Source organism: Coturnix japonica, chromosome 4 (assembly GCF_054131305.1).
Source record: "Coturnix japonica strain WE chromosome 4, WE-NBRP24, whole genome shotgun sequence".
Lineage (NCBI taxonomy): Eukaryota > Metazoa > Chordata > Aves > Galliformes > Phasianidae > Coturnix > Coturnix japonica.
In genome coordinates this window covers 52,725,419-53,817,054 of record NC_140666.1, presented here as the reverse complement: position 1 = coordinate 53,817,054, position 1,091,636 = coordinate 52,725,419, and the positions used below count along the sequence as shown (strand labels likewise).

Genomic DNA, 1,091,636 nt, shown 5'->3' with positions numbered 1-1,091,636 from the left:
GTGGATGGACTCTGCATTGACTGGCTTATTTCTTAATTTAGATGTCATCAGTTGATATTCACGTGGTTCACGTCACAGTCTTTGTAACAGTCTTCATACATGATTTCCTCAAACAGCAAAGTAAGCTGGGTTATTAACTGTCTTGCTGCATTAGGTTTGGAATTAGGAGGACGAGTTTATAGTTTCTTGTGAATGTCTGTTGAGTGACAACATTGTCAGCCATTTTTATGTGTCAGTGTAATTATATGTAGATAGACATTTCTTATAGGGATATAATCTGTGTTTATGTGTAGCCTTGCTCTGCATACATTTTAAGTCAGCAGCTGTACATTGTGATGAAACTTAAGCCCCTTTGCACAAAAGTTTGAGCAAGTGATCTCCTCAAAGGTAATTTATCATCTGTCAGAAGCAGAATTTGGGGTAGAAGGCTTTTTTTTAATGCCATGTGGTTCTCATACCAAAAAAGATGATGATTCATGATGTAATTGTTAAAGTCCATGCTGAATAATCCTTGGTAAGTGGAAGCTAATGTTAAAATAACTGCGGTTATTTGCGTGTGTTTGTGGGGTTTTGTTTGTTTGTTTTGTTTACTCTTTTGTGTTGCTTTTTGTTTGGTTGGTTGCCTTTTATATTGGTTGGTTGTTTTAAGATGGGGGCATAAAGTGCCCTGAGGACAACTGTTCTGCCCACTAAAGGCAGATGTAAAGAAGGCATTGAGGGCCTCAGCCTTCCTCCTCCCCTCAGTGGTTACATTCCCCGCTGCATCAAGTAAGGGGTGGACATTTTCCTTGTTTCTTCTCTTACCATTGATAGATTTGTAAAAAGATTTTATATTCTCTTTTACTGTTGTGGTCAATCTAAATTCGTGCTGGGCTTTAGCCTTCCTAACTTTAGATTAGTAATGTAATCCTTTGTCATAAGCTTACTTTCTCAAGAAGATATTTCTTTCCCTTAGGAGGTTTCAGTCAGAGGTTGCACTGTTGTTTGCAAGCATGTATGCAATTCTTGTATACTGGAAAATAGATTTCTTATGATAGCAAGGAGCTGCCTTTGCAAAATTTTGGCATTTTGTGTCATTTCAAATGTTGGGGAATGATTAATTTAACAGTTTTGCTGTCAGATGTGGCTGGGTGCAAAAACAGTGAAGGTTACTTTTGATTTTTGCTCATAGATTTATAGAAAAGGTTACTGTATACATCATGGCCTCAAATAGCATCACGGGATTTAGAGAGTGTATTTATGGCTCCTGCTAAAGCCAGAGGGAAGGTTTTCCTCATCTGAAACTGTAACTGGGTAAGACCTGGTGGGCACAGCTGATAGATTTCTTGTGCTGGGTGCCATTTAATTTAGGGTAGCATGAATAGGCCCTTCTTACTCCATAATGGTTTTATAATTGTTTCACCTTAGATCTCTGTGAAGGTAGTGAAAAGTGTGTCATTTCCTTTCAGTGATATCATGGAACTGAGGTGACAAAATCCAGCCTCTCAATGTAGCTCTGTTTAGAAAAGTTCCTAACTGTAGTTGCAGTTTACACATGCCTTTTGTAGATGTAAATTGAGAGTGAGCTTCTGCATTTGGTGTGAAGAAAAAGCAAAAATGCCGTCATTTGTTTTTTTCAGAACATTGGTTAAATATAAAAACCAAGTATGGTTACAGGTTGATAAATCACACAGCCAGCACCTTTCAGGAAGAAAACAGTAAGATTAAGGAAATCTTGTTTATTTCATTATCAGACACACACAGAGGAACCGTTCTTCTTTGCCTATTCCAAGCATCCAGAAATATCATATTTCTGGTCTACCACCATTTTGTCTCTGTCAGAAATGCTAGCGATTTTGGGGTAAGGAGTATTTTGTTGTTGTAGAAAGGAAAACAATGAGTAAAAGAAACAGTTGGGGTTTGTTTGTTTGTTCTTGTTTGCTTGGTTTTTAAAGCATTTTCATTCCACTTGGTTCTTGATTCTACAGGTACATACACAATCCACCACAATACATGAATGCTGTGAAGAAGAACTGCATGAGGGCATCCTGCACAGCAGTTGTCCTTTCATTGCTCAGCAGGGCAGCAGGTTAGGGGAAATTAGAATGGTTTTGTTTGTGAAGCAGACAGAAGTGGTGTTAACTACAGAATGGGAATTGTATTTCTCCCAGTAAAGAAAGCGCTGACAACTGCCTGGTATTTTTATTTCTGAATTATGTAGCATTAGTTCAGGCATAAAGGAGGTTGGTTTGGTGCTTCAGCCCTAACTACAGACTAGTTGCTCATGTCTGAACACACCCTTGCATTATGGTTGCTACTGTACTTCATTTACATTGTTCTCATTGAAGAAGTGTCTTGGCCTTTCAGTTGATCACTGGAGCAAAGAGTGACTGAGATCTCAAATTTCTACATTTCAGCAAGTAACAGTGTCTGTCAAAGTACACCCTAACAGTAAGCTCCCTGTGCAGTACAAACACAGCTTCTAATTTACATATAGACTTGATATTAAGTTAGTAGATTCTGTTCCACAAATTCTTTAAATTCTTTCAAGATAATCAAAAGCACTGGAACTTCTAAATTGTTTTTCCTAGCGTTGCCAAAAAAAACCTCAGCCCTCTGAAAAGCAGAAGCAAGTTCCGTGAATCCCGGGATTCTCTTAACATGAAGCTGACCTTTAAACAGTCACACAAATAAATAAAGTTTGGTCACTGTTTCTACTTCAACACAATGAATGAATATATGGAAAAGGGGATTATAGATGGCATCATAGCTGTGAAAGATTTTTGTGCTTCAGCCACAAAACTGTCTGAAAGCTGTTGAATGAAAAAGATGGGGCTAGCTGTAAAATCAACTCAAGGCAGGAAGTGATTCCACTATGAGCTGAAGAGAGTCAATGTGCCTCAGGTATCAATCTTGAGTGCTGATACTGACAAGCACATGGTAAGCAGGAGGCAAGGCAGGAAAAGGGGAAGAATATTTGTTGTTTAGTGCATGTGTACCTTTGTATGTGCATTTGTCTACACACTCAACTTTCTTTTACACTTTGTTCAAAACTCTCTGATTTTTAGAGAGTGGTTTTGTTCGCTGTGACTTTTCAGATTACAAGCAGTGGCAGTTTAGCAACCTGAATTCAAATTAGAAACTACTTAAGCTGTCAGAGTGCTCTTCTGTCAGGTACCTTTTGAGTTTTGGTGAGTACTCATGCTGTGTGCTGAGCGATCATGCTTAGAGCCTTAGAGGAAGCCATGATTTTTGTTCCGGCATTATTAAACAGACCAAAAATTGAGTCTGTGTTCTGTATAAGTGGTGTTGAATTTTACGGAATCTTAGAAAGGCCTGGGTTAAAAAGTACCACAATGAACTACATAGTTTCAACCCCCCTGCGATGTGCAGGGTCACCAACCACCAGACCAGGCTGCCCAGAGCTACATTCAGCCTGGCCTTGAATGCCTCCAGGGATGGGGCATCCACAATCTCCCTGGGCAACCTGTTCCAGTGCATCACCACCCTCTGTGTGAAAAATTTCCTCCTAATCTCTAACCTAAACCTCCTCTGTCTCAGTCTAAAAACATTCTCCCTTGTCCTGTCACTATCAGCTCTTGTAAACACCCCTTCCCCCTCCTGTTTATACACTCCCTTCAAGTTCTGGAAGGCCGCAATGAGGTCTTCCCAGAGCCTTCTCCAAGCTAAATAAGCCCCGTTCCCTCAACCTTTCTCCATAGCAGAGCTGCTCCAGCCCTCTGATCATTTTAGTGGCCCTCCTCTGGACTCTTTCCAAGAGCTCTGCATCTTTCTCTGTAGCTGTAGGGACTGTATACTGACCAGCCTAAAACAGAAAGTTGAGATTATCTTGTAAATCATTAAGTTACAAGTACGTTACCTTGCTTTGCAGGCACCAGACTAGTTGTTTTACATAGATTACAGTCTGAAAGGTGTGAGCTTGGTATTAGTTATACATAGGTGGTCATGTCTTTGATCCTCCTTTTCCTGTGATTTATAAATACCTGTTTTTCTTGATTTGCTTACTGGGTGGAAGAGCTTACTCTAATACACGTGTCCTGTATTAATCTATACAATTGTATGCATTGTTTCGGTATAACTGTATGTCTGCATTGAAATTAAGCAGGTTAACAACCTGTTTTAACAAGGGATTTTGACTAAGTCCTTGTGTACCCTTCCTTTCCACCCTGAAGGCTGCCATGTCAGCATGCTAAGGGACAGGATTGTGAAACAATGAAAAATGTGTGCTTTGTATCAATATTTGGGTTTGAATTTTTCTTTGTGACAATAAAAGGTAAGAAACCATCTATTATAAAATTAATTTTTTTAAGCTAAAAATCCTTTAAATTTCAAAGGATTTTCTCCTTTAGAAGTTAAGATTATTGCTTAATCACTTAATATTATACAATACAGTGATAACTTGGTAATATAAGGATTTGGAAGGCTCAGGCATGGGACAGTTACTTGCTGTAGATGTGCACGTGTCCATAGTTGGAAATTAAGATGCTATTTTGTTGAGATTAGCACGCTGTGCATTATGTCTGGATTTGGGGGTATTAACATTTCTTATGGACACGTTGGTTTTCAGTACGTGTTCCATGTATGTGCATTCAGGTAATTCTTGACCTGCACTAAGAAGATTCTGCTTGTTGGAAAGTTCCATGCTGCTTCATTGATGTAAAGTGATGGGAGCAAACATTTTAGCACAACATCTGAAGCACTTACCTGGATTGCAATGATTCGTAAGATGTGTACGTGCTGCCATGATTTTAGCCTTTTAAAACTGATGGCACTATATACTTACAAATCCTGTTAATTGCATGGTTTAATCTTGCCACTATTTTCCTTGATCACTCATTTAACCACTGGCTTCATAATGAAATTGTAGAGCCCTATTTCTACTACAGTTGCATTTTGGCACCTTGTTAAATATATTCAAGCTTTCTAAAGTGTATCAAAAATCAATTTCCATATGGGGACATTTGTTTTCTAATTGGCATCTCTGACACTGTTTTGCAGTAGCTGATAATGCCGTACTTCATAGATTAACATTCACAGGATTGCAGCTTTGCAGGTACAGTTCCTGACTGACAGAAGCAATTTTGGAGAAAGAGCAAAGTTAGATGCCATCGTATTGATCGTACTGTGCTTCTACAGATTGGACTCTTGGAATTACTTCTACTATCTAGTTGTGAATCACAGCACATAATTGATACAGCTACATCCATATGTGGCCAGGATGTTCTCCAAGAACTTGTGGGGAAACTGAAGGTCAACCAAGGCAATGAAAGCATTGTGTCTGATCAGGAAATAGCTTGAATGCGTCTGTAATGCAGGTGTTTGTTTCAGAAATTTTTGGGGATTTGCTGACAAGACTGGTGCATTTTTCCGCATTCCGGAGTCTAAAGCCAAGTTCATGTGCTCATTCTTACAGCAGCATAAGCTGAAAGCAGCTCAGTGCTGCCAGTGTATGTAATTTCTTGTCCAAAAGACCCCAGTTAAAAGAAGGAAAGGATGGTTGTGGCTCAAAAATAGAAGAGAAACAGTTTCTTCAGGACAGAAAAACAGCTCTTAGCAAGTATAGGAATGTGGCAAACAGCTCAAAAGCCACAGGTAAGGGGGTCATGGTATGGGGTCAGAATTGATATAATAAAGCTCTTTCCAGGACTGCATCAGATGTGGGAAATTGTTTCTAAGTAATTAGAAAGCAGTACGGAGCTTCCCGAACGTTGTCATTCTGTCTCTGCTGAAGTTACCGTTGCCAAACATGAATTTTGACTGGTAAACAGGCAGTAGGGGGAGCTGGTACGCTGTGAAGCTCGAGAGCGATTCCCTTCCTGCCCCTGTGCCATCCCTTCAGCTTCCTTAGCTTTCTTTATCTGAAACGGGATCCTTGTTTCCAGCTTGGGAACAGAGTCTGCTGAAGCTTCTGGGCAGGACTTTAAACCAGGAGGAAAAAAAAATAATATGATCTCTTGGAAAGTGTACAGAGAGCCTTGAAAAAGACGGCTGAGAAATACCTCACACAGATTAACACCTCTGTGAGAACACCAGGAGTTTACTAAGTAACAACACTGACCGTGCAAAGTTCTTTAATGTGTTTTTGAAAGTCTGCTACTTTTGAGGATTTGTGTCACCCTCGAGTTTGGTGAAGAAATATTTATATTTTTTCCTTGGGATTATATCTGTGTATTTTCAGTGCTGTTTTGCTTAAAGCAGTGTGGGTGCAGCAGCTAGATAATCTAGATGCTCAATTCTCCATTTATTTGTATATTATTCACACCATTTGCATTCTGCTTTTATTATAGAATCACATCCAAGGTCCATTTCTGCAAGTTAAAAGAGAATCTAATCCCTCTGAATGTACATGCAGGTGCATTTCTATTATTTTAGATGAAACTTGAATCTGGAAGAAGATAGTTGAAATAATGCAGCTACACAGAAAAGAGGCTGGAGTTGTGAAACTGAAACCAGCCCAATCAAATTCAGCATAGTTTTAAGTTTCTTGGATGAGTTCTATTGTGATAGAGCTGAAAGGATCTGGTGCAGGTCGTGTATGGAGTGTAAGTTGGAGCCTTCATTGTCCATATGGGCTCTCTATTCCGAAGCCTCAGTCCAGGGCGTGCATGTCATATTATTTTAATAATGGGATAAATCATTCTAATTTGCCTGTTTCTTTACTTATTCTGTATGCTTCCTATCTTGACTTTACTAAAAACAGTGAAAGGTAAATATAGCCAAGCCCCATAACTTGGAATAGCAAGAGAGAATGCTGCTTTGGGTTTCTTAGTAATAAAATGGATGATATTTTGAGAGAGATTTTCCTTTGTAGCAATTCTATACATTTTAGCTTGAAATACTGCAAAGAAGATGAGGTTGTCAGTGTCACATTTGAGATGCAAGTATAAGTAAAATATAACACCTTTTACACTGGAGGAAAGTGATGTTGCCTGCCAGAGAATCTGAGACTGTTTGCCAGCCGACCTAGTTGGTCTTGGTAGATGCTTTAATAGTGAATCCAAATTCTAAATCCAAAATTGAGTTTCTAGGGTGGATTCTTTGAAGCGGAGAGAATTTTTTGCAAGGCAGGCTGGTCTGTTACTGGCAGGTTCCATGATTTCAGAAAATCATAACATGCCTGAGCGTTTTATAATCTGCTGCTGTACACACGGGGGTGCTCTAACTATAGTTAATGCTGTCGGTCGTTGGGCTACCAGAGCTGTAAAATCTGGGGCAAGCAGGCAGGCCTCAGATCAAAACATTTTTCTTCTGTCTTTCATCTTGGATGCTGTTTCAGAACTTAATCAGCCCATCCCTTTGCAGCATTCATTGCTTTTCCACCTCGTTGCCGTGTCCCTTTGAAGTAACCCAGTGATTAACATTGCTAATCTTTAAAATAATGGAACAAACTTGCTAGCTGATCTCTCCTTCTGGACTGAGGGTGCCAAATGGAAATTGGCAGGTGTTAGTACAATCCCTCTTACTGCCTAGTTGACTTTGCAAAGCCACCTGTATTTTGCAGCCATGTGGCCAGCTGGGAGGAGAACATCTTTGCTTTTATTGTATGATAATATTGGACTACCTGTATTTAATTGACCTGACTTATTTCTAATGGTAAATAAAACGATCTTAGTTCCTTTGAAGCTCAGCATAGCACAGCAGCTGCTGTTCTTGTAAGTGAGGCTTGTTCCTCTTTTTTTAAAGTCTGAGGGATCACAACATTTTCTTAAAACAAAAGAGAAGAGAGCAGGCCAATGGGGAATTGCACCACATGAAAGTTGTCTGAGGGAATGTGCTTAATCCCATTTTTTCTCTCTCTCTCTACTTTGTATTTAGGACTAGTTTAGGCCATGATTTCATAATATTAGAGCTAGATATTGCTGGATCTCTCAGCAATGCAAGTGCGGTCTAGATTAAGCCAGACTATGCAATTGCAATTGTTTCAAATTAGAGGACACAATTACAGAGTTTTTGCTGATGTTAGGGTTTTTCTTGCCAGTGCCATGCCAACTGCAGCAGGATGAAGCACACTGGATCTAGCAAGAGCTTAGGCACAGAAATAGGAGGTGCTATGAGCCTGAAGCTACAAAGTTGACCTGCCATAAAGTTCTAAACATCTCTAAGTTGGCAAAATGAAACAACTGTTTCTGCAGTTATCCATGTGGATTCACTTGTAATTGTTTAAATGTGTATGTTCCTAGAGAGTCGATTTAAGTCTGGATCTGGGTTCTCTGATTCAGTTCAGCTGTATCTCTTTGTAAATATAATGAAGATAGGCATGCATCACTGTTCTTCCACTAGGACCGTGTGATTAGTTTTTTGGGAAAAGTTCAAAGGTAGTACAGTAATAACTTGAAATGAAGGGGTAGAATCCACTGGCAGACAGCAATTTCGCTCATCTGAAATGTTAAGGTATAGTTCTTACCAGCATCTTTTCTGTGCTGAAGATTATCTCTCTCCTTCTTCAGTGTTCTCCACTCGTAAGACACTATGTTGGAATGACACCTTCTTGTGGAAGTATTTCTGGAAATGTATGAGATGTTCCTCTCATCTCAGCTTCCAGGGAATCAAAAATAGAATGCACTCTCTTGAATGGCATTGTATTTCAGCTGGAATTGGAGAAAAGTAACCTCTACTTCCCTCTGCTCAGAAAGGCAAAAATGTCTCACCATACTGGTGAATTAATATAATTGTTTTCAAAGATATCAGTTTTGCATCCACACATGAGCAGTAAAAAAAAGATGTTTTTGAAACTTGTTTTTAGAGTACAGCTGGGAAATTGTGATACAATCATAAGCTTGATTTTTGCTTTGTAAGTCCAAGTCTTAAATATGTTAAATGGAAGAGCCAGGAAGATTGGAAAGCTGTTTGGAATGTTGATGTGTGCCACACATGTTGCAACAGGAATATGTTGTTAATTAGAAACAAATGCCAGCCTTCAGCATCAGCCAGTTTTGAGCAAAAGGCCTTGTCAGATGGGCCTCATTTTGTTTATCTTGTATTTGCCTGGGGACCGTTTCTCACTGTTGATCGAAAGTGGCTTGTAGTTGTTTCATAGAAGGCAGAATGCAGAACTGTGGTAAATGATTGATCCTTGAAAGTTCAAGAGGCTGAGTAGAGGTCTTTGAATTGTATTCCAAGTATGTTCTTGCAGTTAGAACAAGCCAAGAAATTGCTCCTCCAGTCTGGTCTATAAAGATGAATTGTTTTGCTTTACGCTGAGATGGGCTGGGAGACTTCAGACAGAGATGTGGTAACATTAGAACCACTAGAACTTGTGTGGTAGAGCTCATTGGACTTATTTCAATCTTCATTCGTAGCCGAGTACTAGAACGGATAGCCATCGCAACTACATTTTTGAAAAGCTGAATTGAATTTAAAGGGCCTACTTGAGGTATCACCACACCCAAATCCGCTACAGCACTTCAGTTTGAACAGATAACTAAATATTATTATGACAGATGCTGCTGTTGGAGGTTTTTCAAATATGAGTAGCATGTGTAAGGACAAGGGGGCCTTTGAATCTGAAGCATTCTTGTTCAAAATGGTAGTTGCAGAGTAGGTTTGTTTGGGCAGACTGTTACAAGGATTCACAGGTCCTTTTCTTTCCATGCAAGTTCCCAAACAAACAGTTCCTATGAAAAGGGCTTGCCTCTTCTAGTCCTGTTCTAAACTGGTAATCGTTTGGGGAGGTGGGAATATTCCCAGAGCTATAGGGAGACACATCTCTGAGTTTATTACACATCTGTGCCACTCTAAATTAGGTAGATTTGTGTTGGCTATGCAAGTGGAGATTTATAAGCTGTGAAAACAGTGTTATCTTGACCTGGTCAAAGCGTCCTGCTACGTGTCAATTGTAAGAAAGAGTATTATTTGACAGTACTTGGGGAGATGGATGGCAGTGGAGGCTCTCTTGAGTATGATTTCTTAAACTCATGATCTGTTAAAAGCTGTTAGCTTCAGTGCATTAAGGCCTTATGTAGTCAGAGGGGAGAAGGCTCTAGCCAGAGATGGTTGAGTGTTCATTAGAATAGTAATGTGGTTACAAGCTGAAGATAAGTTTTTAATGATGTTTTCCTAGGTTTTCAGCATATGATGTAGCATCATTATTAGCTTATAATTTATTATACTTGGGATCGTTTTCATTAGTTGTCATTATTTTAACAGTGAAGGCAGCGAGGAAGAACTCAGATGCAAATACAGTCTTGTCCTTAGTGGTGTAGTTGTAACTCCAGATCCCTAGCTGTGTTGCCACTTTGCAAGATAAAGCTGTTGCTGGTTTATACTACAGCAATTTGCTTTGATTGGTTGAGTTTCTTAAATGTGCCTCTGAGAATACAATCTCTGAAAAGTGAGTGCATGGAGATAGTTTGGGTTCTCACCCTAATGATTAATAGTTCCTCCCTTTTGGGAGACGGGATGCATTCCCTCATAGGATAGTGGGTTATGACTTGTGGTCAAGAACATGCATGTCTAAAGAGATCTGGTTTGCAATCTGCACACCTGGCTTTCTCTGCTAATAGCTTTTCATTTTGGTTTCTTTTTCTGAAGCTCGCCGACTACCACCTCTCTCACTGTTTCTTGCCAGGATTCTTTGTCATCTAAGTTGATTTCTTTTCTAGACTCAAGGAAAGAGGAAATGATTGTATGCATTCCAGTATAAACATGGATTTGATGGTACTGGATGGGTATATGTGTCTTGCTGGTTTTAAAACAAAGCATGTCACTAGAAGTGTCTGGTTGATAAAATGTATGAGAGAAAATAATTCCTTTAATGCCAAGGAACTTTTCCTGCAGCTTCAAGCATTGCACTGGGAAAGGTTAGTTCCAGGACAGGAGACGAGAAAATGAGCAAGAATGTGTGCTATCAGTCTGGAAGTGTATGTGTAAAAGCTTTTGTGTATTTCTCTTTCCTATAAAGATGTTGCACATTTAATAAAATGACTTTAGATTAGGTTAAAAAAAAAGAAGACAAACTAGGTTACTTTCTAGAGCAGCAATGGGGCACATTCCCTGGCATTGGTTGTCATGACCTTTTCTTAGAGGAGACAGGTTGTCTTAGTAGCAAGCCTGTACCACAGCAGCTGGTCCTGCCAACCTGTTCTTTCCTGAACAAATCTGATGACCGCTATTTGAGCTTCAAGCCCACTGTCATGCTGCTTATTGGTGTGCAAAGAAAGGAGTCATAAAAAGAGATCTTTCCAAAAGCCAGAAAACATTGTTTTCACATCTTTAGTGGGGGGGCATAGCCATGAATAGCTAGGAGAGAACTGCAGATTAAGAAACTCGAGTCTTTATCATTTCACTGAAGGAAGGTGGAATGAAATTTATTGAATGCTGAGGATGGTAGAACGCATTTCAGACTGGCACAGTGTTAAAATTATTATCTTTACAATTGCTGAGTGCAAATGTGCTAGTTTCCTTTTATCCTTGACCCCAGTTCAACTTCCAGTGAAAGGTGGGTGTTTGGTTGTTCTTTTTAACAACACTGTGCAGTATTATTTTCATTGTTTAATGAGACAGAGGGATTAGAATCAGGTTTTTAACAGGTGCAGCACCACTGTATGTGTCAGTACCCCTTTCAAAATTTGAGCTGCAGTGATTCACGCTGTAATGTAAAATGCAGAAGCTGTCAGAAGCCAACTGCAGCAACATTTACAGGTAGTCACATCCTACTTTTTTTCCTGTTTGTGTTTGTTGTTTCAACACTAAAATAACTTCATTTAATTCAGATATTGGAGCCTAGAGTGTTCAGAGGATGGATTTGCAGAAACAAAGGAACGTTGAGTTCTCAGTTGTAGTTTGGACATCAAAAAGGGAGTGTTTGTATATTGGTTATAAATGGTTAGAAGGGCTCAAAGGAAGTACTTGGCAGAACTAGGAGAGGAAATGAGTTTTTTCCACACTTGGATTGTAACAAAATCCATACCCTTCTTACATGATGCACACCTACATCTTTTGTACTGCCTTAAATTTCCCTTGTTCGTTATGAAGTAGTTGTGTGTTCAGATGATACCCTGGAAAATACGAATTTTGGTACTATCACTTAATAAACTGAACAAAGACATTTTTCAATCAGAATTTGGATTTACAGACATGCAGGCCTAGTTTTTAAATAGCTGAGCCATCTTTCAGTAATCATAGGATGCTTTTAGAATTGTGACCCAAAGGATCTGTTTCCATGGTTTGATTCTCAAGAGTCTTTTTACTGCCAGTAGTACCTCTGTTAAATAATACCTTACGTCTTGCAGATGATTATGTGATTTTAACTTTGATAAACCTGGGTGAAGTTGAAATATTGATACGCAAGTTAATTGTTTCCAAAGTCTCTTTGCAAAGGTAAACAGCTGCCTCTTGGATATTTTCTTGAAATGGATTGTGGGTGGAACAGGGAAAGTAGGAGGAACAATGCTGTTCTAGTTTTACATACAGTTTGGAAATGTCTGAGTTCTGCTGTTTATATAGTCACTTCCACTACTGTGTGGTGTGTCTAGCAAATAGACCTGGCAAACAGTATTGTTCCTTAAGTGCATCTCCAAATCCTTGTGAAGCTACTACCTAGCAAATGGATGCAGGCTATTTTTTCCACCTGATTCTGTACTAAGTATCTCAAGTGAAGTGCAGTTATTTGCCCTAGGTTGTGTATTGCCAGCAGTTGTAAACTCTTTTGGTACAGCAGCAGAGTGTAGCAGTGGCCATGGGTGGTGGGTGTGACATGTGGAGCTAACAGTTTGTGTGTCTAGATTTGTTGGAATGAAACAGAGAGCCTAGTGGGTTGTGAGTTGTATTCATAGGCAAGTACAAATTATGGGCAGTAGTTTGCCTTGGGGGCCCAGGCATAGGCAGGAATTGCAGAAGCAGGAGTAGGTTTGTCACTTTAAAGGCTCAGAAGGTATTGCAGACACGCAAGAGCACCCAGCACCATTTAAAGTGAGTGACTAGGAAACATTTGCAGATAGTGCAACCCACTGTTCCATGGTATAATACATATAATTTGTTTTCTTGAGTGTGAATGTACATTTTGGTAGAGTGTGCCATTCGAGGTAAGACTCAAGTGGCTTGAATTGAGCAAACCTAGCAGGAAGGTAACAATGATCAATCACAGTAAATGCTATTTAAGTGTTTGAAATCGTGAGGATAGGACTATGATGGATTCTGTGATATTTCCAGCAGTCACATTTATGGCAGAGTTATGTAGACTTGGTTCGTAGCAGAGCATCCTGCTTTAGGCTGAACGTACATTTTATGTTACAGGGAATAATTTGGTAATTTGAGCCTTGCATTTTGTGGCTTTTAACATTTGGGTTCTGAATAGGTTCTGTGTCAACAGAGTGAGACTGACTGGCTTCATGAACTGCTTGGAATTTCTGTGCTTGTAACTAAAAGAGATGCTGAGGTGTGATTTCCAGCCTGCTGCCTCAGAGAAAGGAAAGGACTTGCTGGTTTATGGGTCCCCTTATCTTCAACACCTGTGGAAATCACAACTGGATTAAAAAAAAAGCCAAAACAGCTGTATTCAAATGGGAACCCAGTTGGAAGGAAGCAGAGATGCAGGAATTCAGTTTTAAATAATAGACGTAATTGCCCTTAAGGGTTCAAATTAAAACTGAGGCCCTTTTTTTGGTTTACATACTTGACATAAGCAGATGGAAATCATATTGAGTGTAACTGCAGATTAATGTAAGTCAGGAAACATACTTTTTTAAGGAAGTGAGAGTCAGAGAGACTGCACTGTAAAAAATGCAATGTGGTCTAACCTTGGTCGGCTAATAATGTACTTTAATGGGAGTTGCTGCAGGCAGATAAAATTCTCTTCTGCATTAATTTCTGAACAGTTAGGGTAGGAAGGGAAAGAGAAACATGGAACTTGAACTCTCTTTATGGCTTAGAACTTGAGCCCCTTTTGTCTAGAAATAATTAAAGGAGAAAATCTTTTACAAGGACCAAGTCAGTTGCTTATAAACGTATCTAATAAAATTCAAATAGTGGCAGTGCTCTTTAGGCACATTATTTCTATTTTGAGAGTTGGCAGAGAAGAATTTTAATTTAGGGAATTTGTATTGAAGTAGTCTAAAACTTGTGGGTATGGCTGAAGGGATTTACAGTTTTGAGTGCTCAAGTTTTGTGCATTTATCTTTCCTTTTTATTTTTAGCCCAGCTGACCAGTCTGTGTAATGAAACAAGATTTTTTTAAGGCCTGTCATGCAGAGGAATTCAAAACTACAGATGGCTTCTGAAAATGTTTTCATTCATCCCTAAACATGATGCTGCTATTCATACTTGAGAACCATTCAGAGTCAAAAGAGGTGTACCTATGCTATCTTCCTCACTAGTGCCTCCTTATGCCATTTCTCTTCTTTTTATTTAATTTTATTTTTTTTACAGAAAGCCAGCAAGCCTTAGCACATCTTTCTAATCTGAAACACAATAAAATCTGTCTCTCATTTTTGCTGTTGAGTGTTCAAGCCCCAGGAATTGTGCTTTTTAATCTGTTCTGTACATATTCCTGTGGTTCACATTTTTGTGCTAATTAAAATACTGCGTACTTGTTTCACTCATCTGATGAGAAACATTTGTACGCCGTATTTCCAGGAATTTTTTAATACTTTCTAGAATTACAGCTGAGACACCATGTCCTTATCAGCTTTAGTAAATGGAGGAGATCTGTGGGAGCAGATGGCTAAGTTAGAAGGAAATTGGTGAGTGAAGCAGGTCCATTGATTCCAGAGCTGTAATATTTGCAGAGCAGCACTGTTTTTCATCTGTAAATGTTCTGCAGTTTATGTTTTTTATTTAGTTACTGCCTGTATAATTCTTGAACCACTGAGTGCAGCTAATACTTTTATTTTACAAAATAAGCAACCTCAGATTAATTGGATAATAAAAGCTTTGCTATGCTTGCATTTTTCTCCTTTGATTGCTATTACTGGAATACTGAGAGATAAGCTTTATTTGTTTGGAGATATCTATAGTAATGGTTTCAACAATAAGCCCTCAAAGATCAAATATGCATGTCTGCAATTTTTTTTATGTAGTATATGGTGATCTTTCCCCCTTGAGATCCAGATTATCTAGGATAACAGTTGTGGAAATCAGGAGATGATTGAAGCAGTGATGCTTTAGAACACAGTAATACAGCATATACTTCCTTTTTAATAGGGAGTCCTGCAGGTATTTCTGCTTCTCTTTGCTGCAGCGTATTAATAGTGATATGAATGGGTCAAAATAGAACAGAATGCAGCTGACAGATTAGAAAGAGCTTGAAGCTTTTGCATATTTACTTTTCCAATGCAGTCAATCAATCCGCTTGAGGAATGGAACTGAAATAAGAACAGTCTGGCTCTGAACTGACTATATATCATGTTGTTGCTGTCACAAGCTATTTGCTCTTGTGACAGTTCAAAGTTTGAACTGAAGGCCTCTGTGGAAAATCAGCCTGAAGTCTGGAGGGTGTTGAAATGCAGAAGTGAGGACTGGACCACAATATAGTCTTTTAAAAATCCCCATGGTAGTTTTTATGAAGATAGGGAAAACTAATTCTGATGGTCTAGTTAAGCTCAAATTTGCTTGATGCTTTGAGCTTTTATAGTATTCCAGATTCTACAATACAAGGTTTTATTTTTAAGGTCTTAAGTACAGGTTTATGGTGCAGACCTAAGCAAAGGAGTTCTTGTGTTACTGTGTTGTCCTTATAGTGGCTGTCAGCATCTCTGGGTTTGTAATGGTTTCTTATTTTTCTTGATTGCCATTTGGATACATACCACTGTGACCTACTTTACAGTGTCATAGTCAAACAGGATTTCTAGTCTCCGTGATTAAACTTTCGTGGTCTCTTCTTAATAAATTAATTGCTTGTGCTTTCTTTTTGTTCTCCATTTGTTTTCTGACCTGGAAAGTGAAAGCACATTTCCATGTTTTTATCTTCCATTGGAAATTGAGTATTTTCACCCAGTCTGAAATCCCTGGGTAAAGAAGATTCTGGCTAAAGGGTAAGAGTTCCCCAATCTCGTTGTTGTTATGAAGTAAGTAGAATTTGGCACAACCTATAGTTTAGGGTTCTAACTGTGGATTTAGCTTACTAGCTAAGAGTCAGAGGCTCCCACTGTGATTATGTAAGAGGAGATATGCTGGCACTTGCTTAGGGGCAGTATCCTGGCCAAGAAATTAATAAAGCCACTTGGGGTTTTCAGTCACTTGGAAACTGCTCCTTTGTGTTGCAGAATGATTTTGGTAATGATTTTTGTGTAATCTTTTTGGGTGTTGAAGATACATGCATGGTGTAAAGTGCAGATTCAGAACATGAAGGCCCAGTTGTGCAAATTAATTCTGTCTTGCCCAGCTCATAGCTATGTTTATTACTCTCACAGATGGCTCCTGAATATCTTATCTTAAAAAGTTTCCTGAGGTAGTTATGTGTACCATGCTGAAGTGCAATGTTGCTTTGGAACTCTGCAGGCTTCCCTCCTGCTAGATTAAAACTGGGGGAAAAAAGACCTTGGAAATAACTCCTCCATCAATGATACCCTTTGCTGGCCACCATACCATAGAGTGAGCTCAGGAGCCTGCATGGTAGGTTTTGTATTAATTTTTCCTGTGTCAGCATGTAACTATTTAATGTAGGACAGAGTGACTGTAAAGTGTTGCTACTAACAGTACTGCATTGTGGCCATCAGTGTTCAAGTCTAAAACCATCTCTTTTGTGAATCGTCTATTGAATTTCTTGATGGTCAGCTTTCAGTGACCATGCAAATGCACAAGTTCGGCAGGGTATTTCCTGTTAAAACTGGATAAATACAAAGTGTTTTTATGTATGTAGACACATATGCAGGCAGAAATACAAACACGTGCAATATCACATTAGGAAATTGTCTTACATTTGCAAAAGCAGGATTCTATAGTGCTTTTATGTTTTGTAGATTAGCTTACATAGATACCATCTTACATATGTCAGGAAGACAACACAGCCTTTAAGTTTGAAATATAGGTAAAGGGTAAGAAGAATAAATGTTGCAGATGAGCAACTTCAATCTCTGGTGTGGCAGTATCTGCCGACAGATTTGGGCAAACATAAAAATAGAGCAACACGAACCTTGACACGAACATCTCCTGCAATCCCCATTTCTGCAGACATCATCTCGAGAGTAGACATTCCCAAAATGTGAGATCTGCCTAAAATAAGCTGTAGGCTTTTAATCATAGATAAACTTCATGTGATGTAGCTAATATTTTGGCCTCGTGGAGTATATCTTCCATAGCTTGAATGACATTTTAAATGGAGAGAGAGCTATCATGATGGGCAGGTCATTTGCTTAATTTCCCTTCCTAAAAAAGGAATATTTAAACAGAACCTGCAAGATAGGATTCTAGCAAAAGTGCTGATGTGCTTAGCCAGTAAGCTTGCACAATGGAGAAAAATATGTGTTTGTTGCTACATTGTTTCAATGCCTTTTGCAGTCACTATGCAGATACCAAGTGAGTTGTTTCTTTTCTTTCTTTCTTTATTTTCAATATACTTTTGCCATTATCTTTTGATCAAAATGAAAAAGTAAACCTTTGCATTATTCTAGAGCTTAAGTTTCTGCATCCATCCTGCTCACCTACCATTAGTTCTGCTTCTGCGTGATGAACTTCATAGTACCAATAAGAATTTATATATATATTATATATATATATATAGGTTTAATATTCATCTCCAAATAAAACAGTTCATGTGCTTTATTATGAGCTTATCTTAACTAGTAATTACATGCTGCCTCCTACCCAGTATTATCATTTCAAATATCAATCTTCAGCCTTAGACAACGCTCTGCAGATAATTCTCTTTTCCCTTTACATTCATCTGTATTATACTGGCAGTGGTGATAGTATTATTCCTTGCTGTGTTACTACTTCCTGCAGAGATCTAAAGTCTAAACAATGACACAAGGTGTTAGGTCCTTGTTTTTACGTTTTGTTGGTAAAGCGAGTGATGATCCAATTAATGAGGTTCACTCAGAAATGGGTATGTTCATGTATCTGTTAAAGAACCTCTTTAAATGCAATGAGACTACACATTGGAGTGACCAGTGCACGTTGTGGAATGTGTATTCAGCAATTACTGATTATCTTTCAAGTGTTACACCTCGTGTTTGCTGGATTTGTATGTAAGGGTAGGGCTTCGTGCCAGATTCTCCAAGTTAACAGCTGTACTTAGTCTCCAGACCCGTCTCCATTCAGCAGCTGTTGTTACAGGAGAACTCTGCTCTTTGTTCATTCACATCCCTGCATGGCCAAGTTGTGGAAAAGTGAGTAATTTTTGACCTTCACTTGATAAAGTTTATAGAGGTTTTCTGGAGGAGGTAGTGGGAATTGAGTTAACATGATGCACAAACTCAGGGTCAAAATATCGAACTGTTCAATTGCATAAAAGAGGAGTTCATAGAAGGCTTTTGCATAGCTTTGCATTCCCCAACACTTTGTTACTCTTTTGTGCTAAGGGTAACTTTTATCTTCTCTTTAGCTGAACAGTATTATTGGTAGTAACCACCAGCCAGACATAGCACTGCTGCTCTCTGTTTATAAACAACTGTCTTGTGTGTATATGGTCCTTTTTCCAAGTTACTGTGAAAGCAGATGCATTTCTGGTTAGTTCAGAGCTATAACAAAATACTATTAATCAGCAGATATTAATTAAAGAGACTCGGCTTCTAATTCTAAGGGGAGCTCAATTGCAACAGTAGATCAGTAGATTCTGTGTACTGACTGTCCTTCTGAGGAAAATCAACGCTTTGTGTGCACCAAAAGCATACCAACATCTTAGAAGGGTTTGAGTCAGTGGCTGGGTTGCAAAGCCAGGTTCCTACAACAACTGCTGAATGGACACGGACAAACAGAAGGGACTCAACATTTTGGTAGTCAGCATTGCATCCTGAATACTTCATAGCTTATGTGAATGACCAAATGTTGTATTTATCTTCCAGTTGCTGTGTACCTCTACCCTTCAGGTCTATGTAATTATCGTCTCCCTTTTAAAATGGAACCTCTCCTGACACTTTCTTTCCCTGCCCTGTGTTTTTTTCTGGCAGTCACACCAGCTGAATCCTTTCTCCTCCTGTAGGTAAGAGCAGCAGGACCCCCAGACTGTATGGAAACACCAGGAAGTTGCTAATGTAAATTTAGTTGCTCATGGGCCTGACAGGGCTGGGCATCAATGTTGAGTGAAATTTAAGAAAATGAAGGACATATCCTGGCTCCTACTTTTACATTCGTGTCCTGTGTTCCAGAGTTGTCAAATGGGAGATTCTTGGCACGAGAGAAGTTCGTGCCATCAGGTTGCAGTCCCATCCCTGAACACTACAGAAGAGCTTTGGGAAGAGAGTAACTACATCCAAGAGCAACTTTTCCCCTGGCTTGCCTCACTGGTGAGTATCCGTGACCCCTTAATTCAGGTACAGGTAAGAGTGCTGCTTTCTTTGCATTTAGTTTTAGTGTGGCATGAAATTTCTGATGAAATGAGGGCATTGTTTCCTGCTTCTGAGAAGAGAGGCAGCGACTAATTGCTAGTCTGCTTGCAAGAACTGTACTCCTCTAAAAGCAGCTTTCTGTGAATGTGGGAGAAATCTTCCATATACTAACTACTGAAAGCAATGTTCATTGGCTGCCTTGCCAAAGTGCTTAGCTTTGTGCTTGTGGCAAGGACACCAAGCATGCTCTGTGCTTTGTTAATCCACATTTCTGTGATTTCTGCATAAGAAGAATGCTTTCTTTACCAAAAACAGCAGCTGGTACAGTGCATGAGACTAATGGTGCCAGGCACCAAAACACTTTGAATCCTGTCCCACAGGTATCATGTAAAACTTTCAATGATTGCCAATACTCAATTGTAAGAAAGCAGCAAATGTAGCAATTGGTCACGGTAATGTTCTTCCCCTAATACTGTCAAAGTTCAGGCAAACAGGAGAACTCTGGCGCTGAGGTTAAGAGTCTGTGGACTAGAAGCTAAGAAAGCAAAGCTTATTCTTGTAACTCTTCCTCTATTTATTTTCTTATTGATCATTTTAACTTACATCTTAGATTATACATCACATTTTAAGTTTTTCATGGTGGACATCACCTTCCATCATGTATATGTGCTTCATTTACTGTGGAGTATCTCTGACCTATGCTAAACTTCTAAGGCAAATGCTAGAATATGAACAATAATTCAGATTGATCTTCTGTGCTGAGATAAGCTTCAAAATTTATTGTAGGTAATGGCACGCATGTGAGCTATTGTGTACTGTGTTTCAATTTAGACTGGAAGACTGCAAAATTTCATGTTTGTATATGTGGTATTTTTAAGAAGTTTCATGCAGTGATGCATATTAGTCCCTAAAGTGAAAGGAAAGAAATGTGAAAAATTTTCATCATGTCAGATTGATAATGGTGTGTGTATTTTGAGTATGAATGTATGCAAATGTCTGTATTGAATAAGAAATAATGAAGGTTTGGACTTGTGAGAAGTAATGTAATTGCATGTACTTATAGCTGGGAGACCTTCACTCTGTAGCTTCCTGCTGTGTGACCTTCAGCAGCCAATTCACAAAGTTCAACAGTCACTCTGTTTTGGGGTTTCTGCTTTCCTTCTTTTTCCTTTCTCTGTCTTACTTTGCTTGTAAAGTTTCCTAACTAGGGACTTCTCTGCACCTGCGCTTTGCTTTGACCACATAACACATATTAAATATAAATTTAATTGTTCATTGTGGGATTTCAATACAGCTTGGTTAATAGCTTGAAATACTCAGTTTTTCCAGATATTAACACTTCCAGGTGTATAATCCTAACAGATTTAATCAAGCTGTGAATAAAAGATTTGACTTGGTAGGAACTCACAAATCAGCAGTTTTGCATTGTCCCTGTCCCACTCTGCTACGATCTTATTTACAGTTCTGAGAAATAAAGGCAGTTCAAGGGTCTTAACTTGAAAATCAGAGTGTAATATGAAATAGTGTCTTGAAAAAAGATAGAAGCACCATGTCACAGTAGTTGTGTGCATATAGTCAGCATTTCCTTTGGAATATTTCTTCAAGTATTTGACATGCAGCTCATATTCCTGCAAAAGATAGAATAAATACACTGATGACCTTCCAGCTGGGAACTACATACTCCAGTTCACATGAGCCATGTGTGTAATTTTTCAGTTATTGCTTTCTAATATACCTCTTCAAATTGGCTGCACATGTTCAGTCATTTATCCCTCCAGTTATTTGGTTCTATTGATGCTTAACCCTTCCTGTGAAGAAATGCATTACAAAACTCATCTTTAAACTTCCTCAGGTCCGTAAAGCAATACCTCTGACTATATGTCCCAGACAGCAGATAAGAGAGAACAAGCAAAGCTATTTGAAGCCTACTGCTGTACAGCCTTTTGATACCAAGACCTTTTCTGGCTGTAACCATGAGCATGTTTCCATGCTTGTCAGCGATGATGGCTGCTTGGCTCACTGTAGCATTTTGATCTGTGGGCAAATTTGCACTCTCATGAATCTCCTGTTTCTGCCTAGCTGAATCATGAAAGATTATTGCTGTCTCTGATGGGGTATCCTCCAACAGTTCTTCACCTTCTTCAAATCTTCTGGTGGATAAAACATGTTTTGGTGCAGTTTTTCATTTCAGAAAACTATAGGAGTGGAAGGAACTAGTAATAAAATTTGATTTGGCAATTATTTTTGCTGTAGTGGGTAGAATCTGTTTTTGTCTTGAAAATCCATGTAGATGTCAATGTGAGGTTTGGCTCTCATTCAGATTTTGTATGAGTCTTCCAGGCATGGGTTGTGTGTGTGTTTGTATTGCTATTTTTTAAACAAAAGTATAATATTCACTGGAGACAATGTTAAAGTGGTATAAAGCTTCCTTAGCTTCTTTTAGCTTTTTCCTCTTCCCAAACTCTCTCAAGATCTTTTGGCAAAAGTTCAGTACTATATCATTGCTACTCTCTCCTCATTCTGGCTGACTGGAGGTTTGCTGATAGAATTGCAGCATGTGTTAAATGATGAACTTCTGCATCTAAGCAGTGACTGAGGCTGTCAGTCCGGTATGCAATAAAAGAAACTTAAGTGATTCTAGTTACATAAAAATCTCCCTCTCAGTATAACCTACTCTTGTTTTGCTAGCACTGTACTATTAAAGGAAAAAGAAGTGATCTTTTTCTTTAATAGACTATGATAAATTGGTCCTTATTCAGGACCTGAAAAGGGAATGCAGTATAATGATAGGCATGTATTTGCCAAAAACAGTCAAACAAAAAATCACATACACAAAAAAGAACCCCACACCTAATCAATTTGCAAAGTTAAGTATTTAAATTACAAAATTAAAGTTGTCTCCATTTTCTTTATCCTTGTGTATACTTCTGTTGTCATACAATGTTAAACAGCCACAAGCTCTTTTACTTTTGGTATATCTGCCTCAGTGCACCAGGTTAATTTATGTTCTGCATGAAAGTCTTGGACAGACTTTGAATGAAGTTGGAATGAGCACGATGAGTAGGCCAGGACGTTAGAGAACAAAGTTAGAGAACAAAAAGTATGGTGTCTGAATGGTGCCCTGACTTGGCTGTTATTCTTCTGTTGGCCATTCAGAGGGTACTTAGGACAGGAATCACTAGGAAGATTGATACCTGTGTAACACGCTAGTAACATGTGTTAGAGGGCATGCTTGATCCAAGGGAAGAGGTATCGTATATGCTCTCTTTTCTCATGCTCTCTGACTTGCTAGAGGAGTGATAGGCTGTGTTCCGTACCCGTCTTAAAACTGCTCCTGCATCATTAACTAAGCCTTGTCCATATGTAGTACTTAACAGTTAAATTTTGATTCAGATCTGTGGACTTGATGGCAGTTAAGTGTGTGATTGGAGTCATACAAATCTACATGACTTCACAGTATTTAGGCCTTGATCTTGAGCATGCCTGTCTTCAGTAGTATCTGTTGTTGCTGCTAATATGTGAGTGAGGCTTAGCTGAAGACAATAGAGATTGCTCTTGTGTCCAGAGTTCTGCTGTTCTTTTTTCTTGTCTTTTCTATCTCTGTTCAGAATCCATTAGGCTACAACATATGCCAATAACTTCATCAAGACAAAGAAGGACCTATCCATCCTTATTGCTAGGCAAAGTGGTACTGTGTTTTGTTGCCCAGCAGTGAAAGAACTCAGGACTCAGTATGGTGTATGCCAATTCTAATACATAGATACTGGTGTCTACTCACCTCAAGTCTATTGGACTCATTTAGATCAAACAGGAAATGCTAGCTTGCCATTCTTGGTCTTGGAGTTTCCTTTGTGCTATAGAGAGAAAAAAATCTGATCCACTGGGCTAAATGTTTTATTTGCTATGGGAATTTGCTTTGCTTAATGCGGTTTTTAAGACCTGTTGGTTCATTCAGAGGTCAAGGAACTCTTATGCAAGAGTCTTCAATAACATTCCTTTAACTTGGCAAGTTGAAAAAGCCCTGCACCTCTTCTGAGTATTAAAACTGCATAGATCCTTGTGACTTCCAGTGGGAAAATTTCTTTTAAAAACTTAATACAGCATCAAGTAAAGTCAGGGTCATGCGTTATGAATTAGCTTCCACTGATTTTCCCCTACCTGCCTATTAATGAGTGTTAGCCCAAAATCCAGCGCTCTATGTAATAGTTTTCAATTGAAATGGTATACAAAGGTAAGACTTGTCTAAGATAACTGTAGTCTAGCTATGTTTTCCAAATATTTTGGAGATAGATATGAGAGAGGGCACCGTATTCCATGTGTAGAGCTGCTTCTCTTCACTGAAAAATGCTTAATGTATATTTTTTCTATAGGAAGCTCATAGTTGTAGTTGCCATCTGTACAGATGCTCAACAAATTTCCCTCCTCTTAAGCAAAATGAAACAATAACAAAGAACAAAAATCCAACCAACCAACCAAAAAAAAAAAAAAAAAAAAGCCATTCCTGGGTAAATTCCGGATTAAAAGCATCAGGTTAGGAAAGATTTAAACTGAAATCTTCCCTTGAATGGCAGACACTTCTACCACATGTAGCAAAGTGGGTTGAGCAGTGATTTACCTGAGTTTCCTCATGTGACCTCAAGGAATAGAAAATGCAAATATCACTCCACGGAATCTTTTACATATCAGATATTCCTCATCGTTCTTCTGTATGCATATATTGTATTTTTAAAAACAGAATGACTGAAAATTCAGCATATGTTGCTGAGAAGCAGAATGAGATTCCAAGCCACCTCATTTGCTGCTACTTACCAGAAGGAATTCAGATGTTGGAAGCGTGTGAAAGAAATCTACTTGAAATTTTCTGTCACCTTTTTGCTTTTTACCTTGAGGCAGAATTCTGTTTGTGCTTTTATTATCCCATTGTCTTGATGGATCCCATGCTTTTCAAATATTAATTTTGAGTTAAAAAAAGAAAAACAACAGAAAATAAAAATAGTTCTCATTTTAGAATGATATGCCTGCATGGTTTCTTTTTTAAAGAACAATATTATTTGAAACTAGGGTTTAAAATAGTAGTAACCCAGTTCCAACATGCAAGCACCTGTTTACACGTCTGGCCCATAGGGTAGATACCACTTGAAAAGTTAGCAGATTTGCCATATCTTATCTGAAGTGAAACTCAGAAAGCCAGCTCTGAAACAGGCTTCAATTTCAGCTGGAGATGTAACACCCTTTGACTGATTCTTGATGGCTAAATAAAATGCACCAGGTACTTTTCTCTCACTCAAAGTCTGGATGTCACTACTTAGTTTGCATCTGTCTAGCTTGTAGCTAAACTCTTCTTCCCATTTTCATCAAAACTGTTTTGATAGGTTTGACTTCCTGGACCTTGTTATTTTTCTACTTTTGCTATGTTTTTCAGGAGAATGGTAGATGACATGGGCAAAAATTGTGCTAGGGAATAAAGAAAATGAAACAAGATGGATGGTCACATGTTCATATTTGTGTCAGAGCCTTGTCTCTATTTTATTTGTAGGCGCAGTGGAAATTATAAAGAACTGAATCTCTTCTATCTGTTTATATTGTCTCCTTTACCAGCTGATATTGCTTACTGAGGCTGTACATACTGTTGTATACATGAATCAGACGCCAAAATGATGGAGTAGGAGGGAATCTGATTTAATAAATAAATAAATAAAAATTGAGATTCCTTGATTTAAGAGGTGAATTCTTGGACTTCATTATAAAAGAGTCTCCTCAGTCCTTTGGTTTTTGCTACATCTTCCTAACGAGAGTGAGTTTTTAAGCCATGAGCGATTTTTGGTGATCTACAGTAGTGAGAATCAGCCTCCTGAGTATTTAAGGCGTTGTTAGTAGCTTAGCCATTTCCACTTCTGAAAGTCGAAGCAGCAGTGATGACTGCTTAACTTTGCCACTAATCGAAAAAACTGCTGGCTCCATCTTTATCCTAGTAGAATTAATTTGTGAAATGGGGAAAAATTTGTACTTATCTGAAGATGCAAATTATGGCATGGAATAGTTGTACTAGTCAAAAGCCTGTAGGCAACCTGGGAAATAAATGCCTTTTCATTCTTTGGGCTGCAGCATAGCATTTTAGTTGATTTTTGTGTTATTATGCTTATTATGTTGTGTTGTTTTGGTTTGGTTTGGTTTTTTTTGCTATGACTGGCTAAACATCATGTAGAGCTTTAGCTAATTTTTTATTTGCCTTACTGTTGCTTTGCCAAACCTCTGATGTCGTGTGCAAATAGAAACAGATGAAGAGTTACAACTGTGTATTCATACCTGAGGCAGAAGATGCCTCGAAGGAAAAAAGTCACAAAGTCAGACTTGAGTAGCCACAGCCATTTATATGCAGGAGCACAAAGTTCAGTTACATCTGACATTTACTTCTCATGGAGTCCATATCAGGGTTTCACTCCTCTGGGTCAGCAGTAACAATTTACCAGGTTTCAGTTATTTTTCTGAATAATCTTTTCCAACCAGCTTGCTACAAGTGCTTCCTTTGTTATTCCCAGTGCTTATGTGTGTAGTGTGCTGGTTTTTTACAGTCATTTATTCCAGCTATCTTCTCTTTTTACTTGTCATGTAGCTGTGTACATTGTACCTTGTAGCTGTAAGAGCTTTAACCCCTGAATTTTGCAGTTGTTTGTCTTCAAAAATAAAAGAAAAAGTCGGCAAATGAGGTATATTTATGGGAGATAAACACTTGTTACAGTAGAAGCTGTAAAACTGAGAAAATCCTTGTTGACCTTGAAATATATTTGTCTTTGTTATTTTTTTAAATTACAGTTCTTGCTATTAGGCCTAGTGTGAATTATAATCTCATGATTAGTTACATCTGGCTGCTCAGGAAGATGAGCATCATCCAGTTGACTGAACATTCTAATATTCCTTTTATGCAAAGATATGTAGCTATTTTTAATAGTACCTCCTAAGAGGTGGCTGATATTTCTCCTTGCTGAGAAAGACATAATTTTGGCTTTAAATGAAATGTAAAAATACCAGAGTACTAAGAGAGAATATTCTACTGCCCAAATAGGTGCATGTTGATAGACACTGCTACATCTATGGCTTCCTTTGCTCTCTACCTTCTTTTGGAATTACAAAAGTTCTCATTCACAGTTTGTTTCCAGACCTATTGATGCCCATTTGTGTTTCGTGTACCTTACACACACAAATGGTAATGTGTTCTGTTAAAAGCTGAGCATTTCCATTTTTAAGAAGGGCGCTGTCTTCTGCTGCAGTAATGCATTGTTGTAGGAAAGAGCAAGCTCTGGGGAAACTGATATTTGGCTAATTTTTGGAAATGCTTTACAGTTTCACATACATAATTAGAACATGTGAATTCTCTGTTGTAATCTAAACCCATAGGCATGGACCTTAAGCTGGTATGAACTGGGAGAGCTTTTTAAATCTCTGCATGCTCGCATGCTTCCTGCACCTTCTCTGTGCAGTGCATATGTGCCAGATAGAATAGAGCTGTTGTGGTTAGTATGCTTGAGATGCACTGAACTAGTGTGGCCATAGTGTGTACGTATGTTATATTCTAGTTGTTCTGCTTCTGCCTGTTCTCCATTTCCTCCCATGTTTGCACTGATCTCTGTGCTGCAAATAGGGAATTTAGCAGATCTATTTGAGTACATCAAGCCAAAATCAAAGAGAAACAAGATCACATACTGTAAGACTTTTCAAATAAGGATAATTTAAAAGTGGACAAGTGGAAGGGATGTAGTTTATTCTGACTCTTCCATACATTGTATTGCCTTTCTGTAGGATGGAAATGCTAGGCAAATCTATTGAGTGCTCTAGCTTGAGGCAACATAAACATTTGCCCACTGGACACTCAGAGCCTTATTTTTCTTGTGTATGGAAGCTTGATTCTGATTTTCAGCATGAATTTTATTCTCTCTGTCTCTTCATTCTTTTCTCATCATCCCGCTAACAGTTTTTCTTCTTCCTCTGATACTTCCTTTGTCTTGTTTTTAAAGAAATGGTGCTCCAAAAGGATATCTAAATCCACATGTGGATTACTCAGATGGCATCTTAGTCATCTATTAAAGTAATTCCTCCAAATTATCAATTTGTTGTATTTGAGTGTAGCAGTGATCAAAATTCAATGCCCATAGAATTGATTGAAAAAATTATTAGAGTATTAAGTGCCTTTGTCATGAGAGGATAGAGAATAAAAGGCATTTAACCGTAGAGAGACCACTACAGAATATTTTGTGCACAGCATGTATAGAAGTCGGTAAACTGCTGAGCTGTTCTCCACTCTGTTGTCTGAAGGATTGTTATGAAATGTGTTAGTTCTTATGGAAAAAGATTCTGGTGTTTGTTGGTTGCCCTAAACATGTTCTAAGAAAATCTGGGATTGTGATGCTGATCTGGTAGTGAATTCCTGTCTGTAAAAGGAAAGAATATATAATTTTTCTTTGTACTGTAATATAAATTCATGTTGATATTGGATGGGGCATTTGTTTGCAAATATTGCGTTATCTTGTAGAAGTTTAGCAGTGAATGTTAATAACCAAAATACCTGCCAGCTGTCTCTCCCAGCAGATCATTTCTGTGGTTTAGCTATGAGACTTTGAGCACATCTTCCATTACCAAGTTCACTTTTCTTTTCACTGTTCAGCTTAGCCGGGTTTTTACTTTATTAGTGACTGACACTTCCCTGCAATAGAAACACCCTCACAGAAGAAAAGGTTGCATCTCTTTTCCAGGGTGAGTCAGTTGATGAGTTCTATCTTTCTTGCATTTTCGGTGAGGGAACTTTGGCCATTGTAGGAAAAAAATAATAATGATTTAATGACTAAGTAAGGCACACAAACTTTCTAAACATCCTGCCTATAACCTTCACTGTCTGAGCAAATCAAAATAGCTACTGCTTGGTTTTCACTGCTGTTTTCACACACTCCAACTGATGGAACTTCTAGTGCAGGTATATTTGCAGATATTAACATTCACTCAACTGCCGCCATGAAGTTACATCTGTAGAGCTCAGTCAAGCTTACGGTATACTTCAAATTTAAGCAGATTTCCAAGTATTTTGTGGCAAACCAGCAAATCTTTTCTCAGAAATACTGATACTAATGTTTATTCAGGATGCTCGTGAGCCAGCTGCAAACTAAGTGTTTTTTTCCTAAAGCCTAATTTGTAGAAGGTTTTTGCAGATGATCAGTTTGAAGTCTAGAGCCAGTGCCCAGAAGAGGGCACCCCTGCCCAAGGGAGCATGAAGGTAGATATTCAGGTTGTAATTTAGAATCTGTTGATCTAGAAGCAATGTTCCTGATAACACTGGAAGGAATTAAAATAATAATAATATTAATTTTTTTTCCTGAAGAGACATTGAAAGATTTATTCTTTTTACCATTATATATATATATAGTATATATTTCTATGTATAGATAAATGAATGTCATTTAGAATTAAATACAAAATTGACTACTTCTGCAAAGGCTTGACTTTTCATCACTTTTCCTTGGTGTAAAATCAAACAGTGAAATCTGAGTAGAAATACTTGTAATATTTGTGTGATACATCTTAGCTGCAAAGTTTTCAAGAAATTCAATCTGGTGAATTGATGCAGGTCTCTGTCTTATCACCCAAAATAGAAACCTGCTAGTGGTATACCAGCTTTTAGATGATATTATTCTCCTTTGCAGGAGCAGGGAGAATACTTCCTTCATTTCAGTTATTCTGTTTATTTACTTTAGTGGAAAATGTGGTTCATTCACCAAGAGGGACCTTGCAAGATCTCTTTTCTAAGAGTAAAAACAAGCTGTGAAGTACCAATGTACTAATACAGTAACAAAAAGCATTTAGTTCACTGACTGCAGACAGCAGGTTAATAGATCATTGTTTCCCATTGCAAAACATAATTCAGAACATACATATTTTCAAATGTTTCACCTTCTTTTAACTAATACATTTAACTGCTTTTCCACATTATAGATTTTATTCTAATATACACTAAGGAGGAGCAGCTTGGATTGGCAGCAGTAAGTTTAAAGACTACTTTATTAAAAATAATAATTAATGACTCTTAATTGAAAATTAATATTAAATATATTTAGGACTTTATTAACTGATATAAAAATTGATGTATAATTCATTCTGGTAATTGAAAAATTCAGTTCAGAGGTTTTATTTGCATGTCTTACTGGCTATACAAGGTAAGTAAACCTGAAAGCAGGAAGACTTTACTAGCCATGTTCATAACCTTTCTGCAAATACCATCACCAAGGGTGTTGCTGAATTAAGTGAAGTAAGAAGAAACAGAGCTGAAGTATCAGAATTAAGTGTTTCATTTAAGTAAGCTTAGAACTACTGCCAATATCAAGCTAATTTACATCTGATCTGTTGCGTTACTGAATTATTTCACCTCTTAACGTTTAACATTCTCAGTGTGTTTTAGTATATATATTCATGAAAGATATGATCCACATTAAGTTGACAGTGTTCAAGAATAAAGTGACTGACCATTTTGGCATTTTGAAGGAGCAAAACTATTTGTTAAAAAGAACTGTCTTGTGTTTTTACTAAAGGAGTTGCAAACATAAGAGCTGCTTGCCTGCCTGGAGGGCTTTGTGTTGATGTTTTTTTAACTGATTCTTTTTTGAATATATTTTGCTAGGATTTTTAGTAGAAATGCACATATGAATGATGCTATTGTGATGCTTACAAAGAGTATACAGGTCAGTAACAGCACTGGTAGCAACATGCTGTTGACACATGTAGCATCCTGCAAGCCTAACTGCAGCTGTTGCTTCTACTGAGAAGCAATGTTGCATCTCACTTCCTCTACAATCTTTTAGATGTGCTGCATTGAAATAAGATCTTCATTAGGTATGTGTGATTCCCTGATATTAATCAGAACAACTTAGTAATAATACGCTAGTGTTTCCTAACCATGTTAAATGCCAACTCATGGAAATAACCTGACTTTAAAGCTACTATCATGGTTCTGGGAATGCTCTCTGTAAGTGTATAAAACTGTGTTGAAAATAAATTCCTACTAGGTAAATATCTACTTTTTCTCTGTTCATGTAGAAAATATACATCACCCATGAATAAGCAATGAGCAAATATCAAAAGATTTTTGTCATCACCACTTCAGATGGAATTAAATTTTCAGGTACTTAGCAAGTTGTCCACTTTATAACCCAGATCTCTTTAACCTTCCTGTTGAGGTGAGAACATGAGAACTGTCTCACTCCATAAAGATTCAGTAGTATCTGTGATTTAGCTGTGAATGTAGCACTGTGATTGATGGTCAATATTCTGAGCTATTTTGGTGTGTCCAAGATTGATGTCCTGTCTGAGTCACTTTGGAAAACCAGATAATTCAGTATATATTCTGACTGTCTCTAAAATGAAAATAAACTGTGCTGGCTGATATTTGTTCGAGTGGGAAAAGGGATAGACTAGAAGATACAAGAAAAGAAGGCAACAGGAGGAGTAGTTGTCTCAGGTGAAAGGGAGATCAACAACCAGGCAAAAAAATGAGCAGTGTAATATAAAATATTTAGAGAAGAAGCGCTTGCTATATGTTCCTTCTTCTTGTCTGTGTGACCAGTAATAGTATGAAAGGATCTGATAGGAAAGGGGGAAGTTCTACTCTGATTAATTTGCTCCACAGGACTCAGCTGTGCTAAACACTATCTTGGCTGATGCACTGACTAATGGAACAGCTGTGAGTCACCATTAAGAGTGACTTTGTTTCCATGGGCTTGAGATAGCTACCATAACTTACTCAGGCCTGAAGTAGGGGAACCTCTGTGAATCTCAATACTCAGTGCTGAGCTTTCTCTGTTGAGTACACCATTCATGGGTGTATGGGAAACCTTCTGCCAGGCTGTTTTTCAGCAGGGGCTGGATTTGGAGTGGTGGTTTCTGGATTTACTGTTACCATTATGGGAGTGGAGTTCAAGTGACAGGCTACACTAGAGCTAATGGTGAGTGTGCTTTTGAAGAGGTGGAGTTCCTCCTGGGGTGAATGATTTGTATTTTACCACAAAGCTGCTACAAGTAATGTAAGTGCAAGGTTTGCAAAGGTGAGGAATAGTTAGTTCCAGTGTGTCTGTCATCATCTCAATATTGTGTTTGAGCACCAACTACAAAAGCAGGGAACTTGGAAGATCCCTATAGTGGACCATGATGTCAATAAAGCGGGGATAAAAGTAATAATGGTCTTTAATTCCTCCCTGTTGCCTAGGTTTCTAGATGTTTCATTCTCTGGGGTACGGAAAAATCCTTGTAACTTTTCTTTCAAGATTTCTTTTCTGCCACTGAATATACATTAGTACATACTTGATAAGGCATATCTGGCTATGAATGATTCAATGAAATATGCTTCCACTTACTGCTTTGTGAGTTAGTAAACTTAAGCGTCGGTAATTCTAAATTGTAGGTTTTATTTCTAAACATTTCATGTTTAAATGTGAATACTTTTCTGACTGCCCTGAAGTGATTTGTTTTTACCTAATGTCTCAAACTCAGAGCAAAACTTTCAAGCCATTCCAAGCAATTTTCTGACTTCTGTTAGAACATTTAGCAAATGTAGTCTACAGATGCAGTTAACTCAGCCAGAAACGATATTTTCATCCTTCCACAGCACGGTGTTTTTACCACTGCAGAAGGAGCACAGCAACTACATTGCATTGCAAAGAAGCAGAAGTATCATGATCTAATATGCAGCCAAAATATTACCATTTAAACTAGTATTTCATCAGTAACAGTTACTTACAGCACCTATATTTTACTGTGAAGTGCTGTAATTCACTGGTCTTTATAAAACAAATTAATATATTTTAAATAAGAGTATGTCAGTTAATAAGGAAAGAGAAACTTGGCAATGAACTTCAGTCAGTATATTTCTCTGACTGCAGTCCATCAGGACGAAGCATCTGCCTGAGGGCTAGACCTATAGGTTATATGAGAAAATCTGTTGCCAGAGAAGGAGAAAAAACAAAGTAGGGGAAAAAAATGAAAGCTGGAAATAAGAGCAATGCTTTTGCGTATATTGAAAAGGAAGAGAACAGATCATGAGCAGATACAAGGTGCTTTGTATTTCTTCTTATATATGCTGATTTCTACAACTGAAAATGGCATGGAATATGGTTTGAGACTTAAAATTTTCATTAAAAATCAGTATCTGTTTCAGCGTTTTATTAATCTTCAGTTAGAATTTAAGAGGTACAGCAGCAGAGGTTGAAACTTCCCACCAGCATTCCATTACATGTTGTTGCTGTATCACAGATGGCAGCAGAGAGGGGCGTTCTGATAGAATGGTGACTGACATGGAAGTGGGTATTAAGCAAAGGGGTGTATTGAATTTCTCCATACAGAAACAATGGCACCCACTGACATCCATCAACACTTGCTGAATATTAGTGGAGACCAACCAAGTGGATGTGAGCACAGTGAGGCGGTGGGTGGTGCATTTCAGCAGTGGTGACAGTGTGTCTCATCCACTGCTTCTGATTTGTTCAAGAGCAGCATGCAGGCTCTTGTTCATCAGCGATGAAACTGCACAGTTAATGGTGGTGACTCTGTGGAAAAAAAGTAATGTTTTGTAGTTGAAAATTTGCTCTCACAATAGTATTACTGTGCTTTTAGTATCTGTTGTAGTTTCTGTTGAAATAAATAGGAGGCATTACTTTCAGAGCAGCCTACATATATAAACAATGGAACCAAGAATGTGGAGCCAGATTCTTTTATGTGGTGACAGTGTGACAGGAACCAAACTGTGACTCAAAGAGGTAGCATTTCTGTACTGGGCAGGTGACAGAGTACTGGCCCAGGCTGCCCAGAGGCTGTGGAGTTTCTTTAGACATGGTTCTGAGCAGCCTGCTCTGGGTGTCCCTCCTTGAACAGTGAGAGGACCTAATAGACTCAGAGGTCACTTCAAACCCAGGCTATTCTTTTGTTCATTTTTAAAACCAACCGTAATATATTCAACATATCAACAAGTGAATGCAGATGCCAGTGAGAAGTCAGGAATTTCCCCTTGTCGTAAATGAGTGAGATAATGTAGCAGAGAGAAGACTTGCCTTCAGAAATACAGGTGGTATGAAGTACAGTTATGTACTAGATCTGTCTGTGTTTAATCTGAACATGAAGACTTATGAGGGAACTGCCACTGATTTCCTGGCTGAAATTAGAACTATATTAAGTCTTTCTGTCTCTGTCCATGAGCAATTTCATACTTACATACAATGACCAGTAGTTCTGTCTGAAGTGCAACTGAGAGGCGTTTGTCAGATGACCTTTTCTTATATCTGTACTTTTCTACTGTTTTACTGGGTCCTCTGTTAGAATACACGAGGTTTCTTCTGTTGTATCAATTTACTAACTGATCATAGGTGAAGGCTTTTATCCTAGAATGTCTCCTTTCTTGATTCATTATTTTTTTCCCAGAATTAGGCTCTTTCTATTGCAAATCTTTCTGTTTTGGTAGGAATTTTGCCTCTGAAGGATCTGACCATTTGTCCATACCCTTCCCTGTCCACCCACCCCCGACCTGCTGAGGTAATAGAAGGTAGTTATTTAACCTTGTGTATGAGACCACACATAAAAGATTGACTGCAGCCCGGGGAGGAAATTTTCAAAGCCTAATGCAGATTAAGTGTCTACTGAGTTTTGGAAGGATTTGAGCACCTAAGTTTTGAAAAATTCAGTTTAAGCCTTTAAATTGAATTTTTTAGCTCAAAAGAGAAATGGTCCTTTGTATTGAAAATGCTCCCAATCCAAATCTGTTTCCTTAATACTAGAAACTGATCTGGGTCTGGCTAAATCCACCCAATGATGGGGTTTAAAGTCAGGAACTTGGGTCAGGCTCACAGTAATGCGTGTAAAATAGAAGTCCGCGTGGGCTATTTCACAGTAAGCATGATCATGATGAAAAGGAGGAAAACTTGCTCTTTCCATGGATTATCATGGCCCAGAGATGCTAGTAGTGTCATGGCATTTTGAAATAGGAATGTATACAGACTGACGTTGATGATTCTGTCAGCAGTCACAAGACCTTGAGCTTTATCTCTGTGCTAACAAATGGTGGTGTCAGTGAGTGAGCCCTCTGTGCTGGAGTTTTGGTAGCTTGTAGCTTTGTGGAAACCTTTTGTTTCAAGTGATGTCAAACACTGTGAAGTAGATGTGTAATAAGGCACCACAGAGGAGCATTCTGAAGTAATTCCTGTCCTTGTTCTGTGCAGCCAGTTGGGGAAGTTGTTATTGAGGGTGAGGGAACCAAAGATGACGTATATCACTGTGGCTGTATCATGAATGGAACAATACAAGTAAACATCAGCCAGGGACTTAAGGCAGTATCTGTAATAAACTGGGAAGCGGATAAGAGGGAGAATTCTTCTTTCCGCACTGGGGACTTTGATTGCTGGAGTCGGCATTCCACACTCTTGCCAAAGATAGCAGATGATTTTTAATGGCCACACCTACTTAGGATTGTTATTCTATGTCTCATCCAAAAAAAAGGATAGAGTAAATGTTCTGGTTCAGAAAAATACAACAGGCGTGATAAATGTTTCCAAAACTAACAAGTCTTCAGAAAAATAAGCATGTTCTGGGCAATAGCAGCCCCGAGCTCTTCGCTGGTCTAACACTAGCATAATGCTACTATTGTTAATGTCATTAGTACTTTCTGTGCTGACTCTGATTATAAGATGTGTATCATCTTCTTGTACTGTTGTGGTTTTTTAACTGTTTGTGGGGTTTTTTTGTATGGTGTTGTTTTTCGTAAGAACCAGATAGTATTTCTTCAAGGTAACTCTCAGGGAGAACCCTCTGAGAACAGGATGTGTGCTAGCCTTAGCTCTGCTCTCATGTGTTATAAGGCAACGTGGTTATCGTGTGATAACGGGTATGTGTTGCCAAGCTCAGCAGTGTGACGGCAGTTTCTTGTCTGTTATTGTACCTTGCATCTCGTGCTGCCTCTTTCCTAACTCCCCCTGCTTTTTCATCTTGCACACTTGCATAGGCTCAGTTTAAGCAAAGTTTATCCCATCCCTATTCTGTAAGATGTTATTGGAGGTCATTATGTTCCAGTGCCCTAGTAGTGCTATCCTAGTAGTAGATTAAGAGCCAATGGACTTGGCAGTATTTCTTGATTCTGTTATTCATTTATGTGCTTGATGAAAGAGCAACATAAAAGGAAATGCAAACAGTAGAGTTGAAATGAGTGCTTTGCTTCCCTTGAATAGAAAGTTTCATTTTTGGACAAGAGTAGTAGAAGCCTAAGAGGTAAAGAATGTAGTTCCTGGAAAAGGTGGTGCTTGTGCTGCTTCTGCTTTACATCCAAGTAGATATTAACTGGGCTGTTGTTTAAGAGAAGTGAGAACTGGGGCTTAGTCTCTACTTAGGTTCTCATACTTACTAGCCTTTTCTGCAGTTTACAAACAAGCATATTTTCTGAAGCACACAGGTATATTTAAGAAAAATAATTCACAAAGTGTCTGTTTGCTCATGGTCTTATGTGATTTTGACTGAAAAGCCCCTGCTCATCAGTGAAATAGTCTAATGCAAACAGTTTTATGCAGTATCTTTCAAGAATTTGTATTACTGCATAATTCAAAAAGTTTAGTATGTGATATGTTTTCACCGTTGCCGTGTTAACTTGTGACACTGAGTCTTCAAAAGTGGTTTGCGTCTATTGCTATGTAACTGCTGTCATTCCTGATAGGAGAGAGAGCCTGAAATCAAACTGGGACATGTGGTGTTAATAAAAGCATTCGTCATCTTTGAGGTATTTTTTGAAGAAGTTTCTGGTTTGCAATAGCCATCTTTATTTGCTAGGCATCCTATGGTCAGAGGCTTTTCACAGCCCTCACAAGAACAACCTCTAAATGGGCCAACTTACTGATTTTGATCCTACAGTATTATTACTGTCTCCAGTCTCCAGCCAGCATCGTAAAACCACAAGATTCAAGCAAACAATAGGATTTGTTTGGTAAAAAGGAATTTTTTCCTACCCCTGAAAGTTGTTATTTGGTGTACTTATGTGATTAATTGGAGCAGATTGGGGGGAGAATACCACTGCTTTGAGCCTAGTCTCAGTGAAACATGCCTTTTGTCCTGTGAAGAGAGATGGGATGGCTAACTGTTAACATATTAACGGTTAACATGATGTCTTTCCTGGTATTATATACATTTCTTAGTCTACCATAGACAGTATAGAACCCAGGACTGTTTGGAGGTTTCTAGAAGGACTAGGATCTCTTAATAAAAGTTCTGGATTACACGATATTGTCTGAATATTTAATAAGCAGTTTTCTGGTAGCATTTTATTTTTAAATAGATAGCGTGAAGCAGGTATTTATTTTGTGCAAAGTGAAAGAAACAAATGCAGTTTGAAGACTCCTGTCCCATTTCATACAAACTCAAAGGCAAACATAGTTGGGACTAAATCAGATGAATATTTGAATAAACTGGAATTAGGAATGTTAAAAAACAAACAAACAAACAAAAAAACCTATCAAACATAATTGTCATTGCAACTGAATGTCCAAGAAGAACTCAAGCAGTCAAAAGCAAACATCAATTTTAATGATTAGTTTTAACATGACAAAGTAAAACATGTACTTGATACTTTTAGTTGTCTGAACTTCATGCAGCATGATGGAAATAAGTGACTATTAGCAGTAACTTATGAGACAGTGCTTAGAAGAATAAACTATACCAGAGCTTTTATCTGTCTTAAAATGTCAATACTATATTTTTAAAGACATTTCTAATGTGTGATTGGATGTCATGGCTGCAGTTGGTTTCCTTATCATCCGGTGCAGATGAGCAATTGTAAGACTGTCAGCTCTATGTCTTTCTTTTCCACCAGGGTGACTTCTGTCTGTGCTCTCCCTTTGCAGTCTCTCTGTAGCCAATTGAACCATTGACATTTTCGCTACCATATCAGGCCTTTAATAGAGTCTTGCAACTAAAGTCATACAAGGTCTGAAGATCTTACACCCTAAACTACTTAACAATAATGGGAAAGCAATAACAGCAAATATTTCATAGTTGTAGACAAAATATCAGTGGTAAGATGTACTCTCTATGTTATAAAATCCCTAACATTTCAAAGTACCAGTAAAATCTTTAGAAGATAAAAAGAAAGGAAATAAAGAAGAGATTGGCACAGGAGTCTGGTGTGGAACCAACATTTTTTGGCTATGTACAAATTCTTTCAAAGAAACATTTGGAAGAGTTATTTGCAGCATTTTTATTGTATTTTTTTCTTCATCAGTTTTGTTGCCAAAATAATTTAATGTGGGCTGAGCTGAATACTTGCTCTCTCGTTCTCTTTAAGTTCTTTGACTTCATGAACTTCTCATTTCAAAAAACAACAAATAACAACAAAAAAGCTAACATTTCTGTTAGACAATTCAGCTCTTTCTTTGGAGCATTGGAACATAGATGCTGCAACTTTATTGTGCTGTAATCCAGACTGAATTTTCATACCAAGGGAAAATATCCTGTGGCTCAGCAGTCTTTTTACTACCTTGCTGTGGCAGACATAGATATTCACTAGTTAGGCAGTGGGGCTTGTTGAGGGTGACAGAAGAGATCTTGGCTTTGAAATATCCCAGAAGCTAGAGAGTAGAATTATACCGCTTAAATATCAATGGCTAAGGTGGTTAGTGATTCATTTGGCACCAACTCCCTGGAATTTCAGAATTTTTGTTGAACAACACTGTTTTTTTAAGAGTAGAAGACCTACCTTAGAACAGTCAATTGTCCATCTGGCCTAATAATTAATTTCTAATTGAGGCCATCACTGGATGCTATAAAGCAAGGTGTTAATCTTCTTTCCTTTACTTTTAATTATGTAATACTATATCCATAGCAGGGTCGGAGCAGAGTGGATTTCTTTCTGATCTCAGCTGGTAATCAGCTTATACCTTGATGATAGAAATTGATAGCCTGAATAATTTTTCTATTAACTGACCATAGTTTTTTTCTATTAATTTCCATAATGAAAATACTTGTGCAGATGGGGAGGAATGTTATAAATATTCCAACAGCTCTTTGAAATTTTCTATTTAGTTATTCTCACTAGTCCATTTCACTCCTCTGCAGGCCCTGTAAATTTGCCTAAACCACAGCTGAACTGATCCTCTCACATAGCAGTAAGATCTGAATCTTTTCATCCATAATGAAGTCCTATTATGTCTAACAAGATTGACCTCAGTCCTCCCACACATGACATATAACACTCCATCTGTAGAAACTTCATTATTTCCACTTCACTCTAGAAATTCTGTAATTCAAAGAGAGACAGAATTTTTTGTGTGCCAACTGAATTTTGTATGGTTAAAGTGCACGCTGAGCACAAGCGCGTCTTTATTTGCAGTCTCAGTTCAAGAAGAACACAGAACAGTTGTAATAGCACTTTGTTGGCCAACAGAGACTCAGGTGCTTCCTGATAGATGTCTTCCATGGGTCTAGCAGCATCATTGGGAGTTAGGATTAAACATTTTGGATTTCAAGGCTGCAATTTAGAGAAACAAGTTTGTGAATTTACTTATGCTTTCATTTCCTCCTGCTTATTCCTCCTCTAGTCTTAGTGGACAGCTGTAATCAAACATGCATCTTCTTTAAGCACATTGTGTGAAACATTTGTGTTGTATCTCTTTTTTAATATTCAAATGATCACAATAAGCTGTTCCAGAGTAATAGCCAGTATGTCTGGACATGGAATTTTTATGTGCTAGGATGCAAATGAACAAATGGAACCTGTGCTCTTCTCTTAACAGCGCCTTTGGCTGGAGCAGTTTTGCAGCTCCATCTGTATATTTTGAAAGTCAATGCCTTTCTTATCTCCAAGGGAATGTAGAGTTTGACAGGGCCAAATGTCACTGGAATCTAGTATTGCCTTGACTATTCAAGGGAAAAACAAGGTCAAAACATTGCTTGGGTGGCTTTGACAGCACCCTCTTCAAACTTGCTTTAGGATTTCAAGATCAAAAGAAGAAAGTCAGTGACAACCATATCTTAAGCATTGTTATGCTTCAAAGCCAGTCTTCCAGCTGTCTAAAGGTGGATCAAAGACATGAGAGAGAAATCTGGTTGTCCACATCTTGTAAACTCAACACAACTGATGTCATATGGCTACAGTGTCATTGAGCCGTCCATGTGGCACTTAATTATGCTGAATAAATGGAATCAAATTCATGTTAATGTTAGTGATGCTACAAACATACTTGGAGATGAACTGCATTGTATTATATATTTTGCTGTGATGTTTATTTCTGAATCAAGACGGCTAAATGAAGGAGGGTTATGGGGAAATACAGAGCTATCACTCAGAAGAAACAAAAGCCAGAACTCACAGCATGTACCTTCCTGCTCATCATAAGTGTAAAGTAGAGTGAGTTTACTTAAACCACATTCTGGGTAGTGAAGAGACTGTAAGGTGAATTTTTAGTTTTAGCTTACCTATTCTTTTCTCCTAAAGTTTACTTTTGTAGCAGTATGAGATTGTCCATATTAAGAATTACCTTGTTTCACCTGAGGGCAGTATCTTGTTAGGATGTCCCCATACAATTTCTACTAAATATGCATGAATCACTTCCTATTTGTCCGTGTATCGTTATGTACTTGATTCTGAATCAATTGTTGATTTCTTGCTTGCAAATAATGGCAAATGGATCTGGTTGTAATTCCTGTGAATGTTTACAGGCTCTTCTGACAGGCATCACTTGTCTTTATGATAGCAAACAAAACTTATCCTTTTCTTATACCTACTCCTTATTTCCTATAGTTAATTTTCATGTGTTGCTAATTCAGTCACAACCTGATTGAACTGTAAGTGGATTTCCATCAGGACCCAAGTCTGTGAAATAATGTAAATTAGATGTTCGGTAGCCTAGTCATATACTTTTAATCTCTGCAGGATGCTTGGTTTCTGAATCTTTTATCCATCTATTATCAAAATGGGAAAAATGGGAGCCATTATTTTTTCTATTGTTTTTCAGTTCTTTGCCTTCCCTTCTATCTCTTCAAACAAGAATAACATGGAAGACCTCTTGTTTTCTGTGTCAGAATTTGAGAAGGGAGAAAACATAAAGTTGTTTGCCTTCTCCAGCACATGTTGCATCCACAGACCATGAAGGAATCTGTGTCCTGCCAAGGCCACAATAACCATTGCCAGATTTTCAGTTGATGGACGAATTTTCATTTTCACTGTGGTGCTATTATCAGTCTGAAAAACAATCCTATATGCCAGACGTGGCCCTCACTCTGATTGCTACTAGGATTGGTAAACATTACAGGAATCTCATGTTCTGATTTAATTCCAGCATTCCCCAGTGATTCAGTTACTTCTCAGAAAAATATGTTCCATTTGAAATGAACCACTGGCTGCGGTAGTGAGCTTTTGTATAGCAACGCTTAACCTGAAAGATCCTAACTTACGTTCCCCACAGTATATCCTGGATCACGTCCTTATTGGCACTGCTGTTAAGGTGTGACCTGCGGTGCCCACTCTCAGCAACCAGTTTCTCAATGCAGATATTAGGGCTGGACCACAGCAGGAAAGTGAGACTACGCAGCACGTTAGGACAGGAAGTAGAAATCTTCTGCAGACAGATGGGGGAGTTGAAGGATGAACTCTCCCTCCCCTTCTGTTTGATGACTGCAAGATGTTCCTCAGCAATTAGGCATGATGAAAGCTGATGTTTTATCTCATCCTAAGTCAGCAGTTTTCCACTCCCTTTAATAGGATGCATGGCAATTTAAAGTGCTTTTAAAATAAAAACCCGAATTTCCTGAACTTTGTGTCCTCAAAAAGTGGAGTAAACGAGAAGTTCAAACTTTGTTGGAAATGTGACCTTTGAAGGATAGCTATAAAAGAATAAGTTATTCTTCTTTCGCAGTGAGTGGAGCCATTAGTGTGCTTTTTCAAAATCTCAGTTGCTCATTTTCCCACTTACTATTGTGGGAAGTCTGTGCTGGATTGTAAGGATTTTCTGGGAACATTTCTCATATTTACAACAACACGCTGTGCTGCCTTTGAATAGCAGTATGTACTAATACAGGTCATTGGTAAGTGGCTCCTGGATCAACAGACATAGGGGTTGTTACTTGTTTTAGTTGTTGTGTGTGTTATTGTCTTGATCAGAATTTTACCTTAAAGAATTTAAATTTTGTAGTACTTCATGGGTACGGCCAAGGTAGGGGTTAGGAAAAGTGTATAAAAATAAAATGAAAACCAAAACACAGTTCTCATGTGGATCTGATGGGAAGTTTGTTCCCTTTTTGTTTTGTTTTGTTTTTTTTTTTAGCGTTCAGACCATATTTCCATTTTATTTACTGATGCTTCTCAGCATGCTCACTTGACTTAGGTGGATGGAATAAGTTATGAAAGGCAGCTTAAAGGCACAGACTCATGCAAATAATACATCTGTGTTTATTTTTTAGTCGGTGTTCATGTAGGCCAGTAACAAACAGTATGCATTACAGGACTGATCTTTGTATTGATTCTTTGAGATATACAGGAGGAGTGTCAAATTCTTTGCACATCTTCAGCTTTTAAGACTACAGGTTCATGCAGATTACTTGTATGTTTAAGCATATTGATGCATACATTCATCCTGTGACTGGCTGCAATCCTGCAATCTTAGGTAAATAATTATAAGTTTTACAGCAAATATCGCCTTTCTTAGTTACTTAGTTAAATAGTCTTGCTCTCAATTGTGTAATTTGCAAGGATTGGCAATATAAAACCAAAGTGTAATTTGTTTTATGTGGAAACTTAGCTGCTCTTAGAATCAGCTATAGTAAAAATGGAAAATATGATAATGATATTTTCGTAGCGCAGCTTATGCAGGGCCAGCCCAGGTGGCACTTTCATATATAGTGTCCAGTAGCTGTTGCCAAATAGTACAGGGCTTGATCTTGTAGAAGAAAATTCATGGCAGAGCTCATTCCTGGTCTATTGATATCTCTGTATTCGATCCGTAAACACTGACACTGAGTCAAAGACAACTTTTTAGTTATAATCAGTTATGGAGCTAGATCAAAGCTATGAACTGGCAAGGACCTTAAAAAATGTTTCAAGACCAAAGGGAGATAATGTTGGTTGCTTTTTAGCATGCACACTCAGGTTTTATAAATCTTTAAACAGCCAACTGAGCTTGTTTACAAGTTAAAATATACAGTCTGTTTTTCTGCTGCTTAAGAAATTCAGCCAAAAAGCTTTGCAAGTTTCTACAGGGCTGAAGATCTTTATATTCTTTTCCAGTTTATTATTTTGATTGCTAATTTAGGTGAACTATGAAGAAAATAGAACTGATCTTTAGAACTACTATGCTCTACTATGGAGCAGTACAGTTAGAGCTTTCGGTCCATCTCTGTTTTTCTTTTGTGGAATGTTGAAAAGTGTTTAACAGTGCTTGTAGAAGACAAAGTGTCCTTTAAAGTTGGTCTCCTTGCCTTCATGTTGTGCAAGACCATCATATTAGATGTTACTTTTTCATAGAACATGATTATGAAGAAAGAATCCCAGAGGAGTTTGAACTATTTGGCCTACTCAGGCCAGAGGCCATGGACAAGTAATACGGTTTAGTTGAGTACACAACATTTTTCTTCTTCATGCATCTCTGAAACTACTGTATTTTTGTCACACAAGCCTTGTCACTGAATTTAAGTTGATCAGAGGTATCTGAAAACTTGAGCATTTGAAAGAACTGAGAGAAAGAAGCTTGTGCTAGAGCGATGCTGACAGTACAGTTTTCAAGTGGGATGGAAACTGCAGGCTCTTTGGATCATCTCCTTTGAGGACAGTGCTTAGTTAAGACCCAGATAGCTTTATCTCACGGCTGTTGAGACTAAGTTAAAAGGACATGAAGGGACATTTGATTTGTATCCATAGCTGCTGTGCTGGAGTGCAGCGGCTCTGCACTTTTGGCGTACAAGACCTCATTTAATGAAATTAAATAGTTTCAGATTCTGACATCTAGAATACGGGCTATTGTCAGCATCTGTCTAAAGATGAAGACTTCCAAATGAAGTTGATAGAAGGAAAATAATGGTGATAATGTATAGTTTACAAGGCTCTCAGGGCTACTTTCTCAGATATGAAATGGTAACTGTTAGTGGATGCTCTTGCTCCAATGTCAAAAGCCACCATGATAGCCTTTCTGGTATCTTTGGTTCTCAATACCAGCTGTGTGCTGTCTGTGAACTATTTGCTACCACAGAAAATTAAATGTCTCAAAAGTGAATCTGCCAGGGCAGGAAAGAAAGATCTCCAAGTCTTCTGAAAACAGACATTGCCTGTTTATTATTTTTTTTCTAGTTATTATTGCATCCTCTGTTAAATATACAACAGCTACAGCACTAGAGTGTGTGCTTTAGTCATTGATTCAGCACTGTCTTAGAACAAAAAGCTGCTTCTTCATTATCTTTGCAATTTGTATGCATAATTGCTTAGTATTTACTCATCAGCTGTGCTAGGTAGAGCATAAATCTCTAATATCAGATGTCTGAGAGCACTGTTTCCATCCCTGTGCATTTATGTGTTTTGGTGATGGATGAACCTAAAATCATGTGGGCTGACTCTTTGTGCTCAGGTCCCTGAAGTTTGGCTCCCTGTGCCAGTGACCTAAATGGAATACCTAAGGATCTGACTTTGATGTGTTTGTGGCGAGTCACTGAATGCTCTGCTGAGGTTTTTACACAGTTCTCTGAATCTTAGTGGCATACTGAGGTAGCACTTTTAACTTGATATCTGACATTGGAAGGAAAGGCTCAAGAGGAGAAAATCCTCCTTGCTAAAAGCTCAGCTTCTTAGCAAGTTAGTATTGAATGAATGTTCATGTTGTAACCCATTTAATATTTGGTTTCTCTGCTGCAGGGAGGTTTTGCTATAGGCAATTTAGGTAGAACTGTATTACTGGCAGATTAGCTCTTGCGCATAAGATTGTAGATTTTTAGGTGATTTCATCAAAAACAATGCAGAGCTACCATTTCTGAGTTCTTTTTTAAATGCATTAGAGCTATCTGCATCCTCCCCTGCACTGACAGTGGAACATTCCGTATTACATGAGGCAGAATCTCCTTTCAAAAGTGTTAGAATGTGTAGTCATTCCAGACATCTGAACTGCTGGAGGAAAAGAAAAAAATAAAAGTAGAAGGAATATGCTTTTTTTTCCTTTTTAATCTAAATGCTCTCAGTTTGGACTCTATGCAATAGGCAGCTCAATTGTAATTAATGAAAGATGTTAGTGCAGATTCTAGTAGAATGAAAGTACCAGCAAAAATGTTTTGACAGAGATGACAAGAACACATTACAACTCATACAAAAACTCCTGTGAAATACTGCAGTAAAAATCCTTTCCCTCGTGCTCTTGTTAGGTTGATACAATAGAATATCTTAAGACAGTGAAGTCTGGTTATTAAAACAGGATTAAATGATGCTCTAACTGGAAGACTGAAGACGTCTGCTTTGTTGGTTTTGTTTATATTTTTTGTGTTTGGTTTGTTGTTTTTTTTTTTATGAGACAGTCCCAGGATTTCAGGGTTAATTTTAAATGTCATATCTTGCCATCGTTCATTAATGACTGCAAATAGCTGTGTTTAAAAAAAGAAGGAAAAAAAAAAGGAACAAAAGAAGTTTCAGATGTCGCAGTCTGTATTCCAGGAAAGCCTGCCAAGTCTCCAGAAAACTGAACTTAGCAAGTAAAACTATTAAAATCATAAAGTTTTATAGAAATTTTATTTTATGATGCTTTCATCCTAAGTTATTTAATGGAACACGTGTTACACATAGCATGTCGTACGCTTTTCAGGCTTTATCTGCTTGGTCACTGTATAACCAAGAGCAATTTTTGCAGATCCTATTTTCAAGGTGCAGTAGTGTGGCTCACTAAAACATTCACTGTGCTATTTGGGCTTATATGATGTACACTAGGTCTAAGCAACTGTGTTTTCACCCTTTTAGGTCAGGAAAATACTGTGCTCTCAGAGATGGTCTTCATTCCACTAAATCTGGAGAGGGCAACAAATGAACTGGCTTCTTATGGGACTGCAGATAGAGCACACCACACGTTCTTTTAAGAGTAGTTAGATAAAAGGAACTATAGTGCTTTCCATAACATCGCTCTTGATCTGACTGCTAGGACTTCAATTAATGTTTTCCTTTTGTTGGACAACCAAGGATGCTGTCTCCTGGCATCAAGTAGACGTCACCTTTTAGCAGTTATCTCTGAAAGTTAAATGAACTGTTTCTCTTCCACAGTAAATTCAAAGGCAATGGGGCAATAAAAAGAGAGACGATAGCATTATAACCAAGGGAGAGATTCTGAGTGACTAGAGCAATTGGCAGAGTCCAAATTCTGTGAATAACGATAGTGGTTAGTAATTTAAACCAAATTGTGGGTCATCAGTACTAAAAGAGCTGGGAGAACACTAAGCTGTATTGTAACACCAGCCTTCCCAGGTCTTGCACCTTTTTGTCCTGCTTTATGGGATGTGAGAACTGATTATTGCGCACTCCCAGTGCAGAAGATTTCTATGACAAACTGTGTAATAAAAGCATAAATGAAGCTGGTTTGGGGCATATGGTTCCCTGCAGCACTGTGTTGATATAGCTATATGCCTCCAGAGCCAAAAATGACATTGACTGTTAGTTCTGAGCAAGCCCTGTATCACTAAGGCCAGGCAAATATTTGGGAGCGTCCCTAGGTATTGGAATCAGTGTGCCTGCTCATTCCTGTTCCTGCAGTCTCCTCCTTTTCCCTCTCAGAAATTCATGGAAAATACTTTAGCTGGACCAGCTCCTTGTTCAGATTTAACTTAAGGTTGCTTAGTAGCTGAATTGACATTGTGAAAAGGCTGAAAAAAAGAAGAAAAAAAAGTAAAAAAGAAAGAGAATCTGAACCATGGTAATTTGAGCTGCTTAATCTTGTGCTTCTGGAAAACCAGAAGCAGAACCACAATTTATGTCATGGCATTCAGGGCTGTATTCAACTTTTGCACAAGTGCTTTGGAAGAGGTGATCCTCATTAGCCTTGACATCGTGGCATGGCATGACTTTTTCCAGTTTCCCAAATGCCACTATCCTAAACAGTCTGGTAGACTGCAGCTGTGGCACACTGTAGCTTTTCCTTGTGGTGATGAGTGCCTCAAGTGAAGGGGTGACTTGCTTCCTACTCTGGACAATCCAGAAAATGTGGAACTCATTCCCTCTGGAGTTATGAAATGTGGACAGATTCCTCTTTTTTACAGTGGAAAAGCATGAAATCATAGCCACATTGGCTGGGGTTATTATTCATTTAACAGTTAAACTTCCATTATGTTTTACTGTTTGCTACATGCCATTTTTATGCGCTTCAGTTTTATGTATTTTGCAGTTAACCGTTTGAAAGGAGAAAGAAGTGATCTGCCAGGACTGTGCCTTTCTCTCTATTAATTTTGCGCTTTTCTTGTTACTATGATGATACTTGTTTCACGTTGCATGTAGGCGTGCACTAAAATACTATTGTATAAATAGTTTTGTATAAATTTTTACTGTCTGATTGTAAGAGACTCCTAAGGGTAGGGGAAAAAAAGGAAAAAAGGATTGTTCATATGTGGTGATATATCCCTTTGTGTGGGTATAGCCAGAGCTGCTGCTAAAAGTCGTGTTCCTTATTGATTTAGATCACAAATTACTGAGCCTTGTTGTGCCTCACTGTTACTGCTAAAAAATGCTTAAGGAATAGTGTTTGCTTTTTAAGTTAGTGACCACTTTATGTATTTGTTCAAAGAACTAAAAAAGGAAAGCAAACACAATTAAATAGGCTGGTTCTTGTCATTATCTGAATCATGATTAGCCTTTCTGTTAACCTCATTGGCCTGCGCTCGTTATCTTCTACATATTACTGTTCATTAGAAAATATTTCCTTAATGATGTTCACTTTGGTTTAACTGGAAAATTTCTTTTTTTTTTTTTTTTTTTTCAGTAGTTTTGTGCTACTTAGACAAGTTCTCTGCATGGCCCCTATACTGAAAGAAACCACATAAAAGCAGGTAGGTGAAGCACCATTGTTTTAAACATTAGCCTGAGTCTGTTATTTGGTCCAGTTGAACCTAAGCTCATGCTGAAGTGATGGAAGTCACCATGCAGGAAATCCTTGGCTCATCTGAAATTCATTCCAGAAGCCGTGGTTGCAGTAACTTAGCGTTAGGTAAATTAAGACTGCCTGAGGAACAGTACTAAGCAGGAAAAAAGTCATGGGGTATTTCTTCCTTAGCCCACCCATGCAGGTGCCAAATGTGGTGTGGATGGCTTTGTTCCCAGAACCCCCCAAACACTTGGAAGGGGAGACAGGTTCATGTGGTGGCTACTACCCAAGGGATGGGGGGAAATGTCTGGGTGGTGAGTGGTACATGGCTATGGACTTGCTCCCCCCTTTGCTTTTCAGGAACAAGCATGAAGCTGTTCACAGAGGAGAGATAGTGTAGTCTCTATGTGAGGTGTGGGTGAAATATATTGCAGTATTCCTCCACAGAGGCTGGAAACAGTTATTAGAGATATTTAAGACTGGGCTTTCGCTGGAATAGCACACTTTTAGCAAAGCAAAATTCCTGAATAGGTGCACGCCACCTTAATACATTCACAACTGGTGCAGTCCAGCTTACAGATCTCATTTATCTACACCTACAGAACTTTACTTAGATAACTGCAAAGTACCACAAAGTACAGAAGTGCCTATGCAGTTAATTCTAGAATACTGGAATTATTGCTTGTACTTATGCAGTTTTTCTCTGGTTAAAATGTAACTTTATTTATTATATTAATATCTTCTTAGTTAACATATGCTCCATTGTTATTATTGTATGTGACTAGAATGATTCTGAACAAGATGATGGAAACCCCGCTTGTATATATTTAAGTTAATGTCTGTAGCATAAGTTAAATTGAAATTAGTAGAAACCAGGATTTCAAAAAAGGTGCAAAACACCCTGTTATAAGGCCTCTCCTATATTATCTTTTAATAACAGCCGTCCCTGTTAAATGGCATGGGGTTCAGTTTCTGGAAAGAAAAAAGAGTGATGGTGGAATTCTATTTATTTATTATCAAATGACTAGCAGAATAATTCTGCTTGGCCAGAAGGCAAGGAAGTATTTGGTGTTCCAATGAAGGTTTCATCATACACACCTAGAAGTCTCAACAATTTTTGAGTATTTAGAGAGTGCAAGATTTGGCTAAAAGCTAAAAAGAAATCCAGACAAGAAAATGCATGCCTGGGCTTAAACTGTCCATATATATGAGGGTTCCAGTTATGGCTACCTTTGCTGTGAAGATGCACTTCAATAATAGAGTTTATCAGGATTTGTTTCATGGTCGATGCATGCAGAGCTCAAGTGTCTACATTGCGCTGGCGATGTTTCATCATGAACACTGTCAGGACTCGGTGTTTTATCTGCTAGCATGACGTAATTGCTCTAGTATTGCTGCTGAAATAGCAATACCAAGGTATGTATCTGAAACTGAGAGGGTGTATAGAATCCTCTCACCTGATGCTTCTGTGGAGGGTAAGGACCAAGTCTGCAGGGGGAAACATACAGCACTTTCAGTGCCAACTTTCTCAGTGAAAAAAACCCACAAAGCTGGAAGGTTTAGGTATTAGTGGCGTAAAGCAGTGCAACTTAGTCCAGCTTGTCATTCCTTATCAACCAGAGGAGTGCTGTAGCATACCTGTTGCGTCATGGTAGCAACACCTTTCCCCAGCAGGGAATTCTCTGAAGTTGCTGAGCTGGTTGTAGGTGCCTCATTCTCCTTAAGCTGTGGGGAAAATCATAGCTTGAAAAGTCTGCCATTGAGTTCCAGAATGATGGTTAGTACCATAACTGCATTATTTTAAAATACTCCCTCTGGAGTAGAAAAGCATCTCCCACCATTATCACCTTCTCTGTATGCTCCTGGATGCGGTATTTGTGTATCACACCAGATAGCTGCAGTTTCCAGTTCAAGATGATCCAAACTGTGGTGAAAAAATCCAGGGGAGACTGCGTGTCCTGGAGCACCACTAAGTAACATTGTTCGAAGGGCAATACGCCATTCATGCGCTGGGAAGGAAGGGAGGGAGCGGGAAGTCGGGCAGTTTTGATTTAAATGTCAGATTGTTTTGAAACGTAGCCTGTACAGTATGTAGGTCAGTGCTAAAGGGATAGACTGTATCTGCAAAGGTGCTGAGAATGATTAATTTCCCTGGACAGAATTCTGTTTTTATTTTCAGTGTGTGCTCAAGTAAAGCTGCACATTCTCATTCATGATGGGCTCAGATTTCAGACTGTCTGCCCAAAGGGGAAATTTATCCTGGCAACTGCTGAAAGGGGAACTCTTGTGGATTGGCACCAGTTTCTGCACAAAAAATAAAATAAAATAAAATAGAATAATGCTCTGTTTAGGGTACTTTTTCAAGGATATCTTTTTCAAGATATTTACATTTCCTTCTGCATTCTCTAACTATTTGTTTGCGTCACTGAGAGCTGATACCTTTGTGCTTTCTAGCAGCTGTCAGGCACCGAGTAAGATGTGCATTAGTCTCCTTTCACTGCCGTGAGCAAACAATACCTGTATTTCTGTAGAAAATTGCACCCTCAGTGCTGAGTGCTTACTTGTGAGTGGATAGACCTGCTAACAAGTTGATCTAAAGAGCCCCCATTGCTCAACAGAGACGATTTTTACCCGCCAGTCAAATTTATGCTGGTGATTTTGTTACCTTATAGCTGTGAAATCATGTGGGAGTGAAAGCTTCCTTTTGGAGTTTCTATGAGTTGAGAAGGCTGGGTCAGATCTTCTCTGAAGCACAAGGGGCAGATTATGTTTAATTGCTGTAGCAGTCCTGACCAGATTAAAACTCCAGAGCTGTGCCATGGCTTCAGGCAAGGCTTTTTCAGGAGGTTACACAATAATTATGCTATTATTATTGTTTGAAAAATAATGGAATCCAGTCTAATGGATCATTTAGGGAGTATTTAATATAATCTCATTAGAGTCCTTTAAATGAGCAGTCACTTTATTTCCTTTCTCTCACCTGATCCCAAGCAGTCCAAGCTTTTTCTGGGACTTTGCAATCTGAAACAAAACATTTAAACTGTGACTGATACAGAATTGTAAATGGCAGTGGAAAATAATAATTAAAAAAAAAATCTGTGAAAATTATTTCATATTATAAAAGCATTAATTTAAAATGTTAGTTTATTACTTTTGCTTTGCTACTTTGCTCACATTTGCAGGAACAGCTTTATTACATAGTCCATCTTCTCCTGCTTTGCAGAGAAATAGTGGTCCTCAAATAATAACTAAGGAATGTTTCTTGAGTGCTTAGGTTTTTAATGGGATTGCCAAGATGGCCAAATACAAGGCCTCCATTAGCTCCTATTCATTCTTTCCTGTCAAATATGCAAAAAGTCCCCAATAGATGAGAAGCAGGTGAAAGGGTTATGTACAGAGAAGACACTGAAATTATTCTATTCACTATGCTGCTAAGATTATTTTAAGATGGCTTTGCTCAGTAGTTATGTCAGCAATATTTTTTTTTGCCATTTGGCAAGTTCCTCCACATACTTCTCTTGGTACATGCACACATAACTTGTATGTGCTATGTATATTCAAAGAGTATAACCTCATAATTTAAATGGTTGCTTGCAAAAGGTGCTATTTACTGAGTAAAATGTGTTTTCCTGGAATTCTGATGGATTGATTTATTGCTTCTGCAGTTTTTTCTGTAAGCTACCACATCATGGAATTGTGCCTTCTGGGTAAGAGATGAAAGGAGCTGGCCAGTAAGTCTGTAGAACTGAAACAATTTTTTCCGAAGGTACAGTGAGATTTTAGCTGTTGTGTTGAAATGGACTGTTTTGCCTGGTCGGTAAAGACTAGTAATTCATATTTCTGCAGAAAAGAGAATATTTGGATCCTGTGTTGCAGGACATCTTTGATCGCTGCTGGATTTTTGAGGAGTTGGAGACAAAAAGTACTCTATTTTCCTATTAACTTCTTTTTCACAATCATGAAAAAAAGCGTGGTCTGGAATTCTGTTTATCTCTAAGTGTGCCCCAAAATGCTAAGGTGTTTGTCCTAATTTGTTCATTGGCTTGTCAAAACTGACTGATTATTAATCATATCAGACTGGCTTTGTCCTTGCTAAGTGGCTGAAATCATAAAGGAACAATAATGTGGATATCTTAACGTTAGGTGACCTGTGAACATTATGAATGTTATTAGAAATTCCTTTGGTAAGATGACTATTCCACAGAAGAATAAGCACTATCATTGGCTCTCCTTCTGCAGTATAAATTCATTATTAGAATGCTCAGGGTTGAAATCATACCCAAACTTGCAGTCTCTAGTAGATGAGAGAAATGGGTGAAGTAAATGCCCTGACATTAACCTCTCTGTGGTATAACTGTAGGAGATGATTTAGCTTCACTATTCAGTGCAGTACAGTGTCATCTCTAATTCATTTTTTGTCCTATCTCAGCAGTGTTAAGCACTGCCCTGGGGTGGAAAAGATATTGTAGGTTTCATCTGACTTTGTATAGTTTTTTCAAAGTATTGTCTGCTGGACTTGACTTAAGCAAAAAGTAGACATTCTTGTAAATGGAAGAGAGAGCAGAGAAAGAAGAAAATTTAATCATATCATCTTTGTACAAGGGAAGAATACAAACAAAAATCCTCATCTTTTAAAAATATCTGCCATTCTTTGGTAGCATTTATGTTGTATGTTGAAAACGTGATTAGTAGAAGCCAAAATGTGATAGTCGATACAGATCTGTATAGAAGACTAAGAAGATCTTGGTAGAAGATATGTATTAGGCTTTGAAATACTTTTTACAGATGACCCTGAATCCAGCTGTGACTGTAAACAGGTACCAGTACTATCTGCCCAGTTGCTAAGCTTGCGTATCTGAAACATAAAAGTCTTTGAGCTTGAAGGTAGGAATTTGTCATCCATAGTATCAGCTGAATTCTTGCTCTCATTGATTTTCTAATGCCCTATTGTTTTTAAATGACTGCACTAAAAATGAATGAGATGTGGGCACAGACACTTTGCTAGCTCTAAGTGATGCCATTGCTCTTGGTGGAAGGCACTGAACAGGCAAAACTGCCTGGTTTAGTTGTGGGTTGGCGAGTCAGTTTTGCTCTATGCATTTGACCATTAAAAAATCTTTTATGTCTCCTAATTCACTCGCAAATTTAACTCGGTAAGAGCAAAGCCAATTATTTTGCAGTTTTTCTTTCCTTTTACATTTTTTATTGGTGTATTTTTCATTGACACACATTAGCTGAAACAAAGGTGGTTATTTCAAATAAGTATCTTAACTAATTTTGCATATACTAGGTGTGTATTGCAGAATAACTCCTTCAAAGTCTTCGTTGTATCATTAAATTAGTTAAAAATAATTATTAGTTGATAGCCTAATATTTCTTTGTTCTTGCAGTCTGAAAGTGTCAACAAAAATAAAGTAAAACTAAAATCAAATTGCAGATAAAAACCATAGGAATATCCCTACACAATCTCTACTATATCTTCTGAAAAGATCTTCACTTTCAGAGATTTAAAAATGTGATACCGAGACAGCGGACTCTCTTAGAAGCCAGTGCTTTATGTTTGGACAAGATTAAGCTTATCTCTGTAGATGTAGTTCCAAATCCCAGTGCTATTCAACCTTCCTGCCTGCAACCTTCCTGCTGGGTCAGGAGGCAGAGGAAGGAGTTTGTAGGGCCAAAGGAGATATATGTGCACTTTGAAGTTGGAAGGCTCCTTATCATTTGACAAATGGATCTGAGAATGTTAAAGAGAAAGTGTAAGGACAGATTAGTGTCTGAAAGTGTATTTTTCCAGATGATTTGTAGCTTTCTGGTGTTCTGGTTTTAAAAAAAAAAAAAAAAAAAAAAAAAAAAAAAAGTATTAGCTATGAGAAAGTGAAGCAATCATGTGCAGTATGTGATCTAAGTCTTAGCTAAGGCTCAGCTGGCTCAAAATTTCAAGTATCTCAAAAATTCAAATATCAAAAATAAGGCTCAAAATTCAAATATCTCATACCAAATGAAAGAAAAAAGCCTATTTCACAGTGAATTCCACTTCTGTACAGAAAGTAAGTGTCTAATACCAAAAAGGGCTTACAATATCTATGTATAGAGCTCCTTCAGTGCATCACATTTCTCACATCAGCTTATATACAATACTTCTGTTGACTAGAAATCACTTCACACAAACTCTACATCTAAGCAGAAGGTAAGGACCATGAGGGCTTACATTTGACCAGTCTATCGTCTGCAGAGGATGTACAATAACTATACTATTGGAATTAAATATTTTAATGTGATAACATATTCTTTGGAAATCTTTTCTTCATCCTATATAGAATCATATTTCACAGATTTTATGTTTACAATTAAGAATACCTGAAGAAGTTTGACATTGAATGCTCTCAATTTATGTTAGACCTGCACTCAAAGAATTCTCATTCTACTGAAAGGTATTGGGGTCTGATTGTTTCCAGTGTGTTGAAAGTATTTATGGTGGGAACTAGCAGAGTTAAGATAAAGAAATGCTTCAGTCTTGAAGCATAGCTTGAAAGGAAAGAGATAGGGGCAGGAAAAAGTACTCTGTTTTATGTGTTTCTTGTCACCACTCAAATCACCCCCAAATCCAAGTGCTTTCTGATTTAAAAATCAGTATTTTAAAAAGTCTGCATATGCTTTTAAAATTCCAGATTTCAGCTGAAACTCAGACTATTAAAATAGAATGAAAGAATCTGTGCTGGAGAGATTTCCAGCCAGGTTGAAACAGAACCAGTACTGGAATTTTCACTTTAAAATCTGATCTGGCAAAACTGGTTTGTATATTTCCAGACGATTAAAGGCTGGACAACCCAAGATAAGCAACTAAATACTCCACGTATTTATTGCAGGTAAATCTTACTTGTAGGGACTCTCGCACCATGGACAAATCCTTTGTTTAGAGGCATGCACAGACCTGGGCTTTGCAGTGCTTGATCATGATTCCTGCATGTCACGTAATTCACAGAAATGTTTTTCCACAATCTTAATTGCCCCAAAGATGTTCTTTTAAATTATCATTGTCAGTCTTATGGAGCAGTTCTTGACTTCTGCAGAGCTTGATGGCTTGAACTGAGTGGATTATTCATATATATAAATGCACAAATGCTTTCAAGACTGAAGTAGAAAAAAATGAGAGTATGTTTCTATAATTGATTTTCTGCAGCTTGATAAAAAAGACATTTTTAATCTCTAGGAAACATTACTAATTTAGCTTAAACTGATCAAGCTTTGTTTTTTGTATGCATTCAGCCTGTGATTAATCTGATCTCCAACAGCAGCAATAAAAAAAGACTGAATTGTCTTAGAGGACTTAGTTTGCTTTCTAAATATTAGGTGATTATTATTTTTTTCTTAATTAAGGACTTAACTGTTCATCTATTTTTTCTGATGAGAGAATATATTTATTCTTAATGTTATCTATACATTAACAGGAATAATTTCTTTTTATTATTATTATTTTAGAAGTCAAAAACAGATGTTGCTTCGATAGTTTCAGAACCAGAAATCTGGAACAGGCTCATTTTTTCTGAACTTGAATATCCTCCTGTAATGGGAAGAATTCTAAAGTAGAGACATGCCCATGTGTGAAGCAGGATCGGAATTGTTTTGATTGTTATTGTATGTTTGTATGGATTCATTAAGCCTAGAAACTCTCAACTCTATACAGATAAGTACAGCAATAGTCTAATAGTGCAGGTGAGCATGTACACGTATAGTGTTTTTGTCCACACTGATTCTGTGTTCTTGACCCTTTTTCTCAAAAGCAATAGTGGCAGTTCCGCATGTGAATAATATTAGCACACACATAACTGCTATGGCTGTTCCTATCAAATGTGAGTATGTAGCATATTTTCTAGGTATTCTGTGATTAATATGAAGCTTGTTTTACTGCTTTTTGAAACTGGTCAATATTTTTCCTTCATCTCCTTCCATTGCCATGTGTTGAAGTTCTTGGAAAGGGTAGTGGAGGCATGGCTAGCAAACCTGAGTAGAATTGGTTTCATTTGTAAGTTCTTCCAATCTACCTTAGTACTGAAGCTTCAGAATTTTACAATTATGGAATATATTTGCCTGTCTTTAGGGTTTTGAATGGGAACATTCAGAATATCTTCTGAATGAACACAATGGCTTGGAATTGTCTCAGTTTTAGGGAGATGAGTGCTTCTGCAGGTAGGTGCTAGTATTTCTGTTTGTCGGCATTTATAACAGCATGTCCAACAGATTGAACCTGCTTCTTCTCTTTCTTAGAAATCAGAAGTCCTTTCTCTGAAATAAATCAAGATCTGCATAAATAGAGAATAAGTTGTTTTACTGAAGATTTGGTTAGTGCTGCTTCATATAGACTCATATATGAATCATAACCTGGCAGGGCAGGTCCCATGCTGAGCAGCTGTATCAGATTTGTTGAGTATAGCACTTAACAGATAACACTGATGAAAACATACAGTGAAATAGAGAAGTTCTGACTGCACCATAGTCTAGCACAGTGCTCTCATACTTAGTTGGCAACTGCAACGGCATACATAATGAATCCTCTCTTTTCTTCTTTAATGTTTACACAATTCTTGTTTTTTCCTTCAGTAATTCCAATTAATGTGCTACAGTGGCTATCTTGAATCATTACACAATTAACCAAGTTTACATGGAGAAGCAGCTCACAATGGTTTTGGTGTTTGGATTTTTTTGTTGTCTTTATGCTTGTTTTGCATTATCTGCTTCAGAAATATTAAAACTGAAAGTGGTGATGAAAGATAATCAAGTAAATTTGTTGTAGGCAAGAGTCTGCCTTTGAAGGAAACAAGTCAGAAAGCCCTAAGTTGCTATACTTAACAATAAAATTATTGAAGAGCTTCATTTAAAATGAAGATCAGCTTTAGAATATGAGATGTGAAATGTAACTGTACCTATCTCAGCCTTCCAGGTATCTCAGGTTCAGACGAAAGTATTTGTTATATTCATGCCATTTAAGTACAAACAATATGGTCACGTTTGTTAGTTTTCCTATGGGTTACCTCTGGAAGCTCCAGACAAGCGTATCTCTCCAACCCAATGGAGAATTGAGTTGTTACTCCTGTGGGGGTACTGTGAGAGTAATGGGATCATGGTGTTTATGTGGAGCTAAGAGTTGGACCCACCATTTGTTTTGTATTCAATGTGATTGTCTCAACTTGTAAGATACCCAATGACAGCCAATCCCCTACCTTTGATTAAGATGAAACAACCAGTTCAAAAGAAGAATGGGAACAGGAGTTTAGGCATACTAGGATCATGGCTACAAATGCTATTTCTTCTGGAAACAGGTTTAAAAATAATGCATGGTTATGAATCTCCTATTTAGGTTTAAAAAAAGAAGTACTGAAATTTTAACATGTGCTTGAGCACTCTTAGGAATAAGGATGGGCCGATATTAAAATAGTAAAGACTGAACATTTTTAATTAATCTTAGGCCCTTTTCTGGAACACAGGATAAATTAGGGATTCACTATTAGAAATGAGTTCTCTACAGGAACCATTTCTGAGCCATAAATGCATCCATTCTTCTCACTTTTTGCATCAAAGGAATAATGAGTATCCGGATTTTATCTCCACTGGCTTGTTGTAAATTAAATCCTCTTCCTGCAAGGAATCCATATGGCAAGCGTAAAATGTGTGAAATAAATTTTGAGTCGTTAGGAAACAAAACATAGCAGGTAGTTCTTGCTCTTTAGCGAGTAATTGGGCATGTTCTTCAAGGCTGAAGCAAAAGCATATGAAGAAACTGGGTTAGCGCTTAGTCGGATCATGGCAGTTTTGCAAGGGCTAGCGTTAAGTGATAGACATGGGTTAAGAAGCTTGATGATGAACAGAGGAAATCATGCCAATAATGAGGTTATTTAGTCCAACAGAGATTAAGTACTTTGTAGTCTTTTCTTTAAATTAAGCAAATTCAGTGTGAAAAATCTCATTTTGCATGGTGGATCCCACAGTCCTCAAAAGAATAACCACTTAAGTTTAGCAAGAAGAAAAATTAATTTTTCCTCCTAAAGGATTAGTTTCTTTAGATGCTCATCAATGAGTGCAGGAATATTATATCATTGGGAATAACTGTTTCAGTCTTTTCCTGCCCCATTCTGTAAAATGCTCTGGAGAATGAATGTTAAATGAAATCATGTTTTCTCTGGCCTCGTCCATGCAGAAGAACCCTGTAAACACAGAAGGTATTCAAACAGAATAGAGGAGAGAGCTCTATTTTTTATTAAAAAATATAAAATAAAATCCATGACGTGCTATTTACATGGCACTCAGAAATCTCATTTCTTATTATCAGCCAATTTATAAGTGGATTGATATTTATATTTCTGTAGTGCAAATAACATTAAAAAATGCTGGCACCCATGAGATAAGCAGTTAGCCATGCATTAGCAAACATAGTGTGTACAGTTGCAAAACTGTTTTTTAATGCTATCACTACACTGGTCCATAGTAGTTTAAGATTATTTTGTATGTTGCTTCGTTACATTTATTTACAAAGCAATAGCAGTGGGCTTCTTCGTCTGCTGGCTTCACATTTGTCATGGTAGCATCTCAAGCTTCTGCATCTGAGAATGTTTATTACATGGAATCTGGCACTAATTTTTAGAGGCACCATATGTCAAGTATCCATATGCATAGCAGATGGTGCTCATACAGATGGGAGCTTTATTTTTCGATACGTTGAATGAGATGCTTGGCTATAGGCTTCCTAGCAGTTTGACATTTCCACACCATCAAAGGCAAACCGAAAATCCTGCTGGCATGAAGCAGTTTATGGGGCCCTTTCTGTCAGGTTTATATAGATAATAGTGGAGTAGTCCATTAGAGAAGGGAGTGAGTGATTCCTGCTACTTCTTGTGCACCAATAGTTTGCTGTCCTTACTGAAATGTCTTGGTAACTGTTGGAGTAGTTTACTGTAAAGGTGATTTTTCTCTGCCTTGACAGTCTTTAGATTAAGATGTGCTCCATCTCTGACAAGTCTGCTGCTTGGATTCCTCTCACATAGGTAATAGGCAGCTCTGTTCAGCTGCTAAAATGGCATGGTCAAGATCTGTCTCCTAATGGAGTAATTATTGTATATCACAAGGATTAGTCATTTCAATCAGCCATCAATTCAGGAAGATGCAAATATGTGCTTCAATATGCAAAACTGTATATATACTAAAAATAATGTTGTTCGGATGCTGCATTTTGCATTTGTGTGTATGCACTGCCTTGGTGTTCATCACAAGAATCATCAGGAGTCTGCCACCTGCTCAAAATGGCCCAGAAACTTCAGCCCCTGCAAATACTTGAAATATATTGTGAAAGTTAATGACTATGGGGTGTGAGCCTGTCAACTGAAAGGAAGTTTGGAATCTGATTCACTGTTGCTGAATTCAGTGGGAAGCCCAAGCCCTTCATTCGCAGTGAATATTGTTGTTCTACCTGCAATAGTAGTTAGTGATGGATACTTGTGGTTTTGTGAATTCCGTTTGAAGCCTTAAGCCATTTTTCCTAATAACTGAGTGCCTACATCATGGAAATCACCCATTATATTTGGCAGTTGGAAGAGAGAGCCAGATGCAGATGACTGTGTTGGTAATGTTAGTTGTCCTCCCTCCCCATATCTTAGGGGGAGTGTAGGTAATGTGTAGCAGCAGCAACACTGACCAGTGCTATCACACTGGGAGGTGCCAGGTTTTAAAGATGTTTGTCTGCCAAGTTTTATGAGCATCAGCTTGAACTTAAGAGTGCCTTTAAGAAGTGAAGGACTAGCACCAAGTTCTGTCCTTAAAAGTGCAAATAAAGAACTGTTCTTTTGTTGGTGGTGAGCATCTCCAGACAGGTTTTTGTAGGATAGGTGTACTGAACCAACTGCCCTGTTGATACCAGAGATGTTAATGATGCCAAAGATGATATCTGTAGGGGCATTCTGCATCAAGGCTTTTTGAATAAATGTAAGCTGTGATACTGTTTATGTTGAAGTGTCATACCACAGGCTGCTTTACTTCAAATGACTTCTTGTTAATGTATACTCATGAATTAAAAGTACTTAGTAGGTATGAAACAAATACGGTCTTTTCTCCTGTGGTATCTTTATCATCTTGTGCTAGCAATGGATCTTACAGTAATACTGGGAGGAGGCTGCATTAGAAATCAAAGTTGTGATGTTTTACACAGCAGCAGAGTTTGATCAGCAACATGTCCTGGACTTCCAAATATATACTTAATATGTTGACTAAATCAGCTGGTTGCAGTTGGCACCGTAGAAAGAAAAGCTTTCCAAAACGTACTGAAAGGAAATGTAATGTGATCCAGAGCAGTCGTTCCTTCATGCAGCTATCCGTTGGGTGTCACTCTTCCCTCTGTTTAATTTATACCTTATAGAAGACATTAGAAAACCTGTCAGATTGCACCTTTTCAGCTGTTGCAAAGGTTGTTTCTTCATGGGTGCGTGCTGTCGCATAATGTTCAATTTAATTACTAGCACTGGAAGCAGTAAAAGAAATGAGAAATAATAGTGAAAGTAGAGGCAGATTTGATCAGCTATTGCTTTCCAGCAAACAACTCCATTAACCTTTCCAAGGACTGACTGAACCCTCACATCAATTGTTAATGAATTCTGCACTGGAAAATAAGATTAGATGTGCTATTTTGGGAAGCAATGATATGCCATGGCCGTGCAATTAGATCTGAATATTTAGACAAGTACTTTCAGTAGTTTATTTATTTGATTCTTTGACTATGGAATTATGGATCCTTTAATGTCATACTGGAGACACTATTCTCTGTTTAAAAAGCCAGGCTGCTGGAAGTCAAAAATAAAGTGTTTAAAGAGTTGGCTTATTTGGACAAATTAGGTCAAATTACAAGGACAGTGAGGGTCCTTGTAATCAACTTTGAACTAGGAGCAATACAACTCCAGTTTTCTTTTGTGTATGATATTCAAAATTATTGAAGATATAAGAAAGGATGTAGCATCTTTTAAAACAATGAAAGCCTTCATGAAACCTGGAGAAACAGCTGAAGAACTATACCATTCTGAAGAAGCGTCAGTGGAAAACAAACAGCAGCAAACAAATTATAGCATAGTCCCCATATTCTTAATTGTTGGCACAAAAAACTATCACTTATGAAGAACAGATAGCAGTGCTATTAGATGAACATTTACATTTAGCATTCAGTATGTTCCTAGAGTTATAGTCAGATAACAGTTTTTCATGAGGAAATTATGGTCCAAAAACATGAGAAGTTCATTACATACTTTCTCTGTTTCTCTACTGATAAGTCCCACTGAGATTTCTTACATGTATGTGCATACATGCTGAAAGCAGAAAACTGATAATATGACTCGTTATTCCTTGCGTCAATGCATAGATCCACCAGATCATGAAACCTCACTAAATAATATGTGACCAGTTTCAGTAAATCTTAAATTAAGTTTTTACGTGTTCCACAAAAATATCATTTATGTTGCTCTGGATGTTCACACTGTTCCATGGAAAATGGAATTCTGAAGCTTATGGTAAGTTTCAAACTATTTTTATTCTAGTTACAGATATTTTATAACGCTATAATTTAGGAATTCACTCTGGATTAAATTTGCATATGTCTGTTCAGTGAGAAGCCATGCTGGAAATTGCTGGCAAATGGGATTTTGAACAGCTCCTGGTTTTGACAGACTTGGAAGCGTAACAGGAGTAGCCTTTCTGTTTTCTTAAATTCCTTCTGGCTTTTTGTCATTTTGGTTTGGCTTTTTCAGGATGACATGAATTCCAGCTCTTAATTTATTTAAAATTTGTGTACATCCTCGGCATTGATTCAGTTGTAGAGATTTTGGAGGATTGATTTGAAAATTGATCTCCTTTTAACCTTTCCATATAGCGCTAATATTGAATATGATGTTTAAGCAGCACTCTCACTGAAGTCCCTTTGAGCTTGGTGGTCTCTCTGTGCATAGGTAGGTGAGGTACACAAGTTTAATGACCTGTCCAAGGTCATCCAGGTAGCCTTTAGTGAAGACAGTCTTGATTCCCTGCTCCAACTGCATCATGCACAAGATTAAGCATGTTGTTCCATGGGGTCTTTGCATTTATAAAGATTATCTGAAACTTATTTCTGTTATTATTGGGGGATTGGTCTCGATCTCTGGAAATCCCTTCCAAGCCCTACAATTCTGTGATTCTGTGATTCATAGAACTAAAACGTATAAGATTTTCTTTGAATGAATACTTGACTGTTTTGATACAGATCTGTGTTGTCATTATAATGGAAGCTAATGAATGTTTCCTCACAGGAGTAACATGTCAGTGAAAAACAGAGTTTAAAGAAGTATCTTCTGTGCATCTTCAGTGCTGTAAAATTGATGCCAATATATTTTTTTTTAAGTATGAACTTATTTGCACACAAATTCTAAGGGTGTCTGTATATGCATTTCTGAAACTAGGGAGAATGAGGGATTGCCCTGGACAAATGAAGAAAAGCATGAGGAAAAGGGGGGTTGCAGAGCTCCAGGGAAATTCCAGCTGGCCTCTGGCCTTCCCCTCATGGCCTTTCTATCTCCTTCTTGAAAGTGCAGTCTTCTCTGGTAGCCATGTGATGTAAAATATTATCTTCACAGTAAGTGGCATGGAAAGTTGGACAAAGCTGGTTTGCAGAGGAAGTGATGTAGGTAGTATTTTCTTTTTTGTTGCTTTTTTTGACAATGTAAGTCATTATATGTTGGTATGGTTTTTAGAGGCTTACGACAGTGTGTGGTGAGGAGGGTAGGCATAAGCAGAGGCCAGTGAATAGTGTTAGTACAAAAAAAGAAGGCAGAGCCTATCCTGAAAAATATGGTAACAACTGGTCTATAGAAGCTGTATACTCTGGCCCTGGGTAAGTGGATAAGGTATAAGTCTAAGTAAACTAAATATTGTTTCCTTAAGAAAGGTTGTTTAACTAATACATTTAATTTGACAATAGTTATCTTTAACTCAGAGTTACAATCCTTTGCCTGATTGATTCAAGATGTACTTCTGTTTTCCAGACAGGACTCCTAAATCCCAGGAGAATTCCTCTGAACATCTGTGCTGGCTTCAATAGAGATAGTGATGGGTGACTAATGTGATACTCTAATTAGAGATGGCTGCTTAGTTAACTGTGGTACCTCTGCATCCACCTGGTACCTTTTTTTTTTTTTTCTTTTTTTTCACGCGAGCTTTAAATGCATCCCATAAGCTAAATAAATGCATCCATTCAAAGTTCTGAAATTGGATTCAGGCTTGTTTTGCCTGCAAATTTTATAATTCATCAGAGTCTCACTTTAAAAAGCTTAGAATGGCATATGAGCATTGAACTGAAAACAGTCATATTTGGGGTGTACTTTGAGACAAAGCATATTGAGTCAATACTTTCCATGGTAGATACCATCACATGTTAAGAAAGTGATGCTTAAAAACAATGAAAATGGGTTCCATCAGAAAAATCTTCATTGTCTTACCGTAAAACTCTCTGGATGTATAGATTTCACTCATGTATAAGTAAGAATAACTTACTGACTGTTAAAAACCTACTGATACCTTAGTTTATGTTGTAACATTTAATTTTTTGTATGTAAAATCTTTGAAAATCACCACTGGTGGTATTTGTGGTTTTAAGTGCAATGACTTCACAGAATCACAGAATTGTAGGGGTTGGAAGGGACCTCTAGAGATCATCGAGTCCAACCCCCCTGCCAAAGCAGGCTCCCTACACCACGTCACACAGGTAGGCGTCCAGGCGGGTCTTGAATATCTCCAGAGAAGGAGACTCTACCACCTCCCTGGGCAGCCTGTTGAAGACTTACGTGCATCTAACACTACTCTTATTAAAACTGCCAGCCCACTTACTAGATATTTGAGCAATAGTCACTGTTTGTTAAATTGTGTGGCATTTTCTATTATTTCTTCTTTTTGTCTTTTTCAATCAGGTTCTGGCCATCACATTTTATGAAGTGCATGATCTTGCTGATGTGTAAGTCTCCAGTCTGGGATTATTTAGCACATTGGGTTCTTAGAATTTAAAGGAAAATTCATTTCCTGAGTCCCAGGAATGTATAGAAAAGAGTTTGATAGCAGCTCATCTCTGGGTATTTTGGCTGGCAGGTTTGGCTCTCAGAATCCTCAGTTCTACCAAAGTCCTTCGTTTCAAACTAATCCTGTATCTCAACCTATAGCCTAAATGTCTGTTCTCTTTTACCTGCCTGGTTGGTCTCAGTGGAAACAACAAAATGAGCTCTTGTAATAATGTCGTGTTGGACCTGTTCACAAATGACCTGTTAGATTTCCAGTGAACATGTAGGCATTTCAGTGGAGGCAGTTGTTTTTCTAGAAAACTCCTTGTTCCATACCTCCCACTGACTATCATTCCAGTACTTACATAGAACTGAGCACGCCTGAAGAATCTTCTGTGCTGGCTAGACCAGCACAGGGAAATATTATTTCTTCCTTTGCATTTGGGATGTGTTTTGAATATGAGTTTTACCAAAAGCTGCTTTTTGAAGCTACTCTTCATTTCTGCCTTCCAGCTGTCCTTTCTCTGCCCTCTCCTCTCTTTCAGGTTGTTTTGAATGCTTTTGGAAGAGTCAGCCAGGATGGCTTCATAATAAAAATGCAGGGAATGGATGACAAGATGATCTAATTCTTTATGTTTCTGTTTCTTTCATTCCTTAAGTTTATTTTAAGCGCCTGCATTAGCAAGAATTAAGTAGGAGGAATAAGTAAACATAGATGTTTCTTTTGTGAAAATGTGCTGATGGGCTTCTGCCACAGATTTCAGATCTGGACCAGAATCAACCTCTGGACTCTGCAAATTTTGGTGATCATTAAGGTGGACTTGGAATCATGTGGGAATGCACTGGAAAACTTAGAGCTGTGCCTGATATAATTCGAGCAGTGTGAGTAAGTAAACACTACCACAAATTCACGCATGATTGTCGCTTTTTTGCTTTGCTGGAAGAGTGTGCACAGCTCCCTGACTTAAATGGAAGTATGCTGTTTGTGCCAGATCATGTTTGCTAATGTCAAATTCTACTGTACAGAAAGAAATGATACTCCAGCTTTATCTCATTCTTGCTGTGGGTAGACATCAGGTTAAGGATGGCAACAAAAGAGTTCTTCTGTTGGGGATCTTTCCTGTTGAAGAGACTCCATTTATTCCTATATTTGAAAAAGGATGAAATTCTTAATTACTGGCTGAATCCTTTGCACAGGAAAGCTAGGTTGGTAGATGAAAGCACTGAATTAATATTCAGAGCATCTTAAGAAGATGTTAAATACACAGGAGGAGCCGTGACATGTGGGCTGTGTTCCACATTTTTAGAACACATTTCAGAATTAATTGTGCTGACAAAATTTTATAAAGAGCAGCTCCAGACTTTTCTTTTTGGCACCAGTTGCTTCTGGCTGCTGTCTAGCAGATGAACATGTTTTTCTGGTTTTATTACTTTGAGCTTGGCTCACAAGCTTACTGTACAGATGATTACAGGGAAGAATTACCTACTCTCATTAACCAGGCTTAAAATACTTGCAACAGTCAACAGCTTTTTACCGTGTTGCCCAGAGATCCCAGGGAGGCAGGAGAGAGAATAGCGATATGACTAGATAGGAAAAGTGAAGCCTGGAATAGGATTCAGGCTGTGTTGTCATTTGCAGTCAATATAGATGGCTGTCTGGGATCCAGAGGGCTGAGGTCTAGTCTGTGGAGAATTCCAGCATGGTTTAGTCTAGACTAAACATTTTTGGATGCATTGAGTCTATCAGTCTTGCTCAGACTCCTCTGCCAGGGACTAATTGGAGCTGATGATCACCTACCCATGAGAATTGTGAATTCCATTTGGAAGGTGCTTTTCTTTTTTTCATTCTTACATTTTTATTTTATTTTTAAGAGGTCTTGGCAGTAGGATATTTTTGGCTTTAGAAGTACAGAAATGCTTTCAGCATGGATCCAAGGCAAAATTCTAATAGTCTCCAGATTCTGTCATTTAAAAATGATACCATTCACAAACAAACAAAAATCGAAAATTCCTCCCAACTTGGTTAACCAAATTTATTTTATATTCATTTCTCTTCAGACTTAAAAAGCTTTTTCCTTCAATCACTGTAACGTGGAATGTATTCTGTTACTTTTGTTTTGATAGGCATTTTTTTATGTTTCTCCCACAAAATTCGCATGTCGTGGTAAAGCAATAGGGGTGGGATTTCCAAAGCACTCAACCACAGCCCAACGTTTCTCTCCTTCTGGAAGTGGGATCAGTGGGCTGATGTTTAAGTGCTTTTAAAATCTTACTCAGACAGTTTGTGTTTATTCATTCATTTCTTAAGATGCTCTTCACACGAATTGACCTTGAGTGTCTTAACTTCACGCAGATTTTTCAGTGTATGTCACCGAACTGTATGAACAAAAGGAAGGAAATATGTAGTGTAATATAATGAATTTTCTGTAGGCTTTCTCTCAGATTATTTCAGATCTAAAGTGTCTTCTCACCATATATTTCCACCTTATTGGGAAGGATTTAAGGAGAAGTTTGAGGGGCAGATATATTTTTTGGGTTGCCAAAAAATCAAAGGTTAATCTGGAGAAATCTTCATATATCAGCAGGCAAGCATTGTGAAAATATGTTTTGGTGTTGTTTTTTTAAAAGTTATTCTGTATGTGTTAATAATGAGAATTTATAAGCAATTATATCTTTTTAAAGCCACGTATATCTAATAAGGAAGTTTTAACCAATGTATATTTTCCAATCTTTTAAAAAAATAAAAACAGATTCAGAAGTCGTATCCTCGGAGTTGTAGAACTGGTCAACCCCAACAATTAGCAACTGTAGAAGTCTGCATATTCCATGAAAGTCTTCAGGCTGCTCCCTCAGGAGGTGGTATTTATAAGCATAAGCTAGCCTTGCTGTGTGGTTAGATATTTGTACTACAGTGGTACTAGAGATAATACTAAATCACTTGCAGTAAAAGAGAGGACAGGTAAATGTGATATGGTGTTTTGGACTTCGGCAGCTTTTGCATCTTATGAAGTCTGATGTTGCTCTTATAAATCTGAATAATTTTCTTTGCGATGATTAACCAGACTTCTCAAAATAAGGATCTCTCTGGTTGCAGAATTCTTCCTGAAGTTGAAAAAAGAAAAAGAAGAAACCAGTAATCACTGTTGTGTGTGTTGCTATAGAAATCAGAAAGTCATCATCTCTTATCTGTGTGGAGCGATTCAATTGAGTGCTGTTCCTAAAAGGTGTGGCTCAACTGTTCAAATGCGAAGAAGCTCAGATTTCAAGGAAAATTTGCTATTATTTGTGGTTCTTACTTTCCTACAGTAAAACCTATCTTGTTATTAATTAGTTTGTTCTGGATTCCATTTTGCTACAGCCATTTTATGACAGCTTTAAGCATGATTCATTTGTCCTTCTAACAGAAGTGAATGTTCCCAGTTAGACTGGCTCCCTTAGAGCACCATGAGCCAGGAGAACATGAGGTCCGCAAATGGGGCAGGGATTTTGTATCAATCTGGCAAGCTTTGCTAGTTTTTGTTCATATTCCTGCTCTGTTGCAGTGGGATCTGCAGACAAAACCCCTAATGCTGCCAGTCATTTTCAGAGAAAGAGGCTTATTTCTTCTGAGGAAATTTCAGTGGGCTTTGGTATTCATTTTGAATGAACTTTCAGGAGCAGTTTTAGTAAGACTTAAAATCACACAGAAGTGAAATGTCCTAGATTCCTTGTTGGACTTGGCTCCTCTTGACATTTTGAGATCTCCCATGCTCATTTCAGATCTGAAGGAGGAAGATATTTCTACAGCAATCTTTGGACTGTTCTAGTTCTTGCACAGAAATCTCCTGGAGGTAACGTTCCTGCTAACTCTTGCCTTAATTGTACCCTCATTTCTTGGAAAGACTTCTGAGAAAGTAGCAGCTGACCGACTCTAAAGGGATCAGCCATCCTTCAGTTCTGTAACCATCAGCCAGATGGGTTATTGAAAATCATTTGAGGGCAGGTAGATGAGGACTCGTGAGCAGTGCAGGATCCTTCTTGTAGTTGTTTGAGTCCTTTATGCTCCTTCTATACACAAGATAAATGATTACATGTTATTATACCCCCCAAAAAAGCAGTGAGATTTGATAATCTTTTCAAAACACATACAAACACACATATTAGCTCGTGTTTCTAGACTGTCTTGTCTGGGCTGCTGTCTATTAGTCCAGACAGCAGTTCCCCTTGTGTCAACACATATCTCAGCCTTGTGGTCTTTTGTCTCACTTTCTGTGGCCTGATTACAAATGCCTGCATGGAACGTGGAAGTCCTAGTAAATATCTGAGATTTCCCTGCAAGACTAAGTCCTCTACTTTCCTCTCCCTCTAGAAAATGCTGCTGTCTGCTCTGCATCTTACCTATGTCAACTGTTGTAATGTTATGTCTTCACTTCTGTTTAGGAAAACAGTTACATTATGGCCCCACAAATTATTGCGGCTTTCTTTTCCTGGGATTGTGGCAACAGAAAAGTTTTGTGTAGCACAAACTTAGGCTGCTTATTGTGAGGGAGGGCACCTGGCTGTTCGTCAATGCAACCTGGAGTAAAAGGCTTTTTCTTTCCTTCTTTTTTGGGGGGGGAAGTTCAAGTCTGGTCTTCACAACATATGCATTCTCTTTTAAGTGCTTGTGCCACTTGTATGCCCTCTAATTACATTAACCCAGGAACTGAGATGTTAGAAACAGCACCAGATATTACAAGAGATGCCAAGAGTGATTTCTTCCAAGCACTGATGCATAATCTTAGCTTGTGCTGCAGTCAGGTTGCATTTTAGAATAGATTCTTTCACTCTTAGCTGCAGTGCAGTTGTGTCCCTTTAACAGAGAAAGTGGAAAACTCTAGAGAAACAGCACGTTACAATACATAATGCTAGACTGAAAAATATCAAGTTCTTACATTTTTTCTAGAAATAAGAACAAAAGACAGAACAATAAGCCCATATTAATTTATTCACAAGTGACTGAATCAATGGCTTAAATAATCAGCTAACATGTATTAGAATCATTTTGCTTAAGTCCATGCATTTGTGTTGATTTATACTATCTATGTCTTAACATACATACACGTCACCAGTGTATTTTCAGCTGCACTGTGTTTTATGAAGAGATGTCTGCCTCTGAGCAATATTTGTGCTATGAAGTGACAGAGCAGGCAGTGAGGGGATAGAAGGAATGAAATAAAAAATGGAATTGTCAGGTGAAGGAATGAGATAGAGTAACTGTAAAGGATTGGCCTTTTTCTCCCTTAAAAAACAGCTGCCAAGTAGTTTCTTGGCTTAAATATTCCAAGAGGCCAGAATGAGACATTTGGGTATACCTGTACCTCAGTCCATGAGCTAGAGTTTGAGAACATAGATGTTCTCAGCAAATTGAAAACATGCTACTACACTTCCAAGACATTAATATATAAAATTGTGGAAGTTCTAATAAATGGACCACATTTTTCTTTGTTGCAGGGAAAATTATGAGGAATGTAGCTAGATGGATTGGGAGTGCAAAATCTTCTGCCTCAGGATATTACACTTACTGGTGGGAAGGGAAGAGTGTATGGAGAAGGAAGATGATAATACTGTGTGGTATGTAAGCTCACCATACTTATACTAGTAGACAACTTCAGAAACAGAAAAGAGAGCTGTAAGTCATGCTTGCTTGGTTTCCATAGTTCTGCCTCTTCTTGCCTAGCAAACAGAGGAGCTCTGGAGCTCTTAGCTGAATGTCTTGGATGTGATCAAGTTGGATACCATGGTTTTCATTTATTGGCATGGGTCAGCTCTAACTTTTTCTTCAGCATTTTCTGTGCTCTGCCTTGAATTATGTCTTTTTTTTTTTTTTTTTTTTTTTTGGTAATGTTTGTGCACAGTGCAATTATTTTATTTGCACTGAATTCATCTTTTATTTGGGTGATTTCTACTCTTACTCTTGTTCCCTTCTACCTCGCTATCCCAAGATTTGATTGCTCTCCTTGAAGCAATGCTATGGGGACATCAGCCATTCTCCTCTTGGATTAGAGGCTTCGAGCATCCCGAATCCAAAGTTCTCTTATTCTCTTCTTTGTTCTATCATTTAACATACTCTGAACATGAACATAATTTCCATGTACTGCTGCTTCCCTTCTCCATGGTTTAATTTACATAATGAGAGGGAAAACAGAGGAAGTAGGCACTACTGAAAGTACCATCTTATTTGGGCAGAAAGGTAATGTTCACTCTGGATTGCCTAAATGTGGAAGTGTTTCTGACTAGCTTTTAAGTAACTCAGATACCATGTATTTGGAAGTCTGATTTCCAGTTCAGGTAGGGTTTCAGCTAAGAGTATAACTGGAGCAACACAGGTTGAGAGGGGAATAATCTTATGGGAGAAGATAGCAACAGGGAGTAGAAGCAGAGAAGAGAGAAGAAAGAAAAAGCCTAGAAAAAATACATGTGGTGTGCAAAGGGAAGAGTGTAGGAACTGACAGAAGAACAGTGAGAATCAGATGCTGAAGAGAAAAAAAAAGAGGGGAAGGGAGAAGCACAAATGGATAAGCAAACAGTGCATTTCTAACAGTAAAAATTCTAGAAATGGTGTTTCTGAGAGATCTCTTACGGTATTTCTTACTGTCACAGGTTTATTCTCAGGTATAGCCTTCCACCTTTGTGTGCCCTTTGCTGTTTTGTTTTTTTATAAAGGCAGAATTGTAAAGAACTTTCCAAATCTAACAAGCTTAGTCCCATGTCTTAGCATAAATCAGGAGGCACGATCTCTTAAAAAACACTGAACACATTGATTGTTTAGAGGTGTCCCTTATTTTGTCTGTGTCTTAATTGCTAGAACACTGTTGGAGTTTTGCCCTGGCTTTTACTGGGAGAACAATTGGACCCAGTTCAATGAAAACAATATAAGTATATTTAAAAAAAGAAAAAAGAAAAAAAAAGACAAGCAGAAATTAGCCTCTTAGGAAAAGGAATTCCAATTAAAAATGCTAAGCTTCAGAATATCATTCCTTTAATTGGAAAGTTCTAATTTTAGACTGCTGCAATTGATGAAGATCCTGGCTCTGCCTCAAGTGATCAGCTCCCCGAGGTCTCCTTTTCATCCTTCCTTCCTGTTACTTTGTTAAACTGATTCCAAGGGGATACCTCAGTAAAACACCTCTCATACATTTATAGTTGGACTGCGTAATATTTTTCCAGAAAAAAAGCCTGATGATAATTAACAAACAACAACAGCGGGAGTCTGTTCAGGTTTTACAGAGCAATAACTCATTTCAGGAGCAGTCAGACTCTGGGGCTGATGATTGGATTACTGGGGTGGAAGAATGGAGGTGTCACTTCTGCTTTGCCTGTCAGACTAGGAGTGAAATTCCTTCATACTAACAGCAACTGGGACATGAGTTGTTTATATATTAATAGAGAAATAATATTTTCCTGTCTCCTTGTCCAGCTGTCAATAGCTACGTTTTGATGCTTAGACCACCCAGACTCTGAGATGATTATTGCAGCTGAAGTTTGAATTCACTTCCAGAGCGTGGCCAAGAGGAGTAGGAGTGACAGAATGAGTTACAAAATGAAAAAAAGCAATGAAATCTGTGGGGACTACTACTGTTCTGTATTTCTGGGACTGAGCCAGGAGGGCAGGATTCAGGAACACTGAGGGAGAGTGCATGAAGGAGAATTTAAACCTATAATTATCTACCTAGTCTGGAAAGGATAAAACCTAGATGGGATGTGAATGTTATATATAAAGCAATACATGCTTACTTTTTATTTCTTTCATCCTTTCTTAGGTGATGAGAACAAAGAGTTACCAAATACAGTAAAAGGGCAATGGGCTCTGAAGAGATGCTGATTAAAGATCTGTAGGATGTTAAGGAGCTGACTTTAAGTGTCACAGAATAAAGGGAAATGCTGAGGTTAGATCTACTAGCAGGCTGCACGTTTTTAAGACTACTGAAAACGTCTGTAACACTGTGATGTTGAGGATAGTTAAATCTCAGCTTTAAGGAATACCTATATTAATTCTAAGGTTTGTAGGCTTAAGAGTGGTTGCCTTCTTTGTCTGCAGTATGTTATGATAAGTATTACCAGCAGCCAACATGATCAGAGGACTAGGAAAATAGATTATCTATATGATTCTACTTGGCAAATTCTGATTTTGTGTTAATCAAGGACTAGTAGTTAGAAATTGTTAAATATATTTGATTTTGTGTTGGGTTGGGAGTTACAGTTGGGATATGGAAAATGTGCCTACAGCTACTGTACAGGAGGTGTAGAGAGATGGGACAGAAAGCCCTTTGCATGTCGTGTTGCAAAATATTTCTGTCATGTGTGGGACACTTAGAAGCTGTTAAGCTTTGTCCCTCTAACCTTCTTCAGGCTTCAACCAGTTTCTGCAAAGGGAAACTGCAGTTGGCAGCATCCCCAACTCTGTGCAGGAGTTGTTTTGTGTCTTTCCCCAGCAGGAAAAGAAAAATCAATTTTCTTGTTTATGCCTTTCTCCAGGGAAGAAGAAATGTGGCGGGACCATCACTTCTTTCTTTTGTTCTAAATTGGTGGAAGAATTAGGGCTTTTAAATAATTAACCTAAAAGAAGAAACTGTTGCTGGCCACAGACATGAGAGGAAATCAATACTGTGCCTTGTGTAAAGAGAGGAGGTAGAAACAGCAAAGCTGTCTCAGCAGCTCTACCTAAGGTTGATCTACAAGCACTATTGTATTGATTGTGCTGCCTTTGTTTTCTGACTGACTTGGGCTATCTTCCTTTGGTTTATGCTAGTAAATATGTTGTGTTGTGATATACAAAGTGATTTAGAAATGCTGTAGAGGATGCGTAGTAATAACAGAGATGGAGATCAGTAGATTTGAGGCAGGAGAGTAATAAGAAAAAAATCTAGAACTTACTGAAGTTAACGTGGATTGAGGCCATATTCAAGTATCAGAATATGTCAGAAATTAGGAGGGCCTTGGTAGGAAGAAAAAGGAAGGGATTTAGTGTATGGTAGAAGCAGACAGAAATCCATTCACTGATGATATAAAACCAAATTTGACAGAAGTTACTGTCTTTTTATGTGAGTTCTCTAGTACATTAACATGCAGCTCTGAGTGTGACTGCCGGTGAGCCTCTATGAGGGTTGCTTTCTGTTAGTTAAAGTGAATCACCCACAACACAAATACTGAAATCCTTTGTAGAAAAGGCCAAAACTTTTGCTGTTGTGTTAAAGCCTCAAATTGGCTTGTGATTTCAATCTTGCATAGTCAAGCCTTTTATTTCTAAAAGCTGTAGGGGTTCTTCATTAACAGAGACTGAGGCAATGTGGTAGATCTTTTTTTAAAGCAATGTACAATTAGAATGATGGGGAGTTTTCTTCAAATGTTCCATTCACTTTGCAGAAAGTTGCATCTAAACCCAAGAAGACATATGCCTAAGAATAAGTGAACCTTTTCCAGTCTTACAAGAATTAAGGAACTCCACTACTGATATATATAATGCACTATTTGAGTAGCCCGATACTACCACAATCAGATACTGAGAAAAATACCCTTTATTTTGGAGTTTTCAGGTGTCGCAGAGCAGTAATGATGAAGGTTGATTTGCCATCTCTAATGTTTCTTGGTCTGGAATTGCCGAGACATTGTGTTTTAGTGGAATCTGAATGAAGTCAGATGTTCAAGACAGTGAATGCAGTGCAGAGTGTGGTTCTTCAGTAAACTTGAATATATTCAGTTTTAATATTTCCAGTAGAAAATGTTTTGGATATATCACTTGTCACTGTCTCCATTTTGTGTCTGTTGGACTTTTTCTTTTCATCTTTTCATTTTGATTCTTCCTTTCTAATTAAATATCTCTGCCTTTTTGTATTTCAGTCCCTTTTTAGGTGTATCTGTTCCCTTTGATATTTTCTGCTCTTACATACACACCGAAGGGAAGAAAGAAAATCCAGATGTTAGTACTGGAATGATTTTTAGTACTGTTGGTTCAGATCTTAAACTTGCAGTTTTTCCTTGCTGCCCTGTCAAATCCTGTGTAAGAGCAGCTGCATTGATTTTCTGGACTGATCACAAGGTAACCAATTATTTCACATAACAGAGGAACTGAATATTTTATTTCCATTAATCTAGTCATAGCTGAACTGGACATGCCGCAAGCAACTGACTGTAGTTGATCTTGCTCTGATCAGGAAGCTGGACTAGCGAACTCCAGAGATCCCTTCCAGCCTCCACAATGCAGTGATTCTGAGATGACCTAATTTTCCACCCAACTTTTCAACCTACTAAGATAATTCTCCATTCTGAAAACTGATATTAAAAAACAGATTTCTCTGCCATGAGCCTCCACAAAAGTCAGCATTGAATACAAGCATTTTCTTCCAAACACATCCCACCTTAGCCAAATATTTCATGATATATCGTCAATTAAACCTTTGGTCAAATTCTTCCCTGAATACTTTTGGTCAACATGGATTCTTAATGTACCCAGTGTGAAATCCACAGTCTTGTCATTTCAGTACACCTTTCTGGTCATTCTAATGGAAATCAGCTGAAAGAGATGACAGGATACCAAATAAATAAATAAATAAATGAAAATCTATATTTGGACAATATATACCCCCCTTTCTCTTTTTCAGTGTATTGATTCAAGTTTTTCAGGTTGTTGTTCTAACAATTGGTTTGTGTTTTGTTTTGTTTTTTACTCTGAAGATTAATAAGCTGTATGGTGTGTTTGTTTAAAGTATTTTAAGATGTGAGACCCATACAGATCCAACTTGAGCCTCATTAAAAGAACTTAGCCAAAAGTGGGAAGCCCACAGAGGCCTATTACAGTGAATTATAGAAATTAAAAGCATGAGTACTGTCTAGCAGCTCAAGCTGCTTCAGTTAATCTGGAATTTTTCCCAAAGCCTACAAAAATTTAAGGGCCAACTTCTGTCCAGATAAAACACACTGTCTTGGCTAAACAATCAACATTGTTAATAAGTACTCCGGTTTCCTGCACAGCACCGCTTGTCAATAGCAGAAGTATCAGGTTAGTCCAACACTGTCTATGCTTCTGTAGATAGTGATCAGGAGAACAGACATAAAATAGTTCTGGATGTTTCAATGTCTTTCATTAACGCAACAGTAGCATCAAAGGACAAAACAACGATTCAGACTTCAGTCCTGCACACATGCAGGACTAAAATTCTTTGCCTGAATTCCACATGCCTTCTAACCAGGAGAGAGCAGAGGAGAGGTGGTGGGGTGAAGACAAAGGGTGTAATGGAACTTAAAAAGAGAAAAACAAAACACCTTCCTTCCTTATAGTGCTGTGCTGTCTCTGTAGCTGTATCTTCAGATAAACATTTAAAACAAAGTTCTTAGGGAATAGCAGAAGCTGTAATGGCTTTGCTTTAGTTCTGTATGTCTAAAGGAATGACTTGAATTCTAATTATCATCACTCACGGAAAAGAGCTGGTTAGCCTTGCAAGGCCTTTAGGAGCCACGTGTTTGTGATTTATATTTTTAGACAGCTCTCTTCTTGGGGACAGAAAGTCTAAGGATTTCTCCAAGAGGAACGGAACAGTACTCTTAGAAAAAAAGTTATTAAGTATACGAAAGCATAAACAAATAAGCTCAATGACCTGCACTAAATGCTTATCTTAGTTGTTATTAGTTGTTACTCTTCACAGAGGTCTAAGCAAGATACGGAAGAGTTTTTTGAAGATACAAGGGATGAAATTAAGCAGGTATAGTAGCTTTACATCCTCTCTGAAGAAAACATTTGTTTCTTCATCATATGTTTAGGCAAGCATTCTGTTTACTTGGTCTCTGCCTCTCCTATACAGCTTCTTCATGTCCCTTGGGAGCCTACTTTTCTCCCTTAGCTTCTTCTTGTTTCACTTATATATCTGGGAGATAACTAGCCTGGACTTATCTACTCCAGGTAGTTCTTAGGATTTTATGTCGAAATTAATGAAATAAATGGATTTAGAATTGTACTATGGCAGTTCTTCAGTGCGATAGATCTTTGTCTTCAGCTTGTCCTCCTCCTGCTGTTAGTGGAAGTTTTGTTAACAGTTCCAGACTACTCTGATTAGTTTAACCAGAAATTATATTATATATTACACATGAAAGCAATGAAGGATAATGGTTTCGGTGGAGTCTCTTCTTTCAGATTCTTATAATATGAATCAAAGATCATTAACAAAATTGCTGTGTTGTTCTCATCCTCTGGCCAAAACACCTTGTACTTGCTCCTTCTCTTTTCTGAGAAGATCTTCAGCAAAGGATGCTTGAAGATATAAGTAACAACTCTGCCATTATCTGATTTTCTGCAGAGTATCTGATTAAAAATAGAGTATCACGTTGGTCTTCATTTTCACACATTTAATTTGTTTTTTTTTTATTGGATTTTTAATTAACACATCTAGTTGTTTACATTAATTAAGACTCACTCTATTTCTATGTCTGTTTCCATGAAAGGATCAAGTTCCTTTTGGCTCTAATAGTAAGTGTGGCTCAGGAGAAGCTGTTTTGAGATTAAAGCAATATTTGGTAGACCTACAGACACATGACTAGCTAGGTTAATGAACAACATCAGAAAATGTTTCTGTTGTTTTATGTGGTTCATTTGAGAGGAGAAAGAAAAGAGAAGAATTTAATTTTTGTGCTTGGATGGTAGCAGATTCAACTTTGTGTCACTGGCATAAACAGCGGCATATGGCACATTCTGTCAGATCTTCTGAAGATCTTATGGCTACATTCTCAGGGACTTACCTGCTACATTTGGGGTCAGAGTTTTGAAGGTGCCATCTGCAAAGCCGCTTCAATGGCGAGAGTTCAGCTTTGCTTTTCTGAGTTCCCTTGGAGAGATGGCCCTTGCTGTGTTGCTGATGTTCTCTCAACTTTCAGCTGCAAAATGCAATTATCAGATATGTGAATCATTTCATCTCCTTCAGTAAATCAGCCTCTATGGACACGTACTCTCAAAACCTTTGGTCTCATCACTATTTCTGACAAATAACTTTTCTTCCTCTAATAATTTTGTACAGGAGAGCAGTGGGAATTTAAAATCATATCTTAGTCTTTCATGAACCATTCAGGATGATGAAAAGCATGGGAGTGAAGGTCCAAAGGAACATGCATTTTAATTTTGAATGTAATCTCCCTGGTGTTTCTTGCACAGGTTTTTAGATAAATGTTCACATAGCATATAGTCACACTGTATAATCTATGTATTGTTCACTTTGATTATGAAAGCATCGAGTGCCATTTCTTTCCCCATAAAATTCCCTAGCCTTATATTGCCAGATGTGGCAATAAATCATAGAGCTATAAATCAAACTAGATTTTTTCTTCCTAATGCTAAAAGTTGCAATCATGAAATGCTGTCATTGCTTACCCCTCAGAATTAGAAGATCTTGTTAGCAGAAAGATGTAATGGTATGTATTGTTCTTTCTCAACTTTTCTGAGACTGATAAGTATTTTGAAATGACAATGTATTGGCTTGCATGGCATTCACTTAGAAGTAGAATCACCTGGAATGGTGCCCTAGAAGTGGTTCCTGATGTACCAGGACCATGTCCCTTGCTGTACATATTAGTCTGGCCCTTTAGCCAGACTTGATGCATTGCAAAATTAGCTAGACTTTTGCATCTCTTTTTAATGATGTTTTACATACCACATCCATTGATTACATCCACATGTTGATTTATTGTGATTCTGAGACCAATAAAAGACTGGATATAAAAGCTGAAAAGGTAACTAATCCTTCTGAAACCCACTTGTAAATTCAAATGACTTCCCATTTAGCGTTGTTGGATAGAGGAATTTTTCATTCAAAACTTAACATGGAAGCTGCATTTCTTATTTCCTACGTAAGGTAGTTATCTTCTTGATGCAATCCCTTTGCTTGTTCTGTGCAGAATATGATTCTTACTTTTGAGTTGCTGGAATCTCCAGGGGGACATCTGACCCTTCATAAACATAAAAGTCGGGGAAAAAAACAGTATTTGCCTGAATGGTCTGTAGAGTTGGCAGTATTAAATTGTAAATATACTCCCAGTTTGTTTCCTAGAAAGAGCTGGTGATTAAATGACCTAGAGGAAAGGCTGGGAGATTTAGCTCGTACTCTGTTAGCAGAGAAATATGTCAAGAACAATTGCTCCTATTGATCGTGTGCATTGGGCTGAACTGTTGTCTTTTGGCCAACATGAAAACAAACCCAAGCTTTTTTATATCCAAATTATTAGTTTCTTGTGGTGGGAAACTATAGCAAACATTAGGCCCTCAACCAGTGCCCTTTTATCAAAGCAGACTGCAGAATGCTTGCTAATGAGTTAGTGGTATTTAAGTGTTTTCTTCTTTGCCTTCATATTCATTGGTATTAGCAGGCATTAGGGGAAAGTAAAAGGGAAAACTGATCATATCAAGTTCCGAGAGGTGTATTTTATGTATTAGCTTGAACTCACTGGTTCCCCCACACAGTCATTCACTCCATCTCTTCCTTCCCGGTAGGTTGGGGGAGAGAATCAGAAAAGAAAAAAAAAATAAAAATAAAAAAAAAATAAAAAAAAAATTAGGACGTGGGTTGAGGTAAAACTTTACTAAGACAGAGAAAAGGAGAAGGATAATAGTTATATGTATGTGTGTATGTATATATATATATATATATATGTATGTATGTATGTATGAATGTATATAAGTGATGCACAAATAATTGCTCACCATCCACAACCAATGCCCAGCTAGCCTCTTGAGCATCAGAAGAGAATGAGATCAACTCCCACCCCCTTCAAAACTCCTTCTGCATGATATCATATGGTAAGAAATATCCCTTTGGCCAGTTTAAATCCACTGTCCTGATCTGATTCCCTTACAGTTCCTTGAACCCTTCATTGCGAATGACCTTGGTTCTATACAGTGCTGCTTAGCAGCAACTATAAACATCAGTGTGCTATAAACATTGTTTTTCTCATGGCATCACACCAGACACTCTGAAGAAAATAATTCTGTCCCAGCTGAAACTAAGACAATATCCGCCCCTTACTCCCTACACCTATCATTTTTATATTTGTGTGTGTATACCTATATATATACTGGTATGTATTCACATATTATTTCCATTGTCCATGATATTCATTTGGTTAGGACGGATGTTATTTATTTAGGAGGGATGATTCACAGTGTTGGGTTACTGTGTGTAGAAGCTAGCACAGGTTACATCAGAGTTCATTCTTCTTTAACTTGGGTAGTTCTTACTCTAATGCTGTTAACAAAACATGTAAGAAACTAAGACACCCCCAGTTTATAAGAAAGACTATATTTAGTATCAATAGATACACACATGATCAAACAGCTGAGTGCTTAAATCCATTTCAGAGTAGACTCAGTCTGTCAAGGAGGCTGGAGTATTGAGGCATGCATTACTTAATGGAACTAGAGGAGTTCTTGTTCCACTGTGAACAGATGAATTCCTTCATCTGTGGGAGATTTAATCTGTATCATTGAATTCCACTGTAGCTTATTTCTTTGTCACGGTCTGCATGCTACGTTCTAATAATCTGCAAATACTGCTATGGTGTTTGCTTTGTCTGCATGTAGTAATAAAAATGGCAACTGTGTAAAGCTTTTTGTGTAGTAAAGAAAGAAAGATAAGACTGTAAGAGCATGAAACCACTCCAGATTTTCTGAAGTTTCGGGAATGATTTTGGTGTGTATCCTGTAGGTGGTTTAGATGCTACCTTGGAGTAAGGAGTACAGCTACAGATGATCTCTGGACGTTGCCTCTTTCTAAGACAACTTGTCCCAGCAATGAACCAATCAAAAACCTGAAAGTTGAAACCTGAACTTAAAAAAACAGTGGGCACAATATGTTCATATTGATAACTGTCCTGAATCTTATGGGGTTAAAGCTCTGTAAAATCACTAATGAGATCAGAATATAGTTTTAAACATATCAGGTTATGTGTGTTTTAAGTGATTGTCCTGAAATGTTTAAGAATGGGATTTTTTTTCCACTGTGCAATTGTTTGACAAAGTTTGACACGTTGTGTCTAGCTAGAAAAACCTGTTGGTTGTGTTTTCTGAACATAATGTTTTATACATTAACTGTATATTGGTGAAACCACACTGAGATAATGGAGGGATCTTCATACTGGAAACACGGTTCTAAAAATGCTGTCTCTTGCTAAGATTGAAAGAACTGATGTACAGAAATACGGGAAAGACAAAAGATGCAGGTAGTGGCTTTAAATTACTATGTTTAAGTGTAGCTTGCTGACAAGTAGGTTAAATAGCACTGTCTTTCAGTGAGAAAGCTGCTGAGCTGCTTGAAGCTGACAATTGTAGTGCTGTTGAGAAAGCAATGTCTGTTCATGATAAATGCTTTATGAACTATGGATCTCTTTTTATCTCATGCAGAACTAGTTTAGATTAAGTCTTTCCAGTTTGTATTGTTCAAATAATTATATTTAGGTGGAATTAGAATTTGGATAATGCATTCCTAGCCCTTAGGTTTATTAACTGGCTCCACAACCAGACCACAATGTCAAACAGCCTGTAGAGGTTTCCTTTTTACCCTGCATTTTGGCTATTTTCAGCTGTGCTGCTCTTTCCTGCTGCAGTCTAATCAATGTAGGCATCTGATAAGTGCTTCTCCACTATGCAACTCAACTCATTTGCTGCAGCTTTTCTTTCCAAACAGAAACATACGCTTAAAATGCAAAGCCTCCATTTAAGACTACATTCTTCAGGGTGAACCACTTCCTAGTTCCAAGTAGTAAACCACAATTAAAACAATAATGGAAAGATGGTGTACTCAGCAAGGATCAAATCTGAGAGCAACATCTGGGTTTGTTAGTGTGAGCAGTCAAAGTATGTTGAAGTGTTGCATTTAGTGCAGATTTTTATTTGTGTTTGGCATTGTGGTCACCCTGAGTACGTGATTCATCCCAAAAATTTTAATGGGAGGTCCAGGCAGAACAGGGTAGCACAGTAACAGAGCTGGAATCTGCTGTAGGGTTAGAATGAACATTTGCAAAGTTCAGTTCTTGCTATACCATAATCAGCACCTTGAAGCAACCTAGTACAGCTGCCTTGTTATTGTAGGCATGCTGCATGGAATGCCAGATAGTTTCAAGTTTGTCTACATGAGCCTACAGATTTATTAAGTCAAAAGTATGTCAGATACTTGAGGCTACAGGTAGCTTACTACCTTGAGAAAAAATGAAGCACATTAACTTGCTGTTAAAGGAGGAACTGATACAAAAGCTACTGCCTTTATGCGTAGTGCTCTTGATCCTGTGCTGTAATTTTGAGCTTCCAGTCCAGAATAAACACACACACATGCATATCCAATCGTGTTATTGGCAGCACCATCTGCGGATCAAGGTTTGTCCTTTCAGATCTTGCAAGTGCCAATTGTAGACACAGGTCTGGAATTCTGTTTATTTTGTTTGATCTCAAAACCAAAATTATATCCTTTATGAAAGCATCTTCTTAAGTGGTTAACTTTTGAACTATTTTCCTTACTTCCTATTTTTGTATGGAGTGATTCTGTATTTGGCATTGAATTCCAATGATGTGTACATGAACTAGGTTAGACCTGTCCCTACAAAGCACTGGAGAAGCTGAAAAAAATAAGAGCACTTAGACAAAAGTGTACATACATGAGGTTCTTCATGGACTCAAATATTTTTGCTGCAGCATAGGACCTAAGAGATGCCCAAGGAAAACCTCTGACAAACATCAGGTATAATCTTGTTTATCTACCTACAGTGAATACATGTAGCATATAATGCAGGTTTCTGCTCAGGCTTTTATTTAACATTTATCTGTGCAGTCAAGACTGAATCTCTGCAGTTTCCTTTTAGGAAGTGTTTTTGTGTACGTGATTTGCATTGTTGCTTCACTAAAATACGCAAAGTGCTTAGGTTAAACTGTATGATAGAAATGTTAAACATCTCTCCCAATATCATAAAAAGTGACTTCTGACTTTAGATGCCTATTTTGAAATACAGTCTATGGCGAAGTGCTTGTTTGTAAGCTTTCTTTCTAATGTCTGTGATTATGAATATTCATTTTTCATCATATCTTCAGAAACGGGGCCCTCCTTTGGGACACCTGTGTGCATCCCATTAGTGAACGCATTATTATGTCATGGTATGATACATAGGTTAGGTTCTTCAAGCCAGTGTTCTGAAGAATGGCATTTAATTTCCATTATTGCACTAGCCTTAAAAACAATGCCAAATCTACACTTCAATCATGCTGTTGATCTGTAAATTACAGCAAATTCCAAAAGTTTATTTTTTTTCCTGTATGGAATCTTCTAATGCTTATGGCATCACTGTAAATGACACCGACTTCCTACCTGTATATCCATCAAATTTTGAGTTGTCCATCAGAAATGATCATTTTAAAAACATTAGTCTCTTTGGAAAGGCTGTCTCCTAATATGGAGCAGGGTAAAAGTTCTGCATTCCAAATGCCAGCATTTCAAGTTCTTAGTTCAGTCTTTTTTACAACGCTAACCTTCACTGCTGTCTAATAAAATGAAATTAGAGTGAAAAGTTCAAATATTAGACTTTCCTGTGGAGCTGGTTTCATGGTAGCCTGACAGCCAACATCAACAGTATGATAGTAGGGAGTTCATGTTTCTGTCTAGTCTGTGGTGGCCTGCTGAGATGGCATATGCCTTGGAGTGAATAAAAACCCTAATGGGAAAACCTAACTTGTACCTCATGTAGACCTCTAGTGCAACGACTGAAGGAGATTTTTCTTTTCCTCTTCTGTATCATTCTGTAGGTATCATTTATATGGATGCATGAGGGAAGAATGGGAAGCATGTCATGGCTCAGAAAAATGTGTTTTAATTGGTTTAAAGAGTGAAGGAAACCTCAGGCTTGGATCCTGAATTCGGTTCTCAGATTCAGGCTGTTGCTGTAGAGTTGGAGAGAACAGAGAACAGAAGTTCACCCAGACGTGCATGAGTGAGAATCTCTTGGTTTTGCTGTGGCTGTTGTTAGGTTTTGTGTATCTGTGTATATTGGGGCAGTAAAAAAAAGAAAAGTCAAATTATTCTATTTCTTAAAACACGTAGATTTCTTCCATGGAAAAGCAACCACACTGGATACATTGGAGCTGATAAAATTGAATGTGGCTTGGCTGTGCTATCTGAATGAGAAGTAACTCAAACCAGCTCTGCAGAGGAGAGTGAAAAGAACAGAAATCCTTGTAGCAGCTTTCAATAAGAAAGCCTTCACCAGACCTGCCTTCCACCCCCCCTTTTTTTTTCCCTGTCTATGTTGTTGTTTAAAGGAGTTTAGCTTTATTTCACTTTGTCCGCTACAAAAACCTATGTCATCTTTCAGGAACAAACATGGGGGCTGAAGATCAGTAAAAAGCCAAACTTTATCTCCTTCTCTGAGCATTTGACTCCCATACTTGAGATGCTTGTATCTATTCTCTCTGTCATAAACAAGATATGGAACCACTGCCTCTGCTATGAATATTGTGTCTGTCTTTTGTTGACAGAACCTTATATGTGGGTTCTGTGAGAATGACAGTAAAGGAGAGTGCCTTCTCCTTTATTTTTGTGAGGTGGTAAACGCCAAAGTAATGCGAAGGAATGCAAATTCATCAGCAGTGTTCTGTGCATCACATATGGCGTGTGAGAGGTAGATTTGTACAGCGTTGTTCCTATTCACCAGCCTTCTCCCCTAGCAGTGGTGAGCTAAATTAAGTGGATAGTGACTTCTGTTATCTATTATTCAGCTATATATAGATGAAACACAGCTGTTCAGGAGAAAAGCAGACAGATAGCTCAGGAGGCAGCAGACACCTCTTTTCCAGTTCATTCCTGAGCTTTACAAATATGACTGTGGGAGATGGTTCCAGCTTTACACTGGGTTTAGTCTGGAATATAATATTAGTTGCTCATGCAGTACCTACATAGTAGGGAGGAATCGACTGTTCCTTTTTAACACCAGCAGAGAACTCTGATTATTGAAAGCACTGGAGTTATGTGCTTCATTCAGGATGTTCAAGAAAGCCCAGCACAATCCAAAACATGCAAAGTGTTACTTTTGTATTCCATTCTCTTGTGGTCTCCTGCATCTCCATTTTACAGATATCACAGAAATTCACTGAAATGAAGTCCTTTCCTGCAGTAACTAAAATCAAAATGTTAGCTTCTTACAGGAAAGATTAATCAGTTTCTATTTAGAAAACTGTGGTTAAGTTTTCTAACTTCCTATTGTAAACTACACTTTATGATCAAGGCATACAGGGAGTAAGGGATATAATACAGTAATACTTGAATATGCTAAAAATTAGCAGTGAATAAAGTCAGAGGGTTTCTAAAATCTGCATCTGAATTTACATTAAGCGGGAATACCGTATTTGTTTTTGCATTTCCTTTTCCTTAAAGTAGGTCATTCTTTTGCTCTGAGTGGAGGTTAAAAACAAGAACAAGAAAGGGAGATTTATGTTTATGTAAAAAGTAGGAATACAGTAAGTTCATCGTACTGTTTACCTTGAAGCACACTTTATATCATTCAGTGACATGCAACCAAATGCTTGAAGATGAATCACAACCACCGGAAAGCAAAATCACCAGCTGTCCTGTGAATTTATCATTAAATAAGCAGTTCTGCAGGAACCACAAGTCTAGTTCTCTAACAGATTTTTGTCTCACTGGTGACTGATTTTGGAGTCTAAGAAGATGTTTGAAGTGGAGCTTTTTCAGTGTATGGGATATTTTTAGGACTCCTTGCCCTATGAGACTGATGTCAAAGCTTTTCTTATAGGACATTTAGTCTTTCTACTTTACCTTAGTGCCTATGTTATGAAATTTGCAAAAGTTAATTGTCTTGGAGATAACTGTGCATCTTCCATATTTTGTTAGAATTGTACAGTGAGATAAAAATCTATTAAGAAAGCATATATATAAACACACAGTAATAAAATAAGTCTTGTTTCTGTAGTAAATAAGGGGGGAAATGGGCTTTTCAATTATTTAGCTTCCATTTGATCAATTTTCAAGAGGTCTCAGTGGCCCATTTGTGGAATTCCCCTAACACCTGGTGGCAGTTATGAAGATGAAGAACTTTAAAATCTACCTTATAGTAACGAATCTATAGTGTGCTATATTTGTGCAGGAGCTGTATAGGAGTTCCAGGTGTCTCAGTGACCTCTGCTAGCAAGCTTCAGGATTCTGTGTGATGTGAGTCTATCCTAATAGCTCAGATTGAGAGAAGATAATAAATACTTTTTAAAAAATTGTGTGGGCATTTTGTCCACATTTAACACCCATGCAAGAGCCAACATGAATGTTAAATGCAGTGAAAAAGAGGGCCGTGAGAAGGAATGAAGAATTAGCATTGGCAGTGATGTATGGAAAGAGATTAATAGGAATGCAGTAACACCCACCCTTAATGTGAGACAGAGACCTCTCTAATTCAAAACTGCAAGCAAAAAGTAAGTTACAAGATGTTGAAGGCAAAATTCATTAACTAAGACAAATGCTGGAGCTCAGAGGTTTTAGTACATATGTTTTGAAGTTTTCCAGTCACTAGGAGGTATTGGAAAATACTGTCCTAGATTTTAATATTGGCCTTGTTGTAAAATATATTCCTAGACTGGATATTCATTTCGGAAGATTATATCAAGTCTCTATTTATTTTAATTAAAAAAAAGAAAAAGAGCTTTTTTTTTCTATTAATGGCAGATGGTAGGTGAAATGTAAATCTGCATCCATAGGGGAGGCTGGAATCTGCTATTATGGTTTCAGAAAATGGGCTGTCTTCTAACCGGCAGGGAAAATCTACTCACTTGAAAAAGGTGGTGTTTTTGTTAAATAAGAGGTGAAACTTTCCTCATCTTAGGCCAAAAGGGTCACGATGTCTTAATAAGCAGTTGTGCCAATCAGCAAAAGGTTTTCCACATATTTGCTTTTTTAAAGGCCTGAGAGGTGTTATTTTCTACCATAGTCCTTTTCACTCAGTGCCTCTTCTCCTTTTGTTTCCCCCAACTCTAATAACATGCTGTTGTCTAGGATGCTGAAGATCTATTGTACCTTTAATGTACTTAGTCCTCGAGAAAGTCAGATATTCACCCAGAAAAAACTCATCATTTTCTAAGGAACTACACCAGTTTGTACTAAAAGTGTTTTAGTCTTTCTATATAATTGCATGAAAACTCTGTATGCTTTGGTAAATATTTAGTGGAATTAGTCTAAATAACAATGTTTATATTTGGAAAAGTAATCTGAAAAAGAGCAGTATGTAACAAACTGGTGAGCTGCTGACTCATCCAGGGCTGGCAGTTGCAGTTATGAAGTGCCAGCTGGATGCAGACAAAAGTGCAGATGGACATCGGTGAAAGCTTAGATAAGGAAGAAACGTTTAGATGTTGTACTGAGGAACATGATTTAATGGGAAATATTGGTGATAGGTGGATGGTTGGACTGGATGATCTTAGAGGTCTTTTCCAACCTTGGCGATGCTATGAGTCTATTAAAAAAATGCAAGGATGCTGGGCAGGGACAGGAGAAGGAGTTAATGATGGTACAGTACAAATAAAAATGAGAATCAAACAAGCAACTGAGCAAGTAAGTTGAAGTCCAGGCAGTAAACTGCCTCCTGTTGCGACTATCGTCCCTGGACTGGTCTCATCAAATAGATTAAGTTTGGTTTCCAGCAACTAGGTATAAAAGCAGCTCTTATTCTTCAGCTATTTTAGAGGCTATTTTGGGCAAGAAGACAAATATTTTATTGGACAGATGTGATTGTCAGTCCAGAATATTTCAGGATATTTTCAATGCTGGTTTCTTTTTTACTATAGCTGGTTGAAAGGATACTGTTTCTGCACACTGTCACAGTTTTTTTAAGTGTTCACCACTTATCTGGGTGCCAAACCATAACTTCATTTCTTTGGGGTTTTGACTGGCAGCCGAGTAATTTGCTGCAGCTGAACAGCGTAACTATGTGAAACGCAGGTGGAGACCAAACATGTCAAAGTAAGCAGTACAGTCAAATCCTCAGTGCTAGGGAAGGAACCGCAGGGCTCTCCTCTGAACCATTAAAATATATTTGCCTACGGGACAATTTGAGCGGTGGGAGGAAAATCAGTACTCCAAGAAGTGGAGAGAGAGGTGCTTTTCCAGGAAGATTTAAGGTAGAATTTAATTTTGCATGGAGCCTACCATACTTGAGGTATCTCAAAGTGTTTTATAGTCAAGATAAATATAGAACAGTGACTCGGTAGGCAAAACAGAGCAACCTCTAAATCAGTTCACAATGAAAGTCTTTAGTAGTAGCAGGGCTCTGATTCCAGACCTCTAGCAGCTTCTGATAGGGTGATTTTAAGAGGTTTACTGCTTTCCACTCTGCCACTTATCAGTGAGAGACAGCTCACTTCTAGCAAAGGAGACTGAGAAAGGTAACTTTTAAATCATTCCTACACACTTACTAGAGTTTTCAAGTTAGAGTTAGAGCTTTTGACTGTAGGAGCCACGTAAGAACCGAAACATCAAGAGAAGACATCGGCTCCTTTTGGAGATAAAATATAATGCTGGCTGAGTCAGGTCATTCAAAAGTTGCATTTGCATTGTTTTTACAGAGTTAGCTCCAGGGGGTATCTTGTTAAACATCTTGTATTGCTGCATCCTTAGCAAAACAGCCAAAATGTAAGGGTACAGAGTTGGTAAATTTGAGACTGCTTATCATAAAGAGAATGGCGGAGAGAGATATTATTGATGTAAAGATGCCTCATAGGCGGAAACAAGCTCTTTTCTGTGGTGACCAGTGACTGGAAAGGAAGCAATTGTCACAAAGTGGAATGTAGGGAATGTCTATCTGAACATCAGGAAACACTTTTTGACAGTGCAGATGACAGAGCACTGGCACAGGTTGACCAGCTTGCATAGTCTTCTTCCTTGGAGATGTTCAAATGCTGCCTGGATGTGGTCCAAGGCAACTTGCTCTGGGTACCCCTGCTTGAGCAGGAGGGCTGCACCAGGTGACTCCAGGGGTCCTACCTCAACTATTCTCTGACTCTGCTGATGGCCACATTATCTTGAAACTACAGGAATCTGTTAACTAGGGGACTGCTTTTTGTTGAAATTAAGGTGTCTGGTTTATGGCTCATCATTTATACAATGTATGTTTTGCATAGACATATGCCAAACTTGAATGTACACTAGTTGTATTTTTGTACCAGTCAGACGTTCTCTGATTCGATTTGATACAAAGATTGGCTGAGGAGTCTGTGTTACAATTGCAATCTTGTCTGCTTTTCAGAGTTCTTTGAACCTTTGTCTCTTCACATCCCTACAGAATCTGGTTTAAGTAAAATGAAACGTTATCCTGCACCGCTAGTTGGTATTAACTGGAGCTATACGAAATATTCACAATTAAACCACAAAATCATATATGCTTCATTCAGATTTCATTATGGTCTCAACTTAGTAAAGCTATTTCATAAACTTGGTCTCATTCTTAAAGACCTTTTGAATGACCTGAGCTGATGAGTGGTTTTGCTGTTTAAATCACGTGAAATAGGCAGCTTTGCACACGTGTAAAGAAAAATAGATAAAATCCTGCAGTTTTTATTATATTGTTTTTCAGGTGTAAGGTTCGGTGGAACCCGAGATTCAAATAAAACTTGAGGTATGCCAACCCACGTGGATCACCACCAGAAGTCATTTTTGCATGACTTTTGCACATTGTAGCAATCTGTAAAACATAAGGGGATGGTTAGTAGACTATTTCCCTAAACCACTGTAATAAGAAATTCCTTGTATGTCTAGAAGGGATTGCCTGTGCTGTGGTCAGAGAGTTGACTGCAAGGTATTGCAAAGATTCCTGAGCGAGTTTTAAGCTGGATAACTGCGATGCTGTGAGTAATCTCGACACCACAGTCTGACCTCAGCTCAGACTAATTTATCTAGTCTTTAAGTTGCAACAGCTGGGTTTTTAACTGAAGCTACCTTGGATGCTGCACTGCATTCATTCCAGTGCAAAGGAGGAGGCATCCTCCTGTTTTCAGTCAAAGACTGTGTGCTCTCAGGGATATCTGTAAATAAAAAAGAAACCAAAACTATTTCCTTTCAAAAAGGTGAGTGTTTGGAGGCATTGGGATTCACTTTCAGGAGAGGCATAGTTTGTTTCTCCAGAACTATGCATGTTTTTCATCTCAGACAGTTAGAAACTCCATGTCCTATGAGATTTGCCAGTACTGAAACATCTGATAGGTCTGTTTTTTGCTGTTTGGTATATATAATGGAAATGTTACAGCAACTGCTCTCTTTTTATTTCTGGTGCTGAATGAAAAGGATGCATCAGTGGTGGTTCTCTTTCACTTAGATGCAGTGACTCCAGTTGTTTTCCTGACCAGGCAAGGGTCTAACCTCACTGCTCTCAAGCAGAGTACTTATCTTTGCTTATCTTTTGCTTCCTTCTCCATGTACTTGGATGTCTGTAACATCTTCTTTCCTTACCCCGCCACTTCTTATTTCTTTCAAATACCCAAAATGGTAATCTCAAACCCGCTACAGCAGTTGGAGCTGGACAGTCTAGTTATCCGGATTTGTTATGACACTATCGCTTTGCAAGAACAGGAATGAAAGACTCAGATATTTGCCTGCTTTATCCTACTCAGTAGTTTGTATAAGTAATACATGAAAGGGAGTATCCTATTTTCTGATGCTGATAAAGTAAAGGAACATATTCCACTGCTAGCTGAAACAGTTGGGGGAATATTTAACATACTTTCTGATCTTTTCTTTTAGGGTTTGTGCTTGAGATTGTAAAGTTCTTAAGTCTGTATCTGTTTTGCTGGCTTCTACCCCCAGCCCCATCCCATTTTTGAGTTTTATTTCTGTTTGAATGAATGGGAATGCAACAAAAAGGGAAACTATTCCCTAGACACAGTAAACTTCAAAGACATTTGGCACTTTGTAACTCACTGCAGCAGCATTTGTTCTGTCTTGAATGTAGAAGCTGTCAGCTGTGAGCTGGCACTTTTAATTTGCCTTGTACACTGAATTCCCTCTTTCTCCTGTTCTGAATTCAAAGTTCTAGTAGTTGAGTGTAGAATGAAACCTATGAAACAACAGTGATAGCAGGTGTCTCTTCCAACAAAGCAACAAGGAACACAAAGAAAATAAAAGAAAAAGGATCAATGAACATGATGCAAGCTACCTGGAACTCTAGAAGAAGCATTACACGAGAACTTTCCTAAGGCATTTTGTATACAATACACTAAAAGAATTAAGCCCTATTTCTTCCTTTGAGATTTTAAATACATATTTTTCTTTAAGATGAAGTTCTCTGCTAATAAGAATCCAAACATTCAAATTCTGATTATTTAGATATTGTAATGGAGGACATGCTGCTTTGCAGGGGGATTGGACTCAAAGGACCTCACTGATGTCCTTTCCAACCCCTATAATTGTGCGATTCTGTGGTTATATGATTGTTCTGATAATGCTGAGGGAAAGACAGGTGAATGATGTCAGGAAGTGAAACAAATATGTGGTTACAGTTAATTATACTATAAATTCATCTTCAGTTTCCCTAGGTAATAAGCTTATCCATACAAGGCTGAACACGATGCTACAGGAGGAGTTCTGAACCACCTCCTGTAATTGGTCCTGAAGTCAAAACTTACTTTATTGAATGTGAAGCTAAAGGGAACCTGAAGAATGTAAACTAGAATTTCAGCTTAATGTAGGAAACTATGGTAAGGAACATCCAAGTAAGCAATTAACTGTAGCAGTATGATTTTATCATTCTTGCTTCATTATTACTTAAGTCTAGGGAGAACTGCAAAAAGTTTAGGCTCCTTTTGAGCTTATTCATTTTCCTCCACAATTCTTTAATTCATTGGCTGAACTCAATTGAATCTGTTAAATCCCACACAGGGAATGGAGTTTCAGTGTATGACACGGTATAAGGGAAAAGCTGCTGTGTGAATTCACATTATTGCACTGAAAGATCTGCCTGAAGATAGAGCCTTTCTACATTTCCAGTGAAAGGAAAAGCTGCAGTCAGTACTCACAAGTAAGCATGTGATGCAAACCTGCAGGAAATCAGGCTTGATTAGTTCCAGTGCTTGGGCAGTTGCTTTTCTTTCCATTCTTCTCTATTTCTCTCAGACTTCTTCAGCAGAGAAGAGAAATAATAACATTAGAAGACAGCTTCTGAGATTAGAGCTGCATTTAAAAGTGAGATCTCTTGTTTCTAGTCATTGTGATAGCTATTTGAACTTAAGCTGTAATGAAATAGAACTGCTAGGAAGAAATGCAGATAAAGTCTAATAGGTAGTAAGCCTAATGTACAGGCCTTTGGCATCAGGTGAAAATTATGCACTGTTTAGAGGCTGCAAAACGTACTGTGATTTCATTTGTGAAATACTTAAGAGCTGAATGAGATTTTATGGCGAATCCAGCAAGGTTTTTGTGTTTTAGCAACAGGTGCCGGCTTGTCATCTCCTGGTATTCCTCTCTACAGTAAGTCTCCCAGACTTTGTAATCAATTCCTGCTGTCTGAGTACTGCTTGGGGGGAAAAAAGTAACATGGAAAGGGGAGAGATTGATATCCCATAGTTACCCTGATCTCAATAGAATTATGTCCTATTAGAAATTCTGCTGGACATCAGTAGACCTTTCCTGAGAGCTTTCTTAGTCTTCAGATGTTTCACCATTTTTGATTGTGTTGTGTATTGTTGAGACACAGAGCGCTGTAGGGCATTTCCTGTAACCAGAGGCCAATAAAAGCAAGTATTCCAAACTGAGTAAAAGTGTGCAAAACAAATAAACTGAGTAAATCATTTTTTGTCCTTTTTCATGTATTTATTGTAAGGAAAGGAGTGTGCCACACTTTAAAAATCCAGAAAGAGTATGAAACCAAACTTGCATAAGCCTGTGTACAGCACACGGATCATTTGAGAAGGATGCCTCAGAATGTAACGGCATTACTTGGCTAAAGGCATAGTGCTTGTTTTGTGATATCTGGATTTGATGATGAAGGAGATACAAGAAAGAAGAATGACTTTCTTCCTCTCTATGGATGTGAGCTGAATTTCTACCTGCTATGAATATTATTCACTGTCTTGTTGCAGCCTAAGAGTTTTATTAGAGGTGAACTTTTCACCCTTGAAATTCAAAGCTCAGCTTTTAAGAATTATTTTACCTATTCTCCTTGTAACAATATTGTGTGCACATATGCATGTCCACCATAGCACTGATAGTCTTGCCTTATGGTCAGAAAATAGATGATAAGTAATTAGGAAAGTCTAAGTTAACACATATTTTTTCCATGCATTCTCATGTGTGTATGTGTATACCCATACGTAACTACACTGCAAACCTGACCTGAATTTTCACATACCATCATAGAATTTGTTGCAAATACACTGCAATTTAAGTGAAATCAATTCAGAATGGTCTTAAAACAACACTGTATATCGTGTTTTATTTTTTCATTGCAGATAACAGTATTCAGCTATTCCAAACTGTCCTGAGGATTTCCTGGAAAACGTGAGAGAAATTAAACACTGGTGTCATAGACTTTGTGCAGGAGCACAGCTCTGGAGAATGCTAAGGTGATGGCAAGCTCTGTCACACATTCAACTGCAAGCCTACAATGTAGTCTCATTTAAGTTCACTGGGATTTATATACTTGAAGCTGAACATATGTGTTTGTATACAGTTCCATCTGCTAGAGGCCTCCCTCTCCCTCCTTTCATCCCTGCTTCCTCTTTGGCACATGCAATTGAAACTTCTGCTAAAAGTTGCCTAGAAATTGAGCAGAAATACTGACTAGGGAATATGTTTGCACATGAGCTACTGACTTGCCTGTGACTGAGCGCTGTGCTTTCACCAGAGCACGGGTGCTATTCAAGTGGGCTTGTGAGGCAGATTCAGAATCACTGCTCTCTTTTTCCACTGCTATTCCTCAGCCATGCAGTTGGAAAAGCATTCTCAGTACAGTCTTGCTCCTTTTTTTCAGTCTTCCTTGGCTACTGGCTACTCACAGAGGCAAAATACTGGGCCAGATGGATTTTTGGTTCGATGTGTTTGACCACTCCTATATTGTTTTTTGTGTCTGTGTATTGAATTGCATCACCATCAGTGAACTGAATTTTGTATTTCTTTGTCATGACACCTCTTGGAAGAACTTTAAGGTTCTGAAAATTAAGTTTTACATGAAGCTCTCTTTTCTTTAGGAGCCCAGAAAGAGAGTTTCCCTTGAGCTCGTGATTTGCTGTAATTGTGGAAATCCTCAAGGGAATAAATATATGGATAAAATGTGAAGAAAATAAGTAAGTACAATTTCAGATCTTTGAAAACAGAATGCCACTGATGAAGGAAGAGATTTATCTTCTAAAAATAAAAAAAAGCTGCTTCTCTATTTCACTTGAGTGCTTCCCTAGTTTAAGTACCAGTAAGAACAGTGGAAGTCTTTTGCTTTCAATCTGTTAAATCCTTGCTTACAGCATTCAATCACAGCTAGATCTTTATTGGATATACTCTCTACTCTACCCAATGTAAATTCATGGTAAACAGATTGCTGTGGTCGTTTCCCCTCTCAAACAGTATACAAGTTAATGCTTCCTCTTGCAAACCCCTTCTCTTTCTTTTCCCAGCATCAGTGAGCAATTGTGTTGAATGGATTTCTCTACAAAGGTTATTTTACAGGTCAGAGGGTTAGCTTACTTTTGTCTTTTTAATTCATCTGTTTTAGAAGAAATCCTCTGTGTGTTCTCCTGAATCATAAAGGCTGGTAAGAATGAGAAGCCTAACTCATCATTAATCCACAGGCAAAGTACTATTCAAGCAGCTATAGCGAAGGCTCTCATACGCTGCCCTGGAAATAACCCCATCCTTGACGTGGTAAAATGACCCTAGGTAAGGTCAGAAGATCAGTTCTCGTTTTCATTTAAGCTTCTGTTTTTTAAACTGTGTTTGGAATTGTCTGTTGTGGTTTAGATGATTTCCTAAAGGAGATAGATCCTCATAGAGAGAAAGTGGAGTAAAGTTCAGAGAGGCTGAGGTGGATTTGAATGATCTGTTTACACAGTGTAAGAAATGGAAGCTCATGGCTGGGGTTTTCAGGAGGGCATAAGGAAGCTGGGTGTTTCTGTCCTGACGGCCTGAACGCTAACTAAGTATGGCACTTAAATGAGCCTTAGGTCAAACCTCTTTCAAAGTCTTTGAAAATCCTGCCTGTGCTAGCCTACCATGTGCACTGGGGTCAATGCGCAGTGCAGAATATGTACTAGAATTCAGTGGTTTTGTGTATAATCTGTCTGTTTGGATAAAATACATATCTAACGCAGTGTAAGAGTAAGTCTCTGTCTTCTCCATACAATCTTCATAATATACATAGTCCAGTGTGTAAACCATGACAGAAGCAACACAGATGGAAAACTTCACATGCAAAGCAGTATTTTCTTATCCTATTACAAGTCCAAGAGGGGAAAAACATGAAAGAAAAAAAAAATCAGCTAGCGGTATAGGCAGTACTTGTAGCATAAGGCCTGCTACTACTACCGCGTGTGGCATAGGGCCTGGTACTACTACAACGTGTGGCGTAAGGCCTGTTACTACTACAACGTGTGGCGTAAGGCCTGCTACTATTACAACATGAACACTCATTCCATACCTCAATCACGAGAATTCCTACAAAAATGAGCTTTAAAAAGAATTGTCCCCAACACAGATTTTAGAATAAAGCTCTCCAAAGTCCAAGATAACTAAACTTCAGTAATTCTAGCACATTCTTTAATAACAACATCTAGGAAGTATTAGTAGTATTATACTTGTGTGTGAGGCTTTCTAATGAAAAATTATTTATTTCCAATTTAGTCATGTGTTCAATTAAAAATAGGGCTTAGTGTCTTCTGACCGTTATAAGAGTTAACAAGGAAATGAACTACTTAGGTGTATCTGCAATATGTGTGTATCTTGAAAGAACACTAGCATCTAAACTTCTTGGATGCATCTTCCTGTAGTAATACAGAAGTTTCTCCTGTGCTGACAGTATTTCATAAGGACTTACTCTTATGTGCTGCTTCTAATTTGTACCTAATTTGTGTATGTCTGCTAGGAGTGGCCAGATGTGCTAACAACTGAAAACTTCCTGCTCGTTTTTGCTTTTGATGCAGTTTTGATCCAGGCTTTGTTCTTGTATGTGAAACCTATTGAATAGGTCAATATCGATTAGATTTATTGCAAGTATTTTGTCCTGTGGTTCTATCACATTTATTTGCACCAGAAAATGTTTCTGCTTACATCTAGAACTGGGATTGTCCGGGATAACAATGGCCATTCCACTTCTGCCATTGTATCCATAGCGACAGCTCTTTTATTTTGCATAGTCTTATCATGTAATCCCAGTTCAGCTGTTTACTCGTATTATTGATGTGAATATGCATGATGGCACAGGCGAGTGCTTTAGATCTGATACTGGACTGAAGGAAATTTTAATTCCTTATTATTTCAGTTATTCCTTCTGGAGAATCAAAGTTTAAATGTGTTCCACAGAAGAGAGTCACTTGTGCATGACCTTGTTGAGATGAGTGGTATATGCACCTGCAGTAACATGGCTCCTGCCTGTTGAAGATGGGAAATAAATGAGTGGTTCTTTAATGGAAAGAAACCTTAAGCATTTAAAGCATGTGAGGAGAAAGCTGTCTTTGTCCTGAGTATACCATTACAGACTTTCGTACCGGTCCAGATATCAGTGAAACAACACCTCCATCATGCAGTGAGTGGATGGATGTCTGAAAGCATGCAAGTCCTCCAGAGTTCCAGCAGCCCTCCCTGAACCATGCAGTACTGCATTCACTCCAGCTGAGTCCTTTGCATGCTGTGTCTCCATTAAGGTTGTTTTTTGCTTTGAATTATAGTTGTCCACCCTAACTGTGGGGACAACTAATGTAAGAGAGTTAAAACTGTCTTGGAGTTTAAATTCTTCTAATTTTCTTTTAACTTGTGAAAGAACAACTAAAATGTAAAATGTATTCAATGCAAAGATAGCAGCATAAACTGCTTGCCTCTTTTCTTTAGAAGCACTAACACAATGTAAAGTAAAGCTGATGGTTTGGAGGGTGGGAGATTGCCTGCAACTTCATATGGTCCTAGTTAAAATGCCCCTTGAGCCATTGGCAGTTTATAGGAACAGTGGTGTCTCTTGGGTTCCAACTGCAGTCATTATTACAATGCTCACAAAAGGAGGCACTATTGACAACCATCCTCAAGCTATTCCTTTTATTCCTAGGACACAAAACAATCTTTTGTAATGGGATCAAGGACATGGAAATAACAAAAACTACAGGCACAATTGACTTGCAGCATTCAGTAAGGTAAGAAGATAACGTCATAACACTTTGGAGCAGACAGCTTCAAATTGGAGCTAAACCAAATGTTCTCAGTGGCTTGCTTCAGGAACAATCTTCAAGCAGGATATTATTTGTCACTTCTGGTTTTAGAGTGAGAAGCCAAAAGATAGTTGATTCTTATCATGTCTCTGAAAGATAAGAGAATACATAAGTGCTCAGTGTTAGAAAAGAAATTAGAATCAAAATTATTCACTTCCTCTCTGTGCAGCCATCCTCGTCCCCAAAGGATTTCTATAAGGATGTGACTAAAACCAAAGCACTTACTGATAAATTACAAAGGAAGACTATCAAGTTGGTGAAGCCAATAGGAGGTGAACATGCAGTAGGGCAAGACGTTGCTCTGGCTCATGTTACTTTCTGGCTTAATCTCATTGCTTTATGGTTGTTACTTGTGAATCTAGCGGCTTGATGGGGGACATGGCCTTTATTGGAAGGCTTTGCAGTACTTCTGTTGTGAACCAACAGCTTGTCTAAACTGCCATAAGTTAAATGTGTGTAGCATGTGCTTTAGCACTGATTTGAAAATTGCACTGATGTGCACAAACAATAAGTAAAAAGTGTAAGAAAATGAGTCAGTGGTGGTATATGAGTATCTTTCTTCTTCACCAAGAACAGATACCTTATTGATTGCTAATAGTAAGAGGAGCACCAGCCCCGCATTCATCACACCTGCTTCAGATGAACACCAGCTTCTTGAAAGAGATGGTCATTTGAGGAGTTTGTTTATAATTGCCTTGACCAGAAGGAGATTTTAAACATCAGAGCATCTCTGTTCTGTGACGGGGAGGACACTACACTAAAAAACACATTTTCCAACATAACTTTCCTATACAGTAAATTGGAATGTTCCCCTTCTCCCCTTACAACAAGTTTATCTTTACCAGTGTGTACACTGAGAATATTTTTCCTGTTCTTTCCCATAGTTGCTTTATGCACCGTTTCTGTAAAATACAACTGATAACCTATGCTTACAAATTCTAGCATTCTCATATGTTCACATCTGTCTTGATGGGTGGATGTTGGCTACAGAAGTGTTACTGCCTAAATGCTTATCTTAGGACTACAACATTTGTCATACTTTTGTTACTTATGACCTTCATTGGTTACGAAGCCCTTGGAATTAAATGTTAGTGAAATCCAGTTCCTCAGTCTTGTTTCACTGCTGTAGCAGAAGGGCTTACTTTACAGTATCAGAAATTTAAACGTGCTGTCACAATTTCACTTAGAATAAATGGTGTGGATAGAATAGCCACTGTGGACATAGTAGCTATAGCATCTTTCACTTTTTGCATTACTGGGAGACTTCCATTTCAAAGAGTGGCAGCATTTTCCACGTTACTTCAGTCCTCAGACTGTGTACTTCCCAGTGGAGGGTGCTGTTCTGCCCAGTCAACTAAATATATAAAGGGGAAAGAGAAATAAAAAAAGCCTCTGGCAAATTTAGTCCTTGTTTAAGATCCCTGAGGAGTGATTCCCAGAAGCCAGTAACTGATCTTTCTTATGTTAGTGGGAGAATTACTGAGGGCTGTGTGAGCGGCCACCTCTGTGCATCCAGCATGTGCTCAGTCCTGGCTGCTGTCTGTACAGGTATATTGGGTGTATGTATCTATATGTACCATGAGATTGCACAGCACCCCACATTCCAGAAGGAGTATAAAAGTATAAATCAGGACTCCTACAACCAGAAAAATGCTAATAAAGGTAAGCATGGATAGCACACAAGTTTCTGTACCTCCAGTGCACGGGCATTATTTAAGTAAATCCCTTATGTGTAGACAGTTATCTAAGGTTTTAAGGCAAAGCATGTGCAAGCCACATATTAAATGCACCAACTATACAAGACGATACTTTATTTTCCACCCGTATTTTCATCTGAGGGCTTAAGTTAAGCAGAAGCATTTAATGGGCTTTTGGCCCTATCAGAGTGTGTGCTGCATGTGAAGGTCGCTGCCTCAGCACTTCCAGGAACCTCTTGCAACACAAGAACCACTGGTTTCTATATCGGTACCACAGAGTATTGAAAGTGTGGTCTTACTGGAACTTATTTTTAGAATGATTTATGGCCATTTGTTTATTCATTTCTTTTGAGAATTTGAGGTAGTTTTAATTGAATTGTGTTTGGCGCACATCATTTCAAAATTAACCACCTTAAAATTAGAACAGCTTTATGGAATTTATCTGTTATCCAAAGTTGTCACAAGCGCTGCCTCTTATATTTCTAGTACTACTTTATTTTTCATAACGCATTTTACAACTGTAATTTTCATGTCTCACATTTTTCTCTCCAGTTCCCTATGTACTGTGGTTAAATTTTGACCATAAATCTTACGCTGCTTTGTTAGAAATAATAGGTCTACTGTTTCTTCATTTAATGATCTGCTAGATTAATAGTGTCTTTAAAACAATTAAATATACTTGCGTGGTTTAATATTCCCAATTTTAGTGCACCATGAAGGAGAAACTATAGCTATTTTCATTTATAAAGTGCTTCAGTTTCAAGGCCTGTCTGGCAATTCTTGTCCAACATCCCAACTGAAATCCCTTCCTTATATTTCTGTGGTAAACAGATAAAAAGTCTAATATTCAGAGAAGTTTTTTGCAGTTTTGGGAACCTAAGTACAGAAGTGACTGGGATGGTAAATTAGGCTGTAACGTTAAACATGGCATCTCAGTAAAAAAAAGGGTATGAAACTGCGGGCTGCGTGATGAGAGCTGTCATAGTGAGGAGGCAGAGAGGAGGCAGCCTTTTGGATATTAACGTCAAGCACCCCTGTATGGTGGTAGCGGTGAGGTCTGGAGACACTCACGGCACCTTCGTTATCTGAATGACACTGACAAACTGCCAGCAGAGCAGAAAAGATGCTGCAACTGTGACCTTGCTGCGCGAGGACAGTTGTACAACTAATGGCACAAACGTGCGGCAGGGGATGGGTTCTCAGTTAAGAACATCACATTTGGTTCTTGTGTGTCCAGGCTTTTGGGGTCTGTCTTTCATGCAGTAGTACGACTACAGCCCCCAGACTGAAAGGTCTTTGTGCGTGGCCTTTTTATTATGTGCACTCACAATGCCTGCTACAATGGGGCTGCAGCCCATGAATAGGACCTCAGGCATTGCTGAAATGCAAATAGTAACGAATTTTAAAAATGAGACGCGGACCTTCTTTTCAGATGTATCCTGTGCTAAGAAACTGATTTGTGCTGCCTTAGCTTTAGAGGTTGTGCTGTAGGCCTCCTGCATCTCTAACTTGAAAAAGTAAAAGTAAGTTCTACTTTTCATTAAGCAATCTATTAGCAGACTGAAAACCTGACCGGCTTGTTATTGCACTTAGATTGGAGAAATCTATCCATGGGCACTCTGCTCCCATAGCAGCACGGTCCCACTCTCCCATCTCCCTGCCAGGGTGAGGACCATGCCCATTGGTTACATGAGATTAGGGCATGCCACACAGAAAATGAGAATCTTATGCCTGATGTGTCAGTCCTTAGAAGAAAGGAGATTTTGAAGGCAGAGCTGAATTTCAGCATAGCTTGGATCTAGACGTGAAGTACAAACTATTTCTAGCAGTATTCTATTTCTAACAGTAAGGTTGAAAAGAGTAAGTCCAAGTGTTGCATAAGAGATGTTGACCTTAAGTTTGCACAAGGTGACCAAGAAGGTAAGTGCATTAGTAACTACCTCCTCTGCATGGTTTTGTGCCTTTTTCTGAACCAGCCTGCAATGACTCTTGTTCAAGAAAGACATCCTCCATGGCCCAGTGCAGCTTGTTTTACCCCTGACTAGTTTTTAGTGATGTGTCTATCTCAGAATTAATGCTTTCCAAATTGGCCAGAAAGGGCATGAAATTACAGACTGGCAAAGAACGTTGTAAATCAGAAAGTCAGTAAATTATAATGTGGGACAATAACCTTATACCTAAGTATTAGGAAACATCACTGCAAAAATCTGTATCAAAAAACACCTGCACACATGATTGGTGAAGAGTATATGATCTGACTAGACTATGGATTTATTCATGGATGTTGTAGTCAAGTTTACTAGGGGCTTGTCTCAAAATATGTGAAAATATGTGAAGCTGGTGTTGAATAAGAGGGGAAAAACTCTGGTTAATTTCTCTGTTTTGTGTCGGGAATATTTTTCTTCAGCATCTCTCTGTGTTCTTGTTCCAGTTAGTGCTTCCTTTGAAACTGTTCTGTTGCAGGCTCTTCTGCTGTGAGGAAAAATGAGGCTTCATAGAAACCATGTCCCTGAGCCCTTTGGATCAGGTAATGTCACATCTAACATGCAGTATTGAGTGCTAGCTCCCATAAAATATTGTTCCTGCTACTTAAATACAGCTACACTCTTCACTCTACAGAACCTGGCCCCGTGCAAAACCTTTTAGACTTCAGCGTCTCTTTGCTTCAGGGCCCAACCTTGAGTTCATAAAATATTTGTAGCTGTCAGCCTAGTGCATCCACAGAAACTGCACAGATGCAGAACGCCTATCTGATGTAGTGTTAGTAAGAATAGCTTTAGAGCTGCAAATATTTAGCAGATTTTTAACAGATGCATATATATACACTTACATATGTAAATGCATACATATCAGACAAAGCATACATGAGAAAATCTGTGATTGCTTTGGTGATGGTACATCCAAACTTCTGTCTTCTGTATGTTTTTGGCTATTTGGAAAAGTGAAGCCACCTAGGAGCTAACACACAGCTTTATTGGAAGACTGTGGTTATGATCACAAAGCGCATGAGATTTGGTTCTTGGTACGCATTGCGTTGCTGTGTTCTGCACTTGGCTACTTGCTGTGCTGTTCAGAAGTGCCCATCCAGAGCCTGAAAGACAGGGGTAAATAAGGAAGAGCCTGGCCTGGAACTTGGGAGCGCTGTATTAAATGTGAGGAAGAGAGATCAAATCAGAATTGTTCTTGTAGCTAACCAATGTGAAGCACTGCCTAAGTGCAGAATACTGTTGGTCCATCATTTCCCATCCCATACTGCGGATAAACCCTCAAGGAAATCAACACAGTGGTTCTTGGGATTTGAATAATGTGCAGTAAATAAGGCCTGAGGTCACATAATGAAGGTCATTAAGGGAAATAAAACATGGAGTAGCTGCGTGTTAAGCTGACGGCACGTGTTCTGTGCGCTGCATGAGGAAAGAGTGTGTAAGAATGGTGTGTTATCAAGTGGCTGCAGCCAGTGCCTCAGTTCAGAAGCAGAGGAAAGATAGTGTCAGCTGGTGTTTCTGAACTGACAATTGCAACTGACAGTTCTAACGTATAATTATGTAGTTAGCCTTTACAGGACCTCAGCTCTTCTGATTCTGGCCTTTGCAAAACTTGGCTCATGTGCAGTGTGCCACTGCCCAGTGTTACAACGTAACACTGGTTGGAACAGGCTGCTTCATACTTGGTACAGAAATGATCTTAGTAATAACAGGTATTAGATTCAGGCATTTCTGCTTTCTTAGAGTTTTTTTCCTTCATTAGGAGACAAGCTGGCAGAGTTCAGGACCATGATTTACACAGTCAGGACTTCGCTACACTGAGGCTACAGCTCTCCCAAATGCTGCTGTGGGCACCTTGGCTTTACAAGAACCAATATTTTCTTTTTGACTTTGAGGTGATGGTTTCTGTCCAGCAGTTCCACTGAAAGTGGTGATGCTGTGGCATGGGCTGTGCGGGGAGGTGGTGCCGTCACCATCCCTGGATGTGTACGAGAGCCATGGAGATGTGGCTCTGAGGGATATGGTCAGTGGGGATGGGTTGGTGGATTGGATGTGGTGGTCTTTAAAGGTCTATTCCAACCTTAATGGTTCTGTGATTCTATGAGTATAGGCAGGCTTTCGAGGATTTGATCTGAAAGCTTCTGTATAGCAATGCTCTGCTTGTTTGTGCTTGGTGGAAGCTAACTGGGGCTCGTTTGGGCCGCTAAGGACAGCTTCACATGAGCACAGAAAGTAGGAGATTTAATACAGAATGTCCAACAGAACGGTGAGATTTCACCGTTCACTTTGGACGTTTCTGCATTCGGCACCTCAGGTTACACGGAATAATCCTCATCCCGGGGAAATTCAGTCGTCTTTTTGAGTACTGCTGCAGCACAGGAATGCGGGAGCGCTTTATCCCCCTGGATATTTGTTTACAAATAAAAATCATCCGTAAAGCTTTTCGCTCGCTTCTTCCCCTTGGGGATACCCCCTCTTGTGCCCGTTCGTAGCTTCTCATTGCTGAGCTTCAACGGCGTCACATCAGCTGGGCGAACGTACGGGACAGCGAGAGCTCCCTGCGGTGTTAGCGCGGCGCAGGCCGCCGTGAGGGGCTGCGGGCTTCCAGCCGGGCCGGGACGCGGCTCTTTGTGTCCTGAGGCGCTGCCGGGGCCTCGCGCTGCACCTGCCCCGCGCCCGCTGCCCTCTGCGCTGCGCTCTCCTTTGTCAGGGGGCGGCCGAGCCCCGGCCCGGCCCAGGTGCGGCTCCGGCGGCCGCGAGCGGCGGGTTGGCCCTGACGTCGGTGTGCCGAGCCGTGCCGAAGGCGGGGCCGCGCCCGGGGGCCGGTGCGGCTTTATTAGCGCCGCAGGTCGCGATGCGTGGCGCAGGCAGGGCGCAGCGAGCAACAGGAGGCGGCGCGGTCGCTCGCCGCCCCACCGCCGCCCGCGCCCAGCCCGCCCGGCCGCCGGCCCCGGGGCGCCGGCGCTAGCGGGGTGCTGCAGCCCGGGGACGGCCGAGACGGGGGCTCGGAGGGGGAGAGAGCCGGGGAAGAAGGCGAAAGGAGGACGAGAAGAAGAGCGCGGCCGGGGCCGGGAGCGTGCGGTCGCGCGGGGCAGCGGTCCGCGGGCGGCCGGCTCGTGATGGTGCTCCTGCCCCTGTGGGTAGTGGCAGCCGCGCTCCTGGGGGCCCGCGCTGCAGCCGGCCGGCAGGTGAGTGAGCGACACGGCGACACACCGGCACGGCGGCTCCGGAGCTCCCCTTCCCCACCTTCCCTCCCTCTCGCCCGCGAGTTCCCCCGGCCTCGGCCGGGGAGGCGGTGGAGCGGCGCAGTTCTCCCGCGGGGCGCAGCGCAGCCCCGGCCCCGCTGTGCTGGCTGCTGAGCTCAGCCTGCCGCCTCGACCCTGCTCCGTGGCGGAGCGGTGAAAGAGCGACCGCTCCGTGCTCCCCGGGGCTCGGCGCTCGGTCATTCGCACCCACCCGAGGGCCTTCATTTAGGCACCGCGCTCTTGCTTTTTCTGTGTGTCCCGATAGATAGAAGGGGTCCTTCTGAACCAGGATTTCCTAGCTCCTCGGTTTGTATTAAACTTGTTAAGGGCTCTCTCAGTTTATTGCCAGACGCAGCTGTTTGTTCGGCTGAGGAAAAATGCCAACCCTGGAAACCAAAAGCAGAGATGTAAAAAGTGGCGCGGTGCAAACCGAGGGATTTTTCAGCCTTCCTAGAAGGAAGCCTTTCTAAAACAGTCGGCTGTCACACGTTGCAAAGTAATGGCACCATTTACACCTCGTGCATGTGTTTCTTTTCTCTCCCGCAGGCTGGTGAAGAACAACAGATCCAAATAGGTAAGAGTCTCTTTAACTGTTATTTCAGCTGTCAAAGAAAGTAACAACAAACTAGTTTATTTTCTGGCAAATTGGTCTGTGCCCAGGCAAGCATTCCCCTGTGTCCCTCGCGCTGTTACCACCCAGAAGCGTTTGTGGTTTCACAGTGCTGTGGCATGACTTGGATTTGCATGGCCTCTCATTTCAAGCTCTTTCATCCCGTTAACTCTGTTCGTCCCTTTTTAAGAATAAAACAACAAAAGTTGGAAGGTGCCGTGTGCTTTAACCAGCCCTGTGGATGTCATGGCACATCTGCACTGGGTCAGATGCTTTGTGTTCATTTGTATGTCACTGAACCAAAGAGGAAATGCTTATGCTAGTTAGCCAGGGCAGGTCGTGTCTTCATACCACTTTCCTTCTGTCCTGAAAGTGTTCAGCCTTCTAGTTGGGAATGCTGTCTAATGCTGAAATCTCTACCTGTTTCCTTTATGGAAGGATGTGCTTGCTGCGTGCCCAGTGGATGTCCAGTGCTGCGTTGTAAACCAGTAGATCCACATCACAAAGTATAACGTGGCAAGATCAATGTCCATGATGAATGAGGGTGCTGAAATGCACCAGGGTATGTCATGCTGCAATCTGAAGCCTGACTTTTTCCTGAGAGGGATGGGAAGCTTCATATAATTAGGAGCATGTGCGCACAATCTAGTTGCTGTAGCTCTGCATTTATTTAAGCTGACAGACAATTTACTGCCACATGGGGTGGAAGAGTCTGTGGGAAGATTCAGAAGCCAGTGTCTTCTCTCCAGACCATCAGTGTGAGGCTGCCATCTTCCCTGCCCTGTGTTTCTGAGGGCAGCCCTGGAACCAGCTGACCCCAGTTGCTGTTGAACGCAATTGCCTTTATGGTGCACTGGAGTTTTTCAGTAAGGAATGATAGCACCTATGCTAGGTGCTCTAGGGGCCCTATACAGTTCTGTTTCCAGTTGCTATTAGAGCTCTGATTTTGAGGTTTAGGTCAGGTTTTGACCTGCAGTTTTGTTCAGAAAATAGTTTCAGGTATTTCTTTCAATTCTGGACCTCTTGTCTCAATTTCAGTCCTGGCGCTGTATTCTTAAAGGCTTAGGTTGATTTCCACTGTCATCAGTGAATAATGGGATTTGAGGCAGTTAGGTACATTTAAACCTAGCTGGCAAACATACTTCTTTTTTCCAGTGGCATTTCAGTGCTTTGTTTCCAGTTGTTTCCTTGAGAAATGGATTGTATTTCAATTTCAGAAGCCATAAGCTATACAGGAATGCGTCATTTAAATTACACAGTATGTCAGACAGTTTCTTGAACCTGGAGGAAAACTCTTTATCCTTTCAGTTTTTTCTTTCTTTTGTGGTCTCGGTGTTGGTGTAGCCTGGGAGGGTTTGAGGAATGCGAGATCCATGGGAGGGAGGTGACACACAGCGGAAGGTGAGTGAAGGTTCCTAAGCAAAGCCTCCCAGGACAGGTCTGCATGGCCCATGTGGGACAGGCTCTCTGCATGGCTTGTAGCCCAGCTGTTAGTAATTAAGGGAGCGAAGCACTGGAATAACTTGCCAGAGATGTGGTGGGTGCCCCGTCCTTGGAGATATTCAGGGTCAGGCTGTACCAAGCTCTGAGCAGCCTGATATAGCTGTAGGTGTCCTTGTTCCTCACAGGAGAGTTGGACTAGAGGACCTTTAAGGGTCCCCTCTAACTCAAGTGTTTCTATGGTCTCAGGGTGGAGATGGGCAGGCTATGAGCCGATGGTTCTGTTTGCTTGCGGGGTCACAGGACCATGTGTGCAGTGTCCCCTCGTGTGGTTCAGCAGCACACAACCCCTTGTCATGAGACTCAGCGTTGGTTTTGGTGCCTGGCAAAAATGAGCTTGTGTCTCCTTGGCACGAACACAGGGTGTCCTGGTGGTATTTTGTTCAGCCTGGCAAGACTGAGAGTTTGCTGTCTGACCAAAGCAGGCTGTCTGCGCTAAGCTCTGGCTTTTGAGGGATTGATAGTATTTCACTGAGAGAATCCTGTATTTTCAAAGGAAAAAATACCTAGTTAACACAGACTAGATTTGTCCGTTCTGTTTTTTAAAATGTTAATATTTCAAGTAATGTTTTATCCTGTAAGTTCTGCTTGGAAAAGGCATTGCCTACTCAGTTTAGAGCATTAATAACTACAGTAAAACTTGCATTAGGATTGCCTCCAAATGGGCTGGCCTACTTTTAAGTCCCTATTAAGTGTCACTTTGCATTGGTGTTGTATATTTTGATTTGGCCCAGGGCTGGCTGCTGTCAGCAGCTAATCTTTTTATTTATTTATTTATTTGGTAGCCTGGAAAGTCACTTAGGACAAATTAAAGCATACAGGATTTTTAATACTAATACAGAATGTACAGAATATATTATATAGTTAGGGACTTACCCTATCTTAAGTAACCACTTTAATGCGTAATATACTGCAAAACCTGGGAACTGTATAGAGGAAATCTTGCTGTTGCTTGTGAAATCCCGTAAGCCTGATGTTACTGGCACTCATGGTGGTGCTGCATCTTCACTATTCGTGCCTCTCATTGTCCACACAGCAGAACATCAGCATTTCGTGCTGTTAATGGGAGGAAGTTCTGACATCTAACCTGGGAAGAGCAGCATCAAGCTGCTACAGAGCCTGGATAAAACAAGCTCACCAGCATTATGCAAGGTGACTTTGCAGTTCAGGAAGGGCTGTGGAATCACAATCACATCACAAAATTTCTTGAGTTTCTTGTGTGCCTGGAACAAATGGACGGTGAGGTAAAGGATTGAGGACACTGAAGAGAGGTGTGCATATATACCTTGTGAGCCTGTATTCTTGCAGCCCCTTGCTTTTGCTCATCCAGCTTGCAGTGTCTAGCACTGAGGTATGCTGCACAGCCTCCTCCCTGCCTAGGTGCAAAGTTGTGTGGAAATCCTAGAAATCCAGCCCAATGTCCCCCCCCCCCCCCCCCCATTTGTTTCTTTGCACAGGGCCTGGTACAGCATCAACTTTGTAAAATCAGTCGGGCTGATGATAGAATTGTGTAGGTTTACACGTGGGTATTTTTAATTAGAATATGTGTCAGCAATCTGATGAGGTGAATGGTTACTGTGTGTAGGAGTTAATTCACATCTCATTGCCACAGCACAGAAAATGTCTGGAAAGAAATTGTGATGCCAGCACTTAGTGGATGTGATTTCACAGGTCATTGTAAAGGGTGAAGGAACTCCTGTGATCAAAATATTAATTAGTTTGGGGCTAGTTGTACTGTCTGCAGCCCAGAAGACTGGGATGTGGGAGGTCTAGTTATCAAAATTCACGTTGCTCTGAAAGTAATGCCTCTCATTTTCATGGAAACTAGAACAAATGCAAAGAGCACAATAGAGCTATTTGATAGAGCAAATTATCTGCTGCAAAACAGTGTTTTTCAATGTAGTCATCACCATTAGCTCTGCATTTTTTTTGTAGGCAATGAACAAGAGCCTGCATGCCACGTTCATTCAAATCTGTACCAGTAGAGGTGACCCACTGTTTCACAGCTGCTGTGACAGCATCACCACTAGGAAAACATCGCCCTCTCAGTCCATCTTTCATCTCTCTGAAGAGATGGAAGTCAGAAGGTGCCAAATCTGGACTATACAGTGGCTGTGGTAGGACATCTCAGTCAGGTTTGTCACTGTCTTGAAACTGGTGTGGGGCCTGGTGTTACTGTGCTGCAAGAGAAAGGCTGCCCTCTTCTTTGGCCTGCCTGGAAGTTTGAGCCTTCAGCTTAGTCAGCATTGCAATGCAGTAGTCAGAGTTGGTGGTTTGTCTGGATTCCGGGGAAGCCAGAAGGATCGGCCCTTTCCCATCCCACCAGACAGTGCACATCACTTTACTTGCTGAGGCCTTATGCTAATGCAGAGATGTGGATGTGACAGTCAAGTTGAGCAGCAGGGAGGATAGCCAAAGGAAAGTGAGAGAGCATCAGATGACCTGCCAACGCCTTCTATGCATTCCCTCCTGTGTAGGAATTATATCAGCACAGTGAACAGTCTGCTGGGGAGTGTAGTTTCTTCTCTTTGGTGTGCAGAACTGGGGCATTAACACTTCCCAATGCACTACATGACGTTATGATGTGGAATACCGATGACCATAAAACCATGACGTGTGCATACGGTGTCCTTTCTGCTCCTGTGTGAACATTTGTGGGACCTACCTGGAGCAAACTTTGTGGTATTCTTACATGGCTGCCATCATTTCCAATACATTGAAACTGATGTTTAGCTCTGTATGCAGTTCTCTGGTCGTAATCCAGCAATTTGTGTGAGTGAGATGACTGAAGTTTTCTTAACTTCATGGTGTGGTAGCCGTGCATGGCTGCCTGGAGTGCAGCTTGTCTTTCTCAGCACTGGTACCACTGCTGAAGTGCGCCACCCCCTGCCACTCCATGCTCACATCCACTGGTTGATCTCCATCAACATTCAGCCAGTGTCAATGAATGGCAGTGGCTGCCATTGTTTTGACATGGAGGATTTCAGTACCACCCCTTTGCTGCATGTGCACTTCCACATCATACACCATTCAGTCAGACTGCCCCTATGCTGCCATCTGTCACTCAGCAATAACACATAATGGAATATTGGTGGAAAAGTTCAACTTAGGCTGCTGTAGTTCCAACATCCCCCTCTGATGGGGGCTAATAGAATAAAATAGGAGGCATTGCTCTTGGAGCAGCTGTTATACATGCTATGTTAGCAAAAACCCCATCAGGATAATGAACACTAAATGGCATTTAAATAATTCCTAAGAAGAAAGCAGTGTGTTCAAACTTGTGTAGCTTGGTCTAGACATGGCAATAATTTTTCATGTATTTTCAGAAATTGCTGCCTTTTGCTATTTTTGCTGATTTCAGTTTAGACTACGCTTTTAAATCTTGTTCTTTAAAAGAATTCTTATGATTTTTAAAACAGTACTGCTGGCATCCAGATGGGCCATTTGTGATCGGTGTATTTCAAATATATATTTAGGAAAAAAGCTCTCCTAGGTGCTGTTGACTTTAACAAATAATAAGAAAGGTTTAGGGCTTTTAAACCTCAGTTGTAAACAGTTTTACAGTGCAGAGACTGCTACTGTGAGCCAGCAGTGTTCATTCTTCAGTTTAGTGTGTAATCTGGGTGGAGGGGGGGGAAAAAAAAGAAGAAATTAGAGCTAAGACTTTTGCAGAGGCATTTTCTAACTAATTATGTTTTGGCATGCAGTGAAAGAATGTGATATTCTTTCACAAGTGTTTCCTTTCAACTTAAATGTTGTGCAACTGGAAGAGCAGTTCAAAGCCAGATGCAAAAATGAAGAAAATTTGAGGTTAAGTGCCTTTTCTGTGTTCTTCTGTGGTCGTTACTGAAAGCTCTGAATTAGCAGAAAAGAGTGACTCTGGAATTTTAGCATAGGAAAGGGAACACCTACAGCTGGCGTAGCATTTCCTAAGAGCTGTGGAAAAAGGGTAATAGAAGTCAGTGGAGGAGTTTAGGTGTCCTCAGTTATGTCACATTTAATTTTAATTGCCTTTGGACAAAAGGCATTTCCTCTTCTAGCTCACAACTTAGAGACTCTGCAAAGGGCTTTTGCTGACTCAAAAATATGACAATTCTTATTTTCCATCCTTTATGCTTACCTTCTTGTGCCTCGTTGGCTATTCTTGTTCTTAACAAAAGTAACTTATTTTTTATTGCACTCGCAAGAAGGAATTTAGGATTTCTGCTGTGAGATGTACAAAGCAGTTTCTGAATTGTGCAGTGAATGCAGAATTTGATCACTGGAACTGTGGTCTCTGGCATTGTACAGCCTGCTTTAAGAATGGGGGTGCTGGAGAGGGATAAGAAAAGCTGTGAAGAGTGTCTGTGAGGTAAAAGGAGGAATATTATTCTGTGAATCAATTCTCATCACTGAAGCTTAGGGAGTTGTAGAGACCATAGAATTGTTTGAATTGGAAGGAACCCTTAAAAGTCATCTGGCCCAACTTCCCTGCAGTGGACAGGGACACCTACAGCTACATCAGGTTGCTCAGAGCCCTGTCCAGCCTGACCTTGAGTGTCTCTAGAGATGGAGCATCTACCACCTTTTTGGGCAATCTGTGCCAGTGCTTCTCTACCTTTTTTCTTATATCCAGTCTAAATCCTCCCCTCTTTTAGTTTGAAACTATTTCCCATTTTCCTATCACAACAGGCTATCATAAAGAGTCTGTTATTTTTTTCCTTGTAATCTCTCTTTAGATATTGAAAAGCTTCTTTCAGGCCTTCCCAGAGCCTTCCCTTCTCCAGGCTGAGCAGCCCCAGCACTCTCTGGAGGCACTCCCAACAGGTCCACGTCTCTCCTGTACTGCGGACTCCACATCTGGACACAGTACTCCAAGTGAGGCCTCACTGACACAGAGTAGAGGGGCACAATCACCTTGTTTGGCCTACTAGCTGCTCTTCTTTTGATGCAGCTCAGGATTTGGGTGGTTTTCTGGGCTGTGAGGGCACATAAGTAGCTCATGTTCAGCTTGCCATATACCAGTACCCCCAAGTCCTTTTTGACAAGGCTGTGCTGCATTCTCACTCACAAGCCTGAGATTGTATGGACACTAGAGGTTTCCACAACCCAGGTGCAAAGTCTTGGCTTTGTTGAACCTCATCAGGTTCACTTGGGTCCACTACTTGAGCCTGTTTAGGTCTCTCCTGATGGCATACCATTCCTTGGGTGTGTCAATCACACTACACAGCTTGATGTCATCTGCAGACTTGCTTAGGGTGCGCTCAGTCACACTGTTGATGTCATGTGAGAATCAAAGTTTATGCTTTTACTTATTTGGGATCTACGACCCAGGAGCTCTGTTTCCTGTTCTTGGCATGATGTCTAATTACATAAAGCTCTATGCTCATTTTTTTATTTTATTTTTTTTAGAACCTGAACTTGTAAGTGTATGGTGAAAAAGCCTATTAAGAAGCACAGTGATTAGTAGTGGGGGGACATGAATGAAGTTTTCAGATCAACAAAAGTTATAAGGAACTTTTCGCTTCCCTGACATATAGTAGCTATCTGTTTGTTGAGTAGCTGTATGTCGGTTCACAGAATGGCTTGGATTGGACGGGACCTCAAAGCTCACCCAGTTCCAACCCCCTGCCACGTGCCTCCAGCTAGATGAGGTTGCTCAAGGCCCCATCCAAACTGGATGTCATCTATGTGTTGCATTAAGATATTTATAGTGCAAGAACTTAAATGTAATTCTGTCTTCTGTTAGTGCTATGCGTTATTTTTCAGTCAGCCCCCTCAGTAACTGGAATAAAAGCAAACCAGAGGAAAAAAAACAGTTGTATGAAGCCCTAAGGAATGTTTTCCTACCAAATTTATTAGTTGAACTTGCAAGTCTCGTAAAACAAGCAGCCGCTGCTTCCAGGAAAAGGGTATTAGCTACTGAGCTTTTTATCTACGTATGAATTTTCAGTTCGAGTGCGATTCACCTTGAGAATGGGTAAAATTTTTCATTTAATTATGTTTATTTAAGGAATTCTCAGTGGCACTTAGTGGTACCATCTGAGCTACTCAACCCTGGAGGCCTTTAAATTGAAAGGAACAGTAATATCACTCTAATAGTGCTTTAGCCAGTTCTCTCTGGAAAAGAACTAGGGAATAATTCTGTCCTGAGTGTCTTTTTAACTGTCACGTAGGTAATAAGGCTTCAGAGTTGGTGCATTTCTTAGCAGTGTTTTGGCCTGGAGCATGACCTGACCTGGGAATGCGTCTCCTTCTCCTTTTACAGGATGGAAATCAGACACCGAATATCCTGATTACTCCCAGGTTGCAAGGGTCTTGCAGAAAAGATGAACTTGGTTGTACAGTGGTGTACAGTTACCTTAAGGCATGTGTGTGTCGTGATGAAGGGCTGAATGTGATAAGCAGAAAACCTTTCTCTGAGCAAAAGTCATGCTTTTCTCATCAGTGTCTAATAGTATCAGAGAGTGGAAAGGGAAAATAATTATTCTCTAGGGCTAAGAATGCTATTTTCAGAAGATCCAGGTAACCAACTACACAGAAAGATAGAAAGTTGCCTTTGGCCTTTATTTATTTATTTCCTAAGTGTTGCATTTGCATAGGTGAATTCAGAACCTAGTGGGTTCTGCTGTTTGGTTGGTGCTGAGCAATGGGTGCTCACCTGGGGCTGTGCTGAGCTGCATGCAACCAGCCTGTGGGCCATGAGTTGGACGTACCTGCTTTGGGCAGTGTGATCAATAATGGTTGTTTTGCTATAGTTACGACTTTTGCGTATTGCAGGAAGATGCGAGATTTAGATGGAAATCTGTAGCATAGGAAAAAGACAGCTAATCTGTTAATTCTGAATTCCATTATTCAAGTTCTGCAGAGGAAAGGCAATAGTGAGTTAACGGGTAAGAGGATTTATTAGATTTTTCCCTCCTGTAGAGGGAAGACCTGTTGCTTGTGCTACTGTCAGTGATGTGATATCCACTGGATTCTTGTCTTTTCTGTTTTTGGGGGGGGGGCTTCAGAAATTAGCATCTAAATTGCAGCTATATACCAAACTTGTCACTTGATTTTCAGTATCTTTGTGGAGACCTTGCCATGGGAGCAAACGATTCTGTTTAAGGCGTGTGACAGTGTTGGCGTTTCTTAGAGGAGAGTTAGAAAGGTTGCTGCCTCTTCTTTGGCTGTCAAGCAAACCTAAACCCCAGGGAACTCCCCAGATAAATATAAATGAATATTTCAGGGTTTGCTCTGCCAGCTTTATGAAAACAGAGTCATGAAAGACCTGCTTCTTGACAAATTTGGCACAAGGAGGATATTTTGCATGCGCCTAATGTGCATCCCAGCATCTGTGGTGTGTGTTTATTTGATGTGCATACCTGGGCACAGCTTGTTGTGTTCATGCTCCTTGGCATGCTCTGGGTGCTTTTCCTGTAGCTGAAATGTGTTTCCCATCTCATTATCTCTGTTTTGTTATAGCTTGTATAACATGATGATCTATAAATACACTTCTTTCTAACGTGCCCTCTCTGTGTTCATGTAATAATAGTACAAAGCATGTTTATGAGAACAGTTGATGTGATAAGAATACTGAAGGCCTTGCTGTGAGATACCCAGGTGAAGATCTGTAAGTTAGTGTACAGTAAAGAGAGCGTTTGGCCATGTCTTCTATCCAGACTAACTGCCTAACAGATAATTTAGCACATATTGATGCAGTGACTTTGTCCCTCGCCATTATAAAAACATTCACAGGTTGTTACTGTTCTTCAGCCAAACACATCAGCGGGGTGGTTTAGACTCTAGCAGGAATCTTAAACTGGGAATACCAGCGGTGGAGATGAGAGGCAAAGGGGTACAGCATGCATTGCATTTGACATAGGTCTGCAGGCACAGTAGTTCTGTGATGTATATCATATTGTGTTCAGCTGGAGCATTCTGTGCATGAATGTAGTCCATTACAGTCAGGCCAGTGGCTGGCTGCATCTTTGCATTACTGTTTCTTCTAGGGACACACGCTTCTGTAGTTCTGAATCTGTACTTAAGGTTTTGTTCTGTACTCTTGTTCTAATTTCAGTTTGTTTTGGGTTGTTTCTCTTGGCAGAATTACCAAAAAGCAGACCGAGACCGTATGGGTTAGTGATTCCAATTAGTACCAATGCAGACGGAAGCTATATCTCCAATATACTCTCTGCAAGCCATCAAAGAAGATCAACACGGGAGGTATCCCAGAACCCCAAACAGCTGTATTTTAACGTCACTGCATTTGGAAGGGAATTCCATCTCCGGCTGAAACCCAACACTCGTTTAGTGGCTCCTGAGGCAGTTGTGGAGTGGTACGAAGACTCTGTGGAAACTGGAAATGGAAATGATGCTGGTAACTCAAGTCAGACTAGAACTGCAGAGAGGTTGTGGAAAAGAGAGCCCCTGTGGACCAACTGCGCTTACGTGGGTGACATAACTGACATCCCTGGAGCTTCTGTTGCTATTAGCAATTGTGATGGTCTGGTAAGGCTTATTTAATGGCATTAATGACTGGTGTTTTGTCACTTTGTTCTCAGCTTTTGTTGCTTTTCACTGTACAGTACTAATGGTCTCACATAGAGAATCTTAGAAAAACTCAGTATACGTTTATGCATAGTCCTTTGATTTAATCCAGGATAATTCCTCTCAGTTTGATAAACAAAGTCCTTAATGTGATACAGAGGGGAATGAAAAAGGCTATTTGTTGGCTTTCTTTGTTACTTTCCTGAGGTGGTGTTACAAATGGGAAAATTAATAGTTCAGTTACTTCAACACTTAAATGAATGAGCCTAGAATTTGGCATGGAAATTTTCACTCTTTACTTTTTGGGTATCAAATTTTCAGGGTGCCCTGTTGTCCAAAAATGGCAAAAAAAAAAAAAAATAAATAAATTAAAATCTAAAGGATGTATTAAGGAAGTGGGCATTTTTTTCTTTTTTTGATGTGTAGTTCTATTTTATCTGAAGCTCTCATGTGAGAGTTGACTGATTCACATCTATAAATGATCTCAAAACTGTGCCAGTCTGGTTGCTGTGTTAGTTAAAACGCGTGATATTTCATTGTGGCTTCAACAGTTGCAGTGACTGGCCTGGTACACAAATCCCATATTGAAAGACTGGAATATATTGAGTACACATACCATTCGTTAATTCAATCATGCGGTAAAGAAAGCTAACAATACTTACCTTGTGCTCTATAAGTAGCAGGAGCAGTGGTGGAACATGGCTGCAACATCCAGGAAGATTAATGTAGTGGTTACTCTACTGCTATTCAGGGGAGGAATCATATGAACAAGTTTGCAACAAGAATCCCTTCTTGGAAATAGATTTCCCTCTTCCTGTCACATGCCAGAGATGTTAATGATTTGATTCCATTTTGTGATAAGTGCTGGCTAGCAAACCTCCCAGCTTCTGCAGCACGTAATTTATTTCAGGTAAAGCAGTCGCTGTGTGACTATCTGCATAAATGTCTGAAACTCCTCATTCAGTGCGTAGGACTGTGCACAACCAGAACTCCCTGACTTTCCTTACTAAAAGAAGGAAAACACTGATGATGTTTATATCTTAGGCTATCAACCTCTGTCAGTTTTTCTTCTTTTTTTTCCTTCTGTTTTTTTAGTGGGGTCTGTTGACTGTGTGTTGTGTTCACAGAGATCATGCAGACATCTCCCTAGGTAGGCAGAGCCTTGGATGTTACTTTGACAGTGAATTAGACTGTTAGGCTGAGAGCCATGTTTTATCAGTAATCCTGAATGAAGTTCTTGCGTTAAGTGCCAGAACACTTTAAGACAGTAAATTGGATTAAATGGAATTAGATTAAGGGGTACAGCAATATCAGCAGGGATCGCCATGTGGCTGACAAGCTTCTTGTGTTGTGTTTTCAGTTACTGAAATGAAGTAGTTTCTGTGTTCTCAAACCTCTGCATGTAGAAGAAGAAGCCAGCAGGTACCAGCAAGATCCTAAAGAACAGGAGGCTTCTGAGTTTTACATCATATTGCCACTGTTTTCTCACAGCACCCAGGAGAAGCCCCTTAGGTGCTTTCCACGGTCTTAGGGGCTGAACTAGAGGTAAATGCGCTTTTTGCTTAAGGAGAAGAGTGGGTAAATGCTCCTGAAGTCACTGTTGTCTCTGTTCATCTCAATGCAAGCTGTCCTGTGCAGTCTTTGAGGGGCTTCTTCAAGCCCCTGAGCCGCCTACCACGTGGCAGGATTGGAAGGCACCATCAGAGCACATGTGTGGTGTGAAGGGGTGAACTGGCTGACCCTCCTGCCAGCAGCAGATCTTAGTGGACGTTCTGGCCCCTGTGCTGCATTTTGCACTGCTGCTGAGGCACTCACAGACTGGCAAGGAGTTACAGCAACAGCTTTACTGCTCCCTGCTTTGTGCAGCTGTAATGACAACAGCTTGTGCTGAAAGGCAGCTTTTTGGAGCAATTCAGCTTGCTTACTTCACCTAGCTGTTGTAGTAGTCTTTGGGAGCTTTAAACAAATGAGTGTGAAATAATCTTGAAGATTGATGACATTTAAGTTGTTCTTCTCTCCCAGCAGCTCTTGGATTATCAGACGTTAGCATTGCTGTCTTCTCTGCTGCTGTAATGTGCTTCTCACAACCAAGCTAGAATACTTGATCCTCAGTGTATTCTAAATATGTGAAGGGTGAGATGATATGGCTTAACAAAAACTGGAACAACAGTGAGAAATTCTAGGGCCATATGTCTATTCAAAAGGCTTATTTTTGACTTCAAAGAAATATATGCACTTGTCAGTGTAGTTTCCTCAGGTTCTTATCTTCTGGGAAAAAGAAAAAGGAATCACTATGGTTACAATTCAATCGCTGTATAGCTTATAAAGTAAGCTTGATATGATCAATAACAGCAAAAAAACCCACAACACTTGGCTTCCACTGGTTGGCAAAAGACCTCAAAAAGTTTGTGTGAGGAGATTTTAGCTGTGACTCCTACGTCACCTGCTGTTAGGTGAGCCAAGTTATATATTGCATTAACCTTTACTTCATAATAGTATTCCATATTGTTCAGTGTTTGCTTTCAGTGTTTGGATGTATGAGGTTATGAGGAACATGATGGTGCTGAATTTTGATTACTTCATTGTAAGTATACAAAATTATTGACATTTACACTAGTAGAGCACGATTTTGTTTATGGGCTCTTCCTGAATCTGAGCTTACGTTTTAAAAAACAAAATACTTAAATACTTTTGTTATGAAACAGTTTACATATCTACTTTTGCTGGAATAGCCATCTGCGTGCCATAAGTTTTGCAAATTCCTATCTTCCCATCTGTTTAATATCCCTTGAAAATAACAGTTTGTTACAAAGATCCCATGCGTGTGCATGCACTTGTCGTTGCAAAAGAACACTTAATTTGTCATGGAGAAGCTGCCTGTTGTTTTCATTCCTGTGCTTAAATAATAATAATAATAAAAAAATAGCTTCAGTGAGTAACTGACAAATGCTAAGAGATGTGTCAGCTTATGATAATAATAAAATAAACCCTGGTTCATATTTTCCATATGTAAAACTCAGGACGAGTAGATTTGTAAGGTTAATTCTAACTTGGGCATTGTAAGACCATGCTGCATTTCAGAAAGCTGGGGTTTCCTTGGGTTTCTGTGCTGTATTTCTCTAGTTACTTTGATCCCAATGGCAGTATTTCTTGTCAAAATAATTATAGTTTGTCAAATACTTGACAGCGTTACAGCAAAACTTGTAACTGAGTTGCAGTCGTCAAGCAAAATCATCCTCTGAGTCTGGATAGCACATGGGGAGGCCCTCACTTGTCTCTCATTTCAGGAGGTGTGGTTTGTAGCTCACTGCTGAATTTAGTCTTCTATAGCTGATATTTACTGTAATTAATACTGGCTTTATCTCTTCTGTACGTCCATATTAGTGTGGCTCGCTCTGCCATGGCAGCTGTGTGGAGTTGATGCTGGTGCAGTGCAGTGTTGTTGATCCAGGACTGGGAAGGGATGAGTGCTGATGAGAGGAAAACCTGATGCTTTTTCTAGAAAGTTATCATTGTGTCATGCTTTCATTCATGAGCTGAAAATAACAGCATCCTTTGGCTCTGTGGGCTTCGGAAACTGAAGCCTGTAATCTCTTATCAGAGAAGGGTAGAAGGAGAAAAGCTCTCAGTGACTTTCATTTGCAGGTGATGAAATCAGTTTACAGACAACAGCCTAGATTTAAGTCCAGTTTGCCTTTTCTTTATTTGGTTTTGGTTTAGTAACTGTTCAGAAGTAGAATATGTGGCAGGGTTGGAGGATCATATCGTTGTATGAGCATGATGAGATCAGGAAGGAGGCTCAGTTTAACCAGGTGGTGCTTGCAAAGTCCGTGATCTTCCTTCACACACTCACAATTCTCCAGTTTTCATTCCCACTTCTTGTTTTGCTTCCTTTCTGTGTTTCCTTCTTGCTGGTGCCTGTACAGCAACATTTCACCTCAGCGTTCTTCAGCTGTTGATCTCATTAGGCATAGACTGACCAAAGGGAGTCAGCGTTACAAAGGGTTAGGGCAAGCATTCCTGCCTGACTTGCACCAGCCCCTTCCCTATTTAGATCTGAGTAGCAATTCCCTTCTGTTCTCCTCACAGAGGTTATGCAAGCAAACAATAACAAAAGGCCTTATGTTATAGAATCATTGAATGTTCCAAGTTGGAGGGGACCTGTGAAGATCACCAAGTTTAGCTTGTCAGGTGGTGTTAATGGTGCCTTCTCTTTTGGGTAACTGGGAACAAGTTTTGTGCCTCAATGTACTAAATGAAATGTTTTGTCTAATTCATATGCCTAACCAAGGCAGCTGAAGTTATTCTACTTCCAAGTGCATGTACAAGGGGCAGTATGTTAGTTCCTCACTTCTGTGGTTAAGTTTCCTATTCCAAGATGCTATAGTAGGTTTAATGGTTTTGAGGAGTTTACTGTTCAGAAATTACTAAAGCCTATCTGGCTTTGCAGTTTTGTTGCTAAGAGAGTGGATGTATGTTTCTAGATCAGCATATGGTTATAGAAAGCTGGGAAAACAATTACATGTTAAAGGTGGAGGAAGTCAGTCAATTCAAAGCAGAGCTCATAAGGAGGCATTTTTCAAAGATTGCCTGTGCCTGGCGCAGTGCTTTTCCTGCTTTGAAGACACAGAAAATGACTCACTTCAAGCAAACATTGCAGGTGTTTCAGGCTGTCAATAAAGAGAACACGGCAAACTTTACACTGGGAAATAACAAGGTAGAAGCTTTTGAATGAATCTCTGCTTTTGTTGTAAATAATTACTTTCTGTATTGTAAAAAAAGGAAAAAATACTTTCTCATGTAGCTTTCTTCCTTCTGCAACAAAACCCAAACAGATGTTGGTATGTGATGCATTAGACTGTACTTACTATGTCTCTGTAGGCATATGTCTCCTTGTTTGAGTTGTGATCTGTTTTATGGAATGCAAGAATGTGTGGATGTTGCCTTGCGTTTCATATCAGAGCATTAGGTGTTCTACCTTTAAATGCAAGCGCCAACCCCAATATGTTGTGTTTTCCATCTTTGACTTTAGCTGCCAAGAAAAACGTGACTTACTTTCCCCAACAGCCACTATCTTCAAGTTCAGTGCTGCAGACACTCATCTGGAAGAATGACTGTTTGCAAATGAGAGCCCTTCAGGAGGCTGCTTGGCTTTTCACATGCAGCTGTTGAACCAGCAGAATCCTCAAAGACAGGAAAGCTGTCAAGAATCTATCATTATTTGTGACAGATGATTCCTCACTTGTTTATTTTCATTTCTTTCTTCTAAGGATATCAAGACATGAAGAAACTTGTGTATGTCTTTGAAGCCATTACAGACAGTGCTGTTATGCACATTATGTTCAGCTGTTGGTATTTGGGGGGGTTTCTGCATATCCTGAGAGGTTTTTTTGTGATCATCTGACACTGCAGTTTCTTAGTACAGATCTCTTAAAAGCAGGGACTTTTCAAATGTTTGTCTGACTCTGTGTCTTAACTTCATGATAGAAGCTAATAAGAGTTGCCTGCTCTCAGTGGTTTTAGCATTCTTTTCATTACTGGCTGCAGAGCCCTTGAAGTGTTGAAATGGAAGGATGTGCAGAGATGTGCGCAGTTACTTTCCCTTGTGCAAATATGCTTGAGAAAGCCAGACTAGAGAAACTTGCATGAAGATTTAAGCCCTGATTCAGAAAGACCCTTAAAAATATGCTTAATTTAACAACATTCCTTAAGTGCGTACCTGCATCTAAACAGTTTTGAGGTGCCTTGATTAGTTTCAGATTCTTCTTATTACCCATTGTTCCACCAAGTCTTGAATAAAGGCAGGTTTCGTGTTCACGTATTGGCACTAATGTGTTGTTTCAGCATGATTTCATCCATGCTGGGTAGGTTACATTACTAAATGATGAAATAGCTTTCTAGGAGCTGGTGATCCTTTGCTCTCAGTTTTTAGTATTTTGGAGACGAACAGCTGGATTTCTGCTGAGCCTGTAGCATATGGGAATCTCTTCTAAAGATGAGTGTCACCAGGGATCCATCGTCAAGCAGGGCTATGCGTGCTGGGTGTGGGCTGCAGGAAGGGGATGGAAGCATCATGGCTTGTCAGCGGCCTCAGCAAATGTAGTGTGAGCCAGCTGTGATGGGCAGAGGTGTGGGTGTTCTCAGGGAGTATGAAACTTGTCCTGAGGCTGGAAATGGGGCTGTGACCCCATGAGCTCTCCTCCAGGTTGAGAATGGCGTGGGAAGCAGTGCACTTCCGCAGGCCGGGCTGTGGCTGAGCAGACATCTGTAATCTGGCACATTCTGGGAGCACAGAGAAGGCAGCTGTGGAGATATACGGGCATACTGACCGTGTGCTGCTCAGTGCAGATGGTAGCAGTATCTCAGACTGATTTAACATTTTTATATTTGCGCTACCTCCCGTGTTGCACGCTTCCCACAGTAATTATATCCTTGCAGTGAACTCCCTTGGCCTGCCATGCCTGTTCTTACCACTTGCATTTCACTGTTCTTGGCAGCCCTGCAGACTTATTAACTGGGCTTGATATGTTGCAGCTGCCTTTCTGAACTGACGGGCCTGGCCTGGGAACCTCGGTCAGTCTTCCTGACTCAACAGAGCATGCCGCTGGGTCAGTTGCCTTTGATTGCTATTAGTCTGGGCTTGGAGTTCATCCCTGTCACTGCTGTGGTACATAGCACTTCCCAGAGGCCGATGGAGACTTCTCAGGCATGGTAGCCCACAGTAAAGGGGATTTCTCTACATTCAAAAGCTTGGAAAAATGCAGTGTCATCATGTTATTCAAGATTTCCAGCTCCTTATGTAAGACGCTAAGAGTTGGGAGAAGCAAAATGTCAATACAGTGTAAAATGATTTAATGTGGAAGATGCTTTTATGTTTCTAGTTTGGTTCTTTGTGAGTTTGTCCCTCAAGGGAAGCTACTGCTTCATTCTCGGAGTGTGTAATGTAGTCAGTTTATGCCAATGTTTGCTCAAGCTCCATTTATTGCTTGCTTGATTTTATAAATTACTGCAGTGGGGCCGGATTTGGGCTCACAACAGATTTGCCTCTGCTTCAGAAGAAACCTGACTTTTAGCGGTTATGTGTCATTCTCTCCTCCTCTGTTACATCTGTCCCATTCTTGCTTAGAACAAATTCCCCTTGCCTGTGCAAGAACTTCCTTTTTTTTTTTTTTTTTGTCCTTTCAAAGCTCAGACCAAAACTCATTTTTTGTGAAACTTCCTCTGCTGCAGTAGAGCACCAAAGGATTTGTGCCTGTATTGTCCTGAGAAGACAGATACCTGAAGTAGATGGATGGGCCATTTGGAGACCTTTGCAAAAAGTGACATAACTAGCTGAGGAGAAGGAGAACCTCACATCTGCTCCCAAGTCCCAGCTCTGCTCTTAACCCTCTCTGTCTCCCCTCCCTGTTCTTCAGGACTGTCAGCTCAGCCCATTACCAAAGTAAAATGAAACCCAAGTGAAATGAAAGCTCTTTTTTCAGAAATGTGGGGTGAATCTCTTTGCTTCAGCAAATAGTTTTGGAAACTGCTGTTGTTCATCCTGACTTTCTGCCTACCCTCTTGAGGATGATGAACTGGGGAAACCTCCATGCTTCATGCTTACTGTTTGTAGTAAAAAGGACTGTGCTCAGAGTTTCCACTTAGTTATATGGTTCATGTTTTTGAGGCTGATTCACCCATTAAATCCTCTTCTGAAATGATAATTTTCCTATGGGTTGCAGTTCTGTCTCCGTGCTGTTCCAAGGATTGTGTGGTCATAGGAAAAAGTGAATAGACATGCAGTAGTATTACTATGGACTTAATGTAGATCGAGTTAGGCCAGGATGTAAGGAGCTGCACAAATACCTTTCATAGCATGGAAATGTACGATCAGTTTGAATAATAGGTTTTCCAAATGGAAAAAGTTGTCGTGCGTTTTAAAATGGAGTACAGCAATGAAAGGCCTTATGGTCTCATTGATGTGGAGAGAACCCACTAGCAAGAACTGTTTTTCTTCTCTGTGGAGAGATGCAGAGTCAACCCTGTGAGGAAAAAGGAAAAACTGGGACTGTGGGCTGATTAAGATGAAAAGACAGAAACTAAACTAACAACTAGAATGAAATACATCAAATATCCCTATGCCATGGTGCCTGTCTGCCCAACTGAGGATGAAGAGAGCAGCTCCTACCACAACAAAGAGCGGAGGGACTTTGCAAGTCACGAATCTCTTGGATTTGGAGTATGAACAAAGAGCTGAAAACACATTTCTTATGAGAAACTGGATCATAAATAAGTTTGTTTCCCTCTCCTGCAGCTTTCACTAAGTATTATTTCTCAGGAGAAGGTGAGAGAAAAGAACTAGGACCATTAGCAGATTTAAGGGTTTGGAGTCTACCTTTCAAGTAACTCAGTGTTTTCCCTCATTGCTTTGACTGCAGTAATTCACTGCTCCAAACTGGGACAAATGCTGGTTCCTCTAGAACCCAAAGTGGGGCCTGTGTGCCTTGCTGCTGTCATATGGGCACTGGAATTAGTCTGGGCACCTGTACTTGATACTGCAACTTTTTTTGTGTATTTTTCAAGAGTCTTGACAGGCTCCTATACAAACTGTCCAAAGATTAAACGCTTTAAGTTCCTTCTTCAAGCCATGGTGTGAGTGATGCTTGATCAGGAAATGGGGAAAAACCTTCTAAGCTTGCTTAAGAACAGCCAACTTTAAAAAGATGTCTGTTTTAACAGTGTTGAAGCTTATTTTCAATTGAGAAAAGAGCATTTTTGTACTTAAGAGCATGTCCGTTTGAAAAGGAATGTGTTTATGACATTTTCCATGTTTTTAGCCAGGTAACGTATGTATGAACACATGACTTAATGCTGTGTGTTTTTGGCTTTGGTGCAGTCCATTTAGCCGCTCAGTCAAATTCATGGTAACGCTACTCAGTGATATTTGTGTGTGCCTTAATTCTAGTGGAATGTCCCAGCTTCTGATGGGTTGATTAAAATCACTTTCTGTGTTAACAAAGCCCAGGATTTTGTCACATGTTTCTTACACTTCAATGAAAGTGAAGCATTGCCACCAGTCTATTTCATAGATCTCTGTTGTAGGAGAGAACTTCACATCTGTTGCTTTGTTGGAAAAGGTCCTATTTCCTTTCCGATAGTTTGATGCTTTAACCGTCATTTAGTTCCTTCCCCACTCAATTCTTTAGCTTATTCCAGTAAGGCTGTGGTGTCTGCTTTATGCCCTGTGCTTACCTTCTGGTTCTGTACATGATGTTGGAGGGTCAGTGTGTGCGCTCATGCTTGCATACAAACATAGAGAAAAAGCTCGTGTTTCTCAAGGGATGTAGCAGTTAAAGTAGAAAATCACCTTTATTAGCAAGTAGTTTATTTTTGAATATTTTGGTGTGGCATATTTTAAGGAAAGGAAATTTGTCTAAAATGTATTTTAATTCCACGTGTACTGAAGGTGTTGTGTGCGTGTGTTACAGAACAGAATGACTGTGTTCTTATCTCTTGGCTTACTCTTCATTTCCCTGATAGAGTGCCTTGCAGAGACGAGAAAGCAGTTAAGGTATGAAAGGGATGCTTGTTTATGACTATGAATATGTGAAAATAAACATCTCCCGTGCATAATTTGGTCAGTTTTGCATCTATGTTCCAAGAGTGTCCCTACAGAACATTCATGGTTTTACAGCCCTTCTTGAGCTAAACTTGAAGGAAAATAAATTTTGCTAAACTGCTCCTTCACTTTTACATTTAGAGTGTGCATACTGCAGCATTTTTGAGGTATGAGGGCTGTGCAGAGGGAAAAGAGAAAGTTACTCCTGTTTTTGCATACTTAAAAATTTTCTCCCTTCAGTTCACCCTCAAAGCAGTACTGAATCTGCTCGTGTCCATGTTTTCCCAGGCTGTGCAGAGCCCAGGAGGAGCAGGTGCAGGTGCTGAGCATTAGAAGCAGCGTGATGGGTTGTATTGTAGGATGCATTCCTGGGTAGATAGTTATGCCTAGCTTATACCATGCCACCTTCTGCTTTCTGTGATGGAGAGCAGAACCACAAGGACAGATCCTCCTGCTGCGGGGAGACTATAGTCAAATGACCTATGTGCAGTGAGAAGCTTTACGTGCAGGACTGTGCTGCTGTCATCTGAGGCACCACCATTAGGAACTGCCGCTACTTTGGTTGTATAAGCAAGGTCAAACTGAGGGTGTCTGTGCCTTCGTGTTTTGTGTGCAATTCAGGGTGTTGACAAAAAGTTTAAGAGGCAAGGATACTATGTGTGCATGTTCTCAGATGCTTTTGTATGCATGTAACATAGTACCTTCCTGGAAATAGTCCTGCCTTATGAGTACCTTTCAACCCGCCCTGTACTTTGGGGGTTGTCTTGTCCTGATGATGACTTTCTGGAGGTTCTGGGTTTTGGGATCTACTTGGTCACCTGTGATACTTCCATCCTGTGGGGTGTAAATAATTAATTGGTGCAACAGTCTAGTTCTGGAGCAATTGTCCTCAAATAACAGAAATGACCGACAAAGTACTTTTGGAACAGAATTGATAGTGAAGTTTAACAAATATCTAAAGTAGGTCAAAACAATAATTTTGTCTTTAGGTTTGCCTTAGGGCAGAAATGATCTGATGGCTTCTATATTGTTTTCAGAGTTTGATACAGAGGTCTGAGGACCAGGATGCTCTGAGGTTTGTCCCGTTCTTCTGAGGGCACTGGACTGAAGAAATGAACTCAAAAGTAAATTAGCCTTGGGAATATCTTGACGTGTTGGCCTGTTGCCTTCAAACTGTTCCTTCTCTGGAACTCGTTTCTTCAGTCCCAGGCGAAACTCAGAGCATTAGCAGGGATGGAAACTGTTCTTATGGGACATATATAGAGATGGCATATATGCCATCAGCCCACTGCTTCCCTTCACTTCCATCTATCTCAGAAAGAGCAGGGCAAGTGGAACTCGGGATTGAGTGCATTTAAAGCACAGTGGTGTACAAGGTATTCATGTGCTTTTTCCTAGGCAGGCTGAAAGGGTATTCTCCTCCTGGGAGTTCCTTCTACAGATGGATCCTTGCAGAATGAAATTAGATTGGACTGAATAAGGGAATAGTTTCCAGCAGACTACTCTTCATGCTACCAAAGTTTTGAGGTGTTTTGCCCAACCCAGCTGTTTCTGTCTGTCTTTATCTTTTGCAAGAATATGTTTTTCTTTCCATAAGCAACTGTGTCAAGTACAACTTCATCTAGGGAAAGAGCTTTTTCATTGGAATACCTTCCCAAAGCATTACGGAATGATTCTGTATCAGTAGGATTATTTCCATCCTTGTATTGCACAAGGAGTTAGGTGCACCAGCATTGCATAGATGGAGAGTGGCACTAAGAAAGTAAGAAATTAGAGACTAAGACAGCATATGAAACACATGTTGGGGGTCTGGGAAAAAATAAAGGGAAACGGACACAGAAAAACATTTGTGAATACATAGGGCTGTCTTTGTCACACTGCATCAGTCCCTTTCATTTATATTCATAACTGCTATTGCTACCTTTTCTCTTTTCAAAACCTCCAACAAATCCACGTAAATTGTAATAAATATCTTTCAAAAAGCTTTGACAGAATTGCTGAGCCCCTGCTCTGCTGTGGCTGACCTTAAAAAGAATTGCAAGCCTTCATTATCTGTTGGCACCTCAGAGGGGGACAACCCTATTTCCTGAAGCATGACTCCATTTAGCAAATGCTTAGGAGCTTAGCAAAGCAAATGTCTTTTTCACATGGTGAAGGATCGCTCAATCTCAACTGTTATTGGTACCAGCAATTTTGTAATAACTAAGGCAGAAACAAGATTTCCTTGGTTGTTAGCAGAGAGAGCCCTTCTTGTAGGCAAAATCTCTTCCAAATTTCACAAGATCAGTTTTGCAGTTGTTTTTGTCACCTGACTGAAGGCCTGCAATAGACTCTGGCAGGGCCAGTAAGCTTTTTTTCTACCAGAATGGGGAATTTTGATGCATAAGTACCTCATGCTGAAAGCTAACCTCCTGGCCTGTGTTAGGTTGGATGTTGGGGGGAAGTTCTTCACTAGGAGAGTGGTTAGGTCCTGGAACAGGCTGCCCAGGGATGCTGTGGATGCCCCATCCTTGGAGGTGTTCAAGACCAGGTTGGACGGGGCCCTGGGCAACCTGATCTAGTAAAGGTGTATGTTTGGTGGCCCTGCCAGGCAGGGGGGTTGGAACTACATGATCCTTGAGGTCCCTTCCAACCCAGGTCATTCTGTGATCTGTGGTCCTGGCTGCACTCAGGAACCAGAGGGTAAGTGTTTCTTCTCTGATGACACTGGGATGGGAGGTATTTCCCTGTTGCTGGATCCAGGAGGAAGGCTTTCTTTCATTATCTTGTGACTGCCATATCAGGTACTTGTGTAGGTTTTGGAGGAAATCATTTTCCATAGGTCTTTTGCAGTTTTCTCTCTTGAGCTATGACTGTTCAAGAAAGGTTAAGGTGGTTTAGTTGGATTTTTTTTTTTTTGGTTTTTGTTGTTTTTTTCTTTTTGGAATGTGCTCACAGGAAGCATCTGTCTGACACTTTTTGAAGACTGAAAAAAAGTTCTGATATTTTTCTTAAAACAAGTTCTCTATTCTGCTTTCAAGAGAGTGGCAGCAGGATTTTAAATTATTGAAAGCAAGGATGAAAGTGAAATCACTCTCTTCTGTTTCACTGTCCTGCATAATTCCTCATCCTTCAATTAAGGAGCGATGACTGCTGCCCACACCGTTACTGCCGTGTCTTTTACGCGGTGCTTCTACTACTCATTTTTTCTTAAGCTTTCTGTATGTCTTTGGCTGGAGCAGCAGCAATGAACATGATGTCCTGCCTGAAAGTGTGCTTGAAGAAAATGAAAATAACACCGTTTTATGATACCAAAGAAAAAAACAAAAAAGAAGGCAGGTTGGAAACTAGAAAAACAGCCTTGACTGGAATCCACAGAAAAGCATAATTGTTTAGCTGACTTTAAAGAATATTTCATCTGAACATAGAAAGTTGAAATTCCAGAAGACCTGTATGTAATGGACTGGCAGACCTCTGTCTGAATGAAGAGTTCATCACAAGCAAATGGTTGCATGGTCTGTAGCTGTACCAGTTGATGCAGCTCTTATCAAGGCCATGGGAGGTGCAGAAGGACCACAGGGAGTGTGTGTGCTGAGGTGCAAGGAGGGAAGGAGCTGCTGGCCTTCTTTTGAAAGGATTCAAAGCATCAGGTGGTATATGGTTGCCCAGAGAAGGTATGGATACCTCATCCCACCCCGGAAGGTGCCCAAGGCCTGAATGGGGCCCTGGGTCCCCCTGATCCAGTGGGTGGCAACCAGCCCATGGCAGGATATTGGAACCGGGTGGGCTTTTAAGTTCAAGCCATTTTATGGTTCTGATATATGGACCTGCTGTGTGTAAGTGCAATCAGTGCTCCTCATATTGTCCTATATCATAAGACTCAGAGCTGAAGCTGTAACTAGTTGAGCAGACAGAAGTCTGCTTTGAAGCAGAAAAATGGGAATTTATATATTACCCGTATTTGCATCTTCTCTGCTGATTTTTAGTATAGTAACTTCTTTAAATAGTAAAAAACTTTAAAAAACTTTAAACAGTAACTTCTATTTAAAAGTATGCAGACCTACTCAAAAGCCAACAAGGAGTAATAGCCAGTACTATTGCATTTGGCAGTGTGTGCATCCTCTATGCACATCTGGCATGTGGAAGATATGCTCATGTTTGGGGAGGTGGAGACACATCAGAGGGTGAATCTGAGCACAGTTAAATGATAGTGTTCTTAGTGAAGGTGGTTAAAAATGGCCCGAAGCAAATCTCTGTTGACTGGGAGCTGCTCTGGATATCTTATTTTGTAGCTGTTTCTGAATCACACCCTCCAGCCTTGCATATGTATTTTTACAAACCAGTGTTTTTAGGGCAGTTTGACAAATAATTTCCTTTCTGGATTTTTGCTTTTTGTTACCAAAGTAACATATGCTGCTTCAACTTTTTTATTCCTGGAGACTCGCAACTAACAGTTTATAAAATAGCCCAAGCTTATTAAAATTAGAAAGAACAACCCTTTTTTATAGTTTCAGTAATAAAAACCAGATTGTGTAACTTCTGTGGATGCTTGATAACATATATAGTCCACATGAATTGGGCGCTCATATGCATTCTGCCTTTACATATCATATGTAGTGAAGTATGTGTCTCAGTAAAAGCAAGTAAATAGATACTGAAATAGTCAATGTTCTCAAAACTTAATCCTTGTAACCTCTCTCAAAGCTCTTACTGACTGTAGTGTTTGTGCTGAATTTGAAACCGCATTTTGTAGCGTAGAGATACAGAAGCCATATTCAGTAATGCCTTTTTTCATGTTCCTTGTTTATTCAGCACCATACTTATTTGTATCTGGAATTTGACCTCAGAGCCAAATGGTCTGAGGTTTGCAAAGGAGCGAGAAACAAGACAGCTTAGAAGGTCTCGTGCAGCATTACTGAAATAAAAGGAAATAGCAGAAGGGAGTCAAGTTGGGCTTGTCTGCTGTAGAAACTGACCATCTGCATGCAGGTTCTTCCCTTATTCGGTGGGTCCAACAGAAGTTAATCATCGCTCTCTGATCCATGCTCTGAAAGAGTTATGGAAATAAGTTAGTCCCTTTGACCTCCTGACCTCATATTTCATCATGGATTTCTTGAAATGATAGATAAAGTTAAGGCACTGTTGTTGTTATTAATGGGCTAAAATATTTATTTCACTTAGATTTATAACTCATGCTTAGTTCATCCTTAGTTTTCATGGGCTGCTTTTGCATCTTGGTTGATAAATAAAATTGACTATTTTTTTTCTAAGCAGTAGCAGTGAAGCAATAAATTAACTTTCTAACCCCATGCAGATCACATTGTCATTTGCTTTTCTTGTTTATTACCTGAGTAACTTGCTAACGTTTAAAACTGCATTTCCTTTGAGGGATTTTCACGTGGTTTTGCCTAAAAAATATAGATCCAGTTGAAAAGAATGAGCCCATTGGAAATATTACTCACTTTGGCAGTTCAGTACTTTGAAATGGTGCATCCTAGCTTCTGAATGGAATAAAATACATCAGTTTTGTGTTTCTTTTCTCTGGCATTAAAAAACAAACAAAAAAAGCCACCAAAACCTGACAGTTTTCTGCTATCTTGGAAAGCTTTTTATGTAGGGAATGTCTGTGTTATCTGCATTGATAGCTCTGCCAGTAGCATTAAGACCTATATAGCAAAGGACCTCTGAGTACAGCACTTTTTGACTGTGGTGAAAGCCCAAGTGCCTTGCAAAGCTCATTTATTTGCTCTTTGCAATATAAATTAGCAAACCCTGGAAGCCGATACTTGTGGAAATGAAAACGGTAAAGATTGAGTCAAGTTGTCCAGTGTCTGTCCTGTTTCTCAGGAGCATGCAAGTAATCACATTTGATTATTTTCAGTCTATTCTAGAGCTGTGTAATTATTATTCTGTGTTTGTGAAAACGATCTGTAGAAGAAGCTCCATAGGCAGAGAAAGTAGAGTCAATGGTGCAGAAAGTAGCATCCTGGAAAGCCTCAGTATGAGCCTGCTAACCTCTAAAATCAGTGAAGATGGTGGATATAAACCCATCAGCTTCAACTTAATAAATGCAGTGTGGAAGAGTCAGAAGGAGTCTAAAAGATGACTCAAATTGCCCTTCTGGTGGAATTCAGTAGGTGCCATGTGGGAGGTACTGTCTCATGGATTTGAGCGTTAGGTACCTAATGCCCTAGAAGATGGGAGAGGTGTTGTCAGTGTTGGAGTACTTCAGATGGCTTTGTCTTCCGCAGTGCCGAATGCCGTCATATGATGTGTACTACATAACTTGGGATTCCTGATTGCTGCTAATGTGAGCACACGAATGTCACTGATGAGGGGATACATTCAGATTGCTGCGGTGCTGAAATGTAGACGTGCACTCAGTGTCAGGACAACCATGAAGCTTTTCGAAGAGAATTCAGTGGTGCTTCAGGGGGCCTTGGGATCTCTCTCCCCAGGGAGTCTGCATTGCAGTTCAGCCTTAAAAGAGGAGGCAGGGATTCCTTACCTTTCTTTCTTCACTCTCATTTCTCCTGAGCCTCCCTAGACAGAGCCATCAGGCATAGTTTTGGTGCATGGCTGTGGTGGTACATACACCTCTGGCTGCTTTCAGAGAAGTGAATTTCACTGCTGCGTATGTCTTTGCCATAACGTAGCCACTAGCACAGAGCCATATTCACCACAAAGATAGAACTCGTACTCAGTAAGTATTTCCATGGAGATATGCTGGGCTCAGTGAGACTCCTGCCTGCATTGACCGTGTTCCACACATACTTTTCAGTTTTTAATAACCGATATTTTAAAACCACAATTCCTTCTTTAAGGACAAAGCATTTTGCATGCCAGTTTTGAGCTGTTAAAATGAATCTCTGTGGGTTTTCCAAGGACAAAAAATAGAGACATATTTTTCCACATAAAATCAAAGTTTGTTATTTCTTTTTGCTTTCATGTAACTCTTAAGGGGTTCTATTGATTTTTCTTAGATTTTCTGAAAGGTAGAAAAAGGAGACCAACATTTGGATTAAAACCAAGCATGAGAAATTTTAGCATAAAGGAATTTTCCAATGTATGTTTGTAGAAGAGCATTAAAAGCTTAATTTTAGTGCAGCCCAATGGCCTGATAATGGAACTGTTATTTTCTTTTATTCTGTGCAAGTCAAACAGAATATTGGTTAGTTTTGTGACTCTTCTGAATGTCTTTTGCTTCTCTCTGCTGATTCATCAACCAGAGCTTGTGAGTGATTCTGTTCTCCAGAAATCCAAGCAGAGATTGTGGGAAGATTCTGTTCTTGCATGAGATGCCGATAGTAACATGGAGTAGTTTTAAGTCCTGTACATTTTCTGTGTTATTACTGACTTCTGTGGGAACATTAAGTCATTTTTACTATCCCTCCTGGAGTCCTGTTTATTGTAGGTGGTACAGCTCACTACCAGCCAAGGACTCCAACAGCACCATGCTTTTAGGGTGGCTCGATTCCAACCTACTGTTTTCATTATGTTCTTGGTTGATCGTTGCACTTAGTATCTAATCTTTAAAAACAGATATAAGAGATCTTTGTGGTTCTGATCCAAGTTCATATAGTAGAATTCTCCATCCTCTGTCTTTTCTTTGCTATTTTAATGGACCATTCAGAGATCATGATCTCTTCCTTGTGTTCTTAGTTCTTACCTTTCTATGTTGTGGAATGGTTATTTGTGCATGGCTTTTGTCTGCATTATATTTCACAGGATAGCGTCAAATTAGTGATCGTAAAAGAAAGCTGCTGACATTGTTCATATAACACAAAACATCCTAGAAAAGTTCTAAATACAAACATGCTTTTCATTCACAGAAAGAACTCTAGTTGAGGAAACAAGTGTACTGTTCCTGGTCAGTTTGATGTTGGTGATTTCAGTGCATCTTAGCTTCTTATTCTTAACTTGTGTCTGTAGTTTGGAAGAGGATATTAAACATTCCTCAGTTTTCATCCCGTTTCTGAGTGTTCCTCCTGGTATTCTGTCAAACAAGTAACATTTTTCCTTGTATCTGCAGAGGTTTTTTTGTTTTTAAAAAATCTGATGTTAAATGATCAGCTGAATAATTCAACTGGTTGTGAAACCTGAGCAGCGTGCACTGTTTCAGTATTCCAGTTCAAAACTCTCTGATATTTTTGAGTAACTCTAGGAGCTTCTTTAGCAAGAAAAGTCTTATGCTTCTCTTTGCTGTCTGTGTTTAATAGCCTTCAAGAAATTAGAGTAAAATGATTCAGGAGCTCTTGCTTTTATTTTGAAATGCACTGCAGTGAGTTCTACAACAGATAAGACTTGCTTTAACATTGATATTTTCATCACATTCATCTTCCAGAGAGGAAAAATTAACCACTGCACTCCGGCTTCCTATACTAGAAGCAGCTCAAACGCTGTTGGTGCTGAGGAAGCCAACAAGTGTGAGTGTTCTGCCTCAAAGCTGCCGTGTCTGCCTGGAGCCCAGGAAGGCCTGGAGGGGTCTGTGGGGATTGGAGGCCTGACTGTGATGGAGAAGGAATTTCATTTGCAAGCCTCCTCTCTCCCTCTGTAGGCACCCAGCAATTGTATCAATAACATCTGTTTCTCAAAATGTGCAGGTTACTGCCATATTGCTTTTTTCCAGCATTCTTCTAATGTGTAGTATTTTTTTATATGCCAAGTATGTCGAGGCCATAAATACTTTAACATGCAGAAGATGTGCAGCAAGAGAAGTATGTCCTTTTGGACAGCTTCCACCCTCTCCTGCCAGCCCTGAGAGACAGGCCTCAATAGGGATCTGGGTCCCTCCATGTGATGGAGGAGCAGAGCATGGGTGGCAGCCTGAGCACTGTGCCGCCCACTGTGAGTCCCACAGACAGCCAGTGCCATCACCAGGTTTGGAAACTGTCCAAGTTGTGGTGCTGCCTCTCTGAGGTTCGCCAGTTCCTTCTGTGTGTTTTCCTCTGCTAACGCCTTCACATGGTTGGGATCGTATTAGTTCTGGTGTCATCACAGTCTTCATTTGTCACATTTTCAGCTGCGTTAACAAGCAATGGAAAGACCTGTTTGATCAGCAGGGAAGACTGAAGCTGTGTATCAACGTCCAGTGTCCATTCTCGAGGCTTTTGCCTCTTTCCAGCCGCCTGTTGCACAGCCCAGGTCTTCACTTGTCTGTTTCATTTTTTGGCCCTTTTGTTTTTTGAAGCCTGCTCAGCGGTGGAAAGCTGTTCCTGCTGGTACCCTCTTTCTCAAGGTCGAGCTCCATGTGCTCCATGGCAGCGAGGAATCATGGTCCTTCTGGGACTGGTAGAGCCTAGCAGCTGCCCTCCATGCAATGTGCTAATAGGGATCAGTAAGGCTAAATTACTATGAAATATCATAAATGGAATGAAATGTGTGCTATTTGATTGCTTTCATTTATTTTGATTAATAACTATGTTGATCTATGCAAGCAATAACTTGAGAAAATAGAATCAAGAAAAACATAGGTGAGCATTAGAGGTATCCTAATATCATGAAGAACAGAAGGGGAACTCTATCTTGGTTTGCCAGATGTGTTTTGTATTTAAGTAATGCGAATTGTATGTATCTATTAAGTCACTTGACTCCAGCTATTCAAAGAAGTCTCACTGAACTGAGATTTTATGACTTGTTCTTTGAGGATATTAGAAGGTTGGCTGAGCTAATCATTTTTGGTATGAAGCACTGCTGTGAGCAATGACTACAAAATGATACTTAGGGAAGGAAAGGGAAAGAAGAGACTATAAAATGTTTTATCTAGCAGGATCTTCTTTGCCCAATGTTTGAAGTTGTGCCTATCTGCAGCAAAAGCTCAAAAATACACCAAAATAGATGTATTAATTGTGCATGAAGAAATTCTGGAAAATAACAGTTACAAACTGAAATGGCGCATCATGAAGTGAAGGGTTCAGCTTCAGAAACCACTAGAATATGCCACTCTTCTTACCTTGCATAAATGCTTTTAACGAAGAACCTGGAGGATCGGTTGATAGTTGACAAAGTATGGCTGCCGTGTGGCTTGAGGTGTATTATCCGAATAGTGCATTGAAGGCATAACCTTGGAGTGACATATGTAGGAAACTTAGAATCAATTTCCACCTACTGTAGCTCTGTTTTGGTGGAGGCAGGCAAAGCAAAATGTGCTGCTGGCAAAGCATCCTTCTTTGCTTTTATTTTTCTTCCAATCAAACAACCAGTGTTCAGTGTGGCTCCAAAAAGTTTTCATCTTTGGATTAAAAAAGCGAGCAGCAGGTAGCTGTGACGCAGGTTTTGCACAGTCATTGAACTGAACACACCTTAAACTAACAGAGAGGGTGAAAGGTAGTAGTGTTTTTGCCCTGAATCTGTGTTTTTAGACGAGGCAGCACCTTTTTTATAAAAGCATGTTTATATCGACTCCTTAAGAAGTTTAGACTGGAGGGCTGTCTCCAGAAACTGTCCCCCTCCCCTTTTGCCAAGTCCCATATGTTTGTCTTGGCAGGATTCAGAGTCTGCTTGGCTGGTGCTGGGATATTAAATTGAGGGAACACAGAGCTCTTGATGCTTTTCAATAGGGCTTCTATTTAGTTAGCGGTAGGATAGAGCTGTCAGCCACCTGCAATTGTCCAACTGGGAAAAAAAGAGAAATAAAAAGGGTGGAGGGAGAGCCTTGAATCCATTTTGCAATTTTATTGACGTGTGGACAGAATAAAGCATTTTCTGGGAGGCAGCAGCTTTGTGTCAGTTTGATTTTCATTTAGTTCCATGCGCACAACTGTGCTGAGTCCTTGTGCCGTGGTTCTGGCTCCATCAGCATCGGTGGAAGGTGAAATAAATGATGATGCAAGCTGAAACAACCCAGGTTGGCTCAAGCAACTTTCTCATTTAACTTATCACCTGTGGAGAATGCGTTAAGAGATTTTGTTAAGAGCTGGATAATTCATGGCTCAAAGATTTGTCGTATTTGTGTTACAAGACCATTGTTGGTACTCTTACAAGAGAATGGTGCTCGTCTTCTCTCTTCTGCTGCCATCAATTGCTTTGAGGAATGGAAGAAAAAATTGAAAGCTTTGGTGAAATCTCCAGGGGGAGCAGAAAAGATTTTTGCAAGCCTGAACATTGTGTTGCTAATTGCCCTGATTCACTCTCTGATTTGCTTTAGGTGATATTGTATTTCTTTATCATTCAATAAGAAGATATGTGAGAAGTCAGTTTTTGCAGAAGATTACAGTCACGAAGGTGAGGCAGGAGGACTGATACGCAGCACTGACTGGCAGCTTGTCTGAGAGGATGTGATTTTGTCATGTGAAAGAAGTGTCCTTCCTTCTTGTGAAGGACAGATGTCAGGGTGATGGGGGAACTGCTTTCTAAACAGGCTTGTCGGCTCTTTGAAGACAAGTTGCAAACTTATATAGCTGTCACACAGGCTCATAGAATGATGAAGTATCTATTTTCATAGACCTGTAAGTGTTTGACTACTGCTCTTCTGACCTTGCCTCTGTAGTCCCTTTGCTCCTGCTCAGATGACAATTGATCTGAACAGCTATGGGCTCCAGAGATCTTACCGTACATTTCACAGACAAAGCCTGTCAATGTGTTTCCCTATGTCCTCCCTACTGAATTGCAGCCATTGAATTTAGATCTTGTTCTTCTAATCAAGTAGAGTAATTACTCTCCTGAGCATGGTCTTTCCTGTAAAACAGGAGTGGCTTATTGCGCAGGAGGTTTTCCCCTTTCATACTGAATTCTTACCTGTCTTTGGGATGGAAAATAACTGTCCTGACTCTTTAACAGATGGCAGTTTGCACAGATGCTGTGGTGAAATCTACTACTGTCTTCTCATTTCCACTTCCTATGTGGAGTCCAGCTGCATCACTTGTTCTTACTGCTTAGAATTTACACTTGTAAGCTACTGAGGGGTCTAAAGTTGGAATATACTTCCAGAGCAAAGATGCTCTTTGCATCCTCAGATCCCTGTGGTTATTGCTCATCTTTCTCCATCTAGTCTGAGAGTTTCTCACTGAGGACTTGTTACTACAGACTTGATTAAGGCAACCTTTTTCAGCTCAGCAATTTCAGCCAGCTTTTTACTCCACTTTTTTTTGTTATTGACAACCCACTCTTACTCAGAGATGAAAGCAGAGCTTTATATGTGATGTTACATTTCAGTTTTGTAAGCTTTTAATGTCTCCTCTTTGAAATCTTCACACTAAAGATGCAGTATTTCTGAATTGCTCTTTATATCGCAGATGAGTCTAAGTATCCCAAGCCAGATAAAAGGTGTCTGTAATATGAACAAAGATTCTTATGTTCTTTATGTAGGAGAATGCAGTGAAGCTCTATCGATCATGTATCCCCTCATGGCACAGTGTAATCAATTATATATTGGATGACTGACTTTTTTAGATTGCAAAGTTTTATGCCTCGGGTGCAGATAAAGTAGGTCTGAAATGTGTATTCAGCTGGAGCAGTTACCATTTTGCTAAAAGCCTATATAATGGTTAGTTGCAAGAAAGCTACATCAAATAGGTGAACATTTGACTTTAGGATTCCACAAAGGACTTTATCTCCCTCTTCACTCTCTTCAGTGTACTGTCTTCATAAAAGCAACTGAAAGCAGATGAGGCATTTAATCTAAGAGGGTGAGCTCATACAAAGCTACTAAGCGTGGAATGTCATGTATTTGTATATTCGATATTGTCAGAAGAGAGTGCCATTTAATGTTTATCCATTTTAAGCACTGAGTGCAACATGGAGCAAGTATTTGCATCCTCCTCCAGAGAGCAAACTCTAACCCACCAGGCCTGATGTATCTCATACAACACAGTGCTGTTTGTCCTGTGTTTGCAAAAAGCTTTCATTAAAGATGTAATCCCAGTTAACTGCCTGGAAAGTATTTACATGATGATCCTTGTTGCTAGTTTGGAACAGAGAAAGGACAAATTAAAAAAGAAGAAAATGAAAGAAAAAGGAAAAAAAACAAGCAGAAGTGAGGGGTTTTAAATCTGGAACAAGTCTGCAAATGAAAGAATTGGTTAGAGAAGCCTGAATGGAGCATGAAGAACAGGTGTGGTGTGAGGAAGACTTCATTATTGAGGGAAGCATTTTAGAATGTGTTCTTTTCCTTGTCACCTAAGTGTGTATGTGTGATAGGAAAGAGGGGAGAGAGAATCCTGATGCAAGTACCCTTTAGAACCAGCTTGCCAATAGCACTGCTCTCTTTCTAGTCCACTGCCACATGAGCCACATCAATATGGGAGCAACCATGTCACAACCGGTAAATTCTTAGGTATTTTAGTTCTGATTCACTTAAGGCAATCTTACATGTTCAGTTCTCTCACCGTTTAAATCTGGTTTAGGAGAAGTAGCTGCTAATTAATGTCTCTCTTCCCCTGAGTATCATATCAAGATTTTAAAAATTCTTTCTGTGTAGTACAAGGGCACAAGGGGCATCTTAAGAACTTAATTGGTATATTCGCTTCTCTCTGGTAGATTCATTACGGCTTACTAAAATGCATGCAGCTCTAGGGTTTTCAAATTGGAGATGCCAACTGAAATCAAATATTGTGAAAGTAAGTGCATATGTAGATGAAGATGATAGTAAAACATGGGAAGGAAAAGCATTTTTCTCTGAAAATGGTCATCATACTGTATACTCACTATCTATAAAGTCAGTGGAAATATAGTTAAGCCTCTTAGAATTTCTCTATCGTTCAGTGTCAATCTACTTAAAAATATGAATTCTTTGAGATACAAAAATGAACTGCACAGAATTCTGTGAGCATGAAAGTAGAGCTGCTGGTGTGTGGGATAGATCATCAATGGAAGAGTAGAAAGGTCTCTGTCTTACTGTCTTTGGTTTCAAGTAGTCACTTGTTTACAAACCGTGTTGGGAAGTGCATTCTGAACCTTCACAGGCCGAGCTGAAAAATTGAGGGCTTCTCCCTTAATGCTCTTCAATATTCCTGTTTGTGTTTTTGTTTTTTGGTGGTTTTTTTCTCCCAGCTTTTGGCCCTTTTGATGGAAAGCTGAAGCTTGCTGGTTTAATGTCCTTCAGGAGTCAGCTGTCTCAGCTGAGTATTGCTTGATGGAAATGCCGCCAGTCGCTGAGCAGCATTAGGTGGGGATGTGCAGAGAAAAAGGGAAAGTGAACTCTTTCCCAGGAGGGATTTATGTGACACTTACTCACTGAAGTCACTGTCCATAATCTTTTCTTAGTGATTGATAGATTGATGTTTTTCTGATGGAATACTGGATGAGCTGCAGGGTTGCAGTCACCCTGCTCCTGTAAGTAATCCTTGCTGCTTAGATTAAGTGGTGTGGCCTCTCTAAGGAAATGAAGCTTGAATGAGCATTCACACAAGCCAGCAGTGCATAGCTGTGGTTGAGTTGGCCCTGCTGCTACCAGGGAAACACTCATCTTCTGCAGCACAGGGTATTGCACCAGTCTGGGCTCTTGCTTACAAAGCTCCTGAGCTGGAGCCAGGAAAGTGCCCTGGGGAGGAGTCACCACATTGTCTTGCTTTTTCTCCTCTTTCTTTTGGAGTTTACAGTGGCTGCTGTGGGATGTGATTAAAAAAAATAATAATAATAAAATCTGTGAATTGATGCTTGATTGTCCCAGAGCCTGACTCCTTGTTCTGATCTCCCCTTGTTTGCATTTACTGCACACCAAATGCTCCATACTTGCAGTTTCTTTAGCATCAGAGCTGTACATGCTGAGTCAGATAACTAGCAATAGGATGAGAGGGAATGGCCTTAAGTTACATCAGCAGTGCCTCAGGTTGGGTATTAGGAAAAATTTCTTCTCAGAAAGAGTGGTGAGGCAGTGGCACAGGCTGCCCAGGGAGGTGGTGCAGTCACCATCCCTGGAGGCGTTCATGAACCATAGAAATGGGGCACTGAAGGGCATGGTGGGGATGCACTGCTGGTTGGACCTGGTGATCTTAGAGGTCTTTGCCAGCTTTAGTGATTCTGTAAGATGCAATGGATACTACGCATACCTGGATCCACTGTAAACATGGACTCCTTGAGTCATTCTGATTCCATGTGATTCGTTGATCCCACTAAAGATTCCATGCTCTTTTCAGTTTTTCCTGTTGATGGTGTGCCTGGAATCTGTTTGGTGTAGATCAGCATCTACCGATGAGTCAAGTGTGCTGCCATACTAAGTGATGTAGCACTTGAAGGCAACCCCCACCAGGGAAAGCTTGCAGTGTTAGATGGGGGCTGCCAATGTGGGTTGAGCTGTAGGTAGGAACAATGAGATATTACTGTTGGGTACCATAGTTAGAGGTCTTAGCACTTCAGAAATGTAACTTTTGTCAGTGTTTTGCAAAGGAATTAGCGTGAGAAATTGCAGCTTTCATTTTTGAGGCAACAGTTTGTTCATTGTAAGAGAGGACAATACCTAGGAGAAAAACAAGTAAAAAGGAACTTGCAGATAGAGGAGGGCAGTGGAGATTGGCATCAAGCGGTGAGAGCATTAACTTACTTCTTAGCATGGTAGTTAGGATGGGAATACTTTGTAAAATAAGTGCGCTGTAGGCTACACCAACCCAAAGCATTTCCTTCCCTGGGGTAGTGTTCCGTGTCAGGTATTAGCAGCATTTGATTTGATAATGGCTGATACTGTGACTTTGCTGCCTTGCCAAACAAGCACTTTCACTTTCTGCCATTTGAGGGTGGGCTTTTCAAAACATACCTGAGAATTCAGTGACATGCCCTTGCTGCAGAGCACTAGAAATGGGGCATTTAACTTCCTAAAATACTTTTGAAAATCCCACCCATAATGTTTACTCAAATACTGAAGTTAAATGTATCCATTCTTAAGGGCCACTCCACAGCTCTCTGTTATATTCCACCAAATGAATAGTACTTCCCCCCAACTTTCAGCTGATGCCCTATGCATATTTATACAGAATCATGTTCCCCTTTAAACACTGTTGACTTTGGCTCAGTAAGGGACTCCTTATTTAACCTGCCCTTGTAGGCTATTTTCTCAAGGCTTTGTATCGTTTGTAATTCCTTTATTATTTGTTGTCTGTGTCTTTGTGTATTTGGGAAAAAAACTGGTCTTCAGGTTCTGTTTATCAGTGTATTATACAGTATGAGTACATGGTTTGCTGGCTCTGGGAAGTCCTTCTGGGTGAGCTGCCTGTGTCACACTACATTTAGCCTTGCTCCCAGTTACCTTACTCCCAGTTTTATTATGAACTTGGACAGAATCAGCTCTGCATCTATTTAATTTGGCTGAAAGGCTTTCCCTCAGTTGTCTCTGCATCACTGCTTCTGGGGAGGGTGGGAAGAATTGCAGGGATGACATGGGATAATGGTCACAAGTCATTTGGAGGCAAAATTATGGATACTATGCAGCAAGGTGGGTGTGGAGGTGTTAAATAAGAGCTTCAGCTTATTTCCTATATGGTACATTTCACTGAGGGGTGTTTGCTGCCCTTTCACTAATGGGAGAAGTACTTCTGTAGGAAAGCTGATCCACTTCCATTGAGTCTCGGTCAAGGTGGGAATAGTGCTGAGAGCAGGCAGGTTTATTCTGGGCCTTCTCAGTCATTGCCACAGAGGCTGCTTTTTGCTGTCGGTGGCTGTATTGTGTTTTTGTGTTCACGTTTTAAGACAAACGAGGGCAGTTCTTGATAAACTTCACAGAAGCACAGATTTCAAACTGCATCTTTCTGTTGGTGGAAACTTTGGACGTTATTAATTTGTAAGAAAAAAGTCCTAAAATTAATAGCATTCCAGGATTTCAGACTGTGCTTTCCTGTATTGCTCCATAAATGTGCTTTTGTGGAAAAAAAAAAAAAAAGAAAGAAAAAATTCCACTACATACTTCTTTCTTGAAAATCCACTGCGGTCTTTTTTCCAAGTGAGTCCTTAAAAATATGTGCTCTAAACACCTGCTTGCTTATCTGGCTGGTCGGGAAGAAAATGCTGTGTTGACAGTAGAGTTTACAATGAAGATTCACTCAGAAACGTAACACCTGTGTACAGCTCTCTTTCTGCATTCATTTGGAAAACTCTGAGCTCTTTTTATAGGTGAAATGTGGGAGAGAAAAGAAAGAAAAACCAAAAAACACAATGGAAAGAAAGCTGGGTTTTGCATTCACATTTGAGTGTGGGCTGTTAAAATGGACCTGAAGCGTTCCTGTTGATTCTTACATTTCTTTTTCCAATGAAAGGGATGAAAAGAAAATAAAGGCTATTTATAAAAAATATGTCTGTTGGAATATGCTTTGAAATGTAATAGCATTCTGGTAATTTTAAGTGCTATTTATCCAGTGTTGGAGCATGTTAATATTTATTTATTTTTTGCTGCAGCAGACAGTACAGATGAGTATTTCAGAAGCGAGCAAATTGCATATTCAAAACTAGATGAGAAATGTATTGAACCTTCACATAGGTGAGAGAAAACCGAACCTGCAAATGAAGCAGAGTGAAACAGGGCTGAAGAGTGCGGAAAGGGTGATGAAGAAAGTCAGTGAGATGCAATGATGAAAAAAAACCCAAATGTGTTCATGTTAATATAACAGATACTCCTTCTTCTGGTTTTAATCCGTGTTCGTTTTTTCCTTCATCAGCCCTTTAGGTTTGGCCCTTTGACTACAAAACCACAGTTGCGTGGTCTCCGTTGTAATTCTTCCTTTCTCTCGTGGGACTGCGGGGAGCATTGCTGTTCCAAAAAGCACATCGTGGCATGTGGTAAATGGTCTATGTGGGCTGCCTAAAGTCTGTGTGAGCCATTTGACTCTGTACTTTTAATTAACTTCTCCGCTGTGCCAGGGGGAGGTTGTGAGCCATACTGGAGGTCAGGTCATTGGCCTTACACTGGATCTGTGGGGGTCATCGTTCTCTAGGAGACCCACTTTGCTGACTAGCAGTTTGAACTCCAGCCTTTGGGCTCAGTTTGTAAACGCTGCAGGGAGACTGTGTTGTGTTTATTCACTGTTACCTGCCTGAACCTCCTCAAAACTGTTCCAGTCCACAGAACTTAGTGGAGTTATCTGCTTGCATAAAACTGAACCAGAGGTAGAGATGTGCATTGTGTCTGCATAAATAATCATCCCTAAAAACTGTTAAAAAAATAAAAATAAAAGTCAGCGTGCATTGCAGTGATTAGTTTAGCATGATTAGGTGGAACGGGTACGGCCCTTAATTAGTAAGTAGACTTGTAAAACAGTTAATGATTTTGTCTCATATTAATACAATAGGATTATCAGTGCGAAGTTAGGAGGAGTCTTTGGAGGAGCAGATAATGAGTTGCAGCTTAAGGGGGGTGGAATGTGTTAGGTCTGTCAGAGTGTTTTATGGAGAGCTGTAAAAATGGAAACTGTACTTGATGCTTGCAGATTATTCTTATGTTCCTTTCACAGGAAGGCACACCCATTCTCAAAAATATAATTGTGGGCTCTCTCTCTGCAGATTTAACACACACAAAAAGAGGCACACGCATTAAAGCTGGGAAATGGAGCCAAGGCTTCACTTCTGCGCTGAGCTCTGACTTTGGATAGAACTACTTTAAACTCATGACTTATAGGCGGTAGCTTCATAGAAGGCTCTTTTGTGTGTGTGTGTTGTTTTTTGTTATTCGATTTACAAATTTATTTATTAATTGGCAAAATAAGCCATTACCAGCAAATGGGATTTGTTAATTCTCTGTCTAATTATGTGTACTGGCCACATGATAAACTGATTTGTGATGATGGTCTAAGTTATTCCTACAAAAAATCTCACTCATAATTGCTATTCCTGCAATGAAAATACAGGAAAAAAGTAGTACTTAGATGTATGCAGTTTAGGTAAAATATGAAGAAATACTGAAGAAAAGAAGTGAAGAAAATAAAAATTGAAGAAATATACATATATGTAGATGTAAGAAAACTCATGGAGCAAGGAAAGCTTATGGTGCAATACCCTTCGTGCCATCTAGGATATTTGGATTAAAACATTCATCTTTATACTTTGTCAGAGACCTTCGTCATTCTGTCTACTCATATGTGATAGATTATCTATTTGTACCATACTAATCTCTGTTTATTGTAAAATAAAATCTGTTAGCTGTGTCGTAAATAAGTTTGGTGGCATTCAGAGCTGGAGTAGATGGCACTCAAACTGGAGGGAGCCCCTTAAGCAGTTTGTGTAACTGTCAGGGTTGCCCCATTCATTTTTATTTCGGGATGCATGCTTGCTTTTCTGTCCATTTGCCCCAGGAGTCATCAGGCAAATCATCCAGTGTTGGCAATTCCAGAGCTTGAGGTGGTGCAGAAATGCTTGCCATTGTTTTTTCTGCTACATTCTATATATATGTCCATGTTTTGTACATTAATGCCTTTGAGAATAGTTTGCAGATTCCTCAAAATATGTATCCCATTGGTGTGTTCCAACACCTTCGCATACTCTGTACCCGGTTTTCACTCTATGTCATGTTCCTCCTTTTACTGGCTCTGCCAGAAGGAACGATATCGTGCTGCTGCCTTTAAGAGCAGTTCAGAATGTAGGGCTTTTTCTAAGGATTTTCTGAGTGACTGTTTCCTCACGTGTGTTGCCAGATTTACAATTATTTGTTGTGATTTATATTCAAGTGTCAGCCGAGAAATTTTGCCTCCTGAGCTCAAATCTCTTTCCCCATGCACTAGAGTGAGACAGGTGTGACTGCAGCAAGTTTAACTGTGGCAGTCACCAGGTTGAATCTGCCTTCTCCCTCCACAGCTTCTACAGGTAAAAGATACAGAGAAAATGTTCTGAAGAATCATCAGTGGCTACATAGCTAGAGAATGGAGCTGTGAGTGCTTAAATAGGAAACAGCATGGCAGCAGCTGATTTTAATTAAGTGAAATGAAAAGCCTGAGTTTTGAGGGATTTAGGATATGTATTTGAGTTAGGGGATTGCAGGGCATTGCAGTACATAGTGCTTTCAGCATACTCTATGTAGATTACAAATTAACTGTGTATAACATACAAGTGATAAACTCCTATATGACTTTGGTGTTAGTTGTGTTTTTTTTGGTGGGGTGATGCATCTCATATGTATACTTGATTTCCTCGTACTACCTTTGAGTACTGGTCTCAGCTGAATGAACATCCTTAGAATGGAGAGGATATTACCTCTGGCTGGAAGTCTGTACATAGGAAACCCACTGGTAATGTGATACTTAAAATACAGTAATATGCTGAGTGTTTTATGTTTCACCTCTGTTGATATTTGTTTTTAAAGCCTCAGGCAAAGCCTTTAGGCTCACAGCTGATGTGTTTGTGCCATTTCTCTCTTCCTTACCAGGCTGGTATGATAAGAACTGATGAGGATGAATACTTCATTGAGCCTTTGGAAAGAGGAAAACAAATGGAGGAGGAAAAGGGAAGAATCCATATGGTGTACAGGCGATCAGCTATAGTGCAACATATCACTGATGTGCTTCCTGATGTCCACACTGAAGGTACAGTAAACCTGCGTGCTTGTTTACAAATCCCTTCCAGGTAACTGTAGCCTACTGTAGCTTTTGAAAGAGGCAGTTTTGACTGAGCTGTTGAAAAAGACAGTTTTCAAATATTTTGCTGAAATACATCAGTGTCATGTACACAGTTTCTCTGCCAAGAGCAGCACTTGTGAATGCATCTAGGAGACCAGAACCTAGCTGTGAGGTGTTAGAAATGTTGCAGAATTCGAGCTTGTTTCCTCCTTGTTTGTAGTGGAAACAATGGAAAAAAAAAGTCTGAGCTCTGCCTAATATGGTAAGATGTTGTGGGACATGTTAATAGAAATACTCATATGACTTTAATATTCTAAGTTGTTATTAAGGTTCGCCTGTCTATGCAACTTCTGTTTAAAATTTGGGTCTTATTTCTTTCCAAGTAATAGCTGAATTGTGCCAACAGCTGATACTGTTTTCCCCCTTCTATGAGTTGCAGTTAATGCAGTTTGAAAGCAATTGTCTTAATTGGGTATATGCTTTGACAAATCCCAGAGTTCCTCTCAGTCTTAAAGATAATCTGCTCTATCTGAGAATAATTATTGTGTAATTTTAATCCATTTCACCACATGTTCTTTTTCCCTTCTTTTAATACTAAAATAATGCTTACAAGCCAGCATATTGCATAGGGAATATTGAAGTTTTTTACTCTGTGGATTAAAGAACAGCTTCATTCCCCTTCTGCAGTCTGTTTTTTCAACATCTCTCAGCTTCTCAAATTCCTTTTGTACTTCCTTGTGTTCACTTGTTCTTGCAGCTTATAAGTGTTTGAAAAGAACAAGAAGTACAACACAGTACTAGAATTAGATACAAATATTAAGCAGTGAGAAGGAAGCTCTTCCTCATCACCAGTCCTCATGAACTTGAATTATTTGGTGTGGAAATGATCTATGCTGTACATAGCATAGCCCTTATTGGTGAGGGGAACTGAGAATCGCAGATGTGGATACCTTGAGCATATTCTGTGAAGAAGGAAAGTCATGAAATGAGGCAGAACTTGATCAAATGTAGGCATACTTCCTACACTAAGGGGAACTGTGTCACCAGATAACTCTGGAAAAGGCTGTTCTAAGTGGAAGTGGAGGATATGGGAAAAGTGCTTGTGTCTACCACATGCGTACAAGACTTGTCAGTCTTGTACTGAAACAGTTGAGTGCAGTGTGATGTTTCTGGGATTGCTGTAAGCCGGTTGGTGCAGTAGAGAGCTGAGCAGTACAGATCCCAGGTTACCGACCTGTTTGCTCCTAGCAATAATGAACAAGTAGAAATTTTTAGTTATGGTAGAGTCCAGCTGTCTGTGTTCATTGTATATTCAGTTAGGTGCTTTACTGATATACTACATAAATATTCATACAGATTGTTTGTATATGTCAATTTACCTGAGGCAGTGTTTTCTGATAAGGGAGCTCCATTGAAGCTGTCATTTTCTCATACTTTCTCTAACTGCATTTTTGTTGTCCAACCTTTTGGCTTGCCTGAGCTGTATTGAGCTGCACTTAGGCAGCAGTGTAATCTTATCCTTGAAGCAGCACACTGTGCTTTTTTCTATTTACCGTATCCATGGCTATGAATAGCCACTTCAGAGAATGACAGCGTATGGTGTGCGCAATATTGGTTTCATCATTTGCTTTGTGTAGAGATTGTTTTCAATTAACTGCATTAATTCATTGGTATAAAGAGCAGTGCTTATCTAGCATATGGCAGGCAGGGTTTTGTTGTTGTTGTTTTATCCTTACAAAATGCCCCGTCTGCTTACACCCTCACCCTGTGAGATCAGAGAAATATGGATAATTTCTCCATGTTTTGACAGTCTGGTGGCAGGAGCATTCATTTTTGTTTCATGGAGTGCTTGTTTTTATTACACAGATAATCATCTTGCTAATTCAGTTGATTTTATTCTACTCTGCTTCTCTGAAACTGATCTTTTCTTCTGTGAATGTGTGACAGTGAGAGGACCTACAAGTTAGTAGTATGTCCCCAGAAGTTAATGTTGAGTATTGAAAAAACAACCGTGAATTGATACTTGCAGTCTCCGTTGCACTGGGTGAGCTTGTTTGCTGCTTTGAAATGCCATGGTAGTTAACGCCAGTTAATTCTTTTGGACAGAGGAAGCTCTTCCTCTTCTGCAGGATGGTGACCAAGACCTCCCCTGGGAAATCCCTGCTATTGAAAACCACTTTAATGTAGTCGGATGTGACACTGCATCTGGAAACGTCGAACGAATTTCTCCCTTGGGAATGTAAAGCAGGCTTGGTTATTCTTTCCTGTGAAAAACTGGGTCAGATGAGTTACACAGAAAACCGTGTGAAAGCTGATCAGCTCATAATGTTTAATGTAGCCATGACCCAGAACAAGGATTTCCATACGCAAAAATACATGGACCATCCTAATTTTTGTTTGAATTTAAGAAAATTACTGAAAATTTCTCTCTGTGCTCAAAAGTGAAGTGGAATCGACCATCATGTGCCTGGTAGCAGAATACAAATGAATAGATAGATGCTTACAGCAAGTGACAGTGAGTTGAACCAGGCTGCTGAAATTACATAGGGCTTTCTCATCAGGCATAGTCGAACATGTGGATCTCTGGATTTCTTAGGAATTCCCAGCTAATGCAACATGCTTTTCTCTAATCTTTTGTAAGGAAGAAATACATCCAGTGGGACTTTATAGACAACAGTCTTAGTAAATCTTTTCAACTTTAGTAAAGGTGATAGATGAACAGAGAGAGGTATTTCCACAGCCAGCAGCTTGTGGCCATCCATTACTCTGGCAGGTTGAAAAGGGATAGCTGCTAGTTTGAATTGTGATGGCTTACCATCTTTAACTTACCTGTTACTGATAGGTAGAAATGAGTGAGCTGCATAGAGAGTAAAGCTACTATAGGCTATGTATACAAAGCTGAAAAAAAGGCCAGAAGAATATGAGAGTCTGTGATGTTAGAACATCATTTAAAGAAAACTTCAAGATTTTATCACTCTTCCAATTAGAAACAGAAAGAAATACTCTGTGGACAGGCCTGAGTTGGAAGAATTTGAAAGGATAATAATATAATTCTGTCTGGACAAGGTGAAAATAGTTTATTCTCTTTTGTTGGTGAGCTGACAAACATGACCAAGATGTGTGGTTATTAACCATATTCCTTGAAAGGAACAGGTGGAGATCTGGAGGACTAGAATCAAATTTGCACCCAGGAGGCCTTTTCAAGTTCTTTTGAATCAGGATCATGTGTATGGTAAAGTAAAATCTAAATCATATTTCTCCAAAATGTACAATCCTGATTTAAGTCCGGTTGAGCAAGTGAGACAACTCAGATATATGTCAGTGTGGTAACGAGGAAGGCTTTGAATTATATACTACTTGAGTTGATCACAATTCAATTTACCTTTCCTCCTGTTCATTCCTTTTTTATTTTTTGCATGCATTTTCCTTTCTTGTATGATAATACAAGAAACAACCTTTAGCTTGGAAGTTAGGCAGCACATTAATGAACTCAAACTTTTCCTATTTTATTTTTCCCTTCTCGATATAGTGTTTTTTAAACAAGACAACTTATTCACACAGAAAGCACTTCAGATTAAAGTATTTTTGTAATTACTTCCTAACAGTGGGAAACAAGAAATACGAGCCTTTATCTCCCAGCTTCCTTTCAAAATTTTCATTTTCCCTGAAGAACCAAAATGCTTTTGTGGCTGATGGAGTTGCCATGGCACTGGGTTCAAGTGTCTTTGTCTCAGGTGGGAAAAATGTAGGAGGAAGAAATGATTTGGGAATTGCTCATGGTTGCTGGGGAATGAAACCCTGGAATAGAAGGCAGAAGAATGGGATGACTATTGCTTGCTTCAGAGACCTCCCTGAGCACTTCCCCAGTCACATCGGTGTTTCTTAGAACTGTTGTTGTACCAGAAGGTGTCTGAAGGTTTTCTCAGCAGACTTTCTCATGACCTGTGTTCTGATGGAGGATATTTTAGGTACTGCACAGCATGTTGTGTAAGTCTGTAGTGCAGTAATAATGAGAAAGACAGAACTGATTTCTATGAGGACTTAGCACAACACATTTTGTGACATGATGAATTATGGTATAGTCTTCTCTTAAGTTGTATTGGTGCCAATAACCTGAAGACATATTTTCTCTTTATCTAGAACTGCTAGAGCTTTTGCTTATAAATCAACCTTCCATTTTGCTTATAAATCATATTCTGTCAAATTGAAACAGAATTGGGTACATCAAAGTTCTTGGTTAAATGGAGATTTGTTGGGTGAGATTTTAAGCTAACAGTTTGCTTAATCAAAGAGAAGGTAGTCAACAAAATTATTTTTCATACGGCATAGTACAAAGGAAAATGAGTATTGATAGATGAATTTACAGGGAAGACCTGTGGAGGAGGAAGACTGGGAGGGAAAATGGTGAAAAATGTGTCATGTACTTCTGGAAATAGAAGTAGACAAATGATGCCTTTGGCTGCAATGGAATTACAGCTGTCTCCAAGTCTATGAGTGGGCATGTTTGTACTGCAGACAGAAGTGTAGTTGCATCCAGGTTAGGAATAACTTGAATTAGATTTAACTTCCCTTATTTGGATACCAGTATCAGTACAAGTGTGGAGTCTATTGCTAACTACAAAATATAACCAATAAGCTGAGAGTATTGCTGGTGGGTTCTACAGTGCCATGCTTGCTTTGGTCTCAAACCAGAATGTCATCAGTGTACATGATACAGGATGTGTATCCTCTGTATGTGTTCACACTGAGGTCTAGACCATGATGAGGCTTCAGACTTGTGTACTTTGCCCTCAAAGTTCACAGCTGAGCTTGACCTACTTGTCCTCAGGTGGAATTTGGGATTGATATTGTTCTTGGGAGGTGACTCAAGAACGTTAACTGCTGCAATCAGGAGCTTTTTGGTAAAGCTAAGAATAGAAGCACATGCTACAAATACTTACCTTTCATTTTTAAAAGGTATGTTTGTAAGGAGTACTGAGCTGTACAGAAATAATAGTCCAGATGCATTCAAGAATTTATATTAGTTAAGCACACCACTTCAGGGCTATTGCACTCCTTGTCAGCAAGGCTATGATAAAGAGGTTAAGGCCCAGAGCAGCACACAGCTTGGGGAGAGTCCTTTCGTAGTAGCAAGATAATGAAGAAAATTATAAATAGATGAATGATCCCTGGTCTCTGTTCTGCAGGCTTTATCATGGTTGCCTTGAAATGTGTATAAGTGAAAGAGAAGACAGATTCACCACTGAAAATAGAAAAAAAGACTTTAACATGTTTTTAAGAAAGAAAAGTTGAGGAAGAATGGATCAAAAGGTGCTCGAAAGTGATTTGAATACTGTGTCTGTGTCATGGAGGTTATGCTTACCTCCCGATGATGGGATTAGAGGCATCCATCTGTTTAAGTCATCTTTAATTCTTGGCAATAACAAAGGAAAATTATTCTTAAATACAACCAAGGATAAATGCTTGATTCCCACTGCAGGCACCCAAAGCCAGAGTAGTAAAGCACACAGAGAAATCTATATGAGGGGAGGAGAAGAAAAAGATCAGTACATGCATTTTGCAGCCATTGCAAGGTGTACAAAACTTCCCAATAAAAGCTACTTAAAGCACCTTAATTACATAGGAAGAAAAACGATGTTTGATGAATAGCAATAATGGACAGCAGAGATGTTAAAATATTCTGGAAACAACCATTCCCATGTAGAAGGAGCCTATTAGGTTTGCAGATTGTATTCTTACAGTAATGTGTAAAGTGAGGACACAGCAAGGTAGGAACCACCCTTTGTGCTCTTCCACACAAATCCAACAGTGCGAACAATTCCAGTATAATGTTAGAGAGGGACATTGTACAGAACTTGCTGTTGGCTCTGTTTGAGAAATAGATTCTAAACAGTGAATGTGTTGCTGGCTTTTTCTATAGTAGCAAACACTAGCCCGCACTTGTGTCTTTCCTCTAGCACTATGTTCACTAGTGCTGTTTATGCCAGCTCTGAGTAGCTGCAAATGATGCTTTTCAGGGCAGTCTGATTCAGCAAATAGGATTCATGGAGCTAAGATATAGTGAAAGACAAAGTAACTCTTGCCAAGGTTTCCTCTTTTTTGCTAGTTTAATTTCTGTTGAGGTGAGAGGAGAAGCTTTGAAGAGAAGGGTGATATTAATATGGATGAACCAAAGCTGTGAAAGTGCTGGACAGCACTGTAGAACCAAGTTCCCTAGTTTAGATGAAAATAAGCTCACTTCTGTAGAGTTTGATAAGAAAAATACAGGTGAGATGGTTTAAATGCTTTGAAGTTGGCTGTTAATACAGCAATGAGAACAGGGAGACAAGGGTTGGTTGCGCACTAAAGTTCTGTGAGCTCAAGTCAGGCATCTGCCCTTCCCCAGCCCCTCTCACCTCAAGCTGTAAAACTGGATGAAAAGGAGGAGCTTTGCTGAACCTCAGAGAACGGGGACAGTCTTTGCCTGAGCACAGGCACTAATCAGAAGCAGAAGGACTGCCTTATGAAGATGAATTTATGTGAATTAGAGATCAGGAACATGAGGAAATGAATCCTCCTACAGCATGCGGGGGCTGATTCTTGTTTCTGTGTTTAACATGTGTGTTTTACAAATTTAGTACTGAAGTGTAATATTATGAAAATATCAAGACACTTTCCTTCCCACAAAGAAAAGATTCCTTTTCAATCAGTGTGTTCTGTGGGTTTTTTAGCCAATGTCTTCTATGTGAAAACTAATGAGAATATAGCAAAATGTATTGCAATACTGTGCTTTTTGTAACAAGTGACTGTTGCTGTTGTTTTTTTTTTTCCTTAAGTTAATGAATTTTGGCTTTTTTTTTTTTCATATTGTGAGACACCTTCTGCCACTTTGGTTTGTCTATGATAGCTAAGATGCAAAACTGATCTTGGGTTTACTTTGAGCAATTTGAATGATCCCAAGGACTGCCTGGCAGCCTGTCCTCTTTTTGGTAGAACTTTTCCTCTGTGGGACACATGAGGTTCATGCTTAGTAACTCTTATAGTACTGTGCTTTTAGTATCAAGATGCCCTGCGGAGTTCACTGCATCTTTTCCTTTGTTCTTCTAAAGCATTATGTAGATGATGAGTAAGAGTAAACTTGTCTTGTTTGTGCTGGGCAGGATGACCCAGTATTGGGCAACTGAAGCTGATTGGAATGCATATGGAAACAACTAACGTGAGAGAACCATCCTTGCAGTTAATTTTCCTCCCAGTGGATGGATTTTCTTCAGATCCATTTCTAGGTTACAGAAATAAGTAAATCTTTCCAAAATGTGGTATTAAAAACCAGAGTAACAGCATGACCCAGCTGTTGTTTGCAGTAAAAATAGCGGGGTTTTATTTTTTGTTGTTTTTTGCCAGAATGCCTTGCCTAATAATTCTTTTGAGTATTCTAATAACATGAGATAAGAATGTTGAGATAGTTAGGATTCTGGAGGCTATTAAAAGACATACAAGTCTGAGTCTGCAATTTGAGTTGGAAAAGAGAATTGCTATCTAAGAGAAGCTGGCTTGTACTGCTGTAGTGACCTGTGGGAAATCAGTGCGAGTCCTGTTAAATTTGGTGTGGTTTGCAAAGAAAACACAGTGAAGAAGAGGTTTATTGGCTTGTACCATTAGGGATGGCTTAAGAGAAGCTTTTTGTTTGTGTGTCTTTCTCTCTAGTATGATGGACAGCGCCATTTTTTAAAAAATGTTGCTTGGAAAAATGAGACCATTTCTATAGGAGATATCTAAGTAAAGGCTCTGGTATGTCTCAGTGGGTTTATTTGTGTCCTTTAACACTTCCTACATATTAAAAAAAGACAAAGTCCACTTCAGCTACAAAATTAGGGATAAACATGCGAGAGAGCAGGTTTATCCCAGAGCAGAGTAAAGCAGATAAATAACTCGTGAGACTAATAAAAGTCTCTTTCCTGACATTGCTTTTCTCATTGCCCTCTATGTGAATCAAGGAAGAGTGTTTGTGTGGGGTTCAGCATGTGACGCAGTTCAGAGGCCTTACTCATACACAGATATTTGGTTATGCATGACTTAAACATATAAGTGAAATCTCTCCTTTCTGTTGTTAATGACAAACAACTATGTGGGAAGAAACAGTAAGAGTTTCTTCCTCCCATGTTTCAGCATGGCCTATCTTGTCAACACAAGGACCTGGAGAAATTTGGATTAATGTGCTTATATTGTCTAGTGGGGACAGGGAATGGTTGCATGTGGGTAGAGACTGCAGTCAGGGACTCATTAACTGGGCCAGAGCAAAGAATCCAAGTACTGCTAGTCCAGCTTGATGTCTGCCCTGCTCTGAGTGTGGGGGAAATGTTAAGGATTTGGATGTGCTCCTCTGATGTGTGGTTTTCTGAGGTGGTATAAGCTGGGATAGGCATCCTGCTGAAAAAGAAGAAATCCTGCTCAGATGTTGAAAATGTCTTAATCTAACTCAGTCCTTTGTACACCATTACCTTCACTTTTTACAAGCACCCTTAAAATCTGGTTATCCAAGTGAGAACAGCTCTGTAGACCCACTGGTGAATTCAAGAGCCTGTGTCTGCTGTTTCTTCACTTTAATGCATGGACAGCTGCTCTGACTGTTTCTGCTTTCAAACTGGTCAGCTATTGCTAAAATTGGATGGATTCTGGCCTTTTAATTTACTGCAGGAATGGAATAGAATTAGAGATTATTCCTGATTTTTATTCTTGCTTTTATTGTAATAGATGGCAGAAGAAATTCTGCTCATGTCTTTCTAATGACTATCACTAGACAGTGAATCGTAGAGCAGCTAAGATAAAAAGGTTACCACTTGCTGAAATCTTGTGTTAATGATGAAGTGGTCTGAATTAGTGCCACTTCTATATTAAAAACCATTTGAGACATCAGTACAATCTGATTATTTGTTGCTTTAGTTGTAGAAGTAAGCATTAGAAAGTGCTCTCTTCCAAGAGGAAATTGAGATGGTACTTTTCTCTACTCGGCAATACGTGTGTTAGCAAAATTAAGGCAACAGGTTGTAACTCTGTCAGTTATTTTTGAAAGTCAGAGTGGTGTAGTAGTCAGCCACAGGTTTGTGGCTGTTTCCTACCCTGGAAAGTAGGAAGTAATTTTGTCCTATAGAAGATTTTTGGATATGTTATATGGCTATGTGTACAGACTATGCTGTGTTCCTGAAAATGGTATGCTCGGGCTGGCCAAGCCAGCCTGCGCACAGCCTGCTGTCCCTGGGGGCCCACCAGGCCTGGCCTGGGTACTGCCATCCCTGCTGCCTATGCAATCACTACCTGAGCAAGTGGTGTTTGAGAGCACCTACCGAGGTGGAACAGTTTTCAGGTTGAACTGTTCTGCCTCCTGGGCTTTCAAGAGTTAAACTCAACATTAATTTTTTCCATGTGTTCTCATAATGTTGAGTGAGTACATCAAGATTAACTTGAAATTCATGTTGTTGAACATTTCCGGATGCATCACGTCCAACATGCTTGGTCCTTTGCGCATATGCACTTGTGGGAGTCAAGTGTCATGCACTTGATTTTCTCCAGATTATAAATAACAAGTCTGTGTTGCTCAGTCTTTACACATGACCCTTTCCGTGTGGTTAGTACTGATGTTAGTACTCAGCTAATCCAGATTTCAAGTGTGAGATACAGCATGCTTGTAAATTTTCCTTGTGCATTTTCTTTCTCTCTTGGTATTTTCTCCTGATTGGTTTCCTGTTTTAAACTTAGAGAAATATTCGCCAGCTTTGGTGAATAACCTAACGTTGACCAGATACTTCTTGACTGAGCTTAATTTGAGGTATATCTGTTGCTTTAATTTGATCTGTGGCAACAGCTGTTTTGAAAATCCCTGGAAAATATCTTAGGAGGTTATCTTAGTATGCTCAATGGGTTGTAAGTCAAATGTAATTAATACCATCATGCATTCTGTTGATATTCAGAGAAAACTGTATTTCTTTCATAGAGCTGTTATAAAAGCAGAAGCCAAGTACATTAAAAAAAAAATGGTTTTTTTTTAACTAAAAACTCTGTTTAAACAAATGCTTAGTAAGTATCAAGGAACCATGGAATTAGTAAATAATATGTCCTTAACAAACCTTGGCTATACCAGATACAACTGGGTTCTTCTCAACTTCTTCCAAAACAAAACAAAAAAAAACCTTTTTTTGTCATTGTTGACTGCAAGTGAATTTGCAGACAGATGCATTTGTGTCTGTGCTTTGCTATTTTTATGGTATTTCTCAATTTGCTTTCACAGGGCTGATTCTTGATTTATTTCAAGTCCTCTTTCTTAATCAGTTTGCAGAGTTTCCCTGCCAAGAATAAGTAATGATATATTTTCATTACTTCCAGCACTTCAGAGATTCCAGATTTCTGATGTCCAGCACATTAACTACTAGACGAGAAAACAAGTCTTTCTTTAGTTAACAGCTGCTCTTCAACAGGGAGCACAAGGTGAGATAAATCAATTAAAAGAATCAGGTGTCTGAGTGATACTGAGTTCAGTTCTTTCAATGCCATACAACATTCCCATGGCTGATTATACACTGCATTAGTTGGATAAAAGCTGACAAAGCTTTGACCTCCTCAGATTTGCTTTGTTTGCTTTTTTTGTCAAACATGCTTTTTATTTTTACTGGCAAGACAGACTCCATCATTCATATTTATTTTTTACATCTGAAGTTTGTCAAGATGCTTGGAAAAATATGACAATGAAAGACATCTGGGCATCCCATCCACTTTCTATTTGGAAACATCTGCATCATTATTAGGAACTTCTTAGTAGTACTGCAGTGAGCAGATATATTCTCTTCTCCAGGCTAATTTAGAATTGCTGGTAGTGAAAGAAATTCAATAGGCACTAAAAAACAAGTATCTGTTTCTTGGCCAGGCTTTTTAATACCGCATAGTTAGGATGCCTTAATGTTTGTTCCTGAGTAAAGAATAAACTTGTGGAATTTGATGGGGAAAAACGAGAAAACAATGGAGGAGAGCCAGCAGTGTCTCCTTCAAATTGTTCATTAGTTTTATCTGTAGGACTTCAAAAGTTAAGCACTTGTATTCTTGAATCTTTGCTGAGCAGGTTGATGCACAGCTGTTCATCAGATGTTTGTTCCTTCTAAACACAGACTTCTCAGTGTCAAGCTGCCCTTCCTCCATTTTTAAAGCCTAAGAAATCTTCACTAAGAGAAAAAAAATCCTAGTCTTTCTTTTTTTCACATAATGTGGGAGAGCTGCTGAATTGTGTCGGCTACAACTGGAGAATAGTATTTGATGAATCATCAAATACAAGATTGTATGGGAAATTGGTAATCACAGCCTGAACCTCCGATTAATCAGCTCGGGTGAGTGTTGGGTCAGCTGTGGGAGCACAGGTGAGAGTAATTTAGCTGTGCTCCTGGAAGGGGTGGAACTTGACTCCACCTCCTCTAGACCTCATTTAAGGGCTGACCACCACTAAGGCAGCATCTCTTGGAGATTGCTCCTTGGTGAAGATTGCCTCAGCATTTCCTAGCAGACTGAAGTCTTCCATACAGGTGAGTTTTTCCTGTAAATAACTTTTTTGATGTTTACTACCATCTTTATGTTATTATCACTGTACAGATATTTACTACCATCTTTACATTATTGTCACTGTACACAAGATACATTAATCACATTACAAGATACAGACACTGAACCCTGTAGTTACCAGACGATAAGACTGTCCATTCTGAACTTCAGTGAATATTCAGTAACCTGTCTATAACACTGGCCAGGAACTGATGTGAAGAAAGCATTCAAATGAAGCTGTGTCCCCACATTCACCAGTGTTAGACTTCCCAGGGCACTTGCCAGCAACCTGTGGGTTTCTCCTACCTTTATATGTCTAATCCTTTTTGAGCTTTTCCCGAAACAATGATTAATAAAATTCAGTTAGGTGCTGTGGAGCAGTTCTGTTCGTTTTAATCCTGTTACCTGTCTCTTTTATTCAGTTCGCCCTACTCCCTGTGTTAGGAGAATATTACTATATTGTTTTTACTTACCCCTCCTCATTATTGCTTTTCCAGTCCAGAAGGAAATACTTGAACTTATCTCTCAGCCTGTAGGCAGTTCTTTCCTTGTGTTCTTTCTTGTCACTTCTCCATAGCTTTCTAACCTCTTAAAGTCCTTCTGGAGATGTCAATGTAGGTACCTGTGTGTGGCAGCCAGGATGTAGGCATGTTGTGTGTATGTGCAAGGACATCATGTTTGCTTCTGTGCCTTTTTTAACAATTTATTTTCAGCTTCTTGGTTGAGGAAAGTTATCTTTAGAGAACTCTGCATTTTATTTAACATTGCTTTTCTAAGGCACTATAGGTAATAACTCAGTGTATGTGCACATTTGATTGCATATTAGTTCTCTCATCTTTGGGCATTCTTTTGTTACTAGATGGTTGACCTATGATGAGTGCCTCTTAGTAAGATGGATGTTCTTTCTGAAAGGTTTACTTTTGAATGTTTGATAGTGACCCTGCTACCTGTTCATAGGCCCTGGAACCACTTTTTTGGCAAAAGGCTTGTAGTCTGTGCACCCGTAAACTGCCCACTTAGCACAGCCACGTCCACAGCTATGCCACGCGTCTGAGGAGCAGCTGTGCATTTCATGTGTAGGAGGTTTACCACAGTGACTGTGATGGGGTTTGTCACTGTCATGTTACCATGTGAGTTGTATTTAAATTAATGAAAGAAGAATGGCGGCTTAAAAATATCAACAGATAAAGTTGTTTTTAAAAATCCATAGTTTGATATTAAGTGTAGGTAGTGTGTTTTGTGGATGACGTCCCTCTGACCTAGAATGAACTTACTTTGTTCTTTCCATAGTAAGATGCTGAATTGGCAATGTGCTGATTTTCTGAAGTTGGGCTGTCTTTAGACTGCATGGAAAAGTTATAGTGATGCCACCCATTAAATCCATGAGTTTTAATTTAAAAATGTTTCAAATGCTGAAAGGTGGTTGAATATAGCATTGTAATGGTGAAAAGAAATCCTGCTTCAGGTATATAACATCAAAATGTGCCACAAACTGTAAACGGACATCTTTTTCCATTCTGTTTGGTATATTCTGAATGTAAACCATATCCCACTTCTTGATGTCACAGGTTAGGTGGACAACTGAAATAAACATAACACAAGCAGTATACTAAAGTATTCCATTCTGATGAATCAAAGCCATTTTTTCAGACCAGGATACTGCACACTGTAATCATGAGCACATACAAAGTCTAGTTACCAGAGAAGTTCCTTTGGGGACTTCATTGTGATCTCTGCTATTTATCATACTCATCAACTAGCTGCCTGATAGCAGAGAGTGCAGCTTCTGTAAATTCAGAGAGAACACACAATGGGGGAATCTTATTACTCTACTTGGGAAAGAGCTGCTAATAAGGGGGCCTCGGACTGGGTGGAAAATTGGGGTGCAACGAAGGCAAAACTTCCGTCTAAACCTGGCCAACCACACACACAGCACAGCCTACGCTGCCTGGATAGGAAACAGATTCGGAGAAGAGGACTTGGGGGTTGCTTACAGCAATCACCAAATGCAGAATTAAGACAGGAACAAATGGAAGTTTCTGTAACATCTCTATAAAAGAAGTACTGTATTTTCTCTTGTTCTTTAAAACACTTTGTTTTATAGTCAAAGTGTAATGTAAATTGTTATGTTCCTAGGACTAAAGATAGACTTCTGTGGACAAGGTTATCCAGATCATTGCTTGCTCTTTGGGTGAAGTTTTCAAGTTTCTGCTACTTCATGTTATCTTTAGCCTTTTTTAACTGTTACTTCTGTCCTTCATTAACTGTGCTAAGATAAATGAGCTATTGATTTGTGGAATTATTTCATTGCTTAAAGGTTAATCCTGGATTTGTTGGACGTTCAAATGATGTTTGTTATGGGATTGTCCACAAAGAGGGAAGATCAATAAGCAATTACATCTAGAAATAAGTTTGTCTTTGAGGGTTTGTAGGTGAGAATTACAAAGTGGTAATCTATTTCCAAATGAACACGGAGATTGCTTCCATTCATTTCTGCATTTAATGTGGTTACATTCAGCACTTGCCAGAAAACCTTCCTCTAACAGGACGCTACAGCATGGTACAAGGTTTGTCTTGATTCTCACAAAACAGTCACTTGATTTTCCTTTTAAATTTAAAATAGGTAATACTCAGTATGAAACAAAACAAAACCACAATGCTTGCAGATCCTCTAAGTTCTTGTTTTCGTTTTGTTTATTCTTCTGTCAAATAGTATGCAGTTACGTTTCCCCCCCCCCCCCCCCTTTTTAAATGACTTTTCACCAATCTTCTGCACCACAGTCTACACAGGCTGCAGTAATTTTAGAAACTGTGTGAGACAACTGAACCATTTAGAATGATTTTGGAAGCTCGTTTGTGTGACACTGAAAGTAGCAATTTTGCTGATTTACTTTATATGAGGAAAAAGGGAAACTACTTGTCAGATGTCTGAGTGGTCTGATCTTCCTTTTAAATAGTACTGATATTCTTAGTGCATTATCCTTCAGCCAGAAGCATTTGTGCTGACCTCAGGGGGTGGACATTTCTTCCCTTTTCGTTTTCTACCTAAGGATGACAGTTTCTAGATCCATTTCAAACTACTGCAAGGATAAAAGATAGGATTCTGGTTCTAGTGTGAGGGAAACTGAGTCCGCAGCTGTCTTTCCAAAGCAAGGAAAGCCACTTTCTTTGATGGACAGGGAGTTGCTTCAAGAAGGTGAAGATTTCAAATTTCAGTCATTTTTCTCATAGTAAGTGTACCTTCTTCCATCCAAGGTCTCTCTCTCTCTTAGTTTTGTTTTTGTTTTTAATAAAAGGAAACTCCATTTTCCGTTTTTACTTGGAAAAGTTGGACAAGAGCCTCTATGAAACCTGATAGTTGCTTGAGGCACAGTAAGCTGCTTTCAGCACCCCTTTTGAAGATTAATTTAAGATGGTTATAATATTTACAGCCGAAGTAAGATTTTTAAAGGCATTGCATATTATTACCCCGTCTCTAGAAGTGGGTAAGCCGATATCCAGGATTAGGAAGAGATTGCACCACAATCAGTGGCAGAGCTTAAAACCAAATCTGAAGTGCCACAGTTTCAAGTGAATGATGTCCTTCAGATTGCACTGCCTGTCTCAGTAATGGCTACTTTGAGTTTGAGCTGGTTGAACTGAGAGATGGTTTTGATATTGTTTGTTTTTCAGTTCAGAAAAGTAACAGATCTTTTTGCTTAGTTATTTTATTGAAGACTTTTTTTGTTGCTGTCTTGTGTAAACCCAGTACCTTGTTTGTGCGTATCAGCGTGTTTTGTTGGTGTACCCCTTTCCTCTCTTTATGTGGTGTTAGAGTATGGCTTCGTACATATTTTTGCCATTATCTTGGATAATATTGTGGTGCATATACTGCTTAGAAATAGCTTGGATTTGGTGACATTTGTTGGTCTTGGAATGCTAACTTACAATGCATTCATGGGAAAAAAAGCAGGAACCAGAGTTCAACAACATTCAGCAATACTTTATAGTTGGAACTTTTCCTTTATATTTATGGCAATGGAATTTTGAAAAATGGCTGAAATTCCATATGACAAGAAAGAGAGGCTTATTATCTGTGACTAACACCTAGACGTGGTTTTAAGTGTTGGTATTCTTATGCTACTTCTACTCGACTGCTACCTTCGATTATTGTGTTGTTTTATTGTTTTAAACAGCTTTGCTTCTAGCTTTGCGTTACTGTTGCATTACTCGTGCTGCCACCTTCCTCTGCAGATCTGGCCAGTGCACTGCACTATTGAATCGAAACCTAGAGTAGGGATAAGCTAGCCTTTGTGTTACTTACTGAATCCAAGTGAGAGTCTGGATTTTTGGATGACTGTAGTGAAATTATGTTAAATGAAATTATGTGAAGTCTTCAAAACAAAGGGCAGAAATACCATGTAGACCTTTTTATTTCATTGTCTGACTCATTCATGGTAGGCATTTTTCGAGATCAAGTATTCTCACGTTTTCAAGTGACTTTTAATTCTCAATACAAAAATTAGTCCCCTGAATGTAGAATCTCAGTTTGCTTTTAGATCTAACAGGACTAGGGGTAATAGGATGAAGCTATAGCATATAAAGTTCAGTGTGGAAGAACTTCTTTATGGCGAGGGTGACGGAGCACTGGAACAGGCTGCCCAGGGAGGTGGTGGAGTCTTCTTCTCTGGAGATATTCAAGACCCGCCTGGACGCCTACCTGTGCGATGTGGTGTAGGGAGCCTGCTTTGGCAGGGGGGTTGGACTCGATGATCTCTAGAGGTCCCTTCCAACCCCTACAATTCTGTGAAATGTAGGCCACCTTCATTGCAACAGCATGGATACTTGTTAGACTGGATAAAGAGCAGGGATAAGAATCTTGTTTTTGCAACGGTTCCTCTGCCTGACAAAGGCGTAAGTGCAGCTCGGCATTAGAGAATCCACAGCTGACTACTCAGAGATTGTTCTCAAGTACAATACAATGCTGCACACAACAGATTTGAAACTGGAAATACTTCAGTAGCAGAAGTTGTTATCAGCGCTGTGGATATTTGGAGTAGTGCTATTCATGTATCTGCTGCAGTGTCTGTCTCGAGTTAACTTAAGGGAGGGAGTGAGGACTGGGAAAGCACAAAAGCATTTGCAAACATTTTTCATCCATCTTTCTTTGCCTCTGTGAGATCCACAGCATGGGACCTCACCAACCTCACCACAGAGAGAGACTGCTAACTTGTCAGTTATTATTTGCAATACAGAGCCACTGAAGGCCTGAACCAGCATCTGACAGCATCTGACCTGCAGTAAGGGACTTTATTTCAGATGACTCCGCCTGTAGAGGCTACATGGCATAGCCCATGTCAGCTATTGGAGGGCAAGAGGGGAGGTTTGAAATGGTCAGCCATCATATTTTCATAAATCAGGTCCCCAGTTTCAACTATGAGTTGAAAGAGGCTGTGGTTGCATTAGCAGGCAGTGCTGCTGAATGGGTGAAGTGTTGCAGAAGGAAGTGGTGAGAGTCCAGCTTCTGTGCTCTGGGCAGTTACATCAAACCATCTATAGTTTGGTTGTGTGGACCAAATTCTTGGTGCTCAGGCTTCTTTTTGGCTGTGCATAAGTCAACCCTGTGCATATATGTATGCTTTGATTTTTTTTAATTTTTTTTTTTTTTTTTAATTTTCTCCTATAAGTTAGTTTGTGCTTAACAGAAGTGAATGCCATCTGCCAGTTTTTCCTAATTGATCTGTATTATGAAATCCCTCCGCAATTTCTGCAATTACTTTTACATGCAACTACTTTACTAACCGGGAAATGGGTCAGGACTTTCTGCTGTGCTATAAACCATATCCAATGCTGTAACACAGTCACACAAGCTATTAGAATTTTTTGCTGTGTGAAAAGAAAGCATCCTCTACACAACCTCATGTTTTCTTCTAACACCTGGTTCAGCTTTCTGTAAACCATACTGTTTATTTCTTTCGGTGGCTTGGACTGTCTGTAGCTCCTATTTGTGAACTAATTCTGTGTGGCTGTAATACAAATAATACTCTACTAACTCTTTTGTTTAAAAGTCATGAAAATTTCCTATATAACATGACCTGAGGAAGTCTTCTGAGGTCTTTAAAACTGACAGAATGAAGTCTAAAAACCAGGCAACAGAACTCACTGTAAGATGTTATCTAATCTGGATCTCCAGTTCCTGAGAGTCAGAGAGGATATCAGGAATTATAACTTTATATTGTTTGGACATCTTAGCCAGCCTCATTTGGTACAGGGCTGTTAGCCGGCTATCTGATAAGGTGAAACCTGTTGTATCCTTGGGCCTAGAGATCACTTCAGTACACTTTGAAACAGTTCCTGTAGTGTCTGGCCTCCTTTCTCTCCATTCTTCTCCCTTGCCTACTCCACAGCAGTGTGCACTCTGGAGCTGTTTTTCTCTTAGTGTTTAATCCACCTTTCATGGCAAGCTGTCCCTTCTTGTCATGCATTTAGTCGGACCCATTGTATATTCCATGGAAAATTCTTCTCCCATCTCAGGTTATTCTTTTTTTTTTTTATATATATATTATTATTTTTTTGCAGTTAGCTTTCCACCAGACTGGAGGGCTCATTAAAGCACACTGTACAGGAAATCAAGAGAGGCGCAAGAATCGGACCCTTCTTGCCAAATAGGGAAAGTTGGCAACACTCCTTTAATAGGGAAATTCCTTGGCTTCAAGGAACAGCTCCACAGAGCGAGTGCTGTTTAAAAACGTATACAGGGCAAGAACTTCTTGAAGTGCTGTTCCACATATGCATAAAATTGCATATTCTCACATATTATAGTGATATTCTATTAGTATTAATAAGAATATAATAGTTGGAAACCTATGGGGTTATCTGATAAGTCTTGAAATTGGACTGCAAGTGTCAGGATGCAGAAAATCAGTGCAGGGCATAAGGAATTTAACAACGTGTGTAGTAATCTCGTACAGAATGTATTTTCAGCGGACTTTGTCTCCATTCTCAGACAGCAGGCAAAGCACAGGCATTAATTTATCGGAAAAAAAAACCTCAGTTTCTGCTTTTTGAAGCTATTGTAGATGGCACCAACTTTCAAGCCAGAAAGGGATGGAGGTCAGGCAGGAGAATTTATGACTTTGTGCTATTTTGGATGGGATAGAAATGGGGGGAGGGGGGGGGGAGGAGAAGGAGAGGGAAATGATCAAAATATCTTGTATGGAAACACTGTGAGTTATATTCATAACACATCTGTGCGAGGTGCATTCAAGATTGGCTCACTAATAGGAATTTGGTGAGTTGGAAAGGGGAAAAAAAGTACCTTTTTGTATGAGTCTACATGAGAAAATTAAAGTATTGAAGGGTAATGAATCAATCATGAAATAACTTCTGTTGCAGCTACTGAGGTTGTGGTCTTGCAGAATATTTATCCGTTCCCTGAAAGGAAACAGGGAGGCTAATGTGGGATTCTCTTCTGTTTGTAAACCAATTCTGTGGTATGACAGCCACAATTAAATGTTGCTGCATATTTACTCTTTCTTCCCTGAAAATACTATGACATCAGTTATGCACATTATGTCAAAGTGCATGAATTTTAGAAGTACATTACTGTTGGGTCATAGTGTATGTAATTATAGTGAGAGCTGGGCAGGAGAGTTGTACTTCATTAGAAATAGTGAGATTTGAGAACTGGCTTCCAATTCAGGACAGCTACTTCCCACTTTTAACTCAGCTTTCAATTTCTCTCTTAAAGAAAATGAATCTCTTGGGAAGGCTTTGACTGACTTGCTGTGATTTCAGAAAACTTCTATGAGTTTTCTATGAGCCATTCTATGATTCTGTGATTCAGCTTGATAGAGGTTGACTAATGAAACTGCCCTCAAAACCTCAATTTTGTACACCTTAATATCTAAACATTATAATCCAACATATCTGTCCATATGTATAACATGTGTGTGTATACATTACATTATGCATTTTATAGAAGGATAACCTCCTTTATATAGTTTCTTTCTTACAGCGTGGTAATAATATGCAGCGTGGTAATAATGTGCTCTAGGTGTTGGTTCAGATGTTGAAATGTGTCACTTCACATCTTAAGTAGCCTCTGCATGTTTTGATCGGTGATCAGAACACAACAGGAATCTTTGGAAGTCACCAGGCTTTAGATTAGATCCCCAGTCTTTAATGTTTGCTCAGATCAGAGTTTGCTGGGGACTTTTGAATAGAACTTGCCACACTCCATCTGCTTCTAGGAAACCCTGGCCAAGATTGTCTTCAGTTGCTGTCTGTCAGGGTACATGCTCAGAGCAAAAAGCTTTGTGTCTTTCAGCAACCTGTCATGCGTGCAAACTTTTATCTAAACCCTGGCTCCTGATGCTGTCTGGCAGTTGGTTGCTAGTGGTGGAGGAACCCTGCCTTGGACTTGGGTTGGTATCGCTGCAGGTGCATGGGCTCAGCAAAAGCCAGTCTCCAAGAAACAGCTGCTGGGCTTTGTAATGTCAGAAGGCTGGAATCCACTTAGTGACAACTGAACAATTAAGGACAATTATGCTTTCAGCTACATTAACGAGTAACTCAGTACTAAGATACTGGAAGGAAATGACCCGTTGTTGAATGTTGGAGTAATTTGTGACTCATGGTATCGTTGGAAGGATGTTTGAAGTTCTTTTTGTTTTGGTAATATGGGCCTATAATATTTTCCCACATTTTTTTCCAGTTTTACACACTCAGTTATTCCTTTTATCCGACTGAATACTGTGAATTCCTGTCTTCTGTTTCTTTCAAGTGTTTGTCTCTGCATAAGCCATCTAACAGCTGAGTCTGCCCATTATGTTCACCTTTTTGGCTTTAAGTTGCAGTAACGGCCATGTGAGGAAAGCATGCTTGGAGTCTTGAAGGGGAGTGATGTTCCCTGAAATGTCCTCTGGAAAAATACTCTCTGGGGTGGGGTCACAGTTGGGAAAGCAGTGGCACGTCTTGCTTGGGATGAGGTTCAGTCCTGAGGCAGGGAGTACCCATCTGTGACCTGGAGCTTCCCAGCAGAATTATTATATGCCAAACACTGCATCAACGTTATTTATAGAATTAATTGAAATGCAAGGAAGAGGTATAAAAAGAATGGACAAGAGAGAAGCCTTTAATGTACTTTCCATGTCACCATTTTATAGTTCAGACCAAATGGGTGACATGTCTAAATCTGAAGTGTGATGGAAGTGAAGAATTATGGACAAACACAGTATTTTTTTTTCCTAATTTAAATGCGATATGATTAGTCCCACAGCTGCTGAATTGCTGTTGTAGGCTTCCTTATGGTTATCATGTATTTGACCTCATTCTTAGTGTGATATCACTTCTCTAAGTACCGATTTCTTAAAATGCCAATATTAAATATATCTTCTAAAACTAATAATAATGAACAGTGATATTGATTTTTTTTTTTCTGACCAAGGCTTTACATATATGATCTAATCTATCAAAGCTGCTGCTTTACAGGAAAAATCAGCCTTTCTGAAAGAAAGGAAGACAAGTGTCATGTCTGCTTCATAGGGTCAGTATCAGCTGATACCTAGATACATGCTAAAAAAAAAAATCCTCAGCACAGTGTCTGTTGTAGCCACATTAGAAGAGAGACTGAAGATGCTGAACAATAATATTCCCATTTATACATGCAAAGAGATTAATTTACTATAGAAAGGAAACAGGCCTAGGTATTTATTCTCAAACACACATTGTGTGGACAGACATGAATGTATGAGAGGTAAGAGGAAATGATTTCAGGCCTAAGAAGTTCAGAAGTCTTTTGTTTCTTCACATGGAAAGCTTCTTACTTTGGCATTTTGACAGTCTCATCTCTTTCCACTTTACGTTCAGATTTCAGATGTTTTATATCATTAAAGTCTTTGGCCTGTGTCCTCCAATTTTATTGCCCAGATTCCATAGCTCTGTACAGCTACGAAGGCTATTACAGCAGTAGAGAGTACAGAATGCTCAGTTCTAGCATGTCTTCTTTTAAAACCCACTGGTGGTGGTTTGTTCAGACTCTTGGGTTCAAGGGAGCTCTGTAAGTTGGTGAGAATTGTGTTTGGCCTGTGGCCTTTGATAGAAGAAAAGAAGTATCTTTTTGGGTTTTCCGGTTTATTGCCATATGAGATGTTCTTGTACTTTACATTTTTAAAGTAGCAGGTTACTGTGCTCTGCCTTTTCGCTACTGAAATATTTTCCTTGGCTTTTTACGATGTGTGTTCATTGTAGGTAATTATATTAATGGAAAAGCTTAGCTGCATCATCTTCATCGTTTCACAGCTCTCTTCTCCAGCTGGATAGCAGTTTTGGCTTTGACACTGTTTCTATGGCATAGCCACTTGAAGCGTTTTAGTGATGGAGCCATTCCTTCTGCTTCTGTGGGGGCAAGAGAATAGAAAAGGTGCCCTGGAAAAGGGCAAAGACGCTTTTCTGGTCTGATGAGAGAACTTTGTACTTGCAAGAGTCAGACTGACAGGCTCGTGTTACAGTGATTTGTGTCATTTGTGAACTTGATCACAGCACAGATTCTGTGATACTTATTTTCAGGTAGACAATTTAATTGAATGTTGGTAGAGTATAGAAGTCCTTCTACTCAGTTTCCAAGCTCCGCACCTTCCAGGAAGAAGAGCTAGGTTGTGTCATTTATATGTTTGTTACTTCTCTGCTTTTGGTAAGGCATTCCTCGTGATTCTAAATAACTGTGTGTCAAATGGAGCTGTTTTGATGTCTTGTTCTGTCGGGACAGTGTAGTAGGCTTTGCAGACTTCAGAGGCTTAAGGCAGATAAAGAGATGATTAGAGTGTAATTGTTGTTGACAGTAGACAGGGAGCTTCTCAGTACAGATAATGACTGTGGTTGGGAGTACAGATGAGCTCAGGCTATGCCAGGGTCCCGTTACACATTTACTGTTGCAATAACATGTTCCACATGTCTAAAAACAAATTCCTTTCACAGCATTTAAAACTAAGCAACTGTATATAAATGCATGACTCGCTTCATCGAAGCGAAATGAGCAGCCAGAGCAGTTAGATGACCAACAAAAGAAACAATATAAGAGCCACATTAATGATGGGGAAATGATACATAAGGAAAAATTATGAAGAAAGGCTTCTTGAAGAATTTTGATAGACTGTTACGATTATTAAATTGGCTCATTTGCTTCTTATTTTTGCTTTTCTTCTATTCCATGCCACCTGCAGCTATTTATGAATGCAGTTCACTACCTTTTTTGTTATTTGGTAGGGAAGTTTTTCTCTTGTTACTGGCTTCTTCTGTCACATCAGAGGTTTAAAGCTTCCACGGCCTGCAGTGACCTCAAGAGTGACCAGTGGGGGGGTCTAAAGTGGCAGTAGCTGTGAGTCTTGAAAGGACTACCTTGTGTCCTTCGTGTATGTGTCAGATTCGCTTCCAAAGTGAGTAAGTTTACAAGAAAACCAAACATTTCACAGTTGAAATAGAACAGAATATATGTCAGTTTGACTTTCACAGGTAGCATCAAGCAATCAGTAGCCAACTGTCACTGCTTCAAAGAGATTATAGTCCTATAATGTCCCCCGATCTGTCCAGATTGTGGAGGAAATTTTAAAATCCCTATGTACTAACTGTACATGTCCATGCTGATGTCACTTCTTACAGCAAAATAATCTGCAGAGCTAAGTACTGAGGAAAAACTAGATCAGGTTCGGGATGTGGAAATTGTTTTCTTCTGAGGCATGTGACGGTTACGACTTCCAGTCCTATCCAAACCTCAGAAGTTTTTGATCCCTCATACTGAGTGGTGTGTACATGTTTATTGAAACTGTTTTGAGTTGGATAATCATCTTGCAGTTGCTTGAGACCACAATAGACGGACCTTAGTGCTCTTGCTTTTTCCTTCCAGCCCATATTTTTTTTCCAAGTATGAAGCTTTGCTCTTTCTGAGTTTTTGAACAGCTGACAGAAGCTGGCTTGGATGCCTACGGGTAAGGGATCAAAACTATGACTGAAATAATTATGAAACCTTATTATGGCAACTTGGTTAATGAACACCAGAGGCTATATTGCTTTTAAAGCAACTTGTCAAGTCAAGTATTGAAAATTTGTAATAGTAGTCAGCTGCTGAGAATAGCACTCTAGGATTGTTAATGCAGAGCTCTTCAGTGTTCCTGTGAGAGTGTCTGAATTTGAAAGTCACCCGGTGTACTCTGTGCCCTCATTAGCTGAGAACTTTTTAAGTGTAGAACTCACAACTCTGAGCTGTACAAGCGAAGGGAATCCTTACGTGTCCAAACCTGCATTTAGTTCTAGTAGACCAGGTATCTGTGCATGCGTTTCAGTGGTGGGCAACTCTGCAAGTTGTTGTGGACTTAATCTTTCTCATCTGGAAACAAAGCACTAGAGCCTCTAAGGATGCCTTTTGCATCCTTTTATACACTGATATGTCTGATGACTGTTCAAAATGTGACTTTTTTTCTTGTTATTCTTCATCTACTGTTACAGTGCTGGTGACAAAAAATATAGCATTATGTGTAAATGCACAGACCTGATAGACTTCATTAGATTGTACCAGTAGCACGTCATGTTGTCTGCAGGTACACCACGAGCTGTCACTCTAATACATTGGTAGAAGATGTAAGTGTTGTGTGAAGTAGAAAGATAATATTTTTGCCTGTGTTGTGTATATACAACATGACCTGCAAAGTTCCGTTTTGATAGTGTCCCGTATTTGATTTTTACCACAAGCATAAGATAGCTGTGAGATCTCTTAAGCAGGTAGAGCCAACTGTTTCTGTCATGTTAAAATCTGAAACAATTTTCTTGTGGTATTTAAACGTTAATGACCAGAGGCGTAAATCCAACTTGCTCAACTAATATAGAAGAAAACGGTGTATTTATTTCTTATTGCCTTATTAACAATACCACAATTCTGGGAAAAAGACTCTGGTTATGCAAAGATGATATATCTATGATCCCCTTTTGCTAATGTCTAGTTTCGGGTCTGCCAGGTAATACCAACAGCCTGCTTGCCATAGTCCAGTGTGCACTGGATTCTAGCCAAAAAGCATTAATCAGCTCCAAAGTTTATCCAGCAAATCTACCAATACGTATTACCTCATTCTCTGAGGAAGAAAAGAATGAACTGCTCTTCTCTCTCCTAGGAACAATTGTTGCAAGGTTTTTTGATCGATATATGTCTTCTTTAGCCAGAGCTTCTTTTATTGAGAGCAGGAATTGGTTGTTAAGCTTTTAAATGGGAGAGCTACTTTTCTGGAAGGTGGCTGGAAGGAACCTACTTCAGGAAGGCAGGAGAACCGTCCTCCATCAGCAGTCTGTTCTGTAGCTTCTAAGCCTCTGTGACCAGGCACCATAGCTGCACTCCACTTTTAGGTTATTGTGATGGGCAAGCAGAGGAGTACACTTGTATGATTAAAAAGCAATTAAAATTTGTTGTTAGTATAATTAATGTATTAACAACCAGATAAAAATACAATGTTTTATATATACATATAAATATATATATATATGTATATAGCTTTTTGCTATATATATACATATCTCTTTATGACAATATTGAAAAGAGGAAGCTAAAGCTTTAAAAAAATAATTAAAAAAAAAGCATTAATCATCAGTCTAATGGACAACTTTGCTCTTGCTTTTAGATTAACCAGACAGTGGTCATCCGTTGATGGGCAATGCGTTGTTACAGCTAAAAATAAGGTCAGGAGCAGATGAGCTAGGGCAAGGCCAGGCAAGTCCTGAGTCCTGTGTTAAGCTTATGGAAAGCTATGATCTGGTATTAGTGGTAGTAAAGCAAGTTGCTAATATATTCCTTAGGCTGTGGATTTATACAGAAAGTAGGCTGTGGATTTTTTTCTTTGTTACTTCTTTCTTTGCTATAGTAGTAGATAAGGGGAGTGTATTTACTGTGCTTTTAAGCTTTCGATTGCCAAAGTAAAAGCCAATAGTCTTTGAGCAAAGACTGATAGCATGATGAAAATGAGTTCAGTTTGATTCTGAGACTTGTCATCTTTTTGACAGCAATTCATTAAACTTGGGATATCTGAGTAGACTTGTATTTCAGGTCTCAGTGCACCTGTGTTGCTTTTTTCTTTCTTTTTTTTTTTTTTAATTTTTTTCTTCCAAGTCTTGAGAACCTGAAAAGTACCTTGTGTGAATCTTTGTGGTATTTCTTACAGCAGATTCAGAGTGGTGACAGCTGTTTTTACTTAAAGCTGTAAAATGTATTGAAGGAGTTTCCAGCGTGCGTAAATACCAAACCAGTTTATATCATGTCAGGACTATGGAAGGAAGGTCTTTCGAGAAATGATCTCATAGTCATTCTTTGTTGTAGATCTGGCACATACCGTGGGCTTCATTCTTTTCTAAAAACAACTCCTGTCTTTAAAGTTGGCATGCCTCAGACGTGTGCCTTCTGCTTGCTTTATGTCAGCCAGACTCACTCTTGCTCAGGAAGTTAAAGACAGTAGATTTATGCAGGTATCTTTTGCGTCCAATTATTTATGATAGTGCTGTGCCTGCTAACGCTCCTCACCCAGATATACTTTCTAGCTGCATCAAATCTTGGTGTGATTGTATGTGTAACAACCTCAGGGTGATATTTTCATTTCCAGCAATGCTCATCTGTGCCTTCAGACTTCTAGGATATGGCAAGTTCAGGGCAAATCTAAAATTACTCTCAGCCAGAATCATTTGAACTGTTGCAGTGGGAACTAAGTATCCTGTTAGTGTATCAAGTGTAAACTTGCTCTGGGAGGCTTGTATTCTCCACTAGTGAGAGCTCTAGAACTGGATGTTGCTCTTTTGCTCTTAGTATTACCAGTTTCTATTCATTGACTGGAAAAGGAACAGTTAAAAATTGGCCCAAACTCAGACATACTTAAGTACAGTTTCCTTAATTCCTTTTAAATTCTGGCTTTGTTTTGCATACGTTTGCTGTCAGATAAGGATAACCTACATTTCTGGCAAACCCTCATGCTAGGTAGGGTGGTGTTGACAAGAAAATTGTGGAGTAAATTTCTAGCAGTGTGCACTGGAAAAGCTTATCCGAAGTTGGCTCTAAACGTATTCAATGTAGAGTTATGTCTTTGGTAGCTCTACATAATCTCCTAAGTGTGCTGCTGGCATCAGTCTGTCATGTAAACATTTTTGCTGATGATGCATGGAAGGGAAGAGTTCTTGTCACAAAGCAGTGCTGACTCTGCAGAGTTAACAAGTAATATACTGCAGGAAATCTTTCACCCTTCCCAGAATTATGTGACTGGATTTACTGTGGTACCAGAGAAGCAAATATTTTATTAATTCAATCAGCACTTAAAAATCCTTTCTCTAACAATAAAATAAGGTATTTTTTGTGTTTGTGGCCCACTGAGTTCATAAACTTAATGAATAATCCTGAAACTCTGAGATTGAAACTGGCCTTTAACTCACATTCATTTCTGTTTCCCTGAGCCACTGTCACTCTAAGGATCTGACTGAGAAGTTTATGTATAGAGCTGAGGCTCCAAGCTATAGTACGCTTACTCATCTAGAGAAGGTGAAAGATAACCAGAATGAATATGAATTCACAATATTCTTCTTTTTCTTTTTTCCTCTAAATCCTCAGTGCAGTTAATGAGCTATGAAAATGAAGTTGTGTCTAAACCTACTGGCTGCTGTTCTTATTCCACAGTATAGTTCCTCAGACAAGAGTCATTACTACCTTGCAAGCACAAGCAGTTCTGCTGCAGGCTAGGAGGTCCTTCTTCCATTTTTTATGGTGTTTCTTTTTCCTAGACTTCCCCTGCGCTGTCCTTACTGGATTACTAGAACTTTAACAGTAAATCAGTCACCAGATGATCATTTTTGGTCACATTTGCTGCTTCCTCCTTAGTCCATCTTTAACACCAGTCAGACACCTAATAAATAACCAGTACCAGCTTGGAAGAAAGCTCACTGACAATTGATGAAGAACGGAAACGTTATGGGGGATGTGGGAAGATATTTCTCCAAAAATCCTCATTTTATCCCCGATACTCAAAGTAAAACATTCATGCTCTCAGTGAGGTACTGGTTCAGCAGGACGTTTTAACCTTTCCCTGCCCAAATCCTTCTCCCACACCATCCTCAGTGTCCTAAGAGCTCTAGAATTATGTAATCATTCCATTTTCCTTAGAAAATGCTTCAGCATCTTTCTCTTTTTCTGATGTCTGCTCTCATCCACAGATGGAAATTCCATTTCCTGACACATAATCTGATTGATGTTAACTATCTCAGAGCAGTTTCCAGCATATACTTTCCTTCTGCTTCAAAAGGATAGAGTTGTGTTATTATTTTCCAGTTCCAGCTTGCTTTACTAGATGCGATGTCTAGAAACAAATATCACTTGTCCCATTCTTAGGCTTTCAAAGGTACAGCAGCGCATCAATATATGTATGATACGTAACATTCAGCAGAAAAAAAAATTGATGTATATTATTTTTTTTTCAATTTTGTTTTCCTATGCCTTCATTCTCTTGATATATCCTGGCCAACTTTACTTGTATTGAGGTTTTTTTTTCCTTAATTCTTTAATTCATAAATGTCTTTGACTAATATTTTAAACACTACATTGTTCAGTCTGTAAAAAGTTTGAGGTTTTCTGTGTTTTCAGACCTCTTCCATGTTTGTGTTGTGTGACTAGCTTGTCTTTTTCTTCCATCCCTTTCAGTACCCTCAGGTGTAGATCACTTTATGTAAACATATTTACAGTACCCCTTGGTTCTGTGAGCATTGGCATGCAAATAAGCTCATGTTCTTTTTAAGAAAGGAGTATTCTATAATCCTCAGAAGGAAATATAGAATATATTTAATCTAAAGCCAGTTAGAAACTACACTGTTATGTTCAAGTGATGCAAGCGTTCCCTTGCTCTCTGAAGTTATGTATGTGTATTTGATGATCTCTAAGGTCCCTTCCAACCTGCACGAGACTGTGATACTGTGTATTCATAATAATATGTAGGTTTGGATAAGCGAGGATTTGTCCCATCTTCCCCATCATGACACCAAACCTAATCACTACTCTTTTAGTTTAAAGCCATTCTTACTTGTGTGCAGATCTCCAGGTGTATCGCAGTACAAACAGTATAACTATGGACAGTTGCATGTTGAGCATTGCAAAACGTTTTCTACAAGTTGGCACCTTGGTGGTCCCACAGGAGCTCTGTTTTCTTCAGTATCCTTTACTATACATCTTGTTGCCTCTGAGACTCTGCATCTGTCATTCATGCATAAATCAACCTCCCATGAAGAAAAAGCCTAGTGTTCTTCCAAGGCTTTTCAGCACCTCTTCCCTCTCCTACCCACACTTGATGTGGTGCTGACAGCAGCTCTATGAATTAGGAAACACTCAAATCTCACCCATGTACCTTCTTAGCCTGAGGAACTGAGGGTGCCTAGCAATTATTAACACTTCATGTTAATTTGATAGCACTTTAAAAAGCAAGTACCTAGCTGCCACTGCAAGTCATTTTTGCTGCTTTTAAAAATCTGCCTGAATTGTATGATTCAGAACTAACTGAACACAACACCCGTTTTCCATTGACTTTGGTAGTGGACAAAGCAGCATAATGGGAAATCATACCCAAGTAATCTTTTGATAGCTTGGTTTTCTACTATGCTCTTTTTCTGGTCTTTTCCAATGAATTCACAATGACTTTCAGGAAAGAGGAGGAAAGACTTGTGATTTTTCCGTGGGTTTTGGGATATTGTTGGTTGCTTGGATTTTTTTGATGATCTAGCAATGTTTTTGTCTCTCTTGAGGAGAAGGTAAAATCTAATTCTCTGTTCTCTATACCTGCACTATGCTTCTGCAGTATTAGAACTGGCTTTGTTTGTGTTACAAAAATGTCATCTATAATTATTGTGACATATTCATAGAATCATCAAATGCTTCAGGGGGACCTTAAAGCCTGCCTAGCCCCAACCCCCTGCTGTGGGCTGGTTGTCACCCACTGGATCAAGCTGCCTGTGGCCCCATCCAGCCTGGCCTTGAGCACATCCAGGGATGGGGCATCCACAGTCTCTCTGGGCAGCCTGTGCCAGAGACTCATCACTTTCTGAGTGAAGACTTTTCTTCCTTACATCTAATCTAATCTCCACTCTTCTAGTTTAAAGCCATTTCCCTCTGTTCTGTCACTATGAGACCACATAAAAAGTTAGTCCCCGTCCAGCTTATTCTTCCGACTAATTCTTTACAGTTCACTCTTCATGTGCGTATTTCTCCAATTTAGAGACAAGAATGTCCATAGATACAAGGATGTTGCACAGAGACACCCTCTAGGGTGTGCATTGGCTTCTAGAAGCAGTAACTGTTAGTACCCATAACTACAGTGAAACATTTTTCACCTGAGTTTTTTGGTAAGGCTTGTTTCACATATAAACTTGTCCTTTTGCTCAGCCCCCAGAAACAAAGAATCAGAAACTGGCAACAGTTAAGCAGTGACGAGTAGCAACAAACTTGCATACACATTCCATCAAAAACAATAATAATATTAAGGGTTGGGCTCTTAGTCAAATTATGAAGTTCCAGAGTATGTGTTTGTGAGGGAGTCGGGGAAATTCAAGGCAGTGATGCTTAAGCAAAGAACAGGCTCTTTGCATGTGAAGTATATGGTTGTGGTCCTATTAGGAAGTCATTCTGATATTCCTGATATAATAGGCAATTTCATGAAATTGTTGAAGAAAAGGTAAGGGAGACTGATTAACTTCATGGGCTGTTTTGGAAGGACCTAATAAATTAAAGCACACAACTTTCAGCACATCCTAGAATCTAATGAGAACATCCTGTCATAATATTTTCCACATGACAGTCTGGGTGGTTTCTATTGCAAGCACTGATGCTTTCTACTTGGGCTGTAGCAGAGCTGCAGAAAGTTACATATACGTAGTTCCTGGGAAAATAAACTGGAAGACATAACAGGTTTTAGAATCTTCATTTGAACAAAATGATGATTCTTCTCTTCCCTGGACTTTTGAAGGGCATGCTCCATGATAAGCATTAACAGGCAGAAAATCGTGGGCTTCCGCAGATTTGCTGAAGTGCAGTTACTGAACTTTGTTATAATTATGCAGCCTACTGTGTTTCTCATAGTAGTTCATCAGCAAAAGCTCCAAAGGAGCCAACAAGTGTTCCTATATTCCTGCTGAAATCTGTGGTAGCCAGCTGCTGGAGCACTTGGCCATCAGCTCCCATAAGCCTCTTGTGATATATTCAAAGCGCCAGGTATCTGAAGCACATGCTGAGGTGTTAGGTAGTTCTTTCAAGATAACTGGTAAAGAATAAAGCAAGCAGCCAGCAATTTGTGTTATGGAACTGTTAAAAATCCACTGTAATACCTGGAACTCTTTTAAAGTGGAATGTGTCTTGTGTGCATTTAAATGAGAGCCAAGCTTTATATAAAGCATACTGATGAGGACAATTAATATACATTAAGCATAGATAAAATCTGGTTAGAGTATCATTCATTGATTTTAATATTCTTGAAACTACTGAGCAGCTTCTTCATGCCAACTTTTTAATATCTTGAGGACACTTATGTTTAAGTGCTATACAGCCTCTGATTTTCAGCTGGTTTCTTCAATGAACAGTTTTTACCCCTATCCTGTCTTCTTGGATGTGTTGGTCAAAGATGCTGAAGGTGTTCCCTTGCAGTCATCTGGGAACTGTAGGTGATTGACTTCTCTGCATGTGGTGCAAGCATATTGCACCATGGCCTGGTCCATGACAGACAGGAATTACAAAGCTTGGCTAGAAGACCTGCTGAATTGAATACCCTCATCAGTCATCCTGATGCAGCAGCTATCTCTGTGCAGATTGTTCTAGATGTGGTTTCTGTGTTGGATTCTATACTATGAAGAAAATATCTGAAAACGAGTGCACAACTATAGTAGAGACATGAGTTGGCGTGGTTTCCTTTCTTTGAAAATGGCATAATTGAAATTTGTAGTTATATGTTACCATTCCTGTTGACAAGAGGTATACACTGGTCTCAGTTTGTTGCAAACTGATTTGTCATTATGAATTTTTTTATTCATTTTATTCAATGATTTTATTATTATTTCTCATTCATTATAAATTTCTGGAGCCTCCCAGGCTGTCCTGCCACAGCAGTGTTTTCAGGAAGAGCTTAGATTAAACAATCAAATACAATCAGATGTTTATTTCTCCTAAGTTTGTCAGTTGGTTTTAATATTTTGCCATAAAGAAATTCAAGTTTATGGCTGACTCTGTGTCACTGCCCTGCTCCTAGAAAGTCTAAATGCGTGTCCCACGTAACCTGTGCAGCAGCATTTTATGTGCTGGGACACATTTCTCACAACAGGTGATGAGCTCCAGGCTCACAGCTGTATCTCTGTGCCCCAACATACACCTGTCCTCCTCTGGCACCACTACTGGGCCTTCCCTAAGCTGAGAACTTCATTTCCATGCCCACAGGTTTCTGACTCCTACATTCTGACTTAGATCATTTTTTCCTTTCTCTCCTTGGATCCAATCTCTGCTGATCACTATTTTCATTAATAGAGTCCTCACTGCAATGCAGGTTTTCTTCTCTATTCATTTTCTTTTCCTTGTAAGAGCATTGCTATTAATATGAGGCACTAAACTATGTGTAAGCGATGTAGGTCATTGTAAGTCATTACAGCCCTGCACCACTAAATCTGTCCAACTCAAGATGCAGAAGCATCAATACAGGAAGAAGCTGAGCCAGGCTTCTCTCCAGATAGCGGTCAGTGTTTGGGAGTGGAGTGTGAGTCACATCTTGCTCTGCCACTGTTACGAGACATTTTCCTTTTTGTGCACAAATGTAGTAGACCGCTTGTCTACTGGCTCAGACGTGTTGAGATGAGAGAAGTGCCTCCAAAGAGACAGGAAAATGCATAAATCACAGCACAACAGCAGCTGCTATATCAATTCCGCAGATTTAGATGAATGCAGAGCTCATCCCTGAGTCTAGTGTCCTGGAGAGGCGTTTATAGAGCCAGATGTGGGTTTGAGTAAATGAGGACCTTGATGGGCAGGTTCACTAATGCAGTTATACTGTATTAATCTCTGCCTTGCGCTTGCAGAGGAAATTCTTTGGGACTGCTTATTTTCTTACTTTTGCTGACTTTTCTTTGGCACAGGGAAAACAGTCAGGGACCAAGTGAGACTCCAGGTTGTAGCCACCTAATTGTGAAGGTAACTCTGTTCCTGCTGTTGAAGAGCACAGCACGTTCCCACCTTCTCTCCCTTGCCTCAACTAGCAAGCAAGTGGTCTCTAGTATGGATTCTGAATGAGTGCAGTGTTGATGTGTCACACTCAGCTCAATTTTGCCAGGTGAAATGTGCATGAAGAAAAGGTGCAAAACCCAGCAATACCTTTCTTCTCCTTAAGCAAATAGGTATATGTGAGGAACAGATGAACATAAATATATAAAATGAATGCTGCTGATTTCAGTAGCATTGCCAGGCAGTGCAAGCATCAGAAGAATCATCCCATGTATTTTAGTATGTAAAATGTTATAAGAATCTTCCAGGTGAGAAGTGCTTAGGGTTTTCTTTATGTATACAGACATTTAATTGATGACACCATTTACTAAGTTAGACTTGGGCAGATCACAGCTTTATTTGACATAAAAGGGAATGAGCTATAATTTCACTATTTTAAGTTATTCTCTAGGAAAAGAAAATAGATACTTCTTGTGACCCAGAAGGACATGCTTTTTTGTATAAGGAAGTATTCAGGAGGGTTACATTTATGCCTCGTTTTTTACATAGGTGTTAATGTTAAATGTTTGGTGTTTCTGAAGAAGGATTTGGAAAAGAGGCAGACCGTATTGGTTTGCAAAGGAGTTATGGCTTTCTGAATACACACATCTGGGTTCACAGGGAGGCTCTGTAGATATATGCGTACTTGACAGAAACATACTGTCTGATTCCAGCAGCGTGGTTTCAAGTCTCTAGAGGTGGCATAAGGGAAGGCTAGCAGCCATGGTTTTCAGCAAAATACGATGACAAAGCATGTGGGGGAGATTTCCTTCTGGTGTGTCTGTTCCATTTCCACTACTTCATTTGCTTCATGAGCAAAACTCCTCCTGCCTTTCCTTGGCAGAGGAACCCCAGCTGGACTGGAAGAAGATGTCATTCTTTGTTCTCTGTGTTTTTGCTACATGATGCATGAGACAGGCTGTGATGCATCCTGTGGAAAAAAATCAAATAAGAATACATGTCTGCACATGTGTCTACAATCTCATATGTTCTGTCCTGCTACCCACATGTTTACGTAGCCACTTCATTCAATGAAAGAGCATGGACTAATTTTTTCCCAGTAGGTAAAATCATGAAGTAAAAGATGCAGATGACTAGCAGAATAAAAAAAGGAAGAGATAACAAACCAGCTAATTCCAGAATGAGATTAGGGAGGATTAGTCTGTCGAGCACAAATCTGCAAACAAACAGGCTGATTTCCTCTGTGTGTAGCAAAGAATTACCATCCAACAACAGTTGTGTTTGCTGTGTTAGACAATGCCAGTAGCCTTTGTAGATCAGCCTGCAGAGGACCTTTGACTTCAAATCATTAATTTAAATAATTCATTTCACTAAGAATTCCTGCAATCTCTTCCCACTCACAGTAAGGGAGCATCAGCATGAAAAGATGACTATTTTGAATGCTGATTTTCCTTGTTGCTTATTACATACTGGTACACATAAACATGTACATTTCCTAACCATATCCTAGGGAGCACTAGAGGCTTAGCTGTGCTTTGCATCCTGAGTAAGAATGGTGTGTGGTGCTACCATTGGGTATTGCACATTTACTAATGCTACAGATATCTGTCATTCTCTAAAATTCAGCAAACTTGTGCAGATAAACTTGAGTGCAGAATTTGAGCTGAAGAAAACTATTTACACGTATCTTTTGCTTTTGGGGAAGAGGGAGAATAGGAATGTAAAAGATCAATTTTGCTATTTATTGCAGTATAGAGGGGAGTTCTGTGAAAGTTTTGCAGAACTACATTAAACAATCTTATTTATGCACTAAGAAAGGCTTTGTGCTGGAATTATTCAGACTGAACTCTGCCCTTAAATTACCAGTACCTATTAGTAGCTATAGAATTAATTGAGTGTAGAGTATTTCCTGGTTATAGCAATGAGATTGCGGTAAATAGTCTCCTGCTAAGATTTTTCCATGTGTCCTCTTCCTGCAGTTTCCATAATGACGCTTATATCACAGTCTTTGCAAGAAATGTGAATCATAGGGGTTGTGGCCTTCTGAGAAACGGAAGCTCTCAGCTGAACAGACACGGAAGATTATTTTCACTATATGAGAACTATTACAGAAATGTCATTAGTCTCTCTGGAAGCAATACAGTGCACAGACTGAATGTAAATGGCTTGGATCACCTTTTTGTTTTCTGTAGAGTGGTTTAGATGCAACTACCTAATGTGTTTCACTCTGTGTCCACATGCCTGGGAGTTTCCAAGTTACATGTTTATATTTTGTATGCTTAAGGCAGTGACAGCCCTCAGCTGAAAAGTCCTCATCTGAGGACTTTGCTACTCAGAAGGAATGTCCACTGATCCTCCTTCTCTGGGTTTCTGCTATTGTTTTTTAGAATTAGCTAATATTAATGATAATAAACTGTGGTAAAATGTTTCACGTTGATTCCTGGGAGAGGACATAGCAATTTATGGTGAGTGTTTAGGGAGAAGACTTACCACAGAATCATAGAACATCCCAAGGTGGAAGGGACTGATAAGGCTCTGTGCAGAACCACTCAGAATCCAAACCCTATGTCTAAGAGCAGTCCAAACCCTCCTTGAACTCCGCAATGACCACTGCCCTAGGAGGCCTGTTCTATGCCTACCATCCTCTGGTGAAGAGGTGGTTCCCAGCACAGACATGGAGAAAAGCAACTCAAAGAATGCTGTTAATTAATTATTGGCTAATAAGTAGCTCAGATCAGCCTTTAAATTAATACTTGTTTTCGTGTGTTAGCATTTCACAGTTAAGGAATGTTCTTATACTGGTGGCAGGAGTAGTAGACAAAAAGCTAAAAACCAGTTAGCGTACCAAAAAAAAAAAAAAAAAAAAAAAAATCTGTGAGTAAATGAATGGAAAATAGTGACATATTAAGTGTACCTTCTGTTTGCAGAAAGTGCCTACATATTAGAGAAGAGGGAAAAAAGAAGTCCTCTCTGACTGCTCCTGCCCACTCACATGCACACAGTGAAAGAGATTCTCCTCTTCTTTTGAACCACAAAACCACCTATTTAATAGGGGGAGTGACAGCCAAACCAAAGGTTCTACACAGAGCGGATAGTTGGTTCTTTCTGAACCAATCTCAAGCTATTCCATTCATGCCGTGGGTGTAGTGATACGATGACATTGCTGGTATATTTCCATTGGACAGTGTGCTCAGCAGCTTTGCCAGCTGTAGCAATTTTTAGAATTGGAGCTTGTCTATGAATTTCCCACTTGTGTGCTATCACAGGGTTTGCATTCTTGAGAGTGAGAGGACTTGCGGTCGAATTGTAAAGCTGCCTGCAGACCTGGTCTCTCAGCCACAGTGACAGGCTAAGCTTCTAAAAACAACTGGGGACAACCTTTCCATTTGATGTGGAGTTTGGGTAGAGTTATTTATGTGTTGCTGTGAACCACTGTGGTACCAAAGAGGGAGAGGTTTTCCAGTTACTTGAGCTGGTTGTTGAATCTGCTCTGGATGAATTACAGCATGGCCATCCAGCACATTTTGCAACATTGGCCCTGGTCCTACTGTTTTTCCATGAGCATAACTTACATCCAGTTTACTGTGAGTCCTCCCTAAAATATGCGAAGGACCAATTCATTTACTTGCAACCTTGGCTTTTATCAGCTCCCATGTAGATAAATAGGGCTTGAAATCTGTGCCATCATTTGAGGAAATGTACCTTTCTGATACAAGTCTTGGGCATTAGTGGTGAGCTAATACTGTACTCTTTTCTGTCCTTCTGAAGCTGGTTGCTTTTACTGGGTTCACAGAGCAGGAAAAGCTCTGTGTATTTGAGGACTGTATTGTCTATTTTTCCTGAATGGAAGAGTTAAGGAAATGGGCATGCTCCTGACTCTGTCACAGAGCCAGAGACTTCAGAGCAGTCCCATTCCTAGTGAGGACTCTAGTACTTAGCTGAAGATTTGCAGTGTAAGATGTTCCAAAAAGGCCTGTTCACTGTTGTTTATTGCTTAGAGCCTGTTGATGTGTTGGCTTGGATTTTGGAAGAATTAAATAGCCTACAGCTGTTACTTTTTCCTGTCAAAAGTCTATCATAATGTTTTGCTTTACTGTTCTAAGAGGAGGAGATGGTTTTTAAGTTATTTCAGATATGGGCTACTAAATACATCCTCTTAAAAGCCAATTCAAAATAGTTCATTATAACTTTGCCCATTGACCTATGTCGTCAAGGGATTCTTCCAGTATTTCATGATATTCATAGGGTAAGATATTCAAACATCTGAATTTTAAATAGAGAACTTTTATGAAATGTAGGAGGAATTGCCTAGCAGTTCCAGTGGTTGTGTACAAGGGCACTAAAGCCACAAGTTGAACATTGCACAGTATCCGCACAACCCATGTCTTTGGCACTCCACAACATATGCCTCGTGCTGTAAAAAGAAGGGAGGAAATTCTGGAAGAGAAATATTTGGTCTCACTTGTCCTTAAGGATGATTTTTATTCTGGAAATAAGAACCACATAGTAAAGTACAGAACCATATGGGGAATTATATTTTTCAGCGGGTATCTGATGATTTCCCCACTCTTATGCCTTTAGAATATCTAAGTCTGTTTTCTTGCTGGTTCCTGCTTTATTTTATCCAAAGAAGTGTTGACTATACAGGTGAAGATGTTGCGCGGGGGGATGTTTCTGAAGTGGAATTGAAGTAGATGTTTATATCTTACTATTTCATTGTAGAATCTCTTCTTGGGGGCCTTGGAGACCTGAGTTCCCTGTACAGCAGTGTAGAACAGCAACTGAATGAAACCCTGAGGCGACGCAGGCACGCAGGAGATGACGACTACAACATTGAGGTGCTGCTAGGTGTGGACGACTCTGTCGTCCGGTTCCATGGCAAAGAACATGTTCAAAACTACCTCCTCACCCTCATGAACATAGTGAGTATCTTCCATAGCATTGCGCTGTTTTGCTTTGAAAATATTAAAGGCTTCTGTAAACTCCTGCAGGACTACCTAGGAGATCATGCTCAATACAAATACAAAGATGATAATTTTCTCTGCTTTTGGATTTGCTTCTTTATTTTCAAGGTGCTCCTTCAGCCGATCTTTTTCATAATGGTATTCTAGGGCACATTCTAGGGTAATTCCAAGAATTTACTGCCCTTGATCCTCATTGAAAGTGCTGTTCTTCATTCATCTCACAGAGCTGCATAGAATAATTTTACTAGCCCATGTTCTTATGACTGTGTTCTTGCATGTGAGACTCTTGAAATTAAAGCCTGCTGGATGCTGTGAGACTGGGAAAGCAGAGGCTTTCTCACAAAGCACAAAGGAGGACGTGAGCTTCCACCAAGTGTCCTTTGGATGTGTAACGTGCTGTGTCAGGTTCTCCTTGTATGGTAAAATGTGATGATACAGAACTAAAGAGGACAGGATGGGGTTACTGAGAGTCCTGTTGATGCTTTGGGCAAATGAGGTTTATTTAAAAACAAAGAAGGGCCATTTTTTCCACAATCTGCCTTGTAGAAACAGAAACACACCTGTATTCCCCAATCTCAAATTCAAAAAACAGAAAAATGCCCAGATCGTTGAAAAATGCCAGTTGTTGTCCCTTATGTTCAAGGATGGAGTTGCTATTCCTGGTAAATGACTTTGGGTTGATAGACACTCTGTGGATTATGTGAAGTCATATAGGCTGAAGTTCCCCGTGTTTTTAAGTGCTCTTGGAAGTTATTCACGAAAGGGAGTGACCTGGTAGTCTCTTGGCTTCTATAGGCTTAGTTAACTACTGTGATAGTTGTGTTACATAAACACAAGCAGTGTTGATTGTTGCAAGACAGCAGAGTAGTAATGGAAGAGTCCTTTGTTTGTCTCTCAGTCAGTCTCTTTCCCTGCTACTTGGCTAAACAAGAAGCTGTATTTCCTATCACAACACAAGCTACAGATAGCAGCAGATAGCAAGATGTTTGTTCTGTAAATGAAATTCTATGGGAACAAGCCGGGCAGCTTTGTTAGGAGTGTTCAGCAACTCTGGGGAATTATATTTCTATTCCTTTTGCACAAGCAGAAGTAAGTGGGAGAAGTGGGGCAGTGACAGCATACATTTGTACTCCATTTCTTTAGGACGTGCCTTGGGGAGTGGAGCCTTGGTATCCTATTAGATTACCTTTTGGAGGGGGGTTTGCTGAGAGACACTATTAATGCAGGAAGATTATGCGAACTTTTTATTTAAAAAAAAAAAATCTACCACTAGGTATTTGCATAACACCTAAATAATAAAAGATGTTAAACTGATAAAATTGGAATGTGTCAGCTTACACAAATGACTGTGTTAACAGTGCAGTTGCTTCTGCCAATACAGTCAGTTCAAAAAGTAGCAGTGTAAACTTACAAAACTGTTTTGCAGATTTTGAAGTTCTTTTACCTTTAACTTTCCTGTTGACTCAAAGTCAGCAAAGCTAGAGCAAAAGTGTATTTCTCAGACAAGTTGCCCTTGGTTTCAAGGGAGTTTTGCCTGAAAGGCCTGAATGAGGACCTCAGGACAGGAGTCTGTTTCTACTTTCCTTATGTAGTGAGAGATTCTAGTTGAAAAACAATGGGAAGAAGTATGTAAACTTGATACATTCTTGATAGTTCCTAACTTCTGTTTTTAATGTAAAGGAATAAACACACAGAATGAAGAAGTGCCCTAAATCATAGAATCATGGAATGGTTTGGGCTGGAACAAACCTTTAAGATCATCTAGTTCCAGCTCCCCTGCTATAGCAAGCTCCCATTTAGTGCGCACTGTGCAATGATTGCATCACACTGGTACTCAGACCTGGAGAGCTGAGGCTGAAAATGTGACCCCTTGTGTCTCAGAATAAAAGTGAGTTGTAGTGTCTAGAGAATGTCTCTTGGCTTCCTTTGTCAGCTCCTCAGTTACCTAAGTAAACTGTCTCTTCATAATGAACGGTACTGCCAGCAATACAAATTCTGCATATATGACCAGAGGTACTGCTTAGATACAGAGAAGATCTATCAAATATTGGGAGGGAAGCATAGAGCTAGGATTGGAGTGTACCTACAGTTATAGTCTTTTTGTCTTAAGATGCCATTTACCTTTTAGATGCTTAGAGCCAAGTCCATTAAAAAAAATATCTCAGCACCTGTCACAATGCTGTCTCAGTTTTCCAAGTGCACAAACACCCGGACACGTTTGAAGACCTGTCTACGCATTGAGTTTCTAAAACGAGGACCAGCAATTGAAAAATGTACTCCACAGAATTCGGCTGGAAAAAAAAGATCTTGATATGAATTTAAACCAACTGATATCTTTTCCAGCATTGCTCTGTGTAAAATTATAACAACTCTGTATAGGATTATACTGCACTATAAATCTAGAATAAGAAACTCCAGACATAACACGCACATTGTAACAGAAAAACAGAATTCAGTCTGCTAAGTTTACAACCTGGAGCATTGTTCAGTCTTGTCACCTTTCCTACTGTTTCTGTAATTGGGAGCTTAAATATTTTAGTACTATTTCAGTATGCCTGGGGAGCTGCTCTTTAACGATAAGTGAATGGATGCTGTAGAATCTTGGTCTGATGAAAAGGATCTGTTGAGTAATGTCTGTGCCTTTGGTTTGGGAGCCCAAAGCATTTAATCATAACTTCCTCCATTCCTCTGACATTCACACAGAAGGCTTTTGACTCTGGTATATTAAGAAGTGGAGTGTGAAGATCTTGAGGAGAAACAAGCCGTTGAACCTGGACTGCTTTGTGGATCAGGGCTGAGACAGGAATGAATCAGCAGCAGGACTCTGATGGCTGGGAATGCATGTCTACTATTGTTGTTACTTGAAGTTTCTTTTTTAGACTGGAGGGAATTAGGAAGCACATGAGCAAGTAGTTGCTTATTCCTAGATCATCAACCATTGAGACTGCAGCTGTTGTTGGCAGCCTAATACACTGCTGACATCAGCACACATGGTTTGGCCTGGCTGAACTTGACCGATGCAGAAATGAACCTGGATTTAGGGTTCTTTTTCAGGTTTTGATCTACTGCTGCATAGATTCGAGATTTGAACTTAGCTCATCTCAGCTTGCATTTTTTCCTAAAAATGGGAGGAACCCTTGGTTACCCTACAGAAGTATAGTGGGAAACCACATAGAGCACAAACTGGCAGATGGAAATGGGTTGCTTTAGGACTGAGAAAATCCCAGCCTCTCCTTCCTTTCCTGCCTCTCTTCCTCTTTTCATTCTCCCATCCTGGTCGTGCTCCAGAGCCAGGCAGCCCTTCAGTAACCAAGTGGGTCTCTCAGGAGCTAGGCCCTGCCTTGTCACACGGCAGTGTGCCGCACTGCTGTTGAGATCAGGGAAGAGAAGAATCAGTTTTCACTATTTGTTTAATGTATTATGAGAATGTGGCACTGACAGTATATTGCATGCTTCACAGCTTGCTCTTTTGTGTTATGTTGTCTCTCACAACATGGTTTTCCTCTCCTCCATGCTACCTGAGAGAAACCTCTAACAACAACAACAAAAAAAAAGACATATTTAAAGCACTGCGTTTAGTTTAGAGGAAGTTTGATTTTTAGCTAACAAAAGAAGAGTGAAATATTCATGATCATTTTCAGCAAGTGGTAGCAAATGCACTTTGTAAAGCAGTCACTTTAAAAAACTCCATGTTTTCAACACTGTTTCCTTAGATTTGAGATACAGGGTCTCCTTTGTTAGGCTTGTGTCATTTGTTACTCGCTTGGTAGGTACGTAAGATGAAGTTTCCCTGGATTAAAGTAACTGAGATCAGGCAGACGGGCACATAGGATACCAGGTTGTAATGGGGGATTCTAAGCAAGTTTGGGCTTGTCAGTATTTATGTCTTTCTATTTTTTTTTTTCTTCTTGAGAATAAACCAAAATTAGCTAGTAGAGCGGTACTTCTGTGCATCATTCATTCTCACATTGCAGAGAGAATTCCACTTCTGGCAATCACGGTCAGCTGAGCACTGCAGCTTTGTGGATGTCACCTTTCTAAATAACAATTCTGCACTTTTGTCCATTAGTTTAGCACAGAAGAAAATGTCCACATTTAATTTTGTTTCTTGCACAAAAAAACATTTCAAGGAAGTGACTATTGAAGCTGCTTAGTGCTGAAGTTTGTGGAGCCTTCATGATTCACCTCGGTAGGAAAAGACGGTTCCAGAAATGTCAAAACCTTTATACCTGCAGCTCCTTATCTCCAATAAAACTTTATCTCCCTTAGGTTTTTTTATGACATGGATAGGACCACCATGAATTTTAGTGCCTCTCATTCACTCCAACTGGAAGTGCGTGGCAGGGCCAAAACACATTGAGATATCTGACTTTGTCTGTTTCTAACCTGATCACATGCTTAAATGTTACCAACATTGATAAAGGAGAAAAGGTAGATTGAGGCTCATTCTTCTGTGAGCTGTTCCACATGGAAATGAGAGCTAATGCTGGTGACTGCGTAGAGCATGCATAAATTAGCAGGTAATCTGCAACATTTTTCCATGTGGATCTGCTGGACTTTCCTTGCTAGCAGTATTTCAGAAATGTCAATTCCAGATTTTCCCTGAGCAGTAACTTATGACTGTGCTAAACTGCACAGATCATTGGTGTTACTGAATAACGTGAAGTAGGAGTTAAGGCAGTTTGGGCAAACATGGAAGCAAGAGAATATTCGAATGCAGAAGCTTTGAGAAGAAAAATAATGCCTTGATGGAAGACTTGCAAGGAGTTGTTTTCTTTTTATCACTTATGTTACTGAACATCAGCACAGACATGAGTTTTGAGCAGTCTTCTCTTTCTGTTGTCAAATAAGGACTCTTGAAATAAGCAGTCACTGAATGTTGTATTTAGAAGCTGCCATCTCCTCTGTGTCTTAATTAGCCCATGGATGTTGTGGAAGAATTAATAATGTGGGTTGTTATAAAGCATGTCTTTGTTCTTTGCGTCAATTAATGCATTGCATTGCTGGTAGGAAATGAACTCCAGAAAGCAATCTGTTGCATTATTTTTCCTTTCCAAAATAAATCTTCACTGAAGATTTTAGAATATTGGCTTTTTAGTCTTAAAAACATTTAGCTTTGCAAACAGCACAACTGAAACATGGTGGAGTTTTGTGTTTTCTTGAACATCAATGGCTCCATCTACTGGGAGTACATCCCCATGCAGTACTGGTGCAAGGTGAAAGACCTCATCCATCAGGAGCTATAGGTCAATTACAGTGAAGATTGCTACTTCTTTTAGATTTAATGTTATTTTATAACAACTAGGTTTTCCTGTCAAGATTTTAACAACTTAATAATTGCTACAAGACTTAAAGAACATGCAGTGGAAACAGGAGTCACAACTCTATTGCAGAGCTACTTGCAACTGCGTGCTGCAGTCTCACTGCAGACAACTGGGCTATGGGTTGTGTGTTCAGCTGGGAGAGGCAGCTTGTATTCTCTCACTTGAAACTTTGAATGGTCATATTTCCCAGCCTGGTTTTCTGTGAAAAGCAGGTATGCTTGAGTTTCATTTTCTCACATTCTCACATTTCCAGATCACAGTCAGCACCAAGGGATGTTCTTTATCAGTAAATAACCTATTCTGTAGGTACTGACAAAGATTGTAACTTACCTTGTTGTCTGTCAAGGTCATGGGTTCGGAGAGCTATTTCTATACTTTTTCCTATGTATTAGTTTGTCAGTTTTAATCTAATTTTGCCCTTAGCCTTTGCTAAAGACTAATGGCATATGAAGTTGTCACCAAAAGAGGTCATCTCACTCCTTGCTTTTTAATCTAGTATTTTGTTCCTGTGGATAGTCAGTAGATCAATAAGAGGCTGCATTTTCAAGCTATTCTATTTCCAGTAATGCAAAAAGTATATCGGATAATGTTATTAATCATTAGATTCTGAATTACTCAACTTTCCTGCTAATCAATGAACTGCATTTCCCCTTGCACAAGTCAGACACAGAAAAGTAAGTAATTTAATCAGGCCAGAAAGTCCTTGAGGCCGTATTGCCCCCCAAACCCAAGGGCAGTCAAATGAAGCATTTGATCTAAGCAGGGAGGAGCTTACTGTGACTGAGCAGAGGAAAACGTCAGCAGATTTCTTTGGATTAGCCTGAAGCCCCTGCCTGCACACCATGAAGGGAGGGAGGGTGGGCAACCACAAAAAGGAATTGCACAGTACCTGCACAAAAGCAGCCGTACATCATCATCTCTCTGACTGTCTCAAATTTGAAAGGCCAGCTACTAAGAGCACGTACTGCTAGAGGTGCTCAGAGGAATCATCCAACCTAACCTGGGAATGTGTGGTTGACTGTGCGCCAGTAGGCTGCAATTGCTGTGTCAAGTGAAAAGCCAGCTGACTTTCTTTTAGGGAGCAGTGTATAGCTTGAGGATGTCTTTGATTTCACCATTGCAGTTTACAAGTACATCAGTTTAGGAATGTGGGTTCACCCTTGGCATTCATACTGTGTAGACAGGTGAGTATCCATGGAAGCCCTGAAATCCCTTGATTTGTAGTTATCTCCCTTTTCCAACGCTTCTTACTTAGCTGTAGAGTTTACTGCCAGGGATATTTATGTTGTCTGTTTGAATAATTATCCATTCAGTAAGCAGATATTTCCCACTTTGTATGTGGAGTCTCCTAGTTGTCACCACTGTCCCAGGCGGAGCACTGATTTACTTCTTGTGTATATTACTATTGAATTCAGCCTAATCACTTTTTCCTTTTAAATGCTACACCAGAGTCCGTATGGCCAGCTGGACATCTGTGATATGTTTCCAAAGTTCAACTCAGACAAATCAAGCTTCCTGGGGTGTGATTTATATATGCATTTTGTACCAGTACCAGTATCTTGGAATGTCATTTGTTTTGCCAGTATAACCACAGCATAGATGCAATTACAGCAGTCTGAAAGCGCTACAGTCTACACCGACAGTTTTCAGCACTTATTTTGATTTGTGGCCTTCTAGCAAGGTTGCAGGTTTCCAAAATTTCCTGTGTCTAGATCATGAGAGCCTATATGGGCTCGCTCCTCATGGGAATCCTACCCATGAATGCATCGTTCCAAAGCGGTCCACAGAAAAAGGTTGTGGAGAAATTGCTGAGGAGGACTTGAAGCTTTCATTTGTTTCCAGAATCCTTTATGTCTCTTCGAAGGTCACTTGTGGGAAGTTTGTTGTTTCTTGGCACAACAGAAGTTGTGGACGTTTTTCTGAGATGAACTTTGGTGGAAGCAATACTATTGCATTGCTAAGGAGAAAATGGGAATAATTGAACTTTGGAATAATTGCTTCATGAGGCGAGCAGTCGAAGCTGTGTGCTCATTTCTTGTAAAACTGTCCTGCTGACAGTCTGTTCTCAGTTAGTCCTGAAAGGGATTGCATTTTTTAAAACCATGGACTGAAATCACTGTGCCAGGTCCCGCAAGCTGGACAACTCAGAACGACCTTTTTCCCTCAGGGGAAGGGGAAAGTTTTGTTTAGCCTAAGTTAAATAATAGTAATAATAAAAAATCTCTAAATATTGCTCAAATATACCAACCTTGCTCCAAACAGTGGTATTTACTTTTCACCGATTACCCATAATATAATATTTATTTTGTTTTGATGGGAATAATAACTTCATTGATGAGCTGCAGATGTTTTAGTTTCCTAATTTATAACCTAGTGAAAGGACATTTCTCACCTTACCAGGCACAAAGAAGGTCCTCAAGAAGAACAATTTCTAACCTATCATCTGCATGGTGTTTTTTTTTAAACTTAAATTCCACTAATACTCTATTTAGAATTATGTGGTTACTTTTGTACTAATATGACTTTAAAGCTCAGGGCAGCACTATTAGTTGCTTCTGAAATAAATTATTCAAAACTAAAACAACGGTGAAATATTTCAGTTGTTCAGAGAACGGTGGAACTGCCACGTTACCTCTGGATGTCTGTCATATGGCTGTGCTCTCTAATGGGATATAAGCTGCTCTCCTGTCAGGAGAGTGTTGGAAAGCTTCTGCGTGTGTGCCTACTCTGAGCTTCCCTTCCTGTGGGTAGTGGAGGATATTCAGCTTGCATGAGAGCAATAATATTGTTATTTCCAGTAAATTGTTTACTTTCCTCTAAGCTTCTAGATACTTGATTTCTTCAAGATCTTTATAGTTTTGCAAGTGTTGCTGGAAAGTGTTCAGCAGACCCCAAATGTATTGGGTCACTAGTGCTGACTGAAGGAGCAAGTATCTGATCTTTATTTCTTTTGGAAATCAAACTGAAAGCACTGAAATAAAAAATCTGTCTTTAAATGATATGCACAGACCTCTTTGGAGACCTCTACAAAGCCAGAACTCTTTTGTGAGGGCTCTTTGTGAGATTTTAGTTTTTCTCTTTCCTGTGTGTTTTCTACAGCCCTTGAGGATGAGAGTTTTGATGTCTCAAGATGATGTCTTATGTATGGGTGTTTTCTCAGGCTAGCGGTTGTTTTTAGTGTGCACAGTAAGTCTTTCCAGATCCTGTAAATGTTACATGCTTTCATGCAGTTGGTGAACTTTTAAAATGGAATGTGTTGACTTGCAGAAATCGAGTGTATTTGGAGATATCATTACTCTGTGAGGTATACTACAGAGTTTATGTCTCTGGCAATGCTGTTGACTGTAGAATTTTTAGATGAGAACATCCAAAGCATTTCTGGGATTTGGAAAGACTTTGCCCATTAATTTTAAGATTGATCTAAAAGCAGGAGTGTTATTCAGACCTTTAAGGCTGAACACATGCTTACATGTGTGCAGAAATGAAGTTGCGTTGATCGTGTCATTGTCTGAATATTCTGCCTTCCCAACCTAGAGCTTTAAAGTGCAGAAAGAGTGAAAGCTACTGGCAGAAGAATCTTTTACAGAATGAAAAATATGCGCTCCCTCTCCCCACTAAAATACTCATCCCATGTGTTTAAAATGATTGAAGTGAGACAAATGGTTGACAAAGCAAATAGGAGCAGAATCTGGAATTCATACACAGTTAGAGTGGCCAGATGGCAGAGCAGAAGTGGCCATGCGGGCTGAATGGTGATGGTTTTATCTGCTGTTAATGCAGATTCTTATCTGCTTTTAAATCCCTCAGTGAAGGTCACTCTACTGCCATAGTCTAGCTTTCAGAAATAACTTCATAACCCTCATTATGTTTATCGAACAAGTGAAATTAAGCATTCAGACAAGTATCTGCTGGGCTTGTAGTCCTTCTTTCCCCAAACAGTTTTTTTGTTGGCTTTGATCCAAAGGCCATTAAATTTGAGAGGAGTCTTGAAATGTGCTTCAGAAAGTTCTCAGTGAGGGAGTGTGTGATGACAGGAAGTATAGTCTACATTTCTAACTGCATGGAAATGATTTGAGACTTGAATTCTCCTATGAGAAAACTAGTGGTAGAAGCACTTGAAATAACAGATACATGGCCGTGGAAGTTCCCTTTGTATCATCCATGATTTCTTCCTTTTACGTTTTCTTTTTTATTTTCTCAGGTGAATGAAATTTACCATGATGAATCCTTGGGTGTTCACATAAATGTTGTGCTGGTCCGAATGATCATGCTGGGCTATGCAAAGGTAAGCAACCCTCCAAACCAGTTCTTTGCATTCATCATCGTTGTAATCATAGTTCATGGGACTGCAGGGCAGCCTGACTTTTTGCCCTTGTAAGTCCTCAGGGAAGCAAATTACTTTAGTAGTGGCAATCATCTTGACTGATCAACACAAGTTGCTGCTGCCCTGTCTTCACTCAGTCTTTATAGAAACTATTTCCTTTCCTCATTGTGTTGTACACTCCTTTTGCTGAGTTACAGCGTACTCTTCCACTTTCTGCCCCAGACTATGCTTGTGCCAACATGTTGATTTTGTTGGTATAATACATTCAGAGAGTTTTGAAACAAATACTTGTTACGTTGTTCAGGATGAGAGCATTGTAAGTGCTGTTTGACATTTGATGAAGGTCGTGTCCCTTCCATTTAACTCAGGCACTGAATTTGAGCAAATCAAAAGGCTGCTTTGAAGTTTGCCTTGTAATTAAATTTGATCACTTCCTTTTGAAGTATTGAGCTCGTAGACATACTGTAGCAAAAGTCTCACAGAACCAGATGGCTAATCTCTGTAAATCAGTACAGATTTACTGGTGCTATAGTGTTTTACACCAGTTGAGGCATTGTACTCTGTGTTTATGTTATTCACTTCCTCCACACAGGCTGTATGTTGTCACTCCACTGTCATTTAACTCAACTGAGTCACATTGTCTTCTGGCATTTATCCTACACACTACAGGCTTCATCTGGATATTATTCAAGCATGTTGCACAGAAGGGCTGTCATTTGTTATCATTTTAATAGATGCTGTAATTACTCGATACACTGTCCTTAAAAAAAAAATCTTAACGATGAGCTGTTACTTGTGCACACTCACTGTTACATACAATTGCATTGCTATAAACAGTAGCATTCTAATTTGGCTGCTCTTGAACGTTTCCTTGGCTCTGCCTGGGGATCTAGGACAAGAAAGCAAAGAGAGAATATCGGTCCTTTTTTATGGATCAGTCAGTGTCCTGTATACTCATTTTCTTTTCTCATATCAAAGAGGACTATTATGACTTAGAGTGATAGGGAAATAAGAGAAACAGGAATGTGGCTGGTTCTCCACGAAAATCAGAACCTGATGAAATTTCTTATCTTTAGTAGATCCTAGTTCTAATATATTGCTTTTTCAGTCCATTAGCTTGATTGAAAGGGGGAATCCCTCGAGAAGCCTGGAGAACGTTTGCCGCTGGGCTTACCAGCAGCAGAAGTCAGACCCCAATCACTCTGAGCACCATGATCATGCCATCTTCTTGACTAGGCAAGATTTTGGACCTGCTGGTATGCAAGGTAATGCATCTGACCCGGAGCAAAAGTATCGGGACTTTGGGGGTTTTGTGTGTGTGTGTGTGTAGTGTCTAATAGAAAACGAGAAAAAAATGAAAATTTCATTGTTGTGTGACCCAGAGAGATTAAGAAATGTAGGCACTGATTCAGAAAATACCTTAAGTGTTCAATTTTAAAGATAGACTGAAACCTGATCCTGTTCATGAAAGCATGTATGCTCATAATAACTTCCAGTTTCCTATTTGGCTCTAGAAAAGGCCCATATGGACAGCGTAAGCATGTACTTGTTATAGCACTGTGGAGAGAAAGTACTCACTCTATTTCATTTTACATGCTTTTTTAAAAAGCGGGTAGTCCTTGCCATTTATATCTAACTGGAACAGATTAAATCTTACCTTATAGTGTGTAAATTGCTGTTTCCTTTCTTCAGAGAAATATATTTCTGCATGTGCATGCAGGGCACATAAGGAATTCTCAGTGCACTTTGCATTCAACTTCACTTTAATTTTATTGCATCATTCACAACTTATTTTTTCTTACAACTGGCTTTTGAGCTCATTTGATATTTCCATTAGTCCTTATCATGCAAGGAACTAATGATAATGGAAAGTAAATCCACAAAGTATGATTTATATCAGTGCAGAAAAATAAGGGTCTGGGTGAGACTCCTGAAGCGTTACTGCTCTGTGCAGCATTGCAAACTAGTCTCATTTTTTATTTCTTTGGTTCTCATGTAATTGCGTTCAGAATATGCCCCTATAATCATTTACCCAGACCAAACTAGCGCTCATCTCCGATGCTGCGGTCTGTGGTAGGACTGAGGGTTCCTCTTAGCAGACACATTGTGGCTTTGTGTGCTTCTTATGTCTGCTTCCAGGTGGAAAAAAAGACTAGAAAACAGAGCAGTTTCTGAAACAGAGCTGTCCAACTAAATGTCGTCATCACTGCAATAAATCTAGTACTGTACAGTCAGAAATGTCCTCTACCTTCCGTGTCTCAGTTTCCTCAAGAACACTGCTTCCTCTCTGAATGTTCTCTATATCTGTTGCTGTAAAGATAAAATCCCTTAGCTCCTCCTGCTACCTGAGCCACACGCAGAGCTCTGGTGCTGCTCTGCAAGTGGTTCTTCGGCTTCATTCTCTCTGTCAGCCACCATAGTCTCTTCTAGTGCTATGCCCAGTTTCTTTGCCTTTGACACAAGTTCTGCAACTTTTCCTAGAAAAAAGGCCCCCATTCATTATCTAGTCATGGAAAAGCAGTCTAAGATACATGGTTTAGCATGGTGTCAGTAGTACATTCACTTCTGATGTCCAGAATTTACCGATTTTTGCTTAGTACAGAAATATTCTTTATCAAGGAGGCTTTTCAGATTTTATGCTGGTGAGCTCTTACTGGTTGAGGCATGAATCTGCTTCTCCACACAGCTTTTTGAAAAATGTGCCGTGTTCTATCCATCCGGCTAGAGATTTCATAGGTGTCTGTGTTCAATTTCTTCATCTTTCAGGGTGAGGCAAGAGTGCTGAGACCTCACTCATGCCTGGACTGGCATTTCAGGATGAGGTGTTAGGCAGTCTCCCCATTTCAGAAGGATTTTGGCTTTTGCTGAGACCAAGGCATGTAATATGTACCAAGCAGTGTTTAGGTGGTGGTATTAATATAAACACGTGCAAACAAATGAACAAGAAACAGCTTATTTTTGTCTGTAAATTTAATTGAATGGGAATCTTCTGCAGTTTCTTGTTGTTTTTTTTTTTTATGAGAGCATAAGTGCCTGATGTAGTCCAGATGTATGCAGAATCAAACCTAGTTTGTCAGAGCCATTAACACTGACAGAAATTACAAAGACAGGAGAAATTCACGATCAAAGAGAATCTTTGGTTCTTCTTGGGCAGTAAATTTGGTGGGGTGTCAAGCGGAACAGGCTGTCCAGAAAAGCTATGGATACCCCATCCCTGGAGGTGCTTAAGGCCTAGTTGGATGGGACCCTGGGCAGCCTGATCTGGTGGGTAGCAAACAGCTGGGTATTGGAACTGAGTGGGCTTTAATTTCTCTTCCAACCCAGGATGTTCTATGATTCTATGAAATGTAATGGGTAAAGCAGTCAGACATGATTTCTCTCAATAGGATATGCTCCTGTTACTGGCATGTGTCACCCGGTCCGAAGCTGTACTCTCAACCATGAGGATGGGTTTTCATCAGCTTTTGTTGTTGCTCATGAAACTGGTCACGTGTAAGTCTAACATAAAATTAGATTAACAACAACATATGGTGCTGCATCTCCTTTTTACTTAAAGTGATTTAATTTTAATGGCTATGTGACAGCCATCCAAATTATATTATCATCTTCTTGGAATGCATCAGTGGCTTCAGCAGTGAATAAGTGAGGGAAGAAGAGAAGGGAAAGAAAGGGCAGGAACTCGCTTTCTGTAGGGTGACGGTGAGATAATTATGAAAGAAACCTGGAAAGGCCAGGCAGTAGAGATGGTAGCTTACCAAGCATCCTTAAAATTCTTTCTTCTCATTGATTGAAAGTGCTGATTTATTAATTTGTTACTTCCTAAGGAGTGATAAAATGTTAGACTGAGAATAATAGATTCAAGAAAGATCTCTGTCAACTGGATGAATTAATGTCATCTTTAAGTAGCGCAGGCTTCTTGTTCAGCTCAGTAGACTCTATTGCTGGGTTGTTGTTTTTTTTGGCCAGAGTAATGCAGGAGTTTAGCCAGTTTTGAGATGACCATGTCACTTGCACAATAAAATACACCAGATGCATACATTTGGAAATCTAATATGCTAACATATTTAGGTCTTTGGATGTACAGCATTACAACCATGTTAGCTCTATGTATAAGTTGGTGCTTTTGATAAGTGAGTGTACTGTCATGAATAATTAAATGTCTGAATGAAATGCTCAGTGGTGAGCAGAATTGCCATTTTCTGTTATCGAAAGTAGTAACTGTCATCTAATTAGTTAGTTCCTAAAGAGTATTTAGAGAGTCCTTATATTTTGACATCAAAGATCTGTTTGAAATGCAGGTGATATCTGTAGCATGCAGAGAACAATTTCATCTTGAATTACTACATTTGCATGAGAAACTGTTTTCTTTACAGCAATTTTACCAGTTGAAAAGTAGAAACTGTGGAGGCTCTGATACCAATTCTTTGTTTCAGGCTGGGAATGGAGCACGATGGGCAAGGGAACAGATGTGGGGATGAGACAGCAATGGGGAGTGTTATGGCTCCCTTGGTGCAGGCTGCCTTTCATCGTTACCACTGGTCCAGATGCAGTGGCCAAGAACTCAAAAGATATATACAGTAAGAACTTGTTAGCACTCATTGATGATGGTTTTACTAAAGGAAACAGAAGTCTTTGCAGTTCCCTGAGATGTGGGGCCAATGGGCTGCCCTCCATCAGAGAGCAAAGAGGAGAAACAATCCGCAAGTGTCATAAATTGAACCCTTACCTGTGGAAGTCCCTTTTATAAACATGGTATAAAGAGGCATTCCAGTAGGCTTCTCTGTCCCTCACTGCAACAGCAGGGAGGAAGAGGTACCTCAGTTTCTGGCTTTCTCCAGTAATACAGTTTTATGATCCCTTTTGTTGCAGCATGTCTATATTAGAAAAGGAAAATCAGTAACACTGCATCCTCACTTAAACTTTTACACTACACTCATTGCATCTTCTGGGAATGGTAGTGGGTGTCTCTCTGGAAGACTTTATTTCAGTTGGTGTTTTTCCTAGATTTTTTATTTCTGTACTAGTTGTACTGTGAAACTGGAAAGGTGAAGCCCTAAGCTGAAAAGAACTAGCAAAAGTTGTGGAAGAGAGAAAATGCAACATGTGTGGGTCTGAATTAGGGAGAAAAGGGGAACAGAGAAAGTATAATGATATCCGCGTGTATGTATGTACATAGTGCCCCATGTAAATGCTTCCTCATCTAGTTCTTCTTTATTGCAAATAACTGGTTTTGCAAGTCAGAACTGAGTGAAAAATTAAATTGACCTACTATGGCCTGGATTCCAGTGAGAAGGAATCCCATTCATAACCTAAAGCATAAAACAGTAATTTTACATCAAGACCTTAGAGCTTAAGATAGAATTTATCCTTGTGAAGGAAGAGCAGCCCAACAAGAGTTTAACAGGAATGAGTAAAAAGCAGGCCTTATTCTTGCTCTTTGCATAACCTGTGTTTTGTCCCTGTGTATACAGTCGATTTCAGGTAAGAGGGGCTGTTCTCACACTACTGTCTGATTTCAAAGCTCCATAAAGTCAGTGGAAAGGCTTTCTATGACTGCATAAGGTGTTGTGTTAGTCCTTGTACTATAGGATTCATGTTATAGTTTGAAGTACATTGAAATGGTGCCCTTTGGAACTGAGAATTGAGAAGTGTTTGTTTTCTGCCTCTGGTAACAGGAAAACAAAGTGCAAATTCTATGCTTACCATTAGATCAGGGAAGGGCGGGAGATGTTTCTCCTCAGTCCCCAGCAAATACAGGGATTTTGCTGTAGGATCTTCCCATCCAGTGCTCAGTCACATTGCACTGGGCAGTGCTCCTAGAGAAGGAACCGTTAGTGCTTCAGGGAACAAAAACAGGTTTGAGAAAATGAATATTTTCAATGTTGGCATCTCAGAATAAAGACTTTGATTGTACTGATTAAAAAAAAACAATTACTACATTTTCTCATTATCTTTTTCTGTGCATCTTTCCACAGCTCTTACGACTGTCTTCTTGATGACCCTTTTGAACATGATTGGCCCAAGCTCCCTGAACTGCCAGGCATCAATTATTCCATGGATGAACAGTGCCGCTTTGATTTTGGTGTTGGCTATAAAATGTGCACAGCGGTAGGTCCAAGGCAGTCATTGCAAAGACAAACATTTGTTTCAGCAAGTTTGGTGTTTGGCCTTAATAGCTGCAGCATATTCATTTTCTCACAGTTAAAGAGCAGTTGATGGAGTAGTTTAAACAGATACATAAGGAAGGAGAGAGAGATTTATGGGTGAAAGCCAGCTATGAGTCACTTGGTTTAATGGTCAAGAGGACAGCAATGTGGTCTCCATGACACAGACTTGTGGCTGTAAGCCTGTGATCTCAAGGAAGTAGGGGAGAAAACTGATTTTCCTTCCACTTCTGGGCATCTCCTCCTTCCTTCAGGACCAGAGGATGCTGGGAGTAATCATTGCCCTTTTCTTTCTGAAGATACTTGACTTACTGGTGGCTGTGCTAGATTAACTGACTGGTTGGTCTGAATCCTTACCCAAGAAGTATCTATGATCTAATGTTATATTTCATCTCATAAATGTCTTGCATTTCAGTTCCGAACCTTTGACCCGTGCAAGCAGTTGTGGTGTAGCCATCCAGATAACCCATATTTCTGTAAGACTAAGAAAGGACCTCCACTCGATGGGACAGAATGTGCCCCTGGAAAAGTGAGTACTGTGTTTCCACTATGTGTTAAAAAGAAATACAGTCATATGCATTAATTTGGGTTGAAAAGCACACAGGATAATAGACAATTACACAGCATCACCCAGGTGGCACCAAAGAAAGGAAAAAGAGAGAGATTTCCCACTTTTTCTTCTTTGAAATGTACAAAGTTGGTTGACATATAAGCTAAATTTTGAAGGGTGAGGGTCTTAAAATTGTAGGTGAGGTGTAGGATACTCTCCTTTCCTTCTGTGTCCTTTTTGTTATGGTTTTTTTTTTTGTTTTGTTTTGTTTTGGTTTTGTTGTTTTTTTTTTTAAATATTATTCTCTCTTCTGCAAAGTGCCCTGAAAGTGTCATTAAGGATCCATGGTAGCAGATGACAAGATCACTGTAGGATGGGAGTACATAGCCTCAAACTCTTCTAAGTACTTGTGGTCCAGACATCCTGTGGCTAAATGTTTGCATAGGCTTAGGATTAGCTCTTTAATTTTGTCTTTAACATCCCCACTAGAGAATGCCCTGCTGCTAGTTCATTTTGATTATACAATTATACTCAAGCAAATGTTTATTTAACAAATTCCAAGTATTTTGAGCTACAGGAGAGCCACTTCTAATGTCTGGAAATGCCCTAACCAGTAGGCAAAAAACTTGCTGACTAGTAACTAGCCCACTGTTGCAGCTTGTTTGCATGAATATAATGTTTGACCATTATGAGGGGAAAAAAAAGAAGAAAAAAGCTACTAATCTTCAGCAAGGACCTTACCCGGTGGTACAGTAGTCAGAACATAAAAATTCATTGTAAAAAAATGGTAGGAATTAGGATTTGTGTGAGACAAAGGATGACTTAAATGAAGTCAGAAGAACATCAGAATATTGATCTTTGTGTTTCTGCCCATGGAAGGGTACACAATGAGATGTGGCATTGCTGCTTATCCATGGAACAGACATCCATGAAAGAGAGGGACTGGGCACTCCTGGTTCCAGAGTACAAAGACTGTCTTTGCTCCATGAGTTCACCTCTATGCACTTTTAAATTCACTGTGATTATATGTTTGGTTTGATTTTGTTTCTGCTGTCCTCTGCTTTGCATGCCTGTTTTCTCTCAGTGGTGCTACAAAGGTCACTGCATGTGGAAGAATGCCAACCAGCTGAAGCAGGATGGCAACTGGGGACCCTGGACAAAATTTGGCTCATGCTCCCGAACCTGTGGAACTGGAGTTCGCTTCCGAACACGTCAGTGCAACAATCCAATGTAGGTCTTCTACCTTGGTGGCAGTTTGAGTCAATTAGTAATCACTGCAGGTGTCAGCTGAAATGGCATTTATGTTTTGATATGGAATCTCCTAAAATTCACATTGTGTTCAAGCCCCTTGAAACATCACCTTTTGCAGGGAGCCAGAATCATTTTTAGTGAATCCAGTAATTTCCAGAGGAAAGCCTGTGGAACACCATCCTATGAAAAATTTAACTGATGTGTAAGACTGTGAAGAGATCATAGAGTGCAAGCTCAACAAGCTCTGGGATAAACTATTAGATGATCTCCAGTTGTACTTCAACTACTGGCAGCATAGATGTGAATATGTATTGTTTCTGCATGTTAACATATGCCTTTGGGATGCTTGAGTAAGCATAGAGGTTACACTGCAAGTGCATATCTGTGCAAGGTAACTGCTTTATTTCCAGTTCCATCAGTTCACACTCCTTTTTTGTAAAATTGTCTCTTTAGAATTGAGTGTGAAATTCCACTTAGGACTGATAACAAAATCCTAGGCCCAAAGTCTAGAGGGTTTTATAATCTCTCAGATGTTTTCTTTCCATAGGCCAATTAATGGAGGTGAAGACTGTGCTGGTGTCAATTTTGAGTTTCAACTCTGCAATACGGAAGAGTGTCCGAAGCACTTTGAGGACTTCAGAGCACAGCAATGTCAGCAGCGCAATTCCCACTTTGAGTATCAGAACAGCAAACACCACTGGCTGCCATATGAACACCCTGACTGTAAGTTCTGTTATTTGTGTTTATTACAAGTCAGTGCTGGAATCTCACAGATCTTATAGGGATCATGTTCCATTTGCCATGTAGAGACTACAGGGTGAGAACAAATGTAGGTATGACTAAAAAGCAGGAGAACAGGATGGACCAGGGTAAAGGAACAGGTGCAGCATAAGACAGTTGTGATTTCCCCAACCCTTGTCCAGCTGGTTACCTCTAACTTTCATCCTCTTCCTGGTGTGAGCAGGATGTAGCAAGAGACATAGAGGCTCTCAACTCCAGAGGGAATAGCTGGTGGGTGCTTTAGCAATCAATGCACTGCACTGTGAAGTTCTGGCTCTGCTTGTTGGGGCCAAGCGTGGAAAGCTGCTGCTCAGATCCTTAAGGACTCTTCTTGCCCTCTCTCCCATACAGCTGTTCATCTATATGAGTGCAAAGTATTAATGCTCAAAGAGGGCTGCTGCTAGGAAATTGCACTGGAAGTTGTAATAGTGTGTTTCCAGTGTCGCTGCCTGAGAAGTCCTATTTAGTATTTTCCCATTCTTAGATAGGTCCGTCTGCTTGAGCCTGACTCTTCACTCCTAACATTAATATAATCTATCGGTTATCTTGAGTAAAAAGGGACAGCTTCAAGCATAAATATTTGTTGCTTGCTGAAAGGGGCTTCAGAGTTGCTTTGAGTTGCTGGTATTTTTTCCTCAGGCGTCTTCTTTGAAACTCTTAATATGCATAGCTAGGGGATCAGATTCAGGTAGTGATAAGGAAATATTTGTTGAGCTGGGATTTTCCAAAAAGGCTAAAGGAATTTGAAATCCAAATCCTCTATTCTTTCTCGTGACGTGATTTCCTAAACTCAGCACTGTTGCAACAGAATCAAACTACTTGAAGTATAGTGGGGAACCCAGTTCTAGGAGCCTCTTCGGAAGCAAGCTGATTTCTGTGAGAGTATCTGTGATGGCGATAGGCCCATAATTCACACAAAAGCAAATTAGTTGCTTTTTCCCCCTAGGTGTCTGTTTAAGGTCCCTTCTATCTCTGCAATATTTTCTTTATGCCTTTAGTGAAATGTTTTTCTGAAGCTCATCTGGATTGCTTTTAACTTACGCAGTTATGTCTGTTTTCCTGCTATGCAGCTAATAAGAGATGCCACCTGTACTGCCAATCCAAAGAAACAGGAGATGTTGCTTATATGAAGCAATTGGCACATGATGGGACTCGCTGTTCATATAAAGATCCCTACAGCATTTGTGTTCGTGGAGAATGTGTGGTGAGTGACAGCTTCCCAAGCTCATTGCTGAGTTTGGACTGTGCTGTGTTAGACAACTGAGACAGACTTTGCAGATGCTTTGAAATATTTGCAGCATCATATCCCTCATAATTACTTCAGAATTATATTACATTGGAGCAATGACACAAGTCTGTTCTGTAGAAACACTTCATTTTTCTTCAACTGATAATTTCTTTTGCCATTTTTGCACTTAGTTTTGCATCTGATAGGAATTGTCCCTATTATTCTCTTTTCCATCTTTCCTAGTCTTGACGTACAGTGGATATAATCTGAGAATCAATTCCTGTTTTTCACCTGGCAACCATTACCCAGCAACAGGCTTTTCAAGTAATTTGTGTTTAAATGAAATAGATCAGTGCTGGGTGGTAATTTCCGCTATGCATTGATTTTGAGATTGCTTCCCTCTACAGCTAAACCTTACCGCTTATGATAAAACCGTGTTTCTTTTTGCTCTTCACTCTGCAGAAAGTGGGTTGTGACAAGGAAATTGGTTCGAATAAGGCCGAAGATAAGTGTGGTGTCTGTGGTGGAGATAACTCCCATTGCCGAACTGTGAAAGGAACCTTTACCCGCACTCCCAAAAAGCTTGGTAGGAATAGCATATTCATGCATCTGAGTATGGTTTCTATTATCTCACATGTTTCTGTCATGCTTATTGTTTTTGAAGACTGATCAGAAATGCGGCTTAATTCTAGGTAGCAAAACAAACATTTTAGCTTGATGTGCTGTAATAGTTTAGTGCTTGATAAAGAAATGAGATCCTTTAAAGCACTGTAATGTCACTGTCTTTTGAAGGACCTATTAGAAGAAAAACTCGCTTTGTGCAGTGTATCTAGAAATATTGCCCAGGCAGAGCATGTTTAGTTCTTTGTAAATGTTGAAGCCCACAGACAGTGTTTGCGCTACATGGGGATACAGAGTTCTGTCAAAAAAAAATTATCTATTGTCCTAACAGTGACAGTCAGAAGAAATCGAGGTGCTTTGCCTGATGCTAAGCGTAGCGTGCCTTTTTCTGTGGGAGGGGACTAGAAGAAATATTTTCCCTACCTTTTAAGTATAAGCTTTTCAGAAGTTTTTCTTCTTAAACCTAAACTCAAGGGTTGTAAGTTCTGAACTTCTTTTCATATGAACACTTGGATCCTCATGTCAAATCAGTCTTGTCACAGATTGTAGCCTTTCAGTCAAATAAATAAATGAAAAGTAAATTCAACTTAATTGTGAACAAAGGACAGAAACATTTTGGCAGAAGCATTCATTTCTCTTGCTAATTATATCCAATGAAACACATGACGTTAACCTGGTTAAAGTTTTCAGGCTGGACTGGGATACTCTGTAACGCACCTTTTATCAATAATAATTCAAGACCCCTTGGACTTCTCAGAAATCTCTTTCTGGTCAGTTGTTTGTTGAGCTAGGGTACCATAATCTTGTCTACATATATTTTTAAGAATACTGAGTATTTTAAGACTTCCCTATATTGCTTTTATTTCTGTCTGGGGAAGGTACTCGGGGATACGCATCTTCTGTATGACTGGTAGCAGCTATTCCAGGGACATCATTGATAGAACTAAATATTTTAAGATAGAGTGGAGAAAGACTTAGGGACAAATAACATGAATATCTGTGTTAACAGTTTAAAAACTGGTAATTGCTGCCATGAAGCAAGCTTTACTGCAGCATCGGTAATTACAATTGGACAGGAAGTGACCAACCAAACTAAACTTGGACAAAGATAATGTGCAGATGGAAAGAAAATATGTAAAGTATTCTGCTGAAAATATGTATTAATTACAAAGCGACTGGAGACATTTACTGCTTGTAGCTTTAAATGCCATTAGAGAACTTTTCTTAAGGTGATGAAAGCAACTGGTGGATTAGACATGAAATTACGCAAGAATTACTGTGATGTGGGGAGTAATGGAATTGAGACTATAATTTGAGCCTCTTATATAGGCCTGTGTGTTTCTTGAGCTGGCAGTTGCTTTGCTTTTCTGAAAACAAACAGAAAAAAACACACCACGGTAATCAGCAGAAATTAGTGCTCAGCCTTGTAAGCATATTTCTAACCTTTTTGACTAAAAGTAAAGTGGGGGCAGAGGGAATATTCATGTCACAATTCTGGATCCAGTCCAGTAAGGGTTTTTTTTTTCTGGTGTGTCTGGTTTCTGTATTCTAAAGCAGTAGTTTACAACTTATAACTTGCAGTTGGTGTATGGCCTGAGCTTGTGGTTTGGCTTACTCCATAGGAGATAACAAGGCCAATGAGAGGTCAACAGAGGGCAAAATCAAATAGTAACCCCATCATGTGGTGGCTCAGTATTTTTGCCTGGGAGCCACTAGGTAACTGCCTTGTCTTGTGAGGTGTCAGCATGTTAATGAGAGTTTTCACAGTGTTCTCAGTGTCTGGAAAGCACTACAGTTCTAAGTGATAGAGAGTACTAGAAATACAGTTCAGGAAATACTGCTATTAGTCAGCCATTTCCAAATGTTAATGAAAGTGTTTATGAAATATTTATTGTTTTACAGTATCTTTGGCAGTCTAGTCATTAAAAAGACTAATTGACCTCTTCCAACAGGAAAACATTTAAGCAAGAGGTGCCAAAAAGAATTCAAGTTTCTGGAAAATGAAATCTGCAAGTATCCAACTTAAAATCACCTACCTGAATTTTCACTGGTCTAAATTTCATTGACTATTAAAATTTGCTAGATGTGTCTAATGCTGCTTTAAGTGCATTTGAACGTATAATGTAAATCATACTTTCTATTTGTTAAGACCATCTGGCTGACAATGTAGTCAATGAAATAATGAGACTTGGCTCCGGTAACACTAATTATAGACATTCTATTTAAGGGAAGACGAGAGGAGCATTTACATTGCCCAAAGGAGCACGCAATATTTCCCTTTCTGAAACAAAGGAGTCTAAAAATACTCTGGGTAAGTTCAAGTGCTTGCAGAAAGAGGCATCCATGGCAACTGGAGAGTTCTTGCTGCAGTTCTCATCTCCAACAAGGCATGGACACATAAGACCAAATCAGGCAAAAGCTTTGTGTTTCATGTGCTCAAAAGATGGTCAACATCAAATGCTGTTTTTGCAGACTCTCATCAGCCAAGTCTGTGACATTATGCATATGTGGCTCTTCATTCTTTAGTAATGGATCCAAGGAGATTAGTCATAACTGAATATGCAGACATTAAAGGGAAAATACAGAAATATGAAAGTGTCATACACTCAGAGTTTTGCATCCTTATATCAAATTAATTAGATTCACTTCAGTGGTTGTGAAGCTCTTGTTTAAAACTTGTAATAGAAGTGACTGCTGACAGGTTCTCAAGATGGATTTTAGTCTTCCTGAATGAAGTACGACATGCTGAACATTACACTAAGTATTTAGATTGAAAAATAATTGAAATTTAAAATATGAACTACTGTCTTTGGGAACAGCTGTTTATTCTTAACTGTATAGAGTTGAATTCAGCCCTTTCATTTCATCTGTAATACTTGAATTAATGCATTTTACATATGTAGTTTTGAATTGTTTGGATTAACTTCCATGTAGACAAGCCCTTCCTTATGTGTAGTGGCAATACAATTTACTACATCCACCTTTCTCCAAAATCATTGATGTCTCAAAAGTAAACAAGCACACTGAAGAGACGTATGTATATCAGGACAGTAAGTAAACTCAAATCCTGTAGTCTGGCTGATGAGTGATTTGGAAAAAAATAATCGGGAAGAATCGTTATTCTCCCCTGTATACTTATAAACATTGGAAACAATTTTTTTTTTTGCCTGAATTGTTAATTAATGTGACCTATGGCAGTACAGCTAATGAAGAGACAAATAGATTTGTAACTGGTTTCTCTTTCCTTCTGGAAAGAGGAGAAACACAAGGAGGTCATGTCAAATTCGTTACAAAGCTATTTGATCGGTTCCTTTCTGACACTGCTTCTCAGTTGGTGGATGCCCCCTTCTGCAAGTAGAGGCTGGATAACGTAGAGCGCTCCTAACCATGGCTATTACTTTTTATTTCCTCCTCTGCTTTCTCCATTGACTACTACACATGCCAAAGGGTACCTTAAGATGTTTGACATCCCTCCTGGTGCTCGACATGTGTTTATCCAAGAAGACGAGGCTTCTCCTCATTTTCTTGGTAAGTTCCTCCCTCAGGTTTGGCTTTGAGGCATGATGAGAAGCATGGGCAGTCATGCAGAGGAACCTGAGAAATGAGAACCAAACTAAAGGAGTAAAGGTCAATTTCTGCATACAGAATCGCATGTTACAGACTGATGATGTAAGCTTATGAATCCCTCAAAATATTAGACTGATCCCAGTTTGCATGTTTACTAATAAAAGACTCTCATCACTCTTATTTAAATGATATTGTCAAGGTAAAAAAAAAAGATGTGTTCTAATAAGTTGATTCAGTATCTTCAATATCTTTAACAGTTTTATTTGCTGCAGATTGCAAGCAACAGCTTTTTTGATGAAAAGACTGGGAAACTTGTGGTATATTTTCAGTCCCTTTCATTTTGAATTTTTCTATTGTAGAAAAGATCATATTGTTGTTATATCAGTTTGTATCTTGCTACTTATCACTCTGTAATGCCAAAGGGATTTTTAGCTTACACTGGAGGAATGAGGTTCTACCATTGATTTTGGCGTATATTTAATCAGTTCTTTATATGCTATGGCAGTGTCTGAATTGTAAACTCTTTAGGCAGAATTACACCAGTTATTAAAAAGTTAGTAAGAATAAAAAAAGAAATTAAAAAAATAAATAAATACAGAAGGGAGGAAATAATTTTGGCTGTGATAATGTCCAAGAGAAAAACTCTTGGCTTTTTAGGTTTGAGGACTTCAATTTGGACCAAGCACAATGTGATAGTACCCCTGAGAGAATCATTTTGTTTTGGCGGAAAGTGGCTTCACCACATTTCTAACTAGGTCCACAGCAAAACTCTTCCATTTGGACTCCTATAACAATAGGAGCATGTGAGATGTCGGCATATTTTTAAATCGCATTTTATGGTGATATAGAAAAAGATGTACAGAAGAGAAAAATGAGTCTTTCTCTAGGTTTCTAATTTATTGGCTTGTAATCCTGATGTGTCCTGATTTTCAAAATGTGTGGCAGGGACTTCAAACAGTCCGTTTCCCAGAGGCTTGAATGCCTTGACTCTACCTATTGATTTTAGCATCTGGCACACACATATGTATGCCAAAGAAGCTGAAGTGTGGGGAAAAAGTGTCACTTTTATTAACTAAGGAATATAAGAAATGCGTTTGTAGTGTGCTGAGATGTCTGTTACACTGATGGACCTTCCCAGTAGTGTTGGGTTTGGTCTTCTGCAAGCAGGGAGGACAGGAGACTCTGAAGATTTGACCTGAGTTTCTTGCTACTACCTATACTTCTTGGGAACTATGCCAATATGGAAAAACATGCATATTGCATGTGAGGGGGTACTTTATGTACCTAATTCATATGGATAAGGTGGTACAAAGTTGAATCAAATATTCAGATGCACCTATCATCAGACTAGAATTTGGTGGCTATATGAGGTGGCCTTGGAGGGCCTTTTCCTGCACAAATGCATCTACAGCCCTTGTTGGTAGGATTTGTCCAAGAGGCTTTCTGTCATGTCTCCTGTCAAGTTTCACATAAGCCTCCATAGTTGGAGATGATATGAGAAAGAGGCACGACTGTCACTCCTTTCAATCCTTTCAGCAATTAAGAACCAGGCTACAGGACACTATATTCTGAATGGAAAAGGGGAGGAAGCCAGATCCCGATCTTTCATCGACCTGGGTGTGGAATGGGAATACAATATAGAAGACGACATAGAAACTCTGCACACTGATGGGCCTTTGCATGATGCAGTGGTTGTCCTGGTAGGTTGTATGTCAAACAGTGTGAACATGGTGATTTTGTCTTTTACCGAAGTATGTAGCCAGCATAGAGGTTGTGCCAGGATTAGACCTTGCTGTGTAATGCCTCTCTGAAAGACCTTTGCAGATGAGACAGCTGACGGGCTAAAGCCCTTTCCTCACTAGCTGTTACTCTCCTTGGTAAAATGGTGCCTGTTCATGCAGCAGTAATGTTCCAGTACTGTGTTCTCAAATGTCAGTGAGACACTTTGGACGAAAACAGGCATTATATGTCAAATGCTGTTTGCTCTCTTGCCAAGTATATCACTGAGCCACAGTATCATTTCACCCTGATAGAGGTGTCCTACTTGGCCAACTAATAACTCTAGCACTGGAAAGGCATCTCATTTTAAACAGCTCTGTTGATCTTATATTGTTGGTTATAGCTCTGAAGATGAAAAAGAAAAGTTTTTTTTTTCGCAATTAGTTAACCAGCAGTTAGCATGTTTCCTTAAGAGGCTGTGATTTCTTTACTCAGCAACAGAATAACTAATAGTTTTGGTTTTCTACCACTGTTTGCATTTGATTATTAATAGATCATTCCTCGGGAGAATGACACAAGATCTAGCCTGACTTACAAATACATCATTCACGAGGATTCAGTACCAACTATCAACAGCAACAACGTCCTACAGGAGGAAATAGATACTTTTGAGTGGGCGTTGAAAAGTTGGTCACAGTGCTCCAAACCCTGTGGTGGAGGTAAACAGATGATGTAGCACCCTCTAGTAATAAATGACAGATTACCAGAAGTGGAAGAGTAAGAGGTGGGGGAAGTGAATGCTTTAGAAATCTTGGGCTTCCATTTCAGAAACAGCTTGTTATTTTGGGTGCCTAAACTTAAAATATCTTAAGCGTTCGATTATTCAGAAGTGTCACACTTCCAGCCTAGAAAGAAAAAGTCTTCTTTAGATGTTTAATTTAGAACCTAAGGTCACTTTGAAAGTATGCACTCAGCCGTGTTTTGCTACTGACCATTCACTTTGCTTACAGTGTGTTATTCCTATGCAAATAATGGGTAAATTTCTAATTAACTCCTGTGTAGAGCAGTTGAGCAGGTAACTTGTTCGGGCAGCAAGAATGCTAAAATGACCCGGGTCTTGAGTTCATTCCCTGGTTAGTAAGTGACCTGCTGCTTGATACTAAGGGGGTAATTTCTCCCCTCTTCTGTACCATGATCTGTGTGTGCAGTGCAGAGGTTAAAAAGTCTCAGGAGTCCCTTCTGGCCTTATAAACCTACTATAGTGCCATGTTTTAAACAACATCAAAAGAGCACTCTGCAATAATATTATGCCTGTCAATGGAACAAATTGTGAGCACATTTTAATACCTTGTAAATATCTGTCATGTAAAACCATTTAATTGTACTTGAAAGTTATATTTAAACAAAAACAGTTCTAACTTCTTTTTCTGAATTTCTTTTCTAATTTCTTTTTCTGAAATATTTTCCAGGGTTCCAATATACCAAATATGGGTGCCGCAGGAAAAGTGATAACAAAATGGTTCATCGCAGCTTCTGTGAAGCCAGCAAAAAGCCAAAGCCCATTCGTAGAATGTGTAATCTTCAGGAATGCACACGGCCTCTGTAAGTTGGTCATGCATAGGTATACAAATGGTTGCTCCTTGTGGTAGGGGTGAAAATGAAGTCAAGCCAAATTTGGTAGGATGCTAATAGCTTTCTAGAGTGGAGATCTTATGTAATGGATGCGCTTTGGTTGTTGGTTTTTTGTTGTTGTTGTTTCAGTTTTATAAGATCTTGCTTATAAGTTGTATAAGATCCCTCCTACCCTTCCCACACCACCCACCCCACCCCCCAAAAAAAAAGCATGAAAAAACAACATACTAAGAACTGACTGAACTGACAGCAGTTTGGATAATGATAAAAGTTGTGATGGCACTTTATTTTTTTTTTTACTTTCAAGGTGGGCAGCAGATGAGTGGGAATACTGCACAAAAACCTGTGGGAATTCAGGCTACCAGATCCGCACTGTGCGCTGCATTCAGCCCCTTCATGATGGTGCAAACCGCTCTGTCCATTTCAAGTACTGTAGTGGAGATCGCCCTGAGAGTCGCAGGCCATGCAACCGAGTACCATGCCCTGCACAGTGGAAAGCTGGGCCCTGGTCTGAGGTAGGCAAGTAGCAGTTGTGAATGAGTAATGTACCTTTGGTAACACCTCACACCTCTGATGTTGGAGCTGTGCCTGTGGTGAACGTTCCTGCCTGCTCTGGTTGGAGATCTCCAAAACATGACAATCAGCAGTAGATAATGTCTTACTGGCTCTTTGGCTTCTGTAGCTCTCCCTAATTGTCTAGAAACACTGAAAATATCCACAGTGTCAAATACACAATTGTGCAGAACAAATGTAGCCATTTTGTTTTTGTCAACTTTCCAACTTTTCCCCAATTCTGAGGAAAGCATAATTTTTTATTTTTTTTTCTTTTTTTTCTTTTTCACACCAATGTGGACTTGCATTGGTGTCACAGTTTCTGTAAGTGTTAATATTCCTGTGATGTCCTAGGAACAAACACCTGAATGCTGCAGCTAACACAGTGAACACTGAGTTAGAATTCCATGCCTTTTTTGTTCCATTTCTGTTACACTGACAAGAAATAATTGGAAGACTAAGAAGAAAAATTGGTAATATACTCTAATAATAAATTTGATATTGCAGAAAGCAAGGACTGATGAAATTGCACTTCTCTTCCTTGACATATTTTTCCATAATGTCAGCCTTCACTAAAGCCTGCTCTCAAAATAAACTGCTGGAATATATAGCCTGATTTGAAACTAGCCCAGGGCTATTTTAGACACATTGACTATTGCACATCGCTGTGAAATACCCTGAGTTGTCTTGTGTCTGTCTCATAGTGTTCTGTGACCTGTGGGGAAGGAACCGAGACCCGGCAGATCATATGCCGCGCTGGTGACCATTGCAATGGAGAAAAGCCAGAATCAGTGAGGGTTTGTAAACTCCCTCCCTGTAATGGTAAGGAAACAAACTGATTGCAGCAAATTAGATGTAACTGTTCCTGTCTCAGCGCAGTGTGTCAGTACATAGTATGGTTCCAGGGTTAGAGACCTGGATTTCATACTTGAGCGAACTCTGATGAAAAATAATTCACTTTATTTAATCCTGCCTGAAGTTTCAGTTCTACCTGGTGAACCTACTGTGTTGTTATGGACTGGTTTCTAAGACAACTCAGAGCCTGTGCTTACGATCAGGTAGCGTATGTGCCACATTTGCACAGTGCTGTGTTTTAGAGATACTACACTGCCTGGTGTCAACCACACTTTATCTCTTGCATGCTAGAAAATATGTCATTCACTGGTGACCCTCCTGCTTCATTCCAGCTAACGGTGCCTTGTTTTTCAGTCCAGCACATTACTGATATTCTAGTTCAGGGTGATCTGTGTTGCTTACTGGGGCCCTCTCTTATAAACATGTTAAAATAGGGGGGTTGGAGTTGTTAACCTAAGTTGTATTTGCAAAAATTTGTGCTGGAGATGAAGGTCTGTTGTATCACTGGCTGGTGGGAAAAAAAAAGAAAAAAAACTTCTTAGCAATTGCAGTATGTTTTCCTAAAGACTGAATGTAACTGCTTGCCACAAGTCTAGTGAAAGTCTATGCGTTGCTCTTTTTTGTCTTCTGCTGTTGCCAGTGAAAGAACTCAAAGGAGAAAATGATTCTGGGAGCAGTGAACAGTTAAGAGATTCTGCATCCACTAGGTGGGAGCAAATCACTATCTGTGTCTTTATAAACAAGTAGCAGATTGAAAATTAGTTATTCATTATGGACTGATTTTTCAGTCTGTATTCACTGGTGATACAGAAATTTTGGAAATTTCTAAATAAGGTAGCTAAAATAAGGGCTACATCTTCACAAAATGATTCAGATAGATTTGATCTTGTGCTTTAAGCATCAGCTTAAAGAATCTCTATTTTAAGCATCAGCTGAGATATTCTTTAATGGCCAGTTTTAAATTCCAGTCTTTCAGAATTAGGCATCACACAGTCTTACTGTGTCTCTTTCAGTCATACTCAAAGCCAACTGCCACTGACTTGTAAGACTTAGGATATGCTAATATGGGAAATAAGCAATAGATGGCCTTGTACAGGTCCTTTTCAATCACATTGGTTAATACTCACTCTACTTTTTCATTCTTAGATGCTTAATACATACCCATCTTACTTGCCCCACTGAAAGATTTGTGAGGTCATGTCTAAGTCCTTCAGTTTCTTAGCACGGTTCTGAAATGCTAGATTCATTCCTTAAAGAAGGAGGATATATTACACCTTGCAGCAGCTTTAAAAAAAAAGAATTAAAGTAATGGCCAAGGAAATGTACTGATCCATCTGGCCTTGCTGCAGCAAACCTACAGCACAACCTGGTCTTAATAAAAATGCTGCTAAGTACAAGGGCCCAGGCAGCTGCATCAATCCAAGTCCCTCATTCTTCTGACACAACCACAGGGTACCTTGTGGATTCTGCTCCTCAGACACACTGTACCAGCCTCTTTGAGTGCAAACCTCTCTGTTCTACTCAGGAATTTGGGCCATAGCATTGGCCTTTTCTGCCTCCGCACTAGTAGCTGACAGTATTCTTTCAGACCAAATAGTCTGTCTTTTTCACCACACACTTCTAATGTGGTTTCTACCACACTCTATGTTTAGGGAGAATGTAGCTAAAATATTGATATTATTCAGTAATATTTGTGTAGGTAAGCTCTTTATGCATGGAAAGTGTGGTAATAGTTTATTTTTAAGTTTGTATAGCTTTGGTTACTATTTTGATTTCCAGGGCATTAGACATAGCAAAATATTTGTCTACAGCAGATGTTATTGACTAATGATTTATTGTATAAATGCAGAATTGCTGAGAATTCAATTCAGATGGAACTGTGATGAGCATTATCCTCGGTTAGTGTGATTCTTTTTGTAGTATGAGGCACATTAACCTTCGTCTTCCATTTCATTAGAAAACATTTGTCTGCATACAGGAGAAGAGCCACCACTTCTATCAGATGCCTCAGCAGAGATGACAAAAACTGATTTTATGGTACTTGCATAAACTGATGAACAGGTCTTTGGATAGACTTATTATGAGCTATCTCTGCTTTGCAATACGTGATTTAGAATGCAAAAAATCCACCTGTTGTTTCAGACGTTAGTGCCTAAATATCAGATTCCAGCTCAAAGCAAGATTTCTCAGTGGGATGCTCTCACCCAGCATCCCACTGGATGTACAACTACGGTGATCCTTTTGGTAAGAACTGTGTCACTTCTAAAATGCAATGTGAAATGTTTGAGTCAGTTTAAATTCCTAGCTTCACCTCTAAAGATTCGCTAGGGAACCGATGCACTTTCTTGTGTCTTCTACTCTTAGTTACCGTGAAGCAAGTAACAAATTGTGAGAAGGAGAACTTTTACCGAGAACATCAGCAGAAGGATACAAGCACTTCTGTACTGAATAGGAAATTGTTGACTAGGTTGTGCAGAATTAACCTAAAAAGTAAAAAAAGGGGATTATGTGAGTATGTAGCTCCAAGATTGTACTTATGGAACCTACTGGAAGTAGATAAGTACAAAACCAAATCTTTGCACTACCATTTGAGTCACAAAATCAAAGCTATTGCAAATCAATACCAGAAAAATCAGCCATTAGAAAACAGGACAAAATTAGATGCTCTGCCACTATGGAGTGGCAAAAATAATTATTTGCTTCTTTCTTTTTTGACTTTGTTCGCTATTTTAGGTCGTAACATTTGCTTTCACTTATACATAGATACAAATCACAGTGTGTTAATGACTGTCACAATTTTCCAGATCAAATGATCTCATTTACGTGGAAGCATAATTATTACTTTATATATGATGCAAAGATTTGTGTTTCAATATTAGCTTTACTAGTTTAGATGAATTGTGAATGTAGCCCTTGAATTTCCCATGCTCATTCCTGCTGAAAATAGTCTTATAGTGCTTTCATGGACTACATATATTCTCAGGCAAAGCTGCAGGTTTAACTCAGGTTTGTCAAGAACCAATAAACATCTATCCTAATCCATCAGGATTAGGAGCAAGGAAAAAATTTATATTATGTGCCAGAGTCATATAATTTGCTATTTATAAACAGCATCCCACAAGCCCTCTGATGCAAGTGTGCAATTTCACTGAATTCAGTGCAATTAAACTGATCTACACTGATTGAGGGGTTGGACTACAGTTAGCATTTTAAAAAAGGAACACTTGGTTGCCTAACATACTGTTGACATGCGGTAAGACAACATCTATACTAGTGAGAAAATATCACAGTACAGAAGGCTAATTTAATTTCAGAGCTTAGCAAGTGGCATTACGTGCCATCTGTTGCTCATTGAAATGTTGACTGAATAATTGCTAACTATGAATGGAAGACACATATGGAACAGATATTCTCAGTAGTCAGAGTTAGCTTTTGGCCATTTACATTATGGTTCTGCATACTTCTAATTTAAGTAAAATCCATCAGTACCATTTCAAATAAAATGTGGTATGTTAGGAAAAATCTGTTAATGGGTGTGTCCTGCTAGTCTCTTCCTAAAGTGTTTGAATAGTTACTGGATGCACCAAGCAATTATTTGTCCTCGTTGCTGGTTTTCTGCCCTGGGAAGTGTTATGTGTTTGTAATTTTTTCATCTGATTCTGCACTGCTGCTAAAGCCTTTGCACCTGATTTAGGTGGTGTAGGTAGTACAACAGATTGCAAGATTGGAAACATAAGCTCAATATTGCCACCAACTCTCAAGTGCTAGAAGCTCAATGTTTGTCCCAGCTCAAGTGACACTAAAACGTAGAACTTTGCCTTTGAATTCATGTGATGGATGACACTGAAGAAGCCTGGGTATGGATGTACTCTTAGCTCAGTATAAAAGTGTTATATTTCTTCAGACTCAGTGTGTTTTAAGGCTTTCCTCCCTACCTTTTTTGATCAGCGTGACTGCTTCTCTATCCGTGCAACACAATTATCCAGCAAATGCTCAAAAAAAGACTGATGTTTCTGAGATCTCAACCTTGACTTCTTTAAGAAGTCTTTTGCTTACTGAAAGGAATGCCTCGCATGATCTGAAGGCATCTTATATCTGACCTATCTGTTAGAAGCTTTCCATCAGTTCTCCATTTATGTTTGGGTCACTGAAAAACTAAGAAATGTTTCTAACATTTATTTTAAGAGATGATGTAAAAGGCATCTTTGAGAGTTTGTGGAATTGTAGAAAATTCCAAGCTGAAAGGGACCCACAGGGATCATTGAATCCAACTCGACCCAAAATTACTGCTTGGGATTTTTGTAAAGGAAGATGAATTTGTTTTTAATTTTATTGCTAGATAATATCCTCAGGCTAGATTTGAGGCAGGTAGAATGACTGGTACTGGCTGTCTGTAGACCTCCACAAACATGACTTTCCTCTGTTTGCTACTGGTCTGTACAGAAGCCAGCATTTTCAAAGTAACTGATTAATTCTGTTTTTTTGTTGTTGTTCTCAGAGCTGCCTCTTTAAAAGGGCTGGTTTGTTTTCTGGGGCTTGGTGAGTTTTTTCGTGGATTAAACATCTCAGACTAGCCCATCATTTTGAAAACAGGCATTATTTTATCAATGCCCATCTAAATGCAGTATGAATATTTCAGTGCTCTTCATTAGGTTTACAATCAGCATTGCATTTGTTTTGCAGATGAGCCCTGTATGGGAGACAAATCTATCTTCTGTCAGATGGAAGTTCTTGCACGTTACTGTTCCATCCCTGGCTACAACAAGCTGTGCTGTGAGTCCTGCAGCAAGCGCAGCAGCACTCTCCCACCACCATTCCTTACCGAAGCTGCTGAAACTGAGGAGGAAGTGATGTTTGGTCAAAGTGATTTGCCTAGAGCTTTGGTGATGCCAACGCCTTTAGTCGCCCATTATGCAGAGTTCCTGCCAGGGAGAAGGGGCCTGAGCAGGCTTCACTTCACAGAAGAGAATACAGACACACATGTCCCTCCATCAAACACAAAGTCCAAGGGTGCTGAGTTTCCACAATGGAGAGTTCCTCTGGCAAGCAAGACTTCCAAGCTATTTGCTTTGCTCCAACAGCCACCTGCCAACGGCAGCAGTCTTGGTCCTCCAAATGACCGTGCTCTGGTCACAGCTGTTCCTGTGGTGTCAGCTAATAACACCGCAGTGGGTGCTCCTTCTCCATCAAGAACCTCACAGAAGAGTGAGAAGCAAATTGACAAGAGATGGCCTTCGAGGTCCTCCACTGTGGAAAGATGAATGTGAATTCCACATGGAGAAGACTTGCAGAAAGAAGCTTTGGTTCACTTTGTGTTTCATTTCTTTACTTCTGGACACTACGGTGCATGCTGCTTTCCACGAGAAGGATGCTGCAGATCATCAATTAATTCTCCTTGTAAATACAAAGAACAAGAAGTGCTGGTTCACTTTTGAGTTGCTCCCATCCTCCTTCCATACTGTCATCTGCATAGCTTGAATGCATTGGAGGAAAGCACCAAAGAATATTCCTAACAGTGCACAAAAGTTGCCAAGGGCATCCGTCAAGCTCTAGTACAGGGAGAGTGGCCATGTCCTCAGTATTTTTGTTTTTAAACCCTCACATGTAGAAAACACCCCACTACAAGAAGTACCAAACGTTTACATGATACAAAATACTTTTGCAGTGGAACAACTGAATTAATGAGACTTGTTTTGCTAATTTATCTATATAAATGGATATTGTATGAGTAAATTTGCAGCTGTTGTGTAAATACTGTATATTGCAGAAAATCAGTATTATTTTTAAGAGTTTTGTGCTGTCAGACGACTGTTTACGTATGTTACATTCTGGACAATTGCAAGGTGCCTGCCATTGAGTACTGCCTTATTTACATTCCACAAGTTGATTTTTTAAGCAGCATTGTCATAAAAGGATAAGTTCCATTTTCATATGAATTACATCTACTGACACTAGGAAAGAGTTTGTTGTTTGATTGTTCTTTAATATCAACAATGTGATGCTTTCTTTTCAAATAGAGGAGGGGGGTTGGGGGGGGGAGTGGGAAGAAGTGTAATTCTAAAAGTATGAGTCTGCTTATTGCCACCTGCCCATTAAAAGTTGGTTTGGACATTTTAGTGTAATTCCAGTCACAGGTTGGAAAAATGCTTTTACGTGCCTGTGAAATGAACACTGACACCTGCAGCCTACACTGAGCAGGCATTGCTTTGGTTAGGAGTTGCAGTGCTGTCCCTTAAGTCTCCTCTTGCCTAAGAGGTCAGACCAGTGTAGGAAAGCATGTATATACTGTAAGTACTGTAACATTCACAAGTCAAAAATGAGTTGTGTTTTCCAGACGATCCAGTTGTTCTTTTATGAAGCTAAAAAAAAGCATCATAGTGGTAGCACCAAGAAGAAATAGCTGTGGCAAGACTTAAAAGAGATTTCTTTTTTTTCCTATTGGAAGCATTGGTTTAAAGGTGAGAGAGATATTTATTTTTCAGCATGGTTCACCTCAAAATCTCCACAAGCACAATGCATCTGACTGCAATAATGTACTAGTGATTTATGTCAATAACCATCTTGTTCACAGTCCACCCAATCACACTCTCTCCTGTGTGTTGCTGTAAAGTACTTGTATATAGGATTGAGAACTAAAGATATTTATTAAAAGTTGAATTCTTGATAGTATTTTATGTACTAAATATTTACACTAAGGGCAGTTGACTATCCTTTTTGCCAAGATAAAATAGATGTAACTAGACACTTGTACATGCTATGTCATATGGATAGAACAGAAATTTAAGCTAACTAAACTACTGTAGAGAAATTGTTGATCTTATTCTTAAAAATTATAATAAACAAAAAAACTATTTGACTTTTTTTTTTTTTTTTATTACAAGCATCTTTAATTTCTAAGTAGGATATTAAATATTCATGTGCAATTTTTGCTTCCCCATGAGAAGTCCTCATGATTGCCCTATTTGAAAGAACAGCAGATGTGTGCCTCTAACATACTATAAAACAGTAGGATTCTAAGTTAGGACTCCAAAGGTTAAATTCTGGAAAGAAACTTCTGAGGTGATTATGCATAATAACTGGATGACCAGGATAATTTAAGGGTGAAAACTGTCGTCAGAAGTCTTTTATTGTAAATGAAATTTAAGAAGATGAATCCTGTTGAAGGGAGTATGGGGTCACCACACATCTTACATCATGATGTGCATAATCTAACCCACTGTAGTACTGACTCGCCACCTCTAAAGAATTGCTGCTACCTTTCTGCAAGGCTTTTGAAGGTCAGAGACATTAGTATTAAATATATTGTGCAGACAAACCCTGAGCCTCAAACAGACAAATGGGGTGTGTTTTGTTACTTGGAAATTTCCAAAAGGTCGAATTCTCTGTCTTTATCTTCTACATACATACAGTGTGGGTGTAGATAATTGTTGTACCTTTTTGCTTTCTTTTCTACCAGGCTACTCTCTCTGTCATTAAAGTGTACACTACTGATCCTGTTCGTTGTATTGGGGAGCATGTAGCAATAAAATCTTTAAGACAATAAGGCTTTTTTTTCCTGGTTTGATCCAAGAGTTTCTTATTTTATCCTTTACAAAATGAAGGAATACGTACATCCCCAAACTTCACTCACTTGAAAAAAGCTCTTTTCCCGTCATATATATGTTGTATCTTCAAAACCTATGACAAAATTCTTGTAATTTAGGATTAACAAAACTGAGTGTGCAGAACAAGATTTTCTTTATGCAACATTTTTATATGCCATGCACTTCACAGAGTTCACATCAGTGTAGGTGGCTTGAGGGACTTCATAGCCCTCTGTGGAGGCCTATGCTTCTTTCTGAGGAAAAACAATTGCCTTCACTGCGTCTTTCTCTGGAAAACAGGTTTTAAATCACTTCCAGGTTCCTGTGACTTGTGGAAGGGGGTACTAATAAAAATCACTGGCAATAGGATATAAAAGCTGTTTTAAAACTGAAGAGTGGTTTCTGAGTCAAAGCAAGTGCATTTTGAAAGTTCCTGAGTGGTTTGCTTAATCCCCTGCACCACTCAGAGTAGATTAAACTCATTCAGATGTTTCCAGAGTCCTGATGCACTTACGAAGTGGAATGAATCATTAGTGAAGAGGGGCTAATAGCAAAGTAATTAAATCTCCCTTGTCAGATACACATACGCAACTCACCCAGACTTCTGGAGTCATATGCACACGTAACACCTTCTCACACCTGAAATATTAGAAACAGCACGTTTACAGAAGCCTCAGCCTTTGCTTTTAAAATGTTGCATGCTACAGGAAGAACTTGTTCAGCCATGTCTGTCTTTTGAGCGCTTCCTGTGACCTTCCAACACTTGGGAAGTTCCTCCTAACAAAAGTCTAACATCGATAGAAGTCTAACAAAAATTCTTCTCCAGGACACACATGCATAGATAGAATATAGGAACTATGACATTGTACTCCCTCTGAAGGTGGATAGCAAGGACTAAACAGAGTTGAGTATATGGCATTGTAGAGAAAGATATGCCAGCCCTTTCCTAGAAACAGGTGTTCACAGTGGGTGTGAAATTGAATATGGCATTGACAGAGCCGGAATACAAAAGGAAAGAAGGTGAAAGATAAAGGATTTGCTACTGGATGATTTCTCCTTTGAATCAATTCTAGGAACCCTGGAGTGCTCCTGTCACAGGGGCATATCTGAACCACAAGCTCCACCCCTTCCGGGAGCACAGCTGAATTACCCTCACCTGTGCTCCCACAGCTGACCCGACACTTGCCTCAGCTGGTTAATCAGAGGTTCAGGCTGTGATTACCAATTTCCCATACAGGAGGAAATAAAAATGGACTTTAAGTTCAACTTTTTCAAATTCTTTTTTATTACATAGTCTTAACTAGGGGAAGAAAATGGAAGTACCGAGGCATGGTATGACTCATTTTAATCAAATAGAGCTTCACAAGGAGGCTGCGATTCCCATTTCCCAGGCTGCTGGATTACACTGCCACTGCAGACTGATTTAATCTGTCATTCTAAGGTGTTTATTATCCTCTGCCAGTAGATGAAGCATCAATACCTTTGCACTGCATAGTTCTTTGGAAGCAGAGGTTATAGTGTCCTGATAAACAGCTAGATCTCACCTGCTGATGTGATAGTGTATGTGCTTGGTTTTTCATGCATGGAAGAAATGGTGCATGCAGGTGAAGGTAATTAGAAAATCAGCATGTAATTAGAGCAGCCTGTGATACTGGGAAGAGGTTCCCTTCCTAACTCAACAGCAAAATACAGTCACTCTGCATTATGTGTGTATTTCCTCACAAATGTGTAGTCGCTGAGCAAATACTGAGATACTGCTTGTAGGCTACTTGCTATTTCTAAATCCATAATTTACTTGTATAAAACACTCTTTAAAAGCACCTGAACTAAAAACGTTAGTAGTGGTGCCAAGTTACCGAGTAAAGGATCTGTTTCTTTCTCTAAATAAGTGGTTTAAAGAAGAACTGCTATTATCCTTGCTGAGTGTAGGTGTGAAGTGGTCTTTCTTGGGACTTTGCTGTATAAAGTGTGTCTGAAAGAGTTGCTTGTGAACATTCACTATAACTACTCACTACTGTAGCTATAGGAGAGCCTTTGAACAAAGACAGGCCACCTCCCCCACAGGTCTGAACAGCAAATTCAGGGCAAGCAATGACAGAGAAGGATTGTTAATACACACAAACCCCTCACGGTGCTTCCTCCAGCAGCCATGCCTTCCCTCCAAGACTCACCCCCTACAGCTGTTAGCAATGGCCCATCAGGTGCAGGAGGCACACCTGATGGCTCTGCCCACAGCTGTTCCTAACAGCCTCAGGTTATAACAGCCTGAGCCAGCTCCTCAGCAGCTCTTTGGACACTGCAGTACGTGTGGAGCTCTTCAGATGCAAGCAGCAGCAGATGGAGCACGGTGGCTGAGGTTAGTGGTGAGGGGAAGGAGTGGGTTCTGAGCTTTGGTCCCATCTTTGGGTTTCAGATGGGCTTTGTGCTTCTCCCTTGATAAGTGGAGGCTGAATCCTGCTTTCTTGGGGTTTGAAAGCAGGTTTGCTGTGCTGATCTGCAGGCTTGAAAGATGGGGGTAAGTGCTGTGCTTGTAGAACTTGGATTACCCTCACTTGGCTGGTTTGGGGGTTAGGAAATACTGGCTTCAAAAAGGCTCCTTTAACAGCTCACAACATGGATTAAGTAACGTGTTTTGGAAGCTCAGAACCTAGCTTGTTTGGTAGGTGTTGGGGCTCAAACTGCAGGCTGAGTTATGTGCTTTTCAGTCTTTATACTGAGTTCATTGGGTGCTGTAAATGAAGGTCGAGTGCTGTGTTTTTAGGGCTCAGAAGGTTCATTTGTCCAGTTTGGGGCTGAGGCGGAAACAAAAGCAAAGCCACACGTTAACAGCTTCGGGGCACTAGTAACATATGGGGGCGAGAAGGTCGAGCCCTCAAAATGGCCGCAGCGCTGGCTCACAACGCCGGCGCCACCTGGTGGCTGCTTTAGGAACTACAGCGCCGCGGATGCCTCGTGATTTTCTAGAAGCTTCGGAGGTAACAGCCAGCTTGTGGCAAGGCTTGGGCGTGAGGGTGGATGTGTGCTGGTCAATGAAGTACTATGTATGCTCTACTAAAAGCACTTAGGTAGGAAAATAGTTTTATTCTTTTGCATATGTCTGAGATGTGTTCCCAAGAAGTGAACATGAAAGAGGTGCTGGAGCTGTACCTGGAAAGGCCTGTGTTTCTCAGCATGGAGAGCAGCACGTAATAGAACTTTTCACGCTTGTATACATCAAAGGTCCAAAATGTTTTGACGTGTCAGTGTGTGAGTTTGCGATGTCTGTTTAACCTTGACTTAATGTAACTGTTCTTATAGCTGCCTCAGCATCTCAAACAGAATTGTGTTGGTGCTGTGGTGTGATTGCAGTGGTACCTGATGGTCGCTTACAGTCTTCTGACAAAAAATACAGCAGCTGCATCTTAAAGCAAATGTGAAACAGCCAAACAGCTTTCTCTTGAAAAGTCCCTTAATGAGCGCTATTTTTGTAAGCTGTGAAAAGACAATGGTGATAGAAATGCACACCATTTTTTGTGGTGTTTACTGAAGATAATTAATGCCAACTATCTCTGTTTTTTAACAACTTTTGGCTCTAAAACTGCTTAGAACAGAGGTGTTGAGACTCTTAAGTATGTCTGAGATCAAGGAGCACCTTGTGGGGTTTTGTTTTACCGAAGTAATTTTTCTAAAGAATTCAAAACAAAAAGTGGTGCCCAACTTGAGTTTCAATTGATGTCCATGTAGCTGAGGTCTTTATGGGGCTTCTCGTATAGTTTTTCAGACATCTAGATTCATAATGCATTATTTTCCATCTGCTTACTGCTTTGCTATGTTGGACAACGTGTTCAATGATGGTGCTTAAGTATGTTCAAAGGAATATAGATTCTTTTGAAGGCTTCTTGTAACTGAGGTGGAACAGCAGGTGGGATGAAACTGTGTATGATGCCCTGTGGTTTTACATCAATAATATTTGGTCTGTGTGATGCCAAGGTGGTAAACACTGAAGGCAGCTCTATTGAACTTGAGTGCTGCCTTAAATTAATTGACATTGGGTAAGTTTTACAGGTAGCTTTCTTTTTGACTTTATGTGAAGCAAATTGAGCATATCTCAAACTGTATCTGTGCTGTGCAGTTGGAAGTCAAGCTGAAAAATATACCTCATACTGGCATCTGTATTGCTCACCTGTTTATTTATACGAACAGATTATACTGAATCTTACTGTTTTCAGTGACTACTCCAAGGTTTCATTTATGAGAAGAACTGAACACTCAAAGCTCTTCCTTTAGATGTCTTGTGTTCTTAAAGATATGTCTGTGTATTGGCTGGAAGCCTGTGCTTATGCCATCTGCAGACCTGAGATGACTTTGGTAAGATATTTTTTGTATTACAAGTAATACTTGCTATTTTCACGGCCCAAAGCCAAGATTTTGCTGTGTCTCTAATGCAGCCTTGAGTGTGGTCATTATATTCCTGACACTCATTAAAAAATGCAGTTGGTGTATAGTGCCTTTTTCCCCATATGCAGACTCTTCTTTATTCAAAGTGATGGTTATAATACTGGGCTCTTATGGTCAATGGGGCTTAATTATCTCAGTACTTGTACTAATGTATGAGGTTGGTGTTCATCAGATAATTGCTCCCGTATCATACAGAAGTACTACTGCTGACACTCCTGAATTGCTGTGAATAAACATTGCTGAACAGGTTATTCTAAGAACAGTTCCTGGAAAAACTTCCTCTGACTGGTGGTTTCCTTTTTTGTAATTTCTTTCCTACTTCAGCTGTTTCAGAAACCTATAAATATTGGACCATTGACAGGCTTCTGAGCCCCTGGCAGTGTAAGTGTCCCTTCAGCTGCAGTTTGGCATTTGTAAGAGGCTGTGAATAGACACTTATAGCTGCAGTATCTGCAAAAGCTCTAGAAAATTGATGCTGAAGCAGCTGAAAACCAGGTGCTATTAGATATACCTAGGTGTTACAAATCTTGTTTCACTCCTTGGTACTGTTTACCCTGCATTTGGAAGGCCTGATTTTTGGATTGCATTGGTTTGTTCTGCAAGCTTATGAAGAGCTTGTGCTTCATGGTCGTCTTCTTAGTAGGTCAGTGGCTGTGTTGGCTTACAGTTGGTGTTGGTGAAGAGGAGGCATGTTGCTCAACCTTCTGGTATCTGGTGAGTGATGTCCAGTAGTGCATGAACTGCTGACAGGAGTGTTGTGGAGTTCAACCATGTCCATATCCTTGAATTTACTATTTGGTGTTGCCGTATCACATCGAGGCTATAGATAAAAGACTGAAGGCATGAACCTAAGTGATCCAAGTATGTGTTTTTGCTTACTGTGCTTGTATTCATTAAAAATGCTGAAATGGCAGGTAACAGGCTGCCTGTTTGTATTTGGTATTTGCAGAACTGGTTGTGGTAGGAGCATGTGCACGTTAATATCAGTAAGTAATGAACATAAAGAGGTTGAAAGTAAGTCCCAGATCTACAGAAATAAAATGAATTGACCTATTTCCGAAAACTTTGAAGTTCTTCTGCCTTAACAATTACTTTAAAAACTAGAGGTGGTAACTTTTAAGTTTTGAGGTGTTTACTCTGTACTGCTGTTTAAGCAGCTCTTAGATGAACAAGTGCCCCCTTTCTAAAGCTGTAAATGTCACAGTTTTCTTAGTGTACTGCAGGAGTTATGAGGAATAGTTTCCCAGTGTAACCTTGTAGCTGAGTTAAGGAGTTTGAAAAAACTGATATTCCTTCCTGTTTTGGCATTTAAATGTGGCTTCAAGATTTATAACAGTTTGCAATACGAGCACTTCCTTTGCTCTTTGTGCTCCAGGACCTTCCTCTGGGCCTGCAAGAGCTGTGCTGCTTTGCTGAGTGATGTTTTGGATTGACCTGACAAAGAAATACACTACAGTGTATGTCATGCAACTTGGTCTGTGCATAGAAGTGGAGGATCAGCGGTGGAAGGTTTGCTTTGCTATTTATTGTGTGACATAGGCAGCCCTCACTGAGAGGATCATTATCTTTTATTCTCCGGTTTGTTCTTGAGTGCTGAAAGGGCCTGTCTTGCTTTAGTCACCATCTACTTAATGGAAACGAAAGGTCAAGGAGTTTCTGGCTTCAGGAAGATGATTTAATAGTTACTTTCCATTGCGTGGTGCTCAAGTTAATATACAGCTTTCCGAAATCGTAGTAAATGGTCCAAGCTATGTGAAGTAAATTTTGGGTGGTAGCTAGGGAAAACTATAAGCTTTCTTCCAGAAGGGGAATAGGAGGTGTACAGGTAAGGGTTAGCACTTGAGAGCTCCTAGATTAGGACAGGAACAAGCAGTGTAGTGTGTTTGGAGGTAGAAGGGGGGGGCTCCAAAACTGGGCTTAGTGAGATCATCTTCTGCACAGAGTTTGAGATGGTTTTGTGTGATTACTGTTCATTCTGCTGCTTTTGGGACCAGTAAATAGGTATGTATGTTACTCAGGGTCTTGAGAGATCACAGCCTAAGTATGCTTTCAGTGTACTCTGACTTCACACAGTATTGTATCTAACAGTAGAATGCTATAACTTCAAGTACTAATAAAGCATCCATTTCTCTTCTGCTTTATGAATTTCTTAAAGTAAGAGTTATATGCAGCACACACACAACTGAGCACATCTCCCATCCTCCGCCTTCATGAAGTATCAATGGTGCTGCTGCTGCATGTGCAGAACATCATTATTTGTAATAGCTGGGTACTGAGAAATCCTTCTAGATGGTATCATTTAATACTTCATTTAGCCACTTGGAAGCAATAAGAGGCTTTAAGCTTTTGTTTGTGGCCAGTACTCAGGTTTTGTTTGTGCAATTATAGCTTAGTTGAAGAGCTGCATTTGGAAGTGCACTTATAGAGGAAAGCAAATAAATTTTGGTTTCAGAGGACAAATTTGATGTTAATAAATGACTTCAAGAGAATCATGAAACTGCTCGCTTTCAGTCCTTAAAATGGTTGTCCTGCCAGACTATAAGCATCCCTACGAGAATCTGTGGGGTGGCTGAGCAGTATCTTTTGGTCTGCTTACAACCAGTAACTAATTACTCTATATTCTAATATGCCCTATACTATGGGCCAATCAACCTAGGCCAGATTTTGTTGGATGTAGGGGTCTTATTCATAGGATTTGGGTGCCTGATAGGAAAATGATTGAAATCCTAGGAGTTAACATTTAGTAAAGAGTAGGTGCATCCACATGGTATTTTAGCGCAGAAATACTGTTAAACTTTAATCTATGGCCTTTCCTTGGTAGCTTCACCCAGATGACAAGTCCTGGGTTTTGAATAACAGTGCTCTTGAGGTTTTTTTGCTTGCATCTGGACTATTTCTAATAGTAAAATGTGCAATGAACTGGTGGCTTACATTGGAGTTAAATCTGCCAGATTCTGGCTATATGATGATGCTATAAAAGCTGAGATTATTATAGATTCTCAGCTTTCCTGCTGGTGTTGTTGAAGTTCTCCTCATTAAGCAGACTTGGTAGAGCAGCACAGTACCATATTGCTCTTTGAGACAGCAAATAAAAACTAGAGGTCTGGGATATCAAAATATCTGGTCAATTAAAGCTCATCTTCCTTGTGGAAGAACTAAGTGCCATTGGTTGGAAAGCTTTAGCATGATTGGTATCTGAAAAAAGTATTCACAATGCTAATAGAAAGCATAAATAAGTGTAAGTATCAGGATGTTGTTCATTGGAAAATCTTTCACCAATGCAAACTGCAAGCAGGTATTAATGGAAAAGATGCAGCCAGCTTTCAGTCTGTGACACAATTTTATAATAGCTCTTGGACAGTGAGACTCTCTGTTTTTGGTAAATATAATAGAAGCTTGCTGTACCTGTAAGTATGCTGAGCACAACAGTTCAAATTTAAGGATGCTCAGCCCTGACAGTTTGTCCAGTATGCTTAGCTGCTCTAGGGGTGATATTTGCCTTGGTAAAAAGTTCTGCTAATTAATACCCTAGAAAGAAAAAAGTTCTACCTCAGTTTACTCTGGGGAAACCAAGATAGCTGTGCTGTGTCTAAGGAGGAGAGAGCAGTAAAGGTTAATTAAAATTTCTAGCAAGCTTGACTTGTTTGCTCAAAATTTATGGCTTTTTCTTGCCAGAAAGCGTGAAACATGCTGCTCAAAAGTTTGAGGGTACGTGGATAGCAGAAGACTGCTGGTGTTGGTGGGGGGGGAAGTATACTGTGCTGGTTCATGCTTGTCTGTCTGTATGGGAATAATTAATAGTTTGTGGGTGCAGATAATCTCATGGATCGGAGAGCCTCAAGCCTGTTCTAGGTGTGCTTATTTGTCTTGTATCTTGAATCTTCTGCTGTGAGCCTGCAGTTCTTAGGTTTACCACTTAGTTTAGCAACCTGTTGTTATCTACAAGCAGATGCAGAGTTGTTCAGTAGATCCTCAATGTATATGTGACCTTTTAGTTCACTCCGTATCAAGTAAAGCATACGGAGAATGTTGTTTTTTGGATGGTTTTTTTTAAGTGAAAGGTGAAGGAGGGTTTAATGGTATTTTTTGGCTTGTACTATAGTTAAGGCCACATGGCTGTTTAATCTGTGTGAGGAAAGAAGCCATGCTGTGGTCACGTTCAATGCTGAATGAAGTTACAAGCTTACAGAAAAGGTGGGGCTTAGAAAGTGTTTGCCAGTTCTCTTAGTATTGTACAAAAAGCTAAAACTTGAGCTCCGCATTGCAAGCACTAAGGGAAGGCAAGTGTTTGGGGATTGAAGTGTTTTTCTTGCCAGCTGCTCCTTCTTCCTGGAGTACTTGTCTGTGCTGTTCTTTATTGGTATTATAACTAAGGCTTAATACCGAAACAGCAAGGAGCGTAAATAATCTTTGGGCTCATCTTCACTCCGTTTGTTGAAGCTGTTCACAGAACTGAATGCTTTTGCAGGACTGTATTCACAGCTTACATTGTTCTCCCACTGCTGTTATTTGGCTAATTCTGGAGGTGGTGGTTCATGCTTTGTTTTTTGTTTTGTTTTTTTTTTCCTCTTTAAAAGAATGGTGTGAAAGCTGCCCAGGTTTTCCAGTGAAAACCTCAGGCTCCTATTTCATTAGATATCATTTCAAATTCTGTGCTAGTTATGGCTCTAGTATGGTTGTTAGTGCCCAAATTAGAGATTTGTAGGTGCCTTTCCTTAGTATGTCATGCTTGATATTTGAGCGTAAAGAAAGAGTACAAGAAAGTTACTGAATGTTATTCCCAGATTGCTCTGTGTACGTGTTGTGTTTATTTGTTTTAAAAAGCAAGAATATACTTAGTCTCTCACTCGGTTAGCTAGGAGGTGTTAGATGTATCCAGGGCATGATCGTTGTCCCTGTTTTCATCATCTCCTTTGTTCATGGACCTTAAAACCATCATTCACTGTGAGAAGTGAAGAACTACTTCAAGTATAATAGCTAATTTAATCACAATGTGGTGATTAAATCTTGAATTCAATGTGAATGAAGAGTTCCAACTGTAGAGAAGTCCTCCGAGGAAGTAGATGCAGATAACTGGCCTGTTTTTACAGGCATTTCATTTAGTTATGTTAGCAGGTGGGTTGGAATGACACACACACAGCCCCTTGTTTAACCGCATCAATTTATATGATTTCTGGGAAGCTGATCATAAACACTGCTTCTCAAAATGGGAAGGTAGTTCCAATTTTGCATTGAAAAAGCATTGAAAACTTTGCATCCAGAATTAGCATCCTACTGTGGCTGTACAGCATTTACACTTGTTTGACATAGAGTTATCATAGACTAGCAAGACGTGACCTTATTTCTGTCTCCTGAAATGCCCTGAAACCTTTCTTTGTCATGCTTTTGAAGTATTTCTTTTCATGGTTTTCCTATTTTTGTCTTTTGCTAAGGAGAGCGCATGTGCATGGTAGAGTAAATTTGTGATTAATAGAATATAAGTAGTTATAAAGGAAAGTATGCTGAATTCATTGGGTTAATACTAATATAGTTGTATTAGTGATATATAGATATAGGGAGAGATTTCTGTGTTTCAGAAAGAGGGATCCACTTTGTTCCTGTTAGTAGTCATAACATTGTTATTTTAATGAAGTTGAGACCATTAATATGAGCTGATCAACCTCAAAGCATGTTCACTGGGTTGTTGCTACCACTCCAAGTGGCATTTCTCACCTCTTCCTTTAACTTTTATCTTTCATCACAGCTTCTGTTTTAAGTTCCTCAGCCTTTTTACTTCGCTGCCTACAGGCTGAGAATTGGGAGGGGAAAAAAGCCTAGAAATTGCTATAAAGCTAGTGGTATGGTACATTGTGTTACAAACTATTGCTTGGAATCTCATTTAGAGGCCTCAGAGCAGCATTGAAAGAAACCTGGTGGAGATACTGCAGAGTAATGAAATCACCTGCACTGTTCTTTGCATTTCAATAGAAAATGATTGCTTATGGATGAAGGATTTGGTGATAACAGAATTTGGACAGCAGTGTTTCTATCTAGATAATTCCTGTCTGAAGTGGAGTTTCACACTGAGTGGGAAAACTCAATGGCAAAATGACTTTAGAACTTTTAAAATATTTCATGCAAGATAAAAACTTAGGAGTTAAAGTTAAGTAACATTCACAGAGCTGTCTCTCCAATGCTTGTTTTTTTTGTAACAGCAGGAGTTTGCTTTCTCTTTGTGTATGCTTAATGTGCCTATTTTGGCAGCATTCCATATCTCTGTAGCTGTTTTTAATGGGGCTTTACCTACTAGGGCAAAGCAGAAATTTTACCTAATTCTTTTCCAGCTCTTCAGTTGTGTAGAGCCCTTTTGAGGCTGAGGCGGGGTCTGCTTTGCACCAATTTCACATAATTTATCTGGTTTCTTGGTGGGTTTTTGATAAAATTCAGCAGCGTAGGTCATGAGAGGGGTCATTGGAAGGGTCCTGCTAATACTAACTGTAGCTTGACACTACCTCCCTCCCCAGCGATGGTAGTTGCATCGTGTGATACCTTAAATCAGGTCAAAAGTTCTTACTTAGAATTAGGTACTGAGAGCCCTCTCTTTTCTTTGTTAGATTTGAGTCTTTCAGCCTTTCCCTGAAGTGTCCCTTATTAGCAGGTATACCCCACAGGTTGCTACCTGCTGTATTTTAAGTCCTCCAGCCTGACGTCTGTGAAAGGCAGACCTTGCTGGCTGAACCTTCAGATGTCCCATGCTGCTGGCAGGGGCATGTTGGTTTTGATGCAAGTACAAATATTGAGCAGCAGGGAAGGGGGAAAGCTGAGATTAGGGTTATGGTCTGATGGAGGTGGAACTTGCAAGGCATCCAGAGTAGACTGCAGGCCTGTTCAGGCAGGCATAACTGCCTTCTGATTAGCTGTGACAATCTGCATGGGTTGCTAATTACGTGTGAAAGAGCATCTGAGGGTTGGGTTGAGAGTTTATGACAGCAGGAGTCTAGGTTCTTTGCTTATTTTCAGGTCTTACAGGGATGACTCAAGAACAGTTGAGGGGGTTTAATCTGGACTTGATGCAAGCACCGGTAACTGGAAAACAGTTGGAGTTGAAGTTTGGTGAGGATTTGGGTTTTACCTCTGGGAAGAGGTGGGATAAAATAGTACTGTTATTTGTTGGACCACTGAAGAGTGACTGGAAGAAAATGAGTGCTTGGTTCTGGATGAAGTGATTGACTAGCGCTAATTTTAACACAGACCTATGAGTTAGTAAAGTCAGGTTAGACTTGGCTTTAGCAGCTATGTTCAGGGATGCTAGGTGTAGGGAACTCTATTCATCACTGTGCTTCCATGACACCAGGAAAAAAAAAAAGACAATCTGGTGACAGAACTGTGTCATATAGAGTGAGGTTTTCCTTTAAAGACACAAATTTTTGGGCTGTTGTTGAGGTTGCTGTGAAGTTCTTCAAGAGCAGTTGAGATAGTAGGGGAACTGTTAATACCAGGTGCTGAGTGATTGCCTTGTGTTAGTTTAGGCTCCGTCCATGAGAAATTGGACTTGGGCTGTGGAGGTAAGTGAAATTATTTTTAGTTATTTTGAATCTTCCCAAATGGAAGTGGTGCACTGTTTGGGTCCTCCCAAGAATCACTTGAGTACAACAGGTAGCTGAGTGCTGGTGGAGCTGTCTGAGTAATTTCAATACATGGGAGACTAAAATATTAATAATAATTCTGTGGATGCTTGGCTGCAAAAATTAGGTCCTACAGTTTGAGGCTTATGAGGAAAGAAAAGAACTAGAGAGAACAGAAGGAGAATGAAAATGAGTGCCCTGAAACTTTAAGAGATGTTGTGCAGTTGGGGCTCTAATAAGAAACAAAATAGCAAACTTAGCTATCTCATTAAAATCATCAATTACATCCCACCAGTCTCTTGGCACTGCTTTTCTATTTGCGATTGTTCCTACTGCTGACAGGAAGCAGATGGCAAAATTGCCTTTCCCTATCCTTCAGGGGTGGAGAAGGGAAGGAAGGATTTTGCATTAAGCCCTTTCTCTACTTTGCCTGATGTCGTGTCCTTCCTCCATCTGCACCAAAGTGTTCAGAAACAACCTGGGGAGCATTGCCCAACTCTGGTTTCATGGCAGTAGTCCCATGAATTCAGTGTAGTCAGTGATACTATGAAGTACTTCAGAGTTTGTTTCTTAAAATGTGTTGATCCTGAAACAGATTTTGTAAATGAGAAAGTCACAAATCATGAAGTTGGGAAGAGACTTTAATCACCTGGAAGAAAGAGAAGACTTTGCTTCTCATTTGGCATAGCAGTTGATAAATGTGCATCTCAGCTACTGTGGGCTCCAGCTCTGCAAGTTATCAGCAAGGTTCCCTTCTTTCTTTGGGGTGTTGTGCATTGTGGGCTTTCCATGGTATGCCTTAGAAGTCAGCTTGATGTTTATGCTCTTCCTGAACTTTAGGTTTTGTACAAATGTGTTTCTTCCCCTTTTTTTTTATTAAGTACAAGAATGGGAACTTTTCTTCCCCGCTGGATTCATCTGGGGATTGCTTTTTAATGGAGAAGCTGAGTCAAAAGATAGCCACGTTTTCTCATGTCTTGGGATTTTGTATCTCGACTTGAGATTTCCTGCAGATCTATAGCTGTTGCAGAGGTTAATGTTTGTGTTTAAGTGAACAGGATGCAGATCTGGATCTTGTGTGGGTGTTGCTGGTATTTTTCTGTTTTGTCATTTGTAGGCAATTTATTCTGGGGGGGAGAGGGAGGAGCTTACAGGAAGCTCTGCTGGAAAATAAAGAAGTTGAATAAAAACTATGGGGGAATAATAGTGTCAGGCATTTTCACAGGAAAATCAGGTCTATCTGAAATAAATACTTTCCCCTATGCAGTTTCCTTTAATATGATGCATCTGTGTGGGGGCAGAGCCATCTGACAGTGCCTTTGTCTACCACTGGAACCAGTGCTGACATAAGCAGTGATACAGTTGTGGTTAATCTCTCTTTGCATCCAAAGCTCCAGGTCTCTGTCACTTATTTGAGGGATGCTCTTCAACGCTTCTGCAGTAAAAGGAAGTAAAATATGCTGAGAAATACATATTTTGACCTCTGTTCCTGTGCCATTAGGGAGATTTTTGTCTGAGACTAGTAAGGTAGTGATAGTTGTTGAAAGGTAGCTGTTGCTGTGGTAGGGCGAAGGGTGGGAGTTAATATGGTAGATATCTGGTAGTCACATATCGGCTTTGGTCAGAGCTGGGGTGTAATGTGCATTTGTGTCTTAGAAGAAAATACTTCTTGCAATTTGTTTTCCTAGTAACTGTCAACAAAGATGCATTGAATCTCTGTACTTTTTCCCATATAACTTTCCAATTTTAATTGAGCAAGTAGAGAAGCTGTCAGATTCCTCTTAGCTTTTGCATTGTGCACTGAATGTCTGCTGTATGGGAATGAGCACAATGGATGCTGTGATGTTACTGCATCAGCTGAGGTACAACCTGAAGATACTGGGGCTTTTTTCTTCCTTTGGGTAGTAGAAAGTTCTGAAGCTGTCCCTAAAACAGCAAGGGGGGGAACAGTGAGAGTGTTCTGCAGGAACAAGAACAGTGTGCCTTGTCCTTACAGAAGGCAGAAGCTGATTGGGATGAAAAACATGGCCTTGCTGCATTCTGTGTCTGGTGTTGGGCAAGTTGGGCCAATTTTGCAGGTGTCCAGTGAAGACAGGTTGTATTTGCAACTGTGGGGGGCATCCAGTCAGAAGATGTGTGGATATGCTCTATCTGAACTGCTAAAGGAATAGTAATACATTCTCTAAAGGATAAAATAGACATTTTCCTCTGGAGGATAAAACAAGTGTCTGAATCTAATACTACTACCAACGTGCTTTGATAATAAAGTTTTGTTAATGTGAAACAATGAGTGTTTATGGGCCAGTAGGATGGGGTGTTCTCATGCTGTCAGGAAGCTGGCAAAAAAAATGAGTGTCAGTATTCAAAGAAGATTCTGTTACTGTGGACAGAAAAGTAAAAAATGACTTAGGAAAAGATTACGTTAAGGGGAATTACTCTGTGCTGTGAGTGTGACAGAGAACTGATTTGTGATAGTAAGAAGTGGCATATGTAAAGGAAGACCATGTTGAAGTACTAGGGATTGGCCTTAACAACTTTTGCTCATTTTTCTGACTTTAAATGATTCCATCAAAAGTGGGGGAAAGAACATCTTGTACTGAGTGCCTGTTAGATGTGAGCAGAGCTCCTACAAATAACGCCTTTTGCTTGGAGTGTGTGAAAATAGAAATCATAGAATCACCAGGGTTGGAAAAGACCTAAAAGATCATCCTGTCCACCTATTACCAACAGCTCCCACTAAGCCATGTCCCTCAACACAACATCCACTCGCTCCTTGAACACCCCCAGGGACAGTGACTCCACCACCTCCCTGGGCAAATGGTAATATACAGTCTGTAACGGGCATTGCTACAGATAGTGATGATGTTTCTACTCACAGACTTACTTACAAGTTAAAGGACTGTTTGTTGTTTAATTAATCTGTAGAGACTTTGTGTTTAAGTCCATGTGTCAGGAGAGAGAAGGCTTTGTAGTAGCCAGGTAATTAAGCTTATTTTCCCTTATTTCTAAATGAATCCAGGAAACCTTATTTTTGTTATGGGAGAGTTGCTCTTTGACAGTGACTTCCTCTGCTTATTGACAGAATATGCCAAAGTTCATCTCTGATGTTGAAATAAGCTTGAGGCTCAACCAGAAAACCTTCCCACTGTTAATCTGGGGGAGAAGGAAGCCTGACTTCTAGCATCTTAGATGCTATGAAATAGCAGTTGAATGTAGATCAGAGCTGTTAAGGGACAATAATACTTTAAAGGGAGGATGGGGAAATGTTTCTGTATCCCATTGAAGGAAAGTGTTAGCCTTGGGATTTTTGAATGTTTGAGTTCAAGATAAATTGGTCCTGAGATCTGTCATCTAGAGTTGCTGCAGCGACTCCTATTTTGGAGGTCATTGCTACTGGGCAGAATAGGGAAATGTCCTCCTGCAGCCTCCCATCTTAGTGTTCTCTCAAGTCTAGATACTCACCAGCCACTGCTGCCCAGGGTGAGATTTATAGACATAGTAATTTGCTGTTGAGTGTCATCATAGATTCTTCTGAGTAAAGCTATCTCTCATTAAGTTGTCTGAAAATCAGGCCTGCTAATGTTTCTTCCTTAAGCTCCTTAAGCTCTTACTTTAAGGTCTAATGTAGTACGTCATTAGGAAAATTGAAGTATTATACCCATCAGTCTGAAAAAGAGATCGTGAAGAGACTTTATTTCTTTAAAATGCTTTGTGCTGAAAAAGGAAAACAACATCACACTAATGTCTGAACCTTTGGGCTATATTGTGCCCAAAGGAGAACAAAAGCATTAGCATGCATTTGGAGCTGAGAAAAATTGTATAATTCAAAGTATAGACTTTCTGAGGCATCTTACTGAGATATTTACATCTTTTTTTTTCTTCCAAGAAAATAGCAAAAAGAACCTCAACAGAGTATGTATTTAATTTGCAGATCAAGGAAGCAGGCTTATTAAAACTGTGCTGATTTATATGCTTTCTTGTTCTCTGCAAATAAATTTGTCTGAAATGCCTGAGAAGGCACTACAGAAGGTATCAGTCCTGCTGCTCAACCCTGGCTGTCATTACAGAAACACCTGCAGATTACCTCTGTACAGTAGGGCAGTTGGCTGTGTTGCAGAAGCCACTTCCCTGGCAGTGGGAGGGTAATTATGTTTCCAGCTGAGATCAGTGCCCTTTTTTTTATATTCTTATATTTGAGAGACATTGTATAGGCACTGCATGTCTCATGTCCGTAGGCTTGAAAAGAGCCCCTATTCCATGGATCTGTCAGTTCAAAGAAATAAAGTGGGTTGATGTGTGAATTGTTGGCTCAGGTGGATGCAAGTAGCCTGAAGGGCTGGGAGTTGGAGTGGGTTGTTTCAGCTTGCCTGCCTGTCATGCTCCATCCTGTGATGATCAGGGGATTGTCACCTATGAGGGTGTCTCACATGCTATGGATTTTGCCATAAACAGGACAGGTGCAAGTCATACCCTTTATAGCTGACAGAAGGGGGCATATTTTCAGCTGTCTTCAGACTGTGTGGAGTTGAACCTTCTACGTGAGAGAGACCCCAAGAGCGAAATTGTATTGTGGGTCAAGACTTGTCAGCTCTGGCTAAGTTTTTCCATCAATAAAACTGAGGTGGTTATTTTTACTTATTCCAAGTTTGATTCTAAGGAACTTTGTTTCTTCTAGTGTACCTTGCAGGAGGCATTATTTTCTGGAGCAGGACTCATACATCCCTGGTCTGATTCACAGACTGAGCATTCTAGCTTAGCTCTCACTGCCTCTCATCAAGAACAGCGTAGCTCATGGGATGAGGGATATGACCCTGTGTGTCACGGTGCACGGTGTGTGGTGCACGGTGACTTGAGAGCTAGTTTTAGAGTTGGGTGGCACCTCCTCTTACCTGAGAAGAACACCACTATGTTTTGCCCACTTGTGTCTTATGTCCTTGTCCTCCTCCTTTTCTCCATGTTGTTTGGCAGTGCGGGGTTGTGCAACCACTGGTGAAACTCTAAAGCATTTTGAAGATCAATTGGAAACCATATCCAGCTTATCCATCTGTAAATATACCAGTGCATGAAGGCAGAAGGGAAAGACAGCATGTTTTTCTCCAGGTCTTAAGCCTGGCAAGGCAGTATCTTTTATTTCCTGTGCTGAGTCATGTAATCCTGTCTGTTAGGGACTTTGCCATGTAACAATAGAAACATGGGAATTGCAGCTCTTAGCAGAGAAATTTATCCTGATTTGCTAGGGAAGGATGTGTCTGAAACATGATTAAAAGCCTTTCCTAAAGCTCCATGTGGGAAGGCTTAACTGTTGGTTAGAAGCTTAGCATCTGCTGTTACATCTGGAGAGTAGCAAAGCATGTTGTATTTTGTGATTATTATTTATTTTTTACATAAGGCTGAAGGGTTTCTTTTTAATCAGTGATTATGTGAATCTTCCAAAAAACAACAACAAGGCAAAACTCCTTTTGCTAACTCTATTTTTGTCCTTGTGGGATGAACTGATATTTCTACTTATGTAGTGGATATAGTAAAATGTACAACTGTTGTTAATTGTGTATTTCTAAGCTGTTTATGAAAGTAGAAAGCTCGCTGCCTCCCAAAGGGAACTGGCCTGCTCTGCAATTCTCTTTCCAGATTGCTGCTGTATCAGAAATAGATGAACTTAATTTTAGGCTTCTAGATAACCTTAGCAACAAGGTGTTCAACTCTTCAGAAGTCTGTGTGGAATCTGTTTCTTACCTGGCATGACTTTTCCGATTCGTGTAGATTTAAGGCAGGAATTAGTTGGTCTCCAAGTGTTTTAATAGGAAGGGCAGCAGAATGATGATAAATTAGACACTGATAAAACATGCTAAAATATATTAATAACTATGGTATGTTCTTTTTTTTTTTTTTTTTTCCTGAAAAATGCTTCTGTCTTTTCCACTTTATTTCATAGGATTTTTGTTTCCTGGGTGTCAGTAGTGCAGTGTGATATGGGCAGTAAAGTCACAAGCATACAGTTTATGTGGAAGGAACTGGGATGCTTTACAGCCAGCTGGTAAGCTGCATGTATCCAGTCACAAGTCCAGCTTTGTGCATTCCTTCCATTGTGCCTGTACCAGGAGAAAAGCATAGGTCATATACAATTCTTTGTAATTGCAGAAGGGTATACAACACTATTCCCAAAGTGTCTTTGAACATGTTAGTATGCCATGTCTGGTTACCCTCACTGACACCATCAGGTCTGACTAGCTTGACCTACCATGGATGATCTTCTAGCACTCTGGAAAGTCAGAGATGGAACAGTTAAAGTGTTTTGTACTTCAGCAGTAGTTCAGAACAGGGGCAACGCTTGAAGTCTATGATCACTGCTCAAAATGAAAAAGCTTTATTTTTGCTGCAAGTATGCAGCAGAACAAGCATTATTGAAACTCCCTGTTTGTCCACTTTAAAAGTGTATGTAACTGATGAAGCTTTACTGTCTTGTAAAGAATGTTTATGCCTGAAAGTGCTTATTTAAACAAAGATGTTATCTTAAGACTTCTTAGATAAAACCCATACCTTTCTTAATTTTTCATTGCCTTGTGAATCTGCAATACCCAGACTGCTTCCAGAGCTGCTTTTTAACTTCTGATGAGGTGAATCGAGGTGGAAGAAAGATTCCCCTTTTCCCAGTTCTAGAGTCTGAATTTAAGAAGCTGACAAGTTAATTGTCAAGTTAAATTCTTGTGGATTAAGTGGGTGTACTTTGTTCACAGCCATTTAGTTCATTGCTCACACATACTTCTAAAAAGTGAAGGCAATGCTGTGTTATGCCTAGATTAAAACCATTTTAGTTAGGAACAATTAAACTGATTTGTTACTAAAATGAAGCTGTTCATGCTGCATTTCTACACCATGCCTTCACTTGTAATTGGGATCTACCTAGTGTTGTGCTAGCAAAACTTTCTGAAAATATAGCATTTTATTTCACAAGGAATATCATGGCATCTGTCTAGTGGTACCCATTTACTCAAATGACATTTTCTGTTTGCAAGTCTGGCTGTGGTTATAAAGAAGTGTAGCAGAAGAGTCCATAATTCATCTGGGATACTCTCATTTGAGGATAACAGTTAAGACCACAGAAAACTTAAATGCTCTCCGTGCTCTGTTCATGCTGCTTTAATACTTTCGCATTCAGAGATAAACTGAACCACTGTCACTGTGAAGGCTGTGAAATGTTTGGGCAATTGTTTTCTTCTTGCAGGTATTTACAGCCTAAATTACAAGCCTGTGTTTATTTCTTCTGTACAGTCTCTGAATGTTTTCTTAAAATATAAATATAGAATGCACCAACTGTGTGGGGAAAACCTTATTTTTCCAGGCAGGACTGAAGATTGTTGAAAGTTTAGTCTTGTTAGCCTAGAAGTCTGAATTGATCATCACTTGGGGGGTGGAGGGGGAAAGAATTAGTTTGTCAAATTCTGGTCCTTTTGTGTACCACTTCAGCCTTTGCTTTCTGTTTAGAGTTCTCACCTGTTTGTAATGCAGAGCTTATATTTCTAAAGTCAGCCCAACCTATCACAAAAATGAGTTCGTGAGTATTTGTTTTTTCAATCATACCAGCTTAATCTCCAAGCTGCCATTAGCTGTATCTTCATTTCTCTTTGGGAAAACCAAATAATACAGGCAGTTTGAAAAGGAGACCTTAGTTCTGTTTTGTGGAGTTAGTGCTGACAGATCAGCCTGTTTGCACACCCTAAGCATTGCAATGTCTGGATAGGCAACAAGAAGATGAGTCAAATATGATTAGAGGTTGCAATATTAATTCACAGAAAGAAATTTTCTGACTAAGAGATCAGTCACTGAATATCAGAGATGAGCTTCAGGGCTTTTCAGCTTTCTGATGGTTGTTTGGATTATTCTGAAAGTATAAATAGCTGGTTTTGTGTCTGAACTGGTATCTTAAATTTTTTTGTCAAGTGGGAAAAGAGGGAGAACTTTGTTGTCATTGCAGATATTCTTTTAAGATAATCAGATTGATAATGCAATCACAGATGAAGCTGATTTGAGGATATTTTCCACTTAGTAACAGCTTCTGAATTTTTGTAATCTGCTTCTGAATTGTGTTAGAAGAACAATTATTTTCAGTGTCTTAAGCTATGTCAAGATATCTGCCTTCACAGAAACCAGCCAGGCCAAACCACTCAGAAAATCAGCTTGACTGTCTTATCTAAAACTTCCCACACTTCTTATTTTGTTAAAGACAATAATTCCAAATACTGATGAATGTTTATGGTCATGGAAATTCTTTGGACCGTCCAGTCTGTCTTACTGTGGAAGTACACAGTCTGTGTAACTTAATTCATATTTTAGCCCCAGTGGTATCTGAGTGAGATTGGACATGGCCTGCCAGCTGTAGAGAAGCAGCCCTTCTGGAGCAGCTGAAGTAAGGCAGAGTGATTTTCTAAGTCTGTGTGTGATGCTGGGGAGGCAATCAGGTACTGGGTAACATTCCCCAGTGACTCTACTCCCAGTGTGAGGCCATGGCTACACAGATAGGCCTTTTGTCAGCTCCTTGTAAGAATTTTATTCATCATATTGGCTGGAAATGTTTGTTAATCAGAGCTAAATTCTGATACTGAAATTCAGTATGGCCTGTGTCCACTAATCATCGCTATAACAAAAATCAAAAGCAAGTGCTTTGCTTGAAAATACTTGAAGAATTCTCCTTTTTAAAAAATTCATTTATATAATGAAATTGCCCTTTTGCTTTCTGGAAGTGCCCTGTGTTCTTGCTGCACTTGGTTTTCAATGTGCTCAGCTGCAGTACTTAAAGCTACCCTCGGATGCTATGTTGTCTTGGGTGTGAGATGAGTTGCAGCTAAGAAAATTAATTGATGGCAGAGTACAACAAGTGGGATGCTCTATTTCTGATGATACCTTTCTCTCAGACATCTATTTGGGAAAAGAAGGGAGAGGAAGTGCTGACTGCTTCTTATAATAGCCAGTACTAGGTTGTTTTCAAGGGAAGGTTGTCTATATGCAGTACTGTACATGAGCTTATTGCTTTCATCACAAGTATCTGTGATGTGTAAGGTATTTTAATGTCAAGGTTTAAAACCAGCTTAACTAATAGCCAAAGGGCAATTGAGATCTGGGGCTAATAGCTCCAGCATCTTCTGAGCAGCTTCCTTGCCACATACAGCTGTTTCTTCTTGCTGTGTGACAGAAATATGCACAGGACAGGTGACACAATGAGCTGGCTTATTTGTGGTGCGGAGCCAGCTTTACCACCCCCATACTGCTGAAAAAGACAAAGCATTGCAAAGAGATGAATTCATTACTGCTTTGGTCCTCTTCTTGACCACTCAGGTGTCTGAGTAGCTGTTGGGTCAGTGCCAGCCAAAGGTATGTGGAGGTTTCTGTTACTGCGTAGACCAGTCTCTTCTTTCCTTGGTGGTGCAAGCAGTTCTCAGGCTTCCAAGAACCATTAGAGCTATAAAGTAATAAGAACATAAAAATTACTTGAAAAGCAAGAGGAAAATAAAAGAAATTTAAAATAGAATCAGGACCAAGGTAAGACCTGAACAAAATTGGCAGCCCTAGGCTTCATTTAAAGAGTAGATTTGCTGGCTAAGAGTGTGCGACAGAGATGTAGCTGAGCTAATTTAGAGAACAGTTTCTTGTAATGAGTTCAGAGTCTGTGCTGGAGCCTGTTGCTCTCTCAGTCCCTTTGTAGCTGCTGCCTTCCCAGCTCTAGCTGCCTACAGCATCGCTCCTCCTTCAAAGAGCTTTCTCAGGTACACTGTCCAAGCTGCTCAATTTCTGTGATGTGTGATCAAGCAGTGCCATTCTCAATTCAGAAAGTTTCACCTCTAAGACTTGTTAACATGAAGATCTGTTACTTTATGAGGAAAAGCTTTGGTAACTACCAGTTAATAATACCTTTCATTTGATGACTGGAAAGAATTTTTTCATCCTCAATTGGAATGTTTGTTGAATATTTTCCCTTCTCATGACAGATCTTCTGTTCCTACCTAGTATGGGACCTGAATCCTAGCTTAACTCCTACCCCCACTGCTTTTGAATTTGAAGGTATTTCCTTGTGTTGTCTGATTTCTGGCCTGAATTTCCATAGCTCCTACCTTGTGGTTTACATTAGTTGCCTTTGTTTTTCTTTTATTTGTTTAGTACATGTTACAGCAAGCCAATTATTTTAAGCCAGTCTGACTTTATTTCCTTAAAATGGAATCGTGTTTTTGGATAGCAAGGTCAGTATTTAGGTGATATAACATTCCTGTTTTATTTTTGAAACGTGTATAATAAGAGTTATAGCATATCTAGTCTGTCTGGGCATAGCATATAAAGCTCATACCTGTTTTGTCATATCTGCTTTTGGCAAAAAGTTCTTTAAGTCAAATATGGGTTAATTTCTCTAATAGTGCATAATGTACTATGTGTTTATTAGTAACCTCATATCACGGATGTAAGGCTTGCTGCCTTTTTGTTCTTTCTTTTTGAATGGCTTTGACTTACTGCTGCTGGGTATCTATTTGTTCCTATGGAAAAAGTCAGATCTTAAGGCAGCAAGAAAAATGAGTCAGAGCAGGTCTCAACAAACAGCTCATTAGTGTTTGGTTTTAGACCTACTCATGCAGTAACAGGATATAGCTGATTGTCTGTCCTGCTGAGCCTTTGCTTGTTGGCTGCTGAAATGAAGTGGCTGCAGAGATGACTAGTGCTGGTTAATGGTTCTTACTTGCAGTCAGAGCTGAAATGAGAAGATCTGTTTTGCATCAATGCAATGCTGTTTGCATGCGTACAAGTGAGATCCTCTTCTGGCAGGACATCTGTATTTGGCTTTGAGAACTTATTAGGTGTTTTTTAATAAAGGGTTTTAAAAATCAGTAGAGGCGATTTATGAAGCCAGGCTTCCATGGAATGTGCTTCTCTGTAGAAGTTAGAACCTTGTTGTGGTCTTTCAGTACTTGAAGGTAGCTTCAGAAATGGTGAAGGAAGGACTGGAGATACAAAGCTCAAAGCAGCACTTCAGCGTCGTCAGTCTTGATTGTGCAGAAGGAAGAAGTATTGAGAAATCCTCAGTTCTTCTTGGGGGGGGGGAAAGAAAAAAAGAAAAGAAACATTTAGGGTTTTTTTCTGCCTTTTGGATTTGGAGCTTTTAAACATCCATCCTCAACTAAACGTAGCTCTGGGACAAGCATAAAGAAAAATTTGGAGTTCTAGACATGCTGCATCATTCCTCAGTCCTTAATGTGCCATATCATGGATGATGTGATATTTGAGCTCAGATGAGTTTGTTGTCAGCCTCTCTGTCCCCAGATCAAATTACCACTTCAGTTGTAGGTTTTTCCACAGGTAATTTTTTTGTTGTTGTTTTTGACTGAATGCCCCAAACGTGCTTGCTTGATATATGGGAAATCCATGGTGTTACAATGTAGCAGCCTCTGCTACGTCTCTTGTTACAGTCTAGAGAGAAGAGAGCACCTGTCCTCATGGAGCAGTTCCCACTGCTAGTAAGGTGTTCAGCACCTCACTAAAACTTCACTGACATCTAGTTTACACTTGGAAACTGTTTCTGTGCTTAGAATCCTAGAACCTCAAGGTTGGAAAGAACCTACAAAATAATCTAGTCCAACCATCTTGCATCACCGTTGCCACCACAAGCCACTAAGCCATACCTTGTAGCTCCTCATCCAGACGCCTCTTGAACACCACCAGGGATGGTGATTCCAACCACCTCCCTGGGCAGCCATTCCAGTGCCTGACCACTCTGAGAGAAAAAGTTTTTCCTTATGTCTAATCTAAATTGTCAGGCAAAACAGACACTTCCTCCCTCTCTGGAGCACATCTTTCAAGCTGTGTTGTTTTTTTGGTGGTTTTGTTTTGTTTTGTTTTTGACTGAATGCTGATTCAAGTAGAACAAAAATGGAGACAGAATTCAGAGATACCTTGTAGGTTCTTCAGTCCTAAATTGCAGCTGTTAAAAACTGTGAGGAACAATCAGAGAATCCAGGATTTCTGAAAGAGTTTGCCTTTTATGAGCTGTTAGCAAGTCAATTCCTTTTCACCTTATGAAGTTTAGCCTCAGGTCCTAAAGAAATGGTGGAACAATGATAGTGAGGTTAATGTGTCAGAGGTTTTGATAAGCTCAAAAGGGCAGAATTTAATCTGCACTTAAACAGCACAGACAAATGCTGAATATCACTTTTATAACAAGGACTTAGATAGAAGAGGATACAAAGTGAATGTAAGTCCTTAGAAGAGAGCTGCTAATGTGGAGAGGGAAAAGAACAATTCCAGGCAGCTGACATCAGTGTTAAAGAAACAGCTCTAACCTAGAGGTCTGCAGTGAGAGAATGGGTAGTTGTCCTGATAGTCACAGTAGTTTCTGAGGCCTGGAAGTCACTGCAGACTGCAAAATCCTGAAATATAGGGTGTATGTAATATTTCAGTAATAGACAGTTTGGGGAACGTTTTTGCTAATAAGTGGCAAGAGAAAAAAAAATGGAGAAGAAAGCATTTAAGTATTGTTGGAAAAATGCCTGCTACAAAATGTAGGACCTTCATTGTTGTAGTTTTACTTTCTGTCCCTCTGTAGAGATGTCAGCTGTATGCTTGCTGCAATCTGTGCTTCTGTTTCTACTACCAATAAAAAGCTTCACAGAGGATTGGAAATAATTTATCCTCCTGCAAGTGTCCTGGTAGTTCCTTAAGATCTATAATCTGCCTTTCACATCTCTTCATGTTTTTTCACTTTTACTGTGGAACAGTGACGGTGCTGCTGAGTAAACAGATAAGCTGGCATACATAAAACAAGTGGCAAAGAGTATGTGGATTACCACCTGTGGTGTCTGCTGATGTCTGATGCTCTGGCAGTCCCCTGGGTGAAAGCAGTAGTCACTCTATCAGCAGGATTCTGCCATCAATCAGAGTACAACTGTACCTCTGAAGCTAAAGAAAGCCATCAGTACCAGCTTTGTGGGATTTTGTTTATTAGGCCTTCCTTGAAGGACAGGAGAGTATGGACTAGAAGAGCATTTCTAATACAGCATGAAACATTTACAAGTTAAAACTGATGAAAATGGCAGGGGGGGAATGCAGTCTGAACGTTTGGCTGAGCTGTGGAGTCCGGGTGCTGAGAGCTTTGGAAGCATATGCCCAAGGAGATGAAATATTTGTTGTTCCCTCTGTGTGTGGGGGGGTGGGGGTGGGGGGGAACATATCCCTGTGTGATACTAAAAGGAAGATTAGAGACTTATTTATGTTTGGCATCTCCTAGTCTAGTGTATGTGGATGAAGATATGATTTCTTATTCTAGTAGCCAGAAATGATTGGTAGCAGGTGCTGGGTTCTGAATACCTGTCTACTAGATAAGTGTAAAATTACTTTTCTGGAGACATTCCTCAATCCCTGGAAAAGGCTTTAAGCTTTTTAAATGTCTTGACCATGGCAGTCCCTGTCTGAAAATCTTGGAAGAGCGCTTGTTATAGAGCAACAATGTGGGAATAAGCAATGGGGAGGAGTCACAAGATTCTCCTCTAGTGAGCTTCCTGCTCCATCTGGCAATTGCAGAGCAGTCTACTTAAGTGCAAACAATTTGACTTGAACAGCTTAGGTAGTTTTCTATATGACAGGGGAGTCCTTGATGTTCTTGATGGGACTGAGTACTTCAGATGTGATTTATTCTACAACAACAAACTGTGCCCTCTGATCTGTGAAATTAGAAAGTAGTGTTATTTTGAGTTAGTGGATTGTGATCAATTAGGTTGGAACTAGCAAGTATGGTTTGGTCTTACTTAGTTTTTACTAATCAAAGCTAGCAGTTAATCTACCAGTTTCTCCTGTGGATGCTGAGGAACTCTAACGGCAAAATAAACCATTCTCAAAGATATGTGGGGGAGAAAAGAAATGCTGCAGATGGACTGATTTGAATCCTGAGTTATTGAGATTCATCAACACTGCTGAGGCTTTCATACTTGAATGGGAAACTAAAAAGATTTCGGCAGGATCTGTTTTCTTTAAAAACACTTTTACTTGCATAGAGCATTGAAAAATCCACCTTTTGTCTAGCTACCTTCATCTCATCTCCCCATTTGCCTGTGTTCTTTTTGAAGTCTTTTCTGGCTTTTCCACTTTTTTTTTTTGTATCCAAACCACTATTTCAGTGCATTAATGAGGGAGGCTGCAATGAGAGGCCCTATTACATATTTTTCACTACTTCAGTTTTCTTGATGCTTTCAGCTTCACCCATTGTGCCTTTTTTGTATTTTCAAGCTGTTTGTTTTGCCTCTTATAAATATCAACAACTGCTGAATGTCTTCCCTCTCCAAGAACATCTATCCCAGAAACAGTTCCTTTATGCTTAATGCCAGTCTCTTGGTGCTTGGTTACCTGTGTTATCTTCTGCATTATTTCTTGCTATTCATTCTTCACTCTATCTTCATTTTGCAGCTAATATCCCAGCAGAAATGAGTCACTGCCAGTAGGAGAGCTGTAATCTATCAGGTTAAAAAACATTGCTTCTCTCTTGGCAAACCAGGTTTGCCACCCTGTTCCTGCTTTCACTCACACGGGCTGGACATTAGAATCTAAGAATCTAATGTAGTATCTGCATTTATTTAGGTTTATCTAGGTTTTTGGCCTCTTATTTATCTCTGCCACCCAAAAAACTGCAAGATTTTCACAGATTTTAGAAGCTAAGATCTTTTTTTTTGACTGAAACTTTCCCCTCTGTGAAAGACATTTAACATTTTGTCTATTTTTGTGGAGTGAGAAAAGCATCTAATGTCACTCACTTTGAGGGATGGAAGAGATGCAGGAGCTGTGGGATATCTAAGGATCCAAAAGCTCTTTGTGATAGAGTTTTCAATTTGATGAGTAAGGATGCCTCCTAATCACTAGGGAATGACCCTACCTGGTAACTGGTTCCCAGAGACTCTCACAGGACAAGTGGTGATGCTCTGGTCTTGTAGCAGATCTGTGAAGGCTGATCTTTGTGCTAAATTGTGTGCCTTGTTAAACTTGGGAGCCTCTCTGAGATGCTTCCAGAATTGCTCTATGTAAGTGCTGAATGGGTCCTAAAGGTGTTATCTATTGCTGCTGTTAAGGTAGAGTCTTCTTGGATGATCTAGACACCAAAAAAGAAACCATCTAAGGAACAAAAAGAGCCACACCCAAATTGTTACCATAAGCCATTTTTTCATCCTTTATTTCACAAATATTCACTTTATTTTTTTGAACTCCAAGTACAATTGATATCACAGTATTAACAAGAAGGGAACAACCAGAAAAGGGAATGAAGAGAACATTATGAACAATGCTTACTTTGACCATTTGATAGGAAGTGATTGGCGTTCAAGATTACCTGGCAGAAGTACAAGTACATGAAGATCTACAAACTGGTGAGTTAAGTTCAGATGTTCAGACTGTATTTCCAGTATTTAAGAGGGTAACAGACTGATACATTCCAGAAACAAACTTATGCTTCACTTGAAACACCCAAAATTGTAGTACCAAGAGCCCATTGCTGAGCAGATCTGCAGTATGTTAATCATGACGTGAGTTTATTGGATTAGTCGGGCTTTTGGTAGAGGAATTTTATATAAATCTCATTTGCAGGTGTGTTGGTCTATAGATACATTTAGCTCTTAATGCAATAGAAAACTAAAATATCCAGACCAGATGATTCCCTTAGAATGCTGCAAGGGCTGGCTTCTCCCTATGAAAATGAGTGGTGTTGCAGAGCAAGCTCCTTACTAGCCAGGCTCCACCCTGCAGCCCCAGCGAGGGAATAGGGCTGGATGTGAAACCAGGTTTAGCTGTGGGTCTGTGACTGTCAGAGAAGTTTATGGTGATGAGTCAGGTCTGAGCTCAGTCAAGGATGTTGACCTGCTGATCAGACTTAGTGCCTGAAACCACAGGGCCTATAACCAGTGGAGGGAGGGACTGTGAGGCAGTAGGGACCCATCACTGGAGCATCATTGTAAAAGCAGTTGCCAGTATGTGCTGTGACATCCTCATAGTGCTGTCTGGGAATCTCTCTGGAATAACCAGTGGGAAGGGATACCTTCAGCATCATAGCTCAGAGCTGCCCTGAGTCTTGGCAGTCAAACCCCCTAGGAAGGAGCATGTGCACAGAGGGCCCTGGTGAGTTTCATGGTTCCCTTCTCTACCTGGCATGGTAGTCCAGATGGCCACTACAGACAGCTGTGTGACTTTTGTTGCCTGATATCAGAAGAAGACTGTAGATGTTAGTAATAACTAGCCTTAAATGCTGAATTGATACCATAGTTATTGTACACACAGCCCTGTTCCAGCTACTGCGAGAAATTGAGAAAAGCAAATGCATGTTGTCTCTATCAGTGTCAGGTATCGTTATATCAGGGTAAATAATCTTAGTTTTTCTCTTAATTCACAATGTAGGGAAGATAATCTCATTTTAATCAGGACTTTGCTCTAGACCAGTGCAGGAGCAGTGAGTCATCAACGACTTCAGAGTTTGTCCCTGGTTTAAGCTGGTGATAGAGAAGGATGAATTTTGCTTCTTCCTTGTGTCAAATGCTTAAATAATAAGTAAGTTGCATATCATTTCCTAAACAGAAACATCTCGACATTATTTCTATTTCTAAGAATAGAAATACCTTACAGAGCTTGAATTCCACAACCCAGTAAAGAAATTATGTTGGACAGAAGTCTTTTAGAGAGTTCATAACATGTTATGAACATGCTATAACATTACAGCAACATCCTGTTGTTGTTGTAAGGCTATTCAAGATCCTCCATCATCAAATCCTGCTGGTTATTCATCCAGTTTCCTTTCCTAACTGGCTTTCTCTCTGCTTTGACATTTTGACAAGCTTGATCCTGGGGTGTTTGGTAGTTGGCAGCTGGCAAAATGGCGTTACTTTGGCCTCGCTGTGAGTAGACCTCCCTGTGAATGATGTCCTTAGAGCAGAGCTGAAGTTTAAAGGCTGCCTGAAAGCCTCTGCGAAAGTTTTCATTAAAGAAACCGTAGATAATTGGGTTGATACTGCTGTTGAAAAAGGCCAGCCAGTGGGCAAAAGGATAGATATAAATGTTGATGATCTGCAGCTGGATATCTGACAGGTTGGCGTAGTCTGAAAGCATCATCAGAGTCCACAGTGGAAGCCAGGACAGGGTGAAAAGCAAAGCCACAATAATGAGCATTTTGATGACTTTTTGTTTCTTCTTGGACACAGTGTGTCGCTGCTCCTGGCTGTGCTTTCCCATTGTAGGCACTGCTGTATTGAAGAGAGCAATGCCTATCCTAGCATACATAATAACAATGAGTGACAAGGGGGCAAGATAGATATTGGCAAACAGAACCGTTGTATAGATCTTTCTCATTCCTGGGTTAGGCCAGTTCTCCCGGCACCAATATACAGGGCGGGTTTCATTGCCATAGCCAAGGATGACTCTTATATGCTTCTCTTCTTCCACCTGCAACATGACTGCTGAAGGACACATGATTGCAATGGCCAGAATCCAGATGACTGTTATAATGATGACAGCAGTTGAAGTGGTCAGCTTCTGCTTAAATGGATAAACGATGCATCGAAACCTGCAGCAGAGGCGTCCAGAATGTACGTGGAGAAGCCATTTAGAAAATACTTAGTGAGGCAAACATAAACACATACACGGGTATAAAATTGTGTACTATTAAAATTGTGCCTTCTTTTTAAAGGTACAGATGGAATTGTCTCATCTTGCATACACCAGTGGAGCTGTATGTAATCACTCCATTTAAGAACTGTGCTGAGGAAAATAATCTAAAAGAAAGTTGGTTAGTGTAAGAAATCTTTATCATCTGTCTGTATCGACCTGCTGCTGCTTCAGTTAACTGTGGCAAGCACCACTGCTTCTGTTTAGCTTAACTGGGGATCTAATCAACTCTTGGCAGTCAGGTACAGACCAGCTGTGTGATTTTTAAGAGATAGTGATAGAAGAGCAATTACTGTGGGTGCACTTCTGAGCTGGCTGTGTTTTAAGGGGGCAGCCTTATGAACTGTATCCATCTAATATGTTGTGGTGTGAATTAATCTGCCTCAATGTGGTCAGGTGAGGGAGATGAAAGTGACAGTTTATCATCCCTGCATCATCTTACCTGTCTACAGCAATTGCAACCAGAGTGAAGATGGAGGCAGAGACAGAGATTCCTTGGACCATCCCACTCATCTTGCAAACCATGCTCCCAAATGGCCATCCTGGAAGGAAACAGGGAATTGAAATTTCTTTAGTCTCATGGCAGTGCTATCGTCATATGTGTTTCCTCTTATGCATACTTTCTTTTTGCTCTGGCAGGTCACTGATGGGGTCAGGAAGGCACAGGTTATGTAAATAAATGCACTGCCAGTTGCCTGGGTGAGTTTCTGATGTTCCAGAAAGCAGCAAAGCCAGCATTTGTGGTTTTACATAACATTGAAGTGAGACCTTGCTCTCTGCATGTTGCTCTAAGTGTACACGCTTAGTCTTCCTGGGCATATAAAGTAGTACTGGGACAATCCCTTGTTTAAGATGCCAGATGTAGAAGTCAGCAAAGACAGCCCAAGTAAGAAGGTAGTTTAGAAGCTTGTCTTTCTCATCTGTGACTTGCACTGACTTGAAATACCTACAAAACTCCCTCATAAACAGCAGTGTGTAAATAGGACTATTGACCCAGTGCTCTATTAGGTGACTTTTGTGCACTGTCGCCATATGTGCTGCAAAGTGAACACCAACCCCTTCTGTCCAACATGCAAGATGAGGGTTCTGAATTTGCCCTCATCTTTCTCCCTGTAATTTGGATTCTGTAATCCAGTGACAGAGATTAAGAGTAGTATATGTGGGTCACTGTCAAGTGCAACCTACTTTCATGTTCCCCAGGGACACCAATACTCAGAAATACAGGTGAATGCCCATCAGGCTTTTTTTGCTGCACAGTGCAAACCAGCGTACCTGCAATGATGTTGTCCAGGAGTGTGGTGGGCATGCAGAAGATTCCCACCAGTAGATCGCTGACAGCCAGGTTTAAGATGAAAAGATTTGTGACTGTTCGCATATGCTTGCTCTTCAGAACAATGTAGCAGACTACTCCGTTGCCAACCATACAGAGCAGGAAGATGAGGAGGTAAGAGATGATGAAGACAGCTGCCACCGAGGGCTGATGATGGTAGTAGTCCACATAGGAGACATTGCCTTCTAAGTAGAGGTACTTGTATGTCTCATTATAACTTAGCAGATGAGACCAATCGAATGAAGAATTTGAGTCAGTTTCTTTACTCATGTTGTAATGTACCTTAAAAGATATTTTTAAAGGTCATGATAATGCAACTGAAATTCATTTGAATAAATGTGACTAGTTTGGTTATGCATTGTGCTGAGGTACATATGAGCTTGTGTGTACTCATCCCTCTATAGCTTATTCTAGTCGTCCATATTCTGCCCTCCTCCTCCCTTCCTCCCCCCGACCCCCCCATAGTGAAAAAGCAACAAATATCATTAGTTTGTTTCTACAACTTGGGTATATGAGTGACCAGTAAGACTGCTGAAGATTTTCTTCCTTCTGCAGTCTTTGTAAATGTTCTTCCCTTCCCAAATAAGAGGAAATCCAGACAGGATGTAAACAGATCTATTGTGATGTGTTAAGTGAAGAATACAGCAACTGAACTTTTTTTGGTGGGGACATGGGGGAGGTAGAAATCAGAATTCTTGAGAAATCTATTTACTCAACAGCTTGAGTAAACTAACTCTTAGGCCACAGTGGGGTTGTTGAGCCATTAAAAGCAGCAGTGAAAATAATCACAGAATCACAGAATTTTGCATTCAGAAGACATGGATCTTCACCTGAATGTATTTAAATCTAATAGCATTCACCTGAAATGAAAATATTTTTGTACAACTGATATCAGGCAATAACTGATTTTAGTTTCCTGTGTACAGTCTGCATAAATGAAAGAAGTTAGGAAATGATGACCTCTATATTTAAAATGTCTTGAAGTACAAAATAGCTGGATGTATTTTTCTAGTTCTTCTACTGATTCCTGTGTGATTTTGGGGAGTTTGTAGTCTTTGATGCTGCAATTTTCTTGTTATAAAGTGTGGGAAATACTTTTCCCGTGTGTATTCACACTGTAAAGGAATGGATGTTTTCTTAATTACAGTATTTTATTATAGCTGGGAGAAACTGATCGGTTTTCTTTCAGTCTTTTTTTTAAGTCAAAATGTACTTGATAATGATATAATCTGTTTCCAAGAATCTCATTTCTAGAATTTACATTCATCTAGAATCTACATTTTAAACTGTGTCATCTTTTGTGTTGCAGTAGCAATGCTTTCAGTTGCTGCAGGGTTTGAGAAAAGGATCTTTAATGCTTGAACAATTAACTTTCATACTTAACTTACTGGGCTTAACTTTGTAGGCTACAAGCTGTTTTCTTGCCCTGTAAAACTAATAGATATATATGGCTACAGATGGAAGCTTGCTGTGGCACACTTCTATCATGTGCAATAGATAAGGCATAGAAATTCCATCAGCCTCTGTAACAGGTTACACTGGCATCTTAGTGTTTACAGTGGACACCAGGTAACTGGTGCAGGGAGCATTCAAATACGTTATTCCATATTTATTTTATCTGCAAGATAGACTTTGAAACTTAAGTGAAAGAAATAGGAAAAATGATTGTATCTGTCTGCTGATGGCTTTTGGGTGGCAATAAAGTGAAATGGATTGAGGTTGTGAATGACGGAAGGAAAGCGCTGGCTCAGTTTCTTTACTTATGAAGGGGAACTGACTTTTTGTGTGTGTAACTGCAGTTTCAGCTACCTCTTCAGATTCCTGATGAAGGTATTTCCTATCTGTGAAATAATGGTGGAAGGTGTGATATTCTGCTGTCACCCTGCATAGGGTGCCCCTCTACTGAGAAAAAGGAGTATGAGGAAACAGTGCCAAAAGAACAGGTGTTTTTCCTCAGTCTTCTTGCTGCTTTACCTAAAAGGCTCGCTAATTAGCAAGCTTCTGTCTCTGCCTATTTTTCCCTGATCTATTTGCTCACATTTAGTTCTCAGGAAAGCACTGCAGTTTTTTATGTTTTGCTTGTTAATGAAATTCAGTAATGTCAAAAGCTTTGCAAGTGTTTTACTTCCAAGTAGTGCAGTAAAAATACGTTCTGGTATGCCCTGGGTTTGGAGCAAGAATAGTGGTGAAAATTATATAGATGTCTTGTATTTTCTGTTATGTTGGATGTCAGCAGCTATACAGTGCTTGCGGTGTGTTTGTATTTCTGCATTTTCTTTATGTATTTTAACAAAGCAATGTACTGACTACCCATAATGGGTGTGCATTCTCTGTTTGCCTTTATGCTGAAAAACTGTATTGGTTTACTTTGTTTTATTTAGAATATTTTCTCAATTATTGAATTGTTTTCATTCAGGTGTTTTGTGTTCCAAATGTTTTAATTATGTGGAGATCAGATTCAGTTGTTGCAGTAGGTGTTTTAGTAGCAGCTTTATTATTCACTGAACTATACAGTCACTGATGAGGCCGTGTGCAAACATGATGAACAGTGAGAACAGTAGTAAAAAAAAGACATTTGTCAGTAGTAGCTTATGCCATTCCTTTAATCACAGCTCTGGAGCTGTGTTTTGTAAATCCCAGGAAATGCTTTATCACTTAAACCTCATCTAATGCTTAGCATCTCTTCTGCTCCCTTTTGGCTTCTGTCAAGAAATTATTGCTCACTTGCCTCCTTTTCCCCCTGGCCAGCTTCTTGGGGTAGTTAAGAGCGAGAAGCCAGAAGCGAGAGCTTCCCCACAAAGAAAGGGCAGTGTCATGACCTTCCCACTTGACATAGTTATTCTAGGTGAGGAATGTAGCTCTAAGTCATTTATAATGCTGCCAATCCATGAGGTTAATTAAGTTAGAAATAGGAGTGTTCTTGTGTTCATCCATCTCTTTCTGATAGTTAGTGCTGAAACCAAATAGAGGCCTCTTTTTCTGATGGATTATTGTTAAGCTACCACTTTCAATCTTCTCTGTAAAGAACTTTGAAATAGTTTCCATTTGTAACTAATGAGCAAGAAATTACAAATGGGAGCTATCTCTGGCTTACAGCATCTGATCACACTTGCACACATGTCATTTTGTACCAGATATGGTGAACTTGCTACTTACTGTTGCTTACAAGAAATGGCAAAGTACACAAGTTTTTACTGTTTTGAGGTTAAGGGGGGCAGGATTGGCTGGAAGAAGAAACAAAGTGTAGTCCCTTGTGTTTTGATAAGTACAACAGACTGATAACTAATAGGGAGACACAGAGGATTAAAACATAACTCATCTAAGAAAGAGGGAAGTAATATAATGCATAAATATTACTGGATGATAAATGAGAGTAATTTGCTTCCACTTAGTAATTTGAGGGCATGGCTGCACTATGAAAAACTGCCTGCGTGTTGTTTCTAAATAGATTGATGCACTAGTGAAATATCTGTGACAGTATCCCTACACAAATAAGCAGCATTAAGTCTTACAGTGCAAGTAGGGTAATCTTGTGCCATTGGATATGGAAGATTAATTTACCTCCATAACAGTAACAGATCAAGGTAATTATGAAGCGAGTGCAGTTACTTTTATGTTGGCCACATGGAAGAATTCTGGCATTCACAGGAGCCAGACAGAACTACTTCATCCCTGTGCACTGCAATTTTTATCCATACTGTGTGTGTTAAATCTCACTGTGGAATCCTCCAAGGGCTTAGAAACAGAAACGAAGACATCAGAGATATGAAGAACAGAAGTGTTGCTGGGGAAAAAGGAAATGTTCTGCAGTAAGTGCTAAAAAGAGTCATCTTGTCCTTAGCTATACACTCAGTAATGGGTTAACTGCAGAAACTTCCTGGAGACTATGGAAAATGGTAGCACCTCTGTTCTGCACGGAAGTTAGAAAATTGTGCTAGCAAAATACAGCCACTGAGGGATGGAAAAACAGACAAAACCCCAAACTGCTGTGCTTATGTAGTAAGAGGAAGACACTTACGGAAGCAGTACCAGGGAACAAGTACCAATTACCTACCAGGCACTTTGTCTGCAAGTTAACGTTTCCTGTGGAAAGCAGCCTAAAATAAAAAAAGCTATTCAGCAAGAGCAGCTGGATAGCAATGTTTGGAGAAGCAAGGGGGTGGGGGATGTTTCTGTGGCAGTACTGTGGATGAGGATCTGAAATTTATACCAAGTTTCCAGCTGAAAGTGAAGAGCAGCTCAGCAAAACAAGTACGTAAGTAGGGCAATGGCTGACAAAATGCACAAGATAACTTCAGTGTTAATTACTTACAACTCATCTGGAATGTTGCATGCAGATTTGGATCAGATCAAAGAAGTCTAAAGGAAAGCTGAAGAAAAGATCAGAAAGCTCAAAAGAACAGCTTACAGAGGAACAGTAGAAGTTACAGGATCATTTCATTAAAAGAAATATGTTTTAAAGTATATTGCAACGTGTGCTTCCATTATATTCTAAGCTTCAGAAATACTTTATTTTACTATTGCACATTTCAAAATGTTGGCCAAAAAGGTTGTGTCTGCAGTGTACTGTAAAAAGGACTCATTTTTACTTTCAGTGGAAAGAAGATTTCACCAACAGCCAAATGGGCTCCAGAAGTGTGCAGTAGGCAGAAGAGGAGAAGCCATTCCTGATAAAACAGAGCACTGAGACTTGTCGTGTTAAACACTGTAAGCAAAAACAGTGTTTCTGTCAAAAAAAAAAAAAAGATTTGACTACAGAATACTGTTAAAATCTTGGAAGCATTTGTTAGGTGTGTTTTAACTTAGTTTTGCACTTAATCTGATCTTCCTGTATGAGCGGAAATGCTTGGCCTGTAGAAAACTTGAATTACAAAGTACAAACTCCAAGGATATTTAGGAATTATGAATGGAGTACTCTGGAATTGAATGTTTGATTTATCTTTTAATACATCATTATTTTATGGAGTACTTCATGAACCACCTGGGAGTGTCCTGTCTCACAGAAAATACTGAGTGTGTCACAGGTAAAGGACAGGCTTTCAGTTAAGAGGAAGCTGTAATAGAGACACTTAAGCATATCAAGTTAAAACTGAAAATATTTTATTCTCGTTGTATACTTCCATGAACTCGATCTATACACTGAGAAGCCAATTGTACATTAATGGATAATAGCACAAAGACATACCGTGCAAAACTAATGAATGGGCTTTGTGCTTTGGACATTTGTCTTCCCCTAACAGTCATCTGAGAAATCTGAGCGGAGTAGTGAAATGCAGTATTTTGTCAAAGGCTTCTTTAGTTTTGTGGGTTTTCTCTTGTTTTTAAGGACCTTCCACTTTTCCTGTCTTATTTGTAAAGAGCAGTGCTATCAGTAGGAATGCTGTAAGAGATGAAACAAGACTTAATTGTGGATTACTCATCCTCTTCAGGAAGAAATAAGACACCCTTTGCCAAAAAGCCAAAATACAAATATTATTCATAAGCTGCCATGAGATGAAGCTTTCACAGCATGTTTCTTTTTTTTTAGAATGTATAAAATTTTCACTCTGCTTTGTATTTTTGACATTCAAATAATATCACAGCTTAAATCAAATAGCTTTTATTCCCACACAGAGTGGAGAACCTTAATGCTGAAAATTTATTGTAGCAAAGCTTTGCTAAAGCTATTTTCTGCCATTTGCTATGATTTGACCTTAAGGTGCAGTGTGTTAGCACACATGTCTTTAGATGTATTTGTGACTTGTGTCGATTTGTTGAGAATGTTTCTACATTTGAAGCTTCTTGCTTGGCTGTAGATTGAGCACAGGGTGGAAATCTGCTTTTCTATCCATAGTGAAGATGTGTGATATGCCAGAGAGGAGACAACAAAAGAGTACTGAATAAGCAGGTAGTGGTAGGGTTTTAGTAGTTAGCTAAGAGGGTACTTGGTTACACAGTAAATGAAGATTCTTCTGCAGCAAAGCCAATTAGAAAAAAAATATTTTCTGTGTACATGTTATATTTAGGTGATTTTTAACTATTGTTTCAACAATAAAACCTGTTATAATAATGAGATTAACACTTAACATTTAACCTTCTGAGTATAGTTTCTCTGATGTGTCACAGGCTACTTTGTTTTAAGTAAAACCTCAGCCAGTTGTTCTCTGAAATAAGATTAAAGTAATATTCCACCACAGGTGGCCATCCATTTTACTAAGAAACCTAGCAAGTCATAGGATATGCATTAGCTCCCTTATACTTGCAAATGGCTTTTGTCATTTTTTCTCAACAACTCCCCCAAGATCACTTGCATCCCAAGCCTCAGAGTTTTGAATTTCCTTGTGGCATTTTTGCAGCTGAAATCAAAGGAGTCTTTTTATTCTTATTCCTGCCTGTCAGTAGCAGAATGAGAAACCAGGATGTTACTACCACTAATGTCAGCAGCACAGGAGGAGAGAAATTATTAGTTAAGCACTCATTAAGTAAACTGCAGGGAAGTTATAGAACCCGTTTGGTACAGAATTTAGCTTGCTTATGGCAAGAGAGCCTTTTGCCCATTCTGTAAATTAGTAGCAACTGAGTCAGGAAACCCAGCACCTATAGGAGAGAATCTATTTAGAAGATGCACAACGGCTAATTGAAAGCTATCCATTTTTTATTGAGGCAAAATGAGGTACTCACTTGACCTGGTGCTTGGTACACTTTTTGAGACATCTGTCACTTTGGGAGGTTACCCTTTTAGAGAGGTTCTCCACCAATCAATTGTTCTGCTGTTACTAATCTAACACTGTCAGGAGGAGTGTTGAGCTTGCTATGGGATGAATGATATACAAGCTGTGACAGAAAGCAAAGTATGCTCATTGCATACAGTGTTAGTCTTGTGTTCAATAGAGAAGTAATGAGATTGTTGTCAAACTCTGTGAATCTTCAGGGCTATTACCAGAAAGTGTTGCAGAAAATTACTAATAGTGTTCTTCCTGATCACTAGTGCATGCATGATCACCAAATGCAGCAAGCTTAGAAGTGTTTTGAAAGCAGCCTGTCAGGCCTTTCAGATTGCTCTCTTTTCCTTAGTTCAAGTTGGCTGATCAGAAAAATCTGCTGTTCCCGTGAGCCATACACCAAGCATCAAATGCTTGGTGCCCTCTGGTATTCCCTTGTACCTTGCTTGTATTTGTCTGTTCTTGAGCTTTTAATTAAACTCAGAAAAGGGGAAAATGAGTTCCTCAAATGCACTGATAGAGAAGCTTTAAATAGAATTAAACTATTTGAATTAAGTCCTCCTGAGATAAAATCTTCAAGTAGTGGCTTTACAGCCATGATGGAAAATTGACCAGGGACCCCAGTAAATGCGGTCTGAGCCTAGACAGCTGGAATAGTGCAAGTAGTTCAGGTCCTATAGCAGAGTGATTTGCAAAGAATGAGTGAGTGTGCCTTGGGTCAAGCACAGATAAGAGATGAAGCATTATTTTTGTTTTGGCAGTATTACTAAGAAATCGTTCCAATTTATGTTGTTTTGTGGCTAAGGTACAATCATACCTAAAAGGAACTACAGAAGCTTCTGTCAGAGGTACCAGCGTATGAATTTAAGGATGACAAGGCATGCCAGCAAAGTAGTAACTGGAAATAAAGTGGGAGCAGAGATTACAGTAGCCATCTCTCCAGGTGGAGTTAAACATTAATCTTAGCACATGTAGTGGGATAAACTGTTACTGATTGAAAGCTAATTGAAAAGTTCTTGATTAGGAGAGAGCTTCAATCTGCTCTCGATCCTCCTGCCTACCTCTTAAGCCCAACCAGCTCTTAGTTTCCTTGCACATGTCAGAAAGCTGGTGTTGCAATTGAAAGACAAGGGTATTGATTATGGAAATGCGAAGTGTCTGTTCATGTTATATCTGGTAATGTGGGGCTTAATGTGCCAGCATGGAGCATTCTTCCCTGTTACAAAATATACAGCTTGCTCTATTTGCTAGTATAGCTTATTAGGCTATATACTGGAGGAAAGTTTATTTTGCAGCAAAGTTTCGTTAGTTTGTATGATGATATAGCACTCAGATGGAAGCCCTTAAGTAGTACAGATTTTAACTACCTTGTGTAGGAAAATCGAGGACAGTGTTCTACAGATTACTCAGCTGGTAATGTCCTGTGCTGCCTTTTCCTGATGCATTTTTCTTCTGACATGTTCCAATAGGAAAGGAGAAAGCCTATGTTTCATTTGAGGACTAAGAAGTTCCTTTTGCTTGTTTCTAATGGTGTGTTTAAAAAACAAAATGACAGCATCAAGTCAAAAGCCTTAATTTTGTGCAAATAAAGGAAGCGGGGAGAGGGGGGGAGAAATGTCAAGGATGTTTGTGACAGCTTTCTGAAGTACTGTCTTGAGTCCAGTCATCAAGATACTAGTGTTTGAAGGATAATATTAAATGAACTTTAGTTTGGACAACAGGAGATCTGGAATGTATTCCTTTCTCTGTAGCTGAAAGACCCATCTAATTGCAATAATCATGCAGACAGTCTAATTCATCTCCATACAACAGAACACAATTTGTTTACAAATTGAGGTGGAAAGAATATAGGAAAAACAGTGGGAGCTACCTAATAGGCATCCATTTCTGGCAGTTATGAGACAGACACTGTCTGGTACTTGCTGTCATTTCACAGAAATATAGGTGTTAGTGTGACCTACCTTGCATTATTTCCCCCTCGTCACCTAAGCCCACTCAAGCCACAAGTAGAAGCAAGTCACAGAGCAACAGCTGCTAACCCTGTGTGTTTTCAGTTGAGGCTTGAGCAAATGCTGCTTTTAGGGTGAATTGCTGTCCCATGCAAAACATTCCTTACATTTAGTAGCTCAAGACTCTATCCTCTCTCCATCCTCTATTGTTATATGCTAGTTCAATCTCAGCCAGCTACATGTTCAGTGTGTGACTTACAAAAGATTCATCTATCTTGCATTTTACATCAGGGGTAACTACTTAGGCCTTATTATTATCAGACATATAGATTTTATGTATTCATATCTTCACTGCCCCTCAGCAATCTCAGAGACTCAGACTATTGGGTTTCATTTTTTTTGTCATAACATAAGCTATTCCTCACATACTCGTGTCTTTTGTGTTGTTCTGCAGGTGCATTGTGTCCTTAGAGATGAGACTGGCATGCAGCACTAGCGAGGAGAACACACCCAGCAGTTTTAGTGGCGAGGTAAGGTGTCCTGCTTTGTCATCACTGCTTTCCTAAGTCTTATCACTGATTAGGGTTGTTTCAGCAAGTTACAACAACTTACACTTCAATAAAGATAGCTGTCAGAAACCACCAACATGCATATCTTAGCCAAGTTAATCATGCAGGTGCCTTTGAGCTCTGAAAGTGTTTGTTTTGTAACTGTACTCTAAGGACTGTCAGAATTTACTTGAAACTGGACAAAGTCCTCTCCACCACTTAAAGCAATTCTGTTCAATGTGTGATAGCTGAAAGTGAAGTATGAAATATTGCTTCTGATTACACTCATTTCTGTATTCAAAGCAACTCATGCTGAGTAGTATTAGATTTGATGGACCATTAAACTGTCTTTGTCTGATAGGCTGATGATATACTTTAACTACCATAACCTGTGCTATATATATATATCATAATATTGTTGCAGCAGGCTGGGTTTATCCACTGGAAGGTAACACCAAAAGAAGCACTTTCTAACTCTGTTGGCTAGAGTCACATAATGGCTTTCATTTTAATGAAATCCTCAGTTTTGGGAAGTGTAGGAGCCAAACCATCAAGTAACTATGCCCTTGAAAAGGGGGAGTTAATTATATTTTTCCCCCCTAAAGACCATTTTCTGTACACCTATGCACACTTGATATTCTGTCAGTTCAAGTATGCTGCCAGCATTAACAGCAGTACAGCATGAACTGTTGCAGGTGGAACATCCAGAAGACTTGTTTTAAAACATTATACCAGGCATGCAGTAACTTTGTTCACACCCAGAAATACGGACCTCTAATTTGACTTATACTGATAGACTCAGACCCCTAGACTCAGAGCAACTGTTAGCTAGAGGCATTTGACAACTGCCTGGTGAAACAGCCCTTTAAAATTGACAGCTACTTATAGTCAGCTGGGGGAATAAAAAATAAATAGATCAAGGTACACAAAGGAGTCCAATTGTGGTCTTTGTGGGAACAGTCTTTTCTCTGTAAGAACCTAAAGCTTTGTGTAAAGATTAAAGAGCTGTCACATTGAGAAGGGCACTTCCAGCAGCAGCTGTGCAGATGCTCCCCCTGCCCAGCGATTCCTGCTGACGGTGATGTCACTCACATCACTTTTGAACTACAAAGCCATTTATACCAGGTGTACTGTCATGCCTTATTGCCCAGTATCCCAAAAGTGACCAGTACAAACTAGTCAGTAGGGCTGCAGTATACTCCCTTGGACTAACTTAAGCAGCATATAGAGAGTTGCTTACTAGATACTTGACAACACCAGGAGCCCCATGCAGGCAGTGTTATGTACCCACCTCAGAGCAGCAGGATTAGCGTTCCCCTCACACATACATGCACAGACACAAAGACCTGTTGCCAACAAAACACTTGCAGTTTCACCTCAGCTCCCTGCTATAGCAGAGTGGGGAGTAGCCCAGCCCAACTAAAAACCCTGCTGCTTGCATAGGTTATCCCCACTTACAGTTAAGAGTGCTCCGCAGCAACCACTGGTTCAGTGCAGAGAGGAGGAAGGCTGCAGTCCTGAGTGTAGCAGAGAGGGAATGGACCTCACCAGTGCCTGACAGATGCAGGGAGGAGGGAGGGAGGAAGAGAGAGAAGGAGGGACTGGAGGGAGCAGACCAAAGACATGATGCTGAACCCTGGGCTAGTGGGCTGTCACCTACAGCCCTCCCTACCCTGGGATAGAAGGGAATGAACATCACAGCTGTGTTTCTTGCCGGTATTTCTTTATAGACCCTCCTCTTTTTTTTTCTTTCTTTTTTTTTTTTTTTTTAAAGCCATCCCTTTGTCTTGGGAGGCTTGTTAGCAGAGTTGGAGTTAACACAGATACAGCTACCTCCCCAGGTATCAGCCCTCTAACAGACTCTCACCCACGCACTCCTGGTCATTACAGCTGAGAGAGGGCAGCAGTCCAGATACATCTCCAGTGTGCTGAGTGCTCCTCAGCACAGCATGCAATGCTCAGGCTCTTGTTCTACATGCTGTGCTCCAGCAATTAGATCAAACCTCTCCAGAGATAAGGCATGGTGAGCTTTTAAATCTGAATCAGGAACCTAGGGGAAAAAATAGTCTGTACAGTCCTTATCAGACTACTTGACACTTAGATTAAGGATTATAGTGTTTGTCTTGTCTCTTTTTGCATCCTCCCACCCCCTAAATGCAGAGCTTCCGAGTTTCTCACGAGTCAAAAGGAGGTTGGGAAGACCAAGAAGTACTCCAGTCCAACCTTCTCTTTTGCATACAGAGGCAGACAACTAGATCCAGGTGTCTACCCTGAGGTGAGAGCCCCTGCTCTGGTTCTAACTTTCAGAGAATTACTGGAGTGTCACTCCATGGGGGCAGGTAACAAAAGACACCTGTATTGCAGGCTAGGCTGAAACATGTAATAGAAATGTTGCAAGAAATCAAGAAAATGAGGAGTACTGCCACAAGCTCATTGTCCAAAAATAGAGAATTTCCAAGAATGAGATGATAAGAATGATCAGATGTACCTTGAAAAGGACATGTTCCAGCCTTATAAATCAACTGTCATAAGGAAAGAAGTATTCAGTGATGTACTTCAGCTAAATCAGATGGAGATAAAATACACTAAATCTGGTTTGTAGGGGAAGAAGAGAGAGGGGATATATACACATATAGATGTATACAGGAAAGCAAAGCTTAAGGCTAAAGACAGCTAGAAAACCTCTATCACTCATGGGCACAGTCCAAGGACTGAAGTCAGTCCGACAACATTGGCCAGATTGAAACAAGAAACAAACACAGCAACAAACAAGAGCACTCATTGCATACTCTACACTGAAGTAAGAAACCAGCTCCTTTGCTATAGCTTTAATACAATACTGAGGGCAAAAGGGGAGGCTGTGGAGGAACTGAAACCCAGCAGCTCTCATATCTCTACTGTGATCCTCATTGCTGGTATTCTGCAGGGCACAAGTGACACAAGTTGGCAGCATATTTCAGACTGAGAGATGAGACAGAAACAACATCCCAATTTAGGATGAGTCAAGCTGTACTTTTGTGAGATAATCGCTATAAATGACCTGGAAATGAAGGTACAGTATTGTTCACTGGAAATTAAGAATTAAGGTACAGCACTATTTACAGGGGTTCAATAGGAGAGTTCAGTTTGTATGCAAGGAATCCAGTCCGTGGCAGTTCCCTAGGCAACCTTAGGTGCTGATAACATAAGGAGAACTTGATTTGCTGATGCTAAGAGGAGATGTCATGGAGGATGGAGAAGAGTGGAGACTGGCCAGGTTCTAGGATAACATCACTGGGATGGGAGCTTGAGGGTACTATGGTAGTGATAAACTGTATACTTGCTACCCAACAGTTTGCTATCTCTTGACAAAATGCCATCCTCTGGGTGAACTTAGCTTATTATACACTCATTAAACGTTCATTATAATACCAAAGCACACCTCCACCCCAAAGGCTTCAAGGTGCAACTACTCCCCACTGAGCCTGTGCTCTGAATTTTTTAGCTTATAACTTTAGGAGTGAGGCAAGAGATTTTTACACTAATCCAATTTAACACTGATTTGCCTAACTTTCCCTCAAAGCATTCAACAGTTAAAATTAGAAGGGACAAATTAAAGTAATAAATGTGGGGTCAAATAGGCAAGGAAGATACTTTTTCATCTTTCTGAAGATCTCAGATCCTCCCCAAGCCTGTTAAGTGCAGGCTCTAGGCTGTCCTGATTTGCAGCCAGTGACGCAGTTGGCTTCTGTAGACATGAGAAGGTCTCCATGGAGTCTGTGTGGAAATAGGAGCATTGGTTTCACGCTCAAGTGTTCATCTTTCATTATACACCTCAGAATACGTCATAAGGCTTGTAACTGTTGAGTCCCATCTGGCCTGATGAAATAAGTAATTCCCCTAAAATTTGAAACACCTCATTCAAAAGAAGTTTGTTCTGCCAGGAAGAAATAGAAGTGTCCCTGATCAGCTGTAAACTGTTTTTCTGTGTGTGTGCATACACTCAGATAATGCTGCTGTCAGATTTGTGACATGGGTGAGTTGCTCGCTTGTGATGGTGTGAATATTTGCTTACACTTCTTCCGAGTGGCTCATAAAGAGCTGATGTGCTTGGGGCTACCTTGTGGTCTAGTCTCTTCTTTTAACTAGAAAGTCATTTAGTTGTAAGAGGAGTAGTTGCCATGCAGGACACAAAGTATGCCCAGATCTGCAGTTACAGGCATGGCTTTGTTCTTGTAGCTCCTAAAGAAGATTGTGATGTTGCTGTTGCATGGCATGTGGCTGTAGATTCACATGGTATCCGGTGAAGATAATTATCCTCTCTTCTCTATATACTAGAGCAAGTATTCCCAAAATGTATCCTGCCCAGGGTAAGTACTTCTCTTTCGTTCCTTCCTTCTTTTTTCAAGTAAAGGTCAATGGGTATATGGGCTGCAGCTGGACTTTTTTCTGTCTGCCACTAGACACATTAGAGGGAGTTACCTGTCCTCTCCAGCGTAGTGTCTCAGGCACGTTTATAATCATTATGTGCTGTGTGAGGAATGTCTGAGAGCCCAGGATGTCGCTGACAGATGAAATAGCAAAAATGGATACGAACTTCATATTAAGTGTAAAGTCATGATTTAAGTTACAACAATGATTTCTCACTTAAGTCTGGGAGTTCATCAGTAAGAAATGTCAGGGATTAAGGAAACTGAAATTATTAACCCAAGGAATGTATGAGTGATTTTAATAACTCAGCAGGATCAGCACAACATGGAGTGTTTCTGATGGAGGTGATGGCTTTGAAAGTTTCCTGGGTTATTTAGAAGACTTCACCTGGAACAGCCTTTGTTAGTTAAAGCCCATCCAGAAAGGTTGACTTAAAATAAAACAAATTAATAGAGGTAGTGCTGAAAGACTGAATGCGGGCATTCTTTGAAGGAGAGAAACTACAAAGAGTTCCCTGTTGTGTAGCCTGTTTGGCACGTGCTGAGACAAGATCTTATTTTCCTCTGTTCTGGTACCTCAAATAAGTGCTAGGAAATACACCCAAAATATTTAGTGACGAGAAGGTATTGGAAAAGTATGTGTTGGGTATAAGCTGGCAAAGTGCAAATTTAGGAAATTAGAAATCTTTTCTGTGGTTTCCCATAGAAGCAGAAGTCAGAAAGTATTCTTAAGATGGCATTTTCACCTGGAAAAAAAAGAGATGCTCCCTTGTGAATTCTGAACTCATGGTGAAGCCAGACACTTAAGAGACTGTCCTAGCATGAGGATATTTACTGGGTGTCAGTGGATACCCTCTGACCAGGGCAGGCAAGGAAGAGTGAATATTAAAAAAGGATTACTTGGTATTTCAAAAGCTCAAATAACCATAAACTTCAGTCTCTCCTTCCTCTCTGGATATTTATCCTTTTTTCTCCATTTTCTATTAGATGAGAATTTAAAAGGAAACTCTTTTTTAGCTAAAGTAACGTTCTGCAGCTGGTGGTGATATTTGTAACTGGTGATTTGTTTTCAGTCAGATGGGTTGCTCAGGGCTTGAGGAAAATAAGACTAGGATGCCTTTGTTGGTGTTGGGGGAGTAAGGACTGTTATAGGGGAGTTAGAAACGAAAGATATGTTACATAGAGAAATGAGTTCAGAAGTTGAGGGAAGCTCAGAAGTGTGTTCAAGATATAAGGTGTGTTTATTTCTAAGTAGAAGAGCATGATCCCAGAAACTTGAGACTTTCAGCATCTTACTTCATTGCCTTGCTGTGACATTACACTGGATAGACGACAACTGGATTTTGGCTGCAGACTACATGAGATGTGTGGGTAAGTCCTGGATGCTTCTAAGTGAATGTCAAAACATAACATGCCAACAGAAAAACAGTTTTTTTCAACTGTAAACAATAGCTTGATTGGTGCCCCTCACAGGACAGAGAGATGTGGCTGTTGTTTGCGATGTATGTGCTTTATTTTTATGCCTTCCTTGTTATTGGAAGAGAACTTCTGGGAAGAAACCTGCTGAGATATTGAGCAGGTTATACAGGGGAGGTTACACGTAGAAAGGTCTGGAGGTACTCAGGAAAGCTGCAAGTTTTGGCTCGGCGCTTGTAGTGTTGCTTTTTAAAAGGAAGGAAAAGGGCAAGGCTCAGGGAAAGGAAGGAGAAAGGGGAGGAAAGAGGAAAAGGAGAAAAGGGTCATGCGAGGCAAGATGAAAAGGGCAAGGCTCAGGGAAAGGAGGAAGGCAGGGGGAAATGGGAAGGCATAGGTGAAAGGGAGAGGATGAGGAAAAAGCAGAGAAAAGTAAGAAATAAGTGGGAAGAGGAATGTTGGAAGGAAAGGCTGGAAGTGGCATGTCTGTTGTTTTGGGTGTTGTTTGTTTGTTTGTTTGTTTTTTCCTTTGTAGTTATTATTTATTTGTTTCAATGAGCAAATGGAAAAGCAGAGGCTGGGGTTAGCATTGCTGCAAGGGGGCTGCCCTGGAGCTGTTGAGTCCGGGCTGATGTGAGCCCCAACCCATGGGTCACTGGGGAGCCATGCTTCATCTCTGCAATATCTCTGCCCTTCAAGTTCTGGCATAAACACAGGTGCATCTCCAGGTGATTCAAGGATAACTGCAGAAGTCCAGGTTCAGGGAAATGGCAGGGGTTTCCTTCAGACAGTTTCCAAGTGTGTGTGGTGTAGCACTGGCTTAAATTAATTAAAGAATAGATAAGAAATGGAACTCACTTCTGTGAGTCTGCTCACATTTTTCTTGTGATAAGTAAATAGAAACCTTTAAAGAAGCACTGGCTGATCCACTTTGAGGAAATAAAAAAAGACTAAAAATCAACCTTTCAGTTCAGGTAATGGCTGCTGTACAAATTAAGTGAAACAGTGCAGTAGGGATGAAGGGAGCCAAAGCATCCCATGGGAGAACATTGTTGGTAATGGTGGATTTTTTTATTTTTTTATTTTATTTTATTTTTTTTTTAAGAATCCTTTTAATAATATCAGGAGCTGATTTAAAGAATGCTGAAGTTATTTCTTAATATATGTGATTATTTTTCTTCATGTACCATTTATACCTATTGTTTTATTCAAATTCAACTTGTAATAATGCCATTATGAAATGCTGGAGTTAGAATAGCTGTCAGTCACAATGCCTTCTTTATTGCCTGTGTATTAGGGAAAAGGGGATTTAATCTAAAAATGAGGATGGCCTCAAGTTGCGCCAGGACAAGTTTAGGTTGGATATTAGGAAGAACTTCTTTACAGAAAGGGTAGTTAGGTACTGGAATAGGCTCCCCAGGGAGGTGGTTGAATTGCCATCCCTGGTTGTGTTCAAGAGCCGTTTGGATGTGGTACTCAAGGATATGATTTAGTGTAGGGTTTTTAGAGTTAGGGTTCTGGTTAGGCTGTGGTTGGACTTGATGATCTTCAAGGTCTTTTCCAACCTGGGTAATTCTATGATTCTATGATTTTTGCCCTCTGGACTCCATCTGTGATTGTGATGTGGCATAGAGTGAATCACAGAATCACAGAATGACCCGGGTTGGAAGGGACCTCAAGGATCATGTAGTTCCAACCCCCCTGCCTGGCAGGGCCACCAAACGTACACATTTACTAGATCAGGTTGCCCAGGGCCCCGTCCAACCTGGCCTTGAACACCTCCAAGGACGGGGCATCCACAACCTCCCTGGGCAGCCTGTTCCAGGGCCTAACCACTCTCCTAGTGAAGAACTTCCCCCTAACATCCAACTTAAATCTTCCCTCTTTTAACTTAAAACCATTTCCCCGTGTCCTGCTATTGTCAGCCCTTTTGAAGAGTTTACTCCCCTCCTGGGAGTAAGTTCCCTTCAGATATTGAAAGGCTGCAATGAGGTCACCCTGCAACCTTCTCTTCTCTAGGCTGAACAAGCCCAACTCCCTCAGCCTGTCCTCATAGGGGAGGTGCTCCAGCCCCCTGATCATCTTCATGGCCCTCCTCTGGACCCTTTCCAAAATCTCCATGTCTTTTTTGTACTGAGGGCTCCACACCTGGACACAGTACTCCAGATGGGGCCTCACAAGAGCAGAGTAGAGAGGGACAATCACCTCCCTATCCCTGCTGACCAACCCTCTCCTGATGGAGCCCAGGATCCCATTTGCTTTCCGGGCTGCCAGAGTGCACTGCTGGCTCATGTTAAGTTTTTCGTCCATCAGGACCCCCAGGTCCTTCTCTGCTGAGCTGCTCTCAAGGACCACTCCTCCCAGCCTGTACAGGTGCCTGGGGTTCTTCCGACCCAAGTGCAAAACCTTGCACTTTGCCATGTTGAACCTCATTAGGTTCACCCGAGCCCAGCTTTCCAGCCTGTCAAGGTCACTCTGAATGGTTTGGCTGGGGAGCCTTTTTTGTGGCTGCACATTGCTACAGTTGCATCCAATATCCCGCATCCATTATCCCACATCCCATATCTCATGTCCCAAATAACATCACAACATCACATTTTATCTGCATCTTAGGGAGTTTATTGGGAGGTGGTCTTTGTTGAGGCTGAGTGGACAGGTGAGGAGCTGCAGATGATGCTGATCTTGGTGTTGCGATGGGTCCTGTTCTTATGATGGTGTGAGGACTGGCTTGGTTTTTCCCAGCGGAGCATGGTGGTAGAAAGGCAGTCAGCAGCGTTCATCTCCTTTTCCAGTAGTAGTAGGTGACACAGACACGTTGATACCCTGCTTAGTGAGAAGCATTAAGCATGAAGATAGTTACAGTTACAATTTCACAGGTCAATATAATAAGCTCATTTGCTGTCACCTTTTCTCCTGGACAGTGGCGTGTTGTTATATCTACGATTCCTCCTGATCCTGCGGCTGGGGGGCACTCTGTATCGGCGTCTGGAGCGCCCCCTGCGCCGTCCGCTGCGCCCCCGCCGGGCCCTCACCATCCTTGCGCCCACTCAGCCCCACAGCTCCCTAGATACTGATGGGTCTGTTGGTCCCATCTGGAAAGATGCCTTGGAGAAGTTCCTTTGTTGAGCTCATAGTGGGGACTCTGTTACCCTGGTGATGAGGGGAGTCCTATGAGCTCACAAGGGCAGAGATGCTGGCAGCGTCTCCCTCAGCATCCCAAGTAGTAGATCAGCCACCCAAGCCCTTCCTATTCCCTCCATTATCACTCAGACCATGATCATGTTTTTCTTTATGCTTGTTGATGGAGAAGTACCTTTGGGATGAGCCTTTGGGAGAGGGAGCACTGAGACATCACATCCTGTCCAGTGGTAGCCGATGAGCAGGGAAGCTGCCAGTGTGCTGACAACCAAATTACTGGCCTGGCTTCTTACTTGGGGTTTTCTGCAGCACATATTTTTGGCCTGCAGGACGCAGCATTTCGAGCTCCCCTCGTTACCACGACGACCTCACTGCCACTGTTTCTCTGTTAGTAAACGTCATGGAATCATCAAAGTTGGAAAAGACTTCTAAGATCATTTAGTCCAACCACCCCCTTACCATAAGTACTTCCCACTAAACTTATGTCCCCAGGTGCTACATCTACCCTTTATGTAAACACCTCCCGGAATGGTGACTCCACCATCACCCTGGACAGTCTGTTTCAATGTATTACTACACTTTTGGAGAAGAAATTATTTCTAATTTCCAACCTGGACCTCCTGTGGCAAAACTTAAAGCCTTTATCTCTTGTCTTACTGATGTTACCTGGGAGAAAGGGCCAACCTCCACCTCAACACAACCTCCTTTCAGACAGCTGTTGAGAGTCATGTCATCTTGCGTGAGCCTTCTATTCTCCAGACTGAACAATCCCAGTTCCCTCAGCCATAAGATTTGTGCCCCAAAGCCTTCACAGGTTTAATGCCCTTCTCTGAACCCATTCCAGGACCTCAATGTATGTCTTTCTTGTAGTCAGGGGCCCTAAACAGCACAGTACTCAAGCTGCAGTCTCTGCAGAACTGAATTTAGGGAGATGATCACCTCTCTGGTTCTGCTGGGTACACAATTTCTGGTACAAACCAGGATGCCATTAGCCTTCTTGGCTACCTGGGCACCCTGCTGGCTCATAGTCAGCTGAGTTCCTACCAACACCCTCAGATCTTTTTTCCTCCACGCAGCTTATCAACACTTTGCTTGTGTACCATGCTTTTACCTGGCCACCTTATTTTTGAGTCTGCCTTTTGCTGTGTTCCTTGAAGCAATTGAATTTCCACCCCCCCCACCAGTGGCCACACTTGGGCTTCTGGACTTGCTTGTAACGTGCCATGTCGGCCTCCACTTCTGCACTTTCTGAAATGCACCCTCACTGTGCACTTGTGTGGTTGGTTCTAATGTGGTAGCATCAGGTAGTGATGCAGTGGGGTAGCTGTTGGTTTTTGCTACTCATATGTCCCTAAGGAAGCAAAATGAGAGGGTTTGCTTCAGTGTGCCACCAAATAGCTCATCCCAATGCTTCATCCAGAGTTTCATGCAGTATTTCCAATCAATTTCCTTTTCAAAGCACATTTCTAATGAAATAAATTACAATAAATAAATAAATTAAAAAATAAGTTGTTCAATAGAAACTTAATAGCTAGAATGTAGATGAGTTAGGAAGGTCTCTGGGTAATTTCCTAACTTGCTTTGGCTCCAAAAACAGTCCCCAAATGAGTGGACTGGAGCTACTGTTACTGCTTGTTGGATTCATTTATGGCTCTTTATGGGCAGAAGAATGTTCATCTTGCAGGTGTGGGGCTGGTCTGGGGTAGAGCTCAGCTGCTGACCACTTCTTCCCTGCTTAGCACCAGAGAGTAAACTGTGAAGCACCCCTGGTCAGCAGGGGTTCACAAGTAATTGTTCTAAAGCTATTTTTAGCAAATTTCCATGTTTTTCTTATTTTTTTCTTGACAACTGAGAGAATAGGTGGCAATTCAGCAGTGTGCCATGGGGAAATTACAGCCTGAATCACACAGGATAGTCACAGAAGAGACAGACTATCAGTGTTTATACCAAAATAGCCTATTATCCAGGTGTCTTCCACAGATAAATGGTAATCAAAACACTCCTCGGCTCTCTAAAGGTCACGAGTCCTTTTGAGTATCCAAGCTACATCACGTTTTGTTATGTTACTATTCTGCATATCTAAAAAGATTGTCACCATTCTACATAATATGTCAGCTGGCATATTTGCTTCCATGGAACATCTTACAGGGAAAAATGCTTTGCATTTTGTTGCATTTCCCAGCCACGGTGCAAGCCAGGTCTTCCCAGGGCTGACACCCACCAATCACGAATTTCCAGAAGAGCCACTTCTGTCCTCACAAAGACACTTATAGCGTGATCCTTAGTGCTTGTAGGGTCCGTGGGATGTTTTCCCTATGCATCTCCTTCTGCACTGATGTAGTGCAGGAAAATCCTATGTGGGGTCCTATAGCAATGTGCTACCGTTTTCCCTGAGTTAATTATTAAAATCAATCCCAAATTGGATGTGCTGGTGCATTGGGCCAAGGGTGCTTACCTCCTGCTCTTCAGCTGGGATTAATCATTCAACTGGTGACACACAGGAGCTCCATATAAATGCTGGGCTGGATTTCCAACTGCTGCTGATTTTGCACTGAGAGGAAAAGCAGTGGTGGTGACCACGCTCTGCTGTGGCTCCACCACACCATGAAGGCGGCTGTTACCTTCCTGCTGCTGCTTTTCGTAGCAACTCACGCCGAACACCGAGGTAAGGGTGCTTACTCTCAAAATCCTTGTACTGCTGTGACTGAAATGGATTTACTGCTACATAGGGTCTGTGATACTGTACATATTAATGTATTAATGATTTTGAGCTTCTAAAGAAGTTCAAAAATGAGGTTTACCATCATAGTTCTTTTTCTGTATGGAGCCAAGTGAACTGAACACCTAGCATTGTTCTCTTTGCTCAGAAACATAGGGAAGCATAGATCTACCCCAAAGACCTTGCCCAAATATATGTTTTCACTGCCAGATTATGGAAATAAAAAGGAATTCAAGACGCTCACACCTACAGCAGGTCAGACTGATGTTCATGTTAGGATATAGCCTGTGGGTGTCCTCTTCTTTCAGAGACCACTTACCCAGTAACAACAGCAACAAATGGCCTCTGATTTCATGGTGGTTTACTTTCTTATAAACCGTAGCCATTTTTTCTCTTTCCATTGCAACCTTGTAAAATTACTTTTTTTTCCTTCCCTCTTTCTGAAGCAGTTTGACCTTTGGCTGATATATCAGTATATAACCCCACAGCTTGGGTAAAATGACCCTACACTACACTGGTGGAGATGGGCTGACAGACTGCAAAAACACATTGATTTGCAGCAGCACAAGAGATATGGACAGGAGAATGCAGCTGTGACTGAAACCCCTGGGGGAACAAGGGAGATTGTTCTGATCCAAAAGCCCCATGAGAATCATGTTAAAGTTGCAGCAGAGAGGCCAGCAGGGTATCAGTGTTTACTCTGATGGTATCAAAGTCTAAAACGATGCCTTTTGAAGCAAAAAGTCAATACTATTTCCAAGGAATGCAAGAGTGTCTGGGGATGTGTTTGCTGCCACCTGCTTCTGACCTCTTCAGCTCCAGTTAAAAACCAACACTGCCTGTTTCACCCATACAGAGTGAGCAAGGGGCAAGTGTGCTTTTCCCACAGCTCTGCCAACTTTAGGGAGGATTTTTCCATCTCCCCCTTTCTCTGGATGCAAACTGCAGCAGCGCAGTCAGGGTACATCAGCTGCTTCCCTAATACGTGGTAGGTCTGACATTTGGGGAGAAGCTGTTGCAAAAGAGAAGACAACCCTCGAGCAAGGAATAGAGCAAGATTTACATTCTTAAATACAACTGTTGAGAAAGGAAATTAGAAGTGAGAATAAAATGTAGATGTGGAATAAACTTCTCTGGGTAAGTTTATGGGAGGAAGAGTAACACCGTCACAACTCCTCATCATAAAGTATTTAATAATAGTTTTGCCTTGCAAAAAGAGGACGTAAGTTATTTTCTGCAGTAGATTCAATGGAGCTGAGCAGTAAAAAAAGGTCACTGGGAAGGAGGCATCTGCTTAAGGAGAATCAGTGAGCTGACCCCAGGTCTTCCTTTTTCCATGTTTACAGGTAGACCATATGTTCGCGACAAAGTCTGCCAAGAGTTCAAGACCATGGGGAAGGATGACTACCGAACCATGTAAGCACCTCCTACAGTATTTACTCTCCTGAGAAACTTAGCACATAGATCTCTTCAGAATTAAACCTTAGAAACAGGCAAATTTATTTGCTCATTTATTTATTCAGTGCAGATGAGGGCTCCTATTGCTTTAGTGGGTCTTTGTACTGGAGAAAGGCTTCCTTTGTGGTTGAACTCTGCTAAACAGCTATGCGGTCAAACAGTGAAGAGCTAATGCACACCCAAGGCCTGCTCTAGGCAAAGACCAGCCATCTCCAGCCTGGCAGTGCTTTATTAGAATGGGCCACTGTTTTTTGAAGGACTAATGCTGATGCTTTCCAGATGGTTTTGTTAGACTGTGTTTCCTCAGGCTGATGTTGATGTAGGTTTTTAGGAAATGCAGTGAGTTCATCCCCTTGTCATTTTTGCTCCCAGGGCCCTCATTATGAACAGCAGGAAGTTCTCCAATGCTACCTTTGGGGAGATCAGCCACCTTGTGAACGAGATTGTCTCACTGGCGGAGACCTGCTGTGCTGATGGTGTTGACCCTTCCTGCTATGATGCTGGGGTATGTTGACCACAACCAGCCAGTGGTCCCTAAAACTGTGGGTGCATTTGATTCGGGGGAGTGTTCTCCAGCGCTGCAAGGATGCAAGCAGCATCCTCTCTTCCCACAGTCTTCAGCCCTATCAGCCAAGTCCTGCAGCCCTGACTCGCCTTTCCCTGCCCACCCGGGGATAGCTGCCTGCTGCCTCCACCAAGGCCTGGAGCAGAAGCTGTGCCTGGCTGCCCTAGAGCACCCACCACGCCAGCTGCCCCACTATGTTGAGCCTTCCAATGAGGAACTCTGCCAGGCATTCAAAAAGGACCCAAGGGACTTTGCTGACAGGTAAGGGCCAACAGGCTGAGCTGGGCTGGAAAAAGTGCTTAGTCTTGCTGTGATGCCAAGCCAGGGTGCAGACAAGCTGGCCAAAGTCTGGGAAACAGTTGATGAAAACTGGAAAGTAATCTGGAAGGGTTCTCCATGTTTATCTTAAAGCCTGTTCTTTTATTTCTGGGATGGAATGAGAAGGTGTGCACCTCCGTCAGTTAGGGCCACCAAGCTCTCTGCCAGGAGTAACCATGTCACTTTGCAAAAGTGCTTTGATAATAAAAGCACTGTATTAATTGCTGCAGCTATCTACAGGGGCAAGGAGGTGATAATGCCTGTAGCTCACACTACTACACATATCTCTCCACATCTTGTCCCTGTGCCACTGTCCAAAGCAGAAGCAGCAGCCTTGGCCAACCCCTTTCTGGGTCTACTGGTACATCCAAACAAAATGTTGGTGTATTTTGCATTTGTGCAGGCCCCAAGGATAGAATTATACAAAATGAATGAGAGATGGAGGTGGCCATGCAAGTGGTTAGAGAGGGGCTATCAGGTGGGTTGATGGATTGATACATTAAGCCAGCAGCACCAGAGGGTTCCTGCAGGGCTGACATCCACACTGTATTATAACATTCCCAAACAATGCATCTGCCACTGAGTCCCTGATCCTGGGGTATCTGAGTGTTGCCTCTGACACAGGTTCCTGCACGAGTACGTCAGTAGCTATGGCCAGGCTCCCTTGCCTGTGCTTTTGGGCTCTACCAGGAACTTCTTGTCCATGGTCTCCACCTGCTGCATATCCCCATCGCCCACTGTCTGCTTCCTGAAGGAGGTGAGTCTGCACCCCACAGCCTGCTTTCCCCTTTTGCTCATTTACCCTATGGATGCCCACAGCCAAGGGTGGCTCAGCTCTGGCCCCATTCATCTTTAGCCAAGCAGCATGAAGCTGCTGCTTATTTTCAGGAGGTTTTATTTTACTTTTGCTCTCAGCATTGGGGATTTTCAAGTTAAATTGCTGGTCACCACGTTGAATTTCCAGATACATGTGAAGTTGTTGGGAAATTCACCCAGATGGTGGGACAGTTTCATGAAACACTAATTAGCTCCAAAACCCAGCATGAGAAGAACTGCTGTTACCTTTTGCAGCCAGTAGTAAAAGGAGGCTAAGTTACAGGCCTTCTCACAGCATACCCAAGCAGCAACTCACCAAGTACAGTATTTTTTACCTTGCCTTTGGAGAGGTATCCATTTTTCCTGAAGGATATCTCCACCCTGCCATCCACTCTCTGCTGCTACATATTCTTCTTTTTGCAGAAACTGCAAAGAAAAACTCTTTCCCTACTCACTTTGATGTCGAACAGAGCTTGCTTGCGCTTAACAGGATATGGGAAGGACAAAATGAAGTTCAGGTAATAAGGGGATAAAGTGTTTTCTGCTTTTTAGATCAGGTTAGATGGGGAGTGCTTTTCTATTTCAGATGGCAGCTCCTTTCTGGTTTTCACCAAGATATATTCAGGCAAAGATGGAGGTTACCTCCACAAAATAAGGCTGGTTGTTCTGTGCTTGGATGCTGCACTTGTGGATGGCATGCTCAGTGTGTGGGAAAGGCAAAAGTACAGATACAGAAATACTAGATGTGCTTATGGTTTCTACTTAAGCTTGTGGAACAGGTGGGCTGAAATTCTTCAGTTCCCTCTATGCTTTGTGTCTGCACAGCTACCTGACCATGCTTGCCCAGAAGGTACCAAGTGCATCATTTGAGGACCTTTCTCCTCTGGCAGAGGATGCGGCTGAGGTGTTCTCGCAGTGCTGTGACTCACTGGCTGAAGACTGCATTCAGCAGAAGGTAGAACAGTCCTGAGGCACCTTAGGGTTGAGAGGCTCCGTGAACAGGACACCAAACTTTGTATTTCCTCTCTTCCTCCCTCTGCAGTTGTCGGAACACACCACAAAGATCTGCACCACACTGTCAGCCAAAGACGAAAGGTTTGCTGATTGCTGTGCAGGAAAAAACATTATGCAAAACTACTTCTGCATTTCTGCCTTGCAACCAGCTGTAGCCCCCAAACTGCCTGAGCTGCAGAAGCCAACCAACAAGCAATTGTGTGATGATAATGGGCCCCTCCAAACCAGAAGGTCCGTACTCCAGTTCCCACCACATCTTGTTTCCTTACTCCTTCTCTCTGTTAAATAATTTAATTATTATTAGAACTTTTCTCACAGTAGCCTAAAGAGACCCATGTGCTATGAGGAGAAGAGTATGGAAGTGCATTCTATACACTGCTGCTGCATCCAAGAGCTGGCAGCTTTGATGGCAACAGCCAGTGCTAAATATTAACTTGTTTTTCTTGCCATGCTGCAGGTACATGTTTGAGCTGGCACGGAGGCACACCAATGTCCCTGATGTCTTCCTTGGCAAGCTGTATGATGCCTCTGAAAATGTCATCAGGGAGTGCTGCTCTGCCAAGGATGCTTCCAAATGCCTTGACAGCAAGGTAGCTGGGAGGGGCGCCTTTTGTTTTACAGAACATAAACTACCTTGACATTGTCCACTGCCTCCCTCTCCAGCACCCATATCCCCCCAAAACCTGTTTGTATGGTCCTGTTTATAGAAATTGCCCTCTTTTGTGCCACACAGCGTCAGCAGATGGAAAAAGAGCTGCCTGCCTTCCTGGAAAAAACCAACCAGTTCTGTGGGCAGTACAATGAGCTGAATTTCCTTGACTTCAAGAAGAGGTAAAGGTTCCTCACCCTCTGCTGGTGCTCCTGGAAATGCACGCTTGATTTAGCCAAGCTTTGGCACCTGAAATTTGTCTGCATGAACTTAATTTCTCCCATGGCATCATAGAAACTTTCCCCGCAAACCATGTCACCCAATTTTGGCAGTGCACTGTGGTTTGGAGGTTAAATGCACCAGGGTCCTTGCAAAAGCCCCCACCCCACACTGACACATTCTCCTGTCTGTCCTTGAATTTCAGGCTGAAGGAGAGCATCAAGCAGATGAGGCCAGATGCAAGCCCTGAGCTGCTGACACAGCTGACAGATCAGAGAGCTGATTTTGCCTCCACGTGCTGCCCAGCGAACTCGCCACCACTTTACTGTGCTGCACAGGTAGGGCATCTCACCACCCAACACTATGCATGAGACAGTCACAAGCCCTGAGCTTGCCAAACTTCGGTTCTTTCTCCCCTCTTGCAGGTGACTGCAGAGTTGGCAAGTACGTGCAAGCAGGGCTCCTGCATGCTGGTCTAGGTGTGGAACAGTGAAAAACAAGGTGAGAGGTCCAGCTGGAGGATGCAAAATACTGCTGTTGTCTGGACCAGCTTGCAGTCCCCCAACTGATACATCACTGCAGCCACAATAAACATATTTTAAAAAACACTCTTGCCCTGGGGTGCGCACAAACCTTGCTTTCTGTGTGGTTGCACTGTATGCCAGGTTGCAAAGGTACTGCTCCCAGAAAGGTGGTAAAGGTCCCAGCTCTGGCTGTGGGAGTTCACGTTCTGAACAGTTAGGTAGGAAAGTCAAAATCACATGTCAAGTGCCCACAGAGATGGAGTTGCTTTCTGACTGTTTGGATATTGTCACTGTGGAAGACGTCAGTAACATCACAAGTTGGGCTGTCTGTCCGAAATAAAACAGCTCAAGTTTCAGCAGTTGCCAAGAGATGGCGCTTGTAACCCAGGGAAGTGAGGATTGTACCGTGTCTATGACATCTCCAGGCCTTGCTGCTTCCCAAAGTGGGCATGGTGATGCTGCTGCCAGTGCTCCCAAAAAGGGATCTGCACAAGGCTACCTTGACCACTCTCCAAATAAATCTCCATGTCAGAAGACTGGGAAAAGTAATGCCGTGTCCCTGTTGCCTGCATGGACTCTTAGAAGGAAGGGGCTCATTTTGATCCTGTTTTTGGCTGATGGTACCCTTTGCCACCTGTAAGGAACTTCCAAAATGAGAATTGAGCTCCAAGTGCAGACCTTGGCTATGTTGGATAGCATCAAGCCTCACAAGATACTGTAACAGCATCACAGAGCTGAGATTACTTGTGAAAATGAACATCTTTCTTGTCAAGGCTTAATGCTAGCAGATTTCCTATGAATTCAGAGAAACAAACCACATTAATGGCAGCCTTGTGGCAGCCATACATCAGGGTGACCAAGCTCTCCATACATGAAGATTATTCTCTTCTGCTGCATGCACATCCTTCCACAAACCTTTACTGAAGTGAGTTAAGAAGGCATTGTCCCATCCTTTTCAGCTCCAGCTTAGTATACCCTGGCTGCTATGGAGATTCTGACAAGTAAATCTATCACTAAACAGCCCCTCATTTTTGGTGCCCAAAAGGGATTTTGACAGTAGGTGATGGTTCTTCTTTCAAATACTAATTTTAAAGGTTTTAAACACAGCCTTAAGCGTCCAACTTTGCCAGACATCACATGAGCTCTGCTTACCTCTTCTCAGTCCTGTGTCTTCTTCATGAGGCCAGGCACCATCCCAGCTCACACCACAAGGAGCAGGGTGAAGGAGCTGCTGTGGGACAGCAAGGAGCACCAGTGCCTGCCCTTGTGATGGCAACACTTTGTGTTGGCCAGCAGATACTGTTTTGGGTCAGGGGCTATCCAAAGGTGGGGATGAATGGGATGGCGGTCATAAGTCACATTTTGTCCTCTCACCCACAATTTCAGTCATGTTACCTCATAGACTGAAGCCACCTTTCTGTGCCCTGTATTTGTGGACAGTTTGTGGGAAAGTGTTTTTGGGGTTGGGAAATATTATTGCTTTTTTTTTTTAGTGCTGCACAGATGCCATTTAAGAAGCAAAACCATCCGTTCATACTGACCTATAGTGTCATTCACGACCAACACTAACCCAGTGTGAGGTCAACACTTCTTTTATGGTGTTTGAAAATGGACATTTCTGTTTGGCATGACCATCCCATTCCATGGTGACCCCAGTCTGCCTTGTCTCTAGTGCCATGGAGTGTGTTTCCCCATGCAGCAAGGGGTGAGAGAGAGCAAAGTTATGCCAGAAAGGCTTTACCCCATTGCTTTCCCAAGCAAAATCACTTTTCTCTTCTGATTTATTTGTAGAAAAGCCACTACATTTGCTGTCCTGGAGCCACCACAGGGCTCAAAGCAGAGCTGTAGGAGTGGACATCACAGTGTGACCCCCAGAGCAATCCCAGGTGTTGCCAAGGTATGTTCATATTTGGGCTTTGTAAATACCATCTAGTCGAGATCCCTCCAGCCTCTTTGGCATCTCATGAGAGTCCTACCAGCACAGCAGCTGAAACCAGTTTACTTTTAGGTACCTTTGCAAGTGGGAAATTTCATCTCCTTATTACCTTATCCTTGCTGCAGCACCTGCCTGCTTCTTTATTCTGACTGGAAAAGTAAATAGCCTGAGAAGTAAATAGCATGGTTTTAATTGTAGTGACTAAGCTCTGTGCAGTGCTTCATATCCAAAATACATTTCTATATATTAATCTTGTTTGTAGTATTGTTGCCTAGGAAAAAAACAACACCACCTGTTGTTAATTTTAAGGAGAACTAGCATTTATTTCTGAGCAAGTGAAAGCTTTCCAAATGCCTTTTATATTTGCATAGTTAAAATCTGGATTAGATGCCTTTCTGTCCCAAGGCATTAGCTGAAAGGGTGGTTGTGGTAGAGATTTTTCTTTGCTTTTTTATTCCTTGTGGATACGGCAGAGTCAGATCCTACAGTAATTCTTTACTGTTGCAAAGTGACACAGTATTATGGCATGAGGAATTAAAGTGAGGAAAACCAATGTCAGTCCCTACTTTTGCACCAGGTATTGTAAGCGGTGACCTTCACAGGGTGTGAACTGACATAGTCACGCATCTTTTATTGATGAGCTTTGGCTGGAAGGGAAAGTTTATGTCAGAATCCAAATGCATATCAAACAGTCCTTGCAAAGAGCAGGGGCACTGTCTGCCGTTCCAGGAAGATAAAACTTTGCCAGTAACAAAACTCATGTTTCCAGGGAACCTTTGGTCTCTCAGTGTGAACTCACCTTAAAAAATACCGTACATTGGTCCTAATAGCCTCAAATTACAGAGACTGAAAGCTCACAACACTTCATCAGTCCCCAACAGACAGTACCCATCTAGACATAAAAGTCAGGCTGTTCATTTCCTCCCAGTGACCTTGAAGCAATTCTCTGACATCTGCTGGGTCCTCTTGTTTTGTTTTGCAGTAATCTTCCTTCGGCCTTTTCTGTTTAAAACTCAAAAGAAGGCTTCAAAATAAGAAGTGGCAGACTTCAGCAGCACCAGAGATCTTTCTGAGCTCTCCCTGGAGGTATCCCTACCTAATTGTCCCTGAGTAAAAACAAGTAGGTGAAATTCCTTCTCCTTAAGCTGCAGTGCAGGGACCCTTCTGCATTTCCATGGAAGTGAAAGCTGAGCCATTTCCTTTAATGTATCATCTAGCTAAGTTGGCTGCACAATAAATGGGCTGTGGTAAAGCCAGAAACTCCCTAACCATGAGGCTTTTCTCCTTCATGCGGAAGCATGATGCTTACCTGTCTCTCCCCATTATTTTTATATACATACATATGTATGTGTGTATGTTTTAAGTAATAATATAAAAGTCTGGGGGAAGTGCCAGTGGCGAACAGAGTGGGAAGGCAAAGGTGTCAGTGCTGGATCAAAGACCATACTAATGTGTTGTAATTACAAAATACTGCAACAAACAGAAAATCAGATGTTCTGGGTCAGCATGACATTACCAAAAAAAACCCAAAAAACAAAAAACAAAACGAAAAACCAAACAAACAATAAAAACCCCCACCACTCATTGTGGTAAATGGGATGTTCCTAAATGTGACAAGATTAAGCTGTCATCACTTTATTCTGTGCTGAGCCTAGAAAGGTTATGCTGACCCACTGGATGCAGTACAGAAGCCAAGTGTTTGGAGGTGACCCCTCCAGCTTCAGGGATGTATATCTCCACAGTGAGGAAATGAGGCACAAGATGTTTCTAATCCCACCATAGAATGAAATCATTATATTCTCTCAGATGGCTGTAGCGGTGGCTGCTGGGACACCAGTCAACAAGCAGGCATTTGATTCACAAGGTATAAAATATTCCCCTTCAGTATGGTATGGTAATACATGCCTATTGTGAAGAATTTCTTTTGCTCACGCAGGAGTTGATGTCTTGCCTCCATCTTCATTGAATACTGTAGTTCAATAAAATCAGGCCTTTGCCTATTTTTACCTATAGATTTGGCAACATGATACAAAATTGCTCCTGCTCTAAGTAGAGGTTTTCATTCATATTTGAATCAACTCCATTAAAATAATCTCTGGTGCTTTCAACTGCTACTAAATCTCTCCAAGGAGGAAAACATATTATTGTTATTACTGTTTCTGCACTTCATACGAGTAACTTTGTTTGAAAAGAAAATAGAGGGCAAAAACAATGCTGACTTAATGAGAATCATATCACCATTTTATTTTCTTTATTTTACGCAAGTGTTTTCATTCAGAAGTTTATTTATTACAAGCAGCAATAGAATTCTTGAACTAATATTCTCAGAAAAAAGTTGTTACAAGTATTTTAACAAGTATCAGGTGCCTCCTGGTTAAATAGAGAAGATACGAGACAAGAGTTTCATTGAAGGACAAACAAACAAGTATGCTAATCCCAGCTGTACAGCATGAGGAAGGACCAGCGTGCAACGTGAATAAAGGAGAGATGCTCAGAAAACAACAAAGTCAGAGAGGAGCTACACGATTTACAGCAAAACGCCTGGTTTAAAACATGGTGTTCTGAAGTTGTGAAGTGGCCTTATACTCTTGAACAACTGAAAATGAGATCCTTAACAGTGGAGAAATCTGTAGCCTGAGTGAAAATGAAAATCCCTGTCTACTGGAGGGAACTAAGAAAAGAGATACGCCTCCTTTTTTTCCTGAGAAAAGGCTGCCCATGTACATCCATGTGGTCTTGTACACACTTGTTACTGGCTGAGCAATGGCAGTGCAGAGGCACAGGAAAACCATTGTCTCTCATACCTACGTCCACAATTGTCAAATCCGTTAGATCATTAACACAAGCTTAGTTGTGGGATATTGTCCTGTGCGTACTTCATCAGAGATTTCTTATCCTTTGGAAACATGGAAACAACTTCACTTCCCGTCTCCAGCATCTGTCATTCACTGTATTTCCTGAAGCCGCACCGCCATGTTAAAAACAAAAAACCCAAAACTTTGGAATGCCTTTTTCCTATTTTAGCAACAAAACAGTAGACACTGCAGAGCCAGTGCAGTCCTGGTGGGTGTCTAATTGCCCTAATACCACAGAGCAGCTCTTCCTGACAGTGGGCTGACTGCTCCCCAAAGAGGCTCCATAAGGAGGCCTGCACTGACAGCTCAGCACAGGTACTGGGAGAAACAAGCTCCAGAGAAGAGAGAGAAGGCTTTGAGTGTCGAATCGGTACCTGTCAGCTGTGCCCTTTGAGCCATCACTGAGATCTCCTGTGCTTTGCTGAGGCCTTCTGGGCATCTCACCCATGAAACCTAATTTTTTCTGTTCAGGCTTGGACGACTCCTCTTATTTCACATGTCTGCACTTCTGCTGAGTCACAAGAAACCATTCAAGTGAATTTCAAAGCTGTCCTTTTCAGCTGGTCATCAGCTGATTGTATGAACACAGCCCAAAATGGAACAGAGTTGAGATGGATCATATGCTACTTGTATTGGATACCTCTGTCATTTGTAGGATGCTGGGTTTTCAGCTGTAGGGCATACATCAGAAGTGTTAAAAAGAAGTACTTATGTGACAGGGCAGTACCTGTGGGAAGAAACCCATTTTAAGACAGAAGGCAGCACGATTACTAGCATTATCCCATGAGACTCTAGAGCAGATTATTTTACTGACTTTTTAATGTCAAGTGTTACGAATTCTTTGGCAACCGGCCTACAGTTGTAAGGTGTTAAGATATTAGGTAAGTAAGTGTGGCAGGAAAATGTTCTGTTTTCTTTATTCACAAGTAAGGAGCACAGTGGATCATAATGATCCATTCAGTGATCTCAGAAGGAATCTTACCAGTGAGACAAAACGTCCGACACAGCGAAAGCAGCTCTTAAGATAGATAAGCCTTTCAGAAGATAGCAGGTCCTGTTAAAATACTTCAGACTTTTCTGATGCCAAACCATGCAGCTGGTCATGGCTTACTGTTAGTGTTGGAGAGTTGTATCGTACTCTTTTCACTCATGCACTTTCCACGTGGCTTTGGGCATTGTCCTGGTTGCAAGGCCACTGTCACACAGCCAGAACGGCAACAAAAATGAAAATAAAAGGGTCACAGCAAATGGCTTCAGGATGGAAGCAGCTGCAGGCCTTCACATGGGTTACTGCAGCCTGTACCTGCAAGCACAGCGACTGTTGGCTAAAGTAGAGCTGTTGCCACACTAACCTCAACCTACATGCCTTTTTCTTCCAGCCAATGGGAATTCCTGAAACATTTTCCAGTTGTTTATTGCAGTACAAGTTAATGTTTAACAGGCTCAAGTCTAGCCTTCAGTGGGGCATTGAACTGGCTTCACAAGGGAAAAATAGTGCAAGGGCCAGACTACTTAGATATGCTAAAGTGGAATAGGATGTTTAAAGGTGGTGAGAAATCTCTTGAGCCTTCAGTTTAACATGAGCACTTTTCACAGAGAGAAAATATTGTCACTGTGACCAACTGCGAGTAGCCAAAGTAGTTTAAGCGCAAGGAATATATGAAGAAAGAGGAGAGGAAGTCCCTTGGTGCCAGATACTGGACTTCTTTGCATGGTTGTTTTTTTTCAGATGGTTATTTGCTTTGTTTCCTTCACATGAAAGTCCCCACACAGTGGTTCTTCATCACAAAATATTGAAGACCTACTTGCTCATCTTTCCAAGTGAGTTTTCAGCTTGTGTAAAATAGGCTTACCGCTTTCTCTTTGGGGTTATGCATTCAAGAGGACTGAAATTTTGTTGAAAATCTGAAATGTTGAAATCAGAAATTAACATCTCTGCCTGAACCAGACAGACTGGCAGACACATAGCTGATATTAGCAAAAGAGGAGGAGAGTGAAAAGGAGATGGTCATACAATTGGTGCTGAAGACCAATTGTAAATTGCGTTAGTGCATTAGAGACATGCACCTCATGCATGTATCTGAGCTGAAAGGACAACATATCCTCTTGAAGCGTGCTGACAGCTCTGTTTTCATCAAAGTTGTCTAGGAAAGGGTGTATTTTTTTGTTTATTTGGTTGTTTATTTAAACCAAACACATTTCAAATCCTCTGAAGTCTTTATAAAACAGAAGAGTTTCCTTTAGATAGAGCGGTTAACCTAAGTAAATAATGCCTGCATAAACAAGACTTCCAGTGGAATAACAAGCTATTAAAAAAAAAGCCATAAAATCTGAGAAACATGGAAAAGATCCCTTCAAGCAGCATTTCAGCATTTCACTGGCCAGCTGCTGGCAGAACGCCATCTAGTACTTCTGCTGTTATGAGAAGCAGAGTCTCAGCTCCATCTAGAGACTCAGCCCAGCAGCTGCCTGCTTGAACAGGCACCAAATTCACACTATATTCAACCCACTATGGGAAGCAAGTTTGAACATTCAGGCGCTCTTGCAGATTTCATCAAGTACATCTCTGTGAGCACACGCTCTCGCATGCCCATGTCCTTCATGAGAAGATGTGCTCAGGTCAACATAAAAAGATTCCACAAATTAATTCTTTCAATCCAGCAAAACACTCATCTTTGAGGCATTATGAATAGCATGGTGTGGGGACCTGTTCAGATATGTCCTCATCTCTGGTAATTGTTTGCCTAAGAAATCTTACACATGAGCCTGTTGGTAGAAAATAATTTGAAGTGCTTATCTACCAGTCCTTTAAATTCTTCACTCTTTCTCTCCTTTTTTTTCTGATAGAGCATTTGATTTCAGTCCTTCTTCCTGCTGCGATGCTTCATCCTCTGCTCTTGTTTTTTTTCCTGCTCATTCTTCCACTCTCAGATGTACACAGATGAGGAAAGAGACCACTTTTTCATTATTTGAGTTTCTATTGGCTGATGGAAGGGCTAAGTAACTTTTGTTGCTCCTTCACTTCAGTTTTCCTTGAAGCAAAGAGAAGTTATTTGCTGCTCAGAAAGAAAGCAAGAACAACAGCATTAAACTCATATCCTCTACCTGAAACAAGTGCATTTTCCTTGTAGTCCTGCCCAGACAAGAAGTTTCCCACTAAGTGTGAGAAAGATGGGCAAGCAAGATTCTGATTCACCATTTTAGGTGTCCCACAGTCAGCGTGAGAGGAGATACCGAACAGTTCAGTTAACCTGCGCATCACCTATGACCCGTATCTGTAAGGTAAAGGTGTCGTATTTGTTTAGTATGTGGCTTTGCCTTTTTAATCCTCAGGGGTTTTTTTACTCTTCTAAACTTGGACGTGATGATGTCAGCAGAGAGAAAGGGGATACTGTTAGCCGTCTTTCTGCAAATGCCTTTGCCTCTCTCTTGAGAAAGCTAGGTTAATTGGCAAAGGCTAATTAGAAAATCATAAATGCTGTATTTGTTTGTTATTTCTAGGGCCAGGTTTCTTAATGTCAGTACCAAATATTTGTCTCATTCTGATGTTACATCTTGGGTTCGTGCAGAAGTACGAAGATTCAGAATCACTCTGAGACTATTACTGCACATATGGCGTCCTCATTTGGTATGTAAAACTTTTGTAGAGTAAAAGCTGGACAGCTTTGAGTCGTGTGACTAAAGCTAATGCTGCCTGCTCTCACACCTGGAAAACTGTGAGGCCAAGTGCATTTTATTTATACAGAGAGATCCATATCCATCATAATAACAACTTGTAGGCTTGCCTACAGTATTAAAAAAAAAAAAAAGGAAATTCATTGAAATAGCTGAGAGCACTGGAATACCTTTTCTGCTCTTCTGAGAAAAGGGAAATCAGGACACAGCAACTAGAGAAGTTTTATGAGTAAAGCTTTTTGCCTTAATTTGGGCTTGCTTGTTGATGAAATGGTAAAGGTGGGTATCAAAATGGGCTATTCAGAGGGGAACCTAATTCTCTGAAGAGTTTTTCTATAGGTAGTGACTCAGTAAATAAGACAAATTAATTTAATGCCATCACTGTGGGACAGGCCAGTGAAACTGAATTAAAACTATGAAAACGTTCTCTCTTAGTTATCTCTTAGTTTCAGTGAAGAACTTGATGTGTGTTGGAGGTGCATTGCCTATAATTGCTTGGTACAGTTTCAGGTTAACCAAGGTTTTTAGGATGTGTAGACCATCATACTGACCTGGGGAATAGAGGTGTCAAGAGCCTCTTTACATGCTGCCAAGAAGTAAACAAAGTGCCTGAGCCCATGATGTTGAGCCTTCATAATTGCTTGGCCCTTCAATGCTATTTATATAAAATTATCATTTAGGGAACACATCTATAAATACCACAGCTACCTTAGCAAGCACAATGTGAAAATAGAGCCTTGTGCATTTCAAGTTGGCCAAACAAGTATTTTCCAGCTTGTGAAACCTGTGAACATTCCAGCTAACTCTGTTGGCATGAAAACAACTACACTGCTTCATTCCCAGTTGAGGATTCAGCCCTGAAACATACAGTTACTGAGCTGACTAGGGGGAATGGTTTCAAGCTGCAGCAGGGGAGAATTAGGCTGGACATTAGGAAGTGTTACTTCTCAGAAAGTGTGGTCAGGCATTGGAATGAGCTGCCCAGGGAGGTGGTGGAGTCACCAACCCTGGGAGTGTTCAAGGAACGATTGGATGTTGTATTGAGGGATATGGTTTAGTGGGAGCTGTTGGTAATAGGTGAACGGTTGGACTGGATGATCTTTTAGGTCTTTTCCAACCATGGTGATTCCATGATTCTATGCCTTTTTCAGAAATCTTAGTGTCATTTCACCTACACTGCTCAGACTGCAGCGTTGCCTTCTGCTGACTACTTGAGTGAGTTGCCTGTGTGCTAAATTCTGCCTTGATGTCTAAGTTTCAAGTGGCTGGCACTAAAAAGGACAATCTGTGATATTTCCTAACCTAGAGGAGATGATAACAAAATGTTTGCTTCCAGTGTTTGAGCTGAAGACAAGTACCTGAAAAAACAATTCATCTCCTTGATTGACAGCCTGTACTTGCAGTTTTAGCATAAGATGATAGAATGAATCCATCACTCCTGTATTCATGGTTTTGGCTGGATTTGAGAAAACATTTTGATGCCATATTCCAGGTGGCAGAACTCAGAGGAGTCTTTCACATGCTTGACAAACTTTTCAACTGGGTCAAGCTTTGGACTGTGGAAACTATGACTGTGATGCTACCTTTGATCCTGATTCAGGAGCTGTGAAACCAGAGAGTAAACACTGCTCTGGCTGGCTTGCCCATTCTGAAGGGGGTGTTGAAATGCTAGATTTGGGGAGAGGTATTAAGTGGTGAGGAAAGAAATTAAATGACAACAAAGTCTTCATTCTTTGCTCAGTATCCTCTGCTTGCTGAGTGCTATTTATGGGTGAGGAAAGTTCTGTAAAATCAATTAAATGAAAAGCATTTGGTGGCTGACCATGAGGAGTGATCTCTCTTCAAGGATCAGGTTTGCAGTGACAAAGTACAGCTATTAGCATTGGTACAACTTGCATCCTCTTAATCTCAGAGGAGATTGTATATTTACAAGGACAAGAACTAATAAGTGGTTCGGGGTCACTCTGGGCTGTGCATGAAGCTGCTTTCCCCAGAGACTTGATGGTCTGCTCTGGGGAGGGCAAGCATGTGATGTGCCACTGCGCCTTCTCTGTGTCCTGCTTTCAGCCCAGGCAGTGCAGATTGGACATTACTGTGTGGTTGTTGTGAGTGATGGCTGGGGGAGATGAGAGAGGCAGAGCTGCTGCCCTGGTGGTGCAGAGCAGGGGGCAGCCACACAGCAGGCTCTGCTGTGCCATATGTAGCCTGCATGTGGCTGTGCATGGCTTTAGTAGGATAACATTGCACTAGGTGATGGAAGCTGAATTCTGAGATCATCAAAGCTCTAGGGAAGACTAGGGAAGATTAGAGCAGCCTTCTGTGTTTCCAAGAGAAAAAAAAAACCTGAGGAAATAAGATACAGTAAGCAAATTACGTGTCTTCTGCCTGTTTCAAGGAAACGTGCTGATTGGTAGATTAAAAAGAATAATGATTGATGCTTATTATCATTGCAGCTCTGAGGGTGAGAAGCGCTCACTAGAATATGCCGAGGGAATTATGAACTCCTCAGCAAACTGGCGGAGAACAAAGAGCCGACTTCATAGTCTCTCTGGGTGAGGTTGCATGAGTGATCTTTTGTATCACAAAACTATTGGCAGGGGATTTACTTTGTACATGAACAAAGTGTTTTTGGTGTTGGTATTACCTGTATCGTTTCCTGCTGTGATGTTACATCTTTTTGGCTCATGGGAACTTCTGAAGTCCTGTGAGTAATTAGGAGGTTAAACCAAAGAGAGCGGTTACATTTAGATGTTTGCTGTTCTCTCCAGAAAACATACCCATTCTACCCACCTCCTGAGCCAGCAGATATTCCATGTGACCAGCAGTGGTTATGAGGCTGATGAATCCCACAAGGTTGTACTGATGGTATCACAGGGACATCCTGATAAGCCCTGGGGGGAAGGCAAGGTTTAAAAATCATTCCTGGCTACCTTCTGGGACCTTGAGAATTCTCATTTCTGTATGTTCTTCAGCACAGTGGCCAGTGTGGTATTTTGGCCCTTATTTTCTCAAACTTGAAGACTTTCTGTAGTGTTTACCTGCAGAAACTCACCTAAGTTTGGTGTGTTTTCATTCATACAGAAAGTGCACAATTCAGGGGAACCAGGACTGCTTTGCTGGTGAATGGTACTAAATTCAGAATTCAGACTCAAATGGGAATTTCTGTCTGTACTGGAACAGGCTCCCCAGGGAGGTGGTTGAATCGCCATCCCTGGATGTGTTTAAGAGCCATTTGGATGTGGTGCTCAGGGATATGATTTAGCAGAGGGTTGTTAGAGTTAGGGTACTATGGTTAGGCTGTGGTTGGAATTGATGATGTTCAAGGTCTTTTCCAACCTGAGTAATTCTATGATTCTATGATCTGGAAAAACAAACCCACAAAACCAGACTTCTCAGTGCATCCGTGCTTGTTCAGCAAACAAGCTGCCATATTTTGCCACTGAAATACATGTGAGAAAACACTGCCCACTCTGACACAAGGCTTTGTTGAAGAACACTTGTGCTCTGCCCTCTGTATTTATTTACAGAGAACGTTTATTTGCATTGGTGTTTGGGCTTCCATTAGCTTTAATTATGTATGGAAAAGGCTAATTCTGCTACATATTCCTCCCTGAGGACTAATTAGGCAAGTGATTGTGGAAAGCCATTAGAGGGGTTGCATCCATTATTAAGAATTTCATTTTAGAAATGGACCAATTATCTGAAATACCTCTCAGGACCTTCCCTGAACATTCATCCAGGAGCCAAACAGTGCTTTGCCAGAGCTGGTAACACTTTTTCCAACGAGATGAATGGAGAAGGAAAAGCGTCCTCAGCTGCACAAAGCCAGCAACAAGCTGACTCATGACAGCAGTAGAGGTGAACACAAAACACCATTTTGCATCTCACAGAGTCTGTGTCCCATTGCAAACTCCTGCTGACTTTCCCAACTTCAGGACAGAGCCACAATCCTTCTGTGCCCCCAGGAGACCTTTCCTGCTCATTTGTGACATATTCCTTCCTCTTTTGAAATGTGATAAAGCACCCATTTCTCATAAAATCATTTCTCCCATCAGGTTTGCAACAAATGGATCCAAATCCTGATTTGCTCAGCACAGAGCAGCAGTCTCCAGCCCCACACCATTGTTTCTAAAAGTAAGCTGGTCCCTAATGTGCCACAACTCTATACACACAGCCTGCAAAATCCTGAGGATCCCCACCACAGTCTCAGTTCTCTCTGTAGAGTTTTGCAAGAAAGCAGCTTTTTCAGCAATAGTCTGTCCAGCACAATTCTTGCTCCCAAAACAAAGACCTGGGCTGGGGCTTGGCCCTGCCTCAAAAGAAATTCCAGTAGCTATTTGTAAGCCATATAGGTGTGCCTCGTGCAGGCTGTAATTGAGATCCATGTGATAAGTGGAAACGTTTTAATTAAGTGGCATAATCTCTCCCACCAGATAAAGAAGAGCTCAGGTAACTTCTCCAGCAGGAGGAATGCACATGACCCTGACACATGATCTGGTCTCCTCAAGATACCCCAAGTGCTACACAGCTGCCAGCCTCAACACGTTGCCCAGGACAACAGGTACAGCAGGAGCTATTGGGTAGAACACCTCCACCTCTGACACCAGATACTTTGAGATGCTGATTGTGGCCAAGTGGGAAATTACATCAGCTAATCCTATCACCAGATCTTTATGCTCTGCCCACATTTGCCAGCCTAACAGGTGAGAAAGAGCCTCACCTACCCGAGGCTGCTTTAATGTCTTTATTACTGTGTTCATGTGCCCACAGTGACAGCACTGATGTTGGCAAAGATGCTGAACTACAGTATTTAGATGCTGAGAAGTTTCTTGCACTGGTCAGTGTTCTTCTTGCAGCAGAGTCTCCTGTCCAGCCCTGTGTTACTGCCAAGTTTTTCCAGGTTAATTAGTTATGTACTGTTCTCTATGTAGTGAAGCTGGTCACAGTTACATGGGGAACTTCATCTACCAGTTTGTTGGTTGTTTTTCTTTTGATAGAGGAACAACAGGTTGCACCACATCAGCAACAAGGTCCGAGCCATCTCCCAAGGAACATGTCACAGCCCCCAGGAGACTGGCTGCCTGGTAAAAAACATTCATCAGGAGATAAATAAATATCAGGGAAGCCCCAAATCCCTGCACCACCTAAGGAAAACAAAACCTTTGCATGCAGCAGCCCCCATGAGCCACAGGCTGCATCCTAGGCCTGCTGCAGGGTGCCTGAGAAGGGCTCCTGGGAGGCACTGGCCTTGCACAAGGCGACCTCACTCTCAAAGCCACTGCAGCCATCACTGCTTACACAGGGGCCATCAGAGGAACTTCACTGCCTCCAGGCAGCCTCTTCCCTTTAAGTGGAGCAAGGCAAGCAGTGAGTGCTTTGAGACCAGGGCCAAGCCTGGCTCAGGCTTTTAAGGGGAAAAGAGAAAGAAGAATCATTTCTATTAAAAGAAGCAGAAAAAAAAAAAAAAAAGAGCAAAAAAGCTTCCTTAGTAAAACCAGTTGACTTCTGAGAAACCATGGGATGGTCAGGACATCCAGTAACAGCACTGGGCCTGCTGGCAGCTTGCTCTTAAATGACTTATCAGGGTTTATGCAAGCGGAGAGGATTTACTTGGCCTGCAGAACACCCCTGAGATATTAGTGCTCAACCTTTTGCCAGAGAGAGCAGAAAACACTTTCATTTTCTGCTTTGAGTTGGGGTGTTTGGTTGTTGGTTTTTTTGTTGTACAAACATGGAGAGATTGTGTTGTACAGCAGCTACAAGAGCAGCTCTTGTGGATAGGACATGTAGGGAGGTGAATGCGTAGTCAACAATTCCGGGGCATGAGGTGGCCTAGGGAGCCCCAGCAGTGGTGGTACCCAGCTTGATACTGCACAAGCCTCACCTCCTGGGGCTTCTCCCTCTCCCAGCACCCTCTATTACCTCATTTTGAGTCTCCTTTCTAGCTCCCTTGGTGCCATGATGGCCCATCACATGCAGCAGAGGACACAAGGTAACTTTTCCTCCTGCTTGGCTTTTTGCTTTGCTAATGACTAATTTTTCTAGTATTTAAAGCTGCAATTTGCTGCTCAGGCCAACTGCGTCCTTGCTGTAGTCCCACTGGCTCCAAGTGAAAAAACAGCAAATAACTGGGCTCACAATTCCTTCTAATTTTTATTCTTTTTATGTATTGTGTGCAGTGCTTGCCTAAAAGGAGCGGCGAATATTTTGCTTTGTGCAGTTTGTCTACAAACCCCATGCAAAGAAGGGCTCATCCACAACTTCTGGCAGGCTGGCAAGAGGTGGAGACATTTTTTGGAGGAGATCAGCTCATAGCCACCCTGTCCCCACACAGGGAGTTCAGGAGCAAGTAAATCATTTCCCTGGGCAATAATTCCCTGCAAAGGAAGCAGCACTGAGGTATGTTCACAGAGCGCTTTCCATAGTGACTGAATTAGAAGAACTCTGGGCAGTGCACAGCTTTTGGTCCCAGTTTGTGGAAAGCAAAAAGCCTGGTTGCTGTCTGGACCAAGACTGCCAGATATGTTACAGCAGCAGCAGAAAGAGACTTGCAGTTCGTTTAAGCATCATCGTTGTGTAAATGAGGTGTTCCTTACCTATGAGTGTAGCTTAAAGCACACATATATTTGTGTTTTAAGGGCAGCACCTCTTTTTGTGGCAGAAATTTATATAGAAGTCAGTGCTGCTTTACAGTTTCAAACCACTGAAATGGCTGCTTACTTCAGGTGCCTCCTCGTCCAGAGAGGGAACCAAATTTGATGTTTATTTACGATTTCCACTGTTCAGTGCGGGACATAAGACTTGCCAAACCAGTCACTGCAATTCTAACACTCCAGCTGCTTTACTAAAACTAAGCAGAATAATTCTGTACTCTCCCAGCCGTGTCAGCTGCCTGGGCCAAGACAATGGTGAGACAGAAGCAGCCCCATTGGGGCACTGCAGGAGAGTGGCCATGCTGGTAATGCTGTGAGAAGAAACCGGGACACAAAAGGGACTGGGGTAGGACTACCACTGACATGTTTATTTAATGTTTAACCAATGGGGTAATTTGTGCTCTCTACACCTATAGTTCTTTCCTGGCAGACCAACAGCATCCCTGCAGTATACATGTCCCAGCAACACGTGAGCAGTGCACTGTAAGCTGCTTTAGCCCAAAGCCATTACATAAAGTGAACCTGTGCAAGCTGTTTTCTATAAAAGGAACAAGTGGTATTTTTAGCAGGCTTTATGTAGTTGCTTGGCAAGGGGAAGAAACAGGAGATGTCTCAGTACCTGGAAAGGAGCCCCTGACACCATCAGTGACTGCAATAGCTGGGTTTGGGATGTGAGAGGGCACATCCCTGTTACTGGACCTGTTTACAGTCCTCTTTCCTAATGACAGTTTCTATTCAGTTTCATGTAACATTGAGTGCCTCTACAGCTTTTTCTGCATCCCTAACTGGCCTTAAGCAGAGAGCTCTACCTCCATCAGCACCTTGCTGACCATGCCCTGCATGTACCTCCTAGTGAGGAAGGACACCTCCCCACCCACACCTCCCCACACACACACACACACACACACGGGAAAAAAACCCACAACAACTTGTATTGTGCTGGCATTTGTAGCTGTTTTCCTTTTTGTTACTACCTAGAGTGCATGCAATTCTTCCCCATTTTCCTAACAGGAACACTGGGCTGACTCCTGCCTAGAATGCTCAGCTGGGTAAGTGCAAATTTCAAAAAGCTAAGACTCTATAAAGTGTATGTGCTTACAGAGCCACGTATCCCAAATCTCTTTGAGTTTATAAAGGCTGGTCCTGTGCTTCTCTACATGGGTCAGGACCTTTCTGAATGTCCTCTCCACCCAGAGACCTGCCAGACATTTGGCCTTAGCAATGGTAACATTGACAGCAGTGATCCAGGAATCTTCATTAGGTCAAACCAAACAGAATACATAAAAAAACCAAAACAAAACCACACAACGCTCCAATAAATGCATAAAGTTACTTTATTTTCAGTATACATTTAATTTTGAAAAATATAAATGCTAAAATATCTCATCATCTTCATCTTTTGATTCCATAAAAGTCACAATAGAAAGCTTCATAAAACTGTAAAATACTATGTTATAAGGAATTTCATGTTTTATATTAGTGGAAAAAAATTTAACATATTGAAATGTTTTCTGCTTTTGTCGGTTTTGTTCCACCATCTTGATCCGCTTCATTTTACGTTAATTCTTTATTCTTTCCTCCAAAGCAAATACAGACTTACTTAAGAGAATTAAAAACAATAAAAGTATCTGAAAGTGCGTATTGATTCCAAGGAAAAAAAAACAAAACAAAAAGTAATGCATACAAATATATGTCAACCTTGACGACAAATAAGTAGTGGCTACAGAGGCAGACAGTCACCGTTTTCATGGGTCTGGGACAAAGTCATCTGCAGTTGGCTTGTTTTCACTGGGTGACAGCAGCATTTCTGCCCTCAGTAGGTGCCTATTTTTGTAGGACTTCTAAGAGAAACTGTTTGGGGAGGTTCTTTTTTGTGTGATTTTTTTATGGACTCTTCTGATTTCAGAAGCCAGAAGTGCTTCCTCTGCCTTTTCTCACCAAATGTCCAATTCTGAACCGAAATTAGTTTTATTGTCACAAGGCCTACAAAAGTGCAGTGAAACTCACCTTGTGGTGACATCAGCCCATCAGATGCTATTAGGCAGCTGCTTTTCCGCTGCCTTCAGTCTCTTGATGCCAGCAGAGGCTTTTGCTCCCTGTCTTTATTTAATTTTGTTAAAGGAAACAAAATAGGACAGACAACCTCCCACAAAGGGCTGTTGTCAGGAAGCGGGAAATAAAAGATTTCCAGCTCCTGTCTCCATCTAGAGTTGTTTTTGACATGGAAAACTACAGAAATCTTTGTCCCAGCCTTTAAACAACGCTGCCCTCTGTACAACAGCTCACCTGTTAACATAAGAAATAAAAAAGAGACAGATGTAGATCAGCAGTCAATACAGTTCAAGTACATTTAACGCGGTTCAAAAGTGGAAGACCTCATTTTTGTGAAGACAAATCACCAGGTAAGAGCAGATGAAAGGATGTTTGTGTGTGTGCGTATATGCATGTGTGCAGTATGCTGCGTTCTGAGCATACTGTGGGCAGGGGGAGGGTTCTTTAGTCAGTGCTCTCTTAAGGAAATCTTTTTCTCTATATTAATCTACGCTGATCTTTCCTTATTTGGATTTCTACAAATAAAGTGTCTGGGCAAAACATAAGAGCTCACATGTACTGCGTACATGATGATATTTGAATCTGTTTCCCCTTTGGTAGTCTGTGACTTACTTTCACCAAGGAATTAAAACAGTTTTCTACACATTAGGATTGCACTTCCCAGGTTCTCTGTTCTCCAGCTAATCCTAGCAGGCAGCAGAAGGGATCACGCAGTGGCTGCTTTTCTGGCTGCCTTCAGATGGCTCCTCACCCTTTGTGAAACCGGTTTGGGCTGCATTTAGGGGATGCTGATATCTCAGGGGCAGCAAAGAAAGAGCAAAGCTCTCCCTTCCTTGTGCACTGCTTCCTCACAGTAAACAAAAATGTTAGGTAAGCAGGAATTGGGATTCCTTGGTAACCAGCTGGGGAATGTACGTGTGTGTGCATGTGTGTGTGCTGTGCCAATTCCTCTGCAACTCAATCATCTTTGTGCAGCAATGAGCACTAACACAAGATCGTGCAAATAGTAATAAAAAAAACCATAAAAAACAATAATAATATTACAGTCCATATAACTGCATCTTTTAACCAGAACCAGTATCTGGGGAAAAAAAGAGTTCTGGTTTGCAGCTCTGATTGTTGATGTGGTTATTACTTGTTTGTGGGTGCTAGAATTTGGCATATAAGGTCTCCCAGCACCGTGATGAAATCCTATTTCCTTAATCAACATGGACTTTGGTTTCTTCACAGCAAGTGTGGAAGCCATGAAGCTCTACCTTCCTATTCAGTATCTTTGCTACTTTAGGGAAAGAGAATGAAACAAAGCCATGTATTAGGCATTACAAAGCAGTTTCTGCAAGAGTGTTTTTAATGCCCAGCACTGGGGGCTTATTAAGGACTGTTCCCCCCCGTGAGCTGCTCTCACAGCTGCTTCAGCCCCTGTATGCTTCACTGCAGGGAGCTTCATTTTTAAAGTGAAACCTTTGCAGCATGTCATATGTAATCCTCACACTTGGAATAAATGTGTACCCACCGCAGAGAAAATAACGTGTCACAAGGTGATGCTTGCTGGGCTTAAAACCAAAGACCTGTGTTACTGTGCCTAGCTGATTTCCTACCGATACATCATCATGTATGGAAGGTTTGGTTTATCTGGCGGAGCGCCGAGCAGTCAAGGTGTAAGAGTAAATTCTGCAAGTGACAGAAAGCAGTGCCTGGGCACTGTCAGTTCTCAAGGAGGATCTGGATCTTGTGTCTCAACCACACGCAGGGTGTTTCCACTTGCACACATACACACACGTGCACACACAGATGTTTCACATGGACAAATTCTAACAATACTGCATAGGAAATCAACAAAATGAATACAATCAGCATCTGTCCACTGACACCGTTAACCGGTCAGTATTTCACTTACCAACAGTACACTTAAGACCCTTCCTAGATCACGAGAGATTTAAGTCATATCCCATCTCCTTCATAGTGAAGTTAGATCATTCGTAACAAATAAAATAACCCTAAGTAAAACAGAAGCTTTAGAGCAGAAGGTGTTAATAAAACTGATCCAGCCCTATGCCACGTCCTGGAGATTGTGTAGGTTTTTTGTTGTGTTTTTTTTTTCTCTTTTTTGTAAAAATCACATGAGATATGGTACAATACATCTTTACAGAAAGCCTGGCATCTAGAAATAAGAGGTAGAACTACTCCAAACTATACGTTTCCTGCTGCAGGAAAAAATTCATTTGTCTTTACAGTAATTAAAAAAAAGGTTAAAAAAAATTGTCAAAAAAAAAAAAAGAAGTCATAGGTTAGGCCCCCATAATTTAAACAAAATAATGTAGGAAAATAACACTCTTCAATGTACCTGACGGATTAAGTCCATTAAAGTGTTTCTTTAAAAAAAATTGCATAGGAAAGGGACGTTTGAAAACACATGCTACAACGATGGCAATAGTTTGTCTGTGCTGGGAGTGAAGTACCTTTCAGCTTTCCTTCCTGTGTTACTACGAGTACAGGCTTTAAGAGCAAGTTAGTATTAGCAGCACTTTCCAGCATCTTAGAGCAGTGTAATAAAGACATTGAATTAGCCTGGAGGTCAGTTTTGTTCTGCCAGACAACAAACAAACAAACAAACACTGATTCACAACTAAAGTAATGCCAGTTCCTCTGACATTTCACAAAAGTATTATATTATATCCTTAATACTTCTGCCCTCTGCTTGAAAATGAGATGCGTGCATGTCTAAGCAACAGAGAAGGCAAAAATGAGTCTTGGTCAAAGTGGAAAAATTGGCTGAGGATAAATAAGAGGAAATCTGCAGGGGGGATAAGGGCGGAGCGGGGAGCGCAGAACGTCTCGTTTACCTTTGCGGGTGGGGAGCAGAGAGCATTGTAATATTTGGCTAGTGACAAAATAAATTCCATATAAGACTTAACAGACAGACAAGTTACAAAGTAGTTTCTGTTCCCTTGCTCCTCCAGAAATAACCATTGTCTTCAGGCTCAAGTTCTATTCTAATTTGAGGCACAACTTTTACTGGAGTTCGTGGAGGGCTGCGAAGAAAAAGAAGGCAGGGTAGGTAAGTGTGTGGACTAATGTCATGTATTTTAGTAATGCTTAATGCACTCTGCAGCACTCGGCTGAATTCTGAACAGTACATTTTCTGAGGGATCAGATCCTTTAAAACTGTACAACTCCAAGAAAAAAGTATTTATGAACAAAACAGTGGTATTTACTGGGCACAGCACGGTGTCACATCTAGAAATGGGAAAAAGGCTCAACTCCCAGCACCAAGTGTTCCAGCACACACCAGTACAACAGAGCTTTCTGAAAATGGCAGCTTACCGGTACCAAATAAGTAACAGAGATGGGCACTGGCAATATAAAGCCCTCTTTGGTACCATAACTTACTGATAGGCCTGTGCATCATGTCATATTATTGTAATGAATTGGTCCAAACACTGCTCAAGTCAGGGAGTAAGCCTACTGATTTTGTTAACTGAGAAGCTCCACATACCCAGTAAGTACAACTAACTGCCTGTACAAGTTTATATATTTTTAAGTCATTTAATTTTTTCTCCTGTAGACATGTTTTTCTAGACTTTTCCCAGTTGTTCCACAACTTTTTGCTGGCTTGGACGCCAAAACAGGCATCAGTACAGTTTAACTGAGGCCAGCTGAGTACTTACGCAAGCTCCTCACTCTCTCCACATTGTAAGGCCATGCTGGGAACGAAGTTAGGATGCAACAACTGCACGTTAGGAATTCTTTCAAGGTGTTTTCTAAGGGTTTCCTTTTAGCAGATAGGAAATTTGCCTAGTAGAATTTCAGTACACTGTGGCACATACAAATTGCATTTTACAAGTACTTACCTTGGCATAGTGTGTGACCGAAGGAAAGGAATTTTATCAGCACGACGTATGGCGTTCAAGGAATGTTTGTGATTTTTCTTCTGTCAGGGAGGAGAGAAAAGATCTTATTTGTCATTGCATGCAGCATTGATGTTTTCATAAGCCCAGCAAACTCTCATGTGTTTAGCTGTGTTTTTAACTGGTGACTTCCTGCTGTATGAATTTCACAGCTTGTAAATGAAAATAATAAAGTTGTCTTCACCAAGATAACAAACCTGAACTGCTAAACAACCGTGATTCATTTGCAGGGGCTGCCGTGTGAGCTGCATTCTGCTGCATGCCTTTGCGCATGCAGACACGCAACTGCATACGCAGTTGTAGAGCCATGAGCAGTCACCCAGCTGCCACACAAGAGGCAGATTAGCTGCTCCAAGAAACAGCCTACGGGAAAACTCACTTTGTGCCCACCAGGCCTTCACCGCAGCCTGGCAAAGGGTCCCCAGCTCAAATATGCTTCCCAGAGGGAAGCCATGAGACACTGCAAAGCTGGTCTCAGCCCGGGAGCATTTCTGCATCTGATGCCTGGCAAAGAGGGGCTGGGAATCCCTCAATCAGGAATTTGGGCACACATTGCCTAGTTGGGAAATTCCAAAATTCCACCTCAGAAAAATTACTCCATTTCGTGGCCTCCTTTCAGCACCTTTACATCTTGATACTTACCTTCCATTTACTACTTTAGTTACCCTGTGTTCCTCACTGTAGCATCCAAACTCCTTGTGCAAAAACAGGTGGCTTGTTGCCTGTAACCACATTCATTTCCTGACCAGCGTGGTGAAATGTACTCTTTTTTAATAATAATCCTATTCTTGCTATTGCTGAAGGGAAGCTAAAGAGTAAAAAATGAATTCTGTGTTTGGATCAAGAAACAGCTGGAATCCACTTGTCTGCTTTAGAGGTTGAAGGGTGAATTGTTTGTCAAGCACTCTGAACATGCACAGTATGCTCAAGTACTGAATGCTATTAGTATTATTAGTAATACACTTTGAGTCTCAGAGCACTGTTATATTCTAGGGTGAGTAGGTGAGACCGTGGTGTTGGTGGATTCCAGATACTTTTTCCAGTACAAGAGCCTGTTTGTTTAGTTTTTTGTTGGTCTTTTTTTTTTTTTTAAATTGTTTCTAAATAAAAGCTGACAAATCGATTTCAGAATGATAATACTGGACACAAACAAACTGCTGCTTGGCCCATGGACATCTTATCCTTTGTTGTCTGAAAGGGCATTCCAACAAACAGGTTTGTGGCAGAAGTATTACCATTTCCCTAATTATTTCAGCCCTGATGATGCTGAGAACATTGTACCCAATCATAAGACCCTGTGCAACAACATTTAGGATGAACTTGCTTTAAGCATATCAGGGCATTTTCATAGAAAAACTAAGAAGAACTGTTGGGTTCAAGGTTGATGCACTGAGAGCATACAAATAGTAAAGTAATTGTCTTTGGCTTTGTTTTAGAATATTAATCTCTTAAGTGTTCATTTATCTAAAAACACAATGCAATGCTTAGGGTTACCAAATGCCACCAAAAGCCAAGATGGTTAGGGACCAGCTCCTAAACACAGATCCTACTTAAGGAATCTGAAGTTCAGTGTTTCTGGTCTTATTCCTAGAAATCTTATCACCAGTAATGCAGCAGTAGTGATCTACTGTTATCATTTGTGCTTCTTTGCTCCCATCTTGTGACAAATCAGCGTATTTATCTTAAGACTGAAACCATTGCTCATAACATTGACAGAAGTCGCTGCAAAGGCAAAAAAGCTCATGTCAGTTGTCCTCTCTTAAAAGGCTACAATATGAGAAGTGAAAGTGAAATAAAGGCATAGACTAGTTGAAGACCTCTAGCTAGCAGCGTTCCCCAGGCACCAGTATTGCATCTAGTACTCTCCTGGGTGTTTTTTGTGCAACCTACTGTAAGGGGACATGCTATTGTAGGGAGGTTAGACTAGATGATCTCTAGAGGTCACTTCCAAAGCCTACAACTCCTTGATTCCATGATATTAACCTAAGAAATGAAAAGACACAATAGCACAAAAGCAAGTCACCTAAGAAGGGAAATGTGTTAATGGTCAAATGATGTTAATGGTCAAATGGCTGCCTTGTCAGCTTAATGCATAGTGGGAATCAATGACATGCTTAATTATTCTTTTAAAGTGCTGAGTTTTGCAACTGCTTGGAACCTAAGGAAATAAACAGGCCAGAGATGCAGTTTAGATGTGCTGCAAATCCAGAGCAATAGACTCAGGGAAAATAAATGCAAACCATCAGCAAATTTAACACAAAATGGCAAAGGTCAGAAATGGACTGAGTGGATGGGGAAGTTACAGAGTGGAGGAGAAAGGAAGTTATCAAGAAACATAGCTGGACAAAAGCAGTTAAACTGGAGGCACCAAAAGTAATAACATGAATTTTGGGAAGAAAAAAAGAACATATAAAAACAAAGCCAAATACTGTCGTAAATCAGAGACCTGGAAATTAAAAACAAACAAAAACACCACACTTCTGAAATAATAGAAAAGCTCTAAAAAATATTAATTTATATATAGATATTGTACTGCACGTCAGAGTCACGCAGGCATGCAAGAGTTAGTTCTACTCACTGTCGGCAGGTTTGCTATCACTTAGGAAAGGTTCCTGCTCCATGATGTCCATTGGTATTTTAATACTTGGGACTTTTTCTGAGTAGGGGCAGTCAGACTGTGAAAGAAACGTGTAAAAGGTCTTAGAAAATTTTCACTGCTCTCTTATTGTCACCCATAAATTAATATCATCCTTCACATCATTTCTGTAGGGAAAAAAAAAACCAGGTAAAAAGGAATCCTGTAGCCCAGCTGGCAGCCTCCTGATTTTTAACTGGATCCCTCTTGCACCTCACTTTCCCTCTTTCTTCACACTAGGGAAGTAAAGCAGACTGAAAGAATAATCTTATCTAAGTGTTATCTTTTCCTCTCTCCACCGGTTCCTATGCTACCAGTTTGTGAGATGCCATCTGAGTCAGCGCAGGATTGGCTGCAGGAAATAAAAGTGGATTAAGCACTCATTTGTTGGCAGAAATGACAGGGCACTGCCTTCTGAGAAATGTCACTAAATGTTTTATCCCATTCTGATTTCTGCTAATTGTAGCAGGACCTCTATGTTTTTTTTTCTCCTTCCAAACTGCTTTACAAGGAAGAGTGTCAAGAGACAATATGGCAGATAATCTTTAACTTCCATTGCTTCAACTCTTCTTTTTATTTACTACTTAAATAAAGCCAGTCCCAATTGCTCCTCTGTTTGCAATAAGATATTTCATCAAATCCAGGGTCCTTTTAAGAATTGATGTAATCCCACCACACAGGAGATACGGCAGACTGTTCAAGAAGAGTTACGAGTGCAGAGAAAAGCTATACATTAGCAAGCCTTTCCCCACGTTAGCTCTCTGCTGAAGTCAGCAAGCTTTTGCTCAAATTATCAGCACACTGTAACCACTGAGTCCCCTGGAGTTTGATGATTATGCCCCACTAGTTCCAGTAATAACCCACTTGCTTGTGCTTAGGAGGTACTGAATTACTTGGCATTTAATTTTTTTATTTTTTATAAAACAGTTTAACGTGATCAAAGAAAGGCTGACACTGCTTGAGTTGGCAAAGGAATTAAGGTGATAGATGCCAGGTGATACATGCCAGAAATGTTAATATATCTTTGTTCCTGGAGAGAACTAGACACTGCATGAAGTATAACACTGCACTGGGGAGAGTCACACCTAAAAGCCAGAGTAGGAAAACACTACAGAAGCCAGAAAATCTCTTTCCCTGGGTTTTCTTTTTCATTTTCTGTTTTGTTTTTTTGTTTTAAATGTTACAGACACCCAGTGCAATACCATGTGTACTCCACTAGCAAAACGTTCCCTCAGACGTGTGCATATGCGTGTGCGTTAGTTATTTTTTACAAAGCTATATAAAAGAATAGCTCAAATACATCTTAAAAAGACATGGAGGCAATAAAGTCATACCAGAATTCCCAGCCATTTAGAGCTATGTTGTAAACGAGCAAAGAGTTGAGTAATCCATCCAACATTAGTACTGCTCTGGTGCTAAGAAATAAAAGATCTGTGGAATGGGAGTGCCGATGCTCCTTCTGCTTTAAACTTGACCATGTGAAATGAGCAAAGAGATAAAGAAAATGCCTGTGGTTGGCTAAAGTGCCCTAAAGAGAGTAGAGGCCATCACACATCGCTTCTGGCTCTTAAACTGAATTATAACATCCTGGTATATTTTTAAACATTGGCTGGCCCTTCTTGGGTCGTGCATTTTGGACATCAAATCTGAGACAAAATTCAGCTTTCCACTATGCACAAGCTTGGGCAAATCCATCAGTTAGTGGCTGTAATTTTTACTTGCTAAAACCAAGTTGTAGAAGTTGCTGAAAAACTTTCTTTGCAGTTCCTTTCTTGTTGTCCCTGACTGCTAGCAAATCCCCAGTGAGAACTAACAGTACATCTTAACTCCTGCTAGAGAGTGGTCTCTGTTAACACCAGGTTTTGCTGTGCTTGTTTACATAACACCACCTGAATTCGCAATGTCCAGCAATTCTCTTCACCCAGCTCTTATCGGTAGAATGCCTGCAAAACCCCACAGTACTAACTTTATGGAGGCATATTTCTGAAATGAAAAGGGTGAAAATAATCAAACCAATAACACCAAGTGCTTTACGTTCAGGAAGCTGGCAAAAGCAAGCGCTGGAAAAGAAAATAAGAACGGTTAATTAAGAACATTCTGCATAAATTCTGTTACCCACTTGATTGCATACTATACCTGAAAGCCTAGGAGGCTTAAAACACACCAGAAATACAGGAGACATGGCTCAGGATACTACGCTGCTGGATTCAGATCAGTCTTAATGAAGGAGCTGAGTCAAACCTTTGTTGACTGTTCAGTGCATACAGCAGAACATCTTCTTTCACTTGGAATCATACAAATCTATTTACTGAAGGAAGCCCTTGACCTTGGCTTTCCACATGCTGGAGGAGTGACAGCCATTGAAATGAAAAGGGAGCCTGTGCAAGGAACTGCTTTCTACATACAGTAGTACGTAAATGCACATATCCTGGGGCGAGGTAGCTTGCAGATGAAGGCACACTATTGAAACATAAGGGTCAGAATTTTTACATCCTGCTTCACTGATGAAGAAGAGAAAAAACATTTCTTATGTTGTCTCCCACAGTTGAGAGGAACAACGTGGGAATATGCACATGTGGTTTCCTGTTGATGTGACACTGATAACATACAAGTCTTGGTCTCATCAGCATGTTCTTAGGTGAGAGTTTTCCTGATGCTTGAAGCTTCTGCCTTCCCTATTAGTCATACAGACGTGCTGAAAGTCTCAGCAAAACCTGTACTGCTAACAATTGTGTTCTTGGGACTTCTTGATAGAAGTGTGCAGGAACAGAGTAGTCTAAAGGTCAGTGCCTGCTAGGAAGGAAGGGGAAGGGGAGCTTGATGTCTGAAATAAGGACTGATCTTCCCAGTTGAAATTCAGCCTGATTTAATGAGGAGTGGATCCAGGCTACCTCCTACATCGCTGCACCCTCGCTACAAAATTGCTAATTTTGACTCTTCTTGGGTATATTTCCTGCAATATAGAGCATATATTCACTGAAGAAAGGCCATTGTATATTTTCTCATTGGAATAGTCAGTCTTTGTTGCCTCTAACACAGCTGTCATGAAAGGGACTTGAGCTCTAGCATGTTCTCCACCTGGATAATGGTTGTGTTTTCTGTCCTGCTAACCTTGAGTAAGGCCAGGCATCAGAATGATCTGGAGGAACTCTTGGAGCTGCCATATTACACTTGAAGACACTAAACTTATTATCTAACCCACATGACTGCATAAATAGGGCCAGTGTGGCGATTCTGCTCAGTACAGGAAGAATACAGATGACACACAGTAGAAACAATAGAAGTGCTGCAGTACTGTGCTCTGCTGTACTGTCACAGCCTGGTGGCAGCAGTACTTCCCACAGCTGACCATGGCTTGCTTGCACTCTCCTTAAGGCTTCACTGCAAAAACACTTCCAGGAAATAACACTGACCCAGTAGCTACTTCTTCAGGAATTCCCTTTTCCCGAGGTTGCTGTTGCCCACTTTGCATCAACTAAAAAGGCCAGGGAGCAAACAGGCAAACAATTGATGCTGCTGTTTCTCTGTCGTACCTCACCAGACTTCAAAACTTGGGTATTCCTGGCTGCAGGTCAGTGAGTTAGATGTGAATGTGCAAGAGTGGTTCAGCTGACTTTTCCTCCCAAGGCATGATGCCTTCTCATTTATTTCTCCTGCTCTGTATAGATGTGTTATTTTCCAGCTTCAGGTTATCTTAATTTTCTCTAAATCACATGAAAAGCCTTTCTCCATTAACTCTGGAAATTATACAAGCAGAACTATTGATGCTATGTCAGTGTCCTCCGTGTAGCTCATAATTAATGAAGCTCAGCTCCCTCGGTACAGCCATCCAGCAAAAAAGACTCAGACTGAAGCAGCCAGCTCTCCAAAGGAAGATCGCGCTTTCGATATGAAGTGCTCTGTGATCAGTGTGTTTACCACTTTCATTTACATTTATAGAATTTGAGTTTGCATGAAGCCTGGGTAGGAAAATGTTTGAAGGCACAAGTCCTAAGATTCATCTTACTACATCTACGATAAGAAACACTTTCTAAGGCACATTTTTCTGGTCTAATCAGGTCACTGTGCTTAGTATTGCCATTAGCAAAGGTAAGTTAAACTATTACAGTTTCTATAGGTCTATATATGCTGCAACCTGAGATAGAAGCAAAGAGTAGAATACACTGCATAAAGGGTACGTATACTATTTGAATGTATTAACAACAGACAACAAAGCCTTTTCTGAAATGTGACAAATCTTAACTTTTTGTGCTTTTAAAAAGAGTTATTAGAAAACAGAACAAAACAAGCTGGTTTTGGAAGGTTTTTGCAAGCAGCTCTGATACTTTCTCCTCCTAAAAAATAAGAGACAATCAGGGCAGAAAGGCAAGGGAGGGAGGAGAAGATGAACATGACAGAATGATACAAGATATTCTAATAAAGGACATGACATAGCAACAGATATCTTGGGTGGAAGGTGCAATTGCATTTTTGGCAATGCAAGTTCCACCTACCACAGGCTGCTGATGCCTGGAAAAGGGAAGGCAGTGTTGAAAAGGTTTTGTTTGGAGCTCATTTGCTGCAACAGGTAAGGACTGTGCTGGTTTGCTTCAAAAGAGGATAGGGAAACCACCACCCCCAGAGCTGCTGAAGGCCACAGAGCCATCACCCAGGATTAGCCAGAAATAAGGAGTTTAAAAAAAAAAAAGGCAGAGAAGTTCCTTACATCCTCATTGTCACTGTCCAGGCTGCCCTTCTTCTTTTTCTTCTTCTTCTCATCCTCTTTCTTTTTCTTGTCTTTTTCTGGAATGACGTCATCAAGAAAACTTAAGTCATGCTGGGAGAAGAGGTAGTCCATGGCTTTTCTGACTGCTACAAGTGCCAAGATCTGAAAAGGCAGAGAGGGACTTCTCACTCACACACATTTTAGTTTTGATTGCATTACCTGTTCATGCTGCTTCTTAATCCCAAACACTTGAATTCTGGTTGTAGAAGAACATATAGAGAACAAGGTCATTAAGATATTCCAGTTGTTCAGCTTGAAAACCTAACAGCTGGAACTGAGTCAGGCCTCAAGCAGCAGCATTTCACATCAGATTAAACAGAAGCAACATACAGAAACAGTAATGTAATCACTTACTACTCTCGTAAAGACAAAAGTCATCTTTAACCTTCTGCAGACAACTATCAGGTCAAATAATGAACTAGAGAGGTCCCAAATGAGTATTTTCATCTATTTTGGGGATTCAACTTACACATACATGTTCACAAGAGCATCCTGAGTAATTTTCTTTGCTTTTTTCTCTCACCATTTCTCCAGGTATAATAATACTTCAAAAATTAGGCAGTGGCCCAGGTATGCCCTCAGATTTTACAGTATAACATTTGCTAGGATTCTGTCTGCAAGAAACTGTTTTTTTTTTTCTGGGTAAAACAGCAGTCTAAAGCACTGGGGGAAAAATAAGAGACATGTCTGAAATGGGTGTCTACATCTATGCTGAAATTTAGCATCACCAACAGATGCATACCAAGATTAAAGGCTGAACTGATTTTAAGACAGTTTGCTCCAAGCGATGAAGATCAATGACAGAAATTATTCCTCAAAATGGATCTCAAACTATGACTTGCATAATTTAAGTGGGATTACAGGAGTGAAAAATTACTTGGGGAGTGGAAAGATGCCGTGCAAACAGCCATGATTGTTTCACTGTAAACTGCTTCCTTATTAAAAGTACTTTCCCTACAAATAAGCAGGGGGCTGGCTGTTGGTCAGATCTTCACAGTCAGACTGGAAGCTAGTTGTCTTTCTGTTCACAAGTGTAAAAATGGAGGTTCTATCATTAGATCCAGTGACGTCTATCAGTGCACCTTCCCTGAGTTTGTGTCATTACAACAAAATTCAGCAAACTTAAGGATTCTCTTATGGACAAAGAGGAATTCTTCAGATCTTAAATTCAGCTTTTAGCGGTACAGTCAGCCATGAGAATGCAATGGAACAGCATGCCATTAGGAACTCCTTTAATATCTTTATCTATCTAACTGCATTGCAATTTTGTAACTGCACCCACAACTGAGATTTTACTCATTAGTAAACCTGAAATGAAGAGAGATTGGAGCCATATGTAACAAGGGAATTTCATACAGCGTTGTCTTTACAGCATTCTGACCCATTTCCAAGAGAGACAGTCTCTGGGCATGCAGCTATGGCCACATTGGATTCATTTGTGTGTAAGATTACATTGCTTCCAGTTGCATTAGCTGAGCCACAGGAGGGGCATGGAGGCAGAGAAGGGTCTGCTCTGTGCTCCCATATTATCGACATAAACTACTCCAGTCATCACTGGATCAGTGTAAATGGCTGCAAGTTTTGGAACTTGGTCTGGTTTGGAAGCCTCGTGCCAAGTGTATATGCAAATTCCCCTTACCACTTGTTTATTTCTTATTTGGCATGTGCACCTAACTGTGTCTCTAGGAATAGTAACAATCTAATTGCACAGACAGCTGTTTCACTGTCCCCTTCCTTGATGTAGAAACACCGTTATCAGACTGACTGCACAGAGTGTATTTATGAAATAATTGTGTGATGAATTATTTATAATGTTTTTAACATGACTCTGACATGCATCGTTAGAAAGACAACATGCATCCTACAGATATTCTTAGCAATCTCAGATATGAAACGTGAATCAACATTCTTGCCTTTTTACTCAAGTTCCAAGTACAAGAGAATCCCTTTCTCACTCCTGGTTGTGCAAATCCTTCCCTCCGCTTGGCATTTCTCTGAACAGTGAGATCAGCCCTACCACTTCATTTTTGTTTGTCAATTTGTGTTACTGAAAAGTAAGGGAGACATTTTCTGTACATCAATTTGTGCGGACTGAAAAAGGAAACTATGAACTCATTCATTCATGCAGCTCAAGGAGAAAACACAGCAAATCTAACCCTGGCAACCAGGAGCGGTCAAAACTAACTACACCTTTCTGGCAAAAAATTAACTTTCAAGGCTTGCTTTCCCCTCCAGAGGATTTATGTAAAAGCAGCCACAGCACCTGAGACAATGTGGGGAACATTCACCCTGGGTAATCTTACATCAGCACAATGAATGGAGACTGGAGTTCTAAAGTAGGGCTTTTACAGTGAGAGGATTTGATTTGCCTGTTTGTGGGAGTGTATGTCCATGTGTGGAAGACCCAGGCTACAGAACAGATGTGGCTGGAAAAGGCAAAGGAGAAGGTCACCTACCATGACAGGGAATATGATAGCGGCCACTGTTGACTTGAGAATCCAGAGTAGGGCTAAGCAAACCACCTGCAGAAACGTGAACAGATGGACCCTACGCAGCGGGACGTGACGCAGATAGATAAAATCAGGCTGGTGCTTCAGAGGCATCAAGAGCAGCTTCAGACGATCCATGAACTGTATGGAAAATGGAAAAGTAACATACATATAAATGAAATGCAGGGTAAACAACAAAGGGAGACAATTGCATAATTAAACTATGAAGTGAGACCTTGAATCAACTTGTTTTCCTTCCATAAAGGAAGCGCAGCAGAAAATGCAGCATGGTTCCCCTATCTTGAGTAACTACTGCTTAATGCAGTGGGCTATATATTTTAACTCAGTTATCTGAAGTTAAGCTCCCACATCTACATTTGGCACCTACACAGACACAGGTATTTCTCAAAGCAAATTTCTCAAAATTTCTCAAAGCATTTCTCAAAGCAAGGCCTTGAGGTGCCATTATTTTACGGAGCAGGACTCCATGCAATCTGAAGATTAATATTTAAACCAAAAAACTTAGGTGCCCGTGGAAACAACTCTGCTGGATTCAGAACAACTAGGCTGATCTGCTGCTGGAGACATGGGAAATTTTCTGTTGAAGAAAGCAGTTTATTACCCACAAGACTGAGAAAAAAGATGAATGTCCTGACTATGGTCAGCATTAATGCTTGGGTTACTTCTGCTAACTTCCCTGTTCTTGCCGGGGAATGCTATAAAGACATTTGGCATTTAAAAGTAGTGCCTTTGTCAAATTAACTGCGAGCAGAGGTCAGCAGAGGTGAGGGCAGACATCATGTTAACGGAGAATAGAATGCACCTAACTGAAGAGCAAGGAAGATGGGCAGCTTTTCAGACAGTGTCTCTTGCCCATGCTGGACTGGGTGGACTTGGAGTTAAACCAAAATGGAGAGCTCTCACTGAGTGAAAAACATCCTTGATCGGGGAAAATAAGTAAGCGCACAGTTCTGTGACCACCTGTGCCAGAAAGCAGGGGAAATCCCCTTCAGGAGAACCAGCCCAAGGGTGAATATTACAATCCCCCTGCTGTCTCTTGCCAGAACTTGGGCTTGCTGCCCACTTCTGAGACCACATTTATCTCAAACCAGTAAATAAAAGCCTGGGCCATTTTAAAGAATACCCAAATAAACTCTCATGGTGCTCACAGAACACAGAGTCTTTCCCCATTAGAGCACCACTAAGCACTAAAAAGAAAGGCTACAATTAATAGGGTGCCAGGAAGCAACAAAAACACTTCCAGCTTCCTAGCACCAATTAAAGATAGTGCACTGTGAGAAAGGCTCCTTACATAACGTTTCCTCAGTGGCAAAGAAAGGGGGCTTGGCTTCCCTTCCACAGCAAACAGCAATGTTCTCACTTGTTAACACTGCAGAATAATGCCACCATCATAAATCATGTACTCTTGTTTTTCTTCAGTCTGTAACAGATGTCCCAGCAGAGGACCCAAACTATCCCAGAAGTGAGCCTAGAGCCTTTGTAAGCACATGTCCTCTGTGTCAGTATGCTGAGGATGAAGAAGGATCCTGGGTCTTCACACAGGCCCCCCTCATTGCTTGTGGGGCCAAGACTTGGCCGCTCTCCTGCTGAGCAAATTTCTTTCATTAAGTGTCATTCTCAAGAACAGCCAGTGTGTGGCAATATTTGTAAACAGTTGCTGCACTGCCTGGGTTTCTTTGGAAACAGAAATAAGGTGGTGGAGAAAAGGAAGGCCGGAAAGTCCTAAGAGAGCCTTGTAGTAATTAGTGATTACCATCTTCTGGGCAGGGTCCTGTGGGGAGTCTGCTCACAGCTGCCAGAGCAGCACTGGGCACTGTGGAAACTTACCTGCACACCATTGAGGGATGCAACACCCATGTACAGGAAGACACCATAGAGTACAGGCATAGGAATGAACTGTGGGGAAAAAGAGCAGGAGAAACCAAGTTAATCACCTCCATATGTGACACAATGTTAGTGCTCAGGGAGGCATAATCCCTGACTCATGACAGATCTGAACTGTACTTTTGAATGGGTAATATACAGTAATAGACACGTGTTATCTTTCTGCTGTATTTTGAGAGTTGAAAGAACATCTGGATAGCAGGGCAGAGGCTGAGCGAGCCCTATTCTCTCCCATTTCAGCGCAAGTTGGAAGTCTCCCCAAGAAACAAAGGAAACAAAGACAGACAGTGCCAGCTAGCAATCAGATTTACGAAGAGGTTGGATAAAATGTATTCCATTAAACTCCAAATCACTTTTCACCTCATAGTTTCTAATGAGACTGGAAGCAGAAGGTAGAAAGGAAGAAAAGGCATCGTGGATCCTACTATATATCCAACTTAACGCACAATGGAAGTATTTCCAGAAGGGCTGATCCCTTGAGTCCCAGATGAGCAATTATAGACATGCAAAGTAAATCTCTAACTACTCGGTCTCTAACTCATGCAAATCTACTACAATCACTAAGTAATGGGCAACTAGTTACATTCTTCAGAGAGCAGAATGGGCTCTGCAGCAGTATGCTTAGGGCAAGGGAAACCTTCATGCAGTGACCTGCAGCTGCCACAGAATGGCAGACACAGCAAAACCAAAGTCTTCCTGCTCAGAGTGTCACCTGGACTAACATGGCAAAACTGTTTGTTTTCCAACCTGTGTATGTAACTCATTAAAGTGGCAAATAACCTCTGTTTATTGAATTCTCCACTACGTCATTAATCGTTTACTAGGTAATAAACACAGCACTATGCAAATTTCTGTGGAGGCCTTGATCCTGAATGCATGCATTTCACTTAACCAAAGTCATCAGGGCCATGTGTACAATGTCCTCAGAGATCAAAGCATCACTATCTGTGTTCCTTCCTTGCTACCCATCTCCTGCAGGCTCCTTGACTGCTTTATCTTTCTATTGCTGTTCTGTTTGTCTCTCCTGCTGGGGAGGGACGAGTCAGTGTGGGCTTCACAGAGCTATAAGTACCCACGGGATTCAACATCCTCACTGCATCTGAAGGATTACATAAGATGGCATCTCCTCCAGCAAGTCAAGAAGGAGGCTTTATGTGTTTGGCTTTCTAGTTCATTTACCTTGCTTTCTTTTTTCCCCACTCCTTCTCTTTTTCAAAAAAAAGAAAAAAGAAAAATGAAAAATGTCTAAATATTATTTCACCATTCCATTATAATTAATCCTGTAAATCATTCCCAAGTGAAACTTCAGCACATTATCCTGCAGAGTAGCAAGCAGTGCTTTCATTTTGGAAGATTATGTTTTGGCAAAGCATTCACTGGCTATGGGGTTGCTGGCATGAGCACTTGGAACAAACCTGCTGCTAGCCAACAGAATTAAGAATGTATTTGTAGGAAAGTGCCTGTCATTCTCCTAGCAGGGTAGAGGATGTTTTGGATGAGATCTGCCATAACTGAGCTGAAAGATGAGTGACATTCAAAAACAGCACAAACACAACACCCACAAAAAACAAGGATGGGATTATTCTGCGGATTCCCTGGTTTATTGAATTTGGGAGCAATAGCATTCAATGTGCCGCTGGCATGAGAAGACTCCAATGTTCTGCAATACGTTCTGCAAAGCGGTTCTTTGTAGCAGGAGACCCTACTGCTGGAGTTCGTTGAAGGTCCTGAAACACTGCCAGCTAATTCTTACTGGCACGTGGGCAAGGAGCGTGCCAGTTTATCCTCAGACATCCTCCTGCGAGGATCTTACCCACATGCATTCTTTGGAGAAGCTCAGAAGAACAATGAGGGAAGCAAGAGCAGGGGAAATAATGGAGCCTGCACAATAGAGGAAGAGAGATCCTGCAAGGAAAGGTTACATGAACTAACTGTGTGCCTGCACTCGGCACCACTTAAGCCGTCCCAGGAACAGACAGTTATCCTGCACAAAGAAGAGATAAGCACGTTTTCTAGTTTCAACCTCTGATTTGATGCACCGTGGAGGCACTTCTTTGTGGTTCTGTGCCAATAAATCACAGAATCACAGAATGATCCGAGTTGGAAGGCACCTCAAGGATCATGAAGCTCCAACCTCCCTGCTTGGCAGGGCCACCAAACTTCCATAAATCTCAGCTCTTGGAAAACAACTGCCTATCTGGATTAAATGGTACGTGAGCAGCACAAGTGTCCAAAGGCTTTGATAAAATCACATGAAGAAAAGATCAGGAAATTAAGAAACCACACTTTATTGCACTGCTTCCTACAGAAACATGTTTTCTGTACTGCTGAGCTGGGCATTGCTTCTGAGCAAGAAGAAGAGTGCTATTTTAGGATGATACAGCCTAAAAGAATGGAAATTTGTTGTGCTGGCTCTTCTTAAAAGCAAGGCAAGCTGCAGGAGCCTCACGCTGCTGAGGTGCGTGCCTTGGCAGCCCTAACAGGCAGGGCAAAGTTCCTGCTCCACAAAGGTAGTGGCAGCAGTCCCAAAGATTTCTGGCCAGAACTTTACCTGTGGAGTAATACTATCTGCTGTGGGCTATGCTCATTGCCATTTGTTCTGCATATTCTCTCTCATCGAAGTTACTTCCTTTCAATGGGCACACACGTGCCCCCCATAAGTAAGTACAAGACAAAGATTTTCATAATCCACATGTAGAAAATGCTGAAAATCTGGTTCTGACAACAGGACTTATTTCCTCCTCTAGGAACAGCTAGACTTCAGGGTGAATGAGAAAGTGAGAGGTATCTGCAGGCTGCTCCAAAAGTAGGAACTTCAGCCCAGTCCTTCCCTCTGACACACAATGTAGAAGCACACTTAATTCTCCACTTGAAAGCTTCTTCTGGAGCTATAAAGCAGAACTGTTCTAGGCTGCTGGAGGCCTCCCGGGAGTAAATGCATCCTGAAAGAAGGTGCTGCAAAGTTGCACTCCTGCACCTCGCAGCAGCTCAGCACACAGAGCTCTATGGAAATGGACAAAGCCAGTACATAAATGCCTTGGTTTGCATGTGCGTGTATGCAAATATACTTTTCTGGATTACATATTCATCTGTTAATCTGTCTTTCACACAGCAATTCTGCTTCACTGACACCATCCTTCCACGATGTCATCAGTAGGGCATCAAAGTTCACCTGCAATATGCTTTCCATACAACACAAGCACAGCAGGAGGATAACATCATTAAGGAAAACTTTACCATGCATACATATGGAAAAAAAAATCCTAAATTAAAAATAAAATCACAGCCCTCAAAACCAACAGCCCTGAACCTTGGTACTACTTATTTATCTAGAGCATACCACAAAGTGCTTTCATTAAATTGCAGAATTGCATCAGCAATTCTCTACTTTTCCATACTTCAGCAATGAGCTTTGTCAGAAGCACAGAAATGGTGTGACAGTTGTGGTCCTGGCCTCTTGCTTGCACTTGTGTGAGCAGAAGGAAGCAGAAAAGGTTATACGCTTACCTTCAAGATAGGAGCCATGAAGACAGACACACCAGTCAGAATGAAGACAATGACTCCAGTGACTCTCTGCTCCCTGAAAGAATAGCAGCAGGTTAGCAGTATGGTTTCAAGCTTTAATTCCAAATTTATTCCCGTCCAAGAGCATTCAAACCCTATGTAAAGTCTGGCAACTCATTTTTCGCAGCCACATTTTCCAAGCTGACTGACAATAACAAGCCAACACCTTCAGGCAGGCATCTTTATCATGACCAAGGCTCATACAGATCTTTTTTCAAACACCAAATCAGTTTTTGTATGTTTGCTTGTTTCCCTAGCTCCATTGTTTGTGGATCAGCAGAGTACTGCTACCAAGTAATGAGGAATGCGTTTAAATGTTAAACATTAGAAACTGTTAACCAGCAAACCAGATTCTCTGCATGGCAGCTTTCACAACATGCAAATAGGTAATAAATCATTAGCTCTCCACTCTTAAATTAGCAGCGTATTTCAAAGCTTGGTCACAGTATTCTGACGGTTAGATAAATGTCGTTTCTCACCGTACTGTACACTGCTCTGCACACCAGGTACAAAGGGAGTTCACAATCCCCTGGTCCAGGACTTCATGGGGTGCTGGACATTTGACTTAAGAGGCACCCACAACTGCTCCCTGCATCTGAAAATGCTTTTGCAAATAGTATTTCTGAGTACTTAAAGTTAGGCCATTAAGTTGCTATTATTTGCCTAACTAAGTGATTTCCAGGAGTGCTGCTGCTCCTGTTGAAAGCACTTCAGGCTACTTAATTAAGGCAACCAAATACAGAACAAATGGTTTGATTTAACAGAATAGATTGCTTTAGCCACAACAAGTTTAGATCTTTTACCACTATGTTTGCTAGGAAACGCCTGCCCAGTTTCCATGGATAAAGAAACGTGAAGTAAATACATCTTCTTTCTCAAACACTGGAAAACTTTATCTGATCTGGCTAAATAAACTTTAGAAAATGAAGATCTGCACTGCTGAATTTCATAGTCCGGTTGGGAAATACAAAGAAGGATGTAAGAGATTCTTCATGAAAACTCTGCAGTGCCCCTATGGCACCAGACCATGCAATGTAAAGCCTTGTGTAGTTAGAGGTAGCTTCAAGGTGTGTGCCCAAAGTAGACAAAAATTATCTCAACTCTGAAATTAAGTTCCCTTTTCTCCCTCCCTTCACTTGCCCTCACCCTGTACACAACACACACATGGTAGAATGGTTTTCTTCCTTTTCAAGAAAGAGTATCTGCAGAAGGACTATGCCAGATAAGCTTCAAACTGGATATATGCTCTGAGAACACGAAAAAAAAATAAAGCTGTAAGGAAGCACAGTGGATCTGAAGATTTACTGCAGATCTAAGAGCTATTCCCCCTTGAACCTCTACACACGTTCTGTTCAAAGCACGACCATTTATAGTACAAACTGATCTCTGCAGGCAAGCAAGGTAATAAAGGCCTATTTGGTTTGACATACCTCACTCCCAAAAACTTGGGTTGTTCTCCGGGGGCTGAAGTTTCAGTCTCCATCTTCAAGCTGTCAATATGAGCAATGGAGATCACAGTAGCAGCAACATACCAGGGCAGACCCATAAAGGAGCATATAATCATTAGAATGGCCACCCAGAACAAATCCAGATGATATCCAGCACCTTTCTGTGAAGGGAGACAGACATCCTTAGCTTTAATTATTCTAAATGCAGAAGGAATAGTCAAGGTTCTGACACTAGGCAGAAGCACACCAACCAAGCAGCATTTCCTTCAACTGTATCTTTCATGAACTGCTTGGCTCTTCTAATAGACAGAAGTTTTCACAAGCAATTAGCAGAGTGGGTCACACTGCTACATAAAGGATAAACTACTGCGTCAGCAGGGAAGGCAGGTATATGATACTTTTCTGGCAAAATATAACAGGTTTAAGCAATAAGTATAAGAACGCAGCAGACTTGCAAAAGACCAAGCACTGTGCAGTGTTTGGAGGTTGGGTTGGTGCAAGACAAGCCCTGCAGCCAGGTAAGTAGCTCAGTACAGTGGTACTCTTTACACAGCAGAATATGAGTTAAACACGACTGTAGCGAGGTTGTGTTGACTGAGAAGTATCAGGTGAGCTACATGTCTTATCTTGTAAACAGTATAAGCAAACTCTCAAAATATACATATATCTTGATTAAAAAGTTTACAGTATCCTGAAGGAGCTCAGTATTGCCTCTAAAATAGAAACACACACATAAAAAGGAACTGCACTATATATGCTATGTTTACAATTTTCCCAGACTTTTTTTACATGAAGTGACAAAGTGATGGGAAACCAAACACCCAACACTGTTCCAACTCCGTGCTGACTCTACTGAGTGTGTAAAACCAGCACAGCCCATTTTCACACACAGGACTTCTTTTGACATGGTGGAAAGCCAGAATTTTCACCAACTGTGCATTCATATGAGTCTAGCTTTCCACATGAACATCACTGTCAGAGTGGAGTCTGAACAACTAGTGATGATGGACAGGGAGCAATGCTGACCCAGGTACTGGTGCTAGGAGAGGGACAAGTCATTCCTGACTGTGCAAGGTGTGAAATCTCTGTCCAGCTGCTTTTGCTTTGCCCACTTCATTAGGTTTCTCTCTTCTTTTGTATCCTGATTTGCAAAGACACGGCACACAGTGTTTGCTATCTTCAGTTGCAATTGAGGTCCGCTTCTGAAAGTCAGAGAATTCTTCTGTACAACAGAGAACGAAGTTGTTCACAGTCCCTTTCTCCAGGTCCCCTGTTTTCCTCCAAGTACAACAGCTCCTTCCATTTCAAGAGCTATTTCATTTGGCATCAGGAACTACAACAGCACTTTTGTGTGCCAAGTCATCTCACATTTGTGTGAGTGACAGCATGGATATGTACAGAGCTTAAAACAGCCAATCCAACCCTTTCATAAAACCAGACAGAAGCCTTATTTTATGAGTCAGCTGTTGTAAAATAACTCGATGCAATGACTTAATGAAGCCTACCTGGATGTAATCTTAGAGATATACGGTGTCTGCCAGAAAGACAGCGCTTACCATCTCCTATCGGAGCAATATCTCAACTCCTTTATTTAGGATACAAAGCGACTACAGAAACTCAGTCAGGACTTCACAGTCAGTCTGAGCACTGCTCATTTTGCTGGGTACTGGAGCCCAACTAAGCTTTCAAGGGGACAGTGACAAGAGTGACATGGGACACATAACCCATCAGAATGAGAAAGCTGACCTCATTCTTTGATTCTTTTTAGATACCTTTGTTTTTCAGATTGATCTGAAGAGGAACTCCAGTGGAAACTGATGTTGTAAACAGAAGTTTCTGTCAGAGGCAGACAGCAGCACTTGCTAGCAAAACACTGGGTGAATTCACCCCTAAAAGCTTTCTCCAAGTCCAGTACACTCTTCCTATTATTAATCTGTGGGGCTTTTTTAATACTTCAGTGGACTAACACAGGAAATTCACCAGTCACAAATGCCAAGAGAAGAAGCAAAAAAACCAAACAAGACATCAAAGAATAGGATCTTAAGAAAAACACCAAAGAATTCTGTACAGTTTCATGTTTTAAAGATTAACCTTTTTTTAAACTTGTTCAATTTGATTTTATTGGAAAGAACAAATGAGGCAGACCTACATGGTGACCTAAGAGGGAAAGCAACCCAGCTCCTCTTGAATAATAGTCATTGTTTTCCTAATACATTCACTGCTTACTTTGGCTGGCCAGCAGCACCCAGACGGGTACTCGGTGCCACCTTGCCAATACTTTAACAGGGCAGAAGCAGGAAAAAAAAGTCCTCCTTTGGTGCTGCAGTAGATGTGTACTGATGTATATTTTGATGCAGAGCAGCAGGAGAGGATTGGAGAACCCCCATTTAAACAAAAGCGTGTTCTCACAACCGTAACAAAGGAAGCAGGAAACAAATTTTTATATTAAACAGTACCTTGTGGGAATGTTTATACTTTGTTGCTAAAAAAGTACACCCAGTGCTGATGACAGCATAACCATGTTCAGCTAGCCAGCGGCTCACAGCAAGAAGGCTGGGTGCCTCTGCCATAGAAAGTATTACCTGGGGGCTTCGGTCTGTTGTGGCCACAGAGGCCACGTCAATAAGAATAAAGCCACCATCACACGAGGAAATCAGACACCAGCAGAAAGCAAGTCTGTGCCAACTGCCCTGCCTGACAAGCTGGCAGACAGCTGTGCTGTACCTTGCCTCCATAAGCACCTTCAGCTAATGGTGTGCTTCAAGGACAGGGTAAAGATTAGCCTTCCCATGAGGAAGATGTGGGCGCAGCATTACCTTTATCTGTCCAGCTCCAGATGGCAAGTAGCAATGTTCTGAGGTTTATTTCAAACCAGCCCCGTGAGACAGAAGCTAGCCACCATTCCTCACACTGCACAACAAATCTTTCCTGTGCCCTTCTGGTCTTCCAAGTCAGTGTTAAATCACTCTGGCTGCCTAATGCCTATGAAGTGACCATATGGAACAGCCTCCTCTTTTTCAGGTCAGAGCTCAATGTACAGGAGAGCAACATTTCCAGCAGCTCTAGGTATAAAGGTTGAAGTGGCTATCAAAACTATCACCCAGAACTACCTGCACTGAGAGTGAGTCTTTGCTGTCATGAGTTAGAACACTTGAAATGTGTGTTGTTTGCAAAAAGGGAGAGATTTCTTTTACAGGAGTTTAATGTGTTTCAACAGAACTGACCATGCAGGGAAGGGAAAAACCCTACAGGCATGAAAACCTGCATAGCGCTGGTCTGGAAAGTTTATTTTAAAAACTACATCCTAGACTGCTACATGTCAGCAGATCTAAAGCTTTAAATAACATTCAATTGTGGTTATGCCTTTGACATACCTAAGACCTCTTCAGCTTATTTCTCATATTTTACTGTACCATAACACCAGTACAGCTGCCAAACATGGACCATCCTTTGCCATATCCATTAAAGGTGGGTTCCTGCAGTTACCTCAGCACTAGAAGTTCTTCTCTGAAGTAGCTGACAGCCATACTGATGCGCTATGCCTGCCCAGGGACAGCCATGACAGAGACTTTGTTCTGCTGACTGCTGGGAACACTGACCTGCAATTGCCTTACAATAAGCACAGTAACAGGAGCTTATCAGATCTAGGGAAGCTTTGCCTATTTTGATTAGATCAGAGAAGTTCTGGCCTGGAGACAATAACGCAGTGCTGTCCAAAGAAAAATCAGGTCATTGCTCAGGTTTAGAAGAGGACTTGTGAAGCACACAGGCTCTCCCAGTAGCAAACCCAAGCTGCCTATGACAAATGCACGCCAATTTATTTATCCTACAGTTAACTTTCGCTCTCTTCCCTCATAATGTGGTGACATAAGCAGATACTCAAGGGTATAAGGAGGGCAGGAGAATCCACCTGCCCAGCTTTTTCTACCTCTTCCAGTTATGGCTCATGCAGCTCCCTCAATTAGGCTGCTCTCTGAGTGAGATCTTTAGCTGGTCGATCTGCTGTGGCCACCTTCTTTTCCTTACATGCTAAACCACACTGTGTGCTGAACACTGCCACAGGCCCTCCTCCATCTCTAGCACAGAAAAATCATGGAATAGCTCTTAGCACACATGCAGACCACAGAGCACACACCCACCTTGAGCTTGTGTTCCTTCCTGTTGACAATGACGGCTGTGATTTGCTGGTCCATGAAGATGAGGATAGTCACCAGCAATGCAGGGATGGCTGCTGCCAGGTACACCCACCATGGGTTCCCTCCAAAGGGTGGGATAAACCAGCCCCTCTCAGGACTGGTTGGCTTTAAAGGACAAGGAAAGGCAAGCATGTATTAGAGCCACAATATAGCACAGACATCATCATGCCATAAATGCATAGGGCTTTTCCTTCCAACAAACAGCTAGTGATAAGGTTTGTGATAATTTAATTCTCCCTATCAAAAGCAACAAAAGGTTCTTTAAAATTAAGCACTGCTTACTGAAGGCCAGCTTTTGCAAGCTGATTAGCAGCAAAGTTACAAGAGGAGCTATGAGGAATGTGCCAGTAATGTGCCAGCTGCTCTGAGCAGCTTCTCTGAAATGCCTCCAGGAATCTGAGTAAGGGGAATGTCTCTGAGGTGGGTGTGCACATAACACCAGCTTGTGAGTCCTGGATATGAGAAACTACATCCAAAGGAGGTAGGAGAAGCTAGGCCTGTGTTCCAAGTACGGAGGTAGGATTTAGGAGATCAGCCAACGAAAACAATGCTCATTAAAAGGATAACAGTGAAGTTAAATGGTGCTGATTGCTTTCCTGTTTTGAGGGCAAGTAATTTTACACAGGGCAGTTGGGTGTAAAAGGGAACCTATTCCAAAAGCCACAAAATGAGTTGACAATTACATACCTTGAATTCACTTGGCACAATTAGTTTTGGTGTGGCCACACCTACCAGGGCATCTAATCCACAGAAGATCAAAATGGATAAGATAATGGCAAAGTCACTGATGAGCTTCCTGGCCTGAAACAGAAGTTGACACGGTATGGTCAGTTACCACTATGAAACACCACTTTATCCATGTCTTAGATACCACGTGATACTCTTTGGTAGGAACATAAAATAATCTATTCCGGGTAGAAACTCGGGTGTAGATTGTAATGTCTGATGCCATTTCCACCAAATGTGCCTTGCTACTTCATTTTTTTGTCTGAGAGACGAAGAATTGAACCTAAATGGAAATATGAAAACAAGCCTGAGGAAAAAGATTGCCTGTTCATTGCTTTGACAAGTCAAACTGCCAAAGTAATGTTGAGAACTATTTAACATCTTGAGAAGAATTCTGAGACAATTTAGCTTTGTTTCTTTTTCAAATAATCCAATAAGTTTTCATTCTGATCACCCTGATTACTGAGACTTCAAGGTCAGCTTCCAACATTAACAGATATTGAATATCTATAAATGAAACAAACAAACAAAAAAATTAGTGACATTTTTACACATTACTTAACATTATCTCCTATTTGCCTTCTGATTCTCATAATCATGTTTCTCCAGGGACAGAGGCTGTTTCTTTTATACAAGTTGAACTTCCCACATCATCTCAGGATTCCTAAGGTATGAAGGTTAGTATAAAATACTGTGCTATGCCCAGATACCATTCTTTTAATAGGACTGATTTTTTCAATACACATTTAGGGAAAAAGAAAAAAGTGAAAGGGAAGAAAAAAATTAAATGGAATTGACAATGGAAATAGTCCTGGACTTCCCTTTAGTAGATGAGAAAACAAATTTCCATGACAGATGTAATGTTCTGTGTGAACTGTAGTTCGAAATGGCATTGTCTTTTGTTCAAGTAGTAAATTAACCCCAAATTAACCTCAAATTAACCCAAACAGACAATAAGAGAAATGGAGTATCTTGGTTAACCCTCTGCATATTTTAAAGAATGCAACTCTAATGAAAACAATGGAATACAGCAACACGAAGCTGCCGTGGCTGGGCCCTGAAACTAAACTAGACTGGCCCCACTGTGCTTGTCTGTAACTCTGTGTGATTTTTTTGTACACGTTCCTTCTAGGCCTCCCAGGTTCACATGGCTACAGATAAATTGAGCTGCATTCCAGGCTGGATGGAATTCATTTCTTTTTTATTAAAAATAATAGAGGTTCAATTGTAACACAGCAGAACAGTAAAAATCCTTGCAAGATAAATCTCATTGTGTCAGAATGCCAAAAAGGGGGGACAAGTCTTACACAAACATGTCTTTTGGCCACAAGTGGAAACCTGCTGTCTCCTTTTAGAAGAAAACAGGTGAAACTGGAAAAGGCAGAATATCTTGGAGAGGGCAGAGCTGCTTGTCCACTATGTTTCAAGTGAACTCCTCACAGCTGAAAGGCCTGTTGTTCATTTTTTATCCACTGCCATTCTGTGTTTAACAATTGTCATGGTAAGTTCAGTTGCAAAGACAGAATAAGCAGATGTACCTGAGAGATGCACATAATTTGGCTGGAATCACAGAATCACAAGGTTGGTAGGGACCTGCAAGATCGTCTAGTCCAAGGAAGTCTGAGCAAAACCTCATTTAAATCAATTCAAAGGTTATTCCTATTTTGCATCTGATCCTAAGAGAAGAAATGGAATTCCTGTTTCAAGTCCCTACCATATCAGGTACACTAGATGTGGGTGTCACAGAGTTAAACATTTTTGCACTGATTTCTGACTATTTCAAAAGCTACTGGTAATGGGAAAGATGTGTCTGATCTCCTGTTCAATGCAGACAACCAGCTTACCCATTTTTATCTAGTAACAAAGCAAACACTCCCTCCTCTTGCTGCAAGCAGGGAAACTTTTTGACATTGATTAATTATCCCTTTTGGATCTATGATTTCTGTAAAGCATCCATACATTCTATAACAAAATCAGCACATACATTAAACTTTGTGTCTGGCACTGAAAACGGCCACTTGAAACTATATAGGTCCAAATTACTGTTGTGTGAGACTGATGAATCACGTTATTGCGCATCTTTGCTTGGAAGTGTTGTCTTCAATACTGTTAAAATCACTGCTACAGTCCAGTGACAGACTGTAGTTCTTCTAGATCTTAACTTGCCTGTGTCCTCCAGAAACACTGAGGAAAAAAAGGCTAGGCAATTCCATGATGTGCCTTGGTTAACCAATATAATGTTTCTATTGCAGCAAAAACAACCTGGTTTTCCTGGAAAGCATCTGCTCCCATGTGACAGCTATAACAAAAGGATGGCTCATCTTTGCAGTCTGAAAGAGTAAAGAAGCCAACTGCTAGTGTGAAAGGAGAGACTTACAGTGGTTGGAAAATAGCGACTAGTCTTGAATTTCTTCAGGGCCATGGAGCAGGTATAAGTGCCAAAAAAGAGGATGAAAGACATGAGGGTGATATCAGGGACATATCCACAGTTGTTGCCCACGAGGCGTCCTCCATATTTGAAGCACTCCTTCTTTGTCAGAGACGACCAGTCAATGCTGGTGTTGTACTGCAGAAAAAAGAACATTTCCATGAAGTCATGCTCACATAAACACTGCACACGTTAGAGCAGGCACAGAGACGGACCATCAGGAAGAAGGGACGGAAGAAAAAGGAAGCATGGAGCAGAACCTAAAAATCCCTGTGCTTATGGGAAAACAGGATGGATTTTAATCCAGAAAGAGGATGGTGCAACCTTTGAACTTAAGGCAGTCTAAGGCCTTGGACAGAAGACATAGATCTTTGGCTTAGGTAATAAATCCAAGGCAAAACCTAAGCTCTCTGTTGCAACTCTTTGCATAGCAAATTTATATACAAAGGATGGATGAAGCTCCTTTCCATCATACTTTCAGCCATGAGTGCTCACTGGACAGGCTGACCACCAAACCCAACCACTGCCAGCTGCTCTCCCACTATGGGGCTCCCAGCCCATCCTGATTTGAATAGTTTATTACCAATGATGATTTCTACTGCTCAGGTAGGGAGACACTACTTGCATTACATATTTCATCATGGAATCCAGAACTGCACAGGGCATGATAAATGATCATCTGTTTCCTAATGCTTATGGTGAAGCAGAGCCAAAGAAAGGGTCTTTACCTCCCCCTGCACCTGTATAATTCATAATAATGTCAGTGCAGTGATGAGAACAGAACAAATAGAAATGCACAAGAGAGCAAGAAGTTAAATGTGCATAAAGCACTGAGCTCACAAAGCTACTCCAGGTGTGCACAGAGTGCGTGGTCTTAAGGGAATTCAGAATATACATGCTTAACACCACAGAATGTTTAAAATAAATCCAAGTACCTTAAAAATTCTGCCTTTCTGAGAAGTTTTAGAATCACGTTGTTTCTACTGCTCTGTTTCTGCATGAAAACTCAGAGGAAGGAAATAACTGTCCCAAGAACCGTAAGATAGAAAATTACTATTTAAATTAAAACAACAACAACAAAATACCTCACAGTGAATAAATAGGGAGAAGACAGTCTTTCATTCCAAATTTTCAGCTAGGGAGCTGAGCAAAGTTACATTCCAAGTCTTCAAAATAGTTAAGGTTCTCATTGAAGACTAAAGCTTCATGGCCTCATGTCTTACCTATTAGCATCTTGCTCATATGGATGTACTGAAAAAATACATTGTGTATACCTCCAAATATGGATGGTAATCAACTGCTCTGAAGCTACGTGTAATAAACTACAATTTCGTCAGCAGATTCTGTGAACTCAGGGGGCTCTAGCTAAACTGAGACATGATTGTGCTGATGGTGATAGCAGCAGGAGGTGGAAGGGAGAAGAAAAAACAACAGAAAAAAAACAGCTATGCATTCTTATATTTGACAAAGTGATGATACATTTGCTCTTTCAGCATTGCGGCTTTCTGTGGCATGAAGCAGCAGCAACTTGTCCCACATCAGTAGGGTTTCTGTAGGCCTGCCCTGACTGTTAGTTTCTGGAGTGCAACAGAAGGTAGAGATGAGAAAACCCAAAGTTTGGGGGGCAAATTTTGTACACGATGCATCTGCACACATACCTCCTACCCCATACATACCTGGGGTAGGATCTCTTTCTGGAGATCCCTCCTTTGTGAAGCCAAGTTTTCCTTACAAACCTAGAATCTTATAATGCAGGCGATCAACATTCTTCCCTTCCTTTATAGCACCTTTCTGTTGTACCAGTCCTTCTGTCATCACACCTCTGCTGTAATGCCTTTCCCATCACACTGATCTGTCCTACTGCTACAGAGTCAAACCACTGTGACTTCCACTTTTCACGCTATAGAAATAAACCCCAAGGAGTGTTCAACAGTCAAAATTACTGTTTGGAATACCAAAATGCAAGAAGAACAGGGTATCCCTTTTCCCTCAAATCTACTACCTATATGGTATCAGTGGTCCCTCATGGAAAGGTTCACAGCCATTCAACCATTTGACTGGCAGCAGATTTGAGACTGCTGGCTGTACCAAAGGTAGAATGGAAACAAAGGGCCAACTGGCCGATGTAAAATAGCTGGAAACTCCAGGACTATGTGGGGCTCAGTTCCCCAACAGGGACTGGGGCTAAAGCAGGAGAGTTCAGCTGCTGTGGGGATAGCATGACCCCAAAGCACTTTGCAACGTCAGCCAAAGAGATACAATTGAGTCTGATGGGAGCTGCCCCTGGCCCTACTGGGTGGCAGGAACGGTGTCACAAAACAGGGCTCTGGGGGAGAAGGGCTAAGATGCCAAGATCACTGTTCCAGAAGAGGACAGTCTGAAAATGCAACTTGTTGAGTTCTTTTTTTTGTCTCCAGACCTGAGTTCAGTTCTTTGCCTTCCTCTAATGCATGCCTCCCATCTCCTGAGACTGACAATCAAATGCTAAATGCATAAATAACGTGAACAGTTTTTCTTGTTAATGAAACAGAAGTGGCAACTGGCACTCCCCTCTTGACAGGTGGATTTAGGCATCCTGACGGCTGGCATTGTGTCAGAGCTTGGGGCTGTTCATCACTTCCCCAAGTGTTATCTTGTGTGACGGGCAGCTGAACAATTAGGCCCTCACTTGCATCCCTTCCAGGAGCAGTGAACTCAGATGCTCAGGAAGCACAGCAAATTGACAGAGGTGGGGCAGTGAGGAAGGCAAGGAGCAGGAAAGGGCACATGAGGTGCAGCATGGCCATCAGAAAACCTTGCTTCTGTTTCCTCACTCTGCTGCCAGCCCGCTAGAGACCTTGGGGGATGCTCTTTCCTTCATGTTTGTGCCTCACTTCTATTGTCTGGAGAGCTCTGTACAGCATGTCCAGATCAGAAAGCTGCCGCCTCCTGCTGGGCCACCTGGTCCTGCACAGAGAGAGCAAAGTCCTACAAGAAATGCAGAAAGGAGGACCTGTGTTCTTCAGCACAAAGTTATTACTCTGCCTTTCAGCTTCCTACACATAAAACACAGAGATATCAGAACCCATCAAGACCTATTTCTTCCTCATTATCATCCAGAGCTTTCTACTTGAGGGAGCTCTGGAAAAGCCAGAAAAAATTACATTAGAAAAAAAAAGTGTTGGAAAACAGGGTCATCCAGAGGAATGGCTGGCTACAACTCTCCTACCATTACTACCCTGGCCACAGTCTGCACACAAGGACACTACGAATCCCTAGGAGAGCCATTCACTTCCTGACAACACACACAACTCCACCAGCAAGGAAGAGGCTGCCATTCCCAGTTACGCACATTGTATTCTGTATGCAATACTACAAAAAATCCCTGGAGGATGAAGTGCAGTAGAACTTTATTTTACAGTGTTTGAGGCAAAGTGGGAGTTCTGGTGTGAGGATGCAATCAATCACTGCTCTATTTGTATGGAACAGCAGAAACACATGGCCCTTACAGCCTTTAAAAACTGCACTGTCCCTGTCCTTGCAAAGCTGTATTTTGAGGCAGAGAAGTACAATGTGAAGTGGGGAAATGGAGCACATCAGGGAAACAGGCAGCAAATTTTCAGCCAGACTACAGAGAAGCCCACAGACTACACCTGCAAGCAATGTCACTGGAAGGAATAACTGAAATAAAACCAAGGTGTAAACCATTGGCTCTGTTGTACCACAGGGAGGAGAGCAGAGCTAGGAGCTGCCTGCAGTTTCAACTATGCAAGCTTTTTTTACGTCAACACACTGGAAGGTCACGGTCACAAACAGCCAGGTTACAGGAGGACATGTTCCCATCTGAAGGTTGGAACAGCACTGCTAGAATAAATACCTATTTTAATTTCCACCATTTTGGGATTAGTGGTTGATTCTGTTTAATTAAAAAAACAATAAATAGCAAGAGTTGCTGCTTCTGCTCTTGTGGCTGGCCTGCTGCTTAACTACTGTCGCTTTGTGGAGTGAAAGTATGAGCCATGGAGGGATGCCAGCCCCCATTTCTTTCACAGCCACCAAACCTCACAGCAATGTTTTCAAAGCCTGCCTTCCTGGAAGCCTCACTTACCATCTCAGTAGAGGAATAGAATGGCCCCTCAACTGACGGCACAGTCGTTCCGTTAAAAAGCAAGCTACTATCTGCAAAAGAGAACAGAAGGAATACTGAGAGCATGGTGCCAAAACAGCAACGAATAAAAACAAACAGGCTTGTCAGTTATGTCCTTCCTGTATTACTTAGGTTTTATAAGTATTTTTACGTCTGGTAACACTATAGAAGTTTCACTAAAATAACATACAGGGCACACTGATTTAACTGGAGAAAGAGTAAGTGCGTGTACCTTTTATACTTGAAATCGTAACCAGGCCTAGATAACTAGTAGAACACCACTAACCACAGGCAGCCTTTCTGGGCCTCTGTAGCATCTCATGATTCTTGGCAGACCATCAGCATTGCCATGCCTGTAAGCATTACCACAGATTTTGCTGCTGGCATCTTCCTTGCAATGGCACCAACAACTTTCAGTAAAGAAATGCCTGCACAGCCCAAGTGTTTTAACAGTGAGATCAACACCTGAGAGTAGAAGCTGAACCGAACTGTACGCCATGTTGCAAGAATGGAACTGAGCATGGAAATTGATGCACCCCTGTTCTGGAGACAGGAAGTCTGAGAAGAGGTAATTGCGTATTTTTTACAGTGTTTTGTTCTCTTTTTCTGACATCTTCAACTAAATCAAAACCCTCTCCATATTCTCTCCATCTCCAGCCCCTTTTATGTTCAAGCACACAGCCTTTACACTTTGCCAGATGCTCCAGCCTCAGAGGACCTCCCTGCCTCATTTTCTGCTGTATTCCTGCCTGGTACCACAGGAACACTCCTCTTTTGTCCTCCCCACTACCTTTTCAACACCTTCTCCTTTTCCTCTCCCTCCACAGAACACATCAGGAGTGCAGAGGATTTCTTTTGCTGCTTCTGACTTCTCTGCTGGCATACAGAGAAGCTTTCTATGCAGCTGTGATTCTTTCAACTCCAATCTAAATAGCTGCTATGTGGATTATAATGAGAAAGTGAATGGAGTGTAGTTCTGCATTTGGGTTTCTCCACTTGCATTGTAAAACAGTGCATGTTACTCAAAGACGCAGACTGGAGGTACAAGGATCACAGAGAAGTCTCTGTATGACACACTGTAATTCACAGAATCACAGAATTATCAAGGTTGGAAAAGACCTAGAAGATCATCTAGTCCAACCATTACCAATACTTCCCAGCTAAATTAATATTCATCAACACAACAGGAGGATGATTCTGAAATGCAGACGTTACTCATACTGTGAAAGTCTCTGTGCCTGTTGTACCACGCACCCACACAGGTCTATGCAGGAGAGGATGGTATGTCTGAAATGAAGTTCCAGATGGTTGCCTGGACAGACTGCTGACATTATACCCAGTATTTTGTGCTCACTCTGCCTATTCAAAGTTTATTCAGTGTTAGTTGAAAACCTAAGGAAGAAGCATATGAAGATGATGACAACTTCCACCCTCCTGATAAAACCCCAAATGATGCAGCCAGTGGGATCCATCTACTGTCTCAAGACCATCAAAGCATTTACTGATCCCTCTCTACCTTCCATGTCAGGACATCTCTGCCTCAGTTCACCTACTGGCCCAGCCCTGCCTAAAGTGAGTTAGACACACAGACATAAAGGTATGTGTTTATACGTGCACAGGTGCTCACAAAGTTGGACTTCCACGGTATGAAAATTCTGCTGGGACTGGAGTAGAAACATTAAGCAAGGCTTTGGGAATCATTTGATTTCAAATCATCTTTACCCTCTGAAACAACCATTTGGATAGGAGACAAAGAAGATGAAAAGAGAATCATGGCAGCAACGGTTTGTGAACCTTATCAAACAATGCATGCTAATCCTTCCCCCACTTGTTTATGAAGGTAGAGATTGGCATTGTGTTTCTGGGCACAAATCTCTTACAAAATGAAACAACACACTCCAGCTCTACCACCACATTTGCCCTGTGCAGTGGGTCTGTGCCCTAAGCATTTATCTGGAAATTTGAGACTTTTCAAGCATTGCATGGTTAGACAAAGACATAATCAGACTAACTGCTCAGCCACCAGGAGAGAAACCACTCTGCCCTTCAAACAGAAGCAGAATTAGACCAACACTGAAGTGCTTGCAGTGACCCTGCATTTAATAGCTAATGCTAGCGTCCAGTTTCCAACATCTTTTGCAAAGAGGCAGCTAGCAGCAGACAGATTATTTTCCTGTTTGACAGGTATGTTGAGATGATATTATGTTTACTTTGAGTACAAATCAAGTTACTTACTCAGTTCTCATTGGTGGGAGAACAGTCAGCATTACTTCTGTTTGGCATCTGTTTTGTAGCCTTTTGTTTCTGGTTGTATTACCAGACCTATACATATTTTGGCTACAGTTGCCTTGCAGCCCACACTCTAGTAATAGGCTGAACTGATGGATACACTTCCCTTCCACTCTATTGAGGACTTCTTCATGCTTTTCCACTCATATGCACAGCCAGGAAGTGCAAAACCACCCAAGTCTGGGCAATGCCCTGAATAAATCCAGCTCCTGTCCTTTGTCAAGACCACACAACAGATACCAGGATTGACTTCAGCACCACAGCAGTGCCCTTAACACCACTTCTAACTTTTTCCAGCCTTCTCAGAGAAACGCCATTCAGAATTAATGGCCACATGTTTGTGAGGAGACAGGTACACAGACTGCTTCTCCACTCATAACAGCACTCACATGAGGAGTGCCAGAAAGGCTGGCTAGAAGGTAATTCCAGTTGGCACACAGGTAAAATATGTCCTTCTGCTTGAAAATATTCAAGGCTAAGATAAGATATCAGAAGAAAACTGATAAAGAAGGATTAATCAACTGCTCTATTATCTGGGACACAGTGCAACTGATAAATAAGTGAATGAATGAATAAATAAAAGAAAATGAGATCTTGTGTTTGCAAATCTGAGGGCCAATAAAGTATTCTCTTACCTGGAAACTGTGGTTCACAGGCACAATAGTAACGTGTGATATAGTCCACGTTGAAATTGGGGTTGATAGGGTAATAATCTGCCAGCTTGATCATCTTCTTGAAAGCATCATAAATGAAGATGAAGCTAATAAGTGAGGAGAAACCTTCTTCGGTGAAACGTGTGAAGTACTTGACCAGGAAGCTGGCATCAGTAGCAACAAGAATGAGACACTGGAAGGCTGACCAAAGGCCGATCCAGAGACGAAACTCCAGGTAGTCAAAATCATTGTCTCTGCAACAAGACAGAAGTGGCAGGGAGGGAAAATATCAGGGATTAGAAAAATCCATACAGAACTAGCACTTTCTAGTGAGAAGTGGTGAATGTAAATGCTCTGGGACCAGGGCTTATTTTAGATTAAACAAAAGTGTGCCCAAGTGCTAAACTGTTTTCAGCCAGCCAACACCATAAAAGTGCATGATGCAGTTTAAGAGCAGAGGTAGCAGAAAAGCTTGCAAAAGTGATCATTCTTGCTTCTGCTTCCATTAATAAATGCTACCAATGAATTTGAGCTCTTTCTAGGCTTCAGAGTATAAATCTTCCCTTGGCAAACACACAGAGTTGTAAAGGGCCAAGCATCCAGCCACCCAGACCAAGAGCAGTTGGACAGCTTTCCACCAGCTGCAGATTTAACAACAGTTTACAAATCTCCTTTAGAAAAGCAATTTCCTGCCAAGCTTCTCACTCAGAAGCCTGCATTTCCATGTCTCATACCCTTCCGTTATCTGCAGAAAAGTAGCAGCAGCAGATAAAGAAATGCAGAGCTGAAGATGACAAACTTAGGTGCCAGGATGTGGCAGCCGTGGAGGAATGATGCGGTGAATCATATCACTCCTCCCTGGGAAGTTTGTTTGCTGCGGGAGTCTGCCATGCCCTAACTGCACTGAGTTCAAAGGGAGGCTTTTAGGACCAAAGAAATACAAAAATCAAAAAGCAGAGAATGTAAGACTCTGCCAAGGTAGACTGCTGTCCATTCTGGAAAAGGGAGTGGGGGGCAGCAGGGTCCCAGCCCCAGCTATTTCTCCATGGAAGCAGGTAGCCCTGCCCGGCTGGACTGTGATGATAAAGGAGGCCGAGCATTTTCACTGTAAAGTCTAAGAGCAAGGTCTCAGACAGCATCAGAAAGCTGTGAGGAGACTACAGAGTTCAGGAATCCCTTCCTTGTTTCCCCCAACTACATCAAGTCTGCTAAGAAAAATGAATGCTGCTCCCTGTGAATCTCCTTTAGGAAATATTTTAGAAGAAGCAAAAGTCCTCTTCAAGACACCTTAGGAATGCAGGCTGCACCAGATAACCACCCACAGCTCTGAAACATAACAGCACAAAAGGAACAAGACACTCTCAAAGGCATGAGGAAGCAGGAAATTGCTAAACTGCCCTGAAGACAGATCTGTTTGCATTGGGAAGTGCTGGTCAGCTCCAGGGAGCTGAACGTGCCTCAGGGATGGCTTAGCTCCTAGTATGAGGGGATGGTTTTAGATCAAACACCTGGCAGAGTAACCTGGTGAAACAGGATGTCCTCAGAGCTGGCAACAAGTTGGTCCCACCTTGTATTCTGGTCCCCACTGCAGGCGGACTCCCTCCAGCTTGGTGTGACAGAGAATCCTGTTCACACGCCTCTGCCCTTGCTCAGCATTTGCCCAGAGGCAGCAAACCACAGCAGCTCAGTGCCATGCTCCATGACTCCCCAGAGCACCTACCCTGCAATCTGGGGAATGCTGGCAGACAGAGGGGCTTGAAGACAGTCTTCTAGTGCACAGCACAAAACTGCAGAGATCCTGAACAGGAAGGATTACACCTAACCAGGGGGAACTACAACCTCACAGTTGTAAAATGGGAGAAAATGCTGAAAACTTGGCAATGCCCCAGTTAAAGGCTTACTACTGGGCAGCACCATGCATTCCTGTGAGCCTCCTGGGTCAGTGTCTTGTAGGCTCAGGCACTATCACACATCTGCATTCAAAACAAGCCTCTGCAATGCTTTTTCCTCCTTAGCACTCTGTAAAATGGGAGCAGCAGTCCCAGGCAACCCACCAGCTCAATACAGTGATTGCTGAAGGTGCATGAGTCCTCGTAATTCTTTAACATAATTGGTACCAAATTTAGGATAAATTTACATTCAAGTGTTTTATTATATGCTGTCAACAAAACTCTTCAGAGCAGAGTTGTAATGTTTGATTTGCTACAGCAAATGGAGGGAGGATGAAGAGAAAAAGGATCAGCTCTGCAAAAGAGGCTGATACAGAACTGCGCTGTGCTGCTAACGAAGACCCCAACCATGACGTATTTTGAATTTCTTTCAGGAAAGAAGCTGTCATTCAGTAGAAACTTTCTTAGGCATCTGCACGGATACAGACACACTCACTTTAAATGAATCAGTAGATGGCAAGGCTTTCTAATTTCGCTCCCAGCAGGGAACAGGGTGTTCTGAATATGAACAGCCACAAATGCATTATTGAAAATCACAGCACTTGATTCCAATTTCCTTGTGAGAAAGGCTCCCACAGAATCCTGCCCTTCTGCCCAAACAGGTTGTTAGGACAATTGCTTTTATAACCAAAATCTCCTCCTCTGGTTAAAAATAACCCCATCTTTCCCAAAACCATAGAAAATGTTTTTCCATATTGTTATTTTTAACTTCAACATACAGCACCCAGGCTTAGACCTGTAAGCTCCTGGTTTTATTCATTCTCTTCCTGATTTTATCCATTCATAGCCATCAAAGAAAGAAAAGAAAGGTGCTCTCCCTTCCTGACCCACTACAGATCTCACCAGCAGGCAGATTACAGTTTCCTTCTCCAGGCTTGTCTGATTTTTTTTTCCATTTTCTCATCCCTGCTCATCTCTGTACCAGCAAAGAGAAAAGAGAGGCTGCAAAGCCCATCTCCTCTGCTGCTGACTGGGAGAATCGTGCAAGCAGTGCCATGGAGAGCCACAGCCCTAGGGAAGGCAGGAAGAAACTGTACACCACTTTAAGGTGCAGCAAGTCTCTCCATGGCACCTGCAACTCCAAGATGAGCCTCTGCCTGTGTTGGCTCTGCTGAACAGGGATTGGAGAGCAGCACAATGCCAACCTGTCTTAAAATCCTACAAATATAGAGCTACCTTTGACAATATGAGATGAGAATCAGACCTGATCTCATCCTGAGTTGCAGGACCTTTGCAGACGAGGACCAGATTGATACAGGTATTATCAATTAAATTTGCTGAGCAAATGTTACCAAAGCAGTCCTGTGTACATGCGGTGATATACAAATATACTGTCTGCCTAGCGGAGGCTCTATGCCTCAGAAGACTCCTCCTACAGCTAGAGTACTCACAGGAAAGGCATGGTCATATTGCATCCGCTCAATTATTTCTGAGTAAGTACCTACACAGATTAAATGTAATGAAGGAGATACAATTAAAGAGACAAACATATACCATGTCTCCTGCCTTATTACAACCTGCAGCCATGTTTACCTTAATAATTCAATAGGTTCTTCTAAAAATAACTACAAATGGTAGAAAAGCTGTTCCATATCACAGGCAAGTGCTCTTGAAATAAAGCACAGCAACGCCTTAAAACCAAAAGCTCTCAATTTTTTTGTCCTGCCATAGAAATCTTGGCAACGCCGTCAACTCTCCTTATCTTCTTGATGTGGGGAACAAAGGCCACAAGAGATCCGGCATGTTTTCTGTACAACTTAAAGTTATCAATTTCTTAAACATCATCCAAAATATCAACAGTCCTGCATGTAAAATTATCAATGAATAATATGCAGATTTCTATGTGCACTCATTATATTTTGCCAGCTTTACTGACACTTCAAATGAATAATGACTTAGGAACAAAGTTTTGGTAATCTTGAGACCTTTGTTATGTGAGTTTGTTGCTTTCTTTGCTCCTTTGGGAAACACAGCAATCAGGAAAACACAGACAGCAGTCAGCAGGGAATAGTATGCTGAAAGGACTGCAGACTTCCCATTGAGCACAGGCTTGGCAAAGTATTTCTGAAAGGCTCAACCAAAACAGGCCCCCATACACTGGGTGGTGCTCTGGGCATACGTGCCTATGAAAATCCCAGACATGATTGCACTGCAGTCTCAACAAGGAACAAATGGATGCTTCATTTCATACACTAAATCCCCTCCTTCTCCTCCACAAACCATCTCATTCCCTAGCTAGCATTTTACTCATGCAAGACATTCCTCCCCTCCTCCCTCTATCCACCCTTTCACTTACTTGCTGAAATTAAAGAGAAGCCGTTCAAAGACAAGGACAGGTCCCGTGCTGCTTAAAATAGTGAGTGGCTGGCCAGCAAAAAGGCAAAATATCGCTCCGGTGACTGCTGTGCCCAGAAAACTCTCCAACACACCCTGCGGTAGAGACAGAAGAGATGTTAGTTCTGCTAATAACCCTTTCTGGTAGCGCTGTTGCAAGAAAATCAGTCACTTCAGTGGTGACTTGCAGGGTGCTGTATGTTGACACATCCAAGGTGGAGGGAAGAATATCCTTTGCCCTCTTCCGCAGCCACAAAGGAAGATTTATTCACCTCACATGATTTACAGTTATTTGGGATAACCAGCAAACCCTATAGTTTGCTAAACTCTGAGGCAGAGTTTAGACTCACTATATTGTATTTTGTCATTGACAAAGTGAGGAAACTGTTTTCAGATACCACCTAAAGGATATGATCTCTTAGATCATCTGCATCACACATCTGCAGAGCTCCCCAAACAGACAGGGCAGAGCATGGCTACACAACAGTCCTGACGTCCTCTAGAACATCACAGATTTTATGGTGTTTTTTTTTTTCACTCCTTCCTCCAACAGAGCAGATTCTCCTAGATAAACAAGATGCCAAGCTTTTACATTACTAAGTGAGACACGAACCAAACAAGGCTACTTCATCTAGCAGTCTTTTGCTGAAACCAAAGTTCAGCAGATGTCACCAGCAAGTCATAAATTTTGTATGTAATGGACTCTACAATTACCTTTGGCATGTGTGGCAAAACAGCTTCACTAGGGAATGATAAATGTATGTGCCTGATGTGTTCTTGGATTTTCATCAAAACTATAGCTGGGCAAAACCTATTTTTAAAACGCAAGCTGTTGATGCAATATAAATAGCATTTTTTTCTTGCCAGTAATATGATTATTGACAGAGCATCCATCATTAGACAAAAATGGCAGAAATAGGTGGACCTTACCTCATTTGCTCTTATCCAGACTAATCTGTTTGTACACAGACCTGGACTCTTTATTTAAGATGTGTTTGTCACCCTTACCTGAACTGACAACCCTTGCACAGCAATGAGGTAAAGATTTAAGCACAGACTTACGTGCCTTGTTGTGGCTGTGTCTGAATCAGCAGCCTGAACACTGCACATGCTGAGCAGTCACAATTAAAGGCACACACAGATTCTTCTTCCATCCACGACAAGCTGCAGGGTCAGGCTGCCATTTTTTTGACTTATGTGTGGTACAGAGAATTTGAGTTTTGTGCCTCCATTTCTTGGAAAGACCCAAGTTTCTGTTGACACTGTATGATGCTGTTACAAGTCAAACCAGTATGTCACAAAGTACCGAAGAAAAAAATCATCTACTGAATTACTCACAAGCTTTCAAAGAAGCAAGGAGGAACTATTTTTCTAGACACAAACATGATCTCAACATACCAGCATCAAGCTGGTGAACTAAAGTTGCAGCAGGACAGCTGTGATGAGTAGCAAAAGGCAAGGAAGGTTTAAAAGCTGTCTAGTTCCTGCCACACGTTAGTCACTTGTCAATCTAGGAAAACTACTGATGTGAAAGGATTGAACACAATCTACCTTGCCTCTGCATAAGATGCCATCCTTCATGTTTTCCATTTTTAAATTCTATCTGGAATGCCTGTCACTAACAGTCACAGCCCTTGCATGGATCGATGCAAGGGAAAACTCTCTGAGAAGCTCTACTCAGTGCGAAGCCCTGTAGTCCTCATACAAAGATTACGTAGTTTGTCTTACAGGGAATGCGGATAGAAGCCTATGAGCCTTCACTCGCTGCCTTTGGGGGACTTGTGAGGATGAGACAACTGCTCTCAACAAAAGGAATAGCATCTGCACAGCTGATCCCTCTTCGCTCCTCCTGCACTATTCACAGTGAAGGCCCTTGTGGCCGGTGTGCGGGCTGCAGTGCATCTGGAATCTCTTTTCCCCAGCATTCTTCCATGTGCCTGCAGCTAAGAATAGTGTCTTTTCTCAGAAACAGAAAACTATGAAGTGAGCTTTTAGAGAAATGTTGGCCATGTCAGGCACTCCAGGACAGACCGCATGCCCTGGGCAATTCGGAGTGCCTGATCCAGGGCTAGTCATGTAGCTGTTTATAAAATGCAAGAAGCACAAATACTTCAGTCTCTAGAACCCTGCTTTATATGAGGATAACACATCTGGGAGGAAAACCTTTGGAGGCTGCTCCTCAGTCATAGGAGCTGATGTAAACTAGGAGTTAATGCCAGTACAAAAACATCCTGGGAAGATGGCCTGTGACAAAGAGCTCTCTCACCCTCACTTCACAACACTGGGGCCTGTGGTGAGGGTCAGGTCTGGCCCTGCACTAGTTTCCCTCCTCTATGTTTTTAAGAATGAAGATCTCATGCAGCTCACACTGTTGGTATTCTTGCAAACCACACTTCTGAACTCTTTTCCACTACAGAAATACGAGTGGTTTGGACAACACTTGACCTGAACTTGGATTCTCATCCCTCTGAGCAGCTCCCTGCAAAAATAACTTGAACTCGTTGTCTTGGGATGTTTCACTCAGATTGATGGGACAGGTACACTTGAGCACAAGCATCACACCATTTTCTCTTCTGTTGAAAAGCAGCAGTCAAAACTGCTTCCAGGCTCCCACAGCAGTCTTTTATACCTAATGCCTTTTCAAAGAATGAAAGCGTTCAGCAGGACTTGAGTGCTTGCTTCTCCTTGAATTTGTGTCATAAATGACTGTACTGCATTAATATTTGCTCCAGAACTTCCCTGCTACCAAAGGAAGACTTTTAACTACAGAGTATCAATGGCTTCCCTTTTCAACATGGAGAATAAAACACTGGACTCAAAACAGGCTGTTCCTGCCTTTTTCTGAAGAGTGGGAAAACCTGTGCTGGGTTCTATCAGCTTCAAAGAAAGCTGTGGGCCTAGATGCAGAAATTCTCCCAAGGAAAGTGAGGCAGCTGCACTACCAAGGAAATCTGGCAGCATCACCAAGAAGATCCCTATGGAGAACATCTTTGCTTTTTACTTTGCTGCTGGAAAAACATGTGCCAAAGGTAGTGATTTCCTGCAGCTGCAGAACAAAAAGGAGTACATTTCTCTCTTCCATTGATTCAGCAGCCAAAACAAGAGAGCAAAATGCACCCGTACTATTTGAGCAATATAACCAACTGCAAGCAATAGGATTGTCTCTGCTTAACTCAGCAGTTATTTTACCATCTCTCAGATGAATGACATCTCCAGGTTCTTGTAACACAAGCTGTTTTGTTTTAATAATTAAATTGCTTGAGCTTTTACTACGTGAGCATTAAGAAACTATACTGTATGTTTGTTTCAGTGCAAAAAACATTTTTGCCAACTTGATAAATGTTCATACTGAATGCAAAGGTATCAAGAAGGATTTTTCACACAAATGATGGAATTATATACACTGAATTTGGAATCAGGTAACATTTTCCCTTCCTCCCCCTACTTTAAATATCGTTCCTTGTGCAGGTTCAGAGCAGGCAGGCTTTTCTCTGCTGCGCAGTGATAGAAGAGTGATAATCCCTGGTGGATCCTGGAGGCTTTTTCATTCTCTGCTTTCATTTGCTGTCATTACTTTTTAAGGTTGGGCGTCGTGCATCTGTTTTTTTGCACAACTGCTGCAGATTTGAGTTTTGGAAGTAGAAAACCATATTTACCCAAGGGGAGGGATGTTAGGCATTCCATCAGCCTTTGAATCTTACTCTTAGCCTGTAATCAATGATAGGGAAGTCAATAGCTCTGGATAGGTGTCCCCCTTTTCTATGTTTGCTTAAATTAAATTTACATAATTGAATAATCCAGTCACGGTCAATATAAGCTTAACTATTATTAGGACATTCAACTTGACTGTACTGAATCTATTTAAATAAAAATTCCTACATTTACTTCCTTGTTAAATGAACAAAAGAAATCCTAAGACATGTAACTCTGCCTCAATCAAACACAATCTAGAACAGTGCTGTGACAGAGTCCCTTTCTTCTACTCTTCTTGTGTAGCTAAGCCATGCCTTGAAGCCCCTACTTTTGTCTACTGCTGATCCAGTCGGTCTCTGGAAATACAGTACCCTCCCAGGCAGCTGATCTTCCATTATCATGGAATTCACCTTTCTAAAGAACTTCCACTTTTTTCCTCTACCACACCACCTGACTCACTGCTTTCCTTTCAATCTCGATGTTTTCTTCTTAGCAGAGAGGCAAAAGTCCAGAGATTGCTAAGAGTTGTACGAGTCATGCAGAGAATACAGCGCTATGCTCTGATGACATGGAAAGTTTGAATCAGACTTCGTAAACTTAATTTGACTGAAACAGTACAACCAAGACAAAACACAGAGAGTAATCCAAGGAACTTCTCTAAATAGGAGCAAGGATCCTCACTAAGTTTTTCTCTGTTGCCTGGCCATCTTTCAAACTCCATTTAAGGTAATGGTACAATTTTTCAACAGACAGCCATCCAACAGCAGAGAAAGAAAGCCAGCTTTCAGCGGAAGCGCACCATACCTCCATTAATTGTGCTTAGAGTTCAGTTCTGACTGTAGATAGCAAAAGGCAAGTCAGCTCTGATTTATTCGTTCTGTCTGAAAGCTATTGCTAACCTGCATGTTTTCCGTAGCATCACCAAGCAGTCCTCCGAAAGTGATAGCATTGGTCACTGTGGCCAGGTAGATGAAAAGAATAGCTGAAAGGGATTGAATATTTAAAGCATCATAGAAGTCACTGGCGAAGAAGGGTGCTTTCCTCTTTATATCTTTGATTAAGCCACCACAGAATCTGAAAAGACAAGCAAGAGGAGACTTGTGTAAAATGTTTTACAGCAAAAGTCACTAAGATAAGTAATTGGAAACAATGCCAGAAATGAAGGATGATCTGGAATGAATGAGGTCATCACATTACATAATAGCCTTATCACAGCTGCGTTGGGTCAGGGATATCACTGACAGCGTTGTAAGAAAGATAATATCTTTCATGATGCGATGCTGCTGGGAAGAGATCGATTTCAGAAACACAAGCTCTACTTCTGCTGAAACAGACCACAAAAGCTTGCAGTTCAGGAAGCTCACATGGCTTTCTTCCCCCTAGTTGTATTGGTTGAGCTAATAAAATCTATTAATTCCAGTCTAAATCCTTGCCTAAATTTCTCCACGTGGCAGACGCAATGAGTGGGTGAGCCAAACAATCTACTAAATGGAAAAAATGCTTCAAACTATTAACCACAAAAAGAACTGGAAATAAAAAATGCAAGCAAGTGAAATCATCTTGGAGAGCTCTGCTTGCAGACATATTCTTTTTGCACAGTCCAAACAAAACAATGTTTAACTCACAGGAATTCCACATAGCTCTGATTCTATCAACATGAAAAAAATTTTGTTTTGCCCCTCGTTCTCTTGCACGCAGTTCTCCACCAACAACTAACATCTATTTAATACATCACACTTCAGCTGCCTCCTGAGCTACACAGCAACTGGAAAGCCCCTCATCAGCGTCTCTGCAAGACTGTTCAGACCATACACAGAGCTATGGGGCAGGCAGGCACACATTACATTTGGATCCAGAATCACAGTTTATTAACTGTCCTGTACACACTAATGTGTAACTTCAGACTTTCAGATTTTTCCCTCATAATTTAAATATTCTTCTAAGAGCTAAAAAATAAAATAAAATACAGGAGGGAAGTTACAACAGCAACACAAAAATCTATGTATTGTATTGATCCTGCAATACTGAGCATGTTGTTTGGCAGCCTCCTGAACTGCATTACCGCTCTAGTGGACTTTTATGCAGCATGTAGAGCAATAAAGGAGAGAGAAAGCCCTCAGGCTCTGTTACCTTCCGTATTTATATCCTATAAAAGCCTTCATCTGTTCAACTGTACCGTAACAGGAACATCTTGAAAACAGAGCTTCTCCGCTTATGGCTAAAGCACTTCCAGCAATCTGAATGGAAAATGGAGCTGCACCTGTCACGTTTATACTCCTTCCCAATTTGTCTAAGTTCACAGGCATGCAGTGTGCCAGCAACTACTTTTCACTTTTGAGTGTCTTGTTTAAGACACTTCACAATTTGTCAAGACTAGGTTCAGAACCTTTCAGATAGTCTCAAGATGGGTGCTCAAAACCACAGTGTACAATTTGGGGTTACAGCTCAACCTGCATAAATTGAAACAGAATCTCAGGGTGGAAAGTTGAAAGGATGAGAATTTTTCTGAAAGGAAAACACTGTCATGCTGGCTGGATCACACCAGCTAACAACACACTGAGCAGTGCATTACTGACCTGCCAGTTCGCTGCAGCTCTTCACAGTCTCCATGGCCCCCACCTCCATGTCCTCCATCATGAGGTGTGTCTCCATTCATCTGCACATTTTCTCCACCAGAGTACATGTTTTTCCTAGGCAAGAACACAAGCCAATCTGAGGCTCACTGCATTACCTAATGGCTCCACAAAACTGAATCCACATAGTGTTCCGCTACAGAGGTATTAGCCGTTCTCAAAGCCATGCTGTATAAAGGAGGCTAGAAAGCTAACTACGGAAGCCAGTATGAAATGCAGCAAGTTAAAAAGCAGAAGAACATCAGAAGTGTCTGGATACCCAATATATATCATCATATCCATACACCACTGCCCCAAAGGGCACAAAATTGCAAGAACATCCACTTCCACAATCTATTAAGACATGAAAATATCTCCAGTGCTTTCTAGAGAAAGAGATGCAGGCACAGGTCTCCCTGCAGTTACTTGATAAACTTGGTGCACCCAAGCAGCAGCAATTCCTCTCACTTTTTCAGAACTGACACACGGGGGTAACCCAGCCCTGACACCTGCTGTTACCTTTTATCTGAAGATGGGAGAGACTTGGGGGGCTCTATCCTAATAGCTGGATCCCATTCCCCAGGGGGGAGCACAATAACTTCATCCAGAAACTCATCAATGCCAGCAATGAGGTCCTGCCAGTCCTTGGCTTTATAGGCAATGTCGTGGAATACCTGCAAGGAAAGGAGAGACTCCATACAGGAAAGCTTTGTATCTTCTATAACTCAAGTGCCAAAGGCAACTTCTAAGTTTTATTCTACAACACTACAGCACATCCAATAAGACTTGTGCAGCAATTATCTGGAGTGCATCTGTGGGTTACTGTGATTGTGGAATGTGCACGAATTCATGAGTTAACTCCAAATCTATTTGAATAAAAATGATTGCTAAGGAAGTGAAACCCAGGGGAACCTATTTCATAGAGGATATTAATAGAATACAATATAATAGGCGTTCTGTTGGAAGGGACCAACAAAAATCTAGTCATAAGGGCACCTACCTCATCAGACATGAGGGTAGCAATGGCTCGGCCAATCTCATGATATGACTTTGCTTTGCCTTTAGGTCCAAGTAGTATGAATAGAAACCTGTCAAAACACACCAATTGTTCCCATTTAGGACAGAAAAATAACTGCTTATTCCTTATACCAGATCTACACAGAAAGTCAACAAACAAACAGAACAACAAAGCTTTTGTCCTTTGTTAGAGAGGTCTGGAAGCCGCCAGTGGCCAGTCTCACTGACATGAAAGGTACAATTTCTATGACTCTAGACAATTTCTACCTGAGCCCATAAGACCATGTTTAGCTACATCACATGGCACTTTAATATTTAATTTCCCAACAAATCCCAGGGAAGAAGTACACGAAGCACCAGCAGTTGCAGGAGTGTCATTTATCACAGTTTTCAGAGCTGTCACTTCCCCTAGGTCAGTAGGAGTTACACAACTCCAACAGTCAGGCCTTGCATGCATAGGAGGCACTGTGGACAGGACTTGTATGGATTTCACATTTTCACTCTAACAATGTAAGTACTTTAGGTAACTTGGAGTACAGGTTGCACTCTACATCCTAATCATACCTGCTCTAGCAAGCAAGATAGTACTCAGATTTTTCCTCCCAAAAAGCATTAAAATCAGCCTTGAGAGCACTACAGCAGTACTACACAGAAGTAGATATCATCCAACAGTGAATGTACAGGAGAAAGAAAGGACATTCTTCTAATGCCCAGTATCCAGAAACAAACTGTATGCAAGAGATGCAGCTCCAGTGCAGGATGGTTCAGACTGCATGCTCTATGCACCACAGAAAATCTATCCACTTGCTAAAGATTTACTCAATCATATGTTATAGCTCTTTAAAACTCGTATAAAGCATCTGCACTAAATATTTTCCTATTGCTATTCCAGGGTCACCTAAGTGATGTTATCAGTGATGTAACTGCTGAAGAACAGGTAGGAGGGGACAGAAGATCTAAGTACAGCTTACTCTGCACAGCTTCACTCTGACCTGAGCATCCTCTCTGCACAAGAGATGGAACAAGCAGGGCAGCACAGTTCCAGATAGAGAGGTAAGCGCTCAGGCCAGCAAAAAGAACAAAGCTGGGGCAGCATGCTTTTAACTGTCCACGTTGCTTACCATAAATTACATCTCTCTCCAAACACTTATTTCCCAGAGCTATCAGACAGCAACCTGTCTGCTTACTGGTGCTCTGCTGGAGCTGAGATCTCTGAATGGTTCAGCACTTAAAGTAGTTACTCGCATGTGAAGGAGAAGCATCAGTCTAAATAGGGTATCAGCTATAAATAATGAAAGCTCAACTCATATGCCTTGAATTTCTACTCAAAGCATACAACACATACCAAAGACCCACAAACCCATCCGGTGGCTTTGCAGTCAAAGCTCAGTTCTTAAGGAGACAGCTTGATTTTTGAGGTGTAAGTCTATTCTTGGTGTAGATAAAATATGAGTTAACCAGAAGTACAAAATACTGGGAGTTAATTTCTTACACTGCAACTACTAACCGCTACAACAGTTAGGCTGTATTAACTCATGTTGGCTGTAGAAACACAGATTTCCTGAAATACTTTCTATTTGAATAGGGTTAGCTTCAACTTCTGGTCATGTATTTCCATTAGCTTTTACAGCTAGATTGAAGAACCTTTGATAATTAAATTCCTTTAAATATTCTCTCCAATTGATCCATTCACCCGCAGCCATCTGTCATTTTGGTGAAGTAGTTTGAGGGGTTTCTCCTCTCTTTAGTCACATAAGTTTTTCTGTGAACCTCCACTGAGGTACCAATGACTTCAACAGAGAAATAATCCAAGAGCTGGCAGTTCTGTCAGTATGAACACACAGATGAAATAACCTGTTGCTATTTGGAAACACCACGTTGGTGCTTTCCTGAGAAAATGATATTGTGTGCTCACAGCCACACCATCTACCCACCTTTCTGACCAGGGACCAAGTTCAAACATCACACAGACCCAGAGATACCAAATATAGAGTTTCTACAAGCTTTTGAAGAGCCAGTGGCTGCAAAGGTAAGGAGACCCAAATGGTAAGAGAAATTAAAAACCAGGTTTCACTGGTTCCAGCAATGATGGAATTATCAGCTGTTCCCTGGAGTGGCCCCAGCCATTCCACCCACAGCATCATCTAGAAAAACCTGGCACTGAGAGCACAGCTTCTCCACCCGTACTCTGTCAGCTGAGGTTGATATGGGGTCAAGTTAAAGAGGAGACCACTTTACTTTGGGCTACAGAGGCATCCTCTTACTTATGAGTCAGCCTTTATTGACAACGCATATATTTTCTCACAGAAATGCTAACAAATCATGAAACAGCAAGGCTGAGAGACACTTTGCAAGAAATACTGCTGCCCTTAAAAGGATTGTAGTATCATTTTAGTTTTCTAAATCACTGTCAGGTGCCAAGTCAAATGTCTAATCAAGTGTATTACATCCTAACAAGCATCTTCTATTAAAAACCTACAGTCCTACACAAAGACACTAAGTTACTATGAAAGGATCCATAAATATATATTAATTGGCATTACTAACTGTAACACTTCCCATCAAGTTCTGCATGAGGCTTTCAAGTGCTCAACTTAAGGGTCAACCAGATATGAGTAACCCATACACGCCTAGGTCATGTTCTTTGCTCTCCTCCCACTACCTGGAACTTGCCCTGAATTTCAAAGTTGTTATAAAACAATATTAAAGAGAAATTATTCCTCAGCCAACTCTTTAAGAAGTAAAAATCCTGAGTTGCAGGTTATCCAAATATATTAATTTTTCTTAAAAAGTTCACAACTTCAGAAGTTGCTGCTCAGCATTCTACAGACTTTCCAAGGAATTAAGTATTTTCATAACCATCTCCTGAATTAATTACATCAGTTGGCTCTTTACCAATGCAGAAACGTACCACCTTAATGTTCCTGCACTTTTGAAAACGTTCTTAATAAGCCAGGTTGTGAGACTTTCTAAGTTCTTCATCCCGACTGATTCAGCTCAGAATTGCTTTCAGCTTGTAGAACAAGATCTTTTAAGCACGTGTATACACATAAATACAAAAAACATTCCCGTACTTTAGTGGTATGGACTAGCCTGTGTTTACATGCATTTACCATCATTTAGTTAAGAATACATCTAGCTAAAAAAAGCCCTCACTTCTAATTTATCTGTTGGGTTGAAAGTCAACGCAGAAGTCTGCTGCACACAACAAATGCTGAGTTTTCAAATATTCCCTTCAGATACCTTGTAACTCTAAGGATATTGCAGGGCTAGAAACATGAGATTTCACTGCACATCACTTTTATCAGTCTCTCTGAAGCTGTAAGAAAACTCAGTTCCTTTCACAAGCTCTGAACAACAGCTAACAGAAATGGCAGATGGTCCTCACTCAAGATACCTCTATTGAACACTGTATGACAGCACACTCTGAGCACTCTTTTGCTTCCAAGCTGATAATGAGTCAGAAACTCACCAGTTTATTATTCTGTTCTCCCTCAGCCACTGTTCCTCCTGCCACTTTAGACACATCATCCTTAGCAGATAATGACCATTCATTGAGTATGATTTACCCTGTAAGCACATGATCCATGCCACCAAACCCAACATGAATAAGTTTATTCTCACAGACGAGCAGATTCTCTCCCAAGCAGACAAATGTGCACTGGCCCAGCATAGCACTAATATTTTCTATTTGATGCATAATTAGAAATCTGAGCTGCCCGTGATTTCATCAAATTCCAGTATGGGATAAAAGGGTTGTGGTGAAAAGAAGGCTTCACCATGGCCTCTTAGCAAGCTGACCACCAGTGCAGGAGACAAAACCCCTCAGCTACGTACAAAAAAGGAACAAGTAAAACAAGATTCAACTTTGGTCTGCTCACCTACATCCATTTCTCACACCTGGACGAAGAAAGAAATAACTGTAATTCCAGAAGTGCTAAAAGCACACACACAAAGGAAACTCAGTAAGGTCCCACAGAAGATGGTTTTATCAATGTCCTTCTGCTGTTGGACACCTTGTGAGATGCCTGCAAGTCACCAAGCATTCCCAATAGAGATGCGTGTTGATGGACCCAAGGGCACTGGACTCATTATCATCTTCTCCACCAAAATCTGAGGCTTGGAACTCTGCATAATGAAGGCGGCACACCTTAAGATTACGGTAGGGAAAGGAGCTCAAATGTCCGTATGTTTTCATACAAGTGTTCCTTCAAGTTGCAGGCATCTCACATGGTATCCAACACGTTAATGCAGACAAAAGTTTTATTTGTTTGCCAGAGCTCAGATGTCTCAAAGCAAGATCTTCTGTTGGAAGAGCTGCTGAAAGACACAGCCCTGAAGACTATTCCAGTGCTGCAATTAAGGAACAAGACAGTCATTTCATTCTTGCCTACCAAAAGAAAAGATGCCCTGGTAGTTAAAAGCTTAAGCTAGGAGGCAATGAGGATAATCTGACTCCTGGTTCTGCCACATGCTTTTTAAGCGACCTTGGGCAAGTTACTTCATTTCATTTTAGACTTGTAGACACAGGCAATTTCCCAGCACTACATATTAGACTGTGCAAGTCTGTGCAGCTTATCTCCAAAAAATCTTTCCCTTGCTCATTCTTTATCTTTTGCCCTCATCATCATTACATTAATGGAACAGACCTGAACACATAATTGTACATCCCTTTTATGAAAATAAAAGGCTACATCTGGTGCACCGTCAGAAGGTGAGGCAGCCACACCAAAGCAATGGGGAAAGTACAGTAACTAAGAGCTCACCAAAAAAAGAAGTTCACAGCACTGTAGAATTAAAATTGACAGGAGAAGATCAAAATCCATGAATGATTTTTGATCTGATCGGTAACGAGAAAATATAACAGAGAAAAAGGCAGGAAGTTCTCTACACCAAATTAAATTCCATGATTTTTATTACTAGGATTGACGAAAATGCCCTGCAGAGAAACCTTTCCTAGATAATTCATCAGGTCTTGGCAATTACTTTTAAGTAAGAATTTATTTTTAAGTAAAGGAAATAGTTAAAATACTTAGCAAGGAAGTGAGAAGGGAATCATATGCAGAAAAATTATTTATCCAGAGAAAAGCCATTTCTACACAGGAAATCTTATTTCTACAAAACACGCAGAACTCGGAAACCTTGAAGAAAAATCCAAGTTGAGGAATGTGTGGAGGAAAACAAAAATACTGGAAATAAGTAATCTAATTAACTGGAAGTTTACATGGAGAACAATACCTACCTTAAGCATACAAAGCAATGCTTTCCAGTTCTATAGTATTAAGTCAATATGAATATACCATATCAGAGCAGGGACAGCCTTTCGGCTCCACAGGGCTTGGTGTCTCATTTGCTTCTACATCAGGAGATTTTCTCAGTTTCTTACATACCCAGCTAATAGTTGCAGCTTTTTTACCACCTACTGCTGCCCCCTCCCTGCACACCTTGCCAGGCTAATGCTATGAAAAGCAAAGCAGTAAGATGACTTCATGCACTTCTGAAAGCTGGATGACATGACGTTTCTACTTGAAATGCTGTCACCTTTCTTCCAGCTCCTCAGGAAAGCCTTCCTGATCCTTCTGCCATTGAACCAATAAGCCCTGCAACTGTCATGGCTTTAGGATGGGGCACTTTGCAGGCTCCTGTGAAATATTCTTCTGCACATCTGTAGCTAAAAAGCATGACATTTCTTAACACAACACACCAGAAACATGAACTGAGTATCAGTGCACAGACTGGCATGCCTAAAGCTGTGCACTGAAACCCGTGTGCTGAACTCCTGCCTGCACCCTAGGGCCCCATATAAAAACTACCTGCATTCTAGAGACAGACAGATGCAGGTCACGCTGAGGTTATTCCTTGTATCTGCATCACAGCACTCCCATGAAGCAACCCACAGCACTGAAATGTTAACTCACATTTATTTTAGAACAACCCTCCAACTTCACACGGTTGTACATGGGCTAATTTTGATGGCATGGTTTAGATAATTTTACCAGCAACTTCATCATTTAGCAAAATAAAAATAGAAGCCTTTTAGGGAGAGGAAGGAGGAATACCGAAGGCTCCAGCTACAGCATCTTGCAGACACTGTGGGTTAAGTGCACATCTTCAACAGAAATGCCCACTGTGTAGGATGGCTGAATCTAAGGGCTGAGCAAGGAGACACTCGATCATAACTAGTCTGGGCCCTTATGGGATTTCCTTGATTGAATTTCACAGGATGCAGCCACTGCAAATGCCTCTTCATTACTCACAAAAACAATCTAATGAGCTTCCCTGCTTTGATTAGGGCTAACATTTGGTTTGGAGGACAACTAATGGATAATACTATTTCCTGCAAAAAAAAAAAAATGTTGGCATGGAAGGACATCTTGTCTTGGTTAATGCTACTGAATAATGAGGTCATTCAGCAATCCTAGATCCAGCTTCCTGGCTCCCACTACCAAAACAAACAATTCCTGATTTTACTTCTGCTGAACAGCATTTTGTGAAGTACTTAAAAGGAGCAAGTGGGTTAGACTTAGAAGTTGAAATACTGATGTATACGGAGCTCCATAATGCTGAGAAATGAGTAATTACCTTTTATAAAATTAAGCCATTTTCATTTCCCTATGCTCCCAAAAGAACATCCACTGTGAGCAACAGATGTTGATGTGGTTATTCCACAGAGCTGCTGAAACAGACTCCAAGAGATATGCCGGAGTAATGCCTTGCATTAATACAAGGCAGCTAAACAAAGGCCAAAACTACAGCAATTCTCTCCTGTGTAGATGAAAAGAAGGTTCAGATTATAACCAACCATGTAACTTCCATTCCATTACAATGGCTGTGATTCAAGTCAGTATTAGTAAGGCACAGTGATGTGCTTCTGCAGTGTTAGAATGTCCCTTCTCATGAAGCATTACTTCAATACAGCCTCTAGCCCTCTAGACACTATTCAAAATAGAACTTGTGCTCTGTACTAAAAGCCCCTGAAAACATTCACATAAAATATACATTTGCACATTAGTGATATGAAAGGTGCAATGTGAGCTTTGTAATTACAAGTAAAATGTAGGGCAAATCCTTTGTAAGTTGATACCTAAAGTGCACCAGAGCCCAGGTGCACAGCAGCAACAGGGTCCACACAATGCTGCCAAGTAACGAGGCACTGCAGAGACCCGCACACGGTTGAAATCAGACACTGCAAAACACCTGCAGTCTGTCCAGTTCAGCCTGTTGTCCTTCTCCCTGAAATACCCCTTTGGTTCATTCTTAGTTCATTTAATTATCTTTTAATGTTACTCAGTTTTACAGTTCTTACCTGCCTATATAACAAGCACATGCATTTAATTCAAACACCTAAGAAGATGAGTTAAGATATATTTATATCTGAGACCGCAGGTTAATTTGCAAAGTGAGTCACAATAAATAAAATATTTGCATGACATTTTTCTGAGCCACTGTGAAATACAAAGGAACATCTGTTGTGACGATCACAAGAGAGAATTTTATCCCCTAGTTTACCTGACATTTTTTCTTCCCCCCTCCAGCAGGTATGCACAACTTGTGTATGTGGTAGGAATCAGGAGGGGTAGAAAAATACCTAATTGTTAATGCGACTATTTAGTGTTTGTGCACAACACACAATTTATATTACGCAATTAAATTTAGAACTCAGAAATGATTAGCAGCCAAAGCAAGTTTTTGGTTCTTTTAAAAACAACAATCCTGAAAAAATACAATACTATACACAAGTCAAGTCCCATGATGGAAACCAAGAACTTCATTTTGTCTGGTGCTATTATTTTAGAAGGTGCAACTGCAGTTTCCAATTCATGCCCACTGCTAAGGGCAGGATTCTCTTACCGGGTAGGGACGGGGACTTCTGTCAGAGCACCCAACATAACTGCCTGCTGCAGCCGGACGAAGGCAATGAAAGGACTGTCCAGGAAGTCTACCTCCCCAACCAGCACATTGGAGGCCTCAGCATCGCGGGGTAATTTCTTCATAAATTTATTCTTCAGCTGCATTAGTAGAAGAGAAAGGAAAATAAAATGAAGGCTTGTTAGGCATGCAGACAGAAACATGCAGTGAAATTTATCCAACTTTCAGCCACATTTCCTCATTGGCCAAAAACAGATTCAGGTCCTATGACCAATGTGTCATCCTCATTTGGTCTACTAAGATACAGGCTTTGCTGCATATGATAGCCCTCTCCCTATCATAAATACAAAGTAGAAGTCAGGCCAGAGAAGCAGGTGGCCATACTTGCATTCATACCACTCTTTAAAAGCTGAATATCTCAGCTATGAAAATCATCACCTGAAGAATAATCCTGCTACAGGTGCCTGTAGCCAAGTCAGCACTAAGAATATCAGGCTTCCTGAAGGTTGTTTATGGATAGTATTAGTTTGGGCAGAAAAAGCTTTGCAGCACTGAGAAAGATGAGTAGATGTGGGTAGAGTTTCTGGAAAAAGTACTGCATCAACTTGTTGCCTGGTCATCTGGGCAGAGGGCATGCACTTTCCACAAGTGAAAGTGCAGTATCAGGCTCTGCAGCTGCTGCTACAGAAATGACTGGCCTGACAAGAACGAAGCCTGAAGGGTGGACGTCATTCCAGCTGACCATGCCAGGAGCTGGGCACATGCATTTTGCTGCGTACAAGTCTTTTCAAGTTCCAAGTGAAAGACTTAACTTAGTGCACACTTTTAGAAGCAAGTTTCCTATGTCTGTGGCTTCTGCCCCATAGATTTCCCAAAGCTGCTGCTCCCATTGCTGGTGCAGGCCAGCACAAGAGTAGCCACTGAGCAAATGGAGCAAGTATGCTGGTTTTGAAACAACACTAACAACCTCAGTCAATGTCTAGGTGAGAAACTGGCTTGTTACTATTTCCCACATCATCACCTGAGCCCACAGCCTTCACCACAGGTTTCTGTGGTCAGAAGGGGTACAGAGAAGAATGCACTGATGTTAGAGAACCCTGACCAGGAGAAACTCCTTTTTCCATCCTTGTAAGGTGATATGAAGGACAGATGCTACATCCCACATCTCCAGAAGATCTGAAAGGAAACAAAAGCCTTGGGAAGAAAAAAAAGTGAGAAAGGGTATCCACAGAGAAAAGGAAAATTAGAGTGAGTTTCAGAAAAAAAGAAAAGCATCAGGCCTGGAAGGAGGAGCCAGGGTAGACAGGAGAGAAATGAGAAGAGGATTATTGCACACACAAAACTCAAACGTATATAGACCCCAAATATGGAAAGGATTATGAAAAACTGAGAGTCACCATGCAACTAAAAGACCTCTCGCACTTCCACCATCAACCGAACACTCGTCGCTTCATGATCAAGTTACCGCAGCTGTTATTTTATCCTGCCACAGCAGCTCCTAACTTGATCTCACTCTTTTCTCTGTCTCGTAATACCTTTCTATCAGTGAGAGTTTTTGAAAGTCTTGCCCAGAAATAAAAGCACACATAGCACCACGTGAACTGCTGGAAAATCAGTGTGACCCACTGGTGAAGTACAAAAATCCACTTCAGCAGAGCCACCTGTAATTCACAGCAGCTCTCACAACATGGTTTGGCTTCACAACCGTTGTAAGCCCCAAAGTACATGCTGAGTGGTGGTTTCAATATTTATAAAGTAGAAAACTTTAAATACACATAAAAAAAAATAAGGCATGCGGTAATTCACCAATATAATCTCTGTAATTTTAAATTGATGCTGTCAATTACTCACCACTGGATAATGTATCCCATGGAAGAATGAGCAAATGACAAAACGCTCAGACAGTTTTCAGGTATGCACTCAGTAAAATCTGACAAGGAATCTTGGTAGTCACCAACTGAGAGCTTCTTTGTACAATTTGACAAGACCTTGATGAGCCAGGAATTGTCCGTGGGGTAAAAAAGCAAGTGTCCTCTCTAAATGACCACAGTATCCACCACCTTGGACATGCACTTAAATAAAGGCCTCTAGGAGAAAGCTCCAAGGCCCAGCAGCTGGGAAGGATGCTGTTCCTTAGCCCCCCTTCTCTAGACAGCATATTGAGGAGCAGCAGAGATTCACCCTCTCTCCCAGGCCATCAAAGCAAGATGCTTCTAAACAGCCTTTACCAACCTCAGTAGAAGCTTTTCCTGATGACTAGAATGTCTTCTCATTTTCCTGAGAGAGTCATGTTTGAAAGTACAGACAGAGCTACTTGCTGATTCTTTGAAATTTCCCTTTCATTTCTGGACTAGGACAAAATATGAGAGCAACATGGTGCTTTCCTGAGAGCAAGGGCCTGTGTGATCCATGCAGCACAAGAATAAAAGACTTAAGATCTCTACCTGCTTTGTTCAAGGCATAGAAAAGAACAAAACCAGCCAGCAGGCTTACTCTGATTAGTGGTTTATCCTCAGAGGCTCAGATTACCCTTTGGAAAGGACGGTGAAGGAATAAGCAAAATAAAAGATAAAAATCATCACAGGAAAAACACAGATTCTTCAGAAATACAAGCTGGTAATTAGAGAAGATAGCATATGATGAACTCACACAATTCAGTAACTATTTTGTTGCAGAATAAATTCAACTATAAGATCAAAATTACTTTCCAATCACCCTATTGATCTGTTTTACTCAGATTATTTCAACTTGTGCTTTCCGTGATGCCTTTCTAGCATTATTCTTTTATTTTTCAATAATCTTTGAATGCTCCTTTGTCCTCAGTAACACAAGCCCAAGTTATCTTGACCTCTTCTCATCTTTTCTCTTCTCCTCTTTCCCTTTCCTTCTCTTCCTGCCCAGACGAGCTTTTCGGAGGGAGTTACTTTATCTAGCCTTCTTTCACTCTCCCCCTCACACACATCAAACTAACAGAAAATTCTACTTATCCACCAATATCCACCAAATTATCTTTGCTAAATTCTTCCCTAACAACAACAACATAAGTGTCAGAAAAACGGCAAAAGGAGCTGGTGAATGCACCATAAGTAGAGAATGAGTGCAATTGCACTGCTCATCTTCAAGCTTTGTCATATTCAACATCTAGATATTATCCTATCAAAAAACGAAGCAGCTTCATGTCTTGATTTGGAAAAAATAAAAATATGATTATTTTCATCATATTTAGAGTTGAACTCTATTCCTAGCAAGCCCAATGTTAACTATGACCCCCACCTCTTCCAACACTGTTACCCTGGATAACAAAGTCATCATCAACACTGGGCCACCTAAAGCATCTTGTCAAGTTCAGCCTATTTGATTTAGAGGCATCTACTCTAGCCCCTCCACTAGGGTACGTGTGCAGCCATACTTGGAGAAAAAAGCTCTCTGACACTACAGATCTTCCTCTCCTTTCTCTATCAAAATATAGCTGAACATAAAACAGCTGTCATTTCCAGTCCCTGTATTAGGGAGTTATTGTGTGTGGATATTCCAGCTAGCAAATGAGATCGAAGAAAATACAATGAAGACATGTTTTCTGACTTGACAAGGGAGACCAAAAAGAATTTCTGCTCCATTATGTGAGAGTATTAAAGCAGGCTTCCAAAGTCTATCTGCTTCCTGCACGAGCAACAGAAAAGCCTCAATCCTGGGAGCAGCCCCGGAGGAGTTGACATGAGGTCAATCCACCAGTAAGGAAAGCAGCACTGGGACTTCAGTCACAACAGAAGCAGCACTTACAGAAATGCATCAAAGCACCTGCTTTGTTATTTAACAGTGAGGCTCAAAACAGTAAAAAAGTAAAAGTTTAGAAGATGAACTAAAAAGCTTTATTCATTTCCAGCAATCCTTCTCAAAGCATCCAAATGTCATATGAGGTCTAATTCTGCAGGATTAGGTCCAAGCACCAGAAGAAATCTACTGTTCGGCATTGCTCTCATCATCCAGAGTTGCTCTCATTTGTGTCTCTTCTCAAAATGTAGCTATAACTTCACACTAAAAATAGTTGTTCATAGCCTGAAGGTTATGCTCATCTCTGCACCTACATACTATAGCTGTGCCACAGTGGGCCTGAGCAAGCTCACAGTGTGCTGCAACATGCATCCCCTAGCTGACAGAACATTAACTAAGTCCAGCTGTGGAAAACTGTCATCAGCTGCTTATTTGATAATGGGCAAACACTGCACCAGCAGTATTTTAAACATCAGCCTCTCCTGGCTCTTTTCTGCTATCACCCTGGCACTTGAAACCTGGCCAGAGGCCACAGCCTGGCCTGAGCTTACCAGGAAAAGGGGATTTCTGAATGCGCTCAGCCCCAAGATGGCTTTGTTTGCAAGTGCCTGCTTCAACAACAGCAGAATTAATTTGAAGCTGAAGGCCTCTGAAAATCCTGCCCTTTGCTAGTTCCCCCAAAAGCCCAGGGTGATCTCCGGACATGCTGCTTGCCTGGCTAGCAGTGAATGGTACAGGTGGATGCACTGCCAGGAACACAGGCAGGGGGTAACATTAGGCTAGGCAATGAATCCCTAAGAAGCCTTGTGCTGGCCTTTGCCAAGAGACACAAGGAAGCAGGAAAATGCAAAAAGTCTCATGAAAAGGCATGAATTACTGATTCAGCAGGAAGAAGACTGCTGGAACAATTTTAACTCCTACATGCTTCAGTCAGGATTCCCACTAGAGAAAATATTAAACAAAGAAAGTGCTACCAGCTTCCCTATAAAAAACGGTTTGGGGGTAAAGTGGGGATGAAAGATACTGGGAAGGTGGCAATTGTACAATAAAGCACATATTCAACTTTGCTAATAGACTAGTTGCACTTTTGCATGTTTTCCTAAACAAAGTTTACCCAAACCTAGGCACCTTGCTGGACCTGAAATGATGAGAAGGATCCCACGTCCTGTGGCTGCTCAGTTCTCAAGGTATCAGCACCATCGGCCTCTCTGTCCAGCACATCACAACAGGATGACTAATTTGAGGAGAGATCATCACGGAGGTTTTTGTTCTAAAAGAGTTCTGCAGTACCACTCAACACTTGCTTAAATGATTTATCAAGTAGGTAATGGGAATGGTGTAGTCAGCACTTAATAACCATTCTGAACCATTCCCTGAAGAAGCTTCAGAGAAGATCTGAGTCTCAGTATCACCAAGGAGGAGCAGGAGCAAGGCCTGGCAGCTTGGAGCACTGTTCACTTTCCCAGCACTCTGCTAAATTGAACACTGTTCTAAGAAGACCACTAATGCTGTGTTAAAGGCAAAAAAAAAAAAACCTCCAGTGCTGTAGCTGCAAAAGGGCAGAGCAATCTCAAAAATCACCATTTACCCAAATATGTTTTAACAATATGTTATTATCAGCATCACTTAAGATTTATCGGAAATTAAAGCAATTAGTAAGTACACACTGCTTTTATTGCAACTGTTCATTTACTCCCAGTCATTTTATTGTACTGTATACCTATCTGCCTTATCTTCTCACAAACATCGCTTTCCATGCAGAACAGCTCATGAAGCAGCTCCAAACTGCTGCTGTTTCCAGTCTGAAATGCAGGTGTGAAGGACATGCAAGACAGACAGCTCACATGCAGGGGAGGCATTCAGGAGCAACTGCAGTCAACAGGGGCAGGAGGGAGCCAGGCAAGTTATGTACCCCTGGTCTTCTTTGCAAGATTTTCAGAAACAAATCAAGAAGCTAAATAGACTTATTTTTCTAGATCACTCAACAGAGTCATGTACTTTGTCAAGTGTGGAAAGGAACAGCCTTGCTTTGTTTGGGAGCTCCTAGCACAACCAAGCTGCCTAACAATCAGGTGAAAAAGAAAATGTGAAAAGCGGTGGTTGGCCAAACAAACACATGGCTCCTGTCCATGACCCCTGACACACTCAGCAAAGTTGTTTGTAGGCATGTCCATGGCAAAGAGAATACCCAAGGCAAGTGGAAACTCCATTAAGTGAGTCATTAGCTTAAGCATCACAAAAACAAAATGAACAACAACAAAAAGCAACCATGAAGCAGCATTAAAATTGTAACTAGAGAAGCCTTTTAGCTAGTTACATTACTGTAATGATGTTCCAGCCTTTGCAAAACAGCCTGAAACATGTAGGCACTAATCTTTGCAGAATCTGTCTGCATACATGTTTCATATTTGATCACCCCTAGCCTAAGGAAGAGTTACTGAACAGAAATCTCTGTCTGGGTGAGCTGAAGTTAAAGTAAAGCATGCCACCTGCTCAAGAACAGCTCCTTTTCAAGCTGAGGTTACCAGAGTATGAAAGCTTAAAATAAATTGCTCTTTGGGGACTGTGTTCTGCAGCGTGCCATATGGTGCCTATAACTAACTCTGTATTTGCATAGGACACCTCAGTGCACGGGGCATGTTGATCAATGCCTGCTGTTGACTTTAGCAACTTCACTGTTAGTATTGCTTGGATTTAAATGCCAGTTGCATGGGGAGAGTATTGCTGATTAATTGATGTGGGACAGAGTACGCTCACACAAATATATTCGTGTGTCACCTAATAGCTATTTTACTACCACATACAGCTTTTGCAGATAGGCACTGTTTGAAAAATCGGCTCTAAATGAATGGAAGGCTGGAGCAAAAGAGAATTTGTCAGTAAAGCAGAGGCCACGACTTGCTTGAGCTTTTCTGTTTTGTGGGAGAGCAGCTGCCTTTATGGGACACCACACTGTGCCCACTTGACAGAAGCTGCTGAGTTTGCAGTAGGGCAGCCTCAAACATCCTAACAGTGAAAAGGAAAAATAAAGTATTATTCATATCTAATTTAATTGCACAGGTACAGCAGAAATCTAATAAACCTCATCTCATCCTTACAATAACAATAAAACTAACTCAGAACTAAAGGGCCATACATTGACTTCACTCAATGAAGTTATACATAGATACTAACTTCATATTATAAAGGACCTGAAGCTCAAGCTTAAACTCTCTTTCCCAATTAGCATAATTTAGTTGCTGTCATCATTGGAACTCAATGACCAAAACAAACTCCACCAGCAAGAAAATTTGGGAATGTTGTGTCTGGCAAAAGTGAAAATTGCAGTATCTGAGCTTCTGCTTGAAAGCCCAAGGCAGCACATTTTAGAAGTGCCAGTCTGGAAAAAGCAGAGCTACCAGGGCTTCCCCATACAGGGAAGGAAACGCTCGGACCTCCTTGTTTATGTCCTTCATCATTTTACAAACCTCACTCTTCTTGTCTGAGTTGCACTTCATCAGGCAGAAGGACACCCAGGTCATATTTAGCACCTTGACCAGAGAATCCACTCCAAGCTGATCTTTTTCACCCAGCCACACAGCATTTATACATTCGCTATACCCTCCAGCACCACAGTATAGCCACAGTTCAATGTGGGGCCAAAAAGAAGGGGAGGAACCAATGTGAAGGTTAGGGTATGATTTTGCCACAGGCTCCCACTCCTGCATGGCTCATGGTGCAGCAGCGAGCCCAGACAGGTGTTGCATCTGGTGTCAGAGACAAGGAACAGTCTTGGTACAGGCAGAGGCTGGGGTTCCCCAGTGTGCTGTTCCCCATAACCTCAGGAGAGAGTTATAATTTGCCTCCTCTGTGCAAGGTAGGAGCTCTCTCACTCAACTCCACTAAGAGGAGCTCTTTCCTGCACCCAAAGCACAGCAAAATCTGAGCATTCAAAATCTGTACTGATGATACAGATTACCACAGAAAGCCTAATTGCATGCACAGTGCTTTGTAGAACTAAATGAAGGCTTAACGGTCCCTGATCACAGGGAAAAAGGATCCAGTTCCTCAAACTCCTGTTACATCAAAGCTGAGCGCAACATGAAGGATCTTCCAGTCTGCCAGGCAGCAATAGACCGCCTGAGAGCATGCAGAGATGAGGTCAACTGAACAAAGGCTCACTGGAACAAACCACTCCACAGTTACAGGGGAAAGAAATGGAAAAGAGGGAAGGGGTACATCATTTAACAGAGCCTGCTATTTAAAAGTTATTTAAAAGATTTACTGTACTTTCTGTTTACTGTATGCTCACCTACATAGTCATAGCATATTTCACTCATAAGGTGCCCATATCTGAGGATAGACACAGTGCTTTTGTACTTAGATTTAAAAAAACAAAAGGCAAATCCCCCAGGAATTTGTATCTGTCTCTTTTTCTCCCTTAATCCATCTACATATGTGTCTTTCTATGAATGCTTACCTAAAAGGATACCTTTAATGCTCTGTGTTTTGTCTATGTACAGAACTCCATCACCAAGGAATGCACGAAACGTGCTCTGCTGATACACTGTAGGGAAAAACTACGTAAGCAGAACTGTTCTATGCACGAAGACAAAAGGCCAAAGTAAATGAAATTCCAGTTAACTAAACTTCCTAGAAACATTTCCTGTCCTTTAAAAAAGGTGGCAGCAAACTATACCGGAAGATAGTTATTTTAATTTGAGCTCCATGGAGTGAAAGTAGGTCATCCAGGCTGACAGACGTAGAAATTAGCAATCTTTGCTTGCGACTGCGGAGATTAGGCAATGTTGTTCAAACAGGAAAAGCAATGAATTGCTCTCACCATTAATCAATGGACTTCATTCCAAACAGTAGGATCCCATCAGTCCCCCTAGGAAAGGCATGAAGATTTCTCTCAACAAGGCCAATTCCTTTTTTAACTTTAGAGCTGGCTTTGGCACAGATTTCCTGTTGATATGGAAACACCCGTTTGAATAAGCACTGCACACACCACAACAAATAAGAAGGGTTTTGCGTCTCTCTCTGACTAAATATTCCAACTGACCATATTCACTCAGAGTCAGTTTTTGTCCCCACATACAAACGCTTTGAAACTGGAGATAGCACCACGTCAGTAAACATCTCCTATATTAATATATTATTCATTTTGTTTATGCTATTGCATCAGCTCAGCAATAAAAGGTTCTGGATTAAAAAAAAGATTTTCTTTAAATGTTCCCTTTATTTTTCATCTTGAGCATTAAAAATATCCTCATGCTTCAACCATTCAGAGCTGCCAAGGACATTTTAACAAAGCATGACCAGAGGACTTCTCACAGGACAAGGAACAAAAGTGGTACCAGTACTGGGAACAGCACACCATCCCCAGCTTCCTATGGCAATGAAAGGGCTCAGAATGGCTCTGCCCTGACTTTTCTGAATAGCTTTAATTCACAGGTAACTGCCCTCTCAGTTGAAATACAAATAAGTATTTTCAATTTATTAAGACTACAGGAATCAAATGATAACTGACAAAGCTACATCATAGTGCCAAGGAAACATACTGCATCCTGGGTGTTACAAAAACCAAGAAAACCTTGTCCTCCTCAATAGCCTGCTTGACTGGAGATGCTCCTAGAGTGAGTAAGTGGGGACTGAGGAGATAAGAAAACCGTGCCCTGCTTCCCACATGAGCAACAAGCTAAACGCCTGCCTCTTCCTCCTCGCAACAAGACTGTGAGCCCCTGATCCAGATGGAGGCACCATGTGGTTTGAGAAGTCTCAAAGGGGATAAACTGAGGAAAAATTGAAGGTATGCTGCCAAGTGAGAGCCCATCCCAAGCATAGTTTAAGAAATACTAAACGTAAGCGAAGCCACTATTTCCATGGATTAATCATGTGGGGACACTCTTACAAACATTCTCCTGAAGCACTTGTTTGTGACTCGGACACTGCAGCTACAGGACCACGTGAGGGAAGGTGGTTGGAATCCAGCTAGAAAGCTGAAAACTGCACTGAAAATTCTATCAGTAGGTGTGCTGGAAATCGGAGAGAGGGAAGAGGAGTGCCAGTAAAATCCCACAGGGCAAGCAGACGTTGTTAGCTGTGCCAGGAGAGAAACAGTGCAACCGAACATATGGGCACTAAAACCAGGGCCAGAACAGAACAGACTTAACATTCTTATGGTGGCTGCCAAAGGTGCCACTAGGCTGATATGGATACCTGCTGTCACTGCTGTACAAGGGTAACTGACGCAACAAGGGATAACACAGATCTGAGCAAGGAGTTTCCCCAGAGCTGTATGGATCCCTTTGTGTGCACAGCACGCAGCAGCAGCAGGACTGCTTCTCACCAGAATGGCTCATCCAGTCAGGTAGCTGCAGCCAGGGTAGGCTTTGGTCTGCAAGGCAGGATTGCCAATATGGCATAATTACACTGGCAACCCTTTTAAGTGCAGACAGAGCTCTAATAAGCTCAGAGAGGAATGTGGGATGCCACCGGCTACAAAGAGGAGGTAGGCAGTTTGGGATGCCCCTGTGGAAGCCCTCACCTGATGCTGCTGGCAGGATTCAGCTGTCACAGACACACAAGCTCTTTGCTTGGAGCCCTATCTTTGACAAAAGGCTGTTTTGCAGGCTAACAGGACTTCAGACAACATCAATTAAAACTAGGAAATGGCTGAGAGGCATAAACATATTGGAAAGGCTTATTTGCATTTAGTTCATAGTATGTGTAACTTGGCTAGCATGCATACAAGACAGTAGAAGCATTAATATAAGCATGATGCTTTCTAACCACAGTTTCTTTAACAATCCAAGGCAAAAGGCAATCATTTTAAATTTATCTAAGCCTAATTTTCAAGGTATACTCTCAGCACTCCTGTCCCTTTTTCTGCACTAGGTAGTACAAACCTCCCCAGCACCTGGATCCGGAACAGTCAAGCTCACAGCTGCAGGCAAGATGCCAGTATCCAATCACAAACTAGCACAAGCAGTTAAGATATACATGTGCACATTCCCCCCTTGCTTTCCCCCAGTTGGATAACCCACCAGAAGCGCCTGCTCTAACTAGATCCAGCTCGCTCTGCTGTGGACCAGATCAAGGTAATTAGAATACAGAAAAGAAATTGTACATAAGCCCTGCTGCCTCTATTCACCTATCTATCTGAAAATGACCAGTACATTAGCTGCAGCCAACACCTCATAAAATAAGACAAATGAAGGCAAATCACCTCTCCACACTGCTACCTCAAGAAGTGCTTCACCAATACAAACCTAATGAAATGGACTACAGCTCCTCTTTCTTAGTTACCCTTATAAATTGCCAAAATATCAAGCAATCCTAAAAAAAGCACCATGATAAAATAGCAAAATCAAAATTCAGTGCCCTTTATTGAAGCTATTTACCATCAGAGCAGTCTGAGTCATGTCAACTTCTGAAAGACACTTCAGGATGCTGAACCAGTCCCTTTTGCAATCTAAATGTAACACAACAATGAATGAAGCCATCACTCCTACAGCAGAGAGGAGACAGTTCATGCAAATTACCGAACTTCAATTTTCATTAATAATACATTGCTAACTACACATAGCTGTCTGGGTGCTTAATACTGCCAACAGATTTTGTTTAGCCTTTTGTTTAGCTACAGGACAAGCTTCCCACACATGCTGGAGGAGGGAAGGGAAGACCTTCCTTGTGAGATCCCCTCTTTTTTCCAGTTGTTCTATGTGTTCTGCAACACAGCACATTTCCCAAATAACATTAAAAAGGGAATAAAAGCCTTTCTCTTTGCATCTGCCGCCATAAGCCTCCTAGTAGAGATCATTAAATATCCTGTTGTTATGGCTTTTATTCTGCAAGTTCAGCTGGAGACCTGACAGACCTGGCAAAAGGTCTGTTGTACTTTGATGATCACCAGTAGAGCTCAATGCCCTGAAATAACAGTGTAAGGCAAATTCAAGACTGAATGTGTGCGTGGTAACTGTTGAGTCATGGCCTGAACCACTGATTGAGCACCTGGGGAAAGGACCCAGTCAGCCCTGGGAGCACAGGTGAAGCAAATTCAGCTGTGTGACCAGAAGGGGTGAAGCCTGGCTGCACCTCTCTTAGACCACATCTAAGGGCTGACAGCCACTGTGGAAGGATCTCTGGTTGGAGATCCCTCCCTTGTGGAGTTTCCCTTGCAAGCCTAGATCTTCAGAGACAGGTGAGCACTTTTCCTCTGTAACACCTTTCCGTCATGCTAGACTTCTTTGTCCTTACACCTTCTTCATCACCATCCCATCACGTTGATCTTTCTGATTGTTACAATGTGCCTCAGAGAAAATGTCCGTACTTCTGCCCCTACCAGAAGGGATGACTGCCCACGGATGCCACCCTACCAGGTATTCAGTGCAGGTGGCCATAAAAAGGGAGCTGAGTGGTCTGCTTAAGTTTAAAATGAATAAAGTGGACAACAGTGTGCTTTTCCAGAAGAGTTACTTTCCCATTTTGCTGCATCTCACCCTTTTCCCATGGTTCACCTGTGAAAAAAACAAAGAATCCAAGACAGAGAAGAAGAAAAATCCAAAGAATCCAAAGAAGAAAAATCCAAAGAAGCCTGATGGTTTTCAGGCATGGTGCAAAGAAGCTTCGTTTGACATTAGCCCACATACGAACAACACAGCAGGGACAGCATAGTTCTCATGTCCACACACAACGCTGCAAGTCCATTCCTGACTCTGCACTACCAGAAACACTGGCACTCTTTTCCCTAGGCCACAAGCTGTGACTGCCAGTATTACCAAAGCAGCCCCTAGGTGTGCTGGAGTTCACTGGACACCATGTTCTGTCTGTCACAGACATGTGCAAGCTGAATTAATACCATCAATGGAACTTCAGTGACAAGCCATCCAATAGTTAAAGATTTTCTGAAACTCTGCATTTTGCTAAATAGTCCTTCCTTTTCTTGTTTCAGCTTTAAAATCATTGGCTTTTTGCAAATCAAAGGGGAAAAAAGAGTGTTGGGGTATTTAAAATGTCGTCGTTCAGCCCACATCATGTACTAAACTCTCCTTTCAGGCCAAGAGGTATGCAAACAGCTGCAACTGACAGAGAACAGTTAGGATAGCAGCCTTAAGAAAAGTTCAGCAATAGCACGACTGAGTTGATGCTGCTGATTTCAAAGCTAACAGCAAGGCTAGTGGTGAATCCTTTGTGGAAAAAAACAGCTGTAAGTAAAGCCTGTGTCTGCTCCTTCAATGCCTTTCAGCCAAGGAGCTTCTTTCCTCTCCTCTCTAGCTAATGGCTCCTTGCCCTGGCACTTAGGGAATGGGCAGCACTTGCTCAGCTGATCCTCTGAGAAGAGCCAGAGCATCCTTTCCTGACCGCATCCTTTTTCAAGGCAGATTCTAAGTTCATTTTCTTTGCCTCAGACAACAGCTTAATGGTTACCCCCAGTAAGATTAACTCTGGAAAGTGTATTAAGATGGCAAAGGCTATGAGAAAAGCAAAACAAAAATAAGATCAAAGTAAATCCAAAGTAAGCACACAACCATCCCTTCCCTAAGGGAAGAGGAACCAGCCTCACAAAGCTAACTGCAGGTAAATCTGAGTGCTATGTAGGATTTTAATTAAATCTTATCTCTTGTTATTTCTAGTTGCTGTACTCATGTCAGTGTGACCTGGGACCACTGTAAATATTTTCTTGCTATGCTCTTATCCTCAGTGCTGTCAGTCTTCAAATCCATCTTTGCAATCTGTGAGAAAGCCAGAGGGCTGAGCAGAACATCTAGCTGGATTCAGGATCAGCGCAGTAGAGTTTGACTTCTTGTTATAATAGAGGTGTCAGTGACAAGAAAGCAGTGGATTACTGTCTTCACTCACTTGCCTCGGACACTTACTGTTCTCTGTTCCTGGAGGAGTGCAGTCCAGCTGCTACAACCTCCACCGTGCATTTGCCTTTGAACATTGGTATCTTTCCTCGGGTCCCTGTAACAACTGTGCAGGGCAGGATGAATCTCAAGGAAGGCATCCTGATGGAGAATCCTCCAACAGATCTTCAAGGAAAACCTAAAAACTGTCCAGTGCTTCCTAGCACATCTCACGGCTGTTCCCTCAGCTAGAACCCCAGCAGCTGTAATACCTCTCTGTCTTGCTGTGACAGCACCTCGCCTGGGTGCTGTCATGGCACAGATCCATGAAGACATGAATGCATCTGTCCTAGCTCACACTGCTTAGCTGTTAGACGTCAGTGTTAGCAGAGCTGCTTCTGCAGGTAGGAAGGCAATTATACAAGAGGTAACCAGCCTACCTCAAACCTCAATTGACTCTGCAATCCCAGCTCTCCATAGAGACTGAAAAATAAGCTCAGGAGACCAGGATTAACAGCAGACACAGCCTTTGTTTGGAGGGGTCAATCTGGGCTTTTGCCTTTATAGGTGAGGTCCCACCTTTACTCAATTATCTTAAACAAAAACAATGAGAAAGCACCTGAAAGCAGCATTGCCCTGGTGACCACATTGAAGTACCACTGTCAATAATAGGCCAGCTCCAAGAGAAAAGATGTGATCAAGTACATTAGATAACATGCCAATGCATTCCACTCATCTGCAGAAAGTCCCCCCTGGCCCCTCCCAGTGTCCTCTCCTGACCTTTTGTTCACTTATTTTGTTCACTCCAACCTCAAAGGCTTCCACTGGAAATCCCCCATTATTAGGAACAAGGGGTTTAAATTGACAATTCAGTACTGAAAGCAGTCACATCCCCACTTCATAATCTCAAAGTTTATGGCAAAACTCACCCAACCTCGGCATTCACAGAGACTGCAGACTCACCCTTCACCTTCTCTCAACCTGGAAGGTCTCCACTGAAGACAAATGACCTACTGGTGGTGTGGCAACTGCACACTGTCACGAGAAATCTGCACCAGGATGGGCTCCATTGAGAAGGATCCCAAACAAATCACAAAGAAATATCGGGATCATACAACAGAAGACACTAAGTCTAAGTTTTCCACTTAGACCTTACAACACCTTGGGGAATGCAGCAGGTGGGTACCCAGGACCAGGCCGCTTTTCTAACAGCATGTGAATGAACTGCTGCCGAGTGGAGACAAAGCATCTCAATATGCACAAAGTTAAAGATGGCTGGAGCTGAAGACTGGAACTGAGTAAAAAGGTACTCTTACGTATGTCCACTTTAAGGTACTATAAGTGCTTTTAGCTAGGGAAGTACCAACTGGCAAGAGCAAGCAGGGCTCTACAGGGCAAGAACTGCTCCAAGGGATGGTCCGCATCCTTTTCCATGAAGTACTATGTGACAATCACAAAACCTGCTCTGTCAAACCTCATCAAGAGAGCGCTTTTGACCATAATGTAATTCCAAAGCACTTGTCACCAGCACTTCAAGTGGCAAAGGGCTCAGGGAGAAGAGAGATAGTTGGGTAACAGCATCTGAGGTGTACACTCTGCAGTTTCAAGAGACAGCATCCAGAACCCCCTACTTGAATTGTACCAAGGCATCTTTCTGCTTAGTAAGAACCTATAGAAACAGATAAAGAGGGGATTCTGATTTTAATATCGCTACTGTAAATTGCATCATTCCAATTAGTATTAAAGACTACAAAATTAAAAGTAAGGATGTAGGTAGGCAGGAAAATTACTGATGCTATATTGAAGTTTGTTCAAAGCTATTCTCTTCCTTTAAAACAAACAATACTCTCCTTTATATGTGCAAAAATAGACCTCTAGTCCCAATCTAACTCTGAGCTATTGTTATTAACAGACTTCAGTCTGTCACAGTTTAAAGACAAACTGATATCTAATACACACACGCAAATAAATAGAACACAGCACAGCTTCATTCTTTATTTCACTCATATCTCACTGTATGGCCTTATTAACTGTCAGGCTTCCAGATGGGATACCAGGATAATGAAAGCCAGTCACTCTAATGTCAAGGCAAAAATCTGTTCTTTCCAGCTCCTGTTGTCATAACACTGTGAATTATTCCCTCATGCCTGTACAGCATGCTAAGTTCCGCTCAAGAAATTTGCCAGGCATCATCACATCATCACAGTTTCAAAGATTTTATCAGGACAGGAGTTTCAGTCAATCAGTAATGAAAATTGAGAGCTAAGGTGATTTCTCAGGCCAGCTTCAACAAGCATACAGTACAAGGGTTCCATTGTGCAAAGTTCATCAGAAGGACATGAGCTAATTAACTAAGCGGCTTTTTGGAACTCATTAGTTTAACAATTTTCACTATAAGCAGTCTAGTATTATCTATACTGAAAGCTAAAAACTTTGGAGCACACTTCCAAATTGGATTTGTTAACAGAACTCAGTATTAGCCCCACCAAAACACCTATTTTAGTATACAATTCTAGACAAAAACTCTATTATCTGTACATGTCCACAGACATTTTAGCAGGAGGAACAATTGAGACCATTTGGACTAACGAAATCTAAGAAGCCCGCTGCAACATTCAGACCCAGTTTTCTGCCACTCTAAGACCCTAAATGTAGTCTAACCAGAAATGTAAAACAGCAGTCTTACCAGTGAAAAAGCTATTTTACAATTATTTTCTCCTTGTGTGTGGCTACATACATTAAAGGGAAAGTACTTTGGAGAAAAAAATAAATGCAGATGTATGTTACAACACTGAAAAACACGTTGCTTTTTTTTTTTTTTTTCCACTGAAGTACTTTCTGTATGTTAAAGCGGGTACTAGAGGGAATTTTTTTCATTGCTCTATTGCACAAACTCTGCACATTCAACATTATGGGGCTATTTGTCTTAAGTCTTATTTTTTCCCTTTGTGTGGATTTCTCAAATACTGAAGTGGAAGCTAACATACTTATAGTATTTAGTAACTGGAAATAACAGTAGCATAAATTGCATGCCAAGTGAGGAAGAAAGGAAGGAAGGACTGGAGAAAAATATAGTTATGCCACATTCAATTAAGAGGAATTACAACCAGGCATTATTTGAACTACCAGAGTTTGTCCTCAGCTGGTCAGCATATACTATCTTAGCCAAATAATTTCCTAGAGTAACTCTCATCCATGTTCAGAATAATCACAAAACTAGAGAGTGTTTAGATATGGAGGTTGGGGGGAGGGGCAGAGGGAGCAGGGAGGAAAGATTTGCCAAAATAAATGGTTGTGCTTTGAAAATAATCCCCTTTATAAACCAGGACCACTTTCTGAAATTTGTGGAGGCCTCATTCAGACCAGGTTTCAGAGAGCTCACAAAGAATCACTATACCCCTCACACACTTAAGCTTTAAGTAAGGACGAGAACACGCACAAAGTCTGTATGATAATACCATAAACATTACTCTAAGAAATTAGTCAGATTTTTTGGAGAGTGGTAAGAAAGAGTTCAGTAGGCAGGCACTAAAGGCCAGTTTTAACCTTATTATGCATCTATGCTTTGAAGCTGCTCTTCCGCACTTACCTTTTAGCATGGCTGTATTTCAGAAGCACCACAAAAGGTGAGGCAACACATTCTATTACAGCAGCTGCTGTAGTGGAGACACATGCCCTTCAATGCTTGCTCTACCCCATCCTGCCTGTGGATATAAGCCCTGGCGTTCTGCATGGCCTGAGCTATTGTGCCGTAAGACTTCTGCTGAAACCCCTGAAGAGCCTCTTTTCAGAAGGTAGCAGATCAGACACATCAAGATCAGGATGTCATCTGTTCCCTTCTCACAGACATCAGCGGGATGCCAGTCAGCTTCCATACACGGTGGTACTTGCTTCACACCTTGTGAGAGTTTAACAACGGCTGATGATGTGAAAGATCTGTCACAGGACTCGGAAATAAATGACTCACCTTGCTCACTCCTTCTTTGGATCTCTGGTACAACTATTTTTTCCTCAACACCCAGCTCCTAACCAAACACATCACCAAGTGAAATCCAAATCTGAAGCTTACCTGATCTTTCTCAGGCTTGTCAGAGATGTCATTCAGACTGGTGGAAGTCAGATTTCTGTGAGTCATGGCTGGACTGCCTGTAAGAACAATGCCAATACCAATTAAAGAACCTATTTAAATCCAGTCAGAAGAACACAGAGGCTCAGGCTACAGCAACACCCTTCCTTGCACGTGGGACATTGATGTGGGCAATTTAAGACCCTGATAGGCTGCTTTCTGTAACTTTACGTGGCACATGGGATAGAAAGATTCTAAACCTTGTTCATCTCTGACCCAAAGCAATCCTACAGCTTACAGGACTGCAAAAAATATCTAAGGACTTCTCCTAGTTCCTCTCTGGGTTGGCAAGGAAGCAAAGTAGCAACTGGCTGCTGAAAGAGGCAACTGGGTCACCCATCCCTTAGAGAGCAGGGGAACACTCCTGGAGCCTTCTTGCTGCCAATCTCTTGCCATAGCTATCCTACAGAGATGCTATCTGCCTGCACTCCTCTGCACCCAGTACTTCACGTAACAGGGAGGAAAGTTGGCTGCTCTTGGTCTTTTGAAGCAGCAGATAACAAAATTCTACTTTTCTACCACTAGCCATATTAACTAAACTCGTGAACCTTAAGGGTTTTACTGTTTTAAACAGTATGTGTGTTCAGTAGAAAAAGGTCTCCAGTTCCTGACATCAGATGCTCCAGAGAGAAAGAGAAGTACCAGAGACCAAGAGCTAAGGCCTATAAGATCTATTTCTCTCTCAAACACAACTGCTCCTCTAAGCCTGACATGATGGCATTCAAGCACTGCTTACTCTCTTTTGGACTACTTTTCCTACTTACTCTTGTGTTCTCAAAGAGTAGCAGAATATACAAAAACTGTTCTAAAGGACTAGCAAAAAAGCCTAGAAATAGCCATAATCACGAAAGAAGAAAAATCATAAAATAGCAAAGAAACTTCTGGGATGGATACAACATCCCAACACTCAGCAATCAGCATGCTCTTTAATAATCGTCCTGAAATTTTTCACCCTTCTCCCAGAAACCAGAAGCATAGCAACAGGAGCTCTTATCGCACTGTTTCTGATCATGAGCATAACCGGAAAGACAGAAAACACTCATAAAGAAATGGAACTGAGACACTTCCCAAATTCTGAGATATCTCTAGGCTAGTTTATGTTTTGAGACAATATTCATAAAACTTACGGTTTGATATTCATAGCAAAATGAAAGTTCAAATTGTCAGCATTCAACTCCCACAGAAAAATGAGCTTGGTAATATATCTGAATATCAAGAAATAGCTAATAAAAATGAATAATAATAACTAATAAATAAAAGGAGTAGTAAGAAAAGGATCCCTTTCCCCTACCCCCTCACCCCCACCCCCGGTCCTCCCCAGAGCTGGGTTTTCCTTACAATGTATTCCATGTACACGAAGACAGATTTATGATATTCTTTCTCATGAGCCACTCTGAATCACAGTGTACCTGCTGTGCATCATTGCCACATCCAAGAATGACAACACAGTAAAAACAAAGCACAGGTGTATCTTATAAAAGGAAGACGCTCAAATTTATCTTCTTCAAGTTGTTACTGCCTGCCAGGTTAAACCTTAAAGACCCCACCTATATCTACTAAGTTCTTACAAATATGTTTATTCATAGTGTGAGAAATGCCACTTGAAGGACTGGTTTAAGCTACATATATTAGTAACCATTCTCCTAATTAATGGCAGTCCAAACTTAGAAATATTTACAGCACCTGACTGACCGTTTGATATAAATCTGTACATAGGAGACAAGCATGTATGTAAAACAGGAAAGGAGTGATCAAACTTGTTTTCTTATACTGCATCTCTTACATGGAATAGACGTTACTTTGTGTTTCTAAAAAGGTCTACATGACACCTTCTGAGATGTGGATATTTAATAAATAATACAAGATGGATTCATTTTTATATATTTTTTAAAAGCAGGTTCCTGGAAACCTGAATCCCATTACTGAAATCCAAGGCTCCTTTTTCTTACATGGTGTAACTAATTGTCTTTGAAAGGTTGCACAGATACTGCCAACTCAGGGAAATCTTTGACAAATCTATAAATATAGTGTTAAATTAAAATGAAAGACTGAAGCTCTATATAGAAATGCACGGCTGTTTGGCAAATCTGAGCCAATACAATCAATTAAAAAGACAGGGAAGTACTTTCTTTAAAATGTGAAGATTGTTCACACTGGTAATTGGTTTCATGCACGTCAGTGACTCAAAGCAAAGTCCCTATCGGTTCACTTTAGTGCTGGCAAGTGATAGAAAATAAATTTAAAAAGTATTCAGCGGAGTTAAACAGATCTGGAGAAGTTCAGAAACCCATGGAGATGGGCAGATCCCACACTGCCCACCTGCACAAAGCCAGTTCACGACAGCTGTTCCTCTGCTGTAGCCAGAGAGAGTGCAGTGCAGAGACTCATTTCCTCTTCTTCCAATCCTACCATGACACCTTTGAATCTTGGCTTGGCTAATGCCTCCAGCTAAGTATGGCTTCCAAAATGCTCTGAAGAAGTGCAGAAAATGCAGATGATTTTATTTTTATAGGGTTGTTTAATATGGTTTAAATACAATTTATTCAGAAGAGCTGCACTAAGTAATTGTAGAGAAAGATGCACTGAAGCTCTCTTCGTTTCCTTGGGGACCAAAGGCACCTGGGCAGTTTTACACATTTCAGGGTCCAGGCCTGAAATGGATTAAAATAAGAGTCTCCAGCTTTCATAGCTGGTAATTTTCTGGACTACAGCATGTAATCTCCTTTTTACTAGACATCTGGAACTGAACATTTGTTATAAGATCATTACCTTTCTTGCTAACGGCTAATGACTATCGCCTCTCTCTGCTTCTCAAGGGCCAATTACTTTTTCTCTCAATTTCCCAATGTGATCAACATAATCACATCAACCTGCAGCAGCTTTTCTCAGAGAATCCTTTTCTTGAGGTTTCCCATTTTTTATTCCAGGTCCAGACAAACCTATGTGCCAAAAAACTTGCATCCTTTCCACTTGTGACTACTGACTGAATAAAGATACCACATTTCCCTACAAGTACAGCCTTGTAAATACTCTTAAACCATCACTGCTACAGCAGCATTACCTCTGCACGGCCAAACAAGGGCAAGGGAATGGAGTCAGAAGTGAGGGCACCAGATAAAGTCCTGTACAAAAAACATGGGCCTCTGGGGCTGAAGGGTCTCATGACACTTGTTTTGCCACATCCCACTCCCACTCAAAAATCCCTAGCTGGCATGTTGCCTAGCTGGCAACAGCTGCTCTGCTGTTTTCTCTAAAGAAACTTCTTGTTTTACTTCTTACTTCAGTCAGTGACAGATTGGAAACTGTAAGCATCACCTTCAACCAGCTTTGCTGACCTAAGAAAATTGACTATACCTGACTGCCAAGTAAAGCCGTTGTAAGAAACAAGTGGTGCTACAAATGCAAGATATGTCACATGCAAACCTGTACCAAAAGCCATTTGGCTTTGCGGACATCATCGTTCAAATCAGTACAGCCTAGATCTCCTAACTCACGTTTCTAATGGCTGCACAACTGAAGACTTGAAGTCAGAAACTACGTATAATTATTTATTTATTTTTTTTATGTTGTGTAATAAGCTGCTCATAAGAGCAAACTCAAACATTTGGATATGACCATGACAGGGAAACATGTGGCAGGCCTAGCAGTGTCACTTGTGAGAAAGGCAGGAAAGAGGGGTTACTGAATACTTGGGTGGACAGCTTCTCTGAGTGGGAGAAAATAAGAGAGCAGAAAAAAGCAACAAGCCTATCAGTCAGCAGACTCTCAGTGCCATGAACAAACCAGTAATGTAAAAGGTTTCTGTTGCTGAGACTTCAGCACATGATGTTCACCCTAACACTGTTTGCTAACTAAGGGTATTTAGGTGATTCAGGCCTCAATTATATTGCCATTTCTTTGGCAAAGGCAACATGAATCTCTCCTTGGCTGTGTTCAGTAAAGTACTGGTGCAAAAAGTAAGGCAATCAATCCAAACCCCTCTGTTTTACTGCCTTGTTTTACTGACAGGCTTTGTAGTCATCTTTCACAGTCAATACCCTGTAATTCAGATTTCTACATATTGCCATGGCTTATAAAGAACATCTCTGTGTCATCAGAGCAGCAGGCTGTGCCTTCCTGTGGGAACAGCTCACTCCTCTGTGATCACCAAGGCTCCTGATGAATAATATTTTAGAAAGGATAAAATGAAACGCAGCCTGAGAAAAGCCCAGCTCATCACAGAGAAACAAAGCTGGAGGCGTCCGAGAGCTATGTGACAAAGGGAACCTATTTATATGGAAATTAAAATATTTAAGTTTCTTGCATTTATTTTATTGCATTGATGGATAAATTCATGAAATCCTCTCAAAAGCCAAAGGACGTTTCAACACATGAATGAAATTTTGCTAGATGGGTTACAAGAGAGACTACTGCCTGAAAGGAAATGCAGACTGACCTACCTGTTCCACTGTAGATGGAGGAAAAAACAAACAAATAAAGCAAAAGAGTGGAAAAAAGAGCAGGGCGTGGTGGGGGTAAATGGACAGCCAGTGCAGCAGCCATTCCATTCCCTCAAGAATGGAATTCCATTTTTCCCCCATTCATGCAGCAGTGCGCATTCAGGCACCAGCTGGTGCCAGTCACCCATCCTTCCTTCTGGAAGCCCCCCAGCCCACTCCCCAAATCCCAGTCTCTGACTTACTGAGCCATCCTACGCTGGGGCTGCGCTGCACTTGGATTTCATCATCCAGCGTGCGTGTCGCTAGGCAGGGCACAGAGCTCTCGAGTGGGCTGCGTGCTTTTGTGGTGCAAGCAGGAGACAGAGGCAGCAGCAGAGGGGAGGAAGAGAGCAAAGTTGAAAAGTCAAAGAAAAAAAAAAAAAAAGAAATGCTCAAGCAATTGCACAAAAAAGTGAGTTAGGAGACAGTGTTTGAACATTTGCAGTTACATAAAAGTGCACCTTTTTGTATAGTTTGCCGACAAAAGAAGCGAGCCTACTTATTTAGAGCACAAAACGTCCCACGCTGGCAAGGTCTGCAGCCGATCTTTCATTCTAAAATTCAGGCATCTCAGAAGCAGATTTCAAACAAGTGATGAAGGCAGCTGAGATTTGAACTGTGCTGAGCAGTCCCAGGAAGCAAAGCAGTTAGAAAAATGGCAAACACACAGTGCTTTTTTGGGGGGGGCTGGAGGAGGAGAAAGTTGCTTCCCTGTAGGAGCCAACTTTGAGCATCCTGGCTGCATACATTCCCTGATGTACATCACTTAGAGCTTGGAAATGCATACTATACTCCATACTGCTTCAAATAATGCAAATGGATAAACATATCATGGGCGTTTTTTTCCAAGCATCCCGGGAGAATATCGCATTTCTGGCTTAATTGCTCTTGTCTTGTGCTCCTCCTTATTCAGTTGACACTGTGTATTTTAGCTCACTGGACGTAGATGCGGTTTCTATGAAAAACACTCAACTGAATAAGGCTGAACTCTAATACAGAATTTAAAAAATCACTGGGGAAGCTTTTAGCTGTTCCTAGCTTCCATTCTCAGTACAGCAGCCAATGCACTATAGAAGGTAGAAATGCTATTTCAGCTGTTACCAAAATTCTCTGTTATCACGGCAAAAACAAAAAACATTTGTTAGGTGTTTGGACATTCACATGGTGATGGGGAGCATGCCATTATTTAGGAGGGTTACATATTCACACGTAAACACGTTACAGCTTTCTACAGCCTCTACCAGCTTGCCTTCAGTACGATTTGCTGCTCTTCAATACTTTTACTGAAGGCTCACACAAGTGTTAAGATATACAAAATGCTGGCAGGCAGGAAACTTTTATGCAAAACCATGGAAAATATGCACTGCATAGCAAATATTCTCAACGCGGTACTGGCAAATGATTAAGAGACAGTCCTCAGGCACCTGCATAAGGAACGGTGAGCATCGTTCTCATTTTATACAGTGGCAAACCAATGGCAGATCTGCATTACAACTCAAAGGAGTGCCAGTTGGGCAAAGGCTGCTGGGTAGCCTCTAGTATATGCACTATTTACTGCAGGGGCTCACTTCAAATGCTGTATCCTGTGCCAGGAAAGGACACAACTGGATTAACACAGAGAACTCTCAGAAAGACTGGTTAACAAAACACAACATATAAAAACGCTGCAAGAGTTCGATTGGAACGTATCTAAAGGCCCTCAACAAACATATCAGACATCTCAGCTCTCTGCCAATAGAAAGAAATGAAAAGAGCGCTGTCTTTGTATGGTAACTTTTAGTAATTGCTTAGTACAGCTTTGTCTACTTGGCTTTTTGATAATCATCTTTTTACTGTTGAGTGGACAGCAAAGAAGTGCTTTGATTTATCCCCTTCCACCAAGCGTCAAACAAATTATCATCTTTTGCACAGTTTCTTTCTCAAGAGCAAAAGGCTTGCTGAGAAAACACCCTCCCACAAACACAAGCATAGGGAAAGGGTAAGAAGCCATCTTTATGACATAGTTATGAATAAAAAGCACTCACTGCACACCTTTGCCACTCGAAAGCTCAATGTTTCTGCCAATCTGATTGCTCTATAGGCTGCCATCAAAAAGAGCAGTGAAGCAAAAGCAGCAGGAGCAGGATGACTGCTTGCTGCAGGGCCATGGTCAGCCTGGCTGCAGCTCTCCAACGCACAGGAGCAGCTGAACCAGTCATTACCAGGCACCACAATGAGAGGAGGAAAGTGGCTGCACTGTGGGCTGTTCAGGTTCCACAAGTAGCTCATAGAGATACCGCAGGCTCCCAAGTGTGCTGTCAGACCCCAGCACCTAGGCCTGGGACCCAGAGACAGAACTGAGAGCACCACAATGCTTTTCATAAAGAAATTCACAATGCTCACTACAATATCGTAGGATCATAGAATGTCATGGGATGGAAGGGATCTTAAAGATCAGCCATAGGCAAGGTTGCCTACAAATATGGCCCATATATATGTATATATATAAAACAAATTCAAAAGTTTTAACTATGAATGATCTATATAAATACCAAATATAAATACCAAAATAGTAGATTCTAAGTTTACCATGAAGAAAATTTTCAAGCCTTTAAGATTTTGTCACTTTATCATTCTGAAAGAAATGAGATTCATGCACCAAAGTGTTTTTGAAGACCAGGAACCCAGGGGGTATGTTCAGATTTCTAACAAAATCCCTTGAAAAAGTCTGTTACTGTTTAATTTGGGCTTTAAGTTTAACTTGAAAAAACATTAGGGAAAATCATTGTCAGAAACCCTGCTAACGGCATCATGTGAAAGCGCTTCCTAAATGCATGTTTTTCAATGTAATTCAATGTAATTAGATACCTGTCATAAGTTCCAAAATTCCAAAAGAATCATGATTGTCCACTAAAAGCAGAAAGCTGCATAACATTTTGATACATAACATACTGCAGGCTCTAGTTAAGCTTCAGCGGCTGTTTCATTAACAACCTTTAACATACACAAACTAAATTAGCAGGGCACCTTCTAACTTACATCAAGGTGCTTTATGTTAGGTCTAAAGATGAGAAGTTAGCCTTTTTAACAACATAAGTAAATGTCAGTTGAGTAGAACACCAAGCTGCTTTTTAAATATACCAGCCCGTAAACCTACTATACGGAGGTGAGAATTAAGCACTGCACAAGTCCTGCGTCCTGAATGACTGTCATTCTCATTAACCTGGATGCAGCATGAATATTGTATGTATGTTTCACTGACACTGAAACAATTAGGTAGAAACTAAAAGGAAATATCTACCTGGAATGAAACTCCAGTGAAATTTATGAGTGCTTGCGGCTGATGGTCCTTTTATTATTGTTATTAGCTACGCTGAAAGGCAGCTGCGCTCCTGTCAGACTCATTAAATTTTTATATGTGTAAAGGACAAATTCTGCCTTCAGAATTACGTAGGAGACACTCACTGAACATCAGGAAGCACGGTATAACTCCAGAATGTGTTTCACTGAGTTATTTTTTCATTAAAGTGTAAATAGTAAATAACAGCAGCAACTATTCATTAAGTAATTCCCTTCATATTCAAGTCTCTCCCTCCTTAAAAGTACTTAATTGTCATGAAACATAATGCCTTATTATATTCTAACTACATGTAAATACTCCAGGTAGGAAAGAGAGGCAAAACAAAAGGAAAGAAGTAGCCAAAGTTCAGCCAGTAGGCCAAGCAAGGAAAGCATTTCTTAAGGATCGATTTCGTCAAATACAAACGAGAAATTAATGGAAACCTAAGACACCTACTATCTGAGTAAAAGATGCTCACGGCCATGAATAAGCAGGGGCTAAAATGAGATGAGTGCCCTTTACCAATGTCAATCTCCCAGGAGAAGTAGGACATTATCTACTTTTAAATCAGCACTGAATATCTAACTCTGTATGGTAAAGAGTCAGGATTTATCATCTAAGCTATAAGACACTGTGTATGTGTAAGGGAAACTGTTGATCACAGCCTGAACCTCTGATTAACCACCTGAGGCAAGCAATGAGTCAGCTGCAGGAGCACAGGTGAAGGTAATTCAGCTGTGCTACCGGAAGGTGTGGAGCTTGGCTCCACCACTCCCAGATCTCATTTGAGGGCTGACTACCACTAAGGCAGGATCTTCTCTGGAGATTGCTCCTGTGTGGAGTTTATGGTGAGCCTTCGACATCAGTGAGCATTTTCCATTTATCATAGATTATCTTTCTATCACAATTTAACCTCTGTTTACCTGTCAACTGTACAATATGATTTACCCTCAAACATCGTAAATACGTTTTAATTTCTTTTTACACCCTGAGGCTTTGATGGCTCCTCAATGAGTGACTTTAGCTGCAGAAAAGGAAAAATTCAACATTCACCAGCTGCTGAAAAACAAGGAGGCTGTTAGAAGCATATAGCTCAGCAAAGATAGAAACAAGACAGAGGTGGAAGGTGGATGAACACTGTAAACAGAGCAAGTCTTAATCCCTTCAGTTAAATTCCTGGCATGCCTGAAAGAGACACTAATCACAACAATACCATGTAGTCAATCCTAAAGGTTTCTTTATATGTCTACACCCTAGGAATTCCCTAAGTACTCAGAATAAAACAGTAAGCTTGTTTACTTGTTTAGCCACAAGATAGGAAAGAAAAGAGTCTATCATTGCCCAAATACAGGCACTCCTGATATCCAAGAGTTTGTCTTTCAGCTTTCCTTGCAATTTGAAAGCCATCAGGCCTGACTGTGGCACTGTAAACACACCACAAGCAGGTGCAAAAACTGGTCTCTGTGCCACCATGACCATGTCAAAATGCCTATGCTTAAGCAGGTGATTTGCAGTTGGAGCTGAGAACTGAGTGCATTTCAGAGTGTATTTTTTAAACAGAAGTCAGAAGCCTCCCATGCAAACAGTGGGGAAATTGTTGGAAGGACAGAAGGGAGACAGCAGAAAGCCCCAGAACTTGTGATGGAAGAACAGTTTCTTGAAGCAAACTGAAAACAAACGTGAGTCAGTCACTGAGTGTGCAGACCAAAAATGACTGAGGACCTGAAATGCCTGGTCTGAAAAAGAAGCAGAAGGAGCAACAGTCCGACGCACAGTCCTGATCTTTGCTCCATTGGACTCCCGCAGGGTTATTCACCAAAAAGCTGCACACTTAGGACATTCCCTCAATTCATGTTACTGTGCGTTTTCTTTTTTCATTCATTCAATCATCAAGACACTGGCATGTGATAAGATGCATTATCAAAAGCAATAAATAGTCTTTACATGAACATACACACCTGTAGCAAAAGCAAAGGACAATGAAAAGTAGGAAATATTAATAAAGTAAGGTAATTAGTTAGGGAGAAATATTAGAGCAAGCTTTAGAAGCAGAACACAGAAAACTTAAGAGGCCTTGAAGACAGCAAGATGAGTATCAGCTTGCTCTTTTTTCTGGGTGTTTTAAAATAGCAACTTTCAGACAAGTTTTCATACTGCAACATGAGACACTTTGCAGAACTCCAAGACGTGAAAATTTGACATTACCACTAATGTGACTTTAAATCTCAGTGTTTGAGTAAGTACAGAGCCGCTGCCAAGGCCTCCATAGCTATCTGTATCCACACACACACACTTACACAGACAACACTACATACACAGCACTACACATGAAGTAATTTTTAAAAGAGAAACAGAGACCCATACATGACATACACCACAAAACAATTTTAGGTTGAACAAAGCAAAATGGAAATGAGCTTTACCCACACTGGACAATGATTGTATGGCAATAAAATGCAAGCTAGATTTTATTCTCGCATAACTTTTGATTAAGAGTGTCGTTGACACAATCTATTTAAAAAAAAAAAACAAAAACAAAAACAGAACACACGCAGAAGCTTCATCTCTGCATAAGCATTTCAGATGATTAGCCTTTTGGGTTCAGGCACACGTAGAGTTTGTAGTAAATCTCTCTTTCCTAATGTTGTTCCTACACCACCTCCTACATACCTGTTGAATCCTGCTGCCTGCCTGCCACCTCTCTTCCTCTCCCTTAACGTCCAGTGAAGATAGGGTTAGAGCAATGTGCCACGGCAAAAGCAGCCTTCAGAGCCCAACACTGATGTGTCATCAGTGTGGGTCTTGCTACGCTAATTGTGCGTTAGAAAAGCATTGTCATGGCAACAAGGTTAGTTTCTGGCAGGCAAGGTTGGTGGGTTGCTTTAAAACGGAAGGCTATAGCCAGTTAGCCTCTGCATTACCATTATCGGGGTTGGAAAACATCCTACTTGCACTGGAGACGGTCTTTCCAATGTCTGCCAGAGAGCGCAGGTTGGACTTCTTGGTCTGGTGCCGGTGCTTCCTGAGCAGCGTGTAGGTGACTTTGTCCTTCATGTCTGGCTTCAAGAGCCCTGTCTCAATCTGATGGTCGACAATCATTTCTGTTGCACAGAAAAGGATGAGAGAGGGGAAAGAAAAATGAATCCCAAAGTCCAGAACTTGGCTACATGAAATGAGAGGAGAGGGAGAGAATGTTCACCATCCTTTTTTTATTTTTTTTATATATATATATATTTTTTAATTCCTTCCTCCCCATCTCAAAGCTACCACCAGATATCACCACTTGATTTCTAGTGAGAATCCCTTATGAACATTTTTTGAAACGTAAGCAGAATCTCCATGGAGGAAAACCCATCAGCCACCAACACGTAACTTTTCCACCAAAATCCCCTTCTTTTATTTTTCAAGCCACTAAGCAGGCTGCCAAACAACCCTTCACAGGACAAAATTGCTCTTAGCTCAGAGAAAGGGTTGCCCCAACCCTGTGTTGTGAAGTGCTATAGCTACCTCATGAGTTCCAGTGTGACTCCAAAAATAGCGTAGCTAAAATTCTACCGCCTTCAACAAGGCCTGAGTCACCTCATAGGCCCCTGCTAAAACCTAATCTATCTACGGGAAAAAGTCCCGGAGATGAGTCACCAATTAAATCTTTCACTCTTAGAATTGAAGTGAAATGATAGCAACTACAGATGGTAGAACCTGCTCCTGTTTTCAGAGGACATGTTATAGACCTTCGTCTTTAGCCTTAAACCATCATCAATCTGCAACTCACTGCTTGCTTTCCATCAGTTCTTTCCTCTCTGTTCCTTTCTCCCATATTTGAGGGGTAAAGGTAGCCTGACTTATTAAGAAAAAAAAAAAAAACCAAAAAAACCCTCTATTTTGCAATAAATTTCACATTAAGTTGTTCCCTTTATTACTTCAGTTAACATGTTATCCCCCAGGGGAAAGTGGCAGCTCTTATTTGTCTACTGGTAACTTTTATTTGTGCTAATAATAAAAGTTATGGGAAAGTGGAGGCAGAACACTCACCACACTTGCTAACTCAGTGAGGCAGAAAGTCATCTTCTATACGCTGCCCAAGAATTAATGCCTCTTCAAATCACTAGAGAAAAAAGCCTCAGACTTCCATTCCAACTCATAAAAGAATGATTATATACACGTACACAAAAACTTTATTTCTGTTAAGCGCTGTTTTCTGCAAGCTTTTGTTCATATTTTTGTTAGTGATCTTTGGAATGCTTCCTTCAGAACAACATGCCTTTCTTCATCAAGTTTATCCTTCTCCATCTGGTAAGTATTTATTCCTTTTTGTGCTTCTGACATAACACAAGCTATAACAACAGAGCTCTGTGAATTTTACTTTCCTGCCTGTCACTAGTAGAAATCAACAAAGTTATCATGATTAAATAATTCTGGAAACCAAGTCGGCAGGCTTCTTAGAGATCCCTCTGCACCTGAGTAAGGATTGGGACCCATAGCAGCATAAGTATAGCAGCATACACAGAACAGTAGAACAGCAACAGCAGCCACTAATTTGTAATTTAGTCTCCCAGAAATTACATTTAATTTCATCTGGGAGATGAAAAAGGTTATTCAAGGTGACATCTCAAAGTGACTTCAACCAGAATAATTTATTTTTTAAAACTTTGCAGTGCCACACACTGGGGTACACAGCCAAAAATACAAGAAGACAATGCCATCTCAAGCACTTACAAAAATAAGAAGCTCTAAATTCTGTAGGTAACATCTAATTCCAACTCTTACAAACTAATCCAACACTTGTCACTTGATAATACTATCTTACGCCAGGAAAATACTAAGCCTGAGTCCTGACATTAAGATTCAAAGCATTAAGTTCTGCAGCATTTTTATTTCATCTTGCACTTCTACACCTCTTCACATAATGCCTTCCAAATTCAGGATACTGTTTAAACGTACCTCCACTGGATGGCTCACTTCTCAGATTTATTTTCATATGACTTTCCACACGTCACTGGGAACATGGTATAGCTCCCAGCAATGTCATTAAGCATCATCCTGGGCCACAGCTATTTTGACTGCTATCCCATTCAGCAGAGGGAAGCATAAACTGATCCTGTGACTGCTCTTCATCCACCTTTGTCACAGAAGAGCACTTTTATTTTAAACCTGCTTCTAGCAGCCCAGCCTGCAAGTTCATCTGAAACCTGTCCATGATCCGACCACGAGCCCTAAATTGCAGCTGTTCTGCCCAAATTACAATACTTGCTGGGCATCCCTATTTTGAGCAAGGTAGCCTTTTAAATGCTACGTTTTCAGTAGTAAACATAAATTAAGTCAGTGTATGCCTTTCCTTTCAAAGGCGCATGGTAAATTTAGGATATCTACCTCAGGATCCAAATAATTCTATTTAAAAACAAAAGATAATCCAAAGCAAGCATAATTATTGGCGAAGCAGATTCTTTCACTCTTCTTCCTGAAATAAGAAAGCTTTCCCTATATTGGCTATCTTTCTCTGAATACTTTCTAGGTTTCTCCCTAGGAGGATTATTCCTTTGTTTTCCCCCTTTAATTGAAAAGTAGTGTTTTTATTATGCAGTGAAAATGGATGGGCTGCCTCAAACTCCTACCCCTAATAAGATGGGAAAAAGCCTGGGATTTTCTAACACTGTTATTTCACACTTTATTCCAGGAAGTCTTTGGCAATAATAAATTCCTGAGTATTTCGGTGAAAACAAAGAAGCAATAACAGTGATGCTCAGTTTCTTGCTTTTCAAAGGAAACTACTACAAAGACCGATTGTAAGCTGAAGGGAATTGTTTAGGGCAAGAGCCAAGGAAACTTACTTACCCACCACCTGAGGAAGAGAAGTGGCCTCCATATCCAGCATTATCGAGCCTTTCTCTATACACGTCCTTAACTCAAACAAGCTGTGTAGGGATAATGTGGCCACATGAGGTTTACTCCATCGCTCCCCACCTTGTTCTACCTTCTCCTCGAACTTTATCCACCTACAAAGAAATGAGACTGTATTAAAGTTGTTGCACCCTGTGCGCCTATCGAAAAGAAGCAAGACAGATGAAACATCGCAATATATCAATGAGTTCAAGCATACACATTTTCCCACGCATCTGTAAGACCACAAGTCCACAATCAATTTGCAAAGGCTTAATGAATTGGTATGTGTTAGTTGAGCAGTGATAATGCTTGTAAACTACTGCAAAGGAGAAGTAAAACACGTTATCTTTAATAGCTTCCACCAAGACTTAAGCTAACACCGTTTACCTCACATTTGCTCCAGGTCAAGAATACAGAGGTAGTTTCAACAACTCTGCTGGCACCTCCTTCCATCCCCAGGCCACACATCCAGCACCTAACCCAATCATGTCCAACCCACAGACAACCATGACCTAACCCAGTACATTGCATCATGTCAAGTAAAGCTCTACCACTGCTTAGCAGCTCCAGGTAATTAAACTGACGCTTAACTGCTCTGAAGTAGCCAGGAGTGCTGGAGAAGATGGGGGAAAAAAAATAAGAAATCAGCATTTCTGGAAATAGGGTGACTTACATTTCAATACTCAAATCTACACAATGTAATCTGAAAAAATCCTCTCCTGTTTAAGGAACTGAGTAAGGTCAGAGCAGGAAAAGTGTGAGATAACTACAGAGAACACTATGGCAGAAAAATCAGGAAACAGATCTCAGCTTTTACATTCCTCTACTTTCAGCTGCCCTTAACCCCTACCATAGCTCCCCCGGATAAGACTCAAGTCATCTTTAAGCATATGAGCAGAGGAAAAGCATCAAGGCTTTGCCAAAGACCCAGCAGACCAGCCACCAGTCTGGAGCACTGAACAGTACCAACAGGAGTAGGCTGGCATAAGGTAAAGAGCAGGGGAGAGAAGCACATCCCAAGTGGATCTGAAGATGCTCTGGAAAGGACAAGTGAACCACCAAAGGTAAAGACAGAAATTAAGTGTTTAGTTGTTTGATCTCCACTGTTTAATCATTTAACAAAGTGGGTCTGAAAAAAAACAAACCGGAAAGCTCATCTCTCTAGCTGAAGATTCACACAAAGGTTAAACAGGTTAAATACTGCTCTGTACAAAACACTCTTTACACCCCTAAGCCCGTGTCGTGACTGTGGGCAAGCAGGAGCTCTAGGCCAGGGATTGTGCCCCAAGCTCCGTGGCAGGGGCAGTCAGGCAGAGCACGTCCCACTGCTGCTCCAGGCTCCTGATGCTGCCAGCAAGGTACTGGCACAGAAGGCCATCTGGGGACTGCACACAGATCTGCGGGACAAAGAGAGGGACATTACAACTCTAGCCTATCTAAAAAAGGCAAGAGAGATTCCAGTGGCCTCTTCCCTTATTGAAGCACCTGGCTACAGCTTCACTGTGAGCACAGAGCGCAGGAGAAAGTGCTTCAGTGCAACTCAATTGCAAAGCAGAAGGTGCTCTAATCCTGTCCTGAAATACTATTTGTATTTCATTTGCTAAATGAAAATTCCACAGACTAATACAAGGGGATTATTAAGAAAAAAAAAACAAACATACACTTAAGGGTATGGAAGTTTGCAAAGTGGTTCAAAAGAATATTATTAACACCAAGTGAAATTATATTTAAACCTGAAAAATGTATTATTTTAGGATTAATCAATTATGCTTTTCAACTGCAATAATCTCTTTTGACACTTTGATTTTAAAAAGATGCATTTTAACCTAAGCAATGAGACTGAATTTAATCTCTTAGAAATAAGATTCTATTCTGTCCATCACACTTGAGCGTTTGCTAGGAAAGCGATGGGATTTGGGCATCTGCTGATCTGTGGAGTTCAGAGGGTATGTGCTGTATGTGTTTGTATAGTTGTCTGGGTAGATCAAGTCAAAAGCAGTGAGATTTCTTTACCCTGCAACAACAAAGGCTGCAAATTACAAAGGGTTTGTACCTTTGGTGAAAGTGCGTAATTCACAATTATCAATACTTGCTTTCTGTGCACTTTTCTCATTATAACACAAAGCTTCAAATCTGGTGGACCTGTCACCTGCTAGATTTAGCAGAGTCTCTCAGTTTCACTGACAGTTGCTCAGCTCTTCTAACATGTTACAGAGCATGGAATAACTGTTTCCCTCATTCTCAAGTCCCCTCTGAAGTCCTGATGAAGACCAGGTATGCTATTCCATATACAGATTACACCTAGAGAGATTAATATGAGCCAAACCTAAAATAAAGACAGCCCAAGCCACTTCCCAGGAGCCAAAGGTGCCACTCTGAAGGCAAATGTGGCTTTGAGGATATTGAAAAACGTGGTCACTCCTCATTACACCAAGAGAAATGAAAGATTCATTCCTGCTGCAATATTTTCCTAACTAACCTACCAGAAGATACAGTGCTACTGCACAAGTAACATCAACTATCCACCTCCCTTCTCTTTGATTGAGATTTGAGGACACACCAAGAACACCTGTTAACGTTTAGAAAATAAGCCTAAACATGCTGAGACATACATTCAGTACTTTGCATACTGTACATCTATGTTATGGCAAGAATCGTTCTCTTGCACCAGGTCACAGAAGTATCATTAAAAAACCAGGACAAAGTAGGTCACTATGTGCTAGCTATCAGAAATAAACAACCAAAAGACCATACATGAGACAAAAATTATTATTATTATTATTTTTTAAACATATCCTTCTGCAGAAAAGCTCACTCACACCCAGAAAGTTGCATGGGAAGTGGACGAACACTGGAAGAAAGTGCTTGACTTTTAGGGTGGAGGAGAGTGGAAAGGACAAAAGAGACAGTCGTAGAATTAAGGTTTGTATGCATTTAGGATTACACAAAGAACAGAGCTTCCTGAGTGCTGAAGGCAAAGCTGTCTGCACCCAAATGGTAACATGCTGTTTCAGGGCAAAAGCTAGAAAAAATTCTAGTAACCACATTAGAGAAAAAGTACAGTGTAACAAATAACATCCATGTTGATTTATGACTCTTGGACCTTAGAAACGACACTGCTGACTCCAGCAAAGTTGGTACTGTGGACTTCTGAAATCTGGAACATATTGGCCATCACCAGCTCCAAAGGGCAAAGATTTGAGAGAAAAATCTGCCATCAGTGCACTTGGCTGCCTCCAGAGTAACCTCTTACTCATATCTGCTAACCAGTATGCAGGACCCATCTATCTTATTTTTAAGGCTCTAAAATGGATTGCATAAAAGGCCTAATAATATTAGAATAGGAGAAGAGGTGAAGGATGTAAACATACTGCTTGAGAGAGCTTATGTAAAGAAACAGACCACAATTAAAGATTTAAAATGCCTATCCACCAGCTCACATATCTTTCATTCCTTTTCACTGTCATCTTACAATCTTCCTCCCATCTCCCTGCCTTGTAGAACAACAGTCCCCACCATGGTGCACACATCTTGGTTCCTTCATGTACTGAACTGGGCCTCAAAATACATGGTGGCCTCCAGATATTTCAGGACTTTCCCTTTGAATAGTTTGCACTGCATCCTTTAGCTATTGGTGAAATGCAACATACACACATTGGTGCAAGAACTTGTAATCAATTCACTTGATGTGGATGGATAAGCACCAAAAAAAGCCCAACAGGGAATACCTAGTGACCCAAACATTCAGGTTACCTTTAACAGCAATAAACCTTCCCTTTTACTCATCTATTTTGAATGCATTTAACACAGGGCTGTGTTACAAAACATTGTCTACACCAAGGATGTTCTTTCAAAATGTTTCTTTATCGTGGACCATGGCTTGATACCATCACTAACAGGCAAGAGGACCATGAAAAGGAATAGGACATCCTTAAGCCCTGGCCATGGGCTGACCTTACCTACTACCAGAAATGCATGCAGGGATGAACTGTAGCCTCTATACACCATGGCTGGAGCACAGATGGCTAAACTGATGTGAATAAAGAATGAAAACAACAAAAGACCTTTTCTGGAAGCATCTTTTAAACAGTACCTTACAGGTCCCTGACAGAAATTTTCCAAGACATATACTGGTTGTTTTTCTGCTGACCAAAATGCCTCTAGAAGGGATAGTACCACTTGCTAAACTCTGCTGATTCAAACACTTCTCTCCTGACAGTTTCCACCATAGTTCAAGTCAGACCCAACAGCTCCAGTGAGCTGCAGAGCAGGCAGCTCCTGTACCTGCTGAAGCAGAGATAGCCAGCTCCAGCTGGTATGTCCTGCAGCAGAGCCACAAAGTAGCTTTCAGCAGGTTTGGTTTTGCAAGATTAAGTCATTTCAGGAAGATACAGAAAAATCCTGAACAATCGTGCACCATGCAAGATCACCATCAAGAAACTAACACATCCAGGAAGATAGACAAGGTTAGAAACTACACTGAGCTTGAACATGGCATCTCCTCTTCAACAGTATGTAATATACACACATACTGTTAGAAAGAATTATATCTACAGCTCCAATCAGCACTTCTGCTGAAGATGTATAAAAACACAAAACCTGAAAGCATTTCCAGAGAAGGAAAAAAAACCCTCTTTCTCTCCAAACACCTGATGGTAAAAGAGCATCAACACATCCCCCTTTAAGTTCCTTGGAATCTAGAAGCAGATGTCTCTCAAGACTTATTTTGTGGTCCGTCATGCAGGACATAGCGTATCTTTCTCCTGATGGCTAGTATTTGTGGATTCCAGGAAAACAGAGCTCCCAGTATTAACATGGAAAAGAAGAAACCAAATATAGTGTTCAGTATGAAGAACATCATTGACATCTGAAGAACAGAACAGCCTTAAAACAAATTGTCACTAAAAGCCCTTAAAGATTTGCATGGGGGTGGGTTGTACACATGACAAAATGTAAGCACTGAACTAACGATAAGAGGCAAGAAAAGCAATAAAGGGAGAAAAGGATAACCAATAAGAATGGAGTTGAAGGGTAAAAGGTGAAAAGTCTTTAAATAGGCTCTGCAAGTGACAGAGAAGTAAAAATAAAGATAAGGGGGTAAAGGAGTAGGTGGTGGAGCAGTTCATCAGGTAAAGATTAAGGTAGCCAAACAAGGTGGACCTCTGAAGGCAGCAGGGGCCCTAAAGACTGGAAGGTGGTAAAAGGGCTTAGGAGAGCCACAAAAAGGGAAATGAAAAGCCCAGAAATAAGAGGGGGATTGAGAATAGGAAAGGTAAAGCCCTGGGCTGCTCACCAGCTAGTTAAGAACCCTCTTCTAGAAAAAGGTTTCAGGCCTTGACAGCATCTGAAGTTAAAAGCTTACCTTTCAAGGCAAGACCAAGAAAAATATTTTCAGTGTAGGAAAAAAGAAATCAACATCACAAGGCTAGAAGAGATAAACAGCAGCCTTTAGATCCTGAATCCTATCCAATGGCTCCTTCAGCATTACTCAGAAATAAGCTATAGATAACTTGAGTCAAATACAGCATAAAAAAACATTCCAGACCTAAACCAGCAGTGCTGAAGAGATGAGAATTTGGTCGAAAACCTTGAAGAGGGCGATTTAGACCTGCACTTTACACACATCCTGAATGATTTCCTCAGAAAAAAAGAAAACTTCAGGATCTTTCACCTATTTAAAATAAATTTTCATCACCGCAAGAGTAAAACTGTTCCAACTTGTGCTGTGTGGTGGAGCCAGGCTCAAATCTACTTTTGAGTAACTGAATTAAAAGTTTTAATTCACCTACAGATGTTCCATCCTTGCCCTAATATTGCCACTGTTTGTAAAGCACTAGGTAAGTCCATATGGATTTTAACTCTCCATATACAACTCACTCAAATAAGTCTGGCACTCCAGTTTTTCTAGACTTGGTTTTAAATTCACATATAATCAAATCCTTGAATTTGCTCGTTTATCCAAGAAAGATAATTTCACCCATAAAGGCTCTTTCCTATGGATTTCCCAAGCCATCCTGCAGTATGGACATTACCACCAGTAAGGAATTCCTAAAGAGGAATTTTCCATGATGTTTTTGAGGTAAAGGAAAACCAACCCACCTTGCAGTCTCCTTCCATTCCATTTCTTGTCCATCAACGGCCAGAAGCTCATCCAGCTCCGTGAAAAGCTGCGGGGGTGCTGGGCTGTCGTCATCTTCTCCCAGAATGAAGCGGACACGTTCAGCAGCAGGGGAGACTGCAGAGGTGAAAATACTGCGGTTAACAGCCTGAGGGATGACCAGGGACATGCGGCTCCTCTCCTTCCCCTTCTCCCCAAAGCCATTCAGTTGTTTCTCCAAGCCGTCTTTGCCGTTTGACATCCTACTCGTGGACAGAGGGGTGTGAGCGAGGGTCTGTATATCACCCTCTCTTCCCTTCCTCGCCTCTCACTTACTTCTTAAAAACTTTACGCTGGGAGTAAAGTTCAGGAAAACTTGCCTCTTTCTACAGTCCTTAACTATGTTACAGCAATTTGCAGCCCTTGTAAAAAAAGAGCTATCAAGCTCAAAACCAATATGCTCTATGGTGCATGCCCAAGGACCTTTAGTACTCTGATCAGCTGAGATCCTTAGCCCCCTTTTTTATATGACGTAAAACCAGTTTCAGCCAAACTGTTTTGGGGCTTATTGTGGCAGCATCCCATAGCTGGCTTTCCCCCTCCCTGCCAGCCCAGCTCACGCTCTCATTGGCCCACAAGGCAAGCCATAACCTTCCCAGACCTATTGCTAGAAAACACAGGAATATTTAACAGAAAGTTTGTCTCATATATACATGAAGAATGTGACCAAATGCATTTAGTCAGGCACCAATGAACTGAAAAAAAACAACTGTACCACCGGGAACAGAGTTGCCCATTTAGGCAAAAGGAATTATAGCCAAACACATGCTCTTCTGGTAGTACAAGTGAAATTCATCTGTGCTTATAGTAAAGAAAAATTAGCAGAAGCTCCTTCCTAGTTAAGAAACAGACGCAACTCAAACAAGTGAAAATATGGCTGTATGCACGCCAAGACAAAAGCGCATCTCCCAAAGGCATCTGAAGCTCGTGCCCCAAGAGCAGCATCACTGGAGGACTTCTTGGGGTCTACAGCTTTTTCCTTATCATATCACTTTAAAATGAAGGTGTGATACTGTGAAATTTTAAGACAGACATTTTCCTGCTGAAGTGTTTATTAGCAGTAGAGTTAAACAGCAGACCATGAACTTTGAACGGTTCTGCTAGAAACTCCTTTCTTTTCAAAAGATCAGCTGTCTCTCTGTTGCAATATAATTAATTACACCAGTTGTCCAGTCAACACTGATTCTTCGAGGGTAAACAAAGTCTCAGCGTGTAATGTGAAAAATGAACCAGGAAGAAACATACCCTTTCCTGTTTTGTCACATACCTATATAAATATATTATATACACACATGTATAATAACAACAACAACAATAACTTCCACAGCTTTCTTCTTAAATTATTATGCAAGAGTTGATGCAAAAGCATTCCTTCACCAGATGATGCTTCAACAATAAAAGAGTCTTTTTTCATTTGAAAATGTATTGACAGTCAATGTAACAAACTGGTATTTTTGTACTTGGTGATGTTTCAGGTTCTTTTTTTCTCATTACACTGGTTTTAATGCTGCCAATCACAGCAATATAGCAGTAAGAATAAACCTCACCAAAGGGAATACTTTTCCCCCAAAGCTTGGGAGCCAACTGAAGGTTTTGCTCAAGCAATTCAGAATGCTCTTGCAATGAGACAGAAGACCGAGCTTACTTCTGAAAGCAATACACTTCTAAAGACAAGAAGTTTAGCAATCTAAGGTTTACCCTAAAACACCTACAGGCATTAGAGGCCTGGTTGTAAGCTAGGTCCATTTACCAGCCTCCATCTCCATCCAGCCTCTGGCTTCATGGGACAGGTGCAGAAGAGATGGCACAGCCTGAAGATGGGTTCTTGGGTTAATTGCTTTGGTATTTAGCACTCATATACAAGCACTACTTCCTACAAACTTTTTTTCAGATATGTTTCTCAGGATCTATGATGTGCATAATGAGTACTTAATTACTCAGTTTGGGTGTAACAGATGCTCTTTACAAAACAGTTCCAAAATATCTGCAAACACATAACCTTATGCATGAAAAATGTACTTGCAATTATAAAAGCAATTTGAACTAAAAAAACTGCATTTAAACACATTTAAAAATCAACATTAGTATAAAGAATTAAGATTTTCCTATTCTAAATACCCAATTAAGCATCACACTTGAGCTTGTCGTCCATGCAGCCAGCTCAAATCAACCACTGGCACCAGGATTTTGTGCTGAAACCAGCATATCTAAGCACCAGAAGGCAGGTCTCAAGTGCCACACCACTTTGGCTTGTACAAAATCACTCCATCACTCAGTGCCTTGGTTTCCCATGGCCAAACCCCATCCTCCCTCCTCCTGCTCTGTTCAAACCACACGTGCTTCAGGGCAGAGATATCTCACCATGTGTACATATGGAAAACATCTACTAAAACAGAGTCCAAAGTTTCAGCTAAGTTATTTGAATACCACTGTACTAGTGGATTGCTTATAATCTAACAACCTTACCCCCCACCCCCCATTTCTGAAATGCTTCAGACATGAGCATGTACAGAGATATGCGCAGCCTCCACAACAAACTACACAGATAATAAAGATGACACCTGTCCAAAAGAACGCCAAACAGCTGATAGCACAAACTTGCATGCTTCTGTGATATGCTTTCAATTTATCTACAGAACAACCCTAGGAAGCAGCTGCTATTCTGCTATTCGATGGTTTCACAGTGACAGAAGGGGTCTAAGCAAATGAAGCCTCAGCTCTTGCTGATGGTGTCTAAACTCTGCTGTCATCCTCCAGATGAAGAGCAAGACCTGATGACACAGTACCCAGAAGTCCCATCAGCTTTCCTCTCAAGACACTTCTTAAAATTCTTCACAGGGTTTAAATATCACAGCTAGAAAAGCCATAAAATGGATTTATATCTAACAGCTTCAAAAAGCAACTTTGAGCACAGCAAGGGGCTGGTGCATTCAGAATGCAGTAAGAGGGAGCTTCTAGAACTGCTAAAGGTACTGGGTGAGGGCAACAAGAAAATTACGTTGTTTCCCTCATTTTGAAGTGGTTGCTATTACTTGGAAAAGTTACTCTGATGACTGATCCTTTAGCATGGAAACTCCACAATGAGCCTCAAAATTTTGTTCACTGGGCTGTATCCTAAAATGAATTACAGAGATGCTCTCTATCTGGACAGGCATCTCAAGTCACTCCTTATTTCCCCCCACCCCCTCACCACCACCCCCCATAATTTCAGATTAGCTGCTTTTAGCACAAAAGATAAGGTTCAAAATCCAATTAAGGAACTTGCTGGGTCACAGGTCTCCCATGGCTTTACTTTACCACATGGTCTTTATTGCGATTTTGTAGGTTAATGGGCCGTTTATGGGTTGTTTATGTGCTCTTTAGCAAGGAGAACATATTTTCATCCTAATCTCCCCAGTGAACACTGTGTGCTAAGCGCCATGCGGACAGCTGAGTATCAGGCTTAAAGCTGGAGACCAATTACCCTGGGGAGTGAACCCTGCAGACCTCCCCCTGCCCGACCTTTGAGCACTGGCCTCGCCAGGCCTTGACCATCACCTTCACTTCCATCCACACAACCCAGCCAGCCTGAGAGCTGCTGAAATCAGCACCGGTAGCTGCCCAGACGTCTCTTCAGCACTGTTTTTATTGCAGTCTCATTCAAGAAACAACCTGATTATAACAGACATAAGTATTGAAGAAAATGATAATCCACAGATTTAGATGGTTAGGATTATGTTTTCCCTGAATGGGAGAGGAATTAAGGTATTGACTGCAGATGGCAGAATGCTCCAATGCAACACTTAAATATGGGTAGGGACGTCCAATAATGGCACCTCTTAGCCTCCCCTTTTCCCTTTTCTCATGCTAACTAAAAAGCAGTCCATGAAGTGGCTTATACAACAAATCGCTCACTGAAGAGAACGAACACATCAGCAGTTTCTCCTAGTTCAGCTCAGGCCAATTACGAGTACAATTTATACCCTCAGGTTCCCAAAGGCAAAATCAATTTCCATCAACACTGAGAAATCTCAGGGAGAAATATAGAGAGACATCCTAGCATGACAGCCTCAGACAAGGCTACAGCTGAACTCTCCAGCCCCACTTGTGCAACTGCTGGCTGTTGTGGAGCCCTCTCTCACCGCCCAGCTGGGGAACAAGGCAAGCGGGCTGCCCACAGGGCTCTCTGTTGCTCCTCAAAGTACTGGGGGCCCCATGACAGAAGTACATGTCCTGAAGTCCTCCCATGCTCCAGTGCCTCGCTCACAGTGGGCACAAGGCAACGTGACAAGGAAGTTGGTTGCAATCCTGCCTCCAAGCGTGACAGGACTCCTTTGAACTGGAGAGCACTCATTTGTGAGGATGCATAACTGAACCAGGCCTCCCCAACCCAACATCTACTGCTTTCTCTGAGTGTTTTTCCCCTTTGTTTTAACCAGCAGTGTCTCTGAATGCCATTCCAACTCGCACCTCAGCCAACAGCTTCCTCCACTAAGACCAAAGAGCCTATCTGATACAAAGAACTCTCTTTCAAGTGCAGCAATGGCTATAAATACCCCCAAGAGACCTGCTGTAAATCCCTCCTCAAAGCCTGAGGTAACATTATCAAACAGGGCTATTTGTAAAACATGCTTTCCAAACACAGTCATTAAAACAGGACATGATTACCCTCCCATTAACTCCTGGGGCTGCCCTCAGTCCAACAGAAGTCAGTTCAAATCAGTTTGAAGTCAGAGTGAGTAGTGGAGTTAAACACCTGTGGCAGAAGCTTTTATCAGATTTGAAGTGGTTTCCTTGCTCATTTACCTGATCTTCCTTCCAAAACAAATCAATTAACATTAAACAACTTTAATTCTGCACGCTAATGTCTATACAAGACCTCATGCCACTCAATCTTTTCCCCGAGGATTTATACCTTTGATAAGCTCCCATTCACATTCCTGAGTGCTCTCGCATAGACCTGCCCTGGTGTTTAAACACTTACACACACTCCAAGAAACCATTCAAGAGTCAATTGCTACTAAGAAAGATGACAATCCCCCCCCCATGTTTTTGTCAACATTACTAATGAGAATGAGATACCAGGCAGTTTTCACAAACCACTGACCACCACAGCCACATGATTTTCTGCCCAAGTGCATTAGCAGCTTCCCAGCCCCAGCAGCTGGCACAGCCCACTCTATCCAGAAGTTTTTCTCCTTTCTGCCATGCTGCCACAGCACAATACTTTCCTGAAGCTTCATGCCTAGGAGGTAACAAGAAATGAGACACAAGCACAGAGCTCTGCACAAAGGCAAAGCTGCTCCTAAAGAGTGGAGAATAGAAACTGTGGCTCCCTTAATTGTGGTTCTCCCTTCACATACTTGCAGCTGTAATGCAGACTGCAAATGCTTACTACTACCTTCCCTTGACCCCCTTTCACGACAGGGGTGTAAACAGAAGCAGCAGTAACCTGGACCGGTGTGATTAAAACCTGACTGATAAGACAAGAATTCAGGTTATCTTGATTTCACAGCAAGATTTTTGCTCTGCATCTACCCAGCCTGATTGGTATAGGGAAGGTAGCTCAGCTGCACAAGGTCAGTGCTGAATTCCCAGCTGCCCAGGTGCTCTCACAGGTGACAGAATCCTCAGACACCACTGCAGTAGTCAACTCCATACAGACTGACTCATGGGATCAGCTTCACAGAAACGCCTTCACCTTGCAACGATGCTCAGGGATGACACACTGGGCTTCTGTTGTCTATCCAAGACCTCGTGTCTTGTACAGACAATAGGTACAGAACGCACCTCTGGGTAATGAACTCTCCAAACAATCTCTAAGCCAGTGTTAGCAAGTTCTTTCCTTACAGAGAAAAATGCTCCTTTCTGACCTTGCACAGTGCTGCCTGGATATAAGGCAGATCAGACTTGCCTGTAGGAAGAGCTTGGCAGCTGCACTCATCTTGCTCACTACTACAGGTTGCAAAAGTGGAGAATGATATTCAAGTTTCTTGATCCATTCTGAAGCAAATGTCCTGCATCTCCTGACCAACACATGAAGAATAGCACTGACTACCTCTTGAGTAATGCACTTTTGCTGAACTGTTACATTGCATGACTGTATATGTTCTATCGTAAGCTGCTCAGCAGCGTATGGAACACCTTAGGTCTTTGACCTACCAAAAATCTTCAGTATTTGACAAATGCTTACTAACAACATATTCGCTCATCTCCCAGAAAAATGGCAGCCTATCACTATGATTTGCTGAGTAGTCTCAGCTGTCTTCATCTTCAGCGCTGTTGGGTTAACATACAGAACTCAAGCCTCAGATATTTTATAGAAATTTTACAAGATGATAGAAAAGCACAGAAAAAAACAACATTCCAAAAACCTCCCCGCACAACTCATTCATTACAGATAAAGACAAGGAGACAAGGTGAGCAATAGGGACAAGAAGCCTGGCAGCTTCAACATAGAAAGCGCTGCCTAAAAAAGAAACCCCACTAATTCTGAACACAGTTACAATGGAGAGATCGTGGTATGCTATGCCACTCATCTAGGAACCTTTCCCAATATTATTCCATTTAATTATTCCACAGGCAACTATTTTCAGCGACTGGTGTTTGCTTTTTTCAGCTGCTGACAATGAAAATAACAGCAACACGTCAGGAGAAGAGGCAGTTGCATGTTCATAACAGAATGCAATGTTAGCAGTATTTCACAGGTACACGATCAGCAATTTGAGCCAGTCCAAATATTTAATAAATTAATCACTAGTCTTTGCTCACTCAAACCCACAGAAGGTTCCGCTGATTTCAAGGTGCAGAATCAGGTGCGTGTATACTGTACTGTTCTCTATGTGCAGGCTGCACTGGACTGAAAACACACATACAGTTGCTTAACTTAAGGAAAACTTAAGGAAAAAAAAAAAAAAAGAAATAAAGAAAAGGAAAAAAAAAAAAAGGATTTTTATTATTATTTTCTTATTACTTTTTAGATTCATTTAGGGACATTTTTCATTATACGAAAGGCAACAACACTTCCTTTTATTAAACAGCCAGCCCATGCTCCTGTACAGGTCACAGGCTATGGTAACAAACCATACTGTTTGTAACTCCAGCACTACATAAACTATATAACAAGCAATTCCTTACAAAGCGCAGATCACAAAGGTCTCTTGGCTCGTCCTGGAGGTCAGGCATCTTACTTAAAGCTGGGTAAAACTGCTACAGCAGCACATTTTTAAGAAGCTATTACTGAGCAATTGCCAAAAAGAATTTAATAAAGAAAAAGCCACATATAGAGAAAGCCTGGCTTTTCTTCTGAGCTTTATAATGATTCCCACTGTCATACAGATATGGGATGCTGTCTGGAATCACACCTCCCCTGAATTCAAATAATAGTGAAGAGTCCAGCTAAACAATTTAGCAGCACAGTGGCTGCCATATATAGCAAAGATCAAAAATTGCTTCCTAATTCTCACTGATTTTCTTTGGCTTTTCTTTATTTTCCTTTTTTAAAACAGTATGGCTTTTGCAGTCTGTTTGCAGAGATGTGTGCTGCTTTAACTCCCTGTAGTCCTGCCAGAGTCCTATTCTAGTACCTTAAATGTGTCATTAATCACATTAACAAACACGTGTAGTGTCCCCACTACTTCCAATGGCGTTAATAATAACACAGCTTGTGCACAGACCAACTACTCAATGTAAGCTAGCACAAGAAAACTCCTATTCCCTTGTTTAAAAATAATAATAATAATAGCATTTCCCTTTTCAACAAGGTGCATCTCTCTTCAAAAATATTTTTAAAGCTGAGATGCAGTTCCCTTCCAACAGTCACAAGAGTCCTGCAGAACTATTCATTCACTTTTAGATTTACCACTGGTAGTTTACCTGCACCCCCTTTGTTAGGTATATGATGATGAGGATGCAGTAACCTTTTTAAGGATACAGACATAACAACTCCAGACTCTCTTTCTGAATTTAGGCTTCTATGCATTGACAAGAAGAAACAGCCTTCCTTTCCCTCTCTGTGCTGTAAAACCAACCCTCCGGCTGCAATAGACAAATTTTATGCCTATTAAGCTCTTCTCACAACAGGATCTCATCATTGTCTGTTTGTCCAGTTCAATCAATCTCGACATCAGCTCTGACCATTTCAGCACTTCTAAAAGTCTTCTTCAGTGAGGGCAGAACCACAGAGGAAAAAAGCTAAGAGCAAGTACACGAAAATGTTCATTTTTTATTCCTTCATCTTTTGTGTGTACTGAGCCCTTCATCCCACGTGTTTTTCAGCAGTGTCTCCAGTTGAAATTGAGCTGATCTCTGCTGCCAGCCAGTATTTCAAAGAGTACTGGATGTCTCTGGCACTTTTTGTTTTCAACTCTTTCCATTCCTCCCCCCCTGTTTAAGATGTTGCCAAATACCTCATCCTCTTCAAGCATAGAGGGGAGAAAGGTGTTAATATTCCTTACAGTCGCTGCAGAAGACCAATCAGTGTTATGACAGCAATTTGCATGCACCAAGAGGGTTCTGCAGACTGTTATGTATCATAACCTGCCTTGGTTCCAACATGGTGGTGCAAAGACATGTCATTCTGAGACCACAGGTTCTTGTTAGCTATGAGGCTTAAAAGCACTATTACTGCTGAGGGAAGTAAACTGGACTTGATTTTTCCAATGTTCTGTACACCAGGCCATTATTTACACAATAGGTACCAACAGCTTGGTCCCATCTGACTGATTCCAGTCCTCACAGGTGTAAATGACATGAGTCAGTATTCATCAGTAGGCACAGTTTTGAGCAGTAATGAATAGAGTTCTCTTGCTTGGCTTGAATAGAATCACAGAATCATTAAGGTTGAAAAATCCTTCAGCCCAGAAGGCTGACAGTATCCTGGGCTGTATCAAGAGGGGTGACAGCAGAGCAAGGAAGATGACAGTCCCTCCCTACTCCACCATTATGAGGCCCCCTGTGTAGGGGATATTCCACCATTATGAGGCCCCCCTGTCCAGATCTGGACCCCCAGCACACGATGCAGCCTTACCAGTGCCAAGTATAGATAATCACCTCTCTGGTCCTGCTGGCTACGCTATTTCTGGTAGAAGCCAGGATGCCACTGGCCTTCTTAGACACACTGCTAGCTCAGGTTCAGCCATCTGTTGACTAATACACTCAGATCCTTTTCCTCTGCACAGCTTGCAAGTTACTCTGCCCCAAGCCTGTATCATTGCACAGAGCTGTTGTGACCAAAGTGCAGGAACTGGAACTTGAAGATCACAGAAGTGGCCTCAGTCCATCAATCCAACCTGTTTGGATCCCTCTGAAGGGCCTTTCTAACCTCAAGAATGACACTACCTCCAAACTTGGTGTCATACACTAACATCCTGAGTGCGCATACCCCCATCTAGATCATCAATAAAGCTATTAAACACAGCCAGCCCCAATACTGATCCCTGGATAACACCATGCGTGACTGACTGACAGCTGGATTTAACTCCATTCACCACCATTCCCTGAGCACAGCTGTCCAGCTAGTTTTCAACCCAGCAAAGAGTACATCTATGCAAGCCATATACACGTATGTGGGACACAGGCATTGCAGCATGTAAAAGAGAAAGTGAAGTTACACCAATATATGTTAATCATTTCTTAATTAGAGCCAGTCATCATGAGAGCTTGTGGTTGATGTGGAAGACCATATCTTTCTGCATACAACAGAAATTATTGGTATTTGTTGGCTGTTCTGACAAATGCACATCTTTGAAAAAGCTCAGCTATTCTTTCTTTCCATCACCTGAAAAGCTTCATTCAGTGAGAAACTGCCCTTCTGGCTCTTTAGGTTAACAGTCACTTACCTAGAAAACTACAAAGCCAGCATGAGAATTTAGACAATGCTTTCATTGACATCTAGAGAGGCAGGATTTGGCCTGACAGAATGGTTACAAAACCAGTTATTTTCTTGCTTCAGTATTGGCTTTACACATACTTCCTTGCTGCAGCAAAGCACGTTAGACAAGGAAGATCCATCCTTCAGACCTGCACTTTAGGCAACTTCCTTTATTCCACCCTTTAAAGTCCAAAAGAAGCCCACCCTCAGTACATCCCTCACCCACCACCCTTGGAGATATTACAAATAACCTGACACAATTGTCACTGTACCATAACCTGTATGTCACCAGTGAAGCTTTTGGTGGGCAAATTGCTTCTCTGAGGGAATTTTCTTTTTCCTCTCTGAGTCCAAACAACTCAGACATCTTTTGCAATGGTATTTCAGTAGTAGAAAGACTCCATTGAGATACACAATCACCACTTTTGCTCCTGCCTTTATAAATTAACAACCGTTAACTTCAGGCTCTGAGAGTTTCTGGGCTGCCAGTAATACACTCCTTCCAACTGGCTTCCCAGAAAGAAACTTTGCATTTAACTTGTTCTTGAAAGCCTGGTAACATTTCTGCAGTTCTAGCTCCTTGCTGGTTTCCCCTTCCAACAGCAAGTATGATTCAAGCTTTTGCCTCCTTTTCAGTCTTTGCTTCACAGATTCGCCCCCTATTCCTACACCAGCACTAACCCTCCATAGAACATGATTTTGCTGGAAGAAAACAGGCTTGCTAATTCACAACAAGGGCTACACAAAGGTCTGTACCCTCAGCTGTACCCCATTGCTCAGCAGAACCCAAACCTCCTTACAAAGCTCCACTACTTGGTAGCTCAGGAACTAGCAAATTTAAAGTTTGCCTAGTTAGACCAACTGCTGCCAAAGGCTGCACATGGGAATATTTTGATCCATTATATATAAGCCTACAAATGGTGGATGATCTCTCATTAGGGAGAGGAAGGGAGGTAAACTGGCAGGGTATCGCACAGCAGGCATTTTAGCAAATGTCAACAGCATAAAGCAAACATCAGAGAAAGGAAGAAAAGTTGAGATAAAGAAGCTGGTGGGAAAAAAAAAAAAGAAAAAGAAAATAAGCAAAGGAAAAAATGCAGTGAAATGTTAATGAAAAACAATTTTAGGCTAGCAATGTATACCCTTCTCCTTGGCTGAAAGTCAGCTGGCCAGATCTTGTCATTAACCTTGGCATCTACAGCACATAAGAGGAAAAAGCTATTCTCATCTAACTCCAGAGTACAAGGAGAAAAACTGACTTGGGCAAGTCAGTAACTTCAGTGAGTTTGCTAAGGACTCACCTACACTGAAAGGTGGTTAGTTAGTAGGTGGTTAAAAATATGCTTTAAGCATATTTCCGTAATTAAACCAATCAAATGAAGGTATTAAAAAATTCTATTGTGGGGCATGGAATACATCTAGGATCTATACCAGTAGAACTGTGTCAAAGAAAAATAATAGCTCATTACCAACGTATTTATACAGCAAAACTAAGCACAGGTCAGCTTTTGTGAAATAACTGTACTGTAATTAAGATCAATATACTTAGGAAAAGGACACTGCCAAAACTGAGGAAAGGAGAAAGCTACTTCAAACAAGCCTAACATTTTTCACTGAAAGAGGAGGAACTTGATATCTGGAGAATCTAAAGACAACTAATAGAATTCTCAGCAAGCAATATGGAGATATACTTTAACTAAAAGAGGCCAGGAAAGCCATAAGGCTGTACAAATATACAGAGTAAGGTGGCAAAGCTTACCATTTAGAAATATCTTAGTCCCATGTAAGCCTAGGTCAAAATGAAACTAGAAAACCTGAAATATATCAAAGATTCAAACAAAGTGAAGAACTAGTACATAAGACAAACAAGGAAAGTAAATTATTTAAGAACATTAGCAGCAGGAGCTTGAGAAGTGATGGATCAAAAGGACCACCTTGGAATAATACAGCCAATTAAGAGGATTAAAGATTTTCCAGAAAAGCAAAACAGCTGCTTCGTGTGAAACTTTACCCCATAAGGTGAATGGAAATGCACTTCTTCAAAGGCCAAAATGTGAGGCAGTTTGGATGTGAAAAGTGTCTGTAGAAACAGGAAGACTGGCCAGCAATAAATGATCAAACCCACGGTGCTCACACCTAACAGGATCTTGCCTAACGCTTGGGTTTTATTAAGCTGTGGAACATTTTGTACAGCACGAAACCAAAAATAAGAATGAATCCATGAAATCGCCACATGCTGGTACCCAACTAATTTAGCATACTTTACCACTGGATACCACCTCTGCACCAGAAACAAGTAAATTATTTTATCCGACTTCCATCTCTTCCTAGATACTGGGTACTGCCCTTTGGAGGTTTTCTACCACCACATCATGATCTCAAGAGGTGCACAAGGTTACCCTGCCTTTATTTTTCTTCTACCACTAAAGCGCAGCAAACCTGAGCTGCCACAGCCTGTTTGGACTGATACAGACCAGGGCCACTGTATTTAAAAACAAAAATACCGCTAGCAGAGTTCTTAGAACTCAAGCACTTTAACCCCCTCCCCCCCTCTTCTAGGCACCTAAATGCAACTGTATCAATTATTACTTTATGTAATTGCCTAACATTTAATGTTTACAGCAACATTTTACAACTAATCTACATGTAGTTCACTAAACGCTTTAGGGTTAATTGGTCTTTTGTTGTGCATTAAGTAGTTTGTTAATTATTAGACAGTTGGGAGGAAAAAACAAGTAGGAGGTCAGTTTAAGGATGGCTTAGACTGAACAGAACAGCTGCCTGTAATTAACAAAACGCACGGAGGGCGATTTTTGCATAAGCATTGACCTTCCTAATGGTCAACCCCATGGTTAGCTCAAAGCAGGCAAGTCAGAGTGAACATTTGGGTTTTTTGTTGGGTTTTTGGTTTGTTTTTTACCCAGAGTGGTACAGCCTGGCTAACTCATCTTGTCCACACATTATTTCTGTACAACACTGTGGTGAGTCATTTTCTCCACATTTTATTTAGTTTTGTTTGGCAGTTAGGGATGAGGAGGAAGATAATGACAGGAGTCCTATGGTTTGTAGTAGTCTGGATAAGGACTTAAGTACAACAACTCTGACAGGTATGGAGGAAAATGTCTTTTAGAGTAAGGTAGTGCATACTCTGTTTCGCAGGAAAAATGACTCACAACCGTCATATCTGCTCTTTTCAGTAACAATCCTGACTGTCAGTCCATCTAAACAGACATATCTTTTATTTATATCCACCTGTACCACTACCAAGAAACTGAAAATTACCTGAAAAAAGTCAAACTTCCACGAGTACAGGAAAGTAAACACGGTGCTCCTCTGGAAGCCATGCTCCTGAGGCCTGGCACAGATCAGAGCACCAAAGCCTACCCACAGCAGTGTGAGCTTTGACCCTTGGGCAGTTTTGAGAGGGCATGGCTCTCTCCCTCTCTAATTGACTTGGCTGACCTGATCTTGGTACAAGGCCCAGCTGAAACCAAAGCCATTTTCCACATCAGGCACATAGCAAGTCACTTTACCAAACAGTGAAAGGGCACAGAGAGCCAAGACAAACAGCATCAAGCACCCAGACTTCCAAATGTCTTGATATGAGCATACTCAAGCCACACACCAAAACTCTATTGGGTCTAAAATCACTTTGGAACACGTGTCAGAAGGAGCCCAAGGACAGCTACCTATTTTCTGCTCTGAGCATGGTCAGCACAGTTGCACCTAAGTAGACCAGAAAACTTGGGAGAAATACGTCAGTGTGTTTCTTTGGGGCTCTATTTCACCTCCACTTTTATCTAATGAAACAGCACTTGGGACATTATAACATAACTTAGAAACCAACATTAATAATGTAATTACCAAGCTGGCCCTGCTAGGAGCCTGGGATTTGGACCAGATGACCTCCATAGGTGCCTTCCAACCTCATTTATTCTATTCCATTAGTGAACACCGCATATAGCTAATCTCCACTCCAGTTATCACATCTGCTGCCCAAACAGGAACAGTCTGTCAGGCTTTCAGAAGATCTTTTAGTAATGAAAAGTGACTGGAAACCTCATGCTGTTTTTAATGATCTACTTGAAATTATGGTCTGGAAGTGGAGCTCAAAAATTTTGGCAAAAAAAAAGAAGCCAACTTTGTATATTAGAAGCATTTGCACAAAAATGCATCCAACTTGGTAAATGTACATGCTGAGTTTTCCATAGACAGGGTTTCCACAGCTTCTTCTCATTCAGCGTCTTATCTCCAGCTTCCTTGGCTCTTACTAAAATGGAGCTATTATTACAGGGCTGTATCAGCAGCCCCCAAATGTTTCATTATTCAAGGCCCACACCCAAATTATTCTGGTTACTGCACAGACACAGAGAAGAACAGAGACATCAGGAGCAATTAAACCGAACTGATAGGAGGCTGGGATTTAAAATGGATTAGAGAAATCATGTAAATTTCTTGCACAGACATTATCATTAAAAATTGAAGTGAACTTTCCCAGATACATCAGCACAGGAGGTAAGACATTGGTTTTCAGGACCCTTTAGGCTCTTAGGAAACACTAAGAGGTGCTCCAGTACTACTGACTGAGTCCACACCTCCTGTCCCTCAGGAGTAGCCAGGAGAATAAAATAAAAACAGCAAAACAATTGCAGAAAAACACACTTTGTGTTCAGGGAACCTAAATAAGAGTTTGGCACAAAATAATTGACTGCGTACACATTTTTAGAAAGACAAATTTCTCCTCAGCATGACGTGAGTCTTCAGCATTAACAACTCTGAAGACATCTCAGACCGAATGCATTTGGTACACATGCTACATTAGGTGAACACTCAACATTTCGAGACAACTTAGTCCATAAAAATATTCACCTTCTGAAGACAAGGCACCCTTCATCAAGCAGCACACAGAACAGGGCTTACAGGAAGGGCTCTTGGAAAACTCTCACTTGATCTGCACCAGCTGATCTTTTTGTCTGCACACAGAGATAGCAGAGGCTGCTTTACACACTGTCTCCTGAAAATTTCTAACTCCAGTTGGCCACAGCTACACTCACCATATGACTCTGCATTCAGGAAATAGACCTCAACCAATCAACTAAGCATGGAGTCAAACTCTGCCTGTACCTTCTAAATCCATCTTCAAGTACAAAGAAGTGGCCTCCTCTGCACCAAGCAATACAGCTACAGCTGGAATTCAGAAGAGTTCAGAAGAAAAAAAGAACAAAGCAAGGGGATAGTAACAAGACAAATCACCATAAGCACCGATTTCAGAAATGTACGTAAATTACTTTACAACTACTGATCTTTTCAGTCACATTACGTGCTATCTTCTTTTTCATTTGCCTCCCTGTGTTTTAAATTGCTTTTTGAAATAAGAAGTACGTAAGCACAGTGTGTTGAAACAAACTACCCAAATAGAGGAGCTGAAGCAAAAACACTTTTGTTTTCCAGTTGCTCGAATGTCATTATGCAGAAATAAGAAACGTATTTTGTTCCTTGTTTCTTTGTATTTTATAAGACTGGATTACCAAGCAACACTTTGTGTGTGGCAACTTTTTGCAAATCATTAATTAAAATAAATCAGCAAGGGGTGCTGCTGCTTTCCTTCTAACCCTAGGAACGGCCATACACACTGGGTGGGTTTAAGAATAATAGCACGGAAACATTACTCTTCCATGAGATTTAACATTTCCTCGCTCCCAGCACCGCAGCCATTCAGTGCCTCCCCTCTGCTGGGCTTTGCGGTCTGCACATTTTAGCACTCAGATGTAAAAACCACTGACACAGTTAAGATGGAAAGGGTGGGCTCTGCTGTCACGAAGGGAGAACGGAAAGGAGCTGAAGTTTGATGGGAGCTTCTAATGTAAGATGGAAACAAGCAGTGGGAACTGAGTTAACATGCCCCCAGATGCTCCCACTGTGTGCTAAGCGACTTCAGACCACACTGCCAAAAGTTCACAGCCCAGCAGCTGGGCAGGGCTCTCTCCAACACAGATACTCAAAGGCTCCTGACCCTCTGCCAAGTGCTCAGTTTGTGCGACAAGGGTCGCTTTGTCTCACAGCCCCTTTACCTCCCAGCACATGGGAAACTTCAGAAATTCCCTTACCAAGGAGAACAACTAAGCTGAGTAACATTGGAATTACAGGCTCTTAAAGTTGGTTTGTTGCTGGAGCCAAGACATACTTCCAGGACTTCTCAGGACTGAAAACAACCTTCTACTTTTAATGACTTGCCTTTTATCTTTAATAAGGGATTAGGAGTTATTTTTCCAGCTAATACCTTAAAATCCAGATAATCATAAAAGCAATCAGTAATACCCAATATATGTTAATTACTCATTTTCTTCTTGTCTCTCTCTGGCATGCTGTCACTCATGTACATTAATTTGTCTATAATAGGGCTGCAAATCAAAATCAACAAAAGGCTTTGGGCCCTCTGAGAAGTCACAGGTTCAGACTTGAGGGATTAACAACAGATTATAAATGTGACGGTGGTGAAGAAAACAACATTATGGCCTTAGAAATGCCAAACTACCCAACTATTCATTTGCCTGTGACTGAATCTACAATTCACCTCAATGTTAACTTCCTACAGAAGCCAGCAAAGTCCAACACCACTGTAAGGTAAGCTAACTAAAGAGACTCCTGGCAAACCTTTCAGCTGAATGGCAATAGGGGTAGTTGAAGCCATGCTTGCGAAGTTATTCCCAGTGAAACGTGGCCTAAAATATTTTCCTATTACACACTACACTGGCCTTTCCAAGGGGACTTTTCCAAGGGAAATACAACAGGTTGAGCGGCTTTACATTTAACACGCTGATGGCAGAAGGAAAAGTGGAAGAATAATAGTGATGAACAGCACATTGCTCAGACTGACAATATTTAGGGCTGCAAGAGATTTGAATGAATGGAGTGTGATTAAAGGAAAAATATCTAGTTACCTATAACCCCTCGAGCACACACGTAACCTTCTTCAACTCAGGTTATGAAAGTGCTGTACCAAATCTGCAGCTGCCTCTTCTGACGCTGATGTCACACAGCTCAGTTTGGGCAACTCTGTCAGACAAGCCCTGATAGCAAGCACTAAGCGAATGAGACACTTCTGCAAAGCAGGGATAATGTCCTACAGAAGGCTGGTTCCCAGATTAAACCTGCAGGTCACAGCCTGGTCACGAAGAAATTACCCCATCAACAGCAAAATACCATACAGCTGAGCTTCAAAGACAAGGACTTTTGAAGGCTTCCCAAGGCCTTTTTCTCAAGTAGAGTGCCACAGATGAGCTATTTAAGCTATGGATGTGATTTATATATACTATTTATTTTTACCAGAACAGTGCCGCTCATAAGCAAAACATTCTGCAAAACACATTATACAGGTTTGAGTAGGCGCATGAATGCATATACGCACTGCTTGCCCAACCAGTTAGCTCTTACAAGGGAAATACTTCAGCAGTAGGCCCGCTGGTTCTAAAGCAACAAACCCACTATCCAGGCTGGGCAAAGCCAAGTCACTTGGCAGCAGGCAGCGTGAGGGGAAGGGAAGTGGATCAGACCACACATTGCCCTTGTTCAGAACAACAGCTGCTCAGTTAGCAAATTTACACTGCATGATGAGCTGAGAGCCCTGCAAGACCACTTGAAAGCCCAAAAGTTTTGCCATTTTCTTCCAGTAACAAATTTCTCGTCTTCTACTTGGCCACGCTGGCCAAAATCATTTGTGTACAGAGTCAGTGCATAAAACACAGCCCACAGGCAGATCCGTGAGATTTTTGTGCAGCAGCCACAGGTTTAGTCAATTTCTGCCTATTTCAAAGAGTCAAACCCAGGTGTTTAAAAACTCTTTTCCTAGGACAACTCACATATCCACACCTTTCTTTGTACAAACAACAACAAGTTTCTAAATGATAATTACGTACACTTTTTGACAAAGCAGGCATCCATAAACAAGAAATTTACACCTCTGAGCCCAGCTACAGAAACGCAAAGTAAGACTGTGGGGAAAAAATACATATTTCATGAAAAACTTTTGCAGCACAAAATTCAGAGGCTAAAAATTTTGGAAGGAAAAAAAAAATCACACAGCACAGATATTACATAACAAGGAAACACCTTTCATTACTCAGAATAACAGCACTTCAGTCACAAACACATAGAATACAACCCCCTTTACTCCAAGATTTTCCCCTGCAAAGTCTCAGCCTGCCCTTCCCTGCTCAGCCAAAACCTACTTCCACTTCGCTGCTGTGTTCCGTGCTCTCTTCATATCCCAGCCATGTGGACGAAGACCATAATGACAGAGTTGTCTTGACACCCAGCACAACTTCTGTTGAATCCCTGCTCTTTACATTCAGGCTGGGATCAGGGAACATAAAGATAAGCCCATAACATGGACCAAGTCTTAAGACAAACACCTCAGAGTTCAAAGCTACTGACTTTTTAAAACCTTGTGCTTGTGGGTAATTTGGACAAAGTTCCACCTGTGCTGTTGCCTGGCAGACACAAACACCTGGTACTAATTTCAAACAAGATGTAGAACAGGTGGTATCTAGCTTCCAGAGACGCAGCTGGAACAGCTTTTGTTAGATCCTCTGAAACCTCTCATTGAATTTTGAACAGACCTTTGTCCCCACATTTCTCCCCTTTCTCCCCAAAAGCAACGTAAGCCTATTTTTTTTTAATATTACCTTGAAATTTATATGATGCGAATTGAAGCACTCATTGAATTTACAACAGCATTTTCTGAGACGTCATCATTAATGGCTTTAAAACTCAACATAACTGACAGCATCCACTTCTTCTGCCCTACAGCTGTGATAAAACCTTATCAGAAAGAAATGCTTAAACACAGACCTCTCAAAACCTTTCCATCAGACTTTCTTTTTCTAGCCATTACAGCACCTCTAAAAGTGGGAGGGGAAAAAAAAAAAGAGAGAGAGAAAAAAAGAAGAAATTTTTACACCACAGTTACCATCCACTAAAACTATCAGCACTGATGGTGTGGCTACCAGTCTCCATAGGAAACAAGTTCTGATGTGCTGCTTTTATATCTCTTGTACTTTATTAATAGCAGCTAATCCCCGGGCCCCCAAACCAGGAGTTTAACAAAATACTGAGAAGTTGCAACCACACTCTAAGTGCCCACACAGACTTGGTGCTACTCAGAAACAATCTTCATCAGCTTGCACAGAAAACCAACCTCTCTCCAACGCAGCTGTGGATGTTTACACATTAACACTTCTTTTCAGCTTAAAGACAATTTCAAGACTGCAGTATTTGAGCTTCCAACTCACTTGCCAGCACATGCGTGACCCAGGATTGATTTCCTGGTACCAGAGCACCTACCTATAATCTCCAGAGCTAGCAGCACTCACGTAACCCCAGGAATCATCTGGTTCTTAGCTCTATTAATAAAGCCCCTGGCGTCCCAGTGCTAGTGGCAGGGCAGCACCCTGATCACGTAACACCACGCGGGCTGCCCCCGCCTGCAGCGTGCTGGGCAGGCACCTGGGGTGCCATGGGCCCTGATTTTGCTCAGGTCAAGATGAGCCAAAACCCAAGGCATCCGTAGAACCTGCACAAGATGCCAGCACCTGCTGCTTTAAGGTGAGAGTAACTAATCCACTGACAGTCTCTCATAGGAAAAGTAAAAAGATTTGGTCCTTTTCTGCAGTAACTACGCTGTTCATCTATACACCGGGATTACAGGAAGCAAAGCCAGCTCCTGTTTTCAAATGCAGGTGACTGTCCCTCACACAAAATGCAATTAAGCTGTCAGCCCATGCAGATCCCAGGCATGGCATTCTTCACAGTTGTGGTTTTGTACAGGTGACAACTCCACACAGTAATTTGAACTTACCTAAACTGAATATGCTTTAAAAACCTATCTACTTTGCATACAGGCTCATTTTTGAGCTTCAAATGATCTCGACCATATACATTTCAATAGTTACCTTACAGCTGCTCTCCTTAGCAGCTGTTAGCAATCAGATACCTGCATGATGAGCACACAGCTCATTGTTTCCTCAGACCCCTACTCCTGACCGTAGCTGATTTTCTCCTTCAAAGTGCTGACAGAGAATTTGCCAGCTCCAGCATTGCAAATTCTACTGCTCAAGGTTCTGCATACACATACAGGACCTGCATTTAAAAAAAAAAAACCAACAATTAAACAAACAAAAAAACAACACATACAAGTAATTTGGGTAGGTCATCCCATTCCTACATGGGAAGATCCATTTCAGTACAAGCACAAGGGTGGTATGGTGGGACTGTGGTTCCTCTTCCCTTTCTGATGGATGATCCGAAAGGCTGTCTCCTGCCTTATATGTGCATATGCCCTGGTACCTGGAGGGCGCCAGGAGCAACATCAGAGGTATCAGCCTGTAAGCTACTGAACTTTTAAGTAAGAGACACAGAAATTATGTTAAGGAATACACACCTGATTTTCAGAAGTCATGAATTACAATTCCTTTTCCTGCCCCTCAGTTCAAAGTATGTGCTTAAAAGTTCTATGTCAATACAAGCCCCTGCAAATACAGAGCAATCTCCTCATTTCCCCAGCCCCCTACACCAAAGTGCTATGCAAACTTCAGCAGAGATGGAACTGCAAACAACATGAATATTTGCCATTTGAATCACCTTTTCAGGGGTCACTGTCATCATAACTTGCTACGTCACTTACACTGAAGATGTTTGGAAGAAAGAACATGAACTTGTTTGGGGACTTCATTGATTTTAGTGAGTACAGGACATTCAAGGCAAAAGAGCTGTTTGGTGTTGCAAACAGATCCCTGCTACAACAGCTACTGATGAGGAAACATAGCCTATCAACTTGAAAGTAGTCCTCTGTGAGGATCTGCAGGGAGGAAATGTCACAAGAAGTTCTCAGTTGTCTTTTACAATCTGTTTTTAATCAAAGAGTTCAACAATTTTAAAACCTTGACTGATGCAATAGCATATGTGAAATCAAACTGAGGACAGCACATGCTCATTTATCAACATCAACCTGTTTTCCTCCTCCGTGTTTTTAGTAAATGGATAATCATGTAGCAGCAAATGTGGAAGAAAAAATGATTATGAAACAAATCTGCCGGCAATCTGCTGTGCATTAACTGCTGTACTTAGACTACATCAATACCTCTTTCATCCCCACTTCTCAGTATCCTAATGATGCTGAACACCCTAAGGCAACTCTAGCACACAGAAAAGTACCTTTGGAAGAAATATATATTATATGTATAAATATGTATTATATATATTATTAATAATAATATGTATGTATGCATTAATTTATTAATAATTTCATTCCCACACAATCCCCTAAAGAGACAGCGAACTGTAAGCAATAAACCCCAAGGATTTCTGGTCTAAGATTACTACATTCAAAAGCTGTCCTCAACTGGTGATTCCCATTCAAAGCACATGCTTTGCATAATTGAAAATACATAACCTGGGTAGGAAGCAAAAGATTTCTCGCAAAATATTTACTCTTCCTCTTGCTACATAAAATCCATCTGTTGTTCCTAAATGAAGGACACAAACACCACATTAACTGAAGAAATCACAGAATCACAGAATTGTAGGGGTTGGAAGGGATCTCTAGAGATCATCGAGTCCAACCACACTGTAGTTCCCTAAATGACACACCGGATTCAATTGGAGAAGGATGTTTGGTCAAGTTAAGCACTGACATTATGTTTCAGAAGCCTTGAGCTTTCAAGAACAAGCAAATTCTCTTTGGCACCATCAAGTGCTCTCAGGACTTTTAGTGCTTTCCAGTGCCTGTATGGAGAAAGGCACCATTGCATTTTGATTTGTTTGAGCTTCATCAAGCTCTCCATGTGCTGGAATTACCATCTAGATGCACAAGGGAGCCCCCAGCCTGCTACACTGGCACTGGCCCTAGGTCTGTGGGGAGACCCAAAGAAGCTCTGGCATTGTTCAGCCAAGCAAGCTTAAGAATGAGGCTGTGCGTGCAACACACCTACCACCAACTCCGAGTTCCTTACAAAATGAACAACAACAACAAAAGCCACAACAACAACAGAGGGGGAAAAAATTACGGGGAAGGGAGAAAAAAAACAAAGCCCAGAACTGCACTCTGGCTACCTAACATCAAAACCAGGACCAGGACAACTCGAAAAACATACACTATCACAGAAGCAGCATGAAAACTGACTGCAAGTGAACTGCTTAGGAAGTGTATATGGACAGCTTCCAAATTTTGGGGTGCCCACAGCTATAATACAAATGCACGTCTTTGAAAATCTAGGACTATTCTGACTTTATGTTCCAGGTGGAAAAGAACCAGTCCCCACACAAGTCAGTGTCAATAAGGTCTGCTTCTCAGCCAAATTACTCTACAGGATTTGCCATTTCAACTTCCTTCCTTTCCAGGGCACAGACACATCTTGGCTGTTTAAGAAATACCGCACTTTTCAGGGCAGAACTGAAGAGGCAGATAACCACATTGCATAATCACACAAACAAGCATGTGTGGGATATTTCCCAAGTTCAAAAAACTTGGTGCTAGGATTTTTTTTTTCTCCAAGATACCATTTGTCAAAGTGCTGCCAACACTGTCCTTAAACACCAGATGCCCCCTGCCAAGAGGTAGGGCTGTGGATGTTTCCTTATCCTTCCTCCCACAGACTGACTTAAAGGAGACAAGACTTCCCTCCTAATATCTTCATAAGCTGAACTGCTTTCCTGCTGTTTCCCCAGAAGCACGCAGTGATGGACGACACCTGCAGAATCCAAATTTGTGACAGAGAAGAAGGTAGCAAACAAGAACACCCCTTCTTGCACAGATCACTCAGCACAATTCTGATGTCAAGGGCATCCAGCAAAGCACAAATACCACCTGATGTTTTCCTGCATCCATGCAAAGGTCTCAAGCTCTCTCAAAACCTGCATAAAGTTATGTAAGATCAAATAATCATAGAACACCCCAAGTTGGAAAGAGCCCATAAGGATCAAGTCTGACTCCTGGCTCCACACAGAATCACACAAAAATCCAGAGTTTGCTTTATCCCTTGCCTTGCCAATTATGTTAACAAATTCTCTGGGGCTTTGGCTGTTCCAGTGGACAGTAACAGAGCCTCGCTCAGTTTTCAACACACACCAAAGGTGCACCAAGATAATCACAGATGAGGCCTGTGACTACATACACTGTTATTCTAAACTTGAATGGTCATCATTTTTAAATGCACAGTTAAGTTCATCAATGTTATTCTCATCTAACAGGAGTTGGAAAAAAAAACAATTGCTTCCCTTGAAAGGCAGAAGGAATCTAAAACACTTCTAAAAAGCTGCATTTACTAATAAATATTTCACAAGTAGACAGACTTAGGTCATTAAAATGCATCATCTATTAATGTTAGTGAAAGTAAAGCTGTCCTATGATTCAACCAAAGGAGAAAGTGACTCTGGTACAGCACATAACTCCTGAGTGAAGTCACGAGGCAGGTGGCCTGCCTGCTGCACTCGCTCATATGGCCACTGCTGACCTCACTGAGGACAGAACTAACCCTAAATGCAGGGTGTCCAAATTTCCCCCTGAGCTACCACAGCCAGATGGACCCTTGGAGCAAATCAACACATTGAACTGTTTCCAAAGTGCACTAAAGTCCAGCAGGTTTCAGCCAAATGTAATTAAACTTCTCAAGTCTGAAAATTCCAAGGTGACCCATGTATACATAGTGTGCTTCTCTGCCTAAAGAAAATAAGTGAAAAGAAATACAAACACCTTTTCTGGTTGTTCTCAGCTGCATGATCCATAACATGTTGTAAAAATAATCATTGCCAAGGGTTTAGAAATGATGAACCAATACAAGCATTTATTAATAGCGTGTTTGCACATTTGTTAGATGAAGTACTACATGGCATTCCTGTAATCCGTAAACATGAAATCCCTCTTCTCTCCCCAGAAAGCAATCTTGTCTGTAACTCATTAAGAGCAAATACTAATATCACTTCATCTTCTGATAGTTCTTTCTATCTTCAAAGCCCTTCAATTTGATTAAAGCATCCACGTTCCCTTTTGACAACAGGAATGAACAGGTTCTTCCCCAAAGCACTGCAACTTCCATTTCTCTGCCCTGCTCACTTATGTGCCAGTTCACCTGGCAAAAATGGCAATAAATGTAGGAACTCTGAAGAATACGCTTTTTAGCTCTGAAAGGTATGCAATAACTGCAGCAGAATGATGAATAACTTAACTCGTATTCCTTTTCTTTTTCTTATTACAATCCTGCTAAAAAATTGCAAAACAATGAGATTAGTCACAGGACAGTATTAAAAAGAGTTTAGTCATAAACCTGTAGCTGTAGGTATAAAAGAGTCAAACTTCAACTATTCTGCCAGCCTCCAAATGGCATTCAGCTGCCCTTGAGGGGTATGCACAGCCATCTAAGCATTCACAATTAGCCACAGAGGGAGAAGAAAGTCACCTGCTTCTGGTGTAAAATGTCAATTTTGAAAATACAAGTAGAAATGGATCCACCAGACTATTTTCCACTTCAGAAAGTCTACACTTTCTCCAGCAGGGCAAAACAAAGCCAGAGTCCTTGGTTTGTTAATAACTGCTACATCGATATTCAGAAAATTAAGGGAAAGAAAATACAGGCAGAGCTTCCCAGACACTACCAAGCCGCAGTTCCAAGTCTGCAGTTCCAGCTATTGTAAAATATGGGACATCCCATGAAAGCATTGCTTTCCTTGGACTGCACCAGATGCAGGCTGTTAGCAGCATTCAGGTCCTCCCAAGACGTGGCTTCTACATGTAACAATGAGAATAGTTTGCTGAAATGTATTTTGCTCAAGTGACTGAGGAAGGACACTGCACAAAAGCTGGGAAATATAACTTCCTTCATTAGCAAGCCTCACCCTGCTGCTTCTCTTAAACAGGTAACCCTGTAAAAAGAAGCGATGCTTTATATTTCAAAGGCACACTCAAGTTTAGGACAAAAACCACATGTTACTACTTCTACACTGAAAAAGGGTTTATTTGGGGACTGGAAATGAAATGAAGCCTGAGTGCAAAGGAAACATTCACCACAGCAGGATGAACACTGCTCCTGGGGCAGCTCCAACCAAAAGAGCTTGGAGACACGCAGTGACCACCAGCACCTCTTGCTGTATGTTTTCGCATAAATCAGAATTAGCACACAGCCTGCAACTGAATCAACACTTCCCAGGGGCACGAGGTGCTGCTCAGTGCCCTCACATTGACCTGCTCCAGAAAAATCCCAGCTCATAAAGATCACCCGGCCACGAGATTTCCCATTTTTGCAACCCAGATTCAACAGTGAGAAGCTACAGAGACACCCAGCACTAACTTTAGTGGCTGGGCACTCAGGCAAACAAACAGGGAAAATGAGAATGCTCCTCTACAGTAATGCTGAGAGAAAAAAAGCCCTTTTCCATTTCTTCACTTACAAAGGCAGATTGGGGTGAGCCACAAATTGCATGCTGGCAGCTTCCCAGCAAAGAGATAGCCCTGCTCAACTTTCAAGCATTAGTTTACAATAAGCTTTAGAGGGGGGGGGGGGATGGTGGAACTGCAAACCTGCACAAGTTTGGGGTCATCCCAGGGATGGGCAGGAGGCAGGGAGCTGACACTCAAGCTTCAGTCCTATTTATGCTCTGTTCTCACACTTGCGACAAAATAAATGCTTATTTGGTTCTCAAGTCCCATCCTCACTAGCAAGTGAGCTAAGGAAAAGGTCAAAGGACAGCAACAACCTATACCAGAAATAGGCAACTGGCAAAGGAGTCCTGCTTGCATCATCCCAGCATGTAGGGCAGCCGAAAGCACTCCCTGAAATCTGGCCACTTCAGTGTTTCCCCACCTAGACAGAGCAGCTTTGGTTCAGCAAACTATTTATATCAGCAATCTGCACAGCACTTCAACAGATGCTGAGCTTTAAATATGGACTTAAATCTTCTAGAAAACAGACAGGCTTAACTATCTAAGTTACATTTGTTCCTTGGTGCTGACCCAAATCACAGCTCTCCTTCTGCCTGTGCTGCTCCCACAGGTGCTGACAGACGATGTGCTGATAAACCTCAGCCAGTATCACTGAAGTCACGTAGAACATTATGGCAAAGCAAGACCAAACCCTAGGGTTTGGTTTTAAAGATGGTATCTTAAGGCCTCTTTCCATAATGAAAGGTCCAACAATCAAAAAACACTAAGCACAGTTTTCTCTGCAGCTGGAAGCTTCTTATTTATTGCCAATGCATTAAAGGAACCCACAAGAGAGAAAGCAATCTAAATTCAGAGGCAAGCAATTAATTACAAAAATACTGACTGCTTTGCAGGTACATGCATTTACATATTACATCTATATTTTAAATAGATCGAGTACAATAATTTCAAATTCTCTCCTTTCATCGCTGAATAAAAGCCACACAGGCACAGGTGGAATGAAAAGCAGAATCAGAATGATGAAACCAGCACTATATATCTGTATGGATTCCAAGACATGTTCATCCGTGAGATGTTTAGCACGTCACCTCATTCCCTGATCCATGCTACAAGGCTATCCACACAGCTCGCCCTGGGAGCTCCAAAAAGCTGCCCAACCCTTGTCAGCAGGCCAAAGGAAAGGTTTTTCCAAGCAGAAGTTTAGAGCATGAGCTTGATACCTGAACCATACAGCTGACAGCATTTAACTCTTCAAGTCCATATGAATAATTTAAGCCAGTACATTCTGTGGTTACATTAGCTGTTTCTTTTGCCTTTAATCAGCAGATGTGATCCTGCAAGCCTCAAGAGTAGTTGAAACAGCCCCATTCCCAACCAATCCCCATTTCTTAAAGGAGACATGAAACAACCGTTCTGGATGGCACTACTTTTCTTCCTGGAGGAATGCGGGGTATGTTTCAGTTCAGCTTTAATGCAAAGCCTAGACTAATCCCCCCAGAGAGCTTTAGCTAGTCTTTGCCAAGGAAACAATTGTTGCCATTAAATAGGTTTGTGCTGTTTGGTGGTGAGCAGTTTTTCTCTGCAGAGTAAGCTCCCATTCCCACGATGAAATGCATGCTGGAATGAAGTCACTTGACTACATTCTTGACTATACTCTTTTTTCTATAGACTCATCCTTCAGAAGTTTCCCATCCTATGCAATTTACATAGGAGCAGGCTGGAACAAGAAAACCACGATATACAAAGAAGGCAGAACAAGTCCCAGACAGATAAAGGGAAACCCAAATAAGAACAAGCAGTGTCAGACATGTTCTCTAGGAATACCCAAAGCACAAGGAAGAACTGGTGCCCAGATGAATACTCAAGTCAGCACCTTGCCTCAAAGCAAGGAGCGTTAAGACTTCCTCTTCAGCATCTGGAGCAGAAACAGCAGAGCCAGGCAGGTTTGCAAGATTCCCCAGAGGCTTTTAAAGGCACAAGAACTGAAAGGTCAAAGCTGCACATGCAACTTTCCCCACTGCCTTCAGACTGGAAGCTGTGCAGTTTTGTGCAACTTCTGCCAGCTCCTCTTTGGGAGCACAACTTCTCCAAAACAGCTCATGGAACTCTGTGGATTTATGTCCCAAGTCTATTCTTGGGACAACAATCTGAGTGACAAGCCACCCTCAGCTACAAACCACAGCAGCCACCAAGTGCTGGACTGTGAATTACTGTGGCTACCTTACAATTCCGTTACCACCTCCTACTGAGACACCAGCATTCACTTTGCACAGCGCATTCAGCATTTCTGTAAGAAGTGAGGTGCAATGTCACTGCAAAGGAAGCGTGCTACAGGGCTGTCCGTTGTGAACTCTTCAAGCTCATCTTTATTTTAGGCAGTCTCAGCAGGGAATTCAGCAGGCTCATTGCTCTCCACTCTCATACAGCTCATGGGGACAGGCTCACTCATCCGGACTGCAGGTCACAGCAAAACCTTAATTTAGCTTCCCTGAGACTGTGACAACTCTCTGCCCAGATTTGGTAAATGTCCTCAGCTCTGAATTTGGGGTTTTCAGCAATACCTTTTCTGACTGCTCTGCACTAGAAGCCAAGTATACACAGTTTCTTCACTTGCAGGAAACTCTCACTGATGGATATTTAGTGTGTGTTATCTAATGCGGTATTATTTAATGTGTATCCCTCCTTCTCTCCTGACTGATAATTCCCCTCCCAAGAGCTACTTATTCATTTCAAAAGTTAAAATAAAAATACCCCAGGTATAAGGCTATTAGGCCTTTTCAACAAAGGACCAAAAAGTCATCGTAACACTGCAGACTCATGTAATTATCACATATTGACATACAGTCGATCTATTATTGGTATCATCTAGCACCCCTGTCAGACCATATTTGCCCAGTGTGCCTGCAGTGACAGGCAATTTGAACCATGCTTAAGTTATGATGAGAAGCTCTTTTATGATGAATGTAGAGGTGACTCACTGCAGAGCTCAGTTCTCTCTTTTCGGGTGCAAACACATTTTGATACATGTTTTCTGCTCCATTTTGTATTTCCAACACCACTTAAAAACCATAAAATCTGTTTGGTTCCAAGCAAGCTGAAGTGTAGATTTAACAGATCTCCAAGCAGAAAATAAGGACACACACTTCACCCAGCAAAAGAAAACCTCTTAGCTTCAGTACACAGGAGCCAAGCTATTAATCAGAGCCTGAAATCCAAGCCCAATAAGTCATATCGTTATCGAAGCGCTCTTGGAGCACAAAGACAACAGAGAGTAACTGCAGGAGGTCTCCATGGATCAGGCTGCTCAAAATACCTCCTTTCATGCACACCATATAACTCACAGGATATTATATACCAGCAGCTCAGCGCTAAATCAAACACCCCTCCTTGGCTGGATGAACTCAGTTCCCATTACTGTATTTAAATATCAAGGCCTGCAGTTGGATGCAAGAGTTGAACATAAGCCCAATACCATGTTGGGACCAGTCCATTCATATGTTTCCTTGTAAACAGAAGGAAGGGCTCTGCTGATTTACGCATATTTTTATTTCCATCTAACTGCTGATGTCTACACCGCTCTTCCAGTGATTACACAAACCATAAGGCAAAATATTCCAAAAGGGATCTGTGTTTTTATAGATGTAAATCTAGCATTACAAGTACAAACACATTTGTAAACAATTGCTCTGATCTCAGTTAACATCTGCTTTCCTCCTCAGCTTTTGGATGACCATGCTCTTCCCCACACATAATTCTGACATAATATCACTATTTCAAAGTTCACTCGGCAGATAAGAAATCAGCAAATAAATCCTAGCAGAAAGACAAGCTGCCCTGCTTGAACAGCTCTTGGGTCAGGATTCACAGTGCAGCTCTCACAGCTTTTGTATCATATATCTATATATATCTCTATATATATGTGTATCAGAATATACTATTTTTCTGGAAAACATCACTTGCAATGACTGATGTACTATGGCTGAGACCTTTTTTCAACCTAGCTCATTTATACTTCAGGTTTAAGATTTCTTGCTGAAATTTGAGTGCCCTTTAGCTTCCATTACCTTTGGCAGTGGCTCTTTGGCTTTCAGTTCTGCACACCACCAGGGAAACAGTTCAATTTTGGCTTGGAAAGTCAAAGAGGTAAGAAAAGGCAGCTCTTGCTTCTCACTAAGTTGTTTCTTTAAGGCATGAGCACACTTACAGCACAGCATCTGCTCCAACATAACAGAAACTCCACAGCAAGTTCTACAGCCCTAAATAATCCTAACAGAAAGACAAGAGGAAGCCCTTGGACAAGATTCACAGCTGTTGCAAACAGCTGGAATAAAAACCTTTCCTCAAAAGCATTTCTGAGGGTAACATTAAGCCTATTTTAGTGAATGGTGACAGAAACATTTATTTTAGAGTTTGAACTTATGCAAGCTAAAGCCCCAACAAAGCTCAAAGTACAGCGATACCCTGTAAAGAGGCAGAAAGGCTGTAGCTTTGCTAACAGCAGGGTATTCTGTAAGCAATTGATTTTCTTTTCATTAACACTCCCATTTTGCCATAACAACCTACTGGTATCCAAGTCAAACAAATTTTTGGCTTTGCGATCTCTGGTTCTCCCTCCACACGTTTCTTCATCATCTAATTCCATAACAGCTTCCTTGTGCAATCAGAATTATCTGCATCATCTTTGTGCCAGCCTGATTTGAAGGAGGAGACAAATGGGGGGCTGCCAAGAGAAGGAGGGAAAGGACCCAGAAACAACTAGTATTAGGAAGACACACTGCAGTTCTGCAGACATCCCTACACCACAATTGCTAAAATATCTGTTGATCCTAGTTGTTAGATCAGCAGCTTCTGCTGCTATCCTGAATGTAACGATCAGTGCACTCATTTCCAAACCCCAGAATCTTGACTCTAGGAGGTTAGACAGTCATTGGCAGAATTCTGCTCACCTCTTGGCATAAGTAGAGACATCTCCACATCACGGGTGCACTCAGAACCACTCTTTCACCTCTCCCTACTTTCTCCTCCCACTTCCCCAACCAGCTGAGCTCAGCTGTGTCCTGAAGATCAGTCCCTTCAGAAGCGGCTAACCAGCCTTCTTCCTCACGTAGAAGTAATTGATAGGAAAAGTAAATCTGCAATAGCTCTGATGGGTAAAAAGATGGGGGAGGATGGAATGAAAAGATGAAAGAAGGAAAGGACAGCAGTTTCTACAGTTACTACACTATGGATCAACATCTGGAAAGGTTCTAATAGGCACAGTTCAGTGAGGTTCTGGAAAGTCAACAGACAACATAAAGCAGGGCTTGTAAAATAAAATCTCAGTTGTGGTTGTATTTGCATTAGAGGATTTTGCATTGAGTATACACAAGGATTTTGCAAGAATCAAGCAATAATTTTCCCTCTTTTCACAGTACAAGACCTGACAAGCTCGCAGATCTATTTCTCTGCAGTGAGAGACCCTTGTGCCTCCCTCCATCACAGCATCAGTACTGACAATAGTCAGCGATCTTTCTTTCTGTGAGGCTCTCTGGAAATTAATCTGTTTCAGGGTTGCCTTTGGGAATATCCACTTTTCTTTATATGCACAACTATTCCCTTGGTTGCCAGCACAATCACATTTGTATCAGCTACAACTGGTTCAGCATGCAGCACATTTGGTCCAGCTCTTTTCAACACATGCAGTGAACAACACGGTGGGCTAAAGCCATCTGCTTAACAGCATGTTTCACATTTACTTCAGAGGAAGAGAGTCTCTGGGGACAAGGGAGGAATTAGACCACCAGCCAACCTGTATAATCAAAAGGCAATATATATATATATATATAGTGGAGCAGCAATCACCTCAGCATCATTTTGAAGTCTTGCTGAAATTCTAGTGCTTGCACAACTCTTTCCTCACCAGGGACACCTGATCAGGTACTCAGGCAAGGGAAGGAAACATAAAATCCATCCTTTAGAGGACCCTGAAACTTTGCATGCCACTTGTGTGACCAGCTCTCACTCTAGCCTGTAATTTTTTCCTATCTGGGGCAATAATGTCTGACTACAGACAGCAGAAAACAGTACTCAACTTCACCTCTAAGAATGATAAGGACAGCTACTTTTTCCCTTGTTATGAGTACATCGCTTGTAAAGCAGAATACACAGAATCACAGAATGATGACTGTCCATAGAATGATACACAGTCTATACATCTACAAAACACAAATCCTGAAACAATGTGCAACCACCACTAACCAGTTTGCCTATTTATCAGGAAGACAGAGCCCCTCTTGAACAAAGTCATGCTTTCTAGTAAAATATGAGTCAGAAAACTCACAGTCTTAAATGTATTATATAAAACACAAGGGGAAACTAGTACCGGGTTCAATGGGCAGGCCTGGTGTTCATGCTTTGAAGCACTTCAACTTCTTGTTTATACACACACACACACAGAGAAACTTGGAACTCAGATTTTTTTTTCCCACACTGTCCTCTGGATCTGCACAGTGTTTAATCCCAAAAGGGCAGCTTTAGAGTACCAACCATCACCTACACAGTTCAGCCCTTCTCAGCTATGGAAATATCTTTGGCTTAAAATCAAAATGCTTCTAAATGAGATTTTTTTTTTCCACATGGTAAATTCCTTAGACTTTTCTGTCCCTTAGCAGTTTCACGTGAAGGCACAGAACAGAATTAGGCAAAGAATTAAGGTGGCTTAGGTAATTACTGTGGCACATGCTATCAGTTCAAGACAGAAGATTAGTACAGCGAGCTTTTAGTTAAAGGAGGTCTTCCCCTGTACTTGGAAGGGAATTATCTGCTTTTTTTCAACTCTGCCCATTTAAAACAACGGTTATCTAAATAATGAACCATATCAAAATGACTGCATACGGCTCACAAAACTTCCCAGAGGCACCTTTTCCTCTTAAAAACTGAAGTTTTAAGATGAATTTGAAGAACCACTCACAGTCCAGAATATTGACAGCTACCCACCCTGTGACTTAAACGGCAGCGCAAGTTTTATATTGAATTACTTCCCTCTATATCTGGCATGATAAATCACGTCACCTTTGATCAAGACAGATTTCTAACAAAAACTGCCTGTTAAAGAAAAAGTCTATTCTTAATCCAGAATGGCTCACTCAAGAAGCTGCAAGCAAACCACTCAGTTAATCAAGACAGAAGTGATCAGTCAATGGAAATGTTTCATATCTCTCATACCTACTCCAAAATGAAAAGAACGATTCATCATTTTATTTTACAGATAATTTTCCCTGCTATGCCCACACCCCATTTATCAAACACAAAATGTTCCATTTTATTATCTTATCTCAAACTTTGCACTGATTAATTTAGTATTAACCAGCTGTGTTCTGTGATTTTGACTTTCCTCTCAAGGGGAGGCTGCTATAGGAGAATTTTTTAAGTTCCGCTTAACTAAAAATGCTTGTATCAGTTCTTCAATTTGCAAAGAAAACTTAAAAGTAGAGCAGAACTGCAATAGTGTCAGGGTATGAAAAACACAAAGCAAGCTGAAGCAACACTGCTTTTGTATTTACGTTTCATATAAATCATATTCAAATTAATCTTGTGATTCCAAGGTCATGGATTTTGATCACATGAAGTTGATAATAACCTAAGCTGAACTGCTCAACAGCTCTACTATCTGATATTGCCATGGCAATTTTGTGGTTTGTTTTCTAACAAAGATATATCAGTGGAGGCAGGATGACACTGTGCCTTTAAATGTACCACCCCCATAGATAATCCTCATCAAAAGCACATTAACATTTCTCTTGAGAAGAAAACAATCACATTCCTTGCCTCCTCTTCCACCGCAGTGGCTGCTCATCTCAGACGCTTTCAGAAATTTCTGAAAGCAGAATTCAGACCTGCACAGTTATTCCTGGCCTCTGTATGGATGGAAAATGCTCTCCTCTGTACTTGTGTTGCTGCAGGCCCAGGCACCGCTCCAGGCCCAGGCATTTCTGACTGCTTCACAAGGGCACCTTACAATGCAGACTTGTTAAAACTTTTTCAAACTCAAGTCACTTTAAAGCACCAGTCTGATCACAGCCAAAGAAACACCGATACTCCAGAAATAAAAGACGTTTTCTAAATCCTACACCACACATCCTTAAGTCACTTGAATAAACCTTTTGTAAGCCAACAAGCTCTACTGAAGTACCTCCCAGCTGAGAACAACAAAGGTGACCAACACAGACACAAAAAAAGTGAAGTTTGAGTAGGCCGTTTCAGTCTGTACAGTGGATTTCTTCTAAGGAACTATGTTAGATTGCAAAGATGGGGCTGGTTTTGTTTGGTTTTGGCCAAGTAGTCCTTCCTTTCCTAGGCAAAGGAAGAGCACACGAGTGGCTGGAGGAACAAAATGAAAAAAACCTTAAATGTTGCTGGAAACTAAAAAATTTACTGACTCTGTGCCAATGGAAAAGATGTTGGAGGCAAGCTGAAGAGTTCAACCATGGGAAAATTCAGTGCAGGCACCTGTGCACACAGCAGCCTGCAAAGTGCCCTTTGCACAGCACTGACCATAGTGTTCAGGGAGAAGGGAGGCCCATGAGATGAAGCTTTTACATCCTTTTGATGTTCAGTCTTTTGTCCTCGCTTGTGGTACAAAGCAGAAACCTGGTGGGGAGAGCTGAAGTTGTCCCAGTGAGGAAAGAGAGAAAGTAGAACATGGCCAGCAGTTCAGATCTTCACATAGGCAGGAGATTTTCTACAAGTCATGGACTTGCCAGATTGAGATGCAAAACTGTGCCCACAGAGTGACAACCATAACTGACAACACGAGAAAAGCTGTTAGACGAGGATGAGATTTATTTTCATTCACACAAGACTGTCCCTTTGAAGACTTTCAACGCTGGGTTTTTAAGGCTTGTCAAAGGCACGTAGGGTAGCTGTGGAAGGGCAAAGCTCAGGAGCCATGTGTTACATACAAGCAGGTGTGCCCAACTCCTTCCTGTGGGTACTGGGCTGATACCTAAATTTAACTAAGCCTAACATATATGTAGCTTAATTCAGGAACACTGCTCCTTTTCCCCAGCTCAAAAACAACCCGGGAAAGGACCCTAGAGGGGAGGCACAAGAGGCAGTCGATATCTTCCTTAACAACCAGCACTGCCAAGAAAGGTTGTTTTCTGTTAATATGCATGGGAGTCTCAGTACACACTGAGGGAGGAACTATTTAGCCCTACCTTTTATCACACATATCCAAAACCTGAACTTTGCAAGGAAAAAAAATCTCATTAGTTTATTCCCCAGCTGTCACAAACAAGGAATGAAATCTTGGCAAGACATAGAAGTTTCACTCTATGTCAGAATGAGATATTAACATGCTTCAGTGACTACTTTGGAAAATACACTGAAAGTAGAAACGTGAAAAACATCATACATTGGGGGGTGCAAGAAAGAGCAGTGAATATATTAAATAGTGGTTAAAAACGAACTGCACTCGTTGCTTACCCAGAAACACCGACCAAAAAGCACTAGCTTGCTCTACCCAGGTCCTCCAGAGCATCTCTCTCTGCCTGGCACCTGCTGTCTGGCTCATATAGCTCTGCTCTCGCAACTGCACAGTAAGGGCAAAACCTGACCACAGTGCATCCTCCTGTACTGAAAGGCCAATTCCAGCCATGTTGAAAGGTGAGTGTTAGGTGTAAGGGAAGCATGAAGTGTTTAAAGGAAATCTAATATTTGTAAGAAGGCCTTATGTGGTTAGCTCATGAAGAAGCCTAGTTGAAATAGGGTAAAATAACATTCAATGAAGCGGTATTGCAAAGTAAGCAATTATTCAAATTAAATATCTGAAAAACCCCGTATTCTTACGAGGAAAACAAGAGAACTTTTGCCTAGGGTGACAGTTGGAAGGTAGACCCAGCCTCACATCACATTGTACCTTCATCCTATAACAGTGCTTCAGTGAGAGCTGTAAGAATTTGCAGTTAACAGAATAGGGCCACAGAAACTGGAAAAAATACCATCCAGAAAATAACTGCAATCCTTGCCAGTGGGAAACTGATGGAGCTAAGGGAGTGTTCTGCTGCTCAGAACACCCTTCTCCTTTAAATGTCACTTCTCTTGTCACTCCCACACTCACAAGACATCTTTCCACCTGCAAAGCAATTGAGTGTTAAAGTAACTCCCTGCCTCCACATCTTTCCCTGGGACTTTTTTGAGGTCACAGTGTCTTCCCTGAACCCAGCCATAAACCCAAAAATATCCTTCTCGAAACCTAACGCTTTGTAACCCTTGCAGTGAAAGGCAAGAGGGCTTCCTGACCTTACCACTTACAGCTATTAACTGCAAAATGAGTCAGTCTGCCAGGGATCAAAGGGGTCTGACCTGCTGAAAGAAGGTCCCTAACAAAATACTCAGCCTCAGAAAGCAGCCATCTTCACGCTACATGGTCAGATGTGCAGCAAAGTCATGGAGAGGTCTCTCCCTGCATTATGCAATCTCTCCTTTGCACTGTCAGAGCAGACACAAGGGCTGTGTCAGCATGCAGTGCAGTGCCCAGCTGCTGGCTCTGCACTTACAGGCACTGCTGACCTCCTCACCTGCTCCTTTCCCACAGCCTACCTTCCCCTGAGCATCTTCCCATACCCTTCACCATTTACTCAGCCAGCTGCACTCTAACAGTCACATCGATGGGCCCCCAGCTATGCAGAGGGCATGTTTGCAATTGAAGCAGTAATTATTGCTGTGTTTATGCTACATATGACCTAAATACATTACCTGTAGCGTTAGAGAGCTGAGGAGCAAAGAAAATACATGCTTCAACTAACTTCACCACCTGGGATAAATCCACCAGCTTGCTGTGTAGCTCCCAAGGACCAGAATACTAAAGGCACTCGGAAAGTCCCCTGATCACCTCTATGTAAAATATTGATATCAAAAATCAAGATATTTTGCCATCGTCCTGGTATTCTTCAAAGATTCTCAACGCTGCTCTGGCTTTGCTCGTACTGTAGTCATCTGAAGCTAAAAGCTTTTGAAAAATCCCACCGCATTTACTAAAGAGACAGAAAAGAAACTGGATTGATGAAAAATCCAACACCAGTAATGGAAAGAGGCACACACTTGGACTGTGCTGCATATGCTCTGCCAAGTAGGGCCATTTATTTCAATCCTGTAGCTGTCTCTTGCTATTTATAACTGCTAGTTTAATGAACTTGCGGCATAGACACCAAGCCTGAGCCTTCCCAAATTGATGTTTAAGTGTTCCTGTTGAATTAATTCTATCTTATTATGGATGGACTGCTCCACAGTTAGACTGGCAACTTCCACTCCTCACTGGAAATCAACTGGGACATCCTCTGCTATACAGGATCTTTGCCTGAAAAGCAAGTGCTACAAGCTGGGAGGTGTTACCAGAAATCTAGAATATTTTAAATCTTACTGCATGTGAAGAGGCAGGAAGTCCATTTAAGAAAAGCCATAGAGATAACAAATGCACTTTTTAAAAGACATATAAGCCACCTTGCACTCAAGCATAATACAAACAGGAATAGCTCTATAAGTGTCCAAGATATGCATTCTGATGTGTAGTCTCTGGCTCAGGCTACAAGCAGGTGCACCTACAAATCGGGCCAGCTGTACCGTAGTGAAATCACCAATCACTTCTCTAACATTGTGGTGTTATTACTTCTCCATTTTGTGTTCAAGCACTCCTGACAGGAGGCAACTTTGTGCTGAAGAGTTGCAAAGTTTGTACCTTGGAAGGAGAGGCCTGCAACAGAAAGCTTGGAAAAACCACCCAGAAAGTACTACCGATGTCTCTAATCCCATTTTCCATAGATGGTTTCCAATAAACCCTCATCCCTGTCCTCGAGGCACCACCAGAGACAGTCTGCTGCCTGTGCCTCAGCACAGGGTAGGCGCTCTGTGGACATGAAGGCTCACTGTGTCCCCAGAGAGACTCCCGGTCCTGCAGGCTTAGCATGGAGGGTTCCCTAACTTACTGAGTTAATGACTTAATGAGACATATTTGCATACTTCAGGCAATGTGAAATGTTTCAGGCCTTGCATAGGCCAACTGTTTAGAAGAACAGGCGGTGAACAAAAGGGCACAAATACCTCAGAAGATCTGTGAAGCATAAGGTGAACAGATTGTATCTGACCCACTGGTGGGAGTTAGTTCTCCAGAAACAGCAGGATGCATGCTCAGCAGGAATTATGGATGTGATGAAGCACTTAAAAGAATCAAGGGCACTACGGATTCAATCAGGATTTCAGCCCCTGAGGTGGGCCTCCATAAGATAAAGATTGTGTTGTCAAGTGAGAGAATGCATCAGAAAAACAGAGCAGCTTGGCCTCAAAGAGATCCCAGGCTGGTATACTGTCATGGTACTGCACTGAATAGACAAAAATAGATCCCAAACCATCTCTATGCACACAGAGTACCACTTTTATGCAGGTCATAAACATCCACCAGACAACGTGAACAACCTGAAAGGGACAAGAAAAGTATTCATAATGCAAGAAGCAAAACAACATGTAAAGGAAATTAAGGATACTAATGACATCAATTTTGATGCATCCCACAACAGCCAGAACCAACAGATGAGCTGGTGTGCTTGGGTTAAAAATGAAAAAGGCCTCCACTTAAACAAATCACCACAGTGAGTTCATGCTAGAAGATTGCCTACCACAAAATCTTTTACATCCCTGAGGCATCCCGATAAACTGAGCACAGATTAACCACCTTTCAGAAAATGGTGCCAACTGATGTTAAAGGATCTGTCAGGCTCAGACAATGCATCATAATTACGGTTCTTTCTCCATGTAAGACATCCTACCAAGCACTATTTTAATGCAAGTATTCATCAGTATGGACTTCGCACATGTACCAAAAACTTACAGCAGGCTTCAAGAAAGTCAGATTCTCTGGAGTTCTGCCTTTCCTACCACCAGGTTATGCAGAACTCAGTTTTGAGAGAAATATGCCTTTTAAAGAATTGTTAAAAGCTGCATACTAACACATAGCCCAGGAAGAAGCCATCTGTATGGGCTGATGGGCTGCCTGCACAGCAAATCTGATCTATCCAACCCAAACCTCATCTTAACTGTGAGAGATGCACATCATCCAGAAATACAGCACAAGTCTCAAATAGTACCTTAATAAAATGGCTCTGCTGCAATGGTTTTGTTTCAACATAGAACTCCTAACTCACATCTGAGGCCTCAAGAATGATTTTCGTACCAGAACCTTCAAGAACTACTAATGGCAGATGGAAGAGAAATTTCTCTCAACAAGCTGCAAACCCTTACAAACCTTTGATGGGATGACATATCATCCCTTCCCACTCTCTCTTGCTATATGAGTCCTCTAGAAACCAGGCTGACAACAGATCCTTTCAACTTTGCTCCCGTTGCTGTTTTTGTGTCCTGTAAACAGAATCATAGTTACACCCCCCCACTGGTTTAGAAAACCTTCAATAAGCCTAGCCCTCACACGACCATATGCAGAGCAGCTGCCATTAATGGTGTAAATTGAACGACAGCCCCGACTCACAGCTACTTAACTCCTTTAAGGTTTTCCAAAATATATGTTCTGCAGTTCTATTTATCCACCTGTCATGTATTTACTTCTGCCAAAATCAGACTGTACTGAGGATGCAGGTCCTAAGAAAATACTATTACAAACTGCTGTTTATCAGTTTCTCAGGTGCCTCTTTAGTACTTGTTGCTTTTGACCCACATACCTTGCTGAATCCCCTGCCAATGCTAAGTATCACAGGCACTTCTGATGTCTGACACTGAACAAGGATATGTGTTCTGTAATGCCCAGTACGCTGCAAATACTACATATCCTTTCCTCCCATCCTATTTTTTTAAAGCTGAGTTCATACAAATCTCTGACTTCAGCAACACTGATTTTTTCAGATGTACCAGTAGTCTTTAATTAAAACAGTCAGTAAGCCGTACAGAATCACAGGGTGGCTCAACATCCCACAACTTGTGGCATAAAACTTTTACACTTGGCCAATATCAATAACACACCAGGAAAATATAATCTTATTGCCCATCAGCAAAAGGAACTGCTTAAGACTTCCTCCTGCTCTTTAGAGAATCGCCTTTGCCTATAAAAAGGTTTTTACCCTTGCCACTGAATTCAGAGTTCTGAATATACACTGACAGTTTTTTAACTTCCCAGAAGTTGTTTGCTTTGCAGATAAACAATGACAATTTCCCATTCTGCCAAAGAACCACGCATTTTCTACTTCTGTTTCTCCTAATGCTTAAATCTGTACCGTATTTGTCAGGTACTGTTATTCCAAACACAACATCAGTTTCAAAATGGAGAGAGATCTCTATCTTTGTTACGTGCTGAGCATCTAAGGAGCACAAGGCTGGTCCAGGTAACTAAAGCAAGCTCTGTACAAGCACTGATGTTTCCATAAAGAGTCTCTTGCTGCTGTGTAAACCAACACAGTGTCTACAAGCTGCCTGCTGCTGCAGTTCTTACCAAGAGGCATGCTTCCATTGGGTTTGAGCCACCTCAAACAAGTACAAGGAATGTGAGCCAAATAAACTTGGAGAGCAACCACACAGTGAGAAGAAACCCCTCCCCAGACCAAGCAGAGATGCACTTCCTCATGGAAAAAAATCTCCCTGCATGGCTGTGGGAAAGAATGAGGAAGAGGGAAATGGGTTCAGCTGGCAGCCTAGCAAAAAAAAGAAGCATCTATCTGCTTCCCTTTTTCCTCGCTCCTTGTAAGTAAAGTAAACTACATCATCCACCTTGTATCAAGATGAGCAATCAGATGACAGAGAAGGCAGAACCGGGCTTAACACTTCTACACAACCCAGCTGACAAGTTTCTGAGGCTTTCCACACATTTCCAGCTGAGTCTTCCCTTCAACCCACCGCGAGGATTAACCAGGACTGACAGAGGATGTGCCTAAAATTCTAGCAGGTCAATATCACAGACATTAGCACTGCAAAACTACTAATATTCTCTCTGGATACCCAATTTTACCCAATCTCTTTCAATATGCCATACTTCTCCTTCCACAGGTCAGGTATTCTAGAAACAATTCAGTGTTCCAACAGCATAAGTATATATTTTCTCACTCTCATATGTGTTTTAAGCAGGTAAGAAGAGGCTATTTAAAGCCTGCTTAAAGTAATGAAACATACAGACATGTTTTCCCAAGAATACTTCCATGCCACCTTCCTGGATGGTACAGAATAACCGCTGCTAGAAGTTATTTCATTCTTACTGGTCATAAATGAAAGGCAATTCAATTATAGGCCAGTTAGAGCAGCTACTTTTAGAACTGAGGTGCTGGAATACCTCACCTGGAGCAGGGATCTCTAACAGTCTGCGGTTAAAGGCAGCCACATTTCAGCTAGCACCAGTGTCAGCAGTCCTGCCTGAAAACAAAGGTGTGAACCAGTTTTCTCCCTGAGCACAGAGACAGCCCCCGCAGGCCTGGAATACACTGAAAGAACTCTGGAGTGGGAACATTGCCTGAATACCTCTTCCTCCTCAGCACATCACACAATATTCCTGTCCGGGTTTTTAAAGCAGGCATCTTTCCTAAGCAGTAAGTTACATTAGGTAAAGTACATCTGTACATGTTCTGTTTGCCTAATTCTCTCCAGATGGGAGAGTTGAAGGTTGTTGTTATAAGCTCTCAGAGCATGGCTTGTTTGGCTGAACAAGACATAGATTTATTTTATTTTATTTTTTTAAAGAAGTATTGACACTTCCCAATTGCACCAGATCTCAAATACCAAAATGTAACCAGACTGGCTTTGAGCCACAACAAAATGTTTATAGGCAAGTTTGCATTTATGGACTGAGTGATTGCTTGACTCCATCCACAGACATGTTTCATCGGGTTTATTTCTGTTGTACAAGCAGTTTTGACCTCCTGATCCAAATTCAAATCTGGGCAAAATCTGATCATAGGGTTTTCACAGAAGAATATGAGGAATCAACTTCAGGTAAGATATCTAGGCTTAGATTTCACAGATCAAGAAATAAGTGAAGTACCAAATCAAAACACGACTTAAGCTTTCTGCTCAAAAAACAAACTGTTTAGACAACTTAATTACTACAGATTTTACAAGTCAATCTGTACATGATTGTCCTTTCATCTGAAGACAAAGTAAGAATTATACACCATCTGGACTGACAATTACTTGGCCAAGCTAATAATTGCAAAAAAAACAACAGAGAAGTAGATATGCAAATTACTGTTTTTGAAGGCTCAGACACAATGCATATTTCCCTACAATGTTCAGCCTTCTTCTAACTCCAGATATTTTCCCTCATTCTTTGTTGCTCATGTTCTTAGCCCTTCTTTGAAAATGAACTTTATTGCCAATAATGAAAGGCAGACTAGGCTGGTGAGTCATGCTGCTTTTTGTCTGCACAGAACTGATCTTCTTTTGGACATACTTTTCACATCAGCAAAGAGAGCTGTATACACCACAGACATAAGCCAACCAGGCACTCAAAAACCTTCAACAAAGTTCCAGTAAGAAACACTGAAGCTGGCACAGCCTCAATATCCAACTATCTCAGATCATCAGCCACCTAAGGAACAGAAATCTGAATGGAAATAAAGAACCATTTATAAAGAATAGAAAGGGAGACATTTCTGAAGGCTGTCTGGTGTCACTACACATGCAGAAGTTAGAGGGGAAAAAAACTGAGGAGATGAGACAGCAAATAATTCAATGTTTGGAAATCCAAGATAGTCACCTGAACTACTCCTATCCTTTACAGTGCTCTAATTAACAACGCCTGCTTGTAAAAAGATCTGGCCACCAGTGCGCAACAGCAAGTCACGGCCAGAGCCTGGTAAAATATCTGGATACATGAGATGGTCAGCTACACAGAAAAAGGTACAAATACGTAAATATTAACACCATTGCACGGGACACCTGCAATAGTGCATGGGATTTAAGTGATCCCATTCCCAAAGTACATAGCGCAAATAGGTCAGGCTGGAAAGGACTGGGGAAATGCTCAGACAGAGAGATGAAATGAATGCATATGTTCACATGCGGAGAAAGAGCAGACAAGAACATACTGAAATGTGAAAACAACAGGAAAAAAATACAGCTAACCCTTCCTCAAATAAACATCAGAAACAAAGATCAGCAAAACTAAAGGCAGCAAATCAAGATCTGGTGAAAGAAATGGGTTTTTAGCCATCAGAACCATCAGCTCATGGGAATCATTTCCCTAGGAAATCAATATATCCAGAATCCAAAAACAAATTTCTACAGATTTGGTCACTGGCATGCAAAAAAAGAACAGAGACTTATGTGTAACAATGTAACATTACAGTTCTTGAGCTCTTGAAGACGGATAACAATTTATTTCCGTGTAAAGCCCATTACTGGTTTCTGAGTATTGACAAGAAAACTTCCTTGGGAACAACTAGAGAAAGACAGTTATAAAGAACAAATGGTCTTTGGGACTTGTTTTTCTTCTCAGTATTCATTCTCTGAAGTATCTGCACTACTGAGAATAAGAGGTCCTGGCCTACAGACATGACTGGTGTGATCTCATGTCTATGTCTTTAAATACCATAACTATGCAGCAACACAATTTCAAAATGAGTAACTTGCCTCTTTCTTCAAAGACCAGGTCTTAAGACCCCTGCATGCTTCTCTCTCTAGCTATACCATGCTGAGGTGTTCCCCATAACTTATTAATACAATAAAGCCAAGCCAACCCAAGAGGATTTGCTTCTCACAGCCTATAGCTATGGTCTTGGTGCTTATCCACCTGCTCCTAGGAAACTGTTTCTAGCAGAAAGCATGGAGTGATTGAGCCATGGTATATTCATCCTGAGAGCCAGGGCAGAAGCTGCAACTGATCTGCCCAAGCACGTCCTCAGTCTTTGTGTTTCCTTGCTATCTCCTTACACACAGTGTCAACTTGCTTCTAAGAATGCTGGCCTACTGCTGACTGGCACTAGCTCAGGAGCAAACTGAGGTAACACAGAGGGATGAAATGTCTGCTCTGGCCTTTTCCAAGTCACAACCACCATCCGATAGCAACTAATTTAGACTATTCTGATCCTGCAACACAATATGACTGTTTTCCTTGATCCACTTTTCTCTGTCGTGATCAGATCAGGAGCAAATCACTAGACAACGGACCATTGTAGCGAGTGACAATCAAGACCAGTACTTACTGAGCGGTTTGAGGATGCTGCTGCTTGTCTCATCAGCATTTTCTACGTCTGATTTGTCAGAGTAATTCTCAGAAATTTTCTCCTTTTCTTTCTTTTCCTTGTGCCCAGTTCGTCTCCTGTGACGCCGCCTTCTCCTGTAGCTCTTCGGCACATGGACCCCAATGTAAACAGTGTGATGACCTAAGGAATAAAAACACAGCAAATATTGACTTTGACAGCATGCCATTTGTGCATGAAAGATTAGGAGAGCTCACGCTGCATTTCATTCAAATGGGTGAGCAAAGTATCCATCATTACTAATGTTGTGTGTTTCTTGGCTCCAAAAGTGAGCAATGGACTCTTGAACAACCATTTCGAGCAGTATTTTTAATGAAGAGCAGTATTTTTAATGCTTAGAGAGCATTCCATTGACAAAACATTGCTAACTATTCAGTGCTCGTGACTCATTTAAAAATAAAAACCACCACCACAGAAGGCCATCACACTAATTCTGCTATACAACATACAACCTTATTCAAAAACATTCCACATTATTTTTTCTCATTTGTCTTGGAAAATACACTGGTCAGACTACCCACCTTCTGCAAACTGATCCAGTTTAACTGAAGAAGCAACTAAATTCATATCACTTGAGCATGTAGACCATTGTGCATCCAACTACCACCAGGATATTACAATACAGCAGCGAGGAAGGACTACTGATAGGAGTTACTGCAAACTTTTAAGTACTGCATGCTTTCCAGAGTAAGAATTAAGTGACAAATTTTGTATGCTCACTGGAAATACAAATTATGCCTTCTCCCTTTCATACAGGCTTTTATCTCAAAATAGAGCACTTAAACTACGTTTGCCAATTGTTATTTCCTTTTGATGGGTTTGATCAAAAATGTTCTACTTTCAGAGCTTTCTATGCTTTTACCAGCCTGGGATAAAAATCTTTCCTTCTGATTATAGAAAACACATCTTTTTCTGTGCCTAGATAATTCTGCTTTCTTTCTTTAAGCTTTAAAAACAGCTGCTTTATATTAATGATGATGTCTCATGCTTTTGTCAAAATTTTGTTTCCCCATTCATTTCTCTATGTATCCAACCACTGCAGCTAAATACACATACCCTACTATTAACTAAAGTACGTTTATCTGAATGAATGAGCCCTAAATGCACGTGAGAACAAGTGCCTTTATCTGATATAGTCAGCTGCTTCTGCTCACACCCAGAAATGAGTTTCTGCAGAGCTACCACTGTGCAGAGTCACTGGCTCAGTCACCTCACATACATCAATTCCTATCAAAAACACCTCACATACAGCTATTCTTAGCATATACTTACACCTCACATGCAGCTATTCTTAGCATATACTTACACCTCATATACAGCTATTTTTAACATATACTTACACCTCATATGAATGGATGGCTGCTAAAACCATGTGCAACCGTATCAGATCACATACTCAGGAAAAAGGCCAAGGCTCCAGCTTCAGGAGAGCTGAAATCCTTCCTGCTGAACCAACTCATTTGGCAGGTAGCTCCTCCAAGATGGGAGAGGCCACCCCACACTGTAGGCCATTCTGTGATTCTGTGATAATCCAAAAGCCACAGAAGGTTCTGTCATGAGAAGACAATAGTGACGGCATCTCAAAGCAGATATGCTTCTCTGTCACCAGATACAGAGTCCTGCAGATTGTATCCACAATGCTCTCCCTTCTACTACAGATTGAGTTAAGCAAGCAACAATTCAGGTTTCACGTGGGAAAGTTAGGTGGAAAACTAGCTATCTACCCACCTCCACAGATCTTCCTTTCCTCACTGCAGTTTGCACTGCTCTCTGAGATCATCTGTGAGCTGCACCTATTACTGTTGTTTCCTTTTCAGCAGCGCTACACGGTTCCAGATTAAGCACCTATTTGTGCAGTTGCAGGAAGTTGCTTTGGAAATGCTAGTACAACAGTAAAGTCATAGAGGGCAGCTGTGGGTTAACTGCACTGTGTATGCAACTGCTCTAAGTCCAGTCTTCAAGATTAAAAGACTGAAAATTTGTCACAAAATCCTCAATTTCCATAACAATTTATTCTTTCTCTTGAAAAACAGCCTTTGAAAACATTGATCTATAGTGAGACACCTTGTCTAAAGATATCAAAACAGACAGCAGCAGATCAGCAATAGCAGTGTGTGATGATGGATGACCAGGAAGCCCACAGGCAGAGCTGCATGTGGAACATGAGACTGAGAATATCCTATTCAAAAATGCACTCCTAACCTTTCTCTCACTTCATTTGTCTGTGAGGTGTGTCAGGTCTGGTACTTTCCTTGCTGAGACACTACTTTTGTCATTTCAAATTCCACATGCTCCTGAGGCCAGCTGTAAAGTTTGGTGAGTTGTTCACCTACAGAGCAAGTGAAATGTTATACCAAAAGCATCTTAGGCTGCTTGACCAGCATAGCCCTTTCTGACAACAACTTTAATGGAGCTATTGCTATTGCCCAAGGACTATGCAAAGAATGGAATAGTGAGCTCTATTTGGGGATGGGGCCAGAGGCTTATGAAAATAGCTCATGCCCTATGCATATAATGCTGCTTCTCACACCCATCCACGTGTGTGCTTCATAGCCCAGTAAAATTATTTATGTACACAGATCTCTAAGAGTAGCTCCTTCAAAAAGCAAACACAAGGGACAAATGACAAATTTTAAGTGCAGACTGTTATTGAGTTACTGAAGCAGAGAAAAGCATCTGGAAAAAAAAAAGAAAAAAAGGCTCCTTAAAAACTGCATTTTTTATTCATATAGACTAAGAAAATTAGAAGAGAAAAAAAAATCTCCAATAAGACACACATTCATCCTGAGACTGCCTCTAAATATGCATTTTGGCTCCAAAGTAATTTGTTAGATGGAAGTTGGTGGACACCTGAGGCTTTTAAAGGAACTCCCTGCTCGACCACAAACATAGTAGTGCTGGTGATGGCCCTTAAAACAAATCACAGCATTTCTAGTGATCGGAGTGCTACAGCAAGCTATAGTTTCTGTACAAGCTGGAACTATGCAGAAGGTCACACTGAATTAATAAAACAGACATAAAGATACAAAGATGTGTAATGCTAATAATATAAAGATGGCAAATAGCAGGGTGTTACTGAAAATCTCTGAGTGAAGTTACCCTTTAGCCAGTTCTGTAAGGCACCAAAAGGCTCACTGCGGAAACTCCACAGCGCTCAGTCTAGGAGCCAGCAAATTGACTGCTACGTGCACATCCCCTGATGCTCTGGGCTGCCAACACTGTATAACCATCCGGCACAGGACCAATAACGTGTCATCTCAGGAGCAGGACAAAAAAAGAAACAGAAATCCAGGATCAAGCAAGGTCCAAAGTGAGGCAGCACAACAATGGCAGAAGGAAAGGGACGGACATCTGCTGACTCCAGCCCAGAGCACCAACACAGTGATCTTTCCAAAATGGGCTCAAACCACAGAGGCCCTTGGAAACAGGCAGAGCAGTCATGCCAAAGCTGGTGAAACCTACAGCAAGACTTGCAGATCAGCATCTGAAGACAAGACTCAGCTGTGGCACACAAAACCAGGAAAGCTATTCCAGAAACTGGAAATATCAGCTGTAACACAGCAGATGGCATAAATGCTACACTGGGATAGGGAAACCTTATCTGAGCACAAGCGGCAGGTGTTAGGGTAGGGACGGCCCCTGGGAAGGATGGGGCAACACTATCTGTCCAAGGAATTCTTACAAGATCAAATGGAAAAGCCAGATGAAAAAGGATGGGGTGATTCTGGCTTTTTCTATTTAGACAACGTCCTCCTTTGAATCACTTTAATTCTGTGGTCAGCTTGGTATACAAACACATCATAGTAAGCCCGTAGTCTTAATGCTTTAATATGCTGCCAACAGAACCGGTCAATCTCTTTAATCTTTTGATCACGTGTGCACAGTACAGATTTTGGTGATATGAAACTAAGTTGTATATACACAGGCCAACATCTGCGTTACTTAGCTGCTTTTCCCTATTCTGCATGGGAGAGCCTTACTTAACATTTCTTTTTGTCCTTTTCCCTTCCACCCCACCCCCCTTTTTTTTTCCCCCCTTTTCTATTTAATATTTCTCTCACAGTCTGTTCAAAGTGGCCAACCAAGATGGTTTCCTTTTCTGCATACTTAAAGTACTTGGCATCTGTTTACGCTGTTGCAAATACTGAGATAAACTTCTAGGCTCCTTTCCCAAAATGCCTGGAAGGAAACAATTGACACATACTCTCAATGCACAACTTTGAGACATTTCCTACTCACTGGGCTAACGGAGCTTTCCCATGAGAACGATTCACTACCAATGGCAATGCCTGATAAATTTAACAGTACACACATGTACCACACTGCTGTCTGGCAGCTTGGTGGAGGATGGGTTGAATAAAGCCCAGTGCTAAACTTCTGATCATCCAGGGCCCACTGAGCCACAAACGCCTCTTGTGCACTCAACACAAGCCACTTGCACATTTCCTCCTGTGTGCCCACTGTGTTCACAGCCTCTTCCTCCCTCTCTACCCACTCTCCCTCAGGAGAACAACTATTCCCTGTGTGCATCTCATTCATTCTAGAATTGTTCTGGTTGACCAGAAGCTTAAGTTTCACAACGCTGTGGAATCTCCTAAGATGCTGAGAAAGACCTGCAAGCAAAAGCAACCTTTCCCTTTCTGAAGGACAGCAGAGGGTCACAGCTTCCCTGCTTATTTCAGCGGTAACTTTTGAAGATGAACTTTTCTTTACACAAAGATGAACTTTACTGTGTACCAAATTTGGAACAGAACTGGCTCATTTCATTATTAAAGCAAGAAGCAGCCCTCATCACAGAGGTATTTTTCCTTTGAAAAAATGTTGGTTGAGATGGCATCTTTTCCTTCATTAAGAGTTACTAAAGAACAGCAGCACATGATTCAGAGTCCAAACTTAGACTGTGGGCACAAGGGTCCCCCTGAATCAGTGTTATCACTTGAAAACCCACTCACATATTGCTAAATATAGGTTTTGTAAAATACAGCATTCCACACCCCCCACAGGAATATCTGTTCATCTCTTGTCTCTGTCCTGGCCAAGCATGGTCTTGTTAAAGCACTGGGAACGAAGCTGCCTGAATCTCAAGTCATGCACACTCATACGCTGATCCCAGCAGCATGCTGACAGCATGAGGGAAGAAAGCAGTTCTAGACACCCTGCCTCAACTAGCCAGGGGCCCCAAGCATGCTGCTTCCATGTAAAACTATGTTCTCAAGTCCTTTTCAGAGTTATTCCTTTTAAGGGAACCTGGGGATTAAAGAAATGCAAAAAATGTGTACTGAAAAACAAGAACACAGAAATTTGTAGGCTTGAAGAAGTTTTCAGACTTAGCAAATTGTCCATCATCCATTAGTTGCTTGCGTGCAGTTCCACTGCCAGACTCATGTGTTAGCACAGCCTGACCACCTGTGCTACCTGTACATCCCAGCCTCCTTTCAGGTACCCATTTCCCCACTGCCCACTGAGGCATGCAGAAGGATGCAAGATAAGACAGGCTCTGCACATGTGTATGAGACACCAGGTTCCTGTGTGTCTATACCACTAATACTGCTTGGTGGTTTTTGCAGTTGCTACAGCAAAAGCCTCTAGCTGAGCCTGAAGAGTCTGTCTGTCCAAGGAAGAAAAGAAAGAAAAGACAGTGTTTTTTAGAGAGTGAAAGGCAGGGTGTACGTGCTGCACTAGCACACTGAATGGCTGCTCAGTGCTCACCAAGGGGCAATGCAGCTCTGTGAAGGAACAAGGACAAATCTGGCACAATCAGTTCCGGATCTGGCTGAGTGTAAGTGATGAAGAGATCCTGGGATATGCCCACGTGGGAACTGTGCCTGGGGCAGGGAATTACTCGCTCTCAGTATGATTATGTCAGTCCCAAACTTGACATCCCAAAGCCTCTGAAGCGCAAGCTGTATATACTGTTTGAAACACGTGGATCTGTTCATGCTTTAACACAAGTGCCAAATGGCAAAAACGTATCTAGAGAGAACGAAATCCAGAGTTGAGATGTTTTTTCCCAACCAGTTCTGGAACAACATTTGCTTCCAAAAGCATTATAATTTCCTACCATCTCATCCATTAAAAAAAAAAAAAAAAGGAAAAAATTTCCCAAAAGAATCATATAGAAGAATCATATAGAATTGATCTGATGTCTCACACACTTATAAATAGCTGTGCAGTTCAGGCTTCTCAAAAAGTCTGAATTTAAGCAGTTCTGGGGAGCTTCCTCCTGAAACAATGGTCTTTTCATAAGGCCTTTTATATGACGTATTTAAACATGTTTATGTAACATGGTATCAGTGACAGTGGCAATAATCCAAGCGTAGGTTACTACCAGAAAACCTATGAAATTCATTTGCCATTCCAGTTATCTCCAGCCAAACAAACAAGCAGAAAGTGATTACACTTCACTTATAACACTGTCACTTATTCAAAACATGAACGCTCTTCTTTTAAGAAAATGGTGAAATACCTTTGCTTAGCAAAAACAAAACTTGGTCAGCTGGAAGATGGAGCTGAAAGTTATGAGATCAAAGGATAAAGCCTGCTGGTACATAATATCTAGGAAGGAATCCTTTCTACACTATGAGGACTGTTGAGACATAGAGCATGGCCAGACTAGCCCATAAAGAAACTCAGATTGGCCCCTTAGAAGAACACAAGTTCAAAAACTAACATTACAAATTTATAAAGCAATGAAACTGAGTTAAGTATCAGCACTTTTCAGCCAGGCCTTATTTTTACTTTCAAGGTTCTTTTCCAAAGAACAGGGAGAGCCACATTAAACCTCGTCAAGCTTGGACAAGCTCTTGTGGTTACAACTAATATGTCTATGAAGCCAACTTCTCCTCCTAAAGCCAACTGCTCTGGCCACTTGTGTCTCCTGCTCCAGGCAGCTGTGTGTGTCCAGGCACTCAGAATGGAGGCTGGGGCAGAGCTTTCAGGCTACCTGCAAGAAGGGCTTTGCTCAGCACACGGCAGCTACTTAACGTTGAGGTATAGGTAACATAACACAGGAAGGCAAAGGTGTACCATTCTCTGCCCATTTTCATAGCCTAACAAATCTGTCTCATACATGAGTAGAATTGAAACACAGCATTTCCCCAGGGTGAGGAAGCTTTGGTTATACATGTGGCTTCCTGACACACTCCTAAAGCACATGGCTTTTATTCTTACTGCTTACAAGTTGCTGCCTTTATTGAAAGGTTGTTCCATAGAGTCACCCAACATTTAGGGACCTGCATCTGCAGCAGCTCTGAAGTCACGTGAGGCTGGCAGGTGAGGCTGCTGAGGGATGCAGCCTGTTGCATGCTTTATCAGAAGACTACGTGACATCTTTGTGTCTCTATGGCCATCAAGGTGCTGCTGCTGCCAAGCACACAGCTTAACGTGGCGACACGTCTCTGGGATCAGAGCGAGTCTCTGCAGTTTTTCATGGCTTTTCAAAACTGGAAGTGGCAACGGAAGGATTTCTAATTTTGTGCAAGAATCCAAGGAAATAAATGACATAAAAAGCTGATGGGCCAGAAGGACAAATAAACCGCAGGGATGATCCATTTTTAAAGGGAGATACTAAAAGTAGCACTAAGAAACTCCTGAAGTAAGCCCTGCTTAGTTTCAAATCAGCTCAAGAAATAAGAACAAAAGGCCACGTTGCCTTGAGCTAAGTGCACTTAACTCTACCTGATTCAAATGGGCTACAGGTAGTAACCATCTCCCAAGGCTGGCACCTCCACCCTAACCAGCTCCCACGTCAGGATGCAGCTATCACACCATGTGCCCAAATGGGATAGGGATGCACAGCCTGGGCAACACTCCACTCAGGGGGCACAGCTAGTACTGGTAGAACAGAAACAATCCTCCCCTCCTATATCATACAGTACCTAATAATTTCCCATGAACATTAACTTTCCTACAGATGAAAACGCAAGCCTCCAAGAAACAACAGACAAACCAGAATATTTTCAATGATACAGCAGGGAGATGTAAACTCTAAGTAGTAGGGATATGGAAATTCAGAAGGCATGACAGTGAATACAGCTGGTTCATGCATCAGAAACAAGGGACGTCATTATTTCCTCTACATCAGTGTAAACATCAAGTACTATTCCCACTAATGCATCTGAACACAGATGCCAAAACTAAAAGCCATAAGCAATCCTTCAGACAGGCTGACCCCGCACACTCCTGGGCTCAGCACTTAGTTCCTACAGGATGTTCAGAACACATTAATGCTCAAGACACTGCTTTTCCAGATAAGTAGGACTTTATCCAAGAGATAAAGCTCACAAGGCTTCATTGAGTAGTTTGTTGAAATTTGGGTGAAATCTAAACAAAGATGTTCCAACTGGAGATAAATCAGACTCAAATCACTACTACTTCCAAGAGCAAAGTAAGGGCAGAGCAACACAAAAGATGTGTTTTCCTCCAAAGTGAGGGCAGCCTGTGTAACTGGAACAGGCTTGGCTCTATGTGTTACAGTAACAATTTCAGCAGTGCAGAAACATGCATGTCTCACAGAGGTGACGCTTGGGCACAAAATCACCTCTGCAAGAGGTTCCCAGGATGGGTAAAATAAGGCCTGTTAAGGGTCTGAGCACAAACCAGAGGACCATGTGGATGCCTGGATTTGGACAAAGGATGCTGGGCAAGAGACTGACCAGCAGAAACAGAATAATTCACATCTACAATGACTACAAAAATATGCAACCAGCTTTCTGAACAAAGTAAGATCAGGATGGCCTTCAGGCTATACGGCATTTAAAATGACAATATTATGCAAAAAGCTAATAACTCCACGCTGCATGGCTGCTGGCCAAAGAAAATGGTCCATGTGACCTGATCAGATGATGGGTTTTTGAGGGATGGGGCCAAACATTTTATAAACAGAGCAACTATAACATTTAGTATGGGGTTCACAACCTAATGAAGGCCATGAGGAGAACAGAAAAGTAGCAAGAAATATGTAGTACAGGACAAAAGAGAAAACAGAGGCCCCAAATGCAAGCTAGATTTCAACTGAAAGATAAAACAAGAAGGGACAAGATCAGAAACAGCACAGCTCTCTTCAGTTCTGCCAGCTCTCATAATGGATCCCATCTTCACTGCTAGCATGGAAAAGTTCAAGAGAGGACCAAATGCTGGCAATGAACGTACATTGAATTACTTAACTAAGCGGTGAACTTGTGCAAAGAGCATGTTAGATATTTGTATTACTTCTCAGCATTTAATTCTGCACTAAAACAACTACAGGGGGAAGGGAACTGAACTGGGTAATGGAAGACAGAATGTAAGTATGAGAATCTTTGGCTATCAGCAGGCTCCCAGATCTTCAGTATCTTCAAAACACTGGTTTAATCTTTGTGTGAGATGACCTCTGCAATCTTTAAAAGCTTCCCATATGACAACACTATAGTTAGCCAGACAGAAATTGTTCTTAGTCATCTATCTGATGTTTGCACTTCTCAGTTTCAAACATATGCTCACTTGCTGCCTATCAGTGACCCAGACAAAATGCCAGATTCCTAGCAAGACTCGGGAGCTGTTCCAGTGAAGCATGTTTAAAACGTGCGTTAGCCTCAGAGAACAAGATAGTTCTAAAAGACAGAGCTCACATAATCGAGTCAGGAAGGTCTAAAATAGGAACAGAAAATTTAAAAGTAAGGTCTTCATCTGGCTTGTCGAAGATCCTACAAATTCTGTTCAAAGATAGGAAATTAAGTCAGTCATTGCTAGGAGAGGATCAGAACACGTGTCGTGAAGCCAAGAAGGCACATGCCAACAGCAGCTAAAAGGTACCACAATAAATTAATGGATCAACACTGTTTACACATAATAATAAATGTGTTTGGGGCATTACCACTGAGCTTTATATAAGCCATTGCTAGACTCTTACCCACAACCCCATAAGCTGCTTTTCTTTCTCTCCTCTTAGGAGCTATGAGAGGTTACAGAAGCCACCGAACCTGCCCTACTGTTATCTGATCTAATCTGGCCAGTGTTGCTTGGATTCCACTTAAAGAAAACTTCTCAAAAGCACAGCTTTGGGGGCGGAGCAGAGGAAGAGAGTTGTGCTGGGCTCAGCTGCTTGCTCTAAGTTTTAGATCAAGCTGTTCAGACACACAGTAGCTTCAGATTTTCTAGCATCCACATCAAGAACAGATCACAGTTCCTTTAAAAATCATGTCTCCTTTAGAAATGTCCTGAATTACCACCCAAAATGGATATATCCAGAACAGCCCTTCTTGCCTGAAAATCTTAGCCTCGTTTTCCCTATTTCTATCTCATTGATCACCAAGTTAATACCAAGCTGCCATTAGCCCTATTAAATGAATACAGGCAGGTAGGTTTTAGATCTCCAATATAAATAAAAGCCTTGATTTTTATGGCTACTGAGCCTATATACTTAAGTCTTCAGTTAGAGGCCACTGCCAGTTTTCCAGGCCACTGATAATGGAATAAAAACTTCTAATATTCTTCCCCTGATTTTGCAAGCACAGCAAATTACTATAAACTGTTACTGTATCAACATTACTATAAATGCTGACGGACACAAGGGTGTCTGAAGCAAATCCTGTGTCTTCTTAGGAGCCTGAACTACTATCCATCTTTTGCTGCACCAGGAGTCAGACTGAAGCCTGAAGAACAAACAATGAAGACAGGGCGCAAGTCAGCAACCAAAACATGATAGATAACCACAACATGCCAGGCAGAGTCCTACCCAACCAGCATCCCATTTCTTTGGCAAGTGCCAAGCAGCTCAGGGGAAGTCCTTGTAAGTGCCCGAAACTGAAATAGCACATCATAAGGGAGAACAGCCCTGCTGCAAGCCAACCTGTATTCCAAGCCTGCAGCTGGAACTCAACATAGAGAGGCAGCAGCATATTTTCTGGAAAGCATAGTGCAGCTGAGGTTGGGTGTATCAGAGTGCCAAGCTCCTGCCAGCAGGGCACCAGATAGTAACGAATGCAGTGGGAGCTCCATTTACAAAAGGCTTGTCGATGCCTCTCCTGCAGCACACTTCCTTTCAGGAAGCACTACAAGTTTCTGTCTCTTTTCATTCTCTTTTCATTTCGAAGGAAGTTCCCACAGTGCCAGGCAGCTGGAGTAGGAATAGGACCCAAGTGAAAGGAAAGCTTAAATTGCTAGTATACAATGTTGCAATGTAAAGATCAACAGACTGGGTGGGTGTGCATTGGCTTATGTGAGAGCCACCACATGCTGGAGGAGTCTGAAAGTAAAGCAAAAGAAAATCTGCATTTCAGGCATGAATCACCTCAGCAGCTGGAAAGCAGCCTTCAGTGCTGCTCCTACTACATGGCAGTTCCTCTTTTGGAATATTAACAATCTTTGGCAGCCAGAGGAAGTATAATCGGTCCATTTGCAGATGAGAAGCTGGAGCAGGGAATGATCAACTGACTTGCTTGCTATGGATTCAGAAGGTCTCTGTAAAAGCAGAAGGTGAACCCAAGAGTTGAGTAAATACTGCGCCTGATCCCCCGTTCAGTATCTAAAGGGGAGCTGTCCCTTTAGTAACTAAAGGGACAAGAAAAAAAGAGACAGACACTTAAGCAAGGTCTGTTGTGGCAGGACAAGGGAAAACTGTTTCAAACTAAGATTTGAAATTTAGTTTGGTTACGAGGAAAGCCATTGTCAGAATGGTATAGAGTGTATGACTTCTCTGCCAAGCACCTTACCTGCAGTACGGAACTTAGCCCTGCTCAAAAAGGTTAAAAAAAAAAAAAAGCAAACAAACTTTCCTTTGCAATGGGTGAAGAACATCCTATATTGACTCAGCTGTACTGAAACAATTTTCTCCATTTCTTCTATACGTGCAGCCAACGCTGTGTCATGTAAGATCAGTTTATACGTGTATGAACTTTGCAGACTTTCCTCATAGTTTTCAGGAGCTCTCAGCACCTTCTCACACAACCCCAGCATCTTCAAAGCTAACCCTGATCCCTACCAACGTATGATAAGCATTTGCAACAACCAGAAAGATACTTCATGCAACAGTGGGTGAAACAGACACAGGCTGGAAAGCACCAACAGTAAACATGCTCAGAGATTTACCCGCATCAAGTGAACTAATGACTCAAGTGATATTATCTGAAGGACAGAGTTCTGAACAAAACACTTACAAGCGATTCACATTTAACAGAGATCGCAGCATTTACACAATTGACTTAATTAATCCACACACAGAAAAACACCTCCCAACTTTTCCATAGGGATTTAGTATATTACCAAAAGACTGTACTGAAGCCATAGCACTAGGACCTTGTTATTTTTTACAAAGCAGATAAGGGCACGTTTCAGTATCCTGTCAAGCATCCCAAGAACCAAAGTTGGACAGAACTTCAACTGGAATCTTTCATCCAAACACTTCACAGCTGGGAAAATCCAAACCATTCATTCTGTTTTTACTGCGTGGGGTAACATTCAGGTTTCCATCTGTGCCTGCTGGTCCCGAGTCACAGAAAGAGAGAGAAAAAAGAAAAAAAAAGGGCAGTTCCTAAGTCCTCAGCATCTTCCTTTTGCAAAACCAAATGAAATACAGCCTACACTGACTAGCTCTGCAGTTAAAGGTATCAAAGAAAAGTAATATAGTACATTCTGCGCTACACTTCACGTGATTTTTTTTTTATTGTACTTATTTCAGAAGCAATTAAAAGCTTGAATTGATATGAAACAGGTCTTCTGGTTGTTTCTGAAAACAGAGGAGGTCTGTATACAGTGATCAAAAACTGAGGGTTGCAGTGGGAGAAGAAAAGAAGAAAACAAAGTAAATGTCTGAATGCAACTGCTTTCTCATGTCTTCTACCTGCTGTTAGTGAAGGTAACAATTTTCACAACAACCTGTGTTTCTCTTCACTGATCCAACCATCAAGTTAATAATCACAGTCTCAGCACAACACAGCTTTCTACCAGCAAAGCATAGTGACACAAAACAGTCAAGAATAGGAAGGATGGAAGATGGAAGTGGGGAGAGCAATCAGCTAAAATGGCAAAGGATGTCTCCAGACATTCCTACAAAGTCCCTGTTTTAGGCCCTATATGTAGTAAATCCTATACTGTTAATGCAATCCACAGAAAAGTTTTCATGGTAACAGACCTTTTTCTGTAATTCATTACTAAGGTATACTCCCCATGCCATTACTTCAAGAATCCACTGAAAAACAGGACAAGACGCTTTACACAAGAGCTAGTCACTTCTCCTATGGGCCACAGCCAGGTTGCTACCTTTCTTTCCAGTAAGAGAGCTGCCGCACTGGAAATCCCACATCCTCCACCCCACTGCAAAGGCAGGACAGCAAGCCTGGGGGAAGTTACTTAAGGAGCCAAGAATACCTTATCTCAAAGGATAAGGTGGAGCTTTATTTTTCCCCTGTTGCAAAATTGGTTATTAAGTAATCTCTTTGTGTCACACATACCAGCACTCCTAACAGTGGCATTACAGCAATATGTCATTACCTTCAAGGAAAGGAACGTGCAGTGCTCAAAATGAATGGGAATTACTTTCTTACACAGTAGGTTCAGCTTAGGGCAGTGCCTGCTCTTATTTTTCCCAGGAAAATCTACAATTTCTCATTTTCTTTCATATGCTGAACAGGACTCTAGGAGACCCCCCTATCTTGCCAAGTAACATTTCTGGATGCTTACGTGAAACATCAGTTATGGACAGCAAAACAGCTCTGCAAACTAAAACATCATCATTTTATTAATTAAGCCTTCTCTCATGAAAAACAGTAGGAAGGGTACATGCAATCGAGTCATTTTTGAATGTCCACGGCTGATATCACTAATAAAACAGCAGTGACGTGCAGTGTGGGATTGGACTGTGGTGCCACCTTAGAGGAGCATTAAACAATCTCTGGATCTAGGCCAAAAGGACATGCTTTTGCAATGTATACATGGCTTCTATTGTTAATATTACATTTACTCAGCAAGGGCATGACCGACAACCACCTCAAGCTGCAAATGTCTAAACATACTGCTGATCAGAAATGCCCATTTTACCCCAACTCCTTAACAAACCAAGTCCTTCCCCTTCTCCCACACCACTACATAATCAAATCAGTGAGTGATGTGCTAATCCAGAGCTGTTATCTCTATCTGACAGACATAACACAAGGCAATTAGCTACCAAAACAATAATAACAGAATGAATTCAGGAGTTGCTTGCTATCCCAGAGTGACAGCATGCTGTTTTTCTCTTCCATTCTGGAGAGTTAATATGCTCAGGATGATGATTTTCAAAAACTGCATTCGTCTGTTTTAATACAAGCAGATTCAACAGCAAGAAAACCAGCCAGCTTCCTAAGGGCATTATAACGTCTCATCCCCCTCCTCGGCTGCTTTCTAACAAGTTCGAAGAAATACACAGGATGCAACCAGTGCAATCCTTTCAGAAAAAACAAGTTCTAACAATATCAATTGGCTAAAGCAATAGAGAGAACTTCAGAACAAACACACTTGGGTCTCTATACTTAATGATCTTCTTGAAACTATGCCACTGCACCTCTAATGCAGAAACCACAGAATGAAAGGACTACAATTAGAAAAGACCTCTAAGATGTATCAAGTTTAACTGTCAATGCACCCCCACCACAGCCACTGACCTCCTCTCTCAGTGCCTCATCTCCACTCTTCTTCAACACCTCCAGGGACAGTGATTCCACCATCTCCCTGAGCAGCCTGTGCCAGCATATCACCACTCTTTCCGAGAGTTGTTTTTTCCTATTATCCAAAACAAACCTCCCCTGGTGCAACTTACAGCCATTATCTCTCATCCTAATGCTAGTTACCTGGGAGAAGAGGTTGACCTTCATCTGGCCACAACCTCCCTTCAGGCAACTGTAGAGCCACAGGGTCTCCCCTGAGCCTGCTGAACAACCTCAGTTCCCTCAGCTTATGAGGCCCTCCTCATAAGACCTGTGCTTCAGACCCTTGCCCTAAATCTAGCAGAGGCCTAAAACTATCTGCATGAAGTGTCAGCCAAGGGCCTTCAACCTGACATTTCAATCATTCCATTAGATAAATGCATACTATGACTGCACATGGGGTGTATTTGTACATAACAGGTGCACATGTGTTTCTTGCAGTTATACACAGTTATAGTTATGCACACATCTGTGTGCATAAAGGGTAAGATATAATTATCAACATGCATTTTGTGAGTTAAGACAAGTAAGTTCTCTTCAAATTGCCAGAGCTTGAAAAATCATTTGCACTTGGTAACACCTCAAATTTGCAAGGCAAGCTCTGGATTTAAGGTTGTCCCAGTAAAGAAGTAAGGAGCAGCTGAGCAGCAACTCACCAGCCAGATCATATGCACACCCCTCTGCATCGTGACACTAACAGATGCTACAGCATCAGCACCAGCCCCACCACAGACAGCAGCTTCTTCTGTCATTTAGCTAGGTCATTCACTGAAGCCAGAGAGAATCCAGGCACTGCTTTTAGCATGAACAAGAGAATTAGCTGGCTACCCAGCCAAAGTCTCTATAGATTCAGACAAGCAGCTAAAGCTCTCAGAGGCCCACTGTGTGCAATCAAAAATACTTCGTATTTTTTCCACCTCTTCTTTCCCTTACCCCAGTGATATGAAGATCAACTGCTCTGTTAGCTCAAGAAAATCAAATGATCTCTGCTCTGAAACACAGAGATAAGCATGCCACATTACTAAAGACATCAGCCACGACTTTTCACAGTCTTTGTCACAGACTGTTACAATGGACACTCATGTACTGCTCTTCTCAAATAAAAATCTGTAATTATATTCCTTGAGCATCACAAATGGGTGATACGCACCATCAGAGCACGTGGCAACACTTCAGATGTTACATTACAAGAAACATTTCCCTTCCTTCTCCTCCCAAATGTTTCTGCTGTGCCAAAGTATCAATTATTCTACAAGCACAAGGCTAATCGAAAAACCCTGCCATTCCAACCCGGCAGGACTAATTAAACACAACACGGTGATTTATAGCTACTGAACACATACAAATTCATACTAGAGGGGAATAAAAAGCACAGGTATTTTTGTGGCAACAACTGGTCTTGCTGCAAATGCTCTACAATCAATCAGTTTTGCAGACTGCTTTCCTTCATACAGCTCAATCCACTGGTGTCCAGCGCTGGTGATAATGACATGAAACTGTGCACCCTTCAAAACAGTTTAAAGGAAAGCCACCAGTCGCAGTTTACAAATAAACTAGAATAAAACTATAGATGCAGGCCAAAAGGGGAAGGGCAACATTGTGAGGCAGAACACTGGCCTCATTTCCTTTCTAGCTAGAGTACATAGCCCATGGTTTGTTCCTCCTCATCTCCTATTAGCTTATCAAACACCCTGTCAACTGATCGTCATAAAACAAGGAAAGAAGAATTTGCTGCCAATAACTCATTATTATCAGCTTTAGATTTTTTCCATGGCCAATCTTAAAAAGTTACATTTTAAACTCCTTTCTCCTTCCACATTTCACAGTGTTTTTAGCCACAGAGAAAATTAAAACACTTTCAAAGTTTACCCTTTTCCTGAAAGGTGAAGAAACATTTTGCTCTCTTGGAAATTCCTCTTTCAAGGAAATTTCTTCAAAAGACAAAAGCACAACCTGGGAAAACATCCTCTTGCTGCCTTATGCCCACCCCCAACACTTGGAACAAATCCTGCCACTCTTTCTAGGTCGCAAAACCTGTTACTGCATTCAAGCCCTCTGAGGTGCAGTGGGGATATGCAAGTATTGCTAAAACACATGTAAAAGAAACAAACAGCCTGTGTTGCACAGTCACTATGCGAGAGCCAGTGAATGGGACTTTGTGAAAAGTACAAATGTACACAAGGAGCATACAATAACTTTCTCTCTAGAACTGAAAAAGACAATGTATTTTGAATTTTAAAAGTCATTTTCACCCTGAGTAAGGCTGATGGTGTTCTGGCTGATTTTAGGATTAATACTCAGTCGAAACAAAAATGTCTTTTTTCTCTACTATCTATCTGGTAATTTTATATACAAATAAGAATTGTAAAGAACTGTGAATCCCCAGCAGTCCGAGGTCTCTTACCTTCCACTTCTTCTTCATCACATACATGTTTAAGGAAGGAAGCCCCTCTATCCAGTACTGCCTCGTCCTCCATCCTATAGTAATAAAAAAGAAAAAAGGAATGCTCAGACTTCTCCTGGAGCGAACTATTTGAACCAGCCCAAGTCCTGGGCAGGTTAACTTGTAAGTTGTTGTTCATGTTATTGTGGGCACTCCCGTCCTCCTTCCAGTGCCTGCTGTTCCTTCATAGAGCTTCTTTCGAATGCCGTTTGGTATAAGCTGGCCTCACGTTGCTCAAATTCTAACCTTGAGAGGACATCAGTGGTGACAGGTGTGAGAAAGGTAATCCCGGCTAGAAGTCTTTGTGGTTTTTTTTCTGTTTCTTTTTTCTTTCCTTTTTTCCTTTTTTTTTTTCCTTTTCTCTTTTTTTTCCCCTCTAACAAGGATATACACACATTCAGGCAAGTTTGAGACTGTCTATGCAAGAGCCAAGAGCTTGTGGAATTCCAGTTTCCCTTTCAAGTTCTTCTAAAGGATGTTGGCTGCAGCACACATACTATACACAGACATACGCACGCGTTTGAATGCACAGAGGGAGACTCAGCTTCAGCCAGCCTCTTAATACCAGCAAAGCACACTTGTCTGTCGAGAGGCAAGCTTTGTGTCACATGTTGGCCTTACAGAAATCTGACATACGAGGATTATCCAGAGACCAAGCTCCAGTAAGTCAGGCCATCACAGCAGTCATTTATGTGTGTCACCCATTCATTCATCTATTTGGAGACTGATTTCAGCAGTTGCTCTCCTTCCCCTTCCATCTCTCTCCACCTTTTATCAGCTCCTCTTTATAGAACAGGCTCCTAACTCTATACCTTTGCTGTGAAGACTTCCCGGGGCACTGCCCAGACACACTGCTATATTTCATGCATAAAATGAAGAGCTCTTCATTAAGGGGTTATGCTTACCAACACAGCATGCGGCCATGACACAGAAGCCTACCCCGAAAGCTCAAGTTCTTCATTAAATCCTTCAGCATCATTAATGCTGCGCTCGCCTGCGTGCAAGTGTTGTGTAGGCACACCCCAATTACTTTTTTTTTCCTCCCTAAGAGCAGCACAGTAGCTATTTGCTATAAACACAAGTGAAAACATCTGGAACAGATAGGGTTGAGTTTCCAAACCAAACATAAGCCACACACATTTTATTGCTCTGCAAAGTTCTTGCATCTTCACTTGCAACATGCTCCAGCACTTACTCCATTCCCTGAGCACCAACACGTGCATGCATGCAACCACACCTGCACAGCCTGCAGCCTCTGTCCAATGCCTGTTTCCAGCACAGCTTCTCCACACAAACTTTGGCAGCATCAACTCAAGTACGTGACAGCTGAAAGCAAAGTCACACATTGGAGGAAAGGAAGGGAACAGGGGACAAGGAGGTTGGGATTAGTTTCTGGTGCATGCAATTACTGCGCTGATCCCACGTTTCTCCCCATCCAAACAAGTGGCACCCTCATCCCCCAGCTTAGTTCATCACAGTGACACCCTTTCTAGCTTGCAAAGGGTTCAAAAACTGCTGACGACACATCGCAAGCTGAATGCTTTCTCTGAAACGTGCACAGTGCAGATCCAAAGCAGCTAGGGGGTTTAGAGGGCCAGGAATAGAGCTTGGGTTGCCCTGGCGCGGCGCCCCGACTCTAATCCGCGGGAGTTTAGGGATTAGGCTCCCAAGCGCCACCTCCCCTGACTTGGTCTTTTCTGCCCTTCTCAGATTACTGAGAGATTTCTTCTGGCCAAAATCTTGCAAGAAACATCCTTTATGAATGCATAAAGGCAAAGGGGAAGGGGGAGGGGGGGAAAGGGAATTATTTAAAATAACATAAAACAAGAGTTGCAGAAATTTAAAAAGGCACATGAAAGAGCAAAACGCCTCTGCTTAGGTCTTGAGGGGCAGAGCTCTGTCAATGATGTGCTGCCATAAGAAATCACATTTTCCATCCTATGGAGAAAGACACAAGTGAGAAAGGGCAGAAACGTTTTTAGGACCTGTGGTCAGAAATGTGCCTTAGTTGGATGCTTGGCTCCTTTGAGTAAAGTAGAAGGATGGGACTTTTAGATGCTTTTTATCTAGATCAACATCCTCATTACTGCTGCTGCGAGGCTCTGGAAACAAATCCAAAAAAGTAATTGAAAATAATGGATTTCTATTTTCAGAGTCTAGATCTGAGCAAGTCATGTACTCCAACATTATATATTCCAGTGAAAAAAGTAAGAGCTGCCTGAGTAATTGGCCTCTCTGGGCGCCTAATTAGATCAATACCAAGCATTTTTAGAAACGACTCTACACATCAATAGGACTTAGACATAAGACTCACATAGCCTATCCAACGCAGCATGCAATCGAAAACCAAATTTTCAGGCTCACAGAAATAGTCTGCCAGACAAAGAAAGTAACAAGAGCAATTCAATACTAACAGGTGTCCCAGAATGTGGGATCTAGAGAGAAGTCCAGGTAAAGAGGGCAAAAGTGGAGGAAATTAAGCAACACCAAAGTAGAAAAGATGCAAAGCCTCAACTCCAGCTATTCCACAAGGAGCTGAGAACTAAGAAATGAGAAAGTGCATAGGCCTCTCAGCCATGCTCATGATCCAGGGTTACTTTTGTGGTGAACACTTTGGAGACACACAGTGTTAGTAGAGTGAACCTGATTTGGGTTCAAAATGAAATGGCTGTGGTTCAAGACCAAATTATGTAAGTCTGGTACTTGCTTTTCACCTACCACACAATTCCTCGATTCCTTCCCTTTGGCTATGCTTATCTTACAGCCTCTGTTTTTGTCATCACAGTATAAACCTGTCTTGCAAGTCCCCTTGTTATAGCAGCAAACACTTGCAACACACCTTCAAAGTAACTTGCAAAGTGTAACGTAGCAAGTAACCTTAGCTTTATTGTCCCCCAGCCCTTACTGAGAGATAACTGCCTTATTTGCATAGACGTAGCAAGGCTTAGGGCTTGTTTTGAGATCATTATGTGAAAGTTATCACACACTTGCAAGAGGAAAAAAACAAATCCCGTGACTCTACTTTGTGTTTTTCCAACACTTCTCATGTTTCAGGTGTACCCAAGAGAATTCACTGGCTAGTTTACAATAGTTAAAGGGCTTTAAAACAAACAAACATAAAGGACAAGAACCAAACCAAGATCATCTGATTAAGTTTGTTTCTGCACATAAACCTATGTTTGAAAGCCTACAGAAAGGACCCCTACAGTGCATGGAAACTTTCAGGATGCAGAAGAGCTCACTTCACTCTCGCTTACACCTGTAGCTACAATGGGAAAGCGGAGCCTCTACCTGCAGAAAACCCTTATTTCTTCCCAAAGCCGAGAGGTAAGCAGATGGAGTGCTGCCACCTATTGGACACGCAGCCTTAGCACAGACTGTGGAGTGCGAGGACACCGACGAGCCGGGCCCTCCCACTGGCAGCAAGCAACGCTCCTTAAAGCTTTCCGATCTGCGCCACGGGAAGAGTACAAGTCGGGTTTGGCTTGAAGAAAGCACTAACTGTTGTGGGGGGGTGCAGCTCACCCAAGTGAATAAATACGTAACGAAGCTCAAGCGAAACATGAGTGTTCTTTCTTGCTGATAAGCTTTTATGATCTGACCCGTTTCAAACACATTTGCGACCAGGAAGGAACTCCAGCAAACTCTGGACTGAACAAAGGAAAATATGATCCAGCTCTCTAACTTCAACAGAGAGCAAAGCCCACGTGAAAATCCCATTTCAAGAGCAATCCTTTTGCAACAAACAAGGGTGCGGAGCTTGTAAAGGGTTTGAAGGAGGACATAACACCGGGTCACACAGCAGTGTTGCTCAGTGCCTTGCCAGCACTACAGCTCGTGCTCCTTGTCACAGCTCACAGAGATGTGCAGAAGCTGCTTGCATCCATCCATGAGAAAGGCGAGGAAAACGGGAGCTTCATGAGCATGCACAGATGCCTCCACCTGCTGCTCAGGGCCCACTGTCATTTAACTGCCAGGACTTCTTCCCCAGAAAACTGTCACCCACCAAGTGGAGTGGGGACGCTATGGTTGGGATAGTCCTGGGGAGAAGACAAAAAAAGGCAAAACCAAGTATACGATGCACAAGATGTTGCTGGCTAAGTTGTTTAGCAGGTCATACAATTCAGCATGTATTACGTCTGAATCTGCACACACACAATCATTGCCCCCACTCCTTTTACTTAACAAGCACAGCAGAGAGACTGTGACCATCACACAACTCATTCTGCTGTTTAAAAGCTAATAAGAGACAGCCTGCAGCTGAGGAGCCTCTATAGCTCCCCAGCAGAACAGACACCTGGCTTTGACAGCTTGATCTATTTGGACACTCTGGCAGCCACTACATAAAGCACTCCTGTACCTCTCAGCTCCTCAGTGTTGCCAGGAGCAAACACAACGACCCGTGTGCACATACCCATAGGCTGCCTTTTTGCTATTAGTGATCACCACTGGAGCTCTGAAAAGCAACATGATGCAGCTTGTAAGCAACAGCTCCAGGTACCTAAGGAGAGAGAAAAGCCCCTTGTGGCTTCCCTCTCAGTGCCAAGCAGAGCCTTCCCAAGCCACTGAAGTTAGGTGCCAAGTGAGCATGCAAACATGTTATCTTGGAGATCATGAGACAATAAGCTAAATGGGTTTCTTCTATCAACGGCTGAGGAGCGACAGAGATATCATTTTTACCTTCTCTGTAATCTGTGAAGCATGCAGCTACTGCGGTGACTGATCAAGAAAATAGGAAACCAAGAAGGACACTTGGTCCCAAATTATGCTCCCACAGTCCATAAGGAAATGGCTGAGTAAACATCTAATATGAGAAAATACTCTTTAGATGCTAGATGCATTTTGTTTTCCTCAAATACTTGCATATGCTCTCTAGCACTCAGAGAAATGAGCCTCTGGCTGTCTTCAGGATGGTCTGGTTGACGCACTTAGAGAACAGATTGCTGTATTTACCTTGGATGTATTTCCCTTTGTCAGTTCTAGAACAGTATTTGTTCCCATGAGCTCTCAGCAAAAGGTTGCACCCACCAGGACAGAAGCTCCCTTATTCTGCAGAAAGAACTTGTGCTACAGTATTTTAAATCCAGAACCAAACCCAGCTTCTTTTAAAATAACTCTTGAGAGCCAACAGGGAACTGATGCCCCAGATGACTGCTCCGCACAGTGCCATCAGGTAGAGCAAATGCAGAAGACCCATCTCACCTCTTCCCTCTCCAGCAGGCTTGTCTGAATGGAGAATGTCATTTCCTCTCTCCACGGCACTGCCAATCATGTCCTGTGCAGAACCACAAGATAAAACACATCATCTGCAAGACTAACATCTAGGAATTCATGCAAGGTATCCTTTTCTATTTTTTCCCAGCAATGGAGGACACACAGGAAAAGGCTGGAACATACAACCTCAAAGAGGCACAATTTTCACCTGTGCTTTCCTCTTGCAGCACTGAACTGTTTCCTCACTCCAACAAACTGCCAGCACGCACTGGACCACAACACATGTGACATGCTTGTCAGTTATTTTTGCATGCTGTAAGACAAGGAGGAATCACACAGTAAGAAAGTTCTGTGAGTTTATCATCTTACTACCAGCTTGCAAACAAATGCGCAATCTGAATTACTTGTCTTTTCAAAGGGTGAATGAAAATTCAGAGTTTTGCTGCTGCTCCTTAACACAATGGTGATACACACCTCTCATTTCTGGACATTGAGAAGCACTTGATAAAAGGGCTTTGGCAAAAGGAAGAGCAAAGTAGAAGGTAAGTATCCTCCTCAACAACCAACATAAATCACTGCAGCTAGGCTCCTTGCCTCCCTTTCATTCAGTGTCCTCTCATAGAAGCCCACCCAGGCCAGACTGTATTTATGTACTGTATTTATGTATATATGACTTCATATATATATGACTAGGTGGTGTGTTCTGGGAATAGTACCTGGGCCAAACCAGCAGGATTTTGCACAGCACACAAAAACCTGGCCAGATGGGCATACCTTCTCCTCTGTCACTGGTGTAGCAGTAGCACACATCCCGCACCCATCAGTACACTAACACACTTTTGCATCAAGACCACTTATCATATTTCATGCTGCTAATTCACACTTTTTCTTCTGTCTTTTAAACCACTTTCACGCTCCGTCTGTTCCTAAAAATGTCATTTAAATGGACACTTTCCCTCAATGCTTCTTTGTCCGTATAAAAACTCAGTGTCCAGGGATCACCTCCCCATCAGGGTCCCAGCTGACACATGCACAGGTAGCAATTTGCCTTTACACTGCTGCCCATTTGTTTGGTTCAAATATTTTCCCCGTATTACACTGTATTCTTGTCAGTTGGTTGAGAGGACATAGCAAAAAAATACCCTGGCAGGATTGATATAGAATGCAATATGTGATATGAAATGGAAGCTTTTCTTTTCAGTTCTCTCATCACCTCAAGAGGAAAAGAACTTTCTTCTTCACAAGGAAGTAACATTGTCAAAATACAAGGAAATACAAAGCTGGGGGGGGACTGGAGGAATTGGCACTGGATCCTAAGTAGGTGTAGCAGCTGAAACCATTGTTTAATTATGTTTAGATTGCTTACCATAAAATGACACAATTCTAAAAACTAAGCAAGTCAGCTCCCTGTTCATTTCCATTTCCCTTTCTTAAAGAAACTCACAGATTGGTAACTTGAGACGAAGGCAACAAGAAGTCCACATTTCATCCCACCATGTCTTTTCAGCGGTAGCACCTCAGCTACAGCCCTCCCTCCAGCTAGACCAGGTGAACCTCTAATAACTGATGTGCTGGTTCTAAAGATCTTCCAGGTACATTAACTACATTTAATGCAGCAGAAACCAGGAAAGGGTAATGACACCAGGAATTCAATATTGCTTTTACATAGGAGCTTTACTTCTCCAAGACAGCCTGCAGGGCCTGATTGGGTTTTTCTGCCATTTTTTTACCACAGTATTATGACCTGCTATAGTTCTGTTACAGGGTTGTGGGTTTTTTTTGCCTTATAGACAATTACCTGACTATGCTTTACTTAATTCATCAGCCCTAATTTTTGCTGGCTGTTGCCCATATTAATGAAAAATGTTCAGTTTTGGCCATTGGAAGTTCCTAACTCTCTCACCATCTTAGTTGTTCAGAAGTGGGAAAGCCTTTAAAGGAAGGACTAAGCAAGAAGGCTACCATGCCAAGATGACCTCAAGCCACACTTCAAACTTTTGCCCTGCTTAAAGAAAACTAAGCAGCGTGAACACAACATTTATAACTCAGTGCATGACTTAAGGCTCCGTAAACCTTAGACGAAACTGCTACACTGGGCTGATTTATGACAATGTGTTCATGTACTCCTCAACTGAAAGAGCCTATTGAAAACCAATCCCGTTTCATAGAGCAGTTGTTCTTTGTTCAAGCCTGATGTAAGAGCTCCTTGAAAGAAGTGTATCATGACATAAGACTAGGTATGATGGACTAAGAGCTGCCTGCAACATCATTAGCATGTATTTTACATCAGCTCAGCACTCAAGTCTAAAATAGGTGCAGACTTTAAAAGCACATACTAGACAGGGCATTTGTATACATCTATATATAAATAGACACAGATATATAAACCTAGACAAGGAAACGGCAACTGTGGGAATTTTTCCAGCATTGCTAAATACAGCAAAATATGGACAGCACAGATCTGACATAGGGTTTTCTACCTATAGACAATTAAAAGCAATATTAAAAGCAAGTCTCTCAGTCTTGCCAGGCTGCCTCTGAAATAAATTGTTATCTGAAATGGGAGTTCCTAGGTTTATGTCCATTTCCCATTCGGCAAAAGAACAGGCAGTGTGTACAATGTGGGGTGGAGCAGCACACCAAGTGGCACCATTAACCCAGATGAGGTTTTCTCCAGGGAAAACAATCAAGTGCTTTCAGTTGTAGCATTGCAGCTACTGCACTGGTCTCCTCCCATGTGACTATTTTGGAGGTAAGCCTCTTCTCCACAGCGAAAAAGAAAAAAGAGAAAAAGAGAAGAGAAAAAGAGAGAAAAAGAGAGAAAAAGAGAGAAAAAGAGAGAAAAAGAGAGAAAAAGAGAGAAAAAGAGAGAAAAAGAGAGAAAAAGAGAGAAAAAGAGAGAAAAAGAGAGAAAAAGAGAGAAAAAGAGAAAAAAAGAGAAAAAAAGAGAAAAAAAGAGAAAAAAAGAGAAAAAAAGAGAAAAAAAGAGAAAAAAAGAGAAAAAAAGAGAAAAAAAGAGAAAAAAAGAGAAAAAAAGAGAAAAAAGAGAAAAAAGAGAAAAAAAGAGAAAAAAAGAGAAAAAAAGAGAAAAAAAGAAAAAAAAAGAGAAAAAAAGAGAAAAAAAGAGAAAAAAAGAGAAAAAAAGAGAAAAAAAGAGAAAAAAAGAGAAAAAAAGAGAAAAAAAGAGAAAAAAAGAGAAAAAAGAGAAAAAAAGAGAAAAAAAGAGAAAAAAAGAGAAAAAAAGAGAAAAAAGAGAAAAAAAGAGAAAAAAAGAAAAAAAGAGAAAAAAAGAGAAAAAAAGAGAAAAAAAGAGAAAAAAAGAGGAAAAAAAGAGAAAAAAAGAGAAAAAAAGAGAAAAAAAAGAGAAAAAAAAGAGAAAAAAAAAGAGAAAAAAAGAGAAAAAAGAGAAAAAAAGAGAAAAAAAGAGAAAAAAAGAGAAAAAAGAGAAAAAAAGAGAAAAAAAGAGAAAAAAAGAGAAAAAAGAGAAAAAAAGAGAAAGAGAGAGAAAAAGAGAAAAAGGAAAACCACCAATACAAAATGCCATCTTCTGTCTTAATTTCACTTCTGTAATTACAGTTTAGAGCTTTTCAAGTCTTGTATTTTCAAGAGCACAACTCCTAGAGCTGCACATTTCCTTCCCCATCACCTCCCCCCAAGCACCACTGAGGTGCTAAAGCCACTTTCCAAGCATCACAAAACTTTAGGTCCCAACACTAACATCAGGCTTGAGACGCACCAGCTTTCTGCTGCTAGAAGGATGGATAACATCTGATCCAGCAGAAAGCTTGAGTGGCAGAGGCAGCCCCTACCAGGCTGAAAGCCTGCTTGTATAAAATGTTTTGGACACATCTGAAGCAGCCAAGAGAGTTAATGTGCATTCAGCACTTCACATAGTGCAGGCACAGCACTTCTCATCCAATACTCGGCATGCTGAAGTGATAAAAGCTTTCATGATATGCTGGTCTCAAAAACATAAAGCAGCATAAAGGCTATTTTGAACATGGATGATTTCAGCAATCTCCTTCAACAGCCAGCCTTACACACATGTGGCACAACTGAACAGTGTAGAACCATATTCATCAGCAGGAGCTTCTTGAACTGTGCTCTTGACTGGCATCCTCACGTAACCTTTAACCAGGTACCAAATGAAAGTCTTTGAAAGAACAAGTGACTTCTACAAATCAGACAACGGTTGCTCCAAAGTGAAGGATGTGGTAACATTTGAGAACACATTAAAAACAGTGTGGTGACAGCACACACATAAAACTAAAAGGAGGCAAAGTCACCAAATCTGAATGTCAATGTACACACAACACAGACAGAGGAAAGAAAAACTCTCCAAAAATATTACACAAGCAAAGAAAAATAGGGTGGTGTTCAGTGGCCAAAGTACTGCAAGCCAATCTCACCTTCACTTGAGTGACAACTGTCTGTCCAGAGGAGTTCACAGAGATTCTTCCCCAGGGAAGATGAGAAAACCTCTCCTGAAAGCCGACACTCACCTCATTCTCAGTACATGCGTAAGATGCTGACTTCATAAAAGTCAATCAAAACTAACGCAGATCTGATAGGTAGAAATGCAAACAGCTAAATCTCAAGCTAAATGCCCTTTCTTCCTCTACCACTCGAAGGTAAAACACTGTACAAATTTGCTGAAGAAACCTTTCTAGAGATAAGAAGAGAGCTAAGCAAAACCAAGTTATTTTATAGCCATTGGGGAAGAAGTTGAAATAAAGAATTTCCTCACTTCCATCAATTTAAGATTCAATCAGAATGACCAAAAAAAACACAAAACCCACAGCCCAGAGCATCAGGAACCCAGGGAGCCACTCTGTATTTCAACAGCAAAAAGTAAAAGTATTCACCAAATCCTCACTTAGCTAGCCTAAGCCCCAGAACCCAAAGGCTGCAGGACCCTGATGAATGACACCCATGGGAATCACCCAGCAGAACCAGGACTGCCACTGATGGTTCCTCTCTCCATCACTGCTTTAGATGTGCACTCTTGTTCAAGAAAAGCAGGCTACCAAGCCTTCAGGAGTTAGGCTCAGACAGAGTTAAATGCTAATCCATCTTACACACACAGCAAAATCTTTGGGATACTCCACATTTCACGTCATTCTATCAGTGGGACATGCATGTGCACTATTTTGCCAGTATGCCAATAAAAAATAACTGTCATGGAGCACCAAGGGCTGCTGGGATACAACAGACCAGGGATTACAGTCCAGGGGAACCTCACTGCCAAGAGCTCATCTACATTCACTCCTCTGACTGTTCCTGCAAAGAAAGCAAGAAGAGAGTTCATTCACTTCTCAAAGATCACTGCAGTGGACAAGAGCGAGCAAGCCACTGACGTTAAGGAATGTTCCTTGTCCTCCAACATGCTTAGCTGATACAGTGCTGAAAAGAGATACCCTGTGTAGCAATCTACTACCTTGACTTCCAAGAGCAGTACTGGTCAGGAACATTCCCCACCCAATCCTTAATCTTGGACCTGAGGACTATTAATCAGCCAGCAAGAGTTTGCCCCAGACCACGCAGGGGCATGACTGCATTTTTGCTGTGTTAGTCAGCAAAGCGATACAGGTCTTTTGCCACTGGGATAGGAGGAACATGATGCAGCATAAAAGCAGCGCAGTGTAAGCAGACAATACATGATCCAGCATAAAGGTAATCCACTTTAAAAAGGTAAACTCACTTTACTAGCAATGTGAGTTTGCTTCACGGGAGAGTAATATTCTTAATTTGGTTCTAAGTGCCCTAAAGCTGGATTTATTGTATCCTCCAACCGCAGTCAAGAGAGCATAACTGAACTGCTGAGCAGGCAACAACCAAGTTTTAACAAGACTGTCCTCTAGATGACATCCATTTAAGGGCAGCCCAAAATAGACTTACTCATGTCAGCTTAAAACAATAACCCAGAGCAGAAAAGTTGCTTCTTGCCAGAAAGTGTTCATGGCTACTTCTAATGAACTTCTTTCCAGTGAACGCTGCCACAGAAGAGCCTCCTGCAGAAACAGACTGCTCAAAGCAGTGATGCTGACAAGCAGCACCAGTGCAGAAGGTCCTACATCCTCATATAAACAGAATAGTGATCAACAAGCTTGTCCAGAACTGGATTTCTGGAAGGGAAAAGGCAACTCTAGCATAGGTAATTTTTTCAGGCAATGTCTGAAAATCCTCATCTATTCTAGAAACAGACATTTTAAAATGTTTTTTCCCTCTTCTTCCTAACCTCTGTAAAACAAGAGTTCCTACTTCCACTTCATAAACTTAAAGCATCTTAAACAGCCACAATTGATGCTAATACAGTATGTGTTATATGTAGCCTACGACGAAACATGCAAGTTGATTTTACATACAGCATTAGAATTAGCAAGTTGTTCATGGAGACTCAAGTTACAAAGGTAACAGGCCAGGAATTCATGGCAAGATTTCATCTGTGAGCAAACTGGACCAAGCTTATATGCTCGTGTTGGTCAGCTCTTCCATCCTCTTTCTACATGCATCTACCTACAAAAACTAAAGGCAAACATTCTTGGTGAAAAAAAATCTGTTTTTTTTAAAAAAAAAAGCTTTCTTAAGAAGGCCCAAAATGGTCATTTTGCCTTGGTAACTTAAATAAAAGCCTTGTGAGACACAGCAATTCTCATTTCCTTTTTTAAGAGGGCAGGGCCACCTTACTGATCACAGACATTTAAAAAATAGTAATAAATAAATAAGATAAAAAGCAGTTCTGCAGCTCAAAGTACCAGGTATAGCCACGATGAGAGACAGGGATTGAGAGGGAAATAAAGCACTTGCATGATCAGCAGCCATGCAGCACAAGCTGCCCAACCCAGTCAGCTTTCCAGAGCAGTTTGGGTTTGTCCCTGCACTTGCACAAGTTCATGCCTACCAACCTTGCTGGTTATCTTTAGCTAGAAATCTTCAGTTCAGAAGAATGCACAGCTGTGCTTAACTCCAGCTCATTTTCACAACTGAGATGCAAAGCCGCCTTTTAGTCTTCCAATATCTTGGAGACACCTGTTAACAAAGAACTGCTTTATGCTCAGCACCTAATTGGGATATGGCTGTTTAAAGGTAAAAGGAAAATAGACTATAATACTAATTCCCAGTTATCTGCACCATTATCTTGCATTTTTTATTGCTCTCTTATGTGAAACGACTGGTCCGGGAACAGAGCCAGAGAAGTTGGGCTGATACCACAGTTCACGACTTCATGCACAATTCTGAGAACTTCAAACTACGGGTCATAGCCAGAACAGCAGCCATCTCTTCCTCAAAAACACCAGCCACCTTCTGTGAGTTACTAGGCAAAAATACAAAGCTATTTTAAGTCAAGGCACTGCTGTACCCGGACTACTTACCACAAAGATGTCTTGTTCAGAATTGAGGATTAGAGAGACAGAAACATGTTTAAGAAAGACAGCTTCATTTGTAGAAAAGTAATTACATAAGCTTATGGAGTTCAGAGAAGCCTCTACGCACTCTCTGCACTACAGGGCTCACAAGATACTCAGGTTACTCACCAGGAGGTATATTGAGTATAATGAGTATAAGATGGTTTTGTAATGGTGTTTTCTTCACATAAATTGTGTACCTAATCTTCAATGAATTGCACTGTCTCTAAACTCCTCTAGGTTGATCTTTATGTAGAGTAATTATTCTAAAAGCTGGAGCTGGTTTTAGCGTCTGGAAAAGATTCTGACATTAAGACATAGCTGGGATTTCCACAGAACTGCTTTGTAGCATATTCCCTTTCAATAGAAATTATACTTTGCATTTTTGGCAGAGAGGTGGGTGATCCGAACAAAACTTAAACAAATACAGAGGCTTTTCTTTTGCAGCAATTCCTGCTGTTCCACTATTCTGTCCACAGGTACAGAGTAAGAGGACTATTCATGTATTACGCTGAATGGTTACATGCCTTTAACCTGTACTGCCAAGAGGAACAGCATAGGGAAGGGAGCAGCTGGAGCATCACGGCTGCAGCTCAGTGCCCACAGAGGTGAAGGAAGGGTGCCTGGGCTCGCCTACATCTTTAGTGAAGCACAGGCCCGAGCCAGCATTCAAGCCCTGACTCGCTTGCATTCTTTCCATGCACTGAGGCTCTCAAGCTTCATTCACTTCCAAGCACTTCTCCAAAGGAAAAATCAAGATGTAGCACGAAGACCAGCAGATCTGTCTCTTCCTTTTCACTGGTCACCAGCGAAGCCACAAGCATCTTAACCAAAATTCTTCTTTTGTCTGACATGAGAGCATACTCAGGACTTGGATTCATTCTACTCAGCTGTCAAAATCCATTTCTCTAGGTACAGTTAAGTATAAAAGGTACTACCCAAGAAGGCCACAGAAAGCATCCTCCAAGCCATGATGCCAGGGAAGGCAGAAGCTGTGGGAGCTACGCTTGCCTCTCCTAAAGCCCCAGTGGGAGCCACCCAATATACAAACTACTGCATACTGAATATAAAGAGCCAAATACTGCTTTAACCTGAATAAGAACCATTTATGCAGTTATGGGAAAATCTTCACACCTCTCACATTCCTTGAGAAGATGTACTGGATCTTAAGCAAGAAAAGACTTTTCTTTCCAAGCACATTTTGGTGATGTACGTGTCAGTAACATACTGGAGACAAACTCACACTGCAACCGAAAGCATTTAAACTTTATACTCTGCTAACACCATCTGTTTAGTCACTGTGTTTTCTCAGCAAAATCAGTGATGCTATCTGACAGTCCTACGGGTGAACTCTGTAACTTGAAACACAAACTTGAGCACCACCCTTCAAGTCCCAATCCGAAAGCACTGAGTACTTTGTGCTGACCATCAACCTATTTCCAACCTTGTTCTGCAAGCAACCGATGGCTGCACTTTGTCTACGTAATGAATAAAGGTGGTTTTAGCAAACACCTTCCATCCCAGCTCAGTATGGCCTCCAAGTTCCATGACCCCAACAGCTCCAAGGGCAGGCATCACCAGTGTTAAAGTGCTTTGTGGAACTAAGGGAACAGCCCCACCAAACTCAGCATTCCACACAAGGTAAGAAGGGTACAAAACCAAGCACCACTGTACTGGGGCTATATTGATTCCAAGGCATCATATCAGCAGCATTACAAAGGCATCTGCTGCTGCAGCCCATCACGCTGACCCTGCACCCAGGAGGCTTACTCCAGCCTGGCTGTTATTCACAGGCCTGGCCTAATAGGTCATGAGATGTTGAACGATTTAGAGCACTGCACACTGTATTGTTGTGCCATTAAGGCTTTGGAACGAAGCTTCATCGGGGACAGAGGAGAACAAAGGACCCATCTATTTCTTCATCGCTATTATTGTTTCTGCCTTGAAAGACACAAAGCCTGGGCTACCTAACAGAGCTACTGTTCTTTAGCTGTTGGCTTCTCTGTTGAAAGCAGGAACTGTCAGACATGGAAATGATATCAGAATATTCAAGTTTAGCAATTTGCTTAAAATTCACTTCATTAGCACAAAATTTGCCAACTATGAGACCTAAGAAAAAATTCCACATGCAACCTCCATGCATGACAAATACACTTTCATTCAATTCTGATGCAGTGAAGCAGCTTTAATGCGTTCAAACACCACTTTTCCTTCAGCTATTGAGCAACTGTTTCCCAACCTCAAATCTAAACAAAGTCTTATTATATTTAGCAACCTAGATAAAAAAAATCTTTATGCTTGCGTATAAGGGTTGACGATGCATCTGAAGTGTTATATAGCCACAGGTACAATAAAAGCAGTTACATGCAACCTTTTGTTCAAGGCTAAGAGGTGAAATCAGAGACAGAGGTGATTAAAATAAAGCAAAAGCATTAAAAAGCTGAAGGTGAAAATATTCTAACCTTGAAGTTGCACACACCACTAAGGAAGATACCCCACAATTAAGAGGAGAACAAAGTTCTTTCTGCAATCTTCAGCCTTAAATGAAGCCATTTGAACGGCTCCTATCAAGTTCAAATTTTCAAGACTCACTTCAAGATGTGAGAAAAATAAATGAGTGCCTATTTAAAGAAAATTTAAGACTTGCTTCAAATCAAATCGGGTTGAATAAATAGCATTTAGCAAGCATATACTGCAAAACAGAAGTATGAACCTAGCTCCTTAAGAGTGCAGTTGTAAAATAAAGTTAGGATTTGAAATGCTGTTCCTTGGAAGACTCTTCTCCCTCACCTTAACTGATTCTCTCTTGTGTACATGTTATATGCATCAGATTTAAATATTTCCCCTCTTTACGGTTCCTCTTGTTTCTCAAGAAGCATTATCCCTACTAACAGCTTACGCTTCTGGAATTCAGATGCTGAAAGTTCATTTGAGATGAAATCAGAAGGATTCCAATCCTGGCAATGTCAAATTGACTATTCTAATTTTTCCAGTGAGAAAAGATGTTGAAAATAAGGCTGTGTTTTCCTCTGTTGTCCCCACAAAGACCAGCCGATCTCACACAGTACAGTTCACCACTGACTACCCTAAGTCCTGCTCTCCACTTACATGGCTGCAATTTGGGCAGAAATCTGCAACTCCAAACCAAACACAACTGAAAGCCGAAAACAGAGATCTGTATTTCTTATGTTTCTGTTAGTCCCATAAAACTCGGGTAAATGGCTACTCACTCCTCTGATCTCAACTTCAAAAGTTACCTATATGAAAAACTAATAATCACAAGAAGGCAACTAAAAGCTATTTTTCTTTCCTTCTCTCTTAATGTAATCATTCAATTGAAACTGATAGGATAGAAAGTACCATGTGTCTCCTTGGCTCAGAGGTCATCGAAGAGCAGCCTGACACAATGGACAGCCTGCATTCAGAGTGACTTTCATCACAACCCAGATGACTACATTATTGCTCTGCTTTCATTTCAAGCCATACAGTTAAAGCTACGTAAGAGAAATACTTCTACCTCCCATCTCACTTAGTTCACCTTTCCTTCCCCCAGACTCAGCACATTGACATCAGGCTACCCACAGAGATGCACTCCTTTACCAGCATTAACTGAATTGCTATTACTGAGTTTTCAAAGAGCACCGCTTTTGAGCCTTCTAAATGGATCCAAAGCCAGAAGCTGCTAATTGACTTGGAACAAGAAAACCTGATAGTGTTATCAAAAAGTTTTTAATTTCCTCAAAGCAGGAGTCCAAATTCTAAACCTAAAGCACAGAGAAAACATGTGAAAAGTAGGGTGCTGAAAAGTGACAACATTGCTTGTCACTTCTAACGGTGTAACAGAGGTTGCTGATGCCACAGCACTGGTGCCAGAAGGGTGCAAACGTGGTCTGAAGTCTGTTAGTGCTCACGACCTGAAAGAAGGAACCCAGGCTTTCACTGTTTTGTAGACAGGGACATCTGCTTCTCAATAAACTAGCATAAGAACAGTCAAAAGACGAGCAAATCCACACTAACAGACTGGCACACTGACACACGGGATCACCCCTTTCTGTACCCACAGGTACAAGCACTTTCACAATCCACCTTCCCTTCATCCAGGAAATCCTTCATCAATCTTGCCTCTCTCTTGCTGGACAAACTCCCCAATTCTAAGAAGTGCTACCTGAAAACAGAGGCTTGCAGACTTTATCGGCAGAAAAATACATAGGAAACTTGTCTTTATGCACCTACACAGTACTTTTCATTCACAGCCTTGCCCAGAGCACCTTCCAGCTTGTTATTTATCGCAGGTCTTCAAGGTGGCAGTATAGCTAAAAATCCCTCGGACAGAAACACAAGCTGCTCCTCCACCACTGCTGAAAGAACACGTCTGTACGTGAGCGAGGCGCCCTCTCCGATAAGTGGTGGAGCAGAAAACAGGAGCTACAGATTTTCCCTTCTCGCAGGGATGTTTTCCTTTGAACTGCACTCTGCGCACAACCTTATCAGCATCGGGCATCAGTAACTGAAGCGTTTGCCCTACACAGACAGCAGGATTGCAAAACACACATTTTAAAAGTTCCCTTACTGAATTCTTTCTAAAGCCTTATTATGAGTAATATTGCAGTGCAACATTTTAGTACACCCGGGTGGGTTTATTTCTGAGCGCACAGCAGCTTCGGGATTTAAAACACAGAAGTCTGAAGGAAAAAAATCTTCAGTTATCAGCTGCAGAAAACACTGCTGGGCCTTGCAAAGTGCTGAATGGGAACGTGCACAAGGTGTTACCTCGCTAGGAATGCCCTGTGCACACAAATGAAAAGTTCCTCCCATCCAACTGACAGGGGAAAAAAAGAAAAAAAGCCAAACAAATGCATTTCCTTCTCACCCCACTTTCAACTCTGGACAACAGCAACACACGGAGCCAGCAGTTCCCAACCGACCATCTCTAACTCCCCAGCAGCTGTCGGCCCCCCACAGCCCTGGAAATGCAGCGTAGAGTTCTCCCTGAGTCCACTGCTCTGACACACATGAAACTCACATTCTACAGGACGGAAGGAAAAGGAACGGGCAAACCTCTCCCTTCATATTTCTTAGGAGAGGTAAATGTAATCTTATTTCTTTCTATCTGAATGGGGGAACACTTAAGCATCACTGCAGACCATGCTAACGTTTGCCAGTCAGAGGACGCTGACATTTGCAGACAGGTGAAGTGACATCCTGTTTAGTTTACTGCTGAAGGCAACACCTGAAACAAAGTCTTGCAAACTGGACTCTACAAGCTTCTGGAACGAGGGAAGTCACCATAAAAGCTCCTTTAGCACTTCTTCAGCACTGCCTTCCAGGTAGGAGAAGTGAAGACAGAGACACATGGGTTACAAGCACGCCAACCAGCGCATAGATGCAAACAATCTCATTTAAACATCCTGCATATGACTGGAAATCATTACAGCCAAACTCGGCTGGGAGCCTTACGGGGCTTTTTGCTGTTGTTGGAGGTGGGGAGGTAGCCGTACTTCACTCTTAATGTGCAAACAGTTTCCTTTTGAATAGCAACCAAAAATTCTTATCTTTCTGCAGACTGTCACAGCAGCAATTAAAGAGGAGCATTAATTCTATTCCCCCATACAACAAGCAATTCCTCGCATTTTGTCAAAGTAAACTGCGTTTCGCTGAAACAACACAGTGACTATCTGTACGGCGCGGTGCAGCTCCCCGTGTCTGCACGGAGCCGCTGCCGTATCTCTGCTCCTGCTGCAGCTCGGCACGGCCGCCCTACCCGGCCAGTTCTCGGGGGGCTCCCGGGGCCGCTCCGCTCCGGCGCTCAGTGCGGCGCGGCACCGCCGTCCCCCTCCCGACCGGCCGCACCGTACGGCTACGGAGCCGGGACGGGCGCTGAGGATGCGCTCCTGCCCGAGGGGAAAGATAGCAGTAATGAACGCTGCCGTAAGAAAGCAACCTAGGGGTGCGAGTGAACAAAAGGACGGTCGGGTTCTCGGTGCCGCGTTCGCTTCGGAGAACAGCACCCTTCGCCTGCAGCTCGCAACAGGAAGCTCGCAAAGGGTAAGACGAGAAGCAAGGAGCTCCCCTCTGCCGGTCTGAGGAAGGGAAATAGCCGCGTGCGTCTGAACACCAGATGGAGCACGGAAAAACTGAGAGGAAACGGGATTTCCTTCCAGCGGGTGCAGCTGACAACGTACCGGCGCGAAGATCGGTCGAAACACGAGCACAGAGCGCTCTTAAAGTTACCCGGTACCGAGCACGGGTTGAGCGCAGCCCGCCGGAGCAGGGCAGCCGTGCAGGTGCCCCCGCGCCTTCCGCTCCTCGCGGCCGCGCTCACCTGCGGGGCTCGGGCTTGCGGCGCTCCTCCAGCTTGGCGGCGGGCGGGGGCTGCGGGGCAGCGGGCGGGCGGAGCGGCGGAGCGGGGCGGCTTCAGCGGGCGCCGCGGGGCATGGCCGCTCCGCTGGCACACGCGTGTCTGGAGTCGCGCACGGTCGCCCGCTTCGCTACCGCTCGGCGGCCGCGGGCCGGGCCGAAGGCGGGGACGGGGCGAGGCGAAGCGGCTGTGCTGGCGGCGGCCGGCCCGGCCCGAATTTAAAGGCGCCCGCGGGCTCAGCCGTCCCCTCGCCCGCTCCCATCCCGTCCCATCCCAGCCCCCGCTCCCTCCCCGGGCGCTCCGCGGCCGCTCGGCGTCACGGGGCCCCGGGGCGGGGAGGCCGGAGGAGGAGTCTGCGAGGCCGCCCGCTCGCCCTGCCCGCCCCGCCGCCCGCCTGCACGCCGGGCCGGGAGGAACGAGCGCCTCGGGCCCCGCAGGTGCCGGGAGTCCCGGACGCCGGAGCCGGACGTTTCGGGACACCGCGTGTCCGCTTACAAGAACTGCCTTCCGAAAGCCCTCCGAAAACCGCGGGCTGAAGCCGACGCTAATCGCCGTGCCTCCGCTTTCGGGCAACAGGCTGCCAATCCTGGGTTAAGCTCTGCCGTCCAGGCCCCAGTGACGAGATCCGTGAGGTATTCTGAAAGAACGGAGCTCTGCCAGCAGCGCAAGTGACACGGAGCAGCAGTCCGCCAGCAGAGAGGACAGGAACGCTCGGGGGAACAAAGGGGACTATTGTAGCTCCGTAGGGAAAAAAGTCCACTTCTCTAGGAAGGCTTAGGGTTAACCATACGGCGACTGCTTCTTCAGCTCCTCCTGAGCCACCAACCCCTACTTCTGCAACCTGTCCAAAGCCTGTATTAATAATACACAATCAATACACGATCTGTTGTACAGGCAAACAAACTAAGTAAGTAGCAGTGATAGAAACAGCAGCTTCTGGTTTGCAATCGGAAATGAGAACATGGCAGAAATTCCACTCTGTGCTGCTGTCAGAGCTGCGCTTTCCCCAGCCTCTGAGAACAGGCAGCTGTCCGTAACGTACCAGCCCCTCACTCCCTTCAACATGTTCTCCCACCTGGGCTCGGCACGTGAATTCATCAGGACTTGGCCTCCTCTGCTCCTTTCAATAAATCATGTTCCCTGATTACCTGCTTTTAAGCAACTGAGTCACTGGCAGCACAGGGAAACCTTCTGCCTGGCCGTGAAACTGTTTGTGAACTGTTTCAAGTGAACTAACAGCAGACCCCGAACTAAAAGCACTACCTCCACTTAGAAGCTTCATATAGTCCAGTTCTAAACCAAGTAACTATACATCTTCCCCTCTTCCAAAGGCTATATAACAGCTCACAATCAAGGACTATTTTATCTATGGTTCAGCTTTCTAATGTCACCCTTAATTTGCACGCTATCCACTTTGCTTCTATTTACAAATGAACTCAGAAGGTCCCCTCTGCCCCCTCTCTAAAGAAAGATATTAGCTACTACAGAAGGTTGCTGTTGCTTCTTGCTGCTAGACAACTCATTCTTCCATACCAAGCATCTCAGAATGTGGAAAAGTCAAAAAGAAGCTAAGAACCAACCTCAGCATGTGGTTCTTAGCTCACTAAATAACTCGCACAGCAATCTTACTTCCTCACAATTTGTTATACCTTAAAATATGGTGCACAACAGTTAGTCTTTAAGTATACCACTACTACATACTGTGATCTAAAACCCTACCAAGATCCTTTCCAGAGTCCTTAAACCAAGAGCCAAGGCATTTATCTCAGCCAAGCCTGAAAATCAGTGCACTTTACGTACACAAACACCCAAGTGAAGTGACCCATTTATCCCCTCTGTCACTGTGACTGACAAAGTCCAAAGCCATCAGCTGGACCCGCTTAGTACCAACTGTATAAGTACATTTTGACATGACTTGCACACTTTATACCACATATTCCTTATTTTAAAATTACCAGTACTTGCTAGTGGTTTAATAAACTTACAGAGAAGATCATCACTCAGGACTACAGCCCACTAACTTCCCATCCACAGAGCAGACGCTACAAAAGCAGTAACTTGTAACAGCTTTGGCTGCCTGATTAAATGTGCCTTCTTAGTCCACTGGCTTCAGCCCTACACACAAAGCCATGGAGAAGGAAAGTTGCCCAATGTCCTTCTTGAACCAGGCTATCACTAAAACAAAGCTCCTGCTCACCACAAAGAAGGCACAGCCTGCTTTGCAAACAATTGCACAGAACAGCTTGCCACATTCAACTAAAGGCCCATTGATATGCAAAAATTATTATTATATCTTTTCATCCAGAATTCCATTTTCCCGAGAAGTCCAATATCTTTGTAAACGACAGTGTTTGACATTTGTATTTACAATAAGAACATCCAAAGTTACAATGCATAAATGCACAAACTAAGTAGAACTGGGAGAGCAAAACTTTCCCTGTGTTTATTCCAAACATATCTTGCAGAGTTTCTGGTAGATTCCTCAGAAGCCACTCATGCTGACCACAGCACTGTCAGAGACAACGTAGAACTAGATGGAAACTGGCAGCTCTTGTATTTCTAGGGTTTTGTGGAGACTACTGTGTGATAAAATATTTGCATTGGATTAAGTCAGGAGTAATTCAGTGCAAGTCAAGGAGTTACAGAGGGTAAAACCATTTCAATAGAAACAACTATGTGCAGAGACACCAGAGTTATACTTGCCTAAGACACTTTCTGTATATTTTTTCAACTTGTTGACAAATGATCAGTGCCAAGTCATCATTTGCAAAAGCAGACTCAACCCTGAAAACACTTGTGCTTACAAGCAATCCTCTTTACATCAGCAGTATCAGTCATGCATGTTTTCATGACTCAACCATTGATCACCACTATTCCTAAAGATGCTGAGGTTTGGGGATTTGGGGTTTTTTGTTTGTTTGTTTGTTGGGGTTTTTTTGTTTGTTGGGTTTTTAAGATGCAGGTATGCAGCTCACTGTACCTCCTGAGCTCAAGGAATGTATTCTTCCATTACACAGTCAGTTGAATATTCGAGATTAATTAGTCTAATAGCACTGATTTCTAAAGGGCAACCATGGAAAACATCTCTTTACCTCCTACATTTGCATTCCCTGCTCATGCTCAAGTCACCAAACTACTTCACAGGAAATCTAGAAAGATCGCATCAGCTCAGCACCCATTACTTCATATCTGGTTATTAAAGATATAATGCAAATAAACCCATTTGCTTTTGAAACTTGATTAGCAAGTTTGCATTTTCTGATAGTCCCACCTCAGTTAGCTGTGAAAACAACATTCAGTAGGAGCTGATTTTTCAGTCTTCATAAGAATCCTAATTCAGCATCCTGACTGAGATTCTGCCCACTTCCAGTGAAACTACAGACAAGGCCAAAACAGCAAATAGTCCAATTCCTGCTCATTTCCACTTCACAGGGTCACACTTCCATCTTTCAAGGGAGGTAGAAACTGTTGGTAATGGAAAACATTCAAATAAGGAAAAACAGAAGTATATGCAGGAGGCTTAAGTTTTTTCTTATGAGTATCTGATATGTTTATAGTAAATTATACGACATGTCTGCTTGAGAGAAATAAGCGGTCACAGAATCATATGGGTTGGAAGGGATCTCTACATATCATCAAGTCCAACCTCTTCGCTAAAGCAGCTCCCTACTGCAGGGCACACAGGAAGATGTCCGGGTAGGTCTTGAATATTTATGTCCAGAGAAAGAAACTCCACAACCTCTCTGGGCAGCCTGTTCCAGTGCTCCATCACTCTCATCACAGTAAAGACCTTCCTTGTATTAGTATGAAACTTCCTATGTTCCAGTTTCTGCCTGTTGCCCCTTGTTCTATTGCCAAAAGGAGCCTGTCCCCACTGACTTAACTCCCACACTGTAGACAGTTTTAAATGCAAGATCTCCCCTCAGCATTGCCTTCTCCAGACTGAACAATCCTGGGTCTCCCAGTCTTTCCTCATGAGGCAGATACTCCAGGCCCTTAATAATCTTTGCAGCCTTCCACTGGTCTCTCTCCAGAAGTTCCCTGTCTTTTTTTGAACTGGAGGGGCCAGAACTGGACACAGTACTTCAGATGTGGCCTCACCAGGTCAGAGTAGAGGGGGAGGATCACCTCCTTCAACCTGCTGGCCATGCTCTTTTTAAGGCACCCTTGGAGCCCATGGACTGCTTTTGGTGCCTTCCTAACCTCTTGCTAACTCCTCGTAGCATACCACCCATGCCTCAATAGATCACTAGTTAAAGTTGCAGGGTTTAATAGTTGGAGACTAGAACATATGAAAGCAAACGCTGATGTGTTCTCGATTGGGGAGCTCTGCACAGAACCACGTGCAAGACCTGGCACTCCTCCCAGCCAGCGCTTGCAGGCCCCTCATCCTGGCATAGACCTCGTCCTTCCTCAGCCGAACTCGGGGCAGCCCCGAGGCCGCAGTCGGGTCCCGGCGGCGGGGCACTGATGCCCTCTGCCGGCAGCCGCCCCTCCCCGGGCCCAACGGGCTGCCGCGTGGAGCGGGCAGCAGGCAGGACCCGGGCCCGGTCCGCTCTGCTCTTACCCAGAGGGCTCATTCAAGCGGCTTGCTTTCGAAGCCAGCTGCTCTCGTAGGCTCCAAGCTTCATCCTGCTCAGGGCTGCAGGGCACCGAGCCAAACCGAGCCGAAGACACGGGGCTTTGTTAAAATAAAGAAAGCGTGTTTGTTCATACACCCACAGAAACCACCAGAGCATGGGATGGTGAAGCACACACTTCCGCCACCTACACTGGTGGGATATTGAAACAATATCCCAACCCCCCTCCCCTCTCCAGAATAAGTAAATTGAGTGAGGGCAGAGCGTATTGCCTCAAGGCTGAAAGCGACAAATTTTTTAGCCACCCCAGGAAGAGAGAAACCCTGAGGTAAAGTCACTCACCTTAAGCCTGAGGCTAATTACACTGGGATGGAATTAGGGACTAGAAGCATTTCTGCTGTGCTGTATGAGAGAAATGAATGGGTTGCTGATGGAGGGGACAGTATTTACGTCAGGAGGTTTTCTCCCAGGCTGTCCCCTAGCCAGCACTCAGGTGACTTTCTTTCTCTTCCTCATTCCTCAGCTGTTGCCATCCTGGACTAAAAGCACAGAAGCTCTGCAGCATGCCCTCAGTCCCTCTGTGGGACCTACATCCTACCCGGCTCCTGGCTGACTCCTGAGCACCAGCTCCTTACAAAGCAGTGACCGTCATCTTCAATAAAACCCTTCTCACTAAGCACCAGCTTAGGAAAGAGCCTTGAAAGGAAAATTAATCAGGATACTCTGAGGACATTGCCAAGTTAGCAAGAGAAGCCAAGGTCCATGAATCCTTACAATTGTGTGAAAATTACTAACCAATCATGAAGAAGAGAATGGACTGGAAAGTTGCTAACTTGGTAACTTCTGTGTTCAAATATTGTGCAGATAGTTTAGTGCATGTGCTTGATATGTGGGAAACCATTTAGCATCCAGCCTTGCACAGTCCTGAAATAAATGTCTCTCCCAAGCATGCAAGAATTGACTTATTGCACACGAGGTGACCAGTTTGCTTTTCAGACAACACTGTGATAGACATTTGCAAAAAAGGCTATGAAACTGTCACAACAGGAAGATCCATGACTGTAGTCCACAAAGATCTGTAATATTTAGCAACAGACCATGATTATAAATCAATTTCCAGAATTGGGATGGGATGGTGTTCTTTCTCCTCACTTATCTGATTTAAACAAGAGTTTTCATCCAAATGTTTCCTCAGCACCTTCTCCAGTCAGCTCTATGTCTTGAGCACTTTTCCTACTGTAATAACACTTTATTTACAGAGAACAACAGTGCTTCCATTGATTAGCTTTTAAAGTTTTGCCTATTCTCCCTTTGGGTCCCCTATTTTGATACTGAGAAAAAGGCTACACAGGAGCAACTGGTACAATAAAGTCAATATCCAAAGTAACTTGATCATATATGGAGGTGTATAAGTCCATGGGACTAGATTATATCCATCCTAGGGTTCTGAGAGAGATGGCTGATGTGGTTGCTGAGCCACTCTCCATCATATTTGAAAACTCCTGGCTGGGGAATGGTTTTAAACTAAGACAGGGGATGTTTAGGCTAGAGATTAGGAGAAAGTTTTCCACACAGAGGGTGGTAGCACACTGGAACAGGCTGCCCAGGGAGGTCTTGGATGTCCCATCCCTGGAGTAACTCAAGGCCAGGCTGGATGTGGCTCTGGGCAGCCTGGTCTGGTGGTTGGCAGCCCTGCATATAGCAGGGGGTTGAAACTACATGATAATTACGGTCCTTTTCAACCCAGGCCATTCTATGATTCTATGATATATTTTCCCTTCTGCCATTTCATTTCTTAACTCACCGTTATTTTATTATGCCAGACAACTTATAATGCTACATACCAAAGGTGGTAAAATTTTTTGTTGTTTGTTTGTTTTTCCTTTGGGAAGGACTTAATGCGTTATCCCACCATCTAATCTGGGTCATCAGAAGAGTTCACTTTGCTTTTAAAAGAATTAAATAACAGCATTATCATTTGCTATTTTGGATTTTCACATCTCTTGCTCCTTCTTTACTCTCTTATCTAAACATTTCCTAAATAAAACACTTAAAGCAAACATTTCCTTGTCAAACTTAGCCAGAAATGTATGTTGTATAAATAAAGCTTTAAGGACATAATGATTTTTTACTGTTTTGTTTGGTGATTCCAATAGAAACAGAATACTTTAAAGCAAACAACAATTTCTCAGCAGCCTGTGCAACTCCCAAAGGTCTCTGCCACTTCAGGAGAATCACAGAATCACAGAATTGTAGGGGTTAGAAGGGACCTCCAGAGATATCCTGAAGAGCAAAATGTCCTAGGAAAAAAAATGCAAAGCAGAAGTGCAGCGGTAGATATCTGTGTAGTCCAAGTAAAAGCAAGGTAAAAATCAAACCCAGCTTTAAAGAGTCTTATCCTCTTGGGGATTACGTGCAATCACATCAGCAGCAATTGTAAGTTTTATTAACAAAGAGTTTGCTTTCTCACTCTCTGGTAAGCAAATGCAGCACCCCAGCAGCCACAGAGACATATTTGTTACTAATTTCACGTGGACAGCATTCGTACAAGAAGTTTCAGGTGCTAAGCAGCCATCTTTGCAATGGAAGGATCCCAGCAAAGTCACAACCAGCAGCTGTCCTCATCTCATCACAGTATTTCCTGAGGGAGCTGCATTGCTGTTGGAATCCTTCTCATATCATAATGGACTATGAAGTGCAAGGATAAGGAAAGAGAGAAGCAGAAAAAAATGCTGCCTGCAGGATGACAGCTCAAAAACCATGCACTGAGCTCTTGCAGATAGAGAGAGAGGGGAGACTTGGAAGCGTGTAGCCCCAAACCATAGAGACTCATCACAAAGAAGCAGTGTAAGCTCAGATCCTCCAAAAGCAACGCCATCCATCCTAAGACCAGAGTCACAGAGTTAGATACCTTTTACATACAGAAAACTCCTCTACCTAAACTTGCTATATATTTTGACTGTTCCCAAGTTGAGACCTGAGAGGAGCAATAGCAGAGCTCTGTGCTTTATGGAAAGCAAACCAGTGAGAGTAAAGAAGCACTGTACTGGGGAGAAATCTACCCACAAGCCCTACTGCTGAATACAGCAGTTTAAGTACCTCTTCTTGTACCTCCAGCAACAGTCCCCAGAGAAAGCTACAGTGAGCAACCCACAAGAGCAAAACCTATCTCCTCTCCAGGGGAAGGAGGCAATTTGTTCAGTGGAAGCTAAGGGCAAGGACTGTGTGGTGTTCTGCATGCAACAACAAGGGCTGACAGCGGTGCATTGCTGAAAAGCACCTCAGAAGCCATTCATCTGCAAACCGCTTTTGTGGCCAGGCTGACACATACAAATTAGAGATGAAGTGTGCAATTGGCCTTGCATCTACTGCCTTCCAGTAAGTAAAATAAATCCAAGGCATTTTGGACTAAGACTAACAGAAATTAAGGCACTGTATCCAATAAAAATGTGCAGAAACAATATCTTCTGCCTTAAAAACTAATAAACTTAAGCTTCACCTCAACATTTATGGAGCAATAGAGACGACTGTCTCGCGACAACATTCTGTTCTCAGGGCATGACACTGTATTGACAGATATGAAGGGACAATATGTTCTGGTGGAGCATTTTAAGAAAATAGTAGTGCTGTCAAAGGGCAAGCTTTCATTTTATGCTTACAAAACACCAGAATAAAATATTTCCTTTGGAGAATTTCGCACATCATTTTATTAATATAAACAGACGAGGATTATCTCCATCTCTCAGAGCCTTGAACTTTTTGCCTGTGCTTCCTCGCACCATGTTGGTCCCCATCTCACAGCTCCTTCCCAGAAGAGGAGTGGGTATCCTCTAAGCCCCTCCTTATTTCTCTGAGACTAGACCATTTACTTACAGAGCTCATGACTGCAGTGGAACAATGAGTTGCCTGCCAGGGCATGATTTTTTTTTCTCATTCTCAGTCTTGGTTTTGTTGGCAAAAAAACGGACAAGGCAGGCCACCCCAGCAGCTTGCAGGTGGCCCAACCAAAGCCAGGGTAAAACACTACAGAACTGGGAACCGAAACAACACGAGGCTGAGAGCATGTCATTGGGTTCAACAAGGAATGCAAGGAATCGTAGCTTGCACAAAAGGGTTTCCAGAGAAACATTACAAGGAAATGTATGGTTAAACTCTCCTGACAGCGTACAGCTGCCTCCTATTGTCCCTCACTGAGCATTTTGCAAATCTCTGCCCCAAAAGAAAAGGCATTGGCACTTGGGTCAGGCCAAGGCAGACTGCCGATCCAACACAGCTTCAGAGGCAGCAAGACAGTGCTGCAGCAAGTTGGGGAAAATGGTATTACCAGCACTCAGAACAATGTCTTCTGACTTCTTTTTTCCTGCTCCCTGCCTATCTCACTTTGTGAGGTTAAGCTCTGACTTCCTCAAGACTTACAGAGATGATGGGGAGATTCCAAGGGATATTTATTGTTGTTTGAAATCACTTCAAAGGACCCTTTTTTTCCCCCCTCTCTTGTATTAATAGCTGGAATGAGGAAATTGGTTTGGATTTCATACTTACATATGCTCCCCAAACCCGTGCTTATTTAAAGATACTCGTCCTAAATCAAGCCTGCTTCTATTAAAAGGCTCCTACTCCACACAAGTGCTCACACCCATGCCTTTCCACTTCCACACATATCTAGAAACCCATGTTCCAACTGGCAGCCAGAGGTGCCAGAAATAACCACAAGAAAGCCTGCCACGAAACCTCCAGCCAAGTTTTGAAAACCCAGGCACTTTACACAAGCATCTATGCTTAGAGAACTTCATCTGAAGTTAACCTGAACTCAGTCTTATAAGGTTTGTGTATCACAGATCACATATCAAAAAATGTAAATGCAAACACTTTTTTTTTCCCCATAAAAACGTGCAGGATAGCAGCTGTTTTATGAGCCTGATAGCACATACTTCCAGCAGCGCTCTGACATTCTTGCCCCACTTGTAGTAGCAAACGGCTGTTTTTCATTCTTAAGACTTTTTTTTTTTTTTTTCCAGTGGCTATGCTACAGTGAATTTGGAAACTGCATTAACATTCAGTTACTACATTCCCAGGCTTCAAGGTGGAGAAAGAAAATATAAGGAGGAAGAATGACAAGAATACCGTTGGCTGTAAGCCAGTTTCATGCTTCTTACGTTCTCTCACCTGCACTACAGCTGAGAGCAGCCCTGAGTGCTTTCACAAGTTGTTTCACAGCACAAGGAATAAGGAAAGAGAATGTTTTGTCCTAACACAGTGTTTTCTGGCCAGATCCCAGTCACAGCCTCCCCTTACATCTGTGCTGGGAATGGCAGCAGGCACAGCTTGCGACTGGGCTGCCCAGAAAAGACCTAGAGAGTGGGGCAGCAGTTTCTGCAGAGGTTGAGCTTGGTTTTCTCAGCAAGCTGCACTTGCTGCACTGTGTGTCCAGTAGGAGCAGCCATCTCAGCTCTCCAGAGCTCTTCCCCAGCCTGCCATCTCCACCTTTTCCTTTTCTGCGGTGGGAACAACACTGTGGGTACTTAGGCTTCCTCACTCCACAGAGTAACACTGGCTGATCCCAAACAGAAAGAAGAAAAGGAACCTCCTCAGATTGATAATTAACCATTAACTGCTTCCTATATGACCTCCTTTCTCAGTACCTGGCACTTTGAAAAGTCACTCACCTTCTTGTACTGGCACGTTACATGCTATTGTAGAGAGAAAAATGGGCATCAAGTTTACTAGAGGCACCTACTTTTGGTGTCATCATCTCCTCCTTTGGCTGACAAAACCGGAACTCTACTTTTCATGTGTAAACATTTTCCACAGGAGAAGGAAAATATTTGCTGTATGTTTAGACATGCCCTCATTGTCACACTTATAACAATCTATCATATCTTATCAAGTTGCACATCTTCAGCACGTAGACGGTTTGTGACAACATGTTTAGGAGGATTTCAAATATGGGAAAGAGAATTACTCAAACATATATTTATCATAGAATGGCTTGGATTGGAAGGGACCTCAAGGATTGTCTAGTTCCAACACCCCTGCCACAGGGGTGGGTTGTCAGCCACTAGATCAAGTACTAGATCAGGTTGCCTAGAGCCCCATCCAACTTGGCCTTGAACACCTTCAGGGACAGGGCATCCTCAACCACTGTAGACATCCTGTTCCTGCACCTCACTGCTCTCAGTAAGAGACTTCCTCGTGACAACTAATCTAAATCTCCCTTCCTCCAGTTTAAAACTATTCCCTCTTGTCCTATCATTATCCAACTATGTAAAAAGTTGATTTCCTTCATGTTCATAATATCCCTTTAAATACTGGAAGGCCACAGTGAGGTCTCCCACAGCCTTCTCTTTTCCAGGCTGAGTGAGCCCAGTTACTTCAGCCTGTTCATAGGAGAGGTGCTCCACCTCCTCTGGATCCTCTCCAACAGCTCCACATCTTTTCTATGTTGGGAACGCCAGGCCTGGATGCAGTACTCCAGATGGGGCCTCACAAGGGCAGAACTGAAGTGGACAATCACCTTCCTTGCCCTGATGGCCATCCCTCTTCTGACTGAACTTAGGATACCATTGATCTTCCAGGCTGCAAGCAGACACTGTTGGCTCACATTCTGTTTTTCATCAACCAGAACCCCTAATCCTTCTCAGCAGGACTATTCCCAAGGAGTTCTTTTCTCAGTTTGTATACATATCTGGGATTACCTCAACCCAAGCACAATACCTTGCACTCTGCTTTATTGAACCTCATTAGGCTCACAAGGGACCAACAAGGGATCAACAGCTTCTGAGAGGTACAGACAGACACACAACCCTTCTTTTCCTAACACTGTACACACTATCTTGCTACCAAAACATTCCAGGGAGATGTTATGCCACTTATCTTAATAATTTAAGCAGATCAAAAAGTTGGCTCAGCAAGAGCATTTGCCACTGACAACAAACCACAACACTGATGTTATCCAAGAAGCAACTCCAATATGCTAGCACAGGCAAGACAGATCATACGTAGGATAAAAATGAACATTCATGAAAATACTCTGTAATCATCAGCATAGCATCTACTAAGCAAGCAGTAACACACACAGAAAAATGGACAGGTTTCCACTGGATGTTTGTACTCTTTAAAATGTGTTACAAGGCATGAGGGTTAGTGGTCACTTGAGAAGACAGAAGAACTTGCTTTCAGAGGATTCTTTAGCTTCTGAGACTGTCTAAAAATCTCTCCTGCATTAAAACATGAGAATCTGGAGCAAAAGAGCTTACACCTGAGAGAGTCTTGTGCTGCTCGTATCTTGTATCAGCAAGGGAGATGGTGAAATACTAAGCCTTTCATGGAAGGAAAAGGAAGCATTGGGAGTTCTGACTAGAAATCCCTGCATCCCTCCCAAGCGATCCTGCCTCTCAGCACACAGTCCTAAGGCTGCACAGACCTACCTCCAGTCAACCCACACTTCCAGCTGTTCCATTGAGTTCCTTTAGCAGGAATGAAAAGGGTTGTTCAGTGGTTCACCTTCCACATTCACTCCAGCTCAAAGAGAGCCAGAGCCCAGGAAGCATTGTCCATGCTCAGAGCAACACTTTCTAACTTCTGTTACGGCATTTATTCTGGCCTCCTGCTTCCCTCCCCTCTGCCCCCCCAAGTGAAAAGGATCAAAATAGTCTTCCCCTGTGACATTTTACTTCTTTTGACCAATCAACTGTGGCAGCGTCTCTGTTAAAGCCACTGAGAGCCAGGCTAGAGCAGCAATGCCAGCCAGTATTGTGGTAAGCTCAAAAAGTAGGTGCAACACTGCAAAAACTTAATCTTTCTGCTGCCAGGAAAGAGGGCATGGGGTCTGGAACAAATACAAATATCCCACTACTACAATTTATCTTGCATTTCCCTTATGTGTAAGCTGAGCCCCTCACCTAGTGACATTGAAACTAATATGTGTCAGCTTTCTGTCTGTGGTCCAAACTTCCCATCTTGGGGCTGACTGAAGATGGTCCAGCCTTCTCTCTTGCCTCTGGGAAGCTTTCCACAGCCACCTGACCCTTTCACCCCACTCACTTCACTTAATCCCTTCCCTCATGTATTGCTCCTGGAAACATACACAAACCAGCTAAACTTGCTTCTATCTGAGCCCTATCTACAACCCTATCTTGGGACCCCATCACCTTACCACAACATGCCCACGTACGTATATGGACACGGACAAGATCAGAGTCTGCTTCAGGTTGCCAGGAAGTATAAATGTTAATTAATGCAGTGTGCTGAGGGAAAAAAGTTGAGTCCAGATGCAGAAGATGACCAGGTCACCCAACACCAAAATGAAAAGGAAAAAAAAAAAGAGAAAGCAACACAGGTGGTGCAGGGAGCCAGACGGTGGATCTCGCTAGCCCTGTTCCTGAGGGAGGAAGAATTGGCTTGGAGGCCATCCTGCCATCAGGAACCACCAGTCCCATTCCTCGTAAGGTCTGGCACCACACTGCCTCCTCAGGGTCTTAGCACAAGCAATTTAAACAGCAGACAGAACAGAGCCTGCCTATTTTCTGGATGTCTATAAGCACTGAACACATCTGCAGCATCAAGGTTCAGCGATCAATTCTACACCTCTCCTTCCTGTTTAGTGTGTAAAGATTGACCGTTCTGCCTATTCTGCACAGCATCTATACCTGCCTTCATCCTGGTTCTGTATGCAAAAGCAAGTGCTTAACTACTGCCTTAAAATATAAGGAGTACCTTATATATTGAGATACGACTATATTAACAACTTGCAGACAGCTTTCTCTGAACATGAAGTACACCTTATTTCCACTTCTACCTAAATCCACCACATACTTGGCAGATAGTTCTCTGAGTAGACAGACAAACAAAGCACATTTGCTTTCCTTTTTGAGGCAATTATAAGAGATACAATAGAGAACCTGAAAGCTGTTCCCAAGGGAATCCAATCTCTCCTCCATCTTGGACACCGTAAGTTTTCTGGAAATAGTATAACTTCCAGCATGAATAAACTCAAATAACTTATGGCTGAAGTACTTCTTTAAAAAACAAAAGTTGCTGTAGTAACAGCTTTGTCTATAGCATTAGGATATTACTGTACAGAGCTTGCCAGCACTCTGCTCTAAGACCCTGCTGTGCTGTACAAAGACTTAAAAACAGCCTCTGCACCAAAATGCTTAGTATCTGAGTGGACCAGGCATGCAAAGGAGGTGCTGTCCTCGGAGATTTATAGATGGAGGCACAGAGAGGCATTGACTTATTCATCTGCAGCACGGATGGCACAAAACCAGCTTTAACTGCACTCTAGTGCCTCACCCAGTTTCCTCTAAGTACATCCCAGCACACTTCGAGGCAATGGAAACTCATTATTAGCTTCCAGTTAAGGTTTTGAGATTTTTTCCATCCACTCTTTATAATGCTTGGATTTTCTTGCTATCATTCTGCTAGAAACTTTGGAAAGTAGGGAAACATTTTAAAACTGAATAGCTGTGATTTGAATAACAGTAAATAACAGAAATAATATTGCAGAAAACTTTGTTGTTTTTTACCTCAGAAGTTAATCAACAAATAATTTCCACAGGTAGAAAAAAAACCGCAACAAGTCTGAACACTGCAACAAGGCTTTTGTCTTCACAGAGCCACGCAGAATATAGTTCCATTAGGTAGCAGTGAAATCAAACAAAAGGAAATAGCTTTTGTGCTTGCTACTTTCAAGTGCCTTTCAGGTTGTACCTTACACAGAAAAGCTTTTCTTTCAAACTCACAGGATCACCTTATCTATCTCTAAGCCTATCATCTTCAGACCGCTTTCTCTGTTACTGTGGTAATGTTGTTGTCCTTCATCAGCAGAGGCTCCCAACCCTCCTGTTACCTCACTTCCGTAATTCCTTAAGCAGTCCACCAAAACTTTCTGAGCCATTCCTACTCCTTTTCAAGCCCAGATGCACAGCTGTAGCTTCACAAAAGTATTTCTAATGCCCCAAAGCCTACTGACGTAACAGTAGTTTACCAGGATCCTTATCTCAGCTCCAATGTAGCTCTTAACATGCCATGCCTTCAGTAAGGTTTCCCAAACTCCCTCCACTACATCTTCCCATCTCACACTGTCCAAATAACCTGCCAAACTTGTCATCATTAGATAAATGAGGAATAGAAGCTATGGTGCCAGAAAGTGGCAAGCCTGATTTTGGGCAGTGCTGTAGCAGAACAAGAACTGCACAACCATGTTTTGTTTTTTTTTCAATTAAAGAAAGAAAAAAATGCATTTTATGGAACAGCGCTCAAGACTGACTAAATATCATCTGTTATCCTGCAACCAGCTCAATTACCAAGTGTTTTGATGCATTCTAGTTTATGAAACAGAAACATGACTGCTTTCATGCCTGGTCCAAAAGAAGTTTGTACCACCAAACTATCTGACAACATACAAGTCTGATACGCATAACATCAGCCTGATAACAGCCTGTCAGGTTATCCTATTGCTGTTGTTCTTTTCCCCCCATTGCAAAGCTGCAATGGCACTCTGATATTAACTTTGACTTAGGAAGAAAGCCAAAGCAATACTGCTAACAGTCCAAGAACACCTAATAAAGAATTGAACTGCATTCAACTCAAACGTTAAAGAAAGGAGAAAAAAAGGAAAAGTTAAAAACAAACCAAAGCAGATGGACACTGAAGAGGATTCATTATTTATCTCTCCTTTAAGACTTAACATTATAAGAACTCTAGTATATTGGAAGAAACTTACTGTTGGTGCCTGGAAGAGGTACTATTCCAAATAGTCTGCAGCCATCATAAAAAGCAAAAGAATTTGTAATGCTTCAGCTCCATGGAAATTAATACCAGGTAGGGGAGGGTGCTTTAAGCCAAACAAAGCTATTTTTAACTGCGTATTAAAATATACGTTTTTAGTTGCTACAGCTAGAACTATTCTCAGACAAGTAATAGTAGATACTGCAGCACATTGTGGCATTGAGCACTTGGGATGCATCTTTAAAGATAAATCACAGAATAATGTACAAAGTTTAGGAGAAAGCCAATTCCATCTCTTGAGAGCCTGCTTTGCAGCATAGGGCTGCCACTGCTGAAGCAAGGAATATAGCAAGTGTCAGGAAATAGCTGTAAAGCTGTGGCTGGAATGCAGTCTGGATGAGGCAGTTGATCATGAAAAGATGCATTGGAAAGTCAAGGTAGAGCAGCAAATTATGTAAATTCAAGAACACTGCTGTCAGTTGTTCTTTCCCCTGCACAAGTGAGAAGAAGGGCTCAGGTTTCATCATCGATCATCAGAGAGAGAAGATCAGCACCTGACTCTCCTTCCTCTCCCTCCCCTCAAGGAAGCTATAGACCACAATGAGGTCTCCCCTCAGTCTTCTCTTCTGTGAGCTGAACAAACACCCACGCTTCATACGTCCTCCCCTCTGGACATTTTGCAGCCCTCCTTGGGAGGCTCTCTAATAGATTTATGTGTATTTTGTACACAAAAATGCACACAGTACATCCTTCTCTCCAAAATGGAAATATATGGATTTGATGAGTGGACTATTTGATGGATAAGGAACTTGGCTACAGGATCATCCCCAGATGGTAGTGGGCAGTACCTCAGTGTCCAGATGGAGATCGGCGACTAGTGGTGTCTCTCAGTACTGGCACAGATGCTCTTCCGTATCTTCGTTAGTAACACTGACAGTGGGATTGACTTCACCCTCCGTGAGCCTGTGAATGACACCAAGCTGCATGGTGTGCCCAACACACCTGAGGGACTCAGTGCCACACAGGAGGACCTAGACAGGTTTGAGAAGTAGGCACAGGAGAACCTCATTAGGTTCAACAAAGCCAAGTGCAAGGTCTCACACCTGGTTCACAGCAATCTCTGCTATCAATAGAAGCTAGGAAACTAAAGAATGGAGCACAGTCAAAAGGGACTTGGGAGTTCTGATGGGTGAAAGGCTCCAGCCATGAGCCAGCAATGTGCCCTTGCAGCCCAGAAAGCCACCTGTATGCTGGACTGCATCACAAGCATGGTCATCAAGAAGGTTGAGGGAGGTGATCCCTCCCCTTTCCTTGTAAGATCTCACCTGGAATACTGCATCCAGATGTAAAATCCTTAGTACAGAAGAGAAAAGAATCCGCTGGAGCATGTTCAGAGGAGGGCCACAAAAACAATCCAAGGGAAGGAACACCTTCCATGGACATGTTAACATAGGGCTGATGTCAGCAAGAAAGCTGGCACCATTCAGTCTGGAGAAGGTTCCGGGCAGACCTGATAGTGGCCTTTCAGTAGTATCTAAGAGTGGGGAATATAGAAAAAGGAAAGACTCTTGTCATGGTTTTATGACTTTTGTTATCGATATTTCACATTGTAACATCAAGTAGTACACTGGAAGTTAAAGAGTTAATGCTCTAGTTGCATGGATCATGGATAGTTCTGGGTAGATCCATTTCAGAAAAGGAGAACTAACTACATACACCAGAGGACTTTTCATTTCTGTCTTCCATTCAGAGGGAAAGATAAAACTGTTGGCAAGTCATGAGACATCCCCTTTTCCCTTTCTGCTCATCTCTGCAGGGTGTGCTCCCTAGTCATCTCATCTTCAGCATTAGAGTGAGGCCTTTGGTTTCAGACACGCTCTCTCTCTCATTTTACTTGATTAACCTCAATTCCAATTATATTATCCTGCATCCCAATGACTTATTTAGTAAACGAGCTTTTCTCCTCAGATTGTTGCCAATGTTTTGCTTTTAGACCCATCTCCCTGCCCTTTCCCCGTCTCCAGGGCATGGGTCCATGCATCTCCTTGCCCCATTAGTCACAGAACTGGGTTGAACAGACTAAAAAGTTGACAACTCTTTAGCAGGGTCTGTTGTGAGAGGACAAGGGGAAATGGTTTCAAACTAAAAGAGGGGAGATTCAGAGTGGATATAAGAAAAAAGGTGGCTTTTGTTTTTTGTTGTTTTTAGAAACAAAACAAAACCTATAAGCATAGTGAAGCACTGAAACAGGTTTTCCAGAGAGGTGGTGAATGCCTCATCCCTGCAGACATTCAAGGTCAGGCTGGGACACTGAGCAGCCTGATCTAGTTATCATTGCAGGGGAGTTAGAGTAGATGACTTTTTAAGGTCCCTTCCAACTTGAACAGTTCTATGATTCTACAATATACTTTGCCTAGAATGAAGACTCGTACCATGCATTTTCTCAACATACTGTATTCCTCTGATTTTTGGTCAGTATCAGAGGAATGGTTGTTGAAAATCTCATAGAGGGCCTGCTACCATTCCAGCTGGATCAGAAACAGCTAACTTAAAATGACCTGGAAAGGTTCAGACTTAGACCTGTGGAGATTACTCAAAGCCCTCACTCAGTTCCACTACAGCAGTGAAGAAGAGACAAAGGGAACAATAGGCAGGAGAGAAAGCAGGGATGAAAATGGCCTGCTGAAGAGAGGAAGAGAAAATAGACCTTGAAGAAACAAACAGAAGAGGAATATCCACACTATAAGCCATAGCTTCTGCTTACTAGAGGAGGCTACTTATCCCAGCCCTTCAGAAAAAATAAAAAATCCCTATTTGCAATAGGTGTTGCACTACCTAGATCACTTTAGCAGCTAGTATTTATAGAAAAGCGCTGTCCTCACCTCACTGGCTCTTGGATCTTATTGCAAACATTGCTTCCCTCTACTTCCACTATCTCAGATTACACACAGGCAGTGCAACGTAATGCGCCCAGGAAAATGACACTTACCCAGCTAGCATGCTACCAGCACTCCACGTATTTCTCTCAAACCCTGCCTAGAGATGGCAAGCTGCCTACACAAGTGCTGTGCAGCAGGGGATGGCAGAGGCACCTAGTGGCTAGGACACTTAGCTGGAATGCAAACAGCATGCATTTTATTCCTGAGGATGCCTCCATTTTGCTAAAGTGACCTGAACAATACCAGGTTTTTACATGCAGCCTGAGTGTCCACATCCGTTAAAACTGGGATACAGATCCATGACTCTTTTTATACAGCCCTTTTGAGAACCACAAAAGAAAGAAATTCATTTAATTGCATTGACAGAAAAGTGCAGAAAGCTTGCCCCTCTCAGTTGTTTTGCTAGTGGGACCAGGATTTCACTCAGAGGCCCTGACTTGAATTTCAGAAAACGTTCCTAAATCACCCAGAAATGCTGGCAAAGTTTCTTTAGCGTCTCTGTTCCTTAATTTTCATTGTACAAACACCAAGAAGAACTGCCCTCTCAGGACAGTCTGAGAATAAATGAACAAAAAAGCACAAAGATCCTCAAGTGAACGGAGACCATTCTTTGCCATACAGTTCAGGCCTTCTGAAAGAAAAAGTGGGGCACATCCTTAAGAGCACAGGTTTATTTTCTGGGATGTTTGAAGTTGTTGATAAATTTACAAGCTGAAGGATTGCTTAATTAACTCTTCAAATATTTTTTCCTGTTAACATTTTTCCCTCTCCTTTATTGATTTTTTTTAAAAAACATAAAGACTCTGAGGCACTGAGTAGCAAAAAAAAAGAAGAACTAATGCTCTTTTTTCCCTCCCCCTCTAAAGTCAAAAGCAAAAAGCATTCTTTTATCAGCATATTATTGTCTCTAAACATTTTACACAAGCTGCCGTGGCCAGCAAATAAACACAATCTGACAAACCTCATGCATCAAGTTAAAAGTATAAAAACTCAGGTTTTGAAAACCTTTCAGCTTGCTTTTTTGAGAGGCGGAAAGCACTGATTTCAAGAATTAAGCTGTGCAGACACAAGGCTCTGGCCTCCAAGGAGACTGCAAATGTGTTATTGTTATTTGTTGGACTATTATTGGACTGCCATACTTGAACTTACAGTCTTGTTGTGAGCCTTTGATGGTAGAACCCCTGTCTTGAGGAGGTCATAGACAAATTCAGTCTCAACAGGGGAGAGACAGGAAAGGAAACAAAGACAAGGAAGAATAAAACAACATGCTCTTTCTCATGTATAAGAACTTGACTCTCACACACAGACACAAAAAAGAAAGAAATCAGAGCCCCAAAGTTTATTCCAGTCAGCTTTCTGTCCACCGGACTGCACCACCAGCCTAAATCCTGCTCACCTCCTAGCAAGAAAGTCTCCCTTTCTAGTTCTCACAGCATTACTGCAAAGGAAGGAGCAGAAAGAGCCTTTCAGACTATCCAGTGAATCTAGAAGCAATAAATTCAGTTACAAAGGTATATGGCAAAAGACAGTGATTACGGTGCCTTCAAATGGGATATAGGCACAGCAGAGCAATAACAAGTAATGAAGAAGGAAAACCAGCTCACCCCTTCCAATGACAACTCAAGAAAAGTGTGATCTCTACCCAAAGAGATGCTGCTGCCTCTGCTGCTAATCCTTAAATGAGGCTTCACCCCTTCCAGTCATTCAGGTACACTGCTTGCACCTGAGCTCCTTGGGTTAGCCACACCTTCTCACCTGCTGCTCAACCATTGGTTCAGGCTGTGACCTGGTAATTGCACTGCAGAGGGCCTTAGCACTGCAAATGGAGGCAGGGCAGTGTAATCATGAAAATAATCTGCAAGAAATGACTTTTGAGCTCAACATAAAAGAATTCAATTAGAAAAGCTGCAGGCCTCCCTGCTCTCTCTAATGTCAGTGATTCTGCCCATTCAGTACTCGTCTCCAGGGAACAGACAGAAACTTTCAAGCTGGGAAGACTGTAGATGTCTTGCATTGATATGCTCCTCATTATTAAGCAGGGCACATTATGATTCTGCAGGAAAGGCTGGACATAAACAGTACCTTCTGGGTTGTAAATCATTAGCCAGCCTCTTGTCTTTTGAGCAATACCATTCATATCAAATTCCTGTGGTACTCAACACCCAAATACTACTTTTCTCCATCTTCCTTTTCCCTTCCAGTTAGATGCATCTCTATCTTTGTTATATTTTTCCACATTCTTAGAACTTATTGTGGAAGTTACTGCAAGATCTAATTAAAAGTGGTTATAATTAGCCATGTAGTATTTCTTCTCATACTTAAGTATATGAGTAATCAACTGAAGATGGCAAAACTCACAACAGAAGGGAATTTATATGATGCAAAGACACAAGAAAAACTAATTCCTCTCAAAGCTGACAGCTAGTTGTTACATTCACAGAATTGACATTCAAATGCCATAGAGCGTCATGTGCCACAAACATCACTGGATGAAGCAGCCCAGATTCTGAAAACAGAATTCATCTTTATGAAGCCAGCAAACTTGACCACTGCTACTTTCAGACCTGCTATGTATTGTTAAAAGGTCATCAAAAACTAGAGCTCTAGGATGGTCTCCACAGTTTTCCCTAAGGTATCTTTCTACTCCTTTCTGGCATTGAAAAGTAGCAAAATTTAACTCATTTTAACAAGTATGACCTCCAAGTCCAAGTTGGCACCTAGTGAAATCAGTGGGGCAATCCACTTCAACTGAAATTGATTGAAATTCTTTGCTACTCAAACAATTTAATAATAGCAATAATTAAAAACAAAAATAAATAACTAATCAACCATAGAGTTAAGATTACTCCCCCTTATTTGACTTTGACTGACAAGGCAATTTCAGTGGTGATTCAGCGCTGGCTGGAAAATTCTCTCTGTTCTGTCAGCATGCCAGACTCCATTTGCTGACCCTGAGAACACTGCTACAAAGCTAGTCTATTCACTAAGGCACTTCTCCCAGTGTGAAATGGAGTAAAAGGTGCCTCTGGAAGAAGAATAGAGAGTTAGGCAACTAGGGAGTGCTGCTGTAGGCATGAGTGGTTTATCTTCTGTTTCATCTCTTGTGCTAGGAGAAGACTAGAATGGACAAAATAGATCTGCATAAATACACAAATGAAACAAACTGCTGGCAGGAATCTAGGGTGATTTGGGAAATTAAGACAACTGTGTTGTTACCTGGTTGCTATGATGCAATGAAAAGGAAAAAAATATATAAAAAAAAATAAAAAAATTACACTATTAAAAGCATTCATAACAAAGACTAACAAAGTAATGCTTTTTATTATTATTATTATTTTAAGATTAATCTCAGAATCATAGGGATTGGACTAGATCTCTACAGATCATTGAGTCCCACCCCACTGCAAAGCAGGCTCCCTAGAGCAGGATGCACAGGTAGATCCAAATGGGTCTTGAATATCTCCAGAGCAGGAGAATCCACAACCTCCTTGAGCAGCCTGTTCCAGTGCTCCGTCACTCTCACTGTGAAGAAGTTCCTTCACATATTGGTGCATTTTATGGCCATTTCTTCTTGTCCTGTCCCCACAGACAGGTTGGCCATGTTCCTTTGACGCCCACATGTAAGATATTTATAAACATTAATAAGATCACCTCTCAGTGTTCTTTTCTCAAGGCTGAACAGATCCAGGTCGCTCAGTCTTTCCTTGAAAGAGAGATGGCCCAGGACCTTTATCATCTTTGTGTCCCTCTGCTGGACTTTCTCCGGGAGATCCCTGTCTTCTATGTACTGGGGAGCTGCCCAGAACTGGACACAGTATCTCAAATGAGACCTTACCAGGGCAGAGTAGAGGGTTGACCTGCTGGCCACAGTCCTTTCAATGCACCCCAGGGTCCCATCAGCCTTCTTAGCCACCAGGGAACACTGCTGGCTCATGGCTGACCTGTCATCCACTAAGACCCCTATGCCCTTCTCTGCAGAGCTGAAGAGCAAACAAACTAATCAGCAAGAATCATGACAAGCCATCAAATTAATCAATGAGATAGAATTTATATATATTAAAAAAAAAAAACCACCCATAAATATATATTTTTTAAATTTTATTTTTACAAATGTGTCTTGAAGATGCTGTCTAGGCTACTGCCTGCGTGGCTTTAAGGTTGTCATCCTCCCTTTTCTTCCACCATCAAGGCTCCTTATCTATCAACATTTTGCTCTCTAGTGTACAGCATTTCTGAGGCTGTTCTTCAAGTCTAGAACCTCCCTCCCCTGGTCTCTACCAAAGCCACAATTATTTCCATCCCTTAGCTGTATACATTACTTGATCTCTTTGATGACTTGTGCTGTGTTTATCCAACATTTGATCTTCTCTGATAGTAGCATAGCAACAGACAACAATTTATGGTGAATACTGTGTGAACCCTCTCCTACAGAATGCATCTATAAGTTGTCCTACTTTCTTAGATAATGTTATACTCCTTAGAACAATAATGCTAAGTCAACAAGTTATCTTAATTTTATGCCAAAATAAGAGTAGCTTAACATTATTTAAGTCCACTAGTTTTATGAAATACCAGGAAGCAGCAAGAATATGTTACAACTATTGCAACCTATAGGATTTCATCTATGACATTCAACCAATACTTCTTGCAACTCTGAGCAGTCAGAAGATCTTACGTGGGAATCACAATGTGCTCACCACATTCTTTAAAAGGAAGATTTAAAACCTTTAGATACAGTTGCAGAAGAGTTTCTTTGAGTCCCTATGACCCCTAGGAAAAACAAGTTCCAACAAAGACCACATGGAAAATATAACCATTCTTCCCTATTCTCCATATTATTTTATATATATATATATATAACACACACACATATATATATATATATAAACACACACACATATATATATATATATATACACATACACACACGCACATCAATCAAAGATAACTTCATTTTGTTGGAGCAGGGTGGGTTGGCTCTCACTTTTTAGTCACTTGGTTATGTGCTGTACTACAATGGACTAAAACTGTCCTGTGAGTTCTCAACAGTGATCTCAGAGGTTATTGGTCCTGCAGGTTCAAGAACTGGAAATATCCCCTCCCATAGGCTTATAAAGTCACCCAAACCTAATCAGACTTTTTTGAAATGGAAAATAATTCTGGACACCTCTTTGGAAGTGTTCTCTTTCCTTCCTGTCATCCTTTTGCATAACTTTTTCTTCCTTGTGCTATCTATCACCTTGTGAAATAAGTAGGTTTTAATTAAGTTTGAGAAAGGAGTTCTCAAAACAGGAAGCGAGCTTTTACCAAGTGACAGCCCTGCTTTCCTTTCAGTCACTCTGAACGTGCTCAGAATCATCAGCTAAAGTAAAAGTTTAGGTCAATCTTGTTACTCCACACAGATAGCTATACTTCCCTAAAAGTAGTTCGATTACTGCTAATCTATAACTGCATATTTATATCTTCCCCCAGATAAGACCCAAGCTGCATTCTACTGATAAGTAGAACAATCCAGACATCCCTTACCAAAGCATCAAGAAAGATACGATACTTAAGAAATGCTTAGCATCCCCATTTACTTTATGACCAAGCATGCTCAGAAGTCTTAAAACAGCCTTTCTTGGCTTTCTGTAGAGAACTACCTAAAACTACAAGAGTATCCAGATCTTGCATGGTTTCCCAGACTTTACTGGTAAAACCTCCTAATCTACTAAGCAGTATATTCCTGATCATTTGGTAATTGAACCATGTTCTCCATAATCTGTGCAAGAGCCCCTGCTTACAGAAACAGTTTCAGTATCTCACCTGCAGGCTATGACAGATTTCAAGGTTTGCTTCGTAGTCCTGTGTTCTCCCTTCTCTGTAAGGGCCTACTTATACCTGCCTTTTCTTGTTCACTTATCTTCTGCCTACCCTAGACAAGTATGTTTTGGAAGGAAAAGCTGATTATTCCTTTCACGATTTAACCTTTCACAGAATCACCAAGGTTGGAAAAGACCTACGAGATCATCCAGTCAAACCATCATCAGCTCACAAAAGGGGAAGGAAAGGTAGTAACTGTTCTAACACAGCTTCCCTCAGACCATGTAAATAAATGCCTGACTTATATAAAAGAAGGACCAGAAATATGTTCTCTGATGCATTCTGGAAATAAACAAGTTGGTTCTGTCCTTTTTATCAGATCTATCTGATCTGAGTCTCAGCAGGGTTCACTGTTCTAAACAAGCAACAGCACAATTCAGGACAATAGAGTTACAGCAAGTTATTACTTGCAAACAAACAAACAACAACAAAAAAAAAAAAAAAACCACGAGTTTCTTGGAAGCTTAATCTCTGATTTCACTTTTCTATTGGAATGTGGACGTGTGGACTCTGTTTTTTATTTGTTGTTTATTATTGTAGGGATCAGCTCTTGCAAGGTGTTTCATGTTATGACTTTTTACACATAAATAGAGGCTGACTTACTGGGAGAAGACAAAAGACAAACAACAAGAAAGCACTGTTAGTACTAGTAGCTAAATCTGCAACCCACAGTCTATAGTTGTAGAAGCCGAAGTCCTGGAAACACTTGCTCTGAATCTGAAACAAGATTTTTCTCCACTGTACACAGGTAAAAACATCTAGCACAAAAATGCAGGTCCAGTGATAAGGTTATACAGATTACACTGTCTCTCCTATTGAAAGACTCAATTCCAAGTCCCAGAGCAAGCCTTAGAAGAGACACAATTTCCAGGCAAGCAATTGTACACCTGCTCAATAGTTCTTTTAGACACCCATTGTTCTATACTTAGAGAACAAATGCCAACTTTATTCCAAATCTTTAGTAGATTTAAACAAGACACAGCAAGAATGCAGCATTTCACGAGAGAAAGGGGAAGGAGACAGCTGTGCCCCAGATGCACATCTCCAGATAGCCTATCTCCCCTCCCATTCATCCCCAGTGGGAGGCTGACTCAGCCAACCGTGCATAGGGGCAGCTGCCCTCAGTGCCTACCTCTGCCCTTCAGCACCACGGTCAGCGCAGGAGGCCCGGTTGGAGCCGCCTCCTTATTCCTGCCAACCTACATGGAAGCCCTTGACACAAGGGCATAATCGGTGCTCCCATCTGAAGCACCTACTAGGAAAGCAAATGTTTTACTTAACACCAAATTGGTTAGTATCACCTTAAACTCATTTCCACTTTATGATAGTAAGTGTTTCCCAGATTTGTTTTATGCCATTTTCCTGGATCTCTTCTATATTATTTCCAGCTTAATAGTATTAAAGGATGTACAAAGGGTTGACTTGTATGTAATCCATGGGCTTTGTATTTATTACAGATCCTAGGCCTCCTGAATACATGTACTGGCATCTCTACTTAATGACAAACATTATCAGCATCCATATGGGAAGGGTTTATAACTGCTCCAAATTTAAAAATCAAAATGTACTACATTATAGGCTTATTATATAGTTTCAATGAGATTTTAGATTACTGTGCAAGGAGACCACTTTTCATATTGCTAAGTCTGGAAGTTTATTTACATAAACAATAGAAAAGAAGTTAAACTCACTAAGTACCATTTAAGAAAAAGGTCATTCTTCAATGCAGTTGGCCATAAATTAACCAACACAATTACCAGGAAACTCTTACAGTATGGTAAGAATTCTCTGTGTGATGCTTAAGTAAACAAGGTTGTATTGAAATGCAAGCCTCATACTGAACCACAGTGCAGTAATAACATCCCCTAAGCACATTCAAAGTTAACTCTAAGCTAAACGAAAACCAGAAAGCAAAACTGGCCATCATCACTCCAAGTCACTATTGCAATTATACTTTTATGTTATTTGTTTAAACACTGTACTGTAATTTTAGATTAGAAGATACCTTTTGCTGAAAAGCAGCCTCCAGCATAGTGCTTTGTCTGTCCTAGCCCATCCTACCACTCACTCTCTGGAGAGCTCTCTGAATTACTAGCTATTCTTGAAGCCAAAGCTCAAGAAGCAAGTAGCAACTTCCAGCAGCAGAATTTTCCTGTATACAGCTTACATTGCAGAAACGCCTGAATTAACCTCTCCATCTAAACACACATGAACCCAACGTAAGATGAACTACATTCCTACCTACATCATTTCTATTCAAGTTTTGCTCAGGCACTTACTAACCAAGGAGAGCAAATTAGAACAATGTAAATTCTGGGTATCCACCAGGTCTGGGGACACACACCTGGCAACAATCCGTGTACTGCAAGGTTGGCATCTCACACCTTGCCCACTGGGGATCACCACATAATTTGTCTGCACATCAACTCTCCCCCACCTTGGTTCAAGCAGCACCAAGAAAGCAAAGTAGCTGGCAGCATGCTGTAACAAACTGAGAAAAAGTGGTACCTTGTACCATCTAAGGCTTAGACTAAGCACTTTGTTTCAGCCACATTGTCAGCCTTCTGGCTATCGCCAGCACCTAGAAACTTTCTTAAACCTTTGAAAAGACATGAACAAGGTAAACTTTGAGTAATCCCAGTCAGGAATTTTTTCCACCAGAAATGCCATGGCTGTGAGCTGAAGAGGCAGAGCTCGTCCTTTCCTGAACTCCAAGGGGAAAGCAGCCACAAATGATATCCTCCACAGCTTTTGCTGAGAAAACAAATACTAGAAGCATGACCGCATCTGAAGCGCTCTACCTCAAGAGAGTGAGCTAGCCCTGAATTAAGTAAGTAAATATTTAACCCCTGTATTCTCACAGCTTTCACAAACTCTCTTTGGATTCAAGTCATTTGCACACAGTTTGCTCGAACTGGTGAATTAAAAATAAAAGAAATAAATGAAAAGAAAAACAGAAAAGAAAAAAAAACAAACAAACAGAGGCAACTCAGTCCATAAACTCATTCATTCTGTTACTCGATGTTCACAAACCAGAGGCCACAGCATTCAGTATCCTAAAACTTTTCAGACAGTGGTGACAAAACATCTTTGTGCTGGTACGTATGCATATGTATACTCTTTAAAATAATAATAAGAGCAGCAAAGTGAAATAACTGTTCCTTTCTGAAATCGCACATAGTTCATTGAAACTGGACTGCTTCCAAACTCCAGTTTTAATATCTTCCTCTGACAGAATTCCATGCCTTTAAACAGCACGCCATAAACACTGACTTTTTCTTTTAAGTTCCTAACCCGAGAGGTAACTAGCAAAGGACCTATTTTAAATAAATGATAAAAGGCAGATGCTAAAGCTCAAGAAAGCCCTAAAGTAAAGTCAGTAAGAAAGACCTGAAAGCAATGATACTAACAGTACCTTTAGTCTTTAGAAAGAAACTTCTTGACCAACATTTATTTTTTCCATAGAACGAGAGCAAACTAAGTTTTGGAAACTTTTTGCCCAAGAACACTTTCCTCCAGGGCAAGGCTTCAAACTATCAACTAGTCCAGTTTGATCCCATGAACTCACTTTGCAATCCCTGTTTAGATCAGCAAATCCAGGGCTCAGATTTGGTAATTCTTCTCCAGGGCAACACACAGGAATAAAATCAGACCATTACGTGTCTTCACAGTGCATAGTACCATGTTTCTCCAAAACACTTGTGTTTCTACCTTAATAACTACATAAACTGTAGATACTTACAGCTTAGTCTTAGACTTATTGCCCCTCACTTCTGGAAAAGCCTGTGTGTAGACATACACACATGCATACATGGTATACAGACACACACTTGCTCACTCTTGTTCTCTGTGCTAAATAGCATTCCTAAAATAACTTTTGGCATTCCTTTTTAACTCTTCAGTGTGTTTTGGATTTTCAGGTGGGCACCTTAGTAAAAAACAAAACAAAACAAAACCTTCATCAAACACAAAACCATTTGTTTAAGGCTACTCCTTACCTACTGTCCTGCAGGCTTGGGTTTTCACCCTGGTTGGTAGTGGTGGCATTATCTGTTTGCACAGCTTTCCATAGCATTATAAACACGGCCTCCCAGATGCTCCCAACAGGCCAAGCTACTTTAACTTTCCCTTCTCATCTAGGTGACACAAAGTGCTTGTAAAATGCCCATCACTACCATGTCTGAATCCCAGATTCCTACCTTATGATAAGATTGATTTTTCTAGTCGAAGTCCTTAATGTTTCAGGTAATTTCTCTGACGTGCCAGTTTTTATGCTGGCCAACCACAAGACAACAGCACCACCCAGTGGCTCTTTCTGCAGTCAACGTTTTGAGGAACTATAAACTACAAGTTTAGAGGATTTCTCAGAATTGAGAAGGTTCTTAAATTCACTGTTTCAGTAGTGCAGGTAATTCCTTAGAAATCCAGCCCACTTTCTCTAAAGTGACTAATCTCTACCAGGACAGATAGCCACGGCTGATAGCCATTCTGAAATTTCAGGGGCCCCTGTTTTCAGACAGCATCAAAATTCCTCACTATAAATTCCTCTTGTATATACTCCTGTGGTTTCCACATTCAAATCTTTACTTAAAAGAGGTCATTCTGGCAAGTGGTCGCTATATCTAAGAGCAGGGACTGTTCCTCATCAGTCTCTAGACAAGAGTACTGAAGAGAGAACCACATATGAAAATGTGACGATCGTATTTTATGCTCAATGTAAAAAATATCAGCAATAATGAAGCCACATGCTTGAATGTTTACAAGTCACCTGTTATCAGTAGTGGAGCTACATATCAATACATGGGTTCATTAAAAAAACGTGAAAGAAAGAAGTTTCAAGGACAACCATTTTAGTGAAACTATACTTTTACAGACCTTCGTGTTTAAAATAATCAGACATCTTATAATGTATGATTTCACTGCAACCTATTTTTTTTTTTGCAGAATCCAGCTGAGACTAACAAAGATTCTAAGCCCACATTAAGAAGAACTTTCTTGATGACCAGAAACAAAGTTAACAAAATAGAAAACCAAATACTCTGGTCCCAAAGCATTTCAGAGCACATAATGTTTCGACCATTCTCTCCCAAAGACAGGAAGACACAATAGTTTTCAGTTCATAATACTAATGTCTGTGGCATAAACTTCTCTTTTAAGAACAAAACTGTACTTGAAAAAATAAAGATAGTGGACTTACTCAGTTGCTTGGCAGCTGGAATCAATAATGAAACTGGCTTTATCCAAGCTCTGGTCATTCTGCAGTTATAGTTAGAACGCACCTAGTATTACAATGTATTTTACCTGAAATTGTAGCAACTCTGTAAACAGCAGTATGACTTTTGGAGCTCTCACTGTTCTACCTTGCTATATTTTCTCAGGAGGTCACCTACAGTTAAGCAAAAGTTTCTTGGGACATTTCTGCTCCAAAATCTGGAGCTGATCAGTGGTCCACCCCCTTTTTCTAGAAGTTGAGCTTCCTCAAGGAAGGATCCTTCTTCCACACACTGTTTTTGCAAAATAGCTTAGCTTCCTTAGGCTGCTCTATCTCCTTTAATTGCCCCAGGGCAAAGGGTTATCTCTCTGATCTTTTCTTGGGTGACGTAACAACATGTTGAAGAAAGATCACTATTAATCTAAAACTCCTCCCAGGTGCCTTATAATTATAAGGCAACAGTCACAGTGCTGTAGCAATAAAACAAGAGACATTAGCTTTAGTTACCTGAGCCAAAGGACAATTTAAGAAAGGAAAAGAAAATTGTAAGTTGCAGTTCCATGAAAAGCAGAAATAAACATTGTACACCCTTGTTATGAAAAGAACTGGCATGATCTCATCTCAAAAGGGATTTAGGTGCTTAATTGCTTCTGCAACCAGTTCAAACACTAAAAACTCCCGAGTCCGTGAAGGTAAGTGCGTGTTTAATAAAAAAAAGTGTCCTTTTACATACAGAAAGATTGTTTTAAAAGTCAACCATAATTAAATACCGACGGGTGTCTAAGCCTTTTGGAACAGAAGTATGGGCACAGTGTCCCGTTGTTAACACTACATTCTGAACTCTGCAGAGACCAGTTTTCCTTTACTTCTCTGGCATTACACAGGCATGGCACAACCCAAAAGTCTAATCCTACTTTGCTTCAGGGTCTAAGGGCTTTAGAGGTACTTCCCACAAGATATTTTCCCCAGAGAACACTTGCTCATCCCACATGCACCGTCCCAAACACTGAGATCTGTTTAACTAGAGAACCAGTTCGTGTTTTTCTTGTTCCCGTCACAAAACCACAAGCCGGAAATGCCCAAGCAAAAATTAAGTCATGTGTACAGCTGAAGCATACACTGGTTATAGATTGGTCAGAAAGCAACAACCACAAGCTGGGGCTGTGGATTTCTTTTACCTTTGATGCATTTCTGTTCTTTCTTTGTGCAGCTGGGGTAAGTCACTTTTCAGCTTTACGGTAGCACACACTGGAGGACTGCAAGAGTCTTAGATATTGCCAGCCATACCAGGAGCTGTACGGGTACCTAGGACAAATAAAAGAGATTATTTATCTTTTGCCCAAAGACTTCTGAAAGGGCCTGGGGCCAGACTGTAGCAAAACAGGACTGTCAGTCACCAGGTGAAACAGTCAGCAGCCTGACTGATCCAGATTCCAGCTTAAAACTCTTCTCAATCAGCTGTGCAGGCCCTGGGGCTCTACTGAACTCTTATTACCATCAGGAAGTCAAACAAGTTTAACACAGAACAACAAAAAGCATTTTTTCCTCTCTATGGCCAAGACAAACAACTGTGGGAGTTAACAAAGGCAGTCAGATTGCTACTACTATCACAAGCCTTTGGCTTTTCCTATCTACCCATGCTTATACAGAAAACAGCTCCTCTTTCTTTGGAAGGAAAGGGGCAAAGAACTTTCTAAGTGTGCCCTTTCTAAGCCAGAAAAATACCACTTGCCATTGTAGCTCACCAGAAACTAAAAACGGAAAGTTTATGGTAGTACTACCACAGAAACCGGCAACAAACACATCAGCATTCAAATAACTTCAAGATTTGTATTTTAAGTTAGGACTGACCAAACAGGAACATGAAGATCCAGCCTCCCTAACTTGGAGCAGTTCAGCTCAGCTCCAAAGCTTGCCACCCTATTCACATACAAAGTGAAAGGAGAAATCAGTACTCTAAACAGCAGGGCAAGGTAGATGCAAAGGGCCCAGGGCACAACTATCACCCTTCACAGCTAGCACAGTGAACAACAATCTAACACAAGCACTTTAGAGGCTTTTAACTCAGGGGGATTGGGCAAACAGCTTCACTTGCTTTCCACTTCTCCTTTCCATTTCTGGATACCTCAACCAGCTCTGAACTGTCTTGGAATTACTCCGTTCATCTGCTGAAATGACCTGTAGGTCTGGGTATACAGCCATACTTTCGTTTATGCTGAGGTACCTTAGTTACTTCAGTCCCCACTCCACCTGATTAAAGTGTCTCCAGCTTATTCCACCAGAATGCCAAGTAGAACTGAGGCGTATCTGCCTACAAGACTAAGTGTGCATGTGCTGAAGGCATTTTAGGAAAGCCAGGGCAGCTTGCTAGCTTGGCAGGAGAGGCACAGTACAGAAAGATAGCACTACAACGATGCTCACTGATTTTCAGTGATCTGGGATGAAATTAGCCAGACTTTCACAAAGATTTCAGAGATTCTTCCTACATAAGAAAACCAAAAACCAAACTCCATGTACTAAGAGATTACAGGAAAGGCAATCATGAGACAGGATAAACTGAAACCATAATTAACCATCATTATCGAGTAGCAACTATGTTGTGTGGTTACACAGCAATAAACTATGGATGGAGTCACCAACGAACTACAAACTTTGGCCAGAGGCTGCAGGCATGTTTCTCTAAAACAACACTTCAGTACCTAGCAGCTCCTTGTAAAGCCCCTGCAGAACTTGCAAGGGGTTTGATAGGCACTGCTGGGCAGAAAAAAGGTTTGAAAGCTCAAGGAAGTTCACCTGATGTGCTCACACAGAAACTGTGCTCCTTTGATCTGAGCATCACTGAGAAAACAGACTGACAGTTTATGTAGAGAGGTGCCAAGTGAGTCAAGTGACATTCCCCAATGATGAAGTGACATAAGATTAAGCCCAATCACACACAGTCTTTGAGAATGAGTAAAGGAAGATCGTGGACTGTGCTAGGCTGAGGGGAGTCAGAGACAGAAATGAAATGAAATGTTAACCTCAGGTTGCATGTTTCTGTAGAGGCAGATAAGGAGAGTTCCAGAGGGATGAGATCCAGTGAGATGTTTGCCTCTTTCCAGTCACTGATGGGAAAAAATGAGCAATTGTTCCTGGACTGAGAGGACAAAATAATCTCAGCTTTCTCAAATCACTGTGGAAAATAATAACAATAATAATAAAATAAAAAAAAACAAAAACACAACAGTAAGGCATATGAAAACATAAGCTTCTCAACAAACCTCAAGTGGCATAGAAAACTTGGTAAGAAGGAAGCTGTTTTCACTACACCTCCAACTGGTTCTCAGTCATATAGCAGAGCTGATGGGGAGTTACCTGAGTCATATTGGACAAGAAAAAGCTCTTCAGAGGAATTGCCCAGAAAGTCCCTCAGCAGAATCTTCACCTGAGACCATCAAATATTTTGACATAACCACTTTAATTTCAGATGGCCAAATTCTATAAAGATGTTGAGCAAAGAAGAAATGTCAGAGAAAACCAAGAAAAAGTGAAAGGGTTCAGGAGGGGGAAGTTCCAGAAAGATTACAAAGGCTGCAGAATGCTTTCAAAATGAAAAGGGCAGGGAAAACGTGAACCTCTGAACAAATACAGTTCTGTGCAAATAGGAAAATCTTTGCTACAAGAATTAGAAACTAGTTCACCTAAGCCAAGCTTTATTAGGTCAAAATACTATTAATGACTGTCAGTGGAGTCTCTTCTAATAAAAAGATTGTTAAGAGGAAAAAAAAAAAAGCACTTCAGCAGAGGTACTTTTAAGGTCTTAAACAAGCTTTTAGTGACTGTCTAACTGCCTCTGAACTTGTTCTTTCATCCACTTGAAAGACATTTATCTAACTCATACAGCACTCAGCTTTGAACAAACAAATAGATGAGCACTGATAAACAATTTAATTAGAATATTTGCTGCAAATCATTGGAGATGGAGGTTGTGCAACATTATGCTGGGGCAGTGAGCACACGAGTGGTAAGCAATTTGTAGCACTAGCCAGAACAAGAGAAGAAACTTAAAATGGGGGCGGGGTGAGGGTGTAGATTTTCACTAATCTCTGAAAAGACTCACCGCTCTATGAAGATTAGATACAAATCCAGTAATTACAGAGAAGTCATAACACCCTTTTCCTTTCTTAGTAATATTTAACTATGCTTAACCAATTGCTTACAGATGGAAGAAAAGCAAACTCAGCTCTAGTATGAGAAGTCTGAGTACTACAGCAATGCATGTTTCAGAAACAAAGGCTGTCTGCACATCCTTTATATCTGTGGTATATTTTTTACTGGTCTTGGATTTTTAAAAGAATATTTTTAAAAGCAGCAAGTCAGCATTGCTCTGCCCTTCTTTTCTGATGGAAAAGAGGCTTCTCAGGGTTAAAAAAATAATAATAATAAAATCAACTTTCTTACAAAATAAAACCTTAGACATATGCTCTCTTCTAAATGCTGTGCATTTCTTTTGCTCCCCCATCTCACATTAGTTTTAAAAGTCACTGAATACTTATTCTCAAACCGAGCACAATTAAAATATGAAGGAAAAAAGCAAGCTTATATGCAGAGCACAAGTACTATAAATTCTAGGAGTGTCAAAGCAAAACACCACTGTAACCACTTTAATTAAATATTTACAGAGAGCTTGTCTGCATAGCTGAACATCAAGCAAACAAACCCAAGCCTGGAATCAGGTGTGCTTAGCTGGATTGGAGGTTGCTTTCTCCCTCTCCCCTCTGACAAGCAAAACTTAGATAAGAATTTCAAAGTGAAGTTTAGAACTGAAAATGACGGTTTTCTGAGTCCCATTTGAGACACTTTCTAGAAAAAACAACAACAAAAAACAGGGTCTTCTTTGGCGGTATATTACATGCCAGGACCAGGGGGGAGAAATCCTCATTCTCTTACAACATGTTCTTTAACTAAGTCCTAGTTCAAATAAAGAGCTTTGCCCAGACCTTTACACTCAGGCCAAATCTACACTGTGAGCTAACTCAGGATAGCTATACCTTGCTTTATGCCAGCAAAGGGTTTGTAAGACAAGCGTAGCCTTCTGTGAACAAAATATTTTTGCTAGAACTTACTCAAACCTCCCCAGAATACACCTGCACTGGCAGACATAACTTTTTTGACTTGAGGAATTATGCCAGCAGAAAGTAAGACAAAAAGGCTTGCCACAATTGCAAAGGCCTCCTTCACACTTTACCTATGTTTATTTGGTAAAACAAAAGTACAAGAGAACACCTTAAAAGCAGCTCTTAATCACTACTTGTGTCAAAAGGGTAGATGACCCTAATCCTGCCTCTAGAGCATCTAAGCCCTTTCAAACTGCTTCTTTCTACTACTGTGGCAGTATTGTCCTGTTAGCCACACTCTGCCACATTAACTCCATATCTAGACAGTAGAGACTCCTTGTCACAGTGAGCTTGCTGCAAGTCTCTTTAGCTCCATCAGTCACCACCTACAAGTTGCAAAATACATAACCATTGTAGGTAGCCCAGGTCATAACAAACTGTGTTGTGTGTGAGAAAGAAGGAAAGCGAGGATATTAAAATAAGTTCTTAAGGTTTTCCACTCCCCTTTAATTTTCTTTCTCCCATTGTTACTCCCTCAAGTGCCAAGCGTGCAAGATCCAGAACAGAGTTTTGGCTGTATCTCTGGCAAGGCAGGAACTCAGCACACACCTGAAAGCCAAAGCTTTGGCAATTTCCCAAGGTAATACAGGTTAATGGCATAGATCACTCCAGCTGTAGCAGTACTGGGATTTACCCCACCTGCACCTGTCACTGTTTCTGCTAGGAGGTACAGGATGTAACCTTGATACATTGTGATAGCTCTGAAATCAGGTCTTAAGAGAGGCACTTTGTACTTCTTTGAGCAGTTGTCTTCGACAGAAAAACAGGTTGGATTTTATCCTTCTCTATCAACAACATAACAATCAGCTGAACAGACATTTCAGCATTGCACTTCCAAACCTGGAAGTAAAATTCCACAAATCAATTTCGTTCTAACATCTACCAACCTGCTTGGTCTAGTCTCTGCTGGACTCATTACTACTCAGCATGCTACTTGAAGTGCTCTACTTCATCCAGGTCATTGCCCATTCCCACACCTTGCTTGGTTCAATGAAGGACACAGCACAGTCCACAGCAAAAGCCCAAGTCCAAAACAGATTTTGTTCATTTTCCCATGTGACCTGGACACCAGAGAAGAGAACAATCTACACACTGCTTCTATTTAGTCCTCTCTAAATGGAGGCCAATACTTCTTTCGGCTACATTCAATCATGTTAGCAGGTGACAGTAAGAGTCAATGCCTTGATTTAGATTTTAAAAAAAACAACAAAACAAACTTTGATAAAGGTTTCAAAATTATTTTTAAAGTTCAGCTTTGTTACTGTAATAAGATACCATGTTCCCTTTATAAAGAACATTAAATCTTCAAGCTCAAATGATGGAAATTTAATTAGTAATATATATAGGTAGCACATACATGCTACATTTGGCTTACATAGACTGCAGCAATTCACCTCTCCTTAGAACCCCTCTAGGGCATGAAAATGTTTCTAAACTACTCACTTGTTCTATATCCTGTTTAAGAGTGCTAAAATTTTACACATGCACAGTAAAAATTACTACTAATTCTATCACTTCCTACTCAGTTCACTTCTTCCCTTCAAAAAAGCTTAACTAGTCATAGCTGCCTACAACAGTAACACCAATTCATAGGCTGCAGACTTCTCAAAGACTATTTCTAAAGGATCTGCGAAAGGCTAGAGATAGCAAGCCTTCTGTCAGGATGCTCACATTCATACATCCTATCGCATCTGTAAGTTACACAGTGCAAGTCACTGCTAAGAATAGTTAGTCCACAAACTGAAAACCTATCAGGCACTGTGGGCCCTCATTCTGGCTACTGAAGAACAAGAAAATATGATCCTGTGGATATAATTATCTCATTACTTTTGCTAAACAGAAGCAAGTTGATGAAACATTGCTGTTCAGCAGAATTTCCACAGCATACAGACTAGTTAAAGCAGAAGCCACGCTTCTTTTACTGCTCACAGTACAGCCCTACTAGCCTCAATTAGAATGTGCAAGTCACATAACTATTTCTTCCTAAGAATCCAGATGCATTTCACATGCTGCAGAGAACTTAATAGCTTCCATTTTGCAATACTCTACTTCAAAACTAGCCTGCAAGTGCTTCAATCTCATCTTGGCTTATAGCAGTTATTTCCTGTAAGGACTGAAAGTTTCTCCCTCTCTATGGTCTCTGCTTCCTGGTTTGATTTTTGTGAAACTATTTTAAAGTGAGGCTGAGTGTGAGCCAAAGGTTAAGTTGGGGGCATCTTATTCTTACCTCTCATCTGCTGCCAAATGAGCAAAACTGTAAAAGTCATATGAATGAAAAGTAACCCAGTTCTACCACATGACTATCTCCCTTTCCAACATCTGTCTGCCTCTTCAATCTGTGGAAGCAAACAGAAGCACTTTAAGCAATACTGAGATATTTCCATCTTTCACATTTCCCAGATACATATGTTTTGCAGCATCAACCACTGTTTACAGAGATGATATCTTGGCTCCTGCCAGCATCACACCTTGCCACATCAAGAGCTACATTCTACTCATCTGTTCACATCTCACTCTTAATTTCAGGTATATCAGTGCATTCACTATGTCAAGGCTTATAACAATTTTTTTTCCTTGTAACATCTGTCTCAACTCATTCTGTTTTAAAGAGCACCCAAGAACTTCCTTCTGGCTCCTTCAACACACCCCTATCATTCATGTAGCAACTAAAAGGTTGGAAATAAAGAACACATAAGGCCCTTATTGCTATCAGCAGTACAGATGCTACTGACTCGTTCTCTGAAAAGGGATCTATACAAGACTACCAGTAACAGAACTACAGCAAAAAATAAGAAATCCTGAATACTAACATTTCATGTTGTTACTGCAGATTCAAGTTCATTCTATTAAAAGCTTACAGTTCCCATTTAAAAACAAACAAACAAACCAAACAACACATAGCCACGATGGGTAAAAAACAGCACTGAAAAACAAGGATGAACATTATATTAAAAGCACCGTGGGTGGCACCAGCTCCCAAACTGTTGGCATTGTTCTTGAAGAAAGCTGCAGGGTTGATGCAGAGCATCTAAAGCATAGTATTTTCATTGGTGTGCACAACCCTAAGAAACTAAACTGCAGTCGCAGTTCTTCAGTAAATAAAGGCCAATTGCATTTTATAAGGAGCCCTTTCATGTTACTTAGCATAAGATACCAGTGTATCTAACATACCAATCTCTTCACATTTATGGGATTCATAACAAGCTTCTAAAAATGTATCAGAAAGGCAGGATGTTAAGAAAAACCCTGCTGAGAACACTAAATGCCAACTCATACACCAAGTTGGCCACAGAAGACCATACTGAAGAAATAAAGCCTTCTATTATAAATAAAAGTAAAGAAAAAAAGAGACACCTTTACACAGTTCAATGCATGAAATACATGAAATACTCAGACTACTTATCCAGGGTTTTTGGTCAACGCAGTATTCCTTTAACAGACAGACTGTAAAGACTTATAGGAAAACATATTGACAGCTCACTCCACAAAACAATAAACAGTAAAAAAAAACCAACCAACACACACACAGCAGGAAAGCACAAATGAAGAAGCACTAGTGGAAATTAGTACTTACATTAAGAGGATGAGAATTCCAGCACCTGAATGCAGTTTCACAACCCTACGTATTTCTTAATGAAAAATGATCATTCAATGAACATATTATTCCAGCCAGCAAGAAATGTAGTAGGAACAGGGTTGATCACCTACAGAAATGCTTTTCAATATCTAAAGCAGCTCCAGCTAATCATGACAAGGACCAGCACAGTAACAGCTTGTAGCTGACCCCAAAAATACAGGCTCAAACTGTAGGAGCTCAAGAGGTAAAGTAACAGAGAAAAGCAGTATCACCATCCAATGTATGTGCGGTTTTATGTAAATTAAATGCAAAAGATTCAGTCCATAGGCAGCAGTGTGATACACAGGAAAGAGAATCAGTTTATAATCCAGTGCTAGAGATCAGCATAGCAGAAAAACAAGCAAACAAAAAAACTTCAAAATTAGATGAGCATATTCTGAGACAGAAAACACCCTTGACAGAAAGTGACAAAAAGGATGGTTCTGCAGAGGGACTTCAGCATTTCTGGATACCTTCAGTCTGTACTCCACAGAAAGCAGACAGAGAATTACTACAATTTTAACAGTGCTTTCTGACCTACTGCCAATAATGGGATTGTAAAGGCAATCCCAGAAGGAATGCTAACAGCTGTATTTAAAGCCAAAAGTACAACTAGATGCTGGAGATGTTCTCATCTGAGAGCAATGGGTAAGTGCACACTGTCAATAAAACATAAAACTAAGATGCACTATTACTTTGAGTCTGTCATGGCTGAGCAACCCTAGAAAAAAAAAGGAAACTTTCAGACAGAGTTAGTGTCTCATCTTTAGCACAGGCAAACTCTTTCAGCCCCAGCGGATGCATACACTAATTATGTCATTAAAAGATATCAGAAGAAGCCATTACTTAAATGAGCTAAGTAACTACAAATATGATCAAGATTCTAAGTGTATCACACAAGCCTAAATATGTAATAAAGCCTTAAGACTTAGCAGTCTTAGAAATAACTTATAGCACATACCATGCCATGGTATCTTAGGTGTCTCCATTCTGGGCAAAAGGCAGGACTTGTGCTTAAGCTGTGATTAAGTTCAAGGAGGACAGAGAATAAATACACTACAGCTGTAGCAGTAAGAGCTCAGACAGTGAGATCAGTGTGTACTCCACACCTGAGTGTAACCATAGCAGGGGTGTCCATTAACTATGGAAAGCCAATTGTAAGTGTCTGCACAATAGCATGAGACACACTGAAAATAGACTGCCCAAGAAAATGGAAAATTCCCCCGCATCAGGGAAACTTGGTTAGCTCTCCAAAGACCTAGAAATGCTCAGCTCCACAGAACATAGACATGTCTCTTTGTCAAAACTGACAGTAAGCCTATCATTCAGAATACCAAAATGCCACTGTTAGACTGTGGCTACAGTACAGTGCACCAGAAACCCCAGGTAAAACAAACTGCATGTCAGTGGACTTGATGTCTTCCCTTCAGATGATAAAAAAGCAGACAGCAAAGCAGCTGTTGACAAGGATAAGCACACACGGAATACCTACCTGACTACCCTGGACCATTGCAATACACCCTCATGAAACAAGCAGTGGAGCAAATCAGGAGCAGATACCTAAAAAGTAAGGTTTGCTCTTTTACAGCAAATCTTCTCCTCCCGAGGTGCAGCATAGACAGGAAACAGGCAGCCAACACAGACCAGGAGTCTGCCGCAACAAAACAAGTCAATGACCTGAGGCCACTGTACTCAGCTGAGAGAGTCAGGGTAAAGGCCACCAGCTAACTCCAAAGGACAAAGCAAAAGGTGCAGTGAGAACTTAACAGAGGGCAATAGCTACTGTTTCGAGGAAACTAGCGGAGTAAAATTTGAAGATAATTATGGAACAAAAGGGCACACTGCCAGCACATATCCATAGACAGGGCTGAAGCCGTGAAGAAGTACAAGGAGCCTCAGCAATCAGCTGTGCACACAAAAAGGACTAGGATACCTGAAACAGAAAACTGGAAAAGCAGCAAAGCTGCATCCGCAAACAGGCTGCAAACTAGTGAAATTTAACAATTTCACTAAAGCTTTTACAAGACAATGTATTTGATAGCTATTAAAAGACAAAGCAAAACAACTCAATTAAATCGGAGAGAGAAGCATAAAACGCAGGAAGGAAAACTGCAGAAAAAAATAGGAAAATGTTCCGAACGAACTGCAATGGGAACATCTTTGTAAACAGCTCTCAGAAACAGAGTGCCTGTTCCATGGTCTGTCAGTATTATTAACAGACATGCACGATAAAAACTAGAGTAGCTGCTGTCAGAATGCCTATATTCATGGACTGAAACCTTGACCTAAGAACAAGTCATCTACACCCAAGAGCCTAGATTTTACCCCCGTGCGTTACACTGATTGCACACGCTAGCAGAATACTGACCTAAGGTAACATAATTTAATCACATGGCCACTTAAGCTCAGCACACAATCTATGCTCTTTGTCACTAATTGATTTCAATCAGAATTACAGAGTAGCCATAGGGACCTTCAGGCTTGTATTTGGTACATTAAGTACTAAATATGACTTCAGCAGAATTCTCAGCTGCTTTATTTTCCCCGGCACACTAACAGCACTTGTATTGCTCACTGCCTGCATCTGGGCCTGATAGTTCAACACTAGAAGATGTTATCACACAGGCACACCAGGATTAGTGTTATCTATGTGCTAATATTCACTCACAGAGCAGAAACAGCTGGTGGCTGCACGGAAGACCTCATGTCAAAACCCCTCCCATTAGATCAGCCTTTTAGAGTCTTTTCCTTAATCCAGCAGAGGCTTGTTTTATTTCCCTACCTACAGAGATCAGGATTTAGCTCATTCAGTAGAGTATTTATTAATCAGTTTTATGCTTCTGCTCTGGCAAAGAAAAAAAAATTAACCTTTCCTATCTTTAACTTTTCCAAAGCCATTCAATGTTAAAACACCAATGCTATCCACTGCAGCCAGCTCAACAGGAGAGATCTGAGGATAGAATGACCTCCTGTGGCAAATTCTGTGCATAACTGCACAACTGCATCACCACTACCACTGGCTACATGGACTACAGCAAACATTTTGACAGCTGTTTTTGTTTCATTATTCAATTTGTAGTAACAGCTTCTGCACCAACAGCGCCAGTTTTCAGCAGCCATGTTTTTCAGTGAACCAACTTTAACCCAAGAGACGTTGCACTGATGGCTTTTAAAATTATTTAAAACAATTTCTACAGGTCATGCATGAAGTGGGGCCACTGGCCCCTTTTTGAGGAAAGCAAAACAACCCATTGAAGAGTCTAAAAATAGGCTGACGTTCACTCTTGATTATTTAATAGAGCACTTCTGACCTACAAAACAGCACATCAATATTAACTAGTTCTCCCAGCCTTCTGAAGAGATAAGGAGATATCAATATTTTAACGATGAAAAGACTGAGGTGGAGTGATTTACTCTAGGTCACACAGAGTCTAAAAGGGAGCTGGGCAAACAGCCTTGGAGCCTCCCTACCTATCTTTGCAAAAATATCCTGGAAATAGCAAGCATACTTCCCTCCACTCCACCGTCCCAGCTACGATACACTAATTCAACACACATTCTTCCCCAGTCTATGTTTAACAGTTCATAGCAAAGACCTTCTGGGTCACTTCCATTTTACAAATAGATTTCTAGAGTCTTTAATTGCAGGAAAAAGAACATAATCATCTCTACACTAACCGCAGTCTATATACAATTTCATTAAGATGAGTTCTGCTTAAGTAAACACGAATCAGTCGAGTTATTTCTACTGATTTATAATTTACAATAATGTGCGTTAACTAAGTTCTATCTACAAAAGTGACTGCTGTTACAAACGGCATTCGTATTAAAAGAAACAGACTGCTGTTATAAGCAGCATTTATATTAAGAGAAGCTACAATCCCCACTGTACAAAAAGCAACTGCAAGGACTGAAAACACAACGAGGCAATACTATGCTCATTAGTCATAAGTACTTGCAGAGCAATTGTAACACCACCCATCAATATTTGAATCTGTATCTTAACTGGAAAAAAAGACAGAAAACCTACATACCAATTTTGTTTCCTAATCGTGAGGACACTGGGTTAAAACAAGCAGGCACTTCTAACAGTTCCATCAAAGTATCTCTTGCCCAGGGGAAGAGAAAGGGGGAGAGTGCTCAAACAGTGAAAAAACACCACAGCTGAACAGCAGATATCAGTTCAATAACCTTCCTTATCTCTAACAGGCAAAAAAACAACACATCAATCCTATTTTGCGGTTGGTTTATAGTAGATATAAGAATCCTGACAAATTCAGAAATCTGAGTTAGTGTTGGAGCTGTGAGGCTTCAGTCAAGGCAGAGACAGAGCAGAGTACACACACATGGCTACTTTTGTTTATGCTGCATCTGTCCTACATACAAATAACTGTAGCTTCTCACACTTCAATCCACTTCAGTGCTGCTGGGTTTCTTTTTGTTTGTTTCTTTAAATCTTGTTCACAGTAATTAAAAACATTCTAGTAATTGGTTGTGACTTTGCTCCTTCAAACTCAAACTTGGCAGTGAGAGATTACATAAAGTTTTCTGGAACGGGATGCAGATAACCTGCCACAGAGTGTGTGTGCACTCTGTGATGGGTTTGAAAGAAGTCTTTATGTGAACTCAGACTTGTTTACTCCCTTAAATGAGCACTGTCATTTCCAATTCCTGTAATTAAATCCAAGTTTCTGACAGCCAAAACAGCAGGAAGAATTGCACTGTTAGTCAAAAGAAGTTGTTACTATTCAGAGTGCCGCCAAGAACACTTGAAAATGCTGCGTTTCAAGTAAGTCTGAACTGAATCTTCACCCACCTCACTCCAATAATCCTTCTTCTTTAGCAGGCCATCTGGAAGTCACAAACAGTCCACTGCTATACGCTGCTATCAGGAACACATCACACAAAACATTCCCACCAATCAGGAAATACACATGATACATTTTATCCAATCCTGTACCTCTATGCCACAGCCATTAATTCCCATATAAGAAAAAAACCTGAAGCCATTCAGCACAACAGAAATATTAGTGAACACTCCAAACATACATCATCTCTAATTCATCCATGGTACTAGTATTACAAACCGACAACCTTCACCATTTTTACCTTAGGAGACAAGCTAACAACATTAAGCACCAAAAAAGTCTTTCCAACCATTTTTATTTTTCAGTCAACAGCTGGAGCACGCTAGCACAATTCCAACAACAAATGAAGAAATCTCCTCACAAATAAGGAAGTTACACAGGCACCACAACAGACAATAAAATGCTTTAGATACAATGAAAGTTTTGCATTCAAAAGCCAACTGTGCAATCAATCAGAAGTGTCTAAAGCTGCAGAAAAGAGCACACATGGCACTAAAGATTCGCACCCTGTAGAGCTCATATTTTCAGTACCTGAAACAAAAATGACTCGGTTAATGAAACAAAATGCACTACAACAGTTACTCCACAAGGTTCTCCCCTTCTTTATACAAGATGGTGGTTAAGGACCACCAACCACAAAAACGGCAGTATTATATATAACAGCCAGCAAACAAATGAAGAAGCTATAACAGAAGCAGAAAACCACTGACATTCAAAATCTGTTAAAGTAAATGTATAGAAACACTTCAGTTAGAGATGATCATCACCCACAAGACTTTTTTCTTCCATTTGCAGTATGAGAACCACACTCCTCTGCAGGAAAAGAAGACAGCAACAACCAAACCCAGCTCTGTATTATGAAAAGTTGAGGGGAAAAAATACAACACACGCTAGAGAATTGAACGCCTCTTAATATCCTATTTTGCGGTGCAAAATGAGATTAAAATCTAAATTCCTTATCTACAGTATTCCGGACATTTGGATTTGCTTCAGCTCAGTATATTCTGCAAACTTCACCTATCAAAATTGTCGGATGACTTTTTATAGACCTTGTAATACAAAACTCCTGGTTATATTAAAACTCCCTCACCAGCAATGTTTTTTATATGTTTTCTTCCTCAGAAAATAAGACATCAGAAACAAGTCAACTCCACTAAAATACTTCACAAGAGATCCAAAAAAACCCACTATATTCTTGAAAATTAAACAGCTATTGGGCACAAAATAAATAATAATAATAATAAAAAATACAGTAAAATACTACAGAAGAACTTATTGGTCTGATTGATAAACAGGCAAAATATCCAGGAACTCTCAGAACTCTAATATCTTCACAATCTGTCCGTATTACTTGGTATAACATTGAATAGATCTACTGATTTATTTAATAATTCCTCTATCCACAAAGTTTGCTTGTTCCTCTCAACTAAATCAAAAGAGTTGAGTCCTGCCTCTCCAGAGGCATTCTATAAAAGCAGAAGTTGTACTTCAGACTTTGATCACACAGATGTTTGGAACAGTTTGGCCCCGTCTGTGCTTCAAAGAGGATTATAATGTGCTCAAAAATTCCTTCACCTGCAAAAAGAAACATATCGTCAAACACAAAAGAATTCATCAACACAAACACACAGCAACCACATTTACCTCTCCATTGTTTTATGCCGTGCCACAGGACACAAGAGCAGAAGCTGAGAAGAATAAACTTAGAGATGTCCATGACATTTCTTGTCCATTACAAACTCTTTTGGCCACCCTGTCTGTAATTTAGCAGGTGTGGAGAGCGATGCATTGGAATGACACTCATTGTCCTGAACTACAACCCTCCATCACAACCGAATTACTTTAAATGCTGGTCCAATCTAACCACAGAGAAGATAATGACCAGTTCAAAAAACTCTGTCATTTCAAAAACACCAAGTCACAGCCATTATCACAACACTGCTCTTAATTAAGAGCCGAGTGCATCCAGACAATACATTCCTCAGAATCTGAGGTTGGCAAAAAAATAATAAAACAATACCTAGCAAAATCAGTCCTTCAAAAGAGCTGATGCTGTAGAACTGCACCATAAAGATTCCTGCTAATGTTAAACTCAGTGTCCTGCATATTGAGAACAGATCAAATGGCCAGTTACCTAAAAATTAATCCTGAAGTTCTGGCCCACAAGATGGTATACAGAACTATGACTCAAAGTTTTATGGATTCCACTCAGCCCACCAAGATCCACTACAGCACCTCAAATAATCCATACAATTGCATGAGAACTGTATCCAAAGCAGGCAGCGTGCTAAGCAGCAGGTTAGCATCATGCCTACAAGTTTAGTTTAGACTGCATCCTAAAGGCTGCAGGAAGATAATGTACAGAGTGCACTCCTATCACTGGCGTCTTTTTGGTGTGCAACTGCCAGTCCTTCTTCCCGTAGTGAAGTACAGATGTAAGAGATGGACAGCGTAGTCCAGAGAACCTTTTTAAAAGATGTAGTAACTGAGGCATTACAGGACCCAGGAAACCAAGTGTCAAGAGAAACTGCCACCTCTCAAGAGATTCCAGAACATGTAAGCAACTACACTGCGATACAGCCAGAACTAGAAGCACTTTCCCTGCCCCCTCCCACCTGCTCAAACAAGAATACCGCATAGAAAGGAATCAACAATTAACTAGAGAACATGGCATGATTCTATTGGCAGAAATGCTCCTACCAAGAACACATCTGTAAACGTTTTGTCCTAATAGATCATCCAAATTCCTGATGTGAAATGGAAACAGATCTTGGATCACGTCCTGCAACTGTGACTATTTTTTTCCTCCTTCAGCGCTCAAGGAGGTAGAAAAAGAGGTCAAATCCAGAACATACAACTGTCCCAATACTCTAACTAGAAGACTATCGTGAGATAGCCATTCTCTATTGTAGAAAGTAGCAGCAGTAGCACTGCATGAGAAACCTTATCAAAATAATTTGCACACAAGGCTCTGGATCAGGACTGGTCTTTGAAAGCGAACAATGCAACAGAGAAGAGCAGGCAACACAAAATATCCAGTTAGGACCTAAAACCCGTAAGCACACATTATAGGCCAAAGCACCCAGCCTCATGAAGAGCACAGCAGCTGTGGGATAATGCCTAGGAAATACTAGAAGTAACCTCATGGCCTGAAATCCCTACTTAAATGCCTGAGCCTCGCCTAGTGTAGATGGTAAGAATATCAACTCCACAGCTGGGATGATCAGTTCTTCCACCAGTTAGCAAGTTTTAAAAAAGCAAATGAAGTCTGGTTTTAATCAGGTGAATGGTTCTACTTCACACTAGAGAAACTGAGAACAAAGGACAAAGCTGCTTTTCTGGTGAAGTAAACAATTTACAGCCAAAGAATGGAAAAACAAGCACTTACCATCACTAAGGGCTGTAATCTCACTGCAACTTCTCAAATACATCAAGTTGCCCTCAGCTGAATCCCATATAATCTATCAGACACCTGAGCTGTTGAAATGTGGAGACCACTTGATGGCATAGCCTTATTTTAAAATGCATTTTGCATTACACCTTCTTGAGCTAAGGGTTACAACTTCTTCAGGCAAACAGAAATCTCAAATTGGATTCCTTTCATACTGAGTAGGCAGCATTTTTCCTGAATTCATTTTTGACAGGTTTGAAATTTACATAAATAATCAGTATGTTCTGTTTCATCAGACTTTACCTTTTCAGTCATGTGATCGTATCTGTCCTTTTTGCCTTTGAAGTCTTCATTAACATCTAACGTTAAAATAGGTATTTCTTGTAGATATTCAAAATCCGTTCTGTATTAGAACAGAAACACAGAAAACGTCATTCACTGCAAAAAAAATACAGGCATTTTGCAACTCTACCAGTTTTTATTGTTAAGAATCCCTGAACAAGAGCTGCATATTTGAGTTACTATCAATTCTGAATAGTAAGATGATAAATTTACAGTGTAGCTTCCAGAATACAATACAGATCTCTGAACAGCTGTTTCTCAAGCACCTCTAGATCAATTAAATAATCAATTGAATAATCAGCTATTTAGAGCTCTGTGTGAAAAGAACTGAGGGCATATTACACACCCTTGCAATAAACAATGTCATAAAAAAAATACCACTAAGGAAGTATACATAAAGTTAAACCCTAGGAATGTTTCTATGTATCTAAGAATAAGCTGGTTTTACTGGTGGAAAAAGTATTAAGGAGTATCCTTAAAACTACTTATCCATCCCAAAGTAACTTAAACAAATCCTACCGCAGTGTCTTATGCTGAAGCCAGCTTTCATGTTTGTAGTGAAGCTTCTCCAGATATTCAATAGGAATTTCTTGCTCTTCATCTCTTCCACGCAAGTAAATCCTATTTAAGCATTTCTAAATGCAAAATTAAAAAGAAAAAAAGACGGGTTGGTTGTGCAGACATGAGGAGGAAATCTAGTTCACTAGTCCAGGCTTTTTGTTTTGTTTTTTTCTTCTGTCAAACCTTCCAATGGTGTTAAGTGTACTGAAAATGAACATTCAACTTGCTACTTATCTTAGGAGCACAGAAACATTGCTCCATGCTCAGCAGATTGAGCCACCCCAACTGATGACATGTGAAACAAAAGGACCCAAGGAGAAGGACTGACCCCAGATGTTTTCAGAAGAAAAGTAGATGTTGCACTGAGTTATGTGATTTAGTAGATAGTGGTGGTGGGTTGATGGTTGGATTAGGTGATCTTGGTGGCCTTTCTACAGTTTATTTATAAAGCCCTAGAATTATAGTTAAAATCTGCACTTTTCAGAAGACACTGTGGGAGCGTAAACAAAGACCATTATTCTAGCAAGGAACAGAACATGTACTCCCATTCTCTTTGTGGTCATAAATTGTTATTCCTTACCTCAGGAGTGGCTCTGAGATAAATAATCCCATCCAGTGCTAAGCTTTGACCAAACTGCTTATTCATCCAGTCATGCCAGTCTTGGTAAATAGTCCACTCAGTTTCATTCATACAGTCAGATTCATATAAATTAGCTGCAAAGATATATCTGTGAAGACAAAAGATTTCTGTAAACAGAACTAAGCTTGAATACAGTTATCACTTAGGCTGATGTACAGGGCAGTAATTAGTTAAGCTGAACACTGTAGCTTTCTCACTTTTATGTACGTTTGGACTGGCAATAAACAGCTGGTTTCCTCATCCTTCAACTCTGTCCCTTGTAGTTGCCCTCAGCAGTGTCCATAAAGAACAGTAATATTTGCAGTTCAGGTATCTGTTCAGGAATAATTTACAAGCCACTGAAACACTGTGGTAATTTATTTACAATAAATCAGAACACAGTAAACTCTTAAGAATTATGTAATAATGTTCAGAAATCAAGTCCAGCCTTCTAATACAAGAAACTGAGAGGTACTGCAATATGAAACAGCCAGGTTTCTTTCATGAAGCATAAAAGACAACAAGAGCATGCAAAAAATAATATGAAATTGCTCTTGGCTCTTCTTGATGCCTACTCTTTTTTCTTTAAAAGGAAACATGCGTACAGAAACCATAAAAAACCTACCCAGAAAGAATAAGAAACAGTTAACCTAAGGTTACACACCCACATTATAAACCCTCATTTTAGTAAAATTTATTCCCTGTCAAAACAAATGACAGAATGCTAACACGCCATTTGTTGATCTTCCTATGATTCACCTGCATCAACATTAAGATGAAAGGAACAACAGAAGCACTCTTCATTTATTTCTATGTTTTATTTAGGAGGATTTTTCTCTTCAAGGACTTCAACATACCTGTCACTGTAGACAGATCGCTCAAAGAACACCACAGGATTCTCTGCCTCTCTGAGTTTGCCATCAATGGATTTGAGCTGAGCCCGAATCCTGCTGAGGCATGCATACATCTGGAAAGTGAAAGACCACCTGTCCGGTTTCTCATACATCATCTGAAGTACATTTCCACCACTCTTCTGTGATGTAGTCAGTTCCTGTTTTTAAACAAATATATTAATTCTTTCAAAGTTGGGAAAGTACAACATTAAGCTAAAACAGAATTGTTCCACTACCTCTAACTCCATCCATCTCTATTTCAAGTTTATCATTTACCTTTCAGCCCTGTTTGTACCCAGTGCATAAGCAGCAGTAACATTACCTCTCCTACTGCATCCAACTGAACACTCTGAAAACGATACCGTTACAATGCTCAGGAACAAGAAAAGAAGACACAACAAAAAATCCACCATCACTATGATCACTATTTCAAAACTTTATTAAAAAGAACAACTTATCAGTACAAAAGTCAGTGGCACTGTGAAAAAATCCACATTGCTTTCATTCTGACAAGTATAATTTTGAAGCTGAGCTATTCTTATCTTCCTGCACATTACAGTTCAGTAATGATACTGTAACTACAACAGGAGCTGCTGATGCAATATTTTACAATGTTCCCACCCTACCTGGGAGGTTCAGCACAGACTCCAGGGCAAAGCCCACAGATCGATGCTCAAACACCTTGCAGCAGCCACTCAGCCATTGAAACTGAAAGCTGTGTACTCCAGCTTTACTAAAAAAGAGTCTATCAAAGACAATTGCTTCTGACTGAATTGTTTTGCTACGTTATCTCTAGATGTTTGAAAATATCTCAGTGTTTGAACTCAGTGTTAGAGGTCAAATCTTAAGCAACAGCAGGTAAATTCAACAATTCCAGGCCTTTATCCTCCTCTCTAATTTCCTGTAACTGTACCTACACAAGTATATTAAGCATGCCCAGCATAACACTCTGACATTAAAGCCAGGTATGAGCTGCACTAAAACTTACTAAGCCTCCAAAAGGAGCTATCTATGAAGTGCAGCCCCAGGCTATCCTACTACCTGAACTGCCCAAGGACTGCTTGGAAGACCTGTCTTCATGGGGCTGAAATGTACTCGGGACAACGGTCTGGTTTTGCTACCCAAGGTACGTCCCCACACTCGAACCAACCAGAGTAGCTGCAGCTACAGTGTTCTTCAAGGCACAAGGCCCTTACCTATCAGTTCTGCCAGTAAGAAGTTAAGGACCCATGCTTAAAATTTCAATGTCCTTGGAAAATACAGATCTAGAAGTGCAGAACTAAGTCATCTGTATTTTGAGTCTCAATGTAGCTCTCTTCAGAACTAACAATTACAAAAGCAATACCTTTTTCTTACAAGAGTACTGGGCACAATGAAAGGACAACAGTCTTTTATAAAAATAGAGAAGTGAAGATATACCTTTTGGTATGAAATTATATTTAAAGAGAAACCACCAAGATCCTAAACACTGGTGGTTATTTTCAGATAAGCTAAGAAAAAAGGAGGAAAAAAAACAAAACAAGGAAAAAGAAGCCTATTGTTCCTACCAGACAACATTTGTCTTACTAGGAGTGTAACTGGTGTTCGGCACTGTGTTATTCTACAGCTGCTGCTGCATGAATCAGATAGCGAGGAGAACATTACAAACTATTGACAGCACACACAACCAAAAGCTACCCACAGACATGTGCACAAACTGCAAAACACACTGTCTTTGGAATTTTTACTTAAGTATTTCCTGACTAATTTTAGAAGTCACATATACAGTGTAATGTTTCCTCAAACCGGCCAAATGATCTTATTATTAGGGGTATTTATCTTGACCCATGAGTCCTCTTGCTTTGGTTCCTCCTACTCACTCCTCTGCTTCCCTAATAGAGTGATACTGGTTGGTGCAGATTCTTAGCTGCTGGCTGAGGACAAGAAGAAAATCTAACACACCTAAGAATCAAATCTATGAAAGCAGCTTGCTTAGTTCTTATATGCAAGTTTTGTTTTTAGATTCACTTTACTGTCATGAACAAGAATAAAAAAAGAAAACATTTAACTCTGAAAGAACACAGGGGAAGTATGAAACAACAGGCCTCCATTAAAAGGCTTTTCCATGTAAACGATAATAGGCTTTTATCACCTACTGCCAAATGCCATTTATCCCACAATATATCAGTTGAAGTAGAAGATCTGACAATGAACCAACTGAAGATCACAAACTCACCTAAATCAGCATAAAGAACAACAAAGGTAACCCAAGCAATACCAAAATAACCCACGAAAAAGATGTTACTACACACACCTTCCAAAATTCCTCTTCTGTTGGAAGACCGCTGTGTCTGATATTAGAACATTAAACTGGCTTTTAAGAGAAAGTTTCACCTCGCACTCCTTTCCCATACCTCACAATCCTCCTCAGAGTTCTGCTGGACGTTGCACCATCTAGCTACAGGCTCAGGAACAACTTCCCATCCCTCATCGGCTTGTTTGAGAATATTCACAAATGTCGATTTCCCAGCAGCTGTAGAAAAAAACCATTCCAGAAGAACAGCATTAGTAAACATTGATATGATTATCCTTTAATCCTTTAGCAACCAGAAACTATTTCCACATACCGTAAATAAGTGTCCCACACCCACACACTTACGTTTGGCTTCATAATAAATATGATTCAGAGAGTGTCACAAATCATCAAGGAATTGAAGCCTTTTCCCTCTTTTTCTTGTTTAAATCCTTGTAGCAGCTGTATCAAATCGGTAATGATTGCTGTATTATATTATACGTAGAAAGCTTATAAAAAAGAGGGGGGAAAAGCCTTCAGAGGGCAGTGAGGCACTGCACGGCTGCCCAGAGATGCCCCATCCCTGGAAGCGCTCAAGGCCGGGTTGGATGGGGTGCAAGACCTCACTGCAGCCTTTCAATACCTGAAGGGAACTTACTCCCAGGAGGGGAGTAAACTCTTCGAAAGGGCTGACAATAGCAGGACTAGGGGAAATGATTTTAAGTTAAAAGAGGGAAGATTTAGGTTGGATGTTAGGGGGAAGTTCTTCACTAGGAGAGTGGTTAGGCCCTGGAACAGGCTGCCCAGTGAGGTTGTGGATGCCCCGTCCTTGGAGGTGTTCAAGACCAGGTTGGACGGGGCCCTGGGCAACCTTGATCTAGTAAAGGTGTATGTTTGGTGGCCCTGCCAGGCAGGGGGGTTGGAACTACATGATCCTTGAGGTCCCTTCCAACCCGGGTCATTCTGTGTGATTCTGTGTGCAAGCGAACCTGATACGCAGCAGGGGATTGGGACGGGGTGGGCTTTAAGGTCCCTTCCAAACTAAGCTATTCTATGGTTCTACGATTCCACGATCATAGAACACAGAACCACCAAGGCTGGGAAAGGCCTCCATCGAGCCCAATCGTCCTCCCACCACCCACATTTCCGGAGCAGTCCCTCCGGCGGCCGCCCCCCTCCCCCTACTCACCGATGTTGCCCTCCACAGCGATCTTCTTCACCCTGCCGTCCAGCCGCCCGCGCTTTGGAGGAGTCGCCATGGATCCGAGCGGCGCACGGCGCTGGCGCCAGACGCTAACGGCCGCAACGGAAATAACCGTCGCCCCTTCCGCCGCCGCGCTCCCGCCCGGCCCGCGCCGCGTTCGAATTTAGCGCTCGGCCCGGGCGCGGAGAACCATGGGGACGGGGGGGCAGGGGAGCGGGACGAGAGAAGGAAAGAAAGGCCGAGGGCAGTGGTGGTGAAACATAGCTATTTATTGTCTCTTATAAACAGCCTTCAGCTTCTCGTTGAAAAAAAAACCTAGGATTTAAATATTCCGTCCCGTCACGTACAATCTGTATACATTATTTACAACTCTCCAACACGGTGCGGATTTTCAGGACATTCAGTTTTGTTGTTGTTATAAATCAAAAGCCGTTCTCGCGACCGAAATACCGAGCGGCGCCTGGGAGCGGAACGGCATTGGCACGTACAGTAAGGGCTCTGCTCTCACAGTCCCCATTTTGCACTGTTTTTTCTCCCGGACGCTGACAGACTCTAAAAGCAGGACGCTGTTAGTGTCGCTTCCGTCCTGTATCACTTTTCTCCTTTAGAAATGGCCCTCTGTCCAAACCTCAACTCCCCGCACTCCCCCCCCGATGTGAGGGACGCTGAGGCGGGGCCGTCCCGCAGCGCAGCCGGGAGCCGCGCTACCTCAGCTGCTGGGACGGCTTACAAAAATAACGAGCTTCGCTTAGTGCCTATCAAAGTTAATGTCCCCTAAAAATAACATACTCTAATCGGGGAATCTGTTTCTAAAGCAAAAGCAATCCGATGTTCATCCAGACTGCGATCTTAACCTGGTTACATGGAAGAGGAAAGAAAAGCAGGACACAGTGCAAAGGTTCAGCACTTGGAAAAGACCAATGTTAGTCCCGTATTGCAAGGCAGGGCATCCAGGAAAAGAGGGCAGGAGCTCATCAAACTGCTAGCGGCTTTAGTTTGGAAAGGAAACAAAATGAAATGGAAATGAAGGAAACAAGATTCAGAGTAAAGTGATTCTCAGTGAAAGTGAGGAGCCTTTATTCACACTGCACCTTTTAACTAGCCCAACTAAAAGGGGGGGTTACATACAGCCATAGAGCACTGTGGCAGGCAGGAAGGGGAGAGAGGCTGGTAAGAAAAAGAATTGCTACCCAAAATAGGACGTGTTCAGAATAAAACTGTGTCACATGGTTCAAGAGGAGGGGGAGGCGAGAAACAGAAATGAACAATGGGAAAGGTACGTAAAGTCCATAGCAGCAAATAGGTATCCTTTACCTGTTAAAGGAGCATCAGGGAGATGGGAGCGCTCAGCCCTAAATACTGAGTGAGGACAGTGCTCCTTTCTAACTGGAAGTAAAAGCTAAAGTTCAAGGCTCCACATTGCATAGTAAGCAGTTAAAGAAACTCGGTACTTGCAGATGGGCTGTCAGCCCTTTGAAACCTGTTTTCTCCTCTCAGCTACCTGCAACAGCAAAACGTGGCATGTTTTTAATTGCAGTTAAAATCAGCTTGTATCCCTGACTTGAAGGTAAAAAACCACAAGCACAACAAACCCAACACCATCTCAACGGTGTCAACACTGGCAACGGTGACCGAATGTCATCAACTTCCCCGTTTGCCCCATCCCGTCTAGAGGTAGATGTCCTCCTGAAGTTACCACCGGAATCACTGACATGCTCCACATGCTGGTAGCTGACAAACACCCCAAGCAGCAGAGTTAAGGACGTTACTGACTGGAAGGCCTCAGCAAGCACTGGCAGCCCATCAGCCCTTCTGCTCCCAGTGACAATGAAGCAGAGAGGTTTTGTTTCAAAGCGCTCGTGACACGTAACAGAGTCCATCTGTAACATGGGCCTAAAGCAGCAGGTTTTTCTTCAGGGTTAATTTCTCGGGGTTTTATTTGGGAGTGAGAGGCGTCCTCCCCCCAAACAATGCACTATTTTATATACACATTCAATCTATCCGGATTCGGCTCGTAAAACATGACTTTTGCGTAGCATTTGGATGTGCCCTTACTTCAAAAGTGTAAACACACATGGATTTCTGGTCCCACATCTTTTTGAAGCAAAGAATAAAAATAAAAGCTGCAAATACAAACAGCACAGGGATGCTGAATCCCAAATACTGCACACATAGCGTTAATGTTGTTACTTTCAAGTGTTGTATAATTAAACAATGTGTTCATACTGCTGTCAGACAAATCAAGATCTCCAAGCTTTTATTACATGCCTAGAAACTGTTCTGTAAAAGTGCTTTTACTGCCGGGTATTAAATTCAGAAAGATACACCATCCCTTTAAGACTAACTCTCTTTGTAATATATTCCAATTCTGATTCAGTGAACTGCAGCAGAAGCTTCTGAATTTATACAACTGTGAGCTTTAGGAAAAAGAAGGGAAAAAAATGCTCCAAAGTGAAAAATGAGGTGAGCAACTGCAGTGGCATCAATCATAGCAAATCCTCACTCCTGAGCGGTGTTCTCTCGACACAGAATCTGGTAAAACAGCTTCAAATTTGATGGAGAATATCTCCTGTTTAGCACCTCGGTGCAGATTTGTGCCATTCTCCGGTCTCGCTGCAGTGTGATAACAAGGGCTGTGGCGCTGGCTGAAAGGCTCCAGGAAGCATTATCAGCACAGAGAATGTACACACAGCCTATTGAGCAGCACTGAATCAACTCAGCAAAGTAGTTTTCACCGGTAATTTTATCAAACCCTTAATATCAAACTGCATCTGCAGCACTCTTCACGCCTCTGTGGCTGGATGCCGATCTCCCTCTCAAGCTTGAAAGTTTCAGTCATTAAACACTTCTCAGATAGAAGTATGCATAAAAGGCTGTGTGTGCAAGATGTTCTGAATTCAGCTTCCTGCATGACTGAAGTCCTTTTAAAAAAAGCACACTTCAAATTCAGGAGCTAAGCTGCTTTTACATAGTCAGGAGGATGCTCTCCACCTCCATAACCGCAATGATGTTATAGTCTTTTGTGTTATTGAGTCCTGAGCTAACGGAGCCCTCCAGTCCTGCACCCAGAGCCAGCTACAGCTGCCCAATGAAGCGTATGGTCACATTCCCATCAGATTTCAGTACCCTACTCAGTTAAAAACAAGTCTGCAGCTGGAAAGATGTCACAGATGATGCACACCGTCCCTACAAGTATTGCATTCACAGCTGCTACACAGCCCCCTCAAAAAAAACCAACACATGGGCAAAGGACTCTTCCTGCAACTTTCCAACACATGGGAGATTTCTTGCTCACGGGAGCTCCTTCTTTCTTAGCAGCACGTTATTCATCTCCTGGCAGCAGCATTTAGATGTGAGACCACTGACTGAGCCTTCCACAGGCCAACAAAATTTCATAGGTCTGTTTACCCAACCAGCTATGCCCTATGAACAGCAAATCTGACAAAAGCATTGGGATGAATACTGCAGCTGTGAGTGGCTTGCCCAAGTAAAAGGAAATAATGTTTGTACCTCTGTTTGGTTTCACCTTCAGCTGTCTCGTACCCTGCAGAACTTTTTCTATCCCCCAACTTGCTGAAGAGTGATCAGATATTAGGCACCTCTCTATCTCCCAGGTACACATGGGAGAGTCAAAACAGTCACTGGCTGAGCAGGGGTAAGACCTCATTCTTTTCAAACTTGGAATTTGTCAAAACAGTTGAGGGAAAACACTCTGTGCATCATCAGCCTGACCCGCCTCATCCTCCCACTGTGGGCTGTGATCTAATCCCAACTCTCAGCATTAATATCACACACTTTCCTTTGATAGTCACACAGTTTGGAAGATGTCCTCATTCTGCGTGACAAAAGAAACTGAAACACAGTGAATACAATTTTCTCACGGCCTTAAGTTATAAGCAATTTCTACTGGACAATGACCTTGTCTTGCAGAGCAGGAGCCCAAACACATTCTGTGTTTTTTGAACTTTCACGAAGCTTCTAATGAAGCCAAGGACTATCTGAGTTACATAGGCTAAACTGCAGCTATTTTGCAAGCAGTTACTGTATCTAACACTGTAACCAAACCTAAACTCACTAGGAACATTACTGCATGACTACCCTTTACCACTCCTTAAGAAGACAACTTGTTTCCATTTCTAAATGAAAAGCTGTGAAATGAGCGCACCAGGCCATTTTTCTAGTTCAATACTACATCTTCTTAGCTCTTCTTAAGCCTGGTGAGAGAAAAAAAAAAAGAGACAGACAGAAGTAACAGAAGTTTGAACTCATTTCCTGACTAGGAAATTCAACTCCATTGAAGAAGAACATTGTTCTTAAAATAAGTTATAGATGATTCTGAAATATATTATTTTAACTTAAAAGTAATGATTCTAATCACTAAAATGAACATATATTTGTTATTGTGCTTAAATATTTCTTATCTGGCTATATTAATGGCCACTTATATATTTTGCAGGCTGGTGTTTTCAGTCTAGCAGAGGTACCCAAAGCATATGCACAACTTCTCTGCCATACGCCAACCTTGGCCTCTCCTGTAAATGCTTTAGTTTTAAGAGTTACTCGGGTCATATACACAGCTCAAATTGATGCGTTCACATTATTATGGTGTTGTAGCAGTCACAATCTACCAAAGCTTGGCAGTGTTAATCATCAAGCATTATATTTGGCAACTAGTGATACCATAGAATAGCATACTGCAGAACCTAATGCAGATTTCTTTGTATCCCAAATACCACAGCTTTGACAAGGTCCTTAAATGAACAAGAGTCATTTGGACAACGGGAAACCAGACTCTGATGTGGTCGCAGCAAAGATTTCAAAGCCACTGTCTGTGGATCATCCCAGAAGCCAACTTGTCACACGCCATTCTTGAGTCTGGTCTGAGACAACAGAAGGACAGAAAGGCAGAGAGACTAATACAGGTGAGGGAAGGAGACATTTTGGTTATGTTTTCTCAGAAACAAAAGATGCACTTGCCAAATCATAAACCAGTGGTTCCAATTACTCTTCCAGAATTCTGTAATTCTTTGGAGATGGGTAACAATTTTAAATGGGGAAGAACTCCACTGTGCTATCATTAACCCTAAATGGTCCACAAAATTATCTTCCCTTCAAGATGCATTCCCTACCGTGGAAAACACCGATCATCAGAGTTCCTTCACAGAGCTGGGCTTTTCCTTTCTAACTCAGGAACATCATCTCATAAGCTATTTTTCAGGGCAGAGTTTTCTTAGTACTACTCCAGTGTACTTTTGATAGTAACCATCTTCTCTAACTGTAGCTGTGCAAACTGACAGTTCATTTGGCAAATGCTTGGAAATTGAACATAAGTGCCTGACTTGAGGCGCTGTTTTATTCGCCTGTTCAAAAAACAAGAGCAACTATGAAAAGCAAAAACCAGTGCAACAGACATTAACTACTCACTAATCACAGGTTCTCTAACTTTGACACCACCTTCTTCATTCTGATTTGGTGACTAGAGCTTCATCGTCACTTTCTGTTATAAGAAATATCTAGTTTTGAAAAAAATCTATATTAATCTCTCTAAAAAAATAAGACAAATATTTGTATTAAAAGCTGGAGATCATCGATTTAAGTAAGTTATGGCTTTTTTTTTTTACTGTATTTATATATATATATATGTATATATATAATTTTTTTTCCTAAAGCAAGTATCAGTAAGTATCCTGGGTGTTAGTTCATATTTTCTGTTTCCAGCAATGTTCAGTACTGTATGTGCTTTGCACCTCAGAAGTGAGTCTGCCAAGGCACTTAGAGAATGTAAGGAAGTTTTTCAGGGACTTCATTAGAATGGGCTACCATTGACACAATACAGAACCCATCCACCAGCAGAGTCAAACCCCCAACCAAGCATGTTTCCTTTACAAACACTCAGCACCTGCTAAAACTCCACAATGAATAACTATCCAAAATAAAAAATAAAATTTAAAAAAAAAAAAGCTATTTACTGCATGTCACTATCAGACAAAAGATTTCCCCTAATAAAAGCACAGAGAGCAGATCTTGGCTGTTAGGAATAACAGCGCAGTTTTTTCTTTTGTTTTTAAAAAACAAATGAACATCAACAAAAAAAAACCCATATACCACACGCTTGCTTAAAGAAACAAGTGACTTAAAAAATCCTCTTCCTTTTATCTGTCCTTTGAGGTGAGTTTTTCAATCAGTTCTTGAAGCGGTGCGAGCTCTCTTCTGTCAATAAGGTTGAATTCCTGTAGTAGGGATGAGAAGAAAGACAAACATACAGAGTTTTATCTGTGTAGCTCAAGAAAGAAGTTTGATCCTGACAGAACTCATTTCACAGGCTCTTCGTGACCAGGCCTTGCCACTACAGAATATAATCAGTCTGTTATTATCTCAATAGCACAGTTTAACTGCCTAGAGCTTTTTTTTTTTCCCATGCAGGGGGAGGAAACATGCTAAGAAGATGCCCTCAGCTGAGCAACCGACTAAGGGAGAAAACTGTAATTCTGTAGGAAGAATGCTCTTTTCAGTCTTCAATCAATAGTTCCAAAGACTGTCCTCCCGCTTTCTTCTATAAGGAATTACTGTTCTGTTTAATTATTTGAGAGTGAGTACTTTATATGGTATTCACTTGGGTAGCAAACGAGCACTTCACTGAAAATTTTTCAATTCCTTGAATATTTCTAGCAGTAAATATACATACAAATACAATGAGACGCTTAAAGCCTTACAGGTATCTACTCAACTGCAAACACACCAGCTGTTAAGAAACAGAATAAGTGTTACTTCGGTAACTTATTTTTCCAGATGATATCCATAACTATAATGTTCCTGCCACGCTTACCTGAACAAAAAATATAAAGTGCTTGAAGGACGTGTTAAGATGTGCCTCCTCCTGCAGCTGAATCACTGGATCAAAGTGCTGGTGATAAATGTGAGCATAAACTCGGAAAAGGCGCTTTAAAATCGTCTTTGCCACTGACATGAAATTCTTTGGGAACGGAACACCTAGAAATAAGGAAACAGATGGCTTATTTTTAAATGCCCATGCCACATTCATTTATTTTGAAAGCCAATATAACCCGACCTTATTTCTTGGCTCCAGCTGTACCTTTTGCAAATAGGGCTGTTATATTTCACTCAGCAATTCTGTCTGTAAATCACATGATGTACTTCGACTGACACACAATGAGAAGCTCATCAGAAGACCACAGGGAGATGATGTTTCTCTCCCTCCTGTAATCCAGAGGCTTATGAAATCTTCCCCAATCAAACTGGACTACAATTCTACACTGAATCTACCTAGCAACATCTTCCAGCTACTATGTCTTGTCATGTATCAGGACAGTTCCTTGGAGAATTTCCTCTGACTGAGCATCTTCTTGCTATGTGGATGGATCCAGATGCTCGAACAGAGGCATCTAATACAAATATAAGCTCTCTCAGTACCTGCCAGGCCTCTGACTGCCATTGGAGATAAGCAGAAGTCTCCTGCAGGCTCTGAGTCTCACTGAAGGCCCCCGCGCAGAGATAACACAGGATACCCCTAAGTGACACCAGATAACTTTGCATTGGTAGCTGAAACGGTTCTCTTGGCTAGAATGGAGCAAGAAAAAATGCTCTTACAGCTTCATGAAGAGAAGCTGCGTTAATATTGAACCGGTATTAGAACATTCACAAAATGCTCTTATGTGCCTCATGAAGAGAATTTCCATCCTGCCCATCGCCACCCCCTAGCATGAGGCTACTGCATTATTACCTATTGCTGAGTAACTCTGACATATGCTCTTTTCAGTCATTTCAGTGAAAATGACATAGAACGAGTAAAAACAACTTCAACAGTAGCTCTTCATCAGTGTACAAGTCACTGGGAGCAGTAATCTAGTTAGCCAACATATCCACAGACTAAAAAAAGACGTTTATCAACCACCTAAAGCAGATCAAGCCTGACTAATTTCTCATCACGTAGCAGATTAGCCAGTCAGCTTAGTTCTTTTGGAGTCTTTCCAGTTTGTGAAGTCCTGTGTGAAGGCCAGAGGCCAAAGCTGTATGCTGGCGGTTAACAGTGATCTCAATAATGCTTTCAAATACTGAAAACACAATTTCCATGCTCTATTAAAGCCTGTCCTGCTTATATATACACATCACATTTCCAACACCAGCTACAGCATCACATGGGAAGTTCTTTTTTAATTGCTTATCCACTGTGGCCTTTAAGTCCCTTTTCACATCAGCGCATTTCAAAAGTACATCCCTATCAAAAAACAAAACAAAGTCTTCACAGAAATATATGCTGCAGAAGAAGATCAAGTCCTGATGTAGCATATTAAAGTGGTGTTTAAAAATCACTGTAAGTATTCAATATAATTCCTTTCAGTAGCAAATTTCTACCCCAGCTCTGAACTCTACACTGACACACTAAAGTAACTGCCACAGGAGAAGGTGCTGTGCTCACACCTACTGAACAGGGAAGATTTACATTTCTGTCACTTCTTCCCAAACTAAGCAGCCTCCTTTGCATATCTGCCCACCAGAAGTAAAAACAAATGCCACTTGATTCTGACAGGTGGCCCCGTTTCTCTGAATAAGCTTTCTGAAAATGTGTCAAATGCCTCAGAAACTATTCACAAAATACAAGCAGTTAAGAGGTCTCCTTCCCTTTCTCCACAACGGATCATAAGCCTATGAGTAGTACTGTACTGGAAAACTGCCAATTAGGAGCCTAGAACAAATAGTCCTTCATGTCTCCAACAGGATTTTCTTCTTGTCATTTCCACAACGTTACCACAACAGCGTTACCTTTACAGTTGTCCTATTCGAGAAGAGTCACGTAGGAGACCTTTCGATGCTACCAGACTTGAATATTTCTGTACAACCATAACCCAAATACATTGTTCACAGTTATTTGTTTACCTATTTTAGAAGGAAATAGTGTTTCATCATCCAGCTGATCCTGGACCCAAGTCATCAGGTAATCAATGTACTTTGGCGCAGAGCACTTAATTGGTTTCTTTATGTTTGTCCCGTCTGCCCAATGGTACTCGTACCTGGGTTGGGACAACAAGAAGACATTTCTTAACACAGGTGAATCATTCCTAACACAGCCTGGAAGGAAGTTCTTCCTGCACCACTCCCCATACCCACACCCTCCCTCAAACCTAAGGTCCAAAAGTTCCTAATGTCATCTGCAGCCGCTCCAGACCCAACCTGCAATCCTTCTTAAGCAAGTCATTGTAACCTGTGAAGGCTTCCAAAAACTTTCTTTTTCATAGGCACAACACATTCATCCTTGGTTCTAACACTCCTGTCAAAATATACACGGCAACCTGTGGTTAAAGCATCCCCGCACATCAAAAAGCTGCTGTAGGAGTAAGCTTCCTAACTGCACATAGGGCACTTCTGCTTCAAAAGGCAACAGCTACTTTTTCTTTCTCTAAAGCAGCTGGGGTTGTTTTTGTTTATTTCTTTTTAAAGAGAAAAAAAAGGATTACAACTTGTTGAAATGAAACATCAGAAAACTGCATTAAATTCTCCACTTGAAATTAGGCTTACAGGTTTTGCCTAACTGATAACCAAACTACATTGATTCTTGCCAGCGTTGCTAAATTATGATTGTATTAAGAGACTAGGAAGAGATTCAGAGATAAATTAATGCCAAGGAATACTATTTAAGAACTGGATGCACTTTAATAAACAGTCTTGAGGAAGCCTCTAGATTAAATAGTTGTCCCTAGGCTGCATCTAATAGCTTAGCATTAGCATACAGCACACAAACTAGACCAAGCTTCCCAAAGTCTCATTATCCAGATATATCACCAATTCACTGGGTAGTTTGAGGATGTCTTTTAGCTTAGATTTTCCTATCTATATATTTCCTATAAATAAGGTGGCATCACACCTTCACAAAACACCGGCGTCATCATGGAGCAATAAAATGTGTACTCTTTTTATCCTTCTCTAATTGTAAGGCTAATAATGCTGACGTGTAGCTTATTTAATGAGTAGATTCCAGCTTCATTGACTTTACAGGTACCAATTGAACCTGAGGAATTATAGTCACAGAAAACTATTAAGCAGGAGGAATTTGCATGAACCAGCAGATATAAACAAGTCCTCAAAATCAGAATGGAACAGATTTCTTTGACTGACTTGGGGAGTGCAATCCACACAAGTCCAGACATAGGAGAAGACAGCTTATCTTGGGAACACATCGCTGGAAAAAGGGAAAACCAACTATATTTGATGCTCATAGTCTCAGCTTTCAAGCGAACCACAGCGTTCCTTTCTATTTCTTGCTGAGTACCAATGTGCATGTCTTAATATCCCCTGCCAAACTGTAATGTCTGAGCAGGGCTGTGGTTTTTTTTACCCACGTCTGCTTTAGGCCAGGCAGCCCAGCCTGAAGCAAAAGGGACTGCTGAGCTCTGGAGCTCTGAAATCCTCCCAAAGGAATAAATGTGCAGTGGGTCAGTATGGCTGCACACACATAGACACACACACACACACCCCTTTTTATTAATAAAAAGTCAGTAGCAGAGGTGGTATGGTCAGGTCACTCATGCATTTACAGCAAACACACACACCACACAGAAGATCTATCCACAGAATTACCTTTAAAGTAACACAGCTCCTAAGAAATACTGAAGACATACCCTGACAAAAGGGAATACAGACTCCCCACACATAGTGGGCTTCCATTCTTCACCAAGTCAAAAGGCACAGAGCATCAAGATGACACAAAAGGAGTAACGCTGCTGAGAGATGTGGGGTATTTCACTGACTTGATTCATTGGTTATTTCTGTACTAATTGGTAAGGACACACCAGGCAGAAGACAGCAAATGAACATTCAAAGACAGTTTATTGTAACCATGGGGGATTTATGAGAAGCTGACCAGAGTGTTATTTAAAATCCAAACTTATAAACACCGGGAACCTACAAACCTCGTGACAATCAATAGGCTCTCACCAGCACTAAGAGTGAGCTTAACCACCTCAATCAAATGCCTAAACATGGATTTCAGAGCCTCTGTCCAGAAAACCTGCTTTGAAAAATGCAGCATGTCCTTCCTCTTTCTTCTTACAAATAAAGAAAACACCCCTTGCTCCATAGTGCTCAAAATACTTTTATGCAAGTTTTTAACACATTTATCATGCCTGTTGCACTGATGGTGATATAAGGATAGTAAGAAATGATCACCAACTAGAGTTCACTTGGGTAGAAAGCATTTGGTCTTGCAGATGTGAAAAGAGTGGAACGTTATCATGAGAAACCACATGCTTTGGAACAAATCTAACAAATGATTTTCTCAAGCAATCAGACAATGACTTGTGCAGCAGGCACAAGGGATCTCTATTTGATTTTTATGTCAATCTTTCATTAACTCTGTTAAAAGATTTTTTCAGCAATCCTTCCAACAAAGAAAAATCCAAAAGAAATTTAAGGGACCCTACAGCAGATAACGGCCATTCTGCTGACATGAAGAACGCTTTTAGTGAGTGCTTTATCATTCCTAACCTAACAGCAGCAGTCAGCTCCCCACCTCCCACCTGGACCAAGCTTTTGGTGGCTCCCCAAAACTGATCTGCCTGGGTGAAGGCCTCCTGTTCAAGATCGCTACTGAGATGAACAAGCGGGCCCAAGCACTACCTACCCAGCCCCAAGCATTTACTCATCACATCTGGTTTAGTTTTTCCATAGACTGATACAGGTTTGTCAGTCATGCTGTAACAACTGTCACCAAGCCACAGTACTTTCCAAACAGCTCTGTAAGCATTAGCAGCTTACAGCCCTTTTTTTAATATATGGACCAGAAGTGTTTTTCCACTGGGAATATGTAGCCACAAGTCTGTAAAATACCAACGTACTACAAACTCAGTTATTAAACAGAAAGGTTCGTGTGTGGATGCAATTATACCAGCTTGCAAGTGACTTACAGGACTTAACTTGCAGAGGAAAAAAAAAAACAAATAAATTACAGGAAATTAAGACTGTAAAGCCACAGAGCGCTCGGTGCTTTTAGTTCTCCCCACGCTACTGCTGCCTAACCTGTTTCAAGTGACCTTATAGAATTTGTTCCAGCCAACCCACGCTCTTCTGTCTGAAACAGATGAGTGCACAGCAATGGTGGCAGCTCAGCTGTCGCTGTAAGTAGCCAGCAATTTTCAGCCTAGAAGCATTAAGGAGCTCATAAGACTCAATGTCTTGAGCCAGAAGATAACATGAAGTAGAGATAAGAAACAGAAGGAAAAAAAACCCAAAACTGTAAATAACAGTGCTGTTATGCTAACACGGTTTCTACTAGTGCCTCCATAACAAAAATTCTGCAGGTCACCTTTCACCTAAAGAACAGCCATGCTCACTCAAACCAAAGCACAGTGCTCATTCCACTGCCAGTCACTGCAGCCTCACCCATCTCTGCCCCTGTGCCTGTCTTGCCCGGGGCCCCTTCTAACACATGAACACTTTGGATCCTCTTTTGCAAAACCCATTCCTGCGCACAGGTGGGGCTGCAGACTTCAGGGAATGCTCTGCAAATCCTAGGGATAAGGCCACCCTACTAAAAAGTTGCCAGAATGCATTTCCTAGCCTCTAATGTCTCTTTTCTAGCCTGCTTCATAACTGCTTGAGCACTACGTAAGTTTCAGTCAATGGTTAACGGTCTCTTTGGAGGGAAATAAACTGTTTAGACTGGCAGTCAGAAAACTAAACCATCAATAATTAACCTTCCTCCCCATGTAACTGCTTCTCATCAGCCAAACAATAAAGCAAACAAATATTTTCATACTCTCATTTAATAACCAAGAGCCTGTTCTGCATGCCGAAGCACAGAGCAGACAATGGGCTATGTCACTGCACAAGTTCATTCCAAAGTTCATCTGTATAACAGTAAACTTCTTTCTTTTGTATTTTCACCCCCTTCCCTATTTTGCAGCAGCACATCTGCCTGCCCACGCTGCTCCTGGCGTTCCGCAGCAGCCATCATTAGTTTAAGAACACAACACCAAACCAAACCTTCCCTCGGTCTGGCTACTTTCACACAGCAGAGCTCCCAGCCTCCCAGCCTTAGCAACTCTTCCTTGCTCGCCCTCAGCTCCCCACCTTGCTGGCTGGGATCACTGCCTTCAGACAGTAACAACATACATCATTAGAAAGCAGGAAAAGGTGGAGGAGAGGATTGTTTTTCTTTGTTGCTTATTTAAGATTTTAATGTAAAAAGGAAGCAGTGCTTTCCCATCACTACCCGCTTACAAATTCAGGTATTTTCCTCTCTGAAAAACACTAGGAAGCTGAGGAGCAAACAAAAACACAATGCTGGATGTCTGCACAAAAGTGTAAGCAGCAATCAAGGAAGTGAAACTTCACTGAGTGAAAGGGCAGGGAATTCTTACTCAGACTACTCAAACCTGATGCCAAGTTTCTTTCTATAGTACCTAGTCAAACACCTTAAAGAAAGATCTTGCTTATTCCTAGCTGAATGCCTGCAGATGAAAGCTTCAAGCCTTAATTTGAGAAGGGCTCATTAACATTTCAGAACAAAAAGAGAAAGCAGTTCTGATGGTCAGGCTACTTCCCAGGCTAAATAAAACAATTACCATAAAAACCTTTCAATTCCCCAGTCCCTTACAAAGGGTCAAGCTTTCTCCCTCTACACATAACAAAAGAAGACACCCTTTCTACTCACAGAGTTATCCGTTCTCTGGCACTCAGCTGAGCCAGACTCTTTCGAATGCAAAACCATCTGAAGAATTAGACACTGAACAATGAGTAAAAATGATCTTACTTTGGGCCAGCAGACATCACCGGGCAACTCTCCTCTGTGCAGAAGTCCGTAATGGTTCCATAAAGCATATTGATCTGGTTGAAGAAGTCAACAGCTGCAAAGCATTTAAATCATTCATTATTACTCTGCTGTTTAATTGCAAAACGAACTTCCTACAGCCTGAACTGTAAAACATGGGCTGCTGAAAAGGGTCCTGGATTATTCGTTGTGATATAATCTCATTAATACTGCTTTATAAGGTGTATTAGAAAGAGACGCAGAACACCAGTTCTTGGTTGCAAGAATTCTTTAACTGTTCGCTATGGCAAAATCTTAATTGGAAATAAATAAATAAATAAATAAATAAGGAAAGGGGTAAAAGAAAGCTGTCATTTACTCTTCTAAATGTTTAGTGTACTTTATAAGAACCCCAAATTCTCCTGGCTAATCCTTTAATTTAAAAATGCATAAACTTTTGAGGTACAGAAACCGTTACCCATTTGCTGACCCTGGTGTCCTTCAGGCTCTGTTCCAAAAGACTGGCTTTCGAAAGAATATTTATGCTGTCTTCAAACCATGAATGGCTGGTGAGGTGTGGGGGTATGAGAGGCATATGGTCACAACAGCAAGAGACTTCTGTTCCTTTGATTAGTAGTTAATTAACAAAAATTAATATTTAGTTTACAAAGTTTCCTCATTTACAAACCATCCTAGGTACAAAACAACCTTCTGTTGCAGAGTCCTCTTTAAGTTTCATTTAAACAGTCTACTGCTGAATTACTGAAATGAAAGGCCAGAAGTGAACACATCCAACAGTTCCCATTGTTCTCACTACTGTAAACAGATGCCCAAGCACTTAGAGCTCATTGAAAGCAAGGCTCTTCTTCAGTGACCTTACAGCAGATAAAGTTTTTGGGAATCGTGTGATCAGTTTATGAAAGCCCACTTCAACTCCCTTCATAGAATGGCCTCCGTGCACCTGTTAAAGAGCACAGCACGTTACCAACAATTAACAATGGATGTCATGGGTCAAAATCGAAGAAGGCCACGAAGATGGTCAGGGGGCTGGAGCACCTCCTCTATGAGGACAGGCTGAGGGAGTTGGGCTTGTTCAGCCTGGAGAAGAGAAGGTTGCGGGGTGACCTCATTGCAGCCTTTCAATACCTGAAGGGAACTTACTCCCAGGAGGGGAGTAAACTCTTCGAAAGGGCTGACAATAGCAGGACACGGGGAAATGGTTTTAAGTTAAAAGAGGGAAGATTTAGGTTGGATGTTAGGGGGAAGTTCTTCACTAGGAGAGTGGTTAGGCCCTGGAACAGGCTGCCCAGTGAGGTTGTGGATGCCCCGTCCTTGGAGGTGTTCAAGACTAGGTTGGACGGGGCCCTGGGCAACCTGATCTAGCAAATGTGTATGTTTGGTGGCCCTGCCAGGCAGGGGGGTTGGAACTACATGATCCTTGAGGTCCCTTCCAACCCGGGTCATTCTGTGAATACTTCAATAAGCAATGTGCAGGACCCAGTGGAATGGACATACAGTCCTCTCAGTCTGGTGCTATGCCAAAGAGGAGCCAGAGCATTACTTGGCAGTCAACCCAAATTCACATTCTTTGCTTATACATATAGAAAATTACAGTTACTCTGTAATGAGATGTAGGTTGACATCCTAACTGTAAACAGCAGTAGATACTGTGTACTATTAATGTAAGCGATGGCTAAGGGAATGGGAGGGCTAAATATGGCATCTATCCTCACTCATTATTCAGGAGCACAAACATCAAAGATTACATGCACAACATGGAAGCAAATCACAACTGCAGCTCAGCAGATGCAGGATACAAAGCTACAGCTGTGCCACACAGCTTCCCAGGTACCAAAAGAAGGAAGTATACCAAAACCACTATGGCAGGCACCTGCCGCAGTTCATTTCCAGCAACAAAACATGTCTTTCCCTTGCAAAGAAACAGCAAAAAAAATAGCATGGCAACACTGAGAATGGTCGATAAAGTTCTGGATGACAAGGAGGGCCGCTAAAGCCTCTCTGGGCGTGCAGTGGGAGCACACTGCCCACAGCACTGTGTGACATTCAGCGCTGCGGAGGCAGAAAGAAGCAGTTAAATGCAGCCATTGTTTTTTTTTTATGTGTACACGAGAACTGTTAATTAAGTTTCCAATCGCTGCTCCCAGTAGAAACCACAGACCAGCATTTGCTTCGGGGCAAGCGTGTTCAAAAAACCCACTCGGCCTTTGACAAGATGACTGATTACTGCAAATCCCACATTTGTGAGTCTCAAAAGGCCTTGAGACACATCACCCATCCACCACAGTCAGCAGCGTCTGACAAACAAGGAAAATCAAGATCCTCTTTTCCAACATCTGTAAAGCAATACGGTGCCTTTTCATTTTTGTTTCCTCTTTTTACTCACAGTTCTTATGTTCTGAGGGTTTAGGTTACTTTTTCCACATGCTTTTCTAGTCTAAACGCACACTGTTGTGCATTTTAATCTACTACAAATATAGAAGTGAATTGTACTTCAAAAGTGCTTTTTTAAATAGTTTCAAATTAAGATGTCAAATGAAAATAAACTGATTGCACACTCCTCTCTTTTTTTTCTTTTAAATACACTAACATAATTTAAAAATCTCCATATAAGTCAATTCATTCCCATAAAGCATCACTAAGGGTAGGAGTAGGAGTTGAGCAGGTAGCAGTGGAGTACATTGCTCCTGTGCTTACTATATGAAGTCATACACTTCCTTTCCCCATTAAGTAACTCCATCAATGGAAGAGGCTCACAGCTACCATTAACTGGTGCTAGGTGTGGTAGACATTGTAAATCAAAGAGCGTCTAAGGTGTTATTCACTTCTAAAAAATAACGGTTATACCCCCCACTGTATTACAAGAAGGCACAAAAGAAGACCACTTCATTACAAAATGCAGCTGTTAGCAAAAGGTAGCTCCCACTCTTGTCAAATGGTTTGCTGCCTTTTGCCAGGCAGCTAATTTAGCGGCTAAATCATTTCGGAGATGAAAATACCACTGCCACAAAAGATAGAAGAGCCATAGAACGAAGGAACCACCAAAAGGGAAGGATGCAAGCAATATCTCAGGCATCATTAGTAATGCTTACTCATAGAAACAGGCTGGCTCTTTTTCTAGGCAGTTTTGCAAAGCAGGGTGAACAAATTTGGATAAGGAATGGTGTTGGCAGCTTCAACATTCCCTGGCAGGAGTGACAGGTTATATCCCACAGCGCTGTGTGGCCAGTTGAAAAACTCAAAGGTAGAGTCAGAATGACAGGTCACTTCCCAAACATGTCAAGGAACAGAAAGATACGGACAGAACCAAGTAAAATAAGCAATTAGAAGACCCTTAGCTCAAATGCAATTTATACTGCAGTGCACAACTAACACTGTACTTGCAAGCCATGCCACAGACACAAAAGACAAGGAAATATCCAGATAAGGCACAGAGTCTGTGGCAACCAAAACTCCACACAGGATACAGAGCACAATGCAATTTCAGTTAATCCACTCTCAGAGGGTAAGAGGAAGGCAGCAAAATCATGCTGCAGGGAGAAGGAAGCATAATCAGACAATCAGAATATATCAATTTGGACAGGACCATACTTTTGGAACAAGAAGCTTAAGGAGTGTTGTCTCAGTTTGTCTCAGTTGCCACTCAGCATCTTTTAGCTTTAAATGATACATCATTCTCCTCTCCCCACTGACACAGTGCAGAGTGGTGCAAACATCACTAGAAAGTACACAGTTGTCTTCCCTAAGTGTCAGCTCACATTCAGCACCCTCCTCATGTAAAAAAATATATATGTATACACGTATGTGTGTGTGTATGTTAGTCAACTTACTGTTAACTGCAACCCATTCATTTAAGTCTTCACCCTCTGGAAGCATAACAGCCATCCTGAGGTTACCACTTCCAAGCGTGGCCTCGGCATGTTTAAGCAGCTCATACTGGTGAGATCCCTCTGGAATGTTCTTCTTTGGTTTGAAGGTTTTGGAAGAGCGACTGCCACTGTGAAAGGGAGAGGAAACATTTAGACAACTTGCAAAAAGGGAAGGGGAAAAAGCAAGCAGTGGGCAAGTTGCTCACAAGCACAGTATCAGCATTAAAACACTTTTCCCAGCTCCTATGTTTTCACATTGGAAAGCAAGTTTAACAAAAACTGGGATGCCAACACAACAGGTGCTTTGACTCGCTTTGCTTAAACCAATTAAACGATTCTCTGCTCCCCTGCCTCCTCATCTGTTCAGCTTAACATTAAGCCAGCTGGACATTTGGGAACATTCGGCTTCCCTTCCCCTCTTCTCAGTACATTGGATCATAGGCAAGATGAGACCAGAAATGTTTCCTTCTCCAGACTTCGCACAGCCACATATAAAGACTACAGCAGCCCAACCGGGAAGAATCCTTCCCTATTCCAAATAGTCATGAATCTTGTTACGGTAATAAAAGTTACCAAATAACGGAAAAAAGAACCAAAAGCACATGCATTCTAAAACAACCATTTTCAAGAGACATGAAAACACATCCCACCTGCAAAAGTGCACTAAAATGGCAGAGCCAGCCTGTCCAGAGCACTGCCTTTAGACACCAACCATGGTGTGTTCAGTAGTACTACTGTTATCTAGCAACGCATACTTTCCGCAGGCCTGGCTGAATCACAGCAGTATCTTAGCTACCTCAGTTCACCAGCAGGGCATTAGATCCAAACAGAAATGTCAAAAGGGGGATGGGACAGCTTAAAATGGCAACATAAAATATATTTTACAACTATCTGGTATTGCTTAGGAACTTTGCTTTTAAGGAACAGCCGCTGTAAAACACCCGCTTTATCTGAAGGACACACACTTTCCACAGACTTTCTACATTGTTTTCCCCTGGTTTCACAGCCCACAGACCTTTCAGTCCACCAGACTGACAAGAAATATGGATGGTGACTTGTACAACTTTCATGGAGGTCATTTTACCACCCTAAGTTTTGTTTGAACAATAGAGGCTGACATGGGCTAAAAAGTCGATGCTTGAATTTTAAATGATGGCAGTGAGCCTGGACAGCACGTTGTTCCCTCACACGTCAGAAACACGACAGGCAAAAGTAAATATCGGAAAATAAGTGTAAAATGAGCTACGTCTGTGAATGTTTCAGCATAAAAACTGAGAAAGAAATGTTGGGAAGGGAAAACTGAGCTCTCAGTTCCAATGAAGGAAGCAGGAAGAAATGAAATGCAGGTAGCTGAATGTTCATCACAAACACTGCCCTGTTCTCAGTTCTTCATACAACCCTGCCCATTTCTCACCAGCCCTCCACAGGGCTGAGCAGAATTCTGTCAGCAGGGCTAAGGGTGCTCTCAGATTCACTGGGTGTCTGAACGTGAAGGGCCGTAGCCCATCTTTGAGGCAATTCTAGTATTGCTACCTGGTCACACATAAGCACGCCAAGAAACACGATTCATAGAATCACAGAACAACTCCAGGTGGAAAAACCCTGAGGACCATCAAGTCCATCTCCTTGTTCCACACAATACCATCCAAGAACCAAACCCTATGTCTACAGCACTGCTTAAAAGCTTGGGGCTATGACCACTGCCTGTGCCATGTCCACTGCCCTCTGGTGAAGAACCTTTTCCTAATACCCAACCTATTTGGTTGGCAGGGGCAGGGTAAATACCATCTATGCAGGAACATCTCTGGGTATGGAACAGAACCCACAAGTCTGGCGGGCTATAGATTTATGTTGCCTCAGACTTTGACTCTCCCTTGCCACAGCACAGCAGCATTCTCCATCCTGTAGGCCTCGAGAGTAATCCTGTTTCCTATGTGTCGTAAAGAAGCGCTTTGCTGGACTAAAAGGGACCATGGGACAGTAGAGCTGAACAGGCCATGTTCATTTTCAAGGTGAGGCTGGTTAAGGCCCTTGGCAGCCTGACCTAGCTGTGTCCCTGTTCACTGCAGGGGAGCTGGACTAGATAGGCTTCAGAGGTCCCTTCCAACTCTAAGGATTCTATGACTCTACACTTCACACAGACACTACACCGATACTAAAGGACATCTAAGGCAGTCAGCTACAAAATGCACCTAAGAGCCAGTAGTAGGAAGAGAAAATGTATGGCTCTCATACGTTTTGCTACAGGACACCTCTAACACGTGACCAGTCGTTTAGATTACACCCTAGGCAAGGATACCAGATTCAAATCTTAACTAAAATAATTGCCTCCCTGTGGGAGGGAGAAGCTATTGCGGCTCAGGGAGCTGCCTTCCCCTCCCACTCCCCCAGCCACCTGCATCTGCTGCTGGGTCAGGCTCAAACTCAATCAGAAGAACAGGCACCTGTTAAAAAACAAAAGCTAAAAAAGAAAAGAAATCAGAACGCTTAACTGTCTGCTTAGAGGAGCAGGTTTTCTTCTTCAGGAACACACAGCCAGCAGGCCAACACTGGGAGTAACAACACAATTTAAAGCATCTGGCAGAAGCTTTGGTGTACGCCTGCACAGACAGGGCTGATGCAAGGCACTACTCACAGCGACTGAGGACCAAGAGAGATGGGTATCGTTATCTCCCCACTTGTGTCAGCGTAAGCAGAAGAAAACCAGCACAAGATAAAGGCATGCACAGCGCTTCCAGACCTGCCGAGAAGATTCTGCTCTGCGTATCATAATATGACAATGAGGGAATCCAAGCCCTAATGGAAGACTACTCTACAGCTCAGGTCATTCATTCATTCATCAAATGGAAAGAAAATAAGATTCCCTTTCCTATCAGCTTACGTAGCTTCCCTAATTCCTGAAACCTAACTCCAAAACCTAATGTACAGCACTATCTCTTCCCTAATACTGTCCTCTTCATATGGGTATGATTGAAGAACTTCGCTGCAACTGGTCTGGTATCACTGCTTAAGGCAACATCTACAGCCTCATTACAGAGGCTACTAGTAGGAAGATGGAACACTCCAAGTGCTATGAGAAAAGCTCAGTGGGAGGACTTAACGAAAGGATTCAGGTTACAAAGAACAGCATCCAGCTTCAGTAGAACATCTTTGTTCAGGGAGAGGAGGTGCTATAAAAACACAAAGCAGTAGCGAGTAAAATGTTACTTCATAACTCACCTAAGTGTTGGTGGATGTTAACAGAGGTTAAACAGGAAGAGTGAGCTTTCAAGAACCAAGCACAAGACAAACATGGGGAGGGAGCTCCTTAAATAGCACAGTCTATTTTGAGAAAACTCTGGGTAAGAGTTCACGCCCCAGATTGTGAGCTAGTAAGATAACAAACAGAGTCATCGCAGGTCAATGGAGCACCCAGCAGAGACCTCCTATGGTCAAAGAAACAGAGAATGCTCAGCACGTTGGAAAATCACCAAGTACCACTTAATCCCTGTCATCCCATTCTCATATGCAGGTTTGCTTGTTCTTTTCCATTAGCAAAATCTCTAACAGATTAAGATAACCAGGTAAGCAACCTCCTATTTACACATCTCTATCTGCCTCCATTACCTGATTCCTTCTTCTCCAATCCAGCACAGCCATCCTAAGACGGCAGGAAATGGTCTCACGCGAAAGGCAGGCAGACAGACATCCCAAAGGAAAAGCAATTAGGATAAATGCGTGCTGGTAGTAATCCCAAGCTGTGGAAATATCTACAATTTTGGCAATGCATTATCAAAATTCCATACATTTGTGCAGTTCACATGTGAAGTCAGTTAACTGCACACATGGTCACACTCTCCTTAATACAAAGTTCAGGGACACAACTCCCTATGCCAAACCTCTTAGCTGATAAGATTGCTCTTCAGCAGCCTAGTGCTAAATGCTGCTGCAAACACAGGTTTAACTAAGTTATTAGCTGAGTAGCTCTCCTACTCCTTAACCAAAGCCATCCCTGCTGACTGCTGTCTGGACACCATCAGCCAAGCAACCCTTGGAATAGCAATACTGCCTTCTCCCTAAATCCTGAGCACAGCAGCATTTTATTTCTGCAGGATGATTCCCAATGCTGAAATGAAAACTTCTTGGGAAAATAATAATAATAAAATAAAATAAAATGTAATTGATTTCTTCCTTTCATGTCATTCCATTACATAGGGCAGAATTATAAAGTCTTCTTGTTCCATAACTGTTTTCCCAACTTCTTGGGTGTAAAGTGGAAAACTTAACTTTCTGAAGTTCAGTTTGGTGGCCAGTGACACACACAGTACAGCAAAGATCCATCAGGCAGGACATATCGTAACAGAATTAGCTGCATCCCTGAACCATTTCTTCTGACAGCTTACAACGCAAAGGCCACACCTGGCTTTCCCTGCTGACAGCCTCTGAACTCTCCTTCAGCTGCAAAGCAACACATTTGCAGATGCAAAATGAGACAGAAAGCTCTATAAATGCCACACTGAAAATCCCATTTTCCTTGGACATAAAAAGCTCGTGGAGTGGGGAGAAAGTTGTATTAGAAGTAATGGCTTCTCAGAAATTCTTCCAATTCCAAGGACGTTTTGCTCTCTTTACTCCCACAACCAGCATTTTCAGCAAATTATGCCCTTCTATTTTTAAAGGTAAGTGCAGCTACAGCAGTGCCAGATGCAGCTCACCCTAGCACTAAATCAGAGAATGTGCTCAAAGCAATTACTCACAGTGCCAGGATGACTCTGGAAGCCTGGCCAGGAAGCCACACGTCTGAGCCGCAAGGAGCTCTTCCCACTGTCAGGAGCCCACATGCCGCTGAGCCTCACCAAGACGTCACATTGTGCTTACCAGCAAGCACCAAATTTCCTCCAAAGCTGTAATTCTATCATGCCGTCTGCTGACAGGGAACATTTTTAATTGTGCACATTCTGAAGCCTGGCCTGCTATGGTTTGCAGAACGATGCTTCCAGAAAGGAAAACGTTCAGGCGCTCTACTTACACCACACTTGCCATCCTGCCTCACAGCCCACTCCAGCTTCAAATGCAGCACTGGCAAATCCTTTAAAATCCGAGCAGCTCAACATCCAACTCAACCTCCTGCTATGTTTTTCATTTTGTATTTAACTGGGGGAAAGGAGCCACTTAAACCTTTGCTTTCCTACAGGAAGCACCTTGGCTGGCCTGCCTTAGACCTCCACGTACTCAAGATATTTGTGTACTAGAATGCCAGCGCATTGTACCTACTTCTACAAGGCCTACAGCATCTCCACAAAAACCTGAATTAAAACAGAAAAGCTAGAGGGCCCTTACATGTAAAACTTAAGACTTCACAGCTTGTATTTAGCACACAGTCACCCTCAAACTCTTGCCACTGCAACACTGACGGTGCTCCAAAGTCCTCCTTCAATTCCTCTTGTGTGATGAAGTCCAGACCAAGTTTTCACGTTCATCAGAGCACCTTAATCTACTATGGTGCCTATAAAACATGCAGTCACTACATCATTGGCAAAGCAGATGGACAAGAGGAGATACCAACACAAAGATGATACAGAACGGCCTACAAATTCTTTTTTTCCCCTGCACACACCACAGACAGAACTGACACGGCTTCCAAGAAATTAACATCTTATTTTAAATTATCGCCACTATTTCACATCCCTGGGAAGTAAAGACAGCATTGCTTCTCCAGTCTGTTAGAGGCTAAGAACACAGTGCCACGATTACCATAAATCATTTCATACAGGGCTCATCAATGGACTGGTTTATCAAACATTGGAAAGGACAGAAGCTTGCCCTAGGGAAGAACAACTGGAAAATGCTGCAGTGGCCCCTTTTTCAGGACAAGCCTGCTACCTGTACATACTGCTGAGGCTGGGCATGTCATCTTCCTTTCTTTGCTCCAAGTAGCAAATCTCTGGAGGTAATGCTATACAACTCGGTGTCTCCTGAAAGCGTCTACCACCACAGTCCATCTGGAATAAGCCCCTCCGAGCATCCGGAGGTGCTCAAGAGATCTGGAAAAAGCCAAACTCCAGTCAGCACACAGAACATTTCTACCTGGGGCATGGAAACTTTTCATATTTCAAATCCTGCTTCTTCATCTTCAAAGGCCTTCCTAAGCATTAATTAATCCTACAAAGTATCTTTGAAGTAGGCATCATTAGTGTCTTGCTATACACAGGGAAACTGAGGCAGAGACTCACTGCTGCAGGCCAAAGAGAGCGCTTAGCAGAGAAGGCCCAAGTTTTAGCTGAGCACCTCCTTACTCCCAACGTGCCTCTATTTAAACTCTGAGACACAGAAACACTGCAAGGCAAGGACTAAATTCCAGAAAAGCAAGCATTTCAGGCCTTCAAACAATAACAATGGGTTTCAAATTCAAACATTCTGCTAAGAATAGACACGTTGGAGTATGATCATGTTAGTTTCCAATAGCCAAGATGCCAGCACTGAAATTAAAAGAAAAACCTCTAGCTACTTTTAGAAAGCAAATCAATTGTTTCTGAATGTAAACACTTATTCCTTATGACAATCACAGCATCAGAAGGACAGCAGGTAAAAATCACATCATACGTGTTCAGAATCTGCACTGCCAAGATTTAACTTGAGTGTTTCTATTTATAACACAGAGTAGTCACAACATCTCTGTTCTGAAGACAGAAGGTGTGCAAGCCAGGCACTGCTTTCCTCAGCTCTTGGAATACCAAAAAGTCGATTATTTTCCAGCCTGATTCCCACCTATTAAAACGAGCATGTCTCATCATTCACTTCTATCTTCAATAGGCACCAAATCACTTCAATAGGCACCAAAACCTACGCAAGAATTTGGGAAACAAGTTTTCTACAACTTCCATTCCTTTGACATACCACCACGCAGCAGGTGTAGAGACAAAGAACCATCAGCCTACGGCAGACAGAGCCAGCAAGGAAGCTTCCATTCTGTGGTCAGAAGCTAACACCTGGATACAACTTCCCATGAGGATGACCAACGATTGAGGATTCAAAGCCAGGCTGGATGGGGCCCTGAGCAGCCTGATCTAGTGGCTGGTAACTACCCCATGGCAGGGAAGTAGAACTGGGTGGACTTTAAGGTCACTTCCAACCTAAGCCATGCTGTGATTCTATGACCACAGGATCAGGCAAATGGCTTCAAATGAGATACCGTGCTACCAGAACAGCCAACTCCAGTTTAGAAAACTGCAAGAGCTCCAAGATATTCCAATATTGTGTTACAATTCAACATTAAGAGTCAGTTCAATGCAGTCCAAGAGTCAAAAGCCAGCAAGTGTATGTATGAACAAAGACTGGAAGTGCATGAGCTGATAGCTCTCACTGGGAAGACCTCCATATGAATACATTCTTCAGACACCACCACTGTTACTGCTCTCAACACTGGCAAAAGAAATACACTAACAGAGAGCACTCCCACTTCACAGAAATAGCTTTCACAAACATTAAGCCATAAAAGCAGAACTGTCTTCCCATGGAGGGCAACACAAACTCTGCCAAGATCACTAAGCAGCCCGTCTGGGAAAGAGTTAAGAGAGTGAAGAGTTGCCAACTCCTCACACAACACAGCAGCTCTCTGGAAACATAAGGCAGTGGCTGGAAGGTAATTCCAAGCCCAGGGTTTTGTTGCTGTTGGCTGTTTGTTTAAAGAAGAACCGGTTGCACTAATTTGAATAATTTCTACAGCCACATGCTCATTCCTACAGGCACACAATACACCTTGTTTATTATATATACACACTGCTGTACAAAACAGTAACTGAAAATGATCAGCTGCACACAGCCAGTTTCCCAGTCCAATGAGCAGGAGATACAGGAATAACTTAATTGCCTACTGCAATTAGAAACATCGTGCTGAGGGTGCCTGAGAAGCACCTTTCCCCAGCGCTAACACCAGCCCTGGGAGATGCACTCCTTGTGAGCAATGTCTGTGTGCACAGCTCACCTATCGCCACCCACGTCACAGGCAGTTACCCAGGCTACAGAAGGCTGTTGCCACACAGCAGTCTAAAAAGAAATCCAGATTTCAAACAATAACAACAAAAATAGCCAAGGTTAACAGTTCCAAAACACAAAGGTGGGGAACCTTTCAGAAAGGAAAAAAAAACACTTTGTTTTATGGTTTTACTTACACTTAAAAAGCCACCAGCACACACAAACCTAAAGGTTTCCTCATCTAAAAATAAAACATTGCAGACCAGAGGGATTTAAAACAATGCCCTGATTTTTCAGCACGCAGAACTCACAATGCCTGCAAAACAGTGCAGGCTGTTCCTAAAGGGAATGCTTCTTTTAGTGTCTAGAAACAGAGTAGATACAAACTGTTACCTGTCCTTCCCCATCCTTTCCTTTCCTTTGCTGGACTGTGGAGTAAGCTACGTTTTCAGTACACTTCTCAACCTGAACATACATTTCAAGAGGTATATAATAACCTGTTTTCATTTTCTGTTTGGCTTTTTCCCCTCAGCAACCGCTCTGAAATAACACCTCCTTCTACCAAAGGAGAAAATACTGTTTTCTGACAGTGAAATAGGTATTTTTATGAGCTTTTAATTCCCTGTACACCAAGACAGGAACTATGGTCTGCCTCCTTTTGTCAGAAAATCAACTATCACCCAGGCTGAGATGAGAGGAGGCAGATCAAAAAGTCCTAAGATTATCAATATTCTTTCAAATGACAAAAACCCAGGTAGCACTATACACAAGTCTCTACACGTTGAAAAAGTTTATCAGCTGATTCACATCCAGTAAGGCTACCGAGCGCAGCCTTAAGGAACGGTTTTGCTCCTTCTTGTCCCAACAATCAGCACTCAGCATTGCAAGCTGTCGTAACACACACACACACACACTTCACAGTTTCAAACTGCTCTTTTTTCTTTCTAGAAACACATTTCAGAGTAAATGGAGTCAATCGAGGGGCTGCCCGGCATAAGCTGGCTGCAATGATGTGCACCAGAAAAGGCCCTCCTGCCATCCTCGCTCAGAAGGCAGCCAGCTGAGCACAGCCCCTGAGGACTGGCTCTGATGGGAGGCCCTTCAGTCCAGCTCTGCCCTTCACACCCTGTGCCTCCCCTGCAGTGCTGCCCTCGCAGCCAAGTCCCACAGATGTAGAACCCATGGCCACAGATGTAGAACCAGACACCTGCACTCCTCCACAGCTCCCTGCCTAGTCTTCCATCTGGGACGTCAATGTGCCTATGAACAAGGGGGAGGTACTGTGCTACAGTGCTCCCACCTACCACCACCCCACCCACATCAGTGGTGATGGTGTTCCAGCAGTTCATCCAGCGGGATGCAGCTTATTGCAATTCCTAACGCAAGGAAGAGGGAAGCCTCCAGAACACCATCCCATAACTAGGAAGTCATCATCAGTTTGCTATGCTCGCAGACCAATTCCTTTGTTTCACATACAACACGTTCACTTAATAAGCTTTCATCTCCTGGAATGCCCTCAAAACAAACAGGGCAAGCTGAGCCGTACACTACTCACAAACACCAACTAATTCCCAGAGCATCCAACGGTCGTGGAAGTGACTCAGCCTGCAGGACTAACAGCAGTGCTGCAGAACAAGGAGGGGGACAGGGCACAGACATGGAAAGGAGAAGAACAAAGAACCCGTTGGAGAGGAACTTGGATGGGATGAAAGTATGACACTCAGCCATGCGTGTCCTGCTGACTCGCAAAGACAGGCAGGGGCCAACAGGCAGACAGCAGGGATATGTTAATGTGTACAGGACATAACTGCAGCCTCTGACACAGCTTCTTGTTTTGCAAATGAACTTAAGTTTCAAAGCAAGCAGGGCAGTGGGCTGCTTTCCTTGGATTCTTTCAATAAGATCCAGTTTCCTTCACTGCTTTAACATGCTCATCTACTACACACACACAGGAATACACCTCAGAACTGTCAGGCAAAACCAAACCTAGATTTATTATATACACACCAACAGGCTACAAGCAGAACTCTGAAGGAGGCAGACACCAAGGGCTCCCTCCTCCCCAACTGCTTCGTTCTGCTTTGATTTGTTTTCCCTTCAGGATCACTGAGGAGGAGTTCAGTACCTTCATCACTTCAGTCACTAATTAAGTTCTTTGCAAACCAATCAGCGCTTTTTTCTCTCACTCATGTTCCCCTCTTCTCCCAGGAAATCCTTATTCCTGTCAATTACCATTAGCTCATTTAAAAGGGCACAGCAGAGTGAAAAACACCAACAGGAGAAGGAAACAAATGGAACACACAGTGTGTGTGCATCCACAAGTGATCAGAAATGGTGACTAGAAGGTACCAGTGAGGGAATTCCAGAAGAGCTACAAGGAAACTCCCATCTCCGTGAGGCTGTTATTTCTTTATGTAGCACCACTGATTGCATTTAAAGTAAAGATAGTGGAAGTGTCAAGAAAGGAGGCTTACTACGCCCTGCGAGTAGGCATTAAGGAGTAACTGAATACATCAAATTAGTATGCGGGTTGCAAAGCAGGACGTGAGAAAAGGGAACTGAGGGGTCACTAGCAAAGCACGAGCTTAGCAGCATCCTTCTGCTTCCATTTCTTCACTAGAGCACACTTCCCATTTCACAAAACAAGGACATAAGCGTCCCATGCAAAAGGAAACTTCCATATGTGACAGAAACGTCCTTAAATCCAGCTGAACTCTCCCTACACCTTTACATTACTAATGCCCTCAGCATCCTAAGCCCTATCTGCTGGGAACAGTCACACCCTCTGAACACATTTCAGAAGGCACAGCTTTTCAGGATGCAATCTACATGCTGCTGAGGATGATGAATTACAGTAATAAAAACTTGGCTCAAATATCAAATTAGATCCTTACTTATACACCAAATATAGTGCTTGAAGAACATGCCTCAGAATATGGACCGCTTCCCAAAATGCTGATCAGTGCTTTTGAAAGCCAACGCTTTACGAATGACTGAAGTAAAGCTGGTCAGACAAGAAATCACAGCAGAGCATGAAGAAAATGAAACAGTGTAAGGCAGCCTTCAGTCCTTTAGAAGCAGTAAAAGGAACAATACGTCAATGTGGTTAGGGAAAAGGTAGCACTGAAAAAGGAGAACACTGAACTACCTTTAATAGGAGAGGGGGCCCTTCAGCACTTTTTGCAAGGCCGTATGTTTTTTCTAACCCCACGCAGGAGCTGCCGTCACACACACGGCAAACACTGCAGACAAAAAGCACCGGGCAACGTCCCAGCAGAAACCCCACGGCTCATCCTTAAGATTGCTCTTCCACTTGGACTAATTGGTAAAATGGGGTCTGGATCCAGGAAGTAACAGAACAATCATCAGAGCCAAGATACAACCCAGAGAACAACAGGAAGACATGGACAGGAGGCACCGAAGAATATTCGAGCAGCTTTCCAAAAATACCCTGCGTTATCTCATCACCAAGCAGATCTTACACAACCCCATATTTAATACAGTCTTGCAGGAGGGCTCTCTAAGTATCTGCAGCACAATCTGCTCGTACCTTGCAAGGAATTAGAACAAGAAACCTCACCTGGCCACAGTTTCAGAGGTGGAACAGCTGCTGCCACCACAGCAGAGCACATCTTTGGCCACTAGCACAGCCTGTGCATGGCATAGCTGAGTGCCCATCAGTATAACCACCCTCCTACAAACTGACATTGTACACAGATGATCCTCTTGTCCACTGACACTGCAACACGAAACTTTAAGAGATGTCAACCACAAGAGGGAAGAAAACATGGTGATGTATGACAAGTAGAAGACAGTCGAAGTGTCACTTTGAACCCTGGCTCTAGAACACTCAGCAGTAAGACCAGGACACTGAAGTTGGTAAAAACACAACTCAAATGTGAGGCAGCAAAGCCAAAATAATGGGCTGTTTTATTCAAGACAACGTCAGGGGCACATCTCATTGTCATCTGGATTCAAGCTGTTTTTGTAGAAGAAATCAGATGACAGCATTTTTAGGAAAAAAAGAACTTAGCTTTTTATCAAAGCACAGTTAAACCCATTTATTCTGTCTGTCATAAAGAAAGGAGTAAGACTTGTGATGCAGACAGCAAATTCAGGTGTTCCAAGTTGGAACCTGCAACGCGATTTTCTTCACTAAGGAAGGGATTCAGATTCCGTACATCAGCTGTGCTCATAACCCTAGGACACAAGTAATTACCTCTGTACATCAGCAACCAAATTTAAAGATAATATGCAGTGATAGGCAAGCAAAACAAGTAGGTGGAAAGGCAGCAAGCTTTAAATAAATGTAAGCTGAAATACAGGCAGGATCACAGGAGGCATGTGAGAATAACAAAAGAAATGGATTCCTGCCAAGGAACAGCTGGGAACTGGAGGAGGAGGAAGGAGAGGAAAGGATGAACAAGGCAGAACTATCTTTACAATAAAAGAAGAGCAAGAGATAAGGGCTGCTGTTGGGTTTCCAGATGAATGGGTAGAGATGGATGGACAGACAGACGGAAGGAAGTCTCCTTAAATCTGCAAGTTCTATCAGGACTCAGAAGTCAATGAATCGAAGGGCAGAGGCCTGAAAGGACCAAGAAGCTGCATCTTATCCTTCGTTTTCTTCCGAAGGAAAACTGAAAAAAATCATGCAAGTAGTGAATGAGTTCAGTTCCAAGTCATCAGCAATTCACTGCTTGTAAATGTTTCAAAAACACCTTTAACAGGAAAAACTGCTTTTACCTTCACAAATTCACAGTGAGGGACTGTCTATGTATTAGAGCAGAATTAACATCTCATACACATGAATTTATGCTGTTTTGGGCTATTAGAAATACAAGCCTTTGCTTCCCTTTTTAATGGGCCACTTCTGAGACACACAATGCACTGCAATACAGCGCTCAAAGCTGACCACCAGAACGTACAGCAGTAACAGCCAGCATCACACCTGTGCCAGAGAAGTGCCAGGAAAGTGAACGGAAAGGAAATGCCACAGGTAAAAGGGCAACACAGGCAGATATGACAAAGCGCTGAATTCTTGCAGTCCCATAGCCTGTAATAGGAAATGGCTCAGCTTATAAATGCTAAAAGCACTGCAAAGCCTATTCTGCGGTTTGAGTTGATTTGTGGGTCAGAGGGCTATTGATAGCTTTGGCAGCATAGTCTGTTATTGCTTATTCTATACGGCTTAAGGGGGCACAATGAAATGTGGTTCAGTGAAACAAGCAGCTCCATTCTGCCAGCCTTGGGCATGAAATTATATTGCCAGTCTTGTATCTCCTCTTTGCTGGACAAACACTCCTAATCTTTTAACCTTTTTCAAACAAGAGGATACCACATGTCTTGCGGGACACATACAGCCTAAGCTGGTAACTGTGGTCCCTGGGGTTGTCCTTAACCATTGTTCTCTATGGCCTTAAATATATCCTAAATCCAAAGGCTCGGCAGAAAATTGCATACTGTACCAGATTTCTCTCCCAGAGTGAAAAGCACCCTACAGCACACCAAATCCTCCCCTAAAAGCAATCCCTGCTCCACCACAGTTCTCATCCAACCAACGCAAATAGTTAATTTGTAGGTTCACTTACATTGCAAACACATAGAGTGAAGAACAAACAAAGGAAAACAATTGCAGTGCAAACCCAAACCATTAGGAAGTACTTAAGACCGGACACTCACCTCCATGTGAGCACACACAACTTTCACACTGAACACCACCACTGTTTGCATGTTTTTTCCTTCACTTCTAATTAATCCTGCTACATGGAGCAAAACCTCAATGATCTAAGAAGGCAGCAGCGCACACAGAGCCCAACAAAGCCTGAAGGACAGGGCTGATGGTATGGCTTAACTAACCAGATTGCCAACATGAGAACAGGAGAAGGCTCTTCCTGCCTTCTGCCACATCCATTCCTGCTGCTTCACTTGAGGTACTGGTTGAACACCAGGCTGTGCTGAGCCAACACACACGATTCAACAACCTCTCCCTCAGTCTCTCCCCTAGCGACCCAGTCTACACAGCAGCATTACATTAGTCAACTTAAAACCAAAGAATTTACCCTACTCTGTCCTATAAAACCCATATTTATAAGTAATGGGAACAAGGAGGTCTGACTTGCTGTCATGAACATGTCCCACTTCTAACAGTCTGTTACTGCCCACACGTTGGTTTTCAGTGACTGAAATTCCAGTTCATTAGTGCATGACAGCCTTCCGTGGGAGTCTTTGATAACCAAGAGACAGATACTACGTCTCAACTCTGAACTGCATTAGTGTTCATGAAGCACTGGGTTCCTCTCTCCAGCTACAGAAGCTGAAAACCACCACCCACTTTAAAAGCAGCTTTCAATGGGTAGTAACAGCAACTCAGCATCTGGGAAAGGCAAAGAAGGGGAAACAAACAGCCACGGTGTCCTTCAAGAGCAGGGGCAGACAGGGAAACAGGAGGCCACAGCTCGGCAATCCAGAAACAAAAACACCAGCTCTAATTCTGATATTACTCTGCAAGAGATGGAAGGAAAAAATGAATGTCCCATCGCATTTTCCACAAATACAAAAATTAACCACAGACATCATCAGAAGAAGCTGCCTGGCTCTCCTGCCCTATGGAAGGCAGGAAAGTAGGAGTGCACCTTGGTTTCCAAGGCCACTCCACATCAGCTCACCCACATACACCCCCAAAGTCCTGCTGCTCACCCACACCACCACGCCATGGATCCACCAGCTCTCAGCCCAGCGATGTCTTACCACTTCTGACTACCTACACCAACCTAACATTACGAACCTCCCGGAACTCCGCACACAGGAACTTAGAGAACATGGAGATGGCTTTTATTTTTAAAAAAATAGAAGAAAATAGTTTCCCAACTTTAACAATAAAAATATTTCCCTTTTAAAAATAAATTATCTAGCTGCTTTCTTACGTAAGCTTTGCCAGCTCAGGACAACACAGGCATGTTACCATATGGCACGCCTACCACAACTATCTTTAATTTCTTGCCTTGGAGATGTAAGCTCCAGTACCTGCATCCAAGCTGCAATTTCCTCCCAGAGAAAACTTCATAATTGGAGTTTTTTGGAACTAAAGATACTTCTTAGCTCAGCTCTCTCCGTTTTGGTTTTTCTAAAGATCCAAAACAACCTATAAAATCACTTCAGAGGTGTTTTCAGAAAGAAAGAAAACAAACAGAAAGAGAAGGCGGCGAGGCTGAAAATAAAAACTGCTGTCAAAACGGAGCTGTATGAATCCAGTGACTGGTCGCAAAACACGCTCTTTCTATAGCGTTATCCATAACAAGAGAAGACAATGGTTTCCCTTCATTTTCTTCCCCCACGTAGCTGTATGTGGCACTGGTCCTAGCAACAGAGAAGAATAGCGCTGGCTTCGTCAGCAGACAGGGACGGCACAAGGGCTGCGAGGGGCCCCCGGCACCCTGCGCTATCCAGGCGCAATCAAGAGCACGGCACAAAGTCTGCAAGCAGAACAGGGCTTCCAGTACTGGGTGTCAAAGTGACACACTACAGCCATGTTACCGATCATAAACCTGTGTGACAGGTTGGCTGTGATGCAGACAACTCCTGCTGGTGGGTGCACAACAACTTTGGGCTGCTCAGATCAAAACTGGGCATCTGTTTGCAGACAGCGGTACAACAAGGCAGAGAAAACAGCGTGGACAAAGGAACAACTTGGTTACCTTCGTATCCAGGAAACCCTTGGTGAAAAAGTGCTACAGAAAACTGTGGGAAACGTGAGGGTTTTGCAGCACAAAACAAGGGTGAACTACTAAAAATAAAGATATCCAACCGCTGCTGCTGAACAGCTCTACCCAGATAACGTGAAATCAAAGCTGGATAAAAAGGGACAGTAACTGAAAACTACTTGCCAGGAGCACACAAGCAGCTTCCAGGGCCTCCCCGAGGCAACCTGGTAACATTATTTATTCTAAATTCATTTCTAAACTGCAGCTGAGCAGAAGAGCTGCCACCGACCACGCTGCCAACAACAGCTGAGACAGCTGTGCCAGCATTTCTGGCTTCGCCATGCAACAACTTCAGTTTCCACTTCTATTTTTCAGCAGCGGGAGTAGGTGAAACAATGGAGGCGGGGGGAAGGTTTGCTTTCCTGGGTTTCAGAAGTGTCTGGAAGAAAACAAAAATCTCATTACTGCCCACAACAGAGGGTGGAGGGTTTCATGCTGTTCCGTTGCCAGTTAGCCAAATGCCAACGAGTGCCAGGTCGTGTCATTTGCAAACCAAACTCCCAGGACACCACTGTACGAGAAACCCCGTCCTCCTCCTCCATTGCAGCAGCTGGGAATGATGAAGGAGGGGGACAGCTGGGCTCCTTCTCATTAGGAGCGCTGCTCCCGGATCCACCGACGGTCACTGCTCCCACCTCCTGCGTGCGGCTCCGACCCCGCAACCGAGCGGCGTCTCCCGGGACCGGGCGGCAGCAACGCGGCTCCAGACGAGCGGCTCCGTTAGCGGCGTCAGGAGCCGGACGCGACGCGGAGCTCGGTGGGGTGGGTGTGAGCTAGCGCCGGGCCGGCCGGTCTCCCCCATACCGCATCCCCCGAGGAGGCCGCGGACATGTGGCGGTCACCAGCGGGAGCCGCTCGCAGCTGTCAGTCCCACGGCAGCGGGCCCGAGGCGGCCGCTCGTAGCCGGGAAGCCGACGGCCCTCTCTCCCTCCGCCCTTCTTCCCTTTCCTTCCCTAGAGCGCATCTTCGCGTTAATTAATAGGTCACGGAACCGGTTTATGTTAATTGCCGGCAGTACCTCGGCTTTGTTCCCGAGGGGAGGGACCAAAGTTCACCCCGTTGTTGCCTACGAAGCACGATTACAAACCGTACGGTCCCGCGCCCCTGGATGGCCCCCAACTCCTCGTGGATCCCTCTCACGCCTCAGCCCGGCTCCGCACGCCCCGCAGCGCCGCCGCCCCGCGCCGGGCCGCCCTCCCAAGGCACTTCCCCCAACCCTCGGCCGGTTGACTCGAGTACTCCGGCCGCGATCCCGAGTCCGGAGCGCGTTACCGCCGTTATCGCCGCGGTCCGGCTCACAAAGGGGCGGGCAGCGCCGCGGCACGGTACGGGAGCGGCCGCCCCTCTCTCTCCCTCAGGGCGGCGGCCCCCACCCGGCGGGACGGCGCGGGGCCGGGAGGGCGAAGGCGGCGGAGGCGGCGGGGTCGGGCTGCCCCGGCGCCGCTCGGCGGGTACTCACAACAAGAAGCTCATGGCGATGGCGGCGGAGCGGGACCGGCTGCTGCCTGGGCTCGGCGCGGCACGGCGCGGCTCGAGGCGGCGGCGCAGGGCGGGCGTGTGCGGGGAGAGCGCCGCGGGGCGGGGACACGGCGCAGCGCCGCCCGCATCGCCCGGCTCCGCTCCGCCCTGTGCCGCGGGGCCACCGGCCGCAGCGCCCCCAGCTGCGGAGTGACGGGGCTTCCAGCGGAGCGGGGCGCCGAGCTGTGTGCTGGGCCAGAAATAGGACGTTCCCACAACCGTGTGACGGCTGTGTCGGTGTGAGCCCCAGCAGGGCAGCCCCCGGCTGTGGTGGAGACGCGCTCCTGGCTGCCGTGGCAGCTTCTGGGCAGCCACGAGGAAGGCCCCGGTGTTACCGATAAAGCGCTGTGAACGGCACAAGGAACGTGGTCTGCCTGCGTCCTTCACCCCACATTGCTGCCTGTGGGATGCAGGAGCAGAGCGGCTCGCTTTGCTTGAGCTGGGAGTTACCACCGTCACACTCTATGCCATCTCAGTTCCCGTAGCAGGTCAGCACGGTGAAGTGCACCCCACCACAGTGCACTGCAGCTCCCTGTGCTCACAGATAACAGCCACATTCAAGAAAAGAACAGGGAGACCTTTGCTTCTGCATCTCTGCCCTCTCCACACAAGAGCCCTGACTAAACAAACCTATCAAAATGGCCTCCGACATCTCAGAAGCTGTTTGGTTTCTGAGCAATCTTTAACTAAGCTGGGGCCCACAGCACTCAGTTTCTGTTGGCACGCCAGGGGTTTCTCTCACGTGGTACCAACGAGACCCATCAGCTTCTCAAGCCTTTAAATGCCAAAATTGCATTTCCTACATTCTGCCTTCCTCCCGACCAAGCCCAAATGCCAGCTCAGCGCTTTTCTAAGTGAATGAAAATTACACCGGTGGTTTTGGGCCCTTTAAAATGAATCTACCAGGCAGCAAAGCTCAACAAACATTTCACAACATCTACCGTTTTCCTTTTGGCCACGTTAGTAAAAGCGGGCATGGAACGGGGCTCGAGCTCTTTGCTAAAAGGGTTTGTCAGACTAAGTTGGCCCCAGAAATTCAACTGAGAAACAACAGAAATACTGCTAATCTTGCTGGGACGTGAATAACCTGCGCTGTCTGTTCCCACCCATACACTTCCTTCTACCCACAGAGCGTTTTATTTTAGCGGCAAGTCAAAATGAAATGCCTCTTGCTGCCACAGTCAGTAGGAAATACTTTGCCTGGGTGGCTGTCAGGAGGAGCGGTTACATAACGCGTACATTTGATGTCTCAGATTAGCGTCGCTCTGCTCATGATGGCTACGGGCCATGAAGTGCACGGACTGGCAGTGCTGCAGCCTTATGTAAGGGCTGAGCTGCTCTGGCAAAGGAGCAGTGAATGCACCCAAACCCCGACGGCTGTCATTTGGGTTTATCCATTGTACTGTAGGGCTGAGAGAATTGCTCTGAAAAGGCCCTTGAGCTGAGAAAGCGCTTTGGTCCCAAACCAGAGTTTTTAGCTTTTGTAGCAGAGATTAGAACACAGCTCAGTGAGCGCAGAACACTCGAGATGAACAGAAGTTTGAATAAAAACCAAACTTCAGTTTGAAATATAAATGGCAGTGTCTGAATACTGAGCTCTGCAGGCAGTCTCTCCACATTCTAGATTAAACCTATAGGTCTGATCATTTTTCCAATCAGTTACTTGTACAATTCTCAGTGACAGATTGTGCAGTGACAGATAACCCAATAACCCAACAGTCCATGCCAGCAGTGTCCTTGTAGTCTCTTCACCCTTAGCACAACAGATTTACTCTGCTAGGTAGCTTCATTCAACATCAGCACTGAAGAGTGAATAAAAGTAAGTTCTGTTGTCCAAGGGTGATTATTTTTTTCTCCCGATCCTACTGACAGAAATTGAAAGGCTCTCCTTCCTCACACCAGCCAAGAAGTCTAGAGATGCCCGGCAGAGCGGTGCCCTCTAAAGGTGACTGGCAAATACTGACAGGCTGTGGCAGTGTGCTGGCTGTCACCGAAGTTGGGATGGTGAATTGGAGGCAAAGGGGTCACCACCCCTGGAGGTGTTCAGGAACTGTGGAGATGTGGCACTGAGGGATGTGGTCAGTGGGCACGGTGGGGATAGGCTGGGAGTTGGACTGGGTGATCTTAGACGTCTTTTTCAACCTTAATGATTCTGTGATTCCATGACTCCCCATAAGCCTTGTGTTGCAGACACAGCTGTTGCCCTGCTCCGGACATGCTGTAGGTCCCGATATTTTGTAGCAAAGAGCTACATCTAAACTCAGCACTCGAGGGGCACAGCCTCACCAGGGCTGTGTCCAGATGGGATGCTATTGTCAGGTGAGCATGTTCTCTTATCAGGGCAACGTCTGCCCTGTAGGAGTCTGTGAGATGAAATAGTTTATAAAAGCAACAGCTGGAAACAGCGATACCGCTTTGAATATGTTTACAGCTTTAAAACAGACAAAAACCGCTGACGGGAAATTAACGTGCCCACAGCACAACAGGCCGATCCCCCACAGCCCAAAGCCCCGACACCCGCCCCAAAACTCCTCCAGCCGCCACCTCCCGCCCTCCACTACCGGAGCTTCCTGGGAAGAGGAGGCGGAGCGGCGGTCCCCTCTCCGCCCTGCGATCATGGCAGCCGCCGTGTGTCGTCGCGGCGTGTTCGCGTTGCTGCTGGGCCGCCGGCCGTGGCCTGTGCCGCCCTGCCTGCGCCCGCCGCCCGCCCGCCGCCGCCTCCTCAGCGCCGCCGCCTCCGTCGGGTCGGGAGCGCCGCAGGCCGCGGCCCCGTTCTGCGGCTCCGCGCGCCGCTACAGCCAGGTAGGGGCCTAAGATGGCGGCGGGCCGAGGGGCGCTCAGTTGGAGGCTGCGGGGGGCGGCCGCGGGACTCCCCGCTCCCCCGCTGATGGCTCTCGGTTGGCAGGTTGTCGACTCGCCGACACAGGAAGGGCAGCTCGCGGAGCAGGACCCGGAGCCTCCCAAGGACGAGAATGAGGATTCCGTGTTCCTCATCAGGGCGCATGGCTTCCCCTTCGCCTGCACCAAGAAGGAGATGATGGCCTTCTTTGATAGTAAGGGAGCTGCTTGGCCTCCGTAACGGCTCACTGTGCTGTTACAGAATGTAATGATGGGCTAACAGGTAGTTAACGGAAAGAAAATAATATGAGGGCATGCATCGTCCACTTACACAGCAATGGAAGCTGTGGATCATAGTAATCGTGAAGGCTGGAAATGACCTTTAAGATCACCCAATCTAACCATCTGCCCACCACCAATATTGCCCGCTAAGCCACATCTCTAAGAGACACCAGACCCCTTTCTTTGTGAGAAGCCCTATGTGTTAGAGCTCAAGGTAGAAACTTGAGTTTCCCAGCCTACCCATCAGGACGGGGATGCTTTATTCAGGTTTAGTGTGGGATCAAAAGCTCCCCCGTGCTTGACACAGCTGCACATGTTTCTCTATCCTGTGTTCCCCGACCTCCAGGCTGTAAGATTCGGAATGGTGAGAATGGCATACACTTCCTCCTAAACAGGGATGGGAGGCGCAGGGGAGATGCCTTGATTGAGCTCGAGTCAAAAGCGGATGTACAGAAAGCACTGGAAAAGAACTTGAGATACATGGGCACGCGTTATGTGAAAGGTGGGTTTGAGCAGCAGAAGTTAAATGGGAAGAAAACACAATGGTGTTTGGTGTGTATGGAGGGGGGAGAAGTGACACCTTAAAGAAGGCTGATGCAGAGTGCTACTTTCTCTGTACCATGAAGAAAAACGTGTTTTGTGCCTTGCAGTTCACGAAATACATGATAAAGATGTAGATGGGTTACTGCAGAGCCTGCGCTATGAGTCGCAAGTCATGAGCGATGGAGTCGTGCTGCTCAGAGGCCTTCCGTTTGACTCCACAGAGGATGACATCGCAGATTTTTTTGCAGGTAAATCAAACTAGTTTCTGCTCTCTGTTGATGAGGTGGTTTGTGCTCTGAGTTCATGTTTAGCTCAGCAGTCCTTCCCCCTAAGTGAGAGCTGAAAGAGCACGTGCAGCCGTGAACACCTTAAATAGCGTCACAAAGTGCAATCCCCCTGCTGTTAGAAGCAACTAAAGCTTTCTCAACCAGCTTTTGGCTGGAAGATCATTGGCTGCCTTTGATTTCCCGTAAGTCTGTGTTAACATCAATACTTGCAGCACTCAATTTGTATATTTTGGCCAACCTGAAAAGTTATTTAAGCATTGGGAGCTGCTGGATTCATTTGCCCAAACAAGAGGAGTTAAGGAAGAGTTGTCTTTCTAAGCCAGAGCACAAGTTCCTAACAATGTAAATGCCTTTTTCTCCCCATCCTGCTCATAGGTTTGAGGATAACTGACATAACGTTTGTTTATCGGGGAGAAAGAAAAACAGGAGAAGCCTATGTGCAGTTTGAAGCTCCGGAAATGGTAGCTAAAGCCCTACTAAGGCATAAGGAGTACATGGAGAACAGGTAGGTGCTTTGCTGTGGTTTATACAAAGTTCTACCCTCTAAAGCGTGCAGTGTGACTTACAGCTTGCCTGTTAGCTTAATATCAGCTGCTTTGCATGCTATCTCATACTCAGATTTAGTTTTTCTTTGTGTTTGTCCCCCTGCCCTTGTTAAACCACTGCTCTGCAGGTGTACCCAGTGATTCAGTGACCTCACGTACTTTCCTATCTTCCAGTAGGGATTAATTAATTCAGATTTTGCCATTATTATTTTGTTGTTTGTTGTGATGGAACAAGGCTGTAGCTGACTCACCTCCCCAGCTTTGTATACCTAAGTAACTAGCCAAAAAACTATATCCAAAGTTTCCAAAACTGCTGCCAAATTTTCCTTTATCCAGAAGAGTGCATTGTGCTGAGCCCAGCTGCATGGATGCTGAGCTGTGAGCTCAGTCAGGTTGTGCGTGAGATTATTTTCCTTACTGTGTCTGCTCCTGTTAGGAGGAGAGGAGATATGGACAGCCACACTCTGCTCTTCTCCATGGCATTATTTCTTCTGTTCTGTGGCAACCTCTGACTAAACACTGAATAGTTAAACCTGAGCGAGGCCCAGCTTGGTACTGTTGCCAGGTCTGAAATGTTGCAGGGTCTGAGTAAGGAGCTCAGGCGTAGGGGGTTAGAGATGTAAGTGCAGTTTTATACTTTCACTAAACTTAGGAATAGGATGTATTTTTCCAGCTGTTTCTTTCTGCAGCATGAGATTTTGCCAGATTCCCATAACGTTGCATTACATCTTGGTGTATTACTCCTGCAACTTTTGTGCACGCCTTATTACATTCCATTCTACAAATTTCATAGCAGTAAAATCTTAGGTTTTATAGTATTTAGTATGGCCCTGTGCATCTTGTGTATCTGCTGGCTTCATTAGTCTGCTTGGAATTGAGTTATATATACATATATACATATATACATATATTTTAAACTGAGGGTTGGAGAGATTGGGATAGAGCAGTTTGAAGAAGTACACTGGGGGAAAAGAGTCTCCTTTATAAGGCTATTCAAAGGGATGCACGCTACTGCAGGAAAGAGAGAATGATTTTAAGTAGTGCTGTATTTCTGCAGCAAAACATAGCTTGGGCATGTAAGAAAGGGATGTTACTTCTAAAAGAATCCAATGTAACACCATAAACTAAAGATCTTGTCAGAACAAACTGGCCCGCAGTATATGGGTTTATACATGAGGGGAGCGCCTCTCATTACACATTGAAAAACACTTTCATAGACGCTACTTTGCAATCTAAGTTCTTCAAAACTACTGCTTGCCTGTTAACCCCAAATTGTAACTACACACCATCTGTGGCTCACAGCAAGTATGTGAGCAGAGCTGAGACGGGAAAACATTGTGCACAGTAATCGTGCTTTTTCAAATCTTTGAGTTCTTTGTGGAAGTACAGGGAGCGCCATGTAATTGTTTCCTTGTAATCCTAGATATATAGAAGTATACATAAGTACAAAGCGTGAAATGCAGAGGCATTTGTCTCTTCGCAAGGAGATGATAAGACTGAGAAGAGAGCTTGGATCCACTGCGGAAGAAAGGGAGTTGGATTACAGCAGAGGCTCCAGTGCCGAAAGAGAGAAGGGTGAGTCTAGGATTCTAGCCCTGTGGTGTGTGTGTATGTGTGTGTTCTTTGAGGCACCTTCATTTCACCATTGCTGTCTGCTACTGGGAGCACAACCCTGCCATCTACAGCTTTTGTGTAAAAGAAGTGATAATTGCAGGTGTTAATGATGTTTCTCCTCCCTCCCACAGAAGTGGCTAGCGAAGCAGCAGAAAGCTCCGGGCCTTCTTCACAGTCTGGGAGAATCTTATCACTACGCACAGTCCACGTGAGGGGTTTTCCCACCCAAGTTAGCGCCCGAGACATAGTAGATGTAAGTAGCAGTAAAAGTATGCATCAGCTTTAGTTGTTGGCTGTTCGTCAACTTCACCCTGAGGGGGATGGAGTCTTGTGCTTCTCGAGTGCTCAGTCCCCGTGGTTAATGTAGGTTGTGAACAAAACCATGAGGGGTGTGTTCCTTTTGATTATTCTCACCTCACACACCTTTTGGATCTCTGTTTTTCCTTCTTTTCAGTTTTTTGCTCCTCTGAGGCCCACAAGGATACTCATAGAATACAACTCCGATGGAGTTGCCACAGGCGAAGCTGATGTGCAGTTTGAGAGCTACGACGATGCAGTGGCTGCAATGGCTAAGGAGAAGGCACAGCTGCGTAAGTAAAGAGGAAGGGTGTTCCACAACTCCAAGACGTGGATCCCTGGGTACTTTGGCTCTCCTTGTCTAGCTACTGGTAGTACTCTGTGCAACAGGAATGTTTGAAAACCAGGCTTCCAAATTGCCCTGTGTGCAAAATACCTTTCCCATATTGCTCCCTTAGAGTTTGGTGCTGTTGAACTATCCCTGAAGGAACAGCCAAAGGCTGCAGGACCCCACTAGTGACAGTGGCAAGATCTCAGATGTGGTGAGTGCACCCTTCTTTTACATTGTTCCTTTCTCATTTTTAGTACACTTGATATTTTGAATTTCAAATAGCATCTGGGCTATTATTTAGAGCAAGTGGCTGAAGCTGATTGTCACAGCTAATCTGAAGTCAGGCATCAAGCCTAGGCACGCAGACCTGCATGTTCAGATTATGCAGAAACAACTTTGTGTGGTAGAGGGGTAGCAGCACGTTTCTGAGGTGACAGCCAGAGCTGGCAGAGAAGTTGCTGCAGTTCCCAGCCACCACACCACCTCCCCAAAACTCACCCTGGTGCAGCTGAGGCCTGCTGGACTGTGCCAGAGTGCTTCTTCCACTTGCATTTTCCTCTTCCCCTTGGAGCTGTGTAGTTTTCACCTGTTAGAATTTCTGATGTGGCTGCAGTCTCTGGCACAGAAGTAGAGGAGAGGCACTCAGAACTGTTTCTGGCTCCTCTTCTTTCAGAAAAAGATAATAATAATCTGCAATGAAGTAGTAATGGTTTCTGTCTTTTTCCCTCTTTCTTTCCTCATAGGTCAAAGTGAATGCAGTCCTGGGGTACAAGCAAAGATGGAGTATGAGAGTTGAGAATTGCTGCTCAATTACGAGGATAAGCTGTATAAAATATCATTTGGATTTCTGTAACAGCATGTAATAAAGTGTGTTAATATGTCATAGAAAGATTGTTTGTCACAGGGGTAGAAAAAGCTGTAATGGAGGAATGGCAAATGCTGTAGGACAAAGCAGTTCTAGTCTTAAACTACACTAAACTGTTATCGCTACAGAGGTAACAAAGTGTTAACAAAACACCAGTGTGGACAGTTAGCAACAAACAAGTGGCCTAAGATCCCAATACACAGAAGGCAGTAGGCAAAGCTTATTCCTTGTCCCTCCTGCTACATATCTTTAATTTCTTTGTTGGCATCTGCTACTGGTTTTGAAATACTTTTATAGCCAAAGCTGAAGGGAAAAACCACTCAGGACCCAGGATCCAGAAGAGAAAGTTTTTATTACTGCATGTGGAACAAAATGAATACCCCCCAGTCCAAATGTCCAGGTGTAAACCCAAAAATCCAGCATTACCACCAGTACATGAGCAAATGTGCCTTGAACTTCTGCAGCACCATGAAGGACAACAACCAGTATTGAAAAGCAGAGCCCTTCACTGAGTCAAAGAAACCAGGAAGGAGTTGTGTGTGAACACAGGCAGCTGACATCATCTTCTCTTGCCTTTCCAAATGCCAGTTTTAATTACAGCAACCAGAGCCCTATTTTGAAAGATTTTCAGCTGCCTCTATAAAAGGGTTTGCATACTGTAACTATAAAGGATCTACTCAAGAACCATCCTGCTTTCTACATAAAGATAATCTCAGCCTTCACTTCAAGCAAGAATCGCAACAGCCACTCCTGCTGAACAGTGTAAAGCTATGTGGAGGTCACAGATAAGCTGTCACTTCAGAGCTGAGAAATTGCTCAGATGTACCAGCATTAAAGTTACTTCACAGTAAGTGCCTGGATTCCAGTTTAATCCTCCAGCACTGAAATTGCCTGGGTCAGACTTTCTCCCGCAGAACAAGTCACTCTGAATTTGGATGCAGGAATTTACAATCAAGTGTGTACCAGTGTGTACACAGAACTAACTAATACGGTATTTTGTGCCTTAGCTATGGCATCTCCCCCTGTGAGATCAGTGTTTGCTCACACTTGAATACCAGGCTTCTCAAATTTCACCACTACTCACAATTTCTCGCCTACTTTAAAGGACAGCAGCAAGGTAACTACCACAAGGGGCAGAAAAAGGAGAACTGAAGCTTGCTCTTCCCCTTTGTTTAGTGCTGTGTCTCTGAAGGGCACTGAGGTGGAGTGCCTGGACAGCTGAATACACTGAAGCCTACAAAGAACTGGGAAGGAGAACAATTTCTGGGACAAACTAGCACCAACTGTGTGAAAAACCTCAACTCTGATACGCTTTTTAGTGCAGTTCCAGCCAGTCTAATGAATTCCTCTGAGGAATTAAACTACTCTCCCCTAATAAAATCTGGATAAAGCCTTTGTCACATATAAATACATCCACTTACTATAGTTTACAAAGCATTCTGTGGCCCTAAAGACTGAACTAGGCTTTTAGTACCAGGTAGACGAAATAAACTGACGTGATGCGTGCATGCTTTATGAGGAAGTCACTGCTGCTTTTTGGAGTAACGTGTCCTTGAAGTCACAGCAACAAAGACTGATGTAGCACTAACTACGAAAACTTTTTAAACCTGTTTTGCATCAGGATATCCTAAAGGTAAAAAGCACTGTTGAGTTCATCTCACTTTCATTTTGATCCAATGCAAAACCAGTGAAGTACAGCTGTATTACAATCACTTTTTTATGTTCATAAAGGAGAGAGGTGTGAAGATGTGGCCTTAAACCCTCTGTGTAATGGTGATTTGTAACTAAACCTTGGGGACTCCTATTTCCCCAGACCATCAAGATAGGAGGTTCTATTGCAGCTCTTTGGATTGACCACCATTTTGTGGTCACAAAGTCACAGTGGGAGTCTCCAGTAGGAAGGGTCAGAGATGCCTTTAAACGTTTCTGTGCCATATCAGTGCAGGTCAGTTCTCCAATGTCACACACACCAAAAAAGAAAATCTTAGCCCCCTCCAAAGTCCCTAAAAATACAGGATCATTTCACAGCTTTGTTTGATGGTGATTTGCATAGCAAGCCTACTGCTGGAGGACTGGGTCAAAGAAGCAGTGTCAGAGAACTTGTGGTGGTGGTGGTGGTATTGTTACCTGGACTCTTGGCACTGAAGGAGCACAGTTATGTCAGATTGTCAAAGACAGCAGGGGAAGGGGAAATGGTATTTCAAGTGCAGCCAGACATGAGGATTAGAAAACGCTCCCATTTTGCTTTTAGTGAGTCAATGCTTAGCAGCAGCATGCCCTCACGTGACACGCTCCTGACTTGTACACGCAGACACATGGCTCTTTCCTGGGTGGGGGCTCTTGTCGCAGCATCCCGAGGCTGTGCCTGATCACACCTTACGGCCACTTGGTGTGACATTCCTCAAGCAGTCCTCAGCACAAGCCCAGGTCAGAGATCTGGCAGATTTTTGTACAGGGAAGGCTCGGGCTGTTCTGTTTACAGTCTTCTGACTAAAACACCATAAAGCTGCTTTCCCCCTTCAAAGAACACAGGTAAGAGTCTTCAAATTCCCCTTGAACAACACCAGAGAGGATCACCTGCTACAACAACTGTTATGGTCTCACCACACTGCAGCCTGCCTCCTACAAGGGACTGGTGGAATACTGCTGGATGAGTTGCTTGTGACAGGGATTGCAGACACGCTCTGGGTTAATACTGGACGGGAGGGGCAGCTCATTTGCTGAACAGGCTTCACAGAAGATACCACCGCAGTTCTTGCAGATATTCTGGAGGAAGAGGGAAGAAAAATTATAGGATGCTAAAGACACAAGCAATGAAAAGAAACCCGAGTCTTCTCTCAATAACCTTCAGTTCACTCAAATCCTCTCCTAGACTAGAGGAAGATGCCCTCTCTGAAGACCAGAAACTTGTCCTTGTGCTCAGGACTAGGTTGCCATGGAGCTCATTATGTCAAGGATTAGGTGAAGACTTGCAGTGAAGTAGGTAAGAGTTACCAAAAATGAAGCATTCAAGTTTTAATTGCTTCAGTCCAGCTGCATCTAGAGCATGTTGTCGCAAGTGATGCACATTTATTTTATAGCCATATAAACATACCAGACAGACCAGTTACTATTCTGAAAGCTCCCTGGCCAGCAGACCTTGCTGTGCTCCATTGCTTCCCCCTAGATATTTCCAAGGGCTATTTGGAAACATGGTACTGGTCCATCTCTAACCAAGAACAGAGGCCAGAAGCTGGCCTTGCTTGCACTGCCTGGAAGGACCAGTCTGTCCCCAGCTTCCCAGCAAAGCCCTCTGGTTCAAGCCTTGGTAGGTTGGGTAAACTGGGGAAAATACAACCAAATGACACCTGTTTGCTCATCTCTGAAGCATGAAACAACAGTGAGATGAGGATGTCCACCACACTGATAGCAGTTTTTAAGAGTGCCTTGACAAAGTGAGTGTCTAGGGAGTGCCTTTACAAACCGCTCCTCAGCATTAATGAAGGAAAGTGAAGCAGCAAGTCTTAACAATCCTTGCTTCTAATCAATCTCAGAGACCACCTGGGAAAACACCTTGACCATCTCATTACAAATGTAAATAAGAGGAAATGCACATTCACCACACAACTGAGATGACAACGTTAAGTCCTTGGAGTTACCTTTTTCTTGCCTCGGCTGCTTTCTTCCTGGCAGAGCTGGCAGATCTGAGCATTTCCAGGTCCTGATGGCTGTTCCTAAACCCACAATAAAAGCCAAGGCATTCTGATTTACTTGCCTGCTTTCCGTGGCTCTGGTAGCAAAGCTCTGTGGCTGATCCTTGTTTTATAACAGGGATGAATATTTCACATTGTTTTGTTTTTAAGCCCTCTCTTTTACACAACACACCAGGAAGCCACACAGGACTAACACATTTATTTGCAGGACAGCTGCACTAGCTAAAATCTAAAGGGTATCTGTAATAGTGATATTACCTTTTTCTGTCTCAGTAAGTCACTTAGAGGTAACCAAAATCAACTAAGAAGCAGGAGTCCTAAAAAGTCACCCTCTGCTCCTCAGCAACAGCACTCAGCCCAGCTGGCAAAGCAGAGTTCCAAGGGTGGTCCACGAAGCATGGTATGGCTCTACAAGCCAAGGACCATGTAACTTTGTTTGCAGGCCTACACAGAGACTGCTGGCCCAGCAGCAAGGGGGGGGACACAACATATCTCTTTTCATCAGGAATAATTGGTGATAGAGGTAGAAATTCCTGGTAGATGGGACTAAACGTGCATTGCAGCATCCTGTTGAGCGTTGGTGGCTCTAGCTGGGCTTTGCCAGGCTCCCAGGGGAAAAAGAACTCACTTGGGTCAACTTGACATACACAGAAGCAACCAACCAAACACAAATAGCCCTTCCCTGTAGCCTCTACAGGAACCTGCCTAACCCAGACCAAGGATGTTACACATTGCCATTTTCACACAATACTAAATGATGCCTTCCTTATTCTTTTTCAAGATGCTAACACAGAAAAGGCATGGGGCAAAAGAATTACAAAAAAGATTTAAACTTACTTTAAAAATAACATACTTTTGTTGAGGGAATGTAACAGACTCACATGAATGCAGTGCTGACAACTAAAAGCCCTTCTACTGAGGTAAGCAGCACTTTTCCGCTAGAGATCCATCCACGTTGCTGCTACACACTCTATGGACATAAATCTTAATGAAGGCAAAACCTGAAGGACAAACTTCAGGGCATTTGCAGCAGGGAAGACACTGCAGTGACCCAGGAGCTCCCTCAGCACACTCTAGTATTTGAATGCAAGAAAAGGCATCACCAACCTGTTCCTCCTGGGTGCTACTCTGTGACCTACAAGAGAAAAACATCATTAGTTTGAGTCAGTGCATCAGTCACACTGCTACTGAGGAGAAAAACATGGGGACTATCAGAAGGCTCTTCATCCTTTTATTAAAATCCTACCTGCACTGATTTATGGTTTTATTTCTTCAAAACCACGCTGCCACACAAGAGAGCTGAAGCACCTATAAGCTTCATCAAACAGGAAAGCAAAGTGGCAGCGGTGACTGGTGCTGCAGAATGAATATTGCCAGCTGAGTCAAGCAGCACACTCCCAGCTAAATAGAAATGCTTGTAAAATGACTTCAGAAGAGCAGAAAAAGGGGAAGCATGAAGGTGGAAAAAACAGTTTAGACAGCACACACAGTTAAGAAGTAGCTTTAAAGTTATGATTGATGCCCTAGATCTGGGAACAGGCAATGGCTGTGTTCTGTTGTTATGAAGTCTTCCAGGCAAATGGGCAGATCAGTGTTCATATCTTACACACTGTGAAACGGGTGCAAAAAGCTGGAAGGTTTTTAATAGCCAAATAAAAAGACCTGAATGCTATTTTTAAAGACAATACCTTTCTGATCACCTTTTTATTGGCATTCAGCACACTGTCAGAGTGCTGCATGTTGCCACTGACATTGAGAGCAGCACAAAAAGGCTGCTGCTGTCTCTAAGCAACAGCCTCATTAGAGAGCTCTTCTTTATTTGTCTTTAAACCTATCTCCACATTCAAAAAACAAATCTTCAGCTTAACTTCCAAACGCTAAACAAATCCTATCACAACAATCTGAAAATGTAGAGTGATTTTAACAATGGGGCAGGAGGCTGAAATGCTTTCTTAGCCAGGGAAATCATGCTATCCTGAAGTTCCCATCCAGAAACAAAGAAATCAGAGAAGAGGGAGCAAGAATCATAAAAATGAAGACAAAAATGAGATGTACTTTCTTCCATACTTGTGTGGCATGACACTGTTTTCCTCTTTCGGGGGCTGCCTCAGTTTGGTGTTTTCATCTTGGATTTTGAGCTTCCCATCCTGCCAAAAAGGATTTATCAGTCAGTCAAACCACATTAGCATGTTATCAAAGAGTTCACCTTTGCCACAATGCTGACACTGCAAAGGGAGACTATACTTTTGCACTTGGAGAACACTGATCTCACTGCCCACCCCTTGGCATGGGCACAGAGAAGCATGAAAACACCAATCTGCCCAAGATCAGCTCTCTATGCTTTTATTTTTGCTATGAAGAAAAGTTGGTTTCAAGTTTTACAGCTGGACTCTTAATCTTTTACCAGAAGAGAAGAAACTTCAGTCACTTTTTAAAAATTATTACTTTGCATAGACTGATCAGGGCAACAAACCCTCTCAGCCAGGAAAGAAAAGTCTTCCCCTCCACTCTCTAGCAAAGAACTGGGTCACAGACTGAGTCAGGCAGGTACATAAGAGCACTTGGAAACACCACTGCATCAAAAACAGTCTGCAGCCTACACAGCAAGCGCTGGCAGTTACCCATGCATACACAGCTCTGGTAGCAGAGAAAAGCAGCTCCTTATCATGATGTGTAAGTAACTTCACTGAGCACTGGGTGGGGAAAAGGGAAAAAAGAAACGAACACAGAAGGGAACAGTTAAAGCAGCCCAGGGGAGTCCAGTAATGGCAACTCTCAAGTGCTGCAACCTACATGTGAATTACGGAAACCACCCCTACTATTTCACAGTTCTCAAATTTATGAGCATTTCTCTCCTAAACAACTGCCAGTTCCCAGCAAAAGAGCCTCTTTCGGTTCACAGAAAAAGCTGGAAGGCAGATTTTCACTTTCAGGGGCAAATGACTTCTAAAAAGGGAGTTTCACTTGGGGACTATCGGTTTCACTCTTGAGATTACCACTTCGTTTTCTTTCTTTTTTAAACAAAGAAAAACACACTGAATGTGCTAATGCATTAAAAGCACCGCAAGTGACTTGTGATGATTGTGTTTTCCAAATTGCATTGCTTTTCCAGGAGAATTTCCCTTTCTGTGATGCAAAAATAGCAAGAGAGCAACCTTGCTTTCCATTACATGTAATGCTTAATCACCTCTCCTGCTGCGTTATGCTCAGCTTTATTAAACTACTGGAGGAAGTTACTACCACAGTCAAGATCTGGTCAGGTACCCAGCCTGAATGAGGAAATCTGTTCTGCAGTTCAGTGCAATGCTTACCAGCTTTTATTTATTTATTTTCCCTGAAGCTCAACCAAGTGACTGCTTGGCATGTGCAAAAAATGTTCCAAAACTCATCTTGTTCTGACACATTAACAACACGTGTTTAATATCTAGTAAAGCTCAGGAAGAGAGACAAAACAAAGTGAAACCAGAAGCAAACTATAAACCAAGAAAAAAAGAAGAAAAAAAAAAGACATCTTACTGGTTTTAACCAATTCTTCATGCCTTTTTTGTTTCCTGGGCTGCTCTGGTGACTGTGTGACCATTTCTCTCTTTCCCGCTTCAGTTCGAGTTCAAGGTGGCTCCTGTAATATCAAGTGAATAAAGTTAATAACGCTCAACATCAAGAGCCACTACATTATTAAAACTATTTAACCTTCTCTTAACCCCAAGGCAATTGAAGCCACATTCTAGAGCTAAACAACTACATTTTCTGAAGTCCCTACCAGTGAAGTGAACAGAAATGCCACAGCTACTGTAGGGAACAGCCCCTGCTCCAAAATCAAAGGCTTGGAACTGGTAAATGTACTGGCAAGGCTCGCACCATAAAAGATTCAGAATCCTCATTTTCATTAAGTACAAATGCATCTCTCCATTATTAACCTCATTACTCTCAATACTGCTCCAACAGACTTTTAAATAACTCATTTGACTGCAGCCTCATTAACTACATGGCCTAACTGAAGTGAGCAGAGCTGGTGGAAACTTAGATCCAGAAACGAGGCCTTCTCCACATGGGCATTCAAAAACAAACCAACCAGGGGATAAGTCGCATATAATCTGATTAAAAACAACCTAAAACACACAAAGCCTCATTTCATCTTAGAAGGACACAACTCAAGCAGCACTACTCACCACCGTCTGTCAACTCAGTGCGTTAGACTCTCACTTAAAGTAACAGCCCCAGTAAAGGAGGCACCACTATTTTCATGCTGCCACTTCAATTTAGAATAAGGAAGACAGTTATCAGAAAAAAACTGAACTGATGCAAAAAACACACTGCTTTGAAAACATCCTCCCCAGACAGCCACACTAATTCAGTAAAACTGACTTAATGCTAGATGCACGTGTAGATAAAATGCATTCCCCACCCACAAACAGCGCTATCGCTAAGCTCACCCACGCACACCAGGGATGTGGAACAGATTTCTAATAAAAGCCATTTGCTGGCTCTGCGGGTGGCCTCTGTAGCTTTTGGAAATAGAAGACAGAAGCAGCCGTGCCAGGACGTGAGAACAAAAAAATAGAAGAAAGCATCCAATAACTCATCCACACTGTTCACTTCAGCAACCTTGCTGCAGAACTGAGGGTATCTGATGTCTGGAGATAAAGAAGTGCTCTGCCACTTTAAGATGAGAGGATTCCACCATTTTCCTAACACTCCTAAAGTGATGACTGCAGGGGGAGATTGACAATTCTTGCTAGGATCCCTGCATTTCACTCCTACCTTTTTAGCTGGCATTGCTTCCCTTCTTCCTTAACTCCTACACGTTGGCTTTAGGCAAACACTTCATTGAGCTACATCCTTGATGATGAGCAGCCAACAAAACATCTGCTTCAGGTTCAAGGTTACGTTATTACAGTGAGAATAATTACAGTAATGCTAGGCTTGTATGGCAGTCAGAGGCCTTATAGCGCTCCAAAGCACATATCCAGACAACTTGAGATCCCTAGAGCAAGTTAACTTGCAACGGCACCTCCAGGCACATGAAGAATCAACCAAGCTTCCCAAACAGGTTTTGAAGCTTGTGGTGATCTCCATCCTTCTGCATCTCTAGCATTGTCATTTCCCAAATAAATGGTTATGGGCAGATACCCAAATATCCATGGCAAATTTTATGTTTGAAAGGAGCACCTTGACATTTTATTTTTCCAATACAATTTGTACCTTTGCTTGTGGCTTTTACTGACCTTTCAGTTCTTTCATGTTTTCTCAAGTTTCAACTTCAAAAGACTTGCTACCTCACAAAGCATCCTAACCTCCCTAGCGTTAACACCATCCGGCACCTAAAATGCCACTCATTTCTTTCCAGCCCTTTCCTCCTTTTGGGATCAACCCGCCCGCTTTCTTCTAGACGCAGGAAAAACAGCCCAGAAAATTAATGAGAAAAAGATCTCTTCACCGCTGCTTGGAGAGCTCTTCCACTTCTATCTGGAGGCTGTTGATTTTGTCCCCAAACTCCTGCTTGAAGAGACGGTTGTCCTGCTGTGCCAACTGACGGTCTTTCTCCGCCTGCCGCAATCTGGATTTGAGCCACATGAACTTGTGATAAAAAACAAAAGCCATGGTGGGGAGGAAGACCGACTTTAACCAACAAATAAAAAAACCCAGTGAAAAGGTAAAGCCAAAAAAAAAAAAAAGATAAGAAAAAATAGGGGATGGTAAAAACAATGGGAAGGAGGAAAATATTTTAAAGTAAAGTAACATGTAGGTGAACCAGGCAGAAGCTCTGATTTTCAATTTTTTTTCTTTTTTTTTTTTTATTCTATTACTACAGTTTACAGCCATTAGATGAAAAACAGAAAACATCACTTTTATCCAGATTCAAAGCAAACCTCAAGTACACAAAATTTTAAGTCAAATTTGATTTTAATGTACGTTACATCTCAGCTTTACACATGTAGCTGGAACTTGCAACATAGGTTAGCTACTATATTTAGAATTAGTGCATCTTCCTGGTCTCTTCCCCTGACTGTCATGCTGACTCAAGTGCCTGGGCATTAAGACACCAAAGCTTCTCTGCTTTGGGCCTGACGTCAAACTGTCAGATGCTTAATTCTGTCTTATTTTAGCATTGTTGTGACAGCAAACAAAATGAGCCCAAACCCCAATTTCTGCAGTAGAAATGTGAGGAGAGTGGCAGAGGTGTTAACTGTTCTAACTAGCTGTTCGGATACCTTGATGAATGCTTTCGCCTTTTTTCCACCCACCCCCCCCAAATAGTTAAAATGCATTTCTAGTGAAAGATTGCAGAAGGTTAACTCTATACTCTCAAGCATGAGACTTGGGCATCACTAGAAGATTTAAATCCAGTCTCCAAGTCTGCTCATGTGCAGGAGTCCATTAAACAAGCTAAGCAGTGGAACACGCTTGTGCGTAGGAGGGCTAGGCTGAGCCTCATAGATTTGTAAATGTATCTAGTGAGAATTAGTAGATATTTTTTCCCAGTTGTATTTCAGTCACATCTGCCTTCTGCTGCCCCCAAAAATCACAATCCAACAGGATAAATGGGGAACTGGCGCCAAATGATTTCTGTAAGCGTCTCATCTGAGCAAAAAAAAACTCTTGATTTTACTCAGAAAAACCCCAAAGAGTAAAAAAACAAAAAACTCTGGGAGCATTGAGCATCTCTAATGTAAAGCCTGTAAGAGCCCAGCACCTTGAGCTTCTGTGGCCACAGGGAAGAGGACATTAATTTATAATTGGTCACACTACAGTTGCTTAACGTTTTGCACTGGGGGTGTTACAATGACAACTACTTTTCCAATTCAGAGATGTTTCCAAGGTTCGGTTGTTCTTTCACCTTTCATCAGCAAATTCCATATTTGTATCGAGCAGTAGAAATGTAGAAGCAAAAGTATAATAGTAAAAGGCAACTCTTCCTTTTAAACCACTAACTACTCAGATAAGGAGCGGTCAAGTACCAAATTACCATTTCCACTCCCCACCACTGCACTTTGTTTGTTTCTTTTAAACACTAGAGTATAAAGACCAGATTTTGTTGTTGTTGTAAAACATGTAACTCCCATTCTAGGAAGAGGAGAGACCTATCAAAACATCTCTCCTCAGCTTCCTTCAGTAAGGAAGAACAGCAACATATGCCTAGAGGGATTCATGGCAGAGGTAGAAGGCAATGCAAAGATAAGGAGGTTTTCACTGAACTTACCACTCTATTATGTTACTCTAAGACACCTAACTACTAATTCTGGACACATGAATTTTAAAGGAATAAGGATAAGCCCCCCGTCACCCTCCCCCCCACCAAGTCACTAAGGCAAAATCGTTGCAAGCAGTCTTGGTTACAAGAGGGCTGGTCTTCATGATGATGAGCTACTGAGCCGTGCCCATCCATCTTAAGACTTGGGGCTGAGCCCACAAAAGAGAAGAGAATGGGTAACGGCTTGGGGTACGCACACAACTACTTTCAACAACTTCCAGGGATGCATTTGCTCCTCTAATTCACAAAAAGGGTAACACAGAAAACTAGTTGACTTTCCAGAGCTGGCCAATGCAATACTGGCTTGACCAACGCACCTAGTATCCATACACGTTGAAGACTTGTACTGCTGTATATGGCATGCATCACCAGGATGTACAGAGCCACATTCCTTATGCTTTTCTGGTGTTTGTTGGCCAACTCGTTGGTATTTTAAACACAGTTTAAATGGCAAAGTTAGGGATTTTTATATCCAACTAAATCTCTGAAGAAAAACTCACTAGTTTTAAAAATTCAGCAAAATCCAAATCAACTTTAGATGACAATTAACATTTTAACAGTTGATCTTAGCAATTCTAAAGTTCTCCCCTCCTAAGTGAGTTCTGATGTCAGAGCCGTGAGGTGACCAGACACAAAAATGTCTAATGATGCTTCTGGATCAATTTGTTTGCTGCACTGTTTAAGGTTTTTGCCTGTTTCACCAAATCCTTTTCACTGTATAAGTAAGTTAGAATGAGGATGAAGAGGAAATGGAAAAAAATAAGAACAGCAAGAGAAAAAGAGCACATCAATTATCTGAGAAGATATAACAGATTATAAAATACAAATTTTCTACAAACAAACTTTCCTATGTCATTAAGAATCATTCAAAGCACAAACTTTAAAAATGAGAACATTTACTTAACAAGTAGTTTAATGCACTAAATTAATTTCAGACCCCTCCTGCTGAGACATAAGCCTTCCCTTGGTTTGGCTCGGAGCTACAACTACAGCCAAGGCAGTTCACAGAGATGGAAGTCTGTGGCCCAACAATAAAAAAGGGGAAAAGGAGCTCTGCTCTTCAAATCAGTTCAACTTCAATGCTGAGGCCATCCAAATTATATGACATGGTAACACCAAAGCAGCAGAGCCATTAGTATGGGACTTGTCTCAGACCAAATGGATGTTATATCCACAGGATATTTTTTAGCAGATTCTGTAATCAGCCTGTTCCTTGACTGACTTTCATGTGAGATTATTTTCCCCCCCAAGCATATCTTCCTCAGAAACTACAGGGAACTGATTATTTGTCTGCTCTTAAAACACATGGTTCAAAATTTGGGGTACTTCTTTTCAATACAGTACCAGAAAGATCTGGAATAATCACGCATCTCCAAGATGGATTTCTGTTGTACCTTTCTCCCCCGTGCTCCCACTGCAATAGTGCCATTAATAGTCAAGCACTACTTTACATGCTTAGCAGCGTGCTCACTATCAGAGACAGTAATTGACTTATAATGACTGAATAACTTACAAATACGCAGCTGACAGACAAATCAAGCTGCTATGTTAATTACTGTCTTAGTAGAATATTCCTTTTTTAATGGAAGCTGTCCTGAAAATGCAAAACATTTCACATCGTGTCTCAAAATTATTGCTCAGACTGAATCCTGCTCTCTTCACGTTGCTGTTTAGTAGTGGCTTAGCAGTGCGCTAAGGCTCTCACCTGGTCTATGGAATTCAGTGGGACACTATCACTAGCACAAACACAATTATCATAATTGCAGAAGTTTCATCTTTTACCTTTGTTCAAGCTGTTTGATGGTAGCAGCCATCTGATTTGTTTTTTCTTCCAAACGGCTGTTCAGTTCACTCTTCTGTTTCACTCCCATGTCTGAACTCTACAAAAAGTAGCGATGGGTTTATTGTAAGTATCAGTAAAACCAAAATAAACAAGAACAAATCATGTGGCAAATGACAAGAAATAGACAGAAGCCATCAAGACAGAAGGTGCTCAGAAAGCAAATGCCAGGTCAATATGGCAAGGCCAAACATCCTGCCCTACAGGTGCAGGCTACATCTGGACCTCACAGAATGTCAATATTATAATCAGTTCTGTTTCCAGTAAGTGGTGGTAGTGCAGTAACTGTTAATGACCCTACAATGTTTTGCACAGAACAACTGGCTGAAGGAGCACAGAGACCACGTTTTCCTGTTCTATAATCTATTTTATGATTTGTTTCTGTGCACTGTGTGCTACTCTGTGTCCTAAAGAGTCTGCTTTTGTCATTATGTAGTAATGTATGTAACGACAACATAAACATTTCAAATAAGGTAGTAATGGCTCATTGTTTACATTATAAAAAACAGAAGATGTTTTCCTCACTGAAACATGCACATTTCTGAATTATTATCAGTCTTTCTTCACAACAAACAGTATTTTCTTTGAGCTCCCCAATAGGGACAATTGCTTAAAATGATACAGCTTTCTGTTTTGCCCCTCAGTAGTTCATACCCTCCTTACCAAAATTTAACAGTACCACTAGGATTACAGAGAACATCCATAGTCTAGAAAGCAGCCTGAACCAAATCCCATGATTCCTGCAGCTGAAATACTTCGCTTAACCCTGGACAAAAGAGCCTGTAGGCTCTAAAAGTGAACATTTGCACTAACAAAGAAGTAGAACAAGATCACCCCAGAGGACTGGCAAAACAAAGATTGGTTTTCTGTCCTGTAACTGAACAAACCAACACAGAACTGATAAATACCTATCAGTCATGCAAGCACTGGAGAAAATGCTCCCTAATGAAGAATAGCAAAGAATGCTCACTACTGAGATACCCCTCCCAAAGCATACTTGCACTGCATAAACTTCCCCACAACAGGGAAAATCCTATGTTCACCGTCAAGGATAATGTTACCTAGCTGAAATAGACACCTGTCAAGGTAACCTTTGTGGGGAAACATTCCTTTCACTTAAGGTTTCTTTTTTTTCTTTTTTTTTTTTTTTCCCTGTAGGTTTACAAATTTGAAACAGGCAAAAAGGCTATCAGTGCACATGGCATTAAAGAGCTCCCACTTCTATTTGGAACTCATTCTATTTGATTTTATTATTTTTCTTACCTGAAGCTTGAAAGACAGTTCGTGCTTTAGGGCCCTGAGATCATCCAGTTGCTGTCTGAGTGCCACCAGTGCATCTTGCTTCTCACTGACATCTTTCTCCAGCATCTTCATGGCTAACTCCATCTCCTGTCTCATCCCAATCTGTGCCTCCAGTTCCTTTTCCACATCCTGAAACACACTGTACAGTCAGCTTTTGTCCGCATTAACAATGTAACCACCCCTAACTGGTGCTTTCGGCAATGAAGTCACCACCCCTAACTGTGCTGCACTGTTACAGCATCACAGCCACAGATCTGACATGTCAGAAACAATTAAGGACAAAAAAAATCACAATTTCGGTTCAACATTAAAGCGTGATTAAATACGCATTCTGAGTAATTGAGTAACATTTCAGATAGTGTCAACAGCCTCACCTGCAAAGGAGTTGTAAAAGCAACTACAATGCCTATTTTGAACCACAAAATTAATACCACTACCAGCAAGACCGTCTCAGATCCAAGTGAAGTAGACAGACAGAAATGACAATAAGCCCCTGGTCAAATATACTGAAAAATAACTGCCTGGCATGCAGTAATTATGTGAAAAAGCCATCTGTAACCTCACACTGTCCTTACCAGCCGCAGCTGAGTCTCCTCCTTTAACTGTTTTCGTGCCTCAGTCAGTGCCTGTCCATCTGCAGTTCTGTCTTTAGTGACCTAATTTAATGAAGAAACTCTTATCAGTGTAATGATACAACACTAACAATTCTCACACTGGCTGATCTGCTTTTCCCGCTTTTGAACCAAATTGCACAACTATCAGAACACAGTGGCTCTATTCAGATAATGCAACATACAGCTTATGAGAAATCTCTTGCTGAGTGCAATTCAATGCATATTTTATCATCCCATCCCTCTATTTCCAAAAGGGGTAATGTTTCAGGCTAAAAAAGCAGAACTCATTTCTGAGCTTTTTTGCCACATCTCAGTTAGATCACCCTTCCTCCAGTCTGTTCTGACATCCCCACCTGTTGAGCCATGAAGATGCTGTGCTGGCTTTCAGCTCAACACATGTACAAGTTACCACCAGGCAGGATTTACTATGGTCAGTGTCCATCTGTTCTCTCTGCAGAGGATCCACCTGGAGTCAGTGTTACTTATTACAGGTTTTTTGTGAGATAGGTAAGTAAATGAAGGCTCTTCAAAACACCAACCCTATATAAATTCTGCCCAATGGGTTCAAGCGTCATCTATGTGTACTGACCTTGCGATTGGACTCCAAGATGTAAGAGCTTTCTTCTTTAACTCGTTCCATCTCTTCTTGCAATGTAATAATCCTGTTGTTTGCAACAGCAAGCTGTGAGCAAAACAGAACAGTAATGTATTAAAAATGTACTTAGCAGATTTTTTCTTCTCTAGACAGCTTACCTTGTATTTGTTTGCTAACATTCTTGGTAAGAAAAAAAAATATTTCATGTGAAAAAAGACAATCCAGCCCCTAGCATAGGGACAGACCTTCTGAAATAGTATAAGCCAACAGTGAAAATCTATCACTTTGGTACTACAGCAGTGACTTCCCAAGCTATTTCTGTTTGTGTCTTTTAGTAACGTTACTAAGTTCTTTAGGTCACTGTGTCCTAGACTCTACATAATGTGTGGTTAACACAACTCAGTGCAAATCCTCATTTCAATAAAAACTAGCCTGGCAGAAGTGCGAGTCTTTGGTACAGCTCATGCCAAATATACAAATGGATATGACATGTGACAAAGTTCATTAAGTACACCCTGCAAACAGCTCCAGTTGCCGACTGAATTCTTAATTTGAACTGCATGCAGACTTCCTTAAGAAACAAGCTACTAAAAAAACATAAATCAATAAATACTTCAGTCAACACCGTAATCAGCCACATGGGTATCATGATTAATGGACAAAGCATTCAAATGTGGGCAGTAATAAATCAAAAGCCATTTATTGCATCAGCACTGAGAAACACAGCCTATTGTAGGACACCTTTCAAAAATTAAAAATATCCTTTTAAATTGCAAGAAAACTTTTTTCCTTTGCCTGCAAGAGCTCCTACACTAATTGCCAGTAAAGTTTCTCATAATGTGGAACACATCCTTTAGAGAAGGTGTTACAGAACCAGACACACACACCTCTCTAGTGAGAGTGAACAAGCTAAAAAAGAATCTCTGTTTCATGTTTGTACTGCCAGAGCACTGAGATGTCCTAATCAAAATCATTCTGCTGAGCAAAGTGACATGCCGACAGAGGCACCATCAAACCTTTAGGACAGGACTTATTATTATTATCACTCATGACCTAAAAATAATTTTATTGCATTTATGCCATTATTGAATGAACTGCAAGGCCAATTTTAAGACACAGGTTATACCTACAACTCACATACCAACGCCTTGCCATGCTCAGAGTGAACAATGTTTTTATCTAATATTTTATTCCCTTTATATCTTGCAAATTCTGACAGACTAGAGGAAAAATCACTGATGCATGCAAGATAATATCTTAACAGGGTATTAAACTTCTGCATCTGTGAAAATAAACAGAAGTTTAGAAATGCCTGTCTCAACCTACTTCAGCTGTATGGCATTTCAAAACACATCCATTGTATAATTCATTTGAAGGCGTCTTCCAACAAACAGAAAGCATTCAGAAGACTTCAGAAGGAAAGAGTGCATTCAACAACTTTTGATTCGGAACATAAACACTTGGCACTTTTCCATCTCCCATTTAGTTAGTGGCAGCTAACTGAATTCTCAGCAGTTCAGTTATTCCTGTTTCATCTTTCAAAAGACATCACCATGTACACCAGAAATCCCCCCTTTATCTCTTTCAATTCCTAATTCTAAAAGGCCAGAGCATCAGGTGCTTCCCTATTACACTTACCTCCTCAGTCAGTTTAGTGTTGGACTTTTCTAAGGCATCCACTTTGGCTTGCAGATTGTTTACTGTAGCACTGTTGAAGAGGAAAAAAAAAACACCCAAAAAACCCCACATCAGTAATTTCTTCTTAAAAGTCTGTTTCCTATTGTGCTATCCCATATAACAAAGAATAAATAAACCACGTATTACCTTAAGTGCCTATTGAGTTCTTCTACGTAGTTCTTCTGGTCCAAAATAGCAGTTATCTGACCATCTCTGGAAAAAAAAAATACCCTCAACTCAGCCTGAGCGCAGTCCTTTCATACCTACAAATGCTGAATGTGTGGTACATTTCTGAAGGTCCCATGCAGACTGGAAGGCCTTCTCCACCATACAAAAAGATGATGAGATAGAAATGAGTCAACTCCACGTTATTCAGTATACTTTTACCTCTGTATCACCCACCCTGATTGTCCTGCATGGGTTTCTGGCCCATCCTATGCAGCATAACAGAGGCAAGCTGTCACTCTGAATGCTCATGCAGCATTAAAGGCTAGGAAAGGAAGAAATAGCATAGTTTCTCTTTGATTTCAAACCTCAGTATCTGACTTAATAGATGTAAAAAGGCAGTGTAAAAGGTTTAAGAGGAAATGTGGCTGTACAGCCCATGTATCCACCATAGCACCAAATGTCCTAAATCCTGATGAGTCTGTGTGTTGCATGTGAAACAGCAAAGCTGAGTTGCAGTCTATGCCCTTCTCATCATTTACTGTCCTCCAACTTCTCAGAAGCTGCAATTACTACATTCGGTGTCTTCTGACACATTAAGAAGTGATCAAGTTGGACAACATTTCAGTCATTACAACTGTACTTTAAAGAAAAAGACTGGTTTAGAACCATATTTATATTGAACAAGGACTACTTCACCAAATTCAATTCAAGGAAAGCTGCCAACAAACATGTATTTTGCATACGCTTTCAGCAGGAGATCTTAACTAAATAACGCTCTATAAATGCATTTATTTCATCTGTAGTTTCAACTAAAACATCTGAAATTGAGGTATAATCAAAATATATCTGAATTTGAAGTGGCAGAACCTCTTGAGAAGAAGAAATGTGCTTGAAAGTCACAGAAAATCCCAACACATGATCTGTGTGTCAGCATACCCATGCTTCATTTTTCACCCTCTTGCTCTAAATGTTACGTAGCTACATTTATGCATGCTGACACAAGTACTCCAAATTCTTATTACAGTTACAGTCATCTCTAACAGCAGAATTTATTTCTGATGATGCTAGGGTACTAAGAACCCATTCCTATGCTGTAATACACAACAAGTAAAGGTTATTAAGCTGCTTACTGAAAATGCTTTCAAGAATGGCAAACTCAACTCAAAGAGTCATTTTTAAAGTGTTTTCATCTTAAATGGCCAGATGACTTTCCTCAGCCCTTCTACCTCCAATTGCTTCCAATGTCTTATTTACACGTTATGCATTTTCAAAGATGAGCAATTTGTTCTCTATGAAAAACAAGCAAGCAAACCCTGAAGTGTTTTAGTGAAAAACTTAATGGCTTATAGTGTAACTCAAGATGCTTGAAAACAAGTCATCAAGAGACGAACAGAACAGTTGTGCATGTGCTTACTTACCCTTCACTGCCTTTTGTGCTGTTTCCATCTTTCAAATACATTGAGAAATCAATAACTCCAACCTAGGAGAAAAAATTGCATTTTACATTAAACACTTTTCATAAGACTGAACGCTGTTCATAGCTGTGAAAGTTTATGGCCATTCAGTTAAAACATCAATCCATACTGTGTTTCAAGGATTCATCATACTACTAATCTAGCCAAAATGAAGGAAAATATGAAGCAGTTCAAGCAAAAACATGCTGTGAGAGAGAACAAGCCAGCAAAAGAGTCTCCAGAGGTAACAACAAGTTGAATTGTTATAATTTAAGTGAGCGGAAAATAACATTAACTGAACACCACTGACCTGTGAATCCAGGTCTTCTCCTTTCATGCAGAAGTTTGCATCAATTACATTCAAACCTACGAGGAGGCCAGCAATGATCGCACCTTCTTCTTCCATCATCAGTGCGTTAGGCTCATAAAATTCACTACAGGATGGACAATGAGAAAAAACAAGCATTGTATCGTTTAGAAGTCAACTAGAGCAATGACAACTTGCACACATGCCCTAGGATTTCATAAAATGCAATGCAAAGTTCAGGCTTAATGAAAATGCAGGCAACAGTAACTGACATAATTCACACTGCTGCTCTAACCAAACATCTCTCAGTACTGTATATCTTTAGGTGACACAAAGACTCATTAGGTAGGAGATATGGACTCTAAGCTGTTAAGCAGTGATGCAAATTAGCATGAACACTGAATAGCAGTTCATTACTGAAAATTCAAGGCTGTGCTTAATATTAAGGTTTTATTAATAAGCATACTTTTGCTACTCCATTGAACACTTCTCAAACACAAGCTGCCACATTTTCCAGTAAATTGCAAAATCAGTTATGGATTTGCACAGTCAATAAAAACCTACATTCAAGTAAAGAAACAGCAACATATTGATCAAGTTCTATTACTTCACACAATCATAGTAGCTCAAATCTGTGGACTCATAACTACTCCACATAGATTGATCTGCTTCTTTGGATGAAACATCTGTTTATTCTAATAGATACTTGAGACAATAAGGGTGGAAACACTGCTACTGCTGAACAAAGAAAGAATATTAAGTATTTTTACTCCCTGAGATGAAACCATGTTTCACAAACATTACCACCTCTCAAGAGAAGTACATGTATCCTTCCCATTTTGATGTAAAATTTCTTCGAAAGATCTCGAGGGCAAAAGTGAACCTTATTCAACCTGAGAGAGAGTTCAAGGCTCACCTGAGAAGATCCTTTCTGTTAATCAAGGCTTTCATGTACTCTGAGAGTTTCTTCTGCATAAGGGCAAGGCGAAGCCAAGCTCTTCCTCTACCCACAGGTGTCCTACAAAGGCCAAAAGCAACACAATTACTCATGTACTGTAACAGACACTCACAAAGAACATCAATAACCCTATCTGGTGTCAAGTTTCTGTATCTTAAAATACAGCTGAAGTTGAAAAGAGGGATATACCAGATATGTATAAATAGTTACAGCCTACTTAAGTATAAATAGTTACAAACCGGATTATCATATAATCTTAGAATGGTTTGGTTTCTGAACAGAACTTCCGAGAGCACTTAACAAGTAATTACCTAAGCAACTGTTCCTTCTCTCATGACTAATTATATATTTGTTACCACACTAAGAATACTTTCCTGGCTTTACCCAAGCTAGTAGGATACTACTACACAGAAATGAGCTGCTTCAATAAATCACCTTTTAACTCAAATTCAGTTTTTACAAGTCAGCAGAATATGTGTATACTTCAGCTCAGTGCTGATGTCCAAACATCACTCCTTCAAGTGTGTTAAGCCTACTAAGAATCTGTAAAGACAACTGAAAGCATAGATTCATTGCTCTTCAAGTATTTTGATCATTAACGCATTCATGGGATCCAACAGGATACGGCCTCAGTCGTTCCCCTCCTCTGCTTCCATAGACCATCTTAGACACAGAACTTTAAAATAGCGAGAACTGATATGATGCATCACTGTTCTGGCTCATCCACCCTGACACAGTGGCTTGGAGCCAGTAGCAGATGCTCCAAAGGAAGGTATAAATCCCTTGTGATGAGCAGAGCTCCAAATAGAAAGAAATTTCTTTTCCATCTCCATTAGTCAGTTGTCTTACAGCAAACAGCACGTAAAGCATCTCATTTTCTAGTCTTAAATGGTATAAATAGCAATCACACATGGAAATTATCTTCATCATTCCCTTTTATGGTCTTGATCTCAATTAGCACATGGCATTTTTTATTTTTATTTTTTTTGGTTTAGTGTGTATATAAAACTGCATTTTAGAGAACTATTATCTGTCTTTTATTTTGTCACACTACGGTTTTTTTTTACAACAAGAAAAGGTGCCAGGAGCTGTGACATGATTCTCCCAGTGCTCCATGATGGCCCTGTAAGCTGTTCCAGGCTGACTCCTATGTAGTCCACCAGAAAAAGCACTTTTCCATAAGTACATTGCTAAACAATAAACTGAAATAAGCTGTTATCAAACGTATTCACCACTTTTTTGGGCAAAGATTTGATGTTCAGTCCTGTAAGTCATACAAGAGCATCCCCAAACCTTTCTTCTATTTGCTAGGCTGAAAGCCATCACACTAATAATTTTTCAGCAATGCACTAAGTAAATCTGAATGTGTCTGAGTATCTTCACCAGCTCTGTGAGCTTCTCTTTTAAACATACTCAACATGTTTATTTAAATATACTTTAAAAGAAAAACAATGTCTGTCAGACTCAAAAGCATCTAACCTGCAATCACCTTCCTTCCAAAACCCTTTCTCTTCAGCCTAGCTTCAGAAGGTGAGTTAGGAATGGAATGAGCCTTTACCAAGACCTACTGTCATTCACTTAGTGCTAGCAGCATATGTGCCATTATCTATATGACCTTTTAATACAGAAAGAATATATTCTTCCTTTCCTTCTGCTGTTCCTTAACTAAGGGGGAAAAAGGAAAAAAAAAAAAAAAAGGAGTAATGAACCATTTGTATAAACAGCAAGTGGCAGATGGATTCCTGAAGACCAGGTCTGTCCTCCCTTCTCTTCTTCAGGATCATTCTTACAACAGAAAGTAATGTATTAAGTACTTGCGCAGTAAAACACTGTACTTACTTCAGGCCTGGGAGATCCTTAACACTTGCTGTAATCTCTGCAGCTTCAGGAACAAGTTTTTCTACTAGTTCTAAAGGTCCCCAGAATGACTTATTTTGCCCAAGAAAAGTCTTTTTGGCTAAGAAAAAGAAAGAAAATATTTAAAATTAGCCCATTAAGCCTGTGTTGATTATCTATATTATCAAACATGATCAGAACAGTTGACAGAAAGAGCCTACTGGGACTGCTACAGAGCAAGTACAAAAGATTACTTCTCATGCCCAAAGCAGCAATTACTGATACCATTAAAATAAAGCAATGAGGGCTTGATGGAGATGCCAAAAATAGCTTTATACAACTTAAATATTGCAAGACAACATCCAGTTATATCCAGCAACCCAGACTCACAGTTAGAGGCAATGGTTTCTCCTATGGATGCTGCCACTGTTCCTGCATCATACCCTACATGTGCACAGTAATTTTCCTTCACCACCAGATTTCAAGGAAAAGAACCACAACACTTGGAATTTAACTCCTCTGTAGTTTCATGGGACTTTACTGAAGGAGGAAAGGATGCATAAAAGAGACTCCTATGTTTTAAAACTGAAAACTTATTTGCAGAAGTAAGGAAACTGAGAACTCGGCTAACTTAAAACCAGCAGTAGTGACATCAGCAGACAGATTAACAACCAAAGATGAACAGTATGAACACCTCTTCCTTGCACCATTACATTAACCAGCACAGGAATCACTTTGCCCAGGTGTAATGCTGAATGAAGCTTTTTTAAAAAGCACCACAGGAAGTATGTACACAGTGTTGCCTCTCTGAAGAAGCGCATAAAAAAAATGGAGTCATGAGGTTGCTGAGGAGGCAGCTTTAGCCCTGATGACTTGGTTAAACTCAAGTCACATCTGAAAAGTTGCTTTAAAAGTGACAAGCAACTGCACAATGGAGCTTTTCACCTGCAGCATTACACCCTTCTTTTCTCCTTTTTCTGTGCCCTGTCAAGTCACCTGTGATCATAGACACTCTGCTCAGCCTCTGCTGAATACCAAGCCAGAGTTTTAAAACTAGATTGCTCTCCTGCTCCTGTGCTGTGACAAGTAGGCCAGGAGGGCTGCTCTCCAAGTAATTTTACCTTTCAAGCCATGTTTAAGGCAATGTTCCATCACAACGAAGAACTGCTGAAGAGGTGCATAGTCAGAGTCCAGCGTCCTGCCCAGATTAAGCGCTGATTCGATCAGCCCCTTGATACTCAGTTTTGCCATGTTCATCAGGTTCATGCGTTCATTAGCCATGAGATAATTAGGATCTACACAAAACAGAAGAAAAAGCACAGTTGAGTAACAAAAGGGTACAAGAAGATATCACATCTCTCTTTTTATCTCTCAGCACTGAAGACATTTTTAGTGGCAGTGCTAGTTTGACAAGAGGTGCTCTCTTCAGTCTTTTCCCAAGAAGAACCAATATAAACTAATGCTTTATGATGAAAGTGACACTGACATAGGACTAGGTGATAGTTTAAGAATTGAGAAACCCTTGAATTAACTAAAAAATCCTTCATGTTTCAACAAAGAATAGTTTGAAGGCTGACATTAATACTGTGCTTTACATGTTGACAATGTACTCCTGAATGTTACAGCTGTCACTTCCCCCAGCTCATTGCTATATCCAACAACCACAACTCTATAAGAATTTTGCAGCTGTGAACTGTTCTTCAGTCTAAAGACAAGCATGAATCCTCTCACACTTCATGCATCCATTATCCTCTTTTCCCAGTGTTTCATCTTTCGTGACTTATTTAAGCTTTGATATAACAGAGCCAATTCCCATCTCTCTCTTCATTGTATCAAAAGTGCTTAAGTATCTTAATATCAATAATAAGAAGCACGGCTCTTCTGACAGCTTGCTTTCACGTCAACCACACACAGACCTTCCTCAAGACTATATTCACCCTCTAGCATTTTATAAAAACTCAGACAATTATATTCACCTGCTGCTTTTCACTGTAAGAAACTAGCACTCACTTCCCAAAGTACACCCTACATGCAGGCCTCCTGCTCCCTGATCTGTCTCTGGTACAGTACCGTGCACTGATGCTTACACCCAGCCTGTGTGCCTCACTTCCCAGACACCTTCAATTCACTTACAGCACCAGATGAAACAATCTCACAAGAGCATTAATCCTGTAACCAGAGAGAAACTGTTCTACATCTACAAAGCCTGCTTAAGCTTTAGGCCTAGAGGCAAACAGTAAGAGAGACAAATCCGTCCTATTAAAATATAGTGCCACATGAGCTGCATGTTTTCTGTTTGCATCTGTTCCACCTGCAATCTTGTACCCATACAGCAATTTCCCATAGGACCTGTCCTGATGAAAGCCATCACACTACTTCACTGATACTGATGACTCCAATTGCTCAGGCACGGGTGAACAAAGCCTCTTTGCTATCTCCAATGTACTTCCACCGCAGTGAGGCACCTGGTCACCACCACCAGCCAAAGACAATGCAAGGAGCAAACCCTCATAGGGTTGCTCAGCTATTAGAAATCACATTGACCTGCTTTCAGTTTTGGTCACATCCTGCAGGTTGAAACAGGCCCAGTAACCCAAAGCTGATATAAGCAATACTTAAGTTTAGTGACCTAAAACTATATCCAAAACAAGCAACAAAAATAGCTGCTATTGCATGTGTGAGACATCCTATGCCAGAAAAAAAGGAGATGATGAAAGGTATTTCACGGTTAGCAGAAGAAAAGGAACTACTCAAGTGGAGACACAAGCAAAAAATAAGAAAGGAGATCAAAATACAGCATTTACAAAATCTGGTAACAAACAAAACCTGGGAACAAGCAAAATCTGCCTCTGAAGCATTCCATGTTCCCATGCCCATGGGCCTAAAGCTAACTGGCACCCAAGGCGGTGATGGCTGATTTTAGCTGCACTGTTTTTGATGGTCTGTCCACCAGTGGATGGGTTGTTTTTACCCATGATGCTGACAGCTGGAGGAAATCCTCTGTGGCATCGCTCTAGCAACTCTCATATATCCCGACCATTAATGTTAAGGACTGAAAAAAAATCCAGTTCAGGGAGACTGACTGGTTGCGGCAGCTGCCAGCATTCAGACTTGATACCATGGCTGCCTTTGCTCCATCTCTTCAGAAGCAGGTTAGGACAAGGCCAGTCCTCTCACCTTGCTTCTCCTGGATGAAGCAGTACTCCAAGTCTCCTCCAAATTTCACTGGAACCATCCTGGCAGGTCCTGCACAGAGGAGCCCAAGGAGGGAAGACATGAAGAACAGGAAACGTACCGACAGTGCTGAGCAATGCCAACTGGAATTGCTGTTGATCAACAGTCACAACTCTAATCTTGCTCCAGGTCATGCCTGCTGACATGGAAGAGTGTCTCTAAACAGAGAAGCCTCTGAACAGAGAAGTATCAGACAAGTTCAGTTGTTCCTATGCGCATCCATAATGGCTGCCTTCTAAAAGCAGGAGCATCACTCCAGCATTTGATCCTATCACAGACAGAAAATTACGCTGTGTGTTGGTACCATGACTCAAAATCCATTTAGAACAAGCTCATTTACTTAAAAACAGCCAGCTCCCTCCTCCTGTACTTCTTACAGTTTTACTCCATCTACAGCATGCCTGTGCTTCCAACCAAGACAGATACACCAGCAAAACAATCTCTTATCTGAGGCAGTTTTCCTACGTGCCCACAAAGGAACATGGTGCTGAGGTAAAAGAAAACAAGTCTATTATTTAAATACATTTTGAAATCTAGAGGGAACGTGATTGTTTGCCTTGCCAGGTTTTAAAGAACAGCTCCTACACATGGGCACACTGTGCGTACCACTCTCAGTAATGCGATGAGAGCACACAAAAAAAAGGCTGCATCTATGTCACCTTAACACAGCTAACGGTTAACTGTGACTACAACTTTAATCTCATCAATAATAGCTCCTAATTCTTATTCCCTATTGGGGGAATGGCAAGATACAGAAAGATGGAGAGACCTTTGTCTTTTCTTATCAATGCTTTTCTCCCTGTAATAACAGCCCAGCTGCAGCAATTTGCTGTGTGAGCAATTCATCGATCTCACCAATAGCAAGGCAGGTGTCCAAAGGGATTCTGCTTAAGTGGCAAATCAATCATAAACACAAAATTAAAGAAACTGCACAAGATAGGCTATAACCACAGCCTAAGTAAAATTGTCTTTGTAGCTCTGGTATATGGATATATTTCAAGACTGATCAGAATTAGGATGCTGCTCCATTATATACGCTCATAGGAAACTATATACCTTTCCTCCAGTATTGAGAGCTGCTGCCTCCTGCAGACTTACAGTAAGGTTAAAAGATACCCTATGTATTTTGAGGCAAGATGTACAGCTATCTGCAGGTCAAAGGTCTGTGACTACCAAGAATCAACTGGGGTCAATGCAACACTAGTTTAATAAGAGAAAGAAAAAATGATGTGCATATATTCAAGACAATCAGATAATTTCAACACTCTTAAAGGACAAAAGCTAATGAACACAAGAGAATGAAAGCACTTGGTTAAAAAAGGAAAAGCGTTTAAAACTAAAGTGTGCTGTCATGGTCTGAAGAATTAAAATATCATTTCACTGAAATATGTTTTAATCACATTAACAAAATAAGAGACCACTTCTTCATCAGTACGTTGTGAATGATGGCACTCTGTGAATGCAGCTGCAAACCTGCCCACAGCACAGGGCTGGAAAGAGGTGATCTTTAAGGTCCCTTCCAATCCAATCAATGCTATGATTAACTACGATAATATCTCAAAGACATACTCAAGATACAAAATCCTAAATAATGCATGTCCTTGTTACATGTGCTACAATGTACACAGTATCAACACTGAGTCTGAAAAAGCAGAATAAGCAAGCAAAGATGACTTTCCTGCAGTTAAGACTGTCCAGGATAACTCAGCTGTCCACTTCTTTGACAGACATCAAATGCAACCAACATCCCATTGAGATTCACAGCTTATGCCAGCATCTCCCCCAACTTTCTGCGTTGAACTGCAAAAAGCTCAGCTGGTGTTCTATCATAAATGCCATGCTGTAAACATTAAGACTAAAACCTTGGCCCTTATACTTTGTCTTTCAATGTGCTTTGGATTACAGTTCAAGAAATCTTAAATTTGAAACAATACTGCTGTTGAAAAACTGTAGCTTCTATATGATGGACATACTTGCTAACCAGCAACCTTGAACATGACCACACATGGTGGTCATGGTAACACTGGGCTTGCATTCCAGTAAAATGGCAAGTGTTAAATAATGAACTGATCCTGTTGCTTCCCTAAAATACCTAATTCATGGGTTGCTGAAGATGTAAAACTGTGCCACAGCCATTCATAGAATCATAGAATTACTCACGTTGGAAAAGATATTAAGATCACTGAGTCCAACCGCAACTTAACCCTACTACCCTAACTAACAACCCTCTGCTAAATTGCATCCCTGAGCACCACATCCAAATGGTTTTTAAGCACATCCAGGGATGGTGACTCAATCACCTCCCTGTGGAGCCTATTCCAGTGCTTAACTACCCTTTTGGTAAAGAAGCTTTTCCTGATATCCAACCTAAACTTACCCTGGTGCAACTTGAGGCCATTTACCCTCGTCCTGTCACCAATGAGAAAAGACCAACACCACTCTCACTATAAGCACTTTTCAGATGCTGGAAGAGAGCAATAAGGTCTCCCTTCAGCCTCCTTTTCCCCAGGCTAAACAGCCCTAGTTCCCTCAGCCTCTCCTCACACAGCATATTCTCCAAGTCCTTCACAAGCCTCATCGCCCTTCACATGCAAACAGCATGAAAAGTAAATGATCCTGAGAATCTTCCAGGAACAACCTTTCAAATCATCTAAGAATCAAAGAAACCTTGTAAAAAACATGGAATCATTAAGGTTGGAAAGACCACTAAGATCATCTAATCCACAGGTGCCCAACTTTCCAGTCTGCCTGGGCTGCATGGAGCGAAGAGGAATTGTCTTGGGCAACATACATGCAAGTTGCTCTGAAGTTAATGCCTCCTATTTATTTCCTTGGAAACTACAACAGCTACGAAGAGCACAATAACACTACTAGATAGAGCAAATCCTCAGCTACAAAACCTTACTTTTCCACACAGTCACTAGCATTGGCTGTGCATTTTCACCAGTGATGAGAATGCGCCCCTCATACAAAACAAATCCAGCAGAGGTGACCCAGTGGCACTGCTGCAACACACCATCAACATTCAGCAAGCAGCAATGAATGTCAATGGGTGCCACTGTTTCCAGGAATTCAAGGCCACCTCTTTGCTCCATACGCACTTCCAGGTCAGATGCCATTCTGTCAGACTGCCCACTGCTGCCATCTGTCATACAGCAATGACACATAAGGGAACATTGGTGGGAAGGTTCGACCTCTGTTGCTTTACCTCCAACATCCACCTCTGAAGTAAGGTGTCCTTCTCTCTGCTAAGATAGGGATTATGGAACTCTAGAAGATTTTTGAGTTGAATACCTGACTGCAACTCTATGCATTCCATTTGAAAATTTACAGGCAATGTGTTTTTATCAACTGAAAATGGTGTCACAAACACAAATTGATGACTTTTTTGGCAGTCTTAAAATGTATTCTCAAACTCCTTTATCAAACCAGAAAGCACAGCTGCACGTGCTTGTTGTGACTCATGGGTAGACAGACCTGATCTAATCCAACTGCCAACACATCACCATACCACTCAGTGCAACATCTACCCTTTTCATGTACCTAGGAACTGAAAGAGTCAGGAAAAAAGCCCTTTAAACCTGCTCAAAGGATGCCTATTGAGTAGTATTTCATCAAGGTTCTCCATATAGCAAATCCATTTTAAATCAAGAATCCAAATCTGAACTCTGTGTTGTATGGCAGAGAAACAATACCTTGCAAACAGCACATACTGTATTCAGATTAACTGAGACACATCAGTGATGAAGCACTGGCTTTCTACGCAAACCAGCCAGCTACCCACAGCGCACTGAGTTTCAGTTCAGCAAATTCACATTAGGAAAGACATTAGTTCTAGTTGCTCAGACTCTGAAATCATGAACATGTGTATAATTTCTAATAAATGCCTAAAGCAAATCCCCAGATAAATTAAGGACCTGAACTGCCTTGTTCCCAGCCTCTGTTCTGCCACACTTCACAGCACAGGAGGTGAGAAAGTTCCCTGGGAAAAACCGAAGCTTTCTCTGTGCCTGTTATTGACAGGGAGTCAAGAAGCAGCAGCACAGCATGCATTTTGCTTGGAATAGTTCCTTTAGATCTTCTCTTGGCAGCCCCAGGTCCCAGTCTCCCTACAATTCCTGCACACCAGGGCACAGTACCTGAATCAGAGCTGCCATCAGAAGGCTGTGCTAACAGACCAGCTTTTGGCCAAGGTAACCAAGATGCATGCTCCTCTCTCTCAGCCAGGTATTAACAACCACCGTGTCCAGCTGAACGTCACACAGTGGTGAGTGGGGGGAGAGAGGAGCACCTGCAACCTGAGCTATTTGCTTTCTTACCTGATCCGCAGTCCTTCAGTCATGAGGGACAAACAAGTGGAAGCAAACTGAAATTATCCAGTGCTGCAAAAGCATACAGGAGCTTAACAACCACACGTATTTTCACAGGTTCTCTTACGCCAGTTGAAATGTACCTGGCACTTCCTTATATTCCAAGTCCTTGCCTGCCTTCAAAGCAATGCACATCAGACTACCATTGTGAGGAAGAGGTGATATACCTTCTGTTTTTCATAAACAACCCCTCTTAGAAGTAAGCAGCAATTAAAAACCAATGAATATTCACAATGGAAAAGCAGAAGGATATGTATTTCTAGCCAAAAATGTTATATTCTACTTTTTTTTAAAATTATTATTCTGTATTCAGAATTCAACCTGTCTACTCTGAAGAATGGGATGAACTGGAAAGCAGTTGTACTAACACAAAGATGACATCTCATTTCCTGTGAGAACCAGTAGTTACTGAGTTTAAACGGTCACCTCGTTTGTTCTTGCTATTATGCTCTTCATAATTCAGACCCTGATGGATTGAAACCATCTTCTGCTATGCTCTCATGTGATGGCTGAACTAGATGATCTTAGTGGTCTTTTCCAACCTCAACGATTCTATGACTCCTTGTGTTTGCTTTGGGGAGAAAAGCACGCTCCATTACCAGGGAGGTCACACAGTAAGCATCTAAGGCTTCCAGAAAAGCAGAACAGGGTGATAATTATAGCAAGCAGGTATGAGGGAAGACAGACAAAAGACAGACATTTTGAATGTATCTTTGAAATACATTTCACCACCACCTCACTCCACAAGTACAGAAAGCCTGTACAGCATTTCACAGGGGAAAAAAACAAAACCTCAAATCCTTTTCTTCTTTAGACACAACAAGAAGAAAGCTGGAGGTGCTGGGCAAACACTTGCTGCAAACACTTCCAGCCCAACCATGCACAGCCATGTTTAGTCATTTCTACAAGGTCTCACTTTGACGTTTCTGAAGTATTTCAGAAACTTCAGGGTGATTTCCGAGATCTTGATTAAAATTTAGTTTCTAAATACTGCTGTACATTGTAAGTTGTATTCATATCAGGATCAGGAAAACAACTGTCCAAGGACCCACATTATATGAGAAAACTAGTCTCTCTGTTCACTTTCTCTACCTTCACTAGAAGGTCCAAAATTGGAAGCAAGTTTTTGGTTGGTTGGTTGCATTGTGTTGTTGTTTTTTGTTTGTTTGCTTTTTAATAAGCAACATTGTCAAAGTACGTCCATATTTTCAAAAAGAGGTCAGTAAGAATCCAGAAATCAACACAGAACCCACAAAAGCACTGGTTGTGTTTAAGAGCCGTTTGGATGTGGTACTCAGGGATATGATTTAGCGTAGGGTTTTTAGAGTTAGGGTTCTGGTTAGGCTGCGGTTGGACTTGATGATCTTCAAGGTCTTTTCCAACCTGGATAATTGTATGATTCTATGAAAATTCAGTGGAAAATCCTCCACAACACCCATTTTGAATGTAAATTAATACAACTGAAAGAGCAACACATAAATGCGAGTGATCAAAGACATTTTCTTTAGCACGCTAACAGTAGGAACCCAACAACCAGCATACATAGCATGTTCTGCCATGAACCTGGTGCAACCACACAAGCACGTTCAGAAAGCCACAGCTATGAGCACGGGAAAGGAAAACTGCATTTTGCACCCAGGTTCAAAATCATAAATCAAAAGCCAATGGTAAGTGGAAATAATAGCTGAAAGATGTTGGTGTGGCACGCACCTTCAGTATCATCACGCAATTGCTCCACCACATCTGTCAAATCCTCCCAAGAGTCTTTGCAAACAGCAAAAAGAAAGGAAAAGAAAGAAAACGTCATGCAAGCCATGATCTAAAGGGAAGATTCAAAAATCAAGGTATAAGGGCGGGATAACTGAAAGGGAGATACACATAATACAAAACTCAGTTCATATTAGCAAGAAATTCGCAAGACAAAAGGGTTTGTTAGTCTGCACAAAGCAATACAGAGAAGCTCTTTTTATTTTCAGCTTGAGAGACAAATTAAGGCAGCCTTCAGTAGAACCTGAAAAACTTTGTTGCTTTTTTGTTGTTTAGGTGTTTTTTTTTTGCATGAATATAATCAATATTGTAATAAAACACATCCTAAAAGGAAAAGCAGGAAATACATTATTCTTTTTAGAAGATCAAAGCACTCTAATTTCAGTTTTTAAGCAACATCAGCATTTGCTTCAGTTTCCTCCTACCCAGCTCCCCAAAGAACCCCCAAGATAAGAGAGGAACACACAGGAAATGCAAGCATGGCAAGCTCTGCATGTTTCAAGAAAGTGACACGCCGACAACTTTTTAAATAGGTTTTAGTAGAACTCTTCACTCTGTTACAGCAAATGAGAAATGGCGCAGAGGTGACCCAGCTTAGCCCAGACTCAGGTCACCGGTTTCATGCTGTCATTCTGACTTTGATTCACTACAGCCTTGATCAGAAACCCCCCTTTCTTCTTGCTGGGAGCCTGCAGGTGGCTGGCAGGCACGGGGAGGAGGCAGGTATCCTCAGAAAGGATCAGGCAGGACAGGAAGAACTTGTTTCAGCACTCCCACTAATTCCCTACTTTTGAACCCACAAAGAAAGACAGGCAAAGCCCCAGACGATCGAACCCTGCTTATTTTCAGCTCCCTACTTACATGCCTGCTCTCCTCAGTGCTAATCTGTAAACTGGTGAACGTCCAAACCACAAGAAAGGCTCTATTCCCCTTCACACACCAACTGTGCCAAAGTCCCGAGCAAAGTACACATCCTGTTAGGACCTCCCCCCTCCCACAGAAAACCTATCACCAAGCCTCCTGCCACAGGACTCAGTGCTAGCAAACAAGCAGCACATTCACAGTCACTACAGTTAAAGGAAAACACCTAAATACCACCACAAGCAGTAATTCAGCTGATCCTCTTATGCTGCAGTACTATTGACCAACCACCACCTTATCCTCCAAAATCGTTTTATTCAAAGAGACGATTTTCAGAAATCGGTTTTGCACCAGTTCTCTTCATGGTCCAGAAATTCCTTCCTGCCCCTGTGGCTAAGCTTTACTGCAGTACTGAGAACAGCAGAAGACAACCCTTCATTGTGTCCTACTAGCTTACCCATGTGAAACTGATCAACTGCTTTTCCTTCAGCAGGAATTTCTCCTTCTCTTGTATGGGGTGAAGAGGGGGAAGAGGATGAGTGCCATCAGACCTCCTGACCTTTGCTTCCTACACGGAGCCAGGAGCTCTGCTTGAGAAACTCCCTGCTATTGCAATAGCAAAGCACTGGTGATGCTCTCCCTGCCACTGGCTTCACTTTTGGACTCTTACTACAGGTGTTAAAGCCTCCTGCAGTCCCAGAAAGCTTTCTGTAGCTTAGTGCAGTGGTGGATGGACATTTCTCTTGCACTTCTCCAAATTCCACTGAACTCCTTTGGAATGCCACAGACTGGATTACACAAACAGTGAGTTACTTTCAGCCCTTTGCCTTTGCAAATACCTGCATGATTCAAGAACTCCTTATCTGTGCAAGCCATGTGTAAGACATCTGTATAAACAAGTTCATAAGGCCAACGTTTTCTAGCTATACTCCTAATATTTCTAAAAGGAAATCAGGACAAAATCTAGGTGCATGTGTGATCATTTATTTAACAGCACTTTCCACCAGAAGTAAAGATCAAAAACAGATTCTGATCATCCCATAATCCCTACCTGATTACTGAGATCAAACATCACTGGTGAATTCTCTCTTATCAAATACTGAGGGCTTTCTTCCTTAATCTCAGGAGTAAACAGTGAAGAAAATCTCTGAACAGATGTATCTATGTATATATAACAATTAACTTGGCAACATGTAAAGAGCCAGTTGCCAGGCACCAGTAGATTCACATCTTTCTCACTGCTGATTTTGCAGCTTCAAACCCCGCTCTAAGTGCACCACACTGGAAACATCTAAGCCAAGCATTTAACACCTCTGCTCTTCTATGCCTCTGTCTTTGCTCAACTCCACATCCAGCAGCTACCCAAGACCTCCACCTACAATGACAGCTGTGACAGATAGCGATGCTCACACATGGAACAGGTTTTTATTTCACATCACCATAAGAAATACATGAACTAATTAGGACAGCAAATTTCAAGCATTCCAATCCCTCCCCACCCCCATATAAGATCTGAGCTGAATGTTTCACAGAAAGGAGCAAGAACCCGCAAATGACTGCTGGCTACAGCTGAACGATCACCTCCTCCTTCACACTAAAAGACTAAGGCGTTTACTTTTATCTAAGAATCGAGCATCACACTGCAGCAAATGCATGTGAAGAAACTGAAGAACTTTCATGACTGATAAATTAATATGAAATTCCTACCCATTATTTTAAGAATAATGCATCTTAAAGTTATTTTCTTAACCGCTGCAATATCAGCAAACAGGGATCTCAACTGGTTGGAACACAAGAGCCAGTCCAGCAGCACCAAAGGCTGTGGTTGGGGTTGATACATCCAGCTTCCCACTAGGGCAAGGAAGCCTTGATACTGCTATTAAACAGAAAGAGTTCTTGATTAGTATTAAGATTGAAATTATGAGCCTAGCACAGAGTTAGGAGTAGAAACCAACTAACACCATACTCTGTAGCCCAGCCTGCTGTGCACCACAATACAATGCTCCTACACCTTCCGGCAGCCCTCAGCACTGTTATGGAGAAGTTTAATCCCAAAGGTAACAACACCCAGCAACAAGTTGCCACACCACTAAGCAGTGCCACAGAAATATACTACATGCAAAAGCTGACTACGTGCAGGGGAAGCCAAAGCTGTGGATTCTCATGCTGTGGGCAGAGTGGGGATAAATAAAACCATCAGATTCATTTTACAGTGCTTCTGAACAGGTGTCTCAAGAGAAGGAAGCTGCTCGAGTTCCCACATACGCAGCAGAAGCATCTCTGTGGTGTTCTAAATAGATCTAAACAAGTGCTGAGCATGTACCCTTTAATAAATGCTCAGCTACGTATAGACCACAAACCACTACTCGTAGACCGGAGGTACACAAAAACTTACCTGTTACCTTCAAACTGCCTCCACAAAACATGCTCACTAAGAAATAATGTGCAATGAGCACTGCCAGCCTTAACACAGCATCTTAAGACCATACTGGGATATCACCTACAAGCAAACTCCTGGGATTTACAGTAAGCCTCCTCCTCTTCTCCGGACTGAACAACCCCAGCTCCTTCAGTCACTACCCATAAGTCTTGTGCTCCTCAACCCCACAGCTTCACTGCCCTTCTCTGCACAAGCTCCAGGGCCTCAATGACTATCTTGTAGTGAGGGGCCCACAACTGAACACAGTTCAGTTCTGGTCTGGCCTCAGCAGAGCTGAGTACGGATATATATAGTCATTAATTAATCTGTAAGGAGAAGCTAATGGGTCAGAAAAGTAACAGGAAATAAAAAGACCAATTTTGAGAAGTGAAAACAGAGCCCGATACAGAAAGTATTTTGGCTGCTATGAGAAACCTGACCTGAATCCACTAGTTTTTGTGCAGACATTTACACAAAGCATTAACTGTGCTGACAGATTTACAAACAGAAATGCAGCTCGCTTGGGGTCCCCATGTTCTGCTTACCAATAAAGAAAAGGGTTATTTTTAAGGCTGCCCACAACGGCTGCTGTGATATATACGGAAGATGTCAGCTAACAGCCAAGAGCAGGAAAGAGCCATATTGCATTCAGGCTGGCTCTCTGCGCTTCTATCAAATCCCCTCTGCTCCTGCCTGGTGATCCGCCACAACTGACAAAAGCTCTGAGCAAAGCAGCAAGAACAGCTGATGCATGGGAAATAAGACTTACAGAAGAGCTGATGAGTCGGTTACAGCCAAACAACATACTCAGGAACTGAGACAACAGTGAACTAAATCTAACCAAACTGCAAAGAAAAATGCCAAGCCACAAGGGGAGCTCCCTTGGTCTTCTTCTCCCCCTCAATACACAAATACGCTTCCTTCATTTTAGCACCAATATCCAAAGCACTCCAAGTTCTTTTTCCTCTGGAAGGAAAGAGCACTCCTCTGCACCTCGCCAACAAACCACAGCACTTCTCACATTCACTCACAGGCACTCCGAGCAGCAAGAGGAAATCTACAGCAACCTTAAATATAACCAGAAGTTACAGATAGTTTCACTGTCAGTTACGCCTTATCATACCCTAAAGGGAAGAAGCACCACCTATTCTAGTGGCCAGAGGGATGCTAGTGGAAAAAATGCTGACACATGAGCTCATTAGAATGTAAATTATAGGATTTTTTATCTGGTTTTAAGTTTTAGTCCATTGCTTTAAACACTAGCTTGTCTTTTCTGGGCCAAAGCATCCCACAAGGGAAAGTGGGAAGAGTTTTCTCAGAAATAGGACAAATTGTATTCATGTCTTTTTTCCCTCCTCCTTTAAGGCTAACATTCTCTTTCATCGCATGGACAACTAATAATTCTACCACTAAAAGGAAAGACATAGTCATTATGTTTATTTACACTGTGTGATTCTCTTATTTATTGCCTTAGGAATGAGAAATAATACACTTAATCAGGAATAATTAAACTGGTCAATAAAGGTATGCACGGAGAGAGGTAACAAGTAATTCTTTTCATTAGACTTGCAATTCAGGTAGCTCGTGATGTGTCAGCAACAAAAGGGACAACACAGAGGGCATCAGCATCATGTTGAATGTTATTACATGTGATCCAAAACCCCAGGAAGTGGCCTGAGTCCAAAGATCAGAATAAAATAATAATAAAAAAAATGTTAAACCAACTACCTAAAAATTGAGACAGATGGTCTGCATACACTAGAAACAAGAAGTCAGTTCATTTCAGCCTGCAGTTTCTGTCTGGGCAAGCTATATCCAAAACTGGAAGGCTGAGAAAAGGCTACCAAAACTGCTTACCAAACACATTCTCCCACCCTGCAGCACTGTCATGTGCCCGCCTGCAAGTCACAGAATTACAGAAGTCCTGGCTCTCCTTGCAATGCAGGAGACCAAAAGAGAGAACACAGCATGCACGGGTACTGATGTGCCCCTGAGCAGCTCTGCTTGCCCTTTACTGATGCTGCTGACCCTGGTGCAGTCTGCTCTCTGCAGATAACAGCTGCTTTTACTCAATCCCTGCACTGTCACATTGCTCCTACCGTCACTGTTCTCCCAGTTACTGCATTTGACCCAGCATCTGACCATCCAGAGCTGAGGGACATGGTTAGTGGGCCTGGACTGATGGTTGGACTGGATGATCATAGCAGTCTCTTCCAACCTTCACGATTCTCAGATCTGCTTTCTTTACCTCACCTTACAACACCAACAGCTCGTGCTTTCATCACCAATTGCAACAACAGACTTCAATATTTCACAGTGAAAATACTTGCACTGTTATGAGTTTCTTTTATAGGCTGTTGCCATCACTGACTTCACAACGTGCTGCTCCTCGCATGGAAGCATTGAAGTCATCACCTCAAATTTGACTGTTAGTCCCACACCAGGAGTATTTTAACACATGTAAAGGGTTGCACTGTGCTAACACAAAGTCACAGATCTGCAACAAACCAGGTACTTCTGTATGTATGTTTGTTGATCTGCAACAAGCCAGGTATGTATGTTGCAACTGTGTGCAGATAACTGAGATCATGGGCAGCTTCTCCACAGCCAGGCTTTATCCAAGCAGAAGTGCATGAAAACTGCTATGGGAAAGTACCGATTTTATTTTGGTACATGCACAGTAAAAAAAAAAACAGCACTTTTTGTCTCCAGTTTTTCATTTTCCATCTTGACTGGAACCCAAAATGTTTCTCTGCAGCTTCTGATTCATTATTTTGCAGGGTAATAAGCTCTTCCCGTATTTCCCAAGCTCATCGGACTTCATTTAGGCTGGTAAATGCCAGTACTGATTGCCATGAAGAGCTTTAAGACTTAATCTTCCTTTAGTTTGGAGTCCAATTTTCTCTGTCCTCCCCTTCCTTCAACAGCTGCTGGCTTGAGACAGGATTCAGCACAAATACAGTAAGGAGGACATCTCCTTCCTCTTCTGCAGGAGGATGACAATCTTCATCACATTGCTTTTCAGTATGTGCTGCCTGGATTACGTGGCCTAACTACTATTCAAAAGACTGTGACTGTTAACAGACCACAATTCATGCATCTTATACATAACCAACATTCACATCTGTTCTATTGAATTGAGTCCCTAGCTCACACCTGTAAGGAGGCTACGTGACCAAGGAGTATCTGGCAATCCACGCAGTACACAAACTTCAGTGCTGAGAAGCAACTTATTTGCAAAACAAAACCATAACTAATAATATCACGCTGCTTCTTTAAACCATTTTGAAGCGTGCAACAAAGATGGGAAATTAGCTGCAGGTAGATCTTGGTTTCATGGTTCTTTTTAAGTGATACTGTAACACTTGATAGCACACGCACTATCAGATCACAATGCTATCACACACACTCTTTCTGCTCTCAACTATAAGTTGATCTCATGAGGATTAAGACTTCATTGCTCTAGCATGAAGCTCCTCATAAAGAATGCTTATTCAAAGCAGAACTCTACCATGCAGTAAGAACCGTGCAAGGCCATTTTGCACCTCCTCTAAAAGTTCACATCAGTGTTCAGTCTTGTCAAAGCAGGCACTAAAAAACTTGACGTTTTTCCCAGCCAAGTCCCTAGACAATCACTACATCTATTGCAAATAAACAAGAGTACAAAAGCCAATTGTGCCGCATTTGCCACTTTGTGATGCCTGCATAGCACAGTACGCTTCTGAGTTCCTAATTCAGAACCATTGTTTAAAAGCAGCAAGGTCAGCCCTGAGAACAGTAAGCACCGGCTGCCTCTGCTCAGGGAGCCCTTGGAGCAAAAGCAGAGTACAGCACTCACCTCCAGCTCCCCACTGCACTGCATTGCCATGAGCTGGCACTGCTATCTGAAGTCTTTCTCTCACTGGAACTAAAACATGGGGTTTTGAGGAGGGATATAAAACTGGGGTAAGCAAGAATCATTTCCTTTAACTTCCTCTTGCAGGTTGAAGTCAAAGTTTCCTAAATAACCAGCTCAAAGTGTTGATAAGAACAAAAAAGAAAAGAAACAACAATAGAACTAATCCCTATTTACAATCTGCTTTAACCAGAAAGAAAAACAAACAAATTACTGCAGCTTTTTGTTTAGCACTAATCCAGTTTTGTCAGATACTTCATTTGCTTTGCACTGACTGTGGTAGAACCACGACAACAAAAAGCATCTTTAAAAATACAGAAGCAGAGATGCTGCAGCCGACCACGTGAAGCAAGGCAGGAGGGTGTACGGTCCTGCAGGCCTGACAGCTGAAAAAACTGGGAACCCAAGAAGGGAAGCCACAGACCCCAGGTCTCCCACCTCATTCACTGACTGAGTCATCACCGCTGGTCACATGAGAGCAGCCCAGCGGGTGTACAATGAGGAGGAGGAAGGCAGGATGGCCAGGGGCACAGCAAATCAGTGGAGAGAGCCCAAAGGTAAAACCTTTGGGAAGCAGCAAGAGCTGAAGGACAGCAACAGGGGGCTTCAAATCCTTCTTTCAGATGCATAACTATACTACATCCTGATTTTATGTCTTAACTTGTAAGAGAAGAAAAACGCAAATTGTTGTTATGCACTGGCAGAATTCCTAGGTTTTTTATTGTGTTTTTTTTTCCCCCTCTCCTTCTGTTCCTACCTTCCTACATCAGAATTATAAGGAAGCTACAGAACGAGTGCTGGCTCCCTGCTTTCCCTCTCAGAGGAGCAGCCAGTATCTGCAAGCTGTATTCCTGCCCCTCATCCCTGCACACACAGAGGACACAGGAGCAGTGCTGATGCAGTAACAGCAGCTCCAGTGCTAGGGATAAAGCTGTGTCAGCTTTCCTGTTGTGAACACTTCTTCCTGAGCTTATCGTCTCTGTTAATAACATAATTTGGATCAAGTCTTTCTCCCTTCCAACGAGCAGCCTTACGTTATAAATATATAAATATCTCCATGAAGGTCATTTTCATACACCTCTCTTTTTACTCATTTTTGACGCAAGAATCAATATTGCAGTGAAATAAGCAGATACTGCTTTCCAACCAACCCCCTCTGATACCTGCAAGAGGCTGTCTATAATAAAAGCATTTGAAACAATTGTTTTTGTAGTTCGGGAAGCATTAGTTATCACTATTAGTGCTTTTGCTGCCCACAAGAATGAAAGTGGCACGCTATAGAGACACATTGCCAACATATTTGGGAAAGGTATTCCAGAAAATCTTTAGCCCATGCACTGGAATCATTAAAGTCTATCTTGCCATGAGTTTGATGGTAGTGAGAAGGCAAAGAGAAAGAAAAAGGTTCATATGAGAAAAAGGACCTAACTAACTGACTTGCAGTGCGACAGAGAGGTTTTCTTGGATATAGCAAGATGAGAGCCCTTAGACTGCTCAGGTCATTTACTAACCCCAGAGTGACAGATCACAAGGGGAGTTAGTGCTTATCAAACAGATAGAGGGAGAAGGAGACAGAGAGAGAGACAGAAGATCAATCTACCAACACTAGAAGACACTGTTAAAACAAAAGGAAGTCTAGGACCACAGAAGACTGCCTAAATCCATGCCACATACAAGAACATGAAAACTGGAAGTCAGCTGAATTGCTGCACCCTGGGCTCGCCCTCCACTTACCACTCAGGATCCATTTTCCTACAGCACCTCTCTGAAATGCTGGGATGTGCTTCAGAGGGAACGTCAGCCTCTGCTTTTGAAATCCCTCTCTAGTCCCCTGTTTGGCAAGCAAATCCAAACCCAAGGGCTGCTGCTCCTCAGTTAAGTTTAAAGCTCAAATTCACACCACAAATAAAGCTGCTGCATCCATAAGACAACAATAGAGAAAGATGTTTCTGATTTGACAGACCCCATCAAATGGGCCAAGCAAGATTAATTGGTGGAATCATACTCAACTAATTAACAGAGAGCAGCCTGGAGTGGGAAGATGGAGTTCCCTCACTGCAGGACTGAAAGATACTCAGCATCCCCCAAGTGTCACTCAAAACCCAGCAGTATTGGTGCTAAATAACCCTGGAAGCACGAGGCTACTCTACAAGCAGGAATTTTGCCCTACCAAGGGCAAGGAGGAGATGCAGCGTGTGGCTGCCTTCTGCATTTTGGTCAGAATTTAGAAAGCTTTCAGTTCTCACTTCACATGACCTGGTGTTCAATTGTTTTCATATCCTCAGCCCAGATTACAAACCCATTTTCAATGAAAAGCAAGACGTTTTATACCTCCACATTTCAGGCTCCTGAGCTATAATAACCAGCAGCATGCTCAACAGAAGCAAGACTTGTGGTGGCATTATCACCTGACAATAGGCACAGCTGTGCAATCACTTGGGGCTTTCCAAAAACTACCCACTGACCATATGAAGACACAATGCAGCACGCTGCCAGTATGCTCTATGGAATACACATCACGGTACCTTCCTTCCTGAGACACAAACCCAATATTTCCTAATACATTAAAAAAAATTAAAAATAATAAAATAAAAAGAAGCACAGATCTGTCTCTGTTAAAACGATGGATTACAAAAGACAAGAGCAGTCTGAAGCACTGAGTTGGCTTTTTGGTACATCACATGGTGTCCAGGTACTGCAGGCCGGACAAGAGCATCTCATCCCAGAGACACCCCCTCCCAACTCTTGCAGCAGCGGTAACAATGCGACGGCTGCAGGGATCCCGAGGCAGCGAACCGGACCGTACCTTCATGGGTAGGCTCTGGGTCGGGGGTCAGCGAGATGTCATCCAGCTCGCGCAAGCAGAGCCATTCTCCATCCATGGACACTCGGAATTTGCAAAGATAGATGGTCTCCATGGCAGCCTGAGTGATCTTGTCGGTGGTGGGGGTTGGCATGTCGCTTTGAGGCGTCAGAGCAGACATGATGACTCAGCTGGTACGACAACAACAGGGAAAAAAGAACTAAGAAGAAGAGCTTTCGGAAGAAGAAAACAAGAAATACCTTGCTATTATAGATCAGATGTGCTCAGGATCGCACAGACTGCTTTGGCCTTTTCATAAATAAAGCAAGGTAAAAACGCTGCTCCTTCACGCTTGTCTGTTCCTCCCTCCTCTCCGTCAGCTGCCGTTGTCTTCAGATATAATAAAGGCTATTGATCCTAAGCAACCACAGGAAACCTGGCTTCTGCATCAAATATGGGGGAAAAAATAAAAATAAAAATAAAAAATATATATTAAAAGAAAAACGCAGGAGGAAGAAAAAGAAGGGCTTCCTCTGCTGACTACCCAAGCAAAAACAAAGGAAGAGCGTAGAAAAAAATCTCCAGTTTTGCTGAAATGAAGCTGCTGGTGCCTTTCTTGCCAGCTCAGGCAGGGCAGCGAGTGCTGCTAGGATTGGTTGTGCGCAGTAAGCAGGGTGTTGACCAAAATGGCTGACTAATGAACTGAACTGAAAATTCAGGCTCATGTGACCAGCTGCTCTGAGCGTGGGGCGAGCGATTCCCAGGATGCTTCATAGGCGCTGCTGATGCAGGGACGGCAATTAGGTCTCATCATCCCCAGCAGCTTCTCATCAGGCTCTGCTGGGCGATTTCCGAGCAGCACAGCGCGGATTTCTCATCAGCTGCCCCCACACTACAAAGAGCAGCAGCACAAGGAATACAAATGTCTCTTTGTATTCCTTTCATGCACTGGATGCCACTGCGTGAGTGAACTAAGTACCTTTGTTTTCACAGCAGGTGTGCAAATTGCAGTTCCATTCTATTTTTCTTGTGCAACCCTCTCATGTGGTACCTCTGAACTAAGATAAGATGCATTGAGGAATTTTAGGATGGATTTATCTGCTCTGGGAAACAATGAGGAAAAAAAAGAGCTCCAGAGCTAAGCACTTCAGTAATGTAGGATTAAGCTGTTCTAGAAGGGCACACGCACAGCAGAGAACAATGAGGAAGAACACAAACATACAGAGCTACGCAACAATCTTAGACTTCAAAAGCATCAACTGCAATCAGGTATCGCTCAGGTGAGGCTCAGGATGAAGCATCACCTCTCAGCAGGCACAGAAACGGGCTTTTGGTGTCTCGAGAGCCAAAGGGCAATGCAGTCCCGTGCAGCCAGATGAACCTCCTCCACATCTCAGCCCACACACCCCACCTCTGGGGCATGGAAGGCAGCGCTGCTCTGTGCCAGCCCACTGAGAGCCTTCTTATCCTCAATCCCTATTCAGCCAGGGACGTGATGCAAGACTGCCACCCCCGTGAGCTATGGGATGGTTCTATTCTTGCATGGCTCCAGTATGAGGCAGAGAGTAGGTGGGCAGCATCCATCTGAAATGGAGGCTCGTCTCCACCACCCACCCAGGGAAGCGAGCAGAAGCTGACTGCTCACCAAAAAGGCAAATCAATGGGAACACAGGGATGGTTACTCACCTCATTTACTGACTGTATGCTTTTCCCTAAAGAAACACTAGAAACAACGTGTGTCTATTGCTAATAAAGACTACACATAAATCAATCACTTGATGCAGAAATCAGAATGCCAACTCACAAAGATATTCTTTTTTATTTAAGAAAGCGTTCATTATGTTAAAAATTTATAATAATAAAATCAAAGTTATTTCCACCAAGCAAGAGGAAGCAGCTGCTCTCAGTGCAAACTTCCTGCTTGGTGCCCAGCACTCTCACTCAGCACCTCTTTGTCCCCATTAGGCTAAAACAAAGAGCCATGCAGCATGTTATTACAGCGATGGAAAGTAGAGTTACACGACAGATGACAATGGTTATTGTTGTTCCCTCTAAGAAAGAACAGGTTTGATAACGCATGCTGACACATTAGCTCTTATTGTATCTCTACATCCTTTCTGCAAGCTCCAGTTTCAACACTCACATCTCACTACTCCACAAACCAGTGAGAGCTGTCCCACAGAACGCTGTTCCCTTCGCTCTTGCTTTCTGAAGCAGTCCAAACAAACAGTAAATCAGCAGAGTAAACTCTGGAGAGCCAACAAAGTACCACGAGCTTCTTTGTAAACTAATGCATGTAACTGTCAGTTATAACTTACAAATAACAATAGGTGTAACCCTGGGGCTTCCAACCCTACCCTGTGCCTCAAAGTTATAAAGCAACAAAGAATCTTATAAAACAACAGTGTCACGTACTTGTAGCTTCCATAAAGCCTTTGAAGAACTCCTCACAACTTGATGCCAAGTGCTAGAGCTGTAGGAGGGTTTGGGGGTTCAATGAGTGGTCAAGTGCAAGTACAAGGGAAGAGGTCAGTTAGCGAAGGATCACTTTCTGAGCGGCAAACAAGTCAGACGGCTTGGAGCAGTGCTAGGAAAGTCTAGTATTAACCACGCTGTGACAAAGCAGGAGAAGCTCTGGCTAGATTACAAAACACAGCAGTTGGCAGATATGTTTGAATTTTAGCAGTTTGAAAGCAAACCATTCCACCATCCAGCAGCATTTCAAATCTCACTTGTATTATTTCCAAATTATTCAGCTTTTAAAATGAAAATGACTTAAACAATTACTAAACAAACCCCCCAAACCCCTTTTGGACTCCAGAGGGCAGCTTTGAGTCCTCCTGCTTCCAGCGCCAGCACAGCCAGCCTGCCAATGCCTGACCTTCGCTCCTTAGCAGAGAACTTCCCCCAATGGCTGCACAGCAGCCATACAGCAAAACAGCAAAGTTGGCAGATGAGATTATTGCTTCAGATGAATGCACGACTTCTGGTTATTTAAAATCACAGGAGACCACTGTAGCATTAAAAAAGCTATTGACACTACACAAATTGGAACCACTGTCAGAAGGAATCTATCTGATGGTAACAGCTCAGATACGTCGTAGAGCTCTGAGCTGCTTGAGATATCTTGAGAGAGGAGGGGAGCAGATATTCCATGCAGACGAGATAAAAAAATGATGATGAAACACCAGCTTTTATACCACAGCATAAGATAAGCATGAATCATAAGCAAGTCTGTGCACGTGTTTGTGAAGCAGGTAGCCTGTTTGTGACTGATGCATAAGATCAGACAGCCTGTCATTCCAGTCCAGTAAGGCAGCTCCTACACTTTCATGTGAAACCATTCTGGTCTTCCTATTTTCTTTCCTGATACGCAAAACTCTTACTGGCAGATCCAAGAGCACAACTTCTGCTCTTATGCAACCTCTCTATCCTGCCCTTTGACTTCAGCCTGCACCAACACACCACCCAGCTGCCCTGTCTGCCCTTCGGTCAGTGGCTGTGACCGCTGGAAACTGGTATCAGAATTTCTCCATTTCCTGAACAAGTGACAAAATTTGTTCATTTATTACTGCAAAGTACAGAGATTTAAGGAATCAAATACCTCTGGCAGGCTTTGAGTGGGAGCAAGGCAGCATAATCAAGTTGCTTTTAAGGCACTTAAAAAGTATTCTAAGTATTTACTACAGCTCAGCATGTTTACGTCTTCCTCTTGTTCTCTCTCTGACTGGAACCATCTCTATCAAGAAAGCAGGTGCTGCTGGCATCAAAAGCTTCTGCAACTTACTTCAAATAAACACTACTTCAAATAAACCTTCAACATATTCTGCAATATTGTCTCTCCACTGCATCAGTCACTATCCCACTTTAACAGGCAAATATCAATATGAGGAAATTATTTTTATTACAACTTATGGAAATGACTCTAAGGAGAAGAACTCAGGATCTAGCAGGAAACACCTTTCACTTCAATCTCTTCTTTCAGTTTACAGCTATGTAGAGAGGGATTAGTCTTCACAGGGTACGTCACATCTTTAATCCAGGCACAAGATGCAAAAATAGCTTTCTTCACACTCCTCAGTCTTAACTCCAAAAATAACTGGAGCATTGAAGAATCGAGAGATGCAGATGTGATTGACCCCTTTGGGTACTGCCGCAGAACAGAGAGCAAGAGAAGTCAATGCTGAAAGTCACATGCCATGGCAACATGCACCCACGGCACTGGAGGAGAGACCATGGCACAGGGTGTGCAGGCCAGCCATGGCCTTCCCCAGCAATACAGGCAGGGCAATCCTGATAGCCCAAACCACTGCTAATGGCACCATGCCTCAGAGCCACACAGAGGAGCTACCGTTCAGAGGAGGTACTGAGAGTGACACCATCTGCAAGGCCACGGACACTACAGGTAGCTGAGAGCAAGCTCAGTACTCAAACAGAGTCCTTTCTCCTCCACAGCCAAGTTCTACCACTGTTTTAACATCAGTCCTCAAGCAGCAAGTGGATAGGCAGAATTTGGCAGCAGAGCTTCTATTGCTCAACAGTGAGCAAGAAAAAGCTGCTTTTCCAGAGGCATGAGAACCAAAACGTCTTATAGTAACAGGTATGGTGAGAAAGTTGGTTTGCAGACAGAACATGCTCCAGAAGAAATAAAGCTCAGTCCATGTCACCATGCAAATAAATCATAGCTCCTGTTCCCTTCAGACACAGCCATGACTGAGTGGGCTTCAACATCTGATACTGTGCAGGCAGCTACTACTTCTGAGACAGAAAAATGCAAGGGAGTTTCTATAGGGCTTTTATAGGCTTCTTCCTAGGGCTTTTCCCAAGGCTTACACAGCCAGCCAGCACTGTAACACCAACACGAGGGACAACGCACTGCTCAGTGGTGAGGTTGTACACCAACTCCTGGAGATCTTGAGCCAACGAGCTCACCTCAGCTTCACACATCTGCACAGCCCTTCCACAAAGGAATCGGAAGAACTCAACATTTTGAACTGCATGAAGTACCATAACAAAGACTAAGTACAGAACCACAGAACAGCCCGGGTTGAAACAGCCCTCAAGGACCATGAATCTCCAAGCACCCCCCAGCCACAGGCAGGGCCACCAACCTCCACGTTTAATACTAGACCAGGCTGCTCAGGGTCCCATCCAACCTGGCCTTGAGCACCTCCAGTGATGGGGCACCCACAGCCTCTCTGGGCAGCCTGAAATACATATTTTTAAGAGCATGACAGACTCTCTTCACCTCAAACAGCTCAGCCCCTCCTCACACACATATCACACAACTACAGCAAGGAAAGGTTTCTCGATTGGGAAGCAGCACTTTGCAAAAAGGAAGGTTTTGACAGGCAGTTAGCGGCCTGAATGCCAGCCGAGCAGGGTGGGCAGGCAGCAGCTGGCAGCAGGGGCCCTTCCTGTACCTAAAAACAAAGGGAAATCATTACGGCTGCTCCCCGCTACAGAAATCGACTTCTGGTCTCAACGGTCACAGCTTTGCTGAGTAATAGCTAAATAAAGTGCATTAGCTTCCAAAGGAGGACAACACAGCCAAAAACACCCGCTCCAAAACAAACGAGCTAAGAGGTCTCGAAGAGCCACACGGCGCTTCCGAGGGGCAGGAACCTGTGTTCCCCTTAGCGCCGGCGGGGCTGAGCTGTGGGACCGGCACTACCCGCCCGCCAGCGCCCCGCCACCCGGCTCACCGCCCGGCTGCCAACGGAGCGGCGGGTGCCGGGACTTTGGGTTGGGGCGCTCCGCTGGCAGCAGCCCGCAGGTAGCGCTCATTAATTACACGGCCGCGGAGCTACAGCGACTACAGCGGGAGCCCCGGCACCCCGCCCCAGCCTCACAAAGGCCCCTCCGGCAGCTCCCGCCGCTACTCACGGGCTGAGGCGCCGTCGGTCCCCGGGTAGCTCAGCAGCAGCACGGGCAGCGCGGTCCCGCCGCGGGGCGCCGGGGGTCTCCACGCGTTGTGCGGCGCGGCCGCGCCTCCATGGCCGGGGTAGAGGAGGAAGAAGGGCGGCGAGGCGGGGCGCTCCTCGTCCGCCTCCTCTGTCACCGCCGCCTCCTCCGGGCCGGGCTCGGCTCGCCGCTCCATGCCGGGAGGCGGCTCGGCTCCAACCCCGTCCCGGGAACTTTCCGCCCGCGGCGGCGGGAGAGCCGCCCGCTCCGCCTCCGCCATCGCCGCCCCGGCCCGCCGGCCCCGCCCCGTGCAGGAAGGAGCGTCGGACCGGCCCCGCCAAGGGCTTCCCCAGCCGACCGCGGCCGCGAGACACGCCGGGTGAGGGAGGAGGCGCGGCCCCGCCCGCATAACGCGTGTGAGGGGCGGGGAGCCGGCGGACACGGAGTGCGGCGTGAGAGCGACGGACAGACACAGAGTGGGGGGAGGCCGCACAGAGTGGGAAGGAGGGCTGCCAGCCAGCACTGCCACATGTCGTACACTGTGCGACCGCTGCCTTCACGGGGGCTTGAAGGCGCTGCGGAATGCTGACCTTTGGTTCTGAGATGTGTAATCACCGCTGTGAGCCGGGGCAAAATCACGTCTTAACTGTTGCTGATGGCACGCAACGTTAGACAGCTATAAAAGTGAAGGCAGCAGCAAATGTATTGCATTTTGAGTCGTTAAACACGTTTTCCTTACCCTGTGTGAATAGAACATCCGCGCTGCGATGCAGAAAGCGCTGTCCATCTCTCTGCTGCTGTGTAGTTGTTCAGTTCCAACTTCCAAAGGCTCACTCTGAATGAGAGAACAGAAAGATGGTACTTCAACCACCAACTCACTCCACTTCTCTTTTCCTGACTATTGCCTACAGTCCTTCCCGTGTTTCACATGCATCTGTTTTTACAGGGGTCTTGAAAACTTACCCACCATCAGGGATTTCACATCACAAAACGTACCTCTAAGAAGCATTTATCAGAGCAACACTGTGGTGTTCTCCCTCCCATGGTAATAATCACAGTCGTGATTACTCATACACACAGCCCTACTGGAAAGGAGTATTTATGGCTATGCCCGATCTCTGAGCCAACCAACTGAACAAAATGCCACGTTTAATCTTCATTTAAGCAGGTTGGTGCAGCAGTCCTGGGAGACACGCTGTGCCATCTGCCGGCTGCCTGCGGTGGGCAGCTGACACACACTGCCTGCTCTCGCCTTCAGCCTTAACCCCAGCGTTCCTGGAACAGTGAGCATGTAACAATATCGCAGTGTATATCCCTTATTTACTGCTCACATGGAAGGTGCCAGAATTTTGCTCCCCAGCTGCCTAAAGCTTTTCAAGGGAATCCAAAGCCATGGAGGATACTCACAGCTTATCTGCCAATTTATGGAAGTGCATCAGCCTCTCTTTTTCATACAGAGTGTGAAATGTGCACGAGCAGATGCTGCAGTAATGAGATCGGTTAGCATCTCTGCAGGGTATTTCTCACATCCCCTATAACATCTATTATCAACAAAGCTGCTTTTTCCCTACCACATTACCTTTCACTGACCTCATCCCAAAGCCTCAGCATTGCCAGTGGTGGCCTCCATTGTCGACCCAGTGCAGTCAATAGAATGATGTAGTTCGGTGCTATGAGTGCAGCAAGAGCATCACACAAGCAAGAAAGGCATTTTCTGTGACCTCTTCAAGAAAGCCTCATGTTTGCATTGGTGACACTCATTGAACAAAGATTCAGCAAGTGCCCCAACCTGAGGGGCTGAGCTTCTGTGGAGAAGTCAGTTGCAGGGCTTCAGATGGCAATTTCAGCCTTAAAACACTCACTGCTGTGGCTTCAGGACATGAGAAATGAATCCTTTCTCCTGTACATACCTTCAACCCTTCCCCTCCCTACACACAGACCTGCTAACAGCACAGACAAGTCTCAGCACTGACCAGAAATACCAAGGTTTACTTCTCCACTGCCATCCACTCTCATTAGTTCCCATTACCTCCTGTGGTACGAAACACCACAACTCTGCAGGCAGGCAAAGACCTCCAGGGCTACTTCATGGGGAGGGGAATCAATTCACAATGAGCTGCAGTAAGAGCCTGAATTGAGCAATTCTGTTTTTGGCCATTACACAGTATTGAACTGCTGTCTGGCCTTTGAGCAGCAGGGGGCAAACAAACACAGGACCAGTGAGGCCTGCAGAACTTGTCCTTTCAGTCTTGAGCTACATAGATTTGCCGACTGAAATCCCCTCTGAGACTGCCATGCATAGCTCTTACCACACAGATTTGGGACATAAAGACTACAGAAGGTCTCCTTACCTCCATTTCCACACATCTGGTGTCTGATGTTTTTTCACCTCTAACAAACAACTATAAAACAAATAACAAAACATTCTGCAGTCAGCAAGACATCCACGATCCTGGGCAGGAAAAGGCCCAAGATAGAATGGTTTGCATTAAGCCCTATAGAAGTGCATTTTGTATGCAGAAATTGAGCACTGTTTGCATACTTTAAATAGAACACCTAGCCTGTCATGGCTTCACACACTTGTATTTTGGCTTCTCTGGTACCATCATACTAACTATACAGTGAAAATAACATGATGTCTTACCTGTTTCTCCTCTATCAATGCTGTGTTGGATCTGTAACGGCAAGCAACAGTTAGTACATTTATCACAGATTAAGCTAATGTAGTTATGGTAGATGAATAATTAATTATGCAGTCCAGCAGAGTCCTCATTTTGCTTCTCACTGAATTATCAAGAAGGGGAAGTGGTTTCACAGGTCATATGCAATTTAAGGCAATAGCCTCTGCTTAGTTACTAAGGAAAGAATATTTAGGAGAGTGTAATAGTTAATTCTTAACTGTATGAAAACAAGTTAATCATAGCATAAATCAAGAGGAAATACCATAACCATTTAACTATACCTCAGCCCTACGGGCCAGGAGAACACAGTAAGGATGTAGTGGCAGTGAACAGTGAATTCCTTTCTCACCCCACCCTCCAAAGGACTTTCCATCTCTCTCCTGCTGCCCTCAAGCCCTGTCTGGTCCACATCCATCCCCTCGCTTGACACAAGCCTTGCAGCCTCTCAAAGCCATATTCATAACATAGGACATAACAGTAGAGGAAAACAAATTAACAAGCAAAGTGAGGGAGGGGCCCTGTACTACTTGGAGAGATGGCACCTTCTGAAAAGCACCCTCCTAAAAAAAGAAACAAACAAGCACACAAAAAACTCTCAAAGGAGAACTCCCACTTAAGGATAAAACAAACAAACAAACAAAACCAACACAGTATCTTTTACAGAACAATTTATTGCATTCAGAACTTTTACTTGCAGCTCTCTGAAACAGAGAAAAATAAGTTTCATTGAAGCTTTCTGCTCTTCTTAACACCAGCGCGAATGCCAGAGAGCTCCCCACCATATCTGTGTATCTCCCTCCGAACTTCCCGGACCTGGCCCTTCCGGCGAATCTTGGCTCTCCTAAACTTCTCCCGATGCTTGACCCTGGGGTTGCGATCAATCTTCTTCCTCCTGGGGGTGAGGCCTTTGTTCTTGATCATCTGGTAAGTCACACCTCTCTTTTGGTTTGGATCCTCTTCTGTCACTGGTTCTTCAAATGTTTCCTGTTCTTCCGTTCTCTTCCTCTTGAGTTTCAGCTTCTCTTCCATCATCTTATAGTATTTTAGCGCAGCCTCTCCATCCAGGTCAGATTCATCTGCCGGTTCCTCAGCAGCAAGTTGGCCATTAGCAAGAGCAGATTCACCTTTTCGTTTGGTTTTCCTAGCATCTGGTTGGAGAAGCACTGGAAACTTCTTCCGCTCTCGGAGCTTTTCCTCCTTCTTATCGTAATAGTTTTTCAGAAGCAGGCGAACCTGTGAGGATAACTTTTGATCTATCACTGCTAGGTCATTGATGATATTTCTGTAAGCAACCAATCGTTCAATGATGGGGTGACTATGAACTGGTATCCTTTTTGACTTCAGAACTAAATAGAAACTGATATTGGCACAGTAATTCAAGTACAGCTGATACTTGGTCTGCAAATAGCGACTGCCTTTCCCCTGTGGGATGGTGCCATTTTTGACCATTTGCAGCAGTGGGTGCAGCTCATCCTTGAGCTCCATCAGTTTGACTTCAAAGTCTTCAATCAGGTGCAGGAGCTCAGGAGACTCCTGCTTCAACAGCTTCAGCTGCTCCTTCTTGGAAAGGGTCTGCAAATCCTTAGCAATCTTCTGCCCCTTGCTATCATGGGTTTTCTGTTGCTCCGCCACGTAGCCTTGGATCACATCCAGCCCATAATCATCTTCCCCCAAGTCCTCCACCAGCCTCTTCTGGATCACTTTTGCCTCCTGCTCCTCCTCCTCCTCCTCAGCATCAACATCTTGCTGGCTCCGTTTGCCCTTAGCCTGGGCATCGCTCCCATAGTCTGTGTCGTAGTACAGCTGTTTGCGTCGGCCCCAGGACAGTTCATGGGGGAGATCAGCGTCCTTACCGCGCTCTTCCAAATCACTCTCCATAGACAGGTCCTCATCCTCATTCTCATCTTCATCTTCATTCTCCTCTTCCTCATCTCCCCCATCTTCCTCTGCACTGCGGTCCTCATAAGACTCAAGTCCCCCTGCTTCCTCACCAGGTTCACCTTCATCCTCCTCCTCCTCTTCCTCGTCATCTTCCTCCTCCTCGGGCAGCTGCAGTCCCAGTACTTCTTCCTCCTCCTCCTCCTCCTCCTCGCTGTCCCCGGCCTCCTCCCCGCTCTCCAGAGCCGCCATCACCTCCCGAAACCGCGCCTCATGAAAATCCTCCACTTCGTCCCCCAGGCCTTCGGGTCCCACGTCTCGCCCGGGCACTTCCTCTTCATATCCCTCTCCATCATCGTGTCGGTCGGCGGGTCCCTCCTTAGGCCTCAGCACGGTACCGCGCCGCGTCCTCATGGCTGTGCCGGGAAGCGGAAGCGGCTGCACACAGACCCCGCTTCCGGCGCCGCTGTTGCGCTCCATCCGCTCACCCCGTTTCCTGTCCGGTTGTCTAACTCTTCCCCCCAACTCCAGGCGCAGTCCCGCTGGTTCCGGCCGCCCGGCGTTCCGTGGGGATGGTGGCCGTGCTCAGCGCTGCCCATCTGGAGGCACTGGGAGGGGCAGGTTCCCGGACAAGGGGTTTTGTGGTTGGAAGACCTGAGTGCAGCTACGAGTCCAGATGTGGTTCTTTTCAGCCAAGCATGTTTTGGGTATGAACTCATGGCAGGCATGGTAGCGCATGGGGAGTAACAGAGCCCCGTGAGGTGCTGGGGGATGTGGCAGCCACCACACTGGGATTATCTCAACCCTGGCATGCACCAGCAATAAGTCACGCTATGTGGAAAGAGCCCTTCTAAAAGTAGAGCCACATCCCAATGCACCGACTGCGTATATTCACGTTGTGACATCGACAAAAAAAGCAGAATAGCCACCTGCCATCTGTGTACTTGCTCACCAAAACCGCTGCTTACTCAGTTCCCTGTAGCCAGATCGAAGTTTCAGAGAGGAGAAGTGAAAAAACCCCCTGGACCCATCTGGGGGATGTGTATTGACTCCACCTCCTTCTCTACACTGCTGCCCTCCTGGAGCAGGGGCATCTTCTGGCAGGAGCCATTGCTGGGGATCAGTCTGCTGCTTCAGGCTATTGCTTCATTTGTGCTCCTTTAGATCAACCCTTTTATGCCATAGACAAACATGTCCAGGCTTCATCAGAAAGGTCTTTAAGGCTGTCTGTATTCCCTGATGTTTATGTTCACATCCTGTATGGCTGCTTGTTCCTGTTCTCAGATACACAGCACCCAGCCTAGCCTCCCATCTTGCCACTGGGAAATCACATGAAGGCTGAGCCACATGCAAGTAGACTGAAAGAAATGCAGACAGCCAGATGCTGTAAGAGCAGAGGAAGGCACAGTAAAGAGCTCAGCATGGTCTGAGAAACCCCCGAGCCCGATAAATTTGGCAGCCACACAATCCTAGGAAGAGAAGTGCTGTGCAAAACAAGCACAGGTGCTTTTCTCTAGCCACACAACAGGTGCTGGGTTATTTATACATACCCGTGGAAAAAGTCATGTCAGGCAAGTATTAAAGTTAACTGAAACAGAGAAGGGGGGGCGGGGGGGGGGAGGTGTGCACATCACTCATTTGTTGGTGCTTCATTTGGATTCTGGCAGATCTGACTGCAGAGCAGCCTCAGTCTCTTCTTCAACATAGTCACATCTCAGTCAACATTTTCCATACTTCCTTACAAACCAAAGATATATTTTGCCACAGACAAATACACATTATTTCAGATCTGTCAGAGCCAATTGTCAGGTGTCACCTCCTCTGGTTAACAGGGCTGCGTAGAGACAATAACTTGGTTTTGGCAAATGAGACATAACATTCATGAAACTTCCTATGCAGAGCAGGAGTCTAGCTCCCCATGCAGCCCAGGATTCAAGCCTGGAGTAATGGTGTGCCAGGCCTTTCCTCAGCTAGCACAGTTCTTTAATGCCTACTTGCCCAGATCATTTTGGGGTCATTTAATGTGTCTTCTAAAGAATTTACAAGCTAGACAGAAATCTTCAGAGAGATGCAGGTGGCTGAGTGTGACTAAAAACAGTTCTCATGCCACCAAATAAAGACTGATGGGACCATGCACGTAGACATGCAGATTTAGCAACTGAAATTCAGATACACTGAACAGCCGCAATCAGGGAGAAACACTGAAATAATCAGAATCACACAGAATATCACTCTGCATGGTCTCTCCATTCAAGTTTTAAAATACTTATGGACACATCTGCTCAAATTTTATCAGTGCCATATTTCTATCAGTGCAGATAAGCAAAATAGACCAGAAAAGGCCTCTTTTGAATGTGCTTTATTCTACTGTCGACATTCTCCCTTTTTGTTCAAAAAAATCTCTCCTTGGATTAATAAATAAATAGATAAATAAATAAAAAGTGACCAAAACAGTGTTTGAGATAGACATTTCCCCCCCTGCCTCTCCTCACTCTGGTTAGCCAGGTTTACCTGTAACCTTTTGCACAAGATGGACATCTTCCTGCTTCAGAAAGAAACTCCACTGTGCTCTATTTGAATTACTTTCTGGGGTGGTGGAGATGAAGAAAAAGCAAGTTCTCCTGTCATGCAGATAGAGCCCTGCTAAAAGAGGAGGCTTTATACCAATTACAGCGTAGGCAAGGCCCTCCTTGCACCCATCATAATCACCCATCCCTCCCCAGGGAATCCTTGAGTTTCAGTGCTGCTGATGTAACACAAAAGCTCTTTGCATCATGCATCCACCTTGCTAGATGCTTGTGCCAAGGAAAAAGCTCAGAATGCAGATGTCGGGCTTTATGAACAGTTCTGTGCTTAGGCAGCTGGCTAGCAAGGTCTGAAGCAATGTTATCTAATGATGTGAGCTTCTTGAGAGCCCTGGGGAGCCAAGAGTGGCACATGCAGATGTGAAAAGCCTGTATATCATTGTAGCTGCTGCATAAGAAGCTGGAGCAGCACAGGATTTGCTATGTGCTACTATTAATCATGAATAAACTAACCTTGCAGCAAGCAGAAAGTCACAGAAAACACTAATGCTATAAACCCAGCAAAGAACAGGCCTGTTAGTATCATACCTCTTTCTGCCACCCTTCTGCCTAAAAGAAAATAACAAGCAAGAAGATTTTATTCCATTGTACATGCCTGAAGGTCCCTTGTAAAAGGTGCTATTAAAGGCTGAGTTTCCCTAACAAAGCAGTCTTTTCCGCACAATGTATATTCATATGCTATAGAAACAGCACCAGTCTGCTTAACAAATGTGTCAGGTAATTGAAAATGTCCCCTTTCTCTGTGGGACAGTTGCCTGGGACCTTATGCAGAGCCTTCTGTCTTTGAAGCAGTAGGCAGAGCATGGGAGGAAGAGCCCAGCTTTGCCCTTGCCATGCTGTTGCTTGACTTCTTTTACCCCTCCCACCTCTCATCTTGTCTGCTTATGTTGCACAGCATCTGGTGGAAACAGGATTCTGATCCTGAAGCCCAACATGTCAAACTATCCCTGCAACGACCAAAGTCTGACTTCTCAAAACCAGAGAGCAAGAACTGTCACTCCTTGGCTCTCCAGACACTTTCTTAACTCACACTCCTCCACTTCAGGTGGGAGAGTGCCAGTGATAGTGGTAGTAAATTGGCCCCTAAATACCAGGGTGTTTTTCCTTCCCTTGTGGGTACTCAAAAATGCTGCGTGTTGGTGGTTAATAGAATAAATGATAGTGTGATAGTGCCAGCCCCTACCCCCATTCACCCTTGAAAGACAGAGGTCTCTGTATGAAACATGACTGGTTTCAGTCCCTAGCCACATTTTCCAGTGTCAAAGCTAGCCAGCTGTGCTGCTTATTTTAGGAAACAAATAGCTGTATCATTTGCACACAGCCTTATAGGCAGACTCATGCTCTCCACTCACATTCTTCAAAAGAAGTGAAGGCGAGATGAGGAGCTCTTTGCCGTGGGTGGCTTTGGCCGTCTCCCTGGGGTTCGTCCTTGTGGCAGGTAGGTGAGAAACAAAAACCATGGAAAGCTGAGCTGAAAGGGTCAGGGATGTGCACTGTATGAGTGGCTTTTAATAATTTGGGCAGTAAAATTCAAATGCCTGCTCAAGACGTTTTGCTTCAGTGGTGCTTGGACATCTTTGTCTGCCTGCACCACAGAGCAGTTTGAATCTAATTCCTGTCCTGAGCCTATATTTGTAGCTAGTCAGCACTCTTAATCTTTTATAATTAGCCATTCTTAATCATGTTTCTGAGTAACAAAACACTGAAATGCATGCTTGTTTTTATGCAATGATAGGAAGCTTGCAAGACTTACCTGCGAGGTTTTATAGCTTCTAAAATCTGCTTGGTTTTCCCATCACATGGCTGTGGCCAACTCATTTCTGACTGAAGTCATCTTCATTTACACAGTTGATCTGTCTTACTCCAGCAGCATGCCTACATCCCACCCAGCTTTTGGAAGAGGGTAATTTACTGCAATCCAGGCAGGTCCTTGAGAAGCCCTGCTTCCTATGACACGTGTTATAACTGCATGGTAGTGAACTATTAATAACACACAGCTACAGCAGCAACGATTGTACTACTTAGATTATTATTTTTTACCGAACTGAGCCTCTCTGTGCTTTAACTAAGCAGCCACTTCCACATGCAGCAGTCTGAGCAGATTTTTAGAATTAATTTGCTTTTCCCAAATGCAGCTGCTAGGTTTTGTTGAGCTTCATCCCCCATGTATCACAGCATATTGCAGGACAATTCAAAAGGTGAGAGGTTTTATCAAAATCTTTGCATAAGTGCTTGTGAGAGAGGAAACATCAGACTGCAGTAAGCCACGCAATACAAACTGCAAACATTTAGGATGGCATTAGGAATTTCTGCATTTAACTGTCTTTTTGCCAAAGGAATTTTACTGGGCAATTCATGGAATCGTTGCTGATAAACCCAAAGGAATCTTATTTGCAGTTTTGTGATTTTACTTTAAAAATATGGAGCACCATTAACTTTTATGGTTACTGAAGCTAGTGTTAATATAGAAGAAATCCAGTGCAATGTTTTTAGAATACAGCCTAAAAAAATCTTTGTATAATTATAAAAATACATTTGTTAATAGCATTTTATGAATAATAGCATTTTATGAGTAAGATAAATTAAAGCATCCTCCCAAAACAATTCCCAAAGCCAATAGGATCTGGCAAACACTGGGTTTAGATTAAGATCTCAGAAGAATCGTACAGCATGTTGCATAGTGTCAGATGCCTGAAGATCAATGTGAAGGACAAGAAGCTAGAGACTTTCTATAAGGAAAAAGACCAAGACACAATGAATCAAAAAGTAAAAAGACCCCCTTCCACTTCAGAGGGAAGCATTCCAGTTGAATGATGAGTTGGCAGAGAGGAAACATACAAAGCAAGAGAGAATGAAAGAAGGTGTACAACACCAGATAACTACTATTAAATAGTAAATAATCACCATATCATGGATTTCTCCCTTAGTGGTGGCGCAGCACAAGCAGAGTTGAGCTTGGACTTAACGTTCTGCATGCCTTGCAATTGGTATTTGTAGAGATGGCCAATTGTGATAGGTGCAAGAAAGACAAATGCTAAAAGCCAGCCCTTTCTGCAAAAGGACTAAACAGACACATGCTGCACAGGGACAAAGAAAACCCCAAGAGCAGTAGCAGATACAGAGGGATGTGAAAATGACCATCTAAGAGGGTGTGACTGTGTGCACATATAAAAGCAAGGCTGTTTTTTTAATAAGTGAAGATATCAGAGGCTGCTGGGGAAAAGCAGATAGGAGAAAACAAGCTATTTCAAACCCATTTGCCTGCTTGTTGAGGAAGAAGGCATTGCATGCCAGCAGGAACAGTCATAAAGCCTCTGGGTGACAGATGGGAAGTTTCACCATGTTGCTTAGACTGAGTTTCATATTGAATAAAATGCTAAAAGTGCAGGAAACAAACATACCCAAGCTGGCTCTTCTCTATCTGAGTCAACTCCACTGCTGCCAAATGCAACTTCATTAGAAACTGAAGATCAGAAAGTCAGGACAGGAGTTTTCTGTGTAAACCACTGTATTATAAGGGCTACTTGTCTTCCAAGGCCACTTCGTCAGGCTGCCTTCCTCTGGTACTTTTTGGCACTGCCTCCCACAGGGACATGGAGCACAATACAACAATGAATTAAAACTGACATATGCTGTGATGGCACAATCACAGGTGCTTAGAGAGTCCAGATCCCAACTAGGGTCTTGACAGCTAAAACAGACCTGAACAGAGAACTAAACTAATTTTTGTCAAAAGGCTTTTGGTTGTGACCTCAGCTTTACACTGTAAAAATCCTATAACGGGGCACCTCTGAGGTCCTCATCACTTTGCTTTCTGCCAGAGTTGCAAAGTTTTCCTGTGATTGCATATCCTGTGCTTGCAGGTTATCAATGGGATGATGATGGTGAGGAGCGTGTGCTGGTTAATAACAAGTGTAAGTGTGTAACGGTGACCTCAAAGTTCGTCCCCTCCAAAGAGAATCCTGAGGAAGAAGTCCTGGAGAGAAACATACGTATCATGTAAGTGGCAGACAAGTTCACCTCATCTGAAACAAAACTGGGCCAGTGACACTGACATTTCATTTTCAGATTTGATGCGTGTTAACACACCTGTAATTTTGTAGCCTGGAAAAATTAGTTAATGAGAAAACTACTACAAGGAAAGGTCAGTCCTATGAGGCAGATCTCAGACCAGGAGTAAGACTTTGTCCTCTTCATTCACGTAAACCTGAGAGAGGCATCTCTCTTGGAAATGTGGACAATTCAGGCTCAGACTTGCAGCAGGAGAGATAATAATTAAATACCTCTGTCAAAGTCTTGCAAGTCTCACAGGACTCTGCCAGCTCAGACTTTAAGAAAATAAAATAGGCACTGACACCTTGAAAGCATCATTAGTGAAAGGAAGCACTTTCAGAAATTGCTGCATTACTCTTAGGAAGAGCATAACAGCCTTTCCAAAGCTGCTCAGAAACCAGGTAAAAATCAACATATTGCTTTCAGGGGCACGGAAAGGCCAAGACTTCTCTCTGGAGAAGAATCAGAAAGGAAATAAACCAAACAAGATGAGAGCTGAGAAATCATCAAAGCAGAGCAGTCCCCTGTGTAACAGTAGTTTTCACAGGAGTGATTCTCTTTCTTCCATTCCAGTGTTCCACTCAAGAGCCGTCAGAACATCTCTGATCCCACATCCCCACTCAGAACCACTTTTGTCTACCGCATGACTGAACTGTAAGTATTCCTCTTTACTAAATTAATTTCCTAACACTTACCCTATCCTGCAGCACTGCACACAGTGGCTTTCCAGTATCTTGAGGAACAGCTGATAATGCGAAGGCACATCACAGAGGAAAGTTTTCCTTTTAGAGCCTTGTTTGTGTGTGTTCCATTGCTAGCCAAGAAAATGTTACATCTATGATTAATTTACATTATAAGCGTTGCATTTGCAGGCAAAGTTTCATGCTGACCCATTTTCTTCTTGAATATCTTAAATATTAAAGACTAACTCTGTAACTTCTCAAACCTCCCTTCTAGAGGCCAGTTTGGTGAATTGCAGTTTGACACACAGAGCATCTGGCTGGAAGCTGCTTTGGAGTATGCATGGCTTGGAAAGGCCACAGTACCCAGCTAACCACAGCTGTCAGATTACAGAGAAAGACTACAGTTTTGTCAGAGGTGTCTTAATCACAGCTCTGAATAATACTTCTATTCCTTATCTTTTCCAGCTGCAAAAAATGTGATCCCATAGAAATTGAATTGGGAGGTGAAACATACCAGGCCCAGCAGAGCAGCTCCTGCAATGAGCCAGAAACCTGCTACACCTACGACAGGGACAAGTGCTACACCACAACCTTCCCTTTTGTCTACCATGGGGAAACAAAGCAAATGCAAGCAGCGCTGACACCAACATCCTGCTATGCTGATTAACTCAATCCACTGCTAACCTATCACCTCGTGGCACTCTGTTTTCCTATCACCAGCCCATGTACAGCATTGTAGTACCTGGATGACAGTGTACAAAATATCAGCTCCCAGAATAACGCAAGCTTGCTTCATGTCATTTTTCAATATCAAGAGTATCATCCCTAAGAGTTACTTGCTGGTTGTCAGATTCTCTTCTCCTTGTTCTGATATGAGCAGATACTGCAACGCCATTATATGTCTTAGAATTTATCATCAGATAGATAGACGAGACCCTCAAGCAGCTATAAATCACTAATTCCTCTGAAACCAAGGGAACAATGCTAGTTAACAACAACAACAGAGAATCTTTTTTGACCATCTTCCATCAGAGTAAGGCTGTCTTGGACATCAGAAATGCCCATATATTTCAATTGCTTCCTGAACGATCTAATGCAAACCTTTGTGCAACCATTACACAAAACATTCATTAATTTAGAATAATTTATGTCATTACTAAAATCTATTGTACAATCATATTTGAGAGAAAAATGAGGCATGAGACTGAATTCGGATCTCAACTTTTTTTTTAAACTTTTTTTTTTGTAATTGAGCATTCTATATCCTTCTAGTGCTACAGCTATTGTAAGCTTACAGTCCTCACTTAGATATAGAAAGTAGGTGCCCAGATATATATATATAATTCCCACACTTACTCACTGATTCTCAGTTCAATTGAGGTTGAACACAATCAAGCTGGTTTGAATCTGTTCCTTGTTTTGCATTTAGAGCTGAAAGAAAAAAAGAATCCTATGAAGCTGCCTCAATTGCAAGAGCAGAGGCCCCAGTAAAGAGATTCATTCCCTTTTCTACAACAGTCTTTTTTTTTTCTGTTAGTATAAGAACCCTCCACCAAATAAAGGAGCTGATTCAGTATTGCCCATTATATTCAAATGCATTATATCTGGTATTGCCCATAGACATAATGTATGTGAGCGCATAAGATGCCCAGTGTTGTATTTGGGATGGTTAATGTGTTCCTCACTGTTGGCAGAAGTTGATTGCAAAGGCTTAGGCTGTTCTGAAATGGCCTTACTTGGCTTCACACATTACTGAAATGACAATGAAACAGAATATATATATATATATAATAATAGTTTTAGCTTTGTTAATTCAACATTAAATAAACTTCTTTCTGCAGCAGTTTGTTATGTTCCTGCGGTGTTCATAAGTAAAAAAAACAAGTCTATAATTATACTATCACCTACTTCACAAGAAGCTCTCTCTCAGCAACTGCTTCGCTTTCAGCTGAAGGCTTCTGAAATACTGAGAATGAAATATTACAATGCACTTGCAGAACCTCTGACAGATAGATGCTGAACTGATTTATTATTCTAGTATCAGCTCTGCTAACAGCACAGCTTCAAGGCACCCTGATTCTGTGCAGGACTGGAATTTAGAAACCCAAGTAACACCTAAAATGCCTTTCAACATAATGATCTGTGGTTAAGAATTCCCCCATGCTATGGAAAAATCTACCTTTTGGGTAGATTTATGCTGGGAGCTCCTCAATTTGTATGGAAGATAGCTTTCCTGAAGATAAAGTAATCTTATAGAGGCCTAGTTTTGGAGATCAAAAGAGGAAATTGGACTGAGGTATAAATTAACAATACATGAGAGTTCAGTAAAATGAACTCACAAAAATATCAGCCCTCCCCCTCCTTCCTGCAAGAGACAGCCAGTTCAAAGGAATGAGAAACAAGTGGAGGCAAAAAGACTTCTGCAGTGTACCGACATGGCTACCAAGAAGAATACATCGATTAGGTACTCACATGTGATTCACATCAATGTTGATCTTCAAAGTTCTGAATCAGATGTTTCTCCATCGTGTAGAAGTGCTGTGATGTTTATAGGTCATGATTAAGCTGCATTTCATCTGCCTATGCAGCCCTTAGAGTTACAGCTGCACAAAGCCAGCAGTCATTATGGCTCTGCCACCATTCCGGAACTATTGTGTAAATGTGAAATTCCCAGTTCCAAGTAAGGTGGAGGTAAACAATTTTGAAACCATTCAGATTTGATACACATGCCAAATCCAAACTGAGTGGGGCAGGTGGTAACTAGAGTAGGTAACAGTCCACATTTCAGGAGACCAAGTTCAGCTCCAGTCCTTGCTGCAGACTGCTTGCAAGTGACTGTGTTGGGTACAGCTTGGGCTCAGATACAGCAACAGACACAGCTGAGTGAGTAAATGGGGACCCCTGTTTAACTGTTACCATAGTTGGTAGATGAGCAGGCACCAGCTGAAGCCTCAGCAGCTAGAGCCCTGAGCCCCTAAGCTTCATCTGATCCATAAAGCACCACACATGCAACAGAATGCCTGTAGTATAAAACCTCTCTCATAGGTATCCACCCATCAAGAAACTCAGCTTGTACACCCAGTGCTGCAAAACCATTTAAAATATGAGATCACCAATAAATGAACAGATGCCAACACCTTCTCCTTTATCAAACTTTGTTCATCTCTAAAACAGGGCTAAACATACAATTCATTCTCAAAGGGATGCTGGTAACATAGGTTGAAGCAGTAAGTACAGTGTGAATGCTTAAAAAGTAGTAAGTAGTGCAGGATTTTGGACTAAGCCAGTATGTTACAGCACACAAGACACAGAGTGCCTTTCAGCCAGCCTAAGAACTGCTAAGATACCTAAATGGTATCTTAAAGCAACTTGGTGGTCCAAGACTGATTTTCAAACTACTTGTCTACATCAGGAAAAAAAATAATAAGCAAAACTATCTTTATGTTTACTCTAATGTAAGAACATTTAAGGACCAACTTAGCTGCTGGCTTCTGTTCATTTAAAGAGAATTTAGAAATCTGCGTTAGCAGTAGTGGAAGAGCTTTTCTCATCTTATCTCTTTGGACATCACTTCTTAAAAGCTTGGAACATCTTTTCTTGAGCTCCATTACCATTTCTTCCAGCCAGCATTTTCAGGAGGAACTGAAAGAAAACAATTAAGCATGTGATTAACAGACTCAAATAACAGATAATAGAGAACAACTGAAGAAAAAGGCAAAAACAGTATCAAAAGGGTCATCCACTGCTTATGACATGAAACCAAATTCGGTGAACTCCTTTCTTTGAACCTCAGAGAAATCTTTTTCCTGTTCACTTGCTGCCAATGTGGTTCCATGCTACAGTGGTCCCAGCACCACTTGCAAGTTCCCCTGATGATCTGGGCCCCTAGATGCATTACTATGCCACAGCATCTGTGACTACAACAGTCCCACCCCTCCATAACCTCAGGAGGAAGGGAACCAGAGGTCCCAGATCCAGGCAACTTTACAGCCAAGACCTTGGGATGACACAGCATTAGCCACAAGCACAATGAAATGGAGGCACAGACAACAAACACCCTTAGCAGATTCTCTTGACTCACCTGAGGCTTTCGGTAACCCTTTCTTTCCAGGTACTCCTTAAAGGCCTGTGTACTGTACAGCTGTGCATCTTCTATCTCCTACATTAATTTCCAGAGGGGATGGAAAAAAAAAACATTCAAAGTTCATTTTTATATACAGGTTCCAAATGCCTAAATAAACTACATGGTGTGTATCTGTCCAGATGCCAATATTTTAACTGCAAACAGCTAATTCCAATCTGATTTGTTCTTTTGAAAGAAATGAGGTTGCTTCATGAAGTATTTTGTAAATTATAACCTACAGCCCTGTAAATTTGGTGCCCCATGCTAGACAAAGTCACTTTTCCCCATCATTTTCTGCTTAAGGAAGGAAGGGAGCATCACTACTGTGAAAGTAAGCACACCTCCCATCAATAGTATGTGGTGTAATTCCATGGGGCGGTGACAAGATTAGCTGGACTTCCATTCAGCCACGAACTTGGCTTTTTTTTTTTTAGGCATAATTAACAGAACCAAGACCTCTGTCTTGATGTTATTCTGCAGGCAGTTATTCCCAGGCGAAACTTTCTCCTTTGTTTCATCGGCAGCCTTTGCGTGGTTTTTGCCTTCCGCAACTGAGCTTTACCTTTGGAAGGAGTGCCCCCTACAGCATGAACAACGTCCTGCTTTCCTTTTGTGCACACAGCACAAGCATGGAGATAAAGTATTTTTATAAGGAATAAACCTACACCTAAGATAAGCCCAGCAGCTGAAAAATAATCCTGCCTGATCAGTCCTTAAAGTAATAATTTGGGTAGGCACAGTACCACAGCTGAATCCAACTGCTTTCTAAAGGTACTTATTTTAGTACCACAAAACAAAGATTAAAACACCCTAAAATAGTTCTAAAATACTAATTGCTGGCTTTCAGCATGTGAGTGCTTTTTGGCCACATACAGTATTAAGCCCATTAGAAGAACTAGACTTAATTTTCTTCAACTAAATCTTGATTTGTAATCATTTCCCTTCTAGAGCTACTGCCCATATAGGTGCCATGAAATCACAACCTAACCACATTGAATGAGCCTGTCTGAACCACAGTTATCTCTGCTTGGATAACAACAGTCAGTTCTACATCTGTTTGTGGCTGTCGGGCACAATACAGTACAGAGATCATAACAGCAGCTCTTCCATGGCTGTATCACAAAAGAATGATGTTAGTTTTACATTCACGGTATCTTTTCACTCAAGTGGTGCTTGGCATTATATTTTTCCCCCCTGCTGAGAATTCTCTATAGTTTGACCAGCAAAAAGACTGTAGAGTCATACTTTAAAGAGTACTCTTAGGTCTCACTCTATTTTATTGCTCTGCTGCATGTAAAACATAAACCTTATTAAAGAGTTCTTTTTTATGCACACTGTTTCCCTAAGATAAATGCATAGAAAAGTTTGAGTGCTTCGAGAAAACCAGTCTCCTTCCTCAGCCAAATGTCATCCAGACCACATAGACTTGTGAAAATATTAATGTGGGCTCTTTTACCTTGACCTGGCATGGCAAGCACCCTAGTTGATGAGAACATCTGACAGCAGCCTTGGGAGGTGAAGCCTCTTGTCTTTTTGACTGCTCTGGTTGCACATGGAGTTTCACTGCACAGAAAGGTACAGGAAGGGCGGCCTCCCTTTCACAGCTGGTGCTGAGCAAACTCCTGAGTGCGTCTTCGTCGATACTCCAGTTCCCTCCTCCCTTGGAGAACAACATAATGAAAATCTCAGAGCAGGAAAATAAAAAAAGCAACATGATCTTACTATTTTTTTCTTCTACATACTTCCTTCCTCAAACCTCAACTTATAGTATAACTAAACACTGGTCAGATGCTTGTATTTCCACCACAGTGATGATTGTAGAATATCCCAAATTGGAAGGGGCCCATAAGACTCAGAGTCCAAGCCCTGGCTCCACACAGGAGCACCCAGAAGTCAGACCATATGGCTGAGAGCGTGGTCCAGATGCTCCTTGAGCTCCAGCAGCTTGTGACTATGACCACAGCCCTGAGGAGTCTGTTCCAGTGCCAGACAATGCAATGGTGAAGAATCTTTTCCTGATATCCAACCAGAAATCCCCTTAAGCAGTTTCATGCTGTTTCTTTGGGTCCTGTCACTTGGCAGAGGCCAGCACCTGCCCCTATGAGGAAGCTGTAGGTCCCTCAGTCTCCCCTTCTCTGTGAAGAATAAACCAGGGGACCTCAGCCACTCCTCATACATTTTCCCTAAAGCTTTCACCACCTTTGTAGCCCTGCTTTGGACACTCTCAAGTAGTTTTATGTTCTTTTTGTATTATGTCACCCAAAATTGCATGCAGAGTTCAACATAAGGCCACACTGGTGCAGTGCTGGTACTAATAAATGAAGTATGCATTTCAAATAAGTGGGAATTGCTCCCAGGTGAGGCAGTAAAACAGCAACTTGAACACATGTGGACTCCCTGGAAAACCTTTTTGAAGCAAGTTTACTCTGCAATGATTTCGTATGATGATATTTATTTCCCTTACACAACACAGAGCTGTTTCTGACTTTGGCTACTGGATTCATGTACCCAAAGCCATACTTTTACTTCTCAGACCTAGAGACATTTGTTCTAAACAAAGTAATTAGGTTTCTAAAATGAAAGAAAAAACAATTGCAATTTTATTTTACTTACCAAGGACATAACCCAATCACAAAAACGCTTGGTTACTTGCTTTACGTATTTGTCAAGTGGAGCTGGATTACCCTGTGTGGCCTCTTTCTCTCTTGCTGCTACCTTCTTGGAAAGAGAAGTACCTGGTTTTTTGACTCGAGACTCCTTGCTGCTGCAAGTTTTAAAGTAATAAAATGAGAAACATCCTTCAATTAGCTACAACAGGAGTGACTACTCAGTCACTAGACAGCAACCATATGTCTTTGAATTAAAGATGGTGCAGTTTAGCACCAGATGTGGCATGATTTTTGCCAGGAATAGTCAGAGCTATTTGAATTAGTTGTAAACATTTTCATAAATATTAGGGTCACACCTGCTAGATCTAGCAAGACAATCAAGGTTTGGATGATAAACATGGGAAACAGCCTGCCATTTTTTAAATAGAAAGCTCTTAAAAGTGAAGGCTTGGATATATACATCTAAGTGAGCCTGCCCACAGGAACCAGAATTTCTTCTTTCCACACATCCCACACATTATTTAAGGAGCCATTTGTAATGCTCTCTGCATTTTTTCCTGTACTCACCCTGCTAGTATCTTGCAGCTTGTTACTTTCATTTTCTTGTCCTCCGTATGATCCTGTACCTCCTGAAGAGTTTGATTCTCCTGTTCATAATCAACCTTACTCTTAAAAAAGATTCTGGGATTGAAGTTATCAGCGGCCTCTTTGAAGAGCTGTAAGCCAAGGAAAAAGAGAGCATCTGTTCAAAAATACTTTATGGAATGAATTCCTTTTAGAAGCTGCATGAAGGACTGTGCAACATGCAAATCTCTTCAGGTACGCTAACGGTTATTGCTGTTCATAGGTCAGAAATGTCAGAAACTTCAAGTTATAGACTTCTTTCCTAAATCTCTAAAGCATTAATTGCAACTCAGGCTTCTTGCCAGATCTCAGAATAATGCACAATTTCCAGTCTCTGCAATCTTCTATGGCAATCTGATGTACTACAAATGAGCTTTTATTTCAGTTGCTTTTAAGTTTTCCTCTTCTCAGTACAGCTACTTATTACATAACCCCATTGCTCCAGTGAGAGCAGCTTGGGTACAGGGAGAGCTCTACTGTTGTAATCTTAGAGAATAGAGACCTGGCTTCCTGTTCTGAACTCAATTAACCAAGCTTTCATCATCTTACTGCATCCAAACCTTAGGGCAGTATAACCCCCCGGGGCTGTCTAATTAGCAATATGGACTGAGATGCTTCAAACCCAGGGGTCCCCTTATATTATAGCATGAAAAGTCTTCCATTTCCAAAACAGTCTTCTCACTCTCCCCTGCTCCTTTTGTGAAATACTGGTGGTAAAAACAAAACAACTTTGCCACTATAGTTGGCCACAGACCTCTGTTTGCAACATTCAAGTAACCAAATTGTGGAAATTCACAGATACAGAATAGAACTATCTGCTAACTTTTTTTTGCATGAAGTGAATTTGAAGAGCCAGTCTGGGAACAGGCTTCTGTAAACAGGCTGAAAAAAAGGTTAAGTAGTAAGATTATATCCTGCTATGGTGGGCATGGTCTTAACTTTTCCATTTTTCTTCCTGCCCTATCACATTGATTTGTTTCAGGGGCTGATGATATATTAACACATAACATTCTGCAATCTAACTGTGATAGCACAGTCAAATTTCTCATCCTCTTCATAATTATGTCCTGCAAATTACTTGCTGACAGTCTGGTCCTATGGTCTAACTCTAAGAAACCTTTAATATCTCTTGCTTCATTTTTAATTTGGAAAGAAGCAAAGGACAGTGCTTTGTAGCATTAATCAAAAACAGCAACACACCAGATTAACTTCTTGTTTAAACATATTCTTTAGAAAGTTGAATTGGGATTACAAAAATCACTGCCTTTGGGGAGTGACTTTTTTCCAAGCATGAATCAAGCACTGTAGGATGCTGATTCAGACAGCGCTCTATGCACACAATGTAACCCCCTCCTGCTTTGCTGCTGAGGACTGAGCTGGGAAAGACAGACCTGTATTTTGCTGGACTTCTTGCTTTTGTTCCATGGAGCTGTGTGTGAAGACTTTACTGCGCTGCTTTTCAGGATAACTGGGGCAGGTCGCTTTTTACCATACACAATCATGTTTTCAAATGAAGGAGGGAAGCCATCCCTGAAGTCATCTAGGCCTTTTCTCAGGAATATCCAGTGCTGGCCATTAAGTGAGCCTGGGGTCCGCAGTCTGCTTTTGCTAAAGCTGTTATATGGCATTTTTGCCTTTCTGTAAGCAAATTGAATTGAGCAGAACTTAAATACCAAATTCTAGTGAAAAAGACCACAACACATTTAAAGTAAAAATAGATATTCAACTGAAAGCATGTTTATCCTTGCTATCCAGTATTTTGCTACTATTTTGCTTAAGAGAAAAGCTTATAAAACGCTGAGTTAATCTGCACAAATGAACAACTGCTAAACATCAGAACTGTTCACTCACAGAAATCCAAAAATGTATAAGTAAAAAAAGCTCTGTGAAGTTATCAAGTTGTTTCAGCGCTCATTTTATACATATCTGCTGCTTCAACAACATCAAAATACTGTAAAGCTTAGTTTTGACTTTTCCCACTATTACAATGTAAATTCTATTATGCCATGTATGTAATCAAAATCACAGCCTATATAGGTTTTGATAAAACTGTTAAATTCAGACAGGATCCAAGCCAGCACTTTCTGACAGCAGACTCTTCCATCAAGCATTCATAGCTAAGTGTCCAGCCAAGACTGCCTCCATTCTTCTCAATTGCCTTCAGCTGACAATATCTTTTCCAGCTTTCATTCACTGCACATGCAGTCTTTCATCTGTGGCCCACTGAATGTTATCAGCAAAATAGCTTCATCCATTTCAAAAAGGTAGATATTGGTAGCTGAGCCAATATTTATTTCTTTATTCTCAAGAGCTTGCAGATGCAGTGTTCAGTTTGCATTTTCTAAGCAGTCTCCTGTAGTTGCAGAAGTGGGGGGAGGAAGGTGCAGGAAGGCAGCTATGGCAGCCCTTAACAGCCAGGCTGGAATAGAAGACTGTGTTTGCTGCAGTGGGCAGAAGCTGCACTGTCAGGTAGCAGCAATTCAGATTGCCAGAGGAACTTCACACACACACTAATGAGGTGATTCAAAGTTATAAAACACTTTAATCCTTTTTGATCTGCAGGAATTAAATTGCAGGCAATAAAGTATTGACCTATTATCCTCATCAGAAAACACCGTCTACTCTATGGCAATGTAAAGAATCTGCTTTAAATCGAGTGGGATGAAAAAAAGACAAACATTGCTGAACTTCAGCATTCTGCACTTACCAGGTACTGGCATTTGTGCAGATCCTCACCCCAGTTTGTTCTTGGCTTCACTTCCTCTTTGGATGCTAGAAAAGCTTTTTTAAATTTCCAGCCAAATCATTCAGCAGCTGGGAAGTGTGTCTATCTAAAACAAATGTTGAGATGCTACTGCAAAGCCAGGCACAAGCTGATTAGCTAACTTGTGTTAGCAGTGCCACTAGACAAAGCAATTCTTGAGCATCTGTAAAAAAATCATGTTCTAAGAAACTGCTGTTAACGACTACAAGAACTGTAAAGAGAGAAGGACATACCTGATATTTACAGATCTATGAAGATATCCTAGGCATCTTATTCTGCAAATATGGCAAACAAAGCAATCAAAGCATTGCTCTGCAAGAAAATCTCCAGAAAAATCTTAAAAATCTATGAGAAAATATGCAGAATTGATACTCCTATAGTATTACTTGAGAAAAGGTGGTTTTAAGTCTCTGCTGGCATAGTGCTCTGGCTTGTTTCAAGATGGTTGTTGTGGAAACCAGATCCACAACTCTATCTGCCTACAACAAAGGCTTTTTCATAGAGAGAGATACAGAGAGCTGTGTATCTCTGTGGACTTTAGATGGAAAAAAAATTGAAATTACAGCAGAATCTTATTCCACCACAATATATATGCTCATTTTTCAACACCAGCACTTATTCAAGAGCTTATCAAAAGTCTTTACTGCTGATTAAACATGACACGATACACTGCTTAATGTGCCTTTACTCAGTGTTCATTAACATGCTCTCCAGTATAAACATAAGAAGTAAACATGGGCTAAGTATGGTGCTATCACATCTGGTGCATTTGAGTAAAGACACAAACTGACAGGTGAATTCTAAAGAAATTGCCTTGCAGTAACTCTCCTTAGCAGCCTGTGGAATACATTCTGCTAATTCCAGACCACATTCTCATTATATTGCCTAAACATACTTGCACACTGCATACTCACACAGACTGCATAGGTATCTCAATACCTGTAGACACTGGGTTGATATTCTTGCTGACATCAAAATACATTTGCCCACCTCAGTTTTGTGGTCTTCCATGCTATCCTAGGCAGTAAGAAAAATACACTTTAATTCAGCTCAGGGCAGTGTTATGGTTTTTCTTTTCTCAGTCACACAGGTCATGCAGTCTTACAGTGATCAGACTAGAAGAAAAAGGGAATGATTTCAAGGGAGTCTGCTTTAAGGTGAGCTCTGCTCTACCTCTCAATCTAATGCTAAAAACATAAGTACAGAAGCATTCAGAGAAATAAAATATTTCAGTGTAATTTCCACATTTCCATAAATCTCTGAAGCAGGTATTGAAATTTGCACCTGTGCCTGACTATCCAGGAGACCAGAACCACATTAACCCCTTATGCTAGCAAAGCAGTTACTGATTAGGTACTGATGGATGTTCTGTGGTACTATTCACATGAGCAGCAAGTACAAATGCCAGCAGGACAAGTGCAACCTATACTGCAGATATTGTGCTAGAACCACAGAATAATTAAAGTTGGAAAAAGACTCCTCAGACCACCCAGCCTAAACCCAACCCACCCCCACCATGCCCACATCCCTCACTGTCCCATCTCCATGTTTCTTGAACACCTTCAGGGATGGTGACTGCTCCACCTCCCTAGGTAGCCTGTGCCAACGCACTAACACTTCTTCCAGGAACAAATTTTTCTTAATATCCAATCCGAACCCCTCTTGGTGCTAATTAAAGCCATGAGGGACATCATGTTGTCTTATCAGCATGTTGCACGTTCCCAGTTTTGGTCCCCCACCTCAGCATTACATTACAATCCTGGAAACAGCATCATTAAACTAAATGCCATTTCTTTTAAGGCATCTATTACTTTCAAGTTCAGGCCAACATTACTGAGCTAAATAAATATTATTAAAGTAGTAAATAACAAGTAGGTCTCTTTTTGATCAGTGCTAACAATCTGAAAGCTGCTTCTCAGAAGTCATGCTGCTAGCTACCCAAGGGAAGGCAGGTCTATGGCATCAAATAATCTTAGCTCATACTACTGACTTAGCATAGAAAATCCCAAGAGTTCACATAGTTGTGCAGAAGTATTGCTGCTTCTTGTAAACCACACCTCTGCCAGCTGCTAGTGATATTTAACTGAGACCATGCTATGGCAGAAATGATGGCATTGAATAATGCAGATAAGATACCTGAAAATACTCCACATCCCCACACCTCTACTGCAAACAGTGATGCTACTGACAGATCCAGACCTGCAAACAAGCTCCACACTGCTCTGGTTTTGAAAGACATAAAAGGACTTACTGCTGTTTCTACACCTACATGGCTCATCTTCAGTTTGTGAGCTGGAGCTGACTGAAGATCTGTTGTATAGTTGGAATAATACAAGCATATAGCTGAAATTACAGGGCAAATAGCCAGAGGGCATCTGAGAAAAGACCTATCAGTTCTGAGGCTTTCAGTTGAGATGGATGCTCCCCAGTGTTGAGACTCACCACAAAAACTCCATACAGAAGCAGTCTTCAGAAAGAGATGCTACCTTAGTGGTGGTCAGCCCTTAAATGAGATCTGGGAGAGGTGGAGTCAAGCTCCACCCCTTCTGGTAGCACAGCTAATTACCTTCACCTGTGCTCCTGCAGCTGACTCATCACTTGCCTCAGGTGGTTAATCAGAGGTTCAGGCTGTGATCAACAGTTTCCCTTACAGTTGTGTTTGCAAAAACCCAAGCAGGCAAAGACACCCTCAGCAGCTTCTACACTGATGGTGTACAGGGTAACAAAGAAAACACTGCTTATGAGGCAGTCTTTGACATTGTATGGGAAACTGGTTCACAGCCTGGACCTCTGATTAATCAGCTGAGGCAAGTGTAGGGTCAGCTGTGGGAGCACAGGTGAGAGTAATTGAGCTGTGCTCCTGGAAGGGGTGGAGCCTGATTCCACCCCCTTTAGACCTCATTTAAGGGCTGACCACCACCAAGGCAGCTTCTCTCAGGGATTGCTCCTTGGTGGAGATGGCCTCAGTGGTTCCCTGCAGACTGAAGGCTTCCAGTGGGTGAGTTTTTCTTGTAAATAACCTTTTGGATATTTGCAATTGCTATCTTTCGTTATTTGTCACCATATGGATGTGTAAAATGCTGCTGTCTTGCAAAGAACAGGTTAATGCTGCAGTCACTTAAATTGGTGACTTTTCATCTCTTACAATGTTTCTGTGAACTTTGGAGAAGGTATCTTTCCTGGTCTTTGCCACAATGAAGTTGTCACACCTGGAGGTCAGATTCCCCCAATTCCTGAGAAATATGCCTTTAAAGATCACAAAACCAGTGTTTATATCTCATCTCTATGCACGCAGATTTCTTGTGTATCCTAAATGAATTTCTTTCCTTAATACTAAAACATATTCCTCTCTTTATCTTTCTGAAGTAAGCTTCATTCCTGTAACTTGAAAGCTGACTAATGAATAATTGTCAACTTTATCTGTGCTTCCCAGAACAGAATCCCCATTTATTTCCTCACTCCTGTTCATTATTTGCTATATTGAAACCAATTTCTACTGCTAGGCACTCTGGCAACTCATAAGCTGCCTTTAAACACAGCTGGCTCTCTGTTCCAAAGCACTTTCCAAAATAATTTATTTTTTGGATTATGTAATAACGATAATAACAATAAATCAGTAATTGGCATTTTTGCTCAAGGCACTAGCTGAAATTGTAGTTAACCTGACAAAGGCATGAAAACACCACAGCAGAAAATACTTTGTATATAATGATAGCTGCACAGCAGATAGATTGTTGTTATTCCTGTAATGTTTTGAGAATAGCCTTGATTACTCTATCAGTGGGTAACTGATCCAGAGCTTCTTATCAAGCTTCTGACAGAGGCAATGTTACTCAAACCTAAAATGTGTGCCTCCATTTCCTCTGTTTAGTATCAGTTTTGACTAAACGTGATTATGGCAGTGGAAGGATGCTCTGCTGCTCTTCTTTTATATGAAGCTCACCGTGTTCTGCCAGGTGGTAATATCTTACAGGAACAAAAAGACCACTTTAGTTTTAACTGCAGGTGGGTTGTGTCTGGCTGCTGCAGGCCTCTTGAAGCGGACTTCACTCAAGCATACACAGTGTGTGATGGGTTGAAGGCCGGACTGGATGATCTTAGTCATGTCGAACCATAATGCTCCTGTGATTCTGTACAAGTCCCACACATACTAAGCAGGAAGCGCTGTGAAGAAGCTCCGCTATCTGACAAATGTGACCCTCGTCGGGATCCGCCGCGGGGCGGGGCTAAGATGGCGGCGCGCAGCCGGTAGCTCACGCGTTGAGTGGTGTGTGTGGGGAACCGGCGCGATGTCGGGCCGCCAGGGGAACAAGCTGCCCAGCAACCTGCCTCAGCTGCAGAACCTCATCAAGCGCGACCCCACGTCATACACCGAGGAGGTAAGAGGGTATGGGCGGTAATGGGTGCATGGTAATGGTAATGGGTGGTAATTCCGTCTGAATTAAAGACCAGCGCTGTGTGTTGGCAGTTCCTGCAGCAGTACCACCACTATCAGTCCCATGTGGAGATCTTCACCTTCCAGCCGGATAAGCCCAACAAGGAGCTGGCGGAGCTGGTGCTGTTCCTGGCGCAGGTAGGACGGGCCCTTCCGAGGGGGAACACGCGAGCTGCCAGCGGGCCCATGGGCGCTGTGTTGGTCTATGGTGCGTTTCACGGAGCTCTAAGTTTCATATCTGAGGGTTTCGGTAGAGAGCTGACCGAGCTGTCTTTGCCCAGGTTGCTCACTGCTACCCAGAACACATGGCCAACTTCCCCCAGCAGCTGAAGGAGCTGCTCTCGTACCACCACACGGTGCTGGATGCTGACCTTCGAATGGTAAGGCGTCTGGGAGTACTCATCTCCCGTAGGATATGATGTACTGAGGATAAAGCTGGCAGCTGAGGACTGTGGTCAAGTTTGGATTCTGACCTCTGTTTCTCATCCAGACCTTCTGCAAGGCTTTGATGTTGTTAAGAAACAAGAATCTGATCAATGCGACGAGTTTGCTGGAGCTCTTCTTTCAGCTGCTGAGATGTCACGATAAGCTTCTGCGAAAAGTAAGCTGTGGTTACAAATAGTGGTCTCGCCTTCCATTGGGTTTCGACAGGCTTAGTAAAGTAATGCAGCCCTGGTGAACGGGTGTTCAGCATTTCTTGCTAATGAAATAATTAAGTTTCAGATAGCTCTGCTCTTTTGGAAACTAGAAGTGCCAAAGGGAAGACTTGGTCTGTACATCTTATTAATCATGAAGCATGCTGCTGTAAGCTGTTTTACTTCTTTTCCTATCTCACTGTAACTTCAAGTATGCTTTTTCAAATAGATAGAAATCAAGCATATATGAAGACTCAAAGTAACTTCTTGTTGCTTTTCCATCTTCAGTAACAATGAGAAGATATTATCAGTGATGAGTCTGGTTTCATTTTAGTACTTGGAGACTGTGGGGAAAATTGTGATGCATCTGCTGTGTTCCTGGTGCGACTTGCTTAAGTTATTTTTTTGCTCTCCCTCTTACAGACACTGTATACTCACATTGTGACAGACATCAAGAACATAAATGCTAAACACAAGAACAATAAAATAAATACAGTAAGTATTGTATCTTTCTGATGCAGTTTGCTACTTTTTATTGAGAAAGTTGTTTAATAAATTCTTCTGAACTGTTTTCTTAGACACTGCAGAACTTCATGTATACTATGCTGAGAGACAGCAATCCAACTGCTGCCAAGATCTCTCTGGATGTGATGATTGAACTCTACAGAAGGAATATTTGGTAGGTTTGGCAGCCTCGTACTGTTTCCCCACTTACTGTGGGGCACTCATCCTGATGTTGCTCATAGCATGTAGTGCGAGATGTAATGTGGAGAGCCTCAGACTTAATGTATTTATCATCTTTGTTGCTGAAAGGAAAAGACTTACAGTTTCAACAGGAAGGTTTTAAGTCCATCAGATTCAATAGAAATTCAGATTGATTTTTAGAAGTTCATGCAACTTAATTTTTTGAGAATACATTGGAAATTGCCAGGCTTGAAGTAAAAGAATGTTTTCTTTTGTTCAAGGAATGATGCCAAAACAGTAAATGTCATCACAACTGCCTGCTTTTCCAAAGTGACAAAGGTGAGATCTGAAATAACTTGAATTTGTGGAATGAGAAGCTTGTTTTATTGCAAATACATGCTGGTATGGGGAGGGTGGGTGTACTTTCCACAGCTACTCAGGAGACACTGTCAGGATATAGCCAGTTCATCAGCACTGTTACGGCTTTTATTTGTTAAATATGATGAGAACTGCTAACCTGCCTGGGTTTGAGTGGATCTGAGGCTGCCTGTTATCTGCATAGGTTCTGCATTGCCGGATGCTTTAAAACACATTCAGTGCTTTGAGATGTTCTTCTGTAGTACTGAGCACAGTTGATCTGGTATCAGCTGTTCAGGAGTTACCAATAACATTGGCATAGAGCAGTTTCAAACTATAGAAAGGAAATGTGCATCATTGGATTTGCTCCTGTCACTATAGAAGCCCAGCTGCCTGCTGGTCCTTTGTGTGGTTCTGGTTGTTGGGGGTTGGCAGCAGAAATCAACTTTGTACGGAACACTTTGATCTGATTCACTTTTTGTATCCATGCCTATGAATAATAGGGAGTTTCTTAGCGTAACCTCTGATAGGGATGTTTGTTTCTAGTAAATACTTTTGTCTATTTGTTGTGCTCTACATCAACTTCATTTTTCAGGTATTAGTTGCTGGTTTGAAGTTCTTCCTTGGGAAGGATGAAGATGAGGAACAAGACAGTGACTCAGACTCTGAGGTGGGTGTTGAAATTAAATATTCTCAGGTCTTCAAATTGTTTAAGAGCAGTCGTCCTGCTGGCATTTACTACAGCAATGTGTCCTCTTCTGTTCTGCTGACACTTCAGTCTTGTTTCCTCTAGTTGGCCGTCCACCTCCCCAAAATTTGTTGCCAGTTGGCCAGGAATGTTAGCAGGACGCTTTTGCTGTTTGCCTATCAACTAAGAGCTTCCTTGTGTTCTCATACTCATTTTTAAGGAATGATTAGGAATGATAAGGAATTCACTTCTAAGAGGACTGACCAGTTGGGTTTTTTTGCTTGTTTGTTTTTCTTTTTTAAACTTATGGGTGAGTAGATGTAGTTATTGAGTTGTGAGAAGAGACATTCACCTGGTGTTTAGGAAGCAGGCTTATTTTTTTTTCCTATTGGATTCAATTTCACATTTATTTACAAACAAAATTCATTTATCCTGAAAGGCTGATAACTTGATGCAATTTCAATGTAGAACCTCCTAATACTGGAATGTGACTATTTGTATAAGACTGTATAGTAGTCTGTGATTACCTAGCTGTAAGAATTATGGTGCTGATGTGCTGTGATGTGTTCGTGACCTCTCTTGTATTAGTTGGTTTTGTGGAATTGTGATTTTTTTTTTTAAAGGCTGTTGTCTCTGTATGATGAAATTTAGGTGGGAGGAGACAATTTTCAAAGGTAGTACATGATCCCAAAAAACATTGATACTTCTTTTGCATCCTGTTTGAAGTCTGATTTTACTTGAGTCTTGTTTCCCTTGTGAAGGATGATGGCCAGACAGCCAGAGATCTGCTGGTGCGGTATGGAACTAGCAAGAAAACCAGCAAGCGCAAGAAGAAACTGGAAAAAGCAATGAAGGTTCTCAAGGTGAGGAGAGTGATGTCTGACTTGCTGGTGTTTAGCTTAATCTGTTTTCACTGTCGTAATAGCTATCTTGTGTCATCTGTTTGAAGCAAAGCTCCTTAAGTGTTCTAACACCCATTCTTCAGGCATTTGCCATGTCTTCTTTTCTCAAGGCTAAACAAATCCAGTTCACTCAGCCTTTCTTCATAGGGGAGAAGCTCCAGGCCCTTCACCATCTTCGTGGCCCTCCGCTGGACTCTTTCCAAGAGATCTCTGTGTTTTTTGTACTGGGGAGCCCAGAACTGGACACTATATTCCAGATGAGGCCTCACCAGGGCAGAGTAGAGGGGGAGGATCACCTCCTTCGACCTGCTGGACACGCTCTTTTTAATGCACCCCAGTATGCCATTGGGCTTTTTGGCCATGAGGGCACACTGATGGCTCATGGCCAGCTTGTCGCCCACCAGGACGCCCAGGTCCCTCTCTGCAGAGCTCCTCTCCAGCAGGTCTTCCCCCAGCCTGTACTGGTGCATGCAATTATTTCTCCCTAGGTGCAAGACTCTACACTTGCTTTTGTTAAACCTCATTTGGTTTTTTACTGCCCAGCTCTCCAGCCTGTCCTCTTTATTCCTCTTTTAGAAGGGAATAATGAGAAATGGCAGCCTGGTACTGAAGCATCCGCAGCTTTTTTATGGAATGAGAAAATGTTTCATTTACATTTTTTGTCATGCAGAAACACAAGAAGAAAGGCAAGCCAGAGGTGTTCAACTTTTCTGCTATTCACTTGATTCATGATCCCCAGGGTAAGCACATATCACCTTCTGTGTTTTCTAACTTATTTTTTATTCTTTTCTAACTTTGTGTTAATCTCAGACATGGAAGTTTGGGCAAAACTGCAAGGAGTCACTGGGGACAGTGTGGTACTTCTGGCATCTCTTATCCTAGAGTTTCATAGTACTTAAAAGTGCGAGATCTTATTGCAGTTGTCCAAGTGGAACACTTCTAGAAGGGCAGATAAAGAAGATGCAATGTTACATCATTGCTTCAGGTTGCTACAGAGCAAGATGTGCATCCCATTTGAATGTTATAACCTTCTTTTGTTGTACAACTTCACACATTTGCAGTCTGATGTAGTGAGCCTCCAGGGATTTTGTTTTTCAGGTGGTTCCAAGTGTATCTTTTTAAAACAAAACAAAAACCCTAGTGTTAAATATTGACTGTGTTTATGATTTTGCAAAACTTCTGCTAGTTTTCTTTTTTGCTAGACCTGTGAAAACTTTAGATTTTCTAGGCATGCAAGGGGAAAAGTAATGTACTGGGAACAGTGCTCTCAGTGCCTGTGGTTTCTTTTGTGCAAGGACACTAGAACTTGAAACCAAGCAACAAAGCCTTGGCTGCACTTCTTAATTTGGTCTCATCTGAGTTGTTCACAGTCTACTATAAATCTATTATTGCTTCTAGATTTTGCAGAGAGACTGCTGAAGCAGCTGGAGAACTGTAAGGAACGATTTGAAGTGAAGATGATGCTCATGGACCTAATATCCAGGCTAATTGGAATACACGAGGTACACAGTCTCTTTCTTTTGTAAGGGCCTGATAGAAGCTAACCTTGGCTGGGTGGTGATGTGCTGTGGCCTTGTGGTACTGGAGAATGAGTTTCAGTTTTGCTGTGTGTTGGAAAATGAAGATGAGTATGGCCATGCAGTTGCCACAGGTATTTATGGTATGACACAGTGATGTAGTCACTGTCATTGTGTAGTACAATTAACTTGTATTTAGGGACAGCCTGCTCTGGGAGAAAAGACTGTGTTCCTGAAGCTAGGGGAACATGCAGCAGACTGTACTGATTGGAGTCCCTTCCTCATCTGTGTGTTTCATGCTTGTGACTGGAGAATGTCATGCAATTAAAATGTGAGGCATTTGAAGATCAGGCTATGTAGAATCATTGATTATTACAGCATACCAGATTGTGAAAATGATGCTAAGTTATAACAAAAGCAGCTAACCTGTTACAAATTTTATCATCCTTGCAGCTTTTTCTTTTCAACTTCTACCCCTTCATTCAGAGATTCCTGCAGCCCCATCAGAGAGGTAAGCAGCTACTAGTAGATAGCAATCTTGGCCCATCACATCACATATACAGTTAGTTCCTAAAAGTGGTGCTGTGAGTAGGAAGTAAGGGTAGTTCAGAGAGTGATGGATGAAGGAGGCAGATGGCTCTTATTGTCCAGAACAAGGAATGGACTTGATTTTTCTGACTTGAGTGTTTCAGAATCCCCAGCAATGGGATGAAGTGAATCTGCAGAGTTCCTAGTTCCTTTCAGATCCTCACCAGTTTAGTGAAGCTGTGTTTTTTGCTGCTTTGTTTTCCTGGCATTTTGATCTACAATGGGAACATGTACTCAAGTGTAGCTGGCTTTTAAAGTCTGCTGCTGGGGTGGAGAGCAGTACGTGTTCCTAATGCTTGGTGGGACAGAAGAAATACTTCTGCAAGATGTCCCAAATAATTCCAGCCTGAAATAACTTTGAAACTTGAGTGCGCAAAGATCTCGTGGAGGTAGCTGTGTTGGTGAATATTGTTACTGACCAGAGTAAGTTCTGTTGATAAGCTTTGATGTCTTTTCCCTACTCTTCTTCTCTTTTTTTCCCAGAAGTGACAAAGATTCTTCTGTTTGCTGCACATGCTTCACACCAGCTGGTACCACCTGAGGTCAGTAACTCACCTACTTCTGGTGGCATTGAAAATGGACAGTGGGCCAGGATGGGAGTACTGACTGTTGAGTCCTCTCACTGGGGGAGGGAAACAAGGAATCTGGTCAGATTGTTTTTCTTGAAAAGCATACAGGAATGTTTTGCTCCCTTGGGTATTTCTGTAAGTTGTAAGGTGTTGCTTTGCACAAAAGGAGACAGTCCCATGCTTGAATTCTTCATTTCTGCAGGAGAATTTGTCCAAAAGTTAGTTGCAAGCTATAGTGGCAAGTCCTGAGCTCTGCCTTTCTGTAAAAAGGGCTCTGTTGTCTGTTAATAAGATATAACAATTTTCACGTTTTCACGGTTACATTAAATGAATAGTAAATATATTCACTTTTTTCTTTAATTTTCAGATTATCCAATCAGTTTTGATGACCATTGCCAACAACTTTGTCACTGACAAGAATTCTGGGGAGGTCATGACTGTAGGGTGGGTACAAAACCTCATTAAAACTGTAGAACTCTATCTGTGTGTGGAGTAAAAAAATATACATTGTTTGCAGCCTATTGCTGTCATTCGTCTCTGCTTTTAAAAACCAACTTGATACTTGAATAAAAACAAGTTAGGACTGTATCTAATCAGACAAAATAGGGCAGACAAAATAGATGCAGAATGCAAATGAAATATGTTAAGTTTTTGTGGCAGAATGCATCCTATGGATGTTCCTCTTTATTTTAGTTCATGTTGTATTAAGATGCATCAAGTTTGAGATAACTCAGTCAGTTACCGCGACAATGAGAGTTTCTGCCAACTGTGCTATTCAGGAAAATATTTCCCTTTTGAATTTTTAGAATCAATGCAATAAAGGAAATCACTGCAAGATGTCCATTAGCCATGACTGAAGATCTGCTTCGTGACCTCGTTCACTACAAAAATCATAAAAATAAAAGTGAGTGTATTGCATGGATAGGACTTCTGTGTCCTTATATCTTTTTCGCTGTATCATCTGGTCATCAGTTGTCATAGCTTTCATAACAGTTCTGTAAGTGGTATTTCTTTAATGTGGACTGAAAGGTATCACTTCCAATATGCCTGTTGCATTTCTGTGCGTATACATAGACAAAAACAGTCATGGGTAGTTAAGGCATAGGAAATGATCGACAGAAGTAGAGAAGATTGGCTACTAGCAAGTGAATATTTGGCTCTAAGAGCACTGGTGAAATCAGTGCAGAGCTGTAACTCAAGAAATTGCATGAGCAGGCTGTAAATAACGATTATGGAAATGAGCTTTGTTTGTTTTGGATTCTGCTATTTTGTACTTAATCCTGACCCTTTTTTTCTGGATAGATGTGGTGATGTCTGCGAGAACTCTGATACACCTTTTCCGTTCCCTGAATCCTGAGATGCTGCAGAAGAAATTCCGGGTAAGGGTGGTTTTCTGTGTAGTTCATTCACAGCACACATAAGCTTATGTGCTCAAAAATGATGATGATAGAGTCTCATAGTATCTTGAGAATGTGATGGGACTGTGTATTTCTCTCTCCATGCCTGTTTTCTTTATGGATTTTGACATGCTTTTCTCTTGTTTCAAGGCTGCCTTAGTACAAATTTATCAAACTCATTGACAGAAGTGATATAGAAACCTGTCTTTCTAGAATTAGTTCAACTCTACAGTAGTTGAAGATACTTATTGTTGTTTCATCATGCAGAATTTTTGTATAATCCACCTTATATATTTTTAATAGATTTGTGGGAATTAAAATAGTAGCCTGCTTAGCATGTATTTTGTTTACCTATAGGGTAAACCTACTGAGGCCTCGGTGGAAGCCAGGATTCATGAATATGGAGAACTGGATGCCAAGGACTATATTCCAGGAGCAGAAGTACTGGAGGTTGAGAATCAAGAAGAAAAAGGAGGAAACCAAGAAGGTAGGCCTTTCTTCTTTATTACTTCAATTTTGTGCATCATCACCACTAGGGTTTTATTTGGACTTAAAACTTGGTGTTCATGTGTTTGATTTGCTGTTCTCATGCGCTGCATGGTTTGCATATATGTGTTTGTCTAGTGTGAAGCACTGGTACTTGTCCTTGAGTTAAATGCAGTTTATCCAGAAAGATCTAGTGGTCACTGCATTTCTTAATACAGTGTACACTGAGATGGAAGAGGGAACAATGTGACACAATTAACATTTGCAAACTAGTGCATTTCTTCAGAGTTTCTCCAAAACGTAGCTCATTGTTTTGAGAGCCTTTAGCATAATATGTGAATACAACAGTACAGCTTGCTGCTGTGCTCAAGTGCTAACTTCTTGCATACTCCTTAGGTATCTTCTATGGTTAGCTTTGTTTTGAGTGAATGAGATCACCATTTTTGCTCACTTACTGCATGTTCATAACAACAAAATATGTGAAGGAGAATGCAGCTCATAATAAGATAGAACAGGTGCTTTATAAAGTTTGTTCTAGAAGTGTGTGTTTGAGTATCTTACACTGCCATATGGTGGGTATCACTATATATATATATATAGCTGCAGGTGTGCCAGGAGGTCAGAGAAGCAGAAAGGCATCTCAGCTTCAAATCAGTCACTACCAGAGTTGTGCAATGTGAGGCTTTGACATTGCAAGCCAGGTGTAATTTGGTTGCTGAGCTTGTGAGTGGGGAAGTGTTGGAGCTACTGGTCTGTTCAGCTGTGGATTTACTTCAAGATGACCAGATGTGTGAAGTATCTTCAGTTTTTGTAGTGTGTGGTTCTGATGTTGGGATGCTGAGATCCTGCAGATCCCGTTTGGTGAGCGTGTTCCTGGGCATGTTGTTAACAGATAAAGAAAGGTGATGAGAGTTTGGTATCCACTCTTAAATTGTCTGAAACTCAAACAGTCAAACTAAGTTTGTACTAGCAGCTCTGTGCATTTCTTCCCTTGAGCAGATGGATGGGAAAGTGCTAGCATGAGTGAGGAGGATGACAGTGAAGATGGGGAGTGGATTGATGTGCACCACTCTTCAGATGAGAAGCAGCAAGAAGTGGTGAGTTCCAAATGCCTTCCACCCTAAATAGAAATGGGACTTGCTAATAGCAGTCCAGATTCTCTTGCTCTATACTTTCACATGACTACTTTTAACTAACTACATAGAGTAATTTGACCAGAATCAGTGAGGTGAGGTATACTAGGTATACTTGTGCACCTGTGCAGAAGTGTGTATTGTCAAGGTGAAGGGAGAAAGTTGGTGAATTCTGTTCCATTGCAAAGCTATAATGTTTGCATGGTGAGTGCTTTTATCTGCTCTGAACTATTAAAACATTGAGCTATTCCTTTCTTCTAACAACCACACAGGATATAAAACTCCTAAGAGTCCTGACAACTGTTTGGATCATTTCCAAGCAGTGTTATTTGTATGTAGATATTTGGGAGGCAAAGGTCATTGACTATGGCATAGAATTTGCTTGCAAAGGTCAGGATGATGATGCTTTGTTCTTATCTCAAAAGGCAGAGAAGGTCAAAAGCATGCCCATAGAGGAACGGAAAGCCAAAGCTGCGGCAGTCAGTACAAGCAGGCTGCTAACTCAGGAAGACTTCCATAGAATACGTCTTGCCCAGCTCTCCAAGGAAATCAGTTCTGCACCGGGCAAAGCTATAAAGAGGAAAAATATCGAAATAGATGATGAAGAGGAGCGCAGGTAGGATATGAAATGCTGACAAGTGCTTTCTTTCACCCACAGGCTGGTGATGTAACTCCCGATTGCCAGCAGATGTAGAACTTGGTCATTCACAGCTGGTGGCAGGTGGCAAACAGCCACACAGCCTCAAGTGGATCCTGGCCCAGGGGATTTACTTATACCTGTGAGAAAAAGCAAGAGGCATTGATAGAAGCTGTGGGACTCATTTTCTTGTTCAGACCAATGGGCATGTTATTGTTGTAGTTGCAACGCTGTATCTCCAGATTCTTAAATGTTGTTGTTCAAGCTGGTCTTGAAAAACAGTTAGTGTTTTATAGGGATTGTCCCACAAATGAGGGTTAGCTTGAGAGAAAGAACAGGAACTGCTTTTGTGAGTGAGTATAGCAGGAAAATGGCATAAGAGGTGAGAGAGAGAGAAAAGTCAGGTGAGCATTTTTGTTCTTCTGGTCAGAGGATGCTTTTGTATGATAATCTTTTGTTGGATTTTTTGTATACGTAGAGGAGAGCTGCTTTCACTCAGAGATATCGAACATCTCCATAAGAAGCCAAAGTCAGACAAGGAGACAAGACTGGCAACTGCAATGGTGAGGAACTTGGCTATTTCATATCCTCTTTTAGGCTTCTTAAAGGGTTGTGGGCTTTATCTGTTCTGAAATAAGGAACTGGAGTACAGATGCACAGCTGCCATCTGTGTTACGATTAATTTTCTTTTTCTAATGTTGCATCTTGGTTGTAACAGATAAACAGTCTCTTGCTGGTGGAATATAGACACCTCCAGTTTTCACTGTTACTTAATACAGCCAGTGTGGAGGAATGCATGTCATACACTCAGTCATATCGAATCCAGATTTATAATTGCTACCCTAGGACCTAGCAGTGGATGTTAAGTGTAGAGAAAAACAAATGACTATTGTTATATTGTGCTGCCTGTTGTAGGCTGGAAGAACCGATAGAAAAGAATTTGTGAAAAAGAAAAAAAGATTGAATCCCTTTGCCAGCTCAACCAATAAAGAAAAGCAAAAGCAGAAGAACTTTATGATGATGAGATACAGCCATAATGTCCGGACCAAAAATAAGCGTTCTTTCAGGGAAAAACAGGTAATATTAAGTATATGCATAAAAAGCAGGTATTCATGTGCTTAAAACAGGCTCCATTGTAGTGTAGTGCCTTAATCTTTATTTTTTTTTGAGATTACAATGACTCTTAAACTTGACTTGCTGTTTCTAAAAGAGCCATCTGGAATGGTTTCAGTACTTGTTCCTGATTTAATGTTTTGAGTTTCAATGCAACAGCTGAACAGTGAAAGGAAGGGTTCTTTGATACTTTAGACTACGTCACCAGTTGACCGTGGTTTGTATGCCCCAGTTAAAAGAGGGTTGAAGTGATGTAGTTTTAATATACTGTGTTCTACCGCCCTCCTTAGTGGTAGAATAAGATGGAACGTTCTTTTTGTCTAGAGTTAAATCTTCTTACCCACTAAAACATCTAATGTACCACTTCAGAGCAATTTTGTTGTTCATGCAGTTTTTCTTCCCACCCTTGAAAAGCAGCTTCATAATCTTTCCAAAAATGTCTGTTAATCCCACTTACCTTTCAAGCTGGACCAAGATTTCTTCTGGTCCCTTTCTGCTGAATTAATCAGTGGAACAAGTTTGTTACTCTGTCCTTTTCCTAAATTATACAGTATGTTAAATGACATACTGATGCATTGATGAGAGACTTTATATTTCAGGAGTGAGTCTGGCTTAAAAAAAAAAGTTGAACTGTGTAACCACAGCATTTCTGCCACTGTGTGTGTTTGCACTTGACAGTTATTGCTCCCAGTTTTAGCTGAGAAATGATTGGTGTTTCTCCCAGGTTGAACACATGATTTTTCCTTAGTAATACACATTCTTATTGAAAATAGCTTAGTGGAACTTATACAGAAACATCTGCTTAATTCTAAGCACAACCCAAAGTTCTTAACTTTACAGCTGAAAATATTGTTATACTCTTATTTCTTTCCAGCTCCTTGCATCAAATTCATGTTGTCTACCTTAGAGATGAAACAATGGCTTTTAAGCTTGAGTATAAAATAGTCATAAAACTGCAGTAAGAAAGAGCTGAGTGAGACTAACTTGTCTATGATCCGTTGGTTCCTCAGTGCTGTTACAGTTATTGTGTTATTGCACCTCAGTCAGCTGGTTTGAAGATAATTCAGGTTCATAAGTCATCTTACAGGTCCACCTCACCTGTAATATATTAAAGCCGCTTTAGATGTGTATTACAGCACAGATGATGCAAGTTGTTAGCTGTACCTTTCTCTTAGGAAATCTGGTTTATTTATCAAATACTCTACACGTGGCTTTAATTGATCTGTAACTTTCTGATCTTATCTACAAATTCTGATCTTATCTACAAATGCCTGTGCCCATGGGTGGGTGTATTGAGGAGGATTGTTGGTGTAATAGTTTGCTTACTTAATAGTTATAGGTGTGAGAGTTTGAAATACCTGAATATTTCTCTCTTGTTTCCTATTCCAGCTGGCTCTCAGAGATGCGCTCCTGAAAAGGAAAAGGCAGCTGCTGAAATAAAACAGTAAAGGAAAGAAGTAGTTCTCACCCTGCAAGAAACAACTCTAGAAATACTTGTTTTCTCCTCTCCCAAGGAAGCAGAGGGGGAAAAAAGAAAAGAAAAAGGAACTGAATTGTGCTGTGGATTCATTTTGATTCCTCTCTACTCTGTTCAGAATTAGAAATTGAACGCTGCCAAGTTGGATATTGCATCCATAGGACACTGAAGAGGCCTTAATCCTCGTAGGATTTTTGATTTTTAATTGCCTTTCCTACGAAGCTCTATCTTTTTGAGTATAATTTATTTACAGCTGTTCTGTGTAAGTATGAATTCAAACATACAATTTTATTATTAAAAAAAATCTTTTAATTGATTAAATAAATGAAGAGGTAATTGGAAGGAGAAAGAATATTACAGCTCACCCCTTGAAGTGTGTGTGTGCGTACAATGTGTATGCCTGACTTATGAGAGTGATTTCATAGTAAGCCAGTGGTCGTTTTCATTACCCATTTGCTTATAATAAAACCAAACTGAGGGGAAGAACGGCTTCACTATGATGTATGAGGGGAAAAAAAGGAATGAAGTCAGTATAGAAGAAGGAGGCTTTCACATTCCTGTATAAACAGAGGTATCGCACAGAGGCAAGATAAAGTATCTTATTTTCCTTTATCAGTGCATTATGTAGTGGGAATTGTGCCTGGTTGATTCTTTTTTAATAACATTGATCAGTGGGTTCTTTACCGTGACACAAAGGTTGAACTCCCGCTTCAGCCTTAGCTTTGGCTGGAAATGCTACTGACCATGCTGCTGTCACCCAGCTGCTTCCATGATAACTGAGTTGCTTACACTACCCTTTTGTGAAGCTCTGCTTCCCCCTTAGGGGAGGTGAAGTGTCATGCACAGTATAATAGGGAAGCAGTTTGTGGGGTGATTTTGTTGGTTTTTTTTCCTTTTTAGGAAGCCAGACTGTTTCTCCCATACCAGAATTCACTTGGCAGAGGTTCTTATGTTAAACCCCCAGTTGTATCAGTTGGAATCCTTATGGGTTGTGATGGTGGTTATGTTTTTATTCTCCTTGTCCCACCTTGCTTACTGGAGCATGGAAGCTAACAGCCTTCAGGCTGCTGGCAGAGACGTGAAGAAGGAGCTTACTGCAGTTGGTGGCTGGAGACCACAGCTGGGGAGAACGCTGAGTGAAGCGCAGTTGTAGGAAACCCCCTTTCCCTCTTCTCCCTGTTCAGCGAACAGCTGGGTGCATTTTCCCTAATCTGTGGGCGCTGATTTTGAAGTAGTTTGTTTTTGAAGCTGGAAGAAGTGTTTCTTCCCTGCAGGCGTTGTATTCAGCCCCTGGGTGCCTAGTTTCTCAAGAGCCTCCCCCATTTAAACATGACAGCACCTCAGAGATATGAAACAGACGTTTTGCATCCTTCCTCTGCCACCTTTTTGCACGCAGCCGTGCCTTCCTTCCTCCCTTCATTGCCTGTGTGGTGGCGGTGGGCAGGAAGGGCTGTGAGGGGCTCTCCCCGCGGGAGGCCAAGGCCGCGCTCCGCTCCGCCATCTGCTGGCCCTTCCCCCTGTGCCGCCCCTCAGGGGCGTGATGCGGCCGCTGTTCCCTCCGGCGGCCGGGTCGGTAGCGATGCTGCGGGTAGCGGTGCGGGGCTGCCCGCTGCCGGGGCTGCTGCTGTTGTGGGCGCTGTGCGGGGCGGCGGCCCGGCCGTCGGCGGCCCCGCTGCTGTGTAACGTGAGCTTGGACAGCCCGGCCGAGGAGCGCTGGCTGCCGGTGCTGCGGCACTTCGAGCCCGCCTTCCTGCGAGCCGCCGTCGCCCGGGTCATCGAGTGAGTGCGGGCCGGGGGGGCCGGGCTGCTGGGCGCTTATGGGCGGCGGAGCGGCTGCCCGTCGCGTCTCGCCGCGGACATTGCGTTGCCCTCGGCTCGCTAACGCCTCGGAGCGTGTTTTGCAGCGAAACCGTGCCGAAATGGTTCCACGACGTCATTCGTCCGATAGCGGCGGAGCTCGAGTCCTACATGCCGCAGCCCTTCGCCGGGGAAATCCGAGGGCTGTGCGAGGCGCTCGGGGTCAGTCTGGGAGACGGAGTGCTGCTCAACTTCGCCTACGAGTCTACGGCGTAAGCGGCACAAACTCATCGGGACGGTTCGGTGGGAGCACACGTGGAAGGGCAGATGAGGACGGGGCGGAGGAGCTGCCCTTGGCCGTGGTGCCGTGGTGCTGCAGGCGGGCTGTGCTGAGCGCCCGGCGGGACGGGGCGCAGGGCAGGACTTCTCACAATCCTCCTTTCCCTGTTTTGTTCTTGAAGGTTTTGCACGAGTATCATCGCTCAGGATGACAAAGGAAACATTTACCACGGGCGGAACCTGGATTATGATTTTGTAGATCTGTTAAGCAAGATCACCATCGACGTGCAGTTTATAAGAAGCGGGCAGGTATAAACTGTGGTGTGGTTGAGTGGTATTCTGTGAAGCGGTGGTGTACTGCTGTACAGCTGCACGCACTGTGCTATTGAATCTAGTGATGAGGTTTGAGACCCAAAGTCACTGAATTATCAGAAGGCCACAGTTCCTCTCTGTGAGGAACTCTCTGCTTGCCAGACTTCTAGTTCAGTGTGGCAAATTGGGATGAATTAAACAACGTGATCTTGTGTCTCAAGGTCATTATTTGGAAGGAGGAAAGAAGAAAATGCCAAGATTCTGAATGCAAATAAATACTAAAGAACATAGGAATTAAATCCATTTTGGCAGGAAGAGATTCTGAGGCATTTTCCTTAGGCCTTCTTAGTTTTATTTACTAATGCACTTGTGTTTTAGATGAAAATTGCCAAAAGTGAACTATTTGCTAATGCAGCCCTTGCAGGTGTGCTTTTCTTAATGTTCATTTGTACTTTTTGTAAAGAAATAATTCTTTCTTTCGTTCTTACTTGACCTCTTGCCAACTTGAGCAGTAATTTTGTAGCAGTTGACAATCATTAACAAATTAAATGCGTTGTATTTTGGTCCTTGGAGTCTTTTTATGACATCCTTTGCAACATTTCCTACAGGACAAAAGGTTTTAAAGAGGTTTTCAGAATGATGCATGAAAGGTACAGGAAGAGTAGGCCGTACTGTTTCAGAATGTTGCTTCTATTTGTTAAAGTGCTCTGTTCCAGAATGCTGAAACACTCCATGTCTCCTGGTTTCAGATAGCATATCGAGGAACGACGTTTCTTGGCTACGTAGGTTTATGGACTGGGCAAAGTCCTCACAAGTTCACAATCTCTGGTGATGAACGAGGTAAAGAAATAAGTAAAAAACCTGCCTTCTATGCTTGACTTTAGGTACTCTATTTCAGTTGGTTGTTGCCTCCTCCAGCTCTTCTGCTGCATTCTCCCAGAAGTAAAAGCTCTGAAGGTTTTCAAGAAGGAAATGAAACTGAATAACTTCTATGTCTGTCAGGGGGTAAAAGCTCTTGTGCTGCCAGTATTTGACAGCTGCAAAGGGAAGGAGGCATTTGTTTATCAGCACAGCGTCATCTGAGTGCAAATAGTGTCAAAGGAGACAGAGAACCTTGGAGAAGACAGTAAAAGATGAACTCAGTTGGAGTCAGCAGAATAGATGTTAAAAGAAATAAGTTTATATATATAGTATATAGTAAATAATATATATAGTATATAGTAAATAAACTGCTTTCCTATTTCTTTGCTCCTCCCTCTGTTTTCCAGCTTTCTCTGTCCCCTTAAGACAGCTTGAAAGAAGAGGTGGGATGTGACTGAGAGTCCTATATAAATATCGATTGTCGCTATGAGTAGGAATCCTGACCAGGAACACACACACCTTTTGGTTCCTGTTTCTTTTGCTAATGTTGCCTTGTTGTGTTCTCTAGATGATTTAGTAGCTTGCAATTCCTGTTTTTAAGATCCTGCTTTTGATGCTAGCATAGTTATTTCATTTTTTCAAAACTGAACTATCCTGGTTCAACTAAGAGGTGCAAACTGCCCTTAATTTGTACTGACGTCACCTGGGAAATAATGCCTTCAGTTTATAAGCCTTTGCAAAAGAGTTGATTTAGAAAGATTTCCAGACCAAAGTTTCTGAATGGGAACAACCTGGGGACAAAATCAGTGTGCTCCTATTGTCCCTGCTTTATCTCGGCAGCGTGCTTCAGCATTCAGTGTAAGGATCACTTGGGACTGCAGTGAGATGGTTCATTCAATGGCCAAAACCATTCCGCAAGCTTTTGTGTGAAATGGACCCATCTTGTCCATCAGGACCTGATGTGCTGATGTCTGCCTGCATTGCCCGTGTGTCTTGTCTCTTTTTAACTACAGGCAACAGTAATTCGCTCAGTTTGTGCTGAGCCTCTGCACGTGACAGCTTGCTTTTCTATCTGTCACCGTGCAATTGAAATAAAATGTGGGGAAATGAACTTATGAGATATGGCTGAAAAGGGAGATGACTTTAAATTAAGGTGGGGGTCTCTCAAGAGGCAAGCATTGTTTCTGCTGGCTTTTTTCTGCTTTTTAAGTATAAAGTTGACCTTTGTTCATTTAACTTTCTTCATTGTTCCTTTCTTTTCTCTTTTCTTCCCCTCAGAGGGTGGTAGCTGGTGGGAAAATGCAATAGCTGCGTTTCTGAATCGAAATTACCCTGTCAGCTGGCTTATCCGAGATGTAAGTGCGATTGTGTTTTAGTCTTTTTTCACAGTGATGTTGTTTCAACTTGTACAAATCCAAGTAAATTTGACTTTTTATCTAATGTTTTCATGGAAAATGCAATAAATGCAAAGTAAATATATTTCAAAAGAGCAAATAGATAATGCCCCCAAATCAGAGCTTGCTGTTGAGTAGCAGGAGTTACACTGGTATTATATAGAGCATGTTTTACGAATACTGTGTTAGCTTCCTGCTACCATAAAAACAGATCTGCTTCTCACATTTGTGGATTATAGCAAATATGAGTTAGGTTTGTTAAGTGGTCGCCCTGCAGAGTTGGAGTGTCTGTTGGGTACCTTATTTTTCATGTTTTTTGAGCTGAAGATGCAAGTTGAGACTGTGATTGAGACTAATGGCTGTGGTGCTGCTGTCAGAAATAATTAATGGTTGAAAACAATAGAGAGCAATTTTGGTTTTGAACTTCTTTTGCTTTTCCTCATATACATTGGTGTACGTGTGTTTATATATGTTTATTTACTTTTTCCTTTGTATATTTGCAAAGATGGAAGGAATGATGTCAGTTGTGAGCTGCACTCATTTCATGTTCCTGTGTCAGTTCAGAAAGCTGTTTTCAAAGAAATATTTTCAAACAGCACTTTATAGTTCATTGTTATTTGCAACTGTGCTGGAACTGTTTCACTTTTGTGCTTGCCTGTGCTCCCTGACTTCTGTTTCATTGTGATTTCCTTTTTATATCAGACCCTGAGCAGAGCAGAGGACTTTCAGTCAGCTGTTCTCAGACTAGCTGACATTCCCATCATTGCTGAAGTTTACTATATTGTAGGAGGTGTATCGCCCAAAGAAGGCATGGTCATAACAAGAAATAGAAGAGGGCCAGCAGACCTCTGGCCTCTCGATCCTTTAAGTGGAGCGTAAGTGGAGAAAATGTTTCGTTTTACTTTTTCATACTCTCTCTTGAGTGATAGGTAAGGTTAATGGGATGGCTTTTAGTGTAGATCCAGGTTCATCTCTTATCAGTGCTCACAGCTGAGCAGGGAAAGTTTGAGAGCCCCTGAAAAGATCTGTCACTCCTCAAGAAGAATGGATCACAACATCATGTCAGGTTGGGACAGTCAGTGCTTCAAAGGTGGCAAAAGCTTCTGCATACATTTATTTTTACTTAGATTCTAAAGGAGACAAGACCTGAGGGCTCATCCTGGATGTCTGTCTGCCAAGTATTGGATGATAAAATTCAAGTTAGTTTTCACCACTGTGACAGAAGAATTGAAGGCTCAAAAATAGTTGTTTCCTATGAAGTTTGTGAAATTGGCAGCTTAATATTAGAAGATCTGCAATAGTTGGCCTGCAATTAAAAAATGGCACTTAATGACTGCTTATGCAATAAATATTGGCTTGGATACAGCCAGATGGCCTGTTGGCTCTGTGTTCTCCAAAGTGGAGAATTCAGAGCGAATGCAGATTCAGGCTACGTGCCCGTAATCTTTTTTCCGCTTATCTCTATAAAGGCCCAACCTTACTTTTGTTCTAGTTGTTAGTAGTTTTACCACTAGCAGTTCGGTCATCACTCTTTTGTGTGTGTGTGTTGAGTAGCTTATGGTGAAGACTGCTATGTATGCTAACCCTTAGATTTACAAGAGGCGCAGGGAAGAGGTTTCTGAGAGAATTTTTTTTTTCCTTTCGGACATACAGAAATATCAGTTCTTGATGTTTATTAATTACCTGCTGATGCACTTGGTGTTTGCTTTTATATTTGTGTGTTACACGACAGATGGTTTCGTGTGGAGACAAACTATGACCATTGGACTACCCCTCCTCCTCGTGATGACCGAAGGTAATATTAGATTGGACCTCTTGTAGTGAGATATCACTTTCATATTAAAAAAGCTTGGAGACTTGGACATTTTCTTCTTTTGTATTTAATGCTATTGCACTATTTTCCCACAGAACGCCAGCCATGAAAGCTCTCAATGCTACTGGACAGCAGAACATCAATTTTGATACACTCTTTCAGGTATTTCTTTTAAATTCTGTACAGCTTGTAGACTTTCACTTAAAATTCTTCCGAAGCAGAAGCGCAGTTACTTTGTTGTCAGAAATTCAAAAGCCATGCAAGGAAGAGATGGTGAAAAGGATGTGCTACTCGGCCATCTTTGGAGAATTTAAGGCTGATTTATATTTTGTATGTTAAAATGTTTCTGAACTCTATGCGTGGTCATTTCATAATAGTCTGCTGTTGTAGGTTGAAAGCGTCAGAGAAGAATCCCATCACCATCATCTCTGCAGTTTTGTTGTTAAAGCACAGTTATGAATATTACAGAGGGCAGCTAAAGTGTTACACAGGAATGAAATCTACTGCTTAGTTTTGGGAACTGAAATGTTGTGTATTTCAGAGTTTTTACTAAAAAAGAAATGGTCTGATATTAAGAAACAGCTGAACATCAAGCATAGTTCTTGATTTTTCCATTATGTGGTTTCATAACTTCATCCTATGCTGTTTCTAAGTAGGCTTTTAATTACCTTTTAATTTACCAGAATGACAACCCTTCACACTTTCTGTACAGGTACTGTCAGTGAAGCCAGTCTTAAATAAGTAAGTATTAGCTTCAGAGATGTCAATCAGTACCTTCTACCATTCATCAGGCCAAAAACTTCCTTGGGATCTTCATGTACCTCTGCTTGAGTGTTTTATGGTTTCCCAGCTTAGATTTCTGCTTGTGCATGTGGTGCTGTGTCTTCACTTCCACAGAACTCTTCCTCTGTGGTCTGTCCATCTGCAGCCATGAAATGGCACTTTGTTTGGATTAGTCTGGTAATGGAAAGTTGCTTTGTAGCAGAGAAAAACAGGACTGCTTAGGTGATTGATCAGCAGTACTTTCTACAATTCTTCTTGCCAAGTCATTCGTGCCTTTGACTGTTGGAACATTTAGGTTTGTGGTAGCATTGGAAATCTCTCTCTTTGGTGCTTCTGACAGCCCTGCTTGATGTGTGAAAAACTGTTAAGTAGTAAATGGGCACATAGCTGTTAGGTAGCTTATTTTATTTTTATAATAGATTTACTTCTATTTAACATTATGGTTCCACAGATTGCACCTTTGCAGGTTATCCTTTTACATTACTTTTACACGGAGCTCACTACTTTCTCTAGATCAGTCACTTGCATTAGAGCTTGGCAATAGCTTCAACGTGTCTTCCTCCACTTTTCTTAACACTTCTGCATCTACATATCTATATATATATGTAGAATTTTAGTTCCACTAAAATTTGTTCTGCTGCTTTGCTAGTTTTATAAATTAATCTTCTTATCTGTAGAATGATTTTGACTCCCTCTTTTCTTCTTTGCTCTTTGCCTACCAGTAACACAGTGTATACTACAGTAATGAGTGCTGCGTTTCCAGAGAAGTACCAGACATGGATCAGAACTATGGAGTGAAGTAAATAACATGCTGGTATGCCGAGCTCCTTGTACTTCAATAAAAATTCCAGCTGACGAGTCACTGAGGGACAAAGCACTGCAACAGCACTCAAGTGACCTAGTCTGAGTTCCTGATTCCCTTGGTTTGCTTATCGACCTTGGTTAAATACCTTCCCTAGTTGATTTAGAGATAAGAATTAAGTACTGACTTTCTTTGCAAAACCCTTTGAGATTACTGTAGGAAAAGTGCTTCTAATAAAGTAGGGAGGTAGGGGTGGCTGCTGTTGTAACCTACTGGTAGTTGTTTGCTAAATGGAAGCTTGAAGTATTGTTTTTACCTGTTTGACTAGTGAGATACATTTGGTCTATCTTCAGGTGGCTAACTATGACAGGAAGTCCTGCTGGTGGCGAGCTGAACCTGAGCAGGTGATATTCAGCACTTGGCACAAGCAAAGATCGAGCTTAATCTGTGTCAGTCTCTCACAGCCAACTGAACATCAACATCCTTTGAGATTTTTGTCCTGTCAACTTACAGAAAAAGTCAAAGTGCTTCAGCTCGCACAGTGCCTCATGTGGCAGCTTCACTGTGTTCAAAGGAAGATATCAAATCACATCATTTCTTCCAAGAATCTCTGGTTGTGTGGACCTGGTAGGACCATAGTAAGCAGCATCGCAGTTCAAATAGATTTTTGTATGCTCATTAGTGTTATATTCACAGTAGTTATATTGGACATTAGAGCTTAGCAAGACTAGTTCCTTTCTCTTAGGGATTCTGAAGACTTTGTTTCTTTCTATGCATGTATACAGACCTCTGCTCTTACATTTATCTGTCTGTCTTTTTGTTTCAGCAGATTGAATAGGAGAAAAGTTGAAGCTTTCCAAGACCAGCAAATGCTTTTAAAAGCACTCCCAAAAGCAGTGCAGCTGTTTTGGATTACTAAATGAGTGAACCATTCACGCAATAAAGACTTGCTAGTTCTATAAAGTGTTGCAGATTATATTGTTAATGAACTGTAATGGAAGTTTGATTTTGTTTTAATTATATTGATGTTCTAGCAGATATTGATAGCTAAAATTTGCTATTATTTTTTTGGGAAGAATTGTGCAATTTGAACATACTCATTTACTGACTGATAAATAAAAAGATCTGTTTTGTGTGGAATGTAGGCATGAGCATAATGAAATAAAAATGTGCTGCCGATTGCTTCATTGATGGAGACCTGTGATGTTACTGTTAATGTCGTCAGCCATATCTGACTTGTATGGAGTCTGTGGTCATTAGCCCGGTGGCATCAGGTGTATAAGGAGTAGTTTTTTGGTGTAACGTAAGGAAGTGGGCTAGAAGGAGTAGTTGTATGCACAGCCATGGGCTGCTGTGCATTTACTTATCAGAAACTGGGAGCTATTCAAAGAGATGTGCCGATAAAGACTTTTGCTCCCTAATAGATGAGAGAAGCTTGTGATGGAATAGCAAGTGAGTTTAAGAAAAGGTGTCATCAATAGAAACGTTACAGCTCCTCCTTTCTGGTTTATTTCAGTCTGGTTGTGCTGTGACTGCTTACTGTGAATTCAGGCACTTCCTGCAAACATCCAAGAAATACAGAAGGATTCAGGGAGTTGAGACCCATGGATACCTACATAAAGCTTTGGGGTACTGGACAACATTGAAGCAGATGCCTGCAAGGATTTTATCTAGTTTGGCATTCCTGAAGATGTGCGCTGTCATTTGCAGTGGTTGTTCTCCAGTTATGCAAACTGTTCCTGAGAGAGCATTTGGGAGATGTGGTCCCTTTATCTCCTTGTGCTGAGTCTGGCTGAGTGTCGTAACCTACTTACCTGCATCCTCTGCTTCTGCCTGGATAAATGCCTGCCAGCTTTGCCTTGACCCAGTTAGTAATAACAATGTTAGCAGTTGTATACCAGAACTGATAAAAGCTGAAAAACTGATATTTCCCAGAGGAAGATGTAAGTGACAGAGGCCAGGGTATCTCCAAGGTGTCAAGATGACAGTGCTTTAATTCACAGTGCGGTCCCTGACTCCTCATTCCAACAGGTTTTTGTTATGTAACTGCCACCCACAAGCAAAGACGAAATGATCCTCACAGGTAGAATTTTGCATAGTCTTCTTGACCTCAGCAGCATTAGGCTGATTACCTTCTGTTAATGGCATGCCAGGATTCTCAGTGATTTATAAAATGAAACCAATGTATTTGCTTACATGTATACAAACAGATCAGAGCGTGTAAGTAGTTGGGATCCCTGAATTTTCAGCAACAGCCGTCCACTCCTTTTCGTGTCTATCAGTTGTTCAGAAGTTACTCAGGCTCACCCACAGAGCATGTTATTTGGGGGCTGGGGGGAAGTGGAGTACAGGAGGCTGCATTTGAAGAAATACACTTTTATTTCTGTTCCTTTTGCTCTTTTAAAGTATTTTCTGAAGGCTTTGCCTTGTGTTTTATCACTTGATAGATGTGCAGGCATCCCAACTGCCAACAAAATGAAGCTTTATTGATAGTATTTATTGATATCCTTCAATCCGAAAGATTTACGGAACTCATTTAATTATATGCTAAAAAGATAAATGATAAGTTTCCAAACCAGATGATTTAATGCATTAAATGTTTTGGGCTCCTTTTGTGTAAGAAGTGACATCTTTCATAAAGAATGCAGAGAGACAGGTTTGTATTTTATAGCTTTTAAACAAAACAATGGTGGCTGTGTAAGAAAACATTAAATGTAGTGCTGGTTGTTTCTGGTGGGTTTTGATTCTTTGTAAGATCTGGTTTGTTTGTTCTTTTTGTAGAAAAAGGATCATTAGTAGTTATTAGTTAGTGGAATTTCTCACTGCTCGTCCTTGTCTGACATTTCATCTGCTTTGTGCGCTGGCTTTTTAGAGAATGGGAAGTCAAACAGCTTTTCTGCTTTATCAAGCCCAGTTTTATGTCAGAACTGATAAGTAAAGAATGAAAACTAAGTGACTCTACCCTTGCTTCCTATGTTCTTTAGTTTCTGCAGCCTCTCTAGTTATAAAGCACCTAAGACTTTTCATCTCAACACGGTGAACAGGTGAAATGTTTCTTTCTTTTTCTTTGAGAAATCTGCACTTAAAAAAAGGCATCTTGAAAGTGTGTAAGAGCTCATTCTTTAAGATGAGAGAGGCCAACCTACCGTCTTTCTCATTCCTAATCCTCCTCAGTAATCCTAATCCATTTCAGACCTGTAACCTTTCTTAAGCATCACATGGGAGAAGGTTCTTAAGGCTGCTCAGAACAACCGTGCAGGAAATAAATCAAAGGATCTGCACTCCCTGCAGAACAGCACATGTGTGTTATTCTGCAGCTCCTGAAGGCAATGTTATTGCTTGAAGGCAGTTATTGCTGCATGCCTAAGGGAACAACTTACTTCATCGTTCAGATCTCTGAGGAGGAGTTTCTGAATCTGTAATCAAGTAAATCAGAGACTATTGATCACTCTGTTGCTGAAGGGTGATTATATAAGCGGGAGAGAAAAAAAAAGTGGAGAGCAAGCTGCTTCTGTGTGTATTTGAGTAAGTCCTTAAGCTAGCAATCGGTGGCAAGGTAAGTTGTATTTTTCTTTTCTCTGTTACAGTGTTTTGTGTTCAGAAGTAGTCACTCCGCACCCATAGTTTGAGGTGAAATGTCCTTTTATGTGTCAGGGTGTATAAATCTATGGTTGGGACAAAAAGTTCTCCTTTTTGGCATTGCTGTAACTGCAGGTGCAGGGTTCAGCGCATGAATTGAATAAATCAAGTTTTACCATCTTGTTTCCAGCTACGAGCAGCGCTGAGTCTGATGTACACGTGGGACAGGAGTATTTAATCTAGGAGGGAAAGGAAGGATCATCACTTTCTCTAGTGCTACTGAGCATTTTATTCTTGGGGAAACTATTTGACTTCGTTCATTTATTTCATTGGTGGCTTCTGAGTGTCATGTTATTAAATCTCGTTTCACTCTTACATCTGTCTTTCACTGTTTTCTTCCTAGTAAACTTCCAGTGAGTGCAGTTTGTTTTCTTATTGCCTTCCAGATTCTGTTCAGCTCTTCCTTCAATCACCCAAGTGTCTGTAAAACGCACGAGTGGGGGCTCGGTTGTGATAGGGAAACTGTGTAGTCTTAGTTAGGAAATGTGCTGCTTTGATCTGCTGTAGCAGCCTGGTGCTCCCTACCAGGAGGCTTTTGATTCACGAGGATGGAGCCCCAAATTCTGCACAGATCTGTAATGTGGACAAGCTCAGTGATGTTACAGTGCATAGAATTGGATTCAAAATGATGCCACTCACATTGATTTTGAAATGATTAAATTAATGCTTGCAGAAAATCCAGAAATTTACTTAGACTTTTGTTGCTGCTGTTTTGGACTGCTAATTTGTTTGTTTGTGGGTGTTTTTGTAGGTTTTTTTCTTTAATTAAGATGTGTGTATTTATGCAAGATTTCCTTTATCAGCTTTTATGTGTTGTTATATCACTAAACAAGTCAGCAGCTTGTGTTGCAAAGTCAAATATATTATCCCATGGCTTGGGAAATGCACGTGGAGTACAGCTGTCAGATATTTCTCCTGCCTTTCCAGTGCTAGCTCTGATGACCAGGAAACATGCATCTCCTCTGGGTGTCTGATCTGCTGAGGCACTGAGCTTTGCTGCTCTGTTAGTTGTCTACATCCATGTGCAGCTTTTCAGTCCATACATTTTTTTGGTGTTTTGGTTCTGGTGTAACTTGCATACATAAGGGCTAACCCCCTGCTTTACTTAGCATATGTTTGCTAGAGGATACTCTATGCAGCATCATTCTATGCAGAATCGCAGGAGAGAGTCACAAGCTAAAGGCATATTGATGTATATTGCAGCTTCTCAAACGAAGTGCAGAAATCCTGTTTCAGAAGACTTTTGAGTGCACCACAGAAAACCTCAGCATTTCTACAGGAGGGCAACAATGGGGAGAACAAGACAAGGAATAGGAAGCCAGCTGTTTCACATATGCATCATTTTATCTCAAATATATATGCAGCCTATATTTGAGGCAGTGCCACTGTCGTTGGGTATTTCAGGCTGCAGTATATGGGCCACCTTTTCTTTGAAACAGGGTTTTAGGTATAGGATGGACATGTTTCACTGCTGGCTGGATGAGGAAGGATCAGAGGTGATGAGCAATTGGGTTGATTTCATTTCTTCCTCACTCCTCCCACCCTTGAAGCAGATTTTGTAGATGTTGAGATCTCCAGACGTATCTCTTAGGGAAGGCATTTTTGTTTGGGTTTCCATGTGGGAATTCTAAGTCTACACATAGGAATTCTGAGCTTGACAATCTGTTTTTCCTGAAGGTGGGAGGTGACAAGGAAGAGCCTTAATTACTAGAGCTTTGGATTTTTTTTTTGTATGTATGTGTGCAATTGTCCGCTTAAATAGTTAATAAGTAACTGCATTATGGAACATAAATACCATAAAGCACCAGATGTATTTGGGCCTAATTTGTAGTAATTTCAGGCCTCTTATGGTGCTGATATTAAATAATGGTGTTAAAGTAGAGCGAGTGATATTTTGTTAGCAACACTGTAGAGTTTTCTCCTGTTGCATCATCCGTACAGCATGAAGTTGTGCAGTTCAGCATTCTGAGCAGGACAGAGAACTTGAACGTATTATCCATCCAGAAACTTTCTGTGCTGATGTTTAGTTCAGTGTGGATCATCTCCCTGAGCAAGGAGTGCACGTATACCTTACACAACACCGGATGTGTTCCTTCAATTAGCATTTCTGTCCATCTGTATCTATTTAGAGAGTAACCATGCGGGGTAGGTAGAAAGAGAGTGACTCAGCAAAAGGGCTGCAGGAAGTGAGAAAAGGAGAAGGGATTTTCCCTCCTCTGGTGGGAAGAAGTGCCTCTGCAGTCCCACTGTTCTGACCCTTCAGAAGCCTTTGAGATGTGGTCTCTCACCAGACCCAGCACTGATTAAGGTAATTTTTTCCTTCCTTTCCTTTCTTATCTTTCTCCCCTGTACTCAGTTCTGGGTATAAAATAAAATAAAACACAACAACCAAACAAAACAAAACCACCAAAACTTTAAAATCCTTTGTGATACAGCCTGGAACTACTGTAACAGTAGCACATGGAGTTTTATATCCTGCTTTCCCCAACTCCCAGAGGAAATGTCCAACAGTAGAAGATGCTCTGATTGTCCTCCGAGTGAGAGGTTGCAGATTTTTGACCTATTCCTGAAACAGGATCCTTTTGCTCTCAACACAGCAAGCAGTGAGGTTAACATGAGTCTGGCTGGCCTGTCCATTGATGATGGCCAGGATCTGAGCACTTCATGGCATCGTACACCCCCGCACTCCAAGCAGATCCACGAGGTGAAGAAAAGCAGTGTTTGTTTAACAAAGCTGATTATTTTCTTATGATAGCTAATTGTTATTTTAGACTTATCTCCCTTCGTGCTGTGGAACTGCAAATAGATTTAAATACCAGATGTGTGTTCATCCCTCATGAGAGTTATCCTTCACAGGTGGATTTGTGCATGAATATTTGCAGAAGTGTTGCCAAATCAACTTAATTACCTTCGTGCTTCCAGATCAGTATCAAAAAACATTTTTCAATGCGCTGTACAAATGCTTCCAATATGCAATCATGGAGTATTTTAGCCCTTTTTGCCTTATCCAGGTGCTTTAGCGGCACATGAGTGATGGAAGAAGTAGCATTAGGATTCACAGCTTATGTCTGTTCTCAGAGCTCAATCATGCTTTTTTTCTGGTAGCATTTGAAATGGAGGTTCACATCAAAGACAACCATATTACTAAGAGTTTAGAAGCCTAAAATTAAGCATGTGGAGCTTTGTGTGAATGCACAAATGCCTGGTTTCTCCACCTACCGAACAATTACAGCAACTAGATATGTAATATGTGAAAGGTGCCAAATTGCTCTTATTCATACAGCTGACTTGAAATTTGAAACAGTAAGACAGGAATCCTCATGTCAGATGGTCTAAAAGACAACCAGGTAGCTGGAAACACCTGTTAGCAGAAAAGGTACTTGGGCACAAGACAGGACATCCACTTGTTGATTTTAATAAGTGTTAATATATTTAATTACAGACCCAGCACTGTGGGACATGTTGCAGCAGTTTGGATTCTGATCAGATGCTTTCCTGCATCTCTTGTGTGGTTTTGGTGATACTGAGCCAGACTGTGACATTCTAGGAGTACCAGTTGGAAAACATGGGATCTGGTAGTTCTGTAAATGCCAACTACAAGTACTCCCTGCAGAAGTCTGAAAATGGTGAGTGGTTCTTTGGAATGTAACCTTTCTCTGTCTGTTCCTGCACGTGCTGCCGGAAGGTTGTGCTGGGATGCGTTTCTTTTCCAGATTCTCGTTTTCCTCAGTAATACTGAGGGGAGGTTACATTATGTCTTTTGGACGTGTCCTGTGATGAGGAATTTCAGATGTCATGCAGAAGACTCACAATGTGCTTGAGAAAATACCAGCTGTTCAGATAATCAATACAGATCTGACCAGAAGGGGAGCAGCAAAAAGCAGTTCTGTTGGAACTAACATCAGACAAACTAATCAATTTCTGGCTAATGTGTGTGTGCTGTAACCTCATGTGCTGTCAGGGTGATAGATGATGATAGCACACTGCTCTTTTTGCTGGACCTCCTGTTTAAAGACTGTGTTAGGGGTGCAGGACTGATAAAGCAGAACTATTGGCTCTAGCTATCTGCCCATATTTCTGCAGTGTCTTCTAAATAAATCATATTCTGCTGGCACTTGTCATGCAGGAGACTTGGCAAGATAATTCCAGGACACAATTGCTTTGGTTATAAAAGGTTTCAGATAAAGAAGCCAGTATTTGTTGACAGCTGATTTGTGAACTCTAGTGCTAACATAAACAGGCATAGTTCAGTTCGAGTGCTGCCACTTTGGCATGCTTTTCAGCTTACATGATGAGATAAGATTCAGTTTACTGCTTAGATCCTCATATAATAGATTTTAATATTTCAGAGTATTTGGTTTTCTTTTATACATGTGGAGTCACAACTACTAGTTTCTGTTTGGGATTCACTTGAAGATTCTTGCTGCAGTATTTGGCTAATGTATCCTCTGTTAGGGGAATGCAACGTATTTAGAAGTTATTTAGAGGGTGATTGTGACTATGGCTCTGGCTGCATGGCGGCCAAATTGCTATAGGGAGAGTAAGGCAGCTGGTGTGGAGGCTGTTATAAAGGAAGCTTGAAGTGGTAGCATTGGAGGAGCACAAAATACAGCCTTTTTTTGTTTGCTCAGAGCCCAGCAGATCAGAAGGCACTTTTTCAGCCCAGGTAAAGACTAACAGAAGTAATTAAGGCTAACCAAATCTTACTTCCTCATCCATACACACACTGTGACTCAGCTCCCCATCTGCACAACAGCAACAGCTCTTCCCTTGCTGTGTTTTGCACCTCCTAGTGGTTTTACAGTGGCATAAATTAGAAGGATTCTTATATTCAATACATAAGCTATCAGAATGTCTTTTTCAGGTAAAGGTCAAGTAGTGTTTCATGCTGAAGTACATAGGAGGTTTATATAATTAATACAAGGTAATTAACTGAATGTATTGTCTGTCTCTTACCAGAACTTAGCAGCCTTTGGGGCAAGGGTGAGAGGTTTCAGCCAAGGTTTCCCACTCCATGCACACTGTTGCTCTTCCTGCTCTAGTGAACACAGCAGTGCTCTCATGGACCACGTGCCAGGGGAATGCAAGTTTCTGCAGCTGTGCTAACTGTAGCCTCCATTTGATTTTGGGGCCAGCCTCTAGGCAGAGCGGTTGTCCTTCCCCTGTCTGAAGCTTGATACAAAGAAGCTCTGTTAGGAAATGCTTTGAATGCAGGGCTCTAGATGTAAACAACAAGGGACACAGAGCCTGACAAAAAGAGATGCCAAGTAGTAAAAGGCAGTGTAAAGTAACCGGGCAGTCCAAATGGTGATAATACCAGCTAAGGTGGATATAAGTGTTCGTAGAGATACATTATGTTCCACTTGCAGATCTCAGAGAAGTAAATGGGAAATTCTACCAGTGTACTTTGCTCTAAAGCACACACCCCAACTGAAATGAGCTCATAATGAAAATTACTGGAATTGGAGAAGTGCAGAGGATTATGTTTTAAACACCAGGCAGTATGGCTATCGATTGGAGGGAAGAGCCTGGTGCCAGTGCTGGCTGTGGGGTGAAGCATGAAACCACTTGGAAACCCGTGCCTTTCATTCTTTCTGTGTCATTAAGCAGATGAAGAGCTGGTTTTCCCCTTTCTCTTTATTTTACTTCAAGATAATTAAACATTAACATTTACACTAACACATCATTTCCTGAAATTTGACAAGAACTGCAGAAGCTGAGGTATTTATTTGGCTTAAAGGAAGGGAGATAGATAGAAACCTTTTTTAGTTTTAAGGTTCTGGAAAGGGACTCGGTGTCTTGTTTTGCTCTCCAACATTTTGTGTGGTCTCAGTCAGGTGCCTGGTTTCCTGAAGCACGCATGCCTAGACTGTAATGGGGATGTGAAAATGATGACAGTAGATAGAAAGGATTAATCTGTCTGTTGATGCTGAAGAATGTATTTAGATGTGTAGGCAATAGTAAATTGTTAACGCTGGTGCTGAAGAGCTGGCAGTGATAGTTAGAAGCACTCCAGAGGTCTCTGGGCAGGGTGAGATCACCTCTGGAAACAGAGTGGACAGAGGTGGGTGTTCTGTTATACGTAATGTTTAGGCATCAGAACACCTTTTCTGAAAACTTCCTCTTGTGAGAGCAGGGTCTCCATTCAGTTGTAAGGGTCAGGAAAGGAGCATAGCAGGGTGGTACCTCAGCTGCTGCAGCCACTGAAGCTCAGCAGGTTGTTCTGGTTTTGTTCCCTAGCTTTCAAGGCAGCGGTTCTGATCCAAAGGTGGTATCGGCGCTACGTTGCTCGCCTGGAAATGCGCCGACGGTGCACTTGGAGAATCTTTCAATCCATTGAGTATGCCTGTGAGCAGGATCAGATCAAGGTAAGGTGCCAAGGAAAGGAGTACGTGGGGAAAATTCTCTCTCCGTGAGGATGAAGCAACGGCAAACTGTTTTTTTTTTTAAGGCAGGAACTGGCAGCTTCTTCCTGCGTGAGTGTGCAAAGTAGCTAAAGGTGAATGGGGCAGTCTAGGGGGAAAAGAGCATCATGTATTAAGGAAGCAGAGTAATTTCCACATGTCAAGAATTTCACAACTTTGCATTAAATGTAGAGGCGGTTGTTATTTGTGGATATGGAATTTTATTTGTTTGGGTTTTGGTTTTTATTTAGAAAACTCTGTCTCCTATGGAACTTATTCTCTCTTCTCTCTTAGAGAACATTCCTGGCCTGACATTATTAGTCATTCTGGTATTCTCTGAATTCTCAGCCAAGAGGATGCTGGCTATGCCACTTGTTTCTGGCTGCTGGCTGCCGGTGCTTCAGGGCTGAGTTTCCCACCTCCTTTTTACCTAAAGATTTCCCACCTGGTTGTGTGATATAACCCTAAGAAATGAGTCTTCAAACAAAGCCCTAAGGAGCTTTTAAAATCATAAGCCCTTTCCTGACTCTGAATTCAAGAGCCAATCCTCATTGGATTTCTTTAACTTTGCTTAATATTCTCTTCTATCGCTGCCTTTCTGCCAAGCAGGGAGAGGGCTTTGTGTTCTTCTATGTGTATGGCTAAGAGAAAGCCTTTTACTTCATTGTAAGGAAAACAATACAGAACAGGTATAGCTTGATTTGCTGTACATGCCAGACAACATGAGAAGGGCAAGGATGATATTTGCAGAAAGAAGATGATGTTAACTTGCCACTCTGCAGAATTTCCAGTGAGCGCTGGGGATATTCCAGAGTGAATGATGATGAGCTTTCTCTCTTCTTGCAGCTTCACAACTTCTTCAGTTACCTCATGGACAACTTCACGCCAAGCAGCAGTAAAGAAAGTAAGTCTGTGTGTGCCTTTTGGAGATGAGGCACCAGCAGCTCAGATGGTTGCATGCTCTATTTGTTGTCCAGTGCCACTTAAGGGCCACTTAAGAATAGCAAGGGAGGGGCAAAGCATCAGGAAACTGCATAGAGTGAACTACATGGGGGCTGTCAGCTGTGCAAGGGGTGTGGAGCTTCATACTCCTTAGGAGCTGGAATGGAGAATAAAACCTCAGTATGTTTTCTAAGAACAGTATTAGAAATCTGCCTTTTTAAAGTGATCCCTAGTAGCCAACACTTTGCAGGACCCTTTCTGAAAGTACAGAGAATCTATATCTAGGAAACAGTGTTCCAGAGTACTCATGTTATGTATATTTAGTCTCTCATTGATTGTCTGGTTGCAACCAGTACGGTATCTTTCTGAACCTGCAGTGAGCATTACATGTTATTTCCTAGTGCTGGGAACTTGCTAATGAGCTTATGACTAAAATCTGATGGTGACACGTCAGAATTAGCTATTTACACTGATGACCATAACTTGCTGAAGTGCTCATTCCTTCCTTTCAAGCTTTCCTTTTTCCTTTCATCTCTTTCTTTTTAAACAATCAATCCAACCAATCTGCCATCCAGGGGATTTTATCAGTCGCATGTTCATAAGTGGAGAAAGCTTCAAAGAGGCAGAGCTGGAGAAGTACTGTGACTACGAGTCCCTGGAGGTGCCAGAATCCTACACTGGACCCCATCTCTCTTTCCCACTCCTTCCTGACCATGCGACTGCCTTGCTGGAAGCTTTCAAACAAAAACAAGTAAGGATGCTGCAAGGAACCACATTTCCTGCTTTTGCATACTGAGGTGTGGGACAGCTGATTTGTGTTTGGACTTCCCAGCAGCTCAGCTAATTTGAACATGAGCAGCTGGCAGGCAGTTACTCTGAGGGGTAGAAATGATCTGATTTTACAGGGCAACTTTTCCTTACAGAAATTGCAGTTCTGACAAACTGCAAAATCTTTGTAGGTATGTAGCAATATTAACCTTTAGATTCATTTTAAAGGAAAAAAAAAACAAAAAAACCCCACAGTAGTCCATGCTGAAACGCTTTCTCGCTTTTTTTGTTGCAATGCTTTTATTTGTAAAAGCATTATAGGTTGGCCCAGGTGGAAAGAATTAATAAAAATAGTTTTTGCTGTGCAGATTTGATTTGTGAGGAAAAAAAATATACTTGAAATGGGGAAAGAAAAAAGGCCTAAACTGTGTGTTTTTTTGTTTGTTTTATGAAGAAGTCCAGTACCAGTTCAGCAATTGTACCGAGAGAAATCCTTGTATAATCACAATGTTCTGCTTCCATCCCCCAGACAATGTACTGAACAGCAAAACACGTCAAAGCCTCCCTTACCCAAACAAAAGAAGACTTAAACAAAGTCTCTAAAGCCTGTTAGATGCTTTTTCAGTAGCCTCGAGCAAACATATTGTGCAGATCACATGGCAGCTCAAAACCTGGCTTAATGTGGAGAAAGCAAAGTAAAACACAGAACATAACAGCTTCTTACCTGTGATACCAGTGTGGAATTTCTGCTGCTCCGGGGATGGTGCTGCCTAGTGGATAGCATCCACCACAGGGTTTGGGTGTTGTCGTCACCTTTGCTGATGCCAAGGTGGAGCTGCTTTTGCCTGGTATTTGTGCTGTCTGCAGGCTGTGACTGCTGTCACAGTAAAAATTGTATGAGTCTCCCATCCAGGTTATTGCAGAGGTCCTTTGGGGCTTCTGAAGACAGCTGTGTTGCTGCTTGGAAGTCAACTGATTTCCTGCTTTAATTCCTTCACTTTTTCCTAGTAGCAGCTCCACCCTCGCTATGTCTTAAACCTTCTACATGAGACCAGGAAGCACCTCAAGCAATTGCCAAACATCAGTCATGTCTCCACCTGCTATAGTGAGGAGGTCACTGTGTGTGGTACGTCTGGGTGGGAAAGCACTGCTCAGTCTTTGGGGAAGAATTCTTAGGTGGAAGGGATGGAAAACATGAATTGCTACTATATGACTATATACTATACCCTGCTGTATTTGATCATCAGTTTAGACTTGCCTGAAACTTTTAGGCATTAAGTCTCTGTTATGGCCTGGTTTCAACTTGGATTGGAACAAGAACCTTAATAATGCCAAACCTTGAACCTCCTACAATATTTTAATGGGCATTTATAGAGGGGATACTTTGTAGGAAGTTAGTTGTCTGTGTTTTGGTTAAAGGTAAACACATTGTAACTTGTCCTTTTTGTGCCTGTCAGGAGATTTGCATGGCCAGCTGGATGACTTGTTCCTCATATTTTATAAGGTAAGCACCTTGTTTGGTGAGGGAGAAGCTGGCCAGACATGGTGAGAGCTATCACATGGGTCATGCTGAGAAGCATTCGCAAATTGGGCCCAGGTCAATTTAAATGGCTTTACAAAGCAAAAGCTTATTCATTCACTGACTATTAGACCTGTGAGAACTGTCGGGACATACACATACATTTGGGAAGTGCCAGTGAACGTGTTTTGGTGTTTTATTTTTTTAAGTGCTAATACCAGTGGCACCGCCTTCTGACTCCCTGTTTTCACTTTTCAGTGCATTTGCCACTGGGAGCCTAGAGGATAAAAATAAGTTAGGATCTATTCTATAAGGTAACTTGGGGTAGGAGTGAGAGGGTGTGCAGCTGGTGGGAAGGTATATGAAGGTAATGGGGAAACCTCTCATAACATAATACATGTCCTTACTTTTACAGAATGGCCTTCCTTCTCCTTCCAAGTCCTATGTGTTCAATGGGGACTTTGTAGACAGGGGCAAACAGTCCCTCGAGATCCTCATCATTCTCTTCACCTTCCTCTTGATATATCCAAAAGAGGTTCATCTCAATCGAGGGAACCATGAAGACCACATGGTCAACTTACGGTACGGGTTCCTTATGGGGCTGATGACAATGTCAAGGGTGTCACCGAAAAATCTTACTGAACTTCTGTTCTCCTGTTCCTTTAGGTATGGTTTCACCAAGGAAGTCATGCAGAAATACAAGGTGGGCATGTGTTTGTGTCTTCTGCAGCACATGAGATGTGGACTTTGAAGGCCTGATGTTTCATCTTTTCTTTTCTGTCCTGCTAGCTGCACGGGAAGAAGATCTTGAAGATGATTCAGAATGTCTTCTGCTGGCTACCTCTGGCCACTCTGATTGATCAGAAAGTCCTTGTTATACATGGGGGCGTCTCTGATACTACTGATCTGGACATGCTTGAGAAAATTCAAAGGAATAAAGTAGGTTTCATTTCCTGGATGTTGCAAGAGAAATCTGTGTTGCTAATTGATGGTTAGAGAGCTTACACCTATGTGTCAGCTTGGCTGTTGGAAAGGATGGTCTTCGTTGTCAAAAAGTGTGTTTGGGTCTTGGAGGACATCAATTTCATTTAATAGTGTGTGCAGGAGATGTGAAGGGAAGAAGTGTTATTGACCTCTGGAAATGAGGTCAATGGTAAACAACTGCATAGTTACATGGGTGTGCTGGTGTTGACAGTAATAACACAGCAGTGACAGGATCTTGTCATCCCATAGTTCATTAGCCTCTTTTTTTTTTTTTTTTCCTTTCTCTGAAAGCAGTATTTCCAGACTGTGAGAAGTCATTTAGTTTATCTGTGCCAAGCACGCTAGTTGAGAAAATACTACTTCCCTTCTCTAAACATAATGACAAGCACTTGCATTAGTCGTTAGTCTTTCCCTCATTCTTCTGCCTTGTTCCAAGTGCAGATTAACTCCATGCAATCTATCTTTTGTGAAATGATGAGCAGCATGAAGTCAGTGAAGAAGAGATGAATCTGTATTCAGGCTGCGTTTGTGGCCCCAGATATAAACCAAGAATGGTACATCTGAGCAAGTGGCATTAACAATCTCCTTCAATTAATGTCCACTTCGTTGCAGCAAAAATAATTGAGGCTTGAGATTTCTGCTCGAAGATGTTAGAGGTAGAGATCCAGTTTTCCAAGCCATTTAACTATCTGTGCTTTCTCTCTTCCTCTTACAGTTTATTTCTGTATTGAGAGGGAAGAAAAGAAAACAGTCAAACAGAAATGTGGAAATAAAGGAGATAAATGGGGAGAGCCAAGCAGAGCCTGATTCAGCAGGGAACGTGACAATGCCCAGCTTACCCTCACAGCCCCGACCAACCCAGGCTCCCAGCATGACCAACAGGGTGGAGTTCTCCAGGTGGGTCCGGCAGACAGTGCAGGAGCAAATCGAGTGGTGCCGCAAGTTGGTGGACATCAGTGATTCGGAGGAGGAGGAGCCCACTTACTCCAGTTTGGTCTCCTTAACAGATTTGGATGGGCCGTGCTGGACTCGGCAAGAGGAGTGGAAGCAGGTGAGTAGTATAAGCTTTTGATGCCTTCCACAGCTTTGTTCTCTGTTCCTTTGAGGAATCTTGCTATAAAATGTGTGGGTCAGTGCACAGACCTCTTTGCAAAGAGATTTTGCTGCTCTGCAAAGTGGAGTTAAGGAGCAAGTCAATGCTGAAGTGCCATCAGAGGAGCTAATGGATTTTCTGCTGTTTTTTGACCAACTGCTCTGTTCTCTGCTCCCTGGTGATATTTTGGTAGATCACTGTGCTATGTCCAGCCCATCCTATGGCATAAATCACTAGCAAGTGAACAGCTGTGCACGAGATTCCTGTAGAAGAGTGCAGGCCATGTGACTGGTGCTAGCTGCTGTTCTCTTACTGCCTTTCTCCTAGCCTTGCACGTCAGCCTTTTCATTGGGTTTTTGGCTGTCTGCACTCCAGGCTCTGTTCCAGTATTTGTCCCCAGCACAACACTTCCCTGTTGTATAAATTAAGCTGTTCAGGCACAGAGCAGGGTGATGGGTTTTTGTGATTCACTGCAGGGGATATAAATGGTAGGCAAGACTGACGATAGAGCCCAGTGCTTGTATCGCTTGCTGTGTGTGCACAGGATATTTGAGGCCAACTCCGTAGCTAATGAGCGAGCATGTCATTTACTGACAAGAGAGTTGTGATCTTGGATACTAAGAACAGACTGATTCTCTGATTTTATCCACACTGTACAGTGAGTAGGTTGCTCTCAGAGCCCGGGAACTTGATTTCCACTTTCTGTTGGACCAGACGAACCATTGTTCTTCACCACACATCGCATATGACATCCTGGCATTAGACACCTTATCAGTGTAAAGCTGTATATTGAGGTCAGGGTTAAAGAGATTAAACTTTAATCCACAGAGTGGTCACTGAGTCAGCATTTACAGTAGTGGAGGCTGCTGAACATCCAGACAGGTGTGCAAAGGAGTTTAGTTCTAAGCCCACTCTTTGTCTGGGGATCTGCTGGGTGTACTGTCCTTGGGATATGTTTTGGACTGCAGGGAGTCAGAAAAGTCTCTTTGAAATCCAGCAAGAGCAAAGGGAAAGCTTGTATCAGGCCTCACTCATGGCCCCTCTCTTCCTCAGGCAATTTGAGTGTGGCTGTAGCTCTGGGCTAATAGTATTGTCACTTCCATGGTAGCTCAGGGCTGTGACAGTCCTGCCGAGCAATATGGAGATTCAGCTGTGATTCAGGAAACATCTCTGCACTATGGCAGCAGCAGCAGTAGTCCCAGCAGGGATGCAGAGATGGTGCTGTATTTGCTTAGTAAATGTCAGTGGGTACACATCATTCAGTGAACTGTTCTGATTACTTCAGATTTTAGACATTCTCTGGAGTGACCCCATGTCTCAGGAGGGCTGCAGAGAAAATACAGTGCGAGGTGGTGGCTGCTACTTTGGGCCTGATGTGACAGGGAAGATCCTTGAGAAGTACAACCTGCAGTTCCTCATCCGTTCCCATGAGTGCAAGCAAGAGGGCTATGAGTTCTGTCACAACCGAAAGGTGGGTGAGGGGGTGGTGGACGGATGCTTGGGTTTCCATCCTGCTGCTGTAGAATGTTTGAGGAGGCTTGTCTCTTTATTTCTTCCAGTGTTTGTAGGCTGTTAGGTTAGTTGCTTTTTTCCCCAAGTATATATAAAATTATTGATCAGCTGTATCAGGAGTTACTGAACTATGTACATTCTGACTATAAATACCTTTCTTTAGGTACTGACAATATTTTCAGCCTCAAACTATTATGAGATTGGCAGCAACAGGGGAGCCTATGTGAAGCTGGGGCCAGACCTGGTGCCCCATTTTGTTCAGTACCAAGCGAACAAGACAGCCCACACCCTCACCATGACCCAAAGGCAAGGCTTGTGTTGATAAGAATTCACCAAGTCAAAATTCCCAAAGGGAAAACTTTGGGAGCTTTGAGAAAGTTTGGCTCCAAAGCTCAACTTTCATAGCTTCATGTTCCTAAATCATAGCCCTAAGGGAGAGCTTGAGCTTTGTGTAGAAATGACCAAGGGAGGTTCACAAGGGACAAGGAGGAAGCAATCGAGGGAGTATTACAGTCAAAATAGGAGGGTTTTTTTTTTTACTGGCTGCTGATTTTGGGCGTTTGCTAGGATGGGCTGTTTTTCCCTGGACTCGAACTAACTGCTGACAGCTTACATAGGCAAGGGCAGTGGTTTCTGTGCTTTGGCGGGGATTTACTGCATCAGCTGTGGGAAATACTGCTCCAGGTATGCAGTGCCTTGTCATGAGCACTGCAGAGAAGCAGTAGCTGTGGAGGGTGTGGGCAGTCCATAGACAGAAAAGAGGACTGGGATGTACAGCTTCTCTCGCACTCCATGGCATGTCCTTAAGATGCTTCTCTCTTTTCTGCATGCTTCAGAATCAGCAGAGTAGAGGAGTCAGCATTTCGAGCCCTGCGGGAAAAGCTGTTTGCTCACACCTCTGCCCTCATCAGTGCATTCAAGGGGTATGATAAAGACAATACAGGTAAATCTGAGCCACGAGACACTGATTTAATTCTCTGGTGGGATGGAGTGGAAGAGGTTAAGGTGCATGAATGTCTGGTTGGGTGATTCCTCACTGACAGCTGCCGGTAACTGTCATAGATAAGAGACTGTGTCAGACCTTGCCATAGTGTTGATCCCATTTGCTGTTATTCAGTCTCTCTTCTGCTTTAATGTCTTATTATAATGAGGGTGTGCTGGAAGAGAAGCAAGAGATGATGAGCCTAGTGTGTAGCAGTTCAAACTTTGCTGCAAGGAGAACCCTTTGCAACAGGAGTACTGCGAAAGCACTGGAAAAAATGAGCTGGAACACATCTGTCACTTGTCTGAGTGGTCTCTAGAGCCTCTGTAACCCCAAAGTCTCTTTGAAGTGGAAACTGAGGGATGCCTTCTGTGCCAGCTCCCTCTGTCAGAGTCTTAAGGAGTGAGCTATGAGTTCATAATCCTCAGGCTGCTTTTGCACCAGCCAGGACAGTCAGTGAAGCTGAGGACATCTATCTGTATGTGCCTTGGGGGAAACAGAGACACGGCAGTTCAAACAGCCTTCCTGTGGGTATCGGTTCCCAGGCTGTGAAATTGTTTCCAGAAGTCCAGTTTAACTGTTAGAGTGGCTGCTAAACTGGGAGCTTTTTTGTGTTCCTGGGTCATTGAGGAACTACTCATGTAGTTGTGCAGGCCACAAACTGCAGGAAAGGACTGGATGCAAGCTGCAGGTTTGTAATGAAATACCCAAAGTTCACAGTGCTCAGAGGTTTGCAGCTCCACAGCCTTAATTTGTTACAGTAGTCAAAAGCTTGCTGAGGCTGGAGGGAGCAGAAAGCACTTGTACTGTGCAGCGGCTGCTGTAGGTAGATGTCTGCACAGTTATGTAAGGCCTTTACATGAACTGAAGTGCTCACAGGTGCCATGGAGAAAAGGAGCTGTCTCTGTCAGCAGCGCAGTAGGCTGGGGATGCATGCTGTTGTAGGCTTTTTGCTTTGGTGGCAGGGAGAGCATTAAATGCTTTTGCTTTATTACTGCTCCGTGACCCTACAACTAGCAGGGCTCCTTGAGAGTTTTCTTTGGTGCCAACTGGGTTGCAGTTTGGCAAAACAGATCTTCTGGAGTTGGCTTCTAGCCTGGCTCCCTATAGCACCTGCAGGTGACAGTCTTTACATAGTTTTCAGCCACTGGTCTCAGTGGTCTCCATGGCTTTCCCTTTTCCCTACAGGAAGGATCACACTGAGCAACTGGGCAACAGCGGTGGAGTCAGTCTTGCGCCTGGGATTGCCGTGGCGGATGTTGAGACCACAGCTGGTGCGCAGCACAGCAGATGGCATGCTGGAGTACAAGTCCTGGCTTGATGATTTGGCCATGGAGCAGAGGAGCCAAGAGGTACAGCTCACCATCTTCTGTCAAAGCACATTGGGCCAAGTATGGCAGGAAAGGTTATGAGAGTGAATAGTTTCTGAATAATCCAAAAACATAATGAAGTCAATGAAGCAATTGCATGAATTTGAGTATTCTAGAGGTGCTTGTTCCACCATGGAAATGGATGATACATACAAAAGCCTTGAGCTAGTTTTGGATACAGGTTTTTGAACGGAAAAACTGTACTCCATTCTATGATTCACAGCTTTCCTGATTGCACTCAGCAGAAACAATTGCAGTAGTTATAGCTTGAGTCCCATTCTCCTCTGTTGGCCTGGGAAAGCTGTCCATTTGGAAGTGACAGGTTGCAGGTGTGCTTTAATTCAGTTTCACAGAGGGCTGAGACATCACGAACTCATTTAATAACATATCCACAATGCAAAGTGCACTGCTGGTGAACTCCAAAGCGCCATAAACATTTTTAATTATGGGAAGATTTGCAGCAAGTGCTCAGAGCAGAAGTCTGGAGCTATTGAAAAGGGCAGAAGGAGCATGACAATATGTTGTCTTTCAGCACATCCAGTCGAGCTTGCTGGAAGTTATCTATCGAAACAGATCCAACCTGGAGACCATATTCAGGATCATAGACTGAGATCATTCAGGTAAGGAGGTATACAAGGTGCACTGGTCACTGTATTACACTTTTGGTATACTGTCATTACTGCACATGTCCACAGCTGAGGCATTTCAAAGCAATTGTGCAGCTGAGGCAGGGAATTAAGGTTTTGCTTTTTTTTTTTTTTTTTTTTTTCCCTTTTCTGGAGGAATTCAATAGAAAATAAATGGTTATAAAAGCAAGAATAGTAATGCAGCATCTTTGGATTCTGAGTTATCTGCTCATGAGCAGTTATCTCTACCAAAACACTTCGGGAAGTAGAACAGACAAGTCTTCCTCTTGTTCTCAAACATTGTTTTATGTCTCTTTGCCACTTTTATTTTGCATTTTATCCATTGTTCTCCACGCTAGGAACTTTAGTTGCAGATCTGAAAGTCACTTCCTTCCATTAGGGTAGCAGGCGGTGAATCTGAGCAGGTGCAGGTAGGCCTTGTGCTGAGGTAGCTGTGCCTTCCTGCCTCACAGGTCTCATCTCATTTGAGGAGTTCCACCAAACCTGGAAGCTGTTCAGCTCCCACATGAACATTGAACTCACAGATGATGGCATCAATGACTTAGTTCGCAGCATTGATTTCAATAAAGATGGAAACATTGACTTCAACGAGTTCCTAGAAGCCTTCCGCCTTGTCAAACAGTCCCAATAGTGAGAACCCAGGGCAGATCATCACATCTAATGCCTTGTCTGCAAAGCCAGAAGGACTGCTTCCTACCTGACCCGCAGAACATGCCTGCAGCTACAAAACAAGGAAAGGGAAAGCAGGTTCCTGGTGCTCTTCATTGAAGACTGGAACCACCCAGCCAACAGCTGTGATCCGTTTGGGGAAGGTAATGGTAAAATAACTGTACTTCAATAATGACTGCATTTTAAAAGGAACTGTGTCATGAATAGAAAACTCTGCTCAAGGGCAGAGGCAAGTTAATTTCTCTCATCAGTGCATGTCATGAAATCTTACAAGTCTATTCAAGTTGAGTAAAATTAAAGTAAAGGTATTTCTTGGAGGCACTGCTTTACTAAGTAGCAATTGCTAGAGCACGTCTTCCTTAATAATAAACTTTTTTCTAAACGCCTTGTTCTGGGCTGTTCATCATGCCTTCTCTAGATTTTCAGTTCTGCAAGAAGCAGTACTATTTCTGTGACAACATCTATTTCTCCCACTGTTCCCTTGCTTCAGTAAGATCTATCTACTAAAAATATGCAGTGGAGCAACACGTAGAAAAAATAAACTACCATCACCTCATGTGCAGAACAGTCTCTCCCCTGGGGCTCTTCAATCTGCTGAGGGAACCCTTTTGATACTAACGACCCCCCAACCAAAGCAACACTGCTATATGCTTGAGGTTGTTCAGTTTAGAAGCATGATGCAACTGCAGCTTAAAAAGCAATGGGGGAACATTTAAATTTTTAAATAAAGTGCAAAGAAAACAAACTTTCTCTCATACCTGCAGCAGAGTCATTCTAGCAGGGGTGCCTTGGCCTTTGTGATCTATTTCTTGGGCTAATGAATAAAATTCTGTCTGTAAGGAGAGTTCTAAATATAAGTGCTTTATGCTGTACAACCTTCTCCTTTGGGGAATAATGTATTTTTGTTTCAGTTATTTTCTGTGACTTGAGGCAACTTGAGGATGGAAAAGGTGGTTCCCCAGTGCCTCTAGTACCACTCTGCAGTACTTGGTACCAGCAGGGATCTAAGGCATGTGACCTCACGTTTTAATTTGGGGACTGAAGCTGCTAAGGAGCGCTGTGGCATCAAACTGAATAACTTATTACATGCAGTGCCTAAAGGAAGTGAAATGCATTAACCTGGGTTTGCTGGAAGCTTCCCAGCTTTACTGACACAGCTGAAAAGGAGCCAACATCATGCACAGTTATTACAAAGTCAGACTGAATTTATTATTCTCCAGAAATTCAAATTAAAAAAAAAAAAGCAAAGACATCATCTAAACACTGTTTTTAGCTGAGGGGCAGAAAAGCACTGTGAAATTCACATATGTAAACAGTTGAAAGGAAGGGCAGACCCTGGAAATGCCCAAGAAAACTACCAGCATTACAGAGACCAACATAGTGCAGACATTTCTGTAAAGATTCAGATTAGCTCTTTACATGTCGTTACTCAGCTGTTTTGACAAAAACATGGAAGTAGCTGAGCTTCTACAAACCAAGTCACAAGTGGAACAATTCCCTCAGCACTGCATTTCTAAGACAATTCTGTTGTAATTAAAGAAAAAAAATGTACAATAGTACATATTGTTTTATAGTAAAACAGTATCTGAACAGATTCAGTTTTCCTTCTTTTTTTTAAAGCGTATACAGCTTTACAAAATATAAACCTTCCAAAGGTCAAATTCAAAAGCTTAGAAGAGGCTTTGCAAGTTCTAAAAAAAATAACAGCCAATACACCATTGCTCCTGAAAGATGCACATTTTATTTTACCTCACCAGTTTTGGCCTTGGAAGGTGAACCATAAACTCAAATAACATTCCATGTGAGCTCAGCAGCATCCCAGGCATCAACTGAAGAAACCTCCTCTCATGGGAATGCTCTCATTCAACTCATGCTCTATCAGTTTGATGTCCTCCAGGTCATCCTTTATAATGCTAATTAGGTGACTCAGGCCTTCTTGCTGCTGCTTCAGATGCTGCAGATAGTTTAAAAACCAGCGTGAGTGTTGTTTATCTTCACAGATTTTGAGTCAGAGTTCTCAAAATAGGCATATCTAGAAGCCTTATTAGCACATTGAAAAAATGCAGCATAATTACTTTGTAAAGAAGAGAAAACAACAACTTTCAGCACTTAAAGCTTAATTCTAGCTTTATAGAACCTTGAGACACTGCAGTTGAGAACAGTAAAAAGGAGTTTATCATTAAACAAAAGCCACAAATTCTAAATACATCTCCCAAATTATTGCCTAGCTGGCTTAAATTATTAAATTTTGAGTATCTCAGCAGTCAACCACGTAATACATACTTGCTTAATTTCCCTTAAGAGGTCTGAATCTATGTAATAACGCTCTTCCGACCTCACTGCTCCAAAATGGTTTTGCATTCTGATTTGGGACATGAGCTCATTCAGTCTACCCTGTGAAAAGAGAAAAGAAAGACTTAAATTGAAGCCTACTCATTTATACAGAATCATAGATTCCTTAGAGTTGAAAGGAATCTTTAAAGGTTCTTTACATCTGTCAGAACTCCAGTGTGCATTACTCCAAGGCACCAGGGCAGGAACCTTTACTGCTTATTCCAGTTTTAACTCACTTCTCTTTCTTTCTTTTTTTTTTTTTTTTTTTTTTTTTTTGTGGAAGACATGCAAAGAGCAAGCAACATTACTACTCTGAAAGAATTAAAAAGATACTTAAATACCTATCCATCATGCAGCAGAAAACAAAATGCTCTAATAATACTGCTGAACTTCTCTTCTACAAGCTTTCCACAGTAAATGCACATGCATGGTTTGGAAAACTTATTTGCAGAGGAAAAGCACAGGGTTATTGGTAAAGTTTTGGGCAAATATCTTTCAGCTACTCACCCTGAACTGTGTCGGTGCATTAAGTTCACACTGAATTATATCTAATTGTACACGAAGCTGTTCTTCATCTGCTTGAATGGCATAGCCACTTTTCCTTTGGATCTCTTGTTTTATCAACACCTGCAAAAGAATCCTTTGAGGTTTGTTAGAGAATACTTTACCCATCTCTTTCCCTGCCAGCCCACCCTTCTCTCTGTTCTTCCTCCAGCAACTTGCTCTTGAAATTTATTCTGTCATTCCTTCTGCTTCTCTAAGACTTCACAGTAGCCCCACGGCTTCTGAGTAACCTTTTCCTGACAGCTCTGCACATTAATTCAGTGTACAGGAAGTCAGAATTTCATTTTCAATATTGGCCCTACACAGGTCACACTGGGATCACATTCTCTCTCGGTTTGATTCCTGGCACCTAACTGGTTGTCAGAATGAATCGCTTAACGATGCCTGTGTTACCTGTAACGTTCTGTGAGAAAGAGCCATCAGTTTCCTTTTGTACTGTGCGATTTTTGCCATAGTTGTAGTCTGGTTTTTCTGCAGCTCACTGATATCTTCTGATATTATCTGCAGAGGGTATAAATTAGTTTGAAGTTGTAAAAGTTTCTGATAACAGAGCACATTAGTCCTAATCTGAAACCAGGAAGTTGCAAACAGTACTCAGTTCAGCAACTGAAGGTCCTTGCAAAAGATGCTTACAGTAAGCTTTTTGCAGGGCTGTTGCTGTTTTGGTTGCTGTTTGTTTTCATATGCAAGTGGGACTTCCAGAAGGCATGAAAAATACAGGTATCCGAATTAAGAGCCCAAGTCAATGCAACTTCACTCAGCCATTTTGAGAAATCCAAGTCTGATTTAGACTATAACAACACAGTAAACTTGAGCCTGAGAAAACAAAACCCAAAACATACTTTTGGCCAAATTATACTATTAAGTAATATATTATGGAATAGTGAAATGAAAAAAAGAAGTTATCACAGTCCAATGCATGTGGTTCCACCTTCAGTTTTTAGCATACAGGAGAAACGCTCATTTAGTAACAAATCCTTCAGCAGTAGCAAGTAATCATGATAAAACTAAGAAAACTTACATCTAAGCGAGTTTGATGCTGTTTGGTCATCTGATCTTGGACCTTCAATCTTCTCAACAGTTCTTTGAAACCCACCATGGGCACAGGAATAAGCCTACAAGTAAATAAATATTCAATAGAAGCATGTGTTGTAACAAAGTAATTAAGGATTACAAGAGATCTTGGCTTTTGATAAATTAAGAGTAAAATAAAATAAAGCAAGAGAAAATTCTTCCTGACTCCTCTTTGAGCACCTAGATGGGTAAAGGAATTAGGGCAGGCATTTCTACTTAACCTCATGTCTTCAAATTATATCAAGACTGGACAAAGTTGTCCTACAAAGGGTTTCTTACCAGTTACCTGAAGGACATTACACAATATTCTGCTTTTCTCCCCCCTTTCCAGATACTTTTATAATAGTCAGATAGACTATTAAGACTTACTTGTCAGGATCGGGATTATCAACTTTGGCTTGCTCCCATATAATAGGATCAACACCTTAAACAAAAAAAAAAGAAAAAGCTTTTCAGTAGGGACAGATCTAAATAGATAATGTAGATAATTTACCTTACAGCAGTTACACAGGTAAAATATTAGGAGAAAAACAAACCCCAGGAAGTATGATTAATGATGGCTGTGCAAATTAAGGTTAATCGAACAAAGGTAGCTCTTAAAATCTTGGTCTTGGGCTGTGTGCCTTAGTACTGCAGCAATGAAAGTGCTGCTCATCTCCTTCCTGCAGCTTGGCTGTTCTGCACAAGTTCTTGCAATCCAGGCATAACAACTGCTGTGTTTCAGCGCTGGTCTTAGTGAACATGCCACACAGTACCTGTCATGTGCCATGCATTGCTTTCCCTATCCAGTGCAGGGAGTTCACTGTGAGTGCCATACATAACATTTCACACATATGGAGCATATACTAAGATTATCTTAAGCAGCAAGCTAAAAAACAGCTGTTCTTTTAATATCTGTATATAACACACCTACAGATATGGGCTAAGAGCTCACCTTCCCCTCTCAAACAACCAAAAATAAAAGCCAACAACCAAGGAAGCAAAAAAAGAACATAATTATTTTGACATATACCTTTTTAAAACAAATACCACCACAAAAGAACCTCCATAAGACAAGTCAAAGTAATTGACAATGGCCAAACCACATACAGTCTGCTGCTGTGTGGCATACTACTAATAAATTAAGTTTCTGCACAACTGATTAGGTTGCAGTTCAACAGCTAAGCCAGCCTGTAATTAGAACAGGTCAGCACATCAGAATGCCTTCAAAACACCCGCAGCTTTACACAGTGTTTTCTGGTGGGCTGACACCCACATTTTCCCAGAGAATCAATAAGCACCTGGCAGAGGCCTGACCGTGCCCCTGAGGAGCCTCAGACCACATACCAGCAGGGGGGTTCTGAAGGAGCTGTTTGACTTGGGCTGGGGAGAGCTCCGTTCTGGCCATGGAGAAGCTGACCCCCAGCTGCTGCAGGGATGACTTTATGTTGGCTTGTTCAAAGTGGGCGTAGAGGGTGGTTGCTGGAACTCTCCTTGAAGTGCCATTGGGTGAACGCTCAACGACATAAATGATCACTTCTGTCCTGAGCAAGACAAACACATACTGTGAGTCAAAGAAACAGCATGCAGAGGCTAACTAAGATGGAGAACAAACCTGAATTGAAGTTACTGCTTTTCCCAGCTGACAATTCACTTCCTTTAGCTAACTGAGATCTCAAGTAGCAGTAAATCTAGGGTTTAACACAGCACAGCAGAAAATAGCCTACAAGCACTGTAAACAGCCTACAAAAGTATGGTACCTCCAGTTTTAACAGCCATACTACACAGTAATACTAGTACTGCATTAAGAATAACGCAAAAGCTTTGGTCTTTTTAAAAGCAAGAAATGGTAGGAAAGTAACAAGCAGAAATGTCAGCGTCATTTGAAAAGCCTATTTCCTGAACTGAGCTGAGGATTCTCAGCTGTGCACTCCAGAAAAAAACAAGCAGCATACACAAGAAAGATAAATAATCTTAATGCTTTAAGTAAAACAAGAAGAAATGAGACTAAGTTAAACAGATCTAAAAATCAATAAGAGTGGAAGACAGAACCACTACCACTTGGTAAGCAGATTAGGTGCCATCCCTTTTTAATGTGCAACCCTGAAGAAAAAGCCAAACTGTGTCAAGTTCACATACTGGTCATCTGGCATTGTTTTAACACCCTCTACGTTGACAGTAAGGGTCTGGTTTCCTCCCAGAATTTTATGTAGTGATTCTACGAGCTGCTGCTGCTGGCTTCGAATATCTGCTTCTTTTCTGTTGAAGACCAAGACCACCAGGCCATCTTCATCTTTGTTGTTGGGCATTAAACTGTAACCCACAGCCTGCAAATGAACCAACAGAAAAACAGGGATACATTACTCAGCAAAACACATCACGTGGCATGAAGGAGAGGGACTAAACCAAGATAAATCCCTCAAATGGTTCCAAATGTAGGTCACAACATATTTAGAGACGCAAAGGCATAATACCAATCCCCCTACATAAGTACCCTCACAAGGCCACTTGCAGAGTATCAAGTACTAAGTAGTACCAAGTTTTACTATGCAAACTATTACTGAGACCACATATACACCACTCCTCCACTCTGTTTAAAAAAAATAAAAATCCCTTTCTGGGATTTCTCTACGAAATTAAATATTTTCAGGCTGGCACAGTGTTTTTGTTTGAATGTGTTGTTTTTATTTTGTCATGGTTGTTCAAATGATAACCTTTATTCCATGCCCTAAAGCACCCTTTTCTTGGTTAGGTCCTATATGCTTCTCATTCTCATAAAACAGGAATTATGCACAAATGGATTCCTCAGCACATACGGAACCCTTCTGGCAACACTTAGCTTCTGTTAGATGCCTGATGCTTACAGAGGTGATAAGCCAAAGGAGCTTATGATGCTTTGCTCCAAAGTCTATGCTAACAACTTAACTGCTTTTTTGTAGGCATCTGCCATGGCCAGCAAACAGCTGATTTCTCAGCATTTCACGTAAGGCACAGGAGCTCATGATGGCACTGCCAACTCTCACATCGCAAGAGTAAATGTAGTATGTGGCAACCCATGCCTAACCTGAAATAAGAACTTACTTCTTTTAGCAAACAGAACTCCAAGATTACTAGTTTTGTATAGCATACTTTATACTTTGCTCTTCTTTGAAAACCCAAACAGCTCTAAAGCTGCTTTAGGTGACAGCTTCCACAAAAGCAGGCTTTCACATGCACCATCACCAAAATGCTCCAGATAACAGCTAAAAAGGTAATTCATGAGAAACCAAATGGTTGTTATGCATACACTGAGTTGATACAAAGATTTTATTAAAATGTCACAGTATGAATACCAAAACTGAGCACTAACCTACATTCAGGCTAGAAAGTTTGCCCTTCAAGGGATCGCCTTGGGAAAGGAGAGTATCACCATGCCTGGCCTGACCCAAATCCATGTGTCCAAAGCTTAGCAAGAAAGCTTAGCAAGAAAGTCAGCAGGCACAAGATTTGTGGAGGATTAAGATCTGCAGGCTGATATATTTAAGGCTCATATACAAAGCTGATGCTTTCAAGATAGTGTGCGCAGACCAGGCTCTTAGCCAGTTTTAATAAAGGAGACAAAAAAAACCCAACAACCCAAACACCCTGAAGTTCCTAATCCAGATACTGAAAGTTTCCTTCGGATCATTTAAAACAGTTTCTGTAATACCGTAACCTAAACAAATGCATGTTAAAATTAATTTCTGGGGATCTGGTCCACACACACTAATCCAAATGCTATCATGGAAGAGATAAGTTTCATAATGACTGAATGTTTAATGAGCCTCATATGCACTTCCTATCTAGAATCTCAGCAATATCTGGACTTTTAGCACCTGTACACCTTCAGACTTCCTTATATGATTAAATGCATCAGAAGTGCAAACATTACCCAGAAAAATGCTCTTTCATATTGCTCTTTGTGGAAATAAAATTAATTTAACATTCACGAGATACTTAGACAAAGAATCAACAAGCAGAATAACCGCTTCAGAACTGCTTGTGAGCAGGTGATTAATTCATACCTTAAATCTGCAAAATGGGTTTTCCTGTGTGAACTCCACTGGAGCGATGTTATTGCTGAAGTACCCCTTTCCTGTTCCCCAGAAGGCCTGCAGCTGGTTCCATTTTGCCAAGATGGCATCTCTCTCATCTCCCAAGAGTGTTGGAGCTGAGAGAGCACTGGCAGTATTGATGAGCTGGTTTGACTGGGCAGGTGTCTGAGCAGGCTGGCTGAACAAACCGCCTCCTAACGCTGCATTGGATGGAGAAACAAATGAACTCCTTCACCAAGAGAATTGGGCTTGAGTGCTAACACGTGCTGTCTGCATATTATTGACATCACTTCTTTTCACATTTTCAGAAGCAAAATAAACACACCAAAATGTAAATCAGTGTCAGTGCTTTATGAAAGTGTCCTTTTATACCCAATCTTCATCAGTAAAAGAAGCTTCCATGGGATGAGTTCAGAGACTTATTCTTTCGTATCTAAATGAGACAAATACATTCACTCACAGCATGATCCAGTACCTTGAATGCCTTAATGCAAAAGGTAGCTTTCCTGTTATAAACTCAGTTTATAAACTCAGAGCCTGCAGTCATTCATTATCCAACTTAAATTTGTTTAAACTGAACGGTTTCCCTCCTCTTTCTAACAAGGCCATGACTGCTGACATCATTTCTGAACCCACTCTCTACCACCACTAACCCTAAGTGGTAAACACTGTCACCAGAAACTTGTCTGAGCTCATTTAAGAAAAGGGCAAGGGCTGCAAACATAGGTATTTCAAAAGACAAATTTCTCAGAAGCCTCCATGCAGCCTAAGTTCAAGTGTAACAGGCTCCTTTTACGATACACTTCAGTCTCACCACTCCAGCTCCAGTTGCTCTCCTACCCTTCTTCGTTGGCAACCGAAGCATAAATAGAGAGAAGGCTGTACTTACAGGTCTGCTGCTGCTGCTGCTGCTGCTGGGTACCGAAGCCTCCAAAGCCTAACCCAGTTCCCAACCCAGTACCCAAGCCAGTACCAGTTCCTGTCCCAAAACTAGTACCAAATCCAAAGCCTTTGTTCTGGGAAGCACCAAAGAGTCCTGGGAAAATAAGCAAAGAATTATTGAGTACAGAATAAAAGTACATGTGAGCTGTAAAACATTAATTATTATGAAGGGCTAATACTACATTTTATTCTAAAGCAAATACTTTCAGATTTGTGCTCTTACCACTGGTGCCAGTATTGGTGGGAGCAGAGAAACTAAATGCTGGTGCTGCAGTGGTAGTGGTTGTCCCAAATCCTCCAAACGCACCTAACGAACAAAGTTTGCAGGTAAGGCAGGCTGTGTTCTGAGAGTGGCAGCTGTGCACAAGATGACAAGAAACCGCACGCTTCAGTGGGTGTTATGAGATGCAGACAGATGCATTATGTGTTATTTTACAAGCATGTGGTTGACACTGACCATGAGGACCAAGTTCACCGTCCAAGGAAACAGGGGAGAATACATGAACCAGAAAGCCAATACATCCATGATGTGTCAAGAATGCAAACAGAAAAGCAGCAGTAACAAATGCCCTGTTACTTGTGGCAGACACAACTTGCAATAGCATTCCTTAGATTGATTGGAAGTATTCCTAAAAATTAATATCGCTAAGCATTTAATAAGCAATCATGTTTCATGAGCTTTTTTTTGTCATTTATAAAGTCTTAAAGGCAAAAAGAGAAACAATTCTGAGGTCAGGGTGCACACAATCACTGTGCCTACCCAAAAATGCTGTCAGAGCAATGATTTTTCTCATACAAGTAAAATACTGCAAAGTCCTTTTTTCCCCAAAACTACTTTTCCCATCATCTGAAAGCTTTCCCAGCAACTCTCACTTTGATGCTCAACTGTTATCCAGAGGAGAACACACTAAACTTAGCAGCTGCCCACAGGTTTCCAGGAAAACCAGCTGCTGGCTAGCAGGGGGAAACCCAAGCACAGGTCCAAGCTCCACCACAGCTCCCAAAAGTCTTTGCATTTGTCCTTCCGACCACACCATCTCTTTGCTAATGCACCACCTGACCCAATGTGCAGCATATGGACACCTGAATAGCCCCGTGTTTCTAATCCTCCATGTTTCTGACCGATTTTACACACATTTAAATGGAGATGGACAGTCCAGTATATACAATGCATCAAAACAAAGCAATGCTGCCAGTTCTCATTCACGTGTCAACAGCAAAAAAGAAGCCTGTTCAGACCTACTGCACTTACCGTCTTGTATATACATACAAAATAAAGAGCTCAAATCAAAGCTGATGTGCAGCCACATTTTATTTTAATTCAGCAAACAACACAACTAAATGTAAGAGCTGCTCCCTGAAACTTCCAGGTTTCAGTCCTATCAGCACATAAGCAACCCTAGCAGCAACAGCAGACGACACGATTTTTAGACAGATTTGTGTTCACAGCAATTTAACGCCCTTTCTTAGAGAAGGCTCTAAAAGTGCAAACTACTAAACAAAATAATATATTCAAGTTCTCTTGGATTAGTTACAATTCAGCTCAAGAAATACAGTCCAGTAGCACTCATACCCAGTTAAAAACCAAACCAGATCCCTTGAGCTCACAAAACAGGTAGGAGTATTCTAACACAGGGAGTGATGATGCCGTGGAATGAATATAACTCCTATACGAGCAGCGGCAACAAGAACCAAGGGAGAATTCCATTCAGGAAAAAGCATGAGAAATCCATATAGTTGAGCAATTTTGTTTTAATAAAATGGGACAGACTTAGCTTGAAATTTATCAGCTGGTTACTCAGAACTGATGAGCCTACATAGGGCTTCAAAGGGTTTTCTCATCAAGCAGTCAGCACACGCCATGCTGGACAAACCCCCCCAGGGAATTACTTTGCTGGGATGTGCTCCATGTCAAGAACAGTTTTAGGAATGGAGGTAAAAGTGAGGGCTGTTCATTTTAATGCTGATCGTATAAAATTTGTTTCTCCACAGAAACAACTGAAGTGCAGCACATTCATGGCAACCAACAGAAGGCCGATGAGGAGACATGGGGAGGATGAAAACCATGACTGCAGCAGTCCAAGAATGTCACGTGAGGAAATGAGGCATTAGGGACCAGCTCTGCAACAGTTCTGATGGCCCAGACCTAAAGGCAGAACCAATGTTTCAGTTCTGCTGTGTGACTGAGACTCGATTTTGGATGGGATAAGGCTAGCAGGTTACTGTGATTCATCTCCAGTTCAGTGTCTAATCAGCCATGTGGTCATTTTTCCTTATCAGCTACTTCTGGAGAATTTAGTAGGCAAAAATAAAAACCCTTATAATTGCACGGCTCTATAACTCATTTCACTACCAGAGCTTTTGCCTCCAGTCTTCACCGTATATAAAGGAAGTTCAGCACAGATTCTGAGTCAGGAACGCAATTCTTGGACCTCTGCTATTCACATTTATTACAGAACAAGTATATGTGTAATATCTACCTGCACTTGCCAGACTGTTACCAAAATTGAATGGCGGAGTTGAGGTAGTAGAAACACCGAAATTCCCAATATTAAAATTCACTGCGGGATTAGCAGCTAATCCGAAACCCCCAAAATTAAACCCACCGGCGGTGGAGTTTGTGGTTTCAAGCCCACCAAATCCTGACAAGCATGAAGCAGAAAGAGAGCAAGGCGGCGTTAGTTCTGCAGAAAGGTAGGTTCGGAAGTAACAGCTGACATACCGTTTTGGCACTAGAGACGAGGCAGGCATAGTTAATAACGAGAGTAAGGCATTAACTGGCACCAAGCACGAAACGCTTAGCAGCTAAAAGCAAGGTTTAACCCCGTTCTCCCCACGTTGCTATTGGGATGGCGTTCCGGAGCCGTATGGCACAGTAAGCCCAGGGTCGCCCTGCAGACCGGCTCCAGCCGCACTCACAGCCGGCCCTTCACGGCTCTCCCTCCATCCCCACGCGGAGGCCCCGCACTCACCGCTAGGGTTGGAGGCCCCGGCGCCCGCCGCCGCCCCGAAATTGAAGGCCATGAGGGGCCGCAGCGGCGGGAGGCGTGCCCGCAGCCCGCACCGCCGGGAAACAACGGGTGGTGCTTCCGGCCCCGTCACTACGGCGCTTCCGGACGGGGCGGGCCGCCATGCTCCGCCTGCGCCATAACGCGCCGCCAGGCGGCCCAGCACAGATACTGCGGGACGGGGGGCGGGCGGAGGATGACGGAGAGACCGGCCTGCTGTAATGACCGCCCTGCTGTAGGCCTTTCGCCATCGGAAGCGCTAACGTTCTCTTAGAACTTTCTCGCCTGTTTACCGAGAGAGAAGCTCAGACAGGGCTTGGTAATGTGGAGCCTAAGTAACGGTGAGCATCGTTAGCCAGCCCAGTTAGAATAAAACTTGAACGAGGCACCCACAAGGCAAAAAAAACCCAACGAAGCAAACCAATGGAGAAAAACAAACAGGATAAACCCCGCTATACCTCTGTGTGGAAGAAAATGATACATTTTAAAACGTGTGGCACTGTCTACATCTAATGGAAACGCGTCTCAATTAGAATGCTCCATCAGTGGGAAAAGTCCCACTGCTGGGACTGGTTTTCATAAAGCAGCTTCCACTTGGCGAGGAAAAAATGCTGAGAGCTTTTCCAGGCCTTGCACGTACCTCAGGCTGGAGGTGTGTTTTGATCCCAAACAACAAATGTCACCAATAAACCTGTGTGCACAAAACGCACACTGCTGGTAGCTGAGATACCACCAGTGAGCAAAAGCACACCTCTGCTGTGCCTTACAGCAACACCATGCAAGTTTGGTTTGCTTTCTCTTTTTCAGTTGAAGGGAAAAGAACCCCATGAACTTTAAGGATATCCCCTACAAGCAATGGGATCCCATGAAGGGTTAGAACAGCTACAAGGTCTGAATGGAAGAGCACTCCCAGGGGTTGGCTTCTTTCTACCTCCTAGCACCAGGTGTTTAAGGAATTCCACGCAGCGGTTTGGATCAGTTGTACAGATCCGTTCTGTACTTTAATACCAAACAGTCAGTGCAAACCGGCAGGAAGCAGCGCGCAGGACTTTACAGAAAAGACAACAGTGAGGCTACAGGAAACCGACAGGTGTGTGAGTGACACAGGAACCTGCTGCATCTCTACAAGGGTTCTTTGCAGCCCACGCTCCTAAGGCCATTTGTAAATGTTACCCGTCGTTTCTGTAACGAATCAGGCCGTTTTATTTTCACCGAGGAAGTGGTTATGATGGTCTCTGAGTGTCAGTGCAGGTACGAGAGAGTGCGGGGCTGAAAAAAGCAGGATCTCAAGCAGTTTTAAAATGTAGTTCGGTAGTTGTAACTTAGCTGCTAAGAAAAGTCTCCTCCCCTGATGACAGTGCAGATTCTCTTCCATCTTTGAACGTTACACTTGACACGACTGTTTCTCCACAGTGGACAACACTGGGTAGTGGTAGCTGGTATTAGGTAAGCTCTAATGATTTATTCTCCAAGCTCACGTATTTAAGAAGATCTACTACTATGTCCTGATGAGCGGGGACCTTTCTTCTTCAGTGCTCTGAAAGAAAAAAGTTGCAACATAGGAAGATTGAATGTAGCACATTAGAGAGCTTCCGTGCAGGGAAGCTAAATTTCCTAAACTCCAGAGAAGAAAGGAAGAAGCTCTCGGCTCCTACTTCTAAGTGCAGATTTACTTAAGGGAACCCTCACTGTGCAAGGGAGGTGCTGGAGTGTGGATGGCAGCTTTGGCAGGTAGCAGCACTGGGATGATGCAGAGATGTTCCAGATTTCCCTGTGCCTGTGCAGAGGCAGAAGTGAGGCAGGGGGGAGTGGAGGAAAAGGGCCAGGACGCACCCCATACAGGGGGCTGCCTGCTCCAGGTGACACGGGCATTCAGCATACTGATATATACATACTTGACAGCTGAGATTGCTCAGGCTCCCTGTAGTACTTTCCATGTGACCATAGTCACCCTGCATCACAAAGATAGCTCTGATTGGCAGAATCACTTTTATGTTTGCAGGAAAAGCAACAAAAATAATACAGAGAAAATATGAAAAGCAGGTGTCCCTCTGTCATGTTATTTGCTGTGCAGCAACGCTCAGGAATAGCCAAGAAGGTTGGTATGCAGCCATACATGTAGTGAGGGCCAGGAATGCTTGGGACAGGGCCTTCAGGCAATGGGATGGTTTTGATTTTCTACCTGAGTCTGCCTGTGACACAGCAGGCTCAAAAGCCCAAAGGAAAAAGGACTGGGCTCTCATGAAAAGGAACCTGAACTATGGTCCTGAGAGCACCAGGTGGTGCAATGCTTCCTGGGTACCCAGAGACATACAAGACTGATGCAGAAGAGCCAGAGATCAGCTCCTCAAAGCCACTGTTCGAGGAAGGGAGGCTGCACACCTGTCTGCCAAGCTGCTGCCACTGCCACCACCACCACCACATCCCTGGCCAGCACTGGGTCCCAAAGGCTAGAAGTGCACACATAGCATAGCTGTGTGCTCTAGGGGTTCTACATGCTTTCCTACATGACTTTAAGAGGTGCCTGGGCAGCATCATACAAGCTACACTATAAGTAAGATCACAGCAGCTACAGGAAGAAAGCAGCCTCCTAGAGTACCCAGTCTGTTCCTTCAACCAAAGAATCCATAGTTTATCTCATCTGGACTCTTCTGCCTTACCTAGGGTGAAATTTCAATGTTGTTAACTAAAGGCCTTAACACCAGCATGACATTTTGAAACAGAACTTTTCATAAATAGGTGTACAAACCAGTATTATCTGGATAGAATTACTTGCATGCTGCTGTTTGTAAAATTCACCCATTCTTTAGTTATAGATGTGATTATTTATCAGAATCATAAAGCAACTGGCATAAGACAATTGTTTTTACTGAGAACACTGTCAGATTGCCTGTGACTAAATCTGTTCATTGAATACTTTTTGCTTTTTGCATCTTACCCTTCAGGGTTCTCTAGACAGGCTGTTTTTTATTTTTTATTTTTCTATTACTATCAGCAAGGAAATTAGGCACAGAAAATACTACCTGCCTTACCACGATTGTCTCTTATATTAGTTGCATTCCTTTGTCTTGGTGCATTTATTCTGAGTCTATTAAAACATCCCTTCCCTAGAAAGGTCATTTTAAACAAAAATATCACATTAAAATGTTTCTGTATGGAGAGTCAATGCAGAAGTAAAATCAACTGGAAGAAAACCAAACAGAGACAAACATACAAGGTCAAATTCAGATGTCACTTACCTCTTCTCTTACCCCCTGGGACCTGCACACAAGCACACTAAAAACAATCCCAAAAACAATTCCTATTGCCATGATTACAAAAGGGATTCCAGTTACAACACTGGCTTCCAGCAGGACGTGCTTGAGTTTGGTGGCAGATGCTTCATCAATCAGAACACTCTGAAGTAGACAAAGATGAAGAGAGAGAGAGAGAGAAAATAATTCTTCTTCATATTAGGCCATTTTACTTTTGTGGGGGTAAGCTAACAATGCTCCCACAGGTCTGCACCTTTGCTTCCCTGCTTAATGTACCTTCTCTCTGAGAATCCCCAGCTTTTCCTCTGAGGCCAGAGGGAAAATCTGGTCTGCATTTCTAAAGGAAGTAGTGACTTTGTATGCTCTGTTTAGGAATGCACTAATACTGGCCTGCAATGATGACATGTATCAAAGGTAATCTCCTAGAGCATTCCCTGGATCCAGTGAATTTGGTGATCCAGCCACAGCACGGTCTGTACTACTGCTGCATTTACAAAAGACTCCAGAAACAAAGATGTGATTCTGCGTGAATTCTGCCTCTTCACCTGAGCAGCCCTCTTCCTTACAGTCAATATCTTCACAATTAAAATGACTACCCAACAAAGATTTTCCAGAACTGAAGTTAATGCAGTGGTCAACCAGCAGCAGAATTATGTTAATAGGAAACAACGCCTACTTCCTACTTACTACTACATAAAACAACAGGAAAAAATATGCATATTTTTCATGGCAAGCTCAAAGACAATAGTTTTGCAAGCAATGCTGCAATCCCACAACGCTGCAAAGAACTGATGAAATTACTTACCTCATTTATATACATCACTGGGAAAACTAGTGTTCGGATGTTGCCTGTTTCACTGTGTTAAAAAAACAAAACAAAAACAAAAAAAAAACAATAAAAAATGATGCTTTTCCATTCTTTCAACTTCAGAATTCTGGAGACAGATTATAACAGAGCTACGAACAAGAAAACTGTCCCTAAAGAAACACTGGCTGCTGCTTTTTCATGTTGGTTTTCACTTTCCCATTGGACTACAACAATGTCAGTCTCCAACAAGCTAAATGATTTCTATTTTGGGATATGGTGTGGAGAGAAAACAAGGGATCTATGAGAGGCCTGTTGATAACTGAATGACAGGTGTGTCAGTCAGCAGGGACACTAAGCTAAGCTGAGGCTGAAGGTTACTCATATGTGTAAAACACAGAAACAGTTGTCTGTGACACATTTACAAAGAAGAAAAAAAAATCAAGTGTGGCACACATGAATAACAGCTTACTCCTAAATTGTGTTCATGTAACAGCTCCTGGGCACCAGAAAATAAGGTGGTGTTAGTCTGAAAAAACATCAAACATCCTAAGAGGACTGGGCTGATTAAAATACTGCTTGTTTAGTTATAATACATAGCAAAAGTATGCCAATAAGCATCAGCTGTTGAGAAGGAAGAATAGCTATTGTATCTCATAGGCAGCAATGAAATCAACAAGTCAGAAAGACACAAGTTAAAAGGGAGTGGCATTTCTACACAACTTTAGCTGCAGTTTGTGGACAGCTCCCTGAAACTGAGACAGCAAAAAAAACCCTGCAGAATCCACTTGGAACAAAGAAGAAGAGGAGCCATTTTACTCACACATGTACTCCCTTAAGCAGAATTGTACTGACTACCTAAGTCAATACAGGTTTCTATCCTTTATTGTACCAGTGTAGTCACAGGCAAGGTCTTTCTCTCTACCCGATCATACAAGCCCTTCCTCATGGAGGAAGTGTTTTGAGATCCACCACCAGATCTTCTGCTTCGAAGGGGTCATGTCTTCTCATATGGTTTTCACAAGACTGCTGCTGAGAAATGACAGCAGCTGCAGTATTTTTGCTTCCTAAAAGCACTGAAGAGTAAGATGTCATTACTCACTGCAGTGAGCAGCAGAGCCCCGAGTTCCAACCTCCTTTTGCTGTGGCAGACCCTTTCTTGGGAAGGTCAGTGAGATATTACAGATGCCACTGCAAGGATTGTGTGTAATTTGTCTCCAGCAACTTGTTTTTCTTGAGTACTGCCTTTACTCTGCAGAAAGAACTCCAACAGCCTCTTGGGCCATGAGTGAGGAGGATACTGCCATTTGCAATTAAGATTTGTCTGGATTTCTCTCTTAAATGTTCTGTCTCCAACCAATATTCCATCTGAATACAGCAGACAAATTCATTCTGAGTATCAATTCTGATTTGAGATATCCACCAAGAAGCAGAGAATACTTACAAGAATTCAGGTAACTTTCTGACATGAACATTGATCTGCATCCGCTTGGCTGCTTGCAGGACAAGCCCTGTCAGCTGGGGAATAAAATAAAGAAGTGAATTTAAAATAATGATAGTATAAATGTGAACTAATAGAAATTAGGAGAATACAACCTAATAGTTACACTGGTATGGATTTGCCAGGGCAGTACAAGATTCCCTTGGAATTATTATTTATCTCCATTCACCAAAGGAAGACATTCTTGTATTTTATATGCCCAGACTTTAGTCTGCCTCTGAATTACATAGATGGGAAGAGTCCACAACAGAAATAGGTGTGCCATCATGCTGTGCAAACCCACAGTTAAGCTACAAAGGAACACCCCATCTTTCAGTTTTGGAAAAAGCTAACAACTAATGCTGCTTGTTCTGGTCTCTGAATACTGTGCAAAGACCCTCAGGCACAAGAGAAACTTTTCTTTTTGAAGACTTCAGTGAATAGGAGTGTATGGCCCCAGAGACAATAAGCACAAAACATTGTCATGACATATAAAGGTTTCAGTTGGAGGCACAGAAGTATTTTCCCTGTTCAAGCAGCCAAATTTAGTCTGTGGTGGTGGGTGGGAAGGAGGAGGCACATGGCTCCTTTTACCCTCATACTTCAAAAGGGGAAGTAGGAGTTGGCTAACAGGAAGAGCCTGGCACCAAACCAGATGCCAAGAAACACACGCACAAGACATTGAGCCTCTGAAAGAAACTATGCAATTTCTGCCTGCTCATGCTAAACACAACAGCTTGATGAATCATGCTACTTTCTTCCTGCAAACTAGGCAGGCCACAGTTTTCCTCTCTCTCTTGATCTACTTTCAGATGTGTGGATCTAGAGAACAGTGTAAAACTACAGATCGTGAGTTAAAGCTCCCTTTATTTCTGACATCTCACGGTGAGAGTAACAAAAACTCTGCAAACTATCGTGAAAGACATATTGACCATGGTTGTGTATCAATCCTTCCATGGCTCCATGCTACCCGAGTTGAGTTCAACATGCACTGAGTATACTTATCTGCTCTCTTAGTCCACATACCTAGCTTCAGTCTGGGGAAAATGCAGACAGGACAAAACCCCAGTATGTTGAAGGCAAGGTAAGGACAAAGAGCCTCATCTACTTCTCAGAAATATTTTAACCCCTTCATCTCATCAGTGCCAGTCTGATGGCATCTCTAACTGCACAGGTATGATAGGAAAAGCATTTTAATTCTTGATACCCAGCCAAATTTGTTCTATATAAGCAAATATGGATAGCTCCACATAAGCTAGTGAAGCTTCACTGTGACCAATGGGGACTACATTGGTACACATCATGCAAGAAAGTGACCTAAGCCTATGAACTTGGATTCATCTGTCTCACCCTCTAAAAAAGGCTGTACTTACAGGATTGATGTCCACAAATGTCTCGTGGTATTCCTTTGTTGGGTGCATGCCCTCAATGTCACTTACATACTTTTGTTCTGCTTGGTAAAAATGTGGAGCTGACAGAAATATGGGAGCACCTGGAAGGTAAAAACACAAAAAATCACAACTTAAAAATATTTGAAGAAGCCTTTGAGGACATCAAAACTCTTTGCACTGTGCATTCACAGAATGCTAAGTCCACTCTGGGGCTACAGAGCTTAATTCTGACTCCCCATCCTCTGAATAATCCCAAATTTTCCATGTTCAGCATCAGCACAGCTTCATGTCTCAAGGGTGTATGCTTGTATATTGCATTATTTGCACTCACCTAGGCAGAAATGACAACTACCTGCACAAGAGAAGACTATAAATACCCAGGCTGTTCAGTGTGGATACTGGTACTTTCGATTTCTCTGATGTAAATCATTGCTGGAGCTTGTGGCATCTCACAGGGACATCCCTTCAGATCACGTCTTCATTACAGCAGTTTAACACCAACCAACCAACTACTTGTTGCTGACTGACTTCACTGAGTGTAGACATATTTCTACAGGCCTCACCAAACTGTCCTCATATATTTCAGACAGAAAGGAGAAATACGCTCCCACTAATGTCCCTCCAATCTACTTCCACTGCCTGCTAACATACCTTGCTTGCAGATGCTAACATTGAGGACACCAGCACCAGGGCAGTTTCCTGGTGGTACACAGAATCCAGCGTTGTCTGGGTTAACGGTGGTGTTGGCAAACACCATAGGGGAGGGCACAAAGCGGTAGGTTGGGACGCCTGCAACACTTCCTGAGCTGTCGTACACCAGGTAAAGAGATCTGCAAGGAAGAAAAGCCAGACCAAGATTTGTTAGCCTTGAGCACATGCTAATTACCTTCTGCAAATGTCTCTGTTGATTCCTGTGCATCTACCTAAGTTTATAGTAAGTCAAAAGGTTAGCCTAAGCCCATTCCAACAATCTTCTGCATTCAATGTAATACGTTTTCGATCTACAGATACATATCTCATCACCCTGCTGCTGTACAAAATGGACAATAATGCACAAATTGTGCTGCTCCATGGACACTGATGCTCACCTTCAGCATCTTGGGTGTTTATTCTGGTTCCTATGGTTTATTGTGTGTTGTGCAAAGCAGTGCTGGTACATGTTATTGAGGGGAAACACAGCAGGGTAAGGACAGAAGAAAAGCACAAATCTGGCAAGTCCTAGATTTACCATAATATACACCTGTACTGATTTAGATAATTTCAGATCACTGTCTGTCCACAGACAGGAAAACTTGGAAGGGAAGAGACCTGCAGGTGTAATGTCAGGCAGGAAACACCAAGCTTCCCAGCATATTCTTGCATTTTAAGTAGTACTGTTTCAAGCCATGCATCTCTGAAGAAGGCAGACTGTGTTCTCTAAAAAGCAGAAACACAGGAAGATTTTCAAAGGAAAGAAGCTTCAGGCAAGGTTCATATAAATCCTTTTCCTCTCACTACAAGCCCTGCCATGCAGTCCAGCCTCTCTCCAGACATCTTTTTGATTTTCACTTTATCTTTCTTTAGAAACAACACATCTTTAACTTGATGCATATTGAGTGTCTGTGCTTTGATTCTCCTGTCCTTCATAGCACAAATGAATACTGAACATTAATACTGTTAAATAAAATAATGGACAGAAAAATATCAGCCTAATGTGAAACCACAACAGGAATGGACACAAATGCTCTCCTGTAAAGTCAGTGTTCATTTCTCTTTTCCTACCTGCAAAAATCAGAAGAAAATATATAAATATTCTCATCTTTGCTAATCAGTGGATGAAAAGATGTCCCATCTGTTCCATTGATCATGTTACAAGTCTTTGTTGTCCACCAACTCAGTGACCTGAAGAAAATGAAGCAAAGAGAATAAGGTTTAAAAGACCTTTGATTGGTGGTCATACCAGTTTATGCTCTGAGCAAAAGAGTATCAGACCAGTATAGCACTAAGTTCTATTTCTTCTACTAACAAAAATAGGGTTAAAATTGTATTTATCTCATTTCTAAACTGGTGCCAAACAAGTAAGAATCCATCTGCAAGAGTTTCTCCCATATACATGATTGTTGGGAAATGTTTTATTTAATGGGAGAGAGGTGCTTTAGGCAGTTCTTTGGCTTCTGTGTAATGCCTGCTGTCCTCTGAATAAGTGTTAGATACTCAGGCATCAGCTGTCTCAGCCCAGGCTCTAGGCACAGAGCAGTAAGGAATGGTGCTGTCTGGAAAGAGAGGTGGTGGAGATGCAGGAAGTCTGTGCCACAGCCTGCTGCTTTGGTACTTGAGCCCCACAGGGCATGTAGGGTTGTCCCAGAGGAGGGTGTGGAGAGGGGGCCACCTCTGCCACAAGGCACGCAGGGGATCAGAAGTGAGCATTCACAGCAGCCTGCTCTATAAGGGCAGGGCTGTCTTTTCATAATTATATGATCCATGCTAAAATACTGGAGGCAGGGGCTGCTAAGAAGCATCATCATCCTCAGAATAAAATAACCTTATTTATTTTTTTTATTTTTTAATATTTTTTTTTGGAAATAACATAAAGATGAACATTTTTGTTCATCAGAAGTATGAAAAGTGGCAAATTTTAAACAGAGGCCTGATCGCACTGAAAAACTTACTCTTTTCCTTTCCATTCCACAATTCTTGAGAAGTTAAGGTAGTTCATTTCTCCACTTAGGAAAACATATTCTCCATCATCAGTTCCATTCATCTGCAAACAAATAGGTGAGTTTTTGTTATTCTGCTCACTTTGTTAGCACTTGGCCAGTAACTACATCAGAGTGACAGAAGCCTGAGCTGTCATCACTTCAGTTCCACTCTGGGAGCGATGGACTCCCTTGAAGTGCGTGCAAATCATCACACTTCACCTAGTATATAAAATGAGGTGGCAGTGACTATGCAAAATTTTCACTCCTCCTAGGTAAAGGGGATCTAACATTGTTAGTTCTTCTTCCCCTTCTGCATTTGCTACTAGCAAAATAAACCCACAGAAAACAAACCGAATACTGCAGGTAATCTCTGTGAAACAAGCCCAAGCTGACTTGCAGTCAGAGACACTGAGGAAGCCAGCAATGGCTATAGCTCAGAAATAGCATAGTCTCAACTACTACTAATGAAATCTTTCAGGAAATTTTCTTTCTTTCACATCTCGTACCAATAAGACCACACTATTATAGCAAGCACAGTCAACAGTAGAGTTGTTTATATCCACTCTTGGAAAACTTATGCATATTTGACAAAGGGAAAAGATAAAAGACTTGAAACTGAGCCACAGGTCAGAGCCTAGATACAATCAAACAGAAGAGGAAACATTCTTTTGCTACCTCAGTTCAGGAGCAGCCTGGCTGGCAATGACAGTCCCAACACTGTAGCAATGACATCACTCCCAATTTAAAGCACCAGGAAGTCTTGCACAGTAATTACCTTATTAAAGAAGCCAAACACTGGATCGATTTCAGGATGCAAAACATGAATGGCTGACAGGAGTTTGTCTTTGTAGCCCCACAGTAATTCATGCACTGTGCGAACTGTAAACAGGGATTCTTGGTATAGGAGCAATAGCACCTCCGTGGCAAACTGAAGAGAGGTTGCCCTGGTCCACTCCATTGCAGTCTACCATGGGGATTAGAATCAGGGATAAACAGTCAGATTCATTGTTGGATAAATAATAACAGCTGAATACAAACATACCAGCACTGCACGTTTCACTTGTATTTTCAGTTTCATTATTTCCACTCGTGGCAGGTACCATGCAGGCTAACAGGTTCTTCAGCTATTCTTGACAGGGAAGTGCTCCTGCAGGTTCCCCTTCAGGCAGACATGGGCACACACCCAGTTTGGTTTCGTGCCAGCCCCTTCTGTAGTGTTCAGAATGGATTTTAAGTGAAACCGGCAACACCACTTTCTAAACAGTACCAATTTCACAGCTTTATTACTGCTGGAGATGCGCTCTGAATTTCAGCCTGAGGAAGTTATGGTTTACATTTTGAAAAACAAAGGCCGCAAAGATAAGCAATCTCCAAAATAGAAACACCAAAAGTTCCTTATTCTGTAGCTGGAAAAGTGACTTAACAGGTATGTAGCTGAGCTGAAAACAGAAAGAATACTCCTTGGGTGAACCAAACCATAGTTCTTCTAGAACTGCCTGTTACAGTATATCTCAGTCAAAAATTTGAACAAGAGAATACTAACTAACACTCAAATGCACATGAAGAACTGTAAATACAGAGTATACTGTTGTCAACTTCCAGTAAGCTGCACTCTATCGAATACCACATACAGTGCATTTATGTATTCATCCATAAAATCAAAACAGACATTTTTAGAAATGCTAGGGAAAAATGAGTAACTGACTTCAATCACAGGATATAAATGAGCTTAAGGAGTAAAGACTTCATTACACAACCAACAAGTATTTCTGTACTGTCTACTTTTCCTTGCAAGGTATAATTGCTTTGTATCTGCTTGTTCTTGGGCTGTCCGTTCCTGTGTGAGACCAAAAAATAATGGTCTGCCTCTGCATACAGCCTCACCTAATGTAGAATGTGAGCGCCTGTCTTAATTGTAGCCAGTAGTACCTTTTCATTCACTGGCATCTGAAATCCCCCTTGTAGAATTATTTTTTCAGTTTGTGATGTAGATTTTGAGGCAATTTTTCAAATTTTGATTAAAACAACAACCACCACCACACCGAAATGCCAGAGTTCCTCCTATGGATTTGATTTCAGTAACTCCCTGATTTTGTCTAGTCATGAAAAGCCAACAAGCCTGATTTCTGCTCATCTCCAAAGTGTCAGCTCTCAGACAAAGAGTGAAAAACTGATACTATGGAGGTGTTTGGTGAGGAAGGAACATAACAAAAAACCCACAACAGTCTAAACCTAAAATGAATGCAGCATCTGTCGTGATATAAACTGCCTCCCTAGCTCTTCAATCACCCTTATCTACCATGCTGACTCCCAAGCAGAAATGGAGGAGAACTCACCACTGCAGGAACATTAATTGTTCTAATCAGATCCACTTCAGGGTTTCCAACTGACTTCTGAGGTTCAAATACATACGTCTTTGGATTCAGAGCAGATACTTTGGTGCCATTGTCCAAAAACTGAACATGTACTCTTGGCCTGTATTCTCTGAAAAACAAGAGTTTGCTCTGTAAGCAAATTAAGCATATACAATTGATACTAACTGCAATCAACTTGTGGCTATTGTACTGCTCTAAGAACATGAAGGGTGGAGTAGATGATCTCAGTGGTCTTAATAATTCTACAATTTTCAGTTCATTAAGATTCAGTTTGTTTTTGCTACTGCTGTCAGCAGCACAGCTCCCCTCTGTCACAACAGATGAATTTTCCCTCACAGAGTGCTTCCAAAATGCCACCCCATGCAATAATTGCATTATTTTTGCCTGGTCTTGAAAAAAACTCCAATGAAAAGGGAAAATTTCAAACAGCACAGGGTTTAGAGGCACTGTATATGAGACTGCCCTTGATGCAGATTGGAAATGAGACTTTTGCCTTTTTGCTGCAGGAAGAACAAGATACAGGCTTCACCTCATTGACCTAAGAACCTATTAGAAACTTTCTGCTAGCATCCATATACTTTGCACTCATTTTAGCTCTTTTCCTTTAATTCTGAGGTAGCCATCATGGATGTAACAGAAATCAAACTGAAGTTTTGCCCTGAACTGCTCATAGCCTCAGAGGCGCTTCTGGTGCTGTCTAAGCACTCAGAAAAGCAATATAAAACTTAGGATTGCTGACAAACAAGTCCAGTTGGAAGAAACATCAAATGCTGCCTGATGATCTAGTAAGGAAATCAGACCTTAACTACTGTGAAGCACATCATAACCATAATTTAGTCCATGAACAATAGCACTGCACAAATAAGAAACACAATTCTACAGAACTGTCTGGCTCAGGTTCAAAATGAGATACATATCTATCGTCAGCAAATCAGAAAACATAAGTAGCAGGTTTTCTTCTCATGGCATTGTCCTTCTGGCATGTGTCTGAGTTGAAATGGGCTGTACTTCATGCAGCTTTCACTAAGAATGAATTATTTTATTTATTGTAAAACCAACTTATAGGATATAAAAAGACAGGCGTGACTACATTTCTGTTTGAGAATCTACTTCTGCACTAACTGTGTTTACAATCTGTGTTGGTCAAAACCATGAACTGTTTCAAATTTAACAATCCAGGATGAGACTATTTAACCATCTCACCCTCTTCTCTGCTGCTCCATATTTTTTCCCCTGCCTGTTGGCACTTCCAGCCTTTCTCCCCACTCTCCAATTTTATAAAACAACGGAGTCACACTTCTTTTTAGAGCATTTTAGGCATTCTGCCACATGCTAAACCTAAATGGATCTTGATTATCTTGCTACACTGGGCCTGTGTGACAAACCTAGCATTTATTCTCTGGCTCTAGCATGCAGTATGTCTGCAACACCCCTCCTCGATCCCGCTCCTTTCCCCACCCATTGCCTACAGTCTGGTTCAGTTAACAACAGCAGTTAAGCAAGGGATAAAGAAAGAATCTGCTGGGAAGGAGCACTTAAGTTTTTAACTTTCCTGTTTCTTCCATTCAATGGAGCACAGCACAGTTGAATTTTGTTTAGACATGTCAAAACTGGGCAAACCAAAGAAGCCAGAAGCTGGAATGTGCAGCCTGCCTCCCCTGGACAGCATTGAACAAGGCAGAGATTCCTGCCCCAACCTGCGCCCACGCAGACAGCCTGTGGTGTGTGCTGTATGGGAAAGCTCTCCCAACAAGCCACAAGTCAGTAGCTCTCTAGCTTTTCCTCCTGCTCTACCAGTTTATCTAATAGAGGTACTCTGCCAAAGTAGCGCAACTACTTTGCCAAGGCTAAATAAACACAGTAATGAAAAGGAAGAGACGGGAAAAGGGAGGAAGCAACACAAAGCTGAGCTGTGAGAGGAAAGGAACAGAAAGGGAAGACATATTGCAGAGAATTAGGCAGCCTGAGAGAAGAACTTCTGGATGAATATGACAGTGAGACTGACAACAAGAAATCTACATTTTTGCCTTGGTTCTCATACCTCCCGAAGTTCAAAGGCCATAATGTCTATTGCTCCTGGTGTGCACTTCTGTGTGCAGAGGAGCAATATAAATCTCTAAGGGAAAACTTACTTGTAAAGCAGACTGAAATCTCTCCAGGTCCACAAGAGTCAGACTGCTCAGTGTGGAGCCATTTCATGCAGCAGGAGAAGCCAGGTTAGTTGATAAGCTCCAACACTGCACATGGCCTAACTGAATCCTGCTATCTGTAAAAACTGTAGATATATCTGAATCTAAGCAGGTGAAGGCTGGCTGAGGGAAATCCCCGTAGTTCCATTCTGCAGCTGGTTTTCTGCCCACATTTTTACTGATATGAATTGTGCAATTCCAGCTAGGAACTAAGTTCTGGGTGAACACATGAATCACATCTTTACGCAATGCTCCTCTTGGCCTACATCTCAACCAATTAGTGTCTGTCTCTCATAATTCAGTAGGCCACGATGCAGAGAGTTTCCTCTGTATCCAGCAGCTGAGGAACAGCAGTGCAAAAGCAAAATCTGGCATAAAATCTGCAAAAATGCTGACTGAATCTGGAACTGCTTGGAGGTTTGTGATGTGTCAGCCTAGATGTACCATCCAGGTAGTGACAAATGAATCTATTCTCCGCAGAATAGATTTTCAAGCACTCATTAACAGCTATGTTTCTTCTTAGAATGGGATCCCAAACATTCTGGATCCCACTTTTTTGCCTCCTTACACACAGCAGATTTAGTGAAATATGAACACAGAAAAATGGTCCTACCGGTAGGTATATGGCCCTTTTTCCTCTACAAGAGGAGTAGCACCTTGAAGCACTTCTAGTGGATTTGTCACATTAAAAAAGTAAAACTGCATGTAGACTGGTGGAGGAGGATCTTCCCAAGCTTCAAAGGTTTCTGTGCCATTTTTTAACACTGTTCCCTGAAACAAGAGAAAGAGAAATAAGCCATTAGTGGTAGATGCTGAATGACAGTCATAGGAAAGAGAGCAATTCTATGCCCTCAGAAAAAAAGACCATAGGATTAGAGATCCCAACTCTACAGATACTTTGTGCTTTCCTTTGAAGCATATCACCAATCAGACACATACTACTATACTTGCAGCCTAGGGGCAAACTTTGTTGGAATTATTGATTTGCTTCTTCCTACAAACACTTCTGCCTGACATTTTTCAGAGTGAAGACTTATCAGCTACTACACAAAATGATCCTCTTGTACTCCCTGCAAGAGCAAAAAATGCCACAAAACAAGCCCACATTACGGTTAAAAGAAGCAGAACTCAATAGTATGAGACCAAGAAGTCATAAAGGAGAAATATTAGGAGGAAAAAGGCCAGAAAAGAAGCTCAGCTTCCTTGTGTTTATGATTTATTTGCCTAAGAATGTGAGATTCCAGTGCAGCTGTGAAATTCTGTCTCAAAGCAATTGGACTTTGTTTCTCAGTGGCCAGGGAGAAAAAGCTGCAAATGAAAGAATTTTCTTTCATTTAAGCAGACTGAGATATGCGCCCTTCTGAAGACTCCGAATAGGACATAAGTTCTTTGCCCTCTGCCTTTAATTACAGCAATGAGAAGGTGTGCATCTCCAGACTACTAGTGTATTCTGTATTCAGCTAAACACGGTTCTACAAAATAAGAGCTACAAATAATTATTTTATTACAGAAGCTCTTATGTAATGAATCAGTAACTCCTATACTGTGTCAGAAAGAACGGCACAGCTGCAGCTGTATGCAGCTGCATTAAGAATATATAACATAGGTCTCAACTCCGTATTTTATTTCCATTCTATTTCACATAAAATTCACCACAACTATAAAAACATCACCAACAAAACCACAAAATTAAGGCTTTTCCTACGTTTTAACACTGCTGCTGCTGCAGTTGCAGTAAAGTAAAACAGGGCTTGCAGAAGGGAAATTTCAGGAATATGTGAAACAAAACTCTGTCTTTGAAAAGCTTATCACCAGTAGGCAAAAGGAGGGGAAATAATTTGCAATTAAATGGGTCTCATCAACACTTGCTCTTTTTATTCTTCTGAGAAAACAAGTCAAATATTGTTAAGCACAAACTCAAAATCAGGGCAGACTGGACAGCTGCCATGTCTTGGTTACCATCTGTGAGGTCTTAACTTTTATCAGTCTCAGTTGCCTTAGGATTCATTTTTGGTTTTCCCACTAAAGGTTATGTCAGCACGCAGCTTTTAATTTTGTATGATTGGATAAAAAGAAGACTGCTTAAAAAAAAAAACACATATTGGTGGGAGGTTGGAATGGCAACAGTATTCCTGAATAGCAAAGTAAGCCCCTCCAGCCTGAAGTATTCTGCAAATGCAGACTGCTTTCCTCTGAGGATTTCAAACCACATCTTCTATGAATGTCACAAAAAACACAAGCCGTGTTTCAAGTGCTTTGTGCATTTCTTTGGAACTATCAGAACCTCATATCCACTGTTTCCTACTCAATCTAATGCTCTTGATCAGTTGTTTTGCAATCTGTGCCAATGCAGCTCAGGCCTGTATTCAGACAGAGCCTTCCCAAAGTTGGTTTGTAGGATCAGAAATAGAAAATCTCATTAAATCAGACATTCTGTTTCCAGGACACTGCCAGAAAGGGCTGGGAATGACACAGCATTGAATTTAATGAATCTAGAGACGATCGCTATATTTTTTATCCATATGTACAGTCAGTTATTTGAGAAGTAATGGTGCAGCACTCTACTGATACCAGTCCCCTTTCTAAGAAGTCGTACACAGCTCACATTTCCCAAGCACATGAAATACAATTAAGAATTAATGTGGCACTGATGGTTGTATCAGAATACTCTCGCCTATCTTGACTTTAACTCCGGCAATCTGTACTATTCCCCAAGAACTAGTAAGTGTTATCAGAGCACCTACATACCACTCAAATTGCTCTCACATGAGGCAACTACAATGAGAGATTACTCAATCTACATGTTCAACTTTTTTAAAAAGTTCACATCAGCCATATTAATTTGTTTTGTGTTCCTGAGATTTTGAATTTGAAGTGATCCCCTGGGAGATGGACTACAGAGCAAAAGGGCAATGAAACACTGTCATACTGCGATTTATTTGCTGGATGTGCGTAACTTTGCTTGGATCTCCCACAGAAATGACAGGGACTAATTTTAGCTCTGCACAGTGATAGCAGCAGCATAAATCCAGACTTACAAACTTCTGAGCAGGACTTAGATACACTCCCGTGAAATTCTCAAATAATAAGAGACAGTGTGCTCTCCTCTGTTTTCACCTAATGTTACCAAAAATATTTGGAACTGCCACATGATACTACGTAGCCCAGACCTAAGAGAAAAATAAGCTCATATTATTTGAACAAAACATGCCCATGCCCCCCAGCTGAGTTTAGCTCTGCTGACTGACTCATAGCAGAGTACCCTCTGATATTACATGTGTGGGATTGTTGGTTTTTTTTGACAGAGGTTGTGAGCACTACTAGGAGAGGCAGGCAGCAAAATATCGGATTACATGACTGCTCTTTAAACATACATAAAAGATACAGCCTCACCTGTACTTACTCTTGCTGTACCAACAGAGACTCAATCCTTCCCTGTTGATACACGCAAGAAGTACAAAGCATTAAGGCCCCTCAGGTTCTGCAGGAAGTAGCCTTGGAAGGCCTGAGCCTCTGAGATGCTGTCTCACAGAGTTGTATGATGCACCTTCTGCAGGACCACAACCTAAAAGCAGTGTACTATGTGATCTTGTGTCCGCACTTAGCTATGCAGCACAGCTTCTTGTTTCCCAGTAGAGTCCACGTGAATTTCAAACAACAAAAACATCTGTCCCGCTGGCTTTATTTACCATGACAGTCCATTCACTGCTGTTTCCTTGCCTTGGCCTCACGTCAAAAAGAAGAAATATAAAATGAGCTTCTCCTCCCAAATGTAATTTTTACTGTTGGTGATAGTTTTATTCCTGGAACTGCAAAGTGTTCTAATTCCAGGACAGTACATCCACCTGTGATAGAATTGAATCACAACTTTTTCAGAGAAGCAATAGGGTAAACATTCAGACCAACACGAGCAGATTTCTCTGACCCTGTGTTTTTAGAACTGTCTGTTCAAAAGGAGCACCTCAACTCCAGACTGAGCAGTGCTGAGAGGATTTCACATTAAACAAAATCTTAAAATGATCGATAGGTAGAATAAGTCAAGGGATAAAATATCTGCCCTGTCCCTCTGGGTCTTAGACACTCTGAGTAATCCAGCTCTAGAGACTGCTGACTACAAAAGCCATTGAAATTTCAAGGTACTAAAAGACTAAGTATTTTCTACAACTATCAGCATAAGATATGTGGCATAAACAGAACACTTGGAGTAAAGACCCAAGGACCAATTGCCCAAGTTTTGCATTAAGTGCATAGCTCAAGGGTTGCAGTGTTCATAAACTGCATAATTAAGGCAGTAAAATCCATAATCATGTAACAAATATATATCATAAGGCAAATACTGCTTGCAGCTGGGCAGGCCTTTCTCCTGTAGGCAGCTATTTTATTCTCTTTTATGACAGTTTCGTTGTGTTTTTTTTTTCCCATTATTTGATGAGCTTCAGTTGCTACCCCAGCAACTCACAGCTACAAGACATGATGGACATCTGATCTGGCACAGCACTCTAGTACACAAAAAAACACTAAGACTGACTAGTAAGAAAACAAATTTGAATGCTTTTGGAGAAAGGTGTTCCCACCATCCTCATCATTACACAAGTGCCTGCTGACTTTCCAGGGAATATATAGTCTGACGTCCCGCTGATTCCCTTGTCCTTCCTGTACTCCCACTCTCTCCAGGAGCAGACTCTGAGTTCCCCGTCTTTGGCTAGAAAGGATGTGGCACACAAATTCCCTACTGCAAGCCAACTTATCATCACTGCTTCATATATAGTGAGTTTGGATACACAGGTGCTTCAGACGGTCCAAAATGCAGCCTTCCATTTGAGCTTACTTCACTGTAAGTCACTGCTGTTGCAGGACTGCTAGAAACCCCTCAATGGAGCATGGACTACCTGCAGAAAAGACATCTTCCTTCCCTTCTGCAATTCTTCCAAAGGCAGGTGGGTGTGGAGGGTAAGAGTGGCCAGCAAGAAACACATGAACACTGAGATGCCATTTCAAATCCATTGCCCTGGACTTCAAAGCAACAAGAGGACTCAGAAAGCTCTTGTCTTGCTGCATTTCAAAGACAAATTGGGATTTGTGTATTTGTACAAGGTTTTCTAAGCTGCAGAGATGGTTACACAAGAGACAACAACTCACTAGGCCACACACAAATGAGAAAAACGTGCAGGATAAAGAACACGTGGTAAGCAGCAGAATCAGCAGAGCGACCAGGAAGCACACTGCTTTGGGGCTGAAAGCTGGTCTTCCACAGTGTATATGCATGGCTCCTGCAGATGGCTAGGAGGGTGTCACAGGCTTGTGTGGGGAGCAGGATGCTTGATCCTGTGCAACCCAGATGCACTGGCATGAGCTGCAGAGCCCTAAGTAGGAAAAGACTGAGCTCTAGGAACTGTTTCCCGTATTACCCAAAGCTCTGGTGAGTGACTACCAACTTACTCTTATATAATCAACCATTAAGGGTAAGGAGTGTGCAGCTAAGAGGTAATACGCATAAGGAGGATCACAACTAATTCCTGACAGTCCTATGCTATCCCACCAAACCTTTGCTGTTTTGTGTTTGTTTTTTTTCCCACCCTGCTGCACTTGTGCTAAGTGCATGAAATATCGGAAACTACAACTTCTGCTGTGATGCAGAGAATGACAGAATGGCTTGGTTTGCACAAAACTTTGCATCCATCAACATTCACATCAGTTCATTTCTGCCTTTCAGAATGCCTATGAGCTGATGATGGAATGGCTTTAGAATAAAGAATGCTACATTCAACTGCCAGCAAATGCTGCAGGAGTAGCTCCTGAAGAGCAGCTGACACACTGACAGCCTGCACCACAGCTCACCCTACGGTGGCCTCCTGTTGGCTACACCTCAAATTTTCAGATACACCTGGAAGGATCGTAACTTGTTTTAAGCTGACTGTACTCATTAAATCAAATTTATTTAAGACATTACAGTTTCTCAGTGAGGAAATGCCTGCTGTTGATGCCTCGAGGAAAAGAAGAGCACATGGGTTAGGACAGCAGACTTGTGTCACCAACCAGACAATAGCACTGGTCACATCATGTGGTAGTGCTCTTGGTTCCTCTGAGTAACCATTACATTCTTCAGACTAGGAATATTAGTTAATTTACATGCTTCACATATACTTTAAGGGAAAATAGATACCGAGGAGTGCTTTTCATGATAAGCAGGGGAGTTTCTAACATTAATGCAGTTGACCATGACAAGTCATGTGGATTTATGACCAACATGACCATAACAGAGGAACAAAAGCTGAGGAGGACCATGAACATCTTCTGCACTCATGAGGATGCCAGGACATGTGTCCCCAGACCCTCGTGCTCCAAAGACTGCAACAAACGGAGCAGCAGGGCAAAAGCTGCCAGAAATGTATGATGGAGATGACAAAGGAGGAGGCAGGAGGGGTGCTTCAGGTGCTCCCTGCTGTCCTGTCGTGTTACAGCAGCAGCCCGCCCCCCTCCCCCGCCAGATCACAACACATACCTGTAAAGCTGTCTCAGAGCGCTTATTTTTACTCATATTGTCTGATTTCATGCACGGCCCGAGCCCCGCCCCGGCCGTGCAGAGCCAGGCATTTCGTTGCCGAGAGGTGCACGGCGACCCTCACCCGACCGCGCCAGGGCACGAAGGAACTGTACGGTGCCACTCCGCCATCTCCGTCCTCCCTCCCTGTGCTCCCAGGGTTATTCTGAGAGGGAATAAACCCATCGGGAGGGATTGCGGCCGAGTTCTCACCTGCTTCACTTGCAGGTCCACCACCGTCTGGAAGACGTGCGCCACCAACAAGGAGATGCTGGCGATAAGCAGCGTCAGAGCCAGGACCCCCACGGTGACGAGACACAGCGACCTCATAGCTGCCACCGACGAGACACAACACCGCCGTCAGCTCGGCCGCCGCCAGGCTCCGGGCACGGCGTAAGGGGCGGGCGGCCGCATCGCCACGCCCGCCGCGGGGCCGGGAGCTGCGGCAGCGGAGCCACCCGACCCGCCGGGCACCGAGGGAGGAAGGGAGAGTCTCAATGGCGGGGGCGGCTCCGCCGCGGGCGGAGGCAGCCTGCCTGTTTCGATTGAGCGTTGCGCGGCTTATTTGTTGGTTCGTGCGGAAATCATCTTGCCCGGTTTGCTGTGAAACAAGTGGAAGAATAGCTGTTATTTAGAGAAAAACTTGTAGGGAACAGAAACAACTTATGGAGTGAATTACGCTTCGTAGGGATCAGATTCTACCATAATTAAATGCAGTTCAGCTTCCAGTAGTGCAGTGAAGGCACGTAAGAAATAAGGTGATGTATCCACTTCTCCTTTAAAAGGCAGTGGGCATTCCTGCTCCAGCTTCTCACCCAGAATCACTTCCTGGAGCACTGCAGGAGGAGGCAGAGGAGCACGCAGCGGTGGCTTTCCCAGAAGTTGACCCTGTGCCATCTGCCTTCCATCACAGCCTCTGTATTTCACAAAAGGAAGGTAGGTCCCAGGGATTCAGGACCTCTGCCTGGCCCATAGCCACAGCCGTGCTGTTAGCGACACTCACACTCTGGAACTGGTTCCCACTCCTCCAGCGTTTCCCAGTCATGGGGCAGCTGGTCGTAATCATCTGGATTCAAGTGATGTATTCCCTGTGAGAGAGCAAGTAAACCAAGTAAGCTGCTAAAATTGTCGGGGACAATGTTACAATGTATTTTTCACTTCTGAAACATTATGAAGGCAACTTTCCTAATTGCTGGAGAGCTAGAACTCTTGTGGTTCTTACCCAGTAAACAAAACCGACTGTTCTGGCAGCGACTTTTAACTTGGATTCCCATTCAGAAGTTGTGACTTCACTCAGTTTCATCCTCATCTCTCCAAAAATGAAGCAGAATAAGTAATTTGAGCCCCCCCTCACCCCCCCCTTTTTTTTTTGAAGAACCATCGCAATAGAATTCTCCCCCTTGAAAAGTCTTCCATAGGAATCCCCCCATAAAACCATAAGCTTTCCCTTACACAATAAAATGTTGTCTTTGATGGGGACTGGTTGTCATGACAACTTCTACAAGTGGGTGTCTCCTCCCAAAGTGCATTAAACATTTTCCATGGCTTCTCGAATCATAATAAAGGAGACCTTGGTCTTGTCTCACCTGAAGTAGTGCAACTGCTCTGTGACTTCTGTTTTGTCTTGAGGGTATCCTGATGCACGTACTGCAGGGTAACTCAGCTGGTCCACTGGCTCTAAGTCAGAGATTCACAAAAAAAAAAACAACCCACCAAGATAAATACACAGGAGAACACTTCTGTAATTAAACAAAGCCATTTGTACCATTTCTACATGTTTCAGCCATGAAATGTTCTTATTAATAAGACTGTGCTGTTTTTATTACCAACACTGAAACTGTGCTGAGTCAAAAGAAAGGTGAGAACATTTAGGAGATTGCAGAGACTACATCTGAGTTATTATATACAAGATGCATGTTGTTTTTTTCAATGTAAATTTGCTTTGCCATTGTGACAGATGAAAGATTTTTGCAAGGCCGGGGACCCCAGACCTTATAGATTAAGCACTGATTGCTGCAGGATTTTGCTTTTAGCTTAATTCAGCATTGCAGTTTTTGGTTTGGTAGAAACCTACCCACAGAATGTACAACATGACACTGCTTGCTCATACCCATTTCTAGATACAGTGTGGATTATTATATATATATATATATATGTATGTATGTATGTATATGTATATGTATATATATGTATGTATTTATGAACTATTTTACCTTTAGAAATCAGAAGCTGCTTACTAGCAAGGATATATTTAAAACACTCCCATGAACGGTGACTCCGCCTCTGAAGTGCAGTATGGGAATGTAGTGGGTGTGCTGCTGGCTCAGGGCACATCACTGCATCATAATTACAAACCCCTGAGACAAGCAGAGGTGGATCTTCCCATGCCAAAATCCCAAGGAAATTAGAAGAAGAAAAGGCAGATAAGGCCTACATTCGTAAATGTTTTTAAACATGCTTATCCCACAACATCTTCATGTCCTTATTCTTTTTCGTCTTACACATTCTGTTATTCCTCATGTGCTCCACCATTCTCTTACCTGCAGATTTTTCTTTATCTATTATTGTATAGCACATACTATAGCTAGGATCCCAGCTCTGGTATGCCTCTGGCACTTACACTATCATTATGGGGAAAATGATAAGCAGGCCTGTTCTGTAAAATAATCCATGTGCCGCTTCACGTGCTGAGGCCTCTCTGGCAGTCTCTTAGGTAAAAATAAAAGGCAGATTGGTACCCAGAGCGGATGTCCTTCTATGTGAAGTTCTGCTCCTCGCTCCTGATGGCAGACACAACAAGTCTGAACAAACAACACTGGGATCTGCAGAATTGAAGCATGTCAAAATGGATGCATGTTGCCAGATTCCAAAGGATCTCTTTGGAAATGTCAGTCTTGTCATGGTTTTGTAATTTTGTAATTTTGCTATCAGTATTCCACATCATAACATCATGTCAAGTATGGATACTTCTGTTGAATGTGCAGTCCACAGAAGAAGACTACATATTCCAGAGAACAACAGGAGTAACAATAAGTCACGGGACCAGGACTCTATATATAATCTCGTTCCCAGGCTGGAGTGCCCTCCTTCTTCTCTCGAACTTCTCGGAGAGTGGGAAGCGTTCCAGCCGTGTCGCCTAGAGTTCACAGTAGGCCTCTCGGTTTTCGGAGACTCTCTCTCTCTCTGTTTCGTTCGATTTGTTAGCCTTAATTATATTATATTGTGTTATCTTGTATTTCGATATCATATTTAGTAAAATAAGTTTTTCCTCCTTAGATTGTCGCTGTTTTATCCCACTCCCCTTTTCCCCCTCCTTTCCGGGCCCCGGGGGGGGGGGCCGTGGGGTGGCTTCCCCTGTCATGGGCATAGGTAAATCTAAGTAACCCGTGACAGATTTTTGGTGGAGAATGCAGGCATAGAGCTTTTTAGCTTTTAGAACGACTCTCTCTTTGCTCTTAAAGAGCTTCGTTACGGGAGTGTTGGGAGTGCTATCTTTCCGTAGCTGCTCACGGAGAACGTGACCTTGAAATACCAGACAAATTGTCAACATTAAGGGCTGCTGCACATTCTCAGCATTGCTATCTAACTTTTGTGTAGAAAACAAAGGGATTTCTTTCTCCCTTAGAGCAAAGCTAGCTAGCTCTGACTTTTACAGAGCCTGCCAGCTATGAATCCACTCTTCATCCCAGTTTCTCTGTTTAAGGGATTGAAAGCAATTATGATCTTCTTAAAGTATTGGTCAACTATTAACACCATAATTTGGTGTTGTGGAATTGTGCAGGTATATAGCCTAATAAGGTGGATACTGATGGAGACACCTGCCTGGTACTTTTACGAGATGTGGTATGGTCAGAATTTTGGCATCTACACCCCAGATGGAATTGTGAATCTTACAAACACTTGCATCCCAGATGGAACAGGCAATTTTACAAATACTTGCATCCCAGATGGAACAGGCAATTTTACAAACACCACCATGTTTAATTCATTGTACAGGCTAAAAAAACCCTTTTTATTTAGGTTGTACTCTCAGATTTCCACACGCTTTTCAATAACTGAGATAGGGTTCATACTTGCATTCATGTTATCACTATCAATGCATGCATATATGTTCCTATGCATTCGTTCTATGCGAAAGTCTCCTCCAGAACCAGAGAATGATGACTGGCAGGGAATATGGAAAGGTTTAGGAAAAGTCTTAGAAGCATGGGGACCCGCAGTGTCATGGGATTTCACTCTTGAACACCTAAGGGACCCTAAGAAATTAAGTGAGTATTTGGGTCAGAGATCTAAGGAGGTAAACCTTATGTGGGGTTTGGCTTATGCATACCGTGCTTTGTATCATACTATTCTGGAGAGAGAGAGTTTCCGATCTGAGATTCAAGCCCAAGTTAATTCTGATCAGTCACAGGAGGCATCAGTAGCAATATCAGTTGCCCCTGTGGAAGGCAAGAAATGGAAACGGGTGTCCATGCGTCTAGAACGAAAAGAAGGAGAAGCACAGGGGGGGGCAGCAGAAGACCCAGGTGCCGGGCATGGAGCAGTACCGAAAAAAGCAAAGGCAAAAACCAAGAGGCATGAAGAAGAGACTGATGATGAGGAGGAAATCACCTATTGTCGACCTCTGAAGCTGACTGAAATCCAAGGCTCAAGAAAGGAGTTCACACGGCGTCAAGATGAAGGTATCCTTGTTTGGTTGCTTCGCTGCTGGGACAACGGGGCCAACAGCTTGTCTCTAGATGGTAATGAAGCTCGCCAACTAGGAAGCATTGCCCAAGATGCAGGTATCGACAGAGGGATTAGCAGATGTTCGGATGGAGCTGCCACTCTCTGGTTGCGGCTGTTAGAAGCCGTGAGAGAAAGGTACCCCTATAAGGATGCTTTGAAGCCTAAATTTGATAGTTGGAATACCGTCCAAAAAGGTATTCAGCGCCTGAGGGAATTGGCCATGGCGAAAATGTTGTACAGCCCTGATCCAAGCGAACTTGACCCTGAGAGACCCCTTACAAGGGGTATGGTGTGGAGGTTAATCAGGGAGCAGTGAGTTGTCAGGATCTGGAGGAGCCCAACCACAGATGAACAAACCTAAGCAAGTAATCGTGGAGTCTGCTATAAAAAGTTGCCATCTCTTATTCTGCCTCCATCACCCACATAAGCTGCCATGCTCCCTGAGATTTTCTCATGATGAAAAAGGCAAGTTTCATTCTCCCAAAAGGCCAGTTCAGGGTTTCTTCTGTTGATTTCCATGTGCTAAAATCATTCGAGAAACCTTGTTTGGAAATTAATTGCGCATGGAAGATTCCTGCCCAGTGCACTGAGAGAATCTTTAAGACCAAAAAGTCACTACTTAGGCAATCATTGTGGTTTCTTCAGCCCTGTGCTACAGCAGTTACTTGGCTCTTAGGGGTCTATAAAAGGAAGGAAAGAACTTGTCAAAGGAGGAAGTAAAGAACCATATAGGCTGGTATATTTGGTATCAGCCAAATGAAAATAGATCCCAGAATCCTTACTCCAACTCTTGTCCTTTAATAACTATTAAACTTTAGTTTAATTCACTTTAGTGAATGCTTTATGTTAGCCACAACAGAGGGTGGAAACAGCAGGTAGGAGGAGTAGCGTAACTTGATTTTGTCTCCATCCATGTCACTTCATGGATTTCTGTTCCTTTTCCACCCAAGATAGGAATCACGCTTGTCCTTATTTCAGAATTAGGTGCTGTAATCACCCATCACTGTTGACAAGCTCGTTCACATCAGGTTTAACTGGATCCAAATCTTTCATTACTTCTTTTAGGAGCTGTGAGCTGGAGGCAGAGTTAAAACAGGCTTTCCAGAACCGAGTGTTGTTTCATCCCAACAGTGCAAATGTACATGTAACTAGAAAAGTGTTCAACTCAATAAATACTCTGTTAGATTCTGTCCAATCTAAATCTTTGGTAGACTTTTCCAGTTGTCTTCTTCTGGATGATGTTTTTGGCATGTGTATCTGTGGTGCTCTTCCATTTGTGTCTGTGGTGTTCTATTTACTTCCATCTCCACTGATGTGTTTCTGTATCCTACCTCTATTTTCCTCTGGGATATTCAACAGAAGAAATTCCGAAGTAAATATTACAGGGACTGAGATCTGCTTTTCAAAAACAGTGCTTTTGTGATGGTGGAATATCTCCTGTTTTGCATACTGTCAGGAATTCAACCCCTAGCTCTTTAACTCATCCCAGCTCATTAACAACATAAAACATATTACAGGTAACTTACAGGTCCTTAGCATTTCAAGTTTCCTGGCAGCTCACTACAAAGAGCATCTGCTGGCTGGATGCCTCACAGCATGGGCCAGGAAGATTTGCAGAAGGTTTATATGCAGTACACTCCCAGTCTATGAGGAACAACATCTAAGTGCATCAGTATCATACAGAGAAAATGCTGTCAGAGTCTTTGCTCTTCTGCTTTTCATGCACAGCTAATATGCATACTTGTCATCAATGAATTTACACGTATTATGTATGTTTCTAGTACTACACATAATTAGTAAAACAATAATGCAATTATAAGATACTGATTTCAGCTCAGAATTGAAACATTTCTGAAAGCCTTCTGAGCAATCAGATTTCACTGTACTGAAGCTTTAATTCATGACTCCCACACACTAAAAATTAACTGCAGGCAGAAAAGCAGTTCAGTGTAGGGCAGAACTACTCTGCAATTATTATGTTTAACAGTGACCTTGGAAAGGTCTGTGAACAAAGTTGCCTTTTGTGAACAGTAACTTTGCTCTTGGTTTAGCTGGATGTGGGTACACAAGAAGTGAATCTATCAGAAAGGCCAGGCTGGGGGATGTTTTCAGCACTGACTGCTAGACATAGGACGATGCATTTTTAAAAGATAAGAGATTTAACTATAGCGCTTTTCCTCTGAGGAAATTTACATTAGCTGTTATGAGAACAGCAGCAAAAACATTTTTTCTTCTGAAATGTGATCCTTGTTGACTCTAACTTTTGACAGTCCAGCTAAAATGACACAGATCTCATGAACTGTAAGCCAGACTAACGCTTACTTTCATTTGCACATATTTGGGATATAGGTCATGTAGTGATTTTAAAAGTAAACACACACAGCCATATTCCTCATAATCTGAATTATACCAAAATTAGCAAGTGCAACTCTCAGACCCATTCATTAGCTGCTTCTGGCTTGGTTTGCTGCTTTTGCATGTAATGCCAAGTGAGTGGGAGATGGCAAACTGGGCTGTCTGTGTGGGAGGACAGAGCACTGTTCCACATCATGTTTTCTTTACCATTCTCTACGTCCAGTTTTATCTCTCTACTCAACTCCACTCCCTTCCAGACCATCAATGTAATGAACCCTCATCCTCTTCTCCCTATGAGAACCACCTGCCTACACCATGTCCTCTTTGCTCAGTTGCACATCTGGTTTTAACTCCTGCCACAGAGTAATGCTAGAGCACTCACTGCTGAACTGGCACACTGTCAAGCTGAACACAGACAAGAAAACATGCTAGAGGATGGAGTATGGAGGGAACAGCTTGTGGGGCTGGAGAATGCTGCTAGTGGCTGCGTATGATAGTATGACTTGGCTGTGAAACAGATCTTGTTAGGAAATGAAGGAGAGGAAGCTGCAGGACATGCACTGGGAGTTTAAAAGACTGCCTTTTTATACTGTTGGGATAACCTAAGCAGAGTAAAAAGTTTTCTGAGGACCTGGCTTTCAGGGCCAAGCCAATCTCATCTGTAAATCTCCTGCTGTCAACGCTTTACTACCTTAAATCAAGTTATAGCTGCTAGACTGCATGTTTCTCCAATGCAGATTGCAACTGTCATGTACGCTACCATCAAAGCTTTCCAGGTGCTTGATCTTACACTCTCATGAATCAAGTCCTACACTCCATCTGTGTTGTCCCCAGAGGGTTTCTCAGGTAATGGGAGGAGCCACTATAGCTAGAGCCCAGGGAGACTGTCAGAACTTCCTCAAGCCCACAGATTTCTGTTGTCTCTGTTACTGATGAGTACTGCTGACTCAAGCTGCTTAGAAAGACCTTCTTATGCCAAGGGACAAGCACAAGTGCAGTAGCATCCAGGGAAGAACTGAACTGAGAGCACAGATTAAATATGCTATGCTGCTCATAGCTGCAGAGCAAAGAGAGTCTGCTCTGCCAACACAGAAAGCCATAACTCAGTTCAGCTTCCTCATCTGCAACAGCTGTGAAGGTGCTGTGTCACCTGGCAGGACTCCTGGCAGACCTGGCAAGCATGGGGACTAGGAAAAGGGGCATGTGGGACATGTATCCCAAGGACAGGGCAAAGAAGTTAGGACAAGTCTGGGGATGAGTTAAGTGACCAAGAGGTGCCACTGGATACAATTTCCTAGCAACAAAGAACCTCCATGCTCTAACATTCTATGCCCAGCAGCCAGAGCTGAGTGGTGTGGAGCTGCTAGGATGAGCACTGTTCCATGGTGAGTAGGAGCCAGGGACATCTGGTGAGGAGCCAGTGGTTCTTCGTTAGCTTGTGTCTCCTTCTGGCATGTTCACTACTCCCTCCAGAAGCTCCAGCTGTGCCAACTGGAATTAGTGAAGTTTGGACAAGAGGTTTTTTTACTGTGAAACTTTACTGGGAAAATAGAAAACAAGCAAATTACTTTCCTCATCCTCTGATGTTTAACTTAGCATCTCCCCTGGCTTCTGAATGACAGCACCTAGCGCTGCTCCTCTCATGCCTGAGCACCCACCACCTGAGTGTCCCTGCACAGTTGGTATTCAGCTGGTGTACCCCACTTTTGCACAGGGCAAACAGCAGACCCGAACTACCACAGCATAGACTAGAGGTGGTTTGCCATCTATGCGCACTTTCTTGACAGGAGCAAGCTAAGTCTTATCGTACCTCCTTACAAAACCAGTATTTCCGGCACTAACTAGAGGTTTTTGCTTTCAGGTACATGGAAAAGCTGTCATCAAGATTCTTGCCAGCAAACAGCAACAAACATAGGTTCTCTGATTCACTCAACAGCCAGCGCTGGAGGTTCTTAAAAAGTGGCCTGGATGATTTCAGAAGCGGCTTCCCTCCTCCATCTGATAACATCATCATCCAAGTCAGAAAGGGGCTTTCCCCCGTCATTCTACAGAGCAGATCCCACCTGTCCCACCAAAAGGTGCGGAAAACATCTGCTAAGCCCACGTGCAAGCTCCAACCAGAGGTGGAAGCCAGGAAGGAGTTCACAAAGGACACTAATCATCATCAAAGCCACTGCCCTCAGTTAATGCGCTCTCACTTGAAAGACCACATCTTTCCAAAGGTAAAGACGATATAGTTGCTACCATTCTTCCTTGCAGTAAACACCTGTCCAGTACCTGAAACACAATAACAGCCAAGGACTGTGTTCCCTCTTGCTTTAAAAAGTCTCCTCCCTCATTTTCAGTTACAAACAGGAAGCCAACAGAGTCCAAATGTATCTCTGATCTTATTACAGAAGCAGGTGTAAGAAACTGTCAACTTTCTGGGATGCCTTGCTGTCATGCTGAGATTAGCCACACGGTTCAGTTACTAAAGCACACCTACAAGACACTGGAGAGAAGAAGCTTTACCCTCCAGACGTGGAAACCTCCCTGAGTTTGCCAGGAATAATAAAGAATCTCTAATTAAAAAAAAAAAAAAAAGTGATCACATACTTTTTTTTCCCTATAGTATGAAATATGTTCTGCCTAAAAAGTTCACATTAAAGTCTACAACCCTCAGTCAAAATTCAGGGCTCAAATCCCTCTGGAGCAGATGAAAACCCTGGCCCTTAACACAAATGCTTTGATTTCACTCTCTTTGTACACAGAGAATGCCAAAGCGCAGAGCAAATCACAGACAAATCACAAGCCAGTTTCTTGTGTAATGCTGTGAGGTGCATCTATTTTCTTCAGTATTTGCTGGTGTGAAGGGAAGGGATAGAAAGACTTCTTATGAGTATATGCTTCATTTTGGATTCAACCTGACTGAGTACAGTTCAAGTAGTCCACACTCAATTCTAAGTGAACTGTAACCTACAGAGTGCACACTTAAAATCAGCGAGCCAGTGGCACATGTCTTCCTGACCTGTGAGTCATGATCCACAGGAACGCCACTTTGACCTCACAAAGCTGAAGGGTGCTTACACTGGGATACAATAGGGCAGACTGGGGAAGCAGATTTGAAATAAGTTGTAGCAATATTCATGCTCATGGTTCCGCTTTATTCTTCTTTTGAAGTCAAAGATAAACTTTTTATATATTTCTATGGGAACAAGTGACTCTGTGATTTTTAAAATCCCACTGCAATGCTCTAGGAATCTGTTTAATTTTGTTAGCCTACACTCAAGTTCTTAGTGGCTTGAAAAGCATTCACAAACCAATTCTGCAGCTAAAAAATCAAGTAGTTGCATCAAAAGCTGGACACATTCTATCTCCATGTTCTATCTTCTTGACCAAAGTCTTGCATAGCAAGCAAAGGATTTTTACCATCTCTGCTATCTGGAGTTTACTACGGCTGTGCATTTGTGTGAAACTACAATGACCTGCAATGAATGTTTGCTTTGAATCCGTCTGTCTTATGTCAAAAGTTGATCTCTTGTTTCTAAAACACACACTGGTACCGAAGGCTGCAGTTAGATTATTTTGCAGACCTGAGTTACATTAATGTTTATTCAGGCAATCATCTGACTCTAATAAAATTCTGAAATGTAAGTATCTTTTAACAGGCAATGGCTGTGAGAGCAGTACTGCTGAGCTCTCCTCAGTTTTAGCATATACAAATTGTGCTGTCCCAGTCCTTAAGTGGGCAGATCTTACTGCCATAAATGAGGAAAGACAAAAAATGGCTCTCACTAGGGTCTCTTCCCAATTTCCAGTGTCCCTAGTGTGTATAAATGCAAACTTGGCAGGCCCAGAAACAGGCCAGAATGTGTCATTGCTCCTACCCCTACTCCCAGATAGTCCATGGCAGCCATTAGCAAACAAATGTTTTATCTGTCAGCCTTGATAAAAATAGCTTGTGTCTACCAGCTTATACAATGAGGTTGTTTGTGTGGCAGCCCTCCAGCTCCTGTCTTGGGGCAGGGCAACAAGAGCCAAAGGCATGAAAGACACTTGCTTCCCTGAAAACGTGCCAGATGACAGAGTTCTTAAGTGGACAGCAATGGATAAGAGGAGAAGCAGAGACAGGCTGCAGGTCAGTAGCTCAGCTCCACCTTGCCTTAGTCCTGCTGAAAGCTTTGGCACCATGGCGGGATGAGCACACACAGTCAGCAGGACTTTACAATAAACAAAGTTTGTCAGCTGCTTGGGTGGGCAGGTCTCCAGATTGTCTATGTGAGTACAACTGGTCACAGCTGCTCATGGCAACATGACCTCAGTCTCAGGATGGAGTCACTGCACAGCATGTTAAACACCAATTGCTGGTCACATCTCACATTTTCTTTTAATGTAATTGGGTGGGAAAGGATTCTATGCTTTCTCCTGCCATCAGTCCAAAGCAGCACATGACTAAGTGACCACTGACATCCTCTTGCAATCATTACACTCAAGAAAGAGGAAACTGCAAGAACAGTTTCAGAATAGGACGTGCAGATTTGATGTCAGCAGTATTTCAAGGCATGTGAAAGATTCCTACAGCTGCTTATTTATATTCCCAGCTTCTTATTTCAGGTAAGAGAAATAAGTAACAGTAACAAAGATAGCTTGATGCAATCATGTAGTACCAGATCTGTAATATGGCGTGTTTGGGTGGAGCAGATAAGCACTTTACCACCAGAGTTTATAGAATATTTGGGAGAAGCCTTTTGCAAATGAGTTGTAAAGGATTCCCGAAAGGCAATCAGATGAGGCTACCCAGAAAGAAAGGCAGAGTCAGGGAACTGGCAGCTTCATTTAGAATTCAATACATGATTTATAACATGATCTAAGTGCTTGCAGCTTTCAGGGAATTGTTATCTTCTCACAGAGAGCACAAGCAATCATATTCAGAAATGTATAGAGATTTGGCATAAATCATCTCCAGAAGATTAAGAGTATCCTAACTTCCTAAGAATGATATTCTTGCACTCGGTGATGTATGAAGAAGTGTGAAAGAATAGATAGGCAACCTGAGGTGAGAAAAATACTTGCAAAAATAAAGCTCACTTAGGACTCCTACGACTTGTTTCTGTTCATCTCCTCTGCAAGTCCTTGGCTCATGTGATACTTCATTTAGATCAATTGCAGACAAAGCTCAGCAAAGTCTTTCTTCAGAAAGGCAGATTTGATTTTGCCTGGCACCTTAAGAATCCAAGGGAATACCTAAGATGTTGTAAATAACACGTTTTTATGAGCCAGGTGAGGACACCGGTGACAAGGCTCTAAAACATCCTTCAGTTATGATACACAGCTTCACTTTACAGTAATTAACATCACATCTAGGCTAAGAGAATGCACCTAGGATGCTCTCAGATGAAAAAGATGTTTGCTTGTAATGCTTGCCAACACAGGTAATGGGCTGTTAGAGAGTGTAAAATGATATCACACTCTACACCAGTGTCCTGTTGAGTCTCCACACAGGAGCTGCTCTTTTTCAGGAGCAATAAACCCCACATTTTTGGTATTTTCTCAGAATCAACTTTTCCTGTCTGAAAAAGAATACAAGATTATACTACAACCTAAAATACAGATGCATATATTCTTTTTTATCACAAAACTGAAACCTGTGTTTATTCTCTCAGTGCCCTTCAGACTTTGAACTTTGATAAATTTCTGTTAAAAGTTGTTTGAAAATAAATATTTGGATGTCTTTTATGTTGCATTTTTCTGTAGGCCCGACAGGGTAAAGAGTTGAGACAGAAGTCAAAGCATGATGTCTACAGGAATTTAGATGGCCACCCAGGTCTATCAGCATGAATTTGCTAAAACATTTTAATTATTATTCTATTTATATGAGCTACTGGGTACCACAGCTTCAGTGAATCTTGGGATGTGCTTGACATGCTTAACATTTCATTGAATTCAGCCCAATACATTAAACTATATTTCATGCTGTAGGGGCTTGGATGTCTTGTCGCTGGAAAAATAATGTAACAGAACAAAATTATGTCTTATTATAGCTTCACCTATTGTCATGCTGTATACTGACCCTGCCATTCTGCAGCATGTAGAAATTCCACTGAAGAGCAAAGGTATTTTGTTGGCATTTCTCAGTATGTCTCTAGCAAGCATAGAGATTAAAATACTGTGTACAGAGAAAGACTAAATAGAGCAAAATTCATAAATCTTCAGCTTTGATCCCCTCTTACTGGGCTCCAAGAGATTTTCACTGCTTCAGTGTCTTGTCTTCTCTGTTTTAGAGTGTCTCATATCTCCTCCCTCCTCCAAGTCTCTAAAAGGTAGGTAAAATCTCTAGAAGAGGAGGTAAAAAGCATCGAGAACCAAAAATAAAATGGCATATGAAATGCTATTGTACTAGCAGGGAAAAAGGAGAATGGAGAACACCAAAATAGAAAGCCTGACTTTCAAAGTGAGTGACTAACAAACTGAGGAAACTGGCAAATATTAGCACATGGGAAAAAGTCTGAAAGGAAAAGTGATTTCAGGAAAGCTATCCTTCCTTGATATTACTGGCACAGCACACACATTTAGAGGGAGCATAGGAAATACATGAAGAGTCTGGCCTGGACAAATGTTAAGCTCTCCCTCAAATCCAAGAAGAAATGCTAAGACAGATTACTAAAGGAAATTGAGAAGAACAGCATAAATATGTGGGGAAAGCTAAGAAAAGTAAGCACAGCAAGATGCAACTAGCAAGTGATATTAGATACCAAGGAGTCACTTGTTATTAACATTGCTGATGAAGAAAACACCACAGGAGATTTTTTTTTTTTTTTTTTTTTCAGTTCAGAAGGAAATTAACATTAGTCAAAACTTCAGTACTTTCTCTGCCTCATGCTGCTGGAAAGCTCAACCACAGTCAGACAGGTAAGATAATTAACACTAGTGAGAAACATCTCAGGATGCAACAGGGGTGGGATAGGCTGCATAGCAATCATATCTGCTAATTGCCTTGAATCAGCTAAGTGACGATGAAATGCATTCTACTATGGGAAAAAATGGTAGAACATGGTCATGAGCTGTTTCCTTGCAAATTCATGGAAAACAGGTGTATTTGCAAAGAGTCTATGCAAGTTGCAGTGGCACCCAACTAGAAAACACTTCAAGGAGGCTGAAGGGCTTCATCTGGATTTACAGTGATCCTGACATGTCAGACAAAACCTGGGGGAAAAAAAGGAGTAAAAAAAAAAAAACAGGGCTAAATTACTTCTCCCAGAAAGAACTTCTCAGCTGTGCAAATACTGAATGAGGAACAACTGGCTAGGCTAAAGTTCATTAGAGAATACAGGGATTTGTAGAGGACTGTGAATGTCTGCAACATCCAGTCATGAGAAGTTAAAAAAAAAAAAAAAGGAAGCATCCCATAATGAGAGCAAAGATGAACATGAGGTAACCCCTCCGTTCTTCTCAGCCTGGGTAAGATGACCTCGGAGGATGATGTCTTTGCCCAAGTTTGGTCACTATTCTTCACTATTCTTTAAGAATAAACAGGAAGAGTTACAGGAATAATTACACATCTGTGACCAGCGTGCAAAGATGGAGCAAAATGAGTTATGCAATATGGATAAGCAGTAACAGAGGACTTGATTAAGAAACTCTAATTAAGAAGAAGGGGGATTCAAATAAACTGGAAATACTTTACTACCTGTATGTCTTCGGGACAGAAGCTATGTAAAACACCATAAAGGCCCTAACTAACTGAGAGAACCCGCCTCTCTACTGGAGGAGAGAGCTTTCACTGTCACACACTCTCTCCTCCCATGCCACCTGCTGGATATGTGAAATGCTGCACAGAGAACAGTCGAGTGCAAAGCCCACATTCTCAATTGATAGGAGGAAGAGGTGGGCCAGAAATACAGTCAGGTTTATGGTTTCGTCCAGAAGCGTGATGCATGTCCAAAGTATACTTAATCCTTCTCTTAAACCTTCTCTTTTTTCTTTTTTGTTGGGTAAGGACCCAGTGCAAAAACATTTAAACCACTGCCAAGAAGATCCCTGTGGCAGCAAAAAGGCTGACTCCCAGGGTGTCTTGAGTCTTGGCTTGAGACTTTGATCTGACTTCTACTGAAAACTACTGTAGACTAAACTCTGTGAGCTCTTACTAAGATATTTAAGAGATGATGTTATTCCTTTTTTTGTGCCATGATAAGAAGAGGCATGTCTCTTTCTTTTCACTTGACTAAGACGGCTTGCTTTTCAATTCTGTGACAATGGGAAGCTGTAGGGTAAGACCCAGCAATATGCAAACACTGAGAACTCCTAATCATTACCAGAAATCTGCTACTTTAAGCTCAGCTATAACGTGTTCTTCTTTTCCTTCTGAACACAGCTTCATGAAACTACCATGAGGTTTTTACTCTTGTTGCTATTAAGGTCAGGAAAAGCTCCCTGAAAAGCTCCAGAAAGCTCGCCTGTCAAACCTTAATGTTGAGTTGTGAGTTTCCATTCCGGATGCCCCAGTAATACAGCCAAACTGTGTAACAGGGATCCTTAATTTTAATTGCTTCTCTTCTTGTTCATGTTTCCATTTTGTTCTTCTATAAAATTGGAAGAACCACTGCACAGAGCAGTACTCTCCACTGTCCTTAAAACAGCAACTATATACCAGGAGATCAGACAGTGGAATGTAGCCAGGCTCATAAGCACTCCCTAAATAGCATCCCACACTGCCACTATCAGAGCCAGAATAAGTGGGATAGACGTGCCACTGGTCTGATTTCAGCAGGGCATTTCTCACACACTCTGAAGCTACAGCTGAGATTCCTTGTCACCACACTAGAGGGCACAGCTTACAATATAAAATCCAGAAAGGTCATTTGTGTAAGCATATAGGGACTAGGGCTCATTAATGACAGGTATGGCTGTATAGTTGTCTATAGAATTGTAATAATAAATATTCAGCCTACTGCACTGGTTCTGAAATATGAAGCAGTGGGTAGTTTGAGGCTCCTGTTCATACCCCACTCAGCTGGCTGGTAATTCTGCAGAGTCACATGTAGCTTCTTAAAATGTTTCAGCAACTGCTGCCACACTGACTCAGTAAACAATGAAGTGCAATGAAGCTTCAGTGTTCACAGAGCACATGCTTCTAAATTAATGCCATATCAGAAAGGATTTCATGAACAAACTAAAACTGTGAGTAAGAAACAGAAATGGTTATGTCCTTGAGAATCACAGAATCACAGAATGACCCGGGTTGGAAGGGACCTCAAGGATCATGTAGTTCCAACCCCCCTGCCTGGCAGGGCCACCAAACATACACCTTTACTAGATCAGGTTGCCCAGGGCCCCGTCCAACCTGGTCTTGAACACCTCCAAGGACGGGGCATCCACAACCTCCCTGGGCAGCCTGTTCCAGTACCTCACCGCTCTCCTAGTAAAGAACTTCCCCCTAACACCCAACCTAAATCTGAGAAACTGCCTCCTTGCCCATTTACTATAATGCTGTTTTGTTTGGTTCCAACAAAAGCTTTAAAAAAAAAATCCAAAATACATTTTGGAACACATCAATCTGCCTTGGAAATTGTCTTAGGAGGCAGACGTCCCAAATTCTACAGGATGTGAGCATTTCAGAAATTCCTAGAGAGGTAAAGTACCAAAACCCAGGTCAAGTTACTGACTGTGGTGATCTGTGTTTCTTTCAGAGCAGATGCCTTCTAGGGTCTTCCCCGGGAATCTGGGTTACAAAATTGTTCTTCCCTGCCTGGGAGAAGAAGTTCATCTCTGGTGGCACCTTGGTTCTTTGTGACTCTTTTTATGGTTGTTCAAATGCATGACATTAAACAATTATACCCTGAGAGCTCCCTGGTTTAGTTCCTTCTGCAGATACTGGGTGAAAAGGAGACCAGGAAATAGAGGAGACTTGTATGAACATGGAAAATGTTTAGTACTGGAGGATAATTTTGCCCTTCTCTTGCTTATTAAGTAGCAGCCTGCTTTTACTTTGTCACTCTGCTTTTCATCACTTGCATTTCTGTGTCTTCAAAATTAACTGTTTCTTAAGGATTTCTGTATTAGTGACTTATAAGCTGTGTTAGTTTGATGTCTTCCTTTCTAAGCCACTTTACCAGCTAATTTAAGAAATGCTGGGATTAGCAGCTCCAAACACTACCTCTTATCTGTGCTGACAGTTTGCAGAAGGATGCTGTTCTATTGAAATGAGAGAACAGTGATTTCAGTTTGCTCTGTTTCAGTGAGATGCTCAGGAATTTTACATTGCAGTGCACACTCACTATCTAACAAACAGCAGTACACAGGTGCCCTAACTGAGGATCCCAGCTCAGCTAAGTTGTACATAAATACAGAGCATGGAAGTGTCTCTGCTATGAGGGCTAGGTAAAAAGGAATATATAAGTAAACTATGAAAATACAATCTACTGTGCCTATTTTAAGTACCAAGGCTAAACTGAAGGTAAACAGCCCCTTGAAACATCAACAGTTGTAAAGGAGACTGCACCCAAAACCAGATCTGCTGAGGAAGTGCCCAGGCAGGTCCCAGCTTCTCAGCTCTTTCCTTTCTATGTATTACTGGTCAGAAGATCTGAGCATTACATGTTTTACATGTCTGAACTTATTCCACACATCAGAGAAGATGTCTGTACTTAAGCACAAGCTCAGCACTTTGTTAGAGTGGGGCTCTAGGGAAGGCTTACTGTGTTTAACAAAAAAAGAGAAGAAAAAAAAAAAAAAAGAAAAAAAAGAAAAATACTGAATGATGTATTCTGTTATTCACACAGGCCCCCATTTTGCATATAAGCCAGGAAACTTCTCTCTGAAGATTGCACACTTGTGCTTCTATAAATCTGAGTGACATTTACTGTCCTGTTAAGCTGAGGTAGCGCTGCTCTTAATGACACAGAGAGATTAAGAAGTTTACACACTGGAAATAGTTATTCAGACATTAGCCATTCTCTTTTCTGATTATCAAATCACATCAGTGGGCTTTAGAAAACAACAGCTCTGTTCACATAAAGAGAAAGGACATTAAACGAACAAACAAACAAACAGTGGTAAAACCATCTGGAAGTGCTTCTGTAACTCTTCTGGAGTTAAATCTTTGGTGCTAATAGCCCAGCACCTGCTGGACTGAGAAACTGCATCTACTAGACTTTATGATTAGCTAATGTTAGATTTACTTGTGTGATTGTTTCATTTGGCATTAAGATTTGACACCATTCCTCCAAGAGGAACAGAACTGGGTATTAATATGAAGTTAAATCTAATAATTGTCAATTATTTTCTGTATTAATAGAATTTGAAGCCCTGGTAGTCCAAAAAAGCTTCTTGAGCTTAGAAATGAGGATGATGGAAGAGCAGAACAATGCTGTGAAATCCAATTGTAGGCATTAGGGCACGTTGCACAGGTTACAAAATGAACAGCAAGTTTAACTGAGTTCTTCAGGGACACCAGAGGAAGCCTGGCTTTTTTTTCATCACCAGCACCGCTCGACTGCACAGCCTTCTGCGGTTGCTACAGCTCCAGGTTCACCAGTCGCAAACGCTTTCTTTCAAAAACAAAAGATTATCAAGCATTCTGTCCACAACGCAAACCTTTTAGCTCACTACCCTTCTCGCAGCCGCCCGCTCCAGGGGCGGCCCAATGGTGCTGAGGGAAGCAGCGGCCCGCCCCAGGGGCGGCTCCCCCCGGGCCCGGAGCTCGCTTAAAGCCGCGGCCGGGACAAGAAAGGTAGAAGCCCCACTGCCAGTGTCTGGTCATGGCCCGTGACCGCGGCTCGCCCGTGCTGTGGCAGTCCCCGGCTTCCCCCCGCTTGCCTGCAGCCGCTCTGCCGGCTGAGGCCCGCGGCTGGGGATGGCTGGGAGCGGGACTGTGGCCGGCGCTGGTGGTGGGGCTTCTTGCCGCCCTGGTCGCTTGGTTCTGGTACGGCAGCAGCGACGGACGGGGAGAGGAGAGCGGCGAGGCGGCCCCGACGGTCCAGCAGGCGAGGGGAGAGGCGGAGGCTGCAGGTAGCGGGCTGGGGAATGCGGGCTGCCCGTGCCCACCTGCGAGGGCTCGAGTTAACTGTGTTGCTTCAATTGCGTGTTTTAATTCTCTTCTTAGAGGACCTTCTGGTGAGCGGTGAGGAAGTGCTGCGGCAAGCGAAGGCTGCTGCTCTGTCCAGCCCTCAGAAACCAGGAGAGGATTTGACGGCAACACCAGGGAGTGAACTTAACCATATTGTGAGCGGTACGGTTTCCTGTAAATCTCCAGAGACGGAGCAACTGCCGCCAAAGCAGCGTGTCACCTCCTCCGGGACTGATGCTGGGCAGTGTCTGATTGACGCACGTGATGGTCAGGGAGGAGACTCGAGACCACAGGTGGGACAGGCAGGTGAGGGATGGTGTGTGATGAATTCGGCAGGAGCCTCTGGTGAGGTTTGTAAGGACAGAAGCGAGGGGCAGGTCTGCCAGCCAGCTGAGAGCCATGACTTGGACCATGAAGACTGGGAAGTTCTTTCTGAGCACCTGGACTGGGGGGAAGCCGGTCATAATGGCAGCATGGAAGACTCGGACAGCAAAGAATGGGAACAAGGAGACTGCTCTGATGGGGACTTGAAAGCAAAGAGAGTTGCAGCAGTGCCCCCAATGTTTCAGAATATCCACGTGACTTTCCGCGTGCACTACATCACACACTCTGGTGCTCAGCTGATCGGTGTTACCGGTGACCATGAGTGTCTAGGCCAGTGGCACAGTTACGTTCCTCTCAAGTATGATAAGGATGGCTTCTGGTCTCAGTCTGTTACCTTGCCGGTGGACACCAAAGTAGAGTGGAAATTTATCTTGGTGGAGAACGGGAAGGTCACACGTTGGGAAGAATGTGGTAATAGGACCCTAGTGACTGAACATGAAGATCAAATCGCTCATCAGTGGTGGGGATACCACTGACTGCATTTTGGATGCTGCTTATCTAAACCTGCTTAGATTAATCACAGAGCCCTAAACTTTCTCCCTCTTCAGTAGGATTCCTTCATGACTGCGCAGCTCTGTAAGTCCCATGTCAAACCTAATTAAACTGTGTGAGCAGTAGATCATGGTCATCCCCCCCACTTTAGGAAGTCATTTGGCAACTGAAAAATCAACCCTGGCCATCTTCTGAAGATGTGCTGAGTAGGATTCGAAGGCATGAGCAGCATTCTGAGCTGCTGCCTGTCTGGATAATGCTGGACCCTGGACTTGAGTTTGTGCTGCTTTGAGTGGGGCTGTGGGACGTGCTGGTGGCTTAGAGCTTTAAAAGCATACTAGGAAGCGTGGTTACCTACACTGTAAGATGAACTTAAATGTTTTAACTTATGTAATGTATCAAGTAAGCAATAAACACTTTCGGACTAATGGTCCTTTATAACACGACCTGTGAACTGGCTATAAATTGCATAGAACAGATTTGGGTTCCTTGACTGGAAATGTTAGTGCTAAATGACTCCTGAAAGGTAACAGGCACTCTTTAGAGTGACAATGTTTGTTTCTTACCCCCTGCTCTCTAGGAAGCACCCCAGCTCAAAGGAAGGCTTGGCAGATGCATTTATTTTTTTCAGCTGTATCATCACAGTGAGATGGGGAGCAAAGGTCAGAAATGACTGTCTGGGCTTAATAAATTACTTTGTCAGAGTGAGAGCAGGCTTTAGAAAAAAAACAACAAAAAACAAACAAACAAAAAAAACCCAAACCCCAAACAAACAGAACCAAAGCTGCTGTAATACTCAGGGGCTAGAGTTCTTCCTGAAATAGTTACATGGCATATACTGCTTGTGAAAGCATTAAACTATAGTTAAAAAATACTTGGAATAACTATAGTTAAATAATGGAATGCTTCAAGGCAAGTCTTTACTTTGTGAAAACTTATGTAGCCTTCTAAGTAAGGCAGAGCACACAGAGCATTTCCAGCATCAACTGGTTGCTTCTGTTTTGTAAAAATAAGATACCTGCTCCTCTGTCTGCTTTTCATATTGTTAGTTCTAAATATGATGCTGCTTGCAGCAAGCTCCTCTCAAAAATGAGGAACCTAGTTTGCAAATATCCCTTCATCACAATTCACTACAACAAACCTGCTCTGGAGAGAATAGTTTCATTGGGGGTTTGGAACATACACTTCAAAAACCCATTGCAAAGCTCGTTGGCTCTGCTTATGTTTAGCTGTTTAACATGGTGGAGCAGTCTGAGTAGGTGAACTAGACTGTTTTTGAGTGCTAGTTTGTGTTCTCAGGTAGATCAAGCCCCTCCCAACAGTCACATATGTGACAGCAACTTGTTCTGTGAGTTAGTTACTTCAGATAACAACATTATCTTTGCTTACTGGTTGTCTTGAACAACCTAAAGATTCAGGTGAAGAAGTTTTCTTTCCTTCCTCAAGAGACCTTTCCTACATGAGAATAAGGTAGGAAATAGGGGTGAGAGTTGAATTCAAGACTCACTGCATTTTCTTGTTTACTGCTTGCCTAGGATGAAAAGGACCTACTTCTGTGCAAGGAAATGTTGTAGGGTCTGGAAGGTATTTGGGGTCACTGGTGACTGGGCACTAAGGAAGAGGAAGGATTTGACAGTTCAGGAGCTGACTGCTGCTACTTCAGTGATCTAAAATGTGTAAAAGTGTACACGCTGCTCCTGAACTCTCAACAGACAACTAACATGGGACTTAATTATTTACTGCATGAATTTAAAAGGCTTAGGACTTATTTAGCATACCTTAGGTTTAAAAATTATTAGCATGAGACTCATTTCATCAAAGGTGCTACTGCTTCATTGTAACAATTATTTCTCCTGTTTAATTATGACAGTGCTTACCATGTGTTAGCAGAAAGCTAAGCTCTGTCCAAATGCACTGCCAGTGAATAGACTAAACATTTGTGTGAGTTTCCATCACTAACAGATGGCTTCAACTGAATAAGAACTATGCAGAAGCTTATTGACTGAACCTTACCTGCATTTTTTGCTCTTATCTAAAAAAGAGACTAACATGCCTAACACAGTTGAAACAGAAGCAACCTTTGGGAATCACAGATGCCCATGCAAAACATATTAGTCCAAGAGATCTAAAAATTCTCCTGCTTCTGCCATCTATTCAAACAGTGAGATATGTCAACTTGAGGTTTAAGCACTGGTTGAACAGCCATTGCCATTTGAGTATATTTATATATATTGCAGGCTTACCTGAGAAGATTAATGCTGGTGTTAGATTAAGGTATTCACCAGAAAGCCACTTAACCTACACTAGAATAGATTCCTTAATGCAATAATGAACGTGTTTCAAACAGGCTGACTCTGAGAAGTCTCTCAAACTGAGGACAATATTTTAGTTAAACACCATGCACTTTGATCCAACAGGCTGCATGTACAGCCCTCATGGTTTCAGTTTCATCATCTTGCTCAGTGATTGAACTGGGTTCTACAGAGATGTGCATTGTGTTTGTGCATTGTGTTTTTACTGTAAAATCTAAATTATGATCCTGTTCACATCACTGCTTGCCCTGCAGAACAAATGCTATGTAAATGAAATGCAATTTGTACAGTGAAAAAAAGGAAATTTGGATTTTGGCATTATTGAATACTGCAGTTGATTATTAACTTCTCAGAGAGACAATTCCTCACTACTGAACAATCCATTTAAGTCTGAAAATGTGTCTTGATTATGGCTAGGATAATTTTCTTCCCATTAACTGCTATGGTGCTGTGCTTCGGATTTAGGATGAGAACAATGTTGATTACACACTAACATTTTGGTCACTGAGCTGTTCTTGTACTAAGTCAGTTAAGGACTTTTCAGCTTCTCATACCACATTGCCACGAGGAGCTAGGAAGGGACAGAACCAGGACAGCTGACTCACACTAGTAATGGGATAGTTATTACTTTTAGAATGGCTTGGTACCTGTATAACATTGTCCCAGCTGTGAGGCTAATGAAGCTATATATGAGGAAAAGATCCTTATTGACATTCTTATGTGGTTCTATCAGCTCAGAATTTCTAAAAGCAAATAATAAACTGCCTCACTCACAGCTTCGCAAAGAAACTGCAACCAAAGGCCTACAGCTTACAATGACCAGCTTAGGCTGTTGAAAACAAACCATTAGACAGTATAATTACTTTTAGGTGAAATACAATCTAGTCTTATTTGTGAAGCAGTTTGGTATGCAAATGCTAAATGGTATCCCTGGATGGTAAACTGAGTAGACATTGGAGGCTTGGATGAGGACAGGAGTCTCACCGAACATTAACAAGTTTTAAATCATGTACAGAAACCTGCATTGAATCTTGTCTGCTTCCTATTTATTTTGCAGTTGTCTCTGCAAAAACCATACCCAACCCACATTTCTTTGGGAGTTAAACTTACTGTGTGGAGACTCTTTATGTGATCCATTCAAATATACTAGACTGGTGTTAGCATGTTGATTGCCATTTGTGGTGTGCTGCTGTGGTCGGCATTTGCCCAGCTCTCTTTCTGTCATCCACCTGTACAACATGGAATAACAAGGTGATATTTGTGTTGCAAAATCCAGGATGTATATATTCAGCCTTTGTATTTGTGGCCCCTTGCCTCCCCCTTGACCTTCCCAGACCCTCTGCTGGAAGTCCAGACCTGTTCCCAACTCTGTCAGATTCCAGCACAAGGATGTCAAGCTTTTTGCTTGGCAGATCTCCCTTCTCTGGCAATTTGTACCTTTCCACCTGTTCCCTTCTATTCTCACAAGATTGCAGCTGTACACTGTTCAGCCCCTCTTCTGTGTCTGCACACCAATTATTGCAGGTGGACATCCTGCCCATTATAGTGCTCATAGGAAGAAGTCCTCTGCTAATAAGGCAGCAGCTTCCATGACTGACATTTCACAGAACCTTTCTAGACTCTGAAGGGGAACTGTTATTAATCTGCCTCCGTTTTTACTAAAAATCAAAGCAAGTTCAGTAGCAGGTAGTGAAAATTATACAAAAAATACCATTTTGTGAGTCCATTTGCTTGAAGGAATCATGGTATAGGATGAAATCTGAGCAGCCTTGCAATTGTAGGCATGTGGTTCAAAACATTGTATTCACCACAAAGTTAGTGGGAGCCATGGCTGGGTTTCCTGCTTAAACTGGGAATACTTGGTATCTCTGGGACATCCAGATTAACTGGAATTTATGGAACTAGTAACATTAACTATAGTGGTGAAGGGGAAAGGATTTATTTTAGAATGCCAAATAAATGCCCAACACACCACTTCAAAACTAACTTTGAGAATCTGAAATAGTGTGCAAGATCCAGAAGACACAGAAGATAACTCCTACTCAAACGTGAATCAGTTGGCAGTGCCTCGTGGCCAGTGTCACCCACAGCACATGGCTACTGGCAGTGTATGCCAGTGGAAATGTCTGTATTTAAATGTGTATTTACTCCTCTGTACCTCCCAGTCACTTAAAAGTAAAAACTGTAAAGAGTATCCTGGTAAGAATTTTGAAACTGCAAGAACCTTTATTATCCATCTTTAAAAATAAAGCGTATTTTAAACACAACTTACGTGAAAGTAGTCTTTAATGTATACAAATCTTCATTTTAACCACTTTAATAGCTTTATCCTCCTTTTCATTTGCTTTCTCAGTCTTCATTTCCTGAATTTTGATCACTGATGCCAAAGCTTAAAATAGAAGAAAGAACAGATTAGCTGAACACCAGCTTATGTTAAAACGATTGAGACCTCAGAAGCAGACTCCTGGAGCTTTCTAATACCCTCCTGCACGTTACACTCCGTATTTATCAAGATCTTATAAATACAGCTTTGGTTTGCATTTCTTCAGATGCAGGAAAGATGAGCCCAGTTATGGACAGTCACCAACTAATCTGCTTTCTGGAGCCTACATGCCAAATGGCGCAGTAGTGGCAAAATCTTATTTGTTTTAAAATCTCTCTTACAGGACAATGCCGATACATTTGGCTCAGTGCTCACGACAAAAGGATTGTTCATTGTGCACATACATAAGAGGCTTTTCTAAAACTCATCTCATTACAGATTCGTATATACAGCTGCAAAGTAGGATACAGGAAACAGGCTACCTAAGGATATTAGCACTGGTGAAGAATAAATTTGAGAACCTTTGCCTTATACTTTATCGAAATAATTTGAATACTGTCACTGTGGTCAACTCAGATTTAAAAAACAAAGTTGAAGAAAGGATATGCTTTTAAGGTCACTGCTGGGAATCAATGTTTTGGAGTCCGCTGCTGTCATAATATCTTTCAGTTGGGTAAGAGTCATCATCTCTTTTAAAATTTCATATAATTGGACACAACAACATATGATGGTACCCCAATCAGATGCCACGTTTGGAATGTTAAGGATCTTGAAGCTTATTAGTGTTTAGGGGCTTAGCAACAATGCATCACATAGTTAATCTAATTATTCTCCAATGAGTAGAATAACGTGCACATGGATGCTGCTAAAATAAGAACATCTAAAATTACACCATGTAAGAATGCAGGCAGTGCTTTGGCAGGTAACAAAAACAGTTTCTAGGGAATGTAGGTATTTTAAATAACACACCAATATATTCAATAAACTCTCACACCTTGGCTGTTCATCTGTAAGGTTTCCACCTGGTTTTGTAGTTTTTTAATCTCTTTTTTCCTGTAGGTTTCTTAGGTGTATTCCCACTAGTTTCCATGGGCTGAGAAGCTAGAGAAGAAATGGCTTGTTAGCATGGTATGACAGATTTCTTTTAAAAGTCACTATTTATTTAACAATATTATTTAACCATTCCACCGAAAGTTCCTAGAAAATAAAATGTCAAACGTTAAGATTGCCAGGAGAAAAATGAGTGAGAAGACAAGGTTATTAAAAGAACATCATAATTTTTGGCATTTCTGTTCAAGGGAGAATGCCATGGAACTTCTAGACTGCCATTAAACATGCTCAGGGATTTGAGAGAAAGTACTTTATGTTACATAATATTTACGCTCACTCTTTGCCAGTAAAACTGCAATGACTGTATGAAGGAAAGTAATGGTGTCATCTGCATTTTACCAATGGGGAAACTAAGGTAAGGAAAAGTGTAACTTACTGATGGCCAAGAATAAAACAAGAAAATCCAATTCTTTCAAGAATTAGTGCAGAATTCAACCGATGCAATGCCTGTCCGACTGAACACAAACATCTGCAGACTGACACAGTTGCTGCAGAACTTGATGAACAACTACAATCTATTTTTCACTGTGTGGCTGAGCCCACTCTGCAGCCTTCTCTGCTCAGAACTTGGACTCTTTCATTTTTGTTGTAGTCACTGACCTTCAAATAAATGTAGGCAAAGCTAAAAGTGCCACATATGCAGGTAACTGACTATATGCATACATTTATATAGATAGTTTTCTAGGTGTGGAGACACTTAAGCTATATTTTCACGGGAACTTCATAGAATGAAAAATCTATGAACAAAGGTGAAGAAGGCTAAGCCAGTATCTCTGAATCTTGATTTTCAAAGCTATGCCCTTATTATTTCAGTTTAGGTTACTAAATTAATGTCACCACAGTTTAAAAGGTACAGAGCACCCAGCACTGGGTGGTGATTACCATGTTCCTCTCAAAAGCTCATCAATATTTAGATACTTAAATAGAAGATATAGGCAACTTAGGCACCCCAACTTGCATGCTAATTACACAAGATAATCACTACTCACAAATGACTATCACCGAAGATATCCATTTTAACCATGCTGCTATCAGCCTCCACGGACCTTATTTGCAACAAAATAATGTTACATGTCCATATGGTGCACTCGTCCTTAAATGCAGCCAACAAAAACCCTGTAATATAGGATGTGAAGGGCAAAGGCATATCTTGGGACTGAAGGTGTGCAGTGTGTGAGCATAAAGGATCCCTGCAAGCAAGATGATGGCAAAACCTGCATTCTGCAAAAATTATGCTAAATTTTGGTAAGGTTAACTAGTCTCTACAGTGAGAATGTATCCACATTTCTTATTCCACCTAATGACATCAGATGACTACCACAACAGCCATACTTGCCTTTCCCAGGTTTGGTCCCATGTATTTTCTCAGGCACTGTAAATTCTTAGGGTGCAACAATGAGAGAATGGAAATGGATCACTGATTTCTTTCCAAATAACAGACAGATCGATCTTAAGTATCAGCACTGGCAGACACTATGAAGTGTTCCAGAGAGTAAAATCCCACTGGATATAGTGTTAACCTTTAGTAGAAATGCCCAGTTTTCATAGGCAGCTCTGCATAGCGATTTCAGTCCCAATTTTTAAAATGCATATCCCACAACTCTTATTGTTTCTCAAACATTGCCAGGATCGTCCTACTGCATTCACCTGACAAATATCCATCTGTACGGTGCATGCTTGTGTGGAAAAATCATGGTCTGAGCAGGTGACCAGCCCATGAGAAAGGGCTCATGTTTGGCTGGGAAAAAAAGTAAACTACATCTACATCTGTAGTAAACTACAGATCAGTCCCTTCAATTGTTTTACTTTATAATGCTATTGGTAATAGAAATAATAATAGAAATAACTATCTACACTTTCCCCCCCCTCTTTTATATATTTAACAAACAAAAAGAGGACTTGAGAGGCCACAATGTACAATACAACTGTGCTAATGCGGATGTAAAATACATGGTTGGTAACAAGGTTAACTTGTCTTGTTACATAGTTAATGTTAAATAGTTACAATAGTTACTTTTCCTTCTTTAAATAGTGTGCTGTGAAAAGGAGTGGGAACACTGAATAATTCATTTTCATTGAGCAGGAAAATTAGCTCTAAGCCATAATAAAAACCTTTACCAATCAGATTGCTTTTAGCTCTCTAGCAGAATTCTGTCTTCAGTTTTAAAATACAACCTGGCTCCCTTCCCATGCTTGTTTATGACTGATGCCAAGGCTTCCTATGATGCCGTGTGCTTACTAAGGCGCTGTGGATGCACAGATACAAGAGATAGCTTTAACTCTGAAACTTCAACAATGAGAAAGATGGTCACTTATACTTTATACAACAAACGCTCTGCACTGGAGCATTCTGTCAGATGACAAGGTCTAACCTTTATTAATTTCCAAGAATTTGCTGTACCACAGATGTTAGTTCTCTGCAAGCACCTGCCTATGCTGATTCTTGGTCTGCCAGTACATTAGCTGCAATATGGGCTCTGCCTTCATCATTCTCTGCCAGCAAACCAAACCACGACTCCCCTGAAGCAATGTGAGCACCCCATACTGGAAGGGAACCTTCTGCTACACCAGCAGCCATATTTGGAGTCAGAAGGCGAGCTCCATTCTATTTTTAACACTAGCTCAATTTAGCAGCTAGCTGAGCTGTGCTGAGCTGAGCTGGGGCTACTACCTGCAAGGACAGCCAGCATACTTTGTCTGCCTTTCAGCTCATTCATTAATTGGTCTTTTTACAGTCTCATATCATTAACTGCACGGAATCTCTCAATACATGTTTATCAGCTTAACTTCATCCAGTTCCATTTGGTGTATTCTCAATTCTTTCTCCTACTTCGCAATGTATTTTCTCCATTTGTGCCACTCCAACTATTTGACTTATGTTGTCAGTTTGCTTTTGGAAGACCTGAATAATCCTTTTCTTCCCTATTACCCACAGCTGTTTCACACTCCAGCTTCACACAGTGCGAACACTGACAAACCTCCAGGGCTCCCTTCTAACAGCAAACTGTGAAGAAAAAGAACTGTCCTTATACTTATTAACATAATGTTTTCTGGCATATTAAGAAATAACTTTATGTCACACAAATGAATTTTGTTCTTCTAATATAGATTAGAAGGAACTCAGGGAGATTGAGGCAGTTGGTTCCTCCCTTTATAAAGGCCAACTCTTTGTTTTGCCTGGATGAACACAGATTTTACAAATACTTGGTAGTATCCTCTGTTAAGTTTTTAACCAACAATTAGATGGACGTTACCCTCTTATATTTCCAGATACAGACTTCTTTAAACATCTTATTCCTCAGGGGAAGGTGGGGGAGAAAAAATGATTGTTTAGAGATAGTTTTGGGGTTTAACTGGCCTTATTTGGATTTTCCTAGGTACTCTGGCAGATTGAGCAGGCCAGAGAGAGCTGCAGCAGCAATGCCATCAGATACAACTGACATCGTGCAATTTGAGGAAAAATAGCACTTCCAACTCTTGAGGGCACATCATGGAGAAAAAACAAAACCTTTATCCAGAACTCAATCCCAAGTACTAGAAATGTCATCTTATTGCTTAAACACTTTCCAACCCCCACGCAACAGCACCTCAAAGTTAAAAACAAACACCCTCACACACCTGCAAAGGGCTATCCTGATCCCCCTCAGTGCCTCTAAGCCCTCCACGTGTCTCCTCCCGTGTGTTTTGTTGTTTATTTTCTTAACTTTCTCGACGTCAACTACCTCCCCTCCATAAGGCCGCTCCTTCGCTGTGAGGAGAATCACTTTTCCCGCCTCCTCCCGTTCCCGCCTCCGCCCGCCTCTCCTCAGCGCCGCCGGCTTCCGACTCAAAATGGCCGCTCGAGAGCGACCCCAAGCGGGGCCATGAGCTTGAAGGGAGAAGTGCTGAAGAACCTTCCTCTCATCGGAGGGAAGGCTCAGAGCACCAAAAGCCTCCTACCAAAAAAAACAGTTCTTGCATAAAATCAAAGCCTTCGGATTTTTGTACCAGTCTCTTCAGAGATAAAAAATGGTTCTTGGTTCTTTTCAGCTCCAGGTGGGGGACAGGCACAGTCACCAGTCGATCACCTCAGTAAAGGACACCAGGCGGCTGAGTGCTCTGTTCCAGAGCTGGCTTCAGAAGTGAACAAACAGGCTTCAGCTAATGGGCCCTCCTATGTAAGAGAGTGTGTGAAATTCAGCCTTTCTCTTTCTATGGAGGTTGGAACCTGTGAACCAAAGGGCTGGGCACCGAGGTCATGCATTTGAAATATAGAAACCCAAAGTAATTTTCATAACAAGTTGTAATTGCAGAGTGAGGGGCATACGTTTCATTCAGGGGCCATAAATTGGCTTTGGCAATTTGGCACACGTTTTGCTCTGTTTATATTGGTAATCTTAATTCTTTGCTGTCATGATTATTCCCTTAATCGCTCAGAATTTTCTTCCTCCTTCCTCTGAGCTAAATAGGAGGAATGTTTATTTGAACAAAGTGTCGTGTTTAATTTTGCAACCAAAAACGTAGTAGTAAATGTACAAAATGTGGAAGCTGAACATTCTCTCTTTGATTTCTAGATTTAGCCTAATAACTCGCCAGCTCAGGGACTCAGGATTAATAATATCTTTCTGAATACTTAACAGATTTTTTTTGCCTCCTTTCTGAAAAGTAAATGCTTGCTAACTAATCTGTGAAATGTTTGCATTTAAGTCAATAGAAACCATTTGAACTGGCAACTTCGTTAAAAACCTGCGTTACCCAGAGCGCAACAGATGGGGGCAGCATTGCTCCGGAGAGCTTCTTCATTTGCAAAACAAACTTGGAATGTGTGAAGGAGTTTAGTAAAAGTTAAGGCAGCCATCAGCGAGGAGGCAATGCTTTGATAAATATAAGGTATGTTCTTGAACTCTAAAAAGTGAAAATGATGACATTTTCTCCTGCCTTAGTAGGAGATAATTCAAGCTTTTATTTATTATTATTTTTCTTGAATCCAGGTCTTTACTGGATCCCAAGAACAGAGCTCTCAGCTCTGTTCTGAGAGGATCTCATCAGAGAATTCCTTTCACTTGTGCTATGTGAGGTTCTAGCCAGAAGCAAGGTGAGAGAAAAAGGGTTTATGTTTAAGACTTCAGAATGGTTATATGTAGGTGAACAATGAATACTGCTTAATTGAAATATATTTATCAACATTGAAATCTATTTATCAGAAGAATTAGCTCTAGCCTCATGCACAGAAGTGCTCATCTGTGTTTTGTTAATTCTGCTTTCTTCATTAATAATGGCTGCGTGTTATTAAGTTATTGTGCGCTGGTTTTGTTTGTGCAGAGCCTGGCAGAAAATTACATTGGACTCAGTCCTCTTTGAAAATGGTCACAGTCATGAGAATCCATCTGGCATTCTATTATTCAAGAACTCTCTATTTCAAGGAACAGTTGCATCAAGGCCTGCTGTGGCTCATAAGCCCCAGCAAGACTTATGGCAAGTGCAGGAGTCAAGCAGACTGTCACAAGGGGGAGAAAACTGCACTTGAAATGATGACAAACTTGGTGGTGTTACTGACAAAAATGATGTTGTATTTGGTGTGTTGTATTCAGCACCCAAAAGGAACTGTAGTACTGGAGTAGAAGAAAAAGTACCTCAGAAAAGACGGTTGTAAGTTACTCATCAGCCATTGCCAACACCATGAGAGAAAAAAAAACTTACTGAATATGTTGTGCCTGTAGACATTAGATACAGTGAGCAATATTTTTTCTTGAAAATGAATATAATTCAGAGTTCTTTGTCTTGTAAATAGACTGGCATGTTCTCACAGTCTTAAATAGTTCTGATGGTTATGGATAGGAGGATGTATGGCCCCAAGAGATGACTCCTGGAGCCTTAGCAAGGCCTGCAGAGAAACCGAGATGAATTGTTCTTTGTGGTAACTTGGAATAAGGGTTTTCCCAGTGAAACACTAGGAGTACTTAGAATCTGATTTGAGGCAAACTGAAGGATGATTTCTGGATAAAAAGAAGCTGTAAGACTGTCCATGATGTGAATCAAATGAAAAATCAGGCCCTAGGAGAGAAGCAGAGAATACAGAGCTCAATACAAGCAAGGACTAAAAAAGAAAGAGGGAAGTATCTTCTATATTCCTCCTCTTGACTCTTAGGGATGAGAACTGGGAAGATAAAAGGCTGTGAGGCAACTTTAACATCTTAAAGAGAATGGGAATAAGGCAGCATGAAGTGCATACACAAATGTAAAGAGATTTGTAGCTGCTAAGCTTTCCCCCACAGCCAGCATCTGAGCGCAGCAGAGTTCATTCTAAGTTTGCTAACACAAATTCTTCACTGCTTTCAAAGCTGGGAGGAGAAGTAATGCACATCCCAGGTGCTGTGAGATCAAAAGTACGGGCACCTTACAGGTACAGGCTGGTATCTGTATCTGTATCTGTTTACTCAGCTATGCAAGCAGGAAGGGGGGTGGGCTGTGAGCTGCCCTGTCTATCATCCTGTTCAAGTACAGCTATAAAATAGAAGTTTTTGTGAACACCTCTAGTGGTATATTTTAGGAATAAAGTCAACATCTGCTAAAGCAATGAGATAAATGCCAGAGGGCCTACATGCATAGATAAAATAATAGATGCACCCACAATCCTAAATTCAGTGTAGTCAGTGGTGACTGCCTACATTCATAAGAATATCCTAAATTCACACTGCTGATTCTTGTTAAACCTATTGGGAAAGCAGAGATTTCTTACAACACTGTAGTATTTGGAGGAAAGGAAATATGTTTAGTGAAGTCAGTGCATACCTATGTGGAAGAAAAGCCATTTATGAGAGTGAAATTTTTAGTACTGCTTCACTGTGCTGATTTGGAACAGGTCTGTTGTGTTTTCAGCAGCTGGCAGTTTGCATTGTTACAATTCCTTGACAAATAAAACAGAAGGATGGTGGGTTTTGGAGGCATAATAAAAGGGTGAGCCCCAGCTTTTGCACATTGCATTTTAGTGTTGCATGCTTGATGTGCACAATTGGGCAGCACTGCTTTTCTCGCCTTAATCCATCTCCCTCTCTCTCTCTCGCTCACTTCCTGGCCCTCTCTCATAGCAGCAGTAACTGCAGCAGCTTTGGCAGATTATCGGGGAGAGCACAGAGAATGAAAAGAGCTCGGCTATCGTATTAACGTTTTTCCCAAAGGATTAATTTCACCTACTTTTTCTGTTTGGCTGATAGGTTTTTTGTATGTTTTTATTCCAATAAATTTGGAGTTATTTCACATTTGAAACCCCTCTAAACAGTTTTTGGAATGGACTTTTATCTTCCTCAAGCATTTTTTTTTTTTTTTTGAGAAGTCAGAAAATTGTGTAGTAAGCAGACAAAGTAACTGAGAGCGTGAGAGGGAGAAGACGCGTCCATTCTTTTAGTGCAGTGGGCTGAGGCAAAAAGGGCATTGTGATGGTAAATGGCACGCAGAAAGGAAGAAAAGACTGATAATCAATCACAAATGAAGCATTCGTTTTGATTTTGGCAATTTGCTGGCCAATGGCTTTTAAATGTGTAAGCTTTATTTTTCTTTTGTTGCCCACATACTGAAAAACTTCAATTTGATAGACCGAGGACAGGAAGATAAATCTTTACCAAACTGTCATGCCCAGAATACCTGGAAATGGGCAGAGCACAGTGCTGAAACAGCAGTAAAAAGTGGCAGTTCCAAAGGAGAAACAGCATTCAGAAATGTTGGTGGGAAACATTTTTTTAACCCGTCACCTTGGACTCCAGCTCTGAAGAAAAATTTTCCATCTCAGATGCTTCTTATTTCATGTGTTTGGGGATGACTCGTGGTGGGTGTCCGGGGAGTTTAATTTGCTGCTTTATTAGTCTGTGATTGCCAGAGTCAGTTTAATGTCTGACTGAGTATGTGATGAAACAGATGAGGATGTTGGACAATATTAACACCAGCATATCGTCTTCAGAGAGCAGCATAACCCACAGAGGAAGATACATCTACCTGGAGGCGCTGCTGCAAGGAGGTGCTCCATGGGGATTCACACTGAAGGGCGGACTGGAGAATGGGGAGCCATTAATCATCTCAAAGGTATTTTTTCTATTTCTAAATGCAGTGCAAACAAATTAGGAGTTGTGCCAGATTTAAAGGGCAAGTGCTGTAAACTAAGACTGAGATGTTAGATTTGGCACTGTATTTTGGCTTGAATTTGAAAAGTGTTGAGAACCTGTTGAAGTTACCGGGTTTTCTCAGTAGCTTTTTGAGCAATACATGAGAACTCTCACCACTGTTTAAATATCAAAGTACAGTTTTTGTCCCAGAGGAAATATTTTTGCTTTTAGAAATGATATCTGCTTATTGCACTGCAGCCTATGGATTGGAGAAAGAACTCTCTTTTGTTGTGAGCTGACTCAGTTGTCTTGTGTCATGAAAACGCAGCATATCCCAGCATGTTCAGTAATCCATAACAGTCTCTTCTGAAGAGAAAAGAAGTGCTTTATGTCATGTGATGCAGTGCAGTGTCTGCTAATCAGAAATCTGTGTGGAAAACAAAAGAATAATAAATGCTCATTCCGTATTGATACACATACAAGTTATGTTAGCAGTTCACTCACACTATGTACTCTCTGCTTGTTAAAGATATTTCAAGTGTTGTATACCTTCTACAGTTGTGTTCTAGCTGTCAAAATATTTTAAGAAACAAACAAGAGTTCCTTATTCTCATTGGAACCAGGCTTTTAAAAGTACCTGGATACCCAGAGATGCAGATCCTTACGACAGTGGATTTTCAAAAGCATCAGCTGAATCTGTGAATATTTTAAACACTTTTTTACCTGTGGCCCTAAGAGTGTTTTGAAAATGTGATACAGGTAGTTAAGAAATGTTACCTGTTGTGGCTCTAAGTCATATTTCTCCTTTGTGTCATCTGTCTGGTGCATTCTGCTTCTTTGTAGTACAGATTTATGTAGTGCACCACTACGTGCACATGCACTGTCACCCAATCTTGTTTCTTCATGTAAACTAGGACACATGCAAGGAATGCAAACAATCAGAACTGATGTCAACTGAAAGAAAGCTAAATCAACTTTGTTCAAATCCTGCAATTCACTGTGCAGATATTCACATGAAAATGCCAGTCACTTGAATAGCTCACCTGAAAGAAATTGCTGGCAGTTTGTGCATCTGCATGTTGAAAGAAAAAAGGAAGACTATGATTCAATAATGTTTACTGAAAAAGAATTTTAGAGATCTCAACTCTCCTTCTTGCATTATTTCATTGGATATAGTTTGGCAATGCCACAGGATGCAAAACTAGTCTCATTGAAATGGTATTATGTTTTTCATTCTGTAAGCATTGAGGGACTAACACTCCACATTTATTCTTTACCTATCGGCTGTGCTCTACATTTGTGAGGAAACTGAATTTCTTTTTGCTTTGACATTCTTCTGTGACATAAAAAGCCCTACCCCCTGTGCTGGGATTTTTTTTTAATTAGGGGTAGGGAGGCAGAGAGGCAGAGGGATGGCTCTGGATGCTGAACATTAATTAATCTATGGGATTTGGTTTCCACGACAACGAGGCCCCTTAATGTCAAACATGTCTGGAGCGTGCATAGCGCTGCTGGGAGCTCTATGCCTTGTGCTTGCATTCTGTGAAGCAGCGCTGCAAAAATGTGCATTGTTAAAAAAAACTTGGAGCTTCTGCTAAGTTTGTGCTGTCAGTGTTGGCATTTTGTTCTACTTATGTGTTAGCAGCAGTGAGCTGGAGAACAGTTAGCGTGACTAAGCTGTGCTTTCTGGAATCTGGGCAGCACCTACAGCAGATTTCCAATTTCATCGGAGAAACTCATTTCTTCTTGTGTTTGAATTCTTGGGTGGGAATTCACTATGCATTCTTTAGAATGAATTGTATATTAGTAATTTAGCTAATTCAGTATTATCTCAATTATACTGTGGAGCAGTGAGGAACTGTGGGAAATAATCAACTGAACTATGTTAACCGGCCAAACCCTCCTGTACTTGCACAAGAGCACTAGCGCTACTCATGCAGGTACAGCACTTCTAAACAATGTTATCATTAAATATAGAAAGTATGGATATCAGATTTTCATTTCTGATTATACAAAATTAAGGTAGGGATTTTTTCTTTCAGCTTCCCAGTCTGTTTTCGCAAATAAATCATATTTACATCTGCTTCAAGGACCGTTTGCATTGACAGAGTTGTGTTAAATTGCTTCAGTGTAAATAAAAAGGTAGATTTCAGTAAATATTGAAATTGGTACCTACGAAAGCTTGTAGCTTTACTAAAATCAGTGCAACATCAACATTACAGACTGCAGGACAGACAGCAAGTCTGTTCAAATATGGTAGTTATTTGCAGTCATCAGGAACTGGTGTTCTTTGGGACCCACAAATATAGCAAAAATCTGGCCTGTATTTTGAGCTGGTTGGAAGTGGTGTTTTTGAGCTCGGTCTACCATAGTTCTGGCAGTTCCTTGCACCAATAACAAGGTCGTTACAGCTTCTCAGCAGAAGTCCTCTTGCTGTATAGATGCACTGCAGTGCTCCTGTGCAGTAAGACAGCCTGACTGTTGTTGTGTGCATGGTTGAGTGCACAGATAGAACACGGAGTTAAACACGCTAGTAAATGCTTTGCTGAATCAGGCACGATGCTCAGCACATCATGGAACCAAGTCTAAATCAGCTTGTCAGAAATGTTGGTTGTGCAGCTAACGTAATTTTAGATAGTTTAAACAGATGACCTTTATTAGCTAACTTTGCTTTTTTGCCTATGGAAACATAAGACTGTTGAAGCAGTTTGATGATGACTAATTCAAAGTCCTCAGCACAGGTCTTTCACAGTCTGCTTTGTGTGGAGGATGAACCATAAGCAATTTTTTTACATCTGACCCACATTTCCCCTCTCCATTGAGGAAAATGCCTTGACATTCCTCCTAACTTACTTTTTTTCTATCTTGTTTCTCAACTAACTATATACAGTTCTTCACGTGAAAGCTGCAGAATCCTATTATTTTATAGTTCTGTCTGTATAGGGCATTTAAAAGAACATACTCATTTTCAGAAAAAGAAATCTGGAACTGCTAACACTGTGTCAGCAAAATGGAAATTCAGGGTGTTGACTGGCCTAGAATGGCACTTAGTTTCTTGGGAGCCTCAGGAAATTTCCTTTGTCTTCTGGACCTGCTGGTTGGACCACAGGATTTTGGGATTGTGTCTTCCTGATGTGCCACTTAAGAACAAACATGTGATGGATCCTCTGAAATTAAAGCTCTGTGGAAATAAGCGCAGGAACGAATAGAAGAATGGGCAAAAAATATGTCAGCTGCACATTGCTTTTCCAAGGAGCCTGAAGTGAATGTCTAAAAGTCAGTATCTAAATCAGCACCAAAATATAAATGGTTTGAAAAAAAGATGGATTATAGGCTGAAAATTAACAAAATGTGTTTTCCTTTTTGTATTCACTTTGTGGTATAAAACGTTGTCAGTGAAGAATACAGATGAGAGTTTGAAAGGGAAACTATGGTTCTGTGTTCTTCCTGGGGAAGAATTTCTTATTTATATGAGCTTAAAGACTAGTTGTCAATCAAATTCTTTACTTAGAACTGCTCACAGTTTTCAGAGAAATAAATATCCTCATGAAGTGAACAGGAAAAACAGTTTGGTGGGAGGAGGAAAGGGACTGTCTGAAGTGAGCACGTTGTGTTTTTGTTTTCCCCAGCTGAATGAACTTTGTAAATTTACAGACCTCAAAAAGTCTGGCCTAAATCTCTAGAAGATGTGCTGTTTATGGTTATCAAATATTCCTTTGGAAAGAAGACTGTAAAGTTGTATTACTTTCCTTTTTCTAAGCATGCTAGTTTTCTTCTTCTGTCCATTAGTGTTTAAAAGCGAAATCTGATATTATATAAAAATGTCATTAATACTTCAGAACCACTGGAAACCACATCCCATGTAAGGATCTCCCCTTCTCTGTTTTCAGATCTTAGTACATTTCTCTCTTTTCTTCTTTTTTCTTCTTTTTTCCTTTGTGCCCACTTAGTAGTGGTTTAGAACTATGTAATTTTGGCTCAGATTTGGAGAGATTTGTTCACATTACAAATGCAGAAGTGATGGCTGGTGATACTGAATGCTGAACTGGAACCTGATTTCCTTTGACCATAAAACCATATGCATACCCAGATTTGCATTTGTATATTACTGTTTTGGTTCACTTTAAGCTGTGAAAGCAGTGTTACAAAAATGAAAGCACTGACTGTTCCAGGCAGCAAAGGCAAACTGGGAATAGAATGTTTGTTCCCTCTCTGTTTGCTCTGAGTGTTTTTCAGTTAAGAAATCTTCAGTATTAACCATTCTAGAGCCAAGCAATCTATTTCTGCAGTCATTTTCTTACTATTATGCACAAGCCTTTGAAATAGCTTTGGTTGTTACAGGACTCTTTATTTTGAGCTCCATATTCATGATATGAACAAGAGAGTTATTTCTCTTCCTATGAAGCATCTAAAGCATTCTCTCTCAGACAGCAGCTATGTGGGAGTCAGTTCCTTAAACTCAAAAGAACAGGTCACTTACAGGGATTCAGGCTGGAAGTATGACACAGACTCTGAGGTTTCTCTCTCAGCAGGGATATAGGAAGAAGTAAACATTTGATAATGACAGGAATAGCTTGGAACAGTCCTCAGTTTCTTGTTCTAAGACCTTGTTAAAAGCCTGGCACAACTTGTGGTGCATTCTTCTGACAGTTACGGCCCTGCAGGAATCAGTACTTGCTGCAGCTGGATCAGGCTGTCTTCCACCACACTGCCACCTGCCTCAGTGTTTATCCTGTAGTAGTTTTGATTGTGATGCCTTGTTCACATTGCTTTCTTCAGCGAACTCATAGAGCATTTAGTGACAAGTAATGAGGTTCATTCCACCAATCTTTACAAGACAAAACCCAAAAGACCATTCTGGATTTTACCTACTCCTGGATGGACACTTTTTCCTATCTCTGCTTCTGGTCTGACTCCAAACTTTATAGTACTTTCATCACAACACTCACAGGATCAGCACTTTACCATTAGGGTAGTCCCATGAGACAATTGCTCTCCCCATGCAAATGCTCAAAGCCCCAATAGACAAAATAATCTCACAAACTGACAGGCAGTTCCTTTTCATCCATTCCTCATCCCTCTGTGTAACAATTGCCTGTTTAGGAATGGTTAGTCTTTCTGTAGGGCTGCAAGCACCAAGAAGATGGATAGTTGATGCTCTCATTAAATGGGACTTATTTGAACGTGGCAGATTTGAGATAGGCATGAGGACATGAATCAAAGCCTGAGACACTGTGACTTCCTCTGTGATTTTATTTGCTTGTTTGTTTGAAAGTTTCCCTACTGGTTCTTGTTTGGATAGACACAGACTTCATTTTCCTTATTACTGCCCTAGAATAGCTTAGGCCCTCTGTGCTGTTAATGTTGAAAAATGCTTTTTCACTTTTTGTCTTTCTATATACAAAATTAAGTGTGTTGATGAATGGATCCCTTTCAAAGCCATAAACATCTTATTACACTCAAGCCTTCTTGCAGAGTGCTTTCAGCCCTGATTGTGCATTTAGAGCCACAGATATGGATGTCATGTATAATATGTCAAGTCCTTAGAACTGTTTTTCATGTGTAAGAACAGAACAAGAGTGGTATGTAAGAATCACCTGTGTGCTGGTCTTTTGGTATTTAACTACATCAGCTGATGGAGCATGGAAGAGTGGTATGCTCATTGTCCCTTCTTATTTTCCCTGGGGAAAGCAATAAGTGGGCTGTGATTTGTCTAGGGCTAATTCATAAAGTAGTTGCTTGTGCTTGGTCTCAGTCCAGAGGCAGGCAGAAGGGTGATCCTCTCAGCAAAAAGCACCAAATGCCTGCACTGACTGATATCTGAGTTGTAGTAAAAAGGTTAAGGACTAAATCAGTTTGGACAATGGAAGCAATTCCTGATTCCCCTCTCCCCACTCTCCCATCCTTCGTATTTTGCATTGGAGAAAGTTGTTCTTGACTGTTGATGAGTGGAGGGGTTCATTGTGCAACATCATTCATCTGCATGTCTGACATTTGTTGTTAGACTGGTAATAGATGAGGCAGGTGCCTGATCCCAGGTGCCAAGGAAATGTGGTGGCAGTGGACCTCCACTTTCAGAGGAAAAGGGAACTGATGCTGTAATTGTTCCAGAAAGTAGAGTTAGAGTTCTTCACTGCTCTTTCTCATTTTTCAGGGCTGAGACTAGGGCCTCACAAAAGACTGCTGATGCCAGCACATGGGACAGGATTGCCTACCTCTTCTTAAAGCTAGGGAATTGCTGGATGAAAAGGCTTCTATTGTTAGCTCCCTCCATTAGGCTGCCAATCGTTCTCTAGCACAAAAAGACTTCTGTTCACTTCCACAGCACTTGAATTAGCAGCTACAGACAAACTGGCTGACTGTTGTAAGTGGTACCTTGTACTGGTGCTGCCCCAGTAAAGGTAGTAGGAGCTTTTTAGATTGAAGATAGGAGTAGTGTCAGCTGGTCTCTTATTCATCATGACTCCATCTTTTGGGAGTACCTTGGTTATCCTTATTAACAGAGATTAACAAAGATGAATTCTGAGATTCACAGACAACTTGATGACATGGCTTTTGTGAATGTACATGGGGAAGAAAATTGCCCTTGAAAAGAGTCATACCTCCATGCTAAGAAGAGGACTGATGGATGTTTGTCTTCACCTGGCCTGTCATGCTTTATAGTTACTTCCTTACCAGAGATCAACCCAAACAGCAAAATTTCAGTCCAAATCCACTGAAGTGTCTTGCCTGAAAGATTTGCATCACTACACTGCATTACAGCAGTATGAATTGCAGAAAACCATATGTGGTGTAATCATAGAATCACAGAATCATTCAGCTTGGAAAAAACCACTGAGGTCATCTAGTCCAGCTGCTGTCTGATTGCCACCATGCCCACCAAGTATATCCATCAGTACCACATGGTTGGCTGGGACCCAGAAAGAAGGGGAATAGGGTAAATTACCAGCCGAGTGCATACTGTGTCAGGATCAAAGTCTGGGGTGATCCTCCCCCTCTACTCTGCCCTGGTGAGGCCACATTTAGAACAGGGATCTTCTAGTAGGAGTCCAGCAGAGGGCCATGAAGATGATAAGGGGCCTGGAGCATCTCCTGTGTGAAGTAAGGCTGAATAACCTGGATCTGTTCAACCTGGGGAAATGAAGGCTGATTAATATTTATAAATATCTAAAAGGAGGTTGGAGGAAAATGGATGAGTCCAGGCGCTTCTCGGTGTGTAGCAATAGGAGGAGTAATTCCATATAAATGTGTGAAATAACTTCTTTATGGTAAGGGTGATGGAGCCCTGGAACAGCTGCCCAGAGAGGCTGTGAAGTCTCCTTCTATGGTGATAGTCAAGACCTGCCTGGATGCCTACCTGTGTGACCTACTGTAGGGTATCTGCTTTAGCAGGAGGGTTGGATTTGATGATCTCTTGAGGTTCCTTCTAACCCCAGCAATTCTATGATTCTGTGATGGTGATTCCACCACTTCCCTGGGCAGCCTGTTCCAATGCATTATCACTCTCTCTGAGAAGAATTTGTTCCTAATATCCAACCTGAATCTCCCCTGGCACAATGGCATCCTTCAAAGTAACAACAGGATTTAATAGACAAAATATTTTATTCTCAGGTTCCTGGACAGAGAGGAATCGTGATTAAAAACAACATGTAATCCTTTGGGTCAGTAAACAGAGCCTTTGTAAATCCTGCAGTGGCTTTAGCTTATGTGAAAGAGATTAGTTAGGAAAAAATGCCACGTATCCTTGTTCACTTGGCTGTAGCAGGTGTAATCATAGTTAAGGTTACACTGATCCTAGAATGAGAAGCAGAGAATGCATGCACTCTTTAAATCACTTCTGCAGTTTGTGCAGCAGAAATGGTTGCTTATGGAAGACTCCACTAAACTCAGCCTTTCTCTTGCTTCTTGGGAGTTCAAGGCATATGAGGAAAAACCATCCTTAATAATAGCTGAGCTAATCTCATCTCAAATTTCATCAGTGTTTGCTTTTCAGGATCTTTTGGTAAAGCTCGAAACTGTGAAGCATGAATCCAGCATGGATCTATTGTGCAGAGAGTGCTAAGACTTGAGGAGAGATCTTTGAAAGAGAAAAGGAGAAGAATTGTAACTTGCTTGCCAACAAGCGTTAGGAGTCAGAGAAAAAATGTACTGAGGCCTTTGAAAATATACTGCTGAACCACAAAATCTTTGCCACTTAATTGTGTGGATACAAAGCCTTGAGGGGATCTCCATCTGCTTGCAGTGAAAAACATCCAAGACCACTGTCAGAAAACCCTAAAAATTGTTGATATTCATCAACCCAGGAGGTAAATCTCTCTTCTTCACTGGAGAGCTGAGACTGCAGTCTTTGGATTTGAGCATGAACGAGAACTGACTGGTATTCTTTCATCACTCTAGAGGCTTTGGGCTGTAGTTCTGTTGCTGCCTAGAGGTAGCTTTCTTATCTTGTCTGACCCACACCTGTCATTATGTGTAGAACAAGGAGTATCTGTTTCACATGTAGGCTACCATATCTGTCTCATCCAAAGGTTTTTCCTGTCTCCTTCATTGGTCCACTTAAACCCTTAATTCATTTAACCAGATCCTTGTTTATAAGGAGATCTGGACTGGATTTGCCAAAACCTCAGCTCTTTAAAGAGACAGAAGTTGTTAAATGCTGGGAAGCAACCTCCCGCTGTGGAAATTAAGTCTGTGTATCATGCTCCCAGTGTGTTACAGTGAGAAAAACACCTTCTTGATGTAAATTTGTTTCATATAATAGGGCTCATTTGTGTGGCTGAGCTGCAAATAGAATTCCATATTTAGGCAGTGCCTAGATGTGTTTCCGCAAGTCTTACTACTTTGCCATGATCTTGAAATAAATAAATAAATTATGCTAGCGTTCTTGGTCAATTGAAATCAGGAAAAGGACAACAGGAACAGACAAGGCCAGCTTATCCAGGACACAGCTTGTTAACATCCTAACTGGTATTCAAGCGTAATACTAATTTTTCACACTTGCATTAAAAAATCCCATCAAAAAAACCCCTCAAACCTCAGTGATGAATGATTCCTGCTGATAAGAAAATCACTGTGCTTAAATTCATTAATAGAATAGGCTGTGGGATACATTTCAAAGCACAGGGTGAGAAATAAGCTCCCAAATCCCATTAAGAAATAACAGGATTTATGTGCATTCCTCCCATATACTAACTTTCCCCTCTGGAAACATCTTGTGCTGAGTTGGTGCCATTTTTCAGGCAGGTGCAATGTTTTGCAGTTCCCACAGACCCCTCCAGATAATCTGGCAGCCTGAAAGCCATTCTCTATTCTCACTCAAGAATGGGGATTTTCCAATGTATGGGTGAATGACAAGTTTAGCTGACAAATGTCACAGCTCCATGTTCTACAGGGTTTCAGTCACACATTCTACAATGATGCAGTAAGCAGTTTTGTCCTGTCCATCTCAGCAGTTAAAATGTTTTAAATACCAGGCAACAGAGATAAAAGAGATAATGCTATTCAACAGCCATTATCAACACTGCGTTATTTTGTGAATGTGACTTGAATTGTAACTGTGCAATTTAGGATATTGAATTTTTCAGGCATTTTTCTTGTAATATTAGCAGTTAGGGTTTGTTTTTTTTTTTTTTTTTTGCCTTTCTGGTGAAGACAACTTTTTGAAAATATGCCTAATCTTCACATTTGCAATTATTTATAAGTTTTTGTGACTTCTTTTGCTTTTAGAGGCATAGATAAATGCCAAATATTAATTCCCATACAGCAGATAAAAGTAAAACTGAAACATTTGTTTAAGAAATGGCAAACGGATTCATTTCAAAGTGCAAAATGGAAACAGTTTCATGGGGCAGAAAGAGGCCAGAAAGGTCTCCAGGATCCCTGAAGATGCTGTGGCAAGAAATGGGTTTTTTGGAAGAACTGAAAGAGCATCTATTCCCTGCACGTTGTAAAAAATTTTCTGACACCTATAGAGCAATTCTGACTTCATGATAAGGAATGTTAACTATTGTCATAGAGAAGTATTCTTGATTTTCTATTCTGGTTATAATCAGCTTTTCTACCATGACAATGTCAGCACATGACAGCTGAAAACTAGAGTCCCTTTGTGCTGTTTATGAGCATTAAAAATATATATATCTTGGTTTTGGAGTTTATAGTTGTGATAGCCTAGATGCAAATATGAAAGAATATAAATACAGCAATGAGTGAAAGTGAAGCAAGAGTCAGCGAGTCTTCAAAAGCATCAGTGACTTTGCAGCCTTCATAATCATTTTGCTTGGAGTCTGTGTTGTTTTTTATGTTTGATTTAGAGATGTTTACAATGGCATATAATTGTCAGAATATTGACGTCCTTGAAAAATTGTGCTGGCTACATTCTTACTGTGATTTTTTTTTCTTTTTAGGTAAGCATTATTTCAATTTTTAAAAAGTGGATTTTCCCCTCATGTCAGGTCTCAGATTTTCATTTGTTGTTCAGTGACCGAACTTGTCAGCGGGCTGAGAGAGAGCCACATTTCTCAAATTCAGTCTCATGGAAACTGGGGAATGAGCTGATGGAATTCAGACCGAAAGATCTGGCTATTTTCCAGGTGCAGATACATGGCAGAACACATTTCTAGTTTCAAGAGAGACAGTTGAAACAGAGGAAGAAGTGAGAAACATTTGTACAGAGAGGGCTGGGGTCGTGGGGAGAGATCTTCATTTTATCAATGATCCCCCATTCTTCCTCCTGCACTGCTTCACTCCATGTTAGCCTAAAAGCAGTTGCCAGTGTTGACTGAATAGTGTCAGCACAGAAGGGATGCAGCCGCTGACCTGACTATAAGGCAACAGTGAAAGGTTAGAAGAATTAGTCTTGTACTGTAGACTTGTATTAATAGTTGTATTGTGGTGTTGTTGGCACAAACTCTGCAATTAAATAAGTTGTTGGCACTTTTCCCTAGGTTAAATTACTACTACTGTTCCCCCTGCTTGCAAGTCAATGAATACAACACTTTTGGGGAGGCAAGTTCAAACATTTTTGTTCTCCTGGGACTCTGCGCATTTCTGATTTCAAGCTAAGAGGTTTCTGCAGGCTTTGCAAGTAGACTTCTGTTGTTATGCCTCTGCAAACAGCCCATGCAAACTAATGCCAAATTAGCAAAGCTGGGAAGGAGGTGGGTGAGAGGGAAAAGACTGATGTAGAAGTGAATGCCCTTGGAAGGGGTTCCCTCTTTCCCTTATGCCTGGGCCCGGGGATTTTTCCTAGTACTGGGTTATTGTTGCAGGGGATTAAGTTTCCATCACAGCTTCATCAGAGGCAACTCACCCTTTTTGTCAGCCCAGAAAGTCAGCCACAGGCATGAGGGGGCAGACAGCATTGCCTAGCCCTCTCCGAAAGTACAGAGCAGCTGTATTTTTTAATCCTGCAATTGAGTTTGGCCTGTCTGTCAGTGGCAACTGGGTTTGGCCAAGGGCCCCATGGCACCCTCTGTGCTGTTCTGCAAGGGATGCTAAGAGTAGTACACCTCCCCAGTACTGCTTGCCTGGCAACTTCATATATGCAATTTAGTGACATTTCCTTCTGTTTTAGGAAAAGGAGCCATTGCACTTCTTCCCAAGTCTGACTCTAATTCTCTAATGTAGCGTATCAAACAATATCTACGTCCCCATTTATTCAGTATGGAGTAGACCTAAAAACTACCCTTACCCCACGTCATAGCTTTATTTTTTTCTACGGAGCTGTCATCAAAGCCAGAGGGTCAGCTGCAGTCTGGCTTCCTTTTCTGACCTACATAAAGACAAAGGGTTAGATGCAGCCTAGTCCTTTGGGGTAGCGTGCTGTAAACAAAAAAACTGGAAATGCTTCAGTCTGTGTCCCAGTGGCTGGTGTTGAAAAGCAGCAAGAATGTGGGAAGACTGTGCTCCTGTGTGAGCTGAGAAACTTGTATGTATAATTGGCTTTCTAAGAAGAAGAGACTAACAGCATACAGAAAAAAAAATATTAGAGAGGATTTTAATGTGGGTTTTCCTGAAGACGAGCTGTTACTTAATCCATCATCAAATGCTAATGATAAACTGTGTTTAGGTTTTCCCGTTCACCAATGACATTATCATTTTGTAGCTTATATTGATGCTTAATAGAGATTGAAAGAGAGTGAGCCACAAGCACGTCAATGCAGTCAGGAGTCAGGAGAAAAGAGTAAGAAGAAACAAAAGTAAGTGCGCTTGAGTAGCTCTGCATCTCTACATCTTCTTGTGTATCTCATCGGCTGCTTAAACAAAAGGTTCTTCTACTGGCTGGAGCTGAAGAGAACCAGGGTGAGCATCTATTGTTCTGTATCTTTTATTGCTCTTGAGCTGTGATCTTGTCAGCTCTCATTAGCTTAACAGGCTGGACTGTGTCAGTCCTTGGGTGGGAGACTTTGAAAAGCAACAAGAAATGACACAAAGTTGTTCAGTGCATAGCGCTGCTTCCCCCAGGTCAGTACTGAACCACTGACCCATCAGAGTTTGAGATGGAGAGGGTGTGCTAACACTGCTCTGTGAGACGTTCTGGCTTTTGGTGATGATATATTGTAGAATGTCAGTCAGTGTCAGGTTTTACTAGAACAAAGTTATGATCCCATGAACCAAATCCTAGTTAGAGTAACTTGCATAACAGCTGCAGTGCCATCTTCTTGTTTTTCCTTCCTCTAGAGCAGGTAAGGTGGTGAATGGCTGTTGTGAGATGTTTTGGTTGCAGATGGCAGCACACAGTGAACTGCCTGTATTTATAGAAAAGTCTTTGCTTGTTTAATATGCTTCAGGCATTTTAATGATGAGAGAATATGAGTGGAGCTAGTCAAGTGGGCTATCCCATGCAATAGTCATCTCAGTTTTAAGCCGTCTTTATAATTCACAGGGGGTTGTAGTCTGTCCTTGCACTTTTTGTGAACTTTGTAGACCAGGCTGAATATTCACCCAGATGTCTTTAGATAGTTGCTGGATCTTCAGTACTCAAGAGTGACTCTATCTGCTTTAGTCTGGGGTAAGTTGAAAATTGCAGCACTAGCCTACCCTTTCCAATAAAACCGTTATCTTCCACTATGCTTGTGGTTGCAGCAGTCAAGATGGCCTGAAGCACATGAGTGAGACCAATGACAGTTGAATCTGAGTGCCAGTGTAGCAAGGTTCCATACAGCTACGGGTTATCATTGACCATCCTCAGCAGCAGTGCCTAAAGGCAAGTTTATTGCACCAGGGTAGGTGTTAAAAGTAGTTCAAGGTGGGAACGAATACCCATTCTAAAAGGTGATAATCAGGGAGACAGGTAAGGAGGCCCAAGAGGCTCAAGTCAGGAAGACACCTCTGCACACATGAGACTGTGCCTTCCTAAACTCTGCATGTATTCCCACAAACTCCCATCCAGGAAAGAAAAGAAAAAAAAAAAAAGAAAGAAAGAAAGAAAAAAAAGATGGACAAAAGGCAAGTGTGGTTGTCTCATAGCTGTTCAACAGGCAACTCTGAGATCCTTCTGGCAAGATCTACTGAAGCTGCATTCATCATTGTTTGGCCTGTGTCACCCAGCTGGTCGGGTCAGAGAGCTTCTCTGACCTGAGCCCACAAGTGATGGACAGGTCTGTAGAGGGCATTATCACAACATAATCACACAGACTGAAAGGAAAGCCATGTGCCTTTCTTAACTTTTTTCCCCCTGTTCTCTGAATCTTTAGGATAATACATCTTTTCTTATTTTCCTCTGAATTCATTAAAGCTTCTGTTATGTAATAAGGTTTTCAAAGCAAAATATGGCCCGGAGTGTAGTAATGGAGCTCTTCCAAAGGTCTGCAAAAATTCTGTTGGACTGTTAAAAGATGGATTAATGATGGTCAGAAGTACTTCCTGCTGGGTTGTAGCGTGCTCTCTGGTTTCCTCTATCCCTTAGGCATTAGTGGAATTTCTAGCTGACAAAGAGCTAAGTTTTTTTTTTTTTCTTGCTGGTTTAAGTTAGCGAAATCGGTTTTGAAACAGAACAGAGGATCTTAGTGGTATTACTGTTTTTGCCAAAACCAACAGCAGCCAGAAAGAAAAATACTGGGAACTCAAAGAACCTGGTCAGGAAGGGAGCAGAGGAGAAATTCTGCTGGTCTGTGGACTTTGAAATTCCTTTTTTGTGTGTTGCTTGGTTGAGAGAGAGTGTAGGAGGAGTTACATTTGGAGAAGGTGGTATTATGGGTTTACTATTTTTATTTAGTCGCAGTATATTAACCATGGGGTGAAAAATAATCTGTAATACGTGTTAAAGAACATAGAACTGTGAAATCTTGGTTTCATAAGGTGTCCCTTATAAAGAGACAAGTTCTTATGTGCCCTGAACCAAAATTACAGGAAAACAAAAAGAAAAGAAAAAATAAAAAGACAGCGTTTGAACTGAAAATTTTTGCCCGATCTTTTAAAACAAATGAAAATAACAACCGAAAACAAAAGTGAAATATTCTGCTGTAAAAATGTCAAAGTTAAATGTTTCGACCCTCTCAAAGTAACCTTTCAGCCCTGCCTTTCGGAGATCAGCATAATTGATTGCATGTAACCTGAATATGGAAGCAGCCTTGTTCTTCCCACTCAGAATAACATTACAGCAATGTTAGTACTTGCTAAATAGTGGTGCCCCGCCCTTTTTATAATATGACTTTCAAACTAAAGCTCTGTTTGAATGTGGATGAATTGGGACTTCATACAACCTGTCTTGGTGGTTTATTTTGACATTTTGTCTTCTAGTGAAAATGAGCAGGAACTTGCAAGGGTCCTCATTCATCACCCATTTAGAACTGCAAGGCACCTGTTAAGCTCCTGGGAAAATGTAGGCAGTCAGTAGAATTGCTAGGAGGGAGTGAAGTATTCCTGGATATGATTCCTGTGGCAGTATGCCTGGATATTATTCCCACACGTTTCAATTTGCTAACACATTTGTGATGCTTAAAATACATCTTTTATCTGGGAATGTGGTGATATCCACCAGTTTGTGCAGTTACTCTTAAAAATAAACAAACAAACAAAAAAAAACTTGTGCGGTGTACAGACTGGGAATCAACCTGTGCAGTGCAGACTGAGCTGACAATAGTGCTTACTGGGACATGAACCAGAGGAAGTGTTTCTCAGATCAGCATGTTCTTGAATGCATCAAGAGCTGACACAGTGCATTTTGTGCTCATGCCTTCTCCTCTTACAGCTTGCCACGTCTCCTCCAAGCACAGCATCACTATGAGGCTGAAATGAGCAATGAGGTATTGGCTACTGATAAGACACATACCCTGTTGCCAAAGAGTGTATTAAATTAAGGGAGTGGCAGTCGGAAAATCAATACTGGATGACAAATGTAGACTTGGTTTTGTTATGCAACATTACTAGCATCATTGCAGTGTGAGAGGTGTCAGCAGAAGAACCTTAAAACACAAAGGCATTCTGGATTGCAGGTTACTGCTTCCTGGTTTCATACAAAGAACTACTTTTTTTCTAAGAGTGTCATTTTTCTGCTTGCAAGAAATACTGATACATTTCATCCTTGGCTACTGACACAGCTTTACAATGGATAACAAAAAATGTTTTATGAGCCCTTTTATCCACTGTATCCTGTGCAGTGATGTGAATCAAACGGGGATTAGTCAGCAGGTCAGAGATACAGGTGAATTAATCCTTTGATATTTTTGCACTTGTGAAGTTAACATTTGTGAGGCATGGCTCGTATTTAAGGAGAAAATAACTTTTAATATATTTCATTTCCCAGTGATTCTAAAAGAGACAGTTCAGGCTCTTCCTGGCGGCTTGTTATTTGAAAAGGCGTGTCCACATGAGTATTTGCTCATGAACAGATGTTACTGATAAATAAGAATATTCACAGGATAAATATTTAAAGATTAACCTTTTGGATGTGTACACTTTAAGCTGCTTAGAAAAACCATTCTGCACCGGTATGCATTATCCTCTCTGCTGGATGTATATGTTGCAAGGCCGGGACTGGAAATGATTCATTTCATGTCAAGCAGTCAGTGTCACCTCCTCTAATCCTTAGGCATGTTTACAATGAAACACCTGCTGGCCGAGATCCATGCACCCAGCTCCTGTTCAGAGACTCAGCAGTAGCTCAGGAGATAATTATTTTTCTTTTACCAAGGTTTTTGGAATATTTTTGTCATTGGAAGGTAATTCTTATTCTTTTCCCTTCAAATGTACCCAGGAAGACATAGCTGGAAATAACACCAAGCACTGGCACAAATAAATGCACAGTGAATTCTTGGAGACGATGGTAATGTTTGAGGAGGAGGAATATGGTAGATCATGAGATGTACAAAATAATCTGTTGCGCATCCCAGAAGTGCCTTACCTTCTAAATACAGGAATGGTGTGTTTTCTGTTTTTGTGTGATGGGCTTGTTTGGCTGCTTGACAAGTTCAGTAGTGTTGCTGTTTTGTTTTTTTTACAACTCCTTTTTCTGATCCAAATTGGTGAATCTAGTCAACTTTCTCTGGGATTTCTTGTGCTTCCTATCCACACAGTAAGTATTACGTGAAGTCATAGATGAACAACAGAAATGGAAAAAGAAAGATTACTTATGAACATAGTTTTACATGTTCTATCATCTGTTTGAAATCAACAGAGAATTTATTGCTACACAAGGAGTTAAATGCCAGCAAAGACCTACAGTCTTCATGGTTTAGTGCTGTTATACCTAAGGATGATTGCTTTTTCATTTCTGATTCCATGGAGTGCCTCTCTTGGGCATGTACTGGAACCGTGTGTCCTGCTCTTCTTCCTTTCTGTCTTGGAAAAGGAAGATAAACATACAGTGTCTTACACTCATCTATATATGTTTTGGCTGTAAACAGTGTGGCATTGTCGAGGCCTGCTTGGGGACAATCATGCAAACACAAGACTGTAAAACAGCTGTATTCTCACTCCATTTCATGTGTAACATAGTCATCAGAGGGGCTTCATGGCAGTTTGTGAAGCACTGGTCAAATAGAATGCCTATCATATTCCTGCTCTGCATTGCCAATAATATCCTAACCCTATTCTGCACTGCTAGTAAATTACACTGCCAAAAATCTACAGGAAAGGTAGAGGAAGAAGATATTTCTCTTTCCTAATTATTATTGATAACTGAAGCTAAGTGAAAAAATGGATTTTCAGGTCAGTGGATGTTAAAAAGAGCCACTTGGCAGGTGGCCCAGATGCTTTATTTCAATAACGTCTTTAACTTTATTGATTCACAGAAATGACTTCGGCATCTTATAAATCAAAGCAAATAATAACATTTGAATTTAGACTGAAGAAATGAAACTTTTTATTTTAAAAGTAATGGAAGACTTAGCTCTAAACCGAAGGCCAAGAAGGAAATCTTGTGCACTGCACATAAGCACTTCACCCCCCCAGCCCTGACTGCCAAAACCTTGTTATTTTAACTATTTCAAACACTGTTCCAAATAACTGCTAAGATTTGTCTCTAAGTCTAGGGGTAGCACTAATCCAGGGAAAGAAGTTTTAGTAGTGTTAGGCCTTGTCTGAGCAGCCCATGAAAACGAAACAATTTTTCTTAAAGTCTTTTCCACAGTAGAGATAGCAGGTTAGACAGCTGAGGACCCACACTGACTCCTGCCACATATTTTGCTGTATTTTGGTCAGTATTGCACAATGCACACCTGAGCCACATTGCTGTCTTTGGCTGCACTGTACACTTCATACTGGGCAGCTGATAAGTGTTACTGGTTTTTACCATGCTGGTGAAGAGTGCTTATAGGATTGGGAGATACCTGCATGCTGGCATTCAGCAAGATTCTCTAGCAGCCTGCAGAAGTGTCAGCAGGAATGTGAGGAGAAATGGTGTTTCTGCTGAATCTTATTCTCAGTTACTGAGCTGGCTGTAATTACTAGTGCATGAGCAGTCACCCTGAAGAGCTGGCTGCCTACCTTCCCAAGGCTTGCCTTGGCTGATTGCATTTAACTAACTTGGCCAGCACTAAGGTTAACTGAGGACAGCTGCTATATGCAGGATGCTGGCGTGCTCCTCTGCAGCCTCTTGCATCTCTTCCCCATGTGGAACATGGGAACAGTCTGAGGGATATTTGAGAGGAGGATGGGAGTGAAGCCAGATCTATGGGAGCTGTGCTTGTGTGTGCTAATGAGGCCCAGAGGTGATGCCAGCCAGCTATCTCAAAGTGCAGTTTGCACATGAGTGCACCAGGAATGCACCAACTATTCAACAATAACAAGTTTTTATAAGCACACGTTTCTGACCATGTCAAATTTTGTTTCCTCTTCAGCTTCCAGAATCCATGGAATTTGACATTGGGGAAACAGTCACATTTGAGACAAGCTTGTCCAAAGGGGAATTCACATTGCTTCCCATCTGGAGCCTGAACCATTGATTGGCTTTTCTAACACAGTATCACACATTTATTCCTAAAACAAGACAAAAAGTTTAGAAGAAGTAAAATTAGTCCAAAAGATTAGAAAGTAAAATGTCCCTAGAGAGTTATGTGAACCATAGAGAGTTATCTGCTCTTCACAACTGCAAAAGCAAAAGCAGATTTTTCTCCCACGGATTTGAATAGTAGAATTCTATGAACACATAAATGAGACCCAGTCTGTTCTCATCTCAGAAATCTGATTAACTTTATAACATTACTCATGTGTGTAAGAAAAGTGTGTTTAGGGGTAGGGATAAGATGAGCAAACAAAAAATAATCACATTCTTAGATATTTTGATATGCAAGCACCCCAAACAGCACCAGAGGATAATGATGTGCGTAAGGGGTGCTCACAATGAAATGAGAGAAAATGTGGCTACTTCTCAACTGGAGAAAATGTGCTGGGAGCAGAGTCATTTCTTCTGTGAGAGAGGCTCAGTGGCATCAAGGAGGGGCAATGAAAAGAAATGGCACCTGGGAGTGAAAAGAGAATGGTGATCAGGATAATGCTAAAAAGGGGGAAAAGAACTCATGAAGCAGAACTGCTCAGACTTTCTTTTCGTTGGATAACTTTTCATTTACTTTGGCTATAATTCACCTAACAAAGGCAAGGAAGGTTATTCACTTGACTGAGTTGAACAGGCTGTGCCAGGCCTGAGCTGGTGTAAATCAGCATTGCTTCATTGACGTCACCTTCACGTATGTTGCTGGTCACCTCTTCTTGCCTCTTAACACCATCCTTCAGCTCACGTTACCTCTCATAACTGCTGGTTCCTTAGTTTAGACAGAAGTGCTGCTGGGGTTAAGTAGCCTTCTGACTATGGGGAGGTTGTGTTGGGAACAAGGTGCCATCCTTAAAGCAGAAAACAGCTCTTTTTTGTCCACTTAGTCCACGTTGCCTTCCTGAATGGAGTGTTAAGCACAGGAGATGAATGCAGTGAAATCTCATTTCCCACACTTCTAGTACGATATCAGTTTACCACAATAACCGCTCTCTGGAAAAATAAACATTAGCTCAGGAGAAGGCAAACTGCAAAGTACAAAGAGATGAAATATTCAGGAAATTGTGAGAAATCACTTGAGCTTGTACAGTAGCACTTCACTTTCTAAACCCAGGGCCTTAAGTGAGATGGACAGTTACTGAAACTCACTAACCATGGAACCATTGTTCTTTTCAAACTTTTCCTACATGGTGATCGATACTTCAAAAACAGCACAGAAAATGAAGGGAGATGAGCAAATAATAAAAATGAAATCAGATTACAGACCTGATCCCGTATTTTCCATGTGGTTTAATTCCTGGGCAGTGAGGGAAGTGGTAAGGCTTAAGAGGAGGGCCCTGAGGAGCTTGTCCTCAAAATGTGGATCCACTTCTTGCTGCCTCTCACTCCATCTCTCACTTTTGATTTGGGACAGGCAGAAACTCTAGGCTGCTGAGGGTCAAATAACATTTTAAGGTCTTCCACAACAACCTTTCTATCTTTAACAGTGGCTGTATACATTGACTGCAAACAATAAGGTGCGTAAAGTACTAGGTCAGGTTTTCCAATAACTTTATGCTTATACAGCATTATTTTTGTGGTGCAAAATACTCTTGAACCCCTAGTATTGCACCACCAGAGCAACTCGCTATGGGGCAGCATGCAGTTTTCAGGCTGAGAAGTCAAATTATCTGCACATATCTTTATAGTTCAAGACAGAAACAAAAAGCTTACTTAATTCTGGCTGTGTTTAAAGCCTTAACCCAACCACCATCATTACATATAGAATACCAGGTTTTGCTGAAGAGTGGAATTATAGATAACCTAACCCTGCTGTCCTCTGCCCTTAATTCTTTTCTAGATCTTTCAAGGCATTTGCTGCCTATTGCTGCTCCTTGCACAACGAAGGCTTTTAAAGTAGGGCTGTTGAGTGCACCTATGAAGGACATTACAAACCATGAGAGTGCTGGAGGTCTGCTCATGGAATTGTCCTGGAATGACTCCGTGAAATATCAGTAGTATTTCTTCTGCCACTCACTGATGTAACTGAAATGGAATTTGGTTCTTGCTATCTGAGTGTGTGATGGATGAGCATTATAATCTGCTTAGAGAAACTGGGAGATGGCAAAGTAATCTGAGGACAACCTTTGGGAGCTGGCCAATATCCCAAATCTGTGCTATGGCAATAAGAGACAACATTTTTTCTAATGAGCTGTTTCTTTCCCAGCAACAGGGGAATGACTTTTTCCCTGTCTGATACACCTTTGTTTCATGCCTCTCCTGTCTTTTTTCGGACTGTTCCCATATTTTGAATTAGCTGGTAATGAGAAAAAGAGTAGTGGAAGCTATCAAGAGGGGAACTTTCATAGGATGCAAAGGCCAGACCTTGGAAAAAAGTCTGTGTCACTTCTGGATGCGATTTGCATTACCTTACTCCTTTGGGTTAAAATAGTGTGAGCTTATTTCAGCATTCTGAGATCATTCTTTCCCCAAATAAGCAGTCTCTGCCCTGAAAGAGTGGATGAGAACTGGAATAAAGCAGCTGGGGCTTGAAACAAGAAAGGTGGTTGAGTACCACTGTCAAGGATGTCTAGGGTGGGTTGCACAGGCAGTGCGAGGCTCACTGAATTACCATCTCTATGGGAAAACAAAGCAAGTGAACAACAACAACAAAAAAGAATTGTATTAATAAAGTGAAATTCATTATTGATGACAGAGATAAAATATGATGTCCTTTCTTTCGAGTTCAGAAGAGAAACGTGTTTTATGCTGAGTAACATATAACCTTTTCCTTTGAACCTGCTTCATTTTTGCCTCCTTCATAATTCCCATGAAGCCATCCTGATTAATCAAAGTAATCAAATACAGTCCATGTAGAAATGGTTTCCAGAGGCCAGAGCTTTAGCTGATGATGAACACATTGATTCTACTGGAATGACACCAGGTTCTCAGCTGAGAATCAGGCTTGTGTTTTTATTTCAGTCTTTATTTATTTGGAGTCAGTGCTCATGCTTGACAGCTATTGCTGTTTCACGCACTCTTCATTCTTAACACTGAAAGGCCACAGTAGGTTCTATCTTTCAGCTCTGTCCTCTTTTCTGCTGTATTGATTTCTGAATGCCTTAGATAATGTATACTCTTGTTCTCTTGCTTCTGCTTACATCTAATATTTTCATAACAAAGAGCAGTTTTACTATGTAAGTCTTGCATTTGTGTAAGCTTCTGTATTTAAATCATTCCTCTCAGAGTTTTTGTATATGCAGCCTTGCTGAATGCTTAAGTGAATATTTGAACCCAAGTTGTAATAATTGCCCATGGTCAGATTTATTAGTGGACAGTATTCCTCTTTTTTTTCTCTTCAGCGTCAGCTATGTTGCCATTTATCATATCTACCAGATATCTAAGTTGGACAAAAACATGGCATTTCCAAATGCATCAGCCTTCTACCGAGGCCTTTAAATACTTGAAGGGCAGCTGGTGGGAGATGTTGACAAAGGGGATAGTCAAGGATGAGTGAGTGTGGCAGTGAAATGGTGGTTGCAGGATGTTCCTTAGCACCTCCTCTTTGTGCTTGAGCATTTGCAAAAGCTACTGAGTAAATATCATTTTAGGGAAGCAGAATACGAGCTCCACAAAAGGCAATTGTATGTCATGATCTCATGTTGCTCAGAAATTAACAGTGGGAGAAAGAAGTCAGCAGGAACTCGCACTTTCTCATGGAAGGACATGGTTTGCTGGGCAACCGAATTCACTGGAGCTGGCAAGTACTTTTTTGGCTCTTTTTAGTTGAGTTTCACAGCAATTTGGCTGCTGTTGGATTTCCTTAAGGGTTGCAAACTATCAAGAACATAAAAAGCTCCTTGTGACATTTGCTGTTCTGCTGTAATCTTTGGTGTCTGTAGCTACGGTAAAAGTCTGATCTGTTGGAAAATCTCCTGATTTCTCTTTATGTGTGATATTGAAATATACCAAGAAAAGGAACAGGATGGTCATATACCATGGTCACATTTACAGCCTGAAGGAATCAGAGTAACTTCAGTGACTTGACAGACTCAAACTGTTAAGCCTCTGTTTAAATCCGGGGGCCTGTCATATCAGCAAAAGAGAGATTCAACAAAAACAGGCTCATATGGCTCCAGTGCTAATTCAGCTTGAGGAACAGATGCTGTGACTTCTACTATAACTGTCACTCCCTGCAGCTTTTCAAGGGCTTCTCAAAGGATTTTTAGTTATTATGTTGGCAAATGCAAGAGAATACAGCAGTGGTTCAATATTAGCATTTGCAAAAGTTTCTGCTGGGACAGCTGGGAAGTCAGACTTGCAGTACGATGGTTTATAGAATCATTGAATTGTCTAATCATTAAGAAGAGATGACTGCTCACTGACTGTGTCCCTCAGTGCCGCATCTCCCCATTTCTTGAACATCTCCAGGGACTGTGATACCACCACCCCCCTGGGCAGCCTATGACAATGCCTCAACATTCTTTCTGAGAAGTTTTTTTTTTTAATATTTTCCCATTTCCATCTGTTTTTGCTTCTCTCCTGCCAGGCTTCTGGACGTGATCTGAATTCCAAGTTTATCCAAGCTTGTCATGTGCTCAATTCAGTCTGCTTTGATACGGTCTAAATGTGGCCTCCTTTTAACATACAAGGTTTGAAGACATCCCCCTTGCTAGAAGGGGTATTTTCAAAAATGATCTCTTCTCTGAGACACTGTATTGTCAACCTGTTGCATCCAAACTCATGTCATGGGCTTTGCTGCTGCCACTGTGCAGTACCTTGCTGACCGGATAGTACTGGTGGAAAATCTGCTGAAGTGATCTGTAGTGGTGCTTAGTTTGAATAAAGCTGAGAAAAATCCTGAAGTTCATCACTGCTTAGATCTGGTAATGTTCAGGGTCAGTGACACAGATAAAGTCAATGAAGTCTGTCTTGTGAAACCCTGTTCACTGCTTTGAGGTTCCTTTCTGAGACAGTAGATCATGCTCTTAATGGACAGGGGGATGCAAATTTTGGGGTTCAAAATGTGGGTTTGCATTGGGTTTGGAAGCCTTGAGGAAGGGCTGGCTTTTTCATAACACAGTGAAATAATCAACTTCATGCCCTTTCAGGGCGTAGTTATTGCGTTCTTACAGAGACAAGAGTTGTTCTCTGAAAAATACTTCTGTGTAGGTCTCATCCAAACACTAGTCTCCATAAGGATACAAGTTGTTCTAATTTCAAACCGCCTGAGTAGTGTCTGCCACAGTATTTCTATCTTGAGGTTTTGAGTGTACATTTTATTTTCTCCTCTTAGAACTTTTACGCAATCTTGAAGTTTTCTGTAGCTCATTTGACCCAACTATTGTTGCAGATTTGTTTCTCAGAAGGAACATTTTCATCACTCACGGGATCTATTTTTAAGCTCCTCAAAGATTGCTTAAGTGAGAATAATATCCCAGAGAACCATACAGGATGCTGTGGGTATGGCAGCTGATCTCAGGAACGCTACAGAGCGACTTGGAACTGAAACAATTGACTGTATTCATTGAAATGGCAAGGAGACCGCAGGGAAATAGAATGGAGTTACCTTCACTGGAATTTGGCCAGCGTCCCAGCTACCACTAATGCCTCTGCTCTTACAGGAATGTCCTGGGATTTTCATTAATGCGTGATTCAGCTTACAAAAACATGTGCATGCTGCCTTAGCCCCTGGAGCTATGGCAATTAAAGAAATGCAGTTTAGCCAATGTGTAACAACTGGCTTTAGCAGGCACGTTCCCTTCTGTCCTAGTTTTCTCTGCTCCTTGTCCCCACCCCCCAAAAAAAGAGTTAAGTTTCCAGAACACTGCATAAACTATATAGGCAATGAACCACTGCGCACCATTCAGGTAGCATTCTGGATGTACAACTCACCTTCATATAGCAGCATGCTCAAAGAAATGTGCACTGTAAAATCCTCTGAATGGATCTCAGAGAGGAATCTTGTCTGAGAAGGCCTGACCCTGGCTGTTGGACTGACTTGCCTGCTGCCAGTGAGCAAAGGCCCCATGGATGCTCCTGACTGATCCCAATGTGCATTAAGCAGAAATACAGTCTGCAGTGCTTAGGACTGAAGTTGTGCAATGTTGAGCCACAAAGGAACAGTGTGCCCAGGCCAGCTAAGCTCATGTGTATTCATTTGTCAACTTGTGTCTTCAAATGCTGTTGCTTTTGAGGTGTGCATGTGAGAAGGGCAGAGGCTTTCTCATGGTGTAGGGGTTTGGTGACTTTGCACACTGTCCTGATTAGTTATAAAATGTGATTAAGCCTAGAACTACTCATGGAAGACATGCCTTTGTATGTCCTCCAGAGATCAAGGGCCTTCTGCTGCTGATGACTGAAGTGGTCATATCATATTGTCCTTGTTAATGGGAATCTCCTACTTGTTTGACCTATCAGCTTATTTTCAAGGACATTTTTTTTTGAAAGAGTGAAGCAGGAAAAAAAGAGAGAGACAGAGAACTGTGAGAAACGAGGAAATCATGCCAAGTAACTGAAAAGACATAAGAAGAATGCAGGCTTCTAGTTTGTTTGTTTTTGAGACAGTTGTGATGGCAAAACAAGGATTTGAAATCCTTCTAGAAAGGCATTTTTATGCCATAGCTCTGGGCTGGGTGCTTTGCACAGTGTAGATAAATGCTTCTGCAAAGTTTGCAACCATCTGACTTGTATGTTGAAGTTTATCTCACAGAGAAAACTTTCAGAAAAGAAGTTTAAGAGTTCTTCAGCATGCAGGAAGGAGGAGAATAGTGGGCAACATGCCCGGTGTTTATACAGGTATGTTTACCTTGTCCATCTCCATGACAGCGTCACTGACACTAAAAACTTGGACCTGCCTCAATCCAGTTAAATTCATTTGCATGTCTACTTCAGCTAAAAAATAATGTTGCCAAAAAGTGCTTGGCTTGATAAATGGGTAAACTCAGAAACTCAGCTATAAATCAGCTCCCCTAGAAGGGCTTCATAATGCAGTTCCAGAAAGATGTCACTACTTCAGAAGATTCAAGCAGGGAGAGGAGTGCACATATCTTGATGAACTTCAGTGTTTCTAATACAGCTGAAACAGGACAAAATAGAGCAGAGCCCTACTCTGCCTGAGGTGTCAGCTTGATTTTCTGGAGCATATGCTGATATGTGAGCTTCATGCTCAGCTCTGCTGCTTATGGTCCCAAAAGTCACCCCTACACGTGTTTATGAATTAGAGTGATTTGGGAAGCTTGTTGATATTGAGATAACTGTTATGCAGTGTCTGTCTGTTGAGAGGGTGGCTTTAGGGTTTTCCCAGCCACCCATGTCTGAAGGGATTTTTTTAAGGCAGAACATAGCAGATGTGCTTCCTTGCATTACCCTAGCAATCTTGGATCATAATAGGATCTGAAGTATAAAACAAGCAAGAAGGGTCCCAGGTTGCCATGGTTAAATGCAGCCTTGAAAATGGTTAAATGCAACCATCTAAGCCTGCTTTTATCATTTTGCTTTCAAAATTACTCCAAAATCGTCTTGTTCTGTCAAGACTCACCATGTGCAGGTGATTTAGGTTTACACATAGATAGAGGATTTAGTGATACACATGGACTGTACTTAAAGATTTGAAATAGAGCCCAAACAAAATGTTTTCAGTGCTTATTAACAGAACTGTTATCAATAAATGAGCAGCCTGACATACTTTCAGGATAAACTGATAAGGAATGAACTAATGAAGAAGGAGTACTCTAAGCAAAAACATTGAAGAACTGTAGAGCAAAGAATGCAGAAACCGCAGCTAGAGGAGAGGCTTGGATCGGAAGATATCAGACACAGTGGTGAGTCCCTCTTCTGTCTTGATTTGTAATTAAACAGAGGACTGCAACATTCACTGGTGAGTCTGACTGCTTTTTTCAAGATCTGAATGAAGAATTAATCCCAAATGCCACTGCTTAGTAGTTTTGTCTTACTCTTCCACACCATAAATTTCATTCATGCACCTGCCTTTGAATCTTTAGGATATTCACTCTGGCTTAAGTGCAACAATCTCACTATTTCTGCAACAACGGGAGTAATTGAATGGCCTTTCAGATTATCTTAAAGCTGCTGTGCGCCTCATGTTACTGAAACCAGAACTATCCACAGTTCTGAAGAGTGAAATTCAGACAGACTTGACTGCTTATTCCTCTTCTCACTAAAATTGTGTGAGATGCTGGTTTAACCCATCCTTAGCAAAGCACCCCTCAGCTTTTTGAGGGGGTGAGTCCCACGAACTGCAAACGAGACAGAAGTATGAAGAAAAGCAATTGTCCTTTGAATTTCGAACTGCCACATGGTGGCAGTAGGGGACAAGAACAGTGGCTGCAGAGTGAAGGTTATGAGCCAACGAACCGGAGTTGTAGATCAATCTCCCCAGCGGTTTTGTCCTCTGTTTCTCTGCTGCTCCCAGTAAGTTTGCAAAGCCTTACAAGACGCATAAGACCTAAGCAAGGACAGACTTTTCAGTTCCTGTGGTCCTTTCCATGTGGACAGCCTATTAGGGCCGTGTTTAGGAAAACATGAGCAGCTAAGACTGCCCACCTTCACACTGGTTTATAGGGAGCAGATTCTCCAACACACAGGCTGCCTGTCCATCCTTTCCATCATTTCCAAGAAGCTGATCTGTAGGCAAAGAAAATGAGTCTCCAGGGCTGTGAACCTGGCATTTTTCATGGGCACTTGAGAAGACTTTTTAATAATTGTAGGGTTCTGAGGGAATAAAGAAGGGATTTGGCAAGTATGAAGTGATGACAATGGCTTGGACTGTAAGACTCCTCTTTTGTACTGGCACTGTCACTCCAAACCGTGTGCGGTTGCAAAAATCTGGTCCAAGGGGAGTTCTTGCTGTGTTATTGCTGAGCATGTGACCTGGTGTTTGGTCAAAAAGAGTTGACTTCTTGTGCTGGAAGGAACTGTCTTAGCTACTTTGAGACATTCTATTAGCATTTCCTTCTCATTACCTGGGGATGTCAGCGCAGCTTTGGTGCCTTAAAGGACATAGCTCTCCATGTCAAGCTGTGTTTTAGTTGCTTCTAGCACCTCTAAGCTTCAGTCCTCAAAGTGTTCCTAAAAATTTGGATGTCTCATTGTTAAGCAAGAACTGAATAACCAAGTTCCTTAGTTAGTGATTGAATGCATTGGAAGAGCTCGACTCAGTTCTTCAGGCATGGCTCTGCTACATCATTTTTTTCTCTCAGATACAGATCATTTAGTGGTTATTAGTTTTCATTATTAGGCTGAGGGAGAAAGGATGAACATGACAAAGGGAATATAGAGCAAAAGAAAGAAAGGAAAATGGTAACACAGTGAGATAGAGTGTGAGTGCAGTGAATAAAGAATGAAAGCTAAGGAGACAAGAGAGGAACTAGACGTACAGAGGAGAGGATATCCAAATGAGGTTCCTCTTGGTTGCAGAAAGGAAAATTGTTGTGAGGGAAAATGGCTTAATGTTGGTGACAGGGTAGACATATGAAGGCAGTGAGTCTCATATAGCCTCAGTACAGCGTGACCTGGCAGTCAACATGGAGTGCAACTCCAGCACTAATGTGTGATTCTTTCTGTGACCCTGGAAAAGTTACATAAACATTGCTTCTGTTTTCATTTCTCTGTAATTTGGAAACAACACTTCCTGCTGTCTTCCCATGCAATCAAAATGTCAAATAACACAATGGAAGAAGGTCCTTGAGGATCATTATTACTGTTATTACTACTGTTGTTATTTGCAATTTGTAGCAGCATGTCTAATGAAAATGTTAAATATTAATTTAATATTTGGAATGGAAAAAAAGAGAAAGAGAAGCGAGAAGCATTGAAAGCAGTAATTGACCATACTGGGTCCACGGACCTGTCTGCAGGATAGTCTACATGTTCCAGTAGCTCAAAAATCCTGTATCTTTAGGTTTAGGTGATTTTTGGAATGGCAAATTACAAGGCAGATTTTCTTGGAGTTCCTGCTTTGAATTCACATGATGCCAAGGCCCTGTCTAATCATGAACACAAATTCATTCACTGTACTTCTACAGACTGTTGGTTCTTGATTTCTTTCTACTCTGAAACAGTCACATGTGTATAAATTTTAAACATCTTTTCTTGCTTGGAAATATTTTTCATTTATCCCCAAAAGACACACACAGTCTCATGGCTGTTGGTCACTCTGGCACAACACAGCTTCTAGGGATTATCACAGTATGAGCTGTAACAGCAAGTATAGGAAGATGACGGAAAAATCTGGGAAGATGCAAAAGCATCCTGTGAAAATGTGCACAAGGCAATGCTATGCGAGAAGTACTGAAAGGAGAGTTCTAAAGTGTCATTTGTTCCTTGTTTTTAGAACACGTATGATGAGGTCTGAGCAATAACTGGATTTCCTACTATGGCAGTTCCCATGATGCTAAGTTTGGCTTTTCCCAAGGTTGAAAAGTTGTCTTGTATTAGAAGGACACAAAGATGTGTGCAGACACATCTCTGACTGGTTTATTTTCCCAGATGGCAAGGACAAGAGGAGTGAAGGTATGTAAAGTGATGCTGTGAGAAGAGACTATGCCAAGAGACTAAAGCCAATTTGCAAACAGCATAAAAGCAGCTCCTCATTTTGGGTGGGCCTATATTTGTTGGCATCCCCACATGTACCTCAATGGACTCGTTGTCAGAGTACCACAGGAAATGGGGTTTTGATGATTGAGACCTGGCTGGGTGGAGGACATGTGAGATATGGCTGTAAAACTGGGGGCAGGATGGTGACACAGGATGAAAAGTCCTGTCTGTGGAAACCTTGAGCGTGTTTAGGGGCACAGCAGAAGACCTTTCCAGCAGATTATTTAACAGATGGCTATTTTTAACTCTCACATTGTGGAGCAAATATTAACTCTCAGATATGTGCAGTCACTGGCTTTGTGTGCTCAGGACAGGGGTGAGCCATGTCAGCTACAACAAAATAGCAGGAGTGAGTTCTTGTAGCCCCTTTAGCTGATACCACCCTGATAATCACTGCCGACTGAACAGGATCAAGTTAGCTTGCGTCAGGCCCCAGTTTTTATATCACCTGCTAATATACCCTCTGTGGAATGCATGGAATAGATTGTTTGCAAAAATCAAGCAGGGAACAAAGGGGTAGAGCTCTCTCTGATTACCATGTGCATTGGCAGGGTGTGCTCTTCAAGCAAGACCCTCCTGGGATAAAAGCTGGGTTCATGTAGGAAGCAGAGAATGAACAGGAGAAAGCAATCCCTTGAGTTTTAGGACTGTAATGGAGAGAACATTGCTCTGTACCTGCCCAGGTATGTCTTGCTTTAGTGGCTCTGTCTGTTATCAGGTACAAATTGCTACTTATTTTCATTTCATGCTTTCAACAAAATGAGAGAAAGGTAGGAAGGAGGTTTGAGGAACTGGCTCCCCAGACACCAAGACATGGAGCAGCCACATGGTGCGAGGGCCAGGAGAGGAGCCATCTCCTGTCCTCTGGCCACCTTTCTCCTGCCTCTCTGGTAGATGCAGCAGGAGATGGGCTGTTTGCTGCTACTGTAAAGCATGTAAGAATATAAAGCTGTAGACAGGTCATAGGTGATTTAAGATGGCTGAAAAAGCCAGCTGATTTTTCCTCCCATCTAAAGATGCTCTTGCCTTTCCTAGATTCCAGGTTCAGTTCATATGTTGAAGATATCACACTGTAGCAGCGAGCAAGCTTTGCTGCTGTCTTTCCATTTGCTCTTGACATAGCTTTCCCACATCTCTGTTTCCTGTCCCTCTGCTTGTCTAACCTGTCAATTTGCACTGTAAAGTTGGGGCAGGAACTGCTGGTGATAATGCGTCTGCACCACGCCTCTAACAGAGGGACCTGATAGGGCTCTAGGCGTAACTGTAGAGCAAACACAGATTAGTTCCTTGTCTTGTATATATGAAGGCAGGTGGAGAAAATGTATTATTAGCTTTGCCTCCTGTTACTATATATATATATATATATATCCTGGAGGCTTCTTGGAGGTCTGAAGTCAAAGCTGTCATGTAGTTCCATCTCTCTTTGTGCATTAGCTGAAAGGAGACTTGATTTTCACTGCCTTTCCAATTTTAAATGCAAAAATATCTGTAGAATCCCAGCAGCTCTATGCTTAAGAAGGTAGAAAATTATCTTAAGAGCTGAGCCTTCTTTCCTCTGCTGGTTTAGGAATTCAGAGTCACCAAGTGGAGTCAGACACAAACTCATCCAAGCACGTCTTCTTATCTCTTGTAGCTAAAGCCAGCAATCTGTTTTCCATCCACTTCTTGCCACTTTCTGCTGAGGGGCTGACTGTTGAGATTAACCTTCTTCCCAGGACAGGAAACAATCACACAAGAAATGGGAAGGTGTGGAAGTGTTGGAGCCTGCAGAGTAGTCTGAGGAATGACCTTGAATCTTGGCCACTTGTCAGTAACTTGCATCCAGCCTGCATGGAGCATGGAGGCATTTCTGCAGCTGGGTCACCACCTTGGTACCCAAAGCCAATTTCTCCTTTATACAGGTGGAAAAGGTTTTGGTCCTTCAGGGACCCTCTGTTTGCACTGATGTGAGAGTGCTCCAGTGTTCTGTCTACAGTCCTGATCTCCATTTGAGAGCACAACATGCTTTCCTGAAAAAGAAAAAAAAAATAAAAAATGGATGAGTGGCTGCTGATCATTTCAGTTATCATAAGGGCCAGTTGTGGGCGCAGACAAAATAAGGATTGCAACAGAGCAGAGGACTGGGAGAAGAGTAAAGACACAAAGAGTGATTTCTCTGGGGGCATTGCCTTGAGGGAAGCTCCTCTACCCCACTGGGGGATGACAGATAGCCTTGCTCTCTGAGCAGTGCCTATGTTTGGTCATCTGGCAGTGAGGAAGGAAAGCAGCTTTGACAGCACAAGTGCTCTCCAGCAGCAGAAAGGGGAGAAGCACTGGGCTGTGCTCCCCAGTACTCCACTACCCTCTGGGCTGGCTGCACCACTGTGTCTCTCTGAGGCCAAGTGTACCCAGTGCTGATGAAAGAGCTGAACAAGGAGACAAGCTCCTGCTGTCCTGGTCTGCTGAACTTCCTGGGTAGGGTACAGCCCTCTGCCACAGCCTTGGCACTGGATTTTTGCACTCCTGAGAGTCAAAGCAGAATATTACACATGTACTTAGTAAGCTGATGAATTCAGTGGAGGGGCAGGTGATTCTGCTTTCAGTCCTGACAGGTAGATAAATATACTTTCACACACATACATACATGCGCACACACTGCAAAGAGTCTGTGAACTGTCTGTTACAGTTCTCTGTATGGGATCAAATACTGCTGAGTTTCTCTGATGTTGATCACAGTCGCGGTGCTAAAATCAGAGCAGGTGACTTGTCGCGGCAAACACAGTAAGAAGCGTCTCTAGGTTTATGGGGGTGCCTCTCTGATGCAGCACCTGGAAAATAATCCTGAAGATATCAGAAATGTTGGAGTTGTGAATGGCAGCGGTTGGAGTTCTCCCTCGAGGATTCTTGCTCCAAGCCAATTAAATATATTTATTAACATGTTTTAGACTAAAGTGAGTGAAAATATCTCATTTGGCCTGAGCTAAGTAGCAGAACTATTTTGGTAATGCCAGAAAGGTTTCTTACCACTGTTAACCTTTCAAAACTATGTAGTTTAATTTGTTCTTCCTGAATAAATAATATTCGGGCTCTCAAGTTGAAGTAATTCTGCACAAAACTTGTACCTGGGATAAATTAATGCTTCCATTACTGTGCTTTTCACTTGGGAGCAGTAATGTTACTATTGAACAATCTGAAGCACTATGAGAAAGAAAAAATCCCTTCTTTGTTTCCCTGCAGAATACAACAATAACAACTTTGGAAACACATTATTTGGCTTCAAGTAAATGTCAATAGCTAAATTCTTTCTCGATGCATGTTTGTATCGGAGATGGAGATATCCAGCAGAGATATGGCTCCAGGGGGAGACCTTTGACTTAACTGTTTTTTAATTGAATCATATTAACTGCTTTGTCATGCTGACACAGAGGTTGGGAACAATAGGGAAGAATTTCTGTCTGCTGCATGGGAAACTCTCGCTGCCCCCAAGTTTTGACATGGCATTCAGTCTGAATGATGGGAGCAGCATATTCTCTGGAGGTATTTGGCAGCTCTGCAGCTCTGTTTTAAGGTTTGAGAAGCCTTTCTGAAATCAAGAGGGGATTAAAAAAAAACTCATCTCCTACATGAAAACTAAATGAGTCAAGCTTGGCCCACTGGGTCTCTGTACCATTACCAGTGCTGGTCACCTAATGTGGGACCAAGCAGAGATGACCCCTAGATTCACTGGAAATGCATCATTCCAATTGCAAAAATAAAGATAGTTGTAGTAGAATATTTGAAATCATTACAAATGCTTTAGCAGTGGAGATGTGGAGATGAAATTGGTCTGATAATAGGGCTGGGAAGGAAGAACATCAAAGGGTCTGAAGCAGAGAACTTTTCCTGTAATGTAATTCTGGGTAAGTCATGGAAAACTTGCAGCAGAGAAAGACACCTCTCCCAGGTCCTTAATGGACCAACATTTCTTCCTCTCTCACCACATTAGTTCCTATGAATTTTTTTTACTCGGCTCAGTAATTCTGGACAGCCATCTCCAGCAGTTCATTTGTGATGCTTCCTATTGTTACAGTATGCGACACGGTAGCAGTCTGCCGCTGTGATTGCTGCAGCTTCTGTCAACACCCAGCTAAGGTGGTTGGCTGTTTTATTCCAGTGTCTTTTAGTGCCACTCAGCAGTTGTTCTCGCCTGCAGTGTGGCTACTAACTGCAAACTGTGTGCATACGAAGTTGCCGCTTCTTTTTTAATAAGAAACTTCAGTAAGTAAGTTTACAGTTTAGGAATCGTGCGCACTGTTCTTAATACAAAGAAGACAAAGACATAATGGTAGTTGTTACAAAAGCTCCTCAAAGAAAGGGAAAAGAGGAAGAAATAATGAAAACCTCTTTAAAATGATCAAGAAAAGATCTCAGAGAGCATTCCCTGAACTTACAGTAACCATAGCAAACCAAACAAAAGACAGTAGTAATAAGTCTTATGTATCCTTGGTGATCTGCTTAAGCAACTTCTTGCTTTTACAGTAAGCCAAAAAACGGGAGAACAGATGAGTTCAAAGTGTGACCCACTGAATGATGAGAAGCCTCCTCAAACACAAGAAAATGGACTGGAGTGTTAATTCAAAGCAGGATCAGGGGTGGCCTTTGGGATTTTCAGCAAAGGCCAGTGGGCATGGTAGGCTTCACTACAGTAAAGACAGATGAGCGGATTTAGTCTGTGTCAGCCTGAGGAGACTACTGAGACTTTCTGAAGCCAGCTTGGCAGGGAAAATCTTTTTTTACTCCTAAAGAACGTGAAAGCATTGGCTAGATATGTCGGTGGAAAACAGAAGAAAGAATGAAGTGTGTGGGAGAGGCTGAAATCACAGCCTTTATAGAGTAGTTAGATAGGATTTCACAGGAAGTAGGGCCATCCTCTGGAAAGGGATAATTTCCCATTGCATGGTTCAAGTGCTAAAGACTCCTGCCAGGTCAGAGCCTGAGCTAGAGGTTCATAGAGACAGCCCCTGGAATGAGGGTCAGGATTTGGATTATCACCATGCACAGAGAGATCATGCACTGAACATGCAGAACTGACAAAGGTTACAATGATTGTGTCCATTTTACAGCTAGAAAATTAAGACACAGAAGCCAAGAGTATTTATGCTACTGATTAATGTTTTGCTGTACAGGTGCTCCTACCAGTTTCAAGGAAGGGGTTTCTGCTCCCCATGTGCCTGGGCAGCTGGCTCTATTTGCAGCATCTTCAGTGAGACGTGGCATTGAATCTGGCTGGTTTGTGTCTTAGATATTCATTCCCCTGCATGGTTGAGTGGTTCGCTCAATCCAGCCAGAAACCATCCATCCCCAGCAATCTCCTGCTGACTCCTCTTGCTCCTGATGGATTGAGAAACAGTCCTGCACTCAGAAAGTTTGCTGGTGTCAAGCCACCTCAGCTTAAATAAACTGTAAGAGTCTTACTGCCTATTGATTGACCTCTTACACTAGGTCATGTAGCTCACAGTTATTATATTTTTGGCACAAGTGACTGTTGAAGGTGATCTTGATAATACCATGGCTGTTCAAACCACTCCAACATGACTTCCACATTTAAAATAATAGACTGTAGTGCTAACTCTGCCTTTGCCAACTGACATCACTTGAGCCACTTAAGGTTTAGGAAATGCTTCAAGACTTACCTCTCTTTTCCTCTTGCTTGTAGTCTGCAGAAGAGGATATTGTTCAGAGAGGGTATCCACATGCAGAAGTGACCTGCCTATGTATTGATCTGCCTGAGCATATCAAGAGCTTTGCAGGTATCTTCGATCCTGTGGTCCTTGACTGCTCGGTGCAGAACAGAACCAGCAGAGTCCCGTCTGTAACTCGTTCGGTGAAGCAAGTGTTCTTTTAAATAGGTTCTGTGTAAGCTGAGATTTGTTTTCTTTTGTTGATAATTGTTATACTCACTAGAGATAGAGCTCTGTATTTATAGTGCAGATTGTTTTGTTTTAGTTATTTAGTCTTTTCCTTGAAATATTACTACTCCTTATACACAGGTGTTTTCAGAGGCATTCAGTGAGGAAGTGACCTACTTGTTAGAACATGGAACATCTGAACTTTACTTTAGGAGACAGTGTCTAATTTCTGGACTTTTGGAGGAAACACACGAGTCTTTTTGACTCTTGACTCTTTGGTTGGTATTGCCAGGTCCCAGGGCTGTTGTGAATGGTTTCCTCCAGGAAATCCAGGGATTTCATCCAGGGAACTCCAGCCGGTTAGATGAGATAACTGTGCCTAAGCAAGAAAGCTAACAGATTATTAATAGATGAGATAACTTTGTAAATAAAACAAATCAAACCATATCTCCATTTATCTCTAGATACATAGGTAATTCAACTTTGATGCTGCCATCAAAAGCTTCTAATCATAAAACGTGTGTCTTGTTTTAGGTCTTATTTGTGAATAGTTTAAGTGCACAGGAGCAAATAAGATCATTTTTAACCTTTGGCATTACTTGTAGATGACTATATGCAGGCTAGCATACTTTCCTTCAAGACATTCTTTAATGCACTACTGTGGTGGCTACACAGCCTTGCAAACTGCAGTTTAAGAGCCACTGGCATAGGGATAAAGTGGAATGTTGTCTGAAAGGCAGATCCATTGCCTAGAGTGCAGTAAGCCAGTCTCACACACAGAGATGAGATATTGATTTATTGTTAAGTTGAACATACTTGGGTACTAGGTGGTATCCCACAAAGCTAGCACACCCCAGGATTTTCAGGACATTTTTTAATACATAGCCTTATCACTTGACTACCATCCTGATACAGCCTCTGGGTATCCCTATCAGAAGGGGAGGCCAGAGATGATCGCCCTTTCTGCAGGCTATGCTAATTATGCTGATTAACAACATGTTGTTTCAAGATGCTCCTGTCTTCAGAGACAAGTTTAGTGAGTTTCTCTACTTGATCAATTTAGCAGCTTCAAATATGGTCATCCTGACCTAGATAAAAGCAAGCATTTGCTATGTGTAAGTATGCCCCATACAAAGACCTGCACAAAAATTAGTTTTAACTTGACTGACAGCAGGGACACATCATTGTTCAAAGACAGATTTATTTTAGAGCTGTTCATAATGTTAACAATCCTATCAGAAGTACTGTGGTTTTTAGTGTTTCCTTAAGTCTTGGATTTCACATTATTTATAATGGCAATTATGGAAGAATCTGAATTCCCATTTTCACTAAAAAAGCGGAGCAGAAAAACAAACGTCTAATCCCCATAGCTGCAAAGAGAACTCTGAGACAGTGAGTCTGTGGAATTCCAAAACTAGAATAAATGAGGGGAGAGTTGAACTAGATGACACTGTAGAGTCCCTTCCAAATCAAATGATTCTTTGAGTCTATGACTCCATGGTAAAGCACAGATAATGATTTTGGGATATAACTGGTGATTTTTAAGGATAAGGTTAATCAGGCAGAGGTTAATACAAATGCTTCTGGTGAGTACCTTAGCCTTTGAAGTAGCTGATATTTGTTACAAGGACATACTGGTCCAGTAATGCTCTTTCTCCATGTATGACCTAAGATAACAAAACATTAACCAATAAAAAGAAATCTGCTGTGTTGCAGATTAATCTAACTCATAGTACCCCACCCTATTGAATTTAGTTTAAATGGTAACCACCTGTTTTTCTTTACAACAAACTGGGGCCATGCTGCGTTTTTAGTTTGTTATTTAGTTATGCTGGCAGCAAGGTCTAATGTTTCATCTTTCACCCTTCCTGGTAATTGTGATACAAGGATCTTTATGTGAAGTCTCATTCCTGTGGTTTTAACCATTCTTACGAAGAAAAGAAAAAGCTCATTCATCAGTGGAATGACTTCCTGGTAGCATGAAGGACAATATTTTTTACCTACCTGTGCAGAGAGTAAGGAGAATTGATTAGCTGATGTTTGTGAAAGTCAGCTTTTAAGTGTTATAAAATGCATGAGCTGGAATTCCATTGTTCACAACAGAATGGCTTTACCTGTGAGAAACTGCCATTTACACTGAAGCTAATGTACCAGGGTAATATGTCTACATGTGCTGAGTTATGTGTTTGAGTCTTGCCTCAGTTGTATTTTACCTGATATGACTTAAGAGTGTGTGTGCAGTTTCACTTCTCTCTGCAAACACCAGTCCTTCTGCTAGTGGAATCAGGGCCTGAATCCAGTTCAGATGCATCTTTTCTCCTGATGTTATTTCTGGGAAGGTGAAGGACTGAAGGAAGAGATTATACTTCTTGGGTGCCATCAGATGTCTGATACCACTGAGTATGGGTCTTATGACAGCAGCTGACACAGGCTGCACCTTCTGATAAAGCATTGACTGCCAGGTGCTTTGCATATCAGATTTTATCAGAGTACATTATATTCAGAGTGTATACAATCTTGCCCTCTGCTAATATTCAGTATTGCTACACTACTCTGCCTTTGAGGAGGAACAGTGCACTATTGCATAAGGCTGGGAGTCAGAAATCCTAGTCCAGTTACCCTTTCCTCTGCCTAGTCACTCATATGCATGCAGATTTGGCGCATTGCTGCCGGTGCGTCAATGGAGAATCGATGCTCACAAAAGACTGCACAATGTACTCAGTGAGCTATACAAAACAGAGGGAAGTTGTGTGGGATTCTTCTAGCTTTACCACTATATAGCCTTGGGCAAGCTACTTAGCTTCTCATAAAATGAAAATCGTCTACTTCCTTTTATACATAATGTCACATGGAGTGACATGCTGCTGCATGTCACACTTCTATGCATCTGCTCTGTTGCTGGCCTGTAAGCAAACAAGAAGCTGTTAGTCAGACAGTTAAATCGCTAAAAGGACCCTGAACAAGAAAATCACATTTAATTCTTCTAATCTTCCTTTTCCCTTGGGCTTGTGTCTGGGGTGCCCTCATCAGGAGATGTTCCATCACGGTGTTGTTGGTACTTTCTGCTTCCAAATACCAAATACTTCTCCAGCTGATTCAAAACAATGTTTATTGGTAGAATTCATTTGGCTGCCAGTCCCTGCCTTCCATCTGTATGCAGTATAGTCCCTTGAGGAAAACATCTTGCAAAGGGAAGCAGTGTTTCTTAGTCAGGGAGCTAAGTTTGGGGCTGGCCAGAAATGCATGCTCAGCTCTGCATGCGACAGCCAAACTGTGGCAGGTGTGCCTTACCATTTCTTTCTTTTTCCTTTGCAGATTGAAGAGGGAGGTAAAGCAGACTCCCTGCCTTCTAAGCTGCAGGCTGGTGATGAGGTGGTGAACATCAATGAGGTGCAACTAAGCAGCTCCAGGAGAGAGGCCATTTCCCTAGTTAAAGGGTCCTACAAGAAACTCAAGCTAGTCGTTCGCAGGTAGGCAAGATACAACACTTCCTCCCTCCTGCCCTATAGGGTGTCACTACTATCCCCTTCACATCTCTAACTGAAAATCAATGGCTTGTCATGATCTTGGCAATAGCCTTCTTTTAAGCACACAGGCATGAGCTGGAGGGCAAACATTTGTTCTTTTCAGCAAACATTTCTATGACTCCTTTGTCACTGATATATCCAAGTATGTGAGCTACTTATCCAGATCTTCCACGGCAAACCTGCCATGTGACAATCCAGAAACGTTCAGTGATTTCCAGGCAGTCCCCATCATTCTTTAAAATGCCTGGGGCTTCCTTTGAGAATGTGGCAATTCTGTACATAACTCTAGCCTTGTTTTCTCTGTTTTGTCACCGTTGCTGTGACAGCAGAAATACTGCCATTAACCTGAGCAGAATTTGAAGCTATTTCATGTTCTGCAGATGAGTGATGAAGTGGCCATGCTGACAGAGAGCAGTCTGATCCATATTGTACTCAGGGTAGGACCTAGCAGGTAGATCAGCCACCTCGCCTGTGTCTTTTGATCAGCAACCCCTGTACCATCATTGAATGAGTGATCTCTCTTCAGCCATTCTGTACTGCCATTTACCTGGCTGTCAGAAGTCTTATAACTGGTAATGAGTAGCAATGCTTGCATGGTTAGTCTGATGGTATTCACTCAGCTGCACAAACTGTGCCGGTACCTGCACAAATAATGCCAAGACTCCTTGGTGACAGGCAGAATATCTTAGGGTCAGGTCACAGAAACCGATGCCTGTTTTGAATCATAAATGTTTGGAATTAATTTTTTGGGGGTTACTTAAGACCTTAACAGAGATGCTTCCTGTACGTTTTTCACTGTGGGCATGTCCAAACAGCTGTTATTTTTCTGTGCCAGTTAGGTGATAGCTGGTATCATTTTATGGAGTGCTCTGTCCTGAATTTCCATGCTCAGACAGAGAGGAATCTGGGTCAAGATCAGCATAGCTGAGGAGCTGTCATTAGCCAAACAAAAGGTGTCAGTTTGAGTCACTAAGTTGGAACAACTGGTTAGCATCCGGTAGGGGGAAGGAGGAGGAGGGTGATGTCTGAATGGGACTGGCATGAACAGCTCAGACACCCTTCTGTTTTCTGGAGTATATTTCATGTTCTGCTGGCTATATTGTGTTGTCTACATGAAGTAACTTCAGGTACTGACAATGGCCTTATGAAAAATTCCATATACTGAATGGTACCTCCTTTGTGTAGCTGGTGGAAGGATAATTTTAAATGCAATTGATCACTTCTGAAAACATTAAGAATCAGCCAGCAGTGTTTACTTCATAGTGTAATAATAATAATAAAGGTGGCAATACTCAGCTCTCTGGCCAGCTGATAGCAAGGTAGAGAATAAATTTTGTCTCCACTTTTCCAAAGGGAAGAGAAGGGATAAAAGAAAGATCCCAGAGTAGAATGGTGGGAAACAGGAAAGCAGTGAAGGAAAAGTGAGTCTGTTTTAAATAAAGCTTCCAACAATATGAAATGCAGCTAGGTGCAGAAGAAATTAAGGAAAGCAGCTCATCATAGAACATCAGCCATGTGAGGCCTTCATCTCAGGTAAGGCGATGCTGCAGGCAGGCTGATGATGCCTGTGTGGTGAAATATGAACAAACGTTTGCAAACTAAATTTGAGATAAAGCTACAGCACCAAAGATATGCAAGATATCTTTACCCCAGACCTAATGAGTTTAGCCATTAAGACTAGTAAAGGAGGAGGTAGTATGCTTTCCATCTAGGATTGGTTTGGTATATGGAGGAGAAGAAAATGTCTTGCAGTACTACACTGTCTAAAAATAATTTAGGGGATTGTTGTTAATTGTTTATAAGCATTGATCTCAAGTGCACTGGGTTTCTTTGCTGCAATACTAGCAGTTCTGAAACTCTTTGAACAGTCATTTGTGAATTTTTAGTATGTGATTCCAGTATTAATAAGAACTTTTGCTTGGAGAGTGACACAAGCTCATACTGGTATGGACTTTACCCCTTTAAAGTCATATGCAAACAATAGCAAAGTCTGCTTGATGTCTGTGTTTTTGGTTCTTTCCAAAGCATATTCAAGGTCAGCATATTTTTGAAGGTTTGAGTGGTTGTTTTTCATATTAAAAATTTTTGAGAGTTGTCTGTTGCAGCATGATGATGATATGAGACGTCACATCACACAGAAAGCTTGGAATTGTTGTTCAGAAGTTTAGTAGTAAGAAAATCAAATGGATGACGTACAGAGCACATTTGACTCACTCCATATCTCTTTGCAGCCTGTATAGCATTTTCAGGTTGCTACTTAATCTCAGTTTTTATTTCAGGACAAAGTTGAGCTTTTAGTTCCTATTGCAGCTGAGTGAACATACACATGTTACTAAGCAAAAACTGGTAATAGAGTTTGATGCAATGATGTGTTGTTTTCCTTGGAATGTCATCTGCAACGTTCAGTACTGATGCCTCAGCACCTGTAGTCATCATTCTGTTACTGGTCACTTTAATGAAAGAGAAGAATGCAAATAGTTAGAATGACAGGAATGTGAAGGGAAAATTGGAGGAAATTCAGTATGAGAGGAAAGAGGAACATAAACAGAGATGAGAAAAATGACTCATCTCACAGTGATACTTATTATAAATGAATGGTTATGAGTAAATAGGCAGTACCGGAGTAGTTAGTACATGAGGACCATAGTCTGACTTTCACTTCTGTGCAAACATCCTGCTGACGTCTGGGAGGAACTTGCAGAAGGAGAGACGTGAAGTTGTGAATATGTCTGCATCCTATTTTCTTCCTCATGAGCTTAATGTAGGTTTAGGACACAATGTCTTTAAGTAAGTTTTATTTTGTTAACATATTTTTAATTCAAACCCATAAAAAAATAATTCAAAAGAAAAAGCAACTTACTCATTACAAGCATTTTGCAGGCCCTAGATTTGATTAGCACTGGAACAGGCTGCCCAGGGAGGTGGTGGAGTCTCCTTCTCTGGAGATATTCAAGACCTGCCTGGACACCTACCTGTGTGACGTGGTGTAGGGAGCCTGCTTTGGCGGGGGGGTTGGACTCGATGATCTCTAGAGGTCCCTTCCAACCCCTACAATTCTGTGATTCTGAAAGAAGCATCCAGTGCTTCAAAATCAAAGAAGCAGCTTCACTTTTTCCAGAAGTTAGTGTCTCTTGCTGCATCTCTAGCAAAAGATGAATTGTCAGAATTGAACAGTCTTGCAGATAACTAACGTATCCTTAACAGAGTGTTGTCTCTGTAGCTTCTGTATCAGTGTGATCTTAGAAAAGGCCTGGAAACCCAGAGCAGACAGGGCCACGGTAAGCCCGAGTTGTTAGAAGGTGTGATTAACTGATTATTTCTGGGCTGAAAGTAAACTGATTAGCAGTGAAGGGAGTGGTATTAATGTATTGACATGTGGCTGAAAAAATGACAGTGGAAAGGGTCACTAAAATACACCATCCACAACATTAGAAAATAATTCTATACACTAACCGCTGTTTGCATTTCGTTCTTGTGGGTATGGTACCAAAGCCAATTGCAGTGCAGTCAGGGGAATTAAATGGGGCAAAGCCCTATTGATTAGGCTACCCATTACATCCTCTGTAAATATGGTTAAGTTGTTAGCATGTGAAGTTGCAATGTAAAAGATCAACAGACTGGGTGGGTGTGCATATGACAAGCTTGGTCATTTCCAGAACAAACCAATACGTGTGTGTTTTTAAATATCTGTAGCCTCAGGTCTGCATCTGGTGTGCCATAGGGAAACCTTGATGTTACTTCACACTTCTTAGTGCTGAAGCATGAAGAAGCCAGAGTGAGAGTTGCTCTGTATGTCAGAAAAGTACAAAGCTTCATTGTTTTGTTTCCTTTAAAGGAAACAGCCTTTAAAATTAGCAGTGGGCAAGGTAGCAGTGTGCTACAGGAAAGAAGGAACAAGTGTTACTCCACTGGTAGCACACTACAGGAATGTGCCAACAAGGTAAGTGCACAGAAGAGGGCTCCCCACAATTTTCCCTTGGTGGTCTTCAATGTCTCTATATCACTGCTGGTGACAAGTCCCTCTGACTGCAGATCTGAGCAGAACCGGCCCCCTCAAGAATCCACAGGCTGATGCTGGGGAGATCTTTTTGCTTATGGTTTGCAAGATTGGCAATGATGAGTGTGAATCACTGCGAGAAACCAGAGACTGCTTTGTTTAATTTGTTGTAGGAATCTTGTGTACTGTCATCCATAAACTACCTTAGATAGTTTTTGATGCTCAGTTGATTTTTAACCAGCTGGAGGAGGTAGCGTGTTTGAAAACTAAAGCTACAAGCTACAGAAATAAGACTCACTTGTTTAACTGATACAGACTTTTGCTTGCTTTCAGATTGGTTTCTTCTGTTGCTTGCTCTCCCATCTTCAGTGCCTAAGCAGAGTTAGATGCAATTTTTAAAAGTCCCAGACATTTTTAGTCATATCAGTTTAGTCTAATTGCGCTGTGCATTCTTGTGTCAGCTGAAGGTAAGGTTCCGAGTGTGTGTGCACTGCCTTGTCTGCTTTACAACGGCCACAGCAGCCTACAGCAGTTGCCCAAAATAGACTTTTCCACAGGTCAGTAAGCAAGAATGGCTGGTAGAGCGTCACACTGTTTACATAGTTTTACATTCAACATGTTCATAACAGCAGCAATTAGATCAGCGAGGCATGATGGCAAATGTAGCAGCTCTGCAAATATGCTGAAGGCAACCACAGTCACAGGGACAGCAACTCTCAGCCACCCTTTCTAACACAAATGCTGTTTGAACTAGGCCCTCCTACAAGCCAGTCCTTTGAGTTGCTGTGGCATTCACTGTTGCCTGGTGCAGGAATGACAGAGGTGAAAATGTTAAGTCATTCTTGTTGAGACATCAGTGTGTTGTGACTTGATGTGGGCAGTTTGTCTGCGTTCTTGGTGGGTGTAACCCAGCTCCATTGATTCAAATGGTGTTCAGATGAGTTACTTGAGGTCAGAATTTACCCTGAGATTCTTTAAACTCTTGGATCTAGCATCAGCCTTAGTTAATGAATGCAAAGCTCTATTAAAATTTGCTAGTGGAACAGCAAGTGAGTTTCTCTGCAGAGAATTGCTAATGTAGGCCTGTACTCTGTACATGCTGACATGTGGGAGTCCTATAGAGCCCTTTTGGTTTGTAGTTCTTAGCGTTCAGGCCAGCGCATAGGCACACAGCTCACATCACCTGGGATGTGATGTGAGGAGTTCTGATGATACTTGCATCAGTGGAGCTAGTGAGATTGTGTGGAGCATAAATCTCAAATGTCTGTGGTCTTCATCAAAACCTACTGCGTACCTCCATGATGTGAAATGTGTGTTCTTAGCATGTGTCCTGTCACACACAAACTACTGTAGAAAGTCTGTAGGTAGCATGTAAAATATTGTATCGTAGATGAAGTCCATTCTGTTCCTAAAGTATGTAGCTGCCATAACATATTGTTGCACTCTTGAGGCTTCAAGTGGGATGCAGTGGCATGTCAGTATAGCACTTCTGAGACTGCTGCAGTAAAATCCATCCACCAGCCCTGTTCTTCATAGCAGCCCATGAGTAAACCTTCTGCTCGTGCTGATCAGCCATAACTTGAATGGGGATGTGGTGCTGTGGGCTTGGTGCTGGCATCACCACTGAGGTAGGTGCTGAAATTTAAGAGTGTGTCTGCCGCTGCTTCTGACACCAGCTTTGCTGGTCCACAGATGTGTGCTTACCTGCTTTTATGTTTTATGTAGAGTGAAAGACATTTGGCTGTATTTCTCACTTTCTGTGGCAGCCTTATAGTGAGGTGTAAGTAAACACAGAGATAAAAACATAGCAAAGATCAGTATTCAAGAGAGTTGATGTCCTATTTTCAGTGCTAATGGCTGGTAGTTTGTGTCAGTCCCAAACTTAGCAGTGCCTGAAATCAATTTCCTTCTCAGAGAGCCTTTGGGCTCAATATGCAAGTCCAGTAATGGAGGAATAGGGATAGAAAGCATTATCCTCATTCTCCTATTGTGCTAAAAACTGTACAGAAAGAGAGGATTAAGCTTATCCGTGGCTATAACTGTAATCTGCATGTTCATTTTCATACTTCTCTACAGATTCCCCCCAGGGCATGAATTATTCAGCTTATTCTCTTGGCACAGCCCTGTCCCAGTGCCCCTTGTTTGACTGATGAGACATGGGAAGAGAAATTATGCCGCAGCACTGAGACCAGGGGCAGCAGATGAAGACAGTGAAGTCATGTGTTGAGTGGGCAGTGAGTTCACCCAAGAGAACATCTCTTGGGAACACCAATCCTGTGTCAGGGGATGCCTCCTGCTTATGCAGCCACAGTTTATGCAAAATCCTGGGGCAGGGAGGACATTGGATTTGTGAGTATATTTGGTCTGCTTTTGTCGCTGTGATGTGTCTGCTTTCAGGCACTGTGAGGGAGAAGATGTTGGGATATGCAGGCCTCTGTTCTGCAGCATGGCCAGTGTTGTGGTCTCAGGCAAATCTGGTTCTTATCAACTCATTTGAAGATCTCTCTGACAAGATCAGGAATTAAACTCATACATCTTAGAGTACTTATGCCCATGCCATAGCTACAAAATTGTTTTTCTTTCAGCAACCAATTGCTCTCAGTTTTTTAACGAAAAAAGCCTTTCACTCTACCTGATAAATGACCATGTGGAAGTACTGAAATACGGGAGGAAGATGTCAGTATGGCCGACATCTGAGGCTCAGGGCTGATTCAAGCCCGTGGAAATTGGTGGAAAGATTCCCACAGCCTCCAAAAGGCTTTGTCTCAGATCCTCACTGAGCAGCGGTTTCATTGACCAAGAGAAAATGGGTTATTCCTAGAGAGAGGGGAAGCTGCTGGCATTCTTACAAAAAGCCAAGTGCCAGCACAATTCTTCAAAGAATTCTTTGGACTAAACCTTTCCTCTTATGACACTAATGTAATTTTGTGTCGTATTTGACAGCATGCCAAAAAATTGTGTCAAATAAATCCAAGTTTTGTGAATGAAATTAATTAGAATAAGCATTGGCTTCCACCCCACTCTTCAGCAATGCAGGAGTGTGTTTCCAGAGAGCTGCTTTGCAGACTGGTTGGTTTTTGCTCAGTGATGATGACTGGAGGAAAAGCAAAACAGAAGGTTTAGTGCATGTGGAAATTGTGAGACTTGACAGCTTGATAGGCCAAAGTTGGCATTAGTGCTGGTTAAGAGCTAGCAGGGTGGTCTTGTGGTGGATGTTCAGATGTGAACTTCTCCAAGGCATTCCACTATGCCCTCGGGCATGTCTCCTTGCCTTTCAGCTCCTCACCTGCCAGGTGTTGCTGATGCTCTGTTGTGTGAGATCTTTGGGGAGAGGTTCCTTTTAAGGGGTATCTTTTAAACACACATAAAAATGAGCTTGCATTTGGAGTCTAACATGGTGAGACAGGACCTCAGCTGATGCAAATAGGTGCCAAGTGTCAAAGCCCTGACCTTCTGTTTGTACAGTATCTGTACAGTATTTCTGTGGTCTGTACAGTAAGCTCTCAGGTGAATAAAGTCATCAAAATTAATCTGTGTTTTGGCTGAAACTTCCAAGTTTGTAACTATCTCTAGCAACATTATTTTCATTAGAAGAATTTTCTGCACATTCATAACAATATTTGCAGATCCTATCTCACTAGGAAGGGTGAATGAGAAGCCCAGAGCAGACAGCTAAAAGGTGAATAAAATGCAATTTTGAAACCACTGGCAGCAGGCTAAATATCTAGGATTTAATTAGATACAGCTTGGGGCTGCCAGGCTTTTAGCAAACTTCCCACCATGAAGAGCAAATGTGGAGAGGATCTAGGTATGATTTTTAAGAAAGAATTAGGCTACCGTTGGGGACAGTGGGAAAATGCCTTGAAAAACAAGATGCCGGCTACCGTAATGTGTCAATCTAATAGGACATTAAAGGCTGACCCCTCACCTGAGACTGTATTAGAAACACAACAATTTCTAGCCACTGCCACTCTGCATTAGCTGCCTCTTTCACCAAGTGCACTTGGATTAGTTTGCCTTCTTCAAGCAGCAATCAGGCTGCAGCTTAATCTGTCAGAAAGTGACACTGGAAAATCTGGGAAATCTCTGCCAGTTCTGGACAAAGTGCTTTGTAGGGTGTGAATCTCCTCCTCTTGGAATTTCCCATGGATTAAGTTAGAGGTGGATCGGATCACGATAGTATGAAAATCCAAACAAGCAAGAATGTGTTCTCCAACTGATCTGTGCCTTGCTTCTGTGTCTGGGATTGTGTCTAGGCTGACCTTTAGCTGATGGGGCAAATACCTGGACTTCCATGAGGCTTTGGTTACCTGCCCAGGTGCACAGGACTGCAGGGTGACAACCTCACAGCGCAGCTGCAGGAGAAGCTGTGTAGGTAACTAAATGTCATCATCGTTATTGTAACAAGCTCCAGTTTCATGGCATTCATTTCAAGAACTGACTACAAATATGATTGGTTTGTAAGGGATTCTTAAGCTGCGTGGCACTGACATGTGCTGATGTATACATATCCTTAGCTGGGTTAAATATTTACTTTGCTCAGCTGTACTAATTACCCTGGACTATAAAACAATTTTTCAAAACCTTTTCCACGCTTTTACTGCTGGATCTAAGGTTTCCTTTGGAAGAGAGACAGGGTCAGGAAAGGCTAATGAAATCTAACGTAATCCTACTGATACAAATGGAGTTTCCCGGGATTTACTGCTGTAAAACAGACGTTGGGGTGAAGTGGTCACTGTAAGTACTTCATGTGTTTTAATGAACATGCTTGTATGGGTCATCCGAATCCTATGGTATTGTTTCTCCCTTGTGGCCAGATGAATGGAGTATCTCAGTCAGAGGAATAATGAAGAACAGAAACTGCACAGGCAGTATCGATTGGCCTTTTATATGCACAAGTCTTCCTGTTTGTAGTGAAAGGCTGCCTCACTTTCACAAATGCAGTTGGACAAAGAGTTGTCACGTGTATGCGCCTGCCCAAAACATCGGCTACATTGGTAGCTCTGAAATTGAGAACAGTTTCTTTCCAAATGCCTTTTTTTCCAGCTTCCTGCCTGCTTTGGCTTTTAAAGGACACAACGTCAGTCTTCAGAACACTAATCTAAAGCATTCTCAGGGAGGTCATACCTGCATAAACACACCATAACTATTTAACTCTTCTCAGTGTTGCTTCTTCGTCTGCTGCTTAGCAGGCTTTTAAAAATTACTGAGGTAGAATTGCAAGAGGAGAACGGAGGCAGTAAGCGCCATCCTCATTCTGTTGTGGATACAGGAAACGCTGCCAGTTCACTGTTTGGCCTGGGGAACTGAGTGCAGTTCCTCCTGCTGACAAGTAGTTTTATGTGGCACTATTCCCTACCCACCCCTCTTTATAAAGAGTGATACAGCTCTTCCACACTTGTAGGATGTCAAGTACTTAATTGCACTGAAGAGGGTGATACTGGGCTAAAAGGGAGCACTGAAGTAGAAAAAAGATGGTGAAGATTATGGGCAAGATTGTGAATAGTGTGTTTTCGTGTGGCAGCTGAACTGGAGAAACAAATGTTTAGGGTGAAGTGGAAGTGAGATGGTACGTTCTATTTGGCCTGGAATGCAACATTTTGTTCTCTGTAGGCAAAGCATGTTAATTTAATTTCTAGAATCATCTAGGTTGGAAGAGACCTTGAAGATCACCGAGTCCAACCATCATCCTGACCTACTGAGTCCTGCCACTTATCCATGTCTGTTAGTGTCACATCCACACATTTCTCAGATAGCTCCAGGGATGGCAACTCTACCGTTTCTCTGGACAGCCTGTTCCAATGCTTGACCACCCTCTCCATGAGGAAATTCTTCCTGAAGTCCAATGCAAGCATCCTCTGGTACAACCTCAGACTGTTTCCTCATGTCCCATCACTTATCACCTGAGAAAAGAGACCAACACCTCCTTGCCACAACCTCCTGTCAGTATCTGTAAGAGAGCATGGAGGTGTCCCCTCAACCTCCTGTTCTGCAGACTAAACAGCTCTGATTCTTTCAGCTGCTCCTCATATCTCTTATTTTCTGGTCACTTTGCCAGATTTGTTGCTCTTCTCCGCTCACACCGCACTGTGTCCTAACAGATGGGCAAGCAAATAACCTCTCCTCCACTGTGGGTTTTATCTCCAACCCTCGCAATTTTTTTTCAGATGAAATTTGGGTGGCGAATTTCAAAAGAAACAGTAAATAATTCTTGAGTAGCAGAGAACACTTATTAATCTTTAATCCTCTCTCCCCAAAATGGGAACTTCAAGAGAGGTTCCGGCCGCAGATCTGCCCGAGCAGGAAAATGTGGGAGTCGGTACAGAGCTGCCTGGCACTTTCACTCAGCAAATTTCCCCTTTCCTCACGGTCTCTGCTCCTGTCCGTCAGGACTGCTGACGACTGCTTGGTAGGAGGGCAGTAATCTGAGCTGCCTCCGCTGAGCAAACCTCCTGCATTTTACTGTGGGATTAGCGCTGAGGTGCCTCTGCGCGCAGCACCTGTATCTGCGACTCGTTATCTTAATCGCCCTGCTCCCGTCGCTCCTTTTCTCGAGGCGGTAGTGCCGTTCCCTCCGCTGAGGACCGCGCTCATCGAGCAGCAGGCTGCCTTTGCAGCAGGGATGGGAATACCTGAGACTCCTGCCGATGTCTCACAAGGTAAGCAGCCTCTCGATAGCTAAAGCGAATCAAGCCGGGGTCGGCTTTGTGCCTGCCGAAGGCGGTCGGACCTCGCGGCTGGGCTATGGGAGGGGGGGAGGGCGGGAAACTTAAGGGTCCTGTTGGACCCAGCATCGTAACCTTCAGAGCAAGTGCGTGCCCGAGAAGTGCCGTGGGGGATTATTCAGCTGCTGTCGCGATCAAGCTCGCAGCAAATGGGCAGCTAGTGCCGCGTAACTGCTTAACTCGTGTCACAGGTTAAGGTGTGCAGGGCTGTAAGCAAATCTATCGGGCTTCGGGATAAAAGCGTGTGGCATTTTGGCGGCGGAGCTGAACTTGTGGCAGCCTCCTGAGTTGTTCGGGATGTTTAAGGCCATTACCTCTCCTTGGTGTCAATGGGTACAAATAACGACATGCTCTAAGGACTCTGAGTCTTACGAGCTGAGGCTCTGACTCACACCACCGTGATGTGTTAGGTGTATTTTCCAATTTTATAGTCTGGAAGACTCTGCTCCAGGAAGTAGTTAAAGGCCAGTATTCCCAACGATATTTGATATAGACAGATGAGCTATACAGTCTGGGATGTATTCTTGTTGTTTGAGCCATACTGTAACGTTGTAGATAGCAGAATGAATGTAAAAAGGACTGATTGTGAAGAGATGGCAATCAGTGTAGATCCTGTGTGGGCCTACATCAGTTTACCTTGTTTGAAGAGCTGTACTGCATTGTACACAGCTATACACCCTTTTTAGGCTGATTGTGAATCATAAAACTAAGTTCACTGAACTTTGTTTTTGATTATTTCTGGAGACATTAGCTCTTTTAGTAAACCCATTAATCTTGAAACTTGTTACTTGTGTCATTGTCACTTGTGTATCTTTACAGTTTTGTTTGCTTTAGGCGAATATGAACCAAACCAACCATTTAGCTGCATACTTCTGCTGAAACTGGTGCTGTTGTTTTTCTGCAATGCAATGATCCAGCCCATTCAGTGACGATTGTCAGTGCAGATGAAAGCAAGATGGAGTGGTTCTGGTAGAGTGTTAGAGTCAGTGTTCCTGCTTTTTGTAACAGGAGGTGTTTTTGTTTGCTGTAGATTATCTGCCTAAGAAAAGTGACTTGAAACAGTCTGTTCTGAAGCCACAGAAGCAGCAGTGACTTCTGAGTACACCAGGCTGTCTTGCCTAATATGCACTCATTACATCAGTATTTAAAGAGCGGAGATTGTGTTGTTAAACCTAGAACTGGTGGTCACAGCAAATACCCAATCACTCCAAATTGCCGAGTTCTCCCTTTTTGCCTTGCATGTGATCCAGCACAATAAAAGCAAATTCAACAACGTATCTGGATGGGGAAAGGCTGACCACGTGCTGTCAGTTTTCAGACCCCACTGTCCACCTGCACGCTGCCTGCCCTACCTGAGGAAGCTGTGTGTGCAGTGAATGCACAGACATTGAAGTGCTCATGTCTGTGTGGCACAGCTTGATGGTGCCTGTACAGGTGTGCATGTTCCCAAGGTGCAGTGAGATGAGGAACCCCCTGTCCCTCACTGGGGGACACACACACCACCAGGCTGTGGGGAATTTTACAAAGGAGGTTGCTATCTCTTCTTGACTTGCATCTCCCATGTGTTGTGGCAGCATTGCCAGCCAAATGTTTAGCTCTAAATTAGTGTGGACAGTCTTGTACGAGCAAGGGATTAGTTTGGGTCCTAATCCATAGCCCGCTTCAGTGACTTGACATCTCCCATGGTCTTCATATCGGGTTGTAGGTGAGTCAGGCATGTATTTCTTCTCTGGGAATTCTGAAACCAGAGTGATTCAATGCTGCATACCCTGTCAAGTGAAGAAAGGTGGGATGTGTTGCTTGTGAGATTTGAAGGGATGCCTAAGTTGCCTTATTTACAGAGATTTGGTGGACGCTTCCATCAAATAAATTGGGAAAAAATAGTCTGTTTTACCCGATCTGTTTTGTACTTTTAAATGCAAGTCCTTCTGAAGCCTTCAAATGGTTAACACTATACCTCCTAGACACCCAAGTGGCTGAGGAAACATCAGATATTAACATTTACTTCAGTTGCCAAAGCCTGGATATTTCTTTCTGCTTTTCAGATACTGGAGCCTGCAGGGACCATTTAACAATAAATGGTAGCAACTTGGTTGTTATAGGGCAACCCCTGTGCATAGGCACTTAGGGGCTGTGCCAGCATCTCCTTTGTTCAATAAAAGTAACAGCAGGAATTTGATTAAAGGCTGATAGAAAAGAGGGAGAGAAATGTAGGAAAGATTAAAGAAAGAAAGAGCCACCTGGAAACTTCATTCCCCCTTTATTTCTAACTTAAGCTCATAAATACCAAATCTAAACCATTGTGTGCGTGAGAGGGAGGGAATATTTCCTGCATGCCTGCACAGAAAAGACTGCACATGCAGCCGCACGGACTGACTTGTAGCAAAAGTCAGCCTCTATTCTCAAACTTAACACTTGCTCCTTGTCTGCATCAGGAAGAAAAAAAAACAAAAACAAAACCAAAAAAGACTGAACCAGAAAATAACCTTATCCCGCAGTGCTTTGGAATGGCAGCAGTGAGGAGGGTCAGGCGAGTCCCAGCCATAAAGGAGAGCAGCGAAGGGCTTTGGCTGAATGTGCCGCGGAGCAGCGAGCACATTTCCCAGGCAGCCTGGAGCAGCCCTGCCGCTCAGCACAAAGCCGTGGCCAGCTGCACACGGCCAGCAACGCGCTTCTTCCTTAGCCTGCAGCATCTGCCGCTTTGTCTTTCCCCTCGTGGAAACCCCAGAAAAGAAAGAAAAAGAAGGAAACAAGTGATTCCAGCAGCCAAATGCAAATAGGCCCTGAAGAGCCTTCTTATGTGTGATGGGCAAATGGCAGGAAAATCACATTCAGTTTCCTTAGTGCAGAGCCAACACATCTGTTGTTTAAGTTTAGGAGACCAGAACGTTAGGATGAAGTGTCAAACGTGTGGGAAATGATGGTGGGTCAGCTGCCTGTTGGCCTGGCAGCAGCCCTGCTCTGTGGCCAGAGGCATGTTTTGGTACTCAGGCTTTGCAGGGTGCAGAGAATTATACTGAGACTCTGAGCTTTCCCCCAGCTGCAGGGTTGGCAGTGCATTCCTTGACTGCTCCTGGTTTGTTTTGGGTGCTCCTGCTGATAATGTTGCCCTACGTGAGAGCGGATGAAGCAGCAGGAGTGAATTCTGGAGTTCATTGCTGCTGCTTCTTGTGTCTTCCTTCTGTACACCTGGACATCTGTGCTGCTTAAATCACACTTTCCCCACCTGGAACTTCTTTTATGTCATCTTTAGATTATTTTCCCTCTCTTGATCACATATTTTAGTTGTTACATCTATTATGCAGTGAGACTTAATGTGACCTTGACTCTGAACTGCTCTCCCCTGAAGCGATTTGTCAGTGATCATGTCTTCCATAGCAAAAGGGGATCAGTTCTCTGTGGCTGGCTCTAGCCTCATCACTCTGAGCACATATCCTGAAAGTTGCTGCCTGCCCTGTCCAGAGATGCAGGATGGAGCACAGACCTACTTGGGATCAGACCCTGAGGGGCTTATCTGTCCCTTGCCCTGATCCATACTGGTGTAAAGAGACAAGCATCAGCAGCCTCCAGGACTGAACCTCCAGTTAACGAATCACTTTCTCCCAGTGCTTCAAACCCTTAAATGATAACCGCTGAAATCAGCACAAAGACAGTGAAAGGCAGAGGAGGTGGAAGGACAGGATGTCAGCCCTCTGCTCGCACCCCGGCTCCACGGTACCTCGAGGAGAGTCTGGCGGGGTGTCGAGGGGCTGTCCTGCACCAGGCTGTGGGGCCCGGAGGTATGTGGGGAATGCGAATGGCATGCTTGAGTGGACAGCTTCAGAGCGAGGCACAGGGATGGCTCTTGCTGCCATCTGTTGTGAGCCCCGCAGGCCCTTGGCAACCGCATCTCAGGAATGGAGCTGCCTTTTTTTTTTTTTTTTTCCATAAAGAAATTCTTCCTTGCCCTCTTCCTTGCTCCTGCATACGCAGACGCATGAATAAGCGGGAACGGGGCTGGGATTCCTGCTACAGAGTGATGCGTGTTAAAGGAGAAAAGGGGCTTACAGAGCTCTGCTTGTATTCGGGCTGGGGAGGTGTTCTTTTTGGAGTTGTGACGTTCCATGAGCGTGAGCCAATGTCTGTAATTTAGTGTTAATTGCCAGATCTCACTTTGTTCAAATCAATAGCAAGTCTGCATTTGCCGAGAAGTTTTCTCAGTAAAGTCTCTGGATTTATAGCCATCCATTTATCCTTCTTGGTAAAACAGAGATCTCTTCTGCCTTATTATTAGATGCCAAGGCTACAGCTGGCATAAATAGCCCCAACTCACTGACTTGTTGTCTTCATAATTTTCCTGAGGCCTGACAGTGGCTGTGTTCTACCTAAAGGGCTTTGCTGCAAAGTCAGGTGATGAGGTCGGATTCTTGGGAGTTGTGGATAACTCGGCATCTCTGCTCTTTCTGAGAGATACAGATTTTTACACAAGGTAAGGTTTTACAATGGAAGAACTCCCATCTCCTAACAGCAGCAGCTTTCTGAAGCTGCCAAGAAGGGTTAATGCTGAAAAAGCCCTTATTCAAGCAGCAGGGGTAGGAATTGGGTGCGTTTCTCCAAAGAGCAGTTTTACTCCTTCCTTTTCTGTGAAAATTCTCTTCTGAAACACAGACTTTTTCCTTCCCACACCTTTTCTCCTACCTTCAAGTAACTGTGACCTCATTCCTGCCAATTGCTCAACCTCTTGTTGTGACTCAGCAAAGTGAATTGTTTTTAGCTAGGTGTTATAATTCCTTTAAGACAGTGAATTCTGTGGTGTAATTTTACATGAGGTTTTCAAAAGGTTTGAGGTAAGACATAAAGAAATAAGGGCTACGTTAACTTTTCCAAGCAGCTCATTGGTTTCTTTAGTGCTTCCTGGTCTCACATTTCTGTGCCCAACTGCTTACAAGAAATAAACTTGTAGAGAAGCCCCCATAGACAAGATGGGGGTAAACCAGGGTGCTGGTAGACTGAAAGAAATCTCTCAGTCATTTCATGCCATTTGGAAAGATCTGAGATGAGGGAATGAAAACCAGAAGACTCCCCTGTTCTCAGTGTTCAAGGCTGTGTTTGATGCCGGTCACACAGCTATAGCGGCTTGATCACAGGGAGGAGAGTATAATTTCAGTGAAAGCTGATAGGTGTGTGGAGGGGGATGAAGTACTCCCTATTACAGGTATTTATTATTACTTGACAGCTGTCAGTTTGCAGTAGGCGATTGGCCTTCCTGTCTGCATGCTGAGAACTGGGCGTATTTGCCTAAGCTTGTAGAGAAGGGTAGAAATCGTGCTTTCAAGTGCGGGTATCATTTAACTGTGATAAGAATGCAAGTAAAGCATTTATTCTGCAGTATGGTTATGGGAAACAGGGAAGTAAAGTCTTTCTGAACCTACTGCGACGGGAAAAAACAAGTCATTAAAATCTGATACCTACCTGTGTTTAATGAGAGAAACGTTGTTTGAAGAAACAATCCCAGCCCTATCACCACAGAGCTATCTTCGAGAGCCATTAGCCTTTCACCTCCTCATATGTTTTTTCTTTTACTTTTTGATCTTATTCAGCGGAAACGGCAATGTGTCTGCAAGGAGAGATTTAGGCTTTAGCTTTAATCAGGAGCTTACTCAGTCGTAACCGTGCTCTTACAGCCTTGCCTTTCCAGTAAATGACCACCAGAAGGGGAGTAAGGCACAGAAAGAAATGGTGCTTAACATCAAGCACCTGGTGTTTTAGTCATACTTATTTCTTCCGTGAGCCAGCAGATATTTTTTAGGTTCTGCTGTTCCCTTCATCTTCACTGAATGTGCTTTACCAAGCGTGCTATTGCCAGTTTATTGGCATTGGATACTTTCTTTAAAGACTCTGCTCTTGATTCTTTGCTTTTTAGGCTTTCTTGCTATCATAATTCACAGCCTAGAAGACAAGTCAGAGTTCTGCAAATACCAGTTGTGAAAAGTAGATGATTTTCATTCTGCTCATGGTCTCAAAAAAAGTTCACACTTTTGTACAGAGCGTAATGCCTCCTCATCATGCAAGAGACAGAGACTTTTTGTGATATTCAGGATTCTCCTCTTTGTAAAGATCATTTGCTCCCATCACTTCTCCATCTGGTGGCATAAAGAGAAAATCTATTCATCTCACAGTGGTTTCTCCAGCAGAAATCTGTCATTTTGCAATAGAATGGCATCATTTATCATTCATTGTAATAACTTCTCTTGTGATGAGGAGGGGATAGAAAATGAATCATTTCCTTTGGCATCATTTCATTACAGTCTTCCATCCCTGAAAAGCATCAATGTTTCAGGACAGGAGGGGTGAAATGGCTGCAGAAGAGTAACCTGTGTAATGAAAGGAGAGCTCTCCCTCCCTGTCCATGAGCATTCAGGAGCTGGTCACAATGGCCAGCATGAAAAAACCTGAAGTCTCCCATCTTTGTAAGTCTGGAAACAGTCTCACACAGAAGCTGCCTCTTCCTTGCATCTGCCCTCTCCAGAAATGTTTCCTTATTGAAAGTCACAAGGTGTCATGTAGTACTGGTCTGTCTCAGTAATTCACTCTATTTCAGATGTTAGTTCACTGAATGGCCAGTACAGGTGGCTCTTCAAACAACCTTACTACACCTGCTTGGATAGAATACTTGTGACAGGCAGTGTCATCATGGCTCTGTGTGGAGACTGGCTTCAGGGCAGGAGAACTGCTGGTCTGCACTGCTGAGTCCTTCCTCACTGTTGCAGCTGTGATAATCATCAGGTCTCCATTAGCCTTCCTCTAGCAACCAGGTCCTATCCAAGAGTTTGCTCCCCATCTATATTCAGTCGCAGCAAGTGAGCCTAGAGAGTGTGTCCTCTGTCTCACGTTGTCTTGGGATCCATGTCTCTCCATGAAATTTAGCTGCATCACAGCAGGTCTCCAGAATCCTTACTGTTCCTGAGTATTTTCTGCCTCAGCCTCAACGTGCAGCTTTAGATGGTTTTCAATGCTATTTTTTCTGGTGTTTGTATGATTCAGGCTGGGATCTGTTCTAATTCCAGCCCGGTTCTATTTCAAAAGCTACCCATCCTTAGTACACAAGGAAAGAATCTTTGTTGAAAACAAAGACGTGAAAAAGAATGTGAAACATAAGTTACACATGAGATAAAACACATATACATTTATTTAAGCATGCCAGTTGTCTGTATTTCTTCCTTTCTTTTTCTTTCTTTTGTTTGTGGGTATCAAAAAGCAAAAAAAATGCCAAGAATGCCTCATCCTATTGAAGATACACTAGCAGTATATTCAGAGAAAACCACAGAAACAGCTGTATTGCCCATATATCTTCAAGCAGAAAATTGTACACTGTCTTGAACAATGCATCGCATTACAGGCCTATACAAGGGCCACATTGCAGTCACGGTGGGAACCATTACTTGAGTCCCCTGGTTTGTTTGTGTGCACAAAAATCATGCTTATAATATTGCTGTAACATAGCACTTTGCATCTAATTTAAGCAATACTGGGGCTTTTGTTTGTCTTACAAGGTCTAACATAAATACAAAAGGCCGTGGTCCAGCCTGTAGTTTATGAGACATTACCAGACATTCATGTTCACACATACACACTCCATCAGAGGAATTTATGGCCATTACGATGTTCTCTAATGAGTACAAAATGAGACCGTTACATCTTCACTTAATTAGTTTGACAGATTTTCATTTAAATATAAAAAGACTTCTAGTCTATAGGGAACAAAAGGAAGGCTTTCTTTCCAGTGCGGTATTTGACTCTGCTTTGCTGGAGCAGGAGGTTGGGGGTGACAACTGAAGGGAGACGATGTAGTGTGAATAATTCTCATCTTTTGATTTCATGTTGCCATTTCTTTGCTGCTTTTCCAGTTCCCCTGGAGCACCTTGAGCAGAGTGGTGTGACACGACCCTTTGAGTTGCAGCCAGCGAAGCCCAAGTGAGAACTTGGCTTTTTCAAAGAGTGATGGATGTTCTGAGATTTAGGGGGGTGGCAGGAACACTAAAAATATTAGAGAACTGCTGTGAGCCCCAAGTGAACTGTAGTCTCCAAACCTATTAGCTCACTCTGGCTCACTTCTCTTTGGTCCTTTGGCTCAGCTGTCCCTTGAGAACATAAAAAGCAGCACGGTTAGTTGCTGCGGGCTTTCAGCCATCACTGTGACATATGTTAGCCTGTACTCTTCCTGCACCTTTCTGAAAAAGCCTAGTGCGAGCACAGTTGTCCCTCTCCACACATGCCAGAAGCTCCATGGTGTTTAGCAGTCTCCAGAGTTTTTATCCACCTGCAAGGGCATCAACTGGGCAGAACCAGACAGTGAGTTGGTAAGTGCTGTTGTCCAAACGCATGTTAGCAGCACAGTGATACTTTGAGTCATACACATGCAACGGGAGCAGAAAACATACAGAGAAAATGTGCCATAAGAGCAGCCATGGTACCTGTGAAAGAATACTGGTGTTTCAGCAGAAATCTCATTTTTTAAGCTGTTCTGCAGAGAGGTTTATTTTGTTCATAGTTATCATTAGGATGCAGGTCAGCATATAGGCAAACGAGTGGCAGGCTTTCCACCCCTCCCCACCTGCCCTTTCTGGTCAGTGCTGCCATTTCCCCTCACAGCACATGGCTGGGGTACAGCTCTGAGCACTCACTGTGTCTCCCCACCTGTTTTTTCTGCTTCCAGAGAAAACCATCCCTGAACATCACAAAGAAATGGTCTAATCCTTGTATTGTGGGCTTGCAGATTGCCCCTTTGTCTCTAGCTTAAATGTGGGCATGATAGCATGAAAAGAGGCAAATGGCTGCCCGGGCACACTCACCTTCTCTTTTTTCTTAACAGGGTAGCTGTAGCAGTCCAGATTCTTCTGTGAGGCAAAGACATCTTGATCATATTACTGTGTATATTTCTGTAGACTGAATGAGCAGTTTTGGCTGACAAAACCCGCTTACAGAAATGCCCATTCAAATCTCAGAGCCACGGGGGTTTCACAGTAGCATCTTTTAAGCATCCTTTTTAGTGTGGTTGCACTCCATGTGGTTTTATTCCCCGTAAGAGTCAGTAGGAGTATGAGGGTAAGAAACGCAGTAGGATGCTAGCAGTGTGTCTCCTGCAGAGGCTGTGTCAGAGAGAAAAAATACTAATATGGTGCATATGTGCCAACATACAAGCAAGAGCAAGGCTGGAGGAGATCATGAGCCTTAAGGTTGTTCTCAGTGATGCTCTGGAAACCTTATCTTTCCAGTTCCCTGAGGAAGATATTAGCAGAAGGTGATACTGTCATGACTCCTAGCAATAGTTTGAGTAAGGTGTAGGCTAAAAGTAAACGGTCCAATTTCTTACCTGGGGACAAGTTTGTGGAGTTATTTCATTATCAAGGTGAGCCTAGCTTCAGAAAATTACTTAGACTGTGGCATGTTATTTAGCAAAAAAATTACAATCCTAGGTACCTTTTCTTCTCTGTCTGGAAGGGAACTGTAGAAGAACTGCAGCAGCTGTTGGTGGGAATGCAATGACATTGATTAGTGATGTTTTTTAGCTTGATAACTTCGACCACCTGGAACAATACAAACTTTGCCACTGAAGCCATTCAGTACGTGACCTCAGCTCTCCAGGACCACACTCAGCTTGTGGCAGGCATCCCCTTGGTGTGGTCACTGCAGGCAATGGCATCATGCTCTCCATTTGCAGCGAGTTTCTGTCCGTGTAGGAGAGTCCAGGGATACAGTTTACACCATCACACCGAGTCAGAAGGTGAATAACATGTTTTGTGTTACCTTGGATGTTATCATGTGACACTGTCAGATAACACTTAGTACCTCCTTTCTCAGTTCCCTTACATCCTTTGTTTCTTCCCTACATAGCAGCTGGTTAATCTTAAACAACCTAGGGCTGGGCCTGGCTTCTGAAAAACCTGTTAACTGGATTTGCATAACAGAGACCATCTAAAACACAAACCATTTTGAAGGCTGATAGTATTTTAGCAACATAGGAATGACCGACTCTGAAAAAATCAGTGTTTCTTTTAATCTAGTATTTTGTCTCTGATGTCACTTAACAAGAGCCTACATATTGATTAGGTCATCTGTGCTTGAGGAGCACTACACATGAGGATTTCCAACAGTGTTTGTGTACTGACTAGCAGGAATTCTTAAAAGCTGTCAGGAGGTTGCCCCCACACACCTGTATGTGCATGTAGAGTATCCAAGTCAGAACTCCTTGGATTATGGTTGGTTAGGATTTCTTTAGATCAGATTATGCATCTCAGTTCTGCTATCTAGTGCAGAAGTTTCATGCCCTTAAACCATTCAAAGCTTTTTGTTGTTGTTCATGACATGCCATCTGAGGGACCACAAACACCCTTGTGTAACCAGAATCTGTTCTTATCAGAGCTGATGAAGTCTGTTCCTGCACAGGGGTTACTTGCTGGGAACCAGGGCTAAGTTGTAGTTACTTTATTTCCCTTAGTACCTCTTGGACCATACCAGTAAATTTGTGGGAATTTGATGTCATCCAGGACATCTAAAAACAGCATTCATGCTAGAAGATCTTGCACCAAATGCATCAGCCCTTATGATATTTCCCACACCTTTCTTGAACTTGTGGCCCACTTGTCCTTTGGCTTTTTCTGAATGTCCCATTCCAGGATATGCCTCCCATATAATCATGTCTAACAGTGATCTGAGGGTAGGAAAGATTTTATTCACAGTCATGCTTGCCCACACTCTGGAAATAGAGCAGTTTATTACCATCACTGAGAAAGGTGTAGAGAGAACAAAGGCATTCTTTGGCTACAAGCTCTGAGGTTTGTCCTCAGCTCCTAATGTACCTGAGAAGTTCTCCTGCCATGTCCCTACCAGAGGCTGCCAGATAGGCTGCTGGTGTCAGGTAAGGATTGACTTTTTACCTGACTGAACACAAGCACAGCTCTTTTCATACTTAATTCAAGATCCAAGTATTTTTGCTCCATGCTGTTTCACTCTATTGCCTTTGCCTGGTACGGGACCTTTTCCATGATCTAAGAAAAAGGAGTTTGGGTCTAATGATGAATTAGTGCTCGTGGAGTTTGAACTCTTCTTGTTTTTTCAATTTATTCTTATCAGAGAGGTTGTGCTTCTGGAAGAGGAACAGAGGCTGCTCCTTTTTGCAAAGCTGACAAAGCAGGGAATGATCAGCCAGCCTTTGACAAATTCATAACTGAACGTTTACTTTGTGCCTCAGTGGGAGAGACCCAGACTCGTAAATCAACCCATTAAGCCTTCAGGCACACTTCTTTTGGAACCTCCTAGGCATTTCTTCTTTCCTGCTGCTGCTAAGAGATGTTTTAAGGGCACAAGCTTCTTGATATCATAAAAGACAAATGCAAGTAATATTCCTCCAGGCCTGGAGCTGAGGCATTCCCACTCGAGAAGCAAATACCAGCAACTACCAGCTCTAGGTATTTATTTATATTTATTATTTATATAATATATAATATAATATATATAATTTATATATATATAATATATAATATAATATAATATATATTATATAATATAAATATATATAATAATATATATTTATTATTTATATAATATAATATGTGTATTTATTATTATATAACACAAACTGAACTGAGGTGCCAGTTTATCAGGAAGGAAAGGCAGTCATTGCTGCATAGAAGAGGTGCAATTTTCTGAACTGATTTAAGAAGATAATATTGAAGGAATCAGACTTTAGTGATGAGTAAATGAATGCGTTCAGTGAATATCACCTTTCATCCCTCAGTTTAAGAAAATGAAAGTAGATGCTGATATTCCATAAAATTATCTATTTTAAGAGTTGACTGATATTCTGGCCTCCTCTTTTTCAGACTAGCACTTTACCAGGAACAAGAAGTGGAGTTAGCAGTGTGCAATGGGAATACCTAGATGTGTGTGTGAGTGAGGCTCTCTGCCAGTCTGCTCAGCCTTCCAGGAGTGTAGCTTTGATTGTGGGGTAGGACGTGGTCACTTAGCTGTCTGGGTGTTGCTGCTTCTGAGTTAGCAGACATGGAGAGGCACGGGACTGGGACTTTGTCCTGTTTTACTTCCTGGATTACTAACAGGGCACATACGGAGATGTCAGGAAATGTTTATTCTCTCCCATTTGGTGCTTTACGAAGGGACCCTGTGTGAATGCATAGGGGAGAAGGAAAACAAGAACCATCATAACATTCCAGTTAGAGTAAGACAGCTAGTGTTATTCTTCACTGTTTACCCAGATCTAATCTCCTTGGAAGCTTAAGGAAAGAATTAGCCAATATCTACTTTTAACAAGTCAGCAGCATGCCTCTTTCCCAATATAAAACATTAAAATAAAAGCCTGTAGTTACATTAGATAACGTCTGATTACTAGGTGCACCGTTTCAGACTCTTGTAGGATTGCTGTAATGATAGGTAACTTTCCTCTATGAGCAGTTTTATGCAACTTGGTGTTTTGTTTTGTGTAGGCATTGGCTAGAAGCAAAGAGACAATCCAGCTTAGCAATGCAAAGATACGCCACTGAGCTGCTCCTCTTATAGTAAATGGGGTGGAAATCTTGTGATATTGGTGAAGTGGCATCTGTTTAATCTGGAGTGAAATACAGATCAGCATTCTTCCTTCTGTATCACATTTTTGTCAAAGCAATGCAGGATCTTAGCTCTCGGAGAAAGCACTGCCCATTTGGTCTGTGTGAGGCTCTGCAGAGCTGCCAAAGGACAGAAATTGATGGTGGTTTCTCTCAGAAAAGGGAGGTCTGTAAAAGTTCACATTGCTCACAGTCAGCAGCAGTAGGATAGGAACCACATTGTGACTACTGAGCAAAAAAGGGTTGTCTCCTTTTTTCAAAGGTGTCGGGGTAGATGTGCTAAGGTGTTGGGGGTCGGGATGTCTGGGTTTCATTTCTGGCTGCACCACACAGTCATTGAGATGAGAGGCAAGATGTTTACTTCTGTGGGTTTGTATTTCTCTGGCTCTGTACTGTGTGCGACAGTCCTTCCTATAGCTCAGGGATGTTATGAAGCTTAATTACCGTGTGCAAAGCACTTTGCAAAATACACTGTGCTGTTGAAGGTAAGAAATAATAATTAAGAGGAGGTGAAAAATAGTCTTTCTCTCTAATTTTCAGAGGAATGTCTTTGTACTTTGACCTGGCTGTAAGCACAGCCCTGAAGATTTTCCTACTAAGTAGGTGGTGAGAAGAACTGCTTGTTGGCCAAAACAAAGCACTGGCTTCTTCAGACTCAGTGACCAGGAATGAGTCTTTTGAGGGTAAAACCAGCAACAGATGCTCCATCCTTCTGCCTCTCACTAAGTCTGTAGGAGCCCCAGGTCAATTCAGTCCCACGTGCCCAAGAGCAGGAGGTAGCCAGGTGTAAAGGGAGTTCATCAGATGTTGTGTGAGAAAGGAGCTTTGTTCTCCTTTCTGTCTTCAGAGAGAAGGTAAGATTTCACCCAAGCCTGATGAAGCCCAGAGAAAGCCACCAAATCTCTGAAGTCTCCAGCATTCCTTGTTATGCAGTTACAGCTGGGCTGCAGTACACATGGCTGTTGTACACGTGGCTATGGCAGTTCTACCATAGAGGAGATCTTAGGGAAACACAACTTTGTGCCATCCTTTATATATGCGTCTCTTGTTTGAAGTTGAAGATAAATCATAAGCCATGGGGCTGGAAGTCATTTTACAGCTTGTGGTATGAAAATGGGTGTGTGTGGGTGTGCATGCATGCATTGCTTCAGAGTAAACCCAAAGAAAGCCATGTTTATTTTGTGCACTTGTTTAAGACTGCTGGGTAAGAAACACAAGGAACAGATAGTCTGCTTTTCTCTGCAATAGTGTCCAAGAGTGTCTTGTGTTTGCTAAATGCTTTTGTATGTTACGTGCTTTACATGCAAAAGTGCAGCAAGGTACTTGAAGCAGACTACAGATTAAGCTTGTCCTTCGATGGATGTAGGGAAGTCAGAGCCACTTCTACTACACGTGCTGTTCAAGGAGGCAGCAGTAACTGCTGGACTGACCTTCATAGCTCTGTACAGACTGAAGAGGGCTGAGTAGCCTGAGTGGTTGATGAGTCTGGAATACTCAGTTGGAGCATCTCATGGAGGCAGGTTTTCCTGTGATATGTTTTTCCCAGCATCTGCTAGATATGTCTCTATCTCCTTATGTGCCTTCTGTGCACGTACTGACACTGCTTCGTGGTGACATTGCCAGGCAGGACATCCAGCCTGAAGTGTTTGTGGGCCACCAGGAGACTGACAGCAGTTTTTTTCCCAAGGGATTTTGCCTTGCTGCAGGGAGAAATGTTAAAGAGGAGAAACAAAGGGATGTACTGGGAAAAGTAGAATAGGCACAAAGGAAAAAGGAGCTGCAAAACTACTTCTGTGTACACGGTTTCCATTGCTAAGGCCTCTTCTCCTCCTTCTGCAGGTTAAACGCGCTCTCCCTCCCCTCATGACTGCAGTGGGACTAATCACACAATAAGGATTACTCATGTGAGTAAAACTTGCAGGCCTGAACTGCTCAGAGACATTCATACTCACATTTGTTCTTCCCAGCCTTGAGAAAGTCATCTCCCAGCCTGGGATATAGGCAGAGGAGTATTTTCCAGGGCCTTGAGCTTTTTAGCAGCAGTCACAAGGTTAATTTGAGCTGTCTTCTGACCTTCTGACCTGCAGCGTGCTCAGGGGTGAAAGGTGCTTTGTTCCCTGTCCCAGTTTTGTCTGAGCCTCTGAGGAATGGACAGTCTGAGGAGATGACATGCTGTCCAAATAATGGTGAAAGGTCTAGCAGTGTCAGCTTTATTTGGCATTAATCATCATCATCATTTTCTGTTTTAGCAGACAGTAGGATGGGGATGGGATGGCTCCTTTGCAGTATCGTATACCTTTTTTTAATTATTTTTTTTGTTTCAAAAATCTCTCAGTAACTTCACAGTTCAAGTCCTGTCCCGTGGATGCTTGGTCAGGTATAATCCTGCAATGCTTTGTTGGAAATGGGTAGCTGAAATGAAGGAGCTAAGACAACACTTTTTTGAATAACCTAACAATCCTCTGCGTGTGATCTAGAGGCAATAAAGTGTGCTAGATGCAGCACTGGCCTTGGAATCAGGACACTGGCTTGTAATTATTGTCGTTTTCTGCATTTTTGTACCTGCAGTGAGCCCTGCTCATGAGTTAGGAGCCAACAGTGCTTGTTGCCATAAAAGCAGAGCAAAAGGCAGAGCTGAGCCACCTGGGGCTGCACAAGTCTCCAGGTATGCCCTGTGGTGTCAGGCAGTCCTCATCAGCCCAAAGGGCACTGTGGTCATCATTGCAGCCCTGCAGCCTTTGGGGTGGATTAAGCAGGTCGAGTTTATATGTGCTAGAAGTGTATTGCCTGTGAAATTCCAGGGTGCAGTTACTTGGCCCAAGTGCATTCATTTTGTCAGTGACATTTGGTGTGAAGTATTTGTGTTTGGAATTTGAGAAGCACTGTGTTGCATAGCAGCGTTAGTGACCCCAGAGCTGCTTTGAAAGAAGCCATTGCAGTTGTGAACAGCTCAAGAGATTTGTCTTCTGAAATAGAAGGCTCTCGCAAGTGTTTTCCATCCTCTGTAAGATTCTTCCTATTTCTCTTTTGTAGCAAGAACCAAATGTGATGTTCGAATGTTTTTGTGCCCATCACGCTATCTGTGTCATTTCCATAGAAGTAATTCACAAATAAATAAACATGCCTTTGTAACAGTCTCATTAGGTAGGAATGCAGCTCCTTTTGAAGGTGATACACTTGTGCCTATTAGGTATGTGAGGGTAGTTCTCAAAGCAACACTCAATAGCAGAAAGTCATGTGCTTTCTTGTGCATTCATGCACTGAGCTGTGTTTTCTCCTAATCTCATCTGCATCAACAGGTTGTTGTTATGGAAAAAGTATTTGCCATTGAGAAAAAAGTAGTTTCTTCAGAGAAACTGTTCTCAGCATCAGGACATTAAAAAGTTCTAGTTATTACTGAGAATGCTTCTGCAACTTGAAATTTTGTCATGTGCTTTGGTGACAAACATCAGTAGCTGCCGTGGTGTAACTGATCTTTGCAGTTTACTTCAGCTACGCGGTGGTTATGCACATTTCCTTAGATTCAGGCATGTGAGACCCCATTCTATTCCCAGCTCTGCTATACATCTGCATAGCACTGATTGTGTGCTTTGCTTTTTCCTAAAGAAAAGATCAGTGCAAGAGCTAAGCACTAGTTTTTCATCATTAGGAGTGTATGTAAGAGGATCTCACTTCAATTTCAGAGTCATTAAAATATCTCCTGTCACAGAACTTAACAGGCAGACATCTTTCATCTGATTTGCCCTTCTGCGTGTCTGCTTATGAGATTCTGTAACAAACTGCTTTTTTTAAGAATGAATTAAGGATTGGTTGTTAACATAAGCTGCCTAAGAATTCTGAAGGATCTTATCTTTTTAATGAAAGCAACTCCACTGTAAGCTTCCTGCTAGCCCTTAGTTCCTGCTGTTGCATTTCAGGTTCCTTACACACATTTGCTCTCAGCGGCCGGTGTTCAAAGATTGGTTCACCAAGGAAAAAAAAACCACTGCTCAATGAGAAGATCTTTGTTTTTCAGTACATTGCCATTTCAGCTTTCCTCTAGGGAAATGAAGAGCGTGGTAGCTATTGTGACTGCTTGCTGGTTGAAGAGAGCAAAGGTAGCTCATGCTGAAGGGAGATGGTACCTCACTTTGTTTCTGTACGGCGGGAATGAGTGAAGTTTATAAAAGTGTTCTGGGTAATTCATTATTTGGTTACCTTTAGGGAGATTTCACTGTGACACTGTGTGGCCATGGTGATGGCTTTAGTGATTCCATCTCTCCTTTGGGAAAATACCCAGTGTCTTGTTAGCTCCTGTTCTGGAGGAATAAATTGGAATGGGGTAGAGGCTGGAAAGTACACCTATGGGAATTGTCACTACAACTCACTCTCATGCCTCAAAAGAAAAAAGCAATTGCTTGACTGCTAGCCTGTGTGTTTTAAGGTAAGCCAAGCAGGATACTTGATGTCTCAGGGCCTAATCTCTAAAAGCCTTACATACTGCCCATCCACCTTTATTACCTGGCATGCTGATAGGAACTAAGCATTTGGTGATGATGTCTATTCCCTGAAATCAGGGCGGGATTTATTCCTAAATTAAGGGACCAACTTGCCTATTTACTGGATTGGAAGCACAACCTTTCCAACCAGTTTGTCAGCTCATTTATTTGGTAACCTACTTTGTTTATGCTATAAAACTCTGCTCCTGCATTGAATGTGGATTGCCAGAGGGCACAGGAACAACACAGTGGCTTGTTTTAAATCCTATGCAGAAATTGCATTAGGGCTTAGAGATGTAAAAAGAAGATTTCTCTCTAGCTGATAGATTTATTCTCAGTCACATTCTTGTGGTCTTGTTGCAGGAAACAGGCAGAGCAAATGGGGCAGAATCCAGCTCAGGTAATTTGGTTAGAATTGCTAGAGGGCCAGAAGAAAGACCAAAACATATTCTGCCCTGCTCAGGACAGGCAAACAGCAACAAGGACTCTTAACTCCCTGCAGATTTTTTAGCAGACGTTGTCTTTAAACACATTTGTGTTCTAAAAGTAATTGAAGTGAGTTAGGGAGATTTTCCTTGAAACCTGAGCTAAAGAGCCTTGAAGATGTTAATACTCACCTTGGGCTCAGACCTGCAGAATACCTTTCATGGCCAGTCCCCTCTAAGTTCAGTGTGAGCTGCTCCCCACCTGGAAGTTAGGAAGTTTTCCCTACCCGTAAGTACCAACACAGTTAAAGGTAGGCTGAAGATGCATGGTTTACACTTCAATCTGGCTCTGACCTGTCTCAGGGTCTGGAAGTTATTCCACTCATAATCTTGTCACATGTGTTGCTTACTGGGGATTTTTGTTGGTCTGCAGTCAGGAGTTTGTAATGCAGTGCAAAGTGCAGGCAGATCACTTCAGCAATGCCTTTTGTGTGTGCTGCTCCCTTCTAGGCAATCAGCGGACCTGATAGGAAGGCTCACTGAAATAAATGGTTCTCCAGTGACTCAGTCCCGTGCACAGACAAATATTCTAATTTGATCCATTAAAGCTTTTAAGATCATGATCAGCTTTGAGAATACAAGTCGTTCCACTGCAATGATCTGGATTACCCACTGCTGGCAGGGGAACAGCATTCGTAGCCCAGCAGGATCAGGCCCTTAGAGTGAGAGGCCATGAGCTGGAGGAAGGGACAGAGGTGACTACTGGCCCTCCTGTCACAGCATAGTGCCCTGGTATTTAGGGCAAAAGCACTCTAGAGTTTTTTGTTTAACGCCAGTCCGCCTGATGTCCTCAAATTGTGCAAAGTGAAATCAACAAAGGAGGCTAAAACCTCCAACCGCAGTTTTTCTTATTTGCTGACAGCAGCATCAGGCACAAAATCAAATTCTTTCCAGGTGTCAGGTAAGTCAAAGACTGCAGAGTGCCCCAGAAGGGAATTCTTGAGGATTTATGTTCCATCAATGAGATGAGTGATAATTAAAGCCTGAACATTTCTGCTAGGCTGGGAAACAAGAAAGAGCCTTCTTAATTCTTTAAATTCCTCATACCAGCCTGTGAAATATACTCCATTCATGCCTGTGTCTTGCTGCTTGTTCTCTCTGTGCCTCTTTCTTTAGTATTCAAGCCACCTGTTTGTGACTAGTGTCCTGCAGGTTCTCAGGGCTGCTTTCTTCTCCGCTCTCTCTGCCCTTGGTCTTCATGCTTTGACACTGAGGCCTTGTTGTCTGCAAGAGACAGCACGCTGCAGCTCCCCAGCTCGCCCTGCTCCCATAACTTCATTCTTAGAAAGTTTCTGAGTTTCCCGGGTGATAAAACATGTGCAACATTTGCTCTGACCTGAATCATTTCTGAAGGCATTCAACCCTGTTTTGTTATGAAGGTTACTCAGGGTGGGTGATGGGGCATGAGAATTCTCCTGCAATGGCAATTCTTGAGAAATGTCAGAAAGTCACAGCCTGCACCTTTTGCACTGTAGAATCAATTTGATTTGTTTTTTAGTGTATGCTGAATAATATGTCTAACAGTCAGGGTGAGACGCCAGCAGAACAAATCAGCACGTTGTGAGACTGGCTGTCACTGTCTTCCCCCAGCTATCACCAGATGGGGGGAAAAAAGAATGAAGAGAAGGGAAAAAGATCCAAGCCACAGGCCTTGGTTTACATAGGTCTTGGATACATCTGTATAGCTATCACACTGCAATTAGATATTGGGCTGGAATAACATAATAATGGAGTGTTCACTATATTTCTAGAAACCTTTGGTTATTCACTGGAGACTAATAAATCAAGCAGCATTTAAAGCTGTTAAAAAACAACAACAACGACATCATAAAATGTCAGGGGGAAAAAATGCCAATGGTAAATAACTCTGAAATGTTGTGAATTGAGTGTGAGGGATTTTTTTTTTTTCCTTTGCCCTTTATTTTTTATCCCATTAAAATAAATGCTGCATGTGTGATGGGTACCTCAGGTCTTACAGAGACTCACAGAGGAAATTTACTAACAGTTCCCAGGCAATTACTTTGGAGTCTGATTCTATTCTCATTTATTGTGAAGCAAATGAGAAGTAATTGTATGCAGAGTATGTGTATTTCCCTTAATATTGCGAGAACTATGGAACTGTAAGACTTGGAATGTGTGGCCTTGATCTACATTCCAGTGATCCAGGCCACTCCAAATACTCTCCTGACACATATATATTTTTAACAGTTTTTAATTACGTTTCTTGTGCAGAAAGATCTGCTAGCATTAATCTGATGGCTTCAGTGATAACTTGATACGTTTCTGCTCGTAACCCCAACTCACAAGGCAAGCATCACTTCTCGTAGAAATGAAAAATCTTCGGATCATGACTTCAGTTTTGAACTTCAGAAATACTCTGTCATGTCCAGACTTCTCAGAAACCCCACATGTTTCTTCAGTGACTTACTTATAGTATAGAAACTGAACCAAACCCCTGGTTCTGAAAATCCTTAGACTTAGAGTTGGGCTGTGTTTCTTGATGAGGCACTGAGGACTTGCATTTTCACATATTTGTACTCTTGTAAACATTATATTCCTATAACCAAGAATGAGTCAGTTGTGACATTGGTGGGTCTGGCTGGCAGTCAACAGCAAAACGTGAGACCACGTCAAACCAAGTCTGGATCTGTGACAGGCAGTGAAAACTGTCCTCCTGGCCCTTTGGGAAGGAAAAAAAGTAGAAAAAGAATTTTGAAGAATAAAAGCCAAAGTGCTACCAGTTTTAGTAACTTACTGACCTACTGGCTTTTGATTTCATGATGGAGTATTATGTCACATTGTTCACCATGGTTTATTTGTCTGGAGATAACTTGTCTGACCAAACCTACTGGCTCTTACAGGGACCTGGATGTTGTTAATAAGTGCATAAGGATCCTCACAGGACAGTGTGTAGTCGTTTTCCAATCTCAGTATAAAGTTTGGCTTTCTTTATGAAAATAATCCTTTTCTACTCAATACAAAAATTTCTCTTTAGCAAGAAACTTCATTTCCTCCTAGAAATGTGTGAAAACTTTGTACCAGGATCATTGAGCAGGTTGGCCCCAGTTGTACACACTGACTTTGTATTTTGTGAACATTACTAGCTCCTGCCAGCATGGTCAAAGGTCGTTCTGAAGCGTCTTCGCCATCAGAAAGCAGCTCACAGCTAATATTATGCCAAATTAACAGACAGAGTTTTAATGCCACCTCAGTTATGTATGAATACTTGCGGAAGGAATCACAGTCCTGTTCTGAGCAAAGCCCATGGGCATGCACTTCAGGTTAAGCATGAGGACAAGTGCTTTCTTGGGTTGTGTCTTAGAAGTGATAAATGCCGTGTTGCCTTCATTTCTCCCAGATTTGCTTTAATAATTAGAGAGAATGTCCATGACAGATTATTATAATAGTAATAAGCAGACTGAAGAAAGCCACTAAAGAAAGCTGAGTGGTGGTCTTGCACTGTGGTAGCCTATGAACTGTGATGCCGTATTGTGAAGCTTGACATTTCATTGCTAAATCACTCCAAGAGAAGGAAGTGCCTGGGGAAATCTGTCCTTATCACTGTTTTTAACAAAATGTGCCAGCCTGGTAGATACTTCTGCAGGAGAAAGATTTAGATGAGGTCTAATGACCAAAGAAAATTATGATTTTGATTAGAAGTAATAGGATGCTTGCTCCTGAGATGCCCTCCTTTTGGAAGTAATTTTGCCCCCAAATCAATCAGATTTTACAATGCCATGGAAGTATGTGAATTGTTGTGCCCCCTCAGCAAACATTTGATTTCCTTTTAGAAGAAAAAAGAAAAAGGTTATAGTTTGTGAGGTTGCAGAACTCAGTTTGCTGTGCAGATTCACGTACAAAGACAGTTCAGCCTGTCATCAGACCAGCACCTCATCCACCTGCGTTCAGGAAAGCACGTAAGCCTCTGTTACTGGGAGCCCGCGTGTGTCTTATTATCTTGGACTTCAGACTGTGCTGCAAATGGAGCGTGTGCCCAAACCTTGGGGTCATGCTTAGCAGCTCTACTGGCTCTAAGTACACTCCTGAATTATGATTCAAAAGCTGAGGCTGATAGCTTTTTCTATGGTCAGGCTATGTGGAAGGTTGGTGAGAAAGAGCACGTTCCTGTTCTGTGCTGCTGCAAAATACAAAGAGGACTGACCCACACAATCATTCTAAGTGCTGGCGTGAGAGTAAATTACTTTGCTGGCAGGATAACTGAAGGAGAGGTTGTGTCAGAGGTATATCATTGTATGACAAAATCAAGAAACATTATTTTTTAAAGAAACATGGAGGTTATTTGAGGTGTAATTTGAAGTGTGATTTGAGTTTCCTTCTAAATCTGGTTATCAAGATGGAAGCAGTATCTTTGGCAGAGTCCTCCAATGATGAGCTGTTTCTTCAGGGACTGCCGTGGATGTTAAAGCACGGTCATCAAGATGAAAAGCATTTCTGAGAGACTTAAGGCCCATCTGGAAGGAGCTAAGGACCTAAGATCCCAGCTGGCTCAATCTGTATTGAGAATGCTTTTGCTTTAGGATTAAAGTTAAAGGGAGTGGTTGGAAGCATTTTAACTCACACAGCTGTAATTTCATAGCTGGCCACAGTTTTTAGACAATTCGTCTCTTCTCTTTGATCACATAACATGAATGCTGTTGGTATTTATAGTAACCTGTGCTTTATCCGTAAGCAATAGGACAATTTCAGCCAGGTGAAAAATAATGACAATGGTGTTCATAGATCAGTTTGCCTGGGTAGAATACACTTTAAAAAATGAGATATCGCAGCATTTGTGGTAGATCATGGGTTCTTCTTACTGTGAGAGGTGTTTGAATCAGAGCTTGCTTGTGTCTGTAGAACAACTGAGGTTTGTGTTGCATTGATGCCCTGTGTTGGCATCACCCTGCCCACTTAGACTCAACTGAAGCCAGTGACAGACACAGATCCAACTTCTCCACCCATGTTTTATAGGAGTCTGCAAATTCTGACCATGGAGCAAGAATTAGAGCACATTTTATTCCCCAGTGAACCATCTTGTTGCGCAGTATTAGCAAGGTCATGGCTGGCATCCACAATGGTCTTTAATCCAGGGTGTAGCAGCCTTCAGCTTTAGCAGCATCAGAGATACATTTGATGAAGGGGAGGAACCATACCTGGATAATTTGACACAGCAACTGCCTACTTGGCAGCTTAGTGACCAAATGTAATTAAAAGCATTCTTGTCTCCAGCACTAGGCTTGTGAATCTGCCCTGCTGTCTGTAATTAGAGATGTTGAGTGGATATATTGTCTGTGGAGTGGGATTATTGGTACCTTTTTGCTTCTGATCCTCCTGTTTTATGGTGGCCTGTTCATTGGATGCCCAGAAGAATTTATTATCAGAAGTGATGGGGAAGGAGCAGGGCAGGAAGCTGTGTGAGCGTGCTGAAGATCAAAGGAGCGCACTGCCATGCTGTTTGTGCGCTTTTTAAAGAAACCATTTTGGATTTCAGCACATCATTAATTAGACTCAGAGTGGACAGATCTGTTACTGATGTAGTGAGAAGATACAGTTCCTTTGCACCGGGAGGGGAAAATAGCCATAAATTCAGCAAATGCCCAGCATACCATGAGAACAAGAGTTCAGGGCACAGCTCACTGGGGAACAGCAGCTTGCTAATGCCATGGAGCGTTCTCCCTCTGGAGCAAGCACAGCAGACTGGTGGATTGCAGCTAGCTCCTCTGCAAAGCCTGTAATGTGCTTGCACCTTCCTTTTGCTCAGCCCTGTCTCCTTGCTCAGCCCAAACCTACAGGCCAAGCTTTCAATATTTCTTTTCCTTCTTTTCAAAAACTCTTGAATGCCTGTTCAGCAGACTGACGTGCACTTTTGAAACTCAGGTCATGAATATAGGCACCTGCTTTTCAAAAACGTATCTATAAATTTCACAGTATTTCTTTTTGCCCATCTGTACGATAATTCTCACTTTCTTTACCATGGAACAGGAGCAGTGGGTGAAAATGACCAACTTATAGGAACATTTCCTTTATGGATGGATACGTGATGGCACTAACTGAATTAGCACCCCTCAGAATGTAATAAGGAATGGAATCCTTTTAATAAATGTTTCACAGTACTCCTGATGAGAAGATTAAATAATTAATTGGATAGAATGGTATTCATTCAGGAAAGTGAGCTTTTCTCATAGGGATTCCATTGCCTGCCCTTCTCTGGATTTATTTGCTGTGGTTTCTGTTGTTGGTTTTTATTTTTTATTTTTTTTGGGGGGGGTGGAGAAGGTGGGATGGGTGGCAGAGGGGGCTGGGAACAGGGGACTTCCCATAGTTTCATCATCCTCTCTCCCTGCCTTTTATAGCCTCTTCCATTTGAGTTAGGTGAGAAGCAGCAACAGAAAAGGAGAGCAGGGTCTTAAGTTACAACAGTTTTTCCCCAGTCATCAACACTGCACTGCTCCATGAAGGGCAGGAAAGGATTTTTGAAGGCTTGTTTCTTGTCACTGGAGGAGAAAAAGCAGCATCTAAGGAGGCAACATCAGAGCCAAAAAAGACCAAGCTATTACCCAATCACACCCTTTAGTTCCTGATAGAAGGGCTGGGTTGAGAGCACCTGTAGGTGTGGTTGTGAAACTAGCAGTAAAATTCATTTCCAGTCTCTCTTGTAAGTATCAGAGATCACACAGGTTGACCAGAAAAGATGTGAGAACTGCTACCTAATGGACAGCAGTGTTTTTTTAAGGGGTAATGAGCAAGTGAACTTCTCACTCTTACGTCCCTTCTGCTTTTCCTTCCCTGTTCTAGTCACCTTGCTCTCTTTTACTCTGATCTTGTCATCTTGTTGCCTGCAGCAGTGGCAATTAGTGCAATGTAAGCATACAACAGGCTATGGCTGTCTGGCTGCTAGCAACTGGAGCTCTGTCATTAGTGACTGGCTGTTAAAAGGGTGAGCAAGACTGGCTCCTTCCCCTTTCCTGCCCCTGGCCTGCCTCCCTATGTGCAGCTTCCCCTTCATCATCACAACCCCCAGCGCTGATGGTGAGGAGACTTCACCCTCCTCACTGTAAGCAGCCTCATGATGCACTCCAGTCTGCAGGCACTTAAGAAGATCCTGGCCTTCTGGACTTCGTCGCGACGGTGCGTACCCCAGCAGTATCCCATTGATGATCTCATGAATTTGTACAGTTGGCTTGGAGATTTGTACCCAACTTGGGCACACCAGTTCTTTAGCAGAGTGCTTGCTGACAGGCCCTGTGCTTCATCTTCATTCACAATCACTTTTGCTCCTTTTGGTGTCTACTGCTGGTATTTCAGCACTGCTACTTTTGTCTCTCTGTCTCTTATTTTGGGAGGGACTGGACATGGTGAGCTGGGACACTGATTTTTTGCAGTTGCCTCTTATCTTAGTTTTTATTGTTTCCTTGTTCCTGTATAGATAAGCACATCTAAAGCTGTTATTCTGAGACACCTGGCTGTACATAGGAAATGACATTTTCCTGTGATGCAGTCCCAGCCTACTGCAGTTCACTAACAGCAACCTGTAAATGGCTCTGCCAACGTGCTAGTTTGCCTTCTTCATTTATGTTGTGCACAGCCCCTGCAAAGACTATGTACAATCTCAGTATTACGATAGTAATAGTTACAGATGGTAACAAGTTGATCAGAAGAGCACCATAGTACATCGGGAATTAATTGCAGGTGGGCACTGTGTCATTCAGACAAGTTCTGTGTTCACTTGTTCGGAGTGTTTGGTCAGTCATATGTAGTGTGCAATATTTGCTCTCTTTCTGGTGGTGTGTTTATTTAGGGGTATGTAGTTCAGTAGCTTATTGAGATGCTAGAAACTGTGGAGATGTGATTTTAAGACTGAGCAGGACTAGGTCTTCTTTGCAGACTTGTGGATTCAGCTCTAGAAATGATGTGCTTAGCATTTTCCTAGATGCAGCAATGACTGTGGTGGTGCTGAGCATTTCCAGCCGCAAGGAGTTAGAACCTAATGATACCAGGTGTAGGGCGGCCTTGCTTTATAGCAACAACGTAGCTTGTAATTCACTCTTGACCTTAAAAAATGACAGGGGACCTTCGTTTTCTGCTGGGGCAGCCTGCTAGCCAGCCTCTTAGTGCAGATTGCAATCTGGTATTTTGCAGGGTGGGCACGTTCCTCCTTGAGAGTGGATTCAGGGATCATTTTTGATGGCTGGTATTAAATGGACACACTTTCAGTGCTGTATTGTCACATAGTCTTGAATTGCTTTGTGATTCCTGAAGGCATACAACTGTTTAGACAACACTATTCAAGTACATTACTTTTCTTGAGATTCAAGTGTCTGAGATTTAAAATACAAGTGACAGAGTTCCCAGATGTACATAGTGTCTGTGGTAGTCCTCAGGAAATCATGTGAGCTGCAGCTTAGACATAGTGAAATGCAGGTATTTTTATATAGAAGTCTAGGATTTTCAGTGTTTTTCCCAACTCTAGAGTGAGTCATTCTTTTCCACTTAGAAATTCAAGTGTTTCATTTTTATTTACTTTATGTGTTAAGCATGAATTCCTCTGCTTGGCTTGTTCCAGTGCAAACAAACCACAATTTCTTTTAGTGATGGAAGTAAATGAGAGTTTAATTGCGTTATAGCACAGGGCATCTGCCATCATGGCATCACAGTGTGGTGTTGTGATGCTGAGTTGCTCCCAGGGCAGCCGTAACAGAGGGCTCTCAGAGCTGTCAGACTATGGTGCTGAGTAACAGTTTGGGGGTGTGGGGGTGGTGGTTCTGAATGTGTTGTTGCAAAACATCTGAGAAAATCATCACAAAGTGGCAAGACCTGCACATTCTCCTGAGAGGCTGATGCTTGAGGATACTGTTTCTTTCCATTGAACTCAGCCTTAGCCTTTTTTTTCCCCCTTATTTATTTATTTATTTATTTATTTATTTTCAGGGTGTTAGCCATATCTTTGTTATTTTTCTTGGGCAGCTTTCTTTGGCAAGCTCACGTATCCCACTACCATCTGCAAACAAATTGTCCCAAAAATGATAAGTGCTCAGTGGAAACCATGCAATACTACTTGACCTGGACAGGCTGGGGAAGTGGACCCATGAAAACCTAATGTGGTTCAATAAGGCCAAGTGCAGGGTGCTGCACTTGGGCTGGGGCAATCCCAAGTAATTATACAAGCCAGGGGAAGATCTCCTTGAGAGCAGTTGTCACAGCAGGAGATCCATCAGTGTGGAGACAGCTGAGTAAACGCTGCTCTCCATAATTTCTGCAGTAATGAAATCCAGGATGTTCCAGTGTGTAATCATGAGCAAATACATACATAGCATTGCATTCATAAGCACCAAGGGTAAGCTTTTTAGACTTACTAACTTGCATGGTTCATAGAAGAGAAGCAAACGTTATTGAATTGTGAAAGGGAATGTAGAGACTTCAATTTTAAGTCTGGAGTTTTTGAACGTTAAAAATTATATAGTTAATTTAAGTGTATCTTTACATGTATGTAAATAGTTTATGTGCAGTTCTTGTCTTAAGAAGTTATTGGTGAGATGTCTTAGGAAATAATTGGTGAGATGCCTCACAGAGGACTAACAATAGGGTGGAGAAGGCAGTCATCATTCTATAGAATGGCTCTGTGTCCTCAGAGTGTGCATAAACAGTAGCTTGCAGTAGTGCACAGTACTGACATTACCAAAGACTTGTTCCTTTTATGATAAGTAGGCAACCCACGGGATTCCTATTCATGGGAGAGTTAAAAGAGTTCATCCTGTTCTGAGAGAGAACAAGAAGACATTCCTAAGGAATCTCATAGGGTAACAGACAAATAAATTTCATCAGCATCTTGGAAATGTCTCAGAATGGCTTCATCGTTGGAGAGCAGACCAGGTTAATGTGATTCACTGGTTCTGTACTGTTGGTCAGTAGCACGTCAGATCTATTTTAAGAACATACTTGGCCTGCAGACATGGTGACGATAATATGCTGATCTAAATCTACTATTGCTAGGTGAGAGGTTTTCACCTGTGGTCAGTAGCTGCACCACGTTCACAATGCTAAATTAGTTTTAGTGGAGGTTTCCTTTTCTGTTTGATTTGTCTGAATTGTGTTGTGGTTACTTGTGAAACTGTGTGAGAGAAAATGGATTGCTCTTCATACCATGTAGTCCCTCAAAGACTTTTGAGGGCTAGCAAGTAGCTTTTGGCACTCAGACCTATTGAATTCTGGCAAGCCACGGGCACTCGTCTTCACTGTTGTTTAAATACTGTTATTCCAGTTGGCTTGAGCCCCTGTCAACAGAGGCAGGGCCCGTGTACATAGAGGGCAGCTGAGTTCTCAGCTGCCACATTTTGGCAGATTTGGATCTAGGTCTGAAACTCTACACTTGGGATATCTTTCAGTGCTTTTTTTCTTCATTTTCTCAGACACCGTTCACAATTTCTGTCTGTTTTGGGGTGACTTCATGGCAACCGTGTGCCTGGTGGACAGGGTACTGGGATCCTGCCAGCTCCTATAGGAGCAGTGGGGTGCTTGTCATTATGCGCTTACCTCAGAGTTGTGCAAGCTGTGCTTAATTGCAGATTACAGTGTGATAAGTCAGCACTCCTCTCGGTCTTAAGTTAGGTGCCTCTCAGTGTGTTTAATAGGAAGGGTGGGAGAAGTGAGTGCAGCAGCAAAAGCACGCAAAGTAGAACAACTCCTGGGCAGAACAAACCAAGAGGGCACGTTAAACCTGGAACACGTTCTTGTAGGCATGACATGGTATGTGTAATAGAGAACTGAGCCCAGAGTGGTTGTGATGCAATTCAGAAGTGCTAAAATTTCTCAAACAAGAACAATAACAACAAAAAACCCAAACAACTGTGGGGAAAGCACTCACAGCTGTATTAGATTGGTTAAAGCTAAAGTTTGGCCAGGCCCGGGACTCATAGACGGGTGGTCCCAAGAGGCATCTTTCTCCTAAAGGTATTACAATAGCAAATGCATGAGGATGGGGCATGTTTTATTCTGTGCTCAGGTGGCTCTGCCCTTCTCCACTGCTTTCTCTGAGCTTTGCCAGTAATTCAGTGTAGATTACCCCACATGTAAGCAGTGAGAATCAACTGAAAGCTGCCTCGTTAAATGTTAGGCTACTGACTTGCATGTGGGAATGCAACCAAAAACTCCCAGTTCCTTAAACCTTCGTCAAGCTGATAAAGTAGAAGTGACCACTGACCTAGAAATGGGGCAGCTACATCTCTGGCAATCACCAAAATAGCCTCTTGGTGACCTAGTTTCTCCTAACATCATGCTGCACAAGCATGAAGCCTCCCTCCCCAGTAAACTAATCAACAAATGCTTCTTCATTCAGTTGTGAGTGAAATTTTTCAAAGCAAGTGAACAGCTGCTTGGGTGACCAAGTCCCAGGTTTCATGCAGCCCGGATCACACAGGGCCCCTTACAGTTGTGACTGCCTGAGTTGCTGGTGTTCAGGGAAGCGTGACCATATATTTGTTACTGAATCCTAAAGCTGTTGTGAAGTTTGCTTTTCCAACCATACAAATGTAACAAGGGAGTATGCATTATAGGTTTCAAGATGCAAAACATGGATAAAAAGCTAACCTGATTTTCACCTTTGGGACAATTTCTCAGTGTTTCCACTGACTTAGCTGCAGTTCTCAAGAGTGGAGGCGTGTGGACTGTAGCAGAAATTACAGCCTACCCTGCTGTGCAAACCCTATCTGTCTGCACACGGATGTATCTGATTTCCATTCTGCATCTTTGTTAGCCTTCCTTTTTTACACATAGCTATTAGCCCGGCCTTATCTCTGCAGTTAACAATATGATATGTTAGATGTGTCTTTACGAAGCTCCTGAAGAAGCCGTTCAGACTAGCCTGCGCACCAGGTTCGAGGGTTTTAACTGTAACTCTCTCTTGTAAGCCCTTTTGTTTTAATTATCTTTCTTGGTTTCCCATTTTGGTTTTATGCAGAGCAACAGTGACATCCATTGGCCTATTAAGTTTATCAGAAGCACTGTACAAACACCATGTATTTACTCAAGGCGGACTGTGGGACTGGAGGCCTCCAGCACAACAGTTTCTCAAGTAAATAGCAGCTCCTTGCTGTCCAAAATAACAGCCTCTCTCCTTCTGCAGCAGCATGTTTACATTCTCCTTTCAGGTTCTGGCTGTTCGTCCCTGTTAGGGCGCTTTTTAAGATGTAGTTTAAAACTGGTATGGTCATTTCACAAGAGACAGGATGGTGTGTGGAAGTTAAACTGCAGCTATCTTAGAAGCAGAAGCAACTCGGAGCTGGTGCAGTCACATTTCCCTGTGTCCTTTGCATGTCAGGGATTAGAAAATAATGATTTCTTGGAAGAACCAACCCAGTTTGGAAAGAGTTAATGCTACTTCAGCTTATTCGCTGATTGCAACGTGTTACATTTCAATTAAAATTAAAAATCTAGTTGCTTTTAACTGCTACCTCCTTTCTTGAAGACAAGAGGTTAGAAGCACCTCAGAAGAGAGAAATGGAAGAGAGCAGGACACGCAATGGAGGAACTGGCAGCAGGAGGGTTATTTAAAACAAATGAATGGAGGAGTTAAATAATTAGACAATTCAGTATGTAAACAAAAATATTCAGCTGAGGGAGGTCTGGAGGATTCTGGTCTAATTCCAAAGAAAACCAAAACCAATTCAATTTATTTTTAACCATTCAAGTCAATCAGTAGACGTTGCCTGCAGATGTTTCATTGACCAAAACAAAAGAAAAGAAAAAAAGCCAGTACCTGTTGTAAATTTTTCACCAGCTGCAGTTGCAATGCCACGCAAGGTCAAACAACCTGTGTTTGTGAAGCAGGAATGGATTTACAAGCCTGTGGCCCCACCATTCGCTGCCCCATAGCACAGTACGATTGTTGCAGTTTGTGCCTGCAGTGATGTGCCACAATCCTCTGCCTCGTGACAGCTGGAACTTCAGCCAGCAACGTCAGCACAGGATTTTTCCCTTCCAGCATCACCAGGGAGAGAGGAAAAATGAATATACCCTGGTGCATGCAGTATGATTTTGAGTCTAGATCATATCTGTTAATTAGAAATGAAACTGTAAGTGCTGTGGACGCTGGGAGGAGATCCATGGGAGATCCCATCGAAGGATCCCATGCTGTGGATCTGTGTTGGAACATAACTGAGGGGAACTATAGGTACTGAGCATAACATCTTCCACTCATTTCAGCAGCTTTGGAACAGTTCTTGTGCCCACTGCCCCTGAGGGATGATCATTTCTAGAAGGACAGCCCTGGAAATGTGTCCAGGTGATTCTCAATGTACTGGAGAACTTCAGACTTCACTTTGTGGTTGCGTGCACAGTGAACAAGAGGGAATCTAATGAAGAAGCTTAATCTCCTGCCCCTCCAAACTGTGACCTGCTGGAAATGTGGTCATGCAGCCAGCTTATGTGACATCAGCCTTCAGAGTATCTTTCCTTCACCAGCATGTCTCTCACATTGCCACTTTCCATATTTGCACAGCTTGCAAATCTTTCTGCTGGATGTTTGAGATGCTGTCATCTCACACAGCTCATTCCAGGCAGCTGTTTTGTTAGTGATCTATTTATTTATTTCATCTCTGTCACTCATTTCTCTGGCTGATTCCTCTCCCTTTCACTCCCTTGCACTGCAGGACAGCAGTGTACAGCGTTTGTATTTGCTGGAGCTGATCTTCCTCAGCCATTTCCAAATGCTAGAATTTCCCTGGCTGTTGACTTCTTGATGCCTGTGGAGTTCTTGTTCTCATTCCTGCAGTATGTGGTTTCATGGGGAGTGGCAGTCTGTTGGCTCAGGTTTCTTCAGCTATACTTTGTATACATTTTCCGTGGTCAGGAACCAAGACTGAGCTCCAGATAAAATCCTACTGTTTGCGGATAACAACGGATAACATTGTTGTGCTAACAGACATTTGCATGAGAGATATGAAAACAGCCCCATTCATACCCTCCTGGACAGGGCTGGGTGGCTACAACGGCTTTGAAATTTGAGGTGGGTTGTTGCTCGATTGCATAAGGCATTTCCACAGCTCTCTGCAGGCTACAGGTGCACCAGCCTTATCTGCAGGAGCGAGAGGTTAAGGATTCCTGCCATTGCTGCAAATCTCCTGCAATCCCAAGGAAACTGTAGGCTGCTTAGGGCTGTCCCTTCTGCACATACTAAAAGCTGGATGGGAAAATAACTTTCTTTGTACTCCAGAACAGGCTTACGTGTATTCTCACCTGTAAAGTAGAGATGGCATAGGAAGGAGAAAAAATCTAAATGGCTCTTGGAAACAAATGAGCCAAAAGGTGGTACTATTTCTAGAAAGCATATTGTCATTTCACTGAAGAACAGTATAGCTCAAGAAAGCAATTGCATGTATAGCACCATACACAGCACAGAGTGCACCAACAGGTTTTTATGCCTATGAGACCTGCACTGATGCAGCCTTTCCGGTGAAGACAAACGAGGTTATCACTGTCAAGTGTGCTCCCAGCCTGTAATGAAAGGATGGCTTTCTTTCCCAGTGCTGAGAGGAACCAGGGGCTGATGCTATCCTATTGCATCCCATAAGGACAGTGTTCTGTTCATACCTAATTAATAACAGTCTGTGCTGACTGCTGTTGTCATATGTTTGCTTTCAGTACCACACATTCAGATACTTAGTTTTGCTTTCCTGCTACACCAAACAGGCAAAGTGCCATAGACTTGAGGCAGCAAGGAGACTTTAATGTAGAAAATGATCTCCTGTGTGGAATTGTCCTAGGAGCTGTTGTAAGATTTGCACAACTGTATGGTGTGGCCAATTTCTCTGCCTGCCTTGGTACCCCAGTGGTTACAGTGGGGACTTTCATGGGCTTTCACAGCTCCCCTATAGCAAAAGGGAAGTAGATGTTTTCCCATTTGCTGAGCTCGCAGTGCTTCTGTTTCCCTCCACACTAGAGCCGTTAGTGTGTTTTTAGCAAACACTGCTTTATTACTGTCTTGCTGAAAGGAGGAAGGCAAAATTAAAAGAGAGAGAGAACATCTTGTGAACCTGCTGTTCTCAGATCTCTCCGATAAGGACAGTTCCAAGTGCGTGAGAAGTTTCCTAGTCTGAGATTTTATTTACTTCTGAAAGAAAAGCCACCTCCATCCCATTATTTTATTTTCAATACAGGTTTTAATTTGGTGAGAAAATATCTTCCCCATAAAGAACCTATTCTGCCTCATTAACTCCTACAAAAAGCATCCTCCCCAAACTTGAAATGTTAAAAGAAGCATAAATTAAGGCTAAGTTTGCTGTTTGCTGCTCTAATCAACAAACAACCTTAATAGGCACCCACAAAAGGTTCTGTAAACTAAATTTATTAGTGAGCAGGAAAACAGGCTTCAGCTGTGGTGTCCTCCCCTTCCCAGCCCCATGCATTTGGAGGGGGTGGACTCTTGGAGGGATGCCTTTTCTTTGCGGGGCCTTCCTCTCTTAGGCAGGTTGTTCTGGTCCCATGGATCTCTGTCAGACTTTTGTGTTGCAGCTAAGCTGAAACAACTTAGGACAGAGTCTGTTAATTAGGTCTTTAAAAGCAGCCTCCTTTTTATTCTTTGGCATACAAACGTCCTTTTTTCCCTCTCCTTTTCCCTAAATCTGCTTGTCAGTAACTCCAAAGCAGAGATTTTCACAGCAAGAGAAAGCTACCATCGTGGCTGCTTTTCTTTCACCTCTCCATGACGCTTGAGAAAAAGTCAGTACACATCGAACTTTTAGAGCCTCTAGTTAGTTTACTTCCTTAGTTACTTTCTCAGCTATCTTAAATACACTGTGAGATATGCAGTGCTAGGATAAATCCAAGAAAAATTGCTTTTGTATGCAAGAGAAAATGGCATTGACCCAATAGAGAACAATTTCTGAGATTTATCTAAACTCCTCCTCACCTTGCAGGAGTTCAGTTGAACTGGATTTCAGCCAAGCTGGGGTGTTTCTCTAAAATTCCCCACACTTCATGGGCTTGGCTTCAAACGGTCCTGGCACTGAAATGGCTTTTGGTTCAGGTGTGCAGAATCCAAAGGTGATTCTTTTGCAAAACCTGAAACTCTCTTGGAGTTTTGCTGTTTTCTGATCGCTGCCCCTGGCTCCAGCCCCTGCTGGCTCTTGCTTTTCGTGGTCTGTGGATATGTCAATGCTGCAAACAGCTCCTTAAAGGAAATTGTCCCTTTTAAATGCAATACGTGCCTTATTTCAAAAACTAATTACCTCTACCCATCCCACTCCTTCCCTTCCTCCACCAGCAAATTTGACACAGGTCTCATATTTCACACTAGCAGCCTGAGCAAATGCATAGACTGATCCTCATTTACTGTAGCCTGGCATCTGCACTGCCTAGAAAGTCAGTGACATAAATTGCAAGCATGAGACTGTTTCTTTTTGGGGACTTTGTCCTTTCATCCTGTAAATACAGTCTTTTTTTTTTTCCATTTCTGTGAAGCAGCTGGAGCCCGGCTCTTCATCCAGCAGCTTGTGTTGCCAGAAACACAAGGACAGGCAGACAGGGAACTTGGGAAGAGGGGGAGTGCAGAGCTCCAGGGCTTACTGCCATTGCAATGCCACTGCACTCCCAGTGTTATCACTTGCCTCACAGGAGTCATCTCTGCTTTATTGCAGCAGGGAGAATGAAGTTTTCTCAGCAGCCTTGGAGCACACAACAGTACCTGGCATCAGGCAGCCCTGCCTTCTCTTGCTGGATCTTTCTGAGTGTCAGGGCTCAGGAACATCAGGGTGAATACAGCATCCTAAAAATGTGCTAGGATTTCACATCCTATGTTTTTCTTCGGTTTGTTATTAAACTTTGAACCTCTTAAGTCTCTTAATACTAATCTCTCTCTTTGTGTGTGTGTGTGGTGACAAGAAGAATGCAAAAGAAAAAAAACAACCCACCCAGACGAATGTCTGAGTTCTTTGTCTCCCCACAGCAGTTATTTCTGTCATCTCTGGTGAAATATATAGGGAAGGGATACTTAGGGTTATTCATGGCATTGAGTCGAAGAACGTGCTCAAGTGCTTTGTGGGTATGGGGCTGTTGTACCCACTTACCTCATACATGCATTGATCCTGCTAATACACTGTGGCCTGAGCTTGAGGAGACTTGCTATGTTTATTCATCCATCTCTGTTACCGAGATCCACCAGGAACATGAACTGAAGCAGCCAGTGACTTGAAAGCTTCCTTGACTCTCAGGAAAACTCCAGCTAATGCTTGGAAGAAAGACCGAGTATCATCCAGAAAGGTGTGAACATGGCTTTATATAAGCTGAATGGCTTTTGTCTTGTAAGGCCAGTAAGGAATCCTAGCTAGGACACAACCAACACCTCTGTGCAGTGCATTGGTCTGGTGATAATGTGGGATTGTGTACAGGTTGGCAAGAGTATGGTCCATGCATTTTAGTGGTCCATGCATTTTAGAAAGAGCTGTCATATCAAATGAAACTGAAATGGCGTCACTGATACAGGAGAGACACAGGGTTAGCTCTGGGCACTGGGCACCTCCCGGATGGGGTTGTCATCACTCAGAGCTCTGCTCACCAGCGCGGATGTAGGTTTGACCCACACCCATTTTATCTGGAAGGAAAGCTGTGGTCATCGCTCCAGGGCGATATATCTGGAAGCTGTGTTGAAGGTTTCCTTTTGTCAGCATTATGAGCTTGCTGTGATCACCTATAGTTAATTCCCACTTGGCCTGGCTGCCTGTCATCTGCCTCAGGGTGAGTACCTGCTGCTATCATAAACACATAATGCTTATGCTATGTTTATTATTATTTTGTTTTTAATCACAGAAGGACAAATGTACACAAGCTTTTATGATTATATCCCCTAAAAGGACTTTGCTTCATTGCCTGGTAACTTCTGGGAAGCCGTTCATCGCTTGGTATCTCTCAGAGTTGCTGGCCAGGATGCAAAGTGCATTTAAACTCTTTCATATCTCAATAAAACCGTTTGGAATTGTTTTATGAAGGAAATTACCACGAGCCCATCTGGCGCCTAATGAAGTGAACCTAAATAGGTGACGTGCACTGCATACGCTAAACAGGTGACACACATAGAGAAAAACTGTGTTGGAGAGGTGGTAGCAAGTAGTCATGGCTGCTTCTAGACAAAAGTGGCTTTTGATGTCACTTGCTCCAAGTCATTGCAAACGGAGGCTGTGCCCAGGTATGCAACAGCATGCCAGGTTCTACAGGGAAAATTATTTTTCACAGATGGAAAGAATATGTGCTGTGGAGGTACCACTTCAGGCAGTGGGTTTCGTCACTAAGACTTACTTTGTAATGTCACCTGCCTTCTTTCTTCCACGACTCCAGTTCTGATTCAGCTCAGGATCTATGATTAGTGTATCACATTAAACTCTAAGCACTGTGTAGCAGGTAGAAGGAGAGATGGCAGTGTAAGTGATAGCACTGCTGAAGAGATTGTCTCCTGGTATTGGTGCAAAAGGCATTGTACCAATTCTATTACATCTTTACAGTAGAATGTATTTGTTCAAGTAAGACTGGCAGGAATCATTTTAAGCTAAGACAAAATAAGTTACTTATGAACTGAAATAAAGCTATGCATGTGGCATTTTATGATCACTTAGTGGGAGGTGAGGTGAAGCCAGTACCTCTCTCTTATGAAAAGTGCTTCAAGAATGGAATCCTTTCCCTGTTCTGGCAGACTCATCTCTTCCCTCTGTAAAAGACAAATTTCTGCCTCTAAAAAAACTGGGGTACCTGTGAAGGGCTCGTGGGCATTCCTGGAAAAATGATCCGGTAGGTGCCAGATATGTTGTGATACAATGACAGCCACCTGCACGGGACTGACCAGTTCTCTCTCATCCAGCTTAATGTGGCTTGTGAGGGAACTGGGTCCAGCCCCTGGGCTGTGTAACTGTGCCGAAGCCAGCAGAGCTGGTGGTGGCTAAGGGCAGTGTGAGTGCACGGCTGGGCAGCAGGGGGACTGGAATGTCTGGGGCTGACAAAGGGCCTCCTGCTTCACACATGAGCTGCTCACATGGGGTTTGTGGAGCTTTTCTGGGGCAAGGGAGGGGGTGTAGGGTCAGAGTTTGCCTTGCTGCGCTTTGCTCTCTACCTGCATTTTTCTCCGGTTGTGTGCACACTGCTAGAACCATGGCACCTGGCTGTGTCTGTGGGGCTGCAGAGTCCCATTCATCACTTTCTCCAGAGAAAGTGGTGAGGCATCTAGCAGTAGGTTTCCTGCTTGTGTGCCCTATGCAGCTGTTGTATGTTTCTGTAAGCTGTGCTCTTGGAATTAGCTTGGCTGGTGGATGCCTTGCAATGAGAGACAGAGATGTTTAATCACTTGCTTAGAGCGTTCTTTAAAATGGGTAACATTACCAGCAAACATCTTTCTTTGTGCACTCGGGAGGAATGTGACCCACAGACCTCCTCTGCCCATTTGCCTTCACTCCAATTTTCTCCTCTGTTTCTCCTGCCTAGAGATCAAAAGATCCATCTTTCTCATTCCCTGCTGTAATAATTCCTTTTTAAGAGCACTGTCTGCATGTTCCCCTTCCTACACACAGCCTCCTGTTTCCTGTCCACTCAGCTCACTCTGCCCACGCAGCAGAGTGACAGAGTCACACCAGCAGCACCCTCTCAGACATGAACATTGGAGCTCAGTTGTGTTTTGCCTTCTCCTGTCCAGAAAGTGGTGGAGTTGTGGCACTCTCTCTGTTGTCAGTGCTCCAGACACTGGGGAGGAAACCTGTTAGCAACATGGAAATGGAATGAGGACAATTTCTGCTGGCTACAGACCTAGCCCCAAATCTGTGACAGGTCAGACATTTGAAATTAAGCGCTAATTGCCCATTACAAAATGCTTATTCATGAAAGTCTCCAAGTGGAAGTTTATTTGTGCTCCAGATTCCTGTAAGAGTACAGTTAGGCGTCTTGAGCCTCCCCACACAAAGCCTACCTTTGTATGAGCAGGCGTACAAGCACACCGCACAGCAGGGTTAAAGCATATTGCTGCAAATGAATAATAACCTGGAGCTCAGCTAAACTCCTGTAAGCCAGGGCAGACACAGTGACAGTGTTTCCCTAATTCTTGTACCAGCCTTAGGCCAGGCCTCACTGCTCTAAAAGCAGGATGTCAGACTCCCACTACCTCAGCCTTCTGCCCCTTCTTCTGTTACCTAATATCCCCCTATTACTCTCATCTCCCCTCTATTATGGATGCAATAGGGATGTGAAGGAGACCCAGAAGGATGCAAATGAACTATTTGCATGCCTGTCTTTGCAGTCATTTCCTTTCTCTTGGCAAGTGCTGTGTTGAAAATAGGTGATTCTCTCCAAAGAACCCAAAGTGGCAGGAGAATATAAATATCTAAAGCCGGTGATACCCAAGGAGAAAGAACAGACGCATGAGAAGATATTGTGCCTGTTTGAAAGCCATGATTTAGGGGATTGTTACCAAGTTTAACTCAAGTGAAAAGCTTGGCTAACCGTGATGTGATGCATGCTTGCCTGTATTCAGATGAGAGCCACTTCTCTCGTCCTTTATATTCTCTCTGGACCAGTGCTTGAATTAGCAACACTGTCCTTTGGATTGAGAGAAACACAAAGAATTTCAATCATCAGTTGTTCTTGATGAGAAGAGGGTTGTGGGGGTTTTTGATGTAGCAGGAGCTGCTGCATTAGCTCTGTTCTACTGGTAAGAAGGAGGATCAGAAGGGCAAATTTATGCCTTTGAAAGAGGAATCTGATGCAAATGAAACCAGCCTACTTCACCCTGATTAGATTTCATCATGTTGTGACTTCAGTATGCATTCAGCAACCTGGCAACAGGGGCAAAGATTTGAGAAATGTCCAGAAGTTAAAAGGACGTGGTTCCTATGGATTATCAGTGTATCCCTTTAAAGAAAAAAAATCTCATCTTTACTATTCTTTCAGCAACTCGAAGCAGGCGTCAAAGAAAAGTATTCAGGCAGACAATAAAAATAGCTGGGCCAAATGCTCTCCAGCAGTGACCTGATCCTGTCTCGTGTGCTACAGAGGGCACAGATTCCTTTGCAGTTACAAACAGGCTCCAGACTGGAGACAGACTCCATTTCAGGCTAATTCAAGTAAAGTACGTGATGATAACCAAGGGCCAGTGCACAGCAGAGTTATAATGGGGAGAGGGGCCACTGTGCAGTGTGGCTGCATTGCAGTTGTGCTGTGACAGCTTACATTGCCCTGGATAGATGGAATTAAATCTTTGCTGTAAGGCATCACGCTAAAAGATATGCTACAGCCCTTACGGAAAGATCCAGCCTGGAGTGCGTCTGTCTTCATAGTGTTGGTCCAGTGATGCAGGGAGAAAGAAACCATACAACTCACAACCTCTTCATAAGTGAATTTCCCAATGTTTTGTGCTCAAGTATGTTAAGGGTATGTTGTTCCTGGCTGTTTCAGGAAGGTTATCAAATCCCACATACAGAGGATGAGAGGTGTGGTAGAAAGCATTAAAGAAAAGCAAGAAAATACTTGGTTGAAAGTACACTTAGGAACAGCACATTTACAAAACCAGCCTTGCCTTTGTCTTACATTTCTCAAGTGAAGGGCAAGAATGAATTTGGATTGCTTCACTGAGCTATAGCACTCAAATATCTGGCACTGCATTGTGTTTTGCACAATGTGAGCTCCTTTTTGTGAGAGCGAAGCAGAGGAAAGCTGGGTCTGCTTTTAGGCTCTGATACAGGCATCTTCAGGCATTGCACAGAGATGTCATTCCCTTCTCTGGTTTGTGGCTGCACATGTGGTGCTGCTAATGTAGTCAACACAGTGGTATACCATCCAGGGGCTGGAGTCGTCCATGGGGAGTAGAAACTGTAATATATGAAGTGGCACTTGCAGGTAAGAGGTTTGTTGGCTTGTGTTTTCTATTTCTGTGTCTTCTCTTGAAGATAACTTTGACCCAGTTTGCTTGATGCACTGGAGTCCAGACCTGGCAAAAGAGGAGAGAGCAATAAAGCCAGCAAAGTATCTTTGGATCAGAGAGGTGCATATTGAGAACTAGATTGAAAAACAAACATTTTGTGGGTCCTGGCAGCTTTGTTGTGAAGGATGGGCAAACCTTCAGGCTGAGACCTGAGGGCTATCACTGCACGAAATACAAAAGGAGCTTAGTTTCTAAGTGGCTAATGAGTTTACTACCTTGTTTCTGTCAAGGGTTTTGCAGGGGGTGATGCTGATTAATGTGTCATGCCCTTTCCCCAAGCCTATCCCCTTCCTCTTCCATCTCACCAGGCTCTGTCTGACACCATTTATTAGGCTACTTGTCCCTGACTTGTGAGGAATAAATATTGACAGTGATGGCTGCTTAATAGGATTTGGTTTTGCTTTTCACTCTGTGAAAGAGTTTGGCACTTCTAACTCAAGTGACACTCTGTTTGGGACTGGCTCCATCCAGACTTAATTTTGGAAGGATTTTTTTTTTTTTGTTTTCTTAAATGAGGATGGTCACAACATGTCCTGTGTATGAAGAGAAGCTGAGATTAGATGTGTACATTGCTCTTCTTTTTCCTATTGACTTGCAAATCAGTGATGTCCAGACCACGACTACAGCTTGGCACATGCCTCTAGCAAAGATGCAGCTTCCTTTGGGAGAGTGCTGATGTTCGCACTGGAAATAATTTGGATGTGTGTTGTTGAATAGGGCTTGTAAATGGCCCTCTTCTATTTAGCTGTAGAGTGGTGGATCTGATGGCGGTTGGTGGCCTGAAGACCTCAGATCATCCTGCCAGTTGGCACTGAGTGGGTGGTCATCCTCCCCAGTGCTTTGTTAATGCATTTTGAGCTGCCTTAAGAAAAAGCATTTCATATTGTTTTAAACACAATGGTTGTGGGTGGGGTTTTTAAAATGCATCTTAAGGGACTTGTGAAGAACGTCCCATTAACATCCCATAGCCATCTAGAGTAAGTGGAATTTTCGGGGCTGTGGAAAACTGTTTATCTAAAGAGTAGTGGTTTTAACCAGGGACTTGGTGTCCCTGGAATCCTGGCAGGGTTTGGTATCTTCCAGGAAAACACAACCTTATGGTGATCTATAGAATCATTTTTCCAAGTTGTGCTGGAGGTCGTTTGCTCCATAGGTACTTGAGGACAGGAACTCTTTGGAAGAGGTTGGCTTCTCATCCCACTCTGTTCAGTGCTATCAACCTGGAGCCCACTCGCCTTTCCCACTGTTATGCTTCCCCAGCCTGCTGAAACTGCAATAATTGCCTCATGGCTGCTTACAGACCCTTCTGTTCTTTACCTCCCTGTCACTCTCCATTTTAAAACTGGTTGTTTTGTGCACATATTCGCAGCAAGCCCCTCACTGCCTGAACGTGCAGTATGGTGGCCTTCCCTGCTGCCCAGCTCCAGGCTGGCTTTAAGGGACAGGGCAGGTGACCTGCCTTCACCTTTGTCCCAGGAGCCACAGGTGATGGGGGAGATCTCCCTTCTGGGGAGGTCTGTGCAAGCACAGAGGAATGCACTGGGACACAGTGGTGTGCGAGAGAGCCCAGGGGTTCCTCTCATCCAGTGTGTGTTGTGCTGGCTGCAGTCCTTGTCCTTTTCCAGGCTGTTGAAAATCAGGTAGATGCTAAACATAATTTCAGTGAGAAAATAATATTTTTCTATTAGCAGACAGTGTTTCTGTTTCTCAGCTTAAGCACTCTTAAAAATACAGAAACAAACAAACAAAAAAAAAAGCCGAAACATCACCAAATCCAAGGTGATTCAAATGGCTTCTCTTCCACGTGTCTCACAATGCATAGGCTGCCTGCATTAGTTTGCAGCTGTATTTACAGATGAAGTTATTGAAAAGCTGTGGTGTTATTGCTGCAGGAGGACAGTAATTGCAGTAAACTCATTGTACTCTTTAAAAATAAAAATGCAGGGAGATAACCAGCCAGATGGCAAGTCGGCTGTATTCTGCATGATTTGGTTCTTTTGGCGCTTACTATGTAGGCTCTGTGTGTACCTGAAAACCTCAAGTCTTTTCTGCTGTTACCAGGCTGATTTTGTGCCCTCCCCAGGTCAGTACATTGGTTTTCCACTGGAGCTGTCCATTTAATTCTGTGCAGAGGAGATGTGATGAACCAACAGTATTGCTTGTCTTTAATGGCTGGACAAGTAGCCAGCATAGCAGGGTTCTGTGGTATCTGTTTCTTTTATTTTTTTTCTGTTTGTGTGATTGCATTTCTGTACTGTGGTCCCTGAGAGCTACGACTCTCTGAATTCTGTGCAAAATGAAGCTGCAGGACCTGCAGAGATTCTACTTTTTGTAAAGCAGCCAGCTGAATGCTCATCTCCTTACTCAGTCCCTGCTTGTTTATCATGCAAGCAGATCTCCTGCTAAAATCCTGCGGAAGTGAATGCATGTCTTGTTGAGTAAAGGATTTGGAAATCTGGGAAGACTTGGGTGAGTGGGATGGAGAAGCAGTTCATAAGAAGTACTTCTTATTATGGAGATTAGATATTGCTACACCCATGAACATGATTTAGCTCTGTAAAATGCACTCCACCTCTCACGTTACTGCAGTTAAAATCTGGCATACCAGAAAACATTGCAAAGCAGTAAGGTTAGAGAGAAAAGCTCAGCAGCAGACCAGAGTTGGTGCCTGATGCTGGGTGCCCACCACACCTGTGGTAATTGTGAATATGGGCTTTCTTCTGCCCCCTCAGAACTGATCCCCAGATTGTCACCAAAAGTTCTTTCAAAAAACATTACAGCTACTATTTCAGCATTGTGGTAATTCACCTGCATTTTCAAAGGAGGGCTGCCGGGGTAAAAGTCATGCCAGATTCCTTGAAGTGCAATGCATATGCAGGCCAGGAAGAGAGAGATCCAGCTGTGCAGATGGAAGATTAATGCTTTCTCTTGCTCATCAGTGCCAGAGATCTCATCCATCTGCCACTGGAGCAGTTTGTATAAAGCACTTCCTTAATCTTTAGCTTTAAACCATTTTAATTGCTGGTCTGAACTGACCTAGTTGGCTTTGCCTTCAGCATATTGGGAAACGATCCTGCAAGTCATGGCACCAGCAGTTTGAGTATCAAATAATTAGTTCTGGAAAAGATTTTCCTGGTTAGTGAATTTCTCAATGTGAACAGAACTTCTTCAGCTGCAGTGCTTGGTTTTTTTTCATTTGTTTGTTATTTCCCCCATGGAATGTGTTCTTAGAGTATGTGAGTTCAACTCTTGCTTTCTTCTTGTAGCTGCTTTTCTTTATAGGAGCTGTAATTTATTTCTTTACAGTTGTCCTTTACAGTCATCTTGTGCTTCCCTTCACACTGTGTGAGAAAAGTTAGAAGTTGTAGTTTAGATTCAGTGACTTGTGATCAGCATGATTCAGCACTGGGATATCCTATGTCATGTGCAGGTAATGTTATTGTGTTACCCGAGTGCACTTACCCTTAAAAGGATGAATGTGTTACTGATCCCTCTCGCCAGGTGAGCTCTGCAGCACATCATTCTCACTTGAGACACCTCTGAACACTTCTGCACCCCACTCTATTATGGACAGGTCTGAAAGGCTGTTCCTAATCACCTCCTGGTTCTCAACAATACATGAAGAGGGGTAAAGCTCTGCTTCCCCAGGCAAGTAACCTGGCTTTCCCAAAGACCAGTATGGCTTGCTGTCTACAAAAAACTCTTGGCACGTTTGTGAGTCCCGGGGATAGAACTGAACAAACAGGTCAGAAAAGTGCCACTCGGGGCAGTGCTAGTTTACACCGGTGAAGACGAGAGTCCTCTTCTTCCATTGAGCTACATCCTTAAACTACAGAATGAAACCACAGTCCTAGAAAGATTTGGTTCAGGGCTGCACAGAGAGCACTTTGTCCATTCAGGAGCACCAGCAGGATGTAATTGCAGAGTGCTCTCCAGCGGGGTGAAATCATGGCCAGAGATAAACCTATGCTGTGCACAGCAGCTCAGAGTAGCAAAAGCCCATCTCTGCGCAGGGCAGGTGCTGGTGCCAGATAGTAGCTTGGGGCCATACTTCGGCAGCCACCTGCCACTGCTCTGCCAGTGTCAGGGTCAGTGATATGGACATGGTATCATGCCTCAGGTTACCTTTGAGTGCCAAGATGCTCTCCTGGCATTAGTTAGGTTCAAGTGGAGAGTGAGAGATGTTAGAATCAAAGCGCATGGAAATCAGTAACTGGAAATATGAGCACTGAAACATTTGGGTTGGTCTATCTGCAAGTTAAAGGTAAGGAGGAGTTGACTTTTGTTATCCATGTGTGTGTACAACCTAGGCATGGCAAGCTCTAGTGCCCTGACAGGCTCTCTGAGTGCCAAGCTACAATTCACTATAGCTGTGAGCTTCTATTATAAAAAACCAAGAACTGGGTAGGTATAACAACTTGTTTTTTCAGCTCTCAGTGTTCTTCCTTGCAGCTAGGGCCCAGGTTGGCAGGCCATGCAGGGAACTGTGCACTGCCACTGCCTGTTCACAGTGCAGGCAGCATGCCCAGCTCCCTGCCTGAATTCACACTGCTGTCTGAGGGAGAGCTGATCATGCAAAGCAGGGGACGGCTTGCGTTTCAGAAAGGCTTGGTTTAGGGTGTCTTTAAAAGGGTGGCAGTCGCTGGGGTCGAGGTCTGGGTGCAGAGGAATGCTATTAGCAAACCTAAAGACCAGAGTGAAAATGCTGCATATTGTGGACCCAAATGCAGCTGGCACAAACCAAAAATGTGCATGTGAGTGCCTTTCTAAGTATCCAGTAATCCTCCAGGGCAAAACGAGGATTAGGTCTCTCTTGAAGACAAAGAGGGAGTTCATTTTCTCAAAGATGCCTTGGCCAATACCAAATTAAGTGTGGAACTCAAATGAATGTGAATACTTCTTTCAGATCTCTGCTTGCAAACAGGTACAGTGCAGAAGCAGCTTATTTATGTGTGTTTGTGTGGGACTGTGCAAACACAGCGTGGACAGATTGTGGGATTGAGGTCACGTCAAATAAAACCCATCCAATCTCAGAGAAAAGAGAAAGCCAGAAAAGCATTGGGCAGGTAGGACCAGATGGAATTGCACAGTCAAAATCCAGTCTCCATTCTGCAGATTTTTTCCACTCTGTACCTGAAGGTTAGAGCATTTTCTCTGCCCCTAATTTACAGTTTTTAAAGTTGGAATTAAGTGATGAGCTTTCCTAGAAGGAAAGGTAGGAGCCTTATTTCATTACAAGTGACTTCTTACCATATACTCAGCAGGACTGCATAGGAGTTATTAGACTGAAATTGTCAGTTTTCAAACGTGAGATGTATTCATCTATAATTTCCTATGCAAGGTGTCTCTACTCTGCACTGCTCCTGGAAAATTTCTTCTTTTTCTTTTTGTTGATTGGCTTACAGCATGAGATCAGCCCTACTAATCCCATCTTAATAGATAACCAGCACAGATGTGCTTGTGATATGTATGAAAAATATTCGTGTTTGTATTACTTTGTATCTTGGAAGCAGCAGCCAGCAGCATTCCAGCTTGGGGCTGTAAATTTTTTTCCCTGGAGCTTTATGGACCCATCTAAATGCAAAAGTTGGACATCTTTGTTTCTGGTTGACGTATGGATACCGCTGCGGAACTCTATGGGAAAAATACCCTCTTTAGTCTCAAGATTAATGTGGGATTTCATGTGAGATTTCAAACGGGCCTTGCATTAAGATGAAGCAAAGTCCCTCCATGATCTTCCACGGGCAGAACCTGTTGCATTTTGAGGTGTCCATGAAACAGCCTTCAATTCCTTGTCTGCCTTGTTAAGGTTCGAACTTACATCTGGGTTTGTGAAGTCCTCCATCTCAGGTGAATGCCATAAGTTGCATGGTTGAGATTTCACCCAGGACCTGAAAAACTTTTCCTTGTAAAAAGCTTTAGGTTTGGTTTTTGTTGGTTTATTTTATTATCTTTTTTTGGATGGAAAAAACTCCTTGTTTGCCTGTTTCCAGCTGGTTCTAGTCCGTGTTTGGCTCATGGGTCCCATGGGCACACACTCACAAACCTGTTGCTGCTGCCAACTGAGTGCTACAGGTGGCCAAGGGAGGACCTGGGTCTTTGTGCTCTGACAGACAGAAGCTGCTTCCACTTCAGATAAAGGAGATTCTGTGAGCGTGACGGATATGCGGATTATGGTCTATTTCTGGAGCAGCCACAGGAGGTAACAAAATAAGAAATACGTAAGCAAGCTGGTCTTCTGGCTTCAGGCAGAGCAGGAAGATCTGCAAAGCAGCATGCCCACTGGACAGGGAAAGGTTGGTTCCTAAGGTGAGCGCAGCTGCCCTCCCTACCTGGGAGAGCCCTCTCTTTATCGACAAGGAGGTGGCAGAAGGGCTTTCTGTTTGCTAAGAGAAGAGGTCCTGTTGTGGAGGTGGCGCTTTCATTCCCAAGGAGATGTAATTCCAGCCCATCAGGCGCTGAGTGCTCACCTTCACCCTGCAGGATGAGGATAGCCAGAGGTGAAGGCACCAAACTGCCCTCACCTCACTGGGCTCAGCTGGGGAACTCAGGACACCCTGTGACATAAGATAATGCTATTGGGTGGACGCGGCAGTCTTAACTCCTTCATCTCCCCCTTTGTGGGTTTGGTGGTGCTGAGTGCTGCTTTGTTGCTGCTTCATTCTCTGTGCTTGTGCTGTGCTGTTGGCTGCTTATGTAGTGAAGCAGGGATGTCTCTTGTGTTCTGGTTTTAGACAAAGGGAAAATCTATTAAGTAATGACTAAAAATCACTGTAGGAACTTGGAATAGGAGTTTATTGCTTTAACTTTGATTTCAGCATCATCACCATGTGAACTGCTTTTCTAGGCAAGCTTTTAATTCTGATACTGGTTGTAAACACTCCTGTGAGTTTCAGATGATTTATAAAACAGCATTTAAGTTCTTTCTTCTAGAGGCAGCGCTTGGCTTAGAAATAATGAGACACTACCAATTACTGAACCTATTAATATTTGTAGATTGGAATCTCTAGGACTTAGGTCTTCTATTACCATGGCAGAAAACCTGGCATTAGTTCACAATAAATGACTAGTATTCCAAGAGGCTGGACCATTAGAGAATTAGTTATTATGGGAAGATTTTTAAAAGCATAAATGATTTTTAAATTATTCCTGGTGCTGCTTATGGATGATCCCAGCCCTGCCCTGGACTCATACCTAGAGAACCACTGGGAGCTAAGCAGAAAAGCAGCATACAGGATGCTAGTGCACATAGAAGTGCGCTGGAAAACATGCTGTCAGCAGCAAAATTTCAGAAGCTTGGTTTTCTCTGACTCCCTTGTATGACATCTCTCCCCTTTGTGAGCCATAGCCAGAGAGCTAAGCTCTCACTGCAGTATTTTCTCAGTGAGAGACACAATTTGTACTACTGCCATTACTCTTCTTATGAATGCTTAGTTCTCTGAGGCTGATACCTCTGCAAAGCCTGGTTGAAACTGGTCTGCAGGTTCAGACACTGGCACTGTGGGATCTGCTGGGCAGAGGCATGCATCCACACCTGGTGACTGGGCATCAATTTGGAAGCGATAAAGAAAAGCAAAAAAAGGTGAGAGAGAAGAGCCAAGAGCTTGGAAGGTTAAGATAAATGGTATGAAATATTTCAACTATGCATGTAATGGGAGGTCAGTGCAGGAGGCAGATAAGGCGGCCAGAGGAGGTCAAAGAGGGTTACGGTCAAAAGCAAGAGATCTCCCTAAACCATCGAATGAGCTCTTCAAGGATTGTGACAGGCCGTATTTTCAGATGAGAGAGAAATTAAGCGGAGTGCTTTTGTACAGCTAGTCATTGACATGTGTGGTATTAAATACCAAAGGCACTCTGGAACAGTATAAATAACAATTCATAACTAAACCAGAATTTCTCAGAAAAGGAAAGATTTGAGAGGCAGCTGCCAGCCTCAGGTGGGAGATGAAGGAGATTTAAATAGACAGTGCTAGGTTTCCTGTCTCCTGCATATGAGCTTCACAACAACATGATAACATAAAGAACAACTGCGGGCCACTCCTTGCTGGGAACGCTTTTCAACTATGCACTTGTGAGGCACTTTGCAACATCCCGAAATAAAATGCAGCCACAGTCTTAAGGACCATCCCAGCGGGCTGGGTGCTCTTGTAGGGGCTGGCGCACTGTGCCGTCCTGCCACTGCCTCGAGCTTTTGGAGAAGAGTTGCTTGAAGGAGAAGCTGCAATGGCCAAGACACAAGGTAGGCTCTGGGCATCTTTGCAGAGAGGTGGCTGTTGGTGTGTTGCAGTTTAAGACATGAGTGCCCTCCTGATGGTGTAGGAATGCCTCAGAAAATCTGGGATAAGCAGCCAGGTCGTGTGGTTGAGTGTGGGGCAGAAAACTGAGAGCAGAGGTTTGTGGTTTTAGGTTTGTGGGCGCTGTTTCAAGGAGATCTCCATCTCTGTGTGTGTGCTTGCCTGGTGGAAGGATCCTCATCTATCAGGTTCCCCACTGGGCTTGATTAACGACGTTATTTATAGACTGCCTGATTAGTTTTCAGGGTCTTAGTGAGCCTGTTGTTCCACATGGAGCTCAGTAATTAGAGTTTTTTAAGAGGCTTGGGAAAAACTCCCCTGCATTTCCTCCTTACTCCCAACCAACAGCCCCAGAGCCCTTGCAGGCACTAATTAACAACTCTTTGTCTTTCTCAGGTCAATCTCACAGTTCTTCATGCTTCTAGGCAGGGTTTTCTCCCTGTGAGGGGAACACCCAGGCTGCTTCTGTCCTGCTGCTTGAGGGTCAGATCTGAGTGGATCCATTCGGGAACACTTGGAAGGGGGACACTGGGGAAGTTCTGCCCACAGCGAAGCCTGGAGTCTGTGCTGCCTCTTGCTTTCTTCATGTGTTTAGAAAGATGTTGGGGGAAAAAATAAATAAAAAAAGTCCTCAGTGCTGAAAGATCACTAGGCTGTGGTGATGGGGAAGCCATGGCCATATGCTCCTCTGCATCAGTATATCTGGTTGCTGATTTTTCTTTTTTTTTTTGCAGATTTTGGGTAATTTCCCTGTCCTACATGTTGTTAACTGGCTACCTCTGTGCTAGGGGAGTAGCCCCTTGCAGAAGCACAACTCCAGTGTAGCCTAGTGATAGTGAAAGGTCTGGAGGGGAAAATGTATGAAGAGCAACTGAGATCTGTGGGTTTGATCAGCCCAGAGCAGAGGAGGTTGTGGGGAGACCTCATGGCAGTTACAGCTCCTCACAGGGAGTCGAGGAGCAGCACTGAGCTCTGCTCTGTGTGACAGCAGCAGGACCTGAAGGAGCGGCATGGAGCTGTGTCAGGGGAAGAAGAGTTGGGGGGTGGGGGTTAGGGACAAGTTCTGCATCAGAGGGCACTGGGCATGGAACAAGCTGCCCAGGGCAGCAGGCACAGTTCCAAGCTGCCAGAGTTCAGGGAGCATTTGGACAATGCTCTCAAACATAGGGTCTAATTTTTGGGTGGTCCTGTGTGGAGCCAGGAGTTGGACTCGATGATCCCATGGTGCCTTCAAAGACGACAGGAGTTGCAGGCACCAGCACTTCCACACATAGGACTGCAGGGCCAGCTCATGCTGGTTATCCCAAATTAGTGAGGTATCATGGTTACCTCAGACAAAGGTTGTATCACCCCAGCACGATCCTGGCTGTGCAAAGTTCTCAGGTAACCCTCATCTCCTCTTTGTGACCTCCAAACCAGAAAAATGATCATTCCCCATAGATGAAATGAGGCCAGGATTTGCCCTAAGACAAGTATCTCTGCTGAGATCCTGTCCCCCCTGATGTGACCCTGCTGCTTTGTGGCCATCTCTGCTGTATTTTCATACAAAGCTTGAAATGAGACTTTGTTGTTTAAACACCACAGCAGTGGATTTGTTTTGCTGTACATGGGCTGCTCTGAAAGTAGCACCTCCTGTATTATTATGCTGGCCCACAATGTCCGAGGAGGGTGTTGGTGATGTAGCAGTAAAGACTGAACCTCTCCTGAGAATTAACTCTGTTGAATAGTGTTATTGGGCTCTTTGTTATAGTTTCCAGGGTAATGGATATTGCTTTCAGAGTGATCTACTATATGTGTGTATCTACTGTATGTATATGCACAATCTTTTGTTATCTGTAGCAGCTCTTCTGTCCTTTGTGCTGCAGTCAGCCTTTAAAAATGAGTTTGTTTTTGTCACAAGGGGGCAGTTAGTGGCCCTGGCACTGCACAGGAGACCAGTAAGACAGCCCGTGCACCTGCTGTACAGATGGGAGCCCGATGTGATTTTGTACATGCAAGTGATAAGTGAATCCCAACTAGTTGCATTTGTGTTATAAATACAGCAAGTCCAGGTCTGTGCAGGGAGCAGTGCAGGTGGCAGAGGACAAAGCCAAAGGAGATTTATCCCGTGGAGGGGAAAAGGCACCTAAGGCAGGATTTGTGGTACATTTTGGACGAAGAGAAGCAGGGTGAGCAAAAAGGCCACTGAGGACCAGTCGCTTTCCCTAATCTGGGTGAAAGTGCCGCTGTGCGCTCCCCGCGCTATCTCATCCGTAGCATGAGGCTTAACATTCCTGACTGGCACGTGGGGCTAGAGAGGGAGCGGGGAGGGGGGCTGAGGGGGGGGAGGACCGAGCTGGACACAAAGACGGCCGGCCTCTCAGCGGAATGGCATCCAAGCCATCTCAGCCATCCAAAGCCCCAGCTGCCGGCCTGTGCACTCAGCCTGCAGCCTGCTAAGCGCACGGTGAGAGGCCTTTCTGTGCACCTCGCGCTGCGGGCTCAGGGACAAGGCTCTCCAGCTTTGCTTTTACCCGGCTGCTGTGAGCTGGAGGAAATCTCAAAGCTGTCCTACATCTTGGAGCTAGAAATGGGAGCCAATGGGAACACTGTGCCTGCAGGAAGGAAGGAGCTGAAGTGATGGGTGCACGGTGTTTGTGTGGCTTCTGCGTGCGTGTGACAAAGAGGGGTAAATATTTGTTTGCTGACTTTGTGCAAGTAGCACTGGGGGGAAGGGATACGGGGGTGGGGGGGTAGTGGACTTTTCTTTCTTTTTGTTGCCGTGTGGACTTTTATCTCAGCTTTTCTGTGTTCAAAGCCGTTGTCAGGTGGTTACATCCTGCAGGGGAGCCCCTGAGCTCTGCAGACCGGGATTGTAGTCTCAGGGTACAGATGCAGGGTGATGAGTTCTGTGCTGTGGGTGCTGCAGCTGGTCTCTCTGTGTGCTGAGTTCTGTGGGGGCACTCCTAAGGGCTGAGCACTGCCTGGGTGGGAAGGAAAGCAAAACCCTCTCTCTTGCAGCCTGAATTGGCAGTGACAGAGAGAAGGGCTACAAGTGGCTTGCTGGGACATCTTGTTTGCACTTTCTAAAAGCTAGACTGATGCCTCCACATTTCCCCTTGGGTCTGTGTGTTACTTTCTTTCTTAAAACAGTTATTAAATGTCAAGTACAAGTTTTTCATGTGCTGCTGTTTATACAGCCTTGGCTTCCTTTGGCAGGGACACATATGCTGCGAAGGGATGCACCGACCCATGTCCCTGCCTGCTCGGTCCAGACCGTGTGACCACTGACTTCCAGCCCAGCAAACCTACGTGGCCAGGAGGAGTTAAGTTAAGGCTGAAGAACAGGTGAGAGTGTGCACATCTGCATTCCTGTCTGCTGGGTGTGTTTGATGGCTGCTGTCCTTGGAGAGTGGCTCTCAGACTCTTCTTCCCTCTAGTGGGAGTGCTGGACTAGAATATCACGAATTTCCAGCATCCATAGAACTAGGTGGTGGAAGAGAGCCAAGACAGTTTCTTAACCTCATGCCCACCTGTTCCTTAGTTATCCGTGCCTGTGGCACGTTGCCAGGCAAGTGAAAGGAAGTGACCTTTAGCGCCTTGAATAAAGCATCAACATTTCTTGATTTCAGTAACATTTACGTAGGGCTGGGTGTAAAAATGCTACTGCTTTGTAAACACATCCAAATGTTACTTCTTTGGCTACTGATATGCCTGAGGATGACTCACTGGGAAAGGGTCCCGGAGGAGTGTCCGTTCTTGTCAAAAGCACTGTCACTTATGGTAAAGTTCACTGGAGGTGGGGGATCAAAATATCTCCACAGCACTGACAGTAAGCCTGCAGCATCCCCCCAGATTTAGATACCTGGCTTTCCAAAGCTACAAGGTTTGTTCCAAATCTGAGAGTATTAGTGGGAGTTTGGCATTTGTGACAAGCCTGCTGAGAGCCTATCTGCATTTCTAAATCTGCATTTCTAAATAAGTAAATGTCTTCAGAAGTCAGCCTCCTGAATTGCTCTGGATCCACCATAATTGTGGCACAGCCTCATTTTCTTCCTTTGTGTGTGCAGGTTGGGGCCAAATTGTACTGTGCTTGCTAAGGCAAAGCTCCTCCTGGCAGCAGAAAAGCCTTTTGCATCAGTTAGATGGTATTCTGGATGACCTCAGATTTTTCTGTTTCAGTCTTCTGAGGTTTACACCATGAAGCCTAAGTAGCAACTTTTGTTGGCAGCACTGAATTCAGAGCAGACCTTGACCCATTTGAAGTCAAGAAGCTTCACTGATTTCCAATAGATGTTACTGAACAGCTGAGGAGGGAATGTGACTCATGAAGTCATGCTCTGCTCTTAGAAGCAAGGATGCACATGTGGTGCAAACTCACTGACCTTGGTGGAGTTGTTCTAGCTTTTAGGCACTACAGTCAGTTATGGATCCTGACCCTGTGCAGCCTCAGTGGCTGCAAAAGGAAGAGAGAAGGGCTCAGTGTGCATGTTTTGTTTTCCTCCATCTGGGAGCTTGCACCAAGAATGATATCTCCCCTGGATGGAGCAGATTTTAGAGGCTGAAATATCTCCTTGAGAAAGTTTTATCAGGGAAAAATTTCTCTGTGGTTTGGGTGTGGGACTCAGGCGTTCCTGAGGTATGAAACCCATAGCAAGTTTTGGAAAGAAGCTGCAATGCATACACCACCTTTCTATAGCACTGAGTTATTCAGGCTGTGCTTACTGTAAATCCTGCTTGCCTGTTGATTTAATAGCAGATATCTGCAGAAGCTCCAGAGTTTAGCATTTCACTTGGATTAATTTGTCTTTGGATGCAGAGCCAATGTTTTCCTTCATTTTTCCGGCAGTGTCGGAGGCTGTGTCTGCATATCTCAGTGGCTTAACTTGCATTGAAGCTTTGGTGACAAGCAGGAAGTTGCTTTAATGTACAAGAATTTGAATGTGGGAGAGTGTTTCAGACCTGCCGATTTTACTTTGTGTGTGCCAGTGTTTATTACCAAAGTGATTAAAAGTTTCTGAAGGAAAGGAGAGGTCTATTAGTGGCTCTGTGATTTGTGTGGTTTTGCCTGTTTGTGTAAAAATCCCCTCCTGTCCATGCAGACCAGTTTATGTGGACACATCCGTACATTCAGCATGTAGCATACATTCTCCTGCTGGCCATTTCTACACCGACATTTTGATGCTGAGGTTATTGGAGCTGCTTGTGGTTTGTAGCTCAGCCTCAGAGCAGAGCCCTGTTCCATCTAAGATGCTCACCATATGAATCCCCCTGGTCACCTGCCATGGCTAGCTGTCCCCTGTAGGCTTGGATAGTCAGTGTTCCAACTGCCACCCACCCAGTTCCTCTGAACAAGAATGGGAAAACACATTCCTTCCATTGTTCCTAAGTTTCTCCTCTTGCAGGTTGCTGTGTTTTTGATATCGGGGTGCAAAAGAATTTAAGCTATGCTTGTTTTTTGTCTTTTTAACTAATTTACCGACTAGAAAAGATTGAGAAAAAATTATTTGAATTAGGCCCATTGTGCCAAATCATCAGGGAGGATAAATCAGTGCAGCTTTGTGAGTTCTGCAAAGCCACAGACAAGATAAATCACGTTACTGTCTGGCCCCTGAGATTCTCTACCTGTGCTCAGGGAGCAGATGTAAATGTCTGGAGAAGGCAGGACATAGCAGAGTCCTCCTCAAGGACAAAAGCCAAAGCAAATACTCTTAAGTGTGGCAGGTGCCTCTTTTCCAGATCTGTTCTTTCTTACTTCCCCAGTGAAAGAAACAGTAAAATTGTGGCAAGAAGTGTGTTTAACAACAGAGTGTTGTTAATGCAGCACTGAACAGTTTCTTATTCTAGCCTTTATGTGCTTCAGTTAGCAGGCAGGGGACTCCCACATGTGTAAGCCACAGTCCTGTGTGAGCAGCGCAGACAGACTGTCCTGGTGGGAAATATTTTTTCAAGACAGAGATCTGAAATACTTTTTATTCTGCAATTTAAGTCATACTTACTGTGTTGCTTGGTAATGCTTTATGTAAAAAAAGAAAGCTGTCAGAAGATCCCAACAGGATAAAGTCCTTGAATCCAGTAATCAACAAGAATGAAGGTTGTATACATCACCTCTCACACTAATAACCAAAGCCCCGCTGTTCCTATTCAAGCCTGTTGTCTGCTTAGTGTCAGGAATGTCAGTGGGACCCTTTCATTGTGTAGGGCAAAGTCCTCAATCTAAATATTGCCTGTCAGACATGTGCTTGGATGAAGGGAAAATGACGCAGTAGCGCATGGTGCAGTTCCTAGTGCTGTGCTCTGCGGTAGACCTGTTGGGTGATTCTGTGTCTTCACCTCTTGAGGCCTTTGTTTCCTTTTCTGGAAAATTGGATAAATGGACCTTTCTTGGATAAGGCAGCCCAGGGGTTACCAAAGAAATGCGATAACACAGAGGTGTGATGTACAAGACCAATAATCATTAATTACAGTGTTTGACTGTTCGTGAGTTCAACCAAGGAGCGACTATTGCTCACAGCTGCCATCACCTCGGAGTGATCTCAGAACTTTTTTCCTGCAGCCCAAGGGAGAGCATTGCTTTCCAGAAAAAAAGCAGCTTTTGTCTCATGCAATTTCTGCTGCAGCGCATGATTCTGTCATGTATCCGTAGCCCTCACCAGAATCAGCATGATGAGCCTTGCTTGGGTGTTCCCTTCTGCCAAGAAATCATTCCACGTGTTTTTCCTATGTCTGCTTTTGGTGCTAGGGAGAGAAGACTAGGAAGAGAGACAGGCTACTTCCTGCACTTGGAGTTGCTGAAAAAAACAGTAGAAAAAAATCCATATGTACCTCTGCATACGTGACTGTCATTTCTGCTTTCACCCAGAGCCTTTCTTTGCAGTGGTCTGGCAAGGGCTATCTTGAAAAAATGTTGGTGAAGGTAATGGTAAGAGACTTACGCAAAAGGCCTTGATTCCCTGCTTTCCCTTCCCTAAGAGACTTCAGAGGGCTTCAGTACCTGTCTGCCAGCTCTGAGATGAGGCAATTCAGGCATCCCAAGTGAGGTTCATCAGGGGGGAAAAAGACAAATTGCGCCAGATGTGGGCTGAAACAACAAGCAGATGTGACGTCTGCCTGTGACACTAGAAAGGTATCTGAGAGAGAAATGAAACCAAATGGAGCTGGGGTAGAGCGCTGGACTCAGCTGTTAGATGTTACTCAAGTTGTTGTTTTTGTGTGTGTGTTAAAGTCTGAAACTGCTAAAAGCTGTGATTTGCTGTGAAGAGATTCATTGGTTGTGGAGTTGTCCTCTAGAAGCTACAGGGAGGGCCATATTGCAAAAAAGAAGGTTGTTTCCTGGTTTGAGAATATTCATACATTTGACCTAAGTGTCCTGAAATGAGTTTTCTTTCAGTGTCTGTTTTTTTCTTTTGCTTTGGGAAAGTTTTAATCAGAACATAAAGAAAGGTGCAGGTTGCAGCTCTCTCTGTAGGTGGAGAGATACTATGTCTGAGATCTATGACATGAAATATCATTTCATAGACTTCACATCTTTCTAAGGAGTCCCCCTTATTTTTAGTGAAAATGAGGAAGGGACGGAGCACATTTCAGATGTACTCTGCTCCTGAATTCACCAGAAGGGCTCTGAGCCCCAAAAGACATATTCAGTGAGAGACACATCGAGCTGATGCCATTATGGCCTCACTTCTTTTTAATTGGCCTCATCTGTTATGCTTATTTTTAGAACCATGACTGAACCTTAATTAAGAGCGACATTGCTTTGAGTAGATTGTGGCCCCACTCCGTTGAAATCCTAATAGGCTTCTGGTGCTTTAGTTTTTCCTTCATCTCCTGCTTAATAGCTGGGCATAGGAACTGCAACATGTTAGGATACCTAGAGAAGGTATCCCTGTTACACTAGCCTAGCTCTCCTGGATACGACCATCTTGGAAGAACGAGAACAGCAATGAAAAAGCAGACCCTTGTTTGTAGTTAATGTTTATTCAGATACGTAGTCACTGAGAGACTATACAGAAACTTCTGCGATCGAGATCTCTTCACAGTTCTTGCTGGCACAGCAGCAGCGGTTGATATTGCTTCATGGCTCCACACTGCTCCTTTTGGAGGCTTAGGGGAATAGAAAGTTCTCTGAACAAGCATAGGAAACAGGCAGATATCAGTTTGAAGAAGCTGAATTGCTTGCTTTAGTCAAGTTGGGCATTTCTACACAAAAGTGGGAGCTCTCAGAGGACATGGGGCTGATGGATGGTTGAAGCAACACACTCCAGCTGTGTGTACTGTGGCATCAGTAAGGAGCAGTACATAAAGGACAGAAATTGGACAGCGCGTTGCTTTGTATGGGTTCAGTTTGCAGCTATGGGAAAGAGATAAGCCAGTTTTTCTGTTGCACTGTGAAGACAGCTTCTGATGTGCATTCTTTAAGTGCTGATTAATTTCTTACTTGATCACGGGAGGTGTCCAGGAGGATCTTGTTGCATTATCTGAAAGGGAGAACTTCTTAGTAATACAGCTGTTCAAATGCTTCCTCAAGTATGGTACAGTTACAGACTGTGAGGAACTAAGATCAATGGTAAGGAGGTGGGATGGTTTAGTATTATTGTTACACTTTGAAATCCTACAGCCCCCTGATTTTGTGATAGGCCATTGAGCTATACTTAATTTGTACCAATTAAAGGTCTATTAATTTATCTCAAGTCAGGAATTAGCTGCTGCATTTGCTAGGTTTATCACTCAGCCCGTTTGTCTGGATTGAATCAGGATCTGACACTTCCCAAAGGCAGTTCTGTCCCACTTGCCTTAAAGAGTTTAATCTTGCACTGCTTTTAATTGTTTCCTGACAGTTGTGCTGTGCAGTAGTGCGAGTGTTAACCAGAAGCTGTTGCAAAATCAGCAGATAAACCAGACCCAACTCTCTGCAGTTCTGTAATGAGAGAAGGCTGTTCTGTAGACGCTGTTGTGTTACAGTCTTTACTCCTTTACAGTCCTTTTCCCTCCTTGGGCAGCAATGCTTACAAACTTAAGCTTAACGATGTGCAGTGAAGCCAAGGTGCTATTTTGAGGTGTTACAGCAGGCTGCAGGCAGGGTCTTCCTGGAATTCCCACATGCAGGAAAGGCTGTGCATTCCTTTCCATCCTCTGTGCTCTGCTTCAGGTGTCTCTCAATTGATTCAGCAAGGACTGGTTTGAGCCCTCAGTCTCTGCTGTTGGGTGTAAGTGTGCATGCAGACCTTCCATGTCTCCATCCTCCCGTCTGCTCAGGGATCACCTGTGTGTCTGCAACATGAGATGGAGATCATGTGTACTGCAGCACTTCCCCTCTTGGCTTAAGCTTGGTTAGGATTTGGTTACCCCTAATCCACATTTCCAGGATCAGGTAGGTGTGGAAACAATGCAAGGTTATCCCGTGCTGAGCTGGTACGGCATGTCTTCGGACTTACAGTCACAGCTTCACTCTCCACGTGTTGTATTGTTACAAGGATATTGGCCCAAAGGGTTTAAAATACTTGTGGCTCAGGGGATTGGCTGTGCAGCTTCTTGCAGCTTTTTACTGATCAAATCGAGAGCTAATATGCTTTGCTTGTGATCATCCAGTGTGCTTTCCCAAGCAGCAGATTAATGCTGGGGGCTCGTGCTGCTCCAGAGTACAAAGAGTCTTTAAATCTCTGCAACGGATAATTTTACAATTATTAGTAATAAAGGGTTTTGTCAGCTTTCCATCCTGTAGTGTTCATCTTCATTGTTTCTGTGAGCAAGGAGCATAACAAGAGAGCTCTGTTTTAAACACATCTACACATGAAAGGGTAAAATGGTGCTTGGTTCAGCTTGCCTCCTATAAACCTCCACTGCAGCTCTCCTTAAGATCCTTAAGTCCTGTCACAACAAATGTTGAAATGAAAAGAATGCCTCTTGTTTTGTTCTTCTAAGTGATGGTGAAAGAGTAATTTGCTCTTCTGAAATCTGCATGGAAAATGTCCTGGTGAAGCGGTTCTGCATCTCAGTTTCTGCTGACATTTTTCAATGGAGCAGAACATCATCCATTGCAAATAATTTCTGCCAGTAGAGTCTGACCCCAACAATCAGTTTTTACCTTGGCTATTTTTCCTTATCTTTTCAGTGCTAGGAGTCCTCGTTTGGTGTCTGTTTAATATCTACAGAGGACATTTTAATCTGTTTACTAATTTATTCAGGACATGCTGCACCATGAAAATTTCAGTGGGACAGAGGCTTTGAAGATGTGTCATATCCTCCTTATGGGTTCAAGCTACGTAGGCGTAGGTGAAGTTGTCCTGCAAGCTGTCATGTTTGTGTCTTCAGTTATACACAGCTCGTGTACTGCCCCTGAACCCAAAGGCTGGGACAAGGGAGAGTATATGTGGCATATTTGGGGATTCCTGATAGTTGATGAATTAGAAGTGAGTGTGTTTCAAATGTTTCTGTCAGTTTCATCATGTTTATCATCCTTGGAAGAGCTGTTCTGAGACTGACTTGCAAAATCCTTCTGCTTTTACCTAGGCGGAGTGAAGCTCCGGGCCGACCTCACTCCTGGCATTCAACCAAACTTTCAGAGAACCAACCCGATCCCAGCATGATGCAAATATCTCAGGGTATGCTTGGCACCCCTTGGCTTCAGTCCTACCACTCCAGGTAAGCACTACACAGCTGTGGTTGTGTGCTGCATAGGCACAGAGCCACCAGCTTTTTTATTTTAGATTTCATGTTTTTACATACCATCCATAGGCATGGAATTTGGGATTCCAAACTAGTACTCTTCTAAGCCCCAAATGCTGTATCACAGTTTCCTGTGTCACGCTGGCTTCAGGGAGGCTCTGCCTCATGCTCAAGGGTCTACAAGATCAGGGTCTAAATCTAGAGCACAAGAATGAAGGAAGGGAACAAAAATATGGTGGCAAAATAAAGTTGCCTTCATACAGCTTGTGGGGTTTACAGACAGCCAGGGTTAGGATTGGAGTTAGGAGGGATTTGCTTCCTCTTTATTTACCCAGATGAATTCTCAATCAAGTGCTCTGTGAATTGATTAACATCTATGCAACTAATTGCTTAAAAAATTCTCCTTCTCAACAAGAAGAGAGCCCACCACCTATATGTTAAGGTGGCCATCTCTGGGTCTAGGTACGGGAGCTGGAGTCATGCTCTGTATCACATGGCTTGTCCCCACGGAGAAAGGCAGCACAGTTGTTTCCCCAGCTGAAGAAATCAGAAAATAAAATTAATCAGTAAGGAAAAGTGACATTTTTCCCTGGCAAAGCTGAAGGGTTTCCGGAACAGGAAATTCTCCTTATAGCCACTGGGATTTAAATATCGTATCTTTTACAGATAGAACCAAGTCTTGGCAGAGGGGTGGGAAGGGAAAACATGACATGAAAAAAAGTGAGAGCATTGTTACAGAAAAAAAATGTATGTTCCTCTCTGGCTGGAAGCACAGATCATCCTTTAGTGTGTTCACTTCCCACCTGGGGGCTTTGCTTCCCAGCTGCAGTTCCTGCAGAGCCTTTGGCAGCATGGCTGTGTCTCCTGGGAGCTTGGAGAGGGGTATGGGGAGCATCTAGTGGCCAGCTGGCCATGGCTGCACAGAGCATTGCCAGGGAGGTTTTTTTTTCTTCACTAACATAGTGGTACATTTAAATGAGCAAACCAGCTTTACCCTGTGTTTTGCAAGATCTATTTCTGCCTGCCTCTGTGTTCCTCTGCACCTCTGCAGAGCTGCTGCATTTTATTCTAGCCAGGGAGATTTCCACACATATTTGTGATGTCCCCATGTGAGGTGTAGAGGGAATGTGGCCAGCACAAGGAGCTCCCTTCCAGCTGATAGGAAATTCTTGGAGTATCTTCATTTGAACATATCTCTGGAGGCCACAAGTCCTCTGCCAATCCAAGTGTCTCGGAGCAGGTGCCAAGGTGCACTCAGGCTTACAGAGCTACATATGAGGAGCCTGGGAAGGCTTCCCGGGCTGTTCTAAAACTTAATATCGTTGCACCCCCAACTTGCCTCCATGCACAGACACGTGCATCTCTTCTCTGTCTTGTCAGCTTAGTTTTCTTTCGCAGCAAACAAACTATCCTTGGACAGCTGAATTTCCAGGAAGCCTGCCAGGGCATAGCCTTCATCTCCATAAAAAGGAATGAAATGGGAAAAAAAGGAAGAGATTAGATTCTCCCCAGAACGCCTCATATGATCCTTTCCTCCTCCTTGGTGGCGTCGGCACTCATTCAGCTTTTCAAGTGCTTTGGATAGGTTTGATGGGTGGAGTTGATCTTCCCTGGCTCCAGAGATGCTCTGTCTCTCTGTCTGCCTTTCTCTCCTCCCACCCGTTGGTGGTAAATAAGAGCCATGTGTTGCAATGTCAAGCAATTCCTTTTAGTGAACTGAGATGACTGCAAACGGGATGGAGCAAGGCCCAAATATGGGTTTTCATCTGCACGTCTCAAAGCTAAACATCTTGCTTATGAGCTCACTTAAAAGTTGTTGTGCCTCTTCTCTGCTCACAGTGAGTTCTTACTCTTCTCTCGCTCTTCCCCAGCTCCTCAACCAGCGATCTCTCTGGTTATGAGCATGGCTATCTGAGGAGAAGCCCTGACCAGTACAGTTCCCAGGGCAGCATGGAAAGCTTGGACCACTCCTCCCCTGGCTACCATCCTTGTCACCTGTCCCCAGCCAAATCCACCAACAGCATCGACCAGCTCTCCCACCTGCACAGCAAGAGAGATTCAGCCTACAGCTCCTTCTCTACCAACTCCAGCATTCCTGAGTACGCTGCTTCGCCATTCAACAAGGAGCACTCCTGCTCCACAGACAGCATGCACTCCCGCAGCAGCCTACCGGAAGGCATGAAGCAAGCTGACATCAGGTATGTTAAGACAGTCTATGATTCCCAGCGAAGGATTTCTGAGGAGTACGAGGTGAAGTCCTCTGCTTTGCTTCCAAGCAGTGAGGCCCGGGCATCACTGGATGGTCGCAGCCATGGCAGGCTCCACAACTTCAGCCGGAACAGCACGGCTCCCTCTTGGGTGCAGCCAGGCCAGGGCTGCTCAGACAGCGAAAGCAAACCCCACAAAGGACCTCCCTTGCCTCCCACTCGCAGCGACAGCTACGCAGCCATCAGGCATCACGAGAGACCCAGCTCATGTTCTGGCCTTGATCTGAACAAGCCTAGCCGAAGCCAGATGAAAGGGTCCTGGTCTCCTCTTGTCAGTCCCCTCTCCCAGGGACCTCTGCTGAAGACCCACTTTGGGGAAGGGCAGCTGCACACAGTGGTGGAAAAGAGCCCAGAGAGCAGCCCCACAATGAAGCCCAAGCAGAGCTATTCCCAGCCAGGGCAGCCCCTGCTGCCTACCGGGGTCTACCCAGTTCCTTCTCCAGAGCCACACTATGCCCAGGTACCCCAGCATTCTGCAAGCAATAATGGAACTCTTTTTCCAGCTCTGGCCAAAGAAAGTGGCTACTCTCCATCTCTTCCAGTCTCATATGACAAAGGTGCAGCCAGCAGCACCCTGGACTTTGATGAGAATGGAAACCAAAGTACTACAAACAGATCAGCTGTTTTCTACGAGCCCTCAGTTGTTGAGAGGAAGCACGATGCCGCAGCAAAACTTGTCCAGCAAAAACCTCATAACACAGCAGGTCCAGAAATCTACTTAAGCATGTCAAGGAAGGAGGAGGTGTTACCCTCTCACAAAGCAGCACACAGTAACCGGGATACTGCAAGTCCTGCACAGGCCTCTAAACACAGCTTTCAAGCCCCACAGATCCAGCCAAGAGATGCGAGTGAGAGAAAAAACCCCTACCAGTCCAGAGAGGACTGGGAAGATGAATCCCAGGCAGACAAAAATGGCAACGTGCAGATAAATGAGAGAGGTGCTGCCACTCACTTCCAGTGGGGTCACAATAAATCTAGGCAGTATAGCTTCTCTTCTTTGCAGAACATCCCTGAGAGCTCCAGGAGGCAAAGCAGCTCTGAGCCATTAGAAAATTATTCCAGTGCCAAGCTGTCCTACTTGAAAAACAGCAGCAAGGAGGAGAGGGATCACGGGGGGCAACGGAGCAATGCAGACCCACAGGCCTTTGTGAACCAGGACGAGGGCAAGAGCATGGCCCCGTTCCATGCTGTTGAGCCAAAATACGAGGAAATCCCTTTGCAGCACCCAAAGACCTCTGATCTTGGGAGAAGCCGGCTCAGCTCTAGCAGCACCCAAGGTGTTCTTTATGGCAAACCAGATCCCAGCAAGTCTCGCTGCTCTGTGCTAGAGAAGGTCAGCAAGTTTGAGAAGCGAGAGCAGAACACTCACCGGCCCCAGAGTGCTGGCACTCCCAGCTTTGGCCAGCACTATGGGCTCAGCAGGGTGAGCCAGCCCTCCAACATCAAGAGCTCTCCAAACAGCCCGGAGGACACGAGGAGCAAACTCAGCACCCTGCTGCCCAGTGAGATGAACAGGGTCTCCAGCCCCTCTGTCAGGAATGGGAAGTTGGAAGAGGCTGATTGGCGCTGTGTGGAGCTGCAGATGGCAGCTTCAGCAAAGCAGGCAAGATGCAATGAGTACTATGGCCCCTGTCCTGAAAGCGAAGCACAAATAAGGGTGGCTCAGCTGCCAAGGAGCAAAAGCACATTCCAGCTGGGAGGGGAGCCTGAGAAAGAAGTCCTCTGGAAGGACAACATCCAGGACACCCATGGGTCACAGCTGGACACACCATTCAACAGGGCCTACAGGAACAGCATTAAAGATGCACAGTCCCGAGTGCTGAGGGCCACTTCCTTCCGGCGCATCAGCCCCCCGTTTGCCAATATGCCCAAGAGGGCGATCCAGAGGCCTGCCTCGGCTCATGTGGGTATGAGGAGCATGGCAGCGTCTCCCCACACCCCAAAGGAGAGACACAGCGTCACGCCAACGGAAGGCAGCCTCTCTGCCCTGGACTACTCCAGGACACCGCACATCTTGCGCATCGGGGGCCGAAAGCGGCTGACAGCAGAACAGAAGAAGCGGTCTTACTCAGAGCCAGAGAAGATGAACGAGGTGGGCATCTCTGATGGGGAGCCATCACCTTTCTCCTTCCAGAAGAAAGGCCTCCATTTTGTCTTCCCAGAGAACACGGTGGCTGATAGGCGTAAGATCTTTGAAAGGGATGGCAAGGCTTCTTCCACAGTCAACCTCTCTAAGCCAGAGCTCAAGCAACTCCAGCAGAATGCCCTCGCCGACTACATCGAGCGCAAAATGGGCAAACGACCATCCTCGCAGGACATTGGGCTGCTCAGGGAGCGATCCCACAGCTCCTACCTGCAAGCAGGTGGCCAGGACAGCCAGAGCCTTTCCTCTGCCTCCAGCATGAATTCTCTCCAGGATCAGAACCTCTTCCGCCGGAGAGAGTCCATTGAGCGGGTAGTCAGGACAGGGCGGGTGTCTTCCACCCTTCCTCCTGGGCTGACGGGCTGCTTTGATGCGAGTGTGGAGGAGCAGAAGAAAGGACACCGGGACAGCACGATCATGAGCAGACTGAAAACAGACAGATGTCGGGATTACAGAGCCAAAATGGAGCTCACCAAAGGCACGCAGACAGATCCTCTGCGCCCACAGGGCCAACCTTGTTATGGGAAGAAGGAGAGGAGCTCTGAAGCACCCAGGAAATCTGGGAAATCAGTGTCTGTGGAAGACTTGCTTGATAGATATGACAATCAGCAAAGGAATGCATGTGTCCCTGTGCACACACGTTCCAGATCGTCCCCCACAGCGGATAAAAAACACCAGGTATGTGGAAATCAGACTGTCTGTTCAGGAAAGGGGGGAAACAGGGGATGTCAGGCAAAAGACTGATGCTCAGCAATAACTCCATTGGTACTGAAAGGTTAAATGCATGTTAAGGTACAGACCATTTATTCATTTTATATTAGGATGCTGCTTTAATTGCTTGCTGCTGAGGTGTTGCTTCTGTTCTGTTTTCTCACTGCTGGGGCTCCTTCAGGGATTTCACAGATGCAGTGCATTTGCTGATAACATCTGTCTGCTTCCTGTCCCTGGCAGACCATCCGAGGTGTCATGTGCTTACCTGCCAGCATCAGTGGGAAAGCACTGGGATGTTTCTGGTGGGGTGTACTCCATGCTGCTGCTGCTGCTTTTTTTCCCTTAGCCCACTTCCCTAGTGCAAAGCAGAGGATCTTAAAGGCTGCTTGAAATTGTCCCTGCTCATGCTGTGTCTGACAGTGCTGGGAAATGCTCAGAACAGGCACTGCCAAGTAAGTTTTGCCTCCAGCCCTGGAGGGAAATGTTGTGGAGAAAATATAGTGGAGACCCAGTCCTTTCTCTCCATGTCCCCTGCTTGGTGGTTGGGAACATAGCACTGATGTCATGAACAGGGAATTTGACTTGACTCCACTGACAGTAAATAGTGGAAATAGGCTAACTTCTTAAAGAACAACTGCCCAGGCAGAAATCTGTGCAGACCTATTTAGGTAACTGCAGCTGCTCGAGCCACTGTGATCTGCAGCAGCAGTGGGCCTGCTCCCCTGTCCCTGTCTTCATACCAGGCTCTGTTCATTGCAGAGAGAAGGAGGAAGCAGCCTGAGTGTGTGGGTAGGCTTCTTGTTGCAAATAGTCTGAGTGTTTGGGCTGGCCTGCATATTTAGAGGGCATCTGAGACCCAAGACCCCTCCTGCTCTTTAAGCATTTACTGCTGCCCAGAAGGATTACGAAGGTCCAGTGAAGAGGTACTGAATTGAGTAATGTAAAAAGGGATATGGGGAGAGTGCTGGGCAGGGGAAGGAGTCATAAGCTCAGACCCTTTGGTGTTACATTCTGCATACCCCCTCTCCACAGACCTCAGATCCCAATGGCCAATTAACAGTTCATGTTTAACCAGCCTGCTGTCTCATGCAGGAGACACACAGGGAAGTTCTTGAAATCCTTAATGTTTCCCTTGCTGGCTCATTTTTAATCTTGTGCACATTCATCAGCCAGAGTTCTGCCTGGTGGCAGGTAGCTCAAAAAACATGGTAAGCAGTGGTGCAGAGCTGCTCACAGCATCTTCCAAGCATCTTCTTTCAAATCCAGAAAGAGGGTAGAGCCCTTGCTGCAGTTTTCCAGGGGGCTTTGTCTGTATCCACTTCTGGAGAAGGTATTTAGTCTCAGAGGCAGTGAGGCTCTGGTATCTCCAATACAACATTAAAAAAAAGAAAAGAAAAAAGTGAGGGACAAAGCCAAAGCAACAGTTTTCTGTTTTCTGGGACCTTCCGCGACCTTAGTGGGAAATGTTTATTTCCAGTTTAGCAGCAGGCTTCTCTGCCTCTCCATATATTTTGCAGGGCCTTGTGTACAGTGTATAATATTCCTTTCGGGCTACATATAAATCACATTGCAGTGTCACTGTAGGAATTTGTTTAGAGATATAAGGAAATAGATAGCCATGTGGAATTATTAGCGCTCGGTCTTCAGAGCAGATTCTCAGCCTTCTTTCCCTTCTGCTCTTTAAATCTGTCTCAGCCTGCATATCTTCCAGCTCTCCAACTCCTAAATTAAGACCTGCTCTTGCCCTTACCCTGTAGCAACACTGGCCAAAAAAACGAACAAGGAAGGGTGTGGGAAAGGGGGCAATGGGTTGCTCTGTGCTGAAAAGGTCGTTTGGAAGAAAATACCAACCTCATCATAGCATAGCATTTGCTTTCATGCCTCATAGTAGTCTGGTGCCTTATGGCACAGAGAGTCAGATTCACAAAGCTATTTCAGCTCTGAAATTTCCTTGGTTTTAGATTAGGTGCCCAAACAGGAGTTGGGTCCAGCTCTTCAGTTTTCAAAAACTGAATGCAGAGCTTGGTAATGATTCTCAGCACATCTGCTTGTGACTGGAGCTCCCGACCTCTGTGCTGCTCAGCATCTCTCTGCAGCATTTTCCTTCTTTTTTGGCACTGGGTTTGGGCACAGTTTGTTCACTGTTGAACTTCCACGCTTAAGGCTGTTTTAATGATACCTCTGCTTCTTGCCTGCATATTTAAACATCAGTGAGCACCCAGCTCCCACTGATGCATTTGGGCATGTTTTTAGGGGAGTCAGGGCCTAGCTATGAGTACTGTGTTGCATGTGCTGTGCCTTCTTAATAGGGAGCATCGGCGTTTTGTTGCTTGCTTTCTTCTGTTGCTGGTAATGCTGTCTTTCCATTCCAGGACCTGCTGAGAAAAGAAAGCAGTGAATTTGGTGCCATGGTGAGAGATCCTTTCTATGTAATCAGCGCAGGAGCCAGGTAGGTACATGGTATTGTCCCCTTTGTCACTTCAGGATCAGCTCTTATTACCCAGCTGCTAGCAGCAGTTGTGTTGTGCTGTGTCAGTGGGTGGCTAGGGTCAAGCTAGAGAATGTCTGTGTAGATGCGGTTACGAACATGCTCTGCCCAGCAGAGTTAGAAGGAGTAAACTGCCATGAGCTGTTTTTCCCATTGCTGACATAAACTCAGTCTAAATTTTTTCTCCACAATCATGTTGTCTTGGAGTATGTTTCTGCAGCAACAGACAAATCATGTACCTTCCAAATGCCTTTGATCTACTGCTAGAAATTATCAGAACTGAAGGACTCCGAAGGAAAAAATACCATGATGACTCTCTTTGTCTGGCTTTATCCAGCCCTGGGTGCTGCCTCCCGAGAAGCAAGTGAACATCTGTGTGGGCTAAAACGAGGAGATCTCATTTATCTGGGAGCTTTGCATTCAGGCTGCTTTATTTTGTGTAGGCAGGATATCTTGCTCAGCAACAGGAGACAAATGCTTTTAAAAATAGAAAAGTGTAATCATAAAACGTGTAATATTAGGGCTTATGTAACTATCTATTTAGCAATAGATTGTTTTGAAGCTAACTAGGACTGAAGTTGATCTTGCTGTATTTACATTTAAATAATAAATAGATGCTTGCCCTAAGCTCTGAATGCCCAAACAACTAACTCGTATTACAGTAAAAACCACCAAGAGAGACCAAAATAATTACTCACAAAGGAGCTCTGTTTCTCTTAAAAACTTGCAGTAAATGTTGTCCCACTCTGTTGTCACACTGGGATTTAACACTGCTGTCTCCAAGGGCTTCACTCTGCAGCTCTGGGTAAGGGAGTTACAGCTGGAAGTAAGGGAAAGCTCCTGATCTAGGTGGATCTTACTTCACCTGGCTGGCAAATTTTTTTTCTTCCAAAGAAAACGTAAGCGTTCTTTTAAAGGAACTCATTCTGCTGTCAGGCTTGTCCTTTTATGACTGCTTGAAATGAACCCTTTCTCTTAAATTCAGAATGATTTTTTCCTTTTTTTTTTTTTTTTTTTTCTCTTTGAGAGAACATCACAGCTCTTTTAGTTCATCCTGCCTCCCTGTACATTGTAGAGCTGCCGTATCATCATTCTTCCCAAAAACTGGTTTCTGTTTTTTGGTTTTGATTTGGTTTTTTTTGTTTTGTTTTTTAAATTCAAACTATTTTCTGTTCTGTTAGTATCCTGCATGTTCTGCAAGTATATTTCTTCTGGGGTGTGTAAGGTTGTTTTCCCCTATTGATCAGCATTGGATGAGAGAAGACAAGGAAAAGCCTGTGTCTCTGAGGGTGCAGGTTCCCACCACAAAGGCTGCAAAGCACTCCCCATTAAGCCTTTGCTATTGAGAGTTTTATATATGTATATTGCTGAGCTTGGAGTGAACTAAATAAGAGCGGGCAGGGTTTTTGAAAGCAGGAGGGTTCTGATACTGTGTTCCTGAAGCTAGAAGAAGTTCTGCAGTTAAGTCTCAGTGGGAACAAGATATGAATCCTCTGCAAAGTTATAAGGAGAAGTAAACTAGGTCCTTAGCCATATGCAGGAGGACTTCTGCTGTCAGGAGAATGTTGAACCTTCTCCTGCTCTGGTGTGAGTATATCACAGTCTGGATAATATGAGATTACTGCAACATCTTTAATCCATCTCTTAGGAGATGCAAATCTTTGTCTGTCCTGTGATTGTCAGCCCCAAATAGCTTTTTTTTTAGCCAGTCCTCTCACATATAACCATCACCATCCTATCTTTGCTTGCAGCATGCTGCACGCACACGCCCTTCCAGAGAGTCAGTACCAGGCAGTAGGAATTACACTTCTGGGTAGCCTTGGAACACAACCATTTAATGAGATGAAGAGGAGATGGGACCATCTGTACCATCTCTCTTGATCAAGGAGGAAAATTACCAAATAGTCAGCTTACACAAGTGAGCATTTGGTCTTGTCACATATGCTACGTAACTTATGCTCTGTGCTACTGATCTGCTCTGCAGTTGTCATACAATAGCTGGCTCATAAGCACTGCAGGGAATGATTGTTGCTCCACCAGTTTCAGAACCCACAGTTGCCTCCACAGTAGGAGAGATCTTTAAATTAGAGAATTGCCATCTGGTGTTTCTGACAAATACTGAGCATCTTAAAAGAATACACACTGCTACTGTCCAGGAACCACAGACAATACCAAGAGCATTCTGTCTGGGAAGTTTCCCCGCCCCCAGGTAAAGGCTGCCAGATTCTATTCTCAGTTATACCAGAATAAAGCCAGAACAACCCATGTCTTTGCCACAGTTGTTCTTAATTTGTACCAGCATGCCTGGGAGCAAATTTGGGCCCCAAGTCTCAAACATCATGGGCCAGAAGTGTTAGACTGCTTGAAGAGTGCGTCTCAAGAACAGAAAATGTATTGGCAGTACAGCTTTATTGTATTTTATTGTTTTATGGTATGGCCTCATGTTTTTAGGCCATCCTTTCTTGCATCTTCTATGCTATTATTACAGCTCATTTTGTTTTACAACTGAATAACCATACAAGCAAGTAGGTTTGACTACATATTCTGAGCAGGATCCTTGCTTTAGAAACCAGACCCTGTTTCTTAGGCTTACATGATAACCTTTTAAAAGATAAGAATAATTCAATATTCTTATTTTGCAACCATAATATGTGCTTAAAATATGTTGTGATTTTTTTCTGTTACAACTGTGAACATAAGAGGAACTCTTTTACCTAATGGGATCCCAACATTGTAAGAGTTTTTCAAATTTTCCTATGAAGTCAAAATAGTGCATTTTTACCTCACTGTTTTATTTTTTTTTAATATAAAGAGCAGAATATTTACAGTGATGCTTGCTATGTGCATGCACAGATCTGTGTGGTCCACCATGCACTGCAAATGATGGGAGATGGCGAGTGGGAGTGAATCTGGCTTAGTGTTCCTAGAATTAGTAGGCTGTGTTTTCCTCTGCTTTCAAAATCACGGCAGAACCTTATGTGGATTAGTAGGCAGTGACTCAGGCCTCCAGAAAGGTTGCTTAATTTGATCTCCAAGCAGGTGTACAGTAGCTTTTCCTGCTCCTTCATTAATTGTTAAACTTTAAGTGATCTATCTCTTGTTTTTGTAGGTCTTTCAGCAAGCAAGAAAGAAGACACTCAGAAAAAATGACATTTACAAGTTATTATCCCCATCCACGCCACATCAGTGAGATTGGCACTGGGTCCTCCACACCGACGGAGAACCATAAGGTCTCAGAACTTTCCAGACAAGAGAGCAGGAGTTCTGCATTTGTTCCGTCTCCAACAGAGGCAAGGAGTCACTATCCTGAGCAAAAACAAGGCTTTAAATCCACGTTCCTCATTCCTCCTGCATTTAGCCAGTCCTCCCCTAGTACAGCCTCCCAGACTCCCTCTGACTTGCAGGCTGCAGGTGATGGCCAGGCTCTGAGACAGCACCATGCCAAACAAGATGCTTTTGCTCCAGGGGGCAGCAGTACTACTCAGGCACAGTCTGTGGATGCCGTTCAGGATAGGTCCCTCGAGGCTTCTGCAGAGGAGGTTGCATGCAGGAGGAAAGCAGGGCTGCTGCAAAGATCCCTCCCACCCAGAGTGATGTGGGCTCACTCAGTCAAAGACAACAGCTTGCCACATAGCATGGTGCCTCCTCCAGCAGAAGGGCCAAAGTTCTCCCAGAGGTGGCAGTCCCTTCCAACACAGAGCAGCACTTCTTCTGACCCAGAGACTCCTTCTCCCCAGGCGACAACTCACCTCCGGATCTCAGAGTCGTGCCTGCAGCTCACGCCTCCGCCATTGCTGCAGGATGATGAAGACGATGAGGTGTTCATCATGCCTTCCCAGCCTGCTGTCACTGCTCCGGCCTTCTCACCCCCATTGCCACCCCATCCTCTTCCTGAGCAGAGCTCTTGCACTTCTGTGAATGGCACGGAGGAATTCCCACCGCCTCCCCCACCAACTGCACTTGAGGAATATGGGGCAGCTGGCGACAAATCCACCAGGCTCACAGAGGACAAAGTGAGGTAAGGGAGAGCTATCACACAGCATCTCGGGCACTGTAGGGCCATATACAGTAAGATATGTGGGGCTCCAGCCAAATGTGGCTGACCTCCACAGCTTGGCATTCCACAAAAACCCACCCACAGCTGCGAGCTGAGTGTGAAGCTTTGCAGGGGATTGCAGAGATTATAAGGGGAGAGGGACAGACAGACAGACTCACTGCTGCTGGATTTTGCTGGCTGCCACGTGCATTGTTAAATGATATGGACAGGATAGGTCACAAAGCAAGAAGGCTAAGAGCTTTGTGGTCCAACAGCAGATACATTGACGTGTGTAGTGGGCAAGGCAAAGAGTGAGAAAATTTCCTGCCATATTAACATATGGATTTCAGTGGGCTTTCTTCTCACACTCCAGCATGAAGAGTAAGAATAGTTGGTTACTCTTTCCAGTTACTGTTTTCTGAGAGAAAAGTATGAAAATTCATGTTTTTCCAAACTGTTAGACTTCCCAGAATACACTTTATAGCTGGCACAAAACAATCTTGTTATGAAACAGCAGCCATGTGCCAGGAAGCGACAGCACTAATATGTCACAGTAACACCATATAGTGGATTTTTCCAGAAGGATTGGGCTTAGGGCTAGGTGCCCAGCTGACTGAATTCAGCACAACTTCCTCTACTCCCAAGGAGGGGGGAGAGGGATTCTTCCTCCAGGGAAGAATTGGACTGGGGTTTTCTTAACATGAAAAGGCCGTATCAAGTGTGGACTGCTCAGGCTGGCATTCCCAAGTGGTGAGACTTAGTGTCCCCAGCCCATGAGCACAAAACAAACTGACTGACACTCACCGGTGCTTTCTATGGTGGAATGACAATATGGCAGCATCCAGACTGAGGGAATGAAATACTTCTGGTGCCAGTAGCTTCACAGTGTGGGCAAAGTATGAGACAGAAATGAGTGTGTGAGAAGGAAAACTTACTTGTCTTAGGCCTTCATTGTCTGTTCACAAAGATCCCATGTGGTAAGTTTATCTTCATCTCACAGAATTTTTCTGTCCGTAGCAGCTTCAAAAGCTTTCCCAAAGCCCTGGCCAAGAGGGAGATAACAGGGTTGGGCACGAATATCAGTGAAAATAATTGGTCCTTCTCACCATCTTTATCAAAGAGGACTAATTCTTCACCTGCTGTGGATAAGCAGCACCGATCAGCTACTTCTTCTGAAAGGCCTCAAAGCTCTAATGGAGAACCCGTGACTCAATCTGAGGGCAACAACAGAGAACCAGCAGCTATCACCAGAGACTCAGAAAATGGCAGTGCAGACCCTGGGACACTCAACACATGTCCTCCAGTGAAGACAAAGAAAAAAAGCCCAGAGGATATTAAGTCAGAGGCTTTAGCAAAAGAGATTGTCCATAAAGACAAGTCTCTGGCTGACATCCTGGATCCTGACTCCAAAATGAAGACAACCATGGACTTAATGGAGGGGCTTTTCCCCAGTGGAACCAGCTTCCTGAAGGAGAACAACATGAAAAGGAAGATGACACAGAAGAAAGCTAGCAGGCCAGTAGCAGAAGATAACATGTAAGCACTGTTTGTTGTGGCTGTGGGTTAACATTGCAGCAGAACTCGCTGCTTCCTTGCTTTAAGGGTTGAGCTGGTGCAGAATTTTTCCTAATCGTTATAGATGGACAGTGGCAGAGGTTGAGTTTCCCTAGTCCCAGGAGCAAGGACTGGAAGGGCATTTTTGGATGATTTTTTCTCATCAGTTCTTTTGTAGATGAGCTCACTTCTTCGGGATGCATAGAAGACAATACTGAGCTTGGTAATGGGGCAGGAAATGACCCATATCAAGTACAAGAGTAAAATCGGGACCAAAACAGTGGTGGGAAAAAGATAATGAGGGGCCTTTGGGAAGGAGAGCTGGGTGTGCCTTATTGCATCTAGGTTCAAAGATCAGTCCAAGTCCTGCAGCATGGCTGCTCAAAGAAACAGATTCCCAAATGCTAGCTAGAGAACTGCAGAGCAATAAGTTGTAATGCTTGGTGCCAGTCTAACCATCACCAGCTGAGTAATCTACAGCAAAGATCTGGCTCTTTTCAGAGCTATTAGTTAGTATTTAGAAAAAGCAGTCGCGCTGTTCTGCACAGGAGAGGGAGACGAAAGCAGCTGACGTGCACCCTCTGTTGGTGAGAATCAGCCATTTCCTTTGTGGTTAATAACACCAAGGGGGTACTGAAGAGGGAGCACTGCAGGACCGTGGATCTAGGCATGGCAAAAAGGCTCATACTCAAGTCCTTTTTCTTCACCCTTGTATAGGAAAGAAGAAAAGGAAGCACCTGTAACCCTGGTCACCTGCCCTGCTTATTATAATGTTTCAGCACCCAAAGCAGAACTACTGAATAAAATCAAAGACTTGCCAGAAGAAGTAGGGGAGGAGGAAGACCTGCTAGACATCAACGAGAAGAAGGTAAATTCAAAGCACACACCACCACTTCCTGGTTACATTCATGAAATAATAATAAAACCTAGAGTGAAATGTATTTGAATTCAGCGTTTGGCTGATATAGTCCCAAGGCACATGGAGGCTGGATGCATTTAGGCTGCCTATGAAGCTTTCTCACGGTGATCCAGAGAGCAAAGTGGGCTAATCTGACTGCACGATTGAGTACAAATCATGCACAACTCTGAAGATGGTCTGTATTGTGCCAAAGGCTGAGTGTATAGGCTTCAAGAGGCAGCCACTGCCTCACAGCAAAACAGGAAAAGGAGGGAGTGATTTGAGCAAGGACATGTTGGCTTAGGAATATTGAATACTCCAGCTAGTTACGGTACTGTCTTATTGGAGGAGGCTTCACCCTATGGTTTTTCTCCTGACAGTTTGCCCATTTTACCTGTTGTCTGCACATGCCACCTCCAGAAAAACATTTGTTACTTCTTTTCACTTCACCTTATTGTTTCACTCATGTCCAGGAAACTGTGTGCTCCTCAGCAATTCAGTCAGCACTACCTTGATGTGATGACTTGGGTAGGGAGTGGGAGAGCAGGGTAGGGAAGCAGGAGACATTTTGCTCTTGTGCTGCAGCTACATTTCAGTGTCCCCTGAGCTTCTTGCTGCAGGTTTGGATACTCTTATCTTACAGGGCTTTGTTAGGGCCCTCTAATTTGCCCCTGTGGTTGTCTCCTGTTGGTTACTTGCTAATTACAGATATGTTGTGAAGCTCACAAATTCCAAAGAGCAACACACAGGTACTTGCATGTCTGTGTCTCTCTTTACACACCTCCTACTTTCATGTCAAAAGCATCCATGCCTGCCTGGAAACATAAAACATTAGATGTTGCTGTGGACAAAGTAACATAGCACATAGTTCATGCTGTTTGTACAGAGAGCAGAGATTAAACCAACTGAAGGATACAAATATTTATGCAAGTCTCATGCTGTAAACATAATTCTTTATTTTTCCTGTGCTGAAATGAGGCATGAATTTAAAGAAAGGGCCCCAGATCTAGTCTCTGAGAGTGCGGAGAATTCACACATCTCTAGGACAGCTTCATATTTTCTCTCTGGATCCCCACTCCTGTGCCAAGTGTAAAAGTGAAGAAGATGTGAGTCTGGGTGTAGTTTGGGAGTGTGCAGTTTTTCGCGCAGCTCTGACATGGAGAGGTTACCTCTCTTCTTAGCATGGCTTTACCATTTCTTTTCTTATGTCCTTCCGGGCTTTAATACAGTGATACCCAGAATCAGAACTCCATCTAACACAAGAACAGTGAGTGAGTCAGTCCTAGTGCTAGATCAGCCCTAGTTTGCGGAGTGTTTGAGATGCAGGTAGGACCTCATTGAGTCTTTAGGGAGCTGTGGTCTAAGGTACACTTGCTATGCCTGCCACCAGTACAAATACTTGTGATTTTACAGATATTTAGTGCATGATGGTGTATATGTCACCAATCAGAAGCACCTGACAAAGGCCACAGCCTGCAATGCTTCTAGTACACAAACAACTCAATTGATTTCAAGCCCAGCTGTCTTCTCATACCAGCCTGGAAGGTAAGAGGTAGTGAAGCACAAGGAGAGTGCTGCTCCAGGGAGTCTGCAAGCATCTGACAGCCTTACAGGGAGATGTATGCCTGTAACTGGAAGATAAGTCTCAAAGACGGCATTTGCATGGAAAGCCAGGAATAGATGGGAGTGATTAGACTCAGGCAGTGAGATCCATCTGGCATGTTTGTTTATGTTCTGTATGAAATATCATGTATGAAATATCATTTGCATGGGTGTTATCTGGGAAGGCAGCTAGTCTGAGGGGTCATTTTGGTAAACTAATCTCATTTCCATTGTAAATACACAAAGGAACTGTGTTGGTTGATGTTTAGGATTGTAGGAGAGCCTCTGATTAATGAACACATAGTCCCTATCCAGCTCCCAGGCCTTCAGAACAATGCTACATCACTCCTGACAGACCTGTGGCCTCCTACTAGCAAGGACAGGAGAGTAGGCCTGCATGTTCTGCAAAGCTTCTGCAGCAGGGACTGACAGCTCTCAGCAATTTAGGCCTCCTGAAAACCTGCCGAGTTAATGGCAGACTTTGTGTCCACCCTACAGAACCCTGCAATAGGGTTTTCTCCCATGCCATTGTAGTTGTTGAAATTGGCTCCCCCCATTCTGCTCCTCAGGAGCTCTTAATCTAGTAGACAATTGATAAGGATCTCAGATTTTTCTTTTGGGAATGATATTGGTGTCTTAGGCAAAGGGAAAGGCAAGTGTTGGTTCTCTCTGGATGCTACTTGTCATACTGAGGAGAGAATCCTGATAAAGGCATTTCAGCTATTCCTTATCCTCACAGGTGGGATCTCTCCCACTGAATGCTCCATTAAGAAATGGCATGAGTTACCAGACAATCCAGCATAGACCTGCAACCTGACATTTGTTCTAGAGAATATGCTCACATGTTATTAAGCTTTGCATATATGAGGAAGCTGCTGGTGGACTGTAGTACTGGCCAGAAAAGCACAAGCTCCAGAAGATGCACAGAGTGTACCATCTAGTGGCGTCTGACTCAACAGTACCAGTTCCTTCTCTGCTGCTAAAGCAGCCCCCAGCCTGACCTGGATTTAAAGATACTCTTTCTTTTGAAAAACACCGCCTTTCTGTTTGAAATTACCAGCAGTTTTGGTGGAAAGAAGGGGCTATTAGTAAACTCTTTTAGGCAATGTCGTGATTTGCTTGTTTCATCCTGCAATGTTAATACGCTGAGTAGACTGGCATACATAGAATGGTGCTTCACCAGTGCATAAATAGAAGAAACTAAGCATAATCCATCCCTTGCATCAAGAGCTTTTATTTCCTGCTCTCTACACTGTTGCTTCCAACTGAATAGAAGCAAGCACTGCAAGCCTCAGGCCACGGGCTTCTGCTTTTGCATGTGTCTTTCTCCTAAATCCTAATTGAAGTTACCATCTCCAGCACACCTGCAGCACTGCTAGAGTAGCTGAACCCTGGGGACCTCCTTTTCTTCAGCAGTGAAACAGTTGCCTTTACTGTTACAAAGTGCATCTGCTTTGTATTTCATTGATCTGTTGCTAAGCATTTAAAGTATCTTCAGTACAAATGCTTTTCTGGTGCCTCTCTCAATATAAGGCAGAGACTGCACAGCCAGTGCAGAGTACTGGTATCTCCTTGGTCAGGGCTGAATTTGAGGCTTGTACCTCAACACTGAGGCAGCCAAATACGGAGCAATCAGCTCTTTCAGGATACCATGAAAGAGGGAAATGTCCTTTCTTGCTAGGCTATATCACCACACGTGCCAGCTCAGTTTCCTGTCACATCATTAATATTACTACTTACATTCATTTTTCTGCCAGTTGTTTTGTACAATTCTGGGTCATATAACATGTAACATCACAAGAAACTTCATGGTGGGGCAGGGAACTATAAGATACAGGATATGTGGTTGGTGCTCTTTTCATCCAGAGTCTTAAAAGAACTTTTTGAAGGAAGGTACATATCATTTCAGATATTATGTAGCTGGATATGAGAATATGGCACAAAAAAAATTGGATGTCTCTTTTGAAGATGTTCACTGATGATAGAACAAATGAATCTTCATGTAATTTTGTCAGGTTATCAGATACAGGTTATCACCTGAATGTGGAAATTCAGTTTTCTCTTTTCCCTTCTTACTGTCGTCTTTGTCAGCTGTTACTGACCTGACCTTACTCCTTATGAACTGTAACCGTATCCTCTTGTTGTTGTCATCCAGATGAGCAGTGTGATCATGATAATGACCAACATGGCAATGTGTTTCCCTTCTGACAGGCTGAGCTCATCGGGAGCTTGACCCACAAACTGGAAGTCCTGAAGGAAGCAAAGGAAGGCTTACTTGCAGACATCAAAATGAATAATGCTCTTGGAGAGGAGGTGGAGCTGTTGATCAGCGAGCTATGCAAACCAAACGAGTTTGACAAATACAAGATGTTCGTCGGCGATTTGGATAAGGTGGTGAACCTCTTGCTTTCTCTCTCAGGACGCCTGGCCCGGGTAGAGAATGTTCTCAGTAGCCTAGGAGAAAATGCCAACAGTGAAGAGCGGGTACGTATCTGCACAGCTGTAGCCTCTTGGCCTTTCTCCGCTGTAACAGCCAAAAGATCCTGCTTCTATAAGCTAAGTCCTCAAAGGCAGGTGCCTGGCTGATTCTGTATGAGCCATAGCAAACATGGTTCTATCCCTAGGAATCTTGGTTCATGTTTGTACAATTCTCAGATCCTGTGGCTTTTATCTCCAAACAGTGTCTGTGTTTGGCACAGCATGTCTGCGACCAGCACGTGGAATAAAGGCTGTGTGGTATTTTATATTGTGGAGCAACCTGCTGCCTTCTACTTCAGTTGAAGCCACATTTTAGCTTTTTTTTTTTTTTTTTTTTTTGAGTGGTTTTAAGAGACAGAGACACATTTTCCTGGCAGTCTCTGCTTCTGAGCAAGTTTGACTGACTTTCTTGGTGTCCTTTCTACCCCATATTGATCAAAGCATTCACATTTAGTGGTATTCACATTTGGCCCACAATGAGGAACTTATCCTCCTTCTGCAGGCTCCTAGTTGTGTATCTGGGAACTTAGCTGACCTACTTCATTGAGAGGTGGCAGATTTGGTGTCAGGAGCAGAAGCGGGGGCATCAGTAAGTTTGGTGATGTTAATACTGAAGTGCTTTCTCTGGTGTGTACAGAGCTCTCTGAATGAGAAGAGGAAACTGCTGGCTGGCCAGCATGAAGATGCCCGGGAACTGAAGGAAAACCTTGACCGTCGAGAACGGGTGGTTTTGGAGATCCTGGGCAACTACCTCACTGAGGAACAGCTCCAGGACTATCAGCACTTTGTAAAGATGAAGTCTGCGCTCCTCATAGAGCAGCGAGAGCTAGATGATAAAATCAAACTGGGTCAGGAGCAGCTCAAGTGCCTGATGGAAAGCCTCCCCACAGACTTCACGCCCAGGGATGCAACAGCAGCAGCTGCCCTCGCTGCAGCACTTGCTACCTCTGCTGGAGTCAATGGTAAAACACTTCCAGCAGTCTCATCCTCGCTCTAACCTTTCCCAAGTGGACCTGGGGCAGTCTTCCTGCTCGAGTCTGTTTAATCCGAGTACTGCGCAGATGGTTCTCTACAGTGACAACGAACAGAGACAGGTTTAAAACAAGATTTTGGTGAAGGAAACAAGTAGCAATAATAAGGGTTTTATCTTTCTTTCCTTCCACCACTGCTTCCGGGAAACTTAAATTACTCTGGAGGGAACGAGACAAAATTGCATCTCCTCCTAACAGAGATGAGGAAGAGCCTCATGAGAATTAAACACGTTACTTTTAATAAAAGAAAATCACGTCCTCTCTTTCCTGCTTTTCCTGCCTACCTGGCTCCTCGTTAAATAATGAAGGATCTAAAAGAATGAAGCCTTAAAAATAAAACCAACCCATTCTACTGAACATTATTGATATTTATATTTTTTAAAGAACAAGGCAATGTGTAAGTTTTTGTACATACGTTGATCAGTTACTTGATTCTACTTTGTTCTGTATGTAGAAAAGACATTTAATTTTGTATTTTGTGAAAACTTTAACAAGAAGAGGGAACCCCAAAGATAGCGATGCAATTAGCCCAGAACATCTCTTTGTGGTTTTGTTGTTGTTATTGTTTGTTGTTTTTTTTTTAATATAATAAAAGGCTACCAGAAGAAGCTTCAACCTGTTTCAACACACACTGAAAATAACTTGTCAGTGTCCGTATGAGGGACATCTTGGCCAGAAAACACAATCTATCCTCCTCAGTACCTTGCGATCCAGTGATTCTCAAGTTTAAATATGCTTTTTTGAGAACTTGCATCTCAGGAGTTGGTGTAAAGTAATTTATCCTGCTCTGTACTCAGTGTGGAGGTTTGAGGGGGGTCTGTCTTTGTTCTGACTAATCAAACTCATCATCTGTGCTACTGCTGCAGCTTGAATGCATTTCTGCGAGATGTGAGAGGGATCTCTAACCGACATTATTTATAGACCTGTTTATCTGAAGGGATGATGTACACTAGGATTATTTTCACACAGTAGTATCTCATTTGTCTGAATCCATTTCACTAGAAATTAACTTACAAGTCACAAGAAGCATTAACTTGAAATCCTGCTCTAAGGACTATTGGATTATTTCCTAGTCGGTCCAGCCCGGAATAACTAAATTTGCCTGACTGTACTTTATCAATTTACCAAGTGCTGGAGGATTGCTGCCAGTTGGCATTCAGCAAAGCAAATTGAGGCAAACACCATTTTTCTGTACATTTCTGTCCTCTCTAATGAGCTGTGTTGTCATCTAAATGATGTGGCTACAGGCTGCCTGTAAAGATCACCACTGCAACTGATGAGTCAGACTCAGGTTTTCTCTTTCCTAAGCTTGCAGAGATTTCCAGCTGTAGTAGGGATTCAAGCATCTCTTTTCTCCAGAGGATTGCACTATTGATACTGCCACCAGGAACAGCAGAAATTGTAGTTGTGTGATTTTTAAGTAAGTCCATTCATTATGAATGTCATCTCCAGCATGTGTGTGAAAATTGCAGCACTCATTGCTTTCAGCACCAGTTCTAAAGCTCCATTTGTATTTTGGAATAGCTCATGTAGCTCTACCACAGGCAGCTTGGCAGACTGAAAAATTTACCCATGCCTTCCTGACATATAAAGAATCAATTCTCCAATACCCCAAATAAAATCTACCTGATATTTTAATGCTTTGTGAAGAAGTGGGCCAGATGCCTGCAATGACAGTAAACATATCCTTTCCACTAATGAGCTTACATGCTGTTCAGGCTTATACAGCATTTTATAAGCACCCTAATCAGGGGAACTGAGTTATAAACCTTAATAGCTGAATCAAAAAATCAGAAGTATTTTGAGGGTACTCAAGGATGATTCTTTGTTTGGGAGAACTTCAGGAAAACAGTGGGGGGAGCTGTTTCCAGCCAATCCAAGCAGTTAATTTTTTCTAATAAGAGAGAAAAAACCTCCACAATACCTTTAATTTAGTGTATTTGACAATTGTGCTCATTTACTTTTTTTAAAGCCATCCTTTTATCCTGCACTTACCAGAATCAGTCAAAAAGACTGGCAAATCTGACAGGCATTTGTGAACAGTCTGGGACCAGCCAACAGGGCCTTTTCTATTTGGCATGTTCTTTCCTGAGAAAGGCAGCCCTGCAGCTTTCCCTCAGGTCAGGAAGAGCCTCCCAGCAAAGCAGGGTGTGCCTGTGTGCTGCAGGAACCAGTCCCCATTTCAGGGGCAGCATGCTGCGTTGCAAGCAGCAAAACTACCTTTGCCCACAAGTGCCATGGGTAGCAACACCAAATCTTTCTCGGTATGCTGGTGTTATGCTTGCAAGTCAAGCATTTCTGAGCAGTGAGCCATTGGCCAGCCTTGTGGTGGTAATATATAAGGCTTTACTAAATAGTGTGTAAAACTGTTTCTTCTGTAGAGTTTCCAGCTAAAAAGTTTGAGGTTAAGGGTTCGCGGTGGTTTGCAAGAAATTGAGATATTTGGCACGGCTTTGTGGTCTGCTGAGTTCTACATGTGTTCCCACTGTACACACAAGCATCAGCAAATGAGGCAGGTGATAGTTACTTTACTTTTTTTGTAACAGCTAAGATCTTCAGATGAAGGATGAATTAAAGCTCACGTTTCTTTATCGTTAGAAACAGTCTTTGCATAACTTTGTTCAAAAATTGCTCCCCAAACTGCTGGGTTTGCTGAGCTTGGCAGAAGCACATCTTGACTTGTATTTGAAGGTAACCAAGCATTGGCTAAGCCAGAAGGTCTACTTCTTGGTGCCTTTAGCAAAAAGTTCATTGCTCCTTATCCCACCTTGCTTTTCTCTCATATTTCTAGAACTAGAGTATAATGGAAACTTAGTTGACAGAATGGTGGCATAATTTCACAGAACAGTAGTAAAATGGGCAGAATTTTACAGTTATTGCCCTTTTACATTCATTGAAACAAACCTGAGTTTTGAATTGGGCTATATGAGATTTTCAGATCTGAACCGATAGCTACATGGCTTCAGAAGCAAAAAAAAAAACAAACCAGCAAGTTAGATACAGGAAGCATGATTTGCATTGCTGTCTCTTCCTTAAAATGCAGTGCCTTGTGTATATAAGAGTTAGGGTATTTTTCCTTGCAGTTACAGCAGGTTGCTAGTCCAGTGTAAAAGCTAGTTGTATGAAAACAGTGGGGCACCTCATTGCTGGCAGTGTTGAATTTGCACATTACAGATAGGAACGCAGCATTTTACCTAGTGTTGTCTTGTTGGGAATACAGAGCTGCATTTCTTCTGCCTATTTCTTCCCTCTGTCTTTCCAGTCAAGAGTACACACCTTTGCCTCTCAGGGATGCTACTGTATGATCTGCTGCATGGCATAAGATGGCAATGACAGTAACTCCTAATGGGATAGAGGCACTATGGAGCAATAGCATGTAACAAAGGAAAAAAAACTCACCCCTTCCAACAACCAGGGACAGCTCAAGAGGAGAACAATCCAGAGAGATACTGGTAGAGATACAGGGATATGCCTCAGCTACTGACTCTTAAATGAGGATGAGGAGGGGTGAATCCAAGCTTCCCCCCTTCCAGTCACTCAGGTGTACTGCTTGCCCCTGAGCTCTCTGGGTTAGCTACACCTTCTTGCCTGGTGCTCAACCATTGATTCAGGCCGTGACCTGGCATTTGCACTGCATCTGCCTTCCCCATATTCTTCATCTTCACTCAGTCAGCATCTCACTTATGGGGTAAAATTCCAGTTAGTGCTAACTGGCATTCAACTTTGAGACCTATCAGAAAAGTCATGGGGAAGAGAGTGGGGCATCATTTTTCCTGAGCTGGCATTCCTGAAACTTATCTTCAATTTCCAGCCAATTTATGAGGAACCTGTTAGGAAAACAACAACAACAGGTATAAATCAGTGTTGCCCCACATAATGTTTCCTGGCCTTTGAGAGTAATCAAACTTCATTGCTGTCATTGCAGCCAGACGTAGCATGGGGAGAAGGAAAACGATGGAGACATGCATTTGCACTGTGATGTTGTCTCTGCAGTGAGGGGTGCTGAAGCAGCTCTTAGTATGTCCTCACATGCTTTCAGCAACTTGATGCTCCTGCAGTCTGCTTGGCCGTGCAGCTCCATGTGATGTAACACTCTGTGAAGATCTAGTCACCCGAATTACAATTTGCTTTTTTTCCCTTTTAACAGAGCCCTTGGGCCACTGATGGTCACAAGGAATTCATGTCAGATGCTTTCCTCGAGACTAAACCTAGTGAGCAGTGTTTACGCACTACGGTCTGTTGGTTGTAAGTTTACACACAAGATCTTTTGTGATGGTTACCTATTATAAAATCCATCACGGAGTGCCAGAACAGTCCACGTGTCAGGCCTGATCCATCATACAGCTCAGCCTCTGGCATGCTTGTTTAGAGTGGTGAAGAAGAGAAGTGAGTGAACTCAGACAGCATTTCATAGCAACTCCATACAATTCTTAAAGATTAGTTCAGTAATTTGTTTGCAAAATGGAAAATGGGAGAGTTTTTCATTGGAGAGTCTATGCTTCAGAGCAGTAAGAGCAGACTAGGGGCGTATCTGGGGACTTCATCCCTGGGTCTGGCCAGGCTCAATTCACATAAGAGCTGTTCTTTCCTTTATGCTCACTCATCTTGACTGTGGGTAGCATTATGGTTTGGCTGCATTCTGATAGGACTGTAGCTTATCCCTGCAGCCTTCAGGTCACATAAACACAGTGCTGTATGCTTCTCATGAACTACAAGGCTTTTCTAGCAATACATTACTGAACAAACGTTATGTGACTGATGTTTTATCTGGCCAGAGTGGTCTCCAAGCAGGAGATGGTCCGGTTCAGTGTAGCACTGACTGGGGGCAGAAGGCGGGAAGGCACCATTTTACCTCACGGTGTCACTGGGCACAGCACTATGTCACTGCCTCATGCTGCAGAAGGCAGGGGTGCAGCACCCATCTATCTGTGCCAAAATATCAAAAAACAATAGAAGGGCTTGCTGCTCACCCCTCCGCTGTGCTTTTACTGATAATGGGATTGCCCATTGGCTTCCTCAGCTTTCACCTTGCAGACACTGCACATACACCACCCCCCATTTCTAGGTGCACAGTGTCCTACAGCTGTCTTTTGAGGCTGTGTTGAAGAGGGTTACATGCGTGCTTGCATAGCTATAAAGTCAGTTGGGTGGCCTATTTCTGTCAAGCAATGTTAATGTGAACAGCTCAGGAACAAGTTATTTTTGAGAAGACAAAGCTGGCTGGTGGTCTGTCTTGCCCATCTACTACTCTTTCAGGCTCTGCACAGAATGCTGAACATTTGTTATTTCTTTTCTTCTGTTCTTTAAGTGAGGTGATAACGTACATCACTTATTCTGTGTTCATTTTGGCAGTCTCACAGCTGTTTTCCAGGGTCTCCAAGGTCCCTTTATCCTTCTCCATGATGCTGTAAGGCAAGAAAGTGCTATAGTTTTGACTCCTGGTGAACTGACAGGAATGGAAACTGACTTGAACATGGCAAACATAAAGGATTCAGCAGAAGCAGGGATCAGGGTTTTCCTCCACCTCCTGATCTCAGTGCTTGGACAACCTGTGGGCTCTTAGTTCCTCTGGGAAGTGTTGCTGGACTGGCAACACACTTGATAGGATTCAAATAGAAAAGACACACCCTTTGGCCATGCTGGCTGTGCTTTTCTGCTCCTCCACAGAGTAAGCAGGGCTCAGGTTCCCAAGGATACTGAAAAAGCCAAGTGCACCATGCATTTCAAGGAAGGCATACTTAGCAGGAGCAAGACATTTTACATTCACTGGCATCTTCTGTCTGCAGCAGGGCATGTCATACTTGCCTTCCTGTTTTTTCTAAAAGAGGTGAAATCTTTTAATTCTAGGAGCTAGCTAGGACACTTCACATTTATTCTGCCATTTTACTGGTGTCACTTATAGGAACTGGGGCATTTATAGATCTGGGATGTGGGAGAACAAAAGAGGCAGGAAGTGCTGGCAAAGGCTTCCTTCCTCCCTTTTCTCCCTGGTCTCTTTAATTAGAAAGCAGGACAAGCCTAATTAACTGCTGAGGGAAGTATAGGAGGGGAACAGCCCCCACTTGTACTTTGAGTGTACCTAGAAATGAGAACTTAACAGGCAAAAAGTGAGACCAGCTTTACTCTTGTCCATGCTGACAGGCACATACCTCCCCTAACTGGAGTAGCCAACAGGTGGAGGACCAGCTGTAAGGTCTGCACCCCTCTGTGAAGTAAGGGCTTTGTACTTACATTACTGGCAAGACATAGCTATAGCCCATGCCCTTCTGGCAGAGCTGTAAGAAGGCCTCCATGATGGAGCTTCCAGGAAACAGAGAAAAAAGGTTACCAGTAAAGCCACCTCCAAAGCAAGTTACCTCACAGATTTCCTCAGCTCTGGGGCAGCTGCCACGGTACAGGCCAAGGCAGCCTCTCCACATAAGGCATTCAAGTGGCTGAAATACTCTGCAGATGGTTACTACTTTTCCCCAGCAGCTGGCCTGACTACTCAGCTGTTCCAAGTAACAGCAAATAACAGCCCTGTTGTCAGAGTTTAGCCAACGAGGTCAAGTTTCACCACTTCAGCAGTATTTGGCTAAGGCAGCACCTCACACCAGCACAACTGAAGGCCTGACTGTCACAGCTGCCACAGCCACAAGGCCAGCTCCAAACTCAGTGGGCAGGGATCCATTCTCTCTCATTAGATCCTCAAATGCTATGGCAAGCCCTGTCTGGACATAGCTAACAGGCAGCTTGGGAACAGCTGTAGCAGACACACTCCAAGGCATTACATGAGCAGAGCAAGAGGTTTCAAAGGAAGAGACAATTCACTGAGCTTCCCTCCCACTCCCCTGGCTAACTGCAACTAGTTATGCTTGGTGCACTTGGAATCCAATACTTATAGTATCCCTACCTACCACATAACTAAGCCACTGACTGTATCATTGACAGTGTCAATACCACAGTTTGTGAAGCAGTAGAGACACAAAGGGTCTTGCCCTTTACTCCTGTCTCTTCTCCAGCATGTGCAGCTCACTGAATTTGCCTGCTCTTTAGTGCCAGCCTGCAACACGTCAAACCATTTTCTTAGAGAGCAGAGCTTTCTGCAAAAGCACAAGCCATGCCCTGTACCTCTCCAGCAAGGAGGATGGAGTAGCACTGCCTGGACAAGGATGACACAAGGCATGCCTAACACACACTTGTTAGAGCTTCTCTGTCACGGCAGTCTGGGACTAGCCCCAGAGTCTGGGAAGCAAACAAGAGACCACTCACTGCAGCAAACAGGGTTAAAGGAGCACCTACTGCTACAGGAGCTCAGGTCACAGGTTATACTTTGCCAGCTGTGTGGTCCAGCTCAGTGGCAGCTGCAAGGCAGCAGTATAGATGAGCATACAGGTGGACACGAACCCTTTCCCACTGCCCACCCCCATAGCACACACATGAGCAAGCAGATTAGAGCAGGAAACAGCAGAGAAAGCAGCCATGGCAAGTTTATTTCACTATGCAGGGGAAAAGAAAACAAAACCAAGCTATAGCAGTTAGCTGAACTTAATAGCTTTCACTTTAAAGTCACCCTCCACAGACAGGTATTGAATTTTCTCCATGCCCAGTCGATTGGGAAACTCAAACTCCACATCCGGCACCTTCACCTTGACCTCTGCTGCATCGAAGGAGATACAGATCTGTAAGGAACCACAAGAAGGAAGGCTAGCACATCACAGGTCACAAGGCGGGCTCCCCTGCCCCTGCACAGTGGGTACAGGATAGCTGAGATATCCACAGGCGGTCAAGGCAACGTCTGCTAGCTCAGTCACCTCCCTGCAGAGGTGGAAAGGATGAAGCTGGTGTGCTCTGCACAAGATCAGTTCTAAGCTTCTGCAACTAAAGGATAAGGTAGACTCAGTCTGAATCACAGGTCAGTGTTTCAATTGCTCTTACCTGCACACCTCACAAAGCAAGGCTGGAGTGGGGCACTGAAAACAGCTGAGCTGTTTGTTGGGCATTGACACAGAGCAGTCCAGACAGTTGGTCAGCTGCAGGACTCTCCCACTACCTAGCTCCCTTTCCATACCTGCCCAGCTCCCTTTCCATACCTGTCCCTTCTCACTTGGTAGCATTAGAAGAATTGCCCTCAGCCCACCAGTACATTGTGTCAGGGCCTTGCATAGATCCCTGGCACCTCACCTCAACCTTGTCGCCATGCTGGAAGGGGAAGTCAGCCTTCCTGTCCTCTTCACCCCACGTGCCATCCTCCTTTGAGTTGCACACAATAGTGTTAACATCCCCATGGCAGTCAAAGCGGGGGTTGAAATGAAGCATGAGGTTGCTGCTGTCCTTCCCTACATTCACAGAAAACCTGGGGAGATGGAGAGGCAGCGATGAGGAAATGCCCAGCTACCCAGAACCAACAAGCTGCACCCAGTAGGAGCTCTGCCAATCCCTGGGAAGGCAGGAGCCTCCAGATGGCAGGCCCCTATTGCCATCTTTTCACTCACCCTTTGGCATCAGACGGGATCTTCCCTTTGACCTTGACACACTCTCCAGGCTGTACATCCAGCTGGGTAACAACCAGTCCCTGTAGGACCAAACCACAGGGGTCAGCATCCCAAGGGCAGCCCACCAGCCCTGCCTGGTGTAAGGCACAAAGCGAGTCCCACAGAGCCCTGCCTGGTGTAAGGCACAAAGCGAGTCCCACAGAGCCGAGGACCTTTGCCATTCAGTTCTACGGACAGGGCTGCATCAGCCATGCTGCTGGAGAATCCCAGGTCACAACCACCAGCCTTGTGTTGTCACCCCACTGAGCAATGCAAGCTGAAGGGGTGGTGGTTTTAGCCACTGCAGTGAGGATGGGTGCATTGAGCAGCTGATCTACCAGACACTACAAAGGACAGCCTCACAATGAAGCTTGCACCTTTCACTCAGCAGCAGCCCTTAGCACAGGATTAATAGCAGTTAGCTTTTGTAACACTGTGTCCCCTTCTTCAGGTAGATCTCCACCATATTTTGGGGCCACCCAAATATGATGGTTTAACCTAGAGCTATGTGCAGAGGAGAGCCTGCTTCTGGCTGCAGCCCAGCAGAGCCAAACACACCTAGGGAAGCTCCTGTGGAGATGAAAAAGACTCATTGCCACCCCTGGAGCCAGATTATTCACTTCTCCAGCCACACACCCCCAAAATAGCAGGTAAAATCCCCACCTCCTTCAGCTAAGAGGAAGATGCTGTTGATGTGGTTAGGTTTAACCCAAACCACGCTTCAATACCTGTGCTTGCAGGCCCAGCTGCAATAGTGCAGAGCCCAACAACACGGCAGATAAGATGGGGAGAGAACCTCCAGTTGGTTACTTAGCTCACGTGGGCTGGTTCTTTTTGTGTGACCCATGGTCAGTAGCTTTGGGCTGCTCCAGGGCTCAGTGACCCTTGGGACAGCCACCCAAACTGAGCAGTGTGATCCTTCATGACTGCTCGCCGCTGTACCCAAGGATGAGGCTAATGGGATCAGGTCCCACAGACGCTGGGCTGCCTATCACTACGGCACTACCTTATGGCTCTGGTTGGGGTGCCCTGCTAGAGTGCAGCCAAAAGAATAGGCATGGTGCCAGGGCAGGGTCAGCACAAGCAGCCCTCCTTCCTTCTGCTGCTGTACAAACTTAGCACGGCCCTGGACCCAAAAATGCATTTTTCAAGATGGAAAAATTAAAGTAAGAAAGGATATTCAAACCATAAGCTGCAGATGGTCTCAAAACTTTAAAATAAAACATGCATTAAAACAGCTTCTCTACTTAAATAACACGCTAGAAAAGAAACACAGCCAGCCAGCCCTAGCTGTTCTTCCCACAGCCTCATATCAGCCCACCGTTTCCTCTCGCCTAATCCTTGTCTCCTCCTCCCTCTGGCACCGACCCAGAACCCACAGGCAGCCACCCCAAAGTCCTGCCTGGGGCACTCACTTGCTCCATGTTGCAGACGCCCCAAGCCCCTGCTCCACAGCCAACGTGACTCAGCGCTCGGCTCCAGCAGCTTAAATCACTTGGGCAGGACCATCACATGATGGGGGGAGGGATGTGGGGGGAGGCAAGAAGGGGATCAGTTGCAGCTGTCTGGGAGCTGGAGCTTTCCCAGCCATTTAAAGTAGGCAGCGGGAGATTGTGATTGATATTGTTCTTTGTGGGCAGGATGTGTGTGATTTTTGAAGCCAGTGATTGTTTGCTTCTGCATGATCCTAGAAATCCTTCCTGTAAGCCCTTTTAGCTGCTCTGCAGCAGTGTATGTTGGCTCTGGTCCCATGGCTCTGTGCCTGCAGCGAGGTGGCTGCTTTTTGTTAGGTGATCCCTGCCTGAAATCTGGGTTGGAGTCCTCATGTTACTGCTCCCAGCTTCTGAGAGTACATGTGTGCTCACACTCAAGCCCAGCCTCGTGCTTGTGGAGGGCTGTTGGGAGCTCCTGGGTATGAAACGTCGCTGCCTGCAGTTCAGTGCAACCCAGAAATCTCTAAGTTAGTGCTGCGTGTGGGGGGCACTGCTTGTTGCTGGAATTCAGGCTGTAGTGTTTGAGAAGCAGCATGATCCTACTGGTTCCATTCCAGACTCTAGAAGGAGAAGGAGAAACACTTTGTTGGCAGATGGCTGGGTGCAGGACCGAGGCTGTTCTCCTTGTGGGTCCCCACTGCCTGCTTAGCAGAATCCTCTGTGCCTCAGTTTCCCTCCTGCAGGAAGTGATGTTAGTGACGTACAGCTTCACAGCTCTGCTTGCAGAACTGCAGTCAGGGCTTTGTATAGGAGGCAGTGTTATCTGGTTGAGCCTTGGCTGGCCTGTGAGGGATCTGTGGATAGCACCAGGAAGGGCCACTTATGGCCGAGTAGTGAAGGAGTCATGCTGCCCTGCAGACTGTGCTTGCTGTTACACTGACAGCACCCCGACTCCTGATACTACCCTGCCCCAAATATCCATGCACCCATTCCTGAACATTCACGTGGCATTTCAGCAGACTCTGGGCCAAACAAAGCTCAGCTGCATTTGAGCTAGAAACTCACAAGCCTGAATTGGAGCCCTGCAACTGGAATGTATAAAAGACGACAAAATGCTGACTAAGGGTACCAGAGGAAAAATCCCATGTATCCTCTGGCCTCCAGCTAACTCTCTGGCTATCCTGTATTTATGGAAGGGCCACATGGAAGCCGGGAGGTAACTGCTAGCACAGAGCCAGAGCCTATAGCAAACAGCACCAGGAGCAGGCTCCAGCACAGACAGCACAGAGCAAGCCAAAGAAATTCCACCTTAAGCTTACCCTAGTCCCTAGCATGATGTTAACGGGATCAATCACGTGTTAGCGAGAGGCTTTAGTCGCCTCCTTTCCATGCTTGTGTACAGCTGTTGCCCTGCTGGCTGCCACGTGTGAGGGGTTGAGCGAATTCTGTTTGGTCGGTTGGGTTTTTGTGTTTGTTTTCCATTCAGCTTTGCGAAACCCCTGGAGACTTCTCCTGCTTTCAGTGCTTCAGCATTATTTCTGGAGGCTGAGATGCTGGCAAGTGGGGCTTTAGTGTTGTCTATTCCAGTTTCCCCCCTGAAATGCACATTTTGTGAGCTGCTTTTCTAGCCTGCTGTGTCCTGCTATGGTCCTTCTGTTCAGACAGTATGTATCTGTCTAATAATACAGAAACTGTACTGTTGGCTTTCCTCGAGCACTTTGCACTGGCAGCCAGGCTGTTTTAGCAGCAAACCCTTGGGCCTTGCCTCCTGTAGTACTTACAGGCTGGGGACAGAATGGCTAGAAAGCTGTGCAGAGGAAAAAGATGTGGGGGTGTTAGTTCAGCCAGCTGAACGTAAGCCAGCAGAGTGCCCAGGTGGCCAAGAAGGGCAATGGCACCCTGGCTTGTATCAGAAATGGTGCAATCAGCAAGAGCAGGGAGGTGATTGTCCCTGTGTACTCAGCACTGGTGAGCTGCACCTTGAGTACTGCATTCAGTTTTCAGCCTATCACTACAAAGAAGGTGTGAAGGATCTGGAGCACAAGTCTTATGGGGAGTGGATGGGGAAACTGGGATTGCTCCATCTGGAGAAGAAAAGGCTCAGGGGGGACCTTATGGCTCCATACAGCTTCCAGAAAGGAGGTTGTGGCGAGATGGTGGTCAGCTTCTTCTCCCTGGTAGCAGTGATAGAACAAAAGAGGTTTAGAGGGTGATGCCTGGGGGAGTTTTCTTAGGGTGGTTAATTAAGGGTGTCCTCCCAGCACTCAGCCCTGGATGCTCACTCTTGAGAGCAGGAGGCCCTGCCAGCACCCAGTGTCCAGCCCAGCTCTTAGTTTTTCACTTCATTCATACATTCTGGAGGCAGACAACTGGCCAGTCTGATTTTCTCCTAACAGTTTCCAGAAATGCCCCAGATTTGCTTTAAAAAATGTAAATGCCAAACAGATGCAGCATGCTGATTACTGCTCTTTTTGATCTGCTGCGAGAGAAAATACACCCTAGCCCTTGGCAAGTCCTCTCTCTGGCTAATGACTCATGTCATTAAAAATCACATGCTACGGGAAAACTGATTCTGGTGGGGCTGAGCACCCAACTTCACCCAGCTCTGGGAAAGATGAAGCTCGGGAGGCATGGAACCTTCCTGGGCATTGCTTCTGAGGGAAGGTTGTGCTGGAGGAGGGGCTGAAGGCCCAGGCCACGGGGGATGCTCGCTGGGGCTGCTTGGCCACATACCACTACAGCAATTTATCCCAGGTCACTTCCGGATTTCAGCTTCCCCTCTATTAAAAGGGAAGCACCTCGATTCTAAGTTAATTAGAAAGTAAGTTGATTATAAAGAATGTCTTGCACTTTCTGGCTGAGTGATGAAAGGATTTTGCTGGTCTATTCAGTGAGATTTTAAGTAAGCTTCAACACATTTATTTCCCTCATTACCACTGACTCCAGCTGACAGTCCCTACATTCATCTCTTGGTGGAGCAGATCCAATGGGAGTGAGTTGCTAGCTGCCTAGAACTGCGGCTTTGTCACTTGAGGTTCATTTCACTTTAGCATACTCCATACCTTGTAAATGGCAAACATCTCCTCAGCACTTATTCCTGCATCTCTGAGGAGCTGCTTACATTTGCTCATCTGAGGTCCCTGCTGCTCTGAACTCATGAATCCAGCACTGTTATGCTGCACCTCCCCCTGCTGGGCCGCCCTTTTTCCCATTTCTTACCACTTCAGAGTCCAAGATGCACATTACTCAGGACAAACCCAGTCAACCCTCTGAGCAGCTGTTTTCTAGAGGTCTGTCAGCTCTGTCCTTTTGTGATATTTATGTACAACAGTGTTACCTTTACATTTATGTCAGCTACGGACACACTGCAAACCTCTGCAACTACACCCTGAAACATTTCTTCCCTGGAATACCTCTGTAGGACAGCAGCACTTCCCACACATTACACATTGCTCAGGTTGTCTTGAGGTTTATCAGCTGCAGGGAATCTTGGGCAAGCAAACCTGCATCACTGATAAAACAAAAGAAGTAGTGAAGTCATCCTTCCCACCTTTTCCATACAGCAGAAGGTACAGGCTACATCTTTGTTTTCCCTCAGCAGCTGAGGAAAGCAACATCTGGTGGCCTTTTAGTGATTTCCCCTTTGTACTGTTTTTTAAGGCTTGGCTTTCTTTACATCGCTAATCAAGTAAAACCTGCAAAGCAGCAGTCTCCCTTGTGCTGAATGACCCCGAAGTAGTTTCGTATACAGCTTTGCTCAAATCAGTAGCAGAAAAATGCCTCACATTGATGTGGAAAGGGATGGGACCCAGCCTTGTGTACCAGCCCACTGTCCACCAAATCATCTCAGCAACCTGAAGCTGTGCTGGTGTAAAAGAGCTCTCCTCTAGCCTGTCATGCAGCACATACAGCATGCCAGGATGGTTTAGAAACTGAAACCATCTGGAGTTCCTTCACTACAAAGGCATCTGTGTGCCAGAACTGGTCTCCTTTGAGCCACCCACACAGTGAAAAGGAATTTATTAAAGGTGGCTCAAATATTTCTAATATGGAATTTAGGCAGGAGAAAATTGTCAATTGGTGTTTGAAGGTTGCCTTGCAAAGAGCAGGCTGATTCATAAAACTAGCAGCAGGCTTCAAAGAACCACTAACAGTGATGGTTCAAAGTCCCAAGATACTGAAGCGCATTCAAAATAGTGTTTCTTGGGTTGGAACTTCTTTCCTTTCCTGACCTCTTCTCCATCACTGTGTTTTCTCAAGCAGACTTAGGCTGAGTCTTGTGTCATGAGGGCTCCCTTGCTTCAGACACAAACTCGAATCTTCTGTGTGCTGAAGTGCGATAAACAAAGACACATTCAGGTTTAAGACCAGTGTTACTGGATCCCTTTAGTACAATGCTTTCATCACTGTTAAATCAAATTAATGCAGGGAAGCGTTCTAAGAAGAGCCTATTATTGTCATTATAAAACAGAACAGCTAATCCCCATACAAAATGCCTTACAATTTGGGAACGTGAGCCCTCTGCAGCCGCATTACATCTGCCTGAGAACAGAGGCATGCTGGGGGCTGTTGCACAGGGTGCTGCCACAAGAAACAAAATGTACAAATAGATGCCAGGAATATCTGGGGATTATCACCATCCCTGGGGGTGTGGCACAGAGGGATGTGGTTAGTGGGCATGCTGGGGATGGGTCAGCAGTTGGACTGAATGATCTTATAGGTCTTTTCCAGCCTTAATGAGTCTGTAACTCAGTGATTCTATGATTCAATGAGCATCAGCACCAGAGCTCGTAGATTTCTTTGGGAAATTTCTTTGGTGCCCAGGCTTAAGTAACACACAGAGGGTGGGAATCCGAACATGTTGCTGCTATTGATGTGCAGCAATCCCAGAGAGTTATGTCTCCTCCGCAGTTTTCTCCCACTGATGGTACCACTACAGGAGCAGCTATGTTACCAGCCCCTCCTCACGAGAGTGCCAAGCTGGATGGTCATTAGCATGCGGTGCACATCTTCAGCCACCTCATGCTGCTGCCATCCACTCAGCACACCAAGTACACAGGATTGTGTGCCATGCATGTCACATGTTTGGGCTTCACATGCTGCTAAAATGGATTTTAACTATGTTGTAAATTTTAAACTATTTCCCCTACCAGTTTGGCTCCAGCAGCAGTAAACACAAGTGTGGTTGTGGCAGATTCTGACATTGAGAATTGCCCCAGTGCAGGCTGGCTTTACAGGCCACTATAGCAAAGGCAGAAACTGGACATGTTTGTGCTTTTGTTGGACATGTTTCAGGAAGCTGCTGGACCTTCTTATGCAAAGGCACAGAACAGGCTTGGGCTTTAAATCAGTACCAAAGGCACACAAATTGATTGGTTGCCTGCCTTCTGTGCTTGGTGACAGGCCGCTTCTCAGGTGGCTAGAAGGAGACATCTCAGGTCACAGCTGAAGAATCTACACACACACACACCTTAGGAAACATACCTGCACGTGGTAGTCCAGCAAATTCAGTTTGGAAGCAAGAGCATCATTAGTGAGACTGTGGGAAGGTCAGAAACTCTTCCCCCCAACCCCCTGCAGGCTGTGGTGATCTTGCTTGCAGCTTCTGGGTGGGTCCACAAAGAGTTTCTGGCCACAGCACGATGAACTGTAGCAGTGGAGAGCCCTGAGCACAGTAGGATGCAAGGAAAAAGGAAGGCAGGCAGGGTTTCTCACACTGACAGAAAGCAGGAAATTGTGAGGGTGAGTCATGGCATGAGTTGAGCAGTGCCCCCAAGTCCCACATGAGACCAAAAGGCAACTGAATGCTGCCACCACCATGTTAGTCAGCAACAGGTGACAGACTCTGCCAAGGCACCAAGTCACTGCCCTGCCATGATATGTGAGCACACAGCACTCTGTGTTCACCTCTAGAGGAAATAGCTGTCTGTCTGAGAGAGGCTGGCAGAATCCCACAGCAGCTTCAGAAGCCTGAGTCCAAGGATGAAGAAGCATCACACCTACAGAAATCTGCAAGACGTCAGAATTGAGGGGAAGCACCACTATATGTACCCTTACTCTTGGCCACAGTTGGGAGGAATTGGACTTGTATGGATGCTACGTCTGTATGAGTGGGTGATTTGTCACCCTCTCATGTCAGGAAGGGCCCAGCCAAGCGTGTCAGCATGAGGAGCAGACACCACATGAGCAATGGCTGGTTGCTGGCATTCCTGACAAAACACGACTACTCCATACCACAGAGAATCCAAAGCTGTTTTCTTCCTTCAATAAGAAGCAGCTTATCCAGAGTGCTGGGAGGCTGCAGCACTGAAGATGAAGCAGGTCAGCGCTTTGGACCCAGAGTCCCTGCTTTCAGAGGTCCCACCTGCTACTGCTGGCAGCCCCAGGGTCTCCTCACAGTCAGTCCTCCCAGCAGCTAAAAAGCCATCCAATCTGAAGTCAGCAGGTGACGCTATCAGGAGGAGTAGGCTTGGTGTAAAGAAGCAACCAGAAAGCGAGGAGAGGGGAGAGCTATGAGCTGTTTCCTTCAATCATCCATTCAGTATTTATAAAGCAAGAAGACAAAAAAATCCAAGTCAGATGCAAATAGCTCCTGAACAGAAAGATGAACATTTTCCTTGAGCATGCCATTCAGCTGATGACTAAGCCAGCTCTATTGTTTATGCAAAGAAAAATGCGTAAGTTTCCTTGACGATGCCATCTGTGTCTTTACCTTGGAGGCAGCACTGCCAGGCTTACTGACCTCCTCTGGATGGGCTTCATTACAGCCTCTTGCCTAGGAGCTGCCCTGCCTTCAGAGGAGCATTTATTTGCCTGTTTTTAAAGATCACTTCAGCCACATCTACTCAAAGAGATAGAGAGATGGATAGCTTTGTACAGTGCAGTGTAGTTCCTTGTCTTTTTCTGGAAACAGATGTGTTTTGACATATACATACTATATGTTATGAAACAACGTTGCTTATCCTTCCTTCCTGGAAGAGGCTTTGTATTTAGGGATTTCTGATAGTTTTGTCAGCCTCTTGCTGCAAACCAGCATCTCCTGCCCTACATATTTCTTGTCTTTGCCCATATGCTGTAATAAGCAGAACTGAGCTGAGGAGAGCAAACAATGTGCTTGTGGGATATGAACCATCAGGCAGAAAAAAGATCATTCAAGACTCAAGCTTCACCTTCAGTGTCACTAGCATTGTGAAGGGGGCTGAAACTGCAAGAGGATGGGGTGGGTACATAGGGGGGCAAAACTGCTGCTCCAGTCTCTTCATAGTCTTTGCTGGAGCCCTGCAGGCTACACATGAGCAACATATTTGCCCTCTGAAGTACATTTTGCTCTGAGCCACACATCTTGGCCACTAGCAAGGCACCTGGCTCTGAGGAAAATCCCTGCCCTCATGCTTATCAGCTCCCCATTGTGTCTGTGGGCTGGGAGAATGCAAACCAAAAGATCAAGTGCTGGCTGCTGGTAATCAAGGATGGGGTGCCAGAACAGCCAGACTGCTGTTAGCCCTCTCAGCAATGGCTGCAGCCCCATGCACACATTTACCCCTGATAAATGAGCAGCCCAAATCCTCACGCCGCAGATAGGTTCACAATACAGCATGACAAACACGAAGGAGATAAGAAGGGCGAAGTGCTTGATGATGGAGGAAACTGAGCTCTGCATCCCTGTAGCAACAGTGTTAAAGCCTGGGACTTTCTTGCCCTTTCAGTAAGTGAGGCATGGGACCTTCCCCTTCACACTAAGCAATCCTTTCTGTTTACCCGTTGGCATGCAACTCCCAGGCGGACTTTGTACAACCTAAGATAACAAACACTCTGCACTTGGCTGTTCAAAGCTATTTGGCCCCTGCCGAGTCAGGGGAGTCCAGGCATGAGACACGCCGTTGCAGATTCTTGTGCTTCCCACTTCCACTACATCAAACTACATCAAACCATAAAAAACACCTTTGCTAACTGTCAGTACGCATCCCCAAGTTTGTTCTATCAGGTCAGATTGCCTGCTCCAGTGGAGGGAGCACAAGGTTTGCAGGATGTTCCATTCCTGCAGGCAGACTGCTGCATAGGAAGCTGCTGTGTTGGGCCAGGCAGTTACCACCATGGTGCCTCAACACCACACCTGTCCATAGCACCTGGTGCCCCTGGATGCTCAGCTACATAAGACTTTGCCTCATCCAGCAGAACTGGTAAACCAGCCCTTAGGTAACACAAGGTACCAAATCATTTTTCTCTACCCAATACCTCTTTAAAAAAAACTTTTTTTTCCCCAATTCTTTTCCATGTATTTTCATTTTGTTCTTTCCTCATCCCACTGCTGCTCGCTATGTAAATTACCAGACACTGACCTCAGAAAGAAACCATGACAAGGGGCAGGAAGGAAACCTTTGCAACCTCCTTCTAAGCAGGCTACATCCAGCGCTGAGGCTCTGTAAAGGGATAGGTGCATTACTTTGTTTAGGTGTGGAGTTATATCCCTTAATGCAGTTGTGTGGACCAGGGAAGAATGTTGCAGTTAACTGTTTCTTCTTGCAAAGCCCCTTCAGCTAACCTGCCCTTTGGTTCTACTTGCAGTGCATAGCATGAGAAATTCTAGCTTTAACAAAACCTAGCAGCAACTGAGCTTGTCTTGTTTAAAGCCACTCCAGAGTCCTATATTACTAATTTAAAACAAATGGCTTTTGTCACAGTAAAACAAAGTGGGTTTTGTGATGGATTTCTGAATGGGTTTATTTTTAAGCTTTCATGTTCTCTTCCTTGATGCTTAGGATCATAGAATTATTAAGGTGAGAAGAGTCATTTAAGATCATCTACTTTAATCATCATCCCATCCTCACCATGCCCATGTGACCATGTCCTCCAGAGCCACATCTCCACACTTCTTGAACACCTCCGGGACGGTAACACCACCACCTCCCTGGGCAGCCTGTGCCATTCATTTGCTGGGTGGGTGGAGCTTCCTATCTTAAGTCTGTCATACGATATGACTCTGATGGGAGTTTACACCACCAGCATAAATGATTGCTGATTTAAGTGCTGGTCTTGTTAAGGTGTGGGTTTTAAGAAGCCATTCCACCAAGCTTAAGTGATGAAGACCTGTGAGCAAAAGACAGTCTAACAAAGACAATTAATGGCTGAGGAGTTGCATCAGGCTGCCAGCTCACCTGCACAACTTCTGTTAGCAAGGCTGCAGCATGAGTCTAATCAGAGCTGCAATTTGGGAATGTAATTGAGACCTTAGCAGAAGCTTCATGATTCAGATGAATGTCCAGTTCTGCTGAGCTGTCTGTTTTTAGCAATCTGCTGAGCCGGTGTGACAGCACGCATCCCTGGAGCAGGGAGGTGGTGAGAAGAGAAGGTGTAGCATAGCACTTTCAGCTGCACACCAACTTTAGAAGGCCTTTATAAGGGAATAAGCACCTCTTTGGTTTGTAGGAGTTAAGCACTGGGAAGCAGCAGGGTGGACTTTATCATAGCAAAGCAGGAGGCATGTTTCCCAAGTGGTGTGAGGAGAGGGCAGAGTTCTGTGTCTCAGGGTGGTGCAGATCAGATGCCTGGGTTGGGTGTGAGCACAGGAGCCACATCTACCTGCAATGAGGAAACAGCCACCTGCACCCAACAGGAAGGGGCCAGGCAGGCTGAGTAGGTAGCAAGGAGAGCAGGAGCTTGATGAAGCAGAAGTGCTTAGGTGCACATTAATGTGTTCACTGTGGGTTGCTGCTAGGGAACACGACTTAGGATGCCTGCATCACTCTGCCTCCCATCCTCAGCATGCTAAATATCGATTTCACCTCTTCTGTGTCTATTTCCCCAGCAGAAAACCTGGAGAATGAGGCTTTCTTCAGAGTAAGCAAATGGTTATTCCCACAAGCAGTGACCGACTTCCATAAAAAGCTGTGCAGTGCAAGAGCTGTGCAATATTACTGGTCTTAGCAGCCCTAGAACCCCTAAGCAGTCCCAGGATAACAAAGCAGTGTAAAGGCACACTGGATCTGGTAGGAAAGGGTCTTTTCAGCCCAAGATTTCCTAAGGGTGACTTTGTAACTTAAAAATTGGGGAACACAGATGGACTGTGCTGTCTCTACAAAGTTTGTACAATGACTTCCCAGGTTGAAGTGCTGCTGAGGAGTGACAGCTGCTCTGAAAAGGGTGACAGACAAGGTTAGCAGCAGAGTGAAGACAAAAAGCATTACTTGGATTTGCGTCACAGAGAAAGGTCATGGAAAGGCTGTAAAGTGAGAATCCCAAGGTAATGCTGTGCTTCTCAGTCTTTGTCTCAGTAATGCTGGAGATATGAAGGGGGGAAACCATATTCTGCAGAAGTCGCAGATGGCTGTGGGGTAGAAGTGTGTTTCCCATCACAGACGGGAGGGGAAAGGACCACTTCAGGGAAGGAACCTTACGTCTGTTCTCAAAATGTCCATGTTCCGTCCCCTCACCTGGCTCTGCCCCCTTCACTATCCTCTTTCTTTTTGGATGTCTTCCCTGAAGCTCTCTGATGCCAAGGCTCTGGTGGCTTTCCTGGCACCCTCATCGTCAGGTTGCTTTTAAGAGCGGAGGCTCACGGAAGCCTTTGGAGATCCCTTTCCCTTGCTAAAAGGAGAAAGCCGGGCTGCAAAAAGGCTGCTGCCTTTTATGGCCACAGAGACAGACAGACAAGGTTCACTTTTGTGAGGAAAGAGATCCTCCTTCAAATAAACCCCAAGCAAAGCGGAGATCTCAATTAGCGCTTGAGCAAGGGCTTGAGGCATTCCCCAGCATGGATGTTATGCAAGGGTCAGGTTCTGCCGCCCTGATTCCTGTTCCTCCCCGAAACTGCAGACATTTAGGCACATACCTCAAATACAGGACCAGTACCACCTATTGTACTGCTCTACCCCGAAGTGCCAGAGCCGGCAGCCCTGCGCTCACAGGCACAGACACCTGCTGCTCCTGGGGTCGCCCAGCAGTGGGAGCATCAGCCCGGCAGCGATGTGCCCCTTAGCTCCATCTCTGCCTTCATACAATATCTACAGGAGAGCCAGGTAGCGCTGGTGTGAGGTTAAGCTGCTGCATTCTTGGACTGCTCATTTCTGCTAAATCAGTGTGCAGAACACATATTTTTTTTTTGTAAGTCCAGTGGGATTCCCAAAGGCAGTTTGTGGTTTGGAAGCTCTCGGGAATGACCACACTGCACATCCCTTCTCTGCACTCAGACCTCCTGTCCCACTCATCCCCATCACACAAACTCCTGTAAGGAAATTCAGAGCTGGGGTGTCTGAGAAAGCACAGACAGCTCTGGTCATGTACCCACTGCGAGCTTCCTGCCTGCCCAGCCTGGATTCCTGTGGTGATGCTTTCCATCCCTAAGGCATGGGAACGGGCATCTGTAGCCACAGAGCAGGTACCACTTCCGAGTGCTGTAGTGAAAGGAAAAGGACCGTGGGGCCAGAGAGAGGGAGCAGGATGAAAGCTGCAGAGAGGAGCGGGACTGCGGGGCTGCCCCACATTCCTGTCTGCATGGGCTGCAAGGCGGGGTGGGTGTGTTAGCATCCTCCTCCGCGCGTCTCTCCCGCTGCCGCCCTCTGCCACAGCCAGTCCCTTTCTGAGGACGCTTGCCGGAAGGCCAGCTCTGGACCAACTGCATTTTTAGGAAAGGGGCTCATCCCTTAATCTGCTGGGAATAGACAAGGAGCCCAAGCTACTCCCCGGAATGTAGGTGGTGTTAAGCGGGTGTTTTGCAAACCCCAGCACCAAGAGCAGCCCATCCCTGGGAGAGAAAGCCAGCAGTGCCCTGGCTGTGGCCAGACTGCAATTGTCACACCACCTCTCGAGGCCCCAAGCCCATGACCCCACTCGTGCTGGTGACTCTGTGAGTCATTCCCCAGGTTCAGATGCGCTTTCAGCCAAGGAGCTACATCCTCTTGCTCTCAGAATATCAAGAAATTGAAGGGAGAGCAGAGAGACTCAGACAATGTTTCATTGCAATAATTTAAGAGTACATTCTTCAAGAAGTTCAGTTGAGTTTGCAGCTTTTCCTGCCCACACGCCTTCCCCTTCGATCCAGTCTCCTGTGCAGGGGGTGAGTGCTGCTGCCCATCAGTCACTCTCATTGCCAGCTCATCAGTCACTCTCGTTGCCAGCTTGGTGGGCTGCTGCCCGGCGGCCGCGCTGTGGCTTAAGACATGCAGCCAATGGTGCCCTGCCTGCAGGTGGCAGAACCTTGCTGGCTGAGGACACACTACGGGCCAGGGGCTGCGTGGGGAACATAATGGTGCCCCGGGGTGCCTGAAGGAGCTGCCAGATCTCCCCGGAGGTGCTGCTGCCCAGGTACTCCCAGGGCTGGCGCCCGCTGCCATCCCGCACGTGTACCTGGCAGCCCATCTGCTGCACCAACACCTTGATGACAAGCGTGTGGCCATGTATGGCAGCCAGGTGCAACGGAGTGTACCCGCAGCCTGACCGAGCATCCACGTCCAATGCCAGCCCAGCTTGGCGTGCCGCTTTAGCCAGCTCCTGCAGGCCCGGCCCATCACCGTGCTTGGCCAGCCAGTGCAGCACCGTGAAGCCCGACATGAAGTCCCGCTGCAGGGCCAGCTCTGGCTCCTCCAGGAAAAGTTCCCGCACGTGGGCCCAGCGCCCCGCTGACACCGCCACCAGCCAAGTGTGAGCCCGCCGACCCAGTGGCACTGTTGGCCCCCGGCTTGAGACGTGCATGGAAGAGCTCCTCTGGGGCACTGCACGGAGAGATCTCCCTCTGTCATCTGACGCCTCCAGCAGAGCAAGTTGGCACCTGATGCTGCGGAAGACAGGTATTGAAGCTGGGGGTTTGCTAGCCGGTGACCCCTGGGGGTCCGATGCTGGCAGCGCAGACCGGGATAGGAGTGGACTGGCAGGAGAGGGCTGGGAGCACGGGGGCAGCCCCCCGGGGCCTGCTGGCAGTGCCGGGGATGGGGGTGAGGGTGACCCCTTGGTGTCCAGCAGCATGGCTCGAGGTCGTGCTGGGCCGTTGCAGGTCCGTACCTTAGGCCCCTCTCGCGGCGATGGGGGCAGCCTGGCGGAGAGCGTCTGAAGGGACCTGGACAAGGGCAGGGGGAGCGCACGCGAGCCTGATAAAAGCAGTGATGGGGATGGGCTGCGTCCGGCAGCGAGAGTCTGCAGGGACCGGGACTGCGACAGGGGCAGCATCTCCGGGGCTGAGAGCAGCGGCAGGGACTGGGCAGGGGATGGCTCCGGGAGGGACGGCTGTGGGGACCGGGCTCGAGGCTGCCCGCTGAGGGGAGGCACCCTGGGGCCCGCTGACAGCAGCGGGGACCGGGCTGGGAGCGGCCCTCTGGGGCCAGGCGGTGGCAGGGAGCTGACAGAGGCAGACCCGACGGGAGGCGGCGGCCGCTGCGAGCACCGGGACGGGGACGGGGACGGTCCGGCGGAGGGCGGCTGCGGCGCCCGGTACGGGGGTGGCCCCTGGAGGTTCCGATAGGGGGGAGGCGGTGAGGCGGCAGCGGCATCGCGAAGCGCCCGGCGGCACTCGAGGCAGAGCCCACCGCGGCCCCGGGCAGCGCAACCCGCGACGGCCGCCGCTCCGCCGGGCTGCCCCCCGCCCGGCCGCCCCTTCCCCGGGGGGTCGCGCCGCCGGCAGGGATCGCAGCGGGGCGGCGGGGACGGCTCCTTCTCCTCCTCCTTCTTCTCCTCCGGCTCTTTTTCCTGCGGCGGCAGCTCCTCGTCGAGAAGGTCGCGGTACCTGCGGCGGAGCACGATGTCCTTGGAGGTGCCGGCGGCCGCGGGTTGCACGGTGGCCACGGCGTTGACCAGGCGCTTGAACCGCTCGCGACGCTCCCCACGCTGCGCGTCCGTCAGCGCCGGGTCACGGAGGAAACCCTGGAAGTGGCGGAGCAGCGCCGCGTTGGGGGCTCGGCCCCCGGCCGCCCATAGGAAGTCCAGCACAGCCTCCTGGCTCAGCTCCCGCGCCATGCTCCGGCCGCTCGGTGCTGCGCCGCGCCGGGAACCCGCCTCCACCGTGCCCGGCCTCTGCGCCTCTCCGCCTCCAGCGCCTTTGCCCCGGGTGGCGGCCGGGGACGGCGGCGAGGGAGTGGGGATGGGCGCAGCGCTGCGGAGGCGATCGTACAGTCGTACAGTCATCGGATCGCGAAGGTTGGAAAAGACTTCTGAGGTCACCGAGTCCAGCTGTCAGTCCGTCCCCACCATGTCCATTAACCGTGTCCTTTAGTGCCTCATCTACTCGTTTCCTGAACACCTCCAGGGACGGTGACTACATCACTGGGTGTATGTTACAGCTGAAAGCTGTGGGTAAGGTCAGTGCCCTGGTGGGCACCTATGAGGTGATAGCCTCACAGCCACAAGGACTTTGGCATGAGTAGAGTGGGTGCACTCAGGGAATGGGGCACAGAGGAACTGAGCTCAACAAACATTTGCTGCTGACGGTCAGTAGGAGTCCTCTCTCCTGCAGGCTCCGGGATGACCATAAGGATGTGGGTTACTCCGAAAGTAATGCCTCCTATTTATTTCCACAGAAACACCAACAGATACAAAGAGTACAACATCACAGTTTGGTGGAGTAAATTCTGAGCTACAGAGCACTGTTTTTCAATATAGAATCATAGAATCACCAAGGTTGGAGAGGACCCCCAAGATCATCCAGTCCAACTGTCTGCCTATCACCAATATTTCCCACTAAAGCATGCCCCCCAGTACATTTAAGTGTTCAGTGACTCCACCACCTCGCTGGGATAGTCACCACTATGAGCTATGCATTTTTTGTCAGTGATAAACAAGAGCCTGAATGCCACACTTGCATAAATCAGTACCAGCAGAAGTGACCCACTGTTTCACAGCTCCTATGATGGCATCGTTGCTAGGAAAATGTTGCCCACTCAGCCTGAAGAGATGGAAGTCAGAAGGTGCCAAATCTGGATTATACAGTGGTTGTGGTAGGACATCTCAGCCAGGTTTGTCACTGTCTTGAAACTGGTGTGGGGCCTGGTGTTACTGTGCTGCAAGAGAGAGGCTGCCCTCTTCTCTGGCCTGCCTGGAAGTTCGAGCCGTCAGCTTAGTCAGCATTGCAATGCAGTAGTCAGAGTTGATGGTTTGTTTGTACAGAGTTCCCTGGTCATAATCCACCAATTAGTGTGGATGAGCTGATGGAGATGCTGCTCATTTCATGGTGTGGCAGTGGTGCATGGCTGCTTGGAGTACAGCTTGTCTTTCACAGCACTGTTGCCACTGCTGAAGTGCACCACCCACTGCCTCACATCACTCACCTTGCTGACATCCACTGGTAGGTCTCCATCAGTGTTCATCAAACATCAGTGAATGGAGGAATTCATTGGCACACCTTTGCTTCATACACACCTACATCAAGGTAACAGTGGTTGCAGGAACAGATATGTGCGTGGTGCTGCTCTCAGGTAACTGAGCTTTGCAGGTCTGTGCTTTTGGACTACTGACTTGAAGCTGTATGAGTTTCGGCTGCAGGCTGGTTTGCCTGATAAATTGCACTGCGGAGTTGCAGGACTGCTAAATTGTAGCCTCTGCGATATGGGGAACAGCTCCGAAAGAAACTTTTTAAGTTAGAAGTTACAGTTTCAGCGAAGTATGGGATGTTTGGCAGCACACCTGAACGTAGCTTGTTTCAGTGGCAATGGCAAATTGTTTCCATGCCATATTACATCCTGCTTTTGGTTTTTGGTGTGGCATCGTGCAAGAGTGTGGCTGCATCCCATCATCAGTACTCACCTGGCTAGGAAATGGGTGCTGGGAGAAGGGACATATGAGATGTCAGTATTTTATTGCCCTGCACTTGCTTTTGGTACAGTCCTCCAAGGCACCCTTTATCTTCTAAGCCCTTGGTTGCACTCACGCCCTGTGTGTGATAGCAGCATGGCCTTGACAGCAGCAGCAGGGAGGAAACTCCGCCGGAGAGGAAGGCCATTCCTTCTCATGGTATCACTCACCGCTACCAACTCCATGTCACTGGGCCAACTCCCACCTCACCACAGAGCTCCTGTCAGGCAGTTGTATAATGCCATAAAGTCTCCCCTGAACATTTTCTTCTCCAGACTGAACAACCTCAGTTCCAGCTGCTCCCATGAGATCTGTGCTCCAGACCCTGCACTGTTGCCCTGCTCTGGATACACTCCAGGGGCTCAGTATCTTTCCCTCAATATTGCCCTTCTTGAGGGTCCTGGGTAGAGTGAGTCTTTTGGTTCTTCAGGGGGTGGTGATGTAAGTTGCAAATAGCACCAGTCGCAAAATGGAGGCAGAAGGAAGCAGTATCTTGGCACTAAAAGAAAAGGAGCTCACCGTTCAAGTGTTGTTGCCTCCTGCTGTGAAAGAAGACATTTTCTTTAGGCAGCCATACACCTGTGGTTGATTTCAGCCAGGAGGAAAGTTAACCTCTGCTCTGTGTTCACCTGTGTATTTTCACATCCCCTGTAATCTTAACAAGTTATCCCATGGCTGGCACACACAGTTGGGAAGGCGATGACAAGCTGTTGCTTCAGAACAGTGCAAAAGAGCTTTGGAAAAATGCAGTCAGTCCCCATAGGAATGAAAGATCACAATTCCTTTTGCATGAGGACAGATCTGTTCACAGCAGTGAACTTTTAAGAATGAGGAACTCATTCTTTTAAGAATGAGGAATGTGAGGAACTACAGTAGCTAAGATCTAAGCAGAGAGCAGCGAGTTTCCTTGTCCTGCCGGGTTTTGTTCGCTGCTCTTTCAAATAGAGCTGCCCTACCCAGGGAGCTCCGTACGCAGGTACTGGGAAGGGAGCCGAGCCGCAGCATCTTCGCTAGCGGTAACAGCACCTGGGCTCAATTAAGGGCTGTAAGCAAGGCTCTGTGCAGAGAATCAGTCCTCGGAGCTTCCTGGGTTTTGATCCCCATGCTCGAAGCTCCGTTTCCTCGCGCAGAACGCACGCAGCACCCAGACCTCGCCGCGCCACCGGCCCCACGGGTTCCCCCCGGCCGAGGCGGGGCGGGGAGGGGCCGGGGCGGGGCGGGAGCGGGCCCGCCCCACCGGGTGGCCATGTTGCAGCCCCAGCAGCAGGCGGCAGCGAGTGCGGCGATGGCTGTGGCCGTGGGCAGAGCGGCGGTGGGTTGCGGGCGCGGGGGGCTGAGGGGGGAAGTGGGTTGTGGGCTGCGTTGTGCGGGTGTGCGGGGGGGACGTGTTGCGTAGCCTGAGCGCTCCTCGGTTGCCGGGCGGTGGGTTGGTGACTGCCGTTTGTTCGTTCATTCGTTCATTTTCTTATTGATTTATAACCGTGCTCAGAGAGACAAAGGGGTTCGCATTCGTAGCGAGAAGGGAGGAAAATAATCAGTACAAAAACTCATACGGTCTGATGCAGGAGAAAAGGAGCCTGAGCGCTCCGCTTGCAGAAGCGCGAGTGGAGCTCCGCCGCGCCCCGCTGGAGGGAGAGATGCGCTCCTGTGCGCTGTCGGCCGGCGGAGGGAGAGATGGCCCACCCGTCTGCAACTTTCTCAGTGCCTGCGAGGGAAGCAGATGGGGCTGGGGGCTGGAATGAGGCCCCTCGTGCCGCTTGTGGGATGCGAGTGGGGTGGGGTGAGGTGAGGAGGTCTCCTTTTAGGTTTGTTTTTGGACCTGCTGTTCTTGGTGGTGTGTGTGTACTGTGTTGATCTCTCCTTCGTTCTGTTCCACCTCTGCTCACCCTATTCTGCTTTTGGTGAGCCGTGGTCACGGGCAATCCCAAAACAGCGTTCCCAGGAGCCTGCCTTGTGGTTTCACTGCGTGCATCCTGGCTGTAGAGAGCGTCTGTCAGTGTGAGAGCTGTCTGTATGTGGCAGGGGGGCGGGAGGGCTGAAGGGCTTCTTCACAAGCAGCTTCTGGGCAGACCATGCATCATAAAATCATTAAGGCAGGAAGAGACCTCTAAGATCATCTAGTCCAACCATCAGCTTATTCTCACTGTGCCCACTAACCACGGTCACTTGGTGCTACGTTTCTTGAACACCTCCATCCTCCAGGGTTGGTGCTTTTAGAGGTGTTTTACCCTGGGGGAACAAGAGATGAAGGAAGGTGGGCTGATGTTTGGTAGGTGCTGGAAGCTTATCTCATATCCCTTCTTATCTAATCCCTCTGCTGCCTCTTTGCGTGCTGCTGTTAGGGAGGCAGTAGGGCAGCTGGGGAAATAATTACATAGTGAAGCTGATGGGCATTTGCCTTTTCAAGCTCATAATGACTGTAACTTATGAGGGCATAGAGCAGTACCCTTTGGTGGGGATAGGGTTGAAGGAAGGGGGAAAGAAAGGAGAAAGAATGGATGAAGAAGTGAATTGGTTTGACTTCTTAAAACTGAGGTAACATACCCAAGTCACAATCTTTCCTATTTTGATGGAATAAAACATTATGTTAATTGTAAAAGCATGCATAAGAAAATAACTTCCTTGAGCTGCTCTGAAGTGTCTGTGCTTAATTGTAGCTAAGTAGGGTGCGTTTTGGTCGGATGGGTGGCTTTTGCTTTAAGGTCCCAATCCTACAGATGTGAATGCACATTTGTGTCATACTGCCTGTAATTTCATTTGAATAGAAGTTGATCTCAGTATGTGAATGTAAGGGTGTGCATAAGCAAAACTTTTGCAGGATTGGTGCCAGGAGCTGCCATGGGACCTTACAGCTGATGAAAGCCATGTGTGTGCTTAAACATTCATCTGAGTGGCATTGTGCATGTGGTCATCTGCTCTGGCTCTGTCAAAGATTAGCCACTTGCATCCCCCTAGATAGGGGACCATCCTTTTCTTGGGCTAATTCCAAGCATCTTGACCAGTTCTGGATGCTATCTCAGCAGATCAGACTGTGGAAGAGGGCTCTGGCTTCCCTCCCTTATTCTTTATTTGTTTATTCGAAATGTTTACAGAACTGTAGCCTGGGCTGGCTGAAGGAGCAACACTAACATAAACATACATGTATTATTACCTCCACCTCCTGCAAGTCAAACAAAGTGATGGGAGATGAAGCTGGAATGCAAATTTTGTGGAGGGGCCATGGTGGATGTTATTCAAGAGAAAAGAAACAGCACAGTGTACTCCTCAATCTGTTTATCCTATCAAGATTCTTTATAATGAGAGATTCAATTTTCATGGAGGGGAGGGAATGAAGAAGGAAAAGGTACAGGGGGGCTGGTGGAGCTGAAGAATTGGTGGTTTTTGGCTTTTACTATGGGGCAGCATCTTCAGAAACCACTTCTATGTGTTCTAGAGGATGGAGGAGAGCCACCAGGCCCTGCTGTTTTTTGATGGTGAAATGAAGGATGAAAGTGGTGATCTTCATCTTAGGGGTATTTGGAGGTTCTTGCTGATGAAGGTGGGTCTGAGAGATGATGGGGATGAGAGGGACTGTGGGTGGAGATCCTTGGAAGAACCTTCTCTTGGTAAGGCATGAGAAGAGGCTGCTTGGGAAAGTAGTCGTATCATCGTCCATGGAGGTGTTCAAGAACTGTGTAGATATGGCATTTAGGCACATGGTTTCAAGGGCATGGTTGTAATGGGTTAATGGTTGGACTAGATGATCTTAGAGGTCTTTTCCAACCTTAATGATTCTATGACTGTGTTGCTGAGATCATGAGGAATTGTGTGTCTGAGTAATGCTCCGAAATAATGATACATATTGATTAAGCAGCATGCATCTGACAAGCGAAATACTTACTCATTGCTGAGGCTTTGTGCCCCCTTTTCATCTTCCCAGCCTCCAGGAAAGATGGATGACTGTCCTGGCTGCCCACCTTAGGGCTGTTTGAGGCTGTTGGTGTGTTGCCACCTCTCTGGAGGTCACACTTGAGCGTAGGCACGAGGCTGTGCGGTAGCTTGTGGCTCTCCTTGCTGGAGAGATGCAGAAGGGGACAGGGTCTTATCCTGGTGTCTGGTCTCATTGGCTTGGTTTGGCTCCAAGCTCCCATCCCTGTAAGCTGTAGTACCTCTTGCAGGAGTATACAGCCAAGAAATTTCATCTCAGAGCCATTGGGTATGACCAGGTGATTTAAAATAAACAAATGCTGCAACAGTTCTTCAAGCTTTTTTTTAGTACAGTTTCCAGCTCTCTGAACAGCTCTCTAGCCTGCTGTACGAAGTGATGCGTGATAATGGCTCAGACAAACACCACAGTGTTGTTGGCATTCAGTGCTAATGCTGGTAGAGTGCTCCTGATCAGAAATGTAAAACCAAGGGCAGGGTATTGAAGAGGAGTAATACTAACAAAAAATCTCCCTGAACATCCCTTCCTTCTCCCAGTAAAAGCTGTTATTGCCACTTCACTAACACAATCATGCTGTACTCCGTCCTTGATAAGGAGTCTCAGAGATGGCTTGGGTCTTACTTAAAAACAGAGGCTGCTTTTGGTTCTGGAGAAGTGACTGGGTGACATTAGGAGCTGAATCTGCACTAAATGCTCCTGGAATTGCTGAAAATCTGGAGGAGCTGAATCTTTTCCTTGTAGGTTTAGGTTTTTGTGTTCCTTAGTGTTGTCCTGTGTAAGGCAATGGTAAAAAGCAGACTGCTGTTAAGTTTATATATGTATGAAACAATATGTATACATATATGTAATGATACTTGTAGCTTCTTTAGATCTTTTGTATTATCAAAGTGAATCTTCTGTTACTGCTTCTGCAAGTAGGGTTTATTTTTGGACAGTATCTATCTATTTAAAATAGCTTAATGAAATACTGTGACTGCAGGTAATTTCTTTACCAGATCAGGTCACAAATACTGGGTGAAAACTGATAGCAAAAGGCTTGTTAGGGTGTTTTGGCTTTACCACAGATGTTGCTGCCTTTGACAGTGGCTCCTGAGAGCTGATTCCTATGAAAACAGTAGCTTAAAAATAGATTGTTTCTGGAGATCTGCGTGCATTTCAACTATTTTAATCAGGAATTATCATAACCTCTTCCACATGATGGGTGTGGAAGGGGAGAAGCAATGTTTTGACTCCTGAGGGAAATCTGTTAGTGATCTTCAGGACTCACCTGTTTGGCTCTGAAGTTGTTCTGCAGTCCGTGGGTGGTGTGCTGGGAGGTTAACTGAGTGCAAGGGAGGCCGCTGTCTATTTGCCAGATGCACACTAACTGCACCAAGAGTGCCAAACGCTTTCCATGAACACTTGAGCGTGGTTTGAATGAAGCTGATGACAGACTGGTGGTCATGAAATGGGAGAGGATGTTGGTAAACAGCTTGCTTGGCTTGCTCAGTGACTGTGCAAGCTGTATTCCCCTCCTGCTGGAGTGCACAGCAAATGATTCCCAGCAAGGTACAGGAGCATAGGCTGCCCTGGAGATAGAACTACAAATCTGCTTTTATGCTGTCAGTAGAATTTACCAACAGCCAAATCTTTGTATTTTAAGGCATACGAATCATTTCCTTTAATCCCCAGTGAAGCTCTATCAGCCCAGGGTTGATTCAGTCTGCTTATCATTGACATTTGTTCTTGGCATGTGTCTGTAATAATGTGTATTACCCCAAATCCTTTAGAGATGCGTAGGAAATATTCAGATTTGTGTGTAAATGTCCCAGTTTGTCCTTTTCTTGCTTCTGCATATGACTATGATTTCTGTTCTCCATTGTCTCTTCTTGTGTTAATCAGTAGAGTCAGCTCTCTGACATATCTCATATTTCACGTCTAGGTTAAGCAGTGGTACTTCTCATTGTGCCCTGATCAATCACAGGGATCTGAACTCTAAGATCTTTGTGTGTGTGCAGGCACAAGGGCATAGATACTTAAAACAGAGTGGCTTCTTGATCCCATGTCACCAGCTCTATCTCTAAAACTCTCCTTAGCTGTGGCCGAGAAAGTCTGCTGGCTGTTATTTGTATCCACTGCCTCTTATGATAATACTTAGTTGGCTTATAGAATCCAAGATGAAGATTTTTAATACTTCTGAAAATGGTTTCTTTTGTTTCCTGTCTATTGTGTGCAGTATCCGAGCCAAGAAAAGTTCTCTGTGCTTTAAAGGAATACTTTTCTGTCACAAAACGCCTTTTATCTCTGAAAATGCCAACCTAATCTCATTCTGTTTCATCTGTCTCATTAATATTGAATACATGGTACTTTAATGTGGCAGCGGAGGCAATGTGGGGAATTTCAGCTAATATCTGACAATCGCAAGCTGAGATTTAATGACATTTGTATGTGATCTGCTATACATAAAGTAATTGGCATTTTCTAGAAGCGTTTGACCTAGTTTATGGTTCTTTCTGCCCCCTGCCTTCTCAGATCTGCTTTCAGAGGTTGGTTAGTCTTGAGGATCTGAGCTGTCGTCTTGCTTGTGGGAAGATGTTCCCCAATGGGTGTTGAGGTTTGTGTGTTGGGATCGTGAGAAGGGTCTGCTCCTCTGGACCTGTTTTTAGAAGCAATAATATGAAACCCAAGGCATCCATGATGCAGCCATCCTTCGTGGCTTTGAGTGAACTCTTGCAGAGTGATGCTGTTTTTCTTGTAGGCTTAATAAACGTTCAAGTCTGGTTTGGTCTCCTGATAAAGAGGGGGTTTGGTCACTGAGGCACAAGTTCTCAGTATCCAGTGGAGGTGGCAAGTGGCACTGTGCTGGGGAACTGAATTACACTTGGGAAAACTGGCATACAAATCTCCACTGTGGCCAGCTCTTTGACAAAGCAGCCATAAACCCTTCCTGATGCTCTGAGCTGCAAGGAAATAAGACTGAAAGTTGGGACTAAGCTTATTGAACTATGCTGCCTTCTGGGGCATGCAGCTCATAATCAGTGGGACAAAGAAAGAACAACTCAGTTTGTTTCTGCTATGTGATTGCCAATAAATAGTGGTGAAAGGGGACCTCAGGTTCTGTGTTTCCAGGTAGCTGAATATCCGTCCTGCTGGAAGTCACTTTGGCTGTTCTGCATTTAGAGTTGTGCGGTAATTCATTATTAGATTCTTGATTACAAGAGCCACTGGTAGCACTGGGAATGAGGGTGCATGTGGCTGACTGCTGCAAGTGTTTTGGCCCCTTTTACTGAGTCTTGGGCAAGGGACTTCAGTTTGCTATGCCCTTGTTTTTTCCACATGTAAGGCAGATGATAATTCCTCTCCTTGCTTTAAGTGTGTAGTTGTAATGACTGGATTAGTAGCATAACCATAGTTAGCTTCATAAAGGTAGCACCAAATGTAGTGAGAGCCTGTGGCACAGAAGCATTTCCAGACTAAATGCTTTCTTAATTAAAAACGCTTTCAAGAAAACTACCATTAAAATAAGCAATATGCAAGTTGATGTTTTTGCAGGGATTTAACAAGTAATTTCAGTGAGGAAGAGGGGTTTAAAAGTGAGCAGTATGAGTAACTCTGCCGACCTCATTTCTTATGGGCTTATGTAAATGCAGTTGAGGGCAATTTTTACATAAAGCATTTCTAAAGCATGGTGAGTTTGTCTGGTACAGGCTCGAATCGTCCGAACATCAAAGTTAGAGGTGTTATGGTTTTGTTGCTTGAACAAAACTATTATTTGAAATTGTAGCCTTGTGTGTGACTCCTGTCTGTTAAATAGCACAGCCGTGCTTCCCCCGGGTCTTGGCCTTGCCAGGAATGTTGCTCAGAAGAGCAGTTTTTCCATGGGATGTGCTTGGTTTTGATGTAACCTAAGGAAAGCAATATTTTCTCTTTTGTAGCCTAACCAAACAACCTGGTGATTTCTTCCAGTTAGATGAGCCAGAAAGCTGGAAGTATAAATCCAGATGCACAAGCTGTCATAGGGCTTACATGCAATGAAGGGAAGTATGAAATTCACACAGGCTAAAGAGCGGCTGATGTTTCTAAAATGAAATAGGTGGTTTGTTCCCATGTAAAATATGCAGTAAGAAATCATGGAATCACAGAATGGCTTGGGTTGAAAGGGACCTTAAAGCCCCTTCAGTTCCAACTCCCTGCTGTGCACAGGGCTGCCCCCCACTGGATCTGGCTGCCCAGGGCCCCATCCAACCCAGCTTTGAGCACCTCCAGGGATGGGGCATCCACAGCTTCTCTGGGTGGCCTATGCAGTGCTTTACCACATTTTAAGTGAACATCTGACCTGAACCTTTCCTTGTTTAGTTTCAAATCACTTCACATTGTCCTGCTGCTGCCAGACAGTACTCAGATACTGTCATTACCAGTGCCCTTTAGAGTCCCAAGAAGAGTGTGTGGATGCTGTCCTGTTCCAAGTTAGCCTTGGTGAATGATGTTTTCCTGTACTTTGTGCTGAAGTATGTTGGATTCTGAAAGTTGCTCAGGATGGGGAATGGGACAGAGTTTAGAATCAGAATCATTTGAGTTGGAAGGAACTCTTAAAAGTCATCTGGTCCAACTCCCCTGCAATGAACAGGGACCTACAGCTATGTCAGGTCACTCAGAGCCCTATCCAGACTGACCTTGAGTGGGTCCAGGGGTGGGGTATCCATCACCTCTCTGAGCAGCCTGTGCCAGAACTTCACTCTCACTATTAAAAACAAACAAACACAAAAACAACTCACCTTTTGTCTTCTATCCAGTCTAAATCTTCCTTTTTTAAGTTTGAAACCATTTCTCCCTGTTGGGATGGGTACTTTGCTCCTGGCTGCTATGCAGGTAGGATGGCTAAAGAAAACTGCTTTTGGGGCTTTGCCTCCAGTTTGTGCTTTCTGGGGCTGCAGGGCAGCCTGAAGTGTGAGTAACTCATATGAAGCTTGATGCAACTGCATGTGTTACTGCTGTGAGTGGTGTGGAGGAGGCTGCTGCATCCCTAGTCTGTGTAGAATTTAGAAGCTGTGTGCTGCAGCGGTTCACTTGTTTTGGTGTATTTCATTAAATAACTCAAGCCAAGAGCAAAAGCATGTGCTACGCATGAGAATCATGGCCCAGTTTTGGAATAAGCAGGTCTCCAGCACTTGGAGTTGTAGAGCATGTCAGAGCAGGGTGCTCCTTCATCTGAACCAAGATTGCCAAGCCAAGTTCTCTGCGAGGAAAGCATGCTCGCTTGGAGCAAGCTGCATTTGCCGTAGGGTATGTTTGTCTTCCCAAATCCTCAGGTTTGGTTCCAAGAGGTTGTGACTGGATTTACCTGCTCTGGCAGGTCTTTAAGTCTGTGCTGTGCGGGGAGATGAAGCGTAGGGCAGTGGAGCTGGCTTGCTCTGCTGCATCCCTGCTCATCTGTCACAGTCATTTGTGCTCTGCTGTTCCTGGGTATGTGCTGGCATGGTTGGCCAAGCTCAGTAGTTCACTGCTTTGTTTACCTGACATGCCCTCCTTCCTGTTCCAGTGCTTCTTGTGGGGGGGAAAGGGAGTTGAGATCCAGCTTGGTAATGAAATCTAGAATGGGCAGCCTAGGAACCTGCATGTCTACTCTGAGATGAGAGGGGCTAAGCTGCATTTGAGTTGTGGGTGTATGCAAAGCTACAGCATAAAGTAACTGCAGGAGACAAAAGGTAAAGGCAAGTCCTTATAATTGACATTTGGTGCAACAGCCTTACAAAATCCTCAATTCTTCCTTTCTAAAAGCTGTCCTTAAGCGATGTATTTCAGCAAGGTACATTAGAATACTTATCTGAATTTGTAAGGTTATTAGACTCTGAATTCTGGCAGGTATGTGTTTAGCTTGGCTGTCTGGGAAAGGCTCTGGGCAGCTGGTCAGAATTTATGGTGTTTTCTTTAGGGTGTATCAAGAAAATCATCACAAGTGTGGGATAATTCTAATGCTGGTTGCAAGCAGTGACATGGATTGCTGCAGCACAAGCCCTGACAGGAGGGCAGGGATTAAAAGTAAATCTGAGTCTGACCACTTTGCTTTCCATTCAAAGACAAACAGGGATGGAGAGTCTGAACTGAATGTGGTGTCCAGCCTTAATTTGTGATGAGTTGGACTTTGATGATCCTTCTGGGTCTCTCTCCAACTCAGGATATTCTGTGATATGCAGAGGTGGGTGATGGCCTTGGTTTAACCTGTTACTGTAGCTCCATAGGCAGTTGATGACCGTTGCAGCAAAGTGTGTGTGGAATAATTTATGACATTATTCCAGTGAGCACATGGGTGAATGCCAGCAGTTTTCTAAACTCTGCTGGTGCTCTTATGAGCGGTGGGGCTGCTGCAGGAAAAACAGAATTAGATTAGTGCAGAGTAATGCTTGGAAGTGTCATGCTTAGTTCCTAAGGTATGTCCTATCCCTATCCTATGTCCTATCAGCAAGCAGATGTGCTAACTGGGAGTATTGTTCATGCATCAATCAAGGTATGGGGGAAGCAGCACAAGAAGAGACTTCTAGCTACAGGGTTTTCCCAAGCAGTCTTTGCTATCTCTCTGCTGGTTGAGAGGACAATGCCATCATTTGCAAGTACTTGGACTGTGTGGGTCAGTGCTGAAGCAATTCATCACAGAGCCTTGAAGGACTGTTGTGCCATGAGCTTGGTGCTGGGTGTCTTTTCTGGGGGGCCAAAGTGTTGAAACTTTCCCTCAACCCCCCTGTGAAGATGCAGCTGCAAACCACCAGTACTTGCCTGCAGTTCTTAGGCCTCCCGCTTTTAGTTACTCTGTCGCGACACTGCCAGCAGGGTGGGATGGCCGGCTCTGGCTCCTGCGTGAGGGAAGCCTCTGGCAAGGCATAGGGCAGGGGCAGTGCCTGCCTCTCTCTAATTGTTGTTTGTTCCTTGCTCATCCAGTGCTTGTTTATGGGAACCTACCAGGCAGAAACTCATCAAAGGCTGCTCTAGAGCTGGCGCCCAGCAGTCCTGCAACTCGCCCTGTAGCCATTGCCTGCAGGGAAATGAGCAGCTCGGATTGCTGGCCCTGTATTGGGGGCTACTTGGCTCAGTGTGCCTGTACAGGGGTCAGTGACTGGCCTGAGTGCACTGTCCTCTGGTTAAAGATTCTGTGTTCCCATAAAACATAATGTATTAGATAAACATGGCTTTAATGCACAGTCATCTTGTGCCTCTGAACAGCACTGATAAATGAACTGCAAGTTTCCTGCAGGCTGGTGTCCGCTTCCTAGTGGCTAAGATGAAGTATACAGTGATGCCTCAGTGTTCTGGGCCTTTCACTTGTGGTCTCACTTATTGGTGAGGCTGTGAGCATGCGGCTCCTCCAGGGATTGTGCTGGAACTGAGAGCCTGAGAAAGAAATTACTGTAGCAAAGCTCATTCTGGAACTGTTATGTTGAGACAAAGGGAAAGTAACACCTTACTCATGGTAAGGGGTGTGGGAAAACATTTGATGGCTTGGGCAGTTCGTACCCTCTGCTTTAAGGTGGGAGTCCCTGCAGTTTGTTCAGGTCAGATGGTTTAAAGCTGTCTGCTGTTTTACAGAACTGAATTCATGGGGTTTGACCTGGCTTGTGGAGAGCTATGCTTGCTTGCTTTAGCTGCTCCTGGATGCTGTGCAGAGGCCATTGCCACTCCATCCCTCCTTGCACTGGGAAATGGCACCGAAGCTCTGATATACTCTGTCAGATTTAAGCCTTAATGACGATCCTGCTGCCAAGTTTGGGATGTGCTTTGTTTTATCAGGAGAGGTAGAATAGTCCTGGAGAACCATTCAGAGCACAGCTGCATGGTTTGTTTCTTTATATTCCTCCTCATGTAGTAAACTTAGTGGGACATCAGGCCCTCTGAAGTTGCCAATAAGATTTGAATCAAGGTCTCATAACTGTTATAAATGAGAACATGATCTTATAGATCCAGGGCATCTAATTAGTGTCTGGAATATTCTGTTAATGTTTTCCTTTAGGAGCTTTTGTTCTTTACATGTAGCTGCTCAAAGTAACACCCAGTGTTACAAAAGAAGAATATTTTTCTCTTGCTTATTTCCTCATGCTTGGCATTTATACACCATTCCCACTGGGTTCTTTTATTCTGGGGTGCTGATTTGGTGTGTTGAGGTCTATATGTGGCTTCCTTGAGGGCAAAAAGTTAAAACTGTTGGCAAGACAAGATAAAGGTTAAGAAAACTGAAGATCTGGGGGCAGGCAACACCTGAAATTAACTGTGTGAGTACTTCCTACTCTTAAAATCTGGACATGCTTCTTAAAAACTTGCTGTAGGCACTCAGCAGTGCTGCTGAGCTTGAGATGCATGCAAGCACATTGCAGGCTGTAAAATATGCTACTGGAGCAAGCCCAATCTCAATGATGGTTCACGTCTACCAGGTCTGGTGCAGCAGCTTTGCCTTGGCAGGGAGCTGAGTGTGGCCTTGGGCAAGCAGCAACTCAGGCTGAGAGGCTTTGCTCTCTACTTGAGTCTGCAACTCCCTTCTAAATTTGTTGGCTGATGTTGGTCATTGTCTTTGCTTGTGCTCTGTGAGCAGGACCCTGACCTGTGGTGGTCTGGGGCCAGAGCCCAATAGTAGAATACAGAAGAGAAATACAGTGTGATTTGATGCAGCACCTGAGCCTCCTAAGCGTTGCTAGGGCAAGATTTCAGGTGAGAGACTGCAGCCCTTGGAGTTTGATCCCTGCATGTGAACTCTGAGGTTGTCCACAAGTCCTAGAACATTGTGGTAGGTACAAATGCAGGAGCATCATTATTGGGAAAGAAACCAGTCACTGAAATGGCCCTGTCTTCTCCCCCTTTTGCATCCATCTTTGTTGCTCTGAACTGCCACTATTTCCAGATAATGAGGAAGGAAGGAAAGGCTGGTGTTTTATTGAGAAAGATACATGCAGGAGATGTAGATAGATTTTGCACAGGGAATGACTTACTTATACCGATTCTGCATCTGGTTTTATTTGTGTTATTAAGATTAAGCTAATAAATGGGCTTAAAATTGTGGATTATGGCAAATTGCTATTTGTCAGCACTGTATTGCCAATAAGATACCCCTGAACTATGTATGAGTATGCAATTGCTTGCTCTAGCCAGCTCCAGGGAGCCTGGATATCTGAATGCTGTTGCAGAAGAGAGCAGTGGTTTCTTAATGAAGTACCACCGCTGAAGAACCCCATTCATCTGTTTGTGCTTCAGAGGTCTACTGTTACATAGCCTTTTTCTTTTCAAGCATCAACTTAATAGGTTTTAGGTGTCCAAACTTGTGTATGTACATGCTTGGAGGCTGCAGGCTGAAGTGGAGGATGATGTGGGCTTTGTTTTGAGCCCAGCAACTTCAAAATGCAATGTGTTAGTGGGAAGCCTGGCAGCAAGTTTGAGCCCTGGCAAGGAAGGTGGAGAGGAGAGAGAGAGCAGGGGTGAAGGATAAAGATCGTGAGCTTTAGCCAAGGCCCTAACTTGTGTTAGTCAATGTAACTAAACTTTCTTTTAGTCACTGCTAGGTCTGTTTTCAGCACTCAAGTCAGGTGGGTGTGTAGCCATAGCTCTAAAATGATAGGATTGTCTGAGCTCATGCATTCTTCTGGGAAGTTATGGCCTGGACTTCCCCCAGTCTCAGGTAGGCTTCATTATTTCAGTTGTGCAGTAGTTGTTCCTGTCTGACTACTGGTAAAGGAACAGGAAAATGAAGGCAAATCGTGTGGCTGTTTATCCTGAATGCTGTGAGGTTATCTGCTTTTCTAGGTCTTTTCTCCAGGATCCTTTTTACCTCTAAGACACCTCGTACAAAGACAAAGATGTTGTTTTCAATCCATGTTATGCAATTGTAGATTTCAGAATTGAAGTTCTGTGTCTGCCCTAAAACATGGCTTTTCCTGCTGGGAAGCACCTTGCTTACTCATAAGCTGCATTAGGGAATTGCCATCAAATAATCAAGGAAATCATCATAGGCTTATAAGAAGGTGAGGTGATTACAGGAATTGAAGCTGCTGGTATGACCCTGAGCTTGGCCTGATGGGAAAGCTGGCACAGCCCTGAGAGTGCTGAGAGCTGCAAGCTCAGGTACAGCTATGAGCAACATTATATGTTCTTGTTGAAGGGGTGTCCAGCAGTCTCAGGGCTGTGCCAGCAATGTGCCTTGAGCTTCCTGCTTCTTGCCAGCTCCAGTGCTGGGGAGGAAGCAGTGCTCACATGGCTCTGGGGCTTGGTGCATCCTGTGGGCTGTTGTGTGGCCTCATTGCTTTCATAATGTATTCCCAGTTGCATGATTTGAACTACTTATTTAATTCTGCCTCAGTCATAGAGGTGTTTGGAAAATAGGTCCTTGTAAAAGAAACTTGTCTGACAAACTTAAGTCATAAGGATCCACATTCTCAGGCTGATTTCCTGCAGAAAACCCCACTCTGACTTTAGGGTGATGGTGTCTGCTTGAGCCTCCTTTGGAGGGCACTTGAGGGTGTGGAGAAGGGAGAAGACAGTGTCGCTGTTTGTCTTCTCTGAGAAGGGTGTGAGATTTCTATAAAAACAATGCTACTTTCCTAGCCCCTTTGGAGGTGGTCAGCAGAAATACTCAGCTCCAGAACAGAGGTTAGCTGTGCTTGGTAGGAGGCTTGTGGGGCCTGTGTTGCAGTGGGGGCTTGCTGTTTGAAGTCATGATCAGCTGAAATGCAGAGAGAGCTTTTACTTTTTTCCTTTTTTTTCCCCCCTTTTTTACTTGAGGTTATGGAGAGGGTGCATAAAATAGAGACTGGGGCAGAGCAGGGTTCTTGACATATACAGGGACTGATGCAGCTCACTGGGATAGAAGGCTTCTCTCCACCACAAGCTCAGGACTAGAGCTGGGAAGCTCATCCTTGGGTTCCTTGTGGCTGGAGAGTTAATCCTCTCCTCTGGTGCTATGAGTGTTTGTTTAGCCTGCTCTCTTACAATGCATTTGTGGAGTTCAGACAGTTGGAGTGCATGTTGGGCAATTGCCTGTGTCCTGTCCAGGGGTTCTTTATGACTTGGAGTATCCCCAGCATTGCAGCGGTCATCAGATGCCTTTGTGGTCCTGCCTCTTTGCAAGTGATGAATGTGGAGATGACTGTGGGAACATTCCTGTCTGCAGCCCACGTGCAAGAAAAATGTTTTGTCTTGTGCTTCCCAGCAAGGCCAGCAATGTAAATTGTGGAACAGTCTGTTAGTGCAGCCAGATGCAAGGAGAAGAAAAGGCCTGCTGTAAGGTAGTCTTGTAGTCCCACCTCCTCCTTGTGACACTGGTGTTATGGCTGTGCCTCAGACCAGGGCCAGATCTACTTTCCTCTGGAAGATCTCTCAAAACATGTTAATTGGATGAAGACAAAACACAGCCTTCCGAGGCAACCACGGAAATTTGGAATTAATGAGGTGAAGGGAAGGAAGTACTTCAGCCAAAATGGGGAATTGCTCCTTGAAGCATGTCCTACTTAGGAAAATCTTTCCCTGTTTAAAGACACGCTGAAGGCAAGCAGGAAAAATTGTTACTGTTGAGAGCTTTAAGAGCAATGTTTCAAACCTGTCAGCTAAATAGTTCAATTCTTCTGCATGCAGATCCGGATCAACTTAACTTCACTCTTATTCCTGCTGAAAAAAGAAAACTGCTTTCTAAGGTGAAGATTATTTGTGACCCTGTGTGTTCTCTGATTGCTGGCCTCGTTTTAATACTGAAAGGCTTATGTGATGTCCTATAATAGATTCCTGGGCCATAAAGGGCAGTGCATATTCTCATGTTCCTGTTTTAAAGCAGGTAAAATGGCTGTGCCTTTGAATCTCAAAGTTGCCTTCCTCTTGATTTGAATGAACAACTTCAAATCTGGTTTTGCTGCTTGGTTGTTATCTTGATTACTTGATCTGTAACATGTTCAAGTACACATGTTGCTAGTGAGTGTAAACATACAAAGTCATCTAAAACTTAGGTGTTTTATATCTCTCTTTCATTCTATGTCTTCAGTGGTACATGCCCCTGTGGGATGTGTCCTTAAGAAGAGCTGGTCAAAGCCAGCTCTTTGAATTTAGTCCTAGTAGGCAAATGAGTCCTTTAAAAAGTCCCTGCTTCATTTAGGTCCTCCAGTGACTGCAGACTCAGTACACATTGTTGGTGTGCCGATGTGAATTTACAGAGCTGAATGATGGTATATTTTGAAGTAGAGACCCATTCATACTCGTACCTGTGTGATGAAGAAACCATGTAGTATGCATGTATGTCAGCAACGTCCTAGGGTTTTGGTGTGAGAATTACTGTGATACATTTGAATTACTTAGTCCAGGATTAAGAGAACTAATAAATATGCAGTCTGGAACCTTGGTACACTTTGCTCTGTGGGCTGTACTTGGTAATTGGGTCTCGATGGAGAACTGTAGCATTACTTTTTGGTGCCTATACGTAGGGCAGTGCTGTACTGTCCCATTGCCTCCAACCAAGCTGGTGAGGCATAGTGCTAATGCTGATCCTGCTGATAGATCACAGGGCTCATTAATTATCCTGAGCACGATAGGGGACACTTCTCAATTCTGGATCTTGCTAAATGGGAGCTGACAAAACATGCCCCAGATGTGCAGCTGCAGTGTTGCAGGACAGAAAACATGGGGTTAAGGGGTGGTGAGCCAGCCTGCGTCACCTCACAAGGAGAACTGCTGCTTTGTGTGTGGAGTAGCCCTTAATTTGATTCAGGTATTGGAACAGTGCTGCCTTGTTACGGGTTTATAAGAAAGTCCCATGGGCTTCCTTCCTTTCTGAAAAGCTCTGTGTTTTGCTCCAGTGATGCTCATGCACCCAGCAGGGCTGGGGCTTGGAGAAGCCTGGAGAATTTTGGAGGGAAATACAGCAATGGGTTTGGAGGCTGCACTCGCAGGTTTCCACCCACTCTGCTCTGCTGTGCTCGGGATTGTGTCCCAACAAACTCCCTGCCAGTGGGCCCCGTGTGAGTCCTGCTGGGTTCGTGGGTCATGCTTCTCTGTGTCATGCCCTGTAGTGTGCTGTGCCTCCAGCTAACGGCTGTTAGCAAAGGCTGCATCCACTTATTTAACAGCCTGTGATGCAGCTGTTTCAGTGCTATTTTAAGTGCATGGCAGTGGAATACAGGAAGAAATGGCTGTTATTTTCTTCCTCTCTGCTGTCTTGCTGGACTCCATCTGTGATGGTGTTGGATTGTAGCAAGAGGGGTGTGGGGAAAAAGAAAAGTGAAAATTAACTAATGCCTACATAGCACCTTTCCTCTGCATATACCACCTCAAAAGACAAAGCAAGGGGAAATGAGAGTAAATTAGGAGCAGTTTGGGGAAGGAGCGAATGGGGTGTCTCAGCCTGGGGATCCTGGCACTGAATGTAACTCATTTAATTTGTCAGATTGATGCAGACAGTCAGAAAGGCAGTTAGCTGCATGTTGTCCTCCTGTCGGGAGAGCTGGGCCGGGGGAGTGGAGAGCATCTGTTTCTCATTGGGCACTGCCTTTACTTGGTCTTCATTCTTGTTTGTGACATTATGTCTTTCTTTCCCCCTCCCTTCCTCCTTCCCTTCCTTCCTCAATCCTTTTTTTTTTTTTTTTTCTTTCCCTCCAGTGAGTTTACAAGTCTTGCTGGAATGCACATATGGTCCTTATCATCTCCAAAGTCCAGCTTTTTTATCCCCTCCTGGTTAGCAATTTGTGACATCAGGGGCTGCTAGAGGCATTAGTCACTTTTACTCCAAATAGAAAAGTTAGTGGTTTTTGGAAACCTATGGAGGAAAACGTTTTTTTTTAATGTCAGCCCTTGGCACAAATGCATCTGTTACCGCTCTGAGCCTTTGCTGACCTTTAGCCAAACATTTTGCCTGGAAGATAAACGTTCTTTCCCACTCCCTGCAGCCGCTCTGGAATTGTTGGATTTTGCTGACTTCCCTCTTCCCAGAGGAATGTGGCTGTATCCTTTTACTTCTCCTCTTGCTGTGCTGTGCCAGTGGAAATGGCTCTATTGGCTGCAGGCATTTCGTGCTGGGCCTGGGGAAGCCAAACTCTTCAGCTGCCCTGATTCTCAAGGATTAAAAGGGTAAAACAGCATGGTCAGGGCGAGCCTTGGTGTTCCATGTGTCCTCTCTGGTTATTGAGCTGTCTCTGTGTAAAAATCAGGGAGCTGCAGCAGCACTGTGAATGTTGGTCATCCAACTTGCCTCCCTCTGATGGATCTTCATGGTTTGCTTGGCACAATAATCTGCAGGGCAAGTCTGTGTCTTCTGCTGTGGTCTGTTCCTTATGCAAGGAAAAAAAAAAGACCTCCCAGCCTTTAGTAGCTTGCATACATCTGCCCCAGCTGGCAGCCAGGCGTGGAGACAGGAACTCCCCCTCTTAGGCTGGTGACACTGATGGTTATCCTGCCTAAAACAACAACAGGCCTTCCTTTCGTGATTAATGGAGTGACTTCCATGGTCTGCGTTCTTACACTGTGAATGTGCTATGGCAGGGGGAGGGTTGTTTCCTTTTATTTTCCCCAGTGTTGTTATACGTGAGTTTCCTCAATCAAGAATTAAGGGCTCAGCTGTCCCTTCAGCCTGTGCAAGGAAAGAAGGGGAGTTTACAAGCAACTTCAGCAGTGAGCTTGGCTTTGGTGTGGGTGTGGGGATGCTTCATATCTTGTCAGCTATAATATGGGGACAGGGTCTGATAGATCTGCCTTGTCCCCAATGCTCTTTGCTTCTGTGCTACTGCTGCCTGCCCAGCTACTCTGTTGAGGTCCCTGGCTTTGGTTATAGCAGAAATTACTTAAAGTGCAAGAACCTGCGCCTGGTAACAGGGCAAAAATGTGGCTGGCCTTTGCTGCTGACAACAATAAAAGCTTTCAGAATTTCTCAAAGGTTCCTCTGAAGTCGTGTGGCCTCCAATAACTAAACACTCGTTTCATATTTGTGGTCTAGCTCCATGTTTTGCATACCAGATTTTTTCTTCCTCTTGAATTGGAGGCTCATTTTTGTTTTCTTTAACTCTTGGGAGGCCATGTGAAGCTGACCCCCAGATGCCAGAAGCAGTGGGACAGGAGGGGATGAGGGGGATATTTTGCTGGCAGACTTAAAGCCAGAGGGGCTCTGCCAGAAGGCTGCTGGGGCTGAGGGAACAGCTGCTGTGGTTCAGGGCTGATCAAGGAGACTGGACCGGGGTAGTAACTACAGATTTCTTTCTGGTCTTGTGCTCTGCAGTCTCTGGGAGATATTCCTTTTTGCATCTCAGCTTGCTGACCAGGCACCTATCTGAAATATAAGGGTGTACTCTGCTTTGCACTGCCCCTCCAGAGGTGGCCCTTTTCTAATCCTGCAGCCCACGTTCTCCCTAGCTGGAGGCACGTTGTTGTCTCCAGTGAGAAAAATAGGTTTATTTCCTTTTATTCCTGTTAGCTCTGCCAAGCCACAGCGGCTTAGAAGGAGTGAGCCACTTCTATCCTTGCACACGCCTCGTCAGCCGAATTGTTTTACAGAGCTTCACTGAATTACATCCAGATAGACCCAGAGCATCCGTTACAGCATTGCTTGACCTATAAAGCCGTTACCACCAGGAGCCATGTGTGAAGAAAACCAGATCCCAATGCAGAGCTAGCAGGGCTCTGAGCCCACAGTCTTTCTTGTCATTCCGCAAGGAACTTGTATTTTTCCTTACAGCTAAGAGTGTTGGAAGACAGGGTCCAGGCCATTCATCTCTTCAGAACATCTGCAATGTGATTGTTGATCCAAGAAATATTAACTGTTAAATGAGTTGTAGGTCACACTGCAGAGAAAAGTGCTCAGTATCTGTCCCAATAAACAAGCATTTATCTATTTGTTGCTCTATAGCTTTTGAAGGGCTGGCATGTGGTTTTAGAAGCTTTAAAATTCCTTCCTGGTCACATAGGTGGTATATGAAGAGAGAGGGAAGGTTTGTCCTGTAAAGTGGAGGTAGAGACAGGACTCTGTCCTAAGAAAGTTTCAAACTAAAAACTGCATTTAGGATGTTCACCCAAGTCTGTCCGTGTCTGTGGTGCTCTCTGGGAGGTCTGCAGAGCAGTGGTTTTTCCCCAGGCTGATCCTGTTCATGCCTTCAGAGACTGCAGCTGGGAGGAATTATTCTTGTAGTGTGCGTGCAAGAGATGGGTACTTCCACATTCAGTGATGTGTCTGGGCATTACTAAGGCACCTCTCAGGTCAGCACTGTGGGCTGAGGGGCAACAGAAGGGGTTGGTTTGATCCAAGAGTGTGTTAAATGCAGTATGGAGGAAAGAGAGGCATTAGGTGGAATTCTATGAATCTCCAAAGGGAAAATGAGGAATTGCCTTGATGGGCAGGATGATGGTGTGCTTTTCCACTTGGGGTGGAGTGCCCTCTGCCTTCCTGTGGCAGGTGGAGTACATTGGGCCCCAGAGCTCTGCTCGCCTGCCTTCATGTGTATATCTTGGGCCCTGGGCTCAACTCTGAGAAAAATATACTTTGCTTACGGCAGCCTTCCACTGCTTATTGACTGTGGGCACCCAGTTGGCAGTGGGGTGACTCACTTGAGAGCCCAGCCTGCTGCCTCTCCTTGATTGCTGTCACAGCAACTCGCAGCCAGAGCACAGTGACCATCTGACTTAACGTCTTGTTGTTTTTTAAACACTTCTCTCTTGCCAGACCAAATGCATGAATCACTTGCTTGTTCTGCTAATTATATGCTGAGCAGCTATGCTTCTTGCTCTCCAGCAGAGGTTTGTACCTCTGAGCTCATGTGTTACTCTGGCCTCCACTGCTTTAAGATATTGCTGAACCTCTAGAGCCCTGGGGTCTGCTGGGCAGCTGTATGACTTCAGTCCCATGTGTTCAGGCTAATTGCAAAAGCAAAAAGGTGATTGCAGAAGTGGTTTTGGCCATGGGAAGATTCATTGCGATTATTGCAAAAAAAAGAAGTGCTAATTGTGATATAAAGGTGAAAATGTTCAGCCTCTGCCATGAGAGAGGAGAGAGATGAATTCAGCCCAGCAGTCTCAAACTGTCCAGCATGTTCCATGGAGAATGTAGTAGAGGTATTGTGTTAAGCTGGGCTATGTCCATGTCAGTGGGCTGCTGAAGTTGCCCTGAGCACCTGCAAGTTGCTGAGCTCACTTTATGGTGAACAAATCCTCCTTTCAGCATCCCCGCTACTCAATGAAGCATGCTGCTATCTGGAGACCACTGCAGGAACATGGAGATGTGGGCTTGTTTCATCTCTGCCCACGCCTTCGGCTCCTGAGGGTTTTGCTGCTCCAGGCTGATACCAGATTATGCTTCTGCCTCCCACTATGTGGCACAGCCTGTGAAAAATACCCAGTATTGAAAATGTAGATACTGGTTTTGTTGATGTTTGCTGCTTGCAGGAAAAGAAAATGGAAAGAAAAAAACAACAACAACCTAAAATGCAGTCAAAAAACCATATAGCAAAAATAACTGACGCAGATGCAGGAGATGAGTCTAACTCTCATTCCTGCTGAGTAACTGATGATGAGGCAATACTTGCTTTCCCAAAATATACCAGGGAAAGAGATACCAGTACTGCGCTGAAGGATGCTTCACACCCACCAGTTTCTGCAGAGCCTATGAGTCATGGGCAGCAAGTGCTTTCTGGGATCTGCCCCAAACTCCCTTCACTTAACCAGAAACCCAAGCCCACTGGTGTTTTAAAAATACTTGTGTTACAAATGTTTAATTTAACCCATTCACAGCATGCCTAAATCCCAGGGTCTCCTTCTATCCACGAGCTTTTTCAGAAAATCACTGCAGTGGGTGGGTAAAAGAGATGACGTTGATAACAAGATGCTGAGGCCTCAGAAGCAGTATTTGGGTGTTGGTAGTTTGCTGCACCCAGTTTCATTATGTTCATCAGTTGCAGGCTTGGAGAAGCAGTCTTGAAAGTGCTTGCATGTCTTAATCTTGCAGACATTTATTCCAGAGCCCCACAGTGGAGAGCTGGATAGAAGTACAGAGAGCTCATAATATGATACAAACCTGAGATTAAACTCTTTTCTCCTGTAAAACTCCTGTGTCACCCTGATGAGTGCTGGGTGCAACCCGCTGCTCAACCTCCCCGTTTACATGTCTTTCTTCTTGGCCTTACAGAATGATGACCTTAGGAACCTGTCCCTCTCCGGCCATGTGGGCTTCGACAGCCTCCCTGATCAGCTGGTCAACAAGTCAACGTCACAGGGCTTCTGCTTCAACATCCTCTGTGTGGGTAAGTTGTTTCACACTATGGGTCGCATACAAGTCCACAAGTTAATACCTTGTCCAAAGGGTAAGATCTGAGCCACTACTGGCTGTAGTGGCAGGGAAGTGACAATTTATTTCTACAGCTGCTCTAGGGTAGAAACTAATATTCCACTTCTCCCTTTTCCCTCCTGTCCCATGATTTGAAATTGTTGAATTTAAAGATGATTGGGGTATTGATGTTCCCGGGGTTCTGCATTTCCCAAAGGCTGCCATGAGGAAAAGAAGTTGATTTGGGAATGAATTTTTAGAAGAATGTTAATTTAATCTAAATTTAGGCACAGAGGCTGCTTCTCAATAAATGGCATTTCTTTTCTTCCAGGCTTTGCCTGCCTACCTTGTTATATTCTTAGTTTTTCCAGTTGGAAATTATGCCGTTTTTAGTCTCCAAATGATGTACAAAGTCTGTCACCTGTTCCCTGCTGTGTTTAATCTGGGTGCTGCAAGTTGGTTCAGTAGCCTGAGTTACTGTGTAATTTTACCCAAATTTTACATAGGTGCAGTGTGAGAAGGTACCAGGTTCTTTTGAATATAGAGGGGTGCTGACTGTCTCTGCATTTAATGGCTATTATGCAGAGAGAAATCCATTGCTCAGCCCTAGGGAGCTGTGAGCTAAAACGTCATTGACCTGGTGGTGGACATCTTCAGAATGTTTCCTGTGATTGAGGTTTATGAATACTTAAAAATGCTGACTTTTACTGTTAGCTTGACAAAGCAGTCCACAGGCAACATCTTTTTGTCCATTGTTTACTTAAGGCTTAAGAATGGCATATTGTCCCTTCTAATAGGGGGGTTCCAGAGAGGTTGTGGATGTTGATCAGTGGATGTCCCATCCCTGGAGCTGTTCAGGGCTGGGTTGGGTGGGACCCTGGGCAGTCTGATCTAGTACTTGATCTAGCAATTGGCAACACTGCCTGGGCAGGGGTTTGGGATGTGACGATCCTTGAGGTCCCTTCCAGCCAAGCCATTCTATGATTCTGTGTTTCTAATAAGTTAATTAACCAGGAAAAAAACACAGCCCTCTGTGATGTTCTGTGGCAAGATGAGACTTTGTCTGCAGAGCAGGATAAACCATCTGAAAGAATCTGGCAAGTGAACTCATTTCCTCTTCACAGCCTTGTGCACTGAAGAGCAAGATAAGAGTAGTATACTTGCGCGTGCTCAGGCCATCACATGGATCTTTTAGCAGCATGAAACCATTTAAAATTCAGCAGGGAACATCTAGATTAGCAGGCAGCTCTTTGATCAAAATGGCATAAATTAATTGCCTTTTTCTTTTGCAGTAAATATTCCTCTCTTAGCATGACTTGATACATTTCCATTAGCAACAATTTGCTCCAAGTCTTCTCTTATAAAATGTGCTGATCAACCATTTTTAGCTCCACATTAAAATTTCACACAAGTTCCAAAGAGGAGAAACCTTCCCATTAAAACAAAACTTTTCAAATTGTGTTTTCAGGAAGGACACCGTTGACTTTGACATAGTAATGTGAAGCTTTTAGTTGCAGCGAGCATGACTGAAGTGCTGCAAAGCCCATTGAGCAGTGCATGCAGCAGTGCTGCTTTCATGTCAGGAACTCACTATAATACATAGCTGCTGTTTGTTTTTGTGGAAACAAATACTGCATGGTTTGCTGAGGTCTTCTAAGCAGGGCTTCTGCGTGTTTTGAGTGAGAGATTCTAGAAGAGCGCAGACAGCCCAGAGAGATGCTTGGGGCCCATCCCAGATGCAGACTCTCTTCTCCCACTTTATTTTCTGCATTGGTGAATCAATCACTTCAGTTTAAGGTTTTTCAGGGCAGTGGGGAATCTTGTTCACAAGCGAGTAGTTTGCCTAAATGATAACTGTAGTGCAACAGTGAACGTGGCTTGGATTTCCTCGGAAGAGATGCAACTTGGCATTTCTGTCACTTCTGTTGTTAAAAAATATGTGGAGAGAAAATTTTACTGAAAACTTGGCTTATTTGTGGTATGACCTTGAGATACTTCCTCAGCACAGGCAGCAGTAGCAGTTGGAGAGGGTAACACTAAGCAAACACTTCTGACTTAAAAATGGGTTTTAGGCTAATGCTTTCATCAGTGTTACTAATTGCACTGAGGGATTAGCCAGCCTACAGTAGTGTTAAAAGTTGGCATTTATGAAGTACGCTATTTCAGATTTTATTATTTGTATTTTTAGCTGTTTCTGTACTTGTCTCAAGTCTTCATTACTCAAATTTCACCTTTTTGTTTTTTGTAATTCTCTTGAAAAAGAAATAGAAATTGATTTTGAGAGGAAAAAAAAGCATAAGATCACACAGAGAATTGAATGTCTCCTTGAGAGTCGAGCTTAGAGTTGAGAGAAGTTACAGTGTGCTTCTGTAAAGAAAAACTGCAGCAGAACGAGGACTTGACCAACACTGTTAGAAAAATAATTAAGGATTTCTTGACTAAGAATGCTTCATGCTGTCCCTTGCAAGATGGGCAGATTGGGGTTCTTTGTGCTGTCAAGCAGGAGTGAGTCTACAGCTCTGGTCAGGTCATATCAGTGTAAAAACTGCAAGTAACACCTGAACTCCACTGAGAGCAAATACTTCCTTGGGAAAGGAATGATTATCTGTCTTACCCTGCCCTGCCAGTGTAGCAAGTCCAGTAACTGACTTCTAGTAGCATCAGGCATTTGCTGGACAGAGTCTTTTTCCTTTTCTAAGCAGAGGGCCTTGCTCAGCAAATGTGTAAGTGACTGTTCTTAAAATGGTCTCCTTTGTTTCCAGCTCTGCAGCCTGGCTCTTTACCTTCAGGTGGTAGCTTTTAGATCTGGAAGCACTTGGTTTATCTTCATGTCTGTCAGAGCAGCAACTTTTGCCTGACAGGGACTTGTTTTGGATTCACTGGTGCATAGTGCTTTGATCAGGGATGTCTGCAGGGTATGCTGCACAGGGCTGGCCAGTCTGACCTACAGAAGGCAAAGCTGCTGTCACCTGTTGATGTTCACAAAGCCCCTTGTTCAAACCAGGGGTATTGGTAGAGACTGGGACTGTCTCAGAAGACATCTGTTCCTCCAGGGATTATTTTAGTTGTGTGCACATAGCCTAATTCCACTAGCACCAAAGCAAGGTAACTCCTTAACCTGGTGAATGTGCCTAAGGATGAGGTGGGGATGGGAAATGGCACCATTCTGACTCTGTTTTTGTCTGCTCAGGTGAAACTGGCATCGGCAAGTCAACGTTGATGGACACTCTGTTCAATACAAAGTTTGAAAGTGAGCCTGCTACACACAATGAGCCTGGTGTGAGATTGAAAGCCAGGAGTTACGAGCTCCAGGAGAGTAATGTCCGTCTGAAGTTGACCATTGTTGACACGGTTGGATTTGGAGATCAAATTAACAAAGATGACAGGTAAATTTATTTCTACTGGGAGAAGGAGTCCTGGTGCTGATGTGATCTGAGATCAGAAAGGCTCGATCCTGTGTGGGGAACAGGTTAGGAACAGGGTACTGTTCTGGGGATATTACATGATCCTAGCGTGGGAGCTGGCATTGCTGATCTTGAGAGGTGGGTAGAACTGGCAAGAAGCTGAAGAAGCTAATAGATCAATTAGAGGGTTACAGAGCTGGAACCACATTTCTGCTGGCCTTATTGTAGCGTCATTAAGGTTGGAAAAGACCTCTAAGATCATCCAGTCTACACATCACCAGCAAGTCCACTAAACCATGTCCCTCAGTGGCACATCTACACATGTACTGAACACCTACAGGGATGGTTACTCCACCGATTTCCCTGGTCGGCCTGTTCTAATGCATTACCACTCTAAGATGAAGTTTTCCTAATATCCAACCTGAACCACCACTGGCACAACTTAAGGCCATTCTGTCTTGTCCTGTAACTGTAACCTGGGAGAAGCTTACCCCTACCTCGTCACAACCTCATTTCAGGTTGTTGTAGAGTGCTCAGGTCTACCCTGAACAAGCCCAGTTCCCTCAGCCACTCTCCATAAGACTTGTGCTTCAGACCCTTCACAGCTTCATTGCCCTTCTCTGATCATGCTCCAGTGCCTCAACATCTTTCTTGTAGTGCAGAGTTCAAAACTCAATGCAGTACTGTAAGTACTCATCAGCTCTGAGAACAGAGGGATGATCACTTTCCAAGTGGTCTTTATGAATCTCATGCAATTGGCCTCAGCCCATCTGTCCAGCCTATCCAGATCCCTCTCTAGAGCCTTGCTACCCTCAGGCAGATCAATACTTCTTCCCAACTTGGTGTGTTCTGCAGACTTACTGAGGATGCACTCATTCCTCTCATTCAGATCATCAATGAAGGTATTGAACAGGACTGGCCATAATACTGACCACTGAGGAAAACACTGGCACCTGGTCATAGAATGGGGTCAGGTCACTAAAATAGGACCTGCCCTTCGTAACTCCATGCTGTCTGGGCCTGATTCCCTGCTTGTCCTACATATGCTGTGTGATTACACTCGTGATGATCTGCTCTGTGAACTTCCCTGATACTGAGGTCAGACTGACAGACCATCGTTCTATGGATCTTCTCTCTGACCCTTCCTGTAAATGGGTGACATAGTAACAAGTCTCCTGTCACCTGTCTCCTTTTTGACTAGGACTGCTGATAAATGATGGAAAGGAGCTTGGTGAGCACTTCTGCCAGCTCCCTCAGTACCCATGGGGTGCATCCCATCCTGACCCATCAACATCCTCATTTGCCGGTCTCTCAAGTTCCAGACCCTCATTTCTATAGTGGAAGGGCGAGGTGGGCATGGAGGGTGTTAGCCTGCCACCCCAAGGAGAGACCTATTTCTATTCCTTCCTGTCTCTTAGGTCTGTCTCCTTCTTCTCCTCCATGGCAAGAAGACCCTCTGCTACTTGCCAAATGTCCCCATCGGTGCTTTTCTTGCAGGGATGGCAGGGTTTTCTTCCACCCATCCATCTCCCTTTCACACTCCCTGATATGCCTTAACATCCTAGGGATAACTGCTAAGTGAGCTGGCCTCTGGAGCTGGGAGTAGCTCCAGGCAGCTCTCTGCTTGCCCTGGGGTCCCTCCCTTGCACACCGTAGTGCCCTGTTCCATTGCACAACCTGCCTGCCTTATCAAAGAGTTGATGGTGGCCAGAGCACCCTAGTGGCTTTTGCTCACTGCATGTATTTCCAGCCCGCAACCATCAGGTCAAACTGATCAGCAAATCAGTGTTGGTGGACACACTATTCAGTACAAAGTTTGAAAAGTTTGAAAGCAAGCCTGTGAGCAGCCCACACAGTCCCTTATTATCTATCCTTGTGGATTTTTGCTGTTATATTTAAAAACGGTTGCTTTGTGATAATGGCTAATAAGCTAATTAATGCATTTCCTACATTTTGGAGCCATGCATCCCCTCATTACAACAGTCCCATCTCCCTCTGCAGTCTTTGCAACTCTGTTCACTGCACCTAGACAAATGAGGGATGCTGGCTGGCAATGTGTGCACTGAGCAAAAGCCATAAGGGTGGTAGGTAGATAAACAGCATCAGCTCTTTGACAAGGCAAGCTTAAAGTGAAAGATTCCACTGAAAATTCTGTTAGTGTGGAGACTGAGCAGACTCTGTTTCTTGTTCCCCAATGAAAACTTTGATATTTTTTTTTTTTTAAATATCATTATTTTTACAATGCTTTGTTTCTGGAATGTTTCCTTGCTCTCTGACCTGCCACCAAAGTGCAACTGTTGTCCTTGTTTTGCTGCTTCCACTCCTAGCCAACACTGTGGAGCTGATGTAGGGAGGCGTGCGTGCAGCCTGGAAGGGGCTCTGCACAATCAGACGCTGCCATATGCTCTCAGGCTAGAACAAAAGCTGCTCAGAAGAGGAGCAGGTGCTTGGAGTGGGGATGCTCAGCAGCTTGTTACTGCCGGGTCACTTTGCATTTGCTTTATTCAGCAGACAAATGCCAGTGGTATGGGTAGTGAAGCCCCTCCAGCTTCCCTGGCAGCCAATTGGAGAGTAGGGCTAGAGACAGCCTGCATTTTGCTGTGTCCCAGTGCAAAGCTCTGCTTTTGTATGGACTTTTCTCTGCCACATGTAAGGCTGTGCTGCTTTATTAGCTGTTTGTGCCTGCAAATTAACTAACAGTGCTCAGTGGTGTTTTCTGGGTCTCTGGTGTCAGTGGCCATTGTGCAGCAATGGCTATTTCCTGCTATAGCTCTTCCTTAGTAAATTGAGCAAGACTGTTCTATGTAAGCCAGAGTTTTGAGCAACTGCTTGAACAGCTGCAGTGGCATCTGCAGCAGAGGGTCAGGACAAAAGCCTTGCTGGCTGCCTGTTGTGTTTCCTGGAGGACCTGAAAACACCCCATTGCCTCCCATCTCAATGGGAGAGGTTCCAAAACAGGTTTTTCTTCAGGCTACCAGTTTTGTGTGCCACTAAAGTTCAGGGTTTCCGCCACATCTCCTTGCTAGTTTGTCCATAATAAGCTCCCTGTGCACCAAGCAAAAGCGCACACTTGGTAGGAAGGGGCAGGAGTTTGAACAGAGAAGGTACCAAGTCTTGCCTTCATAATGCTTAGAGCACCCATGAAGCTTCCTGAGTGTTGTTCAGTGACTTGTGTTTTCCCGGCAGTAAATGTTTGCTCAGTGCTCTCTCTTCTCTCTCCTCAGCTACAAGCCCATTGTAGAGTACATCGATGCACAGTTTGAAGCCTACTTGCAAGAAGAGCTGAAGATCAAACGATCCCTGTTCAATTACCACGACACCAGAATTCATGCCTGCCTGTATTTCATTGCACCAACTGGACACTCACTGAAATCCCTAGACTTGGTCACCATGAAGAAGCTCGACAGTAAGGTACTTGCTGCTCATGTTATGCCCATTGCACAGCTCCGCTGGTTTTTGTGGGTTTTATGATGTTACCAAAGACCTGGCTAAACCTGCATGAAGAAACACTGTCTGTGTTTAGCAGCAGGGAATGGCACAGATGTGGTGTGAAGATTTTATTACCTCGGGCTGGCTGCTGGGATGGGTGGTAATTCAGTGGTTCATACCTTGCACAGGCTTAATAGAAGTGTAGACTCTTATCCTTTTCCGGTCCCATTCCTAGTTAGGAAGCTGGACTGCTTTACTCCACAGCTATGCTGTAAAATTAACAACGGGACAGCTGTGGTTTAACACCACCAAGTTTAGTGACAGGTTTTTTTACGACTGAAAAATCACTTGGCTGCTGGGGGGAAAAAAAAAACATTTTTCCCTCTTCCAATAAATAAAAATGAGAGGTTGAAGTTGAGCTCAGCTAGTTCTGCACTAAGTAAAGTACTGTTGTCATCTCTACTTCACTTTATCCAGTGATTTGTTTTGGTATAAAACCTGATGTGTGTGTATGTGAGAGGGTGAGAAGTACATCCAAACACTTAAGGTCACCTTACAATCAAAGGAAAACAAATCAGAGTGCTGTGTCTGCATGCTCTGAGCACATCCAGCTAGACACAAACAGTGATTTGTACTTCAAGGCAATGTAATGTTACTCTAACCGTGATCTGATAAACACCAAGAATCTGAATAAATGTTACTCTGTGTGCACTTTAAGTTACCCTCCTTTTACTGGCAAAAACAGGAGCCAAACTCAGTTCTAAGCATGGTTCCTTACTACTGAGTAGTATGAAGTTTTGATGTCTCTTCTTTCAGAGAAAATAACCAATGTGCAGATGTGCATTGGACTGAGATTTCTCTGTTTCTATACATCATGATTAAGCAATTTAAATCTGTCCAACCTGCTCCTGTGGATTCTGATTCTGCAAAAGATAAATGATGACAATGCTTCTTTATTTCCTAGAGCGACCCATTGATTGGGGTTTATTGCAGTGATGGAGAAACATCCCTGCTCTATTCAGCTTAAAATAGGGTTATGGTGATTAACCCAAAATAATCCAACTGGCATTCATTCACATTGTTTTGGCAAAAGGAGGATTTAATAACTCCAGGACATCCTCTGAACAGAATTAACTAATGTAATATAAGAGGATTTTCAAGTACTGTAGATAAAATCCCTTCATATAGGTCAATATTATCATCTTCTGCACTGGCAATGTTGTCTACTGTTGCAAGGGAGGAGAGCAAGAGAAAAGCAAATTCTGCAAGATCAAAGACAGAAAAATGGTCTGTCTGGAGGGAGTGGGAAGGAAATAACACCATTTGCATGCCTCTAACTTCTCTCAGCATAGTAGACTTCTGTGTGGTGCTTGTTTTTTGTGGATCAGTTCAGCTACATCTAGACTCTGCCATCTCCCTATGGCTTTCATATGCTGCCATTTGCTGTTTACTACCAGTGTTGCACACTGCGTGGGGAAGAGAGTCAGTACCTTCTCTTTAATTTCTATCTTAACCACATCATTCTGTTATCTTTGATTGTCCAAGAGCTCTGAAGGGACAACACCAGTCCTCACTTTGTAGGGCAGTGGTGTAGTAGAGTGTGTGCAGGCATGATGGTGGAGGAGCAGACCTCTGTTACTGCTGGCTCCCATCCTGTTGTGCTGGGACAGCAATCCCATGGTGTGCCAGCACGTCCATGATAGCAGCACCCAAGTGAGCTCCTGTGGGAGGCTGTTGTCTGAGTATGCAACAGTCACCCAACCTGCTGTAGCTCAGAGAAGTGCCTAGATGGTAATTTCCTTTTCTTTGGAACAGCTTGTAATAGTCTATGACAGCATTTCCTGTCCGGCCAATTTGGATGAAGAGGGTAATATGACAGAGACAGGAAATAGCGTGTTGCCAAATTGCATTTGACTTCTTTTTAAGGCCATATTTGCTACTGCCTGAATATCCTGACTATGACAGCAGCCATGGGGAAGTCTTCTGCTGGGTTGGTGGCAGCTGGGGGCAATGCTGGGGCTATTGCTGCAGGGCGTGCGCTCTGCCCTGTATTCTCCTCATGGTGCAATATGTGCATTGTTGTCCTTTTCTTGCAGGTGAACATCATCCCCATCATTGCCAAGGCTGACACCATTGCAAAAAACGAGTTGCACAAGTTCAAGAGTAAAATCATGAGTGAGCTGGTCAGCAACGGTGTCCAAATCTACCAGTTCCCAACAGATGAAGAGACAGTGGCCGAGATCAATGCCACAATGAGTGTATGTCTTTCTTTGAGTCTTGCTCCCCTTGCTTTCTGTGGGGTCATCCCCAAGGGCTGGGCACATTATACTATCTTTCTTTTGGCTTTAGTTCTGTGGTCTGAGCACAGAAATCAGGCTGGTCAGAAGGCTTTTAGCACCAGAGATACATGGGCTGCCTGACCTGAGACGCTTCTTTGTCTGTCAAACAATTCTCCTCTGAGCATTTTTCATGTCCTCCCCATTTCACAGTGTTCCTATTTCAGGGAAGGAAAAGGATGGTTGGCGAGGTCTGGAGCAGTCAAGCAGAGGGCTGAGGTTTGGGTTTCCTGTCCCAAGTGACCACTCGGTGCTTGGTGTGGTGAATCACTTCTGCCTTTGTTTAGATTTCCAGTGAGAGCAGGGCTGCCATTGATGTTTCAGCTTTTGGCAGGGCCGGCGGCCATCAGTGGCATGGGCTCTGGCTTTCATTTCCTTCCCTTTCCTCCAGCAGTAGCAGTGGGAAATGAGGAAAGATAAAGCTGGGGTAAAGTGAGCATCTTAGTGGGTTTTACACTGAGAAACAGCAGTCTGCCAGGGATCCGACTGGAGTGGAAGGGGAAGAATGTGAGTTCCAGGTTCCTGACAGTGCTTTGTCATCACTGCGGGGCTTAGAGGTCAATTGGGTGTCTTTAGCAAGGCAAGTAACACTCAAAGGGATGCGCTGATCCCAAAGTAAGTGAGTCTCATATGAGGGACTGTGAGTGAACAGAAGGTTGAGTTGCTATCAGTGTTTCACAGGGAGTAGAGGTGTCACAATGAAGGCATTTCCTTGTAACTTGAAGGTGTGTGGGAGTTCCCTGCGTGGCTGCCTGTAGACAGGTGATTTCCACATGCAGCTGCATATCAGACCTTCTCCAAATCTCTGCATTGCCTCCCCATTAGTGTTGTGCCTGCAGCAGGGGAAGCTGGTGCAGAGAAGGGAAGTGTTTCTGCCCAGGTCTTGTGTGTGTGCTGTTTTCCTTTGCAGGGAAACTCCTTTGCCAGTTAATCACATCCTCTGGAGCTTGGCTTTTCCCCTTCCTGCCCAGCCTGCGACCACAACCTGGCCGCTGAGGCACCACGCCCTGAGCTCTCACCCAGCCCCTTTGGATGCTCTTTGGATAGGAGAGCACTGCAGGCTGAGCTGGTGGGAGAGACAAGCTCCCTGCTGGCAGCAGCTGTGCTTCTGGGAGCAGATCCAAAGCCACACCCACAGAGAGACTGGGATGCAGTGCTTGGTGACTCAGACGTGTCAGCCCTGGGCTGGGTCACACAGGCTCTGCCCCTTGCTCACGATTTTGCCCTTTTGAAAAGGAAACGTTAATGAGTATTTCAAGCGGCAGAGCCTCACTGGATTTTTAGCCTACCTTGCTTAAAGGATGCATGTTATTTCCTTTTTCTCTTTTTTACTCTTTTTTCTTAGGGTTCTAATTCAACTCAAGTTTGTCTTTTTCTGTGCTAAGCGTGGTTATATGTTGTAATCATGTGTAAAATATGTGCACTTGTTGTATTTTTAGGAATTCAGAGTTTGGGACTTGAGGTCTGAGCAGGTTTCTAATTCAGACTGTCCTGTTGCTCTTTCTAAAACACCATCTGAATTGCAAAGGGACTTCAGTAACTTAAATCCAGCACAGCTGCCACAGTAAACAGCTATCTTCAGAAACAATCCTTATCAGTGCATTGAAGGAAATCCCTAACCTCATCCTTTTCCTCCATAGGTCCATCTTCCATTTGCTGTAGTTGGCAGCACTGAAGAAGTAAAGATTGGCAACAAGATGGCGAAAGCCAGGCAGTACCCCTGGGGTGTTGTCCAGGGTAAGCAAAAGCACAGATAAGTAAGTCTTTGTCATCTTGTCTCATTCTAAGGAATGAGACATCTATTGTGGAGTCCTCTTTTCGCTCTTCACCCTCATAAAGTCAACTGAGAGTAGAGCTCAGCTCAGGTTATTTGCAGCCCAGACCATCCTTAAGAGCTGGCCCTCCCTTTCTCAGCTGGTGCTGGGAATTAGAGGGTTGAGACCATGGTGGTCTGGTGGTTTTAGCTGCATATCCAACTGGAGAATGGCCCAGAGAGCTGCAGGGGAGCATCCACAGAACAATTCTGCAAAACTCACCCCGTTTTTTTCTTCAGTAAAACAAGCTGAGGCAGCCTTGGATTTATTGTCTTATGGCTGTGTGCGCCAGAGGGTAATTCTGGGAATAGCTGACAGTTAGGAAAGAAGTTCTGTTTGGTAAGTATTGTACTTGACATGCATCCTGCTGGGTTCTTGCTGTTCCCAGGAACTAAGAGCAGATAGTCTAAGAGATTTATCTGGGTACCAGAGGGACTTTGAAGATCTGGCCCTGAATTGCCCCTTTCCAGTGAGACAGCTGCTCTGATCTGAAGGGGAGCAGCTGGAGTTCTCTGCTCAGTCCCCAAGGGCATGCCGCAGAGCTAGCAGCAGAACTGCTTGCTGTTGGATCCTAAAAAGAGAACTTCCATCCCTTGTTTTTCAGAATACTGAACTATTTGCTGCACTGAATCATGCAGCTCTCTGGTTGCAAAGCCGTCGGAGGCTGAGCTGCTTGCTTTGTCAGGAGCTGAGTAGAGGCATGCTAGACCCTGCTGTGCATAGAGATTGTTATGAGAGCCCACCCTGTGCTGTACTTGTGAGCTGTCACGCTCTCATCCCCAGAAGCAGAGGTGTAGGGCTCCCCTGTAAGGCCAGCTGCCATGGAAAGAGCATCTCTGGTGGGGTGTTCTCATATTCTTGATTTCCCCAAAGCCACAAGCTGAGACTTTCTGTCTGCTTGCCATGACCCTTGTTGGTGACTTGCAGTTTGAGTGGGTTTGAGAGGGAAGCACGATCCCATGTGCAAAGTGGGATCACCTTGCTAGTGAAGAAATGCACGTGGAACCAGACAAAGGACAGTAATGAGAGGTAAAGGCTGTAAATTGCACCAAGGGATTTTTGGATTGAATATTAGGAAGGATTTCTTCTCAGAAAGAGTGGCAATGGATTGGAGCACGCTGCCTCAGGAGGTATTGGAGTCACTGTACATGGAGGTATTGACATGCAGAGATGTGGTACTGACAGATGTGGTTTAGTGGGCATGCTGAGGATGGTTCAACAGTTGGGTGGGATGATTTTAGAGGTTTCTTCCAACCTTGTTAATTCTATTATTTCAAGGAAACCTGGCTGCTGGGTCTAATGTTCTTTCTGAATGGCCTGACTTCTTTGCAGTTGAAAATGAAAATCATTGTGACTTTGTGAAGCTGCGGGAGATGCTGATCCGAGTAAATATGGAGGACTTGAGAGAGCAGACACACACCCGACACTACGAGCTGTACAGGCGCTGCAAGCTAGAAGAAATGGGATTCAAGGACACAGATCCAGACAGCAAGCCTTTCAGGTAGGATGGGAGGTCTTTGGGTTCCCTGTGTTTGCATTGACCAAAGGAGGAGTAGCCGTGGTCAGTAAGAGCAGCTGAGATTTGAAATGTGACTGGGGTGTAAAACAATGCAATCCTGTCCTCACGGCCTAGGATTTGTGCTGGAGAAACACAGGAAAAGCTTGGGTGGTTGACAAAGCCAATTCTTGCCTTAATGTTTTGAAAGTGTATACACCTCCTGTGTGGTTGCAGACATGTATACATGCTTTCTAGAGCCTGAAAGATGTCACCAGGATGCTGGAAGGCAGGGCATTTTGAGAGTATGATACGACCCATTTCAGATCAACTTACATCTTAGGAATTCAGGAGGAAGAAGTGTATGCTCACAGATCTACTGGCACTGTTGCTGAAGTTGTATCAACTTTCTTTGCACCCTTTGAGCTCCCTTTGCTCAGCTGCATCAAATGTAAGCTGTTGGCCATCACTTGCAAGGCCTTTCAGTCTCTCTCCTACCTGCTGTTGGTCAACCAGTATTGAGAAGCTTGGAAAAAAATGATTTCTAAACAGTCCTCCAGTGGGAATCAGTTTCTCACTAGTCTTCATAAGCTGATGTTTGAAAATGTCCGCTGCTCTGCAGGGCGGAGAGGCTGCTGTGATGCAGAGCCTGCCAAGGGGATTGTTTCTGTTTCCTGGTTTCATTGTGTTCTCAGCAATGTGGAAGTGGGCATGTTTGTGTAAGATGCAGTAAGAGAGTTGGAGGTGGTCAGCAATCAGGGCTTGTAGTCACACATGATTAAGAACAGTTAACATCACTTAACATTCTTGGCGAGTGTCCTGAAGAAGCTTTTTGGAGGACTGCAAAGCTGATCTTTCTCAGTTTTGCTGTTGCTTTCCTAAAACCCTGTCCAGTCTTCAGTAACACTTACACACATCTTCCTGCTGGCTGTACTGTGAGCTTCCTGGAGGGCTGGGTGAGTCTGTTGGACCAAGCACTTATTAATCGCTTTGGAAATTCCTCCTGATGCTTTTTCCCTGGGAGAAGGGCAAGTTTGGAGATGGTCAGGTGATATTTTAACACGGCCTCTTTCCTCCTCTACAGCAGACACAACTTTCTAGCTGCCAGCTCACTCTGCCAAGAGTCAGAGCCAGGTACAGTAGCTGCATTTTGGCTGCATCCTTTCTGAGATGAATGTGATTCATGCATTGAGATATGAACTGATAACCAAAGGGGAGATCCTGGGATAAATGTTCTTGTTGACTCTCCTGGAGTTTTCCACAGCTAGTCCAAGGTTCGGTATGAAGACAGTACCACGGTCTGATGCTTTAGGTTTGTTTTATTGCTAGATACTGTTTGTAGCGTCACTGACAGCTTTGTTGGTTGGAAGCCCAAGTCATTAGCCAGGGATGACAGCTGTGTGGGAATTCGGGAGCAAATGTTTGTTTTCTTCCTCTGTTTCCTGTGCCTCCCCACCTTTTTCCCAATAATTGCACCCGCTGCCTTAGCAGCATCCCACGCTCCTCAGCCCCGGGGGGAGAGCAGTCAGGATTACATATGCATCTTTGCATCGATATCAGTTTGACTCTGTGGTGCATATGCATGTCAGGAGGTGATGTGCCAGCCCCTGAGATGGCAGCCAATGCAGATCACCCCAGACAGACATGATTTGTCTCTGATGTTCCCCAGGGAAAAACAGGGTCCATGTATTCCTGTTGCTGGAAAACACCAGAGTATGGCCTGTGCCACAACACTGAGTTTGCTTTGGTTAAGGGTTTGATTTGTGGCTTGCCTATATTATGCAGCTGCATTTCTTCTATCTTGGAGAAATTGTGCCGAAATCAGTCAAGCCCAGTTCTGTTACGAAGCCCAAGTGTGAAGCTTTATTGGATTTCCTTTCTGGAGAGCAATGGCTTAAGACAGGCTCAGCCCTTCCCTTCCAGGAATCTGAGGAATTTCCATTACTTCCTGTACACGAGGCCTCTTTTGACCAAGCTATAAGTAGAAAGGAAATGAAAATGTACAGAATTTCTCCATCTGGTACGTGCTGGTTCAGAGCAGTTCGCTCTGGCTGCTTCCTCCCCTTCTCCAATAAACAAACAAAACCCATGAACCCAAGCTGTTTCACTGAGGCCAAGCTTATATTTGAAATGAGGAAAACAGCATCTTTGGTTCTCTCAGTTCTTCTTGAGACTGATGATCAAAAGCATGCCTTTGCCCTGTGTCTGGGTGCTGAGTGCTGTGGGGACAACTGCTCTTCATCCAGTTTGCACTGGAGAGCTCTTTGTAAACCTCTGGGGGAGCCAGGCAGTTACCCAGCCAACTGATAGAGATGAGTGGGTGGCTGCAAAAAGGAAGCTGGCAAAGCATTTACAAGGTCATCCTTTAGTGTGGGGTGTGTTTGTTGGGAAATCCAGATACTCTTGGAACATATGTTTGTGTATTCAAAAAGCCAATTCCCTTGTCATCTTTGTCTGTGAGAAGCTGTAGGGTTCCCAGTTGATTTGAACTTTTATTCCTTTGGGACTTATAAGAGTTTTTTCAAGTGCAGCCTGGAGTTGCTGAGCCAGTTTCTCTGTGAACTTGGCTCCTCTGGAAGTCAAAGTAGCTTCAACAGAGAATTTGGTTTTCTAGCTTGAGGTTAATGGCAAGTGTTTAAGAAGAAGGCTGGGATGAGCATCGAACCTGGGCACCTTGCGAGCCTTTCCCTGCTTGCACATCACCTGGCACTGCATTGTTGGAAATGAGCTTTGCAAAAAGTTATTGGCAGTGCAGGATACGATTAGCAGTGTGAGGAGCTTTTCAGTTCAGTCCATAAGGCTCTGCTGCTCCCTAGGATAGCGTGTCGCTAATTGCAGATCACGTTTTTGCACACTGAACAGTAAAGACCAGTCAGCACTCAGGGTTTTCCTATGCCAGGTCCTTCAGAAGGATTTTTGAATTGAGGTTTTCTTGTCCATAGTCAGAGGATTAAGTCCAAGAATTAGGGAAGCTTCAGTTCAAACGTTCTGATCTCTATCTGCTGCAAACGGAGTGGCTCTTAATTCAGCCGAGGATCCAAAGGTGCCTCCTGCTCTGCTCTCACATGAAAAGATTTTTGTGATTTTACAGCAAGTGGTTTTCATTCAATGTGTGAGAAGCTGTTGTGGTCAGCTGGGATTGAGTGATTGCTCCAGGGTACTGTGCAAGAAAGCTCTGGGCAGTCTCTCTGCTATGTTTTCTAGGAGAGAATTGAAGTACTCATCAGTTAGTAGTGTTAAGCCCAAGACCTCTGTCTTTGTGTCTAGTTTTGTTCCCCAGCTCATAGAAAAAAATAACAGAATTACAGCCATAAGCTAAGAAAGACAAAAACTGGGCATTAATGGGATGAAGTCATCCCAGCGGTTAGTGTGCTCCTTAGGGTGCATGCATGCAATGCATGTCTCTGATTGAAATGTTTGTGTTTAAAAAAAGAGAGTTTCAGAAAAGCTTTGTGGGGAAATAGTTATCATTCCCACACTATCGTTATGGCAGAAATATCCAAACCCATTTAAGGAATAGAATAAAAAGGAATTTGGCATCTGGAGTTCCTACAAGGCTCTGAGAATCTCAGAGGTGTGTGGACAACATATTTGGTGTCCCTGTACTTGCTGCGGTACCTCAGTGTTGGGGAAATAAAGAAATGCAGGGAAGTAGAGGAGGAATGAAGCTGTGAAAGAACCCAGCAGTGTGGTAATTCAGCGGAAGAACACTGCCTCTCATTTGCAAAGTCTTTGTTCCCCCTTGACAGCTAGAGGAGAAAGAGAGGTCTCCCGAGATGGCTTTGTCTAAATAAAGCTCCTGGTCTGAATCCATTAGTAAAAAGTAGTGAAAATTAGTTTTGCTTCATGTCAACGTCCTGCTTAGCGAGCTACATGAAGCCAGGTTCTGCTCTGTGGTGTGCCTGTCTCTTCTCCACAAACCTTACGCTTGCAATGAGATTCAGGACAAAGAGTGTGAGACATGTGAATCAGGCATGTGTCAAGGTGCACAAGCATCAGGGACTGCTGCAGGTGATTCCACAGTGACTGCTTATTTTGAAGGACAGACATCCTGACTGTTCACTGACTGACAGGATCCTTAAGTGTACTTATTTTTGTTTGCTAGTTTGACCCCCTGACCAGTGCTGCCATGTAGGAAGCTAGGCCTGGTTTTGGTGGAGGTATTCACACTGTTCTTGCAAGTCAGGGACCTCTGGTGACGTTTTGTGAAAATATGATGAAACTCTCAACCCTGCGTGAAGCACAGCTCTGACTCTGGGTTTTTCCTTATTGTGTTTTCACAGTCTCCAAGAGACTTACGAAGCAAAGAGGAACGAATTCCTGGGTGAACTCCAGAAGAAGGAAGATGAAATGAGGCAGATGTTCGTCATGAGAGTGAAGGAGAAGGAAGCAGAATTAAAAGAAGCTGAGAAAGATGTGAGTGTATTGTAACTCAAAGGATGTTGTGTGAAGGTTTGAGCTGAGCTTTGTCCAAGAGATTCCTGAGAACTCAGGCACCTTGATTTCAACATCAAGCCTGAAAAGCACCTTGCCTGTCATAAAGAGTTTCAGGAAGCAGATGTGGACTCAGCCCTGCCACGGGCTTTGGTGTGACCCCATCACATCATTGATCACATATCTGCCTCAAGGAGGGGCAGAGAAAGCCCCAGGTAAGGTTATCACCCTGACTGGGCATGTTTTCTTGCTTTGCACAAGCAAAGAGAGAGTCTGGTAGGTACAGCAATGAGGAGCAGAACACGAGGTTTGGAAATGTACCTTTTCAGCTCCTGCAGAAACTTAAGTCTTGCTGTCTGTGCTTGTGTTAGTTGTAGAGCTTTTCTCACAAGGGCTGATGTGCTTGGAGGACAGGTCAGTGACTTGTTATCAGTGCAGGGAGACCCCCAGTGCTGGTGGGACTGTTTTAGGCATTGTTTTCTGTAGCTGGGGTAAAACATTCTCCTTTTCTCCTCCAATTTATTGTCTCTGTCCTGGCAGCTTCATGAAAAGTTTGATCATCTAAAGAGGACTCACCAAGAGGAGAAGAAAAAAGTGGAAGACAAAAAGAAGGAGCTTGAGGAAGAGCTGAACAACTTTCAAAAGAAGAAGGCAGCAGCTCAGCTGTTACAGTCACAGGCTCAGCAGGCAGGTTCTCAACAAACCAAGAAAGACAAGGACAAGAAAAAGTAAGCGGATGTCACCCACATCCTTTGTAGGGCTTATTACAATTTGGGGGGGGTTGGTTTTGTTTTTTTTCCTTCTTGCTGCATGTCTGTATTTGCTTTTTCCCATTACCAGACTGGAAACTGGGCTTTTATCAGACTGGTCAAATAAAAGTTTTTTTTCTAAAGGGTGGGCTGGGGATATGATCTTAATTTTCCTCTGGAGGAGTATCTCCAAATCTTGCCAAAATCTGACCAGAATGGGAGAGCAATCAAATGGTGGAGACCTGTGATCTGCCCAGCATCTTCTGGAGCAGCTCTGGGATGTTCTGGACGCAGATTTATCTGTCTGAGCCAAAATTAAAAAGGGGTCTCTACCCTTCCTTCCTCTCACCCAACAGTAGTCCCCAGTTCCCATTCTTTAAGGTTATAGCTGTAAGTAGAAGTAGATCAGAAACCAGAACCACCACGTTATTTTTGTGTGGAAATCTTAGTGCCAAAAGCGAATATTTGGAAGCTTGCTTTAAAGTCAAGAAGTTTTTTTCTTAGCAACTGCTATGGTACCGTAATTGCAGGTAAATGGCATTTGTACTTGTATCGAGTTGACATAATAAGCTGCAAAATGCCCGTATGTTTTAATAAACACAATAGCACTGTTTTCTACTATTTTATATTTGTATGCTAGGAGCACAATTCTCTACCCTCTGATGCTCTGAGAGTTCAGCTACTTCAGTAGTAACCGACTATATCTGTGGACAGTCAGCTGGGAAGCAGTTTCTAAATGTGTTCAGTTTGGACCTAACTCTGCTTCCGTTGAAACTGGAAGAACACTGCCATTGATTTGGGCTCAGAGTTAAGGCCCTGCAGAGCTCTCCTGAAAACCTTTCATTTGATCCAAACAGGCTTGATCTCCTTCTTGCACTTGGAATTGGCTCTGTTTAGCTTGCTGGTAGCACAAGAGACTCATAGTCATGACTTGCTACTGGCTACTTCACCATCCTTTTAAGAACACAAGGTCCACTCGGATATTGTGCTTATAGTGAAGCCATACAGACATTGCAGAGGTGAAGCTGACTGAGCGCAGCTTGTTTGTATAGTGTAGTGAGACAGGTTACTGTAACACTGGCTACTTTGAAGCTTCCCGTTGTTACTTCCATCCGTATTTTTTCCAATACCTGGTAAGGAGATGCTCATGTGAATCCTTTCTGGGTCATCTGCAATAATGGCACTAGATGATAACTGCAACCAGGAAAGCTTCAAAGGTGGTAAAACAGCCAGTCTCACTGGGAAATGCTTCTTTCTCCAATCCACACACAAAAATGACAGTTCCTCGCCATGCAGTGCATTTCTTAAGTAGACTCTGGCAGAGTAAGCTGCTCAGTAAACACTAAGTTGTCACTGTTAGAAGAACCGAAATGCTGATTGGAATGTGGTACAGACACTTCTGTGTCCTTTGCTAATTTCAGCTAGGTCTGAGCTGTCTGATAGCGTGGGCTGTGAGGGTCTGTGGTATTGAATATAATATACTGGTATTTTTTTATATTTTGGGAAGCCATGCAGGTGCTTACTGCACACCCCATCTCTACAGCTGGGTCGGTGGCTGTCATTCATCGCTCCTGCCCCTGGCTTTCCACGGGGAAGTGGGGAGGATCTGGGGCTAGTTCCTCTTCTGATGTAAATTGTTGTAGCTCCTATGGAGCTGTGCTGCTTTATGCAAACTGAGAACTTGGCTTTTGGCACCCACTGATATACAGAGGGCAACTGTGTGCTGCATGCTCTGCTTGGCTAAAGGGATCATTACAGACTGATTGGTGTTATGCCAAAGTGTAGAGGTGAGGAGTGTCTGGCAGCTGACATCGTGCTCTGTGGGAATGCCTGCAAACAGGGCAGGCTGAAACAGCAGGTGCAGTAGCTGCTTCAGTGGTTCTGTAGCGTCTGAATTACTAACAGAGGCTTTAAAAGGAAATGCTGATGTGTTTCCTTGTAGCGCATCCTGTTTTTTTTCTAAGGCTTTAAATTTCTCTTTGCACTCTGATGAAAAGCCATGGGATGTATAGGTGAGGCTCTCAACCCTCTGTGCTGGCATGGGCTGTGGTGGTGCTTGTGTGGCTGCCAGAGGAAACCCGTGCCATGCACAATAGCTGTAGCCTCCCAGCCAGGAATTCGTAGGAACACTTCTTTCCTGAGGTAGGCTCTGATTTCTTCAGCTTGAACAACAGAGACTTTCTACTGTGTTGCACAAGCTGAAGGGAAGGCTCAGCACCAAGGCTGCTGCTGGCACAACTCCGTGAGACAGACATCTTGGCCCCTTCCAGGCTCTTGGAATTCCACTTCTTGGAATCCTGCAGATTTGTGATTTTTTTCACCTTAAATTGTTGCAGCTCTGTCCTGATGACAGAGCTGTACAGGACAGCACATCTGTGTGTCTCAACCCCTCAAGTCAGTGCAGCACAGACATGTACTCCAAGACCATCTTAAGTCTAATGTTGAGCATGCTGCCATAATTTTGGGATGGGATTGTGCTTCAAACCCACACAATCTGGAGCTGGTTCCTGCCAATGGGTTTGGCAAAAACTTTTGAAAACAAGAGCAGCAAATGGCCTTTTGGTGCTTCCTGCTTGGTAGATCACTATGTGCAGGCCTCAGTGTCTTTGGGTTACATGCTCATCCTTAACTTGCTTAGGATCCAGGGCCATCTGTTTGGGCTCTGTTTCTTTCAAGATACTTCTGAAATCCAGATGGAAGATCTAAGCTCCAGCTTCATTTCAGTATAATAGTTTCCAGTCCAGTGTTGACTCCCTAGGTGTCATGGTCTCTGCTTGTTCCCAGAGCAATCCCTTTAGTATAATGTGTGTATCATGGCCCGGCCCAGCACCCTGTTAAAAGGATGTAAAGATGTCTTAATGATCCAAATTGGGCTTGAAAACCAATGCTGGGGGACCTTGTGGTGCTCAGCTCTGAGATATCTGCATTTCAGAAAGGGCTGGCACGGCTTTCTGCAGGAATGCCCACGTTTGGGTAACCCAAATCGTGTCTCACCACCTCATGCCTCCTGAAAATGCAAAGCTTAAAGGCACCATCCACAAAGAGCTGTAACCCCGGCTAACTTTGGTGGTTGGCTGTTCAGTGGCTCATAGTATCACAAGGTTAGAAAGGTCCTATAAGATCATCTAGTCCTACCATCCTCCCTTCACCATACCTACAGGAAACCCCCAAACCATATCTCCTAGCTCCCTATCCAGGCATTGTTCTTCCCTGTTGGATTCATTTTTCGCTTGTGCCTGTCACATAGGCTAGAGTAGAGCTCAGTCTTGAGATGCAATTTCTTTTTAAGTCCATAATCCATCTGCATGCCCGCCCCCCACAGTGGGTTGCTGGTGTCCCAGTGTCAGCTCTCCCAGCTTTTCTTCATTTTGGTGGTTTTGATTTTTATCTCTTTTTTTTCCCCCTTTTGGGTTCTGTTATTGCTAACTTTTTGTTTTTGTTTTGTTTTTGTTCCTTTGTTTTGTTTTTGTTTTTTAACTTGCAGTGCAAGCTTCACATAAAGCCTGTCAAGCCAAAGGATGTTCCTGCATTCACCTGCTTTTGCAGTAATGTTTCTGCCATCTGTTTTTTTTTTTTCTTTTTTTTTCTTTTTCATTTTTAACCTGAATAACTATTAACTCATCTAATAACATAGTGGGAACAAGAAGGAAGAAGGGCTGGGTGCAGGACTTTGTGCAGCAGGAAACTGAGTGGGGAGAGGGGAGAGAAACAAAATGATACCACGTATTTTTCTGGTCTGTACCAGCAATGGTAAATCTCTCTTGACTCAGGTCTGACCTGAGTCGGGGCTGGAGTTTAATTCTGCCTGTATCCCATCAGTAGTTAATGTGTTAGAACAAAATGAGCCCTGCTGTTGGGGTGGGACAAGGGGAGGGGGGTATCTGTGTGTAGATAACAAAAGTCGAACTGACCTTGCATGCTATTACATTTGCATGAAGTTTTGTTTTATTTTTTATTTAGCTGCTGTTTTTGTTGTCTGACTGGATAATATTAGTTGGGCTGGGTTTGTTGTCATGCGCTGGCATATTTTCACTGCCACCCTTTCAGGTCAGCATAGTAGCTCCTTGCTGAATGTGGTGGTGGGAACTGAGTGGTGCTGTAGGTGCCTGTTAAAGGGACCTCTTTTCATGCTTTCCATGCACTGCTTGCCACTGAAACCCAACTTAAAAGAGTGCTGGGTTCTTAGACTACTAGCAAAATGTATTAGCCCCTAAGGAATCAAATGCCCAGCCAGGGCCTTTGGGAGTGCTCCTGTGTACACATAAATACAAACCCTGTAGTTGAAGGATCCAGATTTCCATGCTGAGAGAATGCTGTTTTACCAGCCAAATGGTAGGTAATATAAAAGGTGGGAATTAGGATCCCCTTCCCTAGAGCTGCACACTCCAAAGCAGAAAACCTGCCAATTCCTGAATGCTGATGGATGACTGCCCCATTGCCTGAAAAGCATCAGAAAGTTAACACTTCCAACCCTGGGGAGCTCTGCACAACAGGTTACAGCCTGAAAGCAGGGCTTGCTCCACACAGAGTCATGCTGAGGAGGGGCCAGAGGTTTGTCACAACCTGCAAGTGACTTGTGCTCCTTGCAGGGATGGAGGATGGCCGAGCAGGGAGATAGTGACATACAAATGAGATGCCTCTAGCATAACCGGGCCTCACTCTGTGGCCAGCACGGTGTGAAATCAGCCTGCTTAATGTCTATTTTCTATGCCATTGCTTTCTGGACAGAATCTTTCCCTTCCTACCCAAGAAGTGGCGACCCATTTTTACCCTTTGGCTGCTGGATTTCTTTCTCTCCTGCTGATGTATTGCCAGCATTTCCTCTGCTCCTAGCTAGGTAGTCTCCTCTTTCTTTCCTTAAAGCACTCCTAAGAATAACTCTCTTCACCCAAGTCTCATGCACTGCAGTTCATTGCTTGCTTCTGGCATGGAATTTCTTGCTTCTTTTTCTTGCTCAAAAAAAGTCAGAATTCTGAAACAAGTCAGAATTACCACATTTTTTTGGCCGACAAAATGTGTTGGGGAGTTGACTTGATTTGGGTGGTTTTTTTTTTCAGTTTATGCTTTTTAACCCTTACCACTTAAACATGGCTTTGGGAAGAGGAAATACCAATGCAGCCTTGTGAACATGCAGCAAAAATTGGAGATGAGTAAGCTGGGAATAAAAGTCATTGTCTTTTCTTTTGATCACACCTTCTGGTCTTATCAACCGTGATGTGCTTCCATTAGGTTAAATGCGTTTCTTAGGGAGCTGTTTAGAAAGATGAAACTACGGTGCTTCTGGCAAACTCAAGTTTAAAATCTTGAGTTATCAAGGGAGAAATCTGTTTGCTGGCACGAGTTGTGTAGTCACATCACACGCTCCTGTCTCAAGCCTGAATGCTCGTGGCAGTTTGCTTTGCTTCAGCTGTCTCTGCGCACATCCCCTCTTTAATTACCGGCACTTTGTGCCAAGTAGAAAACTTAATTTTACCATTTATTTGTCCTGCTTTGTTTGACAGCCTTTCCAAGGGATGTTGGCAGGGGAAGTCAGCTGAGTCTAGCAGTTTTTGCTTTTCTTTGACAGAAAGCTGTGGCCAAATGCATTCATGTCTTTTTGATTGGGTTTCTTCCTCCAGCGAGAAGCAGGCTGTTCTGGGGAAACTGGGCTTAAACCGTAAACATGCTGTAGTGAAAGGTATTGTTTTGTTTCCTCTGCCAAAGGAGATATTAAAATCTTTCTCCCCTCAGTCCCCCGGGCCATGTTTAGCTGGTTATTGCTGCACTTCTTTCTTTTCTTTACTTACGCCTTTTTTCACAGTAGTCCCTGGCTCTGCATGGAGTAAGCGATGCTTTCATTCTAGCTGGATATGCTTTCGCCTTGCATGTAAGTACAATAGTAAGAGACGCACCTTTCCGCTTACCGCTGATATGGGCAAACCAGTTGTGTTCTTCTGGGGGCTTCTTTAAGTCCACTTACTTACAAGTGGCGTTGTTAAAAACCATTTGAAAACTTCCTGCAATAACCCGCTTTTGCTGAGATTTTGAAGGAGAAAAAAAAAGAGCCATAGGGAAGGTAACATCCAGCTGCTGTCGAATGTCTGAAGTTACCCTGCTCATCTCTGTGGGTCTGCTGGTGACAGTGGGGACAGAGGCATGGTTGTGTTGCTCATGAGGCATTGCAAACGTCAGTGTGGTGAGATGATGATCAGTAGCTGCTAACGCTGCACGCCCCTGACACACTGATAAAAAGATGAGAATAGGAGAGATGAGCAGGAAAGCATAGGGGCATGTGTATTTCGGGGACAGTGGTGTTCCCTGAGCAGAGAATGAACCCCAGAGGTGAGAAGGGAACATAAGGCAGGCCACCAAGAGGGCTGTGATGGCTCTGCATAGATGGGCACGTATGTGTCTGGTAGGGCAGGGGTTACCTTCTGGGAAGGCAGTGAGTGGCACCCAACCCACACTTCTCTGTGGCCCGAAAACCACAGTATGCATTGCACTGCAGCATGTGTGCTTTTGGCAGCTTGAAATCCCGTCAAGGAGATTTGCATCTCCATGTGTCTCTCTAAGCATGCCCTTACCTGACACGAGCAGTGTTTCTGTGGGTAGTTCTCATTCCGCTTCTCCTAAGGCATCCGAGTGCGGATGGCAATGTCTTTTTGTGTGTGCCATACCAGGTGTGTCCATCCGAACCCAGCTACCACTCGCCCTCTCAGAAGTCAGCAGTGCACACTTGTCTCTCTGCAAGGGCCCTGGCTGCATTTGCAGCACGCCAGATCCACGTCACTCTTGTTAGCATGGGACAATACAGATATGAAGGGTTTTTTAATTAACGGGAAATAAAGCTGTGAACAGCGGTAGAAATATTGTATTTGTATACATTTTTAATATTCTGATTGCCTTAAACTATAGATGTAGAACTTTATTACCTTGCTATTTGAAAATAACCCATGTTTGTTACTAAATAATTATGTAACCTACATACAGTGTTAATGCAAATTACATGTATGCATCTGTTAGATATTGTCACTTTATTTGATGTTAAAGTATTTGTTTTTTAATTACAAACTGAATAATAACCTCATAGCATAAGCTCAGTTCTTTCTTGTATGTGCTTTAGGCTGTGTATGCAAGTGGTGCCAGCACTCGAAGTTGGGAGGGGGAAATATATTTTTACCCAAACTCTTTGGTCTTGGAGTTGCCTTTGTGAGCTGGCTGAGGCAGTACAGGTGCCCTGCGGGCCATGCTGTGCTGTCACAGTGTCTCTGTTCACTTGTGTTGGTGTCTGTCAGTCGCTGCCCGTGGCCGCCCCGAGCGCTGTGTGTGCTCAGGCCTCTGCTGCTGTGGTGCCGTTGGTTTGGGTGACACGCTCCCTTCCTTCATGCTTTAAAATGCCGTTCCTCCTTTTCTTTTTTTCCTCTCACCCTTTGTGTTCCATTTCGATTCTGAACTTCTGTTTCTTTCTCTCTTTCTCTCTCTGTAGCTTCTTCTTTCTGTAAACGCCATTTGCCACAGCCCTGTGCTCTCCCAGCAGACAGCGGGCGCCAGAGGAGCCCGTGGGCCCCCGCCGGGAGAAGCCATCTCATTCCTCCATCTCGTCCACCCTCCTCTCCTCCCTTTTGTTTCCCTCCTGTGCATCTGAGGGCGTGTGGTGCTGTGTGTCTGTGTGGGCCGTCAGCACAACCGAGGCTGCCAAACGTGACTGAGGTAACGGCATGAGGGGAGAGCTTGGCCATGACATGCGATATTGCACTGTGATCTCTTCCCCTCTCCTCATTTCTTCCTTTTGCCATAACGTGCTGCTGGCAATGAAGAGACTGGTGGACTGGCTGGTGGTGTGTGTGTAGCCCAAAGGACTCCGTTGCTGCCTCTGAATCTGGAGTTGGGACACCACAGCCTCATCACAAGTGTGTCCCACGCTCCTCCCATGCAATGGATATGTGTCCACAGACACCAGGTGCCTCCCTGGTTTTGATATGGAGCTGTGTGAAGCAGAGGTGGCTGCTGTTGTGTACTGATGGATCTGTTCTGGACGCTCAAGGCTTTGTTATTTTCTAGCTGCACAAAGTAGGTAGCTTCTCTTGTACTATTGAGCTGCACTGACTTGTGCTTGGATTAATGGCTTCGTTTCTGCTTATGAAGCCTAACTAGTAACTATTTCTTTTCCAACCCTGAATGTGGGTACTTGTTTACTTCAGCTAAAGGCTCAAAAAGTGCCAGAGTTGTTTGTAGGTGAGAAGGAAGCCTCTAAGCCTGGTGTGCAGTGACCTCTAGCTGCTCTGCTGCGGGTGGAAGGAGGCAGTCTGAGCCCCTCCCAGTGTTTCCTATATGGAGTCACATGCTTGTCTCTAACTAAATATACCGATGGTTTCCTCTCATCTGCACACCTCAATCAAAGAATTGACGCCCTTTGCTCTGCCGTGGATGGGTGCTGCTGAATGTTTTGCCTCTTCCCATCAATGTGCAAAGCACGAGCTGCCAGGGGTTATCTGGAGCCAGCCGCCTGTTTCCAAGAAGCACAATGTTTTCCAGCACTGCTCAGCGATGAGGGCTGAAGCTCCTTCCACACACAGGTGCCTGTTTTTCTCAAGTGGTTAAAAAAAAAACAACAACCAAACTGCTTATCCTGGAAACAACCAAAAAAAACCCCTTCATAGTTACCATCTGAAAGATTATTAAATACTGGCCTTGTGTGTATGTGGTAAAAACTGTTATTTGAAATGTACGGTGAGGGTTTCTCCAGTTGTAGCAGTTTGACCCCAGTGCTGTGCTACAGCCCTTCTCTCCAAATAGAGTCCCTGGCACTGAAGTGCTCAATGGGATGGAGCGGCAGCCTGCCCGGTAAGACTGCCATTTGGAGATGGAAAAGCTGAGATGAGAGCGAGTGTTGCTCCGCTGTGAGCTGGAGGTTGCAGCCCGTGTCCTCTAGAGGTCCCTTCCAGCCCGAATTTTTCTTTGAGTCTGTGTTGGATGGTGTAAGCCCAAGTGGTGGCTCCTACCTGCTGGTAACCAGCCGGACCAGAGGCAGGAGGTTGTATGCTAAGGGTGCTGACATGAGTGTTTGAGGTTGGATATTAGGAAACATTTCTTCTCAGAAAGACTGGTGCTGCAGTGGCACAGGCTGCCCAGGGAGGTGGTGCTGTCACCAACCCTGGGGGTGTTCGGGAACCACAGAGGTGTATCACCCAGGGACATAGTTAGGAGGCACAGTGCAGATGGGCTGGGGTTGGACTGGATGGTCTTAGAGATCTTTTCCAGCCTTCATGATCTTATGATTCAGTGCTTTGGGGAGTGCAATGCTTTTATCCCAGTGGTGCTGAGGGAGATCAGACAGCCTGTGGTTTCAAACTGTTCTTTTCCTTCCTGCTGGCTATTCCCTTGAGCCATATTCTCTGCCTCAGCTGCTCTGGAGCCCTGCTAGAGCAGGCAGGCCTTGTATTAAGCACCCTAGGCAGTATCCATGCTGTGCTGGATGGGGGTGCTCTAAAGACTGTGAGGAAACCGTAGCGGGGCACACCAGCATCAGGGAATTATGTCTCATGTGCCTGCAGAGCTGGGTACATGCATTTGGGTCATGGGTGCTTTTTAAATGTAATCCTCCTGGTAGCTGTGTTGGTTCTCCTTAGTAGTGCTGGGCAGGCTCCTGGGTGTACGAAGATATTTTTGGCACAAAAGAAGTTCAAGGGGGTTAAGGCAACTGGGGGCTGGGGAAGTGCTATGTTTGTGACTCAGGGCAGGCACTGCTCTCATCCCCTTGCCTTCAGGGAGGAGAGATGCCAAGAATGGAATGGCTACAGCACTCAGTGGAGAAGCAAAGAACTGCTCCAACAGTGTCTCAGTGTTTCCTTAAGCTGAGCTTCCCTGCCTTCTGTTCCAGCCCAGCCCCTGCCAGCTGGCACAGCCAACACCTTTCCTTTCCTAGTGCCATACCGGCTCCTTGCCTGTGGGCCTGTAAATGGGTTCAGGCTTCATGAGCGTGCTGCTGCTGCTGCCAAATGGAGTAGGGGAAGACGTTTTTAACCACAAGGAGAGAAGCACGTGGAGAGAAAGGAAGCCGGTACAGGTTGAGGCTTAGAGTTATTGCTGTTGGAGGACAGTTTTGTCTCCATCTTCTCTTCCCCTTTGATGTGTCTGATGCAGTTGGATGCCAACTAAAATAAGCTGCGGTCCTACACCACTCCCTGCAGGTTTGTACTGTGCAGGCCCACAGAGCCGGGAGGCACAAGAGCCCTGCCTCACCTCTGACTGCAGCCGCAGCCAGGGCTCTCGGATGGGCTTGGAGCACCCTGCTCATAAGCAGCGTGCTTGGCTGGTGGGCAGCCTACAGCTTACCCAGCACTCGTGTTGAATCTACTGCTGGAATCTGGGGCTGGTTTTGCTCTGGGCCGTCACACTGGGTAATTTAACACAGAAAGACGTGTGCACTGAAGCGAGCTTGAAGTAATGAGCTGTGCTCACTGCAGTACCCTTCCTTGGCACCCCGGCTGCCCAGTTCCTGGTCTCACAGGTCCAGCACAGAGCAGCTTCCTCATGGCCTCCGTGTAAAATGGATCCTGAACCCAGGTAAGAAGTGTGAAACGGGACACGGAATCCAGGACAACTTTCTTTATTGCTACCAGAAGGCTTTCATCAGTACAATGGCTCCAAATACAATACCTTCCTCAGGGCTGTGGAGAGAGCTTACAATCGGGACAGGTCATTCTGAGAAAACAGAGGTGTAACATTTAAAAGAGACAAGCTTTGAAAGGTTTTACTCTTGGTTAGAAGTTACATGAACACAAAACTGGGGGTTGGGTTAGGGGCTCTCGGGGGTCGATTGGGGTGGGTTTTGTTGTTGTTTCGGGTTGGTTTGGGGTGGTTTTTTTTTGTGTTTTTTTTTGTGACTGGTAATTAAAACCTGTCAGACGTCAGGCTGCCCAGCGCCCCACCAAGCAGTGCTGGTGGCATGCTAAGCTTACAGACACACAGGGGAAAAACTACCCAGATTCAGCAGAACTCAAGGTTTGCACTTGCTGCCTGGAGCCAAGTGCTGGTGAACATCTACACTGAGTGAGTGCAACATATCCCAGTGCAAACAAAACACTGCTTTTGTTCAATGGATGCAAAATCCATTAACTGCTCTCTGTGTCTGCCAGCAGTTTGGATGTTAAGGGACAGAGCACCGTGGCTGGATGCCCTCCTGTTCTAAGGGTACGTTCACACTCCTGTGGCTACGTTGGTGCAGAGCGCTTTGCGAGCAGCGCTGTGTGTTTTTCCTGACTAACCTCTTATTTAAATCCAGTTTTTTAAATAGTATCACATTTAAACACCAAAGTGCTAACGGAACAAAAAGGCCTTTTTCTTCAGAAAGAAAAAAGAAACCTGCCATGAATGTACGGATCGTCATGCGCAACACTCGCCGAGAATGAAAAGAGGAGCAAGCAGAAAAGAGCAAGGAGAGGATGGAAATCAGACCGGAGGTGTCAACTGGCTGGGAAACCTGAAACAACCGCACGACTGATGAGAGCTCTTGGACATGGAGGATGGCTTACGATACACGGGAGCAGTAAAACAGTGGAGCTGACAACACTAGAAAGAAACAAATTTTTGCTACTTTTTTTTTTTGTTTGGTTATTTTTTTGGGGGTCTTTTTTTTAATTTTTTTTTTAGCTTTTTATACTTTTTTGTGTTTTAAGTGCTTAAATAGTGGAACTAGAATTAGCCGCACAAGGGGGGAAAAAATAATTGAGAAAAGGGCTGGGATGTGATTTCTGTTGGCTCCCTTCAGTTCAGCCTGACAAGGTAAGGTCCCTTCTCCCCCCAGGCCAGGATCTGCGTGGCTTTTCACACGTAGCTGCGGTGCAGCGGGTGGTGTGTGTGCCCACAGCTACATGACAGACACTGGCTGTAAAGGCGGACAAGGGGAAACGTTGCCCTCCTGCCTTGAGACGTCAGCGCCGCAAACAGAGCCCATGTTCTCAAGAGCCACTACCTCTGGAGCAGCGTCTTCGTTGTAGAGACGCTTGATACCGTCGTAGAAGTCATCCACTTCCATCTCTTCCACTTTGCGCTTGGCAGAGGCTTGCTTGCAACCGCTGGGAGCTGGCAGACGCTGGTAGAGCGCGGCTGTAGCTGTGACCGGCACTTCTGGCCTGCCGTTGTCCTTGGAGAAACCTGGCCCTGGGACAGAGGAGGGCTGGCATTTGAACGCTCCTCTGTTACAGGTCACCAGGGTATGCTGGAGGGGACTGTAGACATATACAGGATTGGGCAGCAGAGAAGACTGCAGAGTGGAAAGGTGATGTGCCACGAGCTCCCGGCAGTGGATCAGCTGCGCGCTGTCCATCTGAAATGAGGAGACAAGTGAAAACATCAGCATCGCAGGATCACTGTCATGGAAAGGATGGGCAGCCTGTCAGGGCAGGGCTGTGCCTCTGAGTGTACCGGCCACCCGTGCACCATGCTTCCCAACAGCATCCTAAATTCAGGAGGATGAAGGACAAAAAAACCAAAACACAAAGACTTCAAAGATACGGATCCCTGCTTCCTCTTAAGCCCCCTGGAAATAGTCGGGGGAGGAAAAATGGTCAGATTTTAAAAGGCCTCGCTGCATCTTCCCCAGCAGCTCGTTTGTCTTTCCAGTACAGGTAAGACCACACAGTATGCCTAAAATGAATGGTGGAGCAGCTAACGGGGATTTTCTCCTCACTGTGTTGCCCCCCATGTGCAGAAGGACACACGGATCCTCACTCTGTCACCTAATGGAGGCAGTCAAGACTAACGCTTTGCAAAGCTGACCCACAAACTCCCCACAGCCTGAAGCTCAGCCACCCTCAGAGAAGCATGACTGCAGGCACAGATCAGCAAGCGATGAATCTGAAAGCCACAGCCGGGCTGTGTGCCCAGTCCTGCCCCACTACAGAGCGTGGTGCCGGCACCCCCTCACCTGTGCCTTCTGGAGCAGCTCGATGATGAGAGCCAGCCAGTCGGGGAGCAGCTTCTCCAGCTCCAGGCTGACGATAGCCAGCGCCAGCATGGAGCCCTTGAACTGCAGCAGCTCGTAACAGGCCATGCAGTGCAGCAGCTGCTTGGTGAGTGCCGCCACGTGCTGAGAGGGGCTCAGCTTGGGTAGGATGGACAGGAGCTGAGGCCTGTTGGACACTGCGACTGCGTGGAACTGAGGGAGGAAATAAGCACGTGAGGCTGGCGGTATCACCAACAGGCAGCCCCTGTTCTTGAGGTTAAGTCAGACTTCAAGAACAGCAACTGACATCTCTGATGCACAGGGATCTTCCAGATCGACCCTCAATGCAATTTTCACATCATGGAAAAAGCACTGGTCAGCTGAACCCCCACTGCCTGCTTAGCACAGCCTTTCTGGCAGCGCCTGCACTCATACATACACCCTGCCCGGGAGCTTGGCAAAAGGATCCCTTCTCCTCTCAACAATGTCGGTTTGGAAGTTCAGGTGTCCCAAACAAAAAACTCCTCCTTAAGCAAACTGAGAGAATGAACTTCAGTAAAGGGGGGAATCTCAGGACACCTTCATTCCCTTTATCTTTCATCTAAGAATTTTGTTCTCTGGCCTGGTCTTTCTGCAGCAAGCACCAAGCGCTCCCACTGCCCAACATCAGCGCATTCTCCTTGGTTCATTAATGTTGTCTTGCTGCCTGCTATTTAGCTGTGAGGAAGAACGCTGGCAGTTAAGATTTAAGGGCAGAGTTTTCAGGAGCACTGAATCACAGTGCATGGCTTGCCATGCCTCAAAACAGGGCCATGTTTCCAGATGGCAGGCCTGCATTTCAAAAAGTGCCCCTCAAGTGGCACCAATCTCCTCTGAAATTTTCCCGCGAGGCCTTTCTTTTGTTGTTAATAATTACTTTTATTTAAAAAACTACTTACACTGAGGAACTGCAACCACACCCTGAGGTTTGCACTACCCTCCAGGTTTTTTTTGGTCTAGGTTAGCTATCGATACAATACTTTTACCAACAGAAACCAGAGAGATGTAAATAATAGCCCCTCATTTACAATGTGAAGGAAATCCAGTGGCGTTGCCATGTGAAGATCCCAGTTCAGTTTATCCAGGATAATCTTCTCCATTCTGCGAATTTCAGCTGGAGAACAACCACAAAAGCTATCCCGAGCCAACACCTTCAGTACTGGAATCCTCTACAACAGCCAACACAAAGAAGAAAAGAGAAAAACAATTATTATTATAGAAATAATAAAAACTGCTCCGTGATTCCTGTCCTGGCAAGTGTCAGCTGCCACATGCAAGCAAAGGCAGGACTTGAAAAAGCATATATTCAGACAAGGTTAAGGTAGAACGACAACAAAAAGGTTACCTCGTCTTCCTCAATGGTCTTTGCAGCAAGGAAGAAGCAGCTGATTGCAATACAGTTCAAATATTTTGGACGGGCCTACAATACAGAACAGAAGTCCTTCTGTGAATGTGACGCAGGAACCACGCACAGTCTTTTCTGGATGAACATCCTAAGCCCCAGGGTCTCAGCTGCCTGTGCAACGTGTTTCAGAGCAGCAGGCTGACTTCTCATCACAGCACAGCACTGGTGAGCTGGGCCGAGCACAGATCTGTGCTCCATGACATCAGGCAGGATAGGAACCTGCCAGCCTCGTGACTGTAACTGGCACCCGCTGATGTGCAGCAGCGGAGTGGAACGAGCTCATTTTTTAGGAACTGGAGTAGAAATGGAAAGGAGAAAGCCAGAAGGGGAAATTATCATCTGGCATAAGCCACTGCCATTCCACCTGCTTCAGCACTGCTGCTGGGCATCAGGCATAAAAAGAAGGAAAACACTGAAAAGTATTTTAAAATGCTGCCTTTGTCTACAGAAGTTAAAGCACCTGTTAAAAAAAAAAACAACAAACCATCACTACTGTCTCTCTTTTGCAATTCTCTCAATTGTGACCCCAGGGTTCTTAAGAGAGAGCCAGGATTTTACAGTGTGTTGTGGTAGGTGAGGTAATGTTGGATTTGAAGGGGGAAAAGTGATTTTCAATACATAACAAAAACATTTCTTATAGGCCTTGATTCAGAATAAAAAGCAGAACAGTGGCAGGCACAGGCTTGTAAGTTATTCGCGGAGTCTCTGTGATGGACCAGAGTAAGCAAATGTTCAGAATGTGATGCATCTGCTGGAGCTTTTGCTCAGCAGTGACCTTTGTCAATTTGATTCCAACAAAGCACTTCCATCACCCCATATAAACTACCCTTAGTGGCAGGGGACGAGGAAATGCCAAGGCACTGTTTCTAAACTCTGTTGCAACTGAGTGAGCAGGCAGCTGCAGAGCCATGCCCCCACCTCCAACAGCCTACTGGTACCTGCTACTCTTCTGTCCACATTAGGAGATGCTAAAACCAAAGGTAAGTGAGAATCTCGCACTGAATACAATAATCTACGTCTAACCTAAACTGCTGCATGATCCACTCTTAATAGGTAAATTTTTGCAGGTGGAACGGAGCTATGGGGTAGTTGAAATGCTAGATCCTGCATGTTACACTCAGGTAATATGATGTCAAGAAATCCAGCAGGCTGTTTCCAGGATGCAACGAGAGAAAGATCATTTCCAAAATGAAGATCTTTGATAACATTTGGCCACAGCTACTTAAAGGGACATCGCTAAGCCTGGAGCACTGGCTTCCCACTGCCATTTAAACTTCAGCTTAAATACCTGCATGGAATCTGCACTTGAAGGTGGTGCCTGCGCACACATCTGCACGTTAAACTCACTTCCCCTCCTGGTCTCCTACATGAGCCTCTACCTGCCTCTGAGCTGTCTGAATAGCACTCACCCAGAAGGAACAGAGAACCAGCTGAAAAGCACCCTTCTGCAGTCCTGCTCACTGCCTGAAGCATGCAGTGAACTTGCTTACTCATATCCTCATAGTCTCTTTGTAGACTCTTTGCTGCAAATTACTGAAAGAAAAACTGTACTCATGGCATTAGCTGTTGAGGGATTTAAAATACTTTTTTTTTTTTCCATCTGAGTAATTCAGTAAATCAGCCAATTTAAGATCTTTAAAACTTCCATGAATTGAAACTTGAACATTAGCAGTACTGAATATCTAGAATAGGTTAATGGATGGTGTCACTTGCACGGCTGCAGAACACCACCCAAGCGCAGTGCTTCCTATCTGTCTCCAGAGCAGACAGAAAGTGTCATTGGCGGACACAGAGGAGCAACAGCCCCTAAGTGCAAGTACCCTAAATGCTGCTTGCTTTTTTTTTTTTTACCTTTTATGAACAGCTTCATGACATGCCAGTCTTAAACCAAACAGGTCTATGTGTTCTCTGTTCTGTACAATGGGGCTGGGCAGCCTGTCACTCCCAGGGCTGGCACTCACTCCTGGTTACCTCACCTCTCCTTTACCCCTACTCACGTATCCTGACATCAGTCTCCAGGTCTATCTGTCAGGCTGGCTACAGAGCACATCTGTACCAACTAACTTCTCCCCCAGAAAGTGCTCACATCTGCCTGCATGTTCCTCCACTTCTTACAGTTTCCTGCACTAGCAGCTTGCCAGGCCCAAACCTGCCCCTAAGCATTTAGAAGCACCTTCCAACTAGTTTTCTGCTAGCAGGTGATCACAGCAGTTCGATATGATACAAATGCGACTAAATGCAGTTTAAGCACCAGAGAAATTAAGAGCTGTGAGCAGCAACTTTCTCTGACTTTCTGTACCAGAGGGCACTAGGCCTGTATTTCCAAATGCGGGCTAGCGGGCATTTCCTTTAGCTTAATGAGTCAATTAGTTTAAGGTGGAGACTTTTTAACTCTAAGGCAAAACCCTTCTTCACACTGTTTCTGAATCAGCACTAGCTAGTGGTAGATTAGGAGGCATGTACCGCACTAGGGCAAATTCAGCATTCAAAATGAGTTAAAAGTGAGCACGTAGTTGAAGAGGAAGGGGGTGTGTGTTCTCTTAGCTTAACATATCTCTAAACAAATGACGTGCATGACGTGAAGGAAACGGGCAGAAGGGAGGAGAGAGAAGTAGGAAAATAGTGTTGGCAGATAAAAGCGCTGGGTCATTTCCCCAAGAACTGTGTGTTCTTGTTAATCAGCCTCCAGAAGTGCCTCACTGTGCTGCCAGTTCTATAACCCAACATGAAGCACCTGCAGCAGTGCAGGCAGCACTCAATGAGGGTGTGAGAGGAAAAAAAAGAGCGTGAGAGCAGAGGGGAAGCATGCATTTCCATCTGACCATGCCAACAGGACTGTACACAGAAACTGCTGAGTGGGTATTAGGAATCTATTTCAGTTTATGTATTTGCAAATATTTACCTTTACCACAGCTAAAAACCTGTCCAAAAGGCTGATGGCCAGGGCGAGTGTTTCTGGATAAAGGTGGAACTGGTATTTGAGCTTGGCCAGCCACTGAATGACCTCATCCCTCTGCTTTGGAGAAATGGCTACATCCTGTTGGAGAGAAAAACAAACTATTCTTAAACACAAGCAGAGCAAGTCAGAGAAAACTAAACGTTTGTATTCCTGCAGGAATTATTCAGCACAGAATCAAAAGCCTTTTGGAAAGGTGATGCTCAGAGGCAGCCTGAATCAGTGCTTTGTTCTCTGAGTTACACAAGAAATCTGCCCTAACGACCTTCCTCACAGCACCCTCAAGCAGCACTCTGAAATGTTACTGTGGGGAAATGCAGGATACCTTGTAGTTTCTCGAGTATACAGTTTTTTCAGCCCCCTTAGAATCACTTGGATACACAGAAAAGCTGAGCTTGAGGAAAAGCAGATGTGCTATGGGAGACAGGCAGTGCACTGCTCCTGACAGACAGATGATGGGAGGGAAATGAGTTGGTGCTTTGGACAGGAAGGGTTTATTTTCCTTCAAACCATGGGCATATTTTTAGCTCACTAACCGTTAAACATAGAAAATTCCAAACAGAGTTCACAGAAGAGCTCAGCATTATGGTTAACTGTGGAGCGGGGCACAGCAGGTACAATTTAAACTAAATAAAGGTTAGTTTTGTTTATTTTCTTTTTGGCATAAGTCACCACCATGGATTTTCTTGGACAGCTGAATTCCAACATTCACACAGACCAATCATTGACACAGAATCTCTCTGACTTGTACCCTGAAATATTTACAGCTTCAGCAAAGCCTTTCAGTTCAACCGAGCAAACATTTGCTTTCCCTTCAATTGGGGGGCACAAATTGAAATGACCAGTGAGGGTGTATCCAGAAGTGAGAAGTGAAGGCAAACAAATTTCTTCTGCAATGAAAGGGTCCTTAACCTCCGCAGCAGTTTGGCTACTATTGAGATGGCTTAAAAGAATGAACCTGTGCAAGCAAAGTGCCATATATAAGTATAAGGAATGCACCACACAGCAGTAGGGGATTTAGTGAATGCTCTGCTAACATCATCTTCTTTTGGACAGTGAGATGGAGACCTAGAATGTATCTAAGGAGAAAAATAAGCAAACAAGTATGTTAAATACTAGCTATCTTTGTAGAGTACATAACACGTAGCAAAGCCAAGCCTGCACAGCTGAACCCCAAACACTACCGGAAGAGGGAGGAGTGGTAGGTGAGATGAACATCCATGCTGCACCTATTTTTAAATGGAAGGAGACAAAGCCATACAAAAAGGGTTTACAGTCATAGCCAGGTTTGGACAATATTGCAGACTTCAAAGGTTTCAAGCAGCTTAAAGGATTAAGTTGGAAATGCAGTATCTAGCCAAGCCCAGAAGGTAAGCTCTGTGTGCCCATCAGCTGAAAGCCAAACCAAAACCAGCCCCATTGAGCAAAATAAACATGATTGTAAAACCTTCCGTATGACTCCTGCTCTGGCCAGTAGCTTTACTGGTAAAGCCAGCAAGAGTGGGCTTGGGCTCTTCTTCACTGAGGGAAGAGATGCACCACCAGTGTTTCATTGACAGGCGTCTGCCTCTCCTACCTGCTATACAACAATAAACTATACAGTATCTATACAGCTCTGTTCTATATGTATGTTATACAACATCTGCTACTGAGGTGGGAGTGAAAATGGCATTTCTTATGCTCCTGGCTGGGGAGACAGGACTGTACTGACCACGGCTCAGCTCTGCTCTCCTTATGCCTGCCAAAGCAAAAGGTCAGGCCTTCTCCTAAAAACAGCATCTGCGTGGATGGGGTGGGAGGGCTCAGATCATCTTTCTGCACTGTCGCCCAGCCTCCAGTCCTCCTATAAGCAGCCAGAAAGGATGCTCACCCTTCACAGGCGGTGCAGGGCCAAGAGGGGATACCTCAGACCAGGGTGTTAGCTCTATGCAAGGAAGCCGCAATGGAAAGAAAGCAACTGGACACTCATCCCCTGCTAACAACTGTCCTCTCCATGCAGAAAAAAAAGTTGGGTGAGTCTCAGCTTCCTCCCAGCAGCACCAGGGAAGTTCCTTACAGCCCATATGGCCCTTATGGGATGGGTGACAGGCTGAAAGCAAAGAAAATCCCACTGGGCCAGGAAGCAAAAGCCCCTCATTGTTCTGGAGGTGCTTTCCCACAGATGCTGTCCTTTGCTGCTCACTGTCTACCTGTGGTCATCTTGTATTGTCCCCACAAATCTGCCATTGTAGAACTTATCTCTGGGGTTGGAAGCATACGACAGCCTAGTGCACAAGTTCTAATTAGAGAAAATTAATCCAAAACCAAGATTAACCAGCGCTCTTTAACAGCGCTCCTTTCCTCCATCTGGCTCCCTCCTGCTTGGCACCTCCATCATCACAAGTTTGGCAGGAGCAAAGGACAGCATGCTGCACACACCACCCCTAACAGCTTTGGCAGATGCTCTCTCAAATCTGTAACACACCTCTATTTTCTTTCCTAAGTAATAGATGTAAGGGTAATCCCCACCTTTTCTGAGTGCAGCAGTTTGTGTCAGCATGAACAGGACTGAGCCGCCCTGCAAGAACAACAGAGCTAGGAGATCGTGTTTAGGACACAGACAGGGAAGCAAACAGGTTTTCAGTTTCTGTTCCTAGGGTAAGGGACCTTCCATGTCTGCTGCCAGAGCACTGCCCACAGCCCCATTTCTCAGGCACTATCAAAATGGTGCCGTTGAGGCCCTGGTGACAGGGAAAAGCACTGCCCAGAGCAGTTCAAAACAAGCTTCCTATTTACCAACACCCAAATCTCTTCGCTACTACCCTGACTGCAGGGCTGCTGCACTTACTTGCTATAACACAGGAGGGTCAGAAGTCGTGACTCAGGCTCCAATGCTTGCACAGCACAGATCACCTGTCAGAACACCGTGGGACTTCTGCAAAATGCAGTCTAAAAATATATTCTCTTCAAATGCAAACATGACTCAATTTTATTGCTGCCTCACCTAGGAAAAACACCCCACCTCGTCATTTTTTTTTTCTTATTATCTGCTGTTCCAGAGATGTTTTGCTCTTTCCCCTATTTGGTTCTGCCTGTTTCTACTGTAGGTTCATCCAGGAGCAGGAAGGTGACCTTTATCAGGACTGAGAGGCTCCTGAGAAGGGTAATGGTAAACACTGCCTCCAGATCTGTCCTTATTTGGGTCTCAGGAGGGCTTATCTGACATCAGTGACCTGCAGGCAAGGCACATGGGTCCCTTCCAGCTTGCACCAGCTGGGAAAGAGCAGGGTTCTCTTGAGGATCTCCATAAGGGGTGATCAGTGGGGTGTGCCTATGGTCCAGCCGGGCAGCAAGGAGTTTGAGCAGTGCAGCCTCCATCACTGTACAGTACTGCATGGAGCACCAAGGGGAGAGACTAGTGCCCAGCCTCCCAGCAGGACTGAGCACATTCATCTCACATTGTTTCACAAAACTGGTCAGTCCGTGATTCACCCACAGGGTAAACAGGCACCAGAAGGTTAAATGCCCTGCCCAAGGTCATGTGGCAAGGCAGTGGAAAAACTGGGAATAAACCAAGGTCTACTGATTCCTCATGGTGTACAGAGAACAACAGGGGACAGAAAGAAAGAAACAGAACAAGCAGCAATGGAGGGATGACAGAAGTAGCACTGTATTTCTGTATAAAAATAAAATCTTGCCTTACAGACCTCTCTGCTGCAAAGTTACTTGGTAACATGCAAAAATCAACCTTTGGCCAATCTTTGCTGCTTCACTGCTCAAGCCTTAGGCACATGAAAACTACTGAATGCCATCTGCACGTAACCCAAAAGAAACAAGTAAGAGAAAAACGACCAAGTACATCCAGAGGCACTAAGAGGGCTCCAGACCCAGCCCAGCTGGTTTCTGAGGCTGAAAAGCCCCTGTGACACCTGGCTTTAATGCACTGCAAGCACACAGGGTCAGTGATGTACATATAAAGGAGGAAAGCTAAAAGAAATGTACATAGCAGTAGGGAGTGAGAGCTTTCAGACAAGAATTAAACAACCAAATCACATACATTAACAGAAGTCCACAATGGATTCTGCATCCTGTACAAGAAGACTGTAAGCATGCTCCTGTTTTTCTGAGTTTCCTTCTTCCTCTCACACATCTCAAATGCTGACACATATTTAGAAACTGGTTCTTTCTTTCTAAACACTAGAACCTAAAAATGTCTCCTGAGCAGCCAAAACAAAAAGTCCTGAGAAATAGTAACACTGTACCTCAATCTCATCAGCGCTTTTCCTACATGCACTCATTATTTTCTCATTTGCAAACCAGATGACTTCATTAAAACTCAGTCTGGAGTCAGTCTACCTTTGCAGCAGGGAATGGAAAGATACACTTGCTTCATGCTGCCAAATCTGATCCACAGGGGGACGCAGATTCGTGCGATGACTGGTTTCATACCTCACTGCTACTGCAGCTGTTTTCAGAAGAGAAATAGATGCCAGGGAATGGGACCTTCCAGATACTACAGAGAACAGGGCAACTCATGTTGAACTTCTGGGACTTTTTTTGGCAGCATTACCAAAATGCAGAGTGCAGAAGTGAAGGAACACGTGACAGTTTGGAAAGTTGTGTGTCCTGAGCTGGAGGAACAGAAAGGAATATTCCACATGACTACAGAAACAAGGTTCTCAGCCACTGGTGTGGCAAGCCAGGAGCTCCCCAGAGCAGACAGCTGTGTTTACGTTCTCTTTTTAAAATGACCTTTGTACATTTTACACATACGCACACAGGAATTTCATTCCAATTTAATGATTATTTACTGCTAAAAGACATTTAATGTTGCGGCATTCTAGCTGATTGACTCAACACCTGAACTGACATGTAGGAAAATGCACAGAAAGAAGCTGCAAAGAAGACAGTTTTGGAGCTGGAAGTCCTGTGAAACTGAAGGAGTGGAAGCCCTAGGGAGACAAACACGAGAGCCAGGAAACACTCCTGAGCAGGGATCTCACAAATACTGGCCAAGTGCAGGGGAAGGATCCTTCATCATCATGACGTAATTGCACATGAGAAGGGCAAGTTGCTTGGCATTCATTCAGGTCAGAACTGATTGTCTTCTGAGCATAAAGGGTACAATGCACACCAGGCTGCCTCTACACGTGATCCCACAGCGAGCAGCAGGGGCACCTCACCAGCTCTACACTGGGCAGAGGCAGCAGCCACATTACCCTTATACCACAGGGTACCAGAGCTGTGCTAACCTTGGCCATGTAACACCACAGCTGAGCAGCAGAACAGCCAGGCCACAGCACCAGCATTAGTCCCCACTCCGCAGTGACAACTGAAGCATGCCATGGGTGGGACCTATCTTCAGTGGGCAATCATGCAGCCCCTTGCTGCAGCTGGTGTTCTCTGGGCAACCAGTACCAACTCCACCAAGGCAGAAAGGGAGGTGTTTTATCCCTGTGAAATCTCTGCATGAGGATCTGGTTTGGCTGCACTCTGCATCCCTAGCTATCCTGTTATACTGTAATCTTATCTCCCTGTAATATAACTGCTAACCCCAGCAATGCTGCCAGCATGGAATAGCAGGCTGGTTTACTATAAAGCAGGGTCTTAAATTGTGCATGGCCTGAAGAAAGCGCAGCTCTGCACCTCTGACAAGCAAGTCATGTGTCTGGAAAATTATGTGTGGACTAACAAAAAGAATCCTGAGCCCTTTAAAAACACATTTGCTCCTAGAGAACAGCGGCAGTTTCTTGTTTGCCAGAGATTAGCTTTGACAAGCTGACTGACAAACCCGTGTGAACGTTTTACATCAATCAATATGAGCAAGGCTGGCTCTGAGCCTGTCTCAGTGGTTATTTCAATCCACTCCAACAGCAAGGTACCAGAAAACTCTGAAGTTAACTCACACTTCTAATACACCATCCTCTCACTGCACGGCTTGTTTTAAACATAACTACATGGAGTTCTCAGGTGTCTGAGTGCAGGTGCCAGACAGGTACTGACTCTGAAGGAGCACAAACACAGTTCAGGCTGGATAATACAGTGAGTGGTCTGCCCCTCTTAAGGACCACAGAATTTGAGCAGAAACGTGTGTTAATTAATCCATGCAGTTTATGAAATGAGTTTAATTAAACCAATACACGTACGTGCTTCCACAAGCAGCAGAGCTCCATATGCTGTACAGCGTGTTCCGTACTGTGCTTGTGGGTCTATCCCACCAATAGAACAGCACCCACTTATTTCAGAGGCTAATTTTCCAGGTCTCAAACAGAAGACAAGCCCTCATGCAATAGCTTGAGTTGCACACACAGAAATATACCAGAGGATACTCTCACAGCTTCATAGAAGATGGAAGATGTAAAAAAGAGACGTTACCTGATTGGGCTGAATTTTCGGCACATGTGCTTTCCACATTTGAGCTTCCCTAGAGATTGCCATCTCCAGAAGGAGAGACAACCTCTGGCTCTCCACGGGTCCCGAAAACTTCATGGTGACCCTTGGATCTGCCTGCCACCCAGCTGGATACAGCTACCTGCAAAGGCAAAGAAAGCACACAGGTGACTGAAACTGCAGGAAATGGAACAGGCTCATCTGCAACACAGGCAGAGATCCATCACGCACTTGGCATACCTTACCAAAGGATCCCAAAGAACCAGCTCTAACTCACACGGAGCTGGACCAAAATCATCCACAGGCCTGAAACAACTACGTACCTCTACATTTGAAATTAAAACCTAAAACATAATACATATACATATGTTTAAGACAACAGATTTCGCCGTGTACTTTTAAAAGGGAAAGATGATCTGACTGAAAAGGTTACTCAAACTGTGCTAATACTTCCGACCATTATTCGGTCTGCACATTTCTCGACAGTATTAAATTGTGTGGCGAAACAATTCTGCCCTGAAGGGTAAATCCATGGGAACGTTATTGAAGCTTTCTATTCCTTTTGAGAGCTGCTGTGAAATCTGAAACAGGTGGATATTGGCCAACTCCTAAGCAAGTTATTTGATTAAGACCAGCTTGTTGATACAACGTTATTTCCTGTATTTACAGGAAATAAGGCAACATGTTGAAAAGAGAAAATAAACCAAGATCACAGTGAAAGCACTGAGGAATGATTTACTGTAAATAACAACAGCTCTGAACAAAAGGACATTCAAAGCACTGTCGCAGCTTTAAAGGAAACTGCAGAACAAACATTTGTCTGTATTAACTTACATAAGTTTTTAGAGGTTGAGATTCCCCCAGAACCTTCTCCATACATGAAGCATCTCACCTGGAGCTGCCCAGACTTCAAGTTGCAAATAAACTTCCAGCCTTTCAATTCTAAACAGAAAGCCCTCTGGACAGAGCTTCTATAAACAAATGCTTTCTTGTGAACAGCAGCATGGCTGTCCTAGCTTGGCATAGCCCTAAGCAAGTGAAATGACCTCAGGTGAGCAGGGCAAGGCTACACACAGACATCTCTGGCTGGAGGGAATGCCTTGGACCAGGATTCCTAACTAGGCTGGAAGTGCTCCGCAGCACATCTCAAAATCACTCTTAATCCACCCTGAGCTCCTAGTTAATTATCCCTGTGGGCTGCAGAAATGTCCCCAGAGCAGGTTAATGGCTGACTCTGCACTGCCTGCTCATGGAGAAGAAGCTGTACCCCCAAGAATTAAACACTGATGCTCTCCGCTGGGTTCTGTAGGAAAGAGAGAGTAATTAACCATCCCTCAAACCACTGGAGAAAACACATGAAAAACTTCAGGCCAGAGTCAGCATCCTCAGAGGCTTTTTTCTGTTGACATAACCGCTTCCACCACAATCACACCAAAAATGGGTTTCACAGCCCTCTGGGCCTCATCTTGCTCTTGCTCACATCATTTTTCCCAGATTTTGGGCCACAGGGTTGGCTCCAGAAGCCTTTCCACAAAGCATTTCTGCCACCCTGATCCCATCCCTGTTGTGCATCAGCCCCAGCAGGGAGCTCGGTGCTGTCCCCAAGGGCTCTGAGCACAAAGCATTTCCATCCAGCGGTGTCTGCAGTGGGAGAAAGAAGAATAACCTTTCCTCGTTGAACCAGGGAGGGAAACGAGCAAGGGCTGAGGCTCAGTAACCTTTATAAGGAAAAAAGGAGAATGACGTGCTTGAAAGTTTTCCTTGGAGCAAAAATGGCACGCAGACTTTTCCAGCACCGAGAGCAGAGCAGGCAAGCTGCCAAACAGCCGGAGGTCTGCAGCTTGTTTGCATCTGAATTTACATCGCTCTTCATCAGATAAACGCACAGCGGATTGAAAGAAATGGCAGCATGCTCTGAGCGTATGCAGCACTTCATGAAACGCTGCAAGCACTGCTCAGAGAGGAACAGGTCCCAAAACTCAGTGCTGGGAAGTCCCATTGGGATGACGGTGGTAGAGCCTGGTTAGGTCACCATCAAGTAACTCATCCTCGCTTTCTGCCTGTTTTCCTGACTGAAAATGAAACTTGAGGTCACTCTGGGAGTTTTAAACCACTGTTGAAGCTGTTGTTAGTTGCTTGGTTGTGTCTGCGTTGCAGGAATGTGTTTTCCAGCATCAGAACAGGCCTGTAACTCAGCTCCTGATTTTGCCCCGCCTCCATTTGCAATTCAACCACGCCAATACAACAGCGCACAGGAATGCACTGTAAACAGCATCACTGAAAGCCTTCAGGGCAATTATGAAAACCTCTTTCGTTGCACAGGTTGTTGTGTGTGGTTTGTTGGTTATTTTTTTTCCCCAAACAGATCATTTTGGGGGAAAAAACAAACAAACAAAAGATTTCTGGGATTAGAGACAGCTTAAAATCTGCTGTCCTTATTTTTCACATAAATCCAGGTGGATATCCTGGAGCTATGAAGGGTCAGAGCTCAGGCACCACATGCATTGCTGCAGCTCTTGTCAGCATCTTCAGCAGGCAGCAGCCAAATCTGCTTCAGCTGTGGCACACAGTAACACAATCCCACAGATGACCTGAAAACAGACTTTGCTGCGTGGGGGAGGAAGGCAAAGCAGAAGGGAGGGAGGATGGAGGCTGAATCCCTGCGAGCCCCAGCCAGCCATCTGTGATTTGCAACCATCAAAACGCAGTTTGTGCTGCTAGGAGGAATCAGCTCCCTGTGAGATGCGATTAGAAATTTCAGAGCTGTGGGCAGGGGGTGGGACGGATGTTAATTTTAGTATCTGGGGCTTTCTCCTCCTTAACTCCTTCCTCACCCGGCGCCAGCAGAACAGCCCACAAATGCACTTCAGCTGAGAGGAGGCGGATGCAGCACTGCTGAGGTCTGAGAAGCAAAATAAGCAGGCATCAGCTCCCTTCATGATTCCTATGTTACTCTTGTGTCAAATAACAATCCTAGGAGGACAGAGCTCCCACAAATGCCTCGCTACTGCAAATCAATGCCCAGCCTTCTATTATTTCCCTTTGTTAAAGCACAACCCAGTGTGACAGCACAGACTGGTATGGGTTAAAACTGACATCCAACTGCTTGCCTTGTGCTAAGTAAATCATGTTGTAGCCTGGATAGTGGCAATAGCATGACAGAGCTGTGAGACAGCGTATGTAAGCTTTTCCAAATTAAATGATGGGGGTAAAAACGTTTGGGAATACAGTTTGATATTTCAACAGCTGAATAAGCAAGTGGATGTGAAGCAAGGAACTGATTTCTATGGAAATCCTATGGACATTAAGATGTATTTCCCTGAAACATATCAACATCAAACATAAGAACACCACAGGTAAGCATACAACAGCACACCTTCAGCAAGCAGCACATTCCATTTGTGTATAAGCAGCTAACAGCCTGAAATTCAGAAAGAGGTACTTTAATACAGGCTGGAAATGAAGAGGGCCCTTTGCCATTTGTCTGCATGACTCACCCAGCGCCAACTCCCACCATCTGCTACAAAGGGAAGCCTGTGAGATATTCTGGCAGCATCTTTCAGGCAAGCTCATGTACATCACACACTTGCCACTTCCTTTCCTCCAACCAGATCTTTTCCTGGGAGTGTAAATAAATGTGACCTCATTTTAGTGCTGGTTTTCCAAATTTAAGGAGATCTCCAGACATTTTAAAGAAAGCAGCCAGTTAAAGAACACAAGTCTGCAAGCACTAAGAAAGAACGCAGGGCAACGTTTTGATGGGGAGCCATTCTAAAGCCTGTTCTGAAGCACAGAACTCGCATGGCCTAGTACAGAGGAGAGGAGCCCTTCTGCTCTTCTGCAGAGACAGCCCTGAGCCATTTTGTACAGCCCACAGCTGCTGCCAAACCCAGAGTCCCTCAAACTGGGTTAATTCTAACAATTCTGCTATGCCTCACTGCCCAGGGCTCACGACCGAGACAAGAGTTTCACTATCTAAGGGACACTCAAATGACAGAAAACCAAGGCAGCAGATGAACTCCCAGCTGAACTTCCAAACAACATCCCCTTTCTTCCCTCTCACAGAGGCAGGCACGCTTCCAGGTCTCTCCTGCCCTAACCCTTTCCTGGACGAGGACACCATCTCTTTTTGGTCACTCTGACGGCCATGATGTCCAAGCAGCATTTGCCCAGGACTGCAGGAAGCATGAGTTTGATGCAAAGAGGAGATCAGCCCTGCTGGCTGTTGCTTGGCGCACAGATCTCTGAGCTCACAGACATGCTGTCAGGTGAGGAGTGTGAGCCTTTACACTGTACACAGGGGTGATGCATTCAGGACAGGCAGCCTCAGGTTCAACAGTTCCCTACAGAGATGGTGCCCAGAACTGAAGCACAAAAGAGCTGTAAAGAAACAATAAACTTGGGAACGAGGTCCAGGATCCCTCTAAAAACTGCCTGCTCTTGCTAGATAAAGGCAAGGCTGTGGGCCCATGGAAGTTCTGTGCCCTGACAGCATCTTCCTGACCAATATACATAGAAGAGTCAACAAGCAGAGCTGCTCCTCTGGGCCTCACACACGCCAGCAGCAAGGAGAGGGTCACTGGGGATGTGAAGTTTAAAGCGGACACTGTCCCCCTTAAGACCTTCATAGACAAGTTGCTAAGATATGGGCTGGGTGAGCAATGGGTTGGATTGAAACCTGGTGTCGTGGCTAAGCCCAATGGGTTTCATCCTTGGAGATCTCCAAAAGCCACCTGGACGTGGCCCTGGGCACCATGCTCTGAGTGTCTCTTCTGGAGCAGTGCTTGGGCCAGCTGGATCCACCTCAGCCCTTCTGTGATTTTATAGGCCTCAGGCTCAGAGCAGTGCGGTGGTGAGAGCACAGCTGTATGCCCAGAGGGGCACATACAGCCTCTCTAAATGCTGAAAGCAGAGCAGGAAGCTTTTAAAAAGAGAAGAAAAAAAAAAAAGCAAACGAAACCTGGCATTATGTAATGTCTCACTGCTTGTCTCCTCAAAGCAAAGGCAACGCATGCAGAGCATGATTCACTTCTCCCATCACCAACGTAACATAAATCAACAGCAAGTTGAAGGAAGTCACTGCGAGGAAAATCAAGCTCATGAAGCATGAAACCGAGCAGTAATTTCATAAAGTAGGGCCAGAGGCTTTCATGTCCATAAAAGCCAACTCTAAAGGGGTCAACAAGTACTCAGGACGTAAGGCATCATGCAACACCTTTTGAGTAATACCATCGCCTGAAACCAAACAAATACAGCGCCTCTATGGCAAAGAGAAAGGAGCCGGATCCAGCATCAGTTCTCTTTGTCTTTTGGCAGCAGTCATTAATGTTAATGAACAGCAATACAACCAAACAAGTTTTCACCCAGTTCAATACTCACATCCAAAAAATAACACGCATCTACAACGGCTTGATTCCTCTTGACAACAACAAAAGGCAATTTTATCTGAAAGCATAAATGTTCACCAAGGCCAATATTTTGCTCCGCAGGCTCCGATTGGCTTCGGGGTAAATTATCAGTGATTACAGCTAATATCAGGATACAGCGCGAGGCACTAAAAAGAGGCAATTATGAGGAAATGAGAAATTATCTGCTGTAGAAACAATAGATCAATTATGAGGTACGGCCCAGTAGCTGCAGAACAGCATTCTTAGGCTCTGAGGGTACCATCTCCTCATTCTCATTAACCAAAGAGAACCCACAGCTATAAAGCTTAATTATCCTCCAGGAGCATGAGCTTGCTGTCTAATTAGCCTCTCGTTGAGACAATACATAAAAGGACCTCATTCCAGTTGTCCACAAAAATAGGATGGCACAGTCCTGGCTCTCCCCTACACGCTCATGTCTCCTGCCCTATCGGTACTAATTTAACAGCCTCCATTTCCCAGGTTCCAGACCTAAGCACAAGAGCTTTCAGCCTAAAATAAAGCCAGGAGGCAGCGTGGGTACTGACATGTCCAAGGGCTGTATTTGTAACTGCAGAGCTAGAGCTCCGCTTCTGCAAAGTGCGTTGTGCAAAGTTCCCCTTTGCTCCTACCAACACAAGTACAAGCACATTTGTTGCTCTCCTATAAATGGAGACTAAGCCACATCTGACAGTAACGTTGTTACAGCAGTTGCATCTCTAAAAGAAGAAGGCTTTTCAATGGCAACTGAAAATCATCGGGTTTGCAGCCCAAATTCCATTGAGAAAGCAAATGTTGAAGATCTGGGGGGCCAAATTGTTAGCAAACAGCACCGAAGTGAAGCTACCCCAGATGATGAACACTCTGTGATCTTACCCTGTGCAGCTTTAGAGCAGCCAAAAAGGCACAAAAGCCTCCGCAAATGGGTTCACCCAGCACCTCCCATCACCCTGGTACAGAAAATGTTTCATGCCTGGACCGATGAGCAAAGTAGAGTATCTGTAGTAACATGTTATTAAAGACGGAGCTTTTGAATGAGTTTATTGCACTCCGAGTGCAAATACACGTTATGGTTAATAAAACAGTGTTGATAATATTTACAGTTAGCAAACGTGGGAAGGGAGAATTTCAGACTGTATCTGCCTCCTACTTACAAGGGAGACACCTGATATTTTCCACACATCTAAGTGGCTCCAGCTTGCTTTCCTAGTGCTTGAAAACAGCTATTATCGTATTGAATTCTGAAAGAAACCCCCCTCCTCTATTGTCAGTAAACCAGAATTCTCCTTCAAACCCAACTCCCCAGTGGCCAGCCTGGATTTCCTGCTGCTTTCACTGGAGGGTCCTGCTGACAGCAGCTGCATTTCCAGCATCTCTTACCCCATGGGAAATCACGAGAGCTAAGGAAAGCTGCCAGTTTGTTCCTGGGCATCTTAGCTCTGATGCTGAATGGTCTCACCTTCAGAGCAAAGTATATTTCGAGCACGAAGATTATAGAAACAAGTATTCTGAAAATAGGAAATTAACACATTTTAGAAGGTAAATATTGATTGCATCCCAGTGTTAATATCATATTCTGGATACCGTGCTGCCCTCAAAACCACAAGTCGCAACTCCTGACTTGCTTGTTTCCCCATACAAAGCCACTCCAACACCTCCACAGTGCAAGAATAGCAGCAGTTTCCTCAGTGCAGAGCTCTGTGAGCACCCACTGGATGCTGGCAGCAGCCCAGGACATCTCCAACCAGCCCCAGCAGCACCTTCTGTACAGAGATAGAGCAGTATTTTTAAAGGAGGACCCTGGAGCAAACAAAGCACAAGACGTAGCAAGAAAAATACAAAAACAGTAAGAACACAGACGCATTAAATGCAGCATCAGTTCCACCGTTTATCAAACTACATTAAAGTTCATCTCTTGCTGGGGAAAAGCCAGAAAGAAGATCAGCTTCCTGCATCCTACACCAAGGTCTGTGCAGGCACAAGACTGGAGATGAGAGCGAGTTGCCCCCCAGCCTCACAAGGCAGCCAAACTCCTTCAAAAGCGAACCTGTATCACCAGCAGGGATTCAAAAGCAAACCCTCGAGACACGGAAATTTACTTTAAGACACAGTGATTTGCTTTTAGAGAGACAAGCTCTGGCCCTGCCACGCTTCCAGAATCTGGGCAGGAGGGGAGAAAGGGCCACAGTGACACATGTCACCCCTGCAAGGTAAAGGTGAGCCATGCTCCAAGCAGCAGAGTTGAGCAACCAAGTGAGCTTTGCTCAACTTAAATACTGAGTTATAAGGAGTCTCATACTTCTGTCTAACACAAGGGGCTGTGCCACGCACCGTGCTGCCACACACTATGAGAAGGATGCTCATAGAGCTCAATACTAAGAGTGCTGCTGATTTAAACAGCCTCCATTCTAAGGGTGGGAGGCTACCGGGTTGTTCCCTTTTCCTTCTGGAATGGCAAGGCAAAGGGACGGTTTTATTACTGCACTAAGGACAAGTCTGCAGGAGGATTTGTTCTGCAAGCTTCGACAATCTCAGACCTCTGGTGATAAGTAAACACAGCTCTTCCTTCCACAAAACTTCTTCCATCGCCGACGGGGCAGCAAAGAGGGATGGGCACGGCCCAGCTCTGCCAACAGCCACGAGCAAAGGCGCGGAGAGAACCCAAACAAACGCTGCCCGGCACCCAGGGCCACAACAACCAAGGGCTCGGGGACAGCAGCTCGCCCCCCCAGCACGCCAGCATCCCTCGCACACCAACACGCCCGACCCCGCTCACCTCCCCTGCGGCGGCGGGGTGCCCGGCGGGGCCCGGCCATCAGCACCCCATGGCGGGGCGGCAGTGGCGGGGCTCCTCCGCGGCGCTTCAGCTCCGTGCGGGCCCCATGGCCGGGGCGGCGGCGGCGGCGGCGGCCGGCGGCAGGCTCATGTCGCCATGGCGGGGCCGCGGCGACGGAGAGGGAAAGGAGAGGCGGGCCGCCGCCGCCGCCGTGAGGGGGGAACGGGGAGGGAAAAAGGGGGGGGGAGGGGGTAAAATAAAATAAAATTAAAATTAAAAGGGGGGAGGGAGGGGGAGCGAGAGGCAGCCCGCAGCCAGCCGCTTCCCGGGGGGAGCAGGGGAGGGAAAGAAGGGCCGGCGCCGCCGCCGCCTCCCCTCAGCCTCTCCCCGCCTCCCGAGCAGGAGGGGCGGCCCACGGAGCCCGCACCACAGCGCCACTCGGTGCCGTTCGATGCTGCTACGGGGACTCTATGCTCAGCACGACGGCGGAGGGATCGCGAGCAGTGAAACGCCCCGCGAGCCTGCGCTCTAGAGCCGCCCGCCCCTCGATTGGGTCTAACCAAGCATCTAGTGTTCTTCAGGCCTCTGCTGTTTAACGAGCTCTGTTTCAGGGGCCTGTAAAGCTGTTTTGGGTTCTCCAAACTCAGTAGTTTCTTGTAGTGATCCACTGAAAGATGGCCTAAGCCTGAGTATAACTGCCTGGGGTTCAGAATAGCAGCACAGTTGAACGCAGTCTAAAAAGAGACACGGTGTGTGCCCAGAGAAGCTGAGGGTTATGGTGGGCAGGCTGCCATAAGGAGCTGCCAAGACCAAGAGAGAGTGCTGAGATGGAGACAAGAGGCAAGAACTTTATGTGATTGGGCCTGAGGCCCAGGGAGAAAGTGGAAGAGGTAATACTAAGCCTCAAAAGTAACCTGGTGAGTGCTATGAAGCACATCTGGAAAAAGGCCATCAAAAGCAGGTGCAGAGAACCTTCATGTGCAACGATTTGGTCACCTTGGAATAGTGGAGAGACCCCAAATGCCCAGGCTGCTCTCTAGGGAGGAGACAACCCTGTGAATACAAGAGCAGTGAGAGACTCACCTTAGTGGAAACAAGAGAATGACACATATAAGGCATCTAGTGTAATACCTGATGCCTTGCTTATAAAATACATTTTTCCACCACTGAATGGAGACTGAGAACAGAGCACTGCTCGATTCGCAGCCAAATCCCAAGATGTGGAAAGGGGAAGAACATACATCTTTGCAGCAGACATTTCTATCTGTAAAACGCCCTTCACAAAGCAAAGCAGATGGGCTTCTTGTTTGGCTCTGTGTTATGTTTTGGAGTCCCAAGTACTATTTACTGCATGACTTTTGACCAGTCAGTTAGATCTACAGATGCAAAGGTTAAATTTTCATATACACACAACTTACGCACACACAGAGTACAACATAAGCAAGCAAGTCTGATGAGATCAAATATACATGCAGACAATGACTTTGGAATGGGGGAAAATCTGCCTTCACGCCAGGTTAGTTTTAAAGCTAAATCATCAAGAGTGGTTTGGTGGCTATGTCAGTTCCTTCAGCACTCTAGGATACATCTCGTCAGGACCCACGGACTTAGGGATGTTCATGTTCCTCAGGCAGTCATGAACCTGCAGGAGAGACATTGCTCTCCCAGTCCTTGTCTTCTGAACCAAAACCAATAAACAATAGGAGAGAGTTTAAGCAGTTAGTGAAAGTCTTTCAGAGTTTAAATTTTGAAAACTCAGTGTGGGCATTGGTCAGGGAGTGCCCAGCACTGCCTCTGTGCTGGCACAGCTCCTCCTCACTGAGCATTTAGGGGCACAGCTCCCAGGACTGCAGGCCAGGCCCCAGTGGGGGCAGCCCTACAGCGAAGGGATGGCCATGGCAGCAGCAGGCTGAGCAATCTCTCCCCCCAGGCTGTGCCTCCTCCAGGACCTTCCCCAGTTGCTGGGTGCCCGCAGAGTTGTTGTGACATCATGGAGCTCTCAGTGACTGCACTGTGGGGCACCTGGTGCATTACCAGATGTTCACAGCAGGAAAGGAGCAGCACAGTGCTCAACATGGGGATCTCCTTCATGTTTAAGCGCTGTGTGGCTTTTCTGTTCCCTGGCAGCCTCGGCCATTCCAGCCCCCCCTCTTGGGCCACCCTTATGTGGGACACTGTCCAAACCTCCAACCTGTGCTCCCCAGATGACCACCTTTTGCTATCCTGTGCCCAGCTGGATGCAATCATGGAGGTGATCAGCAGGAACGGCCCAGCCCTGTGCCTGCTCAGCGGGATGTTGTTTGCGGCCATTTTTATATGTAGCAAAGCCTGGAGGAGATGGAAGAAGGTGAGTGATACAGGTCAGGCTGGCAAAACGGTGCAAGACTGCTGCAACCAGAGGCCTGGACTCATGTCAGTAATGCGTAGGACAAGGAACAACAGCCCTTTTGGCTCCTGTCCCTTTCATGGTGCCACTGCCCTGTTGTTTTCAGAACATGAGCCATCCACATCCAGCTTTCACGGGGACTCACAGCTACAGCATGAACTCCAGCATTGTCCTTGAGGAGCTCTGCCGGTTGGAAGCAAACGTCACCGTGATGCAGATGATCATGAGGAGGCTGCTCCTGAGACTCCCAGAAGCTGGCAGGACCAAAGCAAAGAAGAGAAAGAGGAGAGACGTGGAAGAGGAGGAGCGTCTAATCTCTACCTGAGCGCCCAACCAGAGCTCCTGAGTGGTTCTGGGAGGCAATTAGGATCGTTCCCTATGAATAAAGGGTGGGAACTTGAGCAATAGAGATTACTGCCTTGTCTTTATCCAGACCTGGTGCACGTGGCACGTGGGAAAGGCAGAGAGAAGGAAAAAGAACAGGAGATGGAATCAGAAGAGGTGAGCCCTCACTCACCACCTCCCAGAGGCTCTCTCTGAGCAATGGCTCCGTTGGCAGGCAAAGCCCACAGGTTTTTCTCCACACAGGGAACTCACAGTGGATGTTTGATGAGCCTGAGCCTTAAAAATAACATTCTGCAAGTCACAAGTCTTTATCATGACGTTTGGCACCCCAAAGGGGCCTCCAGTTGCCCTTCTGTGCTCAGCAGTTGTCTCTCACATGCCTTGTAGTTCAACACAAGTTCCTCCAAATTCATTTTGCTTCCCCAACACACTTGAGGAGGGGGCACCTGTGTGCAGACCCAGGCCATAAGCTCTGTGCTGTTCATTGTGCTCTGTATCCTGTGCATAGGGTCCAAGCATCAGCAGGACAGAGCCTTGGTGTAGTCCACAGCAAGATGGGCAGGGGGCACCTGAGGGGATGTGTGCAGACAGTCACATGGTTAATTAATGATTACCTAATAACCTTGGCAGAAGGGGGGGTGGTGTGAGGGGAGTGGAGCCTCCTGAATGCTGGGTTCCCCCCCACACACACATGGACCTTGCTCTTTGCCCTGCCCCTCCTCCTGGACCTTTGCCTTTTGGGCTCAGCTGGGACAAGTATAAGAGCAGTGCAGAGGAGTGGGAGGGACCAGGAGACCCTGAGGCCAGAAGAGAAACGGAGGCACACAGAAGTTCAGGTGAGGGATGTGCAGGGGACTAAAATATTTGCAGGAGAAAACTGTAAGGAACCTGAGCATCTAGTGGGAAAACAGTGGTATGGAAGAGATCCAAGTGTCTGAGGGTGTGGGGGAGATATAGGGGATCCAGATGTCCAGAGGACATGCAATAGGTGATGTAGGTGCCTGTGGGATGCAGAACTGTAGGAGACCTATTATCCTTGGGATGTTCCATAGGGGATATGGGCATCTGGGTGGAATCCACAGATATCCTAGGTGTTCAGAGGACTTTTGCTGTGGACCCAGGTGTCTGAGAGGGCACTTCTCCATGTAACTGGGAGGAGATCTGTAATGGATATCTGGGATGGGCACTCTACAGGGGACTAGAGATGGAGTTTCCAGACAGGACTCCAGCAGTCCAGGCTCTGACCCCACTTTCCGCAGGTACCTATGGCGAGCTGGATGCTATGCATAGCCCTTGTACTGGCAGCAGTGGCAGGAGCTGTGGGAGAGAGCCGCTATGAGAAGTTCTTGCGGCAGCATGTGGACAACCCCCGGACACCTGGGCTTACGGGAAACCGCTACTGTGGGATCATGATGGCACGACGGCAAGTGACTGCCCCAGGGAGGCCTTGCAAGCCATCCAACACCTTTGTACATGCGCCAGCTGAGGACCTGGTGGCCACCTGCACCCGCCCAGCCGACACAATGGGGATCCACAGCACCTCAACAGCCATGGACATCACAGCCTGCCGCCTGCGGGGAGGAGACACCCGGCCCCCTTGCAATTACCGGGCCCGGCAGCTTCATCACCATGTACGTGTCTCCTGCCTTGACGGGCTGCCTGTGCACCTCGCTGGCACCCATGCAGCTGTGACTGAGTCTTGAAATGGGGGGCAATGAGTGGGGAGGTGGATTCCCTCCTTTTGGGCAGGGGCTTCATTCCTTTGGGCAGGGGCTTCATTAGGACCTGCAATAAAAGAGGTGCCACAGGCCTGGGCTCTGGCATCTGCTTCTGGGGGGACCGTGAGAACCTGCTCCTCTCTGGGTGTCCTTGAGCCCCCTTGGGTACCCCAACCCTATTCAGGGTGGTCATGGCCAACCCAGGCTGCCCCATAAACCCTTGCCTTTTTCCAACCTCCCAGGTACACCTTAGTCCCCTGGGTGCCTCTGACCCGTACTATATCCTGTAGACCCCCCACCTTGCTTTTTTGCCCTGGCAAGTGCTTCACAATTCCCCTCAATTCCCAATAGCTTCTCCAGGGTTGCCTTAATCCATGTATTCAACACCTTCCCCAGTTATCCTGACCCTGTGGATATCACACTGTGTTCCTGAGTAACCCATAGTCCCCCCAGTGTTTCTTAACTTTCCACAAGCCTTGTAACAGAGAACCCAGTCTCCTCTGTGGCCGCCCTATAAGCCCCAGTGTGCTCTGCAGTTGCCTCTACCAGATGCTTCTGTCCCTACCTGGGGCTTTTGTGGGGCTGAGGCAGTGTTGGGACCCCAAAAACCCAAATGGCTGAAGCCATACACAGACTCCAAAGTCCTCCACCCCCCATACATACAGTTTATCCTGTCACTGGGCACTACTGGAAAAGCCTGTCATCATTCCTCCCCATCAAGTACTTGTACACACTGATAAACTCCCCATACGCGACCCTCCTCCCAGCTGAAGAATTCCAGCTCCCAGCCTTTCTTCATAACAGAGATGCTTCAGACCCTTCATCATCTTCATGATCACATCTCACATGTTCTAGGGTGCTCAGCACTGACTGCCAAAGTAAACTGCCTCTTACTTCTGCATGTAGCTAGATAGAAGAAACCCGTTTGTGAGAAACTGTTCTTAGCTGTATCTTTGCTTTCTGTGAGTGACCTTGGTTATCCTGATAGGCAATGTGTTATTGTCTCCTTCTGTTACAAATATGGCTGCAGTGCTAAGGGTCTGCATGGACGCCTTGCTGGCTGGCCACCACTAGTATCTGCTGGAGAAAACCCTAGGGCAGTTTACCAGCTGGTTATCTCTGGCTATGTGAGTTCCTTCTCTCTTAAACTCATAAATGTTAACTTGCCTCTGTGAATTTCTTTGGGTTTCTTTAAAGCTTACACAGAAATACTGGTGCTTCTGCAGTACAGCATGCACCTGGGGTTGCCCCGACCCAAGTGCAACAGCTTCACTTGGCCTCGCTGAATCTCATTAGGTTCCCGTGGGTCCACTGCTCAAGCTTGTCCAGGTTCCTCTGGATGGCATCCCTTCCTTCTGTTGTGCCAACTTCACATTCAGCTTAGTGTCATCAGGAGACACGCATGTTCAATTCCACTGACAGTGTCACTGATGAAGGTGTTGAAACACACAGGTCCTAAGATGGACTCCTGGGGCATTAGAGGCATTCCTGGCCTTGCAGCCTCCAGCAGATCCCCTGCTCTAGCCTGCTCTCTCCTGGCCACTAGAGGAGCTGGGAGGGCTGCCAGAAGGGGATCTCTGCCTGAAAGGGAGCAGGAAGAAAAGCATGCAGCCCTGGAGCATTATTTCCCACCAGTGGCATGGTCCCTGGAGTTGTGTACCTTTTGTCTGAAGAGCTCTGTGGTCAGCTTGGATGAAACCAACACAGTCTTCAGTGAGGTCAATCTCTGTTCTAAATATCCCAAAGCCTTAGGAGGAGCAAAAGGATCCGTCTCCATCTGGCCTTGGTCTCAAAACTGAAGGAGCAAATGGAATTCCTATTAAGATTCTGTCTTGAAAATAAATCACCTCTTCTGTCGTTGAAAATGGGCAAAGTAATAAATAAATAACTAAATAAATGAGCCACTTGAGGGCAGCACTGCTCCAGCAAACAGGCAGTGCTGCTCAGATCTCGAACTTCTTTAGGAGGCACGTCCTCTCGCACTTACACAGAGCAGCACATAGTCTAGGTCCATCAAAAGCATGCCAGTTGCCTCTTGCTCTCAGAAACAGGTCTGGATTTTGGACCTCTAAGACCATCCAGTTCAACCCCAGCCCATCCCCCCTGTGCCAGCTGACCACAGCCCCCAGTGCCACATCTCTGTGTTTCCTGAACGCCTCCAGGGGCAGTGACACCACCAGCTCCCTGGGCAGCCTGTGCCGCTGCATCACTGCTCTTTCTGAGATTAACTTTTTCCTGGTATCCAACCTAAGATCGACTTCTGCACTACCCTTAAGCTACTGGGATGTGGCCTTTTGTTCAGGGAGACAAAAAGATCTTTGCCAAAAGCAGCCATGAGCCATTTGCAGGTGATCAGTGATCAGCAAATCTGCAGTAGCAACAAGTAGGAAAATAACTGCGTGGGGCTGCTGTCTGCAAACAGAGGAAGGATTTTTGCACGTTTGTGTTTTAGTCAACTAATGCATTTATTTATTAATTCCTTTCTCATTTACGCACTTTCATTTCCCGCTTATCAACTGCAAATGTAAAGTCTCAAGGTTACCAATTGATTCTGCTTTATAATACCACAGGGAGGCAGAAACTATCCTCCTGTTTTGTGGATGGGAAAATCCAGGTTGCCCAAGGTCACAGGGAAAGTCTGAGGCAGGAGCTCAGTCCAGCCTTTCTAAACCTCATTTTAATAGCTTCCCTTCCAATGTATGTGCTTCTCTCTAGAATAAAGTCTTCATTAAAATAAAGGTGGTTTTGTTTTCGATTCATACCTTTCACTTTGTCCTGCAAGTCAGTACGTGTGGGAATCCCATCTATATCCTACATATGTATAAGATCAGTATAGGTTACATTGCAATTGACAACTAGGACTGTTCCCAAAGCAGTATATTCCACTAAGAAAGCAGCCACGAACATTCTGGATACTTGCCCAAGAGTAGTATACAAATCGTATCTGCTCAGGTTTCATGCCCACAGCTTGCTCTGACAGTACGCAGCCCACTTCTTCTCACTTACTGTCAAATCATTGTATCTTCAGACAGGAACCATGTTGATGCTCGTTTAGTACACAGAAATGAAGCAAATGAAGTTCTCGTACTTTTCCCTATGGCTCACATGCTCACTATAAGATTACCCTTCCACATCCCAGCAGTTAGCATTACTAAATAAGAGGGCACTAGCTAAGTAACACGTTTCCAGTGCTACCGTGGCTTCTCAAAAAGCAGTAACATTTTTTTTTTCCAGAACCATAGCAGTTAAATTGGCACCATAAAGGCCTCGAAAAATATTTACTCTGTGAAGTCAGTGTCGGGTTCCATGGACTTGGCAGGATGAGTCCCACGAAAGCAGGCTGTTGCTGCATGCCATGCATGCCACACATGGCATGGAAAAAGCTTCTCTCCGCTGCTATCACATATGGACTGTAAACACTCACTGCTCTTACAAACACTGCAAAATGAGAAGGCAGTTCCTGGGCAGTATTCACTCCAAGCCATTTGTTTTTTTCCCATGGGGTTTTGGTCCCTGTCTTCTTACAACCAAAAAAAAGCCATCCAAACAATGATGCCAACATCACGGTGGCTTGAAAAGCTCAGTGAAGAGAGGAATAATTCATAGAAGTTTTAAAATGAAAGAATTCATTTTTCATGAGCACAGGTTTTTCTGTAATATTAAGCACTACTTTTGCCTTGTTTGCTGCAAAATAGACCAATCTAAGTATTTTAAATCATTCATCAGAGGAAGGGTAAAACCTTATTCTTTCTTCCTTTCTCACGTTGTCTTCCAGTGGGAAATTCCAAGGTATTTCTCTTTGCAATAACAATCTTCATGTGCCTAAAATAAAGCAGACATCCATTCAATTTCCCAGGCAGAGCTGGAAAGAACCACAGCTTTCCATGAAGGGCTGAGCTGAGAAGAAGCCAAGAGACTAAAGGACTAAGCCAGGATGTACCTGGGGATTTTGCTCTGAAGTGCATCCCAGCATGACACATTTGGCAGCTCAAAGAGGCTCTTATCTCTGCCCTGGCCCCTGCTGCCTTCAAAGCATGTGGTAATGGCCCAGGCGCCTGGCAGAGCAAATAACCAGCCCCAAACTTTTCCACCTACACACAAACCTTGGGACAGAGGTGCTTCAAGGAGCCAACACTAATGAATGGGAAAACACATTCCTCTTCCTGTAGATACCTTTGTTTCCATGGTTCTTCTTTTTTTTGCGCCATGGTCCTGCTGCATATAAAACAGAGCCCTTGGCTCAGTCCCTTCTCCAGGGGCTGGAAGAATCAAGGTTCTCCATGCGCTGGGCAGACCTGCTCATCCTTCTCCCTGCAGCCTGGTACCAGCTGGCAGCTTTCCTCTTCGCTGCTCTCTTCCATTACCTCTGTGCTTTGGGGCACCTCTCTCTGATTTCCCGGTATGTGGCCTGCACCCCTGCTGTCATGCCAAAGGCAGTTCAAGTCCATGGGTACTTTCTGGATCTCTCCTGGCTGTCCCCAGTCCCCTCTTTGTGCAGTAGGGCCAGTTCAGAGTGGTTAAAGCTACAATAGCCAGGCTAGGTTCTCCTGCATTGAAAGAGGTGGGTTTACCAGAATGAGCACACAGGCAAGAAGAGCAGGGCAGGGAATGGGGATTATTTCTGGTGTGACACAGATAGGGGCTGGGAAGGACCTCTGGATGCTGCATGTCTCATACTACACTGTACTACTGATACTAGAGCAGGAATTCCAAGCTACATTTTGCCCAAAAGCTGTCCAAAGGGCATCTGGTCTCTTCTAGGTACATCTTCCTCCTTGCTGGAGGATGCCTCCTTGCAGGCACAGCCATGGGAGGTTATGCCTTGCTGCTTCTCATCCCGGCTGTCAGCTCTGTGCTCATACTCCTCTTGGTCAGCCCAACTTATGTCCATACCTGGGTCTTCAGCCTCCAGATGTGCTGGCAGACACTCTGTCACCTGGGCCTGGGCAGCCTGATGCTGGAACCACAGGACACCAGGTAACCCTACAGCATTGCTTCCCTCCCTCTCCCACCCTCCCAATTGTTTTGGGAGGAACTGCATGAAACGCTGCTTTGTAGCAGTCAGTCCCCCTGGACCTCCCTCAGCCAGCAGCACTCTGTGGGCATGACGGAGGGAAGGTGGGACATGTGTACTCATGCCCACCCCCTGAGGGTCTCTCAGCAGTGCTCAGGTACCCTCTCCTTCCAGGCCAGCTGTCACCCTCTCTGCCATCATGCTGCTCACTCAGAAGGTGACTTCTCTGTCCCTGGACATCCACGAAGGGACCGTGCTGCCCGAGCCTGGCCAGGGGCTGTTGCAGAGAGCCTTGCCCCTGTGCAGCTACCTGCTCTCCTTCCCAGCCCTCCTTGGAGGCCCGCTGTGCTCCTTCAGCAAGTTTCAGGCTCAGGTCATGTCTCTGGGGGCTGTCCCCTGCCCGCTGCGGGCTGTGGGCTGGAGGTACCTCGGGGTGCTGGTGCTGCAGGTGCTGCGTGCATGGCTGGAAGGCTGGCTGCCCCACACGCAGGGCTGGGCCAGCTTGGGCCACATGTGGGCACAGGCCCTGCTCTTCAGACTGGCATACTACTCGCAATGGGTGCTGGATGAGGCCCTCCTGGAGGCAGCAGGTTTGGGGGCAGCGGTGGAGCAGGGAGACCTTTCTGTCCATGACCTTTGGACGCTGGAGACCACGCATCGCCTGGCTGTCTTCTCCAGAACGTGGAACAAGAGTACATCCCTCTGGCTGAGGAGGCTGGTCTTCCAGCGCTGCCCAGCTCAGCCACTCCTTGCCACTTTTGCCTTCTCTGCATGGTGGCATGGCCTTCGGCCGGGGCAAATCTTTGGTTTTCTATGCTGGGCCATCATGGTAGAGGCTGACTATCGCATCCACCCCTTCCTCAGCTCCTGGGCCACCTCCTGTGTTGCAAAGCTCCTCTACCGTGGCACAACCTGGGTCTTCACACAACTCATCATTGCCTACATCCAGATGGCTGTGGAGACAGAGAACTTCTCCATGCTCTGTCTGCTCTGGGCTTCCTACAACAGTATACTTCCCCTCACTTATGGCCTTGTGCTGCTGCTCCTGCTGCTTACTCAGAAGCCAAAGCAGAACTGAGTCTGTCCTGGGCTAACTCAACTGGCTGGCTAGAGGATGTCCCTGCACATAGAATCATAAACATGAGAAAGGCTACTAAGATCATTCAGTCCAATTACCAACCCATCCCCACCGTGCCCACTAACCACATCCCTCAGTGCTACACTCTTCTTGAAAACCCCTAGGGATGGTGATTCCAGCACATCCCTGTGCAGCATGTGCCAATACCTCACCACCCTTTCTGAGAAGAAATTTTTCACATGTGAGCACACGGCGATAAGAGCTTCTGTCAAGAAATCTCCAGAGGCTCAGACTCTTTTACTTGTGGGATATTCCCCAACTTCAAGGGATGCACTGAAGCAAGGCATGGATGTCACCAAGCTGGGCAGAAGGGCTCCAATCAGCACCACCTGCCCAGTGTTTGTCCTGGGGTTTTAGGTCTCAGCCTCATTTCATGTGGAAAGCATGCAGCCTTGCCACCAACCTCATCTGTACTGCAAATGTGCATTTGTCAGCAACAGTGACAATTCCTTTCCCTACCACCTAGCAGCACAACTGGAAGGCATGGGCCTGCTGTGCTTCTCCAGTAGGTGGCCCTTCACGCTTTCCCTGACACATTTTAGGCTGGAGAAGAAGCATAAGATATCAGAGGGAAACATACCAGGAAAACATGGGTTTAAGAGTGTTTGTTTATATGAAAGCACGAAACCAAACATTCAACGTCAACAGAACATAGCTGAAAACCTTACAAGACTGTTGTCAGCCTCTCATATATGGGAAAGTTCATGCTGCCCGCGTTAGAGGGAAGCACATGGGAGAGTCAGGCACAAGAAGGCTGGAGCATAAAAAAATCCCCCAGACAGTCACAGTTGGAGTCATCCTGCATTCTTTCAGCAGGCAGGGACGTGCACGGCTTCCTCCCTAAGGGGGTTGGGGGAAATTCATTGCAAATGGGTGCCCAGCCAAGGAACAATCCCCTCCCATCAGCAGCAACCACAGCCAAATAGATTAAAAAAATCCAGGTGAGAAGCCCGGAGAAGATTCACAGAAAGTGTAAAATGTGTCAAAAATCCTGGGGGATTAAAATTCCCACAAGAGAGCAGGATAGAGCTGGAGGTGAAGTGAGGCTGAAAGACTTTTCTCCTCATTTTCAGCTAGGATGAATTTCTCCTCGTTTTCAGCTGAGCTAGGGGTAGCTCAAGCTCAGCTGGTGATGTCCTCCCTCAGCAGAGCTGATACTGGGCTCTCTCCATGAGCCCCAAACCTGCCCCTCAGCCAGTGACTGCAGAACTGTCCCAGGAGCAGGGCAGCTTGTCTCTGCCTCATTTTGAAGTGGAAGAGAGTAAAAGTAGCCCCCAAGTGTTCCTGAAAAAGCAGCAGCAGCATGGCATCTCCATGAAGCCAGGTGGCTGCTGTGCATTTTGACGGAGGGAAAGGAGCTGGAAGGAGCTAAGCAGCTTCTCTCTCTTCCACGATGCCACATCCATTGGAAGAACATTCACAGTGCACCCTGCCCTACACATTTGTAATGCAAACACCAGCAGCAATAAGGGCCTCCCAGACCAAAGGCTACTGGGGCAAGGCCAGCTAATCTCACAGTTAAAGGGTTAAATAAATGCTACACACAAGGGACAGGTAAGTCACCTGGTGATGGGAAAGTGCTGGAGAAATGGGGAAAGCAAAGTGGCCAGACCCTGACTTTCTTCCCTGAGGCCTTGGAGGTGGATTGGGGATTTCCCATTTCATTAGCTTTACAAGGGGTAATTCCCAGCACACAGCATCATCTCTCTGAACAGCCCCATTCTGTCTCTCATCCTTACACAAATGAGCAGCTACAAGGCTGCAGTTCAAGACAGGAAGGCAATGCTGTATTAGCACTAGAGAAGGTAATAGGCAGGTGATAATGGGTTTCTCACAGCAGAAAACACAGCTTATACACAGAAGCAAGCACTGATTTTTGTTGTAAAAGTGAGAAACAAAATGGATGTCAAAACAGACATGAATTTGAAAGCCCCTTGTGGTTCTTCCTCACAAAGGAGAGTTATACAGTACTGTTCTTGCTCCCAAGAATAAGCCAGCCTGCCCACTCTGGTGAGCAGAATAGGGACTAAAGGATCGTCCCACAGGTGCAGAAATGAACTCAAGTACATGTTGTTGATGAGAAACATGCACACACAGGCAGGAGTTTATTAGTCCACAGACTTACCATACCAAAAAAAAAAATAATAATAATCCTTTAGAGGAGTAGGCTCCCAGCTTTGCCTGCTCACAGATTAGTACTCAGGTAGTAACCATGTCTTACATTGATCAGAGCTCAGGCCAGGAGATGCACACATGTTCACAGCTGAGATTCAAGTCTCTCACATTTTAATGGGGCTGTGTACCTTTCAGTGCAAGGCAATCAGGAGCCCTCGCCACTTCTGAGTCACATCCAAGGTCAGAGCAGCTGCAGCAGTTTTAACGTGTGTGAGAGGGAGACAGGCTCAGCAGAAGCCAAGTACTGGCAGCACAGCCAGTCCTCCAGCTCCACACTCCGCTCAGTGTCCACAGCCCTCTCCGCAAACTTCATCATCAGTAGGGCACGCTTCATGTCCACCCAGTTCTGAAGCACCTGGTGGAGGGCTTCCTCATGGCTGAGGGGCTGTTCAGTCAGGTCCTTCCGTGGTCCCCACAGCAAGCACTGCAGCATCCTCTTGGCCTCGGTGATCCGCACGCGCTTGATGGGATCTGCCTCCAGAAGCAGGTGGGCCAGCTGCTGGAGCCCCCGGGAGTAGATGGACAAGCTGGGCAGCGAAGGGAGGTCCTCAGGGCTGTACTCCTGCTCCTTGAGGTGCACCTTCTCCTCAAAGGGGTTGGGCTGGTGCAGGAGCTCGTAGATGAGAATTCCAGTCTGAAACTCATCAAACTTCTTGTACTGAGAAGCTGACACAATCTCTGGGGCCAGCCGGGCTTGGCTCTTCTTCAGTTTGGAGTCTCCAGATCCTGGCTTCTGTTTAGCTTTCAAAAAATTGCTGATGATGAGGCGGGGCAAGTTTCTATCATCTTTGGCTTTCACACAGCTCATGAGGGGCTTGCAGGGGACAAGCAGAAGGTTCTCCAGGCACAGGTCCCGATGGATGATGCCATGCTCTTTGAGATGCTCCAGGCCATTGCAGAGCTGGAGGAGCAAGAAGCAAACCCGACGTTCGTACATCTCAGGCTTGGCTTGGTGCAGTGTCACCGAGTCCCTCACAAAGTCGGCGGTGGTCTGGCTTGGCACCTCACGGGTGATGACCACCACACAGTCATGCTCACTGGTGGTGCGGGAGGGACGGAGGCCATCCCCGGACATGCTCTTCCCCACATCAGAAGCCAGCAGCATGCTGGAGGGGACAGAGGCCACAAAATGCCCACAGTCCTGCTGTATGTTGAAATGGACCGGCACTGGAGGGCTGCAGTATGAAGCAGACACCTTGGACTCTTGGGTTTTGCATATCTGTGAGGAGAGACCAAAAGACAAGTCTTATCTGTCAGCACTTTCCTCTCACCGTACCCTTCTCTGGTCCTGCATCCTGGAGGTCCTTTCACATCCTTATCAAATGCTCCACTTCCTTGCTTCAGTAACTAACCTGATCAAAGGATGAAGAAAACCAGTAACAAACTATACTCATCAGCATAGGTAAAAAGAAAAAGCTCCAGAGAAAAGTGGAAGAAAGTGGGAGTGAACAACAGGTTTAGAAATAAGTGATAAAGCTGCAAACTCAAGGGGAAAAAAAAAAAAAAAAAAAGCACAAAACATTTTATAGTCTAGATTTTCTTAAACTCACGAGACTTTGTCTTCATTTCGTTTTATATTTGAGCATTAAAGATTAAGCAAACTCCAAACCAGTTTTCTTATGGGAGTATCCATTAACTTATGGGGCCTTCTGGCATTTCTATTATACTTTTCTTTTTTCCCCTTTTATTTGGGGATGTATTTATATCTTACCCACAGGAATCAACAACAGGCTGAAACACAGCATAAAAGGCTTCAAACCCTGGAGCGTGCCACTGCCAGTCACGGCATGCGTGCAAAATCGGATGAGAAATCAATTTTGCCTCTGAGTTAAAATAAATTCAAGAATAGAGAGGAGCTGGGGAAGCAGGCTGCTTTTGTATTCTGCTAACAGTGAGTTGAATCTAGGCGCTTGCAGGTAATTCACTCAGATGAGATGACAGCGTGGAGATAGAGCATTTCAAGCTCCTATTGTCCTTTCTCTTCTAAACAAAAATACTCTGCTGCATGCTTATTTTGTGAAAAGATAATCTTTGGAGAGTTGGACAGTCTGCAGATTGGGTCACAGCGAGCCCAAACATCTCCAATGGCAGAGGAAGTCTTCCATATCCCTGCTGCTCAAATTTTGCTTGTTCCTCCTCACGTGGTTGAGGCACATGAAGCTTAGGACAAGGGAAAGAGGAGTCCTCAAGATAATAAATGCAACCACCTAGGGTCAGGGAGATCTTCCCCAGTCAGCTGTTGTTCCATGACTTTCACTTGCACCAGAGGCATCCTCCATGCAGCAAGACCTAGTAAGAGCCTGAGGCTGGATTAGTCATTCATCTTTAAGCAGAGAAAGAAGCCAAGGAGTAGAGCGTATCTTGGCTTAATTCCTCTAAAGACATTTCATGTAACCTTGGGTCCTTCCAGCTACTTTAGACTTATCCGTGTCTGCCTTTGCACAGCCCAAACTCTGTCTGGCTGCACGAGTCAGGTCCTCTACCCATCACGAGTTATCCAAATCTAATTTTAATTACAGGTCTGCAATTTCTTACACGTCCAAAAATCTGTACCACAAGCCAGGAGGAGCAGCTAGAAATCAGCAATGGTAAAGCTTTGCAAACATTCTCTATTTCATCCACCAAAAAGGAGGTGGCCCACTGGAACACTGCAGATGTATGAGTGCACGTGCATAAGCACATATGCAACTTTATGCTGGCTGCCCTGTCAGACTGGTTTTGGCTTTATTACAGTGCTCTGCAGCATAGCAAGAACACAGAATAAGCACACGGATACAAGCACAGACCCATTAAAAGACTAAAATATGGTGTTTCTGCCTTGGCAGTAATTCATCCACTACAGTAGCAGAGCTCAGCATCTGAACCCCCTCGAGCACAGCGGGCAAGATGGAAGGTCTGCATGTGCCACAGGGAATCAAGCACTGAAAAGGAACATGCCACTTCACCATGCTGTTCTCAGGTTTCTGGAGGAGATTTTCCATGGATTTAAGAATAACGTGCAAGAGAACCTGCTGCTCTGAGTGCTGGACTGGCAGCAAGCGCCCATCCAACTCTGCTTTGGTTATTCAGAGCCCCCCTGTTGGGTTGACCCGACTTTCTTTGAAAAAAATCAACTGGCTTTAAAGCTATCACTTAGCTAAAACATCCCCTTGGGGGTTGCACTAGCAAAAACAGTTCAGCAGAATTTCTATTCTTGCTTAATGCATCTCTGGCATTGCTTTTTTGGGGGAATTATTTTAGCTTTTTAAAAGCAATGTGAAGAGGAAGCAGCAATTAACTTCCCCTAGACTGAAGACCAAATAGAATTTAAAGGCTCAATATTCAAGCAGTAACTTGGGTCAAGAACATCGAATCCACAAGATGTACATGAAATGGGTTGCCTCAGTTTATTAATCTAGGTTTCAGAGAGTTTAACCACGTCACCTCAAGTTTCCATTTCAAACATAGATTCTACACAGCGACGGGAATATGTGTATTTCAGGTCTGACCTCACACAGCATGTCTAGGTCAGCCTTGCTTTGTTTAACCGAGATCCACAATATCTTACAGCCTGTAGTTTCAAGATCATGCAAGCACTCACACGGTTTCTGGGTCAGACCTTTCACTTAAAAAGGCAGGCCAAGGGAAAAAAAGGATGTCTTTGATAGCTTTTAAACAGCTTATGTTGTAAGAGGTGAACAATGCTAACTTTACAATGCAGTATTTGCACAAAGTTGTTTTTTTAGAGAGAAACAGGTTGTGTTGTAGACCCCAATAGTCTGCAGAAGTAGGAACCTGGCTGACATTTGTTACAATAAAAACCTACACCTCCAAATTAACCTTTTCAAGGTGTGAAGGAAGGAAGAATAGCAATCTTGGGAGGGGTTTTTGCTTGCCAAACTTCAGCTGTGAGAATGATGAACCTGAGGAAAACAGGCCAGTAAACACTGGTGGTGCTTCTTAAAGCTGTATTGCTAATTCTGCTCTTTCATTTGATGTCCAATGGAAAGGAGCCCAGAAATTCAGTCACAGCTCTGCTATTGGCCAGGTTGGATGGGGCCCTGGTCTGGTATTAAATGTGGATGTTGGCAGCACTTGCGGCAGGGGATTGGAGTTTGATGATTCTTGAGGCCCCTTCAAACCCAAGCCATTCCATGATTCTATGGGATGCAGACCCTGCAGCTCTTTGTCTTACCTTTGTCACAGCCTTACCTTCACAGCGTAGGTGGTGGAAGGGTCCTTGGAGCAGGTGGCACAGTAATAGATTGCATCCCCCGAGTCACAGCAGGGCTTGTTGCACGTCAGCTTGAAGAGCGACCAGTTGTTCTCACTAAAGTGCAGCTCATTCTTCTGCTCCCTCATAAAGCAATCCTCACACTTGGCGACCAGGCGGCGCAAGGACTCAGCATAGAGGGCCCCCAGCTTGGCATACACCCCCTCCTTGCTGTCAATATTGCTCAGGAGGTTGTGGAGCTGGAGGCTGGAACCTGATGATACCTGGCTGGACATGCTGAGCTGCGAAGAAGAACGGGACTGGAGGTTTCTGCTGGGGACACAGGTCCCTGTGCTCTTGCTGGTGGCTGAGCCCCAGTAGCCATTTCCTTTGGAGCCTTTCTCCAGGGATTCTGAGGAGGAGAAGATGCTGGGGTGACCTCTGAAGCTGGCTGGGTGAAGGAAAGGAGACTCCTCGCGGAGGCAGACATTGCTCTCAGAATGGCTGACGTTCAGCCTGGGGCAAGCAGTGCCAGCTGCTCTGCCTGAAGATCCCTGTCCCCCAAAAAAGCCATCTGGGGAGGACACTGTCCTGCTCACTGTCTTCTTCTGAGGCAGAGGAGGCGGGCGGCTTGAGACAGAGGAGAGACTGTCATCACCGGAGGCAGGAGGGAAGGGGACAGGGGGAAATGCCAGGCTCTCAGCTGGAGGGGGTGAGTGGTTTGGCTCAGACGAGTGCCCTAGAAGATAGCAAGGCACAGGATTTGATTAATGGTGGGGAGCACAGGCCCTTCTCCATGTACCATCCACCCCCACAAGCTACCTCCACCAGTACCCAACAGGCAATTCTCATCACCTGCAAAGCTACACCACAGGGGTTGGGTCTTTAATCTGGTTTAATACAGCAGCTCTGAAAAGCAGGCTGCAACCAGCTAGCTAAAGAAATGCTCTGCAGATCATAAATTGCTTTCCTATGACTGCATGCATGATAGCAAAAAGCTGGTAGAGGGTAAATATTTAAGCTCTGACATCATACAGAAGGAGGTAAGAATGAAGCACTCAGGGATTCTTGTTGGACAGCAATCTCTCAATCAAAGCCTGTTTCACCTGGGAGCTGCCACCCAGTGCCTCAGCAGCATGGCATGATACGAGTGACTCACACAACACACAGCTCTGGCTTAAACATGAGCGGAGCAACCCAATAAGGATACTGAACACGTCTTTGCCTTACATTAAGTAGGGGTCATTGTGTGGGGTCTGGCAAGCTCCACTCTCTGAAGAAATCTGGCTGCCCCACTGTCTGTCCTTGGCTTACATCAGACCCCTCTGCTCAGAGGGCAACCAGCCCCACTACATACCACAAAATCCTTTCAGCTCCCTACAGCATTTGCACAGGTACAGGAACACTCATTCAGGCAGCTGTAGCTGTTGTTTTCCTACCTGGATGGAAGCAGGTAATATGGATGCAGAAGGGGAGAAAAGTGGAAAAGGATGATTGACACTGAAATAAAGAGCAAGACTTCCAGGTCAGGGAGACAGAAAAATATATGGAGTCCCTGTCTGGTCCACAGGAGAGATCCTCTCCATCAAAAAACTGTCAGAACCTGCAGACAAGAAGCACTCAGCACAGCATCTCTTGCCACTTTCACTCCAAGGGGCTCTGACAGAAGATGCAGCCGAGAGGAATTCCTCAGCGAGCAGCACAAGAGTAGCACAACCACCAGGGTACACAGTCAGATTCCCATTTCAAGAGGCAAGATTTATTTGACAGAAGCTTATGGAACAAGCAGCAGCATTGGAACTTCTGGCAACCAGTCCATACGCATAGCCCACAAACACCAAATTGCTCTTGCCTCTTTTTTACGTGCCACTGGGCTCTGCCCTAAGCATACGGTAACAGCTGAAATCCTCCCATAACTTTCCTTAACGTGCTCTGTACCTTCAGGGTAGAGCCCTTCCGTCTGCAGCAAAGGACTTGAACACCACTCCTTATTTTAACATCTGACAGAATAGCCAATCAATGTGAGCTCACCTCACACAATGACTGACTGCACACAACTGCTTGCTTACATCAGCAAGAAGAAAAATTTACATACAGGTTACTCAGTTTAAAGCTCAACCTTCCTGAGTTGAGTTAAAACAGTTGCCTTTGCTAGTGGAGGCAGAAAAATCCTCTTGTCCTGTGTAAGTTTTGACAGCAAATTGCTTCTGTGCCCTGCAAGTAAAGATCTGACACGTGTGAGTTTTCCTTCCCCGTGTACAATTTCCTGGCAGTCTCACTCTCAGAGTCCAAGTTAGAAGTGGAAAAATGGTCTTTCCAGAGCTCTGACTCTTAATTTTATAGCCGCACGTTATTGCTCTTGGAAAGACAGAACTTCCACTACATGAAGGCTGCTTCTGCAAAGGAAATACTTTCTGAGCTGCTGAACATGTTAGCACATGTCTAAGTTACGCACTTATGAGGAAAGTGACTTCATATTAGTACTTTCTAATTTCAGTTAAACAAGTGCAGGCAGATTTCCCCCCTTCAAGAAACAACTGGGAACACAATGAGAGGGGGAGATCACCTCTAGCACAAGAGTCCTTCTGGTACTCTTCAAATCCTTGTAGGACTGCCCATGAATGTGACTCTGGGCAATGTATGAAGCACAAGCAAGACGAACATAACTACTTTCAGACAGGGGCTTTGTCCAGGCAAGAGGAGAATCACAGGACAAACAGATTTAGCACTGACCAAATGAAAGAGTAAAAGCCATTATGTTGGTCTGGCTCTACCACAATCATCTTAAGCATATCAAGAAGCAGGAGGGTGAGGTAATGACTTCTAGTTGCGCCAGGGGAGGTTCAGATTGGAAATTAGGAAAAATTTCTTCTCAGAAAGATTGGTGATGCAGCAGCACAGGCTGCCCAGGGAGGTGGTGCAGTCACCATGCCTGGAGGTGTTCAAGAAATGTGGAGATGTGGCACTGAGGGATGTGGTCAGTGGGCATGGTGGGGATGGGATGATGGTTGGGTTTAATAGTCTTTTCCAACTTTAATGATTCTGTGATTCAATATGCTGGGAGAATTAGGTGATGGGATCCTTGTGATCTCTGCTTTGCAAATGCTACCCCAGCAGTGGGACTTAGTATATAGAGCAATTCCTCCTCAGTGCTAATGCTACCTCTCCTGTACCCTGCAGCCACTTACTGCCATCGCTGCCAGTCTGAGTGTCAGAGTCGAGGCTGTCGGAGGAGCCAGCTGTGAAGGTGACATGGACGCTCCTGAAAGGTGGGCTCAGGCTCTCAGCAGAGCTGTTGCTGGCCCTCTCCAACTCAGCGTTATTTGTGTTCATTTTCAGAGCGTGCCTAGGGAGAGTAAACAGAAAGGTCAGGAGACAGTAAAAGACACGGTGCATGTACTTCTGCATGGAGAATCAAGCTGAGATGTAGTAGTACCTTGTGCACTTTTCTTCTTCTTTCTCTAGAACTTGGGAACCATAACCCGCTGACAAGCTATAGCCCTGAAAAGCACCATTCCCCACGAGAAACCTGCTGTGTTTGAGCAGAGAGAGACCCATTGGGGCAAGTGCCCAGCCCTGGTCTGCACCTTCTTTTTCCTAGTGCGGTCCTGAATCATATCCCATTTTGGCCATTGCCACTGGGAAGTGAGGACCCGCCACTGTTTGTCCTTGGTAAAACTCAGCGGAAAGGCGAAGCATCACTTCTCCCATTTTACAGAAGGGCACATTGAGGCTGGGCATCAGAATGCAGCTCCTACACAGCAGAGGCAAGAGGAGAAGGAAGCTCTACCATTGACAACTATCATCTCCTTGGTGCATCGTTGTAATGACTGACACCTTCCAAAAAAAGAATGACCTCTGCAGAAAACAAGAGCGTGCCAAACCCAGGACCTACCACGCAGTTTTTAATGTAAGGCCCACTGGTTTTCATACAACTTCCAGCTAAAAGAAAAACCATAGGTTGTCCTTATGTCCTGCCAGAGTCACAGTTCAAACGATCAATTGTAGGCAAGCAGGATACAGTGCGAGATAAAGAGTTTCCCCTGCACTTTCTTCATTTTTTCTTCTCTGGAAAACAACAGGAGCTGTTGAAATCAAACACCCCATCTTTGGTACAGTTCAGACTCTGCCGGCCAGCAAACAAAGGTTATTTGCCCACTTCTTTTTTTTTAAATAAAACTGCTAATCTACTGATAAAACTCAACACACTGTTGAATGAGAACACATAAAGGCTGCTGGAAAACTCGCAAAAAAGAAAAACAGCTTCCACCAGCTATCTTGCTGGAAGGTATCTGGCGTTTCCTAATCAGAGCTGAATGGCTGCTGAGAAAGACAAACAAAAGGCATGCACGGCTGTGTTCTTGTGACACACTGCTCACACACACACACAATCCCTCCTCTTCCACAAACCCAAGCCCAGACGGTGCCACGAGTGTTTTAAGGTTAAGAAACGTTTTGCCCTATGTCCAGACAAAGCACTTACTCTCATGTCCACACAACCACATGGAGAGCAGCACGTAGGAGAAGCCCGGAAGAAACTTCTGCCAGACTTCCTCATTTGCCCAAGCAGCCTCATTCTAAAAATACTCAGGGACTGATGAAAATGAGGTTGTGAAAACCACCCCAGGTACAGCTTGGTGGAGCCACTGCTCTTGGTCTTGTGCCGGTGATGAGTTTACCGCACGCACTCAGTCACCGCAGCCAGCCTGAGTCAGGGGGTGGGGGTTTTGCAGAACTTCACATGCATCACACAAGGCAGGTTAAAAGGAAAAAGTAAAACGAGCAAGCAAGAGAGGCATGGAAATTCCTAGCTCTGTTTCTAGCAACCAACTGGACTCAAATTCTCTCTTTAAAAAAAGACAAAACACCCTGCTATATATACATACATATAGATGTACATACACATATGTAAACTCATGTAAACTATTCAACTTCATCCCATAACTGCATCGCTCAGAAGCTCAGCTTTTAGAAACGTGGGGAAATAGATGGAGGGGTACCCACCCACACCCACTTGAGAATCAAGGAAACATTTGAATCCATATAGAAGGAAAGATTTTAGGAGAGAGCTGGTCTTGATTTGCGCAGATGAGAGGCTCTTTTACACGTTCCTACCCCCACCCACACACACACCACACTCGCACACAAAAGAAAAGTAGACGCATTTCAGTTTCTGTCCCATCACTTAAGCACAGATCCACGGCGCTGCCTTACCATTCCCGCACTCAGGCAGTGATGAGACTTTGCTCAGCAGTGCAAGGTTCGCCGGCGTGCAGCCGCACCTATTCCTCCCAGCAACCTGGGCACAACACGGCTGCCGCCAGCACCCTCCTGGCTGTGTGTTTGCCGAGCCCAGCGCTGAAGTCATACATACAGAGAGCCCCATTTCCTTTCTGTACCGCTGTGACTTATGTAAAATGCAGTTCCTGAATAGGCACACCAAAATAGAATTTGCTTGCCGCTTAAGCGACATCCTGCTCTTGTTTCAGATGTTACAACAGGCCAGCTTATACTGCCTGGAAATATTCTGGTTTCACATCTCCGTCCTTTCCTAGGAGCTGCTCAACACGCAGCCTGCAGCACGCCTAGGTTAAATACTGATCACTGTCCCAAAGAACTACTGACAGTGCTTGTTGTGGCCAAACTGTCCCGCTTCAATAAAATTTGCTGAGCTACCGCTCACTGCAACAACCTACGGGATCCCAGTTTACAGCTAACCCCAACTTCCTCTCCTTTGTAGCGTTCATTCATATCGAGGGCATAGGTTACTGCTCTCTGTCTCGCTTTTTCCATCTAAGGATACTGAAAATAAAGAGCAGGAATTAATTTTAAACCCTACAGCCTGGATGGAGCAGTGCCTAATTTACCTCCGTTTCCCAAATCTGTGCTCGGCACCTTAAGTGGTAGCTTCAAGAGCAGCACCCTCAAGTGAGAGTGCATAAAGAGCAGGTCACAAAAGAGTCAGCTCTCAATCTAATAATCTAACAAGACAGGATTTCCAGTTTTCCTAATTACTCTGGCAGCTTTAAACGCGCTTGAATTATTCAACATCCTCCACATGACATCCTGGCATACTCAGGCAACCCCTCTGATTCCCTATTCCCCAGTTTTTGCATCCTGAACAACATCACTAGTACATGCAATCTCCGTACATCTCAAGCTCATTTGTCCTTTCAGCGGTGGTGGATTTCCTGACGTGCCGACCTGCACATGTTTATTGCCTGAGGTGAGCATGTTCTTCAAAGTCCAGAAGGTATCTAAAGCACTGCCCTTTGAAGGTGGCACTAATTACTATGAAAACAGCGGCACTGTTTCCTTTCTTTCAGAGGCACATAATATAGATTAACAGTCAAGGTTTATATGCTGGAAGGAACCATTAGGATCATTTTGCCTAAACCTCTGTGTAACATAGGCATAAATTTCAGCAAGGATTCACTCCTTGTGCAGAATAACTGAATGCCACCATTTTATTACAGATTTATCACCGAAGAACATTTAAACCTTCACTGCACACTGAAGTCCTGAGGATCCTAGCTCTCCTGGTGAGCCCTTTCCATAGCCAACTACCCTCCCAGCTCTTGGAAAAAGGCCAGCTGCCACTTTCCTTTTCCAGTCTCTTTCCTCTTGTAGTTAGATTACATGATGGTTGGACTAGATCCTGTAAGTTCTATAAGGAAAAAGATGGTTACACACCTTTCCTAAAGCCACACTCAGCCTACCCTGGCCTCACCTATGCTCACCTGGTGAAGGGACCTTCACAGCTGTCCCACCAGAGGGTGTCTTAGACTGGCACATCTTGTGTCAGTGAGGGACTATATCAGTGTTACCATAACAGTGACGGCTCTTCCACTATGGACAAGCACATGCCCACATTCTGCCCAGGCTCAGAGAGTAGAAATGTGTCTCACAGTCACCATATGTTCTAGACCTCCTCCCCCTTAAGGCACATCACCCAGGAACACCAGAGATGTTCCACCAGCACTAGGCAAGTCATACCACAAGTCAAAGCTGCCAGCAATGGCTTCACAGGTAACAACCCTGCTATGGTGGTTTTAACTAGCTGTACACATAGGCATCCCACCCACTGACACACACAGGTAACAACACCCAGGATCTCGCATCAACACGCTCAGAGAAGGCAAGCTGGAGATGAAAACAAGAGCACACTCAAAGCAAACAAACAAAGCAGCTGGCTGTGTTTGCATGGCTTGTGAAACCCGCCATTGCGATCCTATCTCTCCTTAGGCCACAGGACCATGCAGAGCATCTATAGCCAGGGAGTGGTGCTCTTTGAGTAAAGCACCCCAAGGCTCAGCTGCCGGCATCAAGGTCTTAGGAGGCAGCCGCAGGGAGCACAAAGCATTGCCTACAGCAATGGGGATAAGAGCAATGCCAGCACCTACCTCAACCAGACGGCACGTTCCATAGCTCCACGAAAGATGCCGGCCATGGATTCCACACATTCCCTGCCCTCACTTTCCCTGTCCTCTTTCTAGCACACAGATGCTTTCAAGATGACTCAGAATCAACTGTTAGAGTTGGTGTGGCCTGAAACAATCTCTGCGAGTAGCAGAAAACACTCCACACCCACCAGGACAGATCACAACTCCTATCGCCTCAAATGGATGGCACTGCTGGGATGTGAACCAGTCACTGTCAGGGCCACCTCCCTTCTGGCCTGACCAGTGAACTCTGCTCTGCAGGGAAAAAATCTATCAGTAGGTGAGTCAGCATTTCCTAGGCGATCACTCAACAGCATCACATCACCAGAGCTCTGTTGGACTTCAACATCTCACAAGGCAAATGCAACCCCAAGCTCAGGCTGATAGAAGGCACCCAGTGGCAGCAGCTGTGAAATAAGGTTTGTAGGATGAGAGCCAAGGAAGAGCTCAGCGCCATTGCTGTTTCTAAAGGCAATAAAGCTCATCTGTGTGCTCACATGTTTGTGGACCTTTTCTTTCCCCTCAGACTTCATCAGGCACCATGCAGTGCTGCAGCAGAAAGACCAGCACTAAGAACTAAAGCCTATTTTTCATCTCGTCCTTTTCCCTTGAGAAGCCCTGTTTGTTCACTGCTTAGTCATTTTAAACCATTTGAAAATGCTTTGATAAAAGGAAATTCAAGCCAATTTAAAGTTCCTTCCGTTAGCCAGACCTTGAAAATCCGGTGTGAGAGCAAAGCAATGGATGCACCAACCCTAACACTGTCTCAGCCTAAAGGATGCCATTGACCATGCACAACCCTGACCGCAGGCCCCATGAATAAGTTCTCCAAATGCTCAACTTTTAAACCAAGGAGCTGGAGTCAAATCCGCTGTGCAATGCACAGTTCCAGGTAACAAAACTGAATTATGCAACAAAGCAAATGCAGGACACCTGTGGAATGTGAAATATCCCAGTCCCCTGTGATCAGACAGCCTAATTCATTAACTGTACATCCAACCCAGGGATGGGGATTTTATTTTTTATTTTTTTTAAACACAACCATGGAAGCTGAATACACACGAGTATCAGGGGTCTGCTTTATTAATTGCTTAGCAGAATGACTTCCTTCCCAGATGGACAGCCTTCCTGCACACGTCTTTGTAGTGCCTAATGTTACCCTGCCTACAAGCCTGAATCCCAGGAGAGCTCCAGCAAAGGGAAGGCTCCCTGAAGCCAGGTGGCTCTACACATCACAAGCACGTTGTAGGCAACTCCAATTACTCGCTTGCAGGCAGGGAGCCCTCCCTGGGAAACTACAAATTTTCAAAACCAAAAAGATATTAGAGCCAAATTGAAAACTAGAATTTCACAGGCCCTTGCTATGAGTACCAAGGAGGCTGCCCACTGCCACCTACCAGATGAGCTTGCAACCTCAGGTTTTAGGTTCTACTCAATACTAAGGATCTCTGCTGAGACAGAACCAAACTGACATGGGAAGCAGCAAAGGGGTCCAACGCATGGACCTTGCTCTTACATTGTGACCCAGAGCAGCCATTTAGAGCCTGGAAAGACCAGGGTTTTCAAATATCTTACAGTTTTTCAGCTATGCCATCCTCTCCTGTACTCCTGAAAATCCACCTCAAAACGGGAGGAAAAAAGAACAATAATTGCCTTCTGATCAACCAAGCCCTACAGCAAACATTTTGATTGTAAAAGCTTAGCAGTCACACACACACTCACAGGGCTGTACCTGGACTGCTTTTTTGGTGGCGGTGGTGGTGGTGCAAACTCCATCCCATTGCTCTTGTCCTTAGGGATGTCAAAGGAGAAAGATAATGACTTGCTGATCCCAGCCTGACTCTCCAGCACTGGACAGTCTTCCACAAGGTCAGCACCAGCTCTTCCATTTTCAGCTCCCACTGCCCATTGGTGAGTTGAGAGCTCCTGAACTTCCTCTTCTTCTTCCTCCTCCTCTTCCTCTATCCGGCACTGCTTGGCCCATGTAGGGGTGTAGTATTTCTGCCTCCTGTCATAGGGTGAGCCTGCCAGGCCTCTGCTGGAGTCTTCCATGGAAATCCCATTTACATGAGTGCACGGCAAAGGAGATGTCCTGAAGGTACCTGTATCAGCACAGCTCCTTGGCAGGAACTGAGCCCCAGCTCCATCCAGGCTACTGGTGTCACCAAGCTTCGTCACAGAGGAACTGACTGGGGGTACATGGCTCCCCTCGCTGCCCTGCTGGTTGTTTTTGGACATCTTTGGGGGGATGGCAGGGCTCTCCATAACCGCATTTTTGGTAGGAGCTGCCAAGTGAAACCTTGGGCCATTTTCACTTCCAGATGCTTGAAAAATCTCTCCAGGCTCAACACTGGGTGATGAAGTCCCAAAATCAGGGTGGGAAGCAGGGCTGATGCACGGCCACTGAACTCCCACAGCAGAATCAGGGCTGCTGAGGAATATTGTCTTGTGGTCATCCTCAGTGTGCGCGGCCATAATCGTTATCTTTGCTGCCACTTGGGCTGTGGAGTCGTGGTGCTCCTTCTCAGCACCCAGCAGCCAGCTCCCATCCCTCCACATGCCATTGGCCTGCTCCTTGCCACCAGCCAGCTTCTCCACATCCACACATCCACCAACTCCCTTCAGCTGGGCTTTCTTCCTCTTGGTGCTCTCAGCATAGATGGGATCCCCATGGGCTGGCTCGGTGAGCCGGGCACACTGCGGCTCCACCAAGGCCTGCTGGGGAGCGTTCAGCCCCTCAGACCTGGGGCCTCCATCCAGGTCTCTGGGGAGAGGCAAGTCATCCTTCTCCCGGCATGGAACAGAGGCAGCCATCTTGCTGCTGCCCTCAGGGAGGGCAGTAGTATCTAACTGATGGGTCGGCTTTTTACTCTCTGCACACAGGGTGTAGGGGAGCGGATCGCTCCGCTCTTTCGCTATGCAGAAGGCCACATTCACAGCCTTGCGCTCCTCCTCACTGAACTTCACAGCCCTGCCACTTGGCCTGGAGAGCTCCACAGCATCCCTCTGCCTCCAGCCACGGGGAGCTGGGCTTTCTCTGTGGGACTCTGCGATGGAACAGTACTCTCCCCCCTCTCCTTCAACGCCAGAGGAGAGGTGGCTGCAGTCACCCTCTGAGGGTGAAGTGTTTCTACCAGAGCTCACAACTCCTCTGTCCCCCAGAGTAGGGCAGAGGGGCCGATGTGGCAGTGAAGACTTCTCCTTGGCTCTTTCCTCCTGCTTGCCCACCTCACCCACCAGCACCAGGCTGTGGATGGAGACGTTCCTCTCCACGTGGCTCTCCAGGCTGCGCAGGCCCACCATGGAATAGCTGGGTGTGCAGCAGGACAGGCAGTCGCGTGGTGGGCTATGCAGGAAGGGCTTTCTCACACTGCTGGCTCCAAACCCATCGAGGCAGATCCGCTGTGTGTCTCCTGATTTCAGAAGGAGGTGTTTACCGGAAACCATTCCCCAGCCGACCTGCACAGGTCAGAGAGACAAGAGTGCTATCAGCACATGCAAAATGAAAGAGAAAGCAACAAAAGACAGAGAATCCACAAGAAAGTTCACCAGCATTCACAGCCTGTTCTGCACTGTGCTCACCCCACTGATATCTCCCTACGAGGCTTTCTTTTTTTACTTGTTCTGCTTCCCGCACCATTTGCATTACCAACAATGGCAATGCACTGGAAAAAGGCATCCTCCTTTGTTTGGGTTCGCTGCCAGAAACATGTCCAACCTGTCATCCTGTCTCTGAGTCACCATGCAATTAAAGATTCAGAGAGGGAAGGAATATCTGCGCTTTCCTCTGCTATTTTCACTTCATTTCATGCCGCCACTCCAGAGCCAAACTCTGTGGAGCACAGACATGGACTGTCATAGATTGTCCTGTGGCAGCAGCTTGGTGACACCCAGAAGGAAGGAGTGGGGAGCAGGAAGAGGAATGTATTTGGAATTTCTTCACCTGTGAGAGATTTACACCAACTGGGTCTCACAGCAATGCTTCCCAGAATTGAGAGAATTTGTTAAAATGCACTAAAGTTCCTCCCCCCCAAGACTGGCAGGCTTAACTCAGTTCAGTTCTGTAGGATGTTAAGCCAAGTTAAAAACAAGGAGATTATACTGGCTGTGTAGCACCTGCCAACCTATGGCCAGGCTGCAGCAGCCCCGTTCCTCCATGTCAGTAGCTATCCACAAGGCAGTCAGCCTGTGCTTTCTAGGATACCAGGCTCTGCTCTTGGCCTGAGAGCAGGAGATTCTGAGGCAGGAGGGGACCATCCCCACACCTCAGGTATGCCTGCAGGATGACAGCCAGCCGCAGCCCAAGGACTTCTTTCCGGTATCTTTTCCCAGAAAAGTAACTAACCCACGTGCTCATGCGAGTTCCTATGCACGTTTTTAAGCTCCTTTGCACTCATGAGCAATGTTTAATTCAGCTTTAGCCAACTTGGGAAACCAACACGGCTTTATGAACCTGAGTCAAGAGCAGAAGGAAAAGCAATGAGAATGAAACGGTTTTATCAGATACTCAAAGTGTTCCTGAGCAGAGGTAAGTAACGGGAAGTCGTGATTTGACTGGATTAATCATTACCTGTGACAGATCTGCATTCATATTCACATCTGCCCACGTGTCAGAAACATCTGAGTTGATCATAGTTGGCTTCACAGCAATGGTTGGCTTGGAGAACACGGAGGTATTTACGCCTTCGTCTTCCAATGCTGGGCTCTCAGGCTTGCTCCTACCTCCATTCGGGAGCACACCGCAAGCTCCCACTTCTGGGGATGTTTGCAGTCGATGGGAACTCTTTGGGTTGAAGCAGTTTTTACAGGAGCCAGGCTTCCACACGTGTTCCACAAAGTCACTGCACGCAGACATCTTCAAACCCTGGAGGCTCAGAGCAAGAGCCCGCTGCGTCTTCTGCACTGTCGTCCTGCACTGTTCATTTTGCAGTTGCTTTTAAGGTCACCGAGTTACCTGGAAAGGCACAGCACTGCCTGGTTAGTTTTGGTTTCCACAAAACAGAAAGGAAAGAAAAAAAGAAATGGAAAGATCTTTAATAGGACAGGTGATAATTACACTCATTTTGCCTTCATCACAAAGGCTCATTGTTTACAAGGCTTTCTTCACAGCTTAGCTAAAGCCCACACAATCACTTAAAAAGCCTCAACTTCTAAGCATAACTCTGCAAGAGAGTAGACATCAAACAAGCAGCATTCCTACATGATTTAATTCCCCGTTTAACGAGCATACGGAACCAGCCTTGTGCAAGGTTTAGATCAAGGGGAAGGGGAAGAGGTCTTGGAAGAGCTGCTCACAGCCCTGCAGAGCAGAGCCAGGTGGGAAAGGTTTCTTACCCAAAGTGACATCCTTTCTCTGGAAAGAAACATGGAGATAAAATCAGATTGGAAAAGACTTCTAAGACCATCAAGTACAATCGCCAACCCATCCCTACCATGCCCGCTAACTGCCCCTCGGTGATACAGGGACCAGAACCAGTGACTGTAACCAAGGGGACCGACAACAACCGTCCTTCATCCAGAAGCACCACTGTGGCTCCTGCAGCTGCACACAAAGGCTGCTCTCCCATCCAGACGAGCAGCAGGGCTGGGGCTGGCACTGACTGCAGCAAGTGCCTGGCAGAAAGCTCGCATCCGCTCTGCCAGGAGCCACAAATAACAGTGTCAGCTTGCTGAAACGATTCATTGTCTGCAAAGGGAGAAGCGCTTTGCTCTTGGATTACTTACAGACAAGGATGCCTTCCCATCTTCCTTCCCCAGGAGGAAATGCCCCAGGAGCAAGACATTCCTGCATTCCTGTGCCCCCTCCCTGCACGGCCAGATCTGATTGTGCTCAGCCAGTAGCTACCTGCAGCTAACAACTTTGGAGATACTTCAGACGACGACTCCCACAGAGCTCAGTGGATTAGGGAAGAGAAGATCAGAAAACACAAACTGGACCAGGAAAACTGCAGCTGGCTGCTGTGAGCGCCCTGCCACAGAAACACCCCGTGTCGCTCTGGGGTTCTTCCCTGCATTGCCAACCTCAGGGCACCAGCTCCCAGCCAGCAAACGGGTGCTTGCAAACCAACCAAACCAAGATTCCTCCAAGGGTCTCCGAGGGCACATGCACTTCCCATCCCCAAACCAACAGCACCAAAGCAAAACACACCGCCCGATCCTGCCATGCTCCCACCATGCAGGCACAACACCATGGCTACAGACAACTTTGCACCTGCACAATGCTCAGAACCAGGTGCACTTCAGCCACACTTTCACCTTCTCTGGGTACAGCATGGGCACCCAGCTCCAAAATGGAAAGGGGGGCGAGCCAGTAAGAGCTCAGGGGGACAAAGCAAATGGGAAAGAAATGCTGACCCAAAAGCATCAGCTGAATCCAGTTGGCCCCCTTATAAAGGGGGCTCTTATTGCATAGAGCAATACGGTACCTGCAGGCTGGTGCTGCCGATAAGGCTGATAAAGTGACAAAAAGGATATTAACAAGATTTACAAACCGGCTAGGAGGATGCATCACTCTTTGCAGAGAAGAGACTGTTTCAGACAGGTTTTTCCACAGATTTCACAGACTCCCATCACTTTTAGACACACACCCAACACCGCACGCTTCTACAGATTTAACGTTATTTGCCAGGAAAGAACAATAACAACAGAACCCCACATCTTTTCAAACGTGACCCCACTCTCACTTCGTTTCCTTTCAGATACAGCAAGCAGCAGCCAGCCCTCCACCAAACCGGGGATTGCCTTCAGATGCGGCTGCTCACCAAGTCGGGGGGTGATGATCCAAGCGCCCCATTATTCATTTTGTCCACCCGACCGAGAAAAGAAAAATTAACGTGTTACGATGTAGGGATGCACACCGCAGGAATGGAAGCCGGGAAGTTCACGGCTCTAATGGTTCCTGCATCCCCCGAAGGTGGTTAACAAGTGTCCTGATGGGCGCCAGCAATGGCAGAGGAAAAAAAGCAAAACAAAAAACCCCAACGCCACACAAAGGGAAGGCAGGGAGCGGAGACAGGGAAAACTCCTCATTCCCGGCCCATAGCCTGCGCTGCGCCGCTCAGCCCGGGATCCCCCTCCCACAGCCGGAGCAGCGTTCAGCGGGCAGCAGAAGCCCAGCTCGGCTCGGATGCGCCCCGCAGGGCTCCATCGGAGCGAGGATGCTCCGGCCACGAGGGCCCCCCAGGCGCCGACCTGCTCCAAGTTTCCCAAGAAGGACGCTTCGCTCCCACCCCCCGGACTCCATTGGGGTCTCCTCGAGCCCGGCTTTGTCCCGCCGCTGCCCGCCCCCGGCCCCGCCGCGCTCACCGCGCTCCGCTCCGCACTGCCGCCGCCGGGCGACTGCGAGCGCTGCTCCGCGTGGGCCGGGGGTAGCGGCCGCCCCGCCCCGATCCGCCCCACCTCACCCCACCCCGCCGAGAGGCAGCGGGAGCGGAGCTGTGCGACCCATCGCCGCCTCCGTGCTGTGCGGCTCTGAGTGTTTCATCAACTGAAGCATAGTAGGGGGGAGGGAAATGCAAAGCCTCCCCACCCAGCTCGGGGCTCTCCTCACTCCGCTTCTTCCCAGTTTCACACGCGATCGGTTACTAAAACAGCCCAGAAACGCCACATGAAGAGAATTGCAGGGAAACGTGGGACTCCTTCGCTTCACTTGCCACATTGCTATAAAGAAGTCTGCCCAACGCACCTCCCGCTTTGCCTTTCAAGCAAAGCATTCATTTGCTCCCCACCAATTCACTGCATCTCTTTGCAATGCCAGTACGCTCGCCCAAATGAGCACATTCAGTCTCAGAAACACATTAATCGTGACTGAAACCTTCTTTCTAGCCACCCTTGGTCTGCACAAGGGAAAAATCACCCTGGAAGATCATCAGCACCACCTGGGTTACACACCTGAGGACATGGGTGCCTCAATCCCAAAGATTTTCCACTGGACCCTTGTGGCAAGTCAATGGAGCTGGAGGAGCAAGTGCAGGGCTGCCAGGAGCCAGTATGATCACTGCCACTTTCCCCTGCAGCTCCCAGGGATCCATGGCTGGCCCATCCAACCACAGCTGGAGATTGCCTTAGAAAATGACAGCCTTCCTACATCTCTGGGGTGGGCTGTCCTCAGATGTCCACCCCAGAGGCTCCGGGTTTACAAATTAATGAGAATTCACTTGTTCCAGTGAAGTAATAGGTTCATTAAGGTTGGAAAAGACCTCGAAGTTCACTAAGTCCAACCGCCAACCCATCCCCATTATGCCTGCTAACCACATCCCTCCGTGCCACATCTCCATGGTTCCTGAACACCTCCAGGAAGGGTAACACCACCACCTCCCTGAGCAGCCTGTGACACTGCATCAGCTCTCTTTCTGAGAAGAAATGTTTCCTAATATCCAACTCAAACCTCACTGAGGGCAACTTGAGGCTGTTTTCTCTCATTCTCTGAACCACCCTTCATGTCAAGTTAATCACTGAGCACATCTGGAGGCTCGCAGTGTAGACAGGGGCGATCTACCTTATAGAATCTCAACCACTAACACAATCCCGTGCAGAATCGGCAGCCCCATGCCCATCCACAATTGGTACAGTGATGCCTTTGCTTGGGCGACTGCGGCAAAATGGGGCTGTCTTCTCCCTGCCGAAGAGCAACAGTGGCTGCTAAGAAATCGCAGATAATGGCCCTTTTGATGGATGCTCAGCTTGTGCTATTGGGATGCAGTGGTGGTGGAGGGGCTAGGAAGGGGGGAGGCGATTCGGAGGCATATGACAGTGCTGATAACAAGTGGGCTTTGTGCATTGTGCTCAGGGCACATGCAGCTGCCCTGGCCTCCTTTCCCACCCGAGGTAGAAGAAGAGCACTTCATCTGCAAACAGCCAAGCTGCCAGCAGGCCGTGTCCTCCATCCCACTCACAGCTGCTATTAAAGCGGGTGACAATGGGAGCACCGGTCCCCCCGAACCTGGCTAAACTCCACTGCCACAGGAGAGGGATGAACCACACTGAGGAGCAAGAGCAGGCGTGCATGCAGGTGCAGAAAGCTGGCAGCCAAACAAAGGGAGATCCTGGGGGCAGATATGGGCAGGCTGTGGGGCTCAGCAGCACGGCTGTCTGGGAGCAAGAGTAAAGGCGAGCATATAGGAGCTAAAGGAGCCGAATTCTCCTTGATGGGAAGAAGAAGCACTAGCAATGGGGCACGGCTGCTTTGTTTAACCCACAGGTGAGGGTTAATGGGTCCAACAAAGCCGGTGAATTGCCCTCGATCTTCATCAGGACATTGATGCTGGGCACCTTCCCAGCTGCTTATTGGGCAGCCAACCCACTGGGCTCTTCCCAGCCCCATCACAGAGCTGCCCCATACCCCATGCTCTGACTTTTGGGTGGTGCTGTATGGAGCCGGCAGTTGGACTCAATGGTCCTTGTGGCTCCCTTACAACTTGGGATATTGTATGGTTCTGTGATGTTACGATCCCAGCAACACTCAAATAGCATTGCCAGGTCTGGAGAGTCATTGCTATGGAAGGAGCAGACACGGGGTGCTGCAGGAGAGCAGTTTCCTGTCACTCTCCAATACGACTTGGTTTTTCTCTTGCTCCCCGGTGGTGTTTGGTGTTTACAGGCACTGGGAAACATTCACTTCTTGCACGCCTTCCAATGGAGCGTGGGAAAAGCTCTCACCCGAAGCAAAAAAACACGGGAATTTGCTTTCAAGTCTATTCTTCTCACTCCCTTTCTCTCCAAGTGAAAAGCCCTGAGCTGGCTTTTTTCTTTGCAAGGCAAGTTTTCTGGCCAAGGCAAACCGCTGTTTGTCTCTCATGCTGTCAGCAGGGTGACAGGCATCGACGCAGGCTGTGTGCACCTTCCTCTCCTTTGAAATTAAGGAAATGGCACAGTTTAGCTTCGGTGAAGAGAAATCAGGGGATGCACGGAGCCATTGGTGCTCATGCAGATAAAGAAGCAACCCGAGGCCCCCAGCAGTTTTTCCTGTGTGAACCTCCTTCTGTGAGAGGTGCCTTAGGTGAGCAGCTGCAGAGGCGGCCAGATGGAGCTGATGGAGGTGTTTGCTTTCTCTGCCTTCCCCCCCACGCCCTCTTCCTTAATTGTTTGCACGTCAAGAAGTGACTTGCCGTATTGCAGCCTCCCAAAGGGAGGCTGATGTTCAACTCCTAACCCGAAACTGCCTCTCAGGGAGGCTGCAGCACCCACCTCCCTCTGTTCTCACATCCCCTCCCCACTGAGCAGCATCTCGCCCTCCCCTTTGCTGTGCTCCCTGTTAATGAGCACAGAGAAAAACAGCGCGGAGCTGCCATTCAGGGCCTCTCTCAGACACCAAAGCATCTCCGTGCATTAATAATCCCTTTCAAAAGCCCCTTCCCTGCATGCATTCCCCCCTCTCTCACCCTTTTCAGGAGCAACTGTGATTCATCTGAGGTGTGAAACGGCACGGTAAAATTTTAATGCAGCCTGAACGTGAGATGTGAGAGAGCTCAAATGCCTTTTAAGCAGCCTGTCTGTCTCCAGCAACTGCTTTGAAGGCAAGATCGCTTCAGCACTGCGCAAAAAGCTTCAAAGAGAATATTTGGGACTGATTTTGACATGACTAGGGGATGGCAGCAAGCCTACAAACACAGTTCCCCCAAAGGAAGAGCGGAAGCCTGGGGTGGTTCATGGCATTCACTATGTATGGCCTGAGCTATGGGGGTTGGCACCTATAGGATACCCCTCGCTACAGCATCTGTGCCCATCTTCTTGCCAATTTGTCATCAGGGGAACATGTCAGCCTGGGGCTGCTGGAAGGATATGGGGATGGTGCAAGCTGCAGCCTCTTCTGCCATGGAGGAAGGGAAGTGAAGCTCATTGGGAGGTGGGTAGGGTAGGTAGGACCCCTGCAGGTACTGCAACTGCTTGGCTTTTCTCTGTAGATTATGCAGTGCACCAAAGTGATCTGCCTCCTGGGCCAAAGAAAAGAGGATTCAAGGCAAGAATGCTCTTCTTGTAAATGTAAATACACAGCATAACACCACCCCCTCCCCTCACCAGAATGGAGGTAGTTGGATGTGTAGGTAAATCAGACAAATCCTCTTGAATCTGGTCTTCTCTGTCCCGGTTGCAGGAGGGTACAAATGGAAGCAATCTGCTTTTCTGAGGCCTGATGCTCCTGCAGGATCGCAGTCAGCAGTGCCGTGCAGGAGGCTGAAGACAACTGAATGCAAATTGTGCCTTGAGAACGGCTAGAGTGAACAGTAAAACTCAGCTAATGGCCACACCTTGCGAGCAGCTGGCACACCTGTAAGCCAGGCATGTCTGTGAGGAAACATCAGAGTTTCCACGTGCTCACACCCTTTGTATTTCAGAGGCATCTTCTGAAGCCCTAACCCAGCAGGCACATGGACACGGGTCCAGCTGTGCACAGATGATGGCCAAGGACCCCGCTGAACCTCAGACAGGACTCCTAAGGGTCTACACCACAAACCAGAAGTGACTGAATCCTCCTATACTGTGGAGCATCATCCCTTGCTGGTACTGCTGTGCTTCTTTCAGGCCCAAGAGCACCCAAGCCAAATTCCATCAATGGACCAAACATATGGGTGTATGGAAGCTTCCTGGCCCCCAGCAAACTCTCAGGACTCCTTGGATCATAGCTGACATATTTGGATGTACTACTCCTCTCTTCCATGAACATCTTCAGTTTTCCACGATGCCCTAGAAAATGTGGGAAGGGACACGTCATCTAGTGTAACACCCCTGCAGTGAATAGGGACACAGTCTCATTCTGGACAGGAGGGAAAGCCCAGGGCCCTGCACGAGGTCTCATCTCCTGGCCTTGCAAGCCTTTGTCTCTCACTGAGACAGGCCCAAGTGTGACCAGGAATGCATATTTTCTGGGTAGAACCATGTCAGAGGAGCCTGGGAGCTGAAGTTTGTCCTGTGAATAAGGCGAGCCCCGGCAGAATGAGGTTAGAGGATTTTTCAGGTGATTCACTGCCTCCTGATAACTGCCCAGCTCCTCAGACGTCACTGGCATGCAAAAACAAGGCAGGCCCGTGTGAATCAGAGCTGAGGGAAGAGGATCGGTGGCAGTTAGCGAAGGTACCCAAGTGTTTATTCAGAGGGCAAGCTGTAAACTAACACCATTTCCCAGGTCTGCAGTGAGCTTCCTGGAAAAGGCACTTAAGCTACAATTCTGACATGTTGGTAGGGGTCTGGAGGACCTGCAGGTTACTTTGAGGTGGTTAGAGGGATGTTAAAGCCTGGAGGATGAAGAAGGGAGCACAGAACTCAGTGCCAACTCATAGTTTAACCTCTAGCTCTCACTTTAACCCAGCAATCAAGCACTTGTCATGGACAGAAAAGAGCTTAAAACATGGGACTTTGCAATGCAGCCCAATGGCCTTTCATATGTCCCAAAGCAAACTTAATAATTATACCTTGTCCTAGTTGCTGCTGTGGTAGTAAAGTTAGCAAAGCAAAAGAACACGCACTAGCACCCAGGTTACAGCTGGGAAAGGATGCGAGCATTCCCAGTCCCAGCTGGAAAATCTCAAATTCTATTGCTTGGGAAGCTCAGCAACGAGCCTGCGAGCCCAGACGTTTCAGTGAGGCTATTTCAATGCAGCAGCAGGCCTGAGGAAAGAATGCAGGGCCAGCTCTTCTGCATGTGCTGTGTTTCCATGGCACGTTCCACAGTATGTAGCTGCTCAGCAGAGCACCAACACCTGCCCAGAGAATGCAAAGAGCAAAAGAGTGCTGTGGCCAAATGCACTTACAGATACTCTCCCGTTGCAGGGAAATAACCTGGCTTTGGCACATGTTGAATATTCTTTTATAGACTCAGTGTCTTAATATCCAGGCTAAAGGTCTCAGTGCTGCAAAAGCAATTCCTTGCACGTGGCTTTCTACAAGAGGGAGAGGGCAAAGAAAAAGAGCAGAGCAAAGCAAAGATGTGAGAATCTGCACAGTTCAAATGTTTCCAGGAGACTTCAGATTGAATCAGCTAGCTCCGTGCCTTGCCAATGATATTTACCAGCAGAAAAACAGCTCAGATCCTGCAAAGCCAGTGATGGTCACAAGAAGCAACAACTGGAGGATGAAGAGGAAAGACTGAAGGGTGGGTGAGGCCATCGCTATTGGTCATGTGAGAAAAGTAAATGGAAGAAGCCCGTGATACCGCTGCCTTTCTTGCATTTATCTTTCACACAGAAGTTGCATCTAGAGGTGAATTACTCACTGAAAGGATCAACTACCCTCCGCAAACCACCAAATAGAAAGAAAATGATCCAAAACTTTGCAGTCTTTCTCTCAGGCACCTTCAGTTACTAAGCCAAAGCCTTGCCCCAGCACTTAGCCTTGACGATGAACAGAAAAGGGGTCGGGAAATGGGCCAGGATTGCGAAAGAAGAGGTTCACGAACTTTTAGCTGGGTGAAATGTGTGTGAGCTACAGCAACACCCATTATCAGAGGAGGAGCCATCTCCAGTTCCCAAGCCACACTCTCCAAGAACTGTGGGAAGGCTGGAGAAGGACCAAGGCAAAGAATGAGCACAGTGCCCTGTTTGAGAGGGTTAAAGGCAAGTTAGAGATCCATAAATCAGTGCCTGGAAAACCAACATGCAATAATTCATTCAGATGTACCTACAGGCTGATATGTAGGTTAAGAAGCAGACAACTGGTTCTTGTTAGAAACCATTTTGTGCCATCTTAATTTCTTCACTGGAGGGAAAAGAGGTGATTCCTGTGTCGTTTTATAAAGAGCTTTTACACCCTGATGATTTTGCAGCAGCCTTTGAAATTCAGCAGCAAAACGTCCCCCAGACAGGGCTGCCTGTGGTGCCCTCAACACACTGTATCTATGATGAGAGGATTGGAACCATGGAAATGAAGTCATTTGCCCACTAGCTCGTAGGTAGGCAGTTTTCCTTGCCTTCCTTAGTGACAAAGCTCTGATAATAATTTATGGCTATTGTCTAGCAACGCATGCTGAGTGTGACACATAGTTATAAACTGCTTTGTCTTGCTGCTTGTGCTTGATGCTTCTCTGAAGTTGCTGATGTTCCGGGAAATCTCATCTCTTCCCTTGTTTCCCTGCTAATTCATATTGCATGTTCATTGTATGTTCAGGTTGGATATTAGGAAGAATTTATTCTCAGAAAGAGTGGTGGTACATTGGAAAGGGCTGCCCAGGGAGGAGGTGCAGTCACTGTCTGTGGAGGTGTTCAAGAACTGTGGAGATGTGGCACTGAGGGATGTGGTCAGTGGGCACGGTGGAGATGGGCTGGTGGCTGGACCCCCCTGGGAATACCCCCATTGGACTAAATCAAGCGATTCACCCACCCGTTCTCAATAGGAAAGGTTTAAGCACCCATAGAGAGCAGCCAAGGCAGCCATAGCCATAAACCAGCTGTGCTTTGGGTTCAGGCCTTTCAGCCCAGAGAGAGCAAAGTACGTGCGGGTGAGTCACAGGTACAGCAGCTCAGTGAACCCCATCACAAAGCACTGCTCTCGCCCTGCCTGTTGCCGCATGCTCAGCACCTGTGGGCACCAGCACTGCCCTTCGCTCCCCACATTAGCAGTGTAGCAGCCAGACACAGCTCTCTTCTCTCTGTCTGCACCCCAAAACCTCAGAGCAGTAACCTCACATCTAAACCACTCCCAGCCATTTCAGAAGCGAGGCAGATGAAAACAGAAATAGCTCCAAATGCACTTTTTCCATCACTTTTTCACAGGAAGCTGAAGCTCTGACGAGACGCTAGGCAATCTGACAAGCCCAAATGCAGCGGTTTGGAAGCAAGGGAGTTTAACAGATGAGTGAACACCTGGGAGGCATCTAATTGTGTTTTCAGCAACTGGTTCCCAGGACATAGTCTGCTTGGTTCTCACTCACAGCTGGGCTGCGGAGGCAGAGCTGAGGTTTGCTGCTCCCTGCAGGCATCGTGGGATGCGCTCTCCTGGTTGCAGGGGTGTATGCAGCTCCTCATGCTGAGTTTTGCCTGGAAGCTTGTCTTGCAGGCAGACACAAAGAGAGCAGTGTGCCCAGCAAGGAGATTGTCTGAGAGAAGCCCATTGCAGCTGCAGCTGGGTGCACAGTGCAGAGCCGGGCTATTGCTCAAAGGAAAGCTGGCAGGAAACCCTGATTTCACACTGCTAGAAACACCCCTGCTCCACATTCTAGAAGAAAAAGCAGACAAATAGAGCAGCCAGAACCAGAACCAGGTCCATCCACCTTGACACCTGTCTAAGGAGATTTCCCTGTGGGATGGAGGCTCAGAGAACCAAGTCTAAACAACCTCAAATGCAAGGGGCAGCCAGAGCCATTGCAAACTCTTATAATGAGGGAACAAATGGTAAGGGCTCAGGCACAACCCAGCTGGCATCACACAAAGGCTGGGGGGGATTCAAGCTGCAGGGCACTGAGCCAGCCCGGTGCCCCTTCCAGCCTCATAGCCCCACTATCTCACTGTGCATGAGGCCAGTGAAGCCTCAGGGTCAGCAGGATGTAAACAGGAATTGCCAGCTGCAGGCTGCTGCTAAACAAGCCTGTCTGTTCCCAGCACAGCAAACAGGATGCTGAGATCCCACTGCTGCTGCAGACCTATGGCACAGAGGAGTGGGAGGAAAACGTGTCCTGTTGGTCTCAGCTCAGCGTGGAGTAGGACTGCCTCTTCCCTCTATAAGGGAACACAGCTCAAGCTGGGAGCCTAGCTCAGAACAAGGGTGGCAGAGGGAGACTGCTATGGGCATGCTTTCCTCATTTGTGAAATCATAGGACCATTAAGGTTGGAAAAGACCTTCTAAGATCATCCAATTCAACCCCCAACTCCTCCCATCCCATCATGCCCACTAACCACGTCCCTCAGTGCCACATCTCCACATTCTGAACACCTCCAGGGATGTTGACCCCATGACCTCCCTGGGCAGCCCATTCCATCAGGCAAAGCCCAGCTCTCACACCAAGCTCAGCTCCACACAGATATAACCCCAAAGCCACTGATCCTACACTGAGCTGTATCCTGTCATCACCATGGCTCGAGGCAGACACTAATGGAGGCAGGCATTAAATCAAGCCCACTCAAATAGGCCCAGATGAAGTTTTCATCAGGATCTTAAAGAGGTGGCTTTGCCAAGGTAGGAAAATCTCAGTCACAGCCCTGCAGAAGGAGGAAGCACCAAGTAAGGCAGCTTTCCCACCCAGCAGCTGGGGAAGCGGGGGAAGGAAGGCTGTGTCAGCCAGCCCACGCTATCTCTGCAACCAGACGGCATTGAATGCTTCCCCAGAGCAAGAGAGGGCCAGGCTCTGCTTTGAATGGCTTTTCACACCCCCTCATTAAAAAGTAAAAGAGAAGAAATGAACAATCTATAAATGCAGCATTGGGAAACAGCTCCGCTAATTCTATTTCCTTCCCTGAGATTACTCAGGGCAGGGCACCAAGCATTAGGTCCACATCACCCAATTTGCTTATTGTTAGTCTACAATCAGGAGCTCGGGCTCCAGCCCAAGGGCAGACACCCCATGCTCCTGGGTTAACCAACTGGAAGGGGCCAGGCTCACTGAACTCACTGCTTAATTGCAAAGCTCCCAGCACCAGGAGCTGAGCTCTGTGGCTCACAGCTCCACGATGAGTTCCCCAGCGCTGTGGCACCCATAGAGCCAAAGGGAATCCTCGGGGAACCTCAAGGTTCAACTCAGATATTAGGAATAATTTCTTCTCAGAGAGAGTGTCCATGCAGCAGCACAGGCTGCCCAGGGAGGTGGTGCAGTCACTCACCCAGGAGGTGTTCATGAACCGTGTGGACGTGGCACTGAGGGCTGTGGTCAGTGGGCATGGTGGGGATGGGCTGGGGTTGGACTGGATGTTTTTAGAGGTCTTTTCCAATCCTAATAATTCTATTATTCTAAGGTGCCTGAGGACACCAGTGCAAGCATAGTGAGGTGTAGACCTGCAGTCAGCCCGGCTGGGATGAATCACCCCAATTAATCCATAGAGAATGCTGCCCTCTCTTGGACCCAGCGCGACTGGCAGGAATTCAGGGAAGCTGTGAGATGCCCAAAAGACTTGGGCTTTCTATGGAGCAAAGGCTCACTGGAGGAGCTCGGAGCGATGTACAGGAGATGCTCACGGGGAGGACGAGCAAGGAGATGAAGGCCAGGAATGTCTCTTGTGCTGGTGAAGGACTGCGGGGTCCTTATCAATTCTGCGAGATGCCGAATTAATGTTTTCACCAATGAATTCAGTCCCCCAACGTACCTGCAAGGGGGGAGTGGAGCACCAGGGGTTCCCACGTGCCCGTGCTGCTGGCCGGGTGCCACCCAGCCCTGCCCGCCGGCTCCTCCCTGCCTGCACTTCCTCCTGCCGCTCACAGCTCCGCAGCCTGCCCAGTGCTCCGAGAGCCACAGCTTTCAGCCAGCAGCAGCAGCGGGACTCAGAGAGCCGCCCTGGAGCCCACCCCCCAGCATGCGGACACCGGCCGCGATGATCGTGGGGATGGTGCTGTGCCCTTGCGGGCTCCTGCTGACACTGATAGGCACGCTGGCACCCAACTGGAGGCAGGTGAGCTTCATCCCCGAGCAGCCCTCCGACCTCATCTTGGAGCAGGGCATCTGGGACCTGTGCAGGGAGCGGCAGAGCAGCCACGATCGCCTCTGTGGGCAGGAGGATGAACTGGGCTACTTCAAGGAGGTGCCCGTGCAGGTGGCGCGGGGCCTGATGCCCAGCTCACTGGTGCTAACAGTGCTGGGCTTGGTGGTGGCCGCCCTGGGGGTGCGGTGCTGGCAGAAGGAACCCCAGCACACAGTGGCTGGTGCTTCGGGGCTCGTGCTGCTGCTCTCGGGGCTGCTCAGCCTGGTGCCTCCCTCCTGGTACACCCATGAGCTGGAGGTACTGCCTGCACCCCCTGGTGCTGCGCTGGATGTGGGTTACAGCTTGGTGCTGAGCTACCTGGGTAGCTGCCTGGAGATCCTGGGAGGGGTGGCCCTCACCCTCAGTTTCCACCGCTGCTGCAAGGAGTGCAGGGCCTCCAAAACTCCCCCCAGCCCAGTGCTGGAGCCTGGGCCACGCTCCATCACCAGGGCCTACAGCAACCCCTGGGATGTGCTGGACGATGAGCGAGACGGGCGGCGTGGGAGAAGCAACCTGCCTTGTGACTCGGACCTGTAGCTACAGCGTGGTGACACAGCTTGAAGCTCTCAGACAGCCATGCTCCCGGCTCTGCAACTGTGCCAAAGCTGTGCTGGGTCCAGCCCTGACTCCAGCCCCTCTGTGCAGCTCTTAGCTCAGCCCCCTGTGTCATACGGGGCTAAGGCAGCTGTGGTGTTGTCATGAGAACAGGCCACCAGTTAGTGCTGTGCAGCCTGCAGGGCGGGGGACCACATGTCTCTGCTCAGTTCAGGGCTGTACAAACATCAAAATAAATGAGGAGGAACGGGCTCTGTGCTGCAAGGTAGTTACGGGCTCTGTGCCAGGTATGCTGGGCTGAGAGCCAGCACAGTATGGCCAACCCTGCCCCACCGTGCTTCACCTGGAGAAGGGAGGAAAGGTCTGCAGGAGAACAGGTGGCTTTTACAGGTGCCTTCCCCAAGGACTTTCCCCCTGGGATTAAGAGCAGCTCAGGAGAAGGTTTCTCTTTCCTTGAGTGCAGCCGCTTGGTGGGGGGGGGAAGTTACAGAGAAGAAAAATAGCACATATTTCTCTTTCCATCCTTAGCTTAGTGGGAGGCAGTAGAACTGGTCCCACTGGTTTGTGAGAGACAGCTGTGCTATAAAATCCCTGCAAAAGAGGGCAGGAGCCGAGCCTGGCCTGGCTTGCCCTTGGTGCTGTTAGACCATATTTCTAACCCACATGAACCCAGAGTACGTGTCCCACACACAAACCACCACAGCACAGAGATGCTGCACGATGTTCCTTTATGGAAGTACAGTGTTGGTGCGAGACGGTCCCTTCCCAAGTTGTGCCGGCAGCTCCTGCACAGACCACAGAAAAGTGCATTAGGGATGGGTTTGAACCAGCCTCCCTGTGCCCAGCCTGCACCCTGGCACTGGCAGGTGTCATGGACAGAGTGGCCAGGCTGGATGGAGCCCTGGGTAGCCTGATCAACAGCCAGCCCATGGCGGGGGTTGGAGCTGGGTGGGCCTTAAGGTCCCTTACAACCCAAGTCATTCTGTGATTTTACAAGGAGGGTCCCAAGCAGGGCCTGCTCACCTCTTTCCCATCATAGGCTTCATTCACAAAGGTATCAATCTTGGGTGGAAGCTCTTCCTCCTCTTCATCTTCTTCCTCAGGGTCACTTTCACGGTGGTACAGGGTCAGCACTCGGGTGGAGGCAGTGCTTGAGGTCCTGGAGGAAAAAGCAACGTACCCACAGGATAGCAGAACCATTTCTTAGAGGCAGGGCAGATCCCCAGGTCCTGTCACAACCCACAGCATCTCCCTCCAGGGCTGCTGCAGCTCTCCATGTAGCCATCCCCAGCCCAGCCCTACAACTCACCTCCTCCTTCTATCCCGTTTCCGCATGTAGGCCAGGGCACCCATGGCTGCTGCAGCCAGCAGGAGAAGCACAGCCACCCCCAGGGTGATGGGGCCTGCCAACGGCTGCACCTCTGCCTCCTCGCAGTAGTCCCCACGGTATCCCAGGGCGCAGTGGCACGTCACCCGCCCAGCCTCGATGGCACACTCCCCACGCAGGTTGCAGGTCTCACTGCTGCATGGCATGGCTCCCAGCACCTCCTCCGTGTTTGGGGTCGCCAGGAAGGGTTCTCCGTGCTGCTGGGGGCCAGGGGCTGCAGGCAGGCTGGGGCTGGGCTGCTGAGGTGCAGCTGAGGGCACGGTTGGTTTCTCTACTTCTGCATGGGATGTCCTCGATGATGGTACCACAGGGACCTGTGTCTTTGTCTCTTCAGAGGTGCCTGCAGGGGATGAGCATAGATCAGAGCACCAGGCAAGACCCCGAGATGAGGGATCTCTGGTGTTTCTTAGCAGCATGAAGGCACTCACAGCCCAGCTCATCGGAGCCATCGGTGCAGTCGGGGTGCCCGTCGCAGACCTGCTGTGCAGAGATGCAGCTCTGTAGGTCAGCGCAGGCCTGCAGCTGGGCTGGGCATGGTGGAACTGGAGCACAGGTCACCCCTCGTACCAGGTGGTATCCAGGGGAGCAGCGGCACTGCCGCCCTGTGGGGTTGGGCAGGCAGAGCTGGGCACAGCCTCCATTGCTCTTTGTGCAGCCGTTGGTGCCTAGTGGGACAGAATCTGATAGCAGGGCCTCCGCAGAGCTTGATGCTCCAGGTGCCAAGAGCTGGGGCACCCCAAACCCACCTTCCTGTGAGAACTGGCTGTAAATTCTCAAGGCCACCAACTCTTGCTCCATCAAGAACCACCAGCTCTTGGCCTGCTCCAGCCGGCTGTGCCAGACCTTGCTGGAACCTGGGGACATACAGGATCAGCACTGCCTGGCATGGGGCTTCTCTGGCCTGCCCCTACTCAGTGCCCCATGGGGCCTGGCAGAGCACCCAAGCCCTGGGACAGCAGAAGCTGGAGGGAGCCCAGCAGCCCCTAGATGGCCTCACCATTGGTTGCGGTTGTTGACCAGAGCAGAAAGCCATCTCCAACAGCAAAGAGCCTGAGGCCATGCAGTCCCTCGCGCACCAGCCTGAAGTGGGAACCATCCAGCTCTACGCTGCCAATCGCACCACGCTCTGCAGACACGGACACAGAGGGTATCAGGCGTGGGGGGACATGGAAAGCAGCCCCTTGTGGACATGCTGGGTCGAGCCCCACTGCCCTCCACGCTGCCCCACACTCACCCTGGTCTGCCCAGTAGAGCCGGGTGCCAGCACCCCCAAAAGTGAGACCAGTAGGAGAGTGGGCTCTGCTCCACACCACTCTGCGGCCACTGCCGTCCATGGCCGCACACTCCACTGCAGCACCAGGCCTGCGGCTGCCTGCTGCTGTGATGAAGCACATGGTGGAGACATGAGGACAGAGGGCCAGCCTGGCAGCACCCTGAAGCCTCTCACTGAGCAGCGTCAGGGCCCACCGCCCCCCGGCCGTGGCTACACGGATGCTGGTGGGCTGCCCTTCGATCCAGTACAGGTTTCCGCTCAGCCAGTCCAGGGCCAGAGAGATCACCGTGCCCTCCACAGCAACAACTTTCTTCCAGGAGAGCCGGCTCGAGTCCTTGAGGCGCAGCAGCCCAATGGATTTGCCCCCCAACTCAGCAAAGTACAGGCTTTTGTCCTTCACCATGTAGTCAACAGCTGTCAAGTGTCCCACCTTGGCCAGAGGCAGGGCTCGGTGTGGGGGGAGGCCTTGGGTTCCAGCTGTTGGTGGCATGTCCTTCAGGTAGACCTGGAGGAAGGAGTCAGCACTGGCACCAAGAGCCTGCTCCCCAGAGGGGAGCTAGGAGGCTTGGCCCTGCGGGGGTACCTGCATCACGGCTGCTGGTGACACCAAGAGGGCGAAGGCTGAAGTGTGGAGGGGCAGGCAGGTGGTCTCATCGGCAGCCAGTGTCAGCCCAATGGGGCAGCGGCAGTGCCCAGCATGACGGCTGCTCAGCAGGCACAGGTGGGAGCAGTTGCGGGCTGTGCATGGGTTGGGAGCTGCCAGGCGCAGGGCCGGGTGCATCACCTGTGGGGAAGGGTAGGCTCAGCTCAACGTCTAGCAGCAGAGCTGAGCACAACCAGTGCCATGCCAGGCTACCAGCCCAGCACGGAGATGCTCCTTAAGAGAATGGGTGATTCTCAACCACAGGGAACACAGAGACCAGGGGACTATTTATGGAGTAGGTGCAGTTCTCACTGCCACCCAGGGCATGGCAGACTGGGAGCCCCAGCAGTGAGTGCAGCAGGAATCTGGGCTCCTCATGTAGGTACCTGAAGGCCATGGGGCTGCCCATGTCGCTTGAGTAGCACCGTCCTATTCTTGCCTGTGGCCTTGTCCACCTGCTGCACTGACCATGCCTTCCTCTCCGACCAGTAGAGCTGCCCCTCACACACAGCCGCTGCAAAAGGGCTTTGGACCCATCTCAGCTGCAGCACCTGGAGGAGAGGCTGTGAGTACCAACGCCAGCACACAACCCAGCCCCATAACCACAACCCCCAGCTGCACACCTTTACATCGGTGCCGTTCAGATATATGGAACCAACACTGCCCAGCTTTTCATCCAGCCAGAAGAGCCTTGAGGTGGGGAGGTCAAGGGCTAGTGCTGTGGGCCAGCCCAGGCCCTGTGCCAGCAGCACATGCTGCCGCCTTCCATCCATGGTGGCCTCCATCAGCCGTGGCTGGATCCCCACCTCTGACCAGTATAGCATCCTGGCAGGAAAAGGAGTGATGACCCACCAACCTGGCACAGCCCAGTACCAGGGCAGTAACAGGACAGCACAGAGGGGCAGCACAGGGTTTCCCATCCCATCAGGGATGCACTGACAGCTCCACACAGAGCAGGAGCAGATGCTTGGGTTCCTTCTTCCCCAGTGCAACAGCACCCAGATGAGGCCAACCCAACTCTCCCCCAGCCTGTTGTCTGCTTCTATGGGGGAAAATGGTCTAGGCAAGAAGGTCCCCAAGTCTTCTGTCCCCAGCCTTACCCAGCCAGAGGCTGGAGCACCAGGGAGTGTGGCTGGTCCAAGTCTCCATTCAGCACTATGGTGTACTCTGGTTTCCCTCGCCAGGCAGTCTCCAGAGAAGTGGCCAGCACCTGCCCTGCCACCCCATCTGTCCAATACAGGTTCCTCCCAAGCCAGTCCACAGCGATACAGTCTGATCTCACACCTGCAAGAAGCCCAAGAGTCAGCACCCATAGGGTGACAGCTGCATGGGGCACCATGCTCACAGCCTGGATCCCCATCACCTCTCGAGCTCAGGGTCCTCCCAGCAGGTGGTGAGGCACTGGCATGGGCTGCCCAGAGAAGCTGTGGATGCCCTGTCCCTGGAGGTGTTCAAGGCCAGGCTGGACAGGGCCTTGTGCAGCCTGAGCTGGTGGATGGCAACCATGCCCATGGCAGGGGGTTGGAACTGGGTGGGTTTTAAGGTCCTTTCCAACCTAAGCTATTCTATGGTTCTATAATTTTCCCATACAAGGGGTCACAGTGACTTGCAGTCACCCCAACTGCATCCAAGCCACGGAGAGGTCAGCCTCACCAGCCTCAAGTATCACAGCATACCTTTCACCAGCGTGCCCTTTTTGCTTGAATCTAGACTCTGCCAGGAGATGCTCTCTGTGGCCAGGTCCATCCAGAAAACTTTCCTTTCCACCAGGTCATAGTCGAGTGAGAAGATGGTCCGTTCCTTGTCAGTGGTCAGCAGCACCTCCTCGCGCCCACTCCGGAGGCCATAGGACAGCAATTCTGATTGCACAGCCACCAGAAGCACAGGCTCTGGTCCTGAAGTGACACAGAGACTCTCAACGCTGGTGTCTCCAAGGAACATAGCCATCTTAGGCATCAGAGCCTGCTAGGATGCAGTCATACTGCCACGGCCATGGGCTGACAAGTAGCAATGATGGCCAATGGGACAGGGAGGGGACCACAGGGCTTCCCACAGGCAGGAGGCACACAGGAGCAGGTACCCACTGGCTCCTGGCATACCAGAAGTTGCCCAGTGCTGCCTGCCCTCTTTACGACTTACCGCCAAGTTTGCAGATGTGGCCATCTGGCTCCAGTAGGTAGCCAGAGAAGCAGGCACAGCTGTAGGTCCCTGGAGCATTGAGGCAGATCTGGCTGCAGGCTCCCTTGCTCTGCTCTGCGCACTCATCCACATCCACACAAGACATGCTGTCCTCAGCCAGCTGATAGCCTGGGGCGCACCAGCAACGCTATGGGGACAGCAAGTGCATGAGGCTCCCTGCTGCAGCCAGTCCATGGCAGCACAGTAGGGCAAGATCCCCAGGCCACAGCTCCCAACACTCACAGGTCCCTGGGGTGATGGGTAGCAGAGCTGCGAGCAGGGTCTCTTGCAGGGCAGGGAGCAGTTCCCTCCCTCATCTGAGCCATCTGCGCAGTCCCGCTGGCCACTGCACACCAGTGATGCATTCAGGCAGATCCCCAGCCCGCAGGGGTACTCATGGCTCAGGCAGGGAGTGGGCTGGCCTGCAGGGGAGAAGCTGCCCTCAGTCTCAGCCACTAGCTCCTTGTGCCCAGCAGGAGCTGCTGGGGGGCGCACAGAACACGCAACAGTGATGCCCAGCACCATGCCTGCAGCCTGCTTTCAAGCTACCCTAATCCCAAGACCGCCAGCCCAATAGAGACAATATCCATCCACCCTGGCCCAGAGCCACGACTGGTGTTGGGAAGGGGCATTTTGCAGCAAGGTGCATTCCCACTCCCCGCTGTGCTGAGGACCCACAGGTGGGACACAGAGGGGATACGCAGGTGCTGCTCACAGCCAGCCTCGTCGCTGCCATCACTGCAGTCGCTCTCTCTGTCGCACCGCCAGGCGTCAGGGATGCACTCATGGCTGTGTGAACAGCCCCACTGCCGCTCACCGCACTGCTGCTCCAAGGGACAGTCCTGCAGGAGCAAGGGATGAGTGGTGCCACCAGCCCTCAGGGGACATGAGGATATGAGCGTTCCCAACACTCACCCACCTGCTCATCTGTGCTGTCCCTGCAGTCAGCCGCACCATCACAGCGCCAGGCCTCAGGCACACACTCCCCACTGTGGGGACAGGCCACCTCACCTGGGCGGCACAGCAGAGGCCGAGGCATGGCACAGCCCTCCTCATCCGATCCATCGCGGCAGTCAGGGTCCCCATCGCAGCGCAGAGCCAGGGCCACACACTGCCCGCTGTGGCAGGGGAATTCTGATGGGCTGCACTTCTTTGGCACTGTGGGCAGAGTCAGGGATGACAGGGGGCACAGCTGTCCCCATCTCCCATTGGTAACCATCCTGCTGGTACACCCATATGCAGCACACACTCTCCTCAGGAAACCACATCATCCCAGCCACCCCTCAGGTCTCACCGCATCCCTGCTCGTCAGTGTGATCCAGGCAGTCAGCATGGCCATCGCACAGCCAGCTCTCAGGGACGCAGCGGGTGGCACCATCGCAGCGCAGGGCACAGTCTTGTGTGGGGCTCCAGCAGCCCATCTCATCCGAGGCATCGGGACACTGCAGCACCCCATCACAGCGCTCGTTGGCCCCAACACACGTGGTGCTGCTAGCACAGTGGAAGGCCCCTGGGGAGAAAACAGTCCTCTGCAGTCATGGATCTTCTCAGGGCGTCATCCCATCCACCATGCTGGGAAGCAGCCAGAAACCCTGGCACATAACCACGCACTTAAAGGCTGTCTCTTACCTGGGGCATCACAGAGCTGAGCACACCCATCCTCGTCAGAGCCATCCGCACAGTCCTTCTCTCCGTCACACACATACTCCTGGGCCACGCACTCAGTGCCGTCACGGCAGGGCATGTGTGTGCGAGGACAGGAGAGATGGGAGAACGGGGTCAGGGGGTGTGGAGAGCTGGGCCCGAGGAGTGGAGTGGGGGGAACTGCCAGTGCAGAGGTGGTTGGGTGCTGGGTGCTAGTGCTTTGCTGTGGGACAGCAGGCTTGGTTGGCAAGGACTGAGTGGTGGTGGTGGTGGTGGTGGTGGCTACCTGCATAGTTGTTGTTTTGTTTGGGGTTGTCCATGTGGTGGTTGGTGCAGAGGTGGTTGTGGTTGTGGTGGATAGCCTGGTGGTGGTGGTTTTGGTTGGGGTGGACAGGCTGGTGGTAGTCAGTGTTGTAGTAGTCTTGGTGGTCGTTGTAGGTGTGGTAGGTGCAGCAGTGGTCTTGCTCAGTGGAAGCTGCGTGGTGGAGGTGGTGGGCTGAGCAGATGTGGCTGTGGTTGTCCTTGTAGTGGTGGTCACAGGTGGAGGAAGTGGCAGGGCAGGTCCTTTGCTTGCTGGCACTGGCAGAGGCACAGGCACTGGAACATGAGCCTGGATTTGGGACCGTCCCTTGCCCACACTTCAAGCACCTCCAGAAACAACCTTTGTGGTCCCCAGCACCCAGGTGGCACCCCAGCTTGGAGCAGCACAGACCACCCAGCCCCATCAAGTGTGGAGCTGCTCTTACCTTCCTGTAGCTCTGAGCCCACGAATGCCACCACACCCTGTACGCCAGTTGCTGGCACAGCCAGCACGAGAGCCAGTGTCCTGCGGTCCCACAACAGCAGAGCTGTGTCATTAACTGAAATCAGGTAGGGCTCAAAGGCAGCCACGAGGCCATGGGACCAGCTGGGTGCCAGAGTGACTGCTTGGTGTTTGGTCAGACTCAGTGCCCTCAGGCCTGTGAGGAAGAGATAACACAGAATCATAAAGGTTGGAAGAGACCACAAAGATCATTCAGTGCCACATCTTCACATTTCTTGAATGCTTCCTGGGCAGCCTGTTCTAATACCTCAGCACTCTTTCTCAGAAGAAGTTTTTCTTGCTGAGGGTCTGGGGCTTACAAGACAACCCTTATGCTCCCATAACACACCATTACAGCAGAGATCCCGTGGCAGAAGACAGAAACCCACCCATGGGACAAAGAGAATACCAAGAGCACCCTACTGACCAGGCAGAGACCTACTGTCTGTAGAGCAACCTCCTCTGCTCCCTGCTCCAGATCTCTGTGGGGCTCACCCAGGGCTGAGCTCCAGAGCAGGCTGAAGGCCTTGCTATCCATGGCTGCAGGCAGCTCTCCAGGCCACGTCTCGTTCCAAGCATCCCGTGGGCTGCCCCCAGCCAGACTCAGTTGCTGCAGGGGCTGCCCACGGGCCAGCCAGTAGAGAGCTCCTCGCTGCCAATCCAAGAAAAGGTGCTGGATACTGCTGCGAGCACGGTGCAGGATGCGTGGGGTCGGGTCAGACACCTTGATCACTCCAATGTCTCTCCGGTTACATGCGAGCCAGTACAAGTTTCCTGAGCGGATGTCCACACGGGCAGAGCAGACTGGGGGACAGCAGGCAAGCAAGAAGTTATGGAGCTGTCCTGTGGCCCTGCTCCTCTGCGTGTGTCCCCCCCTTTCCCTAAAGCTAGGACACAGCTGATCCGTGCCTTAGCACAGCCCTAGTATGAACACCAAGGGACCACTGTACAGCACCCAGCAGAGCACTGCACCTCCTGAAGGCCCAAGAAGGCAAGCATGCCCCAGCACCCTGTCCATTCCCACATAGGATCTCACCTGGCAGCCTGGTCACAATGGTCTCTCTCTTCCCAGGGTGTCCCACAATACGCAGCAGTGCCCCACTGTCATCTGTCCCATAGAGCACTGACCTCTGCCAGTCTACATCCTGCAGGTGGAAGGCCTCCTGCCACTCCTGCACCTGTCGGCTGTGTGTTCCAGGGCCCACCTGCAGCAGGGAGATGGCTGTCTTCGATGAGTACACGATGGACAGCTCTGAGGGGAGCAAGAGCAGCATGTAAGTGTGGCTGAGGCACAGGACAAGCAAGGCTGACCCTCTGAAGGGCTGCCCAGGTACCACACCACACATTCAGGGATGTCACTGGCCCCACTCAGCCAAGCAGACTGTACTCACCTGTGCATTTCCCTGACGGCTGGAGGTAGAGCCCCTCAGGACATGCACACCTGTAGCCCCGAGGGTGCATGGGGGACAGAAGACAGAGGTGACTGCACAAGCCTGGAGCACATGCAGCAGTGTCTCCTAGAAGCAAAGGGGACGTTAAGAGCTCAGGCAGCACCATCCCTACAAAGCGGCCTTTGCCGAGGAACCATCAGATAGGACCAAGGATGAGGCATGGTACTCACGTGGTGGCTGACGTAGTGCATGCAGCACAGTGAAGGCTGAGACGGGGGCCCGGAGCAGTACAGCATGCTCCTGTGGAGAGGCCTGGCTGGCTGACACCAGCTCAGTGCCATCAGCCCAGAAGAAGCGGCTTTCAAACACAGCCAGGCCCAGTGGCTCTGTGTGGCTCCGCAGGACAGCAGGGAAGGAGTGGCGTCCACTGCCATCCACCCGCAGTGTCTCAATGGACTAGGAGACAGGCCAAGAGCTTAGTGACCATATGGCATCCCAGTGCCCCAGCACAGTGAGCCTTGGCCACAAAGCCCAGCAAAGCACCTGGTGGAGCTGAGTGCTGCTGCCCCCATCCCTACCTCCTTGTATTCACTGATCCAGTATAGTCTGCCAGCCACGTGATCCAGGGTGAGCCCTACAGGCTCCTCCATGGACACCACTGTGAGCTCCTGACGGTTTGAGCCATCCATGCCAGCTGAAGTGATGGTCGTCCGGCCTCTCAGTCCACGGTTGACCCAGTAGAGGGACCTGGAAGCAGGCACCAAGCACCCAGGCCTCAGCAAACCCCCCAGAGTCCCACCACAGTCAACACAGACATCGCCCTTATTCCTCACCTGGCTGATGGGTACACTGTCAGCTGCTCTGGTGCCACATCCTTCCCCAGCACTGTCACATAGCCACGGCCATCACCCAGCCCTGCACAGATGGCTGCAGGGTGGCTGCTGGCCCAGTACAGCTGCCCAGTGAACCAGTCCACGGAGATGCTGTTCACCTCTCCGGCATCTACACAGATAGGGAGGATAAGGGGCACAGTCTCTGCTCCAGAACACAAGGCAAACTTTAGGTTGTCCCTGGGTATAGGACAGGGGCAAACCCGCTCTGAGTCCCCATCTCAGCCCCACTGCAGGACTTAGCACCCTAGCTTCCCCGCACCTGCATAGAGGAGCTGCACACCCTTCCCCGGCAGGTGTGCACAGAGCTCGCCCTCCTCCGTCAGCCAGTAGTAGGTTTCACGGAGCAGATCATACACCAGGGCACGGAGCTCAGCCTCAGTGGAGAGCACAGGCCGGTATGCCTGGGTCCGCACATCCAGAAGAGCCAGGTCCTCCCCAACTGCCACCAGAAGCTGTGTTGCGTTGTCTGCCAGGACAAGAGGGATGTTACGTAGCAAGCAGGGCAAGTTGTGGGCACTGCCCGGCCCCTCAGGGTCCCCCCTCTACCTGCTACTTCACAGAGGGTGCCGTGCCGCAGCAGGTAGCCCTCGAGGCAGGCACAGCTGAAAGTTCCTGGCGTGTTCCTGCACAGTTGGCTACAGGGGCTGTACTCCAGGGAGCACTCATCCACGTCTGCAGGGAAAGGCACTTCTGGCAGCCCACAGCCAGTACCCTCCAGACCTCACCACTGCTCACCCAGATACCTGCTTCCCAGACCCACCCACTCCCACAATTCCTCACAAGCAGCCTTCTCAGGACCAGACATGGCACGTGGGCAAGAGAAGGGATGTCTCCAGGGCATCCTCACTCTTGGTGCTGCAGCATGCACACCCCAACCTCTTCTTACCAGCGCAACTCTGCCCGTCGGCCTGCAACACCCAGCCAGACCCGCAGGAGCACTGAACACCCCAGTGTGTGTCAGTGCATGACTCTGCGCAGCCCCCATTGCGCACAAAGCAGCTTCGTCCTGCAGGAAATGATGCAGCAGGGAGATGAGGTGATGCAGGACCACCCTGGGGCTCCCCTTGCCCAGTGCCCACTCACCGCAGGTGCTGGGCTCGTCAGTGCCATCCAGGCAGTCATCCTCATCATTGCACATCAGGGACTCCAGGATGCACTTCCCCTCATCGCACCGCACCATGCCAGGTGGGCAGGGGGCTGTGGTGTACATATGTCAGGAGGGCAAGGTGATGCCAGGCGGCTCCCAGCCTCATGAGGTGCCCCACAAAGTGTCTTTGCGCATCCCTTGGACAGGACCAGCGCTTACCGCAGACATCTTCATCCGAGGAATCGCCGCAGTCGTCAACCCCGTTGCACTTCCACTCGGCGATGATGCATACCCGGTTCCTGCACTGCCACTGCCCAGGCAGACAAGGCTGCAGGGGACAGCCCTCCTCATCCCAGCCGTCCTCGCAGTCCTGGTGCCGGTCGCACAGCTCCCAGTGCGGGATGCAGTGATGGGTGCCGGGACACTGCAGCTTCTTCGCTCCGCACACTGCAGGGACAGAGCGACACTCACACTCTTCGCTGCGTGGCCCCAGCCCCCCCCTCCCGGACCCTGGGGGCTACATACCACAGTCCTGTTCATCAGAGCCGTCTGGACAGTCGGCAACACCGTCACAGCGCCAGCTGCTGGCAACACACCGGCCGTCATCACACTGCCAGACATGGGGGTCTCCGCCGCAAGGAGCATCTGCAGGGACGGCACAAGGTCTCTGTGCCCTACCATGCCATACACATGCCCACGCCGCAAACCCCCCCACCCAGATGCTCCAGAACACACGTGCCTCTGCAAGGGCAGGTGCTGCCAGCAGCACTTCTGTCCTGCCTTGCGCCACAGCCCCCTCAGCCCACCCCATGACCCATCTTCTCACTCACCACATTGCTCGTCCGTCCCATCTGGACACTGCTGCTCACCATCGCAGAGCCATGAGATGGGGATGCAGTTATCCCCGCAGGCGGCCTGGCGTGATGCTGCGCACGTGGGGCTGGCAGGGGCTGCGAGAGAAAGCCGCGGTCAGCCCGGGGAGAGGAGGGGGGTGAGGTTCCTTGTGCATCCCCCCACAGCACGGCCCTGAGGAGCAGGTGCCGTGCCACGAGCTGCCACCTCCCGCACCCCCAGGGAAGGGCACTGCCAACCCCTTGGCATGAGAGAGGCCGCAGGGACCCCCCACCGCCAGCACCCCGGGCTGTCTGTCAGGCAGACGCTCCCCATCCCACCACCCCCCATCCCGGCTCACGGGCGCGGCGGGCGGCGGCCCCGGCGGCGGAGCGGAGGATGAGGATGGCGAGGAGCAGATGGAGCGGCGGGGGGCGGCCCATGGCGGCGGCCGGCAGGGGCGGCTCCGGGGGCCGGGCCGGCGGGGGCAGCGCGACACCACCACCGCCGCCGCCGCCGCCTTTATAGGGGGACCCCAGCCGGTCCCTGCCCGCCCCGAGCGGGGCTGTGCCGCGGGGGCTGCGCCCGGCTGGAACCTGGCCAGCCTTCCATGCAACTGGCCGGGGAAATCCAGGCTCCGGGGCAGGGGAAGCGTCCTCTTCTGCCTGGGGGACTTTGGGGGCCCACTGCCCGCCGAGCGCGGGGCTCCACGGGGGGCTTTGGGTCTCTGGTACCGCTGGGTGCCACCGGCCATCGTTATCAGTGTGGGCTTGTTGTGAGATCTCAGACTGTGAACCTACCCTGAGTGCAGCTGCATCAGGCGTGGGACGGCCACAGGAACCTTGAACACCGGGGCACCATCCCAAAACACAGGCTGCTGCTGGCCATCAGGCTTGGGAAAATGCTTCCAGCACAACAAGGAGGGCAGCAAGGGGAGGAAAACAGCCCGGCAGAAGGATAAGGCACCTGCAGCAGCCTGGGAATAGAGCCCACAGCCACCAACGCCCTGAGAATGAGATGCAGCACTACCATTCAAACAGCCCCCGAGTGGCACAGGGGAGATGCCCCAGGCCTGTGACAGCCAGAGAGGGTCTTATGTGATGCGCCATCCTACAGTGTCACAGCACAGCCCTGACACACCTCCTTGCCAGGCTGCGGTCCACAGGAACACCTCTGGTGGCAGCCCAGCGGCTCTGGGCACATAGATCCGCAGGCACCCCTAAGGGATGTGCAGGTCCAGGGACAGTGGCCTGAGTGAGGGGTACCCATGGGGCAGGGACAACAGTGGGTCCTGGCAGCCAGTGAAGGGACAGGAGGATGGACAACAGTTCCACTTAACTCTGTGCTGCGTGCCCAAGCTCAAAGTTACCCAGTGTCTATTTCTCTTCTTTTTTCTCCTGGCAGAAAAAAAAAAAGGATTTCATCAAACACCTCCTTCTTGCAGGGAACACACGCTGCCCAAACTAAATTTCAGAGCATCCCAAGCTATTTTCATAAAGATCATTCCAATTTCAAAAGTAGAATCAAAATCCCCTATCACGGGGCTTTGGGCTTAGATTTCCCCTTTTTCAGACTCATACAGACAGAATAAATAATATAAATAAATAAATATAGACAGTTTTAAACCGAGACAGGGGAAGTTTAGGTTAGTTATTAGGAGGAAGATTTTCCACACAGAGGATGGTGACGCACTGGAACAGGTTGCCCAGGGAGGTTGTGGATGCCCCGTCCCTGGAGGCATTCAAGGCCAGGCTGGATGTGGCTCTGGGCAGCCTGGTCTGGTGGCTGGCAACCCCACACATAGCAGGGGGGTTGAAACTACATGAACACTCTGGTCTTTTTCAACTCAAGCCATTCTATGATTCTATGATTAGTGGCAGAGAGTTTTTACACCTTCTCCATTTATTGGCTTCCATAACTTAAAATGCTGTTTGCCTTGGATATAACAAGATGGTAAATGCATGTGAATGCAACAGGAACTAAGAAGAAAAACAGTTTGATCCAGAAGAGCACAGAAGGAAAAAGAGAAAGGCAGCAAATAAGCCCAGGAGGAAAAAACAACCACCTGCTTTTCCAAGCATAACTCCTACAGGTCCTCATCAGAGATGGGAGGTAGGATGGAGAAATGCTTGATCTGACCTTGTCCTGCTTTTGTGTGTATTACAAACAAGGTTAGTGCAGATACTGCCTGCGCTGCGCTGGGAAATGTTCCCAACAGGAGCTGCAAAAGGCAACACACTGTGGGATGGCAAAGGCTGGCTCTGTAAATTCCTCTTACATTCCTCCATTCGTCTTCTCCTGTGACTTAGCCAAAGCACCTGCTACACTGAGCACAAACAACCCTGACACTTACAGGGACAGGAAATGACTTGTCTTTCACTTGCCATTTTTCTGCCTTGGTCTCTGAGCAGGCATTGCCTCTCTTAAACATTCCCCCAATCCATACCCTTCCAGCCCCAAAGCAAGTGACGTCAAACGGATCTCCCCCAAATCCTTGTCTTCCTGCTTTATCCAGACACCGTAAGAATTATCTTTGAGACCCGGGGAAAGCGGAGGAGGTCATCGGGAGCTCTGCTTTCGGATGCTACAGCCCCTTCAGCATCTCCAGGGCTTCACCCTTTCGGATCCTTCCGTGATGCCTTCTTCATACAGCCACTGGGGAGCAGCAGAGGGCTGCAGAAGGGTCTGCCTTCCCATCCTCTTCCAGGTCCTCCAGGAGCTACTTGAAAGGTGCAGGGAGAACGGAGAGGTAAAGCAGGGCCTCCACTTCGATATGCCACAGCCCATGCTTAGTGTGAGAGTCACTCCTGTCCACTAATCTCTAATCAGCCAATCTCTGCCAACATTTCCAGGGTCACCCCTTTAATGACTCCAAGAAGTACTGAGAGCTCAGGGATACAAAGAAGGCTATAAAACAGGCCAATCTGCTCTCCTCTCAGGCTATCACAGCCAATTTTATTTACTGCTAGTAAGCAATAAAGCATTATAATCCTGGGACAACCTGTGCTCCACACATCACCTCCCTTTCTTGTTCCCCAAGGTGCTCTCGATAAAATTAAGAGGAAAATAAAGCACAAAGAAGAAATTATGCTTACAGAAGAGAGGGAACTGTGGAAACATGCCAATCTCCCCCAAACTTTGCCCAGGCTCTGCTGATCAGCATTTTTTTGAGCCAGACAAGGTGTCTCCATTTAATAGCCCTTAATGGCTTATTCTTTTGAGTTGTCCCTTTTTGAACTCTTACAAACTTCAGCTACAGAAAGAACTTCCTCCTCTCAGCTCTGCACCATGGGGGGAAGCCATCTCCTCATGCTTCCTTTCACCAGGCCACCCAACAGTTCCAGCAGGTGAAATACACTTCCTCACAGCTGTACCTTGTCTGCTTCCCATGGTGATCTCCTCTGGCCATAGAGAGTTATGAAGAGCATCTAAAATACTTCTGCTCCTCATACTGCTGGAAAACATAGCACAGGAAACACTGTTTGATGTGGGGTTCCAGGCATGGCATACTGAGAGGCCGTCCTCAGATCACCTTGAGAATGTTAGCTAGACCCAACAGCTGTGATTGTACTGGCTTTGCTCAGGGACATTTGTCACCTTCCCCCATCCTGCTAGATCTAAAAGCTATAGGATTAATAGATAAAAAGCAGTAGGATGGGGTCAGTCTCTTGCAGTCTAGTATCACCACTGCATCACACAGTCCCTGTCATCTAAATCAACCAGCAGCAGCTGGTCCTCTTACCTAGCAGATACCCGGGAAATGGGCAATTGGAGCAAGTAGGGCATCAGCCTGTGCAGCTGCGATTGCCTTTGGTATGTATTGTATTTAGACATCCCCATGGAGGGTCTATTTTCTTTGGGTTTGGAATAGGCAAAGAAATTCCAGTGCTCAGGTGAAGGGAAGAAGCATTCTGAGGGGATCTGATGGAAGCAAGAGAGGGCAAGGCTGTTATCCATCTCTGAAATAACACTGCTTAAATCCTGCTGATTGCAAAAGCCCTGTGCAGGATGAGCATTATTGGCTGCACTTCATGTCAGCTCTGCTCTCTGCCAGCTCGTAGTGCACTGCACACTGCTTTGCACTATGTGGACTTTTATTTCTGCACCAAGTACTGCTGCTACCATGTTGCCCCAAGGGCAGGCATCTGGTGAGCTGGGGCTGCATCCAGAGCATCTTGCTTAATCCCACAAATTCCTGTCCCCGCAAAAATAGAAACAATCACCTTCTCACTGAGGAACTTGCTGTATCAGGTTTCCAGTGCTCACAGCAACCAAGATGAATTAGTAGTATTGCTGTAGCTAGTAGAGTAACTGGTCTCTTCTCTTTAATGCTAAACAAATTAGGGATTATTTCAGGGTGTTCTTTTGGGGGCAGAGGGATTGTAGTATCCCCTTATCTTTATGACATATTGCACCCATTCAATTTTTTGCATTGATAACACAGAAAGTGTGCTTGGAGCCCAAAACAAAGTCTGTTTGCCATGTGTAGCAACGATGTTGGCAGACAGAGGCTGGTTCAGCTAATCAAGCAACTCACATCATTTGAAATAGCTTCAAACCTCCAGCAAGCCCTGCAGTCAGCACATCTGCATCTGGAGCTCAGCATCTGGGAGGAAATTCACCTGGATGAGACTGGGAACAAGTGGAGGAGAGAGCCCCATAGCTGTGGCTCTGGCACTGCCTCATTTGAATGTAAAAAGGGCTCAGAAGGGCCTGCTAAGACTGCTTTGAAGGCTCTTTTTCCTTCTCAGGGCAGGGTTTCTATTTCCAAGGTGTATCATTTCTTTCATTTAAAATGAAAGAATTTTAAACAAATGAATTTTATACAAATGAATAAATGCAAAATACTTGTCTACACGCTCACTGCTGCTTACTGTATCTCATCTATGTGGTTGCTGGTGAGACACCCTGCCAGCTCTGCCTGGAAAACCTACGACAAGATTCCTAAACCTGCTGCCATTTGGTCTCTCTTTTCAAGCAGGTCACCTGGAGGCTATTGAAGCCCACTGCATTGGCAAATGCTGGTGTCCACACTCTAGAGCTTAGTTACCTCTTAGGGAGCTTCATTTTCCCAACAGAGCAATGTGAAAATGACAAAGGCTGAACATTTTGCCCTCCCTTGGAGGCAGAGATGGAGATGGTGTGGTAAATGCTGTCATGCAGGAAACACTGTGTGCAATTGATCCTACAGGGATGGGAGAAGAAGCTGTCCTGATTTGGTTGAGTGATATAGAGATCATCATAGAATCACAGAAACATGGAATAGCTTAGGCTGGGAGGGACCTTAAAGTTCCAGCTCCCTGTGGCATGTAGGACTGCCACCCACCAGTCCAGGCTGCCCAGCACCACCACTATCTATGTCATTGAAAAGCATGTTTGAAAGTACCACTCCCAAGATGGAACCCTTGGGGACATCTCTCATCACCAGCTTCCACCTGGACATGGAGCTGTGGACCACAACCCTCTGACTGCGACCATCCCACTGATCAATTATCCACTGAACAATTCAGCCTTCAAATCCATCTCTCTCCAATTTAGAGATGTGATGTGGAATCACATCAAAGGATGCTATGTTACTGGGATAAGGTCAGTTCCTTTCAATTAAGGCTCTTCCAAGATTGTTGGCGGGATGAGAAAAGCTACAGGGGATGAAAAGTAATTGGGACAGGCTCAAGGGCAGTGAAACCTCTTCCCCTAATTAGCACATGGAGGAAAGCATATGCACATGCATATAATTTGTCAGGTACTTGCTTTTTCAGAGACACCCCTAGGATTATAGGCTCAGGAGCTCAACATGAACCCACCAGCCTTCCCCAGCCTCAGTGTGGAGCCCCAAGCCCAGCCAGCCCGCAGGGCAGAACTGAGCACAGCACAGCACACTAGGAGCTGCACATGAGGACCAGAGAGTATGGCAAATAAGAGGGGTTTAAGGGCAGCAAAGCGAGCACTTTGTACACAACTTGCTGTGCTACATCCCAAGGGTGCCTAAGAGTGGTGCATCTTACAGAGCCTGGGTGCATCCAGTAGGATGCTGGGGGTAGATGCTTCAATGGGGCCTGTGTATGATCTTCCTGGCTAGCCACAGGGGACATGACAGCCTGGTGATTGCTCTCTCCAGCTGCAGCCCAAGGCCTGGCTGAGAGTTGTGTTGATTTTGTGCTCTGGGGCTGCTTGGGCACGTGTACAGAGCTCACTGTCCCATGCAGCGGCTGTTCCCAGAACAAACCTGGGACTTCAATCTCAAAGCTGGCAGCTCTCAACAGCATACAGTCTCCATGTGATCAGTGCCCAGTGTGGACACCACAGCTACCCTCCTGCTCCTTCAAACCAGGCCCTGCTGGGTCCTGTAATACATGTCATCTATCCCAATGGAGCTCCCAGACCCTTCCTCAGATCCACTATTTCACCCTCACAATCCTGCAGAAGGTAAAGCAGACAGACTACTCCCATTGGTTCAGCATTAGGCAGATTTAAGGTGATTCAGTCTGAACTTCCTTTATGCTCCTTTGGAGTCTATTTCCTGCACTTTAGTGAGTAGAACAGCTTCCTACTGCTGTGTTCAAGCCCTTGTTTGACTTGCTCTGAACAACTCTACAGGGTAGAAAGAATGGAAACATAAGAGAAGAAAGGAAGAGAAGGCTGGGCAACTGTGTCTGGTTTCCCAATACGGCTGTGTGGATTCAGGGATGGACTTTCAATGTGTTAATGTTGCATCTCCACAGGATGTGAAGCAGGCACTTCAGCTCCCTGGATTCTTTTCAGTCACTTCTAAAGAGCTGTGACTCCCACATTCCTATTGAATTTGCAAGAAGGGATATATAGGTTCTGATTGCCACCTTCCAGGCCTGCCTGGAGGAGAATACTGCATCAGACTAAACCCTTCTGAGAGAGACCCTGAACAGCCAGAGGAAATGGATGCACAGAGGCACTGGCACAAGCCACAGCAACCTGTGCCCAAGGCGGATTGACAGCAGCCTCCCAGGGAGCCCAGACACAGGGAATTGTGGTGCTGCTTGCTCGAGGCCTTTTCTGAAAGCTGCTGTTTGCTCACTGTGTCTGTCTGGAGATTGGAGTTAAGACTGAACTCATTGGACATCAGCCCTCCCTGCTTGAGAGAGCAGGGAATTTTGCAACAGTGCTCATGCTGCATGGATCTCTGTTGGCTACATGAGCTCAGTGTGAGCACAGCCAGTTCAAGCACCATTTCCTTATCCAGGCAAATGAGTCCAGGAAGAGACTGAGAGCCATTAAACAACTGCAAAGATTTGGGATGAGCCAAATTTCCTTGTCCCAGGATGAAAAAGGGGACAAGGGTAGGAACTGATTCAATCACTGGTTAGAAAATAGTCTCCAAAAATCCAGTCATGTGGCTGTCACTGTTTGATGCTAGGCTTATCTAGCATTCTCCCCCTCGATGCCCAACTATGCCTGTCTCTAGCAGTCTCTAGTTCATCCCAGACAGAAGTATACTTTATCTCATACTATAGTAAATCAAGATATCTGAGATGACCCAGTAAAGGAACTGGGAAAGCTCAGGCCCTCTTTTGGATGACCTTGGTTCACTGTGCAGCCCATGATGAAAATGCTATCGCTGCTTGTGTCTCCAAAACCTCACCCCATGGAGGCACAGAGCTCAAGGGAATGCCTGATACTCTAAGATGCAATATGAAGCACAGCTGAAAAGCAGATGTTATGAGCAAAGCAGTCCAGCATGTGTGCTTGGCAGGCAAGTCCATTCCTCAGAATGAAGGGGAAGCCACTTTGGGCACTGTGGACCTCCCTTCTCATGCAGCCCTAGGTAGGGCAGGCAGAGGACAAGCTCCCCAGCACGTTTGAGATGCAGCGTCTGTCACTTACCCCATACCAGACTCTTTGGGATGGAGACGTGACACTGAGTGTGTGGGGCAGGTGTCACCTCCTTGCATACCAAGCCCCACTGCCTAGGCCTATGTGTCCATATGAGGCATTCCCCAGCTGCCCTTACCACTATTTCAGGACCACTTGAATTCTTAGCTCTTATCAGGCTTTTTCCAGATACTTGAACCCCTGAACTCAAATGTCACCAGGCACATCTGGGCCCTTCCCTGACTGTGCTCTGAGCCCCCTGCACAGAAGCCAGGGGCCAACACTGGTAGCTTCTGAAGGACTCACTGATTTTTTGCTCAGAGGAGCACAGAAACAAGATTCTCAGGCTGCTACATCTGATTTTTATATATGCCCTATTTATTATCAGGCAGAGCTTCCTTTTGCTTGTCCCACAGCAGGTACCTTTGATTTTTACACCAGTAACGCTCACCAATGCCCTCCCTATGTCCCAGCTCTCCCACATAGGGCTGCTGGAATTACCAATGCCAGAAGCTGCTCTAGGACCGTTTCTCTGATTGGAGCATGTGGGTGGGAAGCATCATCACAGGATGGCCATCACTACCTGTTCCTACAGGTGGTTTCAAGCTGTTTGCAAAGCTCAGGAGCATTTCTACCTGGGAGCCTTTGGGATGTGAGCTGCATAGGCTGCAGCTGAGCACATCAAGGGTAACAAAGTCAGCACAAGCCCAGCTAGTCTGCAATGGGATGTAAAGTGAGCGTAAATCTTCAGAGGTGCAAGAGTCCCAGCACAGTCTATGGGCAAAGGTCTTTGAGCCAGACTACTTGCACAGAGTCCATGGATAGGCTTATTTGCATTGTGCTGAATAAAATACCTTTGTATTAGTAATAAAAACATGAATTTACCTTAGGTTGGGTTAATATAGCTTTAGCATAACTGACTGCTTCATACAGACTAGAACAACTTTGTATTAGTAATTAATTAAAGGAAGGGCTTTGCTCTGAGGCAGCATATTGAACACACATTCATATACTACTTCCTATTTGCAAAATGTTTAAGACCTTCATTGAAGTATTTTGAGATTCATCTTTGTTTTCTTTCTTCCTTCTCTCTCAGCCACATAATACTGGATCCATACCTTACTGATATGTGAGTTTTCCATCTCTTATCTGCCTCTCATCACTCAGTATTTGCTCATTATACAGCATGCTCTCAGTTTTAAGTAATGGCTTTTTTGCCATCATTCCCCTGAGATTAAACCTTCAGTACGGCACATTACCTCTGACGGGTCATGCCATGCCAGCCAATAATAACAGCAATAATATACACATAGGGGAAATCGACCTGGAAAACAAAAAAAAAGTCTGCTCAATAAACAGGAAGCATGTTTGTGCAGATAAGAAATGCTGGGGAACAGCAGCATGGTGATACATAGGCCTGTGATGGACAGTCCACTCCAACATCCACAGCAGATGGGGAAATTACGTACTTTGCAACCTAGTTTGTCTTTATGGGTGACTTCAATTGCCAGACATTAAATGGGAACATCACAGAGCTAATACAAACAGATCCAGTGTATTCCTAAAACTCCCTGATGGTAACTTTTTGGTGCAGGTACTAAGGGAGCTGACCTGTAAATGTGCCCTCCTAGATCTGTTGCTTGTAAACAGAGTCTCATAGGTGAAGTGGTGATTGGAGGCCATCTGTGCCACAGTGACCACGAAGTAGTTGAGTACATCAAGTATACCTTTATAGATACATACAAGTATATTTACAGCTGTGTAATATATAAACACATATTTTCATACACATGGGTGCATATTTGTGGAAACATGTGCCTCCTGTTGCCTAGAATAGAAGGCAGAAATGAGCTGGTGGTGTTAATGAACTTGGAACCCAGCTGATATGAAACCTGAGGCTGGGAAAAGCCAAACACTGAAGTACAGAGCCAGCTCCATGACCAAAGCCCCCGGGTTAACCAAGAGCCATTGTTTGCTATTTATAGCTGTGTTAGCTTGAGTTTTATCAGAGGTTTTTAAAACTCTTGGAGGCAGTTGGAGGGCCAGAGAAGCTCTGTCCCGTATAGGCAGCACAAGAATGGTGCAAAGCCCAAGCTGTGTCTTTGCACAAGCTGGATCGGGCCCTGTTGGTAGGGGAGGTCACAGGGAGCTGACACAAGCAGCTTAAGTTGAGCTGCTGTGATTTGATTGAGATAAAAGCTACTTTTGCACACCTTTTGGAGGACCCTGAGCAAACCATGCTGCAACCACAAGTCTACTGGCTATGGGACCAGCGGCTATAAAAGTTGTCTCAAAGTTGCCATCCAGCTCAGCACAAGGCTGAACTGCTTTAGGCCTTGTAAGGGCTCCCATGGAAGAAACACAGATCTTAAGGAAGTCAGAAGGCTGCCTATCCTTCATATCATTTTGAGACCAACTAACCAAAGGAAGATGAGAAAGTCGGCAGCAATTGCAGTGGGTCAGTTCTCTGTGGAGTAGCCAACTAAGGCATAGAACCCTTCTCTGGGAGGTGACAGCAGCCTGCTGCCTTTCAGATGCGTGGTAATAAGGAAATCTGAAGTGCTGTCTGAGTTTCAGACAACAAGGTTACAACAATCAGCTTTAGAAAATGGCGTTTATTCGTTTCCTGTTTCCACACTGGGAGCTAGAAGATCACAGGAAACCTTGTGCTCTGAAGTGACCCTTACATCAATGACAATAATTAGTGCCAAGAGTTTGATGTCGCCTGCAGCATGTCAGCATTGCACTACTAGTTTGGATGTTGTGCTACTGCACAAACTTGGACTAAGACAGCAGGGTGGGGATCAAAGTATTTTTGAAAGACCAGGAGAGATGGCCTATCAACAGAGACTGACTGCATTTGGCTTTCAGATAAACTCCTCAAGTTATCATCACAGCCGTGGGGGTAAAAAAGATGAAAACCTAAGAAAGCTCTAAATCTGTGGGACCAGTTTTCTTCTGCTCTGCAGCTGGAAAGCTCAGCAGTAGATGATGATTTGTTCTGTGAGCTTAAATGAGCATAGAGCACATATAGAATTCTAACACTGATCCTTAACACTATCACATGTGTAAGGATGTGTCCATATGAGTACAAATGTGTACGTATGTGAGAGTCACAAAGATGCCCACGTTGCTGTCGTCTTGTGCAAGAAATGAAAAAACAATTTTGCATTAACTTCCTTCCTCAAAAACAGTCATCTAAAACCAGCAGTTACCCAGGATATTCAGCTACTGTGCCATACTGCATCTCTTCTAGATGCGTTATCTCCTTTGGCAAGAGCAGATATATCAGCAAACCTAACTCTCAGCCTACTCGTGATCAGTTTCAAAACCATCTTATTTATTTCACCTTACTGATTTTCCCATAGCACCTGCTATCACTGCTTTCTTACCAGCTTTGCCGGTGCCCCCTGGTTCAGATCGTTGTAGGCTGATCTCTCATCTCAGATGGCCAAGGACACTCTCCTCTATCTGCTGTGTCTGCACCACCTTGACCAGTCCTACACTTCAACTTTTACTCAGGAGCAGTGGCATCCATTGAGCGGTGATAGACTCCAAGCATTTTGTTGTACCTGTGGTGTGGGGGTGTGTTTTCTATAGGTCCATTTTCAGTCACTGCAGGATTGCTGTGGCTGCTGCTTGAGCCTGCCAGCACTGTCCTCTTCCACATGCCATTCTGTACTGCTGGAATCTGAGCAGATTAGGAATAGAGGATGAGCAAAGTCTAGAGGAGGAGGGGATGAAGGAGACAGCCAAAAATGCTCACAGGCTCCATGGGCTTGGGACACACGCTATTCCCAGCTGCCAGCACCAAAATGCTGCTTAGTAGACTGCCCAATGGCCCGAGTTCCTCCCCCCTGGCTTCCTATGAATAACTAGCCTGCATTCCAGGCTTTACAGATATTCCTGAGCTGGGTGTGTCTTCATTTGCAGGCACAATTTCTAAATTTTGCCTCCTCCAACCCAAGTTTAGAAGCACTTGCTCTGGTACAAAGGTGCTGTGCACCACTGGCTTCTGTTAAACACAAAAGAGATTGAGTAGACTTTGTGGGATGGGGCAGGGATAGAGCCATCCCTACAGGATACTCACTAAGGGAGCAGACAGGGCCAAGACATCCGCAGACAGTGAAGGCATTTGTATGAACCAAACCTGGGCTCAGCATCCTCCACACAGCATTTGCATTATTGTTGACTTTGCTTTTGATACTTGCTTGAGACACCACATCAGCCATTTAGTTCCTCCTAGTTTTTAGATTCTCTTTATAGTGAATGGACAGAGATAGGCAAGTCCAGAAAGCAACAGATCCCATCTTTCATTGATGCTGATCTTCAGATGAGACAAAAGGCTTCACGGAGGGATCACTGTTTGCTGTAGCAAAGAGAGCCTATGGATCCTCAAAAGAAAACTGAGTTTGCATTTATCATCAATGACTACAAGGAGCCCTCAGCCTGATCTTTTCTATCCCAACCTTCATGAGCACACAAGTGACTTTCAAGCAAAGCACAGTCTCTCATGCAGAAATAAGCCCAGTGACTCTCCAGTCCTGAGTGTAAGTTCCCAAGGTATCTGCCCCATCAAATGAGGTTTGCAATCTTTCTAGGGCACTGAAGTTAAAATATACCTTACTTCACTATGACTTGTGCATTTAGGGCAGATCCCAGTCCAAACCCATCCCCTTTTTCCCTGTGAGTAGCAGCTTTCTTATTTCCATCCATTCCTTCCCCAACAGACTTCATTTTTGCATGGATTTTCTTGCTGCCTATTGCTGGACATTCTTATTATTAGGAACCAATAATTTCACACTACCTGATATTTTTGGCAGAACACAGAGCACCAGGTTTTGTACCTGACCCCATGCTGGGCTGGAATGGAAGGTGCCTCAGTCTCCTGCAGGGCATAGTACATGTTCCTTGGGGTGTTTGACCATCTGAGTGCATATGAGATCCTGACAGAGCCATGCCAGGGTCAATATCCCATTGCGGGTCAGCAGCCAATGTACTGAGGTAACTCATTGCATTGGGGCAGAGCCAGGAGTGGAAGCAGGGCTTCTGCCTTGGGGCAGGAATTGGAAACCAAAGTGGGATTTCCTTCAACACTATGACATGTTATGTGTTTTTTGCCTCCTTTCCTGGGGTAGCTGCAGGAGCTGGAGACCTACTAAAAAAAGGATGTTCACTGGGTCTTTTTCCATGCTTGATTCTGTTGACTCGCTGTTGAAATCTAGAGGGAGTCTGTGAGCGTCCCATCCTCCTGAGAGGTTGGTTCCCATCTGTATGAGGGAGGACTGATGGCCAGATGGACACATGGGTGCATCCTTTCTGGAGGACAGAAAGTCAAGCTGCCTCCTACCCTTCGCCCTGGGGCAGCCCAAAATAACCTCTTCTGTATAAGCCAGGCTTTCCTCCCAATCATGACAGAAATTATTCCAAAATTAGCTTTTCCCTTGGTATTTTGACATGAGGCAACACCAGATTTAAATTACTTCAGAGTTACCCTCTTGGCCTTGTCACGAACAAAACTCTCTTCTGTTTGGTGGGAGCACTGGGACCCGGCTCAAAAGCAGCACCGCTAATTGGGAAATTTCTGACAACTGCCAGCATTGCAGCAGCACCAGGCACCACCATGGACGCTGTCCATCTCTGCTGATGATTTGGGAAGGGACAGAGAGCTGTGGAGGGGGTGTCCTGTGGCAGCGGGTCCTCAGGCAGCAGTGTTACGTCAGCCACCCCACAGGTTTACAATACTCGCCCTTGAGCCTTGGCCCCACAGCCCACTGCAGTGTGGACACGTTGCATAATGCCCTAGTCCTGCTTCCCTTCTCCTGCTTGTCAGCTGGGATCTGAGCTCCTGACAGTGAGGAGGGGAAGCTCCAACTAGCACTGTGGGAACTCGAGGGGTGGCAGGACCAGGAGTCCTCACAGAGCCCTGCACTTTGGGCAAACTCCAGGTGATATCTGGGAGGACAAAGGGAATCTCCTCGCAGAGGCATCCATCAGGGATGGGGCTTGTTCTGCAGTTCTCCCCCCAGGGACTAGCTTCTTCCCCATGCTATGCAGCAAGCAGAGAAGGGGAAGATCGCTCTTCTTCATCCCCCAACAAGCCAGGAGGGGTGGAAAGCTATGGGGAAATCAGTAAGACCACTGTGCAAGGGCTCAGTGCAAAGCTAAATATAGCCATTATCTCTGCTCCCAAAAGATAAGAGCCTGTGTCCACAGCCCGCCACAATGCCCTGCCCCGGCTTCCACCTACCTTTGCTTCAGAGGCAAACAGTAGGCAGCAGTTGTGAAGCAATTCGCCCTGCACAAGGCAAACAGAGCTTCTATCACGCGACAGAAATGCACCCTGAGCCACCGTGCTGAGCCAGGCTGCGGTAGCGCTGTCTGGAGATGGCTGTGCAGACCCAAGGGCCTTTTGGGGCCTCTGTCCATTGCTCTTGGGCGAATCCTTGCTACCCCGCATCCCTGCACAAACCTTGTCGCCAATCAGCCCTGCTGAAATTCCACACTGCCGCTGGCATGTAAAATACTGATCCACATCTCCAAGGGACCTGCAGTAGATTTCTCTCCCCAGCTTCCTTATCATTGCCTTTATCTAAAAGCAGGAACCTATGAGGCTAAAACAATGGTCTTTCCCCCCAACACAACCCTTTTGCATCGCTTTGCATTGCGGAGCAGCGAGTTGATTAAGCAGCAGCTTTACAGCAGGAAGTCTCTGGGTTTAACAATAGCCATGCCTGCTTCCACCGGCTAATTAAAAACAAATGTTGACTCTTCAATACCGCTTTTATGCTCTGGGAGGGAGGCGGGAGAGCAGCAGTGCTCACATTGGTGTGCTCGGAGGCCAACAAGAGGCTGTTACTCCCAGCCTTGTCACCATTCCCAGCTCCCAGGAGGCGAGGAGGAGGTGTCGCCGCTGGAGCATTGAGTTGCCTTGGGATGGGCTTCTGCCGGCCGCTTGGCTCCCGCAGGTGGTTGTTCATAACACTGTCATTGTAAGAGACGACTTTCTCGTGTCTGTGAGAAGCTCAGTTTTTCCACTTCGTGCCCTAAATCTTGTCAGGAAATGCGATTTGGGAACGTCTCCTGGCATTTCTGCCCCAGAGCTTCAGCTATGGGACGGAAAGTGTGAGCAATCCTCGTTCCTCACCCCACCCCACCCCTCAGTGCAAACCGAACACCTTATTGAGGACAGCAGCCCCCTGAGAAGGCCTCGGGGCATTCCTGTCACCTTTGGCTGCTTGTTGCTGGCAAAAACCCCCCGGGGTTGCACCAGTTTTATACCAGAGAGGCTCACAACGCCTGCTCAGGCACAGGAAATTCCCTCAGGAGACCCCAGGCATCCAGCTGGCTTTTCGAAACCCCCAATTCTCGCCCCAAACACCCCCCCCCCCCTCAACCCAGCCCAGCGAGCGCAGCCCCCCAGCCGGCTGGGTACGACACATCCAGCCCCATCGCCGCAGAGGAGGAGGGTTCCATTGAGGAGGACGGCACCCATTGGTCAGGCGGCAGGGAGGGAGGGGCGGGCGGTGCCTTTAAGGGTCCGCTGTGGGGCCACCCTGTTAGAGGTGGTGGTTCGGGGTTGGGGCTGTGTGAGCGGGCTCTATGCGCTGCGTCAGGTACGGGCTGTATGGGGGACGGGGCTGTGTCGCGGGGGGTATCCTGTAGGGGTCGTGGGGGTAACCAGGTCTGTGCTGTGGGAGCTGCTTGATACGGGGTTGGGCTCAGTTGGAGGGGGGGTGGTGAGTGGAATGCAGCCTTCCCCTTTTGAAAGGGGTGGTCCTGCTCGCTCCCTTTCCTCTGGTTTTCAAGTTGGATGTGCTTCAAGTCGTGCAAAACAGGCAGGATGCTCCTGGCCTCTTAATGTTAAATGCTGGTTGTTACTGAGGCTTACAGAAGTACCTGAGTGCTGAATGGGAGATCAGGTGTATGGCTGCTGCTGGGAGGGGGTGCAGGTGAAGTTGTCCTTGGTTTGTTTGAAAGGAGGAAATGAGCTGTATGACATATGTGAGAAAGCCAGTGAAACCAGGAAGAGCTGAACGGCTTGGTGCTGGCAGACAGGTGGATCTGCTGTCTGTCCTTGTGCAGGTGCCCTTGAGCTTCAAAGAAGGCTTAAAGAAGAAATGCGGGAGGTAGCTGCTGTTGGGAAGCAAACCTTTGTCTATGCCTTTTAACGTAAGCAAGTGCTGCTGCTGAAGGGATGCTATGGAGGGCTGCCCTGTTGGTGCTGCAGGGTGGGAAAGTAAAGCACAGACTTGGAGAGAGCAGCTCTGTTGCTTTGTCTTGGCACAGGGACAGCTATCAGTCCTATAGCTGGCTGTGTGTGGCTTTGGCAGCACGAGCCCTTGTGCGGTCAGCTGCTGCTGCTCTAGCAGTGAGACCGGCTTTGGAACATGGTCTGCAGCCAAACAGGGAATTTAATTAAGGAAGTAGCCTGCCTTCAAGATATGGGTGCACAGAGGGACTGTGCTGTGTCACTGGGAGCTGGATGCTAGAGGAGGAGATGCTGTGGTGGAGAGACACGCAATCTGTGCCTCTGAGGGGAGGGCTTATTTCCAAAGCCTCTGTCAGCCTTGAGTACATCACACAGCTTGCCTGCTCTAGCTACACTGATGTTTCTTTAAGTGTTTTGTAGGCTTAAGGTGTGCATTCTGCGTGGAGGAGGAACCTTCTGGCTGCCTGATACCTGTTTTAAAGTGCGAAGTGGGAAGAAAGTTGCTCTTCTATAAGTGTAAAGTGAGAATCAGTAGGACCAAGTAGCCACAGATCTTTGGTTTAAGTCAGAGGTGTTCCAGAGCCTGCTATTGCAAGCCTAAAAGGGTGATGACTGCATGTGCCTTAGCATGGTGACTTTGTAGCAAGCAATGGGAAGTTGTCTTGCCCTTGAGGGGATGTAACAGGCTATGGCTGAGCCACAGCACTGTGGTAGCACGCTTCCCAACATATCTGTAAGTCAAGCAAGTACTGGCCTCTGACAGAGCTTGAGGCACTTTGGGGGTGATGGAAACTGAGCTTCTTTAGGATGGATGGGGAATAGTGTAGCAACTATCTGACAAGTCACTGAAATGCTTCTCTGACATAAACTGCTCCTTCTTTTGATCTTTCAGTGTAATAGACTATTTTCCTCACAAACAAGCAATGGCTGTGGATGTAGCAATGCAGCTGTACCTGTGCTCCTCACCCTTGCGAAGAGAGAGGTGTGCCTGCAAAATTGCCCCAAAGCCAAACAAGCCATTGCGGCCGTGCATCCAGCTGAACAGCAAGGCAGTACTGACTGGACCAGAAGAGGCAGAAAACTCCTTCACACACAACAAGGTGAAGAAGAAGGTGTCGTTTGCGGATAGCAGAGGCTTTGCTCTGACAATGGTGAAGGTGTTCTCAGAGTTTGATGATCCTCTAGATATTCCTTTCAACATCACCGAGCTGATCGACAACATTGTGAGTCTGACAACAGTAGAGAGGGACAGCTTTGTCCTGGACTTTGTCCAGCCCTCTGCAGACTACCTGGACTTCAGAAACCGTCTTCAGACAGACTGCGTGTGCCTTGAAAACTGTATGTTAAAGGAGCGCTCTGTTGTGGGCACAGTGAAAGTGAGGAATCTGGCTTTTGAAAAGTCCGTGAGGATCAGGATGACATTTGACACCTGGAAAAACTTTGTAGATTTCCCGTGCCAATATGTCAAGGATACGTACGGAGGATCAGATCGGGACACGTTTTCTTTCGACATCAGCTTGCCCGATGGAATTCAATCCCATGAAAGAGTTGAGTTTGCCGTCTCCTTTGAGTGCAATGGCAAGGTGTACTGGGACAGCAACAGGGGCACAAATTACAGAATCATACGCTCAGAACTGAAGTCTGCCCAGGAAGCCCTCCGCCCCCCGTGCAGCCCAGACTTCAGCAGTGCCTTTGACCAGTTTGGGAGTCCTCGGTGCGCCTATGGTCTGTTTGCCGAGTGGCCAAGCTATTCGGGATACGAAAAGCTAGGGCCCTATTACTGACATAAGGACCTAATGTTCTGACTGACTGTTGGTGGTGCCTGCAGACGTGGGAGTCTTCCTAAACACGAGGTGTGTGGAAAGGTGGAAGAAGTGAGGCTCCCTGTAGCGCTGCATAAGCCTCCCAGCAAAAGGAAAAGTGCAGTACTCTGCTGGCAGTTGGCTTATAATCAGGGGTGCATCTCTAATGCAGAGGGCTGCCTTCCCTGTCTCAAGTCAGATAGCAGACTCTCCAGATGATCAAAAGAAAAGGAGATGTCTCTTGCCTGTCTGTTCAGTGCTGCTACTCCTTCCTCTTCTGTAAAGCTGCTAGTCTCCAGGGATACACTACAGTGCTTGGGTTGTCTGCTGAAGCTATGTAGTGGTGGCTGGTTCGTGTTGCTTGCTAGTGTTAAAAGGGTTTTGGTGTTGGTGGGTTTTTTTTTTTCCCTAGTATTTTTAAGTGTGCTGTACTTCACCATCAGGGCTCTCCTGGAGGGTTGGCCCGTGTCTGTCTGGAAATGTTGAAGTGATTTGGCTTTATGGGGAACAGCCATCTTGTGCACTTCCTCGTGTGAAGCCCTTTCTGCTTGAGGCAGGAAGGGTATTTTGGAAGTGAGAATACAACTGTGATAAGATGTGACCCTCACAGCCTGCTGTATTAGGGGACATATGTGCCTGTGGGGGAAAATCTGATATGCTTAGTCACCAGTTGTTTTATCAGCTGATCTTGAAAAGCTTTCATCATATGCTGGTTGGTGTTACCAAAAATAGAGGTTAGCTGTAGCTGCACAGTGCTTGTAAAGCATCTGTAGGCTGACAGCCGTGACTGCCTTCTTTATAACCTTCCTCTCTTTTAATCACAAGTGACCAGCGTTGCTTTTATCCCTTGATGGACATTTGAAATCAGCTGTTGGCCTTGCTGGGCTTTGGCATGAGGCTCATGCAGGCAGCTGTTCTCAGGTGTTGTGGGAGCTAAACACATGGCAGTGTCGTGAAGAGGGAAGGTGGCTGTCATGCGCCTACTGTGACGAAAGTGCCTTGGCTGATAAAGTGCTGGGATCATGTGCACCATCAATGGTTTGAGATAAACAGAATTGATATTGCCTTTTTAATTAAAAAGCGTACTGGTTTATTACTCTGTGCCTTGGACTGCTTGGCAGCAGATGGAGTGGCACTGCTCATGTACAAGGATGTTGTGGCTGTAATGAACATCAGTATGCTGTGCTTCCCTTGCCTCTCTAGCAGTTGCTGCCACTTCAACCTGGGAATGTCTAAGCTTTGTTTTGTTCTTGCTCACCCCACCAGTGTGGAGGAGTGTGGGGATGTGGTATTTGGGCTTACTCTGATGCCACCTCCAGGTGTGAAACAAATCGCCAGTGTGAGCTATCACTTTTGAAACTAGGTAGCTGTGCTGAGATGAGGTAGCCAGCTTGTTCAGTGCCAAACAGCCTTGCAAAGCTGCTTGCATAGTTGAGCAGAAAAAGTAATCCCCCAGTCAAAGGGGGGGGGTTCTGAATAGTCTGTAGGAGTAGAGGTCAAGGGAATTTTCCTAGTGCATAAGCTTTATGAAATTTTTGGGTGCCTATAGCAGCCTTTAGATTGGTTGGGGAGAAGCAGTGTGGGCTAGACTACTTGATAAGCTTTTAAACCTAGCTTTTAGATCTGGAGACTGCTGTATAAAGTACCGAAGCTGTTTTTCCTAACTTAGAAGGGATAGTATAATCACTGTTGAGTGCTGAAAGGGACAAAAGAGCTTGTGAGAATAGCTAGCCTTAAGCTGCTGCTTTATACTAAACTCAGCATTGATGCTTGTTGTCACTCTGCCTGATTGCTAATTCCAGGTGATAAATGTACTTGCTAGCTCAGAGCTCATCAGCTTTGGTTCCTCTGTCTGTTCAAACAGCTTCCTGAGTCAGCCCTTATCTGCTATGGTCTCTTGTGAAGGGACTGTTGCCCAGCTTGGCTTGAACCCATTTTTAAACTGAAGTTTGAGTGACACTGATTTTGTTTGTTTGGATTTAGTGAATGGTGTTAGTGCTGTAAGACACTGTAAAGAAGCTGTGCCCTCCTGCATGTTTCTGTGCTTGGAGAGGGCTGCTCATGGGCCGAAATGAGGCATGTGTCTGGGGTGCTGAGGATGGTGGATCTCCTTACGGGGCCTGTGTTTTCAGGCTGTGGAAGTGGTGTGCTTAAGGGAAGAGCATGGAAGATAAGCTAGAAGAGCAATACCATAAGTAAAAGCTAGGCTGGGAACTATTTGACCAATAGTAGTTTAAAAATACTACTTGTGGCCTTTTCCCTTTTTCCATTGTCAATGTGAACATAGAAGTAAGGGGTTGCTCTCCTCACTCTATGCCTGGAAGTGCCTTGTGGGTTCTTTTGCATGTGTGTTTTTAAAACTACTTTTGTACACAGCCGTCAAGTGGAAAATGCACTTTATAATTGCAATGTAATAAGTCTTTTAAAACCATGGCTCTGTTTTTATCTGATTGTTAAAATAAAGGTGGAACAATGTTGGTTGTGTACCTTGCTATCTTTATTTAAATACCCATGAGGGTGGGGAGGTGGCTTGGAAACAGGAGATGAGCTTCCTGCAAGTAGCACTGGCAGGAACACACATCTGCATTGGACTCTGCTGCTGAAAGTAGGGAAGAGCAGCCTATTAACACAGTTCTTCTGCCAGGACTAATGTTTCCAGAGTCTTTGGAAGGGGAAGGAGGAGAGGAGCCAGGCCCTTGTTTGGGCAGTGGCTTTTCAGGTTTTTCTGCATTTATTTTAGGTTTGTCTCTGTTAGAGCTCAGTCCTTCCCCCCCTATCTAGCCTGATCTGGGATCAGCTTTTTCTCTCTGCTTGGCTACAAGTGTGTGATGGATGCCAGGAGAGGTGCAGTACCGGGAGAACTGCATTTTAAGTAAACGACTCTGAGCTGTGGGTGGCCTCCCTTACTTACAGATAAGGTAAGAAGGAAAGCTACCAGAAGGATTTAAAGCACGAAGCTGACAGCATTTCCTATCTTGCCATGAAGTCTTGCAGAGTGAATTTAGACCTTGCTCTACATAAAAATGAAATTGAGCACCTTTGTTTTGTGGCATTTCTGAGTCTTTTTATACAACATGAACTCTCTCAAGGCTGTTTTGCTCTCTACAGCCCTAAGGTACGGTTCTTGGTTTGTCATGTCCTTCCCCCAGTCTCTGCATCACAAAAACAAGCATCTTTAAAGCTGCTTCCTGCTGCAGGGGGGTCAGAAATCTGCACCATAGGAAACTTCCCCACTGCAGGAGGGGAGCAATTCTTGTGGAAATGCCAGCAAGGGCCGGGTTTCACCCATCTGTCACTGGGTTCAGAGACATCCTGAACCTGCCGAATCTTAAGTAATGGGCTGCTGCCTCTGGGTGGTCTCTGCTATTTACCTGTATTGTAAGAAGGAAAGCTGGGGGAGGGCAGAAAGCACAAAGCAAACACATGCCTGGCAGCTATTAAACCAAGGAGAAACAGCATGATGGCAAAGGACTTTGCTTTCTCAATAAACATCCACCACTCCCTTTTCTCCCTAAATCATCGCCTCCATGTCTAAGCACCATTGGAAGTGCTTCATTATTATTTTAACTACTGCTCTGTTAATCAAGCACAGAACGCTTTTTTTTTTTTTAAGGCCATCTGATTGCTTTTCTGGTTTTAAGGAAACAATGCAGCTTTCAAAAAAGCTTTGGTCTGCCTCAGCACGTCTACAAGCAGTTCAGGCCAGTGCTGCTTCCATATTTGAACACAAGTTTATGAGTGAAATGACCACAGCCAGGCATTTCCTGTAACAGTTCTGTGGCTGAAAACCCCCATGTGACAGTTTTGCTTTGAGAGATAAGGAAGTCTAAGCTGAGCCTGGAAATAGTGGAAAGGCCAAGAGAGCTCTGAGTTTTGATCTGATTGCCCAGGTATTGCTTGAGGATGCAGACGCTGGGGTCATTGCGTTTATAGAGCCCTTGGTGGCAGGTGTCACCAGCCTTTGCTCTGAAGCTCCTCACCCCTGTAACCATAGGGGTATTCTGTGCTACCTTGTAACAGGCATAATTAAGCAAGGCAGTCATGTTTCTCTTGGCTGAGGTATTTGACTTGACTAGCCCTGGGAGGGTCTGGTTTCCTGAGGCTGTTCTCCATGCCAGAATTGTGTCCAACCTGGCAACAGACTGAGTGAGCTCTTTTTGAGGTTGCTCAGGCACAGAAGAGGGTCCTTGGGTTTGGGTTCCAGCATGCTTAGCTTGTGGGGTACTTAGCCAGAAAGTGAGGCTGTGTTGCTAACTGAGCACCAGACATCAGTGCTGGCTGTGTGCCTTGAGGGACAGGCAGGCGGAGGGCATTGCTTCCCAGCAGCAGCCGCATTTGTTCATCACTTCCCCTCCTCGAGCTTTCAGTTAAGAGGTGGTTGCTTGGTGTCACGTCCCATTCTCAGAGCAGTGGAGGGAAGCACGGTTCTTTCTTTCAGACACATACCACAGGGCTTCCTATTGCTCTGTATCACCTACCTCGTGCTCTGCAACAGGGTATTACTCTTTTCCATTCTCTCTCAATGTGGTGCTGCCTGTAGTGTAACCATCCCACACTTGGGATGGTTATGCCACAAGTTGGGGAGTGAGCTTGAGGTTAGTGTCCTCCCAAACCTTAAGCTCGGGAAGGATGTTTGTGAGCAGTAAAAGGAGGCAGTGTTGAAGGCCCAACTGTCAGCAACACACACAGCTTTTCCGTAAAGTCAGCAGCACTGGGGTGGGTTTCAAAGTGCCCAAACTATTCCATTGTTTCTGCTCTTGCTGGCCAACTTGGATGGCTTTAAACTACTGCAATAAAATTTGTTTATACTCCTGTTGGTTTTTTGATGGAGTGAAGCTTCAAACCAACTGCTTTGGCCAGCAGAAGTTCTACCCTGCTGCAGCTGGGGATGCTCCCAGCCTGTCCCTGTCCTCCCCTTTGGAGCAGTGATGTGCCAGGCAGTTAGCTGTTCTTAAAGGCTTATTACTGACATTTACAAAAAGGCTAAGATTGTCTTTGTTGGAAAATGATTGTAGCTGGCACATCCCTTTGGAGCAGTTAAATCCGGGTGGTCACTAAGGAGCAGTTAAGTGCTTTGGCTCCTGGAACATGGATGCAGGCAAGTCCCTCTGGCCCATGCATAAGTCATGGATCTCTTTCCTGATCTGTAGTCTTTTATCTTCAAAAAAAGTTATGGAGGAGGGAAGGGTCCAACTTCATGGCCCGCAAGAAATCTGCTTCAAAGAACATAAAGTGACATCTTCAGGGTATCTCTACAAATGCCTTCATAACTTATTTCTGATGTGAGGGTCTTGTAGCCACAGTGACGAATCATTTTCATGTCAGTTAATAGCATGATATGACATTTACATGACATTTAATGAATCAAACCTGAGCATATTACAATGTGGAGAGATCTGTCAGTACCTCTTTCTCACAGACAGTTCAAGTTACACAAGACCTCATTGCAGATGCTGATGACCCCAGGGATGGAGATGCCACCAAATCCCCTTGGGCTCCAGTTTTGTTCCCAACCCTCAACATCCAGCAGCAAGTACCTCACAGAATGCTGTGCTTGTCTTCCATCTTTATGGTTGCTGGCAGAACAAAACTTTTGCATTACCAGCGGGAGTGTAATTCCTCAGTGTTTATGCTGTGACACTCCAGTACTATGGAGACAAGCAGTTTTATACGAAGAAATATGAGTGCCCTTTCCAGCCCCACTCAGGATTTATATCTATCCACCTTCCACACAGAGCTCCCCTGGGCACCTGGCAGGTGCTGCTTCTGCATTTCTCTGCTTGTTGTGATTAACTGGCTTCTGGGTGACCAGCAGAAACACAGCGTGGTTCTCCACCTATGGAGAACCATCCATCTATTCAGCTGAACTCAGCCTTGATAGCGTGGTGAGCCAGGGTTCAGGCAGTGATGTGTTGACGGTTGGACTAGAGGATCTTAGAGGCCTTTTCCAACTGTAATGATTCTATGATTCTGTGTATCTCTAGGTGATGTGGTGACAAAGACAATGCATGGCTCCTTGTACCCCTCGCACAACAGCACGCTTGGTCACTGAGGCAGGTGTTGGAGGAAAGTGAAACAGGTCCCCCTGGGGCTGAGGACCATCACAGCCCAGCACTACATCACAGAGAAGCCATCTCCAAGCACTTCAACTCAGAATAGGAGACAAACAGAAAGAAATAAATCTATTAAACTCATTTCTCCCCCAAGGCAGCATTTGTGCGAGAACTTCAGTTTGGAGCCCAAAACAATGATCACTTGATTGCTTTACAGCCAAGCAGGAAATCTTAGCAGACTCGTACTAACTTCTAAGTCAACAAGATTTCTTAGACAACCAATGAATCTACACACAAATCTTTCAGCGCTTCTAAAAGCCCTGCAATAACAGCCTGGTAAACAGTGAGCCACAAAGACAGGCAGGGATGCACTTGGTGGGGGTGAGCATTGAGATGACTGAGTGTTTAAGTCATTTTTCTTTTTTAAGTTCTGGTGTTACTGAAAGGAAGCACAGTTTTTGTTCAGGCAAGCAGTTTTATGAGTGTTATTTCTACTAATAGGTATCTTGTTCTATTCTAAAATTGAGAAACCATTTATTGGTACACAAAGCTTTTATTGTTACTTTTCTGCACCAAACTGGATTTAATGCTTACCCATTTACTCCAACACAAATGGATGCTGCATACATGACCTGAAAGGCCCTCTGAGACTGCTTAGGACCCCCAGGACCCAAGGCTGACTTTGGGTCTGGGCACTATCAGACAACTCCAGCTGGTAACTCAAGGTAATGTTAGAGAAGCTGGGAGGGATAGCAGTGTTATGGCCCTCTGAAGCCAGAGCAATGTGTGTTAGCAAGGAGAACAGTCCCCTTGGGGCCTTGTCTGAGCCACGGTAATGCTGAAGAATGCATCTGTTTGTCCTGCTGCTGTACTGCTCTCCGGCTGGACATGTCTCATTAGGCACAATGAATCATGTGGGGTCCCCCTGTTCTTACAGAAATATGACCCAGACTTTGCAAAATAGGCCTTCTCATAAAGATAGCTTGGCAGACAGGCTTGTGGGTGCTGATTGTAGGTGGCCTAATTCTGACTACATCAACTTATCTCTAAATGACCATATAACCTCAATGCCAAGCCAAAATTTAAAAAAAAAAAAAAAAGGAAAATGAAAAGGGATGTGGGAAGCCACAGCTCCAGGTCATCCCAGGGAATGACAGAACAGAATCACATAACCATTCATGTTGCAAAAGACCTCTAAGATCATCCAGCCCGGTATCAACCCATCACTACCATGCCCACTAACCATGTCCCTCAGTGCCACATCCACTCTTTTCTTGAACAACTCCATGGACTCCACCACATCCCTGGGCAGCCTGTCCCAGCGCACTTTTATTCTCTGAGAATAAATGTTTCTTAATACCCAACATGAACCTCCAATGATGCAACTTAAAGCCATCCCCTCTTGTCCTGTTGCTGTTACCAGGAAGAAGAAGCCAACCCCCACCTCACCACTGCCTCCCTTCAGGCAGTTGTATGGAGCCATAAGGTCTCTCCTGAGCCTCTTCTTCTCCAGACTGAACAACACCATTCCCTCAGCTGCTCCCCACAAGACTCATGCTTCAGACACTTCACAGCTTTACTGCCCTTCTCTGGAGGCACTCCAGGGATGATAAATACTCTGTGTAAGATCCTGCTTAATGTTAAAGCAGTACCACTGCAAATGCATGGCCACACTACAAAAGGCGTGGATCCTCTGAGCATCCTCAAGCTAGTTCTCAAGCTATACTTGACTGGGACTGGGAATGGGCAGCAGCTCAACCCAGCTATCCACTGACTCCTCAGCTTGCATATCTCAGCGGTCCATTTGCCAAAATGAGGACACAAAGACACAGCATATGCAGTTATTCATCTTTCCTTGCATCAGCAAGAGCAGGCATCTTTCCTGATCCTTCATAATTATCAAAATGAGGGCTCTACCAGCGTCTGGAAAAAGCAGGCAACTGGCAGGACCCTGCAGCTCCACCCTCGGGGGATTTGCATTTCTGACACTCGCTCTGAATACACTCGCAGGGTAAGCTGAAAGCAGAGACTTGCAAGCCAGTTCTGTCTAACTTATTTTAAGGCAGACTCCACCCAGCTCTCTCTGCAGCCAAATGAAAGAAAAGGCTCTTTTCTTCTGAAATGCACCAGAGGTCATAAGCTAGTTTGTCTGCCATTGCTTTTCAGCTCTCCAGTTTGCGTTCGTGCTTGGCTGCTTCTCCCTTTGCAAATTCCATTAGTGGGCTGCCTCTGTTTCTTTAATAAAATGAAGAAGGAAGAAGAATTTAAGCTTTACTGGCATCATTGATCTCCCTCCCAAACGAGTTTTGATTTTGAGTTTGTTCTGATCTTGAACTTGAAGGAAGAGCAATAGGATCAAATGAGAGGTAATGGCCCCAAGTTGTGCTGGGGAGGTTCAGGTCAGATATTAGGGAAACAGATATTTTCAGGAATGGTGATGCACTGGCACAAAGCTGTCCAGGAATGTGGTGGAGTCACTGTCTCTGGAGGTGCTCAGGAAACATGTGGCACTGGGGATCATGGATAGAAGGGGCTATATTGGTGGTAAGTGGATGGTTGGACTAGATGATCTTAGAGCTCTTTTCCAACCTCGGTGATTCTATAAGGATGCTATGATTCTAAGTTTGGGTACGGATCTTACAGATAACAAAGTAGGTGTCTTGCACCTACTGGGCAATGAGAGCAATGAGGAGCCTAGAACCCAACAGAACCTTAATTGGCAGCTAGATTTTCTAAATGGCAGCAAGGCGAATAGGTGAACTGTGAGTAAGGAGAGTTTCCAGATGTCACACAGACCCCAGGAAAACAATAATAACAAAAAAAAAAAGACTTAAAAATCTGAGGCCTGGGGAGATTCCCAGAACTCAAAGTTTTCCATTGATGGGAGGGAACGATCACTTCACAGGCAATTGGCTGTTCAGTGCAGGGCAGTTCTGCAGCTGAACAAAGCAGGCTGTAACTACAGCCCCAGGGGATTAGACTGCTCCAGACTGGTGCAATTATTGAATTGTGGGGATGAATAATCATCCAAGCAGCTTTCTCCAGGCTGTGCAGAGAAGAAATGTCACCAGTCATGCGAAAATTGAGGCCAGATGCTTCCCGGACGTCTTCTGAGAGGTGTGTGCTTGCAAAGCAGGAGTGAGCTTCAAGCTGGTTCCCATGTCAGACTCCAGCACAGCAGTTCCCCTCTGGTCCTAGGGATGCTCCAAACTCCCTGGCATTTTCCAGCTCTTGTTATCTTTCTCTCTGTGTGCTATTAACAGAATGACATGATTGTTCCAGAGCCTCCTCAGTGCTTTGGCCTGGTTGTCTCATTGTGAACAGCCGCACTACAGCTTGCACGTCTCCTGAGGGCATGCACCAAGGCTGGGAACCTCAGAGAAGGCAAAGCAAGACCTCATCAAGAAAGATTGCTAGTTATTACTGAGCTGTTATTGCTACTACGAGAAACCCTGGAGCTGCAGAACTGCTTGCCTCATGTATGTTCATTAGCAGCATGGATAAGAGCTGCATTGATTGAAGACTATAATTAGATCTCGACAACCTTTCTGGCCTGGCTGGCTCTGGCACTGTGCTACTTTGAAAGTACTTCCAATGTCTCTTCACATTCTTTTTTTTCTTTTCTGAATGGTTGGGATGGCATTTCCCTATTCAGCAGTTTTGGGGCAGTTTCTATTATCTTTCTCATTATGGTTTGCAGAGCTCTCCCCAGCTTGGTGCTGCAAGACCCACACCACAGAGTGAGAAAAGCTCCGTTGTTGGACTGCCCTTGGTCTCCTGGGCTGTGGGCTTGGCCAGGCTGTAGTTCTCTTAGTGCTGCATTGCTGACCTGCCAGGCAGCCCTTTCTGCTTTAGTTAAGATGCCAAGTAGTAGTTTTGTGGGCATCTTCCTTTGCCGATGACTGATTTTCTTGGAATCTCTTTCTTAGCCTATTCTGCTCAGCCAGCTTGGAGCACTCCCAGAGTGTTAAGCACGTACTTCTGTCATGGCATCCTACATGGAAATTATTCCTCCTTGCCTGCAGTGCTGGAAAACAACCACAGCATCAGCTCTATGAAAACAGGAGTGGAAGAGCCACTTTCCAAGGGAAAGACCCACAGCACAAAGGCCCAGTGTTCGCCTGCACTTATGTAGTAGTGAGACCCTGGCAGAGGCTGCCCAAAGCAGCTGTGGATGCCCCATCCATGGAGGCACTCAAGGCCAGGCTGGATGGGGCCTTGGGCAGCCTGTGGCAGGGCTTTGGAATTGGATGGGCTTTAAGGTCCCTTCCAACCTAAGCCATTCTATGGTTCTGTGATTTATGACTTGCCTGTGTAAGATCCCAGCCAGATCTTCTGAGGTCAGTGACTCCTCTAAACCAAGAGAGCCAGCCTAGCAGTAGGAGCGGGTGTTTTATTCTAGGTGATTTTCTAATTACCTATCAGCTGTGCATGTGCAAACCACAGTATCTGAAGACACAGCCAGAAGGATGTCATTGGCAGAATGTGACCTGGCTGGAGCTGAGAAACTTGATTATAAGGGGTGAAAAATAAATGACAAGCTTGAGCTTCAGAGCTTCAGAGCCCAGCACAGGTTCTGACCACCACTCACACTGATTAGCAGCCAAAAATCTGAGCACCAGATCTTAATCTGCACATAGAGCAGGAAGTTCCCTGAACTACACAGCACAAATCTGGTCTCTCACTGAAGTTCTTTTAGATGTAGTTGATTCTTAATGCATGAATTCCTTTTGATACCAAACTCCCCATCTCCTGTATAGGTGTTACACACTATCTACAGGAGCTGTTAATAAACCAGGCCTGGCAATGCTTGCTAAAAATCCAAGCACAGAAGTGCCCAACCAGGACAAGAACATTTCCAGCCAGGCTGGGTTGTAAGGCCTCTCTCTGCAGACAACTGTGAGTTTTCAGCAAATCTGTCTGGAAGGAAGAATCCACAACCATCTCTGGCCCTTGGCATTTGATGAGGCACTGCACAGTTTGCACAGGAGTCAAAGTCCATTCGTTCAGCAAGGAAGAGCCAGCAGCGCCTGACTTTCTAATGTCACCTGATACAACTATTTAATGTCCACGCTGTGAATTATTAACAGCGTTCCACCCAACGCCTTATCATTGGAAGGCTGGAAATATTCCTGCTTTCAAGGGCAGGTTCAATTGCCTTCATCTGACCTAGATTCTATAGTTCCCCTCCCCATCTGAGCCTTATTTAAATTGACATGCATAGCTCAGAGATTACTGCCCTTCTGTGAAAAGATGAGCAGGGAAATGATGATCACTGCTACCTGTCTATTGGAAGGGAGCAAAGCAGAGGGAGGTAGAAAGGGGGTGTGCATGTGTTCTGTGTTCTTTTGGTGCAGTCTGGCACTGAGAAAGCATGTGCCAGAAAAGAAGTTAGATGTTGAAAGTAGACGAAGACAGGGATGTATCTGTGGGGTTGAGAAACACAAGCCCTTTTCTGGTCACACACAAACTCTGAGCAACTTGATTTAGCTGTAGGTGTCCCTGCTCATTGCAGGGGAGTTGGACCAGATGATTTTAAGAGTCCCTTCCAATTCAAACAAATCTATGATTCTATGATTTCTGCATCTCCCCAGTGGTCTCAAAGGCTCTCATCTCTCACTTGCCCTACTCTCCCCTGGCAGTCTCTGAAAGGGGCCTGCACTTTGCTAGGTGCCTCATCATCTTCACAGCCTCCTCTTACCTGCTCGCTTCTGGAAGCCCACTGCAGGTAGTGGAGCCTGTGATATCCCCCCCACTTCTCTCAGGGGCTGATCCACGCCTCTGGTTCTTCCTTTGAGGTCTCACAGGTAAGCGGATGCTCCTGCAGGCTGAGCTGTGCTGTGACGTGAGACACGTGACATTCATGCTGCTCAAGAGCCTGGCTTCTGGCCTGATCACTGGCTTGAAAAAGAAGAGAGAAAAAAACCTGCTTGTGAGTACTGTGGAGAGATGAGAAGATGGGGCTATTAATAACAGGTGAGACATAATCTGGGGACCACACCAAGGCTGTGTCACAGGGCCTCCTGGTGAGGCCAGCCCGTGCTATGTGCAATTGAATGTGCCTTAGTGGGAGGCACAATAAACCCTCCCTCCAGCAGACCTGCAGTACAGCTTCACACTGAATATCGTGGTGCTTCCCGATGTTCTTGGGAAACATCTCTGGACCTCCAGGAGTACTTCTGACCAATGACATTCCCTCTGCCTTCTTCCCACTTCTGTCACTGCAGAAGATGCCGGCACTGTCATTCATCCTCAGTCTGCTGTACCCAGACACAGCCTAGAAGAGCCTTCAGCCCTCTCTAGGCATTTGCTACCCCAGACACCCCATCAGCAGCTAATTTTTGCCAGGTAATCTGGGTGGTTATTTCATGCCAGGTTTGTGGAATCTTGTTGCATGAGCTACAGTGCAGACCTCACTTGCTGCTGAGATGCGTAGTCTAACCTCCCCCCCTTTATACTCATATAGTATATATGAGTATATATGTATATACACACAGACTACAGCCCCCTTTGTGAGGGATCCAGCCTGACCCCCAGTGAGACCATACCCAGCACAAACTGTTCATCCCTCAGAGTCAGCAAGCAACTCTGCCCAACAGATTCCCTGGAGGAAAGGAGGAAAAAGAGTTGTGTTATGCCCTGATCAGAAGGCAGCCAGCAGCTCCCAGTCAGACCCACTGTCATAAAGCTGCAAAATAACCTTGTGGCTCAGCCAAGCTGAACCCCATTCCTCCAACATTAATTTAGTGAAGCACATGCATCTCCATTCAGAAGGCCCATGGGAAACAGCCCTAAAGACAGGCACAGAGTTCTGTCCAAATTGCTTCAAGGGTATGTTAAGAACACCTTCCTTGGATGATCGTGAACGGACAATCACTGCCATGGCATTTTGTAATGCAGCTATTTCCACCGATGTCTGGACTCTGCAGACAGCCACCCGCACCCCAGCTCTCAGGGGCTGTTCTGGATTCGCAGCCTTAATATTTTTATCTCTAGGGAGCTGGCTTTAAGCTGCAGCAGCACTCACAACCCAGGGCGACTGGGCAGTTTCTTCCTTCAGCTTCACAATGTAGCTCGGTCCTAGAAACCCGTGTTCGCTCTTGAGGGAGGCTTTTAACTAAAAAGAAGGTTTGGTACAGAAAAAAAAGGAAGACTTTATAGGAACTGCAGCAGTCAGAGCCTTTCTTGATTCACAGTGCTGGCAGAGACTCCCAAGCTAGATTTCAAAGTTGGACCCAGGCCCCGGAGACCTTAAAGTCTCAGTGAGATTTGTCTGGAAAGGCTTTCTGCTGGGCTGTGAGCCTGCTCATTGCTAAGCAGGGCAGCGTTATTACTGCTTAGTGGCTCTAAATATTTTCTCTGTTTACAGCAGTCATATTTTCTGCATCTGTCACAAGAGCCTTTCCTCTGCTTTTAACCCTTACACCGGAGGCAGCTGAAAATTCAAAGGATATCTGTCCTGTTTGATGTGAATCCCTCTTTTCTTTGGTTTCTCCCAGGAGGAATCATAGAATCATAAAGGTTGGAAAAGACTTATTAGATCATCTTGTCCAATCATCCAGCTACCACCAATATTGCCCACTAAGGACAGAGAGAAGACAGCCCTCCTTCTTTCTCCCTCCACTGCATGAGCTTGCAAGAAAAAGTCCTTCCTCTGAGACAACTCCAACAGAACCTGCAGGCACTGAAGAGAAGCTGGGGACAGTGTCAGCCCTCCTAACTCCTAGCAGCACACACCCTACAACAAATGCCCTTTCCCATGGGTGGCCATGGGATTGCCAATGCTCCCACACACAGCAAAGCCCAGCAGTGATAGTAGGTGGCAAACTGGCTTCCCACTGAGGGTAGCAGGCAAACTCTTTGAGCTAGCACAGGGAAAATCAGAGGTTTTGGGAATGAAAGATGGGTCAGGAAAGGGAAACAGGCAACACAGTCTTTTGTGGGAATGGCTTTGGTGGCAGAATGACGACAGAATGGTAGAGAAATAGGAGGCAGAGAAGGGGGAAGTTTGGATGCCTGCTCAAGGCTAACAGGGAATGGCCTGATAGGGAAAGATAAGTCCTACAAAGCTCTAAGGCCCAGCACCTCTTCTCTGCTTCTGCTCTTGCAGTGAGGTCTGTGTGCAGGACAAGGAAACTAGCATTCAATGCAGTCCATACCAATGGACCCAAATATTACTGGAGAAGAATGCTGAGAAGCAAAGGCATGCACAAGATGTTAAGGCCACAGTGGACATTTTGGTGATGATTACCAGGTTTTAAGCCTGTTGGCAATGTTTCCAGACACGCAATTTTCCCGTGAAGTCATCTGATGGACCTGCACTGGAGCCAGAATCTCACCATCTTCCATATAGGGAATCAAACCTTGTGTGACTCCTTTTCTCTCCCTACCCCTTCATTCCTAAATCCTGTTTAAAAATAGGATGTTTCTGAGTTCAGCCTGCCCTAGTGAAAACCATAGGAACCGTTGCTATCCAAAACAGAGTTGACATCAGTTGTGTACATTGAAAGACTGTAAAACTGGAGTGCAGAGATTCAGTGACCTCGGGAGGGGTAAAAATGTCTGCAAAATGAATCCTTCACCATTCAAAGGTTTTGCTTCCTCAGCTGGTGTCTGGCAAAGAAGAGAAATCCCTTTTAATTAATCAGCCCCCGAAACCACTAAGTATACTAGGAGCTTGTTGCTGAAGTTCTGTCATCTTTGATTTCTTTTATTCTGTTTTTTGTTATAGGAGCATACTGCATTTCATTCTACAAACATCACCACCGTGCAAAAGAGCAAAAGACAGCACTGTTTGATTGGATCCTTGAATGTTTGGCTTACGTGCACTTCAGGAGAAGGAGAAGTATGCAAACATGGGCACAAAGCCAGCGCTCACAACATTCATGAGAAAAAATGACAGTGTCTGCTTTTACAAAAGCAGTGGCTCAGATGCATTTGCAATTACACAGCCAACAAAAAGAATATAGAAGCATTCAGGATGGCCACTTGTGCATAACCATCTTTCTGTTCTCCCTCTGAAGGCATGGGGACATCAGGTCTGGACAGTTTCTCAGCCTCTGATGCTGTAAGAGCAGATCAGGACAGATGAATAAGCTATCTGTAGGACAGATCCACCTGACGGTGGATTCTATGGATAGAAGTCTGCGGGAAGGAAGGGAATCACCACCTTCCTGGGCAGCCTGTGCCACTGCAGCACCACTTTTTCTGAGAAGAAATGTTTCCTAACACCCAGTATGAACCTCCCCTGGTGCAGCTTGAGGCAATTCTCTCTCATCATATTGAGGAGAGTGAACAGAACACAGACCACCACTGAGTCTGTTCTGAGAAGGTCATGTTAAACAGAATGCAGAACAAGAGCAACTGACCAGGAACTGGGAGGCCTACCCAAAATGAGAAACACTCTCCTAAGTCCTTAAAAACATACACATCCCTAAAGCCTTGCATTTTGTGGCAGTAGAAATATAAGAAATCCTTTCTCGTTTAAGCTTTCTGGTCAACAACAGGCAACTCAACAATTTAAAGACCAGAGGGTCTCGAAGAGTTTTCTCAACAGCTCAAAATTTCCCTCTTGGATGCTATTTCTTTGCTGTGAGCAACCCTTAAACTAGGTGCGTTTCCAGCAGGGAAGTAGAAACTATTGCAGCTGGCTTCAACAATGGATGTTGTGAAAGTGCCAGTAATGGTCTAAGTATCCATTGGATCTCTACTGGATATAACAGTGTGCAGATATAGAGGTATCCACATTTCCACCCCCCACAGCCTCCCGCCCTGCTGGCTGTGCTTGCTTCTCTACAAAAGGTTGTCTAAACTCACCTGGCCAACATTTTGATCCACTTACAGCTAGAAAAAGAACATCTAAAAACATCCTTTGCATGATGGAGGGTCTCATCTTCAGAAAGGTCATTGCAAAATACAAACAGTAGTGATTAGGGAATGCTCTCTTGAACACGTGGAAATCTATCCTCAGCTGCTTCTTATAAAGTAAACAACCCAGCACAAAGCCTCTGCAGGACCAGTACATCTCAGGGACTGCAAATACCTGCAAATTGGAATAACATGCTGAGTAAACATGACTTTGACACCTTCTTATATCCTCTCAGCTAGAAATCAAGATTCTCTATGTATGAATAAATCAAGGATTCGTTGTTTCAGTAGTCACCAGACAGATCAAGAGCCTGTTATACCAAACATGGACAAGTTTAGAATAGATCCTGGGGCTGGGGAGAAAAAACAAACACACAAACACACACACACAGACCCAAACAACCCAACCTTGGGAAAAATTCTGGTACTTCTTTTTAGGAACCTCAGTAATTGCTGAATGTTAAAACTGGCTTGAGCATCTCAGGTAATACACCTGGCTATGCATACCCTCCTGATTTTTTACAGGGATGGCTTTCAGCAGTGGCTGTTACTTGGTAGGTGTTTGTCCCTTTCATCCTTGCCTGCTGGAATGACCTTAGAAATGGCTCCTGGGATCACTTTGAACCTTTAAAAGAGGGCTGGTTATGGGCACTAAGCAAATCTGCTAAGTTCAATGCCTTGCCTTGACCCTTCCCTCAGTAGTTCTTCTCTCCGAGCACGTTCAGACTCTCCCTGTCTGATGTGACTTTTTTGCAGGTGTAAAGATCTCGGGAGCACCTTGAGTAACTAATGGGAGCAGCACTATTTCCCCACACCCTGCCTCTCCCCTGCAGTCATGGCTCAAGAGAAAGGCACGTATCCGTCCATCACACGTACACCGTGTCTAATAGAAACCAACCTGTCCAAGGGTTATTCCTGCTGTGCTGGAGTGTGGTTTTTTGCCAACTTACTATTTTCTGGGCCTATTTACATGTAATTTCTGCTTGACTCATTCCATATTTCTTTGTTTGTTTGTTTGTATAGAAACACCAAGGTTGGAAAAGACCCACAGGATCACCTGGTTTGGTTTTTTGACATCTTCTTCCTGATGGTCCACAAAGATAAACTGGAATGAGACCTATGGCTCTGTGAAGAGGGGGTGCCTTGTAGCCATCAGAAAAGGCAGAGAGGGGATGTGTGACACACCAAAATCTTAGGAGGCTTCAAGGTCCAAGAAGTGTTTGATAACTGAGCTCTCTGCACCCTGATTGAAAACCACCAACAGCAGGATGGTGCTGGGGGGGAAGTGAGCTGTAATGCTGGGATCTGGGAAAGTGACTCAGGTGGTTGCATCCCCCCAGCTCTATTTGCAGTCTTTTCTAGAGTAACGTTGGCTACTTTACAATTTCCCCCAGTTTTGTTCCCTATGTGGCAGGGAAATGAGGCTTGGTGTGCCACGATGCTGTCACACAAGGTCAGAGCCTCCTGTGAAATAGTACCAGCCCCAGGCCAAACACGGAGACAAAGCCACAATAGCACTAACTGCTAAACCCAGAAAGCCTTTGACTGCTGCTTTATTACCTAAATTTAAGGGTAGCAGGTCTGACCGAATTATTCATTGCAAGCAAACTCTCTGGCAAACCTCCTCCATGCTGGCTGTTAGCAGACTGTGGGCAAACTGCCTTTCTGTTTGTAGAGCTGCTCATGCCAAGCACAGCACTACCCAGAAGCTGCCTGCCTGCCCTTTGCTTCCCTAAGCCCCACTCTGGAGCTGTGCTGTGTCCCAAGGCAGTGTGGTACCCACAGAGCAGTACAGCCCGGGGAGGAAGACTCTGCCTGTGAATTGAGTGGGTAGATTCCACTGCCCTTTTTATTGTGGATGCTTATGCATGTCTTTGCTTCAATCCATTTTCCACTCTTTCTTGTTTTCCACTGGCAGGTTATCCTCTTTTCCCAGTGAGGTTTTTTGCCTGTCTGGGGCAGCAGACTGAGCACGCTGTGAGATTAGTTCCCCTAACCATTGCCCTTCTAATCACAGTGCTTCATTCCTTTCTGTCTTCAACAGTCTTGCAACCATTTCCAAGTCTCTTTGTAGTACCCTGCAAGGCCGGGTTCAGTGGCCAGCTATGAATCTGCTCGAGACTAAGGGTCAAAGGCTAAACACCCTAATCTGCCACTGAAGGCCTTGGTAAGTAAGTGATTGGCCACAAAGATCAGCTCCTCTACCACCCCCAGGCAAACGGGACACATAGCAGGTGATCCCCTCCTTAGCAATGCTGTAGCAGCTGTCACTATTCTTTTTCATGTAAGGGCAGAAAAAGAAATAAAATAACGCCAAAGAAACAAACCTACAACTGAAGTGAGGTCTAGCTGTCTTCCTCCCATGCTTGTTGGGAAGGCTAGTGAGTGAACAAACCTGAATAACAGCCCCGTGGACAAAGTCTTTGGTGAGATAATGCCCAGGCTTCACTATTCCATCCTCCTCTGGGCTACTTAAAATCCCCATCTCTTTTGGAAAGGGCTTTTGGAAGCTGGCATGCTGCACTAGTGAACAGCACAGCCTCTCCCTTGCAGCTAAGCTATATTAAGAGGCAGCAAAGGCCGATGGAAAAAGTGCTAGAGGAGGCACTTGTCTCTGGCACTTAGGCTGCGTGGGCAGCGGGCTTGCTCCAGGGGCATCATTGTAGTGCCCACACACAGCTCTGAGCGCTGGTGCTACTGGCTGGTGCTATATCTCAGGTCTCCAGTCTGGCCTCCAGCTGTTGCTTCAGAAGGCAGAAGGACTCCTGCAGGTCCCATGTGGGATGTGCAAGCTCTGTGGAGACAGCTAAGATTCCAGGCACCAGACAGCTATGTTTAGATAACTAAATCTTTCCCACAGCAAGCCCTATAGGTCTAATGCTGAAGATAGGGTGAGTTGTGTTGTTTGTGCCAAGTTCTTGAGGTAGGAAGAAATAAAGTGGAATTGGAGGCAGGACTGGAGCCAAAACAAGCAATCTATGGTATACCCAGAAAGCAGGAACCATTTCTAATCAAGATGCATCTTTGTTTCCTTGAAAAAATTACCTCCTAGTTGTCTTAATTTGCTCACTAAACTCTGCCCCAAAGTACACACTTGATCATGCTTCCTTGAGATATTCTGTAGACTGTGTCTGGAAAGATTCACAGACTCCTTTTCCATCCCAAGACCTGCCATTTGAGGTTGCAGCCTGCAAAGTGGATCACCAAGCCTATTCTGTAGTGAGACACTGTAGACGCCCTGCCTTGACTCCTTTGAGCTTGCCCTTGTACTTGCACAGCTGCAGCAAAGAACAAGGTAGGACTATAGAAATAAAGTGATATTATCTAAAACTATACAGACAAACCTCTCACACATTTATACTCGCGTACCTATAATCACAAGTACTATGACAAGCCTCCATGTGGTCAGTCAAGAGGACATCCCCCAGAGGCCCATGCTCTTGCCTGGATTACTTACACCCATCATCTCTGACTCTCAGGTATTTAAACTTAGCATGGTTTGGATGTATTTTGTGCAACCATAGGAGCTGGCAAATCTTGCTCACAGCTCAGTCCATGTTTGCCATATGCTGATGTATTCTGTCAGAAAGAAGAGCACTTGAGTGGGCACTGAACCTACTTAAGTGTTCCTCTTCCCCTCACTTCACTGTCAAAACATCTTCATCCTTGCCACCTTTCTTTATTTCCAGTGGTGGCATCAACCTGAGATGTGCACATGATGGCAATCAGGAATGAAAGCACCATTAAACCACATGAATTTGCAGCAAGTTTTTACCATGACTGTGAAGGAAGATAAGGGATTCTCCATTTGTTTATACTGTCTTTGCCACTGTTGGCATCTGTTGTGCATCTGCAGCCTATGGGAACCGCATCATTGTGCTGGAGAAGGCAACAACTGCTAATCTGATAAGGTTCTGTAAGAGCTGCTCATAACAGCACAGACAAGAGTCCAGCTCACAGTACAGCTGCTTCCAGACGTGGGTCGTTAGAAAATCCATCAAGGCAGGGTCAGGGAAGGGCTTCTCCATGTGAGCAAAACAAACAGGAACGGAGCGAGCCTGCAAATTCCAAAGAAACCGCCCCCAAACTGCACACTGGGAGAGCAGAAGAAGGGTCTGGAGGAGTAACCTGCCAGCGTGGCCCTGCAGATTAACAGGGGAAACAAAGCAATGTGCAGCTGGGAGAAAACACTCCCCAAGGCCTCAGGCTCTGCGGGCACCAAAGGGATGCCCCAGGACATAGCACCAGGCTGCTGGGTTTCTCATTCTCATAACACCCTCTTATACATATGGCATGAGGCCTGTTCTCATAGTCTACAAGCTACATTAAATGCTCAGGTGCCGCAGAGAGGTATGGGCACACACCAGGCCCACCCTGCCCAGATCAGCTGGGATACATCACTGCTCCCTTCTTTTTAGGTCTCTGCCATCTTACTCCACACCTGCATGAATATGAAGGGCTACAAAGATGGTGAAGTGTCTATAGGGAAAGATGTATGAGGAGTGAGTGGCAGGTGCTGATCTCTGCCCTCTGGTTGCAGAGACAGGACCTGAGGGAATGGCACAGAGTTGTGCCAGGGGAGGGCCAGGTTAGGTGTAAGGAAAGGGTTCTTCACCAGAAGACTGTGGGCATGGAACAGGCTGCCCAGGGCAGCGTCCTTGGAGGTGTTCAAGACCAGGTTGGACAGGGCTCTGGGCAACCTGATCTAGTAAAGGTGTATGTTTGGTGGCCCTGCCAGGCAGGGGGGTTGGAACTACATGATCCTTGAGGTCCCTTCCAACCCAGGTCATTCTGTCATTCTGTCAGGCACAGCACTGAGCTCAAATTGTGTTTGGGCGACATTCTCAGAGGGTTTGGGTTTTGGGTGGTGCTGCATGAAGCCAGGGGTTGGACTCGATGGTCCTTGTAAGCCCATCCCAACATGGGATGTTCTATGAGTCTGTGATTCTAAATTAATCACAGACATCCAAGTGTAAGAAAGGGAGGCACACTGAGTCTCAAACTTACATGAAAATAATATATAAAATGCCCTAATGTCCTGCATACAGTTCAGTTACTTACCAACTAAAATAATGAATTATTATAAAATAAAGGGACATTCCACAGCAGGGAGACCTCCAAATCATACTGATTGCAGTCATGAATTAAAACAAGCAGGGCACTCCATGCTGATGCTTTCACAGGGCAACGCAGCAGACAAGAGCTTAAGGAAAGGGCAGGACAAGCCTGCAGCAAAACACCAGGAGGTCTCTGAGGGAGCAAGAGCAGCAGCTCAAGCTGAGCTGGAGCTTTTATCTGGTTGCACTGCTGGGAGCAGCCCCCTGCTCATTGCTATGTTCATTAGCAACAAGATGTGGAAACACAGCTGGCATCTTCCTATAGGACAAGCACAGTTGCTGTGGACAAGCAGCTCTGCCATGTCCCTGCAGCCACACTTGGTTGGAAGGTTCATGGGAGGTTACAAATCATGCAGACTCTTCCTCTACATGCAGCTAGCAACGTTTACCCAGACTGCATTGATTGGACAGAGAGAGGTTATTACTCTTTAACCTTTCTGAGAAATCTTCTTCTCTCTCTAACACAGCCCAACAATACTGTACATCCTGCTCACATTCATATAAACGTGTATTAAGAAATCTACTTGGAAGCGTGCCCGTGTTGAAATGTCTGTGGCTGCTGTGTTTAGGGATGTTTGCTGCTCTGGAGTTGTGGAGTTGTTGTTCAAGAGCAGCTCCTGAAATGTGAAATGAAGAAACTTACAAACAAACAAGGAAAAATCGAGGCCTCATGCTACTATCAGCAACATAACACCTGGATCATTTTTCCCCCCTCTGCATAAAATAGAGATTGTTTTTTACATAGTTATCAATGAATTTTGCCAGGACTGGAGGACTCCTACAGCAGACAGAAGCATTTGCTACAGCAAAGATGTACCCAGTATGGTTCTCCTCTGGACAAACAAATAAAACCTAAAAGCTTGAACAAGTGTCTGTCTGCAACACAAGCATCAGCATTAAAAACCACCGTACCTCTCTCTGTTATGTTTGTTATAATTTACTCAAGCCATAGGATCACAGAATATCCTGTGTTGGAAGGGGCCACAAGGACCATAAAGTCCAACCCGTGGCTCCACACAGCACCACCCAAAACTCAAACCCTATGTCTGAGTGTCGTCCTTCACCACCAGCATGGAAACATCCAGGGCAATGCATCCTTTACCAGGCAGTGTGAATGATGTGAAACCACAACAGTTCTTCACTTTTGAAACCTATGCCATAACCTGTAAAAATCACCTTTTATTTGGGCTGTGAGCCCAGTTACAGACCTGTAAATAAGATCAGTGACAAAGTCTATGACACCGTCAGTATCCTGAAGGGAAATGTGCTGAGCTGGGCTCCGTTTTATCATCAAAACCTTCACCATGGCAATTCAGAGACAAAAGAAGTTACCATAGCGTTCTGTCTGCTGGAATCACGTGAAGAACCAGCTGTATGGTGAAAAGCAAACAGAAAATTAACAATTTGGACAAAATACAGGATGACAAGGAAGTGGTACCGTGAGAATAAGCGTATCACAGTTCTACCTTTATGAAAATACATTTGTAGTACTGCTGAAAGGGGGAAAAGAATGTACATACTGATAACAGGCTCTGAGTAGAACAAATATTTACTGTCAGAATAAAACAAACATCATCCTAAAGCAGCTGTCCCCCACGGTGACTGCGGCTGTGGCTGGAAAGAAAACTGCTTTCTTCCTACAAATGAAGCAATGGAGACTTGATCAGTATTTCTTTTTCTTGTCAGAGTTTAAAATAAAAGATTGCAGGTGCTGCTGAACCAATTCAGAAGAGAAAGAGGTGCTAAGAGGGGTTTGGTTGGCCTCCTAGTGAACGCTCTTAACAAACTAAGTTCCTTCTGAATTATCAGTCTTGTTTCCCGCATGTCAATGGGTAGAAATAATGAATGGACTCGTAATACAGGGATACTAAACTCACTTTTTTGTTTTTATTATTAAGAGCAATCGAAATACACCACTTAGTAAGAGACAAAGTGAGTGAACGCTTTGGTCACGTTTGACCTAATAGGAAAGCAGACGTTGTTATTAGATGTGGCCTTCACTGGTAATGACAACATTCGTCTTCCAAGACTAGAATTTCTGATAGAGGCATAGTTTCATGGTAACAGAGGTAGGAAAAGGTACCAAAAATAGTCAAGCAAGTTTCTGAAGTATCTAAAACAAAACAAGCTTCTATTTCCTAACAACTCATAACATAGAATTTTCAATCTGTTTTGAACATCTTATTTCACTTTTAAGTCAAAATAGCTGACAAATGTTTAAATAGGCTGTCTCACTTGAGCGCAGCAAACATAGGAGATATGATTCTCAAAGTTCAGTCCCAAAGCATCTCCTCTTTTTAAATACAAGTTTAAAATCTTAATAGCAAACTGTATGAATGAGACAGCTCTTTCAATCTGATGGGGATGCAGAAAAGCAGGTCCCTTAAATTTGAAATAAAAATAACAGGTGCAGTATTAATTTACTGCTCTAGGACCGATGAACATGCTTCTATTTCTCAGACTTGTTAAAAAAAGAAATACATTTGTCACCAGGAACCCCAATGGGAATGCCTTACCAGGAGAGGCCAGCCAAGACAATCTGTGTTTCAGTTCTTCCAACAACGTCTAGTTTGTATGCAGTGAATAATCGGGCGCTAAATATCACTATAGCATGGTATAATGAATAAATACCACCCACAGGCTGGTGAGGAACAGTAGCACCCAGGCCCAGCCAACCTATGCATATGTTTAATTACTCATCCTTAAAAAATTACCACTTTGCCTGGATTCCATATACCAATCTTACTGCTAGGAAAGGTGCAAACAAGTCCATCAGTACATATTCAAAAGTAAGATGTAAAACGAGGTTCAAAGAGCAAAAACCTTCCATGTTCCTTTATATTTCAGCAGAGACAGTTGGTTAAGGTGCTTTCAGATTCTGCACTGCAGACGGGTTTGCAGAGGTGGCCATTTGATAAGCTGTTCACAGTACAGTTTGTAGTGGGTATCAGTGAGGGGTTCCTAGAGCTGAACCCTGAGCTGTTAGTTTCTGTAGCGGGGCATCTGTGGAGCTGGGGCTCCCTCTAAGGGAGCAGCGGAGGACACTGTCATAAGCTGTCCTGCATGCATTTTCTCATTCACCCGCAGCTGACAGCCATCCTGCAGCATCCTTATAGCGATCCTTGCAATGTTTTTAGAGTCATCGAGTCCACTGTGAGGTCTCCCATCATAGCTCATCCCCAGCTTCTCAAGCATGATCATCAGCTTGGTCTGGTTTCTGGGAACCTGATGGAAAAAGTGAACCATATTTAAGAATTAGGTTCTGTAACGCACTGCAAGATAAACAGACGCAGATTTTAAGTACTACGTGCTGCCTTCATGTTGCCCGTTGTTGGATCATTAATGCTTCAATTTCAAAGCAACTCGCTGAGGCAGGCATTCATTTTTTCGAGCTTGTTTAGACTCAGGACCATCTCAAGAGCCTCTCGCCATCATCAGCTCAGGAGGTGCCAGCACTGGTCATGGTCCAGCTATGCTTAATATCCCTATAAAAAAGAATTACCAAGGTGGCACAGCAGGGAGAAATTGGGTTTTCTTTCTTCTTTTTCTTTTCAGTGCTAAGGGATTAAGAAGTATCAGGATCCTGATTTTTGCTGGCATCAAGCAGATGAATGTCTCCAAATGCCACAGTATACAGTGGCAGCCTTCAGCCTTCAGCCTCCCATGTCTGCATAGACAAGGAGGCTTAGCTGACTTACCCATGCAAAGTGCTACACCAGGAAATGCCCGACTCCTCTCCTCCTTAGCTATTAAATGTGCATTTGTTCTCCAGAAAGGTCAAAGAAAAAAAAAAAAGATATCAAAACTTCGGTTTGCTCTCTTGGTGGTGGCACCAGTACAGGAGAGGGCTGCTGTGTGGAGTCAGGAGTTGGGCTCAATAATCCTTACAGGTCCCTTCCAACCTAGGACTACGACTATGTGAGCACGGGACATTAATAGTTTCCAGATCTTACACAATATTACTACTACATTTAACAGCTAGGCAGAACAGAGACAACACAGTTAACAAAACCCAGCAACACACAGCTGCTGTTGTAACACCCACAAACTGGACAGGGAAGACACACCTGCAAGTGGTAGGGTACTGCACAGAGCCTTTGTAATTGACATGTCTATCAGCATTATTTAGCAACAGATCCAACTGCAGAACAGCTAAACACAAGGATTGAACAACCGTAAGTTCTACAAGAATTAATTTGCATTCAAATCAAAATGCTAAGAATTAAAAGAAATTGATTAATTCCAAGTTATAATCTTCATTGGCTTTGACAAAGCGACATTCCCACTGCTAAACAGAGAAAGAGAAGGGTTTGTCTGGTTTAAATCTAACAGGACTAACAGGACAGTTCTGTGTTCTAACGTGTTTCCAGTAGAAAAAGTCACCTAGAAATGGTGTAGTAATAGAGGAGTGAACTGAATAACCATGTCATATTTAACCAGCACAAAGTAAAGATCTTATTAAATGTCTATCTCTTTTCTTTTTTTTTCCTTCAAGTTTACATTTGATACCACAATCCTTTAAAGAAGAGATTGTTGGCCAGGTCCAAATCATATTCAAACCAATGGTTTAGCTGCACTGACTAGCAATTCACTAGAATCTGCAATTACTTATTTTACAGCTACTTGACAGTGAACGAAAGCAGCAATAAGGCCCTGTGCTGAAACAGGTATTACTTCTCTCTTGAGAATTTGATGCAACTAGATATGTCCTCATCTTTTCCTGTTCCCATCACTGTGGAGATAACCGACAGCAGTGACATATTACTTAAGTACAGGAAGCAATAACTGCAAAATCAATACAGATTATTTCAGCTAAGCTAAGATTTGTTCTAAGAGCACCAACATGATATTTTTAGACAATTATTTCATAAGATGCAGGTAACAATCACAGGTACAAGGAGACACGTGAGACAAACTGAATTTTCCTGCAAGAGAAACAAGAACCGATCCGTACCTTATAGAAGTTGCCGTATGATTTGCGAATATTGATCCACTTTTTGGCAAATGAAGGGTGTTTGATACGGCTGACACGGCACTGGATGTTCAAAAATTTACTCATATCCCAAGACCTTCACATGTTATAGAGAAAAGAAAGAACATTAATAATGATGAATTCATATGCTCTCAATTTTAACCACTGCGCAGCTGAAGCACAAGAAAACGTCTTTCTTTGGTGTTAGTAGGAAGAAAACAGCTCAGATTAGGAAAAGCTGCCTAGGGACACAGAGTTTTTTAGTATTACATTGTTAATGACGGGGAAAATAAATAGAAGAAACATTTTTACTATGATGGTTTCAGATCCAGTATAGTTGAAACAAAAAAGTAGCCTGCCAACTTCCCAGCCTACACATCAACCCTAACACAGCCCAAGTCTCATACACCAGAGGCGTATACAGTCCTTGCAGAGCAAATGATACCTTAAACGTCCCTGATCACTCAGTATGCACATATCTCTCTCCTTAACTAATGTTACTGAAACAAGACTGAGCTTAGTTTTAGGTGAGCCAGACTCCACGCACTTCCATCCTTCCTTCCTGAAGGGAACCACTCCAACAAGTTTGTAAGCTTCAAGCTAAAGTAAAGCCATTTTTCTCCCTCCTGCAGCTGTCTATGCGATCTCACTGCACCTATTTTCCTTGAGGAGCATCACTGCGGGGATTTCCCTGGAGAATTCCAGACATATTTTAAGCTCAGTAGTACAACTAGTTTTATACCGGCTTTGGCTTAGTACTGTCTTTTTAAAGATCTTCTATTGCTTTCAAAGATACAAACCCAATCACAAGGAAAAGTCAATTAAATAGGATTAGCTGTCAATTATCCACATCATACTAATGCAATTCAATCTTTAATTCACTCCTTGGTTTTAAGGAGCACACAGAACTCCACTGTAAAAATCAAGTCTCACGTGACAGCTTCCAGACAGCCTCACTGTTCATGCTGGGCACAACCCCGTTTCAGCAGTAAAGGCTCTTCACCAGAAGAGGTGTGTGATTTATAGACATTGCCCAAACTCTAAATAATTCTGAGGAAAAAAACAGGAATTTTCCCACTTGGTAAACTGGATTAATTTAGGGTTTTGTTATGCATTAATTCACCTGCTGTGATACTACTGTGATACTATGCACTGGAACAGGTTGTGGATGCCCCATCCCTGGAGGCACTCAAGGCCAGGCTGGATGTGGCTCCAGGAGCCTGGTGTGGTGGTTGGTGACCCTGCACACAACGGGAGGTTGAAGCTGGATGATCTTAAAGTCCTTTTTAAACCAGGCCATTCTGTGATACTTCTCAAACTGCTCATGCCATGGACTGGAGCATTTATCTGTGTTTTACCTGAGAATGGCCTTAGGGAACTATAGTAAAACTCTTCCCCATTCTCTTTTTTTTATAAACTGGTCTTCTTCCAGGGTTTATCCATCTTTAGTTCAGCACAGCATTGTGTTTTATTAATCCAGTCACGTAATAATGCATACTGGGTGCAACACAATCACATCACCTCCTTCAAGAGAGCATGGGACCTAGTTAGAACTAAGTGCAGGATGAAAGGCAGATGGAAACAGAGAATTACAAGTCTGAAGGACAAAAAGTCTACTGAACATAATCTAATTGAATGCAGAAACTTGGAAAGGAAACGGTGCCACCTAGTGGACTTGAAGCACCATTTCAAACTGTTCAGCTTTCCCGACCAATTTAAAACTGGAATAAAGGCAAAATAACAGTATGGTGGTCCATCTTTAACAATTTTGCTACAGAGATCAAACATTATTTTGAAGTTTTAGAGCATGCTGGAAGTTACATAAGGACATACCCATCTGTCAACATGCAATAGCTATACTTTGTTCCCAGCTCTCGCTGTCTCATCCAGTCTACAACGTTCTGCAGAACTTGAGGGAATGTATCAGCTTTATCAACAATGTCCTACAAGAACAAGAAAAAGAAAAGTGAGGAACACTCATTTTCAGGAAAACACAGTGTGAAGGATAAGAACCACTGGGAGGGAGTGTTGATCTGCCAGTGGGAAGAAGGGTACTACAGAGGGACCTGGATAGACTGGATCAACAGGCCAAGGAAAATGGCATGAGTTTCAACAGGGCCAAGTGTTGGGTCCTGCACTGTGGTCACAACAACCCCAGGCAACCCTACAGGCTTGGGGAGGTGTGGCTGGAAAGCTGCCTGATGGAAAGGGACCTTGGTGTGCTGATGGACAGTCGGCTGAATATGAGCCAGCAGTGTGCCCAGGTGGCCAAGAGGGCCAATGGCATCCTGGCTTGTATCACCACACCATTCTGGTGTGGTGAGCAGGACTAGGGAAGTCATCCTGCCCCTGTACTTGGCATTGGTGAGGCCTCACTTCAAGTGCTGTGTTCAGTTTGGGGCACCTCAGTACAAAAAGAACATGGAAGTACTGGAGCAGGTGCAGAGAAGGGCAACGAAGCTTGTGAAGGGCTTGGAAAATCAGCCCTGTTATTAGAGGCTGAATGAGCTGGGGCTGTTTAGTCTGGGGAATAGGAGGCTGAAGGGAGACCTTATCGCTCTTTTCCAGTATCTGAAGGGTGCTTACAGTGAGAGCGGGGCAAGTCTGTTCTCACAGGTGACAGGATGAGGGGAAATGGCCTCAAGTTGCACCAAGGTAAGTTTAGGTTGGACGTCAGGAAACACTTCTTTACAGAAAGGGTAGTTGAGTACTGGAATAGGCACATCTCATTTTCCTCAGCTTTTCCCCAAAGAAATACAAGCACAAATTACCTGAGTGATCCCTGTCAGACCAACACAAAATTCAGAAAGCTTGGGATTGATCTCTGGCTTCACGTACTGCTGGAACGTATCCTCCTGCAGAGAGAGAATCAGTCAGAAGCAGCATGTATGGAGCCTGCAAGGCAACTTCTTCTGCTTGCCCACAGCTCAAAAAACAATAATTAGTGGCTATAATTTCATGTAGAATCACAGATTGCTGGAAATTCCCCAGTTAAAACTTCCAGGTACTTAACCGTACCATCAGTCAGAGGGATCTGCAACTTCAGTGTCTCATAATTTCAGTTCGATAGCAGCTAAGTTTCTCCTACATGCAAGATGTGCAGGAACACAGCACTTAGGACAGCAAAACCTCTATGAAATAGTTTTAAAACCAGGTTAGACAGTAACAGTCCATCTGTAAGGTACACTGAAGAGATGGCCTAATCCACTGAGAAGCAGAGCTTCTCTGAATCCCCTCCTTCTAGAACCACACATTCCTCCTTGCAACAGCAGGGACAGCTTCTTTCACACCAGGAAGTTAGCTTTGTTTGTGTGTAAGAGGCACAGAGGACAAGTCTTGGAGCAGGGAATAAAGAAAGCGGTCATTTTTAATGAAGTTCAATGTCTATCTAGGAAATAATCCAGACTTTCTGAAGCAAAGAAGTTATAACAAAAGACAACACATTGACTCATTATTAGGTCACTTACTATTTCCAGCGTACGCGTGTTTAATAAGACAACAGGAAACTCAATTATTTCGTGTATAAATTCAGGTGGGTTTCCTTCTTCACATGTTGCTTCAAAATCAACAACACAGATGTAGTCATAGTAGCCATCTCCATTAATAGGTTCCTTCTGCATCAGCTTCTGTTTCTTATAATAGTTCTTCAGTCTCTTCTTCAGCACATCCTTCACTCCTCTAAAGAGATAAGGAAAGTAACTAGGGTTACACTCTCATTTAATCAATTACAGCACTCTCGTACAATCACAGCTATACTCAGCATTCAAACGCTTATCATTTATAACCCCATTTTGAGCATTAGCACTTACGAAGACTGAATTCAATATCACACCATTAACACTCAGTTCTCTGTGATAATGCAAAGGCTGCAATATCCCAGACAACTGATGTGCCTAGATAATATCAGTATTCCAAGAGCGGCTCAGAAGCACAGTGCAGATGCCCAGTATCTTTGCAGGGCCACCTCCACTTCAGCAAACCTCAGCAGTCTCTGCTGAAGCCATATATTGCAAATGAAATTAAATGAAACAGCTACTCATAGGCAAGTGATATTGTCACAAAAGCAGCCCATTGGCTTACAAAGAAAAAATGGAACTGGACTGATTTTGCACGTTTAAGCCTTAAAACAACCATCCCTTCTGGCTCTACCATGCTCAAAGACAAACCCAAAGGTCCACAGCTCAGCCTAACCTGGTGTCGAGCTTGAACTCCGCGAGTTTATTTCTAAGCTCATCTCTGGTCATTCTGTTGATGTAGCCGTTGGTCATAGCAATTTCTTTGTACACGGGATCGCTGAAGTCATTGGGATTGGAAGCTGTGTTTTTCCCATTGCTTTCTTGATCGCTGACCCTGCACTGCAGCTTACCCTGCAAGGAAGAAAAGCTTGAAGGTCAAAACGTTCGCTAGATCGCTAATATTTATGCACAGTTTTGGTGCCCAAACGCATTAAAACCTCACACCATTGTACTCGTGGTCAGACTGTGTGAGTTCCCTTAGGGACGGAAAGTAAACTCAGCATTAAAGCAGCACCGGCCTGCACGCTTCCAATGAAAAACAAGAAGAATACGAAAGGGACGGGAGTGTGTGCCCGAAGTTACGTCAAATCTAAGGGACGAAACCAGACAGGCAGCCCGAGTTTAAGAGCAAAACTCGTTTCTCGGGTACGAGCTACCAAAACCTCGATGGAAGCGGGGGAGCCCTCTCGTCACCTTCATTCAGCGCTGTCCGTACTAACTGCATTCCCCGCGCAGCCGGACGCGCATCATGAGGCCCGCAAGGCCCAGGGCCTCCCCCGCCCACCCGGCCCGGCGCTGGGCTCGCTCCGCAGGTTCGCTCCGCAGCGGGTAATGGCTCCGGCGGCCCAGGACGGGGCAGGCCCAGGACGAGGCAGGCCCAGGACGGGGCAGGCCCGGGGCGGCTCGGCGCATGGCCGGCACTCACCGGCGGGCGGGCGGCCTGCGGGCGGTTCTCCTTCTGCTCCTCCATGGCCGATGGAGGCGGGGAGGGCGGCGGGGCCGGGCTGGGCTCAGCGCCTCCTCCCGTCGGGCCGTTGGTGATGGCCGGGGCGGGCCGTGTGCGCCTGCGCCTGCGGAGACGGCAGGGATGGGAGTAGTGCCATGCACCGGGCTGCTCCGGTCCGGGTACGGATAGCAGCCCCTACATCCCTTTGCCATTAGCCTCATCTCAAAGCACACTTGGTAACTCCCAGGGAAACTTAAGCACCAGCATCAGGCTGGTGGGGGCAGATGTTGGCCAGACTCTGTGCATAGGTCCACCCTATTGGAACCAAGGGCTCCCGACAGGCACAACAGAGCCCTTCAAACCCCGGTTCGCTGCCACCTTTCAAGGGGAATCCCGGGGTCACAGGGCGGCATCTTGTCCCCACACTTCTGGCTGAATCCTACAAAAGAATGTGAAATAGGGAGGAAAATCCACTTCTCCAGCTGTAAGGAAAGCCACCCAGGTAGAAAATCCCACCCAGGAGGTTTCTCTGCAAATATCAACATCATTTCTTGGGAGCTGCAGCCAGGCCCCACCTCAGGCAGGCCTGGGCACATGCACCCAGGAAGCCAATTGCTCCTAAACAGTTTGCAGCCAGAAGCCTGCAGGAGAGCACAGCAATAGTTCCAGGGTGCTCCTTCCTCCCTGTAAAAGCCCATTCCAGCACTCTCACGAGTAGCTCCATTTCACCTTCAACAAAAAGCAAGGCTGCAATTAATCCCAGACCGCCCCAGAGGCAGGACCCAAGAAGTGGAATTGGAACACAAAGCAAAGAGCTCAGCTTCTCCTTGAGATTCAGAATCACTTTTATTTTGTTGTTTTGGTGAGGATGTGTCGGTGCGGTGCGTGTATGTCTGGGCATGCATGTGTGTGTGTGCGCAGAATCCTGCCCAGGTACGCAGATTTATGTGAATACCTGCAATTACAGTTCATTAACTGAGCCACGAAGCGCGTGGTGAGTGCTACACTGAGGCCTTGGCTCTTCTTGTGCTTACTGCGGTGCAGCATCTCCAACTCCCCACACTGCCCTTCCAAGGATGGCAGCCCAAGATCCCAACCAAAGATTGGAGCTGAGCTCCAGCATCTGGCTCTGTAGGAGCAAGCTGGAGGGTTTCCACATCACTTAGTGAACTCCTAAATAACAACTGCAGTTCCCTTTAACAAAGCCACATCTGCCTTTCACAGCAAGGGACTCCTGCTGCTCTAACAAACTTTAACTAGATCAGAAGACCAAAGGAGAAATGGGAAAGGGACAGGGATCCTACGTAAGCTCCAGTGCTACGGCACAGCCGAGCACACCTGAGGATGCTGCAAGGGAGAGAACGTGTACTTCCACAGATCCCAGTCTCATCCTTTTGATTTCAGAGGCCACAAGGCAGGATAACACCCAATCTGATGCCATTTTCTGTTCTGCATTAAAGTTGAATCTCCCAAACTCAGAGCAGAGACAAAATGCAGAAAGGGCACTAGTCAAATCCATCTCGGCAGTGTAGTGGGCTGAACCCATCTTATTTCTATGACCTTGTTGCCTTCAACAGAGTTAAAACAGAGTGATCCCACACCCCTTAGGTTCCCCTGCAGTTGTCAGAAGGCTCCAAGAACTCCTGCAAGCCCTAAGATGAGCTAGATATACCATGTTACCCTTTGGGCTCTACCTCAACGTATCTGGATGCTGCTTTGGGACATGCAGTTTCTTCAGTGTTACACAGACTCAGCAGAAGGCAAGGTTGCTATTGCAAGAGTTTCATTTGGACGGATGCATGTTTGAATCCCACGTTTTGCTTCCAAGTAACACAAGATACTCCAGTATGAGCTCCAGGTGCTGAAAGCCCTACAGGTCTGCTCCCAAGTCCATGTGCACCAGTTTTAACATGAAATCAACTGGTTAGCAAGCAAGAGGTCTGCAAACCAATGAGCAAAACCAGCACACGGCCCTCTTGAGTGAAGTGAGGATCAAGTGTCAGGAGATTCCTCTCCTCTTCCAAAGGGGTTACAGTCACCATCAGTTCCACAGGGAGACAACTGATGCCCCAGTCCTATTTGCCCTCTTTCTTCATTGTAAGCTTGCTGTAAAGTCTGCAGGGTGCTCTGCAGAGGCCTTGGCCCTTTTCTAACAGTTTGATAACTTTCAAAGTGAGGACAAGGGCAGAGTAGGAATGCATGCTCTGAACTGGATATCTCTGCTCTTAGAACAACATCTTCAAGCCCTCTTTCCTTAAGGCTTGACTCAAGAAAAATGAAAGTTCCTTCAGACATACAGGGCACTAATCCCTGGGGCTCAGTGATGCTGCGTGGAGTCTAAGAGACAGGAGCTCAGCAAAGGGATGCTGTGTGCAGAGGATTCCAGGATACATCCTTAAAAGAGAGAAGCAGCAAAACCAAAAGGGCTGGCAGCCACTTGGCACGGTTTTCCTGCACAGATCTCTCACTTGGCAGTTGCAAAGGGGAGACATTTCTGAGCTGCATAGAAAATTAAATGGCTTTAGCACATTAAAAAAAAAAAACAAAGATGAAAACAGTTACACCAGTTACTAAACAGTGGGCGGATGAGTGATCCCAATTTCACATTAAGTAACTCGACTGATCTCCACACTGCCATACTCCCAGCATTATGGCTTCAGTACATGGAACAGGCTGGGTGCCCGCTGCCTACAAAGGCCAGGTAACGCTGAGCTCCTGATGAGGTGGCAGCAGGGCTGCAGTCCCATGGAGCGGGCTGTAAGGTGTCTGCTTTGTCCTCTTGCTCCTTTAGCACTCCTGATTCCCACACCAGCTGGGCGCACAGGGAAGCTGATCTCCTGTCTGGAGAAGGATTCCAGTGGGCGATATCTTTGCAATGTGGACTTCACGCAACAGCTCAGCAATAAATCACTATTTTCTTCCTACAGAGGATGGAAAGAGATGTGAGTAGCAGCCGAGACAGGAAGAGAAGCCCTCCCAGCATAGGAGGTGACTGCAGACAATGCTCTAACATAGTTTCTAACGATATTGGACTCTCCATGTTTCACGGGCAGAAAACTTGGGTAAGGTTTCTAGAACTATTCTGAGCACCATTTGGAAAGATCTTACCTCGCTCCTGCAACCAGAGGCAATTCCTAGTGAGTTTAGCTATAGCAGTATAGAAGCACAACCATTAATGCTTCTTACTGGTACTAGAAATGTTTAAAAGCCCATTGCCAGAGGTGGCAGGATGACACTTGAAGGCTGAGCCTAGGCTCCCTCCTGGCTGGAATGATACTCCAAAAAGACAGCAAGTTGACTGAGCTTTTATTTGGCTGCTTTCCATGCTGAAGTTAGAAACAATGGCTTTCTTCTTTACACCTGGGCCCCACAATTTCCTACTAGAACAGACTCTGCTCTGCATTTCTCAATGTTAAGCTCCTGACAAAGGGGCTATTTACAGCCAGGCTGATATTTTAAGGACCAGAATTCAGGAGAATGTCACAGCAGGTCCCAACTTGCCTGCTCCTCCAACACATCCTTACCACTGTGTAGCAGAGCATAAGTGACTGCATAAGGCAGGAAACATTTCCTAGGATGCTCTTCCCCCTGCACTGCAGGCCATGACCTGATCCTGCTGTGTGGGACACAGCCCAGGGTTTTGCACTGAAACAATTTCAGAGGCTTCACAGAACCAACCCCCCTTTCCCACAAAGCCTTGGCCAACTGCCACAAAACTCACTTGTCCAGGAACAAATCCAGGGAATTCTGCTACAGCTCATTTCAAGAGATTTTCCTCCAAGCAGGTCTGAAGTAAATGGTACCAAGAACAATTTTACATTCATCATGAGATCCCAATGAGTTTCAATACGCAATCAATGGGTCCACAGAATCCTTTCCCCAGTGCTTTTCTTCTGGCTGGCAGCCCTGCCATCTGCAGCAATTGCTTTGCTCCATGTCTCGTTGTCATCCCCAGCTTGCAGGTGACCATGTCCACTCCAGCCATGAAGCCTGAACCTGCGAACTGCCCCTGCCCTGTGGCATCTCAGAGTCCCAAATTACCACCGATCCCTGTCAGCATGCAATTCCACAACTGGAGATGGGAGCACTGTAGAGCATCAGCCACATTCCTCCCCGGTGGAAAACCTTTGGCACCAGTACTGATGATTTATCTGGAGAAGGAAAGCAGAGAGAAATGGTGGTGAAGCAAGAGCGGCAGGGTTCATAATCCTTGTGATTAATAATTTAAGATACAGAATTTTCTCTAGGCTGCTAAATAAGGAGGGAGAGCACTTTTATTAAAAATAAGACAGGCCTTTTTGAGAACATGTTTCCTGCCAAGAGACTGACTGAAAGTAGGACATGGTGTTAAGACACTATGGAGGTCACAATGCAGGATGGGGGGACAAGTACACAGGCACAAAGGTGACAGCACAGTATAACAAACACTGTAACCTGGGATTAGAAAGGATGCTATGCCAAGCACACACACAGGAAGACTAGCAGCAGGAGCTGCTGCAGCCTGTGGCTCAGGATCAGAGCAGCTACCTTCTTTCCAGCTTCAAGCAGGCACTGAAGGATTCCTTAACACAGAGTTCAACAGTCATCTATCACCTAAGCTGCTCTCAAGCTCCTCAATGCTACCTGCCAAATTCCCTTGAACACAAAGGACAAGTGCATAGTGCTGCACCTAAAACAGGCAGCCCCATGCACCACCACAAACTTGGGGCCACTTAGCTTTGACATGTTCTCCACCAGATTTCAACACAAGCACATCTTCATCATGGTAAAAGGCTAAGCTGAAACAGAGGGAACTGATGGTACAGAAGGAATAAACTCTAACCAAAGAGAACAGCACAACACAATGGTAGTACCTCCATACTTAGCAATCATCATCACCTCTCACCCATACAAGATCCTGAGCAACATGACCCAGCTGTGAGGGTGGCTCTGCTTGGAGCACAGGGTGGGATAGAGAACTCCAGATTTCTTTCTACCTAAACTTATGCATAATATTATCTCCTTATCTGTCACAACACAGCTCAGAGAACACCTCGACCCACTTTACTTTGACTCCCCTCCTTTGAGCAGTCTGCCTGCAACCACACATAATTAGAACCGTCCCTGAGCTGTGGAACTGCTACCTTCCAGAAAACGCTTAGCAAGGACATTGTTTTACATAGGCTTTCTGGTGTGTACTGAGAGGAGTGGGGGCTGCTTTCAGGGCTCACTTGGAACAAGGGCTGATCACAGTAGGAGTGGGGGGGTAAACCAAGGCAACATTAACTCGCTCGCTGCCGTTCTTAGGACAGATGATCTCCGTCAGTCCCTCTGGTCTTGGCTGACTCAGCAGTTCTCCTGTGAATAAAGGAAGAGAATAAGAACAAGGCAAGTATTTGCTAGACATCCTTTTAGCATGCCCTTCCCCCCAAGCAAACATCCACAATCAATGCAAGTAAGCACTATATGTGGGCTCCCTGCTCCTGCAACCCCAGCACGTCTCAACCACGTAACCATGGTGAATGTCCTGATGATTACAGCCTGCAGATATACTGCTCCTCAGAAATGTAACATCTGCCATGTTTCCCGTGTCTGCTTTAAATCACTACACAGATCTGAGAGCTCCTCGGGGATTCATAGCATCTACGTGGGGCCTAATGAGAGGGAGGTTTTTAGGAGTAGGTGTTTTAATTAGGCTTTGGGGGCAGACGGGATCCAGAAGTCTACCTTCAAGCTGCAAGCAAGGGAAGGAGCTGACCTGTAGCATCAGCAGGATAATTAGTAGACAGATGAAGCTACAGATACAAGTCCTATTGTTCATATCTGCATTCTACAGCCATCCACACCCACAAAAAAGCATCTGTCCCTCAGTTCAAGCCCTCCAATAAATTCTAAGGGGGACCTCAAACCAGCATGCTTGACCTTTTTTTAGACCCTTATGTATCTCCTGTTTTAATCCCAAACAACCCTAGTCACCGTGCCTATCCAATTGTTGGCTCCAGTACTGCAAATTCTGAGCTGTTCCTCATGGAGCTACCCAGAAGCTGGAGAAATCCTGCTGTCCTGCTATGGTTGAGCAGCCACAGTGTACCTCTGGCAACTGCCAGAATAATATTTAAAAGCAAAGTCAAAATAGGCAATAGGATTCCCTTCTCCCTGGGAACAGCTGCTGTCAGACTGCTATTGCTTCCTGCCAGGGCTCTGGGCCACCCCATACCCTGCTGAGCATGCAAATCCCAACTCCAAGCTGTCAGCTGCTCCCTCATGGAGACGATACCAGCCCTGTGAGTCGGGAGCAGCAGGGGTTCCTCACAGCACATGTTAATCCTTTGCTGAATGATCTGCGTCAGCTCTGCTGTCCTTGTGCCAAGCTGGCACCCTCGCAGCATGTAGTCCAGGGCAGGGCACAGGTCCTTGGACTTCCCTACTGTAAAATGCACTTTCAGCTAATCCTTCTGCTGTTATACAAAGAACAGCAGAAAAATGGCTCCAAGTGTCTAGCCTTGCTTGCTTGGTATCTCAAGAAAAACAGAAGAAAAGTCTGGCTCCCAAGAACAACAGCCCAATCCGTGCAGGGCAGCACACTAGCAATCAGCCCCACTATTCTTGAAGCCCCCCAGATGCCACTCTCTCCTTTCCTTCTCACACTGGTTCTCTTCCTGCTTTTGTGAAAAAGCAGATCTGAAAAACTTCATTTTTCCCAGCAGGTTCAGAAGACATCATTTGGTATCATCAAAGCAGCAAGGAGGGTTTGGCAGGGAACAAACACAGCTCCTCCAGAAGGAGAGCCCACCTTTGGGACCAGCAGATCCAGTTTAACCCCCAGTCTGGAAGCTGAAACCACATTTGATTTGACTGCCTACCCTCCTCTCACACCCACACTCAAACCTGAAGTGGCAGAGCAGCTTTTAAGCCACCAAGACAGATGAATCGTGACAGTATTTGCAATTCAAAGTTGAACCTACAAGGCAGCGTCCTCAATTATGTGAGCTGTCACATGCTGAAAGCAGTGATGTGTCTCAGCAAGTATGCACACCACAGAGTCACTCTGTGTCCTGGTGCCTCCCAGATTTCCAGCCCCAGGTAGACTTTCCAGATGCAGTTTTGCTAACAGTACTGAAAACACCAGTTCTAAACATGAGTCATGACGTTGGCACACCACTACGTGCTGTAAAGGTATGGCTAATATCCATTAGATCTTAAAGTGCAGTAAGACTGCCTGCTTAGGCCTTTGTTCCCATTTTTGCGTTCCCACTTCAAGAATCCCTAGGGGGAGAATTCTCATGCAGAAGAGATTGCTTCAGGGCAAAACAGATGCCTGGTTTGCATGCAACCATCTTCCCACAGCTCTTCAAGCAAGTGTCCTCTTCGTCATAGCCTCACCTTCCCCTGTAGATTGCCATTGAGGCCACCATGACCATGAGTGCTTGGCTTCGTGCTCACACAAACTTCAGCAGTGAGCCTGAGGAGACCCAATGAAGTACTGCACTGATACAAAGGAAAAAGCTAAATCCTTGGCATGTGGTGGTGATTATTTGGTTTAATTTATGTATAACTGTACCTAGAGCAACCCATGCCTGCAGCACTTGCTCTGCACCTACTTGCAGACCAGCCAGTCTGTATTCTGATTGCACACTCCTCCATAAGCATCACAAAAGGAAACATCAGTTCTGCTGTTCTGCTCTGAAGGGTAGCCCTGCAACAGCACAGACACAAACTCATGCTGGATACCTGGGCCAGGCCAATGTCTGCAGAGAGGTGAGGATAACTGCCTGCACCAGAGAGCAGTTGTGTATTGCCACAAAAGGAAGATATGGCCATATTTCCTCCCTGTGTTCCTGGTGTACAGCTTTTGGTCAGATGCAGAGGCAGCTCCATTATTCCTTCTGTTTTTGAGTTGTGATTTGGGTTGAGATGACTTCTTCAGAGCCCTTGCCAACAATCAGACCATGCATGCTTCAAAGCACATTTTGCTGGCCTATAGGAAATACCCATGAAATGCCAGATATCCGTGACAGATCAGATGGTTTAGAGGGACGCTGACAGTAAGAAAGGAAAGCACTTGCATCAGTGTTCAGTTGCTCTGTGCTGGCAGACAGACAAGCCCAGCTGTATGCCTACTTGGCTTTCCAACAGACAGAAGGGTTTTGCATGAAGGAAGGAAAATTTCACCCAGGCTTTTGCTTTCTGCTGCATTTTCTACACAGCTTCCAGTGCCACAGGTATGCTAGGTGGCACAAGGTTCCCTGTCCACATGTCAATGATCTGCAGCAAGGGCACAGAGCTGAGAGATTTTGCTGCAGCCCGCCAGGCCATCTCCTTTCTCATAGAGCTGTCAGGAGGATACATTTGCACAGTACGAGCCCAATGGCATTTCTGTGGTGTCAGTAAGGATCTGGGACAACAAGCAAGCAGTGGACAAGCAGGATCTAAGCCCTGGCTGCATGCTGCTGCTCACATCATCCTTCTCTCTTGGGATCTTGATATATCAGCCATGCTTCACAATAGGAACACAGAACTTATTCCTACATCCTGCCCTGCCTCATCACTGCCCTCTCATTCTATTCCATACCCCCAAACTGCTGCAGTCATATCCTTGCTTTTGTAGCTTTACTGCTCTTTTGCTTTCATACCCCAAATCCCTTCTCTGTGCTGTGTCTCATAACAAGCCTGCTTCTATTTCAGGTCATTTAAATCTTGTCTTCACCACTCTTGACTTGGATGAAACATAAAAGCCGCTTCCTGCAAATGCTGCTGTACAGCGCGCATAAACTTATTCTCAAGGACTGCACTCCAAAAAGCACTACTCCCTGTTGGTATGAATTTTTAATTGTGTCTTAAAGCACTGCCTACATCTGAAGCACAAAAATAGAAAATTACAATTCTGCACTATCCTTCATTTATTTCCTGAGCAACCTTATTTATCTGTAGGGTTGGCCCTGCTCATAGCAAGGGGGTTGCATAGAGACCTCCAATCGAGGACTTAATTATCTTCTCCCTTGCTTTCCAGCCAGGACTGCTGGGATGCAGAACCACTGCACACCAGGCCAGAGAACCTCAGGTCAACTGCAGAGCGCCCTGCTCAGCACAGGCCCCAGCACTGCCCTTGTTGACATCGCCCACGCTGCCCTTCAAGCCCAAGAAGCCCTGAGACCATCACCCTAGGGGCAGATGTTCTGCAAGGCCTCCCTGAAAGCCAGCCTGGTGAGACACATGGAGAGATGTCCTCCCTGGATACTGCAGCCTCCAAGTTTAGCCATAAACTTGATCACACAAATACCAGCTTGGTCACAGGAACACCAAACACCCTCCTTCCTTTCCCAGTTCATGACAGTCAGTTAGCACTTGACCTCTCACTGTCACAGCAGAAGAGAACACCATCACAACTCAATAGTTGCAAAAGCTCCAGGTAAGCTCCTGACACTGGGCTGAGTGTACCTGTAGGTGGAGAACTTGGGTAGAAGGCATTTCAGATGCTCAGCTCAGCAGCTAAAGGAGGGCAATTATTCAAAATGCAAATCTGCATCTCATTTTACGTCTCAGTGGTTTCTCTGAGCTCACCCCTACTAATGCTAATAACATTTGGAAAACATTATGTTCGTCTCAAAACACCATTTTAAAACATTTTTTTTCTCAGGGCCACATAATTATAGCTGGAACTGAAACTCAATTAAAACAAAAAAAAGCAGCATTTCCAAAACCAGACAATATCATACTTCCCATCTCCATACTCACAAGCCAGAACAGAGACAGCAGAAGCAAATAATCAAAATAACTCCATCAAGATGCAGCTCTCAGGAGAAGTCGTGAAGGTGTGAGCCCTTCTATCTTGTTCTGACGATCTGAAAGAAGCAGCTCAGGAATACCTAATGCCTAAGCCAGCACAGGCAGCTATCAGTGTGGCTCCATGACACAGCAACACCTCTCTCCTCTTTCTGCAGCTCACAGAGAGGTTTCATGCAGTTGCACTGCCATCTCAGTAACAGATGGGCCAGAAGGAGAGGAGACTGATTTTTGACATGAACACGATGCCTTTTCTCTGATTTGTCCTCCATCTACTTCAGGTAGTATTTCAGCATAAGTAGCCCCTCTTGTCCAGCTCTGCTGTCCCCTGTCCTGTAAGGCGCTCATCCTTTGTGTTTCCTACTGCAGGGGGCATGTGGAAGCAAACAGCCCCTGCTCCTGAGAGCCAACAATGGAGAAAGGAGGCGGCCACAGGGGACAAATATATAGGACATGAAAATGAGAGTGGGTGCTGGGGAAAAGCTGAAACAGAAAATGAGAAATCCTCCAAATTGCTGAGTATTTCATCACCATTCTAATATCTGCCCTAAAAAGCATCCTGGAATCAGCAGGCTGTAACACAGCTCTTTCAGATGACTGCAATACAAAGCCATGAAAAATTGATTTGCTTCATTAACATTTTAGGACCTTATTAGCTGGAACGAAATTGACTGTCAAGGCATTTTAAGGGCGAGTCACAGTATAACGAGCTCAGTGCAAATTATCTTCATCCCAAAATAGAAAGAGGTCTGTTACTGAGTAACCAAGCCCAGAATCTACCTTTTGGTTATTTTTAATTCCACCCTTTTGACCATAGCTGGGCACTTTTTCATCCTGGCAAAGCAGGGACCAGATGGAAAGAAAGCTGCCAACTGCACTAGTCTGGCTGCTCTCATCCAGTAACAGCAGGGCTGCACACAAGAGCAGCCACCTGAATATCAGACACTGCAGCTTCAGCCAGTACAAACAGACAGTTCCCACCAGCCTACCTTTCAAACAAAGTAAGCTCAAAGCTATTACACTCAGCACAGAAGAGATGTTGAGCTTTCTCCTCCATCTAGAGGATCAGAATGTAGCAGGTCCCACTGGAAGGAAAACATGGAGTCTAAAAAAAGCTCTCAAAGCCATTACTTTGACAAACAAAGCAAACAGGCAATGTTCTCCCATGTCTGCAGGGAATGACTGGGACTGGTCAAATTGGCATTTTGCTAGCGCCAGCTCCCTGGATTTGGGTTACAACACGTTAAAAGCTGGCAACATGAAAAGCCAGCTCCTGGAAGGGACCAAAAAGATGAGGAGCTTACTAGATTCTGCCCTATGGACTGCTAGCTAGTCATAAGGCAGGAGCAAGACTCAGTCTGACCACCTGCTGAACACAGAGGAGAATGAGGCAAGCACATAAGACACTTTCTTTGGGCAGAAGCTAGCCGAGGGTTGGGAGAAATTGAAAAAATCAAATCAAATCAAAACACACACAGAAGATGTGTACATACCTGTGCTTCCCAACAGTTTTTCTGGAGATTAAATAAACTCCTCCCAGATAAAAGCAACTTGACTCCATTGGTTGTTCTTCTTACCTTAAAGCCATTCCAACCCTCCCAATGTGAACAGTAAAATGAATTGGAGGAGGGAGCTGCTTTTTCAAACCTGCATGGCAAGTATTCACTTCCAGATCACTTAAGGAGAGAAGCACACACAAAACTCTAAACCCTCCCTGCATACCATTCTTCAGAATAAAACAGGGAGCCAATTATGCAAAAGAGTGAATTCCTTCACCAGCACTCAAGTGGTTTAAGGAGCACAGTCTAATCAGCTTAGCTCCCATTCAGGCTTACATCAAAAAGGTATTTTACCTGTTAATTGAACCAACTCATACTCATCCCTTAAAGACGAAAGGGAAGCCCCATTTCAAACTATTAAGAAGCCTCTGTACTTTGGAATTTGATCTGTGCACGTACATTGCAGGATTTATTCTACACGTGTGTTCAATTTGAGCAAAACGTTTTCTTGCTGCTTTTTCTACAGTCACCCAGTTTCTCCTGGTTAATAAATAACACCACACTGCAAACAGAGGGCAGGTATGGCTTCAGCTGAGTAGATACCATTTGATTTCAAGTACTTCTATTATTAACAAAGTTGCTGGTTTTGAAGTACAAGTAAGCTGCTGGATTAGCGCTGCTCAGCGGTCAAGAACAAAGCTCTGTCTGTCCCTTTACTAGTAAGAGCTTTCCAAAACCTTTTCTTCTTGTCCTCTTTTCCAGAAGAGATGAGGATTAATCTTTTAAATCTATTTTTCCTCTTTATTTTTTTTTAGTGAAACTCCAGTATTTCCAATCATTTGACCACTTTTCTTTGAACCTTCTTGTTCCCTAATACCCAAATGAGTGACAACTAAGAGATATAAATCAAGGTGATAACTCACTTTTGCTTGCAAACATATTTTGCCTATGGGAAACTGCTTATTTATGGACAACATTGTAGACTGTTTTACTACCTTTGCTGAAAGCAACTCTTAGCCCTTTTATTCTGCCACTGGAACGCCTTCCAAAATGAGAAGTCACGTGAGTTCAGAAACAATAGTTTTGCTGCTTAACTCCCGCAGAGTTCATCACCTGCTAAATGCCATCTGGTCTTGAGTTTTTACTGCCCCCAAATAAAGCGCAGCATCCTTCTCTGCTGCTTAAAAAGCGCTTCTCCCATTGCAGCCACATTTGCCACTGAACCAGGAGAGAGCCTTGGGGGCTGTAAGGAACACATCAGTCTCCCAGGGAAACATTTCACTCCTCCAGCACCTCCTCTATCATCCTGCACCTCCCCAGGGGTGCCATGCTCTGCAGTGGGGCTCCAGGACAGGGCTTCAGCAAGCTTCAGGGCTGCTCAGAAGCCACGAGTTACCTTAGAGCACTTTCCACAAAGCAGTAGCACAGCCAAGGATGCAAATCTACCACATACCAACTCACATAACGTACTGTTCTAAGAAAAACAAGGAGCAACTGCTCTTGGCTCAAGCCAAGGGAGAGTGCAAGCCAGCCAAGAACCAGCAGAATCTTTCTTTCCACTAGGCAAAAAAAGTGTGCTCCAGAAGTAAAAAAAAAAAAAGCAAACAAAATACAGTCACACTGGATGTTCACGTTTATGTACCTAAAGATCTTTCGAACTTAGTGCTAAAGGAAACGTGCCCCATGTTTTTAGGCTCCCCCAGCACCTTTCTGGCAGCCAGAGGTATCTGTGCTCCTTCTTCATGAACTCGTTGTTCCTGTCCATCTTTCAGCCTCCTTAAACATACAAGAGGAGAACAGCCCTTCAAGCGAGGCAAGGTTTTATTAAAGATGACTGCTGAATAAAAAAAATCAGTTTAAAATCCTTTTGTAACGATGACCGGATTAACTGCATCACACTGTGTTATGCAACGGGGGGATCAAACAGTACATGAGCAAGCAGCAGAAGTGCCGCAGCTCTCACTCAGCTCCCAGCCCAGCACTCACCTGCACTACTTGGATGGCCGCAGGAGCAGAATCACATGCAAGGCTCACAGTCAAGAGGCTATTTTGTGACACAACTTTCTACTAGAGGTGCTGTTTCAGAGCACTACTGCAGCTTTTGAATGGGTGCAGTGCCAAAAATGCCAGCCTTGCACTCACAGCCAGCCCATCATGGTATCCAAAGCAGAACCATCAGGCACCTGTTCTCACTGTACCTGGTTCAGCCCAAAGGTTTTTACTTTTAAAAATCAGCTCCCTGTGTGAATCGCAAACTAGCAGCATTGCCTTGCCTTGTTTGGCAGCCTTTTCTTAACGTTGTGTTTAGCTTCACTGCAGGCACTCCAAAGCGCGCATGTGTGCATGAACATTATGCGCTAGGCTGTCTTCTTGCTGTAGATGAAAGACGTGATTTATTTAAAAGGAGTAAATGGAACAAGTTAAAAATAACAAGCAGCTTCAAAAGCTTCACAGTAGCTTTCTGCTACAAAAAGAAGCAAGAGAGAGCTACTTTCTTCAAAACCCAAAGGAAGGCTCTCAGTTTCCTTTCATCCAGAAAACTCTTTGGCTATGCTTCTGAAGGACTAAGTTCAGCCTGGAGAAGAAAAGGTTCCATGAAGATCTGATAACAGCCTTTAAGCTTCCGTAAGAGGCTATGAAAGAGGGGGACACACTCTTTAGCAGGGTCTGTGGTAATAGGACAAGAGGAAAAGTTTTTGTTGCCCACACAGAGGTGGTGGATTCCCCATCCGTGGAGACACTCAAGGTCAGACTAGATGAGGCTCTGAGCAACCTGATGTAGCCTTAGGTGGCCCCGATCACTGCAGAAGAGTTGGATTAGATGGCCTTTTAGGCTCACTTCCAACTCAAATAATCCTTTGATTCTATTGTTTATTTCAGCATCTTTTCCTAGGAGGCTCCAAGCTGACCACAGCAGCCATTCGCCTCCACAACCATCAGTGAAAATCTTCCTAAAATCTAATAACGATCACCTCAGAGTCTGAAGGACTCCCTTCGGGTGCATGCACATTCCACTGGGAAATGACAAGCTTCTCACTTACTATAAGCTGGCATAAAAAATGCCATTAGTGCAAGATCACAGGCTCCACCAACACAAGTGAGACCCCTTGCCCAATCCTCACAAATTCACGTACAAAGAACTGACTGGAGCTGTCAATGACGTCAAGGCACACGAGTATAATCCCCCATGCAATACTCTCACGTGGCCAAGGAATTGGGATGTCAGAAGTGCCAGAGGGAGGCTGGTATCATCTTCATCTGCACACACTGAATATTCTGCACAGCAGGCTACTAGAAGCTTAGAAGAACTACAAAGACTTGACACTGCAGCACACCTGTGTTACTTTACAGGGATGGATTGCTTTTAAGTCACCATCTTAGTGCCCAATCAAAGCAGATGTAAGCAGTTCCACAGTAAAAATAACAGTGACTGAAAAACGTAACGTCAGATCACAAGAAGGGGAAGCTCTTTTTGATCAATTTCCTAAATTTAGCCACTTTGATAATCCCGAGTCATTTGGCCACAAGAGTTTTTCACATCCAGCAGGTGCATCAGTATCTGAAACAAGAGTGTCAAAACCTCAAAGAAAATGTACTCAAGAGAAAGGTCCAGAGAAATGCAGAGGGAGCTGAAGCTCTCCTGGTTGTGTAACATGGTGAAGTAGGGCTGGTGCTGGCTGCAGGCTCCCTTCTCTGGAAACCTGCCACAAAGCATCCTCTGCTTTGGCACACACAGCCCTGTCCAGCATAAAATTGTTCTTTAAAGCCAGTTTGAGCCTAGGAACAATTCCCTGTTGAGCAACAGCAGCACACAATTTTTGCTCAATCTGAAAGCAGGTTGTCTGGATGCACAATTCTCCAGGCCTCTTGGCAACTCCTGGGTGAGTCTGCCAACTGCAAGGTACCTTCCAGCCCACAGATCTATACCTGCCAGGAGCTCTGGAAGCTCCTCAGTATCTCATCTGCACTGGTTCCTCTGGGCCCAGCCACGACTGAAGGCCCCTGCTAAGGGAGGGATTCTGTTTGCCACTCTCCACTTCACAGACAGAAAAGAGGATGAGGAATTACAAAAGGAAGGGGACACATCATTATGGTCACTGCCCTAAGTCCCATTCAGACAAACTCCCAGCTGCTCAGCCCTTTTTATGTAAAAACAAATGCCTTGGACATCAATACCTTGAATAATTCCCTACTATAGTCTGCAGTAAGTACAGCTGCATTTTACTGTTGAGGACATAATCCTGCAACGTTTAGCAGACAGACAGTGAAGCTGTTTTTCCCTGTAATGGAGTAGAGGAGGAGGATGTGCATAGGAACTACTGAGTTATACACAGCATTTAAAGACATGAGGACAGCATGGAGGGCAGAAAGACATGAACATCAGGATGGTCAAAATGAGATGCCTGCTTTACCAAACAAATCACTATTCCTAGCTAAAGGATCAGTGATAACAAAGCTCCTTCCTGGACCATGTAAACATTGCCACCAAGTCACCAAGTAGAAAAAAACAGGTGGGTCAGAACAGGGTCTGAAATAAAGTTTTGCTTGCTCTGGAGGTTACTTGCTCCTACAATACCTGTGGGAAGAAACTGGGGAAAAAAATATTCTGCAGTTAGGGTTATGCATTAAACCACATCCAGCATAAAGAGCTCAGTGCAATCCTGCCTCTATCCACTGGCCACGAGCAAGCTGCCCCTGACCATGGTGGCTGTGAGCATGTATCGATGCCACCAGCAGCTTTGGCATGACCAGATCACAGAGGTCTGATCTGCGGCCAGGAAAATACAAGTACAACATGACCTCAGCCGGCTGCAGCAGAACCTCAAAGTCACCGCAGCTGAACATCCCAAATTAAATTCAATTGCTGCTGCTGGGTTCTGCAAGCAGGAAGCCTGGGTATCTACTTTTGGTAATTCTGCAATAGACACCGAGCTTTTCATTAAGTACATCTTCTCTCATGACAAACTGCTTTTAAGAGCCAAACAACTAACATGTGCTACCATTAACTGATCACTGATTAGTGAGTAGCATGTGGAGCTGCTGCCCACTGCTATTTGCTCAATACTGCAAATACAAGACACAGCACTGTGCAGCATTAACTACCAAACAGATTTTTCCACATTTAAACTGATGCTTGTTGGTTTTTGTTGCTATCCCAACAACAAGTAAGGTGCACAACTCCAAGCAGCAAAGATTCAACACTGGCAGCCTCCCACCATCTTCTCCTGGGAGGTGAAATGACCTTGCAACATACTTGCACATTCAAGCTTTCCCCTCAAAGATGCACAGACTTCCTATAGCTTCTCAAATATGAAAAGCTGACATCAGCAGGAGAATGAAAAAAAACCACCACACAAACAGTAATGCACTGAAGACCAAAACATCTGCATTTCTTCACTAACCAAACCAAACCAAAGATGCACACACCCAAACCTAGCATTTCCCTGGGTCACCGATGGAAGTCCCAAGTCCAAGTCCAGAGGTGACTCTCCACGTGGAACGAAGTAGGACCAGATGAGCAGCTAAGGAACAAACAGCTTGGGGGGAAGCTTTGCTAAGTGAGACGCCCATTTGAACCACCAACCCATTTCCCCAGGCTCTGAGAGCAGGAGATACAAATTAGATCTTTCCATATACACACATCATTATTGTAACAACACAACTGTAGCTTGTAAGCTTGTTTCCTTCATTACAGGCCTGTTCTCATCCTGACTTGTGTGGTTCAGCTCAGCATTCTCCTTCCACCCAGACGACTGGTGCCAAGTACTCACACCATGCCGGGCACTTAGAGGGGTTGTAAGAGCCCCAAATAATGAAGCACCTAATTTGAAAATAATTTTTTAGGAAATTTAGGAAAAAAAAAGGGGAAAAAAGACTCCACCCTCAAACAGGGATGAGAAAACACTGCTACATGCTAACATCAGGCTCTGTCATGAAGAGGTATTGCTTCACCTGGCAAAAAAGCCAACTGCCTACAATTTAATTAAAAGAACAATTAGACACCTAACGTGAGTCTCTCATTTGGAGGCTGCTCAAACTTGGGAGCAGCTTCTGACCCTTTCTGTGAAAACCAGTCCCACCTGTTCCCTTCCCATTTAATGCAGGACTCTACAGCATGATAAAGTCTCATGACTCCACCTCAGACATGGGAATTCGTGCTTCCCTTCAACTCTGAAGCAAGGATGGTGGAATAGAGACTCGAGACCTCCCAGGCCTCAGGACAAAGGATAAAGGGATTGTAGCATCTCTCTTATTAGGACAGGCTGAGAGCATCACACACAGTGTATCTTTCCACTTGCTGGCACATTTGTGAAAATGATTGTAATGTTTGAAACAGTATCTTTCTAAAACACACAACTCTTGGCTTTCTTTTACCTACATTCATACAGGCAACTCCACAGGCAGGAAAAAAAGCAAGTCACTGAACAAACAGAATTGTTTCCCCACCCTAACAGGCCGCATAAGGCATAAGGATGCCTTGTGGGCTGCACAGCTCGGAAGAACCTGATGCAAAAGTCTCACAGTCCATACTTTGTCTCTACCACCACCCAAAAGCCCTTTGCTCCAGGAACATCAAATCACGCACAAAATCATAATGCTTTACAGCATCTGTGACAATCCATCCAAGGTCTCACCTTCTTGACATGGCAAACAATTGGGTTTTTTTGGTCAGTACATGCAGGGATTTGTTTTCTTCAGCCTGGAAAAGATCCTTTTATTTCCATGTAGTGCAAACAGAAAGGGGAAAAAAAGCTACCCAAACATTCAACACAGCACTTACTGGTTGAGCAGATGACTGCAGCCTCCAAGCACACAGATTCCAACTCGGATGCCAATTCGGTTACTGATTCACCCAACTACAAGCCGTTTCAAACAAGAAAGCTTCCTTAAAAGGATCCTGTCGGGTCCTTTTTAGATGTTTTTTTATTCATCATTTGTTTGCAATGAACGTTTAAGAAACCGAATCCAGAATCTCAATTCTTATTAACCATTACTGTGCACACTAGATTGTACTTGGATTTCTGTGTATTAAACAATGAATACATGCACAAGCAGGTCTGGAGCAGAAGCAAAGATTAACCCTCAACTACTGAACAGGCGAATCCCCCCCTTTGGAAGGAGATTCCAACAAAAGTGTTGGATGGCCAAAAATGTGCCACTGATTTCAGGAATGACGACACAGATTGCACAAGCAGACACAGCCAGACTACACTTCCAATTCTGAGCACAAATTTGGCAATGTCTTCTCAGAAATATTTCCCTTATTAAGGTCAACAGACTGCAAAGCAGTTTTTCAGTCAAGTCCTAAAAAGACCACAGCCCTACTTCAGAATTAGCAGCGCTGTAATTGCCAGGATTTCCACTGCAAGAGCTTGGAAAGAAACACAGACATCTCCATTGCTGCATGTTTTATTAACACTGGAACCATTTCCTTCCCACATGCTGTCACAAGTGACACCAACCATGACACACTCACATGAGAGCACTTCCACTTTAAATATTCACACATCCTGTTCCACAAAATTGGGGGGGGGGGGAAGCCTCTTTTCTTCATGATTCCCACAAAGATGCTAAGTGCTCTCTTATTCACTGAGCATATCTACAGCAAACATTGTTTTGGATCAAATGCAGGCATGCAGGCTATACCCTTCCAAATGGTTGGGGGTTGCATTTTTCACTCAACACAAGTCATAGCCAGGCTCCATTTAAATAACACCCAAGCAGACAAGCAGGTTTCTCATTTAACCGCAGCTCCATGGGGTCAGAAAAGATCAGTGGCGAAACACACACGCATGTAAATGATGCATGACGGCAGGTCTGATTTCATCAAAAGCTGAATCTTCAATATCCACGCTAATGCCCAAACATACTGTTTGCTCTCTTAGCTATTTTTTTAATATATATATTTTTCTTCTTTCTTCTTTTTTTCTTTTTTTTTTTTTTTTCTGAAAGCAGATCACATTGCCCTGAGCATGTCAGCAGCAAGACCACGGGAGTACCATAGCCAGGGTTCCCCCCACCCTAAGATCAATGCCCCCAACAGAAGAGAGCACACTTAGGAGATGAAATCAGCTACCACAACAAATACAAATATCTAAACACACCCTACTATCCCAATGTAGCTCTAGGTGTCCCTGTTCATTATAGGGGAGTTGGACTAGGTGACCTTTAAAGGCCGATTTCAACTCAAATGATTCAGTGACTCTATGATTCACATTGCCTAGGAACCCATCCAGCTTTGCTGCTTGCTTTAACTTAGCACACACCCCAGTTCCCTCACAATTTCAGGTTACCTGCAAATAAAGAATGCTTCAACACACCTCCAGCATAGGGTTGGAGGTGGGGGGGAGGGGAGGGAAGGCATATAATGGAGCATTGCTTACAGCTCAGAGTGGATATTCATTTCAAGCAGATATACATATCAGCTAACCCCAAAGCAAAACCAAAGGAGCAGGAGAACGCAGGTGAAAAGGCATACACACAAAGTAAAACAGATGCAGCTGGAAGACAGTGCTCATAAAATAATGAATTTATAGACAAAAGATTTAAAAAGCACCATGGATAGTCACGTGCCAGAGATTATGATTTTTTCATTAGAAGAAAGGAGAGAGCGGAAGGAAAATAAATATATATATATTTATTAAGGAATATTAGCTCCCAAATGCAGAGTCTGGGAAACGCTTCCAGGTGAGAGACCTAAACAAAGAAGATGGAGCACCTTTCTCTTTGCAGGGAAGAATGCCTCCTGCTAGAGTCAGAGGCTCTCCTAAAAAAGAGGGCATGACAGGGGGCTACAAAGATCAGCGTAGCCACTGTGTACCAGCAGGAGCTTTCCTGCACTCAGAGGAATGCTTTTGGGTGGGAGTGGGGACACCAAAGTGCTGTCAAGCATCTCTGTGTTTACAAACAGCTCCAAAAAAGGTGAAGCTGCAGGATAAAGGACTTAGGAAAAAATGTCAAGCCATTCAAGGAAATCGGTATCAGCACAGGATTGGGCCTCCCCAATGATGGATGACCACTGCTTAGGACAAGAACCCAAAAAGCAGAGAAAAAAGGCCTGGGCAAAGGGGGACATAACAATCCCCTATCTCAGAATAGCGTTATTTTAAGCCTGTCTCCTTGGAGCTACCCTAATATTTTCTTCTATGACTCAAGTCATCAGGAAAGGGAGGGTGGTAAAAGTAAAGGTCAAGCTCACATAAACATGGCAGAATCCCCTCAAAGAAGGCACAAAACTCCAGAAGGGATGACAGGCAAGTTAGGTCGTGCCTTACCTGGAAAACTGTGTGGGTTGGGTGACCCTCTTTTAAGGCATTTTGAACAGAGGACGTGCACAGTGTAGTACAGGCCCGGCCATTCCTGGAGCAGGACATTCAGTTCTTCCACTAAGGGAGTAATAGCTTGCCAAGCTGTCCAGATATTTGGTAGGGATGCGTGGCTAGCAATAGACAACGTGTCTGGCTGCAGGGCTCCCCGGGCAGGCCGGTAGCTCACCACCACCGGCACCTTTCCCCGGTAGGCATAGATCTGGTATTTGCCATCCGAGCGCTGAACCACGTGGCTGTTGATCTGGACACTGTAGCGTGCAAACAAGCCGGGTGGGAAAATGAAGGGAAAGCTGTACTCAACCTGTAGCTGCTCCACCACAAACGACTGTCCGCTCAGATTGGCACCGTTGATCCACGCCTCTGCATGGGGCACCTCATTCTTCACGTAGCAGGGAAACTTGTACCAAGCGGCTGCCCCATTTAGAGGCTTGGATTTGGGTTTGTTGACACAGTAGCAGAGCCCCATCTTCTCCAGCAGCTCCAGGATGAGCTGCAGGTCCTCCCGGCTCTGGATATGGGGCTTGAGGAGGAGATGGATAACATGGGCAGGGAGGAGGCCATGCAGCAAGAAGCCCTCCACATAATGATGGAGCTGAGTGGCCCTCAGCTCATCAACGTGGGTATCACTCAGAAGTTTCTGGAGCAGCACAGTGGCATCCCGCTGGCAGAAAACATTGAGGATGTCGATGAGTTGCGGCAGGTTGTGGAACACATACTCCCGCAGCGTGAGGTGCTCCTCAAAGTAGAGCAGCTTCCCACTCTCGTGCAGGTAAGACAGGGCGCTCTGGAGCCTGTCCTCTGTCAGGCCCGCCTGCAAGCCCAGCCGGGCTGAGTCCCACCAGCTCAGCCACAGCTGCTGAGCCTGTGGTTGGAAGTGCAGCTCCTCCAGCACTTGCCAGGATTTGGGCAACACCCGGTGCAGGTTTGGGAAGATATCACGGTGCTCAGCCACCGAGAGGAGTTTGTCCCGCAGGCGACGCACCTGGCAGTGGTCCCAGCAGCTGAAAGGCAGCACAGGAGAGAGGATCTGAGGCCGGTGGTTGAGAAGATACTGAAACTGGGCTTTTTTTCGTCTCAAGTTCTTGTCCGAGACCCCATAAAAGGCAGTGTGAGGGCTGGAGCAGCGCAGGTCAAAGTCCTGTCCCAGAGCCTCGTCTACCTGCTGAACAAGGCTCTGGAGGTCCTCAGCATCCCTCTTTTCCTGCTGGGCAATCTGGTGATGAATGTCCAGGCACTTCTCTTCCAACTCCCGCTCAGCGCAGAGGTCAGCGTGGGTTCCCACCATGCACACCACAGCGTGGGGCACCTTGGAACCCAGCCAGTGCAAGAAATAGCCCACGGAGGGGTAGAAATGCTGAGGGACATAGGCACTCAGATTCACCACCAGCACATAGAGCGCTCCGGGAGAAAGAAAGAAGGACTGGACCACATAATAGGTCGGGTCCCCTGCCAGCTCATACACAATGAATGTCAGGCCCCTCTCCACATCTGCAGTCCAGTCCGTCACCTCAATGCCCTTGCTGCCCGAAAGTCGCAGTCTTGATGAAACCTGGAAGGCATCCGGAGGCAGTGAGGGCGCAGGGCACAGCCTTTCTCCTTTCCCTTGGTGGGATGGCACACGAGAACATTTTTTCTGCCGCTCGGAAGCATCCTCAGGGATGGGGCAGCACCCTGCTGCTCTGCCACTGTCCTGCTGTTGCCCAGGACACCCTCGGGGCTGGGCGTTCCCTGCTTCCAGGCTTCCCGCATCCTCCTGCCCATCCTCCTCCATCAGGCATCGTCTCAGCAAGGTCTTGCCAGCGTCCTTCAACCCCATGAGGACCAGCTTGAGACGGGGTTTGAGGGCAGGCTGCGATTGGGCCAGCTCCTGTTGGTAGGCTGCAATGTAGGGGATGCCTTTCATGCAGACCTCGTAGGGGGGTTGGATGAGGGGGTTATCTTTGATCTTCCACAGGGTGATGCGGGAGAGCTGCCCGAAGCCCTCGGGCAGGATGGCGATCTGGTTGCCTTGAAGGACCAACTCCTCCAGGCTGTGCAGGAGCACGATGGAGTCGGGCAGGTAGCGGATGCGGTTGTTGTCCAGCCAGAGGGTGCGCAACTGGCGGAGCTGGCAGAGGCGAGGAGGCAGCACAGCGAGCTGGTTGCGGCTCAGGTAGAGCTCCTCCAGCCCCGGCAGTGCCAGTATGGCAGCAGGGAACTCACCCAGCAGATTGGAGGAGAGGTTCAGCATCTTGAGCCGCTGCAAGCCACTGAAGCCGGTGGGTAGAGTCCGCAGCTGGTTGCCATCCAGCATGAGGCTCTCCAGGGCGCCCAGCTGGCAGAGGCCCTCGGGCAGGGCTGACAGCCCCGTGCCGCTCAGCCAGAGGATCTTGAGGCGGCGCAGGGCAGAGATGCCCTCGGGCAGGGCCCCCAGGCGCCGGTTGCCGGAGCAGTCGAGCTCCTCCAGGGCGGCGAGCTCCAGCAGCGGGGCAGGGAAGCAGGGCAGCAGGTTGTGATCGACGTCGAGGGCGCGGAGGTGCCGCAGGCAGCCCAGGCCCTCGGGCAGGCGGCGCAGGCGGTTGAAGCTGAGGTCGAGCTCCTCGAGGCAGGGCAGCTCGGCCAGGCGGGGCGGCAGGCCGGGGCTCTCGGCGCCCAGCTCGTTGTGGCTGAGGCTCAGCTTGCGCAGGCCCCGCAGCCCCGCCAGCGCCCTGCCGTCGCCGAGGCCCCGCAGCCGGTTGTGGCTGAGGTCCAGCTCCGCCAGGCGGCCCAGGTGCCGCAGGGCGGCGGCGGGCAGGCGGCACAGCCGGTTGCGCCTCAGGCTGAGCACCCGCAGCCCGCTCAGGGCGGCGCCCACCTCCTCGGGCAGCTCCTCCAGCCCCCGCCCGCTCAGGTTCAACTCCTCCAGCTCTCCCAGCGGCGGGCGGCGGGCCGCGGGTGGCGGCGGCGGGCCCCCCGGAGGCCCCTCATCCGGCTCGGGCTCGGGCTCGGGCTCGCCGGGGCCGTCCCGCAGCTTCCGAGCGCGCAGGGCGGCGTCGCGCCACAGCCGCGCCGCCTTCGGGGGCTCCGTCAGCGCCATGGCCGGGGAGCGGGCACCGCGCCGCCCGCCCGCCCGCCCTACCTGCCGCCGCCGCTGCTGCTCGCCATGGGCGCGGCCGGGGCTCGGGGCGAACCGCGGCTCCCCGCCGACACCGCCAGCCGCGCCGCCCCGCGCACGTAGCCGCCGCCGCCCCGCCGGGGGCGGGACACGGGCACGGCCCGCCTGCAGGGCTGCCCCCGCCGGGAGCGGCGCCGAGCAGGGCCGCGTGTGCCACCTCCTGCCTTGTGATGAGCGTCAGCCCCGCGGCGAGCAGGGGGTGGATGTTCCGCCCAGCAGCTGGGGTGAACCTGCCCCGCCGTTAACGTGCCGTGCGGGGCCGGCAGCGCCGCGGTTACTCAGAGCAACTCCGCCACCTTCCTGCCGGGCTTTGTTCCTTCCCTCCGCCGCCCGCATCTGGCCGGATCCTCAGCACCGCATTAAATCACCGCGTTCACCCGTTGCTACATCTGCGCATCGCAAAGCTGCGGGTTCGGTGGCCATCTTTCTTTCCCATCGGTGATGAGCTGGAGCAAAGCCCTTTCCTCAGGTGCTCTGAGCCCGAGCAAACCTTCCCCGTGTTTCAGTTCAACACCGCATGAAGTCATCCCTGAGAAGGGAAATTTGGTGGTGTTGGCTGGCAAAGCCAAACACACGATACAAAAGGTGGGGAGGAAGCGTGGATGCGGGCAGGTAACTCAGCACCAGGCTGGGTTCAGGAGCTGCCCAAAGCATCAGAGACAATCCTGGGGTGCCTTTTGTCTCTGCGTTGTCCCTGTCAGAGCTGTTTTCCAGGCCTGTGCTTGTTTTCAGAGCATCCTTCAATCCCGACAGTGTATTTTTATCTGGGATAACTCAGATTTTGTCTCTGTGTTGTTTTTTTTTAAGACCACTGAGGAAGCAGCCCCCTGAGCACACCAGGAGTTGCTTCCCACATCAGGAATAGCACATTCAGTTCCTCCTGAAAAGAGAACAATCCACCACGTTGCCCAGCTGTTCTTGTGATACCATGCCCACGAGACTTTGTTTCCTGCTATCAAAGTAGCACGTTTCAATCAAGATG

General features: G+C 43.2%; 32 protein-coding genes and 9 long non-coding RNA genes across 125 annotated transcripts; 22 read left to right on the top strand and 19 right to left on the bottom strand.

Moving 5' to 3' along the window:
* Nucleotides 1-63,126: 63,126 nt before the first annotated feature.
* LOC146761076 (uncharacterized) lies at nucleotides 63,127-93,431 on the top strand. The gene is made up of 5 exons (XR_014945880.1): nucleotides 63,127-63,506; nucleotides 64,304-64,432; nucleotides 92,012-92,125; nucleotides 92,750-92,845; nucleotides 93,344-93,431. It is a non-coding gene; the product is annotated as an uncharacterized LOC146761076 (long non-coding RNA).
* An 8,993-nt stretch (nucleotides 93,432-102,424) lies between these two features.
* ADAMTS3 (ADAM metallopeptidase with thrombospondin type 1 motif 3) lies at nucleotides 102,425-217,411 on the top strand. 10 transcript variants are annotated; one of them, XM_015861759.3, is made up of 24 exons: nucleotides 102,431-102,835; nucleotides 103,439-103,466; nucleotides 113,071-113,474; nucleotides 143,366-143,522; nucleotides 181,060-181,259; nucleotides 190,827-190,910; nucleotides 192,058-192,214; nucleotides 194,336-194,441; nucleotides 195,383-195,526; nucleotides 196,925-197,057; nucleotides 197,529-197,642; nucleotides 198,748-198,893; nucleotides 199,462-199,637; nucleotides 200,765-200,898; nucleotides 201,385-201,508; nucleotides 203,496-203,552; nucleotides 203,771-203,854; nucleotides 204,991-205,071; nucleotides 206,647-206,810; nucleotides 207,383-207,548; nucleotides 208,299-208,431; nucleotides 208,769-208,976; nucleotides 209,718-209,835; nucleotides 214,552-217,411. In XM_015861759.3, exons 1-24 carry the CDS (start codon nucleotides 102,767-102,769, stop codon nucleotides 215,127-215,129), a joined length of 3,765 nt encoding a protein of 1,254 aa, XP_015717245.2. In that variant the 5' UTR covers nucleotides 102,431-102,766; the 3' UTR covers nucleotides 215,130-217,411. The 10 variants fall into 10 exon arrangements, with proteins under 10 accessions (XP_015717248.2, XP_015717245.2, XP_085402985.1 ...); XM_085546856.1 differs by lacking the exons at nucleotides 102,431-102,835; nucleotides 103,439-103,466 and adding exons at nucleotides 114,874-115,058; nucleotides 140,670-140,790 and having other exon boundaries at nucleotides 113,338-113,474; XM_085546859.1 differs by lacking the exon at nucleotides 204,991-205,071.
* Nucleotides 217,412-244,654: 27,243 nt separating this feature from the next.
* On the bottom strand, nucleotides 244,655-259,250 carry NPFFR2 (neuropeptide FF receptor 2). Its single transcript, XM_015861470.3, has 4 exons — nucleotides 259,140-259,250; nucleotides 248,426-248,765; nucleotides 247,596-247,695; nucleotides 244,655-247,052 (listed from the first exon to the last, which is right to left on the bottom strand). Exons 2-4 carry the CDS (start codon nucleotides 248,751-248,753, stop codon nucleotides 246,236-246,238), a joined length of 1,245 nt encoding a protein of 414 aa, XP_015716956.3. The 5' UTR covers nucleotides 248,754-248,765; nucleotides 259,140-259,250; the 3' UTR covers nucleotides 244,655-246,235.
* On the top strand, nucleotides 248,464-262,031 carry LOC116653369 (uncharacterized). Its single transcript, XR_004307038.2, has 3 exons — nucleotides 248,464-248,597; nucleotides 257,588-257,663; nucleotides 261,900-262,031. It is a non-coding gene; the product is annotated as an uncharacterized LOC116653369 (long non-coding RNA).
* A 4,068-nt stretch (nucleotides 262,032-266,099) lies between these two features.
* Nucleotides 266,100-266,597, bottom strand: LOC107313509 (uncharacterized). The gene is made up of 2 exons (XR_001555019.3): nucleotides 266,409-266,597; nucleotides 266,100-266,326 (listed from the first exon to the last, which is right to left on the bottom strand). It is a non-coding gene; the product is annotated as an uncharacterized LOC107313509 (long non-coding RNA).
* A 2,583-nt stretch (nucleotides 266,598-269,180) lies between these two features.
* Nucleotides 269,181-275,007, top strand: GC (GC vitamin D binding protein). The gene is made up of 12 exons (XM_015861829.3): nucleotides 269,181-269,306; nucleotides 270,707-270,776; nucleotides 271,191-271,323; nucleotides 271,433-271,644; nucleotides 272,326-272,458; nucleotides 272,941-273,035; nucleotides 273,343-273,472; nucleotides 273,560-273,762; nucleotides 273,989-274,121; nucleotides 274,265-274,362; nucleotides 274,605-274,737; nucleotides 274,825-275,007. Exons 1-12 carry the CDS (start codon nucleotides 269,246-269,248, stop codon nucleotides 274,876-274,878), a joined length of 1,455 nt encoding a protein of 484 aa, XP_015717315.2. The 5' UTR covers nucleotides 269,181-269,245; the 3' UTR covers nucleotides 274,879-275,007.
* Nucleotides 275,008-276,685: 1,678 nt separating this feature from the next.
* LOC107313360 (uncharacterized) lies at nucleotides 276,686-287,956 on the top strand. 8 transcript variants are annotated; one of them, XR_014945871.1, is made up of 5 exons: nucleotides 276,686-276,820; nucleotides 277,842-277,945; nucleotides 285,843-285,941; nucleotides 287,445-287,523; nucleotides 287,823-287,950. It is a non-coding gene; the product is annotated as an uncharacterized LOC107313360 (long non-coding RNA). The 8 variants fall into 8 exon arrangements; XR_014945875.1 differs by lacking the exons at nucleotides 285,843-285,941; nucleotides 287,445-287,523; nucleotides 287,823-287,950 and adding exons at nucleotides 281,444-281,535; nucleotides 282,919-282,996; nucleotides 283,216-283,330; XR_014945870.1 differs by lacking the exon at nucleotides 287,445-287,523 and having other exon boundaries at nucleotides 287,823-287,956.
* Nucleotides 287,957-289,648: 1,692 nt separating this feature from the next.
* LOC146761075 (uncharacterized) lies at nucleotides 289,649-291,190 on the top strand. Its single transcript, XR_014945878.1, has 3 exons — nucleotides 289,649-289,788; nucleotides 290,269-290,388; nucleotides 291,054-291,190. It is a non-coding gene; the product is annotated as an uncharacterized LOC146761075 (long non-coding RNA).
* A 168-nt stretch (nucleotides 291,191-291,358) lies between these two features.
* On the bottom strand, nucleotides 291,359-505,989 carry SLC4A4 (solute carrier family 4 member 4). Of its 11 annotated transcripts, XM_085546823.1 has the most exons (28): nucleotides 505,974-505,989; nucleotides 494,346-494,472; nucleotides 444,827-444,900; nucleotides 427,709-427,888; nucleotides 384,204-384,339; nucleotides 378,057-378,217; nucleotides 375,146-375,325; nucleotides 369,109-369,204; nucleotides 364,371-364,447; nucleotides 346,683-346,840; nucleotides 338,815-338,902; nucleotides 338,334-338,488; nucleotides 337,779-337,892; nucleotides 336,102-336,276; nucleotides 331,472-331,605; nucleotides 327,209-327,480; nucleotides 324,246-324,316; nucleotides 320,108-320,296; nucleotides 317,692-317,805; nucleotides 316,948-317,109; nucleotides 312,791-312,969; nucleotides 311,304-311,376; nucleotides 307,740-307,808; nucleotides 305,859-306,032; nucleotides 303,343-303,504; nucleotides 298,581-298,677; nucleotides 295,946-296,025; nucleotides 291,359-295,126 (listed from the first exon to the last, which is right to left on the bottom strand). In XM_085546823.1, exons 2-27 carry the CDS (start codon nucleotides 494,354-494,356, stop codon nucleotides 295,982-295,984), a joined length of 3,345 nt encoding a protein of 1,114 aa, XP_085402949.1. In that variant the 5' UTR covers nucleotides 494,357-494,472; nucleotides 505,974-505,989; the 3' UTR covers nucleotides 291,359-295,126; nucleotides 295,946-295,981. The 11 variants fall into 11 exon arrangements, with proteins under 11 accessions (XP_085402949.1, XP_015716961.2, XP_085402945.1 ...); XM_015861475.3 differs by lacking the exons at nucleotides 494,346-494,472; nucleotides 505,974-505,989 and adding an exon at nucleotides 475,851-475,968; XM_085546819.1 differs by lacking the exons at nucleotides 494,346-494,472; nucleotides 505,974-505,989 and adding an exon at nucleotides 463,668-464,023.
* On the top strand, nucleotides 295,059-299,020 carry LOC146761074 (uncharacterized). The gene is made up of 2 exons (XR_014945879.1): nucleotides 295,059-295,152; nucleotides 298,955-299,020. It is a non-coding gene; the product is annotated as an uncharacterized LOC146761074 (long non-coding RNA).
* A 1,096-nt stretch (nucleotides 505,990-507,085) lies between the features above and the next one.
* On the bottom strand, nucleotides 507,086-516,192 carry DCK (deoxycytidine kinase). The gene is made up of 7 exons (XM_015861506.3): nucleotides 516,075-516,192; nucleotides 515,007-515,125; nucleotides 512,578-512,771; nucleotides 511,682-511,829; nucleotides 511,060-511,175; nucleotides 510,502-510,601; nucleotides 507,086-508,382 (listed from the first exon to the last, which is right to left on the bottom strand). The coding sequence occupies exons 1-7, from the start codon at nucleotides 516,142-516,144 to the stop codon at nucleotides 508,356-508,358; spliced, it is 774 nt and encodes a 257-aa protein (XP_015716992.1). The 5' UTR covers nucleotides 516,145-516,192; the 3' UTR covers nucleotides 507,086-508,355.
* A 148-nt stretch (nucleotides 516,193-516,340) lies between these two features.
* On the bottom strand, nucleotides 516,341-550,992 carry MOB1B (MOB kinase activator 1B). 5 transcript variants are annotated; one of them, XM_015861507.2, is made up of 6 exons: nucleotides 550,914-550,992; nucleotides 533,700-533,866; nucleotides 529,855-529,948; nucleotides 524,985-525,118; nucleotides 522,916-523,079; nucleotides 516,341-522,319 (listed from the first exon to the last, which is right to left on the bottom strand). In XM_015861507.2, exons 1-6 carry the CDS (start codon nucleotides 550,925-550,927, stop codon nucleotides 522,242-522,244), a joined length of 651 nt encoding a protein of 216 aa, XP_015716993.2. In that variant the 5' UTR covers nucleotides 550,928-550,992; the 3' UTR covers nucleotides 516,341-522,241. The 5 variants fall into 5 exon arrangements, with proteins under 5 accessions (XP_015716993.2, XP_085402973.1, XP_085402974.1 ...); XM_085546847.1 differs by lacking the exon at nucleotides 550,914-550,992 and adding an exon at nucleotides 550,542-550,765; XM_085546848.1 differs by lacking the exon at nucleotides 550,914-550,992 and adding an exon at nucleotides 550,727-550,754 and having other exon boundaries at nucleotides 521,403-522,319.
* Nucleotides 550,993-553,551: 2,559 nt separating this feature from the next.
* Nucleotides 553,552-558,598, top strand: GRSF1 (G-rich RNA sequence binding factor 1). Its single transcript, XM_015861499.2, has 10 exons — nucleotides 553,552-553,774; nucleotides 553,878-554,025; nucleotides 554,439-554,594; nucleotides 554,743-554,883; nucleotides 555,298-555,427; nucleotides 556,891-557,042; nucleotides 557,213-557,334; nucleotides 557,536-557,671; nucleotides 557,837-557,920; nucleotides 558,453-558,598. Exons 1-9 carry the CDS (start codon nucleotides 553,589-553,591, stop codon nucleotides 557,893-557,895), a joined length of 1,230 nt encoding a protein of 409 aa, XP_015716985.2. The 5' UTR covers nucleotides 553,552-553,588; the 3' UTR covers nucleotides 557,896-557,920; nucleotides 558,453-558,598.
* Nucleotides 558,599-558,907: 309 nt separating this feature from the next.
* Nucleotides 558,908-606,728, bottom strand: RUFY3 (RUN and FYVE domain containing 3). 22 transcript variants are annotated; one of them, XM_085546833.1, is made up of 20 exons: nucleotides 605,505-605,644; nucleotides 599,622-599,809; nucleotides 589,584-589,637; nucleotides 581,391-581,564; nucleotides 580,273-580,390; nucleotides 578,392-578,493; nucleotides 577,479-577,602; nucleotides 577,133-577,194; nucleotides 575,694-575,759; nucleotides 575,508-575,577; nucleotides 573,864-573,956; nucleotides 573,236-573,316; nucleotides 572,622-572,789; nucleotides 571,301-571,398; nucleotides 567,704-567,823; nucleotides 565,783-565,885; nucleotides 564,322-564,413; nucleotides 563,374-563,401; nucleotides 562,213-562,287; nucleotides 558,908-561,340 (listed from the first exon to the last, which is right to left on the bottom strand). In XM_085546833.1, the coding sequence occupies exons 2-20, from the start codon at nucleotides 599,797-599,799 to the stop codon at nucleotides 561,197-561,199; spliced, it is 1,950 nt and encodes a 649-aa protein (XP_085402959.1). In that variant the 5' UTR covers nucleotides 599,800-599,809; nucleotides 605,505-605,644; the 3' UTR covers nucleotides 558,908-561,196. The 22 variants fall into 22 exon arrangements, 19 of the variants coding, with proteins under 19 accessions (XP_085402959.1, XP_015716969.2, XP_015716970.2 ...); XR_014945863.1 differs by lacking the exon at nucleotides 599,622-599,809 and having other exon boundaries at nucleotides 564,334-564,413; nucleotides 567,704-567,843; nucleotides 605,505-605,914; XM_015861483.3 differs by lacking the exon at nucleotides 599,622-599,809 and having other exon boundaries at nucleotides 605,505-605,916.
* Nucleotides 606,729-608,854: 2,126 nt separating this feature from the next.
* Nucleotides 608,855-610,534, bottom strand: UTP3 (UTP3 small subunit processome component). The gene has a single exon (XM_015861496.3). The coding sequence runs from the start codon at nucleotides 610,493-610,495 to the stop codon at nucleotides 608,927-608,929; it is 1,569 nt and encodes a 522-aa protein (XP_015716982.2). The 5' UTR covers nucleotides 610,496-610,534; the 3' UTR covers nucleotides 608,855-608,926.
* Nucleotides 610,535-614,018: 3,484 nt separating this feature from the next.
* JCHAIN (joining chain of multimeric IgA and IgM) lies at nucleotides 614,019-619,245 on the top strand. The gene is made up of 4 exons (XM_015861508.2): nucleotides 614,019-614,104; nucleotides 616,530-616,665; nucleotides 617,293-617,373; nucleotides 617,868-619,245. The coding sequence occupies exons 1-4, from the start codon at nucleotides 614,044-614,046 to the stop codon at nucleotides 618,067-618,069; spliced, it is 480 nt and encodes a 159-aa protein (XP_015716994.2). The 5' UTR covers nucleotides 614,019-614,043; the 3' UTR covers nucleotides 618,070-619,245.
* Nucleotides 619,246-620,522: 1,277 nt separating this feature from the next.
* LOC107313358 (uncharacterized) lies at nucleotides 620,523-628,581 on the bottom strand. 5 transcript variants are annotated; one of them, XM_085546845.1, is made up of 9 exons: nucleotides 627,909-627,959; nucleotides 627,756-627,797; nucleotides 627,466-627,539; nucleotides 626,150-626,396; nucleotides 624,702-624,850; nucleotides 624,139-624,289; nucleotides 622,982-623,185; nucleotides 621,484-621,561; nucleotides 620,523-621,044 (listed from the first exon to the last, which is right to left on the bottom strand). In XM_085546845.1, the coding sequence occupies exons 4-9, from the start codon at nucleotides 626,384-626,386 to the stop codon at nucleotides 620,970-620,972; spliced, it is 894 nt and encodes a 297-aa protein (XP_085402971.1). In that variant the 5' UTR covers nucleotides 626,387-626,396; nucleotides 627,466-627,539; nucleotides 627,756-627,797; nucleotides 627,909-627,959; the 3' UTR covers nucleotides 620,523-620,969. The 5 variants fall into 5 exon arrangements, with proteins under 5 accessions (XP_085402971.1, XP_032300463.2, XP_032300462.2 ...); XM_032444572.2 differs by lacking the exons at nucleotides 627,466-627,539; nucleotides 627,909-627,959 and adding an exon at nucleotides 628,437-628,581 and having other exon boundaries at nucleotides 624,139-624,286; XM_032444571.2 differs by lacking the exons at nucleotides 627,466-627,539; nucleotides 627,909-627,959 and adding an exon at nucleotides 628,437-628,571.
* A 3,163-nt stretch (nucleotides 628,582-631,744) lies between these two features.
* Nucleotides 631,745-644,504, top strand: SDAD1 (SDA1 domain containing 1). The gene is made up of 22 exons (XM_015861482.3): nucleotides 631,745-631,901; nucleotides 631,991-632,095; nucleotides 632,239-632,337; nucleotides 632,448-632,558; nucleotides 633,016-633,087; nucleotides 633,171-633,271; nucleotides 633,558-633,615; nucleotides 634,229-634,303; nucleotides 635,083-635,184; nucleotides 635,894-635,963; nucleotides 636,622-636,725; nucleotides 637,194-637,251; nucleotides 637,812-637,870; nucleotides 638,265-638,341; nucleotides 638,704-638,801; nucleotides 639,200-639,276; nucleotides 639,652-639,781; nucleotides 640,780-640,877; nucleotides 641,339-641,529; nucleotides 642,029-642,113; nucleotides 642,466-642,627; nucleotides 644,053-644,504. The coding sequence occupies exons 1-22, from the start codon at nucleotides 631,812-631,814 to the stop codon at nucleotides 644,101-644,103; spliced, it is 2,073 nt and encodes a 690-aa protein (XP_015716968.2). The 5' UTR covers nucleotides 631,745-631,811; the 3' UTR covers nucleotides 644,104-644,504.
* A 1,173-nt stretch (nucleotides 644,505-645,677) lies between these two features.
* On the top strand, nucleotides 645,678-653,368 carry NAAA (N-acylethanolamine acid amidase). Of its 3 annotated transcripts, none has more exons than XM_015861501.3 (11): nucleotides 645,678-645,919; nucleotides 646,045-646,209; nucleotides 646,399-646,525; nucleotides 647,278-647,368; nucleotides 648,668-648,744; nucleotides 649,486-649,658; nucleotides 650,516-650,578; nucleotides 650,692-650,758; nucleotides 651,309-651,337; nucleotides 652,102-652,193; nucleotides 653,011-653,368. In XM_015861501.3, the coding sequence occupies exons 1-10, from the start codon at nucleotides 645,681-645,683 to the stop codon at nucleotides 652,175-652,177; spliced, it is 1,107 nt and encodes a 368-aa protein (XP_015716987.2). In that variant the 5' UTR covers nucleotides 645,678-645,680; the 3' UTR covers nucleotides 652,178-652,193; nucleotides 653,011-653,368. The 3 variants fall into 3 exon arrangements, with proteins under 3 accessions (XP_015716987.2, XP_015716986.2, XP_085402970.1); XM_015861500.3 differs by having other exon boundaries at nucleotides 653,008-653,368; XM_085546844.1 differs by lacking the exon at nucleotides 653,011-653,368 and adding an exon at nucleotides 652,535-652,819.
* Nucleotides 653,369-659,251: 5,883 nt separating this feature from the next.
* On the top strand, nucleotides 659,252-672,793 carry PPEF2 (protein phosphatase with EF-hand domain 2). Its single transcript, XM_032444578.2, is given in 16 exon segments — nucleotides 659,252-659,446; nucleotides 662,061-662,188; nucleotides 663,071-663,128; nucleotides 663,742-663,917; nucleotides 664,946-665,060; nucleotides 665,392-665,438; nucleotides 665,869-666,035; nucleotides 666,120-666,156; nucleotides 666,243-666,392; nucleotides 667,153-667,488; nucleotides 668,816-669,001; nucleotides 669,206-669,348; nucleotides 669,879-669,985; nucleotides 671,213-671,376; nucleotides 671,927-672,014; nucleotides 672,494-672,793. Coding segments are annotated over 16 exon segments (2,142 nt in total). The 5' UTR covers nucleotides 659,252-659,385; the 3' UTR covers nucleotides 672,673-672,793.
* A 1,104-nt stretch (nucleotides 672,794-673,897) lies between these two features.
* Nucleotides 673,898-684,754, bottom strand: NUP54 (nucleoporin 54). 4 transcript variants are annotated; one of them, XM_015861493.3, is made up of 13 exons: nucleotides 684,649-684,754; nucleotides 684,157-684,318; nucleotides 681,900-681,983; nucleotides 681,624-681,770; nucleotides 680,705-680,934; nucleotides 678,801-678,988; nucleotides 678,009-678,205; nucleotides 677,052-677,106; nucleotides 676,630-676,723; nucleotides 676,002-676,109; nucleotides 675,552-675,671; nucleotides 674,994-675,104; nucleotides 673,898-674,664 (listed from the first exon to the last, which is right to left on the bottom strand). In XM_015861493.3, the coding sequence occupies exons 1-13, from the start codon at nucleotides 684,698-684,700 to the stop codon at nucleotides 674,536-674,538; spliced, it is 1,677 nt and encodes a 558-aa protein (XP_015716979.1). In that variant the 5' UTR covers nucleotides 684,701-684,754; the 3' UTR covers nucleotides 673,898-674,535. The 4 variants fall into 4 exon arrangements, with proteins under 4 accessions (XP_015716979.1, XP_085402969.1, XP_015716981.1 ...); XM_085546843.1 differs by lacking the exon at nucleotides 684,157-684,318 and having other exon boundaries at nucleotides 681,900-682,033; XM_015861495.3 differs by lacking the exon at nucleotides 684,157-684,318.
* An 899-nt stretch (nucleotides 684,755-685,653) lies between these two features.
* On the bottom strand, nucleotides 685,654-705,790 carry SCARB2 (scavenger receptor class B member 2). Of its 4 annotated transcripts, none has more exons than XR_001554948.3 (13): nucleotides 705,611-705,790; nucleotides 699,470-699,627; nucleotides 696,629-696,776; nucleotides 695,068-695,256; nucleotides 694,263-694,354; nucleotides 693,376-693,495; nucleotides 692,266-692,444; nucleotides 691,597-691,715; nucleotides 690,188-690,261; nucleotides 688,744-688,795; nucleotides 687,924-688,082; nucleotides 687,708-687,791; nucleotides 685,654-686,221 (listed from the first exon to the last, which is right to left on the bottom strand). XR_001554948.3 is itself a non-coding variant. In XM_015861498.3 (13 exons), the coding sequence occupies exons 1-12, from the start codon at nucleotides 705,725-705,727 to the stop codon at nucleotides 687,762-687,764; spliced, it is 1,437 nt and encodes a 478-aa protein (XP_015716984.1). In that variant the 5' UTR covers nucleotides 705,728-705,790; the 3' UTR covers nucleotides 685,654-686,221; nucleotides 687,717-687,761. The 4 variants fall into 4 exon arrangements, 2 of the variants coding, with proteins under 2 accessions (XP_015716984.1, XP_015716983.1); XR_001554949.3 differs by having other exon boundaries at nucleotides 687,712-687,791; XM_015861498.3 differs by having other exon boundaries at nucleotides 687,717-687,791.
* Nucleotides 705,791-705,867: 77 nt separating this feature from the next.
* Nucleotides 705,868-715,063, top strand: LOC107313357 (uncharacterized). Of its 4 annotated transcripts, none has more exons than XR_014945868.1 (3): nucleotides 705,868-706,508; nucleotides 714,342-714,702; nucleotides 714,826-715,063. XR_014945868.1 is itself a non-coding variant. In XM_085546851.1 (2 exons), exons 1-2 carry the CDS (start codon nucleotides 709,065-709,067, stop codon nucleotides 714,434-714,436), a joined length of 1,110 nt encoding a protein of 369 aa, XP_085402977.1. In that variant the 5' UTR covers nucleotides 708,481-709,064; the 3' UTR covers nucleotides 714,437-714,702. The 4 variants fall into 4 exon arrangements, 1 of the variants encoding a protein (XP_085402977.1); XR_014945866.1 differs by having other exon boundaries at nucleotides 705,876-706,333; nucleotides 714,877-715,063; XR_014945867.1 differs by lacking the exon at nucleotides 705,868-706,508 and adding an exon at nucleotides 713,785-713,865.
* A 1,877-nt stretch (nucleotides 715,064-716,940) lies between these two features.
* Nucleotides 716,941-722,298, top strand: LOC146761073 (uncharacterized). 2 transcript variants are annotated; one of them, XR_014945877.1, is made up of 3 exons: nucleotides 716,941-717,073; nucleotides 719,287-719,368; nucleotides 722,151-722,298. It is a non-coding gene; the product is annotated as an uncharacterized LOC146761073 (long non-coding RNA). The 2 variants fall into 2 exon arrangements; XR_014945876.1 differs by having other exon boundaries at nucleotides 722,146-722,298.
* A 1,832-nt stretch (nucleotides 722,299-724,130) lies between these two features.
* On the top strand, nucleotides 724,131-725,842 carry STBD1 (starch binding domain 1). Its single transcript, XM_015861811.3, has 2 exons — nucleotides 724,131-724,465; nucleotides 724,560-725,842. The coding sequence occupies exons 1-2, from the start codon at nucleotides 724,216-724,218 to the stop codon at nucleotides 725,381-725,383; spliced, it is 1,074 nt and encodes a 357-aa protein (XP_015717297.2). The 5' UTR covers nucleotides 724,131-724,215; the 3' UTR covers nucleotides 725,384-725,842.
* A 4,140-nt stretch (nucleotides 725,843-729,982) lies between these two features.
* LOC146761072 (uncharacterized) lies at nucleotides 729,983-734,901 on the bottom strand. The gene is made up of 3 exons (XR_014945862.1): nucleotides 734,763-734,901; nucleotides 731,029-731,135; nucleotides 729,983-730,100 (listed from the first exon to the last, which is right to left on the bottom strand). It is a non-coding gene; the product is annotated as an uncharacterized LOC146761072 (long non-coding RNA).
* Nucleotides 734,902-738,114: 3,213 nt separating this feature from the next.
* On the top strand, nucleotides 738,115-866,621 carry SHROOM3 (shroom family member 3). 7 transcript variants are annotated; one of them, XM_015861637.3, is made up of 11 exons: nucleotides 738,115-739,199; nucleotides 777,425-777,579; nucleotides 839,353-839,481; nucleotides 846,643-846,774; nucleotides 848,670-851,886; nucleotides 854,292-854,368; nucleotides 857,517-858,425; nucleotides 859,464-859,979; nucleotides 860,715-860,865; nucleotides 864,709-864,981; nucleotides 865,613-866,621. In XM_015861637.3, the coding sequence occupies exons 1-11, from the start codon at nucleotides 739,026-739,028 to the stop codon at nucleotides 865,970-865,972; spliced, it is 6,093 nt and encodes a 2,030-aa protein (XP_015717123.2). In that variant the 5' UTR covers nucleotides 738,115-739,025; the 3' UTR covers nucleotides 865,973-866,621. The 7 variants fall into 7 exon arrangements, with proteins under 7 accessions (XP_015717123.2, XP_015717121.2, XP_015717129.2 ...); XM_015861635.3 differs by having other exon boundaries at nucleotides 738,116-739,199; nucleotides 859,461-859,979; XM_015861643.3 differs by lacking the exons at nucleotides 738,115-739,199; nucleotides 777,425-777,579 and adding exons at nucleotides 787,989-788,292; nucleotides 802,797-802,861 and having other exon boundaries at nucleotides 859,461-859,979.
* On the bottom strand, nucleotides 852,380-859,489 carry LOC146761071 (uncharacterized). Its single transcript, XR_014945861.1, has 2 exons — nucleotides 859,379-859,489; nucleotides 852,380-854,294 (listed from the first exon to the last, which is right to left on the bottom strand). It is a non-coding gene; the product is annotated as an uncharacterized LOC146761071 (long non-coding RNA).
* Nucleotides 866,622-873,457: 6,836 nt separating the features above from the next.
* On the bottom strand, nucleotides 873,458-875,981 carry LOC107313434 (16 kDa beta-galactoside-binding lectin). Its single transcript, XM_015861650.3, has 4 exons — nucleotides 875,935-875,981; nucleotides 874,481-874,560; nucleotides 874,170-874,341; nucleotides 873,458-873,667 (listed from the first exon to the last, which is right to left on the bottom strand). The coding sequence occupies exons 1-4, from the start codon at nucleotides 875,941-875,943 to the stop codon at nucleotides 873,524-873,526; spliced, it is 405 nt and encodes a 134-aa protein (XP_015717136.2). The 5' UTR covers nucleotides 875,944-875,981; the 3' UTR covers nucleotides 873,458-873,523.
* Nucleotides 875,982-887,886: 11,905 nt separating this feature from the next.
* SOWAHB (sosondowah ankyrin repeat domain family member B) lies at nucleotides 887,887-890,165 on the bottom strand. Its single transcript, XM_015861579.3, has one exon. The coding sequence runs from the start codon at nucleotides 890,059-890,061 to the stop codon at nucleotides 888,046-888,048; it is 2,016 nt and encodes a 671-aa protein (XP_015717065.2). The 5' UTR covers nucleotides 890,062-890,165; the 3' UTR covers nucleotides 887,887-888,045.
* A 2,771-nt stretch (nucleotides 890,166-892,936) lies between these two features.
* Nucleotides 892,937-942,500, top strand: SEPTIN11 (septin 11). 3 transcript variants are annotated; one of them, XM_015861582.3, is made up of 10 exons: nucleotides 892,937-893,035; nucleotides 913,740-913,854; nucleotides 917,068-917,263; nucleotides 920,506-920,692; nucleotides 922,807-922,968; nucleotides 924,687-924,783; nucleotides 926,193-926,361; nucleotides 930,639-930,771; nucleotides 931,330-931,517; nucleotides 939,004-942,500. In XM_015861582.3, the coding sequence occupies exons 1-10, from the start codon at nucleotides 892,970-892,972 to the stop codon at nucleotides 939,017-939,019; spliced, it is 1,329 nt and encodes a 442-aa protein (XP_015717068.2). In that variant the 5' UTR covers nucleotides 892,937-892,969; the 3' UTR covers nucleotides 939,020-942,500. The 3 variants fall into 3 exon arrangements, with proteins under 3 accessions (XP_015717068.2, XP_015717067.2, XP_085402941.1); XM_015861581.3 differs by lacking the exon at nucleotides 939,004-942,500 and adding an exon at nucleotides 935,023-938,604; XM_085546815.1 differs by lacking the exon at nucleotides 939,004-942,500 and having other exon boundaries at nucleotides 931,330-932,164.
* Nucleotides 942,111-963,791, bottom strand: CCNI (cyclin I). Of its 2 annotated transcripts, none has more exons than XM_015861584.3 (7): nucleotides 963,414-963,791; nucleotides 955,218-955,374; nucleotides 948,810-948,944; nucleotides 945,848-945,922; nucleotides 945,531-945,671; nucleotides 944,446-944,676; nucleotides 942,111-943,845 (listed from the first exon to the last, which is right to left on the bottom strand). In XM_015861584.3, the coding sequence occupies exons 2-7, from the start codon at nucleotides 955,329-955,331 to the stop codon at nucleotides 943,387-943,389; spliced, it is 1,155 nt and encodes a 384-aa protein (XP_015717070.2). In that variant the 5' UTR covers nucleotides 955,332-955,374; nucleotides 963,414-963,791; the 3' UTR covers nucleotides 942,111-943,386. The 2 variants fall into 2 exon arrangements, with proteins under 2 accessions (XP_015717070.2, XP_015717071.2); XM_015861585.3 differs by lacking the exon at nucleotides 963,414-963,791 and adding an exon at nucleotides 958,730-958,846.
* Nucleotides 963,792-965,238: 1,447 nt separating this feature from the next.
* LOC146761070 (uncharacterized) lies at nucleotides 965,239-966,200 on the top strand. The gene is made up of 2 exons (XM_085546816.1): nucleotides 965,239-965,760; nucleotides 965,906-966,200. Exons 1-2 carry the CDS (start codon nucleotides 965,404-965,406, stop codon nucleotides 966,122-966,124), a joined length of 576 nt encoding a protein of 191 aa, XP_085402942.1. The 5' UTR covers nucleotides 965,239-965,403; the 3' UTR covers nucleotides 966,125-966,200.
* A 733-nt stretch (nucleotides 966,201-966,933) lies between these two features.
* LOC107313414 (ribonuclease CL2) lies at nucleotides 966,934-967,953 on the top strand. The gene is made up of 2 exons (XM_015861587.3): nucleotides 966,934-966,980; nucleotides 967,404-967,953. Exon 2 carries the CDS (start codon nucleotides 967,410-967,412, stop codon nucleotides 967,845-967,847), a length of 438 nt encoding a protein of 145 aa, XP_015717073.2. The 5' UTR covers nucleotides 966,934-966,980; nucleotides 967,404-967,409; the 3' UTR covers nucleotides 967,848-967,953.
* A 4,189-nt stretch (nucleotides 967,954-972,142) lies between these two features.
* On the top strand, nucleotides 972,143-973,987 carry MBOAT4 (membrane bound ghrelin O-acyltransferase MBOAT4). The gene is given in 3 exon segments (XM_015861580.3): nucleotides 972,143-972,261; nucleotides 972,624-972,839; nucleotides 973,051-973,987. Coding segments are annotated over 3 exon segments (1,272 nt in total).
* A 2,100-nt stretch (nucleotides 973,988-976,087) lies between these two features.
* On the bottom strand, nucleotides 976,088-995,162 carry PRAG1 (PEAK1 related, kinase-activating pseudokinase 1). Of its 3 annotated transcripts, none has more exons than XM_015861807.3 (6): nucleotides 994,585-995,162; nucleotides 992,394-992,777; nucleotides 989,556-991,282; nucleotides 983,570-983,727; nucleotides 980,381-981,120; nucleotides 976,088-977,408 (listed from the first exon to the last, which is right to left on the bottom strand). In XM_015861807.3, the coding sequence occupies exons 2-6, from the start codon at nucleotides 992,676-992,678 to the stop codon at nucleotides 976,371-976,373; spliced, it is 3,948 nt and encodes a 1,315-aa protein (XP_015717293.2). In that variant the 5' UTR covers nucleotides 992,679-992,777; nucleotides 994,585-995,162; the 3' UTR covers nucleotides 976,088-976,370. The 3 variants fall into 3 exon arrangements, with proteins under 3 accessions (XP_015717293.2, XP_015717289.2, XP_085402940.1); XM_015861803.3 differs by having other exon boundaries at nucleotides 995,129-995,162; XM_085546814.1 differs by lacking the exons at nucleotides 989,556-991,282; nucleotides 992,394-992,777; nucleotides 994,585-995,162 and adding an exon at nucleotides 987,785-987,906.
* A 9,969-nt stretch (nucleotides 995,163-1,005,131) lies between these two features.
* On the top strand, nucleotides 1,005,132-1,006,224 carry CLDN23 (claudin 23). The gene has a single exon (XM_015861827.3). It carries the CDS (start codon nucleotides 1,005,253-1,005,255, stop codon nucleotides 1,005,952-1,005,954), a length of 702 nt encoding a protein of 233 aa, XP_015717313.2. The 5' UTR covers nucleotides 1,005,132-1,005,252; the 3' UTR covers nucleotides 1,005,955-1,006,224.
* A 459-nt stretch (nucleotides 1,006,225-1,006,683) lies between these two features.
* LOC107313505 (uncharacterized) lies at nucleotides 1,006,684-1,018,655 on the bottom strand. 2 transcript variants are annotated; one of them, XM_015861825.3, is made up of 33 exons: nucleotides 1,018,463-1,018,655; nucleotides 1,018,101-1,018,220; nucleotides 1,017,796-1,017,915; nucleotides 1,017,490-1,017,717; nucleotides 1,017,267-1,017,380; nucleotides 1,017,070-1,017,189; nucleotides 1,016,730-1,016,855; nucleotides 1,016,443-1,016,649; nucleotides 1,016,124-1,016,292; nucleotides 1,015,869-1,016,037; nucleotides 1,015,521-1,015,746; nucleotides 1,015,291-1,015,416; nucleotides 1,014,936-1,015,151; nucleotides 1,014,395-1,014,703; nucleotides 1,013,844-1,014,056; nucleotides 1,013,083-1,013,694; nucleotides 1,012,748-1,012,963; nucleotides 1,012,373-1,012,611; nucleotides 1,012,169-1,012,295; nucleotides 1,011,697-1,011,875; nucleotides 1,011,415-1,011,601; nucleotides 1,010,952-1,011,170; nucleotides 1,010,376-1,010,559; nucleotides 1,009,899-1,010,100; nucleotides 1,009,662-1,009,826; nucleotides 1,009,216-1,009,416; nucleotides 1,008,594-1,009,137; nucleotides 1,008,357-1,008,485; nucleotides 1,008,106-1,008,213; nucleotides 1,007,788-1,008,024; nucleotides 1,007,282-1,007,699; nucleotides 1,006,996-1,007,131; nucleotides 1,006,684-1,006,757 (listed from the first exon to the last, which is right to left on the bottom strand). In XM_015861825.3, the coding sequence occupies exons 1-33, from the start codon at nucleotides 1,018,542-1,018,544 to the stop codon at nucleotides 1,006,701-1,006,703; spliced, it is 6,705 nt and encodes a 2,234-aa protein (XP_015717311.2). In that variant the 5' UTR covers nucleotides 1,018,545-1,018,655; the 3' UTR covers nucleotides 1,006,684-1,006,700. The 2 variants fall into 2 exon arrangements, with proteins under 2 accessions (XP_015717311.2, XP_015717312.2); XM_015861826.3 differs by having other exon boundaries at nucleotides 1,013,083-1,013,676.
* A 14,852-nt stretch (nucleotides 1,018,656-1,033,507) lies between these two features.
* Nucleotides 1,033,508-1,038,435, top strand: PPP1R3B (protein phosphatase 1 regulatory subunit 3B). Of its 3 annotated transcripts, XM_085546812.1 has the most exons (3): nucleotides 1,033,508-1,033,562; nucleotides 1,034,032-1,034,118; nucleotides 1,035,051-1,038,435. In XM_085546812.1, the coding sequence occupies exon 3, from the start codon at nucleotides 1,035,082-1,035,084 to the stop codon at nucleotides 1,035,940-1,035,942; it is 861 nt and encodes a 286-aa protein (XP_085402938.1). In that variant the 5' UTR covers nucleotides 1,033,508-1,033,562; nucleotides 1,034,032-1,034,118; nucleotides 1,035,051-1,035,081; the 3' UTR covers nucleotides 1,035,943-1,038,435. The 3 variants fall into 3 exon arrangements, with proteins under 3 accessions (XP_085402938.1, XP_015717306.1, XP_085402939.1); XM_015861820.3 differs by lacking the exon at nucleotides 1,034,032-1,034,118; XM_085546813.1 differs by lacking the exons at nucleotides 1,033,508-1,033,562; nucleotides 1,034,032-1,034,118 and adding an exon at nucleotides 1,034,574-1,034,679.
* A 20,427-nt stretch (nucleotides 1,038,436-1,058,862) lies between these two features.
* ERI1 (exoribonuclease 1) lies at nucleotides 1,058,863-1,066,977 on the bottom strand. Of its 3 annotated transcripts, none has more exons than XM_015861708.3 (7): nucleotides 1,066,679-1,066,977; nucleotides 1,066,161-1,066,336; nucleotides 1,065,437-1,065,647; nucleotides 1,064,741-1,064,824; nucleotides 1,063,803-1,063,912; nucleotides 1,061,952-1,062,066; nucleotides 1,058,863-1,060,222 (listed from the first exon to the last, which is right to left on the bottom strand). In XM_015861708.3, exons 1-7 carry the CDS (start codon nucleotides 1,066,682-1,066,684, stop codon nucleotides 1,059,980-1,059,982), a joined length of 945 nt encoding a protein of 314 aa, XP_015717194.1. In that variant the 5' UTR covers nucleotides 1,066,685-1,066,977; the 3' UTR covers nucleotides 1,058,863-1,059,979. The 3 variants fall into 3 exon arrangements, with proteins under 3 accessions (XP_015717194.1, XP_015717193.2, XP_085402936.1); XM_015861707.3 differs by having other exon boundaries at nucleotides 1,066,911-1,066,977; XM_085546810.1 differs by lacking the exon at nucleotides 1,066,679-1,066,977 and adding an exon at nucleotides 1,066,430-1,066,531.
* Nucleotides 1,066,978-1,067,758: 781 nt separating this feature from the next.
* MFHAS1 (multifunctional ROCO family signaling regulator 1) lies at nucleotides 1,067,759-1,091,066 on the bottom strand. 2 transcript variants are annotated; one of them, XR_001554999.3, is made up of 4 exons: nucleotides 1,087,468-1,091,066; nucleotides 1,072,142-1,072,268; nucleotides 1,070,653-1,071,082; nucleotides 1,067,759-1,069,852 (listed from the first exon to the last, which is right to left on the bottom strand). XR_001554999.3 is itself a non-coding variant. In XM_085546809.1 (2 exons), exons 1-2 carry the CDS (start codon nucleotides 1,090,574-1,090,576, stop codon nucleotides 1,072,138-1,072,140), a joined length of 3,240 nt encoding a protein of 1,079 aa, XP_085402935.1. In that variant the 5' UTR covers nucleotides 1,090,577-1,091,066. The 2 variants fall into 2 exon arrangements, 1 of the variants encoding a protein (XP_085402935.1); XM_085546809.1 differs by lacking the exons at nucleotides 1,067,759-1,069,852; nucleotides 1,070,653-1,071,082 and having other exon boundaries at nucleotides 1,072,138-1,072,268.
* Nucleotides 1,091,067-1,091,636: the final 570 nt, after the last annotated feature.

Bases quoted from the DNA above. Each gene is read 5' to 3' on its own strand.
- SLC4A4 (XM_015861475.3), bottom strand. From the start codon at position 475,882: ATGGAACAGCTGGAAGTGTGGGTTGACTGGAG. The intron at 375,326-378,056 runs GTAAGTAAGTTT...TCTGTGCAACAG, and splicing joins TTCTCTTCCTCAGGTGGTGG to AAATGATTGTCGACCATCAG. The intron at 337,893-338,333 runs GTAACAGCAGGT...GTTCTTGCCTAG, and splicing joins CTCCCATCTTCAGATAAAAG to GAAAAACATGTACTCTGGTG.
- PRAG1 (XM_015861807.3), bottom strand. From the start codon at position 992,678: ATGTCTGCGTGCAGTGACTTTGTGGAACACGTGTGGAAGCCTGGCTCC. The intron at 981,121-983,569 runs GTAAGTGGCTGC...GCTATCTTCTAG, and splicing joins TCAGACTGGCAGCGATGGCA to GGCACTCGTCTGAGCCAAAC. The intron at 977,409-980,380 runs GTAAGGCTGTGA...CTCTCCTCACAG, and splicing joins CCACCACCTACGCTGTGAAG to ATATGCAAAACCCAAGAGTC.
- NPFFR2 (XM_015861470.3), bottom strand. From the start codon at position 248,753: ATGAGTAAAGAAACTGACTCAAATTCTTCATTCGATTGGTCTCATCTG. The intron at 247,696-248,425 runs GTACGCTGGTTT...GTTTCCTTCCAG, and splicing joins CCTGGACAACATCATTGCAG to GATGGCCATTTGGGAGCATG. The intron at 247,053-247,595 runs GTAAGATGATGC...CCTCTGCTGCAG, and splicing joins GTTGCAATTGCTGTAGACAG to GTTTCGATGCATCGTTTATC.
- NAAA (XM_015861501.3), top strand. From the start codon at position 645,681: ATGCGGCCGCTGTTCCCTCCGGCGGCCGGGTCGGTAGCGATGCTGCGG. The intron at 648,745-649,485 runs GTAAGTGCGATT...TTTTTATATCAG, and splicing joins TCAGCTGGCTTATCCGAGAT to ACCCTGAGCAGAGCAGAGGA. The intron at 650,579-650,691 runs GTAATATTAGAT...ATTTTCCCACAG, and splicing joins CCTCCTCGTGATGACCGAAG to AACGCCAGCCATGAAAGCTC.
- STBD1 (XM_015861811.3), top strand. From the start codon at position 724,216: ATGGCCCGTGACCGCGGCTCGCCCGTGCTGTGGCAGTCCCCGGCTTCC. The intron at 724,466-724,559 runs GTAGCGGGCTGG...TTCTCTTCTTAG, and splicing joins GGGAGAGGCGGAGGCTGCAG to AGGACCTTCTGGTGAGCGGT.
- LOC146761070 (XM_085546816.1), top strand. From the start codon at position 965,404: ATGGAGCTCTCAGTGACTGCACTGTGGGGCACCTGGTGCATTACCAGA. The intron at 965,761-965,905 runs GTGAGTGATACA...TGTTGTTTTCAG, and splicing joins CCTGGAGGAGATGGAAGAAG to AACATGAGCCATCCACATCC.
- LOC107313357 (XM_085546851.1), top strand. From the start codon at position 709,065: ATGAATCCACTCTTCATCCCAGTTTCTCTGTTTAAGGGATTGAAAGCA. The intron at 710,080-714,341 runs GTATCCTTGTTT...TTTTGCTTTCAG, and splicing joins CACACGGCGTCAAGATGAAG to GTACATGGAAAAGCTGTCAT.
- LOC107313434 (XM_015861650.3), bottom strand. The intron at 874,342-874,480 runs GTGAGTGAAAAG...CCATCTCCCCAG, and splicing joins ATCCCGTCTGATGCCAAAGG to GTTTTCTGTGAATGTAGGGA. The intron at 873,668-874,169 runs GTGAGGTGCCAG...GGTTCCTTACAG, and splicing joins AGCATGGCGACAAGGTTGAG to ATCTGTATCTCCTTCGATGC.
- ADAMTS3 (XM_085546853.1), top strand. From the start codon at position 106,957: ATGCCACGTTCATTCAAATCTGTACCAGTAGAGGTGACCCACTGTTTC. The intron at 192,215-194,335 runs GTAATGCATCTG...TTCTCTCAATAG, and splicing joins TGGACCTGCTGGTATGCAAG to GATATGCTCCTGTTACTGGC. The intron at 203,855-204,990 runs GTAAGTTCAAGT...CACATGCCAAAG, and splicing joins GGAGTCTAAAAATACTCTGG to GGTACCTTAAGATGTTTGAC.
- SHROOM3 (XM_015861635.3), top strand. From the start codon at position 739,026: ATGAAACAGATGAGGATGTTGGACAATATTAACACCAGCATATCGTCT. The intron at 851,887-854,291 runs GTATGTGGAAAT...TTTCCATTCCAG, and splicing joins CAGCGGATAAAAAACACCAG to GACCTGCTGAGAAAAGAAAG. The intron at 864,982-865,612 runs GTACGTATCTGC...TGGTGTGTACAG, and splicing joins ATGCCAACAGTGAAGAGCGG to AGCTCTCTGAATGAGAAGAG.
- MOB1B (XM_015861507.2), bottom strand. The intron at 525,119-529,854 runs GTAAGATCATTT...GTCCCAACCCAG, and splicing joins GTGATGTCTGCTGGCCCAAA to GTACGAGTACCATTGGGCAG. The intron at 522,320-522,915 runs GTAAGCGTGGCA...TCCCTACTACAG, and splicing joins ACTTTATATTTTTTGTTCAG to GAATTCAACCTTATTGACAG.
- SOWAHB (XM_015861579.3), bottom strand. From the start codon at position 890,061: ATGACTGTACGACTGTACGATCGCCTCCGCAGCGCTGCGCCCATCCCC.
- RUFY3 (XM_015861483.3), bottom strand. From the start codon at position 605,802: ATGGCGGAGGCGGAGCGGGCGGCTCTCCCGCCGCCGCGGGCGGAAAGT. The intron at 575,760-577,132 runs GTAAGTAAGCAC...TTTTTTTTCCAG, and splicing joins AGCACAAAAGGCAGTGAAGG to AGATGGTCAGATAACTGCTA. The intron at 573,957-575,507 runs GTAAGTGTAATA...TTTTGCTCACAG, and splicing joins ACACTAAACTGACTGAGGAG to CTTGCTGTTGCAAACAACAG.
- NUP54 (XM_015861493.3), bottom strand. From the start codon at position 684,700: ATGGCCTTCAATTTCGGGGCGGCGGCGGGCGCCGGGGCCTCCAACCCT. The intron at 676,724-677,051 runs GTAAGTCTTAAT...ATTTACTTGTAG, and splicing joins GATAATCCCGATCCTGACAA to GCTTATTCCTGTGCCCATGG. The intron at 675,105-675,551 runs GTGAGTAGCTGA...CTCTTTTCACAG, and splicing joins ATGCACCGACACAGTTCAGG to GGTAGACTGAATGAGCTCAT.
- MFHAS1 (XM_085546809.1), bottom strand. From the start codon at position 1,090,576: ATGGCGCTGACGGAGCCCCCGAAGGCGGCGCGGCTGTGGCGCGACGCC. The intron at 1,072,269-1,087,467 runs GTAAGGCACGAC...CTTTATTCACAG, and splicing joins CAACCCACACAGTTTTCCAG to GAGAACTGCTGAGTCAGCCA.
- GC (XM_015861829.3), top strand. From the start codon at position 269,246: ATGAAGGCGGCTGTTACCTTCCTGCTGCTGCTTTTCGTAGCAACTCAC. The intron at 270,777-271,190 runs GTAAGCACCTCC...TTTTGCTCCCAG, and splicing joins AAGGATGACTACCGAACCAT to GGCCCTCATTATGAACAGCA. The intron at 271,645-272,325 runs GTAAGGGCCAAC...CCTCTGACACAG, and splicing joins CCAAGGGACTTTGCTGACAG to GTTCCTGCACGAGTACGTCA.
- GRSF1 (XM_015861499.2), top strand. From the start codon at position 553,589: ATGGCAGCCGCCGTGTGTCGTCGCGGCGTGTTCGCGTTGCTGCTGGGC. The intron at 554,026-554,438 runs GTAAGGGAGCTG...CCCGACCTCCAG, and splicing joins GATGATGGCCTTCTTTGATA to GCTGTAAGATTCGGAATGGT. The intron at 557,335-557,535 runs GTAAGTAGCAGT...CCTTCTTTTCAG, and splicing joins GCGCCCGAGACATAGTAGAT to TTTTTTGCTCCTCTGAGGCC.
- LOC107313358 (XM_032444571.2), bottom strand. From the start codon at position 628,504: ATGTATTTTGATGTCAGCAAGAATATCAACCCAGTGTCTACAGGTATT. The intron at 623,186-624,138 runs GTAAGTAAAATA...TTGTTCTCCAAG, and splicing joins GTGATTGGGTTATGTCCTTG to GGAGGAGGGAACTGGAGTAT. The intron at 621,045-621,483 runs GTGAGTCAAGAG...GTTTTCTTTCAG, and splicing joins AGGGTTACCGAAAGCCTCAG to TTCCTCCTGAAAATGCTGGC.
- SDAD1 (XM_015861482.3), top strand. From the start codon at position 631,812: ATGTCGGGCCGCCAGGGGAACAAGCTGCCCAGCAACCTGCCTCAGCTG. The intron at 632,096-632,238 runs GTAGGACGGGCC...GTCTTTGCCCAG, and splicing joins TGGTGCTGTTCCTGGCGCAG to GTTGCTCACTGCTACCCAGA. The intron at 639,782-640,779 runs GTAGGCCTTTCT...TCCCTTGAGCAG, and splicing joins AAAAGGAGGAAACCAAGAAG to ATGGATGGGAAAGTGCTAGC.
- ERI1 (XM_015861707.3), bottom strand. From the start codon at position 1,066,955: ATGGAGGAGCAGAAGGAGAACCGCCCGCAGGCCGCCCGCCCGCCG. The intron at 1,065,648-1,066,160 runs GTTAGGCTGAGC...TTATCTCTTTAG, and splicing joins GAGTTCAAGCTCGACACCAG to AGGAGTGAAGGATGTGCTGA. The intron at 1,062,067-1,063,802 runs GTATGTCCTTAT...TAACATGTGAAG, and splicing joins TATTGCATGTTGACAGATGG to GTCTTGGGATATGAGTAAAT.
- SEPTIN11 (XM_015861582.3), top strand. From the start codon at position 892,970: ATGTTGCAGCCCCAGCAGCAGGCGGCAGCGAGTGCGGCGATGGCTGTG. The intron at 893,036-913,739 runs GTGGGTTGCGGG...TTGGCCTTACAG, and splicing joins TGGCCGTGGGCAGAGCGGCG to AATGATGACCTTAGGAACCT. The intron at 930,772-931,329 runs GTGAGTGTATTG...CTGTCCTGGCAG, and splicing joins TAAAAGAAGCTGAGAAAGAT to CTTCATGAAAAGTTTGATCA.
- LOC107313414 (XM_015861587.3), top strand. From the start codon at position 967,410: ATGGCGAGCTGGATGCTATGCATAGCCCTTGTACTGGCAGCAGTGGCA.
- UTP3 (XM_015861496.3), bottom strand. From the start codon at position 610,495: ATGAGGACGCGGCGCGGTACCGTGCTGAGGCCTAAGGAGGGACCCGCC.
- CLDN23 (XM_015861827.3), top strand. From the start codon at position 1,005,253: ATGCGGACACCGGCCGCGATGATCGTGGGGATGGTGCTGTGCCCTTGC.
- SCARB2 (XM_015861497.3), bottom strand. From the start codon at position 705,727: ATGAGGTCGCTGTGTCTCGTCACCGTGGGGGTCCTGGCTCTGACGCTG. The intron at 699,628-705,610 runs GTGAGAACTCGG...CTCTTGTTTCAG, and splicing joins TGGACCTGCAAGTGAAGCAG to GGAACAGTGTTAAAAAATGG. The intron at 692,445-693,375 runs GTAGGAAAAGAG...TCTTCCTTGCAG, and splicing joins TTTTCTTCTGATTTTTGCAG to ATCTCTTTACCTGGTGTACG.
- JCHAIN (XM_015861508.2), top strand. From the start codon at position 614,044: ATGAGGAGCTCTTTGCCGTGGGTGGCTTTGGCCGTCTCCCTGGGGTTC. The intron at 616,666-617,292 runs GTAAGTGGCAGA...CTTCCATTCCAG, and splicing joins GAGAGAAACATACGTATCAT to TGTTCCACTCAAGAGCCGTC. The intron at 617,374-617,867 runs GTAAGTATTCCT...TATCTTTTCCAG, and splicing joins GTCTACCGCATGACTGAACT to CTGCAAAAAATGTGATCCCA.
- DCK (XM_015861506.3), bottom strand. From the start codon at position 516,144: ATGGCGACTCCTCCAAAGCGCGGGCGGCTGGACGGCAGGGTGAAGAAG. The intron at 511,176-511,681 runs GTAAGGAATAAC...TTTTGCATTTAG, and splicing joins ATCTCAGAGCCACTCCTGAG to AAATGCTTAAATAGGATTTA. The intron at 510,602-511,059 runs GTAGGATTTGTT...GTTCTAATACAG, and splicing joins CTTCAGCATAAGACACTGCG to AACGGATTTTGAATATCTAC.
- CCNI (XM_015861584.3), bottom strand. From the start codon at position 955,331: ATGAAGTTTTCGGGACCCGTGGAGAGCCAGAGGTTGTCTCTCCTTCTG. The intron at 945,923-948,809 runs GTAAATATTTGC...TCTGTATTGTAG, and splicing joins GGTTTTTAGCTGTGGTAAAG to GCCCGTCCAAAATATTTGAA. The intron at 944,677-945,530 runs GTAAATGAGGGG...TTCCTCCCTCAG, and splicing joins CACTGGATTTCCTTCACATT to TTCCACGCAGTCGCAGTGTC.
- LOC107313505 (XM_015861825.3), bottom strand. From the start codon at position 1,018,544: ATGGGCCGCCCCCCGCCGCTCCATCTGCTCCTCGCCATCCTCATCCTC. The intron at 1,016,650-1,016,729 runs GTAGAGGGGGGA...TTGTCCTGGCAG, and splicing joins CACCCTCTGTGAAGTAGCAG to ACAACGCAACACAGCTTCTG. The intron at 1,007,132-1,007,281 runs GTGAGTTGTAGG...TTTTTCCTCCAG, and splicing joins AAACGGGATAGAAGGAGGAG to GACCTCAAGCACTGCCTCCA.